The sequence below is a fragment of the Schistocerca serialis genome, chromosome 10, assembly GCF_023864345.2.
Source record: "Schistocerca serialis cubense isolate TAMUIC-IGC-003099 chromosome 10, iqSchSeri2.2, whole genome shotgun sequence".
Lineage (NCBI taxonomy): Eukaryota > Metazoa > Arthropoda > Insecta > Orthoptera > Acrididae > Schistocerca > Schistocerca serialis.
In genome coordinates this window covers 178,323,580-179,438,189 of record NC_064647.1, presented here as the reverse complement: position 1 = coordinate 179,438,189, position 1,114,610 = coordinate 178,323,580, and the positions used below count along the sequence as shown (strand labels likewise).

Sequence of the window (1,114,610 nt, the reverse complement as noted above, 5' to 3'; positions counted from 1 at the left end):
CTTCACTGAACAGCAGTTACGGACTCAGGTCGCTTCACTATGTGGAATGTAGTGGGTATAGTACCCTCCAACTTCTGATCAGCTGCAAACTAAATCGGCGACAGTGTTGCCAGGAGGGTTGGTCAAAGACAATGCATGGATAGCTTCAATAACTTTATCCCACGAATGCGAGAATACTCTGTGATTCCCATCCAGATAGGGAGAGATGGGCAGTCGTAATCGTAAATTACACACTATGATCGAAGTGATAGAAATATGTAGATAACCTAACTGCATCAGTATAGGACACTGTCTGGAATACTTTGGTGTATATGTTCAAGAGTTAACCTTGAATGGATGTACTGCACTGTCACCTCTCTACATTCGCAATCTAGTAAGTGGTACATGCAAAGTAGTGGAGGGGTGTTTTAGTGATGATACAGATATTGGAAAGCATGCTGCCACGTCATTGGTCAGCACTGAAATTATGCAAAAACTGGTAAAATTGCTAAAACTGATCACACAGTCAGCTGTGGTACTTACTAAAATACATCATCCCATATCCACAGTGACTTTTCCATCTCATCCTGTCCACTGGCATGCTGTTGATCACCACATAATGATAGACTGACACCACTTGTTTGAGGTGGAGAGAGTCTTGGTGGGAGCAACACCTTCCTGGGATGGCCAGCACCGAAAGAGTGATCGTGTACGTGGCTGCAATATGAGGAATCAATGTTCTTGATCTCTTTGAAAAGGAACACCTAGACATCTGCTACACTATCGCTGTGAAAGATGAGATTAAATGTAGAGGTCATCACTTTTAGGCATCTGTTTGGAGAAGCTCCATAATGCTGCAAACTCTTCCAGTTTCCATATGTTGTGATGTCCTCCACATTTATGTCAATAAGAAACATCACCTCTGTCTTTTATTTCAACCATCCTTTGTGTTATGGGACCTGCATAGTTTACACCACGCATTGTCCAGCTTTCTATGAGAGCTAATGGATCGAAACATGTTAATGTTGGTTTAGTACCTGACACAGGCCTCGAAATTATAGCATAAAAACAAAATGTGTGGCAGCTTACAAAGCTGTAGTCATACACTGCTTGGATGTGTTACAGCAGAAAAACAATATATCAAACTGCTCATGAAAGAACAACACAGGGATCCTCTTTTGTGACTGATAGTCTGTGGGATATGGTTCTTCTATAGTACATGCAACAAAACTTTACACTGTTCTGTGCAAGCGACTTTGATCACTGGCCACCTGCTCCAATGGACCGGTACCTGTATATTTAACAGGATCGCCACATACGTTCAATGTCAACACAAGCATGGTATTTGTTATCGAAATATCAGAAGAGAGGGACACTGTAATAAGTTATCAATTTCTCTACTGGGTGACATTAGTGAAGTTTTTATAGTTCACAGTTTTTCTCTGTTGGATGGTACAAAATAACGAGGACAGAGAGAATGTTTGGGTGATATACTTGAATGCACCCTGAGAGATGCAGATCTCCTTCAGACTGCTGTAGCTGTATGTAGTATGGGAATGCACCTGAATGCAGTAGCAAAATCCTCATCTTTCTTCCAGTCCCATATGATACGGGGTCTTCCTAATTTTCCCAATATGAAACACTTCTGCAACTGCCCATACTGTCTTTCCTACTAGCTCATGGTGTTGCATGAGGAAGATACCGTTTGGCGCTGCCCTTACACATTGTACACAGTTGGTGGAGCTACAACAGAATGTTACCCTTTCCACCGAGTGGTCAAAACACAGTCTTGTCACATTAACTCAGCTCATCATGTTTCTCCACAGGATGCAGAAGTTGGTAGATGTAGTGCTCTCCGAATTCCGCTTTGTCCCGACTTAAATTGGAACAATCACATGGACAAAGCTACAGGGAGGGCAGGGTGGAGACTGAGGAACATTTACAAGATGCAGAGAGACTGCCTAAAACTACACTGGAGTTATGCTGTATAGGGTCCTTAGCAGATAGATTCGACAAAAGTGACTTGTTTCGAGACATGAGAGTGCTACGAATATGATTCACCAGTGGCTGTAATCATTAAAAGACATATCCATAGGATCCAATGCAAGTATATGATTGAATGGAGAGACTTGGTTCCAAATTGCAGACAGAATTTCTACCAGAAAGTGTAACACTATGTATCTGAAAAGCTGTTCTACAGGTCACAGGATTTTATACATTTCTCCAACTATAATCTAGCGTTGCATTTTTTTTAGGTGAGTCCTCAAATAGCACACCATCTAATGTTTGTGACCATTCTCTATCAACCATCATTCTTCCTTGCCTATAAACCTATGGATATATCCATAATACCACGTTCCTCAGTCGAATCACTTTTTAAATTTGGTGAGAAGGGTGATTTTATTATGAGCTTACACCACTGGCGACACACACCTCCACTTTAGGTCTGTTAATACGCACCCCACAATCAACATCTAAATTCATTGTCACGATATTTATGTGGAAGACAACTTCACTCGGAAGCAATACCATACCTCAACTTATAAAGCATGTATAATTTTTAACATGGATAGCGTTAGCGATGCTTGTGTGTGCTGTAGAACTGAGGCCACTTTTTTGTGCAGGGTGATTGTAACATGGTCGTTGCAATCGTGTTTTAATACCTGATCGCTTATAAGGTGATTATGTGTCTCTTTCTCAAATGCTGGTACCACTCGCAAGTTTTCGCTCAATATTGTTTAGTGTCACTACCATTCAGTTACTGGCGAAGTATTATACTTAATAGGGGATTTGTGATAGATTCAGTGTGATCAACAGGCTTATGAAGTATGTGTGGAATGTAAAGATACTGTGGTCTGTGTTCCAATGTGTGCAAAGAAAATGACTATGTCCGGTTGTAAGGGAGGTATGGATCTGCCGTGGTAGACTGCGATTTCAGAGCATCATTAGCTGTAAAGGGGCTGAAAGATTTTTCGTGGATAATTATGACCAGTCATAGGGAGGTTATAGATATTGATATTTCAATGTGAGATTCATCTCAGAGCCACAGCCATCTGGAGGAGGTATTTCTGATACTTTTCGCATCGTCGAATGTCAGCAGACTGGGGCTGCAATAGTATTATTTAACTGAAATGATAGTGATAGATATGTGGCTGGTTTCCTAGGATGGCTCTGCTGGTTGATTGGATGCATGGCTGAGGTAGCCACTGACCGGAACAAATTGATGTTTCTGGGTGAAGTCTGTTGTGGGTGGCAGATACAAAGAAAAGTTCTGTCTCGTTGGCTAGTAGATTCTTGCCACAGCAGCAGGGACAAGCCCCAGTGGCGGGCCTCGTGAGGCTCTCCAGATAGCTGAATAGTGAATTAATACTCAATATTTTGTATCCCGCCTGGGAGGTGGCGCACGGGTAGGAACGGGAAAAGGTAATACAAGTCGGTACTGCGAGAAAATGGTTTACTGGTGCAAAAACAAGGTGATAAGCGATTACATAACTTTGTACGAAGGTGCGATGCCGGCTGCGACGTCCCGGCTGGCCGCACATGACGAAAATGGGCCGAAGCAGTTGCGGAGCTCGTAGACCTCGACAGCACCGGCTAGAGGGTGCTGTCGTCGGTGTCTCTCGTAGTGCCAACGTAGCAGAGCGGACCTACGTTGTCGCATCGTAGCTATCGATACCACATCCCTCCCCCCTGAAACGACGCACCGTCGTTAAGTACGGCTCGGGACGGCGGGTGGAGCGGGTGGAGCGACCCAGCGGCGGCGCAGCTGAGGGGGCACACAGCGGAACTGCCAGGGCGCGCTGTCCACCCGCGACCCCGAATTGCTCGCGAAGGGGCGAGGAAAACGCCCCGTGGAAAACCTGCCCAGGCTGCGCACGGCTACTGGGTATGCTCGGATGAGGAGGCGGAGCAATGACCTCCACGGGCGACGGCGGCGGCGGCGTGACGGCAGCCCCTGCGTCCATCGGTTCTGGCACTGCTGAGGAACACGGCGGCGGCGGCAAGAGGCGCCCGTCCGGTGCAGGTGACGGGACCGGCAGCGGCGACGACAGCAGGCGCGTCCACGGCGGAGGCGCGAGCGGCGGAGGCGGCGGAAGCCGCGAAGCCTCCAATTCTGTCAGAAAACGACCAGCGGCAGAAAACCGAGGACGGAACAAACGAATCTGGTTCCGGTGTCGCTTGACAGTGCCGGAGGGACCAGAAATAAGGCACGGCCGAGCTGGCGGAGAATGCGCCCCTCCTCCCAGCGCTGCCTGCCAGAGAAAACGCGATAGAACACCAAAGCATGCGGCGCCAACGATGGGAAGCAGTGGGAGCGTGCAGCGCCAGGTGCAATAGCTGCAGGAGCGACCGATGGGCGAGGCCGTGAAGCAATTCCGCTGGGGAACGGGAGCCGCGCCCTCCGCCTCCCGTGCCGTTTCCCCACCCGCGACCTTCACTTGCTTGCTGGTATCCCCCTCCTTCACGACCGTGTATGCTCCTCTGCCATTTCCTTTTACCACCACTCTTGCCAATCTGCCAATCCTCTCATCCTTTCCCTTGGCACCCGCCTCCATCGCCTGGTCACCACCCGATGGCCTGACCTCCTTGCCCACTGATCCCTGTTCGCCACTTCTTCCCTCTCCTCCTCGCACCCCATGTTCCCTTCCTTTATTTCTCCCCCCCCCCCCCCCCTCTCTGCCGGCTGCTCCACGCCTCTTCCACGTTCTCTCGGCCTTCTTTCCCTCCTTGTTCTATTCCTCCACTCAGTCCATAGACTCTCCCCCCAGGACCGCTGCCCTCCCCCTTATTCGGTTCTCCCACCCCTCATTCTGCTCTTGTCTACCTCACTGTCAGTTGTCAGCGACCGGCTGGGCTGGCCTTCGTTTTTCTGATCTTTCTTCTTCTCTCATTCTCTCTTCTGCTTCTTCTCTCCAATCTCATTCAAAGACCGGCTTGTCAATTAAGCCTTTCGTTTTCCTGCTTCTCTTACTGTTCCGTCTACTATCCTCTTCTCTTAAAAAAAAATACCCACCACCGGGCCAGCCACATGAGGCCTTTCGTTTTCCTCCACTTCTACTGTCTCTCTCTCACTCTCCTGTCGTCTTAGAATATTATTTTAAAAAAAAGAAATGCATATGCACACCGTCATGCTGTTCCATACCTCCTCGTCACAACTCGCCACACCGCCACGAGGAAGGCGAAGCGCACCAGCGCTGGAACTTCCTATTGACGCCGAGGGTCCACCCTCGCCTGTGCAGCGTCAGCGTCTGAGAGCGACAGGAAGGAAGGAAAGTCCAGAGCGCACGCTCGCGAGAGAGCGTGGTGCGCAACTTGCTCATCTGCACAAAGCGTTCAGCCTCGCCGTTCGTCTGGGGGTGGAATGGGGCTGAGGTCAGGTGGCGAATGCCATTAGCAGCACAGAACGCTTCAAACTCTGACGACACGAATTGAGGGCCATTGTCGGAGACAATAACTTCAGGAAGGCCCTCAATGCAAAAAATAGACGTCAAAGCCCGAATAGTGGTGGCAGATGTAGTAGAGGACATTGGTACAACAAAAGGAAAGTTGCTGTACCCACCAATAACTATCAACCGGCGGGGGTCCCAGAAAGGACCCGCAAAGTCAATACGAACGCGCTGCCAAGGCTCACCAGTAAGTGGAGTCGGCCACGCAAAGAAGCGCTGGCGGGGAGCAGATTGATGCTACATCTACATCTACATTTATACTCCGCAAGCCATCCAACGGTGTGTGGCGGAGGACACTTTATGTGCCACTGTCATTACCTCCCTTTCCTGTTCCAGTCGCGTATGGTTCGCGGGAAGAACGACTGTCTGAAAGCCTCTGTGCGCGCTCTAATCTCTCTAATTTTACATTCGTGATCTCCTTGGGAGGTATAAGTAGGGGGAAGCAATATATTCGATACCTCATCCAGAAACGCACCCTCTCGAAACCGGGCGAGCAATCTACACTGCGATGCAGAGCGCCTCTCTTGCAGAGTCTGCCACTTGAGTTTATTAAACATCTCCGTAACGCTATCACGGTTACCAAATAACCCTGTGACGAAACGCGCCGCTCTTCTTTGGATCTTCTCTATCTCCTCCGTCAAACCGATCTGGTACGGATCCCACACTGATGAGCAATACTCAAGTATAGGTCGAACGAGTGTTTTGTAAGCCACCTCCTTTGTTGATGGACTACATTTTCTAAGCACTCTCCCAATGAATCTCAACCTGGTACCCGCCTTACCAACAATTAATTTTATATGATCATTCCACTTCAAATCGTTCCGCACGCATACTCCCAGATATTTTACGGAAGTAACTGCTACCACTGTTTGTTCCGCTATCATATAATCATACAATAAAGGATCCTTCTTTCTATGTATTCGCAATACATTACATTTGTCTATGTTAAGGGACAGTTGCCACTCCCTGCACCAAGTGCCTATCCGCTGCAGATCTTCCTGCATTTCGCTACAATTTTCTAATGCTGCAACTTCTCTGTATACTACAGCATCATCCGCGAAAAGCTGCATGGAACTTCCGACACTATCTACTAGGTCATTTATATATATTGTGAAAAGCAATGGTCCCATAACACTCCCCTGTGGCACGCCAGAGGTTACTTTAACGTCTGTAGACGTCTCTCCATTGATAACAAGCGCAAGATCGACAGTTAGCAAGCAAATTCTCAATTTGTTTATCAATGCCGACCCAAGTGCAGTGACAACACGCTAATTGCTTCGTCCGCACTATACCCCAATGACCAGCGTGCAGTAAAGGGAGGATTTCCGACTGCAACGAACGAGGTACAACAACACGAGACTGATCATTGTCAGTACGTAACAAGATAACATCGTGTTGTACAGATAGGTTGTGACGTTGCGCAAAGTAATGTCGAACAAGTGGATCACGGAATGGCGTAGCAGATGGGGGCCATTGAGTACGAATATACTGCAAAAGAATTTCAAAGAAGCATCGGCGGCTGTCGCGGCAGCAATGCGACGAAAATCCTACGGAAAACCTTCAGCTAAGTCCTTATCTTGCGAATCAGTAAACATGCAGGACAGTTCGTAAGAATCAAACACTTCGTCAGGACCGATAGGTAGACGAGTCAAAGCATCAACCTTGCCATGCTGGGCCATGGCCAAAAAAAGATTTCGTAATTGTAGTTAGATAAAAACAAAGACAAACGTTGCAACTTTTGTGCAGTACGGGCTGGAACTGGCTTTGACGGGTGGAACAACGACGTCAAAGGCTTATAGTCGGTTACCAATAGAACTTGCGACCGTACAAAAAAATCATGAAACTTAGTTATGCCATATACAATAGCTAAAGCTTCTTTCTCGATTTGAGAATAGTTTTGCTGGGCAGAATTGAGCAATTAGACGCAAAAGCGATTGGGCGATCGACAGAATTAATGCGGTGTGAGAGAACCGCGCCGATGCCACGAGAAGATGCATCGACAGTCAAAAGAACCGGTTTGGAGGGATCGAAAGGAATCAAACAGCGATCACTCAACAAAGCAGATTTGAGCTTGTGGAAAGCAGCGTCACATTCCGAAGACCAAACAAAAGGAACGTTCTTACGCCGAAGGCGATGTAAAGGCGCTGCAATCAGCGCTGCATTTGGTGTAAACCGAATATAGGAAGTGATTTTGCCCAACACAGACTGAAGTTCTTCCTGGGTGCTGGCAAGTCTCTAACTGCACTGAGATGTGACGCTGAGGGGTGGATACCCTGTCTGTTAATCACATGTCAAAAATACTAAATCTCAGTTCGAAGAAAATTTGCACTTGTCCCTATTACACTTTAGTCCTGTCTGCAAAAGTACAGTAAACAAGGCACGCAAATTCTGCAGATGTTCGTCAGGGGTGCGACCTGATACAAGTATATTGTCCAGATAATTGCCACAACCAGGGACAGTGGCACACAACTGCTGCAAATAAGACTGAAAAATAGAAAGAGGCGAAGCACAACCGAACGGGAAACATTGAAACTTGAAAAATCCAAGGTGTGTTGGTCACAGAATAGCGCTGCGACTGTTCGTCGAGCGGAATCTGAAAGTATGCGTCCCGTAAGTCAATCGTGGAAAAGAATTTTCCCGCACCAAGCTTATCAAAAATGTCTTCAGGACGCGGTAAGGGAAACGCAGCTACCACTGTCTGGGGATTTACTGTTGACTTAAAGTCAGCACAAGTACGGAGACGACCATTTGGCTTCTTCACACACACTACAGGCGAAGCCCATTGCGAAGCACAAACAGGTTCAATTACACCACTGTATTGCAGCAGCGACGGCGTCGCGCAGAGCGTGCGGTACTGGGCGTGCTCGCCGGAAAATAGGTTCAAAATGGTTCAAATGGCTCTGAGCGCTATGGGACTCAACATCTTAGGTCATAAGTCCCCTAGAACTTAGAACTACTCAAACCTAACTAACCTAAGGACATCACACCCACCCATGCCCGAGGCAGGATTCGAACCTGCGACCGTAGCAGTCCCGCGGTTCCGGACTGCAGCGCCAGAACCGCTAGACCACCGCGGCCGGCGGAAAATAGGCATGGCATTGTCTTTAACTACAACATGCGCTGCAGAGTCTGTGGCATAACCAAGTCCACCAGAAAATAGTTCAGCAAAATCATCGCATAGTGCGGCAACACTGTCTGCATGGTCACTAGCGCTGATGCAAAGTCATTGTCCTGAATGGCGAGGCCAAAAAGTTCAAATGCGTCCATGCCAAAAATGTTCGTAGCATCGCTAGAGCGGAGCACATGAAAAGACACTGTACCGGTCGTTGCACCATATGTGGCTTGCCAACTACACACGCCGAGCACTGACATGGGACACCAGTTCGATTTTACACAGAGTACGCGAAGGAACTTGCCCCCCTTCTTGCAGCGGTGTACCGTAAATCTCAAGAAGAGCGTAGCGTTCCAAAGGATTGGAAAAGGGCACAGGTCATCCCCGTTTTCAAGAAGGGACATCGAACAGATGTGCAGAACTATAGACCTATATCTATAACGTCTATCAGTTGTAGAATTTTAGAACACGTATTATGTTCGAGTATAATGACTTTTCTGTAGACTAGAAACCTACTCTGTAGGAATCAGCATGGGTTTCGAAATAGACGATCGAGTGAAACTCAGCTCGTACTATTCGTCCACGAGACTCAGAGGGCCATAGACACGGGTTCCCAGGTGGATGCCGTGTTTCTTGACTTCCGCAAGGCGTTCGATACAGTTCCCCACAGTCGTTTAATGAACAAAATAAGAGCATATGGACTATCAGACCAATTGTGTGATTGGATTGAAGAGTTCCTAGATAACAGAACGCAGCATTTCATTCTCAATGGAGAGAAGTCTTCCGAAGTAAGAGTGATTTCAGGTGTGCCGCAGGAGAGTGTCGTAGGACCGTTGCTATTCACAATATACATAAATGACCTTGTGGATGACATCGGAAGTTCACTGAGGCTTATTGCGGATGATGCTGTGGTATATCGAGAGGTTGTAACAATGGAAAATTGCACTGAAATGCAGGAGGTGCAGGGAATGGCAATTGAATCTCAATGTAGACAAGTGTAATGTGCTGCGAATACATAGAAAGATAGATCCCTTATCATTTAGCTACAATATAGCAGGTCAGCAACTGGAAGCAGTTAATTCCATAAATTATCTGGGGATAAGCATTAGGAGTGATTTAAAATGGAATGATCATATAAAGTTGATCGTCGGCAAAGCCGATGCCAGACTGAGATTCATGGAAGAATCCTAAAGAAATGCAATCCGAAAACAAAGGAAGTAGGCTACAGTACGCTTGTTCGCCCACTGCTTGAATACTGCTCAGCAGTGTGGGATCCGTACCAGATAGGGTTGATAGAAGAGATAGAGAAGGTCCAACGGAGAGCAGCGCGCTTCGTTACAGGATCATTTAGTAATCGCGAAAGCGTTACGTAGATGATAGATAAACTCCAGTGGAAGACTCTGCAGGAGAGACGCTCAGTATCTCGGTACGGGCTTTTGTTGAAGTTTCGAGAACATACCTTCACCGAGGAGTCAAGCAGTATGTTGCTCCCTCCTACGTATATCTCGCGAAGAGACCATGAGGATAAAATCAGAGAGATTAGAGCCCACACAGAGGCATACCGACAATCCTTCTTTCCATGAACAATACGAGACTGGAATAGAAGGGACAACCGATAGAGGTACTCAAGTACCGTCCGCCACACACCATCAGGTGGCTTGCGGAGTATGGATGTAGATGTAGATGTAGATTTCCTGTCCTGTAAAAGCAGTTAGCATGGAATGCAAACGACGAAGCGGGGGCGAACCAAGCAAGTCATACGTAGATTTGTTCAGTAAAGAAACTGACGCACCAGTGTCCAGCTGCAAGCGAACAGAACGGTCACAAATGTTCAAAGTCACAAAAAGTTTCCTCGCATCGCACTGAATGTGAGAGGAAGTGTCTGGCAAAACGTGATTCACACGACGAGCTTTCGAAGCACGTGAAGCAGAAGGCTTTGAATAAATGGCATTAACATCCATACGCTGATGTGAAGCATGATCATGGCGGTTGCCGTTGCGGTGACGCCCACGCGAGTCACGCAAACGGGAGACAAGTTCGGAATTATTGTTTCTCTTACTGCACACAGCTTACACATGTCCTTTCTTATTACTAAAGTAACACTGTGCTTGACGGGATGGGCAACTGTCCCGTGGGTGGGCACGAAAGCAGTTCGGACAGGATTTTAGTTTCTTAGAGTGTGCCTGGTTTGAGACGTGTTTACGTGCGCGCGAGCGGCGCGGCGTGGCCGGGCGGGAGGGCTCGTGTTGTGCCGCGCTGAAAGTACACACACCCGGAGTCACGTCGAACGCGGAAGCAGCCATGTCTAACGTATCTTGCCTGTCTAGCAAGTCCACTACTTCCTGCAAAGACGGGGTTTTAAATCTGAGGATCTGTTAACGAATGCGGTGATCCACCACATTCTGCGCAACAGCGTCTCTAATCATTATATCCGCATATGAGCGTCCACACGAGCAATTATAGTCACAATCAGAAGTTAGTCCCTGAAGGTCCTCTAACCAAGACTTATTAGACTGAGTAGGGCCACGCCGGAGGTGAAAGAATTTGTAACATGCAGCTACCACATTTACACTGTCACGGAAGTGGGAGTTCAAAGCTTCAATCACTTCGTCATAAGTTTTAGTTTCTTCAGGACTGAAGGCACGAAATGGCGGCGCCGTTGGCGACGGCGTCAGTACAGGCGGTGGCGTCCAAGGCGCCAAAGTAGCTACAGTCTGTAGCGGGACCAGTCCATTTATGGCAGCAAGTTGCTGAGCCTGAAAACGTACAAGATCGGACAGCGAACCCTGTCTTATAGCGAATGGTGGGAACACTCGTACACCCACACAGTCACACTGGGAAATCACAAAAAAGTTTAAGCAGTACCGAGTAAAAAATTAGTCCCTGATCGTCGCCATCTTTTGTGTCCCACCTGGGAGGCGGCGCATGGGTAGGAACGGGAAAAGGTAATACAAGTCGGTACAACGAGAAAATGGTTTACTGGTGCAGAAACGAGGTGATAAACGATTACATAACTTTGCACGTAAGTGTGATGCTGTAGCGAAGTGTCCTGGCGGGCTGCACCTGATGAAAATGGGCTGAAGCAGTTGCGGAGCTCGTAGACCTCAACAGCACCGGCTAGAGGGTGCTGTCGTCGGTGTCTCTTGTAGTGCCAACCTAGTAGAGCGGACCTACATTGTGGCATCATAGCTATCGATACCACACAGTATGCATCAGACTTTCTTCACAATGCGTGTATTCTCTGAGGAAAATTGAGCACTTCAATATCGATCACTGCCAAGTGTTGGCACTGGATGTATTGACAACATCCGAATTCCTACCACTGCAATCATTACTGGATGCCCTCCATGAATGGGGTGATGCACTCTGACATACATGCACATCCATGACTGCAGCTGCGGTCACAGCAGCAGTTTTCTCCAACCTCTGAGCGGTGATGCTGGCAATGTATAAAGGGATGGACATGCTGGGTGTGGACACTGGGGCATGAGTGCGCGGGGTGTGCGAGTGTGTCAGTGATCTCTGACATCTAGCCATGACAACAACAACTACTACTACTACAGATTCGATTGTGGTTTAAGTGTGTCATGTTTAGTGCTTCTCAATACATCAAAGTGGACTCTGTCTTGCAATGGTATTCGTTGTTGTTGTCTCTATTCTTCCTCTTTCCGAATGTAATTCTTGAAAAACCCAACAGCAACGTCAGGTTCCCGACTGATCAGTTTTTTGTTTCTAATGGTGGTACTGAGAGCACATGCATCAGTCCAACCCCTATGCAGATTGTTGAAGAACATAGCATGCAACTGAGCTGAAATTTGAAATTCTCAGCTACCTCCAACATAATGGAATTCCTATCAAATGACATAACTATGCCAGTATCCACCAATAGGAGGCAAGGGAAAAACGACATCCGCAAGGGTTTGAAAACCGGACTGTTGCAGGATCGAATCTAGTATCCACCAACAGGATGCAAGGAAGAAACTGGTTGCACAAAAGGGCATCGATTTTATTGATTAGTCAGTCAATCTGATAGAGTGATAAGTCTGTGTGAATTTGCATAAGTTGGTTCTCACAAACAGGAAGCAACCACTTGAAAGAGGGAGGAAGCGGTGGGAGAGAGAGAGGGGGGAGCACGTGTTTTGAAGGAATTCCTAGGGTATCAATATCAAAGAGTTGCCACCACCTGTATTAAAGAGTTTTCGCCACCTGATGCTTTGTCCAACTGGCTGTAACCAGAGGGTTGAGGGGAAGTAGAAGAGGGAATTGGAGGAGGAGGGGTGGGCGGGTTGCTTCTCTCAGTGTCCCCTGCTGGTGCAATTTGAACCAACTCAGTCAGCATCTGGATATCTGCTTGCACTGACCTGGTATGGTTGGCGTGTGTTTGGGGGCAGACTGTGCAGGTGGTGCAGTTGGAAGTAGCCAGCTGAGCTGATGAAGGAAGGACACCACTGTGAGCAAAGGGGCCTGCGCTTGTGTCGTGACCTGGCTGCCAAGTGGTCACAAAAAAATGAGTGCAGTACTCTGAGACACTGTGGTCTGCTGGCTTGGACAGGTTCGTCAAAATTCTCCCAAGAAGTGGCATATGGCAGGATGTGGCCACTTTAGAGAGAGAGAGAGAGAGAGAGAGAGAGAGAGAGAGAGAGAATGTGCTTCGACAGGAATTTCTCATGTATCAATATCAAAAGGTTGCTGCCACCTGAAACTTTGTTTGATGATTACTGAGACTTCTGGTCAGCAGAATGCACAAGCCAGCACTGTGTGCCAGTCTGTCACCTGGCCTGCACTTGTGGGAATATACAAGGTGGCTGGCGCTTGGAGTGGCCCAGTGGACAGTGTGTGCTTCGTGACCAAAAGATTTTTAACAGTGTAATTACATGTGGTGAGTGTTTCATGATGGTATTCCTTATGCAATAGGAAAACAGCGATCTAATAAATTACTTTTTTTGATGTATATTAAAAGACCTGCATCTTCCCAAACAGCTGAAAATGATGAGAAAAAGAGATCCAGACCCTGTTAATTCAATTTTATAAATAAACAGCGTATCCTTTGCTGCAGAATTGAATTTCCTGTCGTGAGATCCCTCCTCTCCAACACAGACCCACCAATTTCCAGGCAGGGATAGGAGGGCAGGCCTGGGGGATTCTCCAGTGGGGGAAGGGTTATTTAACTTATTGATTTAATTAATTAATCAATCAAATTTATAGTGTGGGAGGGGCTATTCGAATAACTCAGGCCTGAAATTGTGCTTGTATTGGCAAGGACTAGGAGGGAAGGGTTGGAGGTTTCCAGAGGAGTAGGGGTGATGAAGGCAGAGAGGGATGGGATCTTTCTCAGAAGGATGGATTACCTCCAGGCAGTCATAAATAAACCCTCTGGAGGTCATAAACCACTTAGCAGTACAAAAGGTTAAGGTCATAAATCAATCAGATGTCACAATTTAACTAATTTGTATATCAATTTGATATCAAAAGTGTGATAGAAACGCTGTTGCCCCACTACTATAATGCACCTTACGTTGCTCACCAATTCCTGGTTCCTTCTCTTTACCCTTTGTAACTTTCACCTCACGGTTGGTTGCCAATAACTGTGTTATCCCCTCTACAGTCCTTTAAATGGTTTTATATGACTGACATGTATAACAGACTTTTTGTGGGGAACTGTATCTTCATGTTGACCAGTAGTATCATTTCCATGATCTGGTATGATCCCTGGTATTTGCGTAAAAATTTCTTCATTTCTCCCTTTGAAGTATAGGAGCTAGTGACCATTACCTATTGCCTCATGCGGTTGCCTGTTGCAGTATGAACCTATGAACTACAGGCACACCAGACGTAAGGTAAATAGGCCTCCCAATCATCGTGCCTGGAAGCTACATAACAACTCAACATCTTTACAGCTGTCTTGTGCGTGACACCCATAACATCCATATACACAGCATGTGGCATAGTTGTTTCATTAAATTCGAGACAAAATTCATACCCTGGTCTGTAATTATGATATCACGCACCCAAAACTTTAATACACCTTTGTATATTAACGCCTGCACCATAATACTAGTCCGTAGGTCTGGCATCAGTACTATTGCCGAAAATCAAGAATAATTATCGCTGATCATGAGAACGTACGTGTTTCCTGCATGTGTTCTATTAAATGACCCGAGGACATCCAAGTCCAATATAAAAAATGAACTGGACCCATCTGGTAACTTTGCAACGGCACTTTCTATTGCGTAATATTGGCCCTCTGTGCACATGGCATACAGTTCTTAACATACTGCTCCACATCATGCTTCCTGTTCTTCCACCAAAACTGCTCTGCTACACATCTATGCATCACACGTTGTTCACCATGACCTTACAACACATGGTCGTGAGCCGGCTGCGAAAATTCCTGCCGAAAACGCTCTGGAACCACCACACATGGTCTACACCTCGTTATTCTACACAACAAACTCTCTGTGACTTAAGTCACTGGCACTCCTTATCCCTTGCCTGCACTCGCTGTCAGACATCAGCGCTCTTCCCTAGTGCACTTAACGTCGCTATCCTGCGGCTTAATGAATCTGCATTTGCATGTGATCTCCCTGGTTTATGGATTACATCGTACTCAAATTCACTAAGCTTAAGTGTTCCTTGAGTTAATTTACTACATGGACCTTTAAAACAAAGCGATCATTTCAATGATGCATGGTCTGTCACAACCATACAGATAACATCGAAAATACGTAATACCATTTAGTAAATCTAGTTGTTCATTGGCCTCTCTAATTATTATAAACGGTTCATGGAGGACTTTGCAAAAATAGCCATATCCTTGAACAAGCTGCTAAAGGGGACGAAATTCCAATGGTCGCAGTACATCTCTTTCTCCATTGTTGAGTAGCTATGCTCCACCTTGTTTAACTGCCTTAAATCGTAAGCTACCAGATATTCTTGACCATCTACCATCTGTTCCAAAACACAACTGACTGCCGTATTTGAGGCATCAGACGACAGGATAAACTCTTCCTCGAAATCTGGAAAAACCAATACTGCATCTTAAACTAATATTTCTTTCAATTTTTCAAATGCCTCCTGATATTCCTGCGACCATTGGAATTTCGTCCCCTTTAGCAGCTTGTTCAAGGATGTGGCTATTTTTGCAAAGTCCTCCATGAACCGTTTATAATAATTAGAGAGGCCAATGAACAACCGTACCTGCATAGAATTTGTGGTATTGGATAATTTTTAACTACATCTGTAAGATGGTCTACATGCCATGCTCACTAAACACATGCCTCTGATAGTATACATAAGGTTGAGCAAAATGGTACCTGCATACACTTGATGTCTAGTGTGTCGATTGTAACCTGCTAAAGACATACTTCAAACGTCTCACATGCCCCAGTAAATCCTTTGAATAGACAGTTAAGTCACTGAGACAGGCAGAACAAGTTTTTATTTTTAATACTCTCAGTACACCATCTAACAAACGCTGAAAAGTTGATGGTGCTTTCTTTAGTCCAAATAGTATGTGTTCGTAATGAAAATGTCCGGCTGAGACGGTAAACCCTATTTTCGGGCTACCTTCAGGCACCACCTCCAATTGATGGTGTCCATTGCTGAGGTCCATAGTTGTATAGAATAGACACTGACCCAGATTATCCAAAGTTTCCGTGATATTTGTAATTGGATAACAGTTCAAAATGATTCATGCATTTAGATATCTGTAGTCACAGTAACATCTGTACTTCCGTGCCATGTCAACCGATTTCTACAGTATTTTTGCTTCAGGGACTATCACTAGGTTCTATGATCCCATCCCTAGTTATCGTTCAATAAATTCTTCTACCAATGATTGCAGTTACTTTTCTATATGGTATGTCTTCTTATAAATTGGTGCCCTATCCCCTGTCGGTACGTGATATTGCATCAGTGGGATTGCCAGTAACCCTCTATTCGCACAAAATAAATCACCAAACCTCAACAACAAGTTCACCATAGCCATTCAATCACTGCCCTCCATATGACCTACTTTCTCTCATAACACTTTTGTATCGACAGTTTGCTTGCGGCTTTCTGCTAGGCTCGACTTATTGAAGTCCTCACCTTCCAAGACTTCCAGAGTGGCTATTATTGCACCCTTTGACAGAGTCACTTCCCCTCTGCCAAAGTTATCCACACTAACTGGAACCATCTATTCCCCACTAATGTCACTTGCATGTGCCAAACTCCTGTGGATAAAACAATGTGAACTACTCAACTCTTCACTGTTTAAGAGCGATTCAACCACATACGTACATTAGTTCCCTTGGCAAATCGATATCCACTGAAACCCACAGTGCCTTTCCAGTCCCTGCCGGTATTTTATCCTGATGATCGATCTTTAATGCAAATGTATGGAGTTTAGTTGATCTCGCCCTCATGATAGTTGAACCTTGCGCCATTACCTCAGTTGCAACTGTTTCCCCCAGTTGAAACAAAGCCCCAGTGAGTTCCACTGCGCGTTGTAAAATAATGGTCTTAGTGTAATGTTTGTCTAACCTTCGCCTACACATGGCAACACCTCCATGTGTTCGCTGAACTTAGTTTTCCTAACCGAAAACTCCAGTGCCATCATACTCAGCAATACCACACTATGCTGTCATGGACTGTGCTGCTGGTTCCGCCGGAGGTTCGTATACTCACTGAGGCGTGTGTGTGTGTGTTTGTCCTTAGGATAATTTAGGTTAAGTAGTGTGTAAGCTTAGGGACTGATAACCTTAGCAGTTAAGTCCCATAAGATTTCACACACATTTCATTTCAATACCACCCTATTGTCGCCAAACCCATGAAACCTATACTGTGGTGGCCCCACTCTTCTCTTTCCCACAAGGTCTAGACTGATAACAGACACATTTGTATTGTGTCGACCAAAAATCTATGTTTCCTGCACCCATTAAGTTGCATTCCATCTGTGCACTAACTTGCGCCATGTTACTGTCTATTAAGACTGACTTCTGACAGTTGAAGTAATCCCATTTGCGTTTAGTGGCTGCTTGCCTTCTGGTGCTTTTTACCCTTCCTACTTAAATGTCTGGTGGCCCACCACGCCACACGCATAGCACTCTGGTTGCTTGCACTGCTTCCACACTCTGCTTTGTGGCCATATCCACCTCATCTATAAGTGTTGGGACCCCAAGCGCGAACTCTATTAAGTCCTCCAGTTTCTCCAGCCGGCCGGTGTGGCGGAGCGGTTCTAGGCATTTGTCCAGAACTGCGCGACTGCTACGGTCGCAGGTTCGAATCCTGCCTCGGGCATGGTGTGTGATGTCCTTAGGTTAGATAGGTTTAAGTAGTTCTAAGTTCTAAGGGACTGATGACCTCAGATGTTAAGTCGCATAGTGCTCAGATCCATTTGAACCATTTACAAACAGGTTCTCCATCTGTTCCCTTCGTGACATTTCAGTAGTTATATCATACCAAAGAAACATCCACCGCTCTATTTTCTGCCTCCTGTAACAGTGCCCTATTAGCTTTTCCATTCTGGATCTATACATATGTCTTTCCATTTAGCTCACAGACTTTGTCTGAGAATTCTTCCAAGGACTCTTTTTGCTGCATCGACAACATACCTAATTTCTCCCAAAAAAAGTCGCACTCTGTGTTGCTTTTAGTACTGCTGACACAATCCAGCAGCCCATTCTTGGAACAAATGGACTTTACTCAATGTCTAGTGGTAGACAACATATGCTTTGGTGTTCCCCACCAAACGCTTTCTGGCAATATACAGGGTTTCTTCATCTGACCACCCATGTGCTTCCACAACATCCATAACATCCTTAACGAAAATTGTCACGTCCTCTGTTGTTTCGCCCGAGAAGGAATGAATCAGTGGGATCGCTGCTAGGTCATATGGAACAGAAGCCCCTCTCATCCAGATTTACTTTCCGAAGACTGTGATTTCAGCTGATTGTGACACTCTTTACGAGCCTCTAATTCGCGGTTGAGTTCGAAATTTCTCTGTTTCATGCCCTAAAATTCCTCTGTTAACGCTTGCATCTGAGGTAGTAGCACACTTTTCCTTCATTTTGCGTGCTCCACATCCACCTTAATTCAACCGATTTTTTTTAAAAAAGACAAAACATAAACTTGCATTTAACCCTACTGAAAAAATATAATCACAAATTAATTCCTCTGACGAATCATCGCCCATCTACACTCATTACAACTACTAGACAGATGACCAGATGCCTACATACAGAACAAACAGCTGCTACAGCTCTGGTACACAGCAAAATGTTCCCTGACAAGTTGCAAAAATGGGCACCCCCCCCCCCCCCCGAGCACTAAATTATCAGTACACCATTACCTCTGAACAAAGATAAGTCCACGGGTTCTTATAACTTCACAAAGATAACTCTGAATGCCATGTACCATAGTACACACAGCTATCTCTGAAAATGAGAGCAAACAGCAAAAACAATATAAATAAAACTTAGACACGCCACACCACATTGTGCTGAGTTGGAACCACCAGCTACCCACCCTTGCAGATGTAACCCTCCTACTCATGCTAATCGCCAATGCTAAGTGGCCACTGTGTGCGTTGGCTGCGCTAGTAGCCTGGGACATAGTTGACTGTTCTGCTCCATGTAGAGCGCCAGAGGAAAACAGTCACTTGTTGTAGTGAGCCTTAACAGTTCTGGTCGACTACCCAAGGTAGCTTGGCCAGTGACTGCGGACAGCTCTGAACCTGGGAGGCTGCGAATTTGCACCCAGGCCCCGCACTGGCGGATGGCAGCTTGCAATCTGCCAGACAATGTCCCCCACAGAGTGGGAGCCAGCACCCCTCTCATCCTCACGCCATTGCAGCTCCCAGGTGCGGCCCACTCCACCACAGCTATGACACATCCGTGCAGTGGAGGTTCTCGGTAATTTCAGCAGGCTGGTTGGCCACCGATATCTATCACCAGAAAGTCATCGTGGTTGGCCTGCATCTTAAGCAATTGTCATTCCTTCTGGTTCCAGACGCAGACAGAATGGCGACATGACCGCCCCCCTTCTTGAGTCTGCGGGCTCGCTTGTTTACACGTCGTTTCTCTATGCCTTTAACATAGTTACTCTGAGGGAACAATGTCAGCTTTCCTCAGCCCACATCTGCCCCTACACACAAGTCACTAGACGCTCTTGTAACTGAAATGCATAGATTCTTCACAGAACATCAGTGCCTTGTGCTGCCTGATTGCTTCACATTTGTATTCAGTGCCCGCTGGGTCGTGCCTTCTCACTTGTGAGACGTGTCGTAAACCTGCCTCAAAGAACCGTTCGCTGAATATCAAAATTGCCTCACGCATGCCATCTGATGTGACAATCGTTTCCTTAACTACTACCTTCCAGCCATAGCTGCGCGAAATTTACAGGAATTCCCCAAATCCTTGCCTGTACTTATTTGTGGTGCGGCAACACATTCTGTCTCAGTAAACCCATCTCCAACAGCAGCAGTATGAGTACATCGCAACTGATTGTGTTTGATGTTACTACATTAAAATTAACAGGTCGAGAGTCATCGCAGATCATACTCTTAGAGCATCGAAGTGTCATGCACATACTTGATACCAAGTGAGATGGTGCAGTGGTTAGTACACTAGACTCACATTCGGGAGGATGATGGTTCAAACTGGTGTCTGGCCATCCTGATTTACGTTTTCTGTGATTTCCCTAAATCGCTTCAGGTAAATGTCACGATTGTTCCTTTGAATGGGCATGGCAGACTTCCTTCCCCATCCTTCCCTAATCCAATAGGACCAATGACCTCGTCCACTCCCCCAAATCAACCAACCAACACATACGAGGTCTGGAAGAAGCAGTATGTGCTGCAGTGGAGCAGGAGCAGATCTGTGGTATTATTTGGCTTAAGATAGTGGGAGCATTCAGATGGAGATGTACTGTTTGTGATTTCGATCGCTCAATCATAGTAACATCAACGAAAGTTCAACGCAAGGTGGTATACCTACTACATTAGGTGTTGAATGCAATAAAGGTAGAAATCAAAGTGTACTTGTGAAATACTATCACATAGTCTTCAGACTTAAATCAGTGCTACTTAAGTACACCGATGCTGTGTGCGGTACTCTCTCCCACCATTAACACATGTTCCGTTAAAAGTAGCCCTTCTTACCATATACATCTACACTACTGGCCATTAAAATTGCTACACCACGAAGATGACGTGCTACAGACGCGAAATTTAACCGACAGAAAGAAGATGCTGTGATATGCAAATGATGCATGGGTTTTAGATGTGCTGATTCAAGAGCTTGTTCCTCGAAATGTTCCATGTACATATTTGCAACAATGGGTGAGAGTGGACTCCCCATGGCTACTCCTTCTGTCTGTTAGTAGTATTCACCGTCAAATAAGAAGTAAGTTGATATCAGAACATGTCTGAAAAGGTTGGTGGTCTCTTCGTCAAATTTATGGCTGATGAGTTCCAAGGATTCTTGTAATGGAACTTTAGTGAATAGAGATACCACGTCGAAGCTCACCAGTATGTCAGATTCCTTAAGCGTAAGGTTGTTGATGCGTCCCAGGAAATCCATGGAATTATGGATATGGTGTGTGCACCTCCCAACGCAAGGGCTAAGCAGTTGTTTGAGGTACTTGGCGAGAAGGTGCTTTGGGGCACCAGTATTGCTGACAATGGGACGTAACAGAATCGATTTCTTGTGCACCTTCGGCAGTCCATAAAGTCTAGGAGGAACAGCAGCCCTCGGGCGTAGCTTCTTGGTAATCTCGTCGGGGAAGCCGGAATCCTTGAGAAGCGCCAGAGTCTTTCTCTCGACCCTCTTGGTAGGATCGGTGTCAATCTTGCGGTATGCACTGTCACCAAGTAGGCCCCGCATCTTCTCAGCATAATCCTGTCAGGATAGGATCACTGCTGCGTTGCCCTTGTCTGCAGGTAATATTACTATGTCTGGATCTTCTCTTAGCTCCCGTATGGCGGCCCTCTCCCTGTAGGAAATGTTCGGTTTCATCAGCTTTGTTTTGGTTAGAGCTCTGCAGGTTTCACGACGAACTTCTTCAGCAGCTTCAGGTGGAAGTCGAGCAGCTGTGTGTTCCATTGTGCAAATGATGTCAGTAATGGGTACATCTTTAGGAGTCAGAGCGAAATTCAATCCTTTCTTAAGAACCGAAATAGCGTCATCATCCAGTTCCTTGTTAGTGAGATTGATGATGGTCTTTCTGCTGCCATCAGTCGGTTGTTTCTCTGATATATGTTCAAAACTTGGGTGCTTGTCGTTCGGCTGACTTCCTCTGGGTTGAGTCCGCTGTGGCCCATGTGACACCATCAACCCAATTCCACGTCCAGGGGCTGAACCAGTTGGCCAGTTGTAGATGTAAGTGTAGGAGTTCTTTGTTGGTAGTGTCCAAGTGCCACCGCGTGAAGCGAACTCTCTCTCGTACCAAAGCTAGGTTGTCACGTTTCTTGATTCTTCTAGTCGCCGCTGAGTCGATGTGATGCTTGACCTTAGCAAAATTCGGTACCACACGGTCTTCTCGGCACTTCATAAGAAAAACAAAAGATCTCAGTAGACGACTTCTCTGATGACGCAGCGTGTCGATCCTTTTCATGCTGCGATACATCCCCTTCCCGTAGGGGTATGTGATGTGATTCTTCAATTTCTCCAGGCGTATTTTATCACGAAATAAATCTCGGGTGAACAGCTTTGTATGAGTGTGCATAGGACACAATATTTCGGCAATCGACCACGTTGCCATCATCAGGTGCGCTGATGTACATCAAAGAATCCATAGAGATCAGAGTAAGGGAGCCACAACTAAATCGAAACAGCGCTTGCATCCTTAGCAAGGCGTGGGAACCCACGGTCACCCAGATTAAGAAGAAAAAGGATATTTCCCAGAGTGTACCGACTTCGGGGGAGGAGGGGAGAATACGAGAGCAGTGCCGGCAGAACCTCCTGAACGAAAAGACCTGGGGTGTAGCGCCCAGACGGCGGGAGAACGGACGCTGTACCTGGACAGCACGCGGGGAGCGGACCGCACCGACTCATAGAAGGCGCCTAAGGGAGGAGCGGGAGGGGGATTGTCCTATATATACTTAATGCTCCACGCTACACACGCACCGTGGATCTTCACCATGAATACCGCCTTGATACCCTCAAGGAAGTATTCAAGAAACACGCCACACGACTATACAGGAACTCGAGACACTCGAACAATCCCTTCATCCTCACTCTGGGAAACTACGATCACAACCACAGGTGGAAACACAAGCGACCAAAGACACTGCTAGCTAGGGCATAACCACCTATGGTAAACTAACATACGCAAACAGCGACAAACGTCGGTAAGCCCCTGCATATCAGCAATACTGACTGGCAACTACCAGCTGCTATTAGAGCCGACCAACAGGCCACAGCAGGGACACCGACGAGCTCGCCCACAGACGCACGAACAATCTCCCAACACTCCCTCACACTGTGCCTCCGGTATATGACCTATCGGACACAAGACCGATAACAAACATAACTGTTGCAGGTTGCAGGACGCTGAACGAGGACTCTGTACCAGCACCCAGCGCCAGCCGCCGAGCAGCACAAACGCACAACGTCAAGGTATCGACATGCATGATACCCACTACTAACAAAGCCTATCCTTGCACAACCTATCGCAGGCAGCAAGACAACCGCTACTGCTCTTGCCGCCCGACCTAACTTTCGCAGAGGTTTTTTTTCCCTTGGCTCTTGCCTTGGCACTTTTTTTCCTCTGCCCTTCAAACCGCTACCCTTCGTCAGATTTCGACCAATCTATCTCCAGATGAGCGCGTATTAATGGTTAATCCTAACCAGACGTACGCAAACATCGCAGTACCCACATCCTGCGACACTTCACTTTAGTGAATACTAACCCTTATGCAGAGATGGCAGTAGACCTTTTGTGTTGGCCATCATGCCGGTGTGGGCGTGGAGGGGCTCCATCTCTTATAAAAAAAAAAAAAAAAAAAAAAAAAAACACCGCCGGTCATTACATCAGCACACCTGATGATGGCAACGTGATCGATTGCTGAAATATTGTGTCCTTTGCACACTCATACTAGGCTGTTCACTCAAGGTTTATTTCGTCATAAAATACGCCTGGAGAAATTGAAGAATCACATCAAAGATGCTGACACTTCTGCTCACATGATCATGATGTCACTTCTCTCCGAATGTTTTAAATTTGCTTATACACATAGTACAGTTGTAAGCACATGGGGCAATTGCGCAATGTTTCTGTATGGATGTGTGTCAGTTTTCATGGGAAGTGCCCCACAATACAGGGTAGTTTCAGGATAGTACTGGGATAGAGCTCGTAGGTGGATTCACCACATGTTACATCTGGGGTATGGTTTGAAAGTGGAGCCACCATGCGTTATGGTCAGGTTATTGTTTGAAGGTGGAGCTGTGGTGTCACCGCCAGACACCACACATGCTAGGTGGTAGCCTCTAAATCGGCCGCGGTACGGTAGTATACGTCGGACCCGCGTGTCGCCACTGTCAGTGATTGCAGACCGAGCGCCACAACACGGCAGGTCTAGAGAGACGTACTAGCACTCGTCCCAGTTGTACAGCCGACTTAGCCAGAGATGGATCACTGACAACTACGCTCTCATTTGCCGAGACGATAGTTAGCATAGCCTTCAGCTACGTCATTTGCTACGACCTAGCAAGGCGCCATAGCATTTGATATTGAGATTATAACATGTACCGTCAAGAGTGATGTACACCAATTGTAGATTAAAGTTAAGTATTACAGCAGCTGCGTCCGTTTTCTACGTTCCCATTTCCTTGTAATGTTCCAGAGCTCGCGCCAATCTGCGTGAGCTAAACGCCTGCCTTTCGGCTATCTTACAGTGGCTTGGCTGTCTGGCCAAGTCACTACAGGAGCCACCACACATTGGTTTCGAACGTGACTACATCCATGATACGTCTGGGACGGTGTCTGAAAGAGGATTCACCAGTGATAGGTCTGAGGCTGACATAAGCAGATTTTTTTACTGGAGGAGAGAATACTTAGAGGAAATATAGCCTATGCCATATTGTTGTACCTTATTTTCACACTAAGAATCAACAAGTAATGATATTGTAGCGATGTGAAAATGTGTGTATGCTCTGAGTTCTTCTGTCTTCGAAAATAATGCATATAAAAGGAAGGAATCTACATTTTGCGTGAGAAATTCGAGTTGTATGGACAACAACATCCCCACTTTTTTTTGTTGGATTTCAATTCGCCATCTGGGACGGGCTGGCAGCAGCATAGGCGCTGCTCTTCAGCCAAGGGACAGTAAGTACGTAACAGGGAGACATTTAAAACAACATAAAGGAGAAAATACAGCGAAACAGAGATATAAAACAGGGGGGAACATAATGGAAGATAGCATTCAAAAGGTGTGTAAAAATGGAGATAAGAATCTAAAAAAATAGTGTACAGCTGGAGTGTAAAAGTTGCGACAGGTGGCGTATCACAGAACAATCACGGACAGCAACACTATGTGCAAGTTCAGCATATGATTAAAATCGCAGCACTTGACGTCAATGTAGAACTGCACTGAACACAACACTGAGATAGAACACTGATGATGAAGAACAAACTGGGAGGATCTGCCTGGGGTACAGATACGAGGGAGAAGGGAAGAAAGGGGGGGAATGGGTGGTGCTAGCCGGGGAGGGGGGGGGGGGGAGAGAAGGGTAGATGGGGTGCAGGGCGCCCCTAAGGGGATCAGGGAGGGAAGGACGGGAGAGCAACATCCACTCTCAGATTAGGTAAACTAGATTTTTTTAAACTGGGGAGTCTATGTCGGAGGTGGAATTGCAGTTAGATCTGTACATCCAAGCCATGCCTGCTTGTCTCACAGAGTGCTGTGGCCAGTGGCAGGTGTGATCACAAGGGAATGGCTGACTGGAAGCCACAGCTTAAGCTGTTGGAACCGGTAGGTACAAATAAAAACTCTGGCCAGTCTCTTCAGGCACAAAATACACTTGGTAGATGCCGCTGGACTATCCTGGATGTGACACCAGTTTTTTCGTCTTGAAATGCAATGATCATGTAAGATATGAGCACCACAGTCATGAAAAATATCGTACAATATATTTCATACATTTCTGTTGGCTAGGATGCGACTTGTGACTCATAAACAGGTATAAGTGTATTTCATTCCCCAATGTTGTTGCTACATGACTCCTGTATATTGGAGATGGTATCCATCACCACCTCAATCAACACCACCTCCTTCCCCTTACCCAGTGCGCCTTTCGACCCTCCTCCTCCACTGAAGACCAACTCCTTAACCTCATCCACCTTCTCTCCCTCCAACTTAACTCCCATTTCTCCGCCATTTTTGTTTCCCTCGACCCTCAAAATGCGTATAACCACTAATGTCGTCACAGTCTCCTCTTTCAACTCCAAACCTACGCACTGTCTATCAATTTTGTCCACTGCCTGTCAATTTTGTCTGTCTGGTCGCTTCCTGCCTCTCACGCCGTCCTTCCTATTGCACCCTTCACGACACCAACTCCTGTATCTTTTATCCCACTGCTGGCATCCCATGGGGCTCCGTCCTCTCCCCTCTCAACTATCTCCTACACACCGCAGATATGCCCAAGCCACTCCCATCTGTCCACCACCTCCAATATGTTGATGACACCACCTTCCTCTCTCTCTATCCTACCCTTCAATTGTCCCTATGCACCCTCGAAACCCACCTTGACCAGTTCACCACTTGGAGGAACCAGTGGTTCCTTTGTATCAACCACTCCAAAACCCAGGCAATCATTATAGGCCACACCACCTGCTCCTTCTGTCTCCATGATTTCTGTCTAACCATTTATAATCGTCCCATCCAACTCACCTCCACCCTGAAATGCCTTGGCCTCACCCTCGACTGTCACACCTGGACCCCCCATCTCCTGACCATCCAGCAGAAAGCCCATTCCCACCTCCACCTCCTGAAACTCCTGTCTGGGCAGATTTGGGAATTGCATCCTTCCACCATCCTGCACACCTAGAAGTGCCTCATCCGTCCTATCCTTTGTTATGCCAGTGTTGCCTGGATCTCCACCCCCAACCCCAACGATTTTACAAGGCCCTCCAAATCCCAGAACGCCTTGCCTTCCGTATCTGCCTCCCCTCGCGCACACGACGCCTTTATCACCTCATTCCCTTCCCCCACCTCCTCCTTTTCCTCCAACACTGCCCACAGACTTGATCCCCTTGCCAGCCAGAGTGGCCAAGCAGTTCTAGGTGCTTCAGTCTGGAACCGTGAGACTGCTACGGTCGCAGGTTCGAATCCTGCCTCGGGCATGGATGTGTGTGATTTCCTTAGGTTATTTAGGTTTAGGTAGTTCTAAGTTCTAGGGCACTGATGACCTCAGATGTTAAGTCCCATAGGGCTCAGAGCCATTTGAACCATTTTTTGATCCCCCTACGGGGTTTCCTCCTTCCTCTCCACCCTCCACCTACTGTCACACCTCTATCGCTGTATCTCTCCCTCTCTCCATCTTCACACCATCTCCTTCATCAGGGCAATTTCCAGCACCTCCCTCTCGGGGATGTTGAACTTTGTTGTGAAATTTACCCTTCATACCACCTGTAGCCTACCCTAGTACTCCTGCCCCTCCCCAGGCCCCCCTTTTCCTCTCCCCTCCTTCTCCCAGAGCGGATTTTCCTCCGTCCCCCTGAGTCTCTGCACCCCTTCCTTGACTATTTCCCTCCCACATCCTTCCCTCCCCGACGCCCTTCGACATGCCCCCCACCCGTCTCCCCCCTCACCCCCTCTCCTCACCTCTCCCTCCCTTCTTCCCTTTTCCCTCATCTCCATCTCCCTGGCAGATCCTCTCAGCTTGTTCATCATCATGAGTGTGCTACGTCAGTGTTGAGTTTGGTGCCATTCTCCCGTGCCATCATTATACGTGTGTGTCTGACCCTGGTAGCTGAGTGGTCAGCCCAACGGAATGTCATACCTAACAGCCCTGGTTCAGTTCCTGGCTGGGTTAGAGATTTTCTCCACACAGGGACTGGGTGTTGTATTGTCCTTATCATGATCATTTCATCCTGATCGACACGCAAGTTGCCGAAGTGGCGCCAACTTGAAAGACTTGCACCAGGCGAACAGTCTACCCAGCGGGAGGCCCTAGCCTAATGGCATTTTCATTTCATTATACTTGTGTGCTGGACTTGGCATAGTGTTACTGCCAGTGATTGTTATGTGCTACACCGTCCATCACTACTTTTATGCTCCGGCCATAGTTTGCCTTGTGTTTCTTATAATCATCACAAAGTGTCGTTTCTTGTGTACAGTTTTTAGCTTTTCATCACCATTTTACGGTCACCCCCTTTTTTACGCTATCTTCTATTATGTTTCCCTCTTTTACATGTCTGTTTCGCCATATTTCCTCCTTTCTGTTTTTTTTTAATGTCTCCATGTACTGTACTCAATGTCTGTCTCTCGGCTGAAGAGCGGCGCTTATGCCGCTGCCTGCTGCCAGCCCGCCCAGTGTGGGGCATTGGAATACAATAAAGAAAAAAAAATTGGAGCATTACCCCCTTGCGCTTTTTCCTCTCCTCCCCACATTTTTCCCCTCATCTGTCCAGATCCTTGTCCCATCCCATCTGTCTTTGGCTGTGGTGTGTCATTTTCGTGTCTACTCTATAGTTCAGTGTTTACATGAGAGTTCAGTATTGTATGTCCCCTTTTTTAAGTGTTACAAACAGAAACCAGAATGTCGCCGTGTTTCTTAATTCTGCCTGTCTACTTACGGTGTGTCTTAATTAGGATCACCAGCCCTGTGTTTTTACATTTTAACTTCCACAACTTTCTGCCATTTTACAGTTTCTAAAAAGTCGCCGTTTTATCACATGTTTTTATTGTTTGTTATCTTCTCATTATGTTTTTAACTCTTCTGTAGGCTGAAGAGCGGCATGTTAAGCTGCTGCCAGCCCACCTCCCCCCTCCTCATTCTTGGGGGAATCGAAATTTAATAAAGGAAAAAAACTGCAGCAGTGGGGCACTTACAGGAGCAGCTATTCACTTGCAGATCAGCAGGAGGCTACTCCCCTGCATTTGAGTGACGCTTGCTGTCCTGTTATTATTACCCATCCTTTCCACATTCATTGGGCTATTAGCTACACTGGCTGTAGCAACTCTCTAGTGCTAGAATAATATCGAAAATATCCTCTCCACGTCCTACAGTCATGGGATACCTGCACACTCAAATGCTGCCAACCACCTGAAACACCATTACAGAACAAAGTACTTTTGGTCTGTCTCACATAGGCCACCAAGCATATTTCCACAAATGAAATGGGTGGCAGCCTCTGGCTTGTAGAAACCTGTGTCAGATGGAACAAAGATATTCCATCCTTCCAGAAAGGACTGTTGAACACTGACAAAGAAATTCCTGGAACGTCGGTCTTCTGGGCAATACCCACCCCAGACCCCCCAGAGGACTTCGCACATTTTGATGTAGTCAACAACAAGTTTTTTCCAGGAAGGAAAGGTGAAAGCTGACAAAGGCATTCCCTATCTTCCCACATGTGTTCTGTATATTGATGGTCCTGAAAGCTGTGAACGATACCTTTTGTGTTTGAACCAGTAGGCCTGCTGGTGGTGGTAATGCAAACTAGGTCCGTCTGTCTCCATTCACAAGGTGACCATATGCACATGAAAAAACTTTAGAAACCGCATTCCAATGGGATAACAACCAAAATAAAGAAAATGAACTATCCTATGTGCTTCCACACCAACAGCTCAGAACAGACTGAGCGATTTTTAATGTGGGGGAGGAGAGGGGAGGGAGGTGAGGGTGGGAGGTGAAAGAAGGGAGGGTGTAGGAGATGAGGTATGGAGGTGGGAGAAGAGAGGGGAGGGGGAGGGGAATGGGGAAGTGGGTTGTGAAGGGGAGGTGGATGTTTGAGAAAGTGGAGTGGAAGGGAGAAAACTCATATCATTAGTGCAATGTTGCCACATCTACACCAGGGGGTTGGGGGGTGGATAGGCTGTCTTGAATAAATTAAAACTTCCCCAGAAATCTCTTTATCCCTCTACTGAGCACTGTCCAACTTTCTTGCTGGTATATAAAGGCCACTTTCAGTGAGCTATGCCACATTTCCACCATTCCATTGCTGGTGGGTGGTAATTGGTGGTGTGGTGGCGCTGGAATCTGCACTACCTTTGCTACCATCTCAACTGATATGTCCAGTAGTGGTATGGCCTCCACCCATCGTTGTGAACAAGTTTTTATAATCATCCAAACATGATGGGAGACCCACAATGTCAAGATGGATAACTCCAAATCTCGCTGATATATCTGAAAAATGCCCAACCTCAGCATGGAGATCATGTACCACTTTACACCATTGACAGTGGAGGCAGGTGTATATCTAGTTGCGAGCATCTTTTTTAACCGATTGCTACACAAAATGTTCCATTGTCATCTTAACAATGGTATTGCTCTGGGGTGTGCCAGACTGTGCAAGCTGTTGAATGCTGTTTTGAAAATTTTTAGTGTGATACTGGGCTATGGTGCCTATTAAGAGACGTCTCGCCATAACTTGACACTGTAACCTGGTACCTCGACCTGCTGGAATCACAGACTCGAAAAATGATTAGTTAGTAAGTCTTTTAGCTGATGATCTGCCATTTTTGCCTTGGTGAGGTCATCATACTTTAAATTGCACCCACACTACACACACACAGGAAAGGTAGGACGGGACTGTTTTCGGCACCTCAGATATCTTGAACATCAAAAAATGGTTCTGAGCACTATGGGACTTAACATATGAGGTCATCAGTCTCCTAGAACTTAGAACTACTTAAACCTAACTAACCTAAGGACATCACACACATCCATGCCCGAGGCAGGATCCGAACCTGCGACCGTAGCGGTCGCGCGGTTCCAGACTGAAGCGCCTAGAACCACTCGGCCACGCTGGCTGGCTATGTTGAACATCTGTCGTGAATTGGGTAACAACTCGAATGTTTCTGAACTGTCAGTGTGAGCACTTATCGCCTGCATTCTAGAATGTGGGTACAATTGGCTTGTGGCCCATGCAAATTGCCGCTGAACAGGCCTTGGCATGAGGGTGTAAGTGCTTCACACTCTCATAAATTGCCAACAATTCTTTATCGTAAAAGCTCCAGTTCATTTGCCGTTACAGTTGCTTCTTCGAAAAGAAAGCATAATGGTTGCTAGTAATAGTCCAATTTCTGGTGTAACGTGGTTCCAATTGAAGTCTTATTGACATTGATCACCATAGCTGGTTCAAAAGGCATGCACAAGAATTCTAAAAGGCCTAAAGGTATGATCATTGATGTTTGGGAACATCCATAGGTGGTACACAGATCTGGATATAGATCTTGCGGCAATCCAAAACTGTAAAAACTGTTTTACCAGTCAAAGCATGAGTGCATTCTCGAATATGTAGAATAGGGTATTAATTGTCTAGAATGGTCCTGGCATTCAGTTCCTAGTAATCCCAACAAGGACGCCATGTACCATCTTTCTTCCTCTGCAAATGTAGTGGGGACACCCAGGGATATTACACTCCTGGAAATTGAAATAAGAACACCGTGAATTCATTGTCCCAGGAAGGGGAAACTTTATTGACACATTCCTGGGGTCAGATACATCACATGATCACACTGACAGAACCACAGGCACATAGACACAGGCAACAGAGCATGCACAATGTCGGCACTAGTACAGTGTATATCCACCTTTCGCAGCAATGCAGGCTGCTATTCTCCCATGGAGACGATCGTAGAGATGCTGGATGTAGTCCTGTGGAACGGCTTGCCATGCCATTTCCACCTGGCGCCTCAGTTGGACCAGCGTTCGTGCTGGACGTGCAGACCGCGTGAAACGACGCTTCATCCAGTCCCAAACATGCTCAATGGGGGACAGATCCGGAGATCTTGCTGGCCAGGGTAGTTGACTTACACCTTCTAGAGCACGTTGGGTGGCACGGGATACATGCGGACGTGCATTGTCCTGTTGGAACAGCCAAGTTCCCTTGCCGGTCTAGGAATGGTAGAACGATGGGTTCGATGACGGTTTGGATGTACCGTGCACTATTCAGTGTCCCCTCGGCGATCACCAGTGGTGTACGGCCAGTGTAGGAGATCGCTCACCACACCATGATGCCGGGTGTTGGCCCTGTGTGCCTCAGTCGTATGCAGTCCTGATTGTGGCGCTCACCTGCACGGCGCCAAACACGCATACGACCATCATTGGCACCAAGGCAGAAGCGACTCTCATCGCTGAAGATGACACGTCTCCATTCGTCCCTCCATTCACGCCTTTCGCGACACCACTGGAGGCGGGCTGCACGATGTTGGGGCGTGAGCGGAAGACGGCCTAACGGTGTGCGGGACCGTAGCCCAGCTTCATGGAGACGGTTGCGAATGGTCCTCGCCGATACCCCAGGAGCAACAGTGTCCCTAATTTGCTGGGAAGTGGCGGTGCGGTCCCCTACGGCACTGCGTAGGATCCTACGGTCTTGGCGTGCATCCGTGCGTCGCTGCGGTCCGGTCCCAGGTCGACGGGCACGTGCACCTTCCGCCGACCACTGGCGACAACATCGATGTACTGTGGAGACCTCACGCCCCACGTGTTGAGCAATTCGGCGGTACGTCCACCCGGCCTCCCGCATGCCCACTATACGCCCTCGCTCAAAGTCCGTAAACTGCACATATGGTTCACGTCCACGCTGTCGCGGCATGCTACCAGTGTTAAAGACTGCGATGGAGCTTCGTATGCCACGGCAAACTGACTGACACTGACGGCGGCGGTGCACAAATGCTGCGCAGCTAGCGCCATTCGACGGCCAACACCACGGTTCCTGGTGTGTCCGCTGTGCCGTGCGTGTGATCATTGCTTGTACAGCCCTCTCGCAGTGTCCGGAGCAAGTATGGTGGGTCTGACACACCGGTGTCAATGTGTTCTTTTTTCCATTTCCAGGAGTGTAGAACGCCATACAATACCAGAATGCAACATCTTTTCAAAAATTGTTTTAAAGTCCAGTATTATATCTGGCGCAATTCTGTGGATGCATCGGGCAACTTTCAGCTATGGGATCATACATATGTAGTATAATGTCTTGTGCTTCTCAATTTGCGATTGTGTCTATATCTGTAGTACAGGCTGTTGATGATTGCTGCTGACTCAATGTATCCTACAACAGCAGAACTGTTTGACATCCCACTGACTTTGTTGGATTCACTTACTAACCACACCCTAGACACAGCCACCGAGTGCACAAAATGTGTGAGGAAATCTGCTCCTAAGATAGGTGGGGAAATGTCTGCCACTGCAAATGTTCACTTGAAAGGAGTAGTGAAAACGATGTCAATTACCAGCTCCTTGCGACCCAGCATCCTTGTATTAAATTTATAGCTGGCTAGCACCAGTAGTGGTTCTGACACTGGCATGTCTGATGTGTATGGATCGGTAGAGTGCTGATTTCCTGATCGGTGTCCGCTAGAAATAATAAACCAAATCGTCTGTCACCAATGTGCACCTGGTGCGAAGTTCCCACAAGTTTTTCCTGAACTGCTGATTGATTTGCGAGGACAGGTGGTTCTGCAGTCTTCACGGGTACATTAAAATTACACTGTGCTACAGGAACTACTGCTAGTTGGTATTTCAAACACTATCAGCGCCGCTTGGGGCTGTCCTCGTCTGTGGCCCCTATTGTAGACCACTCTGGCCATTTGGATAATCACACAGCCTTATGCACTTTGCAGCCTGCAGCCGAAACAATCAAAGATACTTACAGATGGAACCATCCAAAGCTTCAATACCTGCAATTTCTTGGCCAGCGTGGTTTGTGAATCGTGATGAGATCCGATCTTACTCGGCTTTCACCGAAACGACGCCACTGCACAACAATGTGAAAGGGCTTTTGAGGTCTCCAATCACTGACTATTACATGTGGCATCAGTATCCGCTGGTGCTACAGCTGCTACAACTGTCGAGACAGTGCTGTGTGCACGATCAGGTACACGCGATAGTTTATCCAAGGGCCGCCTGTCATGCACTATCAGGGTTAATGCACCTGCGGAGACAGTTTCTGTTGCCGGGTGTGTAGTAGCAACGCTTTGGAGACCACATTAACTTCCACCATAGCCTGTAAGTGTCTCCAGAATTCCGATGGGGTTATGCGTCTCTTCACTAGTGACAAGGCACCTACTTAAGCTTTTTTTGGGTGACTTGGTGCAATGATTGATCAACGCCATTTTGAGTGCGAGGTAGGTCCGTCGGTGTTGAGGTTGCAGGATAATATCGGTAATTATGGCAGTAGCTCTCTGGTCTAAATTACTGATTCCCAATGTAAATTGTTCCTGATCCTCTATTGTCTTCAGTTGGGCAAAAACACTTTCTATAATTGCGAAACAGATCTCAGCTTGCACACCCGAAAACGGTGGGACCCTTAACTGTAACCATGACATGTACGACACTAATGAGATGGCTGGCGGACAGCATGCAACGTGTGGATGGGTTCGATTCATTGAATATATCGCTGGGGCTGCTAAGTTCACTGTACCTGAGCTGTCATCAATCCTAAGAATAGGAACTTCCAGAACTTCAATATCCCACTGTAACTGCTGGACATCCTCGCCAATCGTAAGTAAAAATTTTGACACGTTTTACATGACTATGAAAAAATAACAAAAAACGCGAATGTATTTTCTTTTCATGAACTATTTTCGTCTCGAGGTCACCACTTATGTAGGAAAATTACAACACCCACGTATAAGATGTCTCGACTTTATTGTCAACAGAAAGCAGCTCAGAACAACAGCACAACCAAAGAACAAACATAGTTCACTGTTCACATATTGTAAAGAGTATCTATTGCACTTTACTTGTGGAAATTCATATTTCCACAGTTTCTTCTGTATTGGGGAATACGTTTGCTGCTTTTTGCGTTTTACTACCACATGTGTGTAGTTTTCCCTTCAGCTACAGTTGAAGTGGCTTTTTCGGCATGTTAAAAAATGTAGGTATGCATTCCATACCACTTACCTATGTCACAAATTCACTGATCTCATTGGTATTGTATTGAACAGAACTTCAAATTGAGTAGATACACAATGTCCTTCTGCAAAGGTCAAATATTCTGCTGATTAGTAGCCATTTTTTTCTTAAAAAACTATATGCTTCAGTAAATTTTTTTAGATTGTTTGGATGAACAACAGGGAACTGATGTGCATTGAGACTAGAAAATAGTGCATTGATAATGGCTAGGCACTAGCTGAAATCTGGATTTGCCAAATAAAACTTGCAAAAAAAAAAAAAAAAAAAAGAAGAAGAAGACGACTGATTGCTGCACTCTATAATTTATAAATCAGATCACAGTCGCTCAGTGCACACACGTTCCTAATGGAAGGTAAATTGATGAATTTTAGAGACCTTATGGAAAAGTTGGAGATATGTAATTTCAAATAATAGGCATTAATACGCCGAAATACTGCATTTTTCCAATCGCTCACTAAATATATAAGGTCGTACTGTATGAATCTTTTCAATTAATATTATTTCATAATTAAGGAAGCTACCCAGTTTACTAATTAGATAGCTTCAACTACATTAGCAAATAGTATGTAATGAGCAGTGAAATTCAATGGGACTAATCTTATTTATGAATCTGTAATTACTATGTAATGACTGGGTGCTAGGTACACTATCATATTGTCATTACCATTATTTAGAAAAAATTAGAAAACCCTGGGAGGCAGAAAAAATAGAAGATGAGATTGGATACTCAACTTGCTTCATCTCAGAGTCACATTGTTAGCCGAAGTTGAAAGTAAGGGATGCAGCAATCGAGATAAAAAGGCGACTGCTCATCCACGCATATCATAAAAATGAATGAGTGTGTGTGTGTGTGTGTGTGTGTGTGTGTGTTCCACGTCTCCTCCTAAACCACTGGACTGATTTCAACCAAACTTGGTGCATATATTCCTTACTTTCAGGCAACTATCGTTGTGGGAGTAAGAACCACCTACCTAGCATAGTTCAAGAGATATGACGTCATAAACAGTGAGATGCGTGAAAAACTGCCATATGATGCAAGAATAGACCAACAAATTTAACATCTTGGTACTTCACATAGTTCAGGAGCTATTACATCATGAACACTGATATGCGAGAAAAACTGCCAGATCAGCATGCCATTTAAATTTATAACTCTTTTGCTACTGACTTTATCCACAACATATTTTGCACATATGACACTGAATGTACGTACACAAATATATCATTGTATGTCATATAGTTCAAGAGGTATGACGTCATAAGCACTGAGATGTATGAGAAAGTGCTGTACATGCATGAAGTTTTAATACATTTATTCTTTATTGCTAAGACACTCCTACGGTTGTGCCAACTTATGGAAATGTGTGACGCTTGGTAGAGCTTTTGATAGTTTTCAAGTGCTAAGTGCAAACGTCTGTAGGCGAAAACAGTAGCAGTCTATAGAACTATGAGAGGCATTGCTCTGGAGATGTTTACAAAATCACGGCATAGACATGCGAAGCAGCTGTGCTTCTACATTTATAAACAGTGGATATTTGTTTGTACGCCTGTTTCGTAATTTCAAAGGGGTTTGCTCGAATACATGGAAATGATTTTTTGTGATTTTGTTTCTAATAGAAAATTGGCAAAATTAATACCGGGCCAATGCTGGGTTTGTCAGTTAGTATTTATTTATCGTATGGCAATACATACATAAAGATTATGAGACTACCGCATATTAACAGTTAAACACAACTCTCCAGCATAAAATAACACGAATGACAACAGCCGTATACAGATATCGAGGTCTTTTACGTTTATCACATCACCCGCCACTCTAAGGAAATCTACAATGGGCCCTTGTAGGCCCCTATAGGAGATGTTGATACAAAACTGTCTCATTCTGCACCACACTCACATGATGGTGATGAATATTTGCCCCACTTGTGGAAAGTGTCTGTGCATCTTCCACAGCCCATTTGGATGCAGTTCAGGATAGTCCAAATTGCCCAAGGCTGGTCAAATCCATGGGATTTCTTCTGGATGCAGGGCAGTTTCAGGCATTGTTGAGGATAGTTTTGTTGCAAGTAACATTTATATTCATTGATGGTACTGAACTCAATTTCCGCGAGAGTCCTGAGTATGATAAGAGTAAAGTGTCTTGAGCTTACTCTTTTTTGCTCCACAGGGAATACATCTCTCAATACTGGATGGCCAGTGTCATCAGCAACTTTCCTGTATTCATGCAGTAATGCACTCTACCATCTGATACGAGTAAGTGCAATGTGGCTCAAGATAGGTAACCTGTATGTCAGAGTATTTTATATTGACCCACTAACAATGTGCACGGCTTCATTAAGCTGTACCTCATTTTTTTCACTGGTGGGCTGTTAAATGAGACAGGTTTACAGTACTCTGCTGTTGAGTATACCAATCTGAGTGCTGAAACTCGAAGAGTTTCTGCTGATGATCCTCAATGAATGCCTCAGAGCTTATGGAGGATGTTGTGTCTGCTTTTGAGCTTCGTTGATGTTCGTGTCAATTGCTTCTTTCCAAAAAGTGTCCTATCTAACGTTATCCTAAGGTACTTTTGATACATGTTATGATTAATTTTGTCTCCCTCCGAACAGATATCAAGAGGTGTGCGTGCCAATCTACTGGACAGATAAAAACAAGCAACTTCTGTTTTATTTGGGTTGGGTCATAACCTCCATTTATGGAAGTATTAGCTTAAGGTGTCTAGAAAAGAAGTTAGGACTTCTTCAGTTGTTTCAGAGGTTTTGTGTTTGGTGGCTATTGCCCACTCGTCTGCATAGCCAAACTTTCTGGACTGTGTTGGAGGAATGTCAGATATATATATAAACTGAACAAGAGAAGTGCGAGAGCAGATCAGTGTAGTAAGCCATTATTCAATATTTTTGGGTAGCTAGTCACTTTTCCCATAGTTACTGTAAACGTTCTTCCAGCCAACATATTGTCAATTAGTTTTGTTGTCCATCTGCAATTGTCAAGTTGTAATGATTTATAGTCCATGCCTCCAAATGATGTCATATGCTGCACTTAGAACAAGGAAAGAACTGCCCTGGATGTAATCCCACTTGTTCAATAGAAAGGCCCGAAAGATCACAGGACTAATCCAATTACACAGAATTCTTTCAAGGAACTTATAATTAGTTCTCAATAGTGCGATTGGGCGATAGTTCTTATGCTGGTCTGACGCCTTGCATAGCTCAAGTACTGCTATGATTTTTGATTGCTTCATTTTTTGTGGGACTGAACCAGATTTCATAATGTCAGATAAGAAATCCGCCAGCAATCTTTTTACATAGTTTCCGCTATGCAGAAGAAATTTTGGATGGATTCTATGATTTCCTGGTGCCTTTCCTGGTTTTAAAGCTTTAAGAGCAGCGGAAATTTCAGATACAGAAAAAGTTGTTGAGAACTCAGATTGTTCATCAGTGTTACTTTTGAGCAATGTAAGTTTGTATCTGACATATCTTGTACGAGTTTCGGTGCTCCTGCTGTGGGCAGCAAATGTGACACAATCCTGTTATCTGATGTATGAGTGCTGTCCCTTATTTTAATTTTGTTTCCACCCAGATTTCTTTCTAATGACCAAGCTACTCAGCTTGATGTTTGAAAACTGAGTGACTCAACAATCTCTATCTACATCTGGCTGTATCAAGGCTGTGAAGTAGATTATCTGCTGTTTCTGGAAACTGCTTTCTAGAAATTCATCACACTGTTTCTCATTAGTTTCATTCCAACCTGGAATATAATGCTTCTGGTAGTCCCTAGAGATTGCCTTCTGGTGGTCCCTAGAGATTGCCTTCTTTGCTACACAGCTCCAACAAGCCTGTCATAGTTTTTTGCTTTTGGAGAAATCCATTAGAGACATTTGTCCAGATTATTAACAAATACATCCCAATTTGCTTTTCTAAAGTTTCATCTAGGTCGTAGAGAGGCTGTAACAAGTGGGTTACTTGCCCTCTTTCAATCAAGGTTGGACAGTGTTGGCTGTGTAGGAAGTCTTGGGATATGAATCACTAACTTTGGAGAGGTAATTTATTTACATTAATTGTTACAAAGCATAGAGTGGGATTATACTCCTGTCTCCAAACTGCTGATACAAATTTTTCTTCATCTTTTGCATCAAACACTAAACGTAAGCTATTGTATTCTGCCCTGTTTACAAAGACTTCACCATTTTCATTACTTTCCTTATACTTCCACTGAGTATGGTGATTGTTAAAACGTCTGAGACATACGGCAGGTTGTATTTATACTGGAATGACCCGCGAATATCAAGAGATTGATGGAGCAAGATGTTGCAGTATCTGTGTTGTTAAGTAGAACAACACAATGTTCCTTTGGACACACATGCATGTCCAAAGGAACAGGCACTGTGGCGACTACAGCCATTTTGAAATACCTGAAATGTTTTCACAGCAGTGAATACGAACAACTATCAGCTATAAAAGGGAATGATGACAATGAAAATCTGTGCCAGACTGGGACTCTGACCTGCATTTTCCGCTTTACCTGTGTGGCCACTGTAACTGCTTTGGCTATCTGTGCATGTTCCACAACCAGACCCAAACTTCTGGATGTCATCATTCCTGTGTCACAGGCTGGTGCCTGGCAGCGACTTTCAATTAAAGTATTCTCCCCTGTATGAGAATTACTTAATATCTGTATGAGTAAAAGTTGTGAAGCAGGGACGACGACATGTGGGAGTGGGTTCAGTCTTGACTTGTGCACAGATAGCCAAAGCAGTTAAGGTGACTGCTTATGTAAACCAGGAAATCTGCATTCCAGTCCTCGTCCAGCATGGATTTTCTTGTTGTCATCCCCTTATACAGTTGATGGTTGTTCATGACTGCAACTGCTAATACTTTTCGTATTGACATAGCTGAAATTCTCCAATTTTTACTGTAACTTCGTGGATGTCATTGAGATCAGAAACAGAGCTTATATATTCATTCTAGATTGATGCTTGTACATATGTTACCACTCTATAAGCATGATATATGTTGCTTCTAATAAGTCAGAGCCAGGACGTTCTCCTCTCTGATTCGTTTTTATCTTCATTTCAGTATGAGTTTGCTGATCAGCAACAATATCAGTTATATTTTGATAAAATATTCTGTAAGGCTTCGCATTTTGATTGACTTAAGCCTTCAATATTGATTTGACAGATTTGTCAAATCAGTATCTGACAGCTAGTAATTCTTTAATAGGGAAAATAAGAGCCAAAATCCTCAGTTCTGCCTGCTTTGCCCTTAGGAACCTCTCTCTTTGTGTCAACCTGCAGAAGGGATTGCTAGCATACTTTCCTCAGTACTTTCCTATGCCATAATCTTTTGTGGCAGTCTAGTTAAAATTAAAATATTTATCCTACAAATGAGTAAAGTCAGAATGTTGATGGTGTTGGGACAGCAACCAGCCACAAATTTACTCTCAGTTCCTTTATTCAAAGGGTACCGTTACCGGTTTTGAATCGTTATGATTCATCTTTGGACGGTTTACACACTTTCCTTATAATATGTGGTGCGTTTTTTAGAGATTAATTGTCCTAAAATATAAATAATACATAATTATAAGCACGCCACAACAGATGGTTGCGTTACAGATTTTCATTGGATGTGACTTACGGGAAATGTCAGTTTGGAGTGTTTGTTTTCACAATATTCGTCCAACACCATCAACATTTGTTGTCAAATAACAGCCACAGTCTCCAACCATGTCATCATATGACAAAATTGCATAAAGTCAGAATGTTGCATTGATAAAGGGGCATATTGCGGTAATGAATTCAGTGACATATGGATTGTTACACTTGAGTGTCAGTAATTCATTCCCTAATGGAATATGTAGTTTATAGCAAAACCGAATTAAAAGGCTGACTGTACAATATTTGCCACAATACTATAGCACAACTTTCTCTATAGATTATCAGTCCATATTTGGAGCTTAAAATAGAGGTTTATATTCTGATGCAATGAGGTGCAGCACAGGTTCATGCCTGACGTTGTGTACTCGCCAATATCCGCATGCACGTCTACCTCTCGCTGCTGCCAGAGAATAGGTTGCTGATTGGCTAACGTTCATAACATTATAAGAAAGAAAGAAAGTTTGTAAAAAGCAATTCGCACTTGCTGTTACATCACATCAAAATATTCCACAATCCGTTTTCAAATGATGCATTCACAAAAGCCATCAATGTAATGTCACCTCAAAGTTTCTTGGGAGAAAGTTTTGACTGTAAGATTGGTGGGAGGAAGTGTTACAACAGATGCTAACCTATGTTCCTCGCACACTCTCCTGTTGTAGTAGTTTATTTTGAACTTTTGTTTCCTTTCTAAGGCCAAGTCGCAGTGGCTATCACATAATGTCATGTCAAAATATTCCAGAATGCATTTCAAATGGCGGAATTCACAAAGGTCGTCAATGGTCTGTAAAGTTACATCATGGCACGGCATGTCAAGATTTCTCAGGTAGAAAGTGTAACCAATTTTTGTCGCTCTATTCCGACAGATAACCGAGAGTTGTACAACCAACCCTCCTTCATTTTTATAATGTTTGATTTTGTGCTTTTGTGTCCCTTAATCTTAATTTTCTTAATTTTGTTATTTTTTTTCATTCAGTGTTCTTCCACAAGTAAAGTCAGAGAACTGAAAGAGAAAAATTAATTCTCCTTACAATAACAGAACAGAGGTGACACCCACAGTGTGTATAAACAAGAATGTAAGCTGATGAGGCAATTCTCATTAAATACCATTTTAAGTGGAAAACTATTTATTCTCTTACAAGTATCGTTTAATATGTTTGAATGTATATGTTTCTGCTAGCAAATAAATGGTGATGTTTGTTATGAAGTTTGCTTTGCCTGTTCCTCAGTGCTGAGACTATATTCTAAGTTTTTGTATCATGGATGTTAACTCATAACCTCATTTTCACCATTCGGAATGATCTAAGCAAAATGACAAGATGTGACAGACAGTATGAATACGTCGTGGCGCCATGATGTGATGGGACAACCGGTGTATATGACCCTTATTTTATTATTTTGCTCTGTTTTCATGACAAATTACAAATGCTCTATGACGACTTTGATATTTTTTCCATTGATTGTTCTTGCATAAGCGGGGCTCGATTTCAGAAACTGAAAAATAATTTAAATTTTACAGGAACAGAGCTGACACCTATACTGCATATAAATTGATTTAGCAATTGTAATTAAATAACCTTTTATTGTGTGAATAAATCAGTCCTATTGAAGAAGAAAAACATAGTTGTTTATGATATTATTTCGTATGTAGAAAAATAAAATGTAATGTATAAGGTAAAACACGCTCTATATACTCCCTTATAAATATTGTTTGCTAATTTTTGTGTGTATCTAGTAAATGCTAGCAAATAAATGTCTATGCTCTTAAATGTTATTTCACTTCTCAGCAATTTATCACACAAAACTGACCAATTATATATATAATGAAGTTTTCTTTGGTCATTAATAAATTTTATCATTGTTACTTCCTCAATTTCGATACCATACTCCAAATTTTTGCATCGCTGATGGTAACTCATAAACTCCCTTTCACTGTTCAGTACTGAAATAAGTGAACTGACATGACACGATGTACGTCCAATAAGACAATCAAAGAAACTTATTCCTGGGAAAGTGCATTTTATATGGAATAACACCAAATAGTGCAGAGCACACTAGTGTTATAGTAATAAGAAAGTCCCAGAATCTGTTACAGATGCAAAGAGCTACAAAAACAAATATTAGCTTAAAGCAGGATGTGAATCTACCTCCATCCACTCTGTAACTACACACGTTTATTCATTATCCTACAATGAACTGCCACAGACTTGGACATTATCTTTTATCTTACCATGTCGTAAAGAATTTTACCACCAATATATCACTAAGAGACTTAATTATAAGAAGAACTGGATGAGGCACCCATTGAGACAGAAGTGCTTGCTAATATATGCTGTGGAAGGACTAATTTGTGTAGTAGTAGTAGTAGTAGTAGTAATAGTTTATTCATCCAGAGACAATTTACATTGCATGGATTTCGTCAAAAAATACATAGTATATATATACACACACATATAGGGTGAACAATACTATACAAAATACAGATGTGCATAGTGGACTACATAACATCAGACCACATTGAAATAGCATGTACAACTTTGATTATTTACATTGATGTATGAGAAAGACTTTTTACATGGAATACACAGTTGACATTTAGATATAACACATACAATTCTAGCACTTTTGTACACATTATTTATTTAGATCATAGCAACAGTCAGATAAAAATTACTATTGGCACAGAGTACATCAATATAATTGTTTAGTATGAAGCTATTCCAGGTATTCTTTTACACTATAATAGCAGTTGGTCATTAAAAATATGAATACTGCTTCTTTAAATGAAGACAATTTTTTTATTTCTTTTATCTTTACCGGTAGTTTGTTATACAATCTGCTTCTTTGTATGTTTGTTTGTTTCTGCGCCAAAGCCTTGTTAACTCTTTTTATATGAATGTCATTGCACTTTCTTGTGTTGTAAGTATGTAGATCCGAGTTGGATTGGAAATTGTTAATATTTCGTTTTACATTAATTACGCTTTTTTGTATGTAGAGGCACGGTAGGGGTAGAATATTCAGCTGTTTAAATAATTGCTTTGAAGGAGTTAGCCTTGAACTGTTGGTAATTATTCTAACAGCTCGTTTTTGTAGAGTGAAGATGGTTTTGAGATTTTTCTTACTATGACCCCAGATGATGAGGCCATAGGTAATAGCAGAATGTACTGTATATAAGCAAAGTAAACAGATCTGCTACATTCCCTACTACATACAAAGCTAATAACGCGTAAAGCAAAGCAAGCAGAGCTTAACTTATGCGAGAGATACAGGATATGGGATTTCCAGTCTAAATTTTCATCTATATGTACACCTAAGAATTTTGTGGTAGCAACTCTCACAATTTCTTTATTTTGTATTCTAAGATCTAGATCAGAGTGTGACTTTGCTTTCCTGTAATGGATATAATTAGTTTTAGAGATATTTATGGTTAATTTGTTCACTTCAAACCAATTTTGCAAATATTCTATAACTCTGGTTGCAGATGTTGGCAATACCCGGTTTATGTCAGTTACTACAATGTTTGTGTCATCCGCAAACAGGGTTATATGAGTACCATTTACTGGAATCTTGATATCATTTATGTAAAGAAGAAATAGGAGAGGTCCTAGAACACTCCCCTGTGGTACCCCTATTGGCACAGTCTGAATATCCGATCTGTAAACAATACTTTGGTTTTTACTGTTTGTTGTTGCAATTTCTACTACCTGTTTCCTATTATGGAGATATGACTGAAACCACTTTTTAGCTACTCCTCGTATACCGACATATTCTAATTTGTCTAGCAGGATATGATGTTGGACAGTATCGAATGCCTTTGAGAGGTCCAAATTTATTCCTATTGTACTGTTGTTCTTATCTACCCCCGTTACAATATTTTCAATGAATTGGGTGATGGCTGACTCTGTACTCATTCCTCTGCGAAAGCCGTGTTGGTTTACAGACAATAGATTGAATTTCTCGAGGTAATTTGTAATTCTGTTTTTCATGACTGTCTCTATTACTTTTGAAAATACCAATAATAAAGCTATTGGTCTATAGTTTCCCACTTCATGTATATTGCCCTTTTTATACAATGGTTTTACTTTTGCAATTTTTAATCGTTGTGGAAAGACACCTTCTGAAAATGATATGTTTATGATGTGTGAGAGTGGGTCTGATATGACACTAGCACATCTCATCATGACTGAGCAAGGTATCTCGTCAATCCCTGAGGACATTTTATTCTTCATTGTTTTTATTATTCGATTAACTTCCAATTTGTTTGTGGGAGGTAACAATAATGAATTAACACTTTGTTCTTCTGGGATTGATGTTCTACTATTCTTAGAACAATTTTTATGCAGATTGAGTGGACTATTTATGAAGTAGTCATTAATGTAATTTGCTAAAGTACGATTTCTGACTAGCACACCTTGATCATCTTTTAAAACAAAGTCCTCTGGATTTCTAATATTTTTGCTTGTGCCTATTTCTTTTTTTACTACATTCCATATAGCTTTTGATTTGTTTGCTGACCCAGCAATTACACTGTCATTGTGCATTGTCTTGGCTTTTTTGATCACCATCCTGTAAATTTTCTTGTATGTCTTAACATAATCTGTGAAGTGTTCATCTTTGTTATCTTTTTTGAGGTGACTGATATGTTTTAGTGTTTGACTAGATACTCTAATAGCAGGTGTTATCCACTGGCTTGTGTTCCTAGGCATGACATTGATCTTTGTGAGCTCTTTTGGGAAACACATCTCAAATAGGGTCATGAATGTACTAGAAAAAGCATTGAAAGATTCCTCGGTTGTTGTTTGTGCAAAGGCATCTTCCCAGGTTTCATTAGCTAACAACTGGATGAAACTATTTACTTTTTCTGTATAGAAGTGCCTTTTGTATCCCCACTTATAATTTACTGCCTTGGGGATAGAGTAATTTATGTATGTTAATAGTGTATTGTGATCCGAAAGACCTAAGTTTACGTTTAGTGGCTCAGTGATACCATTCTCCATATTTGAGAAAATATTGTCTAAAAGAGAAGATGACAGTTCTGTTATTCTGGTGGCATCTGTAAAGAGTGGTTTCATGTGGAAGCTGCTGAGTATACTCAAAAGCTGTCTTTTTTCATCACTTTCAATTAACAGGTTAATATTAAAATCTCCACATAAAAATAATTTCACTTCATTACTATAAAAAGTGTTTAATGCTGCTTCTATTTTTTGAAGAATATGTTTTTGTTACCCAGTGGAGATCTATATACTGTAATGACAACTAGTTTTTCACTCTTCTCCTCAGTTTTTAACTCTATGGCACATGATTCAAAATGTTTTTCTATATTTAGATGGTCCAATTCTGTTTTCACTTTGAACTGCAGTCCTACTCTAGAGTAAATGCATACCCCACCATTTTTAAAAACACTTCGGCAATAATGTGTTGCTAAATTAAACTTGCTTATATTTATGAGACTTAATTCACTAGCCTTGCACCAGTGTTCAGATAAACAAATACAAGAGACATCAGCAAGATTGTTTAAAGCTACTTCTAGATCTAGTACTTTGTTTCTGAGGCATTGAATATTCTGACTCATTATCCTGACTGTTTTGCAAGTATTTTTTCTTTTGTCATTACCTGGTAATGTGCTGCTTTTTCCATAGTATTTGTGACTTATCTGCAAATTTTCTTGCTGATTTGTCACAATCTTTTCCATTTCTTTGTCTGAAGCCATAAAAAATCCTTATTTAATGATGTAGATTTACCTTGTCTTTGACTCCTCCTTAGGCAGTGTTGTGTTGCTGCAACTGTTGTTGATGGTTTTGTTGCTGCTGCTACTGTTGTTGTTGGTTCAGTTGCTGCCGCTGTTGTTGCTGCTGGTGCTTCTGTGGCCGGAGGTGGTGGTGGTGGTGGTAGTGGATGTGGTGGTAGTGGATGTGGTGGTAGTGCTGACAGGATTCTTCGTGCTGTTGCTGCCTTTGATTCTTTTATTGGCACTGTTTCTGTTGGTGGTGGATCTGTTGTTGTAGTATCTGTTGGTTTTGCCTTGTAATTACTGATGCCTGTGGTTTCCTTCCTCTTTTCTGCCAGTGACTGTAGTGGAACTGCTACAGTTGTTGACACCATTTCTGCTTCTGTTGCTTGTGCTGCTGCTGTTATTGCTCTTGTTGCTTGAGCTGGTTCAGATGTTGCTGGTTTTGCTGGTGCTGCAGTTGTTACTGAATTTGATCGTGCTGCTGTAGCAATTTGTGGTTCTGCAGCTGCTTTAGTTGTTGTCTCCAAGACAGATTCACTTCCTCCATGGTTGCTTCCAGTAATGTATTGGTAGTTCATTACAATGGCTGGTACTGACTCATAGATACTTTGTTTTTTATATGGTTCTAACGTTTCGTAAATTGCTTTGCATAGAGATGACTTGCCTCTTCTATTCAGGTGCATGCCATGTTTTGTAAAGCTGCATCTATCCAGGAAATCGATTGATAGAAATTTTATGTTTGGGTACACTTTACACGCTGTTTGTATCCGTTTATTTGCTTCCTTAATTTCGGCGTTCACACATGAAACAGATATGAGGTCATGCCTATGTGGTATACCAATAACAGTTACTTTTTGGTTTTTTATCGAACTGAGGGCACTTTTGAGACTGATAATAGCACGTCATTTGCTCCTCCAATTAATACAACATGACGATTTTTGTTGTCTTGTTTGTCCAGTAAAACGTCCCTAATAATTTCCCGCATTGGTGCTCCTGGTTTCACAAGACTGCATACTTTCAGATCGTAATGGTTTCGTAGTACTTCCGCCAGTCCGCGTCCGTGGCTATCTGAGTAGATATTTAACTCAGTGAGATTTCGTGAAGATTGATTATTTATTCTTGGAGACAAATATTTCACTTGGGCACAGATTTTCGCTTCGCTGGTATGCATTTTCTGTTGAAATTCATCGATCTCTGCGTGTTTCATATGTGAGGCCTGTCTTTGTAGTTCATTAGTTAATGAACGTATTATTATTTTTGCTTCTTGCAGTTCTCTTTTATACTTTAATATATCAGGCTGTAGGTCTTCTTGTGTTAAGGCCTCATACTTACGTTTTAAAATGCCGATCTCAGTTAGCAACGTTGCAATCACTTCACATTCGCAATCTGCACTGATCAATTTTTTTTCAATGTCGTCTACATAACATTCCCGACAAGCCCAGAATTTTTGTTTCGGATTAGCACTTGCACAATTGTAATGGTGTAAGGTTTTGCATTTAACACACATAATACCTTTCGCCGCTCGCTTGTTGCAGTAGCATTTGTCTGAGTATACACGATAATGTTCACCACGAGGCTGACCCGAAGACGATGTGGACGCTATACTCGCGATTGCGTTAACGAAATTTGTCGATTTTCCCATCCTTTCTTCTGATATTTTTACAATCATATGGCATGTAACACATTTCTCTTCACTGTAAATGTTTTGTTTCTTACATTTTGCACACTTTTTACCACTGTTTTTGTTCACATTTGCGGAGCTAACACACACTATATCTTCACTTTCCGCCATCTTAGACATTATCCTCGACTTATTGCCAAGTCTGTGTCATTCAGCAGCCATGGCTGGATAGACTGTATCAAGAATCACAAAATTGATATATTACAATGCAAATAAAATGTAACATTACAAAAGAACTGAACAGTTGAAATATTTTGCTGTAGATACATTTCATCTAACATTGGCATTCTAGATCTCTGTCACATTTACTAGTTTCATAGAAAGGTCAGTAAACCCATTCACTTTCCTTGCAGTCAAAAAATTCCTGGACAGAGTATATCTGACAAAGCTTTACGTCTGTTGAAATTTTTTTCTTGAACCTATCAAGTGGCGTGATCTGCACCTCCATGGGTAATGATCTGAACATTCTCAGGGGCATCATTGGCTGTCTCTTGTTTTGCATGGTCAACAAGTTATTAAGTTTATGTTCTGTTTGTTGCAGATGTTGTGGTTGTGTATCTCATGCCTCTTGTTGAAGTAATCTAGATTTTCCTTAATGTGAAGCAAGCACAAAAATACATAATGGCTGTAAACAATCGTTATTCCCAATTTTGCGAATGATCGCCTGCAGTAGCCCAGTCTCCTACTCAGTGTAATAACTCTTACTGCTGAAGAGTGCAGAAAACACTTGGTAGGGTGAGTGGCACAGTGATGGGCCAGTAGGCCCAGTGGACCACAGGTTGTCCAGAGAAATGTTTTATTCCACTTCAAATTCATATCAGATCATTAGCAATGTGAGGCAGACACACCCCACTGTGGTGACACTGACCAGTGTCTGTTAGCAGGTTGTTGTCTTCCACCCTAGTGAAGAGATGCATGCATTGGCACCTTGCAGTGCTGATGTCAGTCGGAGCAATGATTGGCCTGACACTAGGCCACAGCCTTGACGCCAGTGGCGATCTCCTATTTCTGTTGCAACGGTGTTCACAACAGAACCCTGTGTCTCAGGTCCCACTTTCATTGGCTGCGGAAGTGGGTAGAGACTGCCATGGACATGACACAATCCACTGTCCTCTGGCAGGAGTCTGGTGAGAGCAGGTTGGTGGTGCTGTGGCACAGGGTTCCACAAGAAGACTCAGTGCAGGTGGCGTCTGACCTGACCCGGTCTCGAACCCACGCCTCCAGCTGGCAGTGTCCAGTTGTCTCATCGTCTAGCATAGGCCAGACTCCAAATAGATTTGCCTCAAAATTCACAGCTATTTGTATTAATTCTCTAGCGTATTTGTTGCACTATTACACAGCCCCCAGTCTCTTAACTCACAGCACCAGTCTTGCCCTAGAGTGGTGACATTGTCGTGCCCACTTCGGCTGTTTCCGTTGTGTGGTGCAGAATTCACCAAGCATGGCTGACCTGTCTTGCAATCTTGAGTATGTGTTGTTCTGACCCACAAGTCACCCCACTGCACTTTGCAGCCCGCAGTTGCTACTACAACATTTTGCGGTGCCTTACTCACAAATTCCACTAACTCAGTAGCAACACGACACTGCCCTCTCCATAGAAAAGATCCAGCCCCTCCGGTCTTGGTCAGAATCAGTTCTCCACCATGATTACTTCCACCTTTGATCTACAAAATAAGTTCACTTTTCCAAGATTATCCTAGACTGGCAATTTTAAACACTATATACTTTCTACATTAAATTTGATAGCTGCTTCCCATCTTCCTTATGCTCTACAAATTTACCAAATTTATTCTTTTCAGATATGTAGATCACAATATTTCTCAAACACTTACTATAGGAGTGGTTCACCACTGTTACTACTTCCACGCTTGATCTATAAAATAAGTACACACATCCATGATTATACTAGACTGGTAATTTTAAACATTATATACTTTCTACATTAAATTTTACAGCTGCTTCCCATCTTCCTTAAGCTCTACAAATTTATTCTTCTCTGATATGTAGACCAGATTATTCCTCATATACTTACTATGGCTATTGTTACCCTGGAATGTCTCCTCATATTGCTTAATCCCACAACATTTCTCAAGAATTCCTTGGACTGCTCATTAACTCAAATATTTTGCTGCTAGGCCTCTTGCATTGCTTAATAACACACCACTTTTAACTCTACATTGCACACTCACAAACTGAAACGACACTCTTCCTTTCTTAAAAAATTACCCTTAGCACATCAACCTCAATAAATGTTGTCTGGTTTCATTACTCTCATTCGTTTGGTATTTTGTCTGTCTATTCAGTGGTTTTTTATCCTATATTTTGGAACAACTTTCGGACCTTTCTCCCTGTGACAACAGTTTCCACCTACACTTTCATAGCAAACATACTCCTAAACTATACTCACGAGAAAACCATGTACACCAGTACCACTCACAACAATTCGACAACAGTCACATTTTTACCTTCCTCTGCAGCGCTCATTACAGACTGAATTTCCCTCAAATACTTCGTTTTCCGGTATTCCTGCTCATCATAGTGTATTTTTGCATGGTTTAATTAGATTGCGTTGTACCATAGACACTCCTTACGGCAACTCTACTCTGACAACAGCTTTCTGTCACTAAAAGTTAGCTTTAGCATGATGTTCAGTCAGAACATTTATTCCCAGGCTCAAGTTGCACCCCTCGCCACTTTATGCTTGTCGCGTACATCACACTGCAAGCAGTCCACTGCACACGTCAGCTGCTTGTCCTGCAATTCTGTGACCCAGTACTTGCACTTATGCTATAGCCTGATCCTCTGACAGATATTCTTCAACATATTCAGCCCCATCCACTTCATCATCCACTCTACAAACTCCTCTCCTTTTCCTTTTCCTTCGTTTATCCTGTTCGTGGGCAAATATATGCGCCTGCACCATTTCTGCCACATCATCTGCAATACAACTATCAAGAACTTCTTGTGCATTCCCTGTAGTATCTAAAACAACGACGTTGTCTGCAGTGTCACTCTGCACAATATGAATATCATCAGCACATGCACTTCCCTGTGCATCTGGCCCATGTTCTCCAGCCTCAATACAACACCCATTATCACCCAATTAGGCAGATACTCCTATAATAAGTCATCCATGTTGCTATCCCCATACTTAATCACTTTGGTACATCCCACACTCATTCCTGCTTCCTCAGACTGCACAATTCCACTGGATATCGGAACTTGTACTTCTACAAGAGGCGTTCAATAAGGAATGCAAGACTTTTTTTATGAATGCAGATTAGCTTTATTCAGAATTAAAATACACCATATTATCCACTCTTATGGCTACAAAACCTTATTTTTCAACACAATCTCTGTTTAACACGCCGGCCATAGGCCACCTTACTGAGAGGGCCTATATGCCTGGATTTTACCACTCTACTGGTCGACGTCGGAACCAACGTTTTGCTGCATAAATAAGCTCCCTATCATCCATCTATTGCTTCCCACAGTGTGCTTCCTTCATTGGGCCAAACAGATGGAAGTCGGAAGTTGCTAGATCCGGGCTGTAGGTTGTGTGAGGAAGAACGGTCCGATGAAGTTTGGTGAGCTCCTCTCGAGCGTGCAGACTTGTTTGATGCCTTCCATTGTTATAGAGAAGAAGTTCGTTTGCATTTTTATGGTGACGAACATGCTGATGTTGTTTCTTTAATTTCCTGAGGGTAGCACATGATATCTACAGGAGTCACAGTTGAATGCAGCTGGCCAGCTCGCAGGAGATCAGACAGGTTTGCACGACATTGTTGCAATGATGACAGACACCTTGCCCAACTACTCGTCGTACTTTTGTTTACTTTTAGATCCTTGTACAGATTCTGCAAGAGTATATGTATATCTGCGACACTCTGGTTTTCACCAAAGCAGACTTAATGACAGCGATTTGATTGGAATACACATCCATTACAGACGCCATTTTAAGCCTACATATAGTACCGCCACCAATCAAAACTTCTTAAAACTATAAGAACTGAAGCGGAAATATTCCACGATGTCTCACAACAAAGTCCACATTTCTTCAACCGAAATTGGCCGAGAAAAAAAAGTGTTTCGTTAGCTATTGAACACCCATTGTATATTATTCTCAGTAACTTCAATTACCTTATCATTCTGTGCCTGCTGTAACTTACAAGGAATTTGCATTATGACACCATCGACAAGTAATTCAATATTCCCTCTGGAAAGATCATCCACACCTCCATGACGTCCTTCCCTGCTCTTCACAGAACTGACAGGTCCAACTACTGAAGGTTGCCGGACGTCCTCCAAGAACATGTTAAATATCCACAAGCCTGCTCATCTTCATTTCAGCTTTCTCCTCTTTCCTTCTTTCTACTTTATCTCTTACTCTTCTTTTCATTCTCTCCATAATCAACATATTATATTTCTCACATACCGAGGCCTTTTTCTGATCAGTCAGTCATTTTGCTTCATCTCTTACTGTTCTTTTCATTCTCTTCATAATCAACATATTATATTTCCCACATACCGAGTCCTTTTTCTGATCAGCCAGCCATTTGCTCTCTCTGCAACTTCTCTCCATAGTCCAGGGATTTGTAACTGGACAATGACCCACACCTCTTGCTCATGACGCCCACATTCCCAATATCATCCAGGTGAATACTAATGCATATATTTTCGCCTCCTCAAAAATACCGTCTGTTTTCACTTGTCACATACTGAACTTACAAATGCAAGTAAACCCTTGGCAAAATCCCTTGACTTTCAATGACCTCACAGTCAAACAAAAAGATTGCACTCACCTCACTGTGTGTCGACAAAACTGTACCCCTGCAATAGCCAAGTCATCTTCTTCCTCCACAGTGGGTGACTGCAGGCGCTGACTGCTGTCACCAAACGGCGTGGTGATGGCTTCGAAGATTCTACTGCTGACACAGCTCTGCAGAGTGCAGACGGCACTCAGGAGGATGAGTGGTATGGGCTGATGGGTCCATTGAACCACTAGTGATCAGGAGGAACCTACATCTACACCTGCACAGACACTCTCAAGCCACCATACTTTGAGTGGTGGAGGGTGTCCTCTACCACTACTAGTCACTTCCTTTCCTGTTCCACTCGGAAATACAGCGAGGAAAAAGCCCATGTCCATATGCAACTGTATGAGACCTAATTTCTTGTATCCTATCTTGGTGGTCCTTACACGCAATGTATATTGCAGGCAGTAGAATTGTCGGCAGGCAGCTTCAAATGCCGGTTCTCTAAATTTTCTCAATAGTGTTTCTCGAAAAGAACGTCGGGGTGTTTCTCGAAAAGAACGTCGCCTTCCCTCCAGGGAGTGCCATTTCAGTTCCTGAAGCATCTCCGTAACACTTAACGTGTTGTTCGGTAACAAATCTAGCAGCCCGTCTCTGCATTGCTTTGATGCCCTCCTTCAGTCCGACCTGGTATGGATTCCAAACACTCGAGCAGTATTCAGGATTGGGTCACACCATCATCCTATATGCGGTCTCCTTTACAGCTGAACCACACTTTGATAAAACTCTCACAATAAACTGAAGTCAATCATTCGCCTTCCCTACCAGAGTTCTCTCACGCTCGTTCCATTTCATTACACTTTACAACATTACACCCAGATATTTAAGCAACATGACTGAGCCACTGTGCCAAGCAGTACACTATTAATGCTGTATCCAAACATTACAGGTTTGTTTTCTCTACTCATCCGCATTAATTTACATTTTCCCACATTTAGAGCTAGTTGCCTTTCATTACATCAACTAGAAATTTTGTGTAAGTTGTCTTGTATCTTCCTATTGTCACTCAATGTAGACACCTTACTACACAGCACAGCATAATCAGGAAACAACTGCAGACTGCTGCCAACCCATCTGCCATATCATTTATGTATACAGAGGACAACAGCTGTCCTATTACACTTCCCTGAGGCACTCCTACAGATATCCTTGTCTCTGATAAACACTCGCCATCGAGGACAACATACTGGATTCTGTTACTTAAGAAGTCTTCGAATCCCTCACAAACCTGTGACCGTATTCCCTATGCCCGTACCTTTGTTAACAGCCTGCAATAGGGCATCATGTCAAATGCTTTCTGGAAATCTAGAAATACGGAATCTGCCTTTTGCCCTTCTTCCATAGTTCGTACCTTCTACGTCCATCTTATTGGAACTCAGTGTCGTCATTTAGTGTCTAAGTGAGATGCTAACAATTGCTTATGTGGTGTCACCGCCAGACACCACACTTGCTAGGTGGTAGATTAAATCGGCCGCGGTCCATTTAGTACATGTCGGACCCGCGTGTCGCCACTGTGTAATCGCAGACCTAGCGCCACCACAAGGCAGGTCTCGTGATACGAACAAGCACTCGCCCCCAGTTGTACGGACGACCTAGCTAGCGACTAGATGTACGAAGCCTTTCTCTCTCATTAGCCGAGAGACAGAATAGCCTTCAGCTAAGTTAATGGCTACGAACTAGCAAGGCGCCATTAGCCTTACAGTGATTGTAATTAAAGTCTCCTGTGTATAGTCAAGAGCGATGTACCACAATGATTGATTAAAGATAAGTATTAATCCAGCTACGTACTTTTCTTCATAGCATTAATTACGTAGCCTGTTCCAGTACTTGACGCCCGTCGGCGTGTGTGTGTACACGTGCCTTTCTTTCGGCTACCCGTCACTGTGGACTGGCTGCCTTGTCAGTCCACTTCATTGGCGACGAGTTAAAGTATTCTTTCTGATTGCTTACATTTACTTGTGTCATGGCTTTGCCAGATGTACTGTCCGAATTTTATCGCTTGCAGAATCAGCAGACGCAAGCGTTATTGGATGCTCTTGGACAGCTCGTCCAGGGTCAACGTGCGCTGCACACCGATGCGGCCGCCGCCGCTTCATCGCTACCGCAGCCACAACATGCTGTTGCACCTCAATTCCGACCCTTTGACCACACCCACGAGTCCTGGCAAGAGTGGTCCCGCCAGTTTGCCTTCCACCTCGCCGCCTAGAGAATTCAAGGTAATGAGCGGCAGCCGTTTTTGCTATCTTGTGTCGGTGTGTCCACCTACCGTGTGATAGTGAAATTGTTTCCCCGACGCGAAGTAGCAACTCTGTCCTACGAGGAAATTTTGTCTGCTTTAGATGCCTATTTCAAAGAAACAGTTAATGTGGTTGCAAAGCGGTATACGTTTTTTCGTACAAAACGTATGGCCGGTCAAACTAATAGGGAGTGGGTAGCAACATTGCAAGGACTTACTAGGGAGTGTTCTTTTGACGGTGACTGTGGTCTTTCTTATTCAGATACAATGGTACGTGATGCAATTGCACAGAACGTTTCTGATGTTCGCATACGGGAGCAAATTTTGAAACTAGTTAATCCCTCCCTTCAACAAGTGATCGACATATTAGATAGACAAGACACACTTGACTGTGCTCAGGAATCTTTTGAAACTTCGCCAGCAGTGTGTAACATTAACCGGCCCGCCGGGCAAGCTGCGCGGCCCGGTCAACTGCCCTCGCGCAAACAAGCGCAGCTGCCGCCGTGCTTTAAGCCACGTGTGCCGCGCCAGCCCACAAATGCAGTGAAATCGTGCCCGCGGTGTGCTACTAGACATTCGCGTGAACATTGCCCGTCACGCCAAGCTATTTGCTTTTTCTGCAATAGGAAAGGACATGTTCAAAGTGTTTGCCAGAAAAGGCTCCGATCGGACAATCACAATCATTCCAGGCCTTTTGCTTCGCGCCGGAATCGAACCACGGACACACAGGCTCGTGGACCTTCGCCCATGGACATTCATGTAGTTAATTCCACTTCGTCCAGTGACACTTTCTCTAACAGTGCCTGTGTTCGTCCCACGAAAACTGTGCGTCGACGTCGCCGGAAATCACGTCCATTAGCAAGTGATTCTGTACCAGTGTCTATTCAAGTTGCACAAAACAGTCGCTCTTGTCGTCAGCAGAACAATAAACTTTTGTGGACTTAGACTTTGAAGGCAAAGTGATACCATTCCAGCTCGATACCGGAGCTGCAGTTTCATTGCTCAATCACGACACGTACAAACAACTGGGCGCACCTCCGTTGCGTGCCGCAAATGTTAAGTTACATAGTTATTCAGGACAGACAATACCTGTGTTAGGACAGTGCACTCTTTTTGCAACATATAAAGGACAATCAAAACTTGTGTCATTTTACGTTCTTCGTTCTTCTACTGCAGTGAACTTGTTTGGCTTAGATTTATTTCAGTTGTTTAACATGTCTATTGTAAATCAGGTCCTATCAGTGAATCAGACTGTGCCTTCAGACAGTGTTTCTCGCTTATGTGACGAATTTGCAGACAGTATTGCACCGGGCTTAGGTTGCGCTAACAACTATGAAGCACATTTGGAACTGAAGGTCAACGCGCAACCGCAATTTTTCAGAGCGCGCAATGTTCCTCACGCATTGCGTCAGGAGGTCGCAAGAACATTAAACGATTTAGCATCACAAGGTGTGAGTGAATGTGCGCAATGCCTCTTCCATTTCAGCTCCGCTTCATCGCTTACGCCGTAAAGGTGTTCCGTTCGTCTGGACGACGGAATGCGAACGCGCCTTTCGCCAGTTGAAATCGGCGTTGCTTTCTAATACTTGCCTCACGCCTTTCGATCCCCAGAAACCCCTTTTGTTGATGGTAGATGCATCGGATTTCGGGATCGGTGCTGTGCTTGCGCACAAAGTTGGCTCGCATGATCGCCCTATTGCCTTTGCGTCCACATTGCTCTCGTCTGCGCAAAGAAATTATTCACAGATAGAGAAAGAAGCTTTGGCTCTCGTGTTTGGTGTTACTAAGTTCCATGATTTCTTGTATGGTCGTCACTTTACCATCATCACAGACCACAAACCTTTGACATCGCTTTTTCATCCGAACAAGCCTGTACCTCCGCGTACAGCGCAGAAATTCATTCGCTGGTCTATTTTTCTCTCGCAGTACCGCTACGATATCTTGTATCGGTCCACTGCTAAGCACGGAAACGCCGATGCGTTGTCCCGTTTGCCTGTTGCTGAGGATAAAGCATTCGATTCTTCCGAACTTGCTTGCATGTTCATTGATTCGGAAACCGATGAAGTGGTCGAATCGTTTCCGATTGATTTTCGTCGTGTAGCTACAGCCACAGCTGCTGACCCTGTCCTTGCTACTGTTTTGCGTTTTGTTGCTACGCAATGGCCTTTGTCAAAGTCTCGGATTGCGGATCCGTTGGTTCGCCGATTTTTTGCTCACAGGGAGAGGCTTTTTGTTCGACGTGGTGTTTTGTTGTTGCGTTCTGATAATGATCAGTCCAGAGTCGTGGTCCCACGTTCGTTACAGTCCTCTGTTTTACGGCTTCTTCACCACGGACATTGGGGTATAGTGCGAACGAAACAACTTGCTCGTCAGCACTGTACTTGGTTCGGAATCGATGCTGCGATTACGAATATGTGTTCTTCTTGCATGGCGTGTGCCGAACAACAATCCGCACCGCTGCGGAAAGTCTTTGCATGGCCAAAAGCCACTTCCCCTTGGCAACGCTTGCACATTGATTTTGCTGGTCCATTCTGGAATGCTCGAGGTTGGTTCTGGTCGACGCCTTCAGTAATTTTCCTTTTGTTGTCTGGATGTCGTCCACGACGTCCTCCGCCACCATCCAAGCGTTGTCTGCTATCTTTTGTATTGAAGGTCTTCCGCAGACTATTGTTTCCGACAATGGCCCACAATTCACGTCTGCAGAATTTCAGTCATTCTGCCAGGCCAATGGTATTCAACATCTGACATCCGCGCCGTTTTCGCCTCAGTCAAACGGTGCCGCTGAACGATTGGTCCGGACTTTCAAGTCACAGATGTTGAAATTGAAAGAGTCGCATTCTCGGGAGGACGCATTGTTGCTCTTTTTGTCTTTGTATCGCTCTCAGCCCCGAGATGGTCGCTCGCCGGCTGAGTTGCTCCATGGTCGTCCTCATCGCACCTTGATGTCTTTGCTGCATCCGCCGCATCAGGTTCCTTTGCAGCGGCAGACTCCTGCTTTTGCTCCAGGCGACGTTGTATTTTATCGCACCTATCGAGGTTCACAGCGTTGGCTCGCAGGGCGCATTCTTCGCTGCCTCGGCCGCGCGATGTATTTGGTTTTGGGGGCCTCTGGTGAGGTGCGTCGGCATCTCAATCAGCTGCGCCTCTGTCGTCGCACGGGTTCTGCCGCTCCCCGTCTGCTTTCAGCGACGGTGCCGTCCGGTCAGCGCCCTGGGGACCCATCTACTGGCTCGCCTCATCCCCAGGTGTTACCGACGAGGCCTTCCATTTTGCCCCATGGCGACGCGCCGCCGCAGCAACCGCAGCAGCCGCCGCCGCAGCCGCCGGTACTCCGGCCGGCGCCGCCCGCATTCGACGCTTCGCTGCAGCCGCCAAGCGCCTCCCAGGGTCACGCGCCGCCGATCGCTTCCCGTGACCAGCTGTCCTCCGCCATGGAACTCCCGCCCGCTCCGGACCACATGACGTCATCGCGCGTCGGGTACCCCAACGGAATGGAGGTCGACCCTTCAGCCCCTCCTGTCTCATTACGGGCGCATACACCGCATGTTGACGTGCACCCTGGACTAGTTTTTCAGGCGTTTCCTAGCTCCCCTCGGACCGAATGGCCTGGTGCGGGTGGCACAGCCTCGCCTGTTGTTAGGCTCCCCACCTCATCGCATACGTCAACATGGGGTCCTCCCCACGGCGGGCGGAAGCCTTATCTCACGACCGTTCGCCGATTTGCGGGGGAGGAATGTGGTGTCACCGCCAGACACCACACTTGCTAGGTGGTAGATTAAATCGGCCGCGGTCCATTTAGTACATGTCGGACCCGCGTGTCGCCACTGTGTAATTGCAGACCGAGCGCCACCACAAGGCAGGTCTCGTGATACGAACAAGCACTCGCCCCCAGTTGTACGGACGACCTAGCTAGCGACTAGATGTACGAAGCCTTTCTCTCTCATTAGCCGAGAGACAGAATAGCCTTCAGCTAAGTTAATGGCTACGAACTAGCAAGGCGCCATTAGCCTTACAGTGATTGTAATTAAAGTCTCCTGTGTATAGTCAAGAGCGATGTACCACAATGATTGATTAAAGATAAGTATTAATCCAGCTACGTACTTTTCTTCATAGCATTAATTATGTAGCCTGTTCCAGTACTTGACGCCCGTCGGCGTATGTGTGTACGCGTGCCTTTCTTTCGGCTACCCGTCACTGTGGACTGGCTGCCTTGTCAGTCCACTTCAGCTTATATGCTCTATGTGGCTGAAACCTCTCCTAGCCTTCTTGAGTGATTTATTAAGTTTTGTAACCATAGTTTCTATAACGACATCATGATCGCTAATCCCCATTTCTATACTGACATTGTCTAAACGATCTGGCCTGTTTGTAGCTACAAAGTCCAAGATTTTCCATTATGTGTGGGCTGCCGAGCTAGCTGCTCAAGATAATTTTCAGAAAACGTGTTCAAAATTATTTTGCACTACTGTCTGTCTACCTCCCCTGCCCCCACCCCCCCCTTCCCCCCCAATGAATCCATAGACATCCCAGTCTATACTTGGTAGGTCGCCTCCAATGCAGTGGGGAAGCCACTGGTCATTTTAGTGTGATCCTCTCCTGGGAATGCAGAAACTGTAGTAGAAACAAGTTGATAGAGGGGCAGGAGCGTAAGATCTCTGCCCTTCAGGCGCAGTTACAATGCGCAAAGGAGAAACTAGATAGGTTGAGGAGGGTGAAGGGTGCTGGGGAATGGGAACTGGCAGTTGGCAAGAAGGCAGCTAGGAAGAGGAGGTATTCAGACATACAATAGATATGACCAACTGTCAGAGTTTAGTGGAGAGTAGCCTCGTGTAGCTGTAGATGTAGGGAACTTGCAGCAATTAGGAGGCCTAGGTTAGTTGCAAAGTCTAGCAGAAAGAAGGTTCTGCTGCTAGGTAGTTCCCACGGTAGAGGTGTGGGCCAGCAGTTGCAGGAAGTGTTGGGGAGTGAGTACCAGGTCACCAGCATTGTGAAGCCTAGTGCAGGATTGGCTCAGGTGACTGCAAGCATAGGGGAGTTATGTAAGAATTTTACAAAGAAGGATCAGGTAGTGATAGTGGATGGGGCTGGGAACAGTCTCGATAGGGATGGGGAATATGATGTCAGTGTTGACTTGGTTAAGATAGCTACTCAAACTGGTGGCACTAATGTGCATTTCATGCAACTGTTTCAGCGTCATGATCGGCCTCTCCTTAATGGGGCTGTTAGGCGTGTTAACGTGAGGCTGGGGAGGGCACTGATGGCAGAGGGCATGGGTCACATTTCAGTGGTGCCAATTGTGTCTATGAGTAGATCGGATTTCACTAGGCATGGCCTGCACCTCAATAGGTATGGGAAGGGGAGGCTGGCTAAGCTTATAGATAGTGTAGTGGGTGGTGGTGGTGCCACTCATGTAAAAATTCATGTAGTAGTTGGTGTCAGAGCTGCACTTTTTTTAGATTGAAGTCAGCTGATAGGTATACTTGCTTAAAGGAAGTCCCTCTAACTAAGGGCTCACCTTCAGAGGATGTAATGTTTCCAAGTAGAGAAGGAATTAGCATATTTCATCAAAATATAAGAGGATTAGAGATAAAGTTAGTGAATTGCTAATAGAGGTTGACTCTGAAATTATTGGTATATCAGAGCACCACTTAAATAGTTTGATAATTCAGAGGCTTCCTTTACCAGGCTACAGATTAGCTGGCTGTTCCTCAAGGAGTTCCTTGTGGGGTGGGGGAGTGGCTCTGTATGTAGAAAACAATATTCTCATTGAGTCCATAGACGTATCACGACACTCCACTGAACAGATATTTGAAAGTTGTGCAGTGTTAGTTGAATTTAGTGAAACTAAACTTCTAATTGTTGTTGTTTGTAGGTCTCCTAACTTCGACTTCAAAGCATTTCTGCTCAAGCTAGAGAGGGTTCTTGATTCACTCTGTAGGAAGTACCAGAACCTAGTTATATGTGGTGACTTCAATATTAATTTTATACATGATTGTGCAAGAAAAAGGATATTGGTAGATCTCCTAAGTTCATATGATCTGATGCAAACTGTGTTGTTTTCCAACTTGGGTGCAGGGGAACCGTAGCACAGTCATAGACAATATTTTTATTCATTCTTCATTACTAGATGGGCATTCTGTTAGTAAAAGGGTGAATGGCCTTTCAGACTATGATGCACAAATTTTAACACTAAAAGGTTTTTGTACTCAAACCAGCGTCGTATTTAATTACAAACTACGTAGGAAAGTTAATCCAACAGCAATAGAGAGTTTTTTAAAACTTGTCAAGGAACAAGAGTGGCAAGATTTTTATAGTGCTGATAACATAGATGATAAATACAATGCTTACCATGACACATTTTCATGCTCTTTGAGAGTTACTTTCCATTAGAACATTCTAAATGGAGTACTAGCAGTAATGGAAAGCCCGGGTGGCTGATTAGTGGGAAAAAGGAAATCTTGTAGAACAAAGCAGGAATTATATCAAAATGTTAGAAGTAGTCACAATCAAGCTACAGTAGCCCATTACAAACAGTATTGTAAGGTGCTTAAAAATGTTATTAGGAAGGCAAAGAGTATGTGGTATGCAAATAGAATAGCTAATTCACAGGATAAAATTAAAACCATATGGTCAGTTGTGAAGGAAGTGTCTGGTCAGCAGCACAAGGTTGACAATATAAAGTCAGTTTGCTGTAAAAATATTTCTGTTACTGATAAATCAGATATGTGTACAGTATTTAACAATGGCAATGGCAAGGAAATCGTTTCTGAAGACGAGAAATTTGTTAACATCGAGTATAGATTTAAGTGTCAGGAAGTCGTTTCTGAAAGTATTTGTATGGAGTGTAGCCATGTATGGAAGTGAAACATGGACGATAACCAGTTTGGACAAGAAGAGAATAGAAGCTTTCGAAATGTGGTGCTACAGAAGAATGCTGAAGATAAGGTGGGTAGATCATGTAACTAATGAGGAGGTATTGAATAGGATTGGGGAGAAGAGAAGTTTGTGGCACAACTTGACTAGAAGAAGGGATCGGTTGGTAGGACATGTTTTGAGGCACCAAGGGATCACAAATTTAGCATTGGAGGGCAGCGTGGAGGGTAAAAATCGTAGAGAGAGACCAAGAGATGAATACACTAAACAGATTCAGAAGGATGTAGGTTGGAGTAGGTACTGGGAGATGAAGAAGCTTGCACAGGATAGAGTAGCATGGAGAGCTGCATCAAACCAGTCTCAGGACTGAAGACCACAACAACAACAACATTTAACAATCATTTTTTGAGCATTGCTGGTGAATTAAATAAAAATTTAGTTTCTACAGGAAATCATATAACTTTCTTGGCAAATGCCTTTCCGAGATTGATGTCTGAAATACTCCTCTGTGGTACAGACAAGAGGGAGATTGAGTCAATAATTAAATCACTGTAGACTAAGGACTCTCGCGGTTATGATGGAGTGTCTAGCAGAATATTAAAGTACTGTGCTGCACATGTTGTTAGCCCTGTGTTTAGCCATATTTGTAATTTTTCCTTTACGAATGGCCAGTTTCCTGAGCGATAAAAGTACTCAGTAGTAAAGCCGCTTTATAAAAAGGGGGAAAGGGATAATGCAGTTAATTTTAGACCTATTTCTATGCCATCAGTGTTTGCAAAAGTTATTGTAAAGGCTGTGTATGTAAGGATAATTGATCATTTTATGTCATACGATTTGGTATCAAATGAACAGTTCGGCTTTAGAAGTCGTTTAACAACTGAAAATGCTATATTCTCTTTTATCTGTGAGGTACTGGATGGGCTAAACAAAAAGTTTCGAACGCTTGGCGTATTTTTTGATTTAACTGAGGCATTTGATTGTGTTGATCACAAAACACTGCTCTATAAGTTGGACCATTACAGAATATGGGGAGTAGCTCACAATTGGTTCACCTCTTACTTTAGCAACAGGCAGCACAAGGTCATTATTCACAATGTTGATAATGGCAGTGATGTGGGATCTGAGTGGGGTACTGTCAAGTGAGGGGTGTCCCAGGGATCAGTGTTGGGGCCACTCCTGTTCCATTATTTATATAAATGATATGCCCTCTAGTATTACAGGTAACTCTAAAATATTTCTGTTTTCTGATGACACTAGCTTGGTAGAAAAGGATGTTGTGTGCAACATTGATTCAGTTTCAAATAGTGCAGTACATGACCTCAGTTCATGGTTTGTAGAAAATAAACTAACGTTAAATCACAGTAAGACTCAATTTTTACAGTTTCGAACACACAATTTAACAAAACCTGACATTTTAATTTCACAGAATGGGCATATGATTTGTGAAACTGAACAGTTCAAATTTCTAGGTGTTCAGATAGATAGTAAGCTGTTGCGGAAAGCCCACATTCAGGATCTTGTTCAAAGACTTAATACTACCATTTTTACTCTTCTAACGGTAACAGAAGTGAGTGATACTTCGACATGAAAATTAGTTTACTTTGCTTATTTTCATTCGTATGTCGTATGGTATTATATTTTGGGGTAACTCTTCCCATTATACAACGATATTTTTGGCTCAGAAATGGACAGTTCAGGCAATAAGTGGTGTTAGTTCACGAACCTCTTGTCGACCTCTGTTCATGAGTCTGGGTATTTTGACATTGTCCTATCAATATGCATATTCCTTATTGTCGTTTCTTGTTACCAATATTAGTTTATTCCCAAGAATAAGCAGCTTTCACTCGGTTAATACTCGGCAGAAATCAAACCTGCATTTGGATCGGACCTCCTTAACTCCTGTGCAAAAAGGTGTGCAGTATACTGCTGCATCCATTTTCAATAAGCTGCCACTCGAATTCAAAAATCTTAGCAGTAATCCACGCGCTTTCAAATCGAAACTGAAGAGTTTCCTCATGGGTCACACCTTCTATTCTGTCGAGAAGTTCCTTGAAAAATTAAGCTGATTCTTATTGTATTGCTGACAGCACTTACTTAAACTTACGGATTGACTTTTTTCAGGTTCATGAATATTTATTTTTATCTGTTATTACTTTTATGTTGAAATTTCATGTACTGACATGTTTCATGACCTTGGAGATTTGCTCCTCAATTTTGTCCTACGGAACTTGACGTGTAAATAAAATATTTTTTTTTTTTTTTGGAGGTTACAACAACTGACTGTAGACTTTCTTTGAACAGCTCTAGAACTGTCACAGTGAAATTGGGTGGTTGGTAAAAACACCCAACAGTTAATTGGTTTCTCCTACACCTGTCATACCCAACCAGATTACTCGACTATTTCGCTCCGCTTTGACCTTAATAGAGACAATGTTTGATGCAACTTCAAATCACATCACATCATTAGCAATGTGAGTCAGACATACTCCACTCTGGTGACCCTCGCTAGCAATCGCTAAAAGGCAGCTCTCATCCGCCCTGGTAAAGAGATGTGCATGTGAGTGCCCTGTGATGCTGATGTTAGGCAGAGCTATGGTGGACTGCCACTAGGCCACAGCCTTGACATCAGTGGTGCTCTTCTACTTCCGCTGCGGCAGCGTTTGCTACAGAATGGCCACACCCGGCGACTCGGGCCCCACTTGCGTCCGTCGTTGAGGAGCATGGAGACTGCTGTGCACAGGACATGATCCACTTCCCCCTGGCGATCACAGATATGGAAAGCAGGCTGGCAGTGCTGTGGCACCAAGTCCCACAAGGAGGCTCAGCACAGGTGGCAACTAGTCTGACCTTGTCACGAACCCTTGGTTGCAGATGGCAGTGCCCAGTCGTCTATCATCCAATACAGATCTGGCGTCACAGTGGCGCTGCTGGACTCCAAATGAATCTGCCTCAAAATTCACAACTATTTATTGGCCCTGAGATGCATTTGTTGCAGTGTTATCCAGCGTCTAGTCATGTAGCTCACAACACAGGTCTTGACCTGATGTGGTGGTATTGTCCTACCTATATCTGCTATTACTGTTGCATGGTGCATGTTTTGCCAAGCATGGCTGGCAAATCTCGTAATCCATTTGAGTATGTGTTATTCTGACCCATATACCACCACACTGACCATGGTTACTACTTCAATATATTGTGGCTACTGGCAATTGAAGTCTTCAAGAGATTTATATCTCTGATTTGTAGTACTCACTTTCAAATACATGGCTGTTTATAAACTCCTTGCGTTATAGATGTTCTGTGACTTGTAAATAAAGAGTTTGGTAGAATGAAAATCGCTGGCTATTATCGTCATTTCGTGAAATAAAAACTGGTGCCGAAACTCAGGATCTGATTTCCATGACTGTCACTGTGAATCACTACTTTTGAATGCATGTCATGCGGCAATACTACGAGGGGTTCACTGCAGCAACTTTTTTCATGTCACCAAGCAAAGTCTGTGACAGCAACCGCCTACATATTGTGCGGACACAATATCATGGCAGTTTAGGTGGACAGTGTTTTGAACTATGGCTGCATAAGGTAGCGATAGAGATCAGGCATGAACTACCTCTGCCAACTACAGCAAACAACTGCTTTTCTTATTTAGAAATGAGTGAAGAGACTAATCCCGCTTCACAAAAGGGATTCGAGTGCGACTCTTACCACAACAAAAGGCATGTGTGATCCCCGTGGCAATTTGTCAGTTCTGTTTTCGTGGAAGCACAGAATATCGACGTACGTTGGCAGCCCTTCGAGAAAGAGGTTGGGCTTTCATCCCCCTGCACCCCTCCAAACCCCTGTGACACTTTGTTTACGATTGTGGTCGCCTGCCACAGTATACTGTCTGCGTAATAAACAGTTAAGTTAAACTGCATTATCACGCCACGTATTTTGTAGTGCTATTTTTAAAGACATCTGATTATACTAATGCCCTCCATATTGTTGTTACAGCTGTTTCAGTGGCAGTTTAATGGGTAATCAGACCTTTTGCTATCCCTGTAGATTGTTTATGACTCATGCTGCCATCCATTAGTTGTTTACTAATCTGTGTACTGCCTTCAGCCATTCAGTCAATCACAATTACCTCACGATGTCTGACACAAAAAAATGCTGATAAAAATAATCGCTTGCAGTGCCTGAAGAGAGTACGGACGAGAGCAAGACCTAATAGTACGCATATTTTGAATGAAGAACACAATTTTAATGACACAACTGCTCTTGAAGATTATTAATATTCTAAATATTGATTATAGGAACTGTTGTGTGCATTAACACATCTTGATAACAGTAGTAGGGCAACAGGGGTATCAGGACAGATCGGTAGTGAGGGTTGCCTACATTCAAAGGCAGAGTATCCATTCAGGGGAAAACTTATAGTTCTCTTTTGATTGATGGGTCCTTAACCTATTGTTCTGCTAAGAGGATTAAGACACCTGGGGATAGTCCATCCTTTTGATTGACAGGTTTTGATCCCCTAGGGATAATATTTCCTTTTTACTGACAGGTCCTTAATCTACTGTGCCCCACCCCTCCCCATACTCCTTCTCCCCCTCTACTTCCCCCTTCTCCATCCCTCAGGGAACTCCCCTCGCTAATACAAGCACATTTTATATCAATTTGATTGGCTAATTAATTTAATTGATCAGTTAATTAAAACCAGCCTCTGAAAAAAACACAGCCCTCCACCTCCCCTTCCCCTCCCACAAATTGGTGTGAAAAAGACTCAGTTGATCGGTCATTTGGAGGGAAACTGATTGCAATGTATGGACTATTGTTCAAACAATTTAAAAAATGTGTGGAATAGTGTTTATTTAAATAATTTACGCAATCGAAGGTGATGTTTGGACTATAGTTTATTTATTTAGCTAAACAGTTTGTCAGGAAACTGACTGCATTGTATGAAATAGTGTTTATTTAAACAATTTACAGGATACAAGTTGGTGTATGGAATATAGTTTATTTAAACAATTTTCCAGGAAATCGATCACACTATGGAATATTCAAACAATTGCGGCGCTTTTTTATTGTAATCACACTTGGAAATGCTGAGCAGGCTTAGTTTATATTTGCTGCTGGAGTCACAGGTGTTATGGCTCTTATATTTATTGTCTCACTTTTCGAAGCACACTGGTGTCTAAGGACAGATGGGAACATCAGAACAATTACATATCCAGAAGTTCATGACATATTTCGAAATCTACCGTCACTTTCTGCAGATGGAGAAATTATTACAATCTCAGTGGCAAACTATTTCGTACAGATTGAGAAACGTACAGCAGTCATACTGCACTGACAGTTAAATCCTGCAGTTGTGGTCCATAGGTCATGACTGGAATGAAGTGCGGTGTAGTAGCCACCGTTTGGAGTCTCCCGTATGTGTCTCTATCGTCAGGGCACCACGACGAAGGTCAAAATCACCAAAAGTCCTAATTACAAATCGCCTTACCGAATACCACCGACCTGGAACCACATATTGGCATCATTTGATCTCATTGCCATTCACTAAAGCATCGAGTTGCGGCATTCTGCTGATCAGGAAATTCCAGACTCGCTTCTTGTCTCTGTCTGACTGTCTGTGTGACTCAACGTCCAGATAGAGGTTTGTATCCCTCCTCAGAATACAATGTTCTTATTGGCTAATACTGGAGACAAAGAGAATGCTGAGCCAATTTCAATATCAAAAATAGAGTGAAATAAGCCATTTGCACTACCATTTCATATTAATTATTTAACAATTTACAACAGTCAAATATATAGCTTAAAACACTCACCTCCATCTTCTTCATAATAAAACATATTTTCAACGTTGGGGCATCACACACAAACATTATACAAATCAAGTAATGAAATTTCCACCACCAATAGATTGTAGCGCTAAATGTTCAAAACGGTTCAAATGGCTCTGAGCACTATGGGACTTAACATCTGAGGTCATCAGTCCACTAGAACTTAGAACTACTCAAACCTAACTAACCTAAGGACATCACACACATCCATGCCCAAGGTAGGATTCGAACCTGCGGCTGTAGCAGTCGCGCAGTTCCGGACTGAAGCGCCTAGAACCTCTTGGCCACAACGGCTGGCTTATTGGTAATTCCTTGGGTTCCAGTTGGGTATCCTGTTCATATGAAAGACTGTTACGTAATATAAATTATGGGTCCCTTTGGAAGTCAGATATGGAAGCTAGAGATTTGGAGAGATTGAATGCGAGTGACCTTTCCACCAATCTGTCGTCTTCTAAAGTTGTGTCCTAAGCCCAGAAGACAGGCTCGCTTACGTAACCCAACACTCCAACGCTGATACCTTGGATTTATCTTATCTTTTTCACATCTTGAAAACTATCCAACGTGGAGTTTAAGCGTTTCTTTTAATAGAACCCCACTGAAGCAATCAATCTAGACTGAACTCTCTTAGCTACCAGTTTCAGTTAGTTTAATTTTCGTAAGAGCACGCCGGTGATATAAATTTACGTGTTGACTGAGCGTTGCTAGTCAGAGATTATTAATCCTATACAGTCACTGCACTGCAGATCTATCCTTGCTTATTTCTTTTTACGAACACACACGATGGATAATGCTATTTGCACTCTATCAATGATAATGGTTTATGCTACAACCTTCATAGTTGATTAATTCCCCATAACTTAACTTTTCCACTTTTTATCACTTAAACAGTCAGACAAAAACCTCTTTCATATACTTTAACCCAAACTTTAAGTAATTATCCTAACAAACTCTCAGTGTGACGTACCTTTTACTTTAATATTCTTTGTCCTGCTTGTACTTTACCGTTTTGATTCACTGCGTAATCTTTAACCTTTTTATTTTTTGAGATTCAAAGCTTCTGTTATCTTATTTTCAAGTTATGTTATATGGGGAGAAATGATAACACGAGACACCAATTTCTCCTTTATCATGCACAGGGCCTGAGCATCATTTTATTTAGCCATTTTCTTAATTTTCAATGTCTCCACAAAGTTTCGTCAGGCGTGAGTGCTGGTGGTAAATTACTTCCCCACTAAGCGGAAGCTAGTAAAAAAAAAAAAAAAAAAACCTAAGCGTCACCGCCACTTTAAAGTATTATTAATATTCACTCAAATCAAAGCAAATCTCTCCCCCTTCAGGTGTTGACATACGCGGACCCTCTATACCAAATTTAAAACACTCAGCACTCACAATTTCAAAGAGACAATTATCGTGCTCTACTCAGTTAATAGGTCTTGGTTCTGTCAGTTTTGTCGTATGGAAAATTACTATTACACGAATTCGCGTGTGTCACAAACTGTCTGGCGCAGATTGGTCCTCCCGTTTACATTAATCAAACTAGGACGTCCGTTCTCACAATAATTACACGACAATCACAGGCCGAACTTCAATTTGAGAGTTTTTTCAGCCGGGGATTCTATTACCGTAGGACTTCGCCACAACTACAACCAATACAGTCGCACACTCACGCCAAAGCTTTAGCAAATCCTTATTACAGAAGCGGAAACGGCACATGTACATTTGTGCTTACCCTTATTAAACCAATCACTCACAAAGTCTCCGCGTGAAGGCGATACCAAATACACACAATCAAGACTGAAAAGAACCTCCCCTAGCACGAGATACAGAACGCCTGATTGCGAGTAACTCCAAGTTAGCTCGACCAAACTTTACACTATCACAAATCACATGAAAACGCGAGGAAAACCAGTCTCTTAGCGTGTCTCACAACGAGTTACTCTTTTAAAGCAAACTCCAAATATCATCGCATATCCCACTACCGATTGCGATCAATACACCTTGCGCAATAATTACATATAATTTCCCATATAGGCCATAAGCCCATCACGGGTTCAACTAATAACTTTAGAAGCCAAGATCCGATATTAAATCACTCGAGCGCCATCTCCAAATAGGTTTACACTTCCCGAGTGTCACGAACTGACTGGCGTTACCCCGTGACCTCAGTGGTGACTAACTCCCCGATGTCTCTCTACACGAGATCTCAGCGGTAACTCCTTTGAAATAAGGGACAAAACCAAGAACCAGAATTTTTGAACAAACAAACATGTCACGTTAATTCTCTTTTTCACAACTTTCATTATTAGATGCTTTCGTTCCTCTCCAATAGCGGCCAGCTGCGCATCAGTCGATATCTTTGCCGCGCGCTTCGCTGATGCTATCGTCGCGGTTGTGTGACATCTCTGCCCGCGACAGGCTCCGCTGCATATGCTCTTTCTACAACATAATTTTGACAACATTTTGAGAAGCAAATACAAATAAAATTAACTACCCCTTCTTTTAAATATATATCGATATTGACACTTTGATAATAAGTTAAGGCGACTTACGTACGTAATGCCACATACGTATACCACACACACTACTTTTTAATTTTGGGGCATTACAACGTCTCTGCAAAGCTATATTGTGCTCGTATCATGCAAGGCAAATGTTTTACGGATCGATAAGATAGTTCAGCGTAGAGAATGGGGGAAGAAGAATGTGTGTCTGATAGGTCGGAAACGTATGCGATCTAACATTATAGCCAGTTTTTAAGAGCAGAACGTTGTAGTCTCAAGAGTGCGTGTGTTTATGTTCTCTCTCTTAGGAATACCTTTTAGGTGCGGATCCTAGACTCTAGAACAATACTTTAGAGTTGATAGCTTGGTTGATTTTCGTAAAAAATGCACTTTGGAATTTGTTACTATACATCGATAAGAAGTGCTAAGCTCCTCGACATGGTCGGATCTTGCGTAATCTCGTGCACTTGGACGGGTTAGAACTAGGAAAGGTCAATTCATTCACGAGACGTGGAGTGTAGAGGTCTTCTTATGGTCGGTTGCCGATTAATTCGCTAAATGTGCTGCAGGGCTGGTTGGTCAATGACAGTGTGAAGATGGTCTTTTACCCTAAGATGGCGAGAATGCTCTGTGACTCCCATATGCTGAGAGATAGATCGTAAATTAAACACTATGCTCGAGGTGATAGAAATATGTAGAGTGCTGTCTCGTATACTTTGATGATTTATGTGTTCGAGAATGGACGTACTGCTCAGTCATCTATTGATGTTCGCAATGATACTAGCAACGTGGAGAGGGCATGGTTTAGCTATGATGCTGAAATTGGGGAAACATGCTGTCACATCATTGGCCGGTGCTGAACTTAGTGTAAAATTCTCCACGCTATCACATATGTTGCTTAATATCACAGTACATCGATGGTGTCTTTTCCATCACATCTCCGCGTTGGTTACCACATAATGATTGAGTGACATCGTTTGTTTGAGTTGGGAAGAAGTTTTGTGGATGGGTGACAACTTCTGGCGGTTGATAGCAGCTAAACAGCTATCACGTACATGAGTGCAAGATTAGGAATAACTCGAAATGGAACCCAGAGCCATCATCTATTCCGTCAGGGTGACATATGAATTTAAATATAGAGGTCATGAATGTCTTTCGGACGGTAGCTTGGAAACTCTCCACAACGCTGCCAAACTCTTCTAGTTTCCTCATGTTGTAAGTGCGTTTTATTTAAAAATGATCCAGTGTTATGCCATCTGCCGTAAGAATATAATTTACATCGTGTGATGTCTAGTTTTCTGCGAGAGGTCGTGGATCAGGGCGTCTTAATATCAGTTTAGAATCTCACACAGACCTTGAAGTCGTGGCAGAAAACGAAATGTTTGGCAATGTAGAAAAGCGTGTTAGAAAACTGTGTTTGAATCAGAACCAGAGGGAACGTCTCATATGATAATTCGCTTAGAGTATAGGTGGTGAAAGTTTAAAGTGGTCTCTGCGGTGTTTGTATATTTAATATGATCGTCTCCACATATGCAGCTGCTGTTTGAGGTGCCGTACTTGGTGAACTGTTAGGAATGTCTGGATGGCTGCACGCTATACTATTCTGGGGAAGTATTGTGAAATGTCTTTCTTTCTTCGCGCTGGAGGTCCACCGTAGCTATACGTCAGTGCGCACACATCGACGCCTAGGTGACTTGTAAATAGGATGAGCTTTTTATAGTTTGCAATTTTTTTCTATGTTGGTGTGGGTATAGAATAATAACGAAGATTGCATGTTGGGGGATCTGTAGAACTAGTATCTAGTTTGGGTACGCACCACATTGCGTGCATTTCCGCCGAATGCTCAAAACACGGTCCTGTTGCAGTAACTCAGCTCGATCTGTTTCCACACAGGTTGCAGAAGGTGTTGGATATGTGTTTCTCCGACTTAAATTGTAACGAGCACGTGTGGAAAGCTGTAGAAATGGGTGCGACTGCAAGATGTGTAGGGGTGTGATTAAAAACCAGGTTGTAATTTTACTGTAGCAGACAGGTTCGAGGAAGGTGACTCGTTTAGAGATATGAGAGGGCGTGAAATATGATGGACTTGTGGGTGGAAGCCTATGCAAGTATGTCTTTCAATGGACTGAATTACTAATATATATAGCGTAAGGCTAGAGATCTGAGAAGTTAATGTATATTTTTCTTCTTAGGACCTCAACCAGCACAACCTCTACTACTACTGTCTGCCATCTCCTATAACTCAGCAGATATATCGCGGAACATCTGATATGGTCTCGAGACAGAACGCGTTGCAAAAACTAATGAATTATGTAGTTGGGTGAGGTGTGATGGAGGCGCAAATACCGCGTACGTATGACGTTCCTTAGCTCAATGACTTTCAAAGTTCATTGAATTTATCGCGAGGTTGCATTGTTGGCTGATAATACGTATTCCAACGATCGGCGTCACGGCATTTGTCCAGAAAACGGCATCCCATTCAGAGGTAATGTCGTACATTGATTCGTAAAGCGGTTATAGGTTTCAACATGGATACTAGGGTGCACCTGTAGAACGAAGAGCGCTTGTGAGAGTAACATGCAGTAGTTGTTTGGATCGGGATTTTTTCTTTAACATCTGCTCTATCACGTCTATGACACGGTGGTATGACTCGCAGGAAGAACGTAAGAGACATGCACATGGATCGTTGATTTTCGGTCAGTAGTATTTGGTATCGTATGCATCCAATTATTGACGAGGTAATATTAAACTTAGTATTAGTGCTGGGTGCGCGATATGTTCGCATTTGAGCATCAGGTTTATAAAGTATATGTGTTTGTGTAAAGGAAATGTCTATGTGCTCTTTTAGGGAAGGTAAGGATTTGACTTGGAGTACTGTGATAGCGAACGGAAGAGTACGTCCAGTTAGTTATAAGAACACTACGGGTATTTCCAGAGCCACAGCGGTCAACAGAGTGTATTTCCGATACTTCGGTCATCGCCGAATACCATTCAGTTGAGACCACGATCGTAAGATTTAATTGTAAGTATAATGATAGAAGATATATGTGAGGGGTTTTCTAGAATGTGTCTGTGTATGCAGAGTCTGTGGTGGTATTGATTAGGGTTCCCATGTTAATGGTATCAGTCTTCCGAATGCAGAGGCCTGTTGGAGTGTAGGCATGTATCAGAGTTAACTTTACCATGTTCTAGACGACCGAAAAGCGAACTAATACTTGGTATGTGCTGGGCGGCATTTGTGACCAAGTATAACTTTGAAAAGATGGTTCGTTTGCAGTGGAGCGTTATTCCCTCCCATGTAAATTGCTCGGTTGACTGCTTCTGCATATTTCGTTCTTTAGTTGAAGGAAGATCGATTGTGGTGTGTTGGATGCACCTTTGCCTGTTCTCTAGACGTGGGAAAGACGCTAGTTGGTTTGTAAAGAATATTGATCATCTGCAATATGTTAGATGATCGACTTCGGTATTCGAGAGTGCAAATATAAGTCCACTCTATTTTTTTCTAGTTAGTCAATGGCTTACAGCATGCTGCACCTCGCTAAAGTTTGGTGTTTGTGGAGAAATAATTTACAGTCTATATCTAACGCATTATGTCGTGTTAGCGATCGGGAGGCTACTGCTGTGTGCTTGATATCGAGAAGTACGGCGAAAATTGTATAATATTATGGCGAAAATACGGTTGTTCTTTTAATCGAGGAGTATGGAGATGTCTGTAGAAATGCGAGAAAGAAAGCGGAAACAGTAACGCATTTGTGCCGGGGTGAAATGAGCCTGTCGTTGCACATAAGTTCTGAGAGAGTTACTTCAAAAATGGCTCTGAGCACTATGGGACTTTAACTTCTGAGGTCATCAGTCCCCTAGAACCTAGAACTACTTAAACTTAACTAACCTAAGGACATCACACACATCCATGCGCAAGGCAGGATTCGAACCCTCGACCGTAGCGGTCGCGCGGCTCCACTGTAGCGCCTAGAACCGCTTGGCCCCACCGGCCGACAGAGTGACTTCGGTTTGCTGATGTAAAGGGGATGATTTGGTATGGAGGGGGATATGAATTGTATGTTTACTAGATCGAGACGGTACTCTGTGATGTATTCCCTGGTTGGATATCGGTTTAATGCCCCAATATTCCTGCGAGTCTGGTATGTATTTGATGACCTGTAGACAACATTGCGATGTTTAGTTCTCGGTGCAAAATGGTGATCAGTGTAAGATAGTTTATTACCACTGAGTGTAGCGTCTGTAGAACGAAAGAACAGGATGACAATGCTTCTCTAGGACTCGGGGAGCATCACGACATATAGGCAGTGTGAGTGTGGGCATACCATAATTTTTTCAGGTACTGTACAGATATAAAAGATAACTGCTCTCTTTGTGTAATATGTGCATATATTGTATTTTAAAGTTAGTGTGCCTTACACTGTATAAACTGTGTATGTATTGCATTGTAAAGTTACTATTGTTTATGTAATGGAATGACTAGAGAGGAAGGACGTATAGATTGAGTACATGGATAACGGTGAGCGATTTTTTACGTGGAAAATTATATGCGCTATAGATACTGAGGTGCAGTCGTCAAGAGGAGACATTAACTGTATATTGTCTGGTGTCAGAATGTAGCAGCAATGTTACACTGGTAAATATCTTCCTCGCTCCCAACATTCTTGTGAATCTCGTATCTATTTGATGATGTGTAGGCAACTTTGTGTGCTTAACTGTCAATGCAATTGAGTGATCTGTGCAAAATAACCAAAGAAAGACTCGGAAAGAAAAAGTGGATCGTGCTTCAATACCGGCTGCATCACTAATTCGGCTAATAAATTCGATAATAGCCAATGAGAATGCTCCATTCGTTGTGGTGGGATATAGGAGCAGTGAGAACATTTGCATATGTTGAGAGCCGGAAGGCTATCACGTTATGTCCAAGAGGAAGACTGGATTCGGCGATATTTTGGCAAACATACAAGATGAGACAACAAGAAAGCGAGGGTTTACTATTTCTGGGGCACTATAAAATTACGAAATTACTTGGCTGACTTTTTTTTTAACAAAGCCATGTGATGTAAGAATAGCACTGAGAATGTTTTAGATGGCGATGTGTCAGTCACGCTGGGGCGGGTATGTGTGGTTGAACGCCTGTGTCAACATGCCCTGTGCTATTCTGCCTTCAATGGTAAAAACAAGTGGCACCTGGAAATGCCTTGAATATGAGACTGGGGTGAATGCACATTGGAATGCTATGACAGTATAAGGGTGACTGCATAGAGGCATGCAACTTACCGGTGTTCGATGACGCCGGCTCGAGGACTGTGACGGAGCATGCTAGACCCGAGCTGTGGCTGCCTCACTTTGTGGTGGTATGTATCTACGCGCGGTGAAGCATCAGTTAAACGTCACTTATGGTCCAATAGAATCGCTAAGGGGAAAGCAGGGTCTGCTATTGAGGAATGGAATTCTGCAGTGTGTTTGCTGGACCGCAGTTAGAGTGAGGGTAGCCAGGAATGCACCACTTGTGTGATTCTGCACTTCTGCTTGGAGTGCATGCTCTGTAAATAAGCTCCCAGTCATTAATGGCGCCTAATACAATTTTGGCCTGGTTTGGCTGGAGCTCAGCCCGATCACGTCAGCACGTGTATCTAGCTGAACACGTATTGGGCTAGGAGTTTCTCAGAAATGAACTGTGAATGAGATGGAGCCGCTTGTGTGACACGAGTGGGGTACTGTGCGTGGTTTGACAGTTGACGGCCATGTTGGCTGTACGTGTGATCACGTCATCATTGGTGTCTAGTGGATAGGAATTTCTCATGTGTTATGTATGAATGAGGGTGCCTCCACCTCATGCTTGCGGAAGCCGACCAGGGGCTCTGTGCAGTTTGACATCTGACGGATGCATCTCTTACTGCTATCTCCTGTGTACTCTACTGGACAGGGGGCAGTATACTGTGCTTGCATGCGTCAATTGTCTTATTTCATGAGCGGCTCTGTTGACCCTGCTATGCGCTATTTTGGCAGTTTACGAGTACTGAGTGTGTCTACACATCAGTGTGAAGAATTATTTAGGAGCAGTTTGCTATTGTGTACTGAAATTACGAGTTGGTTGCGTGTCTGTGAGCTGTGCAACATGACCCCAGGCACATCAGGATGGATGTTTTGTATCAGTGTGATAGATACAATCTATCCTTAAATAAGTTCTTTGAAAATAAATAGAGCGCAGTCCATGCTTACTCACCCAACAGCAGCCCAGAGCAAGCTGAGTCGTTCTCCCACCATTTTCCCTCACGATCTTGGTTTATGTCATGATAAGGACGACAGCGTCCCCTGCTGGTGGTACTGAGTACTAGACCTCGTGGAGTACACACTGTTAGCCGCCATCATGGATAATTGTGCTTGTGTCATCAGCTGGTGTCACAGTGGCAATATGAACTAAGTCAGTTGGAGTCCAGATACGGTTGCGAACACATTGTATGGTGCCATCTTGAATAACGGTATTTGCGTCATCACCTGATGGCACGATAGTGTCCTCTGGCGGTGGCGATGTGTACTAAGTCAGTTGGAGTCTGGAGCTATTGGTGAATACACTGGGTGTCGCCATCTTGCATTACGTCACAGATGAGAGCGCCCTCTGGTGGTGGCGATGTATACTAAGTCAGTTGGAGTCCTGACCTTGTGGTGGACTCACCAGCATGGAATAGTTTAAATAAAGTCTTAAGTCCAAGTCCTTTTCCCATGAATCCTTAGGAGGTGGTGGCTGTCTGGCGACTGAGGTTAGTACAAGTGTATTTTCTTTTTCGCCATTTTGTTAGCTTAGTAGATATATGGGAATTTATAAAGGCACATTTGCATGCCGAGCGTGAGTTTCCTCGGGAACGCGAAATATTAATTAAATAAATAATCAGTGACAAATAAATAAAGCCTATGGCACACAACTGCAGCGCTGTGTCGCTGATAAAACAAAAGCACAATTACGTTACTCTTATGTTTGATTAAGAAAGAGAGAGCTCTGGTAGAAGTGGTGCGAGAAGCACGTATTTTTATTTTATTGTCTGGCACACCGCCATATTTCATGTTATAGAAGAATACTGCGAGTTGCAACCACACTAGGCACTCGATTCTGTAAAGAATTTATATTTATAAAAGTAAGTAGGATTATGAACTGTAGGCTTATTCATTGAATGTATCTGATTTAACTAACTGTGTAACTTTTTTATGTTTAGTAGACAATCACCTCTGTACGACGTATTGGCATGGCTGGCAAATTATAGTAATATTGAGATTTAGATTATGAGTCCGCACCTACCGCAGCAGTCTTTGGAATCGAGTTAATTACGAAGTGCGATTATTCAGTTTTATTTCACGGTCAACTACGAGTAACATTGCCTTTACGAAAAAGCCATTGTCAAGCGTCTGATACCGAATAATTAAACGTCCACATTCCAGATAAGCGAACACAATTGCAATCACAATCACCAACATACAGATAGAATAATTAACATATTTAAAATAACAATATATTTTTAATTTTATTTTATTTTATTTATTTTATATTGGCGACTGCGTGTCGGACTTGTTATTTTGTCATTTGTTACATTGTTCTCTTTGTTTCATGTAAAAAAATCAACTTTCTGGACCTGGACGTCAATGTATGAGAGATAACAAAATCTGAAGATATTTTCCAATTCTGAAATTTTGCGGGAAGACGCAATGAAACTTCCAGCAAAATAAGGTAAGACGCAGCATCTTTGCATTGGTAGGCTTGACCAGACGTATAATTCAGTGTATTAGCTTTTCAGTAAATTCTGTAGTGTTTCTTTTCCGCATAACAGTTTCAGTGATAAATTTCATTCTCAGTACTTTTCCCTAAACAATAACGTATGCAACAATACCAATACACGAGTGTACAATATGGCCGACTTCTGTACGATATCATGTAACATGGCCAGCAGCCATTACCAATAATCTCAAATTCAGTTTATATTTTTAAATTAACAGACAGCCATTGTTGCTACGAGCGATTCATGCTCAACTACATTTTATTTTAAAATCAGTGTCAAAAATTTTCTTGAAACATATATCACGTGTGGCATGGTAATAACTAGAAAACAATACGCAAAAATGGAACAGCAAGGACGTACTATTCAGACGCAATCCGACTCGGACGTGAGACAAGTGTTAGAAAATGACTTTACGACAGCAACCGGTAGTGACGATTCATCAAATATTGACGCAAGTGTTGACGAAAATTTTGACGATAGGCCGTCCACTACAAAAATTTCAAAATCTCAATCAGAGCCCATGTTAATGCATGACGTCACGTCTAATGACGCGGCGGGGGCAGAGACCTTGCAAACGGTAAACATTGCCGACATGTTACAAATGCTAATGAAACAAAACGCCGAAAACATGGCAACCTTAAAGGCACAATTAGAGACACAAAATGAACAGTTAAAAACACAAAATGACGAAATCAAATCTGATCTCATAGCAATCAAGATAGGTAATGACACTTTATGTAAGCGTGTGGAACTTATAGACGCCACACTGACCAAACAGATGACCGAACTCAGTACTAAATTTTCCCAGCTCAATACGAGACAAGAAAAGACTACAACTGACGTAGCACTTTTACAGACGCAAGTAAAAAACCTTAATGTCACGTGTGAAGTTCTTACTGAACAAATTCAAACATATCCTTCAGTACATGACAATCTTGAAAAACGAATTACTGACGTACAGAATAAATTTGACAATGTTGAACAACACCTGACTGACATCTTACAATCAGATGCCACAGCTCATTTTCAAAATATTAATAAAGAATTTCATGATTGGGTTGAGAACAAAGACAAACATTTTGATAGATGCTTACGTGAAAATTTACCAACAATTGTGCACGACTCCGTAGCGTAATACATTACTAATAACAAACAGCTGATCAGTGACGCAGTACAATCCGTCACTGCACCCATGAGACAATTCACCGATCAACTACACTCTGAATGTAACGAAAATATCAGTCAAAATGTACAGTTCAGAAACCAATATACATTCGAGTATGATACACACATTCCGCACACGACAAATACACAGGAACAAAACACACCACGACTACAACACATACCACGATGTGGAAACACAAACACAAGCTATTATCATGGTAAACCACAGCAACATTATCGTAATTACTCGCCAGCTGAACATACCAGTAATTACAGTGGAATAAATCCATATCACAATGCGAAGGAAGATGAAAGCTTAATGAAACACAGGCAATTTCAGATTTTTATCCCAGAAAAACGAACCATTCATCCGGTGATTTTTCTTAAATCTTTTAGTAACGCATTTCCACGCACTTGGAGTGATCGGAAAAAGATTTCATATATTGTCGGTTACATCCAAGGCGATGCAGCTGTCTGGGCATACAGTGAAGCTGACGCATGTACCACGTACAGTGAGTTTGAGCGTGCTTTTCTGAACAAATTCTGGTCGCAATCCGTCCAGGAGCGACTCAGAAGACAAATTTTAGAACCTGAAACTTTTAACAGTAAAAATGGTAACTTACGCAGATATTTTGAAAAATACTTGAACATGGGACATTTTTTAGACGAACCAGTCGCAACGCGTGATATACTCCGTGCGTTGAAGGCCAAATTGCCTTTCAACATTAAAGAAAAACTCCTACATATCCCGGATGACGACTCAGATTATTTTTTAACAGCTTTAGATTCGGTTGACATGTTACTTGAAGATCAGCGCTTCGCACGGCATAACAGCAGCCACAATGTTTACACTAGTGGTATGCAAAACATGCAGGCTTGCCAACACAATTCTGGCGCGCCCACAGTTGGATACGCGGTACAACAAAAACAGCAAACTCACATGCCGTCTCAGTACGGAAATCAAAATCAACACGCGTATTCCAATGCAAACAATAGTTACAACAGTAATAACATTTCATGCGGCAATCCATACAAGAGGCACCGCGGTAATAACTACAACGGTAACAACGGATACAAAGGTAATAACAAAAACACAAACAGAAATAGAAATAATAATAACTACGAGCCAAGACAGCATCAAGGTTGGACTCGTAACGATCAGTACTTTCATTCAAACTCTGCTTTACCACAGCAGCCACCAGGTCAAAATTGGAGCATACCTTACGACCGACAGGTAAGTTATAATGCGCAACAGCAACAACAACCGCAAAAGTTTGGAGATCATAATAGGCAATATCCGAATGTGAATATAATAGAAATGACACCTGATGCACAACCTCAATCTGTGTCAGTACCTAGTACAAATGATAATCCAACAAACTAGAAACAGTCACTACTTTGCCCCAGGTCGTGGCTGAAGAATTCTTGGGGGGCGACTTCAATGTTAATCAGTTATTTGACACCACACTTGAACAACAGAATAATGATATGCCGAGTAATTCTAAACAAAAACTACCTGTTTTATTTATAAGATACAACCACAATAACAATATATCAGATGAACTTTTACAAGACAGTACACAATGTCGTTTAAACACAAATGAAATTGTTTTAGCATCTACTACTGGTGTAGTAGGTGGGATTCCAACTACTATTATCCTAGATACAGGTGCAGCTGTGAGCGTTTTGTCTTTTAATTTCTATAAAAAGATGTGTGAATTGGAACCTGTGCCTGAGTTTCCTGCCCAAAACTGTAAAATAACTACTGCACTAGGTAATAAGTCATGTAGGGTTACGAAGCAAGTTTTTGTAAACGTTAAAATAGGTAATGGAACCGTACAATGGCCATTCCTGGTTGTACAAAACCTTGTGACAAATTGCATATTAGGAATAGATATTATGAGCGAGAAGGACTGCATTATAGACTTCTCCAAAGGTAAATGTATTTTAAATGATAAAGGCAGTGTAATTATTATTGATTTGGACAGGAGAACTCTAAAGCATGACAAACACTGTACAGGGTACAAGGTTCAGTTAGTACTTGACAATGACATTCAAGACATACAAACACACTCATCTAACACAGAGCTAATGGACTTGAAAACATTGCTTGATCATAAGATAAGTGAAGCTACAGCTCTCAGTGTACATGAACGTATAAAACTACAGGAAGTGTCATCCAAATATTTACAAGTTTTTACCAAACGATTAGGTGTTATCAACACGTATGTGTACAAGATTGAAGTTAAGCCTCACAAGATCTTCTACCATAAGACATATAACGTACCGTTATCTCAACGACCTGCTGTGTGGCAAGAATTAAAACAAATGTTAGACTGGAAGGTCATTGAACCATCCACCTCACCTTATTGTAGTCCTCTACTTGTTGTCAAAAAATCAAATGGAAGCATTAGGTTAGTGTTAGACGCACGAGCTATTAATGAAATAATTTTACCGGTTCACACAAAACCTGAAAATTTAGAAGAGCAATTACAGAAATTTCTAGATGCAAAATATTTTTCCACAATAGATCTCGCTAATTCGTTTTGGCAGGTGGGTATCACTCCTGATTCTCGGAAATATACTACATTTATGTTCGGGGGGCGAACCTATCAGTTTTGTGTTCTACCCTTCGGACTGAATGTCAGCTCTGGGGTATTCATTACAGCCCTGGATACCGTGCTTGGTGACGATTTAGTTGAGACAGTCACACACTATGTAGATGATATACTGATAGCTACACAATCTTGGAATGAACACGTTGACACTCTTCAAAGAATTTTAGAAAAATTTGCACAAGCTGGAGTCACAGCCAACCTAAGAAAATCAAAATTTGGTTGCAGTGAGATAAAGTATTTAGGACATATCATTAATTCACAGGGCATACGTCCGGATCCCAGTAAATTAGATGCTATCAGAAACTTTCCTAGCCCTCGAACTAAAAAGCAGTTAAAATCATTCCTTGGGCTATGTTCATTTTTCAGACGTTTTTTGCCACAACCACTTTTGAACAGTAAACATCTGCTAAATCTACTCAGAAAGAATCAAGTTTGGATCTGGTCGGAACAGTGCCAGAATGACTTTAATACAATTAAACATGCTTTAGTGAATGCTAACATTTTGAGCCATCCAGATTTCAATTTAGATTTTTGTATGACTTGTGACGCTTCACGTACTGGCTTGGGCTGTTGCTTATTTCAAGTTGTAAAGAATAAAGAGGAGGAACAGATAAGAATTATTGGGTTTGTGAGTCGCACTCTAACTGAATGTGAGCGTACATACTCCACTACTGAGTTAGAAACACTTTCCATAGTATGGGCATTCAAGAAATTCAATTATTATTTATTTGGAAAACATACAGTAATTTACACCGATCACCAGGCCCTGACATTTTTATTAACTTGTAAACTTGTACATCCTAGACTATCACGATGGGCAGTTACACTTCAGAACTGCTCTTTTGAAATTAAGTACATAAGAGGTAAGGACAACACCATTGCAGACACTTTGTCTAGACTTCCACAAGGTATGAATGATACCAACAGTGACTTAGAAAATATAAATGACTACAGGATTCTCTTAATGCAAGACAACCAGAATCACCAATATTATATTGATATGTGCAGGTACATGGCTGAATTACAAAAATCTGATCCTCACTGGTATAAGATAATAACATTGCTGGTAGAAAAACACAATCATCCTTTGACTAAGTATTACAAGTTACACAATGATGTGTTATTTTACCGCCGACATCCAAATGCTACTAACTGGTGTGTATGCATTCCCAAAGAGTCTGAACGTAATCTAATTTGGCACACACACTTAGTTTGGGGTCATTATGGGACGAAAAAGTGTTTGGCAAAGCTCAGTACATACTGTTATTTTAGCAATATGAGAAGAAAAATTTACAGGGAACTAAAAACATGTGTCATATGTCAAAAAATCAAAACCTCAGAATTTATCCACAAAAACAGATTTACATTCTATTTTACCTAGTAAACCCCTGGAAATTCTGTGTACTGACATCAGTGGACCGCATCCAGCAAGCTCTGGAGGCGTCAAATATATCTTAGCTTTTTACGATATATTTTCTAAACATGTAAAACTTTATGCTTTAAAATCCGCCACTGCAAATGCTATAATACGAAGATTCTCAAGTGATTACCTGACGCACGTGGGAAAACCTAAAGCAATTGTATCAGATAATGCAGCATACTACTCTGGGTACAAATGGAGAAATTTCTTGAAGGACAATAACATTAAAAGTATATTTATTTCGAGGTTTAGTCCACAATGTAACGCGACTGAGAGACTTTTCCGAGAATTAAATCGATTCATGAGGACCTATATTTCATCAAAACATACTAATTGGGTGTCCTACCTAAGCCTTTTCGAAGACGTACACAATAACTTAAATATTTACGATACGAATTACACACCTAACGAGATCATGTTCAATTGCAAACAGAACGATCAGTGGATAGAACCATTACCTAAGTTGTCAGACAAGGAAATCACACCTGAACAGAAAATAAAAGAAGTATTGACTACATTGACACATCACGCACAAATACGAAACAAACATCACAGAAACATAATAAAAAGAAAACAAAAATTCGAGGTAGGAATGCTTGTACTACTTCGTACTCATCATAAATCTGTAGCACTCAAACGACGCAACGCTAAGTGGCGTCTGCTATATGAAGGACCTTATATAATTGTTAACATACCGCATCCTGGTGCGTATCTGTTACAACATCCTAGAACTAACAAAATTATTGGGCTATACGCACACTGAGATCTTAGAGCATTTCATGCTGAATAATGTCAAAGTCATACCCATCAAAATATTGCTAAGCAACTCGAAAAACTCTGTTGTTACAACACAGATAATAAGTAGTATAGAAATTTTCATTTCAGCGGTTCCAGTGACGCAGTTGAAGACAGAAGAACTCTTCTTTCAGCGCGCGCCTCCACCTGAAAGACGGAATATTAAAGTAAAATTTATGATTACGTAGCAGTGGATGACATATTAATTTTTCACGGAACATTTGTTACTGAAGGTACCACTGACTTGGTGTGACACCTGACGAACTGACAGACGTCATCTGTGAAGCGATCTTTTACTTTGAGAAATAGATTAGACACACATCTCTCAACACGAAAAGCATCTATCAGTAGTCAAGACCACACAGACACTCTACACACACGCACAAAACGCGAGGAATCGAACATTTTCTCTCTCTTACTATTTTGAATATTTATTGAGTAGTGAAAACGCCTGGTCTTGCCTACTGATGTAATGAATGTTGTGTCTAACCTATCTTAATTTCAGATGACATCACAAAAAACATCGATAATATCCCAGCAAAACCGCTAAAGAGGATGTAAATATCTGCAATTCATGAAATCAAATGTGACACAATGTAATAACCTATAGCGATGTAATGATGATGTAAACATGTTTATGTGCAACTATATTATGTTTATGCTAAGAAAATATGTGACGTGTGTATGTATAATTACTTATTTTTTTAACTGATGTATAGTGTAACTGTTACTATGTAAAAATTTGAACAAAACGAGTGCCAAAAAGACATTGCATAGTGAACCACTGTTCACGGACATTAACGAACATTACTAACTCGGCAACTACGCGGAAACCTATGTGAAAGAAACTGTTAATGCCATTCATTATGCAGCGTATCTATGTAAACGCGATGAACGATTTCCTTGATTAATAACTACGAACATTTAGGTGAGCTATATTCAGCAAAAAACTGAAAATGTGAAGTGCATAATTCGTGCATCGTCTAGTGACATTACTACAGTACCCAACTTCAAGATGTTAACTGGATTAAATGGACACAAAGTGCCTGTCCAGAAAACAACACGACGGGTGGAAGAATTTTGGTTGGAACTTCAGGGAATGAAATGTTCTCGAAATGTGACGGACACTCTTACCTGGACTGTCCAAGGATCGACGCCAGCTATGTGCCGTCCGAGGTTCTGCAACCAAGCTTCCACGGAATGTAAAAAACGAACTGCACGTGGACCAATTACTCGACGGGTCACGTCTGATCTGTAATAAGCAATGCTTTTAGTCACAACGAACTGCATCACTACGACTATAATGGAAATGAGAAATGGACACGCTTATGTATTAATCACGTTGTTATACAACGATGTTACTGTGATCAAAAAACTTTACCACGACGATACTAACCTGTAAAAAATTATTGTGCAGCGGATGAATATGAACTGTAATAACGACACGATGTGTATAGGTCAACGCACCTGAAAAATACGGACATTTTTCTTTGAAGTATTTCAAAACAATACTATGTAACTAAGAACATTCAACAATCTAAGTTGTATTGTGTTATAACAAATATTGTAAATTTAAAACTAAGTTACCTGTCATAGAATGTAGTCTTCATATGTAATCTTGGTTGAATATTTTCTTTGTGCAACGACTGAAATACGCGCGCACACGAACAATATGATCTGCAATACTGTGCCGCGTGATCTAACTGTACGATATAACAGCAGTGCCGCGGTTACACAGACGCTTCTGCGCATGCGCGCACTCTATCTGCCAACATTAGAACTTTTACGGCACACCCGCGTCATTCAAATTTTGTATATAATGTGTAATGTAAGTCATGTAAATAGTTGTAGATAACTTAGATTTTCTTGTGCCTTTAGGTGAATTGCTCGCCTGCAGGTGTGTCCTTTCGCCTCGCAATTCAGGGGGCAATATAAAGGCACATTTGCATGCCGAGCGTGAGTTTCCTCGGGAACGCGAAATATTAATTAAATAAATAATCAGTGACAAATAAATAAAGCCTATGGCACACAACTGCAGCGCTGTGTCGCTGATAAAACAAAAGCACAATTACGTTACTCTTATGTTTGATTAAGAAAGAGAGAGCTCTGGTAGAAGTGGTGCGAGAAGCACGTATTTTTATTTTATTGTCTGGCACACTGCCATATTTCATGTTATAGAAGAATACTGCGAGTTGCAACCACACTAGGCACTCGATTCTGTAAAGAATTTATATTTATAAAAGTAAGTAGGATTATGAACTGTAGGCTTATTCATTGAATGTATCTGATTTAACTAACTGTGTAACTTTTTTATGTTTAGTAGACAATCACCTCTGTACGACGTATTGGCATGGCTGGCAAATTATTGTAATATTGAGATTTAGATTATGAGTCCGCACCTACCGCAGCAGTCTTTGGAATCGATTTAATTACGAAGTCCGATTATTCAGTTTTATTTCACGGTCAACTACGAGTAACATTGCCTTTACGAAAAAGCCATTGTCAAGCGTCTGATACCGAATAATTAAACGTCCACATTCCAGATAAGCGAACACAATTGCAATCACAATCACCAACATACAGATAGAATAATTAACATATTTAAAATAACAATATATTTTTAATTTTATTTTATTTTATTTTACTGCCAAAATTAAAAGTTCATGCCAGTTCGTTCGAAGAGGTGGAGGTCGGGTGACTTAGGATAGTGGAGGCAGGCCAAGTGCGCTATTTTCCCGCGATTTTCTTTGCTTAGTATGGATAAGGGCGGTGTGATGCATTATCCTGTTGGAGTTCAATCTTGGCGCCAGTTCGTAGGAGGAGGTGGCAGTCGAATGCTTGGGTTAGTGGAGGTAGGCCAAGTGTCGTATCTTCCTGTCAAAATCAACTATCTTGAATGACATCACAGTGGCGCTCTCTGGTGGCGACGATATCAACTAAGCCAGTTGGAGTTCAGAGCCTGTGGCGAACACACATGCTTGTAACTGATTAAATAATAAAGACAAGTCCTTTTTTCCCGCTATTTTCTTTGCTTAGTAGAGACAACTTTGGTGTGACGCATTATCATGTTGGAATTTGAACTTCCCACCACTTTTCTGGGCGTGGGGGGCGTGGCACTTTTCCGCCAAAATTCGAACCTCCCGCCAAAATCCGCCATTTTAGATGACGTCATCGCCGCCATCTTGGATAACGGTACTTTGTCGTAGAACACAGATTGTTCCAATATTCGTGTGGTGTGCACATGGGGCTTTTTTTAGGTTAGAAAACCCGTCTCTTGGGATCAAAGACGATTTGCCTGTTAAATCAACCGCAGTGTCCTCAGAGAACCTTGATCCCTGTTGATCAGAGATAGAAAATTTTAATATGATTTTAGAAAGCTGCAGGAGTGTCCAAGGTAAGGTCCCAGAAGTAGTATCAGTTACTGAAAGTTACACCGCACAGATAGTATTGGGAACAGAAAGTTGGTTGTAACCAGATGTCAATGACAACGAAATCCTAAGTTCAGATTGGAATATTTATCATAAGGATAGGTTAGTCGCCAATGGTGGCGGCGTGTTTACTGCAGTTGATAATTCGGTAAAATCTTGTGAGGTTATCACAGATTCCAAATGCGAATTAATCTGGGTGAAATTGAGTATCAAAGAACAGTCAAAAATGATGATAGGATGCTTTTATAGACCACGTGGGTCAGGATCTGTAGTTGTAGAGCACTTCAGACAGAACTTGCAGAATATCATTAGTAATTTTCCTGGTCATGCTGTTGTGATTATGGGTGACTTCAACTTACCAGGTATAGATTGGGAGTGCAATGCCATAAAAAATGGGCCAGAGACAGGAATTCGTGTGGCATTGTCCTGGATGTCTTGTCCGAAAATTACCTTGAGTAGATAGTTAAGGAACCAACTGGTGAGGGTAACGTCTTAGACCTCCTGGCAATAAACAGACCTGAACTTATCGAATCAGTTAACGGAGAGGAAAGTATCAGTGATCATTAAGTTGTGACAGCAGCTATGACAACTGGTTCTACAAGTAATGTTAAGAAAGGTAGGAAGGTATATTTGCTCAGCAAGGGTGACAGGATAGAAATTTTGGAATATCTCAGCAGTCAGCCACAAATATTCGGCGATGAGGATGAAGATGTGGAGAACAAATGGAAAAAATTCAACGGCATCATTCAATACTCCCTAGACAAGTGTGTTCCGAGTAAGGTTTTAAGGCATGGGGAAGACTGGAAATTGGAAAGTTGTGATAAGGGTTTATGGGACCAAACTGCTGAGGTCACGGGTCCCTTAGCTTACACACTACTTAATCTAACTTAAACTAACTTACACTAAGGACAACACACACACCCATGCCTGAGGGAAGACTGGAGCCTCTGACTGGGGGAGCCATGTGGATTGTAACAAAACGCCTCAGGCCACGTGGCTAGGAAAGATCCACCATGGTTTAATAGCCATGATAGAAAAGTGCTATGTAAACAAAGAGCACTTCATTTCAGATTCAAGAAAAGTAAAACCATAGCTGATAAACAAAAGCTGAACAAAGCAAAAATGCGTGTAAGGATAGCGACTAGAGAAGTGTTCAATGATTTTCAAAGTAAGACGTTGTCAGCTGACCTGAGTAGAAACCCTAGGAGGTTTTGGTTGTCTGTAAAATCAGTAAATGGGTCAAAACCACGTCTTCATTCTCTCAGAGAAAGACAGAGATTCATAGCAAGAGTAAGTTTAAGAAAGCACTAAAAATATTTGTGCTAGAAAAAGCTTTTTACAGTCTAAATGAATTTTTAACTAAATAAATTTTAAAATTTTAATATTATATAATAAAAGTTGACATAATGCCACTAAGAATGTTATTTGACTTGAGGTCTGTACCTGTGTGCGCTCTGTATCTGTTTTCTGTAGTGCTTTAATGATTCTAAGAAAATATGTATTTTCTTTTTACTGTATTGCTGCTCAAAGAATTTACTGTATAAATTTTTATATAATTATGCACTCAAATGTCTGTATATGCTATAAGATTATCATATTGTATTTGTAAAAAACTGACTCGTTCCACATCCTTGTGAGCCCAACACCTTTGGACCTATGGAACATGAAATAAATCAAATCAAATCAAACAGCCCAACTCAAATAAAACAGGAGTTGCACATTTTCATCTGTCCTATAAATTGGCATACAGAACCCTTTATGTCTATTTTGAGGGACATGAACTTTGTCATTACATGCATCCAAAATACCTTGGATAAGTCACTCTCTTCTAAGGAATATTTGATGTTAAGATCTGCTCTGTGGCACTAGCTGGGATTGGCTGCAGATATTCATAGATTTTGGACCCTCAGGTTGGTCTAATCAACAGCAAAGTACTGTGCATCTATCTGACTTAATAATTAATATGTGATAGTCGGCAGTGCTACTTAAAGAATGCATGCACGTTGCTTGTTAGTCAATGCAGCCTGTTCACACATACCAGCTACCTGTCTTGAGTCACATCCCACCTCCTGTAGTCATATGGCAGAGTACACTACTATGTGAATATCGGAAGATTGTTGATAAGCCTGACCTTCTGTTATTGAATGATGTATTTCCTGTGGAGCAAAAATGATTGAGATCAAGATATACCACTCTTATCACAGCCAGGATTCTTTCTGAAGATTAATTCTGTCATGGATGAATGGGAACACTCGAGGCAATAAAACTGTCCCCCAAAATGTCTGATACTGAGCTGCATTCAGAACACACACCCCCAGATTTGACCAGCCTTGGGAAATTTCGACTACTCTAAAGTGCTACAGGATGGGCCATGGAAGATGTGCATACACTCTCCACACATGGGGGAAATCATCATCTTGTGAATAAGGGGAATGACTGACAGTTGCTTATGTTGTATCAATGATTCCTGCACATGCCTACAAGAGTGTTTTCTAAGATTTCCTGAGGGTGATAAATGGAGTGTTACACTATATAAATAACTCTGCTTGATATTTACCTGTAACTATTGGTATTTGTATTATATTATGTTGGAGAGCTGTGTTGAGGTGTTGATATGTAGTAGTTCAGTAATCTTTATATATATACAAGTATCCTTGTGATTTATAAGCTCTTAAAATATGCCATATGATAGATAAGTAATAAATTCCTCCATTTGCTTAAGTCTTGGGGAAAACACACAGGGGTTATCATTAGGGTTAAGCTCATTCACCTAGACATCTACATTAATTCCATCTGAATTGTAAATTATTGTAATGCTCAATGTTATACGATTTTTTTTTGTCATCGGGTGAATTTACTCTACCTTCTTGCAAGCAGATAAAGTGTCTCTGATTTGAATTTTATTGGTCCCTGTAATCCTTGTGTGGAATGTAAATGTAGCTTCATTTTCAAATGTAAGGATCGGTTTGATGAACTAAAATATTTTACGACCTGATGTACAGCTACTGACAGATGGTGCTGTTCTGATTATATATATTTGCAATAGAACATTGATCCAATAAGGAAATTGGGGAGACACAACACTTTGTGAGGTAATACCAACCACTTAACTATTGTTTATGTACAATCTGTATGTAATTTATGTCTGCTGGTAAATACTACTGATGTATTGATTTATTTGTTTGAGGAAATGAATTACAGTGATCTAAGTGGATAAAAAGAAGATGACAAATGCAGTTTAATTGATGTGTTTAAAAAGTGAAACCAATGATGTAACTAATTGGAAAGATGAAGAAAAAGACTTGTGTAACTAAAAGTGGCAAAGTGCACTACAGACACATTTTCCCTCTTTCTTTTGATATTATTACTGCAAATTAGTTGAAAACAGAAGACCAGAAAAGCAGGCCAGTAGATAAAGTGAGATAGCAAAATAAGTTTTAATCTCTTTGTGTTTTGTGTCTCACAGGAAATGTTTCTCTCTCAATGTGTGTTTTTTGTGACTTGCCTTTGTACTCTATTTTTTTTGGCAACTGTGTGTGTGTTTTTTCTCTAATTCTGATAAAGGCTGGTTTGCCCAAAAGCTTTGTTTGACAGTCTCTTTGTTGTGCCTGTCTGCAACTCAGCATCTTCAGTATATGCTGAGTAGCACTACATGCTGAGTAGCAACTACCCTTTTCATAAGGAACTCAAACCAATTTTTTCAGTGTATATCAGCACCATGTTCCATATTAAGCACAATATTTGGTGCTTTGCAATTGGATTCAAATGTACCATCACTATCCTATACAAATGGGGCATGTTGCCGCGAGTGTGACTGCAAAGTAGCATAGCAAGGCTGTGGAGCACATCACCCATCAATGCTCCAGGGTAAGATAATCTGGAAAACGCAGTGATGTCTTGTAAGCTGAATTTTGAGCTGTTATTTGGACATCAAATACTTATATAGACCTATGAGGAATATACAACAAAGCTATTTTTTTTGTTGCAGAATTTGTGATGTGTATTTTTTTTTTGTCAAATGTGAGATTTGCATTTTGTTTTCTTCTTTTGTAAAATTTCAAACTTACAGGTATTATGTTAGGAACTGCATCACTTAATACTTTCTTTATTTTGGTTATTAATGTCAGTCAAATTCAGACCATCTTTTAATCATAAAAGAGGTTTTCAACTGTGGATTCCACAACTGCAATCAGTAATCATTTACAAAATGTCCAGTTTAGGTATAAAGTGTTATAACAAACACATACTCTGTCTTGCAAGACAGAAATATTTCCATAAAAAAGATCGAGTACATATTTGTTATAATACATTATACCTAAAAAGAACATTTCAAAAATGTGTGTTCGTAGATTTTCCCGGCAAATGAGATGCTTGAAGGTGTCTCGGGCATGCAGCCGGGTTGACTGGTCGTTGTTGAACGAATTTTCGACGGCGTAACGTGCCTTCATCATCAGGTTACTCCTGTTGACTGCGTCCTAGGCCGGCGGTTGGTGTGGTATATATACCTGTCGCCTCTCCCCTCCACTGACTACGCGTATGGACCGAGGGATGTGCAGGCCGCGGTGGTCGGGGTAGCTTGCGCTGACGAGATGACTGATGGGTGTCAGTACGCATGCCGCCTTCGGCGGGTGTGGTGCCCCATTTCCGCTGCTCCTGCAGAACTTTTACTGCTGGATTCCACGCTTGGCTGAGTTGAAATCTGTTGTCCTTGTTAATAAGGTTCTCGTGCAGCCGGATTTCAATTGCTTCCTTGTATACACAGTCCCAAAAGCGGGATGTGTTGTGCAGGACTTCTGTGTTCTCATATTCCATAAGATGATTTGTCTCAAGGCAATGTTCTGCGATGGCAGATTTTGTAGGCTGTTGGAGATCGGTGTGCCGTTTGTGTTCAGTACACCTTTCCTCGATGGTGCGAATGGTTTGCCCCACATATGCTTTCCCACACTCGCATGGTATGAAATAAACTCCAGATTTCCGGAATCCTAAATCGTCCTTCACTGTCCCTACAAGGGACTTGATCTTTGGCGGCGGGTGGTAGATGCATTTGATGTTATGACGTCCTAGAATCCTGCCTATTTTTCCAGATACGTTGCCCGCATATGGTATGTAGGCTGTCGCTTTCGGTGGATCATCATCAGGTGTCGGCTGTGGTGTGGTCTTCTGCTTGAAGGTGCGTCAAATTTGGCAGGAAAGGGCCACGCTGCATTCTCTGCATGACGATCCAGACATTGTCGTCCTCCCAGCGGATAAGGGGAACATAACCGTTCTACTAATGGCGGCAGAATACAAAGATAAAATGTACAAGATCTTGGAGGACCCTGCTTACAGGAAGATGACGACAGATCCAACCAGTCGGATACAGCGCAAGATGATTGAACTTCTTCGAAGTACCTTTACAGAAGAGACAGCGAAGAAACTTTGGCCGCATGCTGCTGCACCACCAAGACTCTATGGACTTCCAAAGGTACACAAGATGGGCACCCCTCTGAGACCGATAGTGAGCACTATAGGAGCGCCAACATACCAGCTTGCCAAACACTTGACCGCAGTATTGAGTCCATTGGTTGGCAAATGTGAGCAACACGTCAAAAACTTGGCTCAGTTTGTGGAACGTATGGGGAAACTCAAGTTGGCCAGCTCAGATCTTATGGTCAGTTTCGATGTTGTATCACTTTTCATGAGAGTTCCACTCAACGATTCGCTGGATCTTATTGAGAAGAAATTTGGGCCCACATTCACAAAAGTATTTAACTTTGTGCTCACGTCAACATATTTTCTTTTTGACGGACATTACTACGAACAGACGGACGGCGTACCTATGGGTAGCCCTATGTCACCTGTGGTGGCCAACATGTACATGGAAGAATTTGAGGAGAAAGCATTAGAATCAGCACCACTAAAACCAACAGTCTTCTGCAGATATGTTGACGACACTTTCGTCATTTGGCCTCATGGGGAAGAGATGCTCCAACTGTTCTTACAACATCTGAACTCTATTCATCCCCAAATTCAGTTCACCATGGAAGTGGAGAAAACGGGCAGCTACCATTCTTGGATGTTCTGGTACGGAAAAAGCCTGATGGAACACTAGGACACAGCGTCTACTGGAAGACAACCCACACGGATCTGTACCTTCACGCCTCCAGCTGTCATCACCCATCACAAAGAGAAGGAGTACTAAATACATTGGTTCACAGAGCCCGTGTGATCTCCAACGAAGAAAGCTTAAAACTGGAACTAGATCACCTCAAGGATGTGTTCCAGAAGAACAGCTATACTGACCACCAAATTCGACATGCCTTCAAGCAGAAGACCACACCACAGCCGACACCTGATGATGATCCACCGAAAGCGACAGCCTACATACCATATGCGGGCAATGTATCTGGAAAAATAGGCAGGATTCTAGGACGTCATAACATCAAATGCGTCTACCGCCCGCCACCAAAGACCAAATCCCTTGTAGGGACAGTGAAGGATGATTTAGGATTCCAGAAATCTGGAATTTATTTCATACCGTGCGAGTATGGGAAAGCATATGTGGGGCAAACCATTCGCACCATCAAGGAGAGGTGTACTGAACACAAACGGCACACCAATCTCCAACAGCCTTCAAAATCTGTCATCGCAGAACATTGCCTCGAGACAAATCATCGTATGGAATATGAGAACACAGAAGTCCTGCACAACACATCCCGCTTTTGGGACTGTGTATACAAGGAAGCAATTGAAATCCAGCTGCACGAGAACCTTATTAACAAGGACAACGGATTTCAACTCAGCCAAGTGTGGAATCCAGCAGTAAAAGTTCTGCAGGAGCAGCGGAAATGGGGCACCACACCCGCCGAAGGCGGCATGTGTACTGACGCCCATCAGTCATCTCGTCAGCGCAAGCTACCCCGACCACTGCGGCCTGCACATCCCTCGGCTCATACGCGTAGTCAGTGGAGGGGAGAGGCGACAGGTATATATACCACACCAACCGCCGGCCTAAGACGTCAGTCAACAGGAGTAACCTGATGATGATGGCACATTACGCCGTCGAAAATTCGTTCAACAATGACCAGTCAACCTGGCTGCATGCCCGAGACACCTTCAAGCATTGCAAAAATGATTAGTTAAGGTGGTTTGAATTTGATCAATGGTAAAAATAAATAAAAAATAGTGTAGCTGCATATCAAACGACACAGTTGCTAACATTAATGAAGCTGTTCAGCAGTGTCTAACAAAATATTTTTGAACATATTAACTTGCCATATGACAAGTAATAAAAAATAAAGCAAGGATGTTTCAATTGTCTTGTGACAGGTATTTTAACGCTGTTGTCTATTGGATTTTGTGCATATCGATGTTCATTATGATCTTTTCAATAAAAATAATATATGATTTTTACTTACATTATTTTTACTATATGCATGTGTATTATTGATTTAGTAACTACACAAAACTTTGAACTTCACATGTTTGCAGATTATTGTAACAATGAGTATAAGGCACATTCAATAATTAATGCAACATGTTCTTTTTTCTTTTTTTTTTTTTTTTTTTTGTATGAAAGCAGGTAGTTTTTATTCAGGATTCCAATCCCCCATACTATTTCCTCACACTATTTTTCAACATAATCTCTGTTCAGAGGGGCGGCATTACACCACCTTACTGGGAGGTCCTATATTCCCTCATGTTACCATTCTACTGGTTGATGTCAGAACCAACATCTTGCTGCATCAATAATGTTCCCATCATCCATGTACCACTATCTGCAGAGTGCACCCCCATCAGTGGGACAAATAGATGGTCCTACGTTGTTCTTTATGGTCTTATGTTGGGCTGTGAGGAACCCGACAGGCACACACCTTTGAGTTCCCCAACTGGTGGATGAGTGCGTCAGCACTACCAACAGAGACGTCCAGTTGAGCAGCAAGTTGTTTGACTGTGATCCAACAATCACCTCGAATGAGTGTGTGTGTGCACATTCCAACATTTCGAGAGTCCAGCTGCGTGCGGCTGGCCAGCATGTGGGAAATTGGACAGGATTGGCAACCTTGCTGTGATGATGACAGGTGCCTCGTCAGATGACTCCCCGTACTTTTGTTTATTGCTAGGTCTCTGTAGACATTCTGCAAGCACCTATGAACATTTGTGATGTTCTGGTTCTCTGCCAAAAGAAATTCAATGACAGCTTTCTGCTTGGAACATACCTCCAGCACAGACATCAATTTGAAGGCTACATGTAGTGCTGCCACCTATCAGAACTTCATGAAAGTATAGGGCCTAATGAAAGAACATTCAATGATGTCCCATAACAAAATCCTCATTTTTTCAACAGAAACTGGCCAAGAAAAAATATGTGTTGCATTACTTATTGAAAAATCCTTGTATTACACATGATGCATTACACACAGAATTTTGCACCTGAGGTAGCTATGGCCTATTATGTAACACTGTGAGTGTGAGGCCTCCAGGAGGTGTGGGTCTATCAAACAGGCTAAACCAGAGGGGGCTCGAATGCAAAACAGACCACATTCATGTATGATCATGGCATTTTAAATTAGATGATTGTGTCCAGGATTTTCAAAGAGAGCTGTCAATGAAAACAATGTACATACGACAGGTGTTGGGCAAAAGCAAAGACAGAAAGGACACTGGAAACATCTGAGAACTTTACTCCCAAGTAACTAAAGTTCATAAGGTCTGTGTTAACAGATTTACTGAAGTTTCGGTTGTGACGCTGCTGCAGCATCTGATGTGACAGAAGATGTTGAATGCTCAACAGAAGTTTCAGATACCTGGTAGTTTATACTGCATGTCATGCACTGAAATATAATACAATGGGACATTGTTGAAGAATTACTTTTCCCTCCTCCAGCACCCTCTGAGAATACAGATGGATAGAATTTCTACCATGGGGCTGTTTGTTAGTGCTGTTGGCTAAATGAACGTGACAGAACTCGGAATTTCGGCTCTCATTTAATGAGGAAGAATGTAGGAGTTTCAAACAGGGCCTAATTAAGGCAGAAAAAGAAATATGTGGGAGGACATTAATAAATGTCAGACACAAAGAAACTCCAGTGTGGTGAAAGGAGAGAACTGCAGAAGCACTCAAGAAGAAGAAGAATTAAGGGAGAGAATGGATCAAAAACAAAACAGAATGTAATAGAGATAAAAGGAAACAACAAAGGAGACCAGCATGGAAAATTATAGCACTGGATAAGAAGGTATTTTGAGAAAAATTCACAAAAGAAATAGAAGAGAGCTTTAAGGACAACAAGAAGATATTATATCACATATTAGGTAACAGAAGTAGGCAAAACGAAAATACTTCAGAAGTCATCAACAGAGAAAGAAAACCCATGTAGGAGGAAGAGGCAGTTTTGAAGTATCGAAAAAATACTTCAAAAATTTATGTGAAGAAAAGGATAATTTTTACAGAAAATCAGGAACAAGATGGAACCACAATTAAGAGATGAAAAGCAATGATTTTGACCCAGAAGATCAACTATACACAACCATATTTACTGCTGGACAGGTAGTAGAAAAGAAATGAGAATTTGGGAAAAACACCGTAGTTCCATCTGTTCATATAAAAAAATGCTTATGGTGCTGTTAGGAGGGAAGAGAGATGGTCTGCATAGACTGCAATTGTCAAAGAGAATGCAACTCAGAGTCAAAAACATGTATAACTAGTGCCTGTACTGTGTGTGTGTAAAAAAAAAAAAAAAAAAAAAAAAAAAAAAAAAAAAAAAAAAAAACGGAAAGGTTGAGGGGTTCAACAAGGAAATGTGCTCTCACCAGTGGTTTTCAATACAATCATGGACATTAGCATAATAAACATTCACCACGGATCAATAGCATATGATAAGATCGTAGCATATGCAGACGATGTGATCATTTAGGAAGACAATGAGCCAAAATTGGAAGAACACCTAAATACCTGATACAAGGTAACTGAAGAAGCAGGTATGGAAATAAATTTAACAGAAAGTGAAGTAATGAAAATCATCAGGAAAAGTGAATAAGTGAAGGTTGTATGTTGTTATGGGAGAATTATTAAAGAACCAGATGCTTAAATATCTAAGCTAAGCAAGAAACTAAATATCAAGGATCAAATTGCTCAAGTTCATTATTGTCCATTAGACTTTACTCAGAACTGGAAAATTCCCACCAAAGCAAAGATCATGATATACAAGTCACATTATAACCAATTCTGGCTTATGAATCAGAATGCTGGACTTGGACGAAGAAAGATCTAAACAGAATTCAAGTGACAGAGATGTGCTTTCTATGACACATCCTGGGTAAGATGAGAAGGGACTGGATAAGGAATGGAACAACAGGAAAGACCTTTCAGATCAATCTCCAAAAGGAAACCATGGGGACAAAGAGGCTTAAATGGTTTGGCCACATTAAAAGAATGGGACAAGGATGACTTCCCAGAAGAGCCTTAGAATAGACAGAATCTGGAGGAAGAAAAATTGGAAGACTGTGAACAGGATGGAGAGACCATGTGAAGGATGATGTGAAGCAGAGAGGCCTACTGTGGGAGGAAAAGATGAATAATAGACTGTGGAAGAAAAGAGAAGGTAGGAAAAGGCTCTGTGATCAATGTGTATAAGCAGAAATGTTTCAGGGAGAAGAAAAAGAAGAAGAAGATCACCGAGAGTAATGGAACTGATAATCTGTCAAAAGAAAAAAACAATCTCCAAGAAATTAGCTGGCATATTGTGGAAATATCCTCCCATAGTGCCACACATAATTAAAATATTCTTATGCCCAAATTTTTATTAATGTGCTGCTTCAATGCGAAACTGAAAAGAGAGAAAGTAGCAGTATTACAGAGGCAGAAATCCCTTCAATGATACCACTCAGCTGTCATAGTGATCTAACAAGGTGAGTAACTGCTATAAAAATGTGTAAATAGTAAATTTCATGTGTTAAATAGTCTTGTCTGTGACAGCATAGTACAGCTTCATGCCCCTCACTTGCTGTTCTGCATCATTACTGAAGGTATCCTAGTGGGCACTGGTAGCTTGTTTCACTTCAGGCTAAAACTTTACAGAATAACCTCAGGTTAACCTTACTGTCAGAACACGGGTTTTGTGCTCTTTGAAAGCTACCACCAAAACAGAAGGCAATCAGGCTACTATATTTTTAACATATAAACACACTGTGAACAACTAATTTCCAGCAATATGAACTGACTACTTGAGCTTATGATCCCAGCTATTCCCGATTCTCCAAACAACAAATACATGATCTTTCCCCCCAATAGCCCAACTCACAGGCAACACCCTGAACCTTACTTTTGGCTTAAAATACTAGCTACATGGTATTCACTACCCAGGGAGTTCTGTACTAGTTCAAATGCTACCCCTCCCTTGACTACTCCCCAGCAGAAGGATCTACTTGGTCTTTTTGTCCCTCTGATTACTACTGACTGCAGCTTGTACCTTTTCCGCTGTGTTATTGTGTCCCCAAACTCCTTGGGTTGTCTGCATACTTTTTCCTCCTAGTCTCCAGAGCAATATAGCTGTTGGAGGTACCTAAAAGCCAGCAGACTTGCAACACCTCTTGCCTTATGTGGCAAATTAGATCACTGGGCCATGATGCGAGGTTGATAGCTCCCGCCCTGCGTGTTGAGCACTTTCTTTTGCAGTTTGGTGGTCTTTGGTCTCCATGGTAGGAAGGAGAGAGTGGAGTGAATGAGGTGGAGTTGGTTGAAGTTGTTGATAGTTGGTAGTGGTGTCCGACAGAGCATACGTGTTTCTTGGAGAGTAATTGGCTAGTATTGCTGGCGCACAGATTTTCTGGTGTGAGCACTGTTGACCAGCGCTTACCTTACAGTATGGTGTGGCTGCTGAAGTGATGCATTCAGCCAGGCTACCCCTGTCCTAGCTACACTGGCTCACACAGTTTCTTGGTTCCTCCTGGAGAAGTTAGCATGATTCGGTGAAGCCTACAGATTGCACCACAGGCTGCCCTAGTCGCTCAGGGTGCCTTCATTGTGGGATCTTGTCAGACATAGGGACAATGCCTCCTTTGGTTTTCTGGTCGAGGTCAGAGCCACATCCTGCCTCCTTCTGTTTATGGGTGAGCATCATTTGTAATGTTCGCCAGAAACTTGTCTCAGTTGTCTGCAGTTTGTTGAAGCAATTGGCGCCTGCCTTCTGCTTAGTTTTCAACTTCACGTGTGCTGCTCTGCTCTATTCCACATTTAATTAGTAATTATTTGAAGGGACCACTGGCATGTATTCAACTTCCCCCTATATGGAAATTGGCTTATCTGATTTGAGTGTGTTATTTTTTTTTTTTTTAAATAACCCGACTTTAAGTAAAAGTTCAAACCATTGTTTGCCTGTGGTTTTGATTTTAAAATCTTGTGGCCTGTGCTTAATTTTAAGTTTAGATTTAATCTTAGAAATGCCTCCCACTGGTGAGAGTATTAAAATCCTAATGGTAAATTGCCGAAGCACTTGCACCGAAGTGCCAGAGTTTGAAGTGCTCATGAAAAGCATTGAAGCTCACTAGGTACAGAAAGATGGTTGAAGCCTGAAATTGAAAGCAGTGAGATTTTTGGGGAAAATTTAAGTGCATATCAAAAGGATAGTCAACTGGGAAATGGAGGTGGTGTATTAGAGCAGGCATCACGTATTTTGGAGGAGAGAGTTCTACGCTGCCAGCAGTTAGTGGTGGGGGAGCCAGCTGTGGCAGTGTAGCCACATTATGCGTTACCTCTCCATTCAATTGTCAGCTACTGACAGCCACGCATTGAAGTACGCGTGCATGCAGGAAAGGTGACAAGCACAATAATACCTACACGCCTTTGTGAGAAAGCCGTTGTCATCGAATCGTCTGACTTTAAAATATGGAGTTGTACAAAATGTGTAAAAATAAAAAAGCTATGAACATTGGCAACAATAATAGACAGACTTGCTTTCTTTATTGTGTCTGTCGATCAACACAAGAATACCGTGTTGATATATTAAAAAACTAAAAACTCGCCTCGATCGCGAAAAAAGCACCTAGTGTTAAATGTTAACCTAGGTTTCGGCGTAGATAACTACACCTTCTTCAGAACAACAATAAAACCCACAAGTGCCTACCAAGACCTTTGTCAATGATTAAAAGAACACCATAGCTATACATTTATAAACGAAAAAGAAACGGAAAATACAAACAGTACATATGTACAAAGCCAAAACCACTACTTAACTTGGTGTATGCTCCACTTCATACCAGCCTATGTTCGATGGGCCACGACCCGCCATAAAGTGCAGCTACAAATGGTCGCTCACTTACAAGCCTGACCCGCTATGTACGCGCAACACAAGGGAAGTTACTTGAATGTGCATGCGCATACGAATACAAGAAAGTTTATGCATGGGTCAGGCCTAAATAGCCCAAATATTCCCAACCGTGGATCAAAGTATATAAAAAAATGAAAAGAGTAGAACAAGAGACGAACTAAATAGGAGATGAAAGCTAAAAATAACCACACACGGTTCCTTATGCTAGTAAAGAAACTTAAATATCAAGCTACCAATGACAACAGGAGGAACTCTTAAAAACTATGCCTAAAGCCAGTAGTTAGCCTGGAGGGAGGGGGGGGGGGGGGGGTGGGCTGAGGGGATGTAATCTAAAGACGTCATGGTAATAAAGATTTAGTGATGAAACGTGAGGTGTTCAATGGGCTAAAATCATCTTCATCGTAAAAGGAAAATGAGGATAAAAAGAAAGAAGATGAACAGCTTGACCAACCGCACTTGCCAATCAGCATGCGCATGTGATAATCGCCAGATCACCAGATTTACAAGTATGAAGAACAAAGTAAAGGCGCAAAACCTTCAAAAAATTTTCTATTTCTTAGTAGGAGTTGGTCATTGAGGATGTCTTTAAGATGTTGCAGATGCTTAAAGATCTGCATTTCTTCCAGAACATCCAGTTTTAAGCCCTTAACCTTGGCATGAAGTAACTCGATATCAACTGGGGGGCTCGGCGCATGAGCCATTTGCACAAGGTGTTCCACATAAGTAGAGCCCTTAGTACCGTCACCGCTTCTAGTAGGAATATGCTCTTTATACCTGAGACCCAGAGCTCATCCCGTTTGCGCGATATAAAATTTTGGACAAACACCGCATGTAATTTTATATACTCCTGATTGGGAAAGTTTATCGCTCTTACTCTGCAAGGAGTGAATTAAATTCCTATGTAAACTATTATTAGTAGAATATGCGACTCTGAAATTATGGGCTCTGAGTAAACGCCCCACTTTGTAACTTACATTGCCTATGTAAGGGATAGATATTGTTGCCAACTGTTTGTCATCTAATGCATCCCCTAGGGCAGGAGACGTAATATTATTTTTATTTATTTTCTTGTTATACATCTGTCTTACCAACTGAGGCCTATAGTCATTATTTATAGCAATATTCTCAAGTGTGACTAGTTCAGTTTCTACCGCATCTGATGCAAGAGGGATAGCTGTAACTCGATGAATATTAGAATGAAAAAAGGCCATCTTATGGGCGTATGGATGGGCCGAGTCTGCAGGCTGGGCAGGATGGGCCAGGCTAACTACTGGCTTTAGGTATAGTTTCTAAGAGTTCCTGCTGTTGTCATAGGTAGCTTCATATTTAAGTTTCTTTACTAGCATAAGCAACTGTGTGCGGTTATTTTTAGCTTTCATCTCCTATTTAGCTCATCTCTTGTTCTACTCATTTCATTTTTTGATATACGTTGATCCACAGTTGAACTCTTTGTCTTTAAATATGTCTGCTTGTGTCTGTATATGTGTGGATGGATATGTGTGTGTGTGCGAGTGTATACCCATCCTTTTTTCCCCCTAAGGTAAGTCTTTCCGCTCCCGGAATTGGAATGACTCCTTACCCTCTCCCTTAAAACCCACATCCTTTCGTCTTTCCCTCTCCTTCCCTCTTTCCTGATGAGGCAACAGTTTGTTGCGAAAGCTTGAATTTTGTGTGTATGTTTGTGTTTGTTTGTGTGTCTTTCGACCTGCCAGCGCTTTTGTTTGGTAAGTCACATCATCTTTGTTTTTTGATTGATCCACAGTTGGGAATATATGGGCTATTTAGGCCTGACCCAGGTATAAACTTTGTCGTATTCGTATGTGCATGCGCATTCAAGTAACTTCCCTTGTCTTGCGCATAGATAGCGGGTCAGGCTTGTAAGTGAGCGACCGTTTGTAGCTGCAGTTTATGGCGGGTCGTGGCCCATTGAACATAGGCCGGTGTGAGGTGGAGCGTACACCATTAAGTTATGTAGTGGTTTTGACATCGTACATATGTACTGTTTGGTTTTTCCATTTCTTTTTCGTTTATAAATGTATAGCTATGGTGTTCTTTTAATCATTGACAAAGGTCTTGGTAGGCACTTGTGGGTTTTATTGTTGTTCTGAAGAAGGTGTAGTTATCTATGCCGAAACCTGGGTTAACATTTAACACTAGGTGCTTTTTTGCAATCGAGGTGGGTTTTTAGTTTTTTAATATATTAACCAACGATTGCTGACACGTTGCGATGTTGAAGGTTCTTAAATACTGTGTTGAGTAACTGGGAAAAGTGCTGCGCATTTATTTATCTTTCCTATTCTAACTCAGAAAATACAATCTTCTTGTGCTGCATTGAAAAATAAAATTTGAAAAGTAGAAGAAACTTTGCAAAAAAATGTATACCTACTGATACTCAAACGACTTTTATGATACACTTACAATGTTTTGCAATACCTGTGAGTACTGGGAAAAATTGCAGCACATACAGGAGTATTTCTGTCTCTCTTTTGAACCCAGAGAATATGTTCACCCTGTGATGGCTTTATCTGTAGTCAAAATTATTTGTTTGGATTGCGGGGGAAATATTCGCACGTGTGAAATTTTTACATGCCAGCTTTTTAAGTGACCTAAGCAAATGTATGAGAAGCCTGCATGAAGAGCATCTTTTCAGCACATAGCTGAAAGAATCATATTTCAGAAAATCTAAAAAGAGCCTGTCACACATTAAAAATTGTTATTAAAAGAACCAAGGCACTTTCTATTTCTAGATTCCTAACATACAACAAATAATTTATAGTTGTTGATATTGTGTCTGCTGTACATAGTTATTGTCATACATAATATAAAACAAGTTTCCACGTGCTGTTTCTTGGGACTAATTTTTGGGAAAGCAAGAAGAATTACTTTTTCAGAAATGAAGACAGCAGTCTGACTAGCATAAATACAAAAGAAATTTAACATATTTTGACAGATAATTCAATAAGAAAATCGACGAGTGTAATCACTGAAGACAAGCTTTAAATAAAGTCCACAACAAAATTGCGTAAGAAACTAAAATCTTTGTATAATAACTTTACCAGGCAGGAAATCTAGACTCAAGTTGCATAATATAAGCTTATGATTTATGATATATGTTTAAATGCTTACCGCAGCATTGCAGTAATGTCAAAGATATCCCAAAACATCATCTTCATCCTCGCTGTCTGATAAAGATGAATCCGAATCGTGAAAATAAATTGTGAAAGCCTTCATCACCGAGTCTCTGTCGATTTTCTTTTTAAAATCTTATTCCTGAGGTGTTTCCGAATGTCTGACGCAGTTTGCCCATGCAGATATGCTTACGTTGTCCACTGCTTCATGTGTGAATCTTTTCACATCAGCAATTCAGAGGGTGCTGTTTCTTTCTGAGATATGGGCTTTAACTTGCGTCCATAGCAGTTCAATAGGATTGTAGTAGCAGTGATATGATGGTAACCTGATTACTCAGTGACCATGCTGTCTTGCCAGTTCATCTGTCTCGTAAGTGCGGTATTTAGGCTTTTATGTATTTATGAGCATGAGTAACTCTGCCCTGGTCTGTGATGCTGTGTGAGGAATTCCATTACATGACAACCATGAAATAATTTCATCCTTCCTGGTATTTGAAGCAGGAGCCTTATTCATTTGTACAGAGTGCACACTTGCGTTGTCCATGACAACAGAATTCTCTGCCATATTCGGAAGTAGCTGTTGCACAAACTGCCACTTGAAGACAATGTAGGTCATTTCAGAGTGATAGTCATCTGATTCCTTTGTCTTCAATGCTTTAAATATTAATTTACTCTCTGCCTGTGTCTGCAGAACCAGTGTGAAGCACAAGGCCTCTCCCTTTTCCCACAGGAACCTTCAGGCAACCAACATCGTCACTCGTCTTCCAGCACATTGGTCTTGAATGGTTCTGGTGAACATATGTTTCATGGAGATAATAAATACATGATTTTCCGGCTTGTTTTATCCCACACATTTCTCTCAAGAACACAGTTGTTGCTGCTACAATAGGAGCCTGCCCTCTAAGAGCAGTTTTCTTCCATCATTGCTCTCTCTGTATTTAAATCCCATCTCCCCTAATATTCTGAGCATGGTAGATTTGCTGCCATTGAAACTTTCGGCTTCTTTCATGTAGGAACATAATTTATCTCCGTAGGATATTCACCTTGGCTATACATGTCAAATATTCCGCACCATAACACATTCTTGCTGAAATCGTCGAGCTCACTTACAAATTTATTTCGATTACGGCACTTACCAGGTGACTTAAAAATAGGTGATTCATTCTATTTAGTACATGCTTTGGCTTCACTGGCGATCCATTGTACAGTTCTCAAACTGATACCACATGCCTCAGCTGTTCGTTCTTGGCTCTTGGCAACAGTGGGCGACGCTTTTTTGTCAGCTGTGGCTGCCGCTTCAAGCTCCCGTCTAAAGAACTGATATGCGAAATATTATTTCTCTTGCCTGCCTGTGTAATACTGGGTAAGATTTGCTGTTGCCACTCATATTACCACAATGCCTTGCAATAACTTTTGAAAAAGCACCATGCACAATGTTACAACCAGTCGTAAACTTGCTCCGCACAGAACGACATTAAATCAGACGCTCGCTATGGCTGACTGACTCCTACTGGTTGGCAGTGCTACTGGACATCCAGTCCTCACCTGCCAAGTTAAATGATGCCTGCTCTAGTCACAGTAGACAAAAAACTCAAATCCATCAGGATAGAAATTGAAGCTGCATATGAAATTGTTTGGGAAAGACTCAGTATCAGAGGTGAGTTTAAAATTATAATTCAAATACTAACAAAGAGATAGAGGGGTGGCCAGTACTTACCTCAGCTCAGTACAGCCGATAGATACACATAAACCAGAACTGAAAATTTACATTCCTAGCTTTCGGAACTTTGTTCCTTCATCAGGGAGGAGAGAGGGGAAAAAAGGGAAGAAGGGAAAGTGGATTCAGTTACTCACAACCCAGGTTATGAAGCAACAGGGAAAGGTAAACACGGAGGGTAGCAAGGATGGAGGCATGGTTGTCAGAGGGAAGCCAAAGATATTCTACTGTAAGTACTGTGCCAGCTTCAAACCAAAGAGGATGCATATAGAAGTAAAGAGGTATATAGTATAAAGATAAACACAACTATGTAGGATGAAAAGATGCGTGAATGGCTAAAGAGGAAAGGGAAGAAGACTGAAGAGTGAATGGGAGTGAGGTTGTTTAACGTAGGTTCAGTCCAGGGGGATGGCGGGATGAAAGGATGTGTTGGAGTGCAAGTTCCCATCTCCGCAGTTCAGAGGGACTGGTGTTGGGTGGGAGAAGCCAAATGGCACATACGGTGTAGCAGGTTCCTAGGTCCCTAGAATTATGCTGGAGGGCATGCTCCGCTACTGGGTATTGGGCATCTCCTAGGCGGACAGTTCGTCTGTGTCCGTTCATGCGCTCAGCCAGTTTGGTTGTTGTCATGCCGATGTAAAAGGCTGTGCAGTGCAGGCATGTCAGTTGATAAATGACATGTGTAGTTTCACACGTAGCCCTGCCTTGAATTGTGTATGTTTTACCAGTAGCGGGGCTGGAGTAGGTGGTTGTGGGGGGATGCATGGGGCAGGTTTTGCAGCGGGGTCGGTTACAGGGGTAGGAACCGCTGGGTAGAGAAGGTAGTCTGAGAATATTGTAGGGTTTAACAAGGATGTTACGGAGGTTAGGGGGGCGACGAAAGGCAACTCTGGGTGGTGTGGGGAGAATTTTGTCAAGGGATGATCTCATTTCAGGGGTTGACTTGAGAAAGTCATATCCCTGGCAGAGTAATTTGTTGATGTTTTCGAGGCCAGGATAATATTGGGTGACAAGGGGGATGCTTCTGTGTGGTCTGGGGGTAGGAACATTGTTGTTGGACGGGGAGGAATGTATTGCTCGGGAAATCTGTTTGTGGACAAGGTCTGCAGGATAGTTGCGGGAGAGGAACGCACTGGTCAGGTTATTGGTGTAGTTGTTGAGGGATTCGTCACTGGAGCAGATACGTTTGCCACGAATACCTAGGCTGTAGGGAAGGGAGCGTTTGATGTGGAAAGGATGGCAGCTATCAAAGTGAAGGTACTGTTGTTTGTTTGTTGGTTTGATATGGACAGAGGTGTGGATGTGAGCTTCAACAAGATGAAGGTCAACATCCAGGAAGGTGGCTTGGGTTTTGGAGAAGGACCAGGTGAAATTCAGATTCGAAAAGGAGTTTAGGTTATGGAGGAAATTAAGGAGTGTTTCTTCACCATGAGTCCAGACCACAAAGATGTCATCTATAAACCTATACCAGGCCAGGGGAAGCAGCTGTTGGGTCTTCAGGAAAGCCTCCTCCATGCGGCCCATGAAGAGGTTGGCATAGGAGGGAGCCATCCTGGTTCCCATGGCCGTTCCCCTGATTTGTTTGTAGGTCTGGCCTTCAAAAGTGAAGTAATTATGGGTGAGGATGAAGTTGGTAAGTGTGATAAGGAACGAGGTTTTTGGAAGATCTTCGGGTGGGCGTTGGGAGAGGTAGTGCTCAAGGGCAGAGAGACCATGGGTATGTGGGATGTTTGTGTAAAGGGATGTAGCATCTATGGTGACAAGAAAGGTTTCAGGTGGGAGAGGAGTGGGAATGGATTTGAGGCGTTCTAGGAAGTGGTTTGTGTCTTTGATGTAGGATGGGAGTCTGCGGGTGTTAGGTTGTAGGTGCTGGTCTACCAGAGCTGAGATACATTCGGTTGGGGATTTGAAGCCAGCTACAATGGGACGGCCAGGATGGTTCTCTTTGTGGATTTTGGGTAATAGGTAGAAGGTAGGGGTACGTGGCTCAGGTGGAGTGAGTAAGTCTATGGAAGCCGTTGTGAGGCCTTGTGAGGGACCTTGGATTTTTAGGATTTTTTGCAGCTCAGTCTGGATGGAGGGAATGGGATCCTGGGTAACAGCTTTGTAGGTTGAGGTGTCAGAGAGTTGACGTAGTTCTTCTGCCACATACTCCACACGGTCAAGTACGACAGTTGTGGAGCCTTTATCTGCCGGGAGGATGACAATAGAGCGGTCTATTTTCAGCTCCTTAATGGCACAGGATTCAGCTGGGGTGATGTTGGGGGTTGTCGGGATGTTCTTCAAGAAAGACTGGGAGGCAACACTGGATGTGAGGAATTCCTGAAATGTCTGCAAGGGATGGTTTTGGGGGAGGGGAGGAGGATCCCTTTGAGAAGGCAGTCGGAACTGTTCTAGACAGGGTTCAACACTGGGACTAGTACTTGGGGGCTGTGTTTGGGTAGTGAAGTGATATTTCCAGTTGAGGTTCCGGGTGAATGAGAGGAGATCTTTAATCAGGGCAGTGTGGTTGAATTTAGGTGTGGGGCTAAAGGTTAAGCCTTTTGATAGAACAGATGTCTCTGGAGGAGAGAGGGATCTGGATGAGAGGTTTAGGACTGAATTGTGACTGGTGATATGTGGCATTTGACTGTGGTTATAGTTGCGATTTGGTCTGTGTGGGGTATGTGCTGGGATGGGGAGATTGAGTAGGGTGGCTAGGCTAGGTTTGTTGGCTATGAGGGGGGTTTGTTGAAGGTTCTGTTGTGGTTGGTGTTTGTGAGGGATAGGGAGAGGGACCCCACTTCTTAGGTGTTGCACTAGCACTGTGGATAGTTTTTTCAGGTGGTGTTTGGCTTGGAACTCAAATTTGCAGCTGGCTTCTAGGATGATGTTCCTCAGTGTGTTCTCCAAGCAAGGGTTTGAGAGGTGGAGGACTTTAAAGAGAGATAGGAGCTGTTGGGAGTGGTGGTTACATGAAGTAGTGTAGAGATTCAGGACAAGTTGGGTAAGGGCTAAGGATTGAAGGTTCTGGAAGTCCAGGAGAGACTGGTGGAAGGAGGAATTGCACCCAGAGATGGGAACTTTTAAGGTAAGCCCTTTAGGGGTAATTCCAAAGGTTAAGCAGGACTGGAGGAAAAGTATATGGGATTGCAGTTTGGCTACAGTGAATGCATGTTTCCGGAATGAATGTAAATAATGTGGTATAGGATTAGGGTACATAGTGGGTAACTGGTGGGTAGGGAAATTAAATAACTAAAGTTGAAATAGTAATCATAAGAAGGAGTAAAACACGGAGGGAAGGACGAGAAGGAAAGAAATTGTGTTGGTAATGTTCAATACCAAAGGAAGACCACTAAATAAGAAAAATACGGAAAAAGTTGACCAGACCAAGCAAGTATGTCCAGATCAGAGGAAAAAGAACACACGTAGCTCAAAAACAGAGATAGCGAGTGGCGAAAAAAGATCGCGCGTGCCGCAAAAGCGATCGCGCGTGCCGCAAAAAAGATCGCGCGTGCCGCAAAATAGATCGCGCGTGCCGCAAAAAAGATCGCGGGTGGCGCAGAAATGTCCCAAAAAATTTTTCTTGTGGCAGAGAAAGATAGCCAATGGCACAAAAATATCGCCAGCAACAAGAAATCGACGGAAATGGATGATACTGGTAGATGTGGAAGAGATTGTTGGCAGTGATTGTTGGCTGGGAAACAGAGAATAACGAACGTTAAAACTATGGAATGTTGAATAAATAAATCAATAAATAAAAAAGAGAAGAGGACTATAAACGGAACAAGATAATAGGAGGAAGATGAAACTAGCACAGTTGGTGACGAAAATATTTATTTATGTATATATAAAACACTGAAGAAGAGAAAGTGTTAAGATGACAGACGTAAGTGATAGCTAACAAAAGGGACAAAACAATGAAGGATGTGGACCATATAGGTGATCTAAATGATTAATGGAAAATCTCGTATAAGATGTGAAACAAATACTAACAAAGAGATAGAGGGGTGGCCAGTACTTACCTCAGCTCAGTACAGCCGATAGATACACATAAACCAGAACTGAAAATTTACATTCCTAGCTTTCGGAACTTTGTTCCTTCATCAGGGAGGAGAGAGGGGAAAAAAGGGAAGAAGGGAAAGTGGATTCAGTTACTCACAACCCAGGTTATGAAGCAACAGGGAAAGGTAAACAGGGAGGGTAGCAAGGATGGAGGCATGGTTGTCAGAGGGAAGCCAAAGATATTCTACTGTAAGTACTGTGCCAGCTTCAAACCAAAGAGGATGCATATAGAAGTAAAGAGGAAATATCACTTCACTACCCAAACACAGCCCCCAAGTACTAGACCCAGTGTTGAACCCTGTCTAGAACAGTTCCGACTGCCTTCTCAAAGGGATCCTCCTCCCCTCCCCCAAAACCATCCCTTGCAGACATTTCAGGAATTCCTCACATCCAGTGTTGCCTCCCAGTCTTTCTTGAAGAACATCCCGACAACCCCCAACATCACCCCAGCTGAATCCTGTGCCATTAAGGAGCTGAAAATAGACCGCTCTATTGTCATCCTCCCGGCAGATAAAGGCTCCACAACTGTCGTACTTGACCGTGTGGAGTATGTGGCAGAAGGACTACGTCAACACTCTGACACCTCAACCTACAAAGCTGTTACCCAGGATCCCATTCCCTCTATCCAGACTGAGCTGCAAAAAATCCTAAAAATCCAAGGTCCCTCACAAGGCCTCACAACGGCTTCCATAGACTTACTCACTCCACCTGAGCCACGTACCCCTACCTTCTACCTATTACCCAAAATCCACAAAGAGAACCATCCTGGCCGTCCCATTGTAGCTGGCTTCAAATCCCCAACCGAATGTATCTCAGCTCTGGTAGACCAGCACCTACAACCTATCACCCGCAGACTCCCATCCTACATCAAAGACACAAACCACTTCCTAGAACGCCTCAAATCCATTCCCACTCCTCTCCCACCTGAAACCTTTCTTGTCACCATAGATGCTACATCCCTTTACACAAACATCCCACATACCCATGGTCTCTCTGCCCTTGAGCACTACCTCTCCCAACGCCCACCCGAAGATCTTCCAAAAACCTCGTTCCTTATCACACTTACCAACTTCATCCTCACCCATAATTACTTCACTTTTGAAGGCCAGACCTACAAACAAATCAGGGGAACGGCCATGGGAACCAGGATGGCTCCCTCCTATGCCAACCTCTTCATGGGCCGCATGGAGGAGGCTTTCCTGAAGACCCAACAGCTGCTTCCCCTGGCCTGGTATAGGTTTATAGATGACATCTTTGTGGTCTGGACTCATGGTGAAGAAACACTCCTTAATTTCCTCCATAACCTAAACTCCTTTTCGAATCTGAATTTCACCTGGTCCTTCTCCAAAACCCAAGCCACCTTCCTGGATGTTGACCTTCATCTTGTTGAAGCTCACATCCACACCTCTGTCCATATCAAACCAACAAACAAACAACAGTACCTTCACTTTGATAGCTGCCATCCTTTCCACATCAAACGCTCCCTTCCCTACAGCCTAGGTATTCGTGGCAAATGTATCTGCTCCAGTGACGAATCCCTCAACAACTACACCAATAACCTGACCAGTGCTTTCCTCTCCCGCAACTATCCTGCAGACCTTGTCCACAAACAGATTTCCCGAGCAATACATTCCTCCCCGTCCAACAACAATGTTCCTACCCCCAGACCACACAGAAGCATCCCCCTTGTCACCCAATATTATCCTGGCCTCGAAAACATCAACAAATTACTCCGCCAGGGATATGACTTCCTCAAGTCAACCCCTGAAATGAGATCATCCCTTGACAAAATTCTCCCCACACCACCCAGAGTTGCCTTTCGTCGCCCCCCTAACCTCCGTAACATCCTTGTTAAACCCTACAATATTCTCAGACTACCTTCTCTACCCAGCGGTTCCTACCCCTGTAACCGACCCCGCTGCAAAACCTGCCCCATGCATCCCCCCACAACCACCTACTCCAGCCCCGCTACTGGTAAAACATACACAATTCAAGGCAGGGCTACGTGTGAAACTACACATGTCATTTATCAACTGACATGCCTGCACTGCACAGCCTTTTACATCGGCATGACAACAACCAAACTGGCTGAGCGCATGAACGGACACAGACGAACTGTCCGCCTAGGAGATGCCCAATACCCAGTAGCGGAGCATGCCCTCCAGCATAATTCTAGGGACCTAGGAACCTGCTACACCGTATGTGCCATTTGGCTTCTCCCACCCAACACCAGTCCCTCTGAACTGCGGAGATGGGAACTTGCACTCCAACACATCCTTTCATCCCGCCATCCCCCTGGACTGAACCTACGTTAAACAACCTCACTCCCATTCACTCTTCAGTCTTCTTCCCTTTCCTCTTTAGCCATTCACGCATCTTTTCATCCTACATAGTTGTGTTTATCTTTATACTATATACCTCTTTACTTCTATATGCATCCTCTTTGGTTTGAAGCTGGCACAGTACTTACAGTAGAATATCTTTGGCTTCCCTCTGACAACCATGCCTCCATCCTTGCTACCCTCCGTGTTTACCTTTCCCTGTTGCTTCATAACCTGGGTTGTGAGTAACTGAATCCACTTTCCCTTCTTCCCTTTTTTCCCCTCTCTCCTCCCTGATGAAGGAACAAAGTTCCGAAAGCTAGGAATGTAAATTTTCAGTTCTGGTTTATGTGTATCTATCGGCTGTACTGAGCTGAGGTAAGTACTGGCCACCCGTCTATCTCTTTGTTAGTATTTGTTTCACATCTTATACGAGATTTTCCATTAATCATTTAAAATTATAATTCGATTCTTCTATCGCCCACCAGACTCATCTCCTGATGTAACCAAAAACTTCAGAGAAAATCTCAGTTCACTTGTACGTAAGTACCCCAATCATACTGTGATCATCAGTGGAGACTTTAATCATCCAACAATTAATTGGGAAAATTACAGTTTTGTTAGTGGTGGACGTGACAGACATCCTGTGTAACTTTACTAAATGTATTCTCTGAGAACTACCTAGAACAGAGAGTTAGGAACCCTACTTATGGTGGAAATATATTGGATTTAATGGCAACAAACAGACCTGACCTCTTTGAGGATGTCCACTTCGAAACTGCTATCAGTGACCATGATGTGCTTGTGGTAGTAATGATTACCAAAGTACAAAGGACAGTAAACTAGATAAAAAATCAGTAATGTCATATCTCAATGAGGAACTTGAAACTTTCAGCACAGGTCACAAGCATGTACAGGAACTCTGGCTTATGTTTCATTGTTGACTATGCACTGTATAAATATGTACCCAGTAGAACAGTTCATAATGTGAGGAAACTCCATGGTGTACGGTCACTGTAAAGATACTTCTAAAGAAACAGTGATTACTGCATAACAGATGTAAAACAAAGGATAGGGTTATAGACAGAGAGATGCTGAAAGGAACACTTTGGTTGTCAAGAATGCAATGCGTGATGCCTTCAATGACTACTGTAGCAGAATATTGTGAAACGACATTTCACAAAATCCAGAGAAATTCTGGTTGTATGTAAGGGCTGTCAGTGGCACTAAAGTTAATGTTCAGTCCCTAGCGAATGAGGCAGGAACTAAAATTGAATTTAGCAAAGCAAAAGCTGAAATGTTTAACTCCATTTTCAGATGTTGCTTTTCAAAGGAAAACCCAGGAGAATTGCTCCAATTTAATCCTTGTATCACTGAAAAGATGAATGAAATAAGTATTAGTGCAAGTGGTGTTGAGAAACAGCTGAAATCATTGAAACTGAGCAAAGCTCCAGGACTCGATGAATCCTTGTCAGATTCTATACTGAAATTGTGGCTGAGTTAGACCCCCTCTTCTCACTATAATCTATCATAAATCCCTTGAACAAAAAACTGTATCCAGTTCTTGGAAAAAGACACAGGTCACACACGACTGCAAGAATCTTAGAACATATTCTGAGCTCAAACATGATGAAATATCTTCAACAGAATGACCTCCTCAATGCTAACCAAGATGGTTTTAGAGAACATTGATAATGTGAAACCCAATTGGCATGCTGAAAGCTTTGGATCAAGGCAATCAAGTACATGCAGTGTTTCAAGATTTCCAAAGAAGCTGCATAAATATTCAATCAGATCTTGATAAGATTTCAACATGGTGCAGAGACTTGCAACTTGCTCTGAACGTTCAAAAATGTAAAATTTTGCACTTCACAAAACGAAAAAAACATAGTATCCTATGACTTTAATATCAATGAGCCACTGTTGGTATCGGCCAACTAACACAAGAACCTGGGTGTAATGCTTTGTAGGGATATGAAACGGAATGATCATATAGGTTCAGTCATGGGTAAAGCAGGTGGTAGACATCGGGTTATTGGTAGAATACTGAGGAAGTGCAATCAATCTACTAAAAAGATTGCTTACAAAGCATTTGTGCAACCCACCCTAGGATATTGCTCAAATGTGTGGGACCTGTACCAGATACGACTAACGGGGGATATTGAATGTATACAGAGAGGGCAGCATGAATAGTCACAGAATTCTTTAATTCATTGGAGAGTGTTACAGAAATACTGAAAGAACTGACCTAGCAGACTCTTGAATACAGACATAAACTGTCCCGAGAAATTGTATTAACAAAGTTTCAAGAACCAGCTTCAAACGATTACTCTAGGAATATACTATACTCCCTACATATCACTCACATAGGGATCATAAGGATTGTTGTTGTTGTTGTTGTGATCTTCAGTCCTGAGACTGGTTTGATGCAGCTCTCCATGCTACTCTATCCTGTGCAAGCTTCTTCATCTCCCAGTACCTACGGCAACCTACATCCTTCTGAATCTGCTTAGTGTATTCATCTCTTGGTCTCCCTCTACGATTTTTACCCTCCACGCTGCCCTCCAATGCTAAATTTGTGATCCCTTGATGCCTCAGAACATATCCTACCAACTGATCCCTTCTTCTGGTCAAGTTGTGCCACAAATTCCTCTTCTCCCTTCTTCCCAATTCTATTCAATACCCCCTCATTAGTTACGTGATCCACCCATCTAATCTTCAGTATTCTTCTGTAGCACCACATTTCGAAAGCTTCTATTCTCCTCTTGTCTAAACTATTTATCGCCCATGTCTCACTTCCATACATGGCTACACTCCATACAAATACTTTCAGAAACGACTTCCTGACACTTAAATCTATACTCGATATTAACAAATTTCTCTTCTTCAGAAACGATTTCCTTGCCATTGCCCGTCTACATTTTATATCCTCTCTACTTTGACCATCATCAGTTATTTTACTCCCTAAATAGCAAAACTTCTTTACTACTTTAAGTGTCTCATTTCCTAATCTAATCCCCTCAGCATCACCCGATTTAATTTGACTACATTCCATTATCCTCATTTTGCTTTTGTTGATGTTCATCTTATATCCTCCTTTCAAGACACTGTCCATTCCGTTCAACTGCTCTTCCAAGTCCTTTGCTGTCTCTGAGAGAATTACAATGTCATCGGCGAACCTCAAAGTTTTTACTTCTTCTCCATGAATTTTAATACCTACTCCGAATTTTTCTTTTGTTTCCTTTACTGCTTGCTCAATATACAGATTGAATAACATCGGGGAGAGACTACAACCCTGTCTCACTCCTTTCCCAACCACTGCTTCCCTTTCATGCCCCTCGACTCTTATAACTGCCATCTGGTTTCTGTACAAATTGTAAATAGCCTTTCGCTCCCTGTATTTTACCCCTGCCACCTTCAGAATCTGAAAGAGAGTATTCCAGTTAATGTTGTCAAAAGCTTTCTCTAAGTCTACAAATGCTAAAAACATAGGTTTGCCTTTTCTTAATCTTTCTTCTAAGATAAGTCATAAGGTTAGTATTGCCTCACATGTTCCAACATTTCTACGGAATCCAAACTGATCTTCCCCGAGGTCTGCTTCTAGCAGTTTTTCCATTCGTCTGTAAAGAATTCGTGTTAGTATTTTGCAGCTGTGACTTATTAAACTGATAGTTCGGTAATTTTCACATCTGTCAACACCTGCTTTCTTTGGGATTGGAATTATTATATTCTTCTTGAAGTCTGAGGGTATTTCGCCTGTCTCATACATCTTGCTCACCAGATGGTAGAGTTTTGTCATGACTGGCTCTCCCAAGGCCATCAGTAGTTCTAATGGAATGTTGTCTACTCCCGGGGCCTTGTTTCGACTCAGGCCTTTCAGTGCTCTGTCAAACTCTTCACGCAATATCTTATCTCCCATTTCATCTTCATCTACATCCTCTTCCATTTCCATAATATTGTCCTCAAGTACATCTCCCTTGTATAAACCCTCTATATACTCCTTCCACCTTTCTGCCTTCCCTTCTTTGCTTAGAACTGGGTTGCCATCTGAGCTCTTGATATTCATACAAGTGGTTCTCTTCTCTCCAAAGGTCTCTTTAATTTTCCTGTAGGCAATATCTATCTTACCCCTAGTGAGACAAGCCTCTACATCCTTACATTTGTCCTCTAGCCATCCCTGCTTAGCCATTTTGCACTTCCTGTCGATCTCATTTTTGAGACGTTTATATTCCTTTTTGCCTGCTTCATTTACTGCATTTTTATATTTTCTCCGTTCATCAATTAAATTCAATATTTCTTCTGTTACCCAAGGATTTCTATTAGCCCTCGTCTTTTTACCCACTTGATCCTCTGCTGCCTTCACTACTTCATCCCTCAGAGCTACCCATTCTTCTTCTACTGTATTTCTTTCCCCCATTCCTGTCAATTGTTCCCTTATGCTCTCCCTGAAACTCTCTACAACCTCTGGTTCTTTCAGTTTATCCAGGTCCCATCTCCTTAAATTCCCACCTTTTTGCAGTTTATTCAGTTTCAATATGCAGTTCATAACCAATAGATTGTGGTCAGAATCCACATCTGCCCCTGGAAATGTCTTACAATTTAAAACCTGGTTCCTAAATCTCTGTCTTACCATTATATAATCTATCTGATACCTTTTAGTATCTCCAGGATTCTTCCAGGTATACAACCTTCTTTTATGATTCTTGAACCAAGTGTTAGCTATGATTAAGTTATGCTCCGTGCAAAATTCTACAAGGCGGCTTCCTCTTTCATTTCTTCCCCCCAATCCATATTCACCTACTATGTTTCCTTCTCTCCCTTTTCCTACTGATGAATTCCAGTCACCCATGACTATTAAATTTTCGTCTCCCTTCACTACCTGAATAATTTCTTTTATCTTGTCATACATTTCATCTATTTCTTCATCATCTGCAGAGCTAGTTGGCATATAAACTTGTACTACTGTAGTGGGCATGGCTTTGTGTCTATCTTGGCCACAATAATGCGTTCACTATGCTGTTTGTAGTAGCTAACCCGCACTCCTATTTTTTTATTCATTATTAAACCTACTCCTGCATTACCCCTATTTGATTTTGTATTTATAACCCTGTAATCACCTGACCAAAAGTCTTGTCCCTCCTGCCACCGAACTTCACTAATTCCCACTATATCTAACTTTAACCTATCCATTTCCCTTTTTAAATTTTCTAACCTACCTGCCCGATTAAGGGATCTGACATTCCACGCTCCGATCCATAGAACGCCAGTTTTCTTTCTCCTGATAACGACGTCCTCTTGAGTAGTCCCCGCCTGGAGATCCGAATGGGGGACTATTTTACCTCCGGAATATTTTACCCAAGAGGACGCCATCATCATTTAATCATACAGTAAAGCTGCATTTCCTCGGGAAAATTTACGGCTGTAGTTTCCCCTTGCTTTCAGCCGTTCGCAGTACCAGCACAGCAAGGCCGTTTTGGTTAATGTTACAAGGCCAAATCAGTCAATCATTCAGACTGTTGCCCCTGCAACTACTGAAAAGGCTGCTGCCCCTCTTCAGGAACCACGTGTTTGTCTGGCCTCTCAACAGATACCCCTCCGTTGTGGTTGCAGCTACGGTACGGCCATCTGTATCGCTGAGGCACGCAAGCCTCCCCACCAACGGCAAGGTCCATGGTTCATGGGGGGATCATAAGGATAAGATTAGAATAATAAGGATAAGATCAGAATAATTACTGCACATGCAGAGGCATCCAAACAATCATTCTTTCTATGCTCAATATGTGAATGGAATAGGAAGAAAGCCTAATAAATGATACAATGGCATGTACCTTCTGCCATGTACTTCGGAATGGTTTGCACAGTATAGATGTAGATGCAGAATAATTTACAAACCCTTGATGTGCCCATTGAGTTAATAAAGAATCATTTATATAAAAAGGGTTAAGATACAGTTTGAGTTGTGTATACTACTTCTGAAAGAGGCTTCAACATTTTTCAAAATTTTGGTGATACTTATTTTACACTTAAAGCATAAATCACTTTTGATTCTTTATTACTCTCATGTTTATATCTGTTTTCAGAACTTGGCCAAAGACTTTAGTTTCGTTTTACCACTTCACTGTTATAATGTTTGCTATACATGTTGTAGTGCTCAACTTGCCTTGTTATTGGGGTGTGTGTGTGTGTGTGTGTGTGTGTGTGTGTGTTTTAGGGGGGGGGGGGGCTGGGGACAGAGTTCTACGCTTAGTGTCTGTTATGCTGCCAGAGGGCTCGTCCCTCGATGATGTCAGGCAGTTCAATTGTACTTTATTAATATTTAATGTGTGTGATGTGTTGTAATCCTTTTAAAATTGTGAATACTGTCCAGAATGCGTAACATATAGCATTAGAAGTTTAATAATTTATCTTAAGATTTGATCTTTAACATTTTTTCTTTTTAAATAAAAAAGAAAATATTGATGGTTGTACTGGTTACTGTTTTGGAAAAGAATTTCTTGTTGGTTAATAAATTTTTGGAGGAATTGCTGAATAACAAGTGATGTTCAGTGGTTTCCCCAGCCTTCCTCTAGGACCTGAGTGTTTGTGTCCTGTAACTAGGTATGCACCCTTGTTGCCTGTTCCACTCACAGCCTATTCTTTTACCCTATTCCTAATCTTACTGCTTCCAATTACAGCTCACAACTGTTCTATCTGTGCTACAACCAGATGAGCTTTGAATTTCAAGATCAAGCTGCTCCTTCATAAACATGGAGGGATTGGTACAACTACTACAATGCCAAAGGCTTGCCACATCTCTACCCAAGCTGGTTGCTCCACAGCACCCAAAATCAAAATAGCACAGGCAGCCTTCACATTTGTCCAGTGTGATGAGATGTTGTATCACTTTTTAAATAAAAAATGATGCTTTCTGCATGTGATTATAGTGCCTCTGCAGCAGAGATAGACTGCATTGCTACACACGTATAAGATGAACAAACATTTTAACAGTGTAAAGATAGATTGATACTTACCGTAAAGGAGACATGTTATGTTCCACACTGGCACAATTAAAAGACGTTTACACAAAGATTTTGGTCACAGCCATCATCAGCAAAAGAGAAATACACACCATTCATACACACAAGCAAACACACCTCGTGCACACGACCACCAACTACAGCATCTCAGGCCAGAATGCAACAATCATGTGGGATGCAAGCAGCAATCCTGAGGGGGTGGGGAAGAGGAAGGTATAGTAGTGTACTGATGGGGAGAGAGACAAACACTGTCCGGTGTCTTGTGTGCAGGGACTAGAGTGCCAACAGGTACAGTGTAAGGAGGTTGTAGGCCACGGAGGTAGGGAAAAAGGAGGAAAAAAGAGAGGAGCGCAGTAGATGGTCAGGTGCATTGGCACTGTTGGATGCAGGGTGTGGGGATAGTATGTTACCATAGGTTGAGGCCGGTATAGTTATGAGAGCAGGTAATGTTTAGTCAGGATGACTCCCATCTGCAGAGTTCAACAAAGGTGGTGGTGGAGGGAAGGATCCAAATGGCTTGTGTAGGGAAGCAGCCTTTGAAATCAAGCACATTGCATGTTGTGCCACGAGGTGGTGTACTTTACTCTTGGACACAGTTTGCTGGTGGCCATTCATTCTGGTGGACAGCTGAAAGCTGTGCAATGATTGCAGCAGAGCTGGTAAATGACATGCACATTAAGTTGCAGATAGGCACAATTAAAAGACACTTACACAAAGCTTTTGGCCACAGCCTCCATCAGCAAAAGAGAAATATACAACATTCACACACAGAAGCAAGCACACGTCGTGCACACTTGACCACCAACCACCAACTCTGGAGCCCCTCTGGCCATCAGGGGCCAGTCACCTGGAAAGCAGCCATGTCACTAGCAATCATTGCACAGCTTTTTATATTGGTATGGCTGCTAACACCTGTCCACGTTAATGATAGGCCACTGCCAAACTGTGGCCAACAGCAAAGTAGACCAATTTGTGGTACAACATGCAGCTGAATGTAATATTCTCCATTTCAGTGGCTGCTTCATTACCCGAGCAATCTGGCAATTCCCCTCCACCACCAGCTTTGTTGAACTCTGCAGATGGGAATATCTTGACTAAACATTATCCGCTCTTGTAACTGTATTGGCCTCAACTTACTCTAACATACTGTCCCCCCACCCTCCCCTCAAGAGCTCCCACTCCCTCTGTCCTATCATCTCCTCCACGTTCTCATCTCCCACCCTCTTTGTTTGCCGCCCTCTGTCAATGCATCTGACCATCTACCCCGCTCCTCTCTTTTTTCGCTCCTTTTTTCCCCATCTCCCTGCCCCAAAACCTCCTGACACTGCACCTGTTGGCAGTCTAGTCCCTTCACACTCTCTGCCCACTTGTATATTACTGTGGCACCGATGAAATCGACACCAACATTGATATGCATTCATTTTTGGACACTAAACATTATCTTTGGCTGTTCCGCCATATTTAGTTCAGTTCTTTGTGATCCTTGTATGTGTTAAGGTTAATAAATGAACTACTGCTAAAGGGGTGTTATTATTGGTGCAACCAACCCAAATACACTCCTCACTACCATCTCTTCCCCTTCCCTGTCCCCTCCAGATTGCTGCTTGTATCCCACATTATAGTTGCATTCCGGCCTGAGATCTCAGTCGTGCACATGAGGTGTGCTGAGGTTTTGTGAGAGTGTGTGTGTGTGTGTGTGTGTGTGTATGTGTGTGTGCGCTTTATTAATGAAGGCTTTGGCCAAATGCTATATATGAGTGTCATTTAATTGTGCCTGTCTGCAACTTAACATGTCGCCTGTACGGGTAGTAGCAATCTATCTTTTCTTCATCACTGATATTCCTAACTGAAGTTTTCATTCTTTGAACACACTTTGTAGTTAAGTGTAGTAACTCAATTTTTTATTTTTACACTATACATTGGTACTCTATGCAGGGAGTTTCCATTGTTTTTACAAACTTTGTAGTTAAATGTAGTAACTCGATTTGTTATTTTTATCCTATAAATTGATTATCAATGTAGGATGGTCAGAAACAGTCTGAAAGGCCTGTAAAGGTGGTGCAAGGTAGGTTGTGCTGAGGAATAACTGTTAAGAAAATATTTGATATGCTGTGCCATTTATGATTTAATTAGCATTGACCTTAGCCAATCAGGTCACTGCAAGTGCAAATTTAAGGACTTGTGCACATGAAAATGCAGTAATGCACAGACATCTGTGAGTCTGTGAGAAACCACTTGTTGAAATGCTTATTATCAGTTAAAATGTACCTTTTTTGGAAGTCATTAATTTAAGCTAGGTGAGCAAAAGCTACATTTGTTTCGTTTGAGAAAACCAAATGAAGGAAATGTTTAACACTGTCTCTGGTATACTGCTTGAATTAGCACATACAGTGACCAGAATGTAGGCACATTTCATTTTTTCATTTCATTTATTATCATCCTTTGCATCATTTACATGATATAGGAATTGTCATAATACTATCCAGAATATGCACAGCAGAATATCACAAATTTCTATCAAACACATAACATTAACATTATATAATATGTTGAAAATTAAAACATTGAATTAATGGGTTGTTCTTTTACATGCTCTTTTAACATGTACCGTATGTGATGACTTTATATATATTTAGTAAATTTTGGTAAACACATATTACACATAATTTAGAGTTAAAAGAGTATAAACAAGACATAGAACTGACAATGAGAACAACATGATGTTGACAATACAACTATCACTTAGTGATTTAAGGATTCAAAATATTCCTCTGTGCTATAAAAAAATTTATTTATCAGATACATTTTCAATTCTGACTTAAATTTTCCTGCATCTACTGTTCCACTGATGCAGAGTGGCAGAGCATTATAAAGCTTTATTCCATAGTGGCTCACATGTTTTTGAGTTTTTGTTTTTCTTGTTCTTTCTACATGCAGATTCTTACAGATACGCGTATTGTAGTCTTGAAGATCTGAATTTACATGTAAACTACTCAAGTGTGTTCTTGTATGCAGCATGCTTTTAATATGTACAAAGATGGTGCTGTAAGTATGTTTAGCTGCACGAACAAGGGCTTGCAGTGTGTTTGTGGAGAGCTGTGTGTAATAATTCTAATGGCTCTTTTCTGTAATTTAAAAACCTCTCTCAAGCGACATTTAGTTGCACCCCAGAATGTTATTCCATAGAATATAATAGAATCGAAATAAGCCATATACACTAATCTTGTACACTCTGCACTGCAAACTCTAGAAATTATTATCTGTCCAAAACATGCTGAATTGAGCTTTTTGGACATGTATGTGACACTTTTTAAAAACATTTTTGCATTTATAATTAAATAAATACTGCCCTATATAATAATATAATTTATGTTAAACTCTATCTCTGACACTACAAATTTGATCTTTGGGTAGTAGCATCCTGCACATTCATACCTTGTGCATGCACAGTGGAAATTAAGAATGTAGTATGATATCACATAAATTTATTAGAATCAGTATTGCATTCATAATTCATTGGTGAGTTCCTGCTTGAACACCTGGTTTGAGATAATGTTCTGATTTTAGTGAAATGCTAAATTATCTTCCTTACATGACAAGTAATCTTATATTTTATTCATACTGAATGGTTGACATGAAGATAAAGCCTTCTTAAAATGAATAATCATGCACTGTGGCACTACATAATGAGAACACAATTTGGCTTTTTGGAGAACAGTATGTAAAGTTGACTAGGTGTTTAAGCAATTTATGTTGTTAAAGCTGTCACTCGAGTATGGTTCAGTAACTGAAATGGCGAATGTGAATAACCACATTTAATAATACTCCAGGTGGAAAATTTTCCCATTTCTACAATACTGCAGGACTGTGGATCCAAGTAAACAGAAAGTAAGCTTGCTTGCAAAGTTGTAAGAACTATTAAGAACTGAGGAGTAGAGAAATTTATAGCAGCTTCCAATGTACCACTTCTGTAAGGACCACAAAGACATGATTACACTATTTCATCACCTTTCAGGCATGCATCTGGACTAATATTATTTCTGCATCCAATATTTCAGTTGTCAGGTTAGCAGCAAAAATACTAGAAAACAAAATAATGCTATCCAGGATGCATGCTAAACAATCTACATCTACATCTACATCCGTACTCTGCAAACCACCTGACGGTGTGTGGCGGAGGGTACCTTGACTACCTCTATCGGTTCTCCCTTCTGTTCCAGTCTCGTATTGTTCGTGGAAAGAAGGATTGTCAGTATGCTTCTGTTTGGGCTCTAATCTCTCTGATTTTATCCTCATGGTCTCTTCACAAGATATACGTAGGAGGGAGTAATATACTGCTTGACTTTTCGGTGAAGGTATGTTCTCGAAACTTCAACAAAAGCCCGTACTGAGCGTCTCTCCTGCAGTCTTCCACTGGAGTTTATCTATCATCTCCATAACGCTTTTGCGATTACTAAATGATCCTGTAACGAATTGCGCTGCTCTCTGTTGGATCTTCTCTATCTCTTCTATCAACCCTATCTGGTACAGATCCCACACTGCTGAGCAGTATTCAAGCAGTGGGCAAACAAGCGTACTGTAACCTACTTCCTTTGTTTTCAGATTTGTTCTTCCTTAGGATTCTTCCAATGAATCTCAGTCTGGCATCTGCTTTACCAACGATCAACTTTATATGATCATTCTATTTTAAATCACTCCTAATGCCTACTCCCAGATAATTTATGGAATTAACTGCTTCCAGTTGCTGACCTGCTATATTATAGCTAAATGATAAGGGATCTATCTTTCTATGTATTCCCAGCACATTACACTTGTCTACATAGAGATTCAATTGCCATTCCCTGCACCATGCGTCAATTCGCTGCAGATCCTCCTGCATTTCAGTACAATTTTCCATTGTTACAACCTCTCGATATACCACAGCATCATCTGAAAAAAGCCTCACTGAACTTCTGATGTCATCCACAAGGTCATTTATGTATATTGTGAATAGCAACGGTCCTACGACACTCCCTGCGGCACACCTGAAATCACTCTTACTTCGGAAGACTTCTCTCCATTGAGAATGACATGCTGCGTTCTGTTATCTAGGAACTCTTCAATCCAATCACACAATTGGTCTGATAGTCCATATGCTCTTACTTTGTTCATTAAACGACTGTGGGGAACTGTATCGAATGCCTTGCGGAAGTCAAGAAACACGGCATCTACCTGGGAACCTGTGTCTATGGCCCTCCGAGTCTCGTGGACGAATAGCGCGAGCTGGGTTTCACACGACCGTCTTTCTCGAAACCCATGCTGATTCCTGCAGAGTAGATTTCTAGTCTCCAGAAAAGTCATTATACTCAAACATAATACGTGTTCCAAAATTCTACAACTGATCGACGTTACAGATATAGGTCTATAGTTCTGCACATCTGTTCGACGTCCGTTCTTGAAAACGGGGATGACCTGTGCCCTTTTCCAATCCTTTGGAACACTACACTCTTCTAGAGACCTACGGTACACTGCTGCAAGAAGGGGGGCAAGTTCCTTCGCATACTCTGTGTAAATCGAACTGGTATCCCATCAGGTCCAGCAGCCTTTCCTCTTTTGAGCGATTTTAATTGTTTCTCTATCCCTCTGTCATCTATTTCGATATCTACCATTTTGTCATCTGTGCGACAATCTAGAGAAGGAACTACAGTGCAGTCTTACTCTGTGAAACAGCTTTGGAAAAAGACATTTAGTATTTCGGCCTTTAGTCTGTCATCCTCTGTTTCAGTACCAATTTGGCCACAGAGTGTCTGGACATTTTGTTTTGATCCACCTACCGCTTTGACATAAGACCAAAATTTCTTGGGATTTTCTGCCAAGTCAGTACATAGAACTTTACTTTCGAATTCATTGAACGCCTCTCGCATAGCCTTCCTCACACTACATTTCGCTTCACGTAATTTTTGTTTGTCTGCATGGCTTTGGCTATGGTTATGTTTGCTGTGAAGTTCCCTTTGCTTCCCCAGCAGTTTTCTAACTTGGTTGTTGTACCACGGTGGCTCTTTTCCATCTCTTATGATCTTGCTTGGTACATACTCATCTAACGCATATTGTACGATGGTTTTGAACTTTGTCCACTGATCCTCAACACTATCTGTACTTGAAACAAAACTTCTGTGTTGAGCCATCAGGTACTCTGTAATGTGCTTTTTGTCACTTTTGCTAAACAGAAAAATCTTCCTACCTTTCTTAATATCTCTATTTACAGCTGAAATCATCGATGCAGTAACCGCTTTATGATCGCTGATTCCCTGTTCTGCGTTAACTGTTTCAAATAGTTCGGGTCTGTTTGTCACCAGAAGGTCTAATAAGTTATCGCCACAAGTCGGTTCTCTGTTTAACTGCTCAAGGTAGTTTTCAGAGCACTTTAAAAAATTTCTCTGGATTCTTTGTCCCTGCCACCCGTTATGAACGTTTGAGTCTCCCAGTCTATATCTGGCAAATTAAAATCTCCACCCAGAACTATAACATGGTGAGGAAATCTACTCGAAATATTTTCCAAATTATCCTTCAGGTGCTCAGCCACAACAGCTGCTGAGCCAGGGGGCCTATAGAGACGTCCAATTACTACGTCTGAGTCTTCTTTACCATGACCTTCACCCAAATTATTTCACATTTCGGATCTCTGTCAATTTCCTTCAATACTATTGCACTTCTTATCACTATAAACACACCTCCCCCTTCACTGTCCAGCCTGTCTCTGCGGTATACATTCCAATCTGAGTTTAGGATTTCATTACCGTTTACGCCTGATTTCAGCCAACTTTCTGTCCCTAGTACTATATGGGCATTGTGACCGTTTATTAATGAGAGCAGTTCTGGGACCTTTCTATAGACGCTCCTGCAGTTTACTATTAGCACATTAATATTGTTATTCTCTGTTGCATTTTGCCTACTCCTACCTTGCCGTGTCTCAGGAGGTGTCTTGTCGAGCCTAGGGAGGGAATTCTCTAACCTAAAAAACCCACATGTGCACTGCACATGTACTCCGCTACCCTTGTAGCCACTTCCGGCATGTAGTGCATGCCTGACCTATTCAGGGGGACCCTACATTTCTCCACTCGATAGCAGAGGTCGAGAAATTTGCACCCCAAATCTCAATGAAGGAGTGCTTGAAGGAAGACACTGTTCACTGGGAATATTTCAAGAAAAAATATTACACTACTTACAGTGAACACAAGGTAATTGAGCAGTTATTTTCCAGTGCTCCACAAGCAAATGGACAGGAAGAGCCCCTAACACATGGTGGAATGGGAAGTTCTTTCTGCCTTGCTCTTCACAGAGGTCTGCAGAGTGTAGGTGTTGACACAAATTAGGGTGATGTAAAATCTTTACTTACATGCATACATACTGTCTATATTATTATTATTATTATTATTATTATTATCATCATTTTGAAAGCCTCCAAATGAACTGGGAAAAAGTGAAAATCTGGACTTGCTTTATTTGTGTCGTGACTACACTTTACAAAAACTCACAGGTATTATTTCTTCCTATTGTGTTGTTTTTGATGAATGTGACTAGTTTTGATTCCTTAATTTTTTTCTCATACAAAAAGAAAACAAACATGACAGCTTGGAAATGATTTGTGTAGTGACTAAATTAAGGAAAAAATTAACATTATTACTTAGTGAATGATTTAAGGCTTGTGTGTTAGTAGTACTTTTCCATCTTATGTTTTGTGGTTCTGGTACACTGTTTTATGGTAAAAGATAATTAGTTACACATTTGGTCTCAATAAGCTCCTGGTACATTTTAATGGAGAGGAAAAATAAGAAAATGTTTCAAGTAAACAGTTTCCTAGGGTATACAGTTTTATTCCACATGTAAAAGATTTCATAATTAAAAACAGTGTAATAATTTGTAGAAAAATATACCAACAAATCAACTGTAATTTACAATTTACAGATTTAACAAAGCATGTATTGTAGCTGGCAATAACAAAACAATGTTTTGTGGATTAACACTTTCTTTCATCAACTCCTTCAATTGGTGATGTCTTTCTTTCTTTTCGTGCTGACTGTGGTTGTGAGGGAGTCATGCCAATTTTCCAAAAATTCTCAATGTACTCAGCATATGTTCATGGGATTTGCATTCAAAATTTTCTACAGTTCCATTTAATTTCCATCTTATATGAAAGATTTTTATTTATTTATTTATATTTTCTTTGTGTGGAGCCATCATAATGATGGCTTTTGCAAATGTCAGACTTATTATCACATTACAACTGATATGCTAATGCCTCATGTTACAATCACTATCTTAAAATTAATTGAAATAATATAAACATTTTTCTATTAGAAAAGATTTTAATTTTGTTTTAAAAACATTTCCCGTGTATGTTCTTAGAGAGATTGGTAGCTTGTTATACCAAATCAAACCACTGATATATGGACTGCTATCAGTCATTTTTAACGTTGTTCTGTTACAGAAATAGTTACACTTTGTTCTAGTGTTGTGATCATGTACATCACTGCCCTTGATAGCTTCTGTTGGTTGACTTATAAACAATACACCTATTTTGAAGATGTACAGAGAATATATTGTCAGATATTCGTGCTGCACAAACACTTCACGACATGAATCTCTATGTCCCATCCCATGTATAAGTCTTATTGCTCTTTTCTGTAGTAGTAGTATTCTTTTTAAATGTACATCAGCTGCACAGCTCCATAGTTCAATTCCGTAATTGAGAAAGGGGTAAAGTGTTCCATAATATACTAATTTCAGTGCTTGGCTAGGAACTATCTTTGCGAGCTAGCTGAGGAGATATATGGCACTACTGACTTTCCGCATACAAAATTAATGAGGTACGTCCACTGCAAATTTTCATCAACATATACACCCAGGAATTTACAGTTACCATTTTCTGTTGCAGAGATATTACACACACTATTCATATTGTTGTGATGAGAACTGCCTGTTTTAAATGTCAGTAGTTGAGATTTCGTGAAATTCACCTTGAGTCCCTGATAATTGAAGTATTTTGTTACTTCTGTTACACCACTAGCAGCAAGAGATTCTAGCTCTTTAGATTCACTCCGATATAATAAGATTGATATGTCATCTGCATAGCTTACAATATGGGAGTTAATGGGTTGCGCAATGTTGTTAATATATATAAGGAAGAGAAAGGGTCCAAAGATTGAGCCCTGTGGTACACCTTGTAATACGGGTTCACTGGTGGACTGGGAGTTCATGATTTTATTATCTAGTTTGTATGACAATTTAGTGCTTTGCTTACGATTCAACAGCAAGTCACCAGCTGTAATTCAAAGAAGAATCAGCAAACAGTTTAATAACAGTAGATACTTTTAACTGTTAGAATGATTTAGTAATTTCGGTTTCTTTGATAATTTGGTTATGCATAGTGTTGGCTGACAAGTCAAAAGACTTTCACTTATCAGATTACATCATTCTGGAAATAAACTGTGACATGACACTGATACATTGAAAGTGTTGTAAAATTATATGTGAAAAATTAAAAGGTAAGTGACTGAATCCAAAATTTGTAAACCAATATATCACTGTATTCAGATACATATTTAAGCTACACTTTAGTGTTGCACAAGACTAGCTTTGAATTAAACAGTTCCAAGAAGTCTACACTTTTCATAAAAGTAATACTCGTGCAATATCTACAGAAAACACATAGGAAAAGAACGCTGTTCTAGAATGCTGATATTTGTTCCAGGATTCATGCATTTCTTTTGCTGTAATTATTTATGTTTAGCTGTCTGAATGATATTTCTAAAAGACAAAGCTGTGTTACAATTTTATGGAAGGTATGAAGACAGGGACACACACACACACACACACACACACACACACACACACACACACACACACAAACTCAGCTCACACACGAGTCGTGTGTGTGTGTGTGTGTGTGTGTGTGTTATTCCTGACGAAGGCCTTACTGGCCAAAGGCTTATTTGTGACAATTTTAATTTGTTGTACCTATCTGCGACTCAGCATCTCCACTATATGGTGAGTGGCAACTTTCCTTTTCACAATGAGGAAGAACTATTGGTGAACAAAAGTCACAGCACAGTGGAACGCAAAACCACATCTGATTACTGAATCCAAATTACACAGAAACAACACAAGATTAATTCACAGGATCGGAAATACTACAAAAATGCAGAGTTAAATGCTGATCATCACTATTTTCAAACTCACTGGCAACAACATTTATCCAGGAAGGACAACACACATAAACTTTAACATTGAGTGTACAAAAGGTCGTTATAAAACTTTAAATGTTTCTTTCAGTTTCTGTGTGGGACACCTTAAATAAATATAATCACACATTGTATTCTTTTTTTTCCATTAGACTTGCAACTGTGACAGGACTGCATCTATCAGATGTCAGTACTATTGTGCATACTGTTGTAAAGAATTTCTTTCTTCACATAATATAGAAGTACATTTTCTTTGTTGCATGATACGAGATTGTACAAAAAAAGCCCAGAAGTAAATTTGGAAAACAACAATAAAGGAAATACGAAACCAAAATTGAAAAGAAAATTTACATACACGCATAAAAGACCACATCAGCAGAAGACAAGGTAGGACCAAGTATTGCCAATTATCTTAGTCATTAGTGCTCCATAGCTAGATGCAACAGCAATAGATCCTTGCTTTCCTCCCTTTCAGTAATTTCAAAAATTTTGTTTGAGCATTTTTTCATAGCACCATTTAATTTGTGTTCAAGGAACAGCACCCACCTTGTTGCATGCAATTGGCATATTACATTATTTACTGAAATGCTGTGTAGGTGCTGTAGTGAACAGAATAATGGTCTGGCACATGACTGATCCATCCTATGAGAGTTGTTCAAAAATTTCGCCACCCATCTCTATGCACTTGTCAATGCATTGGAAAGTGTGTTGTGTTGCACATCAAACATCACCTCAGTGGGCTTTAATGCAGGCAACAGTGTCAGTGATGCAAGTTCTTTACATGTATCCACCTTCGTAGCATACACCTCTCCCTGTAACCAGTCCCATAAACAGAAGTTTCACGAGCTTAGGTCGGGCGATGAGGCAGGCCAATTAATGGGTCCACCATGACCAATCCACCATTGAGGAAATATGTTATTCAGATACTGGGATACTTGTCTGGTACAGTGAATTAGCGATCCGTCATGTAGCAGGTACATTTGCTGTTGCTGCTCTAATACCATGCGATTTGGCAGGAACACAGCCCCTGTCACCGGATCATCTATCATATCACAGTAGACGTTCACTGAGAACCTAACTTGGAATCTTGATTCCCTAGCATCATGTCAATTCACCATTGTCCATCTATGAGAATTGCGGGTGTCCATGATAAATGTAGCGTCATCTGCAAATAAAGTGTATTGCATGGCGTCTATGCATGCAGCCAACCATTTACAAAATTGTTGACTGCTTACTGACTCACCTGGATGCATATGTTGCAAGGGTTGCACATGAAGGAGTAAAAACAATTGGAATATAATGTACGCCACACTTGCATTTGTGGAATATCGAGCTGATGACTAACGTGCTGTGTACTGGTGGTGGGACTCAGTTGTACCATTGTACCACCTACTTTACTCATCTGACTGTACGGCCTTGCGTTCTGATGTTACATGTACATGGGTAGGTTCCAGATTCATGTAACGTTCAAAAACCATGGGAAATACCCTGGCACAGGGGGTTTGTCGATCAGGGAAACATCTCTGGCACTCTGTCACAGCCACACGGGCACACCTGTTACAGTACCCTTACACAAACAGCATGTCTGCATATTCAGCTTGCACAGGGCCTCATGACTGCTAACTGATCCAACCCACAATTGCATACTGGGTACACGTGCAGCTCCTGCCTTGGTGAGACATCACAAGCTACCAACTGTTGGGGAGCCCCCACACATCTTGTAGGATGGATCAGTCATCTGTCCCACCATTAGTCTGTCCACCACAGTGCCTGCACAGCATTTTGGTAAATAATATTCACACTTGCCTTCATATTTGTTCATGGATATGTGTAGTCTTCAATGCCTGTTCCAGTTCTGTAACAATCAAAATTTTCACATATGTTCATACGACTTTTACAGTTTATTTTCACATGTAGAATCAACTCAGCGACAGTACTGAATATAAAATGTAATCAAAGGACAATAATGAAATGAATGGAATATAGTAACAAAGAACAAGAAACATTTAGCATGAATTAACAAAATGGAAGGAGTGGCAAGCAAAGCAACAAGATGCCAGATACATTAGACACTGTAGACCAGCAGTACACCCGTGGATATTTTGATTATCAAATACGCCAGGAGAAACTCAAGAATCACATCATACATCTTTACGGGGAGGAGATGTATCGCAGCATGAAGAAATTTGAAAAGTTGCGCCACTGTAGATGTCGTTTGCCAAGTACTCTTGCCTTTCTAAAGAGATGTCGTTCCGAGAATGTTGTTCCAAATTTTGCTAAGGTTATGCATCACAGCGTTTCTGCAGCAGCTAAGAGAATCAAGAAATGAGCCAGCCTCGCATTGGTACGTGAGGGAGTGCAATTCACCCGCCGGAGCCTTCAGTTTATCTCACAGGAATTACTCAAACTACATTTGTAACTGGCTAGTAATTTCACTTCTTTTTCCTGGGATTGGATTGATGGTGTCACCTGGGTTGCAGCTGATTCCGCCCATAAGAAGGCAACGGGACGTCAAACAGCTAAGTTCTCACGTCTCCTTGACAAACCATCTCTGCAGGTTCCGTGCAAGACTGTCATCAATTTGAGTGGCATGGTGTTGAGTGATAATGCGGTCTCGGTTTTGCAGGAAGGTCTCAACTTCACTCCCACTCCCAAGTTCACTCCGGTCGCAGAAATTGTTAGTGCTGTTGAACAGGTTGCAGCTCGACTTCCACCTGAATCAGCTGAGGAAATACGTCATGAAACTTGTCGTGCGCTGACGAAGTCCAAGCCGATGAAGTCAAATATCACCAGTAATGAGAGGGCTGCCATTCGTGATCTGAGGGAGCACTCTGAAATTCTTGTCTTACCGGCTGACAAAAGCAATGCTACAGTTGTTGTCTCCCATAAGGACTACACTGATAAGATGCAGAGCCTGCTAAATGACGATTCCTACTGGAAGATCAGCGTTGACCCTACAAAGAAGGTGGAGAACAAGACGAGGTCGCTTCTCAAGGACGCAGATTTACCAGGGGGTGACGCTAAGAAATTGTTACCCCAAGGTCCGGTACCGCCTAGACTATATGGAGTCCCGAAGGTTCACAAAGAGGGGGTACTATTACGCCCCATTGTCAGCAACATCAGGGCACCTACATATTTGTTGGCCAAATACCTGACGGGAATATTAAGTCCTTATGTGGGTAAATGCCCTCATCACATTCGCAATTCCGTGGACTTTGTTAAACGCCTTGATAGCTTCAGGTTGGATGAGTCAGATATCATGGTGAGTTTTGACATCGTTTCCTTGTTTACGCGGGTGCCCCTGTGAGAGCCACTATAATTGATTAGTCAGAAGTTTGACGAGAAGACCACTGAACTTTTTAGGCACGTCTTGACTTCCACGTATTTTCTTGTTAGTGGAGAATACTACGAACAAACAGAGGGAGTCGCCATGGGTAGCCCACTCTCACCGGTGGTAGCGAATTTGTACATGGAGAACTTCGAGGAGGAAGCCCTGTCGTCATCCGAATGGAAACCAACTTGCTTTTTCCGTTACGTGGGCGACACATTCGTCATCTGGCCACACGGTATGGATAAACTCATTGACTTCCTTACACATCTAAACTCCATACACCCCAACATCAGATTCACTATGGACACTGAAACGGCTGGCCGCGGTGGTCTCGCGGTTCTAGGCGTGCAGTCCGGAACCGCGTGACTGCTATGGTCGCAGGTTCGAATCCTGCCTCGGGCATGGATGTGTGTGATGTCCTTAGGTTAGTTAGGTTTAAGTAGTTCTAAGTTCTAGGGGACTGATGACCACAGCTGTTAAGTCCCATAGTGCTCAGAGCCATTTTTGGACACTGAAACGGAGGGTAAATTACCTTTCCTTGACGTTTTGGTCAAGAGAAGGGCTGACGGCACCCTAGGTTATGGGGTGTATCGGAAAACAACGCACGCTGATCTGTATTTGCACGCAGACAGCTTCCACCACCCTTCACAGAGGAATGGGGTACTTAAAACTCTAGTACATAGGGCGCGCACTATCTCTGACGCAGAGAGTCTACCCCAGGAAATGGAACATCTGAGAACTGTATTTCGAAAAAATGGGTACTCAGAGTGACAGATTCAACGTGCTCTCCGCCCAACCACTACAGCACAACCTGTGGAGATGGATGAAATCACGAGGGAGGAGGTAGGCACTGCGTTTATTCCATATACAGGCGCATTCTCGGGGGAAATCGCCCGCATTTTGAAGAAACACCGGGTCGGAACTGTGTTTTGTCCTCCGAATAAAACTCGTGCACTGGTGGGGAGCGCCAAAGATGACCTCGGTTTGAGGAAGGCCGGTGTGTACCGGATTCCGTGTCAATGTGGCAAGTTGCATATTGGTCAGACAATGTGTACCGTCGAGGATCGATGCCGTGAACACCAGAGGCACACTCGACTGATGTATCCGAGCAAGTTGGCGGTCGCTGAACATTGTTTGTCGGAAAATCACGGAGTATGAATGCACGAGGATTCTGGTACAGACGTCGAGATACTGGGACAGTGTTGTTAGAGAGGCCATCGAAATTCGCACCAATGACGACCTCATAAACCATGACTGTGGCTATAATCTTAGCAAGGCTTGGAAACCAGCGATTGGGTTAATCAAGAGTAAATCGAGCAAACGTATAGTTGTGATGACCACGGCAGACAGAGCCATCACTTCCGACGTCATCTCAGACGCCGTCGCAATCTGTTCCACCGCGCAACTGTGGCGCGGGGCGCGGACAGCGGAGGGAGCGCGCCGTGGGCGGTGCGTATTTAAATCGGCCGCCGCCATGACTGAACCCAGTTCCCTCTGAGCAGCCATAGCGTACGGATTTACGTGCCAGCACGTTCACAGGAGCTCAGTCTGTCAGTTCACCTGATGATGGCGACATGTACGATCGCCGAAATATTGATCACGTTGGACACTGTAGACCGGCAATACACCCGTGGATATTTTGATTATGTATTTTTTGCATTATGATAATGACTACAATGTAAGAGGTGAGTTATGGGAGGGCAAGGTACTGAACGATGAAAACATTGGTGAAACAGTATAGCAATAATAAATGCCAAAGCAGGGAATATTTTAGAAACTATTGTACTTGACATTGGGGCTTCGACGAATGTAATATCGACAAGTTTATGTCACAATATCAAAAAGACTATGCATATACCACACTTACCTGTTCAAAACTAAAATTTTGATTGCTGTGGGAAGCAGATCAAGAGGCTTGCATACCTGTCACCCTTAACAAGGTTACAATCAAATATACATTTCTTATGGTGAAGAAACTAATATTTCATTGCATCTTCAGAATAGATTTCTTTTGGCAGCTCAAATTATAGATAAATTTGGGTAATGACAACTGTCATTTGCAATTGGACAAACGTAAGACTTCGCTGGAACTAGTTAGAGGTAAAACAGGTCCTAACAAAATACACAGCAATGTAGATTTGCCATTCTGTTATTTTTTTAAATAAACAATGTAATGACCAGTTCTTAGACATTCAGTCGGTACAAGATAAGGTAAAGAATCTCCCTACTTATCTCAGATGCAATAAGATTTGCTAGCTGCATTACTATTACAATAGTCACAAGGAGTGGGGGCATGTCTGTTTCAGATCGGAGAAGTCAAAGGAAAAGCAACAGCATGTGTAATTATTTTTGTGAGTAGAACACTTGCAGAATGTGAGAGATTGTATTCGGTGTCCAAGCTTGAAGCATTGGCAGTGGTTTGGATGTTCAGGAAATTCCAATATTATCTGTGGGAGATACATATAAAAGTATCTTGTGACCACCAAGATCTGTCATTTCTGTTAGTATGCAAACTATTACACGAACAAATAGCAAGGTGGTGGCTCTTCCTACAAGAATTTAATTTTGAGGTCATATATTTTGGTGCACGACAGCAGATATCATCTGTACTGCATAAAATGTTGCAACATGTGACAATTACAATAAGTAGACACGTACTGGTAGAAATTCATGCAGAGACTTCAAGAAAATGAAAACAAAAATTTTTAGGCAAGTACTACAAATTACATTAAAGTGTACTCTTTCATCGTCACAAGGCAGAATCATCTATGTCAGGGGTGGGCACGAGAGCTGCTCACATGGTTGCACAAGGGCACTGTGAGCCGCAAGGGCAACACTGAGCAGCCATGATCAGACGTAGTGTGGGTAGCAGAGCTGTGCAATGTGGCTGGCAACTTGGGTATGCACATTGCATGGGGCCCAACTGTGCTGCTGTGAGAGTGCTTCGTGCACACAGCTGAGTATGGACAAGATAACGTACATAGTGCAGGTGGAACACATATAGATTCGAACCGTTCCATGCATATGAGGCATCCATGAACACGGCACTATTGGGAGGCCAAGCATATGTGGAACAACAAGCGTGTGTGGGACATAAGTGTAAAACATGGTTATCTGTAGTTTGTGCATCCAGTGCCATGCAACAGTTGTCCAAGTATGGACGAAACACCATTTCAAACCATTGTAATATGTTCTATTTTCATGGCCACAAATTAGATAGAGACATAAATTGAAGGAGGAAAGTGAAGAATGTCTCTAAATATCTAATATCTGGTTTAAAGCTAATGAGCTGAGTATGAACCATGAAAAGACTGTCAAGATAATCTTCAGTCTGTCAAACAGTAACACTGACTAATCATCTGTTAAACTAATAGGAATACACATTGACTCGACATTAACATGAGACACACATACAGATTATGTATGTCGAAAGTTATCACAAGATATCTACCTACTAGCCAAACTACGCACATGTTACACATTTATTACTTCATAATATGCCTTCTTTCACTGTCATCTACAATATGGCATTCTTTTCTGGGGTAACTCCCCAGGAGCCAAAAAAATTTTCACTTGGCAGAAAAAAGCAATTAGACGTCTTTATGGAATCACAGACAACAAGATCTCATGTAGACCTTATTTTAAAGACTTAAAAATTCTCACAGTCCCATCTCTTTACATATATTGTTGCCAATTAAACATAAAAGAAAACTTAAACCACTACACTATAAGGAGATCTGTTCATCAACACAATACTCGACAAACAAATATGATTGATATACCCACAATCAGGTTTAAGAAAACCCGATCTAGCTATGAATACATAGTCATAAAATTATTCAACACTTTACCCGTGCAGGCTCAACTGGTTCACTGGATATTTTCAAAACTAAAACCAAAGTGTGGATGAAGGAAAATACCTTTTATAGTATAGAAGAATTTCAGAATAGTTGTAAAGATGACCTAATTCATTGATAAATTAAGGCTTACTGTCATGTAGAGATAAGAGAGTAGAGGCAGCTATAAGCTAATAGGGTAAAACACTGCTATATTTATTACCATGTAATATTTTGTTGTATGAAACATAATGTACAAATAGCTATAATTCTTCTGACGACATCCACTGCATGTTAATGCTGATAAATTAAGGCTTACTGTTATGTATAGATAGGTGCGTAGAGACAGTTATAAGCTAATAGGGTACAACATTGCTATATTTTTACCATGTAATATTTTGTGTTGTGTACATAGTTCCGCGTAGTCAGCATGTACTCAACTTTCCCACTAGAGCACGCCCCTCTAAGCACAACAGCAAGGGCACAGCGCTCGTCCGTCTCCACTCTACGAGATGGCGCTGCCATAGAGACGGACCAAATTCTGCCTCCACCGATCCACGTATTAATATGTAACGCAGCCAATGAGATTGCTGCTTATGTAGAACCTTTTCTCCTCGTGGATCACACTCGGGCAGTGATACATGAACATGCGAGGTATTATAACGAGTGTACAGACCTCCGATTAGTCAGTCTGCATTAGTCTGTACCAGTCTGCATTTGTCTGCACCAGTCTGCATTTGTCTGCACCAGTCTGTACCAGTCTGCATTAGTCTGTACCAGTCTGTACGAGTTCTACATTTGTCTGTACCAGTCTATAGTCAAGTTTCAGTCTGCGCCTAATAAGATTACCATATTCCTGTACATAGCCATGAAGATAAATGTATAGACACTTTTGTCAAATATCAGAGATATATGTGAGAATAAGATTAACATACCAATACCAAAGGAACTTCAGATGGTCAATTGTAAATAGCATCCAGAACCAAGTTAAGTAATGTTTATGCTTGTTATTATTTTAATAAATGTGTGTGAAAATTAATCAAGTTCTGTTTCAAGTTGGTCACCGTCAATCTGCTACTCTAAGCGTGCAAGCGGCATTTCTATCGTCTAACCTAACAGCAGAAGATAAACACGCCACGATAAGACCACGAGACATATTGCTGACACTCGCCTACTTCGTTAGAGCGACAAGTCAAATAATCTGAAGGTCTTACAGTACACACACCACATTTTGTTATGTAAAACAATGTACAAACAGCTGTAATTCTTCTAACGACATCGAAAGATGGATAAAAATGAATAAATAAATAAATAAATAAAGGATTAAGAAATGAACACATTTGTATTGTAAACGTTACGTTATATTTACACGGAAGTGTGTAGTTCAGAGGAAGGGTCCTCTGTACGAATAGGACATACACATTGATTTACATTATCCTGGATGTTTTTACAATGATTCTGAACTAACATCACGATATTTAGCGTGAAATTGCTGGTCATAAGGCGCACTGCACCAGTCAGATGAACATCAGTAAGGCAACTCCTATCGATTATGTCAGTTTCGTTATGAAGAAAACACTTTTGCACAGGTATGTTGTTCCAAAAAACTGTACACACGAGCAGCTATTTTAAATAACAATGGAAACTGTCCACATGTGAAATATTTGTAGAAGCTTTCCAAAGTTTCTGCAGCGCGAAACTTCTCCTTCAGCTTACAATTGCATTGAAAGTCAATTAGTTCCAACTGAATTTCATAAGGCACATTTTCAATGTTAACTGCAAAAGGAGTAACAAAAAGGTTGACATCGCATTCCAGTCGAGTTAAGTCCTCAAATCTACAATCAAAAATGCCTTCGAGAGACTGTAGCACCGTTACAAACCAATCGAAATGTTCTTAGAGCCTTTCCTGTTCCAAATTGTTTTCACTAACAACTAGTGCAATGCTCGGGAGGTGCACACACAACATTTTTGACAGTTGCATTGCCCACAAAAGTAGTTTTCTCTTGAATACCAAAATAGTGTCAAATATTTCGCTAATTACGTTATTTCTACCTAGCAAAACTACATGCGATCTATTCAGATACTTGGTTACATCAGTTAAGAACGCAAGGTCTAAAATCCACTGTGGGTCATCCAATTCTTTTACCAGTTTTCCTTTCGCATCCATGAGTAACGCTATATCGTTACGTAAATTAAAAAAATCGTTCTAAAATAACACCTCGACTCAACCAGTGTACTTCACAAAAATATGGAACATCGCCATATTCACACTCGAGATCTGTCAGGAATAAATTGAATTGTCTGGGTCCCAAACCGTGTAACCTGAGAATGTTAACAGTTTTTATAACCATGCCCATGACGCCAACTAGCTTGGCACATTTGGTTCGCAAATTAACATGGTGAAGAATGCAATGTATTGCTGGTAGTTCCTGCTGGACTCCGACGGCTTTCAACTTTTTTCGTATCAAAGCAATGACACCAGACTTATGACCAATCGTTCCAGGAGCCCCATATGTTGCAATCGATGAAAGTTTTTCCCAACATAGTTCGTATTTATCTATTATATGTTCTACGGACGAAAATATATTGTCGGCCGTTGTGTAATGCATTGCCACTAAATCGAGGAGTTCTTCAATCACATTAAACTGAGCATCAACTCCTCACAAAAAGACTCCAAGTTGAGCAACATCACAGGCATCAGTGCTTTCATCCAGTGCTAATGAAAAGAAAACCAAGTCTTTGATCCTGTTTCTGAACTGAGCTTCCACATCGTGTGCCATTTCTCAATGTGCCTGCAAACCGTTCTCCTTGAAAGAGGAACAGTTTCAAAAACAGGAAGACTTGCTGGGCACAAAATTGTTGCAGCAGCAACAAACAGGCTTTCACAAATTGTCCAATGCCAAAGGGCTGTGCTGTTTTAGCTATTTTAAGAGCTACCACTACATGATAGCTTACTGTCATGGCTGCATCGTTGTGGATGATGAGGTTTCCGTCCTGTAAATACTTACAGGAGAAGGTGAAAGTGATGGAAAATGCACATAACATATTATTAAAACAGTAATAATGTGAATCAATGTCGTAATTATCTACACGTATACATATGTCTTCCTCCCCTTTCTGCTTCAGTTCAATAAGTTTGGCTTTTCTTTCTTCATTATTCAAACCAACTATATCCTTCTCATGAAGCAGTTGATAATGTTGCTTCACTTTGTACTTCTTCCATGAAGACAATGTTGCATTTCAAATCAAACAATGTGGTCCGCTTTCTGTTCCTACAAAAAAGTGCTCTTCTTCCCACTGTGGATTAATGAATATGGGTTCAAAGGACTTTCGTTTCAACGATTTTAACTCCTCCTCAGCCATTTTCCATCCACTAGTTCTGTTTTATCACAAACACTGAATGCGATGTCTGCAGAGACAATAGAAACGATGGGAAGTGGATGGACTGAGTGGCTCCGCACGGTGCAGTGACATGCGTGGCTAGGTGAGTAGATGGTGGGTGTAATGCTGGCTGCCAGGTTGAGGAGATCTGCGGACAGGCCGTGCATGCATCTGCGAGTGCCCGCTCTCGCGAATTGGTATTTGCCCAGCCCTGATCTAGGTGGTGCGTATGTTTACCAGAGATGTACATATATCATTTCATTAAGGATACTCACAATACTTATGGCTATTATGGAGTATCAAAGTATACTAAAAAAATTGTATCATACTGCTATTTTCTCAATGTTCGCCGCAAAATTCAACAGGTAATAAGAAGATGCACCATATGCCAAAACCAAAATACTAACTGATCCTGTTTAATAGAGTTACAGCCAATCATCCCCACAACACCTCTACATTTAGCAATCTTTGGACGCAGCCAATCAATAGCCACAGGCCAAGGGTGGGGTAAAGTATGTAATTGCACTGTATGCTGTTTTTCACAAGTACATCTGTATGTATGCTGTAAAAACAGTGACCTCAGTTCCTATTATTAGACATGGTATGTGTGATTATTTATCCAGTGTCAGTAAACTGGTAGTGATTACGACAGATAATGGATCATTTTTTATGAGCAATAAGTGGAGAAATTTAGTAAAGGAACAGCAAATTAAACATGTCGTGGTTTCATGATTCCACCGTCAAGCCAGCCTGGCTGAACAAGTATTTAAGGTGGGGGGTAGGGGGGGGGGGGGGTATGACATCAAAAACTTTTAAAAAATTCGATTTTTCAAAAATATGCCTATTTTGTGGCGCAAATCTTCTTGAATAGTTTGATGTATAAAACGTATATATTTGAGAGATTACAAGGCACACTATTTGGTCTTAAGTGTACCAAGATGCACCGCCACACCCCTTTGTGCAGCATTCTTCTGTCATAAGTAAGTGTATTTCGCTCTGTATTCTGTAGAATTCGGAAGTTTTATATCTGCGCCAGAGATTGTCATACGTGAATGAAAGGCCTATTCATGGAGGTATATACCAGAGTGGCACAGTCTAATATAACAGTCACGACACTTCGCCTCGATTTTGTTGCCTACCGCACCAGCAGCTCCCCAAGCGGCCAGTAACTTAAACTGTGAGTTCGGCGCGATCGTGAAAGCGAATAGTGGTTGTTTATTTTGATTTCTACAATGGTTTTTACAAGCTGGAGCGTTTGTAGCGCAGTAAATTGCAGCAACAACAGGAAGAAGACACCACAGCTGTCTTTTTTTACGTTTCCTAAGGATCCTGAGAGGTATATACAGTCATGTTACTAAACTGTATCGTCAGGATTCACTTGCAAACTACATGTGTATTAATGATTAATGTTTCGTTTTAGGAGCAGAAAATCGTTAGTTAGTAGCAGACGAGAAGACGTTATGAAAAAAGACCGAGTTTACCTGTATAATAATATTAGGTTTTGTTTGCTACATAACAGTCGCGACACTTCGCCTCGATTTTGTTGCCAGCAGCGCTCCAAGCGGCCGGTAGGTTGAACTGTGAGTTCGGCGCGATCGTGAAAGCGAATAGTGATTGTTTATTTTGATTTATACAATGGTTTTTACCATCGGGAGCGTTTGTAGCGCAATAAATTGCAGCAGCAATAGGAAGAAGACAGCACAGCTGTCTTTTTTAGGTTTCCTAAGGATCCTGAGAGGTATATATCATCATGTTACTAAACTGTATCGTCAAGATTCACTTGCAAATGTATGTGTAAAAATGATGAATGTTTCGTTTTAGGAGCAAAACAATGGCTAGTTAATAGCAGACGAGAAGACCTTATGAAGAAAGATCCGGTTTACCTGTATAATACCTGTATAATAATATTAGGTTTTGTTTGCTACATTTCGAACAGACAATAAAAACTCGTGTGGAATGCAGTACCCACACTGTTTGACATTCCAAATAAGCCACCTCAACTGACGAAGAGGAAACTGCCACAAAGATTCGACTGCTGTAAAACAGTCCTGTGACACAGAAGCAGCCAGTTCAACTCTCCATGTGTTAGTGCCAGATTCGTGAGAATCATCAACACAGACCTGCTTTGACGATGAAGTGGTTAGATTAAATGCAGCTGTTCATGTCTTACAAAAGCGTGTGAAGTGTCAGAACGTGCAGATTGCTAGACTTCGAGCGAAACTATTATGGGACAAGGAAAGTGCCTACAGACAGATTGTTTGAAAATTATTCAAATATTTGGTTTTTCGTGAAATGTAATGTAATCAGCTCATTATAATGTTTTCAGCATATTTCTCCCACTATTTTTCAGTTGCTAGTCCCACTTAGAATAATATAAAGATGAAGGTCGTACTTGTGGCGACAGTGACAAACACAGTAGGCCTACAGAACGATAAACGAGCTGTCCATCGCTTTTGCTTGTAGAGGTACGTGTCTGTGCTTCTTACATGTGAATCTCTGTGTTTATATTCTTTTGATATCAACGTGGTAAGCTGCAATTCTGTCCAATGTCACAAGTGTTTCTTCACGAATGTGTTGTAGCTTGCCCCTCTATTCATGGTTTTTGTCCATACTTACGCTTATTTTAGAATCATTTTTAGAAACATATATGCTTTCTGATACTACACAAACTCTTGGAGGCAAGAAACTAACTCGAATAGTTCTGAAATTACGTAGGAAATGGATGCAAACACACATTATGCTTACGTCGCGTCTGACGTTCACCTTACCTGCCGCTTGAAGCGCTAGTGTCGCTCAATCTGTCAAACGGCAACAACTTTTACAGCAGTGAGTGTCGCGACTGTTACGTTAGACTGTGGTATATACCTCCATGGGACTATTGATACAGATACTTTGTCTGCTGCTATCGAGTGCGTTGTTTTGATCGCTGATTTTGTTCGTTCTTTGTTTTGAAAGACTAATGGTGTGGTGTTGTGAATTTCGAAACAATTTTCATTTGGCTGGTTCGTTTGTGGCATATTATTGCACAAGATGCCTGGAATTCGTTACTTCAATCGTAAACAACTTCACCAGGATAACAGATACACAGTAAAGGGTGCTACAACAAGTGTTACACCAATGACTCAAGACTGCAACCTCTCAGAGCCGGTAAACCAACCACCGCCGAGTGCTTCAACAAGGAATCTTGTTTTTGGTGCTAATGAAAATGGAGGGAATCGGAAGGTCCGTCCAATATTATTGCTCATGATAACATACTGTCACAGTTAATATTCAACGATGTTATGTGCAAGCACTGCTTTTGTGTGCATTGTGTTTCTGTGGTGGAAGATGAGTGTGCCAGGAAAGGTCTTGCTACGAACTTATCTGTGATACACAGCAAATACACGGCATCTAAAATCGTAAACAAAAGTTATGATGTGAATTTGAGGGTGGCATATGGCATATGCTGTATTGGTAGGGGACAGAAGGCAGCAAGAACACTTTGTGCAGTGACCAATCGTCCACCTCATTCAGCCTTATTTGAGAGATATGACTTACTGCTTGTGGCTGTAAAAGAAGTCGCAGTATAATCATTGCAATGGGACATAATGGCCACTTTTGATGGTACCTGGCAAAAAAGGAGGCATGCTCATTGAATGGTGTTGTTACAATATCTGTTGACACTGCCAAAGAACTAGATGTTGAAGTGTTGAGCAAATTTTTTCATAGTTGTGTGAAAAGCATTCCAGATCATGAATGTAATATGAACTATGAAGGCTCAAGTGGAGAACTGGAAGTGCTGGGAGCTGTCAGCTAGTTTACCAGATCTGTTGCACTGGCGTGTAATATGTGAAGTACCTTGGTGATAGTAAAGCTTTTCTTGAGGTTCAAAAATGTGCTCCATGTGGTACTGAGACTACAGTGCAGAAGTTAGATTGTGTGGGACATGTACAGAAAAGACTTGGCACTAGACGTAAGAGGGTGTGTGTATTGTCCTTAGCGTAAGTAGTGCGTAAGCTGAGGGACCGATAACCACACAGTTTGGTCCCATAAGGTCTTATCACAAATTTTACCACTAGACTTAGAAGGCTGAGACAAGATTTTTCAGGAAAAAAATTATCTAATGGGAAGGAAATAAAAGGGAAAGGGCGACTGACGGATGCAGAAATTGAGAAGCTACAGACATATTATGGCTTGGCAATAAGAAGGAACACAGGGAACTTGAAAAATATGAAGCAAGCAGTTTGGGCCTTATACTTCCACAAAAGTCCACAGGCAATAACCCTATCCACAACTTGTATCTAAAAGGAAGCCATCAAACCTATATTCAGGGACCTTGCAAATGAAAACTTATTGAAGAAAATCTTCATGGAGGTAGCCAAAACTCGGTGTTTGTGATGCAATCTCATGTTTTAATGATGGTGTGCAAAGCAGGAAATATAGAGAAAATGGGAATTAAACCGAGTGAACTGCATCAGAGCTTTGTATGCGATAGAGCATGTGTAGTGAAAGCAGGTAAATAATTTTTTGAGGTGATAAAATCTAGAAGAGTGCATTACAGGAATGTGAAAAGGAATAAAACTGATTCATAAAATGAAAAAGAACTTGCTTCTGGTGCTGAACAGTTGTAAAAGAATGCCAAATACAAGAAGAAACTTTAATGGCCATTTGCCACAAAAAACAAATTTCTGTACTTAGGTACATGTGGCATCCACAATAAATATCCTATTACTTCAAACTTTGTATGCTTATTAATGCAAAACTCTAGAATTTTTCAAATGTATTAAAAATGAACCATGTACCTTGCCATTGGTGGGGAGGCTTGCGTGTCTCAACGACACAGATAGCCATGCCGTAGGTGCAACCACAACGGAGAGGTATCTGTTGAGAGGCCAGACAAATGTGTGGTTCCTGAAGAGGGGCAGCAGCCTTTTCAGTAGTTGCAGAGGCAACAGTCTGGATGATTGACTGATCTGGCCTTGTAACACTAACCAAAATGGCCTCGCTGTTCTGGTACTGCGAACGGCTGAAAGCAAGGGGAAACTACAGCCGTAATTTTTCCTGAGGGCATGCAGCTTTACTGTATGATTAAATGATGATGGCGTCCTCTTGGGTAAAATATTCCGGAGGTAAAATAGTCTCCCATTCGGATCTCCAGGCGGGGACTACTCAAGAGGATGTCGTTATCAGGAGAAAGAAAACTGGCGTACTACAAATCGGAGCGTAGAATGTCAGATCCCTTAATCGGGCAGGTAGGTTAGAAAATTTAAAAAGGGAAATGGATAGGTTAAAGTTAGATAAAGTGGGAATTAGTGAAGTTCGGTGGCAGGAGGAACAAGACTTTTGGTCAGCTGAATACAGGGTTATAAATTCAAAATCAAATAGGCGTAATACAGGAGTAGGTTTAATAATGAATAAAAAAATTGGAGTACGGGTAAGCTACTACAAACAGCATAGTGAATGCATTATTGTGGCCAAGACAGACAAGAAGCTCACACCTACTACAGTAGTACAAGTCTATATGCCAACTAGCTCTGCAGATGATGAAGAAATTGATGAAATGTATTACAAGATAAAAGAAATTATTAGGGCATTTTTTTCCCGAGGGCATGCAGCTTTATTGGAGAGCTGCATCAAACCAGTCTCAGGACTGAAGACCACAACAACAACATTAGGGTAGTGAAGGGAGACAAAAATTTAATAGTCATGCGTGACTGGAATTCGAGAGTAGGAAAAGGGAGACAAGGAAACGGCTAAGAAATGAAAGAGGAAGCCACCTGGTAGAATTTTGTGCAGAGCATGACTTAATCATAGCTAATACATGGTTCAAGAATCATGAAAGAAGGTTGTATACATGGAAGAACCCTGGAGATACTAAAAGGTTTCAGATAGATTATGTAATGGTAAGACAGAGATTTAGGAACCAGGTTTTAAATTGAAAGACATTTCCAGGTGCAGATGTGGACTCTGGCCACAATCTATTGGTTATGAACTGTAGATTAAAACTGAAGAAACTGCAAAAAGGTGGGAATTTAAGGAGATGGGACCTGGATAAACTGAAAGAACCAGAGGTTGTACAGAGTTTCAGGGAGAGCATAAGGGAACAATTGACAGGAATGGGGGAAAGAAATACAGTAGAAGAAGAATGGGTAGCTTTGAGGGATGAAATAGTGAAGGCAGCAGAGGATCAAATGGGTAAAAAGATGAGGGCTATTAGAAACCCTTTGGTAACAGAAGAAATATTGAATTTAATTAATGAAAGAAGAAAATATAAAAATGCTTTAAATGAAGCAGCCAAAAAGGAATACAAACGTCTCAAAAATGAGATCAACAGGAAGTGCAAAATGACTAAGCAGGGATGGCTAGAGGACAAATATAAGGATGTAGAGGCTTATCTCACTAGGTGTAAGATAGATACTGCCTACAGGAAAATTAAAGAGACCTTTGGAGAAAAAAGAACCACTTGCACGAATATCAAGAGCTCAGATGGAAACCCAGTTCTAAGCAAAGAAGGAAAGCAGAAAGGTGGAAGGAGTATATAGAGGGTCTATACAGGGGCGATGTTCTTGAGGACAATGTTATGGAAATGGAAGAGGAGGTGGATGAAGATGAAATGGGAGATATGATACTGCGTGAAGAGCTCGACAGAGCACTGAAAGACCTAAGTCGAAACAAGGCCCCGGGAGTAGACAACATTCCATTAGAACTACTGACAACCTTGGGGGAGCCAGTCCTGACAAAACTCTACTGTCTGGTGCGCAAGATGTATGAGACAGGCGAAATACCCTCAGACTTCAAGAAGAATCAGGTGTTGACAGATGTGAAAATACCGAACTTTCTGTTTAATAAGTCACAGCTGCAAAATACTAACGCGAATTCTTTACAGACGAATGGAAAAAGTGGTAGAAGCCAACCTCGGGGAAGATCAGTTTGGATTCCGTAGAAATGTTGGAACACGTGAGGCAATACTGACCCTACGACTTATCTTAGAAGAAAGATTAAGGAAAGGCAAACCTACGTTTCTAGCATTTGTAGACTTAGAGAAAGCTTTTGACAATGTTGATTGGAATACTCTCTTTCAAATTCTGAAGGTGGCAGGGGTAAAATACAGGGAGCGAAAGGCTATTTACAGTTTGTACAGAAAGCAGATGGCAGTTATAAGAGTCGAGGGGTATGAAAGGGAAGCAGTGGTTGGGAATGGAGTGAGACAGGGTTGTAGCCTATCCCCGATGTTATTCAATCTGTATATTGAGCTAGCAATAAAGGAAACAAAAGAAACATTCAGAGTAGGTATTAAAATCCATGGAGAAGAAATAAAAACTTTGAGGTTCGCTGATGACATTGTGATTCTGTCAGAGACAGCAAGGGACTTGGAAGAGCAGTTGAATGGAATGGACAGTGTCTTGAAAGGAGGGTATAAGATGAACATCAACAAAAGCAAAACAAGGATAATGGAATGTAGTCAAATTAATTCGGGTGATGCTGAGGGAATTAGATTAGGAAATGAGACACTTAAAGTAGTAAAGGAGTTTTGCTATTTGGGGAGCAAAATAACTTATGATGGTCGAAGTAGAGAGGATATAAAATGTAGACTGGCAATGGCAAGGAAAGCTTTTCTGAAGAAGAAAAATTTGTTAACATCGAGTATTGATTTAAGTGTCAGGAAGTCGTTTCTGAAAGTATTTGTATGGAGTGGGGCCATGTATGGAAGTGAAACGAGAACGATGAATAGTTTAGACAAGAAGAGAATAGAAGCTTTCGAAATGTGGTGCTACAGAAGAATGCTGAAGATTAGATGGGTAGATCGTGTAACTAATGAGGAGGTATTAAACAGAATTGGGGAGAAGAGGAGCTTGTGGCACAACTTGACTAGAAGAAGGGATCGGTTGGTAGGACATGTTCTGAGACATTGAGGGATCACCAATTTAGTATTGGAGGGCAGCGTGGAGGGTAAAAATCGTAGAGGGACACCAAGAGATGAATACACTAAGCAGATTCAGACGGATGTAGGCTGCAGTAGGTACTGGGAGATGAAGAAGCCTGCACAGGATAGAGTAGCATGGGGTGCTGCATCAAACCAGTCTCAGGACTGAAGACCACAACAGCAACATTAAAAATGTGGTGAAAATTGTGGTAATTTGAGTTTTTTTTCTAAACATGAAGTTTAAAATGTAACAGCTAATTAATTTTTTCATAAATTAAATAAATTCTAGAGTTTTATCCACCTGTGAATATGGTTTGAATACTGTGCACAATTAATCAAAGAATCTCTTACTTGTGAAGAAAAGTGTACCTACAGCAACAAATGCAGCCAATCATAAGTGAAAAAATTATGAAATTTCACATGTAAAAAATTTATTTTGCTTTGTTTTTGAACTTCCAATGCTATGAGTATGAATCCTGAATCCTTCCTGGTCATGCTGACAAAAGAAAAAAACAATTATTTTGCTATGTTTTTGAACTTCCAATGCTATGAGTATGAATCATGAATCCTTCCTGGTCATGCTGACAAAAGTAAAAAAACAATTATTTTGCTATGTTTTTGAACTTCCAATGCTATGAGTATGAATCCTGAATCCTTCCTGGTCATGCTGACAAAAGTTTTACAAATTCATGTGTGAAAGTACAGATAGTGGAAATTAAAATATCCTGTGGTGCCTCTCCTGCTTCGAGTCGGCCTGTTTGATGCCCTACCCCCTTAAACAAGTCAACAGATTTTTCAGGATGTACATCCCAAATAAATGAAATGTATAGAATATTTGACTCCTTTCCAAAAGATGGTTAATAATTTGCCCCATACTTCCGCTGGTTTTACATCATCAGAACTTATGTTCCACAAGTCTGAAACTGGTGAATGGCTAAAACCATTGGCATGTATTCCTTACAATGAGTTATCGTTACAAGAAAAGACCAGACAAGCAATGGTAACTCCCATTGAAAAAGCTGCAACTAGGAAGAAAATGTATTTTAAAAGTTTATGATGTGTGTACCTTCCAGGGAGGCCAGGAAGTACTCTTCTGCACAGATCCTAAATCAACCAAGTATAAGAAAGTAAACGTAAATGGCAATTATTGACTGTGGACCTTATGCCATAATCAAAACTCCACATCTGGGATGTTACTTCTTGGGGTATCCTAATACTGGGAAAATCTATACATTAGTATTAACAGCTGATGAGACACAGTACTCAAAGGCCATGTAAAGTGGTTTATATGCCGAGAGAGAGAGAGAGAGAGAGAGAGAGAGAGAGAGAGAGAGAGGAACTTAAAAAAAAGTACAGATGCAAATATTAAGTTTTAAGCTTAAAAAGTAATAAAAGTTAGGAAGAGAAGACCACACACACACACACACACACACACACACACACACACACAAAGCCAGGGAATTCAATCAAAGTCCTGGAATTTAAAGCTAAACTACTCAGTTATTACTGTTACATTGTTGTGTTGGTCTGAAGGATTCTCGGCAGGTACATCAGGAACTGAATCAAGAGTGTACCCTCCTTTGGAGTGGCAGGCTAGAAAGTGGAAAGTTTTTGTAACCTAATTTTTGACATGCATGAAACTATTTTAGTATTAAAGTTAGATGAACACACAATGCGAGTGAAATCTTAGGAATATATCACTTTTCATCTACTTCAAACCAGAACTGCTAAAACGAGTTTCAGTTAAATGTGACGCACCATGGTCCTCTCACCAAGTGTTCGCCTGTGGGGTTTCATTATGAGAAACAGGTGTCAAGGTTTGTAATTAAGAAATTATTCAGCACACTTTATTCATAAATAATTCCGAGAATAAAGTGCGTTCTTCATTTTATTCATACGACCCATTGTACTGACAGCTGGCAACCAAACAGGGAGCAGAGAATGCACTGAAAGTGCCAATTTTGTCACCCGCAAGCACAGCTGTTAAATCCTAGCACAACAGTGACAGTTCTGTCACAGGCTTGTTTGCGGGCTGGTGGACAAAAATGCCACCCGACTGTCACGTTACAACATGCCTGCACCTCCATGTATACTTACAGACTGGACATCAGTGACAAAACAGTCACGGCGACAAAAATCACCCTTACCTGCTGGCCAGAAGTGTTAGAACAAGAACAAAAAAATGTTCTTCCATGTTTTTGTTTCTCTTCGCAGCATGACTTGGAAAGCTGACAAAATATGGCTGACCCCGATGTTGTTAACTGCGCATGTAGCATGGCTGGAGTATGTAAATTCACCGGTGTCTAAAATTAAAGCAACAAACGAAATTTTGCAAGGTTGCATTTATTTTGCCACAAAACAGTATAAACAGGTGATAGTAAAATAGAAACAATGTAACAAAATACAGAACATTAACAACTGCAACATCCATAAAGGTAGACAAAAATGTTCTTTGTTTTATCCAACTTAATGAATTTGTAAAAACACATTCCAACAACTGGTTAATGTGCTCAGTATGGGGTGTGACCACCTCTGGCAGCAATACAGGCCTGACAACGGCGGGGCATGCTGTGAATCATGTCATCAGTGTCATGTTGAGGCAATAACACCCATTCTTCATCTACATCTACATCTACATTGATACTCCGCAAGCCACCCAACGGTGTGTGGCGGAGGGCACCTTACGTGCCACTGTCATTACCTCCCTTTCCTGTTCCAGTCGCGTATGGTTCGCGGGAAGAACGACTGTCTGAAAGCCTCCGTGCGCGCTCTAATCTCTCTAATTTTACATTCGTGATCTCCTCGGGAAGTATAAGTAGGGGGAAGCAATATATTCGATACCTCATCCAGAAACGCATCCTCTCGAAACCTGGCGAGCAAGCTACACCGCGATGCAGAGCGCCTCTCTTGCAGAGTCTGCCACTTGAGTTTATTAAACATCTCCGTAACGCTATCACGGTTACCAAATAACCCAGTGACGAAACGCGCCGCTCTTCTTTGGATCTTCTCTATCTCCTCCGTCAACCCGACCTGGTACGGATCCCACACTGATGAGCAATACTCAAGTATAGGTCGAACGAGTGTTTTGTAAGCCACCTCCTTTGTTGATGGACTACATTTTCTAAGCACTCTCCCAATGAATCTCAACCTGGTACCCGCCTTACCAACAATTAGTTTTATATGATCATTCCACTTCAAATCGTTCCGTACGCATACTCCCAGATATTTTACTGAAGTAACTGCTACCAGTGTTTGTTCCGCTATCATATAATCATACAATAAAGGATCCTTCTTTCTATGTATTCGCAATACATTACATTTGTCTATGTTAAGGGTCAGTTGCCACTCCCTGCACCAAGTGCCTATCCGCTGCAGATCTTCCTGTATTTCGCTACAATTTTCTAATGCAGCAACTTCTCTGTATACTACAGCATCATCCGCGAAAAGCCGCATGGAACTTCCGACACTATCTACTAAGTCATTTATATATATTGTGAAAAGCAATGGTCCCATAACACTCCCCTGTGGCACGCCAGAGGTTACTTTAACGTCTGTAGACGTCCTGAGAGCTGCTTGTATCCTTGGAGAGGGGTTGGTGGATGCTGACGTAATGCAAGCCGTCTCCGCAGTACATTCCAGATATACTCTTTGGAATTCAAATCAGGGGAGTGAGCAGGCCACATGCCTGAAATATCTTCTGTTTCCAAGAAAACATCAACCACCCTTGCTCTATGAGGTCCAGCATTATCGTCCATCAATACAAAGTTTGGGCCTACAGCACCTCACAACTGCAAATGAGGTCCCAAGATCTCTCACAATTCCTGATAGCAGTTAAACACTGCCAATTCACCCATACAACTTCATGAGCCGGAGTTCAATTGGTAAACATAATCCCTGCCCAGACCATTATTGATCCTCCTCAATATCGGTCTCTTTACATAATGTTTGGGTCCTGAAATCGTGTTCCCATTCCCTCCAGATATGAATCTATTGAGAATCACTCTCCAGACTAAATTAGGACTATGTGTGAAAACATTGGCCTGCTGTTTGAACACCCAGGTTGCATGTTGACGACTCCAGCAAGGTCTCCGGCAATAAAGCCACTCTGCACACCATTTGCCTCAATACAAGTCCAGTGGATGCTGTGAGCTCACATGCGAGTTGCCATGCAGTACTAAGGCAGCATTGTCGTGCCCTTACAGCCAAATAACAGTCCTCTCTTCTGAAGTCACACATGGTCAGCTCTCCTGGTCTTTGGGATACTGTTTCAGTCTGTATACAGTGTTGCCACATCTGAGAAACAGGCCAAATTAATTTGCGAATGTCCTGTTTCCTTTCTTTCTCTGGCCTTCCACTGCAAAGAGTCTAGTAGCATCTTCTCTATGGCATAGTGCTCTGTCTATGACTGTGTACACAGTGATTGCAGGTGTGGGGCTACCTGGGAATCACTACCTCATTTCATAGGTGTCCCAACATCATTGTTAGCATGGTTTTCCAGTGACAGTTTGTACGATTACATCGTGAATTAGACACAGCATGGGGAAAAAATTGTTCATTACTCTAATTTTGGACCACAATGTTGTTGGTGTGAAGCTTCCATAAGTATAGTCCATGTGATTGTTTCCCATTTTATCAAATTGTTGTTCTCATTACTTACCTGTTGTGAGGATATAGTTGTAGGACTCGATGAAAGTTTGAACACTGTTGCACAATTGTGGGCTTCATGTGGTACATGAAGCATTTAAGATTGGTGCAATAAAAACTAACTGCAACATTATTGTCTCTCTGTGATTTATTATTTATTTAAAGCTTCTGCTGCTAGAAGAGCAAAATGTGTAGAATACTTTAAATGTACAGTCTTTCCTAAAAATTTTTGTTCAACCTGATGGGCAGAGAACATTGATGTTGCTCGGAAAGCATTGGAAATTTTGCCTAATTTAAAAAAAATATATATGTTTCTGAATCAATAAAAAACAAATCTGTGCCAACTTCACAGAGCTTCAAAACTATATCTGTTGCACTCAGTGATAAAATGCTTGCACCAAAACTTGCTTTTTTTTTTTTTTTTTTTTTGGTACAACAGCACCATTAGTTGAGCCGTTTCTGTGAGTACCAGATGACTACTCCCATGGCTCCATTCTTGTACAGTGACTTGCAACCTTTGGAGCTTTCTCTCATGCAGTGTGTAATCAACCCCAATATTTTAGAATCCACTCCTTTTGGAAAATAGACTTTACAGATGTTCTTCAGCAGAAAAACAGTTATCATATTTAGTAATTCTAGTTTCTAAAGCTAGACACTCTGACATTAAGGCAGACCATGTAAAACAAGAATATATGGATCTTTGTAGTCAGTTGCACTTGTAAAGGATGTCCTTAGAACCTTCAACAGTTCTGAAGCTCATCTTCATAAATTTTGGATGGATTTAATATGCAATTCACATAAACCCTGTGAAGCTTTTAAGGATTTTTTTTATAAATATTGTTATATTATCCCACGGCAGTGCAAGTATTGAACATGGCTTCCCTGCAAACTCATTTACTGGAAAATCACATGGAGAAAAACTGGTGGCACTATGGCGAATTTATGATTCAGTCCAAGATGCAGGAGGTATGGAATGTATAGCTATCAACAGAAGTTTCACACATTCTAAGTATAAGGAATATTTGGCTACACTACAGAGTGATAAAGAAAAGAAAATGGAGGATGTATCTCTCAAAAAATGCAAAAGGAGTAAAATCAAAGGACTGGAAATTCAGAAAATGAGATGTTTGGTGGATGCTACTGAAATAGAAGAATTGATCTCAAAGTTATGGAAAAACAAATGATGGAATGGTATTTTTTAATATAAACATTTCTTTCTCTTACTAGTTTTAAAATCGTACTGGATGAACACATTCATGTTTAGTGAGTTATCATAGTATTTTTTGTGCCCTGAAATCAGTTGGCAAACTGTTTTGTAAGAATACTTGTATATAGAGAGAAACTCAGCTTAATGAAATAAAACCAGTAATAAGTATTTTACATGAAAATTTTGTCTGTGCAGTATAACAAGAAGTGCTGTGTGGAGCTGCAGACATTTGGCGAGTACAGTGCACCATTTTTCTCTTGATTATTTTCAGTTTTGATATACACTATTGACATACAAACACCTTTTATTTTAGAAAATTTGAATGTTTACGAACACATTTCGATAATAAGTAGACTGGAAGGCAGCATCAAAAATTGAATCTTGAAACCCTGGAAAAAATCTTGAATTTTAATTTGTGGCTCTGTTAGCAACCCTGCTGTTGGTGCATTGATAGAAGGTTGTGTAATTCTGGAATGGGAACAGGCAATAGGTGGGTGAGAGATAGTGACTAACAAATGCTGAGGCCAGGAGGGTTGCAGGAATATAGCATATATTGCTAGGAGTTCGCACCTGTGTGCAATTCAGAAAAACTGGTATTGGTAGGAAGGATCCAGATGACACAGGCTGTGAAGCAGTCAAAGAAATAAGAACACTGTGTTGGGCAGCAGGCTTAGCAGCTGGGAGGTCCTGCTATTTTTTGGTTACAGTTTGTTGGTGGCAATTCAAACAGACAGGCAGCTTATGGGTTGTCATGCCCATGTACAACACAACACAGTGGATGCAGCTTAGCTTGTAGATCACATGAGTGGTTTCACATATAGCCTTGCCTTTGATGGGATAGGTATGCTTGTGACCGGATTAGAGTAGCTGCTGCTGGTGGTGGTGGTGGTGGTGGTTGGATGTATGGGACAGGTTTTGCATCTACGTCTATTACAGGGATATAAGCCATGAGGGCAAGAGGTTGGGACCTGGGGTTGATTGAGTAGGGTATTGTGGGCAGTGAAATTCAACTGTGGGAAGTGTTGGAAGGATAGTGGCTAGGGGAATTTCTCTTAACAGGGCACAACAAAATGCAGTAGAAACCCTGGTGGAGAATGTGATTCAGTTCCTCCTGTACTCGGTGGTACTAAGTCACGAGGGGAATGCTGCTCTGTGGCTGGCTGGAGGGACTTTGGGAGATGGTGGATTACTGGAGAGATACGGCACGGGAAATCTGTTTCTGTACAAGGCTGTGTGAGGTCTCAGTGAGACCATTAGTATATTTCGAGAGAGCCTTCTTGTCACTAGAGACATTATGGCCACGGGTGGCTAAGCTGTGTGGAAGAGACTTCTTCATACAGAATGAGTAGCAGCTGTCAAAGTGGAGGTGGTGGTGATGATCTGTAGATTTGATATGGACAGAGATACTGAAGTAGGCATCTTTGAGGTGGAGGCAACATTGAGGAAGGAGGAAGGTGGCTTGTTGGGTGGAGGAGGACCAAGTGAAGCAAATGTGGGAGGCGTTGAGGTTCTGGAGGAATGTGGATAGGATGTCCTCACTCTAGATCCATACCACAAAAATGTCATAAATGAATCTGAACCTGATAGAGGGTTTGGGATGGGTGGCTAGGAAGAATTTCTCTAGATGACCCATGAATAGGATGGCATAAGGATAATGCCATGTGGGTTCCCATTGTCGTATCCCAGATTTGTTTGTAGGTGACACATTCAAAGCAGAAGAGTTGTGGGTGGAAGTACAGTTGGTTATGGCAACTAAGAAGGAGGCTGTAGGTTTTGGGAAAGGTAGTCTTCAATAGTGGCAAGGCCACTGGCATTAGGGATGTTAGTATAGAGCAGGGGTGGGCAGGAATCCTGCTCGTGTGCGGTGCACTTGCACGTGTGCAGTTAACCGGTGTTCTGCGTGCACACAGGGGCAAGCTGGCCACCCACTTCTCTCCCCTCCCCACCATACCGTCTCTCAGCTACTTCCTCTGTAATGCGTTTTGTTTCCTAGTCTGCTTTATTGAATGAAGGAATAAGGTTAGCAGGAGTGCTTGAAAGAAATCATGGTTTGAAAAAGTACCTATTACCTACGATATGTTTTATTTAATTATGACAGGTGGAGTTTACAATACGTTTAATGTCTGTACAAAATTTCTACATACAGACAAACGCAAATAGTTATGTAAATTTTCATAACTGATGTTTGCTCTTAACCGAGACTTATTAATTTTCATAACAGAAAAAAATCTCTCACAATCATGTCGCGCCAAACATTGACATTATCTTCGCGGCTTCATGATGGAGACGAGGAATTTCTTGCTGTGGAAAGTCGTGATAAAAGTCTATTACACGTCTTGCCAGAAGGAACTTGTTTCTCAGACGAGACTTGCACTGTAGATCTATTAATTCCATTTGCAAATTGGGATGAATATCATCTAAAGAAACAACAAATGGTCTCGAGAACCATTCAAAAGCTTGGGATAAATATGATATATCCCCAAATTGCTCAAGAAATTCCTCTTTTATTGCACCAAATACTGAAACATATTGTTTGCAACTATGTTCTCGCTCAGTAAACAGAGTAGGGAAATGCATTGCGTTTCCTGACGAGTGCTGTTGTTCCCACAACTCAAGCATGCTTGTGAAAGCTGGCACCTTTTTCAGTCATTTCACGAATCAGCTGATTTTCTCCTTGAAAACTTGTGTTCAATGCATTCATGTGTTCAGTAATGTCCACTAAAAATGCAATGTCGGCAACCCACTCTGGACTTTCTAACTTGGGGTCGTACCTTCCTTTGTCCTTTAAAATCTGATTTATTGGAATTCTCAGCTCAATAAATATTTTGAGTACATTACCACGACTAAGCCATCGGACTTCACTGTGGTATGGTATGTCACCGTACTCTTCCCCAATTTCAGCTAAACATGTGTGAAACTGTCTAAGTGTAAGCCCATGGGATCTCAAATAATTAACTGGCCAAATAACCACTTGCATGACGTCCCCCAGTTTTGCTGCTTTTGCACAGAGTACTTCTTAGTGCAAAATGCAGTGCATGCTGTACAATGATTCTTCCGTACACTGTAGCTTTTTTCGTAGTAATCTAACAAATCCCATTTATTCTCGTTTCATTGCAGGTGCTCCGTCTGTTGTCACTGACACGAAACGTTCCCAGTTTAAGCCAGCTGAATCGACAGCTTCTTCAACGGCTTTTAGGATGTCCGCACTGGTGGTCGCGCTTTTTAAAGATATCATATCTAAAAAATCCTATGTTATGTGCAGAGCAGTGTCCACACCCCGAACACAAATCACTAATTGCGCGGTGTCTGAAATATCTGTGGGCTCATCAAGTGCGATGGAAACTGCAATAAACTCCTGCACTGAACTCCTTAATTGACGGTAAACACCACCTGCCATGGCACTTATACGACAACTTACAGTCCGCCGAGAAAGAGCGATAGCTCGAAACTAATTTACATTCAGTAGGCGAAGTAAATCAGCAGTGTCACTGATTCACTCCTTTATAAACTCACCTTCAGCAAATTGTTTTCCAGCTGTCACTATATTAAGTGCAATCTTATAACTTGCACTTACTGCTAGGCTATCATTGTTGTCCTGAAAACATTGCTCCATAAAATGTTATATGAGTTAGATGAGAGACATGATGAAAGAAAGTCACAGATATCTCGTGGCAACAGGAACTTACGTCAGATTAATCTATTATCGTCAGATCGCTCTTCCTAAGCTCAGTCAATTTCCCTATCCGTTCAGAATCCGACAGTAAATTGTACTCATCCTTGTGAAATTTATTATAATGACGTTCAATACTAAACTTCCCCTGACCAGAAGAATACTGCCACATATTAAACATTTCCAATTTTCAAGTTTTTGCACAAAGGAAAAGTGATTCTTCCATTCCTTTCTAAAAAATAGAAAACCTCCACTTCTCCATTTCCTTGATTCATTCTGCGTTTTTCGGTTCTTGAAATACAACGTTCACTATGAAGTGGTCGCTTCTCATCAACGTCCGCAGGTTAGCCTGGTACTACACTGCCACAACGTGCCTGCTGTCTCCGCTGCCCCGGTCGATGATTGCACGCGAGCAGCACACGTGCAGCGCTGTGCGCTCATGATCCATGTGAAACGTCTGCCCGCCCCTGGTATAGAGGGAGGTGGCATTACCTGTGATGAGCAGGGCATCATGTGGTAGAGGAACATGAACTGTGGAGAGTTGGTGGAGGGATGGCTAGTGTGTTTTATATAGAGGCTAAGTTGTGGGTAACAGGCCAGTGTTGGTCTATGAAATCAGAGATTCTCTCCGTGGGGGCACGGTAACCGGCCACAACAAAGTGTCCTGGGTGGTTGGATTTATGGGCTTTGGGAGGCATGTAGAAGGTAGAAGTGCGGTGAGTGGGAGGGATGAAGACAGAGAGAGGCTTGGGGGAGAGGTTCTGGGATGGGTCTAATGATCTGAGGAGAGACTGGAGATCCTGCTGGGTTTACAGAATGGTGTCACTGTTAGGTAGTTTGTAGGTGGACAAATCTGACAGCTCACAGCGTTCTCCCACCGATTGATCCTTGCGGTTCAAAACCACAGTAGTGTAGCCTTTGTCAGCATGTAGGATTATTAGGTCAGGATAAGTTTTTAAGTGGTGGATTGCAGTTCTTTCTGTGAATGTAAGGTTAACTTGCATGTTGATGGATTTGAGGAATGATGGTGAGGCAAGGTGGAAATTAGCAGGAGGTGATTTGAAGGCAGTGAAGTTGAATCACAATTGGATGGAGGAGTGAACTGAGTCAGAATCCCCCCTCCCCCCCCCCCCCAACCCAACCCCTTCACTCATGACTCATGTCCCTGTAATAGACCTAAATGCAAGATCTAACAATGGAAAATCCAGGATAGAATGTAACAATACGAGAGAAGGGAAGTTACTACTCACCATATAGCGGAGCTGCTGAGCCGCGATAGGCACAATAAAAAGATTCACACAATCATAGCTTTTGGCCATTAAGGCCTTTGTCAGCAGTAGACACACATTCCCACACACGCGCACACACACACTCGCGCAAGTGCAACTTGCACATGCATCTGCAGTCTCAGAGAGCTGAAACTTCACTGTTTAGTTTCAGCTCTCTGAGACTGCAGTCCAATCTGGTCAATGAGCATGCGGTGTGCATACTGTAAGACCTTTGGTACACACACCATCAGATTATTTGACTTGTCGCTCTAACGAAGTAGGCGAGTGTCAGCAATGTCTCGTGGTCTTATCGTGGCGTGTTTATCTTCTGCCGTTAGGTCAGATGAACAGAACTTGATTAATTTTCACACACATTTATTAAAATAATAAAAATCATAGATATTACGTAACTTGATTCTGGATGCTATTTACAATTGACAATCTGAAGTTCCTTTGGTCTTGGTACGTTAATCTTATTCTCACATATCTCTGATACTTGACAAAGTGTCTATACATTTCTCTTCATGGTTATGTACAGGAATATGATAATCTTATTAGGCACAGACTAATGCAGACTGACTAATCGGAGGTCTGTACACTCGTTATAATACCTCGAGCGTTCAGGTATCACTGTGTGAGTGTGATCCGTGAGGAGAAAAGGTTCTACGTTAGCAGCAATCTCATTGGCTGTGTTACATATTAATACACGGATCGGCGGAAGCAGAATTTGGTCCGTCTCTAAGACAGCGCCATCTCGCAGTGCGGAGACAGACGAGTGCTGCGCCTGCGCTGTTGTGCTCAGCGAGGTGCGCTCTATTGGGAAAGTTGTGTATGCGCTGACTATGCGGAACTATGTACACAACAGAGCATCAACTATCCCATGTGAAGATGAATGCAAAATGAAATAATGAAGTATGTGTGAATAATAATTACCATGGACAATATAGTAACAGTAACTTCTTAATGAGAGAGTGAGAACCAAGCGATGTAAGAAATGATGCATGCAGTGTCTCATGAAAGCAGCAAGTTGTAAGTCACTTGGTAATGTTCGTTTCACAAATAAGAGCAGAAAATATTTCAATACGCTGGGCAACGACAACCCTGTCTCCCCTCAAACAGATGTGATCACTTGTATATTTATGTAATGTACTATGGTACAATAATTACCTATGAATGTTGAAGGAATTACATGAGATACGTCCTTGTCTTGCACTGATTGTTACATTATGTGAGTTCAAATGTTTTATACTGTCAGTATATAAAAATATCAATATAGTAGGGTAGTCAAACACTCATTCTGTACAAAAATGAATTAGAAATTTGCTTTAAGACAATCTGACGAACAAAAAGTGATGTAACTCTTTAAATATCTATAGCAGTAAGAATAACTAAGGTAAAACTGACTTGAGACATATATTTACTTTCACGACCATTAACAAATAATAATAAACATTTGTGCATATGCAACAGAAACAGTTAATTGAAACAAAAACAACAAAACTTATACAATGCAGAAGGAAGACGCAGTGCCAATTCCTTACGGAGTTATCTATGTAAATATGCACTTAAAATGCCATACAGTAATTCAAGATTAAGTTACACTGTGCAGGGTGTCTACACCAAAATTCCCTACTGTAAATGTGTTCCATATACAAAACTAAATGAAATAACTTCGTTTTTCACAAAAATAAGTTGTATGTGAAAATAAGTTTTGGGGAAAAAAATTACAACAACAAATCAAAACACTCCCATTTGAGCCCCTGCACTGACACGAAGGATGTCGAGTCTGTTTTCAATTTCCATCCAGATTCTCTGCAATGTGTCTGGAGGAAAGGTGCCAATGACTTCCACAATCCAAGTATGGAGATCTTGAACGTCCTGCACAGCAGTGGTGATCACCCTCTCCTGGAATAGAAAAAATCCAATTGTGTGATGTCAGAAAATGGAAGCCAATTCATGGGTGCACCTCGTCCAACCCAGCGTCCTAGAGATGTTGCATTTAGAGCTTCCCGAACATTAAGTGACCAGTGAGGTGGAGCACCAACTTGCTGAAATCAAAGGTTTGATTGCAAGTCTTCAACCTGGGGAAAGACAAAGATCTCCAGCATGTCTAGGTACGTCATTCCTGTCACAGTTGTTTCAGCAAAGAAGAACGGTCCAATTATCTTGTCACACATGCGGCAACACCAAACATTCACTTTCGGGCTATCTCGTACCTTTTCCCTGACACTGTGTGGATTCTGTGAACTCCAAAATTGAGCGTTACACTTGTTCACAGTTCGAGAGACACGGAATGTGGTCTCATCAGAAAACATTACAATTGACAGGCACACAGGATTTTGGTCAATTCGGTTAAGCATTTCACATGCAAATTCATGTTGTCGCTGCTTGACATCAGGTTTTATGACCTGCAATATCTGCACCTTCTATGAATACAGATGCAGCTGCTTTCTGAGCACTTTATGCAACTGCTTTCTGAGCACTTTATGAACAGTTGCACAAGGCATCTGATGTTCCCATGAAGCTTGACAAACAGATTTTCGTGGACTTCATTGGAATGTTTGGCAGATATTCTCGACTTATTCTTCAGAGACCCGCCGACCACCTCTGTGTCCCTTTGCAACACTGCCAGTTTCCAGAAATTGACGGTGCCATGTTTTTATGTGCTTGGCGTCTGTTGCTTTCAAAATGTTGGTGATACAAAGAGTACAAAGTAGTATATATTTTAGAGTAAACATGTATCAAAAAGTGTAGTTGAATCGAAATGTACGTGAAAGTGGTGTAAATGGTAAAACATACACAATTCAAGGCAGGGCCACATGTGAAACTACACATGTCATTTATCAACTGACATGCCTGCACTGCACAGCCTTTTACATCGGTATGACAACAACTAAACTGGCTGAGCGCATGAACGGACACAGACGAACTGTCCGCCTAGGAGATGTCCAATACCCAGTAGCGGAGCATGCCCTCCAGCATAATTCTAGGGACCTAGGAACCTGCTACACTGTATGTGCCATTTGGCTTCTTCCACCCAACACCAGTCCCTCTGAACTGCGGAGATGGGAACTTGCACTCCAACACATCCTTTCATCCCACCATCCCCCTGGACTGAACCTACTTTAAACCACCTCACTCCCATTTACTCTTCAGTCTTCTCCTCTTTCCCTTTCCTCTTTAGCCATTCACGCATCTTTTCATCCTACATAGTTGTGTTTATCTTTATACTATATACCTCTTTACTTCTGTATGCATCCTCTTTGGTTTGAAGCTGGCACAGTACTTACAGTAGAATATCTTTGGCTTCCCTCTGACAACCATGCCTCCATCCTTGCTACCCTCCGTGTTTTCCTTTCCCTGTTGCTTCATAACCTGGGTTGTGAGTAACTGAATCTACTTTCCCTTCTTCCCTTTCTTTCCCCTCTCTCCTCCCAGGTGAAGGAACATTTGTTTCGAAAGCTAGGAACGTAAATTTTTGTGTATCTATCGGCTGTACTGAGCTGAGGTAAGTACCGGCCAGCCCCTCTATCTCTTTGTAAACAATTGTCTCTCCAAGTTATAGTCATTTAATTCTCACAACAAGAGAGAGTCTTCCGTGGGCTCTTTCTTGGCACATCTAGTCACAAACGATGCTTTCACCTCAACAACTTATCAGCTCAATTCAACTGCAGAAACAATTTCCATGTATTTCGATCCTCCTCAGGTTATTTTGTAATATGTGGCTCGCACCCACTTTCTGTTCAGCTCCATGTGCAATCCCATTACTGAAAGGAGTAATTGATTGGTCAACAGTTGCACATACTGGCCAACAGGCAAGGCATTAAGTTGACAGCACATTTGCTGTCATGTATTCATATTATCATTTAAACAAATGAACAACCAAATATTTTCTCACTATTATCCATAGAAGCATACACATTTTCTGATAACATTCCTACACTTTTCTGGTACAGTCATTAGCATGGTGTAACACAGCAATTGTCTTCCGTATTAAAACAATAATCACATCACTGTAAATAGGACCAACTATCCAAAAATTAGCAAGACACGCACGTACCTCGAAACTTCAACCTGTCACTCTGACACTGTCACATTCAAATTTACCCTCCACAAACTTTGCATAACTTCAAATACAACATGCACAATTAAATTTCAATCTCCCTCTCATTCCTTAAATAACTTTAGGACTAATCTTTTCTATCCAAACACTATTCCTTACCTCATCAACATTTCCTTTTGGTACTTCAATGTGCAGCAACTATTCTCCACTGCAAGTTTGTCTTCAGCATATACTAATGATAACGCACTGCTTTGCTTCTTCACCGCATAAAAAATTGTAAATGGACCCGGCTCAAGAAAAGCACCAAACTATGAAATATGACTTCCCAACAAGCTTCAAAAACTCTTAGCTCTGCTCTCTCAAATTTCTCCAACGCATCACTGCATGAAAACCTCACTGTCTTAATCCGCTATCGGTGAAATCGTTAATATTCACTAGCATCGATCATCCTGTCAAAGCAAGACACGTATCACCAAGGCATGTTATATGTAAAACAAATGTTTCTTACACTAGTTAACGAATTCGACAAGCAAACTGCGAACATATTCACAAACCTTTACTTCCAATGGGAGCTGACGCCAGTAGATAGGTAGCTTCCCAACACATTTTAATTTGTGAGTCAACCTTCTATACAATTCCAATGCACAGTAATTGTAGTATCAATTGAATATATTCAGACAGACGTCTTCTAGAAAACTTCCATTTCAAGTCTCGCTCTAGTGCCACATGGGGTTTTCACATTCAATTATGGGATTGCGTTCATTTGTCTATATCGATATACACTGAAAATAGCTGCAATGAACATGTAAGACCCATTACGTTAGTAGCATACTGAGAAAATCTTCTCACATGGCCACCAGTTTAGTCTGCTCACTCAAAAAGTACATACTCACTAACCTTCTGTGCAGCAGCACTGTAGTCTGTCAGCTAATGTCATACAAATTCCTAGTGCCAGCTCGCAGACAATGTCATGACATTCAAGAGCTTGGGATTACCAGCTACTTAATCTCATTGCCATTCCACTAACACTTGCCAAATGAAATCTCCAAAACTCAACAGGATATATCTCTCTTGTTCAAAACTCATTTCCAAGCATTCATGACATAACTTCTTTCAAATCTCTGTCCAATAATGTGTGTTCTCAAACAAAGCATTGTATGTCTTTCTCTGGAAGAGGATATCAATACACAAGCAAAACTAACACAAATAGCCTGCATCAAGAAAACAACCACTGTCCCTGTGTGAGATGTTTCATGCATCAGGAGGCAACCTGTATTCATACTGTTCTTCCACTTGTGCCTCTAACACCGGTGCAAAGTTACTTGTGTTCTTCTTCTAACTGGTCTGATGTTTCAATGCCTTCAGTACAGCATCACTTTTGTATTTCTTCAAATGTCCATTCACACTTCTACCATCAAGGAGCAACATCAAACGTCTTCTTCACATTTCCACAGTAGAGATTCACTTTCCACCTGTTGTTAGACAGTTGTTACCATTATTGTCACAACACAGACTCACTCACGAGAAAATATCTGCTAGTTTTAGTTATCACACGAGTAGCAGCAAACACATTAACAATGCGTATTAAAGAACTTGCCTACACAAAGAAAACAGAAGAAACCTTCACACCCGCCATTCCATCACGTACTGATCCTTAAATCAACCAAAAATCCACGAAAATTACACAGCAAAAATCCAAGAAGTAATGCAAACACACATTATTTGCCATACCTAGGACTTTCAAAATTCTCAACTCAAAATACATTCAGCCTTATCACCTGACACACACACACACACACACACACACACACACACACACACACACACACACAAACACTTAAAATTCGATCGCAACGACAACTGCTGTTGTATCACTGATGGGTTACACCTTTGAGTTTACATTTATATTTACATTTATACTCCGCAAGCCACCCAACGGTGTATGGCGGAGGGCACTTTACGTGCCACTGTCATTACCTCCCTTTCCTGTTCCAGTCGCGTATGGTTCGCGGGAAGAACGACTGTCTGAAAGCCTCCGTGGACGCTCTAATCTCTCTAATTTTACATTCGTGATCTCCTCGGGAGGTATAAGTAGGTGGAAGCAATATATTCGATACCTCATCCAGAAACGCACCCTCTCGAAACCTGGCGAGCAATCTATACCGTGATGCAGAGCGCCTCTCTTGCAGAGTCTGCCACTTGAGTTTATTAAACATCTCCGTAACGCTATCACGGTTACCAAATAACCCTGTGACGAAACGCGCCGCTCTTCTTTGGATCTTCTCTATCTCCTCCGTCAAACCGATCTGGTACGGATCCCACACTGATGAGCAATACTCAAGTATAGGCCGAACGAGTGTTTTGTAAGCCACCTACTTTGTTGATGGACTACATTTTCTAAGCACTCTCCCAATGAATCTCAATCTGGTACCCGCCTTACCAACAATTAATTTTATATGATCATTCCACTTCAAATCGTTCTGCACGCATACTCCCAGATATTTTACAGAAGTAACTGCTACCAGTGTTTGTTCCGCTATCATATAATCATACAATAAAGGATCCTTCTTTCTATGTATTCGCAATACATTACATTTGTCTATGTTAAGGGACAGTTGCCACTCCCTGCACCAAGTGCCTATCCGCTGCAGATCTTCCTGCATTTCGCTACAATTTTCTAATGCTGCAACTTCTCTGTATACAACAGCATCATCCGCGAAAAGCCGCATGGAACTTCCGACACTATCTACTAGGTCATTTATAAATATTGTGAAAAGCAATGGTCCCATAACACTCCCCCGTGGCACGCCAGAGGTTACTTTAACGTCTGTAGACGTCTCTCCATTGATAACAACATGCTGTGTTCTGTTTGCTAAAAACTCTTCAATCCAGCCACACAGCTGGTCTGATATTCCGTAGGCTCTTACTTTGTTTATCAGGCGACAGTGAAGAACTGTATCGAACGCCTTCCGGAAGTCAAGAAAAATAGCATCTACCTGGGAGCCTGTATCTAATATTTTCTGGGTCTCATGAACAAATAAAGCGAGTTGGGTCTCACACGATCGTTGTTTCCGGAATCCATGTTGATTCCTACATAGTAGATTCTGGGTTTCCAAAAACGACATGATACGCGAGCAAAAAACATGTTCTAAAATTCTACAACAGATCGACGTCAGAGATATAGGTCTATAGATTTGCGCATCTGCTCGACGACCCTTCTTGAAGACTGGGACTACCTGTGCTCTTTTCTATCATTTGGAACCTTCCGTTCCTGTAGAGACTTGCGGTACACGGCTGTTAGAAGGGGGGCAAGTTCTTTCGCGTACTCTGTGTAGAATCGAATTGGTATCCCGTCAGGTCCAGTGGACTTTCCTCTATTGAGTGATTCCAGTTGCTTTTCTATTCCTTGGACACTTATTTCGATGTCAGCCATTTTTTTGTTTGTGCGAGGATTTAGAGAAGGAACTGCAGTGCGGTCTTCCTCTGTGAAACAGCATTGGAAAAAGGTGTTTAGTATTTCAGCTTTACACGTGTCATCCTCTGTTTCAATGCCATCTTCATCCCGGAGTGTCTGGATATGCTGTTTCGAGCCACTTACTGATTTAACGTAAGACCAGAACTTCCTAGGATTTTCTTCACGCATAGCCCTCCTTACGCTAACATTGACATCGTTTAGCTTCTGTTTGTCTGAGAGGTTTTGGCTGCGTTTCAACTTGGAGTGAAGCTCTCTTTGCTTTTGCAGTAGTTTGCTAACTTTGTTGTTGTACCACGGTGGGTTTTTCCCATCCCTCACAGTTTTACTCGGCACGTACCTGTCTAAAACGCATTTTACGATTGCCTTGAACTTTTTCCATAAACACTCAACATTGTCAGTGTCGGAACAGAAATTTTCGTTTTGATCTGTTAGGTAGTCTGAAATCTGCCTTCTATTACTCTTGCTAAACAGATAAACCTTCCTCCCTTTTTTTTATATTCCTATTAACTTCCATATTCAGGGATGCTGCAACGGCCTTATGATCACTGATTCCCTGTTCTGCACTTAAAGAGTCGAAAAGTTCAGGTCTGTTTGTTATCAGTAGGTCCAAGATGTTATCCCCACGAGTCGGTTCTCTGTTTAATTGCTCGAGGTAATTTTCGGATAGTGCACTCAGTATAATGTCACTCGATGCTCTGTCCCTACCACCCGTCCTAAACATCTGAGTGTCCCAGTCTATATCTGGTAAATTGAAATCTCCACCTAAGGCTATAACATGCTGAGAAAATTTATGTGAAATGTATTCCAAATTTTCTCTCAGTTGTTCTGCCACTAATGCTGCTGACTCGGGAGGTCGGTAAAAGGAACCAATTATTAACCTAGCTCGGTTGTTGAGTGTAACCTCCACCCATAATAATTCACAGGAACTATCCACTTCTACTTCACTACAGGATAAACTACTACTAACAGCGACGAACACTCCACCACCGGTTGCATGCAATCTATCCTTTCTAAACACCGTCTGTACCTTTGTAAAAATTTCGGCAGAATTTATCTCTGGCTTAAGCCAGCTTTCTGTACCTATAACGATTACAGCTTCGGTGCTTTCTATCAGCGCTTGAAGTTCTGGTACTTTACCAACGCAGCTTCCACAGCTGACAATTACAATACCGATTGCTGCTTGGTCCCCACATGTCCTGACTTTGCCCCGCACCCGTTGAGGCTGTTGCCCTTTCAGTACTTGCCCAAGGCCATCTAACCTAAAAAACCGTCCAGCCCACGCCACAACCCCTGCTACCCGTGTAGCCGCCTGTTGCGTGTAGTGGACTCCTGACCTATCCAGCGGAACCCGAAACCCCACCACCCTATGGCGCAAGTCGAGGAATCTGCAGCCCACACGGTCGCAGAACGGTCTCAGCCTCTGATTCAGACCCTCCACTCGGCTCTGTACCAAAGGTCCGCAGTCAGTCCTGTCGACGATGCTGCAAATGGTGAGCTCTGCTTTCATCCCGCTAGCGAGACTGGCAGTCTTCACCAAATCAGATAGCCGCCGGACGCCAGAGAGGATTTCCTCCGATCCATAGCGACACACATCATTGGTGCCGACATGAGCGACCACCTGCAGATGGGTGCACCATGTACCCTTCATGGCATCCGGAAGGACCCTTTCCACATCTGGAATGACTCCCCCCGGTATGCACACGGAGTAAACATTGGTTTTCTTCCCCTCTCTTGCTGCCATTTCCCTAAGGGGCCCCATTACGCACCTGACGTTGGAGCTCCCAACTACCAGTAAGCCCACCCTCTGCTACCCTCTGACAAATCTACAAAAGATGTCAATCAGTATATGAACTGAGCTGACATCCACAACTAGTGCCTCTTGGTTAATCATTAGATCTAACACAACAAAAATCTAACTGCCATTACTATGCAGCACAATTCTCCAAATACTGTGATAACAAAACACAATCTCTATCAAAGACCACTTTCTCTGAAACAAAATCACTAAGTACAATTACCAAGTATCCATCTAATTTGGTTCGGTCCTACGCTGGATTGGTTGGCAGCTCAGCCCATGCTATTCCGCACAATTGGTTCCCGTCATTCTCACACGGCATCTCACCGAGAGAAACAATTGTCTCTCCAAGTTATAGTCATTTACTTCTCACAACAAGAGAGAGTCTTCTGTGGGCTCTTTCTTCTCACATCTAGTCACAAACGATGCTTTCACCTCAACAACTTATCAGCTCAATTCAACAGCAGAAACAAGTTCCATGTATTTCGACCCTCCTCAGGTTATTTTGTAATATGTGGCTCGCACCCACTTTCTGTTCAGCTCCATGTGCAATCCCATCATTACTGAAAGGAGTAATTGATTGATCAACAGTTGCACATACTGGCCAACAGGCAAGGCATTAAGTTGACAGCACATTTGCTGTCATGTATTCATATTATCATTTAAACAAATGAACAACCAAATATTTTCTCACTATTATCCATAGAAGCATACACATTTTCTGATAACATTCCTACACTTTTCTAGTACAGTCATCAGCATGGTGTAACACAGCAATTGTCTTCCGTATTAAAACAATAATGACATCACTGTAAATAGGACCAATTATCCAAAAATTAGCAAGACACGCACGTACCTCGAAACTTCAACCTGTCACTCTGACACTGTCACATTCAAATTTACCCTCCACAAACTTTGCATAACTTCAAATACAACATGCACAATTAAATTTCAATCTCCCTCTCATTCCTTAAATATCTTTAGGACTAAACTTTTGTATCCAAACACTATTCCTTACCTCATTAACATTTCCTTTTGGTACTTCAATGTGCAGCAACTATTCTCCACTGCAAGTCTGCCTTCAGCATATGCTAATGATAACGCACTGCTTTGCTTCTTCACCGCATAAAAAATAGTAAATGGACCCGGCTCAAGAAAAGCACCAAACTATGAAATACGACTTCCCAACAAGCTTCAAAAACTCTTAGCTCTGCTCTCTCAAATTTCTCCAACGCATCACTGCATGAAAACCTCACTGTCTTAATCCGCTATCGGTGAAATCGTTAATATTCACTAGCATCGATCATCCTGTCAAAGCAAGACACGTATCACCAAGGCATGTTATATGTAAAACAAATGTTTCAAGCATTGCTATAACAACAACATACTGCACTCTAAACAGCCACTTATTTACAACTGCAAATGACAGTTACTAATTCTTCTCAAGAATTTCAAACACTCATCATATACCTAATTAACACACATATCCCGTGTCTTAAGTAAACTAGGTAATTTTTCATAGTAGCTCTCTTCCCCCACCTAGTACTCAACTATTCATGAACACACAAAATACTGAACTCTGAGAGAACAACGCTATTCTCCACTAACTCTGTGCCACTTCTCACTGTATAAAGATGCAACGCCCTGTGCTTAAGATAGTACACCCAACTGCAAATAATCACACTAAACAGATCTGACTATATCAAAAGTACAAATTTAACAATAGCTAAGGACAACTAATAGTGATCCTTCACAATTTACTTAGCTCTTACACTAGTCAACGAATTCGACAAGCAAACTGCAAACATATTCACAAACCTTTACTTCCAATGGGAGCTGACGCCAGTAGATACGTAGCTTCCCAACACATTGCAATTTGTGAGTCAACCTTCTATACAATTCCAATGCACAGTAATTGTAGTATCACTTGAATATATTCAGCCAGACGTCTTCTAGAAAACTTCCATTTCAAGTCTCGCTCTAGTGCCACATGGCGTTTTCACATTCAATTATGGGATTGCGTTCATTTGTCTATATCGATATGCACTGAAAATAGCTGCAATGAACATGTAAGACCCATTACGTTAGTAGCACACTGAGAAAATCTTCTCACATGGCCACCAGTTTAGTCTGCTCACTCAAAAAGTACATACTCACTAACCTTCTGTGCAACAGCACTGTAGTCTGTCAGCTAATGTCATACAAATTCCAAGCGCCAGCTTGCAGACAATGTCATGACATTCAAGAGCTTGGGATTACCAGCAACTTAATCTCATTGCCATTCCACTAACACTTGCCAAATGAAATCTCCAAAACTCAACAGGATATCTCTCTTTTGTTCAAAACTCATTTCCAAGCATTCATGACATAACTTCTTTCAAATCTCTGTCCAATAATGTGTGTTCTCAAACAAAGCATTGTATGTCTTTTTCTGGAAGAGGATATCAATACACAAGCAAAACTAACACAAATTAGCCTGCATCAAGAAAACAACCACTGTCCCTGTGTGAGATGTTTCATGCATCAGGAGGCAACCTGTATTCATACTGTTCTTCCACTTGTGCCTCTAACACACGGTGCAAAGTTACTTGTGTTCTTCTTCTAACTGGTCTGATGTTTCAATGCCTTCAGTACAGCATCACTTTTGTATTTCTTCAAATGTCCATTCACACTTCTACCATCAAGGAGCAACATCAAACGTCTTCTTCACATTTCCACAGTAGAGATTCACTTTCTACCTGTTGTCAGACAGTTGTTTACCATGCTGCCATTTGCAAGTTCTTTCCAACAGCTAATGATGCAGGTGCACTCCATCAGACATGAACGTTATTCTCACAACACAGACTCACTCACGAAAAAATATCCGTTACTTTTAGTTATCACACGAGTAGCAGCAAACACATTAACAATGCGTATTAAAGAACTTGCCTAAACAAAGAAAACAGAAGAAACCTTCACACTCGCCATTCTATCACGTACTGATCCTTAAATCAACCAAAAATCCACAAATATTAAATAGCAAAAATCCAAGAGGAATGCAAACACACATTATTTGCCATACCTAGGACTTTCAAAATTCTCAACTCAAAATACATTCAACCTTATCACCTGACACACACACACACACACACACACACACACACACACACACACACACAAACACACTAACACACTTAAAATTCCATCGCAACGACAACTGCTGATGTATCACTGAGGGATTACACCTTTGAGTTGAGCTATCCTCTGACAAATCTACAAAAGATGTCAATCAGTATATGAACGGAGCTGACATCCACAACTAGTGCCTCTTGGTTAATCATTAGATCTAACACAACAAAAATCTAACTGCCATTACTATGCAGCACAATTCTCCAAATACTGTGATAACAAAACACAATCTCTATCAAAGACCACTTTCTCTGAAACAAAATCACTAAGTACAATTACCAAGTATCCATCCAATTTGGTTCGGGCCTACGCTGGATTGGTTGGCAGCTCAGCCCATGCTATTCCACACAATCGGTTCCCGTCGTTCTCACACGGCATGTCACTGATAGAAACAATTTTCTCTCCAAGTTAAAGTCATTTAATTCTCAAAACAAGAGAGTCTTCTGTGGGCTCTTTCTTCTCACATCAAGTCACAAACGATGCTTTCACCTCAACAACTTATCAGCTCAATTCAACAGCAGAAACAAGTTCCATGTATTTCGATCCTCCTCAGGTTCTTTTGTAATATGTGGCTCGCACCCACTTTCTGTTCAGCTCCATGTGCAATCCCATCATTATTGAAAGGAGTAATTGATTGATCAACAGTTGCACATACTGGCCAACAGGCAAGGCATTAAGTTGACAGCACATTTGCTGTCATGTATTCATATTATCATTTAAACAAATGAACAACCAAATATTTTCTCACTATTATCCATAGAAGCATACACATTTTCTGATAACATTCCTACACTTTTGTAGTACAGTCATTAGCATGGTGTAACACAGCAATTGTCTTCCGTATTAAAACAATAATCTCATCACTGTAAATAGGACCAACTATCCAAAAATTAGCAAGACACGCACGTACCTCGAAACTTCAACCTGTCACTCTGACACTGTCACATTCAAATTTACCCTCCACAAACCTTGCATAACTTCAAATACAATATGCACAATTAAATTTCAATCTCCCTCTCATTCCTTAAATATCTTTAGGACTAAACCTTTGTATTCAAACACTATTCCTTACCTCATCAACATTTCCTTTTGGTACTTCAATGTGCAGCAACTATTCTCCACTGCAAGTCTGCCTTCAGCATATGCTAATGATAACGCACTGCTTTGCTTCTTCACCGCATAAAAAATAGTAAATGGACCCGGCTCAAGAAAAGCACCAAACTATGAAATATGACTTCCCAACAAGCTTCAAAAACTCTTAGCTCTGCTCTCTCAAATTTCTCCAACGCATCATTGCATGAAAACCTCACTGTCTTAATCCGCTATCGGTGAAATCGTTAATATTCACTAGCATCGATCATCCTGTCAAAGCAAGACACGTATCACCAAGACATGTTATATGTAAAACAAATGTTTCAAGCATTGCTATAATAACAACACACTGTACTCTAAACTGCCACTTATTTACAACTGCAAATGACAGTTACTAATTCTTCTCAAGAATTTCAAACACTCATCATATACCTAATTAACACACATATCACGTGTCTTAAGTAAACTATGTCATTTTTCATAGTAGCTCTCTTCCCCCACCTAGTACTCAACTATTCATGAACACACAAAATACTGAACTCTGAGAGAACAACGCTATTCTCCACTAACTCTGTGCCACTTCTCACTGTATAAAGATGCAATGCCCTGTGCTTAAGATAGTACACCCAACTGCAAATAATCACACTAAACAGATCTGACTATATCAAAAGTACAAATTTAACAATAGCTAAGGACAACTAATAGTGATCCTTCACAATTTACTCAGCTCTTACTTAGCTCTCAACGAATTCGACAAGCAAACTGCAAACATATTCACAAACCTTTACTTCCAATGGGAGCTGACGCCAGTAGATACGTAGCTTCCCAACACATTGCAATTTGTGAGTCAACCTTCTATACAATTCCAATGCACAGTAATTGTAGTATCACTTGAATATATTCAGCCAGACGTCTTCTAGAAAACTTCCATTTCAAGTCTCGCTCTAGTGCCACATGGCGTTTTCACATTCAATTATGGGATTGCGTTCATTTGTCTATATCGATATACACTGAAAATAGCTGCAATGAACATGTAAGACCCATTACGTTAGTAGCACACTGAGAAAATCTTCTCACATGGCCACCAGTTTAGTCTGCTCACTCAAAAAGTACATACTCACTAACCTTCTGTGCAACAGCACTGTAGTCTGTCAGCTAATGTCATACAAATTCCAAGTGCCAGCTTGCAGACAATGTCATGACATTCAAGAGCTTGGGATTACCAGCAACTTAATCTCATTGCCATTCCACTAACACTTGCCAAATGAAATCTCCAAAACTTAACAGGATATCTCTCTTTTCTTCAAAAGTCATATCCCAACCATTCATGACATAACTTCTTTCAAATCTCTGTCCAATGATGTGTGTTCTCAAACAAAGCATTGTATGTCTTTTTCTGGAAGAGGATATCAATACACAAGCAAAACTAACACAAATTAGCCTGCATCAAGAAAACAACCACTGTCCCTGTGTGAGATGTTTCATGCATCAGGAGGCAACCTGTATTCATACTGTTCTTCCACTTGTGCCTCTAACACACGGTGCAAAGTTACTTGTGTTCTTCTTCTAACTGGTCTGATGTTTCAATGCCTTCAGTACAGCATCACTTTTGTATTTCTTCAAATGTCCATTCACACTTCTACCATCAAGGAGCAACATCAAACGTCTTCTTCACATTTCCACAGTAGAGATTCACTTTCCACCTGTTGTCAGACAGTTGTTTACCATGCTGCCATTTGCAAGTTCTTTCCAACAGCTAATGATGCAGGTGCACTCCATCAGACATGAACGTTATTCTCACAACACAGACTCACTCACGAAAAAATATCTGTTACTTTTAGTTATCACACGAGTAGCAGCAAACACATTAACAATGCGTATTAAAGAACTTGCCTAAACAAAGAAAACAGAAGAAACCTTCACACTCGCCATTCTATCACGTACTGATCCTTAAATCAACCAAAAATCCACAAAAATTACACAGCAAAAATCCAAGAAGTAATGCAAACACACATTATTTGCCATACCTAGAACTTTCAAAATTCTCAACTCAAAATACATTCAGCCTTATCACATGACACACACACACACACACACACACACACACACACACACACACACTCTAACACACTTAAAATTCCATCGCAACGACAACTGCTGATGTATCCCTGAGGGGTTACACCTTTGAGTTGAGCTACCCTCTGACAAATCTACAAAAGATGTCAATCAGTATATGAACGGAGCTGACATCCACAACTAGTGCCTCTTGGTTAATCATTAGATCTAACACAACAAAAATCTAACTGCCATTACTATGCAGAACAATTCTCCAAATACTGTGATAACAAAACACAATCTCTATCAAAGACTACTTTCTCTGAAACAAAATCACTAAGTACAATTACCAAGTATCCATCCAATTTGGTTCGGTCCTACGCTGGATTGGTTGGCAGCTCAGCCCATGCTATTCCACACAATCGGTTCCCGTCGTTCTCACACGGCATCTCACCGAGAGAAACAATTGTCTCTCCAAGTTATAGTCATTTAATTCTCACAACAAGAGAGAGTCTTCTGTGGGCTCTTTCTTCTCACATCTAGTCACAAACGATGCTTTCACCTCAACAACTTATCAGCTCAATTCAACAGCAGAAACAAGTTCCATGTATTTCGATCCTCCTCAGGTTATTTTGTAATATGTGGCTCGCATCCACTTTCTGTTCAGCTCCATGTGCAATCCCATCATTACTGAAAGGAGTAATTGATTGATCAACAGTTGCACATACTGGCCAACAGGCAAGGCATTAAGTTGACAGCACATTTGCTGTCATGTATTCATATTATCATTTAAACAAATGAACAACCGAATATTTTCTCACTATTATCCATAGAAGCATACACATTTTCTGATAACATTCCTACACTTTTGTAGTACAGTCATTAGCATGGTGTAACACAGCAATTGTCTTTCGTATTAAAACAATAATCACAATACTGTAAATAGGACAAACTATCCAAAAATTAGCAAGACACGCACGTACCTCGAAACTTCAACTGTCACTCTGACACTGTCACATTCAAATTTACCCTCCCCAACCTTGCATAACTTCAAATACAACATGCACAATTAAATTTCAATATCCCTCTCATTCTTTAAATAACTTTAGGACTAAACTTTTGTATCCAAACACTATTCCTTACCTCATCAACAATTCCTTTTGGTACTTCAATGTGCAGAAAATATTCTCCACTGCAAGTCTGCCTTCAGCATATGCTAATGATAACGCACTGCTTTGCTTCTTCACCGCATACAAAATAGTAAATGGACCCGGCTCAAGAAAAGCACCAAACTATGAAATACGACTTCCCAACAAGCTTCAAAAACTCTTAGCTCTGCTCTCTCAAATTTCTCCAACGCATCACTGCATGAAAACCTCACTGTCTTAATCCGCTATCGGTGAATTCGTTAATATTCACTAGCATCGATCATCCTGCCAAAGCAAGACACGTATCACCAAGGCATGTTATATGTAAAACAAATGTTTCAAGCATTGCTATAATAACAACACACTGTACTCTAAACTGCCACTTATTTACAACTGCAAATGACAGTTACTAATTCTTCTCAAGAATTTCAAACACTCACCATATACCTAATCAACACACATATCCCGTGTCTTAAGTAAACTATGTCATTTTTCATAGTAGCTTTCTTCCCCCACCTAGTACTCAACTATTCATGAACACACAAAATACTGAACTCTGAGAGAACAACGCTATTCTCCACTAACTCTGTGCCACTTCTCACTGTATAAAGATGCAATGCCCTGTGCTTAAGATAGTACACCCAACTGCAAATAATCACACTAAACAGATCTGACTATATCAAAAGTACAAATTTAACAATAGCTAAGGACAACTAATAGTGATCCTTCACAATTTACTTAGCTCTTACACTAGTCAACGAATTCGACAAGCAAACTGCAAACATATTCACAAACCTTTACTTCCAATGGGAGCTGACGCCAGTAGATACGTAGCTTCCCAACACATTGCAATTTGTGAGTCAACCTTCTATACAATTCCAATGCACAGTAATTGTAGTATCACTTGAATATATTCAGCCAGACGTCTTCTAGAAAACTTCCATTTCAAGTCTCGCTCTAGTGCCACATGGCATTTTCACATTCAATTATGGGATTGCGTTCATTTGTCTATATCGATATACACTGAAAATAGCTGCAATGAACATGTAAGACCCATTACGTTAGTAGCACACTGAGAAAATCTTCTCACATGGCCACCAGTTTAGTCTGCTCACTCAAAAAGTACATACTCACTAACCTTCTGTGCAACAGCACTGTAGTCTGTCAGCTAATGTCATACAAATTCCAAGTGCCAGCTTGCAGACAATGTCATGACATTCAAGAGCTTGGGATTACCAGCAACTTAATCTCATTGCCATTCCACTAACACTTGCCAAATGAAATCTCCAAAACTCAACAGGATATCTCTCTTTTGTTCAAAACTCATTTCCAAGCATTCATGACATAACTTCTTTCAAATCTCTGTCCAATAATGTGTGTTCTCAAACAAAGCATTGTATGTCTTTTTCTGGAAGAGGATATCAATACACAAGCAAAACTAACACAAATTAGCCTGCATCAAGAAAACAACCACTGTCCCTGTGTGAGATGTTTCATGCATCAGGAGGCAACCTGTATTCATACTGCTCTTCCACTTGTGCCTCTAACACACGGTGCAAAGTTACTTGTGTTCTTCTTCTAACTGGTCTGATGTTTCAATGCCTTCAGTACAGCATCACTTTTGTATTTCTTCAAATGTCCATTCACACTTCTACCATCAAGGAGCAACATCAAACGTCTTCTTCACATTTCCACAGTAGAGATTCACTTTCCACCTGTTGTCAGACAGTTGTTTACCATGGTGCCATTTGCAAGTTCTTTCCAACAGCTAATGATGCAGGTGCACTCCATCAGACATGAACGTTATTCTCACAACACAGACTCACTCACGAAAAAATATCCGTTACTTTTAGTTATCACACGAGTAGCAGCAAACACATTAACAATGCGTATTAAAGAACTTGCCTAAACAAAGAAAACAGAAGAAACCTTCACACTCGCCATTCTATCACGTACTGATCCTTAAATCAACCAAAAATCCACAAAAATTACACAGCAAAAATCCAAGAAGTAATGCAAACACACATTATTTGCCATACCTAGGACTTTCAAAATTCTCAACTCAAAATACATTCAGCCTTATCACCTGACACACACACACACACACACACACACACACACACTCTAACACACTTAAAATTCCATCGCAACGACAACTGCTGATGTATCACTGAGGGGTTACACCTTTGAGTTGAGCTACCCTCTGACAAATCTACAAAAGATGTCAATCAGTATATGAACGGAGCTGACATCCACAACTAGTGCCTCTTGGTTAATCATTAGATGTAACACAACAAAAATCTAACTGCCATTACTATGCAGCACAATTCTCCAAATACTGTGATAACAAAACACAATCTCTATCAAAGACCACTTTCTCTGAAACAAAATCACTAAGTACAATTACCAAGTATCCATCCAATTTGGTTCGGTCCTACGCTGGATTGGTTGGCAGCTCAGCCCATGCTATTCCACACAATCGGTTCCCGTCGTTCTCACACGGCATCTCACCGAGAGAAACAATTGTCTCTCCAAGTTATAGTCATTTAATTCTCACAACAAGAGAGAGTCTTCTGTGGGCTCTTTCTTCTCACATCTAGTCACAAACGATGCTTTCACCTCAACAACTTATCAGCTCAATTCAACAGCAGAAACAAGTTCCATGTGTTTCGATCCTCCTCAGGTTATTTTGTAATATGTGGCTCGCACCCACTTTCTGTTCAGCTCCATGTGCAATCCCATCATTACTGAAAGGAGTAATTGATTGATCAACAGTTGCACATACTGGCCAACAGGCAAGGCATTAAGTTGACAGCACATTTGCTGTCATGTATTCATATTATCATTTAAACAAATGAACAACCAAATATTTTCTCACTATTATCCATAGAAGCATACACATTTTCTGATAACATTCCTACACTTTTCTAGTACAGTCATCAGCATGGTGTAACACAGCAATTGTCTTCCGTATTAAAACAATAATCACATCACTGTAAATAGGACCAACTATCCAAAAATTAGCAAGACACGCACGTACCTCGAAACTTCAACCTGTCACTCTGACACTGTCACATTCAAATTTACCCTCCACAAACTTTGCATTACTTCAAATACAACATGCACAATTAAATTTCAATCTCCCTCTCATTCTATAAATATCTTTAGGACTAAACTTTTGTATTCAAACACTATTCCTTACCTCATCAACATTTCCTTTTGGTACTTCAATGTGCAGCAACTATTCTCCACTGTAAGTCTGCCTTCAGCATATGCTAATGATAACGCACTGCTTTGCTTCTTCACCGCATAAAAAATAGTAAATGGACCCGGCTCAAGAAAAGCACCAAACTATGAAATATGACTTCCCAACAAGCTTCAAAAACTCTTAGCTCTGCTCTCTCAAATTTCTCCAACGCATCACTGCATGAAAACCTCACTGTCTTAATCCGCTATCGGTGAAATCGTTAATATTCACTAGCATCGATCATCCTGTCAAAGCAAGACACGTATCACCAAGGCATGTTATATGTAAAACAAATGTTTCAAGCATTGCTATAATAACAACACACTGTACTCTAAACTGCCACTTATTTACAACTGCAAATGACAGTTACTAATTCTTCTCAAGAATTTCAAACACTCACCATATACCTAATTAACACACATATCCCGTGTCTTAAGTAAACTATGTCATTTTTCATAGTAGCTTTCTTCCCCCACCTAGTACTCAACTATTCATGAACACACAAAATACTGAACTCTGAGAGAACAACGCTATTCTCCACTAACTCTGTGCCACTTCTCACTGTATAAAGATGCAATGCCCTGTGCTTAAGATAGTACACCCAACTGCAAATAATCACACTAAACAGATCTGACTACATCAAAAGTACAAATTTAACAATAGCTAAGGACAACTAATAGTGATCCTTCACAATTTACTTAGCTCTTACACTAGTCAACGAATTCGACAAGCAAACTGCAAACATATTCACAAACCTTTACTTCCAATGGGAGCTGACGCCAGTAGATACGTAGCTTCCCAACACATTGCAATTTGTGAGTCAACCTTCTATACAATTCCAATGCACAGTAATTGTAGTATCACTTGAATATATTCAGCCAGACGTCTTCTAGAAAACTTCCATTTCAAGTCTCGCTCTAGTGCCACATGGCATTTTCACATTCAATTATGGGATTGCGTTCATTTGTCTATATCGATATACACTGAAAATAGCTGCAATGAACATGTAAGACCCATTACGTTAGTAGCACACTGAGAAAATCTTCTCACATGGCCGCCAGTTTAGTCTGCTCACTCAAAAAGTACATACTCACTAACCTTCTGTGCAACAGCACTGTAGTCTGTCAGCTAATGTCATACAAATTCCAAGTGCCAGCTTGCAGACAATGTCATGACATTCAAGAGCTTGGGATTACCAGCAACTTAATCTCATTGCCATTCCACTAACACTTGCCAAATGAAATCTCCAAAACTCAACAGGATATCTCTCTTTTGTTCAAAACTCATTTCCAACCATTCATGACATAACTTCTTTCAAATCTCTGTCCAATAATGTGTGTTCTCAAACAAAGCATTGTATGTCTTTTTCTGGAAGAGGATATCAATACACAAGCAAAACTAACACAAATTAGCCTGCATCAAGAAAACAACCACTGTCCCTGTGTGAGATGTTTCATGCATCAGGAGGCAACCTGTATTCATACTGTTCTTCCACTTGTGCCTCTAACACACGGTGCAAAGTTACTTGTGTTCTTCTTCTAACTGGTCTGATGTTTCAATGCCTTCAGTACAGCATCACTTTTGTATTTCTTCAAATGTCCATTCACACTTCTACCATCAAGGAGCAACATCAAACGTCTTCTTCACATTTCCACAGTAGAGATTCACTTTCCACCTGTTGTCAGACAGTTGTTTACCATGCTGCCATTTGCAAGTTCTTTCCAACAGCTAATGATGCAGGTGCACTCCATCAGACATGAACGTTATTCTCACAACACAGACTCACTCACGAAAAAATATCCGTTACTTTTAGTTATCACACGAGTAGCAGCAAACACATTAACAATGCGTATTAAAGAACTTGCCTAAACAAAGAAAACAGAAGAAACCTTCACACTCGCCATTCTATCACGTACTGATCCTTAAATCAACCAAAAATCCACAAAAATTACACAGCAAAAATCCAAGAAGTAATGCAAACACACATTATTTGCCATACCTAGGACTTTCAAAATTCTCAACTCAAAATACATTCAGCCTTATCACCCGACACACACACACACACACACACACACACTTAAAATTCCATCGCAACGACAACTGCTGATGTATCACTGAGGGGTTACACCTTTGAGTTGAGCTACCCTCTGACAAATCTACAAAAGATGTCAATCAGTATATGAACGGAGCTGACATCCACAACTAGTGCCTCTTGGTTAATCATTAGATCTAACACAACAAAAATCTAACTGCCATTACTATGCAGCACAATTCTCCAAATACTGTGATAACAAAACACAATCTCTATCAAAGACCACTTTCTCTGAAACAAAATCACTGAGTACAATTACCAAGTATCCATCCAATTTGGTTCGGTCCTACGCTGGATTGGTTGGCAGCTCAGCCCATGCTATTCCACACAATCGGTTCCCGTCGTTCTCACACGGCATCTCACCGAGAGAAACAATTGTCTCTCCAAGTTATAGTCATTTACTTCTCACAACAAGAGAGAGTCTTCTGTGGGCTCTTTCTTCTCACATCTAGTCACAAACGATGCTTTCACCTCAACAACTTATCAGCTCAATTCAACAGCAGAAACAAGTTCCATGTATTTCGATCCTCCTCAGGTTATTTTGTAATATGTGGCTCGCACCCACTTTCTGTTCAGCTCCATGTGCAATCCCATCATTACTGAAAGGAGTAATTGATTGATCAACAGTTGCACATACTGGCCAACAGGCAAGGCATTAAGTTGACAGCACATTTGCTGTCATGTATTCATATTATCATTTAAACAAATGAACAACCAAATATTTTCTCACTATTATCCATAGAAGCATACACATTTTTTGATAACATTCCTACACTTTTCTAGTACAGTCATCAGCATGGTGTAACACAGCAATTGTCTTCCGTATTAAAACAATAATCACATCACTGTAAATAGGACCAACTATCCAAAAATTAGCAAGACACGCACGTACCTCGAAACTTCAACCTGTCACTCTGACACTGTCACATTCAAATTGACCCTCCACAAACTTTGCATAACTTCAAATACAACATGCACAATTAAATTTCAATCTCCCTGTCATTCCATAAATATCTTTAGGACTAAACTTTTGTATTCAAACACTATTCCTTACCTCATCAACATTTCCTTTTGGTACTTCAATGTGCAGCAACTATTCTCCACTGTAAGTCTGCCTTCAGCATATGCTAATGATAACGCACTGCTTTGCTTCTTCACCGCATAAAAAATAGTAAATGGACCCGGCTCAAGAAAAGCACCAAACTATGAAATATGACTTCCCAACAAGCTTCAAAAACTCTTAGCTCTGCTCTCTCAAATTTCTCCAACGCATCACTGCATGAAAACCTCACTGTCTTAATCCGCTATCGGTGAAATCGTTAATATTCACTAGCATCGATCATCCTGTCAAAGCAAGACACGTATCACCAAGGCATGTTATATGTAAAACAAATGTTTCAAGCATTGCTATAATAACAACACACTGTACTCTAAACTGCCACTTATTTACAACTGCAAATGACAGTTACTAATTCTTCTCAAGAATTTCAAACACTCACCATATACCTAATTAACACATATATCCCGTGTCTTAAGTAAACTATGTCATTTTTCATAGTAGCTTTCTTCCCCCACCTAGTACTCAACTATTCATGAACACACAAAATACTGAACTCTGAGAGAACAACGCTATTCTCCACTAACTCTGTGCCACTTCTCACTGTATAAAGATGCAATGCCCTGTGCTTAAGATAGTACACCCAACTGCAAATAATCACACTAAACAGATCTGACTATATCAAAAGTACAAATTTAACAATAGCTAAGGACAACTAATAGTGATCCTTCACAATTTACTTAGCTCTTACATTAGTCAACGAATTCGACAAGCAAACTGCAAACATATTCACAAACCTTTACTTCCAATGGGAGCTGACGCCAGTAGATACGTAGCTTCCCAACACATTGCAATTTGTGAGTCAACCTTCGATACAATTCCAATGCACAGTAATTGTAGTATCACTTGAATATATTCAGCCAGACGTCTTCTAGAAAACTTCCATTTCAAGTCTCGCTCTAGTGCCACATGGCGTTTTCACATTCAATTATGGGATTGCGTTCATTTGTCTATATCGATATACACTGAAAATAGCTGCAATGAACATGTAAGACCCATTACGGTAGTAGCACACTGAGAAAATCTTCTCACATGGCCACCAGTTTAGTCTGCTCATTCAAAAAGTACATACTCACTAACCTTCTGTGCAACAGCCCTGTAGTCTGTCAGCTAATGTCATACAAATTCCAAGTGCCAGCTTGCAGACAATGTCATGACATTCAAGAGCTTGGGATTACCAGCAACTTAATCTAATTGCCATTCCACTAACACTTGCCAAATGAAATCTCCAAAACTCAACAGGATATCTCTCTTTTGTTCAAAACTCATTTCCAACCATTCATGACATAACTTCTTTCAAATCTCTGTCCAATAATGTGTGTTCTCAAACAAAGCATTGTATGTCTTTTTCTGGAAGAGGATATCAATACACAAGCAAAACTAACACAAATTAGCCTGCATCAAGAAAACAACCACTGTCCCTGTGTGAGATGTTTCATGCATCAGGAGGCAACCTGTATTCATACTGTTCTTCCACTTGTGCCTCTAACACACGGTGCAAAGTTACTTGTGTTCTTCTTCTAACTGGTCTGATGTTTCAATGCCTTCAGTACAGCATCACTTTTGTATTTCTTCAAATGTCCATTCACACTTCTACCATCAAGGAGCAACATCAAACGTCTTCTTCACATTTCCACAGTAGAGATTCACTTTCCACCTGTTGTCAGACAGTTGTTTACCATGCTGCCATTTGCAAGTTCTTTCCAACAGCTAATGATGCAGGTGCACTCCATCAGACATGAACGTTATTCTCACAACACAGACTCACTCACGAAAAAATATCCGTTACTTTTAGTTATCACACGAGTAGCAGCAAACACATTAACAATGCGTATTAAAGAACTTGCCTAAACAAAGAAAACAGAAGAAACCTTCACACTCGCCATTCTATCACGTACTGATCCTTAAATCAACCAAAAATCCACAAAAATTACACAGCAAAAATCCAAGAAGTAATGCAAACACACATTATTTGCCATACCTAGGACTTTCAAAATTCTCAACTCAAAATACATTCAGCCTTATAACCTGACACACACACACACACACACACACACACACACACACACTCTAACACACTTAAAATTCCATCGCAACGACAACTGCTGATGTATCACTGAGGGGTTACACCTTTGAGTTGAGCTACCCTCTGACAAATCTACAAAAGATGTCAATCAGTATATGAACGGAGCTGACATCCACAACTAGTGCCTCTTGGTTAATCATTAGATCTAACACAACAAAAATCTAACTGCCATTACTATGCAGCACAATTCTCCAAATACTGTGATAACAAAACACAATCTCTATCAAAGACCACTTTCTCTGAAACAAAATCACTAAGTACAATTACCAAGTATCAATCCAATTTGGTTCGGTCCTACGCTGGATTGGTTGGCAGCTCAGCCCATGCTATTCCACACAATCGGTTCCCGTCGTTCTCACACGGCATCTCACCGAGAGAAACAATTGTCTCTCCAAGTTATAGTCATTTAATTCTCACAACAAGAGAGAGTCTTCTGTGGGCTCTTTCTTCTCACATCTAGTCACAAACGATGCTTTCACCTCAACAACTTATCAGCTCAATTCAACAGCAGAAACAAGTTCCATGTATTTCGATCCTCCTCAGGTTATTTTGTAATATGTGGCTCGCACCCACTTTCTGTTCAGCTCCATGTGCAATCCCATCATTACTGAAAGGAGTAATTGATTGATCAACAGTTGCACATACTGGCCAACAGGCAAGGCATTAAGTTGACAGCACATTTGCTGTCATGTATTCATATTATCATTTAAACAAATGAACAACCAAATATTTTCTCACTATTATCCATAGAAGCATACACATTTTCTGATAACATTCCTACACTTTTCTAGTACAGTCATTAGCATGGTGTAACAGAGCAATTGTCTTCCGTATTAAAACAATAATCACATCACTGTAAATAGGACCAACTATCCAAAAATTAGCAAGACACGCACGTACCTCGATACTTCAACCTGTCACTCTGACACTGTCACATTCAAATTGACCCTCCACAAACTTTGCATAACTTCAAATACAACATGCACAATTAAATTTCAATCTCCCTCTCATTCTTTAAATATCTTTAGGACTAAACTTTTGTATTCAAACACTATTCCTTACCTCATCAACATTTCCTTTTGGTACTTCAATGTGCAGCAACTATTCTCCACTGCAAGTCTGCCTTCAGCATATGCTAATGATAACGCACTGCTTTGCTTCTTCACCGCATAAAAAATAGTAAATGGACCCGGCTCAAGAAAAGCACCAAACTATGAAATACAACTTCCAACAAGCTTCAAAAACTTAGCTCTGCTCTCTCAAATTTCTCCAACGCATCACTGCATGAAAACCTCACTGTCTTAATCCGCTATCGGTGAAATCGATAATATTCACTAGCATCGATCATCCTGTCAAAGCAAGACACGTATCACCAAGGCATGTTATATGTAAAACAAATGTTTCAAGCATTGCTATAATAACAACACACTGTACTCTAAACTGCCACTTCTGAAAATGACAGTTACTAATTCTTCTCAAGAATTTCAAACACTCATCATATACCTAATTAACACACATATCCCGTGTCTTAAGTAAACTATGTCATTTTTCATAGTAGCTCTCTTCCCCCACCTGGTACTCAACTATTCATGAACACACAAAATACTGAACTCTGAGAGAACAACGCTATTCTCCACTAACTCTGTGCCACTTCTCACTGTATAAAGATGCAATGCCCTGTGCTTAAGATAGTACACCCAACTGCAAATAATCACACTAAACAGATCTGACTATATCAAAAGTACAAATTTAACAATAGCTAAGGACAACTAATAGTGATCCTTCACAATTTACTTAGTTCTTACACTAGTCAACGAATTCGACAAGCAAACTGCAAACATATTCACAAACCTTTACTTCCAATGGGAGCTGACGCCAGTAGATACGTAGCTTCCCAACACATTGCAATTTGTGAGTCAACCTTCTATACAATTCCAATGCACAGTAATTGTAGTATCACTTGAATATATTCAGCCAGACGTCTTCTAGAAAACTTCCATTTCAAGTCTCGCTCTAGTGCCACATGGCGTTTTCACATTCAATTATGGGATTGCGTTCATTTGTCTATATCGATATACACTGAAAATAGCTGCAATGAACATGTAAGACCCATTACGTTAGTAGCACACTGAGAAAATCTTCTCACATGGCCACCAGTTTAGTCTGCTCACTCAAAAAGTACATACTCACTAACCTTCTGTGCAACAGCCCTGTAGTCTGTCAGCTAATGTCATACAAATTCCAAGTGCCAGCTTGCAGACAATGTCATGACATTCAAGAGCTTGGGATTACCAGCAACTTAATCTCATTGCCATACCACTAACACTTGCCAAATGAAATCTCCACAACTCAACAGGATATCTCTCTTTTGTTCAAAACTCATTTCCAAGCATTCATGACATAACTTCTTTCAAATCTCTGTCCAATAATGTGTGTTCTCAAACAAAGCATTGTATGTCTTTTTCTGGAAGAGGATATCAATACACAAGCAAAACTAACACAAATTAGCCTGCATCAAGAAAACAACCACTGTCCCTGTGTGAGATGTTTCATGCATCAGGAGGCAACCTGTATTCATACTGTTCTTCCACTTGTGCCTCTAACACACGGTGCAAAGTTACTTGTGTTCTTCTTCTAACTGGTCTGATGTTTCAATGCCTTCAGTACAGCATCACTTTTGTATTTCTTCAAATGTCCATTCACACTTCTACCATCAAGGAGCAACATCAAACGTCTTCTTCACATTTCCACAGTAGAGATTCACTTTCCACCTGTTGTCAGACAGTTGTTTACCATGCTGCCATTTGCAAGTTCTTTCCAACAGCTAATGATGCAGGTGCACTCCATCAGACATGAACGTTATTCTCACAACACAGACTCACTCACGAAAAAATATCTGTTACTTGTAGTTATCACACGAGTAGCAGCAAACACATTAACAATGCGTATTAAAGAACTTGCCTAAACAAAGAAAACAGAAGAAACCTTCACACTCGCCATTCTATCACGTACTGATCCTTAAATCAACCAAAAATCCACAAAAATTACACAGCAAAAATCCAAGAAGTAATGCAAACACACATTATTTGCCATACCTAGGACTTTCAAAATTCTCAACTCAAAATACATTCAGCCTTATAACCTGACACACACACACACACACACACACACACACACACACACTCTAACACACTTAAAATTCCATCGCAACGACAACTGCTGATGTATCACTGAGGGGTTACACCTTTGAGTTGAGCTACCCTCTGACAAATCTACAAAAGATGTCAATCAGTATATGAACGGAGCTGACATCCACAACTAGTGCCTCTTGGTTAATCATTAGATCTAACACAACAAAAATCTAACTGCCATTACTATGCAGCACAATTCTCCAAATACTGTGATAACAAAACACAATCTCTATCAAAGACCACTTTCTCTGAAACAAAATCACTAAGTACAATTACCAAGTATCAATCCAATTTGGTTCGGTCCTACGCTGGATTGGTTGGCAGCTCAGCCCATGCTATTCCACACAATCGGTTCCCGTCGTTCTCACACGGCATCTCACCGAGAGAAACAATTGTCTCTCCAAGTTATAGTCATTTAATTCTCACAACAAGAGAGAGTCTTCTGTGGGCTCTTTCTTCTCACATCTAGTCACAAACGATGCTTTCACCTCAACAACTTATCAGCTCAATTCAACAGCAGAAACAAGTTCCATGTATTTCGATCCTCCTCAGGTTATTTTGTAATATGTGGCTCGCACCCACTTTCTGTTCAGCTCCATGTGCAATCCCATCATTACTGAAAGGAGTAATTGATTGATCAACAGTTGCACATACTGGCCAACAGGCAAGGCATTAAGTTGACAGCACATTTGCTGTCATGTATTCATATTATCATTTAAACAAATGAACAACCAAATATTTTCTCACTATTATCCATAGAAGCATACACATTTTCTGATAACATTCCTACACTTTTCTAGTACAGTCATTAGCACGGTGTAACAGAGCAATTGTCTTCCGTATTAAAACAATAATCACATCACTGTAAATAGGACCAACTATCCAAAAATTAGCAAGACACGCACGTACCTCGATACTTCAACCTGTCACTCTGACACTGTCACATTCAAATTGACCCTCCACAAACTTTGCATAACTTCAAATACAACATGCACAATTAAATTTCAATCTCCCTCTCATTCTTTAAATATCTTTAGGACTAAACTTTTGTATTCAAACACTATTCCTTACCTCATCAACATTTCCTTTTGGTACTTCAATGTGCAGCAACTATTCTCCACTGCAAGTCTGCCTTCAGCATATGCTAATGATAACGCACTGCTTTGCTTCTTCACCGCATAAAAAATAGTAAATGGACCCGGCTCAAGAAAAGCACCAAACTATGAAATACAACTTCCAACAAGCTTCAAAAACTTAGCTCTGCTCTCTCAAATTTCTCCAACGCATCACTGCATGAAAACCTCACTGTCTTAATCCGCTATCGGTGAAATCGATAATATTCACTAGCATCGATCATCCTGTCAAAGCAAGACACGTATCACCAAGGCATGTTATATGTAAAACAAATGTTTCAAGCATTGCTATAATAACAACACACTGTACTCTAAACTGCCACTTCTGAAAATGACAGTTACTAATTCTTCTCAAGAATTTCAAACACTCATCATATACCTAATTAACACACATATCCCGTGTCTTAAGTAAACTATGTCATTTTTCATAGTAGCTCTCTTCCCCCACCTAGTACTCAACTATTCATGAACACACAAAATACTGAACTCTGAGAGAACAACGCTATTCTCCACTAACTCTGTGCCACTTCTCACTGTATAAAGATGCAATGCCCTGTGCTTAAGATAGTACACCCAACTGCAAATAATCACACTAAACAGATCTGACTATATCAAAAGTACAAATTTAACAATAGCTAAGGACAACTAATAGTGATACTTCACAATTTACTTAGTTCTTACACTAGTCAACGAATTCGACAAGCAAACTGCAAACATATTCACAAACCTTTACTTCCAATGGGAGCTGACGCCAGTAGATACGTAGCTTCCCAACACATTGCAATTTGTGAGTCAACCTTCTATACAATTCCAATGCACAGTAATTGTAGTATCACTTGAATATATTCAGCCAGACGTCTTCTAGAAAACTTCCATTTCAAGTCTCGCTCTAGTGCCACATGGCGTTTTCACATTCAATTATGGGATTGCGTTCATTTGTCTATATCGATATACACTGAAAATAGCTGCAATGAACATGTAAGACCCATTACGTTAGTAGCACACTGAGAAAATCTTCTCACATGGCCACCAGTTTAGTCTGCTCACTCAAAAAGTACATACTCACTAACCTTCTGTGCAACAGCACTGTAGTCTGTCAGCTAATGTCATACAAATTCCAAGTGCCAGCTTGCAGACAATGTCATGACATTCAAGAGCTTGGGATTACCAGCAACTTAATCTCATTGCCATTCCACTAACACTTGCCAAATGAAATCTCCAAAACTCAACAGGATATCTCTCTTTTGTTCAAAACTCATTTCCAACCATTCATGACATAACTTCTTTCAAATCTCTGTCCAATAATGTGTGTTCTCAAACAAAGCATTGTATGTCTTTTTCTGGAAGAGGATATCAATACACAAGCAAAACTAACACAAATTAGCCTGCATCAAGAAAACAACCACTGTCCCTGTGTGAGATGTTTCATGCATCAGGAGGCAACCTGTATTCATACTGTTCTTCCACTTGTGCCTCTAACACACGGTGCAAAGTTACTTGTGTTCTTCTTCTAACTGGTCTGATGTTTCAATGCCTTCAGTACAGCATCACTTTTGTATTTCTTCAAATGTCCATTCACACTTCTACCATCAAGGAGCAACATCAAACGTCTTCTTCACATTTCCACAGTAGAGATTCACTTTCCACCTGTTGTCAGACAGTTGTTTACCATGCTGCCATTTGCAAGTTCTTTCCAACAGCTAATGATGCAGGTGCACTCCATCAGACATGAACGTTATTCTCACAACACAGACTCACTCACGAAAAAATATCCGTTCCTTTTAGTTATCACACGAGTAGCAGCAAACACATTAACAATGCGTATTAAAGAACTTGCCTAAACAAAGAGAACAGAAGAAACCTTCACACTCACCATTCTATCACGTACTGATCCTTAAATCAACCAAAAATCCACAAAAATTACACAGCAAAAATCCAAGAAGTAATGCAAACACACATTATTTGCCATACCTAGGACTTTCAAAATTCTCAACTCAAAATACATTCAGCCTTATCACCTGACACACACACACACACACACACACACACACACACACACACACACACACACACACACACACACACACACACTCTAACACACTTAAAATTCCATCGCAACGACAACTGCTGATGTATCACTGAGGGGTTACACCTTTGAGTTGAGCTACCCTCTGACAAATCTACAAAAGATGTCAATCAGTATATGAACGGAGCTGACATCCACAACTAGTGCCTCTTGGTTAATCATTAGATCTAACACAACAAAAATCTAACTGCCATTACTATGCAGCACAATTCTCCAAATACTGTGATAACAAAACACAATCTCTATCAAAGACCACTTTCTCTGAAACAAAATCACTAAGTACAATTACCAAGTATCCATCCAATTTGGTTCGGTCCTACGCTGGATTGGTTGGCAGCTCAGCCCATGCTATTCCACACAATCGGTTCCCGTCGTTCTCACACGGCATCTCACCGAGAGAAACAATTGTCTCTCCAAGTTATAGTCATTTAATTCTCACAACAAAAGAGAGTCTTCTGTGGGCTCTTTCTTCTCACATCTAGTCACAAACGATGCTTTCACCTCAACAACTTATCAGCTCAATTCAACAGCAGAAACAAGTTCCATGTATTTCGATCCTCCTCAGGTTATTTTGTAATATGTGGCTCGCACCCACTTTCTGTTCAGCTCCATGTGCAATCCCATTACTGAAAGGAGTAATTGATTGATCAACAGTTGCACATACTGGCCAACAGGCAAGGCATTAAGTTGACAGCACATTTGCTGTCATGTATTCATATTATCATTTAAACAAATGAACAACCAAATATTTTCTCACTATTATCCATAGAAGCATACACATTTTCTGATAACATTCCTACACTTTTCTAGTACAGTCATCAGCATGGTGTAACACAGCAATTGTCTTCCGTATTAAAACAATAATCACATCACTGTAAATAGGACCAACTATCCAAAAATTAGCAAGACACGCACGTACCTCGAAACTTCAACCTGTCACTCTGACACTGTCACATTCAAATTTACCCTCCACAAACTTTGCATTACTTCAAATACAACATGCACAATTAAATTTCAATCTCCCTCTCATTCTATAAATATCTTTAGGACTAAACTTTTGTATTCAAACACTATTCCTTACCTCATCAACATTTCCTTTTGGTACTTCAATGTGCAGCAACTATTCTCCACTGTAAGTCTGCCTTCAGCATATGCTAATGATAACGCACTGCTTTGCTTCTTCACCGCATAAAAAATAGTAAATGGACCCGGCTCAAGAAAAGCACCAAACTATGAAATATGACTTCCCAACAAGCTTCAAAAACTCTTAGCTCTGCTCTCTCAAATTTCTCCAACGCATCACTGCATGAAAACCTCACTGTCTTAATCCGCTATTGGTGAAATCGTTAATATTCACTAGCATCGATCATCCTGTCAAAGCAAGACACGTATCACCAAGGCATGTTATATGTAAAACAAATGTTTCAAGCATTGCTATAATAACAACACACTGTACTCTAAACTGCCACTTATTTACAACTGCAAATGACAGTTACTAATTCTTCTCAAGAATTTCAAACACTCACCATATACCTAATTAACACACATATCCCGTGTCTTAAGTAAACTATGTCATTTTTCATAGTAGCTTTCTTCCCCCACCTAGTACTCAACTATTCATGAACACACAAAATACTGAACTCTGAGAGAACAACGCTATTCTCCACTAACTCTGTGCCACTTCTCACTGTATAAAGATGCAATGCCCTGTGCTTAAGATAGTACACCCAACTGCAAATAATCACACTAAACAGATCTGACTACATCAAAAGTACAAATTTAACAATAGCTAAGGACAACTAATAGTGATCCTTCACAATTTACTTAGCTCTTACACTAGTCAACGAATTCGACAAGCAAACTGCAAACATATTCACAAACCTTTACTTCCAATGGGAGCTGACGCCAGTAGATACGTAGCTTCCCAACACATTGCAATTTGTGAGTCAACCTTCTATACAATTCCAATGCACAGTAATTGTAGTATCACTTGAATATATTCAGCCAGACGTCTTCTAGAAAACTTCCATTTCAAGTCTCGCTCTAGTGCCACATGGCATTTTCACATTCAATTATGGGATTGCGTTCATTTGTCTATATCGATATACACTGAAAATAGCTGCAATGAACATGTAAGACCCATTACGTTAGTAGCACACTGAGAAAATCTTCTCACATGGCCGCCAGTTTAGTCTGCTCACTCAAAAAGTACATACTCACTAACCTTCTGTGCAACAGCACTGTAGTCTGTCAGCTAATGTCATACAAATTCCAAGTGCCAGCTTGCAGACAATGTCATGACATTCAAGAGCTTGGGATTACCAGCAACTTAATCTCATTGCCATTCCACTAACACTTGCCAAATGAAATCTCCAAAACTCAACAGGATATCTCTCTTTTGTTCAAAACTCATTTCCAAGCATTCATGACATAACTTCTTTCAAATCTCTGTCCAATAATGTGTGTTCTCAAACAAAGCATTGTATGTCTTTTTCTGGAAGAGGATATCAATACACAAGCAAAACTAACACAAATTAGCCTGCATCAAGAAAACAACCACTGTCCCTGTGTGAGATGTTTCATGCATCAGGAGGCAACCTGTATTCATACTGTTCTTCCACTTGTGCCTCTAACACACGGTGCAAAGTTACTTGTGTTCTTCTTCTAACTGGTCTGATGTTTCAATGCCTTCAGTACAGCATCACTTTTGTATTTCTTCAAATGTCCATTCACACTTCTACCATCAAGGAGCAACATCAAACGTCTTCTTCACATTTCCACAGTAGAGATTCACTTTCCACCTGTTGTCAGACAGTTGTTTACCATGCTGCCATTTGCAAGTTCTTTCCAACAGCTAATGATGCAGGTGCACTCCATCAGACATGAACGTTATTCTCACAACACAGACTCACTCACGAAAAAATATCCGTTACTTTTAGTTATCACACGAGTAGCAGCAAACACATTAACAATGCGTATTAAAGAACTTGCCTAAACAAAGAAAACAGAAGAAACCTTCACACTCGCCATTCTATCACGTACTGATCCTTAAATCAACCAAAAATCCACAAAAATTACACAGCAAAAATCCAAGAAGTAATGCAAACACACATTATTTGCCATACCTAGGACTTTCAAAATTCTCAACTCAAAATACATTCAGCCTTATCACCCGACACACACACACACACACACACACACACACTTAAAATTCCATCGCAACGACAACTGCTGATGTATCACTGAGGGGTTACACCTTTGAGTTGAGCTACCCTCTGACAAATCTACAAAAGATGTCAATCAGTATATGAACGGAGCTGACATCCACAACTAGTGCCTCTTGGTTAATCATTAGATCTAACACAACAAAAATCTAACTGCCATTACTATGCAGCACAATTCTCCAAATACTGTGATAACAAAACACAATCTCTATCAAAGACCACTTTCTCTGAAACAAAATCACTAAGTACAATTACCAAGTATCCATCCAATTTGGTTCGGTCCTACGCTGGATTGGTTGGCAGCTCAGCCCATGCTATTCCACACAATCGGTTCCCGTCGTTCTCACACGGCATCTCACCGAGAGAAACAATTGTCTCTCCAAGTTATAGTCATTTAATTCTCACAACAAGAGAGAGTCTTCTGTGGGCTCTTTCTTCTCACATCTAGTCACAAACGATGCTTTCACCTCAACAACTTATCAGCTCAATTCAACAGCAGAAACAAGTTCCATGTATTTCGATCCTCCTCAGGTTATTTTGTAATATGTGGCTCGCACCCACTTTCTGTTCAGCTCCATGTGCAATCCCATCATTACTGAAAGGAGTAATTGATTGATCAACAGTTGCACATACTGGCCAACAGGCAAGGCATTAAGTTGACAGCACATTTGCTGTCATGTATTCATATTATCATTTAAACAAATGAACAACCAAATATTTTCTCACTATTATCCATAGAAGCATACACATTTTCTGATAACATTCCTACACTTTTCTAGTACAGTCATCAGCATGGTGTAACACAGCAATTGTCTTCCGTATTAAAACAATAATCACATCACTGTAAATAGGACCAACTATCCAAAAATTAGCAAGACACGCACGTACCTCGAAACTTCAACCTGTCACTCTGACACTGTCACATTCAAATTGACCCTCCACAAACTTTGCATAACTTCAAATACAACATGCACAATTAAATTTCAATCTCCCTGTCATTCCATAAATATCTTTAGGACTAAACTTTTGTATTCAAACACTATTCCTTACCTCATCAACATTTCCTTTTGGTACTTCAATGTGCAGCAACTATTCTCCACTGTAAGTCTGCCTTCAGCATATGCTAATGATAACGCACTGCTTTGCTTCTTCACCGCATAAAAAATAGTAAATGGACCCGGCTCAAGAAAAGCACCAAACTATGAAATACAACTTCCAACAAGCTTCAAAAACTTAGCTCTGCTCTCTCAAATTTCTCCAACGCATCACTGCATGAAAACCTCACTGTCTTAATCCGCTATCGGTGAAATCGATAATATTCACTAGCATCGATCATCCTGTCAAAGCAAGACACGTATCACCAAGGCATGTTATATGTAAAACAAATGTTTCAAGCATTGCTATAATAACAACACACTGTACTCTAAACTGCCACTTCTGAAAATGACAGTTACTAATTCTTCTCAAGAATTTCAAACACTCATCATATACCTAATTAACACACATATCCCGTGTCTTAAGTAAACTATGTCATTTTTCATAGTAGCTCTCTTCCCCCACCTAGTACTCAACTATTCATGAACACACAAAATACTGAACTCTGAGAGAACAACGCTATTCTCCACTAACTCTGTGCCACTTCTCACTGTATAAAGATGCAATGCCCTGTGCTTAAGATAGTACACCCAACTGCAAATAATCACACTAAACAGATCTGACTATATCAAAAGTACAAATTTAACAATAGCTAAGGACAACTAATAGTGATCCTTCACAATTTACTTAGCTCTTACACTAGTCAACGAATTCGACAAGCAAACTGCAAACATATTCACAAACCTTTACTTCCAATGGGAGCTGACGCCAGTAGATACGTAGCTTCCCAACACATTGCAATTTGTGAGTCAACCTTCTATACAATTCCAATGCACAGTAATTGTAGTATCACTTGAATATATTCAGCCAGACGTCTTCTAGAAAACTTCCATTTCAAGTCTCGCTCTAGTGCCACATGGCGTTTTCACATTCAATTATGGGATTGCGTTCATTTGTCTATATCGATATACACTGAAAATAGCTGCAATGAACATGTAAGACCCATTACGTTAGTAGCACACTGAGAAAATCTTCTCACATGGCCACCAGTTTAGTCTGCTCACTCAAAAAGTACATACTCACTAACCTTCTGTGCAACAGCACTGTAGTCTGTCAGCTAATGTCATACAAATTCCAAGTGCCAGCTTGCAGACAATGTCATGACATTCAAGAGCTTGGGATTACCAGCAACTTAATCTCATTGCCATTCCACTAACACTTGCCAAATGAAATCTCCAAAACTCAACAGGATATCTCTCTTTTGTTCAAAACTCATTTCCAAGCATTCATGACATAACTTCTTTCAAATCTCTGTCCAATAATGTGTGTTCTCAAACAAAGCATTGTATGTCTTTTTCTGGAAGAGGATATCAATACACAAGCAAAACTAACACAAATTAGCCTGCATCAAGAAAACAACCACTGTCCCTGTGTGAGATGTTTCATGCATCAGGAGGCAACCTGTATTCATACTGTTCTTCCACTTGTGCCTCTAACACACGGTGCAAAGTTACTTGTGTTCTTCTTCTAACTGGTCTGATGTTTCAATGCCTTCAGTACAGCATCACTTTTGTATTTCTTCAAATGTCCATTCACACTTCTACCATCAAGGAGCAACATCAAACGTCTTCTTCACATTTCCACAGTAGAGATTCACTTTCCACCTGTTGTCAGACAGTTGTTTACCATGCTGCCATTTGCAAGTTCTTTCCAACAGCTAATGATGCAGGTGCACTCCATCAGACATGAACGTTATTCTCACAACACAGACTCACTCACGAAAAAATATCCGTTCCTTTTAGTTATCACACGAGTAGCAGCAAACACATTAACAATGCGTATTAAAGAACTTGCCTAAACAAAGAGAACAGAAGAAACCTTCACACTCACCATTCTATCACGTACTGATCCTTAAATCAACCAAAAATCCACAAAAATTACACAGCAAAAATCCAAGAAGTAATGCAAACACACATTATTTGCCATACCTAGGACTTTCAAAATTCTCAACTCAAAATACATTCAGCCTTATCACCTGACACACACACACACACACACACACACACACACACACACACACACACACTCTAACACACTTAAAATTCCATCGCAACGACAACTGCTGATGTATCACTGAGGGGTTACACCTTTGAGTTGAGCTACCCTCTGACAAATCTACAAAAGATGTCAATCAGTATATGAACGGAGCTGACATCCACAACTAGTGCCTCTTGGTTAATCATTAGATCTAACACAACAAAAATCTAACTGCCATTACTATGCAGCACAATTCTCCAAATACTGTGATAACAAAACACAATCTCTATCAAAGACCACTTTCTCTGAAACAAAATCACTAAGTACAATTACCAAGTATCCATCCAATTTGGTTCGGTCCTACGCTGGATTGGTTGGCAGCTCAGCCCATGCTATTCCACACAATCGGTTCCCGTCGTTCTCACACGGCATCTCACCGAGAGAAACAATTGTCTCTCCAAGTTATAGTCATTTAATTCTCACAACAAAAGAGAGTCTTCTGTGGGCTCTTTCTTCTCACATCTAGTCACAAACGATGCTTTCACCTCAACAACTTATCAGCTCAATTCAACAGCAGAAACAAGTTCCATGTATTTCGATCCTCCTCAGGTTATTTTGTAATATGTGGCTCGCACCCACTTTCTGTTCAGCTCCATGTGCAATCCCATTACTGAAAGGAGTAATTGATTGATCAACAGTTGCACATACTGGCCAACAGGCAAGGCATTAAGTTGACAGCACATTTGCTGTCATGTATTCATATTATCATTTAAACAAATGAACAACCAAATATTTTCTCACTATTATCCATAGAAGCATACACATTTTCTGATAACATTCCTACACTTTTCTAGTACAGTCATCAGCATGGTGTAACACAGCAATTGTCTTCCGTATTAAAACAATAATCACATCACTGTAAATAGGACCAACTATCAAAAAATTAGCAAGACACGCACGTACCTCGAAACTTCAACCTGTCACTCTGACACTGTCACATTCAAATTTACCCTCCACAAACTTTGCATAACTTCAAATACAACATGCACAATTAAATTTCAATCTCCCTCTCATTCCATAAATATCTTTAGGACTAAACTTTTGTATCCAAACACTATTCCTTACCTCATCAACATTTCCTTTTGGTACTTCAATGTGCAGCAACTATTCTCCACTGTATGTCTGCCTTCAGCATATGCTAATGATAACGCACTGCTTTGCTTCTTCACCGCATAAAAAATAGTAAATGGACCCGGCTCAAGAAAAGCACCAAACTATGAAATATGACTTCCCAACAAGCTTCAAAAACTCTTAGCTCTGCTCTCTCAAATTTCTCCAACGCATCACTGCATGAAAACCTCACTGTCTTAATCCGCTATCGGTGAAATCGTTAATATTCACTAGCATCGATCATCCTGTCAAAGCAAGACACGTATCACCAAGGCATGTTATATGTAAAACAAATGTTTCAAGCATTGCTATAATAACAACACACTGTACTCTAAACTGCCACTTATTTACAACTGCAAATGACAGTTACTAATTCTTCTCAAGAATTTCAAACACTCACCATATACCTAATTAACACATATATCCCGTGTCTTAAGTAAACTATGTCATTTTTCATAGTAGCTTTCTTCCCCCACCTAGTACTCAACTATTCATGAACACACAAAATACTGAACTCTGAGAGAACAACGCTATTCTCCACTAACTCTGTGCCACTTCTCACTGTATAAAGATGCAATGCCCTGTGCTTAAGATAGTACACCCAACTGCAAATAATCACACTAAACAGATCTGACTATATCAAAAGTACAAATTTAACAATAGCTAAGGACAACTAATAGTGATCCTTCACAATTTACTTAGCTCTTACACTAGTCAACGAATTCGACAAGCAAACTGCAAACATATTCACAAACCTTTACTTCCAATGGGAGCTGACGCCAGTAGATACGTAGCTTCCCAACACATTGCAATTTGTGAGTCAACCTTCTATACAATTCCAATGCACAGTAATTGTAGTATCACTTGAATATATTCAGCCAGACGTCTTCTAGAAAACTTCCATTTCAAGTCTCGCTCTAGTGCCACATGGCATTTTCACATTCAATTATGGGATTGCGTTCATTTGTCTATATCGATATACACTGAAAATAGCTGCAATGAACATGTAAGACCCATTACGTTAGTAGCACACTGAGAAAATCTTCTCACATGGCCGCCACTTTAGTCTGCTCACTCAAAAAGTACATACTCACTAACCTTCTGTGCAACAGCACTGTAGTCTGTCAGCTAATGTCATACAAATTCCAAGTGCCAGCTTGCAGACAATGTCATGACATTCAAGAGCTTGGGATTACCAGCAACTTAATCTCATTGCCATTCCACTAACACTTGCCAAATGAAATCTCCAAAACTCAACAGGATATCTCTCTTTTGTTCAAAACTCATTTCCAAGCATTCATGACATAACTTCTTTCAAATCTCTGTCCAATAATGTGTGTTCTCAAACAAAGCATTGTATGTCTTTTTCTGGAAGAGGATATCAATACACAAGCAAAACTAACACAAATTAGCCTGCATCAAGAAAACAACCACTGTCCCTGTGTGAGATGTTTCATGCATCAGGAGGCAACCTGTATTCATACTGTTCTTCCACTTGTGCCTCTAACACACGGTGCAAAGTTACTTGTGTTCTTCTTCTAACTGGTCTGATGTTTCAATGCCTTCAGTACAGCATCACTTTTGTATTTCTTCAAATGTCCATTCACACTTCTACCATCAAGGAGCAACATCAAACGTCTTCTTCACATTTCCACAGTAGAGATTCACTTTCCACCTGTTGTCAGACAGTTGTTTACCATGCTGCCATTTGCAAGTTCTTTCCAACAGCTAATGATGCAGGTGCACTCCATCAGACATGAACGTTATTCTCACAACACAGACTCACTCACGAAAAAATATCCGTTCCTTTAGTTATCACACGAGTAGCAGCAAACACATTAACAATGCGTATTAAAGAACTTGCCTAAACAAAGAAAACAGAAGAAACCTTCACACTCGCCATTCTATCACGTACTGATCCTTAAATCAACCAAAAATCCACAAAAATTACACAGCAAAAATCCAAGAAGTAATGCAAACACACATTATTTGCCATACCTAGGACTTTCAAAATTCTCAACTCAAAATACATTCAGCCTTATCACCTGACACACACACACACACACACACACACACACACACACACACACACACACACACACACTCTAACACACTTAAAATTCCATCGCAACGACAACTGCTGATGTATCACTGAGGGGTTACACCTTTGAGTTGAGCTACCCTCTGACAAATCTACAAAAGATGTCAATCAGTATATGAACGGAGCTGACATCCACAACTAGTGCCTCTTGGTTAATCATTAGATCTAACACAACAAAAATCTAACTGCCATTACTATGCAGCACAATTCTCCAAATACTGTGATAACAAAACACAATCTCTATCAAAGACCACTTTCTCTGAAACAAAATCACTAAGTACAATTACCAAGTATCCATCCAATTTGGTTCGGTCCTACGCTGGATTGGTTGGCAGCTCAGCCCATGCTATTCCACACAATCGGTTCCCGTCGTTCTCACACGGCATCTCACCGAGAGAAACAATTGTCTCTCCAAGTTATAGTCATTTAATTCTCACAACAAGAGAGAGTCTTCTGTGGGCTCTTTCTTCTCACATCTAGTCACAAACGATGCTTTCACCTCAACAACTTATCAGCTCAATTCAACAGCAGAAACAAGTTCCATGTATTTCGATCCTCCTCAGGTTATTTTGTAATATGTGGCTCGCACCCACTTTCTGTTCAGCTCCATGTGCAATCCCATCATTACTGAAAGGAGTAATTGATTGATCAACAGTTGCACATACTGGCCAACAGGCAAGGCATTAAGTTGACAGCACATTTGCTGTCATGTATTCATATTATCATTTAAACAAATGAACAACCAAATATTTTCTCACTATTATCCATAGAAGCATACACATTTTCTGATAACATTCCTACACTTTTGTAGTACAGTCATTAGCATGGTGTAACACAGCAATTGTCTTTCGTATTAAAACAATAATCACAATACTGTAAATAGGACAAACTATCCAAAAATTAGTAAGACACGCACGTACCTCGAAACTTCAACTGTCACTCTGACACTGTCACATTCAAATTTACCCTCCCCAACCTTGCATAACTTCAAATACAACATGCACAATTAAATTTCAATATCCCTCTCATTCTTTAAATAACTTTAGGACTAAACTTTTGTATCCAAACACTATTCCTTACCTCATCAACAATTCCTTTTGGTACTTCAATGTGCAGCAACTATTCTCCACTGCAAGTCTGCCTTCAGCATATGCTAATGATAACGCACTGCTTTGCTTCTTCACCGCATACAAAATAGTAAATGGACCCGGCTCAAGAAAAGCACCAAACTATGAAATACGACTTCCCAACAAGCTTCAAAAACTCTTAGCTCTGCTCTCTCAAATTTCTCCAACGCATCACTGCATGAAAACCTCACTGTCTTAATCCGCTATCGGTGAATTCGTTAATATTCACTAGCATCGATCATCCTGCCAAAGCAAGACACGTATCACCAAGGCATGTTATATGTAAAACAAATGTTTGAAGCATTGCTATAATAACAACACACTGTACTCTAAACTGCCACTTATTTACAACTGCAAATGACAGTTACTAATTCTTCTCAAGAATTTCAAACACTCACCATATACCTAATTAACACACATATCCCGTGTCTTAAGTAAACTATGTCATTTTTCATAGTAGCTTTCTTCCCCCACCTAGTACTCAACTATTCATGAACACACAAAATACTGAACTCTGAGAGAACAACGCTATTCTCCACTAACTCTGTGCCACTTCTCACTGTATAAAGATGCAATGCCCTGTGCTTAAGATAGTACACCCAACTGCAAATAATCACACTAAACAGATCTGACTATATCAAAAGTACAAATTTAACAATAGCTAAGGACAACTAATAGTGATCCTTCACAATTTACTTAGCTCTTACACTAGTCAACGAATTCGACAAGCAAACTGCAAACATATTCACAAACCTTTACTTCCAATGGGAGCTGACGCCAGTAGATACGTAGCTTCCCAACACATTGCAATTTGTGAGTCAACCTTCTATACAATTCCAATGCACAGTAATTGTAGTATCACTTGAATATATTCAGCCAGACGTCTTCTAGAAAACTTCCATTTCAAGTCTCGCTCTAGTGCCACATGGCGTTTTCACATTCAATTATGGGATTGCGTTCATTTGTCTATATCGATATACACTGAAAATAGCTGCAATGAACATGTAAGACCCATTACGTTAGTAGCACACTGAGAAAATCTTCTCACATGGCCACCAGTTTAGTCTGCTCACTCAAAAAGTACATACTCACTAACCTTCTGTGCAACAGCACTGTAGTCTGTCAGCTAATGTCATACAAATTCCAAGTGCCAGCTTGCAGACAATGTCATGACATTCAAGAGCTTGGGATTACCAGCAACTTAATCTCATTGCCATTCCACTAACACTTGCCAAATGAAATCTCCAAAACTCAACAGGATATCTCTCTTTTGTTCAAAACTCATTTCCAAGCATTCATGACATAACTTCTTTCAAATCTCTGTCCAATAATGTGTGTTCTCAAACAAAGCATTGTATGTCTTTTTCTGGAAGAGGATATCAATACACAAGCAAAACTAACACAAATTAGCCTGCATCAAGAAAACAACCACTGTCCCTGTGTGAGATGTTTCATGCATCAGGAGGCAACCTGTATTCATACTGTTCTTCCACTTGTGCCTCTAACACACGGTGCAAAGTTACTTGTGTTCTTCTTCTAACTGGTCTGATGTTTCAATGCCTTCAGTACAGCATCACTTTTGTATTTCTTCAAATGTCCATTCACACTTCTACCATCAAGGAGCAACATCAAACGTCTTCTTCACATTTCCACAGTAGAGATTCACTTTCCACCTGTTGTCAGACAGTTGTTTACCATGCTGCCATTTGCAAGTTCTTTCCAACAGCTAATGATGCAGGTGCACTCCATCAGACATGAACGTTATTCTCACAACACAGACTCACTCACGAAAAAATATCCGTTACTTTTAGTTATCACACGAGTAGCAGCAAACACATTAACAATGCGTATTAAAGAACTTGCCTACACAAAGAAAACAGAAGAAACCTTCACACTCGCCATTCTATCACGTACTGATCCTTAAATCAACCAAAAATCCACAAAAATTACACAGCAAAAATCCAAGAAGTAATGCAAACACACATTATTTGCCATACCTAGGACTTTCAAAATTCTCAACTCAAAATACATTCAGCCTTATCACCTGACACACACACACACACACACACACACACACACACACACACACACACTCTAACACACTTAAAATTCCATCGCAACGACAACTGCTGATGTATCACTGAGGGGTTACACCTTTGAGTTGAGCTACCCTCTGACAAATCTACAAAAGATGTCAATCAGTATATGAACGGAGCTGACATCCACAACTAGTGCCTCTTGGTTAATCATTAGATCTAACACAACAAAAATCTAACTGCCATTACTATGCAGCACAATTCTCCAAATACTGTGATAACAAAACACAATCTCTATCAAAGACCACTTTCTCTGAAACAAAATCACTAAGTACAATTACCAAGTATCCATCCAATTTGGTTCGGTCCTACGCTGGATTGGTTGGCAGCTCAGCCCATGCTATTCCACACAATCGGTTCCCGTCGTTCTCACACGGCATCTCACCGAGAGAAACAATTGTCTCTCCAAGTTATAGTCATTTAATTCTCACAACAAGAGAGAGTCTTCTGTGGGCTCTTTCTTCTCACATCTAGTCACAAACGATGCTTTCACCTCAACAACTTATCAGCTCAATTCAACAGCAGAAACAAGTTCCATGTATTTCGATCCTCCTCAGGTTATTTTGTAATATGTGGCTCGCACCCACTTTCTGTTCAGCTCCATGTGCAATCCCATCATTACTGAAAGGAGTAATTGATTGATCAACAGTTGCACATACTGGCCAACAGGCAAGGCATTAAGTTGACAGCACATTTGCTGTCATGTATTCATATTATCATTTAAACAAATGAACAACCAAATATTTTCTCACTATTATCCATAGAAGCATACACATTTTCTGATAACATTCCTACACTTTTCTAGTACAGTCATCAGCATGGTGTAACACAGCAATTGTCTTCCGTATTAAAACAATAATCACATCACTGTAAATAGGACCAACTATCCAAAAATTAGCAAGACACGCACGTACCTCGAAACTTCAACCTGTCACTCTGACACTGTCACATTCAAATTTACCCTCCACAAACTTTGCATTGCTTCAAATACAACATGCACAATTAAATTTCAATCTCCCTCTCATTCTATAAATATCTTTAGGACTAAACTTTTGTATTCAAACACTATTCCTTACCTCATCAACATTTCCTTTTGGTACTTCAATGTGCAGCAACTATTCTCCACTGTAAGTCTGCCTTCAGCATATGCTAATGATAACGCACTGCTTTGCTTCTTCACCGCATAAAAAATAGTAAATGGACCCGGCTCAAGAAAAGCACCAAACTATGAAATACGACTTCCCAACAAGCTTCAAAAACTCTTAGCTCTGCTCTCTCAAATTTCTCCAATGCATCACTGCATGAAAACCTCACTGTCTTAATCCGCTATCGGTGATATCGATAGTATTCACTAGCATCGATCATCCTGTCAAAGCAAGACACGTATCACCAAGGCATGTTATATGTAAAACAAATGTTTCAAGCATTGCTATAATAACAACACACTGTACTCTACACTGCCACTTATTTACAACTGCAAATGACAGTTACTAATTCTTCTCAAGAATTTCAAACACTCACCATATACCTAATTAACACATATATCCCGTGTCTTAAGTAAACTATGTCATTTTTCATAGTAGCTTTCTTCCCCCACCTAGTACTCAACTATTCATGAACACACAAAATACTGAACTCTGAGAGAACAACGCTATTCTCCACTAACTCTGTGCCACTTCTCACTGTATAAAGATGCAATGCCCTGTGCTTAAGATAGTACACCCAACTGCAAATAATCACACTAAACAGATCTGACTATATCAAAAGTACAAATTTAACAATAGCTAAGGACAACTAATAGTGATCCTTCACAATTTACTTAGCTCTTACACTAGTCAACGAATTCGACAAGCAAACTGCAAACATATTCACAAACCTTTACTTCCAATGGGAGCTGACGCCAGTAGATACGTAGCTTCCCAACACATTGCAATTTGTGAGTCAACCTTCTATACAATTCCAATGCACAGTAATTGTAGTATCACTTGAATATATTCAGCCAGACGTCTTCTAGAAAACTTCCATTTCAAGTCTCGCTCTAGTGCCACATGGCGTTTTCACATTCAATTATGGGATTGCGTTCATTTGTCTATATCGATATACACTGAAAATAGCTGCAATGAACATGTAAGACCCATTACGTTAGTAGCACACTGAGAAAATCTTCTCACATGGCCACCAGTTTAGTCTGCTCACTCAAAAAGTACATACTCACTAACCTTCTGTGCAACAGCACTGTAGTCTGTCAGCTAATGTCATACAAATTCCAAGTGCCAGCTTGCAGACAATGTCATGACATTCAAGAGCTTGGGATTACCAGCAACTTAATCTCATTGCCATTCCACTAACACTTGCCAAATGAAATCTCCAAAACTCAACAGGATATCTCTCTTTTGTTCAAAACTCATTTCCAAGCATTCATGACATAACTTCTTTCAAATCTCTGTCCAATAATGTGTGTTCTCAAACAAAGCATTGTATGTCTTTTTCTGGAAGAGGATATCAATACACAAGCAAAACTAACACAAATTAGCCTGCATCAAGAAAACAACCACTGTCCCTGTGTGAGATGTTTCATGCATCAGGAGGCAACCTGTATTCATACTGTTCTTCCACTTGTGCCTCTAACACACGGTGCAAAGTTACTTGTGTTCTTCTTCTAACTGGTCTGATGTTTCAATGCCTTCAGTACAGCATCACTTTTGTATTTCTTCAAATGTCCATTCACACTTCTACCATCAAGGAGCAACATCAAACGTCTTCTTCACATTTCCACAGTAGAGATTCACTTTCCACCTGTTGTCAGACAGTTGTTTACCATGCTGCCATTTGCAAGTTCTTTCCAACAGCTAATGATGCAGGTGCACTCCATCAGACATGAACGTTATTCTCACAACACAGACTCACTCACGAAAAAATATCCGTTACTTTTAGTTATCACACGAGTAGCAGCAAACACATTAACAATGCGTATTAAAGAACTTGCCTAAACAAAGAAAACAGAAGAAACCTTCACACTCGCCATTCTATCACGTACTGATCCTTAAATCAACCAAAAATCCACAAAAATTACACAGCAAAAATCCAAGAAGTAATGCAAACACACATTATTTGCCATACCTAGGACTTTCAAAATTCTCAACTCAAAATACATTCAGCCTTATCACCTGACACACCCACACACACACACACACACACACACACACACACACACTCTAACAAACTTAAAATTCCATCGCAACGACAACTGCTGATGTATCACTGAGGGGTTACACCTTTGAGTTGAGCTACCCTCTGACAAATCTACAAAAGATGTCAATCAGTATATGAACGGAGCTGACATCCACAACTAGTGCCTCTTGGTTAATCATTAGATCTAACACAACAAAAATCTAACTGCCATTACTATGCAGCACAATTCTCCAAATACTGTGATAACAAAACACAATCTCTATCAAAGACCACTTTCTCTGAAACAAAATCACTAAGTACAGTTACCAAGTATCCATCCAATTTGGTTCGGTCCTACGCTGGATTGGTTGGCAGCTCAGCCCATGCTATTCCACACAATCGGTTCCCGTCGTTCTCACACGGCATCTCACCGAGAGAAACAATTGTCTCTCCAAGTTATAGTCATTTAATTCTCACAACAAGAGAGAGTCTTCTGTGGGCTCTTTCTTCTCACATCTAGTCACAAACGATGCTTTCACCTCAACAACTTATCAGCTCAATTCAACAGCAGAAACAAGTTCCATGTATTTCGATCCTCCTCAGGTTATTTTGTAATATGTGGCTCGCACCCACTTTCTGTTCAGCTCCATGTGCAATCCCATCATTACTGAAAGGAGTAATTGATTGATCAACAGTTGCACATACTGGCCAACAGGCAAGGCATTAAGTTGACAGCACATTTGCTGTCATGTATTCATATTATCATTTAAGCAAATGAACAACCAAATATTTTCTCACTATTATCCATAGAAGCATACACATTTTCTGATAACAATCCTACACTTTTCTAGTACAGTCATTAGCACGGTGTAACACAGCAATTGTCTTCCGTATTAAAACAATAATCACATCACTGTAAATAGGACCAACTATCCAAAAATTAGCAAGACACGCACGTACCTCGATACTTCAACCTGTCACTCTAACACTGTCACATTCAAATTGACCCTCCACAAACTTTGCATAACTTCAAATACAACATGCACAATTAAATTTCAATCTCCCTCTCATTCCTTAAATATCTTTAGGACTAAACTTTTGTATTCAAACACTATTCCTTAACTCATCAACATTTCCTTTTGGTACTTCAATGTGCAGCAACTATTCTCCACTGTATGTCTGCCTTCAGCATATGCCAATGATAACGCACTGCTTTGCTTCTTCACCGCATAAAAAATAGTAAATGGACCCGGCTCAAGAAAAGCACCAAACTATGAAATATGACTTCCCAACAAGCTTCAAAAACTCTTAGCTCTGCTCTCTCAAATTTCTCCAACGCATCACTGCATGAAAACCTCACTGTCTTAATCCGCTATCAGTGAAATCGTTAATATTCACTAGCATCGATCATCCTGTCAAAGCAAGACACGTATCACCAAGGCATGTTATATGTAAAACAAATGTTTCAAGCATTGCTATAATAACAACACACTGTACTCTAAACTGCCATTCTGAAAATGACAGTTACTAATTCTTCTCAAGAATTTCAAACACTCATCATATACCTAATTAACACACATATCCCGTGTCTTAAGTAAACTATGTCATTTTTCATAGTAGCTTTCTTCCCCCACATAGTACTCAACTATTCATGAACACACAAAATACTGAACTCTGAGAGAACAACGCTATTCTCCACTAACTCTGTGCCACTTCTCACTGTATAAAGATGCAATGCCCTGTGCTTAAGATAGTACATCCAACTGCAAATAATCACACTAAACAGATCTGACTATATCAAAAGTACAAATTTGTCTCAACGCTGAAGGTCAGCGTTGGTGATGTCACACAGGGGTGATGTCATGCTCTGCGCAACAGCGTGAACGCTGCGAAGTACTGCCTCGCGAAGTAAAGTACAGTCTAACCGGTACGGATAATTTTGTTACCACAATCAATGACGTTATGCCAACCAACGCGATTAGGATTTCCGCTCCCACGACGAGGTAAAAACACTGGCTGATCATTTAGATTCAATACACTCCTATGCCTCAAATTATAATAAGTATGTCGAGATCTCAAATACCAAGAATGACGAAAATTATTGTACCACCTGCACCAAACACCATATACTCTTTCATTAAATTCAGGATTAATATGATGAATGTAAAACCAAGCATTAAATTCACTCACTCCGTGACCATAAAAAAAAGGTACTAAACTTATTATATCATCATTATTAAAATGAGAACAAAATATTATCCACTTTATGTAATGTGGCCATTCAATTTGATCTTCTGGAAAATTTCTTTGTAACTCTACCCATGCCCAATGTTGAGACTGATCAATAATTTCGGCCATAAGACTCTTTAATTAAAAAAACTGTTCTCACGGCGCCAACAAGCTTCAAAAACTTAGCTCTGCTCTCTCAAATTTCTCCAACGCATCACTGCATGAAAACCTCACTGTCTTAATCCGCTATCGGTGAAATCGATAATATTCACTAGCATCGATCATCCTGTCAAAGCAAGACACGTATCACCAAGGCATGTTATATGTAAAACAAATGTTTCAAGCATTGCTATAATAACAACACACTGTACTCTAAACTGCCACTTCTGAAAATGACAGTTACTAATTCTTCTCAAGAATTTCAAACACTCATCATATACCTAATTAACACACATATCCCGTGTCTTAAGTAAACTATGCCATTTTTCATAGTAGCTCTCTTCCCCCACCTAGTACTCAACTATTCATGAACACACAAAATACTGAACTCTGAGAGAACAACGCTATTCTCCACTAACTCTGTGCCACTTCTCACTGTATAAAGATGCAATGCCCTGTGCTTAAGATAGTACACCCAACTGCAAATAATCACACTAAACAGATCTGACTATATCAAAAGTACAAATTTAACAATAGCTAAGGACAACTAATAGTGATCCTTCACAATTTACTTAGTTCTTACACTAGTCAACGAATTCGACAAGCAAACTGAAAACATATTCACAAACCTTTACTTCCAATGGGAGCTGACGCCAGTAGATACGTAGCTTCCCAACACATTGCAATTTGTGAGTCAACCTTCTATACAATTCCAATGCACAGTAATTGTAGTATCACTTGAATATATTCAGCCAGACGTCTTCTAGAAAACTTCCATTTCAAGTCTCGCTCTAGTGCCACATGGCGTTTTCACATTCAATTATGGGATTGCGTTCATTTGTCTATATCGATATACACTGAAAATAGCTGCAATGAACATGTAAGACCCATTACGTTAGTAGCACACTGAGAAAATCTTCTCACATGGCCACCAGTTTAGTCTGCTCACTCAAAAAGTACATACTCACTAACCTTCTGTGCAACAGCACTGTAGTCTGTCAGCTAATGTCATACAAATTCCAAGTGCCAGCTTGCAGACAATGTCATGACATTCAAGAGCTTGGGATTACCAGCAACTTAATCTAATTGCCATTCCACTAACACTTGCCAAATGAAATCTCCAAAACTCAACAGGATATCTCTCTTTTGTTCAAAACTCATTTCCAAGCATTCATGACATAACTTCTTTAAAATCTCTGTCCAATAATGTGTGTTCTCAAACAAAGCATTGTATGTCTTTTTCTGGAAGAGGATATCAATACACAAGCAAAACTAACACAAATTAGCCTGCATCAAGAAAACAACCACTGTCCCTGTGTGAGATGTTTCATGCATCAGGAGGCAACCTGTATTCATACTGTTCTTCCAGTTGTGCCTGTAACACACGGTGCAAAGTTACTTGTGTTCTTCTTCTAACTGGTCTGATGTTTCAATGCCTTCAGTACAGCATCACTTTTGTATTTCTTCAAATGTCCATTCACACTTCTACCATCAAGGAGCAACATCAAACGTCTTCTTCACATTTCCACAGTAGAGATTCACTTTCCACCTGTTGTCAGACAGTTGTTTACCATGCTGCCATTTGCAAGTTCTTTCCAACAGCTAATGATGCAGGTGCACTCCATCAGACATGAACGTTATTCTCACAACACAGACTCACTCACGAAAAAATATCCGTTACTTTTAGTTATCACACAAGTAGCAGCAAACACATTAACAATGCGTATTAAAGAACTTGCCTAAACAAAGAAAACAGAAGAAACCTTCACACTCGCCATTCTATCACGTACTGATCCTTAAATCAACCAAAAATCCACAAAAATTACACAGCAAAAATCCAAGAAGTAATGCAAACACACATTATTTGCCATACCTAGGACTTTCAAAATTCTCAACTCAAAATACATTCAGCCTTATCACCTGACACACACACACACACACACACACACACACACACACACACACTCTAACACACTTAAAATTCCATCGCAACGACAACTGCTGATGTATCACTGAGGGGTTACACCTTTGAGTTGAGCTACCCTCTGACAAATCTACAAAAGATGTCAATCAGTATATGAACGGAGCTGACATCCACAACTAGTGCCTCTTGGTTAATCATTAGATCTAACACAACAAAAATCTAACTGCCATTACTATGCAGCACAATTCTCCAAATACTGTGATAACAAAACACAATCTCTATCAAAGACCACTTTCTCTGAAACAAAATCACTAAGTACAATTACCAAGTATCCATCCAATTTGGTTCGGTCCTACGCTGGATTGGTTGGCAGCTCAGCCCATGCTATTCCACACAATCGGTTCCCGTCGTTCTCACACGGCATCTCACCGAGAGAAACAATTGTCTCTCCAAGTTATAGTCATTTAATTCTCACAACAAAAGAGAGTCTTCTGTGGGCTCTTTCTTCTCACATCTAGTCACAAACGATGCTTTCACCTCAACAACTTATCAGCTCAATTCAACAGCAGAAACAAGTTCCATGTATTTCGATCCTCCTCAGGTTATTTTGTAATATGTGGCTCGCACCCACTTTCTGTTCAGCTCCATGTGCAATCCCATCATTACTGAAAGGAGTAATTGATTGATCAACAGTTGCACATACTGGCCAACAGGCAAGGCATTAAGTTGACAGCACATTTGCTGTCATGTATTCATATTATCATTTAAACAAATGAACAACCAAATATTTTCTCACTATTATCCATAGAAGCATACACATTTTCTGATAACATTCCTACACTTTTCTAGTACAGTCATCAGCATGGTGTAACACAGCAATTGTCTTCCGTATTAAAACAATAATCACATCACTGTAAATAGGACCAACTATCCAAAAATTAGCAAGACACGCACGTACCTCGAAACTTCAACCTGTCACTCTGACACTGTCACATTCAAATTTACCCTCCACAAACTTTGCATTACTTCAAATACAACATGCACAATTAAATTTCAATCTCCCTCTCATTCTATAAATATCTTTAGGACTAAACTTTTGTATTCAAACACTATTCCTTACCTCATCAACATTTCCTTTTGGTACTTCAATGTGCAGCAACTATTCTCCACTGTAAGTCTGCCTTCAGCATATGCTAATGATAACGCACTGCTTTGCTTCTTCACCGCATAAAAAATAGTAAATGGACCCGGCTCAAGAAAAGCACCAAACTATGAAATATGACTTCCCAACAAGCTTCAAAAACTCTTAGCTCTGCTCTCTCAAATTTCTCCAACGCATCACTGCATGAAAACCTCACTGTCTTAATCCGCTATCGGTGAAATCGTTAATATTCACTAGCATCGATCATCCTGTCAAAGCAAGACACGTATCACCAAGGCATGTTATATGTAAAACAAATGTTTCAAGCATTGCTATAATAACAACACACTGTACTCTAAACTGCCACTTATTTACAACTGCAAATGACAGTTACCAATTCTTCTCAAGAATTTCAAACACTCACCATATACCTAATTAACACACATATCCCGTGTCTTAAGTAAACTATGTCATTTTTCATAGTAGCTTTCTTCCCCCACCTAGTACTCAACTATTCATGAACACACAAAATACTGAACTCTGAGAGAACAACGCTATTCTCCACTAACTCTGTGCCACTTCTCACTGTATAAAGATGCAATGCCCTGTGCTTAAGATAGTACACCCAACTGCAAATAATCACACTAAACAGATCTGACTATATCAAAAGTACAAATTTAACAATAGCTAAGGACAACTAATAGTGATCCTTCACAATTTACTTAGCTCTTACACTAGTCAACGAATTCGACAAGCAAACTGCAAACATATTCACAAACCTTTACTTCCAATGGGAGCTGACGCCAGTAGATACGTAGCTTCCCAACACATTGCAATTTGTGAGTCAACCTTCTATACAATTCCAATGCACAGTAATTGTAGTATCACTTGAATATATTCAGCCAGACGTCTTCTAGAAAACTTCCATTTCAAGTCTCGCTCTAGTGCCACATGGCATTTTCACATTCAATTATGGGATTGCGTTCATTTGTCTATATCGATATACACTGAAAATAGCTGCAATGAACATGTAAGACCCATTACGTTAGTAGCACACTGAGAAAATCTTCTCACATGGCCGCCAGTTTAGTCTGCTCACTCAAAAAGTACATACTCACTAACCTTCTGTGCAACAGCACTGTAGTCTGTCAGCTAATGTCATACAAATTCCAAGTGCCAGCTTGCAGACAATGTCATGACATTCAAGAGCTTGGGATTACCAGCAACTTAATCTCATTGCCATTCCACTAACACTTGCCAAATGAAATCTCCAAAACTCAACAGGATATCTCTCTTTTGTTCAAAACTCATTTCCAAGCATTCATGACATAACTTCTTTCAAATCTCTGTCCAATAATGTGTGTTCTCAAACAAAGCATTGTATGTCTTTTTCTGGAAGAGGATATCAATACACAAGCAAAACTAACACAAATTAGCCTGCATCAAGAAAACAACCACTGTCCCTGTGTGAGATGTTTCATGCATCAGGAGGCAACCTGTATTCATACTGTTCTTCCACTTGTGCCTCTAACACACGGTGCAAAGTTACTTGTGTTCTTCTTCTAACTGGTCTGATGTTTCAATGCCTTCAGTACAGCATCACTTTTGTATTTCTTCAAATGTCCATTCACACTTCTACCATCAAGGAGCAACATCAAACGTCTTCTTCACATTTCCACAGTAGAGATTCACTTTCCACCTGTTGTCAGACAGTTGTTTACCATGCTGCCATTTGCAAGTTCTTTCCAACAGCTAATGATGCAGGTGCACTCCATCAGACTTGAACGTTATTCTCACAACACAGACTCACTCACGAAAAAATATCCGTTACTTTTAGTTATCACACGAGTAGCAGCAAACACATTAACAATGCGTATTAAAGAACTTGCCTAAACAAAGAAAACAGAAGAAACCTTCACACTCGCCATTCTATCACGTACTGATCCTTAAATCAACCAAAAATCCACAAAAATTACACAGCAAAAATCCAAGAAGTAATGCAAACACACATTATTTGCCATACCTAGGACTTTCAAAATTCTCAACTCAAAATACATTCAGCCTTATCACCTGACACACACACACACACACACACACACACACACACACACACACACACACTCTAACACACTTAAAATTCCATCGCAACGACAACTGCTGATGTATCACTGAGGGGTTACACCTTTGAGTTGAGCTACCCTCTGACAAATCTACAAAAGATGTCAATCAGTATATGAACGGAGCTGACATCCACAACTAGTGCCTCTTGGTTAATCATTAGATCTAACACAACAAAAATCTAACTGCCATTACTATGCAGCACAATTCTCCAAATACTGTGATAACAAAACACAATCTCTATCAAAGACCACTTTCTCTGAAACAAAATCACTAAGTACAATTACCAAGTATCCATCCAATTTGGTTCGGTCCTACGCTGGATTGGTTGGCAGCTCAGCCCATGCTATTCCACACAATCGGTTCCCGTCGTTCTCACACGGCATCTCACCGAGAGAAACAATTGTCTCTCCAAGTTATAGTCATTTAATTCTCACAACAAGAGAGAGTCTTCTGTGGGCTCTTTCTTCTCACATCTAGTCACAAACGATGCTTTCACCTCAACAACTTATCAGCTCAATTCAACAGCAGAAACAAGTTCCATGTATTTCGATCCTCCTCAGGTTATTTTGTAATATGTGGCTCGCACCCACTTTCTGTTCAGCTCCATGTGCAATCCCATCATTACTGAAAGGAGTAATTGATTGATCAACAGTTGCACATACTGGCCAACAGGCAAGGCATTAAGTTGACAGCACATTTGCTGTCATGTATTCATATTATCATTTAAACAAATGAACAACCAAATATTTTCTCACTATTATCCATAGAAGCATACACATTTTCTGATAACATTCCTACACTTTTCTAGTACAGTCATTAGCACGGTGTAACAGAGCAATTGTCTTCCGTATTAAAACAATAATCACATCACTGTAAATAGGACCAACTATCCAAAAATTAGCAAGACACGCACGTACCTCGATACTTCAACCTGTCACTCTGACTCTGTCACATTCAAATTGACCCTCCACAAACTTTGCATAACTTCAAATACAACATGCACAATTAAATTTCAATCTCCCTCTCATTCTTTAAATATCTTTAGGACTAAACTTTTGTATTCAAACACTATTCCTTACCTCATCAACATTTCCTTTTGGTACTTCAATGTGCAGCAACTATTCTCCACTGTATGTCTGCCTTCAGCATATGCCAATGATAACGCACTGCTTTGCTTCTTCACCGCATAAAAAATAGTAAATGGACCCGGCTCAAGAAAAGCACCAAACTATGAAATATGACTTCCCAACAAGCTTCAAAAACTCTTAGCTCTGCTCTCTCAAATTTCTCCAACGCATCACTGCATGAAAACCTCACTGTCTTAATCCGCTATCAGTGAAATCGTTAATATTCACTAGCATCGATCATCCTGTCAAAGCAAGACACGTATCACCAAGGCATGTTATATGTAAAACAAATGTTTCAAGCATTGCTATAATAACAACACACTGTACTCTAAACTGCCATTCTGAAAATGACAGTTACTAATTCTTCTCAAGAATTTCAAACACTCATCATATACCTAATTAACACACATATCCCGTGTCTTAAGTAAACTATGTCATTTTTCATAGTAGCTTTCTTCCCCCACATAGTACTCAACTATTCATGAACACACAAAATACTGAACTCTGAGAGAACAACGCTATTCTCCACTAACTCTGTGCCACTTCTCACTGTATAAAGATGCAATGCCCTGTGCTTAAGATAGTACACCCAACTGCAAATAATCACACTAAACAGATCTGACTATATCAAAAGTACAAATTTAACAATAGCTAAGGACAACTAATAGTGATCCTTCACAATTTACTTAGCTCTTACACTAGTCAACGAATTCGACAAGCAAACTGCAAACATATTCACAAACCTTTACTTCCAATGGGAGCTGACGCCAGTAGATACGTAGCTTCCCAACACATTGCAATTTGTGAGTCAACCTTCTATACAATTCCAATGCACAGTAATTGTAGTATCACTTGAATATATTCAGCCAGACGTCTTCTAGAAAACTTCCATTTCAAGTCTCGCTCTAGTGCCACATGGCGTTTTCACATTCAATTATGGGATTGCGTTCATTTGTCTATATCGATATACACTGAAAATAGCTGCAATGAACATGTAAGACCCATTACGTTAGTAGCACACTGAGAAAATCTTCTCACATGGCCACCAGTTTAGTCTGCTCACTCAAAAAGTACATACTCACTAACCTTCTGTGCAACAGCACTGTAGTCTGTCAGCTAATGTCATACAAATTCCAAGTGCCAGCTTGCAGACAATGTCATGACATTCAAGAGCTTGGGATTACCAGCAACTTAATCTCATTGCCATTCCACTAACACTTGCCAAATGAAATCTCCAAAACTCAACAGGATATCTCTCTTTTGTTCAAAACTCATTTCCAAGCATTCATGACATAACTTCTTTCAAATCTCTGTCCAATAATGTGTGTTCTCAAACAAAGCATTGTATGTCTTTTTCTGGAAGAGGATATCAATACACAAGCAAAACTAACACAAATTAGCCTGCATCAAGAAAACAACCACTGTCCCTGTGTGAGATGTTTCATGCATCAGGAGGCAACCTGTATTCATACTGTTCTTCCACTTGTGCCTCTAACACACGGTGCAAAGTTACTTGTGTTCTTCTTCTAACTGGTCTGATGTTTCAATGCCTTCAGTACAGCATCACTTTTGTATTTCTTCAAATGTCCATTCACACTTCTACCATCAAGGAGCAACATCAAACGTCTTCTTCACATTTCCACAGTAGAGATTCACTTTCCACCTGTTGTCAGACAGTTGTTTACCATGCTGCCATTTGCAAGTTCTTTCCAACAGCTAATGATGCAGGTGCACTCCATCAGACATGAACGTTATTCTCACAACACAGACTCACTCACGAAAAAATATCCATTACTTTTAGATATCACACGAGTAGCAGCAAACACATTAACAATGCGTATTAAAGAACTTGCCTAAACAAAGAAAACAGAAGAAACCTTCACACTCGCCATTCTATCACGTACTGATCCTTAAATCAACCAAAAATCCACAAAAATTACACAGCAAAAATCCAAGAAGTAATGCAAACACACATTATTTGCCATACCTAGGACTTTCAAAATTCTCAACTCAAAATACATTCAGCCTTATCACCTGACACACACACACACACACACACACACACACACACACACACACTCTAACACACTTCAAATTCCATCGCAACGACAACTGCTGATGTATCACTGAGGGCTTACACCTTTGAGTTGAGCTACCCTCTGACAAATCTACAAAAGATGTCAATCAGTATATAAACGGAGCTGACATCCACAACTAGTGCTTCTTGGTTAATCATTAGATCTAACACAACAAAAATCTAACTGCCATTACTATGCAGCACAATTCTCCAAATACTGTGATAACAAAACACAATCTCTATCAAAGACCACTTTCTCTGAAACAAAATCACTAAGTACAATTACCAAGAATCCATCTAATTTGGTTCGGTCCTACGCTGGATTGGTTGGCAGCTCAGCCCATGCTATTCCGCATAATCGCTTCCCGTCATTCTCACACGGCATCTCACTGAGAGAAACAATTGTCTCTCCAAGTTATAGTTATTTAATTCTCACAACAAAAGAGTCTTCTGTGGGCTCTTTCTTCTCACATCTAGTCACAAACAATGCTTTCACCTCAACAACTTATCAGCTCAATTCAACAGCAGAAACAAGTTCCATGTATTTCGATCCTCCTCAGGTTATTTTGTAATATGTGGCTCGCACCCACTTTCTGTTCAGCTCCATGTGCAATCCCATTACTGAAAGGAGTAATTGATTGATCAACAGTTGCACATACTGGCCAACAGGCAAGGCATTAAGTTGACAGCACATTTGCTGTCATGTATTCATATTATCATTTAAACAAATGAACAACCAAATATTTTCTCACTATTATCCATAGAAGCATACACATTTTCTGATAACATTCCTACACTTTTGTAGTACAGTCATTTACATGGTGTAACACAGCAATTGTCTTCCGTATTAAAAGAATAATGACATCACTGTAAATAGGACCAACTATCCAAAAATTAGCAAGACACGCACGTACCTCGAAACTTCAACCTGTCACTCTGACACTGTCACATTCAAATTTACCCTCCACAAACTTTGCATAACTTCAAATACAACATGCACAATTAAATTTCAATCTCCCTCTCATTCCTTAAATATCTTTAGGACTAAACTTTTGTATTCAAACACTATTCCTTACCTCATCAACATTTCCTTTTGGTACTTCAATGTGCAGCAACTATTCTCCACTGCAAGTCTGCCTTCAGCATATGCTAATGATAACGCACTGCTTTGCTTCTTCACCGCATAAAAAATAGTAAATGGACCCGGCTCAAGAAAAGCACCAAACTATGAAATACGACCTCCAACAAGCTTCAAAAACTTAGCTCTGCTCTCTCAAATTTCTCCAACGCATCACTGCATGAAAACCTCACTGTCGTAATCTGCTATCGGTGAAATCGATAATATTCACTAGCATCGATCATCCTGTCAAAGCAAGACACGTATCACAAAGGCTGTTATATGTAAAACAAATGTTTCAAGCATTGCTATAATAACAACACACTGTACTCTAAACCGACACTTCTGAAAATGACAGTTACTAATTCTTCTCAAGAATTTCAAACACTCATCATATACCTAATTAACACACATATCCCGTGTCTTAAGTAAACTATGTCATTTTTCATAGTAGCTCTCTTCCCCCACCTAGTACTCAACTATTCATGAACACACAAAATACTGAACTCTGAGAGAACAACGCTATTCTCCACTAACTCTGTGCCACTTCTCACTGTATAAAGATGCAACGCCCTGTGCTTAAGATAGTACACCCAACTGCAAATAATCACACTAAACAGATCTGACTATATCAAAAGTACAAATTTAACAATAGCTAAGGACAACTAATAGTGATCCTTCACAATTTACTTAGCTCTTACACTAGTCAACGAATTCGACAAGCAAACTGCAAACATAATCACAAACCTTTACTTCCAATGGGAGCTGACGCCAGTAGATACGTAGCTTCCCAACACATTGCAATTTGTGAGTCAACCTTCTATACAATTCCAATGCACAGTAATTGTAGTATCACTTGAATATATTCAGCCAGACGTCTTCTAGAAAACTTCCATTTCAAGTCTCGCTCTAGTGCCACATGGCGTTTTCACATTCAATTATGGGATTGCGTTCATTTGTCTATATCGATATACACTGAAAATAGCTGCAATGAACATGTAAGACCCATTACGTTAGTAGCACACTGAGAAAATCTTCTCACATGGCCACCAGTTTAGTCTGCTCACTCAAAAAGTACATACTCACTAACCTTCTGTGCAACAGCACTGTAGTCTGTCAGCTAATGTCATACAAATTCCAAGTGCCAGCTTGCAGACAATGTCATGACATTCAAGAGCTTGGGATTACCAGCAACTTAATCTCATTGCCATTCCACTAACACTTGCCAAATGAAATCTCCAAAACTCAACAGGATATCTCTCTTTTGTTCAAAACTCATTTCCAAGCATTCATGACATAACTTCTTTCAAATCTCTGTCCAATAATGTGTGTTCTCAAACAAAGCATTGTATGTCTTTTTCTGGAAGAGGATATCAATACACAAGCAAAACTAACACAAATTAGCCTGCATCAAGAAAACAACCACTGTCCCTGTGTGAGATGTTTCATGCATCAGGAGGCAACCTGTATTCATACTGTTCTTCCACTTGTGCCTCTAACACACGGTGCAAAGTTACTTGTGTTCTTCTTCTAACTGGTCTGATGTTTCAATGCCTTCAGTACAGCATCACTTTTGTATTTCTTCAAATGTCCATTCACACTTCTACCATCAAGGAGCAACATCAAACGTCTTCTTCACATTTCCACAGTAGAGATTCACTTTCCACCTGTTGTCAGACAGTTGTTTACCATGCTGCCATTTGCAAGTTCTTTCCAACAGCTTATGATGCAGGTGCACTCCATCAGACATGAACGTTATTCTCACAACACAGACTCACTCACGAAAAAATATCTGTTACTTGTAGTTATCACACGAGTAGCAGCAAACACATTAACAATGCGTATTAAAGAACTTGCCTACACAAAGAAAACAGAAGAAACCTTCACACTCGCCATTCTATCACGTACTGATCCTTAAATCAACCAAAAATCCACAAAAATTACACAGCAAAAATCCAAGAAGTAATGCAAACACACATTATTTGCCATACCTAGGATTTTCAAAATTCTCAACTCAAAATACATTCAGCCTTATCACCTGACACACACACACACACACACACACACACACACACACACACACACTAACACACTTAAAATTCCATCGCAACGACAACTGCTGACGTATCACTGAGGGGTTACATCTTTGAGTTGAGCTACCCTCTGACAAATCTACAAAAGATGTCAATCAGTATATGAACTGAGCTGACATCCACAACTAGTGCCTCTTGGTTAATCATTAGATCTAACACAACAAAAATCTAACTGCCATTACTATGCAGCACAATTCTCCAAATACTGTGATAACAAAACACAATCTCTATCAAAGACCACTTTCTCTGAAACAAAATCACTAAGTACAATTACCAAGAATCCATCTAATTTGGTTCGGTCCTACGCTGGATTGGTTGGCAGCTCAGCCCATGCTATTCCGCATAATCGCTTCCCGTCATTCTCACACGGCATCTCACTGAGAGAAACAATTGTCTCTCCAAGTTATAGTCATTGAATTCTCACAACAAAAGAGTCTTCTGTGGGCTCTTTCTTCTCACATCTAGTCACAAACAATGCTTTCACCTCAACAACTTATCAGCTCAATTCAACAGCAGAAACAAGTTCCATGTATTTTGATCCTCCTCAGGTTATTTTGTAATATGTGGCTCGCACCCACTTTCTGTTCAGCTCCATGTGCAATCCCATTACTGAAAGGAGTAATTGATTGATCAACAGTTGCACATACTGGCCAACAGGCAAGGCATTAAGTTGACAGCACATTTGCTGTCATGTATTCATATTATCATTTAAACAAATGAACAAACAAATATTTTCTCACTATTATCCATAGAAGCATACACATTTTCTGATAACATTCCTACACTTTTCTAGTACAGTCATCAGCATGGTGTAACACAGCAATTGTCTTCCGTATTAAAACAATAATCACATCACTGTAAATAGGACCAACTATCCAAAAATTAGCAAGACACGCACGTACCTCGAAACTTCAACCTGTCACTCTGACACTGTCACATTCAAATTTACCCTCCACAAACTTTGCATTACTTCAAATACAACATGCACAATTAAATTTCAATCTCCCTCTCATTCTATAAATATCTTTAGGACTAAACTTTTGTATTCAAACACTATTCCTTACCTCATCAACATTTCCTTTTGGTACTTCAATGTGCAGCAACTATTCTCCACTGTAAGTCTGCCTTCAGCATATGCTAATGATAACGCACTGCTTTGCTTCTTCACCGCATAAAAAATAGTAAATGGACCCGGCTCAAGAAAAGCACCAAACTATGAAATATGACTTCCCAACAAGCTTCAAAAACTCTTAGCTCTGCTCTCTCAAATTTCTCCAACGCATCACTGCATGAAAACCTCACTGTCTTAATCCGCTATCGGTGAAATCGTTAATATTCACTAGCATCGATCATCCTGTCAAAGCAAGACACGTATCACCAAGGCATGTTATATGTAAAACAAATGTTTCAAGCATTGCTATAATAACAACACACTGTACTCTAAACTGCCACTTGTTTGCAAATGACAGTTACTAATTCTTCTCAAGAATTTCAAACACTCACCATATACCTAATTTACACACATATCCCGTGTCTTAAGTAAACTATGTCATTTTTCATAGTAGCTTTCTTCCCCCACCTAGTACTCAACTATTCATGAACACACAAAATACTGAACTCTGAGAGAACAACGCTATTCTCCACTAACTCTGTGCCACTTCTCACTGTATAAAGATGCAATGCCCTGTGCTTAAGATAGTACACCCAACTGCAAATAATCACACTAAACAGATCTGACTATATCAAAAGTACAAATTTAACAATAGCTAAGGACAACTAATAGTGATCCTTCACAATTTACTTAGCTCTTACACTAGTCAACGAATTCGACAAGCAAACTGCAAACATATTCACAAACCTTTACTTCCAATGGGAGCTGACGCCAGTAGATACGTAGCTTCCCAACACATTGCAATTTGTGAGTCAACCTTCTATACAATTCCAATGCACAGTAATTGTAGTATCACTTGAATATATTCAGCCAGACGTCTTCTAGAAAACTTCCATTTCAAGTCTCGCTCTAGTGCCACATGGCATTTTCACATTCAATTATGGGATTGCGTTCATTTGTCTATATCGATATACACTGAAAATAGCTGCAATGAACATGTAAGACCCATTACGTTAGTAGCACACTGAGAAAATCTTCTCACATGGCCGCCAGTTTAGTCTGCTCACTCAAAAAGTACATACTCACTAACCTTCTGTGCAACAGCACTGTAGTCTGTCAGCTAATGTCATACAAATTCCAAGTGCCAGCTTGCAGACAATGTCATGACATTCAAGAGCTTGGGATTACCAGCAACTTAATCTCATTGCCATTCCACTAACACTTGCCAAATGAAATCTCCAAAACTCAACAGGATATCTCTCTTTTGTTCAAAACTCATTTCCAACCATTCATGACATAACTTCTTTCAAATCTCTGTCCAATAATGTGTGTTCTCAAACAAAGCATTGTATGTCTTTTTCTGGAAGAGGATATCAATACACAAGCAAAACTAACACAAATTAGCCTGCATCAAGAAAACAACCACTGTCCCTGTGTGAGATGTTTCATGCATCAGGAGGCAACCTGTATTCATACTGTTCTTCCACTTGTGCCTCTAACACACGGTGCAAAGTTACTTGTGTTCTTCTTCTAACTGGTCTGATGTTTCAATGCCTTCAGTACAGCATCACTTTTGTATTTCTTCAAATGTCCATTCACACTTCTACCATCAAGGAGCAACATCAAACGTCTTCTTCACATTTCCACAGTAGAGATTCACTTTCCACCTGTTGTCAGACAGTTGTTTACCATGCTGCCATTTGCAAGTTCTTTCCAACAGCTAATGATGCAGGTGCACTCCATCAGACATGAACGTTATTCTCACAACACAGACTCACTCACGAAAAAATATCAGTTACTTTTAGTTATCACACGAGTAGCAGCAAACCCATTAACAATGCGTATTAAAGAACTTGCCTAAACAAAGAAAACAGAAGAAACCTTCACACTCGCCATTCTATCACGTACTGATCCTTAAATCAACCAAAAATCCACAAATATTACACAGCAAAAATCCAAGATGTAATGCAAACACACATTATTTGCCATACCTAGGACTTTCAAAATTCTCAACTCAAAATACATTCAGCCTTATCACCTGACACACACACACACACACACACACACACACACACACACACACACACACACACACTAACACACTTAAAATTCCATCGCAACGACAACTGCTGATGTATCACTGAGGGGTTACACCTTTGAGTTGAGCTACCCTCTGACAAATCTACAAAAGATGTCAATCAGTATATGAACGGAGCTGACATCCACAACTAGTCCCTCTTGGTTAATCATTAGATCTAACACAACAAAAATCTAACTGCCATTACTATGCAGCACAATTCTCCAAATACTGTGATAACAAAACACAATCTCTATCAAAGACCACTTTCTCTGAAACAAAATCACTAAGTACAATTACCAAGTATCCATCCAATTTGGTTCGGTCCTACGCTGGATTGGTTGGCAGCTCAGCCCATGCTATTCCACACAATCGGTTCCCGTCGTTCTCACACGGCATCTCACCGAGAGAAACAACTGTCTCTCCAAGTTATAGTCATTTAATTCTCACAACAAGAGAGAGTCTTCTGTGGGCTCTTTCTTCTCACATCTAGTCACAAACGATGCTTTCACCTCAACAACTTATCAGCTCAATTCAACAGCAGAAACAAGTTCCATGTATTTTGATCCTCCTCAGGTTATTTTGTAATATGTGGCTCGCACCCACTTTCTGTTCAGCTCCATGTGCAATCCCATCATTACTGAAAGGAGTAATTGATTGATCAACAGTTGCACATACTGGCCAACAGGCAAGGCATTAAGTTGACAGCACATTTGCTGTCATGTATTCATATTATCATTTAAACAAATGAACAACCAAATATTTTCTCACTATTATCCATAGAAGCATACACATTTTCTGATAACATTCCTACACTTTTCTAGTACAGTCATCAGCATGGTGTAACACAGCAATTGTCTTCCGTATTAAAACAATAATGACATCACTGTAAATAGGACCAACTATCCAAAAATTAGCAAGACACGCACGTACCTCGAAACTTCAACCTGTCACTCTGACACTGTCACATTCAAATTTACCCTCCACAAACTTTGCATAACTTCAAATACAACATGCACAATTAAATTTCAATCTCCCTCTCATTCCATAAATATCTTTAGGACTAAACATTTGTATTCAAACACTATTCCTTACCTCATCAACATTTCCTTTTGGTACTTCAATGTGCAGCAACTATTCTCCACTGTAAGTCTGCCTTCAGCATATGCTAATGATAACGCACTGCTTTGCTTCTTCACCGCATAAAAAATAGTAAATGGACCCGGCTCAAGAAAAGCACCAAAGTATATGAAATATGACTTCCCAAAAAGCTTCAAAAACACTTAGCTCTGCTCTCTCAAATTTCTCCAACGCATCACTGCATGAAAACCTCACGGTATTAATCCGCTATCGGTGAAATCGTTAATATTCACTAGCATCGATCATCCTGTCAAAGCAAGACACGTATCACCAAGGCATGTTATATGTAAAACAAATGTTTCAAGCATTGCTATAATAACAACACACTGTACTCTAAACTGCCACTTATTTACAACTGCAAATGACAGTTACTAATTCTTCTCAAGAATTTCAAACACTCATCATATACCTAATTAACACACATATCCCGTGTCTTAAGTAAACTATGTCATTTTTCATAGTAGCTCTCTTCCCCCACCTAGTACTCAACTATTCATGAACACACAAACTACTGAACTCTGAGAGAACAACGCTATTCTCCACTAACTCTGTGCCACTTCTCACTGTATAAAGATGCAACGCCCTGTGCTTAAGATAGTACACCCAACTGCAAATAATCACACTAAACAGATCTGACTATATCAAAAGTACAAATTTAACAATAGCTAAGGACAACTAATAGTGATCCTTCACAATTTACTTAGCTCTTACACTAGTCAACGAATTCGACAAGCAAACTGCAAACATATTCACAAACCTTTACTTCCAATGGGAGCTGACGCCAGTAGATACGTAGCTTCCCAACACATTGCAATTTGTGAGTCAACCTTCTATACAATTCCAATGCACAGTAATTGTAGTATCACTTGAATATATTCAGCCAGACGTCCTCTAGAAAACTTCCATTTCAAGTCTCGCTCTAGTGCCACATGGCGTTTTCACATTCAATTATGGGATTGCGTTCATTTGTCTATATCGATATACACTGAAAATAGCTGCAATGAACATGTAAGACCCATTACGTTAGTAGCACACTGAGAAAATCTTCTCACATGGCCACCAGTTTAGTCTGCTCACTCAAAAAGTACATACTCACTAACCTTCTGTGCAACAGCACTGTAGTCTGTCAGCTAATGTCATACAAATTCCAAGTGCCAGCTTGCAGACAATGTCATGACATTCAAGAGCTTGGGATTACCAGCAACTTAATCTCATTGCCATTCCACTAACACTTGCCAAATGAAATCTCCAAAACTCAACAGGATATCTCTCTTTTGTTCAAAACTCATTTCCAAGCATTCATGACATAACTTCTTTAAAATCTCTGTCCAATAATGTGTGTTCTCAAACAAAGCATTGTATGTCTTTTTCTGGAAGAGGATATCAATACACAAGCAAAACTAACACAAATTAGCCTGCATCAAGAAAACAACCACTGTCCCTGTGTGAGATGTTTCATGCATCAGGAGGCAACCTGTATTCATACTGTTCTTCCACTTGTGCCTCTAACACACGGTGCAAAGTTACTTGTGTTCTTCTTCTAACTGGTCTGATGTTTCAATGCCTTCAGTACAGCATCACTTTTGTATTTCTTCAAATGTCCATTCACACTTCTACCATCAAGGAGCAACATCAAACGTCTTCTTCACATTTCCACAGTAGAGATTCACTTTCCACCTGTTGTCAGACAGTTGTTTACCATGCTGCCATTTGCAAGTTCTTTCCAACAGCTAATGATGCAGGTGCACTCCATCAGACATGAACGTTATTCTCACAACACAGACTCACTCACGAAAAAATATCCGTTACTTTTAGTTATCACACGAGTAGCAGCAAACACATTAACAATGCGTATTAAAGAACTTGCCTAAACAAAGAAAACAGAAGAAACCTTCACACTCGCCATTCTATCACGTACTGATCCTTAAATCAACCAAAAATCCACAAAAATTACACAGCAAAAATCCAAGAAGTAATGCAAACACACATTATTTGCCATACCTAGGACTTTCAAAATTCTCAACTCAAAATACATTCAGCCTTATCACCTGACACACACACACACACACACACACACACACACACACACACACACACGTACACACTTAAAAATCCATCGCAACGAGGGGTTACACCTTTGAGTTGAGCTACCCTCTGACAAATCTACAAAAGATGTCAATCAGTATATGAACTGAGCTGACATCCACAACTAGTGCCTCTTGGTTAATCATTAGATCTAACACAACAAAAATCTAACTGCCATTACTATGCAGCACAATTCTCCAAATACTGTGATAACAAAACACAATCTCTATCAAAGACCACTTTCTCTGAAACAAAATCACTAAGTACAATTACCAAGAATCCATCTAATTTGGTTCGGTCCTACGCTGGATTGGTTGGCAGCTCAGCCCATGCTATTCCGCATAATCGCTTCCCGTCATTCTCACACGGCATCTCACTGAGAGAAACAATTGTCTCTCCAAGTTATAGTCATTGAATTCTCACAACAAAAGAGTCTTCTGTGGGCTCTTTCTTCTCACATCTAGTCACAAACAATGCTTTCACCTCAACAACTTATCAGCTCAATTCAACAGCAGAAACAAGTTCCATGTATTTTGATCCTCCTCAGGTTATTTTGTAATATGTGGCTCGCACCCACTTTCTGTTCAGCTCCATGTGCAATCCCATTACTGAAAGGAGTAATTGATTGATCAACAGTTGCACATACTGGCCAACAGGCAAGGCATTAAGTTGACAGCACATTTGCTGTCATGTATTCATATTATCATTTAAACAAATGAACAACCAAATATTTTCTCACTATTATCCATAGAAGCATACACATTTTCTGATAACATTCCTACACTTTTCTAGTACAGTCATCAGCATGGTGTAACACAGCAATTGTCTTCCGTATTAAAACAATAATCACATCACTGTAAATAGGACCAACTATCCAAAAATTAGCAAGACACGCACGTACCTCGAAACTTCAACCTGTCACTCTGACACTGTCACATTCAAATTTACCCTCCACAAACTTTGCATTACTTCAAATACAACATGCACAATTAAATTTCAATCTCCCTCTCATTCTATAAATATCTTTAGGACTAAACTTTTGTATTCAAACACTATTCCTTACCTCATCAACATTTCCTTTTGGTACTTCAATGTGCAGCAACTATTCTCCACTGTAAGTCTGCCTTCAGCATATGCTAATGATAACGCACTGCTTTGCTTCTTCACCGCATAAAAAATAGTAAATGGACCCGGCTCAAGAAAAGCACCAAAGTATATGAAATATGACTTCCCAACAAGCTTCAAAAACTCTTAGCTCTGCTCTCTCAAATTTCTCCAACGCATCACTGCATGAAAACCTCACTGTCTTAATCCGCTATCGGTGAAATCGTTAATATTCACTAGCATCGATCATCCTGTCAAAGCAAGACACGTATCACCAAGGCATGTTATATGTAAAACAAATGTTTCAAGCATTGCTATAATAACAACACAATGTACTCTAAACTGCCACTTATTTACAACTGCAAATGACAGTTACTAATTCTTCTCAAGAATTTCAAACACTCACCATATACCTAATTAACACACATATCCCGTGTCTTAAGTAAACTATGTCATTTTTCATAGTAGCTTTCTTCCCCCACCTAGTACTCAACTATTCATGAACACACAAAATACTGAACTCTGAGAGAACAACGCTATTCTCCACTAACTCTGTGCCACTTCTCACTGTATAAAGATGCAATGCCCTGTGCTTAAGATAGTACACCCAACTGCAAATAATCACACTAAACAGATCTGACTATATCAAAAGTACAAATTTAACAATAGCTAAGGACAACTAATAGTGATCCTTCACAATTTACTTAGCTCTTACACTAGTCAACGAATTCGACAAGCAAACTGCAAACATATTCACAAACCTTTACTTCCAATGGGAGCTGACGCCAGTAGATACGTAGCTTCCCAACACATTGCAATTTGTGAGTCAACCTTCTATACAATTCCAATGCACAGTAATTGTAGTATCACTTGAATATATTCAGCCAGACGTCTTCTAGAAAACTTCCATTTCAAGTCTCGCTCTAGTGCCACATGGCATTTTCACATTCAATTATGGGATTGCGTTCATTTGTCTATATCGATATACACTGAAAATAGCTGCAATGAACATGTAAGACCCATTACGTTAGTAGCACACTGAGAAAATCTTCTCACATGGCCGCCAGTTTAGTCTGCTCACTCAAAAAGTACATACTCACTAACCTTCTGTGCAACAGCACTGTAGTCTGTCAGCTAATGTCATACAAATTCCAAGTGCCAGCTTGCAGACAATGTCATGACATTCAAGAGCTTGGGATTACCAGCAACTTAATCTCATTGCCATTCCACTAACACTTGCCAAATGAAATCTCCAAAACTCAACAGGATATCTCTCTTTTGTTCAAAACTCATTTCCAACCATTCATGACATAACTTCTTTCAAATCTCTGTCCAATAATGTGTGTTCTCAAACAAAGCATTGTATGTCTTTTTCTGGAAGAGGATATCAATACACAAGCAAAACTAACACAAATTAGCCTGCATCAAGAAAACAACCACTGTCCCTGTGTGAGATGTTTCATGCATCAGGAGGCAACCTGTATTCATACTGTTCTTCCACTTGTGCCTCTAACACACGGTGCAAAGTTACTTGTGTTCTTCTTCTAACTGGTCTGATGTTTCAATGCCTTCAGTACAGCATCACTTTTGTATTTCTTCAAATGTCCATTCACACTTCTACCATCAAGGAGCAACATCAAACGTCTTCTTCACATTTCCACAGTAGAGATTCACTTTCCACCTGTTGTCAGACAGTTGTTTACCATGCTGCCATTTGCAAGTTCTTTCCAACAGCTAATGATGCAGGTGCACTCCATCAGACATGAACGTTATTCTCACAACACAGACTCACTCACGAAAAAATATCAGTTACTTTTAGTTATCACACGAGTAGCAGCAAACCCATTAACAATGCGTATTAAAGAACTTGCCTAAACAAAGAAAACAGAAGAAACCTTCACACTCGCCATTCTATCACGTACTGATCCTTAAATCAACCAAAAATCCACAAATATTACACAGCAAAAATCCAAGATGTAATGCAAACACACATTATTTGCCATACCTAGGACTTTCAAAATTCTCAACTCAAAATACATTCAGCCTTATCACCTGACACACACACACACACACACACACACACACACACACACACACACACACACACTAACACACTTAAAATTCCATCGCAACGACAACTGCTGATGTATCACTGAGGGGTTACACCTTTGAGTTGAGCTACCCTCTGACAAATCTACAAAAGATGTCAATCAGTATATGAACGGAGCTGACATCCACAACTAGTCCCTCTTGGTTAATCATTAGATCTAACACAACAAAAATCTAACTGCCATTACTATGCAGCACAATTCTCCAAATACTGTGATAACAAAACACAATCTCTATCAAAGACCACTTTCTCTGAAACAAAATCACTAAGTACAATTACCAAGTATCCATCCAATTTGGTTCGGTCCTACGCTGGATTGGTTGGCAGCTCAGCCCATGCTATTCCACACAATCGGTTCCCGTCGTTCTCACACGGCATCTCACCGAGAGAAACAACTGTCTCTCCAAGTTATAGTCATTTAATTCTCACAACAAGAGAGAGTCTTCTGTGGGCTCTTTCTTCTCACATCTAGTCACAAACGATGCTTTCACCTCAACAACTTATCAGCTCAATTCAACAGCAGAAACAAGTTCCATGTATTTCGATCCTCCTCAGGTTATTTTGTAATATGTGGCTCGCACCCACTTTCTGTTCAGCTCCATGTGCAATCCCATCATTACTGAAAGGAGTAATTGATTGATCAACAGTTGCACATACTGGCCAACAGGCAAGGCATTAAGTTGACAGCACATTTGCTGTCATGTATTCATATTATCATTTAAACAAATGAACAACCAAATATTTTCTCACTATTATCCATAGAAGCATACACATTTTCTGATAACATTCCTACACTTTTCTAGTACAGTCATCAGCATGGTGTAACACAGCAATTGTCTTCCGTATTAAAACAATAATGACATCACTGTAAATAGGACCAACTATCCAAAAATTAGCAAGACACGCACGTACCTCGAAACTTCAACCTGTCACTCTGACACTGTCACATTCAAATTTACCCTCCACAAACTTTGCATAACTTCAAATACAACATGCACAATTAAATTTCAATCTCCCTCTCATTCCATAAATATCTTTAGGACTAAACATTTGTATTCAAACACTATTCCTTACCTCATCAACATTTCCTTTTGGTACTTCAATGTGCAGCAACTATTCTCCACTGTAAGTCTGCCTTCAGCATATGCTAATGATAACGCACTGCTTTGCTTCTTCACCGCATAAAAAATAGTAAATGGACCCGGCTCAAGAAAAGCACCAAAGTATATGAAATATGACTTCCCAAAAAGCTTCAAAAACACTTAGCTCTGCTCTCTCAAATTTCTCCAACGCATCACTGCATGAAAACCTCACTGTATTAATCCGCTATCGGTGAAATCGTTAATATTCACTAGCATCGATCATCCTGTCAAAGCAAGACACGTATCACCAAGGCATGTTATATGTAAAACAAATGTTTCAAGCATTGCTATAATAACAACACACTGTACTCTAAACTGCCACTTATTTACAACTGCAAATGACAGTTACTAATTCTTCTCAAGAATTTCAAACACTCATCATATACCTAATTAACACACATATCCCGTGTCTTAAGTAAACTATGTCAATTTTCATAGTAGCTCTCTTCCCCCACCTAGTACTCAACTATTCATGAACACACAAAATACTGAACTCTGAGAGAACAACGCTATTCTCCACTAACTCTGTGCCACTTCTCACTGTATAAAGATGCAATGCCCTGTGCTTAAGATAGTACACCCAACTGCAAATAATCACACTAAACAGATCTGACTATATCAAAAGTACAAATTTAACAATAGCTAAGGACAACTAATAGTGATCCTTCACAATTTACTTAGCTCTTACACTAGTCAACGAATTCGACAAGCAAACTGCAAACATATTCACAAACCTTTACTTCCAATGGGAGCTGACGCCAGTAGATACGTAGCTTCCCAACACATTGCAATTTGTGAGTCAACCTTCTATACAATTCCAATGCACAGTAATTGTAGTATCACTTGAATATATTCAGCCAGACGTCCTCTAGAAAACTTCCATTTCAAGTCTCGCTCTAGTGCCACATGGCGTTTTCACATTCAATTATGGGATTGCGTTCATTTGTCTATATCGATATACACTGAAAATAGCTGCAATGAACATGTAAGACCCATTACGTTAGTAGCACACTGAGAAAATCTTCTCACATGGCCACCAGTTTAGTCTGCTCACTCAAAAAGTACATACTCACTAACCTTCTGTGCAACAGCACTGTAGTCTGTCAGCTAATGTCATACAAATTCCAAGTGCCAGCTTGCAGACAATGTCATGACATTCAAGAGCTTGGGATTACCAGCAACTTAATCTCATTGCCATTCCACTAACACTTGCCAAATGAAATCTCCAAAACTCAACAGGATATCTCTCTTTTGTTCAAAACTCATTTCCAAGCATTCATGACATAACTTCTTTAAAATCTCTGTCCAATAATGTGTGTTCTCAAACAAAGCATTGTATGTCTTTTTCTGGAAGAGGATATCAATACACAAGCAAAACTAACACAAATTAGCCTGCATCAAGAAAACAACCACTGTCCCTGTGTGAGATGTTTCATGCATCAGGAGGCAACCTGTATTCATACTGTTCTTCCACTTGTGCCTCTAACACACGGTGCAAAGTTACTTGTGTTCTTCTTCTAACTGGTCTGATGTTTCAATGCCTTCAGTACAGCATCACTTTTGTATTTCTTCAAATGTCCATTCACACTTCTACCATCAAGGAGCAACATCAAACGTCTTCTTCACATTTCCACAGTAGAGATTCACTTTCCACCTGTTGTCAGACAGTTGTTTACCATGCTGCCATTTGCAAGTTCTTTCCAACAGCTAATGATGCAGGTGCACTCCATCAGACATGAACGTTATTCTCACAACACAGACTCACTCACGAAAAAATATCCGTTACTTTTAGTTATCACACGAGTAGCAGCAAACACATTAACAATGCGTATTAAAGAACTTGCCTAAACAAAGAAAACAGAAGAAACCTTCACACTCGCCATTCTATCACGTACTGATCCTTAAATCAACCAAAAATCCACAAAAATTACACAGCAAAAATCCAAGAAGTAATGCAAACACACATTATTTGCCATACCTAGGACTTTCAAAATTCTCAACTCAAAATACATTCAGCCTTATCACCTGACACACACACACACACACACACACACACACACACACACACACACACGTACACACTTAAAAATCCATCGCAACGAGGGGTTACACCTTTGAGTTGAGCTACCCTCTGACAAATCTACAAAAGATGTCAATCAGTATATGAACGGAGCTGACATCCACAACTAGTGCCTCTTGGTTAATCATTAGATCTAACACAACAAAAATCTAACTGCCATTACTATGCAGCACAATTCTCCAAATACTGTGATAACAAAACACAATCTCTATCAAAGACCACTTTCTCTGAAACAAAATCACTAAGTACAATTACCAAGTATCCATCTAATTTGGTTCGGTCCTACGCTGGATTGGTTGGCAGCTCAGCCCATGCTATTCCGCACAATCGGTTCCCGTCATTCTCACACGGCATCTCACTGAGAGAAACAATTGTCTCTCCAAGTTATAGTCATTTAATTCTCACAACAAGAGAGAGTCTTCTGTGGGCTCTTTCTTCTCACATCTAGTCACAAACGATGCTTTCACCTCAACAACTTATCAGCTCAATTCAACAGCAGAAACAAGTTCCATGTATTTCGATCCTCCTCAGGTTATTTTGTAATATGTGGCTCGCACCCACTTTCTGTTCAGCTCCATGTGCAATCCCATCATTACTGAAAGGAGTAATTGATTGATCAACAGTTGCACATACTGGCCAACAGGCAAGGCATTAAGTTGACAGCACATTTGCTGTCATGTATTCATATTATCATTTAAACAAATGAACAACCAAATATTTTCTCACTATTATCCATAGAAGCATACACATTATCTGATAACATTCCTACATTTTTGTAGTACAGTCATCAGCATGGTGTAACACAGCAATTGTCTTCCGTATTAAAACAATAATCACATCACTGTAAATAGGACCAACTATCCAAAAATTAGCAAGACACGCACGTACCTCGAAACTTCAACCTGTCACTCTGACACTGTCACATTCAAATTTACCCTCCACAAACTTTGCATAACTTCAAATACAAAATGCACAATTAAATTTCAATCTCCCTCTCATTCCTTAAATATCTTTAGGACTAAACTTTTGTATTCAAACACTATTCCTTACCTCATCAACATTTCCTTTTGGTACTTCAATGTGCAGCAACTATTCTCCACTGTAAGTCTGCCTTCAGCATATGCTAATGATAACGCACTGCTTTGCTTCTTCACCGCATAAAAAATAGTAAATGGACCCGGCTCAAGAAAAGCACCAAACTATGAAATACGACTTCCCAACAAGCTTCAAAAACTCTTAGCTCTGCTCTCTCAAATTTCTCCAATGCATCACTGCATGAAAACCTCACTGTCTTAATCCGCTATCGGTGAAATCGATAATATTCACTAGCATCGATCATCCTGTCAAAGCAAGACACGTATCACCAAGGCATGTTATATGTAAAACAAATGTTTCAAGCATTGCTATAATAACAACACACTGTACTCTAAACTGCCACTTATTTACAACTGCAAATGACAGTTACTAATTCTTCTCAAGAATTTCAAACACTCATCATATACCTAATTAACACACATATCCCGTGTCTTAAGTAAACTATGTCATTTTTCGTAGTAGCTCTCTTCCCCCACCTAGTACTCAACTATTCATGAACACACAAAATACTGAACTCTGAGAGAACAACGCTATTCTCCACTTACTCTGTGCCACTTCTCACTGTATAAAGATGCAACGCCCTGTGCTTAAGATAGTACACCCAACTGCAAATAATCACACTAAACAGATCTGACTATATGAAAAGTACAAATTTAACAATAGCTAAGGACAACTAATAGTGATCCTTCACAATTTTCTTAGCTCTTACACTAGTCAACGAATTCGACAAGCAAACTGCAAACATAATCACAAACCTTTACTTCCAATGGGAGCTGACGCCAGTAGATACGTAGCTTCCCAACACATTGCAATTTGTGAGTCAACCTTCTATACAATTCCAATGCACAGTAATTGTAGTATCACTTGAATATATTCAGCCAGACGTCTTCTAGAAAACTTCCATTTCAAGTCTCGCTCTAGTGCCACATGGCGTTTTCACATTCAATTATGGGATTGCGTTCATTTGTCTATATCGATATACACTGAAAATAGCTGCAATGAACATGTAAGACCCATTACGTTAGTAGCAGACTGAGAAAATCTTCTCACATGGCCACCAGTTTAGTCTGCTCACTCAAAAAGTACATACTCACTAACCTTCTGTGCAACAGCACTGTAGTCTGTCAGCTAATGTCATACAAATTCCAAGTGCCAGCTTGCAGACAATGTCATGACATTCAAGAGCTTGGGATTACCAGCAACTTAATCTCATTGCCATTCCACTAACACTTGCCAAATGAAATCTCCACAACTCAACAGGATATATCTCTTTTGTTCAAAACTCATTTCCAAGCATTCATGAGATAACTTCTTTCAAATCTCTGTCCAATAATGTGTATTCTCAAACAAAGCATTGTATGTCTTTTTCTGGAAGAGGATATCAATACACAAGCAAAACTAACACAAATTAGCCTGCATCAAGAAAACAACCACTGTCCCTGTGTGAGATGTTTCATGCATCAGGAGGCAACCTGTATTCATACTGTTCTTCCACTTGTGCCTCTAACACACGGTGCAAAGTTACTCGTGTTCTTCTTCTAACTGGTCTGATGTTTCAATGCCTTCAGTACAGCATCACTTTTGTATTTCTTCAAATGTCCATTCACACTTCTACCATCAAGGAGCAACATCAAACGTCTTCTTCACATTTCCACAGTAGAGATTCACTTTCCACCTGTTGTTAGACAGTTGTTTACCATGCTGCCATTTGCAAGTTCTTTCCAACAGCTAATGATGCAGGTGCACTCCATCAGACATGAATGTTATTCTCACAACACAGACTCACTCACGAAAAAATATCTGTTACTTTTAGTTATCACACGAGTAGCAGCAAACACATTAACAATGCGTATTAAAGAACTTGCCTACACAAAGAAAACAGAAGAAACCTTCACACTTGCCATTCTATCACGTACTGATCCTTAAATCAACCAAAAATCCACAAAAATTACACAGCAAAAATCCAAGAAGTAATGCAAACACACATTATTTGCCATACCTAGGATTTTCAAAATTCTCAACTCAAAATACATTCAGCCTTATCACCTGACACACACACACACACACACACACACACACACACACACACACACTAACACACTTAAAATTCCATCGCAACGACAACTGCTGATGTATCACTGAGGGGTTACATCTTTGAGTTGAGCTACCCTCTGACAAATCTACAAAAGATGTCAATCAGTATATGAACTGAGCTGACATCCACAACTAGTGCCTCTTGGTTAATCATTAGATCTAACACAACAAAAATCTAACTGCCATTACTATGCAGCACAATTCTCCAAATACTGTGATAACAAAACACAATCTCTATCAAAGACCACTTTCTCTGAAACAAAATCACTAAGTACAATTACCAAGTATCCATCCAATTTGGTTCGGTCCTACGCTGGATTGGTTGGCAGCTCAGCCCATGCTATTCCACACAATCGGTTCCCCTCGTTCTCACACGGCATCTCACCGAGAGAAACAATTGTCTCTCCAAGTTATAGTCATTTAATTCTCACAACAAGAGAGAGTCTTCTGTGGGCTCTTTCTTCTCACATCTAGTCACAAACGATGCTTTCACCTCAACAACTTATCAGCTCAATTCAACAGCAGAAACAAGTTCCATGTATTTCGATCCTCCTCAGGTTATTTTGTAATATGTGGCTCGCACCCACTTTCTGTTCAGCTCCATGTGCAATCCCATCATTACTGAAAGGAGTAATTGATTGATCAACAGTTGCACATACTGGCCAACAGGCAAGGCATTAAGTTGACAGCACATTTGCTGTCATGTATTCATATTATCATTTAAACAAATGAACAACCAAATATTTTCTCACTATTATCCATAGAAGCATACACATTTTCTGATAACATTCCTACACTTTTGTAGTACAGTCATTAGCATGGTGTAACACAGCAATTGTCTTCCGTATTAAAAGAATAATGACATCACTGTAAATAGGACCAACTATCCAAAAATTAGCAAGACACGCACGTACCTCGAAACTTCAACCTGTCACTAGGAGACTATCACATTCAAATTTACTCTCCACAAACTTTGCATAACTTCAAATACAAAATGCACAATTAAATTTCAATCTCCCTCTCAATCCTTAAATATCTTTAGGACTAAACTTTTGTATTCAAACACTATTCCTTACCTCATCAACATTTCCTTTTGGTACTTCAATGTGCAGCAACTATTCTCCACTGCAAGTCTGCCTTCAGCATATGCTAATGATAACGCACTGCTTTGCTTCTTCACCGCATAAAAAATAGTAAATGGACCCGGCTCAAGAAAAGCACCAAACTATGAAATACGACTTCCCAACAAGCTTCAAAAACTCTTAGCTCTGCTCTCTCAAATTTCTCCAATGCATCACTGCATGAAAACCTCACTGTCTTAATCCGCTATCGGTGAAATCGATAATATGCACTAGCATCGATCGTCCTGTCAAAGCAAGACACGTATCACCAAGGCATGTTATATGTAAAACAAATGTTTCAAGCATTGCTATAATAACAACACACTGTACTCTAAACTGCCACTTATTTACCACTGCAAATGACAGTTACTAATTCTTCTCAAGAATTTCAAACACTCATCATATACCTAATTAACACACATATCCCGTGTCTTAAGTAAACTATGTCATTTTTCATAGTAGCTCTCTTCCCCCACCTAGTACTCAACTATTCATGAACACACAAAATACTGAACTCTGAGAGAACAACGCTATTCTCCACTAACTCTGTGCCACTTCTCACTGTATAAAGATGCAACGCCCTGTGCTTAAGATAGTACACCCAACTGCAAATAATCACACTAAACAGATCTGACTATATCAAAAGTACAAATTTAACAATAGCTAAGGACAACTAATAGTGATCCTTCACAATTTACTTAGCTCTTACACTAGTCAACGAATTCGACAAGCAAACTGCAAACATAATCACAAACCTTTACTTCCAATGGGAGCTGACGCCAGTAGATACGTAGCTTCCCAACACATTGCAATTTGTGAGTCAACCTTCTATACAATTCCAATGCACAGTAATTGTAGTATCACTTGAATATATTCAGCCAGACGTCTTCTAGAAAACTTCCATTTCAAGTCTCGCTCTAGTGCCACATGGCGTTTTCACATTCAATTATGGGATTGCGTTCATTTGTCTATATCGATATACACTTAAAATAGCTGCAATGAACATGTAAGACCCATTACGTTAGTAGCACACTGAGAAAATCTTCTCACATGGCCACCAGTTTAGTCTGCTCACTCAAAAAGTACATACTCACTAACCTTCTGTGCAACAGCACTGTAGTCTGTCAGCTAATGTCATACAAATTCCAAGTGCCAGTTTGCAGACAATGTCATGACATTCAAGAGCTTGGGATTACCAGCAACTTAATCTCATTGCCATTCCACTAACACTTGCCAAATGAAATCTCCACAACTCAACAGGATATATCTCTTTTGTTCAAAACTCATTTCCAAGCATTCATGACATAACTTCTTTCAAATCTCTGTCCAATAATGTGTGTTCTCAAACAAAGCATTGTATGTCTTTTTCTGGAAGAGGATATCAATACACAAGCAAAACTAACACAAATTAGCCTGCATCAAGAAAACAACCACTGTCCCTGTGTGAGATGTTTCATGCATCAGGAGGCAACCTGTATTCATACTGTTCTTCCACTTGTGCCTCTAACACACGGTGCAAAGTTACTTGTGTTCTTCTTCTAACTGGTCTGATGTTTCAATGCCTTCAGTACAGCATCACTTCTGTATTTCTTCAAATGTCCATTCACACTTCTACCATCAAGGAGCAACATCAAACGTCTTCTTCACATTTCCACAGTAGAGATTCACTTTCCACCTGTTGTCAGACAGTTGTTTACCATGCTGCCATTTGTAAGTTCTTTCCAACAGCTAATGATGCAAGTGCACTCCATCAGACATGAACGTTATTCTCAAAACACAGACTCACTCACGAAAAAATATCCGTTACTTTTAGTTATCACACGAGTAGCAGCAAACACATTAACAATGCGTATTAAAGAACTTGCCTAAACAAAGAAAACAGAAGAAACCTTCACACTCGCCATTCTATCACGTACTGATCCTTAAATCAACCAAAAATCCACAAAAATTACACAGCAAAAATCCAAGAAGTAATGCAAACACACATTATTTGCCATACCTAGGACTTTCAAAATTCTCAACTCAAAATACATTCAGCCTTATCACCTGACACACACACACACACACACACACACACACATACACACACACACACACACACACACTAACACACATAAAATTCCATCGCAACGACAACTGCTGATGTATCACTGAGGGGTTACACCTTTGAGTTGAGCTACCCTCTGACAAATCTACAAAAGATGTCAATCAGTATATGAACGGAGCTGACATCCACAACTAGTGCCTCTTGGTTAATCATTAGATCTAACACAACAAAAATCTAACTGCCATTACTATGCAGCACAATTCTCCAAATACTGTGATAACAAAACACAATCTCTATCAAAGACCACTTTCTCTGAAACAAAATCACTAAGTACAATTACCAAGTATCCATCCAAATTGGTTCGGTATCCGCTGGATTGGTTGGCAGCTCAGCCCATGCTATTCCACACAATCGGTTCCCGTCGTTCTCACACGGCATCTCACCGAGAGAAACAATTGTCTCTCCAAGTTATAGTCATTTAATTCTCACAACAAGAGAGAGTCTTCTGTGGGCTCTTTCTTCTCACATCTAGTCACAAACGATGCTTTCACCTCAACAACTTATCAGCTCAATTCAACAGCAGAAACAAGTTCCATGTATTTCGATCCTCCTCAGGTTATTTTGTAATATGTGGCTCGCACCCACTTTCTGTTCAGCTCCATGTGCAATCCCATCATTACTGAAAGGAGTAATTGATTGATCAACAGTTGCACATACTGGCCAACAGGCAAGGCATTAAGTTGACAGCACATTTGCTGTCATGTATTCATATTATCATTTAAACAAATGAACAACCAAATATTTTCTCACTATTATCCATAGAAGCATACACATTTTCTGATAACATTCCTACACTTTTCTAGTACAGTCATCAGCATGGTGTAACACAGCAATTGTCTTCCGTATTAAAACAATAATGACATCACTGTAAATAGGGCCAACTATCCAAAAATAAGCAAGACACGCACGTACCTCGAAACTTCAACCTGTCACTCTGACACTGTCACATTCAAATTTACCCTCCACAAACTTTGCATAACTTCAAATACAACATGCACAATTAAATTTCAATCTCCCTCTCATTCCATAAATATCTTTAGGACTAAACTTTTGTATTCAAACACTATTCCTTACCTCATCAACATTTCCTTTTGGTACTTCAATGTGCAGCAACTATTCTCCACTGTAAGTCTGCCTTCAGCATATGCTAATGATAATGCACTGCTTTGCTTCTTCACCGCATAAAAAATTGTAAATGGACCCGGCTCAAGAAAAGCACCAAACTATGAAATATGACTTCCCAACAAGCTTAAAAAACTCTTAGCTCTGCTCTCTCAAATTTCTCCAACGCATCACTGCATGAAAACCTCACTGTATTAATCCGCTATCGGTGAAATCGTTAATATTCACTAGCATCGATCATCCTGTCAAAGCAAGACACGTATCACCAAGGCATGTTATATGTAAAACAAATGTTTCAAGCATTGCTATAATAACAACACACTGTACTCTAAACTGCCACTTATTTACCACTGCAAATGACAGTTACTAATTCTTCTCAAGAATTTCAAACACTCATCATATACCTAATTAACACACATATCCCGTGTCTTAAGTAAACTATGTCATTTTTCATAGTAGCTCTCTTCCCCCACCTAGTACTCAACTATTCATGAACACACAAAATACTGAACTCTGAGAGAACAACGCTATTCTCCACTAACTCTGTGCCACTTCTCACTGTATAAAGATGCAACGCCCTGTGCTTAAGATAGTACACCCAACTGCAAATAATCACACTAAACAGATCTGACTATATCAAAAGTACAAATTTAACAATAGCTAAGGACAACTAATAGTGATCCTTCACAATTTACTTAGCTCTTACACTAGTCAACGAATTCGACAAGCAAACTGCAAACATAATCACAAACCTTTACTTCCAATGGGAGCTGACGCCAGTAGATACGTAGCTTCCCAACACATTGCAATTTGTGAGTCAACCTTCTATACAATTCCAATGCACAGTAATTGTAGTATCACTTGAATATATTCAGCCAGACGTCTTCTAGAAAACTTCCATTTCAAGTCTCGCTCTAGTGCCACATGGCGTTTTCACATTCAATTATGGGATTGCGTTCATTTGTCTATATCGATATACACTGAAAATAGCTGCAATGAACATGTAAGACCCATTACGTTAGTAGCACACTGAGAAAATCTTCTCACATGGCCACCAGTTTAGTCTGCTCACTCAAAAAGTACATACTCACTAACCTTCTGTGCAACAGCACTGTAGTCTGTCAGCTAATGTCATACAAATTCCAAGTGCCAGCTTGCAGACAATGTCATGACATTCAAGAGCTTGGGATTACCAGCAACTTAATCTAATTGCCATTCCACTAACACTTGCCAAATGAAATCTCCACAACTCAACAGGATATATCTCTTTTGTTCAAAACTCATTTCCAAGCATTCATGACATAACTTCTTTCAAATCTCTGTCCAATAATGTGTGTTCTCAAACAAAGCATTGTATGTCTTTTTCTGGAAGAGGATATCAATACACAAGCAAAACTAACACAAATTAGCCTGCATCAAGAAAACAACCACTGTCCCTGTGTGAGATGTTTCATGCATCAGGAGGCAACCTGTATTCATACTGTTCTTCCACTTGTGCCTCTAACACACGGTGCAAAGTTACTTGTGTTCTTCTTCTAACTGGTCTGATGTTTCAATGCCTTCAGTACAGCATCACTTTTGTATTTCTTCAAATGTCCATTCACACTTCTACCATCAAGGAGCAACATCAAACGTCTTCTTCACATTTCCACAGTAGAGATTCACTTTCCACCTGTTGTCAGACAGTTGTTTACCATGCTGCCATTTGTAAGTTCTTTCCAACAGCTAATGATGCAAGTGCACTCCATCAGACATGAACGTTATTCTCACAACACAGACTCACTCACGAAAAAATATCCGTTACTTTTAGTTATCACACGAGTAGCAGCAAACACATTAACAATGCGTATTAAAGAACTTGCCTAAACAAAGAAAACAGAAGAAACCTTCACACTCGCCATTCTATCACGTACTGATCCTTAAATCAACCAAAAATCCACAAAAATTACACAGCAAAAATCCAAGAAGTAATGCAAACACACATTATTTGCCATACCTAGGACTTTCAAAATTCTCAACTCAAAATACATTCAGCCTTATCACCTGACACACACACACACACACACACACACACACACACATACACACACACACACACACACACACTAACACACATAAAATTCCATCGCAACGACAACTGCTGATGTATCACTGAGGGGTTACACCTTTGAGTTGAGCTACCCTCTGACAAATCTACAAAAGATGTCAATCAGTATATGAACGGAGCTGACATCCACAACTAGTGCCTCTTGGTTAATCATTAGATCTAACACAACAAAAATCTAACTGCCATTACTATGCAGCACAATTCTCCAAATACTGTGATAACAAAACACAATCTCTATCAAAGACCACTTTCTCTGAAACAAAATCACTAAGTACAATTACCAAGTATCCATCCAATTTGGTTCGGTATCCGCTGGATTGGTTGGCAGCTCAGCCCATGCTATTCCACACAATCGGTTCCCGTCGTTCTCACACGGCATCTCACCGAGAGAAACAATTGTCTCTCCAAGTTATAGTCATTTAATTCTCACAACAAGAGAGAGTCTTCTGTGGGCTCTTTCTTCTCACATCTAGTCACAAACGATGCTTTCACCTCAACAACTTATCAGCTCAATTCAACAGCAGAAACAAGTTCCATGTATTTCGATCCTCCTCAGGTTATTTTGTAATATGTGGCTCGCACCCACTTTCTGTTCAGTTCCATGTGCAATCCCATCATTACTGAAAGGAGTAATTGATTGATCAACAGTTGCACATACTGGCCAACAGGCAAGGCATTAAGTTGACAGCACATTTGCTGTCATGTATTCATATTATCATTTAAACAAATGAACAACCAAATATTTTCTCACTATTATCCATAGAAGCATACACATTTTCTGATAACATTCCTACACTTTTCTAGTACAGTCATCAGCATGGTGTAACACAGCAATTGTCTTCCGTATTAAAACAATAATGACATCACTGTAAATAGGGCCAACTATCCAAAAATAAGCAAGACACGCACGTACCTCGAAACTTCAACCTGTCACTCTGACACTGTCACATTCAAATTTACCCTCCACAAACTTTGCATAACTTCAAATACAACATGCACAATTAAATTTCAATCTCCCTCTCATTCCATAAATATCTTTAGGACTAAACTTTTGTATTCAAACACTATTCCTTACCTCATCAACATTTCCTTTTGGTACTTCAATGTGCAGCAACTATTCTCCACTGTAAGTCTGCCTTCAGCATATGCTAATGATAATGCACTGCTTTGCTTCTTCACCGCATAAAAAATAGTAAATGGACCCGGCTCAAGAAAAGCACCAAACTATGAAATATGACTTCCCAACAAGCTTAAAAAACTCTTAGCTCTGCTCTCTCAAATTTCTCCAACGCATCACTGCATGAAAACCTAACTGTATTAATCCGCTATCGGTGAAATCGTTAATATTCACTAGCATCGATCATCCTGTCAAAGCAAGACACGTATCACCAAGGCATGTTATATGTAAAACAAATGTTTCAAGCATTGCTATAATAACAACACACTGTACTCTAAACTGCCACTTCTGAAAATGACAGTTACTAATTCTTCTCAAGAATTTCAAACACTCATCATATACCTAATTAACACACATATCCCGTGTCTTAAGTAAACTATGTCATTTTTCATAGTAGCTCTCTTCCCCCACCTAGTACTCAACTATTCATGAACACACAAAATACTGAACTCTGAGAGAACAACGCTATTCTCCACTAACTCTGTGCCACTTCTCACTGTATAAAGATGCAACGCCCTGTGCTTAAGATAGTACACCCAACTGCAAATAATCACACTAAACAGATCTGACTATATCAAAAGTACAAATTTAACAATAGCTAAGGACAACTAATAGTGATCCTTCACAATTTACTTAGCTCTTACACTAGTCAACGAATTCGACAAGCAAACTGCAAACATAATCACAAACCTTTACTTCCAATGGGAGCTGACGCCAGTAGATACGTAGCTTCCCAACACATTGCAATTTGTGAGTCAACCTTCTATACAATTCCAATGCACAGTAATTGTAGTATCACTTGAATATATTCAGCCAGACGTCTTCTAGAAAACTTCCATTTCAAGTCTCGCTCTAGTGCCACATGGCGTTTTCACATTCAATTATGGGATTGCGTTCATTTGTCTATATCGATATACACTGAAAATAGCTGCAATGAACATGTAAGACCCATTACGTTAGTAGCACACTGAGAAAATCTTCTCACATGGCCACCAGTTTAGTCTGCTCACTCAAAAAGTACATACTCACTAACCTTCTGTGCAACAGCACTGTAGTCTGTCAGCTAATGTCATACAAATTCCAAGTGCCAGCTTGCAGACAATGTCATGACATCAAGAGCTTGGGATTACCAGCAACTTAATCTCATTGCCATTCCACTAACACTTGCCAAATGAAATCTCCACAACTCAACAGGATATATCTCTTTTGTTCAAAACTCATTTCCAAGCATTCATGACATAACTTCTTTCAAATCTCTGTCCAATAATGTGTGTTCTCAAACAAAGCATTGTATGTCTTTTTCTGGAAGAGGATATCAATACACAAGCAAAACTAACACAAATTAGCCTGCATCAAGAAAACAACCACTGTCCCTGTGTGAGATGTTTCATGCATCAGGAGGCAACCTGTATTCATACTGTTCTTCCACTTGTGCCTCTAAAACACGGTGCAAAGTTACTCGTGTTCTTCTTCTAACTGGTCTGATGTTTCAATGCCTTCAGTACAGCATCACTTTTGTATTTCTTCAAATGTCCATTCACACTTCTACCATCAAGGAGCAACATCAAACGTCTTCTTCACATTTCCACAGTAGAGATTCACTTTCCACCTGTTGTTAGACAGTTGTTTACCATGCTGCCATTTGCAAGTTCTTTCCAACAGCTAATGATGCAGGTGCACTCCATCAGACATGAATGTTATTCTCACAACACAGACTCACTCACGAAAAAATATCTGTTACTTTTAGTTATCACACGAGTAGCAGCAAACACATTAACAATGCGTATTAAAGAACTTGCCTACACAAAGAAAACAGAAGAAACCTTCACACTTGCCATTCTATCACGTACTGATCCTTAAATCAACCAAAAATCCACAAAAATTACACAGCAAAAATCCAAGAGGTAATGCAAACACACATTATTTGCCATACCTAGGATTTTCAAAATTCTCAACTCAAAATACATTCAGCCTTATCACCTGACACACACACACACACACACACACACACACACACACACACACACACTAACACACTTAAAATTACATCGCAACGACAACTGCTGATGTATCACTGAGGGGTTACATCTTTGAGTTGAGCTACCCTCTGACAAATCTACAAAAGATGTCAATCAGTATATGAACTGAGCTGACATCCACAACTAGTGCCTCTTGGTTAATCATTAGATCTAACACAACAAAAATCTAACTGCCATTACTATGCAGCACAATTCTCCAGATACTGTGATAACAAAACACAATCTCTATCAAAGACCTCTTTCTCTGAAACAAAATCACTAAGTACAATTACCAAGTATCCATCCAATTTGGTTCGGTCCTACGCTGGATTGGTTGGCAGCTCAGCCCATGCTATTCCACACAATCGGTTCCCGTCGTTCTCACACGGCATCTCACCGAGAGAAACAATTGTCTCTCCAAGTTATAGTCATTTAATTCTCACAACAAGAGAGAGTCTTCTGTGGGCTCTTTCTTCTCACATCTAATCACAAACGATGCTTTCACCTCAACAACTTATCAGCTCAATTCAACAGCAGAAACAAGTTCCATGTATTTCGATCCTCCTCAGGTTATTTTGTAATATGTGGCTCGCACCCACTTTCTGTTCAGCTCCATGTGCAATCCCATTATACTGAAAGGAGTAATTGATTGATCAACAGTTGCACATACTGGCCAACAGGCAAGGCATTAAGTTGACAGCACATTTGCTGTCATGTATTCATATTATCATTTAGACAAATGAACAACCAAATATTTTCTCACTATTATCCATAGAAGCATACACATTTTCTGATAACATTCCTACACTTTTGTAGTACAGTCATTAGCATGGTGTAACACAGCAATTGTCTTCCGTATTAAAACAATAATCACATCACTGTAAATAGGACCAACTATCCAAAAATTAGCAAGACACGCACGTACCTCGAAACTTCAACTTGTCACTCTGACACTGTCACATTCAAATTTACTCTCCACAAACTTTGCATAACTTCAAATACAAAATGCACAATTAAACTTCAATCTCCCTCTCTTTCCTTAAATATCTTTAGGACTAAACTTTTGTATTCAAACACTATTCCTTACCTCATCAACATTTCCTTTTGGTACTTCAATGTGCAGCAACTATTCTCCACTGCAAGTCTGCCTTCAGCATATGCTAATGATAACGCACTGCTTTGCTTCTTCACCGCATAAAAAATAGTAAATGGACCCGGCTCAAGAAAAGCACCAAACTATGAAATACGACTTCCCAACAAGCTTCAAAAACTCTTAGCTCTGCTCTCTCAAATTTCTCCAATGCATCACTGCATGAAAACCTCACTGTCTTAATCCGCTATCGGTGAAATCGATAATATTCACTAGCATCGATCATCCTGTCAAAGCAAGACACGCATCACCAAGGCATGTTATATGTAAAACAAATGTTTCAAGCATTGCTATAATAACAACACACTGTACTCTAAACTGCCACTTATTTACAACTGCAAATGACAGTTACTAATTCTTCTCAAGAATTTCAAACACTCATCATATACCTAATTAACACACATATCCCGTGTCTTAAGTAAACTATGTCATTTTTCATAGTAGCTCTCTTCCCCCACCTAGTACTCAACTATTCATGAACACACAAAATACTGAACTCTGAGAGAACAACGCTATTCTCCACTAACTCTGTGCCACTTCTCACTGTATAAAGATGCAACACCCTGTGCTTAAGATAGCACACCCAACTGCAAATAATCACACTAAACAGATCTGACTATATGAAAAGTACAAATTTAACAATAGCTAAGGACAACTAATAGTGATCCTTCACAATTTACTTAGCTCTTACACTAGTCAACGAATTCGACAAGCAAACTGCAAACATAATCACAAACCTTTACTTCCAATGGGAGCTGACGCCAGTAGATACGTAGCTTTCCAACACATTGCAATTTGTGAGTCAACCTTCTATACAATTCCAATGCACAGTAATTGTAGTATCACTTGAATATATTCAGCCAGACGTCTTCTAGAAAACTTCCATTTCAAGTCTCGCTCTAGTGCCACATGGCGTTTTCACATTCAATTATGGGATTGCGTTCATTTGTCTATATCGATATACACTGAAAATAGCTGCAATGAACATGTAAGACCCATTACGGTAGTAGCACACTGAGAAAATCTTCTCACATGGCCACCAGTTTAGTCTGCTCACTCAAAAAGTACATACTCACTAACCTTCTGTGCAACAGCACTGTAGTCTGTCAGCTAATGTCATACAAATTCCAAGTGCCAGCTTGCAGACAATGTCATGACATTCAAGAGCTTGGGATTACCAGCAACTTAATCTCATTGCCATTCCACTAACACTTGCCAAATGAAATCTCCACAACTCAACAGGATATATCTCTTTTGTTCAAAACTCATTTCCAAGCATTCATGACATAACTTCTTTCAAATCTCTGTCCAATAATGTGTGTTCTCAAACAAAGCATTGTATGTCTTTTTCTGGAAGAGGATATCAATACACAAGCAAAACTAACACAAATTAGCCTGCATCAAGAAAACAACCACTGTCCCTGTGTGAGATGTTTCATGCATCAGGAGGCAACCTGTATTCATACTGTTCTTCCACTTGTGCCTCTAACACACGGTGCAAAGTTACTCGTGTTCTTCTTCTAACTGGTCTGATGTTTCAATGCCTTCAGTACAGCATCACTTTTGTATTTCTTCAAATGTCCATTCACACTTCTACCATCAAGGAGCAACATCAAACGTCTTCTTCACATTTCCACAGTAGAGATTCACTTTCCACCTGTTGTTAGACAGTTGTTTACCATGCTGCCATGTGCAAGTTCTTTCCAACAGCTAATGATGCAGGTGCACTCCATCAGACATGAATGTTATTCTCACAACACAGACTCACTCACGAAAAAATATCTGTTACTTTTAGTTATCACACGAGTAGCAGCAAACACATTAACAATGCGTATTAAAGAACTTGCCTACACAAAGAAAACAGAAGAAACCTTCACACTTGCCATTCTATCACGTACTGATCCTTAAATCAACCAAAAATCCACAAAAATTACACAGCAAAAATCCAAGAAGTAATGCAAACACACATTATTTGCCATACCTAGGATTTTCAAAATTCTCAACTCAAAATACATTCAGCCTTATCACCTGACACACACACACACACACACACACACACACACACACACACACACTAACACACTTAAAATTCCATCGCAACGACAACTGCTGATGTATCACTGAGGGGTTACATCTTTGAGTTGAGCTACCCTCTGACAAATCTACAAAAGATGTCAATCAGTATATGAACTGAGCTGACATCCACAACTAGTGCCTCTTGGTTAATCATTAGATCTAACACAACAAAAATCTAACTGCCATTACTATGCAGCACAATTCTCCAAATACTGTGATAACAAAACACAATCTCTATCAAAGACCACTTTCTCTGAAACAGAATCACTAAGTACAATTACCAAGGATCCATCCAATTTGGTTCGGTCCTACGCTGGATTGGTTGGCAGCTCAGCCCATGCTATTCCACACAATCGGTTCCCCTCGTTCTCACACGGCATCTCACCGAGAGAAACAATTGTCTCTCCAAGTTATAGTCATTTAATTCTCACAACAAGAGAGAGTCTTCTGTGGGCTCTTTCTTCTCACATCTAGTCACAAACGATGCTTTCACCTCAACAACTTATCAGCTCAATTCAACAGCAGAAACAAGTTCCATGTATTTCGATCCTCCTCAGGTTATTTTGTAATATGTGGCTCGCACCCACTTTCTGTTCAGCTCCATGTGCAATCCCATCATTACTGAAAGGAGTAATTGATTGATCAACAGTTGCACATACTGGCCAACAGGCAAGGCATTAAGTTGACAGCACATTTGCTGTCATGTATTCATATTATCATTTAAACAAATGAACAACCAAATATTTTCTCACTATTATCCATAGAAGCATACACATTTTCTGATAACATTCCTACACTTTTGTAGTACAGTCATTAGCATGGTGTAACACAGCAATTGTCTTCCGTATTAAAACAATAATGACATCACTGTAAATAGGACCAACTATCCAAAAATTAGCAAGACACGCACGTACCTCGAAACTTCAACCTGTCACTCTGACACTGTCACATTCAAATTTACTCTCCACAAACTTTGCATAACTTCAAATACAAAATGCACAATTAAACTTCAATCTCCCTCTCATTCCTTAAATATCTTTAGGACTAAACTTTTGTATTCAAACACTATTCCTTACCTCATCAACATTTCCTTTTGGTACTTCAATGTGCAGCAACTATTCTCCACTGCAAGTCTGCCTTCAGCATATGCTAATGATAACGCACTGCTTTGCTTCTTCACCGCATAAAAAATAGTAAATGGACCCGGCTCAAGAAAAGCAACAAACTATGAAATACGACTTCCCAACAAGCTTCAAAAACTCTTAGCTCTGCTCTCTCAAATTTCTCCAATGCATCACTGAATGAAAACCTCACTGTCTTAATCCGCTATCGGTGAAATCGATAATATTCACTAGCATCGATCATCCTGTCAAAGCAAGATACGTATCACCAAGGCATGTTATATGTAAAACAAATGTTTCAAGCATTGCTATAATAACAACACACTGTACTCTAAACTGCCACTTATTTACAACTGCAAATGACAGTTACTAATTCTTCTCAAGAATTTCAAACACTCATCATATACCTAATTAACACACATATCCCGTGTCTTAAGTAAACTATGTCATTTTTCATAGTAGCTCTCTTCCCCCACCTAGTACTCAACTATTCATGAACACACAAAATACTGAACTCTGAGAGAACAACGCTATTCTCCACTAACTCTGTGCCACTCCTCACTGTATAAAGATGCAACGCCCTGTGCTTAAGATAGTACACCCAACTGCAAATAATCACACTAAACAGATCTGACTATATCAAAAGTACAAATTTAACAATAGCTAAGGACAACTAATAGTGATCCTTCACAATTTACTTAGCTCTTACACTAGTCAACGAATTCGACAAGCAAACTGCAAACATAATCACAAACCTTTACTTCCAATGGGAGCTGACGCCAGTAGATACATAGCTTTCCAACACATTGCAATTTGTGAGTCAACCTTCTATACAATTCCAATGCACAGTAATTGTAGTATCACTTGAATATATTCAGCCAGACGTCTTCTAGAAAACTTCCATTTCAAGTCTCGCTCTAGTGCCACATGGCGTTTTCACATTCAATTATGGGATTGCGTTCATTTGTCTATATCGATATACACTGAAAATAGCTGCAATGAACATGTAAGACCCATTACGTTAGTAGCACACTGAGAAAATCTTCTCACATGGCCACCAGTTTAGTCTGCTCACTCAAAAAGTACATACTCACTAACCTTCTGTGCAACAGCACTGTAGTCTGTCAGCTAATGTCATACAAATTCCAAGTGCCAGCTTGCAGACAATGTCATGACATTCAAGAGCTTGGGATTACCAGCAACTTAATCTCATTGCCATTCCACTAACACTTGCCAAATGAAATCTCCACAACTCAACAGGATATATCTCTTTTGTTCAAAACTCATTTCCAAGCATTCATGACATAACTTCTTTCAAATCTCTGTCCAATAATGTGTGTTCTCAAACAAAGCATTGTATGTCTTTTTCTGGAAGAGGATATCAATACACAAGCAAAACTAACACAAATTAGCCTGCATCAAGAAAACAACCACTGTCCCTGTGTGAGATGTTTCATGCATCAGGAGGCAACCTGTATTCATACTGTTCTTCCACTTGTGCCTCTAACACACGGTGCAAAGTTACTCGTGTTCTTCTTCTAACTGGTCTGATGTTTCAATGCCTTCAGTACAGCATCACTTTTGTATTTCTTCAAATGTCCATTCACACTTCTACCATCAAGGAGCAACATCAAACGTCTTCTTCACATTTCCACAGTAGAGATTCACTTTCCACCTGTTGTTAGACAGTTGTTTACCATGCTGCCATGTGCAAGTTCTTTCCAACAGCTAATGATGCAGGTGCACTCCATCAGACATGAATGTTATTCTCACAACACAGACTCACTCACGAAAAAATATCTGTTACTTTTAGTTATCACACGAGTAGCAGCAAACACATTAACAATGCGTATTAAAGAACTTGCCTACACAAAGAAAACAGAAGAAACCTTCACACTTGCCATTCTATCACGTACTGATCCTTAAATCAACCAAAAATCCACAAAAATTACACAGTAAAAATCCAAGAAGTAATGCAAACACACATTATTTGCCATACCTAGGATTTTCAAAATTCTCAACTCAAAATACATTCAGCCTTATCACCTGACACACACACACACACACACACACACACACACACACACACACACACACACTAACACACTTAAAATTCCATCGCAACGACAACTGCTGATGTATCACTGAGGGGTTACACCTTTGAGTTGAGCTACCCTCTGACAAATCTACAAAAGATGTCAATCAGTATATGAACTGAGCTGACATCCACAACTAGTGCCTCTTGGTTAATCATTAGATCTAACACAACAAAAATCTAACTGCCATTACTATGCAGCACAATTCTCCAAATACTGTGATAACAAAACACAATCTCTATCAAAGACCACTTTCTCTGAAACAAAATCACTAAGTACAATTACCAAGTATCCATCCAATTTGGTTCGGTCCTACGCTGGATTGGTTGGCAGCTCAGCCCATGCTATTCCACACAATCGGTTCCCGTCATTCTCACACAGCATCTCACTGAGAGAAACAATTGTCTCTCCAAGTTATAGTCATTTAATTCTCACAACAAGAGAGAGTCTTCTGTGGGCTCTTTCTTCTCACATCTAGTCACAAACGATGCTTTCACCTCAACAACTTATCAGCTCAATTCAACAGCAGAAACAAGTTCCATGTATTTCGATCCTCCTCAGGTTATTTTGTAATATGTGGCTCGCACCCACTTTCTGTTCAGCTCCATGTGCAATCCCATCATTACTGAAAGGAGTAATTGATTGATCAACAGTTGCACATACTGGCCAACAGGCAAGGCATTAAGTTGACAGCACATTTGCTGTCATGTATTCATATTATCATTTAAACAAATGAACAACCAAATATTTTCTCACTATTATCCATAGAAGCATACACATTTTTTGATAACATTCCTACACTTTTGTAGTACAGTCATTAGCATGGTGTAACACAGCAATTGTCTTCCGTATTAAAACAATAATCACATCACTGTAAATAGGACCAACTATCCAAAAATTAGCAAGACACGCACGTACCTCGAAACTTCAACCTGTCACTCTGACACTGTCACATTCAAATTTACTCTCCACAAACTTTGCATAACTTCAAATACAAAATGCACAATTAAACTTCAATCTCCCTCTCATTCCTTAAATATCTTTAGGACTAAACTTTTGTATTCAAACACTATTCCTTACCTCATCAACATTTCCTTTTGGTACTTCAATGTGCAGCAACTATTCTCCACTGCAAGTCTGCCTTCAGCATATGCTAATGATAACGCACTGCTTTGCTTCTTCACCGCATAAAAAATAGTAAATGGACCCGGCTCAAGAAAAGCACCAAACTATGAAATACGACTTCCCAACAAGCTTCAAAAACTCTTAGCTCTGCTCTCTCAAATTTCTCCAATGCATCACTGCATGAAAACCTCACTGTCTTAATCCGCTATCGGTGAAATCGATAATATTCACTAGCATCGATCATCCTGTCAAAGCAAGACACGTATCACCAAGGCATGTTATATGTAACACAAATGTTTCAAGCATTGCTATAACAACAACACACTGTACTCTAAACTGCCACTTATTTACAACTGCAAATGACAGTTACTAATTCTTCTCAAGAATTTCAAACACTCATCATATACCTAATTAACACACATATCCCGTGTCTTACGTAAACTATGTCATTTTTCATAGTAGCTCTCTTCCCCCACCTAGTACTCAACTATTCATGAACACACAAAATACTGAACTCTGAGAGAACAACGCTATTCTCCACTAACTCTGTGCCACTTCTCACTGTATAAAGATGCAACGCCCTGTGCTTAAGATAGTACACCCAACTGCAAATAATCACACTAAACAGATCTGACTATATCAAAAGTACAAATTTAACAATAGCTAAGGACAACTAATAGTGATCCTTCACAATTTACTTAGCTCTTACACTAGTCAACGAATTCGACAAGCAAACTGCAAACATAATCACAAACCTTTACTTCCAATGGGAGCTGACGCCAGTAGATACATAGCTTTCCAACACATTGCAATTTGTGAGTCAACCTTCTATACAATTCCAATGCACAGTAATTGTAGTATCACTTGAATATATTCAGCCAGACGTCTTCTAGAAAACTTCCATTTCAAGTCTCGCTCTAGTGCCACATGGCGTTTTCACATTCAATTATGGGATTGCGTTCATTTGTCTATATCGATATACACTGAAAATAGCTGCAATGAACATGTAAGACCCATTACGTTAGTAGCACACTGAGAAAATCTTCTCACATGGCCACCAGTTTAGTCTGCTCACTCAAAAAGTACATACTCACTAACCTTCTGTGCAACAGCACTGTAGTCTGTCAGCTAATGTCATACAAATTCCAAGTGCCAGTTTGCAGACAATGTCATGACATTCAAGAGCTTGGGATTACCAGCAACTTAATCTCATTGCCATTCCACTAACACTTGCCAAATGAAATCTCCACAACTCAACAGGATATATCTCTTTTGTTCAAAACTCATTTCCAAGCATTCATGACATAACTTCTTTCAAATCTCTGTCCAATAATGTGTGTTCTCAAACAAAGCATTGTATGTCTTTTTCTGGAAGAGGATATCAATACACAAGCAAAACTAACACAAATTAGCCTGCATCAAGAAAACAACCACTGTCCCTGTGTGAGATGTTTCATGCATCAGGAGGCAACCTGTATTCATACTGTTCTTCCACTTGTGCCTCTAACACACGGTGCAAAGTTACTCGTGTTCTTCTTCTAACTGGTCTGATGTTTCAATGCCTTCAGTACAGCATCACTTTTGTATTTCTTCAAATGTCCATTCACACTTCTACCATCAAGGAGCAACATCAAACGTCTTCTTCACATTTCCACAGTAGAGATTCACTTTCCACCTGTTGTTAGACAGTTGTTTACCATGCTGCCATTTGCAAGTTCTTTCCAACAGCTAATGATGCAGGTGCACTCCATCAGACATGAATGTTATTCTCACAACACAGACTCACTCACGAAAAAATATCTGTTACTTTTAGTTATCACACGAGTAGCAGCAAACACATTAACAATGCGTATTAAAGAACTTGCCTACACAAAGAAAACAGAAGAAACCTTCACACTTGCCATTCTATCACGTACTGATCCTTAAATCAACCAAAAATCCACAAAAATTACACAGTAAAAATCCAAGAAGTAATGCAAACACACATTATTTGCCATACCTAGGATTTTCAAAATTCTCAACTCAAAATACATTCAGCCTTATCACCTGACACACACACACACACACACACTAACACACTTAAAATTCCATCGCAACGACAACTGCTGATGTATCACTGAGGGGTTACACCTTTGAGTTGAGCTACCCTCTGACAAATCTACAAAAGATGTCAATCAGTATATGAACTGAGCTGACATCCACAACTAGTGCCTCTTGGTTAATCATTAGATCTAACACAACAAAAATCTAACTGCCATTACTATGCAGCACAATTCTCCAAATACTGTGATAACAAAACACAATCTCTATCAAAGACCACTTTCTCTGAAACTAAATCACTAAGTACAATTACCAAGGATCCATCTAATTTGGTTCGGTCCTACGCTGGATTGGTTGGCAGCTCAGCCCATGCTATTCCGCACAATCGGTTCCCGTCATTCTCACACGGCATCTCACTGAGAGAAACAATTGTCTCTCCAAGTTATAGTCATTTAATTCTCACAACAAGAGAGAGTCTTCTGTGGGCTCTTTCTTCTCACATCTAGTCACAAACGATGCTTTCACCTCAACAACTTATCAGCTCAATTCAACAGCAGAAACAAGTTCCATGTATTTCGATCCTCCTCAGGTTATTTTGTAATATGTGGCTCGCACCCACTTTCTGTTCAGCTCCATGTGCAATCCCATCATTACGAAAGGAGTAATTGATTGATCAACAGTTGCACATACTGGCCAACAGGCAAGGCATTAAGTTGACAGCACATTTGCTGTCATGTATTCATATTATCATTTAAACAAATGAACAACCAAATATTTTCTCACTATTATCCATAGAAGCATACACATTTTCTGATAACATTCCTACACTTTTCTTGTACAGTCATCAGCATGGTGTAACACAGCAATTGTCTTCCGTATTAAAACAATAATGACATCACTGTAAATAGGACCAACTATCCAAAAATTAGCAAGACACGCACGTACCTCGAAACTTCAACCTGTCACTCTGACACTGTCACATTCAAATTTACCCTCCACAAACTTTGCATAACTTCAAATACAACATGCACAATTAAATTTCAATCTCCCTCTCATTCCATAAATATCTTTAGGACTAAACTTTTGTATTCAAACACTATTCCTTACCTCATCAACATTTCCTTTTGGTACTTCAATGTGCAGCAACTATTCTCCACTGCAAGTCTGCCTTCAGCATATGCTAATGATAACGCACTGCTTTGCTTCTTCACCGCATAAAAAATAGTAAATGGACCCGGCTCAAGAAAAGCACCAAACTATGAAATACGACTTCCCAACAAGCTTCAAAAACTCTTAGCTCTGCTCTCTCAAATTTCTCCAATGCATCACTGCATGAAAACCTCACTGTCTTAATCCGCTATCGGTGATATCGATAATATTCACTAGCATCGATCATCCTGTCAAAGCAAGACACGTATCACCAAGGCATGTTATATGTAAAACAAATGTTTCAAGCATTGCTATAATAACAACACACTGTACTCTAACTGCCACTTATTTACAACTGCAAATGACAGTTACTAATTCTTCTCAAGAATTTCAAACACTCATCATATACCTAATTAACACACATATCCCGTGTCTTAAGTAAACTATGTCATTTTTCATAGTAGCTCTCTTCCCCCACCTAGTACTCAACTATTCATGAACACACAAAATACTGAACTCTGAGAGAACAACGCTATTCTCCACTAACTCTGTGCCACTTCTCACTGTATAAAGATGCAACGCCCTGTGCTTAAGATAGTACACCCAACTGCAAATAATCACACTAAACAGATCTGACTATATCAAAAGTACAAATTTAACAATAGCTAAGGACAACTAATAGTGATCCTTCACAATTTACTTAGCTCTTACACTAGTCAACGAATTCGACAAGCAAACTGCAAACATAATCACAAACCTTTACTTCCAATGGGAGCTGACGCCAGTAGATACGTAGCTTCCCAACACATTGCAATTTGTGAGTCAACCTTCGATACAATTCCAATGCACAGTAATTGTAGTATCACTTGAATATATTCAGCCAGACGTCTTCTAGAAAACTTCCATTTCAAGTCTCGCTCTAGTGCCACATGGCGTTTTCACATTCAATTATGGGATTGCGTTCATTTGTCTATATCGATATACACTGAAAATAGCTGCAATGAACATGTAAGACCCATTACGTTAGTAGCACACTGAGAAAATCTTCTCACATGGCCACCAGTTTAGTCTGCTCACTCAAAAAGTACATACTCACTAACCTACTGTGCAACAGCACTGTAGTCTGTCAGCTAATGTCATACAAATTCCAAGTGCCAGCTTGCAGACAATGTCATGACATTCAAGAGCTTGGGATTACCAGCAACTTAATCTCATTGTCATTCCACTAACACTTGCCAAATGAAATCTCCACAACTCAACAGGATATATCTCTTTTGTTCAAAACTCATTTCCAAGCATTCATGACATAACTTCTTTCAAATCTCTGTCCAATAATCTGTGTTCTCAAACAAAGCATTGTATGTCTTTTTCTGGAAGAGGATATCAATACACAAGCAAAACTAACACAAATTAGCCTGCATCAAGAAAACAACCACTGTCCCTGTGTGAGATGTTTCATGCATCAGGAGGCAACCTGTATTCATACTGTTCTTCCACTTGTGCCTCTAACACACGGTGCAAAGTTACTCGTGTTCTTCTTCTAACTGGTCTGATGTTTCAATGCCTTCAGTACAGCATCACTTTTGTATTTCTTCAAATGTCCATTCACACTTCTACCATCAAGGAGCAACATCAAACGTCTTCTTCACATTTCCACAGTAGAGATTCACTTTCCACCTGTTGTTAGACAGTTGTTTACCATGCTGCCATTTGCAAGTTCTTTCCAACAGCTAATGATGCAGGTGCACTCCATCAGACATGAATGTTATTCTCACAACACAGACTCACTCACGAAAAAATATCTGTTACTTTTAGTTATCACACGAGTAGCAGCAAACACATTAACAATGCGTATTAAAGAACTTGCCTACACAAAGAAAACAGAAGAAACCTTCACACTTGCCATTCTATCACGTACTGATCCTTAAATCAACCAAAAATCCACAAAAATTACACAGCAAAAATCCAAGAAGTAATGCAAACACACATTATTTGCCATACCTAGGACTTTCAAAATTCTCAACTCAAAATACATTCAGCCTTATCACCTGACACGCACACGCACACACACACACACACACACACACACACACACACACACACACACACACACTAACACACTTAAAATTCCATCGCAACGACAACTGCTGATGTATCACTGAGGGGTTACATCTTTGAGTTGAGCTACCCTCTGACAAATCTACAAAAGATGTCAATCAGTATATGAACTGAGCTGACATCCACAACTAGTGCCTCTTGGTTAATCATTAGATCTAACACAACAAAAATCTAACTGCCATTACTATGCAGCACAATTCTCCAAATACTGTGATAACAAAACACAATCTCTATCAAAGACCACTTTCTCTGAAACAAAATCACTAAGTACAATTACCAAGTATCCATCCAATTTGGTTCGGTCCTACGCTGGATTGGTTGGCAGCTCAGCCCATGCTATTCCACACAATCGGTTCCCCTCGTTCTCACACGGCATCTCACCGAGAGAAACAATTGTCTCTCCAAGTTATAGTCATTTAATTCTCACAACAAGAGAGAGTCTTCTGTGGGCTCTTTCTTCTCACATCTAGTCACAAACGATGCTTTCACCTCAACAACTTATCAGCTCAATTCAACAGCAGAAACAAGTTCCATGTATTTCGATCCTCCTCAGGTTATTTTGTAATATGTGGCTCGCACCCACTTTCTGTTCAGCTCCATGTGCAATCCCATCATTACTGAAAGGAGTAATTGATTGATCAACAGTTGCACATACTGGCCAACAGTCAAGGCATTAAGTTGACAGCACATTTGCTGTCATGTATTCATATTATCATTTAAACAAATGAACAACCAAATATTTTCTCACTATTATCCATAGAAGCATACACATTTTCTGATAACATTCCTACACTTTTCTTGTACAGTCATCAGCATGGTGTAACACAGCAATTGTCTTCCGTATTAAAACAATAATGACATCACTGTAAATAGGACCAACTATCCAAAAATTAGCAAGACACGCACGTACCTCGAAACTTCAACCTGTCACTCTGACACTGTCACATTCAAATTTACCCTCCACAAACTTTGCATAACTTCAAATACAACATGCACAATTAAATTTCAATCTCCCTCTCATTCCATAAATATCTTTAGGACTAAACTTTTGTATTCAAACACTATTCCTTACCTCATCAACATTTCCTTTTGGTACTTCAATGTGCAGCAACTATTCTCCACTGCAAGTCTGCCTTCAGCATATGCTAATGATAACGCACTGCTTTGCTTCTTCACCGCATAAAAAATAGTAAATGGACCCGGCTCAAGAAAAGCACCAAACTATGAAATACGACTTCCCAACAAGCTTCAAAAACTCTTAGCTCTGCTCTCTCAAATTTCTCCAATGCATCACTGCATGAAAACCTCACTGTCTTAATCCGCTATCGGTGATATCGATAATATTCACTAGCATCGATCATCCTGTCAAAGCAAGACACGTATCACCAAGGCATGTTATATGTAAAACAAATGTTTCAAGCATTGCTATAATAACAACACACTGTACTCTAAACTGCCACTTATTTACAACTGCAAATGACAGTTACTAATTCTTCTCAAGAATTTCAAACACTCATCATATACCTAATTAACACACATATCCCGTGTCTTAAGTAAACTATGTCATTTTTCATAGTAGCTCTCTTCCCCCACCTAGTACTCAACTATTCATGAACACACAAAATACTGAACTCTGAGAGAACAACGCTATTCTCCACTAACTCTGTGCCACTTCTCACTGTATAAAGATGCAACGCCCTGTGCTTAAGATAGTACACCCAGCTGCAAATAATCGCACTAAACAGATCTGACTATATCAAAAGTACAAATTTAACAATAACTAAGGACAACTAATAGTGATCCTTCACAATTTACTTAGCTCTTACACTAGTCAACGAATTCGACATGCAAACTGCAAACATAATCACAAACCTTTACTTCCAATGGGAGCTGACGCCAGTAGATACGTAGCTTTCCAACACATTGCAATTTGTGAGTCAACCTTCTATACAATTCCAATGCACAGTAATTGTAGTATCACTTGAATATATTCAGCCAGACGTCTTCTAGAAAACTTCCATTTCAAGTCTCGCTCTAGTGCCACATGGCGTTTTCACATTCAATTATGGGATTGCGTTCATTTGTCTATATCGATATACACTGAAAATAGCTGCAATGAACATGTAAGACCCATTACGTTAGTAGCACACTGAGAAAATCTTCTCACATGGCCACCAGTTTAGTCTGCTCACTTAAAAAGTACATACTCACTAACCTTCTGTGCAACAGCACTGTAGTCTGTCAGCCAATGTCATACAAATTCCAAGTGCCAGCTTGCAGACAATGTCATGACATTCAAGAGCTTGGGATTACCAGCAACTTAATCTCATTGTCATTCCACTAACACTTGCCAAATGAAATCTCCACAACTCAACAGGATATATCTCTTTTGTTCAAAACTCATTTCCAAGCATTCATGACATAACTTCTTTCAAATCTCTGTCCAATAATCTGTGTTCTCAAACAAAGCATTGTATGTCTTTTTCTGGAAGAGGATATCAATACACAAGCAAAACTAACACAAATTAGCCTGCATCAAGAAAACAACCACTGTCCCTGTGTGAGATGTTTCATGCATCAGGAGGCAACCTGTATTCATACTGTTCTTCCACTTGTGCCTCTAACACACGGTGCAAAGTTACTCGTGTTCTTCTTCTAACTGGTCTGATGTTTCAATGCCTTCAGTACAGCATCACTTTTGTATTTCTTCAAATGTCCATTCACACTTCTACCATCAAGGAGCAACATCAAACGTCTTCTTCACATTTCCACAGTAGAGATTCACTTTCCACCTGTTGTTAGACAGTTGTTTACCATGCTGCCATTTGCAAGTTCTTTCCAACAGCTAATGATGCAGGTGCACTCCATCAGACATGAATGTTATTCTCACAACACAGACTCACTCACGAAAAAATATCTGTTACTTTTAGTTATCACACGAGTAGCAGCAAACACATTAACAATGCGTATTAAAGAACTTGCCTACACAAAGAAAACAGAAGAAACCTTCACACTTGCCATTCTATCACGTACTGATCCTTAAATCAACCAAAAATCCACAAAAATTACACAGTAAAAATCCAAGAAGTAATGCAAACACACATTATTTGCCATACCTAGGATTTTCAAAATTCTCAACTCAAAATACATTCAGCCTTATCACCTGACACACACACACACACACACACACACACACACACACACACACTAACACACTTAAAATTCCATCGCAACGACAACTGCTGATGTATCACTGAGGGGTTACACCTTTGAGTTGAGCTACCCTCTGACAAATCTACAAAAGATGTCAATCAGTATATGAACTGAGCTGACATCCACAACTAGTGCCTCTTGGTTAATCATTAGATCTAACACAACAAAAATCTAACTGCCATTACTATGCAGCACAATTCTCCAAATACTGTGATAACAAAACACAATCTCTATCAAAGACCACTTTCTCTGAAACTAAATCACTAAGTACAATTACCAAGTATCCATCTAATTTGGTTCGGTCCTACGCTGGATTGGTTGGCAGCTCAGCCCATGCTATTCCGCACAATCGGTTCCCGTCATTCTCACACGGCATCTCACTGAGAGAAACAATTGTCTCTCCAAGTTATAGTCATTTAATTCTCACAACAAGAGAGAGTCTTCTGTGGGCTCTTTCTTCTCACATCTAGTCACAAACGATGCTTTCACCTCAACAACTTATCAGCTCAATTCAACAGCAGAAACAAGTTCCATGTATTTCGATCCTCCTCAGGTTATTTTGTAATATGTGGCTCGCACCCACTTTCTGTTCAGCTCCATGTGCAATCCCATCATTACTGAAAGGAGTAATTGATTGATCAACAGTTGCACATACTGGCCAACAGGCAAGGCATTAAGTTGACAGCACATTTGCTGTCATGTATTCATATTATCATTTAAACAAATGAACAACCAAATATTTTCTCACTATTATCCATAGAAGCATACACATTTTCTGATAACATTCCTACACTTTTGTAGTACAGTCATTAGCATGGTGTAACACAGCAATTGTCTTCCGTATTAAAACAATAATGACATCACTGTAAATAGGACCAACTATCCAAAAATTAGCAAGACACGCACGTACCTCGAAACTTCAACCTGTCACTCTGACACTGTCACATTCAAATTTACCCTCCACAAACTTTGCATAACTTCAAATACAAAATGCACAATTAAATTTCAATCTCCCTCTCATTCCTTAAATATCTTTAGGACTAAACTTTTGTATTCAAACACTATTCCTTACCTCATCAACATTTCCTTTTGGTACTTCAATGTGCAGCAACTATTCTCCACTGCAAGTCTGCCTTCAGCATATGCTAATGATAACGCACTGCTTTGTTTCTTCACCGCATAAAAAATAGTAAATGGACCCGGCTCAAGAAAAGCACCAAACTATGAAATACGACTTCCCAACAAGCTTCAAAAACTCTTAGCTCTGCTCTCTCAAATTTCTCCAATGCATCACTGCATGAAAACCTCACTGTCTTAATCCGCTATCGGTGAAATCGATAATATTCACTAGCATCGATCATCCTGTCAAAGCAAGACACGTATCACCAAGGCATGTTATATGTAAAACAAATGTTTCAAGCATTGCTATAATAACAACACACTGTACTCTAAACTGCCACTTATTTACAACTGCAAGTGACAGTTACTAATTCTTCTCAAGAATTTCAAACACTCATCATATACCTAATTAACACACATATCCCGTGTCTTAAGTAAACTATGTCATTTTTCATAGTAGCTCTCTTCCCCCACCTAGTACTCAACTATTCAGGAACACACAAAATACTGAACTCTGAGAGAACAACGCTATTCTCCACTAACTCTGTGCCACTTCTCACTGTATAAAGATGCAATGCCCTGTGCTTAAGATAGTACACCCAACTGCAAATAATCACACTAAACAGATCTGACTATATCAAAAGTACAAATTTAACAATAGCTAAGGACAACTAATAGTGATCCTTCACAATTTACTTAGCTCTTACACTAGTCAACGAATTCGACAAGCAAACTGCAAACATAATCACAAACCTTTACTTCCAATGGGAGCTGACGCCAGTAGATACGTAGCTTCCCAACACATTGCAATTTGTGAGTCAACCTTCGATACAATTCCAATGCACAGTAATTGTAGTATCACTTGAATATATTCAGCCAGACGTCTTCTAGAAAACTTCCATTTCAAGTCTCGCTCTAGTGCCACATGGCGTTTTCGCATTCAATTATGGGATTGCGTTCATTTGTCTATATCGATATACACTGAAAATAGCTGCAATGAACATGTAAGACCCATTACGTTAGTAGCACACTGAGAAAATCTTCTCGCATGGCCACCAGTTTAGTCTGCTCACTCAAAAAGTACATACTCACTAACCTTCTGTGCAACAGCGCTGTAGTCTGTCAGCTAATGTCATACAAATTCCAAGTGCCAGCTTGCAGACAATGTCATGACATTCAAGAGCTTGGGATTACCAGCAACTTAATCTCATTGCCATTCCACTAACACTTGCCAAATGAAATCTCCACAACTCAACAGGATATATCTCTTTTGTTCAAAACTCATTTCCAAGCATTCATGACATAACTTCTTTCAAATCTCTGTCCAATAATGTGTGTTCTCAAACAAAGCATTGTATGTCTTTTTCTGGAAGAGGATATCAATACACAAGCAAAACTAACACAAATTAGCCTGCATCAAGAAAACAACCACTGTCCCTGTGTGAGATGTTTCATGCATCAGGAGGCAACCTGTATTCATACTGTTCTTCCACTTGTGCCTCTAACACACGGTGCAAAGTTACTCGTGTTCTTCTTCTAACTGGTCTGATGTTTCAATGCCTTCAGTACAGCATCACTTTTGTATTTCTTCAAATGTCCATTCACACTTCTACCATCAAGGAGCAACATCAAACGTCTTCTTCACATTTCCACAGTAGAGATTCACTTTCCACCTGTTGTTAGACAGTTGTTTACCATGCTGCCATTTGCAAGTTCTTTCCAACAGCTAATGATGCAGGTGCACTCCATCAGACATGAATGTTATTCTCACAACACAGACTCACTCACGAAAAAATATCTGTTACTTTTAGTTATCACACGAGTAGCAGCAAACACATTAACAATGCGTATTAAAGAACTTGCCTACACAAAGAAAACAGAAGAAACCTTCACACTTGCCATTCTATCACGTACTGATCCTTAAATCAACCAAAAATCCACAAAAATTACACAGCAAAAATCCAAGAAGTAATGCAAACACACATTATTTGCCATACCTAGGATTTTCAAAATTCTCAACTCAAAATACATTCAGCCTTATCACCTGACACACACACACACACACACACACACACACACACACACACACTAACACACTTAAAATTCCATCGCAACGACAACTGCTGATGTATCACTGAGGGGTTACACCTTTGAGTTGAGCTACCCTCTGACAAATCTACAAAAGATGTCAATCAGTATATGAACTGAGCTGACATCCACAACTAGTGCCTCTTGGTTAATCATTAGATCTAACACAACAAAAATCTAACTGCCATTACTATGCAGCACAATTCTCCAAATACTGTGATAACAAAACACAATCTCTATCAAAGACCACTTTCTCTGAAACTAAATCACTAAGTACAATTACCAAGGATCCATCTAATTTGGTTCGGTCCTACGCTGGATTGGTTGGCAGCTCAGCCCATGCTATTCCGCACAATCGGTTCCCGTCATTCTCACACGGCATCTCACTGAGAGAAACAATTGTCTCTCCAAGTTATAGTCATTTAATTCTCACAACAAGAGAGAGTCTTCTGTGGGCTCTTTCTTCTCACATCTAGTCACAAACGATGCTTTCACCTCAACAACTTATCAGCTCAATTCAACAGCAGAAACAAGTTCCATGTATTTCGATCCTCCTCAGGTTATTTTGTAATATGTGGCTCGCACCCACTTTCTGTTCAGCTCCATGTGCAATCCCATCATTACTGAAAGGAGTAATTGATTGATCAACAGTTGCACATACTGGCCAACAGGCAAGGCATTAAGTTGACAGCACATTTGCTGTCATGTATTCATATTATCATTTAAACAAATGAACAACCAAATATTTTCTCACTATTATCCATAGAAGCATACACATTTTCTGATAACATTCCTACACTTTTGTAGTACAGTCATTAGCATGGTGTAACACAGCAATTGTCTTCCGTATTAAAACAATAATCACATCACTGTAAATAGGACCAACTATCCAAAAATTAGCAAGACACGCACGTACCTCGAAACTTCAACCTGTCACTCTGACACTGTCACATTCAAATTTACTCTCCACAAACTTTGCATAACTTCAAATACAAAATGCACAATTAAATTTCAATCTCCCTCTCATTCCTTAAATATCTTTAGGACTAAACTTTTGTATTCAAACACTATTCCTTACCTCATCAACATTTCCTTTTGGTACTTCAATGTGCAGCAACTATTCTCCACTGCAAGTCTGCCTTCAGCATATGCTAATGATAACGCACTGCTTTGCTTCTTCACCGCATAAAAAATAGTAAATGGACCCGGCTCAAGAAAAGCACCAAACTATGAAATACGACTTCCCAACAAGCTTCAAAAACTCTTAGCTCTGCTCTCTCAAATTTCTCCAATGCATCACTGCATGAAAACCTCACTGTCTTAATCCGCTATCGGTGATATCGATAATATTCACTAGCATCGATCATCCTGTCAAAGCAAGACACGTATCACCAAGGCATGTTATATGTAAAACAAATGTTTCAAGCATTGCTATAATAACAACACACTGTACTCTAAACTGCCACTTATTTACAACTGCAAATGACAGTTACTAATTCTTCTCAAGAATTTCAAACACTCATCATATACCTAATTAACACACATATCCCGTGTCTTAAGTAAACTATGTCATTTTTCATAGTAGCTCTCTTCCCCCACCTAGTACTCAACTATTCATGAACACACAAAATACTGAACTCTGAGAGAACAACGCTATTCTCCACTAACTCTGTGCCACTTCTCACTGTATAAAGATGCAACGCCCTGTGCTTAAGATAGTACACCCAGCTGCAAATAATCACACTAAACAGATCTGACTATATCAAAAGTACAAATTTAACAATAACTAAGGACAACTAATAGTGATCCTTCACAATTTACTTAGCTCTTACACTAGTCAACGAATTCGACATGCAAACTGCAAACATAATCACAAACCTTTACTTCCAATGGGAGCTGACGCCAGTAGATACGTAGCTTTCCAACACATTGCAATTTGTGAGTCAACCTTCTATACAATTCCAATGCACAGTAATTGTAGTATCACTTGAATATATTCAGCCAGACGTCTTCTAGAAAACTTCCATTTCAAGTCTCGCTCTAGTGCCACATGGCGTTTTCACATTCAATTATGGGATTGCGTTCATTTGTCTATATCGATATACACTGAAAATAGCTGCAATGAACATGTAAGACCCATTACGTTAGTAGCACACTGAGAAAATCTTCTCACATGGCCACCAGTTTAGTCTGCTCACTCAAAAAGTACATACTCACTAACCTTCTGTGCAACAGCACTGTAGTCTGTCAGCCAATGTCATACAAATTCCAAGTGCCAGCTTGCAGACAATGTCATGACATTCAAGAGCTTGGGATTACCAGCAACTTAATCTCATTGCCATTCCACTAACACTTGCCAAATGAAATCTCCACAACTCAACAGGATATATCTCTTTTGTTCAAAACTCATTTCCAAGCATTCATGACATAACTTCTTTCAAATCTCTGTCCAATAATGTGTGTTCTCAAACAAAGCATTGTATGTCTTTTTCTGGAAGAGGATATCAATACACAAGCAAAACTAACACAAATTAGCCTGCATCAAGAAAACAACCACTGTCCCTGTGTGAGATGTTTCATGCATCAGGAGGCAACCTGTATTCATACTGTTCTTCCACTTGTGCCTCTAACACACGGTGCAAAGTTACTTGTGTTCTTCTTCTAACTGGTCTGATGTTTCAATGCCTTCAGTACAGCATCACTTTTGTATTTCTTCAAATGTCCATTCACACTTCTACCATCAAGGAGCAACATCAAACGTCTTCTTCACATTTCCACAGTAGAGATTCACTTTCCACCTGTTGTCAGACAGTTGTTTACCATGCTGCCATTTGCAAGTTCTTTCCAACAGCTAATGATGCAGGTGCACTCCATCAGACATGAACGTTATTCTCACAACACAGACTCACTCTCGAAAAAATATCTGTTACTTTCAGTAATCACACGAGTAGCAGCAAACACATTAACAATGCGTATTAAAGAACTTGCCTACACAAAGAAAACAGAAGAAACCTTCACACTTGCCATTCTATCACGTACTGATCCTTAAATCAACCAAAAATCAACAAAAATTACACAGCAAAAATCCAAGAAGTAATGCAAACACACATTATTTGCCATACCTAGGATTTTCAAAATTCTCAACTCAAAATACATTCAGCCTTATCACCTGACACGCACACACACACACACACACACACACACACACACACACACACACACACACACACACACTAACACACTTAAAATTCCATCGCAACGACAACTGCTGATGTATCACTGAGGGGTTACATCTTTGAGTTGAGCTACCCTCTGACAAATCTACAAAAGATGTCAATCAGTATATGAACGGAGCTGACATCCACAACTAGTGCCTCTTGGTTAATCATTAGATCTAACACAACAAAAATCTAACTGCCATTACTATGCAGCACAATTCTCCAAATACTGTGATAACAAAACACAATCTCTATCAAAGACCACTTTCTCTGAAACAAAATCACTAAGTACAATTACCAAGTATCCATCCAATTTGGTTCGGTCCTACGCTGGATTGGTTGGCAGCTCAGCCCATGCTATTCCACACAATCGGTTCCCGTCGTTCTCACACGGCATCTCACCGAGAGAAACAATTGTCTCTCCAAGTTATAGTCATTTAATTCTCACAACAAGAGAGAGTCTTCTGTGGGCTCTTTCTTCTCACATCTAGTCACAAACGATGCTTTCACCTCAACAACTTATCAGCTCAATTCAACAGCAGAAACAAGTTCCATGTATTTCGATCCTCCTCAGGTTATTTTGTAATATGTGGCTCGCACCCACTTTCTGTTCAGCTCCATGTGCAATCCCATCATTACTGAAAGGAGTAATTGATTGATCAACAGTTGCACATACTGGCCAACAGGCAAGGCATTAAGTTGACAGCACATTTGCTGTCATGTATTCATATTATCATTTAAACAAATGAACAACCAAATATTTTCTCACTATTATCCATAGAAGCATACACATTTTCTGATAACATTCCTACACTTTTGTAGTACAGTCATTAGCATGGTGTAACACAGCAATTGTCTTCCGTATTAAAACAATAATGACATCACTGTAAATAGGACCAACTATCCAAAAATTAGCAAGACACGCACGTACCTCGAAACTTCAACCTGTCACTCTGACACTGTCACATTCAAATTTACTCTCCACAAACTTTGCATAACTTCAAATACAAAATGCACAATTAAACTTCAATCTCCCTCTCATTCCTTAAATATCTTTAGGACTAAACTTTTGTATTCAAACACTATTCCTTACCTCATCAACATTTCCTTTTGGTACTTCAATGTGCAGCAACTATTCTCCACTGCAAGTCTGCCTTCAGCATATGCTAATGATAACGCACTGCTTTGCTTCTTCACCGCATAAAAAATAGTAAATGGACCCGGCTCAAGAAAAGCACCAAACTATGAAATACGACTTCCCAACAAGCTTCAAAAACTCTTAGCTCTGCTCTCTCAAATTTCTCCAATGCATCACTGCATGAAAACCTCACTGTCTTAATCCGCTATCGGTGAAATCGATAATATTCACTAGCATCGATCATCCTGTCAAAGCAAGACACGTATCACCAAGGCATGTTATATGTAACACAAATGTTTCAAGCATTGCTATAACAACAACACACTGTACTATAAACTGCCACTTATTTACAACTGCAAATGACAGTTACTAATTCTTCTCAAGAATTTCAAACACTCATCATATACCTAATTAACACACATATCCCGTGTCTTAAGTAAACTATGTCATTTTTCATAGTAGCTCTCTTCCCCCACCTAGTACTCAACTATTCATGAACACACAAAATACTGAACTCTGAGAGAACAACGCTATTCTCCACTAACTCTGTGCCACTTCTCACTGTATAAAGATGCAACGCCCTGTGCTTAAGATAGTACACCCAACTGCAAATAATCACACTAAACAGATCTGACTATATCAAAAGTACAAATTTAACAATAGCTAAGGACAACTAATAGTGATCCTTCACAATTTACTTAGCTCTTACACTAGTCAACGAATTCGACAAGCAAACTGCAAACATAATCACAAACCTTTACTTCCAATGGGAGCTGACGCCAGTAGATACATAGCTTTCCAACACATTGCAATTTGTGAGTCAACCTTCTATACAATTCCAATGCACACTAATTGTAGTATCACTTGAATATATTCAGCCAGACGTCTTCTAGAAAACTTCCATTTCAAGTCTCGCTCTAGTGCCACATGGCGTTTTCACATTCAATTATGGGATTGCGTTCATTTGTCTATATCGATATACACTGAAAATAGCTGCAATGAACATGTAAGACCCATTACGTTAGTAGCACACTGAGAAAATCTTCTCACATGGCCACCAGTTTAGTCTGCTCACTCAAAAAGTACATACTCACTAACCTTCTGTGCAACAGCACTGTAGTCTGTCAGCTAATGTCATACAAATTCCAAGTGCCAGTTTGCAGACAATGTCATGACATTCAAGAGCTTGGGATTACCAGCAACTTAATCTCATTGCCATTCCACTAACACTTGCCAAATGAAATCTCCACAACTCAACAGGATATATCTCTTTTGTTCAAAACTCATTTCCAAGCATTCATGACATAACTTCTTTCAAATCTCTGTCCAATAATGTGTGTTCTCAAACAAAGCATTGTATGTCTTTTTCTGGAAGAGGATATCAATACACAAGCAAAACTAACACAAATTAGCCTGCATCAAGAAAACAACCACTGTCCCTGTGTGAGATGTTTCATGCATCAGGAGGCAACCTGTATTCATACTGTTCTTCCACTTGTGCCTCTAACACACGGTGCAAAGTTACTCGTGTTCTTCTTCTAACTGGTCTGATGTTTCAATGCCTTCAGTACAGCATCACTTTTGTATTTCTTCAAATGTCCATTCACACTTCTACCATCAAGGAGCAACATCAAACGTCTTCTTCACATTTCCACAGTAGAGATTCACTTTCCACCTGTTGTTAGACAGTTGTTTACCATGCTGCCATTTGCAAGTTCTTTCCAACAGCTAATGATGCAGGTGCACTCCATCAGACATGAATGTTATTCTCACAACACAGACTCACTCACGAAAAAATATCTGTTACTTTTAGTTATCACACGAGTAGCAGCAAACACATTAACAATGCGTATTAAAGAACTTGCCTACACAAAGAAAACAGAAGAAACCTTCACACTTGCCATTCTATCACGTACTGATCCTTAAATCAACCAAAAATCCACAAAAATTACACAGCAAAAATCCAAGAAGTAATGCAAACACACATTATTTGCCATACCTAGGATTTTCAAAATTCTCAACTCAAAATACATTCAGCCTTATCACCTGACACACACACACACACACACACACACACACACACACACACACACACACTAACACACTTAAAATTCCATCGCAACGACAACTGCTGATGTATCACTGAGGGGTTACACCTTTGAGTTGAGCTACCCTCTGACAAATCTACAAAAGATGTCAATCAGTATATGAACTGAGCTGACATCCACAACTAGTGCCTCTTGGTTAATCATTAGATCTAACACAACAAAAATCTAACTGCCATTACTATGCAGCACAATTCTCCAAATACTGTGATAACAAAACACAATCTCTATCAAAGACCACTTTCTCTGAAACAAAATCACTAAGTACAATTACCAAGTATCCATCCAATTTCGTTCGGTCCTACGCTGGATTGGTTGGCAGCTCAGCCCATGCTATTCCACACAATCGGTTCCCGTCATTCTCACACGGCATCTCACTGAGAGAAACAATTGTCTCTCCAAGTTATAGTCATTTAATTCTCACAACAAGAGAGAGTCTTCTGTGGGCTCTTTCTTCTCACATCTAGTCACAAACGATGCTTTCACCTCAACAACTTATCAGCTCAATTCAACAGCAGAAACAAGTTCCATGTATTTCGATCCTCCTCAGGTTATTTTGTAATATGTGGCTCGCACCCACTTTCTGTTCAGCTCCATGTGCAATCCCATCATTACTGAAAGGAGTAATTGATTGATCAACAGTTGCACATACTGGCCAACAGGCAAGGCATTAAGTTGACAGCACATTTGCTGTCATGTATTCATATTATCATTTAAACAAATGAACAACCAAATATTTTCTCACTATTATCCATAGAAGCATACACATTTTCTGATAACATTCCTACACTTTTCTAGTACAGTCATCAGCATGGTGTAACACAGCAATTGTCTTCCGTATTAAAACAATAATGACATCACTGTAAATAGGACCAACTATCCAAAAATTAGCAAGACACGCACGTACCTCGAAACTTCAACCTGTCACTCTGACACTGTCACATTCAAATTTACTCTCCACAAACTTTGCATAACTTCAAATACAAAATGCACAATTAAACTTCAATCTCCCTCTCATTCCTTAAATATCTTTAGGACTAAACTTTTGTATTCAAACACTATTCCTTACCTCATCAACATTTCCTTTTGGTACTTCAATGTGCAGCAACTATTCTCCACTGCAAGTCTGCCTTCAGCATATGCTAATGATAACGCACTGCTTTGCTTCTTCACCGCATAAAAAATAGTAAATGGACCCGGCTCAAGAAAAGCACCAAACTATGAAATACGACTTCCCAACAAGCTTCAAAAACTCTTAGCTCTGCTCTCTCAAATTTCTCCAATGCATCACTGCATGAAAACCTCACTGTCTTAATCCGCTATCGGTGATATCGATAATATTCACTAGCATCGATCATCCTGTCAAAGCAAGACACGTATCACCAAGGCATGTTATATGTAAAACAAATGTTTCAAGCATTGCTATAATAACAACACACTGTACTCTAAACTGCCACTTATTTACAACTGCAAATGACAGTTACTAATTCTTCTCAAGAATTTCAAACACTCATCATATACCTAATTAACACACATATCCCGTGTCTTAAGTAAACTATGTCATTTTTCATAGTAGCTCTCTTCCCCCACCTAGTACTCAACTATTCATGAACACACAAAATACTGAACTCTGAGAGAACAACGCTATTCTCCACTAACTCTGTGCCACTTCTCACTGTATAAAGATGCAACGCCCTGTGCTTAAGATAGTACACCCAGCTGCAAATAATCACACTAAACAGATCTGACTATATCAAAAGTACAAATTTAACAATAACTAAGGACAACTAATAGTGATCCTTCACAATTTACTTAGCTCTTACACTAGTCAACGAATTCGACATGCAAACTGCAAACATAATCACAAACCTTTACTTCCAATGGGAGCTGACGCCAGTAGATACGTAGCTTTCCAACACATTGCAATTTGTGAGTCAACCTTCTATACAATTCCAATGCACAGTAATTGTAGTATCACTTGAATATATTCAGCCAGACGTCTTCTAGAAAACTTCCATTTCAAGTCTCGCTCTAGTGCCACATGGCGTTTTCACATTCAATTATGGGATTGCGTTCATTTGTCTATATCGATATACACTGAAAATAGCTGCAATGAACATGTAAGACCCATTACGTTAGTAGCACACTGAGAAAATCTTCTCACATGGCCACCAGTTTAGTCTGCTCACTCAAAAAGTACATACTCACTAACCTTCTGTGCAACAGCACTGTAGTCTGTCAGCCAATGTCATACAAATTCCAAGTGCCAGCTTGCAGACAATGCCATGACATTCAAGAGCTTGGGATTACCAGCAACTTAATCTCATTGCCATTCCACTAACACTTGCCAAATGAAATCTCCACAACTCAACAGGATATATCTCTTTTGTTCAAAACTCATTTCCAAGCATTCATGACATAACTTCTTTCAAATCTCTGTCCAATAATGTGTGTTCTCAAACAAAGCATTGTATGTCTTTTTCTGGAAGAGGATATCAATACACAAGCAAAACTAACACAAATTAGCCTGCATCAAGAAAACAACCACTGTCCCTGTGTGAGATGTTTCATGCATCAGGAGGCAACCTGTATTCATACTGTTCTTCCACTTGTGCCTCTAACACACGGTGCAAAGTTACTTGTGTTCTTCTTCTAACTGGTCTGATGTTTCAATGCCTTCAGTACAGCATCACTTTTGTATTTCTTCAAATGTCCATTCACACTTCTACCATCAAGGAGCAACATCAAACGTCTTCTTCACATTTCCACAGTAGAGATTCACTTTCCACCTGTTGTCAGACAGTTGTTTACCATGCTGCCATTTGCAAGTTCTTTCCAACAGCTAATGATGCAGGTGCACTCCATCAGACATGAACGTTATTCTCACAACACAGACTCACTCTCGAAAAAATATCTGTTACTTTCAGTAATCACACGAGTAGCAGCAAACACATTAACAATGCGTATTAAAGAACTTGCCTACACAAAGAAAACAGAAGAAACCTTCACACTTGCCATTCTATCACGTACTGATCCTTAAATCAACCAAAAATCAACAAAAATTACACAGCAAAAATCCAAGAAGTAATGCAAACACACATTATTTGCCATACCTAGGATTTTCAAAATTCTCAACTCAAAATACATTCAGCCTTATCACCTGACACGCACACACACACACACACACACACACACACACACACACACACACACTAACACACTTAAAATTCCATCGCAACGACAACTGCTGATGTATCACTGAGGGGTTACATCTTTGAGTTGAGCTACCCTCTGACAAATCTACAAAAGATGTCAATCAGTATATGAACTGAGCTGACATCCACAACTAGTGCCTCTTGGTTAATCATTAGATCTAACACAACAAAAATCTAACTGCCATTACTATGCAGCACAATTCTCCAAATACTGTGATAACAAAACACAATCTCTATCAAAGACCACTTTCTCTGAAACAAAATCACTAAGTACAATTACCAAGTATCCATCCAATTTGGTTCGGTCCTACGCTGGATTGGTTGGCAGCTCAGCCCATGCTATTCCACACAATCGGTTCCCGTCGTTCTCACACGGCATCTCACCGAGAGAAACAATTGTCTCTCCAAGTTATAGTCATTTAATTCTCACAACAAGAGAGAGTCTTCTGTGGGCTCTTTCTTCTCACATCTAGTCACAAACGATGCTTTCACCTCAACAACTTATCAGCTCAATTCAACAGCAGAAACAAGTTCCATGTATTTCGATCCTCCTCAGGTTATTTTGTAATATGTGGCTCGCACCCACTTTCTGTTCAGCTCCATGTGCAATCCCATCATTACTGAAAGGAGTAATTGATTGATCAACAGTTGCATATACTGGCCAACAGGCAAGGTATTAAGTTGACAGCACATTTGCTGTCATGTATTCATATTATCATTTAAACAAATGAACAACCAAATATTTTCTCACTATTATCCATAGAAGCATACACATTTTCTGATAACATTCCTACACTTTTGTAGTACAGTCATTAGCATGGTGTAACACAGCAATTGTCTTCCGTATTAAAACAATAATGACATCACTGTAAATAGGACCAACTATCCAAAAATTAGCAAGACACGCACGTACCTCGAAACTTCAACCTGTCACCCTGACACTGTCACATTCAAATTTACTCTCCACAAACTTTGCATAACTTCAAATACAAAATGCACAATTAAACTTCAATCTCCCTCTCATTCCTTAAATATCTTTAGGACTAAACTTTTGTATTCAAACACTATTCCTTACCTCATCAACATTTCCTTTTGGTACTTCAATGTGCAGCAAATATTCTCCACTGCAAGTCTGCCTTCAGCATATGCTAATGATAACGCACTGCTTTGCTTCTTCACTGCATAAAAAATAGTAAATGGACCCGGCTCAAGAAAAGCACCAAACTATGAAATACGACTTCCCAACAAGCTTCAAAAACTCTTAGCTCTGCTCTCTCAAATTTCTCCAACGCATCACTGCATGAAAACCTCACTGTCTTAATCCGCTATCGGTGAATTCGTTAATATTCACTAGCATCGATCATCCTGTCAAAGCAAGACACGTATCACCAAGGCATGTTATATGTAAAACAAATGTTTCAGCATTGCTATAATAACAACACACTGTACTCTAAACTGCCACTTATTTACAACTGCAAATGACAGTTACTAATTCTTCTCAAGAATTTCAAACACTCACCATATACCTAATGAACACACATATCCCGTGTCTTAAGTAAACTATGTCATTTTTCATAGTAGCTTTCTTCCCCCACCTAGTACTCAACTATTCATGAACACACAAAATACTGAACTCTGAGAGAACAAAGCTATTCTCCACTAACTCTGTGCCACTTCTCACTGTATAAAGATGCAATGCCCTGTGCTTAAGATAGTACACCCAACTGCAAATAATCACACTAAACAGATCTGACTATATCAAAAGTACAAATTTAACAATAGCTAAGGACAACTAATAGTGATCCTTCACAATTTACTTAGCTCTTACACTAGTCAACGAATTCGACAAGCAAACTGCAAACATATTCACAAACCTTTACTTCCAATGGGAGCTGACACCAGTAGATACGTAGCTTCCAAACACATTGCAATTTGTAAGTCAACCTTCTATACAATTCCAATGCACAGTAATTGTAGTATCACTTGAATATATTCAGCCAGACGTCTTCTAGAAAACTTCCATTTCAAGTCTCGCTCTAGTGCCACATGGCGTTTTCACATTCAATTATGGGATTGCGTTCATTTGTCTATATCGATATACACTGAAAATAGCTGCAATGAACATGTAAGACCCATTACGTTAGTAGCACACTGAGAAAATCTTCTCGCATGGCCACCAGTTTAGTCTGCTCACTCAAAAAGTACATACTCACTAACCTTCTGTGCAACAGCACTGTAGTCTGTCAGCTAATGTCATACAAATTCCAAGTGCCAGCTTGCAGACAATGTCATGACATTCAAGAGCTTGGGATTACCAGCAACTTAATCTCATTGCCATTCCACTAACACTTGCCAAATGAAATCTCCAAAACTCAACAGGATATCTCTCTTTTGTTCAAAACTCATTTCCAAGCATTCATGACATAACTTCTTTCAAATCTCTGTCCAATAATGTGTGTTCTCAAACAAAGCATTGTATGTCTTTTTCTGGAAGAGGATATCAATACACAAGCAAAACTAACACAAATTAGCCTGCATCAAGAAAACAACCACTGTCCCTGTGTGAGATGTTTCATGCATCAGGAGGCAACCTGTATTCATACTGTTCTTCCACTTGTGCCTCTAACACATGGTGCAAAGTTACTTGTGTTCTTCTTCTAACTGGTCTGATGTTTCAATGCCTTCAGTACAGCATCACTTTTGTATTTCTTCAAATGTCCATTCACACTTCTACCATCAAGGAGCAACATCAAACGTCTTCTTCACATTTCCACAGTAGAGATTCACTTTCCACCTGTTGTTAGACAGTTGTTTACCATGCTGCCATGTGCAAGTTCTTTCCAACAGCTAATGATGCAGGTGCACTCCATCAGACATGAATGTTATTCTCACAACACAGACTCACTCACGAAAAAATATCTGTTACTTTTAGTTATCACACGAGTAGCAGCAAACACATTAACAATGCGTATTAAAGAACTTGCCTACACAAAGAAAACAGAAGAAACCTTCACACTTGCCATTCTATCACGTACTGATCCTTAAATCAACCAAAAATCCACAAAAATTACACAGCAAAAATCCAAGAAGTAATGCAAACACACATTATTTGCCATACCTAGGACTTTCAAAATTCTCAACTCAAAATACATTCAGCCTTATCACCTGACACACACACACACACACACACACACACACACACACACACACACACACACACACACACACACACTAACACACTTAAAATTCCATCGCAACGACAACTGCTGATGTATCACTGAGGGGTTACACCTTTGAGTTGATCTACCCTCTGACAAATCTACAAAAGATGTCAATCAGTATATGAACGGAGCTGACATCCACAACTAGTGCCTCCTGGTTAATCATTAGATCTAACACAACAAAAATCTAACTGCCATTACTATGCAGCACAATTCTCCAAATACTGTGATAACAAAACACAATCTCTATCAAAGACCACTTTCTCTGAAACAAAATCACTAAGTACAATTACCAAGTATCCATCCAATTTGGTTCGGTCCTACGCTGGATTGGTTGGCAGCTCAGCCCATGCTATTCCACACAGTCGGTTCCCGTCGTTCTCACACGGCATCTCACCGAGAGAAACAATTGTCTCTCCAAGTTATAGTCATTTAATTCTCACAACAAGAGAGAGTCTTCTGTGGGCTCTTTCTTCTCACATCTAGTCACAAACGATGCTTTCACCTCAACAACTTATCAGCTCAATTCAACAGCAGAAACAAGTTCCATGTATTTCGATCCTCCTCAGGTTATTTTGTAATATGTGGCTCGCACCCTCTTTCTGTTCAGCTCCATGTGCAATCCCATCATTACTGAAAGGAGTAATTGATTGATCAACAGTTGCACATACTGGCCAACAGGCAAGGCATTAAGTTGACAGCACATTTGCTGTCATGTATTCATATTATCATTTAAACAAATGAACAACCGAATATTTTCTCACTATTATCCATAGAAGCATACACATTTTCTGATAACATTCCTACACTTTTCTAGTACAGTCATCAGCATGGTGTAACACAGCAATTGTCTTCCGTATTAAAACAATAATGACATCACTGTAAATAGGACCAACTATCCAAAAATTAGCAAGACACGCACGTACCTCGAAACTTCAACCTGTCACTCTGACACTGTCACATTCAAATTTACCCTCCACAAACTTTGCATAACTTCAAATACAACATGCACAATTAAATTTCAATCTCCCTCTCATTCCATAAATATCTTTAGGACTAAACTTTTGTATTCAAACACTATTCCTTACCTCATCAACATTTCCTTTTGGTACTTCAATGTGCAGCAACTATTCTCCACTGTAAGTCTGCCTTCAGCATCTGCTAATGATAACGCACTGCTTTGCTTCTTCACTGCATAAAAAATAGTAAATGGACCCGGCTCAAGAAAAGCACCAAACTATGAAATACGACTTCCCAACAAGCTTCAAAAACTCTTAGCTCTGCTCTCTCAAATTTCTCCAATGCATCACTGCATGAAAACCTCACTGTCTTAATCCGCTATCGGTGATATCGATAATATTCACTAGCATCGATCATCCTGTCAAAGCAAGACACGTATCACCAAGGCATGTTATATGTAAAACAAATGTTTCAAGCATTGCTATAATAACAACACACTGTACTCTAAACTGCCACTTATTTACAACTGCAAATGACAGTTACTAATTCTTCTCAAGAATTTCAAACACTCATCATATACCTAATTAACACACATATCCCGTGTCTTAAGTAAACTATGTCATTTTTCATAGTAGCTCTCTTCCCCCACCTAGTACTCAACTATTCATGAACACACAAAATACTGAACTCTGAGAGAACAACGCTATTCTCCACTAACTCTGTGCCACTTCTCACTGTATAAAGATGCAACGCCCTGTGCTTAAGATAGTACACCCAGCTGCAAATAATCACACTAAACAGATCTGACTATATCAAAAGTACAAATTTAACAATAACTAAGGACAACTAATAGTGATCCTTCACAATTTACTTAGCTCTTACACTAGTCAACGAATTCGACATGCAAACTGCAAACATAATCACAAACCTTTACTTCCAATGGGAGCTGACGCCAGTAGATACGTAGCTTTCCAACACATTGCAATTTGTGAGTCAACCTTCTATACAATTCCAATGCACAGTAATTGTAGTATCACTTGAATATATTCAGCCAGACGTCTTCTAGAAAACTTCCATTTCAAGTCTCGCTCTAGTGCCACATGGCGTTTTCACATTCAATTATGGGATTGCGTTCATTTGTCTATATCGATATACACTGAAAATAGCTGCAATGAACATGTAAGACCCATTACGTTAGTAGCACACTGAGAAAATCTTCTCACATGGCCACCAGTTTAGTCTGCTCACTCAAAAAGTACATACTCACTAACCTTCTGTGCAACAGCACTGTAGTCTGTCAGCCAATGTCATACAAATTCCAAGTGCCAGCTTGCAGACAATGTCATGACATTCAAGAGCTTGGGATTACCAGCAACTTAATCTCATTGCCATTCCACTAACACTTGCCAAATGAAATCTCCACAACTCAACAGGATATATCTCTTTTGTTCAAAACTCATTTCCAAGCATTCATGACATAACTTCTTTCAAATCTCTGTCCAATAATGTGTGTTCTCAAACAAAGCATTGTATGTCTTTTTCTGGAAGAGGATATCAATACACAAGCAAAACTAACACAAATTAGCCTGCATCAAGAAAACAACCACTGTCCCTGTGTGAGATGTTTCATGCATCAGGAGGCAACCTGTATTCATACTGTTCTTCCACTTGTGCCTCTAACACACGGTGCAAAGTTACTTGTGTTCTTCTTCTAACTGGTCTGATGTTTCAATGCCTTCAGTACAGCATCACTTTTGTATTTCTTCAAATGTCCATTCACACTTCTACCATCAAGGAGCAACATCAAACGTCTTCTTCACATTTCCACAGTAGAGATTCACTTTCCACCTGTTGTCAGACAGTTGTTTACCATGCTGCCATTTGCAAGTTCTTTCCAACAGCTAATGATGCAGGTGCACTCCATCAGACATGAACGTTATTCTCACAACACAGACTCACTCTCGAAAAAATATCTGTTACTTTCAGTAATCACACGAGTAGCAGCAAACACATTAACAATGCGTATTAAAGAACTTGCCTACACAAAGAAAACAGAAGAAACCTTCACACTTGCCATTCTATCACGTACTGATCCTTAAATCAACCAAAAATCAACAAAAATTACACAGCAAAAATCCAAGAAGTAATGCAAACACACATTATTTGCCATACCTAGGATTTTCAAAATTCTCAACTCAAAATACATTCAGCCTTATCACCTGACACGCACACACACACACACACACACACACACACACACACACACACACACACACTAACACACTTAAAATTCCATCGCAACGACAACTGCTGATGTATCACTGAGGGGTTACACCTTTGAGTTGAGCTACCCTCTGACAAATCTACAAAAGATGTCAATCAGTATATGAACTGAGCTGACATCCACAACTAGTGCCTCTTGGTTAATCATTAGATCTAACACAACAAAAATCTAACTGCCATTACTATGCAGCACAATTCTCCAAATACTGTGATAACAAAACACAATCTCTATCAAAGACCACTTTCTCTGAAACAAAATCACTAAGTACAATTACCAAGTATCCATCCAATTTGGTTCGGTCCTACGCTGGATTGGTTGGCAGCTCAGCCCATGCTATTCCACACAATCGGTTCCCGTCGTTCTCACACGGCATCTCACCGAGAGAAACAATTGTCTCTCCAAGTTATAGTCATTTAATTCTCACAACAAGAGAGAGTCTTCTGTGGGCTCTTTCTTCTCACATCTAGTCACAAACGATGCTTTCACCTCAACAACTTATCAGCTCAATTCAACAGCAGAAACAAGTTCCATGTATTTCGATCCTCCTCAGGTTATTTTGTAATATGTGGCTCGCACCCACTTTCTGTTCAGCTCCATGTGCAATCCCATCATTACTGAAAGGAGTAATTGATTGATCAACAGTTGCACATACTGGCCAACAGGCAAGGTATTAAGTTGACAGCACATTTGCTGTCATGTATTCATATTATCATTTAAACAAATGAACAACCAAATATTTTCTCACTATTATCCATAGAAGCATACACATTTTCTGATAACATTCCTACACTTTTGTAGTACAGTCATTAGCATGGTGTAACACAGCAATTGTCTTCCGTATTAAAACAATAATGACATCACTGTAAATAGGACCAACTATCCAAAAATTAGCAAGACACGCACGTACCTCGAAACTTCAACCTGTCACTCTGACACTGTCACATTCAAATTTACTCTCCACAAACTTTGCATAACTTCAAATACAAAATGCACAATTAAACTTCAATCTCCCTCTCATTCCTTAAATATCTTTAGGACTAAACTTTTGTATTCAAACACTATTCCTTACCTCATCAACATTTCCTTTTGGTACTTCAATGTGCAGCAAATATTCTCCACTGCAAGTCTGCCTTCAGCATATGCTAATGATAACGCACTGCTTTGCTTCTTCACTGCATAAAAAATAGTAAATGGACCCGGCTCAAGAAAAGCACCAAACTATGAAATACGACTTCCCAACAAGCTTCAAAAACTCTTAGCTCTGCTCTCTCAAATTTCTCCAACGCATCACTGCATGAAAACCTCACTGTCTTAATCCGCTATCGGTGAATTCGTTAATATTCACTAGCATCGATCATCCTGTCAAAGCAAGACACGTATCACCAAGGCATGTTATATGTAAAACAAATGTTTCAAGCATTGCTATAATAACAACACACTGTACTCTAAACTGCCACTTATTTACAACTGCAAATGACAGTTACTAATTCTTCTCAAGAATTTCAAACACTCACCATATACCTAATTAACACACATATCCCGTGTCTTAAGTAAACTATGTCATTTTTCATAGTAGCTTTCTTCCCCCACCTAGTACTCAACTATTCATGAACACACAAAATACTGAACTCTGAGAGAACAAAGCTATTCTCCACTAACTCTGTGCCACTTCTCACTGTATAAAGATGCAATGCCCTGTGCTTAAGATAGTACACCCAACTGCAAATAATCACACTAAACAGATCTGACTATATCAAAAGTACAAATTTAACAATAGCTAAGGACAACTAATAGTGATCCTTCACAATTTACTTAGCTCTTACACTAGTCAACGAATTCGACAAGCAAACTGCAAACATATTCACAAACCTTTACTTCCAATGGGAGCTGACACCAGTAGATACGTAGCTTCCAAACACATTGCAATTTGTAAGTCAACCTTCTATACAATTCCAATGCACAGTAATTGTAGTATCACTTGAATATATTCAGCCAGACGTCTTCTAGAAAACTTCCATTTCAAGTCTCGCTCTAGTGCCACATGGCGTTTTCACATTCAATTATGGGATTGCGTTCATTTGTCTATATCGATATACACTGAAAATAGCTGCAATGAACATGTAAGACCCATTACGTTAGTAGCACACTGAGAAAATCTTCTCACATGGCCACCAGTTTAGTCTGCTCACTCAAAAAGTACATACTCACTAACCTTCTGTGCAACAGCACTGTAGTCTGTCAGCTAATGTCATACAAATTCCAAGTGCCAGCTTGCAGACAATGTCATGACATTCAAGAGCTTGGGATTACCAGCAACTTAATCTCATTGCCATTCCACTAACACTTGCCAAATGAAATCTCCAAAACTCAACAGGATATCTCTCTTTTGTTCAAAACTCATTTCCAAGCATTCATGACATAACTTCTTTCAAATCTCTGTCCAATAATGTGTGTTCTCAAACAAAGCATTGTATGTCTTTTTCTGGAAGAGGATATCAATACACAAGCAAAACTAACACAAATTAGCCTGCATCAAGAAAACAACCACTGTCCCTGTGTGAGATGTTTCATGCATCAGGAGGCAACCTGTATTCATACTGTTCTTCCACTTGTGCCTCTAACACATGGTGCAAAGTTACTTGTGTTCTTCTTCTAACTGGTCTGATGTTTCAATGCCTTCAGTACAGCATCACTTTTGTATTTCTTCAAATGTCCATTCACACTTCTACCATCAAGGAGCAACATCAAACGTCTTCTTCACATTTCCACAGTAGAGATTCACCTTCCACCTGTTGTTAGACAGTTGTTTACCATGCTGCCATGTGCAAGTTCTTTCCAACAGCTAATGATGCAGGTGCACTCCATCAGACATGAATGTTATTCTCACAACACAGACTCACTCACGAAAAAATATCTGTTACTTTTAGTTATCACACGAGTAGCAGCAAACACATTAACAATGCGTATTAAAGAACTTGCCTACACAAAGAAAACAGAAGAAACCTTCACACTTGCCATTCTATCACGTACTGATCCTTAAATCAACCAAAAATCCACAAAAATTACACAGCAAAAATCCAAGAAGTAATGCAAACACACATTATTTGCCATACCTAGGACTTTCAAAATTCTCAACTCAAAATACATTCAGACTTATCACCTGACACACACACACACACACACACACACACACACACACACACACACACACACACACACACACACTAACACACTTAAAATTCCATCGCAACGACAACTGCTGATGTATCACTGAGGGGTTACACCTTTGAGTTGATCTACCCTCTGACAAATCTACAAAAGATGTCAATCAGTATATGAACGGAGCTGACATCCACAACTAGTGCCTCCTGGTTAATCATTAGATCTAACACAACAAAAATCTAACTGCCATTACTATGCAGCACAATTCTCCAAATACTGTGATAACAAAACACAATCTCTATCAAAGACCACTTTCTCTGAAACAAAATCACTAAGTACAATTACCAAGTATCCATCCAATTTGGTTCGGTCCTACGCTGGATTGGTTGGCAGCTCAGCCCATGCTATTCCACACAGTCGGTTCCCGTCGTTCTCACACGGCATCTCACCGAGAGAAACAATTGTCTCTCCAAGTTATAGTCATTTAATTCTCACAACAAGAGAGAGTCTTCTGTGGGCTCTTTCTTCTCACATCTAGTCACAAACGATGCTTTCACCTCAACAACTTATCAGCTCAATTCAACAGCAGAAACAAGTTCCATGTATTTCGATCCTCCTCAGGTTATTTTGTAATATGTGGCTCGCACCCTCTTTCTGTTCAGCTCCATGTGCAATCCCATCATTACTGAAAGGAGTAATTGATTGATCAACAGTTGCACATACTGGCCAACAGGCAAGGCATTAAGTTGACAGCACATTTGCTGTCATGTATTCATATTATCATTTAAACAAATGAACAACCGAATATTTTCTCACTATTATCCATAGAAGCATACACATTTTCTGATAACATTCCTACACTTTTCTAGTACAGTCATCAGCATGGTGTAACACAGCAATTGTCTTCCGTATTAAAACAATAATGACATCACTGTAAATAGGACCAACTATCCAAAAATTAGCAAGACACGCACGTACCTCGAAACTTCAACCTGTCACTCTGACACTGTCACATTCAAATTTACCCTCCACAAACTTTGCATAACTTCAAATACAACATGCACAATTAAATTTCAATCTCCCTCTCATTCCATAAATATCTTTAGGACTAAACTTTTGTATTCAAACACTATTCCTTACCTCATCAACATTTCCTTTTGGTACTTCAATGTGCAGCAACTATTCTCCACTGTAAGTCTGCCTTCAGCATATGCTAATGATAACGCACTGCTTTGCTTCTTCACCGCATAAAAAATAGTAAATGGACCCGGCTCAAGAAAAGCACCAAACTATGAAATATGACTTCCCAACAAGCTTCAAAAACTCTTAGCTCTGCTCTCTCAAATTTCTCCAACGCATCACTGCATGAAAACCTCACTGTCTTAATCCGCCATCGGTGAAATCGTTAATATTCACTAGCATCGATCATCCTGTCAAAGCAAGACACGTATCACCAAGGCATGTTATATGTAAAACAAATGTTTCAAGCATTGCTATAATAATAACACACTGTACTCTAAACTGCCACTTATTTACAACTGCAAATGACAGTTACTAATTCTTCTCAAGAATTTCAAACACTCACCATATACCTAATTAACACACATATCCCGTGTCTTAAGTAAACTATGTCATTTTTCATAGTAGCTTTTTTCCCCCACCTAGTACTCAACTATTCATGAACACACAAAATACTGAACTCTGAGAGAACAACGCTATTCTCCACTAACTCTGTGCCACTTCTCACTGTATAAAGATGCAATGCCCTGTGCTTAAGATAGTACACCCAACTGCAAATAATCACACTAAACAGATCTGACTATATGAAAAGTACAAATTTAACAATAGCTAAGGACAACTAATAGTGATCCTTCACAATTTACTTAGCTCTTACACTAGTCAACGAATTCGACAAGCAAACTGCAAACATATTCACAAACCTTTACTTCCAATGGGAGCTGACGCCAGTAGATACATAGCTTCCCAACACATTGCAATTTGTGAGTCAACCTTCTATACAATTCCAATGCACAGTAATTGTAGTATCACTTGAATATATTCAGCCAGACGTCTTCTAGAAAACTTCCATTTCAAGTCTCGCTCTAGTGCCACATGGCGTTTTCACATTCAATTATGGGATTGCGTTCATTTGTCTATATCGATATACAGTGAAAATAGCTGCAATGAACATGTAAGACCCATTACGTTAGTAGCACACTGAGAAAATCTTCTCACATGGCCACCAGTTTAGTCTGCTCACTCAAAAAGTACATACTCACTAACCTTCTGTGCAACAGCACTGTAGTCTGTCAGCTAATGTCATACAAATTCCAAGTGCCAGCTTGCAGACAATGTCATGACATTCAAGAGCTTGGGATTACCAGCAACTTAATCTCATTGCCATTCCACTAACACTTGCCAAATGAAATCTCCAAAACTCAACAGGATATATCTCTTTTGCTCAAAACTCATTTCCAAGCATTCATGACATAACTTCTTTCAAATCTTTGTCCAATAATGTGTGTTCTCAAACAAAGCATTGTATGTCTTTTTCTGGAAGAGGATATCAATACACAAGCAAAACTAACACAAATTAGCCTGCATCAAGAAAACAACCACTGTCCCTGTGTGAGATGTTTCATGCATCAGGAGGCAACCTGTATTCATACTGTTCTTCCACTTGTGCCTCTAACACACGGTGCAAAGTTACTTGTGTTCTTCTTCTAACTGGTCTGATGTTTCAATGCCTTCAGTACAGCATCACTTTTGTATTTCTTCAAATGTCCATTCACACTTCTACCATCAAGGAGCAACATCAAACGTCTTCTTCACATTTCCACAGTAGAGATTCACTTTCCACCTGTTGTCAGACAGTTGTTTACCATGCTGCCATTTGCAAGTTCTTTCCAACAGCTAATGATGCAGGTGCACTCCATCAGACATGAACGTTATTCTCACAACACAGACTCACTCACGAAAAAATATCCGTTACTTTTAGTTATCACACGAGTAGCAGCAAACACATTAACAATGCGTATTAAAGAACTTGCCTAAACAAAGAAAACAGAAGAAACCTTCACACTCGCCATTCTATCACGTACTGATCCTTAAATCATCCAAAAATCCACAAAAATTACACAGCAAAAATCCAAGAAGTAATGCAAACACACATTATTTGCCATACCTAGGACTTTCAAAATTCTCAACACAAAATACATTCAGCCTTATCACCTGACACACACACACACACACACACACACACACACACACACACACACACACACACTCTAACACACTTAAAATTCCATTGCAACGACAACTGCTGATGTATCACTGAGGGGTTACACCTTTGAGTTGAGCTACCCTCTGACAAATCTACAAAAGATGTCAATCAGTATATGAACGGAGCTGACATCCACAACTAGTGCCTCTTGGTTAATCATTAGATCTAACACAACAAAAATCTAACTGCCATTACTATGCAGCACAATTCTCCAAATACTGTGATAACAAAACACAATCTCTATCAAAGACCACTTTCTCTGAAACAAAATCACTAAGTACAATTACCAAGTATCCATCCAATTTGGTTCGGTCCTACGCTGGATTGGTTGGCAGCTCAGCCCATGCTATTCCACACAATCGGTTCCCGTCGTTCTCACACGGCATCTCACCGAGAGAAACAATTGTCTCTCCAAGTTATAGTCATTTAATTCTCACAACAAGAGAGAGTCTTCTGTGGGCTCTTTCTTCTCACATCTAGTCACAAACGATGCTTTCACCTCAACAACTTATCAGCTCAATTCAACAGCAGAAACAAGTTCCATGTATTTCGATCCTCCTCAGGTTATTTTGTAATATGTGGCTCGCACCCACTTTCTGTTCAGCTCCATGTGCAATCCCATCATTACTGAAAGGAGTAATTGATTGATCAACAGTTGCACATACTGGCCAACAGGCAAGGCATTAAGTTGACAGCACATTTGCTGTCATGTATTCATATTATCATTTAAACAAATGAACAACCAAATATTTTCTCACTATTATCCATAGAAGCATACACATTTTCTGATAACATTCCTACACTTTTCTATTACAGTCATCAGCATGGTGTAACACAGCAATTGTCTTCCGTATTAAAACAATAATGACATCACTGTAAATAGGACCCACTATCAAAAAATTAGCAAGACACGCACGTACCTCGAAACTTCAACCTGTCACTCTGACACTGTCACATTCAAATTTACCCTCCACAAACTTTGCATAACTTCAAATACAACATGCACAATTAAATTTCAATCTCCCTGTCATTCCATAAATATCTTTAGGACTAAACTTTTGTATTCAAACACTATTCCTTACCTCATCAACATTTCCTTTTGGTACTTCAATGTGCAGCAACTATTCTCCACTGTAAGTCTGCCTTCAGCATATGCTAATGATAACGCACTGCTTTGCTTCTTCACCGCATACAAAATAGTAAATGGACCCGGCTCAAGAAAAGCACCAAACTATGAAATATGACTTCCCAACAAGCTTCAAAAACTCTTAGCTCTGCTCTCTCAAATTTCTCCAACGCATCACTGCATGAAAACCTCACTGTCTTAATCCGCTATCGGTGAAATCGATAATATTCACTAGCATCGATCATCCTGTCAAAGCAAGACACGTATCACCAAGGCATGTTATATGTAAAACAAATGTTTCAAGCATTGCTATAATAACAACACACTGTACTCTAAACTGCCACTTATTTACAACTGCAAATGACAGTTACTAATTCTTCTCAAGAATTTCAAACACTCACCATATACCTAATTAACACACATATCCCGTGTCTTAAGTAAACTATGTCATTTTTCATAGTAGCTTTCTTCCCCCACCTAGTACTCAACTATTCATGAACACACAAAATACTGAACTCTGAGAGAACAACGCTATTCTCCACTAACTCTGTGCCACTTCTCACTGTATAAAGATGCAATGCCCTGTGCTTAAGATAGTACACCCAACTACAAATAATCACACTAAACAGATCTGACTATATCAAAAGTACAAATTTAACAATAGCTAAGGACAACTAATAGTGATCCTTCACAATTTACTTAGCTCTTACACTAGTCAACGAATTCGACAAGCAAACTGCAAACATATTCACAAACCTTTACTTCCAATGGTAGCTGACGCCAGTAGATACGTAGCTTCCCAACACATTGCAATTTGTGAGTCAACCTTCTATACAATTCCAATGCACAGTAATTGTAGTATCACTTGAATATATTCAGCCAGACGTCTTCTAGAAAACTTCCATTTCAAGTCTCGCTCTAGTGCCACATGGCGTTTTCACATTCAATTATGGGATTGCGTTCATTTGTCTATATCGATATACACTGAAAATAGCTGCAATGAACATGTAAGACCCATTACGTTAGTAGCACACTGAGAAAATCTTCTCACATGGCCACCAGTTTAGTCTGCTCACTCAAAAAGTACATACTCACTAACCTTCTGTGCAACAGCACTGTAGTTTGTCAGCTAATGTCATACAAATTCCAAGTGCCAGCTTGCAGACAATGTCATGACATTCAAGAGCTTGGGATTACCAGCAACTTAATCTCATTGCCATTCCACTAACACTTGCCAAATGAAATCTCCAAAACTCAACAGGATATCTCTCTTTTGTTCAAAACTCATTTCCAAGCATTCATGACATAACTTCTTTCAAATCTCTGTCCAATAATGTGTGTTCTCAAACAAAGCATTGTATGTCTTTTTCTGGAAGAGGATATCAATACACAAGCAAAACTAACACAAATTAGCCTGCATCAAGAAAACAACCACTGTCCCTGTGTGAGATGTTTCATGCATCAGGAGGCAACCTGTATTCATACTGTTCTTCCACTTGTGCCTCTAACACACGGTGCAAAGTTACTTGTGTTCTTCTTCTAACTGGTCTGATGTTTCAATGCCTTCAGTACAGCATCACTTTTGTATTTCTTCAAATGTCCATTCACACTTCTACCATCAAGGAGCAACATCAAACGTCTTCTTCACATTTCCACAGTAGAGATTCACTTTCCACCTGTTGTCAGACAGTTGTTTACCATGCTGCCATTTGCAAGTTCTTTCCAACAGCTAATGATGCAGGTGCACTCCATCAGACATGAACGTTATTCTCACAACACAGACTCACTCTCGAAAAAATATCTGTTACTTTCAGTAATCACACGAGTAGCAGCAAACACATTAACAATGCGTATTAAAGAACTTGCCTACACAAAGAAAACAGAAGAAACCTTCACACTTGCCATTCTATCACGTACTGATCCTTAAATCAACCAAAAATCAACAAAAATTACACAGCAAAAATCCAAGAAGTAATGCAAACACACATTATTTGCCATACCTAGGATTTTCAAAATTCTCAACTCAAAATACATTCAGCCTTATCACCTGACACGCACACACACACACACACACACACACACACACACACACACACACTAACACACTTAAAATTCCATCGCAACGACAACTGCTGATGTATCACTGAGGGGTTACATCTTTGAGTTGAGCTACCCTCTGACAAATCTACAAAAGATGTCAATCAGTATATGAACTGAGCTGACATCCACAACTAGTGCCTCTTGGTTAATCATTAGATCTAACACAACAAAAATCTAACTGCCATTACTATGCAGCACAATTCTCCAAATACTGTGATAACAAAACACAATCTCTATCAAAGACCACTTTCTCTGAAACAAAATCACTAAGTACAATTACCAAGTATCCATCCAATTTGGTTCGGTCCTACGCTGGATTGGTTGGCAGCTCAGCCCATGCTATTCCACACAATCGGTTCCCGTCGTTCTCACACGGCATCTCACCGAGAGAAACAATTGTCTCTCCAAGTTATAGTCATTTAATTCTCACAACAAGAGAGAGTCTTCTGTGGGCTCTTTCTTCTCACATCTAGTCACAAACGATGCTTTCACCTCAACAACTTATCAGCTCAATTCAACAGCAGAAACAAGTTCCATGTATTTCGATCCTCCTCAGGTTATTTTGTAATATGTGGCTCGCACCCACTTTCTGTTCAGCTCCATGTGCAATCCCATCATTACTGAAAGGAGTAATTGATTGATCAACAGTTGCACATACTGGCCAACAGGCAAGGCATTAAGTTGACAGCACATTTGCTGTCATGTATTCATATTATCATTTAAACAAATGAACAACCAAATATTTTCTCACTATTATCCATAGAAGCATACACATTTTCTGATAACATTCCTACACTTTTGTAGTACAGTCATTAGCATGGTGTAACACAGCAATTGTCTTCCGTATTAAAACAATAATGACATCACTGTAAATAGGACCAACTATCCAAAAATTAGCAAGACACGCACGTACCTCGAAACTTCAACCTGTCACTCTGACACTGTCACATTCAAATTTACTCTCCACAAACTTTGCATAACTTCAAATACAAAATGCACAATTAAACTTCAATCTCCCTCTCATTCCTTAAATATCTTTAGGACTAAACTTTTGTATTCAAACACTATTCCTTACCTCATCAACATTTCCTTTTGGTACTTCAATGTGCAGCAACTATTCTCCACTGCAAGTCTGCCTTCAGCATATGCTAATGATAACGCACTGCTTTGCTTCTTCACCGCATAAAAAATAGTAAATGGACCCGGCTCAAGAAAAGCACCAAACTATGAAATACGACTTCCCAACAAGCTTCAAAAACTCTTAGCTCTGCTCTCTCAAATTTCTCCAATGCATCACTGCATGAAAACCTCACTGTCTTAATCCGCTATCGGTGATATCGATAATATTCACTAGCATCGATCATCCTGTCAAAGCAAGACACGTATCACCAAGGCATGTTATATGTAAAACAAATGTTTCAAGCATTGCTATAATAACAACACACTGTACTCTAAACTGCCACTTATTTACAACTGCAAATGACAGTTACTAATTCTTCTCAAGAATTTCAAACACTCATCATATACCTAATTAACACACATATCCCGTGTCTTAAGTAAACTATGTCATTTTTCATAGTAGCTCTCTTCCCCCACCTAGTACTCAACTATTCATGAACACACAAAATACTGAACTCTGAGAGAACAACGCTATTCTCCACTAACTCTGTGCCACTTCTCACTGTATAAAGATGCAACGCCCTGTGCTTAAGATAGTACACCCAGCTGCAAATAATCACACTAAACAGATCTGACTATATCAAAAGTACAAATTTAACAATAACTAAGGACAACTAATAGTGATCCTTCACAATTTACTTAGCTCTTACACTAGTCAATGAATTCGACATGCAAACTGCAAACATAATCACAAACCTTTACTTCCAATGGGAGCTGACGCCAGTAGATACGTAGCTTTCCAACACATTGCAATTTGTGAGTCAACCTTCTATACAATTCCAATGCACAGTAATTGTAGTATCACTTGAATATATTCAGCCAGACGTCTTCTAGAAAACTTCCATTTCAAGTCTCGCTCTAGTGCCACATGGCGTTTTCACATTCAATTATGGGATTGCGTTCATTTGTCTATATCGATATACACTGAAAATAGCTGCAATGAACATGTAAGACCCATTACGTTAGTAGCACACTGAGAAAATCTTCTAACATGGCCACCAGTTTAGTCTGCTCACTCAAAAAGTACATACTCACTAACCTTCTGTGCAACAGCACTGTAGTCTGTCAGCTAATGTCATACAAATTCCAAGTGCCAGCTTGCAGACAATGTCATGACATTCAAGAGCTTGGGATTACCAGCAACTTAATCTCATTGCCATTCCACTAACACTTGCCAAATGAAATCTCCACAACTCAACAGGATATATCTCTTTTGTTCAAAACTCATTTCCAAGCATTCATGACATAACTTCTTTCAAATCTCTGTCCAATAATCTGTGTTCTCAAACAAAGCATTGTATGTCTTTTTCTGGAAGAGGATATCAATACACAAGCAAAACTAACACAAATTAGCCTGCATCAAGAAAACAACCACTGTCCCTGTGTGAGATGTTTCATGCATCAGGAGGCAACCTGTATTCATACTGTTCTTCCACTTGTGCCTCTAACACACGGTGCAAAGTTACTCGTGTTCTTCTTCTAACTGGTCTGATGTTTCACTGCCTTCAGTACAGCATCACTTTTGTATTTCTTCAAATGTCCATTCACACTTCTACCATCAAGGAGCAACATCAAACGTCTTCTTCACATTTCCACAGTAGAGATTCACTTTCCACCTGTTGTTAGACAGTTGTTTACCATGCTGCCATGTGCAAGTTCTTTCCAACAGCTAATGATGCAGGTGCACTCCATCAGACATGAATGTTATTCTCACAACACAGACTCACTCACGAAAAAATATCTGTTACTTTTAGTTATCACACGAGTAGCAGCAAACACATTAACAATGCGTATTAAAGAACTTGCCTACACAAAGAAAACAGAAGAAACCTTCACACTTACCATTCTATCACGTACTGATCCTTAAATCAACCAAAAATCCACAAAAATTACACAGTAAAAATCCAAGAAGTAATGCAAACACACATTATTTGCCATACCTAGGATTTTCAAAATTCTCAACTCAAAATACATTCAGCCTTATCACCTGACACACACACACACACACACACACACACACACACACACACACACTAACACACTTAAAATTCCATCGCAACGACAACTGCTGATGTATCACTGAGGGGTTACATCTTTGAGTTGAGCTACCCTCTGACAAATCTACAAAAGATGTCAATCAGTATATGAACTGAGCTGACATCCACAACTAGTGCCTCTTGGTTAATCATTAGATCTAACACAACAAAAATCTGACTGCCATTACTATGCAGCACAATTCTCCAAATACTGTGATAACAAAACACAATCTCTATCAAAGACCACTTTCTCTGAAACAAAATCACTAAGTACAATTACCAAGTATCCATCCAATTTGGTTCGGTCCTACGCTGGATTGGTTGGCAGCTCAGCCCATGCTATTCCACACAATCGGTTCCCGTCGTTCTCACACGGCATCTCACCGAGAGAAACAATTGTCTCTCCAAGTTATAGTCATTTAATTCTCACAACAAGAGAGAGTCTTCTGTGGGCTCTTTCTTCTCACATCTAGTCACAAACGATGCTTTCACCTCAACAACTTATCAGCTCAATTCAACAGCAGAAACAAGTTCCATGTATTTCGATCCTCCTCAGGTTATTTTGTAATATGTGGCTCGCACCCACTTTCTGTTCAGCTCCATGTGCAATCCCATCATTACTGAAAGGAGTAATTGATTGATCAACAGTTGCACATACTGGCCAACAGGCAAGGCATTAAGTTGACAGCACATTTGCTGTTGTTGTGTCGGTAGCTGGGCCGACACCGTGAAGTTGAGATGGCTGAAAATGAACTCTAGACTAACGCTGTAGCCGATAGGGCACGCACGGCTAAAGCAGACGGGCGTGAAGTCTGGAACATGAGAACTTATAAATGAATAAGAAGAAAAGTATGTAGATGCTTATTACTTATCTTTTTATTAGTCCTTGGAATACATCTCTCTTGAATACTCGTAAGCTATAGGCACTGATACAAATGGCGCCTTGCTAGTTCGTAGCCATTAACTTAGCTGATGGCTATTCTGTCTCTCGGCTAATGAGAGAGAAAGGCTTCGTACATCTGGTCGGTAGCTAGGTTCTCGTACAACTGGGCGGTAGCTAGGTTCTCGTACAACTGGGCGGTAGCTAGGTTCTCGTACAACTGGGGCGAGTCCACTCTCGTATCACGAGACCTGCCTTGGTGGTGGCGCTAGGTCTGCGATCACAGTGGCGACACGCGGGTCCGACATGTACTACATGGACCGCGGCCGATTTAAGCTACCACCTAGCAAGTGTGGTGTCTGGCGGTGACACCACAGCTGTCATGTATTCATATTATCATTTAAAGAAATGAACAACCGAATATTTTCTCACTATTATCCATAGAAGCATACACATTTTCTGATAACATTCCTACACTTTTGTAGTACAGTCATTAGCATGGTGTAACACACCAATTGTCTTCCGTATTAAAACAATAATCACATCACTGTAAATAGGACCAACTATCCAAAAATTAGCAAGACACGCACGTACCTCGAAACTTCAACTGTCACTCTGACTCTGTCACATTCAAATTTACCCTCCCCAACCTTGCATAACTTCAAATACAAAATGCACAATTAAATTTCAATATCCCTCTCATTCTTTAAATAACTTTAGGACTAAACTTTTGTATCCAAATACTATTCCTTACCTCATCAACAATTCCTTTTGGTACTTCAATGTGCAGCAAATATTCTCCACTGCAAGTCTGCCTTCAGCATATGCTAATGATAACGCACTGCTTTGCTTCTTCACTGCATAAAAAATAGTAAATGGACCCGGCTCAAGAAAAGCACCAAACTATGAAATACGACTTCCCAACAAGCTTCAAAAACTCTTAGCTCTGCTCTCTCAAATTTCTCCAACGCATCACTGCATGAAAACCTCACTGTCTTAATCCGCTATCGGTGAATTCGTTAATATTCACTAGCATCGATCATCCTGTCAAAGCAAGACACGTATCACCAAGGCATGTTATATGTAAAACAAATGTTTCAAGCATTGCTATAATAACAACACACTGTACTCTAAACTGCCACTTATTTACAACTGCAAATGACAGTTACTAATTCTTCTCAAGAATTTCAAACACTCACCATATACCTAATTAACACACATATCCCGTGTCTTAAGTAAACTATGTCATTTTTCATAGTAGCTTTCTTCCCCCACCTAGTACTCAACTATTCATGAACACACAAAATACTGAACTCTGAGAGAACAAAGCTATTCTCCACTAACTCTGTGCCACTTCTCACTGTATAAAGATGCAATGCCCTGTGCTTAAGATAGTACACCCAACTGCAAATAATCACACTAAACAGATCTGACTATATCAAAAGTACAAATTTAACAATAGCTAAGGACAACTAATAGTGATCCTTCACAATTTACTTAGCTCTTACACTAGTCAACGAATTCGACAAGCAAACTGCAAACATATTCACAAACCTTTACTTCCAATGGGAGCTGACACCAGTAGATACGTAGCTTCCAAACACATTGCAATTTGTAAGTCAACCTTCTATACAATTCCAATGCACAGTAATTGTAGTATCACTTGAATATATTCAGCCAGACGTCTTCTAGAAAACTTCCATTTCAAGTCTCGCTCTAGTGCCACATGGCGTTTTCACATTCAATTATGGGATTGCGTTCATTTGTCTATATCGATATACACTGAAAATAGCTGCAATGAACATGTAAGACCCATTACGTTAGTAGCACACTGAGAAAATCTTCTCACATGGCCACCAGTTTAGTCTGCTCACTCAAAAAGTACATACTCACTAACCTTCTGTGCAACAGCACTGTAGTCTGTCAGCTAATGTCATACAAATTCCAAGTGCCAGCTTGCAGACAATGTCATGACATTCAAGAGCTTGGGATTACCAGCAACTTAATCTCATTGCCATTCCACTAACACTTGCCAAATGAAATCTCCAAAACTCAACAGGATATCTCTCTTTTGTTCAAAACTCATTTCCAAGCATTCATGACATAACTTCTTTCAAATCTCTGTCCAATAATGTGTGTTCTCAAACAAAGCATTGTATGTCTTTTTCTGGAAGAGGATATCAATACACAAGCAAAACTAACACAAATTAGCCTGCATCAAGAAAACAACCACTGTCCCTGTGTGAGATGTTTCTGCATCAGGAGGCAACCTGTATTCATACTGTTCTTCCACTTGTGCCTCTAACACATGGTGCAAAGTTACTTGTGTTCTTCTTCTAACTGGTCTGATGTTTCAATGCCTTCAGTACAGCATCACTTTTGTATTTCTTCAAATGTCCATTCACACTTCTACCATCAAGGAGCAACATCAAACGTCTTCTTCACATTTCCACAGTAGAGATTCACTTTCCACCTGTTGTTAGACAGTTGTTTACCATGCTGCCATGTGCAAGTTCTTTCCAACAGCTAATGATGCAGGTGCACTCCATCAGACATGAATGTTATTCTCACAACACAGACTCACTCACGAAAAAATATCTGTTACTTTTAGTTATCACACGAGTAGCAGCAAACACATTAACAATGCGTATTAAAGAACTTGCATAAACAAAGAAAACAGAAGAAACCTTCACACTCGCCATTCTATCACGTACTGATCCTTAAATCAACCAAAAATCCACAAAAATTACACAGCAAAAATCCAAGAAGTAATGCAAACACACATTATTTGCCATACCTAGGACTTTCAAAATTCTCAACTCAAAATACATTCAGCCTTATCACCTGACACACACACACACACACACACACACACACACACACACACACACACACACACACACACACACACTAACACACTTAAAATTCCATCGCAACGACAACTGCTGATGTATCACTGAGGGGTTACACCTTTGAGTTGATCTACCCTCTGACAAATCTACAAAAGATGTCAATCAGTATATGAACGGAGCTGACATCCACAACTAGTGCCTCCTGGTTAATCATTAGATCTAACACAACAAAAATCTAACTGCCATTACTATGCAGCACAATTCTCCAAATACTGTGATAACAAAACACAATCTCTATCAAAGACCACTTTCTCTGAAACAAAATCACTAAGTACAATTACCAAGTATCCATCCAATTTGGTTCGGTCCTACGCTGGATTGGTTGGCAGCTCAGCCCATGCTATTCCACACAGTCGGTTCCCGTCGTTCTCACACGGCATCTCACCGAGAGAAACAATTGTCTCTCCAAGTTATAGTCATTTAATTCTCACAACAAGAGAGAGCCTTCTGTGGGCTCTTTCTTCTCACATCTAGTCACAAACGATGCTTTCACCTCAACAACTTATCAGCTCAATTCAACAGCAGAAACAAGTTCCATGTATTTCGATCCTCCTCAGGTTATTTTGTAATATGTGGCTCGCACCCTCTTTCTGTTCAGCTCCATGTGCAATCCCATCATTACTGAAAGGAGTAATTGATTGATCAACAGTTGCACATACTGGCCAACAGGCAAGGCATTAAGTTGACAGCACATTTGCTGTCATGTATTCATATTATCATTTAAACAAATTAACAACCAAATATTTTCTCACTATTATCCATAGAAGCATACACATTTTCTGATAACATTCCTACACTTTTCTAGTACAGTCATCAGCATGGTGTAACACAGCAATTGTCTTCCGTATTAAAACAATAATGACATCACTGTAAATAGGACCAACTATCCAAAAATTAGCAAGACACGCACGTACCTCGAAACTTCAACCTGTCACTCTGACACTGTCACATTCAAATTTACCCTCCACAAACTTTGCATAACTTCAAATACAACATGCACAATTAAATTTCAATCTCCCTGTCATTCCATAAATATCTTTAGGACAAAACTTTTGTATTCAAACACTATTCCTTACCTCATCAACATTTCCTTTTGGTACTTCAATGTGCAGCAACTATTCTCCACTGTAAGTCTGCCTTCAGCATATGCTAATGATAACGCACTGCTTTGCTTCTTCACCGCATAAAAAATAGTAAATGGACCCGGCTCAAGAAAAGCACCAAACTATGAAATATGACTTCCCAACAAGCTTCAAAAACTCTTAGCTCTGCTCTCTCAAATTTCTCCAACGCATCACTGCATGAAAACCTCACTGTCTTAATCCGCCATCGGTGAAATCGTTAATATTCACTAGCATCGATCATCCTGTCAAAGCAAGACACGTATCACCAAGGCATGTTATATGTAAAACAAATGTTTCAAGCATTGCTATAATAATAACACACTGTACTCTAAACTGCCACTTATTTACAACTGCAAATGACAGTTACTAATTCTTCTCAAGAATTTCAAACACTCACCATATACCTAATTAACACACATATCCCGTGTCTTAAGTAAACTATGTCATTTTTCATAGTAGCTTTTTTCCCCCACCTAGTACTCAACTATTCATGAACACACAAAATACTGAACTCTGAGAGAACAACGCTATTCTCCACTAACTCTGTGCCACTTCTCACTGTATAAAGATGCAATGCCCTGTGCTTAAGATAGTACACCCAACTGCAAATAATCACACTAAACAGATCTGACTATATCAAAAGTACAAATTTAACAATAGCTAAGGACAACTAATAGTGATCCTTCACAATTTACTTAGCTCTTACACTAGTCAACGAATTCGACAAGCAAACTGCAAACATATTCACAAACCTTTACTTCCAATGGGAGCTGACACCAGTAGATACGTAGCTTCCAAACACATTGCAATTTGTAAGTCAACCTTCTATACAATTCCAATGCACAGTAATTGTAGTATCACTTGAATATATTCAGCCAGACGTCTTCTAGAAAACTTCCATTTCAAGTCTCGCTCTAGTGCCACATGGCGTTTTCACATTCAATTATGGGATTGCGTTCATTTGTCTATATCGATATACACTGAAAATAGCTGCAATGAACATGTAAGACCCATTACGTTAGTAGCACACTGAGAAAATCTTCTCACATGGCCACCAGTTTAGTCTGCTCACTCAAAAAGTACATACTCACTAACCTTCTGTGCAACAGCACTGTAGTCTGTCAGCTAATGTCATACAAATTCCAAGTGCCAGCTTGCAGACAATGTCATGACATTCAAGAGCTTGGGATTACCAGCAACTTAATCTCATTGCCATTCCACTAACACTTGCCAAATGAAATCTCCAAAACTCAACAGGATATCTCTCTTTTGTTCAAAACTCATTTCCAAGCATTCATGACATAACTTCTTTCAAATCTCTGTCCAATAATGTGTGTTCTCAAACAAAGCATTGTATGTCTTTTTCTGGAAGAGGATATCAATACACAAGCAAAACTAACACAAATTAGCCTGCATCAAGAAAACAACCACTGTCCCTGTGTGAGATGTTTCTGCATCAGGAGGCAACCTGTATTCATACTGTTCTTCCACTTGTGCCTCTAACACATGGTGCAAAGTTACTTGTGTTCTTCTTCTAACTGGTCTGATGTTTCAATGCCTTCAGTACAGCATCACTTTTGTATTTCTTCAAATGTCCATTCACACTTCTACCATCAAGGAGCAACATCAAACGTCTTCTTCACATTTCCACAGTAGAGATTCACTTTCCACCTGTTGTTAGACAGTTGTTTACCATGCTGCCATGTGCAAGTTCTTTCCAACAGCTAATGATGCAGGTGCACTCCATCAGACATGAATGTTATTCTCACAACACAGACTCACTCACGAAAAAATATCTGTTACTTTTAGTTATCACACGAGTAGCAGCAAACACATTAACAATGCGTATTAAAGAACTTGCATAAACAAAGAAAACAGAAGAAACCTTCACACTCGCCATTCTATCACGTACTGATCCTTAAATCAACCAAAAATCCACAAAAATTACACAGCAAAAATCCAAGAAGTAATGCAAACACACATTATTTGCCATACCTAGGACTTTCAAAATTCTCAACTCAAAATACATTCAGCCTTATCACCTGACACACACACACACACACACACACACACACACACACACACACACACACACACACACACTAACACACTTAAAATTCCATCGCAACGACAACTGCTGATGTATCACTGAGGGGTTACACCTTTGAGTTGATCTACCCTCTGACAAATCTACAAAAGATGTCAATCAGTATATGAACGGAGCTGACATCCACAACTAGTGCCTCCTGGTTAATCATTAGATCTAACACAACAAAAATCTAACTGCCATTACTATGCAGCACAATTCTCCAAATACTGTGATAACAAAACACAATCTCTATCAAAGACCACTTTCTCTGAAACAAAATCACTAAGTACAATTACCAAGTATCCATCCAATTTGGTTCGGTCCTACGCTGGATTGGTTGGCAGCTCAGCCCATGCTATTCCACACAGTCGGTTCCCGTCGTTCTCACACGGCATCTCACCGAGAGAAACAATTGTCTCTCCAAGTTATAGTCATTTAATTCTCACAACAAGAGAGAGCCTTCTGTGGGCTCTTTCTTCTCACATCTAGTCACAAACGATGCTTTCACCTCAACAACTTATCAGCTCAATTCAACAGCAGAAACAAGTTCCATGTATTTCGATCCTCCTCAGGTTATTTTGTAATATGTGGCTCGCACCCTCTTTCTGTTCAGCTCCATGTGCAATCCCATCATTACTGAAAGGAGTAATTGATTGATCAACAGTTGCACATACTGGCCAACAGGCAAGGCATTAAGTTGACAGCACATTTGCTGTCATGTATTCATATTATCATTTAAACAAATTAACAACCAAATATTTTCTCACTATTATCCATAGAAGCATACACATTTTCTGATAACATTCCTACACTTTTCTAGTACAGTCATCAGCATGGTGTAACACAGCAATTGTCTTCCGTATTAAAACAATAATGACATCACTGTAAATAGGACCAACTATCCAAAAATTAGCAAGACACGCACGTACCTCGAAACTTCAACCTGTCACTCTGACACTGTCACATTCAAATTTACCCTCCACAAACTTTGCATAACTTCAAATACAACATGCACAATTAAATTTCAATCTCCCTGTCATTCCATAAATATCTTTAGGACAAAACTTTTGTATTCAAACACTATTCCTTACCTCATCAACATTTCCTTTTGGTACTTCAATGTGCAGCAACTATTCTCCACTGTAAGTCTGCCTTCAGCATATGCTAATGATAACGCACTGCTTTGCTTCTTCACCGCATAAAAAATAGTAAATGGACCCGGCTCAAGAAAAGCACCAAACTATGAAATATGACTTCCCAACAAGCTTCAAAAACTCTTAGCTCTGCTCTCTCAAATTTCTCCAACGCATCACTGCATGAAAACCTCACTGTCTTAATCCGCCATCGGTGAAATCGTTAATATTCACTAGCATCGATCATCCTGTCAAAGCAAGACACGTATCACCAAGGCATGTTATATGTAAAACAAATGTTTCAAGCATTGCTATAATAATAACACACTGTACTCTAAACTGCCACTTATTTACAACTGCAAATGACAGTTACTAATTCTTCTCAAGAATTTCAAACACTCACCATATACCTAATTAACACACATATCCCGTGTCTTAAGTAAACTATGTCATTTTTCATAGTAGCTTTTTTCCCCCACCTAGTACTCAACTATTCATGAACACACAAAATACTGAACTCTGAGAGAACAACGCTATTCTCCACTAACTCTGTGCCACTTCTCACTGTATAAAGATGCAATGCCCTGTGCTTAAGATAGTACACCCAACTGCAAATAATCACACTAAACAGATCTGACTATATGAAAAGTACAAATTTAACAATAGCTAAGGACAACTAATAGTGATCCTTCACAATTTACTTAGCTCTTACACTAGTCAACGAATTCGACAAGCAAACTGCAAACATATTCACAAACCTTTACTTCCAATGGGAGCTGACGCCAGTAGATACATAGCTTCCCAACACATTGCAATTTGTGAGTCAACCTTCTATACAATTCCAATGCACAGTAATTGTAGTATCACTTGAATATATTCAGCCAGACGTCTTCTAGAAAACTTCCATTTCAAGTCTCGCTCTAGTGCCACATGGCGTTTTCACATTCAATTATGGGATTGCGTTCATTTGTCTATATCGATATACACTGAAAATAGCTGCAATGAACATGTAAGACCCATTACGTTAGTAGCACACTGAGAAAATCTTCTCACATGGCCACCAGTTTAGTCTGCTCACTCAAAAAGTACATACTCACTAACCTTCTGTGCAACAGCACTGTAGTCTGTCAGCTAATGTCATACAAATTCCAAGTGCCAGCTTGCAGACAATGTCATGACATTCACGAGCTTGGGATTACCAGCAACTTAATCTCATTGCCATTCCACTAACACTTGCCAAATGAAATCTCCAAAACTCAACAGGATATATCTCTTTTGCTCAAAACTCATTTCCAAGCATTCATGACATAATTTCTTTCAAATCTTTGTCCAATAATGTGTGTTCTCAAACAAAGCATTGTATGTCTTTTTCTGGAAGAGGATATCAATACACAAGCAAAACTAACACAAATTAGCCTGCATCAAGAAAACAACCACTGTCCCTGTGTGAGATGTTTCATGCATCAGGAGGCAACCTGTATTCATACTGTTCTTCCACTTGTGCCTCTAACACACGGTGCAAAGTTACTTGTGTTCTTCTTCTAACTGGTCTGATGTTTCAATGCCTTCAGTACAGCATCACTTTTGTATTTCTTCAAATGTCCATTCACACTTCTACCATCAAGGAGCAACATCAAACGTCTTCTTCACATTTCCACAGTAGAGATTCACTTTCCACCTGTTGTCAGACAGTTGTTTACCATGCTGCCATTTGCAAGTTCTTTCCAACAGCTAATGATGCAGGTGCACTCCATCAGACATGAACGTTATTCTCACAACACAGACTCACTCACGAAAAAATATCCGTTACTTTTAGTTATCACACGAGTAGCAGCAAACACATTAACAATGCGTATTAAAGAACTTGCCTAAACAAAGAAAACAGAAGAAACCTTCACACTCGCCATTCTATCACGTACTGATCCTTAAATCATCCAAAAATCCACAAAAATTACACAGCAAAAATCCAAGAAGTAATGCAAACACACATTATTTGCCATACCTAGGACTTTCAAAATTCTCAACACAAAATACATTCAGCCTTATCACCTGACACACACACACACACACACACACACACTCTAACACACTTAAAATTCCATCGCAACGACAACTGCTGATGTATCACTGAGGGGTTACACCTTTGAGTTGAGCTACCCTCTGACAAATCTACAAAAGATGTCAATCAGTATATGAACGGAGCTGACATCCACAACTAGTGCCTCTTGGTTAATCATTAGATCTAACACAACAAAAATCTAACTGCCATTACTATGCAGCACAATTCTCCAAATACTGTGATAACAAAACACAATCTCTATCAAAGACCACTTTCTCTGAAACAAAATCACTAAGTACAATTACCAAGTATCCATCCAATTTGGTTCGGTCCTACGCTGGATTGGTTGGCAGCTCAGCCCATGCTATTCCACACAATCGGTTCCCGTCGTTCTCACACGGCATCTCACCGAGAGAAACAATTGTCTCTCCAAGTTATAGTCATTTAATTCTCACAACAAGAGAGAGTCTTCTGTGGGCTCTTTCTTCTCACATCTAGTCACAAACGATGCTTTCACCTCAACAACTTATCAGCTCAATTCAACAGCAGAAACAAGTTCCATGTATTTCGATCCTCCTCAGGTTATTTTGTAATATGTGGCTCGCACCCACTTTCTGTTCAGCTCCATGTGCAATCCCATCATTACTGAAAGGAGTAATTGATTGATCAACAGTTGCACATACTGGCCAACAGGCAAGGCATTAAGTTGACAGCACATTTGCTGTCATGTATTCATATTATCATTTAAACAAATGAACAACCAAATATTTTCTCACTATTATCCATAGAAGCATACACATTTTCTGATAACATTCCTACACTTTTCTAGTACAGTCATCAGCATGGTGTAACACTGCAATTGTCTTCCGTATTAAAACAATAATGACATCACTGTAAATAGGACCCACTATCAAAAAATTAGCAAGACACGCACGTACCTCGAAACTTCAACCTGTCACTCTGACACTGTCACATTCAAATTTACCCTCCACAAACTTTGCATAACTTCAAATACAACATGCACAATTAAATTTCAATCTCCCTGTCATTCCATAAATATCTTTAGGACTAAACTTTTGTATTCAAACACTATTCCTTACCTCATCAACATTTCCTTTTGGTACTTCAATGTGCAGCAACTATTCTCCACTGTAAGTCTGCCTTCAGCATATGCTAATGATAACGCACTGCTTTGCTTCTTCACCGCATACAAAATAGTAAATGGACCCGGCTCAAGAAAAGCACCAAACTATGAAATATGACTTCCCAACAAGCTTCAAAAACTCTTAGCTCTGCTCTCTCAAATTTCTCCAACGCATCACTGCATGAAAACCTCACTGTCTTAATCCGCTATCGGTGAAATCGATAATATTCACTAGCATCGATCATCCTGTCAAAGCAAGACACGTATCACCAAGGCATGTTATATGTAAAACAAATGTTTCAAGCATTGCTATAATAACAACACACTGTACTCTAAACTGCCACTTATTTACAACTGCAAATGACAGTTACTAATTCTTCTCAAGAATTTCAAACACTCACCATATACCTAATTAACACACATATCCCGTGTCTTAAGTAAACTATGTCATTTTTCATAGTAGCTTTCTTCCCCCACCTAGTACTCAACTATTCATGAACACACAAAATACTGAACTCTGAGAGAACAACGCTATTCTCCACTAACTCTGTGCCACTTCTCACTGTATAAAGATGCAATGCCCTGTGCTTAAGATAGTACACCCAACTACAAATAATCACACTAAACAGATCTGACTATATCAAAAGTACAAATTTAACAATAGCTAAGGACAACTAATAGTGATCCTTCACAATTTACTTAGCTCTTACACTAGTCAACGAATTCGACAAGCAAACTGCAAACATATTCACAAACCTTTACTTCCAATGGGAGCTGACGCCAGTAGATACGTAGCTTCCCAACACATTGCAATTTGTGAGTCAACCTTCTATACAATTCCAATGCACAGTAATTGTAGTATCACTTGAATATATTCAGCCAGACGTCTTCTAGAAAACTTCCATTTCAAGTCTCGCTCTAGTGCCACATGGCGTTTTCACATTCAATTATGGGATTGCGTTCATTTGTCTATATCGATATACACTGAAAATAGCTGCAATGAACATGTAAGACCCATTACGTTAGTAGCACACTGAGAAAATCTTCTCACATGGCCACCAGTTTAGTCTGCTCACTCAAAAAGTACATACTCACTAACCTTCTGTGCAACAGCACTGTAGTCTGTCAGCTAATGTCATACAAATTCCAAGTGCCAGCTTGCAGACAATGTCATGACATTCAAGAGCTTGGGATTACCAGCAACTTAATCTCATTGCCATTCCACTAACACTTGCCAAATGAAATCTCCAAAACTCAACAGGATATCTCTCTTTTGTTCAAAACTCATTTCCAACCATTCATGACATAACTTCTTTCAAATCTCTGTCCAATAATGTGTGTTCTCAAACAAAGCATTGTATGTCTTTTTCTGGAAGAGGATATCAATACACAAGCAAGACTAACACAAATTAGCCTGCATCAAGAAAACAACCACTGTCCCTGTGTGAGATGTTTCATGCATCAGGAGGCAACCTGTATTCATACTGTTCTTCCACTTGTGCCTCTAACACACGGTGCAAAGTTACTTGTGTTCTTCTTCTAACTGGTCTGATGTTTCAATGCCTTCAGTACAGCATCACTTTTGTATTTCTTCAAATGTCCATTCACACTTCTACCATCAAGGAGCAACATCAAACGTCTTCTTCACATTTCCACAGTAGAGATTCACTTTCCACCTGTTGTCAGACAGTTGTTTACCATGCTGCCATTTGCAAGTTCTTTCCAACAGCTAATGATGCAGGTGCAATCCATCAGACATGAACGTTATTCTCACAACACAGACTCACTCACGAAAAAATATCAGTACTTTTAGTTATCACACGAGTAGCAGCAAACACATTAACAATGCGTATTAAAGAACTTGCATAAACAAAGAAAATAGAAGAAACCTTCACACTCGCCATTCTATCACGTACTGATCCTTAAATCAACCAAATATCCACAAAAATTACACAGCAAAAATCCAAGAAGTAATGCAAACACACATTATTTGCCATACCTAGGACTTTCAAAATTCTCAACTGAAAATACATTCAGCCTTATCACCTGACACACACACACACACACACACACACACACACACACACACACACACACACACACACACACACACACACACACACACACTCTAACACACTTAAAATTCCATCGCAACGACAACTGCTGATGTATCACTGAGGGGTTACACCTTTGAGTTGAGCTACCCTCTGACAAATCTACAAAAGATGTCAATCAGTATATGAACGGAGCTGACATCCACAACTAGTGCCTCTTGGTTAATCATTAGATCTAACACAACAAAAATCTAACTGCCATTACTATGCAGCACAATTCTCCAAATACTGTGATAACAAAACACAATCTCTATCAAAGACCACTTTCTCTGAAACAAAATCACTAAGTACAATTACCAAGTATCCATCCAATTTGGTTCGGTCCTACGCTGGATTGGTTGGCAGCTCAGCCCATGCTATTCCACACAATCGGTTCCCGTCGTTCTCACACGGCATCTCACCGAGAGAAACAATTGTCTCTCCAAGTTATAGTCATTTAATTCTCACAACAAGAGAGAGTCTTCTGTGGGCTCTTTCTTCTCACATCTAGTCACAAACGATGCTTTCACCTCAACAACTTATCAGCTCAATTCAACAGCAGAAACAAGTTCCATGTATTTCGATCCTCCTCAGGTTATTTTGTAATATGTGGCTCGCACCCACTTTCTGTTCAGCTCCATGTGCAATCCCATCATTACTGAAAGGAGTAATTGATTGATCAACAGTTGCACATACTGGCCAACAGGCAAGGCATTAAGTTGACAGCACATTTGCTGTCATGTATTCATATTATCATTTAAACAAATGAACAACCAAATATTTTCTCACTATTATCCATAGAAGCATACACATTTTCTGATAACATTCCTACACTTTTCTAGTACAGTCATCAGCATGGTGTAACACAGCAATTGTCTTCCGTATTAAAACAATAATGACATCACTGTAAATAGGACCAACTATCCAAAAATTAGCAAGACACGCACGTACCTCGAAACTTCAACCTGTCACTCTGACACTGTCACATTCAAATTTACCCTCCACAAACTTTGCATAACTTCAAATACAACATGCACAATTAAACTTCAATCTCCCTGTCATTCCATAAATATCTTTAGGACAAAACTTTTGTATTCAAACACTATTCCTTACCTCATCAACATTTCCTTTTGGTACTTCAATGTGCAGCAACTATTCTCCACTGTAAGTCTGCCTTCAGCATATGCTAATGATAACGCACTGCTTTGCTTCTTCACCGCATAAAAAATAGTAAATGGACCCGGCTCAAGAAAAGCACCAAACTATGAAATATGACTTCCCAACAAGCTTCAAAAACTCTTAGCTCTGCTCTCTCAAATTTCTCCAACGCATCACTGCATGAAAACCTCACTGTCTTAATCCGCCATCGGTGAAATCGTTAATATTCACTAGCATCGATCATCCTGTCAAAGCAAGACACGTATCACCAAGGCATGTTATATGTAAAACAAATGTTTCAAGCATTGCTATAATAATAACACACTGTACTCTAAACTGCCACTTATTTACAACTGCAAATGACAGTTACTAATTCTTCTCAAGAATTTCAAACACTCACCATATACCTAATTAACACACATATCCCGTGTCTTAAGTAAACTATGTCATTTTTCATAGTAGCTTTTTTCCCCCACCTAGTACTCAACTATTCATGAACACACAAAATACTGAACTCTGAGAGAACAACGCTATTCTCCACTAACTCTGTGCCACTTCTCACTGTATAAAGATGCAATGCCCTGTGCTTAAGATAGTACACCCAACTGCAAATAATCACACTAAACAGATCTGACTATATGAAAAGTACAAATTTAACAATAGCTAAGGACAACTAATAGTGATCCTTCACAATTTACTTAGCTCTTACACTAGTCAACGAATTCGACAAGCAAACTGCAAACATATTCACAAACCTTTACTTCCAATGGGAGCTGACGCCAGTAGATACATAGCTTCCCAACACATTGCAATTTGTGAGTCAACCTTCTATACAATTCCAATGCACAGTAATTGTAGTATCACTTGAATATATTCAGCCAGACGTCTTCTAGAAAACTTCCATTTCAAGTCTCGCTCTAGTGCCACATGGCGTTTTCACATTCAATTATGGGATAGCGTTCATTTGTCAATATCGATATACAGTGAAAATAGCTGCAATGAACATGTAAGACCCATTACGTTAGTAGCACACTGAGAAAATCTTCTCACATGGCCACCAGTTTAGTCTGCTCACTCAAAAAGTACATACTCACTAACCTTCTGTGCAACAGCACTGTAGTCTGTCAGCTAATGTCATACAAATTCCAAGTGCCAGCTTGCAGACAATGTCATGACATTCACGAGCTTGGGATTACCAGCAACTTAATCTCATTGCCATTCCACTAACACTTGCCAAATGAAATCTCCAAAACTCAACAGGATATATCTCTTTTGCTCAAAACTCATTTCCAAGCATTCATGACATAATTTCTTTCAAATCTTTGTCCAATAATGTGTGTTCTCAAACAAAGCATTGTATGTCTTTTTCTGGAAGAGGATATCAATACACAAGCAAAACTAACACAAATTAGCCTGCATCAAGAAAACAACCACTGTCCCTGTGTGAGATGTTTCATGCATCAGGAGGCAACCTGTATTCATACTGTTCTTCCACTTGTGCCTCTAACACACGGTGCAAAGTTACTTGTGTTCTTCTTCTAACTGGTCTGATGTTTCAATGCCTTCAGTACAGCATCACTTTTGTATTTCTTCAAATGTCCATTCACACTTCTACCATCAAGGAGCAACATCAAACGTCTTCTTCACATTTCCACAGTAGAGATTCACTTTCCACCTGTTGTCAGACAGTTGTTTACCATGCTGCCATTTGCAAGTTCTTTCCAACAGCTAATGATGCAGGTGCACTCCATCAGACATGAACGTTATTCTCACAACACAGACTCACTCACGAAAAAATATCCGTTACTTTTAGTTATCACACGAGTAGCAGCAAACACATTAACAATGCGTATTAAAGAACTTGCCTAAACAAAGAAAACAGAAGAAACCTTCACACTCGCCATTCTATCACGTACTGATCCTTAAATCATCCAAAAATCCACAAAAATTACACAGCAAAAATCCAAGAAGTAATGCAAACACACATTATTTGCCATACCTAGGACTTTCAAAATTCTCAACACAAAATACATTCAGCCTTATCACCTGACACACACACACACACACACACACACACACACACTCTAACACACTTAAAATTCCATCGCAACGACAACTGCTGATGTATCACTGAGGGGTTACACCTTTGAGTTGAGCTACCCTCTGACAAATCTACAAAAGATGTCAATCAGTATATGAACGGAGCTGACATCCACAACTAGTGCCTCTTGGTTAATCATTAGATCTAACACAACAAAAATCTAACTGCCATTACTATGCAGCACAATTCTCCAAATACTGTGATAACAAAACACAATCTCTATCAAAGACCACTTTCTCTGAAACAAAATCACTAAGTACAATTACCAAGTATCCATCCAATTTGGTTCGGTCCTACGCTGGATTGGTTGGCAGCTCAGCCCATGCTATTCCACACAATCGGTTCCCGTCGTTCTCACACGGCATCTCACCGAGAGAAACAATTGTCTCTCCAAGTTATAGTCATTTAATTCTCACAACAAGAGAGAGTCTTCTGTGGGCTCTTTCTTCTCACATCTAGTCACAAACGATGCTTTCACCTCAACAACTTATCAGCTCAATTCAACAGCAGAAACAAGTTCCATGTATTTCGATCCTCCTCAGGTTATTTTGTAATATGTGGCTCGCACCCACTTTCTGTTCAGCTCCATGTGCAATCCCATCATTACTGAAAGGAGTAATTGATTGATCAACAGTTGCACATACTGGCCAACAGGCAAGGCATTAAGTTGACAGCACATTTGCTGTCATGTATTCATATTATCATTTAAACAAATGAACAACCAAATATTTTCTCACTATTATCCATAGAAGCATACACATTTTCTGATAACATTCCTACACTTTTCTAGTACAGTCATCAGCATGGTGTAACACTGCAATTGTCTTCCGTATTAAAACAATAATGACATCACTGTAAATAGGACCCACTATCAAAAAATTAGCAAGACACGCACGTACCTCGAAACTTCAACCTGTCACTCTGACACTGTCACATTCAAATTTACCCTCCACAAACTTTGCATAACTTCAAATACAACATGCACAATTAAATTTCAATCTCCCTGTCATTCCATAAATATCTTTAGGACTAAACTTTTGTATTCAAACACTATTCCTTACCTCATCAACATTTCCTTTTGGTACTTCAATGTGCAGCAACTATTCTCCACTGTAAGTCTGCCTTCAGCATATGCTAATGATAACGCACTGCTTTGCTTCTTCACCGCATACAAAATAGTAAATGGACCCGGCTCAAGAAAAGCACCAAACTATGAAATATGACTTCCCAACAAGCTTCAAAAACTCTTAGCTCTGCTCTCTCAAATTTCTCCAACGCATCACTGCATGAAAACCTCACTGTCTTAATCCGCTATCGGTGAAATCGATAATATTCACTAGCATCGATCATCCTGTCAAAGCAAGACACGTATCACCAAGGCATGTTATATGTAAAACAAATGTTTCAAGCATTGCTATAATAACAACACACTGTACTCTAAACTGCCACTTATTTACAACTGCAAATGACAGTTACTAATTCTTCTCAAGAATTTCAAACACTCACCATATACCTAATTAACACACATATCCCGTGTCTTAAGTAAACTATGTCATTTTTCATAGTAGCTTTCTTCCCCCACCTAGTACTCAACTATTCATGAACACACAAAATACTGAACTCTGAGAGAACAACGCTATTCTCCACTAACTCTGTGCCACTTCTCACTGTATAAAGATGCAATGCCCTGTGCTTAAGATAGTACACCCAACTACAAATAATCACACTAAACAGATCTGACTATATCAAAAGTACAAATTTAACAATAGCTAAGGACAACTAATAGTGATCCTTCACAATTTACTTAGCTCTTACACTAGTCAACGAATTCGACAAGCAAACTGCAAACATATTCACAAACCTTTACTTCCAATGGGAGCTGACGCCAGTAGATACGTAGCTTCCCAACACATTGCAATTTGTGAGTCAACCTTCTATACAATTCCAATGCACAGTAATTGTAGTATCACTTGAATATATTCAGCCAGACGTCTTCTAGAAAACTTCCATTTCAAGTCTCGCTCTAGTGCCACATGGCGTTTTCACATTCAATTATGGGATTGCGTTCATTTGTCTATATCGATATACACTGAAAATAGCTGCAATGAACATGTAAGACCCATTACGTTAGTAGCACACTGAGAAAATCTTCTCACATGGCCACCAGTTTAGTCTGCTCACTCAAAAAGTACATACTCACTAACCTTCTGTGCAACAGCACTGTAGTCTGTCAGCTAATGTCATACAAATTCCAAGTGCCAGCTTGCAGACAATGTCATGACATTCAAGAGCTTGGGATTACCAGCAACTTAATCTCATTGCCATTCCACTAACACTTGCCAAATGAAATCTCCAAAACTCAACAGGATATCTCTCTTTTGTTCAAAACTCATTTCCAAGCATTCATGACATAACTTCTTTCAAATCTCTGTCCAATAATGTGTGTTCTCAAACAAAGCATTGTATGTCTTTTTCTGGAAGAGGATATCAATACACAAGCAAAACTAACACAAATTAGCCTGCATCAAGAAAACAACCACTGTCCCTGTGTGAGATGTTTCATGCATCAGGAGGCAACCTGTATTCATACTGTTCTTCCACTTGTGCCTCTAACACACGGTGCAAAGTTACTTGTGTTCTTCTTCTAACTGGTCTGATGTTTCAATGCCTTCAGTACAGCATCACTTTTGTATTTCTTCAAATGTCCATTCACACTTCTACCATCAAGGAGCAACATCAAACGTCTTCTTCACATTTCCACAGTAGAGATTCACTTTCCACCTGTTGTCAGACAGTTGTTTACCATGCTGCCATTTGCAAGTTCTTTCCAACAGCTAATGATGCAGGTGCAATCCATCAGACATGAACGTTATTCTCACAACACAGACTCACTCACGAAAAAATATCAGTACTTTTAGTTATCACACGAGTAGCAGCAAACACATTAACAATGCGTATTAAAGAACTTGCATAAACAAAGAAAATAGAAGAAACCTTCACACTCGCCATTCTATCACGTACTGATCCTTAAATCAACCAAATATCCACAAAAATTACACAGCAAAAATCCAAGAAGTAATGCAAACACACATTATTTGCCATACCTAGGACTTTCAAAATTCTCAACTGAAAATACATTCAGCCTTATCACCTGACACACACACACACACACACACACACACACACACACACACACACACACTCTAACACACTTAAAATTCCATCGCAACGACAACTGCTGATGTATCACTGAGGGGTTACACCTTTGAGTTGAGCTACCCTCTGACAAATCTACAAAAGATGTCAATCAGTATATGAACGGAGCTGACATCCACAACTAGTGCCTCTTGGTTAATCATTAGATCTAACACAACAAAAATCTAACTGCCATTACTATGCAGCACAATTCTCCAAATACTGTGATAACAAAACACAATCTCTATCAAAGACCACTTTCTCTGAAACAAAATCACTAAGTACAATTACCAAGTATCCATCCAATTTGGTTCGGTCCTACGCTGGATTGGTTGGCAGCTCAGCCCATGCTATTCCACACAATCGGTTCCCGTCGTTCTCACACGGCATCTCACCGAGAGAAACAATTGTCTCTCCAAGTTATAGTCATTTAATTCTCACAACAAGAGAGAGTCTTCTGTGGGCTCTTTCTTCTCACATCTAGTCACAAACGATGCTTTCACCTCAACAACTTATCAGCTCAATTCAACAGCAGAAACAAGTTCCATGTATTTCGATCCTCCTCAGGTTATTTTGTAATATGTGGCTCGCACCCACTTTCTGTTCAGCTCCATGTGCAATCCCATCATTACTGAAAGGAGTAATTGATTGATCAACAGTTGCACATACTGGCCAACAGGCAAGGCATTAAGTTGACAGCACATTTGCTGTCATGTATTCATATTATCATTTAAACAAATGAACAACCAAATATTTTCTCACTATTATCCATAGAAGCATACACATTTTCTGATAACATTCCTACACTTTTCTAGTACAGTCATCAGCATGGTGTAACACAGCAATTGTCTTCCGTATTAAAACAATAATGACATCACTGTAAATAGGACCAACTATCCAAAAATTAGCAAGACACGCACGTACCTCGAAACTTCAACCTGTCACTCTGACACTGTCACATTCAAATTTACCCTCCACAAACTTTGCATAACTTCAAATACAACATGCACAATTAAACTTCAATCTCCCTGTCATTCCATAAATATCTTTAGGACAAAACTTTTGTATTCAAACACTATTCCTTACCTCATCAACATTTCCTTTTGGTACTTCAATGTGCAGCAACTATTCTCCACTGTAAGTCTGCCTTCAGCATATGCTAATGATAACGCACTGCTTTGCTTCTTCACCGCATAAAAAATAGTAAATGGACCCGGCTCAAGAAAAGCACCAAACTATGAAATATGACTTCCCAACAAGCTTCAAAAACTCTTAGCTCTGCTCTCTCAAATTTCTCCAACGCATCACTGCATGAAAACCTCACTGTCTTAATCCGCCATCGGTGAAATCGTTAATATTCACTAGCATCGATCATCCTGTCAAAGCAAGACACGTATCACCAAGGCATGTTATATGTAAAACAAATGTTTCAAGCATTGCTATAATAATAACACACTGTACTCTAAACTGCCACTTATTTACAACTGCAAATGACAGTTACTAATTCTTCTCAAGAATTTCAAACACTCACCATATACCTAATTAACACACATATCCCGTGTCTTAAGTAAACTATGTCATTTTTCATAGTAGCTTTTTTCCCCCACCTAGTACTCAACTATTCATGAACACACAAAATACTGAACTCTGAGAGAACAACGCTATTCTCCACTAACTCTGTGCCACTTCTCACTGTATAAAGATGCAATGCCCTGTGCTTAAGATAGTACACCCAACTGCAAATAATCACACTAAACAGATCTGACTATATGAAAAGTACAAATTTAACAATAGCTAAGGACAACTAATAGTGATCCTTCACAATTTACTTAGCTCTTACACTAGTCAACGAATTCGACAAGCAAACTGCAAACATATTCACAAACCTTTACTTCCAATGGGAGCTGACGCCAGTAGATACATAGCTTCCCAACACATTGCAATTTGTGAGTCAACCTTCTATACAATTCCAATGCACAGTAATTGTAGTATCACTTGAATATATTCAGCCAGACGTCTTCTAGAAAACTTCCATTTCAAGTCTCGCTCTAGTGCCACATGGCGTTTTCACATTCAATTATGGGATTGCGTTCATTTGTCAATATCGATATACAGTGAAAATAGCTGCAATGAACATGTAAGACCCATTACGTTAGTAGCACACTGAGAAAATCTTCTCACATGGCCACCAGTTTAGTCTGCTCACTCAAAAAGTACATACTCACTAACCTTCTGTGCAACAGCACTGTAGTCTGTCAGCTAATGTCATACAAATTCCAAGTGCCAGCTTGCAGACAATGTCATGACATTCACGAGCTTGGGATTACCAGCAACTTAATCTCATTGCCATTCCACTAACACTTGCCAAATGAAATCTCCAAAACTCAACAGGATATATCTCTTTTGCTCAAAACTCATTTCCAAGCATTCATGACATAATTTCTTTCAAATCTTTGTCCAATAATGTGTGTTCTCAAACAAAGCATTGTATGTCTTTTTCTGGAAGAGGATATCAATACACAAGCAAAACTAACACAAATTAGCCTGCATCAAGAAAACAACCACTGTCCCTGTGTGAGATGTTTCATGCATCAGGAGGCAACCTGTATTCATACTGTTCTTCCACTTGTGCCTCTAACACACGGTGCAAAGTTACTTGTGTTCTTCTTCTAACTGGTCTGATGTTTCAATGCCTTCAGTACAGCATCACTTTTGTATTTCTTCAAATGTCCATTCACACTTCTACCATCAAGGAGCAACATCAAACGTCTTCTTCACATTTCCACAGTAGAGATTCACTTTCCACCTGTTGTCAGACAGTTGTTTACCATGCTGCCATTTGCAAGTTCTTTCCAACAGCTAATGATGCAGGTGCACTCCATCAGACATGAACGTTATTCTCACAACACAGACTCACTCACGAAAAAATATCCGTTACTTTTAGTTATCACACGAGTAGCAGCAAACACATTAACAATGCGTATTAAAGAACTTGCCTAAACAAAGAAAACAGAAGAAACCTTCACACTCGCCATTCTATCACGTACTGATCCTTAAATCATCCAAAAATCCACAAAAATTACACAGCAAAAATCCAAGAAGTAATGCAAACACACATTATTTGCCATACCTAGGACTTTCAAAATTCTCAACACAAAATACATTCAGCCTTATCACCTGACACACACACACACACACACACACACACACACACACTCTAACACACTTAAAATTCCATCGCAACGACAACTGCTGATGTATCACTGAGGGGTTACACCTTTGAGTTGAGCTACCCTCTGACAAATCTACAAAAGATGTCAATCAGTATATGAACGGAGCTGACATCCACAACTAGTGCCTCTTGGTTAATCATTAGATCTAACACAACAAAAATCTAACTGCCATTACTATGCAGCACAATTCTCCAAATACTGTGATAACAAAACACAATCTCTATCAAAGACCACTTTCTCTGAAACAAAATCACTAAGTACAATTACCAAGTATCCATCCAATTTGGTTCGGTCCTACGCTGGATTGGTTGGCAGCTCAGCCCATGCTATTCCACACAATCGGTTCCCGTCGTTCTCACACGGCATCTCACCGAGAGAAACAATTGTCTCTCCAAGTTATAGTCATTTAATTCTCACAACAAGAGAGAGTCTTCTGTGGGCTCTTTCTTCTCACATCTAGTCACAAACGATGCTTTCACCTCAACAACTTATCAGCTCAATTCAACAGCAGAAACAAGTTCCATGTATTTCGATCCTCCTCAGGTTATTTTGTAATATGTGGCTCGCACCCACTTTCTGTTCAGCTCCATGTGCAATCCCATCATTACTGAAAGGAGTAATTGATTGATCAACAGTTGCACATACTGGCCAACAGGCAAGGCATTAAGTTGACAGCACATTTGCTGTCATGTATTCATATTATCATTTAAACAAATGAACAACCAAATATTTTCTCACTATTATCCATAGAAGCATACACATTTTCTGATAACATTCCTACACTTTTCTAGTACAGTCATCAGCATGGTGTAACACTGCAATTGTCTTCCGTATTAAAACAATAATGACATCACTGTAAATAGGACCCACTATCAAAAAATTAGCAAGACACGCACGTACCTCGAAACTTCAACCTGTCACTCTGACACTGTCACATTCAAATTTACCCTCCACAAACTTTGCATAACTTCAAATACAACATGCACAATTAAATTTCAATCTCCCTGTCATTCCATAAATATCTTTAGGACTAAACTTTTGTATTCAAACACTATTCCTTACCTCATCAACATTTCCTTTTGGTACTTCAATGTGCAGCAACTATTCTCCACTGTAAGTCTGCCTTCAGCATATGCTAATGATAACGCACTGCTTTGCTTCTTCACCGCATACAAAATAGTAAATGGACCCGGCTCAAGAAAAGCACCAAACTATGAAATATGACTTCCCAACAAGCTTCAAAAACTCTTAGCTCTGCTCTCTCAAATTTCTCCAACGCATCACTGCATGAAAACCTCACTGTCTTAATCCGCTATCGGTGAAATCGATAATATTCACTAGCATCGATCATCCTGTCAAAGCAAGACACGTATCACCAAGGCATGTTATATGTAAAACAAATGTTTCAAGCATTGCTATAATAACAACACACTGTACTCTAAACTGCCACTTATTTACAACTGCAAATGACAGTTACTAATTCTTCTCAAGAATTTCAAACACTCACCATATACCTAATTAACACACATATCCCGTGTCTTAAGTAAACTATGTCATTTTTCATAGTAGCTTTCTTCCCCCACCTAGTACTCAACTATTCATGAACACACAAAATACTGAACTCTGAGAGAACAACGCTATTCTCCACTAACTCTGTGCCACTTCTCACTGTATAAAGATGCAATGCCCTGTGCTTAAGATAGTACACCCAACTACAAATAATCACACTAAACAGATCTGACTATATCAAAAGTACAAATTTAACAATAGCTAAGGACAACTAATAGTGATCCTTCACAATTTACTTAGCTCTTACACTAGTCAACGAATTCGACAAGCAAACTGCAAACATATTCACAAACCTTTACTTCCAATGGGAGCTGACGCCAGTAGATACGTAGCTTCCCAACACATTGCAATTTGTGAGTCAACCTTCTATACAATTCCAATGCACAGTAATTGTAGTATCACTTGAATATATTCAGCCAGACGTCTTCTAGAAAACTTCCATTTCAAGTCTCGCTCTAGTGCCACATGGCGTTTTCACATTCAATTATGGGATTGCGTTCATTTGTCTATATCGATATACACTGAAAATAGCTGCAATGAACATGTAAGACCCATTACGTTAGTAGCACACTGAGAAAATCTTCTCACATGGCCACCAGTTTAGTCTGCTCACTCAAAAAGTACATACTCACTAACCTTCTGTGCAACAGCACTGTAGTCTGTCAGCTAATGTCATACAAATTCCAAGTGCCAGCTTGCAGACAATGTCATGACATTCAAGAGCTTGGGATTACCAGCAACTTAATCTCATTGCCATTCCACTAACACTTGCCAAATGAAATCTCCAAAACTCAACAGGATATCTCTCTTTTGTTCAAAACTCATTTCCAAGCATTCATGACATAACTTCTTTCAAATCTCTGTCCAATAATGTGTGTTCTCAAACAAAGCATTGTATGTCTTTTTCTGGAAGAGGATATCAATACACAAGCAAAACTAACACAAATTAGCCTGCATCAAGAAAACAACCACTGTCCCTGTGTGAGATGTTTCATGCATCAGGAGGCAACCTGTATTCATACTGTTCTTCCACTTGTGCCTCTAACACACGGTGCAAAGTTACTTGTGTTCTTCTTCTAACTGGTCTGATGTTTCAATGCCTTCAGTACAGCATCACTTTTGTATTTCTTCAAATGTCCATTCACACTTCTACCATCAAGGAGCAACATCAAACGTCTTCTTCACATTTCCACAGTAGAGATTCACTTTCCACCTGTTTTTAGACAGTTGTTTACCATGCTGCCATTTGCAAGTTCTTTCCAACAGCTAATGATGCAGGTGCAATCCATCAGACATGAACGTTATTCTCACAACACAGACTCACTCACGAAAAAATATCAGTACTTTTAGTTATCACACGAGTAGCAGCAAACACATTAACAATGCGTATTAAAGAACTTGCATAAACAAAGAAAATAGAAGAAACCTTCACACTCGCCATTCTATCACGTACTGATCCTTAAATCAACCAAATATCCACAAAAATTACACAGCAAAAATCCAAGAAGTAATGCAAACACACATTATTTGCCATACCTAGGACTTTCAAAATTCTCAACTGAAAATACATTCAGCCTTATCACCTGACACACACACACACACACACACACACACACACACACACACACACACACACACACACACACACTCTAACACACTTAAAATTCCATCGCAACGACAACTGCTGATGTATCACTGAGGGGTTACACCTTTGAGTTGAGCTACCCTCTGACAAATCTACAAAAGATGTCAATCAGTATATGAACGGAGCTGACATCCACAACTAGTGCCTCTTGGTTAATCATTAGATCTAACACAACAAAAATCTAACTGCCATTACTATGCAGCACAATTCTCCAAATACTGTGATAACAAAACACAATCTCTATCAAAGACCACTTTCTCTGAAACAAAATCACTAAGTACAATTACCAAGTATCCATCCAATTTGGTTCGGTCCTACGCTGGATTGGTTGGCAGCTCAGCCCATGCTATTCCACACAATCGGTTCCCGTCGTTCTCACACGGCATCTCACCGAGAGAAACAATTGTCTCTCCAAGTTATAGTCATTTAATTCTCACAACAAGAGAGAGTCTTCTGTGGGCTCTTTCTTCTCACATCTAGTCACAAACGATGCTTTCACCTCAACAACTTATCAGCTCAATTCAACAGCAGAAACAAGTTCCATGTATTTCGATCCTCCTCAGGTTATTTTGTAATATGTGGCTCGCACCCACTTTCTGTTCAGCTCCATGTGCAATCCCATCATTACTGAAAGGAGTAATTGATTGATCAACAGTTGCACATACTGGCCAACAGGCAAGGCATTAAGTTGACAGCACATTTGCTGTCATGTATTCATATTATCATTTAAACAAATGAACAACCAAATATTTTCTCACTATTATCCATAGAAGCATACACATTTTCTGATAACATTCCTACACTTTTCTAGTACAGTCATCAGCATGGTGTAACACAGCAATTGTCTTCCGTATTAAAACAATAATGACATCACTGTAAATAGGACCAACTATCCAAAAATTAGCAAGACACGCACGTACCTCGAAACTTCAACCTGTCACTCTGACACTGTCACATTCAAATTTACCCTCCACAAACTTTGCATAACTTCAAATACAACATGCACAATTAAATTTCAATCTCCCTCTCATTCTATAAATATCTTTAGGACTAAACTTTTGTATTCAAACACTATTCCTTACCTCATCAACATTTCCTTTTGGTACTTCAATGTGCAGCAACTATTCTCCACTGTAAGTCTGCCTTCAGCATATGCTAATGATAACGCACTGCTTTGCTTCTTCACCGCATAAAAAATAGTAAATGGACCTGGCTCAAGAAAAGCACCAAACTATGAAATATGACTTCCCAACAAGCTTCAAAAACTCTTAGCTCTGCTCTCTCAAATTTCTCCAACGCATCACTGCATGAAAACCTCACTGTCTTAATCCGCTATCGGTGAAATCGTTAATATTCACTAGCATCGATCATCCTGTCAAAGCAAGACACGTATCACCAAGGCATGTTATATGTAAAACAAATGTTTCAAGCATTGCTATAATAACAACACACTGTACTCTAAGCTGCCACTTATTTACAACTGCAAATGACAGTTACTAATTCTTCTCAAGAATTTCAAACACTCACCATATACCTAATTAACACACATATCCCGTGTCTTAAGTAAACTATGTCATTTTTCATAGTAGCTTTCTTCCCCCACCTAGTACTCAACTATTCATGAACACACAAAATACTGAACTCTGAGAGAACAACGCTATTCTCAACTAACTCTGTGCCACTTCTCACTGTATAAAGATGCAATGCCCTGTGCTTAAGATAGTACACCCAACTGCAAATAATCACACTAAACAGATCTGACTATATCAAAAGTACAAATTTAACAATAGCTAAGGACAACTAATAGTGATCCTTCACAATTTACTTAGCTCTTACACTAGTCAACGAATTCGACAAGCAAACTGCAAACTTATTCACAAACCTTTACTTCCAATGGGAGCTGACGCCAGTAGATACATAGCTTTCCAACACATTGCAATTTGTGAGTCAACCTTCTATACAATTCCAATGCACAGTAATTGTAGTATCACTTGAATATATTCAGCCAGACGTCTTCTAGAAAACTTCCATTTCAAGTCTCGCTCTAGTGCCACATGGCGTTTTCACATTCAATTATGGGATTGCGTTCATTTGTCTATATCGATATACACTGAAAATAGCTGCAATGAACATGTAAGACCCATTACGTTAGTAGCACACTGAGAAAATCTTCTCACATGGCCACCAGTTTAGTCTGCTCACTCAAAAAGTACATACTCACTAACCTTCTGTGCAACAGCACTGTAGTCTGTCAGCTAATGTCATACAAATTCCAAGTGCCAGCTTGCAGACAATGTCATGACATTCAAGAGCTTGGGATTACCAGCAACTTAATCTCATTGCCATTCCACTAACACTTGCCAAATGAAATCTCCAAAACTCAACAGGATATCTCTCTTTTGTTCAAAACTCATTTCCAAGCATTCATGACATAACTTCTTTCAAATCTCTGTCCAATAATGTGTGTTCTCAAACAAAGCATTGTACGTCTTTTTCTGGAAGAGGATATCAATACACAAGCAAAACTAACACAAATTAGCCTGCATCAAGAAAACAACCACTGTCCCTGTGTGAGATGTTTCATGCATCAGGAGGCAACCTGTATTCATACTGTTCTTCCACTTGTGCCTCTAACACACGGTGCAAAGTTACTTGTGTTCTTCTTCTAACTGGTCTGATGTTTCAATGCCTTCAGTACAGCATCACTTTTGTATTTCTTCAAATGTCCATTCACACTTCTACCATCAAGGAGCAACATCAAACGTCTTCTTCACATTTCCACAGTAGAGATTCACTTTCCACCTGTTGTTAGACAGTTGTTTATCATGCTGCCATTTGCAAGTTCTTTCCAACAGCTAATGATGCAGGTGCACTCCATCAGACATGAACGTTATTCTCACAACACAGACTCATTCACGAAAAGATATCTGTTACTTGTAGTTATCACACGAGTAGCAGCAAACACATTAACAATGCGTATTAAAGAACTTGCCTACACAAAGAAAACAGAAGAAACCTTCACACTCGCCATTCTATCACGTACTGATCCTTAAATCAACCAAAAATCCACAAAAATTACACAGCAAAAATCCAAGAAGTAATGCAAACACACATTATTTGCCATACCTAGGATTTTCAAAATTCTCAACTCAAAATACATTCAGCCTTATCACCTGACACACACACACACACACACACACACACACACACACACACACACACACACTCTAACACACTTAAAATTCCATCGCAACGACAACTGCTGATGTATCACTGAGGGGTTACACCTTTGAGTTGAGCTACCCTCTGACAAATCTACAAAAGATGTCAATCAGTATATGAACGGAGCTGACATCCACAACTAGTGCCTCTTGGTTAATCATTAGATCTAACACAACAAAAATCTAACTGCCATTACTATGCAGCACAATTCTCCAAATACTGTGATAACAAAACACAATCTCTATCAAAGACCACTTTCTCTGAAACAAAATCACTAAGTACAATTACCAAGTATCCATCCAATTTGGTTCGGTCCTACGCTGGATTGGTTGGCAGCTCAGCCCATGCTATTCCACACAATCGGTTCCTGTCGTTCTCACACGGCATCTCACCGAGAGAAACAATTGTCTCTCCAAGTTATAGTCATTTAATTCTCACAACAAGAGAGAGTCTTCTGTGGGCTCTTTCTTCTCACATCTAGTCACAAACGATGCTTTCACCTCAACAACTTATCAGCTCAATTCAACAGCAGAAACAAGTTCCATCTATTTCGATCCTCCTCAGGTTATTTTGTAATATGTGGCTCGCACCCACTTTCTGTTCAGCTCCATGTGCAATCCCATCATTACTGAAAGGAGTAATTGATTGATCAACAGTTGCACATACTGGCCAACAGGCAAGGCATTAAGTTGACAGCACATTTGCTGTCATGTATTCATATTATCATTTAAACAAATGAACAACCAAATATTTTCTCACTATTATCCATAGAAGCATACACATTTTCTGATAACATTCCTACACTTTTCTAGTACAGTCATTAGCACGGTGTAACACAGCAATTGTCTTCCGTATTAAAAGAATAATGACATCACTGTAAATAGGACCAACTATCCAAAAATTAGCAAGACACGCACGTACCTCGATACTTCAACCTGTCACTGTGACACTTTCACATTCAAATTGACCCTCCACAAACTTTGCATAACTTCAAATACAACATGCACAATTAAATTTCAATCTCCCTCTCATTCCTTAAATATCTTTAGGACTAAACTTTTGTATTCAAACACTATTCCTTACCTCATCAACATTTCCTTTTGGTACTTCAATGTGCAGCAACTATTCTCCACTGCAAGTCTGCCTTCAGCATATGCTAATGATAACGCACTGCTTTGCTTCTTCACCGCATAAAAAATAGTAAATGGACCCGGCTCAAGAAAAGCACCAAACTATGAAATACGACTTCCAACAAGCTTCAAAAACTTAGCTCTGCTCTCTCAAATTTCTCCAACGCATCACTGCATGAAAACCTCACTGTCTTAATCCGCTATCGGTGAAATCGATAATATTCACTAGCATCGATCATCCTGTCAAAGCAAGACACGTATCACCAAGGCATGTTATATGTAAAACAAATGTTTCAAGCATTGCTATAATAACAACACACTGTACTCTAAACTGCCACTTCTGAAAATGACAGTTACTAATTCTTCTTAAGAATTTCAAACACTCATCATATACCTAATTAACACACATATCCCGTGTCTTAAGTAAACTATGTCATTTTTCATAGTAGCTCTCTTCCCCCACCTAGTACTCAACTATTCATGAACACACAAAATACTGAACTCTGAGAGAACAACGCTATTCTCCACTAACTCTGTGCCACTTCTCACTGTATAAAGATGCAATGCCCTGTGCTTAAGATAGTACACCCAACTGCAAATAATCACACTAAACAGATCTGACTATATCAAAAGTACAAATTTAACAATAGCTAAGGACAACTAATAGTGATCCTTCACAATTTACTTAGTTCTTACACTAGTCAACGAATTCGACAAGCAAACTGCAAACATATTCACAAACCTTTACTTCCAATGGGAGCTGACGCCAGTAGATACGTAGCTTCCCAACACATTGCAATTTGTGAGTCAACCTTCTATACAATTCCAATGCACAGTAATTGTAGTATCACTTGAATATATTCAGCCAGACGTCTTCTAGAAAACTTCCATTTCAAGTCTCGCTCTAGTGCCACATGGCGTTTTCACATTCAATTATGGGATTGCGTTCATTTGTCTATATCGATATACACTGAAAATAGCTGCAATGAACATGTAAGACCCATTACATTAGTAGCACACTGAGAAAATCTTCTCACATGGCCACCAGTTTAGTCTGCTCACTCAAAAAGTACATACTCACTAACCTTCTGTGCAACAGCACTGTAGTCTGTCAGCTAATGTCATACAAATTCCAAGTGCCAGCTTGCAGACAATGTCATGACATTCAAGAGCTTGGGATTACCAGCAACTTAATCTCATTGCCATTCCACTAACACTTGCCAAATGAAATCTCCAAAACTCAACAGGATATCTCTCTTTTGTTCAAAACTCATTTCCAACCATTCATGACATAACTTCTTTCAAATCTCTGTCCAATAATGTGTGTTCTCAAACAAAGCATTGTATGTCTTTTTCTGGAAGAGGATATCAATACACAAGCAAAACTAACACAAATTAGCCTGCATCAAGAAAACAACCACTGTCCCTGTGTGAGATGTTTCATGCATCAGGAGGCAACCTGTATTCATACTGTTCTTCCACTTGTGCCTCTAACACACGGTGCAAAGTTACTTGTGTTCTTCTTCTAACTGGTCTGATGTTTCAATGCCTTCAGTACAGCATCACTTTTGTATTTCTTCAAATGTCCATTCACATTTCTACCATCAAGGAGCAACATCAAACGTCTTCTTCACATTTCCACAGTAGAGATTCACTTTCCACCTGTTGTCAGACAGTTGTTTACCATGCTGCCATTTTCAAGTTCTTTCCAACAGCTAATGATGCAGGTGCACTCCATCAGACATGAACATTATTCTCACAACACAGACTCACTCACGAAAAAATATCCGTTACTTTTAGTTATCACACGAGTAGCAGCAAACACATTAACAATGCGTATTAAAGAACTTGCCTAAACAAAGAAAACAGAAGAAACCTTCACACTCGCCATTCAATCACGTACTGATCCTTAAATCAACCAAAAATCCACAAAAATTACACAGCAAAAATCCAAGAAGTAATGCAAACACACATTATTTGCCATACCTAGGACTTTCAAAATTCTCAACTCAAAATACATTCAGCCTTATCACCTGACACACACACACACACACACACACACACACACTCACACACTTAAAATTCCATCGCAACGACAACTGCTGATGTATCACTGAGGGGTTTCACCTTTGAGTTGAGCTACCCTCTGACAAATCTACAAAAGATGTCAATCAGTATATGAACTGAGCTGACATCCACAACTAGTGCCTCTTGGTTAATCATTAGATCTAACACAACAAAAATCTAACTGCCATTACTATGCAGCACAATTCTCCAAATACTGTGATAACAAAACACAATCTCTATCAAAGACCACTTTCTCTGAAACTAAATCACTAAGTACAATTACCAAGTATCCATCTAATTTGGTTCGGTCCTACGCTGGATTGGTTGGCAGCTCAGCCCATGCTATTCCGCACAATCGGTTCCCGTCATTCTCACACGGCATCTCACTGAGAGAAACAATTGTCTCTCCAAGTTATAGTCATTTAATTCTCACAACAAGAGAGAGTCTTCTGTGGGCTCTTTCTTCTCACATCTAGTCACAAACGATGCTTTCACCTCAACAACTTATCAGCTCAATTCAACAGCAGAAACAAGTTCCATGTATTTCGATCCTCCTCAGGTTATTTTGTAATATGTGGCTCGCACCCACTTTCTGTTCAGCTCCATGTGCAATCCCATCATTACTGAAAGGAGTAATTGATTGATCAACAGTTGCACATACTGGCCAACAGGCAAGGCATTAAGTTGACAGCACATTTGCTGTCATGTATTCATATTATCATTTAAACAAATGAACAACCAAATATTTTCTCACTATTATCCATAGAAGCATACACATTTTCTGATAACATTCCTACACTTTTGTAGTACAGTCATTAGCATGGTGTAACACAGCAATTGTCTTCCGTATTAAAACAATAATGACATCACTGTAAATAGGACCAACTATCCAAAAATTAGCAAGACACGCACGTACCTCGAAACTTCAACCTGTCACTCTGACACTGTCACATTCAAATTTACCCTCCACAAACTTTGCATAACTTCAAATACAAAATGCACAATTAAATTTCAATCTCCCTCTCATTCCTTAAATATCTTTAGGACTAAACTTTTGTATCCAAACACTATTCCTTACCTCATCAACAATTCCTTTTGGTACTTCAATGTGCAGCAACTATTCTCCACTGCAAGTCTGCCTTCAGCATATGCTAATGATAACGCACTGCTTTGCTTCTTCACTGCATAAAAAATAGTAAATGGACCCGGCTCAAGAAAAGCACCAAACTATGAAATACGACTTCCCAACAAGCTTCAAAAACTCTTAGCTCTGCTCTCTCAAATTTCTCCAACGCATCACTGCATGAAAACCTCACTGTCTTAATCCGCTATCGGTGAAATCGTTAATATTCACTAGCATCGATCATCCTGTCAAAGCAAGACACGTATCACCAAGGCATGTTATATGTAAAACAAATGTTTCAAGCATTGCTATAATAACAACACACTGTACTCTAAACTGCCACTTATTTACAACTGCAAATGACAGTTACTAATTCTTCTCAAGAATTTCAAACACTCACCATATACCTAATTAACACACATATCCCGTGTCTTAAGTAAACTATGTCATTTTTCATAGTAGCTTTCTTCCCCCACCTAGTACTCAACTATTCATGAACACACAAAATACTGAACTCTGAGAGAACAACGCTATTCTCCACTAACTCTGTGCCACTTCTCACTGTATAAAGATGCAATGCCCTGTGCTTAAGATAGTACACCCAACTGCAAATAATCACACTAAACAGATCTGACTATATCAAAAGTACAAATTTAACAATAGCTAAGGACAACTAATAGTGATCCTTCACAATTTACTTAGCTCTTACACTAGTCAACGAATTCGACAAGCAAACTGCAAACTTATTCACAAACCTTTACTTCCAATGGGAGCTGACGCCAGTAGATACGTAGCTTCCCAACACATTGCAATTTGTGAGTCAACCTTCTATACAATTCCAATGCACAGTAATTGTAGTATCACTTGAATATATTCAGCCAGACGTCTTCTAGAAAACTTCCATTTCAAGTCTCGCTCTAGTGCCACATGGCGTTTTCACATTCAATTATGGGATTGCGTTCATTTGTCTATATCGATATACACTGAAAATAGCTGCAATGAACATGTAAGACCCATTACGTTAGTAGCACACTGAGAAAATCTTCTCACATGGCCACCAGTTTAGTCTGCTCACTCAAAAAGTACATACTCACTAACCTTCTGTGCAACAGCACTGTAGTCTGTCAGCTAATGTCATACAAATTCCAAGTGCCAGCTTGCAGACAATGTCATGACATTCAAGAGCTTGCGATTACCAGCAACTTAATCTAATTGCCATTCCACTAACACTTGCCAAATGAAATCTCCAAAACTCAACAGGATATCTCTCTTTTGTTCAAAACTCATTTCCAAGCATTCATGACATAACTTCTTTCAAATCTCTGTCCAATAATGTGTGTTCTCAAACAAAGCATTGTATGTCTTTTTCTGGAAGAGGATATCAATACACAAGCAAAACTAACACAAATTAGCCTGCATCAAGAAAACAACCACTGTCCCTGTGTGAGATGTTTCATGCATCAGGAGGCAACCTGTATTCATACTGTTCTTCCACTTGTGCCTCTAACACACGGTGCAAAGTTACTTGTGTTCTTCTTCTAACTGGTCTGATGTTTCAATGCCTTCAGTACAGCATCACTTTTGTATTTCTTCAAATGTCCATTCACACTTCTACCATCAAGGAGCAACATCAAACGTCTTCTTCACATTTCCACAGTAGAGATTCACTTTCCACCTGTTGTCAGACAGTTGTTTACCATGCTGCCATTTGCAAGTTCTTTCCAACAGCTAATGATGCAGGTGCACTCCATCAGACATGAACGTTATTCTCACAACACAGACTCACTCACGAAAAAATATCCGTTACTTTTAGTTATCACACGAGTAGCAGCAAACACATTAACAATGCGTATTAAAGAACTTGCCTAAACAAAGAAAACAGAAGAAACCTTCACACTCGCCATTCTATCACGTACTGATCCTTAAATCAACCAAAAATCCACAAAAATTACACAGCAAAAATCCAAGAAGTAATGCAAACACACATTATTTGCCATACCTAGGATTTTCAAAATTCTCAACTCAAAATACATTCAGCCTTATCACCTGACACACACACACACACACACACACACACACACACACACACTCTAACACACTTAAAATTCCATCGCAACGACAACTGCTGATGTATCACTGAGGGGTTACACCTTTGAGTTGAGCTACCCTCTGACAAATCTACAAAAGATGTCAATCAGTATATGAACGGAGCTGACATCCACAACTAGTGCCTCTTGGTTAATCATTAGATCTAACACAACAAAAATCTAACTGCCATTACTATGCAGCACAATTCTCCAAATACTGTGATAACAAAACACAATCTCTATCAAAGACCACTTTCTCTGAAACTAAATCACTAAGTACAATTACCAAGTATCCATCCAATTTGGTTCGGTCCTACGCTGGATTGGTTGGCAGCTCAGCCCATGCTATTCCACACAATCGGTTCCCGTCGTTCTCACACGGCATCTCACCGAGAGAAACAATTGTCTCTCCAAGTTATAGTCATTTAATTCTCACAACAAGAGAGAGTCTTCTGTGGGCTCTTTCTTCTCACATCTAGTCACAAACGATGCTTTCACCTCAACAACTTATCAGCTCAATTCAACAGCAGAAACAAGTTCCATGTATTTCGATCCTCCTCAGGTTATTTTGTAATATGTGGCTCGCACCCACTTTCTGTTCAGCTCCATGTGCAATCCCATCATTACTGAAAGGAGTAATTGATTGATCAACAGTTGCACATACTGGCCAACAGGCAAGGCATTAAGTTGACAGCACATTTGCTGTCATGTATTCATATTATCATTTAAACAAATGAACAACCAAATATTTTCTCACTATTATCCATAGAAGCATACACATTTTCTGATAACATTCCTACACTTTTCTAGTACAGTCATCAGCATGGTGTAACACAGCAATTGTCTTCCGTATTAAAACAATAATGACATCACTGTAAATAGGACCAACTATCCAAAAATTAGCAAGACACGCACGTACCTCGATACTTCAACCTGTCACTCTGACACTGTCACATTCAAATTTACCCTCCACAAACTTTGCATAACTTCAAATACAACATGCACAATTAAATTTCAATCTCCCTGTCATTCCATAAATATCTTTAGGACTAAACTTTTGTATTCAAACACTATTCCTTACCTCATCAACATTTCCTTTTGGTACTTCAATGTGCAGCAACTATTCTCCACTGTAAGTCTGCCTTCAGCATATGCTAATGATAACGCACTGCTTTGCTTCTTCACCGCATAAAAAATAGTAAATGGACCCGGCTCAAGAAAAGCACCAAACTATGAAATATGACTTCCCAACAAGCTTCAAAAACTCTTAGCTCTGCTCTCCCAAATTTCTCCAACGCATCACTGCATGAAAACCTCACTGTCTTAATCCGCTATCGGTGAAATCGATAATATTCACTAGCATCGATCATCCTGTCAAAGCAAGACACGTATCACCAAGGCATGTTATATGTAAAACAAATGTTTCAAGCATCGCTATAATAACAACACACTGTACTCTAAACTACCACTTATTTACAACTGCAAATGACAGTTACTAATTCTTCTCAAGAATTTCAAACACTCACCATACACCTAATTAACACACATATCCCGTGTCTTAAGTAAACTATGTCATTTTTCATAGTAGCTTTCTTCCCCCACCTAGTACTCAACTATTCATGAACACACAAAATACTGAACTCTGAGAGAACAACGCTATTCTCCACTAACTCTGTGCCACTTCTCACTGTATAAAGATGCAATGCCCTGTGCTTAAGATAGTACACCCAACTGCAAATAATCACACTAAACAGATCTGACTATATCAAAAGTACAAATTTAACAATAGCTAAGGACAACTAATAGTGATCCTTCACAATTTACTTAGCTCTTACACTAGTCAACGAATTCGACAAGCAAACTGCAAACATAATCACAAACCTTTACTTCCAATGGGAGCTGATGCCAGTAGATACATAGCTTTCCAACACATTGCAATTTGTGAGTCAACCTTCTATACAATTCCAATGCACAGTAATTGTAGTATCACTTGAATATATTCAGCCAGACGTCTTCTAGAAAACTTCCATTTCAAGTCTCGCTCTAGTGCCACATGGCGTTTTCACATTCAATTATGGGATTGCGTTCATTTGTCTATATCGATATACAGTGAAAATAGCTGCAATGAACATGTAAGACCCATTACGTTAGTAGCACACTGAGAAAATCTTCTCACATGGCCACCAGTTTAGTCTGCTCACTCAAAAAGTACATACTCACTAACCTTCTGTGCAACAGCACTGTAGTCTGTCAGCTAATGTCATACAAATTCCAAGTGCCAGCTTGCAGACAATGTCATGACATTCAAGAGCTTGGGATTACCAGCAACTTAATCTCATTGCCATTCCACTAACACTTGCCAAATGAAATCTCCACAACTCAACAGGATATATCTCTTTTGTTCAAAACTCATTTCCAAGCATTCATGACATAACTTCTTTCAAATCTCTGTCCAATAATGTGTGTTCTCAAACAAAGCATTGTATGTCTTTTTCTGGAAGAGGATATCAATACACAAGCAAAACTAACACAAATTAGCCTGCATCAAGAAAACAACCACTGTCCCTGTGTGAGATGTTTCATGCATCAGGAGGCAACCTGTATTCATACTGTTCTTCCACTTGTGCCTCTAACACACGGTGCAAAGTTACTCGTGTTCTTCTTCTAACTGGTCTGATGTTTCAATGCCTTCAGTACAACATCACTTTTGTATTTCTTCAAATGTCCATTCACACTTCTACCATCAAGGAGCAACATCAAACGTCTTCTTCACATTTCCACAGTAGAGATTCACTTTCCACCTGTTGTTAGACAGTTGTTTACCATGCTGCCATGTGCAAGTTCTTTCCAACAGCTAATGATGCAGGTGCACTCCATCAGACATGAATGTTATTCTCACAACACAGACTCACTCACGAAAAAATATCTGTTACTTTTAGTTATCACACGAGTAGCAGCAAACACATTAACAATGCGTATTAAAGAACTTGCCTACACAAAGAAAACAGAAGAAACCTTCACACTTGCCATTCTATCACGTACTGATCCTTAAATCAACCAAAAATCCACAAAAATTACACAGTAAAAATCCAAGAAGTAATGCAAACACACATTATTTGCCATACCTAGGATTTTCAAAATTCTCAACTCAAAATACATTCAGCCTTATCACCTGACACACACACACACACACACACACACACACACACACACACACACACACACACTAACACACTTAAAATTCCATCGCAACGACAACTGCTGATGTATCACTGAGGGGTTTCACCTTTGAGTTGAGCTACCCTCTGACAAATCTACAAAAGATGTCAATCAGTATATGAACTGAGCTGACATCCACAACTAGTGCCTCTTGGTTAATCATTAGATCTAACACAACAAAAATCTAACTGCCATTACTATGCAGCACAATTCTCCAAATACTGTGATAACAAAACACAATCTCTATCAAAGACCACTTTCTCTGAAACTAAATCACTAAGTACAATTACCAAGTATCCATCTAATTTGGTTCGGTCCTACGCTGGAGTGGTTGGCAGCTCAGCCCATGCTATTCCGCACAATCGGTTCCCGTCATTCTCACACGGCATCTCACTGAGAGAAACAATTGTCTCTCCAAGTTATAGTCATTTAATTCTCACAACAAGAGAGAGTCTTCTGTGGGCTCTTTCTTCTCACATCTAGTCACAAACGATGCTTTCACCTCAACAACTTATCAGCTCAATTCAACAGCAGAAACAAGTTCCATGTATTTCGATCCTCCTCAGGTTATTTTGTAATATGTGGCTCGCACCCACTTTCTGTTCAGCTCCATGTGCAATCCCATCATTACTGAAAGGAGTAATTGATTGATCAACAGTTGCACATACCGGCCAACAGGCAAGGCATTAAGTTGACAGCACATTTGCTGTCATGTATTCATACTATCATTTAAACAAATGAACAACCAAATATTTTCTCACTATTATCCATAGAAGCATACACATTTTCTGATAACATTCCTACACTTTTCTAGTACAGTCATCAGCATGGTGTAACACAGCAATTGTCTTCCGTATTAAAACAATAATGACATCACTGTAAATAGGACCAACTATCCAAAAATTAGCAAGACACGCACGTACCTCGAAACTTCAACCTGTCACTCTGACACTGTCACATTCAAATTTACCCTCCACAAACTTTGCATTACTTCAAATACAAAATGCACAATTAAATTTCAATCTCCCTCTCATTCCTTAAACATCTTTAGGACTAAACTTTTGTATTCAAACACTATTCCTTACCTCATCAACATTTCCTTTTGGTACTTCAATGTGCAGCAACTATTCTCCACTGCCTTCAGCATATGCTAATGATAACGCACTGCTTTGCTTCTTCACCGCATAAAAAATAGTAAATGGACCCGGCTCAAGAAAAGCACCAAACTATGAAATACGACTTCCCAACAAGCTTCAAAAACTCTTAGCTCTGCTCTCTCAAATTTCTCCAATGCATCACTGCATGAAAACCTCACTGTCTTAATCCGCTATCGGTGAAATCGATAATATTCACTAGCATCGATCATCCTGTCAAAGCAAGACACGTATCACCAAGGCATGTTATATGTAAAACAAATGTTTCAAGCATTGCTATAATAACAACACACTGTACTCTAAACTGCCACTTATTTACAACTGCAAGTGACAGTTACTAATTCTTCTCAAGAATTTCAAACACTCATCATATACCTAATTAACACACATATCCCGTGTCTTAAGTAAACTATGTCATTTTTCATAGTAGCTCTCTTCCCCCACCTAGTACTCAACTATTCATGAACACACAAAATACTGAACTCTGAGAGAACAACGCTATTCTCCACTAACTCTGTGCCACTGCTCACTGTATAAAGATGCAACGCCCTGAGCTTAAGATAGTACACCCAACTGCAAATAATCACACTAAACAGATCTGACTATATCAAAAGTACAAATTTAACAATAGCTAAGGACAACTAATAGTGATCCTTCACAATTTACTTAGCTCTTACACTAGTCAACGAATTCGACAAGCAAACTGCAAACATAATCACAAACCTTTACTTCCAATGGGAGCTGACGCCAGTAGATACGTAGCTTCCCAACACATTGCAATTTGTGAGTCAACCTTCTATACAATTCCAATGCACAGTAATTGTAGTATCACTTGAATATATTCAGCCAGACGTCTTCTAGAAAACTTCCATTTCAAGTCTCGCTCTAGTGCCACATGGCGTTTTCACATTCAATTATGGGATTGCGTTCATTTGTCTATATCGATATACACTGAAAATAGCTGCAATGAACATGTAAGACCCATTACGTTAGTAGCACACTGAGAAAATCTTCTCACATGGCCACCAGTTTAGTCTGCTCACTCAAAAAGTACATACTCACTAACCTTCTGTGCAACAGCACTGTAGTCTGTCAGCTAATGTCATACAAATTCCAAGTGCCAGCTTGCAGACAATGTCATGACATTCAAGAGCTTGGGATTACCAGCAACTTAATCTCATTGCCATTCCACTAACACTTGCCAAATGAAATCTCCACAACTCAACAGGATATATCTCTTTTGTTCAAAACTCATTTCCAAGCATTCATGACATAACTTCTTTCAAATCTCTGTCCAATAATGTGTGTTCTCAAACAAAGCATTGTATGTCTTTTTCTGGAAGAGGATATCAATACACAAGCAAAACTAACACAAATTAGCCTGCATCAAGAAAACAACCACTGTCCCTGTGTGAGATGTTTCATGCATCAGGAGGCAACCTGTATTCATACTGTTCTTCCACTTGTGCCTCTAACACACGGTGCAAAGTTACTCGTGTTCTTCTTCTAACTGGTCTGATGTTTCAATGCCTTCAGTACAGCATCACTTTTGTATTTCTTCAAATGTCCATTCACACTTCTACCATCAAGGAGCAACATCAAACGTCTTCTTCACATTTCCACAGTAGAGATTCACTTTCCACCTGTTGTTAGACAGTTGTTTACCATGCTGCCATTTGCAAGTTCTTTCCAACAGCTAATGATGCAGGTGCACTCCATCAGACATGAATGTTATTCTCACAACACAGACTCACTCACGAAAAAATATCTGTTACTTTTAGTTATCACACGAGTAGCAGCAAACACATTAACAATGCGTATTAAAGAACTTGCCTACACAAAGAAAACAGAAGAAACCTTCACACTTGCCATTCTATCACGTACTGATCCTTAAATCAACCAAAAATCCACAAAAATTACACAGCAAAAATCCAAGAAGTAATGCAAACACACATTATTTGCCATACCTAGGATTTTCAAAATTCTCAACTCAAAATACATTCAGCCTTATCACCTGACACACACACACACACACACACACACACACACACACACACACACACACACACACACACACACACTAACACACTTAAAATTCCATCGCAACGACAACTGCTGATGTATCACTGAGGGGTTACATCTTTGAGTTGAGCTACCCTCTGACAAATCTACAAAAGATGTGAATCAGTATATGAACTGAGCTGACATCCACAACTAGTGCCTCTTGGTTAATCATTAGATCTAACACAACAAAAATCTAACTGCCATTACTATGCAGCACAATTCTCCAAATACTGTGATAACAAAACACAATCTCTATCAAAGACCACTTTCTCTGAAACAAAATCACTAAGTACAATTACCAAGTATCCATCCAATTTGGTACGGTCCTACGCTGGATTGGTTGGCAGCTCAGCCCATGCTATTCCACACAATCGGTTCCCGTCGTTCTCACACGGCATCTCACCGAGAGAAACAATTGTCTCTCCAAGTTATAGTCATTTAATTCTCACAACAAGAGAGAGTCTTCTGTGGGCTCTTTCTTCTCACATCTAGTCACAAACGATGCTTTCACCTCAACAACTTATCAGCTCAATTCAACAGCAGAAACAAGTTCCATGTATTTCGATCCTCCTCAGGTTATTTTGTAATATGTGGCTCGCACCCACTTTCTGTTCAGCTCCATGTGCAATCCCATCATTACTGAAAGGAGTAATTGATTGATCAACAGTTGCACATACTGGCCAACAGGCAAGGCATTAAGTTGACAGCACATTTGCTGTCATGTATTCATATTATCATTTAAACAAATGAACAACCAAATATTTTCTCACTATTATCCATAGAAGCATACACATTTTCTGATAACATTCCTACACTTTTGTAGTACAGTCATTAGCATGGTGTAACACAGCAATTGTCTTCCGTATTAAAACAATAATCACAATACTGTAAATAGGACAAACTATCCAAAAATTAGCAAGACACGCACATACCTCGAAACTTCAACCTGTCACTCTGACACTGTCACATTCAAATTTACCCTCCCCAACCTTGCATAACTTCAAATACAACATGCACAATTAAATTTCAATATCCCTCTCATTCTTTAAATAACTTTAGGACTAAACTTTTGTATCCAAACACTATTCCTTACCTCATCAACAATTCCTTTTGGTACTTCAATGTGCAGCAACTATTCTCCACTGCAAGTCTGCCTTCAGCATATGCTAATGATAACGCACTGCTTTGCTTCTTCACTGCATAAAAAATAGTAAATGGACCCGGCTCAAGAAAAGCACCAAACTATGAAATACGACTTCCCAACAAGCTTCAAAAACTCTTAGCTCTGCTCTCTCAAATTTCTCCAACGCATCACTGCATGAAAACCTCACTGTCTTAATCCGCTATCGGTGAAATCGTTAATATTCACTAGCATCGATCATCCTGTCAAAGCAAGACACGTATCACCAAGGCTTGTAATATGTAAAACAAATGTTTCAAGCATTACTATAATAACAACACACTGTACTCTAAACTGCCACTTCTGAAAATGACAGTTACTAATTCTTCTTAAGAATTTCAAACACTCATCATATACCTAATTAACACACATATCCCGTGTCTTAAGTAAACTATGTCATTTTTCATAGTAGCTTTCTTCCCCCACCTAGTACTCAACTATTCATGAACACACAAAATACTGAACTCTGAGAGAACAACGCTATTCTCCACTAACTCTGTGCCACTTCTCACTGTATAAAGATGCAATGCCCTGTGCTTAAGATAGTACACCCAACTGCAAATAATCACACTAAACAGATCTGACTATATCAAAAGTACAAATTTAACAATAGCTAAGGACAACTAATAGTGATCCTTCACAATTTACTTAGCTCTTACACTAGTCAACGAATTCGACAAGCAAACTGCAAACATAATCACAAACCTTTACTTCCAATGGGAGCTGACGCCAGTAGATACATAGCTTTCCAACACATTGCAATTTGTGAGTCAACCTTCTATACAATTCCAATGCACAGTAATTGTAGTATCACTTGAATATATTCAGCCAGACGTCTTCTAGAAAACTTCCATTTCAAGTCTCGCTCTAGTGCCACATGGCGTTTTCACATTCAATTATGGGATTGCGTTCATTTGTCTATATCGATATACACTGAAAATAGCTGCAATGAACATGTAAGACCCATTACGTTAGTAGCACACTGAGAAAATCTTCTCACATGGCCACCAGTTTAGTCTGCTCACTCAAAAAGTACATACTCACTAACCTTCTGTGCAACAGCACTGTAGTCTGTCAGCTAATGTCATACAAATTCCAAGTGCCAGCTTGCAGACAATGTCATGACATTCAAGAGCTTGCGATTACCAGCAACTTAATCTAATTGCCATTCCACTAACACTTGCCAAATGAAATCTCCAAAACTCAACAGGATATCTCTCTTTTGTTGAAAACTCATTTCCAAGCATTCATGACATAACTTCTTTCAAATCTCTGTCCAATAACGTGTGTTCTCAAACAAAGCATTGTATGTCTTTTTCTGGAAGAGGATATCAATACACAAGCAAAACTAACACAAATTAGCCTGCATCAAGAAAACAACCACTGTCCCTGTGTGAGATGTTTCATGCATCAGGAGGCAACCTGTATTCATACTGTTCTTCCACTTGTGCCTCTAACACACGGTGCAAAGTTACTTGTGTTCTTCTTCTAACTGGTCTGATGTTTCAATGCCTTCAGTACAGCATCAATTTTGTATTTCTTCAAATGTCCATTCACACTTCTACCATCAAGGAGCAACATCAAACGTCTTCTTCACATTTCCACAGTAGAGATTCACTTTCCACCTGTTGTCAGACAGTTGTTTACCATGCTGCCATTTGCAAGTTCTTTCCAACAGCTAATGATGCAGGTGCACTCCATCAGACATGAACGTTATTCTCACAACACAGACTCACTAACGAAAAAATATCCGTTACTTTTAGTTATCACACGAGTAGCAGCAAACACATTAACAATGCGTATTAAAGAACTTGCCTAAACAAAGAAAACAGAAGAAACCTTCACACTTGCCATTCTATCACGTACTGATCCTTAAATCATCCAAAAATCCACAAAAATTACACAGCAAAAATCCAAGAAGTAATGCAAACACACATTATTTGCCATACCTAGGATTTTCAAAATTCTCAACTCAAAATACATTCAGCCTTATCACCTGACACACACACACACACACACACACACACACACACACACACACACACACACACACTCTCTAACACACTTAAAATTCCATCGCAACGACAACTGCTGATGTATCACTGAGGGGTTACACCTTTGAGTTGAGCTACCCTCTGACAAATCTACAAAAGATGTCAATCAGTATATGAACGGAGCTGACATCCACAACTAGTGCCTCTTGGTTAATCATTAGATCTAACACAACAAAAATCTAACTGCCATTACTATGCAGCACAATTCTCCAAATACTGTGATAACAAAACACAATCTCTATCAAAGACCACTTTCTCTGAAACAAAATCACTAAGTACAATTACCAAGTATCCATCCAATTTGGTTCGGTCCTACGCTGGATTGGTTGGCAGCTCAGCCCATGCTATTCCACACAATCGGTTCCCGTCGTTCTCACACGGCATCTCACCGAGAGAAACAATTGTCTCTCCAAGTTATAGTCATTTAATTCTCACAACAAGAGAGAGTCTTCTGTGGGCTCTTTCTTCTCACATCTAGTCACAAACGATGCTTTCACCTCAACAACTTATCAGCTCAATTCAACAGCAGAAACAAGTTCCATGTATTTCGATCCTCCTCAGGTTATTTTGTAATATGTGGCTCGCACCCACTTTCTGTTCAGCTCCATGTGCAATCCCATCATTACTGAAAGGAGTAATTGATTGATCAACAGTTGCACATACTGGCCAACAGGCAAGGCATTAAGTTGACAGCACATTTGCTGTCATGTATTCATATTATCATTTAAACAAATGAACAACCAAATATTTTCTCACTATTATCCATAGAAGCATACACATTTTCTGATAACATTCCTACACTTTTCTAGTACAGTCATCAGCATGGTGTAACACAGCAATTGTCTTCCGTATTAAAACAATAATCACATCACTGTAAATAGGACCAACTATCCAAAAATTAGCAAGACACGCACGTACCTCGAAACTTCAACCTGTCACTCTGACACTGTCACATTCAAATTGACCCTCCACAAACTTTGCATAACTTCAAATACAACATGCACAATTAAATTTCAATCTCCCTCTCATTCCTTAAATATCTTTAGGACTAAACTTTTGTATTCAAACACTATTCCTTACCTCATCAACATTTCCTTTTGGTACTTCAATGTGCAGCAACTATTCTCCACTGTAAGTCTGCCTTCAGCATATGCTAATGATAACGCACTGCTTTGCTTCTTCACCGCATAAAAAATAGTAAATGGACCCGGCTCAAGAAAAGCACCAAACTATGAAATATGACTTCCCAACAAGCTTCAAAAACTCTTAGCTCTGCTCTCTCAAATTTCTCCAACGCATCACTGCATGAAAACCTCACTGTCTTAATCCGCCATCGGTGAAATCGTTAATATTCACTAGCATCGATCATCCTGTCAAAGCAAGACACGTATCACCAAGGCATGTTATATGTAAAACAAATGTTTCAAGCATTGCTATAATAACAACACACTGTACTCTAAACTGCCACTTATTTAGAACTGCAAATGACAGTTACTAATTCTTCTCAAGAATTTCAAACACTCACCATATACCTAATTAACACACATATCCCGTGTCTTAAGTAAACTATGTCATTTTTCATAGTAGCTTTCTTCCCCCACCTAGTACTCAACTATTCATGAACACACAAAATACTGAACTCTGAGAGAACAACGCTATTCTCCACTAACTCTGTGCCACTTCTCACTGTATAAAGATGCAATGCCCTGTGCTTAAGATAGTACACCCAACTGCAAATAATCACACTAAACAGATCTGACTATATGAAAAGTACAAATTTAACAATAGCTAAGGACAACTAATAGTGATCCTTCACAATTTACTTAGCTCTTACACTAGTCAACGAATTCGACAAGCAAACTGCAAACATATTCACAAACCTTTACTTCCAATGGGAGCTGACGCCAGTAGATACATAGCTTCCCAACACATTGCAATTTGTGAGTCAACCTTCTATACAATTCCAATGCACAGTAATTGCAGTATCACTTGAATATATTCAGCCAGACGTCTTCAACAAAACTTCCATTTCAAGTCTCGCTCTAGTGCCACATGGCGTTTTCACATTCAATTATGGGATTGCATTCATTTGTCTATATCGATATACACTGAAAATAGCTGCAATGAACATGTAAGACCCATTACGTTAGTAGCACACTGAGAAAATCTTCTCACATGGCCACCAGTTTAGTCTGCTCACTCAAAAAGTACATACTCACTAACCTTCTGTGCAACAGCACTGTAGTCTGTCAGCTAATGTCATACAAATTCCAAGTGCCAGCTTGCAGACAATGTCATGACATTCAAGAGCTTGGGATTACCAACAACTTAATCTAATTGCCATTCCACTAACACTTGCCAAATGAAATCTCCAAAACTCAACAGGATATATCTCTTTTGTTCAAAACTCATTTCCAAGCATTCATGACATAACTTCTTTCAAATCTCTGTCCAATAATGTGTGTTCCCAAACAAAGCATTGTATGTCTTTTTCTGGAAGAGGATATCAATACACAAGCAAAACTAACACAAATTAGCCTGCATCAAGAAAACAACCACTGTCCCTGTGTGAGATGTTTCATGCATCAGGAGGCAACCTGTATTCATGCTGTTCTTCCACTTGTGCCTCTAACACACGGTGCAAAGTTACTTGTGTTCTTCTTCTAACTGGTCTGATGTTTCAATGCCTTCAGTACAGCATCACTTTTGTATTTCTTCAAATGTCCATTCACACTTCTACCATCAAGGAGCAACATCAAACGTCTTCTTCACATTTCCACAGTAGAGATTCACTTTCCACCTGTTGTCAGACAGTTGTTTACCATGCTGCCATTTGCAAGTTCTTTCCAACAGCTAATGATGCAGGTGCACTCCATCAGACATGAACGTTATTCTCACAACACAGACTCACTCACGAAAAAATATCCGTTACTTTTAGTTATCACACGAGTAGCAGCAAACACATTAACAATGCGTATTAAAGAACTTGCCTAAACAAAGGAAACAGAAGAAACCTTCACACTCGCCATTCTATCACGTACTGATCCTTAAATCAACCAAAAATTCACAAAAATTACACAGCAAAAATCCAAGAAGTAATGCAAACACACATTATTTGCCATACCTAGGACTTTCAAAAATCTCAACTCAAAATACATTCAGCCTTATCACCTGACACACACACACACACACACACACACACACACACACACACACACACACTCTAACACACTTAAAATTCCATCGCAACGACAACTGCTGATGTATCACTGAGGGGTTACACCTTTGAGTTGAGCTACCCTCTGACAAATCTACAAAAGATGTCAATCAGTATATGAACGGAGCTGACATCCACAACTAGTGCCTCTTGGTTAATCATTAGATCTAACACAACAAAAATCTAACTGCCATTACTATGCAGCACAATTCTCCAAATACTGTGATAACAAAACACAATCTCTATCAAAGACCACTTTCTCTGAAACAAAATCACTAAGTACAATTACCAAGTATCCATCCAATTTGGTTCGGTCCTACGCTGGATTGGTTGGCAGCTCAGCCCATGCTATTCCACACAATCGGTTCCTGTCGTTCTCACACGGCATCTCACCGAGAGAAACAATTGTCTCTCCAAGTTATAGTCATTTAATTCTCACAACAAGAGAGAGTCTTCTGTGGGCTCTTTCTTCTCACATCTAGTCACAAACGATGCTTTCACCTCAACAACTTATCAGCTCAATTCAACAGCAGAAACAAGTTCCATGTATTTCGATCCTCCTCAGGTTATTTTGTAATATGTGGCTCGCACCCACTTTCTGTTCAGCTCCATGTGCAATCCCATCATTACTGAAAGGAGTAATTGATTGATCAACAGTTGCACATACTGGCCAACAGGCAAGGCATTAAGTTGACAGCACATTTGCTGTCATGTATTCATATTATCATTTAAACAAATGAACAACCAAATATTTTCTCACTATTATCCATAGAAGCATACACATTTTCTGATAACATTCCTACACTTTTCTAGTACAGTCATCAGCATGGTGTAACACAGCAATTGTCTTCCGTATTAAAACAATAATGACATCACTGTAAATAGGACCAACTATCCAAAAATTAGCAAGACACGCACGTACCTCGAAACTTCAACCTGTCACTCTGACACTGTCACATTCAAATTTACCCTCCACAAACTTTGCATAACTTCAAATACAACATGCACAATTAAATTTCAATCTCCCTGTCATTCCATAAATATCTTTAGGACTAAACTTTTGTATTCAAACACTATTCCTTACCTCATCAACATTTCCTTTTGGTACTTCAATGTGCAGCAACTATTCTCCACTGTAAGTCTGCCTTCAGCATATGCTAATGATAACGCACTGCTTTGCTTCTTCACCGCATAAAAAATAGTAAATGGACCCGGCTCAAGAAAAGCACCAAACTATGAAATATGACTTCCCAACAAGCTTCAAAAACTCTTAGCTCTGCTCTCTCAAATTTCTCCAACGCATCACTGCATGAAAACCTCACTGTCTTAATCCGCTATCGGTGAAATCGATAATATTCACTAGCATCGATCATCCTGTCAAAGCAAGACACGTATCACCAAGGCATGTTATATGTAAAACAAATGTTTCAAGCATTGCTATAATAACAACACACTGTACTCTAAACTGCCACTTCTGAAAATGACAGTTACTAATTCTTCTCAAGAATTTCAAACACTCATCATATACCTAATTTACACACATATCCCGTGTCTTAAGTAAACTATGTCATTTTTCATAGTAGCTCTCTTCCCCCACCTAGTACTCAACTATTCATGAACACACAAAATACTGAACTCTGAGAGAACAACGCTATTCTCCACTAACTCTGTGCCACTTCTCACTGTATAAAGATGCAATGCCCTGTGCTTAAGATAGTACACCCAACTGCAAATAATCACACTAAACAGATCTGACTATATGAAAAGTACAAATTTAACAATAGCTAAGGACAACTAATAGTGATCCTTCACAATTTACTTAGCTCTTACACTAGTCAACGAATTCGACAAGCAAACTGCAAACATATTCACAAACCTTTACTTCCAATGGGAGCTGACGCCAGTAGATACGTAGCTTCCCAACACATTGCAATTTGTGAGTCAACCTTCTATACAATTCCAATGCACAGTAATTGTAGTATCACTTGAATATATTCAGCCAGACGTCTTCTAGAAAACTTCCATTTCAAGTCTCGCTCTAGTGCCACATGGCGTTTTCACATTCAATTATGGGATTGCGTTCATTTGTCTATATCGATATACACTGAAAATAGCTGCAATGAACATGTAAGACCCATTACGTTAGTAGCACACTGAGAAAATCTTCTCACATGGCCACCAGTTTAGTCTGCTCACTCAAAAAGTACATACTCACTAACCTTCTGTGCAACAGCACTGTAGTCTGTCAGCTAATGTCATACAAATTCCAAGTGCCAGCTTGCAGACAATGTCATGACATTCAAGAGCTTGGGATTACCAGCAACTTAATCTAATTGCCATTCCACTAACACTTGCCAAATGAAATCTCAAAAACTCAACAGGATATATCTCTTTTGTTCAAAACTCATTTCCAAGCATTCATGACATAACTTCTTTCAAATCTCTGTCCAATAATGTGTGTTCTCAAACAAAGCATTGTATGTCTTTTTCTGGAAGAGGATATCAATACACAAGCAAAACTAACACAAATTAGCCTGCATCAAGAAAACAACCACTGTCCCTGTGTGAGATGTTTCATGCATCATCAGGAGGCAACCTGTATTCATACTGTTCTTCCACTTGTGCCTCTAACACACGGTGCAAAGTTACTTGTGTTCTTCTTCTAACTGGTCTGATGTTTCAATGCCTTCAGTACAGCATCACTTTTGTATTTCTTCAAATGTCCATTCACACTTCTACCATCAAGGAGCAACATCAAACGTCTTCTTCACATTTCCACAGTAGAGATTCACTTTCCACCTGTTGTCAGACAGTTGTTTACCATGCTGCCATTTGCAAGTTCTTTCCAACAGCTAATGATGCAGGTGCACTCCATCAGACATGAACGTTATTCTCACAACACAGACTCATTCACGAAAAGATATCTGTTACTTGTAGTTATCACACGAGTAGCAGCAAACACATTAACAATGCGTATTAAAGAACTTGCCTACACAAAGAAAACAGAAGAAACCTTCACACTCGCCATTCTATCACGTACTGATCCTTAAATCAACCAAAAATCCACAAAAATTACACAGCAAAAATCCAAGAAGTAATGCAAACACACATTATTTGCCATACCTAGGATTTTCAAAATTCTCAACTCAAAATACATTCAGCCTTATCACCTGACACACACACACACACACACACACACACTAACACACTTAAAATTCCATCGCAACGACAACTGCTGATGTATCACTGAGGGGTTACACCTTTGAGTTGAGCTACCCTCTGACAAATCTACAAAAGATGTCAATCAGTATATGAACGGAGCTGACATCCACAACTAGTGCCTCTTGGTTAATCATTAGATCTAACACAACAAAAATCTAACTGCCATTACTATGCAGCACAATTCTCCAAATACTGTGATAACAAAACACATTCTCTATCAAAGACCACTTTCTCTGAAACAAAATCACTAAGTACAATTACCAAGTATCCATCCAATTTGGTTCGGTCCTACGCTGGATTGGTTGGCAGCTCAGCCCATGCTATTCCACACAATCGGTTCCCGTCGTTCTCACACGGCATCTCACCGAGAGAAACAATTGTCTCTCCAAGTTATAGTCATTTAATTCTCACAACAAGAGAGAGTCTTCTGTGGGCTCTTTCTTCTCACATCTAGTCACAAACGATGCTTTCACCTCAACAACTTATCAGCTCAATTCAACAGCAGAAACAAGTTCCATCTATTTCGATCCTCCTCAGGTTATTTTGTAATATGTGGCTCGCACCCACTTTCTGTTCAGCTCCATGTGCAATCCCATCATTACTGAAAGGAGTAATTGATTGATCAACAGTTGCACATACTGGCCAACAGGCAAGGCATTAAGTTGACAGCACATTTGCTGTCATGTATTCATATTATCATTTAAACAAATGAACAACCAAATATTTTCTCACTATTATCCATAGAATCATACACATTTTCTGATAACATTCCTACACTTTTCTAGTACAGTCATTAGCACGGTGTAACACAGCAATTGTCTTCCGTATTAAAACAATAATCACATCACTGTAAATAGGACCAACTATCCAAAAATTAGCAAGACACGCACGTACCTCGAAACTTCAACCTGTCACTCTGACACTTTCACATTCAAATTGACCCTCCACAAACTTTGCATAACTTCAAATACAACATGCACAATTAAATTTCGATCTCCCTCTCATTCCTTAAATATCTTTAGGACTAAACTTTTGTATTCAAACACTATTCCTGACCTCATCAACATTTCCTTTTGGTACTTCAATGTGCAGCAACTATTCTCCACTGCAAGTCTGCCTTCAGCATATGCTAATGATAACGCACTGCTTTGCTTCTTCACCGCATAAAAAATAGTAAATGGACCCGGCTCAAGAAAAGCACCAAACTATGAAATACGACTTCCAACAAGCTTCAAAAACTTAGCTCTGCTCTCTCAAATTTCTCCAACGCATCACTGCATGAAAACCTCACTGTCTTAATCCGCTATCGGTGAAATCGATAATATTCACTAGCATCGATCATCCTGTCAAAGCAAGACACGTATCACCAAGGCATGTTATATGTAAAACAAATGTTTCAAGCATTGCTATAATAACAACACACTGTACTCTGAACTGCCACTTCTGAAAATGACAGTTACTAATTCTTCTCAAGAATTTCAAACACTCACCATATACCTAATTAACACACATATCCCGTGTCTTAAGTAAACTATGTCATTTTTCATAGTAGCTCTCTTCCCCCACCTAGTACTCAACTATTCATGAACACACAAAATACTGAACTCTGAGAGAACAATGCTATTCTCCACTAACTCTGTGCCACTTCTCACTGTATAAAGATGCAACGCCCTGTGCTTAAGATAGTACACCCAACTGCAAATAATCACACTAAACAGATCTGACTATATGAAAAGTACAAATTTAACAATAGCTAAGGACAACTAATAGTGATCTTTCACAATTTACTTAGCTCTTACACTAGTCAACGAATTCGACAAGCAAACTGCAAACATATTCACAAACCTTTACTTCCAATGGGAGCTGACGCCAGTAGATACGTAGCTTCCCAACACATTGCAATTTGTGAGTCAACCTTCTATACAATTCCAATGCACAGTAATTGTAGTATCACTTGAATATATTCAGCCAGACGTCTTCTAGAAAACTTCCATTTCAAGTCTCGCTCTAGTGCCACATGGCGTTTTCACATTCAATTATGGGATTGCGTTCATTTGTCTATATCGATATACACTGAAAATAGCTGCAATGAACATGTAAGACCCATTACGTTAGTAGCACACTGAGAAAATCTTCTCACATGGCCACCAGTTTAGTCTGCTCACTCAAAAAGTACATACTCACTAACCTTCTGTGCAACAGCACTGTAGTCTGTCAGCTAATGTCATACAAATTCCAAGTGCCAGCTTGCAGACAATGTCATGACATTCACGAGCTTGGGATTACCAGCAACTTAATCTCATTGCCATTCCACTAACACTTGCCAAATGAAATCTCCACAACTCAACAGGATATATCTCTTTTGTTCAAAACTCATTTCCAAGCATTCATGACATAACTTCTTTCAAATCTCTGTCCAATAATGTGTGTTCTCAAACAAAGCATTGTATGTCTTTTTCTGGAAGAGGATATCAATACACAAGCAAAACTAACACAAATTAGCCTGCATCAAGAAAACAACCACTGTCCCTGTGTGAGATGTTTCATGCATCAGGAGGCAACCTGTATTCATACTGTTCTTCCACTTGTGCCTCTAACACACGGTGCAAAGTTACTTGTGTTCTTCTTCTAACTGGTCTGATGTTTCAATGCCTTCAGTACAGCATCACTTTTGTATTTCTTCAAATGTCCATTCACATTTCTACCATCAAGGAGCAACATCAAACGTCTTCTTCACATTTCCACAGTAGAGATTCACTTTCCACCTGTTGTCAGACAGTTGTTTACCATGCTGCCATTTGCAAGTTCTTTCCAACAGCTAATGATGCAGGTGCACTCCATCAGACATGAACATTATTCTCACAACACAGACTCACTCACGAAAAAATATCCGTTACTTTTAGTTATCACACGAGTAGCAGCAAACACATTAACAATGCGTATTAAAGAACTTGCCTAAACAAAGAAAACAGAAGAAACCTTCACACTCGCCATTCAATCACGTACTGATCCTTAAATCAACCAAAAATCCACAAAAATTACACAGCAAAAATCCAAGAAGTAATGCAAACACACATTATTTGCCATACCTAGGACTTTCAAAATTCTCAACTCAAAATACATTCAGCCTTATCACCTGACACACACACACACACACACACACACACACACACACACACACACACACACACACTAACACACTTAAAATTCCATCGCAACGACAACTGCTGATGTATCACTGAGGGGTTACACCTTTGAGTTGAGCTACCCTCTGACAAATCTACAAAAGATGTCAATCAGTATATGAACGGAGCTGACATCCACAACTAGTGCCTCTTGGTTAATCATTAGATCTAACACAACAAAAATCTAACTGCCATTACTATGCAGCACAATTCTCCAAATACTGTGATAACAAAACACAATCTCTATCAAAGACCACTTTCTCTGAAACAAAATCACTAAGTACAATTACCAAGTATCCATCCAATTTGGTTCGGTCCTACGCTGGATTGGTTGGCAGCTCAGCCCATGCTATTCCACACAATCGGTTCCCGTCGTTCTCACACGGCATCTCACCGAGAGAAACAATTGTCTCTCCAAGTTATAGTCATTTAATTCTCACAACAAGAGAGAGTCTTCTGTGGGCTCTTTCTTCTCACATCTAGTCACAAACGATGCTTTCACCTCAACAACTTATCAGCTCAATTCAACAGCAGAAACAAGTTCCATGTATTTCGATCCTCCTCAGGTTATTTTGTAATATGTGGCTCGCACCCACTTTCTGTTCAGCTCCATGTGCAATCCCATCATTACTGAAAGGAGTAATTGATTGATCAACTGTTGCACATACTGGCCAACAGGCAAGGCATTAAGTTGACAGCACATTTGCTGTCATGTATTCATATTATCATTTAAACAAATGAACAACCAAATATTTTCTCACTATTATCCATAGAAGCATACACATTTTCTGATAACATTCCTACACTTTTCTAGTACAGTCATCAGCATGGTGTAACACAGCAATTGTCTTCCGTATTAAAACAATAATGACATCACTGTAAATAGGACCAACTATCCAAAAATTAGCAAGACACGCACGTACCTCGAAACTTCAACCTGTCACTCTGACACTGTCACATTCAAATTTACCCTCCACAAACTTTGCATAACTTCAAATACAACATGCACAATTAAATTTCAATCTCCCTGTCATTCCATAAATATCTTTAGGACTAAACTTTTGTATTCAAACACTATTCCTTACCTCATCAACATTTCCTTTTGGTACTTCAATGTGCAGCAACTATTCTCCACTGTAAGTCTGCCTTCAGCATATGCTAATGATAACGCACTGCTTTGCTTCTTCACCGCATAAAAAATAGTAAATGGACCCGGCTCAAGAAAATATGACTTCCCAACAAGCTTCAAAAACTCTTAGCTCTGCTCTCTCAAATTTGTCCAACGCATCACTGCATGAAAAAATCACTGTCTTAATCCGCTATCGGTGAAATCGATAATATTCACTAGCATCGATCATCCTGTCAAAGCAAGACACGTATCACCAAGGCATGTTATATGTAAAACAAATGTTTCAAGCATTGCTATAATAACAACACACTGTACTCTAAACTGCCACTTATTTACAACTGCAAATGACAGTTACTAATTCTTCTCAAGAATTTCAAACACTCACCATATACCTAATTAACACACATATCCCGTGTCTTAAGTAAACTATGTCATTTTTCATAGTAGCTCTCTTCCCCCACCTAGTACTCAACTATTCATGAACACACAAAATACTGAACTCTGAGAGAACAACGCTATTCTCCACTAACTCTGTGCCACTTCTCACTGTATAAAGATGCAATGCCCTGTGCTTAAGATAGTACACTCAACTGCAAATAATCACACTAAACAGATCTGACTATATGAAAAGTACAAATTTAACAATAGCTAAGGACAACTAATAATGATCCTTCACAATTTACTTAGCTCTTACACTAGTCAACGAATTCGACAAGCAAACTGCAAACATATTCACAAACCTTTACTTCCAATGGGAGCTGACGCCAGTAGATACATAGCTTCCCAACACATTGCAATTTGTGAGTCAACCTTCTATACAATTCCAATGCACAGTAATTGCAGTATCACTTGAATATATTCAGCCAGACGTCTTCTAGAAAACTTCCATTTCAAGTCTCGCTCTAGTGCCACATGGCGTTTTCACATTCAATTATGGGATTGCGTTCATTTGTCTATATCGATATACACTGAAAATAGCTGCAATGAACATGTAAGACCCATTACGTTAGTAGCACACTGAGAAAATCTTCTCACATGGCCACCAGTTTAGTCTGCTCACTCAAAAAGTACATACTCACTAACCTTCTGTGCAACAGCACTGTAGTCTGTCAGCTAATGTCATACAAATTCCAAGTGCCAGCTTGCAGACAATGTCATGACATTCAAGAGCTTGGGATTACCAGCAACTTAATCTCATTGCCATTCCACTAACACTTGCCAAATGAAATCTCCAAAACTCAACAGGATATCTCTCTTTTGTTCAAAACTCATTTCCAAGCATTCATGACATAACTTCTTTCAAATCTCTGTCCAATAATCTGTGTTCTCAAACAAAGCATTGTATGTCTTTTTCTGGAAGAGGATATCAATACACAAGCAAAACTAACACAAATTAGCCTGCATCAAGAAAACAACCACTGTCCCTGTGTGAGATGTTTCATGCATCAGGAGGCAACCTGTATTCATACTGTTCTTCCACTCGTGCCTCTAACACACGGTGCAAAGTTACTTGTGTTCTTCTTCTAACTGGTCTGATGTTTCAATGCCTTCAGTACAGCATCACTTTTGTATTTCTTCAAATGTCCATTCACACTTCTACCATCAAGGAGCAACATCAAACGTCTTCTTCACATTTCCACAGTAGAGATTCACTTTCCACCTGTTGTCAGACAGTTGTTTACCATGCTGCCATTTGCAAGTTCTTTCCAACAGCTAATGATGCAGGTGCACTCCATCAGACATGAACGTTATTCTCACAACACAGACTCATTCACGAAAAAATATCTGTTACTTGTAGTTATCACACGAGTAGCAGCAAACACATTAACAAAGCGTATTAAAGAACTTGCCTAAACAAAGAAAACAGAAGAAACCTTCACACTCGCCATTCTATCACGTACTGATCCTTAAATCAACCAAAAATCCACAAAAATTACACAGCAAAAATCCAAGAAGTAATGCAAACACACATTATTTGCCATACCTAGGATTTTCAAAATTCTCAACTCAAAATACATTCAGCCTTATCACCTGACACACACACACACACACACACACACACACACACACACACACACACACACACACTCACTCTAACACACTTAAAATTCCATCGCAACGACAACTGCTGATGTATCACTGAGGGGTTACACCTTTGAGTTGAGCTACCCTCTGACAAATCTACAAAAGATGTCAATCAGTATATGAACGGAGCTGACATCCACAACTAGTGCCTCTTGGTTAATCATTAGATCTAACACAACAAAAATCTAACTGCCATTACTATGCAGCACAATTCTCCAAATACTGTGATAACAAAACACAATCTCTATCAAAGACCACTTTCTCTGAAACAAAATCACTAAGTACAATTACCAAGTATCCATCCAATTTGGTTCGGTCCTACGCTGGATTGGTTGGCAGCTCAGCCCATGCTATTCCACACAATCGGCTCCTGTCGTTCTCACACGGCATCTCACCGAGAGAAACAATTGTCTCTCCAAGTTATAGTCATTTAATTCTCACAACAAGAGAGAGTCTTCTGTGGGCTCTTTCTTCTCACATCTAGTCACAAACGATGCTTTCACCTCAACAACTTATCAGCTCAATTCAACAGCAGAAACAAGTTCCATGTATTTCGATCCTCCTCAGGTTATTTTGTAATATGTGGCTCGCACCCACTTTCTGTTCAGCTCCATGTGCAATCCCATCATTACTGAAAGGAGTAATTGATTGATCAACAGTTGCACATACTGGCCAACAGGCAAGGCATTAAGTTGACAGCACATTTGCTGTCATGTATTCATATTATCATTTAAACAAATGAACGACCAAATATTTTCTCACTATTATCCATAGAAGCATACACATTTTCTGATAACATTCCTACACTTTTCTAGTACAGTCATTAGCACGGTGTAACACAGCAATTGTCTTCCGTATTAAAACAATAATCACATCACTGTAAATAGGACCAACTATCCAAAAATTAGCAAGACACGCACGTACCTCGATACTTCAACCTGTCACTCTGACACTTTCACATTCAAATTGACCCTCCACAAACTTTGCATAACTTCAAATACAACATGCACATTTAAATTTCAATCTCCCTCTCATTCCTTAAATATCTTTAGGACTAAACTTTTGTATTCAAACACTATTCCTTACCTCATCAACATTTCCTTTTGGTACTTCAATGTGCAGCAACTATTCTCCACTGCAAGTTTGCCTTCAGCATATGCTAATGATAACGCACTGCTTTGCTTCTTCACCGCATAAAAAATAGTAAATGGACCCGGCTCAAGAAAAGCACCAAACTATGAAATACGACTTCCAACAAGCTTCAAAAACTTAGCTCTGCTCTCTCAAATTTCTCCAACGCATCACTGCATGAAAACCTCACTGTCTTAATCCGCTATCGGTGAAATCGATAATATTCACTAGCATCGATCATCCTGTCAAAGCAAGACACGTATCACCAAGGCATGTTATATGTAAAACAAATGTTTCAAGCATTGCTATAATAACAACACACTGTACTCTAAACTGCCACTTCTGAAAATGACAGTTACTAATTCTTCTTAAGAATTTCAAACACTCATCATATACCTAATTAACACACATATCCCGTGTCTTAAGTAAACTATGTCATTTTTCATAGTAGCTCTCTTCCCCCACCTAGTACTCAACTATTCATGAACACACAAAATACTGAACTCTGAGAGAACAACGCTATTCTCCACTAACTCTGTGCCACTTCTCACTGTATAAAGATGCAATGCCCTGTGCTTAAGATAGTACACCCAACTGCAAATAATCACACTAAACAGATCTGACTATATGAAAAGTACAAATTTAACAATAGCTAAGGACAACTAATAGTGATCCTTCACAATTTACTTAGCTCTTACACTAGTCAACGAATTCGACAAGCAAACTGCAAACATATTCACAAACCTTTACTTCCAATGGGAGCTGACGCCAGTAGATACATAGCTTCCCAACACATTGCAATTTGTGAGTCAACCTTCTATACAATTCCAATGCACAGTAATTGTAGTATCACTTGAATATAATCAGCCAGACGTCTTCTAGAAAACTTCCATTTCAAGTCTCGCTCTAGTGCCACATGGCGTTTTCACATTCAATTATGGGATTGCGTTCATTTGTCTATATCGATATACACTGAAAATAGCTGCAATGAACATGTAAGACCCATTACGTTAGTAGCACACTGAGAAAATCTTCTCACATGGCCACCAGTTTAGTCTGCTCACTCAAAAAGTACATACTCACTAACCTTCTGTGCAACAGCACTGTAGTCTGTCAGCGAATGTCATACAAATTCCAAGTGCCAGCTTGCAGACAATGTCATGACATTCAAGAGCTTGGGATTACCAGCAACTTAATCTAATTGCCATTCCACTAACACTTGCCAAATGAAATCTCCACAACTCAACAGGATATATCTCTTTTGTTCAAAACTCATTTCCAAGCATTCATGACATAACTTCTTTCAAATCTCTGTCCAATAATCTGTGTTCTCAAACAAAGCATTGTATGTCTTTTTCTGGAAGAGGATATCAATACACAAGCAAAACTAACACAAATTAGCCTGCATCAAGAAAACAACCACTGTCCCTGTGTGAGATGTTTCATGCATCAGGAGGCAACCTGTATTCATGCTGTTCTTCCACTTGTGCCTCTAACACACGGTGCAAAGTTACTTGTGTTCTTCTTCTAACTGGTCTGATGTTTCAATGCCTTCAGTACAGCATCACTTTTGTATTTCTTCAAATGTCCATTCACACTTCTACCATCAAGGAGCATCATCAAACGTCTTCTTCACATTTCCACAGTAGAGATTCACTTTCCACCTGTTGTCAGACAGTTGTTTACCATGCTGCCATTTGCAAGTTCTTTCCAACAGCTAATGATGCAGGTGCACTCCATCAGACATGAACATTATTCTCACAACACAGACTCACTCACGAAAAAATATCCGTTACTTTTAGTTATCACACGAGTAGCAGCAAACACATTAACAATGCGTATTAAAGAACTTGCCTAAACAAAGAAAACAGAAGAAACCTTCACACTCGCCATTCTATCACGTACTGATCCTTAAATCAACCAAAAATCCACAAAAATTACACAGCAAAAATCCAAGAAGTAATGCAAACACACATTATTTGCCATACCTAGGACATTCAAAAATCTCAACTCAAAATACATTCAGCCTTATCACCTGACACACACACACACACACACACACACACACACACACACACACTCTAACACACTTAAAATTCCATCGCAACGACAACTGCTGATGTATCACTGAGGGGTTACACCTTTGAGTTGAGCTACCCTCTGACAAATCTACAAAAGATGTCAATCAGTATATGAACGGAGCTGACATCCACAACTAGTGCCTCTTGGTTAATCACTAGATCTAACACAACAAAAATCTAACTGCCATTACTATGCAGCACAATTCTCCAAATACTGTGATAACAAAACACAATCTCTATCAAAGACCACTTTCTCTGAAACAAAATCACTAAGTACAATTACCAAGTATCCATCCAATTTGGTTCGGTCCTACGCTGGATTGGTTGGCAGCTCAGCCCATGCTATTCCACACAATCGGTTCCCGTCGTTCTCACACGGCATCTCACCGAGAGAAACAATTGTCTCTCCAAGTTATAGTCATTTAATTCTCACAACAAGAGAGAGTCTTCTGTGGGCTCTTTCTTCTCACATCTAGTCACAAACGATGCTTTCACCTCAACAACTTATCAGCTCAATTCAACAGCAGAAACAAGTTCCATGTATTTCGATCCTCCTCAGGTTATTTTGTAATATGTGGCTCGCACCCACTTTCTGTTCAGCTCCATGTGCAATCCCATCATTACTGAAAGGAGTAATTGATTGATCAACAGTTGCACATACTGGCCAACAGGCAAGGCATTAAGTTGACAGCACATTTGCTGTCATGTATTCATATTATCATTTAAACAAATGAACAACCAAATATTTTCTCACTATTATCCATAGAAGCATACACATTTCTGATAACATTCCTACACTTTTCTAGTACAGTCATCAGCATGGTGTAACACAGCAATTGTCTTCCGTATTAAAACAATAATGACATCACTGTAAATAGGACCAACTATCCAAAAATTAGCAAGACACACACGTACCTCGAAACTTCAACCTGTCACTCTGACACTGTCACATTCAAATTTACCCTCCACAAACTTTGCATAACTTCAAATACAACATGCACAATTAAATTTCAATCTCCCTCTCATTCCATAAATAACTTTAGGACTAAACTTTTGTATTAAAACACTATTCCTTACCTCATCAACATTTCCTTTTGGTACTTCAATGTGCAGCAACTATTCTCCACTGTAAGTCTGCCTTCAGCATATGCTAATGATAACGCACTGCTTTGCTTCTTCACCGCATAAAAAATAGTAAATGGACCCGGCTCAAGAAAAGCACCAAACTATGAAATATGACTTCCCAACAAGCTTCAAAAACTCTTAGCTCTGCTCTCTCAAATTTCTCCAACGCATCACTGCATGAAAACCTCACTGTCTTAATCCGCTATCGGTGAAATCGTTAATATTCACTAGCATCGATCATCCTGTCAAAGCAAGACACGTATCACCAAGGCATGTTATATGTAAAACAAATGTTTCAAGCATTGCTATAATAACAACACACTGTACTCTAAACTGCCACTTATTTACAACTGCAAATGACAGTTACTAATTCTTCTCAAGAATTTCAAACACTCACCATATACCTAATTAACACACATATCCCGTGTCTTAAGTAAACTATGTCATTTTTCATAGTAGCTTTCTTCCCCCACCTAGTACTCAACTATTCATGAACACACAAAATACTGAACTCTGAGAGAACAACGCTATTCTCCACTAACTCTGTGCCACTTCTCACTGTATAAAGATGCAACGCCCTGAGCTTAAGATAGTACACCCAACTGCAAATAATCACACTAAACAGATCTGACTATATGAAAAGTACAAATTTAACAATAGCTAAGGACAACTAATAGTGATCCTTCACAATTTACTTAGCTCTTACACTAGTCAACGAATTCGACAAGCAAACTGCAAACATATTCACAAACCTTTACTTCCAATGGGAGCTGACGCCAGTAGATACGTAGCTTCCCAACACATTGCAATTTGTGAGTCAACCTTCTATACAATTCCGATGCACAGTAATTGTAGTATCACTTGAATATATTCAGCCAGACGTCTTCTACAAAACTTCCATTTCAAGTCTCGCTCTAGTGCCACATGGCGTTTTCACATTCAATTATGGGATTGTGTTCATTTGTCTATATCGATATACACTGAAAATAGCTGCAATGAACATGTAAGACCCATTACGTTAGTAGCACACTGAGAAAATCTTCTCACATGGCCACCAGTTTAGTCTGCTCACTCAAAAAGTACATACTCACTAACCTTCTGCGCAACAGCACTGTAGTCTGTCAGCTAATGTCATACAAATTCCAAGTGCCAGCTTGCAGACAATGTCATGACATTCAAGAGCTTGGGATTACCAGCAACTTAATCTCATTGCCATTCCACTAACACTTGCCAAATGAAATCTCCAAAACTCAACAGGATATATCTCTTTTGTTCAAAACTCATTTCCAAGCATTCATGACATAACTTCTTTCAAATCTCTGTCCAATAATCTGTGTTCTCAAACAAAGCATTGTATGTCTTTTTCTGGAAGAGGATATCAATACACAAGCAAAACTAACACAAATTAGCCTGCATCAAGAAAACAACCACTGTCCCTGTGTGAGATGTTTCATGCATCAGGAGGCAACCTGTATTCATACTGTTCTTCCACTTGTGCCTCTAACACACGGTGCAAAGTTACTCGTGTTCTTCTTCTAACTGGTCTGATGTTTCAATGCCTTCAGTACAGCATCACTTTTGTATTTCTTCAAATGTCCATTCACACTTCTACCATCAAGGAGCAACATCAAACGTCTTCTTCACATTTCCACAGTAGAGATTCACTTTCCACCTGTTGTCAGACAGTTGTTTACCATGCTGCCATTTGCAAGTTCTTTCCAACAGCTAATGATGCAGGTGCACTCCATCAGACATAAACGTTATTCTCACAACACAGACTCACTCACGAAAAAATATCCGTTACTTTTAGTTATCACACGAGTAGCAGCAAACACATTAACAATGCGTATTAAAGAACTTGCCTAAACAAAGAAAACAGAAGAAACCTTCACACTCGCCATTCTATCACGTACTGATGATTAAATCAACCAAAAATCCACAAAAATTACACAGCAAAAATCCAAGAAGTAATGCAAACACACATTATTTGCCATACCTAGGACTTTCAAAATTCTCAACTCAAAATACATTCAGACTTATCACCTGACACACACACACACACACACACACACACACACACACACACACTAACACACTTAAAATTCCATCGCAACGACAACTGCTGATGTATCACTGAGGGGTTACACCTTTGAGTTGAGCTACCCTCTGACAAATCTACAAAAGATGTCAATCAGTATATGAACGGAGCTGACATCCACAACTAGTGCCTCTTGGTTAATCATTAGATCTAACACAACAAAAATCTAACTGCCATTACTATGCAGCACAATCTCTATCAAAGACCACTTTCTCTGAAACAAAATCACTAAGTACAATTACCAAGTATCCATCCAATTTTGTTCGGTCCTACGCTGGATTGGTTGGCAGCTCAGCCCATGCTATTCCGCATAATCGGTTCCCGTCATTCTCACACGGCATCTCACTGAGAGAAACAATTGTCTCTCCAAGTTATAGTCATTTAAGTCTCACAACAAGAGAGAGTCTTCTGTGGGCTCTTTCTTCTCACATCTAGTCACAAACGATGCTTTCACCTCAACAACTTATCAGCTCAATCCAACAGCAGAAACAAGTTCCATGTATTTCGATCCTCCTCAGGTTATTTTGTAATATGTGGCTCGCACCCACTTTCTGTTCAGCTCCATGTGCAATCCCATTACTGAAAGGAGTAATTGATTGATCAACAGTTGCACATACTGGCCAACAGGCAAGGCTTAATGATTAGGTCTAATGTAACATAACTGTAACTGCCATCACTATGCATTATTCTCCAAATACCGTAATAGCAAAACTATCACTATCACAGACAATTTTCTCTGAAACAATATAAGTGTTTTCAGTTACCAAGTATCGGTGCTAACTGGTTTGGTCGTACACTGCATTTGTTGGCAGCTCAGCTCATGTTGTTAAACAGAATTAATTGCTGTCGTCGTCATGCTGCCAGCTCACTGAGCGAAACAACTGTGTATCAGATTTATAAATAAGTGGCACAACAGGGGATAGTGTTACGATGGTAAGTCCTTCCCACACTGAATTGCCGACAATGCTTTAACCTCAATTTATCAGTTCAGTTTCTTTGCAGACCTAAGTTTGGTCTAATGTTCGGTTCTCGTCAATTTTCTTGTAATAAGTGGTTCTCAGCCACTTTCCGTTGATCTCAATGTGCAATTGCGTCATTGGTTAAAGGGAAATTTAACTGATAATCAGTCGCACATACCGGCCGTCAGACCCCTCTATTAATTAGTCAGTAGATGTGTCTTATTTGTATTATCTACGTAAGTTAACAGAATAAAAACTTGCTTGCAAACATGAACAGAAGCAAAAAATATTTCTGACATTTTCTAGGAAGCAACTTGTACCTATCATTTACCAACTCTTCTCCCTCCACACCTTTGAATGGTTCTGTGACAGTGTCATTGTTTTATTTATAGATTTATTTGCTATCACTATGTAACTTCACAGCTCCCTTCTCTTTTCTGCAATTGTGTTTAATTTTGCAGGGGGGGGGGGGGGGGGGGGGGGAGTAGATTGTGTTTGTTTTCTTCCTTCTCTAGTTGCAGCAAAGTAATCAATGCCGTGCAGTTATCCAAATAATCTTTGTTTGATCTGCTAATTTATCCTGCACTGTCACAACAGACATAAGTGAGTTTTATCAAGAGCTCCACAAGCAATAAAAATTTTCAATCTATTAATGTATTTCAGCTGTTACTCCACTCTGTTCCTGTATTATCACTAGATATACTGTACTAAGCTTTTGCTGTCTAGAATTTTTCTATTACCTCATGAGGGATAATCACCACTCACAGCGTACCTGCTTCCAATTCTATTTAGTTGCTTTACAGAAGAAACATTTGTAACAATGCATATCGAACCTGCAGATAGGGAGGGAGGGGGACCTACATGTCATATTTTAATTTGTTCTTCAGGGCATCCGTGGACCTAGTACATACTGAAATCACTGCCAAAATTCTGAAGCACACCACTACAGACCGATTTACAAAGTAACTTGTTTTCAGCAGCAGTGGAAACATTTGTAGCCATTTTCTGTATTGGCTCCACACAAATGTAACAGTTCCACTGCTGCAAAGCATGTGGTACTGTGTTACACTCCACTTTCGCGATGTGCCACGATGCTTTGACCTAGGGCACTACAGTAACACTGCAGCAGAGAGAGAGAGAGAGAGAGAGAGAGAGAGAGAGAGAGAGAGAGAGAGAGAGAGAGAGTTTTTTTGTTTGTTTGTTTGTTGCTTCAAGTAAAGAGCCAATGATATTCACTCCCTGTCCAAGGTAATACTTGATGCTGTCGTTACAATGGAGGGTATACAAGCTCAATGAGTTGAGATTGTGCACCAAACCAAATAACTGTACATCCATGTCAACAATGGACAATACCTCTACTTACCTGTTTTTAATATAAAAACATCTGCTGCTGTCCTTGTGCGATAGCTCGTGTTTGAATTATTAGATACAGACTATTATACAACTGTGACAAATTCATGAAGTTTCTTTGTATTAAAATTATGAAGCATCATTTTGATGGAATGCAGTTTACACAATATGAATCTATACTGAATACAATGCTACTTAATGAATGTCTCCTAAAAGGTGCCTACTGCATTATTCTTTTACCTAAGAATCTGAAAAGTTGTGATAATGTTCTTGTGAGATCAAAATACAATTTTAATTACTTTTATTGATATATTTAAGTGCATGTATGCAATTCATATTGCGATTTGTTTTATTCTTCTTGCAGATGACACCTATTTGTTAGTTTAATAATCACAATGCTAATTTATTTTGTTGGAGAAACATTGTCAGTACAGTCTGTAGGATTGCACCCTGTGTACCCAGAACTGGTTAACTGCAAATCACTTTGTATTCTTCAAATATGGGAGCCCTGTTTCATCAAAATGTTTAGCTGTGCAAGAATTACCAAGTCTGTCTACATCCACATACAGGCACAACAGTGCTGTGAATATTATTACCAACTTGACAACTTCATTCCAATGCCCCAGCAGTGAAAGCTATGTATAAGATCAATCTTTGATTTCTATTACACTTCTACCCATTAAATAATAAAATCTACATTTTTGCATTAGAAACATTAATTATGGAGACATGACTGCCCCTGTATTGTAAAGAATAGCCAAATCTTGGCAATTCAGTTACAAACCAAATTTATTCATGATGCTATACTTTAGAATAAGTGAACAATAGCAGTATATGCCACTGAAAGTGTGAGTATGGGAAATTGTCACGCACGTCTATGTTAACTTAGAAACTTTCCTCAGCTTTTCAATTTTGTATGCAGTCCAATGATTTGCAGTCTTACAATTCCCCGACTAAAATACAAATGTTTTTGTAAATGGGATTACTTCAGAAGTGTGTTAGATACCTACCTTTTGTGGATCAGCTGTAGCAGCAATTGTTGCATAAAACTGGATTTCTTGCTTGTTCAGTCAACATTATTACTGCTTTTTACAAGTATATCATACATGTCTTTCTGCAGAAGATCAAGTCTTCTGTTTGCTAGCCGCATTGTTCTTAAAACTTTTCAGTAAAAATATGCTGGGTACAAGATTCACAAGTTCTCTGTTGTGTAATTTACCATTTCATATCTTGCTCAGTTCTGAGGAAACCAAAGAAGGCATATATTTATTGCCAATTTTATGGTGCAATATGTGCTCTCAATACTGAAAAAACCATGTTATAAATCAATACAAATGATAATATTCATACTCATGTCTTCTTATAATGCTGTTGCCACTGCGTCTCACAAATAACCAGGAGTCACAACTGTGTCTGTAATGTAAACTTTTTAGGATGAGATGTAAGCTGACTCAATCTAACTGCGCTACAAGTTAAATGCACACACTTCATTTCAACACATTTTCTTTTCTTGCTGTCACGAACACTACATAACTGCCGAATTAAATGACTATTTTTATCAACTCACCTACTTCTGTGGTTAAATCCCTATAGCTTGTGTTACAAGTTATTATCCATTACTGCTTGTTAATGACAACTGTAAAGTTTGCCCTGCAGAACTAGTTTTATTACATGTATTAGGCTAACTGCCCAATGACAAGACTGACAATTTTACTGTCTTTCTTAGCCTTGGCTCACAATATGACCAGTGTCAACTTCTAGTCCATATCAGACCTTAATACCTAATATAGGAACTCAGCAGGTGAATGTAACAGGAGGAGCTCTGGAAGCCCAATCAGTTGATAAGTTAGCAATTGAAATCTGAAGACCAAAGAATTCAAAACCAGTCAATTACAAGTTATGCTTTCTGCCCTTGAGCAGAACTTCGTTAATGGAGTTGTAGCTATGAGCACGAGCACTTTTAGACCAGTAGATTGAGCAGTTTCACAAACAGGATGGATAAAAAGGCAACTAATATAACCGGCATTGTTTAAATGCTCAGTAAGTACCAAACACTGCTATAATTATTCAACAACACATCTTTCAAAATATAAGTTGTGGCGTTGATAGGCTGTATCGACCACGATTAACACCATATTTGGACTCTTATTGCTCTGCCGAGCGTCCATGTTAGCTTTTAGTTCTGTTGTGTATCTCAAGCTGTGTACATATTTATGAAAAACTACAAAATATATCTATGTGAAATTTAATGGGGATAGTTATTGCATTTGACTAATATTCGCATCTCGTTCTCATACACTCAAATGGGAAGACAACATTTAAAGTTACATTATTAACTATTTAAATGGTAACTGCATAGCTCTTCTGATGGTGCAATAATTTTAAAAACATGTTTTCATTACCACAGAATTATGCTGTGTTGAAATGCAATGTTAAATTTCCAAAAGCCAATCAGATTGTACTGATAATTTTGAGTTACTGAATTGTCCACTTACATAGAACCGTAAGTTTCCAGAACTTTACAAAGTTTACATATTTTTGCCTTACTGCAGCATTCCAATTTTAGGGAACAAGCCTGACATATCCAGCTATCCAAATATCTACTGTGCTATGCTCTACAAAATCAAAGCTGCAAGCTTACTCACCTTACCATGTAGTCAATGTGATAACTGAAGCCGGCCAGAGTGGCCGTGCAGTTCTAGGCGCTACAGTCTGGAGCCGAGCGACCGCTATGGTCGCAGGTTCGAATCCTGCCTCAGGCATGGATGTGTGTGATGTCCTTAGGTTAGTTAGGTTTAATTAGTTTTAAGTTCTAGACGACTAATGACCTCAGAAGTTAAGTCGCATAGTGCTCAGAGCCATTTCTTTTGATAATGGAACAAAAGACAGAGTTAGCACAAGCTTGCTAACTGCAAAATATTATGCACTCTTATGTCGTGTGAATCCTGCATTAAACTGATGTACAATGTTCTGCAGGTTTCACAAACTAAAGCAGATTTAAGGAAAGAAAATTAGATATCAAAATGAGTTGCTTTGTATTATAGAAAATACTTTCATAAATTGTTCAACACTTAAGTGTTGCCTTACTTTAAGAAGTTGACGTTCTCTCCTGAACTGCGAAAGGAGTCAATGTAGTGTGAACAAATTGCGATGTTAATTTCATCTGGGTGAGCGGTAAGTACACAGTAAGGAGAAGCCTTGTTCCAAATGAATTTTCAGTTTGGTTTGTTCAAGTATTCAACAAAATTACCACCTATAATCCATTCATCATAAGATTAAACCTGATATAAACAATGTACTACGTATTCTTCCACATTTGCTGGATCGGATTTCCTTTTCATGTGGGACTGCAGCCAAGCTGTTTTGAGTACTGTCAAGTATAATAAGGGTAAGTTTTGTGCAATGCATCACACGCACATTGATTTAGTAATGATATGGGACAACAGCTTTACCAGCGCATTTAATTTTGACAACACTGACCGGTCAGCTGCCTGCAGTGGCACGGCCAGTTACAGATCACCCATAAAGATATGATCAGAGGAGCAATACAACTTCAAATGTCATTAACTTTTAAGCAGGATGAAATATACTGCAAATATCCCACAATATGCTCCTTACAAGACTAGATGAAACTGCAACACTTCAGCTAACACACTATAGTACTCAAAAACAAGAATGATGAAAATTCCTGAATTAACCTTGCGATAATTTTTCTGCATAAGCTGTGTATAACATAGGAGTATTGAAGGATTTCTCCGTATAGTGAAATACTGAAGATATTACTTACAGTCAGTCATCTGGTGATCTCTTAGCTCCTTCCTTATCCGAAAACATTTCAATTCTGGAAATGTCACTTGCTACGTTGATAATGAGCCTATCAACAACAGAATCCACAAAGCCAGCCATGTGAAGCATTCTCTCTTCTTTTACGAGAAGCCATTCTATATCCTGTCAGCGTGAAAAAGCTGTGTGCATTAGTTCCAGTACGTCTAGCATGATAATAGTCTTGTTACTTCGTGGGCCAAATCCCACAGCTAGGCTGCAGATCACTTCTGTTGACTTCATACTGTAATGACACAGTAGCAAATGTAAAAATGCATCATTTTGATCATGTGCACAATGCTGTGAAAACGATCGTCTTTCATGTTTCCACAATACATATCTACTACCTCTATGGTAGTAAACAATGGACATAGTCCAAATAAAGAGGATTTGGATTTTCATTTTTTCTTTAAAAAATGAAGTTATGTTTTCTTAAACAACTTTTATGGACAGTCTTTCATGAAAGATTGATAATTAAGAATTTGTATTTGAAATGGAAACAGGAATTTTACATCCCATATGTAATCAGAAACAAGGAGACGTGCATTATTCATAATAAATAACAAGATATAATTATTTCAGATTGAATGAGAGGAAAAATAGAATGATTCTGGGGATATCTGAACCAATGCATGAATAACCACATTTGGTTCACATACCATTATGCTACTGACTGTGCTACATGTACAGTGTGGTTTTAGTTTATCAACTGCAGTGTATACTTCGTTGGAGATACTTCAAAGCCAACTACCTCAGTAAATTTATGAGCCTATTTCTTGGCACTTTTGAACTGTGTTCCACTACGCAACAGAAAGCAGCCTCTGCCAATTTCATATTGCGCATTAACAGCGCAATAATCAGAGCACAACACTGCAGAGGCTGTTATTACACTATTTTTGAAGTAAAAACTACGTAGCTACAGTGTGATTAAGAAAAACGTTAATGGCTGTTAATACATTTGATATCTTAAAGTTTCATTTAACATAACCTAGTAATAAGATACCTGATACATAAGTAGGACCTACTTCAAAGAGTAACACGATGTACACGTGCCACCACTTCCGACCAATGATCGTGTTTGATTACATCGGGTTTATTCTTATGATGAACCTATTACAGCAATATATCACTACATATAGTGTCAGCTTACACTATCACTAGCTTCATTGCAAGTTTACAGCAACAACATTTGTCTGGCAAGTTTTTCTCAGAATAAAGGAAACAAGAGTTAACAATAACTTAACGGGCCCTCAGTCACCATTAGCAACCACACACCTCCAGGCACTCTTGTTCACTGCAGAACCCTAAAGAAATATATAAAGAATGAACTGATAAAAGCAGTACTTACAAGAAATGCTATGCTGGACTTCCCAGATCGGTGTTAAATTTTGGAAATGACCTTACTCTGTCTGCTGTTAGTCAAACTGTACTCCACTCTCAGACCAAAATTTTAATTAAGTAAAAATCATTCTACAAAGTCAACTTGAGACATACTATGGCAAGTTATTTCATTAGACTTGGGTATAAAACGCACATCTGGAGCACCACTGCCATAGAATTCTGGAAATAAAAGAAAGATTGCTCAAGGGAAGTAAATTTCTATCGCCAGACTACTGTGCCACCATATGGTTACAGAGCAAGCAAAGGTAGTGAAAGTCGTAAGTAACAAAGTTATTTCTAGTACCCGTTTTAATTATACCTGTCGGGTCTACCATCAAAAGCAACATTTTTAGACGAAGAATGCAAAAATTGCACACCCTGGGAAAAAAATTTGCCTGGGAACGTTACTTCTGTTTTAATGTCCAAGAAACCTTTGGTATTGACGTCGCGTCCTCACTTGAGTGCCAAGGTAAATGTACTAACTGGATTCACATTTTATTATAAGTGTTACACTGCTGCACTTCCCTTCTCACAATTCAATTAAGAAACATTACTATTAATGTCATACCCCATTCCCTTACCAATGCACGAAGCCTTGGAACCATATCCGACTACTCACCCCACCCTCTTTCTGAGTCTAGCATATGTCTCCCTTGCGCTGAGCTCACAACTTTGGCGATACCCAGAGCTTCTTGAAAATTACCCTGTAACTTTGCAGTTACGTTTCAATTTGACACTAGAAAATACATGCTTACTACTCAGTAAATTTCCAGAAAGCCTTTATTACCTCAAATTTTAATCCAAATAAAAGGCACAAACAAGAATATACACTACACCCTCCTTTTGCAAATACCCATCAGCCAAGTATAACTGGCACTAATGTCAATATTGATACTTGAGATTTCCACACTAGAATGCTAATGAGAAACTGGCACTTACCCTCTTCAACAACATGCTTCATATAATGATTCACAGTATATGATGCACTAGCCAATGACATTGGGCACTTCATGGACAGCTGTATAACAAACCTGTCGTGTTCTTGACTAATCTTAGTGCAGGAATTCAATTTATTGGAAATCTGATTAGGTGCAACCACACCACAAGTATGGCTTTTTCCAAAACAAATATGAAATTCCATTTCCATAACTGCAGCTATCATGATGAACTTGACTGCTTAATCTGCAAGCTATTTTAACACATCCTGAAATGTCAATGTTTATCATCTGTATACCAAGCATTCAATGGTGTTTCCATTAAAATGCTCATAGTTCCAAGAAATCTTGTAAAAGTTGGGCCTACATTTAAAGTATTTATGTTTAAGAACTTTTATAACAGTCATGTCAATGTTCAGTAGCTGCCACTTGTCTGCAAGGACAAGAAAACTAAATCTATGTGCAGAATACCTGGCAACGTTGAAAATATGAAACACTGGTATCATCTCATTGTTCTTCAGTTTTTAACTGCAGACTTCCAATGTTGACAAGCACAACTCAAAGCTATTTTTCTTTTACTATCAACGAAGTTGTTTCACCGTGAATCAGGAGTGCTGGAATCTAGATTAATAACAACATTAAATTCTCTACATATCACAGTCATTTTCTTCTGAGTAATTTTACTTAAAGTAGGGTAAGGATAAGGCACTTAGCTAATATTCACAAAACCTTTACTTGCTATCACTTTGTGGAAGTCTTTATTTAATAAAGTTCTACAATATTACATGTAATTATTTTACTGAGTAAGAACTGTCACGAATCCCGAAACAAACCCAATCCTTTTACACTGTCTCTGCTTCCAGTTTTCTTGCACAGCCTTGCAACTGAAAAGAGAAAACATTCTCTTAGTACTTTACAGTCAATGCAGCTATTAACAGAGAAAAGATCACTTTTAAAATAATTTACTACTGTTGTCGGTTGGAGTGCTTAATTACAGACTAATTTGTATTAGCCTACCAAATCGAAATGCCAGATCACAGCCACCTTCGAGAACTTTTAACTTTTACTTCCTCATTGTTAGTTTGGTTTGTTTAAGAAAACAAAACTTCTTTTCTACAGCAATTTTTTAAAACTAGAAACTAGCTTCCAGCTACAAAACAAACTGTATTGACGGCTACAATACAACTGATGCCGCCATCGTCACTAAACCTTGGCAGTGGCGACATGACTCAGCAGCCTACACCCAACTAAATAAAATAGTTTAGCTAATCGGTTGTATGTCTGCATATGTTAATGGGGCAATTAGTGCCCGATATCCACGATGATCTAGTTCATTCAGGCATTCGCTCACACAAAATCGGTTCCATAGAGAAAATAATGATAATTTCCACAAACATACTATTTCTCCAACATTCTACCACACAATGAGGATTCAGTACATTTCACAACATCCACGGGGCCACACTACAGAGTCCCATTGTCTGTTAAGGGCATGAACAAGTTTTCCAGTTTAAGACAATAGGATACTTAAATTTCCTTGCAACTACTTTTGGAGCAGACCGATACAAGCTTACCGGATTTGACGCCATATTGGCCAATTGCCGCAATATAACATTAGTAGTTGAAAGGATACGAAAATATGCTCTGGCTCATGAGAGTTTCAATGCACTAGTTGCTGTTGGTAAACTAAACAGCTAATTTCTAGGCGTGTCTGAAAAATTAGGTCGATAATCCAGTACAACCGAAAATCCTGCTGCTCACGTCTGTGTGTCTTCGGGATTGACAGCATTGTGAATAACTTATCCAGTCGTTGGCAAAAATATCGAGCCATGCTGTCTACAGCCGGCCATAACTGCTAAAGGGTTGCTGGGACAATTTTATTCACGTACTGATCTCTCCACTGAGATGTTCGATGTGGGTTCCTGTCACGTGGTCCAACTCGCCCAATCATTCGCACGAATCGTCCACCGAATGTAAAAAAAAATTGAGCACAAAGTGTTGCCCTGATTAAACAATTACAGAAAAACCGTTTGACATGATTTACATTTGATGCGGTTATTAGCCCCTTCCAATTCACCGATCACGTAACTTTTCATCCAAGAAATCACGCACTGGGCGATATATGAGTACTCCATCTTGCTGGAAAATTATCCATGGTTGATATTCTTCTGTGTGGGAATGAACTATTGCAAAACGTCGAAGTAACTGTTAGCGGTAATTGATATTTCCCCGAAGAAAAACGGTCCAAAAACCTTGTTATGCATGAGGCAGCGTTCACTTTTAAGCTGTAACTACAGTAGAATGTTGAGACTCCGAACCTCATATACGGACATTATGCCTATTTACCATCCCACTAACATGAAAGGTTGATTCACCGGTAAAGCATATTTAAATAAACGTTAGGGCCATCAATCTGTTGAGGATTTCAGTTGCAAATTAGCAACATATCAGAAAATCATTCGGTTGCAAGGCTTACACGATTTGCACTTTGTAAGCATGCAACCTACACCTTTGATGAATCTTTGAAGTTCACGTGATCCTGCTAGACAAGTTAATTTAGAGGGACTCCGTTGAAACTATTGCCGAACACTACGAACTGTTGAAGGTGATCTTCGACGCTGTCTGTTTCGTTAAACGTTGCACACCTTCGGTTTATTGATTTAACGTCAGGAAGGCTGCGTCCTTAATAAGCCCGAAATTTACGTTGAATACTGATGGCCGATTAAGTTTCGTGAAACCAAAGCACACATTGCGCTTTCTTCTGCTTCGACGCCATTTCACCAGCAACTAACGTGACCTAACTGACCGCGTCGGTGATTGAGCACTAGCTGCATGTATTGATCAAAACAACTAGTAACACTAACCGATCTAAGGGCATCAAATGTAACTAATTATGTCAAACGGTTATAATTTTTTATAAACAAGGCAAAACTTTGTACTCACCCTGTATATCATTACCTTTCATCGTTGTTAGGAACTTTTAAGCTCATCAGGGAATCACCTCCACCACAGCACCCACGTATTACGAACAGCAACTTACCTCTTCACACTGTTCACGGATGAAGCATCAGTTGCACTATGGCACGGTTAGCTACTGTTCACGCATATAAGTTCTCTACAACAGGACTTCGCACGAAGTATTCTTCCGCGTAACGTTAATATAGTCCCGTCAAAAAAGATGTCAAACAAATTATCTAAATAGGAATTTAAGCATATGGCATAAATTATACCCACTACTTGTACTATTTCAATTAACCGTATCCAATCAATTCATTTCTGACATAAATTAGTCAAATCAATAATTGCTAGAAATTTCGTTAACTAGTGACGTTTTATTTGCTCGCTCACTGTATTCTGCCGCCTCATGAAAAAAAAATAGATCCCATTAAATTTCTTTATTATTCTGTAAATCACGTGTAGACCCATCTAATTTTCTACTTGACGCTATTTCCGTGTACGAAATATTCCTTGATTTGACGTACTCCTTATTTTTCGTATTAGCTGAGTTTTTTGGAATGTAGGAACGTTATACGAAATGCGCATGAATACTGCTGCCCTGCATGACACAGGATCCTGCATATTCAGAGAAATTGGCAATTACGGAATTTCGTTATCCACTAATGCTGCTCTATACCACCCTGGATTCAGCACATTCAGAGAAATGGGCAATTACGTAATTTGAATTTCGTTCTCGAGAACTAAAAATAAAGCATACACATCCGAGAATACAACAGACCACGCGCTTTCCCTTTTTTTCAGTAGTCAACTTGGCGTATGTGCGTCCCGTTATGTAGTTAAAACATGTGTAGCTACAGCTACATCAACATCTATAATTTGCAAACTACTGTGAAGTGCACGGCAGAGGGTGAGAGCGGGAAGAATGTTTGGTTGAATGCCTATGTGCGTGCTGTAACGAATCTAATCTTGTGCTCACGATATAGAGGCTTCTATTGCATTCGTAGGGTCATCAGTTAAAGCTGGTCATAAAACTTCGTAAGCAGGCTTCCTTCGGGTTGTTTACGTCTAGAGTCTGCTAGTTTAGGTTCTTCTCTGTGACTAAAAACGGTTCATAACCCGATTCGATTCGTGCTGCCCCTCCCAATGTACATTCATTATCCCCTATTAGACCTATTTGGTATGTGCCCTAAACTCGTGATCAGTATTCCAGAATGAGTCGCCCTAGTGATTTACAAGTTATCTCCTTTGAAGGCCGATTGCATTTCCCCAGTATTCTACCAATAGACTGACGCCTATTAGATGTTTTACCGACAACTGAGCCAATGTGATAATTCCATTTCATATCCCTGCATAGTGTTACACCGAAGTATTAATATGAACTGGCCGATTCAAGCTGCGACTGACACGGTCGTAGGATACTACGTTTTTCCGTTTTGTGAAGTGCACAATTTTACAACTGAACGTTTAAAGCAAGTTACCAATCTTCACACCATTCTGACATCTTATCAAGATCTGACTGAATACACTCAAAAAAAGACCTACCGCTTTCCGTCCCATTCGGATACATCCTTCGTGATGTATCCGAATGGGACGGAAAGCGGTAGGTCTGATATACATATGTCACAAACAAATGATTACAGTCTCAGAAAAATTGGATAATTCTTTCACGAACAAGTGCTTCACAAATTAGGCAAGCCAATAATGCGTTGGTCTATGTCTGGCCCTTGTAAAAGCAGTTATTTGCCGTAACATTGATAAGATGCCGCCCCCCCCCCCCCCCCCCCCCCCCGAGGGATAATGCGCACAATTCTGCCCAATTGGAGTGTTAGTTCATCGCTCCAAACGTTCTCAGTTGGGGAGAGATTCCAGCGAACTTGTCGGCCGAGGTAGGGTTTGGCAAGCACGAAGACGAGCAGCAGAAACTTGCCATGTATGGACGAGCGTTATCTTGCTGAAATGTAACCCCAGGTTAGCTTGCCATGGAGGACACCACAAAAGTGCCTAGAATATCCTCCATATACCACCATGCTGTAAGGATGCCGTGGACTATAAACTAAAGAGGTCCTGATATGAAATGAAATGGTACTCTAGACCATCAGTCTTGGTTGTCAGGCTGTATGGTGGGCGACAGTCAGAATGGTATCTGAGGCCAGGGTTTCGATTACCTCTCGTCGTGCCCTGAAATAAGAAATGCCCTGCCCACTATCCTTGCCACCCCTCCTACCATGGTATTCTGTCGTCCACCGAACCTACACAATATACTCGTCCATCCTTACACAACCCCTGTTCCTAAGCCCTTACCTCATGGCTCATACCCCTGTAATAGACCTAGATGCAGGACCTGTTCCATACATCCTCCTACCACCACCTACTCCAGTCCGGTCACTAACATCACCTATCCCATCGAGGCAGGGCTACCTGTGAAACCAGTCATTTGTTTTACAAGCTAAGCTGCAACCACTGTGCTGCATTCTATGTAGGCATGACAACCAACAAGCTGTCTGTCCGCATTAACGGCCACCGACAAACTGTGGCCAAAAAACAAGTGGACCATCCTGTTGCTGAACATGCTGCCAAACATGATATCCCTCATCTAAATGACTGCTTCACAGCCTGTGCCATGTGGATCCTTCCCACCAACACCAGATTTTCTGAATTGCGCACGTGGGAACTTTCCCTGCAATACATCCTACATTCCCAACCTTCGTCAGTCACTGTCCTCACCCATCCAGCCCCCTCCCTGTTCCCATTCCAGCACTACACAGCCTTCATTTCACGACCACACCCAGTCATTTAATTTATTTTTATTTCTCTCCTTTCTGCTACTTACCCTGTCCTCCCACTGCACCTTCTCTCCTGCCCTCCTTCTAAACTGCAACACTTCACTGTCCGCCACTCCCACCATACTACCCCTCCCCCTCCCTGCCCCAGACTCCTCCTTACCCCCACCCAGTCGCCACTTCCATCGTGCACTGGTGCTGCTGCTTGCAGTGTGGTTTCAGCTCTCTGAGACTGCAGATGTGTGTGTGTGTGTGTGTGTGTGTGGGTGGGTGTTTTTTTGTTGTGCCTATCGCGACTCAGCATCTCCGCTATATGGTGAGTAGCAACTTTCCTTCTCTGGTATTGTTACATTCCATCCTGGATTTTCCATTAGGTGAAACAGCATTATTGTCTATTCACTTAGGTCATTATTGAAGAATTCTCCATTGGAGTATAATGTATACTCTTTTAGGTCCTGTGCAATTTTTCTTTTGAATGGTTCTGGTGGCAGAGGATGTACACAGGCAACACACAATATCCTGTTACAGAGCTTGCTGTACAGCGTGACAGTCACGATCTCGGTGCCTGTTTCACCAGACGCGCCATCTGGATTCTTCCCCCAGACACTAGTTTCTCAAAACTCCGCAGGTGGGAAGTAGCACTACAACATGTCCTTGGTTCTCACCACCCACCTGGCTTTAATTTACATTAATTCCTTCCATCTCAGCATTTCTTCACAGTAATTACTCCTTTCTTCACTCCATTCTAGTTTTCTACATCTGACTTGTCTATTTTTCACTGTCCCCCCTCCCACCTCTGTTACATACAATGTACTTAGCTTTCCATTCTTATTAACTCGTGCATGATGTTTAAGCAGTAATCTGTGTCTTGCACATTACCCTGTCTTCCACCTTCAAGATTTCAGGTTTTCTAATCTCGTCTGGTGCAGTCCCCAGCAATCCATCTTTCCTTTTCATCATGTGTGGTAGTCTCTCCTTACCTGGGGTTCTGGGTGACTTTTCTGAACTATACCCCTTTCCCTACACCTCTCTGGTCCTTTTCCTTCAGCCGTCTTCCTTTCCCTTCAACTCTTCTGCCAGGAGAAGGTGTCATTGGTTCCGAAAGCTTGTAAAAGTTAAATCCTTTTGTGTGTGTGTTCCCCTGCCGCCACTTGGTGAGTAGGTTTTTTTAGCTATCCAGTTACATTATGTTATCAATATTTTCTGAGATGTTTGAGTCACTTATGTATACCTAATTAAGTAGCTGTTCTGAGTCACACAACCTTCAGAGTACAGTCAGCTTGGATTTTGACAAGACAGAAATACCACCGCAGTTGTTTTAGAAATTATTGACCAAACATTAACAGCCTTTGAAAAAAGGAATATGGTGTAACTTGTCTCGTACAGTCCAAGAAAAGCATTCAACTGCATTCACTTTAACATTCAAATCTAGAATTTTATGGAGTTCGTAATCCAGTCTGGCAGTAATAGATTTTTTTATTGGCAATAGAATACAGTTTATCACAGTTAAAAGTAAACACTCACCTGTAGCAGTAGTTAGTATTGGTGTTCTATAGGGCTCAGTCTTTTGTCGGTGACTTACTTCATCACATAAACTGTACTGTCATATGCTACGCTGATGACACAACTGTCCTCAGTTCACATTACAACATCTCAGATTTGGATAGTAGTACACAGGAATTACTCAAATCTCCCCTCCACTGGGTCTCATTAAATAAATTACATTGTAATCCAGAGTGAACACAATAGCTTCTTCAAGTTTGTTCAAAGCCATAGAAAACAAATCTGTAAAGCTGTTAGGAATGCATACTGATTCCAAGGTTAAATGAGAAGAACATGTAAGTCAGATGTGCTAAAGGATTTCAAGAGTCTCCTATCTCCTTTGGAAACTTAAAGACATGTTTAGTATGTACTATCTTAGAGTAATGTGCTTTGAATTCTTTGAGTCAGATATTACTTATGATGATCGCATTTGGGAACACACCTCTTACATTACCAAAATTTGCTAGGGAAAAAATTCGTGTCTATAACACTAAAAAGAAGGCAGGTTATGACATTCAAGGTACAGGCCAACAAAAACTGGTAACACACACAAAGTGAATTAGTTTAAAAATCTTCAACAAACCATCACAAACTGCTCGAGCCATGTCAGTAAAAATTTTTAAAGAAACACTGTTCAACTGGTTATCAGACAACCCGTTTTACTGAAAGAAAGAGTTTTATGATCTGAGTAGTGCTGAGATCAGTTTGTAAAATGAACTATACTCACTATTTATTCTGCTTACATAGGCCTATCAATTAACAAATGTAATAGTTATTAGCATGCATGCATGAACATGACTGTTGTTGTGCATCATTTATATTAATTTATTAATGGTATTTAATCAGTGTAGTCGCTATTACAATATATGGTATTTCACATTTAGTTACTCGAATGTTAACAATGTTCACAAAGTTAGTAACTGTAAGCACTGTATTCACTGTTTCAGTATATTTTGCATTTGGTTGGTTTGTATGTTAATTGTATTCACAAAGTTAATAAGTGTAATGTGTGTTTGAAACTACATTCATTTTCTTAATATTTATGGCATTTACAAATTACTTGTATATTAATTCTACCTGTTCACTGTATATATTGTCAGAAATTTTTATTGTGATGGAAATGGAAATGAGCGGTTGGCGTCATTGGCCGGGAGGCCCCTCGCGGGGCAGGTCCGGCCGCCATATCGCAGGTCTTATTACATTCGGCGCCACATTGGGCGACCTGCACGCCGGATGGGGATGAAATGATGATGAACACAACACAACACCCAGTCCTTGAGCGGAGAAAATCTCCGACCCAGCCGGGAATCGAACCCGGGCCCAGAGGACGGCAATCCGTCACGCTGACCACTCAGCTACTGGGGCGGACTTTATTGTGATGTACACCACAGACAAAGCCTATTTCATCTTGATCATATGATCAATGGCCAATGGTGATTCTTGATTCTAGAACAGTTGGTCAGCTTTGGTCTTGATGAAGGAAGTTTGTTGGAATTTGCCAGAAGTGATCCAGGAAAACCCAAATCAGGATGATTGGACAGAGCAAACCCCATCCTCCGATTTATGAGCTTAGTGGCTTTACAGTTGCACTGCCTCATTGGGTTTGTTTTTTGTTGTGTAGCATGGATTATTCGTGAGGATGAGCTATGTTCTACTGAGGATGCTCATGCTGGTGAGAGATGACCTTGTCACGTATAAACAAAAAATACACTGTGCGTGCTCAGATCTGTGATCGGTGCAGATGGTGTGTATGCAGTGATGTAACACAACAGTGGCAGGGCACGGCGTAGTGAGCACGATAGCACATGCTGGACATGGACATTTATACCTTGGTGCCAGCCCTTGAAGGTGTCATGATCACCTCAGAGAAAATGGATGTACTACAATGTAAATACTCAACGCCTGCCCGGATAGCCGCGCGGTCTGATGCGCTGCTTCCTGGGCAGGAAGGTGTGTCGGTCCCCAGCACGAATCCGCCTGGCAGAATAGTGTCGAGGTCTGGTGTGCCAGCCAGCCTGTGGTTGGTTTTTAAGGTGGTTTTCCATTTGCCTCAGTGAATGTGGGCTGGTTCCCCTTAGTCTGCCTCAGTTACACTATGACATTGTCTCCACATACATGCACACCGTAATTACTCTACCACGCAGATATTTGGGGTTACATTCATCTGGTATGAGACGTTCTCAGGAGGGGAGGGGGGGGGGTCGGCTGGGGGCCGAACTGCACAATAATCATGGGTTCGGTGTGGGGTGGCGGTGGTGCATGTGGACTGCTGTAGCCTGTTGTGGGGTTGTGAACCACTGAAGGCTAAGGCAGGGACGAAGCCTCTCCATTGTTTCTAGGTCCCCGCTTCAATGCACACAATGTAAATACTCAAGATGAATGAAAATTGTAAATCTTATATCTTGAGTCTAGTTCAATGTGGTCAGACATATTGATTAATGTTGTGACTTGGCAAGACAGCCAAGTCACTATAAGAGGAAGCCGAAAGGCACGCGCTTAAGCTCACGCAGGCTGGCGCGAGGTCTGGAACAGTTAAGGGAATTAATAGTAGCAAATAAAGTACGTAGTTGATGTAATACTTAACTTTAATCCATAAGTGGTGTACATCGGTCTGACTGTACAGGCATCACAAGTTAAATATCTATTGATAATGGCGCCTTGCTAGGTCGTAGCAAATGATGTAGCTGAAGGCTATGCTAACTATCGTCTCGGCAAATGAGAGCGTAATTTGTCAGTGTAGCATCGCTAGCAAAGTCGGCTGTACAACTGGGGTGAGTGCTAGGAAGTCTCTTTAGACCTGCCGTGTGGTGGCGCTCGGGTTGCAATCACTGACAGTGGCGACATGCGGGTCCGGCGTATACTAATGGACCGCGGCCAATTTAAAGGCTACCACCTAGCAAGTGTGGTGTCTGGCGGTGACACCACAATTAATGTATTTGAATTTATTGGTTATTGATATTTGGATCTGTCTTCACAATTGATGTACATAGTTGAAACAATACAAAAGATTATCATTGAGGATATGTCCATAATTCAGTAGCGAGAAGTAGTGAGATATCTGCCTGAAGATGAAGTCAAGGAGGATAAGTTTGTATGTGTATGGCCATGGTTCAGAGTAGCAGGTCCTTGAGAACAAAATGAAAAGGATACCATATCAGAAGAAGAACAGTCAAAGGTAACTTAGACTACATCACACTGACAGATCCACCCCGTGCTGTTCTCTACTCATGGTATTACAGTGAAGTCACCACATGCACACAATAAAGGGAAACACTGCACCTTAATATACAATGTTCTGTATTCTACACACAAAAAGTCTTCTGATAACTACTATTTCATGTCTGTCACTCCCATCAGATGCCTTTTGGTTCTCTGGTGCTTATGGTGTGTAGGTCATGTGCTTGCTGATGTAGTCAACTACAAATTAATGCAAGTATTTCTGCCCTTAGTGGGCTATCCTCTGTATTTGTAACTAAAATTACTTGGCTACATCTACTTACTGAAGATGTATGCCTTGTGGCAAGAAGTATGGAGTGAAAAAATTCCAGCACAAGGCACAAATGACAAGTATGAAGCATTTCTAAACACAGAAATGTGTCATTTCCATGCATTCTTCCCCGAAATGACTTGCCAGAAATGGCAGTGTCACCATAGGCAATGGATTACCATAGAAGTAAATGAACTCAGGACTACTAAAGAGTGAAGGAAATTAGACAAACAGGGAATATGGAGATGTAAATCTTGCAAGCCGCAGCCTCTTGTGTACACATGCAAACTATCATTATTTCAGGATGCTGACGAACTACTGTGTTGTTACCAGTTGTTGCTGGCACAGAACACACACACAGTTAGTCACTGGTTGCCTGCATGCAGTAAAACATGTGGGTTCCTCAGCTGATGAGATCCCCCCTTGGAGGAACGGTGTCAGCATGGGGCCAATTCTCCAATTCTGGAAATTCTACAGCCCCTAGGAGATGCCCAGTGTGTCAGCTTCCAAGAATTCCCAAGTTCCTGCCATCTCTCCGTGGCTAAGCAGCAGCAACGTGGACATCGTTCAACAACACGAGGACATCTGATGCTGGAAATCAGGTTGGTCTGCTCAAATTTGGTTGCAAAACAAAAGGCAGTGATCGATCTGGAAAACTTTTTCCTGTACTTGAGTGATTTCATTGGTGTGGGTTAGTTTAGTTAAAATGGCAGAATCCAACCCGAGTAACAAGTTTGGTGCCCAAACTGTTATTAATGATTTGCAAAGAGGGATTCAGCATGTAAAACAAGATAGATGGGAGCAAAGCCTGCCAAATAACTTTTCAGGTGATACATCATGCTTTGCTGGCTCAATAAAAAATTTCTTGTTACTACCATCAGTACCCATATTTAGCAGGATACTCGAGCAAGTCATGAAAGTATTTTTTTGAATGAGCTGTCTTGTTGGGTTTATGGACTAATTCTGATAGTTTAGCAGTTGTTAAATGAAGAATTAAGGACCTGCACAAGATTTCATGTGGAGCCCACTTGCACAAAATCAGAAGATTACAATGAATTAAAAGCAGATTCAAATGCAAATATGCTGTCAGATTCTACAGAGAGCAACTTCATAGTGTGTGAATGTGGTGGGATGAATCTATTGAGCAATTTGCTGAAAAAATTCGAAACATAAATACGCAAATATATGAGCTGGTAGAGGATAAGAATGAAAATTGCATTCAGCTGTTCCAAGCTGATCAGAGAGCTCTGGACACTTTCCCGTGGGTTTTATGGAGAGGACGTAAGCAAAGCAGTTAGATTGGCACAATGTAAGACATCTCAGGAAGCAGTAGAAACAGCTGCTGGCTTTGTGGAAGCATTAAGGAGGCCAAATAGTATGCGAAGAGAAGAGCGCCTTGTATTCAACACAAATGTGGAATGTTACAGGTGTAATGCACCTGGTCACATGTGTGAAGACTGTAAAGAGAGACAAATCTGTTGCAGTTGTGAGATACAGGGTCACATATTGAGAGATTGCTGCAATAAAAGAAAAACTAATGTGAGAAATAGGCAACTTGACAGGTCATTAAATGGGTACAGGGCATATATGTCACCACACTATATGCTCTCTGCCCAAGAAAGTGATTCCTCCATTGAAACTCAGATCGTAAATCACTTTGGGACATGTGTTCTATATCGCTGAAGAAAAATCATGCTACTTATTGATACAGGAACACAATCTCACTGATGGTGGTGTTGCATTGATAAAAGGGGTAATTTAAAACTGATACAGGTAAAGGTGTGAGGGTTAAATGTCAGGAAGCTACGTAACAGCAGAGATGTTCATGAAGAATAAAGTTTAGGCCAAGAACAATACACAGTGAGGGTGCAAGTACTTTCAAATAATGAAACATGCTATGGTGGTGTACTTGGATTTGATTTCTTGTTTGCTAACAGGACAGAGATATTTGTTGGAGATAGGAAGATTAGACTAGACTATAGTAACTACAACCTAGGAAATAATTCTTCAAACTACACTCAACGGAGCAGCAACACTGACATTGTGGGATTGGACCACCTGACCAACACGCCTCTTCAAAGCCTCAGAATTGATGTACAAATTGATCTGCCTCAGTAAATTCCCCATGGAGCAGGGAAAACAGTTTATGTTGCAGTCAAGTCACCCAGATGCAGGGAAAGAGCTCTGTTATTGACTGAGCAATCGGAGAAATGTGGATAACTGGAAAACATGCACTGTTATGTTGACAGAAGTGTAGATGTGGCTACAGTGGTGAGACAGAATGTAGCTAGAATCACAATAGCAATAACAAAGATTAGCAATGAAGACATTGTATTGCCACAAGGAATGAAGATTGCTGAAGTCTCTCGAGCATAAGTAGAAATGATGTAATACAGCTTCCAAACAGAATAGCAAATGTTTCAGTCATGAAGACATATGTTTGTAGTGGTAGTGAAAAATTGCAACAAGTAGTCAGAGGTAATAATGAACTAAAGAACATGATTTGATAGAAGATAGAATATTTGACAGTTGATGAGCAGGAGAATTTAGCACCTATTTTGTTGGAGTATGAAGATCATTTCCGAGAATGTTCAAAATCATTTAGTTTAACATCATATACATACTGGAAATTATAACGTGTCACCATCCTCTAACATTACCTTTTATCTTCTTTTTTGAAATTATGAAATTTCTGGCACATTTAAAATTCATATTATTAATTGTACAGTTTAACACTAATTATTAAATATATTTCTAGACTCAGTTATAAAATAATGTTATATCTTGGTGATGATTCTTCTGTTGTCAAGAAAATATGTAAACTCTTTCGCTTTGTAAACTCTTTGGAATAGTTAATACCGCAGAAAGTAAGGAGTAGTGGGCATGCCTCAGATGGAAGTAGACGTTTTTATAAGTTTGTCACCAACAATGTAATTATTGGTTTCTTGAATGTGGAAATTATAAAATCAGAGTGATTTATAAGAATGGGATAAAATAAAAAGATATTCATAGCAACAGGCAACTCTTCACCAGTTACTTCACTGCCACGACAGATCAAAATTTTCAGCAGCAAGAATGTACTCCTAGACACAACAAGATTCAACAATAACAATGAGATAATCAAGATAAGTGAAAAAAGTTCTTCTTTTGTAATCTTACTCCTCTCAAAATTTCAAAATTTGTGCAAAGAGTGAGAACTTTAATGGTGATGTGTGGGAGGATAAGATTACAAAATGCAGCATCAATCACCTAGAAACCTTATTGAATACCATTCAGTCAAATAGAGATGGTAGAAGAAATGGTTAAAGAACAACTGAGAGCCAGAAATATAAAGCCAAAAGATGCTGGAGATTCTCTGTGGTTTATACCAGTTGTTGTTGTTGAGAAGAAATCTGTTTCTGGAGAAGCACAGTTCTGTATTTGTGTCAATTACTGAGCTCTGAATGCAGTAACACAAGACATTTGTCCCTACCAAACTTGGTGGACATACTGGATTACCTGAGCAGATGTTGATTCTTTTTGATTTGTGTTCTAACTAGTGGATATCTTCAGCTGACAGTGGATCCAGATGCTCAAGCTAAAACTTAATTTGTTATCACAACAGGAGTGTATAAATACTTCTCTGTATGTCATTTGCACTTTTTACTACACCAGCTAGCTTTCAGCACCTGATGGATTCAATTTTACAAGAGCTCACACAAACATAAACTCTTGTAAGCCTCAACGACATAGTAATTTTCAGTGAAAACATTATGCAGCATAGTTTTCAGGCTTATAAAAAGTGCAAATCTGTCCTTGTTAATAGGTAAATGTCATTTTTCACAAAGCCAAATGAACTACCTTGGACAATGTTGTAACCAGTGAAGACATCTGCCCTGATCTGAAATTAACTGAAGCTGACAAGAATTTTCCTGAACCACAGAACTTAACTACTACAATTTTTTGGATTAGCGAATTTCTACACATTTCATAGCTGGTTGTGCAAATATAGCACATCCAATGATGCAGCTATTGAAAAAAGGAATCACATTTAATTGGTCAACAGAATGCAAAAAGGTGATGGAAGAACTTAAAACTGCTCTAACCACATCTCCTGTGTTAGCCTGTCCAGGTTTCAGCAAGCCCTTCATTCTTTCAATAGATCCTTCAAATTTTGCTGTTGGTGCTATTTCATCTCAAGAATTCGAGGGCAATGAACAGTCAACATTATTTGTTTCCAGACATTTAAACAAAGCAGAACGTCATTACACTAACACAGAAAAGGTGCTTTGTGCTTTGGTTTTTTATACAATACATAACAGATCTTTCATGACGGGAAGAGAATTTCCGGTGATTACAAACCATGCCACACTGAAATGGTTATTGAACTTCAAGGACCCAAGTTCCAGATAACAAGGTGGCATAAAGACTGAGTGAATTTGTAATACCACAGACTTTTGGGATCCTATATTCTCTTCCAGTCTCATCCCCACTTTCCGTAAGAGGGCATATGTGTAATGCCACTAATTTACACCAATTTAAACTGCTGCTTTGATTTTGTCTTTTCTGGTTATCTGAACTCGAAAATACTGAAGTATTTTTTTTTTTTTTTTAGCCCAATCGCTCTGCTCACTTGTAAATGATAGGGTGATCATTCTTTAAGTAAGTAAAATGATATATGCAAATTAACAAAATATATTGTTGTAATGATAAAACATTTAGTGCATAGTTTTATTATAAATAGATTCTTTCTTGTCTTTGTATGAAATTATTTACTTTTATTTCATGTAAATTTCTATGTAATCTTGGCAGATGTATGTAAAAATTTTAATTGTATAAATCTAAAAAAATGTAGTCCCCCCATGAACCATGGACCTTGCCGTTGGTGGGGACGCTTGCGTGCCTCAGCGATATAGATAGCCGTACCGTAGGTGCAACCACAACAGAGGGGTATCTGTTGAGAGGCCAGACAAACACGTGGTTCCTAAAGAGGGGCAGCAGCCTTTTTAGTAGTTGCAGGGGCAACAGTCTGGATGATTGACTGATCTGGCCTTGTAACACTAACCAAAACGGCCTTGCTGTGCTGGTACTGCGAATGGTTGAAAGCAAGGGGAAACTACAGCCGTAATTTTTCCCGAGGGCATGCAGCTTTACTGTATGGTTAATGATGATGGCGTCCTCTTGGGTAAAATATTCCGGAGGTAAAATAGTCCCCCATTCAGATCTCTGGGCAGGGACTACTCAAGAGGACGTCGTTATCAGGAGAAAGAAAACTGGCGTTCTACAGATCGGAGTGTGGAAAGTCAGATCCCTTAATCGGGCAGGTAGGTTAGAAAATTTAAAAAGGGAAATGGATAGGTTAAAGTTAGGTATAGTTCGAATTAGTGAAGTTCGGTGGCAGGAGGAACACGACTTTTGGTCAGGCGAATACAGGGTTATAAATACAAAGTCAAATAGTGGTAATGCAGGAGTAGGTTTAATAATGAATAGGAAAATAGGAATGTGGGTAATCTACTACAAACAGCATAGTGAACGCATTATTGTGGCCAAGATTGACACGAAGCCCACACCTACTACAGTAGTACAAGTTTATATGCCAACTAGCTCTGCAGATGACGAAGAAATTGAAAAAAATGTATGATGAAATAAAAGAAATTATTGAGATAGTGAAGGGAGACGAAAATTTAATAGTCATGGGTGACTGGAATTTGGTAGTAGGAAAAGGGAGAGAAGGAAACATAGTAGATGAATATGGATTGGGGCTAAGAAACGAAAGAGGAAGCCGCCTGGTAGAATTTTGCACAGAGCACAACTTCATCATAGCTAACACTTGGTTCAAGAATCATAAAAGAAGGTTGTATACATGGAAGAAGCCAGGAGATACTGACAGATTTCAGATAGACTATATAATGGTAAGACAGAGATTTAGGAACCAGGTTTTAAATTGTAAGACATTTCCAGGGGCAGATGTGGACTCTGACCACAATCTATTGGTTATGAACTGTAGATTAAAACTGAAGAAACTGCAAAAAGGTGGGAATTTAAGGAGATGGGACGTGGATAAACTGAAAGAACCAGAGGTTGTACAGAGTTTCAGGGAGAGCGTAATGGAACAAATGGCAGGAATGGGGGAAAGAAATACAGTAGAAGAAGAATGGGTAGCTTTGAGGGATGAAGTAGTGAAGGCAGCAGAGGATCAAGTAGGTAAAAAGATGAGGGCTAGTAGAAATCTTTGGGTAACAGAAGAAATATTGAATTGATGAAAGGAGAAAATATAAAAATGAAGTAAATGAAGCAGGCAAAAAGTAATACAAACGTCTCAAAAATGAGATGGACAGGAAGTGCAAAATGGCTAAGCAGGGATGGCTAGAGGATAAATATAAGGATGTAGAGGCTTATCTCACTAGAGGTAAGATAGATACTGCCTACAGGAAAATTAAAGAGACCTTTGGAGAAAGGAGAACCACTTGCCTGAATATGAAGAGCTCAGATGGAAACCCAGTTCTAAGCAAAGAAGGGAAAGCAGAAAGGTGGAAGGAGTATATAGAGGGTGTATACAAGGGCGATGCACTTGAGGACAATATTATGGAAATGGAAGAGGATGTAGATGAAGATGAAATGGGAAATATGATACTGCGTGAAGAGTTTGACAGAGCACTGAAAGACCTGAGTTGAAACAAGGCCCCGGGAGTAGACAGCATTCCATTAGAACTACTGACGGCTTTGAGAGAGCCAGTCCTGACAAAACTCTACCATCTGGTGAGCAAGATGTATGAGACAGGCGAAATACCCTCAGACTTCAAGAAGAATATAATAATTCCAATCCCAAAGAAAGCAGATGTTGACAGACGTGAAAATTACCGAACTATCAGTTTAATAAGTCACAGCTGCAAAATACTAACACGAATTCTTTACAGACGAATGGAAAAACTAGTAGAAGCCGACCTTGGCGAAGATCAGTTTGGATTCCGTAGAAATATTGGAACACGTGACGCAATACTGACCCTACGGCTTATCTTAGAAGCTAGATTAAGGAAAGGCAAACCTATGTATCTTGCATTTGTAGACTTAGAGAAAGCTTTTTACAATGTTTACTGGAATACTCTCTTTCAAATTCTGAAGATGGCAGGGGTAAAATACAGGGAGCGAAAGGCTATTTACAATTTGTATAGAAACCAAATGGCAGTTATAAGAGTTGAGGGGCATGAAAGGGAAGCAGTGGTTGGGAAGGGAGTGAGACAGGGTTGTAGCCTCTCTTCGATGTTATTCAGTCTGCATATTGAGCAAGCAGTGAAGGAAACAAAAGAAAAATTCGGAGTAGGTATTAAAATCCATGGAGAAGAAATAAAAACTTTGAGGTTTGCCGATGACATTGTAATTCTGTCAGGGACAGCAAAGGACTTGGAAGAGCAGTTGAACGGAATGGATAGTGTCTTGAATGGAGGATATAAGATGAACATCAACAAAAACTAAACAAGGATAATGGAATGTAGTCGAATTAAGTCGGGTAATGTTGAGGGTATTAAATTAGGAAATGTGACACTTAAAGTAGTAAAGGAGTTTTGCTATTTGGGGAGCAAAATAACTGATGATGGTCAAAGTAGAGAGGATATAAAATGTAGACTGACATTGGGAAGGAAAGCATTTCTGAAGAAGAGAAATTTAATAACATTAAGTATAGATTTAAGTGTCAGGAAGTCGTTTCTGAAAGTATTTGTATGGAGTGTAGCCATGTATGGAAGTGAAACATGGACGATAAATAGTTTAGACAAGAAGAGAATAGAAGCTTTTGAAATGTGGTGCTACAGAAGAATGCTGAAGATTAGATGGGTAGATCACATAACTAATGAGGAGGTGTTGAATAGGATTGGGGAGAAGAGAAGTTTGTGGCACAAGTTGACTCGAAGAAGGGATCGGTTGGTAGGACATGTTCTGAGGCATCAAGGGATCACCAATTTAGTATTGGAGGGCAGTGTGGAGGGTAAAAATCGTAGAGGGAGACCAAGAGATGAATACCAAGCAGATTCAGAAGGATGTAGATTGCAGTAGGTACTGGGAGATGAAGAAGCTTGCGCAGGATAGAGTAGCATGGAGAGCTGCATCAAACCAGCCTCAGGACTGAAGACCACAACAACAAAAAATTTAGTATGTAACAATTACAGTAGTTGTTTGAAACCATAAAAAATAGAGACGATTTGTATGCCACCACAGGTCAGTCAGTCTGAGGTTAGTTATGAGACAGTGTTAAGTCAATTTTACACGTGCAATTTGCCGCCAAACATGTAGCATGCGAAATAAAACTCTTTGTGAACAAGAAATAGTGGAGTCTTTTTTAACCATTGCATGATTCCTGTGTGATGATGCAGTAACATCAAGATGAACATATGGCAGCATTAAGATGCAGCACCCCGGATGTATTATTTATTTGGTGGAGGATATCCATAATATGATGTGGTATTCTGCTTTTCTTGTGTTAAGCAATGATACACATCCCAAACCTCACAGAAAGACATTTTCGCCACCTTATATTACAGTGTGGTGAAAGGAGCTGGGCTGCATATAAAACTGCATTGTATGCTAATGGTTATTAAGTTTCAGGTGAAACAATTGTATACAGTGTACTGTCCCATATACCAGTATTGGGATGTGAATGGAAACAAGGACCTGCATGGAAAAAGTGGATGTGTGAGAATAATAATGGGCCAACAGCAAGAGCCAGCAGCATGGATTGTCAGATGAGTACCAAAACATTATTTATGTAACAGAGTAGTGAAACAGTGCACTGTTAGGAAGTGAAATTGCATGTGTAAGTCAGGCAAAAATAATTGTGTGTGACACACTTTGCAAATATAATAGGAAAGATAGTTTTCAGAAGTGTTTTTTATCATCTCGTCAAGTTGTGCAATAGTAGTCAAAATGAGTAGTAACAATATATTTTCTATATGTGACCAAGATGGAATCACAACAAGATTGGGTTACCAGCTGCATGCATCGGTGCCGAATCTGAACACTCAAAGCCATGAGAATCCATTAAATAGTATAATTTCACCTTTCCATGGATTTCAACAATCATAAAATATATTAGAACAACTTTATAAATTATTGGATGGTGAACAGTTGGAGCAAAAAAAAAAAAAAAAAAAAAGAAAAAAAAAAGAGGAGACACTGAAAATAATTTTAGAAAAATAGACAATATTCTCGTAAAAATGAACCAGAAACTAGTAGCAATTAGGGAAGATGTTAATAAGGCAAATAGACAAATAAACAGTTTATATGAAAGAGTGGACAGTGCGGAATCTGAAGTGGATGGTTTGAAGAACTTTGCTGTTACTGAATTACATGTTGATGTAGTCAATGAACAAGTAAAGAGAATAGAAAACTTTGCCATTGATGAACTCAACAGACGAAAATCAGATTTGCATAACATACATACTTATATTGAAACTGAAAATAATTTCATTGATGAGAAACTAAAATTAAATTCTGTACTTGTTTCGGAATCAAATCTCTTCAGTAAACATCAAAGTAAATGAAGTATCAAATAATCTTCAAACAGTCAACTCTAAAGTTGTAAATCTAGAGACTAATATGTTTAGTAATATATATATATATATAGTGGTAATGACATGTTTCAAAACAGTTGCAATAATGTTAGTATGAAAATTTTTTCGGGTGATTTTAAGCTTCACCCTGTCGATTATTTGTACCAATGCGAGGACAGCTTTGCACCGGGCATGCCAGAACATATTAAAGTGAAATTTGCTAAAAGATATGTAGATCGAGAATCATTATCCTGGGCTAACTAGCATGTTAACCCAGAAATGACATTTGCAAAGTTTGAAAAATTATTTTTAAACATATTTTGGTCAGAATAGCGTACTTAGATAAATCACTTGATGAATTAATCCAAATTGATGCACTGAAGCAGCGTTTACCTGGCCGTGTTCTGTGGAGTCTTGTTTATGGACCAGACGACACTGTTGAGGAATTTCTGAAATACATAGGTAAATTAGATCATGCTTGGGAGAACAGTTTTCAGAATAGGGAGTCATCACAACAGCTCCAGAACACCAACAACAAGAACCATTACAGAAATAAGGCTAGAGGTGGGAGAGGAAGGTGAAATTCAGGTCACAGGCACCAAAATTCACACAATAATTACAGATAAACAGAGCTGATTGTGATAAAGCATTTTGGAACTTCATGCTGATAGAAATGGGTAAAGATAAGAGTAGAAAATAAATTTAATCTTAGTACAGATTATTTGACTAACTTATTTGACGAGAGTTGTGTGTTTTGTAATGGTAATATTTATGATGATGCTGATGAGTATGATTTAGTTAGCTTATTATGTGATGATGAATTTTCAGTGTTGACTGAAAAAGATGTAGAGGAAAGCAAGGATCATATACATAAGTTAGTTATGTTTATGTGCCCTCTGACATGACTTCTAGTACTTTTGATAGTGATTGTGATGTGGAGACATGTGTAGTTGAAATTGAGGTTCATGTAGGTGCAAATGATGTTGCAAATGAGTATTTTGAGACTATTGATGCTGATGTTTTTTATGATGAATTAGGTGGTATGGTTTATGTGGAAGTACTAGACAATGATATGAGTAATGGAATGATAGGATATGATAATTTGGAGTCAGAAAAACAGGTACATGAAAATCAGTTGGTTGTTACAGAAAGGAGGCTCAAGATAAGCTAATTAGTGATAAGATACTGAAAGTATTGGAAGATAATGAGGAGTCTGTAAGAAAAGGTGATTACTGTGATAGCATTCAACACACACACTCTAGTTGTAAGCTATCTTTAAGTACTTTACAACCTAATTTAGGAAATGAGGTTCCAGTAAATGCTGATTTAAATTGTAGGGATATTGAAGATGATTTATTGGCAGAAGAGGATGGAAGTAATAAGCATGAAACACTCAGTAGTCCCTATATTGAAATATCTGTAGGCAACTGGAAGGGAGTTTCTCTATTGGACACTGGTAGCCTGATAAGTGGTGTGTCTGGTAAATTAAGAGATAGATTAAAGAACTCTGAACAGTATACTGAATTTCTCATTACTGGTGCTAAAATAAAAGGAGCAACTGGTAAATTCAGTAAATTAATCAGTAGGCAAGCATTAATTTCATTTACTGTCAGTAACATTGTATTTGAATAAGGATAGCTGGTAATAACTGACCTGAATCAACACATGTTATTAGGGATGGCTTGTGTACTGAAAGTTAGTGCTAGCTTTGATTGGTTAAATATGAAGTTAGATTTTATTTATCCAAAATCTGGCTTTCATGATGAAACTAAAGTATACATAATGTTTGATGAGAATTGTAGCAATAATTTTTTCCTGATGAAGCCACCGTTGGTTGCGAAAGCTTGAATTTTGTGTGTATGTTTGTGTTTGTTTGTGTGTCTATCGACCTGCCAGCACTTTCGTTTGGTAAGTCACATCATCTTTGTTTTTAGATATATTTTTCCCACGTGGAATGTTTCCCTCTATTATATTCATATCATTAATTTGAACCCAACAATTACGTTTATTATTGTCACTGTTGCATTTCGAAATCTTTTCTGTCGTCTTATTTTCTCTTTCTGTTTTTGCCAGTAGTTTCACTTTGTATTCACCTTCTCCTTTTCACCGTAATCTATTATATAATTTTATCCCGCCTATATACACTCAATAATACGTAACCCACTTCCAAACAATAACCAAAAAATTTTTTTCCGCTTTCAACACTTCCGCTGCTATAAAATCCACTGTTTCTAGTTCACAAACAGTTCCTTTCACCTATTAAACAACCATTTCGGCTAGTTCTAATAAATTTCGCTTTATTTCCTTTTCCGTTTTTCCCACATCACTGATCATTTTTAGCCACTTCCCACGGGTTTTAACGTCATTATTTCTTCGTCAGACAATTGTTAGCCTCATTTTCATAATCTGCCACCACAAAACCACTCCTTTTAATACATTTACACGCAGTTTTTTCGAAATTTTCCCGAATTTCTCCACCCTTTAACGTGTTTTGGCGGCAACACAACCACCTAACCTTTGTGCACATCGTTGTCTACCAACCCAAGTTCACCACAGGATCAACATAGCCCAGCTTTAACCAACACTTTTTCGCTGTTTTTCACACCAGATCTCCAGTTGCTTTCTAGTTCACCTTTATCTCTCCCCATCTATTTTTATTTTCATTTTCATTTCAGCCTCATGTTACACTTTCCACCTTCTAATACCATGTCACCCTCACAACACCCCCACAACGACCGCATTAAGTTTTATTTACATTCCCTCCGCAAACATGCCTTCGCCCTAGCCAGATTACTCTCCCATATTTTATTTTCTCAGGCTTGTCTGACATTTAGCATTACCCCCAAAGGCCTCACACTTAAAGTTCCCATCTCTGGCTGCAACCCTTCTTTCCATCAGTCCCTATACCAGTTCCAAACTGAACAATCCATTGCCGTCACCCACCTAATCCTTCACCTACACATCAACTCAGCCAATGAACACACACGTCAACTCCTATCCTTAATAAAAGTCCTCAATCTTTCCTCTCCCGTATCCACACCAGCTGTTCAGAGCATCCTCCTACAGGCCAACTGCAAATTAGAACAGCATGCCACCCTCCACCTCAAAAAACTATCCAATCTCCTGGTTTCCCACCTCCGGAAAGGCAACTCATTCACCCTTCACAACCTTTCCATCAAACCTCAACCTCCTCTCATTGCACACAAACCCAGTCTCTCCCATCTACTCAATCTCCCACTTCCAGCTCCACTCCCTCCAAAACCTCAAAATTCCAATCAACACAATCTGGATCCACAACACCCTAATTCAGTAGTTAATCTTTCCTCCAAACCTCTCTCCCAATCCGAAACCTCTGTCCTATCCAAAGGCCTCACCTTCAGCCCCGCTCCCAGATTCAACCAAACAGCCCTCGTCAAAGATTTACTGTCCTACACTCGTAGTCTCTGCTGGAAATATCACTTTGCCATGAAGAAAAATGATCCTAATCCTACTCCTAATGATCCAACTCCCCAAGACACTATCCAAATTGAACCCTGCTTGGAACAGTTCCGTCCTCCGTCACAGCGGGACCCACCTCCTCTTCCTCAAAATCACCTTCTTCAAACCTTCCAGGAATTTCTGACTTCCAGCCTTGCCTCTCAATCCTTCTTAAAAAACTTTAATCCTACTCCCAACATCACCACTGCTGAAGCCCAGGCTATCCGTGATCTGAAGGCTGACCGATCCATCATCATTCTTCCGGCAGACAAGGGTTCCACGACCGTGGTACTTGACCATCGGGTGTATGTGGCTGAGGGACTGCGTCAGCTTTCAGACAACACCACATACAAAGTTTGCCAAGGTAATCCCATTCCTGATGTCCAGGCGGAGCTTCAAGGAATTCTCAGAACCTTAGGCCCCCTACAAAACCTTTCACCTGACTCCATCAACCTCTTGACCCCACCAACACCCCGTGCCCCTACCTTCTACCTTCTTCCTAAAATTCACAAACTCAATCATCCCAGCCGTCCCATTGTAGCTGGTTACCAAGCCCCCACAGAACGTATCTCTGCCTACGTAGATCAACACCTTCAACCCATTACATGCAGTTTCCCATCCTTCATCAAAGACACCAACCACTTTCTCGAACGCCTGGAATCCTTACCCAATCTGTTACCCCGGATACCATCCTTGTAACCATTGATGCCACTTCCTTATACACAAATATTCCGCACGTCCAGGGCCTCGCTGCGATGGAGCACTTCCTTTCACGCCAATCATCTGCCACCCTACCTAAAACCTCTTTCCTCATTACCTTAGCCAGCTTCATCCTGACCCACAACTTCTTCACTTTCGAAGGCCAGACATACCACCAATTAAAGGGAACAGCCATGGGTACCAGGATGGCCCCCTCATACGCCAACCTATTTATGGGTCGCTTAGAGGAAGCCTTCTTGGTTACCCAGGCCTGCCAACCCAAAGTTTGGTACAGATTTATTGATGACATCTTCATGATCTGGACTCACAGTGAAGAAGAACTCCATAATTTCCTCTCCAACCTCAACTCCTTTGGTTCCATCAGATTCACCTGGTCCTACCCCAAATCCCATGCCACTTTCCTTGACGTTGACCTCCATCTGTCCAATGGCCAGCTTCACACGTCCGTCCACATCAAACCCACCAACAAGCAACAGTACCTCCATTATGACTGCTGCCACCCATTCCACATCAAACGGTCCCTTCCCTACAGCCTAGGTCTTCGTGGCAAACGAATCTGCTCCAGTCCGGAATCCCTGAACCATTACACCAACAACCTGAAAACAGCTTTTGCACCCCGCAACTACCCTCCCGACCTGGTACAGAAGCAAATAACCAGAGCCACTTCCTCATCCCCTCAAACCCAGAACCTCCCACAGAAGAACCACAAAAGTGCCCCACTTGTGACAGGATACTTTCTGGGACTGGATCAGACTCTGAATGTGGCTCTCCAGCAGGGATACGACTTCTTCAAATCCTGCCCTGAAATGAGATCCATCCTTCATGAAATCCTCCCCACTCCACCAAGAGTGTCTTTCCGCCATCCACCTAACCTACGTAACCTCTTAGTTCATCCCTATGAAATCCCCAAACCACCTTCCCTACCCTCTGGCTCCTACCCTTGTAACTGCCCTCGGTGTAAAACCTGTCCCATGCACCTTCCCACCACCACCTACTCCAGTCCTGTAACCCGGAAGGTGTACACGATCAAAGGCAGAGCCACGTATGAAAGCACCCACGTGATTTACCAACTGACCTGCCTACACTGTGAAGCTTTCTATGTGGGAATGACCAGCAACCAACTGTCGATTCGCATGAATGGACACAGGCAGACAGTGTTTGTTGGTAATGAGGATCACCCTGTGGCTAAACATGCCTTGGTGCACGGCCAGCACATCTTGGCACAGTGTTACACCCTCCGGGTTATCTGGATACTTCCCACTAACACCAACCTGTCAGAACTCTGGAGATGGGAACTTGCCCTTCAGTATATCCTCTCTTCTCGTTATCCGCCAGGCCTCAACCTCCACTAATTTCAAGTTGCTGCCGCTCATACCTCACCTGTCTTTCAACAACATCTTTGCCTCTGTACTTCCACCTCGACTGACATCTCTGCCCAAAATCTTTGCCTTTACAAATGTCTGCTTGTGTCTGTGTATGTGCGGATGGATATGTGTGTGTGTGTGAGTGTATACCTGTCCTTTTTTCCCCCTAAGGTAAGTCTTTCCACTCCCGGGATTGGAATGACTCCTTACCCTCTCCCTTAAAACCCACATCCTTTCGTCTTTCCCTCTCCTTCCCTCTTTCCTGATGAAGCAACCATTGGTTGCGAAAGCTTGAATTTTGTGTGTATGTTTGCGTGTCTATCGACCTGCCAGCGCTTTCGTTTAGTAAGTCACATCATCTTTGTTTTTAGATATATTTTTCCCACGTGGAATGTTTCCCTTCACCAGTATGTGGAATGAAGGAAACACGCTTTATTAAAAGCTGATGTACCACCACAATACGTACATTATACAAACTTCAATCACATGCTAGGAATAATTTTGCTATTGTAATTATGTAGTAATTAACGATTAAATTTCTGATATTCCTAGTCATCGAAAGACAGCTAATTTTATGTTTTCAAGTTAAAAAATTGTTTGTATCCCTAATAGAAATGTGACATGATGATTCTTCTGTCAGAACCAAATATGCTCATGTTCTAATTGGTGTTAGTTAACAGAACTGCAGTTACAAATATATAAAAATGTAAAATTTTACTCATACAAAATTTAATTAGTTGAATCTAAGCCTTTCATTCAATAAAACTAATCGCTCTGTTCACCTGTAAATGAAGGGTGATCATTCCTTAAGTAAGTAAAATGATTTATGCAAATTAACAAAGTATATTGTTGTAATGATGAAACATGTAATTTATAGTTTTAATAGAGACAGATTCTTTCTTGTCTTTGTATGAAATTATTCTCTTTTAATTCATCTAAATTTCTATGTAACTTTGGAAGATGTACATAAAAATTTTAATTGTATAAATTAAAAATTTAATATGTAACAATGACAGTAATTGTTTAAAACCATATAAATAGAGGTGATTTATATGCTGCCACAAGTCATTCAGTCTGAGGTCAGTCTTAAGGTGCGTTTACACTGCGATTTGTATCGGCACATGTATGAGATACATCTATATGCGACTTTGCGACATGTATCGCGACTTGTATGAGTTGACAAGTATCAACCTCATACATGTATAGCGTGCGTTTACACTGGTTGATATGTATCACTGTGCGATAGCTTCCGACGACGATTTGGAAGATTTCACATTTTTATGTGCTGATACACTTGCTCTTTTTGAAGATGATAGGAAGAAAAGGCGGAGGAAGCGTAGATGGTGGCACAGAGAGTTTCTCGCGAATTAACGCTAGAAGATGGCGCATATTTTAGAAATTATGTTAGGATGAGTATGGAGGATTTCCGCGGTTTGTTATCACTTGTGGCTCCTCTTGTGTCCAAAACCAACACAAACTTTCGGGAAGCTATTCCATCAGAGGATCAGTTGGCTGTAACACTCCGTTTTTTAGCCACTGCGGATTCCTCGTAAAATGAAGATTTCATGACAAAACATTTGCATTGTCGCGCGATTGCTAATGCCAACGTCTCACACATGATTGTCGGCATCCGTTGTCAACATTATTACGCGAGGCCGCCGGAATAATAGCAAAACATTGATATACGTGTCAGATGCATGAAAAAATTATATAATGTATTACGTACTCTGATATATATATATAAAACTTTTACCTTCACTTCTTGGGATAAAACTTGCACAATGGCCTCGCAAACACGAAGAATAATGTTGCATATGGCACTTTTTGATATTCTATGCAGATACATTAACGTCGAAACGACAGTCGGCACCTTCAAAACTCAAACAGCCGCCAAAAAGCCTGGTACTACGCATGCGCTAATCGTCGAAATAAGCGGCAGTCGACAAGACGACAGGAAATGATAGTACTGCGCATGCACGAGTTCTTCAAATGTCGCTCATACATGTCGCGTATATGGCCAAAAAGCGATATACAAAATGTATACGCGACATGTATGAGGTCGAGGGTCCGCATACAAGTTCCGTGAATTTTTGTATGAGGTGATGTATCGCGACATATCAAATTGACATGTCGCTCATACATGTCGCGATACATGTATCCCAGTGTAAACGTACCTTTACATCAGTCATGAGACAGTGTTAAGGCAATGTTACGCATGTAGTTTGCCACCAAACATCTAGTGTGTGAAATAAAACTTGTTGTGAACAAGAAATACTGGAATTTTTTTTAACCATTCCATGATTCCCGTGTGGCGATGCAGTAACATCAAGATGAACCTTTGGCAGCATTAAGAAGCAGCACCCCGGATTACACAAGATATGTAAAGCCTCTGCCAGCTTTATAAGGCCAGCACAGCAGCAGTACAGCCAGTTCCTCATCGAGCTAGGACCAGCTCCGATGGACCTCACCGATGCTCTTGATGAATGATTGTCTATAAGTTATTTATTTGCGTGTCTATATAGTGATTGTTCGAGAAGTGTAGTTCAGTTTCAATACATGACATTATACTGAGTGTTCTACAATACTGAGTATTCTTCACAAATAAATTTAATTCATACTTTACACAACTAGCAGAAAATATTATCCAAATGCATCCACCAAATGCTAGGACAGAATAAGTTCCAGGGCGTTTTAATAAGTGTCTTTTTTTATATCCAACAAATGAGAAAGAAATATCAATTGTCATAAGAGGACTAAAATCAAAATTCTCATCTGGCCTTAATGACACCGCTGATGGTATTGTAAAGAAATGCTCAGCAGTAATAGCAAAACCTTTTGGAGATATTTGTAATTTGTCACTGGCTACAGGGATTTTTTCCTGAAAGGTTAAAAATAGCAAAATTGAGTCCTCTGATTAAAATGGGCCAAAGAACAGAGGTAAAAAAATTACATACCAATTTATCTACTGTCTGGCTTTCTTAAAAATTAGAAAAAATATTTTGTAAGAGGCTGATTCATTTTATAGAAGAAAATAAACTTTTCTCAAAATCACAGCATGGATTTCATAAATGTATGTCCACAGAAATGGCCACCTTTCATTTTATAAATGAAACACTGACATCAGTAGACCATAAGCAAAACTTATCTGCTGTAATTTTGGACCTCACCAAAGCTTTTGATGTCATTAACCATAAACACTTCTGATTCTGATTCACATACTCTCAAAATTGGAACACGTGGGTGTCAGGGGACTGGGACACAAATGGATACAATCATACCTGAACAACAGCCAACGAATAGTGGAACTTAAATATCAAGAAGGAAACAACATACATATGTACAAGCCAGGGAAACAAAATCTTATTTACGGTGTTCCCCAAGGTTCCACTTTAGGTCCACTCTTGTTCCTACTGTTTACAAATGACTTAGAGTCAGCAACCCCTTGCCAGTTGTGTATAAAATTTGCAGATAACTGATTGGTTCTCCAGAAACAGTCTTATCATAAAAGCAGAAAAGACAGTAACTATGCATTTACATACAACACAAAGGATACACCCCTCAAGCCCTGTCATAATGTTATCCGGCAATCAGTTACAAACTTTAAACAGCACTAAATTTCTTGAAATATGGGTCCAAGAAAACCTAAAGTGGGACAAACGTGTAAGCTTCATCAATGAGAAATTAAGTGCCACCTACCACTGCATGAAAATTCTGACTGGCTGCATGTCACAACAAATGATAAAATATATATATATATATATATATATATATATATATATATATATATATATATATATATATATATATATATATATAATAGAGGGAAACATTCCACGTGGGAAAAATATATCTAAAAAGAAAGATGATGAAACTTACCAAACAAAAGCGCTGGCAGGTCGATAGACACACAAACATACACACAAAATTCTAGCTTTCGCAACCAATGGTTGCCTCGTCAGGAAAGAGGGAAGGAGAAGGAAAGACAAAAGGATATGGGTTTTAAGGGAGAGGGTAAGGAGTCATTCCAATCCCGGGAGCGGAAAGACTTACCTTAGGGGGAAAAAAGGACAGGTATACACTCGCACACACACACATATCCATCCACACATACACAGACACAAGCAGACATTTGTAAAGGCAAAGAGTTTGGGCATTTTTTGGGCAGAGATGTCAGTCGGGGCGGATGTACAGAGGCAAAGATGAAGTTGAAAGACAGGTGAGGTATGAGCGGCGGCAAATTGAAATTAGAAATTAGCGGAGATTGAGGCCTGGCGGATAGCAAGAAGAAAGGATATGCTGAAGGGCAAGTTCCCATCTCCGGAGTTCTGACAGGTTGGTGTTAGTGGGAAGTATCCAGATAACCCGGACGGTGTAACACTGTGCCAAGATGTGCTGGCCGTGCACCAAGGCATGTTTAGCCACAGGGTGATCCTCATTACCAACAAACACTGTCTGCCTGTGTCCATTCATGCGAATGGACAGTTTGTTGCTGGTCATTCCCACATAGAACGCTTCACAGTGTAGGCAGGTCAGTTGGTAAATCACGTGGGTGCTTTCACACGTGGCTCTGCCTTTGATCGTGTACACCTTCCGGGTTACAGGACTGGAATAGGTGGTGGTGGGAGGGTGCATGGGACAGGTTTTACACCGGGGGCGGTTACAGGGGTAGGAGCCAGAGGGTAGGGAAGGTGGTTTGGGGATTTCATAGGGATGAACTAAGAGGTTGCGAAGGTTAGGTGGACGGCGGAAAGACACTCTTGGTGGAGTGGGGAGGATTTCATGAAGGATGGATCTCATTTCAGGGCAGGATTTGAGGAAGTCGTATCCCTGCTGGAGAGCCACATTCAGAATCTGATCCAGTCCCGGAAAGTATCCTGTCACAAGTGGGGCACTTTTGGGGTTCTTCTGTGGAAGGTTCCGGGTTTGAGGAGATGAGGATGTGGCTCTGGTTATTTGCTTCTGTACCAGGTCGGGAGGGTAGTTACGGGATGCAAAAGCTGTTTTCAGGTTGTTGGTGTAATGGTTCAAGGATTCCGGACTGGAGCAGATTCGTTTGCCACGAAGACCTAGGCTGTAGGGAAGGGACCGTTTGATGTGGAATGGGTGGCAGCTGTCATAATGGAGGTACTGTTGCTTGTTGGTGGGTTTAATGTGGACGGACGTGTGAAGCTGGCCATTGGACAGGTGGAGGTCAACGTCAAGGAAAGTGGCATGGGATTTGGAGTAGGACCAGGTGAATCTGATGGAACCAAAGGAGTTGAGGTTGGAGAGGAAATTCTGGAGTTCTTCTTCACTGTGAGTCCAGATCACGAAAATGTCATCAATAAATCTGTACCAAACTTCGGGTTGGCAGGCCTGGGTAACCAGGAAGGCTTCCTCTAAGCGACCCATGAATAGGTTGGCATACGAGGAGGCCATCCTGGTACCCATGGCTGTTCCCTTTAATTGTTGGTATGTCTGGCCTTCAAAAGTGAAGAAGTTGTGGGTCAGGATGAAGCTGGCTAAGGTAATGAGGAAAGAGGTTTTAGGTAGGGCGGAAGGTGATCGGCGTGAAAGGAAGTGCTCCATCGCAGCGAGGCCCTGGACATGCGGAATATTTGTGTATAAGGAAGTGGCATCAATGGTTACAAGGATGGTTTCCGGGGGTAACAGACTGGGTAGGGATTCCAGGCGTTTGAGAAAGTGGTTGGTGTCTTTGATGAAGGATGGGAGACTGCATGTAATGGGTTGAAGGTGTTGATCTACGTAGGCAGAGATGCGTTCGGTGGGGGCTTGGTAACCAGCTACAATGGGACGGCCGGGATGATTGGGTTTGTGAATTTTGGGAAGAAGGTAGAAGGTAGGGGTGCGGGGTGTTGGTGGGGTCAGGAGGTTGATGGAGTCGGGTGAAAGGTTTTGTAGGGGGCCTAAGGTTCTGAGGATTCCTTGAAGCTCCGCCTGGACATCAGGAATGGGATTGCCTTGGCAAACTTTGTAAGTAGTGTTGTCTGAAAGCTGACGCAGTCCCTCAGCGAGTGTATACCTGTCCTTTTTTCCCCCTAAGGTAAGTCTTTCCGCTCCCGGGATTGGAATGACTCCTTACCCTCTCCCTTAAAACCCATATCCTTTTGTCTTTCCTTCTCCTTCCCTCTTTCCTGACGAGGCAACCATTGGTTGCGAAAGCTAGAATTTTGTGTGTATGTTTGTGTTTGTTTGTGTGTCTATCGACCTGCCAGCGCTTTTGTTTGGTAAGTTTCATCATCTTTCTTTTTATATATATATATATATATATATATATATATATATATATATATATATATATATATATATATATATATATATATATATATATATATATATATATATATATATATATATATATATATACAGGTGAAATCTCTGTTAAGAAATGGCATAATTTTTGGGGACATCTCAGCTGCTATCAGAAGTTGCTTTGTTGTCCAAAAAAGAATTATAAGGACCATGGGAAGTGCAACTGCTAGAAGCTCATGCAGGATTATATTTAAGAACCTACAAATTCTTCCACTACCTTGCTTACACATTTTGGAAGGTTCACATTTTATTAAGAAAATAACAGACACTGAAGACGACTAGTACAAAAAATGAAACAATTCATAAGTATAATACATCACAGAAAATGTAACTGCATAGTGAATATTCAAAAACAAAACTTAGGAAAGATTGGCCTTTACTAGCAGGGAAAAAACTTTACAAGAAGTTACCACACCACATTAAGACACACAAAAATTTAAGGAATTTTAAAATAACTCTAAAGAAATATCTCTTAAATAAACTCTATTATAGTGTTGATGAATATGTACAATTTTAAACTATATAGAAGCTAGTGAAGCTAGCTACTTTCTAAAATCTGGATGAGTTCCTGCAGAATACTTCAGTAACATAATCAGTGTTAGTGTATGTAATATAAATTGTAAATATTTTCTAATCTTTAAATTTGTGCCATTTGTACAAATGCAAATGCTGTAAACTATAGTCATGGAGATGCCACGAAAACTGGAAATATTACTCTTCTTTTATAATTGTTTAGAGTAGTGTTGTGGTCTTCAGTCTTGAGGCTGGTTTGATGCAGCTCTCCATGCTACTCTATCCTGTGCAAGCTTCTTCATCTCCCAGTACCTACTGCAACCTACATCCTTCTGAATCTGCTTAGTGTAGTCACTTCTTGGTCTCCCTCTACGATTTTTACCCTCCACACTGCCCTCCAGTACTAAATTGGTGATCCCTTGATGCCTCAGAACGTGTCCTACCAACCGATCCCTTCTTCTGGTCAAGTTGTGCCACAAACTTCTCTTCTCCCCAATCCTATTCAATACTTCCTCATTAGTTATGTGATCTACCCATCTAATCTTCAGCATTCTTCTGTAGCACCACATTTCGAAAGCTTCTATTCTCTTCTTGTCCAAACTATTTATCGTCCATGTTTCAGTTCCATACATGGCTACACTCCATACAAATACTTTCAGAAATGACTTCCTGACTCTTAAATCTATACTCGATGTTAACAAATTTCTCTTCTTCAGAAACGCTTTCCTTCCCATTGCCAGTCTACATTTTATATCCTCTCTACTTCGACCATCATTTTTAAATTTTCTAACCTACCTGCCCTACTAAGGGATCTGACATTCCACACTCCGATCCGTAGAACGCCAGTTTTCTTTCTCCTGATAACGACATCCTCTTGAGTAGTCCCCACCTGGAGATCCGAATGGGGGAATATTTTACCTCCGGAATATTTTACCCAAGAGGACGCCATCATCATTGTTGTTAATTCATAAGAAAAGTGTCATGATTTAATGTAAATTTGTTTCCTTTTACAAAAAAAGTAAGCTATGATCAACACAATGATGTAAACATCCTCTTGCTTGTTAACTAGAAAACTGATATAAGTTCTTGAGAAGGGCATGAAGACATTAATCTGTATGTTTACATTTGTTTACAGTTTTATATATGTAAACTTATTCATGTTGTAGTAGATATACATTTCATACTCATCACATAAATTTGCATTGTCTCATCTCATCACTCACAAAAATCGACTTGTCCAATATCAATTTGTAACTATGTAAAAAAATGATGAAATGGACCAATAAATAAATATCTAAATCAATATTAGATGTAGAATATGTTAATATCTGAGTTCTCTGCTCATAAACCACATCTCTCTCTTGCTCCTAATCCATTGAAGAGTCACAAAGTGTGCAAAGGAAGTTAGAACATATTGGTGATGAGGATGGGTTTAATAGAACAAGGAGCTTTGGACACCAGAGCAGGACTTTTTTTGTTTCTATTGACTTATTTTTTGTGTGTGGATACAATGAGTTGTAATATATAAATTGAAATAATTAAGTTATATCTAAAAACAAAGATGATTTGACTTACCAAATGAAAGTGCTGGCAGGTCGACAGACACACAAACAACCACAAACATACACGCAAAATTCAAGCTTTCGCAACAAACTGTTGCCTCATCAGGAAAGAGGAAAGGAGAGGGAAAGACGAAAGGAAGTGGGTTTTAAGGGAGAGGGTAAGGAGTCATTCCAATCCCGGGAGCGGAAAGACTTACCTTAGGGGGAAAAAAGGACGGGTATACACTCGCACACACACACACATATCCATCCAAACATATACAGACACAAGCAGACATATTTAAAGACAAAGAGTTTGGGCAGAGATGTCAGTCGAGGCAGAAGTGCAGAGGCAAAGATGTTGTTGAATGACAGGTGAGGTATGAGTGGCGGCAACTTGAAATTAGCGGAGATTGAGGCCTGGTGGATAAAGGGAAGAGAGGATATATTGAAGAGCAAGTTCCCATCTCTGGAGTTCGGATAGGTTGGTGTTAGTGGGAAGTATCCAGATAACCCGGACGGTGTAACACTGTGCCAAGATGTGCTGGCCGTGCACCAAGGCATGTTTAGCCACAGGGTGACTTACCTTAGGGGGATCCTCATTACCAACAAACACTGTCTGCCTGTGTCCATTCATGCGAATGGACAAGGACACAGGCAGACAGTGTTTGTTGGTAATGAGGATCACCCTGTGGCTAAACATGCCTTGGTGCATGGCCAGCACATCTTGGCACAGTGTTACACTGTCCGGGTTATCTGGATACTTCCCACTAACACCAACCTATCCGAACTCCGGAGATGGGAACTTGCTCTTCAATATATCCTCTCTTCCCGTTATCCACCAGGCCTCAATCTCCGCTAATTTCAAGTTGCCGCCACTCATACCTCACCTGTCATTCAACAACATCTTTGCCTCTGCACTTCTGCCTCGACTGACATCTCTGCCCAAACTCTTTGTCTTTAAATATGTCTGCTTGTGTCTGTATATGTGTGGATGGATATGTGTGTGTGTGTGCGAGTGTATACCCGTCCTTTTTTCCCCCTAAGGTAAGTCTTTCCGCTCCCGGGATTGGAATGACTCCTTACCCTCTCCCTTAAAACCCACTTCCTTTCGTCTTTCCCTCTCCTTCCCTCTTTCCTGATGAGGCAACAGTTTGTTGTGAAAGCTTGAATTTTGCGTGTATGTTTGTGGTTGTTTGTGTGTCTGTCGACCTGCCAGCACTTTCATTTGGTAAGTCAAATCATCTTTGTTTTTAGATATATATTTCCTACGTGGAATGTTTCCCTCTATTATAACCATATCAGAAATAATTAAGTTGATGTATTTAAGGAATCACTGCAAACCAGGGAGATCAACATCTAAGTGGCCATCTGAGGCCTTCAAACAGTCTGATGAGAAGAAGGTAACATTGAAAGAGTACATACCACTGTTGCATCAACACCTACAAAATCACATGTGAATCACACTGTACATTTTTCTTTTAGTGTGTAGAAGTGTACACGAGTGGCTGTTAGTGAAATTATTTCCCCTCAGTGAGCCTAAAACCAATCCCTAAGAGGTCATAATTGGAAGATTAGATGAATTTTTCAAGAGACAAATATACGTTGCTGCTGCACAGTATAAATGTTTGTGCACACAACATTGTAGCAACCAATCCCATGAAGCATGGACGCCACTAGGTCACCACTAGGGACTGTAATTTCCATTGTGTGTGGTGTGAATTATCAGGATGAAATGTGTCATGATGCTTTTATTCAGAATCTATCAGATCAGAGACTGAGAACTGAAATTCTATAGCATCACAACTCTAGCCTCAATGAAGTGCTTAAAGTTATAGATACATATGAAGTTCAAGATGTAGTTGAGCGAGACTGTGTCTACCAATTATCACGTCACTTGAGATAAGGAACCAGTGCCACAGCTACCACTATGACCTCAGCACTTCAAAATCAGTACCATGAAAGCGAGGCTGGACACACAATTGTATACAGCATTTGCCATGCTGACAGAATGCTAATCCACTGCTTCAGCTCTGCATGAAGTGAAATCTTATATGAAATGCTCTGTCACCCGTGATTAGAAGAACTGCTTTTTCAGACAAGCTGAATGCAATTTTTGTTGCTGCACAGGACATACCAAACTGGTATGGCTCCAAAAGTCTGAAAGCCCTCCTCTGTTTCACACGGGAATAATTCAATGTAGGAATGGATAGAAATAAATGTCATTTTATGTTCAGATTTTGTGCCTCCTCCTGCTCAAAAATCAGACAGTAGAGAAGCAGAAAATGCACATACATGCTTTCAAAGTGAATACCACACACTTTGAACAGACTCTCCCAATCTTGAAATTCATGAAAGTGCTCAAGTGTACTTGTGGAATGGTGAACTGTTTTCCACAACATGAAATGGACAATTGTATTCAGAAAACTCCTAAAAAACTGTGGATTATTTTGTAGATTTGTAACCAGTCAGTGCCTTTTCAACTAGATACCGAGCTTCTGTCATATTGCTTAACCTAGATGCATGTGAAAAAATTGGCCAACCACTTTTGTGAACATCAAGTCTGCATCTCACTGCCTGCATTGGCAACAGCATTTCAATGCTTGGAATGTGCCACTTAGCTGCAAAATACAAAAACATGACTAAGAAAGTACCTCTCACTGTAGTTCACTCAGGCATGAGCCCAAATATTTTTATCATGGATGTGTTCGATTCCTTCAGATTAGACATACAGAATAATATGCACCCCATTGACACAAAATTTTCCCATCCCACAATTCACCAACTCTGTGTCAAGTTCCAACATTTGTTCAATGATACTTTAGGATGTGCAAAAGATTTTCATGGCCGCATTGCATTGAAAGCTAAATTGGAACCAAAGCTTTGCCATACACACCCTATGCTGCATGCATTAAGTGATGACATCACTATGGAAATTCAGAGACTAGAATCTATTGGTGTCTTAAAACCAATTTCAGCAAGTCAGTGGGTATCATGGTTAGTTGTCACTTGTGAACCAAGTGGAAAGATCCATCTACATGCAGATTTTAAAAGCATGGTAATTTCATGGACAGTTATTGACTCCTCCCCAATCCCATGTGTTGAGGGTATTCTGGATTGCCCAGTGGATGGAAAGTTCTTCCCAAAAACTGATCTTGCAGATGTCTGTCTTCAATTACCATGGAACAAGGAGACAAAAAAATTTTTTTTGTGAATGCTCTTGTCAGCTTGCTTGAATACTGAGGCCTACCTTTTGGAAGTGCTTCCATGCCTGCATTGCTTCAAAAATTTCTTGAACAAGTAACATCCAAGGTGCTTTCTTGTTTTAATTATCTTGAGGACACAATCATCTCTGGACAAACACCAGAACAACAACTCAAGAATTTTGACTGACTTTTTCAAGTTCTCACTGAGGCGAGCCTCAAATGTAATTTACAGATATGTTATATTTTCAACACAACTGAATACTTAGGGTGTATCACTGACACCAATGATGCTTGTCCTTCAAGAAAACATTTGCAAGCAATTCAGAAATTGCCATCTCTAAAGAATTTATGTGTACTGCTAACTGTTCTTGAAAAATTGACTATGGTTAAAAGACTGTGACCAAGCTTTTGAAGACTGAAATATGCATTGCTTCATCAACCTTGCTTCATGCACTACTATCTGCTCAAACCACTTGTGCTTTCTGTAGATACCTTGCCCCATGACATTGGAGTGGTTTTATCCCACAAAATTGCCTGCACAGTATGTCCCACCACATTTGCTTCCAAAACTTTGAACAATACAGACTAATTATAGTCAGCTGGAGAAGGAAGCCCTGCATATGAAGTCACACAATTTCATCATTACCTGTACAGCAGAAAATTTTTCCTGGACGTGGACCATAAGCCTTGACTGCACTGTTACATATGTCAAAACAAGTGTGCAAAAGCTTTAACATTGTTCACTCTTATTGTCAAATTGCTGGTATCAAATACCAAATCCACTGACAGGGCAACATGCAAACACCAACACATTGTCTCATTTACCTGTTGGCACAGACAGCATTTTATGATTTGGAAGCTTCTTGTTTAAGTATTGATTCTTCTGATTCTCAAGCACTGGATTCTTTTCCTATTGATTCACTGTGGATTGCACAAGCCACAGAGCATGACCAATCACTAAGGTTACTAAAGAGTTGCATTCAAAAAGGTTGGTTGCACTCTCAGAAATGTATACCTGATCCCTTAGTGTAAAGACATTTTCTGCACCACACCAGTTTATCTCTTCTGAATGATGTGATTCTGATTCACACGCTTAATGAACAGACAGGAGTGTTAATCCCCACCTTGCTGCAACATCTTCTTCATAGACGTCATTGGGGAACAGTTCACACTACGCGACCAGTGTGCCAAAATTGTACACGATTTGGTTCAGATAAGTAAATAGAATATGTGATGGTACACTGTTGCACATGTGTGTCCAATGAAGCTGCTCTGCACCAACGATTTTTCTCCTGGCCACATTCTGATACTCCATGCCAATGCTTCATGTAGACTTTGCTGGCCCCTTTTGGCAAGTGCTTTGGATGATTATTGTTTTTGCCTATAGCAAATATCCTTTTGTTATTCCAGTGCATTCAATGTATTCTGCCAGCACTACCAAGGCACTTGCTTCTGTATTTTGCAAACAACATGGAATACAGCATGTCAGGACAATGCTAGTCTCACCATGTTCTAATGGTGTTGCAGTCACCAGTGCCACCAAAATCAGTCATAGCTCAATGAATTCAGTGATAATGTCATAATTTGCACTGTTTCAGATTTCTTCAGTGCATAAATTCTGGTTACCATGATGAAGCTACATCCACGTGATAAAATGTAGCCTCCACACCACTTACCAAGTGGATGTCTCCACCCATGGCTGCCTCACCAATACCTGCCCACCTGTGCTGCACTTGCCATCAACACTGCAGGTCACCTCTCCCATAGGTATTGATGCTGTCACCATTGGATAGTCATTGACACCCTCTACAGCATTGTCCGTGCCCCTACCGGTGTCCTCGGATGCACCCTATGCATAGTTTCCGGAGGCAGTTTCCCTAGTGCTTGCAAGGCACAATATTGGAATGTGGGATGGTCTGTTATGCCCCCAGCCAAGCAACCAGCCTCATCACTATCTACTGAACAGGCCTCTCCCCATGCCTTCAAAGTTGCGTGGGAAGGGCGCAGTATCATCTGCCATCCGGTTGGCCGCACTTGAAGACATGTGCACCACCAGTCACACTGCCATGTTTCCTACAGCTGCCACCCTGGCATGAGGGTGCTGCCACAAACACTTATTCTACTGCCAATGATATCGAAGCATCCCATCTCTGGAGCTCCAGTTGTGGGTATACTTAAGTTCAAACATTTATGCGCACAGCCCATTTTGTGTGTTTGCTATTTCATAACACTTACAGACTTTCACAGATGTTATGACTCTTCATCTATGGAGTAGTCATTGAATTGAAGACCGAGGGAATTGTAAACCTTTGTATCTGTATATATTTCAGCATTCAAATCTACTGTTAGAAACTGATGCTGCAATTACAGCAAACAAAGATATGTGTTATTATTTGATATCAGATACAGAATAAATTAATATCTGAATTCCCTGTCCCTGAACTGCATATGTTTCTTGCTTCTGTATCCACTGAAGAACCACAAAGAGTATAAAGGAAGTTACAACAATAATAAGTGTAGGTGTGGTACTGAGTCAAATGCTTTTTGGAAACTGAGAAAAAATGCATTTGCCTTACTGCCTTGAGCCAAGGATTTGAGTATGTCACGTGAGGAAAGTATGAATTGGTTTCACATGACCTATGTTTTCAAAATCCATGCTGGTTGGCATGGAGGAGGTCTTTCTGTTCAGTATACCTCATTATGTTTGAACTCAGAATATGTTCTAAGATTCTACAACAAATTGATGTGAATGATATTGGTCAGTAGTTCTGTGGATCACTTTTACTACCCTTCTTGTAGACAAGTGTGGCCTGCACTTTCATCCAACTACTGAGCACAGTTTTTTGTTTGTGAGATCAACCATAGATTCTAATTAACAGAGGGGCTAACTCAGCTGCAAATTGGGTATAGAATCTGACAGGGATTTCATCAGGCCTTGGAGCTTTGTTCAGTTTTAACAATTTAAGCTGTTTCCCAATGCCATTAACACTGATATCTATTTCACTCATATTTTAGTGGCATGAAAATTAAGTTGGGACAATATTCCTAGTTTTTTCTTTTGTAAAGGAACATTTAAAAACAGATTTAAGCATTTAATCTTTTGCTTTGCTACTCTCAACTTCAGTTCCAGTCTCACCCATGAGTGACTGGACACTGACTTTGGTGACACTAACAGGGGGAAGGCCTCAGACACGGCCAACCGATTTGGCTCAAATTTTGCAGGTTGCTTGTGTACAACTTAAAACGAAGGAAAGATATTTTGAGTCAACACCTCCACGTTATTGAGAAAAACATGCCTAAAGGTTATGATGAGCAGTGGACTAAAAACTGGCGGGATCGATAGATAATTGTAAATAGATCATTTTTCATCATCAGGTATGGGATCTGAGAACGCATACTTTTCCAGAAATCAAGGTAAGAAACTTTTACAACTGCCGCTTCTGTATCCACATGGTAAACACTTTTCGCTGACAATACCGATAGCGCAGCTGGCTGGGAATCGGAGAACCTGGGTTCGAATCTCGAAGAAATCTAGCGAATGTTCTTCTTTTCATTTGTATTTTTCGATATCTCAATTGATAGGGATAGGCAGGTTAATAAGATAAGTAAATCAATAAGGAATGAGAATGATAAGGTAGGCAAATAAATTTCTCAAACCTCTTGGGATAGTAAACAACTAAAATGTTACTCCAGGTCACTTTACAATGGCTCTTCCAGTCACTGTTACGTGTCCTCACTTTTCTTCAAGCAACTAACTAGATGGTTGGTACTTCTCATATAAACATTCGAAACAAATATACTCACGGCACCAAGAACATCTAATGAATCCAATCTTTTGACAGCTACACTGTTCCTTCCAAAGAGTCGGCAGAAAACAAACTTGGTTTACATTTAAAAATATGTCTTTTTCGGGAATTAATTTTAATGCGTACCAGGCATACGATATGACTGCCTGAAAAATCGGTGCTGAAAGTTGGTTATGAATTATGCTGTGAATAGTTATTGCATCCGCGTGGTTATGGAATTCCCGCTTGGTTTCCAGAAGCACACTGCAATTCTGAAGCCTGGAAATAAAGTTTTTAACCTGCCGATAGAAATAAATGTCACGCTGCTGGTGTACAGGTGTGCAGTTTGGAGGTATTACTTTTACTGTGCACATTCACTGACCCTCACCATCTATAAACATTGTATCATATATTGTAGTATTAATTTGTCCATTCCAGGAATCCAATATTAGACAAAACTTGTTATCAGAAACGTATGGTTTTAAAACAGTCTCAAGAAATGTTCTGTAAATCGCGTTCGTCAATTTCCCGGATTTGGAGTAGGTATGTAAACATTTTTCAACGAGTCGGTTAAACGATTGACCTCTTCTATAACCCGAGGACCAAATGTGACGCTTGTTTCTTGTAAACACAGGAAAACCTTAGGCAACACTTTTCCAGAGGCTGTGATGGCATATTGCACCGTGTACGAATGTGTACCCTGTGACAAGGGTTCGTTTTTCTCCCTTATGCGATAACGTGTGTCGAATGTTCACCCGATACTCGCATCCTGTTTGATCGGTGTTGATCACGTAATCACAATTAAAACCAGTTATAAGTGATGCCGTTTGCATGCTGAAAAGACCACCACTTTCTGTATATCTTCTATATTTTGTATCTCCTTATGAGAGATGTATTTAGTGATGTGCCATTGACGAATTTTATACTCCAATTTGAAATTTCTTGCCCAAGATAATGATGCAGCAAACGTAAAATCCTTGTTGGCTGTATATTGAAGGGCTGCACCTGCAGCCCACTCCTGAAGTAGTCTTGTTGTTACATTCTCATTATGACAATGAGATTGAACAAATTGGTCATATGTCCACTTATTTATCGCCTGGTATTTGTCGTATCTTGCCCCTTCTTTAACGATATCACTTTCCCACAATTTCAAGTCCTTCTTCCTTTTCAGGGCTGTTGTTGCTCCATTGTTTTGCAGTGTTTGTAAGTTCCAATTTGGATGATTCCTGGCTAGTGCTACCACTTTTACTTTTACTTCAAGGGGCATAGCGCCATAGTTCAATCGTTTAGTATCCGGTTCATAATACTCATCGGGAACAGATGAAGCACATATTCCCAGTGACGCGGAGATTTCCTAAGTGTTATGACTATTTTGTTATTCACTAGTCAGGATATCTTCCACTGAATCACCTTCTGCTTCGTCTTCATGGTATAGTACTTCAGTATCAATAAAAGTAATTTTGTTCATTAGTTCCAAAAATCACTCGATGATAGGTGCTTCTATCAATCTGGAATGCCGAGAAACAGAACTGCCTGCTTCCGGTAGTGCATTGATAATGCATCTGTCTTGTAACACTTTTACAAACCAAAACACAGCGTTGGTAACTTCCCACTTGCCATTGTCTGTGACAGGCTCCCAACTATATATTACAGCACTAGTCGAAGGGTGTACATCCTCCATTATTCAGATTATGCACCTGAAAGATGTGACACAACAAACAATAACTAGTTACTACGGCACAGACAAGCTTATTACTACAAACTACATACAGTACTCATCATATGCTTCTTATGGAAGAACACTGTATTCATTCACAAAATGTATTTCATTTGGTGCATTAACGATGGAAAAATCACTACATGGATCCGCGAGGTTCGCGGCAGCCTAATGGCGGAAAACAACTCTTTCCAATTGACTTCTATAAGGCTCATGCTGGATACTTTCACTCTTCCAGGTTCAGAACTACGATATGACGAAGAGGCAACCGGGACAACATAACTCTCCCAGTGTGCACTCTGTGCCATGCCTCACTGTAAACAAGTGTGTGCGGTTGGCCATCTGTGACCCCTCGTGAGGAATTCACGGCACTCTTACTCAGAGTTGTTTTCTTGTGACAAGGCTTAAAAGTTTAATACTTTACTAACTCATGACGTTTGGGAAATTAGTTTGCCTGCTTTATTATTATCATTCCTTATTGATTTTCTTAACTAATTAACTCTACTATCCCTATCAACTGAGATATGGAAAAATAAAAACGAAAAGAATAACATCCGCTAGGTTTCTTCAAGATTCGAGCCCGGGTTTTCCGATTCCCAGCTAGTTACCTTAACCATTGCACTATCGGCACTGTCGGCGAAAAGCGTTTACCATGTGGGTACAGAAGCGGCAGTTGTAAAAGTTTCTTTCCTCGATTTCTGGAAAAGTCTGTTTGCGGACCCCATACCTGATGATGAAAAATGCCCTATTTACAATTATCTATCGATCCCTCCAATTTTGAGTCGGTTGCTTGTCATAACCTTTAGGGGTGATTTTCTCAAAATTGTGGGAGTGTTGACCAAAAATATCTTAAGAGTCCTTCATTTTAGGTTGTACACAAGTGACCTGCCAAATTTTAGCCGAATTGGTTGGCCATGTCTGAGGCCTTTTCCTTGTAAGAGCTTTTACATATGACCAGAATTTCTTTGGATTTTGTGAAAGATCATTTGACAATATTCTGCTACAGTAGTCACTGAAGGCTTCACGCATTGCTCTTTTGACTGCCAAACATGCTCCATTTAGCGTCTCCCTATCTATAGCCCTATGCTTTGTTCATACTTCTTATGCAGTAGTACCGTACCATGGAGGCTCTCTCTCATTATGAACTGTTCTATTGAGTACATATCTATCCAGTTCATGGTCAACTATTCTTGTAAACTTGTGCCATAGTTTCTCTTCAGAGTCCTGTCCTGAGCTACAATTTTCAAGTTCATCACTGAGGTATGACACTATTGTTTCTTTGTCTAGTTTGCTGATCATATAAATCTTTCTTCTTGTTTTAGTTGCCATTTTTGTTTTGATATTCATTGTTGCTCCCTGCACCCATGGTCTAGGGGTAGTGTCTTTGATTAGTAATCAAAATGTCCTCATTCCCAGGTTTGAATCCTGCCAATACTTAAATTTTGATTAATAATCAGCATTGGCAGCTGAAGACTTCTGGCATAAGAAGTCACCCTCATTCTTGTCAAAGAGGGCGGAGGAGCAAACAGAGGTTCAGGGGACTCTCTTGTCCTAGGGGTGGGAAACTGCCCCTAAAGGCAGAAGAATCAGCAGTGATCAATGGCATGAGGATGCAGAAGGCAATCGAAACCACACATAACGTGTGTACGCAGGACATGTGGCCTGTAACTGAAAAGTGTCATGATGATCTCTCCATTGGCAAAAGATTCCAGATCTCTGGGAGGGGACTGCCAGGGGGGAAGTGACCTTGAGAAAAAGACTGTGTAATCAATGAAAGGATAAGATTCTATGAATCAGGGCCTGGAGTGTCAGAAGCTTGAACATGGTAGGGAAACTAGAAAATCTGAAAAGGGAAATGGAAAGGCTCAATCTAGATATAGTAGGGGTCAATGAAATGAAACAGAAAGAAGACAAGGATTTCCTGTCAGATGAGTACAAGGTAATATCAACAGCAGCAAAAAATGGTACAATGGAAGTAGGATTCATTATGAACAGAAAGGAAGTGCAGATACTGTGTTACTGTGAAACGTTCAGTGATAGGGTTGTTCTTATGAGAATCGACAGCATACCAATGCCGACAATGATAGTTCAGGTATATATGTGGACATCGCAAGCTGAGGACAAAGAAACAGAGAAAGTATATGAGGATATTGAAAGGGTAATACAGTATGTAAAGGGAGACAAAAATCTAATAGTCATGGGAGACAGGAATGCAGTTGTAGGGGAAGCAGTAGAAGAAAAGGGTACAGGAGAATATGGGCTTGAAACAAGGAATGAGAGAGGAGTAAGGCTAATTGAGTTCTGTAACAAGTTTCAGATAGTAATAGTGAATACTCTGTTCAAGAATCACTAGAGGAGGAGGTATACTTGGTAAAGGCCGAATGATATGGGAAGATTTCAGTTAGATTACATCATGGTCAGACAGAGATTACGAAATCAGATACTGGACTGTAAGGTGTACCAAGGAGCAGATATAGACTCAGATTGCAATATAGTAGTAATGAAGAGTAGGCTGAAGTTTAAGACATTAGTCAGGAAGAATCAATAGGCAAAGAAGCGAAATACAAAAGTACTAAGGAATGATGAGATACACTTGAATTTCTCTAAGGCTATAGATACAGCAATAAGGAATAGCTCAGTAGGTAGTGCAGTTGAAGAGGAATGGACATCCCTGAAAAGGGCCATCACAGAAGTTGGAAAGAAAAACATAGGCCCAAAGAAGGTAACTGTGAAGAAACCATGGGTAACAGAAGAAATACTTCATTTGATCAATGAAAGGAGGAAGTACAAAAATGTTGTGGGAAACTCAGGAATACAGAAATACAAGTTACTGAGGAATGAAATAAATAGAAAATGCAGGGAAGCTAAGATGAAATGGCTGCATGAAAAATGTGAAGAAATTGAAAAAGAAATGATTATTGGAAGGACAGATTCAGCATACAGGAAAATCAAAACAACCTTTCGGTGACATTAAAAGCAAGGGTGGTAACATTAAGAGTGCAGTGGGTATTCCACTGCTAAATGCAGAGGAGAGAGCAGATAGGTGGAAAGAATACACTGAAAGTCTCTATAAGGGGGAAGATTTGTCTGATGTGACAGAAAAAGAAACAGGAGATGATTTAGAAGAGATAGGGGATACAGTATTAGAATCAGCATTTAAAAGAGCTTTGGAGGGCTTAAGACCAAATAAGGCAGAAGGGATAGATAACATTCCCTCAGAATTTCTAAAATCATTTGGGGAAGTGGCAACAAAATGTATGAGTCTGGTGACGTATCATCTGACTTCCGGAAAAAAAATCATCCACACAATTCTGAAGACTGCAAGAGCTGACAAGTGTGAGTAAATTTTAAGTAAACCTGTTGAGTGATTTTACCTGTTTTTTTTATTCTTCTATATCACACTGACTTTACAATCTCCACTTCCATAAAACAGAAATTTACATTGTTATTCCATCAGAGGTTTGCCTACCACTACTGACTCATTCTGCAGTACTACCCATATTCCAAAGAGTTTACAAAATAAAAGAGTTTACAAACTTTCTTGACAAAAGAAGAATCTTCACAAGTCATACCAGTATTTCATAAATGAATCCAGAAATAAATTTAATAATTAGCATTAGATTGTGCAATTAATAATATGAAATTTAAGTGTGCCAAATATTTCATAATTTCAAATGTTTCTAAAAGAAGAGTAATTTTAACTATACATACAGAGTTAATACATTTTGATTGAAACTAATCAATTTCTTTTAATACATTTTAGCCTAAAATATAATACATTGTATACAAAAATCATACAAAATTCTTTTAATGAACCAGGTGAGATAATGTTCACCTATACAAGATTCAAATTGTCTATAAACATTCTGTAATGTAGGACACCCAAACTTTCCTACTATGCGACTAAAGTGATTCCCCAGTGACGAGCATTTTCATCCAGTTGATTCTATACAAAATTGCCGTGATAGTTTTCTCTGTGGTATGAGTGATGAATTAAAAATTAAGTTTATTAAAAGATCATTAGAAGGGAAAGCCTTGTCATGGGCCAACCGACTTCACTGCAGCAATTTATCTATATATGAATTTGAAAAGTGTTTCTTGAAAAATATTTAGTCTGATACTGAACAGACAAGGATAAAGAATGAGTTTTTAAATGGTCTGATGTACAGGGAGCAGAGAGTGAGGATGAAAGAGTTCTGCAAAGACCAGACCATGAAGCTTGCACACTGAGACCAACATTTTGATGAATTAACTCAGATAGATACACTTAAGAGAAGGCTACCAGATGCAGAATTCTACAAAGATATACTGTTTCCTAGATCCAAAGAAGACCTAGATGTTTGGAAATTATGCTGACCAGTACAATTTATTGAAAAATTAGTTAGTTATTCTCATGAAAGCTATGGACTTTTGTTACACAAAAATGTTTACAAAAATTACAGGAAAATGTTTATTTTTATAGTATGTCAAAACATCTTAAGAAAATTGTTGCTAGTTGTGACAAATGCAAAAGAGTAAAGGTGAGTAACCAAACTAGGCACTGTCTGATACAGAATATTTTATCTGAAAAAACATTACGTCTCATTGCTGTCTATCTTTATGGACTCTTCCCCCCATCAAAAGGAGGATACAATTACGTTATGGTGATGGTAGACATTTTCTCAAAATTTATTAAACTCTACCCTATTAGGAAATCCACTAGGCATGCAACTGCATTAAATAGTTGAAAACAAGTATATCTGTACAGTAGGTAAATCTGAAGCCATCTTATCAGATAATGGGTCACAATTCATTGCAAATAATTGGAGATATATGATTCAAAGAACAAAAATTAAACACATTTTAATATCTGCCCGTAACCCATCCAGTAACCCACCAGAGAGAAGCAGGCGAAAGATCAGGAGATTGTGTTGAATGTACTGTAGCCATAAACATACATCTTGGATTGAACACATTGCACATTTTGAAGATGTTATAAAAGTTTACAACACTCAACTACAGGTTTTTCCCCTTTGAAGTTATGTTTAATAGGAAGCCACCAAATTTCGTAAATGAATCCATAGATTTCCCAACTTGTACACCCATTTCAGCCCAGTAAAGAGAAGAAATTGTTAGAAACATAGTGAAGAAACAAGGTAATGCTAGGAAAAAGAGAAATGACAACAAAGTTAAAACCACTCAGATAAATCTTGGTGATTTGAGACTTGTTAAGACTCACAAAAAATCAAAATTACCCACTTCTGAACTTAAGAAATTCTTCCATATTTACATTGGACCCTTAGAAGTAGCTTGAAATCCCCCACCCCACTGCATGCAGACTGGTATACCCTAAGTCCAGGAAACTCCCAGGTTTAAGAAATATTACTGCCTTGAAACCTTACATCCAAAAAATTTAGTGGTGCTGTCACTTACTCTTCCTCCTATCCTGTCATTAGTTTGTAAAATGTTTGGTAGTATCTTCAACTGTCTTAGATTTTGGGTAATGTATGGTTAACATTTTGAGAGAGTGACACATATATTTTGAGCAGAAACATTGGTAAACAGTAATTTTTGACAGTAAACAGAAACATAAAACCTATACAACACTGATTATGTAAAATTCAGAGAGTTAACACATATTTGATTATTTTCTGAGTACAAAAGTAATGCAGGAGGACATTTTTTCTGTTTTTAGTGAAAAAAAATGTTTTTCAATCATACCAAAAAGGTAAGGTAAAGGAATTTTACAAAATGTACGAGGTTATCAAATTATGTTGAACACCCTAAGTAACCAGTAAACATGAAAGTGTAAAAGGTTGTATAATTGCAGGAGTAATGAGATTAATACACTGTGTATACACAGTTTTTGGTAAATTCTGAGGAAGTATATGGTATATATATAGCTATTTGTAGAAGAGTACACCGGATGCCCTAGTTTTCAAAGTGTTTGTATAATGTAACAAGTGAATGTACAGTTGCCTAGTGAAGCGTATTTGAAAGTAATGAAGTGATTGTAGGGAGTGTTACCTTTCTGACCCTTAAGTGGAAGTAATATGATTGTATACAGTAATAAGTTGTGCAAGCAGTGCAATGATTACATACAGTAAAGTAATAAAACATGTAAATAGTGTAATGTCTGTTTCTGTTGTTAGAGGGAAAGCTATACCACTTGTGAGGTCTGCTGCTATGAGATGTTATTTTGTGAGGTGGATCAATTGTGTAATATGAATCAGATGATTTTTCTTAGGCGATTATTATTATGGAGTTTTTATTGGAGTAATGACGTGATATTATGAGGATATGAGGTGAAGTTGTTATGTTGATGCAATGAGGAGATATTTGATGTATTTAATGAACTATTGATGTATTACTGATAAAATGAGGAGAATTATGTTAGGTAAGAACTCGTTAGGGAAATTTTTGTAATGCAAGTTGTTTTTGATTTGAAATAACAGATGCAAGCAAATACTCAGTTATATTTATGCGGAAAGGTTGATTCTATGTGAAGTGTGACATCTTTTGTAAATAGGCAACGTGTCAGTAATCTGTACACTGAAAAGTGATGAAGCATCTTGTTGGTAATAAATGTCAAAAACCAGACACTTGAAAATAGGAATGTTTTTAGTGTATTAATAACTATAGCTATACACCACTACATATTTGTACACTGTTGAAAGGTAATGACAAGTGAAAACTGTTTATTTCTGAACTTATGAAATTTTATACACTTACACTGAACCATACATGCTAAGTCAGGGTGACACATCTGAACACTTGGTGGTTGTATTCAGTACTCAAAAGGTTTATGAATTGAACTACTTATTGTATCAGACTATACACTAGAGACATATAACTGTTTCATTGGTGTATCAGGAAACCTGATGAGAGGTAGGAGCTATTTTGTTACTTTTCTGAAAACATGATAAAGTATATACTAAGTTTTTGAAACCTTTTACCCCAGATGGGAGACACTATACTGAATTTGTCTTTTGCTTGATGTGCACCATTTGCTACAACCATGCTGTGACTTATTGGAACATGAAATGGTCAACATTTATCTGTATAGTAATTCTAGTTTTTAAGTGTTTCAACACAACCATTTCCCACACAATGACTTGCAAATATCTTAGTGCTATTCCATATTTTCTTTGATGTTTTGCTATTTATATAAGCAACCATGAATATGATGGTGGTTCTTGAAAGATACTAACAGGTACAGACTACGTTGCTATTAAATACTATACCCACATCCCATAAATACTGCATAACATTTCAATATTTTTGTAAATTCCTTGAAGATACTGTCTGATAACTAGTAATATATGTATACTATTCTTTGTCTTTGGACTACTTGTAAGCAGTGCAGAATGCACCATGCAATTTTATGTAGATGTCTATGACACAGAACTCTGAAATAAACAAATCCTATCTTCAATGAAGTGTGTAAAAGATATCAGGAGAGTTATTGAAATCTGTGGGCACTTGTTTCCCAAAATTTGATATATAATATCATCTGTGTACAGTATGTAATTTTGCGTATTACCTAAGTGGAAATTTTCCAATTCTATCTAGCTTTAAGTGAATTTTGAACCAGAAATGGTATGTAAATTTCAGACAACCCATGATATGGAGAGGAAATTTTCATTTTTCTGCTTTACATGACGTGTTCTATGGACATTCACCATAGTGCTTATAAATATAAGTTATTTCATTGATGGTGTATAGTATCTTCAATCATACATTGAACCAAACTAATAGTGAACATAGCTGTGTGTTTAAACACACTTCATGGTATCCTCAACTGGACTTGAACTTAAATTGTCAGAAAGAACTTTTAGTTATGTGATAGATTTTATTGTATGGTATCCTCAGTTAAAGTTATACCATGTTAGCACACTGGACTTATATTCGATCTACTATATTTCAACTACTATAAACATAATGTAGTATCCTGGAACTGAGTAGTGCTTACGCAGCACACAGAACTTTATCAAATGTTATGAGATTTTAGTAGTGTCTCTGCTGCACATAGTATTTCATGAACTATTGACAATGTAAAATGGTATTGTAAGCCATGGTAGTGCCAAAAAGGCACAGAGGACTTGCTCCTGAAATTTGGTATCGCATTTTTCGGTAGTGAATGTGGTATCATAATCTACAATATTGCAAGTGGTATCATATTTACAGTTATGATGAAAGTAACAGAAAAGACTGTTTTCAAAATAGTATTAACTTTTCAAAAATTGAGTAGCTTTAGGAAGTGAAGTGTGTAAGAGAACAAATCATTTATCTTATTATTTTCTGCATCAAAGTTAAAATTTACTGAATGTTGAGTGTTATTTTTAGTCTTGTTACCCCTAATGCATTAATATTTGCTTTACAGTTTTGGTCCTAGTGGAAATATTTTTTCTTTAATATTGATAATTAGAATTTGTACAAAATTCAGCAGCATAATTACATCTGACAAAACCTATTTTTTTGTGAGGAGTAACCTTTTTCAAGACGAGTTAGTTTTTGCTTTTGCCTAAGGTTTTGCCAGCTATTATTTTCACTTAACTTCAAATCAGTTAAGAAGTCATTTTAATGTTTCTCTGTTTTCTTGAAATTCAGATTCTGTGAACCTTGTTTATCTTCCAATTTTCTCATGAAATATGAGGTTCGTCCACAAGGTAAGTTCCATTTCTATTTCTATCAGTGACAATGCTATGATTGCTGTTCTGAGCATGTGTGGCAGTTACTCTGACTCAAGGAGAAGACACATACGCCATTTTCAGAGTGCTGTTGCTGATGTGTGCTTTGTAGTGCTTCTTTATAATGTCAGCTGCAGTTGAAAATGCTGCCACTTGTGAAATCAGATGTGTGATTTGTTTTCTAAATGCAAAGAAAGTTAAACCAAAGGAAATTCATTGGCAAATCAGCAAGGTTTCTGGACAAAAAACTATGAGTGATCCAATGGTCAGAAGATGGGTCAGACTGTTCAATGAAGGATGGTGTCAAGTGCACAATGAAGAACAAAGTGGATGCCCGGTTGTGGTTACTGATGAACTGGTTCACACAATTGAAGAGAAGATTAAGCACAACCATAAGTTTACACTTAGTGTCCTTGCTATAGAAGTTCCACAAATCTCACAATCACTAAGTCATGAAATTGTTACTGAAAAACTGAAATTTCGAAAACTTTTCTTACATTGGGTACCCTAAATTCTTATTAAACAACACAAAAAACAAGGGATGGGCAGTACACTTCAGTTTTTGACACACTACAATGAGGAAGGCGATGGTTTCCTTTCTCAGATAGTCACAGGAGATGAAACTTGGGTATCGTACAACACCCCTGAAACAAAACGGCAATCAATGGAATGGAGGCACACTTCATCCCCAATGAAGGTTAAGCCTAAGCAAATCTAGACATCTCAAAAAGTCATGTGCACCGGTTTTTGGGACAGATAAGGCATTTTGCTGATTGATTTCTTACCATGAGACCAAACAATCAGTGCACATGGTTACTGCAAGACCATTAAGAAATTGCGCCTTGCAATACAGAACAAGCACTGAGGATTACTGTCAAAAGGTGTTTTTCTCCACGATAATGCCCGACCTCTCACGGCGAATGTGACCAAACGACTCTTAGGGGAATTTCACTGGGACACGTTTGATCATCCACTGTACAGCCTGGACCCCGCTCCTAGTGATTTTAATCTCTTCTTACACCTAAAATCTGTCCTTGATGGTCAACACTTCAATGATGATGAGCTGAAAGAACATGTTACCACAGGGTTGAATACACAGGTGGCAACCTTCTATGAAGAAGGCATAAAAAAACTTGTGCCACGCTATGACAAGTACCTGCAAAATTTTGGAAGCTATGTAGAAAAGTAGTTTTACACTTGTAGATTTTTATGCAATAAATATTTTTTCTGTATCTGTAGACATTTGTTTTATATAGCCTAACGGAACTTACTTTGTTGACATACCTTGTATTTCATATATGTGATTAGGGAACTTTGGATTCTGAAGCTTATACACTGAAAAAAAACCCTGGGAGCTGTGTCCACTGCAAAAAAAAAAAAAAAAAAAAAAAAAAAAAAAAAAAAAAAAAAAAAAAAAAAAATCATCATCATCAAGGCCATCAGCAGTATAAAGAACCATCAGACACCACCCTCCAATTCAGCACATACCAGATGCATCCTTTTACCAGCCTTTAACTATTCAGGCCACAGAAAGCTATGATGATATTTCATAAACACTTGCTTTACTGCATTGTTCTACTCTTCAAATTTGTAAAAAATGTGCACACCTGCAAGACTCTCTCTCACTGTGGAATGCGAGTGAAACTCTCACATGGTGTATAACACGTAATAAGCCATTTGGACCATGTATATTCTCAAATTTAGGATCTTATCATTTTTTTGATCTTATTTCAAATGTTTTAATCTCTGACTGTATAGTAATATCTGTCGTGCTAATACAATTATAAAATTTTTCCTGACGCCTATAAAATTAATTTGTCTAAAAAAATTTCACACTGGAAAAATATGTTTAAAATCTGATACTTAATACTAAACTCATTCAACAAACTAAAACTGCCTAATTAAAAAGAGAAATGCAAAAAATAATTATTTTATAAAAAAATCTTTCAAAATTGAACCCCTGTGATTAAAATACAAATTTCATAAAATTATTGTACTTCAAAAAAATAAATTTTTGTTTATCTGAATATGTATTGTCACAATTGTTATATTGTGCTGTTAAGTGAACTTCATTTTCTGTAAATTATTTTCGATTTAATGTTCTACATTTTGATCTTAAAGTGCCTATGTCTTTACTGATGTTTGTTAACTGTGTGCAAGGGTGTTGTGTTTTCTGGAGGAAGCAAGGAAGGAGAGATGTAAAGTTTTTCTGTTGTGTCAAAAATAATGCAAACAATAGTCTAGTTTCTCTCTTGTGGAATTCATAGGCAGAAAAGTGATAGTAATTACAGGACAGGCAACTATAAAGACACAGGATTCATGTTATAAACTAAAACCAAATTGTATTTGTAAACTAATTAACAAAAATAATTAAAATGTTGTTATGGATACATATTCCACCTAATTTTGATATGAGCTAATATTTTGACATGGCAGTAAGCAGCTAAGACAGTGATATTCCTGTTCATGTCTTACGGTCTGAAAAATGCTGTTCAAGCTTGACAGAGATTCATTGGTGGTGCCCTCTTTAGGTTGGACTGTTGTTACACATATCTTGACAATATCTTGATTTTCTCCCACAATGACCAGGACTGTATGCATGATCCCAAACTAGTTCATGCCACCCTCATAACCGAAGAAAAATCACAATTGTGAAAATCAGAAGTAGCCTCCCTCAGGCACACTCTAAATGCTGACAGCATTAAACTCACACTATGACAGACTGAGTTTGTCTACCAGCTGTAGCCTCCACAAACGTGTCACAATTTGTGTGGATTACTGGGCATTCTCAAATTTTATTGTCACCACTTGCCGTACATGGCAGAAATTAAAGTCCCCCTCTCCGACACCCTCACTGGACAAAACATGCGTGGCAAGGAGAAGTTGGTATGCAAAATGCAAATGCAAACTTCATTCAACCCAGCAAATGCTGTCCTCTCAAAAGCAGTGTCACTCACGCACCTCTGCCCAGTCACAATGGATGCAAGAGATACAGTGCAGTATGTGACGAAGCAAGCTGGGCTATTTTTACTTCCCCTCTTGTTTTGCCATCTGCCTCCTTAAAATTCATTTTTTCATTTTTGACTAATTACCATTAACGTACGTGAGTATAATCTGCATTTTCATAAAGGAGAAAGGTTGGCCCTCAGTTTTAAAGAATAAAACACAACATCTAGTTTTGTGCCTATTTTTATGTATGTAATTGATTTTCTAATTTATTTTGACTATTACTAGTTAGTATTTTTTGGTATAGGGTGAAATCAATGATTGTTTCACAACTTAAATTCTATTGTTGACTTATAAACAAATATAAATTCTGGACTAATTATAAACATTTGGAGGAATAATTATTAGTATTCTTAAAGGATTTATTTGGCTCTATTCGAAAACATGTTAGCAAAGTCAGCCCATAATTAATTGTAAAGTAATTACCAGTTTTGTCAAAGGTATTGTTTGCATAACAATATCTGTTAATTTCATCATTTAAACAAATAATGTGGCTTACCTTTGGGGTAGAAGAAACTGTTAAAAAGAACCAATTCTTCAATGTATTCAGTTAATTTAACGAGTTAAGTTTTAATTGTAATTTCTGTAAATTAAACAGCAAACAATGTATAGTTTCAGTGCCTATTAGTGTGAGGATATATAAGGGCTTGATTTTTGGTCCCGAGACAGCCAATCTATGGCCGAGTTTCAGACAAGAAACCTGTGATGGTTAGATCGACAACAATGCTCCAACTTAGCTGTGAAATAAGTGTAACACAATTAGGCCATGTGTTAAAACAATGACAGTGTCTGTTCCAAATGTACCTTTCTTTTCTTCAAGAACTGTGAACTTTGTGGTTAGGCTATTACTGCTCACAGATGTTCAGTAGTAAACTATTGTAGCAGTATGTGGATGTTTGCCTGCAACCTATTAATAAGTGTATACATAAATGCTGACTTCTGGGTAGTCAGCAGATGTTCCAATAAAATCTATATATTTTATATCTGTAACTAAACAATGGAAAATCCAGGATGGAATAATGTTCCTTGTCTCTCCAGTCATCTACCATCATCCATATTCTCATCATCTGACTGCAAAGGAGCACTCCATTTGTGGCTCACACCATTCAGGAATAGAGTAGCTGACTTGTCTTTTGCGCTAGGGTTTTGACTACCTCTTGTTGTGCACTGAAATGAGAAGTATCTACCCACTATCCTTCCCACACCTTCCACAGTCATAGTCCACCATCCACCTAACCTCCGCAATACCTCGGACATCTCTGCTCCACCCCTGCTCCCAGTCCCTTGCTTCGTAGCTCATATCCCTGCAATAGACCTAGCTGTGATACTTGTTGCATACCTCCTCCCATCACAACCTGCTACAGTCCAATCACAAGCATCACCTATCCCATAAAAGGCAGGGCTACCTGTTAAAGCGTCATGTGATCTACAAGGTAAACTGCAACCGCTGTGCTGTGTTCTATATGGACATGGCAACAGAGGCTGTCTGTCCACATGAATGGCCACCAACAAACTGTGGCTGCAAGATGGCATGACCACTCAGTTGCTGAACAAACTGCCCAACACAATGCTTCAGTGACTGCTTCACAGCTGACACCATCTGGATCCTTCCTACTAACACCAGCTTTTCTGAATCGAGCAACAAGGAACTCTCCCTGCAATATATCCTACATTCCCATAACCCTGCCCCCTGGCCTCAGCCTTCCTTAATCCTTTTCCTTCATTCACCTGTCCCCATACCTGTTTCCACTCCAGCACTACACAGACGTCTATACCACCAATTCATCTACCAGTCTTTCTTCATTCTCTGCATCTCTCATTTCCTACCCCATCCTCTCCCCCCCCCCCCCCCCCCCCCGCCCTCCCCCTCCTTACCCACTTCCCACCACATCCCTGTATGCTCCCATGCTCCCATAAGCAACACTACGCCATCCCTGACCCTGTCCAACTACCCTTCCCCCTCCCTGCCCCAGCCTCCTTCTTACCCCACCACCTATGGATTGCTTTTCTAAACAGGTGCAGTTGCTCTCAGTCTGGCCAGAGACAGTGGTCATGTGACTGTGATTTATGTTTGTATGAACGTGTGAGCGTTTTCTATTTCTGAAAAAGTGCTCTTGGCTGAAAGCTTAAATAATGTATAGCAGTCTTTTTTTTTTTTTCTCTCTGTCTGAGACTCAACATCTTCTCTATATGGTGAAAATCTGTAACCCAACTTTATTGAAAATAGCATATTTTGAACAAGATTCTAAGTACACTGTGTTAACAACCACTGTGATCGTCATTAGCAACAAGCTCAAAATGCCCACAGAGCTAAATACATGGTATTATGATGCACAAGGCTTAAGGTGTGAATCATGTCACAACAAAAAAAATTTAAAGTGACCATATCTGCAAACAGTATGAAATAGTCTCAAGTGAGCAATTATGTGAGCAGTATAAATATAAATGATCAGTTGTTTCATAAACATAACACAATAATGATTATGGACAAGATGAATCATTGGGTCTCAAGTACACTAAAATTTATTGAGCACCTTTCAGACAGTGCTTTATATTAGATTATGCAATGTTTATGTAATAGGACTGTGTCACTATGGCACCAGAGGTGTATAACTTGACTCAGTCCATACCCTTGCAGATGTTGATTTCATGATGGGATTTACAGAACACAATGCATTATTGAGTGAGGAAGTGAGTGAATGAATCTAGTCAATTTCATTTTCCACACTTGGGTTTGTAGCAATCATTTTTCTTTTCTGAGTCAGAGCTGTGTGGATTGTTCTGGACTAGTCACTAAATTTGATGTGTTACAAACAAAGAATTTTGTAGTTTTAAGTTTTTTTGTTTTATTCAAACATGTTTCTACTTATTACTGTTCCCACGTTTCCATCTGTAGCTGAGTGTAAATGGAAGTGTGAGTGTGAATGTAGATGTAAGTATTTCAGAATCACATAAATTCTGTATTTCTAATGAAAAACAAAATTTAGTGATTTTGCAGTCTTTCACAGATGATTAAGATTATGATTATTCCAATATATAAAAAACAGATTCCATGACTTACCAAACGGGAAAGTGCTGGTAGATAGGCACAATAAAAAAACACACAAACACACACACAAAATTTCAAGCTTTCGCAACCAACAGTTGCTTCGCCAGGAAAGAGGGAAGGAGAGGGAAAGATTAAAGGATGTGGGTTTTAAGGGAGAGGGTAAGGAGTCATTCCAATCCCAGGAGCAGAAAGACTTACCCTAGGGGAAAAAAGGACAGGTATACAGTTGCACACACACACATATCCATCCACACATCTGTATATGTGTGGATGGATATGTGTGTGTGCAAGTGTATACCTGTCCTTTTTTCCCCCTAAGGTAAGTCTTTCCGCTCCCGGGATTAGAATGACTCCTTACCCTCTCCCTTAAAACCCACATCCTTTCATCGTTCCCTCTCCTTCCCTCTTTCCTGATGAAGCAACCGTTGGTTGTGAAAGCTTGAAATTTTGTGTGTGTGTTTGTGTTTTTTTATTGTGCCTATCTGCCAATCTATCTGAAAGTATTTGTATGGAGTGTAGCCATGTATGGAAGTGAAACATGGACGATAACCAGTTTGGACAAGAGGAGACTAGAAGCTTTCGAAATGTGGTGCTACAGAAGAATGCTGAAGATAAGGTGGGTAGATCACGTAACTAATGAGGAGGTATTGAATAGGATTGGGGAGAAGAGAAGTTTGTGGCACAACTTGACTAGAAGAAGGGATCAGTTGGTAGGACATGTTTTGAGGCATCAAGGGATCACAAATTTAGCATTGGAGGGCAGTGTGGAGGGTAAAAATCGTAGAGGGAGACCAAGAGATGAATACACTAAGCAGATTCAGAAGGATGTAGGTTGCAGTAGGTACTGGGAGATGAAGAAGCTTGCACAGGATAGAGTAGCATGGAGAGCTGCATCAAACCAGTCTCAGGACTGAAGACCACAACAACAACAATCTACCAGCACTTTCCCGTTTGGTAAGTCATGGAATCTTTGTTTTTAATATATTTTTCCCATGTGGAATGTTTATTTCTATTTTATTTATATCATTGATTATTCCAATACCTGTACAAAAAGAAAGAAAAAAAAAAAGACAAGAAAGGTAGTGGCTTGTTGCAGCTGTTATGGCACTAGGCCAGTATTTTGGAAGAACAGGGTTCAAGTCCTGGTATAATCATCCAAGTTAAATTTTCCATGATTTTCCTAAATACCTTAAGATGGATGCTGTAGTGTAATAAGGGAGTCTACAGAATAACATGTTCCACCTTTATCCTCTTAGGCTGATGAAAGACATTTGTGAAAACTGAAAATGTACTTTAATTAGTTTTTAGGTCTGGAACATACCACTGTGCATGCTTTGGTTTGGCTATTGACAAGGCATGACAGCAAGGTGTCCTGGAAGTATCAGAGAAAAAGGGGCGCTGGAAAGCATATGAACAACTGTACAGTTGAAGATCAGACTTGTGAACTGTCATTCTAACTTGGCTATCAAATGTTGAAACATCAAATAGGCATCTTACAATATATTGTTAGCTACAATTTATGAGTAATTTGTTTCACTTGCCATTGTAAACTTAAACTTACAGTGCAAACATTGGTGGTATAATAGACAACATTAATTGAAAACATGGTTACATCATTTCAGTGGCTTAAATAGATCAGCACCCACCTCTGCTGCAAAGGAAAAGTAGTCTCATGTCACGGTCAATACCAACTGACCACTAGGTTACACAGCAATGCTTTGAGGGTTACTTTGAAATGGATACAGGTGACTTCCCTCTCCACCTACAGGGTGGTCCATGGGAAGTAGTACAGTTTAAACTGGCCACCCTGCTAACATGTAGCATCTTCTGCTTCTAATTGAGCCCACATAGTATAGGATTTGGTTTAGTACAGAACCTGCCCAGTGCGGGTGTGTATTCAGGCAGTGGAAGAGTTCTGTCATTTGCAGAGCATTGCAACTATCCAACATACAAATCATATTTGAAGGGACCATCATTTCTGGATTCCAGACAGGATGACAATATCCAATGGCTAAAACAGTGGAGTGAGATGGATTCTGCAACCAGTGTGAAACATAAGAGACCTTAAGTTACACTTGAAATGCCAGAAAATATTTGACAAGTTCATGCAGCACTGCAGTGCGGTCTGTTGCTATGTCTGTTGCCAATCCATAACATTAAAAACCCCTTGCAGGTCTTTGGAGAGGCTTCCGAAACAGGATTTAAAGTTTCATCATTATAAATTGCATGTGTCTCAACACTTGCAGATGGGAGATTAAGTGAGTAGGCGAAAATTCTGCACAGCATTACTGGAGGAAATTGGTCAGGATGACACATTTCGGACACATAATGTAATGTCTGAAGAAGCAAACTGTCATCCGAATGTGCTGTCAATATACAAAATGCCCAATATTTTTTAGACACAAAGCATCTCTTCCAGCTCATGATTTTTTCCTGTGGGATCATCTCAAGAACAAAGTTTTTTACAGTGACTCCACAGTATTGATGAGTCACAAGCTGCAACCCAGAAAGAAGATAGAGCCCATTAATCAAGAAACAGATGATAATGTATTGAGGAGCTTACATTAATGCCTTCAGAAAAGCATTACCAATTATGAAAGTCATTTGTACAATGTATATTTGTGGTTGGCGTTTTAGCAATGGCAATGTTTGGAGAACAGCCATCTAAGTTATATTGAAGTAAATATACATTAAACCTCACATTAAACAAATGAAAACATACTGTGTTGCATGGGCCAACTTGTAGTAATGCAATTCAGGTATGCTACACAGGTATGTATTTCTTGAGCAAGATGTATCTTTTAAGAGGAAATCTTTTCAAAAGAAAGCAAGTGGAAGAAGAAATGGATGCAACACTGGTGTCCATGGTCTTGATCTTAGAGTACTTAAAAATTAAAAAACTACAATTACAAAAATTTTTCATTCATGTCATAAGTTCTGTTCATGATGACAAACTTCTAGGATGTGGAATGAGTTAAGGGGTATCTTAACAAAAGAGAAGCAATGCTGAGGAAATAAATCTGCACACTACCTTAATAATAACACTCACCATATATCATACATGTAACCTAGTAATTTAGCAGACAAGTTACTGTTTTGAAAAATCTGCTGCTTCTTTTATTGCATTAATTAGAACCTGTTCATTTCCTGCTGGTAGGATAATACATGAATGTATATTGTGTATTTACAATATTATTTCTGATCATTGTAGGTCAACTGGGTGAATTTATGACAAACTTATTTGCTTAAAATACATATTAACTTGTGAAAATGTTATTTATTACTGGTTAAATTACATAGATGTCATTGTAAAAACTCCTGCATTTAATGAAAATGTTCTAAAATCGTATTTATTGAGCAACTCACCTTCCTGCAAGATGCATTGGTACATAAATGATCAAGAGAATGTTGCATTTTCAACATGTCCCTGAGAAAGCTTTATCATTTTGAGAAAGAATAAAACTCATCTTTAATAATGATGGAACAAGTAAGTTATCTGAGACACTGAAGTCTCAGCCAAAGATATGTGACTGATAACTGCCGAGTTTTGAAAGGAAAAAATGTACGATTGGAGGACTTGGGAGGACAATGAAATTTTTATTTAGGTAAAATAATTCCAACTCTCATTGTGCAACATTTCTTTATTTCTTTTATTCAATATTTTATCAGTTTTTAAGGAGTCAAATATCAACATTCGTCTCATAAATGTACATTGTGTACATATATAGATGTATGGATTTATATATATTGTAAAATAGCAACAATTGGAGTTTAACATATAATGAAGCTCAGCTTTGGAACTTACATCAGAATGCAATTGCAGAATGTGGATAGTTTATTTTGTGAAATGTGGTTGTCTGTGAAATATATAATATTGCTATCCACTTTCATGTCTTTGTTTCAAACAAGTTAGATATAATTCCATAAACTGCACTAAAAAGTGCACATTAACCATCACATTCATCATATATTATGCTCCCCTGTAGTTCTAGTCATTAGATTATGTATTTCTCAGACACCAGTGAATCACAGGATATTTTTCAATATTGACATTATCAAAATGGTTTGCTTACATTGACATTATCAAAATGGATTTCATACATTGTTTCTACTAATCATGTGTTATATTACATAGAAACTTCTCCTGTGAATGCAAATGAAGGATTCTGAAAAATCAAGGATGCCTGGCCCTCTCACTCATGCAGCCTTTTTATAAATATTGAAAATAACAAACACATTCTGTTGGAATGCCAAATATCACATTGGTAGAGGTTTCAACAGATACTGCTGGCACCATATTTTTTAAACTTATTATAGCAAGGTAAGTATTTCAAATAATTATCAAATGTGTCTTGTGATGAACTAAGATTTAGTCCAGTCCTTGATACCATCAGCTCTACAATGTTGTTAGTCTTATATGAAATACAATGATTATCTTGTTTTCACCAGTTGTTCAGATAATTTAGACAAAATATTTGATTTATCCATTTATTGTTACTCATTTCTTCCATTTCACTATGTGACAAAGTCTTCTATTATAATTTGCCTGTCTACAATTATTTCTTGGAAAATTGAATTAACTCAGCAGTTTTGAACTCTTTTATCATAGGTGCATGTATTTAATAATAATGATTTTTAATGTACAGTTCTGTACTAATACTGTTTTTTCCATAGTTTTGTTGAAAAGTGAATGGTAATGACACACAATAAATATAACTCGACTAAATTTTTGACTGTGTACCAATGTTCCTAATTATATTATTGAAACTTATTTTTATTTTGTACATTGCTTGATGACACAAAAACATGAGATAATTTACAGCCAAAGTTATGCTTCAATAACAGTGGTCATTCTCTGTCTTTTGAGATGTCATACTTAATTTTCTAGATTCTCAGCTCTGTTCAGTACCTATTGTTTGTCTCATACAAACACCTTATTATAAATGAGCATGAAAAAGGACTAGCAATCAAATTATGAGGTCCACTATGGTCACTATGTGCAACTTCACATATTAATTACTAAAGGTAAGATATATATAATTTTCAACTATACAAGTGCTGCTGGTTACCATCATGAAAGAAATGGTGTTGCATTTAGAGTCAATTTTACAGTAGTCATTACACACAGGGTTTGTTTCATAACAGTGTCTCTGTACAGATGGTGAGATTTTAGAAATGATTTTAAACAGACAATTGTAACATATATTGCTTCATTATTTACTCATAGTTTAAGGTATTCATTTATTGCTGTATATAGTACTTGACATATTACATAATAGGATTCCTTACCTTTTCAAGCAAAATATTTGTGTGTAAATAAAACAGATGATGCCATTGATAATTTTTGTTAAGAAATAAAACATGTGGTGCGACTGATAAATTTGTCATGAAGCAGAGTAATGGTTTGCATGTTGATTATTTTAATAATGGCAATAATCAGAAAAGGACAATTTTAAGATACAATAAAGTTATCTGTAATGTTAACTTTGCACATTTCCTCACTACACATATATTGGTATCTTGTTTGAGTTCCCTGCTTAATACATTTTCCCTTCAATCTTTCCTTCTCTGTTTTACCTGCTCTGTTTTACTGATAAGGAACCCAGATGCCCATTCATTCTTTTGAAATACTTATTAATCTGTCATAAGCTGGTAGGTAGAGTGATCCTTTATTTTGTTGTGCTTCTTTTTCACTTTGCAAGGCAATAGTGATTCAAAATTAATCACCTAATTCAATGCAACATAATTCTTATCTTTATTTTCAAAACAGTCTTTAGACTTTTTACAAAGCAGTCATGACTTAAGAATAGAATCATTATCCACTAATAAGAAGTTCACTTCTTCATATACCAGACATACAATGGAAGTGAAATGAATTCTGCAGTGTGCTTCCTTCAGTCTCATTCATTCATTTGTTTGTTGAGCTGGCTTGGGGCCGCCTTTTCCAGCACAGTAGTCTCTACTGAATCAAGCAAGTATTGCTAAAATAAACTGACTGTCAAATAAATTGCACATCTTCATGCATCCTGAATGCAACAGACTATTGCAGTGTAAATGCACCATAGTTTCTGTTTGTGATTGGATTAAGATCTGATATAAACACATTGTGAAAGTTATTATTCATTTGATACCATATTAGGTAGCAAGTATGCTGTGAGGTATTCTGAAAGACTGGATATAAATAAGATATCTCTTTGTTTTAGAGAACCCTGCCTCCACGGGACAGTTTAATGTCTTACAGCAACCATCGAACTTTGCGAATGAAGAGGCTATGATAGGTGCTGTCACTCAAGAACAACAGAGAAGTCTGCCTCATGAAGTAGTGACATTTATTACTTGGATACAGAAAATCTGTTCACCAAGCCACAAAAGACTGAAAAATTTGCTAAGATCTAAAATTGAAGATTTTCTAGCTTTCAGAGGAAGGGACATCATCCTTGGTCAGTAGAAAAGAAGTTGTTGAAAAAAGCGGCTGGCAGAAAAGTCACACAGAATACCAGATCAATGGGGTCTACTGAGCAGGATGGATGGATTGCTGGTGCTATATTAGGTGGTATTTGAGAACATAAAAAATAAGTAAGTGAATAAATAAATGAAATGAAAAATAAAAGTTGCAAAAAAACAGTGGGAACATAATGAAGGCTAAGTAAAGAACACTGGATGCTGATGTCAGGTGGGCAGTAGGATGTAGCACATGTTGTACAGCAGGTTCTCATCTTCAAAGTTCTGTGGAAATGGTGCCAGGAGGAGGTCTTTAGATGACATGTGCAGTAGCCATGACCCTGCAAACAATATTTCTAGAGGTACCAAATGTATTACCCCAGTCTCAACTGAAGATTGGGATCTACATGAGGATCCATTGGACTAAGTCCTATGGGAGGTAATTTATGTTGTCTTTCTTCAATCTACTACAAAGTGTCAGTTGTGAATCAGTACCAAACACATGGCTATGGAGAGTACCTTTGCAACAGTGTATTGTGTTTATAGATGAGTAAAGAGTGAAGTGGAAGGAGACACTGAAAAACTGTTCCAGCAAAATGCAGTCCTCTCTAATAAGGCTCCCAAGCTTAATATCATCATTCGGTGGACTAATCACAAGTGGCAGTGTCACATGTCATGTCCTCACTCCATGAAATACTATAGACAAGCTTATGTTGTAATCCATATTAGCACTGAACATTTATTCAGTAATTATAATCAGAAATGGTTGTCTCCATATTCAGTGTCACTTGCTGGCACGAATTAATAAATTTAGTCACAGAGGAAACTAGACCTATATCATGAAATTTGGACAATTTAGATTTTTTACTAATCTATGACTATGATCCTAATAATTCAAACAATTAAAATAAATGTTTTATACTGAAGATGATAAGAATGCACAAAGAGGATAGAATTGTGGATATTGCTGTCAAAAGTTTCTCTCTCACTCCATTACCTCCCACCGGGAAAAAATCATGAAGTGGGAAATAAATGAACCACAAAATTCATCATATTCAACAGAAGTTATTGTGGACCAGTTTAAATGGACATTACTACTAAATTGTTTAAATGGTGATGTGGTGGTGGAACAACAGTAATTGTCAGTTATTATAAAACAATTTTATTTTCAGTCCCAATTGCAGACTTTTACAACTATAATGAGTTTTGACTTTTAAGCTATTATTGGATAACTAGTCCTACTGAGGCTCTTAATCTGTCTGGGCATGTAATTTTGCTTAATCTTCCACTGTAGAACGTGCAGCCACTGGTCAACATCTCAAACCCACAACAGGAATTGCTATTTGACAACAGCTTAAAAGTTTAAACATGCATTGCTGTAAGAGTGAAAAAAAAACTATCAGGTATTATCTATGTTAAATGGAGAGGATTTGTTTGAACTAAAATATTACTGATGGTCTGTTGTGCTACATAGTTGGATATTTTGGGTTCTTATTTTAATTAGTGCTATGCATATGATCTTTTTAATAAACTACTCAAATTAACAGTTCATGGATGGGATGCAGATATTCATAGTAAATGAGGTCACATAATGAAATAATGGGAACAACCAAGGTAATAAATTCCCTTGGTACCTCAGGGAAAATAACTTATGGGTACCAGTATTGGTACCACCATTTTTACTAAGTATTTGGTTCTAACCATTACTGACAGTGGATTACTGGTTGAATGCAGAAAATTAATTTGTGGACATGAAATGATTTCTCCCATTCAGTTAACAAAATATAAGATGAAATTAATGAAAGCATAGTATAAGGACATTCCAGATTTTACACGAGACATTTCTTTTTCATTGCATGAATGAATCCTTCAGCTGTTTTATTTGCAAATAAAGCAAGACCTTTTAAGATAGCCATATGATTCATTTATACTCTGCACCTCCCTGCTCCTTGCCTGCTTTTACCCCACAGTTCCTACACCAGCTAGACTGCTGCTCACATCAGACACAGTCACAGTCGCATTCAAGACTTAGTGCCTGGAGACCATGGTCATATGTCTGTGAGTTGTCTGCTTAACTTAACTCTGAATAGGACACAGGTCCCTGTCTGATGGCTTCCTTCTCAGACATGAAGAACTGCCCATTTGTGATGGATGTGGTGTGCTGATTGCAGTTTGCCACAATTTAACTGATTCTATTTTCTATAATGACAAGATGATACAAGCTGATTTAATGGCAGATATACCCTCAATCTTAAGTGTTAATGAGCTGAATGTGGTGTGTGTTTTACAATTCTGTGTTTTATCTTCCCTTCTACCTAAGCTCCAAAGTCGACACGTTAGGTGTGTTTGAGGATGATTGTCTTATCCAACTGTTACCTTCATGATCACCTAATCTTCTTTTCTGAACTTGCCTCTTAGAGGCTGTTCAGATACAATATCAGTATTCTTCGTGGTCTATCTGGACTTGCTCCATTGCACTGTTCATAGGTACTGCAAATGTTCATGTAAGAAAGAGTACAAGGGAGAATATGTGTTGTATTTTAGGCTATCCTCATTTTGTGTGCTCTAGCCCCATTCATCTCATACATTCAATGCATGATTATGATTAATGTGATGCTGAGAGCGCTAAAGATGTAACAACAACAACAATGACTTTGTCTGAAAACTGAAAATATTTCTAGTGCAGCTTTGCATTCCATCAGTCTGTGACTCAGTCTACACTCTAAGTGTTTATTAGCAATCTGTCCTCTCCATATTATCATTAAAGATGGATGTATGAATATTCAATGTTTCTGCCATTATGTCACTTCATATGAAGTGTGAACAGAACCTTTTTGAGTGATCAATAATACAGGAATTAAATTTTTGTATGTTTTCTGAAACAACAGAGGTAAGGGTATTGGGATAAAGTGCTACATGGAGACTGGGTACAACATTATTTTCTTGCTATTTTGCTAAAACACTCATGTGACCTTTCATAGAACATTGCTGAAATGTGACCTATACCACACAGGACTTACAGGGGATTTGAAAAATTTACAAAGAAAGGTAGCACAAATTGTTACATGTTTGTCTTAGCCTTGGGAGAGCATCACAGGAAGCCTGAAACATTTGAACTGGTAGACACTCGATTGTAGATGTCAACTACCCAGCAAAATCTTGCTTACAAAGTTTTTAGAATCAGTATTAAGTGAGGAGTCTTGGAGTACACTACAGCCTCCTATGTATCATCCCCACACGCATTCTAAAGATGAGATTAGACTAACTGCCATGAGCACAGAGGTGTTTAAACAATCATTTTTCCCATGTCCTGTACACAAACGGAATGTGAAGGAACCCTAGTCTGTGTTACAGTGGGAAGTATGCTCTGCCTTACACTTCAGAGTGGATTGGAGAGGATGGATGTAGATGTGTATATGCAGTGAATTCTGCACCTGACAAATTTAAGGAAACTGAAACATGTATCTTATATTGATAAGGTGAATATTTAAATATGGAGATGGATACATACATCATTCAGAAGAATGTGTAAACAAAGTTCCTGTGCATCAGTTGTGTGAAAAAACAGGAGTTCTTGAAATATGTTGTGTGTTCTAATGTTAGTATAACTTTTAATGAACATATTATTTTATGGTGGGCTATTCTACTTCACAGTATACAGTTTTAATACTTAAATTACTGTGTGCAATACAGCAGATGTATACAGCAGTTAAAGGTGGATTCCTTACAAACCGTATAAGATTACTGGGAAGCATTTAATTTGTGAAACCACAAACTTTAAAATCTGTTAAACTAAATGCTTTATTGTTTTATCCAGGTATCTGGAAACAAAATGTATAATTTGACACATTTATGAAACATCTCTTCCTGTTGATTCAATAAAGAAAGCATTACACTTAAAGAACATAAAAAACAGAGTATTGGTTTATTGTTGATAGTACACATGTCAAATTATCTTTGAATCAGATGAGAGTATTCTTCCTTGTGGAGCTGAAGTAAAATGCTTGTTGTGGCTTTGTGCTACATTCCATTTATTGATTTCTGCATCATTTCCAAGTTACCTTGATCTTTCTGCCCAGCAGGCTCGTACACTAGCATTTGCCTGAGGTATTTCAGAGCCTAAACTCTGTCAATGGGGTGTTTTTCATTCACTCTGTCCTTCAAGATCTCATTCACTGAAAACACTTTCAATTCCTACACAGTGTCTTCATTTCTGATGTAATACAACTTGGAATCTCATCTGTGATGAGTGGATCCTTGTCTGACATGTGTAGAGAGAATCTGATTCTCAATCCTCCACACCAGGGCAGGAATTGTCATTACCCTGTAAAACTTATCTGTGGTCTGTTTGTGTGTTATATTTTTCAAGTGATGATAATTTGTGCTATATATTGATTTAATTAGTAAAAGGCTGTAATGTGGACTCATTTACGTAATACATCAAAAAATATCCAAAATATCTTTGGCACATATGAGCCTCTATTGCTCTAATAATTTGATGCACAACCTAAAAAATCAAAGCCCATTGGTTGCATAATTATATTTCTGTTCTTTCATTAGTTTTAAAATAATGTACGCATTTTAGTAGTACAACACATGACATTGTACGAATCACATAAGTTGTTAACTGAAATCAAACAATCGAAACTCCAAGTAGGAATATCAACAATGTGGAAAAGTCAGTTCATGACTTATCGTAAAGAAGATACGTCAAGTTGCAGACAGGCACAATGTGAGTGTCTTTAAATTGTCCTGTCTGCAACTTGACATGTCTTCTTTGTGGCAAGTTATGCAACTTGCTTCTGAAACCTGCCGTAGCCCATATCACTCCTCATAAATGTTGCTGCACTTGCTTATCTATTCTGAAATTGGTTGCTCCAGAGAGGAGTGGGACAGGGGGGGGGGGGGACTATATACCAAGAGGTATTTCCACAAATCAGCTAGAAGTCACAGTTACAGGGAAAACTCTGATCATGTTTTACAGAGCCAATCATAGTAGATAGTATTACAGTCTGCATATGAATTAGAACTACAAGGGGCATGAGCTACCTGTCAGCAGAAAGCATTAGGAACACAAAATAGAATGGGACCTACTGCATTATTGCAAAAGATGTTTCATTTGATATTTTGCCCATTAACAATACTTTGCATTTCCTCACTTTGAAACAGCTACAAAATTTATCAGTTTGCCCTTTCTGTTTTCATTTTAGCCCATTAATCTGCTCAGGCACACATCCTACTTCCTTTGCACTCCCTAGCTTCCCCATTCACTTCTTCCTCATTTTTACACTAATGTACAGTTCTTTAGATAAGAACAAAATTTCTGTTTGACTGTAAGTCTCTATTTTGTCTTTCAGCTAGTGATAGCCATGGGTCAGGGCTTTAACATTGCTCTCACTGAGAGTAAAATGAAATACGAGCTCTATACGTTCTTGCTCATATCCCACAATAACTTTAAAACATTGTTTTTGTCTATTTCATTATTACTTTTTCATACATCAGTAAAATATTTCCTGGTCACTTATATGTGCTTACCTTATATCAGTCACTTTTTCTATAGTAATAATTCTCAGTAATATATGATACATGAAAGTTCTCTTCTGATTGACCATAAGCCACATATTTCCTTTTAGGAGCACCTGTGCTCCATCACACTTTTATGCACTATCTACATGAGTCATTAACTGTCATTCATAATAAGAAAAACATAAACCATCTTAATATATCAGAAGACTACCTATCATAATGATATTATAGCACATAACTGTAGAAATTTTTTTAAAAAATAACAATGCACAACATCCTAATAATTTGACAGCTATCTTTCATTCAAGCAATATTAACACAGATGTCTACAAGGGAGAATGTATTCTTCTCTGATATGTTACAGTTCTTTAAAAAGTACTAATTATTTTAACATACATTTGGAATAAAATATACAAAAAGTAACAATGCTTCAGTGATCTTGTATTGCAGTTACTTATTTCAACAATGTACTTGTAATGAGAGAGGGAAAGAACGTAGTGAACAAATTGATCTGTTGGCCAAGGGATAATGTTTCCAATTTTTTAAGGAAGCTTACACTGTTTGAAAATCATACTGTTTTGAAGAAACTTGTGGCCACAATCAACAGTTTTGACCTTTGGCAAGCACTGACTTCCATTAGCCATGTGTGATGCTTTTACTGTGGTGACACAAAATTTAGCTGTTGATCTTTGTAGAGGATATACATGCGGGTACCCAGCTGGGTTGCCAATTTCGTTTCTGTGCATGAAAATGGAATTCTCACAAATATAACCTAAATACAGTGCAGCTTTTGCTGTGTTTATTACATGTGTCAGTAACATCCACTTATCAATTACTTTTAGATTTGCCTCCTTTCTACTGAAAACAGATATGTTTCACTGTTTCTGTAATCTCTGTGGTTAAATGAATGTGCCAATTTTCAAGTTTAATCAGTACTGTTATATTACTAAAATTGGTGACATGGTCACTTCCTTTTAGTGTAGAATCCTTCACCTCTTCTTATCTGTTTTATCATAGGTGCTTCATAATGGTAGTGTTCACCAAAACTCCACAAACCTGTCATGGTATGGAAAGTGTATTGAATCCCTCATATCTCTGGAAGAGTATAGGTTGGAACCAATAAGTCTTTAAATATTATTATTTAGAATCTCAGACAGTAAACAAAGAAAGAAAAAGAATTCTGCAATGAGTGAACATAAATTAAATGCTGTCATTCAGTCATCCATTTCAGTCACACACTGGTCTGTCTAATCAGATTATTACTATGTTTTCTAGGGATGATGTTAAAATTCAAAATCATGACATGAAATCTTACTAAATGGAGCATCAGTTCTACCATTAAGTCTAAACTCTGTCACACGAGACAAAGCGACTGTAAACGCAAGTTGTTTGGGGTCACATTTTCTGACTGTAGCACTTCCCAATCTATTGTACCTCAGAACCCTTTGATAACAGAGCAACAAATTTCAATGAAAAATTATAGTGACAGTTAATTTAGAGAGATCACTTCAATTGTACTAATATTTATTCAAACGATGGCTAGTTTCATACACCTGAAATATTAGTATAACTGATGTGAATCTTTGTTAATTAATTATTATGCTTCTCAGGTGCAGATATCCTACATAGCAAATCATGAGAAAAATTGTAAATCTTAATAAAACAAGTAGAGTTAAAAGAAAAGCAGTAAACTGTGCTGTGAGTAAATGATTATTAAAAACATAAAAGCCTGAATGCTTCAAGTAACAAACAAAGCACGTTTCCTTAATTTTCAGATAACATTACCAAGATGGCTAACAGTTTTTGATACACTTAATTCACAAAAGTTGGTCTAATATTTCATTGTGATGAATGATATTACCATTACAGGTAACAGTATTCCTTGGTGACAGTTTACACACAGCACAGAGCTAATGGCAGTATTGCGCACATAGCACATACTCAATCAATATCAAATAACAGAAGCTGAAGTATTTAGAATGCTTGAGGAACAGAATTTTTGATAATGAGTCAAATTGTTTCAGTCAAGAATCTGGAATAATAACTAACATTTTCACAATTTGTGTCAGCTTATACTTAGTTCATAACACACATATGTAATATTTTTAGAACAAATTATTCTAATGTTTTAGAACCTAAAATAATTTACAACCACATCAAATTAGGTATTCATGAACTACATGATACATGAACTCAGAGGACAAATATAGCTTATGTTTTGAAGTTATTTTTCAGGTATGATCTTTAGATTTTGATTGTATCACAGGTTTTGTTGCTGCATTCTCTTAACTACCAAAGAGAGAACCAGGACACAGAGACAGCTTCAAGTAAATTCAAGTTATAAGAGAGTGTTTCTACAATTTCAATGTGATGTTGATGTACTCTCCCAGAATGTGTGTGTATGTGTGTCTTCCTTGATGAAGTAAAACCAAGAAGCCCCTTTACATTAATTGTTTTCCACATGAGAAGATGCACATATGTTGATTGTAATGTATTATCACTTATTTTATTGCTTAAAAATCTTAAAGCAATCAAAAAGCTGTATAAAAACACAGTTTGTAAAGTGATATCAGTCCAGGCATTGCTAATATAAATGCTCAGTTCAATTTCAGTCAGTTAGCAATGCAACAAATCATGCTATAGCATGCCTGCAGAGAAGAGGCTCCTCATTTTTTTTGTTTTTTGTTTTTAGTTCATTTTGGAAGATACTTGAACTCACTAACAGGATATAGACATTACATAGCTTAAAAATATTTAGAAAACTTGTCAGGAATGAGAACCTGTTTCAAGCAAACATGAAATTATGTTGTACTATATGAACTTTGATATAATGTTTCTTTAAATTTATTCACATCAAAAGTTCAAATTGATTATGTAAAAAAGTAGAAAAATGAAATATTCATGATTTAATATGTTCTTTTAGTTAAGTTCTGTTTTTAATGCTGAAACATCTTGTAACAACCTGGTCAGTTTTAAAATGGGACATTATTTCTAACAACTTTCTTGAAGTAACATAAATTGTACTCTCTCAACTTCTGTAGTAAACACCAGAAACAAGCCACAGCAGCAAAAATTATTTAAATTCATACTACATACACACTTTTAGAATAGCACAAACACTCAGTATCAATTTATACACTTTTAACAACAATAAACATTATGCTGTATCAGTAATCATACACACACATATATTATCAGTGTAATACATAAATATCAATTTACATACATTGTACAAAGAGATTCTACATATAACATACAGCAGTCAGAGACTGATTTGGTCAACAATGAAGTACCTTCATATTTTATTCCAAAGGCTTACACACATGTTAAGTGAGAATCCTCCGTTTCTCTCTCTCTCTCTCTCTCTCTCTCTCTCACACACACACACACACACACACACACTCTCTCTCTCTCTCTCTCTCTCTCTCTCTCTCTCTCTCACACACACACACACACACACACACACACACACACACACACACACACACACACACACACACACACACTCTCTCTCTCTCTCTCTCTCTCTCTCTCTCTCTCTCTTTTTCACACACACACACACACACACACACACACACACACACACACACACACACACTTACAAACTCAATCTCTCTCTCTCTCTTCCTCTCCCCCTTCCACACTCCTCCTCCTCCCACCATAAGCAGATAATGTGCAGTTCTTTCTACAAAAGTAAAGCGTCATAATGTTCCTCTAGGAAATGACTACTAGACGTTTTAGATTATAAGGCAGTCAAACTTCATGATAGTAGTGGTGCACAGAGAAGTGTTATATTACACATTTCTCTGAAAGTGAACTACAGAGTTTCACACTGCAATTGCTTTACTTGATAACAGCTGTATAACAGAGGGGTATGTTTCTTTTATTAAGCATAGGACAAGTACTGAGTTTGAGTAACATCAAATGTAGGAATTCATAGGAACATTACGGGTCATATTCTTATTAGACTCCAGCATTGGAGATGCTCATAATGTACAGATCACACAGCACTCTCTTCTCACTGTGTTTTCTAAAATCAGAACTTAGAAACAAATATAGATATACCTGCATAACAGCTGAAAACTTACAGACAATATGACTAAGGTAAAAACTATTACAGCATCAAAAGATTCCAAAAAATGAGAAAATAAACTGTAAAGTGAAATACTCCGCTAAAACAATGGTGTGTATTCCATATGTGTAGAGCCTTTACTGTACATCATCATTAAACACAATACTAAAAAAAATGCTGTTGCAGAAAATGGACACTGGCAGTGCCATTAATAATATACCAAACTTTGAGCAGAACAGCAGAATAATGTTCAGATGGTATCTAAATTTCTTCTACAACACTCACTCTCACATCTTCTAATCGAGGGTGACTACTGGCGATGTTTTGTCTCATTCCCATTTGGAGAGCCCACCTCAGGAGACTGCGTCTCATCCTGCTGAAAAGATTATCACATAAATGTCACTGCTAGGTGTAACATCTAACAGCAATTACAAATGAAACAGATATGAGCTTCTACTTTATGAAATGAAAATTGAATAATTTGAAAATTGTATGATATGAGATGAATATACCATAGTTCACATTTGGAGTGATCTCACTACAACTTAAGCACATTACTTGAGTTTGGAAAGGAAGATAACATAAGGCTTGTCCAAATAATGATGATGGTAAAACTAGCTGACAAGTAGATTATAACTTTTTGCTTTTGAAAGTTTTATTTACTTGCCAGTGATCATTTTACTTCAGATAGGCTTTGTCATACGTAAATAACTGTAGTATAGACAAATTGTGGGTACAGCTACACTCTTAAATACTAAAATCAACATTGTTCGCATCAAACGGAAGTGTACAGCCACACTCTTTCCAATTAAAATTGAAACTGTCAGGATCATAGGACTCTTTTTGTGCTGTAACATGGGCTTTCTGTAAGCCAGTTAAATAAGTTTTTAAGTGGCATCAATTGTGGAGAGAGAGGAAATTTACTAAACATTTTGAGGCATTCACTTCGTGGGAATTTCCTGTTTTTGCTAGACTGTGCCTTGGAATATTTGGAAGAGTCCAGACCAGATTAGACCAGATCCTGTATGATGTCATCACTCCAGAAGGCATCTATCCTTGGGGACCATATCCATCCCTAGATGCTGTTTCTTTTCTCCTTACTACTATGGCATCTACCAGCAGAACAATGCAACATGTCACACAGTTTACATTGTACACACATAGTTCAAAAAATGCCAGAATGAGTTCATTGTATTTCCTCAGTACCAAACTCCCCGGAATTAAACTAGATCAACAATCTGTGATGATACTTTGATCAGGCTCTTGGCATAATGGATCATCAACTGAGAAACCTAGTGCAGCTGGCCACAGCACTGAATCGGCATGGCTCCATGTCCCTGTCAATACCTTCTAGAACCTAATTGACATCCTTCCTGTATGTTTCACAGTAGGTTGTGTTGCAAAAGGTGGTTATTCAGGCTTCTGACAGATGGTTACATTAATGTGACTGGACAGTACATCATAGAGGGATAATTACTCTTACCACATCTCTCAGTTTGCATGTGAAGTAGGAAAATCATGACATATTTTTGAAAATTTGGTTGATATTTTCTTCTCAGTTCAGTTTTGCATCAATATGAATTCCTAAAAGTTTGATGCTTTTTATAACTTGCCTGTACTCCACACAAAAACTCAACAGTTTGTATTAACTTTGTGTAATGCTATAGAGCATAAATGCATGAAACATTTTAGAAATTCATATTGATCCCAAACTGACAAGGGAAGAATGTATCACACAAATGGCCTACTGGGAATTGAGAGAACTGGTAAGTAGTAATCTCTATAGGCTACATTTGGGGCTTTTTCACTCATATAACTCATATGAGGACATTCCCCTCATATCATATAACTACATGCCAGATTAGAACTCAAAGCTGGACACCCACCTTTTTTGGACAGTGCTCTTTACTGAGGGAACTATTCAGGCATAAGTTACCACTCACATAATAATTTTCATCTGCCCGTACCCCTCTTGATAGGGTATAGTATTTTTTCCAAGTTAAAGTGATGACAAAGTATTTTGAAAAAGAACTCCTTGTTCAAAGTTAATCTGGAAATGGTACTGATGAAAGTTATAGAGTAATAATATATGGTGAGAGGCCTTAATTTTGACTGATTAAAGAATCTGTAATCTCATTTCACCTAGATAAATAGTGACAGTGAGGGTTCATCAGAAATGGAGGTGCTGTCAAAGAGTACCCCATGGAAATGTGATGTGGCTGATCTTGTTCCCTATATGCATTTGGGCTGAAACCTAGGTAAAGGTTGGTTTCATTACCGCAATCGAGGATTATAGTTTCTTATATATTAGATTGTCATGATTGCTGACTGGGCTGCAATGCTGAAAGTACAAAAAGTCATTTACCTCTTGATTGATTAAATGATTGATTAACTGAGGGGGTTATGGGACCAAACGGTGAGGTCATCAGTCCCGCAATTCCAAAGTTAGTCACAGAAGAAAGGCGGTCCACTAAAAGTGGACAGATCCAGCCAGGGGAGTCAAATTATAAAATACTGAACATTAAACACACACAGTAAAGGCATAAAATCTAAAAACTGGTAAAAAGGGGGTGGCCATGGGGTCACAGACTGAGAAGACTGTAAAAGAAGTCTCAGCCACAACTAACCTGCCCCTGCTCCAAGACTAAAGTACAAACTTGTAGCTGGAAAATACAAACCACTTTCAGAAAGGAAACAAGGACCAATTCAACCATCAGTGGATCATCTGCTAATATTAATTTTAAGGAATCGGGAAGACTACACTTAACATGAAGGGACGAAAGAAGGGGATATTCCACCAGTATGTGGGATATCATCAGTCTGCCACACGCCAAACTGCAGTAGACTCCTTGATTGTGTGGAGCTTATTACTATGAGCAGTATCACTCCAGATGGCATTCCAATTTTGGGCAAAGAGATATTTGGCATAGATCCGCATTCGGCAGCTAGAATCATGAAAGGAAGTGGGGGTAAGTATCTACTTCTCTAGCCAAACAGTCAGCTAGTTCATTCCCTGGGATGCCCACATGATTTGGGACCCAGAGAAAGACGAATGAACAGGCAGAATGCTCGAGGGCAGAGAGGAGGTCATGGATAGCAGAGACCAAAGGATGATGAGAGTAGCATTGGTCGATAGCCTGCAGGCTGCTCGTGGAGTCTGAACAAATTAAAACACTGTGGAGGGAGGTCTGAGAAACAAAAAGTAGGGCCCTGTGAATGGCTAGAAGCTCTGCTGTGAAGACACTACATGTTCCTGTCAATAAATGGTGTTTGAAGCCAGTAGGAGATGTGAAAGCATATCCCACCTTATCGATTGTCTTAGAACCATCCGTGTAAAAGATGCTGGCACTCTGGAACTCTGCAAGAATGGCATATACAAGATGACAGAAAACCACAGGAGTGACAGAAATCTTAGGACCCTGGAAAAGATCAGTCCATGGTCTAGGCACTATTGAACGGGGGCTATGGGAGGAAAGATACGGGGTGCAGCCCGGTGAGTGGAGATGGAGATCCCGACAGGGGGAAGTGAGACATGCCAACCGGTGATCCCACCCATGGGCGGGTGTTAGGAGGGAGACATCCCTCATTGCCAAAGAGCACAGGGTACACAGGATGGTCAGGAAATTGGCAAATGGCGATTGCATAAGAAACAAGGAGTTGGCTCTGTCATATGTGTAGAGGGGAAATCCCTGCTTGTGTGATGAGACCATCAATGGGACTAGTGGGAAAGGCACGAATAGCCAGATGCACACCACAATGATGGACACAGTCAAGCAGTTTCAAAGTGAAAGGAGCTGCTGAGCCATAACCGTGACTACCATAATCTAGTCTGGACAAGACCAGAGCATGGTAAAGATGGAGAAGAATGGAACAGTCTGCACCCCAAGATGTGTGGGCCAGGAGATGGAGAGGATTAAGCTTCTGCATAATGTGCTCTTTAGGTCGCAAATGTGGGGCAGCCTTGTCAGATTGTTATCAAGAATAAGGCCCATGAGACAGGACTGTGCTACAACGTCGAGGAGTTGGTCACCTAAATAAAGATCTGCAGATCGATGACAAAATTGCATAATCTGTGTTTTGGAGGGAGAAAACTGGAAGCCATGAGAGGTGGTCCACACAGAGGCCCTTTGGATGGCACCTCGGACCTGGTGCTCAGCAGATGGTACTGAGTGGGAGCTGCACCAGATGCAAAAATCTTCAATGTACAATGCTGGGGTAACCAGAGACTCAACAGGGGTCATGAGTCCAATGATGGCACTTAACACAGAACAGTGCTGTTCAATATGGCCTCTGTGAACAGAGGCAAAGCCAAAATTACCATCAACGATTGAGCCATCAGTGTAAACAACTTCACAGCATCGGAACACATCAAGAATCGAGAGGAAGTGACAGCAGAGAGCGGTGGGGTTAATGGAGTCCTTAGGGCCATGCAAAAGGTCCAGACGAAACTTTGGCCGAGGCGTACACTATGGAGGCATACGTAAATGAACCTCAAGCAGAGGTGGTAAAGGGAAGGACTCCAGTTCAAAGAGAAGGGATTGCACACGAACTGCAATCATGAGCCCTGAACTTGGCCACCGATGTGGGAGATGAACTGCTGCAGGTAGGAAAAGGAGACAGTAATTTGGATGCTCAGGAGAACTATGAATGTGTGCAGGCATAACTGGTGAGCAGTTGTGCATGTCAAATCCACAATTGAAGGACTCCGTCCTCCACCAGGACACAGATCACCAGACTCATTCTAAAAGCTCCCGTTGCTAGGTGACCTGGTTCGAGGAAACGTAATACTGAGGGCACCACCAAACCGTAAAACAGACTCCCATAGTCAGGGCGGGACTGAACAAGGGCTCTGTAGAGCTTCAGCATTGTAGAGCGATCTGCACCCCAGTTGGTGTTGCTCAGGTAGAGAAGAGCATTGAGGTGCTGCCAGCACTCCCACTTAAGCTGACGAAGGTGAGGTAGCCAAGTCAATCGGGCATCGAAAACCAGTGCTAAGAATTGATATGTCTCCACTTCAATGAGTGGATCATTATTAAGATAAAGTTCAGATTATGGATGAATGGTACGACACTGACAGAAGTGCATGACACATGACTTTACAGCTGAAAACTAGAAGCCGTGGGCTAGAGCTCATGACTATGCCTTGTGAATGGCACCCTGTAGGCGCCACTCACCAACACCAGTACTGGAGGAGCAATACAAAATGCAGAAGTCATCCAAATACAGAGAAGGGGAGACCGATGGCTCTGCAGCTGCTGCTAGGCCATGTAAGGCACCAACTTGGACACGGAAAGTATGGAGCGACAGGAAGTTTTCGATAAAAATCGGGAGTGGGCCCCGGAGACCCCATTCATACAATGTGGCAAGGATATGATGTTGCCAGGACGTGTCATATGCTTTACCTAAGTCAAAAAAGAATGCAACTGGATGTTGGCGTCTGGAAAAGGCTGTTCAGATGGCACACTTGAGGGACACAAGATTATCAGTGGTAGAGCAACGCTGGCAGAAGCTGCTCTGACATGGAGCTAGTAGGCCATGTGACTTCAGGACCCAACCCAACTGCTGACACACCATATGTTCCAGCAGCTTACAGAGAAAGTTGGTGAGGCTGATGGGCCAATAACTATCCACATCAAGTGGATTTTCACCGGGTTTTAGCACCAGAATGATGGTGCTCTCCCGCCATTCTGATGGAAAGACGCCATTGCACCAGATCTGCTTGAAGATGATGAGGAGATATCGCTTGTAGTCAGATGAGAGATGTTTAATCATCTGACTGTGGATCTGATCCGGGCCAGGAGCTGTGTCAGCGCAATGTGCAAGGGCGCTGAGGAGCTCCCACTCTGTAAATGGGATGTTGTAGGGTTCACTGTGGCATGTAATGAACGAGAGGACTTTCCATTCATCGTTTGAGTGTGCAAAAGGCTGGGGGGTAGTTCTCCGATGCAGAGGCTCGAGCATAGTGCTCAGCAAAATGCTCGGCAATCATGTTTGCTTCAGTAGAGAGCATGCCATTGATGTTAATGCCAGGGACACCTGCTGGGGTCTGGTACGCAAAAAGACGTCTGATCTTCGTCCAGACTAGGGAAGGTGGCGTATGGCACCCAATGGTTGACACGTACCTCTCCCAACATTCCTGTTTCCGTCGTTTTATAAGCAGGCGAATGTGGGCACGGAGCCGTTTAAAGGCTATGAGGTGCTTTAGGGAACTGTGCCACTTATGTCACGCCCTTTAATTACAGCGACTTCCGGCAATCACCAATGGACTGTCTATCGCCAGGGGCACCCTAGAGAACGAGGGATCACGTTTTCTGCCGCAGAAATTATCGTTGTAGTGACTTGCTCAATCACAACATCCATGGCACCACGTGGGGGAGATTCAACAGTGACAACAGAGGTGAAGGCTACCCAGTCTGCCTTGTTTAAACCCCATCTGGGTAGACGTCTGTGGGCATGACACCAGGGGAGTGACAGGAAGATGGGGAAGTGGTCACTACCACATAGGTCGTCATGTGCTCTCCAGTGAGTAGATGGGAGAAGGCCAGGACTGCAGACCGAGAGATCAATGGCCGAATATATGCCCTGTGCCATATTGAAATGTGTGGGGGCACCTGTATTTAAGAGGCAGAGGTTGAGTTGTGACAGTAAATTTTCGACCTCCCTACCTCGGCCAGTAAACATGGCACCATCCAACAAGGGATTGTACATGCTAAAATTTCCCAAAAGTAGGAAAGGTTTAGTGAGTTGATCAATCAGTGCAGCCAATACGTTCAGGGGTACTGCACCATCTGGAGGAAGATATACATTGCTGGCAGTTATTTCCTGTGCCGTCCTTATCCTGACAGCCTCACCTTCAAGAGGGGTTTGAAGGGGCACAGGTTCCCTATCTACAGAGTTCAGGGCATAGATGCAAACTCCACCTGACACTCTATTATAGTCACTATGGTTCCTGTAATATTCCTTATGGCCAGGGAGGGCAGGGGTTTGTATTGCCAGGAACCAGGTTTCCTGGAGGGCAATGCAGAAAGCAGGTGTAAAGCTTAACAATTGCTGTAGCTCAGCCAGGTGGTGGAACACACCACTGCAATTCCACTGGAGGATGACGTTATTGTGAGACTAGGAATGCATGAAACCTTCAATGAGGTAGTCTATGCCTCAGGGTCACCTGCTGCCTCTGACTTATTTCCTGAGCAGTCTATATCCATTGTATCTGAGGGTCTGGCAAGATCTAGGTCCTCATCAGACGCCAGAAGCTTCACCTCATCCTCAGATGAAGAGCTTGTAGGCAGCGGTGGTGTGGGTCCCTAGGTCTTGGGGGTCTTCTTTCTGTATTTCTCTCACTGATTCTTGGGTTTCTCTGGTTGGGAGGGCTTCACTGATACAGTCTCCGGGACTGAGGATGATCGTGAAGCCCAATGACCAGCTGCTTTTGGGCATTTCAGCCACTGGCAGATGTCATCTTTCCCACTAGCAAAAACCTGGGCAGGGACTGACCCAAGGGACTGCTTCCTAGCGAGAGTGGGGACTGGTGTCCCTGATGGTTGGGGGGACAGTGCTCCTGAGGTAGGTGGTGCTGGAGCAACAGGGACGGAAGTGCCCCCACCACCAAGGCCCAGGTGCAGTCTTCCAGCTCTGAGAGCTGACTCGCAAATCTGATGGGGCTACAACTATTCTCGTAGTGGTGGCATAAGAGGAGGTCATAGCCACAGGATGTATGCGCTCAAATTTACTCTTGGCCTCAGTGTAGGTCAGTCTGTCCAGGGTCTTGGATTCCATAATTTTCCTTTCCCACTGTAAAATCCTGGTGAGCAATGGGAATGATGCTCTTTGCAGCTGGCACAGATGGGGGGGTGGGGCTCATGGAGTATTGGGATGGGATGGATGTCCACAATCTCGACATGTGACGCTGGAAGTACAGCATAAGGACATATGGCCAAACTTCCAGCACTTAAAGCATTGCATTGGGGGAGGGATATATGGCTTGACATCACAGTGGTAAACCATCACCTTGACCTTCTCTGGTAATGTGTCACCCTTGAAGGCCAAGATAACGGCACCATTGGCACCCTGATTATCCCTTGGACCCCAATGGATGCACTAGATGAAATGAACTCCTCATCGCTCTAAGTTGGTGCGCAGCTCGTTGTCAGACTGCAAAAGGAGGTCCCTGTGGAATATAGTATCCTGGGCCATATTTAAGCTTTTATGAGGTGCGGTCATAACAGAAACATCCCCCAGCTTGTTGCAAGTGAGTAATGCCCATGACTGGGCAGAGGATGCCATTTCTATCAAGACTGACCCTGACCACATTTTGGACAAGTCCTCCACCTCACAAAACTTGTCCACTAAATGCTCTACAAAAATCTGTGGCTGCATCGAGACAAAGGAGTCCCCATCAGCTTTCATACACATGAGGTACTGGGGCGAATAAGGTTCGCTGCCATCCTTAGCCTGGCATTCTTCTCATGGAGTGGCCAGGGAGGGGAATGATTTAGGATCATACTTACTTGTATTGTACTGAGACTTGGAATGCTTAGAGACTGCTGGCATTTGATCACCAGCAAGTGATGATGTGGTACACATCATCACGCATCATATACCCTGATGCCACCCACTCTGACCAGGCACCCTCCCCATGGGCACCGCCAAGCCACAACAAAGGCCACCTGGCAGGATGACCATTGCTGGGAGTCCCGATGCCCCAGAGTGACAGGCATCTACTCCTTGGCATACTTGAGGAGTTAAGAGTGCAGGCATCAGCAGAGCGATCCCTGTGTAGTCAGGTAGCTACAACCAACAGGGTATATGGCAGCCCCACCACAATGGTCTGGCTACCATGCTGGATGTGAGGTGCAAGGAATTCCGTGGTCCTCGTCAGTGCAGAAAATGACACAGCGTAGTGGGTGGAGGAAAATGCACCCAGGCAGGTGTCCTCACTCAGGAGATGGAGGATGATCGGGACTGCAATTCCACAACGAGAAAGTTGGCTAAGGATCTCAATGCACAATGGAAATGATGCACCATGTAAGGTGCCCTTCCCAAACTGGCTTGCTCTTCAGGAAAATTTTGAAAAATGGAGGTCAATCCCTACAGAGGACAATCACATAAAGGCCGAAAGGTGTGACACTCCTTTTAGTTGCCTCTTACAACAGGCAGGAATACTTGGGCCTACTCTAACACCCGGACCCAAAGGGGTGTGGGGATGGGAGATGCTGGATGAGGGTAGACAGTTCAGCATTAGGAAGTGGCCTACCTGAAGAGAGGTAGATATTGCAAATGGTGATTGCTGGAGTCATTTGCACTCAGCCCACTATTGCTGCCAAGTTGGTACATAGTGGGATCCAGTCACTAATGACATTGGAGTGAACCAAAGTGCAGAGCCCACCACACAATTCCCCAGGGCCAGCATGGTTCTGACAGAATGCCCGATAACCGCAAAAAGTTGGAGAGTGGTCATCACGGAAATGTGTTTCCTGAAGAACAAGACAAAATGCAGAATAGGAGGAGACAAGATGTTGCATTTCTGGTAAGTGATGATAGTAACCATTGCAGTTCCACTGGATCATCATTTGGTGAGGGTCCAAGTTAGACATAAAGAAGCCAAGAAAGTTATGTAACTTGATCAGGAGTTGTCACCGACAAGGATAGGGTGACATCCATAAAAAAATGTCAGACTCAGGTTGTGAGGGGGGAGTTGGCACCTCTGGAGGCACCGAGGTTGCCTTGTCTTGGGATTTATGTTTCTTCTTCTTCTATTTCAGAAGTGGAGGAGGGCAAAGCACAGAGGGAGTACAGGCCTCTGCAAGATCTGGAACCGAAAGATAGTGGGTGACCTTGGGGTGCACAGATGATGTGTCTCATGGCTGAGTTGTGGTAGGAGTCTTCCAACCTGAGAGACGCCGGGGAGAGGGGTTCCAGGAGGGAGCCCAATCACTAGGAAGTGCCGAAGAAGGTGGCACTTCTTCAGCCAGGGAGGGGGAGCGGCTCCTGGACAGGGAACTGCTGGGGAGAGGGAGGGGGAGGGGGAGGAGAGAGGGGGACAGGCCTGGGGTAAGGAAGAGGGAGGAGGAGTAAATGAAGGAACAGAGGCAGAAATTGAAGATAGTGACACTGCATGGAATCTCTCATACTTTTGGTGGACCTCAGCATAAGACAGGTGATCTAGGGGCTTTTATTCTTGGATCTCCTTTTCTTTCTTGCAAGCTGGGCAGTTCAGCGAGTGAGGAGAGTGGCAGTCAGCACAATTGACACTCACATCCTACTAAGAGACTCCACTTCACTAAACATGTCCTTGATATTTTCCATGAAAAACAATGGTTTTATGGTGGTGAATGTGTCCCCATCCATTCTAGTGCAGATGAGGTAACGGGGAAGGGTTTCATCCCAAGATGGCGAGCCTGGCTCTCCTTCCTTGATGCAGCCGGGGAAGGGAAGGTTTCTGGGTCATACAAAGTAGCATTCAATGATCCTTTGCCTTTTGAAGAGACAGCCATTTGAGAACAGCCAGATTTTTGCTGCTTCATGTGCCAAGCATCCACCCTGATACCACCCACTCCAACGAGGGGCTCTCTCTATGGGCACCACCCAGCCACAGAAAGGGTCATCTGGCACAACAGCTATTGCTGGGCAAAATCCAAATGCAAAGTTTGTGAGGTTTTTACAGACCGTCAAGAGGAATTAGTAGCTCAATACTTCATGAAAGCCTTAAATTTTCATTATGGACTTTCATACAACTAATAACATGAACTAGCATTCATATATGCTACAGAAAAGAAGCTTCTTGAGGAGCTAGGGTGTAAGGCATATGTCAGGAAAGTACTGGAAGTATGGATTTTTACAGAGGCAGCAGAAGCTATAACTTAGTAGACCTAAGAACATAATCTTAGCAAGGGATGCAGTGTTTAATCAAATAAATGTTCATCTTTTGACTGTATTAGACAGATTTAAGTTCACTCTGGACAGGATAATGAGCTTGAATAAGTGTGGCATTCCTACCATAATGCAGCCTCCTAAAGTTATTGCACAATGTGGCAAGAAGCAAGTAGGAATGGTGGCATCACAAGAGAGAGGGGATGGTCACACCACCAGCATTCATTTTTTTGTGAGGCCATATGAAGGACAAATTTCTGGATGGTGCACCAACTTGAAGTATTGGAGTGGCCAACAAATATGAATATATAACAACCAAATTGTCCCTTGAAGTTCTGGAGCATATAGCTAAGCAGATATACCTCTCAAAAGATAGTCATACTTCTGGGCAACTGTGCAAGTCACATCATCATTGGCATCAACAGTATGTCCAGGAATGTCGGGGGCATTATATGGTTAGAGCAAAATACAGACAACACATTGTGGTCTTTAGATCCAAAGTGAATAGAAAATCTCCAAAGAGGTACAACATTTCAAAATTAAAAGAGAAGGGAATATCCAAAAAGTATGAAGCAGCATTGCGGTAGATTGAGGCTAAACAAAATTGGACATTGGAAGGTATTGTAGGAAAGTTGACTGCAATGAAAGATGTTCTACAAGAAACACCAGAAGTAGTTTTGGATACAGGAGAGAGGGTGGAAAGGGCAAGATGGTTTGATGAATATTGTAAAGAATCAGTAACAGGGATAAATCAGGCAAGAAAGGAAATGCTGAATGGGGCAACATGCTCTAATACAGGAGACTTCATGAAAAAAAGGAAACAGGTAGACATAATCTGTAGAAGAAAGAAATGGGAACCAGAGAAGAAACAGATTAGGGAGCTAGAAGAAGACTATAACAACCAGGAAGCAAGGAAATTCTACAAATCAGAGAAGAAATAGATTACAAACCTAGAAGAAGAACATAACAACCACAAAGTAAGGAAAGAGTACTGTATTCAGCAGAGATGGAGAGGGAAACTTTATATGAGGAGAAGGAACTCAGATTATGGACTTGTGGGATGAATATTTCAATGAACTCCTGTACATTGTTACTGAGATAGTAATATTGGAAAAAAATGAAATAGAGAGTGATTAGCCATGGATGGCACAATGTTAGCCAGGACTAAATACTGTACCCATGCCAACAGTAGAGGAAATTAGTTTGGCAATCAAAGGCCTGAAGAATAACAAGGCTCCAGGGAAAGACAACATTTCAGCAGAGATGATCAAGGGTGGAGGGTGAACATCTGACATGTCTTGTTCACTAGCTGTTCATTGAAATATGAAAAAAAAAAGTGATGCCAGGCCAGAGGTATATGTCCATTATTTGTTGAGGTTGTGAGAAGGTCAAAGCAAACTGTGAAAATTGGTGTGGCATCACTTTGCTTGGTGTTGTGTACAAAGTCTTAGTCAAAGTGATTACTGAGAGACCCACTCCATTCGCAGATGAGGTACTTGGAGACTACCACTGTGATTTTTAACAGGGCAAATAGCTTCACTATAAGGCAAATAATGGAAAAGTGCTATGAACATAATGTGGACATACACCAGCTCTTCGAAATTTACAAATGTATTATGGTAGCTTTAAAACGAAAAAGATGTATCCGACCCTGATAGATATGGAATTTTCATATAACTTAATCAGTGTGATGCAAATGACCCTCACCAGCATGAAAAGCCAAGTGTTCCTAGAGCTTTCCAGTCCTTTTCCTTCACCCTTTTTCCTTCCCCTTCAACTCATCTGCCTGAAGAAGGAGCCACTGGCTCCGAAAGCTTACCTAATCATAATCCTCATTTATGTGTTTTTTCGGTCACCACTGACTGACACAGACAAATGCTTTTGTTACATCACAAAATATTCCAACCATCTAGGTCTTTTTGTTAATGGATTCCAAAATATTGACAGTAAATGCAACTATTGAACCTGCTGTTGACAATGCCTCCTGAAAACTAAATTGACGTTTACTCATGATATTATGCTCTTTCAGGTGCTTAACAATCTTGGACTGGATTAGTTTCTCTAAAACTCAACAAACTGTACATAGTTTATTGAGTCAGTATTCTGACAATGGCCACTTTTGGAAAGACTGGAAGGAGTGATATAGGTCTGTAACTAGAAGTGGTTTGCTTATCTCCAGTTTTGTAGATACGTGTTTCTAAAGCGTATTTAAGTCTACCCAGGAACATGCCCAGAGTCACTGACTGATATTTTAGAGAGAAAATAAATCCTGTAATCTCCTTAGGATTTTAGTTGCAAAAATACATGCCAGTTAGGGGGAGTGAACAGGGTCTGCATCAGTAAATCTAATGCATTCATAACTTGTTTTTTATTATTAGGTGCAGTGCTTGCAGCCACTGTGATAAGGAAATCATTGAATTTGGTGGCCAATGATTTGAGAGTGTCACCATTTATGAGAGAGCTATGTCCTGTGGTCTCAGTTTCATTTGGGTGACCAGTTTTATGCGGTCCTCTTTTAACCATTTTTGATATTCTTGGTGTGTGTTATTTTTTGAGCACAGTAAAAAGATTTTTTCTGTTTTAATGATAGAGTGGATGATTCTACAATACTGATGGTAAGGAAGTTTCAAACCTTGACTACTGCTCATTCTCTTATTTACTAGAGTTCCCTCTTCATAGCATGCAATATTTTAATCCCAGGAGTTATCCACTCCTTATCCTTGCTTGTGTTTAACTTTGCCCTCATTTATTTTAGTGGGAAACGAAACTCCAGGTCTATGTGAGTATGTCTAAGACAGAACTAAATTTTCCATCTACACTGCCTGATTTATAAATTTCTCTCTTCTGTGCTCCCTGCAGTTTCTCTCTTCTATGACCTGTACTTAACCAGTCAGTGAATCAAATTGATAATATTTGACTATCATGGTCAGACAGGCCACTGACTGATAGTTTTAAAGCTAAATCACTGAAGGTTGTTGATTCTAAAAACAAATTTTCAATACCTGTTGCACTACATCCTTTAACCTAGTACAGAATTGTACTGTGGAAAATAATCCAAAGCTGGACATCAACAACTCTAGGTGTCCTCGGTCAGTAATATCTGATAGAAAATTAATGTTAAAGTTTCCACAAAATACGATTTTCTAGTTAAGTATGCATACACTTATTAAAACTTTCTCTAGCTGCTGTATGAAGCTTAAGGTATTTCCTGTTGGTGGTCTGTAAACTGTCAACTTTTTGAATTTTATAGACTCTAGTATTTTCTTTTTATTGGTTCTACATTAGTATTCATGAGGATGGATCTGTTCAGCTATAACAATTTGCATTTGATGTTCTTACTTGCACAACAAGTCTGCTATTCCATTTACCTTTTCATTTTTTAATTAGCCATGAAAGTAACCTCTTTTCAGAAGCATTGAGATGCAAGCTATGCCATGTATGATGGAACTGAGGGAGGAATCATGCATCAGTCACACCTTTGTCTGAATGTTCCTCTCCTATGAGTGATTTGGCAAGCCTCACATTAACATCCTTCATGGAATGCTTCATCCAAGGCTCATGATAGAACTCAAAGCCTGAGCTGATCTTCACACTAGAGTGAAGAGCATTCTCATCAGTGCACCTGATGTCATCCTCAATTATATAATTAAGGTTATGATGCAAAATGTAACCTTCATGTGCTACTACTACTATTACGTGACCTTCTTTTCTGAGAGCCTTCCCTGTAGAACTAAAGTCACAGTTGACATTACTAAGCCCTGCACTTGGCTGAGAAGTACTAGTTACACAGTAAACTTGTCTCAAAGAATTCTGAACCAGTTCTGACATCCCCCATCCTGTGACTTCTGAGACCTGTTTTGTCTTCTTAAAACTTATCTTCCTACATTTATCTTGTACCTTATGCCCTGTACTGGCAGACTTCTTTGGAGCTTCTTAAGATGTCTTAATATTTTATTCTCAGTCTCCAAAGCACTGAAGCTATTACAGATTGCTGGACTAAAGCAATCAGACTTGCAATATCTTCTGGGTACATCCACTGATTTGGAAGGCTCAACTGTTGCTGTATCTCCAACAAATGTAATACATAGCATTATATTCAGACAGCACCACAGTTAGTATTTTCAGCCTCTAGATGGTGCATGTATAAGGGACTACTTTGTGATTCCACTACAAGATATTCAAGTAGGCCATTGATCCACCAACAGTCACATCTGCCACAACAGAGAGAGCTGGATGACATTTGTACACTGAGCACACTATTTTTGTGAAGCACACAGGCACTTGGCAAGTTCCAGTTATCCATCTGCTCTCAGACAGTTATCACCCAGCTGTCAACATCTCTGTTCTTTACAGATGCCTACACGTTATGTGCAGTGCTGACCAGTCTAGCTGTCAGATAGTTTATGATGAGTGTCAAAAATAATTTAAGTATAATCAAAGTGCTTACCTGTTGAAAGACTGAACTTCAATTAGACAGAAATCATGTACTGTGATAGGTTAAATTAAGCTCATCAGTTGCACATCTGCTTGCAAAGCAAAAGTTGAGTACAAATGTTGTGATGTATATTCTTTTAATAAATGATTCTTATTGTACTCGTGTATTGCTACTAGTGATTCTTTTTTAGAGATATTATCTTGTGAAGAGCAAGCTGCAGAGATCTGTGGCATGGGGTTTGCTTCCTGCTACTTTTATGTTTTGCACATACCATAAGTGTACACAACAACTGTAACCCAATCTTTGGCCTAAACCTAACATTAATACTGCAGACTACAACACTCAAAGCTGGTAACTCTTCTTGCACCTGTGAAAAATCAGCTCAAAGTTTCGAAATAAGCTGCTCTCCCTTTACTACTGTGTATAACTCACAAGGGAATCCCACAGGCTGTTCTGACCTCTCCAATTTTCTGTATACTTATAGGATTTGAAGGTCAGTGCCCAGACACCAACTTCATACAGCATTGTGATGCAATTTTCATAGAAAAAACTCCTTTCAAGATTAGAAGATTTCTGAGTGCTGTTAATTACAAAACATATGTAATTCACTACCAGGCTCATCTGTAGCTCAGCACTCAGCACAAGGTCTTTATGCCTGACACACCGGCCAAAGATCTGGGAGTAGTTAACTTCAGGAAATTGTGCAGCTGAAATATAAAAATTGATGCAAATAGTTTCTTTGTAATTTTTTTATTTACCGACTTATGGGACATGTCCATACAGTGATCTGAATAGTGGAATATGAATTATGATGATAAAAATGTGAAGATAACACACCATAAAATCCCTGATCTGAGAAAACTCTCCAGCCTGGCCGGGAATCAATTCCAGGCTCCTTCAGTTAGCAATCTGCCATGCTGACCACCCAGATACTGAAGCAGAATGTGCAAATAGTTCTGCATAATCAATGTAAAATATGTTAAAAAAATGAAACATTGTAAAAAAGTGTGTATCATTAACAAAGTACTGTAATGCCATCACTAATTTTGGGCGTTACTGCGAGAAAAGCAACTCCATTGCAGCAGTATGTGAGATGGGCAGGCAGGCGTGTAGGTGCTGGTACCTGATTTCATAAATGAGCCTGTTTACCTACCACAAGGCATATGGGCTGAGCTGTGGAATCCTGGTGACATCACAGAAAAGCAGTGCATCTATGGGCAAGCTTGAGGGGAGTTTCCACACCATTGGGCTATGAAGGTGTTGAAGCAAAGTATTGGCACAAAAAATGTTCCATTAACCACCACAATACCATTTGATTCTTGTGCAGTCTTGCAGCACTCTCCATGGCAGCAGGGCCATTTCTCCACCAGGTTACAGGCCAGTGAGCAGCCGACACAGGTCTGGGCAGCCATCTCCACCAGACTAGCTCACAGGGTTAAGTCTGCACTCATGGACTTGGGCCAGTCTCCAGGCCGTGCAGCAGTAACTGAACTCCCATCTCAGAAAGCAGCAGATTGTTGTACCTGTACTGGGGTGAGCTTTTCTTCCAGTAGCGGGGAACCTCTACGAGAATCTGAGCAGATGTTTGCACTGCTCAGTCATAACTGCACATTGCTAACTGGGGCACGTACTGCTGAGTGAAGTAAATAATGCCAGCTAAGCCAGACATGGACATCACACATCCAGCATGCTGCCTCAGCCTTCCACAGCTAACAGAGGGGGTGGGGGAGGCTGTTTGCTTGGGATCACAGTGCTTCAATCATTGTAGCGCAAGACTGAGTTTTCCTAGCCACCACTGGCTAATAGCACTACCTCAAAACCCCACCACTCCGTAACCTCTACACTGTAGTGGCCCCACTTATCCTGGGTCACTACAGCTCATATGTTTTATATTTAACAGCAGTAGAAAAATCTTCAAAGCTTGAAAGGTCATTTTTTTATACTCACATCACACTGCTTTAAGGAACTGATATCCAGACAGTGACCATCAAATGCTGAAAATGTCGAAAAAATATTGAATAGGGCAGAGCAGTCTGTAAGGTCCTGCCATAAAATAGCTTTGCAATTCTGCGATTGGCATTTCAGTGAGTCAAGAGGTAGGGGTCATCTGCCAGACAATTGAAGGTCTTCCTTGAGAGCCACATGCTCACTGCTTTGTCAATTTGTAGATATATGCAGGGCCTCATCTAGCAAGTCTACCTGCATGCTGGCAACACTGCAACATGCCATTGCAATCTGATACTCACAATGTTGAAACTTCCTGGCAGATTAAAATTGTGTGCCCGACCGAGACTCGAACTCGGGACCTTTGCCTTGCATGGGCAAGTGCTCTACCAACTGAGCTACTGAAGCACGACTCACGCCCGGTCCTCACAGCTTTACTTCTGCCAGGATCTCATCTCCTACCTTCCAAACTTTACAGAAGCTCTCGTGCGAACCTTGCAGAACTAGCACTCCTGAAAGAAAGGATACTGTGGAGACTTGGCTTAGCCACAGCCTGGGGGATGTTTCCAGAATGAGATATTCACTCTGCAGCAGAGTGTGCGCTGATATGAAACTTCCTGGCAGATTAAAATTGTGTGCCCGACTGAGACTCGAACTTGGGACCTTTGCCTTTCGTGGGCAAGTGCTCTACCATCTGAGCTACCAAAGCACGACTCATGCCCGGTCCTCACAGCTTTACTTCTGCCAGTATCTCGTCTCCTACCTTCCAAACTTTACAGAAGCTCTCCTGCGAACTTTGCACAACTAGCACTCCTGAAATCTGCCAGGAAGTTTCACATCAGCGCACACTCTGCTGCAGAGTGAATATCTCATTCTGGAAACATCCCCCAGGCTGTGGCTAAGCCATGTCTCCGCAGTATCCTTTCTTTCAGGAGTGCTAGTTCTTCAAGGTTTGCACGAGAGCTTCTGTAAAGTTTGGAAGGTAGGAGACGAGATACTGGCAGAAGTAAAGCTGTGAGGACCGGACGTGAGTTGTGCTTCGGTAGCTCAGATGATAGAGCACTTGCCCGTGAAAGGCCAAGGTCCCAAGTTCGAGTCTCGCTCGGGCACACAGTATTAATCTGCCAGGAAGTTTCATTTCAGCGCACACTTCGCTGCAGAGTGAATATCTCGTTCTGGACTCACAATGTTGTTTTAATCAAAGTATAGTGAAAGTGAGAATCACTGCATCTCCATTAGTGACTGGCACCATTTCTCATGTACAGTTTGTTCACAGAATTCCACACAAATTCTCAGGAAGGGGGGTTGCGAGCAGTGGAGGTGACCTCCATCCCACAACTCCTAGCTTATTAGCAGTTGGTGGAGAGGGGTGGTGCAGAGCCTTTGTCAAGTGATTCTGGTACAACACGTGCTTACTGATTTGACATGTCAGATATAGACTCTGATCATAATTTAAGAATGATGAACACTAGACTAAAGTTTGAGAGATTTGTCTGGGAGAATCAATTAAGAAAGAAATGGGCCACTGAAGTACAGGGTGATTATAATTAAACTTTCACTACTTGCGAGGGCCCTCACGAAAAGTGAGTAATCATAGGTCAATGAGACTTCGTGGAAACGTTTGTAGGGACATGCAAAAGAAATGGAAACACATTTTAATTTTGACATGAGAGTGTAACATCTGTTAAATGTTTATACTCTAGGTTACAAACATTGCTCAATGTCATGAGAATCTACATCCATGATAGCCTGGAAGTTTGTACAGATACCATTTCACAGTTGTTCGCATCACTTTTCAAATGGTGGGTCATGGATTTTTCAGGTGTCATGACACAGCTCACGCACTGCTTGAAAATCATGCATTGTGTCCAGCAGACTCAGCCATGGTAACAGTAAATGTTTCAACAATTTTAGGTGCAAGTGATGGCCTCTGCCATGAGCAATTCTGAATCACCAGTTAATTTGAACTTGCAGATCATGTTCTTCAACCCTGGTGTGGAAAGAGGACCTCTCCATATTCCTTTAGTGCAACTGTAGATGTAGGTACCTGTAAAGAGCAGCAGCACTATTGCTGTTGTTTCAATAAAACACCTTTATCAGTAAAGCCCTGCTCATCTTGTCAAGACTGATGTTGACTGTCTGTAACAGCAGTGCACACTGATGCTTGTGTTTCAAATTTGCATTGCTGTACCTACACCAGCACAACAGCAAGTCATGACACTAACACTATAACAAGACAAATCCTGCAGCATACATTACAAACATCAATCTTATAAAATTGGGTACCCATATGTTTAACAGTTTTCCGTCTACACTATTTTAAGTAATGATTGTTTAATCATAACCAGCCTGTTATATGACATCATGATATGCATTTGAAGTTCTCTACGGCTGTAGATAGTGTGATACCAAATGCGACAGTAGACTATTCAGGTGAAGAGGAATCCCCACCTCTAAAAGTTGGACAAGCTAACATATTTAAAGTAGGCAGTGGCAACAGTGGTAACAGAAGAAATATTTCAACTGATAGACAAAAGAAGAACACATAAAAAAGTATTGAGGTAAATACAGGACTACAGTAATATATGCCACTTTGGAATGAAATTAATAGGAATTGCATGGATGCCAAGGCAAAATGGCTCTAGGAAAATATGAAGAAACTAAAAAAGAAATAGTCACTGGAGGGATTGATTCAGCAATAGAAAAGTCAAAACAACCTTTGGTGAAATTAAAAGCAAGGATGACAATGTTAAGAATGCAATGTTGAGGAAAAAGTGAGTAGGTGGAATGAGTACATTGGTGGCCTCTATGAGGGTGGACTTGTCTGATGACATCATACAAGAAAATATGGGAGTCAATATGGAAGATGTAGAGGCTCCAGTATTAGCAAGAATTTGAAAGAGATCTGGAAGACTTGCGACCAAATAAGGCAGAAAAGATAGGTAATGTTCCATCAGAATTTCTGAAATTATTGGAGGAAGTGGAAACCAGCTGATTGTTACAACTGATGTGTCAAATACATGCGTTTACAGACATATCATCAGTCTTTTTGGAAAACATCTTCGTGAAGACATCAAGGGCAGATAAGTGGGAGAACCATCGCACAATTAGCTTAACAGTTTATGAATTCAAGTTGCTGACAAGAATAATGTACAAATGAATGGAAAAGGAAACTGAGGATCTGTTAGATGCTTGAGAAAAGGTAACAGTATCAGAGAGACAGTTCTGATATTATTGTTAAGAAAAATCAACACTCATTCATTGGATTTGACAATCTAGAAAAAGAATTTGATGGTATAAAATGGTAGATAACATTTGAAATTCTAAGAGAAAGAGGAGCAAGCTATAGGGAAAGGTGGGTAATATGCAATATGTAAAAGAACCAAGGAACAATGAGTATGGAAGACCAAGAGCAAAATGCTTGGATTAAAAAGGGTGTATGACAGGGATGCAGCCTTTCATCCCTACAGTTCAATCTGTACACCAAAGAAGCAAAGAAAAATTCAAGGCTGGGATTAAAATTTAGGGTGAAGGGATATCAATGATAAGATTTCTGATGACATTGCCCTCCTCAGTGAATGTGAAGAAATGAACAGGCTAATGAGTACAGTTTAGGTATTGAGAATAAACTGGAAAAGCACTAAGGTAATGAGATGTAGTAGAAATGGGAACAGTGATAAACTTATATCAAAACTGGTCATCATGAAGAAAACAAAGTCAAAGAATTGGAAACAAAATTACCTATGATGGACAGAGTGAGGAGGATACAAAAAGCAAACTAACACAGGCAAAGAGGGCATTCCTGGCCAAGAGTAATCTACTGGTATCAAATGGAAGCCTTAATTTGAGAAGGCCTTCTCTGTATATGTATAAGGCCCTTCTCTGCATATGTTCAATATTCCTCATTAGTCCTATCTGGTATGGGTACCACACACTTCAGCAATATTCTAGAACCAGCTGTATGAGTGATTTGTAAACAATCTCTTTTGTAGACTGACAGCACTTCCTCAATATTCTACCAATAAACTGAAGTCTACTACCACTTTTACCCATCAACAAACCAATGTGATCATTCCATTTCATATCCCTACAAAGTTTCACATCCAGGTATCTGTATGAGTAGGCTGATTCCAACAGTGACTCACTGATATGATAGTCATAGGATACTAATATTTTTGATTTTGTGAAGTGCGCAGTTTTACATTTATGAACATTTAGAGCAAGTTGCCAATCTCTGTACCAAGTTGAAACATTATCAAGACCTGACTGAACATTTATGCATCTTCTCTCAGATAGTACTTTGACCTGGATAATGGATTCAAAGGAAATGGACATAGGCTATGGAACAGGAATTTGCGAGATGGAAACAAAAACACAGCTTTACATTTGGGACATGGAACGTTCGCAGTCTTAATAAACCAGATGAAAGTGACTTATTGATACATGACCAACACAGCTTCAGAAAATATCAATCTTGTGCAACACAGCTAGCTCTTTATTCCCATGAAGTAATGAGTGCTGTCGACAAGGAATCTCATATCAATTCTATAGTCCTAGATTTCCAGAAGGCTTTTGATACAATTCCTCACAAGTGACTATTAATCACATTGTGTGCATATGGAGTATCATCTCAGTTGTGTGACTGGATTCATGATTTCCCCTCAGAGAGGTCACAGTTTGTAGTTATAGACAGTAAATCATTGAGTAGAACAGAAGTGATATCTGGCATTCCTCAAGGTAGTGTCATAGGCCCTCTGCTGTTCCTGATCTACATAAATGATCTGGGTGATAATCTGAGCAGCCCCCTTAGATTGTTTGCAGATGATGCTGTAATTTACCATCTAGTAAAATCATCAGATGATCAATTCCAATTACAACATGTTCTAGAGAGAATTTCTGTATGGTGCGAAAAGTGGCAATTGGCACTAAACAAAGAAAAGTGAGACGTCATCCACATGGGCACTAAAATAAAGCTGATAAATTTAGGGTATATGATAAATTGCACAAATCTAAGGGCTGTCAATTCGACTAAATACCTAGGAATTGCAATTACAAACAACTTAAATTGGACAGATGACATAGATAATATTGTGGGGAAGGCAAAAGAAAGATTGCGCTTTGTTGGCAGAATACTTAGAAGATGTGACAAACCCACTAAGGCGACAGCCTACATTACACCTGCCCATCCTCTGCTGGAATCCAGGTAGGATTGACAGAGGACATCAAAAAAGTACAAAGAAGGGCAGCTTGTTTCATGCTATCAAGCAATAGGGATGAGAGTGTCACTGGTATGATACATGAGTTGGGGTGGCAGTCACTGAAACAAAGGCGGTTTTCCTTGCGGCAAGATCTATTTACGAAATTTCAATCACCAACTTTCTCTTCTGAATGCAAAAATATTTTGTTGACACCCACCTACATAGGGAGGAATGATCACCATAATAAAATAAGAGAAATCAGAGCTCGAACAGAAAGATTTAGGTGTTCCTTTTTCCCATGCACCTTGGTAGAGAAGTAGTATGAAAATGGTTTGATGGACCCTGTGCCAGGCACTTAAGTGTGAATTGCAGAGTAACCATGCAGATGTAGATGTAGATTATACACAACTGCATCATCTGCAAAAAGCCTGATGTTAATATTAATATTGTCTGCAAGGTCATTAATATACAACATGAATACTAAGGATCCCAACACAATTCCCTGGGGCACACCCAAAGTTACTTCTACATCTGATGATGACTCTGCATCCAAAATAACATGCTGTGTCCTCACTACCAAAAGTCCTCAATCCAGTCACAAATTTCACTTGATACCACATATGACTGTACTTTTTACAATAAGCATAGGTGTGAGAGGTTGCTGGTCCCCCATCGGGTGCCTCCCCAGGTGGCGGATAGGAGAATGCTCACCAGATGTGGTGGGTACTGGGGAAATTAAATACCCAGGGTGGACCAAAACCAGTGAAGAGGAAGTCGAGGGCTCGGATGCTGAAAGAGAATGTTTTTCTAGCATTTCTATGGTAGAAGAGGCGGAAGGCATCTCTACGGGGCAGGCAGAGCTCAGAGCCCAGGAAAGGCAATCTGCATAGGAAAGGGTAATCCAAAATATTACTCAGCAAGCCTGGAAGCTGTGAGGTGGCAGCCCCATCACCAAGCTTAACCTGTGCAGTGCTCGTAATGCGGCCAGGGGATTCTATACCTTTTGGCTCACATCAACGATTTGCCTCAGATAATGGACTCAAAGGAAATGGACTTAGGCTATGGAACAGGAATTCATGAGATGGAAACAAGAAACACTGCTTAACATTTGGGACATGAAACGTTCATAGTCTTAATAAACCAGCTGCGGCAGCGACTTTGATATCTGAACTAAAAACATACAAGACAGACATTGTAGCTCTACAGGAAGTTAGATGGCTTGGAGAAGGGATACACACGGAGGATAATTGTGTCATTCTTTATGGGGGTTTTGCTGTTAAGAACAGGATTGTTAATCAGGTTAAGGAATTCTATCCCATTAACAAAAGAATGTCTTACATAACCATCAAACACCAGTGATACAATATAAAATTCATAAATGTCCATGCACTGACTGAAGATTCAACTGAGGATGAGAAAGATGAGTACTATGAAGAATGAGAGAGAGTAGTCAAAAGTATTCCAACAAGAAATATGAGAATTATCTTAGGGGACTTAATGGAAAAATAGTTAAAGAGGATATGTTCATCCCCACAATAGGAAAACATAGCAAGCACTTGACCACAAACGAAAATGGATTTGAATGATCGACTTTGCACTGTCAAAGAATATGAGAATTTGCTCAGCAATGTTCCCTCACAAAGATATACACAAAGGTACATGGTGTTCTCCAGATGGCAAAACAATAAATCAGATTCACCATGTTATGACAGATCTACGTTTCACTTCATTTATAAGAGATGTCAGAATGTACAGAGGAGCTGAAATTGGCTCAGATCATTTCCTAGTGGTAGGAAAAATGGAAATCAAGATGATTTGGTATCAACAACCAAAAGCCATACCAAAACCTAATTTAGACATCGAATGACTGAAGGCACTGTCTGTTAAAGAAGCCTATGCAACTGAAATAAATAACCGATTTACAGTATTGCAAGAATCTGAGGAGGAAAGTAGTGTTGAGAAAGCTTGGGAAAGAATAAAGACTGCATTAATAGATGCAGCAGAAAAAACATTGGGCAAGAAAAAGAAAATGAAGAAACAGAAATGGTTCAACGAAAAGTGTCAGAGAGCAGTAGAAAGGAGGAAAGAAGCCAGGATGCTGTGTCTGCATAATAAGGAGAGTGAAGACAGGAGAGAGACCTTCAAGGTGGTTAGAAGAGAAACAGCAAGAGTTCTACAGACAGAGAAAAGGAAATATCTAACTGGAGTACTAGAATCTATAGAAGTGGAAAGCAGGAATGGAAACTCAAAGAAGTTGTTTCAGTATACAAAGAAAAGTAAGAGAGGTTATCAAAGTGAAAACCTATTCCTAATAGATAAAAATCAAAATATGCTAATGCAACTGGAAGATATCCTAGAAAGATGGAAAGAGTACTTCTCAGAAATGTTAAATTGCACTGATCCACACATAATTTTCAATTATGCAATGTCTGAGAGTGACAGCATTAATAATGACGACTGTACAAAAGCTCAAAAACAACAAGGCAGCAGGCGAGAACCAGATATCAGCAGAGATGTTAAAAGAGGGCAGAAGCAAACTACACAAAGCAATTTATAACCTTATCACAATGATCTGGAAAACTGAAACACTACCAGAAGATTGGAAAACTGCAATAATTTGTCCAATACACAAGAAAGGAAACAGAATGGAATGTGGAAATTAGAGAGGCAGCAGTTTGCTGAACATAACATACAAAATCCTCTCAATTATCATTCTGGAAAAACTTAAACCTTACGCAGAAAACATTATTCAAGATTACCAGGGCTGGATTTCAAAAAAAAAAAAAACATTCCACAACTGATAATTTGTTTACTATATGACAGAGCTTTGAGAAATACTGGGAATTTAACAAAAACATCCACTGTCTCTTCATTGACTTCCAGCGAGCCTACAACAGCATCCAAGGAAGTAACCTCTACAAAACATTATGAGAATTTAGTATACCCAGTAAAATCATTAGGATGATACAACTGTGCATGGATGATTCCCAGGCAGCAGTGAAGTTCAGAGGATCCATATCCCCCACCTAATCCAATTAAAACAGGCTTACAACAGGGAGATGCTTTTTCATGTGTCCTCTTCAACCTTGCATTAGAGAAAGTGGTTTGGGAGACTAATTTACTTCTATATAATGGTCTCCGATTTGAACACAGTGAAGTAAAACTCTTTGTTTATGCAGATGATATAGTGTTGCTAAGTGAAACTGAAGAAGAACTGAAAGACATGTACAGATCTCTGAGGCACAGTGCCAGCAAAATGGGACTTTTGATTCACCAAGAGAAAACTGAATATATGGAAACAGGTCGAGCCATAAACCCAAATCCTTACTTTGAAATTGACCAGCATTCTAAATTCAGAAAAGTTCTCCAGTTTAAATACCTTGGATCACATTTCTAGAAATCAAGAAATACTAAAGCCAACAGAGTGCCTTGATCCAGAGCTTTCATTATGTCACTTGAGAAAAGTGTGAGTTGGGTTTCACATGATCGACATTTCAAAAGCTATGCTGCTTGGCACTGAGAATGTCATTCTGTTCAAGATGACTGGTCACTGATACCAGTTTCAATATGGACATCCTCAAAAATGTCAGACCTATTTGTTGCCATTAGATCCAACATATTTCCATCATGAGAGGGTTCCTAACTATCTGTTCTAAGTATTTTCAGAGAAGGTATTTAGTAAACGTTCACAGAATGTATTATCATGCACTCCACTAACAAAAGTCTCCACTGATAATCAGATTTTGATTGGGGAACTTACGTTCAAGTGAACTGAGGTTTTCTCTGAAGCTTTTGGTTACATCAGGAGATGAGTCTGGTGAGCGATAGGAGGATCCAGTTACCATTTTATGCCCACCCCTGACACTGAGTCGTGCCCAAACTATCTGATGTACTGCCTCAGTTTCTATCTTGGTAGATTTGAGTTTCTGGTCTAGTGCAGCAAATACACCATCTCCATTTCCAATTTGCCTATCCTTTTGTTATACACTTGTTTTCCACAAAGATCTCACAGCTATCAATTTCAGGTTTCAACCAGCTTTCTGTAACTAATAGTCTGTGAGCTTCACTGCTTTTCATGAGTACTTCAAACTTTGGCACTTTGTTGTGAATCCTTTGGCAGGATTTTAATACCTCACCTTTGTGAGGCATTTCTTTCAGTCTTATCTGAATTGGATGGGGACTCATTTACTCTAAAAAGCCATCGTGTGCAGCCCACACACAATCAGCTGCCTGAGTAGCAGCCTCTGATGTATAGTGCACACCTGATCTATTTAGGAGGAGCTTACAGTTGCCAACCCTATGGTGCAAGTCCAGGAAGTCACAGTGTAGCTTGTCACAGAAGCTTTGAAGTCTCTGGTTCAGTCCTTCCATTCTATTCAGAACCAAAGGGCCATGATCAGTTCTGAGGACAACGCTGCAAATAGTGAGCTTTGTTGAAACTCCACACACAAGGCTGGTCTTCTCAACCTTCTCTGCCACTGGAATGACTCAAGAATTACTCCAGACAACAGTCTTCATTTGTTCCAATATGCACCACAATCTGCAGTTGGCTGCACCCTGCTCCCTCAATTGCTACTGGAATAGCCTCTTCAACATGTTGAATGAGGTGCCAAGGCATACACATTGAGTGCACCGGGTGTCCTTTCCTGTCCCTTGCTGCCGTTTCCCTAAGTGGTACTGTCATTCACCATACGTTTGAACTGCTGACAATTAATAGACCCTAAAAAAATGGTTCAAATGGCTCTGAGCACTATGGGACTTAACTGCTGTGGTCATCAGTCCCCTAGAACATAGAACTACTTAAACCTAACTAACCTAAGGATATCACACACATCCATGCCCGAGGCAGGATTCGAACCTGCAACCATAGCAGTCGGGCGGCTTCAGACTGTAGCGCCTAGAGCCGCTCGGCCACTCCGGCTGGCAATAGACCCTACATTTTGTGTTTGCCTCCCCTTGACACCAGACAAAACAGTTTTCTCCAAAACAGGTGAAGTGAGTCCCACTGCCTCAGTTTCAGTTTCAGTGACAGTTGGCGCCCCAAACTTATTGGTTAGGGGGGACCGGTACAGCAACCTGAGTCCTTCTTGGCCCCATCCACCCTGCACAGAACACCTACATCTACCATCATCATGCCACACACCGGTGGGCAGCTATTGACAGATGCTGTACTTTCTGCAGAGGAGACAGGATCCACAGGAGAGAACAGTACTTCAGGTACCTGTGGTTTCAGGTGTCACAGGTACATGGCTCTCAGAGGCTCATCGCAGCTGCCAATTGTTTGCTTGTAGTCAAGGTGATTTCCAGCTGCTTACAAACATCAACCAACTCATTCTGTGTTTGAGAACGGCATTCACAGTGGGGCTGCATTTTGGCTGAACAAAGTATTACAATGCAGTGAACAGATAACTTTAAATGAAACCTGCTGATTATCTTTTAATATGTTGAGCTAAAAAGTTGCTAATTCCCCTTAAGAACTGTAGCAGATACAGCGAGATTTCTGTTAAGGCAACACAAAAACCTGTGGTAAAAATTATTAGTTTCCTAAAACCTTTTGATGTTAATTATAGCTTTTAGCAAACTCGAAAACAGAGTTAATTTACAACAAATGTTGATAATATGTAGGACTACTCCTCTTAAGGGAAAACTAGATGTAACACGATATGTTAGTTACAAAATCTGCTACAGTAACTAAGTCACAAACGCCGATTTGTTACAAATTGCTTGTAGATTAGGCAAAGGACAACGGTAGCTTCCAAAAATTCTCAAAAATGCACATTGATTTGTGTTGATATATAATAAAATTCAGTGTATACTTTGGATGAACTGTGAGCCACAAATGCTGATTTACTATGAATTAAATTACATTTTCAAATCATTCGCACAACTGACTTACGGAAATTTAGTTTAGGATGTGTCTGTAAATTCTGAAACTAACCTATTTCTCATATAATTGTACAATGAAATTAGAGAAAGATTGTTTTGAATGAGGATAGGCCTGCTGTCCTCAAAAATTTTAAAAGAGCACAATTTAGTTTAAGCCTACAATATATGATAACAGTACCATTTATCATGGCAGTTGCAAGTGTTTGAAATTTCACAATATATCACAATACTAGTGGGTATTGAAACAATCAACAAAAGATTACACAGAAGAAGTGATGAGAATGGTAAAATATGTGAATTGAGAACTTTAAATCAACACATGATCTTGACCAAGTGGTCTCACACAAGGGAAAATTCCTAAGTCAGCTTTTATATGTAAATAAACCGGTCAGAAGACTGTTGATAATAAGAATAACACCATCTCAAATGAAAATAACTAAGATTCCTCACACTGAGAGCCAGTTTTGATTATTCTGGTGCAGTCTGCACACTTAATCACTGTGACACTCAAGGTATCAGTTAATACAAGAGGGATTTTGAAAACAGATATCCTGATAAAATGTTTAAAAATGAGAATTATTTAATAACAGTAGCGTTGTGTAATTTAAATGTAATGCATCTTTTAAGTTTAAAAACTTTGGGTGATGAAATTTACTTATGAAAGAAAATGAAAATTATTTTCAAAAGATATCTTTACCTACAACTACTATATGCGCAAATAAAGTTGACACTCAGTGCGGTGGCTGATGGGAGTGACCATAAAGGCATTTCTCATTTATATTCACTCTCATCAGCCACCATGCTGGGTGTCAAATTCGTTTGTGCAAATATTACATACATACTATGCAAACCTCAGTGGAGTACATGGTAGAGGGTACCTCCAATTTTAACAGTTTTTAGGGCTTTCACATTCCATTTGCATATAAACCATGGGTAGTCTAATCTTTTCTTTGTGATTTCTGTGGGAGTAATGGGATGATATGTAAAGGAGTGTAATAGATTTGTAGATACGTCACTTAAGGTTGGATCTACAAACTTTCTAAGTAGGTTTTCATGGAACAGTGTGCGTCTATCTTCAAGCATCTGCTAGAAGAGCTCTTTCAGCAACTTTATGACACTTTCCTGTAGGTAGAACAAACCTGTGATGATTTGTGCTACCCTTCTCTGTATACATTCAGTGTTCAATGTTAGCCCTATGTCATATGGGTCCTACAAACTTGAAGAATATTCTATAATGGGCTGCACCAGTTTTCAGTAAGAATCTCTTTTGTAGACTAACTACATTTTCCTAGTATTAACAGTTACATCCAGATATTTGTATGAGTTGACCAATTTCAGCCATGATTCACTGATATTGCAGTCATAGGACACTACTTTTTTGTGATGCTCATCTATGGAAAGTCCAGTGTTACTATTAATATTATCCAAAAGGTCATAAATGTATGAAATGAATGGCAAGGGTCCCACCACACTTCGCTGGAGCACACCTAAAGTTACTTCTACATCTGTTGACGATACTCCATCTGAGATACCATGGTGTGTTTTACCTACAAAGAATTCTGAGTCCAGTCACAGTCACAGTAAAATGACAGAAGAAAATATTGTCAATTTTGGTATTTAGATAAAGTTTTTGTTATAGTTTGTAACATCAATTTGTCAACTTTATGTTACTTATATTTAAGTACCATATGAAACATTAGTTTGAGAAATTACAGAAAAATAAATTAATGAATTTGACTTTTGGTGTCAAAATTATGGTTAGTTAAAATTTATTTGTTATAAAATAAAAATAGTATTAAATACATTTTGAAAACAATAATTTGTAAAATGCTTCATTGAAGCAGTCTGTGACAAAACATTTTTGAAGGTACCAATGAGTGTAGTCAGTAGAAGCTAGACAATGTAGTTTGTTACTTAAGTTCAGTTCATGAACAAAATATTCTTTCATTATTGAAATTAGTAAATAATGTTTTTATTGTAACAGTACAACAAACCCATATTACATACTTATCACATTTGTAAACAGAAGGAAAGGGGATACTGCAGAATGAACTTCGGCAATAAAGTTGTTTTTCTGTCATGTGCCCTGTAACTGGATAATGGTTTACTTTCAGGTGTTTAACCGAGATGTTGTTTACACTTTTCTGTCAATATTTTGTCATGCCAACATGAAAGACTGTGCAGAAGGTACAGCACAGCTGCCATATGACACAACTGCTTCTGCGTTTGGTAGAGCAGGATATGTCCAAATGCGACTGGAATAAGGTGTGCCAGGTGACAGTCAATCCTGTCTTCAGCTGTTGCATATTGTACTGTTATGCACACTCACTTGCCTGTACTCCAATGGAGTATGAGGTAATGGGGGTTTCAAAATGAATGTACTCTTAACTGCTACAGCACTTTGAGAAAAGAAGTTTGATCAGAAAATTTTGGCAAAAGTGCTGAAATACAGAGGTAAACAAAATTAAATAACAGGAAGTGTTGGTCCTCGATCAGACTTTACTTTACCACCAGATATCACAGTAAAGAACCAGCAGAACATTGCAATTCTTGACACATATGTGTCCTCTACATCTTAACATGGTGACTCGTAGGCCTGAAACCTTATGATGATCATCTAAAAAAAAAAAAAAAAAAAAAAAAAAAAAAAAAAAAAAAAAAAAAAAAAAAACCTTGAGAAAACTATGAATGGAGAGACATTAGAGAGGAAGGGAGGGACGGAGGGAGGATGAAGGAAGGGTAGTGCTTAATATCCCATTGACATTGAGACCATTCGAGATGGAGCTCAAACTTAGATTGTTCCAACAATGGGGAAGTAAATTGGCCATGTCCTTTCAAAGGAGCCATCTCAGCACTTGTGTGGAACCATTTAGGTAAATCACAGAAAACCTAAATCTGGATGGTTGGACACAGATCTAAACCATCCTCCTCTTGAATGTGAGTCCAGTGTGCCAACAGTGTTGCTTGGTGACAGCAGCTAACATTCCCCTCCTTTTCAACCTTTCTCAGTCATTTATTCATTCATCCCTGAGGAAAGAGCAAATACTTGCAAACACTAGGAATAGATTTTTTTCTGCTTTTAAATCTTTATTGGCAGTAGTTTGAATTTTGCCTCCTGAAGGTAACACTGGCCAACCAATCTGTCTCCTTGCAATGTTGTAACACACATTAAGACCACGATTTTGATTCAGCAATAGCCAACCTACCTGAGAAATAATGCTACTCCTGTTACTGGTCACATCCAGGTCCATACCAAATGGCTTCATTGGCTTCAGACCATCCGAATAATCACTAGTATCTATCGAATATGAATTGGGAAATTCATAAGAAGAGTCACTGTGGAAACAAAACAATATAAATGAAAATAATTATTAAATTTTCAGTAAAATATTTACAAAATACAAATGTAATGAGTGTTCAAATGCAATTCCCTAAGTCTGGTTATAATTTATTATGGTACATGATCTAAACATTTAATGAACAACCCATTACTATTGCATATTTTCTTCCCATTAGTTCTCATTTTACAGTTTTAACGATAACTTATTTATATGAATAAACAATTGGAACTTTTGATATTTTATTTTCTTCTGACTTAAAATATGAGTACAAGGATAATTTACAACAACAATAATAAAAATAATAATAACAATAAGAGACAGGGACAGATATTTAATTGTTTTCCTTTATCATATAAAAGTGCATTAATTAATGCAAAAAATGGTTAAATGACTCAAGCAAGAAATTTCATAAAACAAAAACAATATTAAAATTGCATGAACAACATTGCAGATTTTATGGAAGAATTTCATGATAATTTATTTAATGAAGATTGAGTTAACAACTGTGACATGTAATTTACTGAAATATTGTTTGTGTATAGTAAACTTTGTTGTAAGATAATAAGGATGCAAAGCATCTACATACATGCTCCAAAGCCACTGTGTGGTGTGCCGCAAAGGGTATCTTGTACCACTACTAGTCATTTCCTTTCCTGTTACATTCACAAATAGGACGAGGGTAAAATGAATAACTATGTGCCTCTGTATCTTGTCTTCACAGTCCTCATGGGATATGTATGTTGGTGGCAGCAGAATCATTCTGGAGTCAGCTACAAATGCCAGTTTTCTGAATTTTCTCAATAGCATTATGCAAAAAAGAATTTCATCTTCCCTCTAAGGATTCCCATTGGAGTTCACAAAGCATCTCCATAGTACGTGCATTCTGGCTAAACCTACCAGTAATGAATCTAGCAGGATGCCTCTGAATTACTTGGATGTCTTCCTTTAACAGAACCTAATGAGATCCCAAACACTCAAGCAGTACTCAAGAATGGATCATACTAGCTTTCTATACATGGTCTCCTTTATACATGAGCTACAATTTCATAAAATTCTGCCAATTGATCAAAGTCAACCATTCTACTTCCTTACTTCTACCCTTACATGTTCATTCCATTTGATATTGCTTTGCAATATTATGCTAAGATATTTAACTACTAATACCATATTCCAACATTACAGGATTGTTTTCCCTAATCACTTGCATTAACTTATATTTTTTGACATTTAGAGCAACCTGCCATTCATCACATCAATCAGAAATTCCGTCTAAGCCATAATGTATCCTCCTACAGTCACTGAATGATGATATTTTTCCATACACTACAGCATTGTCAGCAAACAGTTGTAGATTGCTGCTCACCCTGTCTGTCAGCATGATATGTATTGATTGTTAAGAAGGTGTTTACAAGCTTTTTTGGCGTATCCTATTATAAAATCATCTCCCAAAAATCTTCATCTGAAGATGGTAGGTAGTAAACTTATTGAAACATTGTGACAATATGATAACATCAATGCTTGGCTTATCAGCCAAGAAGATTTCACTATCAGATTATAAATACAATGATGACTGTGACTGTAAATGATGGCTTATTAAACACATTCTTAGTTTTAGTTCAGTCATGGCTCATTATTGTCACACTCTTAGTTTTGAATCAATACTTGTTTGGTGTAATTTATAGTGGCCATAGCTCAGTATTTTGATGAGTTCTTTCTTTGTAATAAACTCCAGAGTTAAATTGCTTTTATTTGCAATTTGACACTTGTACCAAGATCTCATAACTCAAAATTATATCCTAGACAAGCAAAGTACAATGTAACATTTTTGTTATGTGTCACTTCTAAAATAATATTAACTCTCTAAAGCAGCAGTAAAGTTTGGAATAAAATACTTAAACTTATTAAAAATGTGTTTAGGGCAAAGTAGTGGTAGCATGTTATAGTGTTTACAGAAATTTCTCCAAGACGGGGAGATATTTTAAATTTGCCATTTTTTATACAACAGATGCTCTGAGTTTCAGAACATGTGATGCTCCAAGAACTAAATTTGGCAGAGACTATACAAAATTTATTTCCTCTCAAACACTTGACAGACAATCACTCAGTATTTTTAAGATAGATTACTTCGACACCTAACTGGTAAACATATTAAAAGGTACAGTTCACTGATACTAATGAAATATTATTGATATGAATATTTTGATTAATCAAGCTGAAGTTACATCTTCATCAATAATATTTGTTATCCAGCTGTCCATCAGGCCCTACAAATATGGAAAAAAGCTGTGTAAAGATCGCAGGAGAACTGGTATATGACTTGTTTTTTGTTTTGTTTTGTTTTGGTTTTAGGGCGCAAAACTGCTATGGTCATTAGCGCCCGGTCCGTGACTTAGGCTGCTTTCACAGGTTCTGATGGGTTAGGAAAAGCCTTTTAATGGACTGAAATAGGAAGTGCTGGGTGGATGGACTGGGAAAGTCTTACAAGTGGGTCTTCCACAGACATATGATCCTGTGGCAACAGGTTGGGACTGGGAGTGGCATAGGGATGGACTGGAGCGTGGAGATGGGTTCACAACTGAACACCACTTTAGGAAAAAGGATAGACTGCTACGACCTGTAGAGGTGGCATTTTGAATTGCAGACTGGCACAATGAAAAGACAGTTACACATTGACCTTTTGGTACAGGCCTTCTTCAGAAAGGAAAACACGCACTTATTCACACAGGCAAGCACACTTTGTGCACAGATGACCAATCTCTTGGGCCACTCTGGATAGAATTCAATTGTGTCATGTCAAACAGAGGCAGAAAACTGGAATGGGACAGGAAAGGGGGAAGAGTAATGGGGAATCATGGGGGAAAGGGGGGGGGGAGGAGAAGTCAGCACTGCCTGGCAGATGGTAGCAGGACAAGACTTCCAAGCACTGCATCAGGAGGCTGTTGGGGAGGGAGCAGAGTGGGGGGCAGGGGGGGGGAGGTGGGGGAAGGAGAGAAGCAGAGGAAGGAAAAGAAGACCAGTGGGGTACATTGGCAGAGAGCACAATGACTGTGAGGAGACATGCATTGGGAGGAGATGATAGAGCAGAGGATGTGGAAACTGTAGGTTGGAGGGTGTATGAACAGTGGATTACCATAGGTTGAGACTGGAATGATTCTGGGAGTGGAGAATGTAAGGAAAACTCCCATCTGCGCAGTTCAGAAAAGCTGGTGCTGGACAGAAGGATCTATATGGGCTGACTTGTGAAGCAGCCATTAAAATCAAGCATGTTATGTTCAGTTGCATGTTGGGTTACAGGATGGTCCACTTTGCTCTTGGCCACAGTTTGGTGTGGTCTTTCATCCTGGTGGACAGCTGGTTGACAGTCGTACCAATATAAAAAGCTGTGCAATGGTTGCAGGAGAGCTGGCGTATGACTGATGGCGTAGGAAAAACCTGTGACATGTCTGTAATATGAAGTGTTGGATGGGTGGAATGGGCAGGCTGTACACCTGGGTCTTTCTCAGTGCAGTGAGAAGACCACACTTGTCCAGTATGCTGAAGGTCTCACAAAGGCCTTCACAGACAAGTATTATCTTCCAGACCCAGTCCACAAAACAGATTTTCCGTATCATATCCCCACAGAACCTCTCAATCCTTCAACTACTCCAAGAATTGAAGGAGCACTTCCTTCGTCACCCAGTACCATCCCAGACTGAAACAACTGAACCTTGTCCTCTTTCAAGACTTTTGTTGTCTATTATCATGCCCTGAAATGAGGGACATCCTAGCCAAGATCATTCCCATCTCTCCTAAAGTGGTGTTCAGTTGTGAACCAACCTCCATGTCCCAGTCCATCCCTGTGCCACTCCCAGTCCCAATCTGGCGCCACAGAATCAGATTTCTGTGGAAGACCCAGGTGCAAGACATGCCCAGTCCACCCACCCAGCACTTCCTATTTCAGTCCTGTCAAAGGCTTATCCTATCCCATCAGAAGCCTGGCTACCAGGCCACCTGTGAAAGCAGCCATGTCATATACCAGCTCTCCTGCAATCTTTACACAGCTTTTTCTATTGGTATGACAACCAACCAGCTGTCCACCAGGATGATGGCTGCCACAAAATGTGGCCAAGAACAAAGTGGACCACCCTGTGGTACAACATGCAGCTGAAGATAATATGCTTGATTTCAATGGCTGCTTCACTACTTCACTACCTGGGCTACCTAGATTCTCTCCTTCCATCACTAGCTTTTCTGAACTGTGCAGATGGGAGCTGAGTTATCCTAACTTCTCCACTCCTGATATCATGCTGACCCTAACCTACAGCAAGCTACTGTCCTCACACTCTCCAACCAACAGTTTCTGCCCCCTCTGTTGTATCACCTTCTCCCAATTCACACCCTCTCATGCTCATTGTGCACTTCTCTCTCCAATGCACCCACCAGTCTTTTCTCTTTCTCTGTTCCTTTACTGTTCCCTTTCTGGCCCCTCCTATCTCCCACCCCCCCCCCCCCCCGCCCACCTCGCCTACCCTCCCACACAGCCTCCTGACATTGTGCTTGGCAACCTTGTCTTGCAGCCATCTAGTTGCTGGATGCTTTTCCAGGCAGTGTGGACTCATGCCCCACCTGTTTCCTGAATTCTCTCTCCCTTCCCTGCCCCAGTCTGGATTGCTGCTTCTGTTTGAGGCAGTTGCATTTAACCTTCTTCTGTGCTGTAAAACAACATCAAATATTATACTTGATAGTCGCACACAAGCTGAAATTGTGATAGTACAATAAAAAATGTAATAGCTACAAATGAAAATGGTGTCATTTAAAGAATGTATAGAAGCTGTGGACAGGTATTACAATAAGTTAGATGAAAAAAATATATTATAGCAGTTCTGCAAGGTTTGCAGGAGATCTTCTGTAAAGTTTGGAAGGTAGGAGACGAGATACTGGCAGAAGTAAAGCTGTGAGGACCAGGCATGAGTCGTGCTTCGGTAGCTCAGATGGTAGAGCACTTGCCCACAAAAGGCAAAAGTGCACACAGTTTTAATCTGCCAGGAAGTTTCATATCAGTGCACACTCCACTGCAGAGTGAAAATCTCATTCTGGAAGCAGTGATTGTTGTTTGTATCTGTGTACTGTAAAAACTGGATCTTGCTTATTGTTGGGGCTTGTATTTATGTATCTTTGCAATTGAGATTCCTGCCAGACAGTTAGCAGTACTTAAAATTTCAATCACAATAAATAAAAACTAAAATAATGTTTGATAGCTATAAGTGGCAACAATCATGCTTAATAATTACTTGAAGGCTGCAGGCCCACTCCATATCGAACAGTTTATTAATCAGAAATGTCATCGTACCTGAGGTAGGAGTTCCTGTCAGCAACATCTGTAACCTCCAGTCGGTCCCCGGTGGAGGAAGCAGATGGCTGCTGCTGCTGCTGCTGCTGCTGCTGGTGGTGATGATGGTGGTGGTGAGCCTCAGCTGTTGGAGATGATGTGGGGGCCATCTGCCTCTGCTCCTTGTTCACATTTGCAGTCTTTCCATCTCCAGCTACCACTTCTTGGCTCCTGCTGTGGCTCCGACTGCGGCTTCTACTTCTCGTTCTTTCATCACTTTTTATTTTCTCTCTATCCTTCTCTTTGTCTCTTTCCTGCAAAATAAATTTGCATGTAAGCTTTTTGATGCTATAGTTTAGTTGTCCATTACGTAAGGAATGAGTTGTTCAAGATAGGTACACAAAACTTTGCTGATAAAATAATGTCAGAGATAACATAAAGTCAGACTATATTAAAATTTACCTGGGAGCTTGTCCAATTTGGAAAATCATTTTAGTTTCATGCGGTTCTGTTTTGAGCAAGTTTTACCGTGCAAAGAGAAGTGTGCTAGAAGGCAGACCTCTTAAAATAGTAAAACATGTAGGCAGGACAATATTGTATGGGCTTATTTTGCTGAACTTCTCAATACACAGCTGATACAAATTATGGCATATCAGTTAGCAAAATCACCAATTTAAAAAAAAAAAAAAAAAGATAGCAGAGCTTCAGCCATTCGATGAATTTTTCATAATTAATGTCATCCAAACAAAGAATCATAACATTTTTGACATTCTGAAGCTGTTTGTGGATTGTTTGTCAATATGAGCAATAAATAATAGGTCAGTAAAGTTGGTTTAATTACTAGAACTACAGGGCATCATATATGATGAATGTGGCAGTTAATGTGCACTTTTTAGTGCAGTTTACATAATTATATGTAACATGTTTGCAACAAAGATATGTAGTGGATGGCAATATTATATATTTCACAAAATAACCTATCCACATTCTGCAATCGCATTCTGATGTAAATTCCAATGATGAGCTTCATTATATGTTAAACTCCAATTGTTTTTATTTTACAATATATATAAATACATACATATATATATGTAATCAATGTACATTTATGAAACAAATGTTAATATTTGACTCCTTAAAAACTGATAAAATATTGAATAAAAGAAATCACACTGAATAGCTTAATAATTTCATTTCTTTTATCTCATCTGTTCACTAAATCATACAGTTGTATAGTAAAATTTCATATAGTTAAATACTGTATTATAAGCTTCTAATTGAAAATTGTTCAAAAATACTACTTTATGAGTTAATTTTCACAAAATTTATCCTGGTAGAGCCCACATCACACATTCATCTTAGGAACTGAGAGGCTATAAGTACAGCATTGCAAGAAGAGGTACAAAACAACTATTAGTACTGGTAATAAATAATTGGACCAATAGCATGTATTTTGAGAAGGTATGAATATGTTGAAGCAATAAATGTGTTAGCATTCTTATTAAGTAAAACACATTGCACGTTAATTTCAGTAGCATAAATGTAATAAATAAATTCTCCTGGATAGAGAGATGGAGAGTGAGACAGATTGGGATATGTCAAATATTGTCAAATATGTTATATGTTGGAAGTATACATCATCCTGAGAACATGAGTTATGGATATGACATATTGCACATGCCAATCATAGTTGCACAAGGCTACTTAATTGGTTAAAGGAGGAACAGCAATTCATCTAGATGGGAAGAAATTACAATGTACAATACACAGGATTCAAGCATGTACTCATTACTGTTCTTGCTTCATGTTAACATACGGTACCAACAAAGAAAATGAGCTAGGTAGAAAGATCTGAGAGTTTGGATGTGCAAATTGCAGGAGTAATTTCAAGTTGAGTTAATATTGTTTCCCCTTAAGAATTTCTTTACCATTGAGTAATTCTTGAATAGGAATAAGTAGATGGTTACAAACCTATAAATGACCAAGATACAAGCATACAAATTATTGGAAGAAGTACATGCTACTTTCAGTAGAATGGCTTGTTCCACAACATGAATGTTGTAAAGTTATGACAGTAAGCTGACTGTGCCTTTGGAGCTTTTGCATTATGTTTAGTAGGGTATCAGCATGGTGAGTTGAATACCACGTGATTGTTTGAAATGAGAATGATACCCAGAGTGCTAAGTAAAGGAGAAGGAGAAAAGCAGGCATGTTTATTAATCACACATTAAAAGAAATAAGTGTTTCAGTGATATAAAATGTTTTTGTCTTCTGAAATTTTTATGGTTCCAATGAGTGACATGGCATGATGATTCAGTTCCTGTTCTGCAGCATCAATACCTTACAACATGGTGTGTAGGGCATATAATTAACTAACTCTGCTCACTAACCAGTAAATTCCCTTGTGGTGAAAAACATAACCAGTCTTTCAGTTATGGATCAAGTAGCAGAGGACATACAAAAAAGGAGCAACTGGAGTGGTGAAACTTCATATTCAGATTTACATTTAGACCAGAAAAACTTGTTCCATCGTATCCAGCACAAGCAAAAATAGGAATTCTTCAAATACAAGAACATCTGATCTTTTAGAAACACTTGGTAATGCCCATCTACAAAAACGAGATAAGCAAACCACCTCTAATTACAGTCTCATATCACCCCTTCCAGTCATGAATATATATAGTAAGATTATCTTATACACAGAGGAAGTAACAAAACTTGTATGAGACAAATTACTGTCTACAAGGCTTTTCCGTTTAATTTAACATGAAGCATTTTAGAAAACTTCCAAAGATCAGCTAAAGCTTAGATGTCCCTGAATCAAATCTCAGAAGAATTCCAGATCGTTCATGAGGTCATTTCTAAAAATAAAGAAAACAAAAGATAGAAAGAAATATTAGAGAAATTATCTATGAGAACAGATGTTAACAATCAACGCTCTCATGCATTGCTTATTGCAGACAAAAGCATGAAAAGCATTAAGAAGTATATAGCTAAATAAAATGTCTTTATGACCAACAAGTTCCAATGATGAGGACGAAGTTGCTAGGGTCCAGGCAGCAATGCTAGACAAGGCTCTGCGTGCACCTGCAAAACAGGCAACAATGCATGTACATGGCACTTGAGAAAGAACCGTGATCAGTCGGTATTTAGCCCTGACCCTTCTCGTTACCACTTTGATTGCACTGCCACCTTGCCCACCCATAACATTACAGGACTAGAGGTGCCAGCTCCTCTCACTGCAATTCAACTCTCCCGCACAACTGCTGGTGGCTTACATCTGGCCGCCAGGCAGTAGCAATCTCAGACATTGAAGACACCATCGTCAGCACACACAGCTGATGGACAGCACTGTCTTGACAAACTGAGTAGCAACTTACATGACATAATCTCAGAGTGGAGTGCACTCAGTTCATTCTGTTATGATTTGTTGATGCACTTACTTGACTCTACTATTGGTATCTTACTGTACTCAGCCTGGCATCATACTCAGACTATGTGTGGAGCTCCTAACCTGTATTTTCATTAATGTGATTTTGATATTATACGCAAAAGATAGCAAGCACCGCTGATGATTGATGTGCGTTTTTTGATATAGTAACAATGTCAACAGGTGCATATTTAGGGGTAGAGCTTCAGAAATTACTGCAGCAGCAAGTGGAAAGCCAGAGGCATTTGGAAATGCAACAGCAGGAGCACATGGCCATGTTGGACAGAATGTTGCCCAGCCCGTTAGCACAACCTTTAACACTTGTCAGCTAACCTGCCACCTTTTTCCACCTAAAATGCAGCTGTTGAAGACTGGGAGTCATACGAGAAAGATCTACAACAATATTTCATGACTTAAGGTAATGGATGCTGATACCATTAAAGCCCTCCGTCTGTCTTGGATATCTCCCCAAATGTACCAATTGTTATGGAATTTAGACACTCTTTGGGATCCTGCCTGACTGTCATTTGACAAAAGTGTTGTTTGTTGACATTACACTGTCATCAATTTACCTGTGTCTTTTATCAGTGCCAGGACAGACCCCATCAATCATATTGATCTTGGGCTGTGGAATTAAGCGGTTTAAGGTGAAAGTGTCACTTCATTACTGCTCAATAAAGAAGTCCACCAATGAGATCTGCAATATGAAGACCCCACCCTAGAAGATGTCCTTTATACTGCACAATCATTTGAGGTTTCCCATGTGTCAGGCCATCGATTAGATTCCAGGGTGGACATGGCTGCTTTCAAATTAGACAGTGGTTGGCATTAACATTCCAGCATGGCTTCAAAGGCAGAAGTTGTGGCTTTACGGCATGCTCAGCTGCCACGTTCCACGCATACTCGGCTATGACAGACAAACATCTATAAACCCCTTCCTTCTTGCCCCACTAGTTTCTTCAACACAGCTTGCTGACCTGCCCTCAACATTGGTCTTCTTTATGCCCCTGTAGGAAGATGGGACATATTGTGGCAGTATGCCACACTTGGTCAGCTCTGGCTGCAGTTTTGATCTCTCAAGCCATGGGCATTTTAAGTTGTCAGCCCTGCGTGTGACAATCTTATGCCTGTTTCTAACAAACTGTTCATCAATATGTATATTAACAGGACACCCCTATGATTACAAGTGAATACAAGTGTGGCAGCATCGTTTCTTAATTCTATCATATAGCTGTGCCTCAGCTCCTCTCTTTTGTCCCCTACTTCACATTGTCTCATCGCTTACAACTGGCAGCAGATCTCTATTCTTGGAAAGTTTATGGCAGAGATGACATACAAGACAGTAAAGCACTCATTGACATTCATTGTGGTGAGCAGCGCTATTACAGAAAATTTGTTTAGTTTGGATGCTTTTATGGCTTTTGGATTCATGATCGCTGACTCAGTTCACCAAGTTTCTGACTTTGTGCCCTATAAAGAACTAGATGAACTCTGCAAGAAATATTCAGCCCTTTTTTGCCTGGGTTAGGCAAAGCCACAGACTTATTGATGCCTATTACTCTTAAACACATGGCATAACATTGGTTTTTCACAGCAGGCTCTTTGTGATCAAGTCAAGGTAGAATTCCTTAAGCTGGCAGCTATGGAGGTCATTGAACCCTTATGGTCTAGTCAATGTTCTATACCATTAGTGATTATCAAAAGCCAACTGGGAAGCTCTGACTTTGTGACAATTTCATGGTGACAATTAATACACAGTCTGTGATCAACACCTACTGCATGCCACATCCAGAAGAACTCATTACAAAACTGTTGGGGGGGGGGGGGGGGGACAGTATTTTTCTAACCTCAGTATGTAGGAGGTGCATTTCCAGCTGCTGCTGGACAAAGAGCTGTGACAGCTCCTTGTAGTGAACATACCATCTGGTCTCTGCAGGTACAACCAGTCAGTTTTTGGGGTCAAAAGTGCTTTGAACATTTCTCAGCGTTTTTATGGAGCAACTCATACAAAGTGTTTGTCATTGAAGCAACTACCTTGATGACATTGTCATCACGAAACCACCACCGAGGGTGATCTCCACAACCTTCAGTTTCTGTTTCATTGTGGGCTGTATGTCTCAAGTACTGTCTGGACAAGTTGTATTCCTTCCATCCTTCTATTGTGTATCTGGGGCTTGTCATTACCCATCAGGGGATCCAGCTGACAAATGGTGCAGGTATTATGGCCCTTCCTTGTCCAGCTAACATGAAGGAGCTCCAGGTATTTTCAGATAAAGTTATGTAGTATCACAAAATCCTCCCATGCCATATCTCTAAATCAGATGCTCAAATTAGTTGTCATTTGTTTGGACACCAGCTTGTGAACAAATGTTCAAGCGTATGAAAGACTGAAAGATATTCTTCAATCAGCCCCTTGTCTGGGCACCTATCAGCTGGGTTAACAACATAGTGTGTTCCACTATCATAGACATAGGCTGGAAAAAGATGTTAGTGAGAGTGTGCTGTTTAGGTAATTAGCATTTAGAGAATTTCCATTGCTCACACTTCAATTTTTGTTTGTGCAGGGATGATGTGAGCACGGGACATTGTCAAAGCAAGATGCTGTCCAGAGTCTGTAACTCCTCTGGAGATAGAGTTTATACTTTGATGTTGTGGCTTGGTGCTGTTTTAAAGACACAGAGCAAGCGCCTCTGCTAACAATTTAAACTCCAGCAGAAACGGTTGATAAAAACTGGGGAGAAATGTCATTCTCTTACATGCTGTTGTGAGTTACACTTACAATATATTGTTCTGAATAATAAGAGATTTATTACATAATATTGTAAATGTTAAATATGAGAATAAATACAGAAGAGTTCTTTAAAAGGGCAGTTAATTCATTTTGTAGTGAGTTGCTATAGCTGTGGACTCTCTTGCAGCCCTTGATCCTCTGCAGCTGGAGACAAAATCTCACGGTGCAATTAGTCACACAACATAGCATGTCCACTGCATCAAGAAAACATGAAGTGGCAACCCTAAATCTTCAAGAAGATAAAAGTGCTCATGAGCAACATCAAGGTGACAGATTGTTAGTGAAGTTTCAACCCATAACCAGAGCCATAATGCTTCAATAAGGATGCATCTTAAAATGGCTTGAGGGCCTTGCTGCCCTAATGAAATGCCAACAGTTTTAAACAGCCAATTGCTTTTGCCTCCAAGATGCTCAATGCAGCAAAGAAAAATCACTCTCAAATTGAGAAGGTTGCCCTCACTATTATTTTGTCATCAAGAAGTTTCATGGCTTTCTATGTGGTGTCAAGTTTCACCTTGTTATAGATGGAAAACCTTTAGTCTCTATCTTTAGTCTGTGGCACATGTACTGGACAACATGGACCAGAAACTACAGTGGTAGGCACTGTTCCTCAGTCATAATCACTACGAGTTTCACTTCTGCCCAGTGGCTCAGCAGTACAATGTCAATGCTCTCTCATACCTTCCTGTGGCCCCAGACCCTTGCTTTGATCAAGATGAGGTCCTTTGTTTCTACCTCAAGATTGAAGCTCAATGAACATCAAAAGGGTTCCCTCTTACGAATTCCCGCATCTCCCATGCAGTCAGCTGCCATTCTGTTCTTCATCAGATGCAGCAGTATATTAAGCAGAGGTGGCTGGAACAGCTACCAGCTTGAGTTTCAGATCCTGTACATAATTACTTTGTACTGTGTCACAGCTTGACTCTCTGTAATTTGACTGTACACAGAACACAGTGTACCATAAGTTGTCGTTCTGGTGGCCTTCAGGTGGGACATCATTTTCTTTGTGCATCACAAATATGAAGGACAAAAGTGCTGGCTTGCTGACACGTCTAAGGCCAGCGATAGAGTGTGAGATCGAACATTTAAGTGCTCCTTGTCCTAAACGTGCAGGCCACCAGACCATCCCACAGCAATGTTACTCTGTGTGGCCAGAATCTTCGTAACTGTAGGAGAGTATCCAACTACATTTAGTAGGCCTCTTTTTGGAAGCCTATTGGTTGGTGTGATAGATTGCTACTCTCAGTTCCCATACATGATAAACTGCCCCTCTACAACCCAGATCTATTTCACAGAAGGCCTCACCTGCACCCTGGTGACGGACAATGGCCCACAGCTCATCTCACTGTCTTTGCAAGATTTTTTTGCACATGGTATCCACCACATCAGATCACCCTCTTTCCACCCTCAGTTGAAGGGGATGCAGAACATCTTGTACTATCATTCAAGACACAGATGAAGAACTACATCAGAGACATCTCAGCAGAAGACGCATTCACACGATTTTGCAGTTCTTACATGTCCACGTCAATTGATGAGAAGAGCCTGGCTGAACTGCTGCACAAGTGCTAGCTGCACACAGTGCTGCATACTCCTTGGGTGCCTCCACTGCAGTAATATGTGCCAAAACCCTCATCCGGGCTCGTGCTTTTGGTCGTCGTGAGTGCCGGATGCTGGTGGTCATCCAGGGCCAGCGAAGTCACAAAATCTTCACAGTGCAGATGGAGGACAGGCTGGTGGCTTGACATTGAAAGCAATTCAACCCACGGGCAGGGGAACGGCCTCCGGTGAGTCTGCACACAACTCCCAAGCCTTCCTCCCTCCAGCGACCTGTGTCCTCACCTACTCCTCTGTCCTCAGAAGCTCCTTCTCTGTTTTTGCTCTCATCTTCTGCACTGAGGCAATCTCACTTCCTTCCCCCTCCTCAACTGCCCTTTCCACCCCTATGCACAAATGCCAGGCTGCAGGTGTGGACGAGCTTCAGCAGTCAAACAATGGTGCTGTACGGTTAGCCGGTGCTGCACTAGCCAGTTCCTGCTCCCATTCCTGAGGCCCTGGACATCTCCACAGATCTAGCTCCAGTGTTGGGGTACCCAGTGGCTGTTGTCACACCCGTGGGCATCCATCTGTATTGGAGCTGTCAGTCATACTTCAGAAGGCATTGTTGTGAGTTTCCTGGGCGCCACTCTGTGTCTCAGACTGTCAGTGAGGGCTGTGGGGTTGCACTGTCTCACAGTCTCTCCACCAAGGCGAGAGTATTGTGGTAGCCATCTATTACCACTCTGATCACCATTACCATAGCAGGAGATGAGGCACTGAATAATTTTGTCATAATTCATCCACACCCTGACCTGCCAGCTCAGGTCAAGCTACCAGACAGTGGCATGATTAAAATCAAAGGCAGCATCACATCATGATCAGCCTGCACAGCCATGGACTGCACAACCTCAAGAAACTGACAAACAACCTACATGATGTAATCCCAGAGTGGAATGCTCTAACTCCCTCTCTGATATGATTTGTTCACATGCTCACCTGACTCCCCTCCCTGGACTCTTAGTATCTAATTGGACTTGTCTGCTTATTGTACTCTGACTTTGTATGGAACTTCTTAACTGTATTCTCATTTTGACATTATACACATATTTACACTGAAGTACTAAAGAAACTGGCATAGGCATGCATATTCAAATACAGAGAAATGTAAACAGGCAGTATGTGACACACTGGTCAGCAATGCCTATATAAGACAACAAGTGTATGGCATAGTTGTTAGATCAGTTACTGTTGTTACAATGGCAGGTTATCAAGATTTAAGTGAGTTTGAGTCTGGTGTTATAGTCAGCACATGAGCGATGGGATATCATCTCCGAGAGAGCGATGAAGTGGGGATTTTATCGTATGACCATTTCACGAGTGTACCGTAAATATCAGGAATCCAGCAAAACATCAAATCTCCGACATTGCTGTGGTCAGATAAAGATCCTGCTAGAACGAGACCAATGATGACTGAAGAGAATCGTTCGACATGACAGAAGTGAAACACTTCCGCAAACTGCTGCAGATTTCAATGCTGGCCCATCAACGAGTGCCAGCGTGCAAACCGTACAATGAAACATCATCAATATGGGTTTTCAGAGCTGAAGGCCCAGTTGTGTACACCAAGTGAGGTGGTGCAGTGGTTAGCACACTGGACTCGCATTCAGGAGGACGACAGTTCAAATCCGCGTCTGGCCATCCCGATTTAGGTTTCCCGTGATTTCTCTAAATCACTTCAGGCAAATGCCGGGATGGTTCCTTTGAAAGGGCACAGTCGATTTCCTTCCCCATCCTTCCCTAATCCAAACTTGTGCTCCCTCTCTAATGACCTCATTGTCGACAGGACGTTAAACACTCACCTCCTCCTCCTCCCACTCATGTAACGTTGGTGACTGCACAACACAAAGCTTTATGCCTTGCCTGGGAAGGTCGACACTGACATTGGAATGTTGATGACTGGAAACATGTTGCCTTGTCGGACAAGTCTCATTTCAAATTGGATCAAGCAGATGGATGTGCATGGGTGTGGAGACAATCTTATGAATATGTGGACCCAGCATATCAGAAGGGGACTGTTCAAGCTGGTGGAGGCTCTGTAAAGTTGTGGGGTGTGTGCAGTTGGAGTGATATGGGACCCCTGATACATCTAGATATGATTGACAGGTGACACATACATAAACATCCTGTATCCAATCACGTCCATTGCACTTTCCAACAGACTTGGGCAATTCCAGCAGGACAGTACAACACCCCACACATCCAGAAATGCTACAGAGTGGCTCCAGGAACACTCTTCTGAGTTTAAACACTTGCGGTGGCCACCAAACTACCTGGACATGAACATTATTGAGCATATCTGGAATCCCTTGCAACATGCTGTTCAGAAGAGATCTCCAACCCTTCATACTCTTACAGATTTATGGACAGTCCTGCAGGATTCTTGGCATCATTTCCCTCCAACACTACTTCAGACATTTGTCGAGTCCGTGCCACATCGTGTTGCGGCACTTCTGTGTGTTCATGGGGGCCATACACAATATTACACTGGTGTACCAGTTTCTTTTGCTCTAGTTACCTCAACTACCACTTGACTTACTAAATGTCAATCACAAATTATATAAATCCAAATTTAGTTGTAGTCTATTCCATATACTGCACACAGATTAATGTTTAAGGATTTGCTTCTCCTTTGTTAAGGTGTGCCTTCAGTTGTTCCACATCCCTGAAGGTCCTCCTTGATGCAACATATGGAGTAAATCTCAGTAAAAAATAGGGCAACATGCTGGCCATTCACATCCTGATGTTAGCTGACAGTGGACATAGTGATCAGTATTCAGAAATGAATGAACAGTGCTTCAGTATTAAATAACCTCTTTTGTAAAACAGTAATGGTCACTAGGGACAAATCTATTAGGGCTGCACTGTTTTAAGCAGATTAAACTTTTATTTGGGAAAATGGGGCTGCAGTCTCCAGCTGGTCATCCCAATTTATTTTTCCCATAGATTCTCTAAACTGCTACATGCAAATTTGGCACTGTACTCTCCTTGCAGCTCTCTCCACAGGACATAATGGACTTTCATGAAGTGCTAAGGAATAAACTACTTGTTGGCTGCCAATATTTTGTATTTTTACCAGCCCATGAATAATGATTCATTGAATCCTGACGAAACTCTTTCAGTTTAGCTTGTGACAGAGTGAACTGTAAATCAACTGTACCTTCTCCTTGTCCTTGTCCTTTTCCTTCTTCTTTTTTGAGGTTGAGGCTGCAGAGTGGGACCGACCCTTGCCACCAGAAGTCTCATGGCACTCACACTCACACTCTTCTGGATCGACATAGCTGCAACATGACGGCAGTTTTACAAAAAAATTATGTGTTTGATTTTAGTGAAATGGCTTGGTAAAAACAAGTGTCACTATAACGACATGTAAGTGAGGGTACCTGAAAGCTCTCTCCTCTCCTAAATTAGTTTTCCAGTATAATTTAATAGGTATTGTTGCAATGTTGTGAGAGACATAGGAAACTCTACAGAACCATTCGGTTAACTGTTAATTTAAAATTCAGTTTTTGAAAACTAGTTTTTGATATAACTCACAACAATATCTAATCAACATTAAAAGACTTATGTTGAATCATATGATCATCATTTAGCACTGGTAATAAATTTTTGAACATTGTATCTCAGTTGCCATAACTGTATTCATTTCATTAGTTTTTAGTGACAACTGGAGTTGTGAATCTGCCCTCTCTGTAGATGTCCAAGCATTCCAAGGGAAAGATTTAGGATTACCCATAATGTATTTTAATTATGATGTTTTTTTCTGACAATGTAAACCAGTTTTGATTGATCTGGTCAGTCCAAGTAATTATGTTTCCCACAGTTATAGACGACAAGGGAGGCCACAATGTTGGATCAGGTATTTACTTCAAACTGTGTACACCTTTAGTAGGCCACCAAAACAACATAATGTGCAAGTAGTAAGGTGTAGTACTCTGGCAACTCAGAGAAAATCTCAAGAGAAATTTTATGCGTCTATTGTGTAACAGGTCAAGTGAATAGCATTCGCGCAAAGCCAGAGTTTTCTGGAAGAGGCGACAGTTCGAATCCTGCTAGCATTTACTTTTCATTTTCATCAGTAGTCACATTATTTAATTTATATAACATTTGAGAGGTAATATAATGAATAAAACACATACATTTTCATGAACTTGTTGTGAATTTCATATGTTGTATGACAATTTACTATTTGTAATTAAATTTTCAAGGATGAGGGACAGGCTTGGAAAGTCCAAGTCAAACCTCAATAAATGATGATGCGATTGACGTTATTCACTATCATTAATATAGTAACTCACAATGCGCCAGACCACAAGAGTAATGTACAATTACTCGTCAGATGTGCCCTCGATGCCGCACGTTGCAGGATGGTATTTGTCACACAGGCAGGGAAAACATAAATTGAAACTTCATGCAAATACACATGGTTTTTTCTTCATTATATTACATCTCAGATACCATATAAATTAAATAATATGACCAGCATAAAAAAAAATAGATTTATAATTAAGCTTGAGCAGGAGTAGAACCATTGGCTCACACACGTTCATCTTACTGAAGCTCGAACGCTAATCACTTCACCACCATGAACTCTGACATGCAGCAGTTAGGCACATATACATACACCACGTAATTAACGAGTAAAACTTCTCTTGCGATTTTCTCGGAATTGCCAGTGTAGTGCACCCTGCATTTGTACATGTTTTAATGGCGTACTCAAGGTGAACGAAGTATAAAGTAAACCCCAACGTCGTGGCCTCCCCTTATGAGATCTCATTATTGAGAACAGGAAGCGCCTATGAGTGTTCCCTAAAATGTCAGTGCAAAAGAAACAAACGTTAGAACATTGACAAAAGAAGCAATTCCAGTCAAAGTCCAAGAAATGTCCCATTACTGAAGATACAGATCAGCCCGAAACATCATCGCCAACATCTCTCAAAATTAAAACAGAGGTATGTGACTTAAGTTCGAGCAATTACAAAAATAAAACAGAGCTGTACTATATCCACTGTTGATGAAGATAGTGAGGTAATTAAGATGCACTGTGCCGTATCCTGCTACTAGCGCATGTGAGTGTGAGTGCACCGTGTGTAGTGGTGTTACACATGCGTGCTCGAACATATCAGCACAAAGCCAGCCATTGGCGGCCACCTGGGGGAGGCGTATGCACAGCGCAGTCACTGCCTCGCCATATGCCGGCGGCTCGTGCATAGAATATGTGCTGAGCAGCACTGACTCACACTCTTTATGTGCACCGCTGCATCTTGATACCTGTGGATTCATGAGAGGCTGATTTAGTTTTATTGTTCAGAGGTTTATGAATAAAGCCATATTTGCGTTACTTACATCAGTTTCATGTATTACTTGTTTGATACATGCTTGCCGACAAGTTTGGAATGGTTTACGCGTATGCAGTCCTTAAGCCACTATTGGCACCGTGTTACTGGCCCCGACTGAACAGTTTAGTTTGGTAGTGACCACTTTGTCGGCTTCCATTAACAGACATGGTACCATTCCATCGGTACATCCACCCACTTTTCCTCCATATGTTCATTCACCCGAGGATACGGAAGCTTACGAAAAAAGACTCAGATAATATTTTTTGGCTTTCAGTTCGACAGACTCGAATTTGTGCAAAGCCTTCTTCCTCAAATGGATTCCACCTAAAATGTGACAGTTACTGAGTCAGGTTGCTTCTTCGCTAGAACTGGCAGCTCTCACTTTTGATCACATGTGCAGTTTGTTTTCCAACTACCATTGCAAACAAATGTATGTCATAGTGGCACGAGTTGAATTCTATCGATGCCGCAAGAAACCAAACCAGTCATTACATGTTAGTGGAGATGCTGGCTAGATGCCACCTCTCCCTCCAGGACTGAATTTGTATACCTCATATCTCTGGGTCTAGTGTTACCCCACGTGAGAGTGTGAGAACGTTTTGCAATATTTGTGTAACATGGGCACCAACTCTGTATTCATCTAGTTGTATGTGGGAGAACACCTAAAACCACATTCATGCTGGCCGGGACATTGGACCTCGCTATTAATCCACAAAACGGATTCCACCCGGGGTTGGTGCGCCGACCTGATTCCCAGAAACAAGCGTGCTAGAGGGGGCGACTTCCGGGTGGTTAACAATCTCAATTTAGTTGCAAATTTCTTTTGTACCCAGTTTGATCATACTGTAGTTAATAAGTGTCCGCCTGCTTAGCTGGGTGGTAACGTGGTCACCTCCCACTCAAGTGGGCCCGGGTTCGATTACCGGCCAGGTTGGAGATTTTCTCCGCTCGAGAACTGGGTGTTGCATTGTTGTCTTCATCACCGGAGTGCAAATCACCCAATGTGGCGTCAAATGAAATAAGACTTGCACTTGGCAGCCAAACTTCTCCATATGGCGCCTCCCGGCCAACGATGCCATACGCTCATTTCATTTTTTTTGTTAATAACTATTAGTGCAGCACTAAGAAAATTGCTTTTGGCTTGATCGATGTCTTACGGGACGTCATGTGAGAGAAATGCGAGTTGGGTTTCACATGGCCGATGGTTGCGGAATCTGTTGTGGTTGGCATGGAGGAGGCCATTCTCTCTGAGATAACTCATTACGTTTTAACACAGAATATGGTCTAAGATTCCGCAAAAGATGGGTGCCAATGGTAGTAGACGGCTGTTTTGTGAGTCAACAGTGTATGTGCAAACAAAGTGAACTTCACAACGTCACAGTTATGTATTAGCATTGACGATGAATTAAGAGACCTCTAAAGTAGTGTCATGTTATTGGCCATCTATATAAACCTTGCGAAATACTCAGAGAATTCAAATAACTGGCAGTTGTTTTCACAGAAGAGAACAAGCTGGGTATCGCTATTACCACAGCCAGGCTGGAGGTTAGACATGCAGCACCCGAAAGCAATTAATCTCCTACAAATAACTTTATGTGTGTTCTGCACTGTGCTACCACAGCTGTTGATAGGTCTGCTTTAACGCACGAGCATGTTTACAGCAGAGCCTCAGTTTCTGTTAACAAAATCTTTAATTGCCAGCCACTGTGGCCAAGTAGTTCTAGGCGCTTCAGTCCTGAACTGTGCTTCTGCTACAGTCGCAGGTTCGATTCCTGCCTCGGGCATGGATGTGTGTGATGTCCTTAGGTTAGTTAGGTTTAAGTAGTTCTAAGTCTAGGGGAATGATGACCTCAGATGTTCCATAGTCCTTAGAGCCAAAATATTTAATTTACACTACTGGTTATGTGCCATGAACATCTATATCTACATACATACTTTGCAAGCCGTTGTAAAATGTGGAGCAGATAGTTCCATTCCATAACACTTTGCAATGTTGTGCCTAGATATTTAACCGATCTAACTGTGTTAAGCAGCACACCACTAATACTGTATTCAGACATTACAAGACTGATTTTTTCCTACTCATCTGCATTAACTTACAATTTCCCCCATTAAAGCAAGCTGCCATTCATCACACCAAATAGAAATTTTATCCAAGTCACCCTGCATCATATAGGGTGTATCCTCCTACAGCATCCTCAGGCAAGAGGTAGCTGTTTACCTATATCTGCATGATTACTCTGCAATTAACAGTTAAGTGCCTGGCAGAGAGTTCATTGAACCACCTTCGAACTACTTATGTACTGTTCCACTCTCGAATAGAGCGCGGAAAAAAACGAACACTTAAATATTTCTGTGCGAGCACTGGTTTCTCTTGTTGTATTATGATGACCATTTCTTCCTATGTAGATGGCACAAAAAAAAATATTTTCACACTCTGAAGAGAAAGTTGATGATAGAAATTTTATGAGGAGGTCCTGCCGCAGAGACAAACGCCTTTGTTTTAATGACTGCCAACCCAATTTGTGTATCATATCTGTGGCACAAAACGACCTGCACTTCTTTGAACTTTTTCGATGTCCTCCATCAATCCTATCTGATGCGGATCCCACACCGCACAGAAACAGCCCAGAAGAGGGAGGGCAAGCGTAGTGTATGCAGTCTCTTTAGTAAATCTGTCACATTTTCTATGTAGTATGCCAACAAATCGCAGTCTTTGGTTTGCTTTCCCCACAACGTTATCTGTGTGGTCGTTCCAGTTTAACTTATTCATAACTGTAATCCCTAAGTATTTAGTTGAATTATAACCTTTAAAATTTGTGTTTACATGACCGTAAATGACAGCGTCATCTGCAAAAAAATCTAAGAGAACTGCTCAGACTGTCTCTTAAATCGTTCATGTAGATCAGGAACAAAGGAGGGCCTACAACAGTTCCTTGGGGAACGCCAGATATTACTTCTGTTTTACTCTTTGAATTTCCGTTAGTTATTACGAACTATGACCTTTTTGAAAGGAAATCACAGATGCAGTACATAACTGAGACGATACTCCACGCTCACGCAATATAATTAGAAGTCGCTTATGAGGAACGGTGTTAAAAGCCTTCTGTAAATTTAAAAATATGAAATCAATTAGACATCTCCTGTCGATAACATTTATTACTTCGTGTGAGTAAAAAGCTAGTTGTGTTTCACAAGAACGATACTTTCTGAGTCCGTGTTAACTATTTGTTAATAAATAATTTTATTCGATGTGATTCATAATGTGCGAGCACAGTCTTAGATACAAAATCCTATTGCCGACCGATGTTTGTGATAAAGGTCTGTAATTCAGCGGATTTCCCCCATTTCCTTTCTTGGGTATTGGTGGAACTTGCGCAACTTCTCAGTTTCTGGGTACGAACCTTTCTACGAGCGAATGTTTGTATATATGATTGCTAAATGTGGAGCCATTGTATCAGCATACTATGAAAGGAACCTGAATGGTATACGATCTGAAGACTTGCCTCTCTTAAGTGTTTTAAGCTGCTTCTCTTCACCAAGGATATCTACTTCTAAGTCCTTCATATTGGCAGTTGTTCTTGATTCGTATTCTGAAATATTTTCTTCGTCTTCTTTTGTGAAGAAATTTCGGAAAACTGTGTTTAGTAACTGTGCTTTAGTGGCACTGTCATCAATAGAGTCACCATAATTGTAGCGCTGTCAAGTAATTGGAAATTTGTGTAAGGTCTTATGGGACCAAATTGCTGATGTCATCGGTCCCTAAGCTTACGCACCACTTAATCTAAGTTACGCTAAGGGCAACACACACACCCAAGCCCGAAGGAGGACTCGAACTCCCGACGGGTGGTGCAGAGAAGTGATTGTGTCTTGCCACAGGTGTGCTTTACATACGAGCAGAATCTCTTTGGGTTTTCTGAGAGATTCGTTGTGGAAGCTATTAAAAGAGTCTCGCATTGAAGTACGCGCTAAATTTCGAGCTTCTGTTAAACTTAGATCACAGATGATCTAGAGCGCGTATGACATCATTATGTTGAAACCTACACCCATTTTCAGGTGACTTTGGATTACTCTTCAACTTATTTTCATCATAGTTGTAATATTAGGTTGGTGCATAAGTTCGTAGCGTTTATCCATAAGTTCAATAAACACAACAGATACACATAACAGAGACTTTAGTCATCACTTATATATTCTGCTTCACTACTTACAACAGTCTGCCAAGACTCGAATACCTTCTCGATTGCACGACTGTAGAAATCACGTGGCTTTGAGCGAAGAACTCGTCCAAGCATGTTCGGAGCGCGTTTTCATCCGCAAACGAAGTTTCTTGAAGGTCGTTCGATAGAGAGCGAAAAATGGGAAAATCTGAGGGCGCAAGATCATGTGAATAAGGTGGTAAAGAATGACTTCCCAAAGAAACTCCAGTATAGTGTTTTTCGTCGGTCTAGCAGAATGCAGGCAGGCGTTATAGCGGAGTAGCATCACTTCACGCAGCTTTCCTGGTCGTTGTTCTACAAGACACCTCAGTCGTTAACAACAAATTTCAGCAGTGATGCTTACACCCCGGGAAGCAAATCGTAGTAGCCACACCGTCGCTGTTCCATCAGATGCATAACATTATTTTTTGTGGGAGCGCGCAGGTCTTTCTAAGGGGAGTTGCTGCTTTGCTGGAGCTTAACCATTGCTTTCTTTTTCTTATTTTACCATAAAGACACCATTTACTGTCACGACGGAGGATACGAATGGTCGCTGATTTTTGTGCTTTTGACTTATAGCATGCGGTACTCATGCGACAGACCTTTGAACCTTCCCCACTACATGCAAATGACAGACGATGGTGGAATGATCACAGTTCATCACATTTGCAAGTTCTCGAATGGCCTACACTAACGTGGATCATTCTGCATCAAAACGTTTAGGTGATCTTCATCAAATCCCGACGGTCAGCCTGAATGTGGAGAGTCAGTAATGTTAAAAAGATCCTCCTCGAAACGAGAGAACTATTTTCTTGTCATGCTCTGTCCAGTGGCATTATCCATATACACGGTGGAAAAGTTTCTGGCTGCCTCCGGCTGCTGTGACCCCTCTATTGAACTCAAACAACAGAATATGACGAAATGTTCTGATTTCTCTACTTGACACTCCATTTCCTGGCATCCAAAGCTGCACTCACTATCTCGAAATGAGAAAATGAGCCGTCCGGAGTAGCCGAGCGCTTCTAGGCCCTACAATCTGGAACAGCGCGATCGCTACGGTCGTAGGTTCGAATCCTGCCTCGGGCATGGATGTGTGTGATGTCCTTAGGTTAGTTAGGTTTAAGTAGTTCTAAGTTCTAGGGGACTGATGACCTCAGAAGTTAAGTCCCATAGTGCTCAGAGCCATTTGAACCATTTTTGAGAAAATGACAGTATGTAAATTCAAATAACAACAGTGAACTACAAATAAGAAATGACAGTCGATAAGTAAAAACACAGCAACCGGAATACGGAGATGCAAAAGAAAAACGCTACGAACTTACGCGCCAACCCAACATTTTTAGTAGATGTTTCTTTATTACAATGGTGAAATATTGTGAAGCGTTTTGCTGTGACGAAAGATAGGCGAAAGGAAATAGTATTTCGTTCCACAGGTGAAGTTGTTAAAAAAAAAACAAACCTGGTAATCCATTGTTCTAGATTAGGTCACTGAATTTACAGGCTGAACCTATGGAATATTGTCATTACGAAGCAGGTGCGAATGGTCTTCTGTTTGAGATTATTGATTTGTGTCTAAAAAACAACAACGGAAGTCTCGCGAAGAGACCATGAAGATAAAATCAGAGAGATTAGAGCCCACACAGAGGCATACTGACAATCTTTCATTTGCACGAACAGTACGAGACGAATAGAAGGGAGAACCGATAGAGGTACTCAAAGTACCCTCCGCCGCACACCGTCAGGTGGCTTGCGGAGTATGGATGTAGATGTAGATGTAGAATCGTAACACCAAGGAGTCGTGCGACATACGCGAAATTTGGGAGGCGTGTGTCTGCATCTGAAAGACGATGTCTATTCAGGTTTGGCGCCAGTCACATAAGTGTGGCGCTAGTAGATCTGGTTTGCTTTAAATACACGCTGTCACGGTCGTGGGCGCTAGTTACCTTTGAGATTGGACGTGGTGAGCTGAAGCTAGTCAAGAATGCTTTTAATGCGACATCGACTCATCACGAAATCTGAACGAGGTTGTGTAATAGGGCTACGAGAAGCTGGACGTTGCTTCTGCAGTGCTGCAGGAAGACTGTACATGATTGGATGCAGCGGTAGTCACGAGAATGCACGGCAGCAAGAAGCCAGGGCTCCGGACGGCGACGTGGCACTACCCAGAGGGAAGGCCGCCGTGTTCGGTGTATGGCTGCGGCGCATCGTACTGCATTTGCAGCAGCTGTTGGCACCACAGTGTACTGTTGTTGTAACCCAGCATGCTATAGAGAGTGTCGACATGTTGCCTTGGCCTGTTCGATCACCAGATCTGTCTCCAGGGGAGCAGATTGCGACACCATAGGACGATAACTCCAGCGCCATCCGCAAGTAGCAGTAACCGTCCCTGCGTTGATCGGCCAAGCGCAACAGGCATGGAACTCAATCAATCCCACGAAGTGACATCTGGCACCTGTTCAGCATAATGCATGTACGTTTGCATCCTTGCATTCGACATTCTGGCGGCCACACCGGTTATTAATGCACCAGAATTTCACGTTTGCAGTGGCTTATCTCACGCTTACATTTACCTGTGATCTTGCAATGTTTATCATTTAAGTATTTTACCTAGACAAATGTATTCTCGAAATTTCATTACTTTACATTAATAATTTTTTGGTGTTGGGATTTCTTCCTCGTCAGTGAACTGAATGATAAGGATGACTGTATATGTGTCAGGTTACATCAACGCACCAAACAACAGATATTGGGTTGGCGTAAATGCCCATATCATGCACGAAACACCGCTGCCTGATGAAAAGGTTGGAGTGTGATGCACAGTGTCGGCTTCCAGTGTTAGCACGGACAACTGCAAAACTCCGTGAGGCCATTACACACGATATAAGCAACACTGTCGAGGATACGCTTCACAGAATAATTACAATTAAAAGAAAACAGCCCTCGGTCACTAATTTTTAAGGAAATAACCGGGTTTCGACACTGCTAGGAGTGTCTTCCTCAGAATTTACACCAAACAATGGTCTATAACATGGTCACAGAATTATGAGTAAAACCGTATGATACAAATTATAAAATAATAAATGACATGTAAGTACTGCCAGTCTTTCACGATTATTCCGTACTTATAATTTGTATCATACGTTTTTAGTCATAATTCTGTGACCATGTTATCGACCATTCTTTGGTGTGAATTCTGAGGAAGACACTCCTAGCAGTGTCGAAACCCGGTTAATTCGTTAATAATTAGTGATCGAGGGCTGTTTTCTTTTAATTGTAACTATTCACGGTCTCTGAACGTGCAGCCATGTACTAAATTTTGCTTCACATAATGTCGCGGAATATGATGAGACGAATACAGTTCTGCATCGATGCTGGTGGAGGGCACTTCCAACATTTACTGTGAGAACTTCGTATGTATGTAAGTATGTACAGTGTGTCACCTCCCAGCGTCATATTACCATATCCCAAAACTGTAGATTTTATCGCGTTATTGGGTCAAATGTTACGACTCATTAAAATAAAAATGGTTCAAATGGCTCTGAGCACTATGGGACTTAACTTCTCAGGTCAACAGTCCCCTAGAACTTAGAACTACTTACACCTAACTAACCAAAGGACATCACACACATCCATGCCCAAGGCAGGATTCGAACCTGCGACCGTAGCGGTCGCGCGGTTCCAGACTGTAGCGCCTAGAACCGCTCGGCCACTCTGGCCGGCTCATTAAAGTAGTTGAGGTTTATATGGATCGCACTCTGTTTGGAGTGGTTTGCTATTTGTTAGAAAACGTTGCGTATTTTAAGAGCGTTTACATGCCTTCTCTCCTTATCGTTGGTGAATTTCGGGTCTTGTTCAATCGCTGTAGTTCGCTGCAAAATTTACATTTTTGATGCAATCGTGACAGTCATTTATACGACCATTTTGTTTTCGACTGGCAGCCGCGAAATTTGAATTTGTTCCGGCGAATTTTCATTCTGTTCGCGTGTATGTTTTTTATTGTGTGTTGTTTTATAGCTCATTAAGAGTGTTGAATGATGTTTTGTTGCAGAGTATTCTTTGATTACTGATGCCGATCCTGTGTAGACGCAGGATCAGGCAAGAAAAAAAAAAGGAAAAGATAGAAGAAGCACAAAGGTATGCGTTCTTTGAGTAAAATTTCGTTATTCGCTATCCTGGCTGATACTGTAACTTTAATTTCCACGTGTGCCAGAATGGTGAGACAGCGCTGGGTTGTGATACGACCTGGGAGACAGCAGCACGGCCGGGTCACGCACCTGTATACGACGGGCGGCCCCGCCGTGGACGCGGGCAGCGTCTGGATGCGGCGCGGCGGCTTGCGCTTCTCGGGGATCTCCTCGAAGTTGATCCACTGGCGCGCTGCGGGGGCGGCGGGCTGCGGGGGCGGCGGCGGCGGGGGCGGCGGGTTGGCGCGCGGCGGCAGCGGCGGCGGCGGCGGCGACGGCGACGACGCGGACAGCGACGGCTTGCGGCCCTCGCGCGGGCTCTGCAGGCCGGCGCCCTGCTCCGCGAACTCGAACCACGACCTCCCGGATGGCGTCCTGCTGCAAAGCGCGCCCTCTGTCAGCGAAACACCGTGGCGGCGGAGGTGCCCGTACAATTTCGAGGGTGGCTCGTAGTTAAGGAACTGGGTGACGAGCCACCCCAAAAAATACAATGCTTCACCAAAACAGTGGAACACCCAGAAGACACGGTCAGATGTCAATGTACGAGGGTCACTCCAAAAGAAATGCACACTATTTTTTTAAAAATCCATCTTTTATTCTACATGTTTGAAAGTTTTACAGCGTGTAGATACATCCTTTAGGAACAATATTTTCATTTCTCGACATAATTTCCATCCCTCTCAACTGCCTTACGCCATGTTGGAGCCAGCACCTGTATACCCGCACGGTAAAATTCTGGACCAACCTGTCGGGGCCACTGTTTGACAGCGTGCACAAGGGAGTCATCATCTTCAAACCTTGTTCCACGAAGAGAGACTTTCAGTTTCCCAAAGATATGATAGTCACATGGAGCCAGGTCAGGACTGTAAGGCGGGTGTTTCAGTGTTGTCCGTCCGAGTTTTGTGATCGCTTCCACGGTTTCTTGACTGACATGTGACCGTGCATTGTTGTGCAACAATAAAACATCCTGCTTTTGCCGATGTGGTCGAACACGACTCAGTCGAGCTTGAAGTTTCTTCAGTGTCGTCACATATGCATCAGAATTTATGGTGGATCCACTTGGTATGATGTCCACAAGCAAGAGTCCTTCGGAATCGAAAAACACCGTAGCCATAACTTTTCCAGCAGAAGGTGTGGTTTTGAATTTTTTTTTCTTGGGTGAATTTGAATAATGCCACTCCATTGATTACCTCTTCATCTCTGGTGAAAAATGATGGAGCCACTGTCAACATCCTGGCAACCCACATGGCACAAACCTTTTTTAACGTCAACACTTTCAGTATTCTGCAAACACTTCCTTCCCCTATCCCAACGTAGCGTGACAATTCTTTCACTGTGAAGCATCTATCAGCAGTCACCAATTCGTTAACTCTCTGCACATTGTGTGGAGTGTGTGCAGTACGAGGCCTGCCGCTGCGAGGACAATCCTCAATATTGCCATGCCCACCTTCATCACGTAGCCTGATTGCCCACCGACTAACTGTATTGCGATCAACAGCAGCATCTCCATACACCTTTTTCAACCTCTTGTGGATGTTTCCCACTGTCTCGTTTTCACAGCACAGTAATTCTATGACAGCACGGTGCTTCTGACGAACGTCAAGTGTAGCAGCCGTCTTGAAGACATGCTGTGACGGCGCCACTCACGAGAACTGGTTCAACTGAGTTTGAAAACAGGCGGGAAGGATGTATCTACACACTGCAAAACTTTCAGACATGCAGAATGAAAACTGTATTTTTACAAAAATGTGTGCATTCCCTTGTAACTTTGTACACATTTAAGGGGGGGGGGGGGGAGGGGAACGAAAAAACAATTTTTTTTTTTTTCAGACTGTTTACAAAACAACCTTATCCCCTTCAAAGTACTCTCTCATTACAACTAATACATTTGTCCCACAGGTGCTTCCACTGCTCGAAACATTTTTTGTATTCATCGATAGAAATGGCTGACAGCTCCTCCATCATTTCTTTCTTGGCTTATTCATTGTTGTCAAATTGGTGTCCTTTCATGCCCCTTTTCATGCGTGGAAATAAGAAAAAGTCGCACGGAGCCAGGTCAGTCGAGTAGGTTTGTGGGGCAGTGGAACTATATCATATTTAGCCAGAAACTGTCTAACGGAAATGGTTTGTGTGCAGGTACGTTGTCGTGGTGGAACCACTCTGCTTCTGCCACAAATCGGCTCTTTTTTGACAAACACTGTTGCGCAATCTTTATAAAACTTCCGAATAAAAGATTTGCTTGACGGTCTGACCTGGGGGAACAAACTCTGAATGAACTACGCCATTGGCATCAAAAAAGCGAATAAGCTTTGTTTTGATGCTTGATTTGCCTTGACATTTTTTTGGACGGGATGATTATGTCGTTTGCATTGGCTTGACTACTGCTTTGTTTCTTGCTTGTTCAGTAATGACCTGTGACAGAAAATCTGGATCAGAACCCGAGGAACAAACTTGGCAGCAACGCTTTTCATTCCCAAATCTTCCGTTAAAATTCGCTGAACCGAGCACCGAGATAACCGACTAGTCTCTGACAGCTGATCGATTATCTGTCGACGGTCTGTCAGCACAAGCTCCCGAATTTTTTCAATATTACCGACGATTCTGGCCGTTGATGGACGTCCAGAACGTGGTTTGTCATCAATCGACATGTCACCATTTTTACATCGAGCAAACCATTCGGAAACTTGAGTTTTTTTCCGTACCCTCATCTTGGTAAGCTGTTTTTACCGTTAAAACAGTTTCAGCAGTATTTTTACCGAGTAGAAAACAAAATTTAACAGCAGCACATTGTTCACTTAAACTTGCTGTCGTAAAAAGCGAAACAAGAACAAAAGAGCGCTAGCAAAAACAATCACTGCAGTTGAACAGAGCAAGCCAGGCCGACAACACAGGCGGCACCGAACTGGTAGTGTGTTGCGCTATACACGACTAGCGGCAGAAATGCGTACTACAAAAGCTCCGCCCACGGCAATGTTATTCCGGTTTGTTTGGGTAATCCCTGGTATGCCATTGGCCATTATATAAATGATTAGACTTGCAGCCCTCTGTGACAGGTAGAAGAGCCACCACAGTGCGTCAGTCGTTTTCATGTTAAGTGTTCTGTTATGGTAGGGTATATAGCTGGACGTGAACAGCGTCAGATATTGTGTGGGCATGGGGATGCCGCCTACCCGTGGGAGACAGCGATATCAGCACCTGACTGAATTTGAAAGGGGGTCTCATTTCGAATCTCCGTTTCGCCAGCTGGTCGAATCGTGCAGTACCCAGATTTGTGGAGCATTTTGATGTGATAGTGGCCTGATGTTGGACGGCTTGAGAACGTGAGAGCAGGTGTGCTCGTCGTAATGATTCCGGTCGACCACCCCTGACGTCCACAAAGAAGGATTGCGGACCGAGCACATCGAAGCACCTTCACCTCTAACACCTGAATACAAGTAATGGACTCTCTGAATCATTCTTTCCGTCCAGTACAATTGGTTGGAGACTAGAAGCAGGCAGACTAGGGAAGTACCGTCCTGTGTCTAGGCTGCCATTAACATCACAACACGAGTGGCTGAATTTGGAGTGGTGGCATGACCAGGAAGTACGGGCTGGCAACGAATGCTGTCGCATTGTGTTCAGCAATGAATCGCAATTCTGCACTACAGTGGACGACCATCGTTGACGAATATGGCGGCGACCTCAGGAGAGCTCCCGTTTTTCCGATATCTCGGAGAGGAATAGCTGCGTCACCAATGGCGTCATAGTGTGGATGCCAATGAGTACGATTTCAAGTCACGGCTGGCAGGGGCTGAGGGAACTCTGACGGCAAAACGCCACATCACCAACATCTCGCGTTGTCACGTGTTGCCTGTCATGAAACAGTATCATAAAGTATCAACGGCCTACGAGATGTTGAGGTACCTCGGTGGCCAGCGCGATCCCAGATCTGCCCCCGTTGTAACGTATGTGGGAGCAGTTGGGACATCAACTCCGTCCCAGTGCCAGTATGCAGCATACGAAAGCCGAGCTTCAACAGTTGTGGATCAGCTCGCCTAATGAAAGGATGCAACGGCATTATTACATTCTTCCTGAACGAATCAGAGCACGCATAGAGGTGGGTGCAACGTCATACTTAAGTGGGCTCATATTTCCTAGCTCTCGAGGTTTTAATCACTGAAGTAACATCACATATCCTCTTCATCCATGATTTCTCTTCCTCCCCTCCTTCTCGGCGCTTTACTTTTCTCGTCAGACAGTATATATTAAAATATATTTTTCAATAATGAACCATAGAATTTAAGTTACCGGGAAGCATATCGAATATTTTCAGCACCGATTTAAATAATAAATTTAAAACAGTTGATATATGAGCCGTACGCGGCTCGTTTTTGTGCCGTTCCTTGCTTGACAGCTTGTCTTTATTCGATTTACTGGCGTCACTAAGTTGCGGGCTTGTCTGCCCGTGACTGGTAACAGCAGCGCGTATCGATAAGAGCACTGTCGTACTATCTCTGGAGCGACCACTAGTATTTCCGTGTCGTGGTCTGTGGGAGTCCAGTCGGGGGCGCAGCGCCAGTGAGGTGCGGACATCCAGTACTCGCCGATCGCTGGCGACACACATGAACTGTCCGACGGAGGGAGACTTGAGCGGCGACGACCGTTGGTTGGTCGTTCGGTCGGTCGTCTCATCGGGCGATGTGTATTTGGTCTTTTGACCATTTCTGGACCTCGTCAGTTGTTCATTTTGCCGGACGTGGGTCGGTTCCTTCCTTGTGCAGAGACGTGGGGTGGCCAATGGGCAAGATTTCCCTCTGCATGGTTGGGTCCGAGCCAGTGTGCCCTGGTCTTCGTGTCTCCGAGTTCCGAGCGGGCATCGAGTTGAGTCGCGATGGAACTGCAGTGAGGTCCGGACAGCCAAGACTCGCCCGACTGTTGCCGACACACATGACTTGAGTGGGGACGACCTTGGTTGGTCGTTTGGTCGGTCGTCTCATCGGACGACGTGTTTTGGTCGCCGACCGGCTGTGGGTTAGCTGTGTGTGTCGACTTGTGATTCGTCCTTGTTGTTCCACGGTGATTGCTTTTAGGATTGTTCGAGTTCTTGTGGAAGTGTTTTCGTGGAACTGTGTCTAGCTTGTGTGATTTCGACTGAGCAGTTACATTAATGCTGTCTGCCTACTGCAGTAGGAAGTCGGTCGGTTGGGACAGAGAAGCGAGAAAGTCTCCGCGGCGAGGGCATTAGCGCAGTGTTCCGCAGTGTCTTTTTCCTCGCCGTGTTGATGCTGTCCGGCACGGCGTGTTGTTCGACAGCCCTTGGTGTTTGTTCATATTCTTCAGGGGTTATTGTGCCTTGGCTGTATTTATACGCCAATATTTGAAGACGTAGTGCTGCTGGTACCTTCGTCCTCACTGACAGTTTCCGTTATCGTGCCGTTGGTCGGCCGGAAGGGAGTTGATTAGGTTGTTGGTGCGTCCCTCAGCCGTCCCTGGGTCAGGTTCCCATTCGATTATTTAATCTTACGTTTGGCTGCCTGTCTTACCTAACCTGACGTTAGAGTTACCTCCTCAGGCCGACCCTTGGAACACTTATGAGCACCACTGTTCTGTTGTTTCTAGATGGTGATTTTCTTTCAGTTTTAAGTACTGTGCACGGCCTTCAGCCGAACCTTATGTGGAATATTTTAAGATAAGACCTTCAGCCGTCTTAAATAAAAACTTGTAAGATTCTTGCTTAAACCCTTTTTTTAAAAAAAAAAAAAAGAATGGGGGATTTTGCTCTATAGGAATTCCGTATGAACCAGGCCTTAAGCCTTGAGTTGTTCTATGTTCAGTATGTGGCCTTCAGCTGAGCTTTTATGTCAAATATTTTTAAGATAAGGCCTTCAGCCGTCTTAAACTAAAATTTGAAATTTCACCTTTAAAACCTTTTCAAGTTTCTTCTCTATTGGAAATTCTTGTTATTCAGGGCTTAAGCCTCAGTTCTTCTATGTCCAGAGTGGCCTTCAGCCGAGTATTTACGTAAAAAATTTTTGTAACTCAGGCCTTCAGCTGTGTGTATTCCTTAAGGCAATTTTAATAACTTGTGTTCGAACCTTCAGTCGTATTGTTTTTGAATCCTTTTAAGGGCATGTGTGATTAACTGTTTTTAGGAAAATAAATTTGTGTGTTTTGTGCAACTAACAGTAACAGATCTCGGCCCCTTTCCACAACCATAATCTGATCCGCTCTGTCCTGTGTGCCAAGATTTCAGTACCAAGCCCTACACGATTTTCAGCTTTCGCTGCTTACAGTGAATGGAAATTAACACAATGGCTGGGCCACGTTTTGGGATCCCTATCTCTGCCTCGCTCTATTGTGCTTTGATGGAACTCTGTGCTTCTGAAGTCACAGGATGATATGATTTTCTCGTTTTGTAGACGGCACAGTTTACATTTCTAAAACACTACCGGAGAAAAACATACAAAACCGTCAAGGGAAGGGAAATTTTACTGACAAGTGAGGTGACAGGCAGTTCATCGTTGTAGGAGTATACGATTCAGACCAAATGAAAAATCTGTGTGACAGTAAAAGGTGCCCCAACAGCCAATACACTGTGTAGCACCCTCAGGCGTCTATTCTCGCATCATGAAGGTGCCGAATGCCATCCTGCGATAGACTGTCCTAAGCATCTTGCGCCTTTTGCTGCAATTCGGCAGGCTCTGGAGAGCGGGTAAGTTCCCGCTTCATGATGTCCCATACATGTTCAACTGGCGAGATATCTGGTGATCCTGTGGCCAGGGCAGTTGTTGTACAGCACCTTGCGTATGTGGGCGAACACTGTAGTGCTGAAAAAGGACATCATCTTCGTGTCGAAGAAATGGCAGTAGCATGGGGGTAACAGTCGGCGCATTGTAGCGGACATTGGTTGCTTTACCTTGCAGAACAAAAAATGTTACCTTGAGTTGGTTCGATCATGGGTCCCCTCCTGTTCTTGATATAGGTGAAACAAGATGCTCAACTGACACTGTTTGCTGATGATACAAGCATAATTATTAATCCAGTAAACGAAAGTCCGATAGAAAATTATACAAATAAGGTAGTTGAAAAAGTTATTAATTGGTTTTCTGCGAATGGGCTTGCTCTGAACTTTGAAAAAACACCGTACATCTTCTGCTGCAGAAAGTGTGATTCCTTCAATAAACATAACACGACAAAAGAAGTCAGTAGCCAGGGTAGAGCATACTAAGTTTTTGGGTGTACATATAGATGAGAATCTTAATTGGAAAATTCATATTTTGGGTCTCCTAAAGCGACTAGGTTCAGCAACTTTTGCAATCAGAATAATTGCCAGTTTTGAGGATGTAGAAATTAGTAACCTAACATACTTTTCATACTTCCACTCTCTGATGTCATACAGAATAATATTCTGGGGCAACTCAACACTTAGGCAAAAGGTATTCACTGCTCAAATGAAAGAAGTTAGAATAATGTTTGGGGTTCATAGTCGCACATCTTGAAGACATCTGTTTAAAAGGTTAGGAATTCTTACAACTACTGCACAGTACATTTACTCAGTAATGAAATTCTTTCTCAACAACATGGACCAGTTTAAAATCAACAGCTACATTCATGATTACAATACCAGAAAAAAGAAAGACCTACACTGTCCTTTACTTAACCTATCTTTGGCACAGAAAGGGGTAAAATATGCTGCTATAAAACTTTTTGATAAATTACCAGATGAAATAAAATGTCTGACTGACAGCAGTAATAGTTTAAAAATCAAATTGAAATCGTAACTCGTTGGCAACTCCTTCTATACCATAGATGAATCTTGAATATGAGTAAATATATCTGGAGACATAATATATGCATTTTGTGCCATTTAAGGGAATTGGATAGATAATAGAAATATTTAGGTATAACACTATAATGTAAAAAAAAACCACCTTGTTTCCTGTGCGCATTTCTCGTGCATTTGACACGTTCCACATCATAACGGTTTTTCCGTGCTATTGATCAATGGAACACGTAACTAACTAACTAACTAACTAACTAACTATGGCCCTCCATACCGTGAAGCCTGGGCTTGGACCTGTGTGTCGTGTGCGAAAGCACTCTGGAAAGGGCCGCTCGCCATGTTTACGCCATACATAAAGAACCTACTCTCACCACTGAATACAACTCAACGCCATTCCATTCTCCACGGAACTCTTTCACGACGTCAGAGTAGCTATCCTCGGCGATGTCGTGGTGTCGGTGGTAGCCAAAGGCACAAGTGATGTTAACCTTGCTGCAAGTAGACTGTTGCCAATGGTCCCTGATCACATAGCAGGTGCATCATGAGCACAGGTGTCGTTCCTGGATGATGTTCGGTCGGCCACCGCTGATCTTGACGTGCGCCTGTACAACGCAGACGTCCAGAACCTGGTCTCCACAAGTGGGAATATTCCACAGTGCACTATTGGAAGCATCGACACATCACAGTACACTGTGCAGTCTGCTGATACGTCCATCCAGCCCCTCTGCGGGTTCGGGGGTAAGAATAGGCCCGCGGTATTCCTGCCTGTCGTAAGAGGCGACTAAAAGGAGTCTCACACGTTTCGGCCTTCTGTGATGGTCCCCTCTTGGGTTTGACCTCCTTTTTTTCAAAATTTCCGTTGTTAGTGCGTGCCATTTGGGGAAGGACACCTTACGTGGTGTTTTTCTATTGGTCCATCATGCTCCACCATCTTGCATGTTCCCTATTGTCGTGTGGGGGGGGGACTACGCCCAACATCTTCTGGGATGTCTCCTTCTCGCCTTGTGCGCACTCTTCTTCTTAGCGCCTACGACAAGTGTGGACCCTTTCAACACCTAAAATCCAGCACAGTAGCCAGTCCGTTGTGGTGGGTTCGTCATGTACCCTCTTGGTGGTAGCCCCCTGACCACGCAGGGATCGCACTACAGATGCCAGAGCTGTTTCCTCCCCATGCATGCCAAGGAGTATGTGCCCATCTTGTCTGGGGCACGGGGACTCCAGGCAACGGGGTATCGGCCAGGTACCCGTTGCTTTGGCTGGGTGGCGCCCTTGGGGAGAGCCCTCGTTCGGAGTAGGTGGCATCTGGGCGGATGTGGCGCCATGAAGCGCAATAAATCACACCAAGCTGGTGGTCGCACGGCCACCAGCGTCTCTAAGCGTGGTGGAGTAGACTTTGATGCTGCGCAATATGACCCTAGTCGTTCCCCTCGTTGGCTGCGCCATGGGAGGGACGCCGATCTAGTGCCAAGCGGGAGCCTTACGTACCGCAATACCTTGTCTGCAGCAGGACTGATGGTGACTCCTTTCTTACGACGAAGTCTCTGTTTTTTGTGGAACACCTGGAGGATAAGTTTGGGGAAGTGGCGGGGTTGTCTAAAATGAGGAATGGGTCCATCCTCCTCAAGACGTCCTCCCCAGCCCAGTCACGAGCGTTGCTCTTGTGCGATAAGCTGGGTGACGTCCCTGTTACCATCACTCCCCACAGTAGCTTAAATATGGTCCAAGGGATTATTTACCATCGTGACCTCTTATTACAATCCGATGACGAGCTGAGAGCCGACTTGGAACGACGTGGTGTACATTTTGTCCGTCGTGTACATAGAGGGCCCAAGGCTAACAGGGTGGCCACCGGTGTCTTTATCTTGGCCTTCGAGGGTGATGTCTTGCCCGAGAAGGTCAAGGTGATGGTTTACCGTTGTGACGTGAAGCCATACGTCCCTCCCCCGATGCGGTGCTTCCAGTGCTGGAAGTTTGGGCATATGTCCTCCCGTCGCCCATCCAGCGCTACATGTCGAGATTGCGGACGCCCCTCTCATCCCGATTCTCCATGTGCGCCTCCGCCTGTATGTGTCAACTGTGGGGAGCACCACTCTCCATGCTCACCGGATTGCCCCGTTCTTCATAAGGAGCGGAAGATCATGGAATTTAAGACCCTGGACCGGCTTACTTATCGAGAGGCAAAACTGAAATATGAAAGGTTGTATCCTGCTTCCCTTCGACCATCTTATGCTGCAGCCACGTTATCGTCGCCCACGCGAGCAACGGTTGTCGCCTCATCTGTGCCGCCTTCAGTGGGCCCTCGGGGCCGTGTATCTCTGTCTGCCGCCCTCGTGTCTGGCGGCAAGCCTTCCTCTGTTGCCCCCTTAGCAGTTGGGGGCAAACCCTCTTCTGTCGCTCCCCCCACGCTTACTTCGGGAGTGACATCTGCTCCACAACCGGGAGGCTCGATCCCTCCCCCTCCTTCTCCGCCGGCGTTGCTTCCGCCGGTTCCTCTCTCGCAGAAGGGGTCCCTCGGGGCTCTCCCTTCCTCCGTTTCTTCTCCTTCCCAGCCAGATGTCAGCCAGTGGCTGAAGGTTCCGCCACCTGCTGGTCGTAGGGCTTCTGTGTCGTCGTCAGCCTCCGATGCTCCTTCAGAGAAGCTCTCCCAGCCCTCTCACCCTAAGGGCCAACGTGAGAAGAAGGAACGGCATGTGTCCAAGAAGAAGGACGTTCCGGCGGTTTCAGCACCGCCTGCTGTACATAGTCCTGGCTCCGGGGATGAGGTGGAGATCCTCGCCTCTGCCGCGGATCTCGCCCTCATGGAACCCTTGGGGGCCTCTCCTATGGACTCAGCTGACTCTCCCCCGGTGGCGGCAGTTGGCTCTGAAGCGCTGTCTGCCTCTTAGTCGCATTCACGCCCTCCCAGTCCCTTCCTGCTTCCATTCTCCAATGGAACTGCGGTGGTTATTTCCGCCACCTGCCTGAGCTCCGGATGCTTCTGAGTGATTCCCCTGTTCTCTGCATTGCTCTGCAGGAAACTTGGTTTCCTGCACTGCGGACCCCCACCCTTCGCGGTTATCGGGGATACTATAAGAACCGTGCTGCCTGTCAATGAGCGTCAGGTGGGGTTTGCCTCTTTGTTCACCACTCTGTCTGTAGCTCGCCAGTACCCCTTCAGACGCCTTTAGAGGCAGTTGCTGCCAGGGTTGAGCTCTCGCCGGCTATTACTGTTTGCTCTGTTTACATTCCTCCGGATGGGGAGCTCCCCCGACATGTCTTGGCTGCGCTGCTGGCTCAACTCCCGCCACCATTGCTGCTTCTGGGCGATTTCAATGCCCACAACCCTCTATGGGGTGGGACTGTCTCTGATGACCGCGGTCGGGCCGTGGAGCATTTGTTGGCTCAGCTCGACCTTAGCCTTTTGAACACCGGTGCTCCCACGCATTTCAGTGTTGCCCATGGCTCGTTCTCGGCCATCGCTCTCTCTCTTTGCAGCCCCGGACTTGACCCATCCCTCCACTGGAGGGTGCACCCTGACCTGTGCGGTAGTGACCATTTTCCCATCTATTTGTCACTACCCCAGGGTCATTCTTCTGGGCGCCTGCCCCGCTGGGCTCTCCACAGGGCTGACTGGCCGGCTTTTACTTCTGCTGCAACCATTGAGTCTCCCCCACAGGGTGACATTGACGAGGTGGTCCGTGTTTTAACCACGTCCATCATTTCAGCGGCGGAGGCTGCCATCCCCTGATCTTCTGGCCTCCCTCGGAGGAAGGCTGTACCCTGGTGGTCGCCGGAGATTGCTGAGGCTATTCGCGACCGTCGGCGGGCTCTCCAGCGTCATAGGCGGCACCCGTCTCTGGAGACCCTCATCGCCTTTAAGAGGCTCCGTGCCTTGGCCTGTCGTCTTATTGCGCGGCGTAAGCAGGAGTGCTGGGAGAGGTATGTCTCATCCTTGGGCTCCCATGTCTCCCCCTCAATCGTGTGGTCCCGGATCCGGCGGATTTATGGATACCAGACCCCTATGGGTGTCCCTGGGCTCTCCTTGGACGGCGCTGTCTGCACGGACGCTGCCGCCATTGCTGAACGGCTTGCCGCGCACTTTGCTCAGAGCTCTGCGACTGCATCTTATCCCCCCGCCTTTTGCTCTCTAAAGGAGCGAGCCGAGCGGACGCCGTTCTCATTCCACACGCGTCGTTCTGAAACATACAATGCTCCTTTCAGCGAGAGGGAATTCCTCACTGCCCTCGCCGATTGCCCTGATACAGCACCAGGCCCAGACTGCATCCACGCGCAGATGCTGAAGCATCTCTCCAGGGACTGCCAGAGACACATTCTCGCGATATTTAATCGCATTTGGAGCGAAGGCGTGTTCCCGTCGCAATGGCGAGAGGGTGTTATTGTCCCAATCTTGAAGCCCGGTGCGGACCCACTGGCGGTGGACAGCTATTGTCCCATTACCCTCACCAACGTTTTGTGCAAATTGCTAGAACGTATGGTGGGGCGGCGTTTGTGTTGGGTCCTTGAGTCGCGCGGTCTCCTCGCTCCATCCCAGGGTGGCTTCCGCCGGGGCTGGTCTGCCACGGACAATTTGGTGCGGCTGGAATCTGCTATCCGTACAGCCTTTGCCCGACGTCAGCATCACGTTGCTGTATTTTTCGATCTGCGGAAGGCGTATGACACCACATGGAGGCATCACATCCTCGCCACGTTGCATGAGTGGGGTCTTCGTGGTCGGCTCCCGGCTTTTCTTCAAACCTTTTTATTGCGCCGCTCTTTCTGGGTGCAAGTCGGTGCCGCTTCTAGTTCCTCTTATATACAGGAAAATGGGGTCCCGCAGGGCTCGGTGTTGAGCATCTCCTTATTTCTAGTGGCCATTAATGGTCTGGCTGCAGCAGTGGGGTCGTCGGTGTCTCCTTCTTTGTATGCCGACGACTTCTGCATCTCATTTAGCTCCACGACTACGGTAGTCACCGAACGCAGGCTGCAAGTCGCCGTTCGCAAGGCAGCATCATGGGCTCTGACTCATGGTTTTCAGTTCTCTGCAGCCAAGACTCGAGTTATGCACTTCTGCAGGCGTCGGACGGTCCACCCTCATCCTGAACTTTACCTCGACGGCCACCTGCTTGACGTGGTGGACACTTGCCGCTTCTTGGGACTTGTGTTTGATGCCCGGCTCACATGGGTTCCTCATGTTACTCAGCTGAAGCAAAAATGCTGGCGGCACCTCAACGCCCTCCGCTGCCTTAGCCACACGTCTTGGGGTGCAGATCGCTGCACGCTGCTGCGATTGTACAGAGCCCTTGTGCAGTCCCGGCTTGATTATGGGAGCCTGGCCTATGGGTCTGCGTCACCCTCAGTGTTGAAGTTGTTAGACCCCATACACCACTGTGGGGTTTGGCTTGCCACTGGCGCTTTTCGCACTAGCCCCGTGGATAGTCTACTGGTGGAGTCCGGGGTTCCCCCGCTGCGGATTCGCCGCCATCGTCTGCTCGCCGACTATGCTGCCCACGTGCATTGCTCGCCAGGCCATCCCAATCGTCGCCTGCTTTTCCCTGCCATGGTCCTCCATCTGCCCGAACGGCGACCTAGGTCTGGGCTTTCCGTAGCTGTCCGCGTCCGGTCCCTGCTGTCGGAACTGGGGTCATTCCCTCTTCTCCCTCCCTTCTGGGTCCGTGCACCTACACTTCCCTGGTGTTTGCCCCGTCCGTCCGTCCGTCTGGACTTGGCGCAGGGACCCAAGGACTCGGTTCCTCCTGTGGCCCTCCGTCGCCATTTTCTTGCTCTCCTCGCCTCATTTCTGGGCTGTGAGCCTGTCTACACTGATGGTTCCCTGGTTGATGGTCGCACTGCCTATGCTTTTGCTCATGCTGCCCATGTTGAGCAACGCTCCTTGCCGGCTGGCTGCAGTATTTTTACTGCAGAGCTGGTGGCCATCTTACGCGCTCTTGAGCATATGCGTTTCTGCTCAGGTAGGTCCATCGTCATCTGCAATGACTCCCTGAGCAGCCTTCAGGCCATCGACCGCTGATATCCCTCTTCTCCTCTGGTGTCCTCTATTCAGGAGTCTGTTTCCGCCATTGCCCGTTCTGGTCGTTTGGTGGTCTTGGTTTGGACGCCAGGTCATGTTGGCATCCCGGGGAACGAACGTGTTGACAGGCTGGCCAAAGGGGCGCTCGACGCCCCAGCTTTGGAGATCGACCTCACAGCTCGCGATCAGCAGCTGGTGTTGCGCCGTAAGGTGCTTGGGGTGTGGTCTGCTGAGTGGCGAGGCATGACAGCGCCTAATAAACTGCGGGCTGTCAAGGAGACGACCGATGTGTGGCGCTCCTCCCTGCGGTCTTCTCGCAGGGACTCTGTTATCCTGTGTCGGCTCCGCATCGGCCATACATACCTGACGCACGGCCATCTTTTGCGTCAGGAGGATCCCCCCCTGTGTCGGTGTGGGTCCCGGCTGACGGTCGCCCACATTTTACTGGAGTGTCCCCGACTGCGCACCCTTCGGCAGTCTTTTAATTTCCCGGGCACCTTGCCTTTGATTTTATGCGACGATGCCTCCATGGCTGACAATGTTTTACATTTTATCCGTGCTCGTCCTTTTTATGGATCCATTTAGGGGGGTCCTGCACCTTTCCGTTTCTGTGTCTTTTGTCCTCGCGTCTCTCCATATTTGTTGCTGTTTTGGTGTGTCGTCGGATGGTTGACTCTTTCCCTTTTTTTGTTGTCGTGGTCAGTCAACCAGTCTCCGGCCATCTTCTTTTCTTCTATTTCTTTCTGTCTGGTGTTCGTCTGTACTCTTCTTTTCTGTAGTGTTCGTTGCCTAATTTGTGTTCTTTAGCACCTGGGGGGGGGGGGAGTCTCCTTCCCCTTGGGGTTTTATCTGCTCTGCGACTTTGTCTCGCTTGTTTTTGGAATGGGGGACTGATGACCTTAGCTGTTTAGTCCCCCTTCAACACCCCAACAACCACCACCACCACCGTCCATCCAGCTTCCCACAGGCCCACAATGTAACCTTGTTCAAATTGCTGAAGCTGTTCAACAGGAGAACGCCCTTGTCGGCGGGGCATGGGTGTGCCTAGAATGAATGTACTCCTCTAAAACTCAGCAGTGTCATTGCCTGCATAGTCAACAAAGAGGATGCATAGACAGGCCTCCAGAGCGGCACTGGATCGCCGATGAAGCGATAAATTGATCACATAACCCCTCAGTATGCATATATTTTATAGCCTGCTGCCATTAAACACAGTCCTTGAAGGAGTTGTATTTTTTTTCGGCAGTGCATTTAAAGTAAGTTGCCAACCTTTGCACCCTCTGAAATCTTATCACTATCAGACTAGGCATTAACATGGCTTTTTTCAGACAGTATTTCGCTACAGATAACAGCATTATCTGCCAAAATTGTTAAGTTTCTATTAATATTTTCTGCAAGGTCATTAATATACAACATGAACAGCAAAAGTCTCAACACCCCCTGGGGCACATTCGAAGTTACTTCTATATCTACCGATGACTCTCCACTCAACATGTTACATCGGCCGCATCAAGAAATCACACGATCATATTTTCGATACAAAGTGTAGGTGTGATTACTAGGTCAACTTATTTTTAGCAGTCAAGAAATGTCATCTACCTAACTGCCTTGACCCACGGTTTTCAGGATGTGTCGCGAGAAAAATGCGAGTTGGGTTTCGCATGCTCGATGGCTTTGGATCTATAATTTTCACAACGTATCTTTACTCATCCTCACAATTTTAATGGTCTTTCTCAAAATAGTCTTCCATGAATGTGATGCACTTGTCCCATGCTGGATACCATTTTTTGAGAGGTCCTTCAAAATCGCGTCCGCAGCCTTCACCACTGCTTTTGATGATTGATAATGCCTCCAATGACGGCGTTTCTTCATGTTAAGGAATAGAAAAGAGTCACATGGGGCTAAATCCGGACTATGGGGAGGTGAGGGATGCACTTCACGTTGATTTTTTTGCAAGATATTCAGCAACAACATTGACAACATGCGGCCGCGCAATGTTCTCAGGACATCCCTTTAGTACTGTCCAGTTGCTGATGTGTGTGTAGGTATAACATGCTGATAAACCGTTCCATGAATATCAAAGAATGAGATGACCATAACTTTCGCAGCAGAAGCAACCACTCTTGTTCTTTTTGAGGTTGGTGATGAAGATTTCCACACTGAGCTTTGCTGTTTCCTCTCACGATCAAAATCATGTAGTCAAGTTTCTTCAGCAGTGATCACATTTGAAAGAAACTCCGGATCTTCCTCTAACATGAACTTTAATTGCATGCAGACCTGCACGCGAATGTCTTTTTGTTCGGGAATCGGCAGTCTTGGAACCCATCGCGCACAAACACGTGTCATGTGTAATTTTTCTGTCACCAACGTGTGGGTGGCACGAAATGAAATGTTCAGTATTTCAGAAAGTGATCTTAAGGTAATTCATCGATCCTCTCTCACTATGACAGCAGCAGTGGCGATGTTTTCTTCCGTAAGAGCAATAACTGAAATTGAATGTCTCCCCCCTTTAAACATATTGAACTACCTTCGAGCTGTGCTCTAGGGAAGAACAGACTCTCCATGGGCCTCCTGTAACATAGTATAGGCCTCAAATAAAGATTTGTTGAGGCGAAAGCAGAATTTCAGAGTCGCAAATTGTTCCTCGCGTATTACCTCCATTGCAGCGGTAGGCGATACTGAATATGTCTGACCTTACCTGCCTCTCACAGGAGGGAACCAGGAGTCCCAACAATGAAACTACTACGGCGTGTTTGTTGCACGTTGAACTAACAGAATATCATAAGATTAAATTTTAGCATGAGAAAATATGACCATAAAAAATTATGATCATTCTTTATTGAACAGCCCTCGTAAAACGGACGAAAAAAGGAAAAAATACAAAAGAAAGAAGGAAAACCGGCTCTATTTGATTTCTCACAAAGATTTTCTCTCTTCTTTTTTTCTCTGTTTCTTTCTGCATTTCGTGAACAATATTTCTACGACCGACCCAGCTATCTAATTTTGCTGCAAGTTTTGCTCTTATGTGCAGCAGTCTGTTACACATAATAGAAAAACTTGCAGCACCTGAAGTAGACAGCTGGGTCGGTCGTCGAAATACGGTTCACGAAATGGAAACAACAACTCGCTAGAACACCCGGAAGCACACTATTAATCGTTAGGACATCGGCAGGAGGTTCGCAGTGTTCCCAGTATAGAAACCACGAGCCATTCCTGCATTTCTAGAAGCTGGTACCAGTTGTATGGCAGCATATTGTAATCGGAGATTCTCAGCACGTCTGCAAGCCGAGAACTTGCATTAAAGTTCAAGTTTTTATTTCTCTACTTATTTATTCATTGTAGTTCAATATCTTGGCAACGACAATGGACTGTTACAAGTGAAATTTAACTGTTTGTGAACAATTATAATAATAACTTCTAGTGTGCTTTTTCTTTCTACACTGAATATTGACCTAAGTTTACAATATTTATCATATTAATTTTTCTTTATTTCCGATTATTCTTCCTGCCATCACTGTAATATTTGGGTGGCTACGTGTACGTACTCGTTTCTTTATGCTATCTATTTCTATTCACAGCCGTGCCTTCCCTTCCTATCACTGGAAAAGAGCTAGAAGTTTTCGTTAAGTTCAGTCTGTTTGAACTATTTTACTATTATCTTTGTCAATTTCAATTATTATTACCATTACAATAACTATGACTAAAACTACATATACAACAACAACACTTACTACTACTAACTACTACTACTACCTTACAAATATTAGTAGCCGCCGTTGCTACTACCACCACCTTCAATATCCTACAACGAGAACTATTAAAACTTGTGCTACCATTACTCGTGTTATTACTACACTCGTGCTACGGGTAGTTGATGACGTGTCCGTCGCTGAACATAAGAGGACGCTAAGTAAGCTCTGCACAAGATCGTCCACACTGTCGGCTCCAGGAGTGCCTCGCTGCCTCCAGACCGCATAGCACTGGGTCAGTACGCATCTTATTTTCCAGTGCGAGCCACTGACTCCTTCTCAATCCTTGGGCTCACCCACCGGCCTTCCTCGCCTTGCCTGTGGTACTCCTTGACTGCAGCTATGCCTTGTTTTTGCTGAGGGACCATCGGCTAAAAAATTCAAACTTTCAAAGCGTTCTTTGACTCCTATTTTACGGTTAACAGATATTCTCCCTCAATCCTACCTAGCGGTCCTCGCTATATCTTCAGCTAGAGGACGTTCCCAAAGGGCATGCAGCTATCTACATCTACATCTACATCTATACTCCGCGAGCCACCTTAAGGTGTGTGGCGGAGGGTACTTATTGTACCACTATCTGATCCCCCCTTCCCTGTTCCATTCACGAATTGTGCGTGGGAAGAACGACTGCTTGTAAGTCTCCGTATTTGCTCTAATTTCTCGGATCTTTTCGTTGTGATCATTACGCGAGATATATGTGGGCGGTAGTAATATGTTGCACATCTCTTCCCGGAATGTGCTCTCTCGTAATTTCGATAATAAACCTCTCCGTATTGCGTAACGCCTTTCTTGAAGTGTCCGCCACTGGAGCTTGTTCAGCATCTCCGTAACGCTCTCGCGCTGACTAAATGTCCCCATGACGAATCGCGCTGCTTTTCGCTGGATCATGTCTATCTCTTCTATTAATCCAACCTGGTAAGGGTCCCATACTGATGAGCAATACTCAAGAATCGGACGAACAAGCGTTTTGTAAGCTACTTCTTTCGTCGATGAGTCACATTTTCTTAGAATTCTTCCTATGAATCTCAACCTGGCGCCTGCTTTTCCCACTATTTGTTTTATGTGATCATTCCACTTCAGATCGCTCCGGATATAACTCCTAAGTATTTTACGGTCGTTACCGCTTCCAATGATTTACCACCTATGGCATAATCGTACTGGAATGGATTTCTGCCCCTATGTATGCGCATTATATTACATTTATCTACGTTTAGGGAAAGCTGCCAGCTGTCGCACCATGCATTTCACCACAGTCACAGTTGGTCGTTGCCTTCCTGCTACTTCTGTTCGAATCTCTAGCAGAAAGGTAGCGGATCAGTCCCCTAACTGGCTCAAATTGCGCTACCTCAGGCCTTTCAATTATATCTCAAAAAACCGAAACGTTTTCTTCCCTGTACCTCAGGAATTTCACCTCTGCTGCCTTTCAGTAAATATTAAAATTCTTTATTTATTAATATTTCCCCAAGAGTTTCGTGTATTTTTCCGTACTGCTATTTTCTTCATGCAACAGACGACAGCGTTTTTCCTTACTTGTAATTCCAAGAGATGTACTCCCGTCAGTGCAGTCAGAACGTCTGCAGGCGCGATGGTGAAGCACCCACGCCAGCGTGGCTGTACGAGGGGCGTTTGAAAAATCCGTGCAAAAATAAAAACTACTTACGTGTTTGGGGTAAACCTTTTTTATTTTTCGACATAGCCTCCTTTTAGACTTATACATTTCGTCCAACGCTGTTCTAATTTGTTGATCCCTTCCGAATAATGGGAATTATCCAAGTCTGCAAAATAGCTATTAGTTGCTGCAATCACCTCCTCGTTTGTATAAAATATTTGTCCTGCCAGCCATTTCTTCTAATTGGGGTACAAAAAGTAGTCCGAAGGAGCCAAGTGTGGAGAACAGGGGGATGTGAAACGAGTTGGAAGCCTATTTCCAATAATTTTGCGACCAAAAATGCTGAGGTGTGTGCTGATGCATTGTCATGATGGAAAAGGACTTTTTTGGGGTCCAATCGCCGGCGTTTTTCTTGCAGCTCGGTTTTCAAACGGTCCAGTAACAATGAATGATATGCACCTGTAATAGTTTTACCCTTTTCCCTTGCGAATCCCAAAAGACAGTCGCGATAATCTTTCCGGCCTAAGGAATGGTCTTCGCCTTTTTTGGTGCAGATTCTCCCTTGGTAACCCATTCTTTAGATGGTTATTTGATCTCAAGAGTATAGTAATGTATCCATGTTTCATCCACAGTGACGAAACGACGCTTAAAGTCCTGCGGATTCTTCCTGAACAGCTGCAAACCATCCTTGCAACACTTCACACGATTCCGGTTTTGTTCAAGCGCGAGCAATCGCGGAACCCATCTTGCGAATAGCTTTCTCATGTCAAAATGTTTATGCAAAATATTATGCACCCGTTCATTCGAGATACTCACACCACTAGCAATCTCACGCACCTTAACTCTCCTGTCATCCATTACCATATCATGGATTTTATCAATGATTACTGGAGTTGTAACCTCCACAGGGCGTCCAGAACGTTCAGCATCACTTGTGCCCATATGGCCACTCTGAAAATTTTGAAACCACTTATGAACTGTTCTAATCGAAGATGCAGAGTCACCATAACGTTTATCAAGCTTCTCTTTAGTCTCCTGAGGTGTTTTGCTCTTCATAAAGTAATGTTTAATCAGCACACGAAATTCTTCTTCGTCCATTTTTTGACAATCACTCGACTTCCTTAATTCACACGAATGTCAAACACAAAAAAATGGACCAATATGGCTGAAACTTGGTGTGCTTTCTTTCCAAAGATGTTACTAACTAAACATGACCTCGATACGCGCCTGTGGTTCCATCTCTCGGACTTTGCACGGACTTTTCAAACGCCCCTCGTATTGCTCGGCGAACTTTTCTCACTGTAGCGGCAGGGGGGCCTCACCAGCCACAACACTGTCATCGTACTGCAGCCCACAACTTCAGCTAATATCAACTCCTGCTAAACCCCATATAAATAATTTTATTCGCGATACAATTACTTTTCCTTGCTATACGTTCTACGTGGACTTTAAGGGTCAATTATTCATCCAGATACACACCTAAATATGTTGATCACACATCTTGAGTTATCGCCTAGTTTATTTTGGTCAAAGGGTTCGTTTCAACTCTTTCTTTAAATAACATATTATGTTGATTTTGGAGTGTCACTAGGAGTACCATTTGTGCACACCATTCACGCAAAGTTTCTGGGATGTTGTATTTCCATAATGAACTTTCACTCTCCAGAGCAGTGCGTGCTGATTTGAAACTTCGTGGCTTATTAAAACCGTGTGCTGGACCCGTACTCGAGTCCTCGAACCTGGAACCTCTTCTTTTCGTGGGTAAGTGTTGTACTAACTATTTTTATTTTTCTGTTCTTCTTTCTATCTGTTTCTTCGTCATTTCCCGTTAGTAGTTGCGTACGGATGTCGTGTGACACGACTCAAATTCCATCGATGAACACTTTTTGTTTTGTTTTGTTCTACATAGAGTGGCCATCCCTGATCGAACACGCTGATCTACCGTGACAGCAAGTGAGTTATGCAGGCGCAACTCACGACCCGCCCTCACAGGTTTCCTTTTTTTCAGGAGTTCTGGTCCCACACGGTACACAGGAGAACTTCCGCAAAATTTGAAAGGTACCGGAAATTTTAAGCTTGAAGATGAGGTACAGGTATAAGCAAAGGTGTGAGAGTGGATCGTTAGTTATGCTTGGATAGCTCAGTCGCTGGAGAGCTTGCCCACGAAAGGCAGAGGTCACGGGTTCGAGTCCCAGTCCAGCAAACAGTTTTAATCTCCCACGAAATTTCAGTTTACCGTAATTATTTCTAGTGCCCTGTTGGCGTACACTAGAAGTAAGAAGTCATCAACGTACGCTACAGTTCCTAACAATTCCTGTCTGGAATAAATGTTTCACAGAGTTCTTACCGTATCAGATTTGTATGCTGTCTCAAACTTTCGATGACTCCCTCCATCGTCTACACCAGAAATAGCCCGTAGTCCTTGTGGTACTTTATTTATTTGGTCGACTTCAATCGTGAAACAAAACTAAAACTCAGATTGAACAGGCCCCAGAAGATCCAATGGTACCGACCGACGGCCGTGTAATCCAGAGCCGATAGACGTCACATGGACGGGCATGTGGTCAGCACACCACTATCCCAGATGTTGCCAGTTTTCGTGACCGGGGCAGCTACTCCTCAGTCAAATAGCTCCTCAGTTGGCCTCACAAGAGATGAGTGCACCCCCTCGCTAACGGTGCCTGGCAGACCCAAATGTCAGCCAAGCCCAGCAGTGCTGAACTTCGGTGATCTTTCGGGAACCGGTGTCACCAATGCGACAAGGCCGTTGACTGCTTCTCTCGCCAAGATGTCAGAAAATCACAGACCTTCCTTATGCTGTCAGAGACTATGTAGCTGCCTGCGATGGAAGAAAACCAGTTGGTTGGTTGGTTGATTCGGGGAATGGGACCAAACAGTGAGGTCATCGGTCCCAAGAACATCAGTTAGCGACGTTGATTTCCTTAGATCGTGGGTGACTTAATGGATTTCTCTGTTGTCTTTCAGCATCCAGCGCCAGTTTGCACGTGGCGCATTGCAGAACTAAAAGTCACTCTAGCGGGCGCTGCCAGGTCGAAAACAACGCAAAGGGACCTCCAGAAGCAGCGAATTACAAGACGAGCTGGAATTCCAGAATCATTCATCACTGATGCAAATGCCCCTAACAGGAAAGGTGGGGTAGAAGCCATGAAGCCTGGACTATGGAACAACGGAAGAACGTCATCTGGTCAGGCGAGTCTCGTTCCACGCTGTTTCTAACTTCTGGCCGAGTTTACGTCCGAAGAGTGAAACATTGCTGGGATTTGGTGGTAATTTGGACAGCCATTTCGTGTATTCCATGGCCCCACTGTTATTCTGCAAGGTTGAATTGCTGCCAAGGTTTAAGCGACCATTTTGGCTGATCAGGTCCATACCAAGGTACAATGTTTTTTCCCCAGTGGTGATGCGGTGTTACAAGAAGACAGGGCTTCTGTTCACACAGCTCGCATCGTTCAGAAGTGTTTTTATGACAACGAGGATGAATTCTCGCATTTGCCCTGGCCACCATGGTCACAAGGTCTTAATATTATTAAGCCTTTGTCGTCTACTTTTCAGAGAAAGGTGCTTCATCCCTAGCCACCCCCACCATCGTTACCTGAACTTGACAGTGATTTTACAGGATGAACGTTACAGTATTCCCTTGAAAAGAAACAGGACCTGTATTTATCCATTCACAGACGACTGGAAGCTGTTTTGAAAGTCAACGGTGTTCTTACATTGTATTAGCCATGGTTATGTATTGTGTTTGTGGCGTTTCCACATTTTTATCCATCCCACGTATGTATAAAATTCACTTAGGGAGCTTGATAAGTCTGGCAAAAAAGCCAGAAAAAAGTTTGTTCCGTAAGCAACTCACATTAATTCGCACCATAGTCTTCTTTAAGGGATAAGCAGTTGGTCCAGCGATCCACCAGTTTTTTCATTCCATCGGAAAAATGGGTTCTGTCAAACTCGCAAAAAACTTGTTGGCTGCACTTCCTCAGTTGATGAAAATTTATTCCGAGCAAGCTGCAGTTTTAAGTCAGGGAACAGAAAGAAGTCACTTGGGGCTGACTCTGCTGAATAGGGTGGATGAGGAACCAACTCAAAGGCAAAGTCGTGCACTTTCGCCATGTTATCAGTGATGTAAGGAATGGTGCAATACACTGTTGAAAGAGCACTTTTTTGCCTTGGTCTTTTTTCAGCCAACGTATGTTTCAAACGTTCCAACAGTGAATCATAATACGGTCCAGTTATAGTTCTACCTTTTTCCGAGTAATCTATGAGTATTATTTCTTGGGAATCCCATAAAATAATGACTGTCGTCTTACCAGCTGACAAAAAGGTCTTTGCCGTCTTCAGTACACTTTTACGAGCCTTTGTCCATTATTTTGACTGCCGTTTTGACGCTTGTGTGTAATGATTGATCGAAGTCATCGACACTGACAAAAAGCCGCAAAGAGTCTTGCCGATTACGATTAAACATCGACAGACATTGTGTTGAAATGTTGTGCCGGGTGTTATTTTGGTCGGCTACGAGCAATCGCGACACGCACCTCGCTCACAGCTTCTTCAAAGCCAACTCTCCGTGCACGATATTACGTTCTCGCCCAGTTGAGATGCCTACAGTTCCAGACATGCCACGAATTTTTGTTCGGCGGTCTTGACTCAACTGCACCGCCAGAGCGCGCTTCATCGTCGGTGTTTCATTAACCCAACATTAAATAGTCTTCAGTGATGATGCAGAGTCCACATGTACTTGACCCAGTTCTGTTGTGATTTGTGTGGGAGTCCAACTCATCAAACGAAAATGCTTAATAGCATGAAAATCGGTTTTCCCGATTTTCAATTACAAATGTCACACCAACCAATTCAGACGGCTCTCAACAGTGAACTGTACACTGTACATTGTTACAATACTTCGTACGACCCTTGGAATAATCGAGCTTATCAACCGTGAGGGCGCATCAAAAATCTTCCGCTCTTTTATGGAAATTTACCAGTCTTATCAGACCACCCTTGTGCATTTCACAAAATAATACACTACTGGCCATTAAAATTGCTACACCAAGAAGAAACGCAGATGATAAACGTGTATTCATTGGACAAGTATATTATACTAGAACTGACATGTGATTACATTTTCGCGCAATTTGGGTGCATGGATCCTGAAAAATGAGTACCCAGGACAAACACCTCTGGCCGTAATAACGGCCTTGATATGCCTGGGCATTGAGTCTAACAGAGCTTGGACGACGTGTACAGGTACAGCTGCGCATGCAGCTACCAACACGATACCACAGTTCATCAAGAGTAGTGACTACGCATTGTGACGATTCAGATGCTCCGCCACCATTGACCAGACGTTTTGAATTGGTGAGAGATCTGGAGAATGTGCTGGCCAGGGCAGCAGTCGAACATTTTCTGTATAAGGCCCGTACTGGACCTGCAACATGCGGTCATGATTATCCTGCTGAAATGTAGGATTTCACAGTGATCGAATGAAGGGTAGAGCCACGGGTCGTAATACATCTGAAATGTAACGTCCACTGTTCAAAGTGCCGTCAATGCGAACAAGAGGTGACCGAGACGTGTAACCAATGGCACCCCATACCATCACGCCGGGTGATACGCCAGTATGGCGATGACGAATACACGCTTCCAATGTGTGCTCACCGCGCTGTCGCCAAACACGGGTGCGACCATCATGATGCTGTAAACAGAACCAGGATTCATCCGAAAAAATGACGTTTTGCCATTCGTGCACCCAGGTTCGTCGTTGAGTACACCTTCGCAGGCGCTCCTGTCTGTGATGCAGCGTCAAGGGTAACCGCAGCCATGGTCTCCGAGCTGATAGTCCATGCTGCTGGAAACGTCGTAGAACTGTTCGTGCAGATGGTTGTTGTCTTGCAAACGTCCCCATCTGTTGACTCGGGGATCGAGACGTGGCTGCACGATCCGTTACAGCCATGCAGATAAGATGCCTGTCATCTCGACTGCTAGTGATACGAGGCCGTTGGGGTCCAGCACGTCGTTTCGTGTTACCCTCCTGAGCCCACCGATTCCATATTCTGCCAACAGTCATTGGATCTCGACCAACTCGAGCAGCAATGTCGCGATACGATAAACCGCAATCGCGATAGGCTACAATCCGACCTTTATCAAAGTCGGAAACGTGATGGTACGCATTTCTCCTTCTTTCACGAGGCATTACAACAACGTTTCAGCAGGCAACGCCGGTCAACTGCTGTTTGTGTATGAGTAATCGGTTGGAAACTTTCCTCATGTCAGCACGTTGTAGGTGTCGCCACCGGCGCCAACCTTGTGTGAATGCTCTGGAAAGTTAATCATTTGCATATCACAGCATGTTTTTCCTGTAGGTTAAATTTCGCGTCTGTAGCACGTCATCTTCGTGGTGTAGCAATTTTAATCGCCAGTAGTGTAGTTTATTAGACTGGGTGCATGTTTTTTGATTGTCCTAGACTAGAGGCGGGCTCTACAGAAGGTGACATCGGCGGCCTACCTGCGGGGGCTGCGCGCCCTGGCGTGCTGCTGCGGCGTGCCGGCGTCTGCGGGGGCGGCGGCGGCGGCGGGGGCGGCGTCCTGGCCACCGGAGGCGGCGGCTAGCGGCCGCGGCAGCTGGATGCGCATCTTCTCGGCGGGCGGCGGGGGCGGCGCGGGCGCCTCGTGCTGCACGTACTCGTCCAGCAGCGCCGGGTTGATGGGCGTGGTGGAGCGCGGCCGCTCGATGGGGCAGGTGCGCACCTCGGCCGCGGACCGCTGCCGCACCGGCAGGATCGGCACCGCCACAGACCTGCGGGCCGCCGCACCACTCACTGCCTCTGCTCCCTGCTACATCTACATCTACATCCATACTCCGCAAGCCACCTGACGGTGTGTGGCGGAGGGTACTTTGAGCACCTCTATCGCTTCTCCCTTCTATTCCAGTCTCGTATTGTTCGTGGAAAGAAAAATTGTCAGTATGCCTGTGTGTGGACTCTAATCTCTCTGATTTTATCCTCATGGTCTCTTCGCGAGATATACGTAGGTGGGAGCAATATACTGCTTGACTCCTCGGTGAAGGTATGTTCTCGAAACTTTAACAAAAGCCCGTAGCGAGCTACTGAGCGTCTCTCCTGCAGAGTCTCCCACTGGAGTTTATCTATCATCTCCGTAACGCTTTCGCGATTACTGAATGATCCTGTAAACAAGCGCGCTGCTCTCCGCTGGATCTTCTCTATCTCTTCTATCAAACCTATCTGGTACGGATCCCACACCAGTGAGCAGTATTCAAGCAGTGGGCGAACAAGTGTACTGTAACCTACTTCCTTTGTTTTCGGACTGCATTTCCTTAGAATTCTTCCAATGAATCTGTCTGGCATCTGCTTTACCGACGATCGACTTTATATGGTCATTCCATTTTAAATCACTCCTAATGCATACTCCTAGATAATTTATGGAATTAACTGCTTCCAGTTGCTGACCTGCTATATCGTAGCTATAGATAAAGGATCTTTCTTTCTATGTATTCGCAGCACATTACACCTGTCTATATTGAGATTCAATTGCCATTCCCTGCAACATGCGTCAATTCGTTGCAGATCTTCCTGTAATTCAGTACAATTTTCCATTGTTACAACCTCTCGATATACTACAGTATCATCCGCAAAAAGCCTCAGTGAACTTCCGATGTTATCCACAAGGCCATTTATGTATTTTGTGAATAGCAACGGTCCTACGACACTCCCCTGCGGCACATCTGAAATCACTCTTACTTCGGAAGACTTCTCTCCATTGAGAATGACATGCTCCGTTCTTTTATCTAGTAACTCTTCAATGCAATCACACAATTGGTCTGATAGTCCATATGCTCTTACTTTTTTCATTAAACGACTGTCGGGAACTGTATCGAACGCCATGCGGAAGTCAAGAAACACGGAATCCACCTGGGAACTCGTGTCTATGGCTCCCTGGGTCTCGTGGACGAATAGCGCGAGCTGTGTTTCACACGATCGCCTTTTTCGAAACCCATCCTGGTTCCTACAGAGTAGATTTCTAGTCTCCAGAAAAGTTATTATACTCGATCATAAAACGTGTTCCAAAATTCTACAACTGATCGACGTTAGAGACATAGGTTTATAGTTCTGCACATCTGTTCGACGTCCCTGTACGCTCGAGTTTCAAACTAGGGATGGGAGAAACCGACCAGCATTTTACTTCTGAATGACCGGTATTTTTCCGTAGTTGTTTGGTCTCGCATATAACATATGTTTTATATTTTTTACTAATAACGGGATAAAAACATATTTGTTACTACTAACTGGGTAAAAAACGGGCTTATCATTTTGCCACAGTATGAGCGCAAAAGTTGTTAGCTCTTAAATAAGACTTTTGTTAAAAAGCGCTCGATGTTTATTTCCATTGCTCTGAAATATTACGTTGTTATAGAAAATGCGACAAGTGACCAGTCCCATTTTAATATCAATGCGGACAGTTGCAAACTAGCACCAGCACATGATGCAAGTATCGATATAGTATTGTTGAAACAATGAAGTGTTATTAGGGCCTCCCGTCGGGTAGACCGTTCGCCTGGTGCAGGTCTTTCGATTTGACGCCACTTCGGCGACTTGCTCGTCGATAGGGATGAAATGATGATTATTAGGACAACACAACACTCAGTCCCTGAGCGGAGAAAATCTCCGACCCAGCCGGAAATCGAACCCGGGCCCTTAGGACTGTCATTCTGTCGAGCCGATCGCTTAGCTACCGGGGCTGGACGAGACAATGAAGTGCCTGTTGCCATATGGCGTGGCTGATTAGACAGTACCTGGGTACGCGCAGTGTTCGAGACTTGCTCCCACCTCGTCTATACGGCAGCTTCCCGCTGTTTTTCTCAGTCACCAGTCGTATTGCAGAATGGTGCCATCCTCCGTTAGGATTTGAATTTACTTGTATGAAATGCAGTAGCAATGGCCTACAAACTCTGCATTACGTTTAATAGGTTAAAAATGGGAGGTGGTACAACAAATGACAAAACATCCACAACGTCCCTTGGAAGAGAACGTAAATTTGATTGATACACCTAATTTTACTGACGTACTACAAACTTGGGATAATATGTTGTTGTTGTCGTTGTCTTCAGTCCTGAGATTGGTTTGATGCAGCTTGAACCCTTAATTTTACGGCTGCTTCATTGTGAAAAACTGATACATCCAAAAGTGTAGCTGCAGCGAATTCATCAACTTGTAAACTTTAGCTCTCGCCATCCCACCTCCCGTCCGCTTCATATCCACCATCTTTGCTACAGACAGTGAGACCGACGAAACTTCCTGGCAGATCACAATTGTGTGCCACACTGAGATTCAAATTCGTGACCTCCGCGGACAAATGCTCTACGGACTGAGCCACCCGAGCACGAATCACACCCCGTTCCCACAGCTCAACCCCATATCGATCGAAAATTCCAACTTCTTCAAATTCATTAAATTTTTTCAATCTGTGTTTCAAGTCTACGTTTATAACTGGAAGAAACAGGAAATAAAAATCGAAAATCGGTTATATAGGAAACCGATCAATTTGAGCGGTTTTAACAGTCAGGTAAACTGATGATGGAAAAATCCTGTATAAATGAAAAACGGTTGTTTCAGCATTAACCACCATCCCCACTTTAAGCTCGCTGGCGGATCCTACATATGTTCTCATCTCCTGAGTCGCCATCTTCGTAGGCTCAGAGTCTCTATAACATATATATCTCATAAAGTACTAGAAAATTCACGTTACCTCTTGTTTTGGCCAGAGAATACGTAACGGAAGACAAATTGACTGCACGGAATATGAATTCTTCCGATACTGGCATGACTCGCTGGTCACTGAAGAATAATACACACATCTAAAAAAGTTTTGCATCACCTCAGTTCCGAGAGTTCCGGAACTTTTACAGAAAGTTGGAATAGAGGTCAACATAAATACTATTTCCGCTGTTTTTGTTGCTCATGAAAACAACACATTGCATACACCTATACACTGGTACCTTTAATACCCAGTAGTACGTCCTCTTACGTTGATCCATGCCTGTATTCATCGTGCCATAGTTGGTCCAGACTGTCCCACTCCTCAACGGCAATTCGGCGTAGATCCCTCAGAGTGGTTGGTGGGTCACGTCGTCCATAAACACCTTTTTTCAATCTATCACAGGATTGTTCGATACGGTTCATGTCTGGACAACATGCTGGCCACTCTAGTCGAGCGATGTCGTTATCCTGAAGGAAGTCATTTACAAGATGTGAACGATGGGGCGCGAATTGTCCTCCAAGAAGACGAATGTCTCGGCAATTTGATGCCGGTATGGTTGCACTATCGGTCGCAGGATGGTATTCACGTATCGTACAGCCGTTACGGCGCCTTCTATGACCACCAGCGGCGTACGTCGGCCCCACATAATGCCATCCCAAAACAGCAGCGAACCTCCGCCTTGCTGCACTCGCTGGACAGTGTACCTAAGGCGTTCAGCCTGACCAGGTTGCCTCCAAACACGTCTCCGACGATTGTGTGGTTGAAGGCATATGAGACACTCACCAGCGAAGAGAACGTGATGCCAATCCTGTGCAGTGCATTAGGCATGCTGTAGGGCCCATCTGTACCGCGCTGCATGGTGTCGTGGTTGCAAAGATGGGCCTCGCCATGGACGTCGGGAGCGAAGTTGAGCATCATGCAGCCTATTGCACACAGAGAGTCGTAACACGACGTCCTATGGACGCACGAAAAGCATTATTCAGCTAGGTGGCATTGCTGTCAGGATTCCTCCGAGCCATAATCCGTCAGTAGCGGTAATCCACTTCACTATATAGTAGCCCTTGGGCGGCCTGAACGAGGCATGTCATCGACAGTCCTTCTCTCTATCGGAAATCACTTACTTCTCCTGAAGGCATACGCATGTTTATTTATTAGTAAATTTCTTGGACATTCATTCGAATGATGTTGAAAGTTTGTTAGAAATTGTCGAAACGTTAGACGAAATAGAAAATAAGTCTCGTGATTCTGTGAATTGTGGTTAAAAAGATGATTGTTGTGCTATTTAAAGCCCAGAACAGAAATAGAGTACCTTCCAAGCCCCCCCCCCCCCCCCCCCCAAAAAAAAACATGTATAGTAACTGTTTCCAGTGTCGAAGAAAATCCTGTAAATTTTTTGGTTAAACGAAGAAGGAAGAAAAACGTTGCAGTATTTCCTACAGTGTAATTTACCAAAACAGCTGCGGTATTTCCCAACCAAAATAGATAAAATAATAGTATTCAAAAGCTTAGAGCTGCTTGTAAGAGTCAATAAACCGTTGCTGAGGGAGATCTACGAGACAGCACTCTGAATTGGAAGTGAGACGAACGTTACTGGTTTCCAGGCTTCTTAGATCAGGTGAAATGGATTCAGGAAATGATATGGGAAAGGAAGTCACAAAATTACAAAGTTTACCTCAAGTACACGTGTGGCGGAGACGTAATAATAGGTAACACAATAGCGAAGTTCATAGCTGACGTGAAGACGAACCTTCTTGTTATCCTCTAAAAGCTGCGTATGAATCCAATTAATCAGCTTTCGTGCAAACCGCACTTTGTTATCCGAAAAAAAAGGACAGAGTCGTGCAGTCGATGAATCCTATTGCACATTCGTATACGACAGTGATAAGTATCAGTGAATTACTTTTTCTACTTTATCTCTGTCTTTACGAATATGATGGCAAATCAGTACCAAAAATTAAACAGAAATATTGTTTACTTGTAAAAGTCTTGTAACTGACAAAGCAAAATCTGGAAAAATGAGAGAGTACAATTGTAAATGTTACACGCGAAACATCTTCTTATTAAATAAAAAAAAGAAAAAGACTCCGACCGAACAGCCCATGAAGGTCCAACGGTACCGATCGGCCACCGTGCCATCCTTAGCCCACAGGCGTCAGTGGACGCGGAAACGGAGGGGCGTGTGTTCAACAAACCGCTCTCCCGGCTGAATGTCAGTTTACGAGACGGGAGCCGCTACTTCTCGATCAAGTAGCTCCCCAGTTTGCCTCACAAGGGCTGAGTGCACCCCGCTTGCCAACAGTGCTCGGCAGACCGGATGGTCACCAATGCAAGTGCTAGCCCAGCCCGCCAGCACTTAAGTTCGGTGATCTGACGGGAACCGGTGTTACCACTGCGGCAAGCCCGATTGCATCTTCTTACCGTTTGCAGAGAATAATTCATTGGTGTTTTTGGTCTCTTGGCCTGGACATAACGACGCCTCTGTCTTTAGGACGACGGCGAAAAGACTTAACAGAGTTCCGATTCCATTTAGAACTAATAGTGTGATTCAACTTCTCGGTTTAAAAAAAATTCAGTTGTGTGAAGCATTTTCCAAATAATTGTCAGAAAGCATAATTTCTGAGAGCTCTTTGTCATTCCAGGTGTATCAGTGGAAGAGCGTTTTTAAACTTCAGTCGTTTGTGCATTTTCAGTGCAGATCACATGTTACGAATCTGATGAGATATGCCTGATATGTAGCACAACATGCAAAACAGTCGTCACAACCAGTTCTTACTCTACTGCAGCATTGTGTAAATAAAAATTTTAAGGACTGTGGAGTGCCTGACTGCAGTAATTTTTCTTTTGTCTGGTGTGCCTGGTGTAAGGAAAATATTTCTCTCATCCAATAGACACTTCGCATTTTTCTAACGACTACAGGGAATAAACAAGGAACCGTTTCATTGTTAGTAAAACGTACATTATTGAAAATATATCATAAAAACTACGCTACAGAAATTCGTATAAACTATTTGATGTCAACCAATTAAAGCCCCGGTTTCTTTCTTCCGGCAGTCACTTGTTTAACAACTACATCTGAAACAGTTTATCTGTCGACATAAATTGCAAGTTATTCGAAAAAAATTATGATTTAAGACATTTTTGGTACGATTTAAGTGTTTAAAGCTCTCACTTGCGCACTTCGGGTTTCGCGCTACGTGACGCCGTGCTCTCTTGTTACAGCAGGGTTTGTTTATTCGCAGATTCGTGCGGTAGGCAGGAAGGAGTCTACAAACCCCTGTTATAAGCGGTTCTTCACGTAGCAAAAATAAATAACTTTAACATTTAAAAAAATTACAGTACGCCTAAGCACCTAAAATTTTGACAGTGCAATTCTTTCGGTGTATTCTTCCTGTGCGAAAAACGTCATGGCAGGTTTCGACATGTCGGATTGGACCACTGCCTCGTTAGAGATGAGCATTCAAAGGCTGCCGTGGTAAGTTTTGCATGCGATTTGGCCATACCATTGTTTCTTGCACGAGCTCTTTAGACTCTAAGCACATTTTCGTACAGCTCTGACCGTGCGATGTGACATGTTTTCCTTGTTACTGTGCCTGTACTGAATCTAAGACGTTCTGCGAAAGACCTCTTCCTCCACCGAAAACACTCATTTCATTTGTAGCATATTTCAAGACCTGCTGTCTAATATTTATAAATTATACAACTCAAACAACTCTACATGTAGTAGTACATTATTGCATATTACCAGCAAAATTTGTTTTGGGCAATAAAACAAGGGTAATAACAATGGGTTACAAAGAAAATTAAATTAGCTGTAGGGAACGGACGGAGTGTTAAAATGATAAATGTTAGTAACTTAGAAGAAAATGATAGAAAAACAGGAAAGAGACGATCTGCAAATCTTCTTTTACTGTTAAAATGAGACAGAACATATAAATGATGCTTCGTGTTGCTGCTACCCTAGGTGGGAGGATCTCGGCAGAAACGTCGAACCCGTCCACCTAAAGTAGTGTGCAAAATTATGTTGTCTTATATTACTAAATGAAATACATCATGAATGTGTGTATTTGTTTCTACTGTCTAAGAAGCAGTACTACGTATTACATCCTTTAAGTTCTTGTTTAGGGCATACCCATTGCACTATTTGTGTTGCCATATCTAGACGTAGTTCTACATGTTGTGTGTTTGCGTTCACGATGCTGTTTTCCTTAATCAGTGCAGCAAGTCGGGAACGGTGTCTCGGAGCATGAAAGCTGTGTGAAGTTTTCCTTTGATGTAATGATTGTCTTGTTGCTTAAATTAATTATTTTTATTTAAATTATTTAGTTATCATACACTCCTGGAAATGGAAAAAAGAACACATTGACACCGGTGTGTCAGACCCACCATACTTGCTCCGGACACTGCGAGAGGGCTGTACAAGCAATGATCACACGCACGACACAGCGGATACACCAGGAACCGCGGTGTTGGCCATCGAATGGCGCTAGCTGCGCAGCATTTGTGCACCGCCGCCGTCAGTGTCAGCCAGTTTGCCGTGGCATACGGAGCTCCATCGCAGTCTTTAACACTGGTAGCATGCCGCGACAGCGTGGACGTGAACCGTATGTGCAGTTGACGGACTTTGAGCGAGCGCGTATAGTGGGCATGCGGGAGGCCGGGTGGACGTACCGCCGAATTGCTCAACACGTGGGGCGTGAGGTCTCCACAGTACATCGATGTTGTCGCCAGTGGTCGGCGGAAGGTGCACGTGCCCGTCGACCTGGGACCGGACCGCAGCGACGCACAGATGCATGCCAAGACCGTAGGATCCTACGCAGTGCCGTAGGGGACCGCACCGCCATTTCCCAGCAAATTAGGGACACTGTTGCTCCTGGGGTATCGGCGAGGACCATTCGCAACCGTCTCCATGAAGCTGGGCTACGGTCCCGCACACCGTTAGGCCGTCTTCCGCTCACGCCCCAACATCGTGCAGCCCGCCTACAGTGGTGTCGCGACAGGCGTGAATGGAGGGACGAATGGAGACGTGTCGTCTTCAGCGATGAGAGTCGCTTCTGCCTTGGTGCCAATGATGGTCGTATGCGTGTTTGGCGCCGTGCAGGTGAGCGCCACAATCAGGACTGCTTACGACCGAGGCACACAGGGCCAACACCCGGCGTCATGGTGTGGGGAGCGATCTCCTACACTGGCCGTACACCACTGGTTATCGTCGAGGGGACACTGAATAGTGCACGGTACATCCAAACCGTCATCGAACCCATCGTTCTACCATTCCTAGACCGGCAAGGGAACTTGCTGTTCCAACAGGACAATGCACGTCCGCATGTATCCCGTGCCACCCAACGTGCTCTAGAAGGTGTAAGTCAACTACCCTGGCCAGCAAGATCTCCGGATCTGTCACCCATTGAGCATGTTTGGGACTGGATGAAGCGTCGTCTCACGCGGTCTGCACGTCCAGCACGAACGCTGGTCCAACTGAGGCGCCAGGTGTAAATGGCATGGCAAGCCGTTCCACAGGACTACATCCAGCATCTCTACGATCGTCTCCATGGGAGAATAGCAGCCTGCATTACTGCGAAAGGTGGATATACACTGTACTAGTGCCGACATTGTGCATGCTCTGTTGCCTGTGTCTATGTGCCTGTGGTTCTGTCAGTGTGATCATGTGATGTATCTGACCCCAGGAATGTATCAATAAAGTTTCCCCTTCCTGAGATAATGAATTCACGGTGTTCTTATTTCAATTTCCAGGAGTGTATTTAAAGTGCAGCTTAGATACATGAACCAATCATGTGCTACGCCTGCTTTTCTTATACTTATGCTATTTACATATTTTAGGTGTTTTACTCCTTATATGGTGAGTCTGTGTCTCATGTTGTTATTGTTTGTGTCAGTTTCCGTGTCTGGATCTACATCAGTTCAAATGGTTCAAATGGCTCTGAGCACTATGCGACTTAACTTCTGAGGTCATCAGTCGCCTAGAACTTAGAACTAATTAAACCTAACTAACCTAAGGACATCACACACATCCAAGCCCGAGACAGGATTCGAACCTGCGACCGTAGCGGTCACGCGGTTCCAGACTGAAGCGCCTTTAACCGCATGGCCACACCGGCCGGCGATCTACATCAGCGTCTGTGACTGTGTCTGAGTTTGTGTCCTCCCATGGAACCTGTTGTGTTTTGTGTGTATCTGTTCGAGATCTGCCGTAAGGGTTTTGTTGTCTATAAAGCGATGAGCCAAATCATTATGACCACCTGTTTAATAGCGTGCTATTCCACTTTTCAAACACAGTACAACAGAGATTCTCTTTGGCCTGGATTCTACAAGTTCCTGTCACGATTTCAGAAGGATGTGGTACCAGATGTCTACGCACTGGTCAAGCAATTACCACAAATTATGGTAGGGTGGTTTACGGTCACACAGCTGGTGCCCGATATATGTTGCAATGGGTACAAATCAGGCACATTTGCTGACCGAGACATCAGTGTGAGTTCAGCATAATGCCCCTCAAACCACTGTAGCACCATTCTGACCATGCAACACGGACAGTTATCTTGCTGAAGCAGTCATCGCTGTAGGGGGAGACTTCAAGCAAAAGCGATGCTGGTGGTGCGCACTAATGTTCACGTGGTTCACTGCGGTAGTGGGGCCTTCGGTTACCACCGCAGACCCCGTAGAAGCCCAACTCAACGTACCCCATAACATGATTCTGCCTTCACAGGCCAGCATCTGGAGTGCGGTGCATGTTTCGTGTAGCCATTTGCGTGGATGACGGTATGCAGGGACCCAACCATCGAACTTGTGTAGTAAGAAATGTGATTTATTTGGCAGGCAACATGTTTCTTTAGATGTATAGTAGAAACTCTGTGATGCTATGCCGACTGTAATCATAACTGACTATGTCGTTGGGCCAACACAGGAATACGTAGGGGTGGAGCTCCATGTTCAACAATGGCCGAAACACTTGTGCCTGCACCAGCATTGTACTGTGTTGTCAGATCTGCCACAGATCGCTGCCTATCCCAAACTACACAGTGGGGGATCCTGAAGTCTACATTTCGTAATGAGACGTGGACGTCGTATACCATAAGGACTAAAAGTTATTTCACCATCCTTCAGCCACTTTCCATAGGTGCTCACAACAGTAGTACGCCAACAGGCGACCAGCTTCGCGGTTTCGGAGATTCTTGTTTCCAGTCGCACGGCCACAACGACGTGCTCTTTGTCAAAACCGCTTATATCAGTGGATTTCCACATTTTCGACCCATATCTTCGCTGTGATGACTGCTCTTTCGTCTCTCTTCCGCATACATTGTTTCTTTACGGCGTCACGTGCCCGCATGGCTACCAGAAAGCATTCAACCTCGCGGTGGGCAGTTGTCGTAATGTTCTGGCTCATCAGTGTAGTTTTATGCCGAGTTCTCGAAACCTCATCAGCGATGTTTCCTAGAGCACTCCATTTGTCTGGGGTCTCGTGACATTTCCTCTGCTCGCCCGCGAGTTGACGTAGCAGAGAGGTACGTACCGCTCCTGGGGCAGAGTGGTGGGCACGTAGGGCAGCTCGCCCTCGAACGAGTCCTGCAGCACGAGCCCCTGGCGCTCGGCGTCGCCGTCCGCCTCCTCCGCCTCCTCCGCCCCCGCGGCGGCCAGCAGCGGCGCGGGCTCCGCCCCCAGCACGGCGGCCGCGACGCGCGCGAACTCCGCCTCCGAGTCGGACGACATACGCTCCTCCTCCGTGCTCGCCGGCGCCTGCGCAACCCGCCACCCACCTCTCATGTCACGGCCAGTCTGAGCCGAGCGAAAACGAGACTTTCTAAAAATTACACACTGTATTTTTATCCTAGCATGTATCAGGGCAGTGTGGTGACAGATGGTGGTGAAGCCGTACATATGGAGAACTGCATAAAGAAGGCAACTGCTGTCTTCGTACAACTGTATCCAACATAGAGAAACAGAAACATTACATGCAGAACTAAAATTCGTTTTTTAATGCAAATGTGAACGCTGTCCTTCCGTACGATAGTGAAAAATTTAAAGTAGACAAAAAGATAACATCACCATTGCAGAGCTTCGTATATAGGTGTCTCCGGAGCATATAGGAATATATGGTGGCCAGAAAAAATGAGTAAATAAGTCAGACATCTATAGAAGAACAGATACGTGAACGAAAGTGGAGATGGCTGGGGCACACATTGAGAAATCCACGTGGGGCAATCGAAATGAAGGCTTTGGGATGGAATTCCCAGGGAACGAGGAAGAGAGGCAGGCCTAGAGGACGATGGAAGGGGAAGCGAGGGAAGTGGCAAAACCTAGACGGAATTGAGAGAAATGGCCCAAGACAGATTGCAAGTTCTCATCGATGTCCTAAGCCCCATGCGGGCCAAAGCAATTAAATGAACTCAAACGAAGAGTGGGAAATACACAGAGGGGGCATAAAATTGACCAGGGTGAGGTCGAGTTTTGTAAAAAAAAAAAAAAAAAAAAAAAAAAAATAATCGCTACAAAGTAATCACGGTGATTGACAAAAACTTAGCGTTTTGAGAGGAAATTGAAATTTTCACGCTGCTACCTGAGATGTCAGAGTTCATCTCTCCGAGGCCTACCTATTTTGCGCATAAAATGTTACATCGATGTGACATTTAACTCTCAATAAAATAAGAGAAACAAAAATTCTGAAAAAAAAACAGTCAAAAGATTTGTTAAAGTACGAAAGAATATAAATTAGAGAAACATTTGACGCACCTTTGAATGATGCTTGAGGTTCATCAAACGGGTCACCGATTGAGAATTTAAAATTATACGTTTAACTTAGAATACTAGAATTTTAAAGAGTACTAGAGGATATTTGTGTGGTAGATTATGTAGTCTCGTTTGCTGTAAATGGTTTCGAGCATCATTAAAGATGCGTCAGTTGTTTCTGCAACATGTTTTATATCTTACTTTCAAACCAATCATTTAACAAAACATTTTACTTTTTTCAGTTTTTTATTATAAATGAGATTATTGTCTACAGCCACCACAAAGCTACTAACATCTTTATTGTTCCAGTGTGGGGTACTTTGGAAATCACTCAACAATTCCGCGAAGATTCAGTTTTTTTAATACAACTTTCAAGAACATAACTTAAAGAACGATAAAATTAGCACATCTATATAATTTAAAAAAGCTAACCCTCGTTTGCACTTACTAATTTGTACGAATTCGACATTCAGAACCACGGCTGCCCGCGTCTCCCTATCGTCTACCATCTGTATTACCCATATTCCGGGCAGATTTCATATCAAAATCTGCTGTCCATTAAAAGTCCGATTATTGTCAATCCACGACCTTCGACCTCGTGAGCAGAAGAATACGAAAAGTATAAATTAACGTCATCAGCGGACTTCTCTGCAGTTCAAATGATGTATACTCTCAATTATCATCCAAAAGACAAGTGGGTACTTTTACCATTTCCCTACTAAATATAAGGACGAAACAGTTCTCAATATATCTTCGGTTGGTTTTGAAATTACGTTTTGAATAAGTATTATTTGAAATAACGGACGTTTTTGTTGCAAAGAGTCCATTTTCAAAATGTTGTTTTTGCATTTACAGGCTACTGTACTGTTTTGAAAACTTACCATTAGAAAAGCGGCGGTTCCGCGCTAAAAGTTTACATTAGAAAGACTTCCAATTTTTATCGAAAAGATAAGGAAATGTTATTCTAGTAGTAGTATGGCAATATTAAAGGGGCTGCATGACTGCTAAAAAAATAACGGCTGCAGGTTATCCTTGCCTTCAGCCATTCGCATTACCAGCACAGCAGGACCATGTTGGCTGATGTTACAAGACCGACCAGCCAAACCAACACGCCGTGGCCAGTGCAACAACTGAAAAGCCTGTTGCCCCTCTTCAAGAATCACAAGTTTGCCCGGCCTCACAACAGATCACTCTCCGTACACTTAAAGTGCGGCTACCTGTATCTTTGGGGCACTCAAGCCAACAGACGTCGCCACGGTCCATGGCTTATGACATTTTTATCTTACAGAGAAATACCGACATTTAACAAAAAAATGAAGTTTTATATGGACATCGTTATATTTAATATGAGACAAAAAGGAAAGTTGAATTTATGATTGTAATCTAATTTTTGCATAACAAACTTTATTTAACAATTTCCTTTTTCCTGTACGTTAATTTAAGTTTCAACTATGCAAAGATTGTATTACAATTCTAAACTCAACTTTTTTTCATCTGTTGTTAAATGCAATGCTTTAAACATTTCTGCTTAAGAAACCAGAGAGGAACTTTCCATCGTAAATATTCTAGATATAATTTTATATATCTTCTGTGTAAGCCGCACGTCATTTTATCTGTGTTTGCAACCTTCAGTTGTCACCTGGAGATGGCCACAAAAGCCGATTCTTGGCTACATAAATAATATTTTCCGGAACATCAGGAAAGCGTTTCCCATTTAGTATACACTAACATTTTATCGTTCATTGGTTTAACAAACCGATTAAGCGCTCAATTGAGTAAAAATATTTTACCGCTGAGTCATTATCATTTGTCATCGACGAAAGAGGAAAAACAAAAAAAAGTTCTCTACTCTCTCTCGTCTGGTAGTAGTTTTATGGCACAGGCACAAGATAAGATTGAGTTCCTGTATGTACGTGAGCCTGCTCAAAAAAATCTAAGTTCATAAGTGCTTTGCCTACATTTTTTGGAGTTTTAAAATCATATCCACGTACGTTAAAGGACAGCCAGTTCAGCAGTCACTGAAAACTAGATGAAAGCAGGACCTGGTAACCTTTTTCTTTAAACAGATATATTATATAGTTGCAAAGACGGAATGCCAATACCAAATGTAAAGCAATTACGGACATTAAAGTGACAAATTCAATAAAGTTTCGCCCAGGTAACTGACGAAGGAACTTTCCCAAGTGTCAATGAACGATCTTTATGAAACTTGTCGAGTCTGCAGAGGGGGGAAGCTAATGCGATACGCATTTTTTTAATTGTGCCCAATTTCACTTTTATGGGGTAAGATACACCCTGGAAGGTAATTTTTGCATATTAGATTTGGACGGAATATCTTCGAGACGATGATATAAAAATTGTTTCTCATATAAAAATTTGTATGTAATTAACGTTTTTGAAAACTTTATAATGGAGTTATGAAATATTTTGAAATTTTGCAAAATATCTCACTACCGTTAATTAATTTTTAAAATGAAAACGTTTGTTACAACTTGAGTTAAAGAATCTTTCAAACTACAAACAGCCATGTGTAATAAAGCTGGTTCCTGAAATACCATTTTTGGAAAATAAGCTGTACACAATGTGCTGTCAGAATATTTTTCAACATCCCTAATCAAAATATGTAAAAATTCATTATCGGTCTAATTATATATTTTACTTATATTTGTTTTATGTTTTAAATTCCTGTTTTTGTTATACAGTCTTTTTTGTTTTTGTTTTTTAATTTACCATTGCACAAACGTGTATTTTCTTAATTGAAAATCATAATTAATTCATTATTATGATAGAAAGTAGTTGCAACAAAGATAATTCGTAACTAAACGCTTAAAACATAACTTTTTCTTACACCTTGCCGATAAAATGAACGAAATTTCTTCTTGTGATGTACTTTGCATGACAGAGAACATACGATAAAACAAAATTCAGCAGGAATTAAAATTATCGTAGGTGATCTTCTAAATATCCGGATTTGTATTAGGCAAATTTCTGTTCATTGGTAAGCCACGGCGAAAAGAATTGATTACGTACTAGTAACTGTAGCTTCATTCTATTGTTCCTCAAGCTGAGACTGACATTAAAATTATTCAACAGAAGGAGATCCGAAACACTTTATTCAGAAGGTTCTTCCAATGTCAAAAGCCATATATGTACCACTTCTGAACCTGTACCATCGTGTTCCTTGGGATTACCAGATGAACAAGTTTCTTGTCCTACGATATAATGGGCAAACTGTTTTTTCACACTCACTGCCCACCTACTCACAGTTTTAAAAGAAACTAAAGGTGCGTCTGGATCGAGAATTCGAGAATCTCTTTTTGAAGCCCCCATTGTCCTTGTGACAGCATCGAAATCCGGTAAACAAACGTCTGATCAGGTCAAAAGGTATTTGAAAGATGTTTTCTCCCAGTGAGGGAGAAAAATCTGTATTACTGTTAGATGCTTAGGTCTCTCAGTGTGAAAAAAAAACTGTATAGAGCACCATACCTTGTTCATCTGGTGATCCCAAAGGGCTCGACGGCACAGGTACAGTCGTGAGATGTATATGGATTTGATGTTGGAAGAACTTTGTGAGAAGATTTTTAGACCTAGTTCTGTTGAGTAATTTTGATGTAAATCTCCATTTAAAAAACAATATAATTAAGCTGTAGTCAGTAGCACAGAATCAAGTTTTTTCACCAAGGCTTACCAGTGTACTGAAATATGCTTGACACAAATAAGGATGTTTATGAGATGACCTGTCACAAACTGAAATCCCGCTGATTTGTGTTTTATCTTGTGTTCTCTGTCGTGAACAGTATACGCTTAGTACGTGAAGAAATGTGTCCATTTTACGTGCATGGTGTAAGAAAACGTTATGTTTTATGCGTTTATTTACAGATTATCATTATAGTAATTATTTTCTATCATAATAATGAATTAATTATTATTTTCAATTAAAGAAATAGAGGTGTGTAAAAAATGAATGTAGAACAAAAATAACAGTTTAAAATATAAAACAAATATAAGTAAACTAAATAACATGACTAATCACGAATGTTTATACATTTAATTGGGTATGTTGAAAATACTCTGACAACTCATTTTGCGTAGCTTATTTTCCAAAAATGGTGTTTTGGAAACTAACTTTATTACGCATGGATGTATGTAGCTTGAAAACTTCTTTAATTTATGTTGTAACAAATGTTTTCATTTTTGAGAATTAATTAATGGTGGTGGGATATTTTACACAATTTCAAATTATTACAAAATTCCATTATACAATTTGCAAGAACGTTAATTATGTATCAACTTTTATACGACAAATAGTTTCTTATGTATCATAGTTTCAAGGATATTCTCTCCAAACCCAATATGCTAAATTACCTTTCAGGACGTGTTTCATCCTTTAAAAGTGGAATTGGGTCAAAAAAAAATACTGATTGCATTATTTTTCCCCATTTACCTACCCACCAAGTCTTAACAAGATTATTTATTAACACTTGGGAATGTTCCATCGCGAGTCTTAGGCTGGAGACACGGAGGTCAGACGGCGGTAAACACTTCCACCTCTCATTGAGCGAGAAAACATACGTTGCGTTACTTACTGAACGCCCCTGCATATTTTCTCGTATTCAGAGTTGACCACCAGGCCACTCAGAATGCAGCACGGGCCTCGCACTGCCTGCAGAGTGGTGGTGGCTCACCTGTGCTGGGAGGACGGCGCTGCCGGCCGGGGAGGCCTCCTCGGAGAGCGCCTGGTGGGCCACGCTGCAGCCGCCCAGCTGTACTTGCCCACCGCCTGCCTCCACATCCAGCGACGGCGGCTTCACCGCCTCAGGTCCAGCCTCAAGGGCACACTCTGGCTGCGGCTTCGGCTGCAGCTCCACCACTGCCACACTCTCCACCGGTCGCACCTGGGGCAACCAAAACACACAAACCGCTCATCTCTCACCGTCTGGCTGACACTGACAACTCAGGCATTAAACAAGTCCACCACCAAACGTTAATTTCTTTGCAAAAGGGCAATATGGCGCTGCATTACTCCGAGGCAGTTGTTCTGAACCTGGGAGTGGTTACTCCATTATGGGCAAATTTTGTGAGGGATAAAAAACAAAAGTGATATATTAATCATATACAGTTGATGTTCCTGAGTCTCACTTTCGTCTATGATAATGATGTAGGTTGAAGCAATTAATTGAAATTTTGTGCCAGCACCAGGATTCGAACTGGGGTCTCCTACTTACTGGACAGGTGCGCTACCCACTGCGCCACACTGGCACAGCAGTTACCGCAACTGCAGTTACTCTCATTGCTAAGGTGCTACTCTAATACTGAATACCCTCTGCAGTACTGATGTGGGTCTAGAAGAGGAATAGCAGTGGGCTGAGGCATGAACTGGAATTTATATTGGTGAGGAATACTTATTAGGATAATCCGTGCAATCGTGGTAGCCACAGTGGTTAGCTCATCTGCCTATTAAGCAGGAGACCTTAAGTTCGAATCACAGCACTGATACAAATTTTAATTCATTGCTTCAGCCTACATCATTATTAGAAAAACAAAAGGGTTCAGTTGTGCTTCGGTCGTTTGGACCAGCAAAAAGGATTAGTGCGTATTTCTGATGCATTGTCACATGATACATGGGCAGTTTTATATCACAAGGTTCGAAACACTGAACGCCCCTAACATCTCATCTCAGATGTTGAACGAGGCCAAAGTAAACTACATTCAGCTAGAAGCGGAAGCCTTAGCTATGGTAAATTTCTGCATCTGCACAGTGGAACATTTTTCCTCCTGACTGACTATAACGTAACAGACAAAACTAGACGAGACATTGAAGCCGAAGTTGAAGCCCAGAATTGCGAGGCCACATACTGGAGTCAGCCCACCCCCGGTCAATGACCCTCGAGCTGAGTAGATGTCTACAACTTCTGAGGCAGTGCCATCTACGTGATGAAACCGGGCTGGTAACCAAGAAGAACAGCAGATCGATCCACTGCCAATTACAACGGCCAGTCATTGCCTTCACATCAGATAATTCAGCGTGAAACACTAATTTTGAGTCTTCCGCTACTGTCAGCACATAGAAACAGTGTTTCACCATGGCAGTCCAGCTTGTGATCGTTTGGCCAGCTGGGCAGTAAGTGACGCCCAGTCTGTGTCCGTCTGCTCCATCGCCGGAACTCTGCCACCACCGGGCCACAAAGGAGGGACTTCTGCCTGAGTGTCCATCTGGGCAGCCAATAATCCTCCAGGTGCCACCTACTCGGTTTCACTCGCCATCACTCCATCGTGTAGCAACTTGCATGTCTGTGTCTCGACAGCGTCGAATATTACGTGAAGAAGAAAATGCATGTGACTGACGGAACTAGCAGAATGAAATAATTAAAGACTTGTTGTGTTCCTTCCCATGTATGTCTGTTGCCACTTCTCAGCACGCGCGTGGTGGAGTTGTATAAATGAGTAAAGCAGCAATAAAGAAGAACCGTATCCTCACAGGGACACGCCTCTGCCGATGTCCACATAGCCATCTTCGGTAGAGAACACAGGAACGCAGCCCACACGACCGACTGAACGTATTTTCCTATTACAATAAGCTGCTGACTGCTCTTTTTCATCCAACATGTGCCTGATCGTATAACACGCAAGCTGCAACGTTGGTCGCTATTTCTTTCCAATTACCAGTATGAAATTCCGTACCACACTATGGCACAACAAGCTAACGCACCACTTCGTCTCGGAGAAATAATACAAATTCGATCCACCCGAAACTTCCTGTCATAAAATTGATCAATCTGATTTGCAAGCACTGCAAGCTTTTCCCTCAGATGGTAAGCAGATCCTGCAAGCAACTGTATAGGGACAATCACTCCGCCTGCTCAAGTAGTACATGCAGGTGGGTTGGTCTCGAACCCTGAAATCAATTTCATGTTCAGTACTGCCACATTACTGTGCACAACTGAACATCCTTTCTCTTCACTCGCCGCTTCAGGCTGTGTACATGAAAACTTATCTGTACGAGTCCAGTAAAATCTCTGAAATTTTGTATTTTCGTTTGTATAAGTACCTGCACCTGGGCTTGGCTTTCAGACTGGATCAGCCTTTTACTTTCGATGCTGAGATGCCATTACAAAAACTGGAGAACCTTGACAGCAATTCTGTTCACGTGTGAGGAGGAATTTAAAGTAGATTGGGGCAGTAGTGAGAATTTGAATCGAGAAGGCAGCTGTGCCAGGGTAATGCGTGTAGTTGTGTGAACCGTTGTGCTAAGGTCGCTTAGTGCCGACCGCGCTTACCTACACTATGTGACCAAAAGTATCCGGACACATGGCTGAAAATGAGATACAAGTTAGTGGCGCCCTCCATCGGTAATTCTGGAGTTCAGTATGGTGTTAGCCCACCCTTAGCCTTGATGACAGCTTCCACTCTCGCAGGTATACGTTCAATCAGATGCTGGAAGGTTTCTTGGGGAATGGCAGCCCATTCTGCATGGAATGCTGCACTGAGGAGAGGTATCGATGTCGGTCGGTGAGGCCTGGCAAAGAGGTCGGGGTTCCAAAACATCCCATATGTGTTCTATAGGATTCAGTCCAGAACACTGCGCAGGCCAGTCCATTACAGGGATGTTATTGTCGTCCAACCACTCCGCCAAAGGCCGTGCATTATGAACAGGTGCTCGATTGTGTTGAAAGATGCAATCGCCATCCCCGAACTACTCTTCTACAGTGGGAAGCAAGAAGGTGCTTAAAACATCAATGTAGCCGTGTGCTGTGATAGTGCCACGCAAAACAACAAGGGGTACAAACCCCCTCCATGAAAACATGAACCACACCATGACAGAACCGCCTCCGAATTTTACTGTTGGCACTACACACGCTGGCAGGTGACGTTCACCGGGCGTTCCCCATACCCACACCCTGCCATCGGATCGCCACATTGTGTACCGTGATTCGTCACTCCATACAACGTTTGTCCACTGTTCAATCGTCCAATGTTTCCTCTCCTTACACCAAGCGATGCGTCATTTGGCATTTACCGGCGTGATATGTGGCTTTTGAGCAGCCGCTCGACCATGAAATCCAAGTTTTCTCACCTCCTGCCTAACTGTCATAGTATTTGCAGTGGATCCTGATGCAGTTTGGAATTCCTGTGTGATGCTCTGGATAGATCTCTGCCTATTACACATTACGACGCTCTTCAACTGTCGTTGGTCCCTTTCACTCAACAGACGAGGTCGGCCTGTACGCTTTTGTGCTGTACGTGTCCCTTCAAGTTTCCACGTCACTATCACATCGGAAACAGTGGACCTAGGGATATTTAGGAGTGTGGAAATCTCGCATACAGACGTATGACACAATCCCAATCGCCTGACCACTTTCGAAGTCCGTGAGCTTCGCGGAGAGCCCCATTCTGCCCTCTCATGACGTCTATTGAATACTGAGGTCGCTGATATGGAGTACCTGGCAGTAGGTTGCAGCACAATGCACCGAATTTGAAAAACATGTTTTTGGGGATGCCCGGATACTTTTGATCACGTAGTGTAGTTCTCAGGAGACACGAGTTCGATTACCGTCCTTGGTACAAATTTTCACTCACTGCTCCGATCTATATACTCGTAATTATTTTCTACTTTTTAGTCTTACGTGATTGAAATATTTCAGTCGATTTCAAAGATTTTGACGAGATTACCACAGTGATGTGATAAACTTGATTTTTATTTTCGTTTACTTTCACCTCCGTCAGTCAATATATAGCTTTCTCCAATCTCGTGAATAGACGATGAACGTGAAAATGAGTTTCGATCTCACACGGAGGCTTTCCAGCAATTATTGTTCCTGCGAACTATTCGCGACTGTAACAGGAAAAGGGAGAAATGCAATTTACATTAAGTACCCTCCCCTACACACCAGAGAAGAAAGCGAGTTCGTATTGGATTGGCAACCATTTGTGACCTATGTTGAAATTTTGAAGTCTGTAGATCATCAGGAAGTTAGTTTTTGAAACAGTTACAGAATTTGTACCGATCAGACTGTCGGACCAAAGGAAAACGTGTAAAGACGCTTACAAACTAGGCCAATGAAGGCCAACGAAACACACACGACTGCCTCATTGGCCGAGATTTGCTTAGTGTGTGTGACCGCAGATCGGAGGCAACGAAGCGATTGGCCTCCGTTGCGGTTCGGTCTGCTTGTGGTAATGTGAAAGCGTTGTGGTGTGTTGGGCTTGTGTCCCCTCTGCAAGTGTGGACGCCGGGTCGGATTTTCGTCGTTTCTGCAGCGAGTTGCTGCGTGTGTTTATTTATTGTATTTAAAAGCAATGGAGTATGCAGTGGCATAATTATAGCTGACAGATACGAACGATAATGTGTATGGGATGCTACGAACTGCGATTATGAAAAAAATTGAAAAGATGCGACATATTGAGGAAAATTAGTAAGCCTCCAGAAAGTAATGTTAGTGACGTGAAAGAAATGAAATCTAGTCTGTAGTGACGCCTTTTCGCTCGTGAATGACAAAGAGAAACAAATAAAACTGGGAGTGGCGCCGAGTGGTACCTAAAAGAGGTGTCGCCTTACGAAATTTTAGGGCCTACAGAATAGAACAACAATTCGAAATTTGTAACTTTCTTCAGGAAATATTAAGAAATAGCCGGTAATCTAACTGAGCTTTGAGGTGTGACATTAATTTTGTCCAACCTCAGTTCTGCACTTTTTAAAAGAGAGGCTGACCGCTTGTATCGCTTCTTTTCCTTCTTCTTTTTCTGATTATCAGCTTCTTGCAGTGAAATAAATGGTGTACATTCTGCGTCAAGTAAATCCAGTTCTTGCCTCAAACAACTGGCCAATGAAATGCTAATTAAAACGCTTCTTTATACACTATTGGCCATTAAAATTGCTACACCACGAAGGTGACGTGGTACAGACGTGAAATTTAACCGACAGGAAGAAGATGCTGTGATATACAAATGATTAGCTTTTCAGTGCATTTACACAAGGCTGGCGCCGGTGGCGACACCTACAACGTGCGGACACGAGGAAAGTTTCCAACCGATTTCTCATACACAAACAGCAGTTGACCGGCGCTGCCTGGTGAAACGTTGTTGTGATGCCTCGTGTAAGGAGGAAAAATGCGTACCATCACGATCTGACTTTGGTAAAGGTCGGATTGTAGCCTATCGCGATCGCGGTTTATCGTATCGCAACATTGCTACTCGCGTTGGTCGAGGTCCAATGACTGTTAGCAGAATATGGAATCGGTGGGTTCAGGAGGGTAATACGGAACGTGCGTGCTGGATCGCAACGGCCTCGTATCACTAGCAGTCGAGATGACAGGCATGTTATCCGCATGGCTGTAACGGATCGTGCAGCCACGTCTCGATCCCTGAGTGAACAGATCGGGACGTTTGCAAGACAACATCATGTGCACGAACAGTTCGACGACGTTTGCAGCAGCATGGACTATCAGCTCGGAGACCATGGCTGTGGTTATCCTTGACGCTGCATCACAGACAGGAGCGCCAGCGATGGTGTACTCAACGACGAACCTGGGTGCACGAATGGCAAAGTCTCATTTTATCGGATGAATGCAGGTTCTATCTACAGCATCATGATGGTTGCATCCGTGTTTGGCGACATCGCGGTGAACGCACATTGGAAGCGTGTATTCGTCATCGCCATACTGGCGTGTCACCCGGCGTGATGGTATGGGGTGCCGTTGGTCACACGTCTCGGTCGCCTCTTGTTCGCATTGACGGCACTTTGAACAGTGGACGTTACATTTCAGATGTGTTACTACCCGTGGCTCTACCCTCCATTCGATCCCTGCATTTCAGTAGGATAATGGACGACCGCATGTTGCAGGTCCTGTACGGGCCTTTCTGGATACAGAAAATGTTCGACTGCTGTCCTGGCCAGCACATTCTCCAGATCTCTCACCAATTAAAAACGTCTGGTCAATGGTGGCCGAGCAACTGGCTCGTCACAATACGCCAGTCACTACTCTTGACGAACTGTGGTATCGTGTTGAAGCTGCACGGGTAGCTGTACCTGTACACGCCACCCAAACTGTGTTTGACTCATTGGCCAGGCGTATCGAGGCCGTTATTACGGCCAGAGGTGGTTGTTCTGGGTACTGACTTCTCAGGATCTATGCAACCAAATTGCGTGAAAATGTAATCACATGTGAGTTCTAGTATAATATATTTGTCCAATGAATACCCGTTTATCATCTGCATTTCTTCTTTGTGTAGCAATTTTAATGGCCACTAGTGTAACAATAACAATACGGGAGCGACCTCGAAAAGTTGTCACAGCCAACTGTAATTCCACCTGGGCGAAACCGTCGTCCGCGAGCCCTCGGTTTGGTGAGGGTGAGAGGCCGAACGCCTACGCGTTGGCGACCGACGTTCGGTCTAGTTCACTGGCTGTTGTCGGTCGGCGATCGCTTGTCTAGCGTGTACAGAGGTGGGGACGTGAGACTCGCCTGCGCGGTGTCGGGCTGGCGGTCCCGCCTCTCGGCGGTGCCGGCGGGCTCCGGCAGGTCTGCGGGCGGCGCGTCCAGCGGGGGCCTGGCCTGCTGCTGCTGCTGCGGCTGCCCCTCCTCCGGCGGGCGGCGCGGCTTCAGCTTGCGCAGCTCGCTCAGCCGCTCCTCCTGCTCTCGCTCCGACCGGAACGGCGTCCGCTGCTGGCGCGGCGGCTCCGCCGGAGGCCGCTCCGACCCCGCATCCCTCTCCCTCTCCTCCGCCTGCTGCTGCTGCTGCTGCTGCTGGGACTTCTTGTGCGGGGGTGGCGGGGGCGGCTGCTCGGCGGCTTCGGCGGCGGCGGTGGCGGTGGAAGCGGCAGCGGCGGACCTGTTGCAATAATTCCGTCACGTGCAAACAGGGTCGGATCCAGAGGGGCGGGGGGGGGGGGGGGGCGGCAATTGCCCCACCACCTGGTGCATGACTGATCTTTTTTTCCCGACTGCTTTAGGGGCTGATTACGTCGGCCTATCTAGTGTGTTCTACTTGAAGTCGAAGATGTAAACAACGGCACGCAGTTTGATGTAACAATACAAAAAGAGACCTTGAAACCTCTTCCATTTAGTGAATAAACTACAGAAGAAACAACTATACTTACGAATAAAATGATAATATTCGCTGATGCATGAGCGATCTGTGTCCCTTTTTTAGCACTTTCCCTGCAGTGCGTATGTAAGATTTTGTTTCTAGTGGCAATTTGCAAAGAGATGGTGTTGGTAATTAAGCGATGAACACTGAAGGAATACTTGAAAATATTATCATTAGTTGCAAATAGTGAGAACCTTACGACAGTCCCTTTTGTTCTGCAATTGCAGGTTTTCGATCTGGATGAACGCTTCTCCCCCATTTTGGCTTTCTTATCACTTTTGATGTGGAATGTGAACAGACATTAATTAGCCAAATGTAATAATGTACACGAAAATAACGTCTGTGGATTTATTTACAATCCATTCTCTCATACAGTAAGAATATAAATGTTACGGTAAGCAGATTCAAACAGATACTGACGTAATTAACAATATAAGATGATTTCCTGAACACAGTCAAATACCCTATTATAACTTTTCGCAGTCGTATCGTCATTGCTGCGTATAAACACATACGCGAATTCGATGGCAACATTCTGTCATATGAAAGCAATTGGTGAACTAATTTCGAAGATTTAAGAATGGAAACGAACATTACCATTTTTATAGATTATTTTACATTAGCACACAAACAGGGAGTTTTTCAAGTGCACGTGTTGTATTTGAAGAATATGTTTTAGATAATGCAGTAAGTTATTTCATTAAACACACTTAACACATAGCGATACACAATTAAACTAAAAGCAGAATATATATATGTGTGTGTGTGTGCGCGCGCGTATATAGAGTATTAATGCTTTTATTTGGAATTAATTTTTTGGAAGGCAGGTAGCAAAAAATTTGCCCCCCCCCCCCCCTCCCGACCGAGATCCTGGTTCCGCCCCTGCGTGCAAACAAGTATGTTACACTTATAGAAGCGAGTCTGAAAAACACAAAAGGTAGAGTACGCGTGGGGAAATTGGAGTCAGAAGAATTTGTAATAAAGAACGGACTTAAGCAGGGAGATGCCCCTACTTTTTAATTTAGTCCTAGAATATATTGTACGAATGGCAGCAGATAATTCAGAGGGTGTGGAGTTAAATGGAAATATTAAGATATTAGGGTATGCAGATGATCTGAACATCGTTAGCGATAGGAAAGAATATGTGAAAGCAAATGCGAATGCGTTAATCGAGGGTAGTGAAGATGTAGGTCTAAGGATAAGTGAAGACAAAACTAAATACCTGGTTACTACTAGGTTCCCCCCCCCCCCCACCTCCCCCCCCCACTCCCCCCTCCCCCCATGAACCGTAGGCATTGCCGTTGGTGGGGAGGCTTGCGTGCCTCAGCGATACAAATAGCCGTACCGTAGGTGCAACCACAACGAAGGGGTATCTGTTGAGAGGCCAGACAAACGTGTGGTTCCTGAAGAGGGGCAGCAGCCTTTTCAGTAGTTGCAGGGGCAACAGTCTGGATGATTGACTGATCTGGCCTTGTAAAACTAACCAAAACGGCCTTGCTGTGCTGGTACTACGAACGGCTGAAAGCAAGGGGAAACTACAGCCGTAATTTTTCCCGAGGGTATGCAGCTTTACTGTATGGTTAAATGATGATGGCATCCTCTTGGGTAAAATATTCCGGAGGTAACATAGTCCCCCATTCGGATCTCCGTTCGGGGACTACTCAGGAGGACGTCATTATCAGGAGAAAGAAAACTGGCGTTCTACGGATCGGAGCGTGGAATGTCAGATCCCTTAATCGGCAGGTAGGCTAGAAAATTTAAAAAAGGAAATGCATAGGTTAAAGTTAGATATAGTGGGAATTAGTGAAGTTCGGTGGCAGGAGGAACAAGACTTCTGGTCAGGTGAATACAGGGTTATAAATACAAAATGATATAGGGGTAATGCACGAGTAGGGTTAATAATGAATAAAAAAATAGGAATGCAGGTAAGCCACTACAAACAGCGTAGTGAACGCATTATTGTGGCCAAGATAGACACAAAGCCCACGCCTATTACAGTAGTACAAGTCTATATGCCAACTAGCTCTGTAGATGATGAAGAAAATGAAGAAATGTATGATGAGATAAAAGAAATTATTCAGTTAGTGAAGGGAGACGAAAATTTAATAGTCATGGGTGACTGGAATTCGATAGTAGGAAAAGGGAGAGAAGGAAACATAGTAGGTGAATATGGATTGGGGAGAAGAAATAAAAGAGGAAGCCGCCTGGTAGAATTTTGCACAGAGCATAACTTAATCATAGCTAACACTTGGTTCAAGAATCATAAAAGAAGATTGTATACATGGAAGAAGCCTGGAGATACTGACAGGTTTCAGATAGATTATATAATGGTAAGACAGAGATTTAGGAACAAGGTTTTAAATTGTAAGACATTTCCAGGTGCAGATTTGGACTCTCACCACAATCTATTGGTTATGAACTGTAGATTAAAACTGAAGAAACTGCAAAAAGGTGGGAATTTAAGGAGATGGGACCTGAATAAACTGAAAGAACCAGAGGTTGTAGAGAGTTTCAGGCAGAGCATAAGGGAACAATTGACAAGAATGGGGGAAAGAAATACAGTAGAAGAAGAATGGGTAGCTTTGAGGGATGAAGTAGTGAAGGCAGCAGAGGATCAAGTAGGTAAAAAGATGAGGGCTAGTAGAAATCCTTGGGTGACAGAAGAAATATTAAATTTAATTGATGAAAGGAGAAAATATAAAAACGCAGTAAATGAAGCAGGCAAAAAGGAATACAAACGTCTCAAACAGGAGATCGATAGGAAGTGTAAAATGGCTAGGCAGGCATGGCTAGAGGACAAATGTAAGTATGTAGAGACTTATCTCACTAGAGGCAAGATATATACTGCCTACAGGAAAATTAAAGAGACCTTTGGAGAAAAGAGAACCACTTGCATGAATATCAAGACCTCAGATGGAAACCCAGTTCTAAGCAAAGAAGGGAAAGCAGAAAGGTGGAAAGAGTATATAGAGTGTCTGTAAAAGGGCTGTGTACTTCAGGGCAATATTATGGAAATGGAAGAGGATGTAGATGAAGATGAAATGGTAGATATGATACTGCGTGGAGAGTTTGACAGAGCACTGAAAGACCTAAGTCGTAACAAGGCCCCAGGAGTAGACAACATTCCATTAGAACTACTGACAGCCTTGGGAGAGCCAGTCCTGACAAAACTCTACCGTCTGGTGAGCAAAATGTGTGAAACAGGCGAAATACCCTCGGACTTCAAGAAGAATATAATAATTCAAATACCAAAGAAAGCAGATGTTGACAGATGTGAAAATTACCGAACTATCAGTTTAATAAGTCACGGCTGCAAAATACTAACGCGAATTCTTTACAGACGAATGGAAAAACTGGTAGAAGCCGACCTCGGGGAAGATCAGTTTGGATTCCGTAGAAATGTTGGAACACGTGAGGCAATACTGACCCTACGACTTATCCTAGAAGCTAGATTAAGGAAAGGCAAACCTACATTTCTCGCATTTGTAGGCTTAGAGAAAGCTTTTGACAATGTTGACTGGAATACTCTCTTTCAAATTCTGGAGGTGGCAGGGGTAAAATACAGGGAGCGAAAGGCTATTTACAATTTGTACAGAAACCAGATGGCAGTTATAAGAGTCGAGGGGCATGAAAAAGAAGCAGTGGTTGGGAAGGGAGTGAGACAGGGTTGTACCCTCTCCCCAATGTTATTCAATCTGTATTTTGAGCAAGCAGTAAAGGAAACAAAAGAAAAATTCGGAGTAGGTATTAAAACCCATGGAGAAGAAATAAGAACTTTGAGGTTCGCCGATGACATTGCAATACTGTCAGAGACAGCGAAGGGCCTGGAAGAGCAGTTGAACGGAATGGACAGTGTCTTGAAAGGACGGTATAAGATGAACATCAACAAAGGCAAAACGAGGATAATGGAATGTAGTCAAATTAAATCGGGTGATGCTGAGGGAATTAGATTAGGAAATGAGACACTTAAAGTAGAAAAGGAATTTTGTTATTTGGGGAGCAAAATAACTGATGACGGTCGAAGTAGAGAGGATATAAAATGTAGACTGGCAATGGCAAGGAAAGCGTTTCTGAAGAAGAGAAATTTGTTAACTACGAGTATAGATTTAAGTGTGAGGAAGTCGTTTCTGAAAGTATTTGTATGGTATGTAGCCATGTAAGGAAGTGAAACATGGACGATAAATAGTTTGGACAAGAAGAGAACAGAAGCTTTCGAAATGTGGTGCTACAGAAGAATGCTGAAGATTAGATGGGTAGATCATATAACTAATGAGGAGGTATTGAATAGAATTGGGGAGAAGTGGGGTTTATGGCACAACTTGACTAGAAGAAGGGATCGTTTGGTAGGACATGTTCTGAGGCATCAAGGGATCACCAATTTAGTATTGGAGGGCAGTGTGGAGGGTAAAAATCGCAGAGGGAGACCTAGAGATGAATACACTAAACAGATTCAGAAGGATGTAGGTTGCAGTACGTACTGGGAGATGAAGCAGCTAGAACAGGATAGAGTAGCATGGAGAGCTGCATCAAACCAGTCTCAGGGTTGAACACCACAACAACAACACTACTAGATTGTCAACAGCAGTAGATCAGGAAATGTTGAGAGTTGGAGAGATGCAGTTTGAAAAAGTGAACACATTTAAGTATCTATGCGTGGACATCACTTCGAGAAATGAAATTGAATCCGAACTGAAGAAGAGATTACGGACGGGAAGTGCGTGTTACTTCTCACTGAATAGATTACTTTCATAGCGGATATTGTCTATGAATTTAAAGATTAGAATATACAAAACTATTATTCTATCAGTTATGCTGTATGGGTGTGAGACTTGGTCTCTCACTGTACAAAATGAAGCCGTTTCGAGTATTTGAAAACAAAATTTTGACGAAAATTTTCGGAGCAAAAAGGATTGACATTAATTAGCAGAGAGTGGCGAAAACTGCATAACGAAGAGGTCCACGAACTCTATCCAAGCCCTGACATAATCAGCATTATTAAATGACGTAGGCTGCTATGGGCGGGTCACGTAGCTCGGATGGATGAGGGCAGGGCAGCGCGCAGAGTACTGGTAGGGCACTTAGAGGGAAAACGTCCTGTGGGGAGACCGAGACGTAGATGGTTGGACAATGTAAAGGCTGATTTGAGGAGCCTAGGTATTGAAGGTGAATGGAAGGAAATAGCCCAAGACAGGGACAGATGGTCAAAATACGTTCCTCCGGTAATGGACTCTCGAGTCCGATATGACCAGTGAACAAAAATGTTCAGATGTGTGTGAAATCTTATGGGACTTAACTGTTAAGATCTAGTGGTTGATTTGGTTGGTCCGTTGATTTGGGGTCCCTTCAGATGAGGGAAGGATGGGGAAGGAAGATCGGTGTGTCATCCAAGTATTTGCCTGAAGAGATTTAGGGAAATCATGGAAAACGTAAATCACGATGGCTGGACGTCGGTTTGACCCGTCGTCATCCCAAATGCGAGTCCAGTGTGCTAACCACTGCACCACCTAGCTCGGTCTGGTTGTTGATTTTAGAATCACACGAAGAAAAGGCACAGTAGACACCGCCATAACCACTTTGCTACATTTCCTACACTTTTTATAGTTGTTAGAAATTAGGTTGTGTTTTGTGCAGCTTTTGTACATCTTTTGCATTCTACACATTGAAGTGATGCAGAAAATATAGACGGCGAACAAAAGTCTTTGTTTAAAGACTGTACAGTCCAGAATGAGTATGCCAGCCAGGCAAAACAAAAATTGGGCACGAGCAGAAAGTTGAGCGATCTTGTGTGCAATCATCTACGCCGTGAGAACAACTCACACTAATTATATCTGTTAGGACTTGTGAATTCGATGCTAATTAACTCGGAAATGACGCAACATACCCAACTTTTACTTGATAATTATTTCTCAGTCCAACCTACCGTACAAAGCCCTGTTTCTGACCACCATATATATATATGAACATCAACAAAAGCAAAACGAGGATAATGGAGGCCAGCGTGGAGGGTAAAAATCGTAGAGGGAAACCAAGAGATAAATACACCAAGCAGATTCAGAAGGATGTAAGTTGCAGTAGGTACTGGGAGGTTGGTTGGTTGGTTGGTTTGGGGAAGGAGACCAGACAGCGTGGTCATCGGTCTCATCGGATTAGGGAAGGATGGGGAAGGAAGTCGGCCGTGCCCTTTCAGAGGAACCATCCCGGCATTTGCCTGGAGCGATTTAGGGAAATCACGTAGGTACTGGGAGATGCAGAAGCTTGCACAGGGTAGAGTAGCATGGAGAGCTGCATCAAACCAGTCTCAGGACTGAAGATATATACAGGGTGTTTAAAAAATGAGCGGTATATTTGAAACGGCAATAAAAACTAAACGAGCAGCGATAGAAATACACCGTTTGTTGCAATATGCTTGGGACAACAGTACATTTTCAGGCGGACAAACTTTCGAAATTACAGTAGTTACAATTTTCAACAACAGATGGCGCTGCAAGTGATGTGAAAGATATAGAAGACAACGCAGTCTGTGGGTGCGCCATTCTGTACGTCGTCTTTCTGCTGTAAGCGTGTGCTGTTCACAACGTGCATGTGTGCTGTAGGCAACATGGTTTATTCCTTAGAACAGAGGATTTTTCTGGTGTTGGAATTCCACCGCCTACAACACAGTGTTGTTGCAACAAGACGAAGTTTTCAACGGAGGTTTAATGTAACCAAAGGACCGAAAAGCGATACAATAAAGGATCTGTTTGAAAAATTTCAACGGACTGGGAACGTGACGGATGAACGTGCTGGAAAGGTAGGGCGACCGCGTACGGCAACCACAGAGGGCAACGCGCAGCTAGTGCAGCAGGTGATCCAACAGCGACCTCGGGTTTCCGTTCGCCGTGTTGCAGCTGCGGTCCAAATGACGCCAACGTCCACGTATCGTCTCATGCGCCAGAGTTTACACCTCTATCCATACAAAATTCAAACGCGGCAACCCCTCAGCGCCGCTACCATTGCTGCACGAGAGACATTCGCCAACGATATAGTGCACAGGATTGATGACGGCGATATGCATGTGGGCAGCATTTGGTTTACTGACGAAGCTTATTTTTACCTGGACGGCTTCGTCAATAAACAGAACTGGCGCATATGGGGAACCGAAAAGCCCCATGTTGCAATCCCATCGTCCCTGCATCCTCAAAAAGTACTGGTCTGGGCCGCCATTTCTTCCAAAGGAATCATTGGCCCATTTTTCAGATCCGAAACGATTACTGCATCACGCTATCTGGACATTCTTCGTGAATTTGTGGCGGTACAAACTGCCTTAGACGACACTGCGAACACCTCGTGGTTTATGCAAGATGGTGCCCGGCCACATCGCACGGCCGACGTCTTTAATTTCCTGAATGAATATTTCGATGATCGTGTGATTGCTTTGGGCTATCCGAAACATACAGGAGGCGGCGTGGATTGGCCTCCATATTCGCCAGACATGAACCCCTGTGACTTCTTTCTGTGGGGACACTTGAAAGACCGGGTGTACCGCCAGAATCCAGAAACAATTGAACAGCTGAAGCAGTACATCTCATCTGCATGTGAAGCCATTCCGCCAGACACGTTGTCAAAGGTTTCGGGTAATTTCATTCAGAGACTACGCCATATTATTGCTACGCATGGTGGATATGTGGAAAATATCGTACTATAGAGTTTCCCAGACCGCTGCGCCATCTGTTGTTGAAAATTGTAACTACTGTAATTTCGAAAGTTTGTCTGCCTGAAAATGTATTGTTGTCCCAAGCATATTGCGACAAACGGTGTATTTCTATCGCTGCTCGTTTAGTTTTTATTGCCGTTACAAATATACCGGTCATTTTTGAAACACCCTGTATATATTATGAATTAAGGTACCATACACCGTTTTCCTGTTTGTGTGTTATGGCTTATCCCAGGAACTGCTGTACCGACTTCGGTATAGTTTTCTCTAATAGACAGACTGATTCACGAGAAAGGTTTGTGTATCTCACTACATTTTAAAAAGAAGTCGGCCGCGCGGGGTAGCCGTGCGGGCGCCTTGTCACGGCCCGCGCGGCTCCCCCCGTCGGAGGTTCGAGTCCTCCCTCGGGCATGGGTGTGTGTGTGTTCACCTTAGCGTAAGTTAGTTTAAGTTAGGTTAAGTAGTGCGTAAGCTTAGGAACCGATGACCTCAGCAGTTTGGTCCCATAAGACCTTACCACAAATTTCCAACAACAAGTCATCCAACCGTAGGTACAATTACTTAGTGCTACACGTGCAAAACCAGGATGGGTCACAAGTGTGCGTGTGTGTGTAGAACATATTGTTATTAGTTTGCGCGTGAGCCATTTATAGAATGATTTTCTCGGTACAGATGTTTCATTACAACAGTAGCATGTAAGGTGCATGCATTACAGTAACCACAGAAGAGAACTTTCTTTGGTGTTGTGTACTCTTGAAGTAATAAAAGTTCATTTGATACACTGGGGTAACTAATGTTGTACTATGCCTCGTGGTACAACCATCATCATCATCTTCATCATCATACATTAGTACATGTGCAGGGTAATTTTTCAGCTTTGGCATGATCATCATCGGAACATTCTTTCATGCATTTCTAGGTAATAAAGTCTAGTGGGAACCCTCTTCTTCAATAGTTTATTTGTTTACATTATATTCAGAATTAGTGGGTAATCTGCTACAGGGTCATTATTAATTTTTGTTCTGGCAAGCTGTAAATGGAAGGAAGAAATATTAGAGTTTAATCTTCTGTCGACATTGGGCCCTTAGAGAGCAAGTTCTGTCTCGGATTAAGAAAGGATGGTGAAGGAAATCGACCACGCACTGTTCAAAGACATTTGGCTGGAGTGGTTTCGGGAAACTGCGGAAAACACAAATCTGGATGGGTGGACAGGGATTTGAACCGTTGTTCTCTTGAATGCGAGTCCAATGTGCCAAGCCCTGCACCACCAAGGTTGGCAGCAAGCAGTGGAGCCTTGTGCAAGGGAAGTGAAAGTGCTCAACCAAACAGGAGCTGCTACTGAAGTGAGAAGGCGGAGCTTACTCCCCCCACACGCGACAGCTAGTAACCCCACACATGGTGGAAAGCGATATAAGCAGTTACTCCTCACCTGGGAATGCTGTAGAGAGAAAGTGGGGTACGCAGTTACTGGTCATGGGGAATTATAATACCTTTATTTAAAAGCATGCATAGGAATAAGTGAAATATAAATACGGATAACCATACCAGTCACTTTACAAAATTTTGTTTATTTGGTTAAACTATTTTTCGAAGCTTTTCAGGCTAGTCTTCAGACGGGGCTGGCAGAAGTTGCATACTTATTTTCTTAGCGTGATGCAGACTGCTGGCTATGTGACAACAAGATGGGGAACACTTCAATGTACCGCCTTGAGTAATAGTTATTCTGCAAGTTGTGTCGAAAACCGAATTTATTTACTTAATGTGGCAGTGTGTGCGGTATTGTTATTAGCATCCACATGGCACCTTCGATTTTCATTACCTTTCGTTCACAAAATTAATCAATATTTACTATAGACACTTTCACCACAAATCCGCTAGCTTCCAGCATTTGCTATACAACCGATGTATGCTACAGAGATCTTCGATCAAATATGTAACATTTTTAGCTTGGAAACCGTTCTTTGGTTTTTAGTATGTAAAATAATCATTGTGTACGCTGGTATAGATCGGCGTTAACATGAATGTTGTTAAAACAGTTTTACAGTAAATACGGGTTAAGAAAATTGCACCTGGACAAAACTTTAAATTAAATCCTGCTTTGTCTGTGTTCTTATTTTTACAAGGCCTTCAATTGTCAGTAATTTTATTAATTTATTCCACGAACGGTTTCGAAGCTTAAAGCTTCAGCTTCAGGTCCCACAAAATAGTTTTGGGTACAGAAATGTGTGGGGGTCGGGCCAGTCAGTGATGGGTGATCACACCCCCATGAAACAAACGCATGGGAGCGTATGATCAGCAACCAGAGTGTCCTCCTGGACAGCACGACACGGAAGTGACTACTCATGGAGCTTGAGACTCCGAAAGAGGTGGTAAAATAAATTAAGGAAAGCGAGTTTTTATCCTATAAATACGTTCCTCAGTTGCAGATATTCGCCTGATCAAATATTTTGCTTGGAATATTGGATTATAGTAAACACAGATTTAGTTTATTGCAGCAGTTTATTTTTATATGTACACGGGCACTAGACTTAATCGACAACATTTACGTAATGAGCTACTCTAATTTTGTTAGGGCATTTTTCTCTCTAAGAATGTAGTGGGCTATAACGTCATTGGCTTTTTGAAGCTACATTTTACCTGTAGGAGTCTTACATCGATTGATAACACGAGAATTATTTTTTGTTACGTTACCAACTGGTAATATAGTTATAATTTTTGTTTCTCACTTCAGTCTGGTGTTTGAGGAGTTAATCTGGTGCTATGTGTGATGATAAAAATTTACAGAAAAAGTATAGCAATCTTAGAGGGGTCATTTCATTACCACACTGCCTAAAGCTTATGGAAAAGAGGCTTACAGGATATGTGAGTTTGTCTCATTGGGTACTGGTCTGTTCATTTGGTGTCACGATGCAGTATAGTTCAATTCATTTTGTCATTTTCGTGCATTGGGGTTCTGTTATACTATCGTACATTCCTTTTTGAAGTAAGAGTCGTGTAGCCAACGCTTCTGCAGGTGTTATGTCACATCCAAACAAATAATGTACCTGACCTAAAAATATTTTATAACATTGTGAAATTGTAATGTTTTAAACAGTATACCATTTTACAAAATTAATTAATTTCTGTAAATTCAAATTATTGTAATAATTATACAAAAATTTAAAATGAAAATCGAGATTTTACGTCAATCAACGTATATCTATGTATTTTATAATCACAATGTTAAGCCACCTTAGCCAAGCTTATCTTTCTTAGCACACTTCAAATCTGGTGCTAATCTGAGTTAGTTGCGAAGCTTAGTTTTGTAACACACTAACGCTCTGTAATGAAACGCAAATAAATCTATGTGTCAGAAGAAATAAGAAGACATTAATTTATAAGAAAATTGAAAACCAGCAGCTCAACTTGTGGGCTGCAGGAACTACCAAAAATGCAGGATTATCATGGAGATTCAGTGAAGTGGAATCAAACACAAGGTAAGCAAAATACTATATTGTCCACGACTTATGCTTAACAAACTTCATAATACATGCAACACATCTGTTGCACTCCAGCGACAGCAAAAAATTATATTTACCGAACCATTAACACGCAGCAAGAGAAGGTTACGAACACCATGGACTTAGGACTAACAGAAGAACATTTGGCCTTAATTTTGCAGTTGGACAAATAATGGAAATATGAGGGTCGTTCCGAAAGTAATGCCTCCTAATTTTTTGTGGTGACTTCGAATGTCCGGCACAGATGTCGTTGGTGTAGTGCTAATGCTTGAACCTTCCTCTTTCATTTGCAGGTGGTTCCATTGTTCGGCGGTAGTTGACTCCAGCAGAGGTGTAATCCAAAATGGAGTCTGATATGGTAGCGCGTGTAAAACAACGACGTGTGATTGAATTCGTTACTGCTGAAGAAATTGCGCCGATTGAAATAGATCGACGCTTGCTAAAGGTGTATGGAGACGATACAGTAGAGGTGAGCAATGTGAGGCGATGGGTACGGCGCCTTCAAGGTGCTGAAAAGGGTGCGCATGACAAGCCACGGACCGGTCGACCCTGCACAGCTGTTATACCTCGCAATGAAGGGCGTCTTCATCAACTTATCCGTGCTGATCGGCGGACAACGACCAGAGAATTGTGTGTAAAGCTGTAATGCCTTGGAAACAACGTTGGTTCTCGCAAAGTCTGTGCGAGATGGGTCCCGCTGATGCTTACAGAAGAACAAAAAACTTATTGTTGTTGTTGTGGTCTTGTCCTGAGACTGGTTTGAAGCAGCTCTCCATGCTACTCTATCCTGCGCAAGCTTTTTCATCTCCCAGTACCTACTGCAACCTACATCCTTCTGAATCTGTTTAGTGTATTCATCTCTTGGTCTCCCTCTACGATTTTTACCCTCCACGCTGGCCTCCAATACTAAATTGGTGATCCCTTGATGCCTCAGAACATGTCCTACCAATCGAACCCTTCTTCTAGTCAAGTTGTGCCACAAACTGCTCTTCTCCCCAATCCTATTCAACACCTCCTCATTAGTTATATGATCTACCCATCTAATCTTCAGCATTCGTCTGTAGCACCACATTTCGAAAGCCTCTATTCCCTTCTTGTCCAAACTATTTATCGTCCATGTTTCACTTTCATACATGGCTACGCTCCATACAAATACTTTCAGAAACGACTTCCTGGCACTTAAATCTATACTCGATGTTAACAAATTTCTCTTCTTCAGAAACGCTTTCCTTGCCATTGCCAGTCTAGATTTTATATCCTCTCTACTTCGACCGTCATCAGTTATTTTGCTCCCCAAATAACAAAATTCCTTTTCTACTTTAAGTGTCTCATTTCCTAATCTAATTCCCTCAGCGTCACCCGACTTAATTCGACTACATTCCATTATCCTTATATTGCTTTTGTTGATGTTCATATTATATTATCCTTTCAAGACACTATCCATTCCGTTCAACTGCTCTTCTAAGTCCTTTGCTGTCTCTGACAGAATTACAATGTCTTCGGCTAACCTTATAGTTTTTATTTCTTCTCCATGGAATTTAATACCTGCTCCGAATTTTTCTTTTTTTTCCTTCACTGCTTGCTCAATATACAGATTGAATAACATCGGGGATGGGCTACAACCCTGTCTCACTCCCTTCCCAACCACTGCTTCCCTTTCGTGCCCCTCGACTCTTACAATTGCCATCTGGTTTCTGTACAAATTGTAAATAGCCTTTGGCTCCCTGTATTTTACCCATGCCACCTTCAGAATTTGAAAGAGAATATTCCAGTCAACATTGTCAAAAGCTTTCTCTAAGTCTACAAATGCTAGAAATGTAGGTTTGCCTTTCCTTAATCTAGTTTCTATGATAAGTCGTAGAGTCAGTATTGCCCCACATGTTCCAATATTTCTACGGAATCCAAACTGATCTTCCCCGAGGTCGGCTACTACCAGTTTTTCCATTCGCCTGTAAAGAATTCGCGTTAGTATTTTGCATCTGCGACTTATTAAACTGATAGTTCGGTAACTTTCACATGTGTCAGCATCTGCTTTCTTTGGGATTGGAATTATTATATTCTTCTTGAAGTCTGACGGTATTTCGCCTGTCTCATACATCTTGCTCACCAGATGGTAGAGTTTTGTCAGGACTGGCTCTCCCAAAGCTGTCAGTAGTTCTAATGGAATGTTGTCTACTCCTGGGGCCTTGTTTCGACTCAGATCTTTCAGTGCTCTGTCAAACTCTTCACGCAGTATCGTATCTCCCATTTCATCTTCATCTACATCCTCTTCCATTTCCATAATATTGTCTTCAAGTACATCGTCCTTGTATAGAACCTCTATATACTCTCTCCACCTTTCTGCTTTCCCATTTTTGTTTAGAAGTGGTTCTCTTTTCTCCAAAGGTCTCTTTAATTTTCCTGTAGGCAGTATCTATCTTACCCCTAGTGAGATAGGCCTGTACATCCTTACATTTGTCCTCTAGCCATCCCTGCTTAGCCATTTTGCACTTCCTGTCGATCTCCTTTTTGAGAAGTTTGTATTCCTTTTTGCCTGCTTCATTTACTGCATTTTTATATTTTCTCCTTTCATCGATTAAAATCAATATTTCTTCTGTTGCCCAAGGATTTCTACTAGCCCTCGTCTTTTTACCTACTAGATCCTCTGCTGCCTTCACTACTTCATCCCTCAAAGTTACCCATTCTTCTTCTACTGTATTTCTATCCTCCATTCTTGTCAATTGTTCCCTTATGCTCTCCCTGAAACTCTGTACAACCTCTAGTTTAGTCAGTTTATCCAAGTCCCATCTCCTTAAATTCCCACCTTTTTGCAGTTTCTTCAATTTTAATCTACAGTTCATAACCAATAGATTGTGGTGAGAGTCCACATCTGCACCTGGAAATGTCTTACAATTTAAAACCTGGTTCCTAAATCTCTGTCTTACCATTATATAATCCATCTGAAACCTGTCAGTATCTCCAGGCTTCTTCCATGTATATAACCTTCTTTTATGATTCTTGAACCAAGTGTTAGCTATGATTATGGTGTGCTCTGTGCTAAATTCTATCAGGCGGCTTCCTCTTTCATTTCTTAGCCCCAATCCATATTCACCTACTATGTTTCCTTCTCTCCCTTTTCCTACACTCGAATTCCAGTCACCCATGACTATTAAATTTTCGTCTCCCTTCACTATCTGAGTAATTTCTTTTATTTCATCATACATTTCTTCATTTTCTTCATCATATGCAGAGCTAGTTGGCACATAAACTTGTACTACTAAAAACTTACAGAATGGAAATTTGACGGGATCTGCTGGACCAATAGGAAGCGGAAGGTCACAATTTTCTGAATAACATCGTCACTGGAGATGAGACATGGTGTCAACACTACGAGCCGCAATCCAAAAGCCATTGCATGGAATGGTAACAAGCGAATCCTCCGTCAGAGAAGAAATTCGAGACACGGTCGACTACAGGTAAAGTGATGTGCACAGTCTTGTGGGACAGCTAGAGTGTGGTCAATTCAGCACACTACAACACGACGCTGACTAAGCTGAAAGCTTGAATTTCGAGGGTAAGGCAAAAATGGCTATAAGCGCTATGGGACTTAACATCTGAGGTCATCAGTCCGTTCCAGGGTAAGGCCAGAGACGAAGCCTAACTTCCACCTGCAACACGATAACGCAAGGCCCCACACAATTTTTGCGAGCACGCAACTCATACCAAAATTCGGCTGCACTGTCTTACCACATCCACCGTAAAGTACCGATTTAGCGCCCTCAGACTTCCATCTCTTTGGGCCTGTGAAAGACGGACTACGTGGTTAACATTTTCAAGACTCAGATGTTGTTGCCAAAACCGTAAGGATTTGGCTAGCCTTAGCTGGTTCCGATTTTTACAAGCGCGCCATGCAGTTTCTGGTTAATCGTAGGCAAAAGTGCATAATGGATGTTGGTGACTATGTGGAAAAAATGACAGTCTGTAGCTGAAATATTGCTCTATTTAGCTGTGCTGTTGTGATCTATGTATTTCCTGTAGTTTTCATGAATAAATATAGAACATTGAGCGGATAGAAGAGACCCGATAATAAATTTGGAGTGTGCCAGCTAATAAAATGTGCGACTGAAGGGGGATGCTCCGAAGTCAATTACTGCAAAAAATAAACAAAAAAAAAATCGGATGTAGTATAACAATGGTGAGAGCAGTATGCAGATAGGAGATGGAAAATCAAACTGCTTTATAACAAAGAGAGGTGTGTAGCATGGTAGTTTCCTTTCCCTATTAATCTCCACCAAAATGATGTATATCATAATGAAAATCATCAAAGAATTATAAAAATAAAAACATCAATGCTCTAAAGCCTGGACAAACACGAAACAAACGTTGAACCAAAAGTTATCTGCTATGAGGCACGAAGTAGCTGGAGTGTGACAGAGAACTGGTTAAAAGAAAAAAGAAAAAAAGCACACACACACACACACACACACACACACACACACACACACACAAAGAGACTGGGGCGTGTTGAGAAGGGAGCAGCTGGTGTTTGAAGAGGCCGGTGTGGGAAGGGTCTGCTGGAGAAATGGCTGTAAGTTGGTGATTCACCTCTCTAAACCGTCTCACACTCATGTTCCTGAGGCCGTGTCAGCCATTTACGTCCAGCCGATACATAGAGCATGGTGTAAATCAGAACAATTACTTTCTGATCACATATTCTAAAAAAAATGGTTCAAATGGCTCTGAGCACTATGGGACTTAACTTCTAAGGTCATCAGTCCCCTAGAACTTAGAACTACTTAAACCTAACTAACCTAAGGACATCACACACATCCATGCCCGAGGCAGGATTCGAACCTGCGACCGTAGCGGTCGCGCGGTTCCAGACTGCAGCGCCTAGAACCGCTCGGCCACACTGGCCGGCTCACATATTCTGACAGATGATGATGTTACGAATAGAATGAACGCAATTGTGAGTTGATTACATGTATGTATATTTAGCAAATACATAAATTAATGCCGGCCGGTGCGGCCGAGCGGTTCTCGGCGCTTCAGTCTGGAACCGCGGGACCGCTACGGTCGCAACTTCGAATCCTGCCTCGGACATGGATGTGTGCGAGGTCGTTAGGTTAGTTAGGTTTAAGCAGTTCTAAGTTCTAGGGGACTGATGACCTTAGCTCAAAAAATGGCTCTGAGCACTATGGGACTCAACTGCTGAGGTCATTAGTCCCCTAGAACTTAGAACTAGTTAAACCTAACTAACCTAAGGACATCACACACATCCATGCCCGAGGCAGGATTCGAACCTGCGACCGTAGCGGTCTCGCGGTTCCAGACTGCAGCGCCAGAACCGCGCGGCCACTTCGGCCGGCAATGACCTTAGCTGTTGAGTCCCACAGTGCTCAGAGCGATTTGAACCATTTCAACATAAATTAATATCCAAATCTCCCTCAATAAATTATGTGCGACATTCTGAAACTAACAATGCGTTGTCGATGAATAGGACTGTCAAACAGTGATGTCAGAATGGCTGTGCGATTACCATAAATCACTTTCATTAAAAATCCCAATATGGGGTTGGTCATTAGGCGAAGATACAAAATTTGTCGGTGGTCCACACTGCCACAGAGAAAGATGGTTCTCTATGTGTCCTCACATTGGTACCATGTGAAGAGCAGCTATAGAACTGAACAAGTTCTGACCTGAAATGACAGCGGTAGGACAGTGCAGCTCGTCTATGGGATCGTGGACTGTGGTTAGAGCCATGGAAGCACATTACACGTGTTACAAAGCCGTCAGAGGCACCGTGCTTCACCTCATTTGTTGCCCAGTCATGCTAGACTACAGCTTGTTTTGACTGGCCATTACGTACATTGTAGTAAGATTTACAGAGGCCAGCCTCACTATTAATTCCGTCACATCAAGAGAATACTGCATCAATGGACTTCAGAGTTTGTGGCCATGCGCGCCTGGATCGATAAAAAAATGGTTCAAATGGCTCTAACCACTATGGAACTTAACATCTGAGGTCATGAGTTTCCTACAATTAGAACTACTTAAACCTAACTAACATAAGCACATCACATTCACCCATACCCGAGGCAGGATTCGAACACGCGACAGTAGCAGCAGCGCGGTTCCGGACTGAAGCGCCTAGAACCGCTCTGCCACAGTGACTGGCTCTGGGTCGACACTACGAGCTACCGCTCACCTACATGTTGTCGCTGGCCGGTAATCGATATGATCTATGCTGCCCCTGCAACGAATACCCAGTTAACAACTCTGGTTATCTCCCTGTGTACCTTTCCTCCGAGTGCATTTGAAATTCGAACTATTTTGTGTCCTACGCAAACGGAGGTAATTACTACGTCTGTTGTTAACCTGTCATCCCGTTTTAATATGCTTCAAGCTGGAGTAAGAAGACTCATCTACGCCTTTAATAATTTTTCAATTAGAATATTTTGCTGAGTGTAACAGGACTATTTACACAGATAATCCGGCTATTGTGTTAGTGGTTGCCATAATGTGAAGGCTACCTGACTCTGCATTTATGTTAAAGAACGGGTGTAAATTATGTTAAAATTATGTTGTTCCTTGTCTGTTCGCACCAGTCCCAGTATATTCATACAGCAAGATTTGTCAGAAACACTTCCAATACTATGTGACATCTGACACTCCCACAATAGTGGGGGACAAGAGAATTTCCCAGAAGACAAGAAATAATGAGAGACGTGGAAAGGAAGCGGCAGTTAGTGAAAAACTAATTCCAAGGGTTACACTGGAATACATTTGGGAAGGGAGGAAAGAAGGAAGTGAGGAAGAGGGTGAGGGAGGATGTGGAGAAGGTAGGAGCAGAGGAAGGGAGGAGTTGGGGCAGGAAGGAGTTAGGGAAGGGAGGAGTTGGGAAAGGGAAGAGTTGGGCAAGGGAGGAGGTGGGGAAGGAGGGTTGGAAAGGGAGCAGTTCACGACAAGGCTGCTTGGGGGAGGAGGTGAGTAAGGAAGGAAGCGCGGAGGTGGGGAAGTGTGGGGAAGAAAGAATATTGCTGGAAAGCGAAGGCGTGGGAAGGTAGATGTGGGTAAATGCGGAGGTGGCAAAGGGCGTAGGTCGTGAAGGGAGGAGTGGGGGAAGGGGGATGTGGGGAAGGGAAATGGGGGAGGGAGGGAGGAACTGTGGTCGTTGACACCTCTGTGGCGTATCATCGATGTTTATTAACCTGTTAGATTAGTGAGCCTTTGAGGAAGTGAGACAGGGCACTCACCTGTCCAGCCCGGAGCCCGCGATGACGTCTGCGAGCCCCTGGCACTCCGCCGGCAGCAGCTGCGCCTCGTGCATGGCGCGCCGCTTGTTGGAGGCGGCCCGCCGGTGCGCCTGCGCCTCCTCCGCCCCCGCGCCGCCCCCGCCGCCCCCGCTGCCCCGCCGCTCCGGCCTGTGCACCACGGCGGCCGCTGGAGGCTGGCTGGCGGCGGCAGCAGGCGCCGGCGCCTCCGCCTCCGAGTCGAACTTGAACTCGACTGTCGCCAGCGGCTCCGCCGCCTGCTGCGGCACCTGCCGCCACAGCACACACAACGTACTACCCACAGGGCAAGTGTGAGAATTTCAATAGAAATTCTTCCAATCCATATGTGGCATACAGAAAACCAGTGCTTAACAGTATTGGTTAAAAACAGTCTTCGTTGCAATTTTAGTTTTTTTTATTTTTCAACTACGCGTTCGGATTATTTAGGTATCTTCAGGTTGATCTTAATTTGGTATTTCTTAAAACGATCCTTTTGACAGTGTAGCCAAAGGGCATCGTCGAATACATCAGGCCAACATCGCCTTCGTTAAACTCAGTAAAAACTTTTCTAGATGGACTTTAAAAAGTTTTTACTGAGTTTAACGAAGGCGATGTTGGCCTGATGTATTCGACGATGCCCTTTGGCTACACTGTCAAAAGTATCGTTTTAAGAAATACCAAATTAAGATCAACCTGAAGATGCCTAAATAAGCCGAAACGCGTAGTTGAAAAATAAAAAAACTAAAATTGCAACCAAGACTGTTTTTAACCAATACAATAGTGAGAATTTTGTTTTTAACGACTGAGTTTATTGCAATAAAAATTCGCATTAACTTGACAATAGTCGAGAAAAGATAATTAAAAAAGTGAAATGAATTACTAGTATCTTATTATGTGGAACACTACATACATAGTGATATCATCACTGGGGTATAGCGATCTGATCTGGTTATAGTTAGCGATACAAACTTTTGTTCTTTCTCAGTCGCAAAATTCGGACGGTATGTTCCACAATCAGATTCGATGTGACTGATACATCTGATGATGGGATGTGTATTGCGAAATCGATCATGTTTGTATTATGAGTAATCAACATCAGCGAGGTACAATCCGTGATCTTTCATAAACAAGTAATAAACTGCTAGCAGCTGCGGGCCTCAGAGATGCCATCGTCCTGATGGACAGATTAAAAATGTATTGCTAGAAGTCATGCAAACATTTTACAGTGATAAACTAAGCAAATGCATTGCTAGACTAGATAAAATGTCAGAATTATTCCGTGGAGTGAATTTTGGACTATGTCTGTATAACAATATGTCGAGCATCAATATACATTTGATTCGATCATGTGTCCTCGTTATTGGCAAAGAGTATGAGTGACCACATGACTTTTAACGACAAAATTTGAGTCAAACGCTCAGGTAAATTGTTCAATGACAAAACCAGTGTCAGCTGACTACTGCGGTCATTCTCAGCAGTCCATAAGTACTTCTGGGCCTACGACTGTGTCAGAGCATGCTGGATGGGAACACTTACATCACGCTTCTGATCAGAACTGGAGAATGCATAGCAGGAGGAACTGTGCTATCGCAGAAGCAAGGTCACACTTAATGGTCACATAGAGAGACAAATTCAAACAGCTGGAGGAAAAAGTTGCTCAGCAGGAGGTCAGGAGCACACAATGGCGTGGACGTAGGGGTGGTTATCCTTGGGAGTGCTCGACATGTTTATGTTTCAGTTAATGTGCTACGCATGAGACAGCTGTGGTTACCGCCTCCTGTATTGGATGTAACTTGGGGCGCAGATAGTTCCCACCCTGTCGTTTGACACTGGCAGTTGTTATCCTGCAACCGAATCTCGTATTACTGGACATTATCCTACCGTATAGCAGAGAAATATCTCATCAGTCCAAAAAGTTTCAAGACTGGATTCATAACGAAACAGAGAAAAGTTAAAATGGTACTTTTAATGCTACATGTATTCCACACAGTCTTCCAACACCTCAGTACAACTCACAGAACGTTCATAAAATCAAATCACGTCTAGAGATGGGCAAACTCGTTCATCCTTGGGAACTAGTTCACTACTGATCGTTCTTTTTTGGGAACTGTTCATTTCTACTCGTTCACCGTCCATTTGTGCTTGGTATATGGTTCTTGTGAAAAACTGAAAACTAGTAGTGTAGGTGACTGAAGGATGGAGGGCACCAAGGTGAAACTGTCAGAAAAATCATTCAGAAAAATCATTCTTTGGGATGTTGTTCACATCGTATCTGCACCTTCCTCGGTCTTGTCGAACCATCAGGGACTCATTCTGAAATTTGCCCTTTGTGGTAGGTTCGTACTCATAACTCTCAGCCTCGCCAGCCGTGATGATTTTTTCCAGAAAAGATTCGTCCGTATTTTGCCATTCAAGCAAGTCGCAGGAAGCGTGCGCATTGTCTTTTTGTTGCGGAGTCACGGCGTGAGAGGCCAACTTCTTCTCAATATTCTGGAGAATGCGTTGAACACTTGATTAAGAGTTATTCCGTTCGTTGCTCCATTGCGATTTGTGACAGAACGAAGTTGCCACATTCCAGCCGTACACCCACTACTGAACGCTGCCTGCTCACAGCTGACGGGCCAAATGGAAGCCTGTTGTTTACAGTCTTTGCTTCAAGCTGTCTACATCTACATCTACATTTATACTCCACAAGCCACCCAACGGTGTATGGCGGAGGGCACTTTACGTGCCACTGTCATTACCTCCCTTTTCTGTTCCAAATGGTTCAAATGGCTCTGAGCACTATGGGACTCAACTGCTGAGGTCATTAGTCCCCTAGAACTTAGAACTAGTTAAACCTAACTAACCTAAGGACATCACAAACATCCATGCCCGAGGCAGGATTCGAACCTGCGACCGTAGCGGTCTTGCGGTTCCAGACTGCAGCGCCTTTAACTGCACGGCCACTTCGGCCGGCTTTCTGTTCCAGTCGCGTATGGTTCGCGGGAAGAACGACTGTCTGAAAGCCTCCATGCGCGCTCGAATCTTTCTAATTTTACATTCGTGATCTCCTCGGGAGGTATAAGTAAGGGGAAGCAATATATTCGATACCTCATCCAGAAACGCACCCTCTCGAAACTTGGCGAGCAAGCTACACCGCGATGCAGAGCGCCTCTCTTGCAGGGTCTGCCACTTGAGTTTGCTAAACATCTCCGTAACGCTATCACGGTTACCAAATAGCCCTGTGACGAAACGCGCCGCTCTTCTTTGGATCTTCTCTATCTCCTCCGTCAACCCGATCTGGTACGGATCCCACACTGATGAGCAATACTCAAGTATAGGTCGAACGAGTGTTTTGTAAGACACCTCATTTGTTGATGGACTACATTTTCTAAGGACTCTCCCAATGAATCTCAACCTGGTACCCGCCTTACCAACAATTAATTTTATATGATCATTCCATTTCAAATCGTTCCGCACGCATACTCCCAGATATTTTACAGAAGTAACTGCTACCAGTGTTTGTTCCGCTATTATGTAATCATACAATAAAGGATCCTTCTTTCTATGTATTCGCAATACAATACATTTGTCTATGTTAAGGGTCAGTTGTCACTCCCTGCACCAAGTGCCTATCCGCTGCAGATCTTCCTGCATTTCGCTACAATTTTCTAATGCTGCAACTTCTCTGTATACTACAGCATCATCCGCGAAAAGCCGCATGGAACTTCCGACACTATCTACTGAGTCATTTATATATATTTGGAAAAGTAATGGTCCCATAACACTCCACTGTGGCACGCCAGAGGTTACTTTAACGTCTGTAGACGTCTCTCCTTTGATTACAACATGCTGTGTTCTGTTTGCTAAAAATTCTTCAATCCAGCCACACAGCTGGTCTGATATTCCGTATGCTCTTACTTTGTTTATCAGGCGACAGTGCGGAACTGTAACGAACGCCTTCCGGAAGTCAAGGAAAATAGCATCTACCTGGGAGCCTGTATGTAATATTTTCTGGATCTCATGAACAAATAAAGCGAGTTGGGTCTCACACGATCGCTGTTTCCGGAATCCATGTTGATTCCTACAGAGTAGATTCTGGGTTTCCAAAAACGACATGATACTCGAGCAAAAAATATGTTCTAAAATTCTACAACAGATCGACGTCAGAGATATAGGCCTATAGTTTTGCGCATCTGCTCGACGACCCTTGTTGAAAACTGGAACTTTCTGTGATCTTTTCCAATCATTTGGAACCTTCCGTTCCTCTAGAGACTTGCGGTACACGGCTGTTAGAAGGGGGGCAAATTCTTTCGCGTACTCTGTGTAGAATCGAATTGGTATCCCGTCAGGTCCAGTGGACTTTCCTCTGTTGAGTGATTTCAGTTGCTTTTCTATTCCATGGACACTTATTTCTATGTCAGCCATTTTTTCGTTCGTGCGAGGATGTAGAGAAGAAACAGCAGTGCGGTCTTCCTCTGTGAAACAGTTTTGGAAAAAGATGTTTAGTATTTCAGCTTTACGCGTGTCATCCTCTGTTTCAATGCCATTATCATCCCAGAGTGTCTGGATATGCTGTTTCGAGCCACTTACTGATTTAACATAAGACCAGAACTTCCTAGGATTTTCTGTCAAGTCGGTACATAGAACTTTACTTTCGAATTCACTGAATAGCCCTCCTTACGCTAACTTTGACATCGTTTAGCTTCTGTTTGTCTGAGAGGTTTTGGCTGCGTTTAAACTTCCAGTGAAGCTCTCTTTGCTTTCGCAGTAGTTTCCTAACTTTGTTGTTGAACCACGGTGGGTTTTTCCCGTCCCTCACAGTTTTACTCGGCACGTACCTGACTAAAACGCATTTTACGATTGCCTTGAACTTTTTCCATAAACACTCAACGTTGTCAGTGTCGGAACAGAAATTTTCGTTTTGATCTGTTAGGTAGTCTGAAATCTGCCTTCTATTACTCTTGCTAAACAGATAAACCTTCCTCCCTTTTTTATATTCCTATTAACTTCCATATTCAGAGATGCTGCAACGGCCTTATGATCACTGATTCCCTGTTCTTCACTTACAGAGTCGAAAAGTTCGGGTCTGTTTGTTATCAGTAGGTCCAAGTTGTTATCTCCACGAGTCGGTTCTCTGTTTAATTGCTCGAGGTAATTTTCGGATAGTGCACTCAGTATAATGTCACTCGATGCTCTGCCCCTACCACCCGTCCTAAATATCTGAGTGTCCCAGTCTATATCTGGTAAATTGAAATCTCCACCTAAGACTATAACATGCTGAGAAAATTTATGTGAAATGTATTCCAAATTTTCTCTCAGTTGTTCTGCCACTAATGCTGCTGAGTCGGGAGGTCGGTAAAAGGAGCCAATTATTAACCTAGCTCGGTTGTTGAGTGTAACCTCCACCCATAATAGTTCACAGGAACTATCCACTTCTACTTCACTACAGGATAAACTACTACTAACAGCGACAAACACGCCGCTACCGGTCGCATGCAATCTATCCTTTCTAAACACCGCCTGTGCCTTTGTAAAAATTTCGGCAGAATTTATCCCTGGCTGTCACTGTAGCTACCACGCTGACGTCGCTTATACGCCAGGAATAAAATCAGTCTTGGAACATTTTGGTCGGACGGTGTACGTAGTATTCCCCGCAGGAGTGCGATAGGACTGTTGTTGTTTATCTTTTGCATTAATGGCCTAGCTGTTAGTGTTAGATGCAAACTAAGGCATTTTCGTAGATCATGAACTTATGTATGAGAAAATTCTATCCAGTAAAACTTACAATGATATCCCGTTAGATCTCAACACAGTATCAGACAGATAGAAACACAAACAAGCACCTCTTAATGTAGTTAAATGAAAAGATGTGCGCCTCATGAAACGTTAAAGTGTGACATCCTTTAACAGCAGTATTAATGGGTGAAAACTAGAGTGACTCATATATAAAACGTTGGGAATAGCAATGTGTGTAGACGACAAGTGAACGACCAGAAACGCTGAGTTGTAAGTACTGCAAATGGCAAGTAACGATTCTGTAATAGCATACTGGGAAAGCACAATCAGTGTACGAAAGATACTGCATACAAGACATTTATATACTTAAATGCTGTTTGAGGGTAGTTTTCGTGCGAATGATCATAGGATTGTGTCTCTAGTGAGTGAGTGAAGTACAAATGTTGAAAAATATTACCTGGCAGACACGCAAAGAAAGTCGGCGTGCCTCTTACGAGAACTGCTTAGAGAACCTCATCTTTCTGGGCAGAAACTAGTCTGCGTGACAAAAATGTGAAGGATCCAAAAGACATGTCTGATGTCAGTGTAACTTCATACACGTTCATAACATAGGAAGATATGGAAATGATGAGAGTTACAATTCTCTGTGACATGTAGAAAGGCCACCAGAGTCCCATAATACCGTTCGTGTTCATTGTTGTTAACGGGCCTGGTAGCGCAAATGAAGGACGTGAACAATGTCAGATGCTGAGTGATCATTGTGAAGGATACGGAGTTGCCACATACTCGCGTGAGACAGCGTTATCAGCGCCTGACAGAGTTTGAAAGATTTCTCATTGCGAGTCTCCAATCGGCCAGCTTTTCGAAGAGCGTAGTATTCAAATTTTTGGGGCATTACGATCTGATAGTGGCCCGATGTTGGACTGCACAAAGATGTGTGGGCAGGCATAATCATCAAGGTTCCGGATGACCACGTCTGACAAGGAAGGATTGCTGTACAGTGCACCAGCCACATCGTAGCCCGATCACATCTGCGCCTGCCATCTGAGAACGATACTGCCTGCAACATTTGGCTCATCCGACTACACTGGTCGTAGACTAATAGCAGCCGAATTAGGGAATTACCGTCCCATGCACAGGGTGTCATTAACACCATAACACAATCGGCTGTGTCTGTAGTCTGTGACCGGAAGGCACTGACTGTTGATGAATAACCGCTGGATTACGTTCAGCGATCATCGTCAACGAGTATAGCTGCGACCTAGCGAGAGGTCCCATACTGTTTCGGAGATGGTTAGCGGTATTACCCCTGCTACCATGATGTGAGGATCCCTCGAGTATGAGTCAGTGAAGGAATCTGAGGGCACAATGATGAAGGAATCTGAGGGCACAATGATGCATTATGGACAGGCTGTGTCCTCAAGTGTTACCTCCCCTGCGACAGTAACATGGTGCCATTTTTCAACAGGACACTGTTCTTCATACTAATTTACACAGAATATGGCTGCCTGCGAGATGCTTACTCTAACAATTATTTATCATACTTATTATTGGTGGTTGCTTGCTGTGAAATGTCCAGGGGCACACACATTTCAGAATCGTGTGTGGCTGCTGAACACTGTATTGTCTTCGGATCTTGTCTGGTACATAATGACTCTGTACTGGTTGGTGCTCCTGGTAGTTTCCCTATCCTGTACTCAGTTGGACACATGTGCAGTTGGAGGTATCCATACCACGAATGGTGTTGCCCTGTACTGTGCTACTGGATATTGTGCTGCTGGTAGAGGTTCCCTGGTACAGTTGTGTGCTGCAGATGGCTGTCATAGTCGGCACTCAGGTGCCCTGCACTGTGGTGTTGGATGTTGTGTGGTTTGTTAGAGGGTGTGGGTGCCACAGATTTTTACTGTGCCCTGTCCTGTGTGTTTTGTCAGAGATGTAAATACCCTAAAGTAAATGTAATCCTACACAGCGCTGCTGGATGTTGAGGTGTTGGCAGTTCTCTATCAGCTACCAGAGGTAGATACTATAGAGGGTTTCTGTACTCAGTACTGGACAGAGTTTCTGTTGGAGGTTTTTCTACCATGAAATTACTGTAACCTTGCAGTGTGTTACTGGATGTTAAGACGTTGCTGGTTTTCTGTCTCACAGTGGAGGCAGAAGTTACAGGTGCCTGTGTGCTCTGTATTAGACACATGTGATGTCGGAGGTTTTTCTTCCGTGAAGTGGATGTAACCCTGCGCTGTACTACTGGATGTTGAGATGTTGGCCAGTCTCTATCCCATAGCAAATGTAGACGCTGCAGATGATTCTAATACTCTGTACTGGATGCATGTGATGTTTGCGGTTTCCCTGCCATGTTATACGTGGGGAGGCGCCGGCGCTAGTTGCTTTCTCCGTTCGATTCACCCGGATCGATTGTTTCCCCATGGCGTTGCTTATCTTTGCCTCGTTGGTCGGTGGTGGTGCCGGTGGGCTGGCGGGCAGACTGGGTTTTGGCTTCGGAGCGGCCGGTACGTGTCGCTGCTCAGAGGGTGAAACTCGTGTTTGCGTGGAGTTGGCTGGATTTGACCGGTGTATGTGGCTCGGAGTGCGGAAGCGGGCCTGTTATTGCAAGTTCTTGAGGCGTGCCTGGGCCATGGTCTTCTACACAGGGTGCTGAGCAATGTATTATTTATTTTGGCTAGTGGAATAGAACTACGTACCACGCAGCTGTCTATTGAAGAAGTAGACATTCAAGCTTTATACACTCCTGGAAATGGAAAAAAGAACACATTGACACGGGTGTGTCAGACCCACCATACTTGCTCCGGACACTGCGAGAGGGCTGTACAAGCAATGATCACACGCACGGCACAGCGGGCACACCAGGAACCGCGGTGTTGGCCGTCGAATGGCGCTAGCTGCGCAGCATTTGTGCACCGCCGCCGTCAGTGTCAGCCAGTTTGCCGTGGCATACGGAGCTCCATCGCAGTCTTTAACACTGGTAGCATGCCGCGACAGCGTGGACGTGAACCGTATGTGCAGTTGACGGACTTTGAGCGATGGCGTATAGTGGGCATGCGGGAGGCCGGGTGGACGTACCGCCGAATTGCTCAACACGTGGGGCGTGAGGTCTCCACAGTACATCGATGTTGTCGCCAGTGGTCGGCGGAAGGTGCACGTGCCCGTCGACCTGGGACCGGACCGCAGCGACGCACGGATGCAAGCCAAGACCGTAGGATCCTACGCAGTTCCGTAGGGGACCGCACCGCCACTTCCCAGCAAATTAGGGACACTGTTGCTCCTGGGGTATCGGCGAGGACCATTCGCAACCGTCTCCATGAAGCTGGGCTACGGTCCCGCACACTGTTAGGCCGTCTTCCGCTCACGCCCCAACATCGTGCAGCCCGCCTCCAGTGGTGTCGCGACAGGCGTGAATGGAGGGACGAATGGAGACGTGTCGTCTTCAGCGATGAGAGTCGCTTCTGCCTTGGTGCCAATGATGGTCGTATGCGTGTTTGGCGCCGTGCAGGTGAGCGCCACAATCAGGACTGCATACGACCGAGGCACACAGGGCCAACACCCGGCATCATGGTGTGGGGAGCGATCTCCTACACTGGCCGTACACCACTGGTGATCGTCGAGGGGACACTGAATAGTGCACGGTACATCCAAACCGTCATCGAACCCATCGTTCTACCATTCCTAGACCGGCAAGGGAACTTGCTGTTCCAACAGGACAATGCACGTCCGCATGTATCGCGTGCCACCCAACGTGCTCTAGAAGGTGTAAGTCAACTACCCTGTCCAGCAAGATCTCCGGATCTGTCCCCCATTGAGCATGTTTGGGACTGGATGAAGCGTCGTCTCACGCGGTCTGCACGTCCAGCACGAACGCTGGTCCAACTGAGGCGCCAGGTGTAAATGGCATGGCAAGCCGTTCCACAGGACTACATCCAGCATCTCTACGATCGTCTCCATGGGAGAATAGCAGCCTGCATTGCTGCGAAAGGTGGATATACACTGTACTAGTGCCGACATTGTGCATGCTCTGTTGCCTGTGTCTATGTGCCTGTGGTTCTGTCAGTGTGATCATGTGATGTATCTGACCCCAGGAATGTGTCAATAAAGTTTCCCCTTCCTGGGACAATGAATTCACGGTGTTCTTATTTCAATTTCCATGAGTGTAGTTTTGCACTGGAGCCTACGCGTGTTATCACTAGCTTCTACCTTTTCTTATGAGTGTCAATACTGTATTATAACTGCGACGTACAGGTGTAATAATATTATGCTTTGTATTATCGTTATCCTTTTAAAACTAGTCTGTTTGTGCTGAGGCAATTTTACATATTTTGAAATTTGAAGTCTACAGTTAATGCTTTTAACCATTTTTATTTTGCGTTTGTCTTGATGTGATCTATCTTCGTAGAATTTTATCTTACTATATTCTGGGGCTGTTAACATTGTTTCTTTTGGCTGTGGCTGTGTGTTTGTGCTTTTCTGTTGCAGCACTGTAGCGGGCACCTGGTCCGTGTCTAAATCGATGTCCGGAGTACGACGCCTTGGCCGACCAGTACCAGAGGGAACGGAGGTTTCTTTTGGCCGCGGGGAAAATGGCAACCGATACGGCGGCCACTGAGTTCTCCGGATTGCAGTGAGTGGGGATCTTGCATTAAGTTAAGTATCCTCTGCATTGAGACGACAAGGCGTCTGTTCCGTTTGCTGTACTGCTTATATATTTACCTTCAAAACCATACAGGAAGGAGACTAGTGTTTTGAATTATACCTTACGTGCAGCGGGAATTGAACTTAGAGAAATGCTTGATGGGTAGCGGAAATTGGAAATTATGTGAATTGCCCTGTTGCGCTTGCCCAGGTGACCTATTTAGAAGAAACTTATTTCACCTTTATTATTCAAGTGCCCTTTGTTAAATGAAACTGATTTTACCTTTTATTATTGAAGCGCTTATAAGAAGTTCTTGTTTGCACCTAATTTAATTAGAAAGGTATTGTGTAATGTATTTTTCTGATTTGTGAATAAGAGACACTTGTACAAAGTTTTTGGGTACATACTGTGCCATTTGGGTAAAACTGTTGATCAGTAATAAATTAGTTGTATCTTGCAAGTCCTCTGTACGTGTTACGTGCTGCCAGATGGTAGGCTGGTGGCGTTACTCTAGGCTATAGACGTGTATTGGACACAAACGCTATTGGAGGTTTCCCTAGACTGAATTCTGTGCAACACTGCTGTTGGATGTTGAGGTTCTCTCTATCCTACATTGGAGGTGGATGCTACAGATGGTTTTGGATGTTCCGTTGAGGTGGCGTCGCTTCTTTATCCTACGGCTGGCGCTGCATACCCTGGACTCCGGCGACGGCAGGTCTCCCGGAGACGGCTGCTCGGCGTGGCCGGCCTTCTTGCGGTCCTTCTTCTTGAAGAGCGCCGAGAAGACGCCCTTGGAGCGCGGCTTGCCGTCCTGCTGCTGCGGCGGCTGCTGGCGCTCGCGGCTCTTGCTGCGCGACCGAGACCTCTCGCGGAAGCCGTCGCCCAGGATGGTGGAGAAGCTGCTGGGCACACCACGGCACGGCACAGCGTCAACCAGTACTCTGGCACGTCACTGTCCTACCGAGTCTAGCAAGCAGTGCGCTGCTGAGCAAGCACCCTCACAGTGGCTGTCCACGTGCATTGCCTTCTAACAGCCTACATACTACAGGCGACATTTATCCCAAGAGAACAGAGAGGGGGATATGCAGCAGGTCGACTACCACTGCACTTGGTACAGTCGAAGAAATACTTTCTGTCGCTACCGCCTTTATCCCGCATGGTGCGCAGGGTCGGCAGGGCTAAGTACGGATTTGGCACGGTTAATTGGAAGGGGTGGCCGGATGCCCTTCCTGCCGCCAACACGTTCCCCCTGGGACGGAATTAGTGTACCCGACCAGTCTGTGTCAAGTGTAAATCGTGAAATAGTGGGAGTGTGTTTCAAATGCCTGCGAGTCGTGTAACTGAGGCGGGACGTAGGGACCAGCCCAGTATTCACCTTGTAGGACGTGGAAAACCGCCTAAAAACCACATCCAGGCTGGCCGGCACACCGGCAGTCGTCGTTAATCCGCTTGGCGGATTCGATCCGGAGGCCGGCGCGCCTACCCGAGTCCAGGAAGCAGCGCGTTAGCGCTCTCGGCTACCCTGGCGGGTAGTCGAAGAAATACTGCCTGATGGAAACTATCCAGAACCCCTATTATATGCGTAATTGACCACTAAATGTCAGGAGAGGTGGACATCAGTATAAAGATAGTAAGGGAGCACTGTCAATAGAGTGGTAACAGCATTTGAGTCCATCAGGAAAGTTCAGTGAGTTCGAACGTGGGATACTCATTGGAGTACTTCATCCATTATCGACATTTCAATCCTTCTAAGGCTGCCCCACTCGACCGCAGCTGATGTAAATGCGAAATGGAAACACCGAGGGACAACCACAGCCAAACTAGCACCAGGCAGACCTCATGAACTGATGGCCATGAGCTGTACAGAGAGTGATGATAAATCACTCGCATGAAATCAGCAGAAGCAGTCATTCGTGAGTTCTGAAGTGCTACCATCAATCCAGCCAGCTCTGTGACTGCCTATACAATGGTGGATCAGCTCCTCAGGAGCCACACATTTCAGTGGTCGCCACGAAGTGGCACTTGATGTGGTGCAAAGAACGACGCCACTGGACGGCGTATGATTGGAAAGGAGTGATTTTGGGCGACGAAACACTCTATACCCTGTGGCAATCAGATGGGCGAGTTTTGGTTTGGCGAATGCCTGGAGAATATTACCCCATCACGTGTAGTGCCAATAGTGAAATATGGAGATGATGATATTATGGTATGTGGACGTTTCTCTTCGTTAGGGTATGATAAATAATCAGCATTGGCGGCCGAAGACTTCCGGCATAAGAAGTCAGCTTCATTCTGCCAATGGCCTTGTCAAAGAGGGCGGAGGAGTGGATAGAGGTTCAAGGCACTCTCTTGTCCTAGGGGTGGGAAATTGCCCCTAAAGGCGGAAGAATCAGCAATGATCAACGACATGACGATGCAGAAGGCAATGGAAACCACTGCATTAAAGACACGTAACGTGTATCCACAGGACATGTGGCCTGTAATTGAAGAAGTGTCATGATGATCTCTCCATTGGCAAAAGATTCCAGCGTAGTCCCCCATTCGGATCTCCGGGAGGGGACTGCCAAGGGGGCGGTTCAAAAATGGTTCAAATGGCTCTGAGCACTATGGGACTTAACATCTGTGGTCATCAGTCCCCTAGAACTTAGAACTACTTAAACCTAACTAACCTAAGGACATCACACACATCCATGCCCGAGGCAGGATTCGAACCTGCGACCGTAGCAGTCGCGCGGTTCCGGACTGAGCGCCTAGAACCGCTAGACCACCGCGGCCGGCCAAGGGGGAGGTTACCAGGGGAATGTCAGAAGCTTGAACGTGGTAGGGAAACTAGAAAATCTGAAAAGGGAAATGCAAAGGCTCAATCTAGATATAGTAGGGGTCAGTGAAGAGAAGTGGAAGGAAGACAAGGATTTCTGGTGAGATGAGTATAGGGTAATATCAACAGCAGCAGAAAATGGTATAACAGGCGTAGGATTCGTTATGAGAAGGAAGGTAGGGCAGAGGGTGTGTTACTGTGAACAGTTCAGTGACCGGGTTGTTCTAATCAGAACCGACAGCAGACCAACACCGACAACGATAGTTCAGGTATACATGCCGACGTCGCAAGCTGAAGATGAACAGATAGAGAAAGTGTATGAGGATATTGAAAGGGTAATGCAGTATGTAAAGAGGGACGAAAATCTAATAGTCATGGGCGACTGGAATGCAGTTGTAGGGGAAGGAGTAGAAGAAAAGGTTACAGGAGAATATGGGCTTGGGACAAGGAATGAAAGAGGAGAAAGACTAATTGAGTTCTGTAACAAGTTTCAGCTAGTAATAGCGGATACCCTGTTCAAGAATCACAAGAGGAGGAGGTATACTTGGAAAAGGCCGGGAGATACGGGAAGATTTCAATTAGATTACATCATGGTCAGACAGAGATTCCGAAATCAGATACTGGATTGTAAAGCGTTCCCAGGAGCAGATATAGACTCAGATCACAATATAGTAGTGATGAAGAGTAGGCTGAAGTTCAAGACATTAGTCAGGAAGAATCAATAGGCAAAGAAGTGGGATACGGACGTACTAAGGTATGACGAGATACGTTTGAAGTTCTCTAACGCTATAGATACAGTAATAAGGAATAGTGCAGTAGGCAGTACAGTTGAAGAGGAATTGGCATCTCTAAAAAGGGCCATCACAGAAGTTGGGAAGGAAAACATAGGTACAAAGAAGGTAGCTGCGAAGAAACTATGGGTAACAGAAGAAATACTTCAGTTGCTTGATGAAAGGAGGAAGTACAAACACGTTCCGGGAAAATCAGGAATACAGAAATACAAGTCGCTGAGGAATGAAATAAATAGGAAGTGCAGGGAAGCTAAGACGAAATGGCTGCAGGAAAAATGTGAAGACATCGAAAAAGATATGACTGTCGGAAGGACAGACTCAGCATACAGGAAAGTCAAAACAACCTTTGGTGCCATTAAAAGCAACGGTGGTAACATTAAGAGTGCAACGGGAATTCCACTGTTAAAGGCAGAGGAGAGAGCAGATAGGTGGAAAGAATACATTGGAAGCCTCTATGAGGGTGAAGATTTGTCTGATGTGATAGAAGAAGAAACAGGAGTCGATTTAGAAGAGATAGAGGATCCAGTATTAGAATCGTAATTTAAAAGAGCTTTGGAGGACTTACGGTCAAATAAGGCAGAAGGGATAGATAACATTCCATCAGAATTTCTAAAATCATTGGGGGAAGTGGCAACAAAACGACTATTCACGTTGGTGTGTAGAATATATGAGTCTGGCGATATACCATCTGACTTTCGGAAAAGCATCATCCACACAATTCCGAAGACGGCAAGAGCTGACAAGTGCGAGAATTATCGCACAATCAGCTCAACAGCTCATGCATCGAAGCTGCTTACAAGAATAATATACAGAAGAATGGAAAAGAAAATTGATAATGCGCTAGGTGACGATCAGTTTGGCTTTGGAAAAAGTAAAGGGACGAGAGAGGCAATTCTGACGTTACGGCTAATAATGGAAGCAAGGCTAAAGAAAAACCAAGACACTTTCATAGGATTTGTCGACCTGACCAACAAAAAAAAAAAAAATAAAAAAATGGGTATTGTCCCCTTATCGCTCCTGTGAAAACGTGGAACACAGTATGTATTATGTACAGTTTGTAGACAATGATTATTTGTATCATCATGACGAAGCACCATGATGCATAGCAGCACCTGTGAGAGAATGGTTTCTGGACAGCAACGTTCATGAAATGACTGGCATGCTGAAGGTCTTGGTCTGAACCCAATGGGACACCTTTTGGTGGAGGCAGAAAGTCCAGTGTCACTGCCTACTTTGGCTTGGGCTCTTGAGGAAGAATTTCATTCAGGCACCTCATTGAAAGTGCCACCACCAGATTTCAAGCCGTCATAAAGGAAAAGCGTGGACTTTTGCGTATTACCTTCCGCTTGTAGGTGTCCAGACACTTTTGATCAGGCAGTGTAGTCCGCATGGGAATAGTCATGAAGTTTTCACTGTCATCTAGAAAAAAGCAAGGTTGTGTAATTACTTTTTTCCATCACAGTGCAGTAGCACACTGCCAGAGGAGCCAAAGCCAAATTCTGCAGTGCGTAGATAACGTGCACTACAGTACGATAGTTAGTTTCTTGCATTTGATGAGGAACAACGGTGCAACAATCCATGCAGAATTAGTGGAAGCATATGACTAGAATACACCATCATAGAACACGGATGTCAGGTGGCGCAGAAACTTCAAGGGTGGTCAGACATAATTGAATGTCGAAGAACCAAGCGCCAGACAACATCTCCATGAAGCATCGGCAGTTGCAAGAAAAGCGGAGGTCCCTGTGCTCGAAGGCCGTATTGTTTAAGTCGATTCTATAGTGGAAAAAGGGGAAATCAGTCATGGCTCATTTTTCAGCCCGTTACACGACATGGTTCGCCGTCCGCTGACTTCCACGACTGCTGACACGTGTGCTGAATGCCTGCCGAAATGGGACCGCAGTGGAAATGTTACAGCTGCGTCAGACCAATCAGGATACCTTCTTTAGGGTTTATCACAACGATTTTTAAGCATGGAAAATTGTGAATTCACTAAAACCGGAAAAGATGAAACCCACTCACTCTCGGGCAAGGTTACACTGAGCGTCTTTTGGGGCTGCCATAGTGTGGCGCTAACAGATTCCGTTTATAAGGAGCAACCCGTGACAGGAGCTTGTTGCCGAAATTTCCTGGCGAGGTTTCGGGAGGCTGTGCGTGCGGATCGTCACAGGGAAGCTGTCTGAGGGAGAGTTTTTGGTTGAAGGCAACGCCGTAGCTCTTTCTGCACAGCAGACACACTCGCGCATGATGCTCCTTTGGGTTTTCACATTTTGCCTCACCGTCATTCCGTATTCTCCTGACATGGAACCCCGTGATCTCTCCCTACTGGGCGAGACGGCGCGCGCTGGACTCGCATTCGGGGGGAGACGCACGCTGGACCAAATAGCTTCAAAATCTGGACGTACTAGACAAACGGATCTAAAATTAAATTGTATAAAACTCTGTTTTTTGAGCTGCTGATTACGAATCCGAGGTAGGAATTACAAAATTCAAAATGGCGGATCCAATTTGGCAGTTCAAAAGTGGCATATTTAGCGAATTCGAGTGAAACATCAGGTTTAAGGTATTTTAATGTCACTGATAACGATTAGAAGTTGAAACTGCCGTATGGAAATGTTTTATTCCATATTTTAAATTTTCAATCGAAATCGTATAAACCTGCTCGTATCATTATCGCTATCAGAGTGGTTGCTGTCGGGTTTTCACTGGGAGATGGTTCGAAAAGTACATCTTTTAATTTCTTCAACTGCCATTCTCTAGAATGTCGAGATGAATGGATTTAGAGATGCTAGAAGGTGGTGGAATGTGACATGCATCGTTTTGTCACCGGAATATTTGCGTGTAAAATCTCTATGACTCCGGATATCCTTATTCGGACCTACCCGCGCATCTTCAGGTAGCCAACAAATCGGCAACGGAGGAGCTTCGATTATAGAATATCCGTGCATGAAAACTACGTGAACTGATGTCGGCGTCGGACATTATTACAGAATATTGTACATTATTGCAAAATAATTACCTCTCGTGGGGCACTGCCGTGCGGTAGAAAAAAAACATATATTAAAAACGCACAAATATGCGCACGTAAAAAATGTACGGCCCCTTTCTTTCCCGTGAGAAAACCATCATTGGGATAGTGTACCTGGATACGTTACAACAATTTTTGATGCCACAGATCGATGAGGATGACCTTGAACGAAATTTTCACTTCATACAAGATGGTGCACCACCCCACTACTTGGCTGACGTCCGGGATTTTGTCAGTGACCGCTTTCCAGGTCGATGGATTGGCCGTGACACGCCAACTGCGTGGCTCCCACGTTTCCGAGGCCTGACACCACTCGATTTTTCTATGGGGATTCATCAAGAATGTCGTGTTTGTACCTCCTGTGCCAGCTTCTCTACCTGAACTTAGAGGAAGAATTTACGCTGCCACTGAACAAGTTACATCTGCAATGTTGCAGTGAGTTTGGGAAGAAATTGACTTCCGATGGGACGTATGCAGGACAACCAACGGAAGCAACATCCAACTGCTTTAGTTTAAGGTAAAAAAAAAAAACTTGATGTGTTTATCTACAAAATAACACTAAACCCAGCTCTGTATCTTCTTGCAATTAGTTTACAAGAATTTTTAAAGTTGTAACGCCCTTTTTGAATCACCCTGTACGTATCTTCCATCAAGGCCAACGCTGTGTGTTCTATTGGGCAATAACCTTATCAACTTATTCTATTAAAATATGTATAAATAAGGAATTTTGTTCGTATCGATGTTATATTCCAATCCATCACTTTTCTTTCAATCACCGTTTTTCAAATTCTACAAGTTTATCCGTTGTTGGTTTACCTTCGGTGGTCTGGCCCCCAAGCAACCTCTAAACCAGGGGTCTCCAAACTACGGCCCGCGGGCCGAAACCGGCCCGCGAGGGCCGGCGAACCGGCCCGCGTTATCTGGCCGGACACCCCCGGTATCCGGCCCGCCAAATATTTGAGGTGGTACCTATACTGCCAAAAATTGAGTTTCGAGGCCTATCGTGACGAATACACCGCGACATTGGCTCTTCTACTCGCTACAGGACTACATAACTAAACTTATTGTTGCGCCGCTTGAAATAACAATACGTTGACATACTCTACCTCTGTTATGTCTTGCAGTAATAGTGTTGCTAACAATGATTTTGAGATTTCGTTAACTTTGCAGGACGCTTTCGTGAAGAATGTGCAGTGACATACTTTTTTGTCGGTGAAATTCGCCAGAATTAAATACGCCAGAATTTCGGTCAGGTACGTTCACCAATCAAAATTATGTAATTAAATAAAAATCGTAGTTCGTTTCAGTGCTAGCTATTCCCACAACCTTAAATTTTTGCAATTTCATATTTCCTTCAGCCTTACATTACGGTGATCAATGAGTGCTAGGGTGCTTTAATCCCAATAAGTAGATCTTGGCCCTTATGACCTCGTGGAGGAGTCAATGTGGCCCGCGGACTAAAACGTTTGGAGACCCCTGCTCTAAACAGTGGACAAGACGGGAGGGCTACCGCAAGATTCACTCCATTACACCACTGGCGCCCGACGTGGGACAAAGAAACGGGTCGGCAACATTAGGCTACATTGCGTGCAGTAGGGGTGTGCGACCCCTAACAGAATGAGCAGTAACTGTCTCGCTCACCTGCCGGACTTGTTGCGGCGGACACCGGTGGAGCCGGTGGGCGACTCCGGGCTGACGACGGTGGAGGGCGTGGTCTCGCCGCCCCCGCTGCTGCCGCCCCCGCCGCCCCTGCGGAAGAGCGAGGCGAACGAGCTCTTGCGCGACACGGAGCCGGGCGACGGCGTGCGCGAGTCGGCGTCGCGCAGGGCGCCGCGCTGGGGGCGGCGCGACGGCTTGGGCGACGCCGACGGCGTGCGCGAGGGGGCGGCGCCCGTGGGCGGCGGCGACACCGGCAGGCTGAGCGACGCGGGCGCCGCCGGCTTCTCGGCCCGCCGGCTCTCCAGCTCGCGCACCACCTGCCGGCAGCGCCAGCTGCATTACCTCGCGCAGTCAGCGACCAGGTTTCGCTACGCGAGAAATTCTGGGTATCGTGTTGGAACGACAGTCATTGTAAGTAAGGGCGCAACAACGATTCGCACTGCCTGATATAAGCAAAGCACCTAGTGGGAGCGGTCGGGTCGCACAACCGCCCCAGGGAAGTATGGTAGGACCGCCATTATTCTCTACATACATAAAGGATCTGATGAACATGATGGGCACGGATCTGCGGTTGTTTGCCGACGATACTGTGGTGTATAGGAACATGTCGAAGTTGAGTGACTGTAGGAGGATACAAGATGACTCAGACAAAACTTCTAGTTGGTGTGATGAATGAGATCTGGCTCTAAATGTGGAAAAATGTAAGTTTATGAGAATGAGTAGGAAAAACAAACCTGTAATGTTTGGATACAGCGTTAGTAGTGTCCTCCTTGTCACAGTCAAGTCGATTAAATATGTGAGCATAACGTTGCAAAGCGATGTGAGATGGAACGGGCGTCTGATGATTGCAGTAGGGATGGCGGATGGTCGTCTTTGCTTTATTGGGAGTCATTGTGAGTCATCTGTAAAGGAGACCGCATATAGGACGGTAGTGTGACCTATTCTTGAGTACTTTTCGAATGTTTGAGGCAACGGCCTTGCCGCAGTGGATACACCGGTTCCCGTGAGATCCCCGAAGTTAAGCGCTGTTGGGCGTGGCCGGCACTTGGATGGGTCACCAGCCAGCCGCCATGCCCTGTTGCCATTTTTCGGGGTGCACTCAGCCTCGTGATCCCAATTGAGGAGCTACTCGACCGAATAGTAGCGGCTTCGGTCAAGAATACCATCATAACGACCGGGAGAGCGGTGTGCTGACCCCACGCCCCTCCTATCCGCATCCTCCTCGGAGGATGACACGGCGGTCGGATGGTCCCGGTAGGCCAATTGCGGCCTGACGACGGAGTGCTTTCGAGTGTTTGGGATCCGCACCAGGTTGTGCTGAAGGAAGATATAGAAGGGATTCGGAGGTGGGCCGCTATATTTGTTACTCATATGTTCGAACAACTAGTGGTTGCGGAGATGCTCCGGGAACTCAAACGGGAATCCCTGGAGGCAAGGCACAGATCTTGTCAGGGAAGACTACTCAGAAAATTTAGAGAACCGCCGTTTGGAGCTGGCTGCAGAACGATTCTGCTGCCGCCGGCATACATTTCGCGTAAGGACCACGGAGATGAAATACGAGAGGCATATGGAGAGACGTTTTATCCTCGCTCTGTTTGCGAATGGAACAGGAAAGGAAATGACTGGTAGTAGTACAAGGTGCCCTCCACCACACACCGTACGGCGGGTTCTTGAGTGTGTATTTGGATGCAGATGTCAATTAAACTCCGTAGGTGTACATATCATCGGTGGGTATTTAAATCACTAGACTCGGAATTCGTTGTAAGAGGCAGAATGGTCACCAGAGAGCAGTTACCAGAGCGTTGTTACTAAGCCTGATAGGGTACATGAGGGACGTCAATACCGTCAGATGTTCAGGGATTACTGTAAAGCCTGACGCATACTCGTGTGAGACAGTGTCATCAGCACCTGACAGTGTTTGAAAAGGTTCTCATTGTCGGTCTCCATTTGGGCAGTTGGTCGACTCGTTCGATATCCATATTTGTGGGGCAGTCTGACATGATAGTGGCGTTAGTACTACGTGGCAACATGAAGGCAGGCGTACTCGTCGTCAAGATTCCAGCCTACTACGTATGACCGCCACAATGGAGGATCGTCGTACTGTGCACTGAGCAGATCGGAGCCCCTTCACGTTTGCGCCTGCCACCCAACACTATGTAATGGCGTCCCTGCGACATTCTCTGTCATCCCCCACCACTGGCCGAAGACTTACGGCAACCGGACGAGGCAATTACCGTCCCACGCGTAGGCTGCCGTTAACACAACACCACAACACAAACAGCTGCGTTACGAGTGGTGCTGTGACCAGGAAGCACGGACTGCTGACGAATGACGCCGCATCGTGTTCAGTGATGAGTCACGGTTGTGCACGTCCAAAGATGACCATCGTCAACGAGTGTGGCGGCCACCAGGGGAGAAGCCTCATTCTTGCAGTGTTTTGGAGAGGCGGAGCTGTGTTACTCCTGGAGTCACCGTATAGGGAGCCATCGTGTGTGACTTTAGGTCTCAGTTGGTAGTGACTGAGGGAACTCTAAAGTCACAACGGCACGTCACAGACATGCTGCACTCACCCAAGTTACCTCTCGTGTCACGGTACAGTGCGAGCATTTTCCAACAGGGCGATGCTCGTCCACAAACGGTACGTGTCTCAATGAACTGTCTGGATGATGTTGAGGTTCTCCCACGGCTAGCAGTACCCTTAGATTTGTCCCGGTTAGAACATGTATCGGACCAGCGTGGACATCATCCCTGTCCCAGTGCCAGTATCCTAGATATCGAGGTCCAGTTGCAACAGTTCTGGACCAGCTTGACTCAGGAGATGGTAGCACGACCCTATGATTCCCTTCCCAACCAAGTGAGTGCACGAACGAAAGGCAAAGGAGTGTTACGTCGTACCAACAAGTGAGCTCATATACCAAGTTCTTCATAAATCTGATTCGATTTTGTAATCTCTGAACTATCATCATATACCCTCTCAACCCGTGAAATTTTACTTCTTTTCTTCCTTCCTCTTCCCCTTCTGCGTGATTAATTTTTTTTGTGAGCCAGTGTCCTTTCGTTCTACTGGAGGCAACGATCAGCAGTTGCTAATACACTCCTGGAAATGGAAAAAAACACATTGACACCGGTGTGTCAGACCCACCATACTTGCTCCGGACACTGCGAGAGGGCTGTACAAGCAATGATCACATGCACGGCACAGCGGACACACCAGGAACCCCGGTGTTGGCCGTCGAATGGCGCTAGCTGCGCAGCATTTGTGCACCGCCGCCGTCAGTGTCAGCCAGTTTGCCGTGACATACGGAGCTCCATCGCAGTCTTTAACACTGGTAGCATGCCGCGACAGCGTGGACGTGAACCGTATGTGCAGTTGACGGACTTTGAGCGAGGGCGTATAGTGGGCATGCGGGAGGCCGGGTGGACGTACCGCCGAATTGCTCAACACGTGGGGCGTGAGGTCTCCACAGTACATCGATGTTGTCGCCAGTGGTCGGCGGAAGGTGCACGTGCCCGTCGACCTGGGACCGGACCGCAGCGACGCATGGATGCACGCCAAGACCGTAGGATCCTACGCAGTGCCGTAGGGGACCGCACCGCCACTTCCCAGCAAATTAGGGACACTGTTGCTCCTGGGGTATCGGCGAGGACCATTCGCAACCGTCTCCATGAAGCTGGGCTACGGTCCCGCACACCGTTAGGCCGTCTTCCGCTCACGCCCCAACATCGTGCAGCCCGCCTCCAGTGGTGTCGCGACAGGCATGAATGGAGGGACGAATGGAGACGTGTCGTCTTCAGCGATGAGAGTCGCTTCTGCCTTGGTGCCAATGATGGTCGTATGCGTGTTTGGCGCCATGCAGGTGAGCGCCACAATCAGGACTGCATACGACCGAGGCACACAGGGCCAACACCCGGCATCATGGTGTGGGGAGCGATCTCCTACACTGGCCGTACACCACTGGTGATCGTCGAGGGGACACTGAATAGTGCACGATACATCCAAACCGTCATCGAACCCATCGTTCTACCATTCCTAGACCGGCAAGGGAACTTGCTGTTCCAACAGGACAATGCACGTCCGCATGTATCCCGTGCCACCCAACGTGCTCTAGAAGATGTAAGTCAACTACCCTGGCCAGCAAGATCTCCGGATCTGTCCCCCATTGAGCATGTTTGGGACTGGATGAAGCGTCGTCTCACGCGGTCTGCACGCCCAGCACGAACGCTGGTCCAACTGAGGCTCCAGGTGGAAATGGCATGGCAAGCCGTTCCACAGGACTACATCCAGCATCTCTACGATCGTCTTCATGGGAGAATAGCAGCCTGCATTGCTGCGAAAGGTGGATATACACTGTACTAGTGCCGACATTGTGCATGCTCTGTTGCCTGTGTCTATGTGCCTGTGGTTCTGTCAGTGTGATCATGTGATGTATCTGACCCCAGGAATGTGTCAATAAAGTTTCGCCTTCCTGGGACAATGAATTCACGGTGTTCTTATTTCAATTTCCAGGAGTGTAGATAGCTTACAATAGTGCACAGTATCTCCAAGCACTGACAGCCATGTGGTCTGGGATCTTGCTTTGTGAACCTTGTTGTAGCCAAAACCGGTTATCCCCAGCAGAATAAAAATAAAGTTTGAACAATTATTTCCTATTTCATATGAAAGTAATGGCTGTACTTCATTATATCACTTTCAGGATTAGCCCTTTTTGACACCCTTCCTTTACATTTTTTCGACACATTTGAAAAGTATACTTTAAAATGTAAAATGTTACCGAATTATTGTCTTGTTAGTTGTACAGATTACCTCTTGACCGCTCTACGAATATAATTGAACCAGCTCCAAAAAAGACGTGGCAATTTCTGTAGCCCTTTTATCTATTTTTCCTTCTATTTGACCATGCTACGCACCATGTGAATAATTATTCGTATTTTATCTCCCGGTTTCCCAATACAGTTTCATTCTATCAAAATAGTATTCTCATATATAATTTACCAAAGCATTCTTCCAGTAATGAAATATTGTTGAGTTATCAGCCGAGCGACAGTGTCATGCTGGAGCAATGGTTCAAATGGCTCTGAGCACTATGGGACTTAACATCTTAGGTCATCAGTCCCCTAGAACTTAGAACTACCTAAACCTAACTAACCTAAGGACATCACACACATCCATGCCCGAGGCAGGATTTGAACCTACGACCGTAGCAGTCCCGCGGTTCCGGACTGAAGCGCCTAGAACCGCACGGCCACCGCGGCCGGCGCTGGAGCAATGTCTCAGTGAGTTTCTTACTTGTCATCTTTGCATTACGTGACATATTGTTTCATGACGACGATGTCTTTACGCCACATCATAGGTTGTTTAGGGTTTCCTTTTGTGAGACAATAATACTGATTTACGTTTCGTATGCAGAATGGAAATTAATTATTTCAATAATAATAACAATAGAGTTGACGACAATAGGTTTCCTGAGTGCCGCAAAGATTCAATATTTGATATGGTGGGCGACTTAATACCGCTTTAGAGTCAAATAAATGTGATCGTTTATTCTCTGCTATCCATGTAGTACACTTGCACAATAGACCATTCAGATTTATTTCAGACATTTCTGATTAAATTGAGGTAGTAGCTGTTGGAATAACGAGTGGCTGAAAAGCAGCGAAATTGTAAGAGGAAAAGGAGTAAGATAAAAAGAAGAACTATGGATCTTGAAGGAAAAGAAAGAGATGAATAGATAGAAAAAGAATAAATGAGGGGAGGAGAAGGAGCAGGGGAAGGAGGGGGAGGAGAGGAGGAAAATGAGGAGGAGGAGGATAAAGGAGAATAAATAGGCAATATGCAGAGGAAGAAGACATATGCAACATGAAGAATTAGAGGAAAGTAAGAAGAAGAAACATGGAGCACCAATAAAAAAGAAGGAGGAGAAGAAGAAGAAGAAAAAAGATGGGGAGGATATATGGAATACTGAGGAGCGTAGAAGGAGGAAGAGGAAGAAGGAAAGAAGGAAGAAAAGAAGGAAGAAATATGGAATTAAAAGAAGACAAAGAAGAGGAAACGGAGGAGAAGGAAGGAGATGTAATAATATTAAACATGAAGAAGCTGAAGATAAAGAAGAAGAAATAATGGAAAGAGAGGAGGAAAGAGAGCGTAAGATAAGAAGAAGCAGAAAACGAACAGGAGGAGTGAGAGGAGGAGAAAGAAGAAGACGAAAAATAAGTAAACTACAAAGAAGTATGAAACATAAAGAAAATGAACTACAGAACATGAATAGCTAGAGGAAGGAAGAGGAGTAGGGGAAGAAGACTAAGATATTAAGGAAGAAGATACAAATGGAGAGAATAAGAATGTGGAACTCGAAGAAGAAGAGGAAGTAGAGGAGGAGGAGGAGGAGGAGGAGAAAGAAATGGAGAGGAGGAGGGTGAGGAACGGAACATGAAGATTAAGAATTACGGAACAGGAATAAGAAGGGCAGAGTGTGGAGAGGGCAGGGTGAGTGCGGCGCACCTCCTCGGCGAGCGCGCGCTCCTTGGCGGCGAGCAGCTCGCGCTCCGCGGGGCTGACCACCGGGCTGACGTTGGGCAGCAGCAGCGGCGGGCCGTCCTCGGGGCGCCGCCTCCGCCGCCTCCCGCCGTCGCCGTCGCCGCCCCCGCCGGACGAGCGCCGCGACGCCGGCCGGCTGCCGTCGCCGCACGCCGCCGCCCCCAGCATCGAGCCGTCCACCTGCCGGCACACGACCCCCGCTCCTTCACTATACCTTATCGGTCATCCGCACTCCGCCAGCAACGATATCGGCTCTCTGCACATTCGTGGCAGTCTTCCTTCCAAATTACAAGATCCCTTAGTATCAGGATACACCACCTGACAAAAAAGTGAAGCACCGACATCTCGGCATTATGAGCCCCTTTATGAGTACGATATTGCTCTCCCTCTGGCCTGGTTATATGCGCTGATTCGGTTGGTAGGGATGTCCTCCTGAGGTAAGCTGGCCCCCGACTGCTGTAACTGGTCCTCAGTATCCTCGACATTGGGACTGGGACGGAGTTGACGTCCGAGTTGATCCTGCGCACGTTCCATCGAGGACAGATTGGGGATATTGTTGATACAGTAGTACAACATCGCGCAGGCAGTTCGTAGTGACACGAGCCACGTATGGACGAACACTGTTCTGTCGGGTAATGGCGCGACAGTAGTGTCACGTGAAACGTAACACGTGAGGACTCAGGATGTCCGTGACGTACCGTTGGGACGTCACTACCAGCCGTGATCCGAAATAACACCCTATGGCTCCCCACACTATGACGCCAGCCTTGCTCGCTGCCATACTCGTCCACAACGGTCGCCTGGGGCAGTGCAGAACCACGATTCATCTCTGCAGTCCATTGCCACGACGACACTCCAAAAGCAGCCGTTTTGGTTGTGCTGTTACGGCGGTATGGAACGGTAATCCCTAAGTCCGGCTGCTGTAGCCTCCGACCAGTGGCGCAGGATGACAGAATTGTTGCAGGGAGTGCACTACTTGTTCTCGGATGGCAGGCACAGTGGGATTTAGGACGTACTTGGTGTACAATACCACGATACTTCCCAGTGGCCGACCGGAACCTTGACGTAGAGTATGCCCGCCCTCATGTCCCTGTACAATCGTATATCGAGCCACTGCCAGTTCCGAATGCTCCACAAATCTGGAGGTTGCACGATTCGACCAGCTGGTCAAATGGAGACGCGCAATGAGGCGCCTACCAAATTCTGTCATTTGCTGATAACGTTGTCTCACACGAGTACACGGCATCTCCGTCTTCTTCACAGTGATCAGTCGACATCTGATGCTATTCACGTCCTTTATATATTCTACCAGGCATGGTAACAACTGTAAACACGAAAAGTATTGTAGCACTCTGGTAACTGATCTGCCTGTCACAGAAACTCGTTACTTTCACCTTTCATACATCCATCAGTGTTGTGTGCGTGTTCGAACATTCATGTGACATCCGACTGTGTCTGTTGGTAGCTTTACTTTTTTTGTCAGGCAGTGTATATGTTGTATCCGTGGGATCAAATGCCATAGCTTGGATGCACCTACACGGGAATTAATTTTACTTAAGCGTACTAGAACGTACACTTCCGCGATAGCGAATGAATCTGCTACCAAGGAAAGAAACGCACCTGGAACAAGCGAATACTACTCTCAACTAAATGAGCAAAGGGTTCATGCAGAGCCCCAAATGCAGAGAGTTAGTCAGGTCACGGTCTCCTGCTGTCAACTGGAGCAGCTCCAGATATCAGGAAGTTCTTCCGGTGGATTCTATGTAACCTACACCACTAATGACCACGTGGAACAGGCAGACGTAGATTGGATGTTTTATGACCGTTAATGGACGCCAGAATTTCCTGAACGACCTGCATAGAATTGATGATTGGTGCAGGCTCTTGCAGCTGATCCTGAACGTAAATAAATGTGACATATTGTGCATACATAGGAAAAGAAATCCACTGCTGTACAGCTACACTATTGATGACAAACAGCTGCAGACAGCATCTGCCGTAAAATATCTAGGCGTAACAATACACAGCGACCTTAAGTGGAATGACCATATAAAACAGATACTGGAAAAGCAGACACCAGATTCATTGGAAGAATCTTAAGGAAGTGTAACTCATCCACGAAAGAGGTGGCTTATAAGGCGCTTGTTCCCCAGATTCTTGAGTAATGTTCGTCTATCTGGGATCCCCATCAGGTATGACTGATAGAGAAGATAGAGAAGATCCAACGAAGAGCGGCGCGTCTCGTCACGGGATCGTTTAGCTGGCGAGAGAGCGTTACGGAGATGCTAAACAAACTCCACTGGCAGACGATACAAGAGAGGCATTGTGCATCACGGTGAGATTTACTATTGAAATTTCGGGGCAGCACTTTTCAGGAGGAGTCGGACAACATGTTACTTCCCCCTACACCCCCCCCCCCCCCATACATCTCGCGTATTCACCAGGAGGAGAAAATTCGAGAAATTAGAGCCAATACAGAGGCTTACCGACAGTCATTCTTCCTACGCACTATTCGCGAGTGGAACAGGGTTGGAGAGATCAAATAGTGGTGCCGAAAGTTCCCTCCGCCACACACCGCTAGGAGGCTTGCGGTGTATGACATAGATCTAGATGCGGATCCATTGGGAAAATGTTGAGGAAATATAATTCATCCACGAAACAAGTAGCTGGAAAAAATACTTGTTCTACTAATTCTTGAGTGCTGTTCATCAGTTTGGAACACTTACCAAATTAGATTAATAGAAGAGACACAGAAGATTTAGCGAAGAGCAGCGCATTTTGTCACGAGATCGCTTAGTTGGTGCAAGAGATACGGAGATGCTCAACAAACCTCCGATGCATAGGATACAGAAGAGGCGTTGTGCAGTACAGAGAGGTATGCTGTTGGCATTTCGAGAGTGTATGTTCCATGAAGGGTCGGCTAACAAATAGTATGAACACCATGCAATATACATTTCGTTGTGTTGCAAGTTGGCACCAATGCTTACAGGCGGCAGCAGTGCACAGTTGACGTTCTACGTCTTGGAAGTTATCTTTTAGTGCAGGGCTTCCCAACCTATGGTCTGCGAACCCCTTAGGGGTCCGCCGGCTCTTTCTAGGGAGTCCGCGGTCGCCCTTCGCCAAATCGTGTCAAATAATGAGTAAAATTATTGAATAAAAATGTGAAAATCAAATTCATCACTTTTTTTTTCGTGTGAAAAACATGTGTACTTTTACTTCAGGTCGTATCCCCAAGCAGTCTTTGCGGTTCCTAAGTGAGAACGTATACACAGTTTCGTGCCGGAGAATGCGGCTTCTCTGATCGACTGTTTAGCAACAATACGGGGGTCGTTTGTGCGCCGGCTCACGGCGCTAGAATGCGCTGAAACCTTTTACGCATGCGCGGAGCGAGGTTTGCCGACCAATCACAGCGCTCGCTGGCAGGTATGCGGCCCCAGGCATCATTAAATGTTAAACTTGCCTTGTCAGTGCACTACCTATTTCAAGTCGATTTTTGACCAGTTTATTACTTCTAACATGGACCGGTGGCTGAAGTCAGGATCATTGAAGAAGGGTGCAGTTTCTCCTTCGCTTTCGCAAGGGAAGTTTCCAGTTGAAATGAATGAGGAGGGAGGACGATCCAATGAAGACTTTACATACATTTGAACATTTTTCTTCGGATTTCACGACCCCCCCCCCCCCCCCCCCCCACACACACACACGACTGTCACGAAATATGCATGCTCCTTACATAACAGTAGCTAAATAGTGGAAGTGAACAGACCATAAGCGACAGCTTGTCAACAGCGAACACTTTGGACGTGACGTTGATTGTTCTTGGAGGAGGACAGGTCCATCGTATGAAATTTCAAATACCAAGTAATTTTAATCAGGCTATAGTGTGTTGAACAAAGGGAGTAAATCCACTAGTAAGTGTCTGGATACAGTGAGAGTTCCAATTGGATCGTTAATTTCAGGTTGTTTTCATTCATCTCTAAACCAAAGACTATTGATACTTCGGGGGGATGGAGTGGGGTCATTGGGAACATGGCACCTGCATTCTGAAGCTTTCAGTTCCCATGGGTTTCGCTCTGAAATTTGAAGTTACTGTGCTCTTGACTGACTAGGGGTCCGCCATGGATTATCGACTGAAGAAGGGGTCCGCCAGCTGAAGGTTGGGAAGCCCTGTTTTAGTGTATTATACTCTTTGTTCTGCGGCGGTTAGCGGTATGTGAAATATTTGATCTCTCTGACTTCAAAAAGGCAACGTGTTGGTGTACGGTTAGCGGGAGCATCAGTGACGGCCTCCACAGTAACAAATGCGCACGTAATACATGTTTTTGGTAAAATATGATCGGCGAGGAGGAATTGTGGGGGAAAGCCGAAGTTAACTGACAGAGACCGAAGAGCATTAAAAAGTGATGTTGCCGGACAACATACTCGTAAAACTATCGCGGCAAAAGTGACTGCAAAACGCAACTCTCACGTGAGAAAAACTGTGTCGACATAAATAGTACAGTGGGAACATCACAAGGGTAACTTTCATAGAAGGGCTGCTACTGTGACGAAGTTAGTAACGGGAGGCAACGCAAAGCTGCGAAAGAAACGGTGCCACGACCATAAAACCTGGACACTCGGTGATTGGAAAAAGTGGTATGGTCCAATTAATCATTGTTTACAGTGTTAACTACAAACGACCGGGTTCATATATGGAGAAACTCAAAAGAAACCTACTATTCGGCCTGCCTGCTTCTTACAGTCAAGCAAGTGGTGGAGATTCCGTTATGATTTGGGCAGCTAAATCGTGGTATTCAGCTGGCCCTTCCGTTACCTTCACAGGTTGGGTTACTGCAAATGAATAGCTTGACAATGACGTGCATATTTTTGCCAAACACTGCCGTATTCCAAGATAATAATGAACCCATACACACAGCCGAAAAAGGTTCAGAATTGGCTTGTGGAGTATCAGAATACCATAAAACATCTTTCGTGACCAGCAGAATCGTCAGACGCCAACATCACTGAACCATTACGAGAAGTTTAACAGCGGAGAGTGAAGAGCAGATTTCCAGTTCCAACATCGTTGAAGCAACTGGATGATGTTTTGGTACCAAAACAGGAGGGCATTCAATTTGGAAACTATTAAGACACTCTACACGGAGGTTTAGCGACAGCTGTCATTATTGAGCACAATTTGCAAATGGGACACGGAAGTAAGGAAAGTATTGGTGATACCAGAAGTACCCTACGCCATACGCAGTAAGGTGTTGTGTGGAGTACAGATATAGATTCTGTAAGTAGTCTGTTTAGGTTTTTATGTTGGTAACGACACCACCACATAGCGCTCTGTATGAAAATCACTGACTGTGCTGTGTGCAGTCTGTGGCTGGTTTGCATTGTTGGAATTTGCTATTGTAGTGTTGAGCAGTTGGCTGTTAACAGTGCGTAGCGTTGCGCAGTTGGAGGTGAGCCGCCAGCAGTGGTGTATGTGGGGAGTGAGATGGCGGAGTTTTGAGAGCGGATGATCTGGACGTGTGTCCATTAGAGAGAGTAAATTTGTAAGATTGGATGTCATGAACTGATATATATGTTATGACTTTTGAACACTATTAAGGTAAATACATTGTTTGTTCTCTATCGAAATTTTTCATTTGCTAACTATGCCTATCAGTGGTTAGTGCCTTCAGTAGTTAGAATCTTTTATTTAGCTGGCAGTAATGGCGGTCGCTGTATTGCAGTAGTTCGAGTAACGAACTTTTTTGTGAGGTAAGTGACTCATGAAAGGTATAGGTTAATATAATCAGATTTTCACTCTGCAGCGGAGTGTGCGCTGATATGAAACTTCCTGGCAGATTAAAACTGTGTGCCCGACCGAGACTCGAACTCGGGACCTTTGCCTTTCGCGGGCAAGTGCTCTACCAACTGAGCTACCGAAGCCAGGAAGTTTCATATCAGCGCACACTCCGCTGCAGAGTGAAAATCTCATTCTGGAAACATCCCCCAGGCTGTGGCTAAGCCATGTCTCCGCAGTATCCTTTCTTTCAGGCGTGCTAGTTCTGCAAGGTTCGCAGGAGAGCTTCTCATGTCCATTATAATTATCCGGGCTGTTATGCCGTGGTCGGTTGATGAATTTTGTCTCAATTTCCAACGTTTCGTCTCCGACTGCGGGAGACATCTTCAAGGGGGTCCGTAGGTCGATGGAAGGTCCAACACACCCACTGGCTCGCTACTGACTGCCGCTAAATTCCGTGTCCGCACGCTTCCGTGCCGCGGTGTGACGTCACGTGTTTTGAAAACGCCAGTGCAATTGGCCGCTGTCCGTCGCCGTCGATCGCCGTTGCCATCACCCAGTAGTGGACGGGTGGTACACATCTTCCTTAACACCGGCATCCATATACCGTTTAATTTCACGCCCTCCTCCTTTAGATTGAAATTATTAGGGTGTTTGGCGATTTCGATTGCCTCCCTGTAGAGCCTTCCGTAGTATCCGCTTGTGGCCGCTAGTACTTGCGTCTACTCGAAACGAATATTGTGGTTCCCTGGCTGGAAAGCATGCTCCGCAACAGCTGATCGTTCCGTTTCTCCTCTTCTACAATTTCCCTTGTGCTCTTCCAAACGTGAGGACCAGGCGTGAGTCGTGCTTCGGTAGCTCAGTTGGTAGAGCACTTGCCCGCGACAGACAAAGGTCCTGAGTTCGAGTCTCGGTCGGGCACACAGTTTTAATCTGCCAGGAAGTTTGGTATAGGTTAATGTTAGTCAGGGCCATTCTTTTGTAGGGATTGAAAGTCAGATTTCGTTGCGCTAAAAATATTGTGTGTCAGTTCAGTGTTGATCAGAAGAAGTAAGGAGAGAAATGTCAGTACGTTCAGTTCTGCTCAGCTGTTTGAAAATCAAACAACGTAGAGGTTTATCAGCACAGTAATTCATTAATTTTTCTAAGGGGACGTTTCAATTCAGATGAAGAATGGTTCCGAGTGATGAATGGACACGACATTTAGTACAGACGCGGCTCGTGGGCAAAGACTATGAGAGCCAGGAGCCTAAAAATACACTGACGGAAAAAAACGCAATACTAAAAAATTATTAACGTACAGTAATCAAATTTCGAGTCAACATTTTTAAGTGACTAACATTATAAGATCGCAGGTTAATGTAAATGCGAGATAAACCTTTGTTTTGCGTCGGCGGTCTTCTGGCTGGTGTGATACGGCCTGCCACTAATTCCTCTCCTGTACCAAGCTCCTCGTGTCAGAGTAGCACTTGCAGCATATGTCCTCAATTATTTGCTGGATGTACGACTATTACAGTATCTGTCTTCGTCTACAGTTTTTTGCCTCTACAATTCCCTGTAGTACCGTGGAAGTCATTCCCTCACGTCTTAACAGACGTGCTATCATCCTGTCCCTTCTCCTTATCAGTGTTTTCCACATATTTCTTTCCTCTCCGATTCTGCGCAAAACCTCCTCATTTCTTACCTCATCAGTCCACCTAATTTTCAACATTCGTCTGTAGCGCCACATCTCAAATGCTTCGAGTCTCTTCTGTTGCGGTTTTCCCACAGTCCATGTTTCACTACCATACAATGGTCCAAACGTACGTTCTCAGAAATTTCATCCTCAAATTGAGCCATTGCAAATGTGAAATTCTGGTATATTAATAAACTTTGAAACCGCCACAAAGCTGAATGCTAGCATGCAACCGTGCATGCATTATGTTGTACAGGCACCGGGTGTCAGTTTGTGGGATAGAGTTTCGTGCCTGTTGCACTTGGTCGGACAATACAGGCACCGTAATTTCAGCTTGTGTGTGGCGTTGGAGTTGTCGTCCGATGATGTCCCACATATGCTCGACTGGAGACAGATCTGGTGACCGAGCAGGCTAAGGCAACACACTGATACTGTGGAGAGCATTTTGGGCTACAACAGCGGTACGTAGGCGAGCGTTTTCTGTTTGAAAATACCCCGTCGTATCCTGTCCATGATTGGCAGCACAACAGGTCCAACCACCAGATTGACGTACAAAGTTGCAATCAGGCGGCATGGTCTAACCATGAGAGTTCTCCTGCTGTAATACGAAATCGCACCCCAGACCACGACTCCAGGTGTAGGTCCAGCGTGTCTAGGTCGCAGACAGTTTGGTTGCAGGCCCTCGACTGGCCTCCTCCTAACAGACACAAAACCACTGACAAGAGGAGGCCACCAATTGTAAAATTCAGATTCGATTCATACTGCGCATAATAAAAGCTCATGGCCAGAGGTCTAATGTGGCAAAGCACCAAGATGCACTTCTCAGCCGTTGTCGAGAAAATCGACAGTTAAAAGAAACCGTTGCGGTGAAATACTCTCTACGATTAATAATTTTCCACAGCGTCGTGGCGGAGCGGTAAGCGCTCGGGTTTGTAATCCGAAGGTCGCCGGATCGAATCTCGCACCGCGCAATTTTTTTTTTTTTTAGTATTTGTTTTTTGTAATTCAAATATATATATCCCGGCAATCAGTTGCAACAATTATGCATATAATAAGTTGTTGAAAGTCGTTTGTCGTGGAAAAACTGGCGACTTCGAACATCATTATGTTTTCCTCAAACAAAGTTATATTTCACAAATGTTATTACTTGTCTTCATAATGTTAACCACGTATAGTTAACGGAAGACGTAGAAACGATATTCCGAAACAAATACGTATAGCGTAAGTCAAACGTTCTAATTAGAATAGAGACCCCACGAACACAAATTTGCTGTGGCAGGTATGAAATATAGACTCCGTTACTCTCTCGTTACACTTGAAGGACAGATGTTGAATGGGCCGAAACGAGCCGCTGCATAACAGCGTAGTTGCCTGCTAACTTCGAAAGAAGGTAGATGCGGTCCCTAGCGCAACTTATAACATTGTCGAAAATCAGTGCGGACGGGAGAGCTTTGGTACACCCTGTTAAAAAATATATATATATTTGAATTACAAAAAACTAACAATAAAAAAAATTGCATGGCGCGAGATTCGATACGGCGACCTTCGGATTACGAACTCGAGCGCTTACCGCTGCGCCACGACGCTGTAGAAAAGTATTAATCGTAGAGAGTATTTCACCGCAACGGTTTCTTTTAACTGTCGATTTTCTCAACAACGGCTGAGAAGTGCATCTTGGTGCTTTGCCACATTACACCTCTGGCCATGAGCTTTTATTATGCGCAGTGTGAATCGAATCTGAATTTCACAATTGGCGGCCCCCCCTTGTGAGACAGAACCAGCTTTGACCAAAACGCACAGCAGACCTCAACCGTGCCCTCCAATTAGCTCTCGCTCGACACCACTGAAGTCGCAAACAGCTGCGGTTTGGGTCGGTGGAATGCGCGCTGCTGGACGCCTGGCTCCGAGCTGTCCTTCAAGTAACAATTTGTCGCGTCACAGTGGTGCCACCTGCTGCTCACATTGCTGCTGCAGATGCAGTACGGTGCGCCAGAGCCAAACGCCGAGCACGATGGTCTTCCTTCTCGGCAGTGCCACGTGACCGTCCAGAGTCCGGTCTTCTTGCGGCCGTACATTCTACGTCAGCACCGCTGCCAGCGGTCATGTACAGCGGTTACATTCTTGCCAAGTCTTCCTGCAGTGTCGGAGAAGGAACATTCAGCTTCTTCCAGCCCTATTACACGACCTCGTTGAAACTCAGTGAGGTGCTGGTAATGACGTCTTTGTCGCCTTGAAGAAATTCTTGACTAACATCAACTCACGACGGCCAATCTCAAGGGTACCTGACGCTCACGATCGCTACACTGTTCATTTAAAGCAAACCTCGATTTGCATTCTCATAGTGGCACAACTAGCGCCTTTCTTATGTGACTGGCTCGAATTTTGTATAAACATATTTCAGATGTAGAAACACGCTACCAACTTTCGTTTATGTCACACCACTCAGTGTTGTGATCTTTTCCGCTAGTGTATATTTCTCGATAACTTTTTACAGAACTTAAATTATCGGACTAATTTCGAACACTTCCCTCACGAATAATGACAGTCTCCTTTTTAAAAAAAAAATTGGTTATCGATTGATGTTTTTCGAACTGGTAGCAGCTAGTCTTAAGACTGCGCTTTGAAATGTCAGTTAACTCCATGTAGAGGAGTCTTTGGAGCGTGGCTTCTGCAGGGTACAGCTGTTATGGGTGTCCCGAAGACCAAGCTAGGACCGACCTACCACCTTCCACAACATTTCCACGTTCCGCTGCTTGCTTAATAGGGGAATGAACAGCACAGAACGGGAGACAAGTTAATATCACGCATAAACAAATGAATTAAGGTAAAACGTGCATTAATAGAAGCCAGTGATCAGTTTTAACTACCTATTTAACTTACTAAAAGAAGTGCTTAAAAAGAGTGGTAACATATTTTTACACCGACGTCGCCTTTAGCGAGACTTTAGCACAACGAACGCTACGAAACATACCGCGTTTTTGAAAGTTTTTTGTTGTGGTTTACCATTCAAAACTACATGTTTCCGTAATTCACAAGTATAAATACAAAAACCACCACATACGGTGTGCTAGCTGAGCGATCGAACCAACCTGGCAACTGCTCTGTTTGCTTCTGTAAGCCATTACAGCACAGGACCCGTGAAGTCACGGTAAAATCGCTGTTTCGTCTCTCAGAGTCATAAGCACCGCATACTGAACAGCGCTAGATGCCACGAAGGGCGGACCCACCAGCACAAAAGAAGTCACGGTGTATTACACTGACGGTAAAAAATCCCAACATCAACAAATAATTAATGCAGAGTAATGAGATTTCGAGAATTCACTTGTGTAGGTAACACATTTAAATGATTAATGTTGCAAGATCACAGATTAATGTAAGCGTGAGTAAAGCTGTTGCAAATGTGAAATGCTGGTACATTAATAACCTGTGTAATCTGCAGACTGTTGAATGCAAGCATTAAACCGATGATGTCCCGTATGTGCTCGTTTAGAGACAGATCTGGTGATCGAGCAGGCAAAGGCAACATTTCGATACATTGTGGAGCATGTTGAGTGGCAACAACGGCATGTAGGCGAGAGTTATCCTGTTGGAAAATACCCCGTGGAATGCTGTTCATGACTGCCAGCATAACAGGTCCAGTCACCAGATTGACGTTCAGATTTGCCGTCTGTGTCCGTGGGATCGCCACGAGAGTGTTCGTGCTGTTATACGAAATCGCGCCTCCGACCATAAGTCGAGGTGCAGCTCCTGTGTATATAGACCACAGACAGATTGGTTGTGCGCACTCATCTGTCTTCTAACCAATAAGTGAAGTCGCAAACGGCAGTAGTTTGATGTCTGTGGAACGCACGCCACAGAACGTCCGTTCTGAGCTGTCCTTGAGGTAACCGATTTGTAACAGTTCATTGTGCTGCGAACTGCTGTTACAGATGCAGTACGATTCGCAAGGGCTGTACGCCGAATACCACGGTCATCTCTCTCGGCAGTGCGACGTGAGCGCCCGGATCTACGTCTTCTTGAAATTGTTCCTTTACGTGACCACTGCTCCCAGAAAACAACTACATTCCTGCCAGGCCTTTCTGCAATATCGCGGAAGGAATATGCAGCTTCTGGTAGCGCTATTACATGACCTTGTTCAAACTCAATGAGCAACAGATAATGGCGTCTTCGTTGTCGCCAGCCGCTGTGGCCGAGCAGTTCTCGGCGCTACAGCCTGGAACCGCGCGACCGCTACGGTCGCAGGTTCGAATCCTGCCTCGGGCATGGATGTGCGTGATGTCCTGAGGTTGGTTAGGTTTAAGTAGTTCTAAGTTCTGGGGGACTGATGACCACAGGTGTTAAGTCCCATAGTGCTCAGAGCCATTTGAATCATTTGAATCTTCGTCGTCTTAAAGGCATTCTTGATTAAAATAACTCACTATGTACAATCTCATTAACTAACGCTATTGAGCGTTAGAGCACGTATTTAAAGGAAAGCTTATTTTCATTCTCAAAGTGGCGCTACTAGGGTCACCCTTATGCGACTGGCGAAATTTTGAAAAGACGATGTCTTTAATGTGTAAAAACACGCCTACCAACTTTCGTTTATCTCGCACAACTCCTGCTAGGTGTTGGGATTTTTTTCCGTCAGTGTATGTTGTTAGTGGAGAAGCACTAGCAGCAGAATGGGTCGGACAGCACCGCACACTGAGCTACACTGTCGACTAGTATTGGGCGTCACCTGAGTAACAAGTCCATCACGAATATTTCAATCCTTCTAAACTTCCCCAAGTCGACTGCTGGGGATGTGATTTTGAAGCGGAAACGCGGTGTAACAACCGCAGCTGAGCCAAGACCAGATTGACGTCATGTATTGATGGAGCACTGAGGGGTTAGATATAAAACATCGCATGACATTCACGGAAGGACTCTGAAAGTGCTGCCAGGATTCCAACTAGCACGATGACTGTTGCTGTGGCCTTCTCCACCAGACATCACGGCGCCTAGAGTATCAGCAATCAAACTGGCAGCCTGCAGCCGCGGGTTGCCCGCTCGCAGGCACACCGAAGCACTACACAACCGACAGGCAATATTGATGAACGGCCACAACAGGAACAACAACAACAACAACAACAACACCGCAAAGACACCAGCGGCCACCAGGGGCCACTACCGGAACATAAACATAAGGAAGAGGTCGCTGCAGATCCCGGAACTATTTTCACACGTCAAACCACGTGATGGAAAATAGTTCCGAGTTACTCATCCGCCGAAGCGCTATAAAGGCCGGCGCTCGGCCGCACATCGGGATCGGCTCCTTTCTCTCCCACCGTCCTTCCTACGTCACCATCCATAACACGGATTCCTACACCTTTTTCCCTAAGCTGGTGTGCCCCAAGGCTCCGTCCTCTCCCCCTTCTGTACCTTTTGTGCACGGCGGACATGCCGCCGCCGTCACCCCCCGTCCACCTTCTCCAGTTTGCCGATGACACAGCCTTCCTTGCCATTGCCCCCACCCTGCAGCGCTCCCAACACCTTCTCCAATCCCATCTTGACCGGTTCACCGCTTGGTGCAACCAATGGTTGCTCAAGGTCAATCCCTCCAAAACCCTTGATTTCTATCTCACCATCTATGGCCGTCCTATCGCCCTCACTCCCACCGTTAAGTACCTTGGCGTCACCCTCGACCGTCGCCTCTCCAGGACTCCCCATCTCCGGCCAATCCAAGCCAAGGCACGCTCCCGACTCCGTCTCCTCGAGCTACTTTCCGGCCGTACGTGGGGTCTGGACCCCTCCACCATCCTCCACACCTATAAATCCCTCATCCACCCTATCCTTTGTTACGCCCATCCGGCCTGGATCTCCCCCCCCCCCCTACCTTTTATAAATCCCATGCTCTCCACCTCGCCTATTGCATCCGTCTCCCCTCCCCCATGCGGATCCTGTATGATCTCATTCCCTTCTCCCACCTCCTCCTTTTCCTAGAAAGTATACGGATCCTGTATGCCTCCCGCAAACTCGATCCTCCTCATCCGCTTGTCTCACCCATCCTCTCCCACCCCCACCCGCTGCCGTGTCTGTATTCCCACGTCCCACCCAGTCTCCATCTCTCCACCCTCCTTACCCTCTCCCAAGGTGGCTTCCGCCAGCTCCCCCTCCCTGATGATGTCCTCCTCCCCTCCATCTATCCCTCCTACCAACTTTGATCCTCCCTCCATCTTCCTGTGTGTTCCTTTGGGCACCCTACCTCCCTCCTCCCTTTCTCCCCCGAGCCTCCCCTCCCCTATCCCTCTACTCCTCCTCCCATCTCCTCAGCCATTGGCATCTTTGTTCTCCCCTCTCCACCCTCTCCACCCCCCCTCACCCTTCTTCCCCTCTTAGCACGTCCCCGGACTCGCACACGCTAAGTGGACTTTCGCGCGCCGGAGATCATCGCCATCAGTGTCTCGTGAGTGTGATGTCGTTTTGTGTTTTTAGTGTCCGCCGTCACGCTTCTACGTTCACTTGTGCCGTCGGATTCATCAGTGTTATGTGCGCCGTGTCAACGTGTTTTCACTGTCGTTATCGTCGAGTGTGAACGGCTCCGTGTTTTTTGTGTATCTGTGACCACTTTTTTTGCCCGTCACTATGTTCATTCTGATTCTCCATTCTGTGTACTGTTATTGTCAACACTATGGCTGAAGAGCGGCGTAGCATGCCGCTGACAGCCTACCTGATTGTTCAGGTATTAAAATAACAATAAAGGAAAAAAAAAACCGCACATCGGCAGTTCATCCACCGCCAGCAGACGTGGATAGCTGCCGTCCCGGCAGTCCGGCTTGGATCTTCTCGCTGATCTCTGGATTATGCTTGGTATATCGGAGAAGTCTCTGGCGGAGACTAGTAGAGTGAAAATCTCATTCTAGTAGGAAATTATTTCTGTTGTTTTCTATATTATTCTTGTATGTAGTTGTGATTCGAAGACGTATCTCTATTTTGTGTTGGTGTTATACTTGGAGAATTTGTTTTGGTTAATTGAACAGTCCAATAAATTGTTTCGGGCTTTGATCGTTAGTTTCTTCTGCTTACGCAGACATAGGAACTGTGTTACAGAGTTAAGAAGAATGGTGTATAACGGTCGAGCACATAAGCCACATACTGTTGCAGTCAACGATAAGCCACTTTTGAGGTGGTGTACAGAGCGTCACAACTGAACTGTGGATCTTGAAGCGATTGATTTGGAGCGATCAAGTATGCTGTTTCCTGTGGCATCAGATGAGAACGTTTGTCTGATGAATGCGTGGAGAACATTAGCTGCCTTCATATGTAGAGCCAATAGTGATGTACGAAGGAGGTTGTGTTAAGGTATGGGAATGCTCCGTGAATAGTGTGTGGATTGTTTATTGCACTTAAGAAAACGCTAAATGTGGAAGGATATGAACAAAATTTACATACATTTCGCGTACTTCCATTCAGTAATATTGTACAGAATAATTTTCTGGGGTAACTAATCACTTAAAAAGGAAGTCTTGATTCCACAAAAGCCAGCAGTAAGAATAATATGTGATGTTCAATCACGGACGTCATGTTGGTAACTCATCAAGGAGATAGGCATTCTAACTGCACTACTACAATACATGTTTTCGCTAATGAAATTTGCTATCAATAATCCATCACAGTTTGAAAAGAACAGTGATGTACATATCTACAGCAAAACAGGACAAAATGGTCTTCATTACCCACTGTTAAAGTTGTCAGTGGCTCAGGCAGGAATTCAGTATGCGCAAATGATAAAAAAATTTTGTTATTGCGTATTGAATTCAGCAACAACAAAAAATTGCACAATAACATAAAATGTCTGACAGGTGGTGAAGCAAGTTTTAAATTGAATTTTAAATCATTTCTCCTGAACAATTTCTTCTATTCCCGTGACGAATTTCTACTTAAAAACTTATTTTTTACATGTAGTCGTATGAGGAGGAATAAAATGAAAACATGTTCATTAATGTTAACACTAATCATGTAATCCTATAAACGGACTCGTTCCACATCATTTCGATAGAAGTTCAAATGAACTATGGACTACGTATCTAACTAATTACACGCGTACCGTCTAACAGGCAACGCCACACATCAGCTACGTTATTTGTGAGCGTAGGCTTCCGCGGCTGTTGTCACTGTCAATAAAATTCATCTGGGCTGTTATATACATCCAAGAGCCAAAGAAACTACTACACCTACCTAATATTTTGTACGGCCCCCGCGAGCACGTAGAAGTGCCACAACACGAGACTGCATGGACTCGACTAATGTCTGAAGTAGCGCTGGAGGGAACTGACACCATGAATCCTGCAGGCCTGTCCATAAATCCGTAAGAGTAGAAGCGGGTGGAGATCTCCTCTGAACAGTACGTTGCAAGGCATCCCAGATATGCTCGATAATGTTCGTGTCTGGGGAGTTTGGTGGCCAACGGAAGTATTTAAACTCAGGAGATTGTTCCTGGAGCCACTCTATAGTAATTCTGGACGTGTGGGGTGTCACATTCTCCTGCTGAAATTGCCCAAGTCCGCCGGAATGCACAATGGACATGAATGGATGCAGGTGATAAGAGGGATGCTTACGTACCTGTCACCTGTCAGAGTCGCATCTAGACGTATCAGGTGTTGCATATCAGTCCAACTGCACATGGCCCATACGATTACAGAGCGTCCACCAACTTCAACAGTCCGCTCCTGACATGCAGAGTCAATAGATTTATGAGGTTCTCTCCATATCCATGCACGTCCATCCGCTCGACGCAATACAATACAGGCATCATGTTTGCAGTCGTCAACAGTCCAATGTCGGTGTCGACGGGTGCAGCCGAGGCGTAAAGCTTTGTGTCGTGCAGTCATCAAGGGTAGACAAGTGGCTCTTCAACTCCGAAAGTCCAGTTGTTGATGGGCCAGCATGGAAGTCTGCAACAGTTTGCGGAAGGATTGCACTTCTATCACGTTGAACGATTCTCTTCAGTCGTTGGTGCCGGGCGTGCAGGATCTTTTCTCCGGCCGCACCGATGTCGGAGATTTAAAGTTTTACGGGATTCCTGATATTCACGGTACACTCGTGAAATGGTCGCATGGAAAAACCCCACTTCATCGCTACCTCGGAGACGCTGTGTCCCATCGCTCGTGCGCCGACTATACCACCACGTTCAAACTCACTTAAATCTTGATAACCTGTCGTTGTAGCAACAGTTATCGATCTAACTGGGCCAGACACTTGTTGTCATATATAGGCCGACCGCAGCGCCGTATTCTGCCTGTTTACATATACCTGTATTCGAATACGCATGCCTATACCAGTTTCTTTGGCACTTCAGTGTATAAAACTGTCCGACGTTTTGGCCACTATTGCAAGCGGCCTTCCTTAGGGCTTTGTGCTGAGCTGACTGCAGTGTGCTGATTCTTATGTCACGTGCTCGTTGCTAGTTTCGGACTGTAGGCGTTGTTATAAAAACATTGCTGATGGCTTTTCGCAATTTCTATAACAACGCAACATTTCAAAGAAATGGAAATTTTAGAAATAAACATTGTATGTATTTGATTTTATGTTAACCGGGGACCTAGAAACGACGGAGAGGCTCCGTCCCCGCCGCAGCCGCAGTGGTCCACAACTCCACGACGACTACCGCAGTCCACTTCACCGCTCCGCCGCCCCACACCGAACCCAGGGTTATTGTGCGGTTCGACCCCCGGTGGATCCCCCAGCGAACGTCTCACACAAGACGAGTGTAGCCCTGTGTTTGCGTAGTAGAGTAATGGTGGTGTACGGGTACGTTGAGAACTTGTTTGCGCAGCAATCGCCGACATAGTGTAGCTGAGGCGGAATAAGGGGAACCAGCCCGCATTCCCCAAGGCAGATGGAAAACCGCCTAAAAACCATCCACAGACCGACCGGTTCACCGGACCTCGACGCAAATCCGCCGGGCGGATTCGTGCCGGGGACCAGGCGCTCCTTCCCACTCCGGAAAGCCGTGCGTTAGACTGCACGACCAACCGGGCGGGCTGAAATAAACATTAATCGTTTTTTCTTATGAAACCAAAAATTTTAACACTGAAGTTATGACGAACTGAAAAGCCGATTTCTTTTATCCAGTTATTAGTACAAATGACAGGAGGCTGTCGCAACCCAGACCAGAGGAATACCTTCAAACTGGAAGAGCGGCTGACCTGTGCGATGGCCTCCTTGGAGCTGGGCGGCAGCTCGTCCAGCTCGATGCTGGGCTGCGCCAGCAGCGGCTTGGAGCCGCAGAAGGACGTCTCGAGCAGCATCTTGTGCGGCGACGGCGACCGCCCGCCCCCCGACGACGCCACCGACAGGTGCGACGCCGCGCTCGACGCCCCCGACGCCGCCGAACCTGCGGCAGCGACACAGCGAGCGTCACACACTGGGCCCGGCGCCGGGCACCGCTACAGCGGCCTCACAAGTGGGGTGGGAGAACGAGTGCGCTCCAGGCTCTGGCAGAGCCGCCGAAGTGTCGCAGCCATTTTTTTTTTCTTTATTGTATTTCAATTCCCCATCGGGGCGGGCTGGCAGCAGCACATGCGCTGCTCTTCAGCCGAAAGACATAGAACAAACAATAGAAGACATTTAAAAATATACAAAGGAGAGAATACGGTGAACATACAAAAAAGGGGAACATCAGGAAGGCAATAGACAAAAAATGGGCTACTGTAAAATGGAGATAAAAACCGTAAAAAAGTATCGCACACAATAAACCACACACTCCGACAATTAAAAGAACACAAGGCACAGTACGATCGGAGCATAAAAGTATCGACGGATGGCGTAGCACATAACAAACACTGACAGCGAACCTCATGTGTCGCAGCCAGAGTGCCGGACGTTTTAATAGCATTATAACAACAAAAGCCCGACAGACTTCATTTAACCAGATTGTGATATGTGCTTTAGAAATTTAGAACTGGTGTGTCCTGACTTAAGTCTATAATGCATACTCGTATACATTGAGGGGACGAAAGTCACAAAACAGTGATATCCACATATACAGGGTGCTCCATTGAAATAAACATCAAACGAAAAATCTACAAACAGCGAAACTTGTCTAGCTTGAAGGGGGAAACCAGATGGCGCTATGGTTGGCTCGCTAGATGGCGCTGCCTTAGGTCAAACGGATATCAACTACGTTTTTAAAAATACCAACCCCAATTTCTTATTACATATTCGTGTAGTGCGTAAAGAAATATGAATCTTTTAGTTGGATCATTTTTTTCGCTTTGTGATAGATGATGCTGTAATAGTCACAAACGTAGAAGTACGTGATATCACGTAACATGCCGCCAGTGCGGACGACATTTGCTTCGTGATAGAATACCCGTGTTAACATGGACCGTTTACCAATTGCGTAAAAGGTCGACATCGTGTTGATGTATGGCTATTGTGATCAAAATGCCCAACGGGCCTGTGCTATGGATGCTGCTCGTATCCTGGACGACATCATCCGAGTGTCGGGACCGTTCGCCGGATAGTTACGCTATTTAAAGAATTAGGAAGTGTTCAGCCACATGTGAAACGTCAACCACGACTTGCAACAAATGATGATACCCAAGTAGCTCTTTTAGTTGCTGCCGTGGCTAATCCGCACATCAGTAGCAGACAAACTGCGCGAGAATCGGGAATCTCAAAAACGTCGGTGTTGAGATTGCTACATCAACATCAATTGCACCCGTACCATATTTCTGTGCACCAGGAATTTCATGGCAACGACTTTGAACGTCGTGTATAGTTCTGTCACTGGGCACACGAGAAATTACGGGACGATGACAGATTTCTTGCACGCGTTCTATTTAGTGATGAAGCGTGATTCAGCAACAGCGGTAATGTAAACCGGCATAATATGCACTATTGGGCAACGGAAAACCCACGATGGCTGCGACCAGTGGAAGATCAGCGACCTTGGCGGGTTAATGTATGGTGCGGCATTATGGGAGGAAGGATAATTGGCCCCCATTTTATCGATGGCAATCTAAATGGTGCAATGTATGCTGATTTCCTACGTAATGTTCTACCGATGTTACTACAAGATGTTTCACCGCATGACAGAATGGCGATGTACTTCCAACATGACGGATGTCCGGCACATAGCTTGCGTGCGGTTGAAGCGGTACTGAATAGCATATTTCATGACAGGTGGATTGGTCGTTGATGCACCATACCGTGGCTCGCACGTTCACCGGATCTGACGTACCCGGATTTCTTTCTGTGGGGAAAGTTGAAGAATATTTGCTATCGTGATTCACCGACAACGCCTGACAACATACGTCAGCGCGTTGTCAATGCGTGTGCGAACATTACGGAAGGCGAACTACTCGCTGTTGAGAGGAATGTCGTTACACGTATTGCCAAATGCATTGGGGTTGACGGACATGTTTTTGAGCATTTATTGCATTAATGTACTATTTACAGGTAATCACGCTGTAACAGCATGCGTTCTCAGAAGTGATAAGTTCACAAAGGTACATGTATCAGATTCGAACAATCGAAATAAAATGTTCAAACGTACCTACGTTCTGTATTTTAATTTAAAAAACCTACCTGTTACCAACTGTTCGTCTAAAATTGTGAGCCATATGTTTGTGACTATTACAGCGCCATCTATCACAAAGCGAAAAAAGTGGTCCAACTAAAACATTCATCTTTCTTCACGTACTACAGGAAAATGTAATAAAAATGGGGGTTCCTATTTAAAAAAAACGCAGTTGATATCCGTTTGATTTATAGCAGCGCCATCTAGCGGGCCAACCATAGCGCCATCTGGTTTGCCCCTTCAAGCTAGACAAGTTTCGTTCATTGTAGTTTTTTCGTTTGACGCTTATTTCGTGAGATATTTGGCCCGGTCATGATCAATGGGCCACCCTGTAGATCGCAGCAGTATAGCGTACACGAAGTATAAAACAGCAGTGTACTGGCGGAGCTGTCTTTTGTACTCAGGTGATTCATGTAAACAGGTTTTCGACGTCATTGTGGCCACGCGACGGGAATTAACAGACCTTGGACGTGGAATGGTAGTTGGAGCTAGACGCATGGAACATTCCATTTCGGAGATCCTTAGTGAATTTATTTTTTCGTGATGCGCTGTATCAAGAGTGTGGTGAGAATGCCACATTTCAAGAATTACTACTGATCATGGACAGCGCATTGGCCGACGCACTTCATTTAACGACCGAGAGCAGCGACGTTTGACTAGAGGTGTTAGTGTTAGCACAGAAGCAACACTGCGTGAAATAACCGCAGAAATCAAAGGAAGACTTACGACGAACGCATCCGTTAGGACAGTGCGGTGAAATTTGGTGTTAACAGAGTATGCCAGCAGACGACGGAAGCGAGTGGCTCTGTTGACAGGACGACATCGCCTGCAGCGCCTCTCCTGCGCTCGTGACCGTATCGCTTGCAGCCAGCTGACGGTACGGATGCAAGTTGTCAACAAGGCATTCTGGAAGCTGATTGTAGTTCGATAATAGTGTGGGCTATGTCGGCTGTGTTTACGTGGAATGGACTGGGTCTTCTGGTCTAACTGACCCGATCATTGACTGGAAATACCCATGTTCGGCTACTTGGAGAGCATCTGCAGCCATTCGTGAGCGTCATGTTCCCCAATATCGACGAAATTTCGATGTTTGACAATGCTTTCTGTCATCGGGCCACAACTGTTCGAGATTGATTTGAAGAACAGTCTGGACAATATGAGACTTGAGTTTCTACTGGCGTATACAACTTTCAAATAACTTCCAGGTATTCAGCCAGGTAACACTTTCAGCGATTGCCGATGTTTCGGCGGGAGAACACCCCGCCATTTTCAAGGCAAACTGCAACGGAAAGGTGACGTACATGCAAATTTAAAACCTCGGTTCTCTGACTGATGCAGGAAAGATAACACACACACTGAACACTAGTGCCACCAAAGATGACCAAAATCAGAGCTATCGATAGTGAGACTACGATCTCGCAGGTGAGGTTTTTTGACAAGGGAGAAAGCCGGATTCCAAACAGAGTTTAAACAGAAACGTCTTGCCCTGTTAACGAGGTTGCTCGCTAATTTAATCTCAACTGCCTCCTTAATAACTGGACGTGCATGCCAATATCTCGGTGTTATTATATAACATGGGGTGACCAGTATCCAAGCAATGTTCGACAATAGTGGATCTACTTGGCTGCTGTAATCGTGTGTGCCGTTTATGCTCAGTACGTCGGTCCTCCACGGTCCTGATAGTTTGACCAATAGATACCCTGCCGCAGCTACAAGGAATGCGATATACACCCGCCTTACGCAGACAAAGATCATCCTTAACAGGACTCAAAAGCACTCTAATTTTAGATGGAGGTCGGAAAAAACATTTCACATCGTATTTCCGTAAAATACAACCGATCTTGGTGGAAGTGTTTCCTACGTAAGGCGAAAAGGCAGTAGACTTAGGTATCGACTCAGAATTATCATCAATCACCCGATGTACATTTGGTCGATAGCGCAACGCCCGTTCAATCTGTCTATCACTATAACCATTTTGTCGAAACGTAACTTAAAGATGGGACAGCTCAGCTGGCAAAGTCTCAGCGTCAGAAACGACATGTGCCCTGTGTACCCCTTCACTCTGAGCTGGATGGTGACAACTATTAGCCTGTAAGTACAGGTCGGTGTGAGTGCGTTTCCTGTAGACTGCATGTCCCAATGATCCATCATCCTTCCTCCTAACCAACAGGTCAAGAAAGGGAAGGCAACTATCCTCTTCCACCTCCATCGTACACCAAATGTTCGGGTGGATCGAGTTCAGATGTTCTAGAAAGGCATTCAAATTCGCCTTACCATGAGGCCAAACAACAAAGGTATCATCAACATATCTAAAGAAACAGGAGGGTTTCAAAGGCGCCGACTCCAATGCACGTTCCTCGAAGTCTTCCATAAACAAATTTGCAATCACAGGAGACAACGGACTACCCATCGCAACTCCATCTGTCTGCTCGTAATACTGGTCATTCAATACAACGTAATTGGATATCAACACATGCCGAAAGAGATTAGTTAATTCAGCACCAAACCTAGCCTCAATTAAGCGCAACGAAGCAGACAATTTGGCCACACGGATCGCCCAACATTAAGCTAATCCCTGATTTATGGGATATAACAGAGAGGTCAGTTGGTGCATGAAATCCTGCACTGGCAACGCTTCCGCAGCTATAGCGGCAGCGTGGCTCGCTATTTCTTCAGGGGACTTACATCGAGTTGTCGACTCCACGCCACGTCGAGTTGTTGCACTTCGTCGGGAAAAAGGAGGTCCGGCACAATATTAGCAGGTATCCCATGACTTTTTTAACCTCAGTGTATAAAACATGGTTATAATTAAGGCACAGCTATTCGCATAGATCCATTGTGGGCTGTAACCATCGTAAGGCAGCGAATGTTGGTAGATATTCTAATGCGTTAATTCGGACCCCATTTAAGCTGAAAAAAAAAATTAGTTCCAATTTTGACCACCACGTGCAAATTTGACGCTGTCCATAATCTAGTCGAAATCTCCGGTGATCATATTGAAAACACCTGCAAGCGGAGGTTAAAAATAACATCGACATTACGCCTTTCTCACTTTTTGACTTTAGTTCCCACGTCCCATTCCTAATATATTACATATGAAAACATTTCTGTACGTCTTTCTTGCATTTTCAGCGCCAGATGTCCACCTGATGGCCAAAACTGCAACCGATTTTTTCAGCGTAAATACTCTCTGCATTAACGCATTATAATATCCACCAAGTTTCGCTACCATACGATAGTTACTGAGTTGCTACACTTAAATTATAAACACCCAATACGTAAACCGATGTTATATATAGGTACATAGCCATATGTTAATATGGATATCTTTGCACATAGTATTTCAGTTCAGCCAGTTTACTCACGACACACAAAAAGTAAAGAGCTTATTTATTTGTTACTTCCCCATGTGCGTCTTTTCAGCGATACATTCCGCCCTGACTGCATTTTTACGGATGGCAATGCGCAACCTCATCGAATATCGCACGTGGAGTAACTGTTGGAACGAGAGCATATTCAGAGAAATGACTGGCCGGTCCGTTCGTGCGACTTAAATCCCATGTAGGAGGCGTCGTGGAGACGTATTCCAGCTCCAGCGCCACCCAGCAGTTGTCAACCGCCCTGCTGGAGGAATGGAACTCCCTGCCACAAGAACTTCATTTCAACCTTGTGGGGAGCACGAGAGCGCGTTGCACAGTCTGTGGTGATCACACACCGACAAAGAGCCATGTCTCGCATTTTTTACTATCCAGGGGACCATATAAAATCACCGTGACCTCAGTGTAAGTACTGCCTTTGAATCAAAGCGTCATTTCGCTTTGTCTCATTGCGTATTTCTTTCAGCTGTCTTCTGTACTGTACTACGCTGTAGCAGTTCGTTCTATGTAAGGACCAAGTTTCATAGAGTCACGTTACTTAGCAGTGACATATTATGCGGAAGTTACTTTCATTTTTAACACTTGAAGCGACCCGGTGGACGCACATGACAACGCAAATAAGACTCACATTGCCTTTCAAACTTTTAAAGTACATCCATGCTCATAAATAAAGGATAATGTTGATACATGGTGAAACAACACTCTTGTAGGCGGTTTGCGGGTTTAAATAACCTCGGGGTATGACCATGCGGTGCATTTGACCTGCGGTCATCGCACGATGGTGCTGGCAACAGTCCACATACGCAGAGGTGTGTTGGTGCATGTCAGAGTACGGTGCAGCGAGTAAGTGTGCAGGCATTTTCGGATGTGCTAATGGTGACTGTGTGTTTAAAATGGCTCAAAGAACACATATTGGTGATGTTATGAGGGGTAGAATAATGGAGCGACTGGAGGCTGGTCAAACACAGCAGGTCATAGCACGGGCCCTCCGTGTGCCACAAAGTGTGATCTCAAGATTATGGCAACGATTACAGCAGACAGGAAACGTGTCCAGACGCTACAGTACGGGACGTCCACAGTGTACAATATCACAAGAAGACCGATATCTCACCATCAGTGCCCGCAGACGGCCACGGAGTACTGCAGGTAGCCTTGCTCGGGACCTTACCGCAGCCACTGGAACAGTTGTCTCCAGACACACAGTCTACAGACTACTGAACAGACATGGTTTTTTCGCCCGGAGACCTGCAAGATGCATTCCACTGACCCCTGGTCACAGGAGAGCCCGTAAAGCCTGGTGCCAAGAACGCAGTACATGGTCATTGGAACAGTGGTCCCAGGTTATGTTCACGGACGAGTCCAGGTGTAGTCCGAACAGGGATTATCGCTGGGTTTTCATCTGACATGAACCAGGAATCAGATACCAACCTCTTAATGTCCTTGAAAGGGGCCTTTCTGGAGGTCGTGGTTTGATGGTATTATGATTGGTGCATGTACACCCCTGATATCTTTGACAGAGGAACTGTAACAGGTCAGGTGTATCGGGACGTCATTTTGCACCAGTATGTCCGCCTTTTCAGGGGTGCAGTGGGGTCCCACCTTCCTTCTGATGGATGATAACGCACGGCCCCACCGAGCTGCCATCGTGGAGGAGTACCTTGAAACAGAAGATATCAGGCAAAAGGAGTGGCCTGCCTGTTCTCCAGACCTAAACCTCATCGAGCACGTCTGAGATGCTCTCGGTCGACGTATCGCTGCATTCTTCAATCCCCTAAGACACTTCAGGAGCTCCGACAAGCACTGGTGCAAGAATGGGAGGCTACACCCCAGCAACTGCTCGACCACCTGAACCAGAATATGCCAACCTGTTGTGCGGCCTGTGTACGTGTGCATGGTGATCATATCCCATGCTGATGTTGCGGTACATGCACAGGAAACAGTGGCGTTTTGTAGCACATGTGTTTCGGGATGGTTTTCTCAACTTATCACCAATACCGTGGACCTACAGATCTGCGTCGTGTGTGTTCCCTATGTGCCTATGCTACTAGCACCAGTTTTGTGTAGTGCCACGTTGTGTGTCACCACATTCTGCAATTATCCTTAATTTATGAGCATGAGTGTATTTCAAGTCTACTGAATACAGCAAACCTGATGTTACAGGTCGTTTCCGAAGAATTTTACGTTTCAACCCTTCTCATCCACACTCCATTCCAACGGGCAGTAGAAGCATCTTAATTCGACAGTATTTTTATACAAATAATGAGTCATGTATATACTAAACTTGGTTGACGTTACCCCAGACGTAGCTGAGCTATGTCGCGATGTGATCCCCAGCCCTCACGAGGGTACGCTCAACAACTCACTAATGTTTCATCGCAGTCGGATAAGTGCTTTAGAAACGCATAGAAGATGAACAACTATATTTTAACTTTTACAGATCTTCAAGGCGATGATCAGTACAAATGCTCCTTTGTACGAAGGAGAACAACCTGAACGCAAGGATGTCTCTGCTGGGGGGGGGGGGGGGGGGGGAGTTGGTCTACATCTGCAGACTTCGCTCAGAACACGCTTCTAAAAGTGACCAATTCTTTTTAAGAACATCCATTAAGGGGACCGTGACTAAAATAGGAAAGTCACTCGTAACTGCCATGAAGGTGTATAGCAACGTCAGCTAACACTCCGACAGCCCAGGTCATTCTTTCCTATAATATTTTATATAGGCAATAGATTTATCGACGTACTGAAACGTTGAGCTGCGCAATTGCTAATACGTCACTGGCCGAGAACTTTGCTGCACGATAAAATTAATACTCACAGTGTACATCGCCTTTGGCACTCCGGTAATTATCGTTTTCTTTTAAAACTGAGCGCTGAATGTCGTTATCGAAATTCGATAGGTCGTGGAAGGAGGAACTCATCGACATAACAGCCGTGTGAATATTTCGGAAGCAAAGGCTGGCATGTGAGTGCTGTTTTCCACAGTACACTGCGGGTATAAATTGTAACTGAGGCAGTTTAATGCTTCATGTGCATTAGGTTAGTTTTGAACGTAGATTCTCGCTATGTCTAATTTTTCCCTCATGTGAGTAGATTATTGTAAAATACACTCCTGGAAATGGAAAAAAGAACACATTGACACCGGTGTGTCAGACCCACCATACTTGCTCCGGACACTGCGAGAGGGCTGTACAAGCAATGATCACACGCACGGCACAGCGGACACACCAGGAACCGCGGTGTTGGCCGTCGAATGGCGCTAGCTGCGCAGCGTTTGTGCACCGCCGCCGTCAGTGTCAGCCAGTTTGCCGTGGCATACGGAGCTCCATCGCAGTCTTTAACACTGGTAGCATGCCGCGACAGCGTGGACGTGAACCGTATGTGCAGTTGACGGACTTTGAGCGAGGGCGTATAGTGGGCATGCGGGAGGCCGGGTGGACGTACCGCCGAATTGCTCAACACGTGGGGCGTGAGGTCTCCACAGTACATCGATGTTGTCGCCAGTGGTCGGCGGAAGGTGAACGTGCCCGTCGACCTGGGACCGGACCGCAGCGACGCACGGATGCACGCCAAGACCGTAGGATCCTACGCAGTGCCGTAGGGGACCGCACCGCCACTTCCCAGCAAATTAGGGACACTGTTGCTCCTGGGGTATCGGCGAGGACCATTCGCAACCGTCTCCATGAAGCTGGGCTACGGTCCCGCACACCGTTAGGCCGTCTTCCGCTCACGCCCCAACATCGTGCAGCCCGCCTCCAGTGGTGTCGCGACAGGCGTGAATGGAGGGACGAATGGAGACGTGTCGTCTTCAGCGATGAGAGTCGCTTCTGCCTTGGTACCAATGATGGTCGTATGCGTGTTTGGCGCCGTGCAGGTGAGCGCCACAATCAGGACTGCATACGACCGAGGCACACAGGGCCAACACCCGGCATCATGGTGTGGGGAGCGATCTCCTACACTGGCCGTACACAGCTGGTGATCGTCGAGGGGACACTGAATAGTGCACGGTACATCCAAACCGTCATCGAACCCATCGTTCTACCATTCCTAGACCGGCAAGGGAACTTGCTGTTCCAACAGGACAATGCACGTCCGCATGTATCCCGTGCCACCCAACGTGCTCTAGAAGGTGTAAGTCAACTAACCTGGCCAGCAAGATCTCCGGATCTGTCCCCCATTGAGCATGTTTGGGACTGGATGAAGCGTCGTCTCACGCAGTCTGCACGTCCAGCACGAACGCTGGTCCAACTGAGGCGCCAGGTGGAAATGGCATGGCAAGCCGTTCCACAGGACTACATCCAGCATCTCTACGATCGTCTCCATGGGAGAATAGCAGCCTGCATTGCTGCGAAAGGTGGATATACACTGTACTAGTGCCGACATTGTGCATGCTCTGTTGCCTGTGTCTATGTGCCTGTGGTTCTGTCAGTGTGATCATGTGATGTATCTGACCCCAGGAATGTGTCAATAAAGTTTCCCCTTCCTGGGACAATGAATTCACGGTGTTCTTATTTCAATTTCCAGGAGTGTACGAGTAAATAGTACTGTAATTGAATCCACTCTGCTATTATTCCTGTAGCTAGTTACACCCTGTCACTCTCTGATTATTGAGTTACTGGGACCATCAGCCATACTTACGTACGAGAGCTATGGTCTTTTTAACAATTCCGTTCTACAGGAAAGTGTAAATGGCTGGATTATGGGACATGCTTCCATTTGATTCACCTCTCCCGCACCCATTTCACATGATTAAATACTTGAAATACCTGTAGACCATTATTTGTTTTTATATAGCCTCCCATGTAACAGAACTCTTTTATATTTGACATAACCTCTCAGGAACCGCATAGCTTTCATTTAGCGAACCCTCACAGGATTTCTTATTCACCGTTACATAGAGGACTTTTGCCATGGCCAGTAACGTACCGAGATTTGTCCCCGATAGAACACATTTGGCACCAGTTAACACGTCAGCCCCGCCTCAGTGATATCGATGTATGACAATACCGTGATTACACTTTTCAGTAGTACATTACTCGTCCACACGTAGCATGTGTCTCTATGGACTGCCTGCGTTGTGCTGAAATTCGATCTTGGCCAGCAGGAACCCGAAAAATATGTACTACAGAACACGCATGGCACCGGTTTGCAAGTGAAGTCAGTCCCAGAACACACATGAGTGACGTCAATTACAGCAGTAACAAACACTTCGAGCAACGCACTGTAATCCATGAGCTGTGCTGACACAACTTTATATTACGAAAACAATTTCAGATGGGCTTGGACAATATGTTATTTGAAGCTTACTCGCGTGTAACTGACTGCGAGAAAGCAGCATTATCGTTGACGCTCTCTCTATTCCTTTACCTAAGAGAGATTTGGTTCGATGATTCGATGCTAACTATTGTGAAAAGATATAGTCTAGCTTCTGACTTGAGTATGGACGAATTACGACTTAAGAGAGAAGGCATTGTAACGAGACCGCCATCTTTAATTAAAGGCATTTTCTGATTTTGTGCGAGAATAATAAGCCAATAAACCAATTTCTCGGTATAATAAACGAGGTGTGCGTTGCGTACACATTTTAAAATATTTGTGCATGCCTACGAGACATTCTTTGGACTGTGGAAGCTAGAACTTGCAAACTCTATACGGTCACTATTTTAAAGACTCTTAAACAATTCCACTTCGACGGACAGGCTTCCAAAGAAATGAGAATCGGACTGTAATTAACGTAGAATAAGATTCCTACAGATTCAGTAGGCAGTTAGACGACTGGCAGAGTCTACCATGCACAGTCCCCTGAACAGAAACGTCGTCTAGTGAGATCTGTTTGGTTATTTATTCATTTCAAAGACCTAAACTCTTTTCTTAGAGAGACCGAGAACTGAAGAACTAATTCCTTAAATTAGTAATAATAATAATAAAATCAAAGCAGTAATTAAATGAATAATAATAATAAAAGCAGTTCATCGAGGTTAATTTTTGTCTCTGAAAGGAAATTTTTAACACAGATCTCCATACAATATCTGTGTTCAGTGTGAAATAATGACTCCTCTCATGAATCATGAGATCTCAGTATAAATATAACAATTTACCTTTCACGCGAGAGGGAGTTACACTGATTTCGGTTCACGAAACCATCATCACTGTAAGGAAAGCTGGACAGCATACATATCAGTACAATCGCATTTAACTACAAATTTTCCTCCAGTTACGTGCCATTGTACTGATATGTATGCTGTCCAGCTTTCCTTACAGTAATGATGGTTTCGTAAACCGAAGCCGGTAGAGGAATAAAGTTGCGTTGGCTAGCATTTTTTCAAGTATTCAAGTACTCGACAATTGTAGACTGTTGCTTTAAGAAAAGTATGAAGATTTACAATTGCGGGCCAGTTTGCCTAAGGAGAGGACAGAACGGCTTTGTTACAGCCTTCCCAACCGAGTCAGTGCAAGCGTCCAGCCAACAGGGACTGGCAAGTGGGCTCGTACTGCCAATTTGATTTAATTTTGCAATCACTGAAATGACACCACATATCCTCTAAACCCGTGAAGTTTCATTTCGTTTCCTCCTTGTTGTGTCTAGACAAGACAGCCTAGACACAATGAGAGGAAGCCGAAAGGCACGCGCTACGCCAAAGCAGGGTGCGTGAGGTCTGAAACAGGATACGTAATGAATGCTATAAAGAAAAGTACGTATCTTCTGGAATACTTAACTTTAATCCATCCTTTTAGTACATCTGGAGATTGTGGCGATACAAGTGAGACTCTTTAGATACATGCAATGTTACTAATGGCGCCTTGCTAGGTCGTAGCCATTGACTTAGCTGAAGGCTATTCTAACTATTGGCTCGGCTAATGAGCAATGCTTCGTCCATGTAGTCGCTAGCAAAGTCGTCCGTACAACTGGGGCGAGTGCTAGTCCGTATCTCGAGACCTGCCTTGTGGTGGCGCTCGGTCTGCGATCACACAGTGGCGACACGCGGGTCCGACATGTACTAATGGACCGCGGCCGATTTAAAACTACCACCTAGCAAGTGTGGTGTCTGGCGGTGACACCACACTCCTGTAGTTGTGTCATTCTCTTTTTTTGTGAGGCAGCGCAGTTTCCATCTACTGGTAGCGACCAAGATTTTCGAGGGGTATCCCCGCGTTGTAGGACATATTCTGGAACTGGAACTTTCCTGCCGAATGCTCCGAGCCGGGACTCCCTCTGGGCCACTACCTCCTCGCCTGGTGTTGAGTGCAGAGTCCTTGACTGCCCAATGCGTCATTACTCGAATTCGCACAGTTCATGTATGGTGCACAACGATTATAGCAAGTCAAAGCAATGCGACAGAAATAAAGGGTCTGTGACTATTCCGGTTTCAAGGGACACTGTAGAGGCTGAACTTCCGCGAAGATTGCAAGTTGGAAAGACATACAGACAGAACTGAAGCTGTGTGGATGTGTCGGAAGAGTACTACAATGTCGACAAAACGATGCCGAGATTTTTTCGGAACTGATATCTGTAAAGCTGGAATTAACACATACGGGTCGACTGCTGTGGGCTTGAGTCGGCAGACCGGTTTGATGCCGCTCTCTGCGCTACTCTACTGTGTGCAAAACTCTTCATCTCTCCGTAGCTCTTGCGACCGACATCCATTTGAATGTGATTACTGTATTCGGAGGTGAGTCTTCCTCTACAGTTTTTACTCCCCACGCTTCCATCCTTTATCAAACTGACGATTCCTTGATGCCTTGGTATGTGTACTGATAATCGATCCTTCTTTTAATCAACTTGTGCACAAATTTGCTTTCTTCACAATTTGGGTCAGTACCCCCAAATTAGTTACCCGATCCACCCATCTAATCTTTAGCATTCTTTCGTAGCACCACATTTCAAAAATTCACTTCTTGCCTGAAATGCTTATCATCCACGTTTCAATTTCCATACAGAAATACACAACAGACAATACCTTCAGAAAAGATTTCCTATCACTTACATTAGTTCTGAGTGTACTTTTTCTGTGATCTTTGTCTTGCTATTCCCAGCTGCGTTTCATATCGTCTCTATTTCACCAATCATTATTTATCTTGTTACTCAAATAGCAAAACTCATCTACTGCTTCTAGAGTCTACTTTTAGTGTCTAATTTCCTCAGAACTGCTTGATTTAATCCACTATACACCACTAGCCTTGTTGCAATTCGGTAGAGGCATGTAAGTCTAAAGTGCGTATAGGCTATACAGGGTAGTCGGGAATTCCCGTTACAAACTTCTAGGTCTTGTAGAGGGGAGTGAGTACGTAATAGTTTGAATAGGAACACATGTCCGGAAACGTACCGTTTTCGTGCTACAGCCGTTTGAAAACATGTTTGCTAGGTATGTTTGCAACACGGTAGTCATAGTGAAGGGTGTTTAAGTCAGATCGGCTGATGTCACTTGACATCCTATCCTACCTCACTGACCTGGTTGGGCCTCATTCAAGCGTCTGCCAGTGTTTTAGCAACACGGTTGAGTACAAGTTTGCAGAAAACACGGACATGATCTTCCTGGATGGTGAACCTCACGGCAATGGAAGAGCTGCTCGTCGCCTTTATCAAGATCCTTCTCCACAACTTCAGACTACATCGCGTACTCTTTTCGCCACAATCACGCAGCGGTTTCGAGAAAGGACATCTTCCAGCGGCGCTCCAGGGAGGCCCCACACGCCCGAACTGGAAGAGGTGTTAGTGCATCACGTTGATGAGAACCCGTCAACAAGTACACGAGCAGTCTCATTGTCTATTAATGAGTGGAACTGTAAAACACGTGATTCACTGGATGACGCCCAGTCAACTACTTGTAAAAATGGTCGCATTAGCAACACGTTTTCAAATGGTTGTAGCACGGAAATGGTACGTTTCTGAACGTGGGTTCCTATTCAAAATATTATGTATTCACTCCCCACTACAAGTCCTAGAAGTTTGTAGCGGGAATTTCTGACCACATTCTACAATTATTGGCTTTGTTATGTTGAACCCATGAAGTGTTGAAACGACAGGAGTGGCAAGAGGTAATGTACTCTTCGTTGGACGCATCTGAAGGAACAGAATAACAACTAGAGTCGTTGAATTGGTTTTCACATTTTTGATTACGGACATATTACTGACGAAATAATTTCCTTTACCTTTGTTCGCCCACATCAATATTTGCAGGGTACTGAAGAGTAAATTTTGCAGCGGTCCACAGAAATATATGACTGTGTTTAAATGAAACACAAATGATGCTTTCGCAGAGCTACCCGTTTTTCTTTAAGTTATGTGTAGATGTTACACCATTCGCTATTAAAAGTTTTCAATATCAAGTTTTGCTTTCGTTTCGACAGAGGCACTTCATTACTTCGCTGTCTTGCTTCACATCTATTCGTGAAAATTCTTCAGGAAGTGTAAAATACTTAGTAACGACAAGAAACTCTTTTGATCGACCTGTAACTCGGTTTTGGATGCGAGTTGAGTGAACTTTTGCCAGCTAGTTCTCTTCGGACTAAAAGCCGATTTCTTGATTTCAGATGCGTTTACTAGACTGTCGCATAATGAAGAGAGTGTAAAAAGTCTCCAAAAACTGTCTCCTATTCCTACGAGTGGCGGTATTGCTCAAAACAAGAAGTCGCTGTACTGGCCGAGATATGCGCCTACCTGTCCTCTCAGTTCCGTCTGTCTGTCAGGTAGTAAGTACACATTATAGGCAGTGTTGCGTGTGGGTACCACGCATCCTGACATATCCCCAGCCCCATTTTTGCATTGAATCGCCCACTATTTCGAATACACCTAGCTCCATTCGCTTTGAATCAGATGCATTGGTCACACTCCTTTAATGTTTGCGCATTGTCGATGGCTGTGCATACGAGTATACTACTCCCTTTAAACGCCCTCATATCCAAAAAGTCCACGGATTCAGGTCCGATGAGCCGGGAGGCCACGCTTCTGCACCTCGTCTAGCAATCAACTGGCCAAGAAATGTCGCGTGAGGTACCACCGCAAGCTGAACGTGCCCTTCGCGCTTAAACCAGTCTTTCTGCCCAATAGTGCCGGCGATTCTTCGTGCAGAAAGCGGTGATAAGTAGCACCTGTTAATCTGTTCCATAGACTGTGTGGCCCCATTAGGCTGTCAGGAGCAGTTCCTGGCTTTCAGGTAAAGTGGAAAGAGATAACGCACATTTTGGAAACGTTATCTAAGTCCCGTAAGTTACGTATGGAAAAATATAAATGCTTGCCAAACGTTTAGCACACATTAATCGTCTCTGAGAAAAATATCGCTTCTGTAAATATATCAATGAAACTGAAATTTTAAACAGTATATAAAAATGACTGTATTATGCCAAACTTTCCTCCTGAGGTAGGTAAGATGACGCACCATGGGTAGTAGAGATCACTCAAGATTGTACTTCTGGAACTTGTTAGTTAAGTAAAAGGATGAGTCTAGCAGACTGTAGCTTTTATTAAATTACAAATCAAGAGAAACTATGAAGGAGTTAGACAAGGCCTAACTGTCATAATCGCGTGTGGTAATTTATACAAAAGTAAAAACTGAATGAAACTGATCGTAAGTAGATTACTTACGAACAGAGAAACTGCAAGATAGGAAGTATTATTCTACTTTTGTATAACTGTAATTTTTTCTGCTTTTTCTTCTAATCTCTTCCACAAATCGCACATTAGTTGTTCTAAACTGAACAATCTACATCCATTCACCGTTTGCACGCTACACATTGTAACCAGTCAGCTTTCCATTGGGTTTCAGAGTGAAGTTCTGGACATTCTACACATTCATCTTCATCTTCATCGAATTCCTCTGAGTCAGCACAGCGTTGGCCGCATTTCTCAAATCATCTGCACTTCAAGAAGTTCGGATCGTTATCCGTTTACAGGTATTGGGTATGATATATTTAACCTCCAGGCACAACGGAGGTGATATACACACATGAAAACAAGTTTTGCATCACGTCGGTTCCAAGAGTTCCGGAACATGTACAGAAAATTGGAATAGAGATCAACAAAACTATCATTTCCGCCCTTTTTAATGCTCATGAAAACCACACATTGCATGTTGTGCCACCATATAGCGAGACCTTCAAGGCACTGTTGGTCCAAATTGTCCCTCTCCTCAACGGCGATTCGGCGTAGATCCCTCAGAGTGGTTGGTGGGTCACGTCGTCCATAAACAACCCTTTTCAATCTATCCCAGGCATGTTCGGTATGGTTCATGTCAGGAGAACATGCTGGCCACTCTAGTCGAGCGATTACCTTATCCTGAAGGAAGTCATTCACAAGATGTGCACGATGGGGGCGAGAATTGTCGTCCATGAAGAAGAATGCCTCGCCAATATTCCGCCGATATGGTTGCACTATCGGTAGGAGGATGGCATTCACGTATCGTACAGATGCTACGGTGCCTTCCATCACCAGCAGCGGCGTACATCGGCCCCACATAATGCCACCCCAAAACAGCAGGGAACCTCCACCTTGCTGCAGTCCCTGGACAGTGTAACTAAGGCGTTCAGCCTGACCGGGTTGCCTGCAAACACGTCTCCGGCGATTGTCTAATTGAAGACATATGCGACACTCATCGGTGAAGAGAACGTGGCCGGCCGCTGTGGCCGAGCGGTTCCAGGCATTTCAGTCCGGAATCGCGCTGCTGCTACGGTCGCAGGTTCGAATCCTGCCTCGGGCATGGTTGTGTGTGATGTCCTTAGGTTAGTTTGGTTTAAGTAGTTCTAAGTCTAGGGGACTTATAACCTCTGATGTTAAGTCCCATACTGCTTAGAGCCATTTGAAGAGAACGTGATGCCAATCCTGAGCGGTCCATTCGGCATGTTGTTGGGCCCATCTGTACCGTGCTGGATGGTGTCGTGTTTGCAAAGATGGATCTCGCTATGGACGTCGGGAGTCATGCAGCCTATTACGCACAGTTTAAGCCGTAACACGACGTCCTGTGGCTGCACGAAAAGCATTATTCAACATGGTGGCGTTGCTGTCAGGGTTTCTCAGAGCCATAACCCGTAGCTAGCGGTCACCAACTGCGGTAGTAGCCCTTGGGCGGCCTGAGCGAGGCATGTCATTTACATTTACTGTCTCTCTGTATCTCCTCCATGTCCGAAGAACATTGCTTTGGTTCACTCCGAGACGCCTGGACACTTCCGTTGCTCAGAGCCCTTCCTGGCACGAAGTAACAATGCGGACGCGACCGAACCGCGGTATTGACCGTCTAGGCATGGTTGAACCACAGACAACACGAGCCGTTATCCCCCTTCCTGGTGGAATGACTGGAACTGATCGTTAGTCGGACCCCCTCCGTCTAATAGGCGCTGCTCATGCATGGTTGTTTACATCTTTGAGCGGGTTTAGTGACATCTCTGAACAGTCGGAGGGACTGTGTCTGTGATTCAATATCCACAGTCAACGTCTATCTTCAGCAGTTCTGGGAACCGACCTGATGCAAAACTTTTTTTAATGTGTGTAGACCAACTGTACTACACTGAAGGCGCGAAACGTCCGCACGATCAGTTGGAACCCGTTTTATGTTTGCGTCTTCTCTCCCGCTGCTTTCATGCGCCCACTGCCATAATGTGGCAGTGAAGAAGACGCACCTTGCCTTTTCCGCTGTAAAAATTCCGAACTAACAATAAACACTCCACAAGCCGTTATCATTAACCTGTCTATCGCTTGCATTATGGGGTTTTTCGTTAATTCCTTTGTGTGCCCATTATATAACTAGACCTCACTATCTTAGTGAAATTTAAAACAGTAAGCAAGGCCAGTCGGTGGCAAAATATTATCTCCTAAAACTTACGAACATGCTCACAGTCACACGACATTTTTTTCTGTAGAATTTGCAGCACGAACAGACTGGTGCTACCACATATTGGCGAGTATGAAAACGGAAAGTGCGTCTTCTCTCCTAGCCGCCTTAACTCTACTTGCTTTACTCTACACTGACACTGAAGCAATCGTCATGTATCATCTCCACAACTGATCGAGAAGCTGCATCTGCTCACACGTGCGTATTGTGGTAATTTACTACGCCGCAGTGAGACGACCTACACCACCGAATATTACACATAACTCGTCACAAGTTAAGCAGACCATCTCTCGACACGTATTGGTTTCTGGACGTATAATTATAGGAACTTTTCTTCTAGTTTTGGCCAATACTACCTCCTGCAGAAATACGCGACACTTTCTTTTAAAGACCCTATAATCGGGATTTTTGCATATCACGACGGGATGTTCGTTTTCAAAACGAAAATGGGGACGTTCCGACCTAAATATAAATAGCCATAGGTCGTGCCTGGATAGCTCAGTCGGTAAGAAAGTTAAGGTTCCAGGTTTAAGACAGTTTTGACTAGCGAGGAGGAATGGAAACAGCGTCCAGCCCGCGGCCGACGGGATGGTTCCCTCGGGATATCTTTGCCTCGTCCGACAGGAAACGCTGAAAAGCCAACTGCACCGACGGCGGCGTGTGACACCTGGTCTTGCAGCTGCCGGCGACGCAGACCTAGGTCTGAGCGCGGTGGCCAAGGCTGCCATGCCCGCTAGGGACGGCAGCCGCCGTGCACTGCAGGTTGCATACAGTGCAAGGCGGCAACAGGTCGGCGCGCTCAGCCGCCGGCGTTGGAGGGGGAACAATCACCCCTCACTGCCGCCCCGCCTAGGAAGGCTACAGCTGTGCGGGGGCGGGGACGGTCTAGCCTCTGAAAGGCTGTGTGGGCTCCAGTCAAGCCACCACAGAGGCGCAACCAGTGGGGAGACGCTGTCACAGGCGACGGAGCATACGAAGTACTGTGTATCGGTCGCCATAGACCGACCGGTCGCTTCCACAGTAAGAATAAGCACAATTGCCTAAAAATTTGTCACCTCGGGGATATGGTGCTAACACCACGTAACACTGTCCTAGTCTCGATACTGACCTCGTTACCCCGAGTTAGTGACTCTTAAAGTCTCTTCACGTATAGCACATCCAGGTGAAGCCACTCACTGACGATTAGCTCCAGTAGAGCCGCCAAACTGCAGGATTTTTTATTGCTAATTTTCACTTCCTGTTCCGAGTATCTCCCGAAATTTTCTGTGGCGTAACATCAATAAAGACCGCAAAGTGAGGAACGTACGTGTGCAGCCCTATGAACGAGTCTGTTCTCACTGAGGAACAAGGAACTGTCCGTAGCATATTTATCAAAAAGATATACATGATTCAGTCAAATTAATGTGCGCACTTGTCAAAAGCCTGAATAACCACATTTTGCACCACATACGCGCAAGAAGAGAGCTCTGGAAGCTGTGGTAAGTCCACTGCTGTGGCCAGTTGTACTAGGTCTCTGTTGAGGATCCATGGCACGAACAGCACTACCCAGGTGGTCCCACAGATTCTCGACTGGATTAAATTCAACATGCACACACAATGTGAGCTGTGTGACACGTTATGTTCTCCTGCAATCCCAGGACCTACATGCCTCGCTCACACCTACGTGCTGAAGGCACATGCGTACTTGAGTTGATCCACTGTTCCTCCCAGAGAGAGTGCCACAAAAACATTTCCCGGGCCATGAAGCTACCTCCTCCAGCTTGGACCCTTCCGATGATTGTTGCGGGGCTGTACACGCCATTGGCCATCTGTCCGGTGGAGAATAAAACGCGATTCTTCTGAAAAGGCCACCTATCGGCACTAAGTGGACGTACTGGCGCGCAAATTCCAGCCTTCGCAGCCGATGAACAGCAGTCAGCATGGGTGCACGAACCATGAACCTGCTGTAGGGGCCCATAAGCAGCAATGTACGTTGAGGAGACACTGTCGGCAGCCACTTACCTTATCTGCGCTGTCAGCTACTTCTTATCCACGAACATTTCTGCAGTTGCCGTTCACCTCTGTCACCTATAGCTCGTGGTGTACCACGGTTGTCTTGGCATCGATTTCGGACAGCTTCATTTTGCTATGCACCGTTATTTTAACCACAGAAGTATATGAATAGTGTAAAAACTTGGCTGTTTCCGAAAGCCAATGATCGCTTTGGTCGTCAGGGGAATCGCTCCGTTTCCGCATTACGACAACGACCGCATTGTAACCCCCTGGTCCTCTTGAGATGCTTTATACAGGGTGGTACAAAAAGGTACGTCCAAACTTTCAGGAAACATTCCTCACACACAAATAAAGAAAAGATGTTATGTAGACATGTGTCCGGAAACGCTTAATTCCGATGTTAGAGCTCATTCTAGTTTCGTCAGTATGTACTATACTTCCTCGATTCACCGCCAGTTGGCCCAATTGAAGGAAGGTAATGTTGACTTCGGTGGTTGTGTTGACATGCGACTCATTGCTCTACAGTACTAGCATCAAGCACATCAGTACGTTGCATCAACAGGTTAGTGTTCATCACGATCGTGGTTTTGCAGTCAGTGCAATGTTTAGAAATGCGGAGTTGGCAGATAGCCATTTGATGTATGGATTAGCACGAGGCAATAGCTGTGGCGCGGTACGTTTGTATCGAGACAGATGAGGCTTCATTCCAACGTGATCAAATTGTAAATTTTCACAATCAACATGTGTGGGCTGACGAGAATCCGCACGCAATTGTGCAGTCACGTCATCAACACAGATTTTCTGTGAACGTTTGGGCAGGCATTGTTGGTGATGTCTTGATTGGGCCCCATGTTCTTCCACTTACGCTCAATGGAGCACGTTATCATGATTTCATACGGGATACTCTACCTGTGCTGCTAGAACATGTGCCTTTACAAGTACGACACAACATGTGGTTCATGCACGATGGAGCTCCTGCACATTTCAGCCGAAGTGTTCGTACGCTTCTCAACAACAGATTCGGTGACCGATGGATTGGTAGAGGCGGACCACACTCTCCTGACCTCAGCCCTCTTGACTTTCATTTATGGGGGCATTTGAAAGCTCTTGTCTACGCAACCCCGGTACCAAATGTAGAGACTCTTCGTGCTCGTATTGTGGACGGCTGTGATACAATACGCCATTCTCCAGGGCTGCATCAGCGCACCAGGGATTCCATGCGACGGAGGATGCATGTATCCTCGCTAACGGAGGACATTTTGAACATTTCCTGTAACAAAGTGTTTGAAGTCACGCTGGTACGTTCTGTTGCTGTGTGTTTCCATTCCATGGTTAATGTGATTTGAAGAGAAGTAATAAAATGAGCTCTAACATGGAAAGTAAGCGTTTCCAGCACATGTCCACATAACATATTTTCTGTCTTTGTGTGTGAGGAATGTTTCCTGAAAGTTTGGCCGAACCTTTTTGTAACACCGTATACACCCTCCACTGTTAGTGGAGTCACCTGCCTTTGTAGGTGATTGTTACACGTTGACTTCAAACACAGACAGTGGTTAAGTTAATGTGACTGTACATTTGATCACTGAACATGTTACAATAAACGTGACGACTCGTCTTCACTCTAACGTAAATGTATGCGCCCTAGTAACCTTCCCGAAAAGGCCGTAAAAATATCACAGAATCACTTCTACACTGAAGAACACATTCTGCACACAGACGGTTGAACGCCTCATTGGGCTGTCGGTGGACTCGACGCCCCACATCCAATGACAGCAGGAAAAATCTCGATTCGTAGACCCACACTACCCGCCACCAGTCAACTTCCGTCTAGTTTATGTATTCTTTGCACCATCGAAGGCGTGTAGTTTTATGTACTTTCCAGAAACTTTACGAGTTATCCCATTATAGGTGTCCAGTAGACACTATGTTCGCTTGGAGGCTGGCAGTGACGGACAGTAGCAGTTGCTATCCTGTTTGAAACGTATCATCAAGGACAGGACGTGACAGTCGTAGAATTCGCACCAGACTCTAGCGTCCAACACGACTACCTTCTGTGCTTTCCGCTGTTGAGAAAGAATGACGTATTAGTTCTCTACAGAGATTCAGACACCTCACCGAATGTGTCCGCACTAGACATGGGGGGGGCTCCATGTGGTTCCCCAATCATGCAGCGACCGTAAACCATAAAATTACCAAATATTCAGCAACCAGTCGCAAAATCATGTTTTATTTATTCACTTTTGCAAATCTATTTCATCTGACTAACATCCACCATCGGTGCTTTCAACCAGTATGTGCCCTGAGTTGTAATACTGTCTTAAGCAGAGGTCAAACAAAGTGAGCTCCGCTTAAGACAGTATTATAACTCAGGGCACATACTGGTTGAAAGCACCGATGGTGGCTGTTAATCAGATGAAATAGATTTGCAAAAGTGAATAAATAAAACATGATTTTGCGACTGGTTGCTGAATATTTGGTAAACCCAAAATTATTTGTCGGCTTAGAGGTGGTGGGATACTTCTGATCACGTAATGTAGCTGAAGGAGGTAATGTGTGTAAAAGCCTAGAGGAGGCCTATGCGTAACAGCGGACGTCGAATGGTTGATGATGACTGCAGATGGAAATTTGTAGTTTGTTGGGCCGATCGCTTTTTTCATGATCATGATGATGATGATGATCATCATCATCATCAACACCATAATTCTTGATAGTGGCTAGATAGGATTGTGTAAAAAATAATGGAATGAGTAAAGATTGGGACTTTGTACAGGTGCTGATGACCGCGTAGTTGACCGCCCCACAAACTAAATATCATCATGCGATAGCTTTTCACTTCCCTATTCAGTTTCTTGTTAGACTATCGATGGTCGAACCCCTACTGTGGTGTCGCCTGTCAGCTGAATATACGACATTCGGCTGGCCTGGGACACTGGGCCGGCCGGGGTGGCCGAGCGGCTCTAGGCACTACAGTCTGGAACCACGCGACCGCTACGGTCGCAGGTTCGAATCCTGCCTCGGGCATAGGATGTGTGTGATGTCCTTCGGTTAGTTAGGTTTAAGTAGTTCTAAGTTCTAGGGGACTGGTGACCTTAGAAGTTAAGTCCCATAGTGCACAGAGCCATTTGAATCATTTTTGGGACACCGGATGATCATGTGAGAAGAAATTCGAGAGGAATATGGCACTGCTTAATGACCTACAAGTTCTTACCTAGAGTGACAATGGCAACTAAAGCGTGCAGGCTTCGATGACAACTTGCGAACCCGAGGATTACGCGATCGGCGGAGCGGCAGACGGCCGGACACCGAGGTGCGCAGAGAGAGTGGGACCCACCTACGGAGGAGAGCCGCGACGTCCTGCCTGTGCTGACGATGGAGAGGGAGTCCTTGCGCTCGTGCGCGGAGGCTGCGGCGGCGGCGTCCAGCTCGTACTTGGAGAGCGAGCCCCCGCGCGGCCGGCCGCCCGCCTCCTGCTTGATGCCGAGGGCGCGGGCGGAGCGCGCGGAGCCGCGCCGGCTGCGCGGCCGCTCCTCGCAGCCCACCGGGTCGTCGTCGCCCAGGTCCAGCTCCTCCGTGCTCGAGCGCAGGTCCGCCGCGTCCTCCTTGAAGCCCAGGCCCAGCTTGCACGGCACCTCACCTGCAACGGCGACGGCGGCGAGCCCCTTAAAATGTCATCCTACCACAGCGTTTACAATAAGTTTCGTGGAATTATATACCGGGAGATCAAAAAGTCAGTATAAATTTGAAAACCTAATAAACCACGTAATAAAGTAGATGGAGAGGTACAAATTGACACACATGCTTGGAATGACCTGGGGTTTTATTAGAACCAAAAAAATACAAAAGTTCAAAAAATGTCCGACAGATGGCGCTGGACAGCAAAACGTCAGTGACTGCGCATGACAAACGTGTATAAAAGGAGCTGCAATGAGAGAGAGAATCCGATGCGCCAGCAGTCGCAGCATGTTGACGTTACCGAAAAGTCGCTTTTAGTGAACCTGTATTGTCAGAATGGGGAATGTGCTAGTTCAGCGTTACGATCCTATCGCCATAGGAAGGGGATTCGAACGGGTAAAGGTCCGTTGACAAATGCAGCTGTGGCGAGAATGGTTTCGAAGTTCAAAGCTGCGGGTTGTTCACACGATAGACCCCGTAGTGGCCGACCGAGCACAAGGCGTAATGCTACTGAGACAGTTCAGGAAGAAATGTAGACTGTAGCGGGTTTGTCTATGCACGGGGAAGTCAGCGCTCGTGCAGTCGCACGTCGCACCGGCATTCCATACACTACTGTTTGGTTGGCACTCAGGCGTACCCTCCGATGCTATCCGTACAAAATCCATCGGCATCATGAACTATTACCTGGCGATTTAGTGAAGCGGAGGGCATTTGCGGTGTGGGCGTTTCAAAACATGGCGGAAGATGACGATTGGTTGAGTAACGTGTTGTGGACCGACGAAGCTCATTTCACGCTCCGAGGGTCTGTCAACGCCCACAACTGCAGAATTTTGGCTACCGAAAATCCTAGAACTGTCGTGGAAACTCTGTTGCACGACGAGAAAGTCACGGTATGGGTTGGATTTACCACATCTACCGTCATCGGGCCTTTTTCTTCGAGGAAATGCGTGATTCTGGTTTTGTAAGTGCTACCGTGACGGGTGAGAGGTGCGCCGATACGGTATGTTACAGAATCGCATCATCCCCAGCCTAGCTGATAAACACCTGCTGGAACTTATGTTTATGTAGGATGGCGCTCCACCCCATATTGCTAGACGCGTGAAAGAACTCTTGCGCACGTCGTTTGGTGATGATCGTGTGCTCAGCCGCCACTTTCGTCATGCTTGGCCTCCCAGGTCCCCAGACCTCAGTCCGTGCGATTATTTATTGGCTTTGGGGTTACCTGAAGTCGCAAGTGTATCGTGATCGACCGACATCTCTAGGGATGCTGAAAGACAACATCCGACGCCAATGCCTCACCATAATTCCGGACATGCTTTATACTGCTATTCACAACATTATTTCTCGACTACAGCTATTGTTGAGGAATGATGGTGGACATACTGAGCATTTCCTGTAAAGAACATCATCTTTGCTTTGTCTTACTTTGTTATGCTAATTATTGCTATTCTGATCAGGTTAAGCGCCATCTGTCGGACGTTTTTTGAACTTTTGTATTTTTTTGGTTCTAATAAAACCCCAAGTCATTCCATGCACGTGTGTCAATTTGTACCTCTCTATTTACATTATTCCGTGATTTATTCAGTTTTCAAATTTATACTGACTTTTTGATCACCTGGGTATATGAAGATAGTAACTGTTCTCGAAAGAGCAGATACCATTGATGAAGGTGCACCTTCTCTAGAATAAATGATAATTAATTGACACTCTCAGCTGTTGACAGGTGTTGTTGATATACCTCGGTGGAGACGGCTGAATATGTGTGCCCCGACCGGGACTCGAACCCGGGATCTATTGCTTACATTGCAGCCGCTCTATCCACCTGAGCCACCGAGGACGCAGATGAATAGTGACTGCAGGGACTTATCCCTTGCACGCTTCCCGCGTCCTCGATGGCTCAGATGGACAGATTGTCTGCCATGTAAGCAAAAGATCCCAGAGTCATGGTCGGGGCACACATTTTCAGGAGCCCCACCGGGGTATATTAACAACACCTGTCGGCAGCTGAGAGTTTCAATTAATCATCATTTATTCTAGAGAAGCTGCACCGTCATCAGTGGTATCTGTTCTTTCGAGAACATTTACTATCTGTTATATATAGTTAAAGGCTACCCAGCCACTGACCTTCATCTGTGCGTATGCACACAGGTTTCCCGAGCTCTTACTGGAATCGTCACCTTAGTGTGAGCGAGTAATGAGTGTATGGGCAGATATCTATTAAGTACATTACGTAAGTAGAGTTGGACAGTTGAGAATGTGGGTCTCACGGGAAGCGTGTAACGGATAAGTTCCTGCAGTCGCGCTGTTCATCTGTGTCCTCGGTGGCTCAGATGGATAGAGCTTCTGCCATGTAAGCAGGAGATCCCGGGTTCGAGTCCGGATCGGGGCACACATTTTCAGCTATCCACATCGAGGTATATCAACAACACCTGCCGGCAGCTGAGGGTTTCAATTCATTGTCATTTGTTTCATGGAATTGATGGCTTTCAACACAGCTGGTTTCAGTCGTACTTCACAAATAGAATAAAAACATTTCACAATTCAGGCAGTGGTCGCAAGGTAAAAAGTTTTAGTGACTGATGCGAAATCACAAAGAGAGTCCCACAGGGTTCACTCTTGGGTCCACTCATATTCCTTATACAGGGTGATTTTTTCCACTGTAAACAAACTCTAGGGACTGATCGATGAGAGGATACGGAACAAAAAAGGTCAATGAGCTTATGTTCAGAAACGCATGGTTTCCATGCTAGAGACCATTTATTCATTCATACTTTGTTACAGAGACTGTGGTCTAATGCGCGCTGTACCACGCCGCCACAGTTACGATATGCATGGTCTCCTCCTAGAGGGTGGTACTTCTCCTCATACGTCATGCCCTAGCGCCGCCTCCTGCCATAGTAATTGGTAATGTCGTGTCCGATTCACCTTCTAGTGGGTGTGATACAGCGTGGTACACAATGGTTCCGTATTCTAATCGAGAGCTTGCCGACGTGGTGTTTACTTACGGAAAGGAAAATGGCGACGGGCGGCGGGCAGCAAAGTAGTATCAGGAGACCTATCCCCGCCGACAACAACCACAACCTTCAGTGTTTGCAATAGTGTTTCGCCGTTTGTCTGAGACACGGTAGTTTCAGAAAGCAGGAAATAATGAAGGATCTAGTCGGAACGTTCGGAAACCATACTTGCATGAAAATGTGATTAACGCTGTGGAAGGCGACCGCCGTGTTAGTACCAGGGACTTGGCCCGCCAGTACAGGGTAAGCCAGGCGATTGTATGGAACATTCTCTACGACAGTTGTTATTATAAGTTTCTCTTACAGCGTGTGCAGAGCTTACTAGCGACAGACTTTCCACATCGTGAGTGGTTTTGTCATCCGTTTCTTCGCCAGGCAACTACGATTCCGGGATCTCTGTCATCCATCCTGTTCACAGATGAGGTCACCTTTACGCGGAGTGGTATCTTCAACTTTCATAACAATCGTCTGTGGGATACTATGCAGAATCCGCATTGTATGGTGATAGCGAATCATTAGCATCGATGCAGCCGGAATGTGTGGACTGTTATAATTGGCCATCGTATTTTGGGACCAGTCTTCCTTCTGCGTCGCCTAACAGGCAGAAACTATCAGCGTTTCTTGCGGGTGACTTTGTTTCCCCTTCTGGAAGAAGTGCCACTGACGATTCTAAGCGTTACCTGTCTACCATATGATGGTCCTCAGCCCACTTCGCTGTTAACGTCCGGACGCAACTCAGTCGTGTCATCCCTGGTCGATTGATCGTACGAGGGTGTCAAGTTGCATGGCGCACTCGTTCACCTGATCTCAACCCGTGCGACATCTGGCTATGGGGCCATCTCAAAAGTATCGTCTATGCAGAGCCCCTTCCAGACGTGGAGACACTGGAGCAGCGTATTCATGCTGCCTTTCACGCTATTCGGATGCACCTTGGCCGATGTAAATGTTTGAGATAGGACATGCTACGGCGCGTACACGCACGCATTGAGGCACCCGGAAACCATTTTCTACACATTCTGTAACTGTGGCTGCGTGGTAGAGGCCGGTCGGGGTGGCCGAGCGGTTCTAGGCGCTACAGTCTGGAACCGCGCGACCGCTACAGTTGCAGGTTCGAATCCTGTCTCGGGCATGATGTGTGTGATGTCCTTAGGTTAGTTAGGTTGAAGTAGTTCTAAGTTCTAGGGGACTGATGACCTCAGAAGTTAAGTCCCATAGTGCTCAGAGCCATTTTGCGTGGTACAGCGCGTATCAGGCCGCAGTCTCTATAACAATGTATGACTGAATAAAAAGTCTCTAGCATGGAAACCGTACATTTGTAGATTTAAGTTCATTAGCCCTTATTTGTTCCGTATCGTCTCATCGATCAATCCCTATAGTTTGTACACAGTGGAAAAAATCACCCTGTATATGTGAATGACCTTTCACTTAACATTCAGCAAGCAGAATTGGTACTTTTTGCGGGCGATACTAATGTTAAAACAAATCCCGTTAGAGGAAGCAGAAGGAGAGATTGTTAATGACGTTTTTCAAACGAACTGATTCTCTGAAAATGGGATCTCCCTCATCCGTTAATGTCGTAAGCTGTGAATTCGCATCATACAAAAGGGATGCTTATAAACTGCAAGTTAACTGGTTTCCATTGCCATTTATGATACATGCAAATTCTACACGAATATGCCAAACCCTCTGACATACGCTTCCTTTTACTCAGTTTTTTGGTTACTTCTAGAGTGACTGGCTGTTATCCCCTTTGTTCATGACACACACACACACACACACACACACACACACACACACACACACGAGAAGTTATTGTAATTATTTGGACAATTTCAGATAGATACGAAGTTAATTTCATTTACAAAAATTATTTATTTGTTCTCTAACATCTATACAGCGACGTTGTAACGTAAACTAAATTTAGTTTCAGAAATTTTTATAATTTATAACAATTTTGTACGAGAAATTTCTCATACCAACGGTACGATCGTCGTGGGGGAAGACATGGCATGTGGAAAGCGACGTCATTCAACATGTCTGAATGAAGATAGGTAATGCAACAAATGTTAACAATTTTAAGTTAATCATTAATTCTTATTCTGTAAAACAAACTGACAGACGGTATGTCAGGTCGACTAGGTTTCGATCAGTAATGTAGGTGCAGTTATGGAGGAGATCCACTTTAGGTGCTCCTTTTCTGGGACAGGGTAACATTGTGACGCCGACCCGTGTGCGGTGCGGTGCGGTGAGAAAGACAGATACGGATGGGCAGTCTGAGGGTTCGGGAGCATCTCCAGTCCCGTCCTCACGTTAGTAATGCTGAGAATTCAGAGTCAGTGCGATCATCTCTAATGTCGGAAGTGGCAGAAGCAGATGGTGGGGAAACCCCGACCCTATTATTTATGTTGAGGAGTGCACCACGATTTGACGTTGGATGCAGCTACCAAGAGCACAATTGTGGTCACCCATCCGCAACTTCACCTCAACAGCGGCGTCTCAGCATCTACACACTCAAGGAAAGGCACTTCTTACGTTGCTCAACCATTTTCAGAACTGTGAGAGCTCATGCAGTATTCCGAAATGTGCGCTGCAGTCTTGGAAAACAGAATACTTCAGGTAATTGCCTTTAAACTGTTGTTTACCTTAACAAATTTCCTGTTTCCTCTATTCGGGCAAATTTAAGAGACAAGTTTGAGGGTACAAATGTTTTTCAGAAGTACATATTACAACAAAAATTTGTCATCATAAACATCGTAAGAATACGATGTTGAAACGATCCCTCAAAGCTAAAGAATTGTTTATGAATGGTATGGCCACTTTTCTTGTTTAAATTTTCTGAGAACATTTTTCAGTTTGAGTAAGTTTTCTTGACCAAATTTTCTAAAGTAGTTATTAACTTTACAACTTTTTTAACTCACATTTCGCAAGAGAGTTTTGCATTTATAACGAATGTCATACAGTTATATTATAGCCAGCTTATCCATCTTGTGTTTGAGTTTGCAGATACATTAAACGTAGAGTTATGTATTCTACGTTTAATGTATCTGCAAAATTTTTATTTCTGTTTAAAAGTAAAGTCGTTTTCTTTAAATTAAAGATTTCAGATAAACTCGAAGTTCAAAATTCAATTTCAGTCACGTTTCCTTCAGAAATGCAGGAGAAAATTTTCTCCCTCAAAGCTGGCGATCAATTTTCGTACTTTTACCTCGATTATCACGCGAAGTCCTACGGCAGCTGACCACAGCTCTCGTCGACTCTTACCGGGGGTAACTGCTGTTGCAGAAACGTAACGGAAACACAAACGCACAGAAGTTGTGCGGAAGGCAGGCAGTGATTTATTTCGTGTGACGGCTAGGACATTCTTCTATTGTGGATCGAACCATCCGAACAGTTCTGCATTTAAGTGATAAAGTTTGATATTATAAAGGGTCTTACCATAATAGGAAAATACGTTACGAACACCGGTCAGAATATGGCTACAAAGTTCAATAAATATTTTGTAATGTGAAAGGTGAGAAATATTTAGTTTTGTCAAGTATAGAAATAGGTACAGGCCCGAATGGGTGAATTCAGGTGAACGCTCATGGGGTAGTGACACGCAGAGACAGAGAATGAACTATTCATTTAGTACAATACTAACAATGAACCACTGGTCTAGCGGTAGCGTCTTTGAACAGTAATCAAAACGTTATCGGTCCTGAGTTTGCACCCCGTTACCACTTAAAGTTTGAATAGAACTTATCAGCATCCGCGGCGGAAGACTTTCGGAATTGCAAGTCACCATCTTCCTGCCAACGACATTGTCAAAGAGAGTGGAAGAGCGGCCAGAGGTTCAGGGCAATATCTTGTCCGTGGGGACGGGAAATTGCCCCTAAAAAGCGAAAAAATCAGCAATGATCAACGGGATGAGGATGCAGAGGGCAATGGAAACCACTGCATTAAAGACACATAACATGTATCCACAAAACATGTGGCCTGTAACTGAAAAAGTGTCACGATGGTCTCTCCATTGGCAAAAGATTCCAGGACAGTCCCCCATTCGGATCTTCGGGAGGGGACTGCCAAGGGCAAGGTGACGATGAGAAAAAGATTGAATAACCAACGAAATGATGATGTTCTACGACTCGCGCCGTGGAATGTCAGAAGCTTGAACGTGGTAGGAAAGCTAGAAAATCTGAAAAGGGAAATTCAAAGGATCACTTTAGATATATTAGCGGTCAGTGAAGTGAAATGGAAAGGAGACAAGGATTTCTGCTCAGATGAGTCCAGGGTAATATCAACCGCAGTAGCGAATAGTATAACGTGAGTAGGATTCGTTATGAATAGGAAGGTAGGGCAGAGAGTGTGTTACTGTGAACAGTTTAGTGACAGGGTTGTTCTCATCAGACTCGACAGCAAACCAACAGCGATAACGATTCTTCAGGTATACATGCCGACATCACAAGCTAAAGAGGAAGAGACAGAGAAAGTATATGACGACATTGAAAGGGTAACTCAGTATGTAAATGGAGATGAAAATCCAATGGGGGACTGGATTGTGCTTGTAGGGGAAGCATTAGGAGAACGGGTTACGGGAGAATATGGCCTTGGTATAAGGGATGAGAGAGGAAAAAAACAAACTGAGTTCTGCAATAAATTTCAGCTAGTAATGGCGAATACTCTGTTGAAGAATCACTTGGAAAAGGTCGGAAGACACGGGAAGATTTCAGATTACATCATTGACAGACAGAGATTCCGAAATCAGATACTGGATGGCATGCCCAGACGCAATATAGGCAGGGAACATAATTTAGTAGTGACGAAGAATAGGCCTAAGATTAAGAGATTAGTCAGAAAGAATCAATACGCAAAGAAGTGGGATACGGAAGGACTAAGGAATGAAGAGATACGCTTGAAGTTCTCTAATACTGTAGATACTGCAGTAAGGAACAGCGCAGTAGACAGTTCAGTTGAAGTGGAATGGACATCTCTAAAAAGGGCAATCACAAAATCTGGAAAGAAAAACATAATTGCAAAGAAGGAAACTGCGAAGAAGCCATGGTTAACAAAAGAAATACTGCAGTTGATCGATGAAAGAAGGAAGTAGAAAAATGTTCAGGGAGATTCATGTATACAGAAATACAAGTCCCTGGAGAATGAAATAAATAGGAAGTGCAGAGAAGCTAAGACGAAATGGCTGCATGAAAAATGTGAAGAAATCGAAAAAGAAATGATTGTCGGAAGGACTGGCTCATCATATAGGAAAGTCAAAACAACATTTGGTGATACTAAAAGCAAGGGCTGTTATATTAAGAGTGCAATTGGAATTCCACTGTTAAATGCAGGGGAGAGAGCAGATGGGTGGAAAGAGAACACTGAAGGCCTCTGCTAGGGGGCAGAGCTACCTGGTGACGTGAAAGAAGAAACTGGCATCAATATAAAAGAGAGAGGGAACCCAATACTAGGATCAGAATTTAAAAGAGCTTTGGAAGACTTAAGATCGAATAAGGCAGAAGGGATAAATAACATTCCATCAGAATTTCTAAAATCATTGGGCGAAGTGGCAACAAAACGACTATTCACTTTGGTGTGTAGAATGTATGAGTTTGGCGATATAGCATTTGACTTTCAGAAAAGTATCATTCACTCAATCCCGAAGACTGCAACAGCCGAAAAGTGCGAGAATTTTCACACAATCAATTTAACAGCTCAAGCGTCCAAGCTGCTGACAAGAATAACATGCACAAGAATGGAAAAGAAAACTAAGGATGTGTTAGATAAGATCAGTTTGGATTTAGGAAAGATAAAGGCACCATAGAGGCAGTTCTGACGTTGCAGCTGATAACGGAAGCTAGCGTAAAGAAAACTCAAGGCACTTCCATAAGATTTGTCGACCAGGAAAAAGCGTTCGACAATGCAAAATGCAGCAAGATGTTTGAAATTCTGAGGAAAACAGTGGTAAGCTATAGGGAGAGACGGGTTATATACAATATATTAAATGAGCAAGAGGGAATAACAAGAGTGGACGACCATGAAAGAAGTGCTCAGATTAAAAAGTGTGTAAGGCAGGGATGTAGTCTTTTGCCCCTACTGTTGATTCTAAATCTCGAAGAACCAATGATGGAAATAAAGAAAATTTCAAGAGTGGAATTAAAATTGCAATTGAAACGATATCAGTGGTAAGATTCGCTGATGACATTGCTATGCTCAGTGAAAGTGAAGAAGAATTGCAGGAACTGATACGTAAAATGAACAGTCTAATGGGTACAGAGTATGGACTGAGAGTAAATCGAAGAAAGATGAAAGTAATGAGAAGTAGCAGAAATGATAACGGCGAGAAACTTAACATCAGGATTGATGGTCAGGAAGTAGATGAATTTAGGGAATTCTGCTACTAAGCGTCAAAATAACCAATGACGGACGGAGCAAGGATGACATCAAAAGCAGACTAGCACTGACAAAAAGGGCATTCTTGGGCAAGAAAAGTCTATTAGTATCAAACGTAAGCCTTAATTTGAGGAAGAAATTTCCGAGAATCTACGTTTGGAGCACAGCACTGTTTGGTAGTGAAACATGGCCTGTGGGAAAAGCGTTTGAGATGTGGTGCTACAGAAGAAAGTTGAAAATTAGGTGGACTGATAAGGTAACGAATGAAGAGGTTCTGCGCAGAATCGGGGAAGAAAGAAATATATGGAAAACACTGAGTAGAAGAAGGGACAACAGTATGATAGAACATTTGTTAAGACATCAGGGAATAACTTCCATGTTACTAGAGGGAGCTGTAGAGGGAAAAACTGTAGAGGAAGACACAGATTGGAATACATGTAGCAAATAATTGAGGACGTAGGTTGCAAGTGCTACTCTCAGATGAAGAGGTTAGCACAGGAAAGGAATTCGTGGCGGGCCGCATCTAACTAGTCACAACACTGATGAATGAAAAAAACATTGGCATTAAGTGCACAGGAGAATACTCTTTATACATACGTACTTTAATTTATTACAATTTTCCAATAGTTCATACGATTACCTGAACTTTTAACAATATCGCCATACATGAGTAATACTGTTTACAGACTTGCATGTTTCTAGGTCTCATTAGTAATCTGGGTATAACTGAAGGCAAGTGCCATATGTTGACCGTCAGTATAACTGCAACGGCTGCAGGAACTACACTCCTGGAAATGGAAAAAAGAACACATTGACACCGGTGTGTCAGACCCACCATACTTGCTCCGGACACTGCGAGAGGGCTGTACAAGCAATGATCACACGCACGGCACAGCGGACACACCAGGAACCGCGATGTTGGCCGTCGAATGGCGCTAGCTGCGCAGCATTTGTGCACCGCCGCCGTCAGTGTCAGCCAGTTTGCCGTGGCATACGGAGCTCCATCGCAGTCTTTAACACTGGTAGCATGCCGCGACAGCGTGGACGTGAACCGTATGTGCAGTTGACGGACTTTGAGCGAGGGCGTATAGTGGGCATGCGGGAGGCCGGGTGGACGTACCGCCGAATTGCTCAACACGTGGGGCGTGAGGTCTCCACAGTACATCGATGTTGTCGCCAGTGGTCGGCGGAAGGTGCACGTGCCCGTCGACCTGGGACCGGACCGCAGCGACGCACGGATGCACGCCAAGACCGTAGGATCCTACGCAGTGCCGTAGGGGACCGCACCGCCACTTCCCAGCAAATTAGGGACACTGTTGCTCCTGGGGTATCGGCGAGGACCATTCGCAACCGTCTCCATGAAGCTGGGCTGCGGTCCCGCACACCGTTAGGCCGTCTTCCGCTCACGCCCCAACATCGTGCAGCCCGCCTCCAGTGGTGTCGCGACAGGCGTGAATGGAGGGACGAATGGAGACGTGTCGTCTTCAGCGATGAGAGTCGCTTCTGCCTTGGTGCCAATGATGGTCTTATGCGTGTTTGGCGCCGTGCAGGTGAGCGCCACAATCAGGACTGCATACGACCGAGGCACACAGGGCCAACACCCGGCATCATGGTGTGGGGAGCGATCTCCTACATTGGCCGTACACCACTGTTGATCATCGAGGGGACACTGAATAGTGCACGGTACATCCAAACCGTCATCGAACCCATCGTTCTACCATTCCTAGACCCGCAAGCGAACTTGCTGTTCCAACAGGACAATGCACGTCCGCATGTATCCCGTGCCACCCAACGTGCTCTAGAAGGTGTAAGTCAACTACCCTGGCCAGCAAGATCTCCGGATCTGTCCCCCATTGAGCATGTTTGGGACTGGATGAAGCGTCGTCTCACGCGGTCTGCACGTCCAGCACGAACGCTGGTCCAACTGAGGCGCCAGGTGGAAATGGCATGGCAAGCCGTTCCACAGGACTACATCCAGCATCTCTACGATCGTCTCCATGGGAGAATAGCAGCCTGCATTGCTGCGAAAGGTGGATATACACTGTACTAGTGCCGACATTGTGCATGCTCTGTTCCCTGTGTCTATGTGCCTGTGGTTCTGTCAGTGTGATCATGTGATGTATCTGACCCCAGGAATGTGTCAATAAAGTTTCCCCTTCCTGGGACAATGAATTCACGGTGTTCTTATTTCAATTTCCAGGAGTGTATTTCATGTCGTGGAGCTCCATAAGATAAAACTGTCTGGTAGGTGCTGCTATCTGCTCCTTGTTATTACAACTATAGGCAGTACTGTAATTTATAAGAATATGAATTCTAAAGTTTTGCGTTTCTTTTGTCTATGTTTTAAATTATTTTCACTGTAATGTTATAGTATAATGTAAAGTTTATGTGCAAGCTTCTTGTGTGTATCAAGCACTTTTAAGAGTGGTCGGCAGAGAAAGTATTAAGTTGTTTGATTGTTGACTGTGTGGCACGTCTGTGGTAACAATGGGGGAAGTTAGTTGGTTGCGTATGTTGTGATGGATTGGTGCTGTTGTTTTGATGGTTATGGTGGCTGTAGTTTCACTGCGACGTGGAAATTATAATGAACTGCTAATACTCGGGGGCATTTATTTTACCAGCAACGGATGCTTGAGGTTTTATACTCTTCGAAATACGAATGGAAATTTCAAAGTTCGTATTCAGTCTGTGGAGAGTGACTCTGACAGTTTCAGAATTCCCCTAATAAACAAAATGCTGTACTAGAATTCAAATTCCTAATAGCAGAGCCACTCTGCCACTAGGAAAAAGTCACGAATAAAAAGATCAGAGCTACAATGCAAGACGCACCAGGGTTCAAGAAAGGTGGTTTCAGTTAAGTCCACTGGAACTGATGCAGCAGGTCATTGGTTTCACATTACAGGCCCAAGACCAAATTATAAAGGACAGGCTGTACTCATGTGTAGTACATGTAACGTTCATCTGTGTCTAAACGGGAGAGTGAAATATTTCCAATAATATCACGAATAAAGGGTTTCCTGAACTGCACACAATCATTAAAAATACATGCCACCAAGTATTTTTTATCATTTAAGTCCTACTGAGCCGTAGTTGTGTCCGGCTCTTCGAAAAGCGCGCCAGGCGGAGTGCCTTCGCTTCGCGTCTAGTGTTTGCGGCGGCGCTTTCGGTTTGGCGCGCTGTTTGGATCGCTACCGCCCGCTGGCGGGAGGTGGAGCAAGTGTGCGGTCTCGTGACGGTCGAGGGGTACGTACTGGGCGGTGACCGAGAGGGGTGGTGGCGCGAGCGGGGCCCTGCTGTTGGGGGTCGTCAACTGCTCGCCACGTGCTTTGGCCGACCTCTTGGCTGTCAGGGGCTGAGTCTGCCTTACCCGCATGTACGTGGCTTATGGAGCTTAGAAGGCGTGGTGCAGGAGATCAGCGAGAGGGACCGTATGTCGTCTTACCGGCCGTTGAAACCACCGGCAACGGTTGGCTCTGACGAGCATTTGGAAGTGCAACGTGTTCCCGGCGCTGTGGTGGAGTGTGAGAAGTTGAATACTGTTTTTATGTAACAGAGTTAGTTATATATAAAGGGGTTTTTCAAGTTCTAATGAAGTGTATGAGTTTCTTCACCAGTGGTTTTGTTGGGACTTCCCACCACAGTTTTCGTTTGCCTGTCCGCGGGAACGTGGCAATTGCTTCTTGGTCGGGCCGTTTCATTCACACCTCGATTGGATGATTTAGGATCGGTGTCGTGTGTCTCTGTGGTTCAGAGTCTGTACAGGCACCGCCCTTGCTACGTCTTCTGGTTTTGGGTAATTCAGGGAGATGGTGGCTTGTAATGCAAGTTAAGGGGCTGATCTGCTGTCGCCCTGTAGACCACCAATAACTATTCCGCCTATTGTGATTTGGGCCCCTTTACACGTGTCACTCCCTCACCGAGGTAAGGCAAATTTTTTTGGGAACTGCCTTCAATGTGAAGGTTTGTGTGCTGGCTTATTCACATTTATCTTGCAACAACTGCCAGGTGTAATGTAAGCTATTTAACTCGCGAGAGATAACTATTTTAGCTTTAGTACAAACTAGCTACTAAAGGTGTTTTTTAAAGGACTTGTTCTCTTATAGATATAACAAGTTTAAAATCTTATTATGGGGAAGTTGTTAACGTCATACCTTGCAATATCCTTTACATAGAGAAAATTTGCCAGCTATTTAAAAGAGTTTTTTTAATTGTTATATATATATATAAAGTTAAAATCTTTCTATTGGGAAGTTGTTAATGTCATACCTGGCAATCTCCTTTCCATAAAGAAAATTTGTCAGCTATTCGAAATTGTTTTGAAATGTTTTTTTTTTAAATGCCAGACTTAAAAATTTATTATTGAGAAAGCCTTTTAAAATAAAAAAGATAACTTTAGCAGTGTGTGTTATTTCACTAGCACTTCCTGGCCCCTACTTCCACGATAACGTTTTTGGAATAACATGTGTACTTGAGTTGTTTGTGAACCGCCCTAATTGACGGTTCACCTACTAATGTATTATCAGAATGATAAAATCTTTTAATAAATCGAGTGTTGTCAGTGTTCAATTTCTCAAATACAGGGCTATTACAAATGATTGAAGCGATTTCATAAATTCACTGTAGCTCCATTCATTGGCATATGGTCACGACACACTACAAATACGTAGAAAAACTCATAAAGTTTTGTTCGGCTGAAGCCGCACTTTAGGTTTCTGCCGCCAGAGCGCTCGAGAGCGCAGTGAGACAAAATGGCGATAGGAGCCGAGAAAGCGTATGTCGTGCTTGAAATGCACTCACATCAGTCAGTCATAACAGTGCAACGATACTTCAGGACGTAGTTACACAAAGATCCACCAGCTGCTAACTCCATTCGGCGATGGTATGCGCAGTTTAAAGCTTCTGGATGCCTCTGTAAGGGGAAATCAACGGGTCGGCCTGCAGTGAGCGAAGAAACGGTTGAACGCGTGCGGGCAAGTTTCACGCGTAGCCCGCGGAAGTCGACGAATAAAGCAAGCAGGGAGCTAAACGTACCACAGCTGACGGTTTGGAAAATCTTACGGAAAAGGCTAAAGCAGAAGCCTTACCGTTTACAATTGCTACAAGCCCTGACACACGATGACAAAGTCAAACGCTTTGAATTTTCGGCGCGGTTGCAACAGCTCATGGAAGAGGATGCGTTCAGTGCGAAACTTGTTTTCAGTGATGATGCAACATTTTTTCTTAATGGTGAAGTGAACAGACACAATGTGCGAATCTGGGCGGTAGAGAATCCTCACGCATTCGTGCAGCAAATTCGCAATTCACCAAAAGTTAACGTGTTTTGTGCAATCGCACGGTTTAAAGTTTACGGCCCCTTTTTCTTCTGCGAAAAAAACGTTACAGGACACGTGTATCTGGACATGCTGGAAAATTGGCTCATGCCACAACTGGAGACCGACAGCGCCGACTTCATCTTTCAACAGGATGGTGCTCCACTGCACTTCCATCATGATGTTCGGCATTTCTTAAACAGGAGATTGGAAAACCGATGGATCGGTCGTGGTGGAGATCACGATCAGCAATTCATGTCATGGCCTCCACGCTCTCCCGACTTAACCCAATGCGATTTCTTTCTGTGGGGTTATGTGAAAGATTCAGTGTTTAAACCTCCTCTACCAAGAAACGTGCCAGACCTGCGAGCTCGCATCAACGACGCTTTCGAACTCATTGATGGGGACATGCTGCGCCAAGTGTGGGAGGAACTTGATTATCGGCTTTATGTCTGCCGAATCACTAAAGGGGCACATATCGAACATTTGTGAATGCCTAAAAAAACTTTTTGAGTTTTTGTATGTGTGTGCAAAGCATTGTGAAAATATCTCAAATAATAAAGTTATTGTAGAGCTGTGAAATCGCTTCAACCATTTGTAATAACCCTGTACTTGTTGCTATAAATAGGTCACCTACTCAATTATATCTGACAGGTATAACATAACTCTCATCTGACCTTACATACTCCATGAAATTTCATTGCAGGTTACAAAATATGGCTTTCTATTAGTTTCTTTGGAGAAGTAATTTATTCAGGTATTAGGGAGCTAAATTTTGAAAAAGAAGACGCACTATATCCAGTAACTACACTACAGGTAGCACATGAACAGGAGTCAGTAAACGGGGTAGAATAGTCCAAGTGGGTCAGAAAGGAGTTCAGTGAGCACCAACAAAAGCTTTTGATCATTTACTGAGTAACATAAAATATGTGATATGTGACGACCTAACCTAAAACCGTGTGTCTGGTGGGAGGCACGCTACGGTAGGTGGTGCAACAGCGATGGTCACTGTGTCCAGATGACTTTTGGTCAGAGTATCCGCCTAGTAAGCACGAGACTCGGGTTCGAATTCTGATCCGACGTAAATATTCAACTTTCCCCATTGATTTAAATCAATGCCCTCTCGCAGCCAATGTCTTAATTATTAGTGGCTGCTGGATCAGAATGGTGTCCGTTCTTTCGGACATGTCAAAAGATCAGATACCACATACATATGTAATTAAGGCAAAGACGGCCAGTTATCTCTTCGGTGCTTATGAACACCAGGCCAGGACTCTTACAGGAATAACGGTCGGAGGCACCACACCAGTAGTGTGTGGATGCTGGGGCTGTCCGCGTACTTGTGGTCACCACTGCATCCGGATGGCTCAGCGGTCAGCGCATCTGCCTAGTAAGCAGCAGGCCCGAGTTTGAATCCCAGTCTGGCATGAATTTTCAACTTACCCGTTGATTTAAATCAATGCCCACTCTCAGTCAATGTCTATAATTCCTTTCTACCTAAACTCATTTCTCCTAAACAACTAGTTCTATTCCACAGCAGAATGCGTGTTGATGAATTCTTGAACTGAACATATTACTAAGCTTTCCAAACAATTATGTTCAGCTACTTTAGCATCCCATTACCGTTAGCCTTCGAAACCAACGAATCAGCCTCCTGACATACGTCCACTCAGTACTGTCATATGGAATAATTTTCTGGGATAAATTCACCACTTGGATACAAAGTATTGATTGCACAAAAGCGAACAGTAAAAATAATATCTTGTGTTCAACTGTGGTCGTTATTTAGTTGAGAATTATGCATTATTACTGCACCATCACAATACCTGTACCTGCTAATGAAATCGCCAGCAATAAACAGTCACAACTTGAGAAGAGTAGTGATGTCCATAACAACAACACTAAAGGCAAGAATGGTCTTTTTTACCTATTATTAAAGCTGTCTGTGGCTCGGAAAGGGTTTCAATAAATACAAGAAATTATATATTATTTACCCCGTAACATAAGAAAACCGACAGACAGCAAAGACATTTTTAAATCAGACCTATAAGCATTTCTCTTGGACAACGCTTCCTATGCCACGGACGAATTTTTATTTAAAAACTAGTGGCCTGTAGAAAAAACCGTAGTTTTTACGTGTAGCTGCATGAACAGCGCTAGAAAACAATATGTTCATTAATGTTAACACTAATCACGTATACATCACCTGTAAACAGACTCGTTACACACCATTTCGATAAAAGAAAAATTCATTATCATGCACATTTATATCACTAAACGGGTGCGAATGCGATGGTGTTAAACGAGAGCTCATTGGAGGGCAGAGTGGAAGCCTATTGTGTTTTCTGATGAAACCTGGTTCTGCCTCAGTGCCAATGATGGCCGTGTGCTGGTTAGAGACAGGTCAGTTGAGGGCCCACGACCAACTCGCCTGCATACTAGACACACTGGAGCTATACCCTGAGTTAAGGTCGGGGGTGTGACAGCAGGAGCACTCTCGGGGTTATCCCACGCACCCTGACTGCAAATTTGTACGTCAGTTTGGTTATTCGACTCGCCGTGTTGCCATTGATAAGCAGTGCTCCAGAGGGTATTTTCCAAAAGGAAAGTTGGACTACCCGTCGGTGCAGCGTAACTCACGGCATGCAAACTATCCCGACTATATTCATCCAGTATCTGAGAACGAGAGCACTCAGCCAGTTGTAACAAACTTGCAGATAATTTCAAATCTTTACGAAACTTTTTTTCTGGATGATACCGCAACACACTAAGGAAACAAAAAAAACTTTATTGCTTGCTACATTTTCGCTGATCGGCAGTAAAACTTCAGCAGCAGCCATGATGTTTTAATTTACTATTTCTGCACTACTAACTCTTGTAACACACTTTGCTGACACTATACAAATACACTCCTGGAAATTGAAATAAGAACACCGTGAATTCATTGTCCCAGGAAGGGGAAACTTTATTGACACATTCCTGAGGTCAGATACATCACATGATCACACTGACAGAACCACAGGCACATAGACACAGGCAACAGAGCATGCACAATGTCGGCACTAGTACAGTGTATATCCACCTTTCGCAGCAATGCGGGCTGCTATTCTCCCATGGAGACGATCGTAGAGATGCTGGATGTAGTCCTGTGGAACGGCTTGCCATGCCATTTCCACCTGACGCCTCAGTTGGACCAGCGTTCGTGCTGGACGTGCAGACCGCGTGAGACGACGATCCTCCAGTCCCAAACATGCTCAATGGGGGACAGATCCGGAGATCTTGCTGGCCAGGGTAGTTGACTTACACCTTCTAGAGCACGTTGGGTGGCACGGGATACATGCGGACGTGCATTGTCCTGTTGGAACAGCAAGTTCCCTTGCCGGTCTAGGAATGGTAGAACGATGGGTTCGATGACGGTTTGGATGTACCGTGCACTATTCAGTGTCCCCTCGACGATCACCAGTGGTGTACGGCCAGTGTAGGAGATCGCTCCCCACACCATGATGCCGGGTGTCGGCCCTGTGTGCCTCGGTCGTATGCAGTCCTGATTGTGGCGCTCACCTGCACGGCGCCAAACACGCATACGACCATCATTGGCACCAAGGCAGAAGCGACTCTCATCGCTGAAGACGACACGTCTCCATTCGTCCCTCCATTCACGCCTGTCGCGACACCACTGGAGGCGGGCTGCACGATGTTGGGGCGTGAGCGGAAGACGGCCTAACGGTGTGCGGGACCGTAGCCCAGCTTCATGGAGACGGTTGCGAATGGTCCTCGCCGATACCCCAGGAGCAACAGTGTCCCTAATTTGCTGGGAAGTGGCGGTGCGGTCCCCTACGGCACTGCGTAGGATCCTACGGTCTTGGCGTGCATCCGTGCGTCGCTGCGGTCCGGTCCCAGGTCGACGGGCACGTGCACCTTCCGCCGACCACTGGCGACAACATCGATGTACTGTGGAGACCTCACGCCCCACGTGTTGAGCAATTCGGCGGTACGTCCACCCGGCCTGCCGTATGCCCACTATACGCCCTCGCTCAAAGTCCGTCAACTGCACATACGGTTCACGTCCACGCTGTCGCGGCATGCTACCAGTGTTAAAGACTGCGATGGAGCTCCGTATGCCACGGCAAACTGGCTGACACTGACGGCGGCGGTGCACAAATGCTGCGCAGCTAGCGCCATTCGACGGCCAACACCGCGATTCCTGGTGTGTCCGCTGTGCCGTGCGTGTGATCATTGCTTGTACAGCCCTCTCGCAGTGTCCGGAGCAAGTATGGTGGGTCTGACACACCGGTGTCAATGTGTTCTTTTTTCCATTTCCAGGAGTGTATAATACCATATGTACCTGCAAAGTCAAATAATTGTACGACACACAGTGCACGAGATATGACATCGTAAACATTGAGCTATGTGGCAAACTAGCTTTTGCTTCAAATGGATCATGAATTACCCAGACTATACTCACTCAAGGTTTGATGATGAGACTACTTAACTACTTCAAACAAACTTTAAACATAATTCCAAACCTTTTCTAAACTCTTTTCTGGGTTACACATTTTAAGTCAAGTATTGAACACATTAATGCATTTGTACAGTAGAGAGAAATTTGAAGCTGTTTTAGACAAGGCAGTTCGGTTCCGTAAAGAATGCGACATGGGCCGTTTCCTGATATCGAAGGAATGAGCAAAAGAAGCAGAAATATGACGAAGAAAATTATTAGTCACACCAGTTACGGTAATAAGCAACCGGGGCAAATAATAAGAACACATTGTCACAGAAAAAGTTGAGTAACACCGTGGTGTACTGGTTGTGATACTAAAGTGTTACGTGGGGGGTGGTGAGTTCAAAACTCACCTGGACTGTACAATTTTAATTTCTATATTCGTTTCGTGTACATTCCAGAAGTATCCACAAATGTCAAGAATCATTGTACTGGAATGTTCCGTAGCTGTATATATACTTTATGTGTTCTGGCCGGAAGCAGTTCGCTCCGCGTTCTTGTACGTGCAAGTGCTGAATAAACCTTCGCTAAGTGAAGTTAGTGTTCGTCATTCATCTAATTACACCTTCTGCTACGTGACACTATTCTGGTGGAGGCGCTGGGAATTGGAACTTGTGATAGCGCACATTATCTAAGACACAGTGGCTTCCATCAGGCTACGAGAGAAACTCCGTTTACGTGGCGAGAAACCCGAGTTCGAGCCGTATTCAGCAAATCGCAATCTATCGGAGACAGAAGAAGAAGAGAACGTTACGATGACAGCAACCGTGTGCCACTACATAAGACATACGCTAGAATCCGCAAGAGATTTTTCTGGCCAGGTTTATTTAGGAGCGTCAGTCACTATGTGTCGCACTGTCGAGAGTGCCAGAGGGGAAAGGCAGTTCCTCAGAAACCACCTGGCCGACTCATACCAATTACACCAGCCAAAACCCCTTTCCACCATGTTGGGATTGATCTCCTCGGACGATTTCCAACATCTGCTAGTGGCAACAGATGGATTATTGTTTGCACTGATTATGTGACAGGCTATGCCTTTACAAAAGCCGTGAAAACAGCCGTAACGGGCTTACTGAACGCCTTAATACGACCTTGGCCGACATGCTATCAATGTTCGCCAGTGTTGAGCAGAGCAACTGGGATGAAGTACTACCTTTCGTGACGCTTGCCTTTAACACCGCCAAACAAGACACCACAGGATTTACGCAATTTTTCCTGGTGCGTGGGCGAGAGGCGACTACGACGATGTACACTGTATTTCAGTTACATCCTGATGACGTGGACGACGACTACATCGGCCAGGTGTTAATCAGAGCTGAGGAATCTAGGCAGTTAGCTCAACTCCGCACGCTGCAGGCTCAAGAAAACGATCGCCGAAGGTACGACGCGAGCCACCGCCCTGTTGTCTACCAGCCTGGTAACCTCGTCTGGATCTTCACTCCTGTTCGGAAGGTTAGTCTCTCTGAGAAGCTCCTCGGGCGCTGTTTTGGACCTTATAAGGCTGTAAGACAGTTGTCTGACGTTAGATATGAAGTTGAAGATTTCGACCCCGACGCAAGACGACGAAAGATCAGAGATACGGTCCATGTCCTTCGAATGAAGGCCTGTAAGGATCCAGCAACCCAGGGTAAATTCGAAGCTCCAGCGACAGGCAACAAGCGGAAAGGTGACGAAGAGCGTAGAGGCAAAGGAAGTTCTAAGACGACCACCGCCAGGGCGAACATCAGTCATCGGGAGTTGGAGTATGCAGGACCGATGGCTCGTTCCCGGGCTAGGACGACGTAACATCGAGACGCTGTTCTCTTAAGGAGGGAGCAATGTCGTAGAAGAAAGCGAGTAGCACCGTGGTGTAGTGGTTATGATACGAAACTGTTGCATGGAGGGTCGTGATTTCAAAACTCACCTGGACTGTACAATTTTAATTTCTATATTCGGTTCAAGTATATTCTAGAAGTATCCACAAATGTCAAGAATCATTGTACTGGAATGTTCTGTAGCTGTATATATATATTGTAGTGTTCTGGCCGGAGGCAGTTCGCTCCTCATTGTTGTATGTGCTAGAGCTGAATAAACTTTCGTTAAGTTAGTGATCGTCATTCATCTACGTGACAATATGATATCAGTATCCTAACTGTGATCGTGGGATGCTGTGCAAGTACTTGGGCACAAAGACTTAAGATCTTAACACCAGCATCGGCAATTAAGAGGGTACTATGCGGGTTGATGAGAGGCTTCGGTAATGTCTGATTTGCGGCGTTGAAAGTAACACCTGGAAGATGTGCACTCTACCCCAGATACGGAAAAAATGGGCGATGTATTGATTGCAGATGAACAGTGCCATGAACAGTAGAATTTAACAGGAATAAGGACACGAGCAAGCAGAAAATTTACAATCCGATCCTCCTCCTGTGGGTGAAACGGTGGGATGATTCCCAAACAGCGAGACGCACCTGCAGTTTTCTCCCAAACATAAAGCACAGGTTGATAATGCGGCGTCTGTATCCCTCAAGACGCCAGATGTGGTATCGTCCAAAGATCATGGCGCCACACCAGAGTCGGCAATACACATTGATACCACAGACATTAGCGGTGTCTCGGTGCAATCCACAACCACGAATGTGAGAGGTTGAAGATGACACGCCACCTCTCTCAGCACAGCAGCGCCCTCACACAGAAGTCAATGTGGAGCCGAGTATAAAGGCTTTCTTCTCCAGTTTGTGAACTCAGATGAAATAGTCAACATCGTTGAATAGGACCAATGAGTTATTCAAGTCGCAGATGGAAGATGTGCTTTTGTAAAAGTTGAACATTCCACTTCAAGAGGAGAGTTTTTTAATTAGTGCATTAAGTGATGCTTTAATAGTCACTCACAGTTGTAAATTATCAAGAACTCCTCCAAAGGACTGTATCAGGTTAAGCAAATCTCTTTTATCATTCATTTAATAAACTGAACTAATATTTCATATGTTGTAGTCCTAATGAGCCATCACCCGGAACAATCAAAGAATGTTATGGCCAGACACACTTCTTGGTGGGTAACGAATTGGGGGAAGACAATTCTCCAAATGTGCTTGTGGTGACGAAGCGACGCCAGAACTTACCATATGGCGATGTCCGCTATATGCTGACGTCACTGATACCGACTGGCAGCAACCGAATTGGCACCGAACCTTCGATGTCAAGGAGATACCGCGTTGCGACACAAAATGACAGATTTTGCACAACACTGCCGATGCTATTTTAAGAAAGACTTCGGAAGCGCATTACCTTCTTGATAAACCCGCATCTACTGCACTGCGAGAGGTTGCCACAGAAGATCGAGAGGGAACGAGAGAAGACAGCTGAGATCAACAGTTGTAACCGCTATCGGAGTGTTCGCCGAAGCAGGAAGTACAGTACAGAAGCAGGGCAATGCCGTTCAGGCTGTAGGTGAGCTTCTCACTGGCGGCAAGCCACAGGGGAGTCGTTTGTCCTCTACAACCACAGAGCCGGCAGGCAACGCAAGTGGCAGATACCACCATAACGACCTCAACAGGGCCCAAGGAAACGGGAGGGTTTGCTTACAGACAAGGGAGTGATGGATTGCCTTGTGGGATGTGGCAGAGAAGAACTGGTGTACTACAGTTTCTTATGTATTTCAATTATACCTAGATATAATACATACTAGTGACTGATAGAAGGAAATAAAGTTGTAAAGGAACAGTCGTGATAGAGGCAGATAGGTATCACCCTAGGTGTGGTCTTCATTAATAACAGAAATAAGCACGGTGCTGGGAAGCAGTATTGTGTTAAAACAAGCAATACTAAGGCATTTTCTATAACGTGCATTACCATTACATTATATCCACCAGAAAAAAATTTAAAAAAATCCTTAATTGTTTGTTGAATTGTATTAACAACACGCTGCTTAAAGAGGTACTGATGTATAAGCAGGGTTTTAGCAAACTCTTAACAATATAATGCACTTCCGGTAACGTATATTATCTACATTATGACCACAACAAAAACAATTTAAAAATTCAAATTTCGTTCATTGTTGTTGATTTTTACATTCAACATACTTTTCAAGGAGATACTGATGTGAAAGTAACGTCTCGACCCTGGAAATATTGAATATGACATTCAGTGGGAAAGGTGACATCTGCTATGGAGACATACATTTTTGCTTTGGTTTTAACTGAAAAATTTAAAAATGAATGGAATCTGGTAGAGGAATTTATCAAAAACAATAAACATTTTTTCAAAAGTTTAAAAATATAAAGTAACTCATTAGATTACAATATTCTCAAAAGGTCGGCATTAAGTACCACCTCAACTTGCTATTGCGAGGATTAAAACTGGGTGTCACATCAAGATTCGAACATGGGACCTTGCCTGCATAAGGAAAAAGATTCCGGGCTCGAATCCTAGTGTCGGATAAAATTTCAATTTGCCAGACGCTTTCAAATCAACTCACACTTAGCTGCAGAGTGAAAATTCCTTCTGAAATATTTTGTTGACGGTAATAGTGCATTTTGTACCATTAGTTGCCGGTGCATAGAAAAAAAAATTTATTGTTGATGACAATAATTTTAGTAAGATTGAATGCAGCCTGTGTTCACGTTAAAGGTGACAAAAATCTAAACAAATGAATAAAATAAACAAAAAAAACTCTACGACACTGTCCACCAATAAGCATCCCAGTGCTACAGAAAAGTTTTGGCACTGCCTCAATGTTTAGGAACATGTGCGGGCATAGATTCAATACGAGCAAAGAATAAAAGAATCAACCACCTGAGACGAAAAGAAGACTATTTAGTGTGAAATAAAAGAACAAGAAAACAGTAGTCAAAATACAGGCACTAGGTTCAATACCGCATACGTGTGACGAAATCTGACGCTGCTAAGACGTTGCTGCTGAAGTCAAAGAAACGCTTTGATGGCAGGCAGTACGACCGTCAGGTTGCCTAGCTGCCCATGGGTCAGCACATCAGCATCCACAAGGAGCTGCTGGTGAGAGGGGAAGAGGGGTGCGGGGGGCAATTGATTCTCCCGTCCCTCATCCATTACAGAAATCTCGTACACTTTTAAATGTGATTTCCAGTCATTGCATTAAGCCTCTCGTTTAGCAAATATTGGTATTATATCAATGACTGTAGTGAGCCAGTATTATAGTGTCTCGACATTAATCAATTCTTTTAAATAAGAAAAAAAAGTTTTGAAGAAAAGACGGTCACTTGTTTTGTGAAATGATTTGTCTGGTAGAAAGAAATAAAATAGATCAGAGGAACATTGGACGAGGCTTTGAGTGACGCTCGAAACCATGTACAGAAAATGAGGCGCCGATTGAGAATCTGAAGGCAGAAATGTGGAAACGCAACACAGCAACAGACCGTCCACATAATCTACCTGACAAATACCCTCTAGTACTCTTTAAAATTGCAGGTTTGCAAGCTAAAGACTGAACCTTAAATTCTCAGTCTACACCTCATGTGCTGTACATGATTTCAATTGTCATTCAAAGGTGCATCAAATGTTTCTTTAATCTATTTTATTTCTTTCTTTTGGACAGATCATTCCACAAAACACTTGGCCGTTTTTTCCAAGTTTCATTGTTACTTATCCTGATTACTTTCAAGCAATGAAATCTATTTTTGCAAAACTAAACTACACGTCCAAGAACTAAATACTGCTTTTGTCCATTACCCATTTGACTACGAAAATTCGGACAATTATCCACTGTCTGATAGCTAGGGAGCATTATATTCCTCCGGTAGAACATTCGAGAAAAAGAAGCTGATTTTAGAGCATCGTGACCCTCTAGAAAATTTTCTGTGGACGCTCACTACTGTTTGCCGAGGCCTGCCCAACACTACCCGCAGGTGCCCGACTGTGCACGGGTGGGCACTCCAACTGGAATAGCCTGCTATGATTATACACTGTCCAGTCGCATTGATGTGGGCACCTGTCAAAAACCTAAACAACTACCTTTTGCAGGGTGGACGTGCAGGAAGAGAGTCCATGAGTTTTCTGGATGGTACTGACTGGGATGTGCTATGTTGACCGGCCGGCCGAATGGCCCAGCGGTTCTAGGCGCTACAGTCTCGAACCGCGCGACCGCTACGGTCGCAGGTTCGAATCCTGCGTCAGGCATGGATGTGTGTGATGTCCTTTGGTTAGTTAGGTTTAAGTAGTTCTAAGTTCTAGGTGACTGATGACCTCATAAGTTAAACCCCATAGTGCTCAGCGCCATTTTTTTGCTATGTTGACCCCAGTGCCATGTCAAGACGCACTAGGTTTGTCGGTTGAGAATCCATGGCGCCAACTTCCGATGGAGGTGGTCCCACAGATTATCGACTGGGTTTCAATCTGTGGAGTTTGGTGGCCACAGGGAGTGTGGTAAACTCATCCTGGTACTCTTAAAATCATGCACGTACATTGTGAGCTGTGTGACATGTCACATTGGCTGCTGGTAGATGCCATTGTACCGAGGAAAAACAAACTGCATGTGCGGTTGGACATAGTCCCCAAGAATAGATGCATATTTGTGTTGATCAATTGTGCTTTCCAGAACGATGCCTCCGAGAGTAACGAGATAGCCCAGTGAACGCCACGAAAACGTTCGCCTGAGCATAGCCCTCCCTCCTTCGTCTTGGATCCTTACATGATTCTTTCAGGGCCAATCACCCCAATGGGCGTCTGTCTGATGGAGCACACATAAAACGTGACTCATCTGGAAAGACCAACTGTCGGCACTCATTGGTCGTACAGTTGCGGTAGTGGCGTGCTAATTCCTGCTTTCGTCGCCAATGAACAGCAGCCAGCATGGGTGTATGAACGAGGCACCTGTTGTGTTGTGGAGGCCCTTGTGCAGTAGCATTCGCTGAACAGATATCCCGCAGTCACTGTTAATTGACCTTTCGTTCATCTGCGTGGTCAGTTGCTCGTTGGACGTCTATTTGCCCATATACATTTCCGCAGCTGTCGTTCACCTCCATTATCTATGGCCCGCGGTGTACTACAGATGTCTCGGCGCCAGTTTTGGATAGCGCCAGTTTGCCTCACATGTTATATTTTAACTATGACGCCACACAAACATTTTACAAACTCAGCCGTTTCGGAAATGCTTCCACTCTTGGCTCGAAAGCCAATCATTGCGCCCTTCTGGACTTGAGGAAAAGTGGTCTGTTTCTGCATTACAACAACTACTGCACTATTTCTTGTATTCCCCTGACTCGCTTTGGTGCTTCTGGTGCCACCTTCGATCTGTGAGTAGTTATAGCGTGTTGATATCGAACATAGGCGGTGGTCACATTGAAGTGACTGGACTGTGTACGGCCGCCCTTGGGATAGCCGGCCGGAGTGGCCGTGCGGTTCTAGGCGCTACAGTCTGGAGGCGAGCGACCGCTACGGTCGCAGGTTCGAATCCTACCTCGGGCATGGATGTGTGTGATGTCCTTAGGTTTAATTAGTTCTAAGTTCTAAGCGACTGATGACCTCAGAAGTTAAGGCGCATAGTGCTCAGAGCCATTTGAACCAGCCCTTGGGATATTATCGAGCGTCTCATGGGCACACGTCGTCCTGACGGCAGGAGATACAGTTGTCAGTGGTATAAAGGCTTACAGAACAGGAGAGAGGTAGGAAGCTCCTATCCCCCTCTACATCCCGTGCTGTATATCATTTTGGTAGATGCATTGCGGTGGCTGAGGCAGTTGTAGCACAGTGGATTCACATGTGATAGGACGACAGTTCAGATACCTATACACCCATCGAGATTTTTCGTTGATTTCCCTAAATCGCTTTAGGAAAATGCAGGGATGGTTTCCTTTTAAACGGAATGAGTGATTTCATTTCCCATCCTCTCCCACCCTGAGAATGAGCTCCTCCTCTAATGACCTCGTGGTCACTGGGACACTGAACCCTACATCTTACTTAATTCATTCCGGTATGTGGATCTTTAGGAAGCGACAGAATAGCCGAGGTCCTCCTTGTCTCGCGCCTATTACCACCGTCAGTTGGCAGCAGAGCCCCCGGCTACTGACCTGCGAAGAGCTCCCTCTCCGGCGAGCTGTTGTTGGAGTCGTGGTGTGAGCTGGAGCTGGCGCGCGAGATGTCGATGCGCGGCGTGGACGGCGTGTGCAGCGACGACGACGGCTGCGGATCCTCGCGGATGCCCGGCAGCTTGCCGCCCCCACTGCCGCCCCCGCTGCCGCCTCCTCCGCCCCCGCTGGGCGGCGGGCTGTCCTGGTCGTCGCTGAGGTCCTCCAGCGAGGCGAAGGGCGCAGGGCCCATCCGCCGCTGACGGTACGTGGCGCGCTTGGCGTTCACCTGCTGCAACACCGCACACCACACGCAGCCGTTCAGCGCAACGGGACAGCTCGCCTTCCCCAAAAAATGGTTCAAATGGCTCTGAGCACTATGGGACTTAACATCTGAGTTCATCAGTCGCCTAGAACTTAGAACTACATTAACCTAACTAACCTAAGGACATCACACACATCCATGCCCGAGGCAGAATTCGAACCTGCGACCGTAGCGGTCGCGCGGTTCCAGACTGAAGCGCATAGAACCGCTCAGCCACACCCGCCGGCGGGGATTGATGACCTCAGATGTTAAGTCACATAGTGCTCAGAGTCATTTGAACTTTTTTTTGTTTTTTTGTTTGTTTTTTTTGCATAATGCAAGCGTGGAATGTTGGAGGTAGAGAAAAAGTCGTGAGAATGGCATCGACACAAAGAATTTCCTATACGCTAGCAATACCTAGCTTTGGACCAAAAGGTGCGGGGGAGGTGGGGGGGAGGGAGGAGGACAAGGGGGGTAACGGTTTCAGAAAAGTTGGGAACCATTGATCTAGACCTAAATCGCATGCAGTCGGTCTGGAATCTCGTAAAGAATAAGATCCGTCGTCGTAATACACGAAAAGCATCACTCCCTAACCCAATAACCAAAAATGTAAAGCTATGCCCTTGCTGCTAGTAAATAAACGCCGTGTGTGGCCTCGTGAGGTGCAAAATTTTCGACCTAACACTCTTTGATGATGGGTGTAACACCAGAATTACTAGAGCACAGGAAATGTATGTCTGTGGGTAATTAATGCGAGTGTATTCCGTGGGTGACTTGATAACGCGTTAGGTCGTCATAGCAAGGGTGGCGTCTAACCCTACTGCCAGCATTTTTTTTAATGGTTGCCACGTGAAACTGTTTCCTGAAACGTAAAAACACTTTTCTGTGTTTATAGCAATGATGCTTTGGCAGTCTGCTTTCGCTTCGTTAGTTGAAAGTAGCAAACCTATAGACAGTACATTTATGTAGATAGGTGTGGTGTTCTGTCAGACATGTGCGACGTAACAGACACCTCTCGCGATGAAGCAGCTAGTGCATTTGTAGTTTCGCAGAATAAGCATAAACAGTGGGACAACAGAACAAAGAAACAATTACATCACACGTGCAGAAGTATTAATAATAATAATAAGTGACTGCAGATGGCAGCGCCGCGTACATTACATGTGGGTGTTGTGGCTAGAGTCGCGCACAGACAAATGGGTCTGCAGTTGGTATCCAGTTCGCACGCTACGGGCACTGCTGTTGTGCGACATGTTCCCTGGAACGTTGTCGACATTCTCGTTGAACTGTCGCATAGCAACTGTCGTGTACATAAGAGGGCCGTTCAATAAATAATGCATAGCATTTTTTTTAAAAAAGCTATTAATATACATACACAAACGTTCTTGTTGGTGCTTCACATTTGACGTTTGTTCTGTGCGCCAATGAAGTTTCAAACCGTTCTGGCAGATAGCAGAGCCGTAGTACAGCGTCATAATGGCGTCCACATACTACGCACATTACAAGCAGCGTGCTGTTATTGAATTCTTGTTTGCAGAAAAATAAACCGTGGTGAACATCCATGACGTTTGTGTGCAGTGTTTTGCGGTGCTGCAGTTGATGGAAGTACAGTTGGGGAGCGGGTAAAGAAAGTTACAACCTCAGGAAATGTAGCAACACAGCTCCATGATCAGCTACGCTCGGGACGTCCTGTCACAGCCACTGCTCCAGACGTGCTGAATCGTGCAGATGCCATTATTCGTGCCGGCCGGCGCATCCCAAATCGAAAATTGGCTCTACGGTTGTCGGTCAGCATTGGAAGTGCGTCCGCAATGATCGAGACTCTCGGAGCTGCTGACGATGGGTTCCACGAATGCTCACCCTAAAGTCCAGATCTGACACCCTCTGACTTCCACCTCTATGGACCGCTTAAAGATTCCCAACGGGGAACACACTTTGAAGATGACCAGAGTGTCAGTAACGCAGCGAAAACATGGCTACGCCTACAGGACAAGAGCTTTTACAAGCAGGGAATACATGCTCTTCCACAACGTTGGTGTATGACCAAAGAACGTGATGGAGAAAAATAGGACATCCACAAGACATGTCGATGTATATTGTCACCAAATTCTGACTCTTATCAATAAGGATGTTCTGAAAAAAAAGTGGGGTAGTTCTTATTGAACGACGATCGTACAACGCCGGAAGTAACTGAAGATGAGGCAAAGTTTGCAGCATTCCTACTGGACATAATTGATCAATGGATTAAGTCGAACATCACAGAAGAAGAAACACTGGATATCGATCGGAGCGGAATCGTTCGTTTGTGACCAAGGGAATGGACAAGAGTCGACATCTCCACTATCGTCGCGAGAACGATCCTCAAGCGATGGAAATGTTGAAATGCCACAGAAGAATTTTTGTGCGTTATGCACTTAATTAATAATTAATTATTAATTAATGCTTAATTAGTAATATATTAACCTTATTATTTACTACTGCTAGTTTTATTATCTGTATTATTATTATCATTATTATTACCATTATTATTTTTATTATTATTATTATTATTATTTCTTTCCTTTCTCAGACGTTATGTCTGGTTAAAAATGGAAAGTGAACCGGACCTTGATCAAGCGTGACTTCCTTTTAACTGTACGGTATATGTTACATTGCATTTACGAACTTTGGGGGAATTGAACATGTATCAATAATTACAGATTTCTGTAGTTGTATATATACGTTTGGATGTAGCTGTATTGCGTTGAGACGTAATGTTGGATATTGTGTGGTATGACTCCTATAGTTGATAGTATAATTGGTATAATGTCAATTTTATCCTTTTGCCACATGTCCTCGACTTCCTCAGCCAGTTGGATGCATTTTTCAATTTTTTCTCCTGTTTTCTTCTGTATATTTGTTGTATTGGGTATGGATATTTCGATTAGTTGTGTTAATTTCTTCTTTTTATTGGTGAGTATGATATCAGGTTTGTTATGTGGTGTTGTTTTATCTGTTATAATGGTTCTGTTCCAGTATAATTTGTGTTCATCATTCTCCAGTACATTTTGTGGTGCATACTTGTATGTGAGAACGTGTTGTTTTATTAGTTTATGTTGTAGGGCAAGTTGTTGATGCATTATTTTTGCTACATTGTCGTGTCTTCTGGGGTATTCTGTATTTGCTAGTATTGTACATCCGCTTGTGGTGCGATCTACTGTTTCTATTTGTTGTTTGCAAAGTCTGCATTTATCTGTTGTGGAATTGCAATCTTTAATAATATGCTTGCTGTAATATCTGGTGTTTATTGTTTGATCCTGTATTGCACTCATGAATCCTTCCGTCTCACTGTATATATTGCCTTTTCTTAGCCATGTGTTGGATGCGTCTTGATCGATGTGTCGCTGTGTTAGATGATACGGGGGCTTGCCATGTAGTGTTTTCTTTTTCCAATTTATTTTTTCGTATCTGTTGATGTTATGTGATCTAAGGGGTTGTAGAAGTGGTTATGAAATTGCAATGGTGTAACCGATGTATTTATATGAGAGATTGATTTGTGTATTTTGCTAGTTTCTGCTCGTTCTATAAAGAATTTTCTTAAATTGTCTACCTGTGCATAGTGTAGGTTTTTTATGTCGATAAATCCCCTTCCTCCTTCCTTTCTGCTTAATGTGAATCTTTCTGTTGCTGAATGTATGTGATGTATTCTATATTTGTGGCATTGTGATCGTGTAAGTGTATTGAGTGCTTCTAGGTCTGTATTACTCCATTTCACTACTCCAAATGGGTAGGTCAATATTGGTATAGCATAAGTATTTATAGCTTTTGTCTTGTTTCTTGCTGTCAATTATGTTTTCAGTATTTTTGTTAGTCTTTGTCTATATTTTTCTTTTAGTTCTTCTTTAATATTTGTATTATCTACTCCTACTTTTTGTCTGTATCCTAGATATTTATAGGCATCTGTTTTTCCATCGCTTCTATGCAGTCGCTGCGGTTATCCAATATGTAATCTTTTTGTTTAGTGTGTTTTCCCTTGACTATGCTATTTTTCTTACATTTGTCTATTCCAAAAGCCATATTTATATCATTGCTGAATACTTCTGTTGTCTTTAGTAATTGGTTGAGTTGCTCATTTGTTGCTGGCGGTAGTTTTAGATCATCCATGTATAGAAAATGTGTGATTTTGTCTTGGTATGTTCCAGTAATATTGTACCCATAATTTGTATTGTTTAGCATGTTGGATAGTGGGTTCAGAACAAGGCAGAACCACAAAGGACTTAATGAGTCTCCTTGGTATATTCTACGCTTAATCTGTATTGGCTGTGATGTGATATTATTTGAATTTGTTTGGATATTAAGTGTGGTTTCCAATTTTTCATTACTATGTTTAGGAACTGTATCAATTTAGGATCTACTTTGTATATTTCCAATATTTGTAGTAACCATGAGTGGGGTACACTATCAAAAGCGTTTTGGTAATCAATGTATGCGTAATGTAGCGACCTTTGTTTAGTTTTAGCTTGATATGTCACCTCTGCATCTATTATCAGTTGCTCTTTACATCCTCGTGCCCCTTTGCAACAGGCTTTTTGTTCTTCATTTATAATTTTGTTCTGTGTTGTATGTGTCAATTTCTGGGTAATGATTGAAGTTAGTATTTTGTATATTGTTGGTAGGCATGTTATGGGGCGATATTTTGCTGGGTTTGCTGTGTCTGCTTGATCTTTAGGTTTCAGATAAGTTATTCCATCTGTAAGTGTATCAGGGAATGTGTATGGGTCTGCAATGTAACTGTTAAATAATTTAGTTAGATGTGAATGTGTTGAGGTGAACTTCTTTAGCCAGAAATTTTTATTTTATCTTTTCCAGGGGCTTTCCAATTGTGTGTAGAATTAATCGCTCGGGTGATTTCATGTTGCAAAATTATCACTTCAGGCATTTGTGGTATCATCTTGCTTGTGTCTGTTTCTGCTTGTATCCACCGTGCATGCCTGTTATGTTGTACCGGGTTTTACCATATGTTGCTCCAGAAGTGTTCCATGTCTGTTATGTTTGGTGGATTGTCTATTTTAATGTGTGTGTTATCTATTGTCTGGTAAAATTTCTTTTGGTTTGTGCTGAATGTTTCGTTTAGTTTCCTTCTATTTTCACTTTTTTTGTATCTTCTAAATCGTTTGGCCAATGCTTGTAATTTCTGCTTCTTTTCATCTAATTGCTCTATCGCTTCTTGTTGTGAGATTTTACCTAACCTTTTTTGTTTCTTGTCTGATATTTCATTTCTTATAAATTGTGTTAGCTATCCGATATCTTTTCTCAGTTTTTCTATTCTGATCTGAAGCCTGTGTTGCCATGCTGGTTTTGTGGGTTTCTTCTGTGTGTTGGTTGTTTCTGATCTCTGCCTAGTGTGTATATTTAGTGTAGTGAGTGCTCCTATATAAACCAGTAGTTGTAACTCTTCCATACTTGTGTTTTCATTTATTTTGTTGTGTATGATTGTGTTGATAGTTGTTACTGTTGTTTCGACTTGTGGGTTAAAAAAAATGGTTCAAATGGCTCTGAGCACTATGGGACTTAACTACTGTGGTCATCAGTCCCCTAGAACTTAGAACTACTTAAACCTAACTAACCTAAGGACATCACACACAGCCATGCCCGAGGCAGGATTCGAACCTGCGACTGTAGCAGTCGCGCGGTTCCGGACTGCGCGCCTAGAACCGCTAGACCACCGCGGCCGGCTTGTGGGTTATTTCGTGGTCTATGTAAGAATGGTCTAATGTCTGTATTTGTGTCTTTGTATTCTATATATGTCAGCTGAAATTTTTCTTCTATATCTAACATGTGTGTCACTTCGTGTTCTATTTGTGCTTGTTCTGGTGGCTGTCTTAAGATTTCGTTTTCCTCTGATTGTTTAATTGATGCGTGTTGTTCTTTGTTTGTTTGCTCTGGGATGCTTGAGTCCATTACTGTATTTTCTTCTTCTTCTGATTGCACATTATTTTGTTCCAGTATTTGTTGTACTTGTTGTTTGATGTTTTCTAATTCTGACTGGGGTATCCTGTTATTTTGATTATCACACGGATCTGATCAGCTAGTCGTTGTTCTGTTAAAATTTTTAATTCTGGATATCTGGTAATGAATTTTGTGTATACTTGTGATTTGTATCCAGTTGTGTTGGTCCCTAAGTTTGTTGCTTGGTAATAACAGAATATGAGGTGTCGGTTAACTTCATCTGACCATCTCATCCTCTGTCTTTGTTTTCCTTCTAGAGTGGTTGCAGGATGCATATTCTACAAAACACCTCTATTTGGATTTAAATCATTTTCCGTGTGGCTAGCAGTGTCGTTACCATTGTCGACGGGCATAGGGTTCAAGCGTCGTCCCCGGCCATGGCAGCGCTTGTCCGAGGCTTCATTAGTTCTGTCCTGAACCAACTAATCACACTAAAATGGGGGTTAGCCCTCTTAGTGGTTTGTTCTTTTCGTCACCTTTTACGACTGGCAGAACATACCGGAGGCCTATTCTTTTCCCGGGCCTCCACGGGTTTTATTATTATTATTATTATTATGTCCGCACGTGTGAAGCAATTGTTTCGTTATTTTTCTGTTCTGATTGTATATTCTGTGAAACTACAAATGTGCTCTATAGATTTAGTACTTTCAAAAAAACAAAGCGAAAGCAGACTGCCAAGAGGACATTGCTGTAAACTCCAAACAGCCCTTTAACATGTCGTAAACGTATTGTCCTGTATAACGCTTTCAATGCAGTAAAAAAATAAAATAAAATTAATAAAATGCGTTGCATACAACGACCTTAACCGTTATCAACTCACCCGTGGAATCCATTTGCATTAATTGCTCACAGATACACTTTCCCTGTGCCCCGTAGGTTTGGTGTTACTTTTAATTAAATTCTACGCTCGTTCTGCTGGACAACAGTGCACAGTGCGAACCAGATGGGAGTTTTGGTTGGTACTCTATTGACATAGAACGTTTGACACCGATCTGAGTGTGTGACATCTGGAGGTCTGGATGTGAGAGACCCTCTCACAGCTCCGTTTCGTTGCAGTTTTTAGGCTGTTTCACTTGCTGACTAGCAGCAAGGAGTGCGATAGTTGCTTCTTCTTCGCCATACATATGTTGGCTTCCATCACCTCGCAAACAACCATGTGTAGATTCACTCAACGTCGGTGAAGACGTTCCGCTGTAGAATGTTCGTGGCTACTTCGTCAGTGATTAACTGCTTTCGTTCATGACTCTCGGTTTTGGAGATTCATCTACGCTTCCTCATTTATCACTCTCTCTAGGATTAGACGAGTTATGATTGTTCATCGTTTGATTCTATCTTCTATGTTCACTTAGCTTCACCCAAAGCACGTCGGAAGCTCTTCATATAACCCACAACTGCGCGCTGGATAAGTTCCGTTCTTTGTGACACGACTGCTCGCATTTGTTTGTTTTTATCAAGAATGAAGTTGTCATAATTTCAATTGCTTGTTGATTGGTCTGTTATTTCCTCCCCTTCCCTTCGTTAAAGAAGTCATTTATCGCCGCAAAAGAATTTCTTCCTGTAGGTACTTTAGTCTGGTGTGTCCACGGTCCAGGAAACAGGAGAGTACTAGGCAGCATGTTTCTTTTTATTTGCTAAGCTGACAAGCAGAATCTGTCATTCACATCCCGGAAAGCATCTACAGACTGTACCTACCCCAATCTATAGTTGGACGAGAGGGTTAAGTTGTGAAGGGACGTGGCTTGTAACCCGTAGGTTCGGAATACTGAACGAGTTTCAGTCAAACTTTGTGCAGACATCATCAAATGCATGAGAAAACACGGGTTGTCGAGCATACAGGGCGCTGACATACGTAGGGACGAAGTTGAGAAGATGGTGACAGAGATAAACCCGCGGCCTTCAAGGTGTTTGCCTGACTGGTCACATTTGGCACCTATTGGCAGGGTATGGGTGGAAAAGAGTCTGACTCTATTCGAGTATACAGCCACGATTTGAACTTCATATATTTTACCAAGAGTATGATTTATGCAAGTACGTACGAGGAGTTTTGACTCCTGAGCTACAGGTCAGTACCAGCTGTTGCAGTTTGGTCCCCCTGCAGCAGAACGGGGGAAGAACGCACGTCTGCAGTGTCGGAGTAACGATAGGAGGACGGGCGCATCCGCTGCACAAGCTACATGCCACAAACATGTGGACCAGTCAGTGTGAACAGCTGCCAGAATAAAGCAAGCCACGTTTTCCGAGTGCCGGCGGTGCTGCAGCCCCAAGGACACAGAGTCGTGGAATGCGACTGGTTGTCTGCCCTTCATCATCTGCAGGTAAACCAATAATACGATTGTGAACTATTAACACGTGTACCTATCAATATGTTACCAATTTTTCTTTAGCTCTTCTTTCCATTACCGGTAACCTCTTTTTTATTATTCTTAACACTTGTTTGCTTTTCTCAGTGTAATTCTCTCTTTCCCTGTGAATTTCCTCCTCCATCTCTGGATCAGTGTCTTTCCATTGATTTTTCCTTCTTTTTAAATAGTGCTGTAAAATAGTGCTGGATTTTTTTATAGAAAAGGATACAGTTTTGTAACGTACTATGGACTGTAGCAATAACATTTATTGACTATCTGGTCAAAAGAACCTGGACAGCCCTATGTAATGCCGAACGCGTAGATCAGGGAAGCTCTGTGACTTCGGACGTGGACTAGTCATTGGATGTCACCTGATAAAGAAATGCGTCAGGGACATTTCAAACCTTGTAAAGCTAGCCGAGTCGACTATTTTGACTGTGGTGTGGACTGCGAAGAAAGAACCACAACTAAACCAAAACCGGACTGACCTGATGTACTGACGAACACTGACCGACGTGCACTGGCAGGGCGTGGTTGTAAGGAATAGCATGAAATCAGCGAAAGGAATCACTCATGAGTTGCAAAGTGCTGCTGGCAGCCAGCCTGCACAAGGAGTAAAGAGGAATGGGAGACAGTGCTCTAACAGCTACTCATAGGCCACAAATTTCTGTAGTCAGTGCTAAGCGACACTAGAGGTGGTGTAAAGAGAGACGCCATGGGGCATCGGTGACTCTAGACGGCTGTTTTGAAGTGATGAATCACCCTGCACCCTGTGTACTCCGATACAAGGAATTGGGTTTGATGAATGCCTCCATGGGTAGTGCTTAGGGTGAAGTATGGAGCAGGTGGTTTTACGATAGGGGGAGGGTCATCAATTAGGGTGTGGTCTTGTTATTGCGATTTGAAATGTTCAAATGTGTGTGAAATTTTATGGGAGTTAACTACTAAGGTCATCGCCGGCCGGTGTGGCCGTGCGGTTCTAGGCGCTACAGTCTGGAACCGCGTGACCGCTACGGTCGCAGGTTCGAATGCTGCCTTGGGCACGGATGTGTGTGATGTCCTTAGGTTAGTTAGGTTTAAGTAGTTCTAAGTTCTAGGGGACTGATGACCACAGATGTTAAGTCCCATAGTGCTCAGAGCCATTTTTTTTGCTAAGGTCATCAGTCCCTAAGCTTACACTCTACTTAACCTAAATTATCCTAAGGACACACACACACACACCCATGCCCAAGGGAGGACTCGAACCACCGCCGGGACCAGCCGCACAGTTCATGACTGCAGCGCCTCAGATCGCTCGGCTAATCCATTGCGATTTCCACAACGTTAATACGGAAGGACATGAATACATTTTACAGTATTGTATCCTGCACACAATAAAGGAACGGTTCGGAGACGATGACTGTTAGCATGAGCTTGCTAGTGCACTCTGTGGTTTGCAGACAATTCTGTTCCCGACTTCGCTCCACACCCAGGGTTGAACACCACTACTTTCGAAACTTGCTGGCAGATTAAAACTGTGTGCTTGACCGAGACTCGAATTCGGGACCTTTGCCTTTCGCGGGCAAGTACTCTACCAACTGAGCTACCCAAGTACCACTCACAGCCTTACTTCTGCCAGTACCTCGTCTCCCACCTTCCAAACTTTACAGAAGCTCTCCTGCGAACCCTGCAGAACTAGCAAAGGTCCCGAGTTCGAGTCTCGGTCCGGCACACAGTTTTAATCTACCAGGAAGTTTCATATCAGCGCAGACTCCGCTGCAGAGTGAAAATCTCATTCTGGACCACAACTTTCTCTGGCTGCGGCTCTTGGTAGGAAAACGGTCTGCAGTTCCTCCAGAGACTTTGAGACACTCCACTGAAGGCTTCCCCAGCAGCGTTCAAGTCGACATAAGGCTTAGCGTTGACAGACCCCATATTAATGTCGACTAGTAGCTATTCAGACACTTTTGATCAGATACTGTAAGTGTGACACACCGCTTTCAGTCGTTTAGAGGCTGCAGACCACAAGTAAAAATAGCAACAAATAGTAAATGAAATCTGTATAGAGTTAGGGTCTTACCGGTACGCCGGTGGTGAGGGCCATGCTCCGCACCTCACGTCATGGCTGCGAGCCCAGCCCAGCTGCCAGCCGCCGGCACAGCCCAGCCGCCGCGCCCTCAGCTGCACGCCTCGGCCGCCCTGGACACCACAGCTCCCGCCGGCATGTCGCTCTGCTTCTGGCAGACTCAGCGCCGCTGCTGCTGGCCGGGTGCGCCTGCCAGCAGAGAGGGCAAAAACCTGCTGTCAGCACACAGTCAGATAGCGCCTCTGCGTGTGCACGGCATTCCCTGCATCTACGCTGCTGGCCGCTAAACTGCAATGCTCGAAAACGTAGCAAACACTGGGTGCGTACAGTACGGTAGAAGGAACGTGCACTGAAGAGCCAAAGAAACTGGTGCACCTGCACTGAGCCGTGCTCACTCCCAGCTATGCGTTTTCGTGAACTTCGCTGTCTATCTGTGTTTGGTTTCGCGCCCTTGTAGCGGTTACGTCGTGGTTCTTCTCGGCTCTGAGCACTATGGGACTTAGCATCTGAGGTCATCAGTCCCCTAGAACTTTGAACTACTTAAACCTAACTAACCTAAGGACGTCACACACATCCATGCCCGAGGCAGGATTCGAACCTGCGACCGTAGCGGTCGTGCGGCTCCACACTGTAGCGCCTTTAACCGCTCGGTCACTTCGGCCGGCCTGCGTTCTTTCCTCACCTGTTGTCGCTGTCCAACATGGTGAGTAATTCTGACAGTTAAGACATACTCCATTGTGGATTCACGTTTGTAACCTTTCCGGTTTGAGTTCTCATATACTGATTGACGGAAAGCAAGTCGTTGTGTCGGTCGGTCCGTGGCTGTCCCGTGATTGGGTTCCGACGGATCAAGTATAGTTGGGCTCACCTGACTAGCCTAAGTGAACGAGGGCAGACCGACCTCCCTGGAGGCTTCTGAATGCCACCGGTATTTAATTATCTGTTGTCAGCTACTTTAAATTTAAGGCTTATGGTTATTTTTTTATTTTTCTTAAAAATTTTGCAAAATTAATTTATAAATTTATCTTTCAAGCTTAAACATTGCGGCCTTCTGCCTTTAAAAGATTATGGTAATATATTTTAAAATTTCGAAACTTAATTGTGGCCTTCAGCCATTGGTATTGCACCTTGCATACGTATGTTCTGTCTGCTTAGCCTTGAGGTTTTCCACATAGCCGTGAAACCTTTTTAACTTATTTGATTTACCTCTTTAATTGCATTTTAATCTAGTTGATTTTTTAAGATTTCTTGTCCATAAACATTCTGGCCTTCTGCCTTTAAAAGTCTATAGTAATATACTCTAAAATTTTGAAATCTAATTGAGGCCCTCAGCCATTTGTATTGCACTTTCCGTATGTTTGCTGTTTTTTTTTTTCAAATCATTTTATTGCTATCTTAACTGGATTTTTACCTTGTTGATTTGTTAAGATTTCTTGTTTGGAGGCCTTCAGCCGAAAAGAGTTGCATTCGGTAAAGTTCTGGCTATGTGCCGCTTTGGTTGTAAAAGTTATTAAGTTACAATAAATGACAATTAGAAGGAGAAACTGACCTCAGCTTTTGGCTCTTTACACACTCCTATTACCTGTTCTGCCCAGCGGGTTTAGCGGGCGTATGATGCCTAATATCGTATAGGGCGAGCATGCAGAAGTGACGCAATACGACGTGGAGCGGACTCGACTAATGTCTGAAGTAGTGCTGGAGGGAACTGACACCATGAATCCTGCAGGTCTGTTAAAAAATACTTAAGAGCACGACGGGGTGGCGATCTCTTCTGAACAGCACGTTGCAAGGCATCCCAGATATGCTCAATAATGTTCATGTCTGGACAGTTTCGCGGCCAGTGGAAGTGTTTAAACTCAAAAGAGTGTTCTTGGAGCCACTATGTAGCAATTCTGGACGTGTGGGGAATCGCATTGTTCTGCTGGAATTGTCCAATCCCGTCGGAATGCACAATGTACATGAATGTATACAGGTGACCAGACAGGATATACGTGTCACCTGTCACAGTCGTATCTAGACCTATCAGGCGTTCCATATCACTCCAACTGCACACGCCCCACAGCATCACAGAGCCTCCACCAGCTTGAACAGTCCCCAGCTGACGCGCACGGCCCTTGGACTCATGAGGTTGTCTCCATACCGATACACGTCCGTCCGCGCGATACAATTTGAAACGAGACCCGTCCAACCAGGCAACATGTTTCCGGTCATCAACTGTCCAATGTCGATTTTGACGGGCCCAGGCGAGGCGTAAAGATTTGTATCGTGCAGTTAACAAGGGAGCCTTAGACTCTGAAATCCCATATCGGTCATGTTTTGTTGAATAGTTCGCACGCTGACACCTGTTGATGGCGCAGCACTGAAATCTGCTGCAATTTGTGGAAAGGTTCCACTTCTGCCACGATGAACGATTCTCCTTAGTCATCGTTGGTCCCGTTTCTCCAGGCTCTTTCTCCGGTCCCGGGGATGTCGGAGATTTGATGTTTTACCGGATTGCTGATATTCACTGTACACTCGTGAAATGGTCGTACGTGAAAATTCCCACTTCATCGCTACCTCGGAGAAGCTGTGTCCGATCTCTCATGCGAAAACTATAACACCACATTTAAACTCACTCACATCTTAATAACCTGCCATTGTAGCAGCAGTAACCGATCTAAAACTGCGCCAGGCTCTAGTTGTTTTACATATATAGGCGTTATCGACCGGAGAGCCGTATTCTTGATGTATACATATCTCTGTATTTGGATACACATGCCTATACCAGTTTCTTTGGCGCTTCAGTGTACGTTGCATATGCTTGACATCATTCAGGTATGGGAGAGATCTAAAGTAATATGACACATAGAAGAAAAACTTCAACAGCCAAGATCGCTAATTATAATTTTCTCCTTTAAACCTGTCTGTGGACGCGAGCTTGACCAGTCAGCACAGTACACATGATGTTTTATGTTAATCTTATTTTATTATCAGCCACTTTCTGCATGTCTCTGGAACGATCCGTCATGTATTGTACGTATGATCGGCATAAAATATGATTGTGGAAATTTAGATTTGCTGGAAACAGTCATCAAAAATAAAATAATAATGAGCGATTTTGACTGTTGAACTTTTTGCTATTACATTTGAAAGAACATATGATGAAATTTTGGGAGTGATTCAGGGTTAGCTAGGGTGCTGCTCTAACACAACCGAACTGAGCCTGGGTGACATCTATGAGACGGTCATTCCAATACTGCTTCAGCTCTAGGATAGCATTCATAAACTATAGTGGTTGCCATGCGGTGACAGCCAGTCTCTTGGCAACCAGCATCCACACTTTTCCAAGTGTAAGAGATCTGGAGAATGCGTTGACCAGGGTAACATTCGAAGACCTTCTGTATCGACGTAGAGCAAGACAGCAATTGGAAAATGCGTTCTTGCGTTAATTTTTTGAATGATAACAGCCTGAAGACCACTAAGGTATGGCACAGCAGCTAGGCTTAAAACAGATGCTGTCCAAACAGCCAGCAATGCTAGAGAGAGGTGGACATGTGCATCCAATAGCAGTTTGTACCATTACGTCAGGTACTGTTCCCACATGACGATGACTATTGCTATCTGGCAATGTTCGTTCTCACTGGAGCTTGCACATACATCAGTCGTGATGCTGACTGCAGAACCGTGACTCGTCAGGAAATATGACGTGGTGCCACTCGTGTGACGAGTATTGTCGTTGAGCATATCGCTATTGAAGTACCTCTCTTTCTTTGCTATCTCAAGGAAAGCCGCAACAAGGGTCGCCATCCTAAATGCGCACCAGACATCGTAGCGCTGTTGATGTGGACTCTTTCCTTACTGCAAACAAGACGATTTCCTAACTCAAGGCACGTGACATGGCTGTATGATCCGGCACACCAGAGAGCACAACTTGACAATACTCTCGGGCGCTAGACGTGTGAGGCTATCAAGATGTTGCACTATGTTGAATATGCCGCTGTCGAATTCCGACATGTGAAAGTAGATGTTCCTCTTCCTCCATGAGGTATTAAAAAGAATTCAAAGGTGAATGAGGAGCCAGCTGCATAATCTTTCTTCATACACAGAGTGTAGATGGCATTACTGCTACCTACATTGTCGGTCGCACTGAAATGTTACTTCAAGAATATCCATGCATATAGGATACTCCATGCCAGGTTGACATTTGCTGCATGCCACCTTCATGGAACTGCAGTTATAATGTGGCGTGGTAGTAGGGATGCAACAGACATTTTGAACAATGGGAGGAGAGCAGCAGGCATTCGGGAGGAAATCTGACTGTTGACCGCCACGTTGCCTAAATGCAGGAGCTGGCGCATGATGTCACCATGCCTGGGCCCTCGCTTAAGCCATGCCCCCCCCCTTCCTAGCTCATGTCATTCCTCTCCCCTTTCCTCCCCTCTATCCTCCCTCCTCCCCCCTCTCCTAAACTCATCCACTTCTTGGAAACCGTCCAATCATAGAGCTTGTAAGCCAATTGCATTACACATATGTAGCATAGTTACCGCTCTGAGCACCCCACTGCCCCATCAGCTTGTCGAATCACATTTTCAGCTCCTCCTTAACCCTAGTGATACCAAGAGGGGTGGGGGGTTACTTTATGTGTATCTTTTGAAAATATAATAATGTAGTCAGCCACATTATATTTTTGAGATCTGAAAAATACATTTGTTGTTTTTAATGAATTATTCTACCAGATTCCATATACGTTTTATATTTTTCGGTTAAACTTAAGGGAAAAATGTAAATCTCATTGTCGATCGCAGGTGTTACTTATCTCAGTTAACTCCGTATTCAATATTTCCAGGTTGAGGGCCTTACTTGCACATCAATATCTCTTTGTAAAGTATGTTAAGATTAAAAGTCAACAAGAAAGAATGAAATTCACACATAAATTATTTAGTGGTGGTCATAAACTCAGTAGTTCGTGCTATTGAAAGTGTGTTGATATTGCTAAGAGTGTGCTAAAAGGTATTTTCAGGTTGTGGGCCTGATTTACACATCATTATGCCTTTAAAAAGTATGTTGTTAATATAAATAAAACAACAATTACAGAAGGTTTTTCTTTTTTTTAATTTTTTTCCGAGTGGGCATATGTAGGCCTCCCCCTTCCTTGGTAATGCACGTTATAGGAAATGCCTTGGTATTGCTAGTATTAGACGTAGACCAATCAGAGTGCTTCCTATGGCAAGGGTGGGAGGGGCATAACATCATTCTCGTCCAGTGATAGTGCCAACTGTATAATTTCTGTGTGGCATTGTACATATTCCTGGGGCCCTACACAGTGAGATATTATAGTGTGAACAGTTTGAGAAGATATTATTTTGCTACATTTTATGTTTCCTATGTAGTTACTGTGAGCAGTACGTTCATGAATACGAGTGCGTGTGTGTGTGTGTGTGTGTGTGTGTGTGTGTGTGTGTGTGTGTGTGTGTGTGTGTACGTGCGTGTGCGTGTGCGTGTGCGTGCGTTTACAGTTCGCAAATACTGTAATTGGCTTTATTTCGTATGTTAACGTTATGCGAGAACAAAGATTTGAAGTTACAACTATTTCCACATCAAAATCTATAATCTATTTTTTTCTATTTTGAAGGCATTTGTGAGCAAAATGCAAAACGCAGGTAATCCATTTTATTTGTAGGCAGTAATGTAAGTTATATACGCTACTTTGTGACTGTAATGAAAGTCTTATTTAGACCATATATGTCTCGCTTTATTTCAAAGCATCTTCAATAGTCAGATGAAGTAGGAAGCATAAAATCTGACCACTGATGACGATTTGAAATAAACACAAACTCGTATGGTCTAAATTAGATTTTTATTACAGTTGTAACAGACGGTATATAACTTATACTACTTGTAAAATGTAAAATAGTTTGTTCACTTATACTTAGTACAGTTTTGCGCTGTGAAGACTCTATATTGCAAGTAAAGCGCGCAGTATTTTGATGGTAGTGGGAGCAGCACTGTTATTGCAAATAGTGTTCAAGAAACCGTGGGCATAAGAAACTATCATCAATTAAAGATTTTGATCAAACGCCTGATCGGAGCGAAAACAATATTCCTTAGAAATCCCACAAACGGATGTTTGTCCGAATTTTTCATACCCAAACAAAGAGAGGGAGATGGACAAATGGTGTATCAGCATGAAGTCTATGTTTCCAAAGAAAGATTTAATTGCATGAAAACAATTTGGGTGATAACTAAAAACATAATTAGCGTTTTGGGGGCAACTGAACTATTTCATGAAAGAATGAATGAGGTGCCACTTGGCGACATTTGTCTCAATGGTCTCCTTGTATGTGAATAAGAAATGGTTCAAATGGCTCTGAGCACTATAGGACTTAACATATTAGGTCATCAGTCCCCTAGAACTAAGAACTACTTAAACCTAACTAACCTAAGGACATCACACACATCCATGCCCGAGGCAGGATTCGAACCTGCGACCGCAGCAGTCCCACGGTTCCAGACTGCAGCGCCTAGAACCACACGGCCACCTTGGCCGGCTGTGAATAACATATGAGCATCTCAGGTGCTCTATATGATTTCGAGCATCATTCAAATGCTTGTCGATTGGTTCTCTAAACTATTTTATTTCTTACTTTTAGACGATTCATTTCACTTAATATCTGACTATTTTTTCAATATCTTTTTATTAGAAGTTTTTCAGAAATGTTTCACTTCGCCAACCAGCATTTTAAGGGAGAAGATGATAATGTTATAAACCAGAAAAATGTAGTGATCTTAGTGACCGGCTAATACATCTTTTTATTATTTCGATTTTAAGTTTAGTTGAGGCTAAGTTCCATTGGAGTGGATAACATCTGTTCTTACCGACAACAGGAGAGAGGAAGTCGCAGATCCACATGGCACGTATCACATAGGCACACAGCGGTGGGAATTACTGCAGTGAGCAAGTGGTTCAGAAACGCTGGCTTCGAATAATCTAATGCAAAATCAATGCTAAACAAACAACAATTCAAATAAACAGTTGGTAAGCAGAATCATCGAAACTACCAGGCAGCTTCCAGTCCGAAATGGTACGGCACAAAGGCTTTCTCGGGTTTCTTTAGAAGGCTGCTCGTTTAATTCGACTGTAACCGACACGGCTGCCCGCCTGCTCGGTGCTGGCCGCTGCGGGGTGCCGGACACGGCACTGCCGTCCTAGGTCTGCCTCGTATCTAAAGGTTCCTGAGGCGGACCAGTCGTGTGCCTGACGCAGCCTATGAAACCGCGACGGCGGGTTTACTTGACGACACTGGGTTGCGCGACCAAGTTTCGAAACTGCGCTACAGGCCACACCGCGCCCGCAGCCTGCGGTTGCTCACGTCACTGGCGGAACTAAACAGTTGTTCTAACTATGCCGACACGAAACTAATAGCTGGGCGTGAACTGGAGTTACGTGTCGTGTCGGTAGCCTCTCGACGAAGTTATTAGGGTCTTTCCGAAAGAAACGAGCTGGGGGCCACAAAATGAAAATCCCTAAAGGGATCATAATAGCAATGCCCAAGAAAGAAGGTGTGGGCGGCGCAAGGGACCGAGGCCACACACTCTACATCTACATCTACATCTACACCCATACTCTGCAAGCCACCTGACGGTGTGTGGCGGAGGGTACCTTGAATACCTTTATCGGTTCTCCCTTCTATTCCAGTCTCGTATTGTTCGTGGAAAGAAAGATTGTCGGTATGCCTCTATGTGGGCTCTAATCTCTCTGATTTTATTCTCATGGTCTCTTCGCGAGATATACGTAGGAGGGAGCAATATACTGCTTGACTCCGCGGTGAAGGTATGTTCTCGAAACTTCAACAAAGACCCGTACCCAGTTACTGAGCGTCTTTCTTCCACTGGAGTTTATCTATCATCTCCGTAACGCTTTCGCGATTACTAAATGATCCTGTAAAGAAGCGCGCTGCTCTCCGTTGGATCTTCTCTATCTCTTCTATCAACCCTATCTGGTACGGATCCCACACCGGTGAGCAGTATTCAAGCAGTGGGCGAACAACTGTACTGTAACCTACTTCCTTTGTTTTCAGACTGCATTTGCTTAGGATTCTTCCAATGAATCTCAGTCTGGCATCCGCTTTACCGACGATTAATTTTATATGGTCATTCCATATTAGATCACTCCTAATTCCCACTCCCAGATAATTTATAGAATTAACTGCTTCCAGTCGCTGACCTGCAATATTGTAACTAAATGATAAAGGATCTCTCCTTCTATGTATTCGCATCTCATTACACTTGTCTACATTGAGATTCAATTGCCATTCCCTGCACCATACGTCAGTTCGTTGCAGATCCTCCTGTATTCAGTACAATTTTCCATTGTTACAACTTCTCGATATACTACAGCATTATCCGCAAGAAGCCTCAGTGAACTTGTAATGTTATCCACAAGGTCATTTATATATATTGTGCATAGCTACGGTCCTACGACACTCCCCTGCGGCACACCTGAAATCACTCTTACTTCGGAAGACTTCTCTCCATTGAGAATGACATGCTGCTTTCTGTTATCTAGGAACTCTTCAATCCAATCACAAAATTGGTCTGATAGTCCATATGCTCTTACTTTGTTCATTAAACGACTGTAGGGAACTGTATCAAACGCCTTGCGGAAGTCAAGAAACAGGGCATCTACCTGGGAACCCGTGTCTATGGCCCTCTGAGTCTCGTGGACGAATAGCGCGAGCTGGGTTTCACACGATCGTCTTTTCCGAAACCCATGCTGATTCCACTCGCTGGTGGAGGGAGACGGGCGCACACCCACGTGACAGGAGGAGCACGTGCACGTGTCCACGAGTTACTGCGCTCACGAGGAGAACACGGCAAGTGCCACAATCTGATCTCCCAGAAACCAGAGTCAGTGGGGGAGGGACGAAACTAAGCGAACACGTGCCTCGCCTTATCCGTAGGCTGTCAGTCGATCGTCTCTGAGAAAACGACGCTCACAGTTTTCGAGGTAGTTTCTGCGCCTTTCAGCGCGCCATAATCTCTGTCGAAATCGTGACACAGTGGCCAGCGTCCAGCTTCACACTTTTGCACCCCGTGTTCGAAACCTGATTTTTCTTTGTATTTTTGTTTTTACTTATGTAGTCATGGCCGTAGAAGATTACTGGACGAATGTTTTCCAATGACGTTGTCCTTACTAGCCTACTATCTGTATGTGTGGTGAATGAATTAACAAATTAATGAACGGGAAAATTATTTGGTATTGTTTTCGGCGAAATTGCTGCAGTGTATATTGAATGCTAATCAACTGCAAACCCCAGTATTTGGTAACCTGATTCGTTATGTATGATTTTCCGTGAAATTATTGCCAACGTATGAAACCTCCAGCAATGTTAACGACATTTCTTTCAGGAGTCAGAGTCATACTAAGAAATGCCACAAAGTCAAACCTGTCAGAGCACAATGCGCGTTTCCGGAATGTTTCATCCTAGGGAATGGACCTTGTAACACCTCCGTTTGTTTTAGCCGACCTGATCTGATCTGGTCGAATAGAAGCCCAATAATTATTATTAATGTCACCGTGTACCTAATGGGGCTGGCAACCGGAATTGACTGCTACGGAAGTTGTTACTTTCCAGTTCGTCCTTCTCAAATGCTGTAATAATGAAATGTCTGGTAACAAGAAAAACACCAACACAGTTTCACTAATTACGAACCTATATTCGTCTCAAAAACACAAAAAGGAGGAGACAGCCACTGCCTTCGTCATACATATCTAATTACGGCTAATCTCAGCACAGGCTTCTTCATTTTTCATTATCGTCACACGTTAATCCGTCACTGCAATCCAACACTGCAATCCAAAAAGATGCCGGCGCGGTAGACGCGGAACCAAAATATCGGCACTAGAATATCACTAATCACTCTCGTAATTATACTTGTTCACTTTCCCGGTATTATTCTAGTACAAAGGGGTTAAACCACGGCGATGGCAACTCCCTTTGTCGTTAAAGTCTTGCACTATAACAACTGGCTTCCGCACACCTCTACCCGCAACGTGGCACTCCTTCAACTCCACACTCGCTCTCGCAACACGACACAATCGATTGTTCGCCCTATCGACCTGTGCCGAGTGCAAATTTATAGTAAGGGCCTACGGACCCCTTACAAACTGAAGAATATATGGATACATAAGAATAAAATATAAGAATTAATACTATAAGAAGATGAGAATTTGAAAAAAACTGTAACCTCTGAAAACAGGATGCAAATATATACAGGGTGGTCCATTGATCGTGACCGGGCCAAACATTTCACGAAATAAGCGTCAAATGAAAAAAACGACAAAGAACGAAACTTGTCTAGCTTGAAGGGGGAAACCAGATGGCGCTATGGTTGGCCCGCTAGATGGCGCTGCCATAGGTCAAACGGATATCAACTGCGTTTTTTTTAGATAGGAACCCCATTTTTATTACATATTCGTGTAGTACGTAAATAAATATGAATGTTTTATTTGCACCACTTTTTTCGCTTTGTGGTAGATGGCGCTGTAATAGTCACAAACATATGGCTCACAATTTTAGATGAACAGTTGGTAACAGGTAGGTTTTTTAAATTAAAATACAGAACCTGGTATGTTTGAATATTTTACATATTGCACCATTTAGATTACCATCGATAAAATGGGGGCCAATTATCCTTCCTCCCATAATGCCGCACCATACATTAACCCGCCAAGGTCGCTGATGCTCCACTTGTCGCACCCATCGTGGATTTTCCGTTGCCCAATAGTGCATATGATGACGGTATACGTTATTGCTGTTGGTGAATGACGCTTCGTCGCTAAACAGAACGCGTGCAAAAAATCTGTCATCGTCTCGTAATCTCTCTTGTGCCCAGTGGCAGAACTGTACGCGAGGTTCAAAGTCGTCGCCATGCAATTCCTGGTGCATAGAAATATGGTACGGATGCAATCGATGTTGATGTAGCATTCTGAAGACCGACGTTTTTGAGATTCCCCATTCTCGCGCAATTTATCTGCTACTAAAAATCTACTTGGGCGTCATCATTTGTTGCAGGTCGTGGTTGACGTTTCACATGTGGCTGAACACTTCCTGTTTTCTTAAGTAACGTAACTATCCGGCGAACGGTCCGGACACTTGGATGATGTCGTCCAGGATACCGAGCAGCATACATAGCACACGCCCGTTGGCCATTGTGATCACAATAGCCGTACAACACGGTATGAACCTTTTCCGCAATTGGTAAACAGTCCATTTTAACACGGGTAATGCATCACGAAGCAAATACCGTTCGCACTGGCAGAATGTTACGTGATACCACGTGACCTTTACAGCGCCATCTATCACATAGCGAATAAAGTGGCCCATCTAAAACATCCATATTTCGTTACGTACTACACCAATATGTAATAAAAATGGGGGTTCCTATTTTTAAAAAAAGCAGTTGATATCCGTTTGACCTATGGCAGCGACATCTAGCGGGCCAACCGTCTGTTTTCCCCCTTTAATCTAGATAAGTTTCGCTCGGCTAACCCCGCACGGAATTAATTTTGTACGGGACCTTCAGAGCGCGAGTCGTACTCGCACTTGTTCGGTTTCTTTTACCAGTAAGCAACGCAATCTGTCTCTTGTAACACTCCGTATCATGGCCTTGTCAGTGAGCCCTCTCTTTGGCTACTTGTGGGGCGGCTGCAAAATACACTGACAGAAAATAAATCGGAACACCAAGAAGGAACTGTGCAACATAAACGAAAGTTGGTAGGCCTGTTTCCACATTGCAAGGATGATATATATTCAGACTTCAAGGCAGTTACACAAGAGTGGCGGTAGCAACACCACTATGGCCCGCCCGGTTAGCCGTGATATCTAACGCACGGCTTTCCGGATTGGGAAGGAGCGCCTGGTCCCCGGCACGAATCCGCTCAGCGGACTTGTGTCGAGGTCCGGTGAGCCGGCCAGTCTGTGGATGGTTTTTAGGCGGTTTTCCATCTGCCTCGGGGAATGCGGGCTGGTTCCCCTAATTACGCCTCAGTTACACTGTCGACGATTGCTGCGCAAACTTCCGCACGTACGCGTACACCACCATTACTCTACCACGCAAACATAGGGGTTACACTCGTCTGGTGTGAGACGTTCCCTGGGGGGGTCCACCGGGGGCCGAACCGCACAATAACCCTGGGTTCGGTGTGGGGCGGCGGAGGGGTGAAGTGGACTGCTGTAGTCGTCGTGGGGTTGTGGACCACTGCGGCTGCGGCGGGGACGGAGTCTCTCCGTCGTTTCTAGGTCCCCGGTTAACAAACAATACATACAATACCTATGGGATCGGACGCGGTGAGTTGATGTTGGTCAAGAATGTCTTTAAAGTCACAAACACGCCATTACCAATACCTCAATGAGTTAAATCTTGTAATAGCGCTATGAGCAACTAGATGTTTCTTCTGTGATACTGCAGAAAGTCATGGCAGGAATGTAGCAGCAGTGGTTACGAGAATCTACGGTCGCATGAAGTCCGGCTTCTGGACGACCACGTGGCACTACCGAGAGGGAAGACCACCGTGTTCGGCGTATGGCTCTGGTGCATCGTACATCTGCAGCAGCATTTTGAGCAGCAGTTGGCACCACAGTAACACAACTAACTGTTACAAATCGGTTGCTTCAAGGACAGATCCGGGCCAGACATCCTGTAGCGTGTGTTCCACCGACACCAAACTACCGACTTCAGCGGTGTCAAGCGAGAGCTCATTAGAGGGCTGGGTGGAAGTCTGTTGTGTTTTCTGATCACAGCTGGTTCTGCGTCAGTCCCAGTGATGGCTGTGTGTTCGTTAGAAGGAAGCTAGTTGAAGACCTGCAACCAACCTGTTTGTGTGCTAGGCACACTCGACCTGCACCTGGAATTGTTGTCTGGGGTGCGATCTCGTATGACAGCAACAGCACTCTCAGGGTTATCCCACATACCCTGACTGTAAATCTGTACGTCAGTCTGGTGATTCGAACTGCTGAGCTGCCATTCATGAACACCAGTTCGTAGGGTGTTTTTCAACAAGATAACGCTCGCCCACATACGGCTGTTGTAACTCAACATGCTGTACAAAGTGTCGACGTGTTACCTTGGCGTGCTCAATCACAAAAATCTGTCTCCAGTCGAGTAAATAAAGGATATCATCGGACGACAACTCCAGCGTGGCCGGCCAGACTGTAGCGCCTAGAACCGCTCGACCGCTACGGTCGCAGGTTCGAATCCTGCCTAGGGCATGGCTGTGTGTGATGTCCTTAGGTTAGTTAGGTTTAAGTAGTTCTAAGTCTAGGGGACTGATGACCTCGGAAGTTAAGTCCGATAGTGCTCAGAGCCATTTGAACCATTTTTTGAACCCCAGCGTGACCGACAAATATCATAAACCGTTGCTGTACTGACTGACCATGTGCAACGGGCATGAAACTCTATCCCACAAAGAGACATCCGACAGGTGTACAACATAATGCATGCACGTTTGTATACTTGCATTCAATGTTCTGGCCGTTACGTCGCTTATTAACGTACAAGCACTTCACATTTGCAATGGCTTATGTCGCGTTTACATTAACCTATGGTCTTGCAATGTTAATCACTTCAATATGTTACCTAGACAAACGCATTCCCGCAGTTTGATTACTCTACATTAACTATTTTTTGATGTTGTGATTTTTTCCCCTTACTGCATGTGGTTGGTTATTTTTAGTTTCTAAATGTTGAAATGTCTAGTAGTCTTGTGGAATTTTTGGATATCACAACTTTTATACGGGTCTGAAAGCTATTTGTGCGAACAGCCTGAAAGTGTTGGAGAACGTAGTCTACTGTTCGCAGCCGTCAGTCCACAAGTTCACCATTCAGATCCCGAGAAACTGAAATAACATGTTCTAATTCTAAGAACAAGCAAAGGAGGCCATGACGATAAATAAAAAGTCTACTACCGTTTAAACTGAGCAGTATATCCTGACAAAACTTCACACGCACTAGAATTAGTCTGGAAAATCACTGAAGCTTGTTCTGCCGTACTCAACGCCTGACACAGTTCAGAAACGATTTCTACTCTCTGTTCCTACGTATGCAAAGTTATCTGCTTACCTTACAAGTGGAAAATAATCTGAGACACTTGCTTCGCGGGTTTCTGAAATACACTACGTGATCAAAAGTATACGGACATCCCCAAAAACATATGTTTTCATATTAGGTGCATTGTGCTACCATCTACTGCCAGATACTCCATATCAGCGACCTCAGTAGTCATTAAATATAGTGAGAGAGCAGAATGGGGCGCTCTGCGGAAATCACGGAGTTCGAACGTGGTCGGGCGATTGGGTGTCACTTGTGTCATACGTCTGTTTATGAGGTTTCCACACTCCTAAACTTCCCTACTCCACTGTTTCCGATGTAATGGTGAAGCAGAAACGTGAAGGGACACGTACAGCTCGAAAGCGTACAGGTCGACCTCGTCTGTTGACTGACAGACCGCTGACAGTTGAAGAGGGTCGTAATGTATAATAGGCAGACACCTATCCAGACCCACATAGGAATTGCAAACTGCATCAGGATCCACTGCAAGTGCTATGACAGTTAAGCGGGCGGTGAGAAAACTTGGATTTAATGGTCGAGCGACTGCTCATAAGCCACACATCACGCCGGTAAATGCCAAATGACGCATCGCTTGGTGTAAGGAGCATAAACATTGGACGATTGAACAGCGGGAAAACGTTGTATGGAGTGTCGAATCACGGTACACAATGTGGCGATCGGACTGCAGGGTGTGTGTATAGCGAATGCCCGGTGAACGTCATCTACCAGCGTGTCTAGTGCCAACAGCAAAATTCGGAGGCGGTGGTGTTACGGTGTGGTCGTGTTTGTCATGGAGGGAGGGCTTGCAGCCCTTGTTCTTTTGCGTGACGCTGTCACAGCACAGGCCTACATTGATGTAGGCTTCCCACTGTTGAAGAGCAAATTCGGGGATGGCGATTGCATCTTTCAACACGATCGAGCATCTGTTCATAATGCACGGTCTGTGGCGAGTGGTTACACGAAAATAAAATCCCTGTAATGGACTGGCCTGTACAGTGTCCTGGACTCAGTCCTATAGAACGCCTTTGGGATGTTTTGGAACGCCGACTTCGAGCGAGGCCTCACCGACCGACATCGATACCTCTACTCAAGTGCAGCACTCCGTGCAGAATGTGCTGCCATTCCCCAGCAAACCTTACAGCACCTGATTTAACGTATGCCTGCGAGAGTGGAAGCTGTCGTCATGGTTAAGAGTGGGCCAACACCACATTACCGATGGAGGGAGCCACGAACTTGTACGTCATTTTCAGCCAGGCGTCCCAATGCTTTTGATGACATAGTGTGTAGCAGGGGGCTCATCAAAAAGCGAAACACAAGCCTTCTAGTTAAATTATAGAGCCACGTAAGTTGTCGACTCAGTTTGACAAGATATACATGGTAGCTCATTCGATCGAAAAAACAAAAAAGCAGTCATGTCAGTCGTCATTGACGCCATTCGAGGCTTAAGCGGACACGGGCGCGGACAGGATGGCGGCACATTTTGTAGCACAGCGTAACAAAGACGCTTTGTCTGACGACAATCAAATAACTTCCTCAGTTGTTGCTCGCCTGTTCCGAAAGGATACCTGCGTTTCTGTTTTTCAGAGAATCGGCGCTTGGCGCTCTTCCTTCTCGATAGGTGGTGCTACGTATTTCTAGTCGACTTGTTTCGGTTGTCATTTCTGTATGGGTATTTTGCTCTGCTTGTTTAGCAAAGCTCACCGTAGCTTGCTATTTATTTGTGTGTGCCTTAGGATTACTGTCGACGTTATTGTTGTTTCAGTAAGACTGGTCATCTTTCTGTCGCCAGTGAAGTCTTTGCCGCAAGGTGCGACTGGTTTCATCTTGGGACGGTGCACATTTCTCGTAGAATTCCTCTGCAGTATCACGGATGCGTTCCTGTAGCCATTGTACTTTGGCTAAGTCTCGGAGCTGCCGGGTCGGATAGTCTCTTGGAAGGTCTAGGGCTGCCCGAACGGCTCTGTTCTGTAGGAGTTGTAGTGTTTTTATGCTGGAATTAGGGGCATTTCCCCGGACTACCGCTGCATAGTCAAGTAGTAAAGGAACGGGGCGTCTGTAGACGATGATGTCCAGACGAGGAAGTAAGAACGAGAATGGGTTGTGGGATTGGGTTTCTTCACAGATGAACTTCCTCAGCGTAGACACTTCAGTCTTTATACAGTCGCGGGGCTAACGCCGAATGAGAGATTCGCTCCAACGCTGCTTCCAGTGTCAACAGAACCCATCCAGCTCCCGTTTTGACAACAAAATTCTCTTCATCGTTGTTAGTTGAAGACCTACAAAGATTCAATTTTTTTTGCAAGTAAATCAATACTCTGTTTGTATTGCATAAAGTTCTCAGGCTGAAAAGTTTTAAGCTTTAACCTCCAGAGGTTTTCAAATGAGACCAAGCATAGATAGTGGCCTCTGAACTGTTTATACCTTTATGAAATTACTGTAACATACTGAAAGTGGGTACAGTTTCATTACTACTTCTATCAAATGCAGTGCTGTCATTTTAGCTTTGTGTCTTATATGTTACGGTAACTTACTCTAACTCATTTTCATAGTTTTTGGCACAAAAATTAGTTTTCACTTAACAATTCAAAAAGTAAAGGAGGTAACTTCATGGAACGGTCCACCCTACGTTTTTGTAATAAAGGTACAACTCTCTAAATTGTGCGTTTTCAATAATGAAAAATGGAGTAATTCAAAAAGTAAAAGAGCTAGTTGCATGAAAACCTCTACAGAATGGTTTAAGAACCAACAGAACCTTATTTCAAACGTACAATTTTCTAAGTTTAATATTACACACTTTGAAAATTTCTAAAAAGTTGAATTTTTTAAGAAAATAATTATCGTATCATGATGAGACTAGAAACCTTTGACACGGGCTTAGTTTTACACTCTCTGCCTAAGTTTTGTAGCAATATTTAAACATTTAATTTGATATAGGCTTACTACGCAGACACTTTGTTCGCTCTGTTTGTGGCATAAATTAGGCGCTGCCGTCTTGGCCTTGGCCGAGCCATGGAAGACACTTAATATCTCGATCGCAACGAGATATACTGTCGGTGCTTGCTTCCCCACACGCTGTCTACGAGAAAGTCCTGTTTCCTGGGGAACCAGGCTTGCTTCAGTCTGGAGGTGATCTGGTCGCGTGGCAGCGCAGACAATCCGCGTCCGCCGGTAGCTTCCGTTTGGACGCGCGGAGCAGTACGCCGCGTGATGTGACGACTGCGGCAGTCCCGGAACGCCGAAACTGAAGCACGGGCTGCTGTCGCCGTGTTTGCAGACGTTCACGATGTCAGTTTCGTGGGCCTGGTTTGACGGAACGAGTCTCGCATCCCAGTGTCGCCATGACTGTGAACTACGGACACATCGCCTCGAGCCGCGCTCTCTCTCATCGGCGGTCATTAGCTCTGGGGATACGCTACATTGACCTCGGTGACACTTGTTCGTGACGTCACTATGGAGTCTACGAGCCCACTTCCGACTGTCGGGAATGTCAATCGACTTTCGTAGTTGTACAGAGTCTGAGGGCACTGAGCCTCCCATAGCACAAAACTCGTTTTTTGGTATACTTGCTGCCATAACTTTAATGATTCTCAGAAATAATATGACTGATTGCTGTTTTCAGTACCTAAGTACTTCCAAGTATGAAAGTAATGTGTGGCTAACCAGGTTACGTTCATTTCAGAAATGCTGTCTGCAAATGCACAGTCGTTGTGTGTGCTTTATCGGTTGCACATCAGTGGATAAATCACATCTCGCCTCATCTGATTTGATTTGACCTGTTTATTGACTTCGTTTTAATACACTTGTTGATTCATTTGAGTACCATAAATGTAACGCTATGTTGTCTAATTACAGACAAAAAACTGAACGTGCTTGGGGCACCAGAATAATAAATACTGTATTATCATAACACGGTAAAACGATTGTGAATACGGATTATCTTTGTGACTGTGATAGACATTCTAGCACACGAATTAAAGTAACAACTCGTTATCTTCAGTTGGTACAATCATTGCTATTTTGGTAACTATTCCTGCCTTCATTTTGATAGTGAGATCCTACGAACTTCATACTCGTTATTTTCATATGCTTTAAGAAAAGTACTTATCAATAAGCTTCCTAATTGCTAAAAGGGTGTTGGTTGTGTGAAGAATATTCTAATTCGTTCGGATAATTACAATTGATTACGAGAAAAATGAACTTCTTCCTTTTAACTTGAAGTAAGTGAATCAACGAGAAAAAAGAGCAGCAGTACCAAGTACCCGAATATATTTCGTCTGCATATGTATTTTAAATGAAGATATTCTTCTTTGGAACAGAAGTCTCCTGAAATAACTAGCTTGTAAATTTTCTTTTATCCTTTACAGACAGAGAAAATAAGTTACCTTTCAGTTCCTTTTTAAAATTTACCAGTCTTTTATATGTCTTTTATTCTGAGTGGTACCTAGGTTGTTTTGGTAGATGATCAACGTGTTTCGAATAATTACTGGCGTATCCGTGTTTCGTGTTTAATTTGTAAATTATTTACAATGACAACTCACTCCTGGGAGAGAGCGGTCTTATATGTACATAATATCCAATATTAGGGACAACACTTTTCTTAAATTAATAGGAAGAACCCACAATCTTTTAGCAAGGCGAAAGGAAAAATATAGAAGAAGCTAGACTGAAACCATTGTACAAACTACATTCTGCTTCATAACTCGACTTTTCTACCCACTACGCTGTTGTGGACACTTGCAATACATGACCCAGTTTTTGACATATCACTCCTGCGGGTTTTAACCATTGATACGTTTTTACCGTACTTTTAGTTATAACAAATCCTACTAATAACGATACGTTTTCGAGAGATCCTTAATATTTGAAGCAACATGCGATGAGGTGACAACAGTTATTTGATACCGCCTAGTACGAGGGTAATCCCAAAAGTAAGGTCTCCTATTTTTTTATAAGCACAAAACTCTGTTTGTGTGGCAGTTGGTCACAGTGTTAAGAAGAGTTCTTCATGCGCTGTGTGTAAACGTGCTCCCGCCGCGCTGAGGCGCTCAGTCTTGGCTTGGCAGCCGTTGAGATTGGAGCTCCCGTTGGATGTTATCGCCAAGTGCGAATTGCGCGCAGTTATTCGATTTTTGAACGCAAAGGGCACTGCGCCAATTGAAATCCATCGCCAATTGACGGAAATGGATGGTGAGTCGTGTATGGGCGTCAGAAATGTTTGTAAGTGGTGAAGAGAGTTTGCAGCTGGTCGGACAGAAATTCACGACGAACAAAGGAGCGGGAGACCGTCAGTTTCTGAGGAGACAGTGCTGAAGGATGAGCAAAGCATACGTGAAGATCGGCGGATCAGCCTGGATGATCTGTGCACGTTGGTTCCTGAGGTTTCCCCGAAGCACCGCTCACAGAATTTTAACGGAAACACTGAGCTACCGGAAGGTGTGCGCAAGATGGGTGCCACGCATGCTGACTGAGGACCACATGCGGCAACGAGCTGATGCTTCCCGCGCATTTCTTCACCGCCTTGCAGCCGAACAGGACAACTTTCTGGACTCAATTGTCACGGTTGACGAAACCTGGCCATACCACTTTACACCTGAGACCAAGCAACTATCACGCCAGTGGTGGCATCCTTCTTGGCCAAAGCCGCGGAAATTCAAACAAACACCGTCTGCCGGTAAAGTCATCACAACAGTTTTTTGGGATCGGAAAGGGGTGTTGAGACTCTGAAAAAACTAAAGCGGGCAATTCAGAACCGGAGAAGAGGAACGGTGAGCAAGGGCGTACACTCCATGACAACGCTAGCCCACACATCGTTCGGCAAACCTTTGCTCTCTTGCAACAGTTTCAGTGGAATACAATCACTCACCCATCCTATAGTCCTGACTTGGCGCCCAGTGACTACCACCTGTTCCCTAAGTTACAACAACATTTGGCCGGAAAGCGATTCAGCTCCGACGACAAGGTGAAAGAAGAGGTTCATAACTTTCTGAACAGCATGGCGGCGAGCTGGTATGACACGGGCATACAAAAACCGCCACAGCGTCTACAAAAATACATCGACATAAGTGGTGATTATGTCGAAAAATAGCTAAAGGTTCAAGCTGTTAACTGATTTAAACCATTGTAGAAATAAACAAGTCTATGTATTTATAAAAAAAAAATAGGAGACCTCACTTTTGGGATTACGCTCGAATCTTCTCGGGTGTCCTTTTGCCAGACGCAGTGCAGCAACTCGACGTGGTATGGACAGTTTCAGAAATAATGTGCCCAGCTGCCTCTACAGCTGTCCACAACTGAGAATGTGTTGCCTGTGCAGGACTTGCATTCAGTGACTTCTCGATTATGTCCCATAAATGTTCTATGGGATTCGTGCTGGGCGATCTAGGTGGCCATATCATTCGCTCGAATTGTCCAGAATGTTCTTCAAACCAGCCCCAAACATCTGTGGCCTGGTGGCATAACATCGTTGTTCGGGAACATGAAGTCTATTTACAGCTGATGTCTGTTCAGTTGGACCAGTCCATTCCACGTAAACACAGCAACATTATGCAGCCACCACCAGGTTGACACTTTGGGTGCCGCGTGGAGTGGCCGCGCGATTTGGCGCCACGTCACGGACCCTCCCGCCGGAGGTTCGAGTCCTCCCTCGGGAATGGGTGTGTGCGTTGTTCTTAACATAAGTTAGTTTAAGTAGTGTGGGTCTAGGAACCGATGACCTCAGAAGTTTGGTCCCTCAGGAATTCACCCACATTCAAATTCACAATTTGGGTGCACGGCTTCGTGTGGTCTGCGGCACACTCGAACCCTACCGTTAGCTCTTACCAACCGAAATCTGGACTCATATGACCACACCACTGTTTTACAGTCCTCAGCACACTGTTGACACAGTGGGTCTCGGAATACTGAATTCCTTGAAGATTTCCGAAATGGAATGTCTAGCTCCAACAACCGTTCCGCGGTCAAGGTCTGTTAGTTCCCGTCGTGCGGCCACAATGACGTCGGCAACTTTTCATATGAATCACCTGAGTACAAAACACATCTCCGCCAATGCAATGCCCTTTTATACACTACTGGCCATTAAAATTGCTACACCAAGAAGATATGCAGATGATAAACGGGTATTCATTGGACAAATATGTTATACTAGAACTGACATGTGATTACATTTTCACGCAATCTGGGTGCATAGATCCTGAGAAATCAGTACCCAGGACAACCACCTCTGGCCGTAATAACGGCTTTGATACGCCTGGGCATTGAGTGACGGCGTGTACAGGTACAGCTGCCCGTGCAGTTTCAACACAATACCACAGTTCATCAAGAGTAGTGACTGGCGTATTGTGACGAGCCAGTTGCTCGGCCACCATTGACCAGACGTTTTCAGTTGGTGAGACATCTGGAGAATGTGCTGTCCAAGGCAGCAGCCGAACATTTTCTGTATCCAGAAAGCCTCGTACAGGACCTGCAACATGCGGTCGCGCATTATCCTACTGAAATTTAGTGTATCGCAGGGATCGATTGAATGGTAGAGCCACGCGTCGTAACACATCTGAAATGTAACGACCACTATTCAAAGTGCCGTCAATGCGAAGAAGAGGTGACCGAGACGTGTAACCAATGGCACCCCGTGATGCTGTAAACAGAACCTGGATTCATAGGAAAAAATGACGCTTTGCCATTCGTGCACGCAGGTTCGTCGTCGAGTACACCATCGCAGGCGCTCCTGTCTGTGATGTAGCGTCAAGGGTAACCGCAGACGTGGTCTCCGAGCTGATAGTCCGTGCTGCTGCAAACGTCGCCGAACTGTTCGTGCAGATGGTTGTTGTCTTGCAAGCGTCCCCATCTGTTGACTCAGGGACGAGACGTGGCTGCACGATCCGTTACAGCCATGCGGATAAGATGCCTGTCATCCCGACTGCTAGTGATACGAGGCCGTTTGGAGCCAGCACGGCGTTCCGTATTACCCTCCTGAACCCAACGATTCCATATTCTGCTAACAGTCATTGGATCTCGACCAACGCGAGCAGCAATGTCGCGATATGACAAACCGCAATCGCGATAGGCTACAATCCGACCTTTATCAAAGTCGGAAACATGATGGTACGCATTTCTCCTCCTTACACGAGGCATCACAACAACGTTTCACCAGGCTACGCCGGTCAACTGCTGTTTCTGTATGAGAAAAAATAGTTTAAAAAAATGGTTCAAATGGTTCGGAGCACTATGGGACTTAACATCTTAGGTCTTCAGTCCCCTAGAACTTAGAACTAATTAAACTTAACTAACCTAAGGACATCACACACATCTATGCCCGAGGCAGGATTCGAACCTGCGACCGTAGCAGTCGCACAGTTTCGGACTGAGCGCCTAGAACCGCGAGGCCACCGCGGCCGGCAAAAAAAAAAAAAAAAAAAAATCGTTCAAATGGCTCTGAGTACTATGGGACTTAACATCTGAGATCATCAGTCCCCTAGAACTTAGAACTACTTAAACCTAACTAACCTAAAAACATCACAGACATCCATTCCCGAGGCAGGATTGGAACCTGCGGACGTAGCGGTCGTGCGGTTCGAGACTGAAGCGCCTAGAACCGTTCGGCCATACGCGTTGGCTGTGTATGAGAAATCGGTTGGAAACTTTCCTCATGTCTCACGTTGTAGGTGTCGCCACCGGCGCCAACCTTGTGTGAATGCTCTGAAAAGCTAATCATTTGCATATGACAGCATCTTCTTCCTGTCGTTTAAATTTCGCGTCTGTAGCACGTCATCTTCATGGTGTAGCAATTTTAATGGCCAGTAGTGTACTACCGCCATTTGTTTTATAATCTCAGTGTACAGGGTGATCAAAAAGTCAGTATAAATTTGAAAAATGAATAAATCACGGAATAATGCAGATAGAGAGGTACAAATTGACACACATGCTTGGAGTGACATGGGGTTTTATTAGAATCAAAAAAATAGAAACGTTCAAAAAATGTCCGACAGATGGCGCTTCATCTGATCAGAATAGCAATAATTAGCATAACAAAGTAAGACAAAGCAAAGATGATGTTCTTTACAGGAAATGCTCAATTGGTCCACCATCATTCCTCAACAATAGGTGTAGTCGAGGAATAATGTTGTGAACAGCACTGTACAGTATGTCCGGAGCTATTGTGAGGCATTAGCTTCCAGCATCCCTAGAGATACACTTGCGACTTCAGGTAACCTCAAAGCCAAATAATCGCACAGGCTGAGGTCTGGGGACCTGGGACGCCAAGCATGACGAAAGTGGCAGCTGAGCACACGATCATCAGCAAACGACGCGCGCAAGAGATCTTTCACGCGTCTAGCAATATGGGGTGTTTTTTTTTTGTTCTAATAAAACCCCATGTCATTCCAAACATGTGTGTCAATTTTTACCTCTCTATCTACATTATTCTGTGGTTTATTAAGTTTTCAAATTTATACTGACTTTTCGATCACCCGGTAAATTCATAAGAAATATGTCATAATTTAAGACACGTGAAATAGGAACTGCACCTTTACTTACGAAATCCAGTATGGTTTCTACCCATTCTCAGATCTCGATACTCCCTTCAAAGTTGGGAGACACCCGAAAGGGTCGAACTGGGTAGGTACTTGCTATAGTGACGTCACGGAGAAGCGTCGCTCAGGTAAGTCTGACGCATCCCCTCTTAAGCTGTGGCGCGGCCGCCGCCTTATCGTGAGCCGGCAGTGCGCTGCACCAGCAGCAGACGGCGCGTCGGCCTTGTGGGGCGTCCGGCCGCTCCTTATCCTGACGGAGGCGCCGGCCCGCGCTCCCCTCGCTGCGAGGCTTATCCTGCCGCGCTCTGATCCTGTTACGCCACTGCTTCCCCTCACACGCCGGTACCAGCCGCGACCCTGTCTGCTCCAGACGGCCATACCCCAAGTGTTCGCGATACGAGGCCTGCGACTGCCTCTGGTGACGTCACAGCCAATGCGTACAGGCGCGACTGTGCTGCTAGCCCACGGCACCATTGCCACGTGGAAATTGCTTCGCAAACGTAAAGACGATTACCTATTGCGCATTTCTTGTAGATAACATTACCGTGTAAATCAACAGAGAAGCAGAAATACAAACTATAAACACATTTCACCAACATTGCTTTAACACTTACAGTGGCAAGCCCGTAAAATTACGTTCTTGTCAATGTTGGAAAGAATGCCATGGCCATAATACACTGAAGCGCCAAAGAAACTGGTATAGACGTGTGTATTCAAATACAGAGATGTGTAAACAGGCAGAATATGGCGCTGCGGTCAGCAACGCCTATATAAGACAACAAGTGTCTGGCGCAGTTGTTAGTTCAGTAACTGTAGCTACAATGGCCGGTTATCAAGATTTAAGTGCGTTTGAACGTGGTGTTATAGTCGGCACACGAGCGATGGGACACACAATCTCCGAAGTAGCAATGAAGTGGGGATTTTCCCGTACGAGCATTTCAGGAGTGTGTCGTGAACAGCAGGAATCTGGTGAAACATCAAATCTGCGACATCGCTGCGGCCGGAAAAAGATCCTGCAAGAATGGGACGAACGACGTCTGAAGAGAATCGTTCAACACGGCGTAAGTGCAATCCTTCCACAAATAGCTGCAGATCTCAATGCTGGGCCGTCAACAAGTGTCAGCGTGCGAACCACTCAACCAAACATCATCGATATGAGTTTTCGGCGCCAAAGGCCCACTCGTGTACCTTTCACGACTGCACGACACAAAGCTTTATGCCTCGCATGGGCCCGTCAACGTCGACATTGCAGTGCTGATAACTGAAAACATGTTGCCTGGTAGGACGAGTCTCGTTTCAAATTGTATCTAGCGGATGGACGTGCACGGATATGCAGCATGTCAGCAGAGGACTGTTGAAGTTGGTGGACAGTCTGTAATCGTATGGGGTTTGTGCAGTTGGAGTGATATGGATAGGTCTAGATACGACTCTGACGGGTGACACACACGTAAGCATCTTGTCTGATCACCTGCGTCCATTCATGTACATTGTGCATTCCGACGGATTTGGGCAATTCCAGCAGGGCAGTGATACACCCCACACGTCCAGAATTGCTACAGAGTCGCTCCAGGAACATTCTTCTGAGTTTAAACACTTCCGCTGGCTACCGAACTCTCCATACACGAACATTACTGAGTATATCTGGGATGCCTTGCAACGTGCTGTTCAGAAGAGATCTCCACCCCCTTGTACTCGTTCGAATTGATGGACAGCTCTGCAGGATTCATGGTGTCAACTCCCTCCAGCACTACTTCAGACACGAGTCGAGTCCATGCCACGTCGTGTTGCGGCACTTCTGCGTGCTCACGGGGGCCCTAAAACATATTAGGCAGGTGTACCTGTTTCTTTGGGTCTTGGTAGTATTACGGGCACACAGCCTTGTAAAAAGTTGTCACGGGCGTAATACGCAGTCTAAGCACATGGATGTTCCATGTGAACGTTCGATAAGCACAGAAAGAGTAGCAGAGGAGCGTGTGCAAAGCGTGTCAGAGGGACGTGGAAAACAGTGCAGACGGTGTCGTTGTTCGGAAACGGAGCGATCTATCTGAATTGCACAAGGTCATCATCGTTGGTTTTCGGGAGAAGCATGGAAGCGTAAGTCTGTTAAGTGTTAGCGTACCGCCGCGGTTAAAGTACACCGTCCTCGACAAAACGGCGCTATCCGAAACCAGCGCCTAGCCACCTGTAGTGCATCACTGCCCATAGATGGCAGGGGTGACCTACGGCTGCGGTGATGAATACGGGCGAAGAGACGCACAGCTGCTGAACAACTGAGCGCGCTGGCAACAGAGTCTTCTCGACGACCGTTCAGCGAATGTCTCCGCGTAGGCGCCTCGTTCATGCTCCCAGCTGTTAGTCGGCGAGGAGGGCTGGAATTTTCACTCCAGTATCGCAGCTGGACATCCAGTGAGTGGAGGCAGTTGATCTTTCCATATGAATCGCCTTCTATTGCAATATCGGTGTGAAACGTCCGAAAGCGAACACCCTGCAACTACCGTCGATAGGGTCCAAAACGGCGATGGGGGCTTTCTGGTATGAGGAATGTTTTCCTGGCATTGTGGAATACAGAATGGATCAACACAGATATATACGCTACTGGCCATTAAAATCGCTACATCACGAACATGACGTGCTACAGACGCGAAATTTAACCAACAGGAAGAAGATGCTGTGATATGCAAATGATTAGCTTTTCAGAGCATTCACACAAGGCCGGCGCCGGTGGCGACACCTACAACGTGCTGACATGAGGAAACTTTCCAATCGATTTCTCATACACAAACAGCAGTTGACCGGCGTTGCCTGGTGAAACGTTGTGATGCCTCGTGTAAGGGGAAGAAATGCGTACCATCAGGTTTCCGACTTTTATAAAGGTCGGATTGTAGCCTATCGCGATTGTGGTTTTTCGTATCGCGACATTGCTTCTCGCGTTGGTCGAGATCCAATGACTGTTAGCAGAATATGGAATCGGTGGGTTCAGGAGGGTAATACCAAACGCCGTGCTGGATCCCAACGGCATCGAGATGACAGGCATCTTATCCGCAGCGCTGTAACGGATCGTGCAGCCACGTCTCCATACCTGAGTCAACAGATAGGGATGTTTGCAATACAACGAACATCTGCACGAACAGTTCGATGACGTTTGCAGCAGCAAGTACTATCTCCTCGGAGACCGTGCCTGCGGTTACCCTTGACGCTGCATCACAGACAGGTGCGCGTGCGATGGTGTACTCAACGACGAACCTGGGTGCACGAATGGCAAAACGCCATTTTTTCGGATGAATCCAGGTTCTGTTTACAGCATCACGATGGTCGCATCCGTGTTTGGCGACATCGCATTGAACGCACATTGGAAGCGAGCATTCGTCATCGCCATACTGGTGTATCACCCGGCGTGATGGTATGGGGTGCCATAGGTTACACGTCTCGGTCACCTCTTGTTCTCATTGACGGCACTTTGGACAGTGGACGTTACATTTTACATGTGTTACGACCCGTGGCTCTACCCTTCATTCAATCCCTGTGAAACCCTACATTTCAGCAGGATAATGCACGACCGCATGTTGCAGGTCCTGTACGGGCCTTTCTGGGTACAGAAAATGTTCGACTGCTGCCCTGACTAGCATATTCTCCAGATCTCTCACCAATTAAAAACGTCTGATCAATGGTGGCCGAGCAACTGGCTCGTCACAATATGCCAGTCACTACTCTTGATGAACTGTGGTATCGTGTTGAAGCTGCATGGGCAGCTGTACCTGTACACATCATCCAAGCTCTGTTGGACTCAATGCCCAGGCGTATCAAGGCCGTTATTACGGCCAGAGGTGGTTGTTCTGGGTACTGATTTCTCAGGATCTATGCACCCAAATTGCGTGAAAATGTAATCACACGTAAGTTCTAGTATAATATATTTGTCCAATGAATACCCGTTATCATCTGCATTTCTTCTTGGTGTAGCAATTTTAATGGCCGGTAGTGTATCTGTCCTCGGGGTCTATGTTCACCCCTACGTGCAATACTAGTAGGACAATGCGACGTGTACCGCCGTGTATCTGCGTGGGGTTCGAAGAGCAGCGGGGTGAGTTTACCGCACCGCCCTGGCCACCAAACTGCCCGGATTGAAACCCAATCGAGAATCTGTGAGACATCGTCGGTTGGGCTGATCGTGCCACGGGCCGTCAACCGGGAAGCCTACCGGCGGCGGCCACGCGGCTCCAGCCGGCACAGCTCCACTTCCCTGTCTGTCCGTACCTTTCAGAATTGAGCAGTACCATCATCGCTGTTTTTCACAGACAGCAACTGAAACAATAAGAAAAAAAGATTTTACTAACACAGAAATGGAAAGTAAATATGTGACTACGCCATTCCCAACCCGATGATGCTCTAAATACTTTTTTTCGATCTGGAAGGTTAAGTTAATGAACTTATCGGCTACCGTGCGTGCTTAACGATCAATCGTGTAACAGCTCCTGGGAGACGATTCGTTATTTATGTAATTAATTCAAAGGTATTTTGCAGTAAGAAAAGAAAATTCGAAATATTTGCAATCAACAGTGAAGTACGGGAATTTTGACAGCACCTAGTAACGTTTCAACATTAGTTACACAAGTTTTCTTTCGGATCGAATAGCAGTAACTATGCAATTCGCGTTAAATTTTTAACCGCCGAACTCGTCCTTAAACTGCTATGACAATTCCTCGTGCGTTGATAAATGGAACATAAGCAAGTACTTTGAAACAAAGTAACCACATAAATCTATTTGATTAATTACAGTGGCTCAGAGGTTTCGTTGTGGACTGCAGTGCTGAAGATCACGTGTTCGAACCACCGTCAATAGTTGAAATTTTTTCTGTTTGTTACTTCTTTCTGTGCTTTATTGGTGGTAGAGATACTTATAACAACATTAACATGCAATTCCATACCACTGAAACCATACCACACTCTCCGTTTTCCGAGCATTCTGGACCACTTCTGGGCAGAATTCTGTCTGTAGTAACCCTACCCGACGTGACTCACATTGTCTCCCTTCGTTTACTTTGCAAATATCTGAGCATTCGGGTGTGTCGGCAGAGGACGACGACGAGGAGACTCAACGAGCTCCTCGAACTTTCCATGAAAGTCTGCACCCACTCTTGGAGTTAAATAACAAGTCTTTGAGGTTTCATTGGGAGAAAAGTACTGTAGAACAGTTGCAACTGAGGCTCAGAGACTATCCGATGAAACCAACCAAAAGAAATCAACGAGCATGATGGTAATAAGCTTAAGATTTTGCACCAGAGGAACATTTCAAATAGCGGTCGGTGGTCTGTTTAAAGCACACACAGCAACAGCTTGCAGAGCTGGCCACAGTGACTTTATATGTTGTTTTTTTCTTTTCTTTTTTTTTCGCTCAGTTATATCTTTACACTGGCTCACCACAATTTCCAGCAGCAGATTTTTGTCTTATTGAGAGAAGATTGACGATCGCTTCTTTTTCTGTTTACTTGTCCGTCCCCGGTAGCTGAGTGGTCAGCGTGACAGACTATCAATCCTAAGGGCCCGGGTTCGATTCCCGGCTGGGTCGGAGATTTTCTCCGCTCAGGGACTGGGTGTCGTGTTGTCCTAATCATCATCACTTCATCTTCATCGACGCGCAAGTCGCCGAAGTGGCGTCAAACCGAAAGACTTGCACCAGGCGAGCGGTCTACCCGACGGGAGGCCCTCGTCATACGCTCTCTCTGTTTACTTGGTCCCACGGTTATAGCACAATACCTTCGATAATAAATACTGTGTATCTACGGTGTACGGTAAATATCTGCGATTGAAGCCGGCTTTATCCGATCAAATCTGAACCTGCTTGTTGTAACTGCGACCAGGACGGTCGTGGGGTAGCGATGACGGAAGGCGCCGCGCGGCCCGCGTAGAGGTCCGCGAACAACAACACAACGGGAGGGGACGGACACGGCCGACGCAGGACGGAACGAATACGACAAGGCCGAACAACAGAGTCACAAGGAAACAAACTCGTACACGAACCAGGAAGAAAGCAGTCTAGCGCAAAGCGATGTGTAAACCGACGTAAGCGAGATTAGACTGACTGGCTGAGCGAGTGGCCGCCGCTTCATTACGCTCTCGGGGGCGCCGCTATTGGCTGCTGAGACCACGTGTCCCACTGTGGTGACCCCACACTAAAAGCGGACCAGGAGGCGCGCGCCGCCACAGCTTAGGGCGCGATGGTGCAGGGACCTCTACAGGTCTTCGACGTCCATGACGTCTGGCGCGGATTCAAATTCCGCGGCGCGCGGTACCAGACTGCTTCGGTGGATCCAAATTTAGCGTTATACAATAGAGCTGAGTCTTCAGCATAGTTCAGTTTCTGATCTATCAGATTTGATCTCCAGTCAGCGATGTTTATACAATCCGCCTTCAGAGATATAACAGCGTGGTTTGTTCTAAAATGAGGGTAGCATGGAACACGCGAATGCATAGCGCATAAAATGACGGTATGGCTGCAGTGCTTGAACCATTCCCATTTTGTACACAAAAAGGTTTATGTGACAATTTGTGGACAGTAGACGTTGCTTCCTGCAATTCGCGAGACGCACAACGATCTGAGTTCTGGGAGGTGCGTCGAAATGCACCCTGCGCTCTGTCAACACGTGTTTAAAGACACAGGCAGACGCCCACAAGGTTTTACCCACTGCCCGCCTCCTTAAAGTTTTTGAACCCCCTCGTTACGGTTGTTTTTGCTGGTAGTGCTCTCCGATACTGCCACGGATAATTCAGCAGAACACAGGTTTGGATTGTGCTTACCAGATGACACACTCCACCTACTTCTGGACTGTCGCCGTTTGATGCACTCTAAGTCTGCAAGAAAGGACAAAGGGAAAATGTTTGAAACCTGCTAAACGTTTTGCAACAAACCACGATTCCGTATCTCCAATAGTTTCGAAGTTAGGAGTTTTTGAAACGACTGCGGGACGTCATGGACACCCTGAGCAAAAATTTCGTACGTCTCAGACAGGTCCGCTCCAGGCTGTGCCACTCCGCGCTAATCTACGATTAGCCTACCTCTACAGTCACACAAATATACACTACTGGCCATTAAAATTGCTACACCAAGAAGAAATGCAGATGATAAACGGGTATTCAAAAAATGGTTCAAATGGCTATGAGCACTATGGGACTTAACTTCTGAGGTCATCAGTGCCCTAGAACTTAGAACTACCTAAACCTAACTAACCTAACGACATCACACACATCCATGCCCGAGGCAGGATTCGAACCTGCGACCGTTGTGGTCGCACGGTTCCAGACTGTAGCGCTTAGAACCGCTCGGCCACCGCGGCCGGCAAACGGGTATTCATTGGACAAATATGTTATACTACAACTGACAGGTGATCACATTTTCACGCAATTTGGGTGCATAGATCCTGAGAAATCAGTACCCAGAACAACCACCTCTGGCCGTAATAACGGCCTTGATACGCCCGCGCATTGAGTCAGACAGAGCTTGGGTGGCGTGTACAGGTACAGCTGCCCATGCAGCTTCAGCACGATACCACAGTTCATCAAGAGTAGTGACTGCCGTATTGTGACGAGCCACTTGCTCGGCCACCATTGACCAGACGTTTTCAGTTGGTGAGAGATCTGGAGAATGTGCTGGCCAGGGCAGCAGTCGAACATTTTCTGTATGCAGAAAGGCCCGTACAGGGTCTGCAACATGCGGTCGTGCATTATCCTGCTGAAATGTAGGGTTGTGCGGGAATCGAATGAAGGGTAGAGCCACGCGTCGTAACACATCTGAAACGTAAATTCCACTGCTCAAAGTGCCGTCAATGTGAACAAGAGGTGACCGAGACGTGTAACCAATGGCACCCCATACCATCACGCCGGGTGATACGCCAGTATGGCGATGACGAATACACACTTCCAATGTGCGTTCACCACGATGTCGCCAAACTCGGATGCGACCATCATGATGCTGTGAACAGAACCTGGATTCATCCGAAAAAATGACGTTTTGTCATTCGTGCACCCAGGTTCGTCGTTGAGTACACCTTCGCAGGCGCTCCTGTCTGTGATGCAGCGTCAAGGGTAACCGCAGCCACGGTCTCCGAGCTGGTAGTCCATGCTGCTGCAAACGTCGTCGAACTGCTCTTGCAGATGTTTGTTGTCGTCAAACGTCCCTATCTGTTGACTCAGGGATCGTGACGTGGCTCCACGATACGTTACAGCCATGCGGATAAGATGCCTGTCATCTCGACTGTTAGTGATACGAGACCGTTGGTATCCAGCACGGCGTTCCGTATTACCCTCCTGAACCCACCGATTCTGTATTCTGCTAACAGCCATTGGATCTCGACCAACGCGAGCAGCAATGTCGTGATACGATAAACCGCAATCCCGATAGTGTACAATCCGACCTTTATAAAAGTCGGAAACGTGATGGTACGCATTTCTCCGCCTTACACGAGGCATCACAACAACGTTTCACCAGGCAACGCCTGTCAACTGCTGTTTGTGAATGAGAAATCTTGTTGGTGTAGCATTTTTAATATCCAGTAGTGTACAAGCTGTGGAGTTTAACCGCTAAGCTGTTTACTTTAGGTATTTCCTGAACTGTTTAAGATACGATAATTCTGTTTTGACACAATGAATTAAGAAAAAGTCTTCGCTAAACGACGTATGTCTCTGTTCATAGATATAGATGTCTGATGTTCTTTGCAAGTTTTAAGTACCAAAAGCTGAAACGTTTTTCATTTTTAACTTATGTTTGCTCTAAGCTTTGACTATTGCCTTCTCGTAATTTAACTTTACGTAAGTAACCTCTCTATCTTATGAAATTTTTCAGCTTGGTTAATACAGGATGAGGCAGAAAGGACGGACGTTATTAGAACAGCTAGTACTCAGGGTCAGGCAGTCGGAATGAGGGCAGTGATGTGGTAACGTGTTCGGTAGCTCCTGCCATTTTGTTTAGTCAAGGTTATGTAGCTGTGGACTGTGCAACATAGTGTGTTTAGCTATGATAGTTTTGTGCGCAATACTGAGTTTATTGTCGCAGTGCAGCCTGATTTTCGTCACCATTTCAATTTCGCTAGACATGATAGTGTTCCCACTCGTAACACCATTTTACGTCGGGTAGAATCATTTCGAACACGAGGAAGAGTTATGAACAAAAAAACCAGCAGGAGCTCCTTGCTCAGTTCGGGCACAAGAAAATGTGGAAAGAGTTCAGCTAGCCATACACTGTAGTCGTGGTCGATCCGCTAGAAGACACTCGGATGAGCTGCACCTCAGTAATCGCTCGGTAAGGCATATTTTGCATACTAACCTAAAATTTCATCCCTACAAAATGGCCATTGTGCAAAAATTAAGCCCAAGAGATTATGAACGGCGGCTAAATTTTGCCCGAGAAATGGAGGCCATATTTGAGCAAAATGACAACATTATTTTACTTATGAGTGCTGAAGCTCATTTCCATTTGAATGGAATGGTAAATCAGCAGAAATGTCGTTATAGGGTCAGTGAAAACCAGAACATACTGCATGAGAAACCATTACGTAGTCACAAGGTGACTATTTGGTGTGCTGTGACAGTTACAGATGTTATTGGTCCATAATTTTACCAAGACGAGAACGGAAACTCTGTCACCGTAACCTCTGAACGATATTGAGAGATGATTACTGAATTCTTCCTACCTGAATTAAGTACAAAACGTATTCCTATCTGGCGAGTGTGGTTTCAGCAGGATAGAGCTAAGGCTCACACGGCAAGATTGACTATGGAAGCAATTAAGACTGTTTTTCGTGGTAGAGTTATTTCCCGGTCCAGGGACATTAATTGGCCTCCTCGTTCCCCTTACCTATCCATGTGTGACTACTTTTTGTGAGGTTACCTCAAATCACGTATGTACTTTTTGTGAGGTTACCTCAAATCACGTATGTACTTTTTGTGAGGTTACCTCAAATCACGTGTGTACGTGCATAAATCATGTACACTTGGAGAGCTGAAGGAAGCTGTTCGTGTGGAAATCGTCCAAATAGACAGAGGAATGTTGCAGAGAGTTGAAGCCAACTTCCGAGAGCACCTTGAGAAGTGCATTTCTGAAAACGGCCGTCTTCTGGGAGATGTTGTTTTCAAGCATTAATTTTGTTAAATGGCAACATTGAGTGTTATTCTGTAATTAAAATTTTTTGAAGCACTCCTAACGATGTGTTGTTCATCTGAAAACCGTTCATCCTTTATGCCTCACACTGTATTTCTGTCAGACTTATTTTTCTATCTATTATTTCATAGGGCTTTCAAATTTTCATTCTGATGAAGACATTTATACAGGTGTCGAAACCTATGCAAATGTATTAAACAATTATTTGTAACAGGTTGGTTGAGTTATTTCTCCACTGATACTAATAATTATTAACTTAAAAAAACTGCATGGAAGGACGGAATAACGCTAACAAGAAATACTACGGAATCTTTAAATGCAAACATTTTAGGTTAGGCTTTACCGTGACTGTTATCGACATTAAATGAAACAACAAGTTTACTGTTACTGATACTACAGAATCGTTTAATAGTATGGTTGAACAATATTTAGAAAAAAGATCAGATGGAGATATGAAATGACTGATAATACACTTCCCAGTGATTCATTATAACTACAAGCATATCTTGGTGGCTTGCAAAAAATTAAAAAAAAAAGATCTGTTAGTTAATACCAGCGTGCTGAAGGAGAAATTTTTCTCTCAAACTGCACTGTTGTGAGCGTTTTGCACACCCAGGTACAGTTAGGAGCCGGTGATGTTGAAAATAAAAATAGAAGTTTCATTTGAAATTACTCTCCATTACGTGCTGCCACTACCCAGCGAATGGATCGCCTGTTTAAATAGGCTAACTAAATTAAATTCATTATGCGGAGCCACCACCAAGCTAAACATGGACGAACACAGTAAAAGTAAAATTTACACCAGTTTTTAATTAATTTCGGGCAGATGCTGCAAAAACAAAGGTCACGTCAGCCGCGGACAGAATGGGTTGTCGGCTGTGGGGTCGGCAGCTCGGCCAGGGGTAAATGGCTACAGGGGCTGCACGCAGCAGTACAGACACCTGTCTCGTAGCACACGCCTGCCTGTTTGTGTTCAGGTGTGCCACCAATAGGGCGACTTACTAGCTGCGAACCTGGCTTTGCCTGGGTATGTATTTATTTCAGTTCTATTAGCCCATCTCTTCCTTTCCCCTCTCTTTTTCCATCTGCTCCGCCATCCCCCCTGTCTACCTCCTTCTCTCCTTTTTTCTGCCACCTTCTATACCCCGTGCTCTCTGTCTCCTCTTATCCCTCGTTCTGACCACCTGTTACTTCCCCCTCCCACTGTTCATCTACTTCTCTCCACTTTCTCTGCCCATCTGCTCTCCCCTCTCTGAGCCCATCCCTCCTCCCCATCACCCTACTCCCTTTATCCCCTCCTCCCCACTCCCTTTATCATCTCAACCATCTCTGTCTCTGCCCATGTCCTACTCCTCTATATATCCATCCCATCTTTTCCTTATTCCTCCCTTTATCCATTACCTTCTCCCCCACTCTGTCCCCATCTTCCTCCTCTCTTATCCCCCTACCCCACACTTCGTGTCCATGTCTTCCTTCCCCGCTCTGTCTGTCTATCTCTTTCTCCCCTTCTCTCTCCACGTTACCACCCCGTCCCCAATAGAAAGTGGCTTTTTATGATCCCTACAGTGTTTCTTTCCTCATAATAAGTTTGGCTGGAATCGATCCAGGGGCTCAGGAGGAGATTTTTACCTGTGGTTTTGCCACAGTACTAACATGTCACATACATAATTCTAACAAATACCACAAATATTTGTAGCCATATTTCGCCTGTCTGTGTAGCTAATTTGCCCCACAGTTTCGATCACATGCATCTCAAACTCTGTGACTCCACATTTCCCAAATTATGTCTCGTACAACGACATAATTTTACAGGTATATCCAGTGGCATATGCGGATAGTCTCTGCCAAATGCTTTGCCAATATAATTAGTAGTAAAGAAGTAACAAATTAAAATCTCGTGCAGAATGTGGCAATTTTTCGCGCATCGCAGTGGTGTTTATTGATGTAGGTGAATGCTGTCCGTAAAATTTGTCGTGAATAAAGTTAGTAGTAAAAAGAAATAAATTTAAACGTCACGCACGATGCGGCAGTTTTACTGTGTGAACAGAGGAAATGTACTAAGGGATACACTTTTTTTCCTTTCATCACATTATGGGGGTTATCAGCGAGAAAGTTTTTCGTAAAGGCTTGAAATTATCTGCAGTAAAGCCCTCTGGAAGACAATACGTGCTCACATTCTCGAATAGTTGGTGAATAAACTCTGCGAAAGCGTGCGTCGTGAGCTGCACTACTTTTGCGCTTCCACCGCCTCCCCTTTGATAATTATATGGTTCTTACCCCTCTAGTGACAGTAACTGATATGTGTATAAAGTCTGACTAAAATCGGCCAGCGGTTTAGGAGGAAATGATTTTATAATATGTATGGATTTATGCCAATTTCTTCTAGGTCTCCATGTACCTTTATAAGCCAGTTGCGTTTGCCTCTAATTTTTCAGTGTCTACACCATTAGTCTATCTGTCCTAATTTCGCCAGTAATTTTTAGGGTTCCGTACCTCAGTTGGTAAGACCAGAATCGTTATACGATCACCTTTTTGTCTGTGTGTTATGACCCTTTTCTTTCATGAACGAAAAGGTAGAGGTATCAAGTTGAAATCTGTGTCCAATACTGACGGTGGAAAAATTTCAGCTTACAAGTCAGTGTAATCGAAAGATACGACCATCCATTCCACTTATTTTGATAATCGCAAACTCGCTCATCAAAACCTACAGATGAACTGTCTGAACCTATAATATAACCCTCAGGGCGCGTGTTGTACTCGCAGTCACTTTTTTTTTTTAAATGTACAGTATTGTACAGATGTATTATTTTATTGATAACAAAATTAGTGTTTCTGCTGAATGTGTGCATTCTGGACTAGTTACTGCCGTACTGATTAATTACTTCATTTCTAGAGAATTATGTTCGTTAGAAATGTCTTTTGTTAGGTGAAATGCTGCCTCCATCTTTCGAAACCTTGTTCTTATGTCTTCTTTTTCCCCCTCCATCAGATAAATTTGTCTGTTATTCCGATATTTCAGTAACTCGTGCTTAATTTTGATGGTGTAGTTTTACTGCTCATCATTGTGTCCGGTTTGCCTAAGGAGATTTGCAGTCTTGCTTTTCCTACTGTTTGAGAATTTCTGTCTGTTCCTCCGAAACTTCTACACTGTGCCAGAATTGTTAACTCATTTGCAAACGCTGAACAATCACGTCTGAGGCCATCACTTTTCCAGCCACTTTGCACTTTTAATGCTGCAGCCTGCTACCGTCTTCCTTCATTCTCTGGTCACATTTTGAAGTACGCAGTTAAATCACCAGCAGCAACAGGCCGAGGCCTGTGAATTTTTCACCTCAACTGACTTTCGAGACTTTAAATATATTTGTAATCTCTTCCCACCCAGCCGACCAGAGGCTCATGAAGGACACCCCAATGTGCCCTCAAAATTCATTTGTCACAGAGATACAAATAGTACTAGGACTCTGCAATTTTTCTTCAGAATAACAGTCCTGCGTGATACTCGTGAATGCTGAAGAAATGAATTAAAATTTCGCCACTTTGGCACCGTGGCTACTACAGCTGCTAGATCGTCACCCTCCCCAACACAACTTCCAACTCGCGCCTCAACCCGTTGCTATTCCCCATTTTGCATTATGGTGCTAAGGCAGCCTACGCATGGGGCGTTAATCCTCTTGTTCAAATGCTGTTAGTCTCCAACCGATGGTCCGAGATGACACAGAATTAATTCTTCTCAGACACGAGGCGCAGACGTGTAGACGTTATGTTGTGCCCAGTGCACAGTATGGCGATACTCTCTTGCTGTGCTCGAACGGAAGCTTGACGACGAGTCCTCGTGGCCGTACATTCCCATGCATCTCAACATCGGATCGCTGTCACATTCAAATGCCATACAGATCTGGATATCTGCCCAGCCGGCCAGCTAGAGACCCACAATCAGACCCGTTTCAAACACCGTTGTGTGCTGATAATGTTATCTCACACGAGTACGTGGCGTCTCGCTGTTCTTCACGGTGACCACTCAACATCTTACGTTGTTCACACCTCTTCTATAGCCTACCAGGCCTGGTACCAACACTAAACACAACCAACAGTAATACGATCAGGCGGATGGAACTCTAATCATTTACGCACCCGCCAATGTTCTGTGCACGTACGAAGTTGCACTGACGACCGACCGCCTTCTGCGCGCTTCACTTTTGTTGTCATGCAGTGTAATCGGAGAAGCGCTTCACTTTTGTTGTCATGCAGTGTAATCGGAGAAGGTGAAAGGATTGGATTATGGAGAGTTTTGGTGTAAAAAGATGCTGGTGGAAAGATGGCAGGGAAGACGAAGGGGGACAGAAAAGGATAACTCTGTAGATGATAAAATGATTACGCTACATAAAATATTGATATGAAGTTGGTGCACAGAGATGAAAAATGTGAAGAGGTGTTACTAAGCACTCGAGACAATGGATAAGTTAAGATAATAAATGTGTGCATCAAACTGTCCCACTGCCAGCCACCAACCGTGGTGTGAAAAAGAACCCGTTTTTATCACGAATAAAGAAACAGACACGTGAAAATCCTTTAAATACTAAATCCCTACAACAGGTTTAAAATGGAGGCGGTATACTGGCAAACAAGTACCACGGTTCGTGAGAGGCGACTTAGAAATTAGCAGTAATCACCGCAACTCCAGACTCTTTAAAGAATCTAACTCTCGTGTACAAAACAGCTTCAAATGGCTGATGACATTACAAATGACTTAAAGTGTTAGGTGAAGTTGAAGAAAAGGTCTGAAATTATGTTTAAAGTTTGCTCTCTTTCCCAAACAATGGATGAAAATAGTGTTGGTACTTTCGCGCCGTGAGTTATGCTGTCTGAAAACATATACAGGGTGCCCCAACAAAAAGCACCGACAACCTTTAGGGACAGCTTCTTTATAAAGAAATAAATAAAAAATGGCTAGTAAACGCAGCCTCTAAAACGCATACCTCAACAGGTATGAGCACTTACTCATCTTCTATACTATGAGACAGATCTCTTCTACTGCAGTGTCTTTGCTTTCCATATTTTGATGGAGGAAGTACTGACCAAAACAAGGAAAAGAAGGATCTTAAGTCCATACATTAAGAGTTATGAGTACTTATTCATCTTTGCTAATGTGAAACACATTGTTCTACTGAACAAGTCCTCATAGCTCTTAAAGTATACATTTTAGAGCCCATGTTTACTACACATTTTTTACTTATTTCTGTATGAGGAAGCTGTCCCTAAAGTTTGTCAGTGTTTTTCTGTGACACCCTGAATATACAGTTTCTAACTGCATTACTTGCCTTACTTTGTTAAGATTGTTCTTTATTGCTTTAAATGTTGAAAATCAAACATTTGTTGCCGCTGGAAGCCATCATATATGCAACCTGCAATCGCGACTGTGCACTGGGTTAGTCGTTTAGAGACAGAGGTACTCATTTGCTGTTTCGCTAAGATCAGCTACCTGCATACCGTAAGGTTTGAAATCGTGCGGATCACATTTCACGGAATTGATAACGCTTCCCCTACGTTTTACACCTGCACGAATTCTACTGCTGGACAAAGCTACATCTCTTGTGGCAGTCGGTGTTACTCGCAAAAATATCGCAGTCAAGTCACGTCGGCGCAAACTTTGCAGGAGTCGACCGCAACTCCTGCTGTTTGCGAGGCCACGCGCCGTGGCTTAGCGGAATCCCTGCCGAGAAGCCTCGCGCCATCACAGTCAGAAATCGGACGGAGTTTTCACCCGGTTAGTCTGGACCGAGACCACAACTCCTTTCCCGCATCGGCAACAAAAGTTTCAGTCAACACAAAACATCAGTTTCGCAGACATTGCATTTAAAACGTCGTCCTCACATAAAGTCGTCGAAGCCAATAAGACAGGCATAATGGAAGAGCTACGAATTACACAGTCTCGTCAAGATGCGGGGCGTTTGAAAGAATTCGTAACTCAGCACACAGACGAGAGTGAGCCGTGGTAAATTTGTTGTTTGAAGAGCGCGCCGCAGCGCGTTGTGTGAAGCAGTCGCCATCCGTTTCTGGCGGTGGCGCCGCTGTGGCAATCGCAGCTTTGGTGTCTCCCTCTGGTGGGAAAGGGGAAAAGTTGCCTGGTCACATGCATTTAAGGGGCGCTATGAGCTCGGCAGTCGGTCAGTCGGAGTGAGGCTGGGTCAGTCTCGCGTCACCAGTTGCTGCTCTGTCTCTCGTTCGCATTTGTGCGGCAGTTAGTGTCTGTCTGTCATCGGAGTGCTAGTATGTCTGTTGTTTGGATCAAACTTTAAAGCCAGAAAATGAGAGTCTTGCCACACCGCCAGTAACAGAACACAGTGAGTGGTCGCCCGGTCGGGGCTGAGTTGGTGCATCTGAGTCTGCGCGTTAGGCCGCCAATCTTCTCGAGTTGCTCGGGCAACGGTCATTGGCGGTTGGATCGGTCGGTTGGTCTGTTGGTCGGTCGCGCACTGAGACACAAGATGACTTGTCCGTCTTGAGCGGAGGCGCATGTGAGGTCGCCACGTGAGTCCAGTGGGCCGCGCCGTATAGCGAGGGGTAGTGGCATCGCGGCTGACACGAGAGCAACAGGAGTCAACCCACGACATCGGACTGGCCGGCGCAAGCTGCGACGCCGTGTGACGGGAGATCGGCGCGCCTTCCTGCGTCCGTTGAAGCGGCTGGCAGCGGACGGCTCGGGAGAGCGATTTGGGGGTGCTGCGCCAGGTCTTCCCCAGACATCGCAGTTTATTAGAAGGTAAGTGATTCGAGATATGTTGTTTCATTTACTTGTTAAATTCTACGTGTTTTCTTGGTCAGTCTCTCGTCCCCAGTTGCTGGTCTGTCTCTCGTCCCCAGCTGCTGGTCTGTCTCTCGTCCGCATTTGTTAGGCAGTTAGTGACTGTCTGTCGGTCTGCCATACGTTAATAGCTGCCTCTGTCATGTTTGTCGGATTCGGTGTTAACGAATTTATTGCTTAAGGTATAAAGGCCGAATTCCTGATATATGTTTTTATCTTGACTGTTGTCTTGAGAGGCGGTATATGTGTAATGTAGAGCATTTTTGTACATTTTATGTAAAACTGCATTTCATGGGTTTTTATTTAAACGGTCATTTTAGTATATAAAGTTGCCACCCTTCCACCGTAAGAGTATTCTTTTAAAAGCAAGTTGCACTTTCGGTGGCAAGTAATTTTTTTAATGTTAGTGTTTTGTACCATTTCTAACCCTCTTACGGGGTGCATAGTTTATGTGTTTGTGTGAGTTGTTAAAATTTTTAGTTTAAAGTAATATGGTGTGTTGCAGATTTGCACCAGTGTAGTCTTTCAGAGGTTGTTGTGACCGGTCGTGACTACGGCCGTGTTAAAAGGGAGCGGCAAGGTTCTCGGCCAAAAAGCTCATATTGTCAAAAAAAAAAAAAAAAAGTGTTACTTCTGCCTCTGAATAAATTGTAAATTGATATTTAGAGCGCGCTTTCTGATTATAATTTTTAAATCTGTTTTTTTTTTTTTAAAAAAGGAAAGGGTTTTTGAATAAAATTTCCATTTGTTGAAAGAAATTTGTTTTCATCAGTTACCCACTGGCAACTACTTCCACGCTCACATAGTGTGATTAAATGTGTTAATGTTCTTGATGAATCGCTAATAAATAAAGTAAATTCTTTAAGAAAATATTTTGAAAGTAAGTCCACGGTAGAGAGCAGTATCCAAATGCTAGGACGGCAGGTGGAACGCCTGCTTTAACAGGTACGTTTAGCGCTACGAAGCAGTACTGTATTTGTTACTAGCGGAGAAATCCGGCTTTGGCCAGATATTTATTTATAGCTCTGCGTCAGCGCCCGTACCACGCACCGTCCGGCTTCGTGTTTAATGTTTACGACGTCGTATCTCCTGAATTATGTGCCGCACAGTGATATAATGTTGTAGGTACATTCGGCGGCATATTTGGAGACTCTCTGCTGAACGTACTACGAATAATAGAGTTAGTAGGAGCAACGAAATAATAAATTTAAACGTCATGTACGATGCAGCTCTTTTTCACGCATCTCATTGTTTATATCATCATATCTCCTGAAAAACGTGTTGTACTGTGACATAATTTTGCAGTTACATTCAGCGCTATATGTTAATGCTGCCTGAAAAATATGTCGCGAATACAGTTAGTACAAAGAAGTAATAAATTTTAGCGCCATTGCCCATGCCATACTTTTACTGCACGAACAGCGGAAAAATACTAAGCGATAAACTTTTTTTCCTTTCATCATTTTATTGCGGTTGTCAGAGAGAAAAAAATTTCGTAAATGTTTGAAAATACGTGTTAAGTCTGTTGCAAGTCGCTAAGTATTTTTCTTCTCAAATGCTGCGTGAATAAAAGCTGGAATTCACGCGCCGCCGGCTCAAAAAATGGTTCTGAGCACTGTGGGACCTAACAGCTGAGGTCATCAGTCCCCTAGAACTTAGAACTACTTAAAACTAACTAACCGAAGGACATCACACACATCCAAGCCCGAGGCAGGATTCGAGCCTGCGACCGTAGCGGTCGCGCGATTCCAGACTGTAGCGCCTAGAACCGCTCGGCCACTCCGGCCGGCGCGTCGCCGGCTTCGCTTCTTTTCACCCTCACCCCCACCATTTTGACAGGTGTTTGGTTCTTACCAATGCAGTGATTGTTGGCTGACAGTGAGGTATATGTGTACCAAGTTTGGTTGAAATCGGTCCAGTGATTGAGGAGGAAATGTGAAACGTACATACATCCATTTTGACAGTACGGATAGACTGAGGCATGCCATGGGTGAAATTTGAGCCATATCATATCATGACTTGATCGGCAAGTTTATATTTCAACTACGTTTGTAACAACTAGGACAATACTTTATTCTGAAACCAGTGGTGGTTTGTATCCCACGTTCAGTATTACCTGGCAAGAACCCATTTTTACTTTTATTTAAAGGAGTAATAAGCATCTAACAATGAATATACGAGGTTCTTTAATAGTGGCAGCTCTTTATTTACAGTTTACGCAAAATGTTAGTAGGTACATGTTTTAGAGTTTTACTGTCGTCCAAAGGATCCAACATCATAGTATTTACCCGATGGCATCGAAGTGAAAGTCATACAGCACTCTTAGCGGCGTCAGTTACGTTGATAGTTGAAGTAGAGCTGTCTATATCACGACAAAACCCTGTACCAGTTCCGAAGCGACTGCCATGAAGTGTTTCTTTCAATGTAGAAATCAAAATGAAGTTAAAAGTTGCAGGATTGGTAGAACAGCACTATCCAGCTCAATCGATCGAACAAATCGTTGTGCCCGTTGAGTTCTGTGGGAAAAAGTATAGATCGAAGAACACACACGATGATAGAAGTTTAATGTAATTGTGCACTTACACTCAGATGGAAAAAGTCATGGGATACCTCCTAATATCGTGTCGGACCTCATTTGGCTTCGCGTAGTCCAGCAGCTGGAGGTGACATGGACTCCACAAGTTGTCGGAAGTCCCCAGCAGAAATACGGAGCCACGCTGCCCCTATAGCCGTCCATAATCGCGAAAATCATGCCGGTGCAGCATTTTGTGCACGAACTGACCTCTCGACTATTTCGCATGTCGGCGATCTGGTTGGCCAAATCATTCGAATTGTCCAGAATGCTTTTCAAACCAGTCACGAACAGTTGTGGCCCGGTGACATAGTGCTTTGTCATCCATAAGTTCCATTATTTTTTGGGAACACGAAGTCCACGAATGACTGTAGTTGGTGTCCTAGCAGCCGAACATAACCATTTCCCGTCAGTGACCGGTTCAGTTGGACCAGAGGGCCCAGACTACTCATCTACACTAACTTGCATTTTTCTACATTTGGAGCAAACTCGCATGCATGAAGCAATTAGAAATTTCATGTAAGTCATCTTGTGTACTCCTACACTCACTCAACGACGATACCTTCCAGTATACTGTAGCATCATCAGTAAACAGCCAGAAATAGCTGCTCACCCTGTCTGTCAGACAGTATGTATATATATGAAGAATAACAGCCGTGCCTGACCGAGCGGTTCTAGGCGCTTCAGTCTGGAACCGCGCGATCGCTGCGGTCGCAGGTTCGAATCCTGCCTCGGGCATGGATGTGTGTGATGTCCTTAGGTTAGTTAGATTTAAGTAGTTCTAAGTTCTAGGGGACTAATGACCTCAGAAGTTAAGTCCCATAGCGAAAAAAAAAAAAAATGCCGTGCCATCACCCACCCCTGGAGCACTACTGACGATATCCTAGTCTCTGATGAACACTCGGCGTCGACGGCAACTTACACCATTATGGAGCCACCACCAGCTTGCACAGTGCCTTGTTGACAACATAGGTCCGTGTCCTCGTGGCGTCTGTGTTACACTACGAGCCTACCATTGGCTCTAACCTACTGAAATAAGGACTCATCTGACCAGCTCACGGTTTTCCAGTCGTCTAGGGTCCGACTGATATGGTCACGAGCTCAGAAGAGATTTTGCAGCAAAGGCACTATCATCGGTCGTCTGCTGCCATATCCCATTAACGCCAAATTTCACCGCACTGCTCTAACAGATACGCTCGTCGCACACCCACATTGAGTTCTGCAGTTATTTGACACAGTGTTGCTTGTCTGTTAGCACTGACAGCTGTACGCTAACACCGCTGCTCTCGGTCGTTAAATAAAAAGGCCGTCGGCCTCTGCATCGACTGTGGTGAGACACAATTTCTGCAGTTTTGTATTCTCGGCACAGTCTTGACACTGGATCTCGGAACATTGAACTCCCTAACGATTTCCGAAATGGAATGTTCCATGTATCTGGCTCGAACTACCACTGCGCGCTCGAAGTCTGTTAATTGCCGTCGTGCGGTCTTTATCACGTTAGAAAGCTTTCCTTTGGATCACTTGAATACGAATGACAGCTCAATACATGCGATGGCCTTTCATACCTTTTACACGCAATACTACTGACATCTGTAAATGTGCATATCGCTATCCCACGACTTTTGTCACCTAAATGTAACTTGAGACAATGATTCCTGGCATGGGTCGACAGTTACAATGTCTCCTGTTATGCAGTTCTCTGATCCTGGTATGTGTGCTACTATGTTATAATCTATGCTGACAGGATTGATAGGATACCACACCTTGCAGCGCCGAGGAACTGCTAGTTTGACAACGGATGGAACTGTGAAGTATAAAAACTGTACAGGGCACTCCAGTGCCTGACTACAACACTTCAAATGGACGTAGGGCGCAGCAATTGTTGCGACCAGGTGAAACCAATTTCGTCTGGCCTAAACTGTGGGTTCTTTGATTGCTCCGGGAGAGGCTCATCAAGCTACAACCGATAAAACAGTACACTACTGGCCATTAAAATTGCTACACCACGAAGATGACGTGCTACAGACGCGAAATTTAACCGACAGGAAGAAGATGCTGTGATATGCAAATGATTAGCTTTTCAGGGCATTCACACAAGGTTGGCGCCGGTGGCGACACCTACAACGTGCTGACATGAGGAAAGTTTCCAACCGATTTCTCATTCACAAACAGCAGTTGACAGGCGTTGCCTGGTGAAACGTTGTTGTGATGCCTGGTGTAAGGACAAGAAATGCGTACCATCACGTTTCTGACTTTGATAAAGGTCGGATTGTAGCCTATCGCTATTGCGGTTTATCGTATCGCGACATTGCTGCTCGCGTTGGACGCGATCCAATGAGTGTTAGCAGAATATGGAATCGGTGGGTTCAGGAGGGTAATACAGAACGCCGTGCTGGATCCCAACGGCCTCGTATCGCTAGCAGTCGAGATGACAGGCATCTAATCCGCATTGCTGTAACGGATCGTGCAGCCACGTCTCGATCCCTGTGTCTGCAGACGGGGACGTTTGCAAGACAACCATCTGCACGAACACTTCGACGACGTTTGGAGCAGCATGGACTATCAGCTCGGAGACCATGGATGCGGTTACCCTTGACGCTGCATCACAGACAGGAGCGCCTGCGATGGTGTACTCGACGACGAACCTGTGTGGACGAATGGAAAAACGTCATTTTTTCGGATGAATCCAAATTCTGTTTACAGCATCGTGATGGTCGCATCCGTGTTTGCCGACATCGCGGTGAACGCACATTCGTCATCGCCATTCTGGCGTATCACCCGACGTGATGGTATGAGGTGCCATTGGTTACACGTTTCGGTCACCTCTTGTTCGCATTGACAGCACTTTGAACAGTGGACGTTACATTTCAGATGTGTTACGACCCGTGGCTCTACCCTTCTTTCGATGCCTGCGAAACCCTACATTTCAGCAGGATAATGCACGACCGCATGTTGCAAAAATGGTTCAAATGGCTCTGAGCACTATGAGACTTAACATCTGAGGTCATCAGTCCCCTAGAACTTATAACTACTTAAACCTAACTAACCTATGGCCATCACACACATCCATGCCCGAAGCAGGATTCGAACCTGCGATCGTAGCGGTCGCACGGTTCCAGATTGAAGCGCCTAGAACCGCTCGGCCACAGCGGCCGGCCCGCATGTTGCAGGTCCTGTACGGGTCTTTCTGGATACAGGAAATGTTCGACTGCTGCCCTGACCAGCACATTCTCCAGATCTCTCACCAATTGAAAACGTCTAGTCAATGGTGGCCGAGCAACTGACTCGTCATAATACGCCAGTCACTAGTCTTGATGAACTGCGGTATCGGGTTGAAGCTGCATGGGCAGCTGTACCTGTACACGCCATCCAAGCTCTGTTTGACTCAATGCCCAGGCGTATCAAGGCCGTTATTACGGCCAGCCCACCCAAGTTGCGTGAAAATGTAATCACATGTCAGTTCTAGTATAATATATTTGTCCAACGAATACCCGTTTATCATCTGCATTTCTTCTTGGTGTAGCAATTTTTATGGCCAGTAGTGTAGTTGACTTTCTTAAATTAATGAATCTACATCTATATGACTACTCTGAAATTCACAGAGGGGTTCGCCGATGAAGCTATTTCTCTGCTATTCCACTCTCGCACAGCGCGCATGAGGAAACGCACACTTGAATGTTTCCTCTCTTTGTAGGTGGGCACCAATCAAATATTTTCAATCTCTGAGGAGAAAGTTGGTGATTGTAATTTCATGAGAAGAGTCTGCCGCATCGAAAATCGCTTTTGCTTTAATGACTGCCAACGGTATTCTCTTACCATATTCGTTGTACTCTCTCCCCTATTTCACGATAATACAAACCGAGTTGCCCTTTTTGAACTATTTCGGTGTCCTCCGTCAATCCTAACTGATGCGGATCCCACACATCCCAGCAAAACTTCAGAAGAGGACGCACAAGCGTTGTGCGAGCAGTCTCTGAAACATGGGACTTACGGAAAGGCTGGATTCGGTGTGGACGGGTCTTAGGTACCGTTGGTTGCTCAGTTTTTTTTTAATTACGCACGCTTTGTTTGGAACCAATTGCAAATGAGGTAATGAGGAACAATGTCCGCGACTCGTGGTCTCGCGGTAGCGTTCTCGTTTCCCGCGCACGTGGTCCCGGGTTCGATTCCCGACGGGGTCAGGGATTTTCTCTGCCTCGAGATGACTGGGTGTTGTGTGTCTTTCATGATCATTTCATCCGCATTCACTCGCAAGTCGCCGTAGTGGCGTTAAAGAACTTGTGGAGCGGCGGCCGAACCGCCCCGCGAGGGGTCTCCCGGCCACCAATGCCATACGCTCATTATTATAAGGAACAATTATCAAATTTGACTTTTACTACACAACGTCTAACAAAAAAATTCTTAAGCAAATTGCACTCACGGCTTAAGGCCTTATTGCCCATAAATTCAAATTATTTGTCGGCTGAAGGCCCCAACAGTAATAACTCAAAAACAATTTCACGGCGGAAGGCCTGGACTGCAAATTCTTAAGAACAGTTAAATTTCTCCAAGAGATACTAAAATATTAAAAAAATGGCTCTTAGCACTATGGGACTTAACTTCTGAGGTCATCAGTCCCCTAGACCTTAGAACTACTTAAGCCTGACGACATCACACATATCCATGCCGAAGGCAGGATTCAACCCTGCGACCGTAGCGATCGCGCGGTTCCAGACTGTAGAGCCTAGAACCTCTCGGTCACCCCGGCCAGCCAACTTTTCATCATTTAGAGGTAATTCCCACTTTTCGGACCATAAAGATACCTGGTCTAAATTCATTTGCATTTTCTTTTGATCATCTGATAAGTTTATAAGACGGTGTAAAACAGCATCATTTGCAAACAGTCTAATAGGGTTGCTCAGATCGTCCACTAAATCGCTTATATAGATCAAGAACAGCAGAGGGCCTATAACAATTTCTTGGGGAATTACTTCTCTTTTACTCAATGACTTTCCGTCAATTTACTTAACTTTGACATATTCCTTTGCTACAGGAGTAGTGGATAATTTACAACTGTCACAGACTAGCAAAGCATCACTTGTTGCTCTACATAGCAAAGTGTACTCCTGAGATACAATGTTCAACATTACTAAGTACATTTCATCAGAAACTTTTACTGCCAGTTTGGAAGTCGACGATGTTGACTGCTGCAGCTGATGTCTAGAACTAGGCAGGGCTCTTGATATACCGAGTGAGGTGGCGCAATGATTAGCACACTGGACTCGCATTCGGGAGGACGACGGGTCAAACCCGCGTCTTCCCATTCTGATTTAGGTTTCCCGTGATTTCCCTAAATCGCTTCAGGCAGATGCCGGGATGGTTCCTTTGAAAGGTCACGACCGACTTCCTTCCCCATCCTTCCCTAATCCAATGCGAAGGATGATCTCGCTTTTTTGGGCCCCTCCCCTCAAAGTAAACCGACGGACCAGATCTTCATCGCTCGACACTATACTGGCCTCAGCTAGAGGGCGCTGTTATACTGAGACAAGAGGGGCGCCTTGGGTAGGGTCTGACATACGTTGTTGATCATTGTGGCGGGGCCTCGCCAATCTGTCGTATCGATTCGCGTTGCCGATTTCGATGTGTCCTGCGATCTCTGGACTAGACAACAGTAGTTATGCAGCGACGAAGGGGTTTGCGCAGGATAGACCAGCTGCGTCAAACCAGCCTCCGGACTGAAGACCACTCGGATGAGACATATAAAAACTGACAGGCGTGATTTTAGAGAACTACCGCAGGACGTGATTACGGCAGCGCCAACTGCACCATAGTGCGCGAGTGATGGTGTCGCAAGTTGAACGCAAGTGCGTGGCGAGCACCAGAATTCCGGAACACTGGTGTGGGTGGGGCGAGGAGCAGGGGGGCGGAACACGGGCAGCGGGTTTGGCGGGTCAGCAAAGGTCAAGGGTGAGCGGCGGTGCGCGGCCCGGGCCAGCGCCAGCCCGGCTAGGCTGGGCCGCGGCTCCAGGGGCGCGGCTCGCGGCTCAGCACGCACGGTGACGTCACAAAGAAACAACTGGTCCGGAGAATCCGGACTGTCAGGACGTGCGGGCCACAGGTCGCAGAAGTCGCGACCGGGCGTGTTACCTGACTACCGCACGCTGTCGCTGCCCTACCTCAACAGTTCCTCGCTGCGCCCGCACCCACATACCTTCTGACGAGTTTTCGGCTCTTTTCGTCCGTCTGCGATCGATTGCAAGCATCGAACTAGACATTGAGACAGAAAAATAACGACGCACTACGAAGGAATTACCCGAGTTGGACGGAAACCGGTAAATGTGATGCACTTGTACAGGCGTACAAACGACTACAATTTCAGAAAAAATAGGTGATTTATTAAAGAAAAAAGCTTCACAAATTGGCCAAGTCAGTAATTCGTTGGTCCACCTCTGGCCCTTATGCATTGGCATTGACTGACGGAGTGGTTGGATGTGCTCCTGAGGGATATCGTGCCAAACTCTGTCCATTTGGCACGGTAGATCACGAGCTGGTTGGAGTGCCCTACCTGTGCTGGTCTAACGTTTCTCAATTAGGGAGACATCCGGCGACTTTGCTTGCAAAAACATGGTTCGGCAGGCATGAAGACAAGCAGCAAAGACTCTCGACGTGCGCAGGCGGCCATTATCTTTCTGGAATGTAAGCCCATGATGGCATGCTATGAAGGACAACAGAATTGGGCGCAGGATATCGTCGACATACCGCTGTGTGTAAGGGTTTGCAGATGACAACGAAATGGGTCCTGGCTCTCGGGCGCTATGGCGGACGACAGTCATGCTGGTCTCTCTCCACAGTGTGTGACGTCTCCAGACGACCTCTTCGCTGGTCATTGGGGCTCAATTAGAAGTAGGACTCGTAACTGAAGACAGTTCTACTCCAGTCAATGAGATTCCAGTTCGAAGACGTGTCTGGAGGCGCTCTGGACACCAGCCTGACTGTCGTCTGCCATACGGCCCAACAACCAGAAGTGATGGTCGAGGACTGCCATTTATTTTCATAGCAGGCATCCGCGGCACCCTTGCAGCACCGTGGTACGTTGCGATATTCTACGCCTCGTTTTGTTGTCCTTCATGGCAAGCCACCCCGAGCGTACATTTTAGCAAGATAATTCCCTCCTGCACATGGTGATAAGCTTCTACTGCTTGCGTTCGTGCCTCGGATAGCTTTGTCGCCGGATATCTCCACCAGCTGACAATGTTTGGAGCATTATGAAACGAGCCGTCCAACCAGCTCGGGATTTTCACGATCTGACGCTCCAATTGAAGAGAATTTGGCACGCTATCGCTCAGGAGGACATCCAGGAACCTCTGTTCGTCCATCATGGACAGGAGACACCGGCTGACTGTCAATGTCAATGAAATCCACCAACAGCTGTGTAACTTAAGATGTTATTTTATTTTGAAGGCTACTAATTTCAGCATTTCAATATGCCATCTTAAGGCCGCATATGCATCTTTCCAAATAAACGAAAATGTCTTTTAGAGCCATAAATCTCTTTATGTCGCGAACTCAACCGTTAAGCTAGTGGTTGATTCGAAGACTTGATAGCAACTTGATATGGAGTCTTCGAATCAAGCACTAGTGTAACAGTTGAATTCACGACGTACAGAAATTTATGAATCTACATGAAGGGCTTATTTCAATAGTGGCACAAGTATATATACTCGAATATTTCTGGTATCTCAACTGCAGATTTTTCAGCACTCTAACTGATAGCCTTCAAAATAAGATAAAATCTTAAGTTACACAGCTGTTGATGAATTTCATTGCTACTGACAATCCTGCAACTTTGTCAATCAATCCCAAATCGAATAACTGCTTGCTTAAGGGCCAGAGGTAGATCAGTGCCTCATGGATTTGCTCAGTTTTTGAAGCTCTTTCTCTAGAAAAATATCATTCAATTTTTATGAAAGTGTAATCAATTGTTTGACTGTAAATGTACATGACATCTAACGATTTCTGTCCCAGTCGGATAATTCCTTCCCGGTCCGTCATTTTTTTCTTTTGTCCTAAGAGTGTAAATAACTAAACGGCTAATACCTTACTAGTTGCAAGTCGCCTGTGTAACCGTTTCCAGGGGCCACATAGTTTAGATTTTCTTTTCGTATAATTATTGCCCAAATCTGTAATTTTAAAATGCAACTCACCTCAAACCCCTAACAAGCTCCTTCCACAGCCTCTACTCTATCACTGTAAGTCGCTCATAGCCATGCACTCCCAGCTGCCCTTTCCCACTCACTCATTCAGCCCACCTCATTGCATCATCTCTTCGTGCCTCTCTGTCACTGTGTTCTGTGTCAGCCACAGTTCCCTGCCTTCTGTCCTACAGTCACCTCTCACTGTCATTGTCTCCCTCTTGCTCTCTCTTACTGCTAATATCTCATTCCTTCCTTCCTAGTACTTCTGTCTTTTCTCACTGTCACTATTCCTCTCTTCCTCGTTCTCAAATACTCTGTCTCATCAGAATGTGATTTTCACTCTGCAGCGGAGTGTGCTTGATATGAAACTTCCTGGCAGATTAAAACTTGTGTGCCGGACTGAAACTCGAACTCGGGACCTTTGCCTTTCGCGGGCAAGTGCTCTACCACCTGAGCTACCCATCCACGACTCACTCCCCATCCTCACAGCTTTATTTCTACCAGTACCTCGTAGCTTTCACGTAATTGTTACTGCCAAGTTACACACCTAGATGAAAGCTTGGGCATGTATGGAAAGAACTGCTGCAATACACTACAGAAGGTAACTCCATGTAATACACAATAAGACGAGCAGAAATGGCACTTTTATTCAAGGACAATAATTACACCGAAGTCGCCACGATTTGTGATACATGCTTCTTAATAGAGATCGAGTCATGACGCACGGGAGCAGACGCTCTGCAACGTGCTGCCATGCTGCCACAGGGCTTCTTTCACCAGCGTGGTTGACAAGTGCTGGATGGTCATTGGCACATGTGGGCGTCCTGCAGTTCGTCTCTCCAACGTACCCCCACACTTGGTGTATGTGATTTAAGTCGAGGGAACGGGCAGGCCGGTCAGTTCGCTCAATATGCTCTCGTTCCCAGACCATACCCAACTGCGTTGTCCATACGAATGAATAATTGACCGAATGCACTCCTGAAAAAACGCACATGAATAATGAGTACAGTGTCACAATATCATCGACTGGCAAATGTACCGTGTTCAAAGATCTGGATGCCAATATGGGCGTACAACATTGAACTTCTCGACACTATAATAGCTAGACTACCAAAACGACCATGTTCAACGATGCTCTTGGCTGGGTATGTGTCGCCACTTCTCGCCATATCTACATCTACATATACATCCATACTCTGCAAGCCACCTGACGGTGTGTGGCAGAGGGTACCTTGAGTACCTCTATCGGTTCTCCCTTCTATTCCAGTCTCGTATTGTTCGTCGAAAGAAATCTCTCTGATTTTATCCTCATGGTCTCTTCGCGAGATATATCTAGAAGGGAGCAATATACTGCTTGACTCCTCGGTGAAGGTATGTACTCGAAACTTCAACAAAAGCCCGTACCGAACTACTGAGCGTACCTCTTGCAGAGTCTCCCACTGGAGTTTATCTATCATCTCCGTAACGCTTTCGCGATTACTAAACGATTCTGTAACGAAGCGCTCTGCTCTCCGTTGGATCTTCTCTATCTCTTCTGTCAACCCTATCTGGCACGGATGCCACACCGGTGAGCGGTATTCAAGCAGTGGGCGAACAAGTGTACTGTAACCTACTTCCTTTGTTTTCGGATTGCATTTCCTTAGGATTCTTCCAATGAATCTCAGTGTGGCATCTGCTTTACCGACGATTAATTTTATATGGTCGTTCCATTTTAAATCACTCCTAATGCGTACTCCCAGATAATTTATGGAATTATCTGCTTCCAGTTGCTGACCTGCTATATTGTAGCTAAATGATAAAGGGTCTTTCTTCGTCTGTATTCGGAGCACATTACACTTGTCTACATTGAGATTCAATTGCCATTCCCTGCACCATGCGTCAATTCGTTGCAGATCCTCCAGCATTTCAGTACAATTTTCCACTGTTACAACCTCTCTATATACAACAGCATCATCGGCAAAAAGCCACAGTGAACTTCCGAAGTACAGCATCATCCGCAAAAAGCCTCAGTGAACTTCCGATGTCATCCACAAGGTCATTTATATATATTGTGCATAGCAACGGTCCTACGACACTCCCCTGCGGCACACCTGAAATCACTCTTACTTCGGAAGACTTCTCTCCATTGAGAATGACATGCTGCTTTCTGTTATCTAGGAACTCTTCAATCCAATCACACAATTGGTCTGATAGTCCATATGCTCTTACTTTGTTCATTAAACGACTGTGGGGAACTGTATCGAACGCCTTGCGGAAGTCAAGAAGCACGACATCTACCTGGGAACCCGTGTCTATGGCCCTCTGAGTCTCGTGGACGAATAGCGCAAGCTGGGTTTCACACGATCGTCTTTATCGAAACCCATGCTGATTTCTAGTCTCCAGAAAAGTCATTATACTCGAACATAATACGCGTTCCAAAATTCTACAACTGACCGACGTTGGAGATATAGGTCTATAGTTCTGCACATGTGTTCGACATCCCTTCTTGAAAACAGGGATGACCTGTACCATTTTCTAATCTTTTGGAACGCTACGCTCTTCTAGAGATCGTGCGTCCAGCATTCTCGAACACGATCGTTGTGCTGGGAGGCGTGATGCTGCACGGACGTACTGCGGTCCAAATCTTTGAACACGCCACAGGGGCCAGTCGACGTTATCGTGACACTGTACTTCCTCCTCAAGTACGTCTTTCCCAGGGTGCATTCTTGTGGAATTAAATGTTCGACCGCATCGGCGCAGATAGATGATCTTCAGTGAGCGGAATAGCCTGGCGGTTCCACCGAATTAAAAACCGTCGAGCACGTGTGGGGTGCGTCGGGGGGACGGATTGCAGCCCGCTCGCATGCACCAACGACCATCCAGCATTTGTCAACCAACGACGCCGATGGAGAAACTCAACGTCTCATTGCAACAACTCCTTATCAACCCTCTGCCGGCCGGAGTGGCCGAGCGGTTCTAGGCGCTACAGTCTGGAACCGCGCGACCGCTACGGTCGCAGGTTCGAATCCTGCCTCGGGCATGGATGTGTGTGATGTTCTTAGGTTAGTTAGGATTAAGTAGTTCTAAGTTATAGGGGACTGATGACCTCAGAAGTTAAGTCCCATAGTGTTCAGAGTCATTTGAACCAACCCTTTGGCCAGCATGGGAGCGCGTTGCAGAGCATGCACTGCCATCTGTAGTGAACACACATTGGGCCGTGGTGCGCCTTTTCTGGCACACCAGCTCTTTGGCACGACTATCGATTACCCGGCTGTACTACGATCTTTGCCCCTGTTGTCATCTGGTGGCAGGTATCTGCGGTCGGAGAGTTCGCCGTCGGACTCGCTACGAGACGCTAGGACGTGCTTCAGGGGACGAAGGAGCAAAACACGCGGGCTCGGCCAGCAGCGGCGCGGCCGGTCTGCCTTGGTGGACGGTCGCGAGTTTTTGGTGCACCTGCCTGATGTCAACTCCGGGCGCTGCTCGTCGCATTGCTTTGGTGCCTGATTTCTCGGATTGACCCATTCTCGAGACCATCTGGAACGACGCTCTCCATCGAAGGTGTAAGTGGTTTTCGTGCCTTCGTTTCGTGGAACTATTTGCGTTGTAGCGACTGTCACTTGTTGGTTGGCTGCCCTAATGTACAGTACTGGCCATTAAAATTGCTACACCCCGAAGATTACGTGCTACAGACGCGAAATTTAACAGACAGGAAGAAGATGCTGTGATATGCAAATGATTAGCTTTTCAGAGCATTCACACAAGGTTGGCGCCGGTGGCGACACCTACAACGTGCTGACATGAGGAAAGTTTCAACCGATTTCTCATACACAAACAGCAGTTGACCGGCGTTGCCTAGTGAAACGTTGTTGTGATGCCTCTTGTAAGGAGGAGAAATGCGTACCATCACATTTCCGACTTTGATAAAGGTCGGATTGTAGCTTATCACGATTGCGATTTATCGTAACGCGACATTGCTGCTCGCGTTGGTCGAGATCCAATGACTGTTAGCAGAATATGGAATCGGTGGGTTCAGGAGGGTAATACGGAACGCCGCGCTGGATCCCAACGGCCTCGTACCACTAGCAGTCGAGATGACAGGCATGTTATCCGCATGGCTGTACGGATCGTGCAGCCACTTCTCGATCTCTGAGTCAACAGATGGGGACGTTTGCAAGACAACAACCATCTGCACGAACAGTTCGACGACGTTTCCAGCACATGGACTATCAGCTCGGAGACCACGGCTGCGGTTACCCTTGACGCTGCATCACAGACAGGAGCGCCTGCGATGTTGTACTCAACGACGAACCTGTGTGGACGAATGGAAAAACGTCATTTTTTCGGATGAATCCAAGTTCTGTTTACAGCATCGTGATGGTCGCATCCGTGTTTAGCGACATCGCGGTGAACGCACATTGGAAGCGTGTATTCGTTATCGCCATACTGGCGTATCACCCGACGTGGTGGTGTGGGATGCCACTGGTTACACGTCTCGGTCACCTCTTGTTCGCATTGACGGCACTTTGAACAGTGTACGTTACATTTCAGATGTGTTACGACCCGTGGCTCTACCCTTCATTCGACCCCTGCGAAACCCTCCATTTCTGCAGAATAATGCACTACCGCATGTTGCAGGTCCTGTACGGGCCTTTCTGGATACAGAAAATGTTCGACTGCTGCCCTGGCCAGCACATTCTCCAGATCTCTCACCAATTGAAAATGCCTGGTCAATTGTGGCCGAGCAACTGTCTCGTCACAATACGCCAGTCACTACTCTTGATGAACTGTGGTATCGTGCTGAAGCTGCATGGGCAGGTGTATCTGTACACGCCATCCAAGCTCTGTTTGACTCAATGCCCAGGCGTATCAAGGCAGTTATTACAGCCAGAGGTGGTTGTTCTGGGTACTGGTTTCTCAGGATCTATGCACCGAAATTGCTTGAAAATGCAATCAGATGTCAGTTTTAGTATAATATATTTGTCCAGTGAGTACCCGTTTGTCTTCTGCATTTCTTCTTGGTGTAGGAGTTTTAATGGCCAGTAGTGTATGTGTTGTTGAACTAAGAACAGTGGCCAAGGTGTGTGATCGTATGGAGATCAGCAGTCACTACTTTCTTTAAGGAAATCAGTGTCCCCAAAAGATGTAGTAACTGTACGGTATTGAAGATGTTAGCCCATAGTCTAGTTCTGAATTTCTGCATACCAACCTTACACAGTTGGCAGCTACATTGCAGACCTATGTAAGGAAATTAAAGTGCACAAACCTAGTTTTGTTGTGAAGTTGTGCACTTGAATAACGTGATATTATCTTGAAATTATTTCCACTTCATCATGGTACACATTGTCGGCCTTAATCATATGTGTGAATATTGTTGGGTAAATTATGAGAGTGTAAAGGTCTGATATTATTTTGCAGCATTCCATTTGTGTACAACTCTTAGTTTAAATGTTTTACAGCATTGATATTGTTGCAAAATTTAACTAGTTTCTATTGAAAGCACTTATCGGTTTTTTAAATGATATTGTTTATTGATCTCTTAACTTATATTAACTGATGTTGGCTTGGCGTTTGCCGTGTTTTCTGCGCTCTGTTTGTGTTCCAGTTTTCTGCGAGTTGGCGTGTGTGGGAGCGGCGTCACGTTCCGCTTCGGTGCACAGAGGCTGTGACGTGCCGTGCCGTCTAGTGGGAAGTGACTCCCGGCTTGGCCCCGGCGTTTACGTGTTGTTTTGGACGGTTGGTCTGCTGCTTACGGCATTTTAAGTTGAGTCCCACGGCAGCCTGGCGTCACTGCCCATTTGATAAACATTTAACACCACTCCTGTATTTAAAAAAAATTAAATTTGCTTGCCAATGAATTACATTAAATGTAACGTATTGTGCTGGTTGTGTATTACTCAAAAAAAAAAAAAATAAATAAATAAATAAATAAATCTGAGCCACCTTTAAATTACTTCAGATTTATTGTTTTTAAGTAATTCTAGTTTGCTGCTTCCTTGAAAAGGAAGCTAATGGTCATTTTGGATAATGTTTTCAAGACGGTCACTTATATTATGTTACCTGTTTTATAAATGTGGTCTTGAATAAATTGTTAATTTATTAATCTACTAGTTGTTGTGTTTAAGGAGTGATATTATAGGGGCCTTGGCCTTCCATGGTAATCCCGACTTCCTAAGTCACACACATCCTATGAAGACCCACGTCCCACTTTCCGTAATGGTCAGGGGAGGGTAATTTATCACGGGGACTTCAGTGAAATTATTGTTTCAATAAAAGTGCAATTTCTGTTCGTCTCATTGCGAATTTATGTTACTTGTACTACAGTGTAACAGTTTTCTCTATGAATAGTCCCAACTTTGATTGAGCTACATCACTTGGCAGGAAATAAATGCCGTGTGGCTAGGGCCTCCCGTCGGGTAGACTGTTCGCCGGGTGCAAGTCTTTCTAGTTGACGCCACGTCGGCGTCTTGCGTGTCGATGGAGGTGAAATGATGATGATAAGGACAATACAGCACCCAGTCCCTCAGCGGAGAAAATCTCCTACCCAGCCGGGAATCGATCTCGGGCCATTAGGTATGACATTCTGTCGCGCTGACCACTCAGCTACCAGTGAAAGAGGACTTAGCAGTGACACAGTGATGTGAGAAACGTCCTTGTAGCAGTCCCCTGGCGTATTCCAGAAGCTATTTTTATGTCTAACGATTTCACCCCCTTAAACCGTCGGCACACGGACCGTGCTGTCGAACGTCAAAGTTGAGCGTGCCAAGTTCAACGTGCTGCTGACCGCTAAGGAACGATGCGACTTGTGCCTACGGTACGTGAGCCCGAACGTGGTATACGCGATCGCAACACACTCCAGCGGCAGTTGAGGGAAGTTTCTAGTTCGTAAGTCACACGGTTTACTCAACGGGTGCGCTTAAAATTCCCACGCTAGCGCTATTAAAACGCACATTTCTTCCATCGTCCACGAAAAGGAAAGTACCATGTCCAGTCATTAAGGACACAGGTTTATAAAAGTTCCATTACAAATAGTGCGGTACAAATTTGAAATACTTCTCCGCATAAGATAAACATTATCTCATCACTCCCACATTTTAGTAAAACGCCAAGGTCAGTCTTACTTGATCACTGTTACTACCCAGTAGCAGAATCTTTGCAACATTTGAATTACGAAGCGTAAAAGAAATAGGAGCTCCGATCGAGGTGGTCGAGCGGTTCTAGGGGCTACAGTTTGGAACCGCACGACCACTACGGTCGCAGGTTCGAATCCTGCCTTGGGCATGGATGTTTGTAGTGACCTAAGAAGTTAAGTCCCATAGTGCTCAGAGTCATTTGAACCATTTTTCAAAAAGGAGCAAAATATCTTTATACAAGTAGAGCAAGCAGTCCTGCAGATTAAGCGAATCGAACAAAAAAATGGTTCAAATGGCTCTGAGCTCTATGGGACTTAACTTCTGAGGTCATCAGTCCCCTAGAACTTAGAACTACTTAAACGCAACCAAACTAAGGACATCACACACATCCATGCCCGAGGCAGGATCCGAACCTGCGACCGTAGCGGTCGCCCAGTTCCAGACTGTAGCGCTTACAACCGCTCGGTCACCCCGGCCGGCCCAATCGAACAAAGTCACACCTCAGAAAAAGGTGAACTTATATTTACATAACATCAAATATTATACTATATTACTCATTATACACTAACACTAAAGTTTCAGAACCTAATAAAAACGCGAATGTTAGGAAAGAAATTTGTATGGGTCAGGACGCGAATCACCGACCCAACAAACAACTGAATACAATACAATAGTGACGCTACTCATTGCACTGAACGAACAACGCTCTATTAGCATCTAATCACATTACCTTACCCTTTCTGAAAACCTTTATAGTAGAAATGTTACTAATTGAAATTTAGTTATAACAAATTGTACCAAGAACGATGCGTTTTGGGTGGATGTTCAGTGTGTCGCTGCATTCAAATAGCCTACTCTCATAATACGCAAGTTACAATAATTATTTTGCTACGAATATGATGTTTCTCATTATTTTATTGGAACGAATCACACAGTTAACAACGGGTTTTCCGGTGATTCTCAATTTTCTGGTGCTCAGAAACGGCATATATACATATAGGCTTGAAATGAATGCCAATATGGCGCCTCACAACTCTGTACTGAAGGGAGACGGCGTGCGTGTGACGTAGCTGGCGTTGTGCCATCTCATTGGTCAACGCTTAGACGCACGCTCAGAATACCTGACATGCCAGATACTGCTCTGCTCCTTCGGAAAGATTACCGAACGTGCTGTTCCACGCTATGACGTCAGAAACTCGGCACGCTCAACGCTCGACGTTCGGATGCACGGTCCGTGTGCCGACGGCTTTAAGAACATGTCGGCTTCTATGTGCCAGGAAGTGTGGCACGTAAAATATTTGCATACCGAATGCAAAGCTGCCTAATTTGTGTGTTACTTACATATTGGACGTATGCAAGTTTGAATTTGCAGCAGTGTTCGGCGCAAGCAGTCGACAGTCACCGACGCCTGTCTGGCCCTGACGAGGCCTACCGCTACGAAGACGCTCGAGGCACGCGGCGTGTCCCCTACTATCTTATCGAATCCCCTCTTATCCGGTGCCGCGTGGCGCCGGCGCTCGCCTAGTGCGTCACGCAAGCACTTCGCGCGATCGATCGGTGGCACGCGACCTGCAGCTGGTGGCTACGCGTGACGTACTGTGACGTCACGCGACTCACTCCCACGCGAAGCACGCGAGCGGCCGGCGGTCCGGGGCTACACACGCGGCGTGCTGTCACGGTGCGTCACATAAAAATTGACATTTTTATCGGTTGTACAGGGTGTTACAAAAAGGTACTGCCAAACTTTCAGGAAACATTCCTCACACACAAACAAAGAAAAGATGTTATGTGAACATGTGTCCGGAAACGCTTAATTTCCATGTTAGAGCTCATTTTAGTTTCGTCAGTATGTACTGTACTTCGTCGATTCACCGCCAGTTGGCCCAATTGAAGGAAGGTAATGTTGACATCGGTGCTTGTGTTGACATGCGACTCATTGCTCTACAGTACTAGCATCAAGCACATCGGTACGGAGCATCAACAGGTTAGTGTTCATCACGAACGCGGTTTTGCAGTCAGTGCAATGTTTACAAATGCGGAGTTGGCAGATGCCCACCATTTGATGTATGGATTAGCTCGGGGCAATAGCCGTGGCGCGGTACGTTTGTATCGAGACAGATTTCCAGAACGAAGGTGTCCCGTCAGGAAGACGTTCGAAGCAATTGATCGGCGTCTTAGGGAGCACGGAACATTCCAGCCTATGACTCGCGAATGGGGAAGACCTAGAACGACGAGGACATCTGCAACGGACGAGGCAATTCTTCGTGCAGTTGACGATAACCCTAATGTCAGCGTCAGAGAAGTTGCTGCTGTACAAGGTAACGTTGACCACGTAACTCTATGGAGAGTGCTACGGGAGAACCAGTTGTTTCCGTACCATGTACAGCGCGTGCAGGCACTATCAGCAGCTGATTGGCCTCCACGGGCACACTTCTGCGAATGGTTCATCCAACAATGTGTCAATCCTCATTTCAGTGCAAATGTTCTCTTTACGGGTGAGGCTTCATTCCAACGTGATCAAATTGTAAATTTTCACAATCAACATGTGTGGGCTGACGAGAATCCGCACGCAATTGTGCAACCACGTCATCAACACAGATTTTCTGTGAACGTTTGGGCAGGCATTGTTGGTTATGTCTCGATTGGGCCCCATGTTCTTCCACCTACGCTCAATGGAGCACGTTATCATGATTTCATACGGGATACTCTACCTGTGCTGCTAGAACATGTGCCTTTACAAGTACGACACAGCATGTGGTTCCTGCACGATGGAGCTCCTGCACATTTCAGTCGAAGTGTTCGTACGCTTCCCAACAACAGACACGGTGACCGATGGATTGGTAGAGGCGAACCAATTCCATGGCCTCCACGCTCTCCTGACCTCAATCCTCTTGACTTTCATTTATGTGGGAATTTGAAAGCTTTTGTCTTCCCAAGCCCGGTACCAAATGTAGAGACTCTTCGTGCTCGTAATGTGGACGGCTGTGATACAATACGCCATTCTCCAGGGCTGCATCAGCGCATCAGGGATTCTATGCGACGGAGGGTGGATGCATGTATCCTCGCTAACGGAGGACATTTTGAACATATCCGGTAACAAAGTGTTTGAAGTCACGCTGGTACGTTCTGTTGCTGTGTGTTTCCATTCCATGGTTATGTGATTTGAAGAGGAGTAATAAAATGATCTCTAACATGGAAAGTAAGCGTTTCCGGACACATGTACACATAACATATTTTCTTTCTTTGTGTGTGAGGAATGTTTGCTGAAAGTTTGGCTGTACCTTTTTGTAACAACCTGTATGCAATATTGTGAAGTGTTAAGGGTGAACTAAAAATTATTTGTGAACAATTAACGCATTTTATGAACGTAATTAGTATAAAAGATACAGTTAATGTTCTTGAAAGAAAAAAAAACTGATATGCAGCGATAATTTAAAAGCAGCATCTTTATTTAAAACATGTCTATGAAAATAAAAAAGGATCGCTAACAGATTGTACGGCCGAGGTGGACGGACGTACTCTATGGTACACAGACTGTTTTGTTTCGCGATACGGAAGGCAGCCATTGAGCGGCTACAAATGGCTCTGAGCACTATGGGACTCAAGTGCTGAGGTCATTAGTCCCCTAGAACTTAGAACTAGTTAAACCTAACTAACCTAAGGTCATCACAAACATCCATGCCCGAGGCAGGATTCGAACCTGCGACCGTAGCGGTCTAGCGGTTCCAGACTGCAGCGCCTTTAATCGCACGGCCACTTCGGCCGGCTGAGCGGCTACACATATTTTATGTAAGTTATTCTGTATTCTGCTAAAACAAACTAATTATTGTTATCACAAAATGAATTTCTTTGTAATAGTTGTCACCTCAAATGGTCGCAGCGGCTAATTAATTTAATAAGCATTTTTTCCAGTAATTTGCGCTGCGGGAAGCTCATCTTCCGATGCAGCCTCTGGTCGGCCATTACGCGCCGAAGTATTAATTTATTTTTCAAAGTGTTAACAGTAACTGTAAATGCGAGAGATTTCATTGTAAGAACCTTTCCAAATTGCAACAGATAATTAATTTAACGTCAAAGTTCATTTTTTAAATTATACAGATTCCATGAGTTCAGTAAGTTTTATCTTGGCCGCTCCACGGCTACAATCGAAATTCTCTCGAGCCTTGCTTTGCAGTCAATAAATAGAAATTAACAAAATTAATTCAATTCAGTTAACGGCAAGTATATTTTAGTCATCACGTTCAAAATCTAAAGCTGGTACATGAATAACAGCGGCCCTTCAAGAACCCGTTTCATATTTACTTATGCGCGTACGTAAGAGTGATAAGAAAAGGCAATATCCCTGAGAGAAAGAATCATGCTCTAACAAAAAAAAAAAAAAAAAAAAAAAAAAAAAAAAAAAAAAAAAAACTTGATAAATTAAAAATATTATATATATATATATATATATATATATATATATATATATATATATATATATATATCGTAACAGTGCGGAGGGTGTCGAACGCGCAGGCGAGTGCGAGGCTGGACCGCCGAGTGTCGCACTGGCGATACAGAAAGACTCTGACAGATTTCCATTCGGCGCAGCTCTAATTAACTGTTATGGATAAATGTGCCGTAAGGCCTGTAACAGAAATCCGGATAAGTGCGATTAAGACTCGCGCAGCAAGGCTTCCTCCTGCACAAACTTAACTATGTGTACAGACGGTTCATCCGGCTCGAGAATCGAGAATCACGACGATTTTTGCCTGTTATCGATGTGGGCAAGATATGCGTCTACCCATTCATAAGCAAAGGAGATCTTAAAAAAAGGACAGACAGACAATCGGCTAACAAATGACAAAAATATTATTTCGTGTATTACCAATCAACAATTTGCGGTTTCTTTCCCTTTGCTTGTGCCGTCAAGCTCTGCTTCCTGTCAAATATCATAATTCTAGGTCAACAGGAATAACCCCGTAGCTTTTGACGAAAGAATATGCGAATATAAAACGTGTGAATTAAATGGCCGTATCTTCTGATCACATTGACTTAGAAGCTTAAAATTTTTACACGGCCAAAGGACCATAGAGTTTAGAAAAAAAAATCGCTCTGAGTACTATGGCACTTAACATCTGAGGTCATCAGTCCCCTAGACTTACAACTACTTAAACCTAACTAACCCAAGTACAGTACACACATACCCACGCCCAAGGCAGGATTCAAACCTGCGACCGTAGCAGCAGCGCGGTTCCGGACTGACGCGCCTAGAACCGGTCGACCACAACGGCCGGCCTTTAGAAAGTGACATAAATTTCAGCTTGATATTTAATCCAGTTTCTGAGAAAAATGGGTGTTAGCAGTCTGACAGACAGACAGACAGTCGGACAACAAACGACTAGAAAGTGTTTTCCTTCTGACATAATTACAAATTAACAATTTTCGTTTTTCTTCCTGTGGAACCCTGATCCTGCAAAATTTCAGGATTTTAGGTCAACGGTATCACCAAGGGATTGTAGACCTTAGTCTGTGACAGAAATCTGAACTTGACGCAATTACCAGTTGTTGACAAAAAGTGTTTTTAACAGTCGGACAGACATACAGACAGACAGACGATAAAGTGGTTGCATCTTTAGGGAGTGAGGTAGGGAACCCTAAAAACGGAAACCGAGAGTATTCGATTAAAAATTAAGTGGTGACAATCAGAGCACCACTCATAGTTTGTTTGCAGATGATACTACTCGTTACCATGCAGTAACGTCATCAGGAAATCAATAAAAATTTCAAAAGTAGTTAAACAAAAAAACTGCAGAGTGAGAAACGTTGCTACTGACCTTCAACAATAAAAAGTGTAAGGCATTCCTCACTAGAACTAAAAAAAAAAAAAAATCAGTAAAACTGCGGTTACACAACGAATCACACAAATTTAATGGTTGTTGTTTGAACTATATATCTAGGGAATGCATTTTTTTTCAGTCTGTCATCAGTCTCCTCACTGCCTTGACCCGCTACGAATTCTTTTACTGCGCCAACCTCTTGATCTCAGCGTAGCATTTGCATCCCAAGTCCTCAATTATTTTCTTGGTGTATTCAGATGCCTGTCTCCCCCAAGAATTGTTACCCTCTATAGATGCCGTAACACATGTCGTATCACCCTTTCTTCTTGTCACTGTTTTCCATCAGTTCCTCTCTTCACGGAGTCTGGGAAGAATGTCCTTCTTCGTTGTTTTTTCACTCCCCCTAATTTTTTAACTTCCTTCTACAGCAGCACATCTCAGACGCTTCGATACTCTTCTGTTCCGGTGTTCCCACAGTCCGTCTTTGACCACCACAGAATGCTGTGCACCAGAAGTACATTCATAGAAATATCCTCCTCGAATTAAGACGTTTGTCACTATTTTGCAACATAATCACTGTTGTGGACTGTCAAGACAGCCAATCCACAGTGACGGGTAGCCGAAAGGCACGCGTTTAAGCTCACGCAAACTGGCGTGAGGTCTGGAACAGGACAATGTAATTAATATAGCCAATAAGGTACGTTGCTGCTGGAATACTTAACTTTAATCCATAATTGGTGTACATCGCTCTTGATGATACATTAATTATAATCTCAATATAAACTGGTAATGGCGCCTTACTATGTCGTAGCAAATGACGTAGCTGAAGGCTATGCTAACTATCGTCTCGGCAAATGAGAGCGTATTTGTCAGTGATCCATTCCTAGCAACGTCGACCGTACAACTGGGGCGAGTGCTAGGACGTCTCTCTAGACCTGCCGTGTGGCGGCGCTCGGTCTGCAATCACTGACAGTGGCGACACGCGGGTCCGACGTATACTACCGGACCGCGGCCGATTTAAAGGCTACCACCTAGCAAGTGTGGTGTCTGGCGGTGACACCACAATCACCAAGTCTCTGTAAACCAGAGCCGGCCATGTCAGCTGTGTGTGTGTCTTCAAAAATGGTTCAAATGGCTCTGAGCACTGTGGGGTCTTGGCTCAGCCTCTGTGCTTCAGTGTTTCCTGTCGGTGTCACAGAGCCGACTGCCGCCGAGTCGCTGACAGGAGGACAGTTATCTGAACGCTTTCACTTCCCCGGTAGGTTTTACTGATTGCACTTCCGTAGTTTTTCAGCGTTTTCGATTATACTTGGACCACATACTAGGGTTCCAACTTTTTTAGAGACAAATAAAAACTGCATTTGCAAAAATGACGTATTTTCAAAATTTATGTATTTATTTACATGAATACGATTCTGTGGCACTCCTTGCATGAAATACGGGTTTTCGTTTGTTTTAAAATGTTAATAACTGGTGCTATATCATAAATATGTGTTGCAATAAACTAACACTTTTTTGTTTAAATTTATTACAGCTATACACCTCCTCTCTTCCCGCTGATTTGTATCCGATAATTCTCTTTTTCTAGATGCTCGGGTGACGAGAGCAGGAAGTATAGGAAATATAATTTTTTATTGTTTGGTGACTTAATCACATCTTTAATCACTGTCATTTGTCACTAGCATTTTTGTTCGCAAGAAATACTTGTCATCGTTCACTAAACTTCTTTGAATTTATTTAATTAATAATGTTTAAGAAAAGGAATCATCTTTGCAAATACTGTATATTGTACTGAACTTACATTGAGGATCGCTTTTAATTCACTCGTGTGGTTTCTGCCACCCCCAAGCAACTGAGCCGTCTTGATAGTTTGATCCAGACAAAAAGTTTTCTTATTACGCTAATGCCTCTTCTTAAGTACGTAAAAAACTGAATTATAGGATACTTTTTGGTACTCAATAAAAAGCAAATATCTGGACGTCAACAGTAACCACGACAGTCGATAACAGAGAGCAATCAAGAGCCGTGATTTAGCAGCGGCATAACTACCCAGTGTTTCCGCTGGGAACTACATGGGACGAGGGGGAGCGACTGCAGTTACCACCCCTCCCTGCGGTCGACGGGGGTACGAACGTGGTTGCAAACTGCGTACAGGGACGGTTAGAGAAAGCATTAACTGTGCCACTGAAGTACCGATGTGCGAATGTGGTCTTCTTCATGGCGGTCAAATACTATTCCTGCGACTTTTCAAAAGCTGTAAAATGTAAATAGGTTTGTCGGCATAATTATGATTTCTACATATGTAATATATTGATTATTCCTTGCTACTGTAGTATTATCTTGAAGCTGTGAGAAAGGAGGACAGGCATTCCAAGGTGCGGAAGCAGAGACGATGCTGAGGGCAGACGAAATTAGCAGAGATATTGTTACATGAAGTAAACCGTAAGGGGAGAGCCTTGCGAAAATGCAGACACCCCCAGTCGCGGTCCCATGGCGTTAGTTACTCTTCAAGGAATTAACATGTAACTTCATATGTCGTCTAGACGCTGTAGTAGGTTGTCACTGTAGAACTTTGTAACCAACAGGCACGTACTAGTGTATAAAGCCAGCTTGATGCCAGCCCCGAGAACAACAACGTCAGTAGACTCACAAGGCTTAGGAAGAGAGCGAAAACACCAAAAAACTGTTGACCTAGCAGTCCTTACTCCGGGGAGTCCGAGGGGCGGGGTTAAATGACGTAAACAATAATGTTGCAAGCCTTACTTGGCAGAGCAGGTACGTTTAGATTTCAGCTGAACAATGTTGATACCAAATACGGACTTATTTAGTGCAACTGCATTGACATCTCCGCCTTAGGAGCAGTAGAGGGGACCTAACTAAACCGTGATTGGCAGGCACCTGCAAGAGACGTACGGGATTGGCTGGGTGGCTTAAAGAGGAAAAAATAGTTCCCCAACGTGTCTCTGTAAAACCCCTAGATTCCGCAGTTTGGCAGAGTTTTCAGTCAGACGATCTAGGCGCCGAATCCGCGTCCGTCGACTCCAGCCTCGGTCCAGCTCCGCGTACGTCTGCTCTCTCACTTGGAGTGCCTCAGTGAACAGTGTCACGTTCAGTATGTTTTGTTTTGCAACTAAGTTGTTGCCTTAAGAGGCTGCTAGTGTTTGCTACTGTGGTTAGCATCCACTCCTGGGACTTCTGCAGTGGCTTCTGTTGTAACAGTGTTATTCATGCTTTTTCTAACCCTAGAACAAGCCTCGAGTGTATCAGTCCTGTCTGGAATAAACAGCTATTTCAAAACCCTGTTTGTCCAAGAGTCTCCACAACGAGTTCCCTACCGAGACTCACCACCTGCATTTCTAGTAAATGCCTGCACCAGTGTTGGCTCAGATAGAAGAAAACAATCAAATGCCTTCACAGTGAATTGTCCTCCTGCCGTCTTATCTGTACCGCTCGGGAGCGCAGACTGACCAGCAACCCCTTTATCCCTCTCCCACCTATGTCAGGACACGACACATACATAGCCGGTAACCTAATTTTCTACCCAATGTATTTACCCTCAACGCGGATAAATAGCTGAATTTTTTCTCAATATTTTACTTTTGTTATTCCAGAATGGCACTGAAATTCATCAAAGCATAACACATAACATAATTCAAGCAATTATTCACTTAAAATTTGTTATGCTGAATCGTGGAACATGAATGAATATTTAGTTAATGAGTTATTTGTGCAAAAATGTAGATTACTTTTTTAAAAAGTTGGAGCTAAATACGTATGAAGATGATGATTTTGTATCATTTTATATTGAAACAAAGATAACTAACTCAAAATCATGCACTTTACACACTTTCACTTCAAATTTGTTGTTCAGTGATAAAAGGTCGACAAATAAGTTCTTCAAGTATCTGTGGGAAAAGAAGTGAACAACAAACTGGAACTGCGAAGTTAACAAAGATATCAGAAACACACGACGTAAAAGTAGAAGAAGCAGCAGAAATTTTTCAGAAGGAAAGAGTTAAACGTAGAAGGATTCCAACTCAGAACAGCTAAGAACATGTGGAGAGAGAATTAAGGAATAACTATACAATGGAGGCACATGCGTCCGCGTAGCCACAGGTGCCATTTTATCTCCGAAGATGTCTCCCGCAGTCGGAGACAAAACTTCAGCGCATAGTTTTGTATTTCGATCACGGCGTCTCTGAGCGAAAGTTTTCACTGAGGATAAATGAATATTGGAGGAAAGTAAATGAGAAGGAGCTGAGATTGACACGTGGTTTCTGGTTGCCTGGAGCGGAAGGAAAGAATTTTATTTTGTTGACGGCGGTATGAGGAGAGTGGCAACAGTGTGCAAAGCGGGCGCCTCTTCCTGTAAGCCGTCGGTCACGTGACGGTGACACTGGAGGCCCCAGCTGGAAGGGCGATCCTGCTTCCAATCCACTTGCGCCACAGTCGCGGTCGATCAGCCGCTAGCTCGTTTTCCGTCGAGGCCTGCTCAGCGTCGTTTACGTTCTGAGTAAGATTAGACCTGCGCAACAACAAACGTTGCCCCCCTGCGAGACAAGTTCGATAAAGAGAGAGAGAGAGAGAGAGAGAGAGAGAGCTTGCAAACATTTTTTTTTTTTTTTCTGGACCCAGTTTCGAGAGGGTAAGTAATTCCCTGAGCGGGTGACGGTTGGGACTTGTAAACTGGTAGAGGAGAACTCGTCCAAGCACTATGTTTTCTCGGCTAGTGGATTGATGTGAGAAGCGCGGCAAATGCGGCCATTATCTCCGCTCCTGATGACCTCACTCTGAAAAACAAACACGCCGCGTACATTACGACAGTGCTAGTGGCCGTAGTTAAATTCAGAGAGATTACACCGGCTGTGAACCGTGCAGACGTCCGCCTCGGTAGCTGCGCGGTCAGCGGATTGCTAACCGAAGGGTCCGAGTTTGATTCCCGGGGACTGGGTGTGTGTTATGATTATGTTCGTATCGTCATAATCGACGTTACTTTGTTCAAATGACTGAATAGACACACGGCCCGAAGGCCAATGGCTTGAAACAAAAAAAAAAAAAAAACCAGGAGCGTTTGATTACAGGAGTCCTTTCGTTGTCATCTGTGGCACCCTGCGCCCATGCAACACAGTGGTACACCGACGATTTTCTACGTCTACGTTGCCCTTCGTGGCAAGCCATGTCCACCTGCACACGGAGAGAGATTCTACTGCTTCTCTTCGTGCTTGCCAAATGATACCTTGGCCAGCAAGGTCGCCGAATCTCTCCCCAGTTGAGAGCGTTTCGAGGATGGTCAGGGCCCTGGACAGTATTCAGGACGTTATCAAATGGCTCTGAGCACTATGGGACTTAACATCTGAGCTGATCAGTCCCCTAGAACTTAGAACTACTTAAACCTAACTAACCTAAGCACATCACACACATCCATGCCCGAGGCAGGATTCGAACCTGCGACCGTAGTATCCGCACGGTTCCGGACTGTAGCGCCTAGAACCGCTCGGCCGCCGCGGCCGGCCCGGACGTTGTGCCTCAGGAGGACATCCAAGAACTCCGTCAATCAATGGGAAGCCGAAAACCGCTTGCAGGAGGGCCAGAGGGAGGTCAACATTTTATTGACTTGCTCAGTTCGTGAATCTGTTTCTTTTGAATAAATCACCTAGTATCTCTACTCATTTGTTCGTCTGTACATATAAATCACATCTAGCGATTTCCGTACCATTCCGATAATCTCTTCGAGGTGCGTCGAGTTTTTAATAAAGTGGAACACGTCAGTTCTAAATAAGTCTTTTATGACAGTCGCAAAAGATTGTATGCAGTCTATATTGCTTCTTGTACCTGTTTCTTGCCTATAACCGTCCGACCTGTCTCAGTATATTCACACTGGAAGTTTCGGCAGAAAGATCTGCAGTACAACGTGAAGTCGGACGTTGCCACGGTCATGGCGATAGCAGAACTTACCCGGATGTACAAAATTTCTTTTATGAGCGTAGAGAAGGAAACGACATTTAGACTGAGATTAATACCAAGAGCTACAACTTGCTGACATTGTTATCGAATTATCGCCTGCAAATGTGTTGTTATTAAACCTAAAAGGGAAGGCAGTTAATTAAATATCCGAGGACAGGAGTCTGCGACATCGTTACTAAGAACACCGCATGGGGACGGACATAATACAATTATCAAACATTTTAGGTAGTGTTTTCTGTTTGACATCCACACGCTCATCTTGGGTGTGTTCCGAAATACATGCGGCTGCACCGGCGCCGTACTCTGTTGCCAGGTAGGCCAGAAATCGCCGCCTATCCTGCTTTACAGAGTGGGAAAGCCTCTGTATGGTAGGACGTGGACGCCCAACACCTTGTGGACTGTTCGTGGTTCCACCACTTTCCATAGGTGCTCACAGCAGCTGCCTACTAGCATCGATGTTTCCGAAATGGTCGTTCCCAGGCGTCGGACCGCAACAGTCTGCCTATTGTCAAAGTCGGTGTATTTCGCCGTTGCGGCCCGTACTGTCGCTAGAATAATTCCCCATTCACCCGTGCTCCTCTTGTAATACTGAGGTGACAAAAGTCGTGCATACCTCCTAATATCGTGTCGGACCTTTGCCTGGCGTAGTGCAGAAACTCGACGTGGCGTGGACTCAACAGATTGTTGGAAGTCCCCTGCAGAAATAGTGAGCCATCGTGTCTCTGTAGCCATCCATAATTGCGAAAGTGTTGCCGGTGCCGGATATTGAGCACGAAGTGACCTCTACATACACTCCTGGAAATGGAAAAAAGAACACATTGACACCGGTGTGTCAGACCCACCATACTTGCTCCGGACACTGCGAGAGGACTGTACAAGCAATGATCACACGCACGGCACAGCGGACACACCAGGAACCGCGGTGTTGGCCGTCGAATGGCGCTAGCTGCGCAGCATTTGTGCACCGCCGCCGTCAGTGTCAGCCAGTTTGCCGTGGCATACGGAGCTCCATCGCAGTCTTTAACACTGGTAGCATGCCGCGACAGCGTGGACGTGAACCGTATGTGCAGTTTACGGACTTTGAGCGAGGGCGTATAGTGGGCATGCGGGAGGCCAGGTGGACGTACCGCCGAATTGCTCAACACGTGGGGCGTGAGGTCTCCACAGTACATCGATGTTGTCGCCAGTGGTTGGCGGAAGGTGCACGTGCCCGTCGACCTGGGACGCAGCGACGCACGGATGCACGCCAAGACCGTAGGATCCTACACAGTGCCGTAGGGGACCGCACCGCCACTTCCCAGCAAATTAGGGACACTGTTGCTCCTGGGGTATCGGCGAGGACCATTCGCAACCGTCTCCATGAAGCTGCGCTACGGTCCCGCACACCGTTAGGCCATCTTCCGCTCACGCCCCAACGTCGTGCAGCCCGCCTCCAGTGGTGTCGCGACAGGCGTGAATGGAGGGACGAATGGAGACGTGTCGTCTTCAGCGATGAGAGTCGCTTCTGCCTTGGTGCCAATGATGGTCGTATGCGTGTTTGGCGCCGTACAGGTGAGCGCCACAATCAGGACTGCATACGACCGAGGCACACAGGGCCAATACCTGGCATCATGGTGTGGGGAGCGATCTCCTACACTGGCCGTACACCACTGGTGATCGTCGAGGGGACACTGAATAGTGCACGGTACATCCAAACCGTCATCGAACCCATCGTTCTACCATTCATAGAACGGCAAGGGAACTTGCTGTTCCAACAGGACAATGCACGTCCGCATGTATCCCGTGCCACCCAACGTGCTCTAGAAGGTGTAAGTCAACTACCCTGGCCAGCAAGGTCTCCGGATCTGTCCCCCATTGAGCATGTTTGGGACTGGATGAAGCGTCGTCTGACGCGGTCTGCACGTCCAGCACGAACGCTGGTCCAACTGAGGCGCCAGGTGGAAATGGCATGGCAAGCCGTTCCACAGGACTACATCCAGCATCTCTACGATCGTCTCCATGGGAGAATAGCAGCCTGCATTGCTGCGAAAGGTGGATATACACTGTACTAGTGCCGACATTGTGCATGCTCTGTTGCCTGTGTCTATGTGCCTGTGGTTCTGTCAGAGTGATCATGTGATGTATCTGACCCCAGGAATGTGTCAATAAAGTTTCCCCTTCCTGGGACAATGAATTCACGGTGTTCTTATTTCAATATCCAGGAGTGTATATGTTCGATGGGATTCATATCGGGAGATCTGGGAGGCCAAATCATTCGCTCGAATAGACCAGAATGTTCTGCAGCGAGCAGTTGCGGCCCAGTGACATAGTGCACCGTTGTTTGCGAATATGAAGTCCTTGAATGGCTCCAAATGGTCTCCAAGTAGCCGAACACAGCAAGTCCATCATCGGTTCTGTTGGACCAGAGTACCCAGTCCATTACATGTAAAAGCAACCCACATCATTATGCAGCCACCACTCACTTGGATAGTATCTTGTTGACAACCTGGGTCCATGCTTTCGTTGGACCTGCATCACATTCGAATCCAATCTCAGCTCTTACCAACTGAGATCGGGACCCACTGGACCAAGCGACGATTTTCCAGTCTTCAAGGGTCCAACCAATATGGTCACAGGCCCAGGAGAGGCTCTGCAGGCCTGCTGTTAGCACAGCCACTTGCGTCGGTAGTTTCCTGCTATAGGCCATTAACGCCACATTTCGCCGCACTGTCCTGACGGATACGTTCGTCGTACGTCCAACACTGATTTATCCGGTTATTTTACGCGGTGTTGCTTGTCTGTCAGCACTGACGCCGCTGCTCTCGGGCGTTAAGTGAAGGCTGTCGGCCACTGCGCTGTCGGTGGTGAGAGGTAATGTCTGAAATTTGATGTCCTCAGCACACTCTTGACACTTTGGATCTCGGAATAGTGATTTCCGAAATGGAAGCCCCAACTGCCTTTCCGCTTTCACAGTCTGTTAATTCCCGTCGTATGGCAATAATCATGGCGGAATCTTTCCACATGAATCACGAATACAAATGACAACTCCGCCAATGCGCTGCCCTTGTGCACACGACACTACCGCCATCTGTGCATGTCACTATCCCATGACACCTCAGTGTACTTTCCTTACCACGTCATATTCCTGGGACAATGGTTCATCGAGTGCACATAAGTAAAATACAGAAAGCGAATGCACTGGAGTTCTCAGTAGTTTCAAAAAAACTTGGGGTGAAAGTATCCCACCCACTGTAAGTTCCTATCCTCTCCAGTTCCTTCAAGAGCAACTCCCCCGGCGCCCTATGTTTCACATGATGTGGGCGGGCAGATCAGCGCTGTGCCTCGCGGAGCCCTGCTGACTCACCGTCAGGAATTATGCACGCGGCAGGCGCAGTGCAGGGGTGAGCTGAAGATGGCGCCGCCCTAGGGGAGCGAAACGCCGCTAAGTGGCTCCGGCCGCGTGAAGTGAGCGCCGCTTTACCTCCAGCTGCGGGGGCGTTAAACAGGCTGGCGCGGTTACCACACCTCTGCTGACCGTCCCAGCGCGGTGCCAATGAAACCACATCCAACCACAGCTGTTACCTCGCGTGGTCATTCAGAAACGAGGAAATTTGCTTATTGTGCGACGTAAGTCACTCAAGACTTGTGGAAGCATATTTCGTGAAACTTAACTTCCACTGGTAGTAAACACACTGGACAATAATTGGTCACCCTGAAGAGACTTCACACCCCTGCCGTGTAAAACCGGCTCTAGCCATAACGAGTGAGTCTATATTCTATGCTGCCAATGTTAAATTGTCTACCTTCGTGGCCCATAATCCTGAAAAGTTTATAAGACATTAACTTCCAACTTGGCATAATTAATTGATGTACTTGTGTAGGTATACTGATCTAGAATTATTACTGTAATTGTGTTCTGAGACATGTTATGATATTTATCTCATACTCTTAACTCTTATGGCAGAATTTTGTAAACAAGTGATCATAAAAAGTAAATAACATGGGATATTTTATACTTATGGTTTCACATATGTTATTCTTGGCATGCTGTGAACATGCCATAATCCCTAGATAAGCTTTTTGAGATAATGTATCATTTATAGCAAAAAAAGAAAAAATCTGAGATACTGAGGTTCAAAGATTGTTTTTAATTATAAAGTTTTATGCACACTTACAGTTCTGACTCTTTCATGCACGAGAGTTGCCACATTCTGAATTTTGCTACGCAATGATTTCTTTAGTAGCTCTGGATTTAACAAATCTTTGGATATAGATTGGATTGTCACCATTACTGCCAAACATTATCCGAAAATTTAGCTCGCCTGTATTTACAGCAAGCACTTCAAACGCATTGTTCTGGCCTTTTACAGATGATCCACTGTTTGCACACGTGTTTTCTACAACTTCAGAGGCAATTTCTTGTTACCCACCAATCTCCGTTTCTTACACATACTTTTATATACGCATAAAAGAGCAACATATCCATGTACACTACACAAATCGCTGGCTAGCACACTATTTTCACACGAACTAGTGCCAGAAATAAAGAACAGAGTTGTTTATTTGTAATATCAACTTCTGAGACACAACATTGGAATTAAAACTAGGCAGCTGGCAGTCTTCCAGACTCTATGGTTCCCAAGACATGACTGTTCAACTCTGGCATTGTATACGAGGTGTCAAATTTAAAAATATTATTTTAAGGTCTTGAGATTGTTTGTTTCTAATGTACGATATACCAAAATTTTCAACAGAGTCTAAGCACATTACGGAATAGAATGAAGAAAAAGTCGAATTCCATCATAAGCAGCAGGGTTTGTAAGTTATCCGTGGTGAGTCTTCCAGGTTGTAGGGTGGTGGTCCATGAAACTTCCCCGTTCTTAATGGTTCGTCTAGAGCAGCGCTGAACGCCCTTAGAGGTGCTGCACCTTAGACTGAATCATGTTCACTGACGGATCGGACGTCGGAGAGAGATATAAATACTGTCAAAAGGGAGCGTGGCAGACGTTTACATCTTGTCGGCAGGGATAATACTTGTCAGAGATAAAACTCAATTATCAAATATCGTGTGTCAAAGATAAAGCTTATCTATGGTTCTGTAGAGCTACTGTCCATGTATGACAGCTCTACACCAATCGGGAGTTTCATCTCTGATAGGGAGTATCTACACAGATCACATGTAAACTTCTGCCACGCGCCTTTTTCGCAGTAATTATGTGGCTCTCCGACGTCTGACCTGTCAGTTGGCGAGCGTCAGCGGAACCCGTAGTATCTCTGAAGAAGACCAGCGGAGTTCTGGACGAAAAGTCAGGACCACACAACCCGGAAGACTCACCAGCAGCGAAGACATCCGGTCGTGAAAGCCTTCCTTTATGAGTCCGCAGGTCAGTCAGGTATACCAAATGCAGCTGAAGCCACTCAATGCGATTAAATTCCATGTAGAATTCAAGAATATATTATGTAACCGGGATAACACTGGTAAGCAGTCTACAGGACGCTCAGAAACGGTCTGAAAAGCTTGTAAGGGACTTGAGACTACATTCTGCTGAGAAACAGCTGTTAAGAAAAAATCAATAACTTGCGCCCTTTCCGAGTTACACTCCTGGAAATTGAAATAAGAACACCGTGAATTCATTGTCCCAGGAAGGGGAAACTTTATTGACACATTCCTGGGGTCAGATACATCACATGATCACACTGACAGAACCACAGGCACATAGACACAGGCAACAGAGCATGCACAATGTCGGCACTAGTACAGTGTATATCCACCTTTCGCAGCAATGCAGGCTGCTATTCTCCCATGGAGACGATCGTAGAGATGCTGGATGTAGTCCTGTGGAACGGCTTGCCATGCCATTTCCACCTGGCGCCTCAGTTGGACCAGCGTTCGTGCTGGACGTGCAGACCGCGTGAGACGACGCTTCATCCAGTCCCAAACATGCTCAATGGGGGACAGATCCGGAGATCTTGCTGGCCAGGGTAGTTGACTTACACCTTCTAGAGCACGTTGGGTGGCACGGGATACATGCGGACGTGCATTGTCCTGTTGGAACAGCAAGTTCCCTTGCCGGTCTAGGAATGGTAGAACGATGGTTTCGATGACGGTTTGGATGTACCGTGCACTATTCAGTGTCCCCTCGACGATCACCAGTGGTGTACGGCCAGTGTAGGAGATCGCTCCCCACACCATGATGCCAGGTGTTGGCCCTGTGTGCCTCGGTCGTATGCAGTCCTGATTGTGGCGCTCACCTGCACGGCGCCAAACACGCATACGACCATCATTGGCACCAAGGCAGAAGCGACTCTCATCGCTGAAGACGACACGTCTCCATTCGTCCCTCCATTCACGCCTGTCGCGACACCACTGGAGGCGGGCTGCACGATGTTGGGGCGTGAGCGGAAGACGGGCTAACGGTGTGCGGGACCGTAGCCCAGCTTCATGGAGACGGTTGCGAATGGTCCTCGCCGATACCCCAGGAGCAACAGTGTCCCTAATTTGCTGGGAAGTGGCGGTGCGGTCCCCTACGGCACTGTGTAGGATCCTACGGTCTTGGCGTGCATCCGTGCGTCGCTGCGGTCCGGTCCCTGGTCGACGGGCACGTGCACCTTCCGCCGACCACTGGCGACAACATCGATGTACTGTGGAGACCTCACGCCCCACGTGTTGAGCAATTCGGCGGTACGTCCATCCGGCCTCCCGCATGCCCACTATACGCCCTCGCTCAAAGTCCGTCAACTGCACATACGGTTCACGTCCACGCTGTCGCGGCATGCTACCAGTGTTAAAGACTGCGATGGAGCTCCGTATGCCACGGCAAACTGGCTGACACTGACGGCGGCGGTGCACAAATGCTGCGCAGCTAGCGCCATTCGACGGCCAACACCGCGGTTCCTGGTGTGTCCGCTGTGCCGTGCGTGTGATCATTGCTTGTACAGCCCTCTCGCAGTGTCCGGAGCAAGTATGGTGGGTCTGACACACCGGTGTCAATGTGTTCTTTTTTCCATTTCCAGGAGTGTAATTAGCATTGAAGTTAGCCAATCATGCAGCTGTCTGCGCAGATTCAAGCGGTGCCAAGAGACGGTGTCACTACACGTGTTCTTCATTTGGTTTCCTAAACCGAACAAGAGGGCAGTACAAAAACTGGACCGGGAACCGTAGTAAGCAACGAACCCGAGCCAAAGGCTGAGGGAGCAGTCTCGTGCGCCGCCATCTACGCTGCGGGAACAGCTGACACTAATTGTCACTGGCGGGCTGCTTCAATTTGCATGCGCAACGCCCCGACTGGCTAATTTCAACGATAATTAACTCCTAACGGCGCAACGCATCGATATTTTTTCTTCACAGTTATTTCTCGGCACAACATCCTCACCACAATCCTTATAAACTTTTCAGATTGTTTTTGACCGCACTGCTTTTCATAGTAACAGACTCAGAGGGCCTTAGACACGGGTTCCCAGGTAGATGCTGTGTTTCTTGACTTCCGCAAGGCGTTCCCCACAGTCGTTTAATGAACAAAGTAAGAGCATATGGACTATCAGACAAATTGTGTGATTGGATTGAAGAGTTCCTACATAGCAGAACGCAGCATGTCATTCTCAATGGAGAGAAGTCTTCCGAAGTAAGAGTGAATTCAGGCGTGCCGCAGGGGAGTGACGTAGGACCGTTGCTATTCACAATATACATAAACGACCTTGTGGATGAAATCGGAAGTTCACTGAGGCTTTTTGCGGATGATGCTGTGGTATATCGAGAGAGTTTAACAATGGACAATTATACTGAAATGCAGGAGGATCTGCAGCGAATTGACGCAGCGTGCAGGGAATGGCAATTAAATCTCAATGTAGACAAGTGTAATGTGCTGCGAATACACAGAAAGAAAGATCCCATATCATTTAGCTACAATATAGCAGGTCAGCAACTGGAAGCAGATAATTCCATAAATTATCTGGGAGTACGCATTAGGAGTGATTTAAAATGGAATGATCATATAAAGTTGATCGTCGGTAAAGCAGATGCCAGACTGAGATTCATTGGAAGAATCCTAAGGAAATGCAATCCGAAAACAAAGGAAGTAGGTTACAGTACGCTTGTTCGCCCACTACTTGAATACTGCTCACCAGTGTGGGATCCGTACCAGATAGGGTTGATAGAAAAGATAGAGAAGATTCAACGGAGAGCAGCGCGCTTCGTTACAGGATCATTTAGCAATCGCGAAAGCGTTACGGAGATGATAGATAAACTCCAGTGGAAGACTCTGCAGGAGAGATGCTCAGTAGCTCGGTACGGGCTTTTGTTGAAGTTTCGAGAACATACCTTCACCGAGGAGTCAAGCAGTATATTGCTACCTCCTACGTATAGCTCGCGAAGAGACCATGAGGATAAAATCAGAGAGATTAGAGCCCACACAGAGGCATACCGACAATCCTCCTTTCCACGAACAATACGAGACTGGAATAGAAGGGAGAACCGATAGAGGTACTCAAGGTACCCTCCGCCACACACCGTCAGGTGGCTTGCAGAGTATGGATGTAGATGTAGATATATAATACGTATCCTCCTTTGCCCTCCCCCTTCCTTCTGAGTTGAATTTATGAATAAAAGTGATCAAATCGACATCTATGTTATTAAATTATATCTTATTCAGATACTTCACTTACGTATCAGGTACGATGGAATACAGAATGCGACATAAACATTCAACTTATACACTCAAGCATTAAGGAAACTGGTACAGGCATGCAAATTCAAATACAGAGATATGTAAACAGGCAGAATACAGCGCTGCGGTCGGCAACACCTATATAAGACAACAAGTGCCTGGTGGAATTGGTAGATCGGTTACTGCTGCTACAAAAGTACGTTATCGAGATTTAATTGAATCTGAACGTGGTTTTACAGTCGGCGCACGAGCGGTGGGACACAGCATCACCGAGGTAGCGATGAAGTGGGTATTTTCCCGTACGACCATTTCAGAGTATATCGCGAATATCAGGAATCCGGCAAAACATAAAATCTCCGACATCGCTGCTGCTGGAAAAAAACCTGCAAGAAATGGACCAACGACGACTGACGACAATCGTTCTACGTGACAGAAGTTCTAGTCTTCCGCAAATAGCTGCAGATTTCAATGCTGGGCCATCAACAAGTGTCAGCGTGCGAACCATTCAACGAAACGTCATCGATTTGGGCTTTCGGAGCCAAAGGTCCACTCGTGTATTCTTGACGACTGCTCGACACAGAGCTTTGTGCCTCACCTGGGCCCATCAACACCGACATTTGTTGATGGCTGGAAACTGTTGCTTGGTCGGACGAGTCTCGTTTCAAATTGTATCGAGCGGATGGAAGTGTACAGGTATGGGGACAACCTTATGAATCCATGGACTCTGCATGTCAGAAGGAGACAGCTCAAGCTGGTGGAGACCCTGAAATGGTGAGGGGCGTGTGCAGTTGGAGTGATATAGGACCCCTGATGCGTCTAGATACGACTCTGACAGGTGACACGTACGTAAGTAACCTATCTGATCACCTTCATACATTCATGTCCATTGTGCATTCCGACAGACTTGGGCAATTCCAGCAGGTCAAACAGCTGTCAAATTGGAATGGTTTTTCTTATCCTTCTTGGCCGTAGGCACGAGTGAAATCTGGTGCCGGCACATTGCTTACTCCTCTCGACGAGCACCAAAGAGGCCACTGAGCATAACGTCCCCATCTGACGAACGAGTCACCATCAACAGTGAGAAAATGTGTTACACAAGTGAAGGGTCGGAAACCCTTTCCCATGTTATAACACGTCTTCTGCAACTACTGGTAACACATTACCCACGTGTACTGGTAACACATTACCCACGTGACAGAAACAGAACAGAGCTCACCAGATTTTTTTTCTTACATGAAATGTATTTACCGGAAAGGACACCCGTGCTTCCGCGGTCGAAAGACTTGAATGGGCTCATTTCAGATGTCGGAATCGGAGCCACAGATACAGCGTGTGTTTCCAAAAGGCATGAGGACCCTGGAACAAGTCCTGACGCGGTTGAAAATTGTCAACGATTTTCTCGGGAGGTTGAATCTATCGCGACAACCCACACGACCGGAAACGCTACAGAGTGGCTTCAGGAACACTCTTCTGTGTTTAAACAGTTCCACTGGCCACCATACACCCCAGACATGAACATTACTGAGCATATCTAGGTTGCCTTGCAACGTGCTATTCAGAAGAGATCTCCACCCCCTCGTACTCTTACGGATTTATGGACAGCCCTACAGGATTCATGGTGTTACTTCCCTCCAGCACTACTTCAGTCATTAGTCGAGTCCATGCCACCTCGTGTTGCGGCACTTCTAGGTGCTCGCGGGGGCCCTACACGATATTAGGCAGGTGTACCAGTTTCTTTGGCTCTTCAGTGTATATACATATATGTAAAACATGTCATCGAAATTTATTATATATACGTTGTGCTGAATTGGCAGATGTTCCTTAGCAATTATCAAGCAGTATATGTGAAAATCCGGATACAGTATAGCTTGAGGGTGTAGTTAAGATCTATTCCATAAAGAACCACATTATATCACTGTGAACTTCAAATAATACGTTGGCTACCCAACATGCAGATTGAAGTTGTAATTAGCTGTTGATGTAACCAACAGATTATTTGAAGTTCTCAGTGATATAATGTGGTTCAGTATGCAACAGATTTCGTCCTCAAGTTATACTATACCTGGATGTTCACATATACTGTTTGATAACTGCTCAGCAACATCTGCTGACTGCTACGGTACGACCGGCAATTGCTGCGGAACAACTGAAAGTTGCTGCAGAACAACCGACAATTGCTACAGAGGAACGGACCAATCATAGTAAAAGTAAATGTGGAGGGCAGGACGTGTTAACTGCAACGAAGCCTGTGCAAGAACGCTCTGTATGCATTCGACAGCTCATGCAGTGCGATGTTTGACGGAGGTGGTTGTGGAAGTGGTCAACGCGACATTCTGTGTTGTACGGCGACATGTGTGCAAGACATCTTATTTTGAGTGCTTACGATCGAGGACGAGCAATTGGACGGGTCGAAGCCGGTTAAGGTTTCACTGCTGTGTCTACAGTAATAAGTGTGACAGAAAGTATCATATCTAGATCTACATCTACATCCATACTCCGCAAGCCACCTGACGGTGTGTGGCGGAGGGTACTTTGAGTACCTCTATCGGTTCTCCCTTCTATCCACTCTCGTATTGTTCGTGGAAAGAAGGATTGTCGGTATGCCTCTGTGTGGGCTCTAAGCTCTCTGATTTTATCCTCATGGTCTCTTCGCGAGATATACGTAGGAGGGAACAATATACTGCTTGACCCCTCGGTGAAGGTATGTTCTCGAAACTTCAACAAAAGCCCGTACCGAGCTACTGAGCGTCTCTCCTGCAGAGTCTTCCACTGGAGTTTATCTATCATCTCCGTAACGCTTTCGCGATTACTAAATGATCCTGTAACGAAGCGCGCTGCTCTCCGTTGGATCTTCTCTATCTCTTCTATCAACCCTATCTGGTACGGATCCCACACCGGTGAGCAGTATTCAAGCAGTGGGCGAACAAGCGTACTGTAACCTACTTCCTTTGTTTTCGGATTGCATTTCCTTAGGATTCTTCCAATGAATCTCAGTCTGGCATCTGCTTTACCGACGATCAACTTTATATGATCATTCCATTTTAAATCACTCCTAATGCGTACTCCCAGATAATTTATGGAATTAACTGCTTCCAGTTGCTCACCTGCTATATTGTAGCTAAATGATAAGGCATCTTTCTTTCTATGTATTCGCAGCACTTTACACTTGTCTACATTGAGATTCAAATGTTCAAATGGCTCTGAGCACTATGGGACTTAACATCTATGGTCATCAGTCCCCTAGAACTTAGAACTACTTAAACCTAACTAACCTAAGGACAGCACACAACACCCAGTCATCACGAGGCAGAGAAAATCCCTGACCCCGCCGGGAATCGAACCCGGGAACCCGGGCGTGGGAAGCGAGAACGCTACCGCACGACCACGAGATGCGGACATTGAGATTCAATTGCCATTCCCTGCACCATGCGTCAATTCGCTGCAGATCCTCCTGCATTTCAGAACAATTTTCCATTGTTACAACATCGCTTATAAAACGGCCACTGAAGGTGGAAATGTTATACTAAAGTATGCTGGTGGTCGTCGGACCACCAGATCGAAATAGGATGATACGCAGCCCTAGTGACGAAAAGTTACGGACATCTGAATCCTAGGCAGATGGGTCCAGGCCTTGCAATCGCTACGGGTACATGTGTCTCTGTGAGAACGATTTTGCAACCATTAAATCGGGCTGGTTGTACGCTCGTAAACCTGTTGAATGTGCCCCACCTCTAACACGTTATTGTCGAGTAAAAGTTCGTTGTTGTAGGGAGTATGTTGGCTGGGATCAGCAACAGTGGTCCACAATGACGTCCTCCGAAGAACCACACTTCACTGGGGTAAGTGACTGTGGCTACCAGTTAGTGTGCAGAGGGAGAAAAACACGTCACACATCACAAAATATTAATGAACGTCATGAATATGGCATAAGGTTTATGATGTGGCCAGGCACTGTGCACAGTGGCCGAACATCGCTGCATTTTTTTGCGTGCAGAGAGATTATTCTGGGTCCTGTTCGCGTGTTTAAGGGTGCGGTAGGTAAACGTTTTGTTTATGGGCGACAATGCCGGCCCACACAGGACAGATTAGGCGCCGAACACACTGGAAAGTGGAGGTATGGAACATCTAGAGTAGCCTGCGCACTTATCGGAACTTTACCCATTAGCGCACGCCTGGGTTGTTCTCAGCAGACGTATTTCTCAACTCACCCCTCTCCGAACCGTGAAAGAACTAAAACTGCCTTTAAAGAGGTGTGAGACAATATCCCAAAGACTCCTCGACAATTTGGTAGCCAGCTTGAATAACGTGCAAAATGTGCATTACTGCCTGATGGGGGCCGATATAAATCTTTATGTTGGCAGTGTGACCTGTGTCAAACATGAACGGTATTTATGTCTGTTATCCTGCTTTCCCAAGTGCTGAAATCTCTCTCATTTTTCGTTATAAAGAAACCACTCCACCTCTATTACTAAGCCGGCCGCGGTGGTCTCTCGGTTCTAGGCGCTCAGTCCGGAACCGCGCGACTGCTACGGTCGCAGATTCGAATCCTGCCTCGGGCATGGATGTGTGTGATGTCCTTAGGTTAGTTATGTTTAAGAAGTTCTAAGTTCTAGGGGACTGATTACCACAGATGTTAAGTCCCATAGTGCTCAGAGCCATTTGAACCATTTTTGAACCTCTATTACTATGTTTGTCATCGTCCATTATTGGTTGTGATTACCTCTGTCCAACGGTGTGTGCGTTCCTTAGCAATTGTCTTACAGCGAATTTTACTTTCTTCTCGATTACATTCGATACAGAGTATGCCAACATTGATGTATGGTTGCGGATATGCACTGGCAAATTCATTTACAAGTCACATTAGATGCAACTTGGCGTATAATGTTAGAGCATAATCTCATAATCTTGGAAAGCACGAAAGAATCAGTCAAACAATTGCGTAACATAAGTTTGTTACACCGTTGACCTAGGTTTATGGAATTATCTTCTTCGGAAATAGATTGTAACAAGTTATATATTGTGTTGACAAGGTTACTGCATGTGTAAGTTGCTTACGATACCTTGTGCCGAATTTACTACTATGCCATTAAGATCTTCACACTGTTATAGAAGTTACATATTGCACTGCATATTTTTATAGGTGCTTGATAATGACGCCTATGTCGAAATTGACCAGCAAAACAAATTTACAGCCTACACAGCCTACAACGGAAAATGTCTTCTTTTGTAAACTGCGGGGATGTTTGTAAGGGCACAGATACCGAAACCGCTACGAGGTACCGTATCTTATCCTAACTCATCTACTTCTCTCGGTTTTGCATTATTCCTCGGAGTAGTTGCCTTTTCCTTACAGATTAGGGCCATTAGTCACACTGTCATATAGAAAAGCCTATTTATCCGGAGGGTAGGAGGGTTATAAACGGAGCAGCAAAATTACAGACTAATATCCGTAACATCGATTTGCTGTAGAATTCTACAATCTGAGTTCGAATGCAATAAATTTTTTTGGGACCGAGAAGGTAACGTCCACGAGTCAGCACGGTTATAGAAAGCATCCCTCAAGCGAAATTCAGCTTGCCCTTTTCTGACAAGATATGCTGCGAACTCTGAGTTAAGGACAACAGGCAGGAACTCTGAATGACAGTCAACAGACTGACTCCATGTTTCCATATTTCCGGAAAGTGTTTCACGCGTGCCCCATTGCAGGCTGTTAAAGAAACTACGAGCATATGGAACAGGTTCATAGATACGTGGGTGACTCGGAGGCTTGTTAAGTAATAGAACCCAGAGTGTTGTCCTCGACGGTGAGTGTTCGTCAGAGATAAGAAAATTGGAAATTTGTGGTAAGATCTTATGGGACCAAACTGCTAAGGTCATCGGCCTTTAAGCTTACGCACTACTTAACCTAACTTACGCTAAGGACGACACACACACACCCATGGCCGAGGCAGGACTCGAACCTCAGAGGGGGGGAGGGGGGGGGGGGACGCCGCGCGGACCTTGACAGGGCGCTTCAGAACGCGTGGCTACGTGCGGAGCAGAGACAAGGGTATTGTCAGGAGTGTCTCAGGGAAGTGTGATGCTACCGCTACTATTTCCTACGTACGTACATGAAAGATCTGGCGGACAATGGGGCAGCATTCTGCGGCTGTTTGCTTATGATGCTGTGGTGTACGGGAAGGTGTCACTGTTGAGTGACTATAGGCGGATACAAGATGAGTTGTGCGGTTGAGCAGGTAAAACAAACCCGTAATGTTCGGATACAGCATTAATAGTATGCTTATTGACGCAGTCACATCTAAATTCCTGGGCGTAACGTTGCAAAGCGATATGAGATGGGACGATCACATGAGGATTGGAGTAGTGATGGCGAACAGCCGACATTGGTTTGTTGGGGGAGTCTTGGGAAAGTGTGGTTCACCTATAAAGGAGATCTCGTACAGAAACCAGTGAAAGCCTGTTTTGAGTACTGCTCGAGTGTTTGGGATCGGCAGCAGGTTGGATTAAAAGGAAGACATGGAAACAATTTGTTACTGGTTGGTTCGAAGATGTTACGGAGACGCTTAGGGAACTGAAATGAGAATCTATGATAGTAAGGCGACATTGTTTTCGAAGAACACCATTGAGAAAATTTACAGTACCGCCATTTGAAGATGCCTGCAGAACTACTGTACTGCTGGAAATATACAGTTCGCGTAAGGGTGACGACGATAAGATACGAGAAATCAGGTTACATACGGAGGCAATTAAAATTGCTACACCAAGAATAAATGCAGATGATAAAGGGGTATTCATTGGAAAAATATATTATAGTAGAACTGACATGTGATTACATTTTCACGCAATCTGGGCGCATAGGTCCTGAGAAATGAGTACCCAGAACAACCACCTCTGGCCGTAATAACGGCCTTAATACGCCTGGGCATTGAGTCAAACATAGCTTAGATGGCGTGTACAGGTACAGCTGCCCATGCGCCTTCAACACGATACCACAGTTCATCAAGAGTAGTGACTGGCGTATTGTGACGAGCCAGTTGCGCAGCCACCATTGACCAGACGTTTTCAATTGGTGAGAGATCTGGAGAATGTGCTGGCTAGGGCAGCAGTCGAACATTTTTTGTATCCAGAAAGGCCCGTACATGACCTGCAACATGCGGTCGTGCATTATCCTGCTGAAATGTAGGGTTCCCAGGGATCAAATGAAGGGTAGAGCCTTGAGGCGTAACACATTTGAAATGTAACGTCCACTGTTCAAAGTGCCGTCAATGCGAACAAGAGGTGACCGAGACGTGTAACCAATGGCACCCCGTACCATCACGCCGGGTGATACGCCAGTATGGCGATGACGAATATACGCTTCCAATGTGCGTTCACCGCGATGTCGCCAAACACGGATGCGACCATCATGATGCTGTAAACAGAACCTGTATTTATCCGAGAAAATGACGTTTTGCCATTCGTGCAGCCAGGTTTGTCGTTGAGTACACCATAGCAGGCGCTCCTGTCTGTGATGCAGCGTGAAGGGTAACCGCAGCCACGGTCTCCGAGCTGATAGTCCATGCTGCTGCAAACGTCGTCGAACTGTTCGTGCAGATAGTTGTTGTCTTGCAAACGTCCCCATCTGTTGACTCAGGGATCGAGACTTGGCTGCACGATCCGTTACAGCCATGCGGATAAGATGCCTGTCATCTCGACTGCTAGTGAGGCTGTTGGGATCCAGCACGGCGTTCCGTATTACCCTCCTGAACCCACCGATTCTGTATTCTGCTAGCAGTAATTGGATCTAGACCAACGCGAGCAGCAATGTTGCGATACGATAAACCGCAATCGCGATAGGCTACAATCCGACATTTATCAAAGTCGGAAACGTGATGGTACGTATTTGTCCTCCTTATACGAGTATCACAACAACGTTTCACCGGGTAACGCCGGTCAACTGCTGTTTGTGTATGAGAAATCGGTTGCGAACTTTCCTCATGTCAGCACGTTACAGGTTTCGCCACCGACGCCAACCTTGTGTGAATGTTCTGAAAAGCTAATCATTTGCATATCACAGCATCTTCTTCCTGTCGGTTAAATTTGACGTCTGTAGCACGTCATCTTCGTGGTGTAGCAATTTCAAAGGGCAGTAGTGTAGATAGTCTTTTTCCCCTCGTTCTGTTTACGAGTGGAACAAGAAAGGAAGTGACGTAGTGGTACAGGGTACCCTCCGCCACGCACCGTACGGTCAGTTGCGGCGTGTATGCGTCGATGTAGATACAGATGTAAATATGTCCGGCGGGATTACGAGAACGATGGTAGAGCAACTGGCGACGTGCCAGGTGGGGCGTGCAGCAGCGCCTGCCCGCTGTGGGTGTTGCTCGAGTTGGTGGTCGGGGCATGATCGGCGGCTGGAGCCCGGGGTGGGCTCTCCCTGCGGCTGTGACTGTGGCCGTCTGGGTGTGGCGCGCCGACGGCATCGATTGGCCGGCGGGCGGCTTCCCAGACTCGCGCCTGCCTAACAGGTAGCAGCGAGCAGCCGCATACAGCCAGCGGCCGCGGATAACACAGCACCGTGGCTCGCCAACACCGCCAAGACGACACACTGCCATACGTAATACGGCGTAGGAACAGCTTCCAGTCGCGTCGGGAAGGATAAATACAGGTCCTGTACTGTTTTCAAGGGAATGCTATACCATTCGCCCTGTAAAATAGTTGCAAGATCAGGTGACCGTGATGGAGTTAGATAGTGATCACACACCCTTCTCTCCAAAGCAGACCACAACGTCTCAATAACATTTAGGTCTAGCTACTGTGGCAGCCAGGGGAGACGCGACAGTTTTTCCCGGTGCACACAGTGGTGGTCAGTCCACCCTAATCACGCAATTGCTGTTGAGAGGGAGGGCCGGGCCACATAAGCAACATTCACAGGTTATAGCTACAACACTTTCATTATACTTTTACTTAGGAAATAAAATTTTATCTTTAAAATTTTTGTGATAAGGTAAGTTAGCAAAGAATCCTTACAAGCACGGGCAAGCGCCCTATTCCAACAGCAACATTAATGTTTAAACAGGCATTAAGTGATTCGCAAGTTAATTAAATGCTGTATACAGTATAACTCGTTAAAGGAGACTACAATAATGAGATAAGGTTTAACCAATATGGATATCACAATTTTTTTAAAATGAAATACAAACAGATACACCCGTTCGTGACAAATTTTCAAAACAGGTGACGTCACATAGGCACGGGCTTCAAATAAGAGAAAGGGGGGGGGGGCACTGGACCCAGACCAGAGGCGGCCAGCCCAGAACCCACAGCAAGCGGGCGAGCTGGACAGGCTGCCGCACATAGTACACTATAGCACACTGAAAAAAAGATCTTAGAGCCCGTGCTATTACGCAATTTCAGTGAAAAGGGGGGCGGGGGGGGGGGGGGGTAGAAAACGGCAAACATTAATTCCTCAAACTTAAAATAACTACTATGTATAGAATAACAGCCTATTTCACGAACATTGAAATAAAATAGTCAGTTGTGAATCAATAACTACAATAACTAATGCCCTTGACGTAACCTTAAAGACGAGGGCGGATAGCATAATACCAAGTCGGCTTAGAAACTTAAACTACACTAGTAGGTTAACTTACGCTCACTGAAACTGGGGAGCCCATTTAAATTACCCCTTAACAGGATACTGATAAACGTCAACAGTCAAGTAGGCCACCATTTCACTCTTTACGAGTGAACAAGTAATACAATTAGATAAATCAGAACATACAGATACAATGTTAAGCCTGTGCTTCGACCCAACTATAAAAACGTCCACACAGCTCAGTGTACCAGGAAAAATATTACAGTTTCACCATACTGGCTTATGTCGTCCGTCACTTCGAGCAACAATAGTACCAATAAATACACCTCGCTTACTCCGACTGTATTACATCACAAAATCCAGATAAACCTTTAACCAAACAGCACTAAATAGAGGGGACCTTTTGGCTGGCAAGACAACAGTTTCCAGTCATGGTGCCGATACTTGGGAAGCAAGGATCAGTATAATATGCGCACCAAAAACATGACAAGCAATTCTCACCAAATCTTTTATGAAATCCTTTACAGATCCCAATCAGGGCCGCACGACTCGATTCGGGTAATGTGGCCGAGTCCTGTTCCCACACTACGAGCCAGGTTCGGTCTTGCAAACGTGTCAAACACACCACAACCTCTGCGTCCTGCCCCGGCCCGCTCAACCACGCTCTCCCTGCTTCGCCAGCGCCGCGCGGCTCTCCGGCCGTCCCCTTTCTCGCCCTCACGCCCGTCGCGGCCAAAAGCCACGTCAAACGGCCCACCACAAAGATCACACCATGCCGACCCGATCGATCAATCGATACGAGCCGGTACGGCTCCCACAAAACCAATCCTGGACGTTGCGAGCTATGCGAACAGTGGCTCTGTCGCGTTGCAACACAGCATCATCAACTGGGGAGCAAACATTGCACCACGGAACGGACCTTATTAAGCAGAACGATCACATAATCCTTGCCGGTAAAATGACATTACACAGTAGGCATGTCGACTGCGGAGTACCACGATATGGCTGCCCAAATCACCACCAAACACCTGCCATTTTTTACTCTATGGACGTAAATTCTGCCAGAAGATGGAAGCACTGTAGGTCAACACTCATTCGACCAAACGACTTGCTTCCAGAACTCCACACTTCAGGTCTTACGGCTTCGTCACTACGTTTTCGTGTCACTTGCATCTGCATCACTGACCAGTGATTTTGCTACTGCAGTTCGCCCTACAATTCCCTGCTAATGCAGCTCCCTTCGTGTTGTTCTGGTGCTGACAGAGTTCGCGAGTGCAACATTTACTTCTGGAGTCCCTTTTGCAGGTCTCGCCCTGTTGACTTTCGTCACAATCCTCTTCAACGACCGTCCGTCACGACCACTAAACACACACTTTCGACCGTGCTGTGACTTAGCGGATGATGTTTTTCCGCTTTTCCTGCATGGGGCATTAATCTTCGATCGATAGCTGTTCAAACAGTAAACAAAAAAATGGTTCAAATGGTTCTGAGCACTATGGGACTCTACTGCTGTGGTCATAGGTCCCCTAGAACGTAGAGCTACTTAAACCTAACTAACCTAAGGACATCACACACATCCATGCCCGAGGCAGGATTCGAACCTGCGACCGTAGCGGTCGTGCGGTTCCTGACTGTAGCGCCTTTAACCGCTCGGCCACTCCGGCCGGCCAAACAGTAAACACTTCGGCTACCCTGACTACGGAAGGACCTGACATACAAGCAGCAAGAGTTCCCTCACGTCCAACCTCACTTAGTTGCGTTTTTAATGCAGTCACAACTACAAAGAACATTTAATATTTTTTTCATAATGCGGGGCCACAGTCATAATATATTTCTTTGAAGTCAGTACCGCCATTGGACTGTTGTTTATTTGCTGTGTTACATTTACACGATCATGATTTCGGATCCAAAGTGCCATTATCAAGCGTTTTAAATGTTATACAGTGCCTAAGATGGCATACTATGGTATTTAAAATACACTATTAGACACATTGTCTAAGGTTCGATATTTCTGGTAAAGCTTACTGTGATAAAACAAAGCAGTAGGCTTTACCAGAAATATAGACTCTTAGACAATGTGTCTAATAGGGTATTTTAAACACCATAGTATGCCATCTTAGGCACTGTATAACACTTAAAACGCTTGATAATGGCACTTTGAAGCCGAAATCATGATCGTGTAAATGTAACACTGCAAACATACAACAGTCTAATGGCGGTACTGACTTTAAAGAAACAAAGAACATTGCTCTCACCGTGATTGACACTAGCAAGGTATTGACGGCGCTGCACAGGTGCCATTCGTGGTCAGATAAGACAGTCGGTACTCTGTCTGTCCACATCTGCATCAGCACTCCACAAACCTCCTTACTGTGTGTGGCGGAGGAAACTTTGTTCACCGCTGACGCTCCCTGCTATTCTGTTCTATTCACGAGTGGTTATCTGGCAGAACGACTGTTGTAAAGGCTCCGTTTATGTCGGAAAGTTTTTAATTTTTGCTTTCTCCCAAAGTGTTTGTGCGAGGAACTCATACACGATGTACAGAATAAAATCAATGAACTTCACTGCGTATGTTGATCTATAAGTAAAGCGTCAAAGATCGAAAAGATAAAACCATAAAATTAAAGTTTTGCAAAGCAGTGGCTATACCTGTACTGCTCTGCGTCCCGAGAAGAAATGCCTAGAATTTTTTATACGAAAAATCTTAATGCTTGGAACTTGCTGGCAGATCAAAACCGTGTGCCGGACCGAGACTAGAACTCACGACCTTTGCCTTTCGCGGGCAAGTGCTCTACCATCTGAGCTACCCAAGCACGACTCACGCCCCGTCCTCACAGCTTTACTTCTGCCAGTACCTCGTCTCCTACCTTTCAAACATCCCCCAGGCTGTGGCTAAGCCATGTCACCGCAATATCCTTTCTTTCAGGACTGCTAGTTCTGCAAGGTACGCAGGAGAGCTTCTGTAAAGTTTGGAAGGTAGGAAACGAGGTACTGGCAGAAGTGAATCTGTGAAGAAGTGCCGTGAGTACTGCTTGGGTAGCTCAGATGGTGGAGCAGTTGCCCCCGAAAGTCAAAGGTCCCGAGTTCGAGTCTCGGTCCGGCTCACAGTTTTAATCTGCCAGGAAGTTTCATATCAGTGCACACTCCGCTGCAGAGTGAAAATCTCATTCAGGAATCTTAAAGCTTTTTAATCAAAATTAAGTTTATTAACATTCTAAATCTTCATTGTTCATGTTTACATATTTATTTTTCAGTACAGTCACCCCGGCGACATTTCTCCCAACGGGAGACCAATTTGTTGATACTGTCGCGGTAGAATGGTTGAGTTTGTTGAGGGAGCCAGAATCTCGGCTCTACTTACAAAGCTTCATCACTGCTAAAGTGAAGGCCTCAAAGGCTTTCCTTACTTTTCCAAAACAGATGACCGTCGGTTGGAGCCAAGACTGTATTGTATGAAGGATGATTGAAGACAGTGAAGCCGAGGCGTCGCATTGATGCGTTTGTCGCAGCGCTCGCGTGTGTTGCCTGGCATTGTCATGATGAAGTAGAGGGTGCTGCACGTGTGAACCAACTTTTAGAATTCGGAACTGCAACAGCGAGCTGTTTGCCCCCACCGACGTAGCTGCGCTGCACAGTGCCACGTTATACGCTACAATTCGGAGATAATAAAGATGTAGAATGTTAATAATGTCTGTTTTATTTAAAACTTTCACAGTTTTCACATAGAAAATTCGGAGGCATTACTTATCAGAATGCCCTCGTCGAAGCACAGAAGCAGCATGCAACTGATTGGAATCAGATTTCTAAGCTGTGCCAATGGTTGCTGTACTGTTTCTCCTGGGTGGACATGAATGTGAAATATATATATTATATGTTCTTACAATAAGTATTGTATGAGTAACTTGCTAGTTTTACCAAGGAACAATATATTATGCTGCAATGTATACCTATTCCATTGAATTAAGATTCTGTGTTTGAACTCTGACCTCTTTTGTGATTACTATTCTTCCTCTTGTCTTATGACCTGAACGCGAACCGTAAGGAGCGTTTAACGAAGGTTAATCTTGCTGTATCACCTAATGTAAGTTATTAACAAAACTGAAAATAGAGTTGTTTGTAACTTAAACATTGCGTCCGTGTTCAAATCATTTGTAATCCTGAACCTTGCTTGTCTAGAGTAGACGTGGGCCTTAACAGAAATTCTTAATTGTTAGGCGCCATCTTAAAAAAAATTAAGAACTTCCTTTTAGGTCAGCGTCGAGACGTACCGCCGTTTAGAAAACTAAACCTTTGTTTCAATTTCTACTAGTCTGGCGGGTGCTGCAAATAATTCAATAAGATTCACTTTCAGATTTTGTCAAAGTTGCGAGATAACGTCCCAGGCAGGAAGGCCTGGTCACAGGATTCTAGCTCTGGTGCTATAAGCACACGACTTTTAACTTGACGTCGACGAAGTACATATTGAGGAATATCTGTGGTGTTTTAATAGTTAAACAAATGAGTATTTGCAGTTCCGTAAAGCCTGAGAACTGGGCTAGTTCACTGAGTGCTTATAAATGGTTCAAATGGCTCTGAGCACTATGGGACTCAACATCTGAGGTCATCAGTGCCCCAGAACTTAGAACTATTTAAACCTAACTAACCTAAGGACACCACACACATCCATGCCCGAGGCAGGATTCGAACCTGCGACCGTCTCGGTCTCGCGATTCCAGACTGTATCGCCTAGAACCACACGGCCACTGCTGCCGGCGGGTGCTTATACGCGTCGGGCTAAAGTAAGCAACATATTACACGCTTAATAATATTCTTACATTAGTTATTTCTCTTTTATGCTGAGCCATTGCATTAACGTGTGTTTCTTTTTTTATATAAGTCACGGCTCATATTCATTATATTTCATTACACTGATAGTATAGAAAAAGAGTCACAAATATTTTTATTTTATTACAATACATTGCCCATATAAAAATGAGAATATACGCGATGAATTAGAAGGTGAAATGGAGGCAAAAACTTAGGCGTATGGATGAAGACAGAACTACAGTCACTCTAAACAAGTTCAGGTCCTCAGAAAAAAGATGTGTTGATCTTAAAAACATGAAGTCGGAACAGGCATATTGCCTACTAATCCTTGAAGGGAAGAAGAAGAAGAAGAAGAGTAATATATCGGCTGTCTCTTCTAGGAAGGCACGCTCTCGGAACTTCAATGGTAAACAACACCTTGATGCAGACCGCCTCTCTTGTAGCGCCTGCCACTGGAGATGGAAGAGTGTCTCTGTGACGCTACCGCGCCTGCTGAGAGAACCTAACGAAGCGCCCTGCTCTTCTCGAGATCCCCCCCCCCCCCTTCCATTTCCTCTATTAGTCCGATCTGGGAAGCTTCGCACACTGACGAACTGTACTTCAGTATTGGGCGAAAGAGGATTCCGTATTTCGCCTTCTTCGAGGGAGGACTAGACGTTCCAAGAATCCTTCCCTTGACTTTCAGTCTGACGATTGCCTTTCACACAGTTAACTTAATGTGGGCGTTCCTCTCCGAATCGCCCTTTACTGAGAGGGACCAGTATAGCCCGTTCACATTTATTTTCGATTGTTTCTTTATTTTGCTGTGCTAAGAAGCTATTTTGCCCCGGCTACAGGGCTGGGTTCTGATAGATGTGTTTTCTCTCTTTTCTCCCATCTAAACTGCGTGATTCCCGTCGGAGAAAAGATACGATGACAGACATTCTGTGAGCATTTTTTGAGGAAAGATTTAGTTCCAAGGGGAGAAAATGTTTCAAAAGGCTCTCAGCACTATGGGACTTAACATCTGAGGTCATCAGTCCCGTAGAACTTAGAACTACTTAAACCTAACTAACCTAAGGACATCACACACATCCATGTCCGAGGCAGGATTCGAACCTGCGATCGTAGCAGTCGCGAGGTTCCGGACTGAAGCGCCTAGAACCGCTCCGCCATCGCGGCTGGCTCAAGGGCAGACTTGCATGACTGAGTTAATCGTTGGGTGTCAGATGGCAGCATCAGACTTGTAACGAAAAATTGGTGAAATAAATACGATAATTTAAAATAATCTCAGTTACAAAAAATACCTTTTGTGGGTGTCAGTCAGTAAAGATAGAGAAAAGACACAGCGAACATGTAACACGTCAGCCTCAGTTGCAAATAGGAACCAATCTTTACTCAGGTTTCAGCCAAAATAATTTGGCCTTCTTCAGAAGCCAGTGACACTGAACTATTGCATGCCAAAGTTTGGCCTTGTCAATTACAAAACTGTTGCATCGTAGTAACCAGAGTTCCGGCGCAGCTCTCGTGGCCTACCGACCTCGTCCGCGGAGTAGGGCCTGCTGTTTCTCTACAGCCCAAGTAATGTAGATGTATGACTGGTTACTATGGTGCTACAGTTCTATACCTGACAAGGCCAAACTTTGGCCTGCAGTAGTTTAGTGTCACTGGCTTCTGAAGAAGGCCAAATTATTTTGGCTGAAACCTGGGTAAAGATCTACATCTACATCCATACTTCGCAAGCCATCTGACGGTGTGTGGCGGAGGCTACTTTGAGTACCTCTATCGGTCCTCCCTTCTATTCCAGTCTAGTGTAGTCGTGGAAAGAAAGATTGTCGGTATGCCTCTGTGTAGGCTCTAATCTCTCTGATTTTATCCTTATGGTCTCTTCGCGAGATATACGTAGGAGGGAACAATATACTGCTTGACCCCTCGGTGAAGGTATGTTCTCCAAACTTCAACAAAAGTCCGTACCGAGCTACTGAGCGTCTCTCCTGCAGAGTCTTCCACTGGAGTTTATCTGTCATCTCCGTAACGCTTTCGCGATTACTAAATGATCCTGTAATGAAGCGCGCTGGTCTCCGTTGGATCTTCTCTATCTCTTCTATCAACCCTATCTGGTACGGATCCCACACCGGTGAGCAGTATTCAAGCAGTGGGTGAACAAGCGTACTGTAATCTACTTCCTTTGTTTTCGGATTGCATTTCCTTAGGATTCTTCCAATGAATCTCAGTCTGGCATCTGCTTTACCGACGATCAACTTTATATGATCATTCCATTTTAAATCACTCTTAATGCGTACTCCCATATAATTTATAGAATTATCTGCTTCCAGTTGCTGACCTGCTATATTGTAGCTAAATGGTAAAGGATCTTTCTTTCTATGTATTCGCAGCACATTACACTTGTCTACATTGATATTCAATTGCCATTGGTTTCTATTTGCAACTGAGGCTGAGGTGTTACATGTTCAATTATCACAGTTGCTGACAGGGCTGCACAATGTTAATAATTCTTAAAAGGCACAGTTATAAAGTAGTACATACACAGGCCACCGCCTATGTTCGGCATCGACGTGCGACAACCACTCACGAAAGACGTGCAACAGCACTAGCAATGGAGGGCGTCACGCGAGCACACGAAAAACAGTGCAGTCGTTGTCGTAATTCGGAAACGGAGCCATTTATCTGACGTCCAAAATGGCGTCGTCATTGGCTCTCGGGCCAAGGGCGGAAGCATTTCCTGAACAGCTAACTCTGTAAATTCTTCGGTGGCGCCTTTATTGAAGTATACGGCACACGGCAAAATGACGCTATCCAAAACAGTCGCAGAGGCTACTGTGGCGCACCACGGGCGATAGATGGCAAGGCTGAAAGACTGCTGCGGAAGTGTGTTCGGACAGACAGACGTGGAAGTGTTCAGAAAGTGGCCGCCCGTATGAACCAAGGGGCCACCAACAGTGCCTCCTCAACGACTGTTCAGCGAACGTTGCTGCCTCTGGGCTTCTGCAGCGGGCGCCTGATTCTTGTATCCATGCTTGTATTGCATTCCAATACCTCAACTGGACGTCCACTGAGTGATGACACGTGCCCTTTCCGTATTAGTCACGTTTCATGCTCCATCGGACATACTGCCGGTGGCGTGTGTGGCGTCAAATGTCTGAACGCAAACACTCTGCATTAGTTGTGGCTCGGCTGGCTCTGAGCACTACGGGACTTAACTTCTGAGGTCATCAGTCCCCTAGAACTTAGAACTACTTAAACCTAACTAACCTAAGGACATCACACACATCCATGCCCGAGGCAGGATTCGAACCTGCGACCGTAGCGGTCGCGCGATTCCAGACTGTAGCGCCTAGAACCGCTCGGCCACCCCGGCCGGCATTAGTTGTGGTCTGGGGAATGTTTCCACAGTATTACCTTTGTGACCGCGATATTCTGGAAGGCACAATGGACCAACATAAGCATGTATCTGTCCTTGTGGATCATATCCACCCCTACATGCAATTTCTCTCCCTTGGCAAGATGTACAATACGTCACACAGCGTGCAGTGTACGTGTGTGGTTCGAAGAACAAGAGGACGAGTTTACCGTACCACCCTGACCACCAAACTCCCCGGATTTAAACCCAATCTAGAATCTGTGGGACCACTTCGATTGGGCTGTACGCGACATGGATTCCCAACCGAGAAACCTAGCGCACCTTTTTCTGAGACGAGTAGAAATAACGGATTTTAACAGTTTTGCATTGAGATCGAACATCATCTTGCTTTGTGATTGAATTTTACCCCAGAGGAAGATGAATGGGAATCCGCACCTGGAATTTATTTTCTGTGATGCTCTTTCACATGTCATTTAAAGAAATGAATAGGGATCGATCAGAAACATTAAATTAAATAACGATAGAAACTATATTGTGTCAGTGTTTAGTTGTTCCATTTTGTTCAAATTAGGTCCATCGACTTTATTAACGAAGAGATGAAACAGTCAAACCCTTTTCCACGTTCTACATAGGTGGTAAAGGAAATATTTAACTGCAGTAAAGTTATTTCACTCACAGCTCTTTTTCCTTTCGTGTTGGTGATTAAAGTTTCACACTGAGGAAAGCAAATATAGCAGAAATTGGTTTTTTTACATTAGTGTTACTGATATTGACACTGAGGTCTGGAGCCGAACAACAAATATAAAAATACAATGGCCTCGTCATTTATTTAAACAGTACTGATTCGGTGAAAGACAAGAGACGGCTAGTGTCAGAACAGTAACTCGGCAATGCTATCTGCGAATACTCTAACTGGAACACGCAGTAATCCTAGTCCTGGGTATTTAATAGATGTGATAGGTTGCAGTGATTGTTCGACAATACGTGTTCATACAATAATGGGCTTTTCCCGTTTATTTATACGCAGTACATAAACATTTGTTTATGCTGAAGGTCAGGCAACAATGCATGAACCTTGCACGTCCTCTTCGTTATGCTAACTTTGCGACTTCTCTTGTGCTGCACAATGAAAGAATCTCGTACTCTAGAACATTTCAACTAACCAGTCATCAGATAGTGTCAACAATTATTCTTCTGTCAAGATGTTGTGCTATTAAGGGGGCAAATTTTCAGGGCTTCTTAACCGAAATTGCATACTTAATGTCAGTTGAGTTCCCCGAAAAGGTAGGAAGGAGACCTTCAGAACGTGGAAATCCACAAAGTTGTGATCTGTACGAGCGCAGGACGCCCCGTTCGGAGTGCAGGATTGTTGTCCAGTGAAAAGTCCTAGGTTGACAGTGGTACACGGTTGGCAGTAAATACTTTATTTTGGGGACTCATACAATGCAAATAACTTCTCAGAGCGGTGCACACGGCCAGGGGTTGTCTGCGTTGCACGGCGGAGTTCGGAAACCGCAACTTCAACAGCGACGGCGTCGTGCGGGTTGCCGGCAAGGCCGTCTGCAGGCGTTGTCCACCGTCCAGCTGGGACGCCGCAGCGTGGAGCTCCGCTTTTACAAGAGGCGCTCTCGAAGATATCGCAGTTACGCGCCCAGGTCAGCTACCCACAGCTCCGCACCGATTGACAGTAGCCGTACAAAAGTATGTCCTCGACTCCCGACTAGAGATGGCGAATGCCTCGGTAGCTGCTGACAGGTACAGCGCGATTGCACCTCTGCCGAACAGTGTGTGTGGCCGGCACCTAGCAGGCCACCCTCGACTGACCCCAGCGGGACGCTGACCGAAGGCACTCAGGGCTTCACGTCAGTGGCACCAGCGGCATTCCAGGGTAGTGGAGTGCCACACGCTGGCTGCTGTCTGGTACTCGAAGTTTGGCTTCTTTTTTTTCCATCAGTTTCTGGATGGTTTGATGCGGCCCGCCACGAATTCTGTACAAACCTCTCAGAGTAGCACTTGCAACCTACGTCTTCTATTATTTGCTGTAAGTATTCCAATCTCTGTCTTCCTCTACGGCTTTTGCCCTCTACAGCTCCCTCTAGTACCATGGAAATCATTCCCTCATGTCTTAACAGATGTCCTATTATCCTGTCCCTTCTCCTTATCAGTGTTTTCCACATATTCCTTTCCTCTCCGATTCTGCGTAGGACCTCCTCACTCATTACCTTATCAGTCCACCTAATTTTCAACATTCGTCTGTAGCACCACAGTCCATGTTTCACTATCATACAATGCTGTGCTTCACACGTACATTCTCAGAAATCTCTTCCACAAATTAAGGCCGGTATTTGATATTAGTAGACTTCTCTTGGCCAGGAATGCCTTTTTTGCCATAGCTAGTCTGCTTTTGATGTCCTCCTTGATCTGTCCGTCATTGGTTATTTTACTGCCTAGGTTGCAGAAGTCGAAGTTACCGTACGAATATTACGCTGAACATCACGGGACAGCCTCTGCGTGGATTCGCTGTGACTCATAAGACTCACACACCGACTGCTCGCAACTGAAGAGCGTAAATCAGAGCAGCCTGTGTGCTTCAGAAATAACGATGTTTATGCTGATCGGCTCGTCGGCGTCACAACCGTGGCTCTCAGCTCTGCAACTTGGCGCTTTCTACCATACCAGTGGGCTATAAGTCTTTCTTGCGTACGATTTATGGGTTGCTGTGGCATCTCGCAATGCTATCAGAATGTGGTCGTTTTGCTGTGGTCGCACCCTGCTTTCGCTACTAAGAAGCTGTTATGAAATAATAGATAGGTAGAGATTCATGGCTGACTTATAAAGTAGGAGGAAGGTTTTTGTCTCGCTCTAGGCGATATAATTTTATAAAAAGCAATGAGTGATTACGTGGTGTTGTTTTTGAGACAGATACAAACATGTATTTTGACACTGTTCTATATCAAATGTAATGTTGCTTTGTGATGGTTGGCCGGTTATGAGAGTTTAGTGTTGATGTGGTGTTGCAGCATCCCCGTTGCGTGCCTCACTAACTGGCACATTGGCTTTCCTTCCTGGTTACATTCTGATTAAGACGCTGTGCGCTGGCCTTTCTTGGCTAGATTCTGTGCTGACCGGGACAGAACTTTTAAAATTATACGTTTTCACAGAATTCCTTTCTGCGGTGCAACAAATGTAATATCGAATGTGTTATTGGAGTTAGTCTAGTCTTCCACCTACTAAACTATTTAGTATTTTACCGTAACGCCCTGAGCAGCATATAAAAAAATAAATCAACAAATAAGAATAAAGTCTTTTGCGACGGCACTGTTGTATAAAACATTCACGGAGTTTTTGCCGTGTCAATTCAGAGTAAAATCTCGAGCTTTCGGCCATTACGTCCATCATCTTCATCAGGAGAAACTGACTGCCCTTTTAACTTTCTTTGTAACAGAGGAAGCTATTACACAGCTCAGTCCATTCGTACAGTTTCCGACCGCTGTGGAGAGTATCAGTGGAGCTTTAAAAATCGGGAAATGGTGAAATCTGCATTTGCTGAACACAGCCTTGCAAGCAAACACAAAATACTGTGTGACTAAGCAAAAGTTCTGTCTCAGGGTTCTATATACTGGGATTGTGTAATTAAATGGGCTGTAGAAATAAGAATGTGCGAGAACAGCTTAAACCGTGAAAGCGGATACAATCTTAGCAGCGCATGGAAACGAGCTCTCGATGCAGAGAAGAGCCAGAGATACTCGTCGCAATGTTCACGCTGGTATGGGAGCGGTGACGTCACGAGCGTGGACGTTGACACCATCTGCGGCAGCATTACGTAATTACCACTCATCACAAGCGGTCTATGGGCCACATAAGCCACCACACCAGCAGCTTAGGCAGTGACTTGCACATGGCGACGACCACGGAAGTAATCTGCCAAAACGCGAGGTTTTACCTTGAATTGACGCCACAAGAGGTCCGAAAATGTTTTGTACAAATTAACAAATATTGGAGAGAGCTGTATCAAACAGCTGACACTTTAGGCGAGAGAGGTGAAAGAGTATGGTGCGTATTTCTTGAAGAATTTCGTGTGAGAAATGATTTACAGTTGAATGTTGGTGAGTTTGTATGAAACGTTTGCTAGCCGGCCGAAGTGGCCGTGCGGTTCTAGGCGCTGCAGTCTGGAACCGCGAGACCGCTACGGTCGCAGGTTCGAATCCTGCCTCGGGCATGGATGTCTGTGATGTCCTTAGGTTAGTTAGGTTTAACTAGTTCTAAGTTCTAGGGGACTAATGACCTCAGCAGTTGAGTCCCATAGTGCTCAGAGCCATTTTTTTGAAACGTTTGGATGCTTCCTGGAAAGCACTAGAGCTGTTTCACAGCATTTCTGACACCGTTAAACCTGAGTGCAATCACATGTTAGCTAGTGCCCCCCCCCCCTCTCACCCCACCATTATGGACACCCACTCAGAATCAAATAGGGTCTAAGTTCAAATATGTGCACTACACTTGCTGTTTGTAAATAATTTATTGCTACACTCCTTACTTTTGAAATGGCAGAAACTGCAGGAATTCAGGCTACCAATGCTTTGTATCTGATCACTACCACTAAGAACATAATAATAATAATAATAATAATAATAATAATAACAATGTACGCGTCCTGCAGCAGTGTAGCAGCCATTATATAAGGGGCATTCAGATGAAAGCCGGTCACTAGTGTAAAGTGACGGTAACGATTTTATTAATTAAAAAATGCAGTTGTACACAGTACACATACACAAAAATAGTCACCAGAACTGTTGGCACATGTATCCCATTGCGACACTAGCCGGTCGATTCCATTCTTGAAGAAGCCAGTAGGCTGCTGTCGGATCCAGGCCTGAACCCAGTCACACACTTCGTCGTCCGTTGCGAATCGATGTCCGCGAATAGCTTGCTTTAGAGGTCCAAACACATGAAAGTCACACGGTGAAACGTCGGGACTGTACTGTGGATGAGCCTGTACAGGACGAGCATCGGCTTCCAGTGACTCGCGCCTCTGCAGCAATCGTTTGCGCCATTTCACAACACTTGAACGACTCAGACTGTATTCGCCGTACACTGCCATCATCCGTCGATATATTTCACGGCCTCCAACTCCCTTCGCCGCCAAAAATCGAATCATTCCTCGTTCTTCCTGCTTACTTTCCTGCATGTTCGATAGTGGACGATAACTTGTGTGACCACCTTCTCTTCGGCGTGAAACCACACTGGCGCTGTGCGACATCAAACAGTGCGCACGCGTCAATCTCTCTAGCAATAGATGGCGCCACCATACCCGCAGTTACGTGTAAGGCAAAGGCAGACGCACTGACCTGGTTTTATTTGAATGAACCTGCTGTGTTGTACTGTCAATTTGTTTACTTTTGTTGTTGGGAGTTGAATAGCCAATATATATATCCAAACTTTCAGCCAATGGGCGTTCTGATCGCTGTTGCTAGGCGGATCTGACGTCACGTTTGCGGACATTGTGACGGAATTTTGTCTCGGAACACTGTCTCAGTTTGTAAGATCCTACTCCCGAATAATCGGACCTTGTCCCTGCTAAGGTCGCACAACATTGCCTCCTATGATTTCATCACTAATGCTCCTTGCTGATGCTTAATTGTTAAATGTACATGTAGCCTGGCTGCTACTGAGCAGTCCTGATCGCATAAATGTGCGTAGTAGTTGGCTTAAACACGTGAAGGGAATGCATGTACGCATTACACTTTTGTTTTTACCCCTCAGAAAATTTCTTTTTACCGCTGAGGGTATAACTAGCCTTGAGGTTGGGAAGCACTGCACTAGAGAGCAGGACAGTCACGGCTGAGACACTTCAACCGGCCGGTGCTGGACCGGTGCTGTGTGGCGGGCCTTTAGTTATTAACCAGGGGCTGGCTGAAGGGACGACGCTGGCCCCGCCACGCCTTCCACGTCCGAGGGGAAGGGGGGGGGGGAGGCGGGTGTGGTAACCGGCTAATGGCGGCCGTGTCCCGCCCCCCGGGGCGCGCTCCGGTACTCTCCAAACTGTGATCACCTGCCGCTACAACTCGCCTCGTCACGGCCTGCGCTGCCCCCTGGGAAATGCCGGCGGCTTGTTCACCAAGTTACTGCTCCAGTACACCGAGTCGTGATTTACACATACACTGCTGAGCAGCGATGTTGCAACGCCAGGGAGGATAGCATACTACGAAATGGTACCTTCTACTGTGCACTAGCAGTAGAGTGGGAAGAACGTGTGATTTAATTTGTGGGTTATCTGGAGTTGTACAAGGAGCCTGTGGCAGCAACAATGGCTGCAGCAATGCAATGCAATGGGCGTCGAGTCGCACTGAGCTGGGAGGACAGGTAAGAGTACTTCATTACGTGCTACGTTAGCTTTCGTAAACTGCAGTAGCTGGCGAATGGTACCGCGCCGGTGTAACCCAACGCCAGGTCTTTTCAGTGGGCGGGAGTGAATCGTTCTTCGTCGTCTGTTGCCCCGCTTCGCCTCACCTCGGAGGTCCGCAGCTCGTGGTCTTGCGCTAGCGTTCTTGCTTCCCGCGCACGGGGTCCCGCGTTCGATTCCCGGCGGGGTCAGGGATTTTCTCTGCCTCGTGATGACTGGGTGTTGTGTGTCTTTCATCATCATTGACTCGCAAGTTGCCGAAGTGGTGTCAGCTAACGGGGTGTTCGGCCAACAATGCCGTACGACCATTTCATTTCATTTGCCTCACCTCGGAGTTGCTTCCGTGGCGTCTGGCGAGGCCCCGCTCGCGGTCAGGGTCCACACACTCCTAAACCCGTCCTCTTACGGGACGTGAAAAAGCACGTGGCCGACGAGCTGGCGACGACACAGCGTGGAAAGACACCTCCCACTGCACTGCGGTGCTCGAAATTAAGGATCTGGCACGTCAGACTTTTGTCTCGCGGAGAGCAACGTGGACAATGATATGCGACATCGTTTTTAGTCACAAGCTGAAGAGAGGAGCCGCCATTTTGTATGGCGTTAAACATCCTATTTGGTGGGCTTTCTCTGTCATGCGGTACGTGGTATGAGTGTAAGCTTTCAAAAACACAAGAAAATTGGCGATCTGTCGAAAACGCGTCGTTTTTGCCATGCTTTTTCTAGTAAAATAACGGGAAGCTGCATATCGATAGCTAAAAGCTTCCTGTAGCTGATATTTCTAATAATATAATTTGTGTGTTACTAAAGGATATCATTTTCACGCTACAGCAGAATGACGATCTATTAAAAGCGCCTTTTTTGGTACAAATTGCATTCCATGAACCTCCTGCGAGGTACTTAATTGTGGACTGAGACTAATCACGTAGAAATAATGATATTTGTAGATACAGTGTTTAGACAGTGTATACCAAGACGGAGATTCGACTGCTGTGTTGAAGTTCTAGCGCAGTTAATAGCATCGTGAGCTCTTTTGCTGTGAATCGAGAAGTAGCTGCTCCGCTGTCACCTCCTTCCAATTCCTTTCTCATTTTTCCTTTCCTTGAAAGTTCTCGGTCTTTCTTATTCATTTAATAGAAGCATTATCGGAAAAGTCGATGTTATTTATTACAAATACTGCACTTACTGCAACTCTTGTTGCAAAGGCCAACGACTGGAATATTTCCCCAACGGTCAGAACTCTTAACGTGGCTACCAGTCTATGTCTAAAAATAAACACAAGCCACACACTGCAAGTTTTTGTATTATGGAACTTCTTATAAAAATATACACCTATCTCTTGATTTATGGACTGGCTAATGTTTTTATATTGCCCGTAAATACGTTTCTTATTGATGGTCAGCAGCTTCGAAAAATCTCCTCTTCCAATCGATTCAAATTACGAAACGAATCTCGATGTTGAAGTCTACGTGACTGAGTACGTTATTCCACAGTATCGGTAGTCAGTGAAACGCCGGGGATGGAATCTCCATTGAGTTAACGAATAACTTCTGCTCGTATGTACAATTATTAAAATATATGGGAAAAAAATAAATTAGTTACAAACTAAGGCGTGCACACACTTTATTCATCATGTAAACGTCACAACAGGTATTTGGATTTAGGTTATGACATGTTCGATATGCCTGTCATCATTGGCGATGATGTAGCGCAGACGAATAGCGAAAATCTGCATGACTCGCTTAAGCGTCGGAACATCGACGCTGCCGATGACCTCCTGAATGGCTTTTTTCATCTCGAAAATGGTTTTGGTGTTATTGCTGTACACCTTTTCTTTAATGTAGCCCCACAAAAAGGAGTCACAAGTATTCAGATCCGGAGAGTATGACGGACAATGGAGCCCCCTGACAGTGGCCTCTGGGTACCCCAGAGCCAGAATGCGGTCCCCGAAGTGCTGTTCCAGGACATCAAACACTCTCCTGATGCGATGGGGTCGAGCTCCGTTTTGCATGAACTACATCTTGTCAAAATCAGGGTCACTTTGGATAATGGGGATGAAATAATCTTCCGAAACCTTCACGTGCCGTTTGGTAGTCACCGTGCCAATGTCGCGAACTTCTAGTCGACCCCTGTTCATTAGTCTGGCAATTCTGACATTGGCCTCTCAATATATATATATTCTTTAATGTCGTTTATTGTTAACAATATCGGCTTATTCGCAACAATTAGCAGCTTTAACTCAGTTAATACTGGGCGGAAATCCAATCTATCCATTTCTATCGCACATCCCTAACTCTTGTGCGTAAAGGCGTGCAGTACACTGCTGCCTCCATTTTCATTAAGCTACCACAAGAATTCCAAAATCTTAGCAGTAATCCACGTGCTTTCAAATCCAAACTCAAGAGCTTCCTCACGGATCACTGCTTCTATTCTGTCAAGGATTTCCTTGAAAAATTAAGCTAATTTCTGAGTTACATTGTTGATTGTATTTATATAAACTTATAGCCCTTAGTCTTTTTAATGTTCACAAACATTTTATTTTATCTATTATTACTCTTCTGTTTCAATTTAATGTGTGTTGACACGGCCCATGAGCATGGAGATTTGCTCGTCAATTTGGTCCTTCGGAACCAGACGTGTGAAATAAAAAAATAGATAAAAACTAGCAATAGTCACTGCAAAATAGTAATTGCTGAACGTTTCATACGATGTTCATAAACGAAATACTGCATGATAGCTCAGGACTCTAGTAACCATCCCTGAAAGTCACACACTGATATATATTTTATTTATTGATTGTTGCGTTTTCCATATTTTTATTACATAAATCTTTCACCTCATGGTATCGTTCACAGATACAAAGTAACCATGTTATTTTTTACCTCAATAATTAACTGTTTCTGAATGACAACTGAAAGTTATGTTGGTCAGTATTAAAATGATTGTTACTTAAAAACAGTGAATGGTCCATAACATTTAATAGCCAAGTGCATTGAGGGTGGAAGACGCATCAGTTGAGCAGATCAACCCTATATTTCATATGTCATTACATGCACTATCTATTATTTTTTAGAAGCCCATTTGCGCTATGCCACGTTTTACTAATTAACGTACGCAGCTCTAACTCTCCTACGGATATCAACTGAAGACACGTTTTCCGCGGTTAAAAACTCTATTACAGCACGTTGTTTCTGAAGCACCGATACAGTTCCGTTGCACACCGCCCTGTTAACGCTACAATTCTGAGCCCTCTAGCGGCACAGGGCTGACCCTTCCGTCAGCGGAGAGCGAATGTCGACCGAGTAGTATGCGTGACATGTTAACACCTCATGCGATATCGAGAACAGCGTAAAAACTTCGGAGGCATTACGTTTCAGCTGGCCCTTGTACTGCCTGCTCTTCCCTCCACATAGATGGGGACTGGGTTGGCATCAATAAAACACCTGCCCTTTAGCCACAAACATTTAAGAAATTGGCTGTAAAAGATACGTATTACCATTTCAAAATATTAAACTACATATGGGTTGTACGTTAAAGTATATAGGATTATCTTCAGATTTTCTTAGAAAATGAAAGTCTATTTTCTTGCTAATGTAAATGGAACCGATGTCTTTCCCTAGTAACTGACAATGTTTGTGATAGCCGTTTATTACTTTTGGCTATCAAAGATGGATCAATGAGAAATGGAATCTGCGAATTCTGAGGGAGAAGTTATAGTTACCAGTTAAGGCGATTGTGAGGGCGTATTCTGGAAAGCAAGTTGATAGGGAACGTGGCCGGCCGTTGTGACCGAGCGGTTCTAGGCGCTTCAGACCGGAACCGCGCGCCTGCTATGTTCGCGGGTTCGAATCCTGCCTCGGGCATTGATGTGTGTGATGTCTTAGGCTAGTTAGGTTTAAGTAGTTCTAAGTCTAGGGGACTGATGACCTCAGCTGTGAAGTCCCATAGTGCTTAGAGCCATTTGAACCATTTTTGAACCTCCCCCTTGGCAGTCCACACTTGAACCATTTGATGGAGAAAGTACGTTAAGAGGACCCTGAGACAGAGGAGAAGAGGAAGGTGATGATGAAGAAGAAGAAGAAGAAGAAGAAGAAGAAGAAGAGTAGGAGGATGACTCTTGTGTTTAGTTGGAAGGATGGACAGCTCTCTTGGCAGAGTTGTTCTCAGTTGTGAGGTGGTGGATAGAGTTCACGATATTCCTGTTCACTTAAAAGACTCTGACTAACAAGTAGGGCACCAGCTGCCTCTTTATACCTTCCTCAGCACCTTTAAACAATTTTCCCCAAAAAGTTTGACATGCGAACACATTCGCGTTTTATTATGCCTGGCTGCGGCAAGAAGATGGAAAAGATCGTGGAGTGGTTGCGTTATTGAAAGAGCGAAGGAGACAATGGCAATGTGAGAGAAAGAGAGAGAGAGAGGAACATAGTCGACAGTGACAGAACAGTGCAAGGAAAAGAGTGAAGGAGACAGAATCAGGGGGAGGGGGAGAATAAACAGAAAGAGAAAGAAAATGTGGACGAGGATGAAAGCCAGTGATAATGAGAGAAAAAGTATATGGCAGTGACAACGAGGAAGAGAGAAATAGTGAGAAGAGACAGCAGCAATAGGAAGGAAGGGATGAGACAGTAGCAGTAAGAGAGAGCAGGAGGGAGACAGTGAGAGGAGGACAGTAGTAGTAGGACAGGGACTTTGGCTGTGACACAGGAGACAATGACAGAGAGGCACGAAGAGACAATGACAATGAGTTGGGCTAAATGAGTCTGTGAGAAAGGGCAACTGGGAGTTGATGGGTATTAACGACTTTACAACGATGGAGTAGTGGGTGTGAGTGAGTCACAGTTAGGAGAGCTTGTGGGAGTTTGGGGTGAGCTGCTCGTTAAAGAATGGCGAATATGTTCGCATGCCGAATTTTCGCAAATTTTACGATGCTGAGGCAGGTAGAATGAGGCAGCTGGTACATCTTAGTTAGAATCATTTGAATAAATTCGCATTGTTTGTGCTCCGACAGGAGCATTTTTCCGCTGGTAGTGAGAACGACCGGACAAGCGCAGTGCTGCCGTATTTACGAAGTCTGTCACATCAGTGGAGGGGCCCACGTAATACGCCTGTGATATGGTGGCATACCTTACAGGATCAAGCCGTGAGCGCGAGTATCACTGACCTGTCCTCCACATCGATATTTGGGCTGGGCGAGGAATCCGAGTCGCTGATGAATACAAAAAAGCGGTAGAATGGTTGGCGACAACTCTGCGGGAAGTGTGGGACAGGAGAGAGGCGACGGGCAGCTGGTAAGTTCATACAGGATGTGCGTGGGAGGAGCATACGCGGGTACGGAAGGCGAGGCAGAGCGCGTGGCGTCTGAGCATCTGGAGGGAGGGCCAGGACATTGGCGGTCCAGGCGACACTGGCCGTACCTACGCTTACTACGTAAAATAAGATTGTACGACGTATGACGCGAAATTTGTGACTGGATTGAGGAATTCTCGGTAGGCAGTACACCGCATGTTAGGTTGGTTGGAGAGTCATCGGCAGATGTAGAAGTAGCTTCAGGTGTGTCCCAGGAATGTGTCCTGGAACTCCTGCTGTTCGTGGTGTATATTAGTGGCGTTGCAGACAATATTGATGGACAACCTCAGCGGTTTCGCAGTCGATGCTGTAATTTTTAATATGGTACTGTCTGAAAAAAGAAAGTTGCACAAATATTCAGTCTGAACTTGATAACATTTCAAAGTGGTGCAAACAGTAATAACTATCTTTCAGTGTCCAGAATTGTAATATTGTGTGCTTCACAAAGCGAAAAATTGTAATAATTTATCGTATGACTACAGTAACAATGATTCACAGTTTCAGTCGGTCAGCTCAACAATTACCTGGGCGTAACACTCTGTAGGGATATGAAAATAGAAGGATCACATAGTCTCTGCCGTAGGTAAAGCAGATGGTAGCCTTCGGTTCATTGGTAAAATACTAGGGAAATTCCATCAGTCTACAAAGAACATAGCAATGTACTAAGCATTCTTGCCACCCATCGTATAGTCAATACTGGGAATCTTACGCAGCAATTGCCTTGCGTGTGATAAATTCACCATAACATATCTCGGGACTACGTTACCCCTACCAAGTGCTTAAAGCTTCTATGCCATCAGGCAGAGTCAAAAGTAAAAATCCAGCAGTTCTTCAAGCCCTTGATAACTGAATAACGTAGTTGCGAAATATGATGTGGTAAACATATCACACGTTTGACGACTAGTGTGTGATATTCTCAGTACTGATTCGTGAGACAGTTGTACTACGGTTTCATAGCGGATAACCATTGTAGAATGTCGCTCAAGTGTGTCGCACCCGTATCAAATAGGACTAACAGGACGTACTGATAATTACGAAGACGGCAGCATGCATGGATACTGGTTTGTTAGACCCATGCGAGAAGGTCACGGAGATATTGAAAGACACTTGAAGACAGGAGCAGACTATCCTCAGAAAGCGCGCTAACGAATTTCTAAGAAACGCTGTTAAGTGAGTAATCACGGAATGTACCATAACCGCCTACGTAACGCCACGGATATACGATTAGATCGTTACAAATCGTACAGAGCCGTTTAACCAACGCCGCGCCGGGTAGCCGTGCGGTCTAAGGAGTCTTGCAACGTTTATCACGCCCCCCCCCCCCTCTCCTTGGGCATGGGTGTGTGTGTTGTCCCTAGCATAACTTAGTTTAAGTTAGATTCAGTAGTGTGTAAGCCTAGGGACCGATGACCTCAGCAGTTTGGTCCCGTAGAACTTACCACAAATTTCCGATTTCCGTCCAAGCAATTTTTCTCCCAGAGCTCCTTGCGTGAATCGAACGGGAGGAAGCCGTAATAATTGGTACAGTGGGACGTAGCCTTGCCATGCTTTTTACAGTGTTTTGCAGAGTGCAGATGTACAAGAGAGAGCAGGCCGGCGTGAGGCTTTGTAGTTGTCCACGGGTGCCATCCCCATGTTCGGTCGGTTGGTAGTTTTACGCTATTCTGTGATTTCTATTGTATGGCCAGTCAATGGACTTTAGATGGTCGACAGTTACCTCGATGTATTTACGCCTTATACGCATTCCTTATTTAAACTGCGTTGAAGTGAAAGGTGGTCTCCACGTCTGTGCACAATTACCGTACACCGCAAGTGTGTCATAAATTATTCAGATGTACACCCTAAAAAGAAAAAGACGCACCACGATGGAATTATCCCGATGGGACAGAAATCGGCAGACGTGACGTACACGTACAGGAAAACGAATGATTATAATTTCAGATAAATACGATGATTTTTTCAAGAGAAAGAGCATCAGAAGTTGAACAAGTCAATCATGCGTTGGTCCACCTCTGGCAATTACAGAAGGAATTATTCGATTTGGCATTGATTGATAGTTCTTGGATGTCCTCGTGAGGTATGTGTGCCGAATTCTGTCCAACTGGCACGTTAAATCGTCAAAATTCCGAGCAGGTTGTAGGGCTCAACCCATAATGCTCTAAATTGTCTCAATTGGGGAGAGACTGGGCGACCTCGCTGCCAAGATGGGATTCGGCAACCACGAAGACAAGCAGCAAAAACTCTCGCCGTGTGCGGGCCGGCATTATCTTGCTGAAATGTAAGCCCAGCATGGCTTATCACGAAGGGCATAAAAACGGATCGTACAGTATTGTCGAAATACCAGCATTACGGCCGGGCCCACCAACCATCTCGGGGCATTGACGATCTCACGCACTAGTTGCACAGAATTTCTCTTTCTCTTAAAAAAAAAATCAATTTTTTTCTGAAACTGTAATCATTCTTTTGACTGTGTATGTACATAATATGTAGGGATTTTCGTTCCGTTCGGATAATTCCTTCGTGGTGCTTCGTTTTTCTTTTAATTTTTGTTTTAAAGTGGATTTTAGATAGTAGGCAAGTTGGACCAAGAACGAAAAGCTCGTTATTTGCAAAGTCAGGTAGACCTTCTCTCAGACTGAATGAATTATTTACTAATCCCGTATCCGAACACTGAGTTTGGTTCATGAGACTTCATAAGACCAACAGAAGAGTCGAAACATATTAACCTAGACCTACATTTATACCGGAGCCCTACTAGCAAGGACCACGTCAGAATCAATCTAAAACAGGAACACTGGGAAGCGGTGGGATTACTCTGTTTATCGATTACCGACAGACTTTATTGGCAGCCCCATTTTGACACATTCTGCGGTGGTATGCTGGCGGGAATCAAGCGTAGGATTTATAGCAGCACGCTGTCTGTGAGTTTTTGGGACAATCTCAATAAAACGAAATACAGTTAACATTCAGAGAAAAGGACTGGATCTAAAACACAGCTGTTGATCACTAACATGTCACGCACATTTGCAGGCATACAGCGACACATTTAGGTTTCTTTCTATTTTTGGTCATATGTTTGAGCGAAGCGAAAACGTGCCTCGCTTTAAGGTACACAATGGATTTTTGTCCAAATTTTCATAGCCAAACGAGGGCAATGGACAAATAGGGTATCAAATGGACCAACGTGAGGACTACTTTTACCAAAAACAAAAAAAACTATTTATCTGAGTGAAAGTAGTCAGGGTAACTAAGGAAAACGTAATTAATGATTTGAGGGAGAAATGAAATATTTCACGAATACATGAAGTGTGAAAATGCATCAAATCACAGCATAAATTGAAACTTCTTTGTCTTGATGTGTATGCTCTTACTAATGTTTATAAAATGCCGATTGATATCTAAGTACGCCATAATTAAAACTTCGCCCCCATGAGAAACGATTCGACAATGAAACGCTATGGAGACATTTGTAGGAACGTGCGTAAGAGAAATAATGTATAAACCTTTCAACGAAACACAGTTTAATTTCGACCTGAGAGGCTTCAAATCTGGTGATCTTGGTGATTATGCAGTTTGGAACAATCGTCCAGTGATTCAATTTGCTTCTAGGAGAGGCCGACGACCGACTGTGCCACAAATTGTTGAAGAAGTTACTGTAGGCACGGCTGAGAACGCAGGGGGCCATGTGCAGCCTTCAGGCAGTGAACGACCTGCGTGACGACAGCTGGACTTTCCCTGGTTTAATTGTATCCACACTGTATATCATATTTCATGCTTTCTGAACAAAACTTGGAAATAAAAAATGTTAAGAAAAGGTGAAATGTTTCTGAAAATGGCCTGTAAATAATAAATGAAATAGTTTACAGAAACATTTGATGCGGCTTTCAGTGATCAAGTACAGCAGCTGAGATGCCGATCGAGAATTTGAACTTCAATGTTTAGCTCAGAATTTTAAAAACAGTGCTAAAGGTATTTGTAGGGTTTTCCTTACGTTAGTAGCATATGAGAATCTCAGATGCTGTGTATGGTTTGGAGCATAATCCAAAAAGGTCATGAAACGTTTCATAACCTCTTTTATTTCTCACTTTTAGGCAAATCATTTTACAGGACATTCGACAGTTTAAAGGTTTTGTATCTCATTCGATAAAAAGGAGCCCTTACAGGATAAGTTGTCCATTGGTCTGTCTGTCTGTCTGTTAAAAACCCTTTTTGCCAGGAACGCGTGGACGTATCAAATTGAAATTTGAAAGAGTGAAGCTTATCAGTCAATGAAATCAAAAGTAACAGCCATTTATGTGGCATATTTTGATGATCGCAAACTCATCATAACCTATAGGGTACATCCCGTTGACATGGAATTATGAAATTTGGTAAGAGTAAATAATCACGGTAAAGCTAAAGAAAAGAATTGAAATTTGTTCATTTACATCACACGAGAAAAACTCTTTTCTCGTTTGTTGTCCGACTGTCTGTTGTCGGTCCGTCTATCAAAACCCATTTTTCTCAAGAACGGGTAGACGTATTAAGCAGAAATACAACGTGGCGGTATAGTAAATGTAAGCTTCTAAATCGATGCAGTCAAAAGATACAGCCATTCATGTCACATATTTTGATACTCACAAACTCACTCATTAAAACATATGAGGTACTTTTTGTCGATCTAGAATCATGAAATTTGGCAAGAACTTTCCTCTTTATGTATTAGATATATATTTATATACCGTACACATGTAAAAAGTATGTACGCTAATGAATGCCCTAAAGTTTATTGGAGCATAGTGCAAAAATAGGAAAAAATCGGTCAGCAACTTATTGGGTATTTAGTAACAATGATTCCCCTGCATGTGTTATATATAGATTTATGTACCATACACATTAAAAATGTGTAGCCTCCGAAAGTATATTACAGTCTCATGTAAAAATTTGAACGAAATCAGTCGCGAGTTTTTCTATATTTATATAATTATGCCTATGTTCAGCAGACCATTTATTAATTATATATGTATATATATATATATATATATATATATATATATATATATATATGTGTGTGTGTGTGTGTGTGTGTGTGTGTAATCTATGTCCGTTCAACCGGCTGTTGTGGCCGAGCGGTTCTAGGCGCCTCAGCCTGGAACCGCGCTGCTGCTACGGTCGTAGGTTCGAATCCTGTCTCTGGCATGTATGTATGTGATGTCCTTAGGTTAGTTAGGTTTAAGTAGTTCTAAGTCTATGGGACTGATGACCTCAGATGTTAAGTCCCATAGTGCGCAGAGCCATTTTTTTATGTCCGTTCAATTGTTTATTAGGAAAGTTATAAGCAAATCGATCAAGAACTAGTCGATATTTTTGGAAACAACGTTAAACAATGACTTATTTTTGTGTATATATATATATATATATATATATAGATTTTTATATACACGTATATTACAAAATATGTCGCAATGTGTATCCTATGTCCATCTGATAGATTATTGGCGTATCATGTAAAAATTTGAAATAAATCGGTGAAAAATATTTTGAGTTTTTATCTAAGTACATTTCCCCTACATGCAGGCTATGTTTATGCACCATATATATTAAAACGAATTATAGCCTATGTGTGTCTGAGCGTTTATTACTGTATCATGTTAAAATTTGAAACTAGTCAGTCGAAAGCTTTCGAAGGCTGTTACGAAAAACGATTTTCTTTTACATATGTGTTTGTTGGAGTGTCGTCTAAAAACTTGAAGTAATTTCAGAAAGAACTTTTCGAGATTGTTATTAACAAACTTATGTATTTACCTAGCGTATTTATACTTACATACCATATGCACAAGAGCCAAAGAAACCGGTACACCTGCCTACTATCGTGTACGGCGCTGGCGAGCACGCAGAAGTGCCGCAACACGACGTGGCATGGACTCCACTGATGTCTGAAGGAACTGACTCCATGAATCCTGCAGGGCTGTCCATAAATCCGTAGGAGTACGAAGGGGTGGAGATCCCTTCTGATCATCACGTTGCAGCGCGTCCCAGATATGTTAATGTCTGGGGAGACTGGTGGCCAGCGGAAATGTTGGTAGAGTGCTCCTGGAGCCACTCTGTTGCCGTTCTGGGCGTGTGGGGTGTCGCATTGTCCTGCTGGAATTGCCCAAGTCCGTCGGAATGCACAATGGATATGATGCAGGTGATCAGACAGGATGCTTACGTACGCGTCACTGTCAGAGTCGTATGAAGACTCATCAGAGTCCCATATAACTGCACACGCCCTACCCATTACAGAGCCTCCACCAGCTTCAACAGTCCCCTGCTCACGTGCAGGGTCCATGGGTTCATGGGGTTGTCTCCATACCCGTATACGTCCATCCGATCGGTACAATCTGAAACGAGACTCGTCCGACCAGGCAACATGTTTCCAGTCAGGAACAGTTGAATGTCGGTGTTGACGGGCCATGCAAAGTGTAAAGCAGTGAGTCGTGCAGTCATCGAGGGTGCACGAGTGGGTCTTCGGCTCCGAAAGCCCATATCGAAGATATTTCGTTGAATGGCTAGCACGCTGACACTTATTGACGGCCCATCACTGAAATCCCCAACAATTTGCGGAAGGGATGCACTTTTGTCACGCTGAACGATTCTCTTCAGTCGTCGTTGGACCCGTCCTTGCAGGGCCTTTTCCCGACCGCAGCGATGTCGGAGATTTGATCTTTTACCTGATTCCTGATACGGTATACTCGTGAAATGGCCGTACGGGAGAGTCCCCACTCCACCGCTACCTGGGAGATGCTGTGTCCCAAGGCTCGCCGACTACAGGTATACATCACGTTGAAACTGACTTCAATCTTGATAAGCTGCCATTATAGCAGCAGTAAGCGATCTACCAACAGCGCCAGACACTTGTTGTATAAGAGTTGCCAACCGCAGCCCCTTATTCTAGGTGTTTACATATCTCTGTATTTGAATACGCAGTTTCTTTGGCGCTTCAGTGTATGTACAGCATTATCAGAGCTGGCTGGTGTAGGCAGCGCGCGCGGCCCGGGCTAGGTGTTCGCTGCGCGGCTGCGGGTCAGTGGGCGTGGCTGGCGTGGGTGGCGGGGGTGGCGGGGGTGGCGGGGGTTGTGGGTAGCGGCAGGGGGGGGGGCGGGGTCACGGGTCAAGGCCAGCGCCGGCGACCTTGCGCCCCCAGCGGCAGCGGAGCCGCCCTGGCGCGCAAGCCGCCTCTGCCACACTTCCGGCCCCTGCGTGTCGCCACCAGTGTACGGCTCAGAAGTCAGTTCTCCCTCTCCGTGTACTCGCTTTACACTCGGCAGTGGGGCGAGGCGCACGAGAAAGAGAGGCCGGGGTGCGTACGTCACGTCACGTGACACTGCAGGTCTGGCGAATGCCAGCAGCCGTCTCGGGTGACTGTTTCAAGTGAGTTTAATAGTTATTGACTGCGCATTTAAATGTATGCGAGCTCTCGACAGTAAACGACAAAGTTAAGACCTCTAGTGGGTACCTTTTCAATTAGATATTGATTTCCCGTGGGCCCTGCACGGGGCCGAGCGTTGGCGAAGTGTGGCGGACAAGGTGACTACCGTGGCGAGGGTCCCCCCGTAGTTCGTAAGCTCGAAGACTCGACTTGCCCAACGTCGCACGCCACCCAATTAATCCTATGAGGACCAGTGCCATCTGGCAGGAACCACGATTTTATTTTATTTTTATTTTTATTGAGTACAATTGCCTTTCGCATAACACCACCGATACACCACCGATGTTACTTCAAGAGACATACGTCTAGTTGTACGCTGAGGTAGCAGTCACTTACAGCGTTCAAAGGAACATTCGGCGCAGAGATTATCCTACGTGATAGATGGTGGTTGTGACATGTCGTTTCTTCTTATTATTTATAGAGGCGATTATTGACAGTGGATATAAGTACACTGATCAGCCAGAAGATTATGACTACCTACCAAATAGCCGGTATGCCCACTTTTGGCACTGGTAACAGCGGTGACGCGTCGGGGCGAGGGAGCAATGACTCCATGGTAGGTCGTTGGAAGAAGTTGAGACCACATCTGTACCCATAAGTCACCTGATTCCCGTAAATTCCGCAGATCTCTGACGCCACGTTCAGTCACGTCTCAGATGTGTTCTTCTGGGTTCTGATCTGGCAAGCTGGGGGCCCAAAACATCAACTGGAACTCGCCACTCTATTCCTCGAACCACTCCATCACACTCCTGGTCTTGTGACACGATTATTGAAAAGTGCCATTGCTGTCAGGAAACATGATAGCCATGGAGGTCTATACGTGATCTGCAACCATTGTACGACACTCCTTGGCCGTCATGATGTCTTGCACGAGCTGCACTGGGCCCATCGATGCCAACGTGAATGTTCTCTAGAGCATAATGGAGCCACAGCCAGTTTGTCTCCGTCCAGCAGTACAGGCGTTAAGGAACTGTTCCCCTGGAAGACGCGCTCTCCCATCTGCATGATGAAGAAGTTATTGGGATTCATCAGACCATGCAACACTCAACCAGTGCGCCAACGCCCAGTTCCTACTTCAGGCTTAGTTGCCGGTGTCGTCGTGTCAACATTGGCACATGCATGGGTCGTCGGCTGCGGAAGCCCATCGTTAGGAGTGTTCGGTGCACTGTGTGTTCAGACACACTTGCGCTATGCCCCGCATTTAAGACTGATGTTAGTTTCGCCACAGTTCGCCGTCTGTCCTTTCATATCGGTCTGCCTAGCCCACGACATCCGACATCTGTAAAGGGGGCTGGCCGCCCAACCCCATGAGGCTATAGTGGTTTGGCCATATATTTCGAACAGATAGGTCCCCACTGCCCTTCCCCCCATAGCGAGTCCTAGACTCTCCACCTGCTGGAAAACGTCCGAGAGGACGTCCAATGACGAGACGGACAGATCAAGTATTAAGATTCGTTAAACAAGTGGAGCCGATAGCAGTAGAAGATGAAACTAGACACCTGCAACGATGGACTACCATCTGCAGTAGATATCTCCTCTGCTGTGACTGAATGACCTCAATTTTTGTGCTTTTCATAATGTCTTTTATAAATTTTGCAGTGCGCTGTTCTTTTTCCTTTCGTAGTCTTTTTTTTTGCTTTAGACCTTGAAGGCGCGTTAACGCTATAAATGGTGATGATGGTTATTAGGTCTCAGGAGGTTGTCCTCTTTGAAAACTGTGTAACTGCGCTACCTGTTGGCGGACGACGGTGAAACCATTATCAATACGTCTACTATCCCCCATGTTCGATAAAAATCGACGTCGTCTTTCTAGGAGTACTAATTTTTTTCGGGCAGTGTATTTAAGCATATGTCATATAATTTTCTCAACTCTGCTATCATTTGTGTTTTAGGTTCACTATGTGAGGAAGATGTTTAAAAAGTGTAATTATTGCTAACATGTAATTGTATTACAGTCCTAAGAAATACTGATGTTTTAAAAATAATGTATTTTCTCGGTAGAAACAGAACTCTTTCGTTGTTACCCGTCAGAAAGTCTCATTTTACCCCTCATGGGATAATTACCCACAGGTTGGGAGGCAATGTTGTGACCGATGCCACTGCCCCTGCTGGGTAGTCCACCCTGCTGTCACGGGGGGTTGCCGGCCCAGCCTAAGTCAAGGCGAAGGCAGTGGCGTCAGCACTTGGCCGTCTCCCTCTCAGGCCACCAGTCGCAGTCACTTTTGCACGCCCCGACACGGGCTCCAGTCGGACAGAGGGGTAACGTCATTCTGCCTGGGAAGCCAACGAGCGGGACCCGTGTTATCGTTCGGCATGCACAGCCAATCGCGTGGCTTCCCGGGATCAGTTTGTACAGCTATTTAACAGCGAGTCAGCGGAAGTTCGTATCAGTCCGTGAGTGTTTCGTGTGGAGTTCGAGTGGTGGCAGCATTCTGAATAGAGCAGCCGCCAGTCTGTAATCAGCAGGCTACAGTAAACAGTCTGCGAGGTTACCAACCACCACAGCCACTTATAATGCAGTGGTGTTTTCAGTAGAATGGGGCCTCAAGGATGTTTAATTCTGAGAAGCGACTATATTCTGCTTTATATTCACAAGGGGAGGGTGTGACATGCGAGTCACCGATTTTGTTCAGTTTTAACAATGTCGTTCTGTCTTTAAAATAAAGAGACACGTTTCGGCTTTCTGCAATACACTCCTTAGTTTTTGAACATCGAAGCAAAGTTGGCATCGTAAAATCGTATTTTCCATGCTATAAATCGAAAGGCCGTCTAAGAACAAACATTTTTATTAATGTAATATGAGATCCAAAGTTAATAATGTTGGATTTAGTAACGTCTTTCTGTTTTCATGTTGTAGCCTGCGTACCTGTCATTCATTATATCCAGCAGAGTGAACTTGGCCGTCGAGCGGTCAACGCATTAGACTCCCAAACTGCTGATACATGTTCGATTCTTGCTTGTCACTTCTTTTTATTCGACACTTTTTTCGGTGTATTTGAAAATATTCTCATATCGGAATAGCTTTCTTTCCCTTCTTTTAAAAGTAGAACATCGGGAAGTATGATTAATAATCAAATAAGTATATATAATGTACTGACATTTATTTTCATCATAATGCATGACGTGCTACGGTAGGGCTTTCGTAGACCAAGATGTTCAACCGACCTGCACCGTGAAAGCGATGCCTCCGAAATGTACCTCAATTTGTCAACAGACAGAGCGGATGCTATCAAAGTTCATGCGTTGGTCAATACCCTGTTGTCCATGTCTGTCTCTGAAGGTATGCTTTCATACGCTAGGTACGCTTCCAAACAGATACCCGACTGATGACAATTTGAATCAGATATGTTTTCCACGAACAATGAACCGGAAAACATGTCAGTGCGACGACATTTCGTTCTTACGTTGCACGTGGTGCGAGAAATATTTATATTTTCTCTGTTTTCACCTGATTGCGAGAAAGCTCACGAATAGGTGATCTGTAAGGATTATGCAGTAATATTCTGTAGCTGTATTTCTGCTTGTATCTATCACGATGAAAATAATTGTCCCTACATTATATCCAATTCGTTATATGTTTATTATTTGTTTATTAATCATACCTCCTGATGTTTTACTCAAAAAAAGGAAACAAAAGTATTCCGACTATCATATAATTGCCAGATAAACTAAAAAATATTGAATGAAAAAAGAGCCACGACCAAGAAGTGAACACGGACCAGCATTTTGAGAGTATAATGGCATGCCCTCTCGACCGGTGACCTCACTCTGCTAGACACGTTTAATGATGGGTACCCAACCTACAACTTGAAAATACAAAAACGTTAGTAACTTGAACGTTAGCTTTGGAACTCATATTATATTAATATAATTTTGCTTTTAGGCGATCTTTCGATGTATAGCGTTGAAAATACGATTTTCCGTCATCAACACTGTCCTCGGCTCTATTTGACTAGTGACCGTCTAGTAAAAGATCGAAATCCGTATCTCTTCATTTTCACTATATAAAGATCTTCCAAAACTTGATCAAAATTGGTGATCCACGTGTTAGACCCTCACCTTCTAAGTCTCACCTAGGATAGATCCATTTTAGTGTTTATCTTGAATTGGATGTTCTCGTTTGTGTGTGTGTGTGTGTGTGTGTGTGTGTGTGTGTGTGTGTGTGTTTGTGTGTGTTGCAGTAAATGAGTATTCATGTACGTTGTACTTATTAATTTTGTAGTTGTGTTCCAGAACTCAATCAGTAAAGTGGCGCAGTGATAGAAAAACGAAGCGCTTAAAAGCGGTGGTGTAGACGTTCGAATTTCCAAAACTATGCAACACTCGCCGTCAGCTTGATACTTGGAAGCAGCGAGTGCAGCCAGTGGCAACAACTGAAGACGACAGACTTCAGTGGTAATCGACACGGTTCGTACTAACCAGAGACTTCAAAATTTCGAGGTCGTGCGGTACAGTGTATTATTCCACTTTTTGAAGACTGGGAGTTTTGGCTTCAAGACAGTCAGCAGTACGCTGCAAGACCGTTAGATTTACGAACTCTGGAACTCCGTGCTATTTTTCTTGTTGTTTCGCATCCTGTCTCATTACGTTATCAAGTTTTTGTACGGAGAACAATAATCTGTCTGTAATTCGTTGGAGATGGCGCAGCAATTTGATCTCATAATCAAATCTTGAACCTACTGCAGTCCATCTCACAATCAAATCTTGAACCTACTGCAGTCCATTAGTGCTACTCAGCAAAAACCGTTACAAAGGCTAGATGAACCGGAACAATGGGAGGATGACGTCAGCCAGACGCCACAGGTGTTTCGTCCATTTGACCCGGCAAAGAAACTACGTAGCCAGGCTGCAGCAACTCAGGACGACAGGTGATGTTACCTGACGAGTTAACTTATTATCCAATGCTGGCCTTAAGTTCTTCGGATTGCTACAGCAATTATTTTCGGATAAGTGGCTGCCACTCTATAAATTCTACAGGGCATATAAGAAACGTGGACAGTCTTTTTAAGGAGGAATGAGCAGCCATATTGCAAGGTCTCACTCGGGACTGAAAAGTCAAGTGTGAAAATCAGGACTGTGAACTTTCTTATGCTTAGGGAGACCAGAGGACAAATACTTTCAAAGTCTGAAAAAAAAGAGCACACAGAGACATGTTCAAATTTAATAAATGAATTAATTAATAGTCCTAACATACAGTCTTTAACCTTTATTGGTACTTCTCTAGATCCAAATTTTCGCAGAATTGTAAGCTTGCTTAGCAGACAGTTTTAAAAAGATACGCAGGAAAATTCTTTTAAATTATACTGGACCATCAACATACCTTTAACAGGCTGAGAGCTCAACCTATTCCAGTCATCAGTCCACTGTGTTCTAATGAGCGAAAATAGTCTTTCTGCATTTGCACTGTCCCCTGAAATACTGAAAAAGTATTCCGCAAGTTTCAACAATTCTAAATGGCAATCACCAGACTTACTTTCACAAAAATATTTGGCCCACTTTTAAATACAACATAACTCACTACATACAGGGTAATTACTATTCTGTTTCAGAAATTGCCTAAAATTACAGAATTGGTTAAAACATTTTGCTTCTTCAATTTCAAAAGCTTTACATTTATCTTACAAATACAACAGGCCTTTTACAACATCACTGTAGTTAACATCTTTTTTAAGAGACATCCATTTGAACCAGGAAAAGTCGTTAAACATATAGAGCCCTCGTTTTAAATATCTATGACGCGATCGATACAGCAACATAGCTTCTCCGTAAAGAGCTTAACTTATTTACCAAAGCCCTGCAATTTCCATATTCTGTTTAACCTGTAGACAAATGAATCTTTCATTTAATCGGTCCTCAAACACCTTACATAATAAATCTAATTTTTCTGAGTCACTTCAAACACATAATTGTCTTCACTTTCTAATTGCAGAATATTTGAATTGAACACAGGTATAAATCAATGCAAATGCGATAAGTAGGCTTCACTTAATCTATTCTCAAAAAGCTGAAACAAAACCTTTAGTGGCTTGCTTTCAGACAGAAAGTAAGACTTCAGAGCGGGATACATTTCCAGTACCCTTTCAACGCCTGGGAAAAGAGATAACTACCTAGTTTTCACATGAGACAGGGCTTCTTTGTAATTAATCTCAACAAATTTAAAGAAAGAGTGTAACTGCTAGATTCTAACAGTGTAAACAGAACAATAACTATGAACTGATACAATGACACACTCCAAATCAACAGAAAGAGTATCAGGCTCCATGCTGAACTGCATAATCTAAAATGTGAGCTGGACATCCCACACCGATTAAATTCTCATTGTTCAAAGATGTCTTTAATCTACTGTATATATTTTGGCCTTCTTTGCAATTTATAGTCCCAAACGTTTGTGATGAACAGTAGGTAATACACTTGTCAATAGTACACAAAAGTTGTAGTGTTTCTGTAATATAATGCATAACCATCTCAGATGTCTCAATAGGAGCCGCGCGGGGTAGCCGTGCGGTGTGAGACGTCTTGTCACGGTTCGCGCGGCTCCCCCCGCCGGAGGTTCGACTCCTCCCTCGGGCGTGTGTGTGTTTGTGTGTGTGTGTGTGTGTGTGTGTGTGTGTGTGTGTGTGTGTATATAGTCTTTAGCCTAAGTTAATTTAAGTTAGATTAAGTAGTGCGTAAGCTTACGGACCGATGACCTCAGCAATTTGGTCCCGTAGTCCTTACAAAAAGTTTCCGATGGAGGGAGACTTGAGCGGCGACGACCGTTGGTTGGTCGTTCGGTCGGTCGTCTCATCGGGCGACGTGTATTTGATCTTTCGGCTGTTTCTGGGCCTCGTCAGTTGGTCATCCTGCCGGACGTGGGTCGGTCCCCTCCTTGTGCAGAGATGTCGGGTGGCCAATAGGCAAGAGTTACCTCTGCATGGTTGGGTCCGCGCCAGTGTGCTCGGGTCGCCGTGTCTCCGAGTTTTTCGAACGGACATCAAGGGAGTCGGGATGGAGCACCCATGACTCACCCGACTGTTGCCGAACACATAACTTGAGTGGGGACGACCTTGGTTGGTCGTTCGGTCGGTCGTCTCATCGGACGACGTGTTTTGGTCGCCGACCGCTTATGGAAACTTGCGTGTGTCGACTTGATTTCTCCTTGTTGTTCCACAGTGATTGGTTTTAGGATTGTCGGAGTTCTTGGTGTAAGTGTTACGTGGAGCTGTGTGTAGCTTCTGTGATTTGGTTGGGATAGAGCAGTGTTTCCTCGCCGTGTTGATGCTGTCTGGTACGGCGTGTAGTTCGACAGCCTTTGGGCTTTATATACATATTGAGTGGTTATTGTGCCTTGGCGGTATTTAAACGCCAATTTTGAAGACATAGTGCTGCTGGGTATCTTCGTCGTCGCTGATATTTTCCATTGTCGTGCCGTTGGTCGGGCGGAAGGGGATTGATTAGGTTGTTGGTCGGTCCTGCAGCCGTCCCTGGTTCGGGTTACCGTAGAATTATTTAATCTTACTTTTGGCTGCCTGTCTCACCTAAACTTATATTAGAGTTACCTCTCAGGCCGACCCTTGGAACACTTCTGAGCACCACTGCTTGCTGCTTCTAGGTTGTGATTTTCTTTTGTCTCAAGTACTGTGCGAGGCCTTCAGCCTTGTATTAATTACGTAAGATTTTATTTTTTAAGTAAGGCCTATAGCCGCGTGTATTCCTTAAAGCAATTGTTATAACTTCTGTTCGGGCTTTCAGCCGTATTGTTTTGAATCCTTTTACGGGCATGTGTGATTAAGTGTTTTTAGGAAAATGAAGTTTGTGTGTTTTGTGCAACTGACAGTGGTCCCTTTCCACAACCATAACCTGATCAGCTCTGTCCTGCGAAACCAGACTTCACTCTTCAAATAACAGAAGGAGCCCCTCCATCACCAGAGCTCCAGAACAGTCACCTTCTTTAGCGGCTGCCAAACATCGACAAGTCGTTCGACGACCCGGCTGGGTACACGCGTTGTCAGACACAGATCGGCCCAACCAAACCCCGCCGCCAGCCCTCCTTCTTCCGTCACGTGCTGTTCACAACTCACTGCCTCCGCGCCGAGCCTCACCCTCAACCCGGAAAATCAAAGATAAGTCACAAAGAGGTGACTATCGATACAGGTGCCAGAGGTAGTTAGGCCAGCAAACTGAGCGGCCACGGCTCAAATCGATAGTTGTATTCGCTTTTGGATCGATCCATATCAGTTGTGAAAAATCGATAAAATCGGCGATCTTGCTGCCATCTGTAGATAAGACATTTAAGAAAAGAGCAATAGAACGGGAATAATTACAAATATAAATTTATTACGGTCAACTTTGCGAAAAAGGAGGACAATGTAGAAATCCGCCAGGACCACGGAAAAAAAGATAAAAAGTACGGTATGCCCGGATTTATCCGAACGTCTGTTCACCCTACTTATGCTGATACAGCGGTCAGGGACATGCATGTTCTTCGTGCTCCTGGCGCGGAACTGCGTAATGATCTTAGTCCTCTAAATAATCCTATGCTGGAAAATATTTATCAGTTATTCAAGCTTTTGAGCAAAGCAAACAGAACGAATCCTAGACCATGGAGCAACAGAGGTTTTTAGAATGGACTTCCATGGTTGTGGTTAAATGTTCAGTCATGAGGGTGAACACGACGGTAAAACCAGTCAAAAAACTGGGTTTAGTTACGCCCCACCAGAAGGGGGCAAGATAAAATTCGTTGCAAATTAGTCATCTAAAACTAAATCTTCTGTTCAGTGTTTCGAACTCATGACTCACAACCGTATTAAAAGAAAACGAGAAGTGCATATTCTGTCGAAAAATGAGTCCTAGGGCAGAGATTTGATAATACACGCATCAAAAAATATTTTGCATCACCCCGGTTCCCAGAACTTCTGAAGATTGACGTTGACTGTGGATATTGTATCACAGACACAGTCCCTTGGACTGCTCAGAGATGTCACTAAACCCGCCCGCCGGCCGGAGTGGCCGAGTGGTTCTAGGCGCTACAGGCCGGCCGGTGTGGCCGAGTGGTTCTAGGCGCTACAGTCTGGAACCGCGCGACCGTTACGGTAGCAGGTTCGAATCCTGCCTCGGGCATGGGTGTGCGTGATGTCCTTAGGGGTTTAAGTAGTTCTAAGTTCTAGGGGACTGATGACCTCAGAAGTTAAGTCCCATAGTGCTCAGAGCCATTTTTGTTCTAGGCGCTACAGTCTGGAACCGCGCGACCCTTACGGTCGCAGGTTCGAATCCTGCCTCGGGCATGGATGTGTGTGATGTCCTTAGGTTAGTTAGGTTTAAGTAGTTCTAAGTTCTAGGGGACTGATGACCTCAGAAGTTGTCCCATAGTACTTAGAGTCATTTGAACCATAAACCCTCCCAAAGATGTAAACAACCGAGCATGAGCAGCGCCTATTAGACGGAGGGGCTCCGACAGCCGATCAGTTACAGTCATTGCACCACCAGGGAGGAGTTACACGGCTCGTCTTGTCTGTAGTTCAACCATGTCTAGACGGTCAATACCGCGCTTCGATCGCGTCCGCATTGTTACTTTGTGGCAGGAAGGACTCTCGGAAGGGAAGTGTCCAGAGAGGCAGGAACTGTCGATCACATGCCTTGCTCAGGCCGCCCAAGGGCTACTACTGCAGTAGATGACCGCAACCTACGGGTTATGGCTCGGAAGAATCCTGACAGCAACGCCACCATGTTGAATAATGCTTTTCGTGCAGCCACAGGACTCACTTTTTTCTGCAGGTGACGAAATTAAAACTCTGACATTAGCAGCAGCTATGCACCGAAATTAATTCAATGGCGACAAGTTAAAATTTGTGCCAGACGAGGACTCGAAGGCGGATTTGTTTTACGCGAGCGGTTGCCTTAACCGTTCGACTATCTGAGCACGCTTCATGTCCAACCCAAAGTCCCGATTTGTCACACTCTACATGCGTAGCATCGTCTTTCCATAACATTCACTGCTCGCTACGTCACTCTGACTCCTGCATAAAGTCGGGAAAAGAGTGCATCTGCACTGGCTGATCACTAGTTGCCGTCAAGGTGTATATATTTACATGTGTGGTGTCTGCTCTTTCGGACGTGTTCAAAAGAACAGACACCACTTCCTTTCGAATCCACAGCCTTATATATACACAATGAAATTAAAACTCCGAGCCGCCCGGGGTGGCCGAGCGGTTCTAGGCGCTACAGTCTGGAACCGCGCGACCGCTACGGTCGCAGGTTCCAATCCTGCCTCTGGCATGGATGTGTCTGATGTCTTTAGGCTAGTTAGGTTTAGGAAGTTCTAAGTTCTAGGGGACTGATGACCTTAGAAGTTAAGTCCCATAGTGCTCAGAGCCATTTTTGAAACTCCGACATTAGCTGCAATCGGGCATTGGAGTAAAGGCAATGGCGACGGGTGAAAATTTGTGCCTTAACGGGACAAACTTTCATAAGTACTGTCTACGTAGCCATCGCTCTCAACTTTACTTGGATTTCCGCCACAGGGATTCAAGGAGATGAATGTATTCAACGTTAGTATTTCGATCGTCATTTTGCCCGTGGTTCGTGTCCCAGCCCGCACAAACTTTCACTTGTCGCCACCGCATTTATCTCAGTACCCGATTGTGGCTGACGTCAGAATATCAATTTCTTCTTGTATATATTCGGCTGTGGGATCAAAAACAAATGGTTTGTGTTCCTTCGGTCGTGTTCGAAAGAACAGACGCCACAGTTAGATATAATGTCCACGTGTTAAGCCATCGTAGACTTGACATTTATCCGAATTTAAAGTGGTAAGTTAATCGAAACTTCGTATTCAAGGTCTACGAGTAAGAAACGTAAACACGTGCCCCCTGCGTGTTGCTGGACGCCCTTGCAGCAGTCTGGAGCCGGCGGGTTGACGGCTGGCTATCCTCCCTCCGAAGCCAGCACCCCTCTGGACAGCCCGGCACGTGCGTGCGGCACGCTGAGGAGGGAGAGCAGAGCCGGCACGTCCGCCGTCCTGCCTCGCCCCCTCCTCGGCAGCCCCCGGCAGACGCGCTAAGCTAAGCTCCGCCAGTGCCACGTAGGCGCGACTCGGGACTCCCCCGCCCACGCCCGTCTGCGGGAATCCCCACCAGTGCACGCAACACACCGCGCCACGCGACACAACGCCTGCGTCCCGTGCTGTCCCGCTCTCCGCACCCACAACATGCGAGCTACGCGCTGTCTAAAGTGGAGAAGCCGAGAAATACCGCACCCGCTGTCGCCTCTCGCAACAAATCTTTAACGAAATTACGTACTTGTCGTTAAACTAGGCAAAAATAAGGTCGTGTTGTTGGCACTATCGTCGTCGTCGTCGTCGTCGTCGTCGGCTGATACTCGTATCCGAGTTTTCATTTCTCTCCTGAGATTTCCATTGTCACGGTTCAGGCGTGGAAGTGTCGTTGATGGCTTAGCAATCCAATCCTAGCGTGGAACAGGCGGCCACAGACATTACAGCTGATGGAAGGTGGAGGACGTGCCTAAGCCTGGAGGAGTTTACGTCTCCGGCGTTTGTCATCCTCCATTCTTCGACGTTCCAGCTCAAAGTTTTGAAGAGCATTTGAGGTAACTGAGCGCCAGCGACTTCGGTCTTCTGCTATTGTGGACCAGTTACTCGGATCGATGTTCAAGTTTTTCAGATTTTTCTTGTACTGATCCTTATAACGTTTGAGAGGGGCACCTCGTGGACTTTTACCTGTGCTCACTTCGCTGTACAGCATTTGGCGTGGAAGTCTGTCATTTTTCATCCGCTGGACGTGTCCGACCCATCTGAGTTGATGCCCAATGATAAGAGCTTCCATGCTATAAATTTTTGCTTTCTCAGGAACAGCCGTGTTGGATATGAAGTCATCCCATTTCAGGTTCATGATATATCTTAGCTTCTGTTGGTTGAAGCGTTCTAGTTTCTTCAGATCACAGCGATATAACGTCCAGGTTTCGCAACCATATAGCAGGGTGGAAATGACTACAGCTTTGTACACCATCAGTTTGGTGTACAGTGTTCGGTCTTTATTCAGGAAGACACGGTTTGTAAGACGTCCAAATGCTACATGGGCAGCACGTAATCTATTCTCCACATCTTTTCCAGATGAGCAGTTAGATGACAGTGTGCTTCCCAGGTAGAGGAAATGGTCCACTTGCTCCAAGGGTGTATCGTAAATGGATACGCTGAAGTCAGGAACGGAGGAGCCAGGAGTTGGCTGCGCCATCACTATAGTGATACGCTAAACTAACAGACCAGGGCCGGTGGCTATGGGATATGGTCTTGTCTTCTCTGGTAGACTCCTAAGGAAGTGTAATCAACCCACTATTGAAGCAACCTCAAAAACATTGAATATTACTGCTGATTCTGGGACCTCTTCCAGTGGGCTAGCTATCATACAAATTTAAAGGCAAAGATCCCGAGTTCGAGTCTCGGTCGGGCACACAGTTTTAATCTGCCAGGAAGTTTCATATCAGCGCACACTCCGCTGCAGAGTGAAAATCTCATTCCGGGAACATCCCCCAGGCTGTGGCCAAGCCATGTCTCCGCAATAATCTTTCTTTCAGGAGTGCTAGTTCTGCAAGGTTCGCAGGAGAGCTTCTGTAAAGTTTGGAAGGTAGGAGACGAGATACTGGCAGAAGTAAAGCTGTGAGGACCGGGCGTGAGTCGTGCTTCGGTAGCTCAGATGGTAGAGCACTTGCCCGCGAAAGGCAAGGGTCCCGAGTTTGAGTCTCGGTCGGGCACACAGTTTTAATCTGCCAGGAAGTTTCAAATTTAAAGATTGTCAGTACAACTAAATACCTATACATTACAATTGCAAAAACTTAAATTGCAATCATTACGTATCTGTAGAGAAACAAGAAAATGAATAGGGAAACACACATCGCATTTGTACACGTGAGGCAGGAGGAAAGGTACATGCTTTGAGGGCCGGTAGTATAGGCGATTTTGAACAAAGAACTTCGTATGGACATATGACCTACTCCGAATGATTTCCGACGTAGAACACATTTACTGTACACTGTTATTTATTTACTATATTATTCCAACTCTGTCAGTATTTACAACGCACCACAGTAGTGTATAGGTAGCTGAGACGTACAGTTTGATACACGACACTCGCGCTCTGCCTCAGACTGGCCTGCGAAAACTACCTCAGGTACAGAACATGAGTGTCGTGCGTGAGATTTTCAGTATTCTCGCGCTCTCTTTGCGCTATTACGTATAGAGAAAAAATGAATAGGACTTCATGTAGTTTAATTTTGTACTGCGACACATTTACGCTGGAGGGTGTGGTTTTCGAGATTTTTCAAGAAAAACCTGCGAAAGTATAAAAAGGTCCAACGTAGCGTCCGCGGCTAACCGACCGCTTTCCACGAAGTGGCGCCGGAGCTGTTCCTCAGCTAGGTAAGTAGCGTAGCTTGACATGGTACCACGGTACTTTAGCTTTTTATGTCTGACCGTGCCTTATTCTGGCATGTATTAGTTTATTTTATGCTTCTGAAGAAGGCTGGGTTACTCTAGCTGAAACCTGGGTAAAGACCAATAACATTTCGCAACTGAGGCTCATTTTTCACATATTAATTTATCACAGTTGCTGACAGGGCTGCAACATGTTAAAAATGAGTTCTATCTCGGAAACAATTTGGAATGTGGAATATGTAAATATGAAGTTTTTCGTTCAGAATCAATATAACCCATCAAAGCATGTACCTCTCCCCCTGACTCACCCTGTAGACCTGGAGAAAAACTTGGAGCATGTAGAACGGAAACTCATATTGAACCTACTACACGAGAAACGATATCCTCACCAAATGACAGAGGTGGCAGAAAGGCTGTGCAGAGGTACAAAAATAAAAATGAAGGCTAACCATGTTGTATCAGAAGACATTCCTACAAACAAGGTTGTATCTTTTCATCCACAAGCTTGAGATTATCGAATGACGTATTTTTTAATAGAATGCTTTTTTACTTTGCAACCGTACAGGGTAGCGGAACTTCGCTACAAAGATCTATCTACAGACTTAACCAAATTTTGTAAGGAATGTAAGATGAAAATATCCTTTCAAAGACAAAAGTGACGGCTTTGAAAATGACACCACCGCTGAATAATACGATAATAGCGAACAAAACAGTAAGTTGACCAAGTTAGGAACTTCCGTTACCTGTAAAATATTACGAGGGGCGTTCAGAAAGTAAGCTCCGATCGGTCGCGAAATGGAAACGACTATGAAAATCCGATAAAGCTTTGCACAGATGTGTTGGGTAGTGTCTCTAGTATAACCCCAGTTAGCATCACGTCGCTCTTCTCATTTCTGAGCTCGCAGTGAGTGCGTAAAGATGTCTAGAAAATAGTGTCTGCCGCCAAGTACGAGGGCCTGGTGAGAAATTTCGCCTGAAGCTATGCAGCTAACATTACATAACTGTCGTGCTGTTTCTTCTTCAAGACAATTCTCAGCCGCATTCTGCAGGGGCAATGAAGATGCTCCTGCATCGTTTTCAAATGGAAATGTGAGATTACCCACAATACAGTCCGCAATTGTCTCCCCCTGAGTTTCATCTCTTGTCACATGAACCGCTGTCTTTGAAGACAACATTTTGACACAGACAACGAGGTGTAGGCCAGCGTGGAGAATTGGCGGAAAGCACTGGCGGCTGCCTTCTATGATGAGGCTATTGAAAAGTTGGTACAACGCTATGACAAAAGTCTAAGTCAGAACGGCGACTACGTAGAGAAGTAGCTGAAAGGTGTAGCTAATTGTTACAAGTAAAACATTTCTGATGTTCACTGTGATTTCAATTTGGCAATCAATCGGAGCTTACTTTCTGAATAGGCCTCGTATAATCTAACAGAATAAACTCGACGCTGACAAGAAACTGCAGAAATTTCAAATCATGTGCGGAACAATCAATAGAGCATTGAGAAATAAAGTTGGAAAAGACACAAAAATGAAGTTTTATAAGGTACTGACCGACCCTACAATGCTATTTGCTAGTGAAAGTTGGACAACTATTAGAAAGCAAGAAAGCAGAATCCAAGTGGCAGAAATTGAATGTCTAAGAGAAGCGAAGGGCTGCACAAGATTGCATAGACTAAGAAACGAAGACATAACAACAGAAGTTGCGATGTATGCTACATATTAGTAGGTCAAGTCCAATCGACAAAGCCGCCTAGAACATCCACAAGGAATGCCATATTTGAAGCTACGAAAACAAGCGTTAAATTTCTAACACTTACGTAGAAGATCTGTAGGAAGACCGAGAGAAGGATGGCCGGACATTTAGAAAAGGAAAAGACCTATGGCCTAGGACCTAGACCATGATGAATGAAGAAGAAGAAGACCCAGATGTTGTGTGGTACGTGAAACAAAAACTATGTTTTGTTGGCAAAGCATATGAGGTGCAACAAACCCATTAAAGAGACATGCAACACTACCCGTACGGGGAAGTGGCACTAATACCCAAAGCACCCTTCTCCATACACAATAAGGTGGTTTGCGGAGTGCAAATGTAGATGTACACAGTGGCACCTGCGTGCTTGAGACCCGCTGCGATCATTTGCAGATACTAGAGTGAAGGACGAAACCTGAACAGCATTCTTGGTCGACTGTTCTCAGATGCAGTAGGCCGTTCACCGGTGGATGGCGATGCGTGCAGCGTGGGGCTGTCTCTGGTTGACGCTGTGCTGTCCTATATAGCAGACACCGTAGCAAAAGGCAGCTACAACCGAAAAGGATCGGCGCTTTTTGCGGTAATTGGCAGTCCATCCCGCTCGCAGACCACACAAGGCTTATTTACTCTAATGTATTCCGCATAAATATAAGAGGAGGGACCCGTTACTGTTCCGTTACACTATTGGCGATAAATCGGCAGAGAAGCAACTGCCACTCTCTCACTGAAACGAGTTACAGTGGAACGACTACATGAAGCTAGTTATGGAAAATAAGTGACCAGGCTGAGATTCACTGGAAGAATCTTAAGGAAATGTAATTCATCCGCGGAAGAAGTGGTTTACAAAACACTGGTTCGACCGATTCTTGAGAATTTCTCGTCACTGTATTGCACTTGCCAAGCAAGATTAATCGATATAAATACTGTAGCATACAACGAGCGATATTAGGAACATCATCAAGAGCGTTTCGGGAGTCAGGCTCACATCATCGGGCTCTCTACGTTAATCCTACATAGAAAACAGTCACGATAAAAAAATAAAAGCAAGTAAAATTATTGGGACCTGAAGCCCTCGTCTTATCTGAACAACGACAACGGCGGATTCCCTTCTCTGCTCATCCACGTTACGGCGGGCGCATCCTCCAAAGAGTTGCTTCCGTAAGGCGGTAAACTCCGGTCACATGAGCTGCCTCTCCGTACACCATTAGTTTCTAAAGATATGTGCGGGTCTGACAGACTTAATGTCCGAATAATTTAATCTGTTTTTATATTATGACTGTCAGTGCCTTTTGTTGTGCATTTTATGTAGTATTAACTTAGACAACCAGATGATGGGCGCTCCACTCCTGAAACGCGTTGCTGTGTGTTATATCCCTATCACTAGTGGCTGTATGTTAAAATATTTATTAGCGTTTTTGTTTTGCGTTTTGGTATTTCGATTGTTAAGGGTTTATTTAACGATTTTCATGCTTTATTTGTAGTTCAGTGTTGCTATTTAGCTTTAAATATTGGCATTTCGTCATTTGGAGATGGTGAGTGGAGCTGCGGACGCTAGGAAATGGAATGCCAAAAGGAGAACTCGGAACGTTTCCGACACATTCTTCTGTTTCAGTTCAGTAGAGGGGTGACAGCAGCGGAGACAGGCAGGAACATTTGTGCCAAGTTTGGGGATGATGCCATTGGACAGAGCCGACAAGAAAATGATTGCCTCGTTTGAAGGAGGATCGTTTTGACATTAGCGACTCTCCACGTTCTGGAACAGCTTCGGGATTTGGCGAAGATCGTTTAAACGCATTAATCCACAATGATGCACGTCAGTGTACTCGATAACTGGCAGATGTGATGAACTGTGATCATTCTACCATAGTGTGACATTTCCGTTCAAGAATCGAGTGCATGGATACCGCATGCTGAAAAAAAAAAAAAAAAAAAATCTGCATGTCTGCTTGCTCGTCAACAATTGGCTCGTGAGGAACAGCGATCATTACTTGTGACGAGAAATGGTCTCTATATGCTAACACAAGGTAAAGAAAGGGATGATTCAGCCCAAACAAAGCAGCAAATCCCAGTTCAAACACGTCCGCTCAACCACAAAAGATAATCCTACGCATCTGGTGGGAACTGATTGCATCCCTGAGGTGTGCCGGCCGCTGTGACCGAGCGGTTCTAGGCGCTTCAGTCTGGAACTGCGTGACCGCTACGGTCGCAGGTTCGAATCCTGCCTCGGGCATGGATGTGTGTGATGTCCTTAGGTTAGTTAGGTTTAAGTAGTTCTAAGTTTAGGGGACTGATGACCTCCCATACTGCTCAGAGCTATTTGAACCGTCTGGACCATACCTGAGGTGTAACTACCACTGCTGACATTTAACCGTCAACAACTGAGACGTCTCGCACAAGCAATGCAGAAACAACGAGCAGGAAGACTTCGTCAGGTGAGGCTACTCCACTACAACGCCTGTCCGCATTCTGCTAGACTAACAAAAGACAGTATACGGGAGTTGTGTCCGAAAGTCATTCCGCACCCACCTCATTCACCTGATCTTGCGCCCTCAGATTTTCGTCTTCTCCATTCTCTATCGAAGAATCCTCAACGAACTTCCTTTCCGGATGATTATGCGCTCCGAAGATGGCTCGAAGAGTTCTTCGCTTCAAAATCAAGTTATTTTGCTACAGTCATAGAATCGAAAAGTTGCCTCAGCGTTGGCGTACTATTGTAAACAGTGAAGGGGAATATGTTATTGATGAATGAAGTCTCTGTTATGTGTATCCGTCGTGTTTATTAAACTTGTGGAGAAACGCTAAGAACTTATGCACCGACACTATGAAACGGTTACTTCAATAATCGGTACTACTTCCGTTCTTTAAGAAGGACAGTATTAGAATAAGATGAAGCCAGGAGTTACGGCGTACCCAGAGCAGAGTGGCGCGTTTCGTTACTCGTTCTTTCAGTTTCGGAGATGGCAGAAGTACTCCAGACGCAGACGCTACAAGAGAAGCGTTGTGCATCGGGCAGACGTCTGCTGCTGAAACTTTGAGGACGCGTGTTCATGATGGAGTGGGGTAACTCGTGACTTTCTCATTTTCATTCTTGCGTTCGTTCTGATTTCATTCTACGCTTGATCGTTGATTGAAACTATAGATCGAACGGTGATATCTTTAAGTTTTGCAATGAACTATTTATTTCACTATCACTAAAATTTTCGTGTGTGTTGAACTCCAGTGGTAACCCTCTGCAAATGTGACCTCATTTTGACTTCGCGCGCAACATCGAAAATCGCAGGAACTGCTATCGACAATCGTGAGCTTTCGATACGTTGCTCTCTCAAGACTTCACACACACGTATCGGAGATTTATAAAAAAACCACCGTTATTGGTAAGATTTTTTATAATTATTGTTATAACCAAGCGTCACACTATAAGTTATCGACTACTGATACTTTCATATAAGAGTGCTCTCTCACGAGTGAGTCGTTATAGCCAATAATTTACAAATTAAGCATTAAACACTCTCGTATCAGTGATAACTTGCTATGTATCGTCTCAAGGAATGACGACAGAAAATTTATGACAAATATGTGACACTTATAATTTAATGTGAGTTAATTGTGCGTCAAAGATATAAGCCTTCAAGAGATATTATGATAACCACGACAGGAGAGTAATATAAGGCGGCGAAGTTCAAAAAAATGGCTCTGAGCACTATGGGACTTAACATCTATGGTCATCACTACCCTAGAACTTAGAACTACTTAAACCTAACTAACCTAAGGACATCACACAACATCCCGTTAATCACGAGGAAGATGGCGAAGTGCTAGCGTAATCGATATATATCATCTTAGTGTAGTTGACACGTTCTCGGACTCTCTTATGAATGTAATACAAGTATGATCTGCAACATTCAATGGGACATGTATTTACATTTCCCAGATTAGCGAACGAAGTATGAAATAAATATTTGGCGATTTCGGAATGTATGGCTAGGCAGGAACCTAAGAGGAGAGATTAATTTTTTTGTCATCAGTCAACTGACTGGTTTGATGCGGCCCGCAACAAATTCCTTTCCTGTGCTAACCTCTTCATCTCAGAGTATCACTTGCAACTTACGTCCTCAATTATTTGCTTGACGTATTCCAATCTCTGTCTGCCTTTACAGTTTTTGCCCTTTACAGCTCCCTGTAGTACCATGGAAGTCATTCCCTCATGTCTTAGCAGATGTCCTATCATCCTGTCCCTTCTCCTTATCAGTGTTTTCCCCATATTCCTTTCCTCTCCGATTCTGCGTAGAACCTCCTCATTCCTTACCTTATCAGTCCACCTAATTTTCAACATTCGTCTATAGCACCACATCTCAAATGCTTTGATTCTCTTCTGTTCTGGTTTTCCCACAGTCCATGTTTCACTACCGTACAATGCTGTACTCCAGACGTACATCCTCAGAAATTTCTTCCTAAAATTAAGGCCGGTATTTGATATTAGTAGAATTCTCTTGGTCAGAAATGCCTTTTTTGCCATAGCGAGTCTGCTTTTGATGTCCTCCTTGCTCCGTCCGTCATTGGTTATTTTACTGCCTAGATAGCAGAATTCCTTAACTTCATTGACTTCGTGACCATCAATCCTGATGTTAAGTTTCTCGCTGTTCTCATTTCTACTACTTCTCATTACCTTCGTCTATATCCGATTTACTCTCAAACCATACTGTGTACTAATTAGACTGTTCATTCCGTTCAGCAGATCATTTAATTCTTCTCCACTTTCACTCAGGATAGCAATGTCATCAGCGAATTGTATCATTGATATCCTTTCACCTTGTATTTTAATTGCACTCCTGAATCTTTCTTTTATTTCCATCATTGCTTCCTCGATGTACAGATTGAAGAGTAGGGGCGAAAGGCTACAGCCTTGTCTTACACCCTTCTTAATACGAGCACTACGTTCTTGACCGTCCACTCTTATTATTCCCTCTTCGTTGTTGTACATATTGTATATGACCCATCTCTCCCTACAGCTTACCCCTACTTTTTTCAGAATCTCGAACAGCTTGCACGATTTTATATTGTCGAACGCTTTTTCCAGGTCGACAAATCCTATGAAAGTGTCTTGATTTTTCCTTAGCCTTGCTTCCATTATTAGCCGTAACGTCAGAATTGCCTCTCTCGTCCCTTTACTTTTCCTGAAGCCAAACTGATCGTCACCTAGTGGATTCTCAATTTTCATTTCCATTCTTCTGTATATTATTCTTGTAAGCAACTTCGATGCATGAGCTGTTAAGTTGATTGTGCGATAATTCTCGCTCTTGTCAGCTCTTGCCGTCTTCGGAATTGTGTGGATGATGCTTTTCCGAAAGTCAGATAGTATATCGCCAGACTCATATATTCTACACACCAATGTTAATAGTCGTTTTGTTGCCACTTCTTAAATTACCGTGAGTGAAAATATGAGGAATGACATTCATCTTCATCCTCGTCACAAAGTCGATAGCGGTTCCAGCGGTTGTCGATATCGCGCATGACGTCAAAATGACGTCACATTTGCAGAAAGCCTTGTGAACTGAGTGTTACCCTAACATTAATTGTGAGCAGCTACGACCTTTGAGCATGAAACTCGACGCAGTTAGATGAGAATATTTCTATCAATGCCATAATAAATTTTACTCGCGCATTTCCAGATTTACTTTACGCCCATTTACTTGTCGCTACACATGAACCAGGGTTTAGAATCTTCGTCGTGCCAGAGTCGGGTAGGTGGTAAATGGGAACGCGAAGTAACACTGCTTACCATATTCGGCCCCCTGTCAGACAGACCACCACAGACTCCGTAGTGCTCAGCTGTCAGCGAGACACCACAGCTCCCCGCACCTGCTGACGCACTTTGCAAACCTCGTGACTGGAGTATTCTTGACGTATTTGTTGGAGCGAACTTGTAACCACACGTTGGCTTTTTTATAATTTATTTTCCAGTTCGCCAAGGGCACGTTCTCGGTTTGCTCGCGACGTTGACAGTTCCCGCTCGCAGACCACACAAGGCTTATTTGCTCCCCGCGCCGCGGTGCGGCTGAGTGTGTATTTTTCTGTCTGGCTCGCCTCACGGGTAACGCTGACGCGAAGATTACCCAGCCGTTCTCCAGCTGAATGCGGTGGCCGCAGCTCACAGCTAAAGCTGTGTGGCGTCTGGAGGAAGGCGCGTACCGTACCTCCACCATCTGCCCCGACTCTGTCAGTCAACGCCCTTTTTTCTCAACACACAACAATCGTACAGGGACGAATGACCTATCGTTAGAAAACTATGTAACCGGCTTCTGACATTGCATACCAATTTTGCGCTTAAGCTTCCTATTTATGGAAAATTTTAACGTAAAACAGATTTTAATTATCGTACTCAAAAGGGCATCATGGATACCCAGCTTCACACCTACATTTTACGAAGCTAAGTTATTAATCACGACCGCGCGGGATTAGCCGAGTGGTTTAAGGCGCTGCAGTCATGGACTGTGCGGCTGATCCCGGCGGAGTTTCGAGTCCTCCCTCGGACACGGGTGTGTGTGTTTGTCCTTAGGATAATTTAGGTTAAGTAGTGTGTAAACTTAGGGACTGATGACCTTAGCAGTTAAGTCCCATAAGATTTCACACACGTGTGAACGAATAAGAAACTCCGTTTTCACGCAAGGGAAGATCGAAACTAACAATAATTTTAGACTAAAAAGTATATATGGCAACAAAACAAAAAATCACTAAAGAACATACATCTTTTACCTACTATTCCACATAGTAACCACCGCTCTCAACACATTCGTCGCATCGTGCTACCACTTTCAATATACCTTGATCGTAGAAGTCCGTTTGGTTGTACTATAGCCACCTGCAGACTGCCGAGTTCACTTCTGTGTCTGTCGCAAAGCTGTGGGCGGCCAGGAATTTCTTTATGGGAACAAACAGATGGAACTCTGACGCTGCAAGTTCCGGACTGTATGGTGGATACTGGAGCACCTCCCACCCAAATTTGGCGATTTACTGACGAACAGGAGCAGCAACACAGGGTGGAGCACTAATACTGTGAACAAAACCGTACACTGCAACTGGAAATGTCGAACTGCTGCGATAAGGTTCGCAGTTGTGCCCTTTGGCCCACAAATATAGAACTACACTTTGCTACTCTTCACAAGATGACGACAGTTACAAGCGCACCATGTTTGTTTCCTAGTTCAGGCCTCTCTCATTAGACCTGCACATAAGAAATACCCTCTGTAGCGCAAACTACAAAGTACATCGTCGTGAAATTTCAATATTCCAGGGGAGAAAGTATTGTTGTGCGGTACTTTCCGCCACGCGCTTGTATTATCTTATTACAAATACCATTTTAGTTTTTTAAATACACACATTAAAGCCCGCATCTCGTGGTCGTGCGGTAGCGTGCTTGCTTCCCACGCCCGGGTTCCCGGGTTCGATTCCAGGCGGGGTCAGGGATTTTCTCTGCCTCGTGATGGCTGGGTGTTGTGTTCTGTCCTTAGGTTAGGTAGGTTTAAGTAGTTCTAAGTTCTAGGGGACTGATGACCATAGCTGTTAAGTCCCATAGTGCTCAGAGCCATTTGAACCATTTTGAACACAAATTAAAAAAAGTTTTGCATCACCCCAGTCTCCAGAACTCCTGAAGAAGGACATTGAGTCGGATTTTGTATCACAGACACAGTCCCTTTGGCTCTTCGGAGATGTCACTAAATGGCCGGCCGCTGTGGCCGAGCGGTTCTAGGCGCTTCAGTCCGGAACCGCGCTGCTGCTACGGTCGCAGGTTCGAATCCTGCTTCGGGCATGGATGTGTGTGACGTCCTTAGGTTGGTTAGGTTTCAGTAGTTGTAAGTCTAGGACATTGATGACTGTGCGGCTGATCCCGGCGGAGGTTCGAGTCCTCCCTCGGGCATGGGTGTGTCTGTTTGTCCTTAGGACAATTTAGGTTAAGTAGTGTGTAAGCTTAGGAACTGATGACCTTAGCAGTTAAGTCCCGTAAGATTTCACACACATTCGAAAATTTTTTTGATTGATGACCACAGATGTTTAGACCCATAGTGCTCAGAGCCATTTGAACCATAGTCGTCTAAAACTAAACCTTGTGTTGAGTGTTTCGAACTCATGACACACAGTCTTATTAAAAGAAAACGAGAGCTCCGTATTCTATCGAAAAATGAGTCCTAGGACAGAGATTTGATAATACACACATCAAAAAATGTTTTGCATCACCCCAGTTCCCAGAACTCCTGAAGATTGACGTTGGCTGTGGGTATTGTATCACAGACACAGTCCCTTTGACTGTTCACAGATGTCGCTAAACCAGCCCGTAGATGTAAATAACCATTCATTAGCAGCGCCTATTAGACGGAGGGGGTCCGACAGCCGATCAGTTCCAGTCATTCCTCCAGGAAGGAGGTACACGTCTCGTGTTATCTGTAGTTGAACCATGAGTAGATGGTCAATACTGCGGTAAGGACTCTCAACAAGGGAAGTGTCTAGGCATCTTGGAGTTGTTTGGACATGGAGGAGATACAGAGAGACAAGAAATGTCGATGACATGCCTCGCTCAGGCCGCCCAAGGGCTACTACTGCAGTGGATGACAGCTACTTACGGATCATGGATTGGAGGAACCCTGACAGCACGCCACCATGTTGAATAATGCTTTTCGTGCAGCCACAGGACGTCGTGTTACGACTCAAACTGTGCGCAGTAGGCTGCTTGATGCGCAGCTTCACTCCCGACGTCCATGGCGTGTCCATCTTTGCAACCACGACACCGTGCAGCGCGATACAGATGGGCCCAACAACATGCCGAATGCACCTCTCAGGACTGGCATGACGTTCTCCTAACCGATGAGTGTCGCATATGCCTTTAACCAGACAATCGTCGGAGACGTGTTTGGAGGCAACCTGGTCAGGCTGAACTCCTTAAACTGTCCAGCGAGTGCAGCAAGGTGGAGGTTCCCTGCTCTTTTGGGGTGGCGTTATGTGGGGCCGACGTACGCCGCTGGCGGTCATGGAAGGCGCCGTAATGGCTATACGATACGTGAATGCCATCCTCCGACCGATAGTGCAACTACATCGGCAGCATATTGGAGAGGCATTCGTCTTCGTGGACGACAATTCGCGCTCCCGTCGTGCACATGTTGTGAATGACTTTCTTCAGGATAATGACATTACTCGACTAGAGTGGCCAACATGTTCTCCAGACACGAACCGAATCGAACATGCCTGGGATAGATTGAAAAGGCCTGTTTATGGACGACGTGACGCACCAGCCACTCTGAGGGATCTACGCCTCAAATCTCCACTGAGGAGTGGGCAATCTGGACCAACAGTGCCTTGATGAACTTGTGGATAGTATGTCACGACAAATACAGGCATGCCTCGATGCAAGAGGACGGTCTGCTGGTTATTAGAGGTACAGGTGTGTAGCCGGCCGAAGTGGCCGTGCGGTTAAAGGCGCTGCAGTCTGGAACCGCGAGACCACTACGGTCGCAGGTTCGAATCCTGCCTCGGGCATGGATGTTTGTGATGTCCTTAGGTTAGTTAGGTTTAACTAGTTCTAAGTTCTAGGGGACTAATGACCTCAGCAGTTGAGTCCCATAGTGCTCAGAGCCATTTGAACCATTTGTACAGGTGTGTACAACAGTCTGGACCACCACCTCTGCAACATGCAATGTGTGGTTTTCATGATCAATAAAAGGGGTGGAAATGATGTTTCTGTTTATTTCTATTCTAATTTTCTGTACAGGTTCCTGTACTCTCGGAACCGAGATGATGCAAAACTTTTTTTTGATGTGTCTACTTATTAACTGGATAATTGGTATACAGGATTGTCGTGGATAATAGCCATGATCCCTTGCAGTAGTCTATTACGTGTGCCCATCACACAAGTTGATTTTTCTAAACGAATATACTTTCCGAAATGATAAATCTATTATCATTGTCGCCTTGACATGTGATGATTTACTTGTAGCTGCGATGGCCTAACGTGCTTACTTATTGAAAATCTTTGTCGAGTTAAAGTTATAGGTCACGTGGCACCAATGACATTCTCTGATCTCTGCCCGTCGTACAAACCATGACAAACGATCTGAATGAAAAAAAAATAGACACTTGAGAATGTATGTACAATGGTGTACAATAAATTCATGATCATTATTTCATGTAGTTCAGTTCATTTTTAAAGATGTTTTCTCTTCATTCCCACAACTACCCTTCTCAAACAACTACAGTTATTGCATATAATGTCATTATTTAAAATTTTAAACGTGCGAAACATTTTGCACGCTTCCCTCGGTTACAGATGGTAGGAAAATTAAATAATATTGAATACCCTTCTGTACGAGACCACATTTCTGTGATTTTGAAGTTTTCGTCATTATAAGAGATGTACCATGAGAGATGAACCATGGACCTTGCCGTTGGTGCGGAGGCTTGCGTGCCTCAGCGATACAGATGGCCGTACCGTAGGTGCAACCACAACGGAGGGGTATCTGTTGAGAGGCCAGACAAACAGAAGAAATATTGAATTTAATTGATGAAAGGAGAAAATATAGAAATGCAGTAAATGAAGCAGGCAAAAAGGAATACAAACGTCTCAAAAATGAGATCCACAGGAAGTGCAAAATGGCTAAGCAGGGATGGCTAGAGGACAAATGTAAGGATGTAGAGGATTGTCTCACGAGGGGTAAGATAGATACTGCCTACAGGAAAATTAAAGAGACCTTTGGAGAGAAGAGAACCACTTGTATGAATATCAAGAGCTCAGATGGCAACCGAGTTCTAAGCAAAGAAGGGAAGGCAGAAAGGTGGAAGGATTATATAGAGGGTTTATACAAGGGCAATGTACTTGAGGACAATATTATGGAAATGGAAGAGGATGTAGATGAAGACGAAATGGGAGGTAAGATACTGCGTGAAGAGTTTGACAGAGCACTGAAAGACCTGAGTCGAAACAAGGCCCCGGGAGTAGACAACATTCCATTAGAACTACTGATGGCCTTGGGAGAGCCAGTCATGACAAAACTCTACCATCTGGTGAGGAAGATGTATGAGACAGGCGAAATACCCTCAGACTTCAAGAAGAATATAATAATTGCAATCCCAAAGAGAGAAGGTGTTGACAGATGTGAAAATTACCGAACTATCAGTTTAATAAGTCACAGCTGCAAAATACTAACGCGAATTCTTTACAGACGAATGGAAAAAAAGGTAGAAGCCGACCTCGGGGAAGATCAGTTTGGATTCCGTAGAAATGTTGGAACACGTGAGGCAATACTAACCTTACGATTTATCTTAGAAGAAAGATTAAGAAAAGGCAAACCTACGTTTCTAGCATTTGTAGACTTAGAGAAAGCTTTTGACAATGTTAGCTGGAATACTCTCTTTCAAATTCTGAAGGTGGCAGGGGTAAAATACAGGGAGCGAAAGGCTATTTACAATTTGTACAGAAACCAGATGGCAGTTATGAGTCGAGGGGCATGAAAGGGAAGCAGTGGTTGGGAAAGGAGTGAGACAGGGTTGTAGCCTGTCCCCGATGTTATTCAATCTGTATATTGAGCAAGCAGTAAAGGAAACAAAAGAAAAATTCGGAGTAGGTATTAAAATTCATGGAGAAGAAATAAAAACTTTGAGGTTCGCCGATGACATTGTAATACTGTCAGAGACAGCAAAGGACTTGGAAGAACAGTTGAACGGAATGGACAGTGTCTTGAAAGGAGGATATAAGATGAACATCTACAAAAGCAAATCGAGGATAATGGAATGTAGTCAAATAAAATCGGGTGATGCTGAGGGAATTAGATTAGGAAATGAGACACTTAAAGTAGTAAAGGAGTTTTGCTATTTAGGGAGTAAAATAACTGATGATGGTCGAAGTAGAGAGGATATAAAATGTAGACTGGCAATGGGAAGGAAAGCGTTTCTGAAGAAGAGAAATTTGTTAACATCGAGTATTGATTTAAGTGTCAGGAAGTCGTTTCTCAAAGTATTTGTATGGAGTGTAGCCATGTATGGAAGTGAAACAAGGACGATAACTAGTTTGGACAAGAAGAGGATAGAAGCTTTCGAAATGTGGTGCTACAGAAGAATGCTGAAGATAAGGTGAGTAGATCACGTAACTAATGAGGAGGTATTGAATAGGATTGGGGAGAAGAGAAGTTTGTGGCACAACTTGACTAGAAGAAGGGATCGGTTGGTAGGACATGTTTTGAGGCATCAAGGAATCACAAATTTAGCATTGGAGGGCAGCGTGGAGGGTAAAAATCGTAGAGGGAGACCAAGAGATGAATACAGTAAGCAGATTCAGAAGGATGTAGGTTGCAGTAAGTACTGGGAGATGAAGAAGCTTGCACAGGATAGAGTAGCATGGAGAGCTGCATCAAACCAGTCTCAGGACTGAAGACCACAACAACAACAACATTTTCGAGGAAGCATGTTGTTGACTCAAGAATGACACACGGAAGCCAAAACGAGGCCTCTGGAGAACACAGCACTCCCTGAACACTGTGAATGTCCTTGGAAGAGACAGTTCTTCTTCTTCTTTATCGTCGCCTTGTCCCACGTCACGTAGGGTCGGCGTTGCTCTTCTGGATCCTTCTCCTCCATAGTATATCCATTGCCTCTTCCTTCTTCCATCCTTCCTCCCTTAGGTCCCCGGATATCTTATCCTTCCACCTCATCTTCGGTCTTCCTCTCCTTCTCGCTCCTTCAATCTTTATATCTTCAACTCTGTTTCCGATATACTCTTCCCCTTTTCTCTGTAAGTGTCCCTACCACCTTAGTCTGCTCTCTTGTATCTTTTTCCCCATGCGTCCCACTTTCACAGCTCCTCTAACAAATTCATTCCTAATCCTGTCCTTCCTTGTTACTCCACACATCCACCTCAGCATCCTGATTTCCGCCACTTCCACCTTCCTTTCCTGGGCTACTGTAATTAGCCATGTCTCTGCCCCGTACATCGTAGCAGGCCTTACCACCGACTTGAACGCTTTCCCTTTCAACCCAATGCTCACCTTCTTGTCACACAATACTCCACTCATTTTCCTCCTGTAGTTCCAACCGCAATTTATTCGGTGTTGTATCTGGCTTTCAAGTCCTCCGACTCTCTATATGTACGACCCCAACTATTTAAATTTGAAGACCGATTTCAGCTCATCATCCTGGATCTTGCAAGACCTAGGATGATCTGAAATCGGTCTGCAAGAGACAGTTATGACAACGTTATTCCACCTGGCGTGCAGTTGCAGCATCCTCCGTAGGAGCCTGCCAGGGGCGGCCTCCTACGCGAGTGTGCGGTAGTCGAGCAGAGGTGTGCTGGTGGAGTCCTGCGAAGCGCCAGGGCTCCGACGAGACATCATTCAGTTGAAAGTAATTTATTTCCAGGGGTTTTTCAGTCATTCTGTCTTCCTCCCAGTGCGACCTGGCAGCGGTCATGCTAAGCCCACGTTGCACGGAGGTGCAGGGTGCTACGTCAGCGCCCAACAAGGAATGTGTTGGGGCGGGCAGCTGCCCCGTCTTAGGAGGGCGGGTAGTGTCCACGTAGGATGTGCTCGTTGGCGCAGTGTGACCAGTTTCCATCCAAAGCGCTGGGTGAGTGCATTCAATTGTTTGGAAGGGGAGGCCAATATTGTTTGCCCGTTTTCGTCCGGTCAGCGACACAAAGCGCTGTCACAATCTTGGCGCACGCTCTGTAATCTTTCTCAAACTATGTTACAGAAACTATTAGACAAATAAACCTCAATTTTGCGTCACTTGCACCTTTATGTGTCAGCTTCATGCCGATGTGACCGTTATTTCTTTAAAGGTTATAGTTACTGTGATATTTACATTCAAGTAAGACACTGTGAGAAATTGGAAAAAGTTTGCAATGTAAAATAGCGATTGCTATGATTTTACATTGAGTGCATGTTACATAATATGAAACTTCCTGGCGGATTAAAACCGTGTACCGGACCGTGACTCGAACTCGGGACCTTTGCCATTTGCAGGCATGTGCTCTACTGACCCCCTTTTTTTTTTCAAGTGCTCTACCATTTTTTTACTGGAACGATAGAAAACCAAAAAACTACCTTTCTGTTGGTATTACAAAATGAGATTAACAATATATATATATATATATATATATATATATATATATATATATATATATATAATCTGAAAGTGTAACTATTAACCAGACTGACTTAAAATTAACATTGTGATAATTAATGAGCTTTGGAAAGGTAATCATATATCAGAAATGAAAAACACAATAAAATTACGTGAAAGAGAAATACTTCTCTAGCTATGCTTCAAATTTCAATGAATATCTTTCACAAATTAAAGCAAATTCTGGCTCACATATAACATTTAAGTGAAGTTAAATTTCGGTGACAACCACTGCCTTGTTATACCACAAATAATATTTCTGTATTGCTTTAAAGCTATTAAACTGAACAGTATTCATGCAGTACACAAAGAAAGAAACACGCATCATAATGGAGAATCGTATTTCCAACCCCCCCCCCCCCCCCCCCCGCTGTTTTGCCATCCGGGTATGTCTTCTCGTAAGTATAATGTATCAACCGATCCTTATCTTCCGTTCATTCTTTCTTCGCATCGATAATTTAACTTCTCCTACCCTGGACGTTCCAGTTCTGATGGGGCTCTTGAAACGCACTCCGTAGGATGGTTCAGATGGTTCAAATGGCTCTGAGCACAATGGGACATCTGAGGTCATCAGTCCCCTAGAACTTAGAACTAATTAAACCAACCTAACCTAAGGACATCACACACATCCATGATCGAGGCAGGAGTCGCGCGGTTCCAGACCGAAGCGCCTAGAGCCGCTCGGCCACACCGGCCGGCAGTCCGTAGGAAGTCAGAGAAATACTGTTGGTATTTCGGATTGCTCACGACCTATAGATGTCGTTCCTGTGAAAAGGACCGAAAGTCCATCACATTCTTGGGGCTATCTCTGAACAAATAGAGCACCTTCTGGCCTCGAAACCACGTTACGGCATTCGTTTTGGTGCGTGGGTAGTACGTCCCGTCTGGGAAGAATATAATCCCTGGTTCAATGTTGTGTTGTCCCATTCGAAGAAAGAAAGCAATCATTTGTGTCGCTAAACGCCACACTTCTGCCAAGGGGCCGCATATGAGGCGGTGTTCATCGTTCTCTAGAGTTTGGCACTGAGGGCACAGTGGTGAATCTGTCATATGAATCACATGGAGTCAGGATTGGGTGACTTTTACCATTAACCGTTAGGTACCACATTGCACGTGCCTCTGTGTCTTAGGGAACATGGTGTATCGATCGCCATAGTACTTGCAAATTGATATGTCGACGCTTCCTCTCAATAGGATTGCTGCGCCGTCCGGTCGTTAGTATCCGACATATGTCACGCGCCGTTGGAGGCCAACTTTCCGGCGAATCCGCCTGAACGTAGCTGTACTCTATTAGAAAAGTGCGTATATGCTGGAGTAACTGGGAAATGTGCCGGACCGCCACTGGCACCATTAGAGAAACTAGTGCTAGCTCTTCTATTAAGATACCTGTCAGACAAGTCTGATGTCGTCTCCACAGTTTTAACACTGTGCTGGTACATAGTGCCACCGCTCGATCACTAACATGCGCAAGATCAAGTACACCCTTACTAAGAGGAAAGGTAAGGGCGCCGTATCTGACTTTAAACAGTAGACCTGCACTCACAAAGGAACAGAATGCCGCCAGTATTCGTCGTGCCACCGTCACCGGCATTGGCAGCACTTTCGCAAAATGCGGAATTCGTGACACCAAGTAGGTGTTAACATACGTGACCCGCTGGATCATGTTTAATGCCCGTGTGATGTTCCTTCTAACGCCCGTCCGGACTGACTGTAGTTGTAAGCTTCTGTGCGACATATGTCGTCGGTTAAAACAATACCTAGGCATTTCAAGGTATCCATAAGGGTGCTACACATTCTTCCGTTAGTCCAACACCAATATTCATCGCTTCAGACTTGTCCATATTTACACGGCTGGCAGTGGCCGTTCCATATTTGTGTATCCAATCTAAATCCACACCCATACGTTTTCATTCTACTAACAGCACCAGGTTATCCGCATATGACTTGCACGTAAATGTGTATCCTCGCAAAGCCAGTCGCGTCAATCGGTGTCGTAGGCCGCAAAGTAACGAGAGTCAGGGCATATAGTGTCGTTGATAAGGGACATCCTTGTCTGACCGATGTCGCTACTACTGGAGATGTTGCCGTACGTTCATTGACGGGCACTTTAGAGGAGGCATTGCTCAGTAGCCGCATCACGTCAGCTGTAAATGGTCGCGGAAATCGCATGTGTGTCAGTACTTGTGTAAGATAGTTATGGCTGAATCTATCAAATGCCTGATCAAAATCTATTGACGCTAGCGCTGCACGGAGGCGGCACATCTTTGTAGGGCGATCAAATCGCGATATTTAACAAGCGCCGTCTGGTATCTCCACCGAGCGAAGTTTGATCAAGTGAGAGTACTTGGCGCAATACTCTTCGGACGCGTGAGGTAATAATCTGGTGAGTTTCCAGAATGAGATTTTCACTCTGCAGCGGAGTTTGCGCTGATATGAAACTTCCTCCTGGCAGATTAAAACTGTGTGCCCACCCGAGACTCGAACTCAGGACCTTTGCCTTTCGCGGGCAAGTGCTCTACCATCTGAGCTACCGAAGCACGACTCACGCCCTGTCCTCACAGCTTTACTTCTGCCAGTATTTCGTCTCCTACCCCCAGGTGTAAGAACGGGGCTTGAGTCGTGCTTTGGTAGCTCAGATGGTAGAGCTCTTGCCCGCGAGAGGCAAAGGTTCCGAGTTCGAGTCTCGGTCGGGCACACAGTTTTAATCTGCCAGGAAGTTTCATATCAGCGAACACTCCGCTGCAGAGTGAAAATCTCATTCTGGAAACATCCTCCAGGCTGTGGCTAAGCCATGTCTCCGCAGTATCCTTTCATTCAGGAGTGCTAGCTCTGCAAGTTTCGCAGGAGAGCTTCTGTAAAGTTTGGAAGGTAGGAGACGAGATACAGGCAGAAGTAAAGCTGTGAGGACCGGGCGTTAGTCGTGCCTCGGTAGCTCAGATGGTAGAGCACTTGCCCGCGAAAGGCAAAGGTCCCGAGTTCGAGTCTCGCTCGGGCACACAGTTTTAATCTGCCAGGAAGTTTCATATCAGCGAACACTCCGCTGCAGAGTGAAAATCTCATTCTGGAAACATCCTCCAGGCTGTGGCTAAGCCATGTCTCCGCAGTATCCTTTCATTCAGGAGTGCTAGCTCTGCAAGTTTCGCAGGAGAGCTTCTGTAAAGTTTGGAAGGTAGGAGACGAGATACAGGCAGAAGTAAAGCTGTGAGGACCGGGCGTTAGTCGTGCCTCGGTAGCTCAGATGGTAGAGCACTTGCCCGCGAAAGGCAAAGGTCCCGAGTTCGAGTCTCGCTCGGGCACACAGTTTTAATCTGCCAGGAAGTTTCATTCTGGTGAGTATTTTAAAGTGGCAGTTAAGGAGCGTCAGTGGTCGGTAGTCCCGTATCCGTGTACCACACGAGGCTTTGTGTATCGGGATAATCAGCCCCCTCACAAAAGCCGGCGGTAAGTCACGAGACATTAATTGGCGGCAGATAGTAGTCCATCGTGGTGCGATCACATAGTTGTAGGTCCCGTAGAATTCCAAAAAATGGTTCAAATGGCTCTGAGCACTATGGGACTTAACTTCTGAGGTCATCAGTCCCCTAGAACTTAGAACTACTTAAACCTAACTAACCTAAGGACATCACACACATCCATGCCCGAGGCAGGATTCGAACCTGCGACCGTAGCGGTCGCGCGGTTCCAGACTGTAGCGCCTAGAACCGCTCGGCCACTCCAGTCGGCTGTAGAATTCCAGAGGGAGGCCATCTGGTCCCGGCGATTTGTTCACCGCTCCCCTACCAATGGCCTCCACGACTTCCTCCTCTGTAATCTCCTCCATCAGTTGTGCTTCTGCCTCTGGATCAATGGTGCCGAGAATCATACGCGTAACTTCGTTAATGGCCGCCATATTGGTGTCCACTGTGGCGTAAAGTTGAGTGTAGTGTTCTACAAAGGCATTGCCTATTTCTTGTTGCGATGTTAGGTTTCTGCCATCATCCGTGTGCCCTGCATGTACTAGGGCACTTAGTCGTCTTTTGTTTTCGTTGACGATGTGATACATTGATGGGCGTCCTCCTGCAATCCTATCTAGTGTCCGCGCCCTCACCACCGCACCTTCGAGGTGGCGTCGCATGATGGATATAATTTTGGCCTCTGTTCGTTGTACCGCCTCTTGCCGCTCCGGAGAAGGCATTTTTTCGGCGCATTCCCGCCTGCTCACGACCATATCATCAATGCACGACGCAGTGACGGTGTGGCGCAACCCATCCACCAACTTAGGGTCATGGGATACGACCGTAGGTGCCGTTCGCAAGATCTCCAAACATCTTCAATAACGTCTCGACAAGCTGGGGCCCGCAGGTGGGCGACGTTCATTTTCCACGGACCGCGGCTGCGCCACACTTGCTGCCGCGGGAGGGAGATTGTACATATTAATGCTGTAAGGTCGGTATAGGCTGTAGGCAACAGCTCTGCTTCCCGGACGTCAGCGTTAAGATTGCGTGTGACATATATTCGGTCGAGACGGCTAGCAGAATTTTTGTATCCCGCCTGGAAGGCGGCGCGTGGTTCTGCTCCTGTAATTTGGAGGGTAGGCCCCCAATGTAGGAAGCTAGGAGGAGTAGGTGAGATAGAAGTACGTAGATATTGCAAGTAAAGTAAAAGATATTTACTCTAGGTAAGAGAAGTAATAAAATGTGGTTACATAACTTTGGCAATGATGAGCACGTAGGTGCGAAGCCGGATGTATCGAAGCCGGATGTATCGAAGTTACACAGGCAAAGTCTGTAGTGGCTCGCCCACTATGAAAATGAAACAATGTTGGTCGGTCGTCTGCTCGTGATCAAATGGACTGAATCCGGAGAGGCGCTCGTAGAGCTGCACAGCGCCGGCTAGAGGGCGCTGTCGTCGGTGTCGGTGTCGTAGTGCCAACCTAAGAACTTGCACCTACGCCGTGGCATTTTAGCTTTCGATGCCACAGGAATGACTCGTTGTATGGGTGTATCCAGGACGGAGGCCATGGACATGCTCCCAGATGTCAACCAGATGTAGACTCTGCACCAAAATTCGTAATTCTGGGCACAGAGTATATCGAGGAAATTGGCCTTTCGCTGCAAGTACACAATTAAAATCCTCACTTAAAAAACCGCTGTTTCAAAATTATCTTGAAACTGTGTCTGCACAATATGTTAGTGAGGCGACATTGTGTAAACTCCGCTGTGATTTGTCAAAACAAGCAAATTTTAACACGGCAATAAGAGAAATGTAGTGTACGTGGGCAGGGATGCGGTGAAGAAGACTGTTGCACCCGGACAATATATAGGAGATCGAGTGGGAGGACGTGCGGGTGGGCATGCAGGACTGCCGTTAAACGGCAGAACAGAAAATGAGGTAACATAAAGAACATATTTCGCGCATAGGGTCGGAAGTTACCAAGTGTAGGCGAGTCTAGAAGGACGAACGACTAAATACGTGGGTAGCGCTTGCGGAGGCGGTTCATGCTAACTTATGTTGGTGGCCTCCCAAGAGGCCTGGATCACAAGAAGCAACTGTGTTCTGCATTGGAGAATCCTCCAGTGTCCACACACGTGACTACCCCACGCACACTATTGGCTAAAACTTATGGCATGAATTCGCTAGCAGTTTCAGCATAGTGCTCAAGGTGTCTCTTGTCAGCAGCTTTAACTGGACAGAACTGCCTGGGTTCTGAAAGGAAGGTAACTTTTGTCATGTATTCACAGAGGAAGTTGCTGTGGGAGAAAACTTATAAAGATTTGCCTTTGCTAACAGCCCGACATCTCCTGCAGCGCCTCTCTTGGGCTCGGGACCGTATCAGCTGGACCCTAGACGACTGGAAAAGCGTGGCCTGGTCAGATGAGTCCCGGTTTCAGTTAGTAACTCCTGATGTGGAGCAGGTCTCGCGAAGCCAAGAGGTCAACAATGCACTGCACAAGCTTGTGGTCGCTCCATAATGGTGTAGGCTGTGTTTACATGGAATGTGCTAGGTCCTCTGGTCCAACAGAAGTGATCATTGACTGCAAATGGTAATGTTCGGCTATTTGAAGGCCATTTGCAGCCATTCGTGGAGTTAATGTCACCAAACAACTAAGGAATTTTTATGGATTACAGTGCGGCATGGCACCGGGCCACAGTTGTTTGCAATTCGTTTGAAGAACGTTCTGGTCACTTCGAGCGAATGATTTGGTCAGCCAGGTCTCCCGACATGAATCCCGTGGAACGTTTATAACAATCGAGAGCTCAGTTCTCGCACAAAATCCTGCACCGGCAACACTTTAGCAATTGTAGGCGGCTTTAGAGACAGCACTCCGTCATCAGGCCACAAGTGGCCCATCGGGACCAACCGACTGCCGCGTCGTCCTCACTGAGGATGCGGATAGGAGGGGCGTGGGGTCAGCACACCGCTCTCCCCGTCGTTACGATGGTTTTCTTTGACCGGAGCCGCTACTATTCGGTCGAGTAGCTCCTCAATTAGCATCACGCAGCTGAGTCCACCCCGCAAAATGGTAATAGCTCATGGCGGCCCGGGTGGTCACCCATCCAAGTGCCGGCCACGCCCGATAGCGCTTAACTTCGGTGATCTGACGGGAACCGGTGTATCCACTGCGGCAAGGCCGTTGCCCTCTGTAGAGACAGCCTGGCACAATATTGCTGCAGGACGCCTCCAACGACTTGTTGAGTCCACGACACGTCGAGTTTCTGCGTTACGCCGAGCAAAAGGAGCTCCGACCCGATATCGTACCAATAATTTCAATGAAAATTTGTGAATTTCGGAATGAAATGTCGCATCTCTTTAATGGCAACGCCCATATTTGCATGGACAGTGCGCTTTCGATAGATCAGCAAGGGCGCACGTATGCATTAATAAGCGTCGTGTCTGTAGCTACTAAGTTCACTGAAATTTTTCGTGTAACAGTTTGAGGAACTTATAATATTTTCGACACTCAGCTTCTTGAACTTTGAGATGCATCGTGTTTGAACTTGTGAACTTTCACTTGTCTTCGTCAGCTTTAACTATGAATCGCAAAGCGGAGCGGCAAACTTAGCACTTCCGTAATCTAGCTAGTGACTTTGTCTCGTTTGTCCCACCATATTAAACAAAGACTGAATAAACATTTTGATTTCTAACCTATAAACAGCGTGTCTTTAGAAGATTATTTACACTACTGATCAAAATCCTGCTTGCAATTGATAATATTACAAGAAGTTAACTGCACATCCGACAATATCACGCGAGAAGAGTGAGGGTGTCCCATAAAAGCGAATGTAGGCAATGGACCTTAAATCGATCACGCATTTAATAAACCCTTTGTTTGCCAGAATTCTGAGGATTGGCAGAAGGCAAGTGCGTCACACATAACTCGAAAAATTAAAAAAAAATGTCTGTTGTAATACTGTGTTTAGTGCCTCCTTATAATTGTAAACCTCGCGTGCCATTGTTCGGCTGAATTTTCCAGTGCACAGTTGGTACGGATTGAGTCGCCGTTCGCCTCTCAAACCCCGCGTGTACAGGCGTCAAGTCCCAAATGCCGCACTCACGGTCAAAAGCCCGCTTGTTCGGCAGCCATAATCACTGAGACTCTTTAAAGAGTGGTTAACAGAAATTCAGTACTCTCAAGACATTTCGATTTCCGTTAAGTTTATGCGTTAACGAGATATTGCGAGAAAGGTAAAATACATCTTAAACTCCACATCTCCTAATGGATAGCTTACTGACTCGTGATATCACACAGACGCGTGACGCTATGAGCGTTTTAGCGGAAAATTAAAAGCTTATATAAACTAACCTACTTAAAGAAATACAATGTGTATTTAGTAAAAATAAACTACTTGTTGTAATACCTATATTACCAACGTTTGATTGCAGGTACAAGATCTTACTTTTTAAATCTGAAATATCAATTTTTGCAAGGATATGAGTCTCAACGTTTTGTTCTGCTTTTAAAAACGTAGCCGTCCGTGGCGATGTTAATAATGCGAGTTGCTTACCATAAGGATTACGATTCTTTTCATTTTTTAATCAGTTCAATTCATTAAATAAAACAATTCTATACAAACATTTTATACAGTTATATGAAAGAAGGCTTTAAATGCTGCACTATAAGTTTTTAGGTCGAAAATTACTCTGATTTATTTGTGCGAGGCTTCACAGAATTTTCCATGGTAGGGAGCGCACTACAGCCTCAGCAGTCTAGGGGTCGTAGAGATCCTATAGTATAGTATGCCCTCAATGGCAATTGGCTACGTGGCTAAACTGCGTGACGCAAAGCAAGAAATATTTTTTAACATTTTAGCTTACATCCTCGTGATTTGTACTCACCGTTCACCTCAGGGCTGTAGTCTCGTGCGCGTATTCCCTGCAAACAGAAGGAAACCACGTGTCAGACACAATTTCTCGTTTGCAGTGAAATGACACCTTGAAATGAGTACAGAACGGTGAAGAAGTTATGAGTGTACAGCAAAAACAGGGCCTACTTACAGTGAACATTATTAGTCACGAAGTTGCTTATGAATTCGCTCAAGGCAGCAAATTTCCTAGCTTATGCGTAGACAGCTTTTTAAAGATCTTTGGCGAAGGACACGGAACGCCACTCTGAAACTGAAGAACTCGACCAGTGGATAAATCCACTTCGTCTTCCGAAGATGTTGCTTTATTTTTCAGCAAGTTAGTTAAATCTTGCATTCGTCCTAGAGGTCATTTATTAGGGATCGCATCAATGGTATAGGTTGTACACATCGTACTAGCTTAATCGGGGCTAGCACTAAGTAGTGCCCTGGAAAAATACAACAACGTCAAAGACGGGGTCATTTTATTGTCAAGTCATGTGTCATGTACTTCATTTTTGCAGAAGCATATAGTAACAAATTCAGACCAAACCAAACACACATGTAAAGGGTGCCCCATCAGTCAACACATGGAAACCTCTCATGTGACAACACAGACATGTAATCTCGCATGCAAATGGTCGTGAAGATGCTGAATGTACGGAGCGATAGATAGTCCCAAGCACCGTCCACATTTTGTTACATTTCGGCAACGATTCGCACCGGGTATGGAGAACGAATTAAGTTCCTGCCTCGTCATATCTCACAAGTGTTCAGTTGGCAAGAAATCTGGTGATGTTGGCGACCAGGGCTGCTGTACACCATGAACAGCAAGTAGAAGCCACAGGTGCACGTGCATTGTCCTGTTGAAGAAGTTCATCAGACTCGTGCCAGCAGCACGGGGATAACAGAGCGCTCAGTGCTGCGGGCGCAGAAAGGAGAAATGTGACCGTGAGTCGTAAGCCTGGGCTGGGACCTGCCTGTCGTGGGCGAATGAATTCTGGGACAGGCTGCTCATCAGGTCTACGCCATACACGTGTACGTCGATCAGTCGCATACAGACAAAACCTATTCTCATCACTGAAGACGACAAAGCGACACTCCACTCTGCAACTGAAATATGTCGACCCAAGCCGGGCACTGGTCCATTTCCTGACAGGCCACGGGCTGTAGTGGTAGCACCGGTTCCCATGACATCACCGAAGTTGGGTGGTTTGAGTGAGTTGTTAACGTAAGTGATCTGAGGCTTTCTCGGCGAATGTGCTGCATCCAAGATTCTCGGGTGTCCAGCCGGATCCGATCGTCGAAGTTCCACGATATTTCGGCGAATAACCGTTTCGCCATCATCTGGTGGTGCAGATGGAATGCTCTGTCTGCGCTGTGTCAGTGATATTTATGTCCGCGGGGTCCCGAGTCGTACCCCGGCGCGGACGGCCGGCGGAGCGCCGCGTGGTGGGAAGGGGGGGAGGAGGGTAGCTGCAGCCACTCCTGGTGGTAGGCGCTGTTCATCTCCTTCCGCCGTGGCGGAAGGATCTCGCGTTCGCTCGCGCCGTTGCTCTTTGATGGTGTTTAATAATGGTTTCCAGGCCTTGCTAAGTTGAAACCCGGTGTCCCTGTTGATGAGGTTATCTGTTACTCGAATTTCTATGGCCTTCTTGTAGATACTGTCCCAGTAGGCACTTGTGGCAGTCAGGATTTTTGTCTCCTCGAATTTCGCTGTGTGTCTGGTTACAATGCAGTCTTCTGCTAGGGCCGAATGGCTGGGTTGGCGTATGCGGGTGTGACGTTCGTGTTCCTTGCATCGGTCCTTCACCGTGCGAACTGTAGGATTTGCCACAGCCGCAAGGGATTTTGTATACGCCCGCTTTCTTAAGGCCTACGTCATCTTTTGCCGTTCCTAGTAGGTCACGAATCTTTGCTGGTGGTCGGAAGACTGTATCAATCTCGTGTCGCCTTAACAGTCTCCCTATTTTTGAAGACACGTTGCCAGCAAACGGCAGAAGGGCAAGAGCTTGCTTTTCTTCTTCGGGTTGTTCTTCATCTCGGTTCTTGCTCTACTTCTGTTGTCGGAAAGCCCTTTGGATTTGGCGCTTGCCACACCCATTCTTGCGGAACACGGTCTCCAGGCGTTTGAGTTCCGTTGGCAAGTTCTGTTCATCAGAGATCGAGTGTGCTCTATGTACCAAGGTGTTGAGCATTCCATTAAGCTGCACCGGATGGTGGCAGCTGGAGGCATGTAGGTACAGGTCAGTGTGTGTGGGCTTGCGGTACACACTGTGACCCAGTGAGCCATCAGACCTCCGTTCCACTAGGACATCAAGAAAGGGTAGTTTTCCATCTTTCTCAGTCTCCATGGTGAACCGAAGGTTACTGTGGACCGAATTTAGATGTTGTAGAAAAATCTGTAGCTGTTCCTGTCCATGTGGCCAGATGACGAACGTGTCGTCCACGTAGCGAAAGAAGCGTACAGGTTTCAGTTCGGCGGCTTCCAGTGCTTCCTCTTCGAAACTCTCCATGAACAGGTTGGCCACCACTGGGGACAGCGGGTTCCCCATGGCTACTCCGTCGGTCTGCTCGTACTATTGACCATTGAAGACCATTGAACAGTTGAGTCAGTTCAGGCCCGAATTTCTCACTGATTAAGTGGAGAGAATCTTCCAGCGGCACACATGTGAATAATGAGACGACATCGAAGCTGACTATGATGTCGGATTCTTGTACTGTCATCTCCTTAGAGTTCCGGATATGGTGCGCACATTTCCCCACATAAGGTCTTAGCATGCCCGCCAAGTGCTGCGCCAAAATACACGTCGGTGCCCCTATGTTGCTGACTATGGCTCGCATCCCTTCTTTGTGCGTTTTTGAGAGACCATATATCCTCGGGGCTACCGCTGAACGTTGCCGAAGTCTTTTGATGTCCTTGTCCTCGAGCGAGCCATTTTTCAGGAAGGTGGCGGTGCTTTGTTGTATCTTCCTGTTCGTGTCTGTGTTTATTTTCCGATATGATGGACCGTCTAGCAATTGCAGCATCTTGTGTTCGCAGTCGCGTCTCTCAAGGATGACTGTGGCATTTCCTTTGTCGACAGGAAGGACGACTATCTCCTTATTGTCTCTGCTTCGGTTTACTGGGATAATTTTAGGAAATTGTGGTACATCTATAAAGGAGATCTCGTGTAGAACAGTAGTGTGACCCATTCTTGAGTACTGCTGGAGTATTTGAGATCCGCACCAGGTACGGTTGAAGGAGGACATCGATGTAAATCTGAGTCAGACTGCTAGATTTTCTACCGGTATGTTCGACCGACACGCGAGTGTTCGTGAACGCAAATGGAAATGCGTGGAGGGAAGATGACGTTCTTTTCGTGGAACACTGTTGAGAAAATGTAGAGAACTGGCAGTTGCAGATGACTGCAGAACTATTCTACTGTCCCCGACGTATATTTAGTGCAAGGACGGTGAAAACAAATTGAGAGAAATTAGGATTCTTGCGGAGACACGTAGACAGTCGTTTTTCTGTCTTGTATGTGCGCGTTGAAAAGGAAGGAAAATGACCGGTAGTGGTACAAGGCACCCTCCGTAATGTACCGTACAGTAACTTACATAGTATACACGTAGATGTAGGTATGTAACAATGATAGAACTGTCGTCGTTTGGAATTTTTATTGGCAGCCCTAGATTTCAGCTAGAAACTAGCCATTCTCAATGAACTATCATTTTTGATCAATGCCTGAGGGTCGGGCTTCATTCACAGTTCACTTATCTGTGAAATCTATTATTTACAGGTCAAAATAACAGTCGCTGCGTGCAACAGCCTCTGAATGGAGGGTAACCTGATAATGATAGAACAAGCGATGGCCGGTCCTATTAACAGTTAACTGCGGAAAACAGTTTTCAGAGAGAAAGAGAGAGAGAGAGAGAGAGAGAGAGAGAGAGAGAGATTGAAACATAATCAGAAGGGCGTCGCTGAACTGCAGTATACTGAGTTTTAGACACACAGATGGGGGCCACAGCTCGTGATATTTCCGTTTAAGGCCGTTTGGTGTGACGTTTAAGCGCTCTCTCTTTCGTCAGAAGAAATGAAAATAAACGTCGTTGTTGGCAGAAGCTTCACCATAACGTTCCGAGGTACTTCAAGTTGCCTTAGGAGCTGTTTCGCTACGAGATTACACGGCGGATGGAGAGCGTACTGCTGTACTTGCTGAGGCAATTAAGGCTAGCTACATAGTCTTTAGAAGAAGCAAGGCAGGGAGACGGCGGTCTAAGGCGCTGTAGTCATGGACTGTGCGGCTGTTCCCGGCGGAGGTTCGAGTCCTCCCTCGGCGTGGGTGAGTGTGTGTTTGTCCTCAGGATAATTTAGGTCAAGTAGTGTGTAAGCTTAGGGACTGATGACCTTGACAGTTAAGTCCCATAAGATTTCACACACATTTGAACATTTGAGCAGGGGACATGGGAGAAGTGTATATCGCTCATACTTTTTTGTGCTCTAAGTGTGTATGTTTACTGGGTCAAAGATAAAACAGTAGAGACAAATTAAATAAGAAAACACGTAAAATTACGACGAGATGCGTGGCGACGCGGCGGCACCTCGTCCTCTGAGGAGCGCTCATCCGCCACGTGCGTGAGGCCGATCGCTGCCGCCCTGCTTAGAAATGCACCCCTGCGCATTCGCGCGGCCCCCCAGCGCGGCTTTCGCGTGACTGCAGGGTGTCTGCGTAGAGGTCTGCCCCAGGCCGGGCGCCGCGCCTCGGGCCGCCTTGTCGGCCAATACACGCCCCCCGTCACGCAAGGCGGGAGACGACTTCCGAGCGAGACGATGTGGACGGCGGGTACCGGCGCCGAAGACGCCTCCTGTGGTCTGTGCTAAAGTGGAGAATCGAATTTCAAACACTACTCTCTAGCAGTAGCGACGAGCAGCGGTCCGAAATCTAGCTGTGGTAAGCTTGCCTCCCATCCTCGCACATAGTATCCTACGCATCTACACTACTGGCCATTAAAATTGCTACACCTCGAAGATTACGTGCTACAGACGCGAAATTTAACCGACAGGAAGAACATGCTGTGATATGCAAATGATTAGCTTTTCAGAGCATTCACACAATGTTGGTGCCGGTGGCGACACCTACAACGTGCTGACATGAGGAAAGTTTCCAACCGATTTCTCATACACAAACAGCAGTTGACCGGCGTTGCCTGGTGAAACGTTGTTGTGATGCCTCGTGCAATGAGGAGAAATGATTACCATCACGTTTCCGCCTTTGATAATGGTCAGATTGTAGCCTATCGCATTTGCGGTTTATCGTATCGCGACATTGCTGCTCGCGTTGGTCGAGATCCAATGACTGTTAGCAGATTATGGAATCGGTGGGTTCAGGAGGGTAATACGGAACGCCGTGCTGGATCCCAACGGCCTCGTATCACTAGTAGTCGAGATGACAGGCATCTTATCCGCACGGCTGAAACGGATCGTCAAGCCACGTCTCAATCCCTGAGTCAACAGATGGGGACGTTTGCAAGACAACAACCATCTGCACGAACAGTTCGACGACATTTGCAGCAGCATGAACTATCAGCTCGGAGACCGTGGCTGCAATTACCCTTGACGCTGCATCACAGACACGAGCGCCTGCGATGGTGCACTCAACGACGAACCTGGGTGCACGAATGGCAAAACGTCATTTTTTCGGATGAATCCAGGTTCTGTTTACAGCATCATGATTGTCGCATCCGTGTTTGGCGACATCGCGGTGAACGCACATTGGAAGCGCGTATTCGTCATCGCCATACTGGCGTATCACCCGGCGTGATGGCATGGGGTGCCATTGGTTACACTTCTCAGTCACCTCCTGTTTTCATTGACGGCACCTTGAACAGTGGACGTTACATTTCAGCTGTGTTACGACCCGTAGCTCTACCCTTCATTCGATCCCTGTGAAACCCCACATTTCAGCACGATAATACACGACCGCATGTTGCAGGTCCTGTACAGGCCTTTCTGGATACAGAAAATGTTCGACTGCTGTCCTGGCCAACACATTCTGCAGATCTCTCACCAACTGAAAACGTCTGGTCAATGGTGGCCGAGCAACTGGCTCATCACAATACGCCAGTCACTACTCTTGATGAGCTGTGGTATCATGTTGAAGCTAAATGGGCAGCTGTATCTGTACACGCCATCCAAGCTCTGTTTGACTCAATGCCTAGGCGTAACAAGGCCGTTATTACGGCCAGATGTGGTTGTTCTGGGTACTGATTTCTCAGGATCTATGCACCCAAATTGCGTGAAAATGTAATCAGATGTCAGTTCTAGTATAATATATTTGTCCAATGAATACCCTTTTGTCATCTGCATATCTTCAAAAATGGCTCTGAGCACTATGGGACTCAACATCTATGGTCATCAGTCCCTTAGAACTTAGAACTACTTAAACTAACTAACCTAAGGACATCACACAACACCCAGTCACCACGAGGCAGAGAAAAATCCCTGACCCCGCCGGGAATCGAACCCGGGAACCTGGGTGCATATCTTTTTGGTGTAGCAATTTTAACGGTCAGTAGTGTATAACATGGTTGTCAAGAAGCGTCTCTGGGAAGCAAAAGAAAGTCATTTCCACTTCTGCGCCCACATTTTCCATATTTTTCGACCGAAACACGATGGAACATTTCGAGACTAGTGCAAAAAACTGTCATGATACAGTTGCATCTGGTCAACAATGTAGCGTGATCTAGACATTCATAGGCAGATTAGAAAATTGATTCCCCATTATTTCGGCTATGCTGTACTCAAACAGGGTGACAATTATTGGACTATATGGACTAAAATCGTCATAACTTCTGAACGGTTTGCGTTAGGACGTTGTCACTGCACGGTTGGCCGAGGGGCATATGGGAATTGTATGGTTTTGTTTAGCGACGAAGCCCTCTTTCATTTGGACGGGTTCGTCAATAAGCAAAATTGATGCATTTGGGCGACTCAGAACCCGCATTTTGCGATCGACAAGTCTCTTCACCCTTAACGGGTGACTGAGTGGTGTGTCGTGTCCAGTCACAGAAAATCGGTGCGACAATCTTCGATGGCACGGTGACTACAGAACGGTACGAGAAGATTTCGGAAGATTATCCAAAGTGAGCCTGATTTCGGCAAGATGTGGTTCGTACAAGACGAAGTTCGACGTCATCGGGGCTGGAAGGGTGCTTTGGACACCGAAATCTGGCTCCGGGGTACCCAGAGGCCACTGATAAGGGCCTCGGCTGGCCGCCATATTTTTCGGATCTGAAAACGTGCGACTCCTTTTTGTGGAATTATATTAAAAACTAGGTGTACAGCAATAACCCCAAAACCATTGTTGAGCTGAAGGCAGCCATTCATGAGATCATCGACAGCATCGATGTTCCGACACTTCAGGCGGTCATGCACAATTTCGCTATTCGTCTGCGCCACAACATCGCCAGTGACGGTAGACATATAGAACATGTCATAACTAAATCCCAATACCTTTAGTGACGTTTACATGTTGAACAAAGGGTGTGCACACCGTAGTTTGCAACTAATTTACGTTTTTTAAGATATATTCTAATAATTGTCACCCTGTGCTTTCTGAAGTGTGATGCAGCAGAAACCAATAACTTAGGTATTATATTAACCAAACATTTGAACGTGTGCTGTTTGTAATGTCAACAGTTTTAAATAATGGAAACGCATGGTTGAGACCATTTGCTCAGAGAGGCCACTGCTGATAAATATTATATATGAACAAAGAAAGTACTTATTAAGTATAAACTACATTTTGCATACTTCGTATCTGATGTTGAAGTGTTTCCTTTCACATTATTTGATTAAGTTTGCTGTTCATGTGTATCATAAAAGTCTCAAAGGGAAGGATCCACTTCAAAGGCGGTAAAATAGGGAAAAGTGCAGTTGTTGTCATCTCCAGCTGAAAATGTTGTCAATATTGATTATTTTTTATTGTAAATAAAATAAAGCTCATTGGGTTTACTACCTCGAATAAAAATTAAGTTCTGGCCAAAGTAGTCGTTGTTGGTTAACGTTCATACAAAATAGATTGTTTTGTAAATAGTTAATCGGACTTCACATTATGATGCAGGGTCGACTTTTTAACCATAAAATAAATAACAGCTGTTACAGAGTTCTTTGAAATTTTATCCAGTGGTTCGACAAGTACAAAATCCCACCCAATAAAGTTTATAAGTTGACAAAGATGTACTGATAAGTCGCATTTAAAGATTACAGCCCAAAAGGAAACAAGGCAGGTGGGAGCCTCGACGTCAAAAGAGCGAAGGCACACATTAACAGCAGCGATTTGTGTCTGTGCAGCAGGCCACTACATTCCCTCACACGTGGTATTTCCTAAATTTGGGAAGTAAGAGGAATTTTTAGACGGAACACCGCGAGGTACTGTAGCAGTGTGTCATCCTAGTGGATAGATGCAAGCTGAAACCTTCGTCCAGCGACTATATCACTTCATTTCTCGCACCAATCCTTCCAACAGTGACCCAGTTCTTCTGCTGCTGTACTACCGTGCAATTCATGGGAAAACATTGGAGGTTATCGATCTTACCAGATAACATGGTGTCGAGATTTGTTGCTTCGTGCCACACTGAACCAATAAATTGCAACCGCTCGATGTCAGTGTCATGGGACCGTTAAGCACTTTCTACGGTCGGGAAATTAAGACATTGAGCCGTGTTAAAAATTACTGTTTTGAAGAGCGCGCCGCAGCGCGTAGTGTGAAGCAGTTGCCGTTTCTGGCGGTGGCGCCGCTGTAGCAATCGCAGCTTTGGTGTCTCCCTCTGGTGGGAAAGGGGAAAGGTTGCCTGTTCACGTGCATTTAAGGGGAGCTATGAGCTCGCCAGGAGGTCAGTCTGGATCAGTCTCTCGTCCCCAGCTTGCTAGTCTATCCTTCGCATCAACCTTTAAAGTGGGCAAATGAGAGTTTTTCCATTCCGCCATTAAGAGAACTCAGTGAGTGGTCGCCCGGTCGGGCTTAGTTCCTACATCTGAGTCTGCGCGTTAGGTCGCCCGTCTGCTCGAGTTTGCTCAGACAATGGTCGTTGGCGGTTGGATCGATCGGTTGGTCGGTCGCGCACTGAGGTACGAGATGACTTGCCCGTCTTGAACGTCGGCGCATGTGAGGTCGCCACGTGAGTCCAGTGGGCCGCGGCGTATAGCGAGGAGTAGTGACTTCGCGGTCGACACGAGAGCAACAGGAGTCAACCCGAGACATCAGTCTGGCCGTTGCGATCTGCGACGCCGTGAGACGGGAGATCGGCGCGCCTTCCCGCGTCCGTTGAAGCGGCTGGCAGCGGACGGTTCGGGACAGCGATTTGGGGGTGCTGCGCCAGGTCTTCTCGAGAAATCTCAGTTTCTTAGAAGTTAAGTGATTGGTGATATGTTGTTTGATTTACTCTTGTTAAATTCTACTTGTTTTCTTGGTGAGGTCACCAGCCGTTTTACTTTGGAGTCGCCCCACCATTCTTCTTCGTTTGCCCACCCGCGGGAAGGTGATTGTTTATAAATTGGGTAGTCCGTTTATCCCGTGTGGAGTAGGGGCGGGATAGAGCAACCTGCGGTTCGGGTTGTTCGGTAATCTCCCTACCAATCTACCGTACGTTAGTAGCTGCCTCTGTCATGTTTGTCGGATTTGGTGTGTTAACGAATTTATTGCTTGGAGTGTAACGGCCTAGTACCTGAAATGTGTTTTGATCTTTGGAATCTTTGATATTATTGCCTATGATCTTGACAGACGGTATCTGTGTATTGTAGAGCATCTTAACTATTGTTTGGCCAACCTTGTAGAATTTTATATAAGATTGCATTTCATGAGCTTTTATTTAAATGATCATTTTAGTATATAAAATTGCCACCCTTTCACCGTAAGACTTTTCTTAGAAGTTAAAATGAAGTTGCACGTTCGGTGGCAAGGTTAATATTTTAATTGTTAGTGCTTTGTACCATTTCCATCCGTCCTACGGGGGTTGCATGGTTTGTGAGCTTGTGTAAATTGTTAAAACTCTTAGTTTAAAGTTATCTGGTATTTTGCAGATTTGCACCAGTGTAGTCATTCATAGGCTGTTGTGAGCGGTCGTAACTACGGCCGTATCAAAGGGGAGTGGCAAGGTTCTCTGCCCGAAAGCTCATACAGTCAAAACTTGTTCCTTTCTGCCTCTGAATAAATTGTAACTTTGATATTTAGAGGGTGCTTTCTGATTATAATTTCAAATCTGTTTCTTTTAAAAAATGCGTTAGGCACTATTAAAGTGAGTAAAATTCCCATTTGTTAAAAGGAATTTGGTTATGATTTCATCAGTTACTCCATGGCAACTACTTCCATGCTTACATAGTGTGATTAAATGTGTTAATGTTCTTGATGAATCGCTAGTAAATAAAATAAATTCTTAAGAATATTCTTTGAAAATAAATCACGGTTCAGACATGACTTTTGAACAATCTGGGAAGAGCGGCAACCCAGTACGAAACGGCTTACTTGTTCGGACTTCCATATGCTAGAGCAGCAACAACGCAAAATGCAAAGACCCAGTTCGTTATTCGAAAGATGGTCACCAACCAGATGAAGAGCAAGATGTGCCGTGAACACGGTGTCTGTCAACAAAACTGAACTCACTGCAACAAAAGTATCTTAAAAGAGGCAGAAGACCAGTGAGGCATATAGCTCATCTGAAGGTGAGAGTGAAACGAATGTCATCTTTGCAAAGAAACCTTCTTGTGAACAAGAAAATGAGGTGGTTGCGAGAAGTGTTTGAAGTGTAAGACGTAGGCCCCTGAGGGTTGCACAGAGCGGAAGCAAGATGACGTGCATGCGTATCGGAGTGTCCCGTGCCTCAGACGGAAAACTTAACATTGCGCGGGTGTGCCCCGCCGAGTATTCCCTTGTTCCCCAAGGCATGGCGGTTCTTTGGTCATCAATCCCTGACTGGTTGGAATTCCCTTCCTGTGCCAACCTCTTCATTTCAGAGTAGCATTTGCAACGTATGTCATCAATTATTTTCTGGATATATTCCAATATCTGTCTTTCTCCACGATTTTTATCCTCTACAGCTCCCTCTAGTACCGTGTAAGTTATTCTCTATGTCCTAACAGATGTGCTATCACTCTGCCCCTTCTTCTTATCAGTTTTTTCCACATATTTCTTTCTTCTCGGATTGTATGCAGAACCTTCTCATTCCTTATCAGTCCACCTAATTTTCAACATTCTTCTGTTGCAACCTACCTCAAATGCTTCGATTCTTTTCTGTTCCGGTTCTCCCACAGTAGGTAGGGGTACAATGATATACTAGAAAGCTTGTACCTGTTGTCTCGGTCATTGTTGTTGTTGTGGTCTTCAGTCCAGAGACTGGTTTGATGCAGCTCTCCATGTTACTCTATCCTGTGCAAGCATCTTCATCTCCCAGTACCTACTGCAACCTACATTCTTCTGAATCTGTTTAGTGTACTCATCTATTGGTCTCCCTCTACGATTTTTACCCGCCACGCTGCTCTCTAATACTAAATTGGTTATCCCTTGATGCCTCATAATATGCCCTACCAACCGATTCCTTCTACTACTCAAATTGTGCCACAAATTTCTCTTCTCTCCAATTCTGTTCAATATCTCCTCATTGGTTATGTGATCTACCCATCTAAACTTCAGCATTCTTCTGTCGCACCACATTTCGAAAGCTTCAATTCTCTTCTTGTCTAAACTATTTATCGTTCACATTTCACTTCCATACACGACTACACTCCATACAAATACTTTCAGAAACGACTTCCTGACACTTAAATCTATACTCGATGTTAACAAATTTTTCTTCTTCAGAAATGCTTTCCTTGCCATTGTCAGTCTACATTTTATATCCTTTCTACTTCGACCATTATCAGTAATTTTGCTCTCCAAATACCAATACTCATTTACTACTTTAAGCGTCTCATTTCCTAATATAATTCCCGCAGCATCATCCAATTTAATTCGACTACATTCCACTATCCTCGTTTTGCTTTCGTTGATGTTCATCTCAAGCTACAGGGGATAGGCAATATAATGTGGACACCTGTACTTACCTGGAAATGGTTTATAAATAATGGGTTGGACCCGATTTACCCGTAATAAAGCTAGAATTCTTCTTGGAATACTGGCATATAATGATTGTATACTCTCCAGTGGAATGTTATGCCACTCTTCGATCAGAACGAGGGAGGCGGAAATCTGCTCCGGAATCTGCGCCCCAATACCGCCCACAAAGGACTGCTCTGTCCAGGGAAGACGTGCAGTTCAGTTCCATGCTCCTCATACCACGATTGCACTGTACTGCGTTAATGGGTTCATTAGCGTCCTGAAATATGGCATCATTGTTGGGGAACACCATTTGAATAATGAGGTGCACATGACCAACTAAACTGTTCACATAGTAGGTGGCTGTAACACGACCTTTCAGAGTAACGATGGGAGCAACAGAATATCATGATATGGCTGTCCACACCATCACACTTCCACCTCGACACTTAACCGTTGGAATCAAGCAATCAGGATTGTAGGCTTCTTTTGACGTTCTCCAGACGTAAGCCCGTCCCCATGTTGGAAATAACGAAAATGTGACCCGTCAGACCATATTATGTGTGTCGACTGATCAACCGCCCGGGACTTATGCTCCTGACACCATCTTCTACGCTTCTTTGCGTTGATTGTCGTCAGTAATGATTTCGATACAGCAACTCGTTCATGAATATTCGATTTACGTTTTCGGCGGACAGTGTCGATAGACACAGTCCCGAAGATAACTGTTGAGCTATGCAGTCATTTTAGCCGCCGTAGTTTTGTATTGTTTTGACAGAATTCAAGTTAGCGTACGATGATTTCCTCCATTTAGATTTGAGTTGCGCCCACAACTGTGTTTACACGATACTGTCTTTCCATGTTTTGTGCAAGCTATGATGACTGTTGAAACAGTTGTTCTTGAAGCATTCAGTAAGTTGGCTGTCTTGGTTACGGATTCTCCAGCTAACCGGGCCCTCACAATCTGCCCTCATCGGAACTCTGTTAGGTCTTTCACTGCACGTCGATCTCGGCCTCTGAACGCAAACGCACAGTCCAGCGCGACACATGTGTTACCGGCATTGTTGAACGTCAAACACAGCCATCCCATCAGTACCACTGTTCACATTATTTTGCCTGTTCCCTGTACATCTATGAAAATTGCTGTTTGACTTCTCAGTTAGAAATTTAAAAAAATGTGTTTTATTTTTGTTTTATGTAAATTCAACCTCCCCCTCAAGGGAGTGAAATAGGTAATGGAAAGTTTTTACAAATTACTTCATTATGAAAGCATTTGAAAGGGAAATGTAACAAAATTCATATTTGGCTTCTGTTAGAAACAAAGAAATACATGGTTCTCTGTTTCTCGAAATTGAACCTCTAAGGGGGTGGTATAAGGGATGGAAAATTTTAAAAAAATATTTACTTACATCAAAAAATTTAAAGCTGAATCTATGAAAATGGGTATTTCACTTCTCGGCCAGATATAAAATCTTAACAGTAAAAAGTATCATTGTTATTTGGTTTTCTCTTTAGCTGCCCGGTTGTACCCCAGTTCCCCGCAGCACATGGCAGCCGAAACTTTGTGACCATTGCACACCGCGATACTAAATGCAGGTGGTGATATTGGGGGCAGATAATGTGGTAACGAAAGCATGTAAGTGGAGCTGAGACAAATCAGGAATTGTTTTAATGACGATACGGGCTGCAAACAGAGAAACTCACTGAGATAAGCGACTACAATAAACGGCATAACGTTATGGCGCGGTGCCTGGCAACGAGCGTCTCAATCTGTTCACGCCCTGCTGCCGTGAGCGTCTGTGGAAAGAGGTGCAACGGCTGTGAAACACTAGTAGACGACAAGGCGTGGGCAGCCGCGCGGAGTTGCCGCGATGTTAGAGGCGCCATGTCACGGACTGCGCGGTCCCTCCCGCCGGAGGTTCGAGTCCTCCCTCGGGCATGGGTGTGTATGTAGTTCTTAGCATAAGTTACTTTAAGTTAGTTTAAGTAGTGTGTAAGTCTAAGGACCGATGACCTCAGCAGTTTGGTCCCTTGGAAATTCGCACACATTTGGACATTCGATAAGGCGTTGGACGTCCGCGTCTAGCGAACATTGTGGAACATGGCCCTCTCTGTGTGTACCCATATTCACTCAAGGACATAACCAATTACCATCGGATCGTCTAGGTTGGACCGTGGATCAATGGAAACGTGTCTCATGGTCGGATCAACCACATTTGTTGTCACGCCGGGTCGAATGGTCGTGTCCGCATATGCAGCCATTCAGGCAAATGCTTGCTCGGAACGTGGAATATGCTGTGGAGGCAGGTCGATGGTGGCAGTATTATGCTATGGGACCAGTGGTGATAACAGACGGCACCAAGACAGCTGTTGACATTGTGAATATTATTACGGGACACCTAGATCCTTTTACAGCTGTTGTCTTCCCTGATGGTGATGGCATATCCCAGCAAGATAACCATGTCAAAAGGCCAGATTCGTGCTACAGTGGTTTGAGGAACATTACAATGAACTCGTATTGATTTCTTGACTACTAAATTTGCCAGAGAAAGACGTTTGGGGTGCCATAGGGCACCAGCCCTTCGGCGGCAAAACAGCCATCATAGTTTACCAGAACTGCGCAAACGTCAGAAGTGGGATACCTTCGCAAAACCACCACGCAGAAAGGGTGCTTTAATACTTTACGAAGGCTGACCAGCACATTGTTAAGGAAGTGGTCATCACGCTGTTGGCTCATCACTGTGTGAAGCTGATGGACCAGACGCGGCGACAGCCTCAGAGAACTTCCAATGTTCGGAAGTTCAAAAATGGCTCTGAGCACTATGGGACTTAACTTCTGAGGTCATCAGTCCCCTACAACTTAGAACTACTTAAGCCTAACTAACCTAAGGACATCACACACCTCCATGCCCGAGGCAGGATTCGAACCTGCGACCGTAGCGGTCGCTCGGCTCCAGACTGTAGCGCCTAGAACCACACGGCCACTCCAGCCGGCACGGAGATGATAGATAAACTCCAGTGGAAGACTCTGCAAGAGAGACGCTCAGTAGCTCGGTACGGGCTTTTGTTGAAGTTTCGAGAACATACCTTCACCGAGGAGTCAAGCAGTATATTGCTCCCTCCTATGTATATCTCGCGAAGATACAGTAAGGATAAACTCAGAGAGATTAGAGCCCACACAGAAGCATACCGACAATCTTTCTTTCCACGAGCAATACGAGACTGGAACAGAAGGGAGAACCGATAGAGGTACTCAAAGTATCCTCCGCCACACACCATCTGGTTGCTTGCGGAGTATGGATGTCGATGTAGATGTAGACAGGTGGACCTTACCGTACGAGCGCCAGCTGCCGAGGCGGCGGCCCGCTGACGCAAGCAGTGTTTCCACGTGCCGGAGGACAGCCACCAGGCGTCCGTGTGGACGCGCCGTGCAGTCTGCTGACTGCGTTCTGCCAGTCTTCCGCCTGTCCGACCACACCGGCGAAAACTGCCCGCGCCTCGCGCCGGTTTTACTCTCGAAACAGTGGCCGGCGACGCGACGCACCTGCCGCTCGCGTCACACGGACAGCTGTTTACTGCTGCCTGCCCGCCGCCGTCGTGGCGTGTGATGGAAACTGTCCACGTGGCGCGAGGAGAGCTGCGGTCCTCCTCCAGTCTGCACGGCGTCCGGGGGCGATTGGTGCCGCCAAACTCCAGGCTGGGGCTTAAAGTCCGCCCACATCCGGCAGTCACGCGTAGCCTCGACGCTTCTCCTCGCGCTATAATCTCACCTGACAAAATGCAATCAACCCATCAGAGGAGCACACTGGTCGCTTTGTAGCGCTGTCGGTGGGGCAAGACGAGCACCAGCCAGTCATACGTCCCACCACTGCGGACGTGAAACACTGCTGAGAACTGATCTGTATGTGCCAGTCACCTGTACGGAATGAGTGCATAATGATGGCTTGCCGTGACAGAGCAGCTATCGCGTTTGGATACGCCCATAATCGCACCATGAATGAAGTTGCCAGATTTGCTGGTGTATGAACGCAGAGTGGCAAGTGGATCTATAAAGAATGGCGTACAACACCCTGCATTGTAACAGTGTCAGAACAGTGGTCACGTAAACAACCCAACCAATAGAAACCTACAGCAGCGATTGTCACCCCTTGTTGCCGGCCGGGTTGGCCGAGCGGTTCTAGGCGCTACAGTCTGGAACCGCGCGAGCACTATGGTCGCAGGTTCGAATCCTGCCTCGGGCATGGCTGTGTGTGATGTCCTTAGGTTAGTTAGGTTTAAGTAGTTCTAAGTTCTAGGGGACTGATGACCTCAGAAGTTAAGTCCCATAGTGCTCAGAGCCATTTTTTCACCCCTTGTTAATGACACTCGAAAAGTCAGCAGCGATTGCTGCCCTCAGCGAATGCAGGTCCACCGCACTCAGTTTCTGAGCACATTGAGAAGGAATTGCATTCAATGAATATTTGGAGTCGACTATCACACAAAAGGCCATTTCTCACAGTGACCCATACAGCTCGACATCTTCAGCGGGAAAAGCAACGCAGGAAATGGACAATGGCTGACTGCACGCATGTGATGCAATCCGACAGGTCGCATTTCAGCCCTTTTAAAATGGCGAAATGAGGTGCTTAACCTGCAGTATGTGGAGGTTGTAGTTTAGGACGGATGTGGCTACTTGGTGTTTTGGATGTGCTTTCTGTACCATCATCCGCACCCAGTTACTTAAGTTACCATGGAACTCAATTAGGGTATTCATTTTAACAGTCTCGATGACCAAATGTGTGATATCACGCATAGATCACAGCACCGGAGAAAAGTCGGCAGTGGACATCGATATCAAAGACATCAGCAATCCCCCGCTGTATTCCGCAATGGGAAAGTCTGAAGAACACACACTCTGCCTCTCAGTACGCCAGCGCCTTCACACAGAGATCACTATAGAGCCAAGTTTGGAAGCGCTGCGCCCCCGTCTATGACGTCAGCTGCAGGTGTCAATGTCATCGAGTGCGACCAGTGTCAGTCACGTGTCTGATGGACAAGTATCTTTGTAAGTGTTGGAGAACAGGTTCTGATTGTATCGATCAAGGGATGCTTTAATAACCAATGACATTTATAAATTGTCAAGCACTCTTATGGGAAAAGATTTCATAAAGGTCAACAAATCTTTTTATTAATTCATGTAACACATTGAAGTAATATTTGATATGTTTTAGCTCGCAGAACACTCTCCCAGAAGAAACAGAGAACCCAAAGTTAAACTCGACGGTTGTAGTTTCGTCTAGTCGTAAGAAAATGTTACTCTTTTTATGCATCTTAATGGACAGTACGCTGTGCGCAGTCCTGTCTTCCAGGTTGAAGAGACGTGTGTTCACAGGGCTGCATGCGTACCTGCCTGCTGAGACGAACGCTGAGGCACTACGTCGCACTTGAGCCATCTTAATCCCGCAGAACATGTCTGGCACTATTTGGAACAGCGGGAGAAAAATATTAATGAACCTCCTCACATTTTGTTACCTGTTAGGGATCTAATCAGTAAATTGCTTCAATTGTATATGGCTTGCATGAGAAAACTTGTGGAATGTCTTCCTCACTGTGTTTGGACCAGTAACAAGGCTAGACCCTACGTTCGACGGTATTAGATCGATGTCTGGCGGGAATGACGAATACAATCCCACCAAAACAGGAAAGCATCAAGAAGACTTAATACGATGTCATCGTAATATCGTACACTTACACACCATAGGCAGGTATGTAAATTGTCACAATTGCAAGACTTTGTGACAGGTAAAACGGCTACTAGACTGTATTAATGTTGTTTATGTCTAGTGTTGTTACCAGGTCTCTTGGGGACTATAAGATACACCAACAACATTAGATTATGAGTGATTACTGTGAAGCAGATATTCTCGTCGAGGACAAACTCCCAAGAGACTGGGGAAAGGCACAGGTGACTCCTGTATATAAGAAGTGAAAAGAACGGACCCGCAAAATTACAGACCAATATCCCTAACTTCTGAATGCTGCAGAATCCGTGAACATATTCACAGTTCGAATATAATAAACTTTCCTGAGACTGAGAAGCTTATGTCCACGAATCAGCTTGGGTTTAGAAAACATCGTTCGTGCGAGATTCAAAGAAATGTTTCAAATGGCTCTGAGCACTATGGGACTTAACATCTGAGGTCATCAGTCCCCTAGAACTTAGAACTACTTAAACCTAACTAACCTAAGGACATCACACACATCCATGCCCGAGGCAGAATTCGAACACGCGACCGTAGCGGTCTCGCAGTTCCCAATTGTAGCGCCTAGAACCGCTCGGTCACTCCGACCGGCTGCGAGATTCAGAATGCGCTTTTGTCGCATGATATACTGAGAACTATGGATAAAGGGCAACAGCCAGATTCCATATTTCTAGATTTCCGGAAAGCATTTGACACGATGCCCTATTTCTCGCTGTAACGAAGGTACGAGCAAATGGAATAAATTCACAGATATGTGAGTGGCTCGAAGACTTCTTAAGTAACAGAACCCAGTACGTTGTCCTCGACGGTGAGTGTTCATCAGAGACAAGAGTATCGTTAGGAGGGCCCCAGGGAAGTGTGACAGACCGCTGTTGTTCTCTGTATACATAGATGATTTGGTGGACATGGTGGGCAACAATCTGCGGCTATTTGCTGATGATGTCGTGGTGTACGCTAAGGTGTCGAAGTTAAGGGAATGTAGATGGACACAAGACGACTTAGACAAAACTAACAGTTCGTCTCTTGAATCGCAGCTAGTAGGCCGCTGTGGCCGAGCAGTTCTAGCCGCTTCAGTCCGGAACCAAGAGGGTGCTACGGTCGCAGGTTCGAATCCTGTCTCGGGCATGGATGTGTGTGATCTCCTTAGGTTGATTAGGTTTACGTAGTTCTAAGTCTAGGGGATTGATGACCTCAGATGTTAAGTCCCATAGCGCTTAGAGCCATTTGAAACATTTTTTGAATAGCAGCTAGCCCAAAATGTGGAAAAATGTAACTTAATGTGGTTAAGTAGGAAGATCAAACCTATAATGTTGGGATACTGTATTACTAGTCTCGTGCTTGACAGAGTCAGGTCGTTCAAATATCTGGGTGTAACTTTCCAAAGCGATATGAGATGCAACGGGCAAGTGAGAACTGTGGTAGGGAAGACGTTGGTTTATTGGGATAATTTTGGGAGAGTGTGGTTCATTTGTGAAGGAGACCACATACATAAAGTTAGTGTGACCTATTACGGAGTACTCCTCGAGTGTTTGGGATCCGTACAAGGTCTCCGATTGAAAGAAGACGTCGAAGCAATTCAGAGGTGGGCTTTTAGAATTGTTACCGGTAGATTCGAACAACACGTGTTACAGATGTGCTTCGGGAACTCAAATGGGAATCCCTGGAGGGAAGGCGACGTTCTTTCCGAGAAACACACTTAAGAAACTTTAGAGCACCGGTATTTGAAGCTCACTGTCGAACGATTCTTCTGTTGCCAACATACATTGCGCGTAAGGACCACGAAGATAAGATTGGAGAAATAAGAACTCACTCTATTTGCTAGTGGAACAGGAAAGGAAACTACTAGTGGTGCTACAGGCTACCCTCCACCACGCACCGTAAGGTACCTTGCGGATTAAATATGTAGATGTAGAAGATGCGGCATACTCGTGGGAGACAACGTTATCAACAAGTGACAAAGTTTGAAAAGTGGCTAATCGTGGGTATCCAATTGACCGACATTCCAACTCGCGCAGTACCCAGTTTCGTGTGGTGTTTGGGTGTGGCAGTGGTCCTATGGACTGCATGGAAACGTGAGGGCAGGGATATTCGTCGTCAAGGTTCCGGAATCCACGTGTGGCCATCAAAAGCGCAGAACGCCGCATTCTACACAAGCAACGCCTTCACATCTGTGCCCGCAGTCCGAAAACGAGGACCGGACTCCCTACAACATTCTTGGTCGGAGGCTTGGTGCAGCCGGACAAGGAAAATACATTGTTATAAGGAGGCTGCCGTCTGGAGTTGCGCCGCGAACGGGAAGGATGAACCGGTGGTGCGTCGTGAACCGCCGTCCTGCACTCCCTCGGATGACCACCCTTGCCGAGTATGACTGAAGGTGAGACTTTGGGAGAGGTCCCATTTCTCCCATGTTCTGAACAGGCACTGCTGTGTTGGTCCTGGCGTCCACGGCATGGGGAGCCATCGGGTACGACTTCACTCCGCAGTGCACAGAGACTGAAGGAACTCTGACGTCCTGCGTCCTCATGTGTAACATCCTGTTCGGTGACAAAATAGTGGTGACATTTTCAACAGGCCAATGCCAATTCGAACATGACACGTGTCTATATAAACGGTCTGTGTTACGTTAAGCCGCTGTTTTTTCGCCGACAAAAGATGTCTGGAACCAGCTCTGACGTCACAGTGACAGTACAACACGTCAATGTGACAGTATCCGGGACATCAAGGACCAACTATAACAGTTCCGGGCCAGCTGGTCTCAGGAGAGGATGGGATGGCTTGATGACATCTTTCCAAACAGAAGCCGTGCATGTACACAGGCCAGAGCAGGTGTAGCGTCATACGGATGAGTGGGCTCATACTGCGAAGTTATTTGTAAATTTGACTCGATACTTTATTCACTGAAAAAACTCTAGGCCTACATGTGTCTCAACCCGTGAAGGTTCATTTCGTTTCGTCCTCCCTACTGCTTTTTGTTGGGCAGTGTATTTTCCGCTCACTACAAACAGCTGAGTCGTTAGAGCCCCTGTAGCACAAACCTCCCAGCCGTGGCCGCGCTTACTCTGCAGCGGCGCCTATTCTGAGAATCGCAGTTTACGCACTACTCAGGCTCTCGCGAACGACGCCTGTTTGACGTCGGTTTCTCGTCGCCCCGGTCTCTAAACAATGGCGGCCGCACCTGCAGTGTGTGCCGGGATGCAGGCGCTCGTGTACTTACACCGGCCGCAACATCCCACAGTGGCAGGTCGTTGTGACCTGACGATCCACACGTGGAGCTGCCGCAGCCGAGCTAAAACCCTGAAGAGCCAGAGAAACGTGTACTTGCCTAATACCATTTACGGCCCCCGCGAGCACCCAGAATTGAATGGAACATCTTCGAGACATTCACGGTCCTCAATGGCGTATGACTAGTAAAAGCTGACTCAGCGAAGCACATGCTGTGCTACCTAGTCAGAGGTGTCGGGTAATCTTAATGTGCGATGGACAGCCACCTACATGTTCTAGTTACAGCCAGGAAGGTCATGCAGATTCGGCGTATTTTCAACACTGCCTAACACAAATGTTGTTAGGCCAATTGGCACCACTACCTACGATTACGGACTTCCATCCGCCGCAGTTATGAAGGGCTGACATAATCGACTATCATGGCAGATGGAGGATCACTTGGAAGATAGGGATCATCAGACTGTACGACCGTAGTAAGTTTAGAATTGACCGACACCTTGCAAGAGTCATCACAGATTGTAGGATGTCCCACATCGACTTCGCAGAGAGATTCGGACGAGAGAATGAAACTCGACGCTAGGGTTGTACCGATCTCCCTAAGGGGGATGCAGAACCACACACTCATTCGGACATAGAAACCCACGTCCACAAACTGAGGTCACTGAGGAAACCTAAAAAGCGGTGCCGTACATCCTGCAGACATCTACCCCAGCTGACCAGATGGCTGACGACACAAGAAACGTGGATGACACATGATCGCCCTCACCTGTAGCTCTCCCTCACTTCGATCCTTTCTGGTCCCTGGGACGCACAGACCATGGGGACATCACTCAGCACCGACACATGGCACTAAACGGCTACGGATTCAGCTTTGGTCACCTAGGTCGAAGGTACTCTGCCGCAGCCATGGTTAACTTACAGATCTTGGGCGGATGACACTGAAGAAGGCTCTATGCCCACTGAGGTGGATGTTGGTGGAATACGAGAGGGATGTCTCCTCTCACACCTCGGCCCTTCCCGAGTAGCAACAGACGACGGAGCAGACACAGCCTCCAGATGACAGGCCACAGCATTTACGGCAGCACTGACGGCGGTCCCCATTGCAGGAGATAATCTACAGACCTACCCGTTAGCGACTACGAATGGTAGAACAGTTTGGACACGTACGTCGTTGTTGCTGCTCCATGAGACGCTCAGTGCAACATACATCGATATTATCTCCCTGCAAGGTCTACGTCGACGATTTTCGGGGTTGTACGGATATACGCCTCGCCAACTAGTAAGGGTGTCGCAGTTCTCCTCAGGCAGAGAAAGTATGGTGTTTCCACGACGCTATAGGAATGGCCCTAACAGTGCTAGGTGTCTAGTCGATAAATGTGTAGGTCTCTTCCGGAACGAATCGATGACGCGAACGATCGCCCTCCTTCGCCGAATGAGTACCACCGCTCTTTCAGGGCAGACACAGCAGCTCGGTGCTGTGAGGCGATTTCAGTAGTGTCCAGGCCCCCAAGGACGAACTGCCATGCCATCCACCATGCCACGAACGTGCGGCGCTCATCAGCGACCTAAAATTGGTGGATACATGGGAATATGTCCATGGAGAGGGGTCGGTATTCACTGATTATAAGAAGCACTCTTCTAGTCGTATTTATAGGACTTACATCTCACGTTCTCTCGCAGCAACAGCAAGCGACGCGGAGGTGTGGCATGTAGCCTTTTCTGATCACGAGGCCTATATATGTGGTGTCATCTTTACTCGCCAAAGGATGTGTCAGCCCACATCCTTGGAAGTTAAACCTCGCTCATCTCGCTTCTCCGGATTGTCGACAAGCTGTCGAGGACACATTGAATTCGTGAGACCGTTGCTCCCAGCGTATCCTGCATCGATCAGTTGGTGGTAGAATGCATCAAAAGGCCCCATTAAGAAATCTGATTACGTACGGTCGCGAGACCACTGTTTGGAGGCGGCGCACCCAACATTTTTATTTCGCCATCTTTCACAGATGTGTCTGACTGTCACCTACGACGGAATAACAGATGAGAGATGCGACGGCACACATGGAGCCCAAACGCACCGCCACCTAGAAGGGACGACCGCCTGAGCACGATCACACGAGAGAACGGCAACAAATCGACGCACCAAGTACCACGCCATTCCAGAACGTAAACGACTAACGGTGCTGATACAGGCCGTCACTACTGCGAACGGCCGCCCACTCAAGACGCAGCGCAGTACTGGTGCAGTTTTCCTTAACCGCTATGCCCGTCTGTATTCGGCTCAATGTGCCGACCCAACGACACTAACAGGCGTCTCACAATTATGACACTGTTCCACAAGACTTACTAACTGAATTATTGAACGGAACTGCGAGGAAGAAGTTTCGATGTCATAAGTAAGGGAGTGTCGAAAATGTCTTCTGGTCCTGACAGGCTCCCTGTAGAGTTTTAAAAAACTTTTCAGTATTTAATGGCCCCCACGTTGACAGTCACCTATCGGGAGCTTATGTACCCAGCGGTGCCGCTCCCCGCAGTCTTCATCGAAGGAATGATTATACCATTTCAAAAGCCAACAGGTGGAGCTCGAGTACACGATTACCGCCAGCTCACACCTTTCAACTGCAACATGAAGATATACACTGTTAGCGATCCGTTATATAGCCCAACCTGCCTCAAGCCACCTCACCATATCTTCCTAGGGAGCATCAATAACATCCATGCAACACTGTGTCGATACCGTGATTGAAATAGCCATGGTGGGGACACTCCGCATCCTGGAAGCGCTGGCATCACTAGATTTTAGCCAATCTTTTGATCGAATGGATCACCTGTACCTAACGTCGCTTCGCCAACACATGCAGCACCAACAGCAATTCAATGACGTCGTGATGCGCCTCCTCTGAGGTGTAACCTCCAAGGTGCTCGTCAGCTGGAGTCTAAGGTATGCACCACCGGGTAACATCCAAAACCACGAAGATGCGCTTCGTGGATTTATTGCTGTTAGAACTGGACTGTGAAATGTAGAGACAAGAGCCGAATTGATGCCTTCGAAATATGCAGTTGGCAGAATAGAGAACCAGTGGTCCTATTATGCAGGAATTTAGCATCACAAGAAGCTTATTTTCCCGTGTCAATCAAAGATACTTCCATGATCTTTGGCATTTAGCTCGGGCAAGGATGATTCGCCGTCTCATTTCGTCATCACAATTTCGTGTGTTATTGATCTTTGAGATTCTGAATACACACAATCATTCACTATCTCCAGATCCTTTCAGCAACCTGTAAGTTGGATTTTATCTAAACTTTGACGATTAATAGCCATTCGTTGGTCCCTTCATGTTTATCTCTCGAGCTAAACTTAAACTACAATAACATATCACTAGGTCCTTCCCCACTTACTGCAATGAAGCAATGATTACAGCAAGCAAGTTCAAATGGGCGTAGGTAGCAGTAATTATTCAGAGGTGAAAGGGCTTGCACAGGACAGAGAACGGTGGAAAGCTGCATCAGTCCAGTTGTCGGACTGAGAACCACGACAACCCGCCGCTCGGCGCGGTGCAGGCTCTGGACTGGGGCACGTGCTGCGGGTTGCGTAAGCAGCAGGCGCAGTCACTCGTCCATCCAGTGGACCACCAGCCATTGCGGCAGATTCGACCATTCTCCACTTGAAGGAGTAAAATACACGTCTTCCAGAAAAATCTTATCTCTCATTGCAATTTACATACGCCGTTAGAGTGTTAAGCGTGTCATTAGGAAATTTTCTGAGGTCAGATGGAGTTCTTGCCTATGCAGATGACCTGTTGGTTGTACCCACTGCAAACAGAGCACATCTACAAGAGAAAGTCAGTAGAATACTGCAAACAATTATATGGTGGTGTCACAACAACCAACTCAGCATAGACGAGATCAAAACAACGAACACATTACTGAAACAGTCACTCCGAAGAAATCCTTCAGTTAAAATAAGGGAGACAAACATCAAACGATCAGATGTTACACGATATCTTGAGGTGCATGCAAATTGAAACGGTACAGTAGTTTCCGCTCCATAAGCACCAGGTTTCGCTGCTCGCTCGCACCGAGAAATACAAACGGCGGCGGCCAATTTTCTTGCACGACGCAGGCGGCCACGGGTGCAACAGGGGTGGAAAGAAATGTGCCAGGCTTCATAATACATATTTATATGTGTCGTGTATTATGCATTTCTAGTACGTGAATGTGAATCTTCACATGAACTTTCCTAATCTTTCTCACACCTTTCCATAAACCGTGGCCAAATCTTAGTTGGGAAGTAGTTCTGTAGTATAGTAGTGCCAACCTTACTCCTGGCTAGGGGATCAGAGAGACAGCACAGGCAGGGCAAAGACGTTCCAGTGTCACAAGATTTGGGGTGAAAAGGTTGGCCATGGCCAGGTGGTTCGACCACTCCCTCCACCAGGTCCCAGGAAGACCTCCGGGTGCCCGCCATATTCGGGAAGTGTTACAGAAGACGGGTAAGTGAGCAGACGTGCCCTCAGTGTGTCTGTCTCGATGTTCATGCGTGGAAGAGAGGCATTTGAATATTTGCACTAGATCTTATATTTCCAGCTTCGGATTGTGTAAGGAAATGAATGTTCTCATTTAATTTCGTAAATTTGACCCCCTGTGTTAATGTATCTGGTTCCCAGTTTGCCCGTTATCCTCCTCGCGCAGTGGATGTCCCATGTAAAATATTGGGAGACTTTGGTGGTATACATTTGGCCTCGTCACGTTGGTCAGGGTTCTGGAAATTCAGAAGTGTAGCCCCTCGCCCACGGGAACTTCTAGAGCAAACTGGAGAGAAGATGTGTTCTGACTGGCCCGCGTCTGGAGACATTCTGTCGTGGGAATTTATTAAACGTTGCAGTTTTCGCGCTACTGGCGGGAAACACTAACATTTTTCCTGATTGACGGTTGTGACCGGAACGGGAAAACAGAGGAGTCGGGAGCAAAGACACTTGAAGATACACTCTTGGTTCGGATGTGGAAAGTCCCTGGTTGGTTGGACCTTCACGGTGCCCGAGTACCGACGAGTGAGATTCTGGTTCTTCACATGCAACCAGCACGGCCGACTTATCAGCACAGCAGACTGGAGAGAATGTGCATCAGCGCCAGCGTTAGGTGGGCGCTGATATCTGCAAAGGGGACGTACCGTGCCTCGGTACCGTTACTCCCGGATCCAGTGATCGTATCGTTTTCATTTATTATTCAGTCAATCACCAGAGTAACTGAAACATTTGGTGGGTTGCGTTCGTGTTAGCGACTGAACGTGCAGCTAGGATACGATAGTACGCCCCCAACTGATTCATAGACGGTGACAATTATTGAACTATATGAAAAAAAATCTTAATTAGTTACAAGCTACAGAGTGCACACACTTTATTCAATATGTAAAAGTCACTACAGATATTCGGATTTAGGTTATGACATGTTTGATACGCTTGCCACCATTGGCGATGATGTGACGCAGACGAATAATGAACCGCTGAAGCGTCTGAACATCGGAACATGGATGCTGTCGATGACATCCTGAATGGCTATTTTCAGCTCAGCAATGCTTTTGGGGTTATTGCTGTACACCTTGTCTTTAATATAGCCGCACAAAAAGAAGTCGCATGTGTTCAGATCTGGAGTATGTGGCGGCCAATGGAGCCCCATGGCAGTGGCCTCTGGGTACCCCAGAGCCAGAATGCGGTCCCCAGTGTGCCGCTCCAGGACATCAAACACTCTTCTGTTTCCATGGGGTTGAGCTCCGTCTTGCATGAACCACATCTTGTCGAAATAAGGGTCACTTTGGATGGGGGTGAAATCATGGGACCGATGACTTCAGCAGTTTGGTCCCATAAGACCTTACCACAAATTTCCAAATTCCCAAATGAAACTGTTCACAGAAGTTCACTCTGTGTCCTATTCATTTTCTGCTGCTGCTGCTATTACCCCGTATTCGTCTGACGAGAATTCCTTAGCTTCTTTCTGCTTCAGTTCCCTGATACCCAATATAACTGTATTGAGCCTTTAGAATTCCCTTCTCAGATTTTCTAGCTTTTCTATTACGTTCACACTTCTGACATGCCATTCTCCGATTCGTAAAATGTTATCCCATCGTTCGTTATTGCACCTCATGGTCATCTGCCCCTTGGCATCCCTTTCCGGGAATTCGGAATCTTTTGCCAATGTAGAGATCATCATGGCACTTGTTTAATTGCAGGCCAGATGTATCACTGTTACTACTTTAAAATCAGTGCTTAGTCTCTTTTGAGGACAGTGAGGCGGGCTGTTTCTTTTTTTTTTTAATTATAAACTGCCTGACAGGGAAAACGATTCAGCAGAAGACACGGCCAGACGTCAGTATAACTTCTTACACGCACATGCCATCGCTGGGGATATAGATATTGAGAGTTGCGTTGCTCTGTGACAGGGAGAACGACCACCAGAGTGCATTACCACTGTTCGTGTTTACTGTCGTCACCAGGGCTGTTAGGGTATGTAAGAGGCGAGGACAGCGTCAGGTGTCCAGTGATCACTCTGAAGGAGTCGGAGGTGGCGCGCACATGTGCGGGGCGTTATCAGCGCCTGGCAGAGTTTGAAAGCGGCCTCATTGTGCGCCTCTATTTGACACGTTGGTCGAATCGTGCGATATCCATGTTTGTGAGGCATTTGGATGTGACGTGACGAATGGTACACTCGTCGTCAAGGTTTTGATGGGTCAGTCTGACCACTCAGGAGAGGATCGTTTACTGTGCACCAGGCACATCGTTGTCCCCTCACATGTGCTCCTGCCGTGCCGCTGGAGAACAGGTAAGGGGCTCCCTGGAACATTCTGTGTCATGCCTCACAAACGGTCGGAAACTGGTAGTAGATGGACTAGCGAATTACCGCCCCATTCGTAGGCTCGCATTTATACCACATACAACTGGAGTGGTATCGTGGCCGGGCTCATGGACTGCGGATGAATGGCGTTGAATTGCATTCAGCGATTTTATTTGGTGGACCATCGTTGAGGAGTACGATGGTGACATGGAGAAAGATCTTTTTTCAGAATACAGATGGTAGAGATTTAGGGAACTCTGAGGTCACAACTGTAGGTCGCGGACATCCTGTGTCCTCGTGAGTTACCTCTCATGGCACAGTATCGTGGGGCCATTTTCCATTAGGACAATGTTCGTCCTTATAGGGTACATGCCTCCATGAAGTGTCTGCGTGATGAAGTACTCGTGTAGCCAACAAGATACCAACATCTGTCCACGGTAGAACATGTGTTGGACCAGCTGTGTCGTCAACACCGTACTAGTGCCAATACAGATATCAAGGACCTGTTACAACAGCCGTGGACCGCGCTTGCCTCAGGAGAGGATACAAAGGCCTTATAACACCCTACCCAACTGAATCAGCCCACCCATCCAGATAGAATGGGACGTCACGCTGGTAAGTGGGTCCGTACTGCCAAGTTCTTTGTGAATTTGACTCAGTTTTGTAACCACAGAGCGGTTCTACTCGCTTCATTCCGGAACGGCGGTACTGCTACGGTCGCAGGTTCGAATCCTGTATCGGGCATGGATGTGTGTGATGTCCTTAGGTTAAGTTAGTTTTAAGTAGTTCTAAGTCTAGCGGACTGATGACCTCAGATGTTAAATCCCATAGTGCTTAGAGCCATTTTCTTTGTAACCACGGAAATAGCATCATCTACTTTCACGAGGCACGTGGTTTTATTTTGTTTCCTGGTTCCCTACTGGGTGCTTCACTTGTGAGTAGCACAATAAGAGTGATACGATGTATGTTCCTGTAGCGAATAAAGGTCTCTGTGGTATATAAACAAGATTTTGTTTAAATGTAGACGTGTGAAGCGTGTTTGAACAATGAAGTGCCCGCGTGCGGTGAGTAGCCCGCGTGGCGTGTGTGGGTGCACGTGTGTGAGGCTCGGCCCACCTGCCAACATGGCGGTGGCGCTCTCTGCCGCTCCACCGGCCGCGGCTACGGCACGGGCCCGCCGCCGCCCCAGCTCTGCCCCGCAAGCCGTACAGCAGATTGGCGGGGGACGGGGTGCAGTGTGACGTCACCTGGCGCCGGTCGATACCAGGAAGCCCGGCCGGGCGCCCAGTGCGGCCCTGCTGCGCTCTGCTCTGCTCTGGTCTGCCGCGCTCCGGTTCCCCACAGAGCCGCCTGTGTGTGCGCACTCCACCGTGTCCCCACTCCCCGTCTGGACGTCGCTCTACACATCGTGCCCCGGCGTCGCTCCCCTCCTCTGTATACCGGCATGCCAATTTAAAGTCGTGTTGATTCTTAACCGACCGTGACTGTCTCAACATTATGAAAGGGTTTCTTAGAGACCACCGCCACTCACAAAATTTGTTCACTTACCTAAGTTACTTAATGAAGGTTGCGACGTTTGAGCATCTTCAGGACACGATGGCAGTACGAAAAGTTTAACGAAAGTACACATACATCTTAAAGTTATTTTTTACGCTCTTGGTCATCTTGAAACAAGACATTCTTGGCTGCAAATTATGTTACCTATTTCTTGGCAATGACGCGTTTCATCCTTGTGGGGCATCTTCAGATGAACGTAAGACGTAATGTGGTGCGCTAACATTCGTCCGTTGATGCCAGCATCTGGCTTCGAGATAAAAATTATTGCGTCTTCTGTACGCAACTCTCCATGCTGCGTATGCCGGAAAGCGGTTGGCTCCGTATTATGTCCGTTACGCTTTTATTTGCCAAATTACGATAGGACGATGTTTCTTTACAATTTTTGTTTTAATGGCATATGCTGACATTAAGGGACGGAAGTTGGCTCACCACATTACTTCCTACATTATTTTGAAGATGCACTACATGCGAAACGCCTCGTTGCTAATAAATAGATAAAACAGTTTGCAGCCAAACAAGACATATTTGAAGACATTCATAACGCGTTGGTGTACTATTCACGCAGCATGGAATGGAACAAATTTTGCTTTGGTTACCTTTGTTGATATCTACATACCGTGTGTTCAGTTGCCTCCATTGCTGTGACGGCTCGAACCTTCTTACCCACAGCTGATAAGCTTGTAAGGGACATTTAAAACGCGAAATCACAATGAAGCCTAAGAGTGCAGTTCAGTAACAGTGCTGTGCTTCTCCGAAACATCGAAAGACTGTGGCCTCCCCCAATATCGTCGCCTTACTCGTCGACGATGGTAACCGGGACTGCGCGGGTCCTCCACTCGCGGCTGAATGCGATGTGACGCCACTCATCAGCAGCCCTTGCCCCTTCAACACCGCATCGCTCCAGATGCAGCTGATTCTCTTCTGATGTTGAGGGCAGCCTACGTGTGGGACGCTAATTCCCCGGTCCAGCTGCCGCTACTCTAGTTGGATGGTTGATTTGGGGGCGGGAACCAAACAGTGGGGTCATTGGCCGCATCGGATGAGGGAAGGAAATCGGCTGTGCCCTTTCAAAGGAACCATCCCAGCATTTGCCTGAAGCGATTTAGGGAAATCACGGAAAACCTAAATCGGGATGGTCGGACACGGGATTGAACTGTCATCCTCCAGAATGCCGTTACGCCCACCAGCTTTGTGGGAGCACGCAGAATGGTGCAGGACGTCCATTACTTGTTTTCGGACAGTAGCCACAGACGTTAAGGGGTTAGAATGCGCTTGATACACAATACGGTCATCCTCCCTTTGTGGTCGTCCCGTGCACTTCATCATCGGGCGACTGCCAGGTTTCAATGCCTGACAAACCTGGAGGCTGTACGATTTGGCCAGCCTACTAGATGGAGGCTTACAATGAGGTCTGTCAGGTGCTGATAACGCTGTCCCACACGAGTAAGTGGCGTCTCGATCTACTGCTCTGTGATGACTCGACATTACATGCTGTTCACGCCTCATATAAACCCTACCAGGCCTGGTAACAACAGAAGACTGCTACGGTCGCATGTTCCAATCCTGCCTCGGGAGGTTAGTTAGGTTTAAGTACTTCTAAGTCTAGGGGACTGATGACCTCAGATGTTCCACAGTGCTCAGAGCCATTTTTTTTAACAGCACCAGACACGAACAACATTAATGCACTATGGTTGCCTTACTACTTGTCACAGACAATTGCAACTCTCACCACCTACATGCTCGCCAATGTTGTGTACAGGTACGAATAGACTAGATATATTTAACACCACAATGTTTTGTTTCACTTCGAGTTACGTAAACACAGTCATATACAATAATGTGACAAAAGTCATGGGACACCTCCTAAGGTCGTCTCAAACTTCCTTTTACCTGCCATACTGCAGAAACTCGCTTTGGCATGCTCAACAAATCCCCTGCAGATATATTGAGTCATCTTGACTCTATAGTAGCCCATAACTGCGGAAGTGTTGGCGGTGCAGGATTTTATGCACGAACTGACCTCTCCATTATGTGACATAAATTCGTCTCTGGCGATTTGGGATGCCAAACCATTTTCCCCAATTGTCCAGAATGTTGTTGAAATCAATTACTAACAGTTGTCGCCGAGTGACATGGAGCATAGTCATCCATTCAAATTCCATCGTTGCTTTGGAACACGACGTCAGTGAATGTCAGCAATTGGTCACCAACTAGCCGAACATAACCATTTTCTGTCAACGATCGGTTCAGTTGGATCACATGACTCACAATCAGTCCACTCTATGGAAACAGAGCCCACAACATTGTGGATCGACCACCAGCCTTCACGGTGCCTTGACCACAACTTACGTCCAAGTCTTTGTGGCGTGCGTGCCACACTCGAACCCTACTATCGGTTCTTCCCATCGGGACTGATCTCACGAGGTCACAGTTTTCCAGTCGTCTAGGGTCGAGCCGATATGGCCACGAGCCAGGGAGAGTCACTGCATCACACATCCATATTAGCAAAGGCACTCAAGTCGGTCGTCTATTGCCGTAATCTATTAACGACTAATTTCGTCGCACTCTCCTAACGGATACGTTCGTACGTTGCTTGACTGTTAGCACTAACAACACGCAAACTCTACGCTTTCACGGTAGTTAAGTGAAAGCGTTCGGCCACTGCGTTGTCCCTGGTGAGAGGTAACGCCGGAAATTCAGTATTCTCGGCAAACTATTGACGTTGAATTTCCTAATGATTTCCGAAATGGCATATCCGATACATCTAGCTCCAATTACCATTCCGCGTTCAAAGTCTTTTAATTCCTGTCGTGCGGCCATAATAACGCCAGAAACCTTCCCATACAAACCATCTGACTACAAATGCCCGCTCTGCCAAAGCACCGCCCTTTTATGCCTTGTGTACGCGATACTACTGCCATCTGATTATATATGTGCGTACCGATATCCCATGAGTTTGGTCACCTCAAAATCGCTCAAAGAATATGTTCATACCGTGATATTTTACAGAGAGCAAATGTACTCCAGCACAGAAAGCTGTATTCATCCTACCACTATTAGCTGTAAGATTTTTTAGGCAGCGTAATGTTCTTTATTAAATATAACGAGAAGCACTACAGTGCAGGCATGCATGTCCAACACAACATTCGACTGAACTTTGCAGACACTCTACAGTACAGACCCTGCAATAAAGTATTTCATTCCGAAGCGAAAGCAATCTGAGGAGAAAGTTAAATGAGTCTCAACATGTGCTGGATGATATAGTAGTGCGAGCACTGTGGGAAGCAGATAGCACAACATATGGAAATTTGTGTCTGTCCGTGAAGCGCCCACCGATAGCTGAAGCGCTGAAGGCGACCTCTCGCGTAAAGCGGGAAATGCGGGTTCGAGTCCCGGACCATAAGAAATTCTCTTTTGTTTCCAGTAAATTGTACAGCTGTGGTGGTCCCGCGTAAGCAGTTTGCGAACACATTTCGTGAATAATGAGTGGCCGTCTTAACACCGAAAAATTCGGTTCCGACTCTAGCGCCAGGCTCCCACAAGCTGCTTAGCAGGCGCGACGCAGAGCGGAAGCACACCGCCTGTAGAACAGCCCGGCCCGACACGCCCCCGCTTTTTGTGTGGAGGAGGGTGGGGGAGTGCCATCGCTCAGCCCCTATCAGCCCGGAATAAATCGAGGGGCCCGGCGTGCGCCAGGGGGAGCGGCCGTGTCCTACCCTGCCCTACCCCATCCTTTATACTCTCGGGCTGATTACCTCCGCCGCAGAACGTACAGCGGTTCCGGCCAATAAAAATGTAATGGGCCCACTTCCACACGGCCCCGTCCGTGTATACCGCACGCCGCGCAAACTGCGAACTGTTGTTGCGGCTGTAGACGGGCTGCCGCCGCTGTTTCTGATGTCACCACACGTTGCGACGCATCGTTGGTGGACTTGTACTCGCTTATTCACACAACCTCTGCTCGCCGAGGCAGAATTCGACTACACTGCATTAATTAACACACAGCTTTCAGTCTTGACGGCAAATATATATCCACTACTGGCCATTAAAATTGCTACACCACGAGATAAAGACGCGTAGTTTAACCGACAGGAAGAAGATGCTGTGATATGAAAATGAAATGATTAGCTTTTCAGAGCATTCACACGAGGTTCGCGCCGGTGGCGACACCTACAACGTGCTGACATGAGGAATGTTTCCAACTGATTTCTCATAGTCAAACAGCAGTTGACCGGCGTTGCCTGGTGAAACGTTGTTGTGATGCCTCGTGTGAGGAGGAGAAATGCGTACCATCGCGTTTCCGACTTTGATAAAGATCGGATTGTAGCCTATCGCGATTGCGGTTTATCGTATCGCCACATTGCTGCTCGCGTTGGTCGAGATCCAATGACTGTTCGCAGAATATGGAATCGGTGGGTTCAGGAGGGCAATACGTAACGCCGTGCAGGATCCCAACGGCCTCGTATCACTAGCAGTCGACATGATAGGCATCATACGCATGGATGTAACGAATCGTGCACCCATGTCTCGATCCCTGAGTAAACAGATGGGGACGTTTTCAAGACAACAACCATCTGCACGAGCTGTTCGACGACGTTTGCAGCAGCATGGACTATCAGCTCGGAGACCATGGCTGCGGTTACCCTTGACGCTGCATCAGACAGGAGCGCCTGTGATGGTGTACTCAACGACGAATCTGGGTGCACGAATGGAAAACGTCATTTTTTCGACTGAATCCAGGTCCTGTTTACAGCATCATGATGGTCGCATCCGTGTTTGGCGACATCGCGGTGAACGCACATTGGAAGCGTGTATTCGTCATCGCCATACTGGCGTATCACCCGGCTTCATGGTATGGGGTGCCATTGGTTACACGTCTCGGTCACCTCTTGTTCGCACTGGAGGCATTTTGAACAGTGGACGTTACATTTCAGACGTGTTTCGACCCGTGGCTCTACCCTTAATTCTATCCCTGCGAAACCCTACATTTCAGCAGCATAATGCACGACCGCATGTTGCAGGTCCTGTACGGGCCTTTCTGGATACAGAAAATGTTCGACTGCTGCCCTGGCCAGCACATTCTCCAGATCTCTCACCAACTGAAAACGTCTGGTCAATGGTGGCCGAGCAACTGGCTCGTCACAATACGATAGTCACTACTCTTGATGAACTGTGGTATCGTGTTGAAGCTGCATGGGCAGCTGTACCTGTACACGCCATCCAAGCTCAGATTCACTCATTGCCCAGGCGTATCAAGGCCGTTATTAGGGCCAGAAGTGGTTGTTCTGGGTACCGATTTATCAGGTTTTATGTACCCAAACTGCGTTATGTAATTACATGTCAGTTCCAGTATAATATATTTGTCCAATGAATACTCGTTTATCATCTGCATTTCTTCTTGGTGTAGCAATTTTAATGGCCAGTAGTGTATATACACTCTTGTGGGGTCCAGTCAGAAGACTACCTGATGAACGACTGCACGCTTGTCTCTATTTGGTGGCAGCCTCTTCATCTCTACATAACTACTGTGGCATACAGCCTCTTCAAACCTTGGTGTTTGGTCGCTAATTCAACCGACTTACTGGAGAGTGCTGCCCTCTTCGGAGCTACCTGTACCTGCGGGACAATGACCAGGGGCACGTGTCTCCAAATGACGCCTAACGGCACACCAGCGGCTGCAAGGGAGAGACTCAGTCGGTCAGCTGTCCTAAGCTCATGACCGCATGCCGTGTGCATTAAATGGCGAAGACACTGTAAGGGAAAAAAAATGTGCAGACAAACAAATGATTACAATTTCAGAAAAGTTGGATGATGTATTCAAGAGAAAGACCTTTACAAACCAAGTCAATACTGCACTAGCCCCCCTGTTCCCCTTATGCAGACAGTTATTCTGCTTGGGATCGACTGGCAGGATTGTTGAACGTCCTCCCGGTGCACATGGTGCCCAGGTCTGTCCAATTTGCGCGCTACCTCGTCAAAATCCCGAGATGGTAGGTGGGTCCTGCCCGAAATGCTCCAAACGTTCTCAACAAGGGAATGATTCGGCAACCTTGTTGGCCAAGGCAGGCTGTGACAAGTACAAAAACAACAGGTGTGTGCGGGTCGGCATTATCTCAGTTGTGCGACTGGATTCGTGATTTACTGTCAGAAAGGTCACAGTTCGTACTAATAGACGGAAAGTCATCGAGTAAAATAGAAGTAAAATCCGGCATTCCCCAAGGAAGTGTTATAGGCCCTCTATTGTCCCTGATCTACATTAACGACATAGGAGACAATCTGAGCAGCCGTCTAAGATTGTTTGCAGATGATGCTGTCATTTACCGTCTTGCAAAGTCATCAGATGATCGAAACGACTTGCAAAATGCTTTAGATAAGATATCTGTATGGTGCGAAAAGTGGCAGTTGACCCTGAATAAGGAAAAGTGTGAAGTTATTCACATGAGTACTAAAAGAAGTCAGCTAAATTTCGATTCCGCGGTAAGTCACACAAATCTGAAGGCTGTAAATTCAACTAAATACTTAGGGATTACAATTACAAATAACCTAAATTGCACCGATCACATAGATAATATTGTGGGTAGAGCAAACCAAAGACTGCGATTCATTGGCAGAACACTTAGAAGCTGCAACTGGTCTACTAAAGAGACTGTTTACACCACGCTTGTCCGCCCTATTCTGGAGTATTGGTGTGAGGTGTGGGATCCGTATCAGGTGGGACTGACGGATAACATCGAAAAAGTACAAAGAAGGGCAGCTCGTTTTGTATTATCGTGAAATGGGGGAGATGGTGTCACAGACATGATACGTGAATTGGAGTGGCAATCATTAAAACAAAGCTGTCTTACGTTGCGACGGGATCTTCTCATGAAATTTCAGTCAGTAATTTTCTCCTCCGATTGCGAAAACATTCGGTTGCCACCCACCTACATAAGCAGAAATGATCATCACGATAAAATAAGAGAAAAATTTAAGTTCTCGTTTTTTCCCGCGTGCCGTTCGAGAGTGGAACGGTGGAGAGACAGGTTGAAGGTGGTTCACTGGACCCTCTGCCAGGCACTTTATTGTGAATAGCAGAGTAATCACGTAGATGTAGATGCAGATCTCGCAGAAATGTAAGCCCAGGATGGCGTGCCATGAAGGGCAACAATACGCGATATAGAATATCGTCAACGCACGGCTGTGCTGTGAGGGTGGCGTGGATAATAACCAAAGCTGTTCTGCTATGATATGAAGTGGGACCGCCGACCATTACTCCTGGCTGTCGGGTCGAATGGCGGGCGGCAATCATTTTGGAACCCCGCGGCCGTCCGAGGAGCCTCCAGACTCGTCTTTGGTCTGGAATGTCATCGACTAGAGTAGAACTGTCTTCAGTGACGCTTCGCACTTGGCACTGAGCCCCGACGATTGGCGATGACGTGTCTGGGAGCGACCGGAACAGCGGTGGGATACTCACCTGACTGTCGTGCGCCATACGACCCGACAATGAAGGTCTGGAGCGCCATTTCATTTAATAGCAGGACTCCTTTGCTTCTCATCCGCCGCACCCTCACAGGACAGCGGAAGGTTGAAGATATTCTACGCTCCGTTTCGTTGCCCTTCATGGCACGCCATCCTTGACTTACATTTCGCAAGATAATGCCCACCCACACACTGCGATAATTTCGGCCGCTTCTCTTCGTGCTTGCCAAACTATACCTTGGCCAGCAAGGTCGCCGGATTTCTCCCCAATTGAGAACATTTGTAGCATCGTGGGGAGGACCTCCAACCAGCATCAGATTTTGACGATCTAACGCGCCAATTGGACAGAATTTTGGCACGACGTACCTCAGTTCATCCAACAGCTCTCTCATTCAATTCCAAACCGAATAACTGCTTGCGTATGGGACAGAGGTGAAGCAACGCGCTGTTTATGAAAGTCGTTCTCTTGAAAGAATAATCCATTTTTTTAAAAATTATAATGAGTTATCTGTGTCGACATGTACACATTATCTATCGATTTCCGTTCCATTCGGATTATTCCTCCGTTGTGTGTGTGTGTTTTTTTCTTTTCTTTTTTTTTTTTTGCTTAGAGTGTAGGTGATGGTATTTAAAAAATGGTTGTCTAACAGCTATCGCCATTCATTAAAATCCAAATGCATCTGAACCATTACACAGTCCTAATTTCATGGTCAACCAGTAACACAGTTTACATTTCTGCTTAGAAAAAGGCTTGGTCTCCCTCACTTTTGTGGGAAGCTGTATTTGCAAGCGAAAAGAAAGCGCTCATCGAGTCGGTATGTACCGGGCATCTGCTGACCTGCAGCTCGGCAGCATATAGCATAGCTGGTGAGACAGCTGCTAACGAGAAAGAAGATGTTCGCAACGACTGTCTTGCAAAAAATATTCCCTGGCGTCTTGCCGTGTAAATTGTGGGTACATCTTTGAGCTTTCGACTATTACCTCCAGCGCCTTCCTCAGGAGAACTCGCTGTCTTGGGTGCCGCTGTGATGGCCTTATATAGCGCGAGCACCGACTCCGATTGCTCAGCAGTTACGTCACGCTGCCGTAGCTGATGTCAACGCCTGCGCTGGTGGCTCCACCACTGTGGCGAATGTTCCAGTGTGGCGAATGTTCCAGTGTGGCGAATGTTCCACTGTGGCGAATGTTCCAGAGTGTTTTAGGCGTCGCGAGGTCTCTCCCACGAACCACTAACATGGCTGTCTCGGCTGAAGTTGTTCTCCGACATTCTTATCCACACAACCTCCTTCATAACCGAATCTCAGTACGTATCATCAAACACTACAGTAAGACGAAGAATAAGAAATTTTCCTACCAGCCAAAAAGATCGAGATGCTGGGCCCGTTAAAGGCCTGTCTTGGTCCCAGGGTCCTGGCATTTACACTATCCGCCGTGAGTGCGGAAACCACTACATCGATCAGTCCATCTGTACAGTTTCCGGCCGCTGTACACAATGTCAGCAGCACACAAAAAATTGGAGCTGTTACTGACCATATCCTCAGATATATAATCTACTGTTTTACGGGACAAACGTTTTTTCCCAGGCATATACAAACTGGGATTCTACACACATAAAAAAAGTCTTCCATCACCCCAGTTCCCAGGACTCTTGAAGACAGACGTTGACTGTGCATACTGTATCACAGACACAGTCCCTTTGACCAGGGATGTCACTGAACCCGCCCAAAGATGTAAACAACCATGCAGGGGCAGCGTGTATTAGACGAACGGGGACCGACAGCCGATCAGTTCCAGTCATTCCACCAGGAAGGAGGTACACGGGTCGTGCCGTCTGTAGTTAAACCATGTCTAGACGGTCAATACCGCGGTTCCATCGCGTCCGCATTGTTACTTTGTGCCACGAAGGCATCTCAACAAGGGAAGTGTCCAGCCATCTCAGAGTGAACCAAAGCCATGTTGTTCGGACATGGAGGAGATACAGAGAGACACGAACTGTCGATGACAAGCCTCGCTCAGGCCGCCGGAGAGCTACTACTGCAGTGGATGACCGCTACCTACGGATTATGCCTCGGAGGAACCCTGACAGCAACGCCACCATGTTGAGTAATGCTTTTCGTGCAGCCACAGGCCGTCGTGTTACAACACAAACTGTCCGTAATAGGATCCATGATGCGCAACTTCACTCCCGACGTCCATGGCGAGGTCCATCGTTGCAAACAGGACACCATGCAGCGCGGTACAGATGGGCCCAACAACATGCCGGATGGACCGTTCTCTTCACCGATGAGTGTCGCATATGCCTTCAACTAGACAATCGTCGGAGACGTTTTCGGAGGCAACCCGGTCAGGATGAACGCCTTAGACACACTGTCCAGCGAGCGAGTGCAGCAAGGTGGAGGCTCCCTACTGTTTTGGGTTGGCATTATGTGGGGCCGACGTACGCCGCTGGTGGTCACGGAAGGTGCCGTAATGGCTGTACGATAGTGCAACCATATTGGCAGCAAATTGGCGAGGCATTTGTCTTCATGAACAACAGTTCGCGCCCGCATCGTGCACATCTTGTGAATGACTTCCTTCAGGATAACGACATCGCTTGAGTGGAGTGACCAGCATGTTCTCCAGACATGAACCCTATCGAACGTGCCTGGGATGGATTGAAAAGGGCTGTTTATGGACGACGTGACCCACCAACCACTCTGAGGAATCTACGCCGAATCGACATTGATGAGTGGACAATCTCGACCAACAGTGCCTTGATGAACTTCTGCATAGTATGCCGCGACGAATACAGGCATGCATCAGTGCAAGAGGACGTGCTACTGGGTATTACAGGTACCGGTGTGAACAGCAATCTGGACCACCACCTCTGTAGATCTCGCTGTATGGTGGTACAACATGCAATGTGTGGTTTTCATGAGCAATAAAAAGGACGGAAATGATGTTTATGTTGATCTCTACTCCAATTTTCTGTACAGGTGCCGGAAGTCTCGGAACCGATGTGGTGAAAAGTTTTTTTGCTGTGTGTGTCATTAAAAAGGGCTTTTTCAATAAGAACGCGCCTAAAGAGCTTCAGAAGGACCAGCGGCTGCAAACTGACGAGGGGACCGCGCCTATCTGCACCATCGATTCCGTCCAGATTTGTGCGCAGGAATTGGCCAGAAATGAATATGACGGAAATGGGAACTCTAGATGGCCCAAAGTTAAAAAAAAAACTTATGGTACGCAATGGGTTAGGCATAAACCATTTGTCGTATTATAAGATCCAGGCAGCGCTAGGCGCAGGGAAAAAAGTGCGGAACCATATTCCGATGATCATGCGTTCGAGTACATATGCTGAAACATTTTTATATTTAATTTTTATGTTACTTACCATGCAAATAAACCGAAATAATGCTCAATATAATGTTTTTATATATATGTTCATAAAAGGCATGTAAACGAAAGGAAAAAGAGATATTTGGTATTTGCAATAAATTTCCGAGAAAGGATTGTATTTGCATGGCCCGTGAGAAATCTGAAAACAACATTCCAGGAAGCGTAGGTAATTAAACCGTACAGGCCTTCGTATTCCGTTAGTTTCATATTGGTCTTCGAGTAGCCCTCGGTAGCTAACGCAAGCAGCACTGCGATGTTTATTTTTATCGTCAGGTAAATGATTTGATCAAAGATCTGCTCTCGTATCATCAAGAGAGAAAAAGAAGTAACTTCCCGAGGAGACAGCATCAAAAATACATACAGTTCACCAGATATCGAAAATATTTGAGGAAATTATGCGTTAGATGTGGTCTGCTACTAAACTGTGTGATGCGTTAGACGTGGTTTGCTGCTAAACAGTGTGATGCAGAGAACTTTTTACGAGTATACACCAAATTCGTTTTTGTATAGAAATTTTGAAACAACAATGTAATTGTAAGAACACGACTTTTAGAACGAGTGTAAGATGCCATGAGAATTACTGCTTCATGTCTTTTAACGATGAATATGACTCCGGCACGTGTAAATCACCAACTGTTAAGGAAAAAAAAATGTACTCTGTAGAATCCCTTCCTGGAAATTTAGTTACAATTGCAAACTTTCCTTTGTATTTCCTAGTCATGTCTTTTTATGAAAATATTGATAAATACAATACAGTGAGCATTACTTCCGTTTATTTGCGGTGTAAGTAATGTAAAAACTGAAAATAAAAAGATGTTCAGGATAGGGACTCGAACCCACGATCCTTGGATTGCTGTTCTGCTAACATGTCAGAAACGCTATTTTTTTTCGAAACGCTGAGCGAGGTGGACCTCCCACTTCCGTCCCTCTGATTCGTGGCCAAGCCGCGCAAATACCATAAAGCACGGTGTGAACATCGTTCCTATAAAGTTGGGTATCCACACGGTGAATAGCTTTGCGTCTACACTGGTTCATGTAAGTTTAATTATAGCCATCATGTCTATATAATTAATGTACAGTGCGCCTTCGTAGCTCAGTGGTGAGCGTAGGTGGCTGTCATATGGAGGATCTGGGTTCGTTTCCCGGTGTGGAGAGCTCGCACCACGGCCGGGAGAGCGGTGCGCTGACAACACGTCTTAACAAACCGCGTCCGCACGACGCCGCTGGGGAGAGGGTGGAACGGCGGCCGGTAGGCGTCCCTCGCGTCTTCACGGCCTGGCAAGGAGCTCGTTATATGTAATATGTAAAAGGGAAACGTTGTTACCGTGTTCTCTCGGGCAATTCTTGATCGATTAACTTCATATTTTTACACGATGAAAATTCTAACGCATACATGCTACATATTTTTTAAATGTGTATAATGTATAAATATATATTTAATACATAAATAAAAAACGTTGGGATCAAAAATTTCGAAAAGTTCTTGACCGAATTACTTCAAATTTGTATCTATGCGCTAATGAACGTTCAGACAGACGTAGGCTAAACAGGGTGAGTCGTATCTATAGATTTTGTGCAACGCCTTCAAATACTAAGCGCGAGATTTTTCGTATTGTCTCGCTGGCTACTGAAAAACTACTGGTCCTACAGAAAAAAGAAACAAGACCATTTATGGGAAATTTAATGTAGTTAAATTTTGTACTGGGATATGTTTTTGCTGGAACCCCACGTTTTTAGAGTCATTCAAGAAAATAGCATTTGAAAGTCACTTTTGTATATTTCTGGAATACTTCGGAAACTATGCCCTCTAGTGGAAACGTATCCCAGTACAAAATTTAGCTTCATTAAATATCCTACAAAAATGTCCTGTTCATTTTTTCTGCAGGAGTAATAGTTTGCACTTATCGAGTGAGAGAATATGAAAATCATGCGTGTGCTATTTGTAGGTGCTACCCGTTAAATAGCGCGTGTGTAGTTTCTCAATCGACGATGAGTAGGTATTCCATCAGAACCGACTGCGAGAAAATAAATACCATGCTATGAGAGCATGCGGTTTCGTTTTCTTTCCTGCAGGCCATGTCAATTACGATAGCAGGTTGTTTCTCTTATATATATGGTCTTTCTCTTATTTTTAATTTCAAACAATTATTCTGTTCATAGCTATGTACTGTTTTGTTTTATTCCTTGACTATAGTTTTAGCAGAATATGGGAAAGGTGAGTTTATTGCTTATCAGCATCTGATTAGAATACCATTATGGAATCTCAATCGTCCAAAACTTTGTAATCCTACCCATTTGCGGATTACAATTCTGGGAAATACTGTCATTCACGGTACTGTCCTTACAGTTTCAGCTGCTAAAGACGTCTCTCACATACACCATACAGCAATGATCCCAAGTGATTTACCCATTTATTTTAAGGAACTTCATTTACCAACGAAGGCTTCGTTTGCAATAAAAGGAACAAGGCTCAACGTCAGAGAGGGGATGAGGAAATAGATGGGGAGAGAGGAAATAGAGGGGAGGGGGAGACACATAGAGGGGAAGGGAAGAGATGGACAGAGAGAGGGGGAGAAGGTCATCCACAGAGGGAGTGACTGGAGGAGGAAGAGATGGACAGAGAGAGGGGGCAGGAGGAGATGGGCAGAGAGAGAGACAGAGAAAGCAATGTAGGATGTGTATCCAATTCTGATAATGTTCAGTATTTGCAAGGCATTGCCTGTTTCGCTAGTATTTATTATAAATTCACTAGCACTAATTTTCAGGAGTATTCGTATGGGATCACGAACGTGTTTTGGGCTAGGAGAAATTATTTTATACTTTTTAGTCTAATTTAAAAAAGTATTAAATCAAAAATTTACTTTTATCTAAATAAACGAAAGCCAAAGCGATTAATGCTGTATTGCGATCCTGTTACGAATTGTGTTTAAAATCTCAAGTCTCTATCTTACTGGAAATTTAGTTTAAGTCAACTGCAAAATTTGTACTGAAGAGGCAGACACGAGAGTGAACTAATAAAAACGTGTTGAAATACATTAGAACAAATAAGCCCTCGGTCACAAATATTAAGTCAAAATTGACCAGGTTTTGACGCTACTGTGAGCGTCGTCTTCAGAATTAGCCTAACTGTTCTAAAACATATTAGGTATATAATACATTAATAAAATTAAAGTTTGTACTGACTGGAAAGAGATGCAGTACTTACAAGTCACATTTTAAAAAATCTAAGTCGGAAAGGTGACGTCATGAATAGTTGCAAATAAGATGGCGAGCCGCTAAGGGCTGCTCGTCCTTTGTGTGTGTGTGTGTGTGTGTGTGTGTGTGTGTGTGTGTGTGTGTGTGTGTATGTGTGTGTTGAAATACGACCGAGGATAGCACTTGAAGAATGGGAACATATAGGGGTAATAAAAAGCTATAAATGTCTTGCACCATTCAGAACTGCTCTCCAGTTTCAACTTTTCACACTCTCCACGCTACGAGAAGCCCCCAGTAAATGGGAATCTATAGGCTGTTAGAGTGAAGGGTTCGGCGCTATGGTCGTACCGCAGTAGACACTGGCGAAGTTTAGCGTGGGCTAGCCGGCCGGCTGTGACGTGTCACTGGAGGCGGCGCCTCTCCTCTTGCTCTGCCTCCGCCCTTTGCCGGTAATAGAAGCCGCTCGCCTCGTACAGAATTCTGCGCAAACCAAGAGCCGGCGCGCTCAAAGCAACTTCATTAACGGCGCCCTGCTGCACCACACAGAGGCCGGCAGCCGCCCGCGACGGTCGCTGGCCCTGCAAAAGGCAGAGCACCAGCAGCAGCAGGAGCGGGGGTGGCTCACGCAGACTCCGCCGCCCAAAGTATCAACATCTCCGCCAAGTGAACCGATACAAAAGTGATACGCCGTCTGATCAAACGTGTCCGGACACCCGTACGCAATGCGGTAATGACCACCATGTAACGAGATGGAGACTCGCCAGTATAAGAGGAGGAGGGGAGTGTGGTGCTGTCAGTGGAGAAGCAGCAACAGCAGACTGACGTCAGGAGATCCCAGTGACTTGGGACGTGGACTGGTCACTGGTGGTAACCCGATTAACGAATCCATCACCGACATTCCAGCCCTTCTAAAGCTGACCAGGTCGGCTGCTGGTGACGTGGAAATGAGAATGAGCAACCGCAGGTTAGCCAAAATCCAGGCACACTGACCGACACGGACCACCGGGTAAAGGTGTTTCAAAAAACTTATAAAAAATGTTACATAAGTTTTACGTATGTAATATCTAATTTAGGTTAAGGTGTCTAAGGTCTATCTCTTGCATAGACGCAAAGGTACTTCTTATCTTGCGTATTTCGATTTTTACCGCTTACTGTCGTCATGGTAGAGTATTCCTGTGGTTCCTCCATGTAGAATATTATCTACAACCATTGAGTACAATTGTAGCGGTTCAATAGTTGCAAGGCCTTTTATTGGCTCGTTCCTTTGTATATACTTATTTTAAATAGTACTCCTCCCCCCTCTTTTTACTACACCTGACATGTGATCATGGTTCTGTTTTACATATGATTTGTCGATTCCTCTTACCCGTCTTGAAGCTTTAGGCTATATCAAGCGTCTGCCACCTATAGTCATACGTTTTGAAGACAATAAATATCTGAACTGATGATTACATTACTATAACACTTCTGCTTTATTAATGCGTGAATGACGATACTAAAAATTTTACAGTATGTATAAATAACTAAATCATTCTGATAGTGGATATTAGGTGTATTATTAAGACTTTTAATTAAGGAAATTTACATGTAACACTTGCAGCTGTTAAGTAATACGCTACGTATTTCCACATAATTTATTGCTCTGATTTAACATTCACTGTATTATTCTCATTACGTAATGTAATATGCAACACTTGATTCTTCTAGTCAACATGCTCTGTTTTTCAATATGTAATCATTGTTCAGTTACATCCTCCACAGGTAAGGCCTGAAGATGACGTAGTGTAACGTCAAAACCAGTTGCCTAGAAATAAACCTATACAATGGCGATTGGTATTGTTTCTATTGAACTAGATCAGTCAGACTGGACCATGGAAATTCGTCCCTTGGTCCCATGAATCGCATCAGGTCGGCGATGGTGGTTAGAACGGTTGGCCGAAGGACGTACCGCACCACAGATGGTAGTATTATGCTATGGGGGACATTCAACCGGGGCTTCCATGGGATCTATGGTAGTATGCGAAAGCACAATGGTACCTGTAGACTATGTGAAATTATTGCGGACCACTTCATTTTCCATGACAATATTGTATATCCCACAAGACTACAATCGCGTTGCCGACCTCTGTGGCCGAGCGGTTCTAGGCACTTCAGTCCGAAACCGAGCGCAGCTGCTACGGTCGCAGGCTCGAATCCTGCCTCGGGCATGGATGTGTTCGATGTCCTTAGGTTAGTTAGGTTTAAGTAGTTCTAAGTCTCGGGGACAGATGGCCTTAGATGTTAAGTGTTGTGACTTGGCAAGACAGCCAAGCCACTATGAGAGGAATCCGAAAGTCACGCGTTTAAGCTCACGCAGGCTGGCGTGAGGTCTGGAACAGTTAAATGAGTTGAGTTTAGTAAAAAAAGTACGGAGCTTCTGGAATACTTAACTTTAATCCATAATTGCTGAACCCCGGTCTGACGGTACATGCATCACAAGATAAATAGCAAATGATAATGGCGCCTTGCTAGGTCGTAGCAAATGACGTAGCTGAAGGCTATGCTAACTATCGTCTCGGCAATTGAGAGCTTAATTTGTCAGTGAACCATCGCTAGCAAAGTCGGCTGTACAACTGGGGCGAGTGCTAGGAAGTCTCTCTAGACCTGCCGTGTGGCGGCGCTCGGTCTGCAATCATTGATGGTGGCGACACGCGGGTCCGACGTATACTAACGGACCGCGGCCGATTTAAAGGCTACCACCTAGCAAGTGTGGTGTCTGGCGGTGACACCACATTAAGTCCCATAGTGCTTAGAGCCATTTGGACCATTTGATACAATCGTGTTACACTTCTTGGATGTCTTCCTCACAAAACAAGCCTGTTCTGAACGGGCCCCTATCAGGCGCCATCTCCACACCCACAGATGTTTCAGATCCATCACCTCCTTCAATTTGTGCACAATTTGAATCACCACGTAGTCTTGTGAAACTGGTTAAATGTTTCTCAAACAGTCATAATTATAGTGGGCACCTATTTGAGGACATTAAGATTGGGTGTGTCCAACCATCACCTTTCTCACGGATTTGATAGTGAGGCGTTCAACGAGGTGCTGAAAATCTGGAGGAGTGAGAGCCCTTTTTGGGTAAAGAGCCATTACCAGAGTGTGCAGTGATGTTGGACGCTGGGGTTTGGAGCCAACTGGACTTTCTCATTCTGGACATGTTGAAAGGTGGCTACACTGAGTCATAGCGCCAGAGATTGCGCCAAAGAGTACTATTCCGCCGCCTCCACTGGGCAATGGTAGTTCGGAAGTTGCCGTGGGCAGTAGTAGTTCAGAAGTTGCCGTGGGCAGTGCTTGTTGAGAGGATGTCGATAGCAGTACTAGTTGAAGGTATGTCGTGTGCAGTTGTCCTGTTGGTAGAGACAGCAGACGTTGTTCGATTGGGGATGTTGTAATGTTCACAGTGTATTTTTCGTCAATATGTATGAAGGCAACAAAATTTTTTTATTTCAAATTCCCTAAATAACAATGCCTCTTGGTCACAGGTTCAGTCAACAAGCATCTGGCTTGTGTTCATGTATTAGACTGTAATTCGGGTTTCTATGTGCAATTATAGTATTTCTGGTTTTTTAAATTACTTAATTGTAAATGCTGTTTAAAATATCTTGTCGTATTGAGGAAGAACCGTGCCAGATGTGTACGTTGAATCACACTTCCACCCATAGAACAGTTACACTTGTGCTTTGTTGTTTCGTAGCTTTTATAGTTGCTGGGGACTTAATTAATCAATTGTGTTAACGGAAATTTCCTTTCATTCTTTGTTGTTATTCTATGCAGTCAGATTGCGTACTAATACTACTCAGGGCCAACCGGTTACGAGACTTCGTAACCGGACATACAGCTACTAAAACTAAAAATATTTTCATTTAAAAATTTAATTAAGCCCCCATGCAATGTACCGTTCGGTTCAGGTCCCCAATTTAGGCAGGCCACTACGCAAACCATTCGCTCATAGATGCTGGTCTGTCAAGGCGATAAAGTCGTCTCCGAACTGCCCCTGTACTGTAAGTAATACACAATGCATTTAAAGTTTCCTGACGTGCAGTAAGGAGTCCATACCCCAACAACGAAAAGCACCGCCACACCCTGACATCACATCCTCCATTTTCTAGTGCTGACGTTGCACTTATGGCAGGTAATATTCTCGAGATATTCAACAAACCAAAACCTTCCATCGGATTGCCGTATCACGTGTTAACAGACAACTATTGTCCAGTGGCGTAGGTGTATACACAGCCTCAAGCGTCATTCGACATTGGGAGATGTGTGACTAACCAAGAGCTGCTCGCTCATTGTACGCCACTCTTTGTAACTTGCTACGCACACACATTATACTACCCGGACTGCTGTTGGCAGTTTAGAACTCACGAGTGATTCCTTCCGCTAATTTCATGCCAATTTTACAACCACCCTTCTCTGCTGCTACAAATTCGTCTGGCAATAGACCGCGCAGCTGGAACTGTCAACACAACTGGCACTGCTAAGAGTGTCCTACGGCTTCCACATCGCTGGCAACGGGTTATGCACTATGCCGGTGACTACTTTTGAAGGTCACTAAAACTTTGAAACACTTATCTATTTTGAACGAGCTGTAAATAAATAGTTGCCACTATTAAAGTTCCAACCGTCGTATTTCACTACCATTAATATCGTTCAGTAGGTGAAGGTCATGTGTGCATACTTTTAAAGCTCACGACGTACCTTGAATTAAACTACTGCATTATGCATAATGCAGAAGCCGTGACTGTACCAGGTGCAAATATGGCGCTGTGCGCTGTACGACGGTATGACATCCCCGCTATCATTCGGCGAGACGTAACGTGACTGGACAGTATGGCTATCGACAAGAGAGACCGTGGGTTGTAAGTTAAACTGTTTTATGTGAACGGCAGAATCTAGAGTGCAGAACTGAGAGAGCATCGTCGACTGAGTGGTTTGAGGAGAGACCCGACGTCATGAAATGATGTAAAGAAGTTTGTTAATGAAATTCAAAATCACTGGTGAGTTGTGGCACCTGGAAGATGAAGGCGTCCTATCACGGTTCCTCTAACTGGCCATGCAGCACGTGACCCGGGTAGCACTAGTGCCTGTGCAGTGTCACGGTAATTGTCCACCCCGTGGTCAACAGTACGGAAAGTTTTCCCGTCTATTGGACACTGATACCCGTACAAGATACAGACGGTACAACAACTGAAACCTCATGAGCCGCAGAAACGTGCTAAATTTGGTCTTCGGTTTCAGGCACGGATGGAAGTTGATAACATGTGGCCGAGCAACATTCTGTGGCTGACAAGGCACATTTTACAGTACAGGATGCAGTGAATACACGGACCTACCGGATATGGGGTACTGTTAAACCGCACACAGAGCCATTGCACTTGCAATATGTGACTGATGTGACTGTGTGGTGCCGACTCACAAGCATATATATTCTCGGAACCGTTCTTTTTTGAAGAGAATACACCCAGAAAGCCTTCCACCTGTACCGTGACGTCTGCATTTTATCCAGATCTCCTTGTACACCACGTGATTCCTGCTTTTGAATGGGACCGATGACCTCGCTGTTTGGTCCCCTCCCACAACCAATCTGCTTTGGAAGAGCGCAACAGAGTGGACACCACTGTCTTCTTGAAATATGGAGCAACACCTCATGTCGCTCGCCCAGTGAAAGATCTGCTTAATGCAACTTTATACCAAAGCGTTATTTTCGGAGGATTTCCCAGATACATGGCCTGCAAGATTACCTGATCTGAATCCAAGGACACGTTCGGTCCCTACCTGATCTGAAGGTCAGTATACACGAACACGTTTCTGAGGTTCCACCAGAATTGTTGCGAACAAGTGCTGAGCACGCAGTTTTCCGGGTACAGCATCTAATCGACATCTCCGGTGTTCATACTGAAAAAATTGTGTAAGTCGCACTTAATAAGAAAATGAACATTATGCCTTTCTCCCTTGCTTGAGCTTTTCTGTCCACGTCCCGTTTCGTTCCCAATCCATTACACGTGGCAACATTTCTATATGTCTTTCTTGCGTTCTCAGTGCCAGATTTTCACCTGTTGGCCAAAACTGGAACTAATTTTTTTACACAGTAAATCGGTTCCGCATTAAGGCAATAGAATGTCTAAGTTTCGCCGCCCTACAGTAATTACAGCCCACACTGGACCTGCGTGAGTAGCTGAACCTTAATTATAGCCACTCGGTATATGAAATAAAAATAAAGATGCCTGCGACCGGTCACTAACGGAAAATCTAAAGATGAGCCCGAAAAGTGTCGAAGGTAGTTAAAGGAAATAAAAGAATAGTGACAAGTCGTAGATATCTGTATCCATATTTCACATTATATCTGTTATGGTACCTGTAGCATTAATCGTAAGAGAGGCGATCCAGCAGAAAGTCTGGGCTTAACTGCACCTGGATAGTAGGGGATGAAAAACGCATCAAGGCCAGGAAAGGCAGACAGGCACCAGGAAGGTCAGGTTCCCATTCTAATCAGAACTTCGTGGAGGGCAGCGGAAGGAATGGCTGCCGTTCCGCCAGCCGGAGCAATCCCTACGTACGTTTCCGAAATTACGGCGCAACAGCACGCGAAACTACGGCCGGTGACAGTTTCAGTGCTAGCACGAGCCCCCTGGTATTGATTCTCAAGACTGACTATTGAACTTAACAGCAAGTTTTTCGGAACAGCGTCTGTTACACGCCACAGAATTACGCATTTCCCGATAAAAGTTAACAAATGAGGCTAATCTACATAGAAGCAGCAAGGAGGTAAACTTGCAACGTCGTATATCGGAGTACATAAGCAAAAGTTTTGACTCTGGCCACGAATCTACAGTTAAAGGACGTTACTCGGCTTCCGAGACTGAATACAGTAATATTCGACTAATATAACCCCATACGTTATAGTGGACGGCGAATATTCCACAGAAAAGGAATTAACATCGGGAATGCTCCAGGGAAGCGTAATAGGACCATTACGTTCTCAAACCACAACTATAGGGTGTCCATAAAGTTCCGCTGTCATTTAAAAAAAATCAGGATTTGGAAACTGTTAGAGATAAAGCAGCGCTGTAAAACGTTCAACAGTTTTCAAAGTTGTTTTTGCTGCTGTGCCAGAATTACAATGCGTGCCCCACTCGTCGCTCGTTGAACGACTAGGCTACATTCGAGTTCTGCCGTTGTACGGCCGGCCGGTGTGGCCGAGCGGTTCTAGGCGCTACAGTCTGGAACCGCGCGACCGCTGCGGTCGCAGGTTCGAATCCTGCCTCGGGCATGGATGTGTGTGATGTCCTTAGGTTAGTTACGTTTAAGTAGTTCTAAGTTCTAGGGGACTGATGACCTCAGAAGTTAAGTCCCATAGTGCTCAGAGCCATTTGAACCATTTTTTGCCGTTGTACGATTCAGCATTGCAGCACCGAAAGTTCTGATTGCTTCACTCATTCGTGCGCGAACGGTAGCAGTGTCATTGACTGGTGTTGCGAGCACGCGTTCCTTGACACAACCCCATAAAAACAAGGCTAATGGCGCGACATCGGCAGGGCGCGGACCGCGCAAGATGCGACCATAACGAGCCATCTACCTCTCCCCTCAGAAAATGTCTCACTCAGCACAATCCACGTGGTGAGACTCCGATGAGGGGATGCACCATCATGCTGGAAGATGATGGACCGCTCTAGCTCTCCAGGAACTGTCCGAGCATATCCAGATAAAAGTTTCCCATTATGGTTTTCTGCGCGGAGAAAAATGGGCCCATCATCCTATTGTCCATTAGGCCACACCAGACATTAAGCTCCTGACCAAGACGGATGTCTTCGCACGTGTTGTGAGCGTTTTCGGAGAACCGGAGTACCATTGGTTCATCGGAAAATAGTCACATGTTCAAGCACCCCCGTCAGTCCGAAAAGTTTCGAGATGTGATTAATAAAAATTAGAGAAAAATTCAGATTAGTTGTAATGCTTCAGGTGATCCACATAGTCTCTCCCCTCCCCCTCCCCCCGCGAGTACAACGGGCAGAACTTTGATACAAGTATGTCAGAGGAGTCCGTCTTTGGAATATTGTTCAGCTCGCGCGTCACATTGCCTTGAATGCCAGTTATGTCGTCAAAGCGCTGACACTTCAAGTGAGAATTTCTGCACTTTGTCTTCCTGTGGTAGGCGAGTACTGATGAGATCAAGTCTCGTGAACCGTGATGATTTTTTCCAGAAAAGAACTGTCCGCATTTTTGGTTTCAGTGAAGTCACGGCAGCAGTCCGACATATCTGTTCGGGAGTCAAGATGTGCGAGATGAACTTTGTGCACACCTTCTCTGCTTCAAAACACTTCATATAGAGACGTTGCTGTATTGTAACTTGAGACACAACAACGTTGATACGCTACGATCGCACGTCCACTGCTTCTACATCTACATTTAAGTGCCTGGCAGAGGGTTCATCGAACTACCTTCACAATTCTTTATTACTCCAGTCTCGTACAGCGCGCGGAAAGAACGTACACCTGTGTCTTTCCGTACGAGATCTTATTTCCCTTATTTTATCGTGGTGTTCGTTTCTCCCCATGTAAGCCGGTGTCAACAAAATATTTTCGCATTCGAAGGAGAAAGTTGGTGATTGGAATTTCGTGAGAAGATACCGTCCCAATGAAAAACGCCTTTCTCTTAATAATGTCGAGCCCAAATCCTGTATCATTTCAGTGACACTCTCTCCCACATTTCGCGATAATACAAAACGTGCTGCCCTTCTTTGAACTTTTTCGATGTACTCAGTCCTATCTGGTAAGGATCGCACACCGCGCAGCAGTATTCCAACAGAGGACGGACAAGTGTAGTGTAGGCAGTCTCGTTAGTAGATAGTGTCTTGCCAATAAAACGCAGTCTTTGGTTAGCCTTCCCCCACAGCATTCACACTGGTCGCAGCTGACTGCTCGAATGCACGCCCGTTGTTCACAGTCGTTTGTCCAAGCTGCCACTTACTAAATGTGGTGACGTCGCTTATACGCCAGGAGGAAAATCAGTCTCAGAATTATTTGGATTGACGGTGCAGTCGCTGACAGCATCTGTGGAGGGCAGCATGGAAAATGCAAATGCATACCGCAGAGGGAGATCGTTTGGCTGCAATGCTTGGACCATCTACACTTTGTACGCAGAAAGGCGTAACCGCTGACGTGATACTTTATGGAAGCTTCCTGCAATTCTCGTGATGTACGAGGTGTTGACTTCTCGGGGCTGCGTTGAAATATAGCTTCCGCTCTGTCAACACGTGCTTGAGACACAGAGGGATGTCCACTTTCAGAAAGGCCTTTGAGACAGTCTGTCTGTTGCTTTTGATCCACCTGACTATCCACTCTGGCGATGATTATTTCACAGTGCCTTTATCACTGTTTTAGATTTTGCGTACCAGATGATACAACACTACATCTTCTCCTGGTCTGTCACCAGTCAAAGTCAAATCTGTAACAAAGGGAACTGCTGAACGTTTTTCAATAAACCATAATGCTTGATCTCTGATAGTTTCCAAATTACGAGCGACCTCTTGGGCGTCCTATATATGAATGAGCTATCAAGTCAGGATCAGGAGCGCTGTATTACGAGGTGCATTCAAGTTCTAAGGTCTCCGATTTTTTTTTCTCCGGACTGGAAAGAGATAGAAACATGCGCATTGTTTTAAAATGAGGCCGCGTTCATTGTCAATACGTCCCAGAGATGGCACCACCCTACGGCAGATGGAATTTTACCGCCAGCGGCGAGAATGAGAACGGTTTTAAATACTTACAATGGCGACGTTTTCCTTACTTGAACAGCATGCAATCATTAGTTTTCTGAATTTGCGTGGTGTGAAACCAACTGAAATTCATCGACAGTTGAAGGAGACATGTGGTGATGGAGTTATGGATGTGTCGAAAGTGCGTTCGTGGGTGCGACAATTTAATGAAGGCAGAACATCGTGTGAAAACAAACCGAAACAACCTCGGGCTCGCACAAGCCGGTCTGACGACATGATCGAGAAAGTGGAGAGAATTGTTTTGGGGGATCGCCGAATTACTGTTGAACAGATCGCCTCCAGAGTTGGCATTTCTGTGTGTTCTGTGCACACAATCGTGCATGACGACCTGAAAATGCTAAAAGTGTCATCCAGGTGGGTGCCACGAATGCTGACGGACGACCACATGGCTGCCTGTGTGGAATGTTGCCAAGCAATGTTGACGCGCAATGACAGCATGAATGGGACTTTCTTTTCGTCGGTTGTGACAATGGATGAGACGTGGATGCCATTTTTCAATCCAGAAACAAAGCGCCAGTCAGCTCAATGGAAGCACACAGATTCACTGCCACCAAAAAAATTTCGGGTAACCGCCAGTGCTGAAAAAATGATGGTGTGCATGTTCTGGGACAGCGAGGGCGTAATCCTTACCCATTGCGTTCCAAAGGGCACTACGGTAACAGGTGCATCCTACGAAAATGTTTTGAAGAACAAATTCCTTCCTGCACTGCAACAAAAACGTCCGGGAAGGGCTGTGCGTGTGCTGTTTCACCAAGACAAGGCACCCGCACATCGAGTTAACGTTACGCAACAGTTTCTTCGTGATAACTTTGAAGTGATTCCTCATGCTCCCTACTCACCTGACCTGGCTCCTAGTGACTTTTGGCTTTTTCCAACAATGAAAGACACTCTCCGTGGCCGCACATTCACCAGCCGTGCTGCTATTGCCTCAGCGATTTTCCAGTGGTCAAAACAGACTCCTAAAGAAGCCTTCGCCGCTGCCATGGAATCATGGCGTCAGCGTTGTGAAAAATGTGTACGTCTGCAGGGCGATTACGTCGAGAAGTAACGCCAGTTTCATCGATTTCAGGTGAGTAGTTAATTAGAAAAATAATCGGAGGCCTTAGAACTTGAATGCACCTCGTACTGTTCGCTGCCTGTGCTGTTGCGTACGGGAAAGTAGCGTCGCTCGACGATCATTAGGAATAACAGAAGAGCTTGGACAAAATTTCCAGTTGCTGTAATGAATGATAGTTGTCTTTATATAGGCATAAATGTAAGAGAGTGTCTATAAGAAACAGAATGAACGTGATAGCATCTGATAACGAGTTTAGTGCTGGATGTCTTAAGTAATTCATATTGTACAAGTGGACCATCAGTTTCGTTAATCGCCTCTTCTTGTGAGTCTCAGGCATATTACAGGGGGACCTGTCTTGAGCAGCTGGCTAGCAGCTTTTCAATCGACGGGCCGCAGTTTACTGGAAAATCTATGTCGAGGTCTTAAGCGTACCTCCTGCAGCCGTAATCTTAATCGGTTATTACAACAACTCGTACCAACAATGATTCGTTCTCGGCAAATTCAGTGTATTGATGCTCAGAAACAGCATATATTCGTGGGGTGTAAACATGACACCCACCGAATGTAGGCTTCTATTGAACACGACAAATACAGTGTGTCGTCTTACTTTGTGCGGGCCTCAATCTTTGTGCTTGTGACGTAGGGAGCCTTGTAGCTCCCTCCTGGTTCCACTTTAGGCGTCACGTCGCTGAAATATCGCAGAACTTGTTTTGTGTTTGACTTGACGAACTGGTTCAAAATGGTTCAAATGGTTCCAAGTACTATGGGACTTAACATCTGAGGTCATCAGTCCCCTAGACTTAGAACTACTTAAACCTAACTAACCTAAGGACATCACACACATCCTTGCCCGAGGCAAGATTCGAACTTCGTGCAGCGCGGCTCCGAACTGAAGCGCCTAGAACCGCTCGGTCATAGCGGCCGGCCCAGCTGAAACAGCAGGAAGTGACGTCACAGAACTCTTAGACCGCCACGTCAGCGTTAGCTAAATCGTCCCGTGTACCGACGTCTTAATTGTGTACTTTTGTTCAATTTCTATCGTAGATAATATCACTAAATACTATGTCATGCATCATTATTAAAAATAGTTATTTTCGTCGTAGTAATTTCATTAATAAATCAATCATTACAGCGAAGTTTGTTTAATTTGTCACTGCGCAAATTACGGGATCGTCTTACTGCCTATCACTTGCATCGCTTGCTGTGGTAGAACAGAATTTCGGACCGTATTTGTAAAAGGAGCGAGAGAATCAGAAATTCGTAGAACACAATACACATTTAATGGAAGGTGCTGTCTTGCAGGCATACAAAAATTTCAGAAGCGATACCGAGAAGTGCTGTGCTGGTACTGCGAACGGTTGAAAGCAAGGGGAAACTACAGCCGTAATTTTTCCCGAGGGCATGCAGCTTTAAGAGCAATTGAACGGAATGGATGATGTCTTGAAAGGAGGATATAAGATGAACATCAACAAAAGCAAAACGAGGATAATGGAATGTAGTCGAATTAAGTCGGGTGATGCTGAGGGAATTAGATTAGGAAATGAGACACTTAAAGTAGTAAAGGAGTTTTTCTATTTTGGGAGCAAAGTAACTGATGCTGGTCGAAGTAGAGAGGATATAAAATGTAGACTGGCAATGGGAAGGAAAGCGTTTTTGAAGAAGAGAAATTTGTTAACATCGAGTATTGATTCAAGTGTTAGGAAGTCGTTTCTGAAAGTATTTGTATGGAGTGTAGCCATGTATGGAAGTGAAATGTGGACGATAAATAGCTTAGACAAGAAGAGACTAGAAGCTTTCGAAATGTGTTGCTACAGAAGAATGCTGAAGATTAGATGGGTAGATCGCATAACTAATGAGGAGGTGTTGAATAGGATTGGGGAGAAGAGAAGTTTGTCGCACAACTTGACTAGAAGAAGGGATCGGTTGGTAGGATATGTTTTGAGGCATCAAGGGATCACCAATTTAGTATTGTAGGGCAGCGTGGAGGGTAAAAATCGTAGAGGGAGACCAAGAGATGAATACACCAAGCAGATTCAGAAGGATGTAGGATGCAGTAGGAACTGGGAGATGAAGAAGCTTGCACACGATAGAGTAGCATGGAGAGCTGCATCCAACCAGTCTCAGGACTGAAGACCACAACAACGACAACAACCGAGAAGTACCGCTCGGTTCGATTCAGAATGTTTGTTCTCTCTTTGCTGAATTTCGATTCGAAACATGCGTGTTTGCTCATTCCGTGAAAGCCGGTGCATTACATGGATGCAGAATTAAAGTATTTATTTTTATGATCTTCAAAATGGTTCAAATGGCTCTAAGCACTATGGGACTTAACATCTGAGGTCATGAGTCCCCTAGACTTACAACTACTTAAACCTAACTAACCTAAGGACATCACACACATCCATGCCCCAGGCAGTATTCGAACCTGCGACCGTAGCAACCGCGTGGTTCAGGACTGAAGCGCCTAGAACCGCTCGACCACAGCGGCCGGCTTTATGATCTTCCCTCGAAGCGATTTCTCTATTAGTCTTCTGCAAGTCAGGAGCATATTGAATTCATTTTGTGAAAATTTTAATGCTCAAAAATAAACTTCAATAGGTCGGCGAAGTGGAGAACCTTTGTGTGGAAGAATTTTTACGGTACTGATGCATAGTTACCCTTAATCTACAAAAATTTCATCGTACAGTGTCTGCTCGGTCTGTCCTCCCCACGATTCAATAACGTCAAGAAAGATTTATTGTCCCACATATGGAAGAACAGCAAATTTTAAAACATTTTCGTACAGCACTTTCCTGAATTACTCTTAGTTCGTGCAGATCACAATCACCTCTTTTTAAATCTGAATCAGATCGTCAATTCTTTTAAACAGTCTGATCAAATTTCTCAGACGGTGAGTGCATACATAAGAAAACGTAATGGAATATCTTTCATGACGCAAATGAAATCACAAAGTATCAGAGACTTTACTTGTCTCATACAGATATGATTTTATGTATATAGACTGAACGGACGTGTGAAAATTTGTACCAAGGCCGGGAATCGAACGCAGCTCTCCTGCTTACTAGGTAGAGTGCGATTCGTGTGTAAGGGGGAATTTAAAGCAGACTGGGGCGGCAGTGAGAATTAGGATCGAGGAGGGGGCGTGCTGGGGAAATCCGTGCAGCTGTGTCAGCTGCTGTGCCAAGGTGGCTTAACGGCTGACGCACCTGCCTAGTAGTTGGTAGACGCGGGTTCGGTTCCCAGACTTGGCATAAATTTTCACTAGCCGCTCCAGTCTATATACATAAAATTTCCTGACGCAGTTATAGTATTCTCTGCTACGAAAAAATGACCAATCTTGTTCAAATATTTTTTCAGTCCAGAGACGGTTTTCGTTTATTCCACGTCCTTGAACATCAGCAATTCGTAAATATGTATATTTATTTGCATGTTCTGCATCCTTGCTAATTTCCGACCATGGATCTGTGGAATGAAAGGTACGGCTCTATCCTCGACCGCTGCAGTTCGTCGTTGAGGCTGACCAGACCCAAGAGGCCGGGGTCCAGTGGTACCGAACAGCCAGAGCGGTGTGCAGCGCACGCAGCAGCTGCAGCTCTTGAGCGGTGCTTCTACTGCTTCTGCTTCCGGGCTGAGGCGCCTTATTGTGGGGACAGCAGCACTCACTGTGGTCATCTCTGACGTCAGCGCCTTCCCCACCCCGCTGGCTATGCTCAGTGTCTGCTTCCATTGCGCTCCCTCGATGGGGCGGTGAATGGCTGAATACTGCGACCGCCTCGCTGTCGTGGACACAGGCAGAAGAGAGGCTCCTATTCGCTGGCATGAGGAAGTATAGGTCCCTCTTATCAGAAGAGACGACTCTTGTGACCCCAAACTACAGCCAAGGAAAAACGGTCACATCGACACAGATATACTGCCTGACGAAACCAGTGAAGCATCCAGAATACACGGTTAGACATCAACGTGATTTTGTATACATGCACACCATCGGCGGATATGTAAATAATTATAGTCGCAGTTCTCTATGACAGGTAGAACGGAAACTAGGAGTTATTAGTGTTTAGTGCCATTGTGGGAGCTGCAAGGACATGTAATGGGCATGAAAAGCGATGGATTTTCAATATTCATCTCGAGGGACACGGAGATGACATGCATTTGCTTCAGACAGCGTTATCAGCACTTGACAAGTTTGAAAGGGGCCTAATTGTGGGTCCCCATTTGGCTGGCTGCTCGAATTGGGACTTTGGCTCGATTTAAAATTGCATGCGAACTTGAGGGCAAGGTATACCTGTTGACAATGTTACCAATGTTACGATCATCCATGTCTGACCATCGCAAGAGAGGGTCGCCCGTATTGTAGTCCAAGTACGTCGTAAATCTTTCACATCCGAGAATAGGTAATGGACTCCCTGCAACATTTTGGATCATCCCACACTATTTTTTCAGAGACCAGCAGCAGACAGAGTGGGGAATTGGCGTCCCTTGTGTTGGCTGCGTACATCACAACACAAGCAGCTGCATTTGGGGGAGTACCGTGTCCGGGAAGCACGGGCTGCTGATGAGAGGCCTCGAATTGTCCTCAGCGGTCCTCCGCCACCCTGGATGACCATCCTTGTCAAGCGAAAGATCCTATTGAGCCGTGCACATCTCGTGTTCATGCCATTTATTGTTTGTCATATTCTATTACGGTAATGTCACCTTGTTTTCTTATTCCATTTACTGGCCTAACTAACTTCCTGCCTTACCTGCCCATGAGTGGCAGCAGCAGCGCTTATCGGTAAGTGCACTGTCGTACCATCTCTGGAGCGACCGATAGTATTTCTGGGTCGTCGTGTGTCTGGAGTTCAGTTGGGAGCTCAGTCGGGACGCAGCAGCAGTGAAGTCAGGGACGGAGCGCCGGTGAGGCGCGGACAGCCAGTGCTCGCCCGACCACTGGCGATACACATACATTGTCCGACGGAAGGATATTTGGGCGGGGACAATCGCTGGTTGGTCGTTCGGTCGGTTGTCTCATCGGGTGACGTGTAACTGATTCTCTGACCGCTTATGGGCCCCTTCAATTGCTTATCTTGCTGGACGTGGGTTGGTTTCTTGCCTGTGCGGAGATGTCGGAGTGTTCCCTTCGCATGGTTAGGTCCGAGCCAGTGTCTCCGCGTCGTCGTATGTCCCAGTTGCGAAAGGACCTCAAGGAAGTCGGGTACGGAGCAGTCGGAGGCAGTCTGTCAGTCGGAGACGGACCAGCAGCCGGTTGGTTGGGGCAGAGCAGCGATGAAGTCTCCATGGCGCGTAGTCAGGCCGGAGCCGCTGGCGGAGTGCACGCGCGGTTGGAGTTGTGAGGCGCTTCTTGCGAGGGTTACGAAGTTCGTCGCCCACCGATCCTGGAGTGCTCACTTGCCCTAATATCAAGCCTCAATTGCTATCACATCTCTTCGTCTGATCCTGGTTGTCACTTTCTGGGACATTCCCGTGAGCAACAACGTGTGTGCATTGAAGTCAGCTACAATTGCAGCCATTTTCCTGTCTGGTGTTTAACTTAATTTAATTCATTCCTTCATTAACGAAGTGTGCCAGCGGTATCTTCTGCCTTGTGGCCGTTGACGTTCTGGTTACATGGCCTGGTCGTTGACGTAGTTTTTGGCAGTGTGTTGTCCTCGTCGTGTTGATGCTGTCCAGCACGGCGTGTAGTTCGACAGCTGAGGTGTTGTTGGTAGTTTTGGGCGTTTGTTCTGACTTGGCTGGATTGGGCACCAATATCCAGAACGTTGTGCTACTGACATTTTGTTGTCGTTTTGCTGATCGGATTGAGCAGAACTGATCTTGTTGGTTGGTTCGTCTGCTGGCTTTCGGTTGGGTTTCCTTCCGATTAAAAGGTTGTCGGTCTGGCTGCCTGTCTCACCTAAACGTGCGTTAGTGTTACCTTCTCAGGCCAGTCCTTGAAACCTTTTGAGTGCGGCTCCTTGTGTTTTGCATAGTGATTTCCTTTTTAGTCTTAAGTACTCTGTGTGGCCTTCAGCCGAGTTTTAGCTTATTAAAATTGCCAGGCTTATCTTCTTAGGCATTAAGCCGTAAAAAAAATTGTTTCTTGTTTGGTATGTAGCTTTCAGCCGAGTTTCAGCCTTTCGAAATTAAAATTGAAAATTCCTTGTGCCTAGGCCTTAAGCCGTAAATAGGTTTCAAATTGATATGTGGCCTTTAACCGAGTTTTCAGCCTTTCCAATTCAAATGTTGAGAATTTTGTCTAGGCCTTAAGCCGTAAGAAATATTTTCTAGTTTTTATGTGGCCTTCAGCCGAGTCTCCCAGCTTAAATTGAAAATTGGAATTTTCTTTGTCTGGGCTTTAAGCTGTGAGATTGTTCGGGTTTCATATGTGGCCTTCAGCCGAGACTTATGTGAAGCATTTTAGGATAAAGCCTTTAGCCTATTTTAGTTGAAATTTACAAGCTCTTCCCTTTAGGCCTTAAGCCGTAAAATTGTTTTCTGCATGGTGAGTGGCCTTCAGTCGAGTTTTAATCTCCCTTAAATTAAAAATTCAAAATCCTTGGTTTGCCCTTAAGTCATAAGATTGTTATTCTTTAGTATGAGGCCTTCAGCCGAGTTTTACACGACATATTTTAAGATAAGGCCTTCAGCCTTTTCAAATTGAAAGCTCTTCTTCCTAGGCCTTAAGCCGTTAAATTGTTTTGTTGATATGCGGCCCTCAGCCGAGTTTTCAGCCTAATTAGATTAAACTTTGAAAATCTTGGTCTCGGCCTTAAGCTGTAACGCTGTTCTTGAATAATGTGAGGCCTTCAGCCGAGTTCTATGAAAAAAAAAATTAAGCTAAGGCTTTCAACCTATTTATATTGAAGATAAAAAAAATCTTTCTAAAGAAGTGAAGCTCCAGAGGAACTACTCTACCTCAATTCCTTGCTTCGTGTCATCAAGTCGTAGCCTGAGGGAGCCTGGTTAGCACAGCAGCACATCTCGGACACTGTGCGACTTCAGAGGACAGGGCGGCGCTGCTTCACACACGGCACATGTATCTTAAACCGTGTGCGTGATGTTGAGGTACAACAGTGGTCAGAAAGATCACCTGGTCTGTCGCCGGTAAAACACGTGGGATCAGCTTGGATGTCAACCTCGTCCCAGTGCCTTTATGAGGAATATCAGGAGCCAGTTACAGCAGTTCTCGGCCACATTGCCCCAAGAGAGGAGACAGCGGTGTCATGACGCGTTCCCAGCCAAATCAGTGCATGCATCCGGGTCCGAAGGGGTGCAGCGTCATAGACCCTGTTGATCGCTCTAAGAGCAATATTCTTTGGAAATTTGACTCGACTCCGTAATCACGGAAATAGCATCACATACCCTCTGAAACGGCGAAAGTATATACCTCTTCCTCCTACCCTACTGAAAGATTTTTTGTGAGCCAGTGTTTTACTTCACGTGTGATGCATACCGACTCTCTCACGTTTACTTCAGCGTTCCTCTGTGGTGTCGCACCATCGTGTCAAGTCTCAGTCACATCCGTCGCTAGAATGGAAGGAGGTTTTTGGTCTGACGTCCCGCCGACGGCGAAGTCATTGGAGATGCAATGCACATGTGGATTGGAGAACCATAGGAAAATAAATTGGTAGCGTGGTTTACAAAGGAATCTTCCAGGCAGCATGGAATACGCAACTACAGATATTTCGGATGGGGATTTGACCGCCGACCTGCGGAATGGTAGTCGAGTGTTGTAACCAGCGCACCTCTTCGCTAGGTATGAATCCGGAATCCGAGCACTCTTAGAGACGTGCAGCGCGTGGTACAAACTGTGCGACGTGCTGCACCATCGATCTACATTACTGCCGGCCGGAGTGGCCGTGCGGTTCTAGGCGCTACAGTCTGGAACCGCACGACCGCTACGGTCGCAGGTTCGAATCCTGCCTCGGGCATGGATGTGTGTGATGTCCTTAGGTTAGTTAGGTTTAAGTAGCTCTAAGTTCTAGGGGGCTGATGACCTCAGAAGTTGAGTCCCATAGTGCTCAGAGCCATTTGAACCATTTTTTTTGATCTACATTACTGAACGGCCAAAAAGGTGCACGGTTCCCGCTGCAGGTTCCTATACAGGGTGTTACAAAAAGGTATGGCCAAACTTTCAGGAAACATTCCTCACACACAAATAAAGAAAAGATGTTATGTGGACATGTGTCCGGAAACGCTTAATTTCCATGTTAGAGCTCATTTTAGTTTCGTCCACCTACGCTCAATGGAGCACGTTATCATGATTTCATACGGGATACGCTACCTGTGCTGCTAGAACATGTGCCTTTACAAGTACAACACAACATGTGGTTCATGCGCGATGGAGCTCCTGCACATTTCAGTCGAAGTGTTCGTACGCTTCTCAACAACAGATTCGGTGACCGATGGATTGGTAGAGGCGGACCAATTCCATGGCCCCCACGCTCTCCTGACCTCAACCCTCTTGACTTTCATTTATGGGGGCATTTGAAAGCTCTTGTCTACGCAACCCCGGTACCAAATCTAGAGACTCTTCGTGCTCGTATTGTGGACGGCTGTGATACAATACGCCATTCTCCAGGGCTGCATCAGCGCATCAGGGATTCTATGCGACGGAGGGTGGATGCATGTATCCTCGCTAACGGAGGACGTTTTGAATATTTCCTGTAACAAGTGTTTGAAGTCACGCTGGTACGTTCTGTTGCTGTGTGTTTCCATTCCATGATTAATGTGATTTGAAGACAAGTAATAAAATGAGCTCTAACATGGAAAGTAAGCGTTTCCGGACACATGTCCACATAACATATTTTATTTCTTTGTGTGTGAGGAATGTTTCCTGAAAGTTTGGCCGTACCTTTTTGTAAGACCCTGCATAACGGCTTCCAGGGGTAAGGAAAATTTTCTTTTCAGTGTTTCACATAACTGGGAATGAATTTGAAAGTTCTCATAATTACTCATTTAGAGTCTTATGTTGAAGACTAACGCAATAAGACAAGTATTACATTTAGAAATTGTGCTAGCGTCGTAGGACAGTGCAGCTCACAGCACGCACATTACACACATCACACTGAAGTAACAAAAGTCGTGCATACCTCCTAATATCGTGGCGGACCTCTTTTGCCCGGCTTAGTGCAGCAACTCTACGTGGCGTGGATTCAACAAGTCGTCGTAATTTCCAGCACAAATTTTGAGCCTTACTACCTCTATAGCCGTCTATAACGGCGGAAGTGTTGCGGTGCAGAAATTTGTGCACGAACTTACCTCCTGATTGTGTGCCACAAATGTTCGACGGGATACCAGTCGCGCGATCTTGGTGGCTAAATCATTCGCTGCAATTGTCCGGAAATTTCTTCAAACCAATCTTGAACGACCATCGTTGTTTGCGAAAATGAAGTTCATGAATGACTACAGATGGTGCTCAAGTAGCCGAACATAACCATTTCCAGACAATGATCGGTTCAGTTGTATCAGAGGACCTTGTTCATTCTATGAAAACACGTATCATACCTTTACGTAGCCACCACCAACTTGCACAGTGCCTTGTTGACAACGTAGATTCATGGCTACGTGGGTCCGCGCCACACTCGACCAGTACCATCAACTCTCACCAACTAAAATCTGGCCTCATCTGAACAGGTCACGGTTTTCCAGACATCTAGGGTCCAACAGATACGGTCACGAGTCCAGGAGAGGCGCTGCAGGCGATGTCGTGTTGTTAACAAAGGCACTCGCGTCGGTCGTCTGCTGCCACAGCCCATTAACGCCAAATTTCGAAACACTGTCCTACCGGATGCGTTCTTCGTACGGCCCACACCTGCGGTTATTTCACGCAACGTTGCTTGTCTGTTAGCACTGATAACTCTACGCAAACGCCTCTGCTCTCGGTCTTTAAGTGAAGGCCGTCGGCCACTGCGTTGTCCGTGCCTGAAATTTCGTATTCTCTGCCCAGTCTCGACACGAATTCCCTATCTCTTTTTAAATGGAATGTCCCACGTAGCTAGCTCCAACTACTATACTTCCGCCAATGCACTGCCATTTTATAGCGTGTGTACGCGATACTACCGCCATCTGTATATGTTCACATAGCTGGCCCATTACTCTTGTCACCTTAGTGCATGTTCACTCACTATCTGAGAATGACAGAAGTTCGTGAGTTCCAAAAAGCCCCTGAACGGGCTGCATTTTTAGCATTATCTTCACCCTCAGAGTACAACTTCTATAAATGAGATTTAGCTCAAAATTCTTACACAAATTAGGGCCATTAGTCAAAGCATTTCCCATAAAATCATTGGGATATTTATTATATTTTGGTATTGACAACAATATTTATAATAGTATAAAAAACGGAACACTGTTTCACTGCCGTACAATTTTCTTTGGAACCACTGAGTGCACAGCTTGGAAAAAGATTCGGAGTACAGACAACATTCACATAAGTGTTTTATGCCTCCAATTTCCTTCCTTAATGCTGATATGTGAAAAAGGCAAGTAATTTATTTTACTACAGCAAAGATATTTAAAAATGTAGCTCACAAATCACCGACATCATCATCACGTTATAAATTTTTCAGGAAATAGTAGGCAAGGGAGGTAGAGGAGGTCATTCTAAATATCTGTGCCAATGATTGTGAGTTTAACTTCAGTCATTTAGGAGAAAAGTGTACCTGAATGATGAAAATTCAAGTTCTCGGTAAATCGCAAAAGAGAATTTACAGATTTAATAACTTACCACTATGCTCGTTTAGAACATTCTACCTGCATACTCCAGTTGTCCTCCTGTTTCCTTATCCTCCATACTCTTTCTCTTTATTCTTTCCTTTATCCTTGACTCCTTGGTAGAAGCTTCTGCAGCAGTCTGCTTCGGTTACCTGCCGCTTATCAATAGCAGTTACAGCTGAAGCCATATTCCTTCCTGTCTGGATGTTCAATTTCTTCGTACTATTGATCCTTGAAGCCGGCTGGAATGGCCGAGCGGCTCTAGGCGCTACAGTCTGGAACTGCGTGACCTACGGTCGCAGTTTCGAATCCTGCCTCGGGCATGGATGTGTGTGATGTCCTTAGGTTAGCTAGGTTTAAGTAGTTCTAAGTTGTAGCGGACTGACGACCTCAGCAGTTAAGTCCCATAGTGCTCAGAGCCATTTGAACCCTTTTTGATCCTTGAAATTGCACCGTCATTGATTGTTATTATTGCATCCATTACGCCAGTCTTCAGCACTATCAGCCCAAAAAAATACAGTTCTCGTTATTTTCTCCCATATACAGCTGTTGAAGCTTTAATTTGCATTCTGAGAGAGACCACGCATACATTTCCTAAGTAGATTTTCATTTTCAAGATCCATATATATAGGCCTAATTGCCTCCAGTACAGCGACTGGTAAGGAATGCCTGTGGGTATTTTTTTTTTTACCTGTAGCATTCCTTGGACCACGGATCTTCCCCTTTTGGACACAAACCATGCTGACACTCTGTGAAACTGGAGCCGGCGAGCCCAGATTCCACTCGACAGCCTTTGGCGCTCCTTGCGGCGCCACACACGTCAGGAAGTTCGTTGCCTCGGTCTAGACTACCAGTCTCCTACATTTCTCCTTATTGACACTCCATAATATTGGGTCAAAGAATAAATTTCACTTTTTGTAAGACGACCTGGACCACCTATGTGTTTTCCGTCTGACAGTTTTTTCCACTGAAGTCTTTACATAATTTTCTCAACCCCATTCTTTTTTGTACATGCCCAACACATTCAAGCTTTTCTATCACAGTGTCCCCATATGGTCTGCCATTAACAAAAGTAGTGTGTCCTTTACAGTCTCCATCCCCAAGGTAGCCTACATACCTCACACCACGACTGACCTCTGATCTTCTAAGAATGTTTAGAACTCCTTTCGTTTCCATGTTTCCGCTTGGGCCATCAAAGTTCTTTTCACAAACATGGGTGCCAATAAATTTACTCGAAGAACCCCGGCAGTGCTTTGTTAGACATTCAGAATCTAGTATCTTACCAGTTTCAATAAATGTGGCAGTTACAACCCCATTCAGAAATGTATGGTCTGTCTTCTGCCAAGATCTATGAAATGCTGCTACAATGTCTGTATTCTCAGACAAGGCTACTGCTTCCTCTGCTGCTCTTTTCATTCAGTGTTCACTCACACCACATAAAGCATTATGTGTTAATTTATTGTATCTGTCAAACCTCAGTGGAGGTGGAGTCATATCCATCACTTCACAAAAAGTCTGGGCAGTTCTCCTTCTCTTTCCAATACATAGCATTGCATAAGTGAGCTGAATAATTACGCTATAATGTCGACTATCAGTTGCTGGCGATGTCATAGTATCACTGTGCACCTTACACGAGTTACAGGAAATAACTGATCGACTTGAGAGACACTTCCTTGCTGAAATGTCCTCAGAAACGCCAATACTATCTTCACAATTGCAGTACTTACATTTCACAGCACTCTTCGAAAGTATTGACAGCATATCTAGGTTCACAATAACATTTCCGTCGTTATTGCTGCTCACAATACTACTAGGCTTGTTCTTATTACATTCAGAGAGCGAAAGTTTACGTCTAGAAGCACTGCCTGTAGACACAGTTTCCGCGGGCGACTTTTGAAGCCACTAAAGTGTAATATTCGGTTGTGTTTGGACCTGGTTGCAACTAAACTTTCGTTTGGGGCTCAATTTCTTTACTCTCGGCATTTGTAGCACAGGAAACACACACACACACACACACACACACACACACACACACACACACACACAGAAACAAAACCACGCACAATAACTACAAAACTACAAACGTATTTTCTGTCGTTTGAAATGTCATTTCAGTTCCTTTGTGCTTCACACCGGCTACAGTGCCCGTCTCTCACCACTGTTTTATTCAGCTGAACATTGTCGGTCTGTGTGGAACACAAAAATGGCGGCCTCTTCCACGGAGCGTTGCACGTCGGACAGCTGCAACGTCCTGTTGACGACGGAACTTCTCCACTGCGTCAATAGGCTCCTGCAATGGCCAACGTTCCATACTCAAATGAATAACACACAGTGTGGGTCAGATCTGATACGGTAGGCGGACGCGAAGCACGTCTGCTTCTCAGGTGGCCAATTAAAAATACACGAGGCTACATTCACTCTGCAGAAGGCAGTGGGCAATAAACTGCTAGAGTAATACTCCTGGAAGCCGCCTAAGGAGATTTACAGAAAATCACCAAAACTGTGATTCTTAATGATCGCTTGGGTATGCGAACCGCAGTCCTGCAGCTGGCTGGCGCCACCCACTGTGCCCCGTGACTCGGTTCGCCTATGTGTCTGGCGGCTGCCGTGCCTCCACAAGCCGTCCAGAACCGGCGAGCCCAGATTCCACTCGACAGCCTTTGGTGCTCCTTGCGGCGCCACACACGTCACGAAGTTTGTTGCCTCGGTCTAGACTACCAGATATCAACTGGGCACTTAACGGCGAAGGCCACACACGGCGCGAAGCGGCGGGGCTTCCGTCGGCAGCCTCCGTGTTTTGTGGCGAGCAGGAGACGGGCTGAAAGCCTCTGATCTGGGGCTCGCCGCACCTGACGTCTTTACTGGCCGCTAGCTGCAGCACACATGCTGAGCCGAAGGCCAGTGCGTGTAAGTGGGGGATTTGTTTCAATTCCAATAACATTCCAGAAAGAAGTACTACAGCCAAGATATCATCAGAAGTATATATATATTTATATATCTATATATATATATATATATAGTGTTAAGGCTCACCGGCCATTTGACCATCCTCTTCTGTGCGGATGCACAAACAGTGCCCGAACTCTTACGGGAATCGGCAGTAAAGCCGCGAGTAATGAGTAAAATGGGCAGGGGCACTGTGAATATAGTGTTGGACAATAAGATGCGAATGTGGGTCTCACGGGAGGCGTGCCAGAGATAAGTCCCTGCAGCCGCACTATCCTCTGTGTCTTCGGTGGTTAAGATGGATACAGCGTCTGCCATGTAAGCAGGAGATCCTGGGTTCGAGTCCCGGTCGGGGCACATATTTTCAACTGTCCCCGTTATATCAACGCCTGTATGCAGCTAGGAGTATTCATTCCATTGTAATGTCAGAAGTACATGTCACGCTCTAATAATGTTATTTACTAATAACTGAGTAAACATGGTTGTATTTGCTTTTGGCATACAAAAATTACTTCTGTAGCATATTTCATTTTTTTCTCTTAGTCACTGTCGACCACAGCCCCATTTTCAGGCTAGCATGTATATTGTTTAATCAAAAACATTCCGACACCCTTATGTAACGCGGAATTAATCACTAGATGCTCAAAAATGGTTCAAATGGCTCTGAGCACTATGGGACTTAACATCTGTGGTCATCAGTCCCCTAGAACTTAGAACTACTTAAACCTAACTAACCTAAGGACATCACACACATCCATGCCCGAGGCAGGATTCGAACCTGCGACCGTAGCAGCCGCGCGGTTCCGGACTACGCGCCCAGAACCGTGAGACCACCGCGGCCGGCTCACTAGATGCCACCAGAGGTTTACCTGCCAATATAAAAGCAGGCAGGGAGCGTTGTGCAGCCAGGAGAGAATCTGTAACATCAGCAGAATGGGTCGGTCGGCCGGGCAGGCTAGCCCCGCGGTGTTAGGCGCCTTGTCACGGTCCGCGCGGCTCCCCCCGTCGGAGACTCGAGACCTTCCTCGGGCATGGGTGTGTGTTTTGTCCTTAGCGTAAGTTAGTTTAAGTTAGACTGAGTAGTGCGTAAGCTTAGGGACCGATGATCTTAGCAGATTTACCACAAATTTACAAATTTTCCAATGGGTCGGTCAGGAGAACTGGTTGACTCCGAACGTGGACTCGTCACTAGGTGTCATGTGAGCAACAACTCCATCAGGGACATTTCAGCCCATTTGAAGCTGCGCTTGATAATGCAAGCAAGGCTCAAGAAAAATCGAGACATGCTCACAGGATCCGTCAGCCTAGAAGAAGCGTTCGGCAGTTTAAAATGGTCCAAGGTGTTCGAAATTCTAACATAAAAAAAGGAAAAACTTCAAGGAAAAATGTGTACAGTAGCAAAGAGGAAACAATAAGTCTGGAAGACCAAGAACGAATTGCTCGGATTAAAAATGGTGTATGAGAGGAATCTATTCTTTCGCCCCTACTGTTCGATCTATACATCGAAGAAGAAATAATGGAAATAAAAGAAGAGAGCAAGAGCGAGATTAAAGTTCAGGGTGATGGGATACCAATGATAAGATTTGTTGATATTGCTGTCCTCGGTGAATGGGAAGAAGAATTGCGGGATATCTTGAATGAAATGAACAGTGTAATGATTGCAGAATATGCATTGAGAGTAAACCGGGAAACTAACTCATAACTGTCGAAGCAAGGAGGACATAAAAAGCAGACTGACAAAGTCAAACAGGGCATTCCTGGCCGTTCCTGGAGAAGACTACTGGTATGAAACATAGGCCTTAATTTGAGGAATAAACTTCTGAGGATGCACGTTCGAAGTACAGCATTGCACGAGAGTGAAACGTGGACACGGGGAAAACTGGAACAGAAGAGAATGGAAGCACTTGAGACGTGGTGCTTGTAATGACACATTCGTATGCAGAGACATACAATATCTTAAAAGCTGCGCCAAAGATAAATTGAGAGGCATGTATATTATAATCTTTGTAAAGTTCACATTGGATTCTCTTTTGTTTGATACTCCAAGGAGCTAAGGGACACTTTCGATTGTTGCCTTGTGGAGGATGGACGTGATTTTTAGACTGTGCGGAAAGGCAGCCATATGGTTGGCAATTATGGTTTGTGCGACGAGCACAGCAAGTCTTATTGTGTTGTGAATAAAAACAGTGAAAAGTATCGAAGTGTTACGAAAATTATTTATAGCGACGTAGCATAGTATTCCTTGGTTTCCACCGTCTTCGTGAAGTGAACCGATGCCGACTCATGATGGTACACACGGTCAACAAAGAGAAGAACATCGATGGCGACTAATGAATTAATATTGTGGCAGAAGGACTAATTTTACGTCTAAGGTGAGAACTCTGATTAAATCAACAATGACGTGGAATTAAAAATGTAAAATGTTTTTTATTTATTTCGCCACATGCTACAGACGAGCGTTGAAAATCAGGTGGGGTTTTAAGGTGAGGAGTGTGGAGGTAATCCGCAGAATCGGCGAGGAAAGAAACTTCTGGGAAACACTCGCGAGAAGGATTAACAGGGTGATAGGATGTGTTACGACATCACGTAATAATCTTCGTGATACTAAGTGGATCTGTTGCGGATAAAAGCTGTGGGGGAAGACAGAGATCTGAATATATGCAACAAATAACTGAGGACGTAGGGTTCAAAAAATGGTTCAATGGCTCTGAGCACTATGTGACAACTTCTGAGGTCATCAGTCCCCTAGAACTTAGAACTACTTAAAGCTAAATAGCCTAAGGAGATCAGACACATCCATGCACGAGGCAGGATTCGAACCTGCGACCGTAGTGATCACCCGGTTCCAGACTGAAGCGCCTAGAACCGCTCGGCCACTTCGGCCGGTGAGGACGTAGAGCACAAGTGCCACACTGAGATGAAGAGTTTGGCACAGGAGAGGAATTCGTGGCGCATCAGATCAGAACAGTCAGATGACTGTTGACTCAAAAGACAGAGGGGCCGGTATGTTGTGAAGCGGAAAGACGAAGGGACAACAAGAGGTGAGCCAGGAACAAGCAACACCCGTACTGACTGACAGGGACGTCGAGTACTGCTACGGATGGTTGCAAAGGATGGCGTAAAATCATCGGAAGGGTTTACTGGTGAGTTACCAAGTGCTACCAGCTGGAACAATGAGTGTGCGTCTGGAATTAAAAAGTATTCACAGTGGCCGGCAGCTCCTCATAGGCCACGCAGTTCTCCAGTCAAAGTTGAGCGACGTCATTGGACAGTGAGTGGCTGGCAGCGAGGAATTTGAAGTGATGAATCAAGCTATATATACCCTGTGGCAATGACAAACGACGGCGGGGTTTGGGTTTGGCGAAAGCCTGGAGAACATTACCCTTCCATGATACGTACTGGTAATAGTGAAGTACGGACGAGGTGAGGGTATGGGGGGTGTTTATTACAGAAGACGATGACTGTGTCAGCAAGACAATGCAACCCGTAATATAGCAGCAACTGTGAGGTAATGGTTTCTGGACGACAACATTCCCGAAATGGAGTGACCTGCCAAAGGTCCCGATCTGAACCTCTGGGATGAGGTCTAAGGTCTCTACCCCCACTGTTTTCGGCTGTTGAGGAAGAATCGTCTCCCATTCCTCCTCAGGCATTCAGACACGTCATTGAAAGTGTCTCCGGCAGTTTTCAACCGACACAGAGATAACTGTTGGACACACAACATGTTGTTGTGCATTAACAGATAATGTACGTATGATCGGAAATGACTTGCTCATGTAGTCGAAAGTGGCCAATAGCAGGAAATAGAACGTGGTAAGAAATACAGGCTCCACGGAGTGACGACTTACGTTAACCTGTTTGCAAGTACTGTGCTGCCCAGCGTGTAGAAGACTACTGAAAAATTATTTAATTTCATATATTGCGAATGAAATTTAGAGAATTACTCATGTTATGGCAGCTGAAAGCATACGACATATCAGTACACACAGAGTTCACAAAACTAAGTATGCGTTCTGAAAGAAACACCAGAAACCATGGGTGAGCAGTGCTTACAGCCACGGTGCTTCACACAGAAGACACGCTTAGTCTTGGGAACCACGGTAGTTAATAACACGTGGTGTGCTTTGAGCTGTCTAAAAATTACTTTGATTACCATTCGATAATGCTGATTTCATGTCATTGACTCACTCATGTGGCTTTGCAGCATCACTTCCAAATACTTACGATGGTCGGCAGTTCGTGGCCTAGTGGCCAGGAAAGCTGCCTCTAGACTGCGGCCTCCCGGGTAAGATTCTCGACCAGGTTAGAGGCTGTGTTCAGCCGGCGACTGACCGCTGTCCTTATCATTTCATCTTCGTCAACGCACAACTGGTCAAAGTGGCGCCAAACAAAAGACTAGTGGAAGCCAGTCCAACTACTCCAGATGGGGTCTCCAGATCAATAACGCAATACGATAATTTTTGTTTCATAGAATGTACATATTCAAGATCGCCGCTATTTATCTCGAAATCATTCTGTCGCATTCTCTCTTATTGTCGTAGCCGTCATCTTGCAATTAATCATATGGAAAAAGCCTAGTAAACTTGGGCTCTTTAATGCATGAGAGCTAAGAACAGTTCTTCGTCTTCGATACTGTGAAACAAACCCTTTCTACTGGTACCTCTTTGATTTGCATGTTTTGGGATGGGGTGATGTGAGTCAAAACAAGAAAGAATTGGCCAGGTGCGAGCAGGACTCGCGCTTATAGGGTTCCCTACAAACCTGGTTACGAATACAGACAGTTCAGCCATCCCGGGAGTCCAGAATCTGGATCTTCGCCTGTTATCGACATTGAGAATGTCAACATATCTGCCCCAGGAATTCCAAGATTTTCGAAATGTTTTAATTTTATACTGTGAAACCCTGTTTCTTGCCAAATTTGGTGATTCTGAGTCCACTGGAAGTGCCCCATAAGTTTTCATGGATGAGTTTGCGAGTATCAAAATATATGACGTAAATGGCCGTATTTTTTTATTGCAGTGACTTTTCGATACCGGCAAGGGATCGTAGGGCTGTAGTACTTTAAGTAGGCTGTTTAGGTTTTCTTATTGGTAACGCCACGTAGCGCTCTGTATGGAAATCACTGGTTGTGCTGTGTGCAGTCTGTGGCTAGTTTGCATTGTTGTCTGCCATTGTAGTGTTGGGCAGCTGGATGTTAACAGCGCGTAGCGTTGCGCAGTTGGAGGTGAGCTGTCAGCAGTGGTGGATGTGGAGAAGTGAGATGGCGGATTTTTGAGAGCGGATGATCTGGACGTGTGTCCATCAGAAACAGTACATTTGTAAGAATGGATATCATGAACTGCTATATATATTATGACTTTTGAACACTAGTAAGGTAAATACATTGTTTGTTCTCTATCAAAATCTTTAATTTGCTAACTATGCCTATCAGTAGTTAGTGCCTTCAGTAGTTTGAATCTTTTATTTAGCTGACAGTATTGGCGCTCGCTGTATTGCAGTAGTTTGAGTAACGAAGATTTTTGTGAGGTAAGTGATTCATGAAAGGCATACGTTATCGTTAGTCAGGGCCATTCTTTTGTAGGGACTATTAAAAGTCAGATTGCATTGCGCTAAAAATATTGTGTCAGTTTAAACACAGTCATGTATAATTTTTCTAAGGGGCGTTTCATATGTCGACCATTAGCCGAGGATACCTCACTGGAATCTTCTGATTTTTTCTTGTAGTTTGTGTAATTAGTGTAGCCTTTGTTTATTGCTAGCGCATAATTGTAGAGAGAATTGCCTTTGTAATAGTTTTTCATTCTTGTACAGTAAAACAGTTGTGGCATGCATGTAGATTTGCACCAAGTATTTCGCAGCTGCGCTTGCAATTAACTAGATATTATTTTTAGTGCTATGTTAATGTGTTTTCTTATTTTGCTCTTCAAATTGTGCTTTCCTGTGTTATCGTGTGAAATATTGTGACAATAATGGCGTTTGAAAATCATAACACTAGGCTCCAAAGTAAACTGAGAAATAATAGTGACGACGAGCGTAGCTTATCAGCACCACTGTGTAATGAAGTAACAGACATTCAAAGTAGTAATTTGGTAATTGTGCATAGGGAAATGGAGCGGGCGGCAAATAATGGTATAGACAGTGAAACAAGTAGTGAACAGGGAAGCATTATCGATCGATCGGTCGGCAACAGCTCGCCTCAGGAATCCGAAATGACAGGACACAATCTTGCAAATACTATAGATTCAGGTTTTGCGTCCTCACCGTTTTCTCAAATAAGTTAAGACACGTTTTCTGCTTGTCAAAATGTGAATGTTGCCGGTGCAAATGCATTGCCAAAAAGCATAGAGGAACAGATTCCAGTCACTAATATATTATTATTGCAATTAATGCAACAAAAGAAACAAAATCAGAGACAAACACAGCAAAAGCTTCAAAAGTTAGACACAATGGAACAAAATCTTCGGAAGTTAGACACCACACTTGAACAAACACGTAAGATTTAACTACTGAGTTACATAACATTGAATCGAAATGTCAAAAAGTCTGTAATGACGTAAAAACACAAATTTGTGAGCATTTTCAACCTATTTTTTCGCGGTTTGAAAATGCATTACAGAATCACGAAGCAGCCATAAAAGAACTGCAAACCATTGTTCATGAAAATCATGACACCTTGTGGGCTAAAATTGACTCAGTTGCATCTACTGATTCGGTTACGCTACTTGCAAAAACTCAGTAAAACTTAAAGGGCACAGTAGATACTCTGAAAATTGGTTCAGAAAGACACATGGAGGAAATTAGTTCATTGTCAGAGAAAGTAGTCGAACTTTCGGATCAGCTAAATAATTTATCTACGAAGGTAGATGATAATCTGAATGACGCAAGACCGGTAGTCTTTAATGACACAGAAGAGTACGAACAAATTAGGAAATTCAAACAAAATCAGAATCAAATTAATACGCAACACCAAAGAGAAATCCGGGAAGTACAAGATCAGTTGGCACAAGTAATACAAGAATTACATATTTCAGAGGACACTCGCGCTCCAACACGGGAAGAGGGACCTAGAAATACGGAAAAGCCACAAAATAATAACACAGGGCATTTCGGAAATTGCCGGCCACGGTGGTCTAGCGGTTCTAGGCGCTCAGTCCGGAACCGCGCGACTGCTACGGTTGCTGGTACGAATCCTGCCTCGGGCATGGATGTGTGTGATGTCCTTAGGTTAGTTAGGTTTAAGTAGTTCTAAGTTCTAGGGGACTGAAGACCATAGATGTTAAGTCCCATAGTGCTAAGAGCCATTTGAGCCATTTCGGAAATTATGAAAGAAATTGGCAAGGTATACCGAATTTTGAGATGGAACCGCCGAAACGACATTCATCCACAAGCGTGGCTTCATCAATTCTCTCATTGTTTTCCTCCCAACTGGTCATTAGAGCACAGATTAGAATTTATGTGTGGCTATTTAGAGAATGAACCAGCTGTAAGAATGCGATCGGTCATTCACGATTGCCACAGTGAAGGAGAATTTTATCATGCCTTCCTCTCAACATATTTGTCTCAAGCCACACAAGACCGAGTAAAACACAGCATCATAATGATGAAACATTTCGAACAATCTGAATTTTCCAGTCTTGTGAAATATTTTGAAGTCATGTTGCACAAGAATCAGTACCTGTCAAACCCTTACAGCCCATGAGAACTCATCCGCATTTGCTTAATCAAATTGCCTGAACGTTTACGACATATTATTTTGGCAGGACGCTGCAAAGACGACATTGAAGCTTTTCAGGGACTGTTACAAGAACTGGAAATTGACACTGACAATCGCGGAACGCGAAAACAGTAGCACAACAATTACAGGTCACATCCGTCACAATTCCGCGATGACAGAAATAATAAATGGACACGACAAGGCTATTCTTACAATGTAAATCGTGACCAAAACAGACACCACCCATATGACAACCGTTGGCAGAGTAGTAATAATTACAGGGAAAGATCACCTCTCTGCGGTAATGGCTTTCACAGAGACTATCAGAGAAACAGACAATATGGGAACCAAAATAATTATTATCAAGGGAGACAGAATAACTTCAGAGGCAACGGTCCAATGCGCTGTTACGATTTGGGGAGAAATTCTCCACCACATGACCGACAAGAAAGAAACTATGTAATCTACCGACACGACGACAGACGATATGATCGTTGCGACAGACCTGAATTGCATCATAACTGGCGGGATTCAAACAGGGCAGGGCCCTCTCGACAAGGTGAATTTGTAGAAGTTAGGTCTCCAAATCCCAATAACGACGCGCGCCAACAAAGAGACAATAGGCAATGACTCATACCGCAGGCAGCCACAAAACGTACTTATGAAACTGATGACGCAGCTGACGCAGCTAGTAATTACGTTAAACTGGAAGACATTAGGGACATCTTACTCCAGGAACACGACGTAAAACATAACAACATTTCATATCCTGTGATTCACATTACAGTAAATGACGTAAAATTTACGGCAGTACTTGACTCTGGCAGTCCCATTTCAGTAATTAATGAAACAGCTTTTAGCAAATGCAACAAATCGAACGATTGCCCCACACTTCCTTTACGTAAGATTAAATTACAAGGTGCAATTTTTGGAAAACGTGTAGATGTACGTGAACAAACCAACTTAGAATTCTTTTGTCAAAGCCACAGCTTCTCTATGAACTTTCTTATTGTTCCATTATTGTCGACGGAAATTATATTGGGAGTAGACTTTTTCAATGAATACAAAGGAATCTTAAACTTTCATGATGCTGAAATAAGTTTAGAGAAAGAAGGTAAGTCAATAGCTTTGAAATTTGAGGATTGGCTCTCAAACCATGACGAGGAAATTAATCGGCTTTACCTTCTGTTAGACAACAGTTCGGAATTTTCTACGAAACTAGACACTAACAATCACTCTGCAAGTACTGGCAGGGATGATATCGACGGCATATTTGATACTAATGAGTTAATTCAGAATAAAATTCAAACAATTGAGAATTGTAATGACACTGATAGGCAGGACATTTTTGAGATTTTACAAGCACATTCTATAGTTTTTACTCACAAAACAAGAACAATCAAGGGATTTCAATACCAATTTCGTGTTCGTGAGCATACTAAATTTTGTGTTAGACCATACGTAATTCCAGCACATTACAGGGACCGTGTTAGAACAGAAATACAATCTATGCTTGACGAGGGCATTATTGAGCCTGCAATAAGCTCATACAACAATCCATTACATGTTGTTGAGAAGAAAAATGGATCGATCAGGCTTGTCTTAGATTCGAGACAAATCAATACTATCATCATTCGTGAAACAGACAGGCCGCAAACGATGGAAGAACTTCTTCAAAATTTTAATGGTGTAAAAGCTTTTCTTTGTTTCGGCGTTTATTATCAATTTCGGAAACTTCCTTTTGGTTTGAACATTTCTTCGGCAGCATTCATTCGCGGGCTAAATTCGATATTACCTGATTTCCTAAAACGTCACATCACCTTATATGTGGATGATATTCTAATAGCAGAAGCCTCATGGGAACAACATAATCGCATCCTCAACAGTTTGTTACGTATTTTTGCAGAATCTGGAATTACAGTTAACTTGGAATTCGGTAGGTCAAAGGTGAGGTTTTTGGGACATATTATTTCTTCTGAAGGCATTCAGCCGGATCTTGAAAAGTTAGAAGCAATCAGAGCCATTCCAGTTCCATCCACAAAAAAACAAGTCTGCAGTTTTCTAAGTCTCGTAAATTTTTACCGTCGTTTTCTGAATATGCAAATTCTAGTTACACCTAAACTTTGTTCTGTCACTGGGAAAAATACTATTTGGAACTGGGACGAACAAGCACAGTTGGAATTCAATTCCTTGAAAGAATCGCTACTTAACGCGCCAATACTAGCTCATCCAGATCTGTCACAAGATTTCTGCCTTCCGCACGGATTCTTCTGAAGTCGGTCTTGGTGCCCATTTATTTCAAGAAGCCATAGAAAATGACACTACTGTTCAGAAAACCATTGCTTTTGCTAGCCGAGCGCTAACAAAATCTGAAAAAAATTATTGCGTTACTGAATTGGAAGCTTTAGCTATCGTTTGGGCATTTAACAAATTCCATTTCTTTCTTTCTGGTAAGCACGTAAAAGTATACAGTGATCATCGTGCATTACAATTTCTTATGTCTTCAAAATTATATCATGACAGGTTAAAACGTTGGGCATTGTTTCTGCAAGAATTCCACTTCACAATAGTCTACATTCCCGGCAAGGAGAACATTGTTGCAGACGCACTGTCACGCGCACCGGCTGGGCTTGAGAAAAGTACCACAGGAGGCAACCTCGAGAAAAATTTCAGTATCCTTTACATTCAGAAAGTCGCCTTTTAAAACTTCATCACCACATCTTTAAAGGACATTGCTCATGAACAAGATAAAGATCCGATTTGGAAAGACATCAAAAGTAAATGGCATGAAAAGCCGCACACTCAGATTCGGCATTATTATTTGGTTAGAAACAACATACTCTTTAAACGCTGCATTATTGATGACAAGCTATGGGTACTTTGCATCCCAGACGATTTTGTTAATAAGCTTATTTGGTACATTCATTTCAGCTACGCACATTTTGGTCCACGAAAATGTTATCATACTCTTCGAACGACTTGTTATTTTAACAATATGGAAAAGAGAATTCGAAGAGTCTTGTCTATTTGTAAACTTTGTCAAAAGGCGAAACCATCTATTATCTCACATCGTGCTTCGTTGTTTCCTATCATTCCTTCTAAATTAAAAGAATTTACTGCTGTTGATCTCTTGGAACCCCTTGTCAGAACATCGAATGGATTTTTCGTACGTTCTAGTCGCTGTTGAACTTACTTCAAAATTTGTTTCTTTCACTCCGTTACGTAAAGCCACTGGACGGTCTGTATTCAACGCCTTTGCTAAAAATTTCTTACGTGAAGTTGGACACGTTAGTAAAGTCATTTCAGATAACGGACCGCAATTCAGATCTGGTGTTTGGTCACGCATGCTTCGGAACCATAAAATAAAAACCTGTTTTTATTTCATTGTACTCACCACATTGTAACCCGTCTGAACGGATTATGAAAGAAATCAATAAGCTTTGAAGACTTTATTCTCACAGAAAGCATCAGCATTGGGACAGATATTTAAACTTATTTCAAAACGTGCTGAATGAAATGCCTCATGACTCCACTGCTTTACCACCTACTCTTGTACTGAAGAATGAAAAACCACCGAACAGAATCAGAGAGCTTGCACCTTTCTCGAATACACGTAAACTTCGACTTGGCTATTAAAAATATAAAATCTGCAGCAGACAAAAGGAGAAAACTACACGGTAAAGCAAATGCAAAGAAATTAGGTATTGGTCAGAAAGTTCTCATTAAAGCTCATTCATTGTCACATAAGAAGAAACACTTGAGTCACAAATTCTTTCTAGTTTACAATGGACCTTACAGAATCCGACGTATACCACATGATAATTGCGTTGAAGTTGAAACTCTGCGTACTAGGAAGAGTAAAGGTTTACACCACATTTCACATGTAAAACCGTTTATTGAAAGATAATCTGCTTTTTAACTTTGTCTTTGCCATAAAACTTTTCACTTCACGTTTCTATTACTCTTTGTCACACTTAGAAACTGCGAACATGCAACTATGTTTTAAAATAAACTATCCAGTCTAGAACCTAGGGAACATATTTAGACAGAATTTACGAGTGCATTGTTATAGTGAACAGACAACACAGTGTTATTGTGTGTGTACATTCTTGCTTGTTAGTTGCACGATTACGTAACGACTATAAGGCTTATATACCTAGAACATATACAGGTACTGCTAATGAGATTTTAATGCAAGATTTTGGTTTACTTGAAAATACATTCTTTATTTGAAGTACTTTCTGTGGAATTAAAGATGACTTAGCATTTGGTTTCTTTGACATCTACACGATTATATCACGACGCTACTAATGTGTAACACAATTTACGTTGTTGCTTTTGCAGTGTATCTGTTTTTCTGAATTCTGCTGGAAAGTAAAACATGTTTTAGTAGTAACATTTGTGGTATAGCTACAATGTGACAGCCTTTTTCGTAGCACAACAATACGTTACAGTACAGTGCTTTCTTCATCACGGCAGTAAGCATAATAACTACGATATCTATACGCAAAGCATTTCACTTTTGTTTATGATGAGTTGAGTACATTGACTTCAGCAGAACTTTGCTCACAGAGGACGATAACTACGACACTTCCACAGAATTATCTTATAGCAAGACGCACATTTAGCGCTAAAGGACACGTATCTGAGTGATTAATTTTGTACTTAAAACATTTATTTTTAAAGATTTTTGAATTACAATGATACAAAGGTTTTCCCTGATACATTTCATTCCATTGCTGTAATCTGTAACACCTGAGGGTATAATTACATTAATTCTCAACGGGGTACACGCTTACTTTGTGTACCATGTGTGTGGCAAGCACAAGGAGCCCTTAGCTAATATGGTATTTGCTTATACAACTTTACACATCGGTACCATATTTCTCCAACACAGAATTACACAACTACCTGATTATTTAACAGAGAAACAAGCATTTTTTTTACTACATCAGTGACACATGTTTACACAATTACAGAGTTGGATAACTTCAAACTTATGAAACTGTATTTTGTCTGTACTGTGTGAACTGTTCATATTTTTTCGGAACCATTGCTTGGAAAGATACTTACATCTGCACATCTGATTATGACAAGCGTCTTTCTACGAGAGTTGAGAGAATTTCTACTAACTTATGAAATGTCACAGGACTATTGAATGATATTTTTATACTTTGCTTTTCATTGTTGCTTATTTCATTTGATATCTGGTTACCAGGTGTGTTGCATCATTGGTTTTATAAAATAAAATTAAATGCATTTGCTAATGTGAACACTTTCTGTCAACAGATCTATTAAATAATAATTTTATGCTACACATTCTTCGAATAAGGAGCACTTGGAAAGGAAAGAACAAAAAGAAGGGACTAATAACAGTAACTGCATATATAATTTTCTTTTCAAGTACTTGGTAATTTTTTGTAGAATAAGATTTTGTGGTGCACCACTTTAATTACATAGACATTAAGATGTGAATATACATTTCCCTCATCTTCATTGTTGTCTTTAGTGTACTATTTTTCCGCTTGTGGGTTTGTCATATTTAGATATAAGTTATTACATTCACTGCTGCTTGCATTGCCAATTTCAATTTTTTTGTCATTGCTGTTCGTGTTAATTTGTTACGTGCTGCTGCATTGCCTCGTCCCTTAGTTTAGCATCTGAGCTCAGTAGATTTAAGTTAGCTTAAGATGGGGTAGGCTCTATAAGAGAATGAGTTGTGATGAATTGAAAGAAATGCATTGAGAACCTATAAGAAAATGGTTTGGCCAAAAAAGTATTTTGAAAGAGGATATGAACAAAAAAGTAGGGTTTAGAGACAACTGGTTTAGGTAGGATTTTCTTGGAAATAAATGATGAGGTCAGATAATGGAAAATAAATAATGAGGTAAGAAATATGTGAACATATAAATACAGAAAGCATGCTTGGATAGGACTTTTTTGGGGGAAACAAATGTTGAAATAAGACGAAAGATCTACGGAATGAAGTTTTGGGTTGGACTGCAGTACCAAATGTCACACTGAAAACAAACCCTGTCCTGTACTTTTGTGTTATTACGCTGTGTGAATTTGTGTTTTTCCTGTCTTTATGTGTTTAGCTAATAAGATTTACGTTCTAGAATTTTTCTGATAATATGTTGTTTACTTTGTAAAGATGTTTAGACATTATTTACCTGTTCTGTTTTGTTGCTCACGTGTGAAGTTGATGTTTCAAACGTTATTATGATCTTTTATGTATGTACTTATGTCATAATTCCTGTAACACTGATGTATATGTTATTTCTATTCTTTTGTAAAGCCCGTATTACTACAAATGTTATCTATATTGTTATGTTCTTTAATGATGTATTTTGTACCTTTTTTATTGTATTCTCATGTTATAAAATTGTAATTGACACCAGTTCATCAAAGTAAGTAACTTGTAAGCATTCATTTCACTGCACATATTTCTGTTGGTCATAGTATATGCACAATATGTGAAAAAAAAGAGACTGTTATTGTTTGGACATGTGTTAATAATTCAGCAAGGGACTGGTTAACAGCATTGCTGGTTCTAAGAACAATTCCAAAACTCTGTGAGTGCACAAGTGGTGGTTTATGGACTTGCTATATTATCTGCAAGACTCGTCGATGGTGATTGTACACCTGCACAGTCGCAACAGATGACTGCTGGCCGTCTCTATAAGGACTACAGTGGGTCTGCATCTTTGATGGCCCACCAATACCATTATTTCTACAGTGACTGCACTGGGTCTGCACCTCTGGTGGCCCACCAATACCGTAATCTCTACCAGGACTACTCTGTGATGACCTATCTACCAATATTCTTCAAACCTTCAACTGACTCTGAGGTGGGTTTGCTCTGTTGTGGCCCATTACCTGCCTGCATGTCAAGAGTCAGCACTGTCTTTCCGTTGGAAGAACAACACTACTTCTTCAAGACTGCATGGAAATCCACTACTTCCGTGTGCATTTTCTTTTACTGCTCAGACTTTGAGAAAAACACTGATATTTTACTGTTATGAACAATCAGGACTGTCTTCATGGACTGTGAGAAAATTTTAGCTTTTGACCAACATTGTATCAATAAGTGTGTTAATTTGATTTATTTTTATTGTAATTACGAAAAATTGTTTCAAATCTGTATTGGTCACTGCCCCAAACAATTTGTAAAATTTTTTGTGGGGAGCATGGGGGCTATGTAAGTAGGCTGTTTAGGTTTTCTTATTGATAACGCCACGTAGCGCTCTGTATGAAAATCACTGGCTGTGCTGTGTGCAGTCTGTGGCTGGTTTGCATTGTTGTCTGCCATTGTAGTGTTGGGCAGCTGGATGTTAACAGCGCGTAGCGTTGTTCAGTTGGAGGTGAGCTGTCAGCAGTGGTGGATGTGGGGAAGTGAGATGGCGGATTTTTGAGAGCGGATGATCTGGACGTGTGTCCATCAGAAACAGTACATTTGTAAGAATGGATATCATGAACTGCTATATATATTATGACTTTTGAACACTAGTAAGGTAAAGACATTGTTTGTACTCTATCAAAATCTTTAATTTGCTAACTATGCCTATCAGTAGTTAGTGCCTTCAGTAGTTTGAATCTTTTATTTAACTGGCAGTAGTGGCGCTCGCTATATTCCAGTAGTTTGAGTAACGAAGATTTTTGTGAGGTAAGTAATTCATGAAAGGTATAGGTTATCGTTTGCCAGGGCCATTCTTTTGTAGGGGTCATTAAAAGTCAGATTGCATTGCGCTAAAAATATTGTGTCACTTTAAGCACAGTCATTTGATAATTTTTCTAAGGGGACGTTTCAGTACGTGAAATCAACGTCAGCTTGACACGTCTATCCTTTCCTGAGAAAAGGGGCCTTTTACAGTCGGGCAGACACACAGACAACGAAGTGGTCCTACAAGGGCTCAGTTGTTACCGACTGAGGTACAGAACCCTAAAAACAACTGGCACTCCCTACACCAAGTGATAAGTTTGGCCAAAAATTTCCGCAGATGCTCACAATCGTCCAACGACCAGACTCTGCTGTACACAGCTCTACTGTCAACAAACAGTTCTACAGTGCTGGTGACCTACCTCAAAGTACATTTGCGTGTACAGAAAATGTTACAGGTTCTTTTTCGCTCCCTTGGGATCTACCTGGTTTTACTTTCATTTCAGTAGAACATTTTCCGTTCACTGCAATGTACTGGATTTTGTTAGTTAAATATTCCTCGAGGCTACCACACTTTTGCAAAGATATTTAATAGTCACAATGGCATTATTATACACTATGCGATCAAAAGTATCAGGATACCCCCCAAAAAATACCTTTTTCATATTAGGTGCATTGTGCTGCCACCTACTGCCAGGTACTCCGTATCAGCGACCTAAGTAGACAGCGTGATAGAGGGGAACTAACGGACTTCAAACTTGGTCAAGTGATTGGGTGTCACTTTTGTCATACGTCTGCACGCGAGATTTCGACACTCCTAAATATCCCTAGATCCACCGTTTTCATTGTGATAGTGAAGTGGAAACGTGAAGGGACACTTACAGCACAAAAGCACAATGGCCGACCCCGTCTGTTGACTGACGACAGTTAAAGAGGGTCATAATGTGTAATAGGCAGACATCTATCCAGACCATCACACAGGAATTCCAAACTGCATCAGGATTCACAGCAAGTACTGTGACAGTTATGCGGGAGGTGAGAAAACTTGGATTTCCTGGTCGAGCGGCTGCTCATAAGCCACACATCACGCCGGTAAATGCCAAACGACGCCTCGCTTGGTGTACGGAGTGTAAGCGTTGGACGATTGAACAGTAAAAAAACGTTGTGTAGAGTGACGAATCACAATGTGGCGAGTCGATGACATGGTGTGGGTATGGAGAATTCCCGGTGAATGTCATCTGCAGCGTGTGTTGTGCCAACAGTAAAATTCGGAAGCGGTGGTGTCATGGTGTGGTTGTGTTTTTCATGGTGGGGGATTTGCTTGTTGTTTTCTGTGACAGTATCACAGAACAGGCCAACTTGGTGCTTTAAGCACCATATTGCTTCCCACTGTTGAAGAGCAATTCGGGGATGGCAATTGCATCTTTCAACACGATCGATCACCTGTTCATAATGCACGGCCTGTGGCGGAGTGGTTATACGACAGTAACATCCCTCTGATGGACTGGCCTACATAGAGTCCTGACCTGAATCCTATATAACACCTTTGGGATGTTGTGGAACGCCGACTTCGTGCCAGGCCTGACCGACCGACGTCGATACTTCTCCTCAGTGCAGCACTCCGTGAAGAATGGGCAGCTACTCCCCAAGAAATCTTCCAGCACCCGATTGGACGTTGAAACATCCCTTAGAAAAATTAATGAATTACTGTGCTGATAAACCTCTACGCTATTTGATTTTCCAACAGTTTAGCAAAACTGAACGTACTCAGACATTACTCTCTTTACTTAAACTGACACAATATTTTTAGCGCAACGCAGTCTGACTTTCAATATTCCCTGCAAAAGAATGGCACTCACAAAAATCTTCTTTACTCGAACTACTGCAATACAGCGAGCGCCAATACTGCCAGCTAAATAAAGGATCCCTATGATTCTGACTACTGAAGGCACTAACTACTGACAGGCATAATTAGCAAATGAAAGATTTTGATAGAGAACAAACAATGTATTTACCCTAATAATGTTCAAAAGTGATCATATATATATATATATATATATATATATATATATATATATATATATATATCAGTTCATGATATTCAGTATTACAAATTTACTCTTTCTGGCGGACACACGTCCAAATCGTCCGCTCTTAAAATTCTGCCATCTCTCTCCCCACATCCACCATTGCTAGCGACTCACCTTAAACTGCGCAACGCAAAGCGCTGTTCACATCCAACTGCCCAACACTAGAATAGCGACTATTCAAACAATGCCAACCACCCACAGACTTCACACAACAGAGTCAGTGATTTTCATACAGAGCGCTACGTGGCGTTACCAACATAAAAACCTAAACAGCCAACTTACAACGTATGCCTGCGAGAGTGGAAGCTATCGGCAAGGCTAAAGCTGACCAACAGCATTCTGAATTCCAGAAGTACCGATGGAGGCCGCCACGAACTTGTTAGTCATTTTCAGCTAGATGCCCGGGATACTTTTGACCACATAGTGTATGAATAGGTGGTGTCTCTTCCTTTTGGAAATTTGTGGTAAGTTCCTAAGGGACCAAATTGCTGACATCATCGGTCCCTATGCTTACACATTACTTAATCTAACTTAAACTAACTTAGACTAAGGAAAATACACACACATCCACGCCCGAGGGAGGACTCGAATCTCCGACGAGGGAATCTGTGTTCTTTCTGACATGTCCGAAGGAAGACTCCACACATTCATACTACTTGTTCGTCTCGATGGGCAACGAAATCGCAACCTTCGGTGCGGAAGCACTTTTACGTCCGACCTGCAACACAAGTCTAAAATTAGGGAGCATGGAGGACATGGACGGGGACTGTACACAGGTGGCGCTGGCTGGGAATCAGTGCCGAGACAGTCCGCGGGTTTACCATGAACATTGTGCCCGGGTGGCGCAGCACTTAACGCAGTTGCCTAGTAAGCAGGTCCGACACAAATTTTCGCTCGTCGCTTCTGATTTTGCATAAAGTCCCGATGCAGCTGATATCATTAGTTGCTTGCCCCCTTTCCTTTTTCCGCCCTCCACCTCCAACGTACGTGATAACAACGGCTGTCCATTTAGAGTCAAAACACTGTGACCACTGGCCATTGCAAGACGCGGTGTCCGCCACCTGGTGGCGATGCGGGCAAGTGACGCAGTAACGAATGTATGTGAGTGGAGTAGAGGCGAACGGTGGGTCATTATATCGATGACATGGCCCTCCAATGCGGAGATTCACTGATATAAGCGGCTTTGACAAATTGCGGATTGTTGTGGCCCTTGGAACAAGCATCTCGGAAACGCCTAAGCTGGTCGTCTGTTCGCGTTCTACTGTTTGTGAGCATCTCTCGGAAGTGGTGAATCAGTGACTAGAGGACAAGTTGTTGGAAGTCCACGCGCCATCACAGAACATGGAGGTCAGCTCCTCGCCCACTCAAGCAGGACACATGGCGATTGTTACGCGACCCTTTTTTTGTAAAACCAGTCACGACCGTGATTAAATGTCAATAATTTAAGAAACTGAGCTGATATAAATTAACCCGAAGCTAGAAATGAGAATACATGTATGATTACAGTTAATGTCACTGATTGCCATATCTGGTTACCGTAGTACATATCCAAATGAAATTCTACTCCTGCATATCTGTGTAAACGTCGAGGAGAGTCTCACTCACTGAACACAGGTAGAGTCCAGCCGGGCTGCTGAGACAGGCCCTTTAAGTTGTACTGTAGTCCTTAGCAAGGGATGAACACTGCCAGGGGAAGATGGAGAGCAGGTGGAAATTTCAGGACAATACAAGGTGATTCCTATGCCGCTATCTGTAGGTTTTATGAAACCGGCATTGCCTTCAAATACTTCGCACTTGATTTTGATATTCTCTCGGTCGCTATGTGCAAGCAATTGGTCCTTCAGAAAAAATGAACGGAATATTTTTGTAGGGAATTTAATGCAATTAAATTCTACACTGGGATAGATTTTCTCTAGACGCCGTAATTTTCGAATTACTCAAATGGTTCAAATGGCTCTGAGCACTATGGGACGTAACATCTGAGGTCAGTAGTCCCCTAGAACTTGGAACTACTTAAACCTAACTAACCTAAGGACGTCACACATATCCATTCCCGAGGCAGGATTCGAACCTGCGACCGTAGCGGTCGCGCGGTTCCAGACTGAAGCGCCTAGAACCGCTCGGCCACAGCGGCTGGCCGAGTCACTTAAGGGAAGCGAACAAAGGATAGTTCATGAATAACTCGAATAACTCGAAAACTACGGTCTCCAGGAAAACGTACTGCTGTACAAAATGTAACCAATTTTCTGGAATAAGGTTCTATTTATTTTTTCTGTAGGCCTAATAGTTCGCGCGTGGTTCACGAGTGAATATGAAAATCATGTGCGTGGTATTTGAATGCATTGCGGGTTGCGTGAAATCCATATGTAGTGCAAATGAAGGACATCGTATGTTGGGTGCAAGCTGAACTCCGCCAATGAGGCAGCGTCTGTTTTGTGTCCTAAATGATGCAAAGCCATTTATCCTATGTTTAGCGTGGGCAGTCTGCTGGCAATGAAGAGAGACGCTGCAAGCGCACACACGCAGAGAGACAGAGAGAGGGAGAGCAGTTTTGTGGCGCTCAGGCCTCTGCAGAAAGCCAGCATTCTGGGAAATGCTACATCACAAACAGTACCAATATAAAAATCTCTGGAGCGAGAAAGCAGGCCGTCAGGTGCTTCTGTGTTTTAAGAACGCAGGGCTCGTAGCTATCAGGCTGGCACCAGGATAATTGCGTTGTTGCCGACTCTTTTAAGAAGTAGTAAGAGCTGTCGGACAATATCAATGAAGGCTAGAGTGGGAGAAGATAAATCACTATGTACATGTGGACAAGGCACGATTGCCTAAAACGCAGAACAGTAGGGGAGTCTGGAGCTGTTTGTTTCGGTCGTCCAGCGTTATAAACTCACATGACTGCTAATTGTGTTTAAACTGAGCACGGAAGGGAGACTCTTTTCATTATTAGAACGGACCTGAGTGTCCGGCACTGAGAATGATAATAGTCCTTTCGTGTGGCTCTCTGGTCTGGTGCAAATCTTTCAATTGGACGCCACTTCGGCGACATGTGGGTCTCCAGTTATCCAAAGGCAAAAAGGTCACCTAAGGTTTAACGTCAAATGTGAGCCACGTGGCGTTTACAGGTGAAGCCTAGGTTAAAATGCAGACTAGAACGTGCAAGGTCAGACCAGGACTGCGATTCCACAACCTCTTGGTTTGCAGTCAAGGGCTTCACTGCTGGTCCACCAGGCTTGACAGCGCTCACAATCAGCAGAAGCACTGCTACTGGCGCTCAAAATCTCGCACAAATAAAAACTACGCTTCTTGCTGGGAGTGCTGTGTGGAACTCACCTCCATCCGACACTCGCCAGGGGACACTTCAGCCGAGAGAGGGACTTCGATTCTGGGCTGTGAGGGAGTGCGGCCTCTGCTTTAGTCCACATGGCAGCTGTCACTCACAGGCGCCGGAAACGCAAAGTGTCGTGAGGCACTATAGCGTTCGCGCACCGAGTGATTGGAGGTACAATGAGTTTTTAGATTGACGTTAGGGCTTTTAGGCTTTTAATTCGAGTACATTTACTAGCAATGTCGAACTCAATATGTATTCAATCGAGATAGTGCGTGCATGCACGATTCTATCTCTAATCCTTTCTTTCCATCTCCGATTAATATTCGACAATTTACGCGATTTACGGAAAGTTAGTCCCCCCATTGTGGTGTTGTCCGTGACGTATTCACCACCACTACATTATCTGACCTTTGCCAATATGCTCTTATTTTAAATCCGTTGTAACCTTTAGCAATATTTAATGAATGTGACGAATTCAGATCATTGTGTTCTTGCGTGTAACTGAGCTCCACTGCAAACTGTGATACACTACTGGCCATTAAAATTGCTACACCAAGGAGAAATGCAGATGATAAAAGAGTATTCATTGGACAAATATGTTATACTAGAACTGACATGTAATTACATTTTCACGCAATTTGGGTGCATAGATACTGAGAAATCTGTACCGAGCCGTAATAACGGCCTTAAAACGCCTGGGCATTGAGTCAAACAGAGCTTGGATGGCGTGTACAGGTACAGCTGCCCATGCAGCTTCAACACGATACCACAGTTCATCAAGAGTGGCGACTGGCGTATTGTGACGAGCCAGTTGCTCGGTCACCATTGACCACACGTTTTCAATTGGTGAGAAATCTGGAGGATGTGCTGGCCAAGGCATCAGTGGAACATTTTCTGTATGCAGAAAGGCCAGTACAGGACCTGCAACATGCGGTCATGCCTTATCCAGCTGAAATGTAGGGTTTCGCAGGAATGGAATGAAGGGCAGAGCCACGGGTCGTAACACATCTGAAATGTAACGTCCACTGTTCAAAGTGCCGTCAATGGGAACAAGAGGTGACCGAGACGTGTAACCAATGGCACCCCATACCATCACGCCGGGTGATACGCCAGTATGGCGATGACGAATACACGCTTCCAATGTGCGTTCACCGCGATGTCGCCAAATACTGATGCGACCATCATGATGCTGTAAACAGAACCTGGATTCATCCGAAAAAATGACGTTTTGCCATTCGTGCACCCAGGTTCATCGTTGAGTACACCATAGCAAGCGCTCCTGTCTGTGATGCAGCTTCAAGGGTAACCGTAGCCACGGTCTCCGAGCTGATAGTCCATGATGCTACAAACGTCGTCGAACTGTTCGTGCAGATGGTTGTTGTCTTGCTAACGTCCTCATCTGTTGACTCAGGGATCGAGACGTTGCTGCACGATCCGTTACAGCCATGCGGATATTCCTGTCATCTCGACTGCTAGTGATACGAGGCCGTTGGGATCCAGCACGGCGTTCCGTATTACCCTCCTGAACCCACCGATTCCATATTCTGCTAACAGTCATTGGATCTCGACCAACGCGAGCAGCAATGTCGTGATACGATAAACCGCAATCGCGATAGGCTACAATCCGACCTTTATCAAAGTCGGAAACGTGATGGTACGCATTTCTCCTCCTTACAAGAGGCATCACAACAACGTTTCAGCAGGCAACGCCGGTCAACTGCTGTTTGTGTATGAGAAATCGGTTGGAAACTTTCCTCATGTCAGCACGTTGTAGGTGTCACCACCGGCGCCAACCTTGTGTGAAAGCTCTGAAAAGCTAATCATTTGCACATGACAGCATCTTCTCCCTGCCGGATAAATTTCGCGTCTGTAGCACGTCATCTTCGTGGTGTAGCAATTTTAATGTCCAGTAGTGTAAATAGGGTTTTATAGTGACCGTCATTTCCTTGAGTAGTTTAATGAAACTACCTATTTTATCGTATTGTGATATACAGCACCCATCTTTGACATATGATAGGGTCACCAATGTTTAATAAGTTAAATTCATGAAGCTGTCTTTTGTGTGACAGCTATAACTAAATTCACGTGATTCTGTGGGAAGCGAGCTGATTATTCCTAATGTCACCCGGTACATAGCTTTCTGACATGTACATCGACGGTTCACCAGTAACCTCACACGATCTGTGACCAATATGTCGCTAGAGTGCAACGCTAGTACAGGCGCAATTCTTTCAGACAGTAGCGTTCAGCACAACTTGTTCAACATCGGGCTCCGCAGCGTTCGACATCTACATGTCCCCATGTTGACACAACGACGTGGTTAGTTACAATTTCAGAGGGCATGGGGTCATCGAGACTGGACTCTGGACCAATGGCAGCGTATCACCTGGTCACAGGTATCACGTTTCTTGTTATACCAGGTAGATGACTGTCATCAAGGTGGACGGCTCCTCGAAACATGTACTGCACCGGTGACAAAGGACATAGATGGCAGTAATGTGCTATGGGGGGGGGGGGGGCAGTAATCTGTGGTGGTGGTGGTAGTAGTAGTAGTAGTAGCAGTAGTAGTAGTAGTAGCTGTATTCATCAGTAGATCTCTTTTTACAAGGATATAGGACATGTCAAAGTATTTACAAGTTTAGATCAATTTAAAATAATCTAATTCGTATACACATATATTTACAGACTTCTAGTTAAAGACAAACATTAAATTTACTCCTGGTATACAATACTTTTTTTTACAAATAACTAATTAAATAATGTAATGCCACACTGTTCACTCGTATCACATTCTCAGTCAGTGCACACACAATACACACATTGTTTCATAACACTTCACTCACTACGCACGAAAACACACACACACTCGTGATCTCTGGGCCATTTTCTGTATCACAACTTCCCACTCGCTATCCTGAACAACTGAGTCAGCATCCCTCTATAATGAAATGTGAGCTCAGAAAGAGGAAGAGGTGTTAGTATTGTGCAATGCATAGTTTGGGGCTAAGTTTTTCTAGAAAAGGAGAAAAGAAGGGAAAAAAAACATAGCGTGAAGGTGTTATGTGGAACGTTGGATGTTTTATAATCATTATTATTATTTATTTGTATAACTTTTTTTAACCAAACGCGTACTGTGTTTTATCTAAGTAATCCTTCAATGTATAAAATGTATTGCATAGTAAAAAGTGGTTCAAATGGCTCTGAGCACTATGCGACTTAACATCTGAGGTCATCAGTCTCCTAGACTTAGAACTACTTAATCCTAACTAACCTAAGGACATCACACACATCCATGCCCGACGAAGGATTCGAACCTGCGATTGTAGCAGCAGCGCGGTTCCGTACTGAAGCGCCTAGAACCTCGGATGTTAAGTCCTCAGTGCTCAGAGACATTTGAACCATTTGACCAATCGTAAACTTCCTTGACAGTGTCATTTTCTTTCTCTGCAAGGTATTTTGTTTTATCAGTGACTATAATATTGTTGTCATCAGAGAAGAGAATTTTTTCACCATAACACTACTGGGAAAGCAATTGATGTATGTCACGAATAATATTGGTCCTAATATGCTACCTTGCGGAACCCCTATATTAATGTATTTTGGTGGTGATAAGTGTTTTACTAAATATTTAGATCTATTTGAAGTAACTAAAAGCACTGCGATAGCCATAGACTACGAGGACAGTATTGTGGAACACCTGCATACCTTAATTTTTAATGTCTTCCCCGACAGTCCGTATTACAATGCCAGAATCGTACTACAGCGGTTTGAGAAGCGTGATTGTGAACTGTTTGGCTTGGCCATAGAATTCATCTGATCTGAACCAGACAGAACACATGTTTCACGCTACTGGGCTGCAGCCTTGAACCCGGAAACCACCAGTACTGTACTTCACGGCAAGTGCGGGACCGACGTATAGACACCTGGTGCTACGTGCCTCCGGAAATCCGCCAAAGCCTTTTGAATCTGTGCCACGTGGAATTACTGCAGCACTGCGTGTTGATCATCACGCTATGAAGCAGCTGGTCAGAATGTTTTGGCTCAACAGTCAACATTTCTAAATCTGCTTTTCACATCAACATGCCTTTATCACGTCGTCAGAGGCAATACTGAATTTTGCGTGCAACTTTTTACAAATGGGAAAGTACCATCTCCCATCATACGAAATTTGAAACTGAATAAAAAGTTCCCACACGCAAGTACATAAATGTAATTTACAAAATATCACAACAGAGTATTTTTCTGCTGTTAGGGTTTTTTTTTTTTTTTTTTTTTTTTGATCATCAGTCTACTGACTGGTTTGATGCGGACCGCCACGAATTCCTTTCCTGTGCTAACCTCTTCATCTCAGAGTAGCACTTGCAACCTACGTCCTCAATTATTTACTTGACGTATTCCAATCTCTGTCTGCCTCTACAGTTTTTGCCCTCTACAGCTCCCTCTAGTACCATGGAAGTCATTCCCTCATGTCTTAGCAGATGTCCTATCATCCTGTCCCTTCTCCTTATCAGTTTTCCACATATTCTTTTCCTCTCCGATTCTGCGTAGAACCTCCTCATTCCTTACCTTATCAGTCCACCTAATTTTCAACATTCGTCTATAGCACCACATCTCAAATGCTTCGATTCTCTTCTTTTTCGGTTTTCCCACAGTCCATGTCTCACTACCGTGCAATGCTGTACTGCAGACGTACATCCTCAGAAATTTCTTCCTCAAATTAAGGCCGATATTTGATATTAGTAGACTTCTGTTGGCCAGAAATGCCTTTTTTGCCATAGCGAGTCTGCTTTTGATGTCCTCCTCGCTCCGTCCGTCATTGGTTATTTTACTGCCTAGGTAGCAGAATTCCTTCATTGACTTCATGATCATCAATCCTGATGTTAAGTTTCTCGCTGTTCTCATTTCTACTACTTCTCATTGCCTTTGTCTTTCTCCGATTTACTCTCAAACCAAACTGTGTACTCATTAGACTGTTCATTCCGTTCAGCAGATCATTTAATTCTTCTTCACTTTCACTCAGGATAGCAATGTCATCAGCGAATAGTATCATTGATATCCTTTCACTTTGTATTTTAATTACACTCCTGAACCTTTCTTTCATTTCCATCATTGCTTCCTCGATGTACAGATTGAAGAGTAGGGGCGAAAGGCTACAGCCTTGTCTTACACCCTTCTTAATACGAGCACTTCGTTCTTGATCGTCCACTCTTATTATTCCCTCTTGGTTGTTGAACATATTGTATATGACCCGTCTCTCCCTATAGCTTACCCCTACTTTTTTCAGAATCTCGAACAGCTCGCACCATTTTATATTGTCGAACGCTTTTTCCAGGTCGGCAAATCCTATGAAAGTGTCTTGATTTTTCTTTAGCCTTGCTTCCATTATTAGCCGTAACGTCAGAATTGCCTCTCTCGTCCCTTTACTTTTCCTAAAGCCAAACTGATCGTCACCTAGCGCATTCTCAATTTTCTTTTCCATTCTTCTGTATATTATTCTTGTAAGCAGCTTCGATGCATGAGCTGTTAAGCTGATTGTGCGATAGTTCTCGCACTTGTCAGCTCTTGCCGTCTTCGGAATTGTGTGGATGATGCTTTTCCGAAAGTCAGATGGTATATCGCCAGACTCATGTATTCTACACACCAACGTGAATAGTCGTTTTGTTGCCACTTCCCCCAATGATTTTAGAAATTCTGATGGAACGTTATCTATCCCTTTTGCCTTATTTGACCGCAAGTCCTCCAAAGCTCTTTTAATTTCCGATTCTAGTAGTGGATCCCCTATCTCTTCTAAATCGACTCCTGTTTTTTCTTCTATCACATCAGACAAATCTTCACCCTCATAGAGGCTTTCAATGTATTCTTTCCACCTATCTGCTTTCTCCTCTGCATTTAACAGTGGAATTCCCGTTGCACTCTTAATGTTACCACTATTGCTTTTAATGTCACCCAAAGGTTGTTTTGTCTTTCCTGTATGCTGAGTCTGTCCTTCCGACAATCATATCTTTTTCGATGTCTTCACATTTTTCCTGCAGCCATTTCGTCTTAGCTTCCCTGCACTTCCTATTTATTTCATTCCTCAGCGACTTGTATTTCTGTATTCCTGATTTTCCCGGAACATGTTTGTACTTCCTCCTTTCATCAATCAACTGAAGTATTTCTTCTGTTACCCATGGTTTCTTCGCAGCTACCTTCTTTGTACCTATGTTTTCGCCGGCCGCAGTGGCCATGCGGTTCTAAGCACTTCAGTCCGGAACCGATTGACTGCTACGGTCGCAGGTTCGAATCCTGCCTCGGGCATGGATGTGTGTGATGTCCTTAGGTTAGTTAGGTTTAAGTAGTTCTAAGTTCTAGGGGACTGATGACCTCAGATGTTGAGTCCCATAGTGCTCAGAGCCATTTGAAACATTTTTGTACCTATATTTTCCTTCCCAACTTCAGTGATGGCCCTTTTTAGAGACGTCCATTCCTCTTCAACTGTACTGCCTACTGCGCTATTCCTTATTGCTGTATCTATAGCGTTAGAGAACTTCAAACGTATCTCGTCACTCCTTAGTACTTCCGTATCCCACTTCTTTGCGTATTTATTCTTCCTGACTAATGTCTTGAACTTCAGCCTACTCTTCATCACTACTATATTGTGATCTGAATCTATATCTGCTCCTGGGTACACCTTACAATCCAGTATCTGATTTCGGAATCTCTGCCTGACCGTGATGTAATCTAATTGAAATCTTCCCGTATCTCCCGGCCTTTTCCAAGTATACCTCCTCCTCTTGTGATTCTTGAACAGCGTATCCGCTATTACTAGCTGCAACTTGTTACAGAACTCAATTAGTCTTTTTCCTCTTTCATTCCTTGTCCAAAGCCCATATTCTCCTGTAACCTTTTCTTCTACTCCTTCCCCTACAACTGCATTCCAGTCGCCCATGACTATTAGATTTTCGTCCCCCTTTAAATACTGAATTACCCTTTCAGTATCCTCATACACCTTCTCTATCAGTTCATCTTCAGCTTGCGACGTCGGCATGTATACCTGAACTATCGTTGTCGGTGTTGGTCTGCTGTCGATTCTGATTAGAACATCCCGGTCACTGAACTGTTCACAGTAACACACCCTCTGCCCACCCTTCCTATTCATAACGAATCCTACACCTGTTATACCATTTTCTGCTGCTGTTGATATTACCCGATACTCATCTGACCAGAAATCCCTGTCTTCCTTCCACTTCACTTTACTGACCCCTACTATATCTAGATTGAGCCTTTGCATTTCCCTTTTCAGATTTTCTAGTTTCCCTACCACGTTCAAGCTTATGACATTCCACGCCCCGACTCGTAGAACGTTATCGTTTCGTTGATTATTCAATCTTTTTCTCATGGTAACCTCCCCCTTGGCAGTCCCCTCCCGGCGATCCGAATGGGGGACTATTCCGGAATCTTTTGCCAATGGAGAGATCATGATGACACTTCTTCAATTACGGGCCACATGTCCTGTGGATACACGTTACGTGTCTTTAATGCAGTGGTTTCCATTGCCTTCTGCATCCTCATGTCGTTGATCATTGCTGATTCTTCCGCCTTTAGGGGCAATTTCCCACCCCTAGGACAAGAGATTGCCCCGAACCTCTGTCCGCTCCTCCGCCCTCTTTGACAAGGCCGTTGGCAGAATGAGGCTGACTTCTTATGCCGGAAGTCTTCGGCCGCCAATGCTGATTATTTATCAAAATTTAGGCAGTGGCGGGGATCGAAGCCGGGACCGAAGACGTTTTGATTATGAATCAAAGACGCTACCCGTAGACCACGGGTACTATGTTAGCGTCCAGTCACATGAAAGTGATCACCTGTCAAAAGCTTGAATAACCACCGTTTGCAGTGCGGACCGCTACGAGACGTGCAGGAAGATAGGGATATGCAGTCATGATGTGGCCAGCAGCTCCAGGTAACTCTGTTGAGGATCCTTGGCGCCAACAGCCCGATCGAGGTGGTCCCACAGACTCTGGATTGGATAGTGAATTCGGTGAGTTTGATGGTCAGGGGAGTACAGTAAACACATCCTGGTGCTCTTCGAGCCATGTAGCACATTGCATTGTCCTGTTGGTAGATGCCATTGTGCCGAAAAAAAAGTCTGCATGTACAGGTGGACATGGTTCCCAAGGGTCGTTACATACTTGTGTCGATCCACCGTGCTTTCCGAACAATTTACCAACTTAGCCGTTTCGGAGATGCATCCGCCCTCGGGCCGAAAGCCAATGATCATGCCTCTGGGCATCATATAAATTACTCCGTTTCCATATTATGACAACGACTGCACTGTTTGGCGCGTGCCCCCGAAACGCTTTATACACACTATGTGATCAAAAGTATCCGGGCATATGGCTGAAAATGACTTACAAGTTCGTGGCGCCATCGTACGGCAATGCAGGCATTCAACACGGTGTTGGCCCATCCTTAGCATTGATGACTGCTTAAACTCTCGCAGGCATACGTTCAATCAGGTGCTGGAAGGATTCTTGGGGAATGGCAGCCCAGTCTTCACGGAGTGCTGCACTGAGGAGAGGTATCGATGACAGACAGTCAGGTCTCGCACGAAGTCGGCATTCCAAACATCGAAAGGTGTTTTATAGGACTCAGGCCAATCCATTACAGGGATTTTATTGTCCTGTAACCACTCCGTCACAGGCCGTGCATTATGAACAGGTGCTCGATCGTGTTGAAAAGATGAACTCGCTATCTCCAAATTGCTCTTGAACAGTGGGAAGCAACAAGGTGCTTAAAACATCGATGTCGGCCTCTGCTGTGATAGTGTCACTCAAAACAACAAGGGGTGAAAGCCCCGTCCATGAAAAACACGACCACATCGTAACACCACCACGTACGAATTTTACTGTTGGCACTAAACACGCTGGCAGATCACATTCACCGGGCATTCGCCATACCCACACCCTGCCATCCGATCGCCACACTGTGTACCGTGATTCGCCACTCCTCACAACGTTTTTCTGCTGTTCAATCGGCGAATGTTTACGTTCCTTACACCAAGCTAGCCGTCGTTTGGTATTTACCGGCGTGATGTGTGGCTTATGTGCAGCCGCTCGACCATGAAATCCAACTTTAGTCACCTCCCGCCTGTCATAGCACTTCCAGTGGATCGCGATGCGGTTTGGAATTTCTTTGTGATGGTCTAGATAGATGTCTGCCTAGTACACATTACGACCCTCTTCAGCTGTCGGCGGTCTCTGTCAGTCAACAGAAGAGGTCGGCCTGTATGCTTTTGTGCTGTACGTGTCCCTTCGACGTTTACGCGTCACTTTCAGATCGGAAACAGTGGACCTAGGGATGTGGATATGTCGCTTACGGGTCTATGACACAAGTGACACCCAGTCACCTAAGCACGTTCCAAGTCCGTGAGTTCCGCCAAGCTCCACATTGTGCTCTCTCACAATGTCTAATGACTACTAAGGTCGCTGATGTGGGGTACCTGGCAGTAGGTGGCAGCACAATGCACCTAGTATGAAAAACATATGTTATTAGGAGTGTCGGGATACTTTTGATCACGTAGTGCATCTTCTACTGCTCGTGCTGCCACCTGCCACGTGTGAGTGGTTATTGCACGTTGGCACCGGACGTAGGCGTTGTTCACATTATGTGACTGGACCGTGTACGTAGCAATGTGCCGAAATGCAGGAAGATCTGCAGAGACTCAATACTAAGCGCAGCGACTGGGAGCTGACTCAACATAAGCAAATGTAGCGTAACGTGCACAGCTAGGGGAACAAACACACTACTGCCAAAGTGTGGTAGTCCGTGCAAATTGCAGGGGCAGACGCTACAAAAGAGGCGTTGTGAATCATTAGCGTGTTGTGTAAAAATTCCGACGAAGAGTCAGAGAGAGAGAGAGAGAGAGACAGAGAGAGAGAGAGAGAGAGAGAGAGAGAGAGAGTGAGAGGACAAATTACGGTACTTCGTTCCACACACGTCTCTCGAAACATCCACGACTGGAGAATTGGAGCTGATACTGAGGTTTATCGACAGTCGTTCAAATTCAAGAATTTGAATTAAAATTATCAAACGTTAAATTCCACTCACGGATTAAGCCTCAGACCTGTTCTGACTGGCCGACTGCCGCCCACAAGGCAGTTCTACGAGCTATCTATGACCTAGGGACATGTGTGATCAGCATGTCGGCAGTTCCTCGAGCCGTTGTTAATAATAGACGAATCCTGGTGTTGACGCTGCTTCTTTATTCAAGTTCCTCTCCAGTTGGCCTCATAGGGGCGAGTGGGTCCCGTTCTAGAGCTTCCTACCTCATAAAAGAATCTGTGGAGGTACCGGGAACAGAAGTAGGAGCCTTCCGTACAGTAGGCAGCGACGCTAGCCAGTCGCCTAAGGAGGCATTGGAGATGCCAGTCACAGTCGCGTTACAGGTACCCTCTGACAAAGTCCGTAAGCTGGCTGGTAGGAACTGACTGTAGATGAAGGTGTATATTGTTCCGATTGATGAGGAGTACACGGCAGGTGCCTTAACCTGATTTCCCAGAAACTTCGCTCAGTAGGAGTCAAAATAAGCGAACACGTGTCTCGACTTATCCCTGGATACTCGGCCGTTTCTGAAAAAACTATCGACAATGCTTTCGAGATACTGTCCATGCGCCTTTAACCCGCTCGATGTGCTCAGACGAAGTAATGGCACAGTGGTTACAGAGCCGTGGCTTCTGAATTTTGCGTCTCGTGTACCAAACCCGAGTATTACTTTTGTTTTTGTTTTTCATTTACGTAGCCATGTCTGTAGAAGATCACAATACGAATGTTTTCCAGTGTATGTTGATATAACGTTGTCCTTATTCCTCAAACAATTGTTTGTTATCTGAACGAATTAAGGAAAAGAAAGAATAAGAAAATTATTTGTAGTTCTTTCAGATGAAATTCCAGTTGTGTATCTTGATTCATAATCAATCGCAAGCGCTAGTTTACGGAAAAGTGCATGGTTTGACACGAAATTATTGTCAATGAGAGAAATCTTCACCATTTATTCCCAGGGCGAGATTCATATGAAGAAATGCCACTGTGACAAATCTACCCTACTGCAATGCTCGTGGTATTCAGAATACCTGTGTTTTGAACGTTTCTACGATCGATATCATCCAAGGAAATGCACCAAATCTTCCTGACGAATAAAAATATAAATACAGTGTAATTAATACAAGAATTGATATGAGAATGAACTATCAGGAAGCGAAAATTTAAAAAGATTGTAACCACACATGTATTACATAATAAATGCGTGACACTTGTCAAATCCGATTGTAATTTTGCAATTAATGTAAAGCCCGTGAATCACCTAATTTGATAAGAAACATTCTTGTAGTAACCTTCTACGACTTGGGCAGATAAATGAAAACAATATAAATGGAATAAATAAAAACAATAATCGCGTTTCGAACACGGGGCGCAAAGTTAAGAGACCGCGACGCTATAACCACTGAGCCACCATTCGTCTATGTCACGTCGTAAAAGACACATGAAGTACCTCTAGAATAGCTGAAAACTTTGACCGTCGTTTTTTTTTCAGAAACGGACAAGTCGAGACATTTGTTCGCTTGGCCGGCCGCGGTGGCCTAGCGGTTCTAGGCCCCTAGGTCCGGAACCGCGGGACTACTACGGCCGCAGGTTCGAATCCTGTCTCGGGCATGGATGTTTGTGATGTCCTTAGGTTAGTTAGGTTTAAATAGTTCTAAGTTCTAGGGGACTGATGACCTCAGATGTTAAGTCCCATTGTGCTCAGAGCCATTTGATCCATTTGTTAGCTTATTTAGGTTTAAGTAGTTCTAAGTTCTAGGGGACTGATGACCTCAGATGTTAAGTCCCATTGTGCTCAGAGCCATTTGATCCATTTGTTAGCTTATTTTGACTCCTCTTCCACTGAACGAAGTTCCTAGGAAATCGGGTGAGGGCACTTGGCGTGTTCTCCTCGTGAGCGTAATTCACTGTGCATTTCTTATTAACTACCCTAAATCAATACACGATTCTGTGGTAATACGTTTAGTAGCATTACCTCAAAAAATCAAATGAGAAGAAACGAAAATTCGGAAGTAGCCCATACCGAGGTTGGGTAATCTTAGTCCACTGGATAATATTTTACTGTGATGGAGACAGAAAGAGCAACATACGCTTGAAGAACATGATTGTTAGCAGACAATTCAGACGTGCAGAGGAATGTCTACTGGATATGTCGCTGGAAACTGGAACGCGGTTCTGGAGGAGGCGGTATATATAGCTAGACGGCATACGTCCCGGTGTCCTGAATGGCCGATGGCCCGGAAAGCGCTATGAATAACTGCGAGCGCCCAGTATCGATCCCAGGTTCCTCCGCTACGGCACCTGAGCGTCCGTCTGTGGAGAGCGGTACTTCTGAAATCTCTGCCGCCTATTCCTTTGGTGTTACTATGGCGAGTGAGCTCGGCAAGAATAGCTGTCGTAAAGCCTCCTCAGGCGCTCTGATTTCGCTCACATTCTGGTCAACATAATTTGTCAAGACGTATGTGGCAGAAGGTGTATATTACCTGACTATTCTTGGAATTCACATTGTCTGATCCAATGTATACGGGAAATACTATGTAATGGGGACTAGACCACTACATCTCACGAGAGGCTAGTCTGTCAGTATAAAAGGATGTGGGGTGTGTCCTGTTGTCAGTAGAGAAGCAGGAACAGCACAATGGGCCAGTCAAGAGAGCTCAGACTCTAGTCACTGGATATCATATGAGTAACACACACATGAGGGACATTTCAACCCTTCTAAAGCTGCCAAAGGCGAGTGCCGGTGATGTGATTGTGAAGTGTAAACGCGAAGGGACAATCACAGCTGAACAAAGAGCAGGCAGATCTGATGTACTAACAGACAGGGATCGATGAGCATTGCGGAAGATGGTTGTAAGAAGTCGCATGAAACCAGCGGAACGAACCACTCCTGGGTCCGAAAGCGGTACCAGCAGTCCAGCTAACACAACGACGGTTCGCCGTGAGTTAAATAGTAGGGCTGGTGATAGAACATAGATATCTCGATTTTTTCAGGAGGTATCTATATATAAATGCAATAATTCTGTTAAGTATGTATCGATATCGAAACAGCAATTTCGAGTGCCGATATATTTATTTTATATTATATTTTTTTCGCAATTTCTATAAATACGAGGGTTGTTCAGAAAGTAAGGAACGATCGGTCACGAAATGGAAACCACAGTGAAAATCAAAACTGTATTATTTGCACACTTAGCTACAATTTTCAGGTAGTCCTCTACGCAGTCACCACTTCGACTTAGACATTTGACGGAGCGTTATACCAAATTTCCAGCACCATTGTCATAGAATGCAGCCGCCTGTACTTTCTGATGATTCTCTACGCTGGTCTATAGAGCGTAGCCTGCTCCCAAGTGTTATCTTCGTATCCAGAATTTCATGTGAACTGACATGATACTCAGGATGAGCCAATTAGGGCTGTATTGTGGGTGATCGAACACTTCCCATCGAGAAGGCTACAGGAGCGTCTTCACTGCCCCTGCTGAGTGCGGCTGAGAATTGCCGTGAAGAAGGAAGTGCATGGCAGTTGTGTTAGGTGGGCTGCATTCATTAAGGCGAAGCCTCTCAGCAGGTCCTCCTACTTGGCGGGACACATTTTTGTTCTAGGCACCTTTACTCGCTCACAGTGCGCTCACAACTGAAAAGAGCATCTCGATGCGATCGACAGGCATACTAGATACACTGCCCAAAACGTCTGTGAAAAGTCTCATCGGATTTTCACAGTGGTTTCCATTTCGCGACCTATAGTTTCTCACTTTCCGAACAACCCTCGTATTTAAAACAGGTCTTTCGAAGCTTTAGTTGAACATAAATTTACTTTAACTGCGTGAAGGAGCCTTACTACTTATTGAGCTTTCATCATGTCCAGTGTTTCTCTTTCACTGTGTGAAGGAAGTATAGGTGGCACAAAGAGGAATTCCCACTGCACTGGGAGGGGCGGAGTGAATAATCGAATAACAAGATTTCCGACGAGAAAACAATTTTTTAACGCAACTAATGTGCTAGTTCTTGACATCGCCATACTTCAAAACCAGCTGCTGAAACTGACAAACAAAAACCTAAATGACAATATTGCTCTTCGAAGTGGGCGGGGACGCCTGAGTGGAAATAATGATGTAGTTGTTCAACGCTACCAACAGAAACTGCAACGTTCAACTTCACCACGTAATTTTGACACTACAGCTGCTGGGTCGGTGGCGTTTGCAGAAATAAAAAAACAGGGGAGTCGTCGTCAAGTGTTCCGGACAAATCCGATATGTGACGAAAGTGAACGACGGACCCATAGGACACCTTTCTATTGTGCCACTAACATACAGCTGCCATTTTTAACAAAGCGGTGCACTGTTTACCATTCAGTTGCAGTTCTAACGGTGATAAGCAGGCTGCTAGCTTGTTGATGTACAGAATATCTAATAACAAATCAATAATGATGATGGCGTCCTCTTGGGTAAAATATTCCGGAGGTAAAATAGTCTCCCATTCGGATCTCCAGCGGTGACTACTCAAGAGGACGTCGTTATCAGGAGAAAGAAAACTGGCGTTCTGCGGATCGGAGCGTGGAATGTCAGATCCCTTAATCGGGCAGGTAGGTTAGAAAATTTAAAAAGGGAAATGGATATGTTAAAGTTAGATATAGTGGGAATTAGTGAAGTTCGGTGGCAGGAGGAACAAGACTTTTGGTCGGTGAATACAGGGTTATAAATACAAAATCAAATAGGGGTAATCAGGAGTAGGTTTAATAATGAAGAAAAAAATAGGAGTGCGGGTAAGCTACTACAAACAGCATAGTGAACGCACTATTGTGGCGAAGATAGACACGAAGCCCACGCCTAATATAGTAGTACAAGTTTATATGCCAACTAGTTCTGCAGATGATGAAGAAATTAAAGAAATGTATGATGAGATTATTCTGGTAGTGAAGGGAGACGAAAATTTAATAGTCATGGGTGACTGGAATTCGATAGTAGGAAAAGGGAGAGAAAGTAACGTAGTAGGTGAATATGGATTGGGGCTAAGAAATGAAAGAGGAACCCGCCTGGTAAAATTTTGCACAGAGCATAACTTAACCATAGCTAACACTTGGTTTAAGAATCATGAAAGAACGTTGTATACATGGAAGTCATACAGTCATGGGTGACTGGGATTCGATAGTAGGAAAAGGGAGAGAAGGTAACGTAGTAGGTGAATATGGATTGGGGCTAAGAAATGAAAGAGGAACCCGCCTGGTAGAATTTTGCACAGAGCATAACCTAACTATAGCTAACACTTGGTTCAGGAATCATGAAAGAAGGTTGTATACATGGAAGAACCCTGGAGATACAAAAAGGTTTCAGATAGGTTATATGATGGTAAGACAGAGATTTAGGAACCAGATTTTAAATTGTGAGACATTTCCAGGGATAGATGTGGATTCTGACCACAATCTATTGGTTATGAACTGTAGATTAAAACTGAAGAAACTGCAAAAAGGTGGGAATTTAAGGAGATGGGACCTGGATAAACTGAAAGAACCAGAGGTTGTAAAGAGTTTCAGGGAGAGCATAAGGGAACAATTGACAGGAATGGAGGAAAGAAATACAGTAGAACAACAATGGGTAGCTTTGAGGAATGAAATAGTGAAGGCAGCAGAGGATCAAGTACGTAAAAAGACGAGAACTAGTAGAAATCCTTGGGTAACAGAAGAGATACTGCATTTAATTGATGAAAGGAGAAAATACAAAAATACAGTAAGTGAAGCAGGCAAAAAGGAATACAAACGTCTCAAAAATGAGATCCACAGGAAGTGCAAAATGGATAAGCAGGGATGGCTAGAGGACAAATGTAAGGATGTAGAGGCTTATCTCACTAGGGGTAAGATAGATACTGCCTACAGGAAAATTAAAGAGACCTTTGGAGAAAAGAGAACCACTTGTATGAATATCAAGAGCTCAGATGGAAACCCAGTTCCAAGGAAAGAAGGGAAAGCAGAAAGGTGGAAGGGGTATATAGAGGGTCTATACAAGGGCGATGTACTTGAGGACAATATTATGGAAATGGAAGAGGATGTAGATGAAGATGAAATGGGAGATATGATACTGCGTGAAGAGTTTGACAGAGCACTGAAAGACCTGAGTCGAAACAAGGCCCCCGGAGTAGACAATATTCCATTGGAACTACTGACGGCTGTGGGAGAGCCAGTCCTGACAAAACTCTACCATCTGGTGAGGAAGATGTATGAGACAGGCGAAATACCCTCAGACTTCAAGAAGAATATAATAATTCCAATCCCAAAGAAAGCAGGTGTTGACAGATGTGAAAATTACCGAACTATCAGTTTAATAAGTCACAGCTGCAAAATACTAACGCGAATTATTTACAGACGAATGGAAAAACTGGTAGAAGCGGACCTCGGGGAAGATCAGTTTGGATTCCGTAGAAATGTTGGAACACGTGAGGCAATACTGACCCTACGACTTATCTTAGAAGAAAGATTAAGGAAAGGCAAACCTACGTTTCTAGCATTTGTAGACTTCGAGAAAGCTTTTGACAATGTTGACTGGAATACTCTCTTTCAAATTCTGAAGGTGGCAGAGGTAAAATACAGGGAGCGAAAGGCTGTTTACAATTTCTGCAGAAAGCAGGTGGCAGTTATAAGAGTCGAGGGACATGAAAGGGAAGCAGTGGTTGGGAATGGAGTGAGACAGGATTGTAGCCTCTCTCCGATGCTATTCAATCTGTATATTGAGCAAGCAGTGAAGGAAACAGAAGAAAAATTCGGAGTAGGTACTAAAATGGAGAAGAAATAAAAATTTTGAGGTTCGCCCATGACATTGTAATTCTGTCAGAGACAGCAAAGAACTTGGAAGAGCAGTTGACCGGAATGGACAGTGTCTTGAAAGGAGGATATAAGATGAACATCAACAAAAGCAAAACGAGGATAATGGAATGTAGTCGAATTAATTCGGGTGGTGCTGCGGGAATTAGATTAGCAAATGAGACACTTAAAGTAGTAAAGGAGTTTTGCTATTTTGGGAGCAAAATAACTGATGATGGTCGAAATAGAGAGGACATAAAATGTAGACTGGCAATGGCAAGGAAAGCGTTTCTGAAGAAGAGAAATTTGTTAACTTCGAGTATAGATTTAAGTGTCAGGAAGTCGTTTCTGAAAGTGTTTGCATGGAGTATAGCCATGTATGGAAGTGAAACATGGACGATAAATAGTTTAGACAAGAAGAGAATGGAAGCTTTCGAAATGTGGTGCTACAGAAGAATGCTGAAGATTAGATGGGTAGATCACATAACTAATGATGTGGTATTGAATAGAATTGGGAAGAAGAGGAGTTTGTGGCACAACTTGACTAGAAGAAGAGATCGGTTGATAGGACATGTTCTGAGGCATCAAGGGATCACCAATTTAGGACTGGAGGGCAGCGTGGAGGGTAAAAATCGTAGAGGGAGACCAAGAGATGAATACACTAACCAGATTCATAAGGATGTAGGCTGCAGTAGGTACTGGGAGATGAAGAGGCTTGCACAGGATGCAGTAGCACGGAGAGCTGCATCAAACCAGTCTCAGGAGTGAAGAACACAACAACAACAACAAATCAAATCTTAAATATACAGCTCTAAAACCGGCAGTATATTTACTATACGCAGCCGATATTTATTTTTGACCGTTACGTCAATATTTCCTGAGTCGATATATCGACATCATTTTGCGATATATCGGACACAGAGAAATATGTTTAAATATTGATATATCGAATTCTCGATATTTCTAAAAATATCATCAGTCATATTAAATAGCAGATCTGCTCCTCAAAAGCCACACATTTCTGTAGGTGGTGCTAGGACACTTCACGTCATGTAAAGATCGTTGCCTCTGGACGCTAGATGACTGAAAACGAGTGATTTTAGGTGATGAATCACGGTATGCCCTTTGAAGTCAAAATCGCTGAATAGTTTATTTCACGACGACATTTAAAGTGCATACATATTAGTCTCATAGCGGGAACACAGTCTACTCATAATCACATTGGTATGTCACTAACAAGAAGACGGAATTATGAAATACACATAGCACTGCCTCGGCCCCACTCAGAGTGCAGCACTCGTGGCTGCCGCATCGCGGTCGCGAAGTGGGGCCGAGGCAGTGCCAGATAAGTTTTACAGTCTGACGATAATTTATGGATTTGTAGTTTTAGCTTGACCATGTCCACTATGGACAAACGGTAGTTACTGTTATTCTGAAGGAGGCTGGTTTATCCCGACTGAAACCTAGGTAAATTCTAGATAAACGGTACAACTGAGGTTGTTCATTACTAAAATTAAAATTAATACTTATGATTATTTGTTTTTATTTTCTTAGAAATTTTGCAAAGTTAATTTTTAAATTTATCGTTCAAGGTTTAACATTGCGGCCTTCTGCCTTTAAAAGATTATGGTAATATATTTAAAATTTTGACACTTAATTCTGGCCTTCAGCCATTGGTATTGCATCTTGAATATGTATGTTCTATCTGCTTAGCCTTAAGGCTTTCCACGTAGCCGTGATACGCTTCTTTATTTGATTTGATTTGCCTCTTTAATTGCATTTTAATCTTGTTGATATTTAAGATTTCTTGTTGTTAAACATTCTGGCCTTCCGCATTTAAAAGTCTATGGTAATATATTCTAAAAATTTGAAACGTAATTGTGCCCCTCAGCCATTTGTGTTGCACTTTGCATATGTTTGCTGGTTGTTTAATTATTTTATTGCTATCTTAAATGGATTTCTCTCTTGTTGATTTGTTAAGATTTCGTGGTTGGGGACCTTCAACCGTGAAAGAGTTGCATTCGGTAAAGGTCCGGCTACGTGCCGCTTTCGTTGTAAAGGTTATTAAATTACAATAAATGACAATTAGAAGAAGAAACTGACCTGAATCTTTGGCCCTTTCCACAGCCCTATTCCCTGGTCTGTCCAGCGGGTTTAGCGGGCGTATCGGTACACATACAAATTTCCGTCTCATTCGGATAGTTTATTTGTGGTGCGTCTTTTCTTTATGTTTCAGAATGTATGTATTTTAGGAAGTATTGGTGCTGTAACACTACCGTGGAGTACTCTCAAAGTCATTTTTACGTGTGGCTTTTGGAGCCTTGAAGAAAGATATTCACGTTCTGTGCACAATCACGGTTCCCTAGGCAACCAAAGTATTTTGCCATGAAGCATAGTCTTATCTCACAGTGGGATAATTTTACGAATGTTAATGCACACATCAAAGAAAGTTTTGCGCCACCTCGGTTCCGAGAGTTCCGGAACCTGTACAGAAAATTCGAATAGAGATCATCATAAACATCATTTGCGTCATTTTTATTACTCATGAAAACCACATATTGCGTGTTGTACCACCATACAGCGGGACTTTCAGAGATCGTGGTCCAGATTGTTGTACACCTCTAATACCCAGGTAGCACGGCCCCTTGCACTGATACATGCCTGTCTGTATTCGTCGTGGCATACTGTCCACAAGTACATCAAGGCACACTGTTGGTCCAGATTGCCCCACTCCTCAACGGCGATTCGGCGTAGATTCCTCAGAGTGGTTGGTGGGTCACGTCGTCCATAAACAGCCCTTTTCAATCTATCCCAGACATGTTCGATAGGGTTCGTTTCTGGAGAACATGGTGGTCACTCTAGTCGAGCGATGTCGTTATCCCCAAGGAAGTCATTCACAAGATCTGCACGGGAATTGTCGTCCACGAAGACGATTGCCTCGCCAATATGCTATCGATTTGGTTGCACTATCGATCAGAGGATGGAATTTATGTATGGTACAGCCGTTACTGCGCCTTCCATGACCACCAGCGGCGTACGTCGGCTCCACATAATGGCACCACAAAACAGCAGGGAACCTCCACCTTGCTGCACTTGCTGGACAGTGTATCTAAGGTGTTCAGCCTTACCGGATTGCCTTCAAACACGTCTCTGACGATTGTCTGGTTGAAGGCATATGAGACACTCGTCGGTGAAGAGAACGTGATGCCAATCCCGAGTGGTCCGTTCAGCATGTTGTTGGGCCCATCTGTACCGCGCTGCATGGTGTCGTGGTTGCAAAGATATACCTCGCCATAGATGTCGGGAGTGACGTTGCGCATCATGCAGCCTATTGCGCACAGTTTGAGTCGTAACACGACGTCCTGTGGCTCCACGAAAAGCATGGTGGCGTTGCTGTCATGGTTCCTCCGAGCCATAATCCGTAGGTAGCGGTCATCCACTGCAGTAGTAGCCCTTTGGCGGCCTGAGCGAGGCATGTCATCGACAGTTCCTGTCTCTCTGTATCTCCTTCATGTCCGAACGACATCTCTTTGGTTCACTCCGAGACGCCTGTACACTTACCTTCATGAGAGCCCTTCCTAGCACAATGTGGGCTTGATATGAAAATTGCTACAATGTACGAATATATAAGCTATTAAGCTATGGCAAAGTGTGTACTCTTCGGGTTCGACGCTCAAATAACAAACACAAATTGGAATATTTGAAAATGACGAAATCACATTTAGCATGTTTCGAACACGAAGGAGGCGACATTCTGAGTCTCACTAAGAACCTCAGAGTAAGTCGCTGACCATAGTTTGCAAGTACCCATCTTAGCCGAGAGCAATGAAAACTCAAAAACTAAGCTTCTGCAAAAAGGTTAATGGTGGTAGAGTTTTCAGATATGAAAGAACCACCGCTGATTCATTGCTGTTATAAAGGTGAAACAATGAATGATGATAGCTACTGCGAGATCTGAAAACCAAAATCAAAGTGTATAGGCGGAGGAGGAAGCTTTCAAACATACGTGATTTTTCTACAGGGTAATATCCGCCCTCATTCATCAGGAAAAGCAAAATAATACATCGAGAATTGTGAGCTAGTGTAGCACAGTCCTAAACCATCTTCTTCGGATTTCCTTTTCGCTGCAAACCTGCCTTGAACCCAAGTTTTCGTCGGATGACTAACTTGCGGCGGCGGTGCCACAGTCGATGCGCATTATGCCTGAAAGCTTGTCCCAGGACGGAATTAGGAAAGCTGTGGAGAGGTGGACCAAATAAATAGAGATGGGGGGAGGTATTGAGAGAAATGATGTTACTGACAATCTCGCTTCGTCAGCAAGAAGTTTATTTTTGCAACAATTGCTACACTTTTTGAATTGCTCTCATAGAAACTGATACAATGGTACAGAATGAATGTAAAATGCACTTCAGACGTTACAATGTCCCCATTACTTTAAACAAAATAACTGTTTTTTTAACATTTCATGAGTAGCAGCTCCGTTTTAGACACACAGTTAATGCAGAGAGGGATAAAAAAGGATCCCTCACACAAGGAACACGGAACATGCACATTTATATCAGGGAAGGAACGGCGTGCTGGTGTGGCAGTTCCTGCCGTGTTTCAGCAGGCACTTGGTTAATGGCCGATCGCTAAACACAATCGCGTAAACGCGTTTACCCCGTCATCCGGTTACTGTGTTATCCGACAATCTCAGTTACAGTTTTGGAGTGCAGCTCCATTTACTACGTGAAAATTGCTCGTTAGCACGCGCAAATTAAAACTATATTGGTGACCGATCGCTGTTTACAGATAATTTGATATTCAGCGCGTGGCTGCGAGCTCTACTCCGCTTTCGGTTCGCAAATCATTGCAGACGGCCGGATCAGACGACCACAAGTGTCTGGCGCAGTTGTTGGATCGGTTACTGCCGTTACAATGGCAGGTTATCAAGATTTAAGTTAAGTGGTGTTACAGTCGGTGCTCGAGCGATATACTGATGAAGTTGGGATTACAAGAGTGTACCATGAATATCAGGAATCCGCTAAATTTCCGACATCGCTGTGTCCGGAAAAAGATCCTGCAAGAACGAGGCCAACGACAGCTGAAGAGAATCGTTCATCGTGACGGAAGTGCAGTTCTTCCGCAAACTGCTGCAGATTTCAATGCTGAGCCATCGGCAAGTGTCAGCGTGCGAATCATTCAACGAGACGTCAGCGATATGTGCTTTCGGAGCCGAAGGCCCACTCCTTTGTCCTTGATAACTACACGACACAAAGCTTTACGCCTCGACTGGACCCGTCAACACCGACGTTGGACTGTTGATTATTGCAACCAAGTTGTCTGGTCGGACGAGTCTCGTTTCAAATTGTATCGAGCGGACGGACTTGTACTGGTATGGAGACAACCTCATGAATCCATGACCCTGCATGTTGGCAAGGGACTGTTCAAGCTGGTGGGGGCTTTGTAAAGGTGTGCGGCGTTTGCAGTTGGAGTGATATGGGGCCGCTGATGCGTCTAAATACGACTATGACAGGTGACACGTACGTAAGCATCCTGCCTGACGACCTTCATTCATTCATGTCCACTGTGCATTCAGATGGACTAGGGCAATTTCAGCAGCACAATGCGACACCCACACGTCCATAATTGCAACAGAGTGGCTCCAGAAATGCTCTTCTGAGTATAAACAGTTCTGCTGGCCACCAACTTCCTCGCACATAAACATTATTGAGCATATTCGGGATGCTTTACAACGTCGTGTTCAGAAGAGATCTCCAATTCCTGGTACTCTTACAGATTTATGGACAGCCTGTCAGTTCCCTCCAGCGCTACTTCAGACATTAGTCGAGTCCATCCCATGTCATGTTGTGGCACATCTGTGTGCTCGCGGGGGCCCTACACGATGTTAGGCGAGTGTATCAGTTTCTTTGGCTCTTCAGTGAGGTATACGAGCAGCTGCAATCTTTGTCTCAACAGGGAAACTATATCTAGGTAATGTGGCGCTGTGGGTTAGACTGCCTCAAGTTATGCAGTTTCTAACTTTAATAATTGATCTACTGTGTTGAGCTTTTAACGTAAATTTATACTAACAAAACAAATACCGTCCGAATAGGCCTTGAAGGCTTTATGGTACCGACCGGCCGCCATGTCATCCTCAGGTCTTATGCATCTCCAGATGCGGATATGGAGGGGTATTTGGTCAGCTGACCGCTCTCCCTGCCGTTATCAGTTTACGTGACTGGTGTGTATGTCGTCCTCACAAGGGCTGAGGGCACCCCGCTTGCCAACAGCACTCGGCAGACCCGGATGGTGACCCGTGCAACTGCTAGCCAACCTCGACAGCTCGTAACTTCGGTAATGTGACGGGAGGCGGTGTTACCACTGCGGAAAGGCCGTTGGCTAACATAAGTTTATACCTGTTAATAAACAGGTTATCTCTCTCTCTCTCTCTCTATTCGTTTAGTCGGTTCCGACTCTTCGTGACCCCATGAACCAAATCACGCCACTTTTTCCTTTCTTGCACTTTGTCTCGTAGACCTTCCAGGTTGGAACACATTGCTTCTGTGATGCCATCGATCCATCTCATCCTCTGACGTCCTCTTCTTCTAGTTCCTTCAATCTTCCCCAGCATTAATGTTTTTTCCAGCGAGGCATGCCTTCGCATTGTGTGTCCAAAGTACATCAGCTTTTGTTTTAACATTAGACCTTCCAGGGAGAAATGTGGTTTTATTTGCTCTAATATTGATCTGTTGATTCTCTTTGCAGTCCATGGAACTCAACATCACAATTCGAAGGAGTCAATTTTTCGCCGTTAAGCCTTTCTAATGGTCCAGGTCTTACGTCCATACATCACAACTGGAAAGACCATAGCCCTCACAATACGGATCTTTGTTGCTAGTGTTATATCTCTGGACCTTATAACCTTGTCAAGGTTTGACATCGCCTGTCTATCGAGCAACAGGTGTCTCCGGATTTCGTGGTTGCAGTCGCCATCAGCAGATATCTGGGAACCGAGATAACTGAATGTGGTCACTACCTCCATGGTTTCTCTTTCTATATCCCACGAATTGGTAGGTGTAGTTGCCATAATTTTAGTTTTCTTCAAATTCAGCCTAAGACCGGCCTTTTTACTTTCGTCTTGCGCCTTCAGCAAGAGTGTTCTCAATTCTTCTTCACTTTCTGCCAACAGGATCGTGTATCTGAGGTTGTTTACATCTGTTCCAGCTATTTTAATTTCTGATTCTCCTTCATCTAGCCTCGAATTCCTCATAGCATGTTCTGCATACAGATTGAATAAGTACGATGACAGTATACAGCCTTGCCGGACCCCTTTCTGAATCTTTATCCATTTCGTTGTTGCATACATAGTTCCCACCGCGGCTTCTTGTCAAGGTATAAACTCCGTATCAGATGAATGATGTGATCTGGTACACCCATGTGCAGTAGAACACATGTTTTTTGTTTTGTTTTAGTGTGACCGTGAATATAATTTAAATTGCTATATAGCCTGTTGCTTTACCGGCAACAACACTGTGGGTATAACAGGTTATAAAAGGATTTAAAATTTTTAAGTTCAGTTGATAATTATATGAAATATTTAAAATCAATTTTTGTTACTCTTGGAATCCGTTACATAGGCACTCTGCCACTAGAATTGGGTAACGGTTTCAGCCATTTAGCACTATGACTTGTGAAAGATGTACTTTTGTCTGTTTCTGCATTATCTTCCAATGTAATGTCCGCAGCTCGTGGGCTCGCGGTAGCGTTCTCGCTTCTCGAGCACGGGGTCCCGGGTTCGGTTCCCGGCGGAGACAGGGATTTTCATCTGCCTTGACATGACTGGGTGTTGTTGTGTTTTCTTCATCATTATCATTCATCCCCATTACGGTCGGAGGAAGGCAATGGCAAACCACCTCTACTAGGACCTTGCGTAGTACAGCGGTGCGGGTCTCCCGCATCGTCCCCTCGTCAAGGAGTATGGGACCTCATCCTCCCCCCTCCCTCCAATGTAATACGTTTCAAGTCATTCTCCAGTGCTCTAGAGCAACTTTTCAAGTCATTCTCCAACATAGTAGAACACATGTCTTTTTTGTTTTGTTTTAGTGTGACCGTTAATGTAATTTAACTTTCTATATATCCTGTTGCTTTACCTGCAACAACACTGTAGGTATAAACGAAGTCTGTATCACAGGCCTTAGCACAATTATCACACTGTTTCAGGAGCCGAAGGATTCCCTGCCAGAATTCCTGAGGCTGTGACAGGAGCCAGCCATCCACCGTGTCCCTCAGTTCGTGGTCCGAGTTGAAGTCCTTCTCTTAGAGACTTACTTTTTTTTAGCGAACCAAACACATGGAAGTCGCATGGCAACATATCGGGCTGTAAAGCGGATGTCCAGGCTCCTCCCTCTGAAACTTGGCTATTACACTTTGTGTGACGTTGGAGACGTGTGGAAGCGTGCTATCGTCGAGCGGAATCACTTCCTCCGTGATCAGCCCAGGCCGTTCGCTCTCGATAGACTTGAGTAAGGTATGGGGAGTCTCACAGTACACGTCGCAGTAACGGTCTTTCCGTGTTGGATGAATTCGGAGAGTATCGGACCTCGGACGTCGAAAAAGATTGTAAGCATCGCCTTACCTGCTGAGAGCACAGCTTAGGATTTTTTAGGAACAGCTGACGACGCTACATTCGCGTTCCTAGATGTCTCACTACATATGGAAATTTCTACCGGTTTCATCAAGTTACCTTCCATGGAATTTTGCTTTATGCATTTTATTAAGACACTCGCAAATAATGCGATAGGTATAACATTCTGAAGAAGGGCACTAAGTGCCCCAAACCGGAAAAAAATTTCTTTTATGCAACTGGTCGCTTATTATTTCATTATATATGATTAAATGGGTGTTAGATAACCAGTGAAAAGATACTGAACACAGCACAAAAAAGTGTAACATTTCTGACTAATTGGCTCTTTTATTGGACCTGCCTAATTTAAAACATGAGGTTGGTTTTTTGGGAAACAGTTATTCCAGCTACACTATGCGGTACATGGTAAATCTAATACTGTGCAATACCCACAGAAACCTAACACGGTGATAGCTATTGCATCGGCATCAAACACGTTTTCTCGTTTCAAGTTGGCTGTCTAGAATACACCCTCATAAGGAATTGCTCCATTTTCTCACCTCTGTTGACTATTTTTTGAGAAGTGTGAGTCGAGAACGCCTTCACGAAGAGGTGACTAGTCAGTCTGACTGACCGTGCATGCAGAACGACGTACATCCTGGGGCCACGTGCCCTGAATACACTAACGGGAAAAGCTCACAACACCGAAAGATAATCAAGGTAGGGTTGTGAAATTTGGGAAATACATTTCTCTACGTAACGCATATTGCGCAAGATCAAAGTAATGTAAGAGCGAGGTAAGCCATGGCAAATGTGAAATGCTGGTACATTAATAACCTGCGTAACCGGCAGAATTTTGAGTGCAAGCATTCAAACGACCGTGCATTGTGTGGCACAGATGATGGATATCAGTTTATAGAATAGAGTTCCATGCCTGTAGCACTTGGTTGGTCGATATACGGATGATTAATGCTGTTGGAGGATGACCCCGGAGTTGTCGCCCGATGATGTCCCATAGGTGCTCTGCTGGAGATATCTGGTGATCGAGCAGGGCAGGGCACCATGGTGGCGCTCTGTAGACCGTGTTGGGTGACAGATACCCCTGAAGCCAGAAGAATCGATGCATTAAGCAATGGAATTTGTGTAGGATTGAACGCTTAAATTCTTATTGGTGGTCATTTACTTGCGCAACTGTTAGGGCTAGTCTTATGCTGAAAAAAGCTCAGAAGAATGATACGAAAAATAATACTTCTGATGCAATGAATAAAATTATTTCTCATCGTAGTCCAATAGATACAAATCCTGTATGTAATCCCGGATATGTTCCATCACGCAGTAGGTCTTGTCATCTTTCGATTATTGTTAGCAAGTGGTATGTGGGCGAGCGTTATCTTGCTGGAAAATACCCCACTGGAATGCTATTCATGATTGGCATCACAACTGGTCAATCACCTGACTGACGTACAAATTCGCAGTCAGGATGCATGGAATAACCAAGGGAGTGCTCTGGCTGTCATACAAAATCCCACTCCAGACCATAACTCCACGTGTAAATCCAGTGTGTCTACCACACAGATAGGTAGTTTGCAGGCTCGTACCTGGCTTTCTCCTAACCAGGCCGTCATGAACAGGAAAAACAGGGTGGAGCAGAGGAAACGCATGTTTTTTCACTATTGATTGACTGGGACACGGTTTGATAAAAATAATAAAAACAAGCATTAAGTGATGGATTTTTTAATGCAGTTTTGAAATATACGTACTTCAATTAGGTTCTAAAAATAATGTCTTGGATCCTCTCCCAAAAATTACGCATCGCTTACTCCAACATTTCATTCGGCACGGCTTCAATTTCCTGAGGAATGGAATTCTTCAGGCCATCGATTTTGCGAGGCTTTTTCATGTAGACTTTTGATTTTAAATATACCCACAAAAAGAAGTCGCACATCGACAAGTCGGGAGAGCGAGGGGGCCAGCAAACATCACCATATCTCGAAATAACATGTCCTGGGAACATCTGTCGAACCACTTCCATGAATGCTCTCGCTGTGTGGTATGCGGCACCGTCCTGCTAAAACCTAATTTCTCTCATGTTCATTTGACGCCTCTCAAGTTCTGGATAAAAAAAGTTGTTGAACATTTCAACGTAGCGCGCTGATCTCACAGAAACTGCAGTTCCTTCCTCTTCAAAACAATAGGGTACTTTTAATCTGTGGAGAGATCTTTGGTGTAATTCATGTGGATTCTTCGGCGCCCAATACCGACAATTTTGAACACTGAGCCGCGCGGGATTAGCCGATCGGTCTGAAGCGCTGCAGTCATGGACTGTGCGGGTGGTCCTGGCGGTGGTTCGAGTCCTCCCTCGGGCAGGGGTGTGTGCTTGTCCTTAGGATAATTTATGTTAAGTAGTGTGTAAGTGTGTTATTGAATGTTATTCAATCTGTATATTGAGCAAGCAGTAAAGGAAACAAAAGAAAAATTCAGAGTAGGTATTAAAATTCATGGAGAAGAAATAAAAACTTTGAGGTTCGCCGATGACATTGTAATTCTGTCAGAGACAGCAAAGGACTTGGAAGAACAGTTGAACGGAATGGACAGTGTCTTGAAAGGAGGATATAAGATGAACATCAACAAAAGCAAAACGAGGATTATGGAATGTAGTCAAATTAAATCGGGTGATGCTCAGGGAATTAGATTAGGAAATGAGACACTTAAAGTAGTAAAGGAGTTTTGCTATTTAGAGAGTAAAATAACTGATAATGGTCGAAGTAGAGAGGATATGAAATATAGACTGGCAATGGCAAGGAAATCGTTTCTGAAGAAGAGAAATTTGTTAACATCGAGTATAGATTTAAGTGTCAGAAAGTCGTTTCTGAAAGTATTTGTATGGAGTGTAGCCATGTATGGAAGTGAAACATGGACGATAACTAGTTTGGACAAGAAGAGAATAGAAGCTTTCGAAATGTGGTGCTACAGAAGAATGCTGAAGATAAGGTGGGTAGATCACGTAACTAATGAGGAGGTATTGAATAGGATTGGGGAGAAGAGAAGTTTGTGGCACAACTTGACTAGAAGAAGGGATCGGTTGGTAGGACATGTTTTGAGGCACCAAGGGATCACCAATTTAGTATTGGAGGGCAGCGTGGAGGGTAAAAATCGTAGAGGGAGACCAAGAGATGAATACACTAAGCAGATTCAGATGGATGTAGGTTCCAGTAGGTACTGGGAGATGAAGAAGCTTGCACAGGATAGAGTAGCATGGAGAGCTGCATCAAACCAGTCTCAGGACTGAAGACCACAACAACAACAACAACAACAACAGTGTGTAAGCTTAGGGACTGATGACCTTAGCAGTTAAGTCCCATAAGATTTCACACACATTTGAATATTTTTTTTTTTTTTTTTTTTTTTTTATCTCTGACTTAACATTCTACATGAAAATGTGCTTCATCACTCATTAAGACTGTAGCACCTGCATCTTCCGTGAACATTTCGTCCATTGCGCGACAAAACTCTGTGCGCTGCACAAACTCCCCTTCGCTAAGCTCCTGAACGATCATTATCCTGTACGGGTGAAACTTAAGATCGTCATGTAAGATGTGGTGAAGCGAACGACGTGACATATCCAGCGCTACAACCTGTCGTCTAGCCGATCGTTTCGGACTAGCAAGAACTGGCGTTCTCACTCGGTCTACATTTTCCGGAGTACAAACTGAACGTGGAAGACCAGATGGTTTCTTTTTCATCACAGATCCAGTACTTCTAAACGCTGCATCGGAGGACAGTATTTCGATCAGGCACTGCACCTCGACGTCCAACTCTAAAATTTTGACGGAAAAGACGTTGCACTGTGACTACAGAATCATTGTTTCTAAAGTACTACTCGACAACGAACACGCTCCAACGCTCCATAGCGACTGAAACTGCATTGTATGGGCAGTCTGCCAACATTCATTCAAGGTCAATACCCCCTCTCGTCGCCGCGTAATAGCGATTTAAAGAACGTACGTTTCCTCTGCTCCACCCTGCACAAGAGACCTCCACCTCGTCCTCCAATGAGCTCTCGCTTGACACCAATGAAGTCCCAACTGGCGGTGTCTGGGGTCAGTGGTATGCACGGTACAGGCTTCTCCCTCGGAGATGCGCTTGAAGTAACCGATTTGTAACAGTTCGTTGTCTCACTGTGGTGCCAACTGCTGCTGCAAATGCAGTACGATTCAGCACAGCCAATTGCCGTACAGGATGGCTTTCCCTATCGGTGGTACCACGTGGTCTGCCTGAACCCAATCTTCTTGGGAACGTTCGTTCTCGTGACCACCGGTGGCTGCATTTCTGTTAGTGTCGCAGAAGGAACATCCAGCTCCCTGTAGCCCTAATACACGACCTCGTTCAAACTCAGTGGGGTACAGATAATGGCGTCTTTATCGCTTTAGAGGCATTCTTGACTAACATCAACTCACCACGTCCAGTCTCAAAGCTAAGATGCAAAATGATTTAGATAAGATATCTGTATGGTGCGAAAAGTGGCAATTGACCCTGAATAAGGAAAAGTGTGAAGTTATTCACAAGAGTACTAAAAGAACTCAGCTGAATTTCGATTACGCGATAAGTCACGCAAATCTGAAGGCTGTAAATTCAACTAAGTACTTAGGGATTACAATTACTAATAACCTAAATTGGAACGATCACATAGACAATATTGTGGGTTGAGCAAACCAAAGACCGCGATTCATTGGCAGAACACTTAGAAGGTGCAGCAGGTCTACCGAAGAGACTGCTTACACTACGCTTGTCCGCCCTATTCTGGAGTATTGCTGTGCGGTGTGGGATCCGCATCAGGTGGGATTGACGGATGACATCGAAAATGTGCAAAGAAGGGCAGCTCGTTTTGTATTATCGCGAAATAGGGGAGATAGTGTCACAGACATGATACGCGAATTGGAGTGGCAATCATTCAAACAATGGCGTTCTTCGTTGCGACGGGATCTTCTCATGAAATTTTAATAACCAGTTTTCTCCTCCGATTGCGAAACCGTTCTGTTGGCACCCACCTACATAGGGAGAAATGATCATCACGACAAAGTAAGAGAAATTGGGGCTCGCACAGAAAAATTTAAGTGCTTGTTTTTCCCTCGCGCCGTTAGACAGTGGAACGGTAGAGAGGCAGCTTGAAGGTAGTTCGTTGAACCCTCTGTCTGGCACTTAACTGTGAATAGCAGAGTAATCACGTAGATGTAGATGTAACTGATCCTCTCAACCGTTACAGCGTGTATTTAAACCAAACCGGATTTGTATCCTCGTAGTGGCGCAACTAGTGCCAGTTTATGCGACTGGCGCGAAGTTCGACTAGACATCATCTTCCAGATGTAGAAACAAGCCCACCAACTTCCGTTTATAACACACAAATCCTTCATGGTGTTATGAATTTTTTTCTCGTCAGTGTAGTACAGATTTTATTCTACTTTAAGTGTGTGTGATAGTTATTCAAAGAGTTTGTGAATACGCATGGTACACATTCTATAGGGCTGCTTCCAGTGCTCCAGTGAGATGGCAACACTAAAAGATTGAATATAGCCAGTAGCCATGCGCACTATTAATCATATATAGCGATCCGTTTTGCTGCCATGGTGAGAAGTATCAACAGACATACGACCGCGGGATGTCTGTTGCGTAAGGGACAAAACAAAAGGTGAGTGGAGAGAATAGGAGACGGTCCTTATACCAGTATAGAGATAATCTCGTACAGCATAAGGAAAAGAGGCATATGTTCTTCGAACACATGCTGAGAACGCGCCAGATGGGGTAGCCAGGAAGTTTGGTGATCCGCTGATTACAGAGCTAGAACGTCACCCACCTGACCGCCGCCAGTTCGTGCTGCGGGTTACAACGCACCGGTATATCACTGATGAGTAAAGCCACTCTGGCAACTTTCGCGAAATCGCCTAAGTTGTATGCCTTACTGCTTCGACATTGCGTGTTCTACTGAACCACGGAAACTGTACAAACTTTGAACTAAATCTGTGACACTAACGTCGTGGCCTCCCCTTTTCAGATAACTGCTCAGACATACATTACAAGCATGTCAATACAGTACAGAATACCACTGGTATCACCGAAGTCGCCACTTTACAACAGCAGTATCGTCGCGAGCGCAAAGGATTTGTAAACAGGCCTTTATCTACTGACAAAATGGTCATAAGAAACGCCGATAAACTGCTATAACTACGTTACCTTTGACGTTTTGACACTGTGGTCAATATATGCGTTGCGTTTGGCTGTAATTCTTCATACAGCAGAGCGAAGATACAAGGAAAGGAACATGTCTCAATTCCAATATAACTAGCAATAACTCACGTACTTTTGCTTTTGTACTGTTAAGTAAGCGTAAATAATTACACTGGAGTTTGTCTTAACTGAAAAACCGGCAGTGTTTAAATAATTTACGTATATTTTCAGGGGTTTAATAAATCTACCTTAATTGTTTGTATTTATAAGTTTTGATCAGCTTCGGCTCTTCTTCGAATAGTATGCTCAATACGAAAGTGCTCCTGTAGGTAGAACGTGCTTTTTGCCGTTAGTAACAAGTGTCTTAAGTAACTGGAGTATTCTTACGAAAATTACAGCCTGCTTTAAACATGTGTGTACGTAACTTGATGTTCTTCTCATAACACGATTCAACAACGTATGTGTTAAGATCGGCTAGTATGCAAATATTTACTCAGCTGCAGAACTTGTTTAGACCACCTAGTAAAGCTTACGTCACGCCGTCTCAGAAAATCTTAGCAGTACCACATACAAAGTTCCTCAGGCCGTCATCTTAGCTCACCAAACGTCAGCCCTCAGGAAAAGATGGGCCTTTGGCAATCTACTGTAATGTATGTCTCTGGATGATTGGCATCACTGTTTGAACTACGGTGTGTGAGAACACTTTTTGTTAACACGCTATTTTATCGGTGCACGTCAAAGATGGTGAAACCCAATCCATAAGTTCTCTAGTTGCCATCAGGCTCCCTTCAGTGCCAGGAATAAAACCATGAGAAAAGATATTGCACAGAACCTGGCAAGTTCTGGCTGTTACCAGGTGCGGATCGCAGACCCCCCCCCCCCCCCCCTACGACCCCCTTCACAACACGACTAGGTTGACACCTCAAGTAATACGATTTTTTGTAAACAGGACTACCAAACAAATTTCGGGCTTGCAGCCGGTCGTCGTTCAATACTTCGCACGACATTTCAACTGGGCATCTGCCAGTCATCTTCAGGTGAGCTGTCGCAGACTGGCGAAAACGTCCTCCGTTCCGCAATATATAGCGTACTGTAACTATTCTGCGCATGCGTCGAAAACTTGATAGTTGAACCACACTGCCCGCCGGCAGCGCCCTCGCTGGTGGAATAGCGGAACTCAGTCGCCCTCTGCGTTGCTGTTTGCCACGGCCGTCGACGCACTCTATCGTCTTCGATTTGAGCAAATCGTGGAGATGATGGGATTCCATGCACTGTCCAGCTGGTAGCCGCTGTCACGGTTTAACAGATTTTCCGCCAGTCGTATTTCTACGGATTCTTTAATAATGGAGTCCCAGAAACACGTTGCTGTGGACAAAATTATTGTTTTCTCATACTCCATTGAATGTCCAGTAGAAATACAATGTTCAGCAATAGCGGACTTGCTTGACTGCAAAAGGCGGGTGTAACGTTGATGTTCAGTGCAGCGTTCTTTCACGGTGCGTGTGGTTTGACCTATGTAAGCCATACCACATTGGCACGGTAATCTTGTAAATTCCGGCCTTTCGTAGTAACAGATTGTCCTCTACTGATCCCACAAGGTCCGCAATCGTCGATGGTGGGCGGAAAACCACTTTTACCTGAAATTTTCGGAGGATTCTTGCTATTTTAAACGAAGTGTTGCCAACGAAAGGCAGAAAAGCTGAAGATTGTTCCGGCATGTTCTCCTCTTTATTCACTTCCTGCTTCTTAGTTTTAACTGTTAGTGCCCTGTTAATCTGCCGCATGGAATACCCATTTTCGCTGAATACTGTCTTTAGATAGGCGAGTTCTTGAGGTAAGCTATCTGAGACAGTATGAGCTCTGTGACCAAGTGTTTTAAGCAAACTCATGGTTTGCGATGGGTGATGGCAACTCGATGCTTGCAGGTACAAATCAGTATGAGTGGGTTTCCGGTAAACTGAATGCCCTGGAGAACCATCATTCTTCCTTCGAACCAGGACATCCACGAAAGGCAAACAACCATCTTTCTCTATTTCCATGGTGAACAGGATGTTGCTATGAATGGAGTTGAGGTGATCTTCTCCATGAGGCCACACTATGAAAGTGTTATCTAAATACCGCCAAAAAACTGTTGGTTTCACGGCAGCTGATTGAAGCGCTCTCTCTTCAAAATCCTCCATAAAAAGGTTGGCCACCAAAGGAGACAGGGGGCTACCCATGGCGACACCGTCAGTCTGTTCAAAATATTCTTGATTAAACATAAAATAAGTTGAGGAAAGTGCGTGCCTGAACAAAGCAGTGATATCAACAGGAAACATGTTACCAATCAGTGTCAAAGAATCTGCAAGAGGAACTTTTGTAAAAAGTGAGACCACATCAAATCTTACTAGAAGGTCTACACTGCTAAGACGAAGACTCCCAGTCTATTGATAAAATCAGCTGAGTTTCGTATGTGATGTGAACACTTGCCTACGAAAGGTCTCAGTAAGGAAGCGAGATGTTTAGCTAAATCATATGTAGAAGCTCCAATGTTGCTCACTATTGGACGCAGAGGAAGACCCTCTTTATGAATCTTTGGAAGGCCATACGGTCTTGGAGGTACACAACCATGTGGTCTTAACCTCTTGATGGTCTCTTGCGGTAAGGAGGAGGAATTTAATAGTGCTGAAGTTTTTCGTTGCACACGTCCTGTAGGATCGTAATCAATCCTCCTATAGGTAGAGTCACTTAGCAGACCATACATCTTATCTTTATACACATCACGAGGTAACAAAACAGTTGCATTACCTTTGTCAGCTTTCAGTACCACTACGTCAGGGTCCTCTCTCAGATTTCGTAATGCAGTCCTTTCTGCAGAGGTTAAATTACTGCTTTGAGTAGGAGCCTTCAACAGAGCACGGCAGGTTTCCCTTCTTATTTCGTCTGCAGCATCCAAAGGAAGACGTCGACGGAGGACGTTTTCGCCAGTATGCGACGGCTCACCAGAAGATGACTGGCAGGTGCCCTGTTGAAATATCGTGCGAAGTATTGAACGACGACCGGCTGCAAGCCCGAAACTTGTTTGAACAGTCAATTCGCCGGGAAAATTTTAAAATTCACAGGACTACCAAAGTACGCTGGATCCCGGAGTTGCGAGTGGATCTGGAATAACAGGGAACACAGGAGTCATAAATTTACAAAATGCTGATTTTCGAACAAAAAAAATAGTTTTCCAGACAGAATTAGACCCACGGCAAACGCATCACGGACAGAAGAGTGAAGGAGGCTGCAAAGTACGAGACTGAAAGACTGTTGTGCAAGGACAAAGACCAGAAGAAAAGAATCTACCACGAATTTATGTGGCCCCCAATGGTCAAAACGAAAAGAAGAAAAGGGAGACGCAATGTGTGTGGGAAGAAGATTCTCAACGTTCGCCTGAAATGCACATGTCCTACTTGCAGCACCCATGTAAAATTCCTGGCCGCTACAACAAGCCCACCTCATCATGTTTCTGGTAGTGATGACGAGTGGAAGTGATACACGAGATTTACGACAATGTCACAAGTTGACTAAAATATTGGAACGGTTGATGTAACACATCCAGCACCATCAATGAATAGGACAAAACTATTCGGACACCCATCAATGGACATTAAAATGGTGAGCGTCGATCCTTCATCTTTATGACAGATTTAACCCTGCTTGGGACACTTTCAATGAGGCACCGGTTGGTTGGCTGGGGGTGGGGACCAAAAAGCGAGGTTAACGGTCCCATCGAATAGGGGCGGATGGGGAAGGAATTCGGCCGTGCCTTTTCAAAGGAAACACCCCGTATTTCCGTGAAGCGGTTTAGGGAAATAGGGGAAAACCTAAATCAGGATGGCCAGACGCGGATCTGAACCGTCGATCTCTCGAATGCCAGTCCAGTTCACTAATCACTGCGCCACACCGCTCGGTCGGTGAGGCATCTGAATCTCTCTGGAGGAATGGCAGTGTTAGACACTGGATTTTGGGGCAAAATCTACGCCCTAACTCATCCCAAAGGTGTTCGATCGGGTTCAAATCGGTGCTCTGGATAGGCCATCCACAGACCACTGGCTCACAGATGCTGCTCTGACAGGCTGGATTGTCATGCTGATACACTACTGGCCATTAAAATTGCTACACCACGAAGATGACGTGCTACAGACGCGAAATTTAACCAACACGAAGAAGATGATGTGATATGCAAATGATTACCTTTTCAGAGCATTCACACAAGGTTGGCGCCGGTGGCGACACCTACAACGTTCTGACATGAGGAAAGTTTCCAACCGATTTCTCATATACATACAGCAGTTGACCTGCGTTGCCTGGTGAAACGCTGTTGTGATGCCTCGTGTAAGGAGGAGAAATGCGTACCATCACGTTTGCGACGTTGATAAAGGTCGGATTGTAGCCTATCGCGATTGCGGTTTATCGTATCGCGACATTGCTGCTCGCGTTGGTCGAGATCCAATGACTGTTAGCAGAATATGGAATCGGTGGGTTCAGGAGGGTAATACGGAACGCCCTGCTGGATCGCAACGGCCTCGTATCACTAGCAGTCGAGATGACAGGCATCTTATTCGCATGGCTGTAACGGATCGTGCAGCCACGTCTCGATCCCTGAGTCAACAGACAACAACCATCTGCACGAACAGTTCCAGGACGTTTGCAGCAGCATCGACTATCAGCTCGGAGACCGTGGCTGCGGTTACCCTTGACGCTGCATCACAGACAGGAGCGACTGCGATGGTGTACTCAACGACGAACCTGGGTGCACGAATGGCAAAACGTCATTTTTTCGGATGAATCCAGGTTCTGTTTACAACATCATGATGGTCGCATCCGTGTTTGGCGACATCGCGGTGAACGCACATTGGAAGCGTGTATTCGTCATCGCCATAGGGGCGTATCACCCGGCGTGATGGTATGGGGTGCTATTGGTTACACGTCTTGGTCACCTGTTGTTCGCATTGACAGCACTTTAAACAGTGGACGTTACATTTCAGATGTGTTACGACCCGTGGCTGTACCCTTAATTCGATCCCTGCGGAACCCTACATTTCAGCAGGATAATGTACGACCGCATGTTGCAGGTCCCGCACGGGCCTTTCTGGATACAGAAAATGTTCGACTGCTGCCCTGGCCAGCACATTCTCCAGATCTCTCACCAATTGAAAACGTCTGGTCAATGGTGGCCGAGCAACTGGCTTGTCACCATACGCCAGTCACTACTCCTGATGAACTGTGGTATCGTGTTGAAGCTGCATGGGCAGCTGTACCTGTACACGCCATCCAAGCTCTGTTTGACTGAATGCCCAGACGTATCAAGGCCGTTATTACGGACAGAGGTGGTTGTCCTGGGTACTGATTTCTCAGGATCTATGCACCCAAATTGCGTGAAAATGTAATCACATGTCAGTCCTAGTATAATATATTTGTCCAATGAATAGCCGTTTATCATCTGCATTTATTCTTGGTGTAGCAATTTTAATGGCCAGTAGTGTAGAAACAATCAGCCTCTCCGAAGTGTTTCTCTACTGTGCGAAACACACAATGCTGTAAAATGTGTTCACATCCTTCCTCATTTAGTGTTTCCTTAAACGCAATAAGGAGCCCACACCGTAAATACGAAAAACACCCCCATACCGTAATAAAACCTCCTCAGTACTTCACTACTGGTACTACAAATGTTGGCAGATGGCATTTTCCAGGCATTCACCGATCACAAATCGTTCCGCCGGGCTGCCATAGCGTATAGCTTGAGTCACCAGTCCACGTCACTCGTTTCCTGTCATCCACTGACCAGAGGCATCGCTGTTTACGTCTCCTCGTACGTCGCATAACGTCGACAACACAAGTTTCTAGCTTATGAACGCCTACTGGACCTTTTCACCCGAATCTTTTTAACTCCCTACCCACAGTCATTGTGGTAACTGGGCAGCTGATCTCACTTTGGAACTCACGAGTGGTTCCTTCCGTTGATTTCGTGCGATTTTTGACAACCACCCGCCGCAGTGCTGGACAGCTGCTGCCAGTCTTCGTTTACCTGTGGTTGTCCCTTGACGTTTACGCCTCACAATCACCTCACCAACAGTGGACTAGCGCAGACACAGAAGAGTTCAAATGTCACTGACAACTTTTGTTACTCAGGCGACATCCAGTGACCAGTCGACATTGGGAGTTTCTGAACTCTTCTAACACATCCATTCTTCTATTACTGCTTCTCTGAAGACTATATAGCACTCTTTAGACCTCGTCAGACAGAATGTCCTATGAGACATAACATCTCTGTCTTCATATCATTCCAAGAACTAATTTAGCTTATCTTCCACGCGACACGAAAGCTAATTCAGGGTAAGTGATTGTTCTGTCATTAGATAGGACCCATGCAGGTAATTTCACCTTTTGAACACCGAAATGAAGTTTTCAATAACATCCTATCATGTTACTTATAATTCGTCTTGATTGGAAAAATGTTTATTCACATGACTGGTTTCGGTTCCTCTAGAACCATCTTCAGATCTGCAATTTCGGCTACAGAAGTAACCAGTCCACACACAGCAACCTCCACATGCTGCGTCACATGTGTGGACGTGTTACTCCTGTAACCCAAATTGCAGATCTGAATATGGTTCTAGAGGAACCGAAACCGGTCATGTGAATAAACATTTTTCCAATCAAGATGAATTATAAGTAACATTGTATAACCAGTGATTGCGGTATCCCATCAGACATTATGTCTGTTTTTGCAAACATCATAACAAGTTAGTCGTCAGTATTACATCCGTTCGTTGCTAGGAACATGTATATTCAATTTATCGAACTACGACTATAACCGTTCCTTACGAACATAAATAATAAGAGATACCAAAAACTTTTTACAACGTTTTAAACCTATAAAACTATGATTAACATACTGTCACCTTCCCATGCAATTTTTAATCATACCAACACCTAATTACTTAGTAATTACTGAAACTCACAAAACAAAATCTTATTGGCGATGTAAACAAAGCGATTATTTGAACGAATATAATATTTATTGAAATTATGTTTACGCCACAAAATAATATAGGCGTATTTGAAAGCAGAAACATGTTAGGAAGATTTGGGATGCAGTAGTTTCTGTGCAAATAACAAAATTGTAGTCATTGTTTACTCAAAGCATGTCAATGATATTTCCTTAAAAATAGAAGAACTGTGGTTAACTTTGTATCACATTCTAGGCATTTCATTTGTAGCTACCGTATGATGCCACTTTTTGTACTTGCTGTTAATTTTTGTAATTCTATTTCGCGAGTTTTCTTTATGTAACAATTACTGATTGTTATAAAAAACGTATATAAGCAGTGTAAGAGGGACATAATTTTTGTAACTGTAATTGGCGAGTTTTCTCTATGTAACAAATTACTGATTGTTGTAAAAGCTATATAAGTAGTGTATGAGGGAGAGCGACAATAGGCAGTGCGTTGTAAGATTTCAACGAGGACTATGTGACGTAATAAATAGCACAGTACCCTTACACAGCTGTACTTTTACACAGTATCGATCATACGATCCATGCAGCGATCATAAAATAAAGCAAAGACTGCAGTGCAGTCAACAATGTGCGAGTGGGTGAGCAAGAGTCGAGTGTTGGAGTCCGTCTGAGGATGTCGGGTGTGCGAGAGGCTAGAGACGATTGCTCGGTAACGAGGCCGGAGATGAGTGGCAGAATATAGGCGTAATGGGAGACAGTATGTGATTTCTGTTGTGTTTATGTTCGAATGTGTGTGAAATCTTATGAGACTTGACTGCTGAGGTCATCAGTCCCTAAGCTTACACACTACTTAACCTAAATAATTCTAAGGACGAACACACACACCCATGCCCCAGGGAGGACTCGAACCTCCGCCGGGAGCAGCCTCACAGTCCATGACTGCAGCGCCTTAGACCGCTCGGCTAATCCCGCGCGGCTGTTGTGTTTATAAATGTTGGTTTACAAAAGGTGTTTTAATTAATAAAATTCAGTATTTGAGAAAGGACATGTTATAATTTCGTGGTTTTGCTTAGATTTCAGAATGACAGAAGGGCACGACAATGAGCTTGATGCAAAGGAGCTATTACTGATTATGCTAAATTAATTAATATAACTTCATCTTCAGTGTATGCGAATAAGTTCAGTGCGAAACTGGGGGAGGTTATAATCTGAAACAACAACTGTCTTTTTGGTGGTAGGTTCCTATGGGATCAAAATCCTGAAGTCATCGGTCCCTACGCTTACACACTGCTTAATCTAACTTAAACTAACTTACGCTAAGGACAACACACACACCCATGCCCGACGGAGGACTCGAACCTCCGACTGGGGGAGCCGCGCGAACCATGGCAAGGCGCTCTTAGACCGCGCGGCTGACAAATGTCTTTTCACGATCATTGAGATCCATGCGGTTCTCCGGCCCATTTTCGCTTAGCAAACTTCCAGGCAACACCATCTGTAGCGAAGCTCCAAGATCAAAATGAGTAGTTAGCATTAATTATTATTCCGAAGATACTGAGCTACATCCTCCAAATTGCAAGAACTTTATTTACTGCTACCATTAACGTTACGAGAAGACAGGTCACTTTCTTTTGGAAATATACTTTTATCGCCAGTGTTCCAATTACACTGCACCGCATACTTTTGTGCTGGCAGTGTATGTTGATTGTAGTAGCTATACAGAGACAAAAACATTTGCGGAAGACAGACTAGCGCGTAGAGCCCCATCAGAGCAGCCATCGGATTGGAGACCATCAGGAGAACAGAACGCGCACATTTAGAAATACGGCAGCAGTGTGTTGGAGCCTTAATGAAGAGCGCGCAGTTGGGGGCGCCGTCGCAGCTTTGCCTCGGCTGGCTGTTCGTCCCTGTCTCCCCAGCAAGAGGCAGCGGCTGCGCCTCTTTTCTCGGAGGCGGCCAGAGTCGCAGTAATGAGATCGCCCACGAGAAACTCCCTGCGGACCCAGGGCGGCTTCTGCTGACGCAGCACACCAGTCCGCGCTGCCGATACAAGGCAGGGCACACTATATACTGAGATCAGGGGCCGCCAGTGCGAAATAGAGGGGACGCCGGGGGCATTTCCATCTGTCTCCCGTGGCATGGTGTGGAAATTCCAGTACTACAAACAGGGAACGCCACATACTGGCATCGGGAGAAAATACGATGGGAGTCCCACAGGGTTCAGTTATTGGCCCAATATTGTTCTTACTTTATGTTAATGATCTACCCTTTTTGATGAATCGGGAGACGGAATCCATATTGCTAGAAGGCTAATCTGGTGCACAGTGTACGATCCTAGTTGCAGATTGTTTATCTGACGGCTTCCACGGGCAACAAAAATTTGATTTTCTCTATTTGATGTGTAGAGTTGCGTTCTACCCACACTACAGTTCGGTAGTTTTTTTAAACAACATAAATGATGAAGTAAATGGTAGGATTACTTGTAGTCTTGGTAGCACTGGTGGAGGAAAAACGTAGAATAATTTATGAGAGAGAAACTGGCAGCTAAAATTTAATTTTTAATTTTTTTTATTTTTTAAAATTTATTTTGCACATCATATGAACTGCACACCATTCAGTGTTAGTCCTTACAAAATGTAAATGGAATTTAATAAATAACAATAATAAAAATAATGAAGCTTGATTGGCTTTAAACGGAATGTGGGTTAACCAAACACCTGTTGTTTGATAATGAGAGCATTTAGCGACTTACAATAAATATTAAACACTATTTGAAACCTGTCCTAAAATTTTTCTTACTTAAAAAACTCACAACATCAGATATTTAACATATTAATTCGTCTGTAAAGTAATTACAATTTTGGAGCTGTTTCATACATGGAAGTTAGATGAACTGAGGTTGGGGTGTTTACTGGCTAGTCTTGCTTCCACATGATATAAACACTGTTGTGAAGTGGAGCATAGAAGCACGGGAAGAGGAAATATTAGATTGGTGCATAATTCCGTAGCGTGTTTCCACACACATAACACAGACTTTACTCGTTAATAACATATTCCCCTTCACTACTTACAACAGTCTGCAAACGCTCGGGTAGCTCTTCGAGTCCGCGACTGTAGAAATGCCGGCCGGAGTGGCCGTGCGGTTCTAGGCGCTACAGTCTGCAATCGAGCGACCGCTACGGTCGCAGGTTCGAATCCTACCTCGGGCATGGATGTGTGTGATGTCCTTAGGTTAGTTATGTTTAAGTAGTTCTAAGTTCTAGGGGACTGATGACCTCGTAAGTTAAGTCCCATAGTGCTCAGAACCATTTGAACCATTATTTTGTTAATATAGAATAGTACAAGATGTTACAGTTGTTGGCAATAAATGCCAGCAGTGGCGATCACGCTTCGGGGAAGCAATTTATAGTACACCAAAACATCGCTGTTCTACCGGATGCATAACATTGTCTTTTGTGGATGCACGCAGGTCTTTCTGCGAGGAGTTGCTGCTTTGTTTAGACTCTGTCCCTTATGTTAGCTTAAAGAGGTCATTTATCGTCAACAGTAATGGTACAGGATAGGAATGGTCGGAGTTGTTCCCAAGCCAACTGATGACGACAAAGCAGAGACGCACGTATGGCCACCCGCTGATGTTTGCGATTTAGGTTTAGAGCACGCGCTATCCATACACCCGTTGTTTGAACCTTCCCCATTGCATGAAAATGTCGCACGATGGTGCAATGATCACAGTTCATCACATTTGTTAGTTCTCTAGTACAATGACGTGTACCATTATGGATTAATTAGTTTCAACGATCTTCATCAAACCCCTAAGCTTTTCCTGAACGTGAGGTGTCACTAATGTCAAAGCGATCCTCCTTAAAACTTGAAAACCATTGTCTTGCGTGCTCTGTCCAATGCCATTATCCCCATATCCGGCCAAATGCCTCTGACTGCCTCCCCCGTTATCACCGCTCGACTGAACACAAACGGAAGTACATATCGGAAATGTCCTGCTTTCTCCACTTGGCACTCCATTTTCTAGCGTCCACAGCTCCACTCAGTATCTCTAAATGACAAACTGACAATATATAAACTCAAATAGCAACAGTGAACTACAAATAAAAAGGGACAATCGATAAATAAACCGAAATCAAACGGAACACCTTAAAAGAAAACAAAAACGCTACGAACTTATCCAGAAACCTAATAGTAAATGATTTTTGCGTAAAAGCTACTGACTGGTTCGGTACAATACATGGCTCTAAACTTTGAAACTCACATTTCATACAGATTTGTACCGTTAGAAACGTCCCACCTAGTATTAATCTAGTAAAAAACCGGATACGAATGTCAAAGTTCTTGGGAGTGCATATGGATGAAAAGATTTAACTGCAAATGCCATATAGTAGACATTTTAAAATGTTTAGGTTTGCCTACCTCTGCCATACGAATAATTGGTAAATTTGGGGATATAGAAGTCAGTAAGTTGATATGTTTTACACATCTTCATTTGCTTTGGTAATATTCTAGGCCGGCCGTGGTGGCCAAGCGGTTCTAGGCGCTTCACTCTGGAATCGCACGACCGCTACGGTCGCAGGTTCGAATCCTGCCTCGGGCATGGATGTGTGTGAAGTCCTTAGTTAGGTTTAAGTGGTTCTAAGTTCTAGGGGACTGATGACCTCAGATGTCCCATAGCGCTCAGAGCCATTTGAACCATTTAATATTCTAGTGTAGCCCTCACTTAGGAAAAATGAACCGATTAGACAAAAGAAAGTATTCAGAATTATGTGTGAAGTTGATATACATACTCTTACGTCTTCCAGGAATCTCCTTTTAACAGCTGGGCTGCGAGACCGCTACGGTCGCAGGTTCGAATCCTGCCTCGGGCATGGATGTGTGTGATGTCCTTAGGTTAGTTAGGTTTACCTAGTTCTAAGTTCTAAGGACTAATGACCTCAGAAGTTGAGTCCCATAGTGCTCAGAGCCATTTGAACCATTTTAACAGCTGGGAACATTAATCACAACCTCAGAGTACATTTAAACATTTGTGACACTTGTTATCAACAGTTCATCTGAATCGAAGAGGAACATAAATCCACAAGCCCAGCACAAGAAGAAAAAATGATCAGCATGACCCTTTAATGTTCACTTGTCCTTTTGTTTCCGTTTGTTTGTCAACTCCAGCAAGTGGACAAGTTATGTTACCGTAGGTAATTGCACTATGTGCTTGTAAGAGAGGGTAGAACCAGTTTTATGTTAGGTATTTAATAACTTCAAGTTAATCCCTTAACGCCGCCAATTAGTATCGCGCCAAAGCTATTTCAATAAGTAAAATAAGTGTTTTCGTGTGCCTCTAACAATAAGTGCAGATTCTACAAGAAGCTACCAACACCTCTGACATGTGGTTCCACCTGTCGAGAGTTTCACTAGGGTTTCAGATACTTCTAGAGGGACCTGCTATTGGCACCTTCGTTCACAAAACACACACACACACACACACACACACTCACAAGAGAGCAGTTTTTGCCTATTTTTGGAAAATTACAGCTAGATACAGAGGTACAGTAAAATTTTATCATGAATGAGAAGTGTGGGCTCTGTCGTAGGTTTCTGAGTAGTGGGTTACATATGGGATTTGAAACTTCCTGGCAGATTAAAACTGTGTGCCCGACCGAGACTCGAACTCGGGACCTTTGCCTTTCGCGGGCAAGCGCTCTACCATCTGAGCTACCGAAGCACCACTCACGCCCGGTAATCACAGCTTTACTTTTGCCAGTATCTCGTCTCCTACCTTCCAAACTTTACAGAAGCTCTCCTGCGAACCTTGCAGAACTAGCACTCCTGAAAGAAAGAATATAGTGGAGACATGGCTTAGTCACAGCCTGGGGGATGTTTCCAGAATCAGATTTTCACTCTGCGGCGGAGTGTGCGCTGATATGAAACTTCCTGACAGATTAAAACTGTGTGCCCGACCGACACTCGAACTCGGGAGCTTTGCCTTTCGCGGGCAAGTGCTCTACCATCAGCGCACACTCCGCTGCAGAGTGAAAATCTCATTCTGAAAACATCCCCCAGGCTGTGGCTAAGCCATGTCTCCGCTATATCCTTTCTTTCAGGAGTGCTAGTTTTGCAAGTTTCGCAGGAGAGCTTCTGTAAAGTTTGGAAGGTAGGAGACGAGATACTGGCAGAAGTAAAGCTGTGAGTACCGGGCGTGAGTCGTGCTTCGGTAGCTCAGATGGTAGAGCACTTGCCCGCGAAAGACAAAGGTCCTGAGTTCGAGTCTCGGTCGGGTACACAGTTTTAATCTGCCACGAAGTTTCGTATCAGCGCACACTCCACTGCAGAGTGAAAATCTCATTCTAGTATGGGATTTGTTCAAAGTATTTTCACTGGGGGGGGGGGGGGGGGGGGGTGGAATGCAGTGGGGAAGCCAGTAGGCATTTTAGCGAGATCCTCTCCTGGGTTACAGAATCTGTAGTAGAAGTAAGTTGATAGAGGAACATGAGCATAAGATCTGTGCCCTTCACGTGCAGTTGCAACGCGCAAAAGAGGAACTACATAGTTTGAGGAGGGTGGAGGGTGCTGGGGAATGGGAACTAACTGGCAGTTGGCAAGGAGACAGCTAGGAGGAGGTGGTATTCAGACAGTTATGCTTTGCGTATATACAATAGATTTGACCAACTGTCAGAGTTGAGTGGGGTGGAGCCTCCTGTAGCTATAGATGTAAAGAATATGCAGCAGTCCTCAGCAGTTTGGAGGCCTAGGTCAGTTGCAAAGCGTAACAACAGCAGAAGGTTCTGCTGCTATGTGGTTCACACGGTAGATGTGTGTGCCGGCAGTTCCAGTAACTGTTGGGGAGTGAGTACCAGGTCACATGCATTGTGAAGCTTAGTGCAGTGTTGGTTCAGGTGACTGACAGCGTAGCGGAGTTATGTAGGAATTTTACGAATGATGATCAAGTAGTGATAGTGGGTGGAGCAGGAAGCAGTCTTGATAGGGATGGGGAATATGTTGTAGGTGGTGACCTGGTAAAGATAGCTACTGAAACTGGTGGTACTAATGTACATTTCGAGCAACTGTTTCAGCGTCATGATCGGCCTCAATGCGGCTGTTAGGCGCGCTAACATGGGACTGTGGAGGGCGCTGATGGCAGAGGGCATTTCAGTTGTGCCAGTTGGGTCTACCAGTAGATCGGGTTTCATTAGGCGTGGCCTGCACCTCAATAGGTATGGGAAGAGGAGGCTGGACTGACTGCATCTAGAATTGTTCCACGTGAAAGTGCGCTGACGTTTTTTTTTAATAATGTCTGCGAAAGGTTAAGTGAGGCGGTACGTGAGTACCAGCCCAATATTCGCTTCGTCAGTTGCGGGAAACAGCCTAAAAAGCACGTCCAGGCTTTCCGAGACACCGCACCTCGTCATTAACTCGCCGGGCGGCTACGACGCGGCGCCGGATCTCGGAAACTACGTGCTAAAGTGCTCTGCTATCCCGGAGGGCACGAAATGGGATACAATGTACAGAGAACAAGAGCAGTCCTCTCACACTTCTCTGGGTCACCCCTGAGGATGCCTTTGTCCCGGAAGTACACTCGCTATCCAGGACTACGTACTGGATTCTGTTACTTGAAATGTCTTCTAGCCACTCACAACCCGACAACCTGTTTCGCGTGTTCGGAGTTTTATCAACAGGCTGCAGGGCAGCACCACATCTGGTACGCCATCACTCCTCCCCATGCCGACCAAATACACTGGCGGCGGAAATTTGTTCCATCACCAGGATTCGAGCTATCTTATCTCCAATTCCAGCGCCTCCACACAATCCTACGTTAGCATCACTGGCGACGGAGACGACTACCCAGTCGATAAGATTGAGTGAGATACTGCCCATTACAGTGCACGTGACACGACAGCTGTAATGCAGCTCGTAATACAGGAGTTTTACTGCCTCGTTAAAGCACTGTGAGGTACGATATTCCGAGCAAGCTAACGTATTACGGTATCCTGACATCCGTGTTACGGCAATACTGCCAGCTATTGGTTTCTGGAAGCTACCATACGAGGCATAAATTCCAAGACTGGTTTTTGGCAGCTTTCCATGCTAGTTTATGGTGTGCGATTGTCCTCAGCTCTGCATAACTACTGCCGTCTACAGCCATTTGGATCTGCTCGCTGTAAGCACTTTTCCTCGCTCTGAAATATGTATGACAATATATGTAGCCTACATGTGTCCAAACGTTTATTACAGCAACGTATAAAAATTCGAAATAAATGGGTTGAAATTTTTGGTAACAATGTTCCTCCTTTATATATTACATACATACCTAGCGGTGGTCACGAGATTGTACCGTCGCAAGAAGATCATGCTCTGGATGGCCAGGTAGCGTTACCGCGAGGGAAGATCATACTGCTGGGGTTATGGCTGGCGCATTGTGTTGCATATGCGGCTGCTATGTGACCAGCGAGTCAGCTCAGGCTATCCTTATGACGGGACGCCCGTTCTCAGTCAGCAGAGGGCTTCAGTACATTTTGGACGCCAGGAGCCTCCACACGGGGTCCACTAAAGATTACGCTGTATAAAATGTAGTATCATGATCTGTAACGTATTGCTGTCTAAGTTACTCGTCGACGTGCATACATCTCACGTTGTTATCTTGCTGATCTCTACCCGGACGCAAAAAGCTCAAGTCTACTGATGTCAATGATATCAGCCTTTGAGTATATTACCATCAAGAGTGACACAGCCTTGCAAGAACGTATTTACTTTTAAGCCGTTTCTTGTCACAATATGACATCGAATCTTATACACTACTGGCCATTAATATTGCTACACCACGAATATGACGTGCTACAGACGCGAAAATTAACCGACAGGAAGAAGATGCTGTTATATGCAAATGATTAGCTTTTCAGAGCATTCACACAAGATCGGCGCCGGCGGCGACACCTACAACGTGCTGACATGAGGGAAGTTTCCAAACGATGAGAGTGTTCCACCTACCATCTTCGAAGGATGCCATGGGTCTGATGATGGTCATGTGATATGACCGAAACCGGTCACCTATGTTCTTGTAACATACGAGGTGTGATTAAGACTGCATTTTAAAAAGAAGTAATGAGAGCCTCGAAGGACGTTTGGATGCCTCCAATAAATACTAATTAATGGCGTTTATTTTTATTATCCGAGATAATTGCACCACAACTGACCAGTCACACAACCAACTAAACGCAAAGAACGCTGTATTCTGCCTACATGCTGGTCTTCAAGGGACAAGGCGAGACGAACTGAGTGCTGCTTACAGCGCCGAGACCGCACTGTACCAGTAAGTACAGAACGTGGTCCAGACGGCGGCTCCCAGAAGGCTCTCCGCCAGGGCAGCTTTATGTTGGCGACAGCACAGCCAACAGGTAAAGTGGTAAGGCAGATTTATTACTGACCACAGAGGCAGCTCGCCAACTCAATGAAGCTTAGCATTTCTAATATTAATATCAAGGACTCCAATAGAGATTCAAACTAGTGTGTTTCTATTTGTAATTCTCACTGCAACCTGCACAATGCAAGCAGCCAACTAGCGTTCCTAAATTTACAGAATGAAATGTGGATACTTACAGCAGACTTCAACCCACGGTCGCTGCCAGACGATGTGATACCTAACAACAGAAGAAAGAAAACACATTATTTCAAATATTTCTGTCTCTCCTTTTAAAATGATAGTATTTTATTGAGCTTCAGTCACAGTTTTGTTAGAAATTAGCCGGATTTACGTCCTCATCTCTTTGAAATAAGTACCAAACATCCAGATCTCTTTTCAGAAAAATGTTTACAAGCCTTTTTTCTTGTGTTCAACAGTAATATCTCTAGTAAGAATACAGGGCATTTATAAACTAGTTACACAAAAATAGCATCTAATTGTGAAATAACTTACAGAAATGTTTGATACAGCACTGAATGCAGTAACCTTCAAGTTTCTTCCCGCCTAACACTCTTAGTTCCCGACGTTCTCGCTAGATGGTATGTGTGAATGAGTTATTCAAGCAGTCGTCATGGAGTCGTATAATGGTGCAAAGCGTGCGCAGTGTTGTTAATGGTTTAACGAATCCAAATCCGGTATTACAGTTCAGAGACGTTCCAAGATTACATGTGGCAAGCCACCATGTCAAAGACAAACTGTTATTAATATAGGTACAACGATTCCACCGAAACTGATTGTGTATTACATAGGACACCGAATCAGTCACTGGAAGAACTCATTCACACGTGGCACCTTGAAGATATACCATATTCAGTGCTGCGTCAAACATTTCTGTAAATTATTTACCCTTTTCACAATTGAAGGTAGTGTTGTCCAACTAATTTATAAACACCATGTTTGCACTGTGTAGCAAGAACAGGAGAGCCCCTAATTGTAAACCCTGCGGAACCTCAGTAATTTTTCCCCACTAGCAAGAAGATATCTTGGAAATCGCATATGCTATCTAGCATTTACGCTGTGCTACCTCTCATTTAAACATACAGAGTGTTTCAAATATTCCATTACTGGCTTCTAGGGGTTGAAGAGGGGTCCCAGCAGATTTCGGCTTTTGGTTACATGGGCCATACAGCCAACAACGGTTCTTAAGTGCCAAAGATACATAATCGCAAAAAAACCAGAATAGCACAAAATTACGAAGTTACCATACAAATAAACTCTTGAAGGAAAAGAAAAGAACAATTAGACTAACACCAGACAGCCGGCGGCAGTGGTGACGATGACAAACAGTACTATACAGCAACATTATGACATACATGCATATGCTCTTACGGTAAAATACAAAAGACCCGGCTGACGTTGGGGGTCTCATGAAACATGGCACCGGTGCCGTTCCGTTTCGACACCCACGGTCGTTTGGTCGCTGCGTCCCGACCGGGGTCAACTGCCCGGATCCTGGGTCCAAAGGTCTGCATGGCGGCGTCACTGCCCCGCTGTTACAGTTGTCCTTCTGGGAAGCACCCACGTCAGCAAAAGGTTGGCACGACCATAGCACGAGCAGAAATAATAAAAAACTTGTGACAGATAAAAAAGTACCTTAGCAACAGGATGGATTTTTGGGTATACAGGGTGTTACAAAAAGGTACGGCCAAACTTTCAGGAAACACTCCTCACACACAAAGAAATAAAATATGTTATGTGGACATGTGTCCGGAAACGCTTACTTTCCATGTTAGAGCTCATTTTATTACTTCTCTTCAAATCACATTAATCATCGAATGGAAACACACAGCAACAGAACGTACCAGTGTGACTTCACTTTGTTACAGGACATGTTCAAAATGTCCTCCGTTAGCGAGGATACATGCATCCACCCTCCGCCGCATGGAATCCCTGATGCGCTGATGCAGCCCTGGAGAATGGCGTACTGTATCACAGCCGTCCACAATACGAGCACGAAGAGTCTCTACATTTGGTACCGGGGTTGCGTAGACAAGAGCTTTCAAATGCCCCCATAAATGAAAGTCAAGGGTTGAGGTCAGGAGAGCGTGGAGGCCATGGAATTGGTCCGCCTCTACCAATCCATCGGTCACCGAATCTGTTGTTGAGAAGCGTACGAACACTTCGACTGAAATGTGCAGGAGCTACATCGTGCATGAACCACATGTTGTGTCGTACTTGTAAAGGCACATGTTCTAGCAGCACAGGTAGAGTATCCCGTATGAAATGATAATAACGTGTTCCATTGAGCGTAGGTGGAAGAACGAAACTAAAATGGGCTCTAACATGGAAATTAAGCGTTTCCGGACACGTGTCCACATAAGATCTTTTCTTTATTTGTGTGTGAGGAATGTTTCCTGAAAGTTTGGCCATACCTTTTTGTAACACCATGTATAAGAAACTGAAGGGCCGTGCATCATGTGCTCAGCTTCTGCAGTTGCCAGATCATCGCTGACGGAGGAAACCACAACAGTGAGTATACTTCTTTATAGTGTTATTTTTGGACACCTTAATAATGCAATTGATGCATTAGATCTTGGTTTACCACATAGTATTGAAGACGATATTTTGTTAAATTTTCGTTATGACAAAATGAAATTTATGCTGGATGCATATCGCTTACCAGAAAGTTATATTTTTAACGAGAGTGGTAATGTTCCCGTTGTTAGCGAAATGATTAATGACGCTCTTCAAGCAACTGAAAAAATTACACTTAATACATCAATTCCATGGCCAACAATGTGCTTACTTACTATGTGCAATTTTTCACAAAGCACATTTTCGCAAAGCAGATTCAAAATTACGGTGCAGTTTATTGACATTTCTTTCAAAGAATATATTTGGACAATTTGTGGATTATGCTTGTCTAAATTAACAGAAAATGGCAAAACCAATCAGTACAACGTATTTTTCCAAATAGTAAAATTCATTTAATAAGCAAAAGTCCATATTATAGTTTTGGGGTAATTTCTCCGCCTCATATTAAGCAATATGGACGCTGGTGCATGTTTTGTGCAAACACACCATTATTTAGAAGTGTACGTTGTGGTGGTGCCCTCCCTAGTGTATATGAATCAGAAGATGAAGATTCTAATTTTGTTGAAAATTTGCTTGCAGATTGGTAATGGACAACATCATCGAGATGATGCAGATGCCGTACACTCTTCTGGAAGCTCAAGTTCCGACTCCATCCCTGAAAGCACTTACGTACTTGGTGACGAGATTACACTCCAACATGGCAACCTTAATTTTGAGCTATTTGATTCAATTAGAAGTTTCTTCGCAACCTTTGGTTTAACGACCTTATTAGATTTTCTGAAATCTCAGAGCCATGGTATTTCACTGACGTTATTGTCATCAGAGGACCGGATGATGTTAATGAATTGTGTAGACGAATTAATATTATTTCACAAAACTACCCTGGAGAAGTAATCATGTACAAACAAGATGGGGACCACTTCCACATTATCCATGACTGTATCTACTCCTCCAGACGATGCCGATACCGTTTCCGCAATGACTCATTTATTGCCACCAGAATTTAAGAAAACAATCGACGCACCAGTGCCATCGCGGCCATGTCCAACATCGACTGGCTCAATATATTGTTATATCTCTACTTGCAAAAGCGGCCAAGTTGCGGGTTGCGGACAAGTATGGCTCAGAGGACCAAATAAGAGATTACCTGGTGAGTATGAATTTGTACAATGGCAAAGTTTCATCGAAGGATCCCTCTACGTATTGGAAAACTTTGGAATTATTAATCAGCACGGATCAGGGGTCGACAGTCGTGGAACACGTAAACAGTTTTTTTTCCCTCGCGCGATACGCTTGTGGGACGGGGATGGGGGGAAATATGACTTTGTCGCCAATAGTGCCCTCCGCCACACACCGCTTGGTGGCTAGCGGAGTATATATGTAGATGTAGATTCTCCCCCTAACTTGCATATCACTGAAGGGGTCCACGATAATAAACACGAGGCTAGTTGCCAGTCTTCATTCCAATATACAGCCGGAGGTGGTTCATATTCGCAACTCCGGATACATGTCGCCGTAAATATATTTTTTTGTAAAACTTCATTCGAATTAAATTATTCACAATTTTCACAAATAAAAGCGGAACGTGTTTCTAAACTCCTGTACAGAGCAGCTGGTACATAATCCACTAACCTTCAAGTCCTGAATTTGAAAATTTTTCTTCGCAGTGCATGCACTTTCTATTCTCCATCGTTGTCAAAAAGAGGTCTCCTAGGGTTGGGTTTCCTGCTCTTCGCCCTCCTGTTTTTGCTGCCTTTCTTCTCTCCGGCTGCTTTCCGTTTTTCCTTCTCTTCATTTCCTTTTCTCCTCTTTATTTGCCGCTTCGAGGTCACTGTTACAAGGACCTGCTTTAAGTATCGCCCTTCTTTCGACAGGTGCTTTCACATGTTTTCCCTGCGCAGAGTGGGGAGGAGGCCCCGGCAAGATGGCAACTTGACGAGATTTCAGAAAAGCTGTATTGCCTCTAATAGCACGACCAAACTTTCAATAACTAAAGTAACATAATGGTGTCAAGATATAACAGTTTCAACACAATTTCATGAGAAAGGCATGTCTCAGTCTACCTCCACAACAAATACATAAACTCCAGAATGAAATCTTCACTCTGTAGCGGAGTGTGCGCTGATACGGAACATCGTGGCAGCTTAAAACTGTGTGACCGACCGAGACTCGAACTCGAGACCTTTGCCTTTCACGGGCAAGTGCTTTACCGACAGCTACCCAAGCACAACTCACGACCCGTCCTCACACCTTTAATTCTACCAATACCTCCCGCTTGCCAATCTTCACAGAATCTGTCCTGCGAACTTGGCAGAACTAGCATTCCTGGAAGAAAGGATATAACGGAGACATGGCTTTGCCACAGCCTGGTGGATGTTTACAGAATGAAATTTTCACTCTGCAGCGGATCGTGGGATGATTCGAAACTTCGTGGCAGGCAACTGTGACTGGCCGAGACCCGAACTCGAGACCTTTACCTTTCGCGGACAGACAAAGTTTCAATATGGTTCAAATGGCTCTGAGCACTATGGGACTTAACATCTGAGGTCATCAATCCCCTAGAACTTAGAACTGCTTAAACCTAACTAACCTAAGGGCATCACACACATCCGTGCCCGAGGCAGGATTCTAACCTGCGACCGTAGCAGTCGCGCGGTTCCAGACTGTAGCGCCTACAACCGCTCGGCCACACCAGCCGGCAAAGTTTCAATACATAAACTGATTACTTATATCAGGGCTTCTGAAACCCACAAAAAGTATTGTAGCGTTGAGCAATAGCACAGTAAACAGACTTCATGGGGTGTCTGGGCCCTCCAGAAAGAGTAAGTTGTGGTGTGCATACTGTAAGACCTTCGGTACACACACCATCAGATTATTTGACTTGTCGCTCTAACGAAGTAGGCGAGTGTCAGCAATATGTCTCGTGGTCTTATCGTGGCGTGTTTATCTTCTGCCGTTAGGTCAGACGATAGGAATGCCACTTGCACGCTTAGAGTAGCAGAGTGACGGTGACCAACTTTAAACGGAACTTGATTAATTTTCACACGCATTTATTAAAATTATAAAAAGCATAGACATTACGTAAATTGATTCTGGATGCTATTTACAATTGGCAATCTGAAGTTCCTTTGGTCTTGGTACGTTAATCTTATTCACACATATGTCTGATACTTGACAAAGTGTCTATACATTTATCTTCATGGCTATGTACAGAAATATGATAATCTTCTTATGTGCAGACTGAAACTTGACTGTAGAGTGGTGCAGACAAATGCAGACTGGTACAGATTAATGGAGACTGACTAATCGGAGGTATGTACACTAGATATAATACCTCATGCATTCAGGTATTACTGCGCGAGTGTGATCCGTGAGGGGAAAAGGTTCTACGTCAGCAGCAATCTCATTGGCTGCGTTACATATTAATACGCGGATCGGCAGAAGCAGAATTTGGTCCGTCTCTAAGGCAGTGCCATCTCGTAGAGCGGAGACGCACGAGCGCTGCGCCTGCGCTGTTGCGCTTAGCGGGGGCGCGCTCTAGTGGGAAAGTTGTGTACGCGCTGACTACGCCGAACTATGTACACAACATAAGTAAGGATTTTCCGCGACATGGCAGCACCAAACAGCCCGCAGAACCTCAGTGGCTACTTTTCCCGCCGTGGCCACTTTGGCCGGCTTCCCATTATGCAGAGATGAGGCTGCTAGGCAGCTATGGAAAACAGCGTGGATGTAGTGGACAGATTAGTTCCTCCATAAAAGGCAACACGAGAAAGAGCTGGCGGCGTAGAGCCGCTAAGAGCTGGCCGCGTAGCCCTCCGCTTGTCTTGTCCTTTGTGTCCTCAGGAGGGCCGGGACGAGCAGCGGCGCGCTGGTTGCATTAGCGTCCAGCCGTCACAGGCGGGAGGTGCGGCTGTAGCAGAATGGCGGACAGCAGTGACGTCACAGGCGTCGCGGCGCACAAAGGCGCCGTCTCCGGCGGCGCCCGCTCTGGACGCGGTGGCACGACACTCGCTCATCCTCTCCCGCTGGCAGCTGTTGACGTCCACAGACGCGAGCTTCGCAGCACGCGCCACCACGCCAGAGGTCAACGACCCGCGCGGTGGAAAGGCGGGCGACTTTCCCGCTCTGACCTAGCAGGTAGCTGCCGTTTCTAGCGGAGGCTGCGCCCTGGGAGGAGGGCGTAGTTCCGCCAGGCACCCAGCCCTATACTCGCTTCATCATAAGAATAGACCTCATTAAACATTACACAGTGCATTCTTCCGTGTTTGCTGGAACCTCATCGGATTTCATAGATTAAGGCTTTCACGGCAGGTGTTCTCATCACTTAACACTTCCGGGCAGAGATGCCGTAGTCCATACATAAAACTCTCCCCTGACGTTTCGCCTTCGACTGCGGAATAATTCTCTCGCCAAAAGTATGAAACCTAGCCAAATCAGAATTTTATAACAGATACTGACCTGTGTGCTGATAGCACAATTAAATTCAGAGCTTCATTGGCCTTCAGCGAATGAAGCAATTAATTATTGAATAAATTGAAGTGGTGCTCTACTAGCTGAGCAGCTAGTTAGGAAGGCAAATGTTGTCGGCTGCGCCTTCGGCGGTCCGCAACGCGGCTAAATAAATAAGAGCGTGCGAGCTAGAGTCAGGCCGCAGTTCTCGCGCACTCCGTGTCGGAAGCCGCTGCGCGTCTGTGCAGTTGCAAGGAACAGCCGTGGGTGCCGTATTACTTAACTCGGTATGCACGTAAAAATGAGTTCGCATTGGGGTAAAGTGTTAATTGTGGAACGACTCCAGTTATTTATTCTCAGCGTATGTCGTATTTTCATGTGTAGCTGCAGGGCAGACCGTCTTTCATTACTAGCGTGGCGTTTGATAGGTATTAACATCAAATTTTGGCGAGCATTCACTTTGAACATTTACGTCGATAACAACTATTGAACAATTTCGTTATCTAGGGATAATAGGATCAGTAATAGACGCTGAACAGCTCTGATAGTGTAATAGCTGACAATAGAATTGACAGGTTCTGCAAGTTTATGCTTTATCGTTTGCAGAATATAGTGAAAATTGTTATAGTAAACTCCATTTTCTATGAATCCCAGACATTATCCTAAATCCTCAACGTAATGAACTTCAATGATGAATAACTTTATTTCTCCATCAGAGTGGGCACAGTGAACTTTAATTACAGGCATCACGTTTTTGCTAATCACTCTCTGCTTGCCAACACTGTAGTTAGAGAGCCTGTGTTGAGAACGGCAACACTACAATAGAAAATAAATTTTACCACCCGCCGCACATGCAGGTCACATACTCACTGGTTATCTCGGGTATCGCAGAACAACGATTCATCGGCCATGTTTCCTGGTTATGGAATCACTCCAAACGCAGCCACTCGTGTTGTGGTGTTAACGGCAACCTATGAATAGGACAGTGATTCCGTGGTGCAGCTGCTGCCTGTCTCCCAGCAGTGGTGGTGTATGAGACAGAACGTTGCGAGGAGTCCATTACTTTTTCTTGCATGGTAGGTGAGTATCTGGAGGGCTTACGATGTCCTTGATGCACAATGTGATGAACTTGCCTTATGGTGATGAATGGCAGCTAGCTCTGAATGTGGAACAATGCGAGTTAATGTGGATGGGGCAGGAAGAACAGATGTTAAATGTTCAGATACAGCACCTCCTGGCCAAGAGAAGTCTATTAGTGTATCGGCTCTAATCTGAGGGAGAAATTTCTGACTACATACGTTTGGAGCACAACATTGTGTTATAGTGAAACATGGACAGTGGTAAAACAAGAACAGAAGAGTATCGAAACATTTGAGATGTGGTGCTATGGACGAATGTTGAAAATTAGGTGGACTGATAAGGTAAGGGTGAGGAGGTTCTGTGCAGGATCGGACAGGTAAGGAATGTTTAGAAGACACTGACAACGAGAAGGGATAGGATAACCAGACATCTATTAAGACATCAGGGAATGACTGGAGGGTGCTTTAGAGGGCAAGAACTGTACAGGAAGACAGCGATTGGAATACATCTTGCAAATAATGGAGGATGATGTTTGCAAGTGTCGCTCTGAGATGGTTGGCACAGGAGAGGAATTCGTGGTGGGTCGCATCAAAACAGTGAGAGGACTGATGGCTAAAAAAAAGGAAATTGAAATGGCACGAGTTTGTGAGAATTGATGTAGTGAAGGCGAACGTTGCACTTCGGCTTGGTGGGAGAATTCTAGGAAACTGTAGTTCATCTGTAAAGAAGACCACACATAGGATGCTAGTGCGACCGATTCTTCAGTACTGCTCCAGTGTTTGGGATCCGTATGAGGTGGGATTATAGGAAGTCATCGAAGCGATTCACTGGCGGGCTGCTAGATTTGTTACTGGTAGGTTAGAACAACACACCAGTGTTACAGACATGCTTCGGGAAGTGAAATGGGAATTCCTGAAGGGAAGGCGACATTGTTTTCGAGGAACGCTATTGAGATAATACTGAGAAATGGCATCTGAAGCTGACTAGCGAACGATTCTATTGCCTCCAACATACACTGCATGTAAGGAACACGAAGATACAACAAATTAGGGCTTATACGAAGGCATTATAGATGGTCGTTTATCTCCCGCTCTGTTCAGGAGTGGAACAGGAAAGAAAATCACTAGTAGTAGTACAGAGTACCCTCCGCCACGTGGCGTGCTGCGGATTGCGGAGTATGTACGCAGATGTAGATGTAGGTGGGGACAGGAGCTGGCCGACTGGAACGCTGACGTCGAGTATGCTCAACCACACGTTCCCCTTGTGGTCTAACACTGGGCCACTGTCACATCCGAGTGCCCCAGTTAATCTGGATGTTGGACGATTCGACCAACTCACCAAACGGATATCCGAAATGAGGCCTTTTTCAAACATTGCCAGGTGCTAATGACGTTGTCTCACACGACTACACGGCATATCAGTGTCTCACGCAGTTTACACCCGGCAGGACTTGTATCAAAGCTCAACACCACCAGAGGTAATGCACTCTGGTTGCCCTTCCACCTGTCACAGAGATTTGCAACTCTATAATCATTAGCACGGCCAGCGACGGTGTACACACGTACGAAGTTACACTGACTTCGAAGCTAATATTCCTGTTGCTTCACTTTTTTAGTGTGTCTTATTTTCCTGTACCAGCTCATTTGCATAGCAACAAATAACAAAATATTTTACTTGAATCGTCCTCGTAATTACACTACCGGCCATTAAAATTGCTACACCAAGAAGAAACGCAGATGATAAACGGGTATTCGTTGGACAAATATATTATATTACAACTGACATGTGATTACATTTTCGCGCAATTTGGGTGCATAGATCCTGAGAAATCAGTACCCAGAACAACCACCTCTGTCCGTAATAAAGGCCTTGATACGCCTGGGCATTTAGTCAGAGTTCAAATGGTTCAAATGGCTCTGAGCACTATGGGACTTAACATCTGTGGTCATCAGTCCCCTAGAACTTAGAACTACTTAAACCTAACTAACCTAAGGACGTAACACACATCCACGCCCGAGGCAGGATTCGAACCTGCGACCGTAGCGGTCACGCGGTTCCAGACTGAAGCACCTAGAACCGCACGGCCACACCGGCCGGCAGTCAAACAGAGCTCGGATGGCGTGTACAGGTACAGCTGCCCATGCAGCTTCAACACGATACTACTGTTCATCAAGAGTAGTGACTGGCGTATTGTGAGGACCCAGTTGCTCGGCCACCATCGACCAGACGTTTTCAATTGGTGAGAGATCTGGAGAATGTGCTGGCCAGGGCAGCAGTCGAACATTTTCTGTGTCCAGAAAGGCCCGTACAGGACCTGCAACATGCGGTCGTGCATTGTCCTGCTGAAATGTAGGGTTTCGCAGGCATCGAGTGAATGGTAGAGCCACGGGTCGTAGCACATCTGAAATGTAACGCCCACTGTTCAAAGGACCGTCAATGCGAACAAGAGGTGACCGAGACGTGTAACCAATGGTACCCAATCCCGTTACGCCGGGTGATACGCCAGTATGGCGATGACGAATACACGCTTCCAATATGCGTTCATTGCGATGTCGCCAAACACGGATGTGACCATCACGATGCTGTAAACAGAACCTGGATTCATCCGAAAAAAAAATGACGTTTTGCCATTCGTGCACCCAGGTTCGTCGTCGAGTACACCATCGCAGGCGCTCCTGTCTGTGATGCAGCGTCAAGGGTAACCGCAGCCACGGTCTCCGAGCTGATAGTCCATGCTGCTGCAAACGTCCTCGAACTGTTCGTGCAGATGGTTGTTGTCTATTGACTCAGGGATAGAGACGTGGCTGCACGATCCGTTACAGCCATGAGGATAAGATGCCTGTCATCTCGACTGCTAGTGATACAAGGCCGTTGGGATCCAGCACGGCGTTCCGTATTACCCTCCTGAACCCGCCGATTCCATATTCTGCTAACAGTCACTGGATCTCGACCAACGCGAGCAACAATGTCACGATACGATAAACCGCAATCGCGATAGGCTACAATCCGACCTTTATCAAAGTCGGAAACGTGATGGTACGCATTTCTCCTCCTTAGACGAGGCATCACAACAACGTTTCACCAGGCTACGCCGGTCAACTGCTGTTTGTGTATGAGAAATCGTTTGGAAACTTCCCTCATGTCAGCACGTTGTAGGTGTCGCCACCGGCGCCTACCTTGTGTGAATGCTCTGAAAAGATAATCATTTGCATATCACAGTATCTTCTTCCTGTCGGTTAAATTTCGCGTCTGTAGCACGTCATCTTCATGGTGTAGCAATTTTAATGGCCAGGTTTGTACGATAAATCCTGTAGAATATTGCAGCAACAGTGTAATTCGAATAAACGCTGCACTGAGACAGAGCAGGTGCCGCGCTGTTACAACCACACGCTGTGGCCACCCCTCGATATTTTCTGAGGGGTCTGCGCTGAGTGGGTGGTGTGAGGATCGTCACAGCAACTGCGGGGGCGGCGGGGTGCCTCCATTCACGGCGAGGCTCCGGGCAGCGTGGCTGAATGGGGCGCGTCATTACGCGCCGCCTACTGTGCTCTGCCCCGCTCTACTGTGTACGGGCGCTGCCAGCCGTCTGACGTCACACGGCCACGTCCCAGCCCCACTTGAGGCCGAGCCGAGCCGAGGAGACCGCACAACAACAAGGCGCAATCGTTCGCCTCTATAGTGAAGCGCTGTCTCAACACTTTGACCGAACGCTGCCAAACTGACACTTCACTTCTTATTGCTCTTTCTACGATTTCGGTCGCACTGTATGAGGACCACGTGAAGTAAATTCCTCATGATTTTTTCTTCTTCCCTGATTTTGCCTTCCCTCTATTTCCTCGTTATTTCATTGTGTTCTCTTACCCTTAATACGTCTAAACAGTAATGCGCTTCCTGACCTTTACCAGAAACTTTCTCCCGTCCCTCCCGCCTGCCCCATCTTCTTAATGTCGTTTCGAATTTTTGACCTGCCTGCTTCCGCCTCATTGATTTTTGGTAAGTGCTTTCTCACTTCTGTGAACCAGCTGATTGGCGTTGTGCTGTTTTGTGGATCCAAGTGACCATAAAGTGAAATTCTCCTTTACCTGAAACCGTCAGATACATTTTGAGTTTGAGTGTGTATTTCTTCATTACTTTTTCTCACCCACGTACACTCTACTTTTGTTGCTCCGAGTATTTTCTGTACTACCTTACTTTCCTTTTCTCCAACACTTCCATTTTTCCTTTTCCGCTGCATAAAGGCACTCCTGTTTTATGACGGTGTGGTAGTGTTAGATTTTGGTTTCTAGTAAGAGTGATTTTTTAATCTAAACATCTTTCGTTAACCGATTTCCTTCGCATTTTCTGGCTGTTATTTATCTTTTCTTCTTTATGTACACCGTTTGCCTGTATTATGTGCTCTGATTAGTTAAAATGATGCAATCTGTCGATTCCGTCGTATCTTATCCTTAGAAATTTTGGGGCGAATTTAATGTTCCTTATGTATTCTGTCTTCTCGAAAGAAATTTGTAATCTAGTATTTTCCGCCATCTCTCTCAACAGTCTGATTTTTACAGCTTCTGTACCGACGTTTTAGGAAAATAGTGCTAAATCATCCGCATAGGCTAGTCACTTCAGTTTCATGTCCCAGATTTTATATCCTGATGTCTTTAAGCCGAAGGTTACGTTTTAACCTTTTTCAGAACGCAGTAGGAAAGCACTGGGAGAGGACATCACCTTACCTTACATCACCTTTGATTTCAAATGTTCCGATATTTCTCCACGGAATTTTATTTTGCGTTTTGTTCCTGTTACTGTTTCTTTTACTGAAAAAAAAATTCAGTTTAAATCTTCGTGTTCTCTAATTGCTAGTCCTTGTCGGCACAGAAATTGCACGGTAGTAAAAATTGTCTCAAGAGCTAAACGGCCTTTCTTCTTATCAGTATCTAACTGTTCATTCATTTGGGAGGCTACACTTCGGTTAGTGATAGAATTTTGTTTCAGAATACCTTCTTTATGCTTAAACGTATTTTCATGAAGACGAAATTTTTGGAAAGCCTTTTTCCAGTTAGGAAACCCTACGGAAGAAAATGCATCTTTTTTTTTTTTTCAAGAAAATTCTAATAGATTTTTAGCATCCGCCTCTTTGTAGGTTTTGCAAAAAACTTTTTCGGTTGATGTTTCATATTATAGCCATGTATATTTGATCATGCAAGACTTCTGAAATGATCTTCCCTTACCGGACTGTCCAAGTTTCGGCTGTGAACGTTTCGCGCCTAAAGACGACGAAACAATTGCGATACAGGTTGACTTGCAGTATCATCAACTTCCAAGCGCGCCTTTTTGGTAAAAAATTTATCCATTGCAAAGTTAATTCACAATACACTAACACTAAAGTTAACGAATAAAATATAGTCATATGAAATAGTCCACTAGACAATAAAGTCAGAACACTAAACACGTCTGCAGCATGCACTGAACGAAACTATCCACACTGAATGACTGCGACAGCAGATCGGGCATTACATAGCCGGGACGTCGTAATGTCTGAAAGCGTTAAGGCGACGTTAGGCGTAGGGCTCCAGGCGGCCGGTAGCTGTGGCCGAGAGGTTCTAGGCGCTTTAGTCCGGAACTGCGCTGCTGCTACGGTCGCAGGTTCTAATCCTGCCTCTGGCATGGATGTGTGTGCTGTCCTTAGGTTAGTTAGGTTTAGTAGTTCTAAAATTCTAGGGGACTGATGACCTCAAATGTTAAGTCCCATAGTGCCCAGAGCCATTTGCAACATTTGGTTCCAGGCGCTTCTGTTCTAGTCCTTTTGATGTCGCCGCTGCAACAGCGCTGGCCCATTGGCGTCAGACTTTAACCGAAGGTTCGTGCACCGCGACAAATTCTGTGCCCGCAGCACCGTAACACCATCATGGTTCTCACCACTCGTTTTCAGTTAACCTGCTTACTACAATAATAATTATTTGTTTTAACACATTACTGAATGTATTTTAAAAGGTAAGTATCGTCAAACAAGGAAAATAAAAAAATCGAACATAATCTTGTGTTTTTACAAAGCATAATAATTTTCTTAAATTTTTGAGGGGGCTCGGCTCCCATCAGGCCCCATGGAGTCGGCGCCTGTGGCTGTTGGGATGGAACACTTGCATCTGAACAGTATATAAACAACATAATAGGTAAAATTCAAGACTCATAATGTAGAAACTGAAGGGTCATTAATAACCCCAAGAAATAACATACTTAATACTCTTGCACCACTGCGCTTTCCACAATGTACACTCCTGGAAATTGAAATAAGAACACCGTGAATTCATTGTCCCAGGAAGGGGAAACTTTATTGACACATTACTGGGGTGAGATACATCACATGATCACACTGACAGAACCACAGGCACATAGACACAGGCAACAGAGCATGCACAATGTCGGCACTAGTACAGTGTATATCCACCTTTCGCAGCAACGCAGGCTGCTATTCTCCCATGGAGACGATCGTAGAGATGCTGGATGTAGTCCTGTGGAACGGCTTGCCATGCCATTTCCACCTGGCGCCTCAGTTGGACCAGCGTTCGTGCTGGACGTGCAGACCGCGTGAGACGACGCATCATCCAGTCCCAAACATGCTCAATGGGGGACAGATCCGGAGATCTTGCTGGCCAGGGTAGTTGACTTACACCTAGAGCACGTTGGGTGGCACGGGATACATGCGGACGTGCATTGTCCTGTTGGAACAGCAAGTTCCCTTGCCGGTCTAGGAATGGTAGAACGATGGGTTCGATGACGGTTTGGATGTACCGTGCACTATTCAGTGTCCCCTCGACGATCACCAGTGGTGTACGGCCAGTGTAGGAGATCGCTCCCCACACCATGATGCCGGGTGTTGGCCCTGTGTGCCTCGTTCGTATGCAGTCCTGATTGTGGCGCTCACCTGCACGGCGCCAAACACGCATACGACCATCATTGGCACCAATGCAGAAGCGACTCTCATCGCTGAAGACGACACGTCTCCATTCGTCCCTCCATTCACGCCTGTCGCGACACCACTGGAGGCGAGCTGCACGATGTTGGGGCGTGAGCGGAAGACGGCCTAACGGTGTGCGGGACCGTAGCCCAGCTTCATGGAGACGATTGCGAATGGTCCTCGCCGATACCCCAGGAGCAACAGTGTCCCTAATTTGCTGGGAAGTGGCGGTGCGGTCCCCTACGGCACTGCGTAGGATCCTACGGTCTTGGCGTGCATCCGTGCGTCGCTGCGGTCCGGTCCCAGGTCGACGGGCACGTGCACCTTCCGCCGACCACTGGCGACAACATCGATGTACTGTGGAGATCTCACGCCCCATGTGTTGAGCAATTCGGCGGTGCGTCCACCCGGCCTCCCGCATGCCCACTATACGCCCTCGCTCAAAGTCCGTCAACTGCACATACGGTTCACGTCCACGCTGTTGCGGCATGCTACCAGTGTTAAAGACTGCGATGGAGCTCCGTATCCCACGGCAAACTGGCTGACACTGACGGCGGCGGTGCACAAATGCTGCGCAGCTAGCACCATTCGACGGCCAACACCGCGGTTCCTGGTGTGTCCGCTGTGCCGTGCGTGTGATCATTGCTTGTACAGCCCTCTCGCAGTGTCCGGAGCAAGTATGGTGGGTCTGACACACCGGTGTCAATGTGTTCTTTTTTCCATTTCCAGGAGTGTACATAACAGCTATAGGGTTTTTGTAAATACTGTTTAGAAATAGTAATCCCTAGATTAAACTGCAGCAAACCGGAACTGCAAGACGAGAAATAGTTCTGAGGCTTTCAGACAAGGCTAGTTCAGATACGATAACATTTCTCTCTCTCTTTCTATCCAAGTCTTTGCTATCATCTATCACCATATCTTCTTAAAATTTGAATCTATTTGTGTTTTCTTATTTCAATTTCTAATGTATTTTTTAATTTATTACTATTTCCATTGTAATTGCTGAAAACAATAATTGCTGTTTATCTCGAAGAAAACTGTCTATCGACACACAGTCAACACGGATGTAGAAAACATCATTCTTGTGAAACACAACTAGCCCTTTCCTCGCATGAAGAGTGCTACTGAAAAGAGATCTCAAATTGATTCGTATTCCTAGATTTCCAGTAGACCTTACACACTATATTTCACAAGCGGCTTACAGAATATGGAAAGTCATCGATTAAAACAGGAGAGATTTCTGGTAGTGTTATACGCCCTTTGCTGTTCCTTATCTATACAAATCATTTGGCAGACAACCTGAGCAGACGTCTTAGGTTGTTTGCAGGTAAGCCTGCGTTTATCGACTAGTAAAGTCATCAGAAGACAAAACAAATTGCAAAACAATTTAGAAAGGATATCTGAACGGTGCAAAAATTGGCAGTTCACCATATACACTCCTGGAAATGGAAAAAAGAACACATTGACACCGGTGTGTCAGACCCACCATACTTGCTCCGGACACTGCGAGAGGGCTGTACAAGCAATGATCACACGCACGGCACAGCGGACACACCAGGAACCGCGGTGTTGGCCGTCGAATGGCGCTAGCTGCGCAGCATTTGTGCAGCGCCGCCGTCAGTGTCAGCCAGTTTGCCGTGGCATACGGAGCTCCATCGCAGTCTTTAACACTGGTAGCATGCCGCGACAGCGTGGACGTGAACCGTATGTGCAGTTGATGGACTTTGAGCAAGGGCGTATAGTGGGCATGCGGGAGGCCGGGTGGACGTACTGCCGAATTGCTCAACATGTGGGGCGTGAGGTCTCCACAGTACATCGATGTTGTCGCCAGTGGTCGGCGGAAGGTGCACGTGCCCGTCGACCTGGGACCGGACCGCAGCGACGCACGGATGCACGCCAAGACCGTAGGATCCTACGCAGTGCCGTAGGGGACCGCACCGCCACTTCCCAGCAAATTAGGGACACTGTTGCTCCTGGGGTATCGGCGAGGACCGTTCGCAACCGTCTCCATGAAGCTGGGCTACGGTCCCGCACACCGTTAGGCCGTCTTCCGCTCACGCCCCAACATCGTGAAGCCCGCCTCCAGTGGTGTCGCGACAGGCGTGAATGGAGGGACGAATGGAGACGTGTCGTCTTCAGCGATGAGAGTCGCTTCTGCCTTGGTGCCAATGATGGTCGTATGCCTGTTTGGCGCCGTGCAGGTGAGCGCCACAATCAGGACTGCATACGACCGAGGCACACAGGGCCAACACCCGCCATCATGGTGTGGGGAGCGATCTCCTACACTGGCCGTACACCACTGGTGATCGTCGAGGGGACACTGAATAGTGCACGGTACATCCAAACCGTCATCGAACCCATCGTTCTACCATTCCTAGACCGGCAAGGGAACTTGCTGTTCCAACAGGACAATGCACGTCCGCATGTATCCCGTGCCACCCAACGTGCTCTGGAAGGTGTAAGTCAACTACCCTGGCCAGCAAGATCTCCGGATCTGTCCCCCATTGAGCATGTTTGGGACTGGATGAAGCGTCGTCTCACGCGGTCTGCACGTCCAGCACGAACACTGGTCCAACTGAGGCGCCAGGTGGAAATGGCATGGCAAGCCGTTCCACAGGACTACATCCAGCATCTCTACGATCGTCTCCATGGGAGAATAGCAGCCTGCATTGCTGCGAAAGGTGGATATACACTGTACTAGTGCCGACATTGTGCATGCTCTGTTGCCTGTATCTATATGCCTGTGGTTCTGTCAATGTGATCATGTGATGTATCTGACCCCAGGAATGTGTCAATAAAGTTTCCCCTTCCTGGGACAATGAATTCACGGTGTTCTTATTTCAATTTCCAGGAGTGTATAACGAAAAGTGAGAGATCATCCACTTGAGTGCTAAAAGGAATCCGTTGAACTTCGGTTACACGATAGTCAAATCTAATCACCGTAAATTGAACTAAATGCCTAGGAATTACAGTTACGGACAACTTAAATTGGAAGGAACACATAGAAAATGTTGTGGGGAAGGCTAACCAAAGACTGCGTTTTACTGGCAGGACACTTAGAAAATATAACAGATCTACTAAGGAGACTGCCTAAACTACGCTTGTCCGTCTTGTTTTAGAATACTGCTGCGCGGTATGGGATCCTTACCAGGTAGGACTGACGGAGTGCATCGAAAACGTTCAAAGAAGGGTAGCACATTCTGCATTATCGCGAAATAGGGGAGAGAGTGTCATTGAAATGATACAGGACTTCGGATGGACATAATTAAAACAAAGGCGTTTTTCTTTGCGGAGTAATCTTCTCACAAAATTCCAATCATCAACTTTCTCTTCCGAATACGACAATATTTTGTTGACGTCGACCTACATAGAGAGAAACGATCACCATGATAAAATAAGGGAAATCAGAGCTCGTTCGGAAACATATAGGTGTTCGTTCTTTCCACGCGCTATACGAGATTGGAATAATAGAGAATTTTGAAGGTGGTTCGATGAACCCTCAACTAGGTACTTAAATGTGATTTGCAGAGTATCCATGTAGATGTAGATGCAATATGGAATATGTTTCTTAATATCCATGAAACGCTGTAAAATGAATGACGTGTTATGAAATGTAACGCAACAGGTCTCTAAATGGGCAAAAAAAAAAAAAAAAAAAAAATGCCTCTGAGCACTATGGGACTTAACTGCTGAGGTCATCAGTCCCCTAGAACTTAGAACTACTTAAACCTAACCAACCTAAGGACGCGCGGTTCCAGACTGAAGCGCCTAGAACCGCTAGGCCACACTGTCCGGCTAAATGGGCAATGAAAAGAACCAAATAAGGCAATGTACGGTGGATGTTGCAGTGTTTCTCTACCAAATCACTGAAGCATAACCTTCGTCCGTTTGGCCGTGTGGGGGAGGGCGTTATTGTACGGTTCCTCAGCTCGTCGGGTTCCTGGAGCTTGGAACCACAATCAGTGCGCCGCGCTATGAAGCCTCTTTGCAGAAACTGCCACGCACCATGAAGTCAAAACGTGCGGAACGGTGTCGGACAGTGCGCGATAACTCCCGCCCACACACTGTCAATCGGACTAAGGCTTCGCTTCAGCGATTTGCTTGCGAAAATACTGCAATATTCTCCGAACAGCCTGGATCTTTCACCGAGTGATCTCTGGCCCTCCGGCCACCTGAAGAAGACACGAGTGGAACTCGGTTTCAGTTGCACGAGGACGTACAAGAGAGGCTGCGGCCGACCTCGTTCTACGAAACGGGAACTGATCGTCACGCCTCCCAGTGCGATAGACGTCTTAACGCGTGTGGACGTTACTTTTGAGTGAAGCCACTGCACGGTCTCGTTGTGGCGGGTGTTCGATTTCCATTTGAGTGTCCCTTATACTTGTGTTGTACATGCAGAAATTTGTATAGTGTAGAACCAGGGTCAGCTGGGATATTGAGCGACATTCCGTGTTGGTACGGTCGATAAGGCCCTTGCCACATGTAAAAGTAAGGTACTCTACAGTAGTTAATGTTTCCAGTGATTTGTCGCCAAATCTGTAACTTCACAGCAGTGAATCTCTTCGGTTTTTTATGCTCAATACGTTACATTTATTGACTGACCCAACCGTCGATGTGCTGCTAGACTTCCTTGTTGCCTAAAAATGTTCCTAGATACTGGCTGATTCAGCTGATCCTACCCGCAATGTTATATACAGCCTTCAAAACCACGCGCGAGATTCGCATACTCACCCGCTCGCTACGCGCAAAGTATTAGTCCTACAGAAAAATGAAGATGGGCTTTTTTTGGAGGAAATTTAATGTAGTTAAATTTGGTACTGGGATACATTTTCGTTAGAGGAGGTAGTTTTCCAGTTATTGAAGGAAATCTTACGAAAGTGACCTTCAAACGCATCCCTATTCCCTCACTCAGCCCCCATCGGAAGGATTTCTGGTAAATCGTTCACGACGCTGCCTCGTACCATTATACAAAAATTTGCGACTGCACGAATTATTTCCCACATTAGTCCTTTTTTTGTCTTCATTGACTACCGTTATTACGTCATCAGCTTACTCCAGCAATTAAAAATAGTAAAAATGACTTTTGTGTAAATTTTATCTAACAATTTTGTGAGTTTTAACAGCATAATACAATAATTACATTGTTGCATTCGTCAAGCCTTGCGACTACGAAGCTCCTTTTCTATTAAGGGATAAGTTTGGATCGAATTACCTACATAATTAGTTTTAGCGTAACGTTTACAAAAGTAGTTTTTCTTTCATTACCCTCACTAATAATATTAACAAATAGCCAAGATGCCGATGCCTTAACAGACCAGCCAATGGAGACCAAGGGAAGTCCAACGTTGGGAATAATTCATGTAGTCGGAAAATTTTGTACAGTGGTAAGAGGGAGCGCCAGAATGAACATACTAGAAATCCTGACTGATGAGGGATGAGTGTAGAGTGAAGGTGTATGTGAATGTCACTTTTGTACGTATTTCTTTGATAACTCGAAAACTATGGCCTCCAGCAGAAACGTATCCCCGTACAAAATTTAATTACATTAAATTTTCGACAAAAAAGATCCCCCTTCATTTCTTCTGTAGGACTAACAGTTCGCGCGTAGCGAGCGAGTGAATATGCAAAACTCGCGCGTGGTTTTCGAGGACAGATATAAGACTGCGTGTAGCAAAAAGGTCTGTTCATTTTTTCTGTAGGGCATATAGTTTGTGCCTAATGAGCGAGAGAATATGAAAATGACGCATGAGGCCAGATATACCATTGCAGGTTGCATAAAACAACATCGGTAGGGGCAGGTGAATCAGTAAACCGCCTGGCCTCACATTCCTACACGTTATCCAAGAACAGTACCCGCGATACTGGAGTGAGAATGAAGGAAGATTTAGTAGTATTAAAAAAGTGATAAACCATGAGCGATTATGAGGCGTTGAAAAATTTGCATACGATAGGGAAGCATGAACATGAGCTTCAAACCAGTTGAAAGATTAATCATATGCGGAGGAAAAGGAATCAGGTGTTTAGAGACAAAAACTCGAGGCCGTTCATAGGAAACCAGGATTGTTGTCACAATGGAAGCTGTACTTCGTCGTAACGATTTCCTGTGTAAGCGGCATGATTGTGCACAGATTTCGGTACGCAATGTAATGCGTCGGTGCTATCAGTCGTTCACTGACAGCGTAACTTCGAGACTAAGCAGAAAACTAGTTTAGTACCTCAAATACTAGCATATGTCGTGTTTCTCATGTCGATGTAGCAACTAAAAGTACTTTCATGATGTGTTATGGACTACGTATTCCAACTAGAGCAGAAATAATATTCATGAAGCATGTCGACAGGGAAATTTCCTCTTTGTATGCAAACGTATGCGCGATGCGCTGAAATGTATGCACAGAGTGTGCAGGGCGAGTGCGAATTCTTCCCTAAGCCGAAAGTGGGCCGCATTGTGCGGATGTCTGAATATGCGTCATACAGCAGAGCGCGAGAATATCGATACGAGGGATGTGTAATTAGGGGAAAGATAGATACCGCATACGAGAAAACTAGAGAGGCCTTTGAGGAAAGAGAAGCAACTGTATGAATATCAAGATTGTCAGGTGCAAAACAGCTACTGAGCAAAGAAGGGAAAGGTGGAAGTAACACAGTCTAAGACAAAAATAATTAAGCAAACAAATAGAGACGTACCATGAAGAAATTATCCGGATGGGACGGAAATCAATAGATGTGCTGGATATACAGACAAGCAAATGATTACAACTGCGGAAAAATAGGATGGTTTATTCAAAAGAAAGAGCTTCACAAACTGAGCAAGTCAGTAACGCGTTGATACATCTCAAGATTTTGACGATCTAACGCGCCAATTGGACAGAATTTTGCACGATTTCCCTCAGGAGTTCATCCAACGACTCTGTCAGTCAATGTCAAGCCAAATAGCTGCTTGCATAAGGACCAGAGGTGGACCAATGCGTTATTGACATGCTTAATTTGTGAAGCTCTTGATAAATCATCCGGTTGTTCGGAAATTGTAATCATTTGTTTGTTTGTATATGTATATGAACTCCATTGCTTTCCGTTCCTTTGAGATCTTCGTGGCGTCTCTTTCATTGTTTCTTTTTCTTGTGGTGCATATGAAGTGGCTAGACACGGAGAATGACCTTCATGACAATTCTGTAAAACGGGAAAAGAAAGATCGTTCAGCACTCTTCTCGCAGTATCACATTTCCCGTCTCTTCTTCACTTAAGTCAAAACACGGCCCCTGGAGTAGACAACATTGCGTGAGAATCACTGAGATCCTTGGGAGATACGGTCATGCCAAAACTATTCGACAAGGTCTGCAAGGTATATGAGACAAGCGAAATACTCTCAAAGTTCTAGAATGATGTAAAAACTCCACCAAACAAAGCAGGTCCTGACATTTCGGAACACTATCAAACTATCAGTTTAGTAAGTCATGGTTGCAAAATAATGACATGTACTATTTACACGAGAATGTAATAACTAGTAGAAGTGGACCACAAATAATGTCAGCATGAGTCGCAGGGAAATGTAGGTAAACGTGAGGCAATATTGACCCTACCTTGGAAGACAGGGTGAAGAAAGACAAACCTACGTTTATAGCGTTTGAAGACTTAGGTAAACCTTTTGACAATGTTGCCTGGAATACACTTTCTCAAATTCTGGAGGTATCAGCGATAAACTGCAATGGGCGAAAGGTTATATACAGCTCATACAAAAGTAAGACTGCACATATGAGTTGGAGAATCAATTGAAGTTCAGAAAGAAGAAATAAAAAGTTTGAGTTTTACCTATGACATTATGATTCTATCAGACAGCATAGGACCAGTAAGGGCAGTTGAAAGGAATGGCTAGTGGCCTTAAAGGTGGTTACAAGATAAGCATCAACAATAGAAAAACAAGGATAATGGCATGTAGTCGAATAAAATGGGGCGATGCTGAGGAAATCAGATTAGGAAAGAAGACATTAAAATTAGTATATGAGTTTTGCTATTTGGGCGCCAAAATAACTGAAGACAGGGAAGTAGAGAGGATTTAATAATACACATTGCTGCTCACGTTGGTCGAGATCCAATGACTGTTAGCAGAATATGGAATCGGTAGGTTCAGGACGGTAATACGGGAAGCCGTGCCGGATCCCAACGGCCTCGTATCACTAGCAGTCGAGATGACAGGCATCTTATCCGCATGGCTGTAACGGATCGTGCAGCCACGTCTCGATCCCTGAGTCAGCAGATGGGGACGTATGCAAGACAACAACCATTTGCACGAACATTTCGACGACGTTTGCAGCAACATTGACTATCAGCTCGGAGATCGTGGCTGCGGTTACCCTTGACGCTGCATCACAGACAGGAGCTCCTGCGATGGTGTACTCAACGACGAACCTGGGTGCACGAATGGCAAGACGTCATTTTTCGGATGAATCCAGGTTCTGTTTACAGCATCATGATGGGCGCATCCGTGTTTGGCGACAGCGCGGTGAACGCACATTAGAAGCGTCTATTCGTCATCGCCATGTTGGCGTATCACCCGGCGTGATGATATGGGGTGCCATTGGTTACACGTCTCGGTCACCTCTTGTTCGCATTGACGGCACTTTGAACAGTGGACGTTACATTTCAGATGTGTTACGACCCGTGGCTCTACCCTTCATTCGATCCCTGCGAAAACCTACATTTCAGAAGGATAATGCACGACCGCGCGTTGCAGCTCCTGTACGGGCCTTTCTGGATACAGAAAATGTTCGACTGCTGCCCTGGCCAGCACATTTCTCTCTCACCCATTGAAAACGTCTGGTGAGTGGTGGCCGAGCAACTGGCTCGTCACAATACGCCAGTCACTACTCTTTATGAATTGTGGTATCGTGTTGAAGCCGCATGGGCGGCTGTACCTGTACACGCCATCCAAGCTCTATTTGACTCAATGCCCAGGCGTATCAAGACCGTTATTACGGCCAGAGGTGGTTGTTCTGGGTACTCATTTCTCATGATCTATGCACCCAAATTGCGTGAAAATGGAATCACATGTCAGTTGTAGTGTAATATATTTGTCCAATGAATACCCCTTTATCATCTGCATTTCTTCTTGGTGTAGCAATTTTAATGGCCAGTAGTATATTTATCTGGGGTGCAGCCTTGTGCGGAAGTCATTCGAGGACCATAAGCAAAGACAAATTAATAGGACAAATTCTGAAGCATCAGTACGGTACTGGAAGGAAGGGCGGGGGATAATATTGTGCTGGTGCATAAGTTCGTAGCATTTTCCGATCTGTTTAAAGCTACACGTAAGAGAGGCTTCAGTCATCAAGAATATATTCTGTTTCTTTATTTACAACAGTCTCCCGACGCTGAGGAAACTTTTCGGTTCCCCAACTGTACAAATCTCATGGTTTTGTGGCGAAGAACTCCACAAGCCTCGTTCGGAGCGCATTTTCATTCGGGAAGGAGCTCTCTTGAAGGTTTTTAGATAGAGAGCAGAAGGGTGCAAATGTGTGGGCGTAAGATCAGGCGAATAAGGTGGGTGCGGAATGACTTCCCAACCCAACTCCTGTACAGCGTTTTTTGTCAGTCTAGCGGAATGCGGGCGGGCGTTATCGTAGAGTAACATCGCTTCAGGCACTCTTTCTCGTCATTGTTCTTGGACGCGTCTGCAAGACCCTTCAATTGTAGACAACAAAAGTCAGCATGGATGGTTACGCCTTGAGGAAGCAACACGTAATATAACACACCGTCACTGTTCCACCAGATGCACAACATCTTTTCTGCACGCGGGCAGGTCTTTGTATGGGGAGCTGCTACTGTTTGAGCCCAAGTATTCCTTCTTTTCCTCATGTTGGCATAAACACACCATCTGTCGTCACCAGTAACGATGTAAGATAGAAATGGCCGGTGTTGTTCACGAACCAATTGATGACGAGCTAGCAGAGATGCATACGAGGTCTGTCTAATAAGTATCCGACCTATGATTTTCCCTTGAAATACAGACGATGGCGCAGCGCCACTGTACCCAGTAAAGGAAGGGACCTTTATGCGCAGTATGAGTTGTACCCCCACCTTCCAGCGCGTCCGTCGCTGCCTGGCGACCGCTGAGTGAGGTGCTACGCAACGTGTTGGTCGGATTACCGATTCTCTCAAGATGACTGAACGTGTTGAACAAAGATGCCGCATCAAATTTTGTCAAAAGCTTGGTGATTCTCAAAGAGCAACAATTCGTCAGATTCAACATGTGTTTGGAGACGATTCGATGGGTGTAACACAAATTAAGGAGTGGTTCAACCGATTCAAAAATGGCCGCACGTCAGTGGAGAGTGACCAGCGTTCTGGCATGCCCCAAACTGCTCGGAGAGCAGCTGTTGTTCAGAGGGTGCAAAATTTGGTGATGGCAGATCACCGTTTGACCGTGCGGGAGATTGCTCCAGAGGTTAGAGTGAGTAAATATTCTACACATGCAATTTTGCGTGATGATTTGAATATGCACCGAGTGTCTGCGAAATTCGTACCCAAGTTGTTGTCGCTAGAACAAAAAGGCCTTCGTTTTGATGTTGAACAGGACCTTCTGCACACCACCAACACTTATCCTGGTTTTCTGAACACCGTGATAACTAGAGATGAGTCATGGGTGTACGGTTACAACCTAGATAAGATGGTCATCGCACTGGAAGCATCCCGAGTCTCCAAGGCTGGAGAAAGTGCGGCAGGTGAGAAGCTACATCAAGGTGACGCTGACTGTCTTCTCTGGTGTCCGTGGAATTGTGCATCAAGAATACGCACCGGAAGGACAAACAGTGACAAAGGAGCACTATCAAGACGTTCTCCAGCGACTCCGTGACACAGTTCGGCGAAAAACTGTCAACTGCATCACGACAACGCGCCCGCACATTCATCCCACGATCCAAAATTTCTTGGCCAAAAATGGAATTACAGCCGTTTGCCAACCTCCCTATTCTTCAGACATGACCCCTTGTGACTTCTGGTTGTTTCCAAAATTGAAAACGCCACTGAAAGGAGCCAGTTTTGAGAGTAGAGAAATAATGCGGGCCGGCCGCGGTGGTCTAGCGGTTCTGGCGCTGCAGTCCGGAACCGCGGGACTGCTACGGTCGCAGGTTCGAATCCTGCCTCGGGCATGGGTGTGTGTGATGTCCTTAGGTTAGTTAGGTTTAAGTAGTTCTAAGTTCTAGGGGACTTATGACCTAAGATGTTGAGTCCCATAGTGCTCAGAGCCATTTGAACCATTTTTGAAATAATGCGGGACACGACGACGGAGCTGAACACCATTCCAAAAGAAGACTTCCAGAGGTGTTCCCAGCAATGGAAGGATAAGTGGGCTTAGTGTGTGCAAGCACAAGGAGCCTTCTTTGAAGGGGTTTAGGGTTCCAACCCCATCCGGTATTCGAAATATTTTTCTGACCAAAGGTCGGATACCTTTTAGACAGGCCTCGTATATGGCCACCTGCTAAGTTTTGTGATTTTGGCTTGGAGATGCGGTACCCATACGCCCAATTTTTGAACCTTCCTCATCGCACGCAGTCGCACCATGGTGGAATGATCACAGTCCATCACATTTGTCAGTTCTCGAGCACACTGACATGGACCATTATGGATTAATGCGTTTGAACGACCTTCATCAAACTCAGAAGGGCTTCCTCAACGTCGCTAGGATGTCGTTATGGTGTTGTGCCGTTATTGTTCTCAAGAAAACTCTAAATGCAGAAGGATATGATTAACTTTTACAGCACGGTGTACTGTCTGCCATAAAGGAACAGTTCAGTACAATAATTCTTTGTTTCAGCATGACATTGCACCCTGTCATGAAGCAGTACCTATGAGGCAAATGTTTGCGGACAGTAACATTCCTAAAATGGACTGTTTGCCCAGAGTATCGACCTGAACACGATGCAACACCTTTGGGATGAGTTAGACCTAAGAGTACAACATCAGCACCTCCTGTGATTTCGGCACATGATGAAGAATGGACTACTATTCATCAACAGACATTCAGTCACCTCATTTTAAGCGTCCGCAGCAGAGCTGAAGTCTCCATACAGGCGAATGATGGACACACTCCACACCGATCTCCACATACAGGAGCCCTGGTAGTTTTCATCACACCGTCACAAGTATAAACTACAGGAATATGTAAGCAAGTAGCTAACTAAGCAGGTTAGTCGAGATCTCGTATCTTCTGACCAATTTATTTCCTACCATTGGTCCCTTATATCAGAATGGTCGATATAGACACGCCTGTCGTCTGTACACTATTGATCCACAGGATTTCGAATGTCATGTATAACATCAATAATGCTAGCGGGTCTTCTTTTGCTTTCTGTTAAACATCCTGCGTCACATATAGCTTACTGCCTCCTACCTGCTACAGATTTAATCAGCTGTCACTTCGTCCTAGTTGTTAAATTCGTGCAGGGCGTGTGTACCAAAGGTTTTCTCGGCGTGTATATGCAGTACAAACTTGTTGCATAAGATCGCAGTGTAAGCGAGGCATTTCGGAAAGTCTATTTCCCCACACCACGGATAAAGCTAGAACGAGAGCTTATCCCTGCCGTGTCAGCGTTTGAAAGCAATATCTACGTCAACTGACGGAGGACAAAAGCCGAGTTTTTGTCGCAACTGGAGCATACATATACAGTTTTTCATGTTTATTGCTGAAATCAACTGAACGGTTTATTGTAGTAGTATTACGTATATATTGTTAACCTAATGTCTCCGAAATTCTCGATATTAATGGGATGGTCATCGTTCTGTATTTTTGGATTTTTGGAGAATTGAGCAGGCAACGAATAGTTTGTAACGCTGTATTGACAGTTCTGTCTTTTTACAGGCGACAGGATCCCAGTTGTTGAGTGAATTACTATATTTCTTGTACTCACCGTCACTTAGTTCGCAACTTCCATACAAGGCTAAATATCAATTTGACAGGGAGAATTTAGTTTGCTGGTGATTTCTGAACAATTCGTCTGAAATATTTTATTACGTTTTCCTAAGAAATGACATCTGTTTCTACGCATAATATTTGGTTTTTAGACGAAATAACCGTTGATGTTTAACGACATTTGCTTAGACCAGTATAGATATCGAAATAGTATTAAGGTAAGAAGCGTGACATATCAGAAAACACTAAACGTAGAGAAAACTCTTGCAGTAAATAAGATATTTACATACTGTCGTCTCAAAATGTTCCTCATTCATCGAGTTTTTGAGCTGAGGACCAACCTAGTGGTGTGTAGGTAGATGTGTAATGATCCTTATGATTCAGTTCAAATAATCCCTCTCAAATAGGAGGCCATTCGCGTCTGATTGTCTGGTAACGAAATCGCTCTTAGCTACAGCCAGTAAATTCACTGACGTACTCTCGAAATCTGTGTTCGTCCTTTTGTTTTCTTTAATCAACTTTATCTGTGGAATGAAATATTACTTCCTTTTCACGAATGTTTCATTCCAACCAAACGCTGCAAAAGATTTCACCGTTGTAATAAAGAAAGCTTCTCTGAAAATACTAAACGCCGCCTCTGTTCAGCTGATAGAGATGCTGGTTTCAATCATAGTCTAACATACACAGTTACGACACTCACCGTTGTGAAAATTGTTACTGTCTGACAATCGCCCCTTGCGCGAGAAACCAGCGGTGAGATTAACGTTTGTGTTTAATTTTTCTTATTAATTAAAGAAATAGTTATTGTATTTTTACGTTCGATGCATTAGTAAATTATCGAGAGACTTGGAATTATCGTGAAATAAATGCAGAAACAGCGGAATATCATTTATTCAGTCCCATTAGCTATAACTTATTCATGAGGAAATACTTTCGAATATGTAAATAATTGCAGCTGATACCGCTTAAATCAAGAGAATATAAAACATATTCGTGCATGAGAAACATATATTTCTCTAGTTGTCTGTTCCTATTAAGACAGGTAATCCTAACAATTTTGTTTTTATCCAAATGATGTGCACGTTATTACACTTCATTATTTTTCAGTACACGAACATCTTTGCAAATGAAACAGCTTTTGCTTCGAAAGCGAAAGTGTTCAAGATTCTTACCGTTTGTGGCTCACATGCAGCAACAATAATGGAGCTGGTTTCTTCCTTATGGGGTAACAGATTTATTGGTCTTGACGTTTTATTATCACGTCTGTGAGGTTTTGCCTTCAGCTGCAGTTGTGATGGCTTACTTGGTACGTTACTCAATGTAGGTTTTGCATTCCATACAAGTTTCCTGCGTTCCCGATTCACTGATTGAACCGGAAGGGTAGTGAACAAAACTTAACGATGTTGACTACATATACGAAATCTTTCTGCAAAAGATCAGGTGTTCTTATGCTTACCAAGTTTTTTTTTTTTTTTTGTCCTTCAAGGAAAACGACATTTTTCAATAAATGTCTGTAATGTAAGTCTGCAGGCTTTCGTGGCCGTTATTACTGAAGTTAAAATTTTCTGGGTTATTAGGCCACGTCATGTTACTTCTAAAATGATCTACATTTCGACCCCTCTGCTGGGATCCTCCTCAGGGTCTTCTGGTATCCACTACCGCTGGGGAAGATCCCAGTAGAGGGGTCGAAACGTAGATCATTTTAGAAGAAATATAACGCGGCCTAATAACCCAGAAGATTTTAACTTAAATGCCTGTAAGTCGCAAGAGAATCGTAAATAAACTGCTTCGTTATGTGTCGTCATTTTTGTCAACTTTAGGTATTGCAAGAACTAATCAATATAAACGGTTATATTGGTACTCATTCGATATCGCATTGTGAAATGTCCCTTGCTGGCCGCTTGGAGCGCTGCTGTTGCACAGTCTAACAAATATGAGCAGCAGCATCGCGACTGTTTGTGTTACACTGTGGTATCAGTATAATGGCGCCAAAAGCAGTCTGTATCCTCAGTGGTCTAAACTACTCTCCTTTTCCATTTTGTGACGGTGTGCAGTTGTGTCACGGTCCGTTTCCTTACACGAGGAGTGTCTGATAGGTAATACAACACATTTTCGTTTCCCGAAATCAGGTAGTTTTTATTCCGGATTCCAACATACAACATTATTCCCCACTATTTTGGTTACAAACCTTATTTTTCAACATAACCTGCGTTCAACCCGATGGCCTTACGCCGCTTTCCTGGGACGGCCTGTGTGACCGCATGGTACCACTCTACCGGTAGACGTCGCAGCCAACGTCAAGCTGCGTCAATAACCTCCATGGAGTACACCCTACATTGGACCAAACAGGTGGAAGTCGGAAGTCGCGGGATCCGGGCTGTAGGGTGGATGAGGAACAACAGTCCAATGAAGTTTTGTGAACTCCTCTCGGGTGCGCAGATTTTGAGAGGCTTTGCTTTGTCATGGAGAAGGAGCAGTGTTTGATTTTGATCCATCGATCAGCTCGAATGAGTGTCCGTGCGTTCCAACGTTGCAGGAGTCCCAGCTGTGTGCAGTCCCCAGCACATGGGAGACCGGACAGGTCTGCGTGACCTTGTTGCGATGACGCCTCGCCCAACGACTCACCCTGCTTTTGTTTGCTACCAGGTCCCCGTAGACATTCTGCAAACGCCTGTGAATATTTGCTATGCTCTGGTCTTGAACCAAAAGAAACTAACACCTCTGCGCTTGGAATGCACCTCCGTTACAGATGCCATTTTGAAGACTACATCGCACCGCCACCTATCGGAACTTCACGAAACTATAGAGACTGAAGCGGGAATGTTCCGCGATGTCTCACAACAAATTTCGCATTTTGTCAACCGTAAATGGCCGAGGAAAAAGAAGTATTGGTCACTTATTGGACGCCCCTCATATACAGCAAGCAACGGGGGCGGGCGTTTAGATCTACGATCAGTCACGCCTCGACATTTCCAGCAGTGGCCCTGACGATTGTTCACGTAGCTATGGAGATTCGCGTCGACTTTCACCGCTGCAGGCTGCTACCTCTCCTGCATGACCGCTTGAAAGGCCGTTTGCCAAACCACGCTGAGTGCAAAGGGATGTTTGAAGGTAATTTTCGTTCGTTTTTCTTGATTAATTCTAAAACTGCGGACTCTAGCGATAACGCATCCCAGGACAACATTTAACTACATTAAATTTCCTACAAAATGGATCGTTCATTTTTGTGTATAGGACTAACAGCGCGTAGCCAGCCGGGTGAGACAAAAATCTCGCGCGCGGTTTTTAAAGGGCAGATGTAACAACGAAGGTTGTATAAAACGACATCGGTAGGGGCAGCTGACATCGTGTATGCCCTACCAGGCCTGCTAGCAAAACTAAGAAGAACAACACTAACGCACTTTGGTGGCCGTCCTACATGTCAGAGAGAATTTCAGCTCTAATCAATTATTTGAACGCCTACTGTGTGCTAAGTTTCATTGACATCTGACCACCCCTTCTGGGTTGTTGACTTTTTCTGCCACGCAGTGTATTTCACACATACTCTACCATTATGATACTTGGCGTCTGAACTGACTGTCCAATTAAGTTTCATGAGAAAAAATTATCGAGTGCCAAAATTTTCGACTGCAAAGCGTCGGCGTGAAGATGAAAGGAGAAGGGGCTTGTCCCTAATCCGTCAAATGCTTTTTTTTGCATAACAGCAGTTATCTGAAATCACAAACACCTAGTTAAAGTCGATTAGTGGACTTAATAAACTGAAAACCGAATTCCGGGTACGTCAAATCTTTCTCTGCTCGTGTAAACTCATTATACAAGTGGAACACAAAAAGTGACAAAGGAAACGTTAATTGGCAGCGAATACGCTATATCCGAAGAATACTAATCCAATAAAACAGAGCAGAGCGCAGAATTGTTACGCAGTTTACAGTAAAAGAAACAGTGTGTGCTATGTTCAAATAACATACGGGAATGGAGCCGTGTGAAATCGTGGAAATGGCGGATATTTCGACGGGAGCACAGCCCGTCACTTTCAAGGCAAAACTGCGGCAAGTAAGCGATGTGCAAGGGAATTTAAAACCTTGTTCCCATGTCTAATTCCTTACGGTTGATTGAGGGTTAGTTTGGCATTAACTAACGAACCTGTTTCGAAATAATCATAACGTGTAAGCTTTCACGGTCGGCGTCTTCATTAGTTAAAACTTCCGGACTGAGAGGCCGTGGTCGATCTGTAAAACTACTTCTTCAAAAAAATGGTTCAAATGGCTCTGAACACTATGGAACTTAACATCTATGGTCATCAGTCCCCTAGAACTTAGAACTACTTAAACCTAACTAACCTAAGGACATCACACAACACCCAGCCATCACGAGGCAGAGAAAATCCCTGACCCCGCCGGGAATCGAACTACTTCTTCCTGACGTTTCGTTGACAACTGCGGCAGCATCTTCCTAGGTGAGTGAACGACTGGCTGCCAGGCCGTGGACGTCCCGCTTATATAGGCCTCATAGAGGGCACCGCCATACGTCACGTGGGGCCGACTGTAAGCGTATCTCTGACTAACATCATTATTCTCGATTGAAGGTAATCGATTGTCACATCCTTGGTGCAAAGTCGACCACTATATCTTATCTAACTTTAAGCCTTCCTCTTTTCAGTCCAAGTCGACACTTCCTTTAGTGTTCGGTTAAATGGGTATTGACACTTCTTTTCGTCCATCCAATACAAACCTTCCCACAGGAGCCATACAGTCCAGGAGTTGCTAAGGGGTGTCGACCGTCTTCCGCCAATCTTACACATTAACTAGTCTTCTTGGTGGGTCTAAAGATTCTTTCAACTTGAAACTTGCCCAGAACTTTCCCAATACAGTCCCCAATATTGCGAATAAATGAAAAAAACTTCTCCAGCTGGCAGTTGTTGTTGCTGAATGTTGTCACACAGTTTTCTTCTGGGATGGAGTGCTCGATCTATCTCGTTGTCAGCGTATCCATTTTTCTTAAAAGCCACTCGCAAATGATTTCGTTCATCTTGCAAATAAACTGGCTCACAGATCTTATTAGCTCTGTCCACCAATGTTTTAATGACACCTCTATTCTGTTTCGAAATGTATTGACTTTCACTTACTTTTTATTCAATGACCAGTAGTATGGGCAGGCAGATGGAGTTCCAATGGAAGCCTGTTGTCACTTATTCTTGCCAGTTTGTTTATGGAAGACGTCGGGGAACTTGACGGCTTTGAAACATACTTTTTTTTTTTAAGATATATAGACAATACCTTTGTTGTTTGGCCTCTTGGTAGTGGGAATTTCAACGGCGTTATAGAACACATTTATTCCACCCATATGAATATTTGTTTCATGATTAAGGTGGATAAGTGTGACGGTTTCCCTTCCTTGGTGTTTTCGTCAGGAGGATGGTGGGTGGTACGTTGGGACGAGATGTTCGTACGAAGCCTACTCACACTGACTTGCATCTGCACGCTGCCATCTGTCACCACACGGCTCTGCGCGAAGGGGTGCTTCGTACATTGGTTCACGGGACCCACATCATGTCAGTCCCTGAGAGTCTTGCCAACTGAGTTAACCTATCTTGAGGTCACCTTCCGTCAGAATGGATGTTGTGAAACACACAGCAGACGTGCACCGCGTTAGTGATTATGATACCGACTTGGCACCAACTTCTACGGCCTTTCTGCCTTTATATGATCACCATGCACACGTACACAGGCCGCACAATGGGTTGGTCGAGCAGCTGCTGGGGTATAGCCTCCTATTCTAGCACCTGTGCTTGTCGGAGCTCCTGAAGTGTCCTAGCGGTTTGAAGACGTGCAGCGATACGTCGATCGAGAGCGTCCCAGACATGCTCTATGGGGTTTGGGTCTGGAGAACAAGCAGGCCACTCCATTCGCCTGATATCTTGTGTTTCAAGGTACTCCTCCATGATGGCAGCTCCGTGGGCCGTGCGTCATCATCCATCAGGAGGAAGGTGGGACTCGCTGCACCCCCGAAAAAGGGTTGGCATACTCTGGTGCATAATGACGTCCCGATACACCTTGTAAGTAGGTTGTTTATGTTTTTTTATTGGTAACGCCACCTCTGTATGAAAATCACTGACTGTGCTGTGTGCAGTCTGTGGCTGCTTTGCATTGTTGTAATACTCGCCATTGTAGTGTTGGGCAGCAGCAGCTGGATGCGAACAGCGCGTAGCGTTGCGCAGTTGGAGGTGAGCCGCCAGCAGTGGTGGATGTGGGGAGAGAGATGGCGGAGTTTTGAAATTTGTAAGACTGGATGTAACTGATATATATATTATGACTATTAACGTAAATACATTGTTTGTTCTCTATTAGAATCTTTCATTTGCTAAGCCTATCAGGAGTTAGTGCCTTCCGTAGTTTGAATCTTTTATTTAGCTGGCAGTAGTGGCGCTCGCTGTATTGCAGTAGTTCGAGTAACCAAGATTTTTGTGAGGTAAGTGATTTGCGAAACGTATAGGTTAATGTTAGTCAGGGCCATTCTTTTGTAGGGATTTTTGAAAGTTTTTGCGTTGTGCTAAAAATATTGTGTGTCAGTATAAGCACAGTCATGTATAAATTATTCTAAGGGGACGTTCCAACCTGACCTGTTACAGTTCCTCTGTCAAAGACATGCAGGGGCGTACGTGCACCAATCATAATCTCACCCCACACCATCAAACCACGATCTCCAAACAGGTCCCTTTCAAGGATACTAAGGGGTTGGTATCTGGTTCCTGGTTCACGCCAGATGAAAACCCGGCGAGAATCACTGTTCAGACTATACACGGACTCGTCCGTGAACATAGCCTGGAACCACTGTTCCAGTGACCATGTACTGTGTTCTTTAGGGGCTCTCCTGTGACCAGGGGTCAGTGGAATGCACCTTGCAGGTCTCCAGGCAAATAAACCATATCTGTTCGTCTGTCGACTGTGTGTCTGGAGACATCTGTTCCAGCGGCTGTGGTAAGGTCCCGAGCAAGACTAAATGCAGTACTCCGTGGCCGTCTGCGGGCACTGATGATGAGATATCGGTCTTATGGTGTTGTACACTGGACGTCCCGTACTGTAGCGCCTGGACACGTTTCCCGTCTGCTGGAATCGTTGCTATAATCTTGAGATTACACTTTATGGCACACGGAGGGCACACGGACCAACCTTCAGTTGCCCTAGTATTCTACCCCTCACAACGTCATCAATATGTGTTCTTTGAGCCATTTTCAACACACAGTCACCATTAGCACGTCTGAAACCGTCTGCACACTTACTCGCTGCACCGTACTCTGACATGCACCAACACACCTCTGCGTATGTGGACTGCTGCCAGCGCCACCGTGCGACGACCGCAGGTCAAATGCACCGTATGGTCATGCCCCGAAGTGATATAAACCCGCAAACCGCCCGCCAGAGCGCTGTTTCACCATGTATCCTTAACAGATGAGCATAATTGTAGTAGCCAGACTATTAGGACTGTGGAGGACTGGTGTACTGCCCAGGAGGACAAGCCGAGTGCCAAAACCCAATTACCCAGAAACGCTACTCAACGGAAGAGGAGTCAAAATAAGAGAGAACGCGTCTAGGCTTATCCATAATATTCGACCGTTCCTGAGAAAAGAGGCACCTTACGTGCATCTTAGCGAGCAAATAGTTCAGTCGAAGCGGTGGCATTGGCCAGGCCGCACGCAGCTGCACACGTTTGCGCCCCGGGATCCAAACGCAAATACTCTGTTGTTTTTCGTTTATGTGCCCACGTGCGTAGATGACTATGACATGAATTGTTTTCAGTGTATGTTGGAGCAAAGTTCTGCTTATTCATCTGCTAACTGTATATTTGATAAAAATAAATAAATGAATGGAAAAATGTTTTAAATTGTTTTCGGTGAAATTTCTGTAGTGTGTCTTAATTGAGCAAGCAGTAAAGGAAACAAAAGAAACATTCGGAGTAGGTATTAAAATCCATGGAGAAGAAATAAAAACTTTGAGGTTCCCCGATGACATTGTAATTCTGTCAGAGACAGCAAAGGACTTGGTAGAGCAGTTTAATGGAATGGACAGTGTCTTGAAAGGATGATATAAGATGAACATCAACAAAAGCAAAACGAGGATAATGGAATGTAGTCCAATTAAGTCGGGTGATGCTGAGGGAATTAGATTAGGAAATGAGACACTTAAAGTAGTAAAGGAGTTTTGCTATTTGGGGAGTAAAATAACTGATGATGGTCGAAGTAGAGAGGACATAAAATGTAGACTGGCAATGGCAAGGAAAGCGTTTCTGAAGAAGAGAAATTTGTTAACATCGAGTATAGATTTAAGTGTCAGGAAGTCGTTTCTGAAAGTATTTGTATGGAGTGTAGCCATGTATGGAAGTGAAACATGGACGATAAGTAGTTTGGACAAGAGGAGAATAGAAGCTTTCGAAATGTGGTGCTACAGAAGAATGCTGAAGATTAGATGGGTAGATCACATAACTAATGAGGAAGTACTGAATAGGATTGGGGAGAAGAGAAGTTTGTGGCACAACTTGACCAGAAGAAGGGATCGGGTGGTAGGACATGTTCTGAGGCATCAGGGGATCACCAATTTAGTATTGGAGGGTAGCATGGAGGGTAAAAATCATAGAGGGAGACCAAGAGATGAATATAGTAAGCAGATTCAGAAGTATGTAAGTTGCAGTAAGTACTGGGAGATGAAGAAGCTTGCACAGGATAGAGTAGCATGGAGAGCTGCATCAAACCCATCTCAGGACTGAAGACCACAACAACAACAACAACATCTTAATTCATAATCAAGAGCCAATTTTCTAAAAAGTGATCCGTCATGCGTGCTTTGCCGCGAAAGTTTTGCCAACGTGTAAAAACTTGAGCAATGTTTGCGAAGAAAAGATGGCTGTGGCAATCCTGTCTTCGCATGATGCTCGTGGTGTTCTTCTACGATCGGTGCCATGCAAGGATATGCACCAAAGCTTCCTGAATAATAAACACAAGAACAAAATATATGAATTAAGAATCGATATAAGAATGAAATCCAATAATATGAGAACTTAAGAAGTCTGTAACCCCTGAAAATACTATACACACATATATAATAAATATATGACGCTTACTATAAAATGCAGTTGTAGTTTTACAATTAATACAACGCTTTCGTATCCCTTGACTTGATAAGACACATTTGTGTAGTAACCTTCTACGGACATGGGTAGATAAATTTAAAAAGTAAAATAAAAAAAACAATAATCGGGTTTAGAAAACGTCGCAAGAGTGACAGACCGCAACGCTGGTCACTATGCTATCGACTGGGCTGAACTTACATTTTTTTTTAAATATATCGTTATTAAAGAATTACTAGAGTATTTTTAAAGTTGCATCCACGAACATTGGTATTTGACTTCCGGTTACAAATTAAAAAATAGTTGTTTCATTGTTTTTCGAAATTGATCCTCCAAAGGAGTGAAAAAGAGGATGAGTCTTTCACGAAAATATTTTATTTTGAAAGCACTTTCAAAGCTAAACCTGTGAAAATTTAAATTTGACATCTCAGTTCGAAATTGAGCCCCTATGGGAATGCAACAGCGGCTGAAAGCTTTTATCGAAATATTTCATCGTGGAAGCACTTTTGAAGCTATATCAATGAAAATTTGTATGTGGCTTCTCTGTTACAAATAAAACACACTGTTTTTGGGTAGTCAACCTCTAAATGGATGAAATAGTATCTGATTCCCTGACTCATCATCGCCCAGCCCAAACCGCTAGAGATAGGAACTTGAGGTTTGCAGAGGGTGTGGATCTTGCGCTGTAGGCATAGCTTAATAAAAGAATTGTCCGAAATTCCACTACTAAGGGGGTACATAGGGGATGGAAGGTTTTTTTGAAAGAATGTCGCTATCAAGGGAATTTTGAAACTAGAACTACGATAACTGATATTTGGTTTCTCAGTCATAAAATTAAAAATTCAATCATTAAGGGGTTAAAATAGTGCGTGAAAGTTTTCTTGAAAGTTAATAGTTACTACAGAACTACTAAAGCATTTTTAAGACTACATCTATGACAACTGCTATTTGACTTCAAGGGTAGAAATAAAAAAAAAGTATCTGTTTCAGTGTTTCCGGTAATTCATCCCCGAAGTGAGTGCAATAGGGAATGAAAATTTGTAATAAAATATTTCGTCACATTAAAAAAAATTTAATTTAAATTTATGACAATTGTTATTTCCCTTTTGGGTTAGATATGAAGAAATTTGTTACGGGATGAAAGTTGCTACATCTCCGCAAGAACGCAAAAGACGTGATTAACAATAACATTAGAATCCAGCTACCAAAATCGCTTTTTGGTCATAAGTACATTCGGAAAAGACCATGCTTATATGGCCATCATTAGCGTGAAAGCTCTAGAAGGTCATGCAGTTTGTGAACAACATAACAATGCGATTAAATTAAAACAAAAGTATCTCTGCAGGCCAGACAGTCTACACGAGCGAAGCAGCGAACCTAAGCTGGTTATATACTGTGGTGTCACCGCCAGACACCACACTTGCTAGGTGGTAGCTTAAATCGGCCGCGGTCCATTTAGTACATGTCGGACCCGCGTGTCGCCACTGTGTGATCGCAGACCTAGCGCCACCACAAGGCAGGTCTCGTGATACGAACAAGCACTCGCCCCGAGTTGTACGTCGACATTGCTAGCGACAATACGGACGAAGCCTTCCTCTCATTTGCCGAGAGACAGTTAGAATAGCCTTCTGCTAAGTCCATGGCTACGACCTAGCAAGGCGCCATTAGCCTTACCTACTTTGAGAGTTATAGTATAAATGTCTCAAGAAGAACGCTGTATTCATCACATAATAAAAGTTAAGTATAAAGCAGCTACGTACTTTTCTTGCTACCATTCAATAGTTATCCTGTTCCAGAATTCACGCCCGTCGGCGTGTGTGTACGCGTGCCTTTCAATCGGCTACCTCAAGTGGCGTAACAGTCTTGTTACGTCACTACATATACTACATATATTTTATGTCTGTGCATGGAAATTGTACTTGCGTCTGAAGTAATTGCTTTGCTTACATAAAAGCGAAGAATTTATGTGATCAAATAATTTTTATTACTTATAAGATGAAATTTGCATTCTGTTCGGACATAAAATACAAAACGGACAAACACTGAAAGACGTCCGGTTGTAATTAAGTGCAAAACAAACAACCAAACAACAAGAAAACAAAGAGAAAATCGTCAGCTCCAGCTCCCAATTTCTCTCTTACGCATTCATTTACGTTTTTTGCCCTACCAGTGCTACCACTACTAGCAGTAATCCTAGTATTCAATACGTCGTTTCTGCAGTGTGCCAGAGCTACCGAACCGCAATTTTGGTAGAGTGCAGCTCTACCTGCAGCTAATGGGAATGACGATATTTAGGCCGGTAGCTGTTATGATGCTGTTAGTTAATGTCTCCACTCGTTACTCAAACTAATGTATTCTCGGGCAGTTATAACGACTTCCCCTGTTTATACCGGTAAGAACACGATTTATGGCAATCTTTATCCTGAAGAGAACGTAACTTCTCGAACTGTTTTTGAGTTCACTCATGATTTGATCGGAAACTGTTACAATAGTTCAGAATATGTTAGACAAATACCTGTGGTGAACACCGACGTTGTGGACACAACGCGGCAATACAGGAAGGACCGTTCCTAATGGATACAATGAAAAGAAAACAATTCCGTGACTTCATGAAAACCTGAAAACTAAAAAACTGCGAATACGTGAAGGCGTACAGAAATATGCAGTTGTTGACGAAATGGAATCAAAACAGAGACACCGTGATATCAGCAAGTTCCATAACGACACATTTCGAGAAGTGAATTCAAAGAATGACATCGTGCAAAAGTCAAGTGTTGACTTGGATTACAACGAGAATAAGAGACACGTGGACTGGAACGATTCCCTGCTGAAAATGTACCAGATGACTAGGAGCAGGCTGAGAAAATATTTTCAGAAGGTTTTTCGCCATTTGCTGGGCGTTCCTTGCTTCAGTGCATACGTTCTGTACAAAAAACGTGCCGGCGAAGAGAGCAGATTGGAATTCATGATTATTTCCAGGCAGCAGTTTGCAGCATACCCTGCATGAACTGGACGCCTACCCCTAACATCAGAAGTGAGCTGTTTTATAAACTGGCCCTTGGCAGCATTTTTGCCCAGCACAACGAAGAGAAAACCACAAAGACGGTGGAGTATGCACGAGGAGAGGCCTTCGAAAACGCGTGTTGAATATGAAGTTCCTCTCTGAACAATACATTGTTTCTAAATATTTCACACGTAAAACGACCTGTAATATAAAATTTCATTTTCTCCTTTAACAAGGAATTGTTTTACAGCTTGAACAAGGAATGTGGCGCTATAGTATCTGAGTAGTGGCGAGCTGGCGCCAGTGTTATTTTGTTCATGTATCGTTGACATCGATTGTGGTTGAGGTAAGCTATCTTTCCTTTTCGCGTGTCTTATCTTCCGGGTTGGCGGGCGAAGCGAGTTGGTTGTTAGCCTTCGACGGGTAACCCTGTAGATATCGTTACATTCGCTGAGAGACGAGTGTCAACGGCTGCCGAACGAGTGTGATGACCGTTATATGTCGTGGTGTGAAGTTGGTCGGGCGTTCTGGCGACATGGGCGGCTTGGAGATACAAGTTCTGTGACTTCGCTGGGAACAAAATTTCAAGAGAAGCGGTGAAACTGTGGAACCCGCTCCCTCGTACTGCGTACGTGATATGAAGTAAGCGGTCGTAATTGTGTTTTGTTGACCTCCGCACTCAGAGCCATTTGAACTTTATTATTGTGCTGAGACTTTCATAGTCGAACTTTAAGATGTTGTGGAAGAGTTCAGTTGGTTTAGTTAAATGATGGCCGTTATTTGAAAGTTTTCTCAGAAGTTTTACTAGTGCTTTGTGTCTCTTGTAATCAAATGATTTTATATTGGCATTTTCTAAGCCTTCATGGACAGTTGTCCATGTGTAAAATGCTTAAGGTTAAAGTTGCGATTTTGTCAGTAGTGTAACGTGTTCCTTTACACGCTTACACATATATCGAGTCAAAAGTTCTGCCGAGTGTTTCTATGTCTCAGAGTTATTGGAATGTCTTTGTGATAAGGGCAGAAACTTTGGATTGTGCTAGCGCTTTGGCAGGGAGTGAACTGTCGTCCGAGGTCGAGACCTGGCAGTGTTTAAGAACCTGGCCACTACAGGGAGTTGTTCACATACCGCCTTCCAGAGTTTAGTATTTATCTTTGGCGGGTTAAGCTCGTCGAGATATAAATGTATATTTATGTAACCTGTTCGTATATGAACCTGTTTCCTTAAATATTAGGGACTGGCAACTGGCTAAACCTTAAACTGCATAGCATCTGCTCAGTTCCTTGTGCAGGTCTTTCTAGTAATTTTTTATTAACACGTCTGAGCACGTGAACTTTTATTATTAAAGATCAGTGTTTCTGCTGTAGTTTTTTTTTATTTAGTGGTTCTATCATGTTATGTAATTGGATCTTAGCTTGGCACTAGTGTTCAAGTGTCATTAAGTCGGCCTTTACTGGTAATTGATAATTGTTATGCTTAAGGTTTCTATAAATGCCTGGCACATTAAGTTTTTTTAACTGTCTCCTAAGGAACTGTTTATTTGAGTTGGGCTTCTAACTGTATTTGCAAAGCTTTGTTTAGTGGCTCATCCACAAATTGTAATTGTCAAATTCCTTAAAAGGCGTAATGTCAATAAATTGTGACTACCAACCATGATTCCATCCCGCTTCCTCTTTTATGGTATTTAAGATATGGTGTGTAAGTGAAGTACGATTAAGGAAACCACGTACCAGTATCACCTCTTCTTGTCTAATACTACAGTTCAGTGTATACGTCAAACCATTCATAGTGGTAGTTACATATATTGGCAGTGAGTCTCTGGCATTGCTCCAGCCGGAACATATTGTCATGTTGACCCAATATTTCGGCTGTCGACCTGACCGCCATCTTCATGTGAGTAAGCCTCCGCACTAACTAGCCGGAACTGAAGTCAAACACGTGGGGGCGGCTCCTTTATACAGGGTGTTACAAAAAGGTACGGCCAAACTTTCAGGAAACATTCCTCACACACAAATGAAGAAAATATGTTATGTGGACATGTGTCCGGAAACGCTTAATTTCCATGTTAGAGCTCATTTTAGTTTCGTCAGTATGTACTGTACTTCCTCGATTCACCGCTATGATTTCATACGGGATACTCTACCTGTGCTGCTAGAACATGTGCCTTTACAAGTACGACACAACATGTGATTCATGCACGATGGGGCTCCTGCACATTTCAGTCGAAGTGTTCGTACGCTTCTCAACAACAGATTCGGTGACCGGTGGATTGGTAGAGGCGGACCAATTCCATGGCCTCCACGCTCCCCTGACCTCAACCCTCTTGACTTTCATTTATGGGGGCATTTGAAAGCTCTTGTCTACGCAACCCCGGTACCAAATGTAGAGACTCTTCGTGCTTGTACTGTGGACGGCTGTGATACAGTACGCCATTCTCCAGGGCTGCATCAGCGCATCAGGGATTCCATGCGACGGAGGGTGGATGCATGTATCCTCGCTAACGGAGGACATTTTGAACATTTCCTGTAACAAAGTGTTTGAAGTCACGCTGGTACGTTCTGTTGCTGTGTGTTTCCATTCCATGGTTAATGTGATTTAAAGAGAAGTAATAAAATGAGCTCTAACATGGAAAGTAAGCGTTTCCGGACACATGTCCACATAACATATTTTCTTTCTTTGTGTGTGAGGAATGTTTCCTGAAAGTTTGGCCGTACCTTTTTGTAACACCCTGTATACTGCCCCTAGGTCCACCACGCGTGCGCGAACGTAACTACCTTCTAGCGCAAGACACAACACCGCAAAGGGGGTGAAAACTCATGGAAATGATAAATCGATATCAAATGCTATTGGCAGCTTTTGATGACCGAAACAAAGATCGTTGCTTTTTAATGTCAAATAAAACAGGGTTAAAACTCTTACTTAAAGGATACCCCCTATCTCTGTTTATAATATTGCCAGCTAGCCAGATTTCAAAGACTTCTTTCACTATACGGCCACAATACCACGACGCAGGGCAACCACTTGTGCCTCATCGTAAAATATTTTCTGTCCTTCAGTAAGAAAATGTTCGCAGCTGCAGACTTTCCTGGCTGAAATTAACGCGGGAGGCTATGGTGCTGCACGCATTTATCCTGGACCGTACGAATCGTTTTCCCGGAATGGCAGGGACTCTTGTACACACCGCCGGCCGCGGTGGCCATGCGGTTCTAAGCGCTTCAGTCCGGAACTGCGCGACTGCTACGGTCGCAAATTCGAATCCTGCCTCGGGCATGGATGTGTGTGATGTCCTTAGGTTAGTTAGGTTTAAGTAGTTCTAAGTTCTAGGGGACTGATGACCTCAGATGTTAAGTCCCATAGCGCTCAGAGCCATTTGAACCATTTTTTTGTACACACCGGGCTTCCTCAAACCCAAATCATCCTCCACCGAGCCAGCAGAGCTCTGGTCTTAGCTATCGGACGGAATACACTATTAATACCAAATTTCTTAAAAATTCTTTCTATTTTTGAAGATATGCTTCTCGCAAAAGGTACGAATGTCACCGATCTGCTTGTATGTTCTGTTGGTTACCGTGAAAGTCCAACCTAGAGAGCACGACGGATCTGATTGTCAGCATAGCCATTCTGCTTAAACACATCGTTGTTGTGAAACGCAACTAGTTCTTTTCGCACACGAAGTGTTGAGTGCTGTTGACAAGGGATTTCGAATTGATTTGCTGTTCCTAGATTGCCAGTAGGTGTTACACACTGTATCTCACAAGCTGCTTATGGAGTATCGCCTCAGTTATGTGACTGGATTCGTGGTTTCCTGTCAGAGAGGTCACGGTTGGCAGTAATTGACGGAAAGTCATCGAGTAAAACAGGAGTGATTTCTGGCCTTCGGAAAGGTAGTGTCATAGGCACTCTGCTGTTCCTTACTCGTATATTAACTATTTAGGAGACAATCTGAGCAGCCATCTTAGGTTGTTCGCAAATTATGCTGTCGTTTATCGTCTAGTAAACTCATCAGAATAACAAAAAAAGTTACAAAAAGGTTTAGAAAAGATATCCGAATGGTACAAAAATTGGCAGTTGACGCTAAATAATGAAAAGTGTGAGATCATGTACATGAGTGCTAAAAGGAATCGTTGAAACTTCGGTTACACGATAAATCAGTCAAATCTAAACGCCTTAAATTCAACTAAATACCAAGGAATTACAATTATAAACAACTTAAATTGGAAGGAATACAGAGAAAACGTTGTGGGGAAGTCAAACCAAAGACTGCCTTTTATTCACAGAACACTTAGAAAATGTAACAGATCTACTAAAGAGACTGCCTAGATTACGCTTGTCCGTCCTCTTTTGGAGTACTGCTGCGCGGTGTGGAATCCTTACCAAGTAGAATTAACGGGGTACATTGGGAAAGTTCAACGAAGAGCAGCAGACTTTTTATTATCGTGAAATATGGGAGAGAGTGTCACGGACATGATATGGGATATGGGATGGACACCATTAAAACAAAGGCGTTTATCGTTGCGGCAGAATCTTCTTCTCACGAAATTACAATCACCCGCTTTCTCCTCCGCATGCGAAAATATTTTGCTGACGTGACCTACATAGGGAGAAAAGATCACGATAGCAAAATAAGGGATATACGAGCTCGCACGTAAAGATATAAGTGTTCGTTACTTCTGCGCGCTGTTCGGGAGCGCAATAATAGAGAATTATTAAGAAGAGGGTTCGATGAATCCTCTGCCAGGCACTTAAATGTGATTTGCAGAGTATCCATGTAGATGTAGATCTTAAGAGATAAACCAGCGCCACAGCGCCATCCAGCGCTTGACAGCGGGTAGGGGGGTGGGGGAGTCAACTACGCACTGAAGCAGGGGAGCGCACACGAAGAGTAAACACTTACGGCATTTAGTGTATACTGAGTTAGGTTAGTGGGTGCGTCTAGTGCGGCGTCAAGGTTGTGCTTTACGCTGATGAGAGGAAGTAAAGGGAGAAACCTGGTACAGGCACGGTGCCAACACCTCTCGGATGGCACCACGGGGGTCGTCGTACTTAGCGTCCACATGTGACGCACAGACCACCGTCGGCAGCAACATGTGCTCTCCATCGGTCCAGGACGATAGTGCGAAGTCTAGAGTCAGATACTTGACGCCATCACCCCTCCTCCAAAAATGGTTCAAATGGCTCTGAGCACTATGGGACTTAACATCTGAGGTCATCAGTCCCCTAGAACTTAGAACTACTTAAACCTAACTAACCTAAGGACGTCACACACTTCCATGCCCTAGGCCGGATTCGAACCTGCGACCGCAGCGGTCGTGCGGTTCCAGACTGAAGCGTCTAGAACCGCTCGGCCACACCGGCCGGCTTCCCCTGCTCCCCTTGCGGCCAAATATTGGTGGTGAGAAATTCCTACACGACCGGTATTCGAACGCACGAAAATACACTCGCCAGTACGGCGGTGGATTCTTTTGTTTACTACGGGAGGAGACTGATTGCACGCTATAGCGCAGTTCACTTTAGTACAACAGAGATAAGAAAAATTACTTAAGTCTGTACAATCCATTTCCACAGGAATGAGAATTAATAACTATATCTGTACGCTAAACTGATACAGACAAATTACGTCTCTCGCTCAGAGCACATTGAACAACAGCTTTCGATTATAGTTGTCGTTAAGCCGTTGATCACACAGTTGGCCTACGAGAAGTCGATGCTGTCGTCTTACTCAGTGATCGTGAACTGGACTGAGCTGTCTTGCGCTCGGTCGTAAGTAGACGAGCAGATGGGGCTGCGTAGTAGGACTGGTGATCTTTTCAGAAACATCGGGAATCCGATATATCGATATTTAACAAGTTATAATTAATGGCGCTCGAGATATCCATATATCGACGGGGAAAATATCGACTTGGCCTATAAAAATATCGGTTGCACATTGTAAATATACTGCCGATTTTAGAGCTGTATATTTAAGTACAGATTTATTATTAGATATTCTGTGCATCAACAAGATATAGGGTGGCACCATCCTGAGATAGGCAGAATGCAGAGGACTTAGTACCTCTATCCGATGACACTAAAGCATACATGGGTGGAGCCACTCTACTGAAGGAAACACTACCAAATGAGGTTGGTTCGGTACTGATGTGGCTAGAACGTCAGTGACGGCTGAATAGTTTCCACTCTGAAACTCCGACCGAAGACTCCCACAGAGAAACTGACGACTGAACCGTGAGGCAAGCGTTACATAGCTGCACGCAGAGATACAGTGAGTCTGCACTATTGGTGACTGACGCAGAGTGATATCACGCTTCTACTTCATTGGCTTCTCGTGTTGAGTGATAGCATACAACCAGGGCACCCAGACAGGGCGATCGCCGCTGGCGTCCTCTGTTGAAGACTGCCTAAATACTGCCATGTTGGATCCGCCTTGACGTTTAGGCCACCCGGTCGCCACTAATGACTGAAGGGCGGCCTATACAGCAGGGGTTGTAGCATGCAGTCACAACAAGGGAGAAGACGTCCGATTATGTAAGTATGAGTAAAGTATGGTGACGGTGACATGCCAGCGGTAATGCAGCTGAAACTTCAATAGTGGGTGAACAGTGTGATAGACAGTACTGTCAGCAATGTACTGCATTATGATAACCATACTTCAGCTTCAAAGGTGTACTGCCAGCTATTGATTTCACAAAGCTGCAATACGAGAATATTGATTTATAGCATCTCTCCACGGTATTCTATCCTCTGCACTAGCGGCACAGCACAATCTTGGGCTAGCTATCACGACTTTGTATCTAAAACACAGTTTTCTTCTTCTTCAAAACTGAGAGAGTTCTTGAAAACTAAGAAAAAGTTTTCATAAAACATAGAACACTCTTCTTGAAAACCAACACGGTCTTCTTTGGTAAACAGAAAGGGCATCCTTGGAAACACAGTGAAACTTGTCTTCGACAAACTGGTAACTCCTTTGGAAGATTGGGAACTCTTCTTCGAAGAACTAAAACTCTTCTTACTAAAATAATCAAAGATTATTCCAAAAAAATAAAAATAATCCCTTTTGTAGACGCAAAATACCCTGCAGAGAAACTGAAAACCCTTTTTCGGGGAAAAACAATTCCCTCGTTTACAAAAAAATATTAAAGCTTCTGTTAGGAGCAAAACGCTTTTTCCAAAAAATAGCTGTAAACTCTTCTTCGGACAGAGTTAAAAGTTTTTATTTGAAAAGACAAAAGCGTTTGTGTTTCGGAATACAATGATGTAGACTATTTAAACCTTCAGTCTAACTATGAATACTGCGCCCCACACCTACCAACATAACCTAGATTTCCGGCTAGCTACAGATTAGTACATCACCAAAATTTAGATTTTCAAAAATAATACAGACGCAAAACAAATATTGTCAGTGTTCCGGTTTCTTTCTGTTCGCATAAATATGATGTCAGGCGTGAGATCATCATTACGTTGTTGAACAAAATCCTCATCAGGTAGCTGTAGGTTCAGTTGGGTTCAAAGTTTTGTCGCAAGTTATTACTGGCTACTGAGGCGCGTAGTTTCCGGAGACTTCACAAGATTCTACACACTTCAGGAATTTACGCTACGTTAGCAGCCAGTTCAAATCAAATGGCTCTAAGCACTTTGGGACTTAACATCTGATGTCATGTCCCCTAAACTTAGAACTACTTAAACCTAACTAACCTAAGGACATCACACACATCCATGCCCTAGGCAGGATTCGAACCTGCGACGGTAATAGCCGCATGGTTCCGGACTGAGGCGCCTAGAACCGCTCGGCCACCGCGGCCGGCTAGCAACGAGTCGGGAGCGTGTAAACCCTTTCGTGATAGTAGGATACGGCTCAGGAGTCTGGCCGTAAGAAGAATGCAGCGTAACATACCCCTACGTTCAGCAGCGGCATACAGGACAACACCTGCGGAGGGGGGGGGGGGGGCGCTTCTTGTGCTAATGGGGATCTGTCCACTGGACATTAAAATCCGTGAGCAGGCCGCCTGGTACTGGGCGAAAACGGATAAGATAAGGAAGATACTTGGGGTTTACGCTGGGGATAAAAATGCAATTAAAAAGAGGGGGATCGAACTATGGCAGGAACAGTGGAACAACGAAGATACGGGGCGCAGAACCTATGAGCTGTTACCGGACATAGAGGAACGAGTAAAGCTTACGTACTTCATGCCTACAAGAGGAATGCTGCACTTTCTTACTGGACATCGACCCTACACCCGCGTGTGACTGTGGCGCTGTGCAAGGCACGCCAGAACATGTGGTGTATGAGTGCCACCTCTTCGATGACGTAGCCAACGACCTACGACAACAACTTCCGAATAACGACACGTACCATCTACTAAGGCATGACAACACCTTCAATGTCTTGAACAAACTGACAGACGAAATTTCGAAAAAAGTCCTCAAGAACTTTCTAAGGGACAACCATTAATCAGTAAAAATTACACCAACTCAGACTCCGTGCACCTTTCCTGTTCCGCCGGGACTTGGCCAGCCGCTTCACGGCTGGAACCCGCCTTGCTCTGGACTAGGGTGGGAGGGTGAACAATAACCGGATACGACCACGCACCAATTATGATACTAGATGTAAAATTAGATTAGATGTAGAAGATAGGATAAGGCTTTTAGGATTGACTGCAGCGATACCAAGTTACTGGCCAGCCCTGTGCCAGGGGCATGTCCACTGGGATTAGCTCAGTGGGCCAGGCCAACATCCATCAGGTTCATAGAGCACTGGCACACCTGTAACGCTGCAGGTAGCATAAGTTAACTCATAGATTAAGTAGAAATAGGAACCACATAGCGGAAAGAACATAACCAAGATTACCTGTAGTGTAGAATAGAGAGCTGCATTTTCTGTATGAAAATAGGACCCACTAATGTTAATATGTATAATGTAATGAGTTGAATAAAGAATTAAAAAAAAAACCTTTCGTGTTGCCTCGCGACATGTGTCATTGGACACGTAGCAACGCCGTGGAGCAGATACCTCAGTTGCTCTGTACATTTAGTGTGTGTGAGAGAGTCTGAGAGATGAATGATGTATCTGGAAGCTAAGGGAAGCTTTGAAACTCTCTCACACGCGAAGCATGTGCAAGCAGGTTTCTCAATTTTGCTTCCACAGTCACTGAACATCGTTCGAAGTTCGACATTATCGGCGACATGTCTGTATACAACGCTGCGGATTAAAATTGAAGCTTCATGAAAGCTGCGCTCAATAAATGTGAAACTGTCACTGTGTGTGCCACATGCTTGGACACGTGAATGATTATCATTTGAGCACAAACATTCAAAGTTGTCAAGAGTAATGGCATCTGTATACACGGTGTAGTCACGTTAATGTGATCACCTCCTACGTTCGATGTCAACATGCAACAACTACTCACACACGTCCGGTGGCAGCACTAGCAGTGGAGGGTATATCAAGTTTGCCGGAGGGGTGTGGGGGGGGGGGGGTTGGGGTGAGGGGGGCGCCATATACAGTGCAGTCGTTGTCGTGAGGCGGAAACGGAGCGATTTAGCGATTTATCTGGCGTTCAAAATGACATATTCATTGAACTATGGGAAAAAAATCGAAATTTGTGGTACGTCCTATGACACCAAACTGCTAAGATCATCGGCCCCTAAGCTTACACACTACTTAATCTAACTTAAGCTAACTTACGTTAAAGACGAAACACACACACCCATGCCCGAGGGAGCTGCCGCGCGAACCTTGACAAGGCGCCTCAGACCGTACGGCTACCCCGCGCGGCTGAATATTGGGCCAGGGGTGGAAGCATAAATCTGTAATCTGTTCACATGGCGCCGTGGTTGAAATAAACCATACACGGTGAAATGACACTGTCCACAATCAAACTGTTCCATGACGCCGTGGTTAAAGTACATCATACATGGCGAAGCGTCACTTTCCACAATCAGTGCGGAGGCAACTGTGGTGCACCACGGGCCATAGATGACAGGGATGGACGATGACTCCGGATATGTGTGTCTACATGCAGTTGTTGAACAACTGACCCAAATGAACCAACGGGCTACCAACAGTGTCTCCTCAATGACTGGTCTGGGAATGTTGCTGGGCGTGGTCCGCCTGATTCATAAATCAATGCTAACTACCGTTCATTGGCAATGAGGTCTGGGATTTGCACGCCAGTACCGCAACTGGGCGTCCACTGAGTTCAAAAAATGGTTCCAACGGCTCTAAGCGCTATGGTACATAACATCTGAGGTCATCAGTCCCCTAGAACTTAGAACTACTTATACCTAACTAACCTATGGGCATCAGCTGCACAGTCCATGACTGCAGCACCTTAAACCGCTCGGCTAATCCCGCGCGGTGGCCCTGTTTCGTAGTAGGCACATGGTCCGGCATGGGCCCTTATAATTTTTTTCCACGCGTGATCCCATCGATGCGTATAAGGCGCGAATGGCGTCGTGTAGTCTAGCCATCCGTGCTGCTTTCACCTGGTTCCAAAGTTCATCTGTGATCGGTGGCACTGGGTCACAGCACTGCAGTCGTCGTTCCACCATATCCCACACATTTTCGACTGACGACAAGTCTGGTGATATGGCAGGCCAGGGCAAAAGGCTGACATCCTGTGACACAAAGAAGGCACGTGTCCGCGCAGCAACACGTGGTCTTGCATTGTCTCGCTGAAAAATGGTATCTGGGATGTTGTGCGGAAAGGGTGTGGCTACGGGTCCCAGGACGTCATTCACGTAGGTCACACTGGTCACAATGCCCTGGACACGCACTAACTGTGATTTCTGGGTGTAACCAATAGCAGCCCACACCATAAGGCCATGAGTTGGCGCTGTGTGCCCTGTGCGAATGCAGTCACTGTGATTCCGCTTCTCCTGTCTGCTGCGAACCAAAATGCGGCCATCATTTTCGAACAAACAGAACCTGGATTCGCCAGAAAAAAACTATCTGATACCATTCCTGTCCCCAGTGACGTCGTTGGACACAACATTGTGGTTCAAATGGCTCTGAGCACTATGGGACTTAACATCTGAGGTCATCAGCCCCCTAGAACTTATAACTACTTCAACCTAACTAACCTAAGGACATCACACGCATCCATGCCTGAGGCAGGATTCGAACCTGCGACCGTAGCGGTTGCGCGGTTCCAGACTGTAGCGCCTAGAAACGCTCGGCCATTGCGGCCGGCTCCACATTGCAGTAGCATGTGTAATAAACGGCGACGGACTGTCACCTCTGATAGTGTACGATGTGTTAGTGTTCCACTGTCGCACCAGAGCCGAGGACGACTCAGATCTGTCCCGAAATGCCATTCGGATGAGGTGTCGATCTTCTCGGGGGGCAGCCTGGGTTGAGCGACCTGAGCCGTCTCCTCGTGTTCTACAGCCTTCCTCGAACGATTCTGCACACACCCATTGCACTACCGAAACACTTCGCCCCACACGAGCAGCAATTTCACGGGTGGATGCATCACATGCTCTCATGCTAATAAAGCGCCCTCCTTCAAACTCACTGATTTGACGGTATGGTTAGGCCAAACGTCTGCGAGGCACTCTGCACGCCTGCTCGCGCCACTCTCATCCATCACCTTCGGCTCCTAGCGACAACGAGAGCCGCAGGCTCATTTTTTCGGTAGAAGATGTTGCACCGCGATGTCTATGTTGGACCTCGAACCCGTGAACCGACATGGCTCAAATGGCTCTGAGCACTATGGGACTCAACTGCTGAGGTCATTAGTCCCCTAGAACTTAGAACTAGTTAAACCTAACTAACCTAAGGACATCACATATATCCATGCCCGAGGCAGGATTCGAACCTGCGACCGTAGCGGTCTAGCGGTTCCAGACTGCAGCGCCTTTAACCGCACGGACACTTCGGCCGGCGAACCGACATGTTTCAAATGCTAAACACTTCTGCAGAACATACTAATGTATATGTCGTGTGAATATGAACGTCCTATCTCTAGTCGTTCAAGGTGTTCTGTTTTTTTTTTTTCCTCCTTCTTTTGAACAGAAGTGTACTTTCCTGTACAATTACATCAGCGAGATAATGTACTAACAGGATGATTTTGGTTAGACGCAGTCATTTATATATTTGTAGCAGTTCTAGGCTCCCAGTGAATTACGCAGGATGTGCAACAAGAATTTTACAAAGAATTGTGATACGTATTTTTATCGGCTAACTACGGACTGCAGCCTATCACACTATAAAGCCGCAACTACAACGGCGGAAGCGTAATACCGTCCGTCCCGTCAAACTCAGCTCTTAACTTCCTCTTTATTACGCTGCAACAGCAAATTCTCATTATTAAGGTTAGATATAGATTGTGACTCGGTGTCTGGGCGATCGAATTTAAATGCACAGTACTTAAAATGCTTCGTCCGCCTCAAGGACGAAGTCTGATGCACGCGATCGTTCTGTGCACTAGCACACTTGCGTAGCCATCTGCGAGTACCAGCCCGGTGGGATTTTGTTGATTCTGGAAGAAGCGAGAGCGCTGGCTAGTGTGTCGGAGTAACGAGATGGCGTGTTCACAAACAGGTACGGGGGAGGGGTTCCCTGCCCCCCTCCCACAACTCTCCCTTTCCCCCACACAAGCCTCGGCGGGAGCATAAATAAACTCGGGCTGCGTGTTTTCCGCCGCTCTGCGGTGTATTTTCTTAAGCGGGCCGCCCGCCCGCCTGCGCCCAGGTTACACCGGCCCGCGTTGCGCACGCGGGGAGGGAGGGGGGGGGGGGGCGGCGACGATTCTAGGGGCGTCGTTACGTCACACGGTGTTCTGTAAACACGCGGCCGCCCGCCAGACCGAGTGAGCGCTTACGCATATCAAAGCTGGTATCCGAGTGGACTGGCGACACGTATACAACACAGCACAGCTCCAGGGGGGGCGATATCGAACGGAAAGTGTCGGTACCTTGGGGCGACTTTCACAAACTATTAGAGTAGATATTCTGTAGCGGCTCCAATGTCTTCGTCGCCGTTTTTAAAATCTATTTGTAATAGAGACGTATTCACACATATCAGATAGAGTGATACGACGGTCACTCCAAAATAAATGCACACTATTTTTGTAAAAATACAGTTTTCATTCTGTATGTGTGAAAGTTTTACAGTGTGTAGATACATCCTTCCCGCTTGTTTTCAAACTTAGTTCAACCTGTTCCCGTGAGCGGTGCCGTCACAACACGTCTTCAACATGGCTGCTACACTTGACGTTCGTTAGAAGAAACGTGCTGTCATAGAATTTTGTGCTGTGAAAATAGTGGGAAACATCCACAAGAGATTGAAAAAGGTGTATGGAGATGCTGCTGTCGATTGCAGTACGGTTAGTCGGTGGGCAAGCAGGTTACATGATGAAATCTCGCAGCGGCAGGCCTCCTACTGCACACACTCCAGACAATGTGCTGAGAGTTAAAGAATTGGTGACTGCTGACAGACGCATCACAGCGAACGAATTGTCACGCTACGTTGGGATAGGGGAAGGAAGTGTTTGCAAAATACTGAAAGTGTTGGCGTTAAAAAAGGTTTGAGCCAGGTGGGTTCCCAGGATGTTGACAGTCGCTGACAAAGGAACAAGAAAAACGGTATGCAGCCAACTAACAGTACGAGAATGGTGGAGATGAATTTCTTGGAACAATTGTGACAGGTGATGAAACATGGCTCCATAATTTTTTACTATAGACGAAGAGACAATAAATGGAGTGGCATCATGCGAATTCACCCAAGAAAAAAAAATTCAAAACCACACCTTCTGCTGGAAAAGTTATGGCTACGGTGTTTTTCGATTCCGAAGGACTGTTGCTTGTGGACATCATGCCAAGTGGAACCACCATAAATTCTGATGCGTATGTGACGACACTGAAGAAACCTCAAGCTCGACTGAGTCATGTTCGACCACATCGGTAAAAGCAGGATGTTTTGCTGTTGCACGACAATGCACGGCCACATGTTAGTCAAAAAACCGTGGAAGCGATCATAAAACTCGGATGGACAGCTCTGGAACACGCACCTTACAGTCCTGACCTGGCTCCATGTGATTATCATCTCTTTGGGAAACTGAAAAACTCTCTTCGTGGAACAAGGTTTGAAGATGATGAATCCCTTGTGCACGCTGCCAAACAGTGGCTCCAACAGGTTGGTGCAGAATTTTACCGTGCGGGTATACAGGCGCTGATTCCAAGATGGCGTGAGGCAGTTGAGAGGTATGTAAATTATGTGGAGAAATGAAAATATTGTTCCTAAAGGATGTATCTACACACTGTAAAACTTTCAAACATATAGAATAAAAGACGGATTTAAAATAAAATAGTGTGCATTTCTTTTGGAGTGACCCTCGTACAAGCAGTAAAGCAAGCAATGTTTTTATTTTGTACATCTACATCTATACTGCGAAAGCGACCTGGAGGTGTGTTTTCCGACGGTACGTCTCGTGCCGTTGTCTGATCTTTGCTTTCCTGATCCATTTGCGAATTGCGAGTGATGAGAATGATTGTCGGCAAACCTCCATTTCTCAATTTTTTTATTGTGCTATTTTCGAGAGACGTATCTGGGACGAAATCAGTCTCTCGAAATTAATAGTAAACCTCTTCGTGATTCACGAAAACTCTTCGTGATGCACGATACCTCTCCTGTAGCATCTGCCACTGCAATATGTTGAGCTTTTCAATGATGCTCTCGCCCCGAGTAAACGATCCAGTAACGAAACGAACCGCTCTTCAATGCGTCTTCTTTCTCTTTCCTCTATTAATCTATACGTGTAAGGGTCCCATATTGATGAACAACACACAAGAATACATCGAACAAGTATTTCTTAAGTCAGTTCTTTCGTGGATGAATTACATTTTCTTAAAATTCTTCCTATGACTCTCAGTCTGGAATCTGCTTCTTCTGCTATTTGTTTTATGCGGTCATTCCATTTAAGGTCACTCCAGATGGTTACGTAAAACCATTTTACGCTAGCTACTCTTTCCATCGATTTCTCACCAATAGTACAATTGTAGAATATTGGATTGCTCTTCCCATGCATGCGTAATGTGTGACACGTATTTCCGTTCAGAGTCATCTACCAATCTTTGCACCACCCACCAGTTCTCTGTACGTCCTTCTGGAAATCGACGCTGTCTTCTGGCGTTGTTTCATTCTTGTAGACATCCTCATCATCGGTGAACAATCTTAAAGAGCTTCCGATGTTATCTGGCGTTCATAAACCAAGCGCGAGGTTTTCATATTCTCTCGCACGCTACCTGCAGATTATTAATCCTACAGAAAAAAAATGAACAGGGCCGTTTTGTAGAAATTTTAATGTAGTCAGATTTCGTACTGGGATACGTTTTCTCTGGACACCGTACTTTTCGAGTTATTCAACAAAAACGTGCAAAAGTGACCTTCAAACGCACCTCCACCCCCACAGTCATTCCTTACCAATGAGAGTTACTAGTATGTTGTTTATGGTAATTCCACCTACAATCGCACAAAAATTTCCGACTACACGAACTATTCCTGATACTCCACCTTTTATGGTCTCTGCTGATTGGGCTATTACGAGAACAGCCTAGACGGCTAGTTAATTTAAACGTGCCCATAAGGGTCATCGACGAAAAACGACTTTTTTAAACGTTACGCTGAACCTAATTACGTTGACAATTCGATGTAAACTTAAGGTTTACAAGCCCAGTAGTTTCTTAGTCAGAACGCCTGACGAATACAACGACGCAATTGTTTGTTATATGGTGTTAAAATTCAAAGAATTGTCAATTTTGCAATTTGTAACTGTTGAACTAAGCTGGTGGCGTTGTAAGGGCAGTTAACGAAGACCAGTAAAAGTAGAATGTGGGAAATAATTAGTGCAGTTTGTATCCTGTTACAAGGCAGTGCCATGAACATATGGTTCAAATGGCTCTGAGCACTATGGGACTTAACTTCTGAGGTCATCAGTCGCCTAGAACTTAGAACTAATTAAACCTAACTAACCTAAGGACATCACACACATCCATGCCCGAGGCAGAATTCGAACCTGCGACCGTAGCGGTCGCTCGGTTCCAGACTGTAGCGCCCAGAACCGCACGGCCACTCCGGCCGGCTGCCATGAACAACGAAGTAGGAATCCTGACCGGGGAGAGTTGACTGTGGAAGTCGGTGTTCATTTTTCCTGAATCTCGAAAAGTAATGCCTTCAGAAGAAACGTATCCCAGTACAAAATTTGGGTACGTTAAATTTCCTACTGTTCCTGTTCACCTGTCCTGTTCATTGTTTTCTATAGGGATAATAGTTTGCGCGTAGCGAGCGAGAGAATGCGAATATTTCGCAGGTCGTTTATGAAAGCCAGGTATAACATTTCGGGTTGCATAAAACGACAGCGGTAGGGACAACTAAACCACTCTATATTGTAAACAATAACGGTACTATCACAGTTCCTTGGGGAAATCCTGAAGTTACCTTTACATCTGCCGATTTTGTTCATTAACAGCGACGTGTTGTGTTCCGACTGCTAAGAAGTCTTGAGTCCAGTCGCAGATCTTGTCAGAGACTCGGTGAGGTCGTATTTTGTTCACTAAATTACAGTGCGGGACTGTGTCAAATGCCTTCCTGGAGACGAGGAAGAATCCATCTGCCTGAGAGCCGATGTCTGCAATGCTGTGGATCTCATGGACGAACAGAGCGATCTCAGTTTCGCAGAATCTCTGTTTTGTGGAATCCATATTGATTTTCGTTATAAAATACAATTTTAAAATAAATGGAAGTTCAGAAATGAAATTACAGAACAGATTGCTAGAAAATCAAGATAATAGAACGCAAAAGTAAAAACAACTTAATAAAAGGCAAAAGTAAATACATTAAATCCTACCTAAACTTGTCGTTGTTTCTCCATACGGTCACTCAAAAATAATATTTTATCCATTCCTTTTGCTAATACTCTGCCACGAGTCTTTCAAAATGAAGGCTCGGAGGGCACATATGAGTCTCGAACTGTCTACGGGGAAGACGGAGGGGGAGGGGGGGGAGGAGGGGGGAAAACTTTTCATGTAATCCCCTAGCTCTAAAGGATTATTCCACAGGGAGCAAACAGATTACGCCAAATAAATGCACACTCCATCTCTCTGATCAGGGCAGGTTTTGCGCTAATGCCTCATGATGACTTCAAAAGTCGTACAAATTACAAGAAAAGAGTCAGTATCTCCGTCGGTGTCATCGGCAACAACACGATTAATTGCTGATAAAAGCTTTCTTGTGGGTACTTCTCTAACATAACCTTTGGCATTATAAAAATGTATATTTCTGAATGTAGGATCAAGCAAGCGGGATACTGTAGCAAATAGTTATCTCAGATATGCACAAATCAGCTTTGTATTTGCTTGTTGAGCTCAGCTCTTACTGTCCCTGTAACAATGCTGTAATCAGTATCATTCAGACCATTTATCTGCCCTTTTAGGCGAGCGGAATGTCACTCAGATTGGCAGAGAGTCGCCCAGGTTCTCGCACGCCCACCCTATCGCTGGCGAGCTCACCGCTCCTTCAGCTGTTGGCCTGTTCGCGCTCGCGCGTTCAACTGTTCAAACCGTTCGATGTGAGTCATGCAGCCAAAATTTAGCGTAAATAATGAAAATGTAGTAAATCATTACAAGGATCACTCGATAGGACACCTGCCATAACGCATTGATATGAGGAAGAGTAGCAGTTGGGAAGTGCCGAATAAAACTACTGCAGTATGATCAGTTTTTCCGTGTCCTTATTCAGGAAATACACTAATCAAAAGTATCCGGACACGCATAAGTAATGCGATACTGACCACCAGAGGTCGCCGCGCGTCTAGGCGCCTAGCCACGGTTCGCGCAGCTCCACCCGTCGGAGGTTCGAGTCCTCCCTCGGGCATGGGCGTGTGTGTGTGTGTCTGTTGTCCTTAGCGTTAGGTGGTTTAAGTTACATCAAGTAGTGTTCAAGCCTAGTGACTGGCGACCTCAGCAGTTTGGTCGTATAGGAACTTACCACAAATTTCCACCAGATGTCAAGAGAGGCGAATCCGCCAGTAGAAAAGGAGGCCGGACGTATTTCTGTTGTCAGTAGAGAAGCGGTCACGAGAGCTCACTGACGTTGAATATGGTCCGGTCACTGAATGTCATCGAGTAACGAATCCATCAGAGACATTTCAACCCTTCTAAAGCTGACCGAGTCGACTGTTATTGATCTGATTGTGAAGTGGAAACGGGAAAGAACGGTCACAGCTGAACCAAGATCAGGTAGAGCTCATGTACTAAAGGACAGGGACCGTCCACCATTGCAGAGGATAATCGCTCAAGTCAGCGGAAGGAATCATTTGCGAGTTCCAAAGTGCCACCACAGCAGTCCAGTCACAACAGTGACTGCGTGTAGTGAGTTAAGACGAATGGGGTACAATCGTCGAACGGCTCCTCATGAGCGACACCACTGGACACAGTGAAACACTGCAGGAGGCTGCCACACCCATTCCCTCCCCCCTCCCCCGATTATCGATCGTGACATATAATAACTATGCTGTGTTTCTGTAAGATCTCTGTGGGCAGTCAGTAGGTTTAGAGATGATCTTTGACTCCCTCTCCTTCTGGACTTAGAGCTTGTTGTAATAGTAAGGAATAGGAGTAGGACTAGGATATTACTAAAAATATCGGGTATCCGATACATCGATACTTAAGAAAATAACATATATCGACGAAAAGAGAAACGACATACCGGCCTATAAAAGTACCGGCTGCACATTGTTCATATACAGCCGGTTTTTGAGCTGTATATTTATTATTGGATATTCTGTACATCAACAAGGTACTAGCATACTTATCCTCAGAGGAAGGATTGAAAGGCAAACGATGCTCGTTCACGTTTGGCGATAACCACTTTGCTAACGATGGTAACTGCACGTAAGTGTTACAATCAAAGGCGTCCGTTGGGCCTGTCGTTCGGCTTCGTCACATATCGGATTTGTGAGAAAAACTTCGTGCCCAGTTCCCTGTTTCCTTCACTTCTGCAAACACGGGCGACCTAGAGGTGGTAGTATCCAAATTGCGTGGTCGAGTTAAACGTTGCTATTTGTGTTGGTAGCGCTGAGCGCCGATTACGTCAGCTTCTCCCCTCTCACGTCTCCGCCCACTGCAGAGACCAATCTTGATATTTAGCTTTTTTGTTCATTGTCCACAGAAACTTTTTTCAAGAACGCCGATATGAAGAAATAGCACAGTAGTTACCTTAGAAATTGTTTCTAAACCCAAGTGGCGTGCTACTTGTTCACATCGGAAATCTTGTTATTCTTTGATGTAAGATCTCCCGCCGGCCGGAGTGGCCGAGCGGTTCTAGGCGCTACAGTCTGGGACCGAGCTGCTGCTACGGTCACAGCTTCGAATCCTGCCTCGGGCATGGGTGTGTGTAATGTCCTTAGGTTAGTTAGGTTTAAGTAGTTCTAAGTTCCAGGGGACTGATGACCTCAGAAGTTAAGTCCCATAGTGCTCAGTGCCATTTTGTAAGGTCTGCCAGTTATGCAAAACATCGTTTTTTCCGTTCCCCAATAATGTTTCAGCACCTCTGTGACATCATCAGTGACTTTCTGTTTTATTTAATCTGTAATGTGAACAGTTTTACTAAATGATTACGAAATTATGTTAATATTTAGTTCAAACAATCAATTCGTTTCGTTTTGTTGTTTGTTTGAACTAAATATCCACATAATTTTGTAATCATTTACTAACATTATTCACGTTACAGGTTAAACAAAACAGAAATCCACTGATGATGGCACAGAGGTGCTGAAACATGTTTGGGAACTTGGAAAAAACGATGTTTTGCCTAACTGGCGGACCTTACATCCAACAATTTTAACTGCAAACACAGTAAACACAAGGGGCTGCAAATCCAAATGATGAATATCTCGTTATTCCGTTCACACCGCCTCAATCGATTGGAGTCGGACTCCTTTGTGCCACCTGTACTTGCTTCACACATTCAAAGAAGATAGACCGCACGTGATGAAAGCTCAAAAAGTAGGAAGACTCCTTCACACATGAAAGAAAAATTATGTTCTACTACAATTTCAATAGAACAATTTCAATTATTTACCGAAAATTGCGAAAAACATATATCATAAAATAAAAATATCAAGGATTGATGAAAAAATTATCACCGATATGTGTCGAAACGCTCTAGGAATTCTTCGGTTTATTGATATATCGATTTTTAGAAACAGCTCTATTCATGACGTTCTAACAGAAAAACAGTGAAGCTGAGGTGTTCAGGCGCCAAGGGCAACTGGTAAGCAATGTCTTTCAAGAGTTCGTGTGTTATTTGTATGTTTTGGTACGTAGCTATGTGTTACAGAATAGTGATTGATGAATAACTTGAGCTTAAATAAAAAAAAATCTGTGCTTGATACTTCAGTAGCGTGCTTAAGTACAGAGTGAATGTGAGAGTAAGTTGTTTCTATAGAAATCTGCTGGTTTAGGAGAGGGCGAGTGGAAATGGGCGATTTGGAGTGATGAATCACGCTATACGTTCTGGGAATCCGATGGAAGGGTTTGTCTTTGTCGAATGCTAGCAGAACTTTGCCTGCCATTGTGAATAGTATCAACAGTGAAGTTTGGAGGAGATGGAGTTACAGTAAGCCGGTGTGTTTCATCGTTAGGGAGCAGTCCACTTATCGCGCTTAAGGAAAACGTTAAAATGCGGAAGGAGGAGAACACATTTACAGCATTGTGTTGTGCTTACAGTAGCTGGAGACGACAGCCGACTGCGTCAGCATGACAGCACGCTCTGTTATAAAGCGGCATCTGTCAGGCAATGGTTTTTGGACAACAACACTCTTGAAAGGAACCCGCCTCCCGTGAGTTCCGACCTGAATTCAGTGGAACACTTTTGGCAAGAGCTGGAACGTTGAACTCGCTCCGGACCCCAGCACCCAGCAACACTACCTTCTCTGGTTTCTACTCTTGAGGAAGAATGGGCTGGCATTCCTTCACAGACGTTCAGCCACTTCTCTGAAAGTATTCAAGTCACCTTTAAGGCGAAGCGTGGACACACTTCACCTTAATGTCGACTGACAGATGTCCGGGTACTTTTGACCAGATAGTATATTTTCTAAAGTTGCTCTCACATATGAGAGAAAGAGGTGCTTGTGCTCGGTTTCTGGGTTGGGAGTGTGGTATCGTGGTTAAATCAGTCGTGCGCGGATTTGTGTTTGTGTGGTGGTGGAGGGTGGGGGGAGTAGGGGGGGCGATGAGAGAGGCGTTCTGTGGGGCTATCAGATGAGCGATACGTGTAGCAGGGGCTGCGCACGGGACGGCGCCGCTCTGCTGATCTAATCTGGCCAGCTAGGCGCGCGTAAGCTCCACCGCAGCTGACGTCACACGATCCAGCGGCGCGAGGAATGCGACCCGCCCGCATTTATTTTGGGGCCGGAATTAGTTTCGCTCATATAACGCCCCGCTGGCGGGACTGATGGGTTCCCACCGTGTCAGAAGCGCCTGAGCCGGTAACCCCAGAGCACAGTGGCTGGAAACGCTGGAGTCCAGTACGCTGGAAACAACGGGAGCAGCCGGCCGTGGACTGTAGTTGATCCTTGACAGCTGCAGCTTCGTGGGCCCGTTTCAGCCAACAGCGTAACGCGATTTTGTAAATGTCTCCGTGTCAGCGCCTCCTTCCCTCTTTGCATCGTCAGTCCTCCGACTGATTTCGTGCAGCGCTGCATTACTTCCTCTTCTGTGCCAACGTCCTCGTCCCAGAGAAGCCTTTGCATCCAACGGCCTCAATCATTTGTTTAGACATATTACAGTCTCCTTGTAAATCATGTTACTTTCTTTGAAAAACATTTTATGGAATGTGATGGCTTTATATACAACTGGTTTCAATCACACTTAACAATCAGAATGCAAATAAGTCAGACAATGTTAGAAGGACATAAAATTTTACTGACTGGGTAGAAATCACGAACAGTTGCCACTCATATATACAGCGTGCTCTAAAATTCCCCTTAGAAACGTATAGGACTTGGCGATGGGACTGAGAAGAGGATATTTTGAATTGGAACCCACGTCCAGAAAAGTAGCGTTTCCGTGCTACAGCCTTTTAAAAACGTGGTTGCTAGGTATGTACGCAGCAGGGTAGTCATGGTGTGGGGGGGAGGGGGGGGGGGGCAGCGCTTACGTAGGACCCGATGCTGTCATTTGACGTCTGTCCTACCCCGCTGACAAGTTTCTAGCCTCATGCATTTGTCTGACTGTTAGAGCAACATGACTGATACACGTTTGCAGAACACACATAGATGATACTTTTGCACGGCGAGTCTCACGGTAATGGAATAACTGGTAGTCGCCTTTTTCCGGATATGTGTTCAACTCAAAATATTTCTTTTCAGTCCCCTCTACAGGTCCCGGAAGTGCGTAAGGGGAATTTGAGAACGATGAGGGGTGACATGGTCACTGTGAAGGTGACAGCGATCCAAAGTTACGAAATTATGTAAGAAGTACAAATTGTTTCTGATCACAAATGTTGTTTATTTAGCACACTTAACGACGACACGGTATTACGGGTCTTGATTGGTTCCTGTTCTACTTTACCATGCTTTTACTCTATGTGACGACGCCAATTATGGCTATATATTTCATTGCTTACTCTGTTAATTCGATGAAGACAGATATATCTGAGGGCGATTGTTATGATTGAATCAGGTAATTGAATAAACAAATATTTACGACCAGAGACTGTTTTAGTTCTTAAATATCTGAGTGAATTTCTACTTAAGATTCAGTAAGCAGAATTTGTACATAATCCAGCTGATACTAGAGTTATAATACATTAGAGCGAACGCATCAACAGCGATACTTTTTTCAAAGAGTTACTAAATGGTTCTCTGAAAATATATTCCCTTAATTTTAAGAAACCACAGTATATTGTTCTGTACGTAGTAGTTAGAAAGTCCCGTTGCACCTGAAGTACATGTCCATAACAATGTATGATCGGGCCACGGACAGTATGTTCCAAAAAGCCACGCTAAAACGCGAGTTTTCAAAATGGTTCAAATGGTTCTAAGCACTATGGGACTTAACATCTGAGGTCATCACTCCCCTAGAGTTAGAAGCTACATAAACCTAACCAACCTAAAGACATCACACACATCCAAGCCCGAGGCAGGATTCGAATCTGCGACCATAGCAGTAACGCGATTCCGGACTGAAGCGCCTAGAACCGCTCGTCCACAGCGGCCGGCTGCGAGTTTTCAAGGGTCCTGTCTCCGGTTCTGTTGATCACAGAGATAAGGGATCAAGTGTTCTGGATAGCACTAAGCCTAGCGACCATTTGTATATCCATCTGAAGTAATGGCATGCTGTAGCTATGTAACTACCTGCAGCACACCTTCGAAACGTAAACGTTACACACTTTCTCCATCCTACACAAATTGGTCAAATCGGTTCGTTCTTTTCCATTAGGTGTTGTCTAGGGTGTTTCTTAGACGGCTTATAAAGGCACCATTTATTTATGGGCGGTTCCTGACGATACCCCGAAAAACTGTTACCAGACGCACCAATTGTGAGAATGGCTACCTCTGTAATTGCGTTCATGACAAATAGTCTAAATTTTCTATAATTTCTATTCGTGGAAAATATTCCAAACTCTTACTATGTGGTCTTAAGATGATGTTCTCGGGAAACTTAAACCAGGATTTCCGGACGCGGGTTTGAACCATCGTCGCCCCGAATGCGAGTCCAGTGTGCTAGCCACTGCGCCACCTCGCTCGGTGGAAGAGAAGGAGGAGACAGTGATGATGGGAGAGTAAATGACAGTGAAAGAGAAAGAGTGATCGATGAAGACAATAGCAGTAGGAACGACAGGGAGAGGAGATAGTGATAGTGCGAGAGAGTGGCAGTACAAGAGAGAAAGAGGGAGAGAGAGAGAGAGAGAGAGAGAGAGAGAGAGAGAGAGAGAGAGAGAGAGATGAATGGAGATAGTACCAGTGGGAGCAAAAGAGAGAGGGAACAGTGGAAATGAAAAAGACAGATGAGTGAAGACCATACAAAGGCTTCGAGGGTCTGGACCCCCCTCCCCCATACCGGCAAACTTAAACACGAAAAATTTTGTCTATTTTCTTCCATTCCAAAGGACATGCGTGGAGAGGAGACGATGGTGGTTGAAGAGAAAGACAGCAAAATTTAGACGAGGAAGAAAGACACAGTGGCAGCAGGAGAGAAAAGGACAAAGACAATGGCAGTGGAACAGAGATACAGTGGGAGTGGCAGTGAAGGAGACAATGGTAACGAGCAATGGAAGAAGAGAGTCACAGTGAGAGAGACAGACAGGTGGAGGTGTTAATGGGAGAAAAAGGAGACGGTGGGAGAGAGACATATATACACAGCAGCAGTGAGAGGGAGATGATGAATATGAAGGCTTCACTAGAAAGAGTGGCAGGTAAACGGAATGTCCTGTGCTAAAAAGTGCGAATATGTTCACATGCTAAAATTTTTGACGGGGACGGCAGACTATGTCTGAGGCACCTCGTAACCTACTTTCCTGTCAGAGTATATTACAGAAGAGCATATTCGCCTTTTTGTGTTCTGATATGAGTCATTTTCAGCTGGTGGTAAGGTATTTGAGATGTGAACCTCCCATCGTGATCAGTGGTATTGCAACAGTGCTTGTCACATGAACTGCAACTTGATTGCCACGTCACTGCCACGTGACTGCTCTGGGAGCAGTTCATTGTTCGTCTTTCCGCGCTTTTTGAAGACCAATGGCAGATAGCAGCGAGTTCTTTCGAAAGGAGCAAGCGCTTGGTGACATGTGTGTGGAACCATTAATGGACGCAGACTAACAACATGCGACAGGTGATGGGTGAAAGATTCGGTAAGGAGCCACCACATCCTTGTTGGAAGGCCTGTGCAGATGCAGAGCTGCTGAGACGTGACCCGAATACAGCCCTTCGATGTCTACGAGAGTGATCTTTCAATACGCAGTCGCTGTTCTGGGCACCACGGAAATAAGACAATAGAGTTAAATATAGCTGCATGGATAGGATCGAATAAATGTTGATTAACTTTAAAACTGATCAAACATATATATTCAGTAAACTGATCGTGTCCATTTGGATAAAAAATCATTCAGGTGATGTATGGAATATGTAAGTAACTAGCTAGTTTTTTTCCTGAACAGATTTTGCTCTCTAGTGGCACGGATGTTATTCTCAGATGTCTTAACACTTTTCCCATCACCCTCTTCTTGTCAGCGTTTCCCACACGTTCCTTCCTCCATTAACTCTGCGGAGACTATATTTATCACTTAATAGCACATTTAATTTTCAGAATTTTTCTGAGCACCGTCTCTCAAATGCTTTTATTCCACGTTTTTCCTGTTTTCTCACAATCACTGGTTCGCTCCCGGACAAGATCTGAGACGTACACTCTTAAGATATTTTTTCGTCGAAGTAAGGCCAATTTTTGATTCTAGTCCACATCTGTTATGCTTGTGCTATTCCGCTTTTTGCGTCCTGCTTACTTCCTCTGCCAGGTATTGATTTATCTCCAACGTAGGGTACGCCAATATTTAAGTGTGTTTCTAACCTCATTTCTTCAGTTTCTCAATACTTTTAACTTTTTCTGGAACAGTATTAATCAACATTTTGTGCCAACGTCCCATTTCATTAAACATGTTTTGTAGTTCTTCTACATTGTCACAAAATATAGCAATGTGGTCACCACATCTTATCATAGGTATCCTTCCACTTTTATGCTGATAATTAACACGTTAGGTCCGTCTATGTGCAACTGAGTGAGAACTTTTCGAACGGTGGAGCATGAAATGTTCAGCTGTCGTGACACAGCTTCAAGATCGCACAATTACATCCAGCATTCTCAGCCATGGCAGCAGTAAGTTCCTTAACAGTTTGTTACGGGCCGGCCGGAATGGCCGAGCGGTTCTAGGCGCTACAGTCTTGAACAGCGCGACCGCTACGGTCGCAGGTTCGAATCCTGCCTCGGGCATGGATATGTGTGATGTCCTTAGGTTAGTTAGGTTTAAGTAGTTCTAAGTTCTAGGGGACTGATGACCTCAGAAGTTAAGTCCCATAGCGCTCAGAGCAAAATTTGTTACGGAATTGGCCGTCGGTCTCTTCCAGAAGAATTCCCAAATCACCACTTAATTCCAACTTCCGAATAACGTTCTTCAACCTCGGTGTGGGAATAGCACCTCACCACATTCATTTAATGCGCCGGCACTCGCGCAGCGCAGCGGCACTGTTATCGTATTTTCGCTAAATCAGGTTTACCGCAAAAGTACCGCCCATCTTGTCAAGACCGTCGTTGAATGTTCAAAAATGGTTCAAATGGCTCTGAGCACTATGGGACTTAAACAGCTGACGTCATCAGTCCCCTAGACTTAGAACTACTTAAACCTAACTAACCTAAGGACATCGCACACATCCATGCACGAGACAGGATTCGAACCTGCGACCGTAGCGATAGCGCGGTTCCGGACTGAAGCGCCTAGAACCGCTCGGCCACAGCCGCCAGCTCGTTGAATGTCTGCAACTGTAATGCACACTGATGTTTGTATTTCCACCTTACTACTAACAACGCATATACTCCAGCGCACAGTCCGAACATCGTTCCTATGAAGTTGGGTCAACAGTTTTGCGTCTATACTGACTCAATTGGTGAAAGTTTAATTATGAGCAGCGCGTATGTAAGGAATCGGAGTTCATCCAAAAGTGAACCCTACAGGACTTTCTGTGGGCAGCTGAAGCCAGACAGAGTTGCAGACACCCACACCCACACACTGCTACGGCGCCCCCTGCGCAGTGTGGGCCGCCTCCACCTCCAGCTCCACCTCGGGCTGTGCCCGCGCCGTTTGTTTGTGTAAACACGGGCGCGGCCGCACCTGGCCGTGGCTGGCCAGACCGGCCTGTTTACACCGGGGCGCGCGGGGCCTGCGGCTGAGGTAGGCCGGGCCCTCTCGTCTGCCGCTCCCCACTGACTCGCATCGCCTTCTTGTAGCTCCTTTTCAAGGAAATCACCTAGTTAAAACTCTCTGGTCACTGGCACTCTCGAGCGCATCACACTCAATCCAGTCAACACCGGCTCCCTCAGTTTAAGCAATGTTTTAGGGCTGCTCGTTCAAAAAATCGCCGTATAACCATCAAAGTGACAGTGCTCCGACGTTTTGATCACGACGATCGTCTCCAAATGGTTCAAATGGCTCTGAGCACTATGGGACTTAACTTCTGAGGCCATCAGTCCCCTAGAACTTAGAACTACTTAAACCTAAATAACCTAATGACATCACACACATCCATGCCCGAGGCAGGATTCGAACCTGCGACCGTAGCGGTCTCGCGGTTCCGGACTGTAGCGCCTAGAACCGCTCGGCCACCCCGGCCGGCACGAACGTCTCCGCCCGCTCGATTCCGCGACTACTCGTACCCGTGCAAAAAGCTCTCCTCACTGAGGTAACAGCTGAACTTTTGCAGATGTGTCAGAGGAATGCAGTTTAGTTCTTTGCTGCCTAATCCACTGTGGACGAATTTGCTGGTAAGGTCTTATGGAACCAAACTGCTAAGGTCATCGGTCCCTAAGCCTACACACTACTTAAGTTAACTTAAACTAACTTACGCAAAAGGCAACACACACACCCATGCCGATGGAGGACTCGAACCACCGACGTGGGAAGCCGAACGGACCGCGACAAGACGCCACCGTGGACGAACGCTGGACGTATCAGTATGACTGCGAGACGAACGCAGGACCCTAGCAATGGAAACACGTTGATTCACCACTAGTGAAGAGGCCGATCACAGAATCGTCACTGGGCAAAGTGGTTGGTTGGTTGGTTGGTTTGCGGGATTAAAGGGACCAGACTGCGACGGTCATCGGTCCCTTTTTCCAAAAAAATTAAAACCACCCAAAGAGAATAAAAACGAACAGTAGGGAAGACGTCCGACGACACAGGGCAAGAAATATTCCGACAGAGATCAGACAAAACAAATTAAAATCACACAGAGTGTGACGGTGGTTGGCCGACCATAGAAACAAAAAAGGAAAAGCCAACCACCGAGAACACATTAAAAACTCAGTTCAAAATCGGAGGCCAAAAGCCAGAATCAACACTAAAAAACAGAAACACTCAGAGTAAATGATAAAAACCTCCTGCCCGAATAAAACGCAAAACTAAGCCAGCCATAGCAGGGTCATCTGTTAAAAGGGCAGGGAGCGTGTCAGGCAGTGCGAACGTCTGCCTGAGCACAGCTAAAAGCGGGCACTCCAGTAAAATGTGGACCACAGATAAAACGGAGCCGCAGCGACACAGAGGGGGGTCCTCGCGGCGCAATAAGTGGCCGTGCGTCAGCCGAGTGTGCCCGATGCGCAGCCGGCAGAGGACAACAGACTCCTGGCGGGAGACCCGCATGGACGACCGCCACACAGTCGTCGTCGCCTTGATAGGGCGAAGTTTGTTGGGCATGGGCAGGTTGCGCCATTCAGTGTCCCACAAATGGAAAAGTTTTCGGCGTAAGACTGCCCGCAAATCAGTCACCGGGAGGCCCATCTCCAGAGGTGGTTTAATGGTGGCCTCTTTCGCCAGGCGGTCAACATTTTCATTGCCGGGTATCCCTACATGACCTGGGGTCCAAACAAAGACCACAGAGCGGCCGCAACGTGCGAGAGCATGCAGGGACTCCTGGATAGCCATCACTAGACGGGAACGAGGGAAACACTGGTCGAGAGCAGGGCAAAGTGGCGATGAGTCTTTGTCCGGCCTGCCATGGTGCAGTCCTGACACAGGATACTCGTAACGGACGAAGTGTCACAAAATCTCCTGAGGAGGTTACCCAGGCTGTCAAGACGCAGCGTGGCGGGAAGCTGTCCGACGGCGTGTTCCTGCTCCACGGCAGCGGCCAACCTCTTTCCGCACAGGAAACGGTCACACACGTTGCATCTTTCTGCCATTAAACACTCTAACAAGAAAAAAGAAAAGAAATAAAGTCGCACCACGAAGGAATTATATGAATGGGGCGGAGATCGATATATGTCATGTACAAGTACAGACAAAAAATGGTTCAAATGGCTTTAAGCACTATGGGACTTAAACAGCTGAGGTCATCAGTCCCCTAGAACTTAGAACTACTTAAACCTAACTAACCTAAGGACATCATTCACATCCATGCCCGAGACAGGATTCGAACCTGCGACCGTAGCAGCACCACAGTTCCGGACTAAAGTGTGTCGAAGTATATAAGTAAGATGTCAAAACTCTACTGCCCATCACAATTCGTTTTATGCAGAACCGCTCGGCCACAGCGGCCAGCTAAGTACAGACAAACAAACGACGACAATATCAGAAAAATCGATATATGTGACGTAAAAATAGAAACAAACCAATGTCTCCAATTTCAGAAAAACTGGGTGGTTTATTCAACAGAAAGAGCTTCACAAATTGTGCAAGTCAACAACACGTTGGTACAAAAAATGGCTCTGAGCACTACGAGACTTAACTTCTGAGGTCATCAGTCCCCTAGAACTTAGAACTACTTAAACCTAAGGACAGCACACACATCCATGCCCGAGGCAGGATTCGAACCTGCGACCGTAGCGGTCGCGCGGTTCCAGACTGTAGCGCCTAGAACCGCTCGGCCACTGCGGCCGGCGCGTTGATACACCTCTGTCTGTTACACAAGCAGTTATTCGGCTTGGCATTGATTGCTAGAGTTGTTGGATGTCGTCCTGAGGGATATCGTGTCACATTCTGTGCAATTGGCGCGTTAGATCGTGAAAATCCCGAGCTGGCTTCAGGGTCCTGTCCATAGCCCAGCAAATGTTCTCAGTTGGTTGGAGATTCGGCGACCTTGCTGGCCAAGGTAGGGTGTGGCAAGCTCGAAGGCAAGCAGTAGAAAGTCTCTCCGTATGCGCAACGGCATTAGCTTCCTAAAAATTAAGCATAGGATGGCTTCCCATGAACGGCAATAAAAGAGGATTTAGAATATTTTCGACGCACCGCCATGCTGTAACGGTGCCGTGTGTAACAACCAAAGCGGACCTGTCTAGTTTGGGCGTATGCCGAGCGACAGTCACCGTTATCTTGAGCGTCTTCTGATAGGTCTCTGCTGGTCATCGTGGATCAATTAGAAGTGGGTCTCGTCACTCACGACAATCCTACTCCAGTCACTGAAACTTCAGGCCGAAGACGTGTCTGGAGTCGCCTATTATTAAACGTCTATTATGAAACGGACTAATGGCTTCTGGGATAGAGTGATAAACGAGGCCATAGAGATTAGAATTTCTGACAACATCTTAAATAGAGACGGTGGATTGCAGCTGAGTACAGCGTTGGATCCGGTGTTGAGGGAGTTGAAGCAGTCCCGGCAGTCGGGCGGCCAAAACATACCATATGTGGTGCGGAACCGAGCACCAGTGACGTCACGAGCGACGTCACGATCGACGGCGCGGCTTATAAGCACGGCAATGACAACCACACGACAGTCATCCACTTGACAATGGCAGAGGAGATCTCTGCCGAAAGCTCGTGGGCAGTAAGCCACTTGATGCGGTCTGAAACCCGAGAATGTTTTATTAACTTGACTTTGATATAAATTACATTAAGTGTTGAGTCACCTTTAAACAGGCAATGAGCTATTTTTTTTTATCGTCAACATATTAGGTGTAGTATGCACGTACAATTGGATTTGAAGCCCTGATAACAATAAGAAATATGCACTGATGCTCTTCATGTGGAGTTACCACATGCAAATGGCACACAGAGGTGGGTGAGGTAAGTGGATCTTGTAATGTTGCAAGTAGATACTGCTGTTGTTGTTAAAACTCTGTAAGACTGAGCACCCACATAAACAGAAACTAAACCATGCTGGGGGGGAGGAGGGGGGGAAGTGAGAAGCTTGCGCGGCTCAATGATATCAACTACCGTACCGTAGGCGCAACCAAAACGCAGGGGAATCTGTTGAGAGGCCTGACAAACGTGTGGTTCCTGAAGAGGTGCAGCAGCCATTTCAGTAGTTGCAGGGGCAACGTCTGGTTCACTAACCGATCTGGCTTAGTAACATCTACATCTACATTTATACTCCGCAAGCCACCCAACGGTGTGTGGCGGAGGGCACTTTACGTGGCACTGTCATTACCTCCCTTTCGTGTTCCAGTCGCGGATGGTTCGCCGGAAGAACGACTGCCGGAAAGCTTAAGTGCGCGGTCGAATCTCTCTGATTTTACATTCGTGATCTCCTCAGGAGGTATAAGTAGGGAGGAAGCATATATTCGATACCTCATCCAGAAAAGCACCCTCTCGAAACTTGGACAGCAAGCTACACCGCGATGCAGAGCGCCTCTCTTGCAGAGTCTGCCACTTGAGTTTGCTAAACATCTCTGTAACGCTATCACGCTTACCAAATAACCCCGTGACGAAACGCGCCGCTCTTCTTTGGATCTTCTCTAATTCCTCCGTCAACCCGATCTGGAACAGATCCTGCACTGATGAGCAATACTCAAGTATAGGTCGAACGAGTGCTTTGTAAGCCACCTCCCTTGTTGATGGACTACATTTTCTAAGGACTCTCCCAATGAATCTCAACCTGGTACCCGCCTTACCAACAATTAATTTTATATGATCATTCCACTTCAAATCGTTCCGCACGCATACTCCGAGATATTTTACAGACGCAACTGCTACCAATGTTTGTTCCGCTATCATATAATCATACAATAAGGGATCCTTCTTTCTACGTATTCGCAATACATTACATTTGTCTATGTTAAGGATCAGTTGCCACTCCCTGCACCAAGTGCCTATCCGGTGCAGATCTTCCTGCATTTCGCTGCAATTTTCTAATGCAACAACTTCTCTGTATACTACAGCATCATCCGCGAAAAGCCGCATGGAACTTCCGACACTATCTACTAGGTCATTTATATACACTCCTGGAAATGGAAAAAAGAACACATTGACACCGGTGTGTCAGACCCAACATACTTGCTCCGGACACTGCGAGAGGGCTGTACAAGCAATGATCACACGCACGGCACAGCGGACACACCAGGAACCGCGGTGTTGGCCGTCGAATGGCGCTAGCTGCGCAGCATTTGTGCACCGCCGCCGTCAGTGTCAGCCAGTTTGCCGTGGCATACGGAGCTCCATCGCAGTCTTTAACACTGGTAGCAAGCCGCGACAGCGTGGACGTGAACCGTATGTGCAGTTGACGGACTTTGAGCGAGGGCGTATAGTGGGCATGCGGGAGGCCGGGTGGACGTACCGCCGAATTGCTCAACACGTGGGGCGTGAGGTCTCCACAGTACATCGATGTTGTCGCCAGTGGTCGGCGGAAGGTGCACGTGCCCGTCGACCTGGGACCGGACCGCAGCGACGCACGGATGCACGCCAAGACCGTAGGATCCTACGCAGTGCCGTAGGGGACCGCACCGCCACTTCCCAGCAAATTAGGGACACTGTTGCTCCTGGGGTATCGGCGAGGACCATTCGCAACCGTCTCCATGAAGCTGGGCTACGGTCCCGCACACCGTTAGGCCGTCTTCCGCTCACGCCCCAACATCGTGCAGCCCGCCTCCAGTGGTGTCGCGACAGGCGTGAATGGAGGGACGAATGGAGACGTGTCGTCTTCAGCGATGAGAGTCGCTTCTGCCTTGGTGCCAATGATGGTCGTATGCGTGTCTGGCGCCGTGCAGGTGAGCGCCACAATCAGGACTGCATACGACCGAGGCACACAGGTCCAACACCCGGCATCATGGTGTGGGGAGCGATCTCCTACACTGGCCGTACACCACTGGTGATCGTCGAGGGGACACTGAATAGTGCACGGTACATCCAAACCGTCATCGAACCCATCGTTCTACCATTCCTAGACCGGCAAGGGAACTTGCTGTTCCAACAGGACAATGCACGTCCGCATGTATCCCGTGCCACCCAACGTGCTCTAGAAGGTGTAAGTCAACTACCCTGGCCAGCAAGATCTCCGGATCTGTCCCCCATTGAGCATGTTTGGGGCTGGATGAAGCGTCGTCTCACGCGGTCTGCACGTCCAGCACGAACGCTGGTCCAACTGAGGCGCCAGATGGAAATGGCATGGCAAGCCATTCCACAGGACTACATCCAGCATCTCTACGATCGTCTCCATGGGAGAATAACAGCCTGCATTGCTGCGAAAGGTGGATATACACTGTACTAGTGCCGACATTGTGCATGCTCTGTTGCCTGTGTCTATGTGCCTATGGTTCTGTCAGTGTGATCATGTGATGTATCTGACCCCAGGAATGTGTCAATAAAGTTTCCCCTTCCTGGGACAATGAATTCACGGTGTTCTTATTTCAATTTTCAGGAGTGTAAAATGTAGACTGGCAATGGCAAGGAAAGCTTTTCTGAAAAAGAGAAATTTGTTAACATCGAGTATAGATTTAAGTGTCAGGAAATCATTTCTGAAAGTATTTGTATGGAGTGTAGCCATGTATGGAAGTGAAACATGGACGATAAATACACTCCTGGAAATTGAAATAAGAACACCGTGAATTCATTGTCCCAGGAAGGGGAAACTTTATTGACACATTCCTGGGGTCAGATACATCACATGATCACACTGACAGAACCACAGGCACATAGACACAGGCAACAGAACATGCACAATGTCGGCACTAGTACAGTGTATATCCACCTTTCGCAGCAATGCAGGCTGCTATTCTCCCATGGAGACGATCGTAGAGATGCTGGATGTAGTCCTGTGGAACGGCTTGCCATGCCATTTCCACCTGGCGCCTCAGTTGGACCAGCGTTCGTGCTGGACGTGCAGACCGCGTGAGACGACGCTTCATCCAGTCCCAAACATGCTCAATGGGGGACAGATCCGGAGATCTTGCTGGCCAGGGTAGTTGACTTACACCTTCTAGAGCACGTTGGGTGGCACGGGATACATGCGGACGTGCATTGTCCTGTTGGAACAGCAAGTTCCCTTGCCGGTCTAGGAATGGTAGAACGATGGGTTCGATGACGGTTTGGATGTACCGTGCACTATTCAGTGTCCCCTCGACGATCACCAGTGGTGTACGGCCAGGGTAGGAGATCGCTCCCCACACCATGATGCCGGGTGTTGGCCCTGTGTGCCTCGGTCGTATGCAGTCCTGATTGTGGCGCTCACCTGCACGGCGCCAAACACGCATACGACCATCATTGGCACCAAGGCAGAAGCGACTCTCATCGCTGAAGACGACACGTCTCCATTCGTCCCTCCATTCACGCCTGTCGCGACACCACTGGAGGCGGGCTGCACGATGTTGGGGCGTGAGCGGAAGACGGCCTAACGGTGTGCGGGACCGTAGCCCAGCTTCATGGAGACGGTTGCGAATGGTCCTCGCCGATACCCCAGGAGCAACAGTGTCCCTAATTTGCTGGGAAGTGGCGGTGCGGTCCCCTACGGCACTGCGTAGGATCCTACGGTCTTGGCGTGCATCCGTGCGTCGCTGCGGTCCGGTCCCAGGTCGACGGGCACGTGCACCTTCCGCCGACCACTGGCGACAACATCGATGTACTGTGGAGACCTCACGCCCCACGTGTTGAGCAATTCGGCAGTACGTCCACCCGGCCTCCCGCATGCCCACTATACGCCCTCGTTCAAAGTCCGTCAACTGCACATACGGTTCACGTCCACGCTGTCGCGGCATGCTGCCAGTGTTAAAGACTGCGATGGAGCTCCGTATGCCACGGCAAACTGGCTGACACTGACGGCGGCGGTGCACAAATGCTGCGCAGCTAGCGCCATTCGACGGCCAACACCGCGGTTCCTGGTGTGTCCGCTGTGCCGTGCGTGTGATCATTGCTTGTACAGCCCTCTCGCAGTGTCCGGAGCAAGTATAGTGGGTCTGACACACCGGTGTCAATGTGTTCTTTTTTCCATTTCCAGGAGTGTAGTTTGGACAAGAAGAGAATAGGAGCAAGTATGGTGGGTCTGACACACCGGTGTCAATGTGTTCTTTTTTCCATTTCCAGGAGTGTATATCCTCTCTACTTCGACCGTTATGAGTTATTTTGCTGCCCAAATAGCAAAACTCCTTTACTACTTTAAGTGTCTGATTTCCTAATCTAATTCCCTCAGCATCACCCGACTTAATTTGACTACATTCCATTATCCTCGTTTTGCTTTTGTTGATGTTCATCTTATATCGTCCTTTCAAGACACTGTCCATTCCATTCAACTGCTCTTCCAAGTCCTTTGCTGTCTCTGACAGAATTACAATGTCATCGGCGAACCTCAAAGTTTTTATTTCTTCTCCATGGATTTTAATACCCACTCCGAATTTTTCTTTTGTTTCCTTTACTGCTTGCTCAATATACAGATTGAACAACATCGGGGAGAGTCTACAACCCTGTCTTACTCCCTTCCCAACCACTGCTTCCCTTTCATGTCCCTCAACTCTTATAACTGCCATCTGGTTTCTGTACAAATTGTAAATAGCCTTTCGCTCCCTGTATTTTACCCCTGCCACCTTTAGAATTTGAAAGAGAGTATTCCAGTCAACATTGTCAAAAGCTTTCTCTAAATCTACAAATGCTAGAAACGTAGGTTTGCCTTTCCTTAATCTTTCTTCTAAGATAAGTCGTAAGGTCAGTATTGCCTCACGTGTTCCAGTGTTTCTACGGAATCCAAACTGATCTCCCCCGAGGTTGGCTTCTACTAGTTTTTTCTATCTGAAAAAATAAAATCTCTGGTAAGTAAAAATTCAATCTCATTACTTTTCTCACACACCTCGCAGGTAAGTTCAGTTACCAAGATAAGCTTGTGTAAATACAGGTATTTTTTTCTTTCCTGCTAGCTCTCCACCTAACTTCTCAGTCGCGAGCCGCCACTGCTTCGGACTGAAGACAACAACACCTACAATTCTAATAATGTCTACCGTTTTTCCTCCAGATGTGACGAATTCTGTTGTAATTGCATGAAGAAGAACCCTGCCGAGGGGTGAGTGCCACAGTGCTGGTTGCAGCAGAAATCGCTGGCCAAAATGTCTACCGGCAGGTTCTGCTGGAGAGAGTCTCGGCTTGGGTTTCATTCTCGCTGTAAACTGCGGGAGGCGAGAAGCAGCCAGAAACAAAAGAGGCGTGGAAGCAGCGCTTTGTGTGCGCCTGTCATGGCGCGCAGACCGATATCTGGCCGGCGTTCATTACGTGCCTGACGCGACGGCGCCAATATGGCGGACAAACCAGGAAGCAGCTGCGTGCAGCCCGTGGCGTCTCTCAGGGAGACAGAAACAGTCCGCTAGTATCCGATTATAAGATTAAGCAGCCGATTACCTGGCTCTGGACGGGTATGTAGTTGTTCCAGTCTTTTACCAATCAGTCTCCTCCTTCCCTTTTTCTTTGTTTGTCTCATCTTTTGGCCCCTCTCACAATCTCGTCCTCCTTCTCTTTCTATCCTTCATTCCCCTCTCCCTGTTCATATTCTCCTGCTTGTTTTGTATGTCCATCTCCTCCTCTCTTGTCACAGTCTGCGCAGCTTCCCCCGCTGGACGTTTAAGTCCTCCCTCGGGCGTGTGTGTGCGCGTGTGTATGTGTGTGTGTGTGTGTGTGTGTTTTGTCCTTATGTCCTTAGCGTAAGTTAGTTTAAGGTAGATTAAGTAGTGTGTAAGGTTAGGGAGCGATGAACTCAGCAGTTTGGTCCTATAAGACCTCAACACAAGTTTCAGTTTTCCTCTCTGTCAACTTCCTCCTCCCCTACGCCGCGCGGGATTAGCCGAGCGGTCTCAGGCGCTGCAGTTATGGACTGTGCGGCTGGTACCGGCGGGGGTTCGAGTCCTCCCTCGGGCATGGGTGTGTGTGTTTGTCCATAAGATAATTTAGGTTAAGTAGTGTGTAAGCTTATGGAATGATGACCTTAGCGGTTAAGTCCCATAAGATTTCACACACATTTTTTTCCTCCCCTACGCTATCTCTCCATCTACTCCTCCACCTATCTGTGTCAATCTTCTCCTTTCCCCTCACTATCCATCTGATCCTCCTCCTCTTCTCTCTCCACATTATCACGCTCACACCAGTAGGAGGCTGGTGGTTCCTACACCCATAATATTCCTTTCATTTCGTAACTAATATGTCTACCGAACTTGACAGGAATAGTTCCAGGGGTTTACCTGTAGCTTTGCCCACATGCACACGTCAGATATGTTTCACATATGTTTGCACACATGTTTCACCTGCAGATTTACCTCATTTCACTCTGCAGTTTCATTTTCACGCAGCTTAGTGCTTATGACGTCGTAGCTCCTGAACCACGCTAAGTTCAACGATATAATTTTGCTGTTACGATATAATTTTGCTGTTACCTAGTATGTGTAAATACTGTCTGAAAAGTGTGTCACAATTACAGTTGGTTGTAAAGAAGTAATTAATTAAAACGTCACGCTACATGTGGCAGTCTTACTACACGAAGAACGAAAATGTAGTAAGCGATAAAATTTATTCCTTTCATCATTTTGTGAGTGTTGTCAGCGAACAAAAGTATCATTATGGTTTGAAATTATTGAAATTAAGAATAACTTTTGTTGGAAGTCACTTAACTGCTTCATACTCAAATACTAGATTACTAAAGTATGGCTACTGACACGTCGCAGACAACATTGAATGTTCACCGCCCCTCCCCCCTCTCTCACCCTACGCCCCTAAGCCTGTGATAGGTAGGTGTTCTTACACTCACAGAAATTATTTCTAGTCAGAAAGTGACATGTGTACCAATACTGGTTGACATTCATTGTTTTAGGAGGGGTTGTGGAACATATTTAGACATATACATACATCCATTTATATAATATACGGGGTGAAAAGTATTTAAACCGACAAACTCTGGGAGGTTGTAGGGGACATCAAAACAAAAATTTTTCCCTAATGTCATTTTTTTCCTATCAGGAGCATTTAAACCGGTAGAGGAAGATTTCTCTGGCGGCAAATTAATTAAACCAAAAAACAATTTTCCATTTTTTTATGACCAAGAGACAACACATTAACACAACCCAATTTCAGTTACAGTAGATTTTCAAAAATGCCTCCATTGACACGAAAACAAAGGTTACACCGTCGCATCATGTTCTGTCTGACACGGGCAAAAACCCCAGGAGTATCCTGAATTGTTCCTGCTGCTGCTACTATCCGGGCAACCAGATCCTCTTCTGATGCAACAGGAGTTGCGAAAACAAGGTTGCGCATCTCTCCCCACACAAAAAAGTCTAGAGGGGACATATCTGCGGATTGAGCAGGCAATGGTAGAGGACCACCTTTGCCAATCCACGTTTCTGGGAACCGTCGGTCCAGGAATCGACGCACACGACGACTGAAATGTGCTGGCACCCCGTCATGTTGAAACCACATGCGTTGTAGAGAGTGGAACGTCTTCCAGCAATTCTGACTATGCTCTGGCGAGAAAATTGTAATAGTACCTGCCATTTAATGGCCTAGGTAGCAGATAGGGCCCAATTAAACAGTCCCCAACAACACCGACCCACACATTAACGAAGAACCACACTTTATGAGCGCTAGTAACTGTGGCATGGGGGTTATTCTCACTCCAAACATGCGAATTGTGCATGTTGAAGACGCCATCACGCCCGAACGTTGCTTTATCGGTAAACAACACAGAGGATGGAAATGTAGGATGCATTTCATACTGTTCCAGGTACCACTGCGAAAAGTGTGCTCTGGATGGATAATCAACTGGCTCCAGGTTGTGTACACGCTGTAAGTGAAATGGACGTAACAACTGGTCTGTTCTTACATTCGTCTGATTCGTCACCATGTTACGTGCAACTGCACGAGTGCTGACCGCATCTCGTGGTCGTGCGGTAGCGTTCTCGCTTCCCACGCCCGGGTTCCCGGGTTCGATTCCCGGCGGGGTCAGGGATTTTCTCTGCCTCGTGATGGCTGGGTGTTGTGTGCTGTTCTTAGGTTAGTTAGGTTTAATTAGTTCTAAGATCTAGGGGACTGATGACCATAGATGTTAAGTCCCATAGTGCTCAGAGCCATTTGAACGAGTGCTGATTGAAGGATGCCGCTCCACATGCTGCAAGACAGCTTCCTTAAATTGCAGAGTTATTTCCGTGCGACGGGGTCCCTGTCCAGGTAATCTGCTAAATGACCCGGTCTCACGTAGACGTTGGTACACTGCAGCAAAGGTCGTATGATGCGGGATACGTTGATTAGGATATTGTTGTTGAGAAACCCGCTGTGCAGCTCGTCCGTTGTGGTGCGCTACGTAGTACGTACCAACCATATCAGTGTACACACTCCAGGTGTATCGTTCCATTAGTAAACAGAGACAGTGCACTACTACACTGGTGGACAGCAGTTGCCTGCGTAATACGCCCTCTAACAACTGAAGAGCGTAATACGGCCTCCAGCGGTTTAAATAGTCCTCATAGGAAAAAATGACATTAGGGAAAAATATTTGTTTTGATGTCCCCTACAACCTCTCAGAGTTTGTCGGTTTAAATGCTTTTCACCCTGTATATTCATGTAAGGATGTAGAACATCTTGAGCAGACAGCATCGTACATCTGTTGGGGAAGTAGTACTAATGAGTGATTTGAAATGGTATGTGTGGTGGTAGCCTTTAAATGGGCCGCGGTCCGTTAGTATACGTCGGACCCGCGTGTCGCCACTATCAGTGATTGCAGACCGAGCGCCGCCACACGGCAGGTCTAGTCTAGAGAGACTCCCTAGCACTCGCCCTAGTTGTACAGCCGACTTTGCTAGCGATGGTTAACTGTCTACATGCGCTCTCATTTGCAGAGACGATAGTTTAGCATAGCCTTCAGCTACGTCATTTGCTACGACCTAGAAAGGCGCCATATTCAGTAATTAGAATGAATTCTGAACAGACAATATTGTGAATCATGTACCGTCAAGAGTGACGTTCATCATTAATGGATTAAAGTTAAGTATCAAACTAATTACGTCCGCTTTCTGAATTCTGTTTCCTTGTCAAGTTCCAGACCTCACGTCAGTATAGTTCTTCCCTCCTCACGCCAGCTTGCGTGAGTTAAAACGCGTGCATTTCGGCCACTAGTAACACGGTGTTGGCTCTTCTGCCAACACAACAGCATGAACATGCAAAGTCATTTTTGGGGTGGGTGACTAGATGTGTTTGAAGAGTTCTGGGAAATTGTGGTACGTAAGTAAAGGAAGGGGCGTACAAGACGTCCGATTCTAGAATACTGCTGCAGCGTTTGCTGTCTGTACAGGTAAACGTGGCAGCAGACACGAAACTAACCCACAGACAGACAAGTAAGATTGTAACAGGTCGACATAGGGAACTGCTCGTTGGAAACAAACGGGAATTTTTAGAGGTAAGTGATGTTCTCAGGAAAGCTGGTAGGGTAAATTTAGTGGTCCGATGTTCGAGGAGAAGCGTGAGACAGCTGCGCCACCTGCAACACATCGATCACTTGTGTACACCTGGTGAGACTAAGACAAGGAGTGAACACAGCCATACACACAAAATGCGAAGAGGACAGGAAGCACTCTCTATATCAATCGCATACTGTTTCGAGGAATACATAAATATGTATTGTCTAATAAGAGGTGTGGAAGCATCCATATGTAATGTGGAAATTACCACTACATGTCATGAGAGATGGAACTGCCACTATGAAAGGAGGCGGGGAGTGATGTGTAGTGAGCAGAGAAGCAGTAAGAACAGAGCAGGTTGCTCAGGAGAGCTCAATGACTTTGAACGTGGACTATAATTGGATGTCAACTGACTGACTAATCCATCAGAGACATTTATACCCTTCTAAAGCCAAACAAGTTGACAGTTCGTCAACTGTGAAGTGGAAGGCTGCCATACAAATGTCCAGGCGTTGCGTTCGGCCACCCGATAACGGGTTACGTACGAAGTGTTGCCGACGTCGCAGGGGCAGCTTCTTTACGCAGCGTCCTGTGTACATCGTTGGCCATTGAAAATGCAACTCAGCGTAGACGACGTGGACAAACGTCAAACTAGTACGAAGTGTGCTTCATGCTTGTATGTGCAAATGATTTCATCTCTGATTTTATCAAACAGACCGCCTTCGCAAGTTGTACCCTTTTAAGATGTCTCATTTCATTTTCCTGGTTGAATACGACATCCACTAATCACTACTGACATCTGTTTGCCTCATTAGGCACCGGTATTCACTTTCTTCTGATGGGTCACCTGCATAACACAGCCAGCAGATGGCGAATGATTTTAATTGTTGCATAAATTGAAAGCGAAGATCTCAAGCTATGCAGTAAGACCATAGGTACCGCCAGTATCAAAATAGATTTAACATACCGGACGTTCAGACACGTTTCCCACATCTTTTAAACAGTGTATCTTCTTAAGAAATGAGCGGCCCAGGTGTACACCCTGTGGTCTGGCTTGACCACGGCAGATCAGTCATAGAGCCTCTAGAGAAGGAAAGTTAGGTCCTTCTGTTCACAGAGGCAGTTGCGTTACGCCTCTGCCCCACATTTTGGTGGCAAGTGAGGTTTTATCCTCGGCCCCCATGAGTAAATTCGTTGTTTTCCCTTGGGATCTTTCCTTCTTCCTTTTTTTCCTTTCTTTGAGTCATGAATCTTTTGACTGGTTTGATGCGGCACGCCACGAATTCCTCTTCCGTGCCAATTTCATCATCTCAGCGTAGTAGCACATGCAACGTGCGTCCTCAATTATTTGCTGGGTGCATTCCAATCTGTGTCTTCCTCTGCAGTTTTTGCCCTCTACAGCTCCCTCTGTTACCATGGAAGTCACTCCCTCATGTCTTAACAGATGCATTGTCATCCTGTCCCTCCTCATTATCAGTGTTTTCCACATATTCCTTTCCTCTTACACTTTGCGCAGATAGGGCCCACACCTAATTTTTAAAATTCTGCTGTAGCACCACACCTCAAATGCTTTGATTCTCTTCCGTTCCTGTTTTCCCACAGTGCATGTGTCACTACCATATAATGCTGTGCTCCAAACGTACATTCTCAGAAATTTCTTCCTCAAATTGAGGCCTATTTTTGATACTAGTAGACTTCTCTTGGGCAGGAATGCCGTTTTCGCCAGTGCTTATCTGCTTTTGATATCCTCCTTACTCCGTCCGTCATTGGTTATTTTTCAGAATGAGATTTTCACTCTGCGTGCGTGATATGAAACTTCCTGGCAGATTAAAACTGTGTGCCGGACTTACTCTCAGTCCGTATTCTGTACTCATTAGACTGTTCAGTCCATTTAACAGATCCTGATCTGAACAGTCTGTCGCTTGCTTGCTAAACATAAACACCTGAGTCTGTTTAATGGCGGGGCGCATATGTAGTACAGTTAACGTTATGTTATGCTAGATCAAAGTAAAATGCAAGTCTTGCATGTATGAAGTGCTCGATCAGCATTTAATCTGTATAATCTGTGTAAACATACACAAACATAGCACAAACCATTTCAGATGAGAATACTTCGATGTTGTACCGAGACCATCTCATCCGAAATATGTAGAAATAGGCCATTATTAACCAACATGCTACTGTATTACACATCCAAATACACAATACTACAAATTATTTTCACCACGCTCATTGTGTTACGTTTTCTTTTTTCTATTTTTCTTTGACATTTGCATTATATAAATTAATTCTCATCAACTAGGTAGTAACAAATTATATTGAATCATTTTAACAGTAGTTAAGCATTCAATTCGCTGTAACCTCAGTGAAATCTTTATATATTATGTTCTTTACGATATTAAAAAAAGCATTAACAGCTGTATACCAATAAGATTGTAACAATGAGAAGTCTTTGCTATTAGATTCAGAAGCATCCGATCCACCTTATATTTCAAGGCTGTGGGTTTGTCTCCACTGTTAATGAAACAAATAGATTAATGTCGACATAAACAGTACCTGTCCTGCCTGTATTTACTTTTGCCTGTAACACATCTGTGAAGAGCTTAAGGCGACAGTCGTAAATCACAAGTGACAGCCAAAGATTAAGATTCATATTTAATATTGAAACAGAAAGAGTCGGTAACTCCTTTGAAACGGAACACCGTCACACTGAGACAAAGAAATATATTTCTTTTTAGAGGATCGCATAACGGGGATCATTTGTAGAATAATAGTTTGGATCTCATATTCAAATCAGGTCTGAGTCTAATAGCCTAATTCATTTATTTACTCTAAAATTTCAATACATAACACAAACAATGGTTCAAATAGCCCTGAGCACTATGCGACTAAACATCTGAGGTCATCAGTCTCCTAGAACTTAGAACTACTTAAACCTAACTAACCTAAGGACATCACACACATCCATGCCTGAGGCAGGATTCGAACCTGCGACTGTAACGCCTAGAACCCCTCGGCCACAACGGCCGGCACATAACCCATTGACAGAGAATAATTTCCAACGGAATGAACATAAAGTATCGTATCGTTGACTGAGAAATTACTCCAACACAACGAGCACAAAGTCACCTAAATCACTGTCATCATGAATGTCTCGCCTTCCCCCTTCTTCACTTTCACTGAGATATCCGTGTCATCAGCGAATCGTATCGTTGATATCCTTTCATCTTGAATTTTAATATCACTCCTGGACCTTCCTTTTGTTTCCAAAATTGCTTCTTCGATGTAGAGATTGAACAGTAGGGGCGAAAGGCTACATCCTTCACCATTTTTAATCCGGGCACATTGTTCTTGGTAGTCCAATCTTATTATTTCCTCTTGGCTCTTGTACATATTGCATATTACCCGTCTTTCCCTACAGTGTACCCCCTACTTCTCTCAGAATTTTGAACATCTTCCACTATTTTATATTGTCGAACATTTTTCCAGTTCGACAAGTCCTATGAACGCGGCTTCCTTTTTTCTTTAGTCTTGCTTCCATTATCAACTGCAACGTCAGAATTGCCTCTCTGCCGCCTTTACCTTTCCTAAAGCCAAATTGATCGTTATCTAATACATCCCCATTTTTTTCCATTCTTCTGTATATTATTCTTGTTAGCAACTTGGATGGATGAGCTGTTAAGCTGACTGTGCGATAATTCTCGCACTTGTCAACTCTTCCAGTCTTCGGAATTGCGTGGGTGATATTTTTCCGAAAGTCAGACGGTATGTCGCCAGATTCATACATTCTACACAACAAAGAGAATAGTCGTTTTGTTGTCACTTCCCCCAATGATGTTGTCCAATCACATGAATCTTGTCCGTACTTAGGTGCAAAAAGCTCGAGCAATGAATAGACTATGGGTGGTAGTCCATGCCATCTTCTTGCATTTTAAGATGCACCTTGTAAGCCAAGAACGGCAAATTTCTGCAGTGTTCCCCTGAATTCACGTATATAAAGTTTAATTACCGCTGGTCATTGTAGCAATGGCTGAGTATTCTCTGCTCCACGCATCCACGTAGAGTATTTCTAGAAGTGAGGAGTTTGGTTTACAGAAGAATAATTTTGGACGTTATGCGAGCCTGCCGTGGAGGGGGAGAAGATATGAGGTCCTGACGCTTACTGGGCCGCACGTGTGTCGAGTACCGAGCAAGTGTCACGTTTCGCATTAGCGATGTCCACCTGATCAGCCGTCTATTTGCGGAATCTGCTACGGAACTTGAGTCGCCTCATTAACTTCATTGCTTCGTGGGTCGTCGACTGGTTTACTTTGCATTTGCGAACTCCAGAGATTTGGAAAGCGGTCTTCCAGGTAGATGAGGTATAAAAAGGTATACGAGAATACACCTCCGCAGAGCGATGGCGGGACATTCACGATGACAGTGATTTAGGTGACTTTGTGCTCGTTGTGTTGGAGCAATTTCTCAGTCAACGATACGATACTTTATGTTCATTTCGTTGGAAATTATTCTCTGTCAATGTGTTATGTGCCGGTCGTTGTGGCGGAGCGGTTCTAGGCGTTTCAGTCCTGAACCGCGCGACCGTACGGTCGCAGGTTCGAATCCTGCCTCGGGCATAGATGTGTGTGATGTCCTTAGGTTAGTTAGGTTTAAGTAGTTCTAAGTTCTAGGAGACTGATGACCTCAGATGTTTAGTCGCATAGTGCTCAGGGTCATTTGAACCACTGTTTGTGTTATGTATTGAAATTTTAGAGTAAATAAATGAAGTAGGCTATTAGACTCAGACCTGATTTGAATATGAGATCTATTATTCTACAAACGATCCCCGTTATGCGATCCTCTAAAAAGAAATATATTTCTTTGTCTCAGTGTGACGGTGTTCCGTTTCAAAGGAGTTACCGACTCTTTCTGTTTCAATATTAAATATGAATCTTAATCTTTGGCTATGACTTGTGATTTACGACTGTCACCTTAAGCTCTTCACAGATGTGTTACAGGCAAAAGTAAATACAGGCAGGACAAGTACTGTTTATGTCGACATTAATCTATTTATTTCATTAACAGTGGAGACAAACCCACAGCCTTGAAATATAAGGTGGATCGGATGCTTCTGAATCTAATAGCAAAGACTTCTCATTGTTACAATCTTATTGGTATACAGCTGTTAATGCTTTTTTTAATATCGTAAAGAACATAATATATAAAGATTTCACTGGGGTTACAGCGAATTGAATGCTTAACAACTGTTAAAATGATTCAATATAATTTGTTACTACCTAGTTGATGAGAATTAATTTATATAATGCAAATGTCAAAGAAAAATAGAAAAAAGAAAACGTAACACAATGAGCGTGGTGAAAATAATTTGTAGTATTGTGTATTTGGATGTGTAATACAGTAGCATGTTGGTTAATAATGGCCTATTTCTACATATTTCGGATGAGATGGTCTCGGTACAACATCGAAGTATTCTCATCTGAAATGGTTTGTGCTATGTTTGTGTATATTTACACAGATTATACAGATTAAATGCTGATCGAGCACTTCATACATGGAAGGCATGCATTTTACTTTGATCTAGCATAACATAACGTTAACTGTGCTACATATGCGCCCCGCCATTAAACACACTCAGGTGTTTATGTTTAGTAAGCAAGTGACAAGAGCCAAGCCAGACACTTGTCCGCCCTGCCTTGCAAACCCCAGCACGCCGCCACGGACCTTTGCGCGACAGTGAGTTGCAATTTCCAGCGCTCACTTTAAGGCGACGGCCGTCCGTCAGCCAGTGCCTTCTATTCCGGCCGCAGTGCTGGAGAGTCGATCGTGTTAAGACGGACCCACTTGGAACTGCGCCAGGAGCAGGGAGGGGGGCCACCGCTGTGCAATTGTTTCGCGTCTGCAGGGGACGGGGCATTAACTGGCGTCACGGAATTTAGTCTCGGCCGGTCGCCCCCGTAATTACGAAGCAATTTGCGACTGTCCGGCGACGACGAGGCAGCCGACACTCCGTCTTGTTAGACCAGACGACAAGGAGAAGGCTCGCAGCTTCGGACATTACTTACCAGTGTTTTCCCCGCAGCGCCAGCTAGACCTCCGTCCCTACAAGACGGGCTGGCCTCTAGTGCGGCTCTTGTTGACTTTGCAGATCTTTAAACCTGCGTTCTTGTTGTAGCACTGTAGCCCTACTCAAGGTAGTCAGTAGCTAGTCAAGCACTTTCGTGCGCACCAGCGGTAAGACACAAACAACACCTCGACTGCACGATGCCAGCGGCAGTGTTAGCGACGACTGAGCTGTGCTGCGGCTCGCGTTGCTGCTGTTTGTAGGTTTCTGCCTACTGTTGGAGGCCAGACGGCATCGTTGCGGTTGTTTGTCTTCTTCACGTGTTGACTGGCGTCACTCAGTTTCGCAAGAGTTGCCTGTCCGCTAGTGGCAGCAGCGGCGGTTATCGATATGTAGTAACTGTTGCCCTATCTTTGGGGCGACGTCGTTGTTTTTCCGGGTCGTGTGAGTGGGCCAGTTCGGTTGCGGACTCAGAAGCAGACAGGTCCGCGCAGTGCGAGAACACGCCGGGACCGCCGGTGGCGCGCGTGGACTGCCGGATGGAAGGGCTGTGGTCACGAGGGTGCACGACCGCGTCGTAAACCGGATCCAGCAAGCTTTGAGTGCATTTCAATCCAAGTAGAGAAACATCCACCACTGTGACATTTCGCGATTCTCCAGTGACTTGGGTTCGTGTTGCTGCTTGTAGTGTCGCCGAGGCGAAGAGCAGCGAGTTGAGTGCTTGGCGAAGGCGGATCTGATTAGCTTTCCTCGACTTCCTATTGCTAATTACTGCGTTCAATTTGTTACAATTTGTTAAGTCCATCCAGCGATAATTCTTCTTACCTGGTGGCCGCTAACGCCCGAGTTACCTGCCATGGGGGTTAGTGTATGTAACGGCAGTGTACGCTTCCTCGCCTTGCAGCTGCTGTCGGGTAAGGCGTGTAGTTTGGACAGCTTTCTTGACTGTAGGTCTGTTGGTGATTCTTCTACTCTGGTGGTAGTGATTCCTTTCTCGTTTCGGGCGCTCTAAGCGCAGTATTCTGGGGACGTAGTGCAGACCGTCGGTTCCGGCTTTGGCGTATTGTTCTATCGTTGAATTTGGTTTATCGGACGTCAGGTAGCTTCAGCAAGATTATCATTAGTCATTCGTTAGACTGCCACTAGTCTGAGTTACCATCTTGTGAAGTGAATGCAACTCTTGGCTCCCTATCTCATCGCTCGCGAAAGTGTTTGTTGCCGGACCTTCTTAGAGGTCGATTCCTGGAGCACCGTCTGTGGCCCCTTGGTTCTTGTAACATATGTGTGTTCTAAAAGGAGGTCTGATGGCCAATGTAACGCTCCTTCAGCCCACGCCTACTGCTGGTATAATCTGCCTCAGTACTCTTTAAGGAACTCGTGTACTGGTCCTTATCACTGTATTATTTATTACAGTACCTTGTAATGCCTACATTAAAGGTTAAAAATGTCTAGTTTATAGTTGTGGTCGCCTTATGGAATAAATCTAGCAGTGTGGTGTTCAGTGGATGTTACAAAGTTTACTATCATCTTATTTCACCCGTTTGGTGATCAGTTGCTTGTTTTTTAATTAACCTTTGCTATTGTATTCGCTGTTTTACAGCACGTTTCTAAATTTTCTATATTACTGCCGTTCCTGGCGTGTAAGCCCTTCAGCCGTTATTGTGGTCACTTGCCTTAAAATTCTAATCTGGTATTTGTATTTAAGCAGTAACCGTTTAAAGCCTTAATTATTGCCATTCTTGGCGTCTCATGCCTTCTGCTGTGTTTTTGGCGGCTTTCCTTCAATATTTCAATACCTAATTTGTAAGTTGCAGCGAAATTAAACGATTCCTAACTTATTGCCATTCCTGGCGTGTAAGGGCTTCTGCCCAGATCACAGTGGCTTGCTTTTAAAACATTACCTGTTATATCTGTATGTAATGGTGATTTGCTAAATTGTACCTCACTGAAAACACGGTTATTTACACAGTTGTTTATTCCTTCATTAATAACGGGTGGTATTTTATTTTATGTTGAGTCTGGAATTACTGGTTCGAAATAAATTGTGTGTAACTGTAAAAGGCAACTAATAGTAACTGCTTACGGCCCCGTCCACAATCGTACCCGAATCCTGCCTTCCCTTGACTGTCAGGTTTGAACGACAGCGGAGTTACGAAACACGGTTTTCCAAAATATCTCCACCAAAGAAGACGTAGTAAATATTCCAGAATTCACACCAGCAACAGCTGCCAAGATAACTGACATAGAAGCAGGTACTTGCAAAGCAGCTTAAACCACTTCATAAAGACAAGTCTTGCGGTCGAGATTGTATGCCAATTTGGTTGCTTTCGGAGTGTGACAAAAGTTGTGGTGCACCTCCTAACATCGTGGAGGACCTCCGTTTGCCCGGTGTAGTACAGTAAATCGGCGTCGCGTGGACTCAAGAAGTCGTTGGGGTTCCCTGCAGAAACATTGAGCCATGCTGCCTCTAAAGCCGTCCGTAATTGCGAAAGTACTCCCAGTCCAGGATTTTGTGCACTAATTGACCTCTCGATCGTTTCCCATAAATGCTCCATGGCATTCACGTCGAGTGATCTGTGTTGCCAAATCACTCGCTCGAACCGTCCGCCATGTCCTTCAAACTAATAACGGACAATTGTAGCCCGGTGACACGGCGCATTGCCACCCATAAAATTCCATCCTTGATCTGGAACATAAAGTCCATATATATATATATATATATATATATATATATATATATATATATATATATATATTTGGTCATCAGTCTACTGACTGGTTTGATGCGGCCCGCCACGAATTCCGTTCCTGTGCTAACCTCTTCATCTCAGAGTAGCACTTGCAACCTACGTCCTCAATTATTTGCTTGACGTATTCCAATCTCTGTCTTCCTCTACAGTTTTTGCCCTCTACAGCTCCCTCTAGTACCATGGAAGTCAATCCCTCATGTCTTAGCAGATGTCCTATCATCCTGTCCCTTCTCCTTATCAGTGTTTTCCACATATTCCTTTCCTCTCCGATTCTAGCCGGCCGGAGTGCCCGTGCGGTTCTGGGCGCTACAGTCAGGAGCCGAGCGACCGCTACGGTCGCAGGTTCGCATCCTGCCTCGGGCGTGGATGTGTGTGATGTCCTTAGGTTAGTTAGGTTTAATTACTTCTACGTTCTAGGCGACTGATGACCTCCGAAGTTAAGTCGCATAGTGCTCAGAGCCATTTGAACCAAATCCTCTCCGATTCTCCGTAGAACCTCCTCATTCCTTACCTTATCAGTCCACCTAATTTTCAACATTCGTCTATAGCGCCACATCTCAAATACTTCGATTCTCTTCCGGTTTTCCCAGAGTCCATGTTTCACTACCATACAATGCTGTACTCCAGACGTACATCCTCAGAAATTTCTTCCTCAAATTAAGGCCGGTATTTGATATTAGTAGACTTCTCTTGGCCAGAAATGCCTTTTTTGCCATAGCGAGTCTGCTTTTGATGTCCTCCTTGCTCCGTCCGTCATTGGTTATTTTACTGCCTAGGTAGCAGAATTCCTTAACTTCATTGACTTCGTGACCATCAATCCTGATGTTAAGTTTCTCGCTGTTCTCGTTTCTACTACTTCTCATTACCTTCGTCTTTCTCCGATTTACTCTCAAAGCATACTGTGTACTCATTAGACTGTTCATTCCGTTCAGCAGATCATTTAATTCTTCTTCACTTTCATTCAGGATAGCAATGTCATCAGCGAATCGTATCATTGATATCCTTTCACCTTGTATTTTAATTCCACTCCTGAACCTTTCTTTTATTTCCATCATTACTTCCTCGATGTACAGATTGAAGAGTAGGGGCGAAAGGCTACAGCCTTGTCTTACACCCTTCTTAATACGAGCACTTCGTTCTTGATCGTCCACTCTTATTATTCCCTCTTGGTTGTTGTACATATTGTATATGACCCGTCTCTCCCTATAGCTTACCACTACTTTTTTCAGAATCTCGAACAGCTTGCACCATTTTATATTATCGAACGCTTTTTCCAGGTCGACAAATCCTATGAAAGTGTCTTGATTTTTCTTTAGCCTTGCTTCCATTATTAGCAGTAACGACAGAATTGCCTCCCTCGTCCCCTTACTTTTCCTAAAGCCAAACTGATCGTCACCTAGCGCATTCTCAATTTTCTTTTCCATTCTTCTGTATTTTATTCTTGTAAGCATCTTCGATGCATGAGCTGTTAAGCTGATTGTGCGATAATTCTCGCACTTGTCAGCTCTTGCCGTCTTCGGAATTGTGTGGATGATGCTTTTTCGAAAGTCACATGGTATGTCGCCAGACTCATATGTTCTACACACCAATATGGCTGCAAATGGTCTCCAAGTAGCTGAACATAGCCATTTACAACGAACGGTTCAGTTGGACCAGAGGACACAGTCCATTCCATGTAAACACAGTTCATATCATTACGGATCCAGCACCAGCTCCAATGTGCCTTGTTGACAACTTCTGTCCATGGCTTCGAAGGGGCCGGGCAGCACTCGAACTTTTCCATCAGCTCTTGGCAGCTGAAATCGGGACTCATCTGACCAAGCCACGATTTTCCAGTCGTCTAGAGTCGAACCTATATGGTCACGAACCCAGGACAGGCGCTGCAGGCGACGTCGTGCTGTTACTAAAGGTCTGCCGGTCTGTGTGGCCGAGCGGTTCTAGGTGCTTCAGTCTGGAACCGCGCTACAGCTACGGCCGCAGGTTCGAATCCTGCCTCGGGCATGGATGTGTGTGATGTCCTTAGGTTAGGTAGGTTTAAGTAGTTCTAAGTTCTGGGGGACTGATGACCTCCGATGTCATGTCCCATAGTGCTCAGAGCCATTGAACCATTTTTTTTATCGTCTGCTGCTACTGCCCATTAACACCAAATTTCGTCGCGCTGTCCTAACGGATACGTTCGTCGTACATCCAACACTGATTTCTGTGGTTATTTTATACAGTGTTGCTTGTCTGTTAGCACTGACAATTGTACGCAAACGCCACTGGCCTCGGTAGTTACGTAAAGACTGTTGGCCGCTGCGTTGTCCGTGGTGAGGATTAACGCCTGAAATGCGGTATTCTCGGCACACTCTTTACGCTGTGGACCTCAGAATACTGAATACCCAAACGATTTCCAAAAGAGAATGACACATGCATCTAGCTCCAACTACCGTCCCGTGTTCAAAGTCTTAATTCCCGTCGTGCGGCTACAACCACGCCCGAACCCTTTTCTCAAGAATCGTCTGAATACAAACGGAGCGCCACTTCGCTCCCTTCTTATACCTTGTATACGCGATACTACCGCCGTCTGTATATGTGACAGTCGCTATCCTATAAGTTTTGTCACGTCACAATAGCCCCGTACTTTTCAATCACACAGGTTGAGTCATAAGGAAAGGTACTTGCGTTAAAGGGTGACAGTGATTCTGAACAAAACAAGTCATATGAACATACGTCGCGTTATTAACAGTTCCCGAGGAAACTAATGAAAGAGAAAAATGGGAAACAGGTGAAATGCAGGTGACAGTAAATGAAAAACTGTGATCTAATGTTTTGGTTAACAGTCTACGTTACCTCACAAAATATAGTCAAAATATCCACCGGCAACTGCAATGTATTTTGCAGTTCTTGCGGACAGATATTGTGTTGATCTGAACTCATTCCTGCGGCCCCTTACTTGAGCACACGCATGTGAACTACGAGCGAGATTTTCCTTCTTTGTATCCACTTTGCGCTTGTAGAGTTCGCTTTTAAGCCAACCCCTCAAACAGTAATCTCATGGTGTAAGATCGGTGGCTAAGAAATGACTCCACGGCGCCCGACGCAAAGGCCAGATATCTTTCCGTAAGGTTCTGTGTGAAGTGCGCATTGAACTAGTCAGTAAAGAGAAATACTACGTGGCCTTTGGTTGTATTCACATGTGAGTGCTACTGAAAAAGGATATTTGACAGACGAGCGTGATTTTCAAACTGCCGTATTTTGGATGAGGTTAAGAATAAGGAACAAGTTCACTTGAAGTTTTCTGTTCAAAATCACAAATACTAACACTCCTCGAAGCACGTACCTTTCTTCCTGACGCACCCTGTATATAACCGCTCATTCAACGAAACATCCCCACCTAAGAACTGGAACGCTGCACAGGTAGCAACAGTGCGAAAATCCCAAATCGCTGACATGAATTTGCAGTAGAATTTTGAAACATATACTGTTTAGAACATTATAATTTACCTTGAACAAAAGGGGCTTTTGACACACAACCAGCATTGATTCAGAAAATGTCATTCTTGCCACTGGAACTTTATTCAAATAATGAGTGATATCGACATAGCACCTTAACAATTTAAGGTGATATGTCGATATCACTCATTACTTTATTTAACGAAAGGCTTTTGATAGCATTTCTCACAAGCGAGCTCCAGTCAAATTTCGTGTCAATGGAGTATCGCTTCAGTTGTGTGACTGGTTTCCTGATTTCATGTCAGAGATCACAGTTCACAGTAATTTAAGGGATGTCAGTAATTATATCTGGTTTTCCCGAACTAAGTGTTATAGGCCCTCTGCTGTTGCTAATCTATGTTAACGATTTAGGATACAATCTGATTGATTGCAGGTTCAGCATCTAGTAAAGTTATCAGAAGATCAAAACCAATTGCAAAATTATTTGGATATCTGTATGACCCAAAAATTGGCTATTGACTCTAAAGAATAAGGAGCGTGGCGCTTTCCACGTGAGTACTACAAAGAATCGATTAGATTTAGGTTACGTGATAAATCATAATTTATATGGTTGTCACATGAACTAAATACCTGAGGACTACAATTACGAATAACGTAAACTGGACGCACGGCACAGACAATACTATGAGGAAGGTGCCCCAGAGACTGTGTTTTACTGGCAGAACACTCAACAGAGGCAACAGCTCTACTAGATAAACTGCCTGCACTACGTTTGTCCGTTCTCTGCTGAAGTACTGCTGCGCGGTTGCAAGATTTTTTCTCGGAATTTCAATCCTCAACTTTCTCCTCCGAATGTGAAAATATTTTGTTGACGCCCGGCTACATAGTGACGAACGACTATTCTAATAAAAACAGGAAAAATCAGATCTCAGACGGAAATATTTAGTGTTTATTTTCCCCACGTGCTATTCCAGAGTGGGACGATAGATAAATAGCCTCAGAGTAGTTGGATGAACACTCTGCCACTTTCGGACTAGTCACGTAGATGAATATCTACACTCCTGGAAATTGAAATAAGAACACCGTGAATTCATTGTCCCAGGAAGGGGAAACTTTATTGACACATTCCTGGGGTCAGATACATCACATGATCACACTGACAGAACCACAGGCACATAGACACAGGCAACAGAGCATGCACAATGTCGGCACTAGTACAGTGTATATCCACCTTTCGCAGCAATGCAGGCTGCTATTCTCCCATGGAGACGATCGTAGAGATGCTGGATGTAGTCCTGTGGAACGGCTTGCCATGCCATTTCCACCTGGCGCCTCAGTTGGACCAGCGTTCGTGCTGGACGTGCAGACCGCGTGAGACGACGCTTCATCCAGTCCCAAACTTGCTCAATGGGGGACAGATCCGGAGATCTTGCTGGCCAGGATAGTTGACTTACACCTTCTAGAGCACGTTGGGTGGCACGGGATACATGCGGACGTGCATTGTCCTGTTGGAACAGCAAGTTCCCTTGCCGGTCTAGGAATGGTAGAACGATGGGTTCGATGACGGTTTGGATGTACCGTGCACTATTCAGTGTCCCCTCGACGATCACCAGTGGTGTACGGCCAGTGTAGGAGATCGCTCCCCACACCATGATGCCGGGTGTTGGCCCTATGTGCCTCGGTCGTATGCAGTCCTGATTGTGGCGCTCACCTGCACGGCGCCAAACACGCATACGACCATCATTGGCACCAAGGCAGAAGCGACTCTCATCGCTGAAGACGACACGTCTCCATTCGTCCCTCCATTCACACCTGTCGCGACACCACTGGAGGCGGGCTGCACGATGTTGGGGCGTGAGCGGAAGATGGCCTAACGGTGTGCGGGACCGTAGCCCAGCTTCATGGAGACGGTTGCGAATGGTCCTCGCCGATACCCCAGGAGCAACAGTGTCCCTAATTTGCTGGGAAGTGGCGGTGTGGTCCCCTACGGCACTGCGTAGGATCCTACGGTCTTGGCGTGCATCCGTGCGTCGCTGCGGTCCGGTCCCAGGTCGATGGGCACGTGCACCTTCCGTCGACCACTGGCGACAACATCGATGTACTGTGGAGACCTCACGCCCCACGTGTTGAGCAATTCGGTGGTCCGTCCACCCGGCCTCCCGCATGCCCACTATACGCCCTCGCTCAAAGTCCGTCAACTGCACATACGGTTCACGTCCGCGCTGTCGCGGCATGCTACCAGTGTTCAAGACTGCGATGGAGCTCCGTATGCCACGGCAAACTGGCTGACACTGACGGCGGCGGTGCACAAATGCTGCGCAGCTAGCGCCATTCGACGGCCAACACCGCGGTTCCTGGTGTATCCGCTGTGCCGTGCGTGTGATCATTGCTTGTACAGCCCTCTCGCAGTGTCCGGAGCAAGTATGGTGGGTCTGACACACCGGTGTCAATGTGTTCTTTTTTCCATTTCCAGGAGTGTATTTCAGCGAAAGGAGCTAGTTTCCGAGACAGACCCCAACGACGGGGAGAGTGTAGTTGTGTAGCTTGCAGAAGTGAACGTGGAGCTGGTTACAGAGGATGTCGACAACATAGAGGTAGCCCCCTCCAGCGCACCATCGGAATCCAGCCCAGATGGTGCCGCCAGTCTTCGGGCTACACTGCGAACACCTAGTAACTGCTGAAAAGACGCAAATTAGGGAGATACAAGAAGGAGAAAAAGCAGCTGAATAGTATCTTCCATTTCTGTAGCAGCGCACTGAAGTGCACCGTTTCAGTCAGGAGCTGGCACAGCTCCAAATAAGAGGCGACTTGTTTGGAATTTGTGATCTTTAGAGTCAAATCTTAAATTTCATGAGTGCTTGAGTATATATCCGGCATAGTTCAGCGTTTTAACAATTGTCTAGAGCATATTACCACCGTCCTTAATATGGATAGGGACTGTGATTGCTGTGTTCAGATGCGAGCTGAACTGGTGACCTTCACCCACTACTCCAGGCAGCGCTGGCTTTGGTTACCCACCTTGAGGCATTAGCTTGGGTCCGGATTGGGGATCCAAGGGACGTCCAGCACGTTCCACGTGTCCTCTGATGGGCCCACCACGTGGCTGCCCTGGATACTGCCCACATTGAGGTCACCTGTGGTCGAGCAAGAGATCGTTCCAAGGTGTGACAAGCAGCGAAAGACTTTTCGAGGGACTGATGAAAAAACCTCCCCGGTTCGTCTGAATTTTCAAGAGATATTCGGGTCAGATAAACACAATGGGTCAGATGCAGCTGCTTGCTCTCTTTCAGGGGAAGACTCTCGACCTCCAATGTCTGGACAGTGACCGAGGGTGGGACTAATGGTAATTGGGAGCTCTAACGACAGGTGAGTAATGCGGCCTCTAGGGATATGGCTGCCAAGGAGAGGAAGGAATCCAGTGTGCACTCTGTGTGCATTCCGGGAGAGGTCGCTCCAGATGCGGAACGAGTGATTCTGGACGCCATGAAGAGCACAGGGTGCGGCCGGCTACACGTGCTGGCTGATGGCGGAACTAACGACGTGCGCCGTTTTGGATCGGAAGAGATTCTCTCTGGATTCTGGCGGTTAGCTGAATGCTGTAATGACCGCCAGACTTGCTGCCAGTTGAAGACGGAACTCACCAGGTGGCTCGGGCTTTTGCTACAGATCCGAGTGGAAGGTCTGCGACTGTGAAGGCAGCATATTTCTCACTTGCGCCATAGGGTGGTGGGTTTCTGAGTTCCGCTTATTAGGTGAGGGTCCACTTCACACAGCACGCGGCTACACGGATACTGGGGGCTGTGTGGAGGGGACTGGGCGGTTTTTTCTGTTAGAAATTACAGAAAGATCGTCAGTCTAAAAGGGTACAGGGTAAAAGCAGGATTAGGATAGACGTACCGGTAGTCGCTATTGTAGCAGTAAATTTTTATAAGTGTGTTTGGAAAGAACCGAAGCTCCATGCGCTAATGGAAAAGACTGCAGCTCAGGCACTAAACGTTGGCTAAAGCCGTAGGTAGGTACAGCCGGAATTTTTACCTTGGACCTAACCGTATTCAGAAAGGATGGATGGGTGTGTTCACTGTTGTCAGACGTAATTTACCTTATAGTGCAATTGTAGCAGAGAGTTCCTGTGAATTAGTGTGGGTAGAGATTTAGTTGAGAACCGGAATACAGATGCAGATGATACAGTTGCTGAACGGCTCAAAGAAAACTTGAGTCTCTTTTCGAATGGGTACCCCACTCTCACAGTTGTAGTTGGTGATGACGTTAATGTACTCTCGATATGTTAGTGAAAATACAGGTTTGTGGTGGTGCGCATAGAACACCATCCGAAGTCGTACTCAATTCTTACTCTGAAAATTGTTTTGAACGACTAGTTAAGGGCCGGCCAGAGAGGCCGTGCGGTTCTAGGCGCTCCAGTCTGGAGCCGAGCGACAGCTACGGTCACAGGTTCGAATCCTGCCTCGGGCATGGATGTGTGTGATGTCCTTAGGTTAGTTAGGTTTAATTAGTTCTAAGTTCTAGGCGACTGATGACCTCAGAAGTTAAGTCGCATAGTGCTTAGAACCATTTGAACCATTTTGAACTAGTTCAGGAGCCCACTCGGACTATAAATAGCTGCGAAAACATACTTGACCATTTAGAAGCAAATAATCCTGAGCAAATAGGGAGCATCATGACAGGTAAGGCATTAGTGACCAAAAGATTGTTATAGTTAGACTCAATACCGTAACATCCAAACCCACCAAAGAAAAGCAGAAAACACATCTACTTATAAAAGCATATAAAAATTCGCTTGACACCTTCCTAAGAGACAGTCTCTACTCCTTCCAACCTCATTGCATAAGCATAGCCCAGGGGTGCTATTAATTCAAAGAAATCGTACCAACGGCAATTAAGAGATATACACCAATTAAATTAATAACAGATGAAGAGATGTTACTGAACCATCATGATACACAAAGCAGTTCAGAATACCGGTGTGGAGGCAACGAAATATGCTAGCCAATTTTAAAAGAACGCAGAACCTCCACTGTGTTTCACTGAAGCCCGAAACTTAGCGCAGACTCCAATGAGAGATGGTTCAAATGGCTCTGAGCACTATGGAACATCTATGGTCATCAGTCCCCTAGAACTTAGAACTACTTAAACCTAACTAACCTAAGGACATCACACAACACCCAGCCATCACGAGGCAGAGAAAATCCCTGACCCCGCCGGGAATCGAACCCGGGACCAATGAGAGATGCTTTTAATAGTTTCCACAACAAAACTCCATCTCGAAATCTGGCAGGAAATTCATTCTAGTCGTACGTAAAGTACACTATCAGCAAGAGACAATCAATACCTTCACGCTAATGTTACTGATGGCGGTGCCACTAAAACAGAATTACTAAATACAGTTTTCCGAAGTTGCTTAACCAAAGAAGGCGAAGTAAATATTCCAGAATTAGAATCAAGAACAACTGCTAACATGAATAACTTTGGCTTAGATACTCTCAGTGCAGCGAAGCAACTTGATTAAAGTCAAGGCCTCTGGTCCAGACTGTATACTAGTTAGGTTCCTTTCACAGCATGCTGATACAGCAACTCTATACTTAGCAGTCATATACAACCGCTCGATCGTAGAAAGATCCATACCTAAAGAAGAGAAAGTTCCACAGGTCACAGCAATAGTCAAGAGAGGAAATAGTTGTAATGCTCCGGATTACAGACCCATATCACTAATGTAGATTTGCAGTAGGTTTTTGAAACATATGCAGTGTTCGAAAATGCCTCGAGGTAAACAATTTATTGACAAATAGCCAACACTGATCGAGAAAACATTGATCTTGTGAAATTCATCTAGCTCTTTATTTGCCCGAAGTAATGTCTCCTATCGATAGGAGATGTCAAGCTGATTCCGTGTTTTTACATTTCCAGAACGCTTTTGACAACGTTCCTCACAAGCGACTTCTGAATAAATTGCATGCCTATGGAGTATCGTCTCTGTTGTGTGACTGCCGGCCGGAGTGGCCGAGCGGTTCTAGGAGCTACAGTCTGGAACCGCGCGACCGCTACACCTCGGGCATGGATGTGTGTGATGTCCTTACGTTAGTTAGGTTTAAGTAGTTCTAAGTTCTAGGGATAATTGGTACCCGTGGTCTAGGGGTAGCGTCTTTGATTCATAATAACGTCTTCGGTCCTGGGTTCGATCCCCACCACTGCCTAAATTTTGATAAATAATCAGCATTGGCGGCCTAAGACTTCCGGCATAAGAAGTCAGCCTCATTCTGCCAACGGCATTGTCAAAGAGGGCGGAGGAGAGGATAGAGGTTCAGGGCACTCTCTTGTCCTAGGGGTGGGAAATTGCCCCTAAAGGCGGAAGAATCAGCAATGATCAACGACATGAGGATGCAGAAGGCAATGGAAACCAATGCATTAAAGACACGTAACGTGTATCCACAGGACATGTGGCCTGTAATTGAAGAAGTGTCATGATGATCTCTCGATTGGCAAAAGATTCCGGAATAGTCCCCCATTCGGATCTCCTGGAGGGGACTGCCAAGGGGGAGGTAACCATGAGAAAAAGATTGAATAATCAACGAAAGGATAACGTTCTACGAGTCGGGGCGTGGAATATCAGAAGCTTGAACGTGGTAGGGAAACTAGAAAATCTGAAAAGGGAAATGCAAAGGCTCAACCTAGATATAGTAGGGGTCAGTGAAGTGAAGTGGAAGGAAGACAAGGATTTCTGGTCAGATGAGTATCGGGTAATATCAACAGCAGCAGAAAATGGTATAACAGGTGTATGATTCGTTATGAATAGGAAGGTAGGGCAGAGGGTGTGTTACTGTGAACAGTTCAGTGACCGGGTTGTTCTAATCAGAATCGACAGCAGACAAACACCGACAACGATACTTCAATAAAATTCTTCAGGGTATCAGACCGCATCGTCATAATTTAAAATGCGCCAACGTTTCGGCCAGCGTTGCAGCTAGCCTTCATCAGGGCCTTACGTTAACTGCTAAATGAACACACTTGGTTCCTTAAATAGCTGCACGAGAAAACCGTGTCGTTACTTGATTGGCTGTAAAAGGAGGAGGGGTGAAAGGTATGCTTTATTGGCGTTTCCTTTATTATCTGTCATTGGCTGAAACAGCTGTTTTTTATTGGTCTTTATATTAATCCACGCCATTGGAGAATAGCGAACAGGTGATGGCTGTGACGTCACACTGTTTCCATGCTGTCCAGAAGCCGGCTGCGGCGTGCCATTGCTTTGTGTGCTCGCGACCACTACTGCGACTCTCCGCGTGTCTGCATGGGCCGCCACGGCTCTGCCGCCGCTCCGTAGCCCTGCTATTGCGGGCAGCCAAGACCTCGGAAGCTTGTACCCGTCCTCTCTATTCATGTTGGCGGGTCTTTTGGCTATTTCTATCGCCTCTCTAATCTTTCTTTTGAAAGTGAGAGGCTGTTTCGCCAGGACGCGGGCTTCTTGAAAAAATATTGGTTTCCCGCACTCGTCTCGGTGTTCCGCCACTGCTGACTTAGTGTGTTGTTTCAGGCGGATATATCTTTCATGTTCCGAGAGCCTTGTGCTAGTCGGACGTCCCGTCTCACCTATGTAGACTAATCCACACGCACAACCAATTTCATACACGCCAGCTGTGTGTAGTTTGTCAACTGCAGCCTTGGTAGAACCGAGCATGTCTGATATTTTGTTTCTGCTTCGGAAAATTGGTTTGATGTCGGCTTTTCGTAGAATTTTGCCAATACGTTCGGTGACCCCTTGTACATATGGTAACACAGCAATGCTCTGTGCCTCCTTCTCCTCTTCCCTATTAGTCTTCTCCCTTGTCGACATGGTGCTGTCTATCATCTGCTTCCCATAGCCATTAGTTCCGAAGATGGACCTGAGGCGTTCAAGTTCTGTCTTCAGATGTTCTTCGTCGCTTATCCTGTACGCTCTCTTCGTTAGCGTGTGCAGGGCGGACTTCTTCTGCGTGGGGTGATGGTGGGAGGAGGCGTGAAGGTACCTGTCCGTATTGGTTGGTTTCCTGTACACTTTGTGGCCAACACCATCGCACCTGTAGTACTGGGTGTGCAAAATTATTCCGTACTTGTTTTTGTTTCACGACAAAAAGAAGCTGCTTTTGTCGCAATATGTTATGTGGATTCACGTATATTTGTTTCTGCTTAGGAATTTTAAGACATTGTAAGTGTACTACTCTTAATATATATATAGTATCTGTTTTCCGTACTTTCTCGCATTTAATGCAGAACTCCAGAATTTTCGTTGGGGTGTGAGAAAGAGTACTGCTAAAAGTATTGTTTTAGCACCTTTTAATAACATGTGACCACAGTTACGTAACTACCGTTGCATTTTTAGCAAACTACAAAGACGACTGTTCTAGTAACAAAAACTACAAAGGATACTCAATGGCGAGAAGCAGCATCATTCACAAGAGAATGACATACTCGTTCCATGAAAAAATGTTGTGAAGTTGAATTCAATTCTGTCAAAAGCTACTAACATAAAGTTCTCCACTGCATGTGAGATAATACGGAAAACGGATGCGAAGAAAATCAAAGAGAAATACCTTATTGCAGTGCATGTGTTGTTAAGAATGATGCAGCGTTCCTTCAGACATACAAGCATATGCGGGAATCACATAATGAGTGTACGATTACGGGTTGTGACTCAGGAACGACGACATGTGGGAATTTTAGTCCAGCCAGCAGTCGTGAACGGTTAGCCGAAGCGGACAAGGCGACTGCTCACGTAAGGCGGGAAATCCGACTTCGAGTCCTGGTCGGACACAAATTTTCACTGTTGTCATTCCTTTATACAGCTGATGGCTGTTCTATTCACAACTGCGAATACTTTTCATATGAAGTGGAATACGTGCACTATACGAGTATTTACGGGGCCTTTAAATCGAGCATTTCACACGTGGATTCGTAAGCAGGTAGAAACATACGCTACTGCATAGAATGTCATACGACGAAACTATGTTCTGTTTTATATGGAACAAGAACAAATATGGAGTCGTTTAACCCCTCCGAAAAGTATGCACGAGAGACAAACTCAAGCAGAATGCGTGGAACATACTTACAATGCAATTCAAAGCGTGTAATGAACAAAAGAAGTCGGAATTAGGGACACCGTGCAATGAAAGAAGCTTACTATGAAATGAAAACAACCACCGGTATCTCGATAGGAGCACACCGTGCTAAGGCTTTAACGGCAGCAAGTAAGTGCCATGAAAGCGAATTTAAAACCTCCGTTGGCAGAGTAACTTTGTAAATATGCACATACACACACGCACACACATACCCACCCACCTACCCACACACACACACACACACACACACACATTAACAATGAACTGGTGAGGTGGTATCAACTATGTCCCTCCGTTTTTTGATAAAGGAAAGAACAGGATGCAGGATTCCATGCAGAATTTATACAAAAACCACCGTCTCTATTTATACGGTTATTTGCAAATTTAATTTGAACTGCTTCCTGTGGAAATATTTGCAGTTTTCGAGGACGTCACCCCACTACGTTCCCATTAAGTTACGAGGGCTGTCCAGAAAGTAAGTTACGATCGGTCGCGAAATGGAAACGACTATGAAAATCCGATAAAGCTTTGCAATGATGTGTTGGGCAGTGTCTCTAGTATGACTCTAGGTAGAATTATGTCGCTCTTTTCATTCCTGAGCTCTTAGTGAGCGCGTAAAGATGTTATAGAAAATAGTGTCTCCCGCCAAGTACGAGGGCCTGGTGAGAATTTTCCCCTGAAGCTATGCAACCAACATTACATAACTGTCGTGCGGTTTCTTCTTCAAGACAATTCTCAGCCTCATTCTGCAGGGGCAATGAAGATGTCCCTGCATAGTTTCAATTGGAAATGTTTGGTTACTCACAATACAGCCCGTAATTGTCTCCCACTGAGTTCCATGTCTGCTCACATGAACCGCTGGCTATGAAGACAACATTTTGGCACAGACAACGAGCTTTAGGCGAGCGTAGAGAATTGGCGGAAAGCACTGGCGGCTGCCTTCTATGATGAGAGTATTGGAAAGTTGGTACACCGCTACGACGAATGTCTGAGTCAGAACGGCGACTACGTAAGGAAGTAGCTGAAAGATGTAGCTAACTGTTACAAATGAAACATTTCTGATTTTCACTGTGATTTTCATTTCGCGGTCAATCGTAACTTACTTTCTGGACAGACCTCGTATTTGAACATTATATACGAGGGTGAGTCAAATGAAAATCTTAAATTTGTAATAACAAATCGAAATTTCGCGCCGTTATCCTGTAAGTTGGTAAGCGTGCTACAAACAGCGTGCAGAATGGCCTGTTGGTGGCAGCATAGTGCAGATGCACACATACCGCAGTATCAGTATAAAGATGACCGCCACACTTGCGACTTGCACCAGGGAAGAACAGCGTTCTGTTATTCGGTTTTTGCGTAGTGAAGGTGTGAAAGCTCTTGAAATTCATCGACGAATCAAGGTTCAGTAGAGTGATTCAAGTCTACGAATGGAGAAGGAAGTTCGCAAATGGTGTGACTTCAGTGGAAGATGCTCCTCGTCCAGGTCAGATACAACCAGTTGTGACTCCACAGAACATTGCAGCAGTTGAAGCCATAGTGAAGGAAAACCGCCGAGTGACACTGAATGACATTACAGCATGTTTACAGATTAGTCATGGGTCAGCACACCACAATGTGCATGATGTGCTCCAGTTTCACAAAGTGGCTGCAAGATGGGTGCCACGGCAGCTGACTCCTGAAATGAGAGAACGACGTGTTGATGCTTGTGAAGAACGTTTTCGGCGCTTTGAACGAGAAGGTGATGGCTTCCCTGCAAGAATCGTTACTGGGGACGAAACCTAGGTTCACTTTCACCAACCGGAAACGAAGAGAGCGAGCAAGGAATGGCGCCATTCCTCATCACCAAAACCAAAGAAGTTTCGAACAGAACCGTCAGCAGGGAAGGTTACGCCGACTCTCTTTTGGGACGAAGAAGGAGTCATTTTGGGGCATTACATGCCAAGAGGGACCACTGTCACCAGTGCATCATACACAGATCTCCTAAAAAATCATCTGCGGCCTGCAGTCAAATCAAAGCGACGTGGATTGTTGTCAGCAGGTGTCCTTTTGCAGCATGACAATGCAAGGCCCCACACTGCCCGTACAACAGTTGCAACGGTCACAGACCTGCATTTTGAGTGTCTTCCTCATCCACCATACCAGACGTTGCCCCAAGTGCTTTCTATATGTGGACCACTCAGAGACGCAATGGGAGGAAAGTAGTTCCGTTCTGATGAAGAGGTACGCCACGCAGCGCATGAGTGGTTGCGCGGACTACCAAAAGAATTTTTTTCTAAAGGTATTTGTGCACTTTGTAAGCGCTGGAGGACTTGCATTGAGCGTGGGGGAGATTATGTTGAAAAGTGATGCAGCTTTGTACCACTTCTGCACAATAAGTGATATTTTAAAAAAAATTAAAGTTTTCATAAGACTCGCCCTCGTATGTTAGGAGAAGCTGAGGTCTCACCAAGATGTCTAGCGCAGCTCTGGATGAAACGTCAGGAACGAAAAAGTTTCAGGGACCACGACCACATAAACCGCAAGATTCACCGGCAACGGGACACTGTGGCGGTCCCACACGCGCTCCCTCGCGTGATTCATTGAGTGGGAACTGTAGAGTTGAAAAATTGTGGGTCGCTCCCTCCCAAGTCGGCAGCCGCCTGAACTGAGTGAGGCCGAGCTCTTAATTAACGCCGAAGCCGTGTGTACCCTGCTAGCAGGGAGGGCGGGTGTCTAAACGGAAGCGAGGCCGGAGGGCTTCCGGAACGGGAGGGTAGGGGGTGGAAAATACGGCCCGGGTTCCGGAACCGCCTCTCCCACTGGCCGGCAGTTTAGTTCGATCCGCAGGGCGGCGCGCCGCGGGAAATTGCAGATTATTTGCGGTGTCAACGGCCGCGTCAGCAGCGCCAGCCGCCGGCCGCGAGGTGGGGAAGGGTGGGGTGGGGATGGGAAGGGGGAGGGAGGGTTGGGGAGGGGAGGGTGGCGGCGACGTCGATAACCAGCGAGGCGGCTGGGGCGGCCGCGCCTCGTCCGCGACCCACAGGTGCGGCGGACAGCCTGCCGGCCGCGCAGCGGGGATTACAGGCGTCCTCTCTAATGTGGAACTCACCACTATCTGTCACAACATCCCGACGCAACAGTACAAAAGGGGGCCGCGAGTACTGTTGGGGCAGGGTTGTTTGGGGGAGGAGACCAGACAGCGAGGTCATCAGTCTCATCGGATTAGGGAAGGATGGGGAAGGAAGTCGGCCGTGCCCTTTCAAAGGAACCATCCCGGCATTTCAGATGTGTTACGACCCGTGGCTTTGCCCTTCATTCGATCCCTGCGAAATCTTACATTTCAACAGTATAATGCACGACCGCAAGTTGCAGGTCCTGTACGGGCCTTTCTGGATACAGAAAATGTTCGACTGCTGCCCTGGCCAGCATATTCTCCAGATCTCTCACCAGTTGAAAACGTCTGGTCAATGGTGGCCGCGCAACTGGGTCGTCACAATACGCCAGTCACTACTCTTGATGAACACGCCATCCAAGCTCTGTTTGACTCAATGCCCAGGTGTATCAAGGCCGCTATTACGGCCAGAGGGGGTTGTTCTGGGTACTGATTTCTCAGGATCTATGCGCCCAAATTGCGTGAAAATGTAATCACGTGTCAGTTGCAGTATAATATATTTGTCCAATGAATATCCGTTTATCATCTGAATTTCTTCTTGGTGTAGCAATTTTAATGGCCAGTACTGTAGATTCTTCAGAAGATCCAAACAGGCTACCTCTGATAAGTGGACAAGAGGATACGTAATTTACTTGAAATAAGTCTCGGGATGCCATTACGATGCGTTCATTAGGTAACATACTAAAATAGTAACAAAATAATATTTTGAAACGATTCCTCTCAAAGTCATTAATATTCGACAGCTAGGCAAAACCGACTATAATATAAGAACACGCTCCGAACGCTCTCTCGCAGACTAGGGAAATTGGCGCACAGCCAAAATGTCTCTCGCTTACATCTTAAAACTTCGTAGCTCGTCGTACGTCTTTGGTAATTTAACAACATCCATTTGTCTGCCGCATTAACTGATTTATTGCATGCCGATATTGTGGTATTAAAGCCCTGATGACCCTTAGCCTCCTCCTACTATTTCCTGTGCCAAAAAAGAACTTTAATGAAGTAAGTTCTGAGTATCGCACCAGGAGAGTTGTGGTTCCCCTAAGTACACACTGCCAAGCATGGTGCCCTGTCAGGGTTCGCATACTCCTCCCCACTGCCATGATTCGCTACGGCATTATCTGGTCCACTCGTCACCGCTATCTTCGTCGGAACCAGCTTCCTACTCACCGCCGTCGTATTCTGCAGCGCCGCTTAAGGCAACGAATTACTTCTGCTATCTGTCGGGTTCTACTAAACGTAAAATTTAGGAAATAAAATACGTTCCAAAATATTCGCCAGCTACCGACAGTAAGTCAGTAGTCCTAAATCCACTAGAGCGACATTCCGATACGGCAGCTACCGTAACAACCTCCCCACTCAAAAGCGCCCTTGGAGAAAAACTGCAAAGAAATGGCGAACAAAGAAGTCCTAGCAAATCAAACAAAGCACTGGAAACCCAATCATCGGATTCATCTCAGACTGTCGCAACGGCTATCCCTAAAGCACCCACGTCAACCAACCAACAGAACTGGCGAAAACAAAACAAAAGATGCCGTAGCTCGTCTTCCTCTACACGTGAGAACGATAGTGTTCGCCCGGTATCAACTGAGGAAGAGGACATTACGGATGAAGAATGTGTTTATGGTAATCATCCCTACAGCTTCGACAAAAGTGGTGAACACTGGATACGCTGAACCAAGTGACATAGATGGGCCCATGAGCTGTGTTCTGGTGCCGAAAAGAAGGGACGGAAATCTTTTCTTTGTGATGTCTGTCAAAAGTTTACTTTTTCAAATCTGAGCATTTTGTAACTTGCCACAGTTATCTCATTTAGTGAAAAAACAATGAAACAGCGGTTTGGAAACATGTACAATTCAGCAATAGGAAACGTACACAATACAATACAAAATTTTAAATTAATGATTGTCACCAGCCGATATTAGGGATCCTAAAAAAATTCAGACATATACACATAAATCATAGCATCCTTCATCTTTAAAAAGAAATATTTCACATTAATAATTTTTTCTTCGTGTGGTCAGTATTCCCAAGCGTGTTTCTATACATCTCCGGAACACAAAGTGATCTTCCCCAAGGTCGGCCTCTTGCAATTTTTCCATCTTTTGTAAATAATTAGACGCTGTAGTCTGCAACCATGGTATATTCCACTTTGTTTCGCTAGTTCTGACACCTGTCGGTACATGCATTGTTTTGAATAAGAAGTTTACATTATTTAAGTAGACAAAGGGTATTACGCCACTTCCTGTATCTTAAGTACTTGATGGAACAGTTTTGCTATAGCTGGAAATATAAAAAGGTGGTTTATTGTTAATGCAGTGCACATCTACACCTATATTTAAATCTACATGGACACTCTGGAAATCACAATTAAGTGCCTGTAAGAGGGTTCATCGAACCACCTTCACAATAATTCTCTACTATTCCACTCTCGAACAGCGCACGGAAGAAACGAACACCTTTATCTTTCCGTGACAGCTCTGATGTCCCTTAATTTATTATGATGATCGTTTCTCCCCACGTAGAACGACGTAAACCAGAAATTTTCGCATTCAAAAGAGAAAGTTGGTGATTGAAATTTCGTGAAAAGATCCCGCCGTGACTAGAAACGCCTTTGTTTTAATGATGGCCACCCCAAATTCTATATAATGTCCGCGACACTCTCTCCCCTATTTCTCCATAGTACAAGACGTGGTGCTCTTCTTTGAACTTTCTCGGTGTACTCCATTAGTTCTATCTGGTAAGGGTCCCACAGTGCACAGCAATATTCCGAAAAAGGACGGACAAGAGTGGTGTAGGCAATCTCGATTTGTTACATCTTCTAAGTGTTCTGCCAATAAATCGCAGTCTTTGGTTCGCTTTCGCCTCACCACTTTCTATGTGTTCTTTCCGATTTAAGTAATTCCTAGGCGCTTAGTTCAATCTGCGGGCCGGCCGTTGTGGCCGAGCGGTTCTAGGGGCTTCAGTCCGGAACCGCGCGACTGTTACGGTCGCAGGTTCGAATCCTGCCTCGGGCATGGACGTGTGTGATGTCCTTAGGTTAGTTAGGTTTAAGTAGTTCTAGGGGAGTGATGACCTCAGATGTTAAGTCCCGTGGTGCTCAGAGCCATTTGAACAATTTTTCAGTCTGCGGCCTTCAGATTTGATTTACCGTGTAACCGAAGTTTAACGGACTCCTTTTAGTGCTCTTGTGGATGACTTCATACTTTTAAATATTTAGAGTCAATTGCTGATTTTCGTACTATACAGATATGTTTTCTAAATCGTTTTGCAATTTGTTTTGATATTCTGATGACTTCACTAGACGGTTAATGACAGCATCTCCTGCAAACAGCCTATGACGGCTGCTCAGATTGTCTCCTAAATCGTCTGTATAGATAAGGAACAACAGAGGGCCTATAACACTATCTTGTGCTACGCCAGAAATCACTTCTATTCTACTTGATGACTTTCCGTTAATTACTACGAACTGTGACCTGTCTGACAGGAAATCACGAATCCAGTCACATAACTGAGACGATATTCCATAAGTACACAACTGGTTGCAAGCCGATTGTGAGGCGTAGTGTCAAAAGCCTTCTGGAAATCTAGAAATACGCAATAAATTTGAAATCCCTTGAAAATAGCACTCAGCACTTCGTGTGAGTAAAGAGCTAGTTGTGTTTTACAAGAACGATGGTTTTTAAATCCGTGTTAACTGTGTGACAATAGACCGTTCTCTTGTAGGTAATCCAAAATTTTCGAACACAATATATGTTTCAAAATCCTGCTGCATATCGTCGTTAATGATACGGGCCTCTAATTTAGTGGATTACTCCTATTACCTTTCTTCAATATTAGTGTAACCTGTGCAACTTTCCGGTCTTTGGGTACGCATCTTTCGTCGAGCGAGCGATTGTATACGATTGTTAAGTATGGAGCTATTGCATCCGCATACTCTGAAAGGAACTTAACAGGTTTACAGTCTGGACCGGAAAACTTACTTATGTTAAGAGACTTAAAATTGGTTCAAATGGCTCTCAGCACTATGGGACTTAACATCTGAGGTCATCAATCCCTAGAACCTAGAACTACTTAAACCTAACTAACCTAAGGACATCACACACATCCATGCCTGAGGCAGGATTCGAACCTGCCACCGTAGCGGTCGCGAGGTTCCAGTACCTAGAACCGCTCGGCCACAGTGGCCGGCTGCTCCGAGGATACCAACTTCTAAGTTACTAATGTTGGGAACTGTTCTTGATTCGAATTCTTGAATTTTACTTCGACTTCAGAGGGCTGTGTTTAGTAACCGTGCTTTGGCAGTAATGTAATCGATAGTATTTCCATTGCTATCGCGCAGGGAAAGCGTTGATTCTGTCTTGCCGTTAGCAGACTTCACAAACGACTAGGATCTCTTGGGATTTTCTGCCAGTTCGAGACAAAGCTTCGTTGTAGAAACTATTATAAGCATCTCGCATAGAATCCCGCGCCAAATTTCGAGCTTCTCTAAAAGATCGCCACTCTTAGGCATTTTACGCTCGTTTAAATTTGGCATGCTTGTTTCGTTGTTTCTGCAACAGTGTTCCGACCCGTCTTCTGTACCATGGGGGCTCAGCTCCGTCGTTTGTTAATTTATTTGGTACAAATTTCTCAATTGCTGTCGACACTATTTCTCTGAATTCAAGTCACGTCTGGTCAACATTTGCATTATTAATTTGGGAGGAGATGAGGGAAGGCGTCCAGGAAATTTTTATCTGATTTTTTTGCACAGATTTATTTTTCGTTTATTTTTGGAGGATTTGGGAGTTACGGTTTCCAGTCTCGGTACGAGAACCCTGTGTTCACTAACCCCTGTATCCGTTTTGATGCTAGTTATTGGTTCAGGGTTATTTGTTGCGAAGAGGTCAAGTGTGTTTTCACAACCGTTTACTATTCGAGTGGGCTCATGAACTAATGGCTCGAAATAATTTTCAGAGAATGGGTTTAGCACAATTTCGGTGATGTTTTGTGCGTACTGGTAGCTCCGGTTTTAAACATCGCGAACACATCGAAGGTAAATTAAAGTCACCATCAACTACAATTATAAGAGTCAGGTACGTGTTTGAAATTAGGCCTAAGTTTTCTCTGAACCTTTCAAATATTGTATTATCTTGACTGGGAGGTCGGTAAAAGGACATCTGCGGCTCTCCCCGTCGGAGGTTCGAGTCCTCCCTCGGGCATGGTGTGCGTGCTGTCCTTAAAGTAAGTTAGTTTAAGTTAGATTAAGTAGTGTGTAAGTCGAGGGACCGATAACCTCAGCAGTAGCGTAAGTTAATTTAAGTTAGATTAAGTAGTGTGTAAGCCTAGGGACCAATGACCTCAGCAGTTTGGCCCCATAGGAACTTACTACAAATTTTTTTTAAAAAAAGGATACAATTATTATTTTCTTCCAGTTGCCAAGAATAACCTCTAACCATGCTAAGTCACAGAAGCTATCTACTGCAATTTCGCTACAAGTTAATCTACTACTAATAGCAACAAGCATGCCACCGCGAACTGCATTTGTCCTATCCCTTCTGAAAACCGTTAGCCCCTTCGCAAAAATTTCGGCTGAGCTTATCTCCGGCTTTAGCTAGCTTTCAGTGCCTATAATGCTTTCAGGATCAGTGCTTTCCATTAGCGGTTGGAGCTCCAGTACTTTCCGAACACAGTTACGACAATTTACAACTGTTATCCGATGGTTCCTGTATCTACGTTCTTCCTGTGTTCGACCTACACGCTTTGAGACTGAAGCCTTTTTTCCCGAGACGTTCTAAGCTAAGAAACCGCCCAGTCCGCGCCACACAACCCCTGCTACCCGTGTAGCCGCCTCCTGCGTGTAGTGAACTCCCGACCTACTCAGTGGAACCGGAAACCCCACCACCCTATGGTGCAACTCGAGGAATCTGCAGCCTGCACGGTCCCAGAACCGTCTGAGTCTCTGATTCAGACCCTCCACTAGGCTCTGTACCAGAGGTCCGCAATCGGTGCTGTCGACTAAGCTGCAAATGGTGAGCTCTACTTTCATCTCGCAAGCAAGACTGGCAGCATTTGCCACTTGCGATGGTCTCTCGCAACAAGAGATATATCTTCTAACCTAAAGCAGCACACATCGTTGATACCGACGTGACACACCACCTGCAGCTCTCTGTACCCCGTGCTCATTATGACGTCTGGAAGGACACGTTCCACGTCTGGAATGACTCCACCCGGCATGCACACGGAGTTCACATTGTCTTTCTTCCCCTCTTTGGCAACCACGACTCTAAGGCACCCCATTATGCGCCTAACATTGGAGCTACCACATACCAATAAACCCAACCTCTGCAGGGTGATAGGTGTCCTTTGAAACAGAACAGGCAACTGCATCTGACAGCCAATGTGCGTAATGTGCGGTCCCCTGAGAAGTCTTTCACCACCTGGCATGCCCCGACCATGGGTGAGATGTCAACCTCAGTGCGAGCAGTAACTGGGCTGCCACTGTTACAGATCGATCGGTGAACTCGTGAGTCGTCCTGGACGTCAGTTGGATGCGCACAGCGGCCCACAACAGTGATCCAATCCACTGCAGTCTCAAGCTGGGTAACCGAAGTCATCACAGCCTGGAGCTGAGAGTGAAGTATCACCATCTATGCTCACATCTCCACACAGGAATGACAGTTCTTGTCCACACTAAGGACCATGAGAAACTACACTACACAGACAAAAAAAAGTCTGTCAACACATGCTATGGAACTCTATTGTAGACAGGGAGGAAAATTTCTTGCGTCTAATAAATTACATTAAAATGCAGAGATTCAAAAAATAAGCTACCAAAGCACTCAGGTGAGACTTAATGATTCACTCCTGATTAGGGACTTGCAGTATGTTAAAAAGCGGTTTTCTTCCGACATAAACGTAAACATGAGAACTGTCTCCATTAAGTATTAAATCAACTTGCATAAATTCAAGAAAAGGAACTACCAAAGCACCCAGACGAAACTATACTATCCGCTACTGGTTGGGAACCCATAAAATGTCACACAATGGGTTACTTGCCTATTGATGATTGTGTCTCGACCGACTGCTGCCGCTGTGTAACAGATTAAGTTTCAACGCACAGTTTGTCTGTAGTTGACATATAACTGAATGTTCTTTCTGATGAAGTCCTCGGGATTTGGTGAACAAATAAATGATGCATGAATGGCTGATTGACTGACTGAATGAATGAATGAACTGGCTGACGTGGTCAAGACGCACGTTATGAGCGCGTGGTAATACATTCATTCTAGTGGGATGTACTTTTGTCGTCTCCCACACCTATATCAGCCCTCCTGTGCGACTTTCATTTCGTGTCTGTCGAGCTCCTTCTATTCAGCCAGGGCAGAATTTTGTATGGAGGGTTCTGGAAAGCACGTTTCATGACACGAAAAATGTACAGCAGTAAGTAGTGATTCGAAAGAACCATGACGTGAGGTTGCAAATGTTTGGAAACAGTTGTACAGATTTATTCCTGTATTTCCCGTCGCCCTGTTCGCGACCAACCCTCGCTCGTGTTTATTTACCTCTGCGCACACCACACGAAGGGTAACAGCAAACTGAGTCTCGTACGGGATAACAGTCAACGCACTGAGTGGCGAACGGCGAGCAACCTGACACCCTCCATTCCAGCCAGCGAGCCGGCAACCAGCGGACTCTTCTGAGGCGGACAGAGGAGCGCAGTGTCCCGGCCGCAGAGTTTGGCCCTGGCGGAGAAAAAGCTCTGAAGAAACCCTCAGCAAGCACTCTTTTTTCCGACGAGCAGTGTGCCGTATGGTGGACCATCCATGAGCCGCGCTATCCTATGCTTGCCAATCTTTCCTTACACTAAGGAACCTGAAACAAGTTCCACCCAAGATTAGTTAAAGAGTCGAACTCCCGTGCATAAAACAGCCACAAACGACTGATTACTTTACAGATGAGTTATTGTGTTAAATATTTGACGGTACGCATATGCAAATGAGAAAAAATTATAAAAGGTTTGAGATCGTGTTTAAAGTTTGTGGGAAGTCGCTGAGTGCTCTCGTTATCAATCCATGGATGAGTGTTGTTTGGGTAACTGGCACTCCGTTTTAAGCGAAAGCTGGTTTTCCACACATCTCAGTGTTTATGACGTCACATCTGGTGAACTATATATCGTACAGCGATATAATTTTGCAAGTACATTCAGTGGTATAAGTATATACCGTTTGCAAAATGCGTTGCGAATCGACTTAGCAGTAGAGAAGTAATAAATTGAAACGTCATGCCTGAAGTTGAAGTTTTACTGGATGTCCAACGAAAATTTTCCATTCATGATTTTTGCGGGAGGATTTCAGCGACAAAAAGTTTCGTAAAGCTTTGAAATAACGTAGACGGTTTTTTGGAAGCCACTTTGTGCTCTGATTCGCAAATATTAGATGACCACTGCCTGGATAGTTCGCACGTTGCATTAAGGCAAATCACGTTTCTAACTGTAACATTTGTCTTACTGTGTATTTGAGAGTTAGAAAATTATCTCGTCTGGACCTTGCATGGGTTGCTGAAATCCCATATTTAATATTTTTCTGGTAATTTATCTTATTAGAGTAAATTAGCTGTCGCTATTACAGCAGCTGGGCCTATATGTCACTGATTAATATATTTAAGTATAACTTTGTCTTATTACATACGTCAAGGACTCATGGAATTAGACTTGAAATTATTCTTATTACTTGACAATATATTGAAGTTTGAAATGGCCTTATTTAAACTATAGCCTAAGTAAGTTGTGAATGTAAATAATGAAACTGTATACTTCTATATACAAAAGGAAATATCCAGACCTATTGACTCAACATCGTCCTTCCCAAACCGCTTTGCATAGAAACTTATTTGGAGACGGTGTTGATCCTACATTACGGCATCGATTAACGAATTCTTCGAAATTCCACCACTCAGGGAATGAAATGGAGAACGAAATAATTTTTGAAAAATTTCGCTATTAAGGCTATTTTGAAGCTATAACTACAAAAATTGCTATATGGTTTCCCGTTTGGAGATTAAAGAATACGTGTTATAGCCTTTTTTTTTTGGAAATTCAGCCCCTAAGGGAGTGAAAAGTATTATGAAAGTATTTTATTACGAAAGCATTTTTAAAACTAAAAGCCGACCTGAGTGGCCGAGCGGTTCTAGGCGCTTCAGTCTGGAACTGCACGACTGTTACGGTCGCAGGTTCGAATCCTGCCTCGGGCATGGATGTGTGTGATGTCCTTAGGTTAGTTAGGTGTAAGTAGTTCTAAATTCTAGGGGACTGATGCCCTCAGATGTTAAGTCCCTTAGCGCTCAGAGCCATTTGAACCAAAACTAAATCCACGAAAATTTGTATTTGGCTTCTCATTCAGAAATAAAAAATACGTATTTCAGTTTTTTGAATGTTCAAACTCTTATGGGGTGGGGAAATAGGCGGTGAAAGTTTTTGTGGCAATATTTTATTATAAAAGCTTATTTGAATCCACATGTACGAAAATTTGTATTTGAATTCTCGGTTAGAAACGAAAGACGCATGTTTCAGTGGTTTTGGAGAACCACCTCTCACGGGGTGAAACACGTGAACAAAATATTGAAACATTTTGAAACTAAATAAAAATTTCTCTGCCAGAATTAAAGGAGTATGTGTTACGGGATGAAATTTTCTATGGAAATATCACCACAAGAATTCTGAAGGCAGGGTTAACAAAAACTTCAGACTCCATCTACCATAATCGCTTTTTGGTCAGACGTTCATTTGGAGAAGACTGTATCAGGCTTCTATGGTCCTAATGAGCGTAAGAAGATTAGAAGTAGTTGCATTTCGTGAACTAAACCAAAGTAAGCTATTGAACAGTCACTGCGACGAGTGGCCTTTTCCAAGATTGCGTAGAAAAAGAAACGGATCTTATAAATTAATTTTTTAATTCACTTAATGTAGCATTCGTGAGTTTCCCACGTGCGTGCAGTAAATGCGGAAACGTGAACTACGGCGACGGTATTACCAAATGAGGACCGACGTGCTGTCATTCTTTTATTGGCTGCCTAAGGTCCGACACCGGTAAACATCCATCGGAGAATGAAGAATGTGTACGGGACAGCACGTCCGCCAAAGACCACTGCTGGGACGACGCTGCTGCTTCGTGATACTGTAACACTCTTCCCCGTACCGCAAATGTCGTATCGCAGAAGTTACGCCAACTGAAGTGGGCGACACTCGACCACCCGCTCTATAGCCCTGATCTCTCCCCACACGGCTATCACGCTTTGCGTCACTTAGAGAAAGCCTTAAAGGTCCAGCGAGTCCTGTCTGACGAGGATGTGTGGCAGGCAGTTGACTTGTTCACGCAGCAGGACACCGTGTTCTACCTGGTGCGTCGGTGGAATGATTGCCTCAATGGTTCAAATGGCTCTGAGCACTATGGGACTTAACATCTGAGGTCATCAGCCCCCTAGAACTACTTAAACCTAACTAACCTAAGGACATCACATACATTTATGCCCGAGGCAGGATTCGAACCTGCGACCGTAGCGGCCGCGCTGTTCCAGATTGAAGTGCCTAGAACTGCTCTGCCACAGCGGCCGGCGATTGCCTCAATGTTCGCTGCGATTTTGCCTGATTCCGTTTTTTGCAACTCTCCGTGTTCGTTATGAACTGGCTCATGAACGACATCGACGATTGTTATCCTGCATCGTTACTGGTGACAAGTAATGGTGTCTTTATGTTAACATAGAGAAAAGAAAGGAATGGTTGAGCCCAAACAAAGCACCAATACCCCGTACAAAGACCTGCGCATCCACAAGAGATAATATTGTGCATCTAGTGCAATAGCGACGGTGTGGTGTATTACGAACTGCTTCCCTGTGGTGTAAACATCACTGCTGACGTTTACTGTCGACAACTCACACGTCTTGCAGACGCAGTCCGAGAACAACGACCAGGAAGACTGCGTGGAGTGATGTCACCCCGCGATAACGCCCAGATGCATTCTGATACACTGACAAAAAGCACTGTACTCGAATTAGATTGGGAAATCATTCCGCACCTACATTATTCACCTGATCTTAAGCCGTCAGATTTTCAGCTTTTCCGATCTCTATCGAACACCCTTCAAGAACTTCCTAGCCGGATTAAAATCCGCTTCAAACATGGCTCGATGAATTCTTCGCCTCAAAACAACGTGATTTCTAGAGTCGCGGGGTCGAAAAGTTACTCCAGTGTTGGAGACTGATGTAACTAGTCAAGGAGAATATATTAGTGAGGACTTAAGCCTCTGTTTTATGTATCTGTTGGCCGGCTGCTATGGCCGAGCGGTTCTATGCGCTTCAGTCCGGAACTGCGCTGCTGCTACGGTCGCAGGTTCGAATCCTGTCTCGGAAATGGATATGTGTGATGTCCTTAGGTTAGTTAGGTTTAAGTAGTTCTAAGTCTAGGGGACTGACGACCTCAGATGTTAAGTCCCATAGTGCTTAGAGCCATTTTTTATGTATCTGTTGTGTTTATTAAACTCACGGAGAAGCAGAGGTTCCTCCATTTTTGCGGCGATGACACCCTGTGTGGTGTCACCGCCAGACACCACACTTGCGAGGTGGTAGCCTTTAAATCGGCCGGACCCGCGTGTCGCCACTGTCAGTAATTGCAGACCGAGCGCCACCACACGGCAGGTCTAGAGAGACGTCCTGGCACTCGCCCCAGTTGTACAGCCGACGTTCATAGCAATGGTTCACTGACAAATACGCTCTCATTTGCCGAGACGATAGTTAGCATAGCCTTCAGCTACATTTGCTACGACCTAGCAAGGCACCGTATTCTATTGATATTTATTATGTGAAGCATGTATCATCAAGAGCGATGTTCTACAATTGTGGATTAAAGTTAAGTATTATATCAATAACGTACTTTATTTGCAATTCTCAAGATATTGTCCTGTTCCAGACCTCACGCCAGTCAGCGTGTAATTAAACGCGTGCATTTCGGCCTCCTCTAGAAAAACAGTGATGGCTCTTCTGCCAACACTACACCCTGAAGTTGTTTCTTCAGTTTTATGAGGGTAGCACAACACACTTTAGAGTTGGTCGTTGCACAGTGAGAGAGGACATCAAACAGAATAACCGCTTCAGAGTTCCACAGGACATCGCCATGACTTTACCGGCTGAAAGCGCGGCTTCAAACCTTTTCTTCGAAGGAGAGGTTGTGCGGCGCCATTCATGGACTGCCATTTGGTTTCGAGTGGAAGTGATAAACCCATGTTTCATCGCCTGTGACGATCTTCGACAAAAAGGTGTCACGATCAGCCATATAACCTGCAAGGAGCACCGCGAAGATGGTCCTTCATTGCTCTCTATGGCCTTCTGTTAGGCAGCGGGGAACTCAGCGGTCACACACCAATTGGTGGACCAGTGTGCCAGCACTGCCAACAGACAAGTCTAGTTGAGAACCGAGGTGTCTGTTTGTGACCCGTCGACCACATCGAGTGAGGGTGTCCACACGTTCCACCTATCGGAACTGCATGGAAATACAGACGCTGAAGGGGGAATATTCCACAATGTCTGCCAACAAATTTCACATTTTTTCAACCGAATCTGGCCGCAAAAAAATGTGTTCCATTACATATTGAACTCCTCTCGTACCTTGGTACGAAGAAACTTTTGACTTCGGTAGATGTGTGAATACTCATGGGCTTGTGAGCTATGCTTGCGTATGTGGATGTCATTCAGTTATTTCTGGGAAAAGTTAAATACAATTTGTTTTATTTGCCTCAAAACTTACGTATGTGCGACATCAGAGGAAACTTGTGACGGGTCCCCACTCTTACTCGATGAGCACGTCCAATCTAGTTAGACTACCGCAGCACCTGGCTGGTGATTTCATGTCACCCGTTTTCGTCCCCAGCCCCCGTCGAACGTCTTACAAGCATTTTTATAATCTGTATAGATTTATAATCGTCTCTTGTAAATACAATAAAAAGGAAAAAGACTGGTTTAGCAGACGGTTTGTAATAATCAATTCCACATTGAAATTCAGCCATGGCTGCCAGCGACATACACGTGATTGGTCTGTAGACAAAAATTGTGGCGAACCTGAGGGTATGATCCATACACCCTTTCCTTTCTAGACATAGAACAAAATGGGTGTAACAACTTACGGTGTTTATTACAATTTAAGAAAAAATCTCCACTAATTTAGCTGTTTTCTTGGAACTAATTGAAGGTGGATGTGTATCAGTACTCCCTGAAACCATAAGAAACCATAACAAAATTCCCCCCCCCCCTCTCTCTCTCTCTCTCTCTCTCTCTCTCTCTCTCTCTCTCTCTCTGTGTGTGTGTGTGTGTGTGTGTGTGTGTGTGTGTGTGTGTGTGTGTGTGTGTGTGTGTGTGTATCGAAATGGATATTTCATTGCTTACCAGAAAGAAGCTCGTTAATCGAAGGGGCAAAGACCTGATGGTGACTGAACCTACTGAAAGACTCAGACCTTCAGACTGCACTGCATTGATTTTATTGCTCACTTTAAATTATCAAATATGCCTTGAAACACGTCATTCGATGGTTTTCATTATTGTCGATGGTTTTGAGGAAAACAGCCATAATTTTATCCCGCTTCTCAGACTGTGCCGCGCGGGGTAACCGCGCGTTGTAAGGCGCCTTCTCACGGTTCGCGCGGCTGCCCCCGTCGGAGGTTCGAGTCCTCCCTCGGTATGTGTGTGTGTGTTGTCCTTAGCGTAAGCTAGTTTAAGTTAGATTAAGTAGGGCGTAAGCCTAGGAACCGTTATGGTCCCATAGAAACTTACCACAGATTTCCGAAAAAAATTTTCTCGTACATACGTAAGCTACATACGTAAGTTTCCATTGCAGGTGGGTTTAGTTAAAATCATGCAGATCGTACTGTCGCGTCATCGCATAAGAAATATTTTCATCGCTAAAATATATGACGCGTTGGAGCGACCTTCATCTCTCCGAAGATGGTTAATTTTTCAGCGGCTCAGCGGTGGGGGGCGGGGGGGGGGGGCAGCGGGCGTGGGAGGGGGGGCGGGGCGGGGGGGGGGGGGGAAGGTGCAAATTCAACAAAAACTTCATCAGAAGCAGTGCACACCCTAAAAAAATTGCGGTGTGTAATGTGACGCTGCAAATTCACAAATGATTTTGATGAATCTATTGGAGTAATTTCATTAATATGTTTTTGAAATCACACATTTCTCTATATGTCTAGGATGAGCTGCGTTATGTACTCAAGTGCGTAGCTATTTGGGCCGGCCGATGTGGCAGACTGGTTCTAAGCGCTTCAGACTGGGATCGCGCGACCACTACGGTCGCAGGTTCGAGTCCTGCCTCGGGCATGGATGTGTGTGATGTCCTTAGGTTAGTTAGGTTTAAGTAGTTTTAAGTTCTAGGGGATTGATGACCTCAGATGTTAAGTCCCGTAGTGCTCAGAGCCATTTGAACCATTTTTTGCATAGGTATTCAGCAAAATTAAGGGAACAAACTGGGAGCCCGAGCGTGCAAAAGAAAATGATAAAGACAGCTTATTCGTTCCCCCACTTATTACCCGACTAGATTCGAGCAACTAATACTCCTGTTATGAGAACGTAGGCTTCCGCGGCCGGTGTCATAGTGATTAAAATTCTTCTGGGTATTATGCCTCGTGATTGCTGAAAACTAACAACAATAATAAACTAAAACCGACGTTTCGGCCGAATTGCAACGGCCTTTGTCAGGGCACGACTCGGTTTGCTTGGGGATATGTGCTTCTATTTATTACAGACTATTGTTAATTTTTAGCAATGACGCGGCATAGTACCCAGAAGAATTTTAATCACCAATACCCCTGTTGGCTACACGGCAAGTGGCAGCCTCCGTCGTAAAGTAGCCTGACTTTAGAAACAGGTCTTATTGCTGCAGATCTGGAAAACTATTTTCTCCAGAAAATACAATCATGTGAATATTAAGCTATCAAAACGAAATAAACAGTTTCTATTTAATATAACCGTAAAAAAAAGCGGCATTTCTGCATAGTAGCAGCGTTCTTCGGGGTTTATTTAGCTACATTTGGTCGGCGCAAGCAGAAATACTATTAGTCAGTATAGTAACAGCTCACTATAATGGCAATGTACATATTAAATGTCTATGGTTGCCTCATCTTCAGCTAATACATAGCGGGTGGACAAGTTGATGGAAACAACAAAGACACAACATATTATCAAGCCTAATGCGCTGTAGGAAAACTGCCGGCCTTGGCAGTCGTTCCTGAGTGGATAAAAGCAAGTCCTGTTTGGTTTCGAGGGAATCTCATTCCGTTTTTCTTGCAAATTAGTGGCAAATACAGGTGAGGATGATGGAGGCGCTTGGCGATCACGCGCCCTCTCTCCAAACTAGACTGCAAGTGCTCAACAACGTTTAGACCTGGTGACTCTGGTGGCCAGGAGAGAAGGAGAATTCGTTGTCCTGCTCACAAAACCAGTCCTGGACGATGAAAGCTGTCGTGTTGAAACGCGGCCTCACCACTGGGGAAGAAACGTTGTACCGTGGTATGGACCTGATCAGCCAAAATGGTCGCACAATATTTGGTAGTAATGCCAACTTGCAGAGTAGTTATGGGGCACGCTGAATACCACGATACGGCTGTCCAAATAGCCACCAAACCCTGTCTTTCACTCCTGCGACATAAACCCGGCCGTAACTAGGAATCATTGTGCAGCGAGATACCTCCAACCAAACGACCTTCTTCCATCGCTCTATACTCCACGTTTTACAATTCTTATTCCATGTTTTCCTTTTGTAAGCATTTTCATCACTAAAGAGCGGCTTTTGAATTCCAGCTCGCTCTTCAATTCCCTCCTCACGGAGCTCCCTTCGTGTTGTTTTTTGCGCTGAGAGGGTTTGCGAGTGCGACATTCAGTTCTGCGGTGACTTTAGCAGCTGCCGTCCTCATTATTTTTGGTTACAGCCCTCTTCAATGACCACCCGCACTATCACTCACTCCACGTTTTCTTCTGCGTTGCGACTTTGCGGATGACGTTTCTCTGCTGCCCCCCTACGCGGTATAAATGTTCCGATAAGGCCCCTCTTGAAAGAACAAACGCTTCGGCTACATTCGTTACCGAAGCTCCCGCCAAACTAGCACCAGTAACTTGCTCGCGTTCTGATTCACTTACCTCCGACAGAATCCAACCGCAACTATAATGAACACTATTCTGATCACGAATGACACCCAACGAATTGAGGACATTGCACAACCCGCAGGCTTGGCTATGATCAATGTTCAGGCGCTCATTGCTCGCGGTGATTCCATAGCTGTGTCCAAACCCTGTATACCCAGACTTATTAAGGATCCCTGAAGGTTTTCCTTCACGTCACTGATTCACTAAATGAATAATGACAAGAGGGGTTCATGTCGTCTGTATGAGATACCCCGTGCCTTATAAAATGGAACAAAAAAGAAAACAGCTGGTCCCGGAGGAGGTTCACGAGTCCTCCCTCGGGCATGGGTGTGTGTGTTTTTCCTTAGGATAATTTAAATTAAGTAGTGTGTAAGCTTAGGGACTGATGACCTTAGCAGTTAAGTCCCATAAGATTTTAAAAAATGTGTGTGCGATTTGGGGGAAAAAAATGAAACGAAAAAGCATCATATGATACAGTGAGCACGGGGAATCGCATTCGGCTATAAACAGTGGCGCGAGAGCAACACCAGTTCACAGTCAGGTTGTAGTTCAGGCAGCGAATACACGTAACGCCAAAATTCGAAGCACCCTGAAAAGGTGGCCTGGTCAGTCGTCGAAATATTTTGGGTAAAATGGAGACAACAACTCGGCAGAACACATGGGAGCTGGCCAGTAAACTAGTCCTGCCTAGGAAACGTGAGAGATGACTGGAGCCGCTACTGTTCGGTCGAGTAGCTGCTCAGTTGGCATCACGAGGCAGAGTGCACCCCGAAAAATGGCAACAGCGCACGGCGGCCCAGACGGTCACCTATCCAAGTGCCGGCCACGCCAGACAGCGCATAACTTCGGTGATCTGACGGGAACCGGTGTCTCCACTGCGGCAAGACCGTTGCCTTTGTTTCCGCTGAAAGGATGCCGAATTTGTTGTGGGTTGTGTTGGGTTGTTTGGGGGAGGAGACCAAACAGCGAGGTCACCGGTCTCATCAGATTAGGGAAGGATGGGGAAGGAAATCGGCCGTGCCCTTCTAAAGGAACCATCCCGGTATTTGCCTGGAGCGATTTAGGGAAATCACGGAAAACCTAAATCAGGATGGCCGGACGTGGGGTTGACGTCGTCCTCCCGAATGCGAGTTCCGTGTGCTAACCACTGCGCCACCTCGCTCGGTGGAGTTTGTTGTGGAACGTCTTTGAATATTCCCTCTCCACTGTCTATAGTTTCAGGAAGTTCCGATAGGCGGCGACGCTATACGTAGCCTTCAAAATGGCGTCCGTAACGGAGGTGCGCTCCAAGCAGAGATCTGTCATTGAGTTTCTTTTAGCGGAAAACCAGAGCACCGCAGATAGACATAGGAGCTAGAAGAATGTCTATGGAGACCTGGTAGTGAACTAAAGCACAGTGAGTCGTCAGACGAGGCCTCTCATCACGGCAACAAGGTCTCGCAAACCTATCCGATCTCCCACGTGCTGGTCAGCTGCACGCAGCTGTGTTGTAACATGCGGCCACTCTCATTCGAGGAGATCAAGGGATCACAATCAAACACCTCGCTGTTCAACTGACACACTGTCGGACACACTCGTCCACCAGCTGGGTGTGCAGCCACTGGGTTCCTCGAATCCTAACAGAAGACCATAGAGAACAACGGAGGATCGTCTGCGCGGAATTGCTTGTTCGTTATGAGGCTGATCGTGATAATTTTTTTGTCGAACATCGTCACAGGCGATGAAACATGAGTTCAGCACTTCGAACCGAGTACCACCAGGCTGAGCGGTTCTAGGCGCCACAGCTGGAACTGCGCGACGGCTACGGTCGCCGGTTCGAATCCTGCCTCGGGCATGGATGTGTGTGATGTCCTTAGGTTAGTTAGATTTAAGTAGTTCTAAGTTCTAGGGGACTGATGACCTGAGATGTTAAGTCCCATAGTGCTCAGAGCCATTTGAACCATTTTTGAGTACCACAATCCTTTGAGTGGCGGCACATCACCTCTTCTTAGAAGAAAAAGTTCAAAGCCGTTCCTTCAGCCGTTAAAATCATGGCGACCGTCTTGTGGAACTCTGAACGTGTTATTCTGTTTGATATCATGGTGCAACGATCGACTCTGAAGTATATTGTATTGCCCTCGGGAAACTGAAGAAACAAACGACTTCTCCAAGACAACGTAAGGCCTCACACAAGTTTGCGCACAGAGAGGAGCTCACAAAACTTCACTGGAGTATACTCGTTGTCCACCTGCAACCCGCATCTCGCACCTTCTGACTTCTACTTGTTTGGCACAACGAAGGTTCTCTGGTACGTGGGTGATGGGCGGGTTACTGGTGCAGCAAGAAGTTGGCCCCGACGGTCAACCAATAGGATGGTACCACAGACCCTCCTAGCAAGGTGGCTTAAGGCCTTCGCACTGAACGGAGATTACGTGGAAAAATGAGGTTTTATAGTCAAAAGAGTGGAGAATAATATGGTGTAGTGGACTGCTGAATAAAACCAAACCGCTTTCACAAAAAAAAAAAAAAAATTACGTTAGTTACTGAACGCTCCTCGTAGTACTTCCTCCCACTGCCTCCTTGCGAATCACCCAAGGGAAAGACGGAAAGATTCCACGACACTCGGAGATAAAGCGCCGAATGGAAGAAGAAAAAGGGGAGGGGCAAGCAGGGATGATATGGGAATGAAACACTCTCCGGCAGCCACGGTAATGTAGAACGTTGAATATACGAGATGCAGGTGTCAGACGGTGTCACATGCCGCGAAATTCATGAACTCTTAAACAGAATCTGCGTCGATTACAGTAATGGGGTCACGCGACTGCGCTAGATATCCGTAGAGAGGTTCCGTATCGACGTTTTAACGAACGACTTTCATCGACCAGCTGCCTGTGAAAAACAGTGTGCGGTTCCGATTTTCTGTAAGGCAAAAGAATGGAAGCTCTTTGCGATTTCATGTACATGACTACTTCGAAATTCACATTTAATCGTTTAGGGATGATTTCACATTAGTACTCGACTGCTGCGCAGTCTCGAATAGCGCGTGGAAATACCGAACATTCAAATCTTTCAGTGCGAGATCTGATTTCTCTTATTTTATTACGACGGTCATTTCACCCTACATGTATTTTTGCATTCGTAAGAGAAAGGTGATGATTCAGATTTGGAGAAAAAATTTCGCAGCAACGAAAAACGCCTTTGTTTTATTAATTGCAACTCGAACCGGCTCCCTTACTTCGCAACAGTACCAAATGAGCTGCCGATCTTTCATATTTTTTTGTATCTTTTCTGTGAACCCTACCCGGTAAGGGTCCCATATCGTGCAGCACTATTCCAGAAGAGGAAATACACGTGTTGTGTAGGCACTTTACTTTCAACTATTCTGATAATAAAACGCTGACTTAACGAACGACCTGTATCTAGCAGTAAAGTGTCAAAAGCACTGTCACTTTCTTAATTCCTTAAGGTAAAAATGTAAAGACCTTTGCGACATACACCTGCAAGAATTCTCCACAACACTTTCTATGTGATGCTTACAATTTTTAAATTGTTCGTAATTAGAGTCCGTAGGTACTTATTGTTAGTTGAATCGACAATATTTAAATCTGTGTTATTTATCGTGTTGCTGGAATTCACTGGATTGTTTTAATACCCACATGGAAGAACTCACATGTTAGGATCAATTGCCGCTTTCGAATCCTAGAGATACGTTGTGCAAATCATTACACAATTCTTTTTGATCCTCCGGTGACTGTACTAGAGCGTGAGAGACAGCATCATCTGCAAACAATCTACGACCCCTGCTCAGGTAGTCATCTAAACAGATTATGAACATTAAGACCAACAGAGGGCATATAACACTTGTTTGGGGGGGCCACATATGTTTCTTCTGTTTCAGCAGATAATTTCCCGTCAACTACTACAACTATATATTTACTAAGGTGGTATCTGTTCTTTCGGACGTGTCCGAAAGTACAGATACCATATTAGTACACACACACACACACACACACACACACACACACACACACACACACACACACACACACACACATATATATATATATATATATATATATATATATATATATATATATACAGGGTGTTTCAAAAATGACCGGTATATTTGAAACGGCAATAAAACCTAAACGAGCAGCGATAGAAATACACCGTTTGTTGCAATATGCTTGGGACAACAGTACATTTTCAGGCGGACAAACTTTCGAAATTACAGTAGTTACAATTTTCAACAACAGATGGCGCTGCAAGTGATGTGAAAGATATAGAAGACAACGCAGTCTGTGGGTGCGCCATTCTGTACGTCGTCTTTCTGCTGTAAGCGTATGCTGTTCACAACGTGCAAGTGTGCTGTAGACAACATGGTTTATTCCTTAGAACAGAGGATTTTTCTGGTGTTGGAATTCCACCGCCTAGAACACAGTGTTGTTGCAACAAGACGAAGTTTTCAACGGAGGTTTAATGTAACCAAAGGGCCGAAAAGCGATACAATAAAGGATCTGTTTGAAAAATTTCAACGGACTGGGAATGTGACGGATGAACGTGCTGGAAAGGTAGGGCGACCGCGTACGGTAACCACAGAGGGCAACGCGCAGCTAGTGCAGCAAGTGATCCAACAGCGGCCTCGGGTTTCCGTTCGCCGTGTTGCAGCTGCAGTCCAAATGACGCCAACGTCCACGTATCGTCTCATGCGCCAGAGTTTACACCTCTATCCATACAAAATTCAAACGCGGCAACCCCTCAGCGCCGCTACCATTGCTGCACAAGAGACATTCGCTAACGATATAGTGCACAGGATTGATGACGGCGATATGCATGTGGGCAGCATTTGGTTTACTGACGAAGCTTATTTTCACCTGGACGGCTTCGTCAATAAACAGAACTGGCGCATATGGGGAACCGAAAAGCCCCATGTTGCAGTCCCATCGTCCCTGCATCCTCAAAAAGTACTGGTCTGGGCCGCCATTTCTTCCAAAGGAATCATTGGCCCATTTTTCAGATCCGAAACGATTACTGCATCACGCTATCTGGACATTCTTCGTGAATTTGTGGCGGTACAAACTGCCTTAGACGACACTGCGAACACCTCGTGGTTTATGCAAGATGGTGCCCGGCCACATCGCACGGCCGACGTCTTTAATTTCCTGAATGAATATTTCGATGATCGTGTGATTGCTTTGGGCTATCCGAAACATACAGAAGGCGGCGTGGATTGGCCTCCCTATTCGCCAGACATGAACCCCTGTGACTTCTTTCTGTGGGGACACTTGAAAGACCAGTTGTACCGCCAGAATCCAGAAACAATTGAACAGCTGAAGCAGTACATCTCATCTGCATGTGAAGCCATTCCGCCAGACACGTTGTCAAAGGTTTCGGGTAATTTCATTCAGAGACTACGCCATATTATTGCTACGCATGGTGGATATGTGGAAAATATCGTACTATAGAGTTTCCCAGACCGCAGCGCCATCTGTTGTTGAAAATTGTAACTACTGTAATTTCGAAAGTTTGTCTGCCTGAAAATGTACTGTTGTCCCAAGCATATTGCAACAAACGGTGTATTTCTATCGCTGCTCGTTTAGTTTTTATTGCCGTTTCAAATATACCGGTCATTTTTGAAACACCCTGTATATATATAGTTAAGGCTCACCGGCCACTTGACCATCTTCTTCTTCTGCGCGAATGCACAAATAGTGCCCGAACTCTTACGGGAATCGGCAACGCGTCGCGAGTAATGAGTATAATGGCGGGGGCACTACGAATGTAGTGCGGGACAGTACGTTGAGAATGTGGCTTTCGCGGATGGCGTGCCAGAGATAAGTCCCTGCAGTCACGCTATGCTCTGTGTCCTCGGTGGCTCAGATGGATAGAGCGTCTGCCATGTAAGCAGGAGATCCTGGATTCGAGTCCCGGTCGGGGTACACATTTTCATCTGTCCCCGTTGACGTATGTCAACGCCTGTAAGCAGCTAAGGGAGTTCATTTCATTGTAATTTCATACTACAACTTTTCTGGTAGCAAATCACGAATCGAATCGCACATTTCAATAGAACTTGGGCGATTTATAATTGCTGTACAAGATACCCTAACTGGCGTACTTCTAATCTACTCTGTGGCCGAAGTGAGATTAAAAAAGGATATCAATGATAGGATTCGCAGGCGTGCGTTGCTATCCTCTCTGAAAGAACTGTGGGACCTGTTGAATGAATTGAAGACTACTCTCCACTAATTACAGAGTGTAACCCAAAGAAAGACGGAAGTATAGAGGGGCAGTAGAAATGAGATTAAAGAGGAACGAGATATAAAAGTTTTGGACCACGTAGTAGCCGAAGTGAAGGAATCCTGCTACACTGGAAGCGAGCAGCGCTAGACGGCGAAGCAAGGGGGGGCAAAAGGAGTACACTAGCGTAGGAAACAAGAGACAATCCCTTGTCAAAAGTAGGTCTACTAGCCTCAGATAAAGGCATTAATGTGAGGTTTAAACTTCTGAGAACGTCCTCCAGTATTGTATAAAAATAAATATCTGATCTATACAGATACACCGCAAGCTGTGCACAGCGCATATTACTAGTTTTCTATATTGTTCTATTCGCGTGTTGACAAGGAAAATGGACTGCCTACATACCTCTGTTCGTGCAATAATCTGTATTATACTATTCGCACGAGTCATACATGAGATGTCAGGTTCCTGATTCCTGACGATGTGTAGCGGAGGGTATTTCTGGTGCCACTAACTGATCCCCCCTAGCTGTTGTTGTTGTGGTCTTCAGTCCTGACACTGGTTTGATGCAGCTCTGCATGCTAGTCTATCCTGTGCAAGCTTCTTCATCGCCCAGTACCTACTGCAGCCTACATCCTTCTGAATCTGCTTAGTGTATTCATCTCTTGGTCTCCCTCTACGATTTTTACCCTCCACGCTGCCCTCCAGTACCAAATTGGTGATCCCTTGATGTCTCAGAACATGTCCTACCAACCGATCCCTTCTTCTAGTCAATTTGTGCCACAAACTCCTCTTCTCCCCAATTCTATTCAATACCTCCTCATTAGTTATGTGACCTACCCATCTAATCTTCAGCATTCTTCTGTAGCACCACATTCCGAAAGCTTCTATTCTCTTCTTGTCTAAACTATTTATCATCCATGTTTCACTTCCATACATGACTATACTCCATACAAATACTTTCAGAAACGACTTCCTGACACTTAAATCAATACTCGATGTTAACAAATTTCTCTTCTTCAGAAACGCCTTCCTTGCCATTGCCAGTCTACATTTTATATCCTCTCTACTTCGACCATCATCCCCCCCTAGCTGTATAACTCGCGAAAACGGCGTGGGAAAAATGATGTCGGTAAGCCTCTGTATTAGCTCTGATTTCTCGAATTTTCTAACCGTGGTCATTTCGCGAGCTGTGTGGGAGAAAGTAATATGTTGTTCGACTCTTCCTTTAAAAGCACTCTGTCGAAATTTCAGTAGTAAACCTCTCCGTGATGCGTGACGTCTCCCACTGGATTTTGTTGACCCTCTCTGTAACGCTCTCACGCCAACCTAACGGTCCAGTGACGAAACGCTTCGCCCTTCGTTGGATCTTCTCTCTCTCTTCATCAATCCTGTCTGTTAAGGATCGCGGACTGTTGAATAAATACTCAAGAACTGGTCGAACAAGCGACTTGTAAGCCACTCCCTTCGTGGACCAGTTACATTTCCTTAAGGTTATTCCTATGAATCTCAGTGTTGCGTCTGATACGTCTATTATTTGTTTTACGTGGTCATTCCACTTAATGTCGATATGGATAGTTAGTCGTAGATATTTTGCGGTAGATACTGTTTCCAACAGTTTCTCATCAATAGTGTAGTTGTACAGCAGTGGATTTATTCTCCTACGTACGCACAATAATTTAAATTTATTTACGATCAGGGGCAACTGCCAAATCGATACTGTCTTCTGCAGTTTCTTCATTCTTATAGACAACCGCACCTGCAAACAGTCTTAAAAAGCTTCCGACGCATTCTACTAAACCATTTGCATACACTGTAAACAGTAGCGGTAATGTCAAAAGTTCCTCGGGGTATTCCAGGCATTACCTTTGCACCTGTCGATTTTGTCCCGTTAAGAGCGAAGTGTTGAGTGCTCTCTGCAAGAAATTCTTGATCGAGTCATAAATCTGGTCCGGTACTCGACAAGCTCGCATATTTTTTCATTAAATGGCAGTGCGGGACGGTGTCAAATGCCTCCATGAGTCAAGGAACAGGGGATCAACTTGAGGGTCGTTGTGGACTTCGCGGAAAAGCAGAGCGATCTCTGTTTGCAGAAGCCATGTTGACTTTTATAGAGGAGATTTTCGTTCTTCGAAAATGTCACAGTTCATGAGCATAAAACATGTTCCATAATTCTACAACAGATCGACGTCAACGATATCAGTCCATAATTATGTGCATCTGTCCTACGGACCTTCTTGAAAACAGGAATGACCTGCGCTTTTGTCCAGTCCCTAGGTACTCTTTTGCTCCAGCGAACTACGATAAATTACTGCTATAAGCGGAGCAAGTGCTTTGTAGTATGTTACAGGTATCCCACGTGGATTACTTTCTTCTTCGACTACAGGTTTTCTAAACTTACCGAAAGGAGTTCCTGCTAAAGAGACCCATTTAAGTTGCCCAAGTATGTATTACAGTTTCGTGTGGGCTATACCATCCTGTTACGATAGTTCCAACGCATCCCTGATGCGGTTCGAACTCTATTTCCTCATCGATCTGATCAGGAGTCCGAAAGCTGGAACAGTATTCTAGCATGGGTCACTTTACCGTATTGTACGCACTTTCCCATTACATGTGCGTTGCGTTTTCCGAGACATCCTCCACTAAATTAAGCCTTCCTTTCGCCCTCCCTAGTTCTGATTTCTCGTGACTGTCCCATTCATGCCGTTATTTACTATTGCCCCTATTTGTACAACATGATGTGCTTAGGATGTCCACCACCGTTATTATGTAATCGGACAAAATCAAGTTCTTTTCCTTTGTCGTAACCACGCATTATTTTACATTTATACACATTTAAACAGACGTGGCACTCATTACAGCTTCTCTAAGTCTTTGAGCATTTCCTTGTGATCGTCTATTGACGACTTTTTTCCTGTGCATAACAACACCGTAAACGAATAAAATCACAACGCTGCAGATTGTATCTGACAAATCGTTTATGTATACTGGCAACATTAGAGGCGCTATTTGCAAGGTATCTGTGTGGGGGAGTAATACAACAAGCCATTGGTTATAAGTTTTGCAACAAAACCTTTTTTTTTCACTAAGCAGTTGTTGCTGATCACAGATTATTAGTACAGACATATCCTTACCTTATTATTTTCTCAGCACTCTGATTACTTTTATGCTTGTGACAATCACAATACTTATTCAGCACTCTAGCTTCGACTCAGCTGTAAACTGTGAATAGAGAGCGATTGATACAGTCTTGTGCTTCTTTCCGTACTCATATTCTAATCTGCTTAACACTCCGATTACTTTTACGTATTTAAACAAATGCATTATCTCTCACGGTAACCCAGTTCTATCCCCAGTAGCCATCCTGACCCCCGCTCGGCTCTCTCATGAAGCAAAGAACACCGAAGATGCAGACAGCGTACTATTGAGGCCTTACTTAACATCAGTTTTGTTGAACTTTCGCCATCCAGTATAACGAACTGGTTTCTATCAGCCGAAGGTTCGTCGAGGTAGTCACGTATTCGCGAAGGTACTCCGTGTGATCGAATCTCAGTAGTCCGACGCGGTGCAGCGTCGAATGGATTTCTGGAATCGAGGTGTATGGGACTACCTGTTGACCTGCATTTACGCGGATTCCAAGACGTCGTGTACGAGGGGAGCAAGCGCCGTTTCACACTAGTGGTTATTCCCTCAATCTGGGCTGGTAAGTACTAAAGTGCTGATCTTGCGTTCGGGGCCGTAGAGGACGAGAACTGTAAGGGGAAGGCAGAAATTCCAATATATCCGAGAAATAATTGGTGACGTTTGGTAGAAATATTGCAGTGAGACGAAGAGACCGCCACAGGTGAGGAAACTGTTGCCGGCCACATCGAACCGGTCGGGTGAGTGATGACCCAGAAATTAAAGGTACGTAAAAATGCCAGCAGGTTTTTAAGTAGCGGACGAGAGAGAGAGACGGAAGCGCAGCAGCGGGCCGGGCCCTTCCTTACCTGAGCGGGCTATCCCGGCGCCTGGGGAAACCTCGAACTCGCGACCGCGCAAGCCACGGACCGCACCGGCCACCGCAAGCTGGCCTGCCACTGAGCCAGGCCCAGTTCTCCGCCGGCAGAGTGTGGCGGGGCGGCCGCCAGGCGGCAGCACTGCGCCGCCTGACAGTTGCCGATCAATGCGTGCGCAGCGGCCGCCGTTACGTTACCAACGCACAGCGACCGCGGCGAATACGTTGTTGCTGTCGCGAAAGGGGGCAGGGGCAAGGGCAGCCGCAGGTTTTCACGTCAGCGTGTATTTAGAAATTTTGAGGACATTGCAGTCTGCTTATAATTTCTTCCTATTACTTGCTACAGTTTCCTAATTGTTGTCAACAGTACAATTACTTGTCTTAATTTTATCCATTACGTCTTTAGAGTCGCAGATTTACTTTTTCCCCCATTTAGATTAGATTAGATTAATACTAGTTCCATGGATCATGAATATGATATTTCGTAATGATGTGGAACGAGTCAAATTTTCCAATACATGACATAATTAAGTTAATTTAACAACATAATTAAGTTAATATAACAACTTTTTATGTTTGTTTTTTTTTTCCTTTTTTTTCTTCATTTATATCTAAAAATTCCTCTATGGAGTAGAAGGAGTTGTCATTCAGAAATTCTTTTAACTTCTTCTTAAATACTTGTTGGTTATCTGTCAGACTTTTGATACTATTTGGTAAGTGACCAAAGACTTTAGTGACAGTATAATTTACCCCTTTCTGTGCCAAAGTTAGATTTAATCTTGAATAGTGAAGATCATCATTTCTCCTAGTATTGTAGTTATGCACACTGCTATTACTTTTGAATTGGGTTTGGTTGTTAATAACAAATTTCATAAGAGAGTATATATACTGAGAAGCTACTGTGAATATCCATAGATCCTTAAATAATGTCTGCAGGATGATCTTGGGTGGACTCCAGCTATTATTCTGATTACACACTTTTGTGCAATAAATAATTTATTCCTCAGTGATGAATTACCCCAAAATATGATGCCATATGCAAGCAGTGAGTGAAAATAGGCGTAGTAAGCTAATTTACTAAGATGTTTATCACCAAAATTTGCAATGACCCTTATTGCATAAGTAGCTGAACTCAAACGTTTCAGCAGATCATCAATGTGTTTCTTCCAATTTAATCTCTCATCAATGGACACACATAACAATTTTGAATATTCTACCTTAGCTATATGCTTCTGATTAAGGTCTATATTTATTAATGGCATCATACCATTTACTGTATGGAACTGTATGTACTGTGTCTTATCAAAATTCAGTGAGAGTCTGTTTACAAGGAACCACTTAGTAATTTTCTGAAAGACATTATTGACAATTTCATCAGTTAATTCTTGTTTGTCAGGTGTGATTACTGTACTTGTATCATCAGCAAAGAGAACTAACTTTGCCTCTTCATGAATATAGAATGGCAAGTTATTAATATATATTAAGAACAACAAAGGACCCAAGACTGACCCTTGTGGAACCCCATTCTTGATAGATCCCCAGTTTGAGGAATGTGCTGATCTATGCATATTATGAGAACTGCTTATATCAACTTTCTGCACTCTTCCAGTTAGGTACGAATTAAACCATTTGTACGCTGTCCCACTCATGCCACAATACTTGAGCTTGTCTAGCAGAATTTCATGATTTACACATTCGCGATATTTTCCGTTGGTCACATCGTAAGCTCCATTTCCGCCATCAGTTGTTTTCCTGCATTAAAAATTTCGTTTCGATAACATATTCCAGATTCCGCACTTTCGAAAAACTACTACAAGCTTCAACACCTATTTTCAAATCGACTTAAGAGAAAACTATGTCGTGTTCGGGCTTACACAATACCTACAGAGCAATGCCCGACATAAAACTGTAAATTTTTCACATATCACTTCACACGTGTCCTGTTTTTGTTCTACTAATTTTTGTTTATTTCAAATTAGCTTTCGGCTTACTGGGCTGTCTTCAGGAAACAACTGACTAACATCTGAAAGGGACAGTAGTTCATATCAAAACTTGTAAGCAAAGAAACACTCTACTTGCACAGAATGTTGTGCATCACTTGTTTCTTAAAATCAAAAGTACAGTTTACACAATGGACACTGTTATGTACAATAAATACTTAAAATACGCAATATTACATGCTAAATAGTTATAATGCTAAATTTTATGACGTCTTGACATCCACTGAGAAACAATTAAACTGAGCACTCTTCATTTATGTTGTGCAGCAAACAATTTTTTAACATTACGGTATATTAATAATTTTTACTTATGGACCGTCTGACAGCAACTGAATAAAACACAATTTTAGTGCCACACGCGTTTCACCTTTATTTTCTGCAAGGCATCGTCAGTGGCCTGGAATATGTACATATGTTAGCTATTTTATTTACATTTTTGTCATTGTGCCTATAGGTTATAAACAGTTCTGGTGGTTGGTATTTCCTATTAAGTAGTAATGTTTTGAACTGTACTTACAGGTTGTGTGGACAATTTCCTACATATTACGCTCCTGTTGCGTTTTTAACATTCTAAACTACACTTTAGGTAATCGACTCAATGATTGAAATTTTACTTCATTTTTACATGTTTGCGTTTAACTTCCATTTATCACACAAGAGTTTATTCTTGTCAAGAACGAAATTGCATTTCCACTTAGGAATAAGGGAAAAATGTAGTTGAAAAATAAATTGCTGGTTCATCTGCCAATTGTCATTGCCGCATCACTTATTATTATTAACTTGTACCAGGTGTGGGTATGAAAAAACACATAAATATTTTGCATCCACATTGCACCACATGTCTACATCTACATCTACATGATTACTCTACTATTCACAATAAAGTGCCTGGCAGAGCGTTCAATGAACCACCTTCAAGCTGTCTCTCTACCATTCCACTCTCGAACGGCACGCGGCAAAAACGAGCACTTAAATTTTTCTGTGCGAGCCCTGATTTCTCTTATTTTATCGTGATGATCATTTCTCCCTATGTAGGGAGGTGCCAACAAAATGTTTTCGCAAACAGAGGAGAAAACTGGTGATTGAAATTTCATGAGAAGATCCCGTCGCAACGAAAACCGCCATTGTTTTAATGATTGCCACTCCAATTCACGTATCATGTCGGTGACACTACCTCCCCTGTTTCGCGATAATACAAAAGAGCGGCCCTCCTTTGTACTTTTTCAACGTCCTCCTTCAGTATCACCTGATGCGGATCCCATACCGCACAGCAATACTCCAGAATAGGGTGGACAAGTGTGGTGTAAGCAGTCTCTTTAGTAGACCTGTTGCACCTTCTAAGTGTTCTGTCAATGAAGACTGTCTCTCAAAAAAGGCGTTAATAGCACTTTCATCAGCTTTTTAATTATATATACTTTGCGTTTCTTTTTGATGGTTGTAGGTGTTACGGTATTCAGCCTAGCAGCAGCTGCCTTGTTGTCGCTAATCCCTGTATTCGTCACAATACTCACTATTTGTCCAGGATTATTTGTTGCTAAAAGGTGAAGTATGCTTTCGAAACATTGACGCTTCGAGTGGGCTCATGAACTAATTGTTCAAAATAATTTTCTGAGAAAGCATCACTACAATTTCGGATGACGTTTTATGCCTGCCGCCGGCTTTAACCGTATAATTTTTCCAGCATATCGAAGGTAGATTAAAGCCACCACCGACTATAATTGTATGAGCGGAGTACTTGTTTGAATTGAGACTCAAGTTTTCTTTGAACTGTTCAGCAACTATATCTTCTGAGTCGGGGGTCGGTAAAACGATCCAATTAATAGTTTAGTCCGATGGTAATGTATAACCTCTACCTGTACTATTTCACGCGAAATATCTACTTCAATTTCGCTACAAGGCAAAGCAATAAATACTCCACCACGAACTGTATTCAATCTGAAACTTCCTGGCAGATTAAAAATGTGGTCCCGCGTTCAAGTCTCGGTCCTGCACACAGTTTTAATCTATCAGGAAGTTTAATATTAGCGCACACTCTGAGGCAGAGTCAAAATCTCATTCTGTATTCAGTCTATCCTTTCTGAAAACTGTTAGATCGTTTGAAAAAATTTCGGATGAACTTATTTCCGGCTTTAGCCAGCTCTCTGTACCTGAGACTATTGGAGCTTCAATGCTTTCTACTAGGTATTGGAGTTCTGGTTCTTTGCCAACACAGCTACGACAATTTACAGCTACAATACCAAACGTTTCTACAACTACCTTACTGTGTTTTACCTGCCTACTTTTAGACGGACGTCCCTTCTGTGGTTCCCTAAGACCCTCTAACCTAAACAGATAGCCCAGTCCCTTCCTCACAGCCCCCGCTACCCGTGTAGCCGCCTCCTTTGTGTAGTGGACTCCTGACCTATTAAGCGGAACACGGAAACCCACCACCCTACGGCGTAAGTCAAGGAATCTGCAGCCTACACGGTCACAGAACCGCCTGAGCCTCTGATTCAGACCCTTCACTCTGCTCTGCACCAAACGACCACAGTCGGTTCTATCGACGATGCTGCAGATGGTGAGCTCCGCCTTAACCTCGGAAGCAAGACTGACGGTCTTTACCATTTCCGCTAGCCGCCCGAAACCAGACAGAATCTGCTCCAATCCAAAGCGACACACGTCATTGGTTCCGACATGAGCCACCTCCTGCAGTTGGCTGCACGCTGTACAATGCCCATTTGTGAAATATCGACGTTCGTGTGTCGACTATCAATATCTCTACTTGAAATTAAAGGAAAATATCAAAGTGCGTAGCCCAGTTGTGTTAGCAAATGCAGAAAGATTTTCAAAATACATGTACCTGTTTCCCTACAACAGATATACGCAGAGCTATGAGGACAGCTGCACGATGCCTTACACAATAGCTCTAAAATGGTTATACAACAATTTTCTGCAACTTCTCAAAGAAAATTTCAAATTAATTTCATATTTTGTAATACCAGTTCCAATCTCCTAAAGTTTTTCATCAGAGTAATTCATTTTATAACTCATTTTACATACATCTAACATCATTTTTACGTCATTTTTTCGATTCATCAATCTGCTGATTCGTTTGATGCGCCCTGCTGCGAATTCCTCTCCTGTTCTAACCTCTTCACCTCAAAGTAACACTTGCAGCCAATGTCCTCAATTATTTGCTAGATGTGTTCCAGTATCTGTCTTCCTCTACAGTTTTTGCCCTCTACAGCTCCCTCTAGTATCATGTCTTAACAGATGTCTTGTCATCCTGTCCCCTCTTGTCAATATTTTCCACATATTTCTCTCTCCTCCATTTCTCCGCAGAACCTCCTCATTTCTTACCTCATCAGCCCACTTAATTTTCAATACTCATCTGTAACATCATGTCTCAAATCCCTCTATAATCTTCTGTTACAGTTTTCCCACAGTCCATGTTTCACTACCGCACCGTTCTGTTCTCCAACCGTATATTATCTGAAATTTCTTCCTCAAATAAGACTTCTCTCGGCCAGGAATAGCCTTTTCGTCACTGTTAGTCTGCTTTTGACGTCCTCCTTGCTCCGTCCGTCATTGGTTATCTTGATGCCTAGGTAGCAGAATTCCTTTACTTCATCTACTTCTTGACCATCAACCCTGATGTTAATTTTCTCACTGTTCTCATTTCTGCTACTACTCATTATTTTCTTCTTTCATCGACTTAGTCTCACTCCATATTATGTACTAACTAAACAATTCACACCATTCAGCTGATTCTGTAATTCTTCTTCGCTGAGGATAGCAATGTCATCAGCAAATCGTATCATTGGTATCCTTTCACCCTGAATTTTAATTCCGCTCCTGAACCTTTGTTTTATTTCCTTGTCTTAGACCCTTTATAATCTGAGCACTTCTTTCTTGGCCTTCCACTCTTATTATTCCCTCTAGGCACTTGAACATGTTGTATATTACCCATCTCTCCCTACAGGTTATCCCTATTTTCCTCAAAATTTCGAACGTCCTTCACCATTATACACTGTCGAACGCTATTTCCAGTTCGACAAATCCTATGCATGTGTCTTGATTTTTCTTTAGTCTTGTTTCCATTATCATTTGACCTTGCTTCCGCAACGTCCAAACTGCCTATCTGGTGCCTTTGTCTTTCCTAAAGAGAAACTGGTCGTCGTCTAACACATTCTCACTTTTCGTTTCCATTCTCTGTATGTTATTTTTGTTAGTGGCTTGGCTGTTAAGTTGATTGTGCGATAATTCTTGCACTTGTCAGCTCTTGCCATGTTCGGAATTGTGTGCATAATGTGTCTCCGAAAGTCAGATGGCTTTTCGTCACACTCATATTTTCTACACACTAAATGAACAGTCGTTTTGTTGCCACTTCCACAGTGATTTTAGAATTTCTGATGGAATGTTATCTATCTCTCCCGGATTGTTTGTTCTTAAGTCTTCCACAGCTGCTTTAAATTCTGATTGTAATACTGGAATACCTATCTCTTCTGTATCGACACCTGTTTCTTCTTCTATCATTCAGACAAGTCTCCCCCCCTCACAGTCTTTCAACGTTTATTTCCGCTTATCCGCTCTCTCCTTTGCATTTAACAGTGGAATTTCCACTACAATCTTAATTTTACAACCCTTGCTTTTAATTTCAGCATAGGATCTCTTGACTTTTCTATATGCTGAGACAGTCCTTCCGACAGTCATTTCCTTTTCGATTACTTCACATTTTTCATGCAGCCATTCCGCCTTAGCTTCCTTGCAATTCCTATTTATTTCATTCCTAAGCGACATGTAATTCCGTATTTCCAAATTTCCTTGAATATTCTTGTAGTTCCCTCTTTCATCGATGAAGTATTTCCTGTGTTTCATATGACTTCTTCGCAGTTACCTTCTTTTTGTAGCTGTGTTTTCCTTTCCAACGTCTGTGATTTCCCTTTTTAGAGATGTCCATTCCTCTTCAACTGCACTGCCTACTAAGCTGTTCCTTATTGGTGTATCTATAGCGTTAGAGAACTTCAAACGTATCTCTTCATTGCATAGTACTTCTGTGTCCCACTTCTTTGCATATTGATTCATCCTGATTAATCCCTTACCTTCAGCCTGCTCTTCATCACTACTACATTGTGGTCTTAGTGTATATCTGCTCTTGGGTACGCCTTACAATCTGGCATCTGATTTCGAAATCTCTGCCGGACTATGATGTAATATGGCTAAAATTTTCCTGTACCTCCAGGCCTTTTCCAATTATACCTCTCCCTCTTCTGATTCTTGGACAGAGTATCCGCTATTGCTAACTAAATTCATTGCAGATCCCAATTTATCTCTCTCTTCTCCGATTCCTGGCACCAAGCCCATATTCTCCCGTAACTCTTTCCTCTATTCCTTCTGATACAACTAGATTCCAGTTCGCCATGTTTATTAGATTTACATCCGGCTTTGTGTATTGAGTTAACTGTTCAGTGTCCTCATATACTTTCTCTATCTCTTCATCTTCAGCTTGCGACATCAGCATGTATACCTAACCTATTGTTATCAGTGTTGATTTGCTGTCGATTCTGATCATAAAAACCCTATCACTGAACTATTTACAGTAATAAACTCTCTGCCCTACCTTCCTATTCATACCGAATCCGACTCCAGTTGTATCATTTTTTGCTGCTGTCGATGTTATCCTATATTCATTTCAGCTGAAATACTTGTTTTATTTCCATTTCATTTCACTTACCCTCACTATATTTTGATTCAGCCTTTGCAATTCACTTTTAAGATTTTCTAGCTTCCCTACCATGTTGAAACTTCTGACATTCCACACATGAACTCGTAGAATGTTATCCTTTCTTCATTTATTCACCCTTTTTTTCATGGTCAGTTTTGCCCTCCAGAGATCCAAATGGGGGATTATTCTCGAATGTTTTGAGAATAGAGAGATCACCACAATACTATTTCAGTTACAATCCACATGTCCTGTAGATACACATTGTTTTATGGCTATTTAGTGATAATTTTCGAGGCACTTAAGTCATAATAATCTGGGCTCTGTGGTTACAGCTCCTTTTTCATGTTTGTGAACTAAATGAACTCTCACTAGGAGCAGCTGCCCTTTGCAGGCACATCTGAAAGGGGGAGAGAGAGAGATGTTAGTAGTAAGTGGGAATGTTGGGTGCACTGGGCGATTATTTACCGAGCAAACCCAACCCATCCACAAAAATAGAACATAAGAAAATAAGATGAGATAAGATATAAAAAATTAAGTCGGTAAAAAATTAATCACACAATTAACTATAGATCGTGAAATTCGTCATCATTATTTTCAGTTCTCTTCTTACCTTTATTCTTTAGCTTAATATCACCATCTTTCAAAAAGTTAAATTCCCAGTTAGTTATTATTTTATTAAACTTTTCTGGCAAAATAATTTTAAATTTATCATCAAAATCCATAAAAATTTTCTCCGCATACCTAGTTTTTAAATGTTCACAACCTGTAATGTAATACTATTTACTTACCTCTAGCTCTTTTCAAACAAATTATAATTGCTTATGTTATTTATATTATTCAGTAGAGTACTCATTTATATAGAACAAAATTTTAATAATCTTTTAAATTTTTTCATCTTATCTTCGACTCGAGGCGACTAATGTATGGGATAAATTTAAATTTGACAGTTTTGTCGATAGAAACAATAAACTGCGAGAGAGACATGTTAAATGTAATATTTGTAATGAATATTTTAAACCATCTTTAACTATAGAACATTTCAGAAGGCGGAACCATAATGTAAAAATAAGTGATATCGAAATATGGGGGCCGGCCGCGGTGGTCTAGCGGTTCTAGGCGCTCAGTCCGGAACCGCGGGACTGCTACGGTCGCAGGTTCGAATCCTGCCTCGGGCATGGATGTGTGTGCTGTCCTTTGGTTAGTTAGGTTTAATTAGTTCTAAGTTCTAGGCGACTGATGACCTCAGAAGTTAAGTCGCATAGTGCTCAGAGCCATTTTTTGGAAATATGGGAGGAAATAGAAAACTCAGATTCTCTCCTTTTTATGAGTGTAAAAGTAATAGCAAAGCATAATTTACCTATATATATATGAAACTTCCTGGCAGATTAAAACTGTGTGCCGGACCAAGACTCAAACTCGGGACCTTTGCCTTTGGCAGGCAAGTGCTCTGCCAACTGAGCTACCCAAGCACGACTCACGCCCCATCCTCAAGGCTTTACTTCTGCCAGTACCTCGTCTCCTACCTTCAAAACTTTACAGAAGCCCTCCTACGAACCTTGCAGAACTAGCACTCCTGAAAAAAGGATATTGCGGAGACATGACTTAGCCACAGCCAGGGGAGTATTTCCAGAATGAGATTTTCACTCTGCAGTGGGGTGTGCTCTGATATGAAACTTCCTGGCAGATTAAAACTGTGTGCCGGATCGATACTTGAACTCAGGACCTTTGCCTTTCATAGGCAAGTGCTCTACCATATGAGCTACCCAAGCACAACTCACACCCCATCCTCAAGGCTTTACTTCTGCCAGTACCTCGTCTCCTACCTTCCAAACTTTAAAGAAGCCCTCCTACGAACCTTGCAGAACTAGCAGTCCTGAAAAAAGGATATTGCGGAGATTTGCCTTAGCCATAGCCTGGGGGGTATTTCCAGAATGAGATTTTCACTTTGCAGCGGGGTGTACTCAGATATGAAACTTCCTGGCAGAACAAAACTGTGTGCCTGACTGAGACTCGAAATCGGGACCCTTGGCGAGCAAGTGCTCTACCAGCTGAGCTACCTAAGCACGACTCACACTCCGTCATCACAGCTTTACTTCTGCCAGTACCTCGTCTCCTATCTTCCAAACTTTACACAAAACTCTCCTGCAAACCTTGCAGAACTAGCACTCCTGAAAGAAAGGATATTGCGGAGACATGGCTTAGCCACAGCCTTGGGGATGTTTCCAGAATGATATTTTCGCTCTGCAGCAGAGTGTGCGCTGATATGAAACTTCCTGTCAGATTAAAACCGTGTGCCGAACCGAGACTCAAACTCAGTATCTCCTTCAAAATTGTGAACTATTATGTGAATCAGAATATATATACTAGTTTCTCGATGAGGTTCTTATAGAAACCACATGTATCTTTCTGTATAGGTGCAATACACTTTCTTCGGGACTCCATCTTCACACAATTTAATGTTTACCAGCCATTATTTTACAGTGTATTAAGCACTGAATTCTCCATTAATATAAAACCATCTTTACTATAATTGGGGCAAAGTTGCACTAAAAAATTCTCACTAAATTTTCTTTCATGAAAACTTCCTTTTTGCAAATTGTATTGCATGTAACATTTACGATTTTCAATTTTCACTGATTGTTTACGAATTCTGCAAAGTTCAAAGCCATATTTGTGTTCTTTTGATCTCAAGCAAATATTTTTACAGGTTTTACATTTATAAGATGTATTACAAACTTCATGGTGATTTTTTAAACGTTTTTCATTATAACAGTATTTTGTTGCACTTTCCACAATAAATCTTATTGTCCACACTTTCGTGTTCTGTACCATTGTATAGTATACAAATTTTTCTATCTGTTTTGGAATTATGTTTATCTTTCTTATTATATGGCTTATTACAGTTATGACAGAAATATGATAATACTAAAAAGGCAATCATACTGTTAACTACATCAAATGGTAATGATCTTTATACAGATAAATATTTCTTTCTCAGAACCACTATAGTTAACTGAATTGAAATTCTCAGCACTTAAACATTTATTTGGAAATCCAATAATTGTTCAACATTTTTAATGTCATCTAAAATAAATTGTATTCACCCAAATGATAATATGTCAATTAACTCTTTTAATAATTTGTATTTATCTCTTACTCTGATTTTCGGAATTTCATTTGTAGTTAGTTCTCTGCCAAAAACGTTATTTTTGTGGTATGTTAATGCCACAATTACTGCTCTAGGACAACACAGATTATCATTGTTAATCATTCTTGTGATACATCTTTTAATCTCTTTGTCTTCAGCTAGATTTATAATTTTATTTACCTTGGCCACCTCTAGGAACTGCTATCATCTGAATATTAAATTAGGTATCTGCTATATCCACAGTCTCGTCAGATGTTACTGTATCTCTGTTTTCATTGCACAAAACTTGAAAAAATTATCAAGTATTATTAGATGCTTTATATCCTATGGAAATTAGATAAAACATTTTTGGATTGTTGGTTGTTATATTCAGTTTATCTCCTTTCCTGAAATTAGGTCTCTTTTTAGCTAGATCTACCATAGAATTGAGTGATATCCTTATATAATCTGATAACTGAGTTTTGGAACACTGACATCATGAAAAACGATGTAGTAGTCAACAGACCAAGCTTTAAATTACTTTAATCTGAAATAAATTCTTTTTAGGTGGCTCAGTTTCTTTTTCTTGCTCAAATAGTTTGCTTCTGACTGGGTAAATTTGATCTAGTCTCACCATTTTTTCTTGTTTCTGTGGTCGACCTTTTCAATAACATCATATCTGCAAAGATAATTTATATTAGGTACTCATATTCCCGTTGATCTAGTTTTTTGGACATATTATGGATGAAATCGAAACTCCTGTAGCCCAATAACATTAACTAACTCTTATTTCTTTAATTGACTGTTTTCATTAATACCAAGATCTTTAGCTCTAGCTTTGAGTTCACTACTTTCAAATCATAGAGAGTTCTTGTAGGAGGAGGTAAATTATATGACACAATTAAAAAATTAAATCATCTTTTTTAAACCTGCTATAAACTGGTAAATTATTTCTTATGCAAGATTCACGAAATTGAGCGACTGTAAACTCTCTCCAAGAGACTTCCATTTATTACAGACAGATAAACATTAGCTTTGCAAAAATGTAGTGATTTCATTTTCATTTATTTTGATGTTTCTATTTGTCAGCATTTGTAGATTTAGAGAAAGCTTTTGACAATGTTGACTAGAATACTCTCTTTCAAATTCCAAAGGTGGCAGGGGTAAAATACAGGGAGCAAAAGGCTATTTACAATTTGTACAGAAACCAGATGGCAGTTATGAGTCGAGGGGATGAAAGGGAAGCAGTGGTTGGGAAGGGAGTGAGAGAGGGTTTTAGCCTCTCCTCAATGTTATTCAATCTGTATATCGAGCAAGCAGTAAAGGAAACAAAAGAAAAATTCAGAGTAGGTATTAAAATCCATGGAGAAGAAATAAAAACTTTGAGGTTCACCGATGATATTGTAATTCTGTCAGAGACAGCAAAGGAGCTGGAAGAGCAGCTGAACGGAATGGACAGAGTCTTGAAAGGAGGATGTAAGATGAACATCAACAAAAGCAAAACGAGGATAATGGAATGTAGTCGAACTAAGTCGGGTGATGCTGAGGGAATTAGATTAGGAAATGAGACACTTATAGTTGTAAATGGGTTTTACTATTTGGGGAGCAAAATAACTGATGATGGTAGAAGTAGAGAGGATATAAAATGTAGACTGGCAATGGCAAGGAAAGCGTTTCTGAAGAAGAGAAATTTGCTAACATCGAGTATACATCTAAGTATCTGGAAGTCGTTTCTGAAAGTATTTGTATGGAGTGGAGCCATGTATGGAAGTGAAGCATGGACGATAACTAGTTTGGACAAGAAGAGAATAGAAGCTTTCGAAATGTGGTGTTACAGAAGAATGCTGAAGATTAGGTGGGTAGATCACATAACTAATGAGGAGGTATTGAATAGAATGGGGGAGAAGAGGAGTTTGTGGCACAACTTGACAAGAAGAAGGGACTGGTTGGTAGGACATGTTCTGAGGCATCAAGGGATCACAAATTTAGTATTGGAGGGCAGCGTGGAGGGTAAAAATCGTAGAGGGAGACCAAGAGATGAATACACTAAACAGATTCAGAAGGATGTAGGTTGTAGTAAGTACTGGGAGATGAAGTTTGCACAGAATAGAGTGGCATGGAGAGCTGCATCAAACCAGTCTCAGGACTGAAGACCACAACAACAACAACATTTGTCAGTAAATGTTTTTGAGACCACTTTTAAGTGTTTCTTTTCCACACTTACACACTATTTTCTTTTATTGCATATCTTCCAATTGACGCATCTTGCATCTAATTGAGAGCTTGTCTGTAGATGTATGACTGAAGTAAATACAACTGAAATCTTTAATGTTTTGACAACTAATATATTTTTTTTACAATGTGCTTCACTTAGTTGTTCTCTATTTAACTCCTGTTGATTGTAAAAACAAATAAAATCTTTCATGTCCTTAAATTTTTCCATGGGATTCTTATAATTAGATATAAACTGTTTAAAACGTACTTTTTTATTATTTTATGTATTTCTTCTAAGCATTTTATAACATTCTTTACACATATGTGAATTTTTATCCTTTGTATATGAAAATTATGATCTGACTTCTCCACTTCCCTTTTTTTATACTTCTTCAAAACTTCCATGACTGAGACGATTTTTTACTAGATTAATTGAAATTATTCCTTAATAAATGAATCTGCCTTCTTGTTGCTGTGGTATAGATAGCTGTAAAGGTAAAATACTTGCACTATTTATTTTCTTCCTATCACTTGTATTTTTACTGTGTATTTTTATCTCATTTATGAAATTATAGTGCAATACACACTTCATGAAAAAGAAAATGTAATCTATAATGACATGGTTTTAAAGAAATTACAGAAATAAAGTTTGGATGGAATTCCAGGCACCATAGATCTGATTCCTGAAAAAATTAACAGAGTGCTAAGAATTTTAATGGCCAGCATCATGGCAACTGAAAAATTAAAAAAATAAAAGGAGATTTTATTAAGTAAGGAATTTAAGGTTCCCTGAATTCCAGGTGCTAAATTTTTATACTGTGAATTTTTTAAAAGCAATTCTGGAGTCCAAATACTTTGCCAAAGCAACTTTAAGAAGAAATAAAGATCACTATCTCGAAATTCTCAAACAAATGTTATTCCATATACACAGTGATAAGAGTTTGAATTTATCTACTATTTTTTCTATATAAATAGCATTTATTCCATCAACACCTAATACAACCACTACAATTGCTGAATAATCTTTCATGAATATATCTGAATTTGTGAACTATAAAAATTACCAGTTAAATTTTGGTAATTGGTTTAAAGGTATTTGGGTTCAATTATTCGAAGAGAAAAATGTATTGATCACAATCGAAATTTTATGTTTTATTGAGTATTGTATTAGAGCGTCAATGAGCATCAACCCTGAAAACATTATATGAATAAAAGGAGATTTCATTAAATCTTTAAATAATTACACTCTTCAATACAAAGAAATCCAATATAATAATCCACTTGCCTTACAGTATCAATATATTCAAAATGGAATTAAACAATAAACACCTAATAATTTAGTTCAAAAAATTTGAATATTACTATCTGTAAGAAACTGCAAGAAAGTTGTAATGAGTTTAAGAACAAAGCTTGCTAAAGAAATTAAAGATTATTATATTGCTGTTGAAAAAAATATTTTGTGAATATGTCAACCAAACAAAAAAATATAGTACAAATCAATCTCAAAAAATTATTGAACAACTAGCAATAGAAGTACAGGCAAAAGATCAAGAATTAAAGGGAAAGGAAAAAGAATGCCTTCTCTTAAAAGATGTATATCTGATGTAGTAGAGCTGAAGAAAGAGCAAAGTATATACATTCCCACATCAAAACAGTATGCCAAGAAAATTTATTTTAAATTTGGTGGTGTATTATCTGAAAATCGTCTTTCATGAACATTACCCAGTTATAATAGTAGAAGACCTAAAGACAATAAAATACTTTAGGTCAGAAAATACAAATGTACAGATTATAGATTAGTAGGGAATATGCTTAACACTTATTTTGGTATACACGGTGCAGAGAAAAGAAAAAAATATACAATATGCACTTCAACAGTTTGTCTCACTTTGTTGAGAAATCGAATGATATTGTTGATGAAATAAATGAGAAGAGAAAAAATATTTATGACGAGATATTGAATGTGCCCATTATAGAATTTTAATTTATTCTATGTTAATGGAGTCAATTCCAGTGACATCTAATACTGCAATGAATATTTTTTAATTTATTCAGGAAAAGAATTATCAGTTAAATTTAGGTTCTTGGTTTAAAGGTATTTGGGTTCCACTGTTTAATAACTAATGATATTTTGTGCTTTATTCATTATAGAATTTCAGAGGTGCAGAGCAGTGCCATTGAAAAATTTAAAAATATCAAACGAGATCTTTAATAAATTATAACCTAGAACAATATAATGAATCGTCATCAGACTGAATTAATGTAAGACTGTTTTTTAAAGTATTCATAAACAATACAAATTTCGTCTCATTTGAGACTGAATAACTAATTCACACTTTCATAAGTTAATTTATTTATGAATGTAGAGGTCTCTTCATTCAGGTAACATACAGCTAGAAAGAATAAAAGTGAAAATTTTTCATTCTTAGAGTAGACATTTATTCAGCAAAATTTTTTTTAATGGAAGTATTTTTTCATGCTAGGCCCGGCGAATTACATGGTCTAAAAGTTATATGGAATTAAAGTGTAGATTTCAGAATTAACATTGATGAAGATGATCGTATTTCATTAGAAAACTTATTAAATCAAGGGTGATATTCAATAGCACACCTTTACATATACAACCAAGATCATTAAATATTTACAACTAGATAAACATCAGGACAATTTGTTTTTTGTAGTTCTTGCTCATAAAATTTCCTTCAATATCTTTCAATTTACACATGATTGGTTTGGAATGAATAACTGATTCAGTTTCAAAAATTTCTGTTGACCAATTAGCAGTGTACCCTTTTTCAAAATGTCCTTCAAGTTTGCTAATTCTCACTTTATCTCATTTTTTAAATTTTGGGTATGCTAGAACCACCTCCCAGATGGGTCTCAAATTTTTCTCATTAACTTCTATTGGTTTCATTTTTATAGTTGAATGTTTTGTGTTACTACTTTCATCAGCTAAATTTTTGACCAAGTCAACCCACTTACAATTTCTTTGAAGAGCAAATCTTTTCTGTATCTTTTCTTTGATTGTTCTGTTAAATCTTTCAACAACAGATGCTTTTAATTCACTAAAGGCTGAATAATGATTTCTTCATTAATTCTTAAAATTCTTTATTGAAAAACTCTTTGCCATTACCTGTTTGCAATTTTTTTGGCTTTCTAACAATGGCTATTTTTTCAAAAGCCTCATCTGTATTCTTGCCTGTTTATCTTCAACTGGGATAGCCCAAGCACATTTAGAAGAGATATCGATAACAGTCAATAAATATTTATATCTTTGATTTATCTTCAAAATTCCTTTAAATTTGCTGGAATCCATTACAACTAGATCAGCTTGCCATAGATCATCAATACTAAGAGAAATTACATTTATTCGCTTAAAATTTTTTCTCATTGGTTCATGTGACCCATTAATGATTTCTTCACGGATATTAGGGAGTATCCATTCGCTAACCCCTTAACCTACAAAGTTTTTTGCTTTTACATACTGTACAAAGACTTTTAATTCTTTGTCTTCCAATGTAAGTTGTTAATCTGTGGGGATTATGAGCCTCAGTAAATTTTTTACACTTCATACTGTAGATGTGGTTATGATTATCCATTTATGTAGGATACAAGTTTCATAAGATTTAAATTATTTCACCAAATATAATTAACTTTACATCAACTGGAACAGTTTTAACAGAATATTTTAATCTTATGGTGAGAAAATTTGATTTGTTTACCATTATTGATTGAATACTGTTATTTGTTTGGCATAGTTTATAAGCCACACTTAGATATGTCAAAATCATCAGATTTTAAATCTCTGCTTATATTGTTACCAATAATGACAATTCTTTTAAACCTGAAATCATATTCAAAATTATATATTTTTTGTTAACCTCCAGTCATAGAAGTAAACTCAATAACTTGTTTATCAAATACTTATTCTATAAGAATACTTAAATCATTTAAATATGGAGTTAAATCTGTTTTTGAGAAATAATCTGAAAAAGCTTTTTCAATTCCCTTTTTCATAAAGTAATTAGTTAGATTAGTTTTACTGACTCAATTATTCAGCTGTGTTAGAATACTTGTATATTCAGGTTTCGTAACAACATCTGATAACTCATTCTGTAAATAATATTTGTTTCCCGCAGCCTTTCCATCATTTGGGTCATTTACATTCGCAATCGTTCTACCTTTAAAGGCAATATTACCTGTAGTTACTTTAAAAATAACATTAAATTCTACATGAAATTGTTTAATTAGATTATATATTTTTGGATCTATTAATGATTTAAAATCTTTGGTTTTTGATTGAAAATCTTCAAATTCTGAAATTAATTCATTATTAATTTTTGGGTGTAAATCTAAATCATTATTGATCTTATTTAGAAAAACGTCGATTTATGAAAGTCAAAACATCATTAAACTTGTAATTATCAGACTGCAGTTCTAATGTAATTAGACATAAGTGACCACAAATTACTTCATTGATAATAATGCCACAGCTTGACGTGGTGGACCCCTTAGTGGCCTGCCTCTATGTTTTCTTATTTAATATTTTGTGACTAAAGCATTATCGCTTCATATTAATTTTATACATCACATGCCAGTTTCAAATGTTTTATTTCTGATGAAGGCACTCTTAGAAGTGGCCGAAAGCTAGGTCAACAAGCCTTCATTTTCGCGATGGAGGGCTGCAATTGTTTTAATTTTACTTGTAACTCTTCTTCACTTCCACTCAGGATAGCAATGTCTTCAATGAATCGTATCATTGATATCCTTCCACCTTGACTTTTAATTCCACTACTGAACCTTTCTTTTATTTCCATAATTGCTTCATCGATCCATAGATTGAACAGTAGGGGCGAAAGACTACATGCCTGTCATGTGCCCTTTTTAATCCGAGCATTTAGTTCTTGATCCTCTACTCTTACTTTTCCCTCTTGGCTCTTGTACGTATTGTATATTACCCATCTCTCTCTGTAATTTACCTCAATTTTTCTCAGAATTTGGAAGATCTTGCACCATTTTACATTGTCGAATGCTCATTTTAGATAGACAAAACCTATGAGCGTGTCTTGATTTTCTGTAGCCTTGCTTCCATTGTCAACGTCAGAATTGCTTCTATGGTTGCCTTTCCTAAACACAAACTAATCGCCATCTAGTACATCCTCAATTTTCTTTTCCATTTTTCTGTATGTTATTCTTGTCACCAACTTGGATGCATGAGATCTTAAGCTGATTGTGCGATAATTCACACACTTCTCAGCTATGTAGCCTTCGGACTGTTAGAAATACATTTTCTCAGGAACAAGTACACGTATCAAGTTGAAATTTATGTCACATACTAAGGTCTACAATCCCTTGGCGGGGTAAAAAATTTAAGTTTCTAAGCAACGCAATCAAAAGATACGGCCATTTATGTCATACATTGATACTCACAATCTCGCTAATGAAAATCTATAGACTACTTCCCCATTATCTGGAATCATGAAACTTGGAAAGAAGTAAGGTTTCATAGTTAAACCAAAGGAAAAAATCCGAAACTTCGTAATTTGTAGTTGTTTCACAAGAAAAAAATTACCATTTGTAGACGAACGCAAGTCATATATTGAGGCAAAATGCCTCTTATTTATGGCTAGCTGGATCCGCTATTGCTATGGTAGGTCCGAACCTATAGAGATAAGAGTGGCACATGCAGCAGCGTAGGCATAACGCGACATTGCTTTTATGAAGCCACTCATGACACTCATTATGTTATTCCCAATCCCTTGATTGCTATCCACTGTGCCAGCACAAGAACCAAAACGAGGTCACCACACCACTGTGCCAATTCTAGCCAAGATAATGTTCTAGGACAAAGTCCAGCACCACAGCAAAGAATGGGCTGCATGCTATTCGGGTCTATAACCGCACTTGTGTCACTACAAAAAGGCTGGGTGAGAATCAGTTTATAAATTACATCTCGTCACCCCCCCCCCCCCCGCCTCTCTCTCTCTCTCCCTCTCTCTCTCTCTCTCTCTCTCTCTCTCTCTCCCTCCCTCTGTCTCTGTCTCTGTCTCTCTCTCTCTCTCTCTCTCTCTCTCTCTCTCTCTCTCTCTCTCGCTCTGTGTGTGTGTGTGTGTGTGTGTGTAACATAGTGGATCTATGAGTGAGTTTCACCTGTGAATGCTGAGTCAAATTTTACACCATGAAGCACTTTTTTCTTGTGAGTCTGTTTAGAATTGAAGTGCGTCTGAATTCAGCTTCTGAATCTGCATCATCGTGTGGTTCAATAAACGAAGTACGAAAGAATGCTTCAGTTCTCCATGCATAAAGAACATATGAGACATGGTTGACATCCTTCAATGATAGTTTGTTAACTATTACACAACGTCTTTGCAAAGTAAGCGAAGCTGGATTCTTTTATACCAGTAACGATTATCAAACAGTGCATTTCCGTTTAGGTGGAAGGTTGAGAGATTCTGAAAAAATTGCACAATCCATGAACTGAACACGCTGTGAGGTTTTTACGAATGTCTGTTTGTGATTCTTACGAAGGATAGTGGTAGTGTATAACAATTGTCAGAACAGAGATGCAATAACTACCACAGAGGATGTAGCTAATGTTAAGCTTCGTAAAAATCGTATGAAAGCTTCGGTGTGTGACTGTGAGAGCTTTTGACGATGCTGTCCGTCCGTTTGTTGAGACCCCTTTTTCTCAGGAAGGGGTTGAGGTATCAAGTTGAAATTTATGTCACATACTGATGTGTAAGGTATCTTAGCGTTGTAATGAATGCAAGCTTCAAAGTCAGTGCAGTCAAAAAATACAGCCATGTCACATATTTTGATACTCGCGAACTCACTCATTGAGACCTATTGGGTACTTCCAGTTGACCTACAATGATGAAATTTGGCAAGAAGCGAGGTTTCACAGTACGAGTGAAGGAAATAATCGGAAAATTTTAATCTGTTACTGTATTACATAAACTATATTTATTTTGTAATTTGTTATGGTACTTCTCGAAAGTCTTGAAATCCCGGGACTGACATACTGAGAATATCAGTGTCGGTAACAGGCAAAATTCATTGAGATCCTCGATTCTCCGAACGGCTGAATTGTCTACTTGGACCTGGCCATTTCTTCTTGTCCGCACACTATTCATTTCCATCAAACGTAAAACCATTATAAAAGGACGCAAATCGACGTCAAATGTGCGAGCCGAGCTGTGCTGGGCTCCTATTCCGACCCCCCGTTCCTCTCGCAGTGTGTTCGCTTTGAGACACGCACCATCAACACGCCGACTCATGAATTTCGCAGAACAGTCTCTCGGCGTGCTGTAAAATTCATGTCCGCCAGTGTGAATAGACTCCTGTTACACAGAGCAGCGTAAGGGCTGCAGCAGGCGAGGATTTCAGACAGCCATTAATTTCTTATTGTCGCGTTGCAAATGGCTAAGAGCTGATCCGCGAGTTTTAATTCAAAATTAAT

The 1,114,610-nt window shown here is 42.8% G+C and overlaps 2 protein-coding genes, 1 long non-coding RNA gene and 1 pseudogene across 4 annotated transcripts; all 4 read right to left on the bottom strand.

Annotated features, from left to right (window-relative positions):
- Positions 1-158,454: 158,454 nt before the first annotated feature.
- LOC126425038 (uncharacterized) lies at positions 158,455-167,592 on the bottom strand. Of its 2 annotated transcripts, XM_050087944.1 has the most exons (4): positions 163,057-167,592; positions 162,714-162,951; positions 162,319-162,608; positions 158,455-160,001 (listed from the first exon to the last, which is right to left on the bottom strand). In XM_050087944.1, exon 1 carries the CDS (start codon positions 167,391-167,393, stop codon positions 166,098-166,100), a length of 1,296 nt encoding a protein of 431 aa, XP_049943901.1. In that variant the 5' UTR covers positions 167,394-167,592; the 3' UTR covers positions 158,455-160,001; positions 162,319-162,608; positions 162,714-162,951; positions 163,057-166,097. The 2 variants fall into 2 exon arrangements, with proteins under 2 accessions (XP_049943901.1, XP_049943900.1); XM_050087943.1 differs by having other exon boundaries at positions 162,714-167,592.
- Positions 167,593-358,905: 191,313 nt separating this feature from the next.
- LOC126425039 (uncharacterized) lies at positions 358,906-370,253 on the bottom strand. Its single transcript, XR_007576253.1, has 4 exons — positions 366,253-370,253; positions 364,870-365,148; positions 362,093-362,322; positions 358,906-359,352 (listed from the first exon to the last, which is right to left on the bottom strand). It is a non-coding gene; the product is annotated as an uncharacterized LOC126425039 (long non-coding RNA).
- Positions 370,254-440,374: 70,121 nt separating this feature from the next.
- LOC126424647 (serine/arginine repetitive matrix protein 1) lies at positions 440,375-1,094,182 on the bottom strand. The gene is made up of 22 exons (XM_050087379.1): positions 1,094,099-1,094,182; positions 963,022-963,062; positions 825,996-826,032; positions 672,563-672,757; positions 661,873-662,161; positions 634,321-634,623; positions 610,425-610,612; positions 592,928-592,990; positions 592,721-592,870; positions 586,258-586,592; positions 578,674-578,881; positions 567,596-567,882; positions 550,031-550,088; positions 548,634-548,857; positions 535,867-535,944; positions 525,181-525,363; positions 511,692-511,707; positions 499,516-499,886; positions 488,864-488,984; positions 477,908-478,200; positions 472,444-472,573; positions 440,375-441,281 (listed from the first exon to the last, which is right to left on the bottom strand). Exons 4-22 carry the CDS (start codon positions 672,584-672,586, stop codon positions 441,216-441,218), a joined length of 3,387 nt encoding a protein of 1,128 aa, XP_049943336.1. The 5' UTR covers positions 672,587-672,757; positions 825,996-826,032; positions 963,022-963,062; positions 1,094,099-1,094,182; the 3' UTR covers positions 440,375-441,215.
- On the bottom strand, positions 824,180-824,297 carry LOC126425591 (5S ribosomal RNA; annotated as a pseudogene).
- Positions 1,094,183-1,114,610: the final 20,428 nt, after the last annotated feature.

Coding starts and splice junctions, on each gene's coding strand:
- LOC126425038 (XM_050087943.1), bottom strand. CDS start 167,393: ATGGGGCCCCTTAGGGAAATGGCAGCAAGAGAGGGGAAGAAAACCAAT.
- LOC126424647 (XM_050087379.1), bottom strand. CDS start 672,586: ATGGCCCTCACCACCGGCGTACCG. Junction 525,364..535,866: donor ACCACTCTGCCCCAGGAGCG/GTACGTACCTCT, acceptor GGCGGCCCGCAG/GTCTGTGGCGGTGCCGATCC. Junction 478,201..488,863: donor AGGACAAGGACAAGGAGAAG/GTACAGTTGATT, acceptor TTTATTTTGCAG/GAAAGAGACAAAGAGAAGGA.